General features: G+C 42.0%; 16 protein-coding genes, 6 long non-coding RNA genes, 1 other non-coding gene and 1 pseudogene across 37 annotated transcripts; 14 read left to right on the forward strand and 10 right to left on the reverse strand.

Moving 5' to 3' along the window:
• On the forward strand, positions 5905-49658 carry LOC102161554. The gene is made up of 3 exons (XR_002337284.1): positions 5905-6021; positions 25151-25259; positions 48765-49658. It is a non-coding gene; the product is annotated as an uncharacterized LOC102161554 (long non-coding RNA).
• Positions 53677-206727, forward strand: TAOK1 (TAO kinase 1). The gene is made up of 20 exons (XM_003483075.4): positions 53677-54344; positions 103019-103240; positions 138200-138271; positions 144748-144849; positions 146833-146878; positions 147392-147488; positions 149885-149998; positions 150768-150859; positions 159111-159204; positions 161452-161533; positions 164684-164851; positions 167262-167465; positions 169145-169279; positions 174658-174894; positions 176463-176591; positions 180663-180866; positions 184719-184958; positions 188101-188313; positions 190314-190496; positions 197421-206727. The coding sequence occupies exons 2-20, from the start codon at positions 103109-103111 to the stop codon at positions 197880-197882; spliced, it is 3006 nt and encodes a 1001-aa protein (XP_003483123.1). The 5' UTR covers positions 53677-54344; positions 103019-103108; the 3' UTR covers positions 197883-206727.
• ABHD15 (abhydrolase domain containing 15) lies at positions 209458-218460 on the reverse strand. Its single transcript, XM_013989996.2, is given in 3 exon segments — positions 209458-214927; positions 217496-218243; positions 218246-218460. Coding segments are annotated over 3 exon segments (1392 nt in total). The 5' UTR covers positions 218364-218460; the 3' UTR covers positions 209458-214401.
• TP53I13 (tumor protein p53 inducible protein 13) lies at positions 220290-224365 on the forward strand. The gene is given in 8 exon segments (XM_003131797.6): positions 220290-220485; positions 220674-220742; positions 220951-220992; positions 222817-222945; positions 223086-223286; positions 223399-223531; positions 223534-223941; positions 224024-224365. Coding segments are annotated over 8 exon segments (1167 nt in total). The 5' UTR covers positions 220290-220413; the 3' UTR covers positions 224137-224365.
• On the reverse strand, positions 224782-240262 carry GIT1 (GIT ArfGAP 1). Of its 2 annotated transcripts, XM_021067516.1 has the most exons (21): positions 240055-240227; positions 234253-234386; positions 233709-233821; positions 233483-233588; positions 232752-232969; positions 232573-232667; positions 232204-232246; positions 230245-230271; positions 230011-230059; positions 229492-229564; positions 228850-228947; positions 228301-228412; positions 228048-228181; positions 227748-227900; positions 227414-227644; positions 227274-227327; positions 227009-227095; positions 226811-226884; positions 226534-226716; positions 226339-226402; positions 224782-226181 (listed from the first exon to the last, which is right to left on the reverse strand). In XM_021067516.1, the coding sequence occupies exons 1-21, from the start codon at positions 240104-240106 to the stop codon at positions 225969-225971; spliced, it is 2313 nt and encodes a 770-aa protein (XP_020923175.1). In that variant the 5' UTR covers positions 240107-240227; the 3' UTR covers positions 224782-225968. The 2 variants fall into 2 exon arrangements, with proteins under 2 accessions (XP_020923175.1, XP_020923174.1); XM_021067515.1 differs by lacking the exon at positions 230245-230271 and having other exon boundaries at positions 240055-240262.
• ANKRD13B (ankyrin repeat domain 13B) lies at positions 244271-262613 on the forward strand. Of its 4 annotated transcripts, none has more exons than XM_021067511.1 (15): positions 244271-244535; positions 255477-255612; positions 255736-255860; positions 255947-255992; positions 256547-256690; positions 256780-256969; positions 257044-257110; positions 258472-258553; positions 259291-259355; positions 259589-259719; positions 259862-260019; positions 260151-260303; positions 260422-260585; positions 260664-260740; positions 261203-262613. In XM_021067511.1, exons 1-15 carry the CDS (start codon positions 244422-244424, stop codon positions 261477-261479), a joined length of 1929 nt encoding a protein of 642 aa, XP_020923170.1. In that variant the 5' UTR covers positions 244271-244421; the 3' UTR covers positions 261480-262613. The 4 variants fall into 4 exon arrangements, with proteins under 4 accessions (XP_020923170.1, XP_020923171.1, XP_020923172.1 ...); XM_021067512.1 differs by having other exon boundaries at positions 244273-244535; positions 261242-262613; XM_021067513.1 differs by having other exon boundaries at positions 244275-244535; positions 260422-260571; positions 261242-261359.
• On the reverse strand, positions 246399-261319 carry LOC106508485. Its single transcript, XR_002337287.1, has 3 exons — positions 261232-261319; positions 250157-250230; positions 246399-247656 (listed from the first exon to the last, which is right to left on the reverse strand). It is a non-coding gene; the product is annotated as an uncharacterized LOC106508485 (long non-coding RNA).
• CORO6 (coronin 6) lies at positions 262617-271204 on the reverse strand. The gene is given in 13 exon segments (XM_021067517.1): positions 262617-263719; positions 263806-263999; positions 264002-264035; positions 264134-264191; positions 264544-264689; positions 264788-264892; positions 265334-265453; positions 265837-265956; positions 266571-266752; positions 266849-266978; positions 267449-267571; positions 268999-269198; positions 270973-271204. Coding segments are annotated over 12 exon segments (1536 nt in total). The 5' UTR covers positions 269197-269198; positions 270973-271204; the 3' UTR covers positions 262617-263593.
• SSH2 (slingshot protein phosphatase 2) lies at positions 274713-542330 on the reverse strand. Its single transcript, XM_021067518.1, is given in 20 exon segments — positions 274713-280600; positions 280603-280791; positions 280794-281679; positions 284837-285671; positions 295414-295459; positions 295462-295613; positions 299730-299876; positions 304371-304389; positions 304392-304416; positions 313062-313190; positions 313330-313423; positions 317472-317666; positions 320909-320974; positions 321762-321830; positions 327418-327539; positions 337933-337997; positions 344499-344602; positions 437292-437335; positions 471768-471848; positions 542164-542330. Coding segments are annotated over 20 exon segments (4320 nt in total). The 5' UTR covers positions 542227-542330; the 3' UTR covers positions 274713-279611.
• On the forward strand, positions 541825-661416 carry EFCAB5 (EF-hand calcium binding domain 5). Its single transcript, XM_013981195.2, has 24 exons — positions 541825-542182; positions 555521-555606; positions 555969-556031; positions 557279-557363; positions 568742-569318; positions 584583-584739; positions 587783-587831; positions 592422-592492; positions 609497-609652; positions 612983-613082; positions 614204-615268; positions 618332-618409; positions 618506-618598; positions 622152-622366; positions 625159-625315; positions 633117-633406; positions 635807-635976; positions 637416-637644; positions 638944-639099; positions 645054-645157; positions 647764-648017; positions 649229-649515; positions 650178-650274; positions 660850-661416. The coding sequence occupies exons 2-24, from the start codon at positions 555565-555567 to the stop codon at positions 661041-661043; spliced, it is 4689 nt and encodes a 1562-aa protein (XP_013836649.2). The 5' UTR covers positions 541825-542182; positions 555521-555564; the 3' UTR covers positions 661044-661416.
• LOC100516935 lies at positions 550683-552420 on the forward strand (annotated as a pseudogene).
• On the forward strand, positions 667812-728119 carry NSRP1 (nuclear speckle splicing regulatory protein 1). 3 transcript variants are annotated; one of them, XM_021067519.1, is made up of 8 exons: positions 667869-667912; positions 669117-669210; positions 716911-716967; positions 720375-720503; positions 722097-722238; positions 722407-722614; positions 723858-723966; positions 726472-728119. In XM_021067519.1, exons 5-8 carry the CDS (start codon positions 722158-722160, stop codon positions 727517-727519), a joined length of 1446 nt encoding a protein of 481 aa, XP_020923178.1. In that variant the 5' UTR covers positions 667869-667912; positions 669117-669210; positions 716911-716967; positions 720375-720503; positions 722097-722157; the 3' UTR covers positions 727520-728119. The 3 variants fall into 3 exon arrangements, with proteins under 3 accessions (XP_003131832.1, XP_013836654.1, XP_020923178.1); XM_003131784.6 differs by lacking the exon at positions 722097-722238 and having other exon boundaries at positions 667812-667912; XM_013981200.2 differs by lacking the exons at positions 669117-669210; positions 722097-722238 and having other exon boundaries at positions 667859-667912.
• Positions 668135-668214, forward strand: MIR423 (microRNA 423). Its single transcript, NR_038530.1, has one exon. It is a non-coding gene; the product is annotated as a microRNA 423 (primary transcript).
• On the reverse strand, positions 742605-784987 carry SLC6A4 (solute carrier family 6 member 4). Of its 3 annotated transcripts, XM_021067522.1 has the most exons (15): positions 770769-771010; positions 770014-770129; positions 769276-769722; positions 766807-766941; positions 765818-766037; positions 764897-765035; positions 763742-763876; positions 763295-763398; positions 761251-761378; positions 759149-759261; positions 758370-758501; positions 757490-757589; positions 755455-755555; positions 749794-749961; positions 742605-744865 (listed from the first exon to the last, which is right to left on the reverse strand). In XM_021067522.1, exons 3-15 carry the CDS (start codon positions 769616-769618, stop codon positions 744791-744793), a joined length of 1893 nt encoding a protein of 630 aa, XP_020923181.1. In that variant the 5' UTR covers positions 769619-769722; positions 770014-770129; positions 770769-771010; the 3' UTR covers positions 742605-744790. The 3 variants fall into 3 exon arrangements, with proteins under 3 accessions (XP_020923181.1, XP_020923180.1, XP_020923179.1); XM_021067521.1 differs by lacking the exons at positions 770014-770129; positions 770769-771010 and adding an exon at positions 784315-784987; XM_021067520.1 differs by lacking the exon at positions 770014-770129 and having other exon boundaries at positions 770769-771007.
• Positions 742990-755556, forward strand: LOC106505485. Of its 2 annotated transcripts, none has more exons than XR_002337289.1 (5): positions 742990-743075; positions 746786-746885; positions 747247-747354; positions 750911-751134; positions 755424-755556. It is a non-coding gene; the product is annotated as an uncharacterized LOC106505485 (long non-coding RNA). The 2 variants fall into 2 exon arrangements; XR_001299951.2 differs by having other exon boundaries at positions 755398-755530.
• On the forward strand, positions 759235-765964 carry LOC106505484. Of its 4 annotated transcripts, none has more exons than XR_002337290.1 (6): positions 759235-759387; positions 759594-760108; positions 761296-761457; positions 763325-763414; positions 764925-765153; positions 765837-765964. It is a non-coding gene; the product is annotated as an uncharacterized LOC106505484 (long non-coding RNA). The 4 variants fall into 4 exon arrangements; XR_002337292.1 differs by having other exon boundaries at positions 759243-759387; positions 760027-760108; XR_001299950.2 differs by lacking the exon at positions 759594-760108 and having other exon boundaries at positions 759244-759387.
• On the reverse strand, positions 799112-850252 carry BLMH (bleomycin hydrolase). Its single transcript, XM_021067523.1, is given in 13 exon segments — positions 799112-800075; positions 816879-816948; positions 820528-820645; positions 822380-822447; positions 822567-822725; positions 823572-823687; positions 823690-823726; positions 841665-841757; positions 843360-843448; positions 844423-844564; positions 845374-845483; positions 849195-849392; positions 849718-850252. Coding segments are annotated over 13 exon segments (1365 nt in total). The 5' UTR covers positions 849731-850252; the 3' UTR covers positions 799112-799923.
• LOC106505486 lies at positions 850252-909322 on the forward strand. 2 transcript variants are annotated; one of them, XR_002337293.1, is made up of 3 exons: positions 850252-850754; positions 854348-854460; positions 907552-909322. It is a non-coding gene; the product is annotated as an uncharacterized LOC106505486 (long non-coding RNA). The 2 variants fall into 2 exon arrangements; XR_001299952.2 differs by lacking the exon at positions 907552-909322 and adding an exon at positions 867275-868013.
• TMIGD1 (transmembrane and immunoglobulin domain containing 1) lies at positions 868553-886606 on the reverse strand. The gene is made up of 7 exons (XM_021067525.1): positions 886540-886606; positions 883838-883941; positions 881700-881978; positions 877162-877440; positions 871128-871231; positions 869493-869533; positions 868553-868669 (listed from the first exon to the last, which is right to left on the reverse strand). Exons 2-7 carry the CDS (start codon positions 883917-883919, stop codon positions 868666-868668), a joined length of 789 nt encoding a protein of 262 aa, XP_020923184.1. The 5' UTR covers positions 883920-883941; positions 886540-886606; the 3' UTR covers positions 868553-868665.
• On the forward strand, positions 918813-989642 carry CPD (carboxypeptidase D). The gene is made up of 21 exons (XM_003131786.4): positions 918813-919650; positions 925847-926094; positions 949862-950004; positions 950682-950851; positions 951665-952014; positions 952447-952638; positions 954937-955104; positions 958152-958261; positions 966410-966512; positions 966988-967130; positions 969094-969263; positions 970923-971246; positions 973007-973202; positions 976368-976503; positions 977572-977703; positions 978514-978609; positions 978711-978775; positions 981970-982101; positions 982918-983103; positions 983517-983616; positions 985545-989642. Exons 1-21 carry the CDS (start codon positions 918917-918919, stop codon positions 985769-985771), a joined length of 4125 nt encoding a protein of 1374 aa, XP_003131834.2. The 5' UTR covers positions 918813-918916; the 3' UTR covers positions 985772-989642.
• GOSR1 (golgi SNAP receptor complex member 1) lies at positions 997734-1053685 on the forward strand. Of its 2 annotated transcripts, none has more exons than XM_003131787.5 (9): positions 997734-997890; positions 1000725-1000845; positions 1009890-1009977; positions 1010310-1010417; positions 1014374-1014465; positions 1017465-1017539; positions 1037281-1037310; positions 1045911-1045993; positions 1049614-1053685. In XM_003131787.5, exons 1-9 carry the CDS (start codon positions 997860-997862, stop codon positions 1049736-1049738), a joined length of 753 nt encoding a protein of 250 aa, XP_003131835.2. In that variant the 5' UTR covers positions 997734-997859; the 3' UTR covers positions 1049739-1053685. The 2 variants fall into 2 exon arrangements, with proteins under 2 accessions (XP_003131835.2, XP_005669162.1); XM_005669105.3 differs by having other exon boundaries at positions 1000725-1000839; positions 1049614-1051801.
• On the reverse strand, positions 1080322-1090725 carry TUSC5 (tumor suppressor candidate 5). Its single transcript, NM_001110058.1, is given in 3 exon segments — positions 1080322-1080356; positions 1081964-1082096; positions 1090261-1090725. Coding segments are annotated over 3 exon segments (534 nt in total). The 5' UTR covers positions 1090648-1090725; the 3' UTR covers positions 1080322-1080342.
• On the forward strand, positions 1082692-1088242 carry LOC110256068. Its single transcript, XR_002337294.1, has 2 exons — positions 1082692-1083158; positions 1087300-1088242. It is a non-coding gene; the product is annotated as an uncharacterized LOC110256068 (long non-coding RNA).
• On the reverse strand, positions 1097999-1100533 carry BHLHA9 (basic helix-loop-helix family member a9). The gene has a single exon (XM_013981203.2). It carries the CDS (start codon positions 1099827-1099829, stop codon positions 1099155-1099157), a length of 675 nt encoding a protein of 224 aa, XP_013836657.2. The 5' UTR covers positions 1099830-1100533; the 3' UTR covers positions 1097999-1099154.

Here is a 1153433-nt window from a genome sequence, read left to right on the forward strand (position 1 = left end):
AGCCAAAACCAACCAACCAACCAACCAAATACATGACTACCACCCAGTACTCAGAATTGATTCCATTTTCAGTAATTGTCCCAGTAATGTCCTTTGTAGGTATATGATTCAATCTCAGACCATATGTTGTTTAGTTGTGACCTTCAATCTGGAACAGTATTCCCCAGTCTTTACTTGACTTTCAGTACTTTACAGACCAATTACTTTGTAGAATATCCCTCTTTTTTATTTTTTATTTTTTGTCTTTATGTTTTTTCTATGGCCGCACCTGCAGCACATGGAGATTCCCAGGCTAGAGGTCCAATTGGAGCTGTAGCCGCTGGCCTACGCCAGAGCCACAGCAACGTGGGATCCGAACCCCGTCTGCGACCCACACCACAGCTCATGGCAATACCAGATCCTTAGCCCACTGAGCAAGGCTAGGGATCAAACCCGTAACTTCATGGTTCCTAGTCAGATTCGTTAACCACTGAGCCACGACAGGAACTCCGAATATCCCTCATTTTTTATTAGTCTCTCTCTCTCTTTTTTTTTTTTTTTTTTTTTTAAGCTTTTTAGGGCTGAATTTGCAGCATATGGAAATTCCCAGGCTAGGAGCTATAGCTGCCAGCCTATGCCACAGCCACAGCAATGCAGGATCCTTAATCCCCTGGGCGAGGCCAGGGATTGAACCTCGTCCTCATGGATACTAGTCTGATTTTAACCCGCTGAGCTACATCAGCAACTCCTTCATAATTTTTAAGTTAAAATAAATCACATCTCTTAAGCTAAAACTTTGATGTTCAAAGTGTGACTCACAGCCAGTCGCGTCAGCATCTTTTGGGATCCTATTAGAAATACAGAATCTCAATCCCCACCCTGTATGTACTGCACCCATCTACCCTAGAATCTACATTTCACAAGATCCTCTAGGTGATTCATTTGCACACTAAAGTTTAAAAAGCACTGAGTTTGAACATTCACCAGTTAATAGCAAAATCTAGTCTGGTCTCACCTACAAAATACAGGTAGTAAAGGTCCATCTTCACTAGCTCCAGAAGTTAAAGATAAAAGTAAATACTCCAGGAGTTCCCGCTGTGGCTCAATGGCATGGGCAGCGTCTCTGGAGCCCCAGGACGACACAGGTTTGATCCTGGGCCTGCACAGTGGCTTAAAGGATGCAGTGATGCCGTAAGCGGCAGCAGAGGTCTCAACTCATCCTGGATCTGATCCCTGGCCCAGGAATTCCATATGCCCTGGGGCAGCCAAAAAAAGAAAAAAAAAAAAAAAAAGTAAATACTCCATCTATCTCACTTCATATGCTACTATTTTTATTCCCTCATTTCCTTCTTCCCTTCCTACCTGCCTCCCTTCCCTTCTTCCTTCCTTCTTTTTTAATGTCTGGTTCCCTTAGAATAGAAACAATTTACCCCATAAGTTTACAGTTGAGTAGTCAAATGCCAAAAATTCTGGCTAGTGATTTACAAACTAACTTGTAAAGGAACTGTATTCAGAGGGTACAATGCAATAAAACCCAGTCACATTGCTCTGTTTTCAGAATTAGCTTCAAATCGGAGAACTAAATTATTTTTCCATTATTTTTCTTAGTACAAAATGTTAGCATTTCAATTCTTGAATCAGACAAACCTGGATCCAGATATCAGTGTGTGACTTGCTGGCTGTGTAGCTCGGGCAAGTCTCTTAAACTCTCTGAACTTTCATTTCTATTTTTAGGGTGCTTAAGCTCATGAGCTTTGGAATAAGAAAGCCTAACTTTGAATCTTGCTTCTTCCTCTTCTTTGATATGTAGACTTGGGCAAGCTATTAACCTTCTTTATCCTCAGTAAAATGGAGACCCATTTCAGAGGATTGTCATGGGAAAATGCATGTTAAGTTCTTAGCACAGTGCCTTGGCACATAGTAAGATGACCATTGAACGATGAAGAAATTAGGGGCACCGACACTTCACAGTGGAAAATTCATGGATAATTTATACTTGGTCCTCCCCATTTGCGGTTCTGTATCCGGGAATTCAATCAACCTCAAATTATATCATGTAGTGTTAGTAAATAGTATTTATTATTGAAAAAAAATCCACATCTAGGTAGACAGTTCAAATGTGTTGTTCAAGAGTCAAGTGTATGTGTTCAATAATTTCTAGATATATGTTCTTTTCTTAGTTTTGAAATAAGGATAATTAACTGCAACTAAGGTTGTAGTGAGAGCTTAGATAACACAGGGTCTGAAGAATCTCTGGGACAAAGCACTCAGTAAATATCAGCTATGATTGGCTCAGAGGGTTGTTGTGAGGATCCGGTGTGATAATCATTATTGTTCCTTCCCAATAAGGGTAATTCTGACCTTGGTTTTTAGGGAATGTTTACTATACTCTCTATGACCTGCAAGGTGTTGAGGGGTTTGGGTTGTTTTTGTTTTGTTATTTAAAAGCCATTCTACATCTTACTTAATCCCTTAAGTATCCCGTACTTATCACTTATGTATATGCTGGGATGCTACAGAAAGAAGCAGATGGGCATTTCTGCTTGGATCTGGCTTGGTCACACTTCTCTGATCCTGAGATCCTGCTCCTGAAATGGTCAGCACATCTGGTTCTTCCCAGGTGAGTGGCTGAATTGAGACTGCAAAAAAAGGGGAAAGGAAAAGCAGGTGGAAAGAAATGTTCCAAAATCTTCTTTAAGATAAATGGCAAGGAATACATCTGCTTAGGAAACAACTTCTTTAAAGGCCATGCAAAGGATAAAAGGAGGAACAGTGGAAAGAGCAGCATCCAATTGCTATGGCAACTGGAACTTTGCAAATAAATAACTTCAGCATAGTTTGTTTCTCAAACAAACTGACCTATTCTTTCCATTATTTGGTTCCCCTCTGGTTTCCTTATCCTCCCTTCCTTAGTGTCCGCTTACTCCGATCATACCTTGGAATGAAAATGAAAAATACTCTTTTCTGAGTCTTTTTACTCCCCCCCCACACACACTAAATAAAATCTGTTAACACGTCATTCATTCACTGAGATTGGAAGTGTTTTGTATTGTGTATCAGAAAAGTCTGTCCCTCCACGAGTGTCATCATGGAGACTGGTAGGTCAGGAACCTCCCCCAAACCCTGACAGTCAAAACAATAAAGGTCTACTAGTGACTTATGAGTCACCAGATTTCTCTAAGCGTCCCCTTTCCAGGGTGCATGGGAGAAATGCTGCTCTAAATTATAGGAAATGTGGGCAAGATTTGGGTCATGTGTATTCATATTCAACTGACCCAGTTTGGACCCAGTCTCTCTTTCCAGTCTTAGCTCTCACTGGTCTCCTGTGCTTTAGCCAAACACGTCTACTTGTTCCTGGCACACAGGCTTCTGTGCCTTGGCTCTTGCATTTCTCTGCCTGGAATGCCCTTGCCTCTTCATTTCCTCCTCCTATTTTATCAGACTTTCATCTTTTTTTATATGTCTCAAATCAGATAACACCTCTTCCACAAAGCCTTCTCTGATTTCCATAGCTAGTGCATTTCTTGCTTTTCTTATTTATGTTCTTTCCTGGTATTCACAGTTATTTGTGTGCATCTTTCATCCACCTCTCCTTTCCCCCAGAAGAGATTAAGCCCCTTGAGAGCAGAGAATATACATTCTCCTTGATTCCCTATAGCATCTTAAACTTTAAATGGCCTTTTTGCTTAACATGTATCCCTCTTCAACAAACCCTTGACTTATAAGCTCTTTAAGATGAAGGGCCATGTCTTATTCCCTTTTACATACCCAGTACATAGCTCATTGCTTGATATCTAGTTGGTGCCTCCAAAAAATAATGGTTCAAGAGTTCCCTGGTGGCCTAGTGATTAAGGATTCAGTGTTATCACTGCTGTGGCTCAGCTTTGATTCCTGGCCCAGGAACTTCCACATGCCTTGGGCACAGCCAAAAAAAAAGGTTGAAGGAATAGAAGTAGATGCTTTTTGGAAATGAATTAGATTAATTTGTCAAATAAAACTTGAGTTGGGGTGTTCCTTTGTGGTGCAGTGGGTTAAGGATCTAATGTTGTCACTGCAGCCACTTGGCTCTGCTATGGGGAGGGTTCAATCCCCAGCCCAGGAACTTCCAAATGGTGGGGTGCAGCAAAAACAACAATAACAACAAAACTTTAGTGAGGAAAATATATTGAGTAGTCACAGGTGCGTGAAATTCCTTCATTCAGACGGTTGGCAGTGATCAAGGCAAATGAGGATCTTGACTAGGCGCTTGTGTTTTAATGGTACGTGCAGAGAAGTAACAAACAAAAAAGATACATTCAGATTGTGATAAGTGCTGTGAAGGAAATAAACAGGACAACAAAATTGAGGTTTTTTTTTTTTTTTTTTTGGTCTCTTCTAGGGCCTCACCCATGGCATATGGAGCTTCCCAGGCTAGGGGTCCAATTGGAGGTGTAGCCTCCAGCCTATGCCACAGCCACAGCAACTCGAGATCCGAGCTATGTCTGCAACCTATACCACAGCTCACGGCAAAGCCAGATCCTTAACCCACTGAGCGAGGCCAGGGATTGAACCCTCAACCTCATGGTTCCTAGTTGGATTCGTTAACCACTGAGCCACAATGGGAACTCCAAAATTGAGTTATTTTAAATGGATGTTATTTAAAGTGTTATTTGTAAATTTTCTTAACCTCTGCACTATTGTCATTTTATAATGGATAATTCTTTCTTGCAGGGGGCTATCCAGTGCATACTAGGATGCTTAGTAATATGTCTGGCATCTATCCACTAGGTGCCAGTAACATACAACCCCTCTAGTTGTGACAATGAAAACTGTCTCTAAACATTGCCAAATCTCTGACAGTGGGGGAGCGGGTGCAAAATCACCCCCATTTGAGAACCATTGTGTAGAGTAATGCCTATGTAAGCTTGTGACATGAGCTGAAACCTGAAAGACAAAAATAAATAAATAAATAAAACTTCAAAACTAGTGTAGTGGGGAGCTCCTGATGTGGCTCAGGGGTAACAAACCCGACTAGTAACTTGGGTTCGATCCCTGGCCTTGCTCAGTGGGTTAAGGATCTGGCGTTGCAGTGAGCTGTGGTGTAGTTAATGGATGTGGCTCGGATACCAAGTTGCTGTGGCTGTGGTGTAGGCTGGCGGCTGTAGCTCTGACTTGACCCCTAGTCTGGGAACTTCTGTATGCCTCAGGTGCGGCCCTGAAAAAGACAAAAAAAAAAAAAAAAAAAAAAAAAAAAAAAAAAAACAGTAAAGTGTATTCTGATAGGAAAGTAGACCACAGTGCACACCTGCATACACACACACACACACACACACACACACACACACACACAGCAAGAGTGGTTGAACGTAATGAATGTGGAGTGACGTGTGATGTGATTGGAAGAAGGAAGCAAGGGCCCAGTCACAGTTGCTTTAAGTCATATAGGGAAGCTTAGATTTCATTTTAAAGCAATAGAAGCCATTAAGGATTTTAATCTCAGATGTAACATGATCTAATACACATTTCGAAAGCTCACACTGCCTGTAATGTGGCAAATGGATACAGCAAGAGTTGAAGCAAGGAGACCAATGAGCAGACTATTGGAACAATCCAGGTGAAAGATGATGGGGCTTTAGTCTAGGGTAATAGCAGTGGTCATGAAGGTACTGAACGGATTCATGATATCAAAGAAGTATATGGCAAATACTCTCACATAAAATTAAACTACCAGCTCAGATCAAGACAACCTCTGGAGTGGGAAACTAGGCTCCTTACTGCACCTCTCATTGGAGCTTGGTCTATTATCTCCCTTTTCTCTGCAGATGAGTTTCTGTGCATCTACCAAACTTTAGCCTACATGTGCTTTTGATTTAAGCACCCAGAACCTACTAATTAATTGTTTTGGTCTCTCAGCTTCTCAGTTCCAAATTCCTGGGAGAAGGCATCTCATTGGTCTAGTTTGCTCAGGCTGCCCTCTTTTCTAGGGGACATGAGAAGGACAGTTCTCTAAAAATGGGATCTGAGGGAGAAGACAACGATTGGCACACCTACTAAAGATAGCAGGTTTGTGTTTTTAACTCTGTGCTCATTTTTAAAAATACTTTCAAATACACATGACATAAAATTTGCCATTTGAACAATTTTAGATGTGAAATTCCGTGGACTTTAAGCACATTCACAGGGTTGTAGAACCATCACCAATATCCAGTTCCAGAATTTTTTCATCATCCCAAAATGAAACTCCATACCCCTTAAATAGTAATTCCTTTCTCCCCACCCCCCCCCCCACCTAGGACTCTCTGTTATACCTTCTGTCTCTATGAATTTGCCTACCCTAGGTACCTTATGTAAGTGGAATCATACAGTATTTGTCTTTTTTTTTTTTTTTTTTTGTCTTTTTAGGGCCACACCCTTGGCATAGGGAGGTTCCCAGGCTAGGGGTCTAATTGGAGCTGTTGCTACAAGCCTACACCACAGTCACAGCAACGCCGAATCCTTAACCCACTGAGTGAGGCCAGGGATCAAACCTGCAACCTCATGGTTCCTAGTTGGATTCGTTTCTGCTGTGCCATCATGGGAACTCCCTGTCTTTTGTCTTTTTAGGGCCACACATGAAGCATATGGAGGTTCCCAGTCTAGGGGTCAAATCGGAGCTATAGCTGCTGGCCTATGCCACAGCTCACAGCAACACCAGACCCTTAACCCACTGAGCAAGGACAAGGATTGAACCCGCATCCTCATGGATACCAGTTGGGTACGTTAATCACTGGGCCACGACGGGAACTCCAGTATTTGTCCTTTTGAAACTGACTTAATTTCATTCAGCATAGTATTTTCAAGTTTATCTATGTTGCAGCATGTACTAGAATTTCATTCTTTTTTAAGGTTGAACAATATTCCATTGTATGTATATACCACATTTTGTCTATCCATTCATCTGCTAATGGAAATTTGGGTGGTTTCTACTTTTTTTTGTTTGTTTGCTCCTTAGGGCTTCACCTGCAGCTTATGGAAGTTCCCAGGCTAGGCATCGAATCAGAGCTGCACCTGCTGGCCTAACCACAGGCACAGCAATGTGGGATTATTAACCCACCGAGCAAGGCCAGGGATTGAGCCTGCATCCTCATGGATTCTAGATGGATTCGTTTTTGCTGTGCCACAGTGGGAACTCCTGTTTCTTCTTTTTGGCTATTGTGAATAATGTTGCTATGAACATGGGTGTACAAATATCTGTTAGAGTGTTTTGCTTTCAGTACTTTAGGGTATATACCTAAAAGTGGAATTACTAGATCATATAATGATTAAGTTTAACTTTTTGAGGAACTGTCAAACTGTTTTCCACAATGGCTATCCATTTTAAATTCTCACCATCATTCAGCACCTCAAACCACCACAAATTCCAGGAGTCAACTCAGTCTATCAGGTCACCAATGCAACCACCAGATCACAGCTATTCATCTTCAAACTTCTGCCTCAGGACTATGTCCAAATCAGAGTTTCCAAAAAGGTGCAGTATTACAGGTGTTTACAGCCCCTTAAAAGTTAAAGCAGAAAGACAAGTATCCACCCGGAAGGCTGTCCTTGTTAACATGCAAGGTCATGATAGGCTAAATGTATCTGTGTTGGTATCAGTTACTATAAGATCTTGGTTGAAAAGCTGGCTCCTCTGGTTCAATCCATTCACCCAGTTCGGGCTAGAGGGATCACTGGCATACAATTGGAGATGGATGACAATAAAATTCTTTACATGTTCAAATATCCTGAGTCTCTCCATGCCAAGGCTAAAAAGTCATCCTTACTCTACAATCCAACAAGGCTCAAGATACTGTACTAATCTACTAACAGCACTCTCAGTATTCAATTTGTATAAGATGAAATCCTTGCTTGCGGAAATGGAGGTTCCAGACAATGAAAAACATAAATGGATAAAATGACAAGATTTTTTTTTTTTTTTTTTGCTTTTCTAGGGCTACACCCGCAGCAGATGGAGGTTCCCAGTCTATGGGTCCAATTGGAGCTGTAGCCGAGAGCCTACACCAGAGCCACGGCAACATGGGATCTGAGCTGCGTCTGCAACCTCCACCACAGCTCACGGCAATGCCAGAACCTTAACCCACTGAGCACAGCCAGGGATCAAACCTGCAACCTCATGGTTCCTAGTTGGATTTGTTAACCACTGAGCCACGTCAGGAACTCCAAAATGACTAGAATTTTAAGAGAAATAAATTTTTACTTTACCAAGAAATATCAAGACAATATTGATTGCCTTTTTTGTCCCATAATAAATTTCTCATAGCAAGCAAGCAGAGACTATCAAAATCAGTCTGATGACCTTCGAGCTGTTTCTAAAATTAGGAGCTTCACAAATATTGTGGTTGATGATTATGGCATTTCTCCTATGGAGAAAATAATGGCTGATACAATACTTCTCCCTTTCACTTTCTCTTTCCCTCTTCTCTGCATGTGTAACACTTGAATAACAACTAAAACCAGTTACCATACCTCTTATCGCTTTAACCAGCCAAATCTCCAGATTAATCCAGGAGTGGACATATGACCCAAGATAAGATATTCCAGAATAATAAGACTAAGTTTTAGGACCTTTGTTCCAGCTATCAGGGAATTTTTTTCTACTGCATGGAAGTGTATAACCCCAGGATCTGTGAGCAGCCACCTTGGCATCAAGAAAGGAGAGCCTGGAGTTCCCGTCGTGGCGCAGTGGTTAACGAATCCAACTAGGAACCATGAGGTTGCAGGTTCAGTCCCTGCCCTTGCTCAGTGGGTTAACGATCCGGCGTTGCCGTGAGCTGTGGTGTAGGTTGCAGACGAGGCTCGGATCCCAAGTTGCTGTGGCTCTGGTGTAGGCCGGTGGCTACAGCTCCGATTAGACCCCTAGCCTGGGAACCTCCATATGCCGCGGAAGCGGCCCAAAGAAATAGCAAAAAAGACAAAAACAAAAAAAAAAAACAAAAAACAAAAAGAAAGGAGAGCCTGCCTGAGAATGGAGTCATCACAAGGAAGTAGACATCGCTTGACTCCTGGATCAAGCTCCATCAGAAGCAAGAAAGTGAATGGTATGTGAGGCAATAAGCTTTTTTGCTTATTTTTTGTTTGGGTTGGATATTCTACCATTTGCAACATAAAATGTTCTATCTTATATAGATAAGTTCTAGCATACAAAATTACAATAAGCATGTTTCTTAATACCAAAACCTATATTGCATCTAGGTATAAAGAGATACAATTTTATTTTTATTTACTTATTTTTTGGCCACACCCATAGCATGTGGAAATTCCCAGGCCAGGGATTGAACCTGTGCCACAGCTGAAGTAACACTGAATCCTTAAACCACTGGGCCACATGGGAACTTCCTAGAAAGATACTTTTTTTTTTTTTTTTTTTTTTTTTTGCAACTTTTGTCTTTTTAGGGCCGCACCTGAGGCATATGAAGGTTCCCAGGCTAGGGGTCTAATCAGAGCTGTTGCTGCCGGCCTACTTGAGCCTACTCGAGCCACAGCAACGCCAGATCCAAGCCGCATCTAGGAACTACACCACAGCTCATGGCATCGCCGTATCCTTAAGTCGGTGAGCAAGGCGAGGGATCCAACCGGCAACCTCATGGTTCCTAGTCAGATTTGCTTCTGCTGAGCCATGACAGGAATTCCGATACAATTTTAAACTGTAACTCACAGAATGTTTGATAGTCTTTTGACATACCATCACTCCACCCTTTATTGGAAAGCCGTCAAAAGAGTTCCATGTCATAAATATATATTTTTAAAATATGATCAAAAATAATTTTTAAATTTATTTTTTATTTTTGGCCACACTCATGGCACATGGAAGTTCCTGGGCTAGGGGTTGAACCTGTGCCACAGCAGTGACCCAAACCACTGCAGTGACAACTCCAGATCCTTAATCCACTGCACCAAAAGAGAGCCCCCAAAATAATTTTTTGTCCCTTTTAGGGCCGCACCTGTGGCATATGGAAGTTCCTGGTCTAAGGGTCCAGTCAGAGCTTCAGCCGCTGACCTACACCACAGCCACAGCAACGCAGGCTCCAAGCCACTTTGCTAAAAAGCAAAAAATAAAATAAAATAAAATAAAAAAGTGAGATACAGATAAGGTTTTTTTAGGGCCACATCCACAGTATATGGATGTTCCCAGGCTAGGGGTCAAATCAGAGCTGCAGCTGCCGGCCTATGCACAACCACAGCAACACCAGATCCCTTACCCACTGAGTGAACCCGAGTCCTCCTGGACACTGCTAGTCGGGTTTGTTAACCGAAGAGCCACGACAGGAGCTCCCGAGATAGAGATAAGTTTTAACTAAGTATTGTTAAGCTGGGTAGTCTAACATAATGTGTCATCAAAGAGGTATATGCAAAGTGCTTTTGGAAGCACAGAGGATAGAGTAATGCTGGCAGAGCCAGAGAGGAAGTGACATTTGTGCTGTGTTAAAAGATGAAATGGAATGTGCCAGGCAGAGAAGTAAAAAACAGTTATACCATGCCGAGGTAAAGGCATGGCATTTTCAGAATCTGTTACATAAACTTTCCCCAGTAGGTCTTAGAAGCAGACAGCAGAAACATTACCTGTTATTATTCAAGTCCTGTGTTAGCTATGATGGTCATGTGGAAGATGGGTTGGATGAGGAAAATTCTTTTTGCTTTTTTAAAAATAGCTTTTATTTTCATTTATTTATTTTTGCTTTTTAGGGCTTACCCTGTGGCATATAGATGTTCCCAGGCTAGGGGGTAGAATCGGAGCTGCAGCTGTCAGCCTACACCACAGCTCAAGGCAACACTGGATCCTCAACCCACTGAGCAAGGCCAGGGATCACACCCACATCCTCATGGATACTGGTCGGATTCATTTCCCATGCGCCACAACTGGAACTCCAAGGGAGATTTTTAAATCCTTAGATCCACAATGATATTGTGGTTGTCTGGGCAAGAGGCACAAAAACACCTTTTGGGAAAGGGAAGAAAACAGAGAGCTATGGAAGAAGTTGCCTATTGGCTGCAGTAGTGAGAGATGGGAAGTACTTGAAGATAGCTTTCAAGTTTTTGGCTTCAGCAGCTGGATGGATTATACTGTCATTCTTCAAGCTAAAGAAAGTAAGAGAAGCAAGTCTGTGAACATGAAGAGAATGTACCCATCTATTTTATTTTTCTGTCTACATCTATGGAAAAGAGGATTTCCTACAAGATTTCCTGCAAGTAACACCAGTAGTTTAAAAAGCAAAAATTTTTGGCTGCGCTGGTGGCATTCAGAAGTTCCCAGGCTAGGGGAGTTCCCGTCATGGCTCAGTGGTTAACGAATCTGACTAGGAACCATGAGGTCGTGGGTTTGATCCTTGGCCTTGCTCAGTGGTTTAAGGATCCGGCATAGCCGTGAGCTGTGGTGTAGGTTGCAGATGTGGCTCGGATCCCTCGTTGCTGTGGCTCTGGTGAAGGCCAGCAGCTACAGCTCCGATTAGACCCCTAGCCTGGGAACCTCTGTATGCCCTGGAAGTGGCCCTAGAAAAGGCAAAAAGACAAAACAAAACAAAACAAAACAAAACAAAAAAACAGTAGTCCCCAGGCTAGGGACTGAATCTGCACCACAGCAGCAACCTGAGACACAGAAGTGACAACGCAGGATCCTTAACCCACTGATCCATCAGGTGACTCCCCCAAAAGCTGACTTTCATAGGTAAACAAGAAGACCTATAGCTCAGGGAACTATATTCTATATTTTGTAATAACCTATAACATATATATAAATAGATAGATAGATATACACACACATACATATATCTATCTGAATACATTGCTGTACACCTGAAACTAACATACACTGTAAATCAACTATAATTCAGTGTTTTAAAACGCTGACTTTGGGGAGTTCCCATTGTGGTGCAGTGGTGGTGCAGTGGAAACGAATCCAACTAGGAACCGTGAGATTGTGGGTTCAATCCCTGGCCTGACTCAGTGGGTTAGAGATCTGGCGTTGCCATGAGCTGTGGTGTAGGTCACAGACATGGCTCAGATTCATTGATGCTGTGGCTGTGGTGTAGGCCAGCAGCTGTGGCTCCGATTAGACCCCTAGCCTGGGAACCTCCATATGCCACTGGAGCAAAAAAAGAAAAAAAAGGGGGGGGAGTAAAAGGGAGGAAAAAAAAAAGGAAAAGAAAAAGGGAAGTCAGAAGGATGAACTTTTGCTTGGGACAGGCTTGGAGATGCTGGATGAACAGCCAGTGTTTCCAGTTTGCAACAGGTTAAGATCTCAGGAAAATCAAGACTTAAGACTAGAATTCAGGAGAGATAAATGAAATATAAAGATTTGGTGTCACCCACAGAGGGAAAGTTGAAGTGGCACAAAGAAGAGAATGTAGAGGGCAAGAAGAGAGGGTGAAGGAAAAGAAACAGAAAAGACACACACACCACAGAACACAGGAGGTTTGTTGCTAGATTGAGTTCAAATAATAGTTGCATAAATTAGCATCTTTTCCGAACATTAGTAGCTAAGAGTCTTCCGGGCAAATCACTTAATATTTTTGAACCTCAGTTCTTTCTTTAGTAAAATGGGTATAAATAATACCACTTACCTGGAGTGCTGTAAAAATAGAAGAAAATGTAGGAAATGTATTCTATTAATTATGTTTTGTTGTACAACAAATTATCCCTAAATCTAATGGTTGAAAACAACAATCTTTTTTTTTTTCTTTTTTCTTTTTAGGGCCACACCCGAGGCATATGGAGGTTCCCAGGCTAGGGGTCCAATTAGAGCTATAGCTGCCAGCCTGTGCCTCAGCCATAGCAACGCCAGATCTGAGCTACATCGGTGACCTACAGCACAACTCACAGCAACTCACGATCCTTAACCCACTGAGAGAGGCCAGGGATCGAACCGGCAACCTCATAGTTCCTAGTCGGATTTGTTTCTGCTGCGCCATGACAGAAACCCTAACAATCATTTCTTATTTCACAGTTTCTAAGGGTCAGGAATATAGAAGTGAGTTGTAGCTGGCTCAGGGTCTTTCATGAAGATAAAGCTATCAGTAAGGGCTGTAGTCCTCTGAAGGCTTGAGCATCTCCTTCCAAGAGACTCATTCACATGGCTGATAGCAGAGGGCCTCCGTTCCTAGACATGTGCACTTCTCCACAGGGCCGTTGTGAGTGTGTGCCACTTCACGACGTGGCAGCTGCTTCCTCCAGGGTGAGTGAAAGGAGAAAACTGTAATGTCTTGTATGACCTATCTCCGAAGTCTGACACCTCCACTTCTGCTATATGCTATTCATCAGAAATGAGTCACTATGAATCTAGCCTTCACTCAAGGGAATGGGATTCAACTCAACCTCTTGAAAAGGGGAGTATCAAAGATTTTTGTGGATATAGTTTAAAACCACAACATTAATAAAATAAGGGGAAAAAAGGTATTCTAACAAAAAAAACAAAAGCAAAAACGAAAAACCTCAACAAATGTCTAGCACATTGTCACTTCTTGAGATTTGATCTGGAACCTTTTTTCTTCTCTGTCAGTCTTCCATCCAAGCACTACCCAGGCTCGACCCTGCTTAGCTTTTGAGATCAGACGAGATTGGGCCTGTTCAGGGTGGTGTGGCTGTGGGCTCTCAGTCTTGATTTTCTTCCAAAACTGATCTTCCCTTAGATTTCCCCTTCCTCATAAATGACACTATCATTCACTCAGTTACGAAAAGTCATTCTTGATTCTTTTCTTTCTCTGATCTTCTATCTCCTAAGAAATTCATCAGCAAGTATTGTTGGTTCTACTTCTAAAATAATGAATATCTGAAATTTGGGAAAATCGAGGTGGTAGTAGGGATCTACTTGAGTGATGGGGAAGCAGAGGTTGGGGATGGTTCTCCTGCCTTCCTAAGCAGCCCTTTTTTTTTTTTTTTTTTTTGGCTTTTTTAGATGTAAACATGTAAATGAGATAATACAGTATTTGTCTTTCTCTGTCTGACTTATTTCACTTAGCCTAATGCCCTCAAGGTCTATCCTACACTATTGCCTATCTAACACCCTTGCTTAAAAATGTATTCTTGGAGGTCCCGTCGTGGCTCAGTGGTTAACAAATCTGACTAGGAACTGTGAGGTTGTGAGTTCGATCCCTGGCCTTGCTCAGTGGGTTAAGGATCGGGAGTTGCCGTGAGCTGTGGTGTAGGTCGAAGACGCGGTTCAGATCTGACGTCGCTATGGCTGTGGTGCAGGCCGGCAGCTGTAGCTCAGATTAGACACCTAGCCTGGGAACCTCCATATGCCGAGGGAGTGGCCCTAGAAAAGGCAAAAAGACCAAAAAAAAAAGTATTCTTATAGTTCCCTTGTGGTGCAGTGCGTTAAGGATCTAGCATTGTCACTGCAGCAGCTCAGGCATGGGTTTGATCCCTGGCCAGAGAACTTCTACATGCCACAGGTGTGGCCAAAAAAAGAAAGAAAGAAAGAAAAAAACCGTTGGTGTCTTCTGAGAGTAGAAAAAAAAGTCATTTAAAAAATGTATTTTTAAAAAAGAAAAACAAAAAAAATTATTTTACAGAACATTGTAAATCAACTATTATAAAAAATTTTTTAAACTTATTTTTAAAGTTCCCACTATGATGAAACAGGATCCACAGCATGTCTGCAGTGCCAGGACTTAGGTTTGATCTCCCGCCCAGCACAGCGGGTTTAGCGGATGAACCTATCTACAGAAAAGAAACAAAAAAGCATTCAGAGTTGCGATCTGAGCTATTTGCTATCTTTTCACATTGACTACTGTTTTTACTGGAAAGAATGACTAACAGATAAACTAAAATTTAGCTAAATTTTCTCAAAAATGAACAAAGTGAGCCTGCATTTTAAGGAAAATAATGGACAGAATTTCTTGCCATTGATAAAATTTGAGTTTTCAAACAAAAAGTAGGATTTGGGAAACTTGTTTTTAACATCATGAGCTTGACAGTTTCCCAATACTTAAAAGACTTTTTTTTTTTTTTTTTTGGTCTTTTTGCCAATTCTTGGTCCACTCCCATGGCATATGGAGGTTCCCAGGCTAGGGGTTGAATCGGAGCTGTAGCCACCGGCCTACGCCAGAGCCACAGCAACTCGGGATCCGAGCCACATCTGCAACCTACACCACAGCTCACAGCAATGCTGGATCATTAACCCACTGAGCAAGGCCAGGGATCGAACCCGCAACCTCATGGTTCCTAGTTGGATTCGTTAACCACTGCGCCACAACGGGAACTCCTTAAAAGACTTTTCTGATGATGATAAATCTGTGTTTTTTTAAACATTTTATAATTTGAGTTCCCGCTGTGGCGAAATGAGATCATCAGCCTCTTAGGAGCGCTAGGATGCAAGTTCAATACCCTGCTGGCATAGTGGGTTAAGGATTCAGCAATGCCACAACTGCCACTTAAATCTCAAGAAGGCTGGGATCTGATCCTTGGCCTAGGAACTCCATGTGCCGCACGACAGCCGAAAAAGAAAAAAAAAAAATATATATATATATATATATGTATATTGTATAATAACGTGTCAAAATTTGGAAGATCAGTGAACCAGTATTTTCAAATGACCAATGCATGTATGAATTAATAATCATGCATAGGTAAAAGATCCATTCAAAGAGCAAGAAAAATCAGTAGACTTTAATGAAACAGAGAACAAAAAGTTCATTGATGTGTTTTCAGATTCTGCACTGCAACTAACGTTTAAGAAATTACTACTTGTTGAGTTTCCATGTAGGTCAAAGAATAACCACAATTATCTGAAGAGGCTATTAAAGTACATCTCTGGAGTTCCTGTTGTGGCGCAGTGGTTAACGAATCCGACTAGGAACCATGAGGTTGCGGGTTCGGTCCCTGCCCTTGCTCAGTGGATTAACGATCTGGCGTTGCCATGAGCTGTGGTGTAGGTCGCAGACGCGGCTCGGATCCTGAGTTGCTGTGGCTCTGGTGTAGGCCGATGGCTACAGCTCCGATTCGACCCCTAGCCTGGGAACCTCCATATGCCACAGGAGTGGCCCAAGAAATAGCAAAAAGACAAATAAGAAAAAAAAAAGTACATCTCCTTTTTCCTGCTACATAGCTGTGTTAGGTCCAAGGTACTTCAACTAAAATAATATATTGTGTACATATATGGGACTCCAGCTAAAAAAAAATTAATGAAATTTGTAAAAATGTAAAACACTGACACTCTTCTTATTACATTTTTTTGAAAATATAGCTACTTGTCATAAAAATACATTATTTATGTTAAGATGTACTAATGAGTTCACTGCTATTTTATTTATTTATTTATTTATTTATTTTTATTTATTTATTTTTGTCTTTTTGCCATTTCTTGGGCCGCTCCTGCGGCATATGGAGGTTTCCAGGCTAGGGGTCTAATCGGAGCTGTAGCTGCTGGCCTACGCCAGAGCCACAGCAACGCAGGATCCGAGCCTCGTCTGCAACCTACACCACAGCTCACGGCAACGCCGGATCGTTAACCCACTGAGCAAGGGCAGGGACTGAACCTGCAACCTCATGGTTCCTAGTCAGATTCGTTAACCACTGCGCCACGACGGGAACTCCCACTGCTATTTTAAAATGATGTCATTTTCTTATTTTATTTTATTTTTATTATTTTTGCTTTTTTTAAGGCCATACTCCCAGCATATGGAGGTTCCCAGGCTGGAGATCCAATCTGGTCCAACACCAGATCCGAGCCACATCTGTGACTTATACCACAGCTCATGGCAACATCGGATTCTTAACTCACTGAGCGAGGCCAGGGATCGAACCCGCAACCTCATGGTTCCTAGTCTGATTCGTTTCCACTGCTCCACGACAGGAACTCCTATTTTAATTTCTAATACAATAATTACTTATAGATATAACCCACATAAAAACTCATTAATTTTTTTTGGCCGCATCCGTGGCATGTGGAGGTTCCTTGGCCAGGGACTGAACCAGCAATAGAGCAGTGACCCAAGCCACTGCAGTGACAACACTGGATCCTTAACCTGCTGCGCCACAGGGGAGTCCCAAAGCTCATTAATTTTTAAGACTTTTTGGTTTGAGAACTGCCGCTCTAGAACTTTCATTAACCTATAGAGAGATCCAAGACCTCAAAATGGTTAAAACCTCAGACTTTTAAAAAGAAATAGATGAACTGATTGCATATTCTCCACAAGGATTATTTTTCTCAGTTAAGCTTTTGAAAATAATGGCATGGCAGTGAGTTCTAGAATACATTTCTGATAAGAACTTGGATTACCACAGTTCTGAGTCACCAGTTATCTACTCAGCCTAACTATTAATGGGTTGAAAACGACTCTAGGAACCTCAAATCCAATTCCATTTCCTAATATGATATACAAAGCGCCTTTATGAACTGGGCTTTACAAGATTTAACCACTTTAATTCTTTTTTTTTTTTTTTTTTTTTGTCTTTTGTCTTTTTGCTGTTGTTGTTGTTGTTGCTATTTCTTGGGCCGCTTGCGTGGCATATGGAGGTTCCCAGGCTAGGGGTCGAATCGGAGCTGTAGCCACCGGCCTACGCCAGAGCCACAGCAATGCGGGATCTGAACCGCGTCTGCAACCTACACCACAGCTCACGGCAACGCCGGATCGTTAACCCACTGAGCAAGGGCAGGGACCGAACCCGCAACCTCATGGTTCCTAGTCGGATTTGCTAACCACTGTGCCACGATGGGAACTCCTTAACCACTTTAATTCTTGACAGCTCTGTTTAGTAGGTACTCTTATTATCTCTGATTTGTACATTTTGTTGAATGAGAGAAATAAATACAATTTAGTAAAGGGAAGGGTTCTCAGTATAGCACTACTCATCCAATTAGTGATCATTTCCTATCTTTCCCCCTCATTATTTGCCTGTCCGCTTTTTCCTTTTGTATTTTAATTTCCTCCTGTCTCTTTGTTTTATCTCCTCAAAAGCCGCACTGTTAATTCCTTTCCTTCTTGGGACTTGAGATCTCTTCCCTCTAAACCTCCTTGCATCTTTTGAAAAGAAATTCAAATAACCATGGTCTCTACCAACTAGTCCCACCTGACTTATTGCACCCTAGTGTTCGTGTTCCCTATATGGGCCATGTGTTCATCCTGTCAGGCTGATCTCCTCACCATTTCCTGATTGCACTAGTAATAACAAGAACTAACATTAACTGAGTAATTACTATGTGCTACGAGTTTTATTGGGTCTTCATTGGGCAGCTACAGAACTATTTTCATCATCTCTATTTTACAGAGGTTTGCAGAGCTAAAATAACTTGTCCAAGTCTCATAGCTAAATGAGACTTGGATTTGTTTTAGACCTGTGTCGTTTTTGCCCCACAGCTCTATTGAAGTATAATTTACATATTATAGAATTAACTTGTAAGTATGTAATTCAGTGATTCTTTAGTAAATTGCTTGAGTTGTACACCCATCCCCACAATCTAATTTTAGAATATTTCCCTCATTGTGGTCATTTGGAGTCAATTCCTGCTCTCACTCCTAGCTCCAGACAACTACTCATCAGCTTTCTGTCTCTATGGAGTTGCCTTTTATGGAACACATGTAAATGGAATCCTGCATTGCATAAATGGAATCTTATGTGTCTGGCCTTTTTCACTTAGCATGATGTTTGAAGTTCATCCGTGTCATATAGCATATTAGGAGTTCATTCCTTCTTATTGCTGGATAGTACCATGTTTTGTTTTGTACTTATCCACCAGCTGATGTACATTTAGATGATTTCTGCTTTGGGGCTGTTATGAATAATGCTGTTATGAACATTCATGTACCTAATCTCTGAGCAGACATATATATTGTCATTTCTTTTGGGTGGTTCTTTGGAGTGAAATTTCTGACTCATCCAGTAAGTTTATGTTCAATATTGTTTATTATAAAATTTTTATTTTTTCCATTATAGTTGATTTACAATGTTCTGTCCGTTCCTGCTGTACAGCAAAGTGACCCAGTCATACATATATTTATATCTTCTTTTTCCCACATTATCCTCCATCATGTTCCATCACAAGTGACTAGGTGTAGTTCCCCGTGCTATACAGCAGGATCTCATTGCTTTATCCACTCCAAATGCAACAGTTTGCATCTACTAACCCCAAACTCTCAGTCCATCCCACTCCCTCCCCCTCCCCCTTGGCAACCACAAGGCTGTTCTCCAAGTCATGAATTTGTTTCTTTTCTGTAGAGAGGTTCATTTGTGTATATATTAGATTCCACATATATGTGATATCATACGGTATTTGTCTCTTTCTGACTTAACTTCAGTTAGTATGAGAGCCTCTAATTCCATTCATGTTGCTGCAAATGGCATTATTTTGTTTTTTGTTTTTTGTTTTCTTTTGTCTTTTTTTTTGTCTTTTTTTTAGGGCTGCACCCATGGCATATGGAGGTTCCCAGGCTAGGGGTCCAATCTGGCCTACACCAGAGCCACAGCAATGCTGTATCCGAGCCGCATCTTCGACCCACACCACAGCTCATCGCAACGCCGGATCTTTAACCCCCTGAGTGAGGGCAGGGATCAAACCCACATCCACATGGATGTTAATCGGGTTCGCTCACTGCTGAGCCACGATGGAAACTTCTATTTTGTTCTTTTTTATGGCTGAGTAGTATTCCATTGTGTATATATACCACCTCTTCTTAATCTATTCATCTGTCAATGGACATTTAGGTTGTTTCCATGTCTTGGCTATTGTGAATAGCGCTGTGATGAACACAGAGGTGCATGCATATTTTTCAGTGAAAGTTTTGTCTAGATATATGCCCAAAAGTGGGATTGCTGGGTCATAGGGTAGTTCTGTATTTAGTTTTCTGAGGTACCTCCGTACTGTTTTCCATAGTGGTTGTATATGTTAAACATTTTAAGAAACTCTCGCATTATTTCTAAAGTGGCTGTATGATTTTATATTCCCACAAATGGTGTATGAATGTTCCAATTTTTCCACATCCTCCTCAACACTTGGCATTGTCCACCTTCTTGATTATAATCATCCTAGTGGGTACAAAGTGGTATCTCATTGTGGTTTTAATTGGCATATCCTTAATGACTAATAATGTTGAGTATCTTTTCTTGCACTCGTTAACCATTCATATATCTTTGGTGAGAATCCATGGCTACAAAGTTAATGTCTCCCAGATATGCCATGTTCATTCTTGTCTCTCTGCTTTAGGTAGTCTTCCTTTAACCTAAAATGCCCTGTTATTTTATAATCCCAAATTATAATTTTTAAAAATCTGGTTCCAGATTTGCATTCCCATAAGACTAATCCAGAGTTCCGGTTGTGGCACAGTAGAAACGAATCTGACTAGTAACCATGAGGTTTTGGGTTTGATCCCTGGCCTCGCTCAGTGGGTTAAGGATCCCATGTTGCCCTGAGCTGTGGTGGGTAGGTTGCAGACATGGCTCGGATCCCACATTGCTGTGGCTGTGGTGTGGGCCGGCAACTGCATCTCCGAGTCAACCCCTAACCTGGGAACGTCCATATGCCACGGGTTCGGGCCTAAAAAGCAAAAAAAAAAAAAAAGGCTAATCCTGGCCCAACTTTTTTTTTTTTTTTTTTTTTTGGCTTTTTGGCTTTTTGGCTTTTCTGGGGCCGCTCCTGTGGCATATGGAGGTTCCCAGGCCAGGGGTCTAATCGGAGCTGTAGCCACTGGCCTACGCCAGAGCCACAGCAACACGGGATCCGAGCCGCATCTGCAACCTACACCACAGCTCATGGCAACGCCGGATCCTTAACCCACTGAGCAAGGGCAGGGACCGAACCAGCAACCTCATGGTTCCTAGTCGGATTCGTTAACCACTGCACCACAACGGGAGCTCCAGGCCCAACTTTTTATACACTCTATTTCCCATCATATTTTGCATATAGCAAGAATTCAGTAAATGTTCATTAAATTTATGGATGGACTTTTTCCCAATTAAAACAATTCAATTTTTGAGTGGAATAAATCAACATATATTTCTTCTTCCTCCTCTTTTTTTGCCACTCTCACAGCATGTGGAAATACCCGGGCCAGGGATTGAATTTGAGCCACAATAGCAACCAGGGCTGCTACAGTCACAACACCAGATCCTTAATCTACTTGTGCCACCAGGGAACCTCCAGGCCAGGTTTTGTTTTGTTTTGTTTTTAATTTCTTGAAAATTGATGTTGTGAAAGATACCAAGATGACTAGAGCAAAATAAAATTTATCATCTAGTTAATCATCTAGCATGACGCACAGATAATAATGCAAATAGACCCAAATAATGCAAAAGTACATCTTCTGCAATTGTGTCATCACTTCAGGCTTAAATGAGACCCAAAGGCCTACTATCCAGTTATGCATCAATTTGTTTAACCGTTATTTACATAGCATCTCCAATGCCTCAGCTACTGTGTAATTGCTATTTTAGACAGATTAATAGAGATAAATAAGATATAATCCTTCTATTTGTTCATAGCAAGATGAAGGGAAGAGACAGGCAATCAAATAATTCTAATGCAATGATAAGAGCTACAATAATGGTAGATCCAATGTGGGACCACAGAGGAAAATATGATCATGATTTCACAAAAGTGATGATTTTGGTCCTTTAAGAAGGAATATTAGGAGTTCCTGTCGTGGCTCAGTGGTTAACGAATCCGACTAGGAACCATGAGGTTGCGGGTTCGGTCCCTGCCCTTGCTCAGTGGGTTAAGGATCTGGCATTGCTGTGGCTCTGGCGTAGGCCGGCGGCTACAGCTCCGATTCGACCCCTAGCCTGGGAACCTCCATATGCCGCGGGAGCGGCCCTAGGAAAGGCCAAAAAAAAAAAAAAAAAAAAAAAGGAATATTAGCCCAGTGAAATGTGGAGCTTCCTCATAGGAATCTGGCCCCTCTCTGGGTTTTTGTCTCATATCAAGGAAGTCAGACTGTCAAAAATCTGATCCTATTTTGGACTCAGTCGAATAAACAAGGCATAAAATTGTCCTGGACTGACCTGACCCCTGAGTGCCTAGGGATGTTGAGATAATGGCAACAGTCGCACTTCGCGCCACCTTTCCCCTCTGTGGAACCATTTCCAGGCAGTATCCATGGGGTTTTGAGGAAATGAACAGTTGGAGAAATCAGCAAGGTTAGAAGGGCATGAATACTAGATAAGAAATGAATCTCAAGGAAAAGGCCGTCTTTTCCAAACTGACCTCTTCAAGTCTTAAGCCTGGAGGACAGCCTAAAAGCTGGAGGCTTGGTATTGTAGATAAAGTGAATTGTTCCAAAGTGAAGCCATTAGGGTTTTAGGTCCAAAAATTCTGCTCACTCGTATTTGGTTCTAGACCGTACTGACTTTTATTTAAGCCTTTCTTGGAGGACTTCATCTGGAAAACAAAAGTGGATGACGGCCAAGGAAACAAAGTAAGCACCAACAGTAATATTAATGTTGGGAATTGTTATTCTGAGTGACTCTAAACAGGAAGCTGTTTCTCTTGCCCTTAACCTGGCGTGACAAAGGACAGAATTTCAGTCCCGACTCTGAAACCTTGGTCAAACCACTTAAATCTCCTACATCATAATCTCTTTATCAGAAAAATTATCCACCTTTAATTTTTTAATTGAAAGTTAAGGAAGTAAAGTAAGCAACAACCCCTGGTTATCTGTTTGGTGATGGTGATGATAAAGCTACCGCTGCTGCTGCTCCTGCTACCACTACGAGCTAACATTTATGGAGCATTTTCCATGTGCCCAGTGTTATGCCAAAGTGCTCTATATGATAATGATTATTGTTGAATCACTGCTCTGCATTACATCCATCTGAAAAACCAATGGATTGTCAATGTCTTAGCCTGCTTGGGCTGTTATAACAAAATACGGAGACTGGATGGCTTAAACAACAAACTTTGATTTCTCACAATTCTGGAGGTTGGGACATCTAAGATCAGGCTGTCAGCGTGGCTGGGTTCTTGGCAAGGGCTCTTTTCCTGGCTTATGGATGGCTGTCTTCCTACTGTATCCTTACATGGGGTTCAAGAGAAAACTCTGGTTTCTTCCTATTTTTTTTTTTTTAATTAAAAAAGATTTTTTGGAGTTCCCGTCATGGCACAGTGGTTAACGAATCCGACTAGGAACCATGAGGTTGTGGGTTCGATCCCTGCCCTTGCTCAGTGGGTTAATGATCTGGCGTTGCCATAAGCTGTGGTGTAGGTCGCAGACGCGGCTTGGATCCTGAGTTGCTGTGGCTCTGGTGTAGGCTGGCAGCTACAGCTCTGATTTGACCCCTAGCCTGGGAAACTCCACGTGCCATGGGAGCGGCCCAAGAAATGGCAAAAAGACAAAAAAAAAAAAAAAAAATTTTTTTTTTGGCGTTCCCATCATGGTGCAGTGGTTAGCGAACCCGACTAGGAACCGTGAGGTTTCAGGTTCGATCCCTGGCCTCGCTCAGTGGGTTAAGGAACCTGCATTGCTGTGAGCTGTGGTGTAGGTCACAGACTCAGCTTGGATTCAGAGTTGCTGTGGCTGGGGTGTAGGCCTGCAGCTACAGCTCCAATTAGACCCCTAGCCTGGGAACCTCCATATGCCGTGGGTGCAGCCCTAGGAAAAAAAAAAAATTTATGGCCATACCTGCAGTATATGGAGGTTCGGGGCCAGGGATCGAACCCGTGCCTCTGAAGCAGTCAGATTCTTTTTTTTTTTTTTTTTTTTTTTTTTGGTCTTTTTAGGGCTGCATCCACAGCATATGGAAGTTCCTAGCCTAGGGGTCGAATTGGAGCTGTAGCTGATGGCCTGTGCCACAGCTACGCAGGATCCAAGTCCTGTCTTTGACCTATATACCGAAGATCAGGGCAACACCAATTCCTTAACCCACTGAGCAAGACCGTGGATCAAACCTGCATTCTCATGGATACTAGTCAAGTTTGTTACTGATGAGCCAGAACAGAAACTCCCTGCAGTCAGATTCTTAACCCACTGCACCAGGACAGGAACTCCTCTTCCTCTTCTTATAAGGATACGAATCCCACCAATGGGGCTCCACCCTCATGACTTAACCTAAATTTAATTACCTCCCCAAAACCCCACTTCCAAATACCATCCTTTGGAGGTTAGAGCATATGAATTTTGAATTCACATATGAATTTTGAGAAGGACACCAACATTCAGACTATAACACCATTCTAGGAATTGGTTTTCCATCTTGGCTGCACATTGAATCATCGAGGGAGCCTGTTAAAATTATCAGTGTTTGGAGTTCCCATCGTGGCTCAGTGTTTAACAAATCTGACTAGGAACCATGAGGTTTCGGGTTCGATCCCTGGACTTGCTCAGTGGGTTCAGGATCCAGCGTTGCCGTGAGCTGTGGTGTAGGTCGAAGATGCAGCTCGGATCCTGTGTTGCTGTGGCTGTGGCGTAGGTCGGTGCTACAGCTCCGATTAGACCCCTGGCCTGGGAACCTCCATATGGCGCAGGTGCAGCCCTAGAAAAGATAAAAAGACAAAAAAAAAAAATTAATGTTCGAAGTTCCCTTGTGGCACAGTGGGTTAAGGATTTGCATTGCTGCAGCTGTGGCCCAGGTTGAAACCATGGTGCAGGTTCGATCCCTGGCCCAGGAACTTCCACATGCCATAGGCATGGCCAAAAAAGAAAAAAGAAAAAGAAAAAAAAATCAGGAGTTCCCGTCGTGGCGCAGTGGTTAACGAATCCGACTAGGAACCATGAGGTTGCGGGTTCGGTCCCTGCCCTTGCTCAGTGGGTTAATGATCCGGCGTTGCCGTGAGCTGTGGTGTAGGTTGCAGACGCGGCTCGGATCCCGCGTTGCTGTGCCTCTGGCGTAGGCCGGTGGCTACAGTTCCGATTCAACCCCTAGCCTGGGAACCTCCATATGCCTCGGGCGCGGCCCAAGAAATAGCAACAACAACAACAACGACAAAAGACAAAAAGACAAAGGCAAAAATAAATAAATAAATAAATAAATATTAAAAAAAAAAAAAAAAAAAAAAAAAAAAAAGAAAAAAAAATCAATGTATGTATCTATATGCTAGACCAATTAAATCAGAATATCTGGGGGTAGGCCCAGTTCTTCATTAGAGAGTAAAGGAGAGTTAGAAAGAAACAGCATTCACATTTTTCCTAAGGAATGAGTACCCAACTTCTTAAAGACCTAATGGCCAGCCCAAGCAGCCCTGATTTCACCCAACATTCACTTCATTCCTGAATTTCTTTGTTTTTCCATATAGGAAGAAAATCCAAAGAGAAACTTCTTTGAGGATTTCTGTGGCTTCTGAAGAAGAGATATATCTGAGCCATGGTTGACACAGCACTTGCCTTTTCTCAGAGTCCTATCAGGTATCTTACTACTAGTTTTTAGCACATGATTTGCATTTCTCTTAGAGGTGTTCTGCTCTGGATTTATTAATTTGATTATTATGTGTTGACTATATGCCAGGCATCAGAGCTGTGCTGGGTAGTAGAGATTTAAAGAAGGAAACAAATACTTAACCCCTAAAGAAATGACCCTCTAGGATAAGAGACCTACACAAATAACACAGATAAAAAAGTGGAACGTTTTTTATTTGGCCATGCCCATGGCATGTGAAAGTTCCCGGGTCAGAGAGCGAACCCACACCACAGCAGTGACCCAAGCCACTGCAGTGACAACACTGGATTCATAACCCAGTGAGCCACAAGAAAACTCAAAAAAAAGTGGAAACTTTTACATAAAATTATTGTGAATGGTTTTAAGAATGCTTATAAGGGAGCAGTTCATTATAGGTTATTAGGAAAAATTGGAGAGCGAACATTCCATCTGCACCAAGCTTTAAGAACAAGATGATAACAAGGGATGGGAGTGGGTAGAGAGGGTATTTCTGCAGAGAAAGAATGTGAACCATGGGCTGCAGTGTGATGGAACATTGAATGGTCTAGTGGCACTCGAATGTGAGGCATTTAAGGATGTTATGGAAAATGAGAATAGGATGATAATTTCTGGTCATATTTTTGAGTATATGGAGATTGGAAAACGTAGTTTTTTGGTTTTGTTTTTGTTTTTTTTTAATTTTTTTAATTTGCTTTATAGGGCCACACCCACAGCATATGGAGGTTCCCAGGCTAGGGGCTGAATCGGAGCTACACCTGCCGGCCTACACCACAGCCACAGCCACGCCAGATCCGAGCCATGTCTGCGATCTACACCACAGCTCACAGCAACACCGAATCCTTAACCCACTAAGCGAGGCCAGGGATGGAACCCGCAACCTCATGGTTCCTAGTTGGGTTCTTTAACCACTGAGCCATGAACTGAACAAAAACCTGTTTGTTTGTTTTTTAATTTATTTGGGGGGGGGGACACACACCTGTGGCATGTGGAAGTTCCCAGGCTAGGGAGTGAACCTGAGCCACAGCTGTAACTATAGCCATAGCAGTGACAATGCTGGATCCTTAACCTGCTCAGCCATAAGGGAACTCCTGGAAGATGTAGTTTTGAGAGAGTGGTAAACCTTTGCAACAGCCATTTTACAGAGTCAAAAAGGAAGTTCACTAGGAATAAAGACAGATGCTGCAGGAGTTCCCATTGTGGCTAGGTGGGTTAAGAACCAACTAGTATCCATGAGTATGCAGGTTCAATCCCTAGCCTTGCACAGTGGTTTAAGTATCCGACACTGCCATGAGTTAAGTGTAGGTTGCCGATACAGCTCCGATCCTGAGTTGTGTGGCTGTGGTGTAGGCTAGCAGCTGCAGCTCTGATTCAACCTCTAGCCTGGTAATTTCCATATGATGCTGCTGTGACCCTAAAAAAAAAAAAAAAAAAAAAAGACAGAAGCTACCATTTACAAGCACTTACTGTGTGCCAGGCAATGTGTTAAATGCAGGATATACATTGATGAACTGAGTGGACATGGTCCCTGCCCTCATGTAGCCTCCAATTTACTGGGGGAGGCAGACAACAAATAGGAATATTCTTAAAATATATAACATTGTTGAGATAAATGTTATGAAGGAACAAATGGTATCAACAAGGTATGGTTATGGATGATGGCCAGGTTGAAGAAAGGACATAACCTCAGACCAAGACTCAAAAGGATAAGAAATAGATCAAGACAAGAGCAGAGGGGAGTTCCCGCTGTGGTGCAGCAGTTAAGGACCCGGCATTTTCTCTGTGGCAGTGTGGCGATGGTGCAGGTTTGATCCCTGGCCCGGCACAGTGGGTTAAGGATCCAGTGTTGCCACAGCTGTGGTGTAGATTGCAGCTGTAGCTCAGATTTGGCCTGGGAACTTCCATATGCCATGGGTGTAGCCAAAAAAAAAAAAAAAAAAAAAAAAAAAAAAAAAAAAAAAAGCAGAGGGAAGAGAGCTTTCGCTAAAGCCTATGGCAAGAGAGAGTTTTGCATGTTCCAGAAATTGAAAGGAGCCCCTTGTGGCTGCAGCACAGCAGGAGAGAGTGGCATGAAGTGAGAGGAGATATGTAGGCAGAGGCCAGGGTGGTCAGGGTTTCTTCCAGGCCCCAGTAATGACTTTCAATTATATTCTTAGAGCACTGGGAATTCATAGACTAGTTTTAAGCAAGGGAATAACTTAACTGGACATGGACTAAACAGGGAATGGACTGTGTCAGAGCAATCAGGAGGCCTAGGGAAATTTTTAGAGGAATACTGCTTCTATCAAATGAAACACTGAAAGACATCAAGAGCACAGAGTGGTTTGGTGAAGAAGGTGATGATGTAGATGTAGGTTTTCTTGACCTTGGGGTGATATATATTCGTTATTTCTAGCACAGTTCTAAGTGGGACTGAGATAAGGAGATTTGTAGAATCAGTATAGAGATTTCCACAGACTGTGGACAGCTAACGCAAGGATAAGGCAGCTCTGAGAGGTGGTGCCAAGACTGGAGAGCAGAGAAACCAAGGCGTTTTCTTGCCCAGAGCTACTTTTACAGAGCTGTCAAAAATCTCAAGTAATCCTGTTGAAGATATTCCACAAACAACTGGGCTGGACCAGTGAGATCCAGGTTGCAGCACACAGCAGGAGTTAACGAATATTGGGAGTTTCCACTGTGGCTCAGCAGTAGCGAATGTGGCTGGTATCCATGAGGACATGAGTTTGATCCTTGGCCCCGCTCGGTGGGTTAAGAATCAGGTGTTGCCATGTAAGTCGCAGACGCAACTCACTCAGATCTGGTGTTTCTGTGGCTGTGATAGGCAGTAGTGTAGGCCAGCAGCCTATGGCTTAGGCTTCCATGCGCTGAGGGTGAGGCCCTAAAAAGACCAAAAAAAAAGTTAACAAATATTTATTGAATGAATAAGATTGATGTGGTAGTTCTCTAACTAGCAGGGGTAGTTGAAACTGTAGGAGTGAATGAAACCACTGGTGGAGAAAAGAAAGAGCAGAAAAGGGGAAGAGCCAAGAACAACTAGATTCTGACTGGAATTGATCTGATAGAAGCTGAATGGTGCGACCACAAGGGAAGTTTGGGTTAGACTCTGGAAAATCCTAAAACTTTTTTGTTTTGTTTTGTTTTTTGTCTTTTGTCTTTTTAGAGCCGTACCCGTGGCATATGGAGGTTCCCAGGTTAGGGGGCTCATCAGAGCTATTGCTGCCAGCCTACAATGGAGCTGCAGCAAAGCCAGATCCAAGCCAGGTCTGTGACCTACACCACAGCTCATGGCAACACCAGATCCTTAACCCACTGATCAAGGCCAGGGATCAAACCTGAAACCTCATGGTTCCTAGTCGGATTCGCTTCTGCCATGCCACGACGGGAACTTCAAAAACTGGTATTTTTAATAAGAATGGGAGACTATCTATTAAAGAAAGATATTTAAATTCTGTCTCTTACACCCAAAGAGACTTTTAAGACTAGACGGCCTACTAAATAAGCAGATCTCAAACATTTGGGAACATGATTTTAATTAGATTGGCATTTTTTATATAGGTCTCACCAGGACCAACTAGGAGTTTTGAAACAATAGGATATTGAATAAAATGGCGTTCAGTCATTGGGAAATTGTCTCGTACAAAATTGCTAAATAGGGTCTCTATAAAGAACTATAATTAAAGGGGAGTGAAAACAAATTCTTTGCTTACAGTTTCAGTGGGGTTTAATTAAAATGTATTTATATGGATGAGCCAGCCCATTCCACTTGGAATATGCATCTAATGTATCTGGATTTAGAGTTTTAGGAAACAAACTCAGAAACACTAGAAGAGATCAGTTGATCTTCCGCTTTCCTATAGGAGAGACAGTATAACCTAATTATTAAGATTGAGGGCATTAATATTAGACAGACCTGGTTTTGGTTCTTTCTCAGCCACTTCCTAGCCCTGTGACGTTATGCAAGTTACTCAACCTCTCTAGGCCTAGTTTTTTCATCAGCGCTACGTAGAAAATGAAAGAGCCTACTTCAAAGGATTATTGTGAAAATTAAATGAAAAAAATTGAAGCATTTAACTCAGTGCCTTAAAAGAAATCCCTGACACGGTCCATTGTTGAAAGACATAATGGGAATAGAATAATATCCAACACTTATTATATGCCAGCTACTGTGTGTAAGTGCTTTAAAGACCTTATCTCATTTAATCCTTTGAGGTAAGGTACTATTTCTTATCTGAATTTCATGTGTGAGGAAACTGAGGTTTAAGGAATTCCAGGACTCAGAGAGCTATACAAATACCTAGCTAGCTCAGTCACCCACTGGTGTGCACATGTAATTCGATGCAAACATATGCAAAGATATTTACATGCCCATTGTTGCCAGTTCTGCATTTCCTGGCATTTCTATCTGGAACTGGCGGTGCTGTTCTAGCACCGTGACATTAGTGGAAATGGGTGGAGGAGCACCTACTCAACCAGCATGAGTGCTCTAATGTAAAGGGTGAGGTGTTATTGCAAAGAGCACAACGCTGTCTCTAACTTGCCCTAGGACCCTGGATAAGTCATTGAACTGAGTCTTTGGGCCTCAATTTCCTCATCTGTAAAATGAGAGTGCTGGCTCAGTTCTAGAATCTTCTGAATCGAAGCAGCCCCCAAGCTGACTACCTTGTATAGCAGCTCTATACAAACACTCTTGCCCCCATGGCAACGGCCACTCAGCTCTCAGCAGCACTGGTATGCTGCTCCACTCTAGCCAGCAGTAGTATTTCCATCGAAAATTCCTGGGTGAATAGAGGGCTTGAACGGGGGAGGGTTCTGTCGGTCAGAAATCTTAAAGGCTCTGCTTTAAAAGAAATTCTGGAATACTTGTGGGTGCTCCATCAGAAAAACAGCACCAGTGTTTAGTTCACAAAATCACCCTTTTAGTAGGTAAAGGAGTGTCTTAGCTGAGATGAGATTTAAAAGGTCTCTTTGCCCTTAAGTGCTGAGTCAGTGATTGGAGGAGAGTGTGGCCCAAGTTCATTAGCATTGGCGAGAACGTCAAAGGAACATTGCCAGAGGATGTTGAATCAATCTGGATTTTTGAGAAGCGATTCCAGTATTTAATTCCAAGATCCATAGACTTGGATATGACTTTCATTAAGACAGACATTATCAGAACTCCATCTTAGAAGCACAGGGAACCTGGGGCAGAGGGACAAGAATTAAGTTTTGAGAGAAAGGTAACAACTCTTTTCAAGGAAAACAGGATATGTCTTTGAGGAGACTAGCCTATTTCTACTCTACTCTCTATTTTCGAGCCTTTGAAAAGTTGTTCTCCTGAGTCAGTTAACTGGTAATTGTGATGATGACAATGCTGAATTCACGGAGCGTTTTCCTCCTCCACATTGCTTCCTTTAATTTGAGTCCTAGAGTAGAAGGGGGCACTATCTCTTTACAACTCGGTTGTAAATGAAGCAGAAACTCAGTAAGATACCAAGTTTAAAGAATTGACTGCCCGAGAGGGAGTAGTTCCAGGAAAAATGCAATGCGCACTTCACTAGGTCTCCACCTGAGGGCAGCAGTGTTCGCTTTTGCTGCCTCCTTAGGGCTGCCTCCTTAGGGCTGCCTCCTGAGAGATCTGCCATTGCAAGGGCATTGAAGAGAGGAAGAGTGTGGAGGTGGGGGTGGGAGGTTGGAAACCAGGCTGGTGAGTGTGCTCAGCATAAGGCTTTCTATAATTTGAGCCAGAGCTGTGTCCATTGAGCCGGGGGAATCCTGGAATAAATGGATGGTCTCTGCTGAAAACTGTCTCAACAACAGGACAAGAGCGGTGACATCCCGGGCAAATCAAAGTAGGCTGCTCCTTGTAGCTGACGAGTTGGAACCTGCTATTTTTACTCTTGCCACTAGAGGGCAGAATATGAAAAGAAAATTTGAGCTTTATCACTCACTGGCTGTACAATCTGCAGGAACTGTAAATTTCAGAAAGGATAAATCTTGATCTTGCTAACATGCTTATCTGGTCAAGCCATTTCCCTGCTTACACATTTTCAATGGCTCCCTAAAGTCTCCAGAATAAAGTCTGAGCTGATGAGAATGGCATACAAAACCCTTTCTTAAATGTCTTTGGTCTTTCTTAACTGTTAGCCCCTTGCTCTGGACCTGAGCATGCACAACCTTAGGGGAAGTAGTGAAGTGGAAAGGTTGAGGGTGATAAAGCCACTACAAGACAATAGGTCATCCCAGACTTCCTCTTTTCCATCCCTCTCACATTCAATTCTACTACTTCTCTCTCTATTCTCTTAAACTTTGTGAGGGCAGGACCCCATCTACCTTGTTCATCTTTACATCCCTGGTGCCTGGTACTCTTAGTGGGAGCTTATTAAATGTGTATTGACCAGAGTAATAAAAGAATGGATACATTCTTTTCACCGTTACCACCTTGGTCCAGCTCTCTACCTCTCACTTGGTCTGCAATAGGAACCCAAAGGGCCTCCCTGCGTCCCCCTTTATTCCCTAGAATCTGTTCTATACTCTGCAACCAGAGTGATCTTTCTGAAGGACAAATTTGTTTAAAATCCTTCAAGGGTGGGAGTTCCCACTATGGCACCGCGGGTTAAGGATCTAGGGTTGTCTCCGGGAAGGTGTGGATTTGATCCTGTGGTGCAGATCACAGATGCAGCTCAGATTCAGTCCCTGGCCAAGGAACTTCCATATGCTGCAGGTGTGGCCAAAAAAGAAAAAAAATCCTTCAAGGGCTTCCTATTGCTTTTTGTTTTGTTTTTTTGCCTTTTTTTAAATTTATTACTCAGATGAATTTATCACATCTGTAGTTGTATAATGATCACAACAATCCAATTTCACAGGATTTCCATCCCACAACCCAAGCACATCCCCCCACCCCCAAAACTGTCTCCTCCAGAGACCATAAGTTTTTCAATGTCTGTGAGTCAGCATCTGTTCTACAAAGAAATTCAGTCTGTCCTTTTTTCAGATTCCACATGTCAGTGAAAGCATTAATGTTGGTGTCTCATTGTATGGCTGACTTCACTTAGCATGATAATTTCTAGGTCCATCCATGTTGCTAAAAATGCCAGTATTTCATTCCTTTTAATGGTTGATTAATATTCCATTGTGCATGTGTATTTTTTTTTTTTTTTTTTTTTTTTTGTCTTCTTGCCATTTCTTGGGCCGCTCCCATGGCATATGGAGGTTCCCAGGCTAGGGGTCGAATCGGAGCTGTAGCCACCCGCCTACACCGGAGCCACAGGAACGCGGGATCTGAACCGCGTCTGCAACCTACACCACAGCTCACGGCAATGCCGGATCGTTAACCCACTGAGCAAGGCCAGGGACCGAACCCGCAACCTCATGGTTCCTAGTCGGATTCGTTAACCACTGCACCACGACGGGAACTCCATATGTACTCTTTTTTGTTTTGTTTTGTTTTTTGTCTTTCTGTCTTTTGTAGGGCTGCATCCATGGCACATGAAGGTTCCCAGGCCAGGGGTCTAATCGGAGCTGTAGCCGCCAGCCTACGCCAGAGCCACAGCAACACCAGATCTGAGCCGTGTCTTCGACCTACACCACAGCTTACGGCAATGCTGAATCCTTAACCCACTGAGCAAGGCCAGGGATTGAACCTGCAACCTCATGGTTCCTAGTTGGATTCGTTAACCACTGAGCCATGACAGGAAGTCCTTCCTATTGCTCTTAAAATAAAAAATGGTAATCCTTAATACAGCCACAAAGTATAATTTAGCAGTCTGGGCAGTTGCTAGTTAAGTGATCATAAGAAAGTTACTAAATCTCACCAAGTCCTGGTTTCCTCCTCTAAAAAATGTAAACAATAATTATTCCTAATTATTCCTAATAATAATTCATAGGGTTGTTGGGAGGACTAAATAAGCCAATATGTAAATATTAAATGCCCAGCACAGTGTCAGTTCTGTGTTGATAAATGGTAAGTACAGTTATTAGGTCCTGAATAATGTAGTTGCTGCTTGTACCTTACTATCCCCTCTCATTTTCTGGCAGCCTCATTAAGCTGCTTTCAGATCCTAGAATGTGCTATGCTCTTTTTATTCCCCTTCCTCTATCTGGTCCCAATGTAGAGTTTACTTTCTCTAAGAAAGCTTTCTTTTCTTTTCTTCTCCTTTCTTTCTTTTTTGCTTTTTAGGGCCGCACCTGGGGTATATGGAAGTTCCCAGGCTAGGGGTTGAATCAGAGTTACAGCTGGTGGCCTACACCACAGCAATAGCAACTCAGGATCTGTGACTGCCAAATACATCACAGTCTGAGGCAGCGCTGGATCCCAGACCCACTGAGCGAGGCCAGGGATCGAACCTGCATCTTCATGGATACTAGCCGGATTCATTTCCTCTCCGCCACAATGGGAACTCCCTCTTTTCTTTTCTTCTTTTTTTCCTTTTTTGGCCATGCCCACCGCCTGTGGAAGTTCCTGGCCAGGGACTAACCCAAGCAACAGTACTGCAGTGATGACACTGGATCCTTAACCCACGGTGCCTCAAGATAACTCCTAAGAAGACTTTCTTGGCATCCCCCATCTGGTTCAGGTGACCCTGTAATGAGTTCCCATAGCACCTGGTATACCACTTATCATGGCATTTGTTATCCACTCCTGGCACAGTGACATTTAGCAATGCCTCAATAACTAAACGTGTTGAATCAGCTCTCGCCCCACTGCAATTTCTCTTTTCTATACTCTTTGTGTATGTCATTTCTCTTTTCTATTCTAAACAGAACGTCATGATGGCTACATCCATATTTCCTTTCCAAGGGAATCTTCCCCACCTTCAGCCTCTGTTGAAGAGGCAGCCCTAGGTGGCCATAGTTCGTGTACAGTTCATAGAGGTACTTTGGCCTTAACTGACTAGACCAGAATTGGCATCTGATCCAATAGTGGACAACAGAACCTGGCCAGCAACTTACCACTTACCTGGCACAAAAGAGGACTAGGTCAAGGAATTCCTGTTGTGGCTCAGTGGATTAAGAACCCAATGTAGTGTCCGTGAGGATGCAGGTTCGATCCCTAACCTCTCTCAGTGGATTAAGGATCCAATGTTGTCGCCAGCTGCAGCACAGGTTGCAGATGCAGCTCCGATCTAGTGTTGCTGTGGTTGTGGCATAGGCCTGCAGCTGCAGCTCTGATTTGACCGCTAGCCTGGAAACTTCCATATGCCACAGGTGTGGCCCTAAAAAGCAGAAAATAAAAATAAGTTCTGAAAAGGAGAGACTGTGGCTATTAATGACAGGAACAAGAGCAAAAATAATGTATGAAGAAAAGCCATGAGATAAACTCAGAGTTATGAAGGGCCAAGGCAAACTATAGCTATGACAATAGAGAAACTATGGGGTAGGAGTTTCCACTGTGGCACAATGGATTGGCAGTGTCTTGAAAGCGCTGGGACGCAGGTTTGATCCCTGGCTTGACACAGGTTAAGGATCTGGCATTGCCACAACTGCTGGGTAGGTCGCAACTGCAGCTCAGATCTGATCACTGGTGTGGGAATGTCATATACAGTGGGGCAGTGGACAAAAAAAAGAAAAAGATAGAAAGAAAGAAAAAAAGAAACTATAGGGTAGAGAACAGAAATACAAAGCAGAAGTTAAGGAACCATTTGGTAAAAACGGCCCTGCCGGAAGAACAGCTAAGTCATGTTAATGATTGAGCATCAGGATGAAAAAACCTAAAATGCTGTTTCTTGCCCTTCTGAGTTATTAGTTTTCCTGGGTTTCTTGTGACATATCTTTAAATAAAATAACATTTTTGAGCTAAAAGGAGTGAGTTATTCTTTGTAACCCAGAGTACCAGAGAAGCCATTTCCGTTTTAGGAAAACCCAGGCACCCTTCAAGCCTGAATTTCTGGCCCTTTTCTCTGTTCTCTCTCTCCATTTAGAGAAGTACTTGTTACATTATCTGTAATTATTGGTTTTTCTGTCTCTACTATGTGGATATCAGCCTTTGAATTCTTTGAAGACAGGGTACCTTGTCTGTGTTTCTCAGCACCATACTCTGTCCAGAGGCATACTTGATATATAAAACCAAATGCTGCAGTTCCGCTGTGGTGCAATGGGATCAGTGGTGTTTTGGGAGCGCTGGGATGCAGGTCCATCACCAGCCCTGCACAGTGGGTTAAGGATCTGGTGTTGCTGCAGCTGTGGCTTAGGTTGAAACTAGCTTGGATCTGATCCCTGGCCCAGGAACTCCACATGCCACAGGGCAGCCAAAAAAGGAAAAAAAAAAAAAAAGGAGTTCCTGTTGTGGTGCTGTGGAAACTAACTGACCAGTATCCATGAGGACGTGGGTTCTATCCCTGGCCTCGCTCAGTGGGTTAAGGATCTGGCATTGCTGTGAGCTGTAGTGTAGGTCACAGATGCTGCTCGGATCTGTCATTGCTGTGGCTGCGGTGTAGGCCGGCAGGTGTAGCTCTGATTTGACCCCTAGCCTGGGAACTTCCATATGCTGCACCTTCGGCTCTAAAAAAAAGCAAAAAGAAAAAAAAATCAATAAAATAAAACCAAATATTTATCAAAGTACTCTACATATTTTAATTTATTTAATCCTCATGAAAGTCCTCTGAAGGGAGTACTATTTTTCTCCATTTCTCAGATGGGGAAAGTGAAGGACAAAGAAAGCCTTGCCAGAAGTAAAGGGTAGAGAGGTAATTCAAAACAGGAAGTTTGGCACCAGAATCCTATGTAATATGGCCATAAACTAAAGAGGAATGTGGACAGGGAATAGTAATTAAAACGAATATTGGAACACTCTTCTTCAGGGTACAAAGCACTTTCACGTGTATTATACGAGCATATCAGGAGTCCCCTCGTCCTTTGTGGGAAACTAGCCAGTAGTTAGTTTTAGCGCTGAAATACCAGATACCCAGATTCTTCCTAAAGGCACAGAAAAATGAAGTGTAAATAAAGGGCAATAGAGATTTTTTTTCCCTTTTTTGGCTGTACCTGTGGATCAAACCCTCGATCCCGAGCCACAGCAGTGATAACTCAGGATCCTTAACCTGCTGAGCCACTAGGGAAGTCCCAGATGTATTTTTTAAACTCCATGAACCCTTAGAGATGTAAACACTTGGTAGGTTGGTCAGATTTTAGGCTAGTGTCTAAAGAAAGAATTGTTTTAGAATATAGAAACCATGGAGTTCCCGTCGTGGCGCAGTGGTTAATGAATCCGACTAGGAACCATGAGGTTGCGGGTTCGATCCCTGCCCTTGCTCACTGGGTTAATGATCCGACGTTGCCGTGAGCTGTGGTGTAGGTTGCAGACGAGGCTTGGATCCCGAGTTCCTGTGGCTCCGGTGTAGGCCGGTGGCTACAGCTCCGATTGGACCCCTAGCCTGGGAACCTCCATATGCCGTGAGTGCAGCCCTAAAAAGCAAAAAAAAAAAAAGCAAAAAAAAAAAAAATATATATATATACACACACACTAAAAAAAAAAAAAAAAAGTAATATAGAAACCTAGGAGTTCCTATTGTGGCACAGTTGAAATGAATCCAACTAGGAACCATGAGGTTGTGGGTTCGATCCCTGGCCTCGATCAGTGGGTTAAGGATCTGGCGTTGCCATGAGCTGTGGTGTAGGTCGCAGACATGGCTCAGATACCCAGTTGCTGTGGCTGTGATGTAGGCCAGCAGCTATAGCTCTGATTCGACCCCTAGCCTGGGAACCTCCATATGCCGTGAGTGCATCATCTGGGGCAAAACAGCCACTTTTTCAGCTATTGCTATTCTGAGAACTGAGTCTCCTGGGGCAAAACATCTGGGGCAAAACAGCCACTTTTTCAGCTATTGCTATTCTGAGAACTGAGTCTCCATAAAACCTACAATTGAGGATGTGTATTGTGGGGTGGGGAGGGTAGATAGAGTGGTGATTCCACATTATGCTATTGTTTTTAAAGGAGTCTGAGTATAGGGAGCTCTTGCAGATGCCTATATTGGCAGCTTCAACTGGTTCCTTTGCGTTACCATGACAACAGGAAGCCAAACTTCGGGGGCTATTTACTGGTGAGTGGTAAGGAGCCAATGGAAAGGAAAACTCTTTGAGGAAGTCTGTCGTTGTTTGGGGTGGTAGTGGAGCAGGATGTGTATGTACTGGTATAGGGTAAATCCAGATGCCTCCTGGCAAGATACGCAAGTAACTTCCTCCTAAATGCCTGTATCTCAGACATCTGAGTGAGTAACCAGGGGAGAGGTCTGACAGTAGCAACTATTCAGCATGAGAATGTTCTAAATTAATATTTAGTGCTGGTGCTGTCTAAGAACAGGGAGAGTCTTTGGGTTCCATCAGAAAGTGAGGGAACCGCAGGAGATGCCTATACCTGAGTAAAATTTACTCTGGAAGTGAGTACGATTTGCATTTGGGGTGAATTCCTGGTGACACAGCCATATGGCTTTTGCTGACTGCCATCCTCCAGACAGTATATTCCTTTGACAGAGCAGCTTAAATGTACAAAGGATTGTGCTTTCGTCACTGTCACCTTTAATCCCCCCCCCATATGTTACTCTTAAATGAAGGTGCTCCTACCTATCCTTCCAGACTGAACTTCTACCCAAAATGAAGGATCTGGACCCTTTCCCCAAACCGCTTTCCCACATCTCTGATTTTCTCCTGAGAGTAGGAGGCTCCAGGGGACCACAGCTGACTCTGCCAGGCACCGATGGTTGAGTCATCCTGCAGGCGTCAGAGCTGTTAGCAACAGCTCTGCTGATCTGTATGCAGCTCCAACTCCCTCTCCAGTTCAGAGTTTTGGAGCCGTCTTGTTCAAAAGTAAAGAACAGAACACAGATGGCTGGTAACAGGATCCCACAGGGGCCTCCTTTCCCACTGAGCCCATCCTGCTAATCCTTTTATAGGAAATAAATGGTGAATGAAACAAAAAAGGAATATCAGCTTTTGCTCTGTTCTTTGGATCTTGGTGGAAGGCCTCAGTTTTCTGCTACCCGTTATGTTTTCAGGCATTTTCCCTTCCTGGTCTTTCTTTCTTCTCATCCACTGCTTTTCCTTCCCTGTTCTCTATTCTCTCTAGCATCTTTGTTTTTTTGTTTTTGTTTTTGTTTGTTTTTTGATGTTGTCTTAGTCTCACAGTTCATTTTATTTTTTTATTTTTTAATTACTTAATGAATTTTATTACATTTATAGGTGTACAACAATCATCACAACCAAATTTTACAGCATTTCCATCCCAAACCCTCAGTGCCTCCCCCCACCCCCCAACCTGTCTCATTTGGAAACCATAAGTTTTCCGAAGTCTGTGAATCAGTATCTATTCTGCAAAGAAGTTCTTTGTGTCCTTTTTTTAGCTTCCACATGTAAGTGATAGCATTTGATGTTGGTGTCTCACTGTCTGACTGACTTCACTTAGCATGATAATTTCTAGGTCCATCCATGTTGCTAAAAATGCCAGTATTTCATTCCTTTTAATGGCTGAGTAATATTCCATACCACATCTTCTTGATCCACTCCTCTGTCGATGGACATTTAGGTTGTTTCCATGTTTTGGCTATTGTATATAGTACTGCAATGGACCTTGGAGTACATGTATCTTTTCTTTTTTTTTCTTTTTTGTCTTTTTAGGGCCATACCCGAGGCATATGGAAGTTCCCAGGCTAGGGGTCCAATCAGAGCTGTAGCTGCCAGCCTACACCACAGCCACAGCAATGCCAGATCTGAGCCATGTCTGCAACCTACACCACAGCTCATGGCAACGCCAGATCCTTAACCCACTGATCGAGGCCAGGGATCGAATCTGCAACCTCATGGTTCCTAGTCAGATTCATTCCCACTGCACCACTACGGGAACTCCCTGTTTGTAGACCTTTTGATGATGGCCATTCCAGCCGGCCTAGGGTGGTAACTCATAGTAGTTTTGATTTGCATTTCTCTAATAATTAGTAATGTTGAACATCTTTTCATGTGTTTTCTTTCCTTTTAATGGCTGAGTAATATTCCATTGTGTATATGTACCACATCTTCTGGATCCACTCCTCTGTCGATGGACATTTAAGTTGTTTCCATGTCTTGAAAATAGTGCTGCAATGAACATTGAAGTACATGTGTCTTTGTGAGTCTTGTTTTTCACTGGGTAGATGCCCAGGAGTGGGATTGCTGGGTCAAATGGTAGTTCTCTGTTTAGTTTTCTGAGGGATCTCTGTACTGGTTTCCACAGTGGTTGCACCAATTTACAATCCCACCAACAGTGTAATAGGGTTCCTTTTTCTCCACCCCCTCTCCAGCACTTATTGTTTGTAGACTTTTGGATGATGGCCATTCTGGCTGGTGTAAGGTGGTACCTCAGAGTGGTTTTGATTTGCATTTCTCTAATAATGAGTGATGTTGAACATCTTTTCATGTGTTTTTTGACCATCCATATGCCTTCTTTGGAGAACTGTCTGTTTAGATCTTCTGCCCATTTTTTGATGGGGTTGTTTGTTTTTTTGGTATTGAGCTGCAGAAAGTGTTTATAAATTTTGGAGATTAATCCCTTGCCCGTTGATTCATTTGCAAATATTTTCTCCCATTCTGTGGGTTGTCTTTCTCTAGCATCTTTGTATCTGATGGAGTATTTTGTTGAATGTCTTCTATTTAGCCAGAGAATTGTAATCGATACATGTATAAGAAAATTAAATGTGGATTTCCTGTCATAGCTCAGCAAAAACGAATCTGACTAGTATCCATGAGGATGCAGGTTCAATCCCTGGCCTCTCTCAGTAGGTTAAGGATCCTGTGTTGCTGTGAGCTGTGGTGTAGGTTGCAGACATGGCTTGGATTCCGAGTTGCTGTGGCTGTGGCGTAGGCTGGTAGCTACAATTCCTATTCAACCCCTAGCCTGGGAACCTACATATGCCTTGGTTGGGGCCCTAAAAAGACCAAAAAAAATTAAATTGAATACACTATAAGTGCATTTATCAGCTTTATCTCTTGGGTGTCCCTTTAATTTCTTCTCTTCTACTGGAGGAGCATAATGTATTACAATAAGCATAGACTTTGGAGCCAGAAAGAAGTGGGTTCTAAGCCCTGTCCTAGGAAATAAATAAACAAGTACATTTTAAAAATCTGCTCCTCCATTTACTAGCTGTGTCATCTTGAGCAATTTACCTAACCAGCCTGAGCTCCAGATATGGCATCTCAGGATGTGTATAACAGCATCTACTTTACCAGTTCATTTATAGGTTAGACAGAGGTAAAACATAGTATCTAGAACACAATAGGCATGCCCAGTAAATGTTAACTCACTTTCCTCCTATCTCCTGCTGCTATAAATATCAGGTCCCTGATTTTCAAGGATCTGAAAAAAAAAAAATTCCTATTGAGAAAGTTAGCATCCATGCTCAGGTGCTGCTGCTGCAACTGAAGAAAGAAAGGCAAGTGGGAAGTATATGTAAATGGTTTTTTTTTGGCTTTTTCTATTTCTTTGGGCCACTCCCGCGGCATATGGAGGTTCCCAGGCTAGGGGTCCAATCGGAGCTGGAGCCACCGGCCTACACCAGAGCCACAGCAATGCGGGATCTGAGCCGCGTCTGCAACCTACACCACAGCTCTCGGCAACACCAGATCGTTAACCCACTGAGCAAGGGCAGGGACCAAGCCCGCAACCTCATGGTTCCTAGTTGGATTCATTAACCACTGCGCCACGACAGGAACTCCACATGTAAGTGTTTCAGCAAGACTAGAGGACCAAGACTTTGTAGAAAGTACAAAGTCTTTGTAGAAAGTAGCATGTGAATATGCTAATATTGCTTTCCTCCAATGTAGAGATTCTTGCTGGAGGTTGCTGGTTTCCTCACGTTGCTGTTGCAGCAGGGTTGATAAACTGGGTTGCTAATAGGTAAGTTATTATCCCTCTCTGGGCTTCACCAGAACAAAGGATCACTGCTCCTCTTCACTTCAGAAAAGGAGGATTGGTTGAAGTTTGTGTAAATTCCAGGAGAAACCTTAAGTGAGGTTTGGTATTTTCCTTAGCACTGAGAATACCGGAAGTATTTGTACAATCAGGTCAAATGCCACTGTTCAATTTATGTGATTAGCAAAGACTCAGCTGACACAGGCCTGTGGTTTGACATGGCTCCTTTGTTCCAGATAATAAACATGTGTAATGTCAATTATACTAATGTGCTTTGCTCTGGTTGAAACAAGAAGGAGGCTGATGACGAGGCCAAGACACTGTACCTCATTCTTTCTGACCAAGGCGCTCTCTGACAACACGTTTTTCCTGTCTCTCTTTGCAACTGATAATTACGTACTCAGCTGAGCTGTCAGGAATCTTGACAGGTTTCACAGGCAGTCACCATCTAACAATTTACAACTGTGGGCTTTTCACAGCTGGCATGTTCCTGCCCCAGGAACCAAAGTTTCTCAATCCTAAGCTCCTCCTATCATTCAAAGGAGGAATGATGTGAGTGGAGGGCTAGCTTTCTCAGTGCATTATCCAATTCCAAAGCAGACTGTTGGGTCCAGTGGTGGTGATGGGGGAAACCTCTGTTTTCATGTATGTCCTCAGCAGTAAGGGTATGTGGTTGGGCAATACGGTAGGAGTTGTCAAAGCCGGGTTTGGGAGTTTGGGGACTTAACATAGCCTATTGAAAAGAGAGAAAAAAATAGTTAATAACGCCATTCTTAAAAAGCTCAACCTGGCCTCTGCAGTGACCCAAGCTGCTGCAGTCAGATTCTTAACCCACCATGCCACAGTGGGGACTCCGACCACAGTCCCCTTCAGATTAGGGAACCTGGTAGTTGATTAAAAGAAATCAGTTCTTCCCAGAACGTCCTCAGATGGACTCGCATTCTTACCTTGATCATAGCACTGGCCACATTGTACTCTCAAGCCTGTTGTGCCACTCATCTCTTGTTTTTTGCTGATTAGTCTCTATCCCCTCTCTTTCTGGTAGATGTTCTTGCTGGGAACAAGTCTGTTCTCTATTCAGATTCCATGGTTCTTGTGATGCTGACTCCACTCTGCATTGCGGAGATGGAGCACTTGTCTCAGGCCTAAGCCCTCAGTGTGTGCAATGCAAGGCATTCTCCAGGGGCTGGCTCAGGGATGGGCGCATAACCCAGTTAGAGCCAACGAGAGGCAATAAGACTTTCTTTGGCATCTTTGGGAAAGAAATTCTCTTATTTTTCTCTGAAACTTGATGACAATAATGGTAACAAGAATAATGAGATATTTAACATTTATTGAGTGCTTATTCTTCAACAAGGAGAGTCCTGAACACAATTTACTTTCTTTAGCCCTCACAATAACTATACTGGGTCAGTACAATTATTATTATTATTTTTTTTTTTTTTTTTAGGGCCCCACCCACGGCCAATGGAGGTTCCCAGGCTAGGGGTCTAATCGGACCTTTTGCTGCTGGCCTACACCACAGCTCACAGCAACGCAGAATCCTTAACCCACTGAGCAAGGCCAGGGATCGAACCCAAAACCTCATGGTTCCTAGTCGGATTTGTTTCCGCTGAGCCACGACGGGAACTCCCCCAGTACAATTATTATTCCCTTTTTACAATTGGTGGAACTGAGGCACAGAGCATTTGTTTCAGTTAATTTTTTTTTTTTTTTTTTTGTCATTTTGTCTTTTGTTGTTGTTGTTGCTATTTCTTGGGCCGCTCCTGCGGCATGTGGGGGTTCCCAGGCTAGGGGTCTAATCGGAGCTGTAGCCACCGGCCTACGCCAGAGCCACAGCAATGCGGGAATCCGAGCCGCGTCTGCAACCTACACCACAGTTCACGGCAACGCCAGATCGTTAACCCACTGAGCAAGGGCAGGGACTGAACCTGCAACCTCATGGTTCCTAGTCGGATTCGTTAACCACTGCACCACGACAGGAACTCCCTGTTTCAGTTAATTTGTTAAAGGTCTCATAGCCAGTACGTGGTGAGGCCAGGTGTCACACCAGCTTTCACTCTGAACCACTACACTCTGTTGCCTTGATATTGCTGATGCCTCTTGCTATGAATCCCCAGACCAAAGGCAACATGGTGGAAGTCCTAGAGATGAAACCAGAGCATTTACACCCTGAACTAACCTGCATGAAGCCAGCCGTAACTGTGGACTTTTTTAGCTTGGGTGAATCAAAACATCCCCCCCACCCTGTTTTTCTTAAACTACTTTGGGTCTGTTTCTCTGTCACTTACAGCCAAAGAATCCTAAGTGACTTAGGATTGTTTATTTTTTTTTTGGTCTTTCCATTGGGCTGTGATCTCAAGAATAGGAACTGTATCTTATTCATCTTTATATCCATAGAGTTTAGCATAATGTACATACCTGATATTCAGTCATGTTTGCTATCTTTCAATCTATTATTCAATAATTTTTTTTTTTTTTTTTGCTTTTTAGAGCCACACTTACAGCATATGGAAGTTTCCAGGCTAAGGGTCAAATGGGAGCTGCAGCTGCCAGTCACAGCCACAGCCACAGCCACAGCAATGCCAGATTCTTAATCCACTGAGAGAGAGGTCAGGGATCAAACCCACATCTTCATGGAGACTAGTCGGGTGTGTAACCTGCAGAGCCACAAGGGGAACTTCTCCATAAACATTTTGTGTAGGTTGTCTATATGTCAGAATTGGGTTGGTGTGGGAGATGAAGGTTGTTATTCTGGAAAATATAGAAGAATAGCAAGTACAAAGGTTAATATGATAGAGAACTCTAGGAAAAGATTTATACATATTCTAGAGTTCCCAGGAAGTTGAGCAGTCACCGTGGTACTATGTACCTGGATGATGGGCATTTTCTGGATGCCTACACAGGCCAGATATTTTCAGGATTGTCTAAGGTTTTAAGAATGTCTGGAAGGCACCTGCCTCCAAACTAATGTACATACCAGGTTTACACCTGGCCCTGTTATATGAACATGTGTTTCCAGCTGTGTTTCTCTGGGTTGCTAGATTCTCAAAAGTGCATTCTGTAAAATGACTATGCCATGCCCATTTCTCAGAGTTATAGAGGAGAGCAAAAGAGGTGATAGATATGAAAATTCTATTATATCAAGTGAGCGTTGTTTTCTTTTACCTGGACATGGCAAGTGATAATATATTGTACTCTAGCTAGCGTCCCCACAAAACTATATCATTTGGCCTCACCAGCAGTTCTGTTCTTCTTATAGTGAACATCTGTTGTTTTTGTCTGTCCAGAATTTCTCCCTCTTCTGGCAAAAAGTACCCCACATCCCTTTAAGGGATTTCTTTTCCACCATTCTATGCAGTTCTGTGGAGCTGTTCACGGAGCCTCTTGGCACAGCCTCTAGACACACAATCCCAGCTAGGGCAATCAAAATGTCTCACTGTCTGGGGAAGTGACTAGCCCACAGAAGGGCAAATGATACAGGGTCCAAACGGGGCCACTCAGAGATGTTCCTTTGGATTTTACATACTGTAAAGAGAGAGCATAAAGCTTTCCTTTACCTTTGAGGTTGCAAAACTGGGATACTGTAAATCTCTGGACTTCTGTGGCCATTCCTCACTGTGCTCTGCCCCCTGCCCCAGGCCAGCATTCCTTTGCTACGTGATTAAATGACTAAAATGGAAGTACATCTAATACGATCCATGGAAAACCTGTCTACACTTATCATGGAAACATTGTCTATGGTCCAAATGCCCCAAATTCTGATCTGGTCATCCTCACAAAGTCCCATGACTGTGATTTCTACATTTACAATATTGTAACAATTTTGCGTTTAGAATATTTATGAAGGGAAATAAAGGATGAGTTTCATGATAACCATTTATATGGCACCATTTGTTCACTAGATTAGACCTCCGTCCTCTGCTCAGGGGTTTTGGGCAACAGGTGAGAGAGAGCAGGTTATGCGGGAAAAGCCACATAGCAGGAAAGCTTAAGTGGTTGTATAAATTTTGGGACAGGGGCGCCTGTCTCTAATGATCATACTGTAATGTCATATCAGCAAAGGAAGCATCTGGTTAAAACCAGCGTTAGAAATCTCCTTGATTTCTTTTCGGTATATAGACTGTATTGATGGCAAAATTCAGTGTTTGGGGTATATTAAACTAGATGATAGCAGTGGGAAGCACTCCCCAGTTGTGCTCCCCCCAATGCAAACACAGACAACCTTATAACAAAATCCAACCTATAGAGAAAAACAGCCAAGGAATTAGGAGCTGGGTATGGTGTAAGGAGAGACAGAAAGGCAGAGACAAAAAAAGGCAAACACCTAACAAAATTCCTTTGATTCTTGAGGCACTGGGCTTTTCAGTTCCAGGGTCTAATGAATTTCCCATTTTTTCCCCTTAAGTTGATTTGAATTGTCACTTTCAACCAAAGACTACTTACTTGTATCGTGTTACTACCTAATGAATAGAAGGCTAAAGAGGCGGCCCAAAGACAATCCTAGGCCAATAAAATATCAAGATATTTTATGTGTTGATTGTCAGTTGTTTGTTTCATATCCTATGTTGGCACAACTCTAGTAGGAATTTGTGTTTTTTTATTTTTATGTATTTATTTATTTTCATTTCAAATATATGTTTGTTTTAATTTTTTACTTTTATTTTTTATTTTTTTAAATTTTTACTTATTTATTTTTTTTGCCTTTTTGCATTTTCTAGGACCACTCCTGTGGCATATGGAGGTTCCCAGGCTAGGGGTCTAATTTTTGTTTTTGCTGCTGGCCTACGCCACAGCCACGGCAATGCAGGATCTGAGCCACATCTGCAACCTACACCACAGCTCACGGCAACTCCGGATCCTTAACCTGCTGAGAAAGGCCAGGGATCAAACCCAAAACCTCATGGTTCCTAGTTGGATTCGTTAACCACTGTGCCACGATGGGAACTCCTCCTGTTTTTATTTTTAATCCTAAAATATGTCAGCCAAAGACAAGGGCATGACAGAATCACCAACTAATACAGAAGATACATTCCAAAAGCCTCTCAGTCCACAAACATGCTGCCCAACCCTTCCCACAGTCACAGATGTCCCAGACAATGGTGATGCACTGATCACGGGTGCTGGCCAGAGGGTAGTATCAGAGCAGTGTGATGAATTATTTACCTCCTGACACACATACAATAAGAACTAACTATTTATTTTAATTTTTATTTATTTATTTATTTTTAGGGCCGCACCCATGGCATATGGAAGTTGCCAGGCTAGGGGTCAAAATGGAGCTGTAGCCACCAGCCTACGCCACAGCCACAGCAATGCCAGATCCAAGCCATGTCTGTGACCTACACCACAGCTCACAGCAATGCCGGATCCTTTACCCACTGATCAAGGCCAGGAATTGAACCTGTGCCCTCATGGATACTAGTCAGGTTCACTTCTGCTGAGCCACAATGGAAACTCCAGAACTAACACTGTAAAATGTTTTCCAGAAGTTCCCATTGTGCCTCAGTTGTTAGGAAATCCAGCTAGGAACTATGAGGTTGTAGGTTCGCTCCTTGGCCTTGCTCAGTGGGCTAAGGATCAAGTGTTGCTGTGAGCTGTGGTCGTGAGCTGTGGTGTAGGTCTCAGATGTGGCTTGGATCCCGTGTTGCTGTGGCTCTGGCGTAGGCCGGTGGCTACAGCTCCGATTGGACCCCTGGCCTGGGAACCTCCATGTACTGTGGCTGGGGCCCTAGAAAAGACAAAAAGACTAAATGAATAAATAAATAATAAAACGTTTCCCAAGAGTTGAGCACTTTACCTGTTATTTAAATCCTAACACAGCCCTGTGAGGAGGGTATCGTTAACCCTATTTTACAGATAAGGAAAGGAACATCCAACCTGGTCATGAAACTGGCACAAAGTAACATATTTACTGACACACAGGAAGTGATGGAAGTGGGACTCCATAGTCAGTTTTTTTGTTTTTTGTTTTTTGTTTTTTTTTTTAATGGCCTCACCCATGTCATATTGAAGTTCCTGGGCCAGAATCTGAGCCACAGCTTGGACCTATGCTGCAGCCGTGGCAACTCCAGATCCTTCAACCCACTGCGCCAAGGTGGGGATCAAATCCATGCTTCCACAGTCACTGGAGCTGCTGCAGTTGGATTCTTAACCCACTGCACCACAGCAGGAACTCCTCACAGTCAATGTTTTTACTACCTTCACATCCACTGATATCTTCAGGGCTGGTTTTCTTTTAGAGTGGGATGCAGCTGCTTTAATTTATTCATGGCTTGCTGCAGGTGCTTATCTGATAGATACCTGAGATGGAAAAGTTTCTAGGGCAGAACTTTCTTGAATTAAATTGTATTCTACCATCCTTATGGGATTTTGGCCCAGTGTTTATCTATTTCTGTGAGTTAAAATGGAATAATCTGCTGCCTACACATGCAGGGCATTTAAAAAAGATTGGTATTTGTAAAAAGATGTTCACAAAATGAACCCGATTATATGGGGATGTAGAGGTCAAGAAACAACTCTGTATCTAATGATTGTTACTTTCTAGCCTGTGATACAACGCTCCTATCAGGCAGCAAACTTTCGTAGATACATTTGAGTGAGGTATGACAACCAGACTTCAACCTGTCTTAGCTGGTTGGTCCTAGGAACTTGAGACAAAACCTACAGATGCAGTGATCATTCAAGATGTACTGGCTGCGCTTCCAGTAAAGTATTTATTTACTTGATGATTATCAGTTCCATGGAGCGCCTTACTCCCGGCTTCTAAACTGGAAATTCTAAGACACATCCTTCTCACCAACTACCCTCTCACACACTCAGCTTTACTGGTTTTTGCCTTTGCCTTTGAGTAAATAAGGATTGCTACATGCAATCACAATGTCATTGCGATAAATTTATACACCAGGAGTTCCCTTCGTGGCTCAGTGGCTAACGAACCCAACTAGGATCCATGAGGACACGGATTTGATCCCTGGCCTCACTCAGTGGGTTAAGGAGCCGGCGTTGCTGCGGCTGGGGCGTAGGCCAGCAGCTGTAGCTCTGATTCGACCCTTAGCCCGGGAACTTTGTATATCCACACACACAAGTCAATGCTGAGTGGAGATGTGACCAATGAAGTTCCTTCAGATTTTAATAGGAGCCTGGTAGAATGCCCAAAGAAGAGTTTTTTCTCTCTTTCTAAATATGTCCTCTCTCCTATACACACACACACACACACACACACACACACTTTGGAATTCAAGTTATCTGAACATATTATTTGCATCATTCCTGTAATTATATATTTTTGAACTAAAAGGACTTTAGAGATCATTTTAGTCTACTGTAGTTAGATAGAAAACTGAGGCCCAGAAAAATTAAAATTAAGGTCTGGTTCAGTACATCATTTACTCATAGCTTGTTTTGGTTGTTATTTAAATGTTTTCTGCATGCAGATCTTATCTCTAGTAAGATTTAGAATTCCTAGCATGGGGAAGAGTTTGAGGTAGGAGACTGTGAGGCAGTGGGAAAAAAAGGCTCAAAAATTCAGGTTGAACCAGTACTCTTAATTTTAACTCCCCACTTACCAACTGAATAATGTTGCACAGAATCGCTTAACTTTTCTGAGCTTTCTTTCTCTCTACAGGGACTCATCATCATCATCATTATCATCTTTCAAGAGTGTTGGGAAGATCAAGGAAATAATGAATGTAAAGCACCTGTTTCATGCAGTTCTCAGCACAGAGTAGCTCTATAAGTGTTAGTTCCATTTGCCCCTTCTGTATTTTACTTAAGCCTGACTGTGAGTAGGAATTCAACAAGTATTTGTTAAATCGAGATGACCATGATTTGGTCTTATAATGAGTGAAAGTACTGAAAAGAGAGTTTCATTGAAATAGATACCATGTCTGTCAGTGCATCCACCCACACATTGACAAGCTATCTTTTCCCGTGCAAATTCACATGCAACAACAAATACACTGACATTGCACATGGTCAGGCATCTCTTACGCACTAGAAATAGGTACATGGCATTAAGCTGTCCTCAGTTGGTGGTGCCAGGAGTATGATATGGTGGAAAGAGACAGTGCTGGGATTCATTCACAACTGGGTTCAGATTCTAGCTCACCACTTACTAGTCATGCGATTTTGGGCGAGTGACATAGCTCTCCGAACCCTGGTTTCCTTACCTAAATGACAGTATATCACAAATTTGTTGTGGGGACTAAATAAGACAGTATATGGAAAGAGCTTATTCTTGGTTTTGTCACTGCTTAAGTAACTTTTCTATCAAGTTCAAATCGTGGTTGGTACCCATTTATCTCCCACAGCTTTCTGGCTCCAATTTATTGGCTCAAAAAAATAACTAGTTGAGATAAGAGAAAGCCTCCCAGGAGGTGACACTTGAGCAAAATCTTGAAGGGTATTAGCTAACTAGAAAAGGCATTTCAGGGATTCCTCTTGTGGCTCAGTGAGTTAAGAACTGGACCTTGTCTCTGTGAGGATATGGGTTCCATCCCTGGCCTGGCTCAGTGAGTTAAGGATCTGGTGTTGCTGTGGCTGTGGCATAGGCTGCAGCTGCAGCTCCAATTTGACCCCTGGCCTGGGAGTTTCCATATGCCACAGGTGCAGTGGTAAAAAGGAGAAAGAAAAAGAAAGAAAGAAAGAAAGGCATTTCAGGAAGAGGAATGCAGTGTTAAATCCTGAAGACAGCGTATTAGCAATCAGCAGAAGACTGAATAATAATAGTTAATGATGGTGGGAATATCCTAAATAGGGCTAGAGGGGTATGCAGGGGTTTTGTTTGGAAGGCTTTGTGGAGCCATGGAAGACCTTTAAGCAGAGAAATGATACATTCAGCTTTTAGAAATTGCATTTTAGGAAGAATAAAATCATTTGCCTCAGTAAGAGAATGGGGCATCCTTGAGGAGAGTGGCAAGGAGAGTAGTTGGAAGGCAATTACAGCACCTCAGGTGAGAAATGAACTACCACAGTAGAGGTAGTGGGGATGAAGAATGGGACAACTCCAAGAAGCGATCAGGAGTTTAATTCACAGAAAGCACACTGTACACAGCCATCCTAAGCACTGACTTATTATTTTCCTACCATCAATACGTGTAATTTTCTCTTAATTGGGATAAATTTTATAAATTAAATAACCAATATGTTTTGCAGTATCTGCTAACACTTTAGTGTTGAACAAATCTGACATTGGGATAAGCTCCTGTGTAGGTGTGTGTGCGTGTGTGTGTGAAGAATTAGAGGAAGGAGACCTTGTAGCACCAGATCACAGGCAGAGATCTGGAATAATAATCATAATAATAGTAGTAATAAATAATGAGACAGCCAGGGTCTTTTAAGATGGTCTATGTGCTAAAGAAACAGAGAGGGGGGGAAACTACAATTTGTGGTAGAGTTAGAGATAAGTATGAGGATGAGGTAGTGGCAGATACAAATATTATAAAAAACACCATATATACAACATCAAATCTTTGATTTAACTACCAGTTTAAAAGAAATATAGGAGTTCCCGTCGTGGCGTAGTGGTTAACGAATCCGACTAGGAACCATGAGGTTGCGGGTTCGGTCCCTGCCCTTGCTCAGTGGGTTAACGATCCGGCGTTGCCGTGAGCTGTGGTGTAGGTTGCAGACGCGGCTTGGATCCCGAGTTGCTGTGGCTCTGGCGTAGGCCGGTGGCTACAGCTCCGATTCAACCCCTAGCCTGGGAATCTCCATATGCCGCGGGAGCGGCCCAAGAAATAGCAACAACAACAACAACAACAACAACAAAAAGACAAAAGACAAAATAAATAAATAAATAAGTAAATAAAAGAAATATAGGCATTGAAGCAAATGTGAGATGACCCTGTGAGGATGAAAGTGGCCAAGTCTAGCATATGGAAAAGTCTTGGTTTATAAAACCTGATTTCTTCAACAAATCAAATGCATTCAAAAAAGAAAAAAAGAAGGAAAGAAGAAAAAACGCAAAGTGGAGAATTTGTTCAGATCCTGATTCAGATAAATGGGCTATGAAAAGATGTTTTGGAAACTGTTGGGAAAAACTGAACATGTGTTGGGTATTAAATGATATTAAGGAAGTATTATAAAGGTGTGAGAATGAAATCATGGTTATGTTACAACAAAAGTGTTAGAGATACATAGTCAAGTACATATTTATAGGTGAAACGTTATGATGGTTTATTAGATATTTACTTACATGGGGGGGTTAAAAGGTAGTGGGAGAATAGGTGAAACAAAACTGCAGAAGTGTGATAACAATTGAAGCTGGGTGGTGTATACATGAAGGTTTATTATTCTATCCAACTTTTTTTTTTTTTTTTTTTTAAGGGCCACAGGTGCGGCATATGAAAGTTCTCAGGCTAGGGGTGGAATCAGAGCTGCTGGCCGACACCACAGCCACAGCAATGCCAGATTGAGCCGCATCTGCAACCTACACCACAGCTCATGGCAATGTGGGATCCTTAACCCACTGAGCAAGGCCAGGGACCGAACCTGCAACCTCATGGTTCCTAGTGGATTCGTCAACCACTGAGCCACAACGGGAACTCTGCCCAAATCCTTTTTTGTATGTTTGAAATTTTCTATAAAATATTAATAACATTCACAACATTGTAAATCAACTACACTTTAATAAAACTCTGTAAAATTGAGAACAAAAACTATGGGGAGTTCCCATAGTGGCTCAGTGGAAACGAATCTGACTGGCATCCATGAGGACGCAGGTTTTTGTTTTTTTTTTTTTTTTTTTTTTTTTTTGTCTTTTTGCTATTTCTTGGGCCACTCCCTTGGCATATGGAGGTTCCCAGGCTAGGGGTCCAATTGGAGCTGTAGCCACCAGCCTACACCAGAGCCACAGCAACATGGGATCCGAGCCGCCGCGTCTGCAACCTACACCACAGCTCAAAGCAACGCCGGATTGTTAACCCACTGAGCAAGGGCAGGAACCTCATGGTTCCTAGTCGGATTCGTTAACCACTGCGCCATGTCGGGAACTCCAGGACGCAGGTTTGATCCCTGGCCTCACTCAGCGGGTTAAGGATTTGGTGTTGCCTTGAGTTGTGGTGTAGTTCACAGACACGGCTTGTATCTGACGTTGTCTGGTGTTGCCTTGGCTGTTGCATAGACAGCAGCTGCAGTTCTGATTCGACCCTTAGCCCAGGAACGTCCATGTGCTGCACCTGCTGTAAAAGAGGTGAAAAAAGGAGCAGGTGGAGGAAGAGGGGCTCCAGATGCAGGAAAGGAGAAATAACTGGTCTTGAGTGGTGCTGCGAAGAGGTACACACGTTTCAAGATGGAAGGAGTAACAACTATGTCAAATATTGTAGCTATCGAGAAGGAAGGCATTAAAATGACTCCATTAGACATAGCAACTAGGAGGTCACTCTTGACCTTGGCAAATCAAATTCTTAATTTTTGATAGAGGTGGGAAGATAGACAACTTTTTCAAGAACTTGTCTGTGGAGGAGAGGTGAAGATTGTAATCTTTCTTTTTCCCTCAAAGAAGGAGAAAGCAGGGCATTTTTTTATGCTCAGGAGAAGTCGCCATTTGAGAATTGTTGACAATGTAGGTGAAAAGAGGAATGACTGACAAAACAAGGACCCTTACTAGGAGAGGGAACATTTAAAACAAATTAAATATATATCCTACTGAAGCAGAGAGCTTGCTTTTTCTCACCACTGCCAGGGTACTTTCCTAGTTTACTGTAACTTTCAATAACTGTTCTGGAGTACATTTTCACTCATAAGCCCCACACGACATGTATTTATCTCAGTTGTTTTACTGATTGATGAACCAAATTTTTTTTTTTTTTATGACTGCTCCTTAGGTATTCCTTTTGGTTCCTGAATAAAATTGCTCTGTTTGCAATCCACTGAAGGGGTTTTCCCCTTAAAAAAAAAAAAAGTTTTTTACTACAAGAATGAGAAGCACTACCTCTTCCCTTAGGACTCTAGCTTGTTTACTGCTCTTGTCACTCAACCTACTCAAGCAATTCACAAAAACTTTTCAAGAATTTGTCCCTTTCCTACCATCCCTAACATATAGGATGGTTTACATCTGTATTTACAACTCTTATTACCATTCCAGAAATTATTATAAACTTATAGAATCTGAAATACTCAATTATATATTGATTACGCTGACCAGTCAACCCCTGAATTCCACAGAGGACAAGAACTAAGGTGTGTAAAAATGGGATATTCAACGTGTCAGGGCAAATTTCTCAAGCGCGGGGTTAGTGGGGAGGGCGGGGGGCGGGTATTTTGGAAGTGGGAAAAGCAAAGGAGGAGAGCAGATAAGCTCTTCTTTCTTAGATTTCAGGGTGAAATGAATACACCTGATGCCCGCGTGAGAGAAGAACTCTGCCAGCTGAGTGAAATTGGGCTGGACAGAGGCTGGAAGTCGGAGCTACTCGTGAGACTCCGCCCAGTGTAAGCACTCGCGCGCTCCCGTCTTGTCTCGCGCAGGGTCGGGTCTGTCAGGCGGGAAATCTCGCGAGATCGGAGACTGGGATGACTGTCGGGAGGAGGGGAGTGGTGTTGGGGAAGGGGGGAATCTGGGCAGCGGCCGGGCTCTGTGGCTTCAGGGCTCGGAGAGAGAGAGGGAGGGTGGCTAAGAGAGTGAGTCTGTGCTGCCAACCGCCTAAGAAGAGAGGAGGGGTCCCGCCTGCCTGCGCCCTTCGCGGGCCGAGAGCGCGAGGCACCCGCGAACCTTTGAGGCCTCAGGCCCCTGGGGACCCCGCCCCGCCGCCGGCCGGCCGGCCCGTGGCCTCTCTTCCCTTTGTGAGCGCCCCCTTCCCAGGGGTGGTGGTGGTAGTGGAGGGTTGTGCCTCGGCCCGCCCGCCGAGGGGCCGCGGCGGGGAACCGAGAGGGCCTCGGCTGTGTGAGGACAGGAGGCGGCCGAGGCCCGAGCCGGTTCCCCGGAGGCGGCGGCGGCGGCTCCCGGCACTTCCCCGCGCCATCTTAGCTGAGCCTAAGCGCTGAGGGCGCCTCCTCGACCCCGGTCGTCCCCTCGCCCCCCCCCCCCCGCCCCTCGTCGCAGAGCTAGGGCTGGGCGGCTTGCTGGGGCTCCGGGGGGGGGGGGGCGGCAGTCTGTCGCCTGGCCCCCTCCTCCTCCTCCTCACTCCTCGAGCTCCAGCGCAGCGGCTACCCAAGCGCTGCAGGGGGCTACGCCTGCCTACTCCGCCCCAGACCTGTCGGCTAAAGGGTAAGGGCACCTCTGCTCTGGGAAAGGGAGACATGGAGGGGGCGGGGAAATTCGGCCCACTCTGGCCGCGGCGCGGAAGAGGGGATGTGGGGGTGGGGTGGGGGAGGGAGACAAGGAGGGTCTGTGATTCTGTGGGTGGGGTGAAGAAGCTGGTGAGCTGGGCGCCCTCCCGTTTGGAGGGGCTAGAGCAATTACTTTCCTCTTTCCTGAGGGTCACCGGAAGGGGGTGGTGGAAGGAGCCGTCTCGAGGAAGGTGTGGCCCTCCTAGGGAGACTGGGTTGATGTGCACCCCGATTTAAAGGCGCGAGGTCCTTTTCCCTTCTGATCCCTCTGCTCCTCCCTCTCCTCCTTTGTAGTGTCTGTGTATTCCTGGGAAGGGAGACTGCTCAAGGTAGCCTACTGGGTGGATTCCCACACATCCACCCCCACAGGAAATCTGTACCCGTCTTCTGTAGGGGTGATGGAAGCATTTCTTTCCCTGTACCTTTCCCCATCCTTTAGTGTACTGCAATGCTGCAGAAGTCCAAGGCAGTTTCTTCATACACAGGCCCATGTATATACTGAAGGGAGAGGGAGCAGGAGAGGGAAGTAATGGCGCTTCCCTTGCAAAGGTTATCCCTCTTCCTTTGGTTTTAAATCCTTAATAGTACCGGTATAATTCTGAGATCTGTCCCTGGGAAATATATCTGTTACTGTTGGGGGATATGGCCTCTCAGAGAGGCGCTGCCGGTTTAGAGTTTTGATGTCTCTCTCGCTCTCTTTTTTAAACACTGTGTTGACTTTTTTGTGTGAGCATACCGAGTTTTTGTTAGGAGTCAAATAAAATAATTTTGTACTCTCTCATTTCCCTTTTTTTCTTCCTATGATTTTTGTAGTTCTTGAAAAATTATTAAAGATTATATATGGACAGGCCATCTGATAGACATTCCTTCTCCCTGAACTTTGAATTTTTAGGGTTAATACTATTTTGTATAACATTGAAATTGAAATTTTCTGAAAATGATTAAGTTACAAACCTTTCTGTAGCAACTGCTTTATTAATGTAATGAAAAAATAATAAACATTAGTTTGTCTAATTATGCTGCAGTGGGATCTATATTCTGTAGTCAGTAAGTTATTTTTCCACTTCTTTTGCTTCATATCATGTTTGTTTAAAACAAATCATCTTATCTGGTTTACAGTAATACTTGTTGGTTTTGTTTGGTAGAGTAGAAATAAATTAAAAAATATATCATTCTGGAAGTGTGTTACAAGTTCTTGTGACCAAAGAGTAGTCGAAGTCTACAGTCTTTAAGTGTTTAGATTTACTGATGAAGTGATTTCAAAATATTCTATATATGAATATTCATATAATTAACTCACAAAGTGATGAAGATGACTAAACTAAGTACAGAGATCATGTCTTGACATTTTACTAACAAGTTGTATTTGGTGTTTAAGCTGTACTTAGTGACTTATTTTTAAATACTTCCAAATGCCGTCTACATTTTACATTGTCCTTCAGAGCTTTTTTGGTGTATTTGTTGCATTTTGAAACCTGTTTTAAGACAGGAATTTAAAGATGTTAGTAGTGTTAAGCCTTAATTTAGTTTCTGTAATCTTATTTCATGATTTTGATATGGGGACACATTAACGATACATTAAGTCAATCTTTATTTTTCTTCAGCAAATGGAATTCTTGCTTTACTCTTTCTTTGACTTTATCTGAATTCATTTTAACTTAGTCTTGAGTGTTTATTTCGTGGCACAAAGCTGCATGTTGTGTGTAGTTTTCCCCATATGGCAAATTATGACATAGAGTCTAGTTCTGTATGTTATGGCTTGTTGTTGATTATTAGTTCATAATACCAGCACTGTTTTTGTCTTGGAGAGCTGCAAGCAGCAAGGATTTATCAATAAGGGCTATAAAACTTAAGGATGTACACAGGATATCAATAACTACTTGCTGTATTTCAGCATGCTAGGACTAAGAGGTACTCTTTAGAATAACTATACAGAAACCTTATTCAGTAGTTGGCTGGAATTCTGCTGAAAGTGGTAAAACTATGTTCATGATCAATTAGATAAATTTATTATTAAGGAAAAACTATCTGAGGGTTTTTTCAGACGACTTCTAATGCTACTGTGAGAAAGAATACTAAGAGCTGTTAGTCTGAGTTGGTTGGTTCCAGATTAGTATGGTACCTTTTTTGTTTCTAAATAGTTCATCTACAAAATGGCAGGGTACATCACTTCCTGTTCTTTCACAACTGACTCTTTCTCTGAATTCCCTTTTAATGACTTAATTTTTGGCATTCTGATATCGGATTTGTTAATTTGGTACTAATTCTCATGTTTTATAGATGGAAGAATTTCTGAGAATCAGTTGAGTTTAAAGGCTTTGTGTATATAGTCTAAGATTATCTTGACATTAAACTTCTTTGCAACTTTAAAGGATAGTTTCTCAAACGGATTTTAACTCAGAGAAGTTTCAAAGAAATACAGCAATGTACAGGACCAAAAGTATGAGTGAACTGAATAGAATGAACTGAATAGAAATAATTATTTTCTGTAATATAGATTATGGGGGAACTGTGAATATAACAATTAATTGTGTTAATATAAAACAAGCCTTCTTTATATGAAAGTATATACCTGATGTTTGGTTCCACATTATGATACCATTCCAGTAATAACAAAGAAATCGATTACCTACAGAATACCAGAAAGACTGAATACTCTTAACTAACCATAAAAAGCATATTTTAAGGATTTGCTAGTACTTAGTAGGTATAAATACTTAGTAAGTCCAGAAGTTATTTAGGGGCCAGTTGTTGGCATTGAAATTAGAATTGAGATTTACTCAAATTATCTGGATATCAATTCTTTTCATTTGAACCCTTTATGTATTAAAATCAGTTAATCTGTCTTGTGTATCTCTTTTTGGTTATCAGTAGTCAGAATAATTGCACTCATACTAAGTTAATCTTTTAGAAATTAGGAGCTTTTTTGGTATGTGTTCAGTTCAGGATCATATATGAATTAATTTCTTCTAAAAAGTGTCAATTCTGTAGTCAATTCTTACATAAAATTGAGATTGTCCCATTAAACAGTGCCAGTGTATGTTCAATGTATGCCTTTAGGTTTCTGTACTTATTCATGGCTGGATTAATTTTTTATACCCTTCAAGATTTTCAAATTCTAAAATTAAATGAAAAAAGAGGTCTGTTGTGGCTCAGCTGGTAAAGAACCCTACTGGTATCCATGAGGATGTAGGTTCTATCCCTGGCCTTGCTCAGCGGGTTAAGGATCTGGTGTTGCTGCAAGCTGTGGTGTAGGTTGCAGATGCTGCTTAAATCTGGTGTGGCTGTGTCTTAGATCAGCTCAGATTTGACCCCTAGCCTGGGAACTTCCATATGCGGGGTGAGGTGTGGGGGGTGCAGCCCTAAAAAGACCCCAAAAAAGTGAAGAAGATCCAAACCTCTGTTATTTCCTTCAATTACATTGGATTAAAATGGTTTAATTTTTAATGATAAAAATTGATATTTAATATCATTAAAGATGTCTCATGCCTTCTCCCTGCCCCTTTTTTGGCCATGCCTATGGCATGCACAAATTCCTGGTCCAGGGATTGAGCCTGTGCCACAGCAGCAGGAACTCGAGCTGCTGCAGTGACAATCCCAGATCCTTAACCCACTGTGCCACAAGGGAAGTCTGTCTCATACCTTCTTTAAAAAATCCACATGAATTTAAAAGTTGTATGGAGGACTAGAGACAGTTCTTTTCTTTTCTTTTGTCTTTTTGCCTTTTCTAGGGCCGCTCCTGTGGCATTTAGAGGTTCCCAGGCTAGGGGTTTAATCGGAGCCATAGCCACCGGCCTACGCCAGAGCCACAGCAACTTGGGATCCAGGCCACGTCTGCAGCCTACACCACAGCTCACGGCCATGTGGGATCCTTAACCCACTGAGCAAGGCCAGGGATTGAACCCGCAACCTCATGGTTCCTAAATTGGATTCGTTAACTACTGCGCCACGACGGGAACTCCTAGATACAATTATTTTCAATTGAGATCTATCTGTCAACATTTGGTAACAATTATTTCTATAACAGTCTCTTCTGTCTGTGCTAGAAGCAGACTTTTTGTTCTGAAATACAGTCTAAGACTACATCTTCTTAACTAGTGACAACATTAAGTAGCCCATAAAAGGTGGAAAGGTTTTTCACAATATAAAGTACCTGCCATATAAATTAAGCTAATGAAAGTATAGGTTACTAAGTACTAAGCATAATAAATATATAGCCTGTTAAAAATACTAATGGCAGTGACACTGTTATATAAACATAACTATATTTATTTGGCCTCTAACTTATCTTTAAAGCTGAGAAAGGGCTGATTTTTCTTTTTGATAAAATCACTCAATGTGATAGTATTGGTGCAGATTTAGAAGTCGATGAATTTCTTCATTTAGAAAGATATGCAAAGTTTAGTTTCTAAGAAAAGCATCAACAAATAATGGAATGGATGGAGTTCCCGTCCTGGTGCAGCGGAAACGAATCCGATCAGGAACCATGAGGTTGCGGGTTCGATCCCTGGTCTTGCTCAGTGGGTTAAGGATCTGGCATTGCGGTGAGCTGTGGTGTAGGTTGAAGACGCGGCTTGGATCTGGCATTGCTGTGGCATAAGCTGGCAGCTGTAGCTCCAATTAGACCCCTAGCCTAGCCTCGGGAACCTTCATATGCTGCAGGTGCGGCCCTAAAAAGACAAAAGACAAATAATGGAATGGAACAAAATATTCGGATCTGTAGCCACGGGTTTAAAAAAAAAAAAAAAAAAAAAAAGCAAAAAACTGGCACTTGATATATGCCCTTTTTTTTTTTTTTTGTCTTTTCTAGGGCCGCACCCTCGGCATATGCAGGTTCCCAGGCTAGGGATCTAATCAGAGCTGTAGCCGCCGGCCTACACCAGAGCCATAGCCATGCGGGATCCCAGACGTGTCTGCAACCTACACACCACAGCTCGAAGCAACACCAGATCCTTAACCCAATGAGCAAGGCCAGGGATCAAACCCAAAACCTCATGGTTCCTAGTCGGATTCCTTAACCACTGAGCCATGACAAGAACTTCAACACTTAATATATCTTAATTTCACCATTTATTAGTTGTATAACTTCTTTGTGTAACTTTTTTTTTTTTTTTTTTGTCTTTTTGCCATTTCTTGGGCCGCTCCCACGGCATATGGAGGTTCCCAGGCTAGGGGTTGAATCGGAGCTGTAGCTGCCAGCCTACGCCGGAGCCACAGCAACGCAGGATCCAAGCTGCGTCTGCAACCTACACCACAGCTCACAGCAACGCTGGATCGTTAACTCACTGACAAAGGGCAGGGATCGAACCTGCAACCTCATGGTTCCTAGTCAGATTCGTTAACTACTGCCCCACGACGGGAACTCCCTTTGTGTAACTTTTTAAGTCTCCCTTTCCTGGTCTCCAAAATGAAAATGCCTACTTTATAAATAGATTTTTAGGTTTAAATGGGATAACCCTTGTTAAGTGCTTAACATATTGCCTGATACATAGTAAGCACTGAATTAAGTTGTTGGGTATCTCAATTAGCTGCCTAACAAATATTTACAAGTGAGGTTAGGGAATCTAATATTTAAGAATTAATTACATAATTTTGATTTAAAGTTGGATTTATACATTTGGAGCTCAACATATATTTTTGAAAGAAATGGTTAGAGTAGCTTACAGACTTCATATACTTGTAATGGACTGCTTTGTAGTTTTGTAAGAGATTTTTCTTTTTCCTTTGCTGTATATAAAACCTGTCCTAAAGAACAGAATTTCTTTCCCCTTGGGTACTGCGTTTGTTTTTCAGTCTTTTCGGCATCACAGTTCCACCTTCTGGAGCTCTTTTCATCATCCCTGGCTTTGAGGGAGAATCCAAAGTACTCATACTCTCCTAAGCCTTTTTTTTTTTTTTTTTTTAAGGTGTACTTTGTAGGTATGTCGTCACCTTGAAAGTGCTTTATATTCCACAATATATTAATTCAGGAAATGTGATAATTTTGTGCCAGCCTTGGGGGAATTCTGTCTTCTCATTTTTTCCAACTCCTAAATAGTTTTCTCAAACTAGATACTCAGAGGAAAACAAGGACCTCCCTGTGGTTTTTAGTTCCTCTAAGCCAGTGCTTTTCAAACTTTAGGTTGTGACCCGTTAGTGGTTTGTGAATTCAGTTACGTGGGTCACAGCATCTTTTTTTTTTTTTTTTTTTTTTGGCCACACCCATGGCACATGAAAGATCCTGGACCAGGGATTGAACTTGCGCCACACCAGTGACCCAAGCAGCTGCAGTAGCAGTGCCGGATCCTTAACCTGCTGAACCACAAGGAAGTCCACAATAAATTAAAAATAATGGGAAATGTCAGAGTGTGTTGTGTAAGTAGCGTGAGCACTGTAATGGGAAACTTTTTTTTTAGAGTTTATTTTTATGTGTTTGAGGTACACAGTTAAATTCTTTTGAAATTTCTTTTTGAACTCGTCCTTTTTACTTCTAAATTCATGTCTCCTGAAGTATGAATGTGTTTGTTTTTAATTTTTCTTTCAACAACTCTTTCAGTTTCTCCTGATTTTGTCTCTAGTCTATTTGGTGGTTATGTTGCAACATCTCTCCTAGGTCTCAAAGCTTGTAGGGTACTGAGGACTCTGTCTAATAGATCTTGGGCAGGATACCATCAGTTTTGGGTATGATGATAATTTTTGGGTTTTTATATTGGGGAACATGTTATATATCTAATGTCACATCCTATGTGTGTGAGGGCAGTTTCTCATGAATTGCAGAATTTATTTAAAAAAGAGAAAACTTTGGAGCATAATAAGAAAATATCTTTTATTATTTGGGGCATATGTAGATTTAATTTTAAAGTACTAATTGCATTATGTATTTTAATAAGATGTGTTAGGTAGCTATTTAAACTATTAAATAAGTATATTAAGTATATTTAAAAATTTTCAGTGAGCTTCATTGTATTACATCTAATCTCCTTATGTTTTGTTTGATGTTTTTAGTTCACTCATGATATTTTTAGTTCACTCATGATAGTAGTTATGAGTCTCTAGTTTGTAATGTGGATTGATTTTTTTCAGTTTATTCCCTCTGAGGCTGAGAAAGTTTTTCAGAAAAAGTTGATGAACAGCATTATCGAACAAGGTCAAGGTTTTTCCTTTTTTAACACTTTGGAATTTAGTGTCACTCAGCATTGGAAAAGCTTTATCTCTTCCCCAAAAGCATCCATATCCTTGACTGTATAGACTAAAATTGCTTATTAACCTGTAATTGTGGGGAGTTCCCATTGTGGCGCAGCAGAAAAGAATCTGACTAGGAACTTTGAGGTTGTGGGTTCGATCCTTGGCCTCTTTCAGTGGGTTAAGGATCCATTGTTACCATGAGCTGTGGTGTAGGTCGAAGACACGGCTCAGATCCCGCATTGCTGTGGCTATGGCGTAGGCTGGCACCTGTAGCTCCAGTTTGACCCCTAGCCTGGAAACCTCCATATGCCTTGAGTGCGGTCCTAAAAAAAAAAAAGCAAAAAAACCCAAAAAACCCAGCAACCCTATAATTGTGCTTGCTAAGGAAACTTTATTCTTCATTGTTGCACAGAAACTCTGAATATGTTATGGTTTGGGTTTTTTTTTTTTTTTTTTTTTTTAGGGCTGCACCCACGGCATACAGAGGTTCCCAGGCTAGGGGTCCAATCAGAGCTATAGCTGCCAGCCTATGCCAGAGCCGCAGCAACACAGGATCCGAGCCGTGTCTTCGACTACATCACAGCTTACGGCAGATGCCAGATCCGTAACCCACAACCTCATGGTTCCTAGTCGGATTCGTTAACCACTGAGCCATGATGGGAACTCCCTATGTGTTATAGTTTTTAATAGAGAGCATGTTAAGTAATCTCATGCTATGTAAATGGTGGTAGATGACGATTGTGATGTTTTATAGGAACCATCACATTATAGGAGTACAGTATTTCATTTGGTTTTGTTTCTTAAAAGTTTAAGGGTTCTGAGACCTGGGGATGCAGCATAATGTGCTCACTTTTAAATTCTTTACCTCGAGGAGTCCCTTTCGTGGCTCAGTGGTTAACGAATCTGACTAGGAACCATGAGATTGCGGGTTCAACCCCTGGCCTTGCTCAGTGGGTTAAGGATCAGTTGTTGCTGTGAGATGTGGTGTAGGTTGCAGACGCGACTTGGATCCTGAGTTGCTGCGGCTCTCGCGTAGGCCGGTGGCTACCCCTAGCCTGGGAACCTCCATATGCTGCAGGAGCAGCCCAAGAAATGGCAAAAAGACAAAAAATAAATAAATAATTTACCTTCACATATATGCTTGTTAGTGATGGTAATTTTTCTGTAACCTCAAAAAGCACAAATAATTTGAAAATGGAGTAAAGAAATGATTCTTTTATCTTTAGTGTAGATACTGACAAAATATTTTTGTGTATTATGTATGAAAGTTAAATTCTATGAAATAATGCCTTAAAACTTAAATCAAGAGTAATAGATTTTAAGAGGGAAAAGCTGTGAAAAATTTCTGTTTAGGAAAGTAACATTCTATAGTAAAGAAACTTGGGAGTTCCCGTTGTGGCGTAGTGGTTAATGACTAGGTTCCGACTAGGAACCATGAGGTTGCTGGTTTGATCCTTGGCCTCGCTCAGTGGGTTAAGGGTCCGGCGTTGCCGTGAGCTGTGGTGTTGGTCGCAGACGTGGCTCAGATCTGGCATTGCTGTGGCTGTGGTGTAGGACAGTGGCTGCAGCTCCAACTAGACCCCTAGCCTGGGTACCTCCATATGCTGTGGGAGTGGCCCTAGAAAAGGCAAAAAGACAAAAAAAAAAAAGGAGAGAGAAACTTGAATGCTGGCAATAGAAAGTATAGAATTTGTTTGTATTTATTTATTTATTTATTTGGTCTTTTTATGGCCTTACCTGTGGCATATGGAAGTTCCTGGGCCGGCAGTTGAATCAGAGCTGCAGCTACCGGCCTACACCACAGCCACAGCAATGTCAGATCCAAGCCACAGTCTGCCACCTATGCTGTACCTTGTGGCAATGCAGGATCGTTAACCCAGGTTCTTATCCCTGGCCTCATTCAGTGGGTTAGGGATCTGGCATTGCCTCAAACTGTGACAAAGGTTGTGGATGGGGTTGGATCTCGTGTTGCTGTGGCTGTGGCTTAAGATCCAGCTGCAGCTCTGATTCGACCCCTAGCCCGGGGACTTCCATGTGCTGCAGATGTAGCCTTAACAAGAAAAAAAAGATAATAATGTGGTTTTAGAGAAAGATGAAAATATTGTTACATGAATTTTTTTTAATTTGTATTAGATACTTTCATAAGTTAGAAGAATAAATTTTACAAAGAGTTTATTCCTGTAGTGAAAGATGTACTAAATCCTAAATAACAGATTGTTGCCAAGTTATTTATTTTTTTGATTTCTTTGTCTTTTCTAAGGCTGCACCCGAGGCTAATGGCGGTTCCCAGGCTAGGGGTCTATTCGGAGCTATAGCTGCCGGCCTACGCCACAGCCACAGTAATGAGAGATCCGAGCCGCATCTGCAGCCTACACCACAGCTCATGGCAATGCCGGATTCTTAACCCAATGAGCAAAGCCAGGGATTGAACCTGCAACCTCATGGTTCCTATTTGTATTCGTTAAGCACTGAGCCACAACAGGAACTCCCAAATTTTTTTTCTCTAGTTGAATACACATGAAGTAGATTTTTTCCCCCTTTTCTTTTATGGCCCTGCCTGTGGTGCATGGAATTTCCTGGGCCAGGGATAGAATTGGAGCTGCAGCTGGGACCTGGGCCACGGCTATAGCAACACTGGATCCGAGCTCTGTTTGCTACCTTTACTGCAGCTTGCAACAATGCCAGATCCATAACCCTACTGAGCAAGGCCAGGGATCAAACCAGTGTCCTCATAGAGGCAGTGTGAGTCCTTAACCTACTGAGCTACAATGGGAACTCCTCTTTATTCTTTGATAAACAAATAAGGGTGGTAGGTTTTTTAAATTTCTTTTTTGTCTTGTTTTTGCATTTAGTAGTTTTGGTATCAGAAGTGAATTGAATTTTGAGCCATTAAGGGGGACCAAATGTGATTTCTTTGAAGTTTTTTTTCAGTCACTGAGAATGGATGGACCTATGTTAAAAGTTTGATGTTTTGAGAACTTTAAATAGGAATCAAATAAAGGATTTTTATTTGTCAGATTTGGAGTGTAGTGTTTTATTTCTTTTTTGGCCACCTTGCAGCATATGGAGTTCCAGACCAGGGATCAGATCCAAGCTGCAGTTGTGGCCTATGCGGTTAACCCACTGTTCTGGGCTGGGAATTGAACCTGCGTCCCAGCTTTCCAGAGATGCTGCCCGTCTCATTGTGCCACTAGATAGTTTTATTTATTTAGCTGCACCCATGACATGCGAAAGTTCCCTGGCCAGGGATTGAATCTTTGCCATAGCAGTGATGATGCTGGGTCCTTAACCTGCTGAGCCACCAGGGAACTCTGTAGATATTTTAATAATGTATCATTCTCTCAAAAATTTACCCTTTAAGCTGGAGAATTAGTCTCCTAATGCTTTATAATCTGTCTGCTCTAAACAGCTAAATTTAACAAGGCATCTGGTTAACTTAAGAGCCTTGTAAATACACATTTTCTTTCAACTGTCTAGGAGATGGCATGGAATATTATTAAGGGAGGAATGGTGAACTAAATACAGTAAATGTTTTATGGTTATTTTTGAGACGGTAAATCCAGTCATTAACAATAAAATGGTTCTATTGTTGAGATATGAAATGCTTATTAAATTGCATGAAAATTGTCTAATTGTTTTTGACAGTTAATATATTAAGATACACCACCATTCTTTTTTTTTTTAACATAAATTATATTGGATTAATTTACATGAAATAGTATTCCAAATTTTAGTGTCTGTTATTTTCCTTTATCTTATTCAGGTGGTATTGTGATAGGAGATTAAAACTTTTTTTGAAATAGTGTTCTTTTTTTAATCCTTTAGAAGCATAGTCATTAAGCTATTTGGTTTACACTTAATCTAGAAAACAATTTCAATTTAACACTTTTCGACATATATAAGTTATAATTTATCTTTTGGTATGTACTTTGAAAACACTAAATCAAAATAGTAGTTGATGAGAGTTCTCACTGTGGCTCAGTGGGTTAAGAACCCATCATAGTCTCTGTGAAGATGCATGTTCAGTCCGTGGCCTTGCTTAGTGGCTTAAGGATCTGGTGTTGTTGCAGGCTGCAGCTCAGATCTTGTGTTGCTATGACTGGCATAGGCCTGCAGCTGCAGCTCTGATTTGACCCCTAGTTTGGGAACTTCCATATGCTGCAGGTGTGGCCATTAAAAAAAAAAAAAAGTAATTGATGGATGTGATGACAGCAAACATTATACATTTTTGACTGCTATTTGCTAGGTATTGTGCTGGGATACAGAAATGAATAATATTTAATCCTTCCCACTTTTCACTTTAGCAGGGATACTCAAATATATGGTACAGTATGTAGTGTAGGGGTTTTCAGTCATGGCAGTATTGATATTTTAGGTAGGGTAGTTCATTGTTATGGGGATCTGTGCTGTGTACTATAGGATATTTTGCAGCATCCTTGGCCTTTACCTATTAGATGCCAAAAGCATTCCCTCTCCCCAGTTGTGACAATTGCCAGATGTCCCTTGGGGAATAAAATCATCTCCTATTGAGACTCACTGTTGTAATGAATGCTAAAGTACAAAGAGCTGTTACCATACAAGTGAAGTAAAGTTAAGGGATGTTTAGGTCGAATGACTCCTAAGGGAGTGAAATTTTATATGGATCTTGAAGAAAAGTAGAAGTGGAAAGGGTATTATGTATACCTGAGAGCATGAAGGACCAATATCTAAGAAGGTGATTACTAATGGTTTGTGGCTATAGGTTATTTAGGTGGTTTGGAAAAGACATTTTTATTTATTTTTTAAATTTTTTAACAATTTTTTTGTTTTTTTGCCATTTCTTGGGCTGCTCCCGCAGCATATGAGGGTTCCCAAGGCTAGGGGTTGAATGAATCGGAGCTGTAGCCACTGGCCTACGCCAGAGCCACAACAATGCAGGATCCGAGCCGAGTCTGTGACCTACACCACAGCTTACGGGGCAACGCCAGATCCTTAACCCAATAAGCAAGGCCAGGGATCGAACCTGCAATCTCATTGTTCCCAGTCGGATTCATTAACACCTGAGCCATGAGGGGAACTCCTAGACATTTTTAAATTGAAGCTGAAAAATTACTTTGGGACCATATCTTTTAATTGAAGCGTAATTAATGCAGCAAAGTGCATAAATATTAAGTGTATGCTTGTTCAGTTTTGGCGGATGTATATACTCACGTAACCACTATGTAGAATGACATATGGGACATTTCTAGCATCCTTTACAGTTATTAATATTTTTCTTTTTAAGGCTGTACCTGTGGCATATGGAAGTTCCCAGGGCTGTGGGTTGAGTCAGAGCTGCAGCCACAGCAGTGCTGGATTTGAGCCACATCTGTAACCTATGTTGCAGCTTGTGGCAATGCTGGATCCTTAACCCACTAAGTGAGACCAGCGATTGAACCTGCATCCTCTCGGACACTATGTCGGGTTCCTAACCCGCAGAGCCACAGTAGGAACTCCATCTTACAGCTGTTTTTCTTCCTTCCTTCCTTCCTTCCTTCCTTCCTTCCTTTCTTTCTTTCTTCACCTTTTTGTCTTTTTAGGGCCGCAACTGTGGCATATGGAGGTTCCCAGGCTGGGGGTTTAATCGGAGTTGTAGCTGCCAGCCTACCGCCACAGTAATGCCAGATCCAAGCCGGGTCTGCGACCTACAGCACAGCTCACAGCAATGCCGGATCCTTGACCCGATGAGTGAGGCCAAGGATCGAACCTGCAACCTCATGGTTCCTAGTCAGATTCATTTCCGCTGTGCCACTATGGGAACTCCTTACAGTTATTTCCTGAAGGGCCATTTTTGCTGTGCTCTTAATTGATGTGAAAATCGTGTAAAAGCAGGCATGTGGTATGATCAGATTTGTGTTTTAAAAAGACTACTCTGTTCCCGTCGTGGCGCAGTGGTTAACGAATCCGACTAGGAACCATGAGGTTGCGGGTTCGGTCCCTGCCCTTGCTCAGTGGGTTAACGATCCAGCGTTGCCGTGAGCTGTGGTGTAGGTTGCAGACGCGGCTCGGATCCCGCGTTGCTGTGGCTCTGGCGTAGGCCAGTGGCTACAGCTCCGATTCAACCCCTAGCCTGGGAACCTCCATATGCCGCGGGAGCGACCCAAGAAATAGCAACAACAACAACAAAAAAAGACAAAAGACAAAAAATAAATAAATAAATAAATAAAATAAAAAGACTACTCTGGAGTTATTGCAGAGAATAGGTGGGCAAAAATTATACTTCGATTGGGTAGGAGGTTACTACAGAAGTCTAAGGAGTAGAGCTAACAATGATGGATTTGAGAGAGATTAAGGCAGAAAAATTGATGTAATTGAGGGTTTACTAGATGTGGGGGACAGGATATATTGAGTATGACTATATTTTAAGAGAACAAGGAAAAGATAATGATTTTGGCTTTTGGTTGGTAACATACATTTCAAAAATTTCAGTGTCTTAACGGAACGAACATCTTTTGCTTGATAGATGTATGTGTGTAGTGTGGCTTACTGGGGGATTCTGTTTGTTCTCACTATGTAGAGTCTCTGATGGAGGCTCCATCAATGGTTCTGTCATCTTCATGGCAATGCTAAGGAGACCGTTGCTAGTAACTCACTGGTTCTTGGAGTTCTCGTTATGGCTCAGTGATTAACGAATCTGACTAGTATCCATGAGGATTTGGGTTCAAATTCAGCTCTGATTCAGCCCCTAACCTGGGTTCTTCCGTATACTGTGAGTGCAGCCCTAAGAAAAAAAAAAGACAAAAAAAAAAAAAAAAAGCTCATAGTAATTTAATGTGTACAAAAAAAATGTAAAAAATTTCTAAGAGTTGAGTCTGTGACCTACACCACAGCCACCGCAACGTGAGATCCCTGACCCACTGAGTGAGGCCAGGGATAGAACCCACATCCCTGTGGATACTACTTGGATTCGTTTCTGCTGCACCATAACAGGTACTCCCAGAACTCCCAGTTTTTTTAAAGTCAGCTTTTCAGGGTATGATTTTTTTTTTTTTTTTTAAGGAGTTGAATCAGAGCTGTAGCCGTCGGCCTATGCCAGAGCCACAGCAACGCCAGATCTGAGCTGCGTCTGCAACCTACACCACAGCTTACGGCAACGGCAATGCCAGATCCTTAACCCACTGAGCAAGGCCAGGGATCGAACCCGCAACCTCATAGTTCCTAGTCGGATTCGTTAAGCACTGAGCCACCATGGGAACTCCCAGGGTATGATTTACTTGCAATAAAATTCACACGTTTTTGGAGTTCCTGTTGTGGTGCAGTGGAAACGAATTCACCTAGTATCTGTGAAGATGTAGGCTCGATCTCTGGCCTTGCTCAGTGGATTGTGGATCCGGCATTGCCGTGCTGTGTTGTAGGTGGCAGATGTTGTTCGGATCTTGCGTTGCTGTGATATAGGCCAATTAGACCCCTAGCCTGGGAACCTCCATATGCCCAGATATGGCCCTAAAACAAACAAACAAACAAAAACCACGTTTTTTTTAATGTACAAATCAATGGCTGTATCCAACACTCTAGTGAAGATACAGAACATTTTTATTTCATCTGAAAATTCCCTAAGATACTCTTATCCCACTCTTACTCCTAGGCAGCTGCTGAAGTGATTTGTTACTATGCATTAGGTTTGTCTTTTCTAGAGTTTCATAGAAATGGTATCACACAGTGTGTTTTTGTGTTTGCTTCTTTCTCTGGGCATACTGTCTGTGATATTTATCTCTGTTGTCTCATGTATCAGCAGTTCACTTCTCGTATTCCTTAGTATATTTTAGGAGTAGAGGATGTAAGAGTGATTTTGCAAGTGGTGTCCATGCTGAGTGAGTTTTTAGTCAGGTAGGAATGATGACTGAAATTGGTGACTGGTTATGGTACTGACATTGAAGTTACAGGATGGGGAAAAGTGATGTTATTGCTGAATACACTCCATTCCTGTAAAACACCATTTTAGTCCCTGTTTTTGTCGATAGGTTGAGATTACCACTTTTAGTTTGTTTTGACTTTTATATATATTCATGGGTACGTATGTACTGTGAGTGTTGAAAGTTTATTTTCATAGATAATCTCATTGCTAATTGATCTAGATAGAGCCCATTATTACTTAATCTGGGCCTTGGCTTCATCATCTGTAAAGTGGGGATAATAATAATAATAATATAATAATAATAATAATACCTGTTACATAGCGTTGTTAAGATTAAATGCCTTATTATATGTGAAGCTCTTAGAACAGTACCTGGAATATTGTGTTCTGTAAGTGTTAGCTAGTATGGCTATCTTAAATCTAAATTACTTAAAAAAGCTATGTTTTCCTCTCCCATTTCAGTCCTCTTACATGTTACTGTAAGATTTATCTCCTAACATACTACTCTACTATTACCTGTTCAAACCCACAAAGCTACTGTATTATTTGGCAACTATTTGGTGTTTCCTTTTTTCAATTGTGTTAAGATAAACAAACAGTAAAGTACACAAATTTTACAAATGCATCTGAGCCTATTAAGACCAAGCTATAGAAGTTTCTAACATTCTAGAAGCTTCCCTCTTATCCCTTTCCCTTCAATAACCCCTCTCCCCACATCTGTTGGGACTTCTTTACCATAGAGTATTTTTACAAGTACATTTTTAAAAATTGAAATATAATCGACATACTTGTTTCAGGTGCACAACATGATTTGATAACTGTATTTTGTGAAATGATTATTGAAATAAGTCTAGTTAACATTTGTCACCATCCATAGTTACAGGTTGTTTTTCTTGTGATGTTAACTTTCAATTCTACTCAGCAACTTTCAGTTATGCAATACATTATTATTATTATTATATTATTATTATTTTTGTCTTTTTGCCTTTTCTAGGACCGCTTCCCACAGCATATGGAGGTTCCCAGGCTAGGGGTCGAATAGGAGCTGTAGTATCCAGCCTACACCAGAGCCACAGTAATGTGGGATCCGAGCCGCGTCTGCAACCTACACCACAGCTCATGGCAACGCCGGATCCTTAACCCGCTGAGCAAGGCCAGGGGTGGAACCTGCAACCTCATGGTTCCTAGTCGGATTCGTTAACCACTGCGCCACTACAGCCAGCCTGCTATACATCATGTCCCTGTGACAGTGATAACTGGAAGTTGTACCTTTTGACCCACTTCACTCATTTTGCCCATTTCCAACCCCTCCCTCTGGCAGCCACCGATCTGTTCTCTGTAGCTCAAGCTTTTTTTTTTTTTTTTTGTCTATTTTAGGGCAACACCCTTGGCACATGAAGGTTCCCAGGCTAGGGGTTGAATCAGAGCTATAGCTGCTGGCCTACTCCACAGTCAGAGCAACTCAGGATCCAAGCCTCATCTGGGACCTACACCACAGCTCATGGCAATGCTGGATCCTTAACCCACCAGAGCAAGGCCAGGGATGGAACATGTGTCCTCATAGATGCTAGTCAGATTTGTTTCCACTGAGCCACAACGGAAACTCCAAGCTTTTTTTTTTTGCTTTTTGTCTCCCCACCACCCCCAGTTCCACATATAGGGTAGATCACACAATATTTGTCTTTCTCTGTCTGACTCATTTCACTTAGGGTCCATCCTTGTTGTTGCAAATGACAGGATTTTCTTCTCTTTTTATGGCCAAATGATACGCTATTCTGTATATTTGTGTGTGTGTGTGTGTGTGTGTATTTATGTATATATCTCACATCTTCTTGATCCATCCATTCATTGATGGACACTTAGGTTGTTTTCATATCTTGGTTATTGTAAATAGTTGCAACGAACATGGGGATGCATGTATGTTAGTGTTTTCATTTTCTTCAGATGAATAACCAGAAGTGAAATTGCGTGATCATGTGGTAGTTCTATTTTTAATTTTTTGAGGAACCTCTGTACTGTTTTCCATAGTGGCTGCCTCAATTTACATTCTTTTTTTTTTTTTTTTTTTTTTTTGGTCTTTTGAGGGCCTCACCCCTGGCATGTAGAGGTTCCCAGGCTACGGGTCTAATCGGAGCTGTTGCTGCCAGCCTACACCACAGCCACAGCCATGCCAGATCCAAGCTGCATCTGCGACCTACACCACAGCTCATGGCAACGCTGGATCCTTAACGCACTGAGCAAGGCCAGGGATCGAACCTTCAGCCTCATAGTTCCTAGTCAGACTCGTTTCTGCTGTGCCACGATGGGAACTTCTCAATTTACATTCTTAATTTAACAGTGTACAAGGGTTCCCTTTTCTCTAGATCTTTGCTAAGACTTATTTCTTTTCTTTTTGATAATAGTCATCCTAACAAATGTGAGGTGTTATTGTGGTTTTGATTTACATTTCCCTGATACTGTTCAGTGATATTGAACAGCTTTTTATGTACCTGTTGGCCATCTGTATGTCTTCTTTGGAAAAATAGCTATTTATATTATATACGCTGCCCATTGTAAAATTGGATTGTATGGTTTTTTTTGCTCTTGAGTTATATGAGTTTTTAAAAGTATATCTTGGTTATTAACCCCTTAGCAGATATAAGATCTGCAAATATTTTTTCTTGTTCTGTAGTTGTCTTTTTATTTTGTCGTTGGTACAAATAATTATTTAATTTAAGTATTGTCTGTGATCTCTTTCTGTGCAGTTGTCCCCAGTTGTTCCAAATATACTGTCCTTGTTCTTCTTTACCATCTTTTTGGCTCATTATCAGTATCCTAGTTTAGTACTTAATGAGATACTTAGTGAAATATTTTCCCTTTTTTTGGCTGCACTTGGCGGCATGCAGAAGTTCCCAGGCCAGGGATTGAACCCACGCTACAGCAGTGACTTGTGCCATGCAGTGACAATGCCAGGTCCTTAACTGCTTAGCTGCCAGTGAACTGCTTTCCTTTTTTGTAATTACTTAATTGTCTTAACTTTAGTGAGTCTGTGGTTATTTTCTATTCCTCCCTTATGTTACCTAGCATAGGGTCTAATGTTGAATAGAATCTAATTGAATTTTTAAAGTTTAAGTTCTCTTCAGTGTTTGATAGCAACTAGCAGTCCTAGTAGAGTGCTTGACTGTGAACTCGGACAACTATTTATAAAACCACACAACATAAAAAGCACATCTTCATGAACCTGTATAGATCTTGAAGCTATTCCAGTGTATTAGACTGCAGTAGCATGTGAAATTTAGAATTTAAAGGATCATAGAGATAATCTAATTAGGTATCCTTACCCCCTGCTTAATGCTGAATCCTTGGGAATTGTTTGTGTGAGTTACAGTAGGTCTGTGAACTTCCTGAGATTGGATGTAATTTGCCATGTGTGTATGTGCACGTGTACATATATATTTTTTTTCCTGGGGTGATAATCTGTAGCTTAATTGGATTTTCAGAGGTACCTGTGGCTCCGAAACTGTTAAATATCCTGTGATCTAGCCAAAATATGACATTTCACAGATGAGACAATGATATTTAAGACATAAGAGGGGTGACCTACTCACACACTCCTTGTTATTTACAATGATGTTCCTGAGTCAATAGGAAAATATTTATGTTGTGTGCTTTTCTCTATAAAAAGGAAGACATGTACTTCTTTGAGTATCTGTTTTCAGTTCTCCTGAATATATACCCAGGAGTGAAATTGGTGGGTCATATGGTAATTCTGTGTTTAACTTTGAGGAACTGCCAACTATTTTCCATAGTGGCCGAATGCCAAGGTTCCAGTTTCTCCACATCCATTCCAATTTTTGTTATTTTCCATTAAAGAAATTTTTTTTTTTTTAATGATAAGTCATCCTTGTGGGTATGAAGTGATACCTCTTTTTTTTTTTTTTTTCTTTTTACAGCCGCACCTGCAACATAAGGATGCTCCTAGGCCAGGGGCCTAATTAGAGCTGTAGCCGCAGGCCTACATCAGAGCCACTCCAGATCCAAGCCACATCTGTGACCTATGCCACAGCTTGCAGCAATGCTGGATCCTTTAACCCACAGAACGAGGCCAGGGATTAAACTCCCATCCTCATGGGTAATAGTTGGGTTCTTAACCTACTGAGCCACAATGGGAACTCCCTCTTTTGGTTTTGATTTGCATTTCCCTGGTGACTAATGAAGTTGAACATCTTTTCATTTGCTTATTGGCCTTTTGCATATCTTCTTTAGACAAATGTAAAATAAACTTTGCAGAGTTCTCTGGTAGCCGAGGTTGAGTATCTGGCATTGTCACTGCTGTTGTCTGGGTCACTGCTGTGGTGTGGGTTCAGTCCCTAGCCAGGGAACTTCCATTTGCTGCAGGTGCGGCCAAATACGAAAGTAAAAACAAAACAAAACCATTTTGATTCTTAAAGAGGAATATTTCAGTTACCAGGAAAAATCTTTGAGGATGTAAAATATTTGGTGATATTATATAATTAAGTACCTATTTTGTACAAAGTACTCAAGGTAATTACGAGGAGATATGGTGAGACCAGTTTAAACTTCGAGAGTTAAATACCCCTTCTAACACTATGTACAATTATAAATTTTAATACAGGAGTTCCCGTCGTGGCGCTGTGGTTAACAAATCCGACTAGGAACCATGAGGTTGCGGGTTCGGTCCCTGCCCTTGCTCAGTGGGTTAATGATCTGGTGTTGCCGTGAGCTGTGGTGTAGGTTGCAGATGCGGCTCGGATCCCACATTGCTGTGGCTCTGGTGTAGGCCAGTGGCCACAGCTCTGATTCAACCCCTAGCCTGGGAACCTCCATATGCCGAGGGAGCGGCCCTAGAAAAAGCAAAAAAACAAAGAAAAAAATAAATAAAAAAATAAATTTTAATAAAAATGAAGTAACTTTTGAGGCTCTTCTCACTTCAGATATTTGAATATTATGTTGTCCTCTGACTTGGCATTGAAAAATGCCCACTTGATTTTTTTTTTTTTTTTTTTTTGCTGCATTCACAGCATGCAGAAGTTCCTGGGCCAGGGATCATAGCAGTGACAACACCGAATCTGTAACTGCTAGGCCTCCAGGAACTCTGATGCCTATTTGATTTCCTGCATTAAAAAAGTGCAAAATTTGAAGTTATACATATTAAATTACTTGATTTCAAGTGACTAACATAAAAGCATATAATACATTAAATGGACAAGAAATAAAAACATAAAAATAAAGGTAGGTTAATATTGACTGGTATAGTAAAATACTGTGAAACTATTCATGATATTCACTATTTTTAAAGCTTTATTGAGGTATAGTTGATATACAAATAATTGTTCACATTTTAGTGTATACATTTTGAGGAATTTGGACATAAGCATGCATCTGTGATATTACCATGGTCAAAGTTCTATCACCTCCAAAAATTTCCTTCTTTTGTGGTGTTTTTTGTTTGTTTTCTGATAGGACATTTCACATGAGAACTATCCCCCCCCCCCTTTTTTTTGTCTTTTGTCCTTTTAGGGCTGCATTCACAGCATATGGAGGTTCCCAGCCTAGGGGGTCTCATGGAAGATGTTGCTGCCAGCTTACGCCAGAGCACAGCAACGCCAGATCCGAGCCGTGTCTGTGACCTACACTACAGCTCATGGCAACGCCGGATCCCTAAGCCACTGAGCAAGGCCAGGGATCGAACCCACAACCTCATGGTTCCTAGTCAGATTCGTTTCTGCTGCACCACGATGGGAACTCCAAGAACTATCCTCTTAACATAAAGAAGTGGATTGAGACTTTGTTCTTTTTTTTTTTTTTTTTTTTTCCTTCAAAGTAAGGAAAGAGTCACATGTAAGATTCACAGCGCCCATTAGATCTAAGGGGAAAAAAGCCAGTCATTCTGTAAGAAGTCTTTGAGAAAATAATTAGATCATCAAAAAGGGGTGGTAATATATTAGAAATGATTATAATAAGTCATAGAACATAATGAGTAGCTTCTTCCATTAATGGAAGCTGAAGGTATATATTTGTCATCTTTTAGCCTCATGTGTTTTTATTTATTTATTTTTTTGTCTTTTTAGATCCACACCCATGGCACGTTGAGGTTCCCAGGCTAGGGGTCTAATTGGAGCTGTTGCTGCCAGCCTACATCACAGCCACAGCAACTCGGGATCTGAGCTGCGTCTGTGACCTACACCATAGCTCACGGCAATGCTGGATCCTTAACCCAACTGAGCGAGGCCAGGGATCGAACCTGTAACCTCATGGTTCCTAGTTGGATTCGTTAACCACTGAGCCACGACGGGAACTCCTTAGCCTCATTTAATTATTCATCTTCTGTTTGTAGATAAATACTGGTTAAATGAAATTTCAATTATTCCTGCATTTGTCTTCCCACTTAATCACTTATAGATCCCAGGCATCTAGGATGGTGCCTGGGACTTGGTAAAGGCCTAGTAAATATTGAATGAGTTATGCTTATTTTGGTTTACTGGTTGGTTTTGATATTGTCTGGTTATGTCAGATGAAAGCAAGTGGTTCAAGTTCAATAGAAATAAAAGTGCTCAATTTTTTTCGTAGTTCCTCTTGTCTCATGAGTTACTGTATATATTTGGCTATTGGATCATGGAGCATTATCTTACCTCTGTATTAAGTGTTTGCTGAGATAGTTCTGTCTTTTGATGTATGGTCAAAAATGATTATTTTTCCCCCTAAATTTTTACATACTTTCAAGGATATTTTATCCCACTCTTTTGGTAGTTGTCCTTTTACTTAACTGTCAACAATAATTGCTTAGATTAGAATACATCTCAACTTGCCAATATTCTGGCATACCATACAAAGTCATTAACTGTGAAGGAATAAGTATTGTGAAAATTTAATATTTCTTCTGTAGGGTTAATTATAGAAATCAGAGCAAATGCTGGAATGCCATTTTAATACATGGCTATCAAGGCTTATAAGTTTGGCAAATTCACTAAAGAGGAATTCTTTTTTGTATTTTTTCAGTTTTATTGAGATATAATTGATATGTATATTTTTTAATTTTGTAATAATTTTAGGCTTATAAGAAAGTTACCAAGCTAGTAGAGTGTGCGGGTATGCCCTTCCTCCAACTTCCCTTAATCTTACTTATATAACTATAAAATAATTACCAAGTCAAGGAAGTCAACATTGGTGTAATACCATGAACTTGCCCTCCTCCTTGATTTGAATTTTTCCTTTTTTTTCCAGTAATAACCCATTTCTTTCTTTCTTTTTTTTTTTTTTTTGGTCTTTTTTGCCTTTTCTAGTGCTGTTCCCACTAGACATGGAGGTTCCCAGGCTAGGGGTCAAATCAGAGCTGTAGCCGCCGGCCTATGCCAGAGCCACAGCAACGCCAGATCTGAGCCGCGTCTGCAACCTACACCACAGCTCACGGCAACGGCAACGCCGGATCCTTAACCCACTGAGCAAGGCCAGGGACTGAACCCACCTCATGGTTCCTAGTTGGATTGTTAACCACTGTGCAATGATGGGAACTCCTAATAACCCATTTCTGTTCTAGGTCTTCATACTACAGTTTGTTGTATGCCTTTGTACTCCTTCAGTCTGTGGTTGTACCTCAGTCTTTCCTTTTCATTCATGACCTTGACACTTTTTTTTAACCTTGACATGTTTAATGAGTACTGGTCGGTTATTTTCATTTTCATTTTTATATTTATTTATTTTTGCTTTTTAGGGCCTCATGTGTAGCATATGTAAGTTCCCAGGCTAGGGGTTGATTTGAACCTGCAGCTGCTGGCCTACATCACAGCCACAGCAACACAGGATTCAAGCCACTTTTGCAACCTAAACCACAGCTCATGGCAACACCAGATAATTAACCTACTCATCGGGGCCAGGGATCAAACCCATGTTCTCATGGGTACTAGTTCTCATGGGTACTATTTGTTACTGCTGAGCCACAGCAGGAACTCCTTTTTTTTTTTTTTTTTTTTTTTTAAATATTATTTTCCATCATGGTCTCTCCCTGGAGATTGGATATAGTTCCCTGTGGTATGCAGTAGGACCTTATTGTCTATCCATTCTTTTTTTTTTTTTTTTTTTTTTTTGTCTTTTGTTGTTGCTATTTCTTGGGCCGCTCCCGAGGCATATGGAGGTTCCCAGGCTAGGGGTTGAATCGGAGCTGTAGCCACCGGCCTACGCCAGAGCCACAGCAACGCAGGATCCGAGCCACGTCTGCAACCTACACCACAGCTCACGGCAATGCCAGATCGTTAACCCACTGAGCAAGGGCAGGGACCGAACCCGCAACCTCATGGTTCCTAGTCGGATTCGTCAACCACTGCGCCACGACGGGAACTCCTGTCTATCCATTCTAAATGTACTATTTTCCATCTATTAATCTCAGACTCCCAGTCCATCCCACTCCCTCCTTCCTCCTCCTCCCTGGCAACGACACTCTGTTCCCCATGTCTCACAGACTTTATTTAAATTTCCCCGGTATTATATTAATGTTCTCTTTCTGTCACAGTCTCCTCTGGAATATGCCAGTTTCTTAGTTCTTTATGCCCTTCTTGTTTTTCATGACCTTAATAGTATTGATTAGGTAGTCTGAATAATGTACCCCAACCTAGATTTGTCTGGTGTTTTTCTCATGATTAGCCTGAAATGATGGGTTTTGGGGAAGAATACCAAAGAGATATAGTGCCTGTCTTTTCATATCATGTGTCAGGAGGTACAAGATAGTCATCATTTGACGACATTGAGGATGTTAGCTTTCCTTGCTTGGTTGATGTAGTATTTCCCAGGTTTTAGCACTGTAAAGTTACTGTTTTCCCCTTTCCCTACTCTATCTTTTGGAAGTGAGTCACTAAGTCTAGCCCATACCCAAAATGGGGAGGAAATTCATGTGATTCTGTTGGCATTTCCTTGATTTTTTTTTTTTTTTTTTTGTCTTTTTAGGACTGTAGCCACAGCTTAAGGAGGTTCCCAGGCTAGGGGTTGAATTGGAGCTGTAGCTGCCAGCCTGTGCCACAGCCACAGTAACATGGGATCCGAGCCATGTCTGTGACCTACACCACAGCTCACAGCAGTGCCAGATCCTCAACCCACTAAGCAAGACCAGGGCTTGAACTTGGGTCCGCATGGATGCTAGTCATATTCGTTTCCACTGATCCATGACCGGAACTCCTCGATGTTTCTTCATGTGCATATTTGCCATCTATCGTCTTCTTTAGCTAAGTATTCAGATTATCTGCCCATCTTCTTCATTTTATTTTTTTAAATTTGTTTTTGTTTTTTGTTTTTTGTTTTTTTAGTTTTTTTTTGTTGTTGTTTTTGTCTTTTTGACTTTTTTAGGGCCGCACCTGTGGCATATAGAGGTTCCCAGCCTAGGGATTGACTCAGAGCTATAGCTTCCAGCTGCCAAACCTGAGTCAAGTTTGTGACCTACACCACAGCTCATGGCAGTGCTGGATCATTAACCCACTGAATGAGGCCAGAAATTGAACCCACAACCTCATGGTTCCTAGTTGGATTCATTTCTGCTGCGCCATGGCGGGAACTCCTATTTTTATTTTTTTAAATGATTTTTATTTTTTTCCATTATAGTTGGTTTACAATGTTCTATCAGTTTTCTCCTGTACAACAAAATGACCAAGTCATGCATATAAATACATTCTTTTTCTCACATTATCCTCCATCATGTTCCATCACAGTGCCTAGATACAGTTCCTTGTGCTGTACAGCAGAATCTCATTGCTTATCCACTCCAAATGCAATAGTTTGCATCTGTTAACCCTAAGTTCCCAGTCCATCTCAGTTCTTCCCCCTCAGCAACCACCAGTCTGTTCTCCAAGTCCATGAGTTTCTTTTCTGTGGAAAGGTTCATTTGTGCCATATGTTAAGTTTCCACATACAAGTGACATCATACGGTATTTGTCTTTCTCTTTGTGACTTCACTTAGAATGAGAGTCTCTAGTTCCATCCATGTTGTTGCAAATGGCATTTTGTTCTTTTTTATGGTTGAATAGTATTCCATAGTGTATATATACCACATCTTCTTAATCCATTCATCTGTTGATGGACATTTAAGTCGTTTCCATGTCTTGGCTATTGTGAATAGTGCTGCCATGAACATACAGGTGCATGTGTCTTTTTCAAGGAAAGTTTTGTCCAGATGTATGCCTAACAGTGGGGTTTCTGGGTCATGTGGTAGTTGTATATTTAATTTTCTGAAGTACCTACGTACTGTTTTCCATAGTTATACCAATTTACATTATACCCTCCTAACAGTGTAGGAGGGTACTCTTTTTCTCCACACCCTTTCCAGCATTTGTTATTTGTTGACTTGTTAATAATGGCCATTCTGACAGGTGTGACAGGTCTGACAGGTACCTTATAGTAGTTTTGATTTACCTTTCTCTAATGATTAGTGATGTTGAGCATTTTTTCATATGCCTGTTGGCCATCTGTATATCTTCTTTGGAGAAATGTCTATTCAGGTCTTTTGCCCATTTTTCAATTGGGACTTTTTTTTTTTGCTGTTGAGTTGTATAAGTTGTTTGTATATTTTAGAGATTAAGCCCTTGTTAGTTGCATCATTTGAAACTATTTTCTTCCATTCCGTAGGTTGTGTGTGTTTTTTGTTTGTTTGTTTGTTTTTTGTTTTTGTCTTTTTGCCTTTTCTTGGGCCGTTCCTGCGGCATATGGAGGTTCCCAGGCTAGGGGTCTAAGCAGAGCTGTAGCCACCGGCCTACACCAGAGCCACAGCAATGCGGGATCTGAGCCGAGTCTGCTACCCACACCACAGCTCAGGGCATGCCAGATCCTTAACCCACTGAGCAAGGCCAGGGATCAAACCCACAAACTCATGGTTCCTAGTCGGATTCATTGACCACTGAGCCACGACAGGAACTCCTATGGTTTCCTTTGCTGTGCGAAAGCTTGTCACTTTGGGTCCCATTGGTTTATTTTTGCTTTTATTTCTCTTGCCTTGGGAGACCGACCTAAGAAAACATTTCTAAGGTTGATGTCTGAGAATGTTTTGCCTGTGTTCTCTTCTAGGAGTTTGATGGTGTCTTGTCCTATGTTTAAGTCTTTAAGCCATTTTGAGTATTTTTGTGCATGATGTGAGGGTGTGTTCCAGTTTCATTGATTTAGATGTGGCTGTCCAGTTTTCCCAGCACCACTTGCTAAAAAGACTGTCTTTTTCCCATTTTATATTCTTGAGTCTTTTATCAAAGATTAATTAACTGTAGGTGTCTGAGTTCATTTCTGGGTTCTCTATTCTGTTTCATTGTTCTGTATGTCTGTTTTGGTACTAGTATCACAGTGGCTTTGATTACTGTAGCTTTGTAATATTGTCTGAAGTCTGGGAGAGTTATGCCACCTGCTTGGTTTTTGTTCCTCAGGATTGCTTTGGCAATTCTGTGTCTTTTATGGTTCCATATACATTTTTGGATTGATTGTTCAAGTTCTGTAGAAAATGCCAAGGGTAATTTGATAGGAATTGAATTGCATCTGTAGATTGCTTTGGGTAGTATGGCCATTTTTATGATATTAATTTTTTCAACCCAGGAGCATGGAGTTATCTTTCCATTTCTTTGAATCCTCTTTAATTTCCTTGATTAATGTTTTATAGTTGTCAGCATGTAAGTCTTTTCACCTCCTTGGTCAGGTTTATTCCTAGGTATGTAATTTTTTGGGTGCAGTTTTAAAAGTTTCCTCCATTTTATCTTACCTATTTTATTTTTTGGCTACACCCATGGCAAATGGAAGTTTCTGGGCCAGGGGTTGAAGAGCTGCAGCTGTGACCTTGCAGCAGTATTGGATCCTTCAACCCACTCTGCCAGGCCAGGGATCAAACCCATATCCTCACGGATACTGTGTTGGGTTTTTAACCTTTTGAGCCACAATGGGAACTCCAGTCACACTATCTTGACTAGTGATAGTTTTTTGTAAGTCTTTGGTTAGAATGAGATGTCCAACTTTATTTTATTGAAAATTGTTTTGGCTATCCTAGGTGTTCTGCTTTTTAACATAAGTTTTAGAATCAGTTTCTACAAGAAAGGCCTTTTGAAATTGTTTTGAATCTTTTTTTACTTGGAGCGTTGACATCTTAATAGTAATAAATCTCCCAGTCTACAAATAGGGTATATCTCTTCATTTATTTGGGTCAATTTTGATTTTTGTCAACATTTTGATACAAATCTTGCAAATATTTGTTAGATTTATCTCTAAGTATTTAATGATTTTTAAAAACGTTTTATTTTAGGGCCACATCCATGGCATGTGGAAGTGCCAGGGCAAGGGATTGAAACCCGGCCATAGCTTCTGACGTATGCCACAGCTGTGGCAAAGTGTATCCTTTTAACTCACTCTGCTGGCCAGGGATTGAAACCCACACCTCTGCAGCAACTGAACTGCTGCATTCGGATTCTTAACCCATTGAGCCACAATGGAAACCCCTTTAATGATTTTTTTATGTTACTGTAAATGTTACTTTTCCCCTCCAAATTTTAATTTCACTGCTAGTATGTAAAAACAATTGATTTTTGCGTATTGACTTTGTATTTTACAACTTTGGTAAATTCACTTATTTTAGAAGCTGTTTTGTAGATTATTTGAGATTTTTTCTGTGTAACAGTCATGTTTATGAATAAAGACAGTATTATTTCTTCTTTTCCAATCTTAATGCCTTTTATTTCTTTTCATTTTTTTGACCTTATTACAGTGTCTAGATCTTTCAATACAGTCTAGAATAGATCTGTTGAGAGTTGATATTCTTGCCCTTTTTTCTCCATCTTTTAGGAAGGTATTTAGTTTTTCATCATTATGTATTATTCTAATTGTAGGGTTTTTGCAGATACTCTATCAGGTGAAGGAAATTCCTTCTCTTTTCAGTTTACTGAAAGTTTTTGTCATGAATGTTGAACCTTGTCAAAATTTAAAAAAATTTGTTTTTTGCATACACTAAGATCATATGTTTATGCTTTTTTAGTCTAATATAGTGAATTACATTGATTTTCACTCTTGGGATGAACTCCACTTGGTCATGGTATATTATTTTCATAAACTGCAGTGTTCTATGTGCTTATTTTTTTTTCAGAATTTTTGCATTTATATCCATATGGGATATTGGTCTGTGGTTTTCTTGTTCCATTTCTGATTTTGGTATCATGGTATTATGGTATTGTTTGTTTCTTAAGCTGGAAAGTTTCTGTGTCCTTAAATGCTGGAAGAACTTAGGTAGAATGGTGTTATTTCCTGTATTTGGTAGAATTTGCCCATGAAACTGTCTGAGCCTGGAATGTTCTTTGTTGCAAAGCTTTTAACTGTAAGGTCAGTTTATTTAATAGGAACAGCTGTTGAGGTTATCTGTTTATTCTTGAGTTAACATTGATAGTTTGTGGTTTTTAAGCATTTTGCCTGTTTCATTTAAGTTATCAAATTAACCAGTAAAAATTATTTATAATATTCTCTTATTATTCTTTTAGTGTCTATAGGGTCTATAGTGATATCCTCCCTTTAAATAGTGGTGATTTGCATCATTTATCCCTTTTTCCTGGATCAGTCTGGCTAGAGATTTATTTCTCTGTTTTATCTTTTCAAAGAACTAGATGTTGGCGAAATTGATTTTTCTCTTTTGGTGTTTTTTTGTTTTTGTTTTTGTCTGCAACTGTGGCATGTGGAAGTCCCCAGCCAGAGACTGAACCTGTGCTGCAGTTGTGACCTGTGTCACAGCTGTTCCAATGCTGGATCCTTAACCTGCTGTACCACAAGGGAACCTCCTGGTGTCTTTTGTTTTTAATTTCATTGATTTTTACTCTTCCATTACTTTCCTTCTGCTTATATTGTGCTTAATGTGTTCTTGTTTGTTTCTTAAGCTGGAAGCTTTTGTTACTGATTTCAAATCTTCTAATAGAAGGATTTAATGTTATAAAATTTCCCTTTAAGAACTTCTTTAGCTGTGAACCAGAGTTTGAAGTATCATATTTTCACTTTTACTCAGTTCAGAATATTTTCTAATTCCCTTTGTGTCTTCTCCTTTGAACAACTATGTGTAATTCAGAAATGTGTTAATTTCCAAATACTTAGGAATGTTCCTAATTTAATTTTTTATTTAATTCTGTGAGATCAAAGAACACACTTTGTATGAATTTAATTCTTTTGTATTTGTTGAGACTTGTTTTATGGCCCAGTATATAATTTAGATTGGTTCATGTTTCATACAGCTTAAGAAGAATGAGTATTCTGTGTTCAGTGGAGTGCTTTTTTTTTTTTTTTTTTTTTTTTCTTTTCTTTTCTTTGGTCTTTCTGTCTTTTCTAGTGCTGCACCGTGGCATGTGGAGGTTCCCAGGCTAGGGGTCTAATCGGAGCTGTAGCCACTGGCCTATGCCACAGCCACAGCAACTCAGGATCTGAGCCACATCTGCGACCTACACCACAGCTCAAGGCAATGCCGGATCCTTAACCCACTGAGCGAGGCCAGGGATCGAACCTGCAACTTCATGGTTTCTAGTAGGATTCGTTAACCATTGACCCACAATGGGAATTCTTTGGTTGTTTGATAGTTTTTTATACTGTTTCTATTCTACTAATAGTTATCCATGGAGGGGGAGGGGAAGTCCTTTAGGTTAATAAGTTTCTTTTCACTATTCTCATTCTATTTTGTAGATTTACATGAAATGATCCATTAAAATGAGCATTAAATCTAGTATTTTAAAATATCTTGTATTTATGCTATTAATGTGAGGAAATAAAGTTACTTTAACTTGAGTTAATTCAGTACATTTTTTATTAGGTAATCTGATTTGTTATCTTAAAATTTAAAAATAGCTGAACAGTCATACCTCTCACCCCACCAAAAGAAAGCAAGCAAGCTCACAAGCATGATATATGAATAGCACACTTCTTACTCTTCGTATGGTAAGGATTTGAACTTTAGTTCAAAAAGTGATCATTTATCTCTTGGTATTTTTTTTTTTTTTTTTAATGGACTGCGCCCATGGCATATGGAGGTTCCCAGGCTAGGGTTTGAACTGGAGCTGCAGCCGCTGGCCTGTGCCACAGCAATGTCAGATCTGAGCCTTGTCTGCTACCTACACCACAGCTCATGGTAACCCCAGATCCTTAACCCACTGAGTGAGGCCAGGGACCGAACCTGCGTCATGGACACTAGTCAGATTCATTTCCGCTGAGCCATGACAGGAACTCCTCTTGGTGTTTTTCTTGTAATGAAGATAAACTGTTTCTAGTTTGCAGTGATTTTCTAGTCCATAGTCAAGTTGTATAAATGGTAAAATTCATTTTTTGTTATTTTTAATCTGCTCTTAAAACTCCTGTAGGATAGGTTTTTTTAATGCAAATATGGCATAAACACCAAAGTACAGTTTGGTATTTTGTATTAAATATTAGATGATGCTAACATTTCTGTATCTAATCTTAATTATATAGATTTTAAGTGCTTGTTACATATAAGATGTGAAAAGTACGCAAAAGTTTCACATGGTTAGTCTAATTGGAGCATAGTAACTAACAAGGTTGTATATAAAGCCTTTCTTGAAAACAACATTACCTATATCCCTTTAAAATTAAAAGAAAAATCACGCTTTTGGGGAACAAAAACTTGAAAGGCAGAAAGGATTCATGGGAAAAAATTCTTTTAACACTCTGTTTATCTGATGACTCCCTCCATAGATAACCTGTATGTGTGTGCGCGCGCGCGCGCGCGCGCGTGTGCGTGCATGTGTGTGTGTGTGTGTGTGTATATATATATTTTTTTGTCTTTTGTCTTTTGAAGGCTGCTTCCCTCAGCATATGGAGGTTCCCAGGTTAGGGGTCTAATCAGAGCTGTTGCCACCAGCTTATGCCACAGACACAGCAACGCCAGATTGGAGTCAAGTCTGCGACCTACACCATTGCTGGTGGCAACGCTGGATCCTTAACCCACTGAGCGAGGCTAGGGTTCGAACCTGCAACCTCCTGGTTCCTAGTCAGATTTGTTTCCACTCTGCCATGATGGGAACTCCTAGATATATTTTCTTATTTTTATATGAATGGTTATTTATTAATTGTACATCTGTATCTTATTTTATAAAAACACTGAATCTTCATATCTTTATCAGTGCCTAATATTGAACATTATTCATAAGACTTCCCTATTCATGCTTTCCTACCCAAGAATCCACTGACATCTTTAACAGTACTGTTTTTGTTTTTCATCTTTCTCCTTCATTTTAGTTTGAGGTACTAAACAGTGGTTCAGGGAGTTGGTTCTGTATTTCCCACTATTAATTGGCCATGTGATTTTGTTTGTTTGTTTGTTTGTTTGTTTTTGCCATTTCTTGGGCTGCTCCTGTGGCACATGGGAGGTTCCCAGGCTAGGGGTCGAATCGGAGCTGTAGCTGCCAGCCTATGTCAGAGCCACAGCAATGCGGGATCCGAGCCGTGTCTGCGACCTACACCACAGCTCATGGCAACGCTGGATCCTTAACCCACTGAGCAAGGGCAGGGACCAAACCCGCAACCTCATGGTTCCTAGTCGGATTTGTTTTTTTTTGTTTTTTTGGTTTTTTTTTGTCTCTTTGCGGCACATGGAGGTTCCCAGGCTAGGGGTTGAATCGGAGCTGTAGCCACCGGCCTACGCCAGAGCCACAGCAACTCGGGATCCAAGCCGTGTCTGCAACCTACACCACAGCTCATGGCAACGCCGGATCATTAATCCAGTGAGCAAGGGCAGGGCTGGAACCCGCAACCTCATGGTTCCTAGTCGGATTCGTTAACCACTGCGCCACGATGGGAACTCCCCCTAGTCGGATTTGTTAACCACTGCACCACGATGGGAACTCCCGGCCCTGTGATTTTTGAGAAAAGACATGTGACCTTTGAAACCAAATGTTAATTTCTTTCAACCCTAAAGCTTTTTAATTTTATATATTTATAAGTAGATGGAAGCACCAGGCATCAAATCAGTGCTGTGTAGATTACGCCTAATGAGAGTTCCTATGATGTCAAATTTATTTTACTGATGACATTTTCCTGTTGTATTTATCATTCTGATTATTAGTATAATGATGTGTGTGTGTGTGTGTGTGTGTGTGTGTGTGTGTGTGTCTGTTCAGGGTATAGAGTAGACACTATAATCTGTCTCTGCTGATTCTGTGTAAAGAGACAATCTTTCTTTCTCTAAAGCGATTGAATATTTGACTAAGTTGGCTGTTCTCTAAGCCTGAGCCCTCTGAGTAACAGATGTAGGGGAAAGGGAATTATAGTATTGAAGCAGTTGCTTAAGACCAACAATGTCCTTTTTGTGAAAATCTGAAGGTTCTTAAAAGATAGAATACCATGACATCATCACCATTCACCCAAGGAGCATTCCTCAAGTAATACTGAATATGCTGTAATTGTCAGTACCCTTCCCCCATCTTCTTTCTGTTGCTTGACTGATGTTATTGTCAATTATTTGACTTTGTTTTGCCGTGTAGAACAGTTACTTAATTCTGAAAATCCTATTTTGGTCTGAGATTTTTAAGTGTATGAGTTTTTAAATTCTATTTTCATCAGCTTTCTTAAGAGATCTATGTTTTAGGATTGAATAAAGTGGTATCACCCATAAAAATTGTGTATGTCTTTTACATTAAGCCCTCAATAGCTTAGTAAATAATAGGCTTCTCTTGTCTATTTTTGTGGAACCAAAACTCATTTGCTGTTCATAGGATTGTTAATGTCTTTTTTACTTTTTTCTTTTACTAGGAAGGATATGGTGAAATACAATAATAGATTAGATATCTTTAAAATGTGTCCTAATGCGGGGGTTCCCGTTGTGGCACAGCAGAAACTAATCCAACTACGAACCATGACGTTGCGGGTTCGATTCCTGGCCTCACTCAGTGGGTTAAGGATCCGGCGTTGGCTTGAGCTGTGGTGTAGGTCACAGACGAGGCCCGGATCTGGCGTTTTGCTGAGGCTGTGGTGTAGGCTGGCAGCTATAGTTCTGATTAGACCCCTCACCTGGGAATCTCCATGTAGCACGGGTGCAGCCCTAAAAAAAAAAAAAAAAAAAGTAACCTAGTGCCTTTTTTTCTTTTTTTTTCCCTTTTTAAAAGAAGATTGTATGTGCAGTCACAAAGTACCTTTAAAAAGTTTTTACAAATTTAAAGTATTTCCAGTCTGACTTGTAGTTTTATCAGGCTGTATTATTAGTCTGGTACTTTGGGTATTCATGTATCTAATATTCATGTTCAGCAGAAATTAGGGAGTTTACACTAGGGGTGCTGTGAAAGTTCTTCTGTGTTGTTTCTTTTCCTGTAATTTTCCTGACAGCTTTTAAAAATGAACAAGATTCAAATCAAGTGCCTTTGTCAGTTTTACATTGATGATTCTGTAGTAGCAATATCCTGAATGAATGCCGGGCAACCAGGATAATCCCAATTTTTATAATAAAGTACTTTACTTTGAGGAGCTTGAGGATGTATAGAAAAGAATCAGGAGTTTCTGTCGTGGCGCAGTGGTTAACAAATCCGACTAGGAACCATGAGGTTGCGGGTTCGGTCCCTGGCCTTGCTCAGTGGGTTAAGGATCTGGCGTTGTCGTGAGCTGTGGTGTAGGTCACAGACGCGGCTCGGATCCCGAGTTGCTGTGGCTCTGGCATAGGCTGGCGGCTACAGCTCTGATTAGATCCATAGCCTGGGAACCTCCACATGCCGCAGGAAGTGGCCCTAGAAAAAGACAAAAAAAAAAAAAAAAAAAAAAAAAAGAAAGAAAAGAATCAGTTATGGAGTTCCGCTGTGACACAGTGGGTTAAGAATCTGGCTGCAGCGGCTCGGCTGGGCTTACTGCAGAGGCACAGTTTGGATCCACAGCCTGAGAACTTCTATATATTGCAGGTGCAACAATAAAATTAAAAAAAAATAAAAAAAAAAAGGAAAAGAAGCAGTTATGCAATGGATGTTGTTAACTATAGCCTAACATTTTAATGGAGGTCTCATATTCTTATGCATTTTATTTTCGTCTTTTCTGTCTTCTAATGGTCCAAAGAATGTGCACAAATGTTGTATTTTTTTCCTTTATCTTTTTTCCTGGTGGTAGAAATTGAACATAATGATTATTATTGCATGTGGAACATATGCAAACTATAGACTTGTGAATGTTTTTCAAAGTAGCAGCCATAACTACCTAAAAATAATTTATATGACTTTGTTCTATTGCCCTCTTTGCACAAACTGCAGTTGAACCTCAGACAGGTGTGAACTACTTGGATCCACTTACATGCAGATTTTTTCCAGTTAATGGGTGTATATATTGTCAATGTATTTTCTCTCCCTTGTGATTTTCTTAATAACACTCCCTTTCCTCTAGCTTATTTTAAGAATACAGTATATAATATAACATACAGAATAGAATGCTAAGGCTTCTATTCAGAAGTAGGCTATTGGTAGCAAAGTTTTTTGGAAATTAAAACTCAGGAGTTCCTGTCGTGGCTCAGTGAAGACGAATCTGACTGTTATCCATGAGAACACAGGTTTGGTCCCTGGCCTCGCTCAGTAGATTAAGGATCCATGTAGCTGCAAGCTGTGGTGGTATAAGTTGCAGACGTGGCTTGGATCCAGCATTGCCAAGGCTGTGGCGTAGGCTGGCAGCTACAGCTCTGATTCGACCCCTAGCGTGGGAACCTCTATATGCTGTGGGTGTGGCCCTGAAAAGAGAAAAACAAACAAAAAGTCAAACAAACTCAAGTTTTTGAATATACTGGCACTGAAACCCTTAACCCCTGCTTTGTGCAAGGGTCGTATATAAACTATGTATTTTTTTGTTTTTATTATAAAATCAAACGCAGATACAGAAAATTCACTAAGCAAATTAATTTGTTTAGTGAATTTGCTTAATGAATTGTTATAAAATTCCCTGTAACCACTACACCTAAGGCAAGAAATAGAACTTAGCCAGCCATTCCAGAAGTTCCTCTGTATGTCTCATCCCAATCACAGCTCCTTTTCCCTGAAGTAACCATTATCCTGACATTTATAGTGACAGCATCTGGGAGTTAATAGTTTTATCATCCAGGTGTGCATCTTAGTACTCCATTATTGAGTTTGAGAGTTCTTTATGTATTTTATATGTTTTGAGATTGTTATTTGAAATGATTTTTCTGTCTTTGGTTTGACTTTATTTTTTTTGTCTTTTAAGGGCCCCACCTGCGGCATATGGAAGTTCCCAGGCTAGGGGTCCATTAGGAGCTGTAGCCACTGGCCTATGCCGCAGCTCATGGCAACACTGGATCCTCAACCCACTGAGTGAGGCCAGGGATCAAACCTGCAACCTCATGATTCCTAGTTGGATTTGTTTCCACTGCACCACAGCGGGAATTCCTGACTTTATTTTATTTTTTTTAAAGTGTCCTTTGCAAGCTTAAACATTTTTAATATTGATGAAATCCAAATGGTCAATTTTGCCTTTTATGGATTATGCATTTGGTGTTAAATCTAAGAACTCTGACTAACCTAAGGTTACAAAGATTTTCTCCTGTTTTCTTCTAAATAGTTTCGATTTAGCATTGAGATAAATGAATCATTTTTGGGGTTAATTTTTCTGTAAAGTGTGAAGTTTGAGTTGAAGTTCTTTTTTATGCATGTGGATGTCTGGTTGTTGTGGCACCATCTTTCAGAAAAGGTTATCTTTTTCTCTACCTTTGTCAAAAATTAATCATATTTGTATGGGTGTATTTCTCAACTTTTGTTTCATTGGATTGTGTATCTATCTTTTCATCATTACCACATCATCTTGATTATTGTAAGTTTATATTAAATCTTGAAATACAGTAGTGCGAGGTCCCCAACTTTACTCTGCTTTTTAAAAATTGTTTTGACTAGTTTGTATTCTTTGCCTTTTCATGTACATTTTAGAATCAGCTTATTGATACCTACCCCAAAAAATGTTGAATTTTGACTGAGATTGTGTTGAATCTGTGAATCATCATATTTTTGAATCAGTTTGGGGAGGATTGACGTCATAACAGTATTGAATCATTCTGTTCATGAACATGGTACATCTATTTAGTCAACTTTGGTTTCTTTGATCAGGATTTTATTGTTCTTACTATATAAATTCTTAAATATTTTCAACTTATATCTAAATAGTCCATTTGCAGAATTCCCTAGTGGCCTAGCAGTTAAGGATCCAGTGATATCACTGCTGTGGCTCAAGTCACTGCACAGGTTCCATCTGTGGCCTGGGAACTTCTGCATGCCATGGGCATGGCCAAAAAATATTCCATTTGCTTCCCTTGCTGTTTTATACATTCCTTGGTATTTTTTGTGTACACTATAATGTTAGCAACTAACATTATTTCTGTTTAATTTTTTTCTTTCTGTTGTATATTCCTTTTCTTTCTTTCATTATAAAATTTCTAGCATGGGAGTTCCTTTGTAAAATTTCTAATATGGGAGTTCCTGTACCGTAGTGGTAATGATCCCGACTAGTATCCATGAGGACACGGATTCAGTCCCTCATCTTGCTCAGTGGGTTAAAGATCTGGTGTTGCCATGAGCTGTTGTGTAGGTTGCAGACAAGGCTCGGATCTGGCCTTGCTTTGGCTTTGGTGTAGGCCGGCAGCTATAGCTCTGATTCAGCCCCTAGCCTGGAAACTTCATATGCCATGGGTGTGGCCCTTAAAAGACCAAAAAAAAATTTTTTTTTCTTGTATGACATTGAGTAGGAATGAGAGTGAATGTTCTTACCTTGCTTCTAGTCTTAAGAAGAAAGCTTTCAGTCTTTTTTTGGTCTTTTTGCGTTTTCTAGGGCTGCTCCCACGGCATGTGGAGGTTTCCAGGCGAGGAGTTGAATCAGAGCTGCAGCTGCCAGCCTACGCCAGGGCCACAGCAGCTTGGGATCCATCCGCATCTGTGACGTACACCACAGCTCACGGCAACGCCAGATCCTTAACCCACTGAGCAAGGCCAGGGATCGAACCTGCAACCTCATGGTTCCTAGTCGGATTCGTTAACCACTGTGCCATGATGGGAACTCCAGCTTTCAGTCTTTAATCATTAAGTATGATGTTAGTTGTAGGGCCTTGATACTCTCTAATATTCCTAGGTTTTGGGGAGTATTTATCCTAAATGGATGTTATGAGAAATCCTTTTTCTGTCTCTGTTGATATCCTGTGTGTTTTCTTCTTTAGTCTATTTCAAATGGAGAATTAATATTCGACTCTTGAATTAGCCTTGCATTTCTGGGATAAATCCTAATTGGTTGTGATGTAGTACCATTATTATATATTGCTGGATTAGATTGCTAATATTTTGTTGAGGATTTTTGCTGTAATGTTCATGAGGGATATTAGAAATTTTTTTTCCTTTTGCTTCTAATGTTCTTACCTAGTTTTGTTAGGATAATGACAACCTCATAAGATTAATTGGGAGGTTTTCTTTTATAAGTTTGAAGAGGTTGTGTAGAATTAATCTTATTCCTTTAATATTTGATAGAATTTAATAGTGAAACTGTCTGGTTTCACTGGACTGTAGTTTTCCATATGTAAATACTTTAAACTATGAATTTGGAGTTCCCGTTGTGGCGCAGTGGTTAACGAATCCGACTAGAAACCATGAGGTTGCGGGTTCGGTCCCTGCCCTTGCTCAGTGGGTTAACGATCCGGCGTTGCCGTGAGCTGTGGTGTAGGTTGCAGACGCTGCTCAGATCCCGAGTTGCTGTGGCTTTGGCGTAGGCCGGTGGCTACAGCTCCGATTCAATCCCTAGCCTGGGAACCTCCATATGCCACGGCAGCGGCTCAAGAAATAGCAAAAAAAAAAAAAACAAAAAAAAAACAAAAAAAAAACCAGCTATGAATTTAACTTCTTTAGTATACATATGACTATTCTGATTATCTGTTTCTTCTTGATTGAGTTTTGGTAGTTTATATCTGTCAAGTGATTTATTTCATCTTTATTATCACATTTATCAGCTTAGAGAATTATATTTTCTCATCTTTTTTTTTTTTTTTTTTTTTTTTCCCTTTTTAGGGCTACTCCTGTGGCCTATGGATGGAAGTTCCCAGGCTAGGGGTCTAATCAGAGCTGCAACTGCCGGCCTGTGCCACAGCCACGGCAATGCCACGTCTGGGTAGCATCTGCTATGTACACCATAGCTCATGGCAGTACCAGATCCTTAACCCTCCATGGGAGGCCAGGGATTTAACCTGCATCCTCATGTATGGATCCTAGTCATGTTCATTAATGGCTGAGCCACAAAGGGATCTCCTCTCATCCTTTTAATGTTTTGGGGTTTATAGTAATATCCCTTCTTTAATTTTTTCTTTAAAAAGTTTGTTTTATTAATTGTTTACAGTGTTCTGTCGATTTCTGCTGTACAGCAAAATGACCCAGTTTTCCATCCCGCTCCCTTCCCTCCCCCCGCAACCACAAGTCTGTTCTCCATGTCCCTGAATTTTGTTTCTTTTCTGTAGATAGGTTCATCTGTGCCGTATATTAGATTCCAGATAAAAGTGATATCATATGGTATTTGTCTTTCTCTTTCTTACTTCACTTAGTTCCATCCATGGTTCCATCCATGTTTCTGCAAATGGCATTATTTTGTTCTTTTTAATGGCTGAGTAGTAGTACCTCATCTTCTTAATCCATTCATCTGTTGATGGACATTTAGGTTGTTTCCATGTTTTGGCTATTATGAATATTGTTGCAGTGAACGTAGGGGTTCATGTATCTTTTTCAATGAAAGTTTTGTCTGGGTATATGCCCAGGAGTGGGATTGCTGGATCATAAGGTAGTAATCTATTTAGTTTTCTGAGGTACCCCTATGCAGTTTTCTTTAGTGACTGTACCAATTACCCCTCTTTAATTTGTGTGTGTGTGTGTGTGTGTGTGTGTCTTTTGTCTTTTTTTGTCTTTTTGTTGTTGTTGTTGTTGTTGCTATTTCTTGGGCCGCTCCCGCGGCATTTGGATGTTCCCAGGCTAGGGGTTGAATCGGAGCTGTAGCCGCCGGCCTACGCCAGAGCCACAGCAACGCGGGATCTGAGCCGCGTCTGCAACCTACACCACAGCTCACGGCAACGCCGGATCGTTAACCCACTGAGCAAGGGCAGGGACCGAACCCGCGACCTCATGGTTCCTAGTCAGATTCGTTAACCACTGCGCCACGACGGGAACTCCCCCTCTTTAATTTCTGTTAGGGATAATTTGCGTCTCTTCTTATTTTGCTTGGTTAGTTTTGCAGAGGTTTTTCAGTGTTTTGTGTATCCCTTCTTTTTGCCGAGGTTTTTCAGTGTTTTGTATATCGCCACTAGCTTTTGGTTTTAATGATTTTTTTCTATTAGTCTTTTGTTTCTTTGGTGTTTTTTTGGCTGCACCTGTGGCATGTCGAAGTTCCTGGGCCGGGGATCAAACCTGAGCCACAGTAGCAACCCAAGCTGCTATAGTGACACCGCTGGATCCTTAAACCACTGTGCCACAAGCAAATTCCATTATTTTCTAATTTTATTGATTTCTACTCATTTCTTTAGTATTTCTTTCCTTAGTTTATTTTTGGTTTTATTTTCTCTTAAGATCCTTTAAGGAAGCTTAGGTTATTGATTTGAAATTTTTCATCTTTTTCTAATACAGATTTAGTGTTTTAAACTTTTATGTAAGCACTGTATTAGCTGTATCCTAGAAATTTTATGTTGTATTTTTTATTTTCACTTACGTAATTTTATTTCTTCTGATTTTCCTGGAAATGTCTTTATTAACCAGTGGGTTTCTTGGAAATGTGTTGTTTAATTTCCTTTTTTTTTTTTTTGTCTTTTGTCTTTTTTGTTGTTGTTTTGTTGTTGTTGTTGTTGCTATTTCTTGGGCCGCTCCCGCAGCATATGGAGGTTCCCAGGCTAGGGGTTGAATCGGAGCTGTAGCCACTGGCCTACGCCACAGCCTCAGCAACGCGGGATCCGAGCCGTGTCTGCGACCTACACCACAGCTCACGGCAACGCCGGATCGTTAACCCACTGAGCAAGGGCAGGGATCGAACCCGCAACCTCATGGTTCCTAGTCGGATTCGTTAATCACTGCGCCACGACGGGAACTCCCTTTTTTTTTTTTTTAAGTTATCTTTCTGTTATTGATTTTAAGTTTAATTACGCTATTGTCAGATTTTTATATAAATTGAAGATTTTCGCACTTGTTAAGATTTGTTTTGTGGCTCAGAATTTGTCTGTCTTGGTGTGACTATGATAAATGCACCTTAAAAGAATGTATATTCTGTCACGTTGAGTACTCTGGAAATGCCATTAGGTCACGTTGGTTGATGGTGGTGTTTTATAGTGTTGTTCTGTGTATTTTTAGACTGCTTTTTCTTTGAATTTCTGAGAGGGGTATTGGGAGTCTCCCAGTATAATTATAGACTTGTCTTATTTCTCTTTTCAATTGTATCAATTTTTGCTTCATTTTATTTCAAGCTCTTTTGTCAGGTGAATACACATTTAGGATTTGATAATGGAATCATATCATTAGGTAATATCCCTCCTTATCCCTGATGATTTTCCTAGCTCTGAAGTCTATTTTGTCTGATATTAATATAGCCACTCCAGATTTCCTTTTTTCTTTTGTTTAATATTTTGCATTTCTTTTGGAGCAGATCAGCTGGGAACAGATTCTTTTATTTTTCCCTCATCTAAGAATCTCCCTCCCACCTCTTTTTCTTTGACTTTCATTCCTGAAGAAGATAGACAATAAAGGATTCTGTTCTAGGTTGGCAGGCTTTCCTTTTATCACTTTTAAAAGCTATTTCACTTTCTGTGGACTCCATTTTTTTAAATGAAAATCTGTGGTCATTCACATTTTTGTGTGTTTTTTTTTTAGCATTTTTTGTTTGATTTTTGGCCACACCTATGGCATGTGAAAATACGTGGACCAGCAATTGAACCCAAGCCCCATCAGTGACCTGGTCTGTTATAGTGACAACATCAGATCCTTAACCCACTGAACATACCATGAAACTCCTGTTTTTTAGCATTTTGTTAAAAATGTGTCTAGGCCTGATTTTCTTTGAATATTTTCTGTTTGGGCTTTACGGAGCTTCTTGAATCTCCAAGTTTATATTTTTTGTCAAATATGGGAAGTTTTCTGTCATTGCCAAAAATATTTTTTTCTTCATCCGTTTATTTTTCTTTTCCTTATACAAATGCCAGTTATGTGAAATTTAACACAATTTGATACTGTCTTGTGAGTCACTAAGCTCCATTTATTTCTTTCAATCATTTCTTCTCAATTCATTTTAGATAATTTCATTTGCCCTCTCTTCATGTTTACTAACTCTTTCCTCTGTCATCTCTCTTCTGTGGTTGAGCCCAATGAAATTTTTTTCAAATTTCTAATACTTTGTTATTCAGTTCTGAATTTCCCATGTGCTGGTTCTTCTTCTTCTTTTTTTTTTTTTTTTTTTTTTTAAGTTTCTCTCTGCTAAGAACTTGTCTTTTCAATTGTTTCAAGAGTGTTAACTATTACCTTATTTATTATGATTATAATAGCTGTTTTAAAATCTTTATGTGAAAATTCCAATGTGAGTCATCTGTTGGGTTGTCTTTTCCCCTGATAATTTGCCACATTTTCCGGCTGTGTGTGTGTGCATGTTTTATTTGTTTATTTGTTTTTGCATATAGAGTTAATTTTGGATTTTATCCTGGACATTTTGAATATTGTCATTTCTGATCCTGTTAATGTCCTCTGGAGAATGTTGATTTGTTTGTTTTAGCAGAATCCAACTAGTTTAGATGGCAAGTTCTGTCTCCCTTTGTGTATGTAGTTGGTGGTTCTAATATGAGGGTTTTCAAAACCTTTACTGCAGTCTTTGGATTTGCCTTGCACTATGCCTCTTCTCAGTGGTAGTCTGGGACTTAGACAGTGGTTTATATCATAGATTAGTTCTCTCTAGTATAGTCTTTGGGCACTTCTTTGGGTCTATTTTACAAAAACATAAGACATTGTTCATGTTGGTTTATACACAGAATTAGGAAATCTCTTTTCTAGCTCTCTGCTCTCCATGATTTTCCCCCTTACTCTTCAGTTTCTAGTGGTCTTATTTTTAGTTCCAGAAAGACAGGTTTCTCTCAGAGCTTTTAGACATATGCATTGTACAGTTCCCCATAATTGGGGTTGCCATTAAGTGAAGTGGGCAAAGAAGGGATAGGAGGAAAAAAAATAATGGGAATTCCCGTCATACTTTTTGGATGACAGAGACCTTGTTTTCCTAGTTTCTCTGGTCAGAGAGATTGGTTTTCTCATGGGGTTTTTCTGTTGCTGTGGCAGTGCAATTCTATGGCTGAGAAGAGAAAAAAGCAAAGACCAGAAAACGGCATTTCCCCCACCATCTTCAGATGACTCTTTTCCTGGTCCTTTGAACAAGGGGATAATTTCTTTTAAGGTTTTTCTTGTCAGCATCCTGAACACAGTTTTGTAACTCAGGACACACTCTTAGGTCAAAGCTGGAAGATAAAGGGGGAAAATTAAATCAGAAAACTTATGGCCATACTCATTATTCTTCAAGTTTTGACTTCAGTCCCCAATCACTTATATTACCTATTTATATTATAGAATGTTGATATTAATGTACATATCCTTTGGCCATTTACATTTCGGTGGATTAAGTATTCCTTACTGATTTTAAATACCTCTCTCTATAAGGAATAATAACCCTTAATTTTGTGTGCTTTGGATTTTTCAGTTTTTGTGTTCAAATTTTTTTTTTTTTTTGGTCTTTTCAGGGCTACACCCACAGCATATGGAGGTTCCCAGGCTAGGGGTCTAATTGGAGCTGTAGCTGCTGGCCTACACCACAGCCACAGCAACATCAGATTCAAGCCAAATCAGCGACCTACACCACTGCTCGTGGCAACGCCGGATCCTTAACCCACTGAGGGATTGAACCTGCAACCTCATGGTTCCTAGTTGGATTCGTTTCTGCTGCACTATGATGGGAACTCCTCTTGTTTTTAACTTTTTGACGCATTTTTTAAAATGTACTAGTCTTATAAGTTGAAGTAGTTGGAGAATGTATTCTTCTAGTCTAAAAAATATTTTTATTTTTCTCAAACTTAAAGTAAAATTTCTTGAAATTATAGAAGTTGTTGCTATAAAAATGCTAATATAGATGTTTAGGCAAACAAGTAATGCTCTTCATAGCGCTACTTTATCAGAGGAAATATTAACATTTAAATACATATCCTTCCATATCGTGTTCATAAATTTGCTATATGTTTATGTAGAGCTCTTAGATTTTAAGCATTTAAATATTTTTTTTTTTTTTGGTCTTTTTGCCATTTCTTGGGCCACTCCCATGGCATATGGAGGTTTCTGGGCTAGGGGTTGAATCGGAGCTGTAGCCGCCGGCCTATCCCAGAGCCACAGCAACGCGGGATCTGAGCTACGTCTGCGACCTTCACCACAGCTCACGGCAATGCCAGATCCTTAACCCACTGAGCAAGGCCAGGGATCGAACCTGCAACCTCTTGGTTCTCAGTCGGATTCGTTAACCACTGCGCCACGACGGGAACTCCTTAAGCATTTAATTTTTAAGAGTTGTTACTTTGAGATATAATAGACATACATTAAAATGTATCCATTTTAATATAATTGGAGCTTTGACAAGAGTAATTCACTACTGCAGTCAAGATGTAGAACATTCTATCCCCCCAGAAATTTCTTGTGAGTCCTTTTGTAGTCAATTCCCTTTTTTTTTCCCCAACTGGCCCCAATCAACCATGAATCTGTTACTGTTAACCAGTTTTGCCTATTAGAGAATTTATCAGGGAAATCGTACAGTATTTTTTGTTTTTTTTTCTAGCCTAAGCAATGATGCTTTAGATACTCTTATGGGTTGCTGCATGGATCTGTAGAAGATTCTTTTTCATTGATGTGAAAAGAATATCATTGTGTGGGAGTTCCCATCACGGCTCAGTGGTTAACGAATCCAACTGGAAACCATGAGGTTGAGGGTGTGATCCCTGGCCTTGCTCAGTGGGTTAAGGATCCGGCGTTGTTGTGAGCTGTGGTGTAGGTTGCAGACGGGGCTCGGATCCTGCGTTGGTGGCTCTGGCTTAGGCCAGCGGCTGCAGCTCTGATGGAACCCCTAGCCTGGGAACCTCCATATGCCTGTGGTGTGCGGCCCTAGCAAAAGACCAAAAAAAAAAAGTCTTTGTGTGAATATTTTATTATACATATTTTTGTTGATAGACATTTGTGCTATTTAGATTTTGGGGCTGGTATGAATAAAGCTACTGTGTACAAGTTTTTTGGTGTACCTATGTTTTCATTTCTTTTGAGTAAGTGATAATTTGTTAAGGAAATGCTTCTTCATATAGTAAATGGTTAACTTGATAAGCACCTGTTAACCAGTTTTCCAGAATGGGTGTACCATTTCACACTACCATCAACAGTGTTAATGAGTTCAAGTTCTTCACTTTGTGCTTTTATCATTTCTTATATTTTGTATAAGAATTTTTATATGGATTTATGTTGATTTTGCTAGATTTTTTTCCATAGGCATTGTACTGTTTTTGCATTACCACTGCTACTGTATGTGAGTGTATACTTCTCTTCTACCCTGTCATCAGCATATAGTGAAGTTTTGCCTTTCTGATAGGAACAAAATGAAATCTTAGGATAGTTTTAATTTGCATATCTTATCTCTGAGTGATGTTAAACATATTTTCATATGTTTAATGATTGTTTCTTTTTTTTTGTATTTCTTAGGGCCGCACTCATGGCATATGGAGATTCCCAGGCTAGGGGTCCAGTTGGAGCTGTAGCCACCGGCCTACACCACAGCAACTTGGGACCCGAGCCACATCTGTGACCTACACCACAACTCATGGCAATGCCGGATCCTTAACCCACTGAGCAAGGCCAGGGATCTAACCCTCAACCTCATGGTTCCTAGTCGGATTCACTAACCACTGAGCCATGACAGGAACTCCTAATGGTTGTTTCTTTCTTTCTTTTTTTCCTTCTTTGCCAGATTGTTGCGTGCTGGTATTTTTGTGTGTGTGTGCACACACCTGTTTTTGGAAACTGTAGATTAAGAATGTAGGAGTATTAGGTTATTGCCTTTTTTTTTATTCTTTACATATTAGGAATGCTAACGCTTTGTAAACATAAGTTTCAAACATCTTTTTTCAAGTTTATTATTTGTCCTTTTTGTTTGAAATGTCCTTTTCCATGGCCCTTTCTCCCAAGTTTTCTTTTTATATTGTTAAATATATCAGTCTTTTTCCTTATTGTTTTGGATTTAGATCATAGTTAGGAAGGTTTTTTCATTCTTTGATTTCAGAGGAACATGTATTTCCTACCAGTATTTGTATAATTTCATTTTTTTAATGTTGGCATTTTTGACCCATATGTATTTCTGATGTTTGGTTTGAGGAACAGGTGCTTTTTTTTTTTTTTTTTTCCAAATAGTTGTTGGAGTCTCCCAACACACTTATTTTTATCAAATGATTTTTTTCCTCATTGATTTGAGAGGCATGTTAAGCCGTTTATCAGTAATGTTTATGTAAGATATGCAATAGGTGGAGTTCCCGTGGTGGCGCAGCGGTTAACGAATCCGACTAGGAACCATGAGGTTGCGGGTTTGGTCCCTGCCCTTGCTCAGTGGGTTAAGGATCCGGCGTTGCCGTGAGCTGTGGTGTAGGTTGCAGACGCGGCTCGGATCCCGCGTTGCTGTGGCTCTGGCGTAGGCCAGTGGCTACAGCTCCGATTCAACCCCTAGCCTGGGAACCTCCATATGCCGTGGAAGCGGCCCAAGAGATAGCAACAACAACAACAGACAAAAGACAAAAAAAAAAAAAAAAAAAAGATATGCAATAGGTATATAATTTTCTAATTTTTGTGTTTTTTTCCCAAGTTCTCAGTTTTCTCAACAATTTATAAATGTTCCAATTACTTTATCTCTTATTTCTCAGATTTTCTGGAGGGTATTGTCCTTATGAATTTACTCTGTTTCTCTCCTATCAATTTTAATATTTTGCATATCATACTCATGTGCTATTCGATAAATATTTGTGAAGATGAAGTTGTTTTTAGGGGTGTTAGAGAAGAATTAAGTTTATTCTTTTAGTTCAACAAATATTTATGTAATATTAACATAGAGTGGGGTGTAGGATGTAGGCAGGTAGTATCAAGATTAATGAGACACATTGAGCATACCTGTCTAGGAGAAAGATAAATAATTGCCGTAAATGCTATAAAATGTTTTAGAGCATGAAGAGAGAGTGACCACCTCTTCCTAATTTAAAATTTTACAAACATTATTCCATTTAATCAAATCTTGAAAGATTTTGAGTGGAAATTTGTTAGATAAGATACAAATTTTGGAACTGGTTAGAAATTTTTAATGTAAAATCTTGTAATAAGGATATTATAATTTTGATCATTCAGAGTTCTTAAATAAGGTCTTAAGTAACACTGCAGGGTTTTGGTTTTTTTTTTTTTAAACAGATAGATTAATAATTTTTATGGAATTTAGTTTGATCACCTCATTTTAGGAATGATAAGTTAAATAACTTGCCCGTGGTTACATATTCTTAGAAGAACTATGTTTCCTTTTTTTTTTTTTTTTTTCCTGTAGCTTTTTTTTTTTTAAGGCCATACCCACGGTATATGGAAGTTACCAGGTCTGGGCTCTAATGGGAGCTACAGTTGCTGACCTACAACACAGCTACAGCAACATGGGATCTGAGCCACATCTGCAACCTACACCACAGCTCATGACAATGCTAAATACTTACTTAACCCACTGAGCAAGGTCAGGGATTGAACCTGCATCCCTGTGAATAATAATTGGGTTCCTTACTGCTGAGCCACAACAGGAACTCCTTATTCTCAGAAGAACTATAATTGAAGCACCTTGTAGGGAACTTGCTGAGCAGGAAAATTGGTAAAAATATATGGGACAACCTTGAAAGTATGTTAGAATACAAATTAACAATTTAAATGTATTTTGAGGGAGTTCCTTGGTGGCTCAGTGGGTTAAAGATCTGGCATTGCACTGCTGTGTTGCTGGTTTGATTCCTAGCTTGGGAACTTGTGCATGCTGTGGTTGTAGACAAAAAAAAAAAAAAAAAGTATTTTGCCGTGGACTGTAAATTTGAGGAGGTGCAAAAGACATGTAAATATGTTTTATGTAGTTTGAAAGAACTTTTCTAGCAAGAATTAAGATTGGTTCAGTGGACTTCACTAAAAATGCCATAAGTGGTTACCTGCTTAGAAGTTGTATGACGTGGAGGAGGATTGACTATAGAGTCTAGTAAAATCAATTAGGAGACAAATTTAAAAAAAAATCAATTTTGGAGGCTTTTTAATTGGTGAATTTAGGTTATAAATAGGTAACATTTAATGTAGTGCTCACTATGCCTGAATACTAATCTATGCTTATTTGTTACCTCATTTAACTTTCACAACCAATTATATGAGGTAGGACATTATTTTCATTTTACAGATTAGGAAAATAAGGGTATTCAAGTTCACAGCTTCTAAATAGTGTTGCCAGGTTTCATACCCATGTAGTTTCATTCCAGAACTGAGGTTCTGAAGCTTCTCAATTATGACAGAAATTTGTTTTTTTTTTAAACTGGGCAAGCTGATATAAAGGAACTGATAGTAAAACCACCAGGTAATTTATTGGTTATCTGTAATGTTTTATTTAATCAAGTAGATTTGATAAAGGCCATATTTTAACGTGAATCAGATTTACAGGGAAAGCTGTTGTCTGTGTTAAATTCATTACTTTATCCCATTGCATTTTTCTTTGGAATGTCTGTGTTAAGAGTTGTTTAAACACTGACATATGATATCTGAAAGGAAAAGGAAGGCGATTTACTGAGTTACATCCTTTGTGTATTTTCTTTTTTTTTTTTTTTTTTTTTTTTTTTTTTGCCATTTCTTGGGCCGCTCCTGTGGCATATGGAGGTTCCCAGGCTAGGGGTCGAATCGGAGCTGTAACCACCTGCCTACGCCAGAGCCACAGCAACAGCGGGATCCCAGATCCGAGCCGCGTCTGCAACCTACACCACAGCTCATGGCAACGCCGGATCGTTAACCCACTGAGCAAGGGCAGGGATCGAACCCACAACCTCATGGTTCCTAGTCAGATTTGTTAACCACTGCGCCACGACGGGAACTCCCTTTGTGTATTTTCTTATATTTGAATATCATTAATAGATGGGAATCTTCCTGTTGTTGGAAACCTGCTATAAGTACGTCTTAAGTTGTCATGCATGTTTTTAATAGTCTGTATGTTCTATTATCTCTTCTGCCAGTCACCTCACTATATCAGAGTTAGATAAGGACCAGATAACCTTTCAAGATAGATTTATTTAATTTGTATATGTATGGTAAGTATGTATATGCAAATCTTGTATTTTTAAAGCACTACAGGTGATTGTGATGATGAGCCAGATTTAGGAACTACTGCAGTAGTAGATCACAATTTTCCCTTTTCAGTGAAATTTTTAAGTCTGAGATAATTTTATATATGCTATCAGAAAATGATCTTATACTAATTATTCTTAGCAGTCTTTGCTTTTCCTGATTTTTTTTTCTTTTCTTATTTCTCTGCAATAGTTTATGCCAGCGTGGCTTCATTCATACAGATGAACCAAGGATTGGGATAGCAGTATAAAATTAGAGTCAGATAGCTGATTGCCCAGCAGGATGCCATCAACTAACCGTGCGGGCAGCCTGAAGGACCCTGAAATTGCAGAGCTCTTCTTCAAAGAAGATCCAGAGAAGCTCTTCACAGATCTCAGAGAAATTGGCCATGGAAGCTTTGGAGCAGTGTATTTTGTAAGTGCTAAGGGCTTAATGTCTTAATTGGCCAGCATTTACTTAAAATTTAGTCCTGGCAAAATTAAAAACAATAATATAAAGAGATATATGCCTTAGTCCCCTTTTATAGTCACTTGCATAAGTTGTGTGTATAATATCAAGATAGTTTTATTTATTGAATTTCTTGGATTATGGGAAAAGTGGGGAAGAATATTTTACTTTGACTTAATGTTAAGAATTTTTGGTACATTGTTTCTAGAAGTCATATGACTTACATTGCTATAGAATTAAGTTTTGCAGAACATTGTCTTTGTAAAGTTTCATACAGAGTGAATTTTAGTGTTGTGGAAATCTAGGATTATTATTATTTGGCTGAAAGATACGTATCAAAGTCTTTTTTTTCTTGTGTGTGTATATATTTTATTCTAAAAAAACCCATGAGATTTGCCATTTTAACCACCTTTAAGTGTATAATTTGTGGCACTAATTATACTCAACAATGTCGTACATTGTGACATTACCACTATCGATTTTCAGAACTTTTTTATCATCCCAAACTGGAAGAAACTCTGTGTCTCTTAGCAGTAACTTCTTCGTTTATCCCTCCACCCAGACCCTGGTAACCTCGAATCTGATTGTCTCTATGAATTAGCCTAGTCTAGCTATTTCATATAAGTGGAATCATTCAGTATTTGTATTTTCATATATAGCTTATTTCAATTAGCATACTGTATAGCATAATGACTTGGTGGGTCTTTCAAGTTGTAGCATGTATCTGTACTTCATTCCTTTTTATAGCTAAATAATATTCCATTGCTTGTATGTACCATGGTTTATTTATCCATTTATCTGTTGATAGACACTAGATTATGTCCACCTTTTGGCTGTTGAGAATAAATGCTATAGTGAATATTGGTGTACAAGTTTCTGTTTGAGTCCCTGTTTTCAAATTTGAGTATGTACCTAGAAGTGAAAATACTGGATCACACAGTAATTCTGTGTTTAACTTATCAAGGAACTGCCAAACTGTGCCATAGTAGATGCAACATTTCCGTTTCCATCAGCAGTGTACCATTGTTCAAATTACTCTTGTGTTCAACTGCCTCTTAGCCATCCTACAGGATCTGAAGTAATATCTTGTGGTTTTGATTTGCATTTCTCTGATGACTTACGTTGAACCGCTTTCATGTGCTTATTGGCCATTTGTGTATCTTATTTGGTGAAATGTATTCAAGTCCTTTGCCTTTTTTAATATTTGGGTTGTTTGTCTCTTTGAGTTATAATGGTTCTTTAAATATTCTGAATATTAAATTATTGTATACATGATTTGCACGTATTTCCTCCCATTCTGTGGGGTTAATCTTTTCACTTTCTTGATAATGTCATTTGATAAACAGAAGGATTAACTTTGAATGAAATCCAATTTATCTATATTTTTCTTCTGATACTCAAGCTTTTGGTGTGTTGTCTAAGAATTCATTAAAACCCAAAGATTTATCCCTATGTTTTCTTCTAAGAATTTCATGGTCTTAACTCTTCTGTTTAGATAATTGATCCATTTTGAGTTAATATGTTGTGTGGTAGAGGTCCAACTACATTCTCTTGCATATGGAAATCCAATTGTCTATCTGTTGAAGAGGCTCTTCTTTCTGCTTTGGTTTATCTTAATGTCCTTTTCAAATCATTTGGCTATACTGTATAAATTTATTTGTGAACTCTCAGTTCTATTCCATTTGTCTTTATGCTAGTACCACACTATTTTGATTATTATAGCTTTGTAGTGGGTTTTAGATCAGGAATAACTTTGTTACTCTTTTTAAGAACAGTTTTGGCTATTTGGGGCCCCTTGCAATTCCATATGAATTTAAAGACTAACTTCTATTTCTGTGAAAAAAAACCTGTCGGAATTTTGACAGGCGTTATTTAAATCTCTAGAATATGTGTGGTAGTATTGGTATCCTAACAAGTAGTCTTACCGTCCATGAACATGAGATGGCTTTCTAAACATTTATTTAGGTCTTTTAAAATTACATTCAGTAATGATTTATATTGTTCAATGTACAATGTTCTAATGAACCTACATTGACATATCCTACTCACCATAGTTTATATCAGGGTTTACTCTTGGTGTTGTACATTCTTTGGGTTTGGACAAATGTTATAATGACATTATGCTGTCATATGGAGTATTTTCACTGCCCTTAATAAAACTCTGTATACAGGTTTTTGTATGGATATGTTTTCACTCCTTTAAGCAAATAATATCAAGTGCTCTTGCTTAGTAAGTAAGAATATGGTAATTTTGTAGGAAGCTGCCAGACTATTTTGCCTCCCCTCCAGCAGTGAATGAGAGTTCCTATTGTTCCATATCCTCACTAGCCTTTGGTGCTATCAGTGTTCCAGATTTTGGCCATTCTAACTGATGTGTAGCATTATCTCATTGTTATTTTAGTTTCCATTTCCCTGATAATATATGATGTGGACCATCTTTACATATGCCTATTTGCTTATTTATCTTTTTTGGTAAGGTTTCTGTTAAGTTCTTTGGCCCATTTAAGAGCCCAGTGGATCTACAGTTTTTCTTTGTTGGGCAGTTTTTGATTATTCAGTCTCTTTGCTTGTTACAGTAAGTAATACTATTCTGTTTTTTATCTTCAAATGTTGGTAGGTTTTGGGGGTTTTGGCATTTGCCCATTTTGTCTAATTTGCTAGCATTCAGTTATTTATAGTCCTGTTTATTTCTGTAGAATCAGTAGTAGTATTGCCACTTTCATTTCAGTTTTAGTAGTTTGAGAGTCTTCTCTCTTTTTTTCTTAGTCCAAGTAGCTAAATTAATCCTTTTGAAGAACCAACTTTAGGTCTCATTGATTTTTCTGTTTTTCAGTTCTTTCGTTTATCTCTGCTCTAATCTTTATTTTCTCTCTTCTGCTAGAGAGTTTAGTTTGGGTTTAGTTTGTTTTTCTCGTTTCCTTCCTCCCTCCCTCCCTTCCTTCCTTCCTTCCTTTTTAGGGCCACACCTTGGCATATGGAAATTCCCAGGCCAGGGGTTGAATCAAATCAGAGTTACAGCTGCCAACCTACACCATAGCCCCAGCAACGTGGGATCCGAGCCATGTCTGCAACCTACACCACAGCTCACAGCAATGCCAGATCCTTAACCCACTGAGCGAGGCCAGGGATTTAACCTGAATCCTCATGAATACTAGTCAGGTTTGTTTCCACTGCACCACAACAGGAACTCCCTTTTCTGGTTTCTTAAGTTGTAAGGTTTGGGTTGTTAGAGAGCTCTCTTATTTTTTAATGTTTTTATAGCTATAAATTTCCTCCAGAGCAACCTCTTTCATTTGTTTCCTAAGTTTGGGCATGTCGTATTTTTTTTAGTGATTTTTATTTTTTCCATTACAATTGGTTTACCTTTGTTCTCTCAATTTCTACTATACAGCACAATGAGCCAGTCATACAACAAAGTGAGCCAGTTATTCTTTTTTTAAATTATCCTCCATCATGTTCCATCACAAGTGACTAGATATAGTTCCTTGTGCTATACAGCAGGAGTATTTTTGTTGTCTTTCAACTCTCAATATTTCTAATAGCCCTTGTGACTTCTTCAATACATTGTTTAAAGTGTGCTGTTTAATTTTTACAATTTTGTAAATTTTTGTTATTGATTTCTGACTTTATCCCATTGAAGTTAGAGAATATTCTTTGTATGATATCTATCTTCTTTAATCTATTGAGACTTGATTTTTGGCATAACATATGGTTTGTCCAGGAAAATGACCCATATGCACTTAAGAAGAATGTGTTCTACTATTGTGTATAGAATATGTATTCTATTAGATCTGGTTGGTTTATTGTGTTAAGTCCTCTATTTTCTTTTCTTTTTTTCTTTTTTTGCTTTTTAGGGCCACACCTGCGGCATACGTAAGTACCCAGGCTAGGGGTCGAATCAGAGTTATTATAGTTGTCGGCCACAGCCACAGCAACATGGAATCTGAGCTGTGCCTACAACCTATACCACAACTTATGGCAATGCTGGATCTTTAACCCACTGAACAAGGCCAGGGATTGAATTTGCATCTTGATGGATACTAGTTGGGTTCATAACCTGCTGAGCCACAATAGGAACCCCTAAGTTCTCTATTTTTTTTTACCTTCTGTCGAGTTATTCTCTCCATTATTATGAATGGGGTATTGACATTTCCAGCCGTTACTGTAGAACTGTCTATATTTAATGATCTGTCCATAGGTGGGTAATTTTTGTTGTTGTTTTGTTTTGTTTTTGGGGTTTTTGTTTTTGTCTTTTTTTTTTTTTGGAGTCAAACTGCCCTATGGAGGTTCCCAGGCTAGGGTCTAATCAGAGCCACAGCAATGCCAGATCTGAGCCACGTCTGTGACCACAGCTCATGGCCAGGGATCGAACCCGCAGCTTTATGGTTCCTAGTTGGATTCGATGGGAACTCCTGTAATGTTTATAATTGTTATATCTTCTTGCTGTGTTGAATCTTTATTAACCTTTTTTTTAATGACTTTTTTTTTATTTAAAATCTTTCGACTTACTATTCTTTTTGTGAACTCAGTTTTTAATTTCTTTTAAGTAAATACCTAAATGGAGTTGTTGGATCATAGGGGCAGGTGTATGCTTAGTTTTCTGGCCAGTTGCCAGACTTTTTCACTGAGAAGTAGAAATTTTACACTCCCATCTACAGTGTTTGAGAAATCTGTTTGTTCTGTATCTTTACCAGCAATAGGTATTGACAGTCATTTTAATTTGAGTTTCTTCTAATGGGTATGTAATGGTATTTCAGTTAAGTTTTAATACATTTCCCCAGTGATTGGTAATATTGAGTTCTTTTTCATAGATTTATTGGCCATTCACTTATCTTTGTTCAGATATTTTGCCCATTTTTTGAAAGTTGGGATTTCTTTTAGTGAGTTTGTAGGATTAATAGAATAACATTCTGTTGTTTGTGTGGACACACACCACATCTTCTTAATCTCTTCATCCTTTGATGGTCAGTTCAAGATTTGGTTGTTTCCATATCTTGACTATTGTGAATAATGCTATAATGCACATGGAGGTGCATATATCTCTTCCAGTTCCTGATTCTAGTTCTTTTGGGCATATATTCAGAAGTAGGACTGCTGGATCATATGGTAGTTCTATTTTTCATTTTTTGAGGAGCCTCCATGCTGTTTCCCATAGTGGCTGTACCAGTTTATATTCCCACCAACAGTGCACAGGGATTCTCTGCACACTCTTGCCAACACTTGTTACCACTTGTTTCTTCCTTCCTTCCTCCCTCCCTTCCTCTTTCTTGCTCTCTCCATCTCTTCCTCCTTCTTTCCCTTTTTCCCTCCTTTCCTCTTTCTTTTTTTTGCTGAACCCATGGCACATGGAAGTTCCCAGGCCAGAGATTGAATCTGAGCCACAGCTGTGACCTATGTGGCAATGCTGGATCCTTAACTCGCTGGACCAGGCGGGATATCAAGCCCATTCTGCTTCAGATCCTTACAAGGATTCTTAACACCACTACGCCACAGTGGGAACTCCCCACTTGTCTTTTTCATATTAGCCTATCTGACAGGTGTGAGGTAATACCTCATTGTGGTTTTGATTTGCATTTCCCTGATGATTAGTGATATATATGAAAGACCTTTTCACATGCCTGTTGACAGTTTGTATGTCTTCTTCTTTTTTTTTTTTTTTTTTTCTTTTTAGGGCCTCACCTGTGGCATATGGAGATTCCCAGGCTTGGGGTCTAATCAGAGCTGTAGCCGCCATCCTACACCACCGCCACAGCAACAACAGCAGCAATGCCAGATCCAAGCCATGTTTTCGACCTACCCCATAGCTCACGGCAACACTGGATCCTTAACCCACTGAGCAAGGCCAGGGATCGAACCTGTAACCTCATGGTTCGAGGTTTCTGTTGCACCATGAGGGGAACTCCTGTACTGTATGCCTTCTTTGAAAGAATGTCTGTTCAGGTCTTTGGCATATTTTTTTTTTAATTAAGTTTTTGTTTTATGAGTTCTTTATATATTTTGGATATTAACCTCTTATCAGACATATGATTTACAGATATTTTCTTCTGTTCCATAAATTGTCTTTTCATTTTGTTGATTGTTTCTTTTGCTGTGGAGAAGTTTTTTTAACATGCAGTTCCACTTATTTATTTTTGCTTTTGTTACTTGTGCTTTGAGTATCATATCCAGAAAATTGCTGCCAAGACCAGTGTCAAGGAGCTTTTCCTCTACCTCATCTTTGTTTTTTGGGGTTTTTTTTTTTTTTTTGTCTTTTTTGCCATTTCTTGCGCTACTCCTGTGGCATATGGAGATTCCCAGGCTAGGGGTCGAATTGGAGCTATAGCCGCCGGCCTACGCCAGAGCCACAGCAACGCGGGATCCGAGCTGTGTCTGAGACCTACACCACAGCTCACAGCAATGCCAGGTCCTTAACCACTGAGCAAGGGCAGGGATCGAACCCGCAACCTCATGGTTCCTAGTCGGATTCTTTAACCACTGAGCCACGACGGGACCTCCTCATCTTTGTTTTAAATGGAGTGTTTTGCCCATTTATATTTGATGCTATTACTAATATAGTTGGGCATAAGTCTGTTGTTTTCCTATTTGATTTCTATTTTATCCTCTATGTTCTTCCTTTAGTCCTTATTCTTGGAATCTTTTGAAATTAATCAAGTGTTTGTTGGTTTTTTTTTGTTTTGTGTTTCGGCTGCATCCATGGCATGCGGAAGTTCCCAGGCCAGGGATTGAACCTGAGCCACAATAGTGACAGTGCCAAATCCTGAACCACTAGACCACCAGGGAACTCTGGTTTTTTGTTTTAAAATAAGTTATAAGTCAGGTATGGAAAGGCCAACAGATCAGGTAATAGCTGCCATTGAAAAGATAGTTTATTATACTCACAAATCCCAGGAGAAGAGGGCATGCCATTCCTAAGTAGCCTGTTTGGGAGAGTATTGGTGTCAGTGAGGAAGCAAGAGAAAAAACATGGGTGAGAGCCTTATTATGGTTTCTGGGAAGAAACAAGTGAAACGGATAAGCAAGTTTAAGATGAACTACTTTAAATAATTTCAGCAGGCTCTGGGGGATAGGAGCTGTCCATAGCTGTTGGCTCTTGGCCCTGTGGTGATTAGAATTGAGTATAGGGGCCCAGAGTGTGAGGTCCTTGGATATATGTGCTCCTGATTGGTGGTTTATATATGAAAGACATGTTCGCTTTCTCTCAGAATTAACTAGCTCTGGGAGGACAGTCTTTTCCTGTTAGTGAGACCACAGATGTCAGAACATCAAATGACAACAAATAAAGTATGATTGATATATTTTTTTCCCATATTAACCTTTTGGTTATGCATTCTTTTATTATTATTTTAATCGTTACCCTAGAGATTATAGTACATATTCTTGACTTACTATAGTTAACTTAAATGAGCATTTTTACCACCTCTAAGTGTAAAAACCTTATAGCATTTAAACTTTATCATGTTTTTTTGTGACATTTTTCTCATACATTTTACTTTTTTTTTTTTTTTTTTTTTTTTTTTGTCTTTTTGCCATTTCTTGGGCCGCTCACACGGCATATGGGAGGTTCCCAGGCTAGGGGTCTAATAGGAGCTGTAGCCACCAGCCTACGGCAGAGCCACAGCAACAGGGGATCCGAGCCGCATCTGCGACCTACACCACAGCTCACGGCAATGCCGGATCACTAACCCACTGAGCAAGGTCAGGAACCAAACCGCAACCTCATGGTTCCAAGTCGGATTCGTTAACCACTGCGCCATGACAGGAACTCCCCATTTTACTTCTAAAATGTCCATTTGATTCCCCCTTTTTTCTTTTTTAAGACTGTTAGGTAACCCCAATACTTAAGTCCCATTGAGTCTATTTATTGTGCTGGTTTTTTTTTTTTTTTTTTTTTTCCCATGACTGTACCCAAAGCATCTGGAATTCCCAGGCTAGGGGTCAAATCAGAGCTGCAGTTACTGTGCTGCATTTTTGACCTCATCACAGCTTGTGGCAACATCAGATCCTTAACCCAGTGAGTGAGGCCAGGGATCCAACCTGCATCCTCATGGGTTGGGTTCTTAACCTACTGAGCCACAGTGGGAACTCCTGAGTCTGTTTATATTTACAGGGTTTTTTTTTTCTTTTTCAATATTTGGTTCATTTTTTAGCATGCCTTAAATTTTTGATTGGTTGCTCTTGATTATAGAAGAGGATTTGTAGATGTTTTGGATAGTATTATTTTTCTTCAAAGATAGTTGTGTTTTCTTTTGTCAAGCTGATAATATACTAGTGAGTCACCTTGAGCCTAAGGCTTTGTTAGAGGTAGTTGATGTTAGTTTTGTCCTTATTGCTAGGCCTTGGCTATTATTCTTAAACCATGGCTCTTCTAGAATCCCAACTGACTGTTTTGAATGTTTATCAAAGATCCAACATTTTGATTGGGTTTGAATTCCAACCTCCATCTCTCCAGCACTTTTTGTCTTCTGAAAGCTCTGCTTATCACTAGTCTTCTAACTGCCATTTTCTTTTGGGTTTCTGGGAGTCTTAGGCAGTACATACTTGTAGTTGACTCTTTTTTTTATTTGTTTGTTGTTGTTGTTGTTGTTGTTGCTATTTCTTGGGCCGCTCCCGCGGCATATGGAGGTTCCCAGGCTAGGGGTCGAATCGGAGCTGTGGCCACCAGCCTACGCCAGAGCCATAGCAACGTGGGATCTGAGCCGCGTCTGCAACCTGCACCACAGCTCACGGCAACGCCAGATCGTTAACCCACTGAGCAAGGGCAGGGATCGAACCCACAACCTCATGGTTCCTAGTCGGATTCGTTAACCACTGAGCCATGACGGGAACTCCTGTAGTTGACTCTTTACTTTGAGGAGAATTCACAGATTCTTGAGCCTCTTTTCAGCACCTTCTGTGATTGTGCCCTTTTTTTCCCCAATATAGTAACCTTTTAAAAATTGTGGTATAATTGATTTACAATATTGTTTTAGTTTCAGGTGTACAAGCAGAGTGATTCAATTATATATTTTCTCGGATCATTTTCCATGATGCACTATTATAAGATACTTGATATAGTTCCCTGTACTATGTAGTAAATTCTTATCTGTTTTATCTATAGTAGTTTATATGTGTTAATCCCATACTCCTAATTTATTCCTCCCTGCCTCCCTTTCGCCTTTGGTAACCATAAATTTGTTTTATATGTCCATGAATCTGTTTCTGTTTTGGATGTAGATTCGTCTGTATTATTTCTTAGATTCCACATTTAAGTGATATCATATAATATTTGTCTTTGTCTGACTCACTTCACCTAGTAGGATATCTAGGTCCATCCTTGTTGCTGCAAATGGCATTCTTTCATTTTTTATGGCTGAGTAATATTCCTGTGTGTGTGTGTGTACACACACCTGTGTACACACCACATCTTCTTAAGCCATGATTGTGCCTTTTAACTTCCAGACATCTTGGACACTCCTGTCTGTGTCTGTCTCCTCAGCCCATCTTCCTCCTTGGACTCTCTTTTCCTATATACCACAAGTTAAGGGATGAAGCTGGAGTAAATATACAGCTCCCTTTGGATAATGTTCTTCTCTTAAAGCTTCTAGTCTCTAAAGCCTTGCCTACATTTGTTGTTCTCAATAGTTTCATACAGTTGTTTTACTATATTGACTGCTTCGTTGTTTGGGCTTCTGGGATAGAAAATTAGTGATGAAATTTCCCTTGATTGAGGTTTGATATTATTTGTACTTACATTGACTTTTCATATATCCTTTTTTAAAGGTATGTGGTTTTGAAGCAGTTGGTCTTGCATTGTTTTTTGTTTTTTTTTTTTTTTTGTCTTTTTGCCATTTCTTGGGCTGCTCCCGCGGCATATGGAGTTTCCCAGGCTAGGGGTCTAATCGGAGCTGTAGCTGCCAGCCTATGCCAGAGCCACAGCAACGTGGGATCTGAGCCGCGTCTGCAACCTACACCACAGCTCACGGCAACGCCGGATCGTTAACCCACTGAGCAAGGGCAGGGACCAAACCCGCAACCTCATGGTTCCTAGTCGGATTCGTTAACCACTGCACACGATGGGAACTCCGGTCTTGCATTGTTGATATTGAAAAGCATGTTTCAGTAGAAAGTATGTTTTCTCTCTTCTTTAGACCTGTTCATTAGATCTATCCAGTGGAGAAAATATTATTGTCCTTTTCCTTTGATTAAATCGCAAAAAATTAGTCACATATTGGCAAAAATCAATGATATAAAAATTTTAAATAAAACTTATAAAATTGCATTATCAGAGTTCACATTGTGGCTCAGCAGTAACGAACCTGACTAGTATCCATGAGGACACAGGTTTGATCCCTGGCCTTACTCAGTGTGTTAAGGATCTGGTGTTACCGTGAGCTGCAGTGTAGGTCACAGATGCAGCTCAGATCCCTAGTTGCTGTGGCTGTGGTATAGGCTGGCAGCTGCCGATTCGACTCCTAGCCTGGGAACTCCCATGTGCTGCAGGTATGGCCCTAAAAAGACAATAAAATAAAGTAAAATAAAATAAAATAGCATTATCCAAAATCTAGAACTTGTTAGTTGTCTTTGTTGAAATGTGACTGAAGTAGGTATGTTTGAGTTAAGGTTGTAGTGAGAACTGAGGATGTGATCAGAGAAAGATAAAAAGAAAAGACAAGGAGTTCCTGTTGTGGCTCAGTGATAATGAACCTGACTAGTAACCATGAGGATGTGGGTTTGATCCTTGCCTCACTCTGTGGGTTAAGTATCTGGTGTTGCTCTGAGCAGCAGTATAGGTCACAGACGCGTCTTGGATCCAGTATTGATGTGGCTGTGGCATAGGCTGGCAGCTACAGCTCTGATTGGACCCCTTGCCTGGGAATCTCCATATGCTGTGGGTGCGGTGCTTAAAAAAAAAAGACAAAAAGATGGAGTTCCCGTCGTGGCGCAGTGATTAACGAATCCGACTAGGAACCATGAGGTTGCGGGTTTGGTCCCTGCCCTTGCTCAGTGGGTTAAGGATCCGGCGTTGCCGTGAGCTGTGGTGTAGGTCGCAGACGAGGCTCGGATCCTGCGTTGCTGTGGCTCTGGCGTAGGCCGGTGGCTATAGCTCCGATTCAACCCCTAGCCTGGGAACCTCCAGATGCCGCGGGAGCGGCCCAAGAAATAGCAAAAAACAACAACAACAACAAAAGATAAAAAGACAAAAAAAAAAAAAAAAAAAAAAGACAAAAAGAAAGGAAAGTTAAGTAAGGGCTCCTGAAGCCCTTGGAAAATACTGCGAAGTGTAAGCTCTAGTCTGAAGTCTTTAAGGAACCACTGAAGTGCAACAGAAAAATTATATTTCCATTTGTGATATGGAAAGTTTATTTTTGTAGCAGTAAGGAAGAAAGATTGGCATGTGCCAAAAAAATTTTAAAAAGGGTAATTATGAAGATTTTGTAATTGGAAATAAATGCTGAGAGCTCAGACTAGACTGTGGCAGTGAAGGTGGAAAGATTACTATGCATTTCAGATTTAAAGTTTAAATTGATAGAATCAGGAGTTCCCGTTGGCTCAGTGGTGAACGAATCCGACTAGGAACCATGAGGTTGCGGGTTCGATCCCTGCCCTTGCTCAGTGGGTTAACGATCCAGCGTTGCCGTGAGCTGTGGTGTAGGTTGCAGACACAACTCGGATCTGGCATTGCTCTGGCACTGGGTGTAGGCTGGCGGCTACAGCTCCAATTAGACCCCTAGCCTAGGAATCTCCATATGCCGTGGGTGTGGCCCTAGAAAAGACAAAAAGACCAAAAATAAATAAATAAATAAGTAAGTAAACAAATAAATTGATATAATCAAAAGAACTTTGTTTTCTGACAAGATAAGAGAATGGACATTGTGGTGCCTCACCTATGGAAGAAAATTATTGATTGGAAGTATGGGGTGGAAGCTGGGCAGGAAGTGATTCTCTAGTGCTTAGACCTCCTTGTGCACTATTTCTAGATTTGTCCTACCCAGGCTGGATTACTTCAGAGAGCTGTGGTTGGGAAAGAAACTCTAATAGTCCCAGAAGTAAGGGTCTGATAGAGGCAACAAAAGCTAGTTGGTCTAAACTAAATATCAGACCTGGCTTAGGAGAGATCTGGTGGTTAAACACAGTATGTGAAAGCTATAACGGAGGTTCACTGTGCTATACCAACTTAATTTTATGTTTGACAGATGTATATAATAAAATGAGAGAGTGAAACAGACAAACAAAAACCTTACAAAGTCATGACACTCAGGTTGAGGTTAGGACAACCCCAGTAACCATTGCATGAAAGCTTAGAGGGAGGAGTCAGGGGCAGCTGCTTAGAGCAGGTATTTTCTGTTTATTTTCTTGATGTCTAGGTAACATGTACCATGTGGATGAGCAAAGTTTGAATATAGCTCAAAATTGAATAATTTTGCTATAATTCCATTTCTAGGTTACTAACCTTCATATTTTGTATTAAGCGATAAAACCATGTGAGGGTGTGTGTGCATATATGTATTGCATATATGAGTTTGCATGCCTGAAAGTGTGCTTCTGTTTTTATATGTTCTCTCATTCCATCTATATGACAGGGTTAAGTGTACAGTGTCTTTTTTAGATAACTAAAAATAATTCTTAAAATTTATGTCTGAGTTTTCATTAATTCGCAGTAGGGATCATCTTAAATTTAAAAATACTTCAGCATTGCTGATTGTCTTCAGACAAGCTAATCAGGGACTGGTATCATAATAAGTATTTGAAACCAAACCAAAGAGTCAGATGTCCAAAAGGACTCCTATCTCTAGATTGCCAGAAGATAAGCCTTCTTTTAGTTTCCAATACCCTAAATAGAACCAACATGATGTCAGTAGATGGGCCAATGAACACTGGCTTTATAACCAAGCTTTCTAACAGTTTGACAGTTTTCTTCCTCATGCAAAAGCTTTTTAGTTTGACGTAGCCCCATTTGCTTATTTTTTTCTTTTGTTTCTCTTGCCCAAGGAGACATATTTGAAAAATTGCTAAGATTAGTATCAGAGTGTACTACCTATGTTTTCTTGTAGTAGTTTAAAGTTTCAGGTCTTACATATAAGTCTCTAATCCATTTTGAGTTTATTTTTGTATGTGGTGTAAGAAGGTAGTCCAACTTGATTCTTCTGTCTGTAGCTATCCAGTTTTCTCAATGTCATTAATTAAAGAGGCTGTCTTTTCCCCATTATATATTCTTGCTTCTTTTGTCATGGATTACTTAAGCAAATAAATGTCAGTTATTTCTGGGGTTTCTATTCTTTTCTCTTGATCTTTGTGGTATTTTGTGCCAGTATACTCTTTTCAGATTTCGAAATCAGGGAGTGTGATACCTTCAGCGTTGTTCTTCTTAATATTGTTTTGGCTATTTGAAGTCTTACGTGTCCTTACTAGTTTTAGAATAATTTGGTCTAGTTATGTGAAAAATGCTATAGGTATTTTGATAGGGATTGCATTGACTCTGTAGATTGCCATGAGTAGTATCGACATTTTAACAGTATTAATTCTTCTAGTCTATGAGTAAATACATCTTTTTGTTTACTTGTCTCATCTTCAGTTTCTTTTACCAATATCTTATAGTCTTCAGAGAACAGGTCTTTTATTTCCTTGGTTAGATTTATTCCTAGGTATTTTTTTTATGTAATTATAGATACAATTGTTTTTTTAATTTCTTTTTTTTTGATAGTTTATTGTTTATTTGTATAGAAACTCAAGTGACTCTACATTAATTATCCTATAACTTTACTGAATTCACTGATGAATTTCTAATAGTTTTTTTGGTGGCATCTTTGGGATTTCTTTATAGGTATAGTATCATGCCATCTGGAAACAGTGACAGTTTTGCTTCTTCCTTTCCACTTGAGATGCTTTTCATTTGTTTTTCTTGCCTAATTGCTCTGGCTAAGGACTTTTGGTACTGTGTTGAATAAAAGTGGCAAGAGTAAACATCCTTGTTTTGTTCCTGATCTTAGAAGGAGGGCTTTAAGATTTTCATCATTGTATATAATGTTGGCTGCAGGTTTTTTATATATACCTTTTAATGTGGTAAGGTGTGGACCCTCTGTACCCAGTTTGTTGAGAGTTTTATCATAAATGGAGGTTGCTTTTTGGCAAAAGCTTACTACTGGCTTTGAAGAATGAGTTTGGGAGCATTTCTTCCTTTCAACTTTTTGGAGTAGTTTGAGAAGGATAGGTGTTATTAACTCTTTAAAAATTTGGTAGCATTCTCCTATGAAGCTATCTGGTCACTGATTTTATTTCTTAGGACTTTTTTGATTACTAATTCAGTTCATTACCTGGTAATCAGTCTCTTCCTATTTTCCATTTCTCCTTGATTCAGTCTTAGGAGATTTTACATTTCTAGGAATCTATTTCTTCTAGATTGTCCATTTTATTGTAGTATAATTACCTTTGTATTTCTGCGATGTCATCTCTAACTTTGCTTCTTTCATTTCTGATCTTATTTATATGGGTCCTCTCTTAGTCTGGCTAAAGGTTTTTCAGTTTTGTTTATTTTTTTGAAGAACTACCTCTCATTTTCATTGATCTTTTATATTGTATTTTTAGTCTGTCTTTATTTTTTCCCTGATCTTTTATCTTTTTTTTTTTTTTTCATTTTACTGACTTTGGTTTTGTTTATTCTTCATTTTCTAGTTCCTTTAGATGTAAGGGTAGGTTGTTTATTTTAGATTTTTCTGGAGTTCCCATTGTGGCTCAGCGGAAACAAATCTGACTAGGATCCATGAGGATGCAGGTTTGATCCCTGGCCTTGCTCAGTGGGTTGGGGATCCAGTGTTGCCATGGGCTGTGGTGTAGGTCACAGACATGGCTCAGATCTCATGTTGTTGGGGCATAGTTCGGTGGCTTCAGCTCTGATATGGCTCCTAGCCTGAGAACCTCCATATGCCATGGGTGTGGCCCTAAAAACATTAAAAAAAAAAAAATACATATTTTTCCTGTTTCCTGTGGTGGGCTTTTATTGCTATAAATTTAGCTCTTATAAACTGCTTTTGTTCCATAAATTTCAGTTCATTTTATTTCTGGTGTCTCCAGGTATTTTTTTTCCTATTTCTTGAGTTATTCATTGATTGCTTAGTATTTATTTAGTATCATATTATTTAGCCCTCATGTGTTTGTGGTTTTTGTAATTTTTTTCTTGTAATTGGTTTCTAATCTCACACTGATGTGGTTGGAAAAGATGCTTGATATGATTTCAGTCTTATTAAATTTATTGAGATTTGTTTTGTGGCCTAACATGTGATGTATCTTGGAGAACATTCCATGTGCACTTGAAAAGAATATCTTCTACTTTTAGATGGATGTTCTTTGTATATCTATTAAGTTCATCTGATCTAATGTGTCATTTAAGGCCACCAGATTTTCTGTTTGATTGATCTGTGCATTGATGTTATTGTGTTACTGTCATTTCTTTGTTAATGTTTTATGTATTTACATGGACCTATGTTGGATGGGTGCATCTATGTCCTCTTGTCAGATTGATCTCTATATCATTATGTAAGGTCCTTTTTTGACTCTTTTTGTAGTCTTTATTTTTTAAAGTTATATATATATTAAAGAGTCTAGTTTTTTTTGGTTTTTTTTTTGGAGTTCCTGTCATGGCTCAGTGTTTAATGAATCCGACTAGGAACCATGAGGTTGAGGGTTTGATCCCTGGCCTTGCTCAGTGGGTTAAGGATCCAGCATTGCTGTGAGCTGTGGTGTAGGTCACAGACGTGGCTCGGATCCCACGTTGCTGTGGCTGTGGTTGTGGTGTAGGCCGGCGGCTGCAGCTCTGGTTGGACCCTTAGCCTGGTAACCTCCATATGCTGTGGGAGCAGCCCTAGAAAAGGCAAAAAGACAAAAAAAGAAAAAAAAGTCTAGTTTTTTTTGTTTTATATATGTAAGAGTTATTTTTTAAGTTTGTACACATATATACCATATTACACACAACATGACTGGTTACTTTGGAAAATCCCAATCTACAATTGGATTTCCAAAATCTGTAGGTGAGTTTAGCATGGTTGCAAGATTCATACCCAAAAATTAGTTACATTGCTTTTTGTCGACAATGAACATCTGGAATTTGTTCTATTCTAAAAGTTTTACTTGTTCTACCCCCAAAATGAATACTTGAGTATAAATCCAACAAAAAATGTGTAAGAACTGTATCCTGAAAACCCTAAAATATTGATGAAAAAAATTAAAGAAGATCTAAATAAGTGAAGATCTTGATGGATTGAAGACTGAATATTGTTATGCTGTCAGTTATGTCCAAATAGATACATAGATTCAGTGCAATCCCAATCAGAATCACAGTAATCTTTTTTGATTGACAAGCATGTTCTAAAATTTTTATGGAAAGGCAGGGAAACTAGAATAGCTAAAACAATTTTGAAAAATGATTAATTCACACCATCTGACTTCAAAAACTTACTATAAACTTGCAGTAATCAGGGTAGTATGATATTGTTAAAAGGATAAATACAGAAATCAAACAGAAGAGGATCCAGACATGGACGCACACGGATGTAATCAACTGCTTTTTTTTTGGTGGGGGTTGTCTTTTTAGGCCTGTACCCACGGCATATGGAGGTTCCCGGGCTAGGGGTTGAATCGGAGCTGCAACTGATGGCCTACACCACAACCACAGCAACGTCAGATCTGAGCCATGTCTGCGACCTACACCACAGCTTATGGCAACACCGGATCCTTAACCCACTGAGCAAGGCCAGGGATTGAACCTGCATTCTTATGCATCCTAATCAGATTCTTTTCTGCTGAGCCATGATGGGACCTCTGAGTCAACTGATTTTTGAGAAAGGTGCAAAGACCATTCAATGGAGAAAGGATAATCTTTTTAATAAGTGGTGCTGGAGCAACTGGATATCTGTGTACATAAAAAGAAACTTTGACTCACACCTTACAGAAAAATTTATGCAAGATGGATCATAGTGCTAAATGTAAAGCATAATGCTATAAAGCTTCTAGGATGAAAATATAGGAGAAAAGCTTTGTTTCCTTGAATTATGCAAAGATATTCAAAGATATAACAAAAAGCATTTTCCGTAAAAGACAAATTTTATAAATTTCACTTATTAAATTAAAAATTTTTGTTCTCTGAAAGATACTGTTAAGAGAACGAAAAGGAAAGCCACAGTCTTGCAGAAAATATTTGCAAGTCACATATCTGGCAGAATTTATATCTAGAACATATAAGAAATTCTCAAACAAGTAGAAACCAACAAAAATAAAAATTGAACATAATGTCTAAACAGACACCTCACCAGAAAATTACAGATGGTTGATGAGTTCCTATTGTGGCTCAGCAATAACGGACCCAACCAGTATCCATAAGGATGCCTGTTTGATCCCTGGCCATGCTCTGTGGGTTAAGGATCTGGTATTGCCGTGAGCTGTGGTGTAGGTCACAGACGTGGCTTGGGTCCCACATTGCTGTGACTGGTGTAGGCTGGCAGCTACAGCTCCAATTGAACCCCTAGCCTGGGAACTTCCATATGCCATGGGTATGGCCCTAAAAAGACCAAAAAAAAAAAAAAAAAAAATGTAGCTGGTCAGTTAAAATGTTCAACATCATTAGTCCTTAGGAAACCACAAATTAAGTTCACAATTTGTTCAACATCATTAGTCCTTAGGAAACCACAAATTAAGTTCACAATTTGATACCACTCGACAATTAGAATAGCTTAAAAATAAAGATTAGAAGAAATACAGTTAGCACCAAGTGATAGTGGGTATATGGTATATTTATTGCTGGTAGGAATGTAGGAATGGTCTTGCCAACATGGAAAACAGCTTGGAGTTTTTCAAAAGTTGAACATATAATTATATGACCCAGTATTCCCACTCCTAGATATTAATCCTAGAGAAATGAAAACTCAAGTTCACACAAAAATCTGTATATGAATATTTAAGGGTAGTTTTATTCATAATTGCCAAAAATTGTAATCTGTGTGTGCCACAGCAGGTGAATTTTGCTGAAGTTTGTTAAATATCATTTATCTTCATTTAAACAGAACAAAACAGTATGATATGAGGAAAACCCAAATGGATTAGAGACTTTAACAAATGAATCTAACTGTAGTATAAATGAATAGCATAAACACAGAAGAAAAGAACTTACCTTAAATTATTTTGGAAACAGTGTTTTGGCTGAATAAGGCTAAAGACAAAAAAAAAAAAAAAAAAAAAACTCTAGTTATTTACTTTGTTTCTCCAGGGCTATAGTTTGGCAATTCTGAAACTAATATATGTGTAGAGTAGGTTTGAATTAGTAAATGTACATAATGAGAAACATTTCTTTTTGGTAAACAATTAGTATTTTATTGAGTTATAGTTGATCTGAAGTGTTGTTAATTTCTGCTGTACAGCAAAGTGACTCAGTTTTTTATATATATATTCTTTTTCATATTCTTTTGCATTGTAGTTCATTATAAGATGTGAATATAGTTCCCTGTGATACACAGTAGGACCTTGTTGTTTATCTATTTTATATGTAGTAGTTGTATCTGCTAATCCTAGACGCCTGATTTACTCCTTCTTCACCCCTTCCCACTTTGGTTAACATAAGTTTGTTTCCTTTGTCTCTTTCTGTTGTGTAAATAAGTTCCTGTGTATTATATTTTGATTCCATGTATAAGTGATATCCTGATATTTGTCTTTTTCTGTCTGACTTATTTCACTTAGTATGATAATCTCTAAGTCCATCCAAGTTGCTGCAAATGGCATTATTTCATTCTTTTTAATATATCACATCTTTTTTATCCATTCATCTCATCTGGATCTGTTAATGGACATTCAGGTTGTTTCTATGTCTTGGCTATTGTAAATAATGCTGCTGTAAACATAGGGGTGCATATATCTTTTCGAATTATAGTTTTGTCTGGGTTTATGCCCTGGAGTGATTGCTGGATCATATGGCAACTCTGTTTTTGGTTTTGTTTTGTTTTGTTTTGTTTTTGCTATTTCTTGGGCCTCTCTCACGGCATATGGAGGTTCCCAGGCTAGGGGTCGAATCGGAGCTATAGCTGCCAGCCTACGCCAGAGCCACAGCAACGCAATATCCGAGCTGCGTCTGCGACCTACACCACAGCTCACGGCAACGCCAGATCCTTAACCCACTGAGCAAGGGCAGGGATTGAACCCGCAACCTCATGGTTCCTAGTCGGATTCGTTAACCACTGCGCCACGACGGGAACTCCTGTTTTTGGTTTTTTGAGGAACCTCTACATTGTTTTCCATAGTGACTGCACCAATTTACATTCCTTCCAACAGTGTTCCCTTTTCTCCACACCCCTTCCAGAATTTGTTATTTGTAGATTTTTAATAATGGCCATTTTGACCCATGTGAGGTGGTACCTAATTGTCATTTTGATTTGCATTTCTCTGAAAATTAGTGACAGTGAGCATCTTTTCATGTGCTCATTGGCCGTCTGTTTTCTTTGGAAAAATGTCTGTTTAGATTTTCTGCCTATTTTTCAATTGGGTTGTTCATTTATTTATTTATTTTGTTACTGAGTTGTTTGAGCTGTTTGTATATTTTGGAAATTAAGCCCTTGTTGGTTGTATCATGTACAAACATTTTCTCCCAGTCCACAGGTAGTCTTTTTTCATTTATGATTTCCTTTGCTGCGCAAAAGTGTCTAAGTTTGGTTAGGTTCCTTTGGTTTGTTTGTTTGTTTGTTTTTCTTTTCAGGGCTGTACCCATGGCATAGGAAGTTCCCAGGCTAGGGGTTAAATTGGAGCTGCTACTGCTGGCCTACACCACAGCCACAGCAACTCCAGATCAGAGCCTTGTCTACAACCTACACCTTAGCTCACGGCAACGCCAAATCTTTAACCCATTGAGCAGGGCCAAGGATCGAACCTATGTCCTCGTAGATACTAGTTGGGTTTATAACCACCAATCCACAACAAGAACTCCTCTGTTGGTTTATTTTTGCTTTTATTTCTGTTGCCTTGGGAGATGACCTTAAAAACATTGATAAAATTTATTTCAGAGAATGTTTTGCCTATGATCTTTTATGGGAGTTTTTTGGTATCATGTCTTATTTTTAAGTCTTTAACCCATTTTCAGTTTATTTTTGTGCATGTTGTGGGGAAGTGTTCTTACTTAATTGATTTACATGCAGCTGTCCTTTTTCCAACACAACTTATTGAAAGACTCTCTTCTCCATTGTATATTCTTGCCTCCTTTATTGAAGATTAATTGATTGTAGGTGTATAGGTTTATTTCTGGCCTCTCTATCCTGTTCTCTTGATTTATATGGCAGTTTTTTGCCAGTACCATGCTGTTTTGACTATTCTTAGTTTTGTAGTAATGCCTGAAGTCTGGGAGGTTATTCCTCCAAGCTTTGTTCTTTTTCCTCTAAATTGCTTTGGCAATGCTTGATCTTTTATGGTTCCATATACATTTTAATATTATTCTAGTTCTGTTAAAAGTATCATGGGTAATTTGATAGAGATCACATTAAATCTGTAGATTGCTTTGAGCAGTATGGCCATTTTTACAATATTATTTCTTCTAATTCAGGAGCATGGGATATCTTTTCATTTCTATAAATCATTTTTAGTTTCCTTTGTCATTATTTTTAGTTATCAGTGTATAAGTATTTTACTTCCTTGGCCAGGTTTATTCCTAAGTTTTTGTGGAGTTTTTGATGAGATTTTAAAAGAGATTAAAAAATAAAACTTTTCTGATATTTCATTGTTAGTGTAAAGAAATTCAACTGCTTTCTGTATATTAAACTTGCATTCTGTTCCCTTACTAAATTCATTTATCAATTCTAGTAGTTTTTGTGTGGAGTCTTTAGGGTTTTTTATATACATTATCGTGTCATCTGCAAATAATGACAATTTAACCTCTTCCCTTTCAGTTCGGATACATTTATTTCTTTTTCTTTCTTTCTTTTTTGCTTTTTATGGCTGCACCCACAGCATATGGAGGTTCCCAGGCTAGGGGTCCATTTGGAGCTATAGCTGCTGGCCTACACCACAGCCATGGTATCAGATCCGAGCCACATCTGCGACTTAAACCACAGCTCATGGCAAGGCCAGATCCTTAACCCACTGAGCAAGGCCAGGTATCGAACCCGCAACCTCATGGTTCCTACTCAGATTCATTTCCACAGCACCATGACCGGAACTCCTATTTCTTGTCTGATTGCTCTAGTTAGGAATTCCAATATTAACTGTTGAATAGAAGTGGTGAGGGGCATTCTTGTCTTGTTCCAGATTTTATTGGGAAGGGTTTCAGCTTTTCAACATTGAATATTTTGTTGACTGTGGATTTGTCATAAATAGCTTTTATTATGTTGAGATATGTTCCCTCTCTACCCATTTAAGTGAGAGTTTTTATCATGAATAAATGTTGAATTTCATCAGATGCTTTTTTTCCTGCATCTGTTAGCATGATCGTTTGGCTTTTGTCTCTGCTTTTGTTGATGTGGTGTATCACCTTGATTTGCATATGTTAAACCATCCTTGTGATCCTGGGATGAATCCAACATCATCATGGTGTATTACCTTTTTATGTGTTGTTGGATTCAGTTTGCTAATATTGTTTTAACACAATCCTATATCGTAGGCAATCTGTGATTACACCCTTTCACTCCAGTACCTTAAAATTACCACTAACATTACAACTCATGCAGAACACAGATAAATGTAAAAATGTCACAATTCTTCCAGATGGGGCTTTTAGTTCCACTAGATCACCACTTACTTTTTTATTTGTCTAATATTTCATTACAACCTTCCATAAGTTTTTCTTTCCATGCATTCACTATATTTATCATAAATCAGTTTTCATTTAAAGTACCTGACTAGAGATTGCTCCTGAAAGCTCAGATCATATGCTTCAGTGAACTTCTCCCACATTCTTAATGTGCATTAGTTATGATTTAAAAATTCTTTTTTGTTTTCTTAGGGCCACACCCATGGCAAATGGAAGTTCCTAGGCTTGGGGTCAAATTGGCTTGTGCCACAGCCAACCAACGCCAGATCTAATCAGCGTCTGCAACCTAATGTTTGTTTTTAAAAATCTTTTATAAAGGAGTTAATTTTACATTAAAATCTGTCATGAGACCAGTTTGCTAATATTTTGCTGAGAATTTTTGCTTCTATCTTCATCAAAGATACTGGCCTGTAATTTTCTTATTGGTAGTATCTTTGTCTTGTTTTGGTATTAAGGTGATGGTGTCTTCACACATTATCTTTGGAAGTGTTGCCTCTTCTTCAGTTTTTTGGAAGGGTTTGAGAAGGATTGGTATAGGTTCTTCTTTGTATGCTTGGGAATGTAAGAATTCCCCAGTGAAGCTCCCTCATCCCAGACTTTTATTTGCGGGGAATTTGTTATTATTATTATAAATTGTATTTCGCTTCTGGTGATCAGGCAGTTCAAATTATCTACTTCTTCTTGATTATTTCCTCTCTAGTCTTTATTATTTCCTTCCTTCTGCTGACTTTAAGTTTTGTTTGTTCTTCTTTTTCTAATTATTTTAGGTGGTAGTTTTGGTTATTTGAGATTTCTCTCTCTCTCTCTCTCTTTTTTTTTTTTTTTTTTTTTTTGTGGAAGGCCTGTATTGCTTTGAACTGCCCTCTTAGGACTGCATTTACTACATTCTGTAGATTGGTATGGTTGTGTTTTTACTGTCAGTTGTCACAAGGCTTTTTTTTTTTTGGTCTTTTTGCCTTTTCTAGGGCCACTCCTGCAGCATATGGAGGTTCCCAGGCTAGGGGTCAAATCGGAGCTGTAGCCACTGGCCTACACCATAGCCGCAGCAATCCCAGATCCGAGCTGCGTCTGCGACCTACACCACAGCTCACAGCAATGCTGGATCCTTAACCCACTGAGCAAGGCCAGAGATTGAACCCGAAACCTCATGGTTCCTAGTTGGATTCATTAACCACTGAGCCATGACGGGAACTCCACAAGGCATTTTTTAAATTTCCTCTTTGATTTTGTTGTTGACATTTATTTATTTATTTATTTATTTATTTATTTTTGGTAGCATGTTATTTAGTCTCCATGTAATCTTTTTTTTCTTGTTTGCTTTCCATGGTTGATTTCTCATTCCATGTTGTTGTGGGCAGGCAGAATTCTTGAAATAATTTCTATCTTCTTATGATTTCTTAAGACTTGTTTTATGTCCTAGTATGTGATCTGTCATAGAGCATGTTCCATGTGCATGAATGTGTATTCTGGGTTTTGCTGGATGTAATGTCCTAAAATATCTATTAAATATTAAATCTTACTATTCTGGAGTACCATTGTGGCTCATTTGGTTAAGAACCTGACATAGTGTCCATGAGGATGCAAGTTTGACCCCTGGCCTTGCTCAGCGGGTTAAGTTTCCATCATTGCCACAAGCTGTGGTATAGGTCACAGACGCAGCTTGAATCCAGTGTTGCTGTGGCTGTGGTGTACACCTGTAGCTGCATCTCTGATTTGACCCCTAGCCTGGAAATTTCCATGTGCTGAAGGTGTGACCCCCAAATAAATAAATAAATAAATCTGAATATTCTATTGTGTCATTTAGGATTTCTGTTGCCTTACTGATTTTCTCTCTGGAAGATGTGTCCACTGATGTCAGTGGGATGTTAAAAGTCTCCTGCTATTACTGTATGCCCATTGATTTCTCCTTTTATGTCTGTTAGTATTTGTTTTATGTATTTAAGTGCTGCTATATTGGGTGCATATCTTTTTTTTTTTTTTTTTTTTTTTTTTTTGTCTTTTGTCTTTTTGTCTTTTGTTGTTGTTGTTGTTGTTGTTGCTATTTCTTGGGCCGTTCCCACGGCATATGGAGGTTCCCAGGCTAGGGGTCGAATCGGAGCTGTAGCCACCGGCCTACGCCAGAGCCACAGCAACACGGGATCCGAGCCGCGTCTGCAACCTACACCACAGCTCACGGCAACGCCGGATCGTTAACCCACTGAGCAAGGGCAGGGACCGAACCCGCAACCTCATGGTTCCTAGTCGGACTCGTTAACCACTGCGCCACAACGGGAACTCCTGGGTGCATATCTTTTAATGAGTATAATATCCTCTTCTTGTATTGATTCTTTTATCATTGTATAGCATCCTTCTTTTATCTTTATGACCTTTGTTTTAAAGTCTCTTTCTTTGATATGAGCATTGCTACCCCTTCTTTCCTGTCACTTCCATTTGCATGAAATGTCCTTTTCCATCCCTTCACTTTCAGTAGGTACATACTTAGGCTATAAAGTAGGTCTCTTGTAGGCAGCATATTATAGGCTTTTTTAAAAATTATTATCCAATTTGCCACTCCATGTCTTTTGATTGTAGCATTGATATTTAAGGTAATTATTGGTAGAGATATATGTGTTTTTCTTTTTATGGCTGCATTTGTGGCATATGGAAGTTCCCAGGCTAAGGGTCGAATCAGAGCTGCAGGTGCAGGCCTCCACCACAGCTACAGCAACACCAGATCTGAGCTGCATCTGCCACCTACACCACAGCTTGCAGCAACACTGGAACCTTAACCCACTGAGTGAGACCAGAGATCAAAGCCACATCCTCACAGAGACAATGTCAAGTCCTTAACCTGCTGAGCCACAATGAGAACTCCTGGTCCTTTTCTATTCTGATAGCAAGTCCATTGTCATTGTTTTTCCTCAGTGTGTGCTTGATTTTGGGGCGTGATTGTATGGTGTGACCAGAGCCTGTACTGGATGTTGAGGTGGGGTCTTCTCTTTGCTCTGTGGTTATTACACAGCCCTACAGGGGACAGAGTATGGAACTCAGTTGTTGGAATAGAAACCACCAAATTCGTTTCTGAGCTGTGGTGTGAGGTTTGTGGGACTAGGGCACTTCTGCTGGAAGAAGAGCCGCTGAGGATTCCTCTTCAGGAGCCGTTATCTGGGGAGTGTGCTCGGTGGTGTTACCTGTCCTCTCTTGTGGGCATTCACAAAGTGCACTCTGATTGGCACTGCTGCTGGCCTCACTTGAGTTGTGAGAATGTAGGCAGTCAGCCCAGATGTCCCTCATTCGCTGTGTTTCCAAAGCCACCAGTGCAGATCTACCAAAGTCAGGCACCTGGGCCTGCCATGGAAGTTATAGAATCACCTCAGGCCCTGGCCCAACCACTGCATGTCTGCGCTGCCCCAAACCTGCAGACCCACCCCAGTCACAGGAGCACCAGTAATTTTCTGCAATGTCCTGTAGGCACTGAGCTTGCAAAGCACCCACAGCATCGTAAATCTGCTAGTTGCATAGCCCCTGGGGATAGGCTCAGATTTCAGCCCCACCTCCACGTGTGTGCTTCCAGAACTCATAGAGGTGGAGTCACATCTGCTCTATGTGGAGAATAAAGTTGTTATGATGAGCCGATCCTCTCCCTTCACAAGTATGTTAACAATGTGGCTTCTGTTGATACCTGGGGCTGTCTTGCTCACACCCCCATTTGCGGTCTGGACTACACTCCATTCTTTTGGGCTGTCTCTGCATAGCCAACCCTAGTCTTCTCTCCAGGTCTGACCATTGAAGTATAAGTTTCAGTTTTCAGACCCCACATGCACCAGGAGACACACATCTGGGGAATGGCTGGGGAATGCAGCCAGGTAGGTGGCAAGGACCATCTGTGCTGGTTTCTCTTTTCTGCCTCCCACAAGCTGGTTGCTATACTCTCTGAGCCTCTGGAGCTTACTATCTGTCCCAGCTGTTCTTAAGGCAAATGAAAGGGGTCCCTAGGCTGAAGGAACCTTTCTTCTTGTATAGTTTCTTCCCAGGTGTGCAGGTCCCATCACGCTTTCATCCAACCTGGTTATGTGGTGATTTTTCTTGTAGCTTTGGTTGTATGAGGTCTTCTGCCAGCTTTCAATAGATATTCTGTGAGAACTATTCTACATGTAGATGTATTTTTGATGTATTTGTGGGAGGAAGTGAGCTCCACCTCCTTCTATCCTGCCATCATGATCTTGAGAAGCAGATTTCTTAATGTTCAGGAAAGAAGTTAGTAAAGAAATGGGTTCGCCCAGTGGAGTTCCATCATGGCACGGTGGAAATGAATGCAACTAGGAACCATAAGGTTGCGGGTTCAATCCCTGACCTTGCTCATTGGTTAAGGATCCAGCGTTGCCTTGAGCTGTGGTGTAGGTTGCAGATGCGGCTCAGATCTGGTGTTGCTGTGGCGTAGGCTGGCAGCTGTAGCTCTGATTAGACCCCTGGCCTGGGAATCTCCATATGCCACGGATGCGGCCCTAAAAAGCAAAAAAATAAAATAAGAAAGAAATGGGGATGGCCAGAAATAACCCTTTTGTGCATTGGATTGGAATTGGGGGTATCTGTGGGAATTCCTTTGTCTCTTTCATGCACACACACAGATAAACACACATATACATAAAATAAAAATTCCTTTTATTAAGTGAAGAAGGACTAAGGGAAATAATTGTTGCAGTCAAGATCTAATAAATACTAAAATTGGTGGGTAAAAGTTTGAGAAGAAACAGGATTATATGCATAATCTCAGATACAGTCCCAAAGATATTCATTAATTAAAATGGAAAAATTAGTGTAGAAACCTGGCAGAAACTACCTTAACCAAGTGATCAAGGTTAATATCACTAAAAATATTGACATCATATACCCCATCTCTGATATGACAGTGAGACAGTCACATCATTTCATTGGCATTCTTATTTAAAAATGCATGAACTTAATTATGAAGAAATAGCATACAAACTAGGGAACTTTATACAAAATAATCTTTACTCTCCAGAGGTGTCAAGATTAAACAGAGATTTAGGAACTGTCACAGATTGGAGGAGGGAAAGGCAACGTGAGAATCAAATGCAGTGTAGGGTCCCGGAACAGAAAAGGGTTATTAGTATAAAAATTGGTGAAATTCAAATAAAGCCTATAGTTTAGTTTGTAGTTAATAATTTTACCATTGTTAATTTCTTATTTTTGATGATTTTATCATACAAGATGTTAACAATAGGTGAAGCTGGGCAAAGGGTATGCAGCAACTTTCTGTAATATTTTTGAAACATATCCGTAAGTCTAAAACTATTTCAAAGTAAGAGCAGATTGGGGGGGGGCACATCATGGCATACGGAAATTTCCAGGGCAGGGGCTGAATTTGAGCCACAGCTGTGACCTATAGCACATGTAGGACAACACTGGATCCAGAACCCACTGTCCTGGGCTGGAGATTGAATCCATGCTGCCAAAGATACAATGCCAGGGGTATAAATAAGTTTTTGTTGATTTTTTTTTTTCCTTCAGAAAAATAATGTAAGCTTTAGAAATAAAAATTTCCAGGAAATAAAATTAGCAGTTAAAGGAATGTGTTTTATTTTTAAGACTATAACTTTAAGTTGAGCCAGTGATGTACTATTCTAAAGCCTTAAAATGTCTTTAAGTAGTACTTTCTTAATTTGTAGGGAAAAACTCCACTCATTGATTTCTTCTTTGTATTAAAGTCCCCCCCCCCAAGCAACGAGTATTACACATGTGTTTAATATTTCAGCAGTATTATGAATTTAGTCTTGTTGTTATGGGCACCTTAGAATTGAAACTACAATTTAAAATATTATTTCCCGGAGTTCCCGTCGTGGCGCAGTGGTTAACGAATCCAACTAGGAACCACGAGGTTGCGGGTTCGGTCCCTGCCCTTGCTCAGTGGGTTAACGATCCGGCGTTGCCGTGAGCTGTGGTGTAGGTTGCAGACACGGCTCGGATCCCGCGTTGCTGTGGCTCTGGCGTAGGCCGGTGGCTACAGCTCCGATTGGACCCCTAGCCTGGGAAGCTCCATATGCTGCGGGAGCGGCCCAAGAAATAGCAACAACAACAACAAAGATAAAAAAAAAAAAAAGACAAAAAGACAAAAAAATATATATATATATTATTTCCCTGGAGAAGATGTTCAGATTCTTAACAATTTTAACTTTTGGTTTATAACCCCATTTATAGATTGGAGACAAAAAAAATAATTTAAAAAAATTAGCTAATTTCACTACTCAAAAATAACTACTGTTAACTCTTAGGTATCTAACTTACAGAATTTTCTTCTGTACACCTGCTGTATGTATGTTTCGTGTTACATTTAATTTCTGAACCAGACACAAAATACAGAAGAGGGGACGCAGAAAACATATTTCAAAAACAACCCTTTTTCTGTATTTCAGTTTTGTTTTGAGTTTATGCTTTTACCTTTCTTCTCCAAACACACTAATGTGGAGAAATAGAGACTAAAGAAAAAATATATGTGGAATCTTAGAAGTGAGCCCAGTAAAAGAACCCTATTGAGAAAAATCCTTGACAAATAGCCATTTAATATGTGCTGGTAGCATTTTTTTTAGTTTACTGATTTTATTTTGTTTTGTTTATATATTATAAATATACAGATACTAAATACATTGTTTGAGATTAGATTAATTATACCCTCATACAACCAACAGTTTAAGATATAGAATGGTGATAATTTTAGGAATGGAATGGAACAGCTAGAGATGGAATAACAGTTGCTGAGGTATACCTCTTTGAATAAGTGTTTTATGTATTTTAAAATTAAAACTAAATCATTATGTATGAGGGATTGTCACTGAAATGAAAGGTAGCAGGAACAGTGAACCCTACTATAGTTTAGACACAACCACATTGATGGGAAAATTAGAACTGATATGGGTAACTTTCATACACAGTATTTTAAGTGCATATCCTCCATCTGGTTGGGAGAAGGAAACTAGGCAAATCTTGAACTCTTCTTAATAGATTTATTTCATATTGGTATGGGTGTGTGACAGATCTGAAACTGTATGTTAAAGGATTGAGCAATGAGTAATGTTGATATTATTTGGAGTCAGGATCCTATCTATGAAAATATGGAAAGTTATGTAAGTGTGAAAGGTAAGAAAGAACCCTGTGTGGTCGGAAAGGAATTATTGATACTAATATGAAATAATTGTATGTTGTATATGTGTCCCCTAGCTCCATCTGCTACAGGTTTCTAATTGTAATGAAACACCAGTAGTAATGAGCACGATTTAGCACCCAGACCTTGAATTCCTCAATAAAAGGAATAAGAGGAGGAGTGTCTCATTCTGATGTGGGACAGGGAACATAAAAGATAAGCCTTAGAAGACCTCGTACTTTCTGGTACAAAAGTGCTTTCGAAAAAGAGAAAAATATGAGCCTTGTCAAAAGGACATTGGAGCAAGCTTGGAGAAGCTCTCACTGGCCAAATCTGAAAGAATTTATACATCAGTATAAAGGAAGTAGTGGATTATAATCCAATTAATAAAGTAGGAATTCATAATTTCCATAATAGATGAGGGATGGATGAAAAGGGAGAACTTTTCCTTACAATAGAATACCTGACCGATTAATGTGAAGGGAATGGTAGAGGTGGGGGAAAAAAATGAGCATTTTGTAATTGTCATAGTGAAGATTGTTTTGAGCTATTATCTTCAGTGTTTGCTAGATCTAAGGGAAAAATTTGGTGAGCAGGATGTTTACATGGTTTTAAAGTATCTCTCCACAGATTGCTTGTTAGATTCAAGGTAGGAAACAGTAACTGTAACTATGCATGTTGGGTGGGGGGGAGACAACACCATTTTGGGTGATGAGAATTGGTAACACCAGTGAGGAAAGGATACCTTGTGTATCTCCAGATATGATGGCCTGGGAAGGACACAATGTCATTCTTGTGGTATTCTGGCCACAGAATCTAATCTTGAAGAAATGACAGGCAAGCACAAATGCAGTTACATTCTCTAAAATACCACTGTATGTTCTTCAAAAATGCCAGTATCATGAAAGACAAGGGTTGTGGGATTGTTCTAGATTGGAGGAGACTAATAGGACATGATAAGTCAGCATGATATGTGATTCTGAAGGGAGGGGGAAAACGTGTTTGTGAACATTATCTGTTTTTATTTTTTGCTTTTTTAAGATATGAATAGGCAGAAGTCATATCTCATTTTAACTTTATCATTTAATTTTAATTTAATTGCCTTACTAATAAGGTTGGATTTTAATGGTCATTTTTAGTTAGACTTATTATTTTAAAATAATTTTAGATTTGCAGATAATTTCACAATTAGTATTTTCCCCTATAATCTTCACCCAGTTCCGTTAGTATGTTACATAATACATTATCAAAACTAAAAAAATCAGGATTTCCTGTCATGGCTCAGTGGTTAATGAATCCGACTAGGAGCCGTGAGGTTGCAGGTTTGATCCCTGGTCTCGCTCAGTGGGTTAAGGATCCAGTGTTGCCGTGAACTGTGGTGTTGTGGCTCTGGCGTAGGCCAGCGGCTGCAGCTCCAATTAGACCCCTAGCCTGGGAACCTCCATATGCCATGGATGTGGCCCTGGAAAAGACAAAAAAAAAAAAAAAAAAAAAGAAAAACAAACTAAGAAATCAACATTGATTCAATACTATTAACTAAACTATGTACTTTATTCAGATTTTCCCAGTTTTTCCAGTATATCTTCTCTATTCTGGACTCTAATCCAGGATACTGCACTGTATTTAGTATAGCCACTTTTATATTAAGCTTTATCTTGGGCTAATTAAAAGTGTAGCTGTTTGGGAGTTCCCGTCGGAGTTCAGCAGAAACGAACCCAGCTAGTATCCCTGAAGACGCAGCTTTGATCCCTGGCACTGCTCAGTGGGTTAAGGATCCAGCATTGCCATGGTATAGGTCACAGATATGGCTTGGATCTGCTGTGGCTGTGGCTTAGGCTGGAAGCTGTACCTCCTATTATACCCCTAGCTTGGGAACTTCATATGCTGTGGGTAAAAAGGAAAAAAAAAAAACCTTAAAAAATTGTAGCTATTTAGGGAGTTCCCGTCGTGGCGCAGTGGTTAACAAATCCGACTAGGAACCGTGAAGTTGCAGGTTCGATCCCTGCCCTTGCTCAGTGGGTTAAGGATCCGGCATTGCCATGAGCTGTGGTGTAGGTTGCAGACGCAGCTCGGGTCCCGCGTTGCTGTGGCTCTGGCGTAGGCCGGCAGCTATAGCTCCGATTTGACCCCTAGCCTGGGAACCTCCATATGCCGTGGGAGCAGCCCAAGAAATGGCAAAAAGACCAAAAAAAAAAAAAAAAAAAAAAATTGTAGCTATTTAATGTAAAACAATGAAATTGGGCCCTTAGAAAAATTAACTTAAAATGGGTCAAAGACCTAAATATCACAGTTTTAAAACTATAAAACTCTTAGAAGCAAAACATAGTAAATCTGCATGTCCTTAGTTTTATCAAAGGATTCTTAGATGTGACACCAAAAGCCTGAGCAACAAAAGAAATAAATTGTACTTCGTGAAAAATAAAACTTGTAGGAGGAATTCCTCTGTGGCTCAGTGAATTAAGGATCCAGTGTTGTCACTTCAGTGACTTAGGTTGCTGCTGTAGAACGGATATGATCCCTGGCCTGAGAACTGCCGCATGCCCTGGGTGTGGCCAAAAATAAATAAATAAAAATAAACTTTCATGCTTCAAAATAGTGAAAAGACAACCTACAGAATAGGAGAAAACTTTTTGTAAATCATATATCTGATAAGGGACTTGTGTCTAGAACATGTAAAGAACCCTTATAACTCAAAACTCAATTTAAAAATAGGCAAAGGGAGTTCCCGTCGTGGCGCAGTGGTTAACGAATCCGACTAGGAACCATGAGGTTGTGGGTTCGATCTCTGCCCTTGCTCAGTGGGTCAAGGTTTCGGCGTTGCCGTGAGCTGTGGTGTAGGTCGCAGATGCGGCTTAGACCCTGCGTTGCTGTGGCTCTGGCATAGGCTGGCAGCTACAGCTCCGATTCGACCCCTAGCCCGGGAACCTCCATGTGCCGCGAGAGCGGCCCAAGAAATGGCAAAAAGACAAAATAAATAAATAAATAAATAAAAAATAAAAATAGGCAAAGGAGTTCCCATCATGGTTCAGTGGTTAACAAACCGTCTAGCATCCATGAGGACTCGGGTTCGATCCCTGGCCTTGCTCAGTGGGTTAAGAATCCAGCATTGCTGTGAGCTGTGGTGTGGGTGGCAGATGTGGCTTGGATTCTGAGTTGCTGTGGCTGTGGTGTAGGCTGGCAGCTACACCTCCAATTCAACCCCTAGCTTGGGAAGCTTCATATGCCGCAGGTGCGGCCCTAAAAAGACAAAAGACAAAATAAATGCCTAAAAATAGGCAAAGGATCTGAAGTGACATTCTCCAGGAAAGATGTACAAATGGCTAAGAAGCTCTTGAAAAGATGCTCAATATCATTAGTCACGATGTTAGTCATGATATATGATATCATTACATATATGCTCAGTATCATTAGTCATGATATGTGCTATGTAACCACATGTTACATGGTTCTACTTACATATAATGTTTCTAGAGACTGGGCCAATCTCTAGAAACACAGAAAAGTGGATTAGTTGTTGCTTAGGGCTGAATGGTGGAGAAAGGGGATAAGAGGGTGATAACTTTAGGATATAAGGTTTCTTTAATTTTTAAGTTTTTTTTTTCTTTTTTTTTTTTAGGGCCACACCTGCCGTATATGGAGGTTCCCAGGTTACGGGTCGAATTGGAGCTGTAGCTGCTGGCCTTCGCCACAGCCACAACAATGCCAGATCCAATCCACTTCTGCGACTTAGACCTCAGCTCACAGTAACACTGGATCCGTAACCCACTGAGTGAGGCCAGGGATCAAACCTGCGTCCTCATGGATACTAGTCAGATTCGTTTCCTCTGAGCCACGATGGGAACTCTGGGGTTTCTTCTTTTTAATGGAGAAAAAATTTTATTGTGGTAAAATACACATGAAGTTTCCTACTTTAACCGTTTCTAAGTGAACAATTTGGAGTTTGTTTTTGAGGTGCAGAAAGTTCTGAATTTGACTCTAATGGTGGTTGCATATATCTGTGTTCTAAAATGTCACTGAATTATTATATACATTAAAATTGGTGAATTGTATGGCATGTAAATTTATCTTACTTTAAAAAGAAAGGAATATAGCTGGCTAGACATGTTGATTCAAATAAAAGGTCTCAAAGATAGACAAGCAGATAGCATTTGGTGAAAAACAAATTTATATTCACAAGCAGGACTTATGTGGATAGGTCCACTACACACGTTACAATAAGTGGTACAAGTTTCCTATCCAATCCATTGGTAATGGAAATTGGAATGTACTTAGTTATTCCCAGGACCCATTTCTTTTTTGTAAGCCACTCTATTGAGATGTAATTTACATGTGTGCTGTCTTTTTTAACAAGTTTTTTGAAGTACAAATTACCATAAGTTCAGTTTTAAGTCCACATTTCAATGATTTTCAGTAAATATGAGTTTTACAGCCATCAGCATAATCTCATTTGGAATATTTTATCTTTAGGAACTCATGAAAATCTGAATTGAAGATGAGTTCTTCCAACAGATGATTTGAGTTGGTTCTGATCCTTTTAGTGAACTCATTTTAGATATTTTGCGTCTTTTCTCATGTACTTTCTTGATGCATATACTATATGTTTGTTTTTTTGTGTGTGTTCTTGTTTTTTTGGTCTTTGTGCCTTTTCTAGGGCCGCTTTCGTGGCACATGGAGGTTCCCAGGCTAGGAGTCCAATCAGAGCTGTAGCCACCAGCCTACGCCAGAGCCACAGCAACGCGGGTCTGCAACCTACATCACAGCTCACGGCATTGCCGGATCGTCAAGGCCAGGGATCAAACCCTCGTCCTCACCACACCACACCACAAAAACTCCCAACTTTTTAAAAATTGGTAAATTATGAAATGTTTTTCTAGTATCAAAATCTTTTACATTTCTGTAACTATAGTATACTTTATCTAAGTGAAAGATTCTTTTAATGCCCTGTAATATTTTTAAATTTTCATTTAGAATTCTCTTGTCTGTATTTGCAAGTGAAAGTGTTACCTGACTTTCTATTTTGTGTTGTGAGGCTTTAGTTATCATGTTATACTGCCTTCGTAAAATCAGTAGGATAGCTTTACTTTTTTTCTTCCCTTATATCTGGAAAAGTTCATACCGTAAAACTATTTTCCACTCAAAAGTTTCTTGTATTGCAGTTCCCGTTGTGGCTCAGTGGTTAATGAATCCAACTAGGAACCATGAGGTTTTGGGTTCAATCCCTGGCCTTGCTCAGTGTGTTAAAGATCCGGTGTTGTTGTGAGGTGTGGCTGTGAGCTGTGGTGCAGGTCGCAGGTGTGGCTCAGATCCCACGTTGCTGTGGCTTTGGCGTAAGGTGGCCACAGCTCTGATTGGATCCTTAGCCTGGGAACCTCCATATGCTTTGGGTGCAGCCCTAGAAAAGACCAAAAAAAAAAAAAAAAAAGCATTTTGTTTTGTTCTTCAGTGTATGGAAGTTCCCAGGCTAAGGGTCAAATCCAAGCTGCATTTGTGACCTATGCCATACTTGTGGCAGTGCCACCAATTCCTTAACCCACTGAGTGAGGCCAGGAATCGAACCAGCATTCTCACAGATGCTCTGTTGGGTTTTTAGCGCACTGAACCACAATGGGAACTCTTCAAAAGTATTTTTAAATTATTCATTGGTATTCATTTTCTTCCATAGATCAATTTTAGTAATTTATTCCTTACTAGAAAATTGTCCATTTCATTGTAATTTCAGAAATGATTAGCATAGTTTGTACATACTAAGGCTCGTTTTTGTCTCTTTGCTATAGTGCTCTTCAAATTTGTTTTTTCCCTTTAACTAGATTCTCAAAGTAAACCTGCTTTGTATTTTTTTCCAAAGTAGCAGCTCCTGGATAACTTGATGAGTTTTACTATATGGTTATTGGGTTTTATTTTTGATTTTAAGTATTCTTTAAAGGCAGTTTCAATGTCCTTTTTTGACATAGTAGTCTATAAATGCTTTTATTCTCAGAGAAATTATTATATAGATTTAATCTGTTAATTTTTACAAAAGTCCTTTCTTTGTTTTTTCTAGGCACGAGATGTGCGCACCAATGAAGTGGTGGCTATCAAGAAAATGTCTTATAGTGGAAAGCAGTCCACTGAGGTAGGTGAAATACATACATTCTTATTGACAAGTTAGAAAAAGACATACTTTTTTTTTATTTTATTAAAGTATAGTTCATTTATAGTGTTGTCAGTTTCTGCTGTACTCAGAATGACCCAGTAATACATATGTGTGTAGGTACATATATGTCATACATATGTTATGATACACACGTCCTTTTTCTCATATTATCTTCCATCATGTTCTATCCCAAGAGATTGGATATAGTTCCCTGTACCATATAGTTGGAGACATACTATTTTTAATTGAGGATACCTGGGAATTTTTTCAAAAAAGTGTAATATACATAAAAGTTTACAAATATTGGAGTTCTCTTATGGTGCAGAAGGTTGGGGATCTGGCATTGTCATTGCAGCAGCTTCAGTTTTTACTGTGGCATTGGTTCAATCCCTGCTCCAGGAACTTCAGCATGCTTCAGGCACAGCCAAAAAAAAAAAAGAAGTACACAAATATGAAGTATGTATCTCAGTGTATTTTCTTTCACAAACCGAGTGTACCTTGTACCTGGAGTGTACCTTGTACCTGGAGCTATAAAGAGCACATTATTAGCATCCTAAATCCTCCCAACTTGTCTCCCCAGGCTTTGATTTTTTTACCTGGGATACATTTTTAAACTGATAGATATATTACTCTATCATAGAAGGATTTATCACTTTCTAAGAAAGTAAACTGGAATAAGATGGATTTAACATTAAAGTATATTGGATATAATTATTTTAATGATTTGGAAATTGTTTAAGAAATGTTTTAAATAATCAACAGACAATAGATACCTAGTCTGAAAAATCATAAAATTAATGGTACTACACTAGGTCTGCTTAGTTTGATGTCAGAGAATGTTTTGCCTATATTCTCTTCTAGGAGTTGTAAGGTGCCATCTCTTATGTTTGTTTTTAGCTATGTTGAGTTTATTTGCATGCATGCTATGAAGATGTGTTCTAGTTTCATTGATTTACTTGCAGCTTCCAGTTTCGCCAGCACCACTTACTGAAGAGACTATTTCCCATTTTATATTGTTGTCTCTTTTGTTGAAGATTAATTGACCATAGGTGTTTGGGATTATTTCTGGGCTCTCTGTTCTGTTCCATTGGTCCATATATTTGTTTTTGTACCAGAACCACACTGTCTTGGTTATTGTAGCTTTGTAGTATTATCTCAAGTCTGGGAGAGTTATACCTCCTGCTTTGTTTTGTTTTTTGTTTTCCTAAGGATTGCTTTGGCAATTCTGGGTCTTTGATGGTTACATATAAATTTTTGGATTATTTGTTTTAGTTCTGTGAAAAATGTTATGAGTGATTTGATAGGGATTGCATTAAATCTATTGATTGCTTTGGGTAGTATGGCCATTTTACAATATTAATTCTTCCAATCATGAGATATTTTTCCATTTCTTTTTTTTTAATTAATTAATTTTTTTCTAACTTTCCATTTCTTTGAATCCACTTTAATTTCCTTTATCAATGTTTTATAATTCTCAGCATATGAGTCTTTCACTTCTGTGGTCAGGTTTATTCCTAGGTATTTTATTTTGGGGGGTACGATTTTAAAAAGCATTGTTTTCTTATATTCCTTTTCTTTTTTTTTTTTGTCTTTTTGCTATTTCTTGGGCCGCTCCTGCGGCATATGGAGGTTCCCAGGCTAGGGGTCCAATCAGAGCTGTAGCCACTGGCCTACGCCAGAGCCACAGCAACGTGGGATCCGAGCCGCGTCTTCAACCTACACCACAGCTTGCGGCAATGCCGGATCGTTAACCCACTGAGAAAGGGCAGGGACCGAACCTGCAACCTCATGGTTCCTAGTCGGATTCGTTAACCACTGCGCCACGACGGGAACTCCATATTCCTTTTCTGATATTTCATGGCAAGTATATAGTAATGCCACTGATTTCTTGTATCCTGCGACTTTGCTGAATTCGTTCATCAGTTTGTGTAGTTTTTGTGTAGAGTCCTTATGGTTTTCTCTACATATATAGATAATATGTCATCTGAATATAACAACAGTTTTAACTCTTCCTTTCCAATTCAGATATTATTTATGTATTTATTTATTTAGTCTTTTTTTTTAGGGCTGCACCCGTGGCATATGGAGATTCCCAGGCTAGGGGTTAAATTGGAGCTGTAGCTGATGGTCTATGCCGTGTCCACAGCAATGCCAGATACAAGCTGCATTTGCAACCTATGCTACAGCTCATTTTAAAGCCAGATCCTTAACCCACTAGTCAGGTTCATTACTGCTGAGCCATAATGGGAACTCATGGATACCTTTTTTTTCTTTCTTCTCTCAGATTGCTGTGGACTGGACAGTATATTTTATTTAGTTGAATTAATTTATTTTATGAAACATAGTCTACTAGGTTTTTTTTTTCTTTTATGGCTGCATTTGCAGCATATGAAAGTTCCCAGGCCAGGGATAGAATTTAGTTTATGAAACATAGTCTACTAGGTTTTTTTTTCTTTTATGGCTGCATTTGCAGCATATGAAAGTTCCCAGGCCAAGGATAGAATCCCAGCTGCTGTTGTGACCTACGCCATAGCTGCAGCAATGCTGAATCCTTTAAACCACTGTGATAGGCCAGGGATCGAACCTGAGCTGCTGCAGTCAGATTCTTAACCTGCAGTGGCACAGCAAGGAACTCCTGGTATCTTTTTTTTTTTAGGGCCGCACCCCCAGCACATGGAGGTTTCCAGGTTAGGGAGCTTCCAGTCGATTTGGAGCTGCAGCTGCCAGCCTGCACCACAGCCATAGCAGCACGAGATCCTTAACCCTCTGAGCAAGGCCACATCCTCATGCATCCTAGTCAGGATCATTACCACTGAGCCACAATGGGAACTCGTCCTAGCCTACTTATTAAAACTAGTATTTGGAGTTCTCTGGTGGCTCAGTGGGTTAAGGATTCAGTGTTGTCACTGTTGTGGCTCAGGTTACGGCTGTGGTATGAGTTCAGTCCCTAGCCTGGCAACTTACTTATACCACAGGAATGGCCAATAAATAAATAAATAATAAATAAATAAGTAAAACTAGTATCTAGCCATCTTTTTTTTGGGGGGGGGTGCTATTTAGGGCTGTACATGCAGCATATGGAATTTCCCAGGCTAGGAGTTGAATCTTAGATACAGCTGCCAGCCTGTGCCACAGCCACGCTGGATCTGAGCCGAATCTGCGACCTACACCACAGCTCATGGCAATGCTGGACCCCCCGACCCACTGAGCAAAGCCAGAAATCAAACTTTCGTCTTTGTGGATACTGGTTGGATTTGTTTCCGCTGCACCGCAGTGGGAACGCCCATCTTTAATTTTTTAATGTAGTTATTTTTAATTGTGGTAAAATACACACATAACAAAATTTACACATAACATCTTAAGTATTTTTAATTCTACAGTTCATTGGAATTAAGAACATTCACATTGTTTTGCAACCATCACCATCATTCATCTCCAGAACTCTTCATCTTGAAAAACTGAAATTCTTTATCCATTACAATAACTCCCCATTCCCACTTCTCCTCAGCCCCTGGAAATCACGGTCGTGCTCTTTGTCTCTATAAATTTGACTACTTTCAGTATCTCATATAAGTGAAATTATGCAGTATTTGTCCTTTCATTACTGGTTTATTTCACCTAACATAATGTCTTCAGAGTTCACCCATGTTGCAGGATATGTCATAATTGTCATCATTTTTTAGGCTGAGTTTTGTGTGTGTGTGTGTGTGTGTGTGTAAATTACCACATTTTGTTCATCCATCCAGTGATCTGTCAGTGGATGTTTAGGTTTCTTCTGCCTCTTGGTTATTGTGAATTACGCTGCTATGAACAAGTGCTAAAAACTTTTTTGAGTCTCTAGTTTCAGTTCTTGAGGTATATATGCCCAGAGTTAGAATTGCTGGCTCAGTCTTAATTTTTAAAGATTTTGATTTTTTTTTTTCTTTTCTTTTTTTTTTTTTTTTTTTGTCTTTTCCAGGGCTGCACCCACGACATATGGAGGTTCCCAGGGTAGGGGTCTAGTCGGAGCTGTAGCCACCACCCTGCACCACAGCCACAGCAACGCCGGATCCAAGCTGTGTCTGCAACCTACACAGCTCACGGCAACACCGGATCCTTAACCCACTGATCGAGGCCAGGGATCGAACCTGCAACCTCTGGTTCCTGGTCAGATTTGTTAACCACTGAGCCACAACAGGAACTCCAATTTTTTCTTTTTTCTAGAACTTTTTATAAGGTAAATCTTGTTTTTGTGATGATGATACTATAGGTTAACACTATTATATTTATATCCCTCTTCCATTATTTTGTTATCTAAAAAACTCAGTTTCTTACAGGGATATTCTCATTTTATTTTCCTTCTAGAATGAGCTGTAGAACTGGCTTTCATACTTGTATTATGTTGGAGCCTAGAACAAAAAGTTTCATTTAGGGGATCGTCTCTTCACATCTAATATTAATGTCCTCAGTGAAAGTTTTTTACATTGAAAAATGTGGAATTTTAGTTTATTTTGAAAGTTTGCCTTCTATGTCATTGAAATCTGAAATTTTAACACAATGAAACATTTTCAGATTTTGGGATCTTATCTCTTACACATTTTATATAAAACATTGTGAATATATTTTGCTGTATTTTGTTGAGGGCTTGTGAAATAATGTAGGAGACATATCACTTGTATTCTAATACAAACCATTTTCTAAAACTTTTCTACTATGCTAGTTCCCTTGCTTTTAGAAATATAGCCTAAGGCAGTGGTAAAGCTTGAAATAACTAAAACAAGGACAAAAAAATAGATTCCTGGTTCCTATCCCATACATACTAGGCCTCCAGAATCTCTGGGTATGGATCCAAGGACCTGGGTCCTCTGGGTTCTTAAGAGAAGCTATTTTTGGGGGGGAGGGTTGTTGTGGCTCAGCAGGTTAAGGACCAGATGTTGTCTGTGTGAGAATTCAAGTTTGATCCCTGACTTTGCTCAGTGGTTTAAGGATCTAGCATTGCTGCAAGCTGTGGTGTAGGTCAGAGATGTGACTTGGATACAGTGTTGCTGTGGCTATGGCATAGACCCCAGCTGCAGCTCCAATTCAACCCTGGCCCAGGAACTTCCATGTGCTGCAGGTGCAGCTGTAAAAAGGAAAAAAGAAAGAGAGTAACTATGTTTAGGACATGACCTAAGTGTCTAAGGTTGTGTGGAGTAGCTTATGGCTGAAGGTTTATCTGTATTTCCTGAGGAAGGCAGTTAGTAAAATATTTTCATACTTTTATTTTTTGTGAACTTTCCCATGTGATAACTAATTACTTTCTAGCATTTTATTTTAGAAAGTGTGCTTTTATGGGTTTAGATCTTTGAGTTTAAAAAGCAAACAAAGGAGTTCCCATCGTGGCGCAGTGGTTAACGAATCCGACTAGGAACCATGAGGTTGCGGGTTCGGTCCCTGCCCTTGCTCAGTGGGTTAAGGACCCGGCGTTGCCGTGAGCTGTGGTGTAGGTTGCAGACACGGCTCGGATCCCGCGTTGCTGTGGCTCTGGTGTAGGCTGGCAGCTACAGCTCCAATTAGACCCCTAGCCTGGGAACCTCCATATGCCGCGGGAGCGGCCCAAAGAAATAGCAAAAAGACAAAAAAAAAAAAAAAAAAAAAAAAAAGCAAACAAAGCCTAAAATTCCTGCTGTGGTATAGTGGGTTAAGAATGTGACTGTAGCGGCTCAGATCTCTGTGGAGGTGGAGGTTCAATCCCAGGCTTGGTGCAGTGGGTTAAAGGATTTATGCAGTGTTGCTGTGAGCTGTGGTGTACGTAACAGACCCGGCTCGGATCTGGTGTTTCTGTGGCTGTGGCCTAGGCTGGCAGCTTGTGGGTTCGATTCAGTCCCTAGCCTGGGAACATCCATATGCCATGGGTGCAGCCCTAAAAAGCCAAAAAAAAAAAAAAAAAAAAGGATCTGGTGTCATGCAGCAGTGGTACAGGTCACAGGTATAGCTCAGATTCAGTCTCTGGCATGGGAAAAATGGATGTCGCCATTTTTTTTTTTTTTTTTTTTTTTTTAATGGCAAACAAAGCCTTAACATTTGGTCAAAAACATAAACCAAAGCACAGTAAATAGGTGGGCATGTAAATTATACATCAAAAAGCAGCAAATAAGAAAGGGAAGTTGCATGAGCTTCTGAAGAAAAATAACTAAATATGTTATATAGTTTTCATCAGCATGTTTGGTATGTGGTTGTAAAATTTAACAAGACTTATTGATAAGTTTTACTAAACTAAAATTTGTCCTACCTTGAATGAAAAATTTTATAACGTATGTATTGGAGTTATAAACTGTATGAACCTAATTTTTAAATGTATCATTTTGATACTTAAATATTATAAAGTTCTATGTTCTCAATAACCCTTCTTAATCTAGTACTTTTTTTCTTATATAATTTTCTAAGGGAAAGCAATTGTTCCTAATTTTTTCCTATATTTTTTCTTCTCCCCACAGAAATGGCAGGATATTATTAAGGAAGTCAAGTTTCTGCAAAGAATAAAACATCCCAACAGTATAGAATATAAAGGTTGCTATTTACGCGAGCACACAGCATGGGTAGGTACATGCTTTTCCCTTGCTGTAATTTTAGTTTTCATTTAGAATTAAAGATTTCAAGAATATCTCAATATGGTTGTGTAAGGGCATGCAAAAACACCTTGAAATGTTAATTCATACTGAGAGCAAGAGCAACTTTTAAAAAACTCCTCTGCAATAAGAGATAATAGGACTTTTGCAAGTTACTCTAGAGATTTAGCTGATCTTTATGTACATGGTACAGTGTTCTCTGACAGTTTTTGGCAGTATCATTCTTCAAATGATTTATCAAACATTGTGAAGGAGTTCCCTTGTGGCACAACAGGCTAAGGTTGTCAGTGCAGCAGCTTGTGTCACTGCTATGGTTTGAGTTTGATCCTTGTCCTGGGAACTTACACATGCTGTGTGCATGTCCCCCCCGCCCAAAACCCACAAGTGCAAATAACACACAAAACATGTGAAAACAGTATTACTTAGGGGTGAAACTTAGCATGTCTTTTTGACATAAATGTATTGTAATCTGTTTAACCAGGAAGATCTTGGTGAAGTCCTGATGAGTCCTGGTGAAATTTGAACTGGCTGTGATTCCTTGACTGAATAATACTAATGGTAGAGAATTGAGAAATGTTACTATTAGAAGTGGGGGTTAATTGGAGTTTCTTTTGTTGCTCTGCAGTAACAAACCCAGCTAGTATCCATGAGGATGTGGATTCAATCCCTGGCCCTGCTTAGTGGGTTAGGGACTCGACCTTGCCGTGAGCTGTGGTATAGGTTGCAGAAACGGCTCAGGTCTCATGTGGCTGTGGCTGTGGCTGTGGCACAGGTCAGCTGCTGCAGCTCCAGTTCAACCCCTGGCCTGAGAATTTCCATGTGCCATGGGTGTGACCCTAAAAAAAAAAAAAAAAAAAAAATGGGAATTAATTTTGTCCCATTGAGGTAACAATTTAGTAAACTCCTTGCAATAGGAGATAATACTTGCAATAAGATAATACTGTAGTGATGTGGGCTTAATATCTGTATCCTTTAGAGAAAGACTAAATTTTCTTTAAAGCAGAATGATCCCATAAGTAATTTAATAAATCACAGCTGATTTTCATTTTAGTATGCAGAACTTAGATTTAGATTTGTAATGTTTGGCGCATTTTTATCCAGTTTTATTTTGGTAGTGGCAGTGGTACTCCTAAATACAAGACTGTGGTTAAAGAAAACGCAGTAACATCCGGGAGATTACCTCTCTGTCTCCCAAGCATCTCCATTTGTAAAATAAGGATAATAGTAGGACCTACTTTATAAGTTAGTTGTGAGTATTAAATTAGTTAATGTGTAGAAAATACCTGGCACATAGCCGGTGCCCTTTGTTTGCTTTAACTGTAACCTGCAGATAGTTCCAGAAGACAGTTTTCTAATTCCTAGAAATTATCAGTATTGCTACTACAGACGAATAGTAACAGAATATGTATATTCCTGTGTAATTTTAGTAGTAGTTATATATGAAAAATATGTATCTTATACAAATGATTATATGTTGGTATTATAAAATTAATGTTATCATTTGGTTAACTTTATGTGTTTAAATTTCCAAATACATAAAAATTCATTTCTTAAGGTAAATGGTGACTGGGGTTTGTTTTACTTCAAACCATCTTTTTTTTTTTTTTTTTTTTTTCTTTGCTTTTTTTAGGGCTGCACCCACGGCATATGGAGGTTTCCAGGCTAGGGGTCCAATAGAGCTACAGCTGCTGGCCACAGCCACAGCCACATCAGATCCGAGCCATGTCTGCGACCTACACCACAGCTCACGGCAACACCGGATCCTCAACCCACTGAGCAAGGCTAGGGATCGAACCTGCAACCTCATGGTTCCTAGTCGAATTTGTCTCTGCTGTGCCACGACGGGAACTCTCCAAACCATCTTCGTAATCTCCTTGGTGAATTTATCCTATCTCAAATACAATCTTTTTAATAATGTATTTTAATGCTTTTATTATTTTTCTTCCCATGTAGCTTGTAATGGAATATTGTTTAGGATCAGCTTCAGATTTACTAGAAGGTAGGTTTCCTTTAATTATCAAGAGAAAAAGTATTATCAGAAAGGCTTCAGTAAGAGATTTCTTAATGTACAAATTTTCTAGAAAGACTAAAAACCTAAACTTGGCTATGTTCTTAGTGCAGTATGCTCTGGCTTCATTAAATATTATGTAATAACATTAAAAAGATGATTTTTTTTCTCATGACTTAAGCATTTTTCTTCATTCTTCAGCATTTAGTTTGAACTGTTCCTTCTCTTCAGGATGAGGAAAGGGAGAAGTTTTCTTTTATTACTTTTGTTTTTATAATCACCAAATAATTGTTTGATGTTAGCTTAGAGGAAAATTAGTTGTACACTATACTTTAACAGCTAGATACAACTGTCATCTAGTAAAATTCAATAATTTTATTATCTTGAGAAACAAATCTCTTCTTGCTAAATGTTTTTAAAAATTGCCCCACATATATGATAAGTATATTTATCTTTAAACAAAAATGTTCTATATAATGATTTCCAAATAACTTTTATTTCAAGTTCACAAAAAGCCATTACAAGAAGTGGAAATAGCAGCAATTACACATGGTGCTCTCCAGGGATTAGCCTACTTACATTCTCATACCATGATCCATAGGTAAGCACTGGAAAATTATTATATATTAATAAGCAAGTGACTTGTTGCATTTATCAACCGTGGAACTTATTAATCTTTACATTTTTGTTGGTTATAGCCAAATAAAAACATTTCAGAATCTTAACTCATATTTTTTAGATTGTCCATGTTAAAAAGAACATACTAGTACATTTGATCTCTTTGTTTAGGATAAATTTTATCTTTGTCTGCACATGCTGCTGGACTTTTCTGAAATATGGGCATACCTCATTTTGTTGTGCTCTGCTTTATTTTTATTGCACTTCACAGAGAACTTGTTTTTTACAAATTGAATGTTTGTGGCAGTACAGTGTCAGGCAAATCTCTTGGTGCCACTTTGTGTTTCACATTTTAGCAGTCTTGCAATATTTCAAATTTTTTCATCATTCTGTTTGTTATGGTGAGCTGCTGTCAGTGATCTTTGATGTTACCATTGTGATTGTTTTGACATTTTTAAGCAATAAAATATTTTAAAATTAAGGTATGTACATTGTTTTTTTAGAGTTAATGCTATTGGGCACTTAATAGCCTACAATATAGTGTAAACATAAGTTTTGTACTGAGAAACCAAAAAACTCTACTACTTGCTTTATTGCCGTATTCCCTTTATCGGGGGTGGAATCAAACCTATAATATTTCTAAGGTGTGCCTGTATGTTCACTTTATAGATTTGTGGTAGGGATTTAAGTGTAGAATCTTTTAATTTGGGGAATGGAAAGGACATTAGGGATTGTGTAGCCTTACTTTTTTCATTTTAGCAATGAAGAAGCTAATGCCCTAATTTGTGTGTCTAATGTCTCAAAGTTTACAAAGCAGCGTAAATTTAGACTAGAACTTAAACCTAAATCTTTTGTCTCCCTGATAACTGAGAATGTCAGATTTATTCCTTTGATTCCATGATGCAGATAAATAAGATACTCTTTATGCTTTTGAGTATTAATCCTTGATGATCCTTGACAGTGAATAATAACTTTAAAGTTAAGCCATTTTATAATGCATTCTTTTTTTTTTAGGGCCACACATGCAACATACGGAAATTCCCAGGCTAGGGGTCGAATCGGTATTGCAGCTGCTTGCCTACAAAAGCTCACAGCAATGCCAGATCCTTAATTCACTGAGCAAAGCCAGGGTTCGAACCCACATCCTTATAGTTGCTGATCAGATTTGTTACCTCTGAGCCACAACGGGAATGCCAGCATTTTTTGATTATACATATGTATCAGGCAATACATATTAAACTATATATAGTAGTCAATTTTGAGTTAAATGTTTTTGGGTTTTTTTTGATGATTGTAAGGTCCAAGAAAAATTCACATTCTAGTAAATAAGTGAATATAAGATTTGGAATTAGAACCTAAAATCTTCTGACTTTCGAAGTACCTCTTCATTTTTAAAAAGTAAATGCAGGAAAATAGATTAACTTATTGTTTTACCCATTATAATACTATAGTAAGAATTGATAAGTGCTTGGGAACGTAGTTTTTCTATTTTAGAAAAGCTAATTATATGTTATGGTGCCCAGTGGATATAAAATTCCATTATATAAATGGATAAAAAATATAAAAATTCCATTATATAAATGGATAAAAAAGTTCCATAATTTTGTGGGACCATTGATACTACATTATCCATATGTTTCAGTTTTCATTTCATTTTTAGTTAGGAAAATTATGCTAAGGTTTGCACATGATATGAATGATCCTTTTTAAAAATTGGAAGGCACGAAATTTTTTTCTCTTTTTTTTTACATTAAATAAGGTATTCAGAAATCTTAGAATTATGAAGTAGTCAGCTATTTAAATTTAATTTTTAAAGCCATTATTTATACCAATAAACAAGACCTCTGCTGTAGACTGTACACTCCAATCACCTGATTTTCTTTCTCTTCTTTTCTTTTACTTTTTTTTTTTTTTTCCGCTTTTTAGGGCCGTACCTGTGGCATATGGAGGCTCCCAGGCTAGGGGTCTAATCAGAGCTATAGCTGCCAGCCTACGCCACAGCAACAGCAATGCCAGATCTGAGCTGCGTCTGTGACCTACACCACAATTCACAGCAACACCGGATCCTTAACCCACTGAGGGAGGCCAGGGATTGAACCTGTGTCCTCATGGGTGCTAGTTAGATTCGTTTTCACTGAGCCACGATGGGAACTCCTATTTTGTCTTTTCTTTTACAAAATTGTTACTATATATGAATTCTTTATTTTTTGTTTTCTAATTTGGATCTTATTTCTCGTCCCAATTGAGAGATTACCCTAGGACTTAATTTTTTTTTTTAATTTTTTTCCCTGTTTTACAAATTTTTACTTGATTTTTATCATTTTTCTACACAATCAAATGAAGGAAAAAGAAATAATTTTCTGTGTTCCTTAAACCCAGAGATATCAAAGCAGGAAATATCCTTCTCACAGAGCCAGGCCAGGTGAAACTTGCTGACTTTGGATCTGCTTCCATGGCATCTCCTGCCAATTCTTTTGTGGGAACGCCATATTGGTAAGAACAATCTTGACTAGATTTTATTCTCATTATTGAAATAGGCACTGTGTGGTTGTGCATTTTTAAGATTTCTTATCCTTTGCCTGAAAATATAGTGTTTATTTTGTACACTAACTTTTAAGCATTATAGTTAAGTTCAAATAGGAGATTTGGAGTGCTCCCCTTATATCCCCCTTTATAAAAAATTTGTCCCCCCCCCCACATATTTTCTTTTGTTTTATTATCTGCATCATACATTGGGTGTGGGAGTGAAAAACATTCAATAAAAATTCGGGTGGGTAGAAGATAGAAATGCTAAATGGAAATTTGTGTATTTTCTTTAGATTTACGTTTACTATATATCATTTATCTTTAGACTAATAGTACCTGAAAACTGGTAGTGTTAGTGCCACTATGGGCATTCCAGATCTCCTGTGTGTGTGTGTGTGTGTGCATGTGTGTGTGTATAATTTTTTTTTGTTGTTTTAGGGCCGCAGGTGCAGCAGTATGGGAGTTCCCAGGCTAGGGGTTGTATAGGAGCTGCAGCTGCCGACCTTCACCTTAGCCACAGCAACACCAGATCCTTAAGCCAGGGATTAAGCCTCATGCTCATGGATACTAATTGGGTTCGTTACCACTGAGCCACGATGGGAACTCCTATAAAAATTCTTATGTCCAGATATATTGTCTAGGATTCACACAGATATTCTCCATGTAGATGGTCACTACATTTTTAAAAAATAGCATATTTTTTTAAACTTAATGTAAATGACACTTTATTTTTTAGGATGGCCCCAGAAGTAATTTTAGCCATGGATGAAGGACAGTACGATGGCAAAGTAGATGTATGGTCTCTTGGTATAACATGTATTGAACTAGGTAAGCATGTTCTTTATTAGAATATAGTTAAGTTTTGACCAATGTTTTACCTCAATTTCTATATCAAATTATAGCTTTTTATTTTTTATGTTGGTTACTAAGGGGAACAACATATCTAAGTTTTCGCTTTTGTTATCTGGTAATTTTATATGTGTATTAGATTAGGTATATTTGTTCTGCTAAATTAGGTCTAAAATAATTTTCCACTATAATATTAATTAAGTTTGAGGTATCTGTGTCTTAATGAGTATTTGTTAAACACTTGGAATGTGTGTTTAATTACTAGATTTACCATCTATAGAAGAGTCTTTGAAACATTCATGAATTACTAACCTTTACCTAGGATATTTACTGCTTTGAGTTAGATATGAGAATTAGATGTCAGGGTGCATATTTTTATTTTATGTACACATTTGATTTTGTTGCCTGTTAATGAAACCATGCCTAAGGCAGTGTACCATCACAACTTTACTAACATTCCCAGTGTAAATGAGCCAGGTGGGTAATTGTCACTGTACGTGGAGATGATGTCCATCTTCCTGCTCTTGGTTCCATTCCCCAAGCTTCCTCTCACCAGCTCCAATATACTTTACTTTTATCCTTCTTCTGAGAACATGCCATTAAACTTCATTTAAAAATAAGAATATTTAATTGAACCATTCTAGAAGTGACCAAGGAAAAGTAAAATCCATGTGTAATTTTTATGAATCATATTTATTTTAAAGTTTGATAGCAGCAGTAAACAGAGACTTGGAGATTACCGTATGTCATTCTTCTCTGATCTCTTGATCTCAGTTTGAAGTTTGCAAAATGTTTCTTCCATTTGAAAGTATCTTTGTCTTAAATTCTTTTCTTTTTCACTTGATACTTCTTCAAACCAATAGATCTTAATTAATTTCTTAAGAAACCTGAATATAAATATAAAAAAAAAAATGATCGATATATTCTGCCCATGGAGTATTTTTACATTTTTTTTTCCTTTGGGCCATGCACACGGCATGCATAAGTTTCTGGGCCAGGAATGGAACCTGTGCAACACAGCAACCCAAGCCGCAACAGTGACAACACTGGATCCTTAACCCACTATTCCACCAGGGAACTCCTATTTTTACATTCCTATGCTGGCTGATACATACATGTACCCTTTTATGAAAGCAAAATTGTGTTAATGGCCTTGTTAGATATTATTGATATATTTTAATAGTTACTTGATTAGAAAATATTCATTGGCTAATTATACTGCTCAGAAAGAAATCTATCTAAACCCTACAGTTCCTGTGAAATGGACTCTTATTTTTGCACTTTTCTAGCTTCTTTTTATTATAGTTCATAAGATAGAATTCCTTCACAGTGAGAGTTTTTATACTTATAATAAAAATCTTCAGAAGACGTGACTGCATTTGGACAATATCAAATGAGTGAGACATTTTAAAGAAATTCTTAGAGTTTCAGGCATACATTTGGTATCTCACAACTTTTGTATCTTTTTTTTGGCCACACCACGGCACGTGGAGTTCCCAGGCCAGGGATCAGATTTGAGATGCAGTTGCAGTGTTCGACACAGATGTGGCAACCCTGGATCCTTAACCCACTGTGCCCTGCTGGTGATTGAACTTGCGTCCCAGCACTCCAGAGATGCCCCAGATCCCTTGCACCACAGCAGGAACTCCAGCATCTTCCAAATTTTATTTTTATTATCTATTTATTTACTTATTTATTTTGTCTTTTCAGGGCCGCACCCATGGCATGTGGAGGTTCCCAGGCTAGGGGTTGAATTGGAGCCATAGCTGGTGGCCTACACCACAGCCATAGCAACACAGCATCTGAGCCGTGTCGGCGACCTACACCACAGCTCACGGCAATGTCAGATCCTTAACCCACTGAGCGAGGCCAGAGATCAAACCCACAACGTCATGGTTCCTAATTGGATTCATTTCCACTGCGCCACGACGAGAACTCCATCTTCCAACTTTTATAAGTAGTCTTTCATAATTACTTTTTCAAGTTTTACTTACAAATGTTTTAAATTATGAAGTTCTAAATTTAGGAACTGTATTTGTTTTATTTATTTGTTTGTTCATTGGCTGTGCCCTCAGCATGAGGATGTTCACAGGCCAAGGATCACCCTGGCGCCACAGCAGTGACAACCCTGGCTCCTTAGCCCACTGAGCCACAATGGAACTCACAGGAACTGTATTTTAAGCCTGCTTTGTATTGCAAGGGAAATTTCTGTAGGAGGACAGGCAAATTAAACTGTCTGCAGTGATAGAAGTGTTCCTTGTCTACATGCCTTTTCAACACTTAAAATGTGGCTAGTGCAACTGAGGAACTGAATTTAACATTTTATTTCATTTAAATGAGTTTATGTGTAAATAGTCATATGTGGCTAGTGGATACCCTGTTAGTACAGATCTAGAGTCATGATTTTCACTGCAAATTAGATTTGCAGTCTTGGGAAGTGAATCTGTTATATGCTTTTCTACTTTAAAATAGTTAAGGATAGGAGTTCCCCACTGGCCTAGTGGTTTACGATCTGGCATTGTCATTGCTGTGGCTTGAGTTCATTCCCTGGCCTGGGAATTTCCACATGCCATGGGCATGGGCAAATAAATAAATAAAATAGGTATTTTGAATTAAAGCAAACTATTTTCTCATAGCTTGGTTATATCCTATGACCAAGAAATTTTAAAATGCAAGATTTTTCATAGGGGAGCTTATGTGTTTGATTACAATTAATCTGATGAAAAAGATCTCTAATTTGTTGTTTTAAATAATGACTGTACAGTCATGTTTATAAAAATTAATTTACCACTTTTTTCTAGTTATAAAAGTATATACTGAGGGTATAAAATTTCAGAAGTTTAAAGGGAATAAAAATCAGAATAACTATAGTTACAGTAATGTAACGCAAGATAGATGTAAACTATGACATCAAAAACATAAAACGGGAGTTCCTCTCGTGGCACAGTGGAACCAAATCCAACTAGGAACTATGAGGTTGCGGGTTTGATCCCTGGCCTTGATCAGTGGATTAAGGATCCGCCATTGCCGTGAGCTGTGGTGTAGGTTGCAGACGCGGCTCGGATCCCGCGTTGCTGTGGCTCTGGCATAGGCCAGTGACTACAGTTCCGATTCGGCCCCTAGCCTGGGAACCTCCATATGCTGCAGGAGCGGCCCAAGAAATGGCAAAAAGACCAAAAAAAAAAAAAAGAATCCAGCTTCAGTGGCTCAGGTCACTGTGGAGGTGTGGGTTTGATCCCTGGCCCAGCACAGTGGGTTAGAAGGGTCTGGCATTGCTGTAGCTACAGTGTAGGTTGCAGCTTTGGCTGGGATTCAGTCCCTGGTCCTAGAACTTCCATATGCCATGGGTGCAGCCATTAAAAACATAAAAACATAGTCATCAAATCACAAAGGAATAGAGAAAGAGAAGAAGAAAGGAACAAAGGAATTATAGAACAGTCAGAAACCAATGTACAAAATGGCAATACGTATGTATACTTATCAATAATCCTAAGTAAACTAAGTTCTCCAATCAAGAAGGTTGAATGGATAAAGAAAACAAAACCCGAGAGTTTGTGCTGTGGTGCAGTGGGTTAAGGATCCAGCATCGCAGCAGCTGCATTGTAGGTCACAGGTGCAGCTTAGATTCATTCTCCGGCACTGGGAACTTCCATGTGCCCTGGGTGCGGCCATCAGGAGATGCCTACATGATGCCTACAGGGGATTCATTGTAAGCACACAAAGAGACTGAAAGAGAAGAATGGAAAAAATATTCTATGTAAATGGAAAGAAAGCTGGAGTAGCTATACTTTTATCAGACAAAATAGACTTTAAAACAAAGACTCCAAGAGACAGAATGGCATTGCATAATGATAAAAAAGTCAGTTCAGCGAGAGTCTAAGACATTTGTAAATATTTATGCACCCAACATAGGTAATCTAAATATATAAAACAATGTTAACAGACCCAAAGGGAGAAGTTTAAAGCAATACAATAATAATAGGGGACTTTGATACCCCATGTTTAGCAATGGGTAGAGCATCCAGAAAGAAGGTCAATATGCAAAACTGGCCTTAAATGGCACAGATAGACTTAACAGACACGCACAGAACTTTCCACCTCAAAGCAATGGAATACACATTTTTCTTAAGTACACACACAGCATCCTCCAGGATAGATCTTAGGTTAGGTGACAAAACAAGTCTTTGTAAATTTAGGAAGATTAAAACCATATCGAGCTTCTTTTCCAACCACAGTCATAAGAAATTTACAGTCAGTTATAGGATTGAGATCAGGAACAAGACGAAGATGCCCATTTTTACCATTTTTATTTAGCATAGTATCGGAAGTCCAGTTAGGCAAGAAAAATAAATAAAAGACATTCAAATCAGATAGGAAAAGTAAAAACTGTCACTATTTGCAGATGACATAGTATACAGATGACGTGACAGAAAACCCCGAAGATTCTACCAGCAAATGGTTAGAGCTAATAAGCAAGTTCAGTAAAGTTGCAGAATGCAAAATCAACGTACAGAAATTAGTTGTATTTCTGTACACTAGTTACAAACTGTAGGGAAGAAAAAATACAAGTTCCCATTGTGGCTCAGTGGAAATGAATCTGATTAGTATCCATGAGGATGCAGGTTTGATCCCTGCCCTTGCTCAGTGGGTTAAGGTTCTGGCATTGCTGAGAGCTGTAGTTTAGGTCGCAGACACGTCTCAGATCCGCGAGTTGCTCTTGCTAAAGGCCGGCAGCTGTAGCTCCTATTCAGTCCCTAGCCTGGGAACCTCTATTTGCAAGATCTGTACACTGAACTTTTAAGAAAGAAATTTAAAAAGGACACAAATGAAAAGACAGCTCATGCTCATATATTGGCAGAATGAATATTGTTTAAATGTTTATACTGCCAAAAGCACTCTAAAGATTCAGTGCCATCCCCATCAAAATTCCAGGGGCATTTTTCACAGAAATAGATGAACAATCCCAAAATTTGTATGGAACCACAAAAGACCCTGAATAGCAAATGCAATCTTGAGAAAAAATAATAAAGCTGAAGGCATCACTCTTCTATTCTCAAACTGTATTCGAAAACCGCAGTAATCAAAACAGTATTGTATTAACATAAAACAGATATAGATCAGTGGAACAGAATAGAGAGCCCAGAATTAACCATACATATATGGTTAATTAACTTACAACAAAGGGACCAAGAATATACTCTGGAAAATGGGTAGTCTCTTTAATGAATGGTGTTGGGGAAACTGAACAACCACATGCAAAAGAATGAAAACGGACCGGTATCTTACGTCATGCACAGAAATCAACTGGTTGCGAAGTTCCCGCTGTGGCACAATGGGTTAAGAATCCAACTGCAGTGCCTTGGGTCACCACAGAGGTGCAGGTTCGATCGCCAGCCCAGCACAGTGGTTTGAAGGATCCTGTATTGCCACAGCTGAGGCATAGGTCACAGCTGTGGCTCAGATTCAGTCCCTGGGCTGAGAACTTCCATATGCCATAGGTGGAGCCATCAAAAAAAAGCAGCTGTTGCATACAAGGGGAATTTATCAAATAAGAAAATACATTAATGATAATGAGAGTGAGGTTTTTCATTGTCAGAGAAGGGTGTCACAAATAATGGAAAGAAGATAAACTAGAATGAATACTATGGTATTGGATTGGATTTGTGATGTGATAGTGAACTCAGTTTTCAAAAACAAAATAATTGAAATAAATTGTTTCAATAAGCAAATATAGTTGAATGTGCATGTATGTATATAAATTTATTGTGTACCTGTTATGTGTTCCATAACTATACCCACCGAGAGTATTTAAAAATAGAACCTCAGAAGCCAAGAACACATCTTTTGCCATAGCTCCTTGGATTAAGGAAAGTGTAAGACAACCTAGAACATGTTGCTGTGTCAGAAAGCAAGGAAAGATAAAAAAAAATCCCTCTCATGCAGTCATGTCAAAAATGTAGAGCCATCAGAGTTTCTGCTTGGCACAGTGGATTAAGAACCTGACTGCAGCGGCTTAGGTCGCTGCAGAGGCACAGGTTTGATCTCTGTCCTAGGGCAGTGAGTTATAGGATCCAGCGTTGCTATAGCTAAGGCATAGGTCGCAGCTGTGGCTTGAATTCAGTACCTGGCCTGGGAACTTCCAAATGCTGTAGGTACAGCCATTAAAAAAAAAAAAAAAAAGTTCCTGTTGTGTCTCAGTGGTTAACGAATCTGATTAAGAACCATGAGGTTGCGGGTTCAATCCCTGGCCTTCCTCAGTGGGTTAAGGATCTGGCGTTGCTGTGAGCTGTGGTGTAGGTTGAAGATGCAGCTCGGATCCCGAGCTGCTGTGGCTCTGGCGTAGGCTGGAGGCTACAGCTCCGATTAGACCCCTAGCCTGGGAACCTCGACATGCTGCGAGTGCGGCCCTAGAAAATTCAAAAAGACACACACACACAAAAATAGTGCCATCATAAAAAGGTTCTTAATGCTCAAAACATGAGGCAGTTTGAACATCAGACTAAATGATAGTAATAGATTACAATCTATTAAATAAAACAAATCTATCTGCAAATGCATACAATAAATTAAAAAATGAAAGTTTTATGAAAACGCAATATTTATATAGACTTAAATCACCTTCTCACAAAATACTTATTAATTACAAAGGAAAAAAGAGAAACTACTGTCAAGAAGCCTGGCAAACTCTGCTTTAAGTGATCAAAGTGAACACATGAATAATGGAACACTTTGAAATCAAACATCGTCTCATAGAATAAACTAAAAGAATATAACGCTTATGTCTCTAATATTCCTGCCAAAATTGTATAACCCAAATTTAATCATTAGGATAAACCCAAATTAAGGGACATTCAAGAGTTTTGTATTCTTCAAAGTCATGACTTCAACTGTCACCTTAAGAGACTGGAAAAAGAAGAGGAAATTCAGAATTCCCATTGTGGCTCAGTGGGTTATGAATGCGACTGGTATCCATGGGAATGTGGGTTCCATCCCTGGCCTCACTCAGAGGTTAAGGATCCGGCATTGCCATGAGCTGTGGTGTAGGTCGCAGATGTGGCTCGAATCCCACATTGCTGTGGCTGTGGTGTAGCCCTGCAGCTGGAGCTCCAGTTCGACCCCTAGCCTAGGAACTTCTGTATGCCAAAGGAGGCAGTCCTTAAAAAAAAAAAAAAAAGAAAAGAAAAGAAATTCAACCCAAAATAAGCAGAAAAAAGTATGAAAATATCAAAGCTCAAATCATTTCAATACAGGAGTTCCCGTTGTGGCTCAGTGGTTAACGAATCCGACTAGGAACCATGGGGTTGCAGGGTCTATCCCTGGCCTTGCTCAGTGGGTTAAGGATCCTGTGTTGCTGTGGCTTTGGAGTAGGCCGGCGGGTACAGCTCCGATTAGACCCCAGCCTGGGAATCTCCATATGCCACAGGAGGGGCCCTAGAAAAGGCAAAAAGACCAACAACAACAACAACAAATAAGAGATCAGTTCAATAGAAAATAGAAGCAATAGAGAAAACCCATGAAACCAAAAACTAGTTCTTTGAGAAAATTAATAAAATTGATGAACATCTCTCCAAATTTGTTGCAAAAGAAAGGACACAAATCAACTTCAAGAATCAGAGGGAATGTCACTGTAGATTCTACAGTTTTTAGAAGGATTATAGGGGAGTTCCCTGGTGACTTAGTGGATTAAGGATCCAGCATTGCCCCTGCTATGGCTTTGGTTAAATTCCTGGCCCCAGAACTTCCACATGCTGTGGCCATGGCCAAAAAAAAGGTATTAAAGGGAAATATTATGAACAACTTTGTGTTAATAAATTTAGCAAGTTAGATAAAATGGACAATTTTCTTGAAGGATTCAAATGATGAAAGGACATTTTTGCTACAGAGGACATTGTTGGGAGATTTGATTGAAAGTTAAATGGGGTTTGAGGATTATATGATAGTGATGAATCAGTATTAGTGACTTAATTTAATGGATGTGTTTTGGTTCTTTAGCAAAATATGAAAATATGTCTTAGGAAATACACACTAAATTGTTTAGGAATGGTGGGGCATCAGGTCAGCAATTTGTTCCACATGGGTTCACTTGAAAAGGTTCTTTGAGCTCTACTTGGAGGGTTTTTTTGCTAAGTTTGAAATTATTTCAAAATAAAAAAAAAAAACTTTAGCAATACTGGTGTGTCCCTGTATAACACACCTGTATTTTAACAGGAGAGTTTTCTTTATTTTACAGCCGAAAGGAAGCCTCCCTTATTTAATATGAATGCAATGAGTGCCTTATATCATATAGCCCAAAATGAATCCCCTACACTACAGTCTAATGAATGGTGAGTATTGCTAAGAGAGATGTTATTTAACATTATATAAATTCTTTTTCATAATGGTGTAAAATGATTTTATTTCAATTACATAAAATATATCACCTGAAAACATATTAAAATGTTTTCATATTAAGGTAGGTTCTATCAGGTTTATCCTTTATTATGCCTGCTTCTTCTTGGTGTATCTATAACCTAAGTCAGAAATAAAGGATAGGTAATGCCACACAGAAGCAAAAAACTATTTGCTTTTTACAAAAAAATAGTATTTTTTGAACTTTATGTATACATATAACCCTGATTGTATGATAAAAAGCATGATTTAAACATAATATTTTATAACTAAAATATATATTGCCACAAGCAATATATATTGCCATTCAATTGTGGAATGGTTTATATTTTATATAGTACAAAACATAGATAAAATGGTTTGATTTATCAGAATTACCAGATAATTCACAACTTTGGAATCATTCTAATTATTATATATATTATTCAAAATGCTTAATATCTTTTCTTCTAGTGCTTCCTTGATGTAAAATTAAATTCATTCATGTAAAAAAGCTTATGAGAACAGATTGACAATTTTAGAAAACCAGGATTTTATCTATGATAGAAAATTTTAGTGGGAAATTAATTCCTCAGGTGTATCTATAATTTGAAAAATTCTAGGGGAATATCTAGCGTATTTAATAAATATTTAAAAATTCATAAGTATATACATATATTGGCAATACTTTACATGTAAATAATAAATATATTGAGCACACACTGTCGTTCCACTGTGTTTGACACTTTGGGGATTCAAAAAAGAATTCCTTTCTTGCATATAAGGAATTTAAAATATTTTTTGAATATTGAAGACATTGAGTAATTATTACTGTCTTACTGAATTTAATCAAAAAATATTGTATAATGATAAAGTGTTACAGATGTCCAGTGTTTCTTAAAAAATATCTTAATTGGTTTTCTCAGTTAATGGAAGTTTTAGCTGTTTGCTCAGGGACACCAAATACTTAGGTATACAAAATGCTCCCTCCAAAGCAAATGGAGTGATCTTCTGAATCATGCTATACAGAAGATAATCCAAGGGGCAAGGAAAAAAGAGAAGTGGCTTATATAGAAAAGGAAAAAAAAAAAAACTCGATAAGACATTTATCTTGGGAGTTCCTGTCGTGGCTCAGTGGTTAATGAATCCGACTAAGAACCATGAGGTTGTGGGTTCGATCCCTGACCTGTTCAGTGGGTTAAGGATCTGGCGTTGCCATGAGCTGTGGTGTAGGGTGCAGACGCGGCTCAGATCCCATGTTGTTGTGGCTGTGGTGTAGGCCGGCAGCTACAGCTCCGATCAGACCCCTAGCCCGGGAACCTTCATATGGTGCGGGAGCGGCCCTAGAAAAGGCAAAAAGATGAAAAAAAAAAAAAAAGGTTTATCTTAAATTTGAATGCATAAAAGAAAAGATCAGGTTCTCTAATTTTTACTTCAATATAGAATGAGTCGTGATAATTAAACATGTGGGGGAGCAGGGTTTTAAAAATAATCTGTCCAGGAGTTCCCGTCGTGGCGCAGTGGTTAACGAATCCGACTAGGAACCATGAGGTTGCGGGTTCGGTCCCTGCCCTTGCTCAGTGGGTTAACGATCCGGCGTTGCCGTGAGCTGTGGTGTAGGTTGCAGACGCGGCTCGGATCCCGCGTTGCTGTGACTCTGGCGTAGGCCGGTGGCTACAGCTCCGATTCAACCCCTAGCCTGGGAACCTCCATATGCTGCGGGAGTGGCCCAAGAAATAGCAACAACAACAAAAGACAAAAGACAAAAAAAATAAATAAATAAATAAAAATAAAAATAATCTGTCCAGGAGTTCCTGCTGTGGCATAGTGGGTTAAGGATCCGACTGCAGTGTCTTGGGGCTTTGCAGAGGTGTGGGTTTGATCTCCAGCCCAGAACAGTGGGTTAAGAATCTGTCATTGCCACAGCTGTGGCACAGGTTGCGGATATGGCTTGGATTCAGTCCTTGGCTTGGGGAATTCCATATGCCACAGTGTGCCCCCCCCCAAAAAAAATCTGTGCAAATTTTTCTTTGGAAAATGGTAAAGAAATAGTTGTGTTAGGTAAGTTTTCACAGATGTATATGAAATGTATGTATATCTTACCTGCTCTTTTAAAAGCTTCCTCTCTCCCACATGCCTTGTTTTGTGGATATGTTTTTAAAGGAAATAGCAATATGTTCACTTGATACTTTCCTTTACAATAGGTCTGATTATTTTCGCAACTTTGTAGATTCTTGCCTCCAGAAAATCCCTCAAGATCGCCCTACATCAGAGGAACTTTTAAAGGTCAGTTCAATTATACTTTGTTTTTCTTTTCTTTGTTTTTTTGCTTTTTAGGGCTGTATCAGCCCTAGGAGGTTCCCAGGCTAGGGGTCTCATCTGAGCTACAGCTGCTGGCCTACACCACAGTCACAGCAACGCCAGATCTGAGCCCCGTCTCTGACTTACATCACAGCCCATGGCAACGCCAGATCTTCAACCCACTGAGCAAGGCCAGGGATCAAACCTGCCGCCTCATGGTTCCTAGTTGATTCATTTCCACTTTGCCATGACGGGAACTCCATACTTTGTTTTTCTACCCTTGAGAAATGATTTTAAAGAACGTGTTTCATTCCTCTTTGATTCTGAATCAGTGTTAAGTATGCTGTACTGGTTTTTACTCAGATACTAATTTTGCATAGAAGTCTTGGAACTCTTCTTAGATTCTAAATTTTTTCATTTATGTTTTCAAAACTGACCAATTCCTTTACCGTGTCCGAATAGAATATATAGTTAAATATTCAAAATAGTACCAAATGGCTAAATATTTATAGGTGCAAGAATATATTCATGAGTTATAATTACAGATTTTAATTCATGTGGAACAGTATTATAAAGCTGATAAAACATAGTTTAAATTTGGGAGTTCCCGTCGTGGCACAGTGGTTAACGAATCCAACTAGGAACCCTGAGGTTGTGGGTTCGATCCCTGGCCTTGCTCAGTGGGTTAAGGATCCCGTGTTGCTGTGGCTCTGGTGTAGGCCAGTGGCTACAGCTCCAATTAGACCCTAGCCTGGGAATCTCCATATGCCACAGGAGGGGCCCTAGAAAAGACAAAAAGACAAAAAACAAACAAGCAAACAAAGACAGTTTAAATTTGAATCTAATTTTTATATCTACCATACTTTATGTGTTTCTATTCCGCATTAAAATAATAGAAAGAAATGACGTAATATGTTTACATAGGTATTGTGGAAAAAGGATTTTAAAGGAAACTGTTAAAATGGATGTCATTTTTGTTTCCTTTTTAGAAATACATTTTTCTAACATAATGAAAAATGTTTTTAAATCATGTAAATTCTATTCAGTTTTCACTAGGTTTGGTTGCCTAATTTAAGTGCATGACTAGTATATACTTCCTTTTCTCAAAGTTGTATTATTTCTTTGGCAGTTGACTATTTTATTAATTGTAGTTATAGTATTGCTGAACTTAATATAATTCTTAAAACATCTAGATGAAGCAGTAGTATGATTTGATTCTTTCTCTTTATGACCCTAGGAAATCTAATTGATTTTTCACCATAAAATTGAAGGAGAGTATTTTTACATGAATGTTTTAGAATTTCAAAGAGATTCACTTTTTCACCAACACACATCAGTTAAAGACACAGAAAAAGTGAAAGGTTCTTATGTATATTTGATAGTAGTATTTGCAGTTTCATTATGTACTATAGTTTCAGTAATGCTTTGAGAATTTTATTTTTCCATTTTTTTTTAACTTCTAAGATATATTATTTTGGGATAAGAAGATTGAATAATGTAAATAGTGGTACATACCAAGCTAAAGGCTCAAGAAAACGGAATAATGTGACTGGCTTCTTACACTTGCTTAATTAATGTAAGTGAAAGAAGCTCTTTTGGTATAACCCAACATACCATGCCCAGCTATTTGGTATTTGTGATTAGGTACCAAGTCTGTATATACTATTTGTTTATCTGGTCCATAGCATGTATTGGCACAGACTTATTGGAAATCATAAGAAATATCTATCAAGTGCTTCTTTGCCTTTGACCTAATGACATTTCTGTCACAGTCCATTGTAAGGAAAAATTAACAGAGAAAAAGATTTGTGGTTTGTTTGTTTTTTTAATATATAAAGCTATTTATCTCAATGTAAAAATTGGAAATAACTATCCAGAATTAGGGTGATGGTTAAATAATTTTGACATAAACATTTGTTGAAATATTCTGTAGGTATTTATGTTTATGAGTTTAAAATAATAATGCTTATGACAGTGAAAGTAAACTCAAATATCTTGTAATTGGAACTCTACATTCAAAATAAATAAATTCGGCTAACAAGGTAAAAGTATTAAAAAAAATTTCAAGGGCAGAAGGTATCTCTGTAATCTATACACTAACTGTATCTGCAAAACAAAAATAGACTTAAAATTTCTGAAAATATATCAAAATATAGCACTAATAGTCTAAAAGTAGAATTGTTTTTTCTGGCATTCCCATTGTGGTGCAGCAGAAACTAACCTGACTAGTATCCATGATGATGTGGGTTTGATCCCTGGCCTCCCTCAGTGGGTTAAGGATCTGGTTTTGCTGTGGCTGTGGTGTTGGCCGGCAGCTACAACTTCCATTTGACCCCTAACCTGGGAATGTCCATATGCTGCATGTGCAGTCCTAAGAAGCAACAAAAAAAGAATTGTTCTTTCTACTTTACTTGATAAGGTTAAGCTTTATTGAATGTTAGTGGTAAAAATGACTAATAATATAATGGCTTTTATCAACTGCTGGTATTTTATAAAGAGTATTATTTATACAACATATAAAGGAACTCATATTTTATAGGTTTATATTATATAATTTACCATCAGTAAATGCATTCCTGTTGAAACCTTATAAAACTCAGAACTGACATGCCTTTTCTATAAAATCGACAGTTCTAAGAATATGTAAACCTTTATTTAGCCTTTGTTTAGGGCCCTAAGTGGACTTAATTACTGGTATTTAATTAAACCATTTTATCATTTCACCTCTGCATTTTCAGTTGGCCAAAAGTGTATGCTGTCCACCGTTTTTATAAAATGAATGTATGGGGTACTTAGTAGGCACAGAATGAATTTATGTAAATGACAGTTTTGTACTAAGAAGAAGTCAGAGGTGTAGTAGAATTAGCAGCTGATTATATGCATTATCTGTCATGATTATTTAGGATAATAACTCTAGGGTCTGAGAAGCAGGGTATATTTGTACTAATATTCTCATGTGGCTCTATGGGTTAAGGATCCGGCATTGTCACTGCAGAGGCGTGTGTTGCTTCCCGGCTCAGGTTCAGTCACTGGCCTAGGAACCTCCACATGCTATGGATGCAGCCCAAAAAAAAAGAAAAGAAAGAAAGAAAAAATATATAGGTTTCAGCCTGACTTTGACTTTCTCTTGTCCAGCACATGTTTGTTCTTCGGGAGCGCCCTGAAACAGTGTTAATAGATCTTATTCAGAGGACAAAGGATGCAGTAAGAGAGCTGGACAATCTGCAGTATCGAAAGATGAAGAAACTCCTTTTCCAGGAGGCACATAATGGACCAGCAGTAGAAGCACAGGAAGAAGAAGAGGTAATAATTTAGAAACAACTCAAATATTTGAGCTCTTTTCATCAGCTTCTTTGTTTATGCAGCTCCTTTGCTTATGCAGCTCGTCTTTTACATCACAAATCTGTTAAGTCATTGCTTCCCAGGCTGTGTTTTCTTAGCAATGGTCCTGTAATATCCCAGGTAGAAAAAAAAGGTTTTAGATCCTTAAAACCCAATCCCTTCATAGTGCACATGGGCATATAAAAAGATCTACAAAGTCTTGTATTAAAGAAACCTGTTCAGGAGTTCCCGTCGTGGCGCAGTGGTTAACGAATCCGACTAGGAACCATGAGGTTGCGGGTTGGGTCCCTGCCCTTGCTCAGTGGGTTGACGATCCGGCGTTGCCGTGGGCTGTGGTGTAGGTTGCAGACGTGGCTCGGATCCCGCATTGCTGTGGCTCTGGCGTAGGCCGGTGGCTACAGCTCCGATTGGACCCTAGCCTGAGAACCTCCATATGCCGCGGGAGCGGCCCAAGAAATAGCAACAACAACAACAACAACAACAACAACAAAGATTAAAAAAAAAAAAAAAAGAAAGAAACCTGTTCAACTTTATTTAATCTAGTCCCTCTCAGATTTCCTGGCCACTGAACCCTTTTTTGGTATTTGTCTAATTCCATGGTACATGCCTTTGAAAGTGCCTGAAATGATAGATTCTGGAAGTTGACAGTACTCACTCCAAATCATTAGAAAGTTACCAAGCATGCTGTTCTGTCACCAGGGACACCTGATTCTTCACAGTTCTTTATAGTTCATTCTATCTACTCAGTTCTAAAACACTCAGTGGTTAACTCACTGTAGGTAGTGGCATTTGGGTTCAGATTTGAATATCTTTCACTCTCAAGGTCAAATTCTTTCCAAGGTCAAGTTGCCTTTTAGGGAAAATGGAAATACAAATTTACCATAGAAATGTTAAAGAAATTTATCACGTGGAAATAAGTATATAAAACTTCTTTTTTACTGTAAATATTTTCAGTTTTCTTCTTTGCTCCTGTCAGAATTCCAGAGCTTTGGGGTTTTATTTTTTTTTAATACTCTTTTACAGTAAGAGAAATCATTTTACATTCTAAAACTAAGAGCAGCAGTTACTAACTTTTCTTTTTAACAGCACTATATAATTAACAAACTATAAAATGCAAGATTTTCTTAATCTGTACTTTAGGGGTTTTTGTTTTGCTTTTTAGTTCTTATGGTAGTTATTTGAAAATTGTTTGGGGCTGTTTTAGATATAGGAAATAAAATTGTGAAATTAATAAAATTTTCATTTAGTTAAATCTGTAACATCTCTATTAGGCTAAGGATATAAGAAAAGTTCCTACAGGAGTTGCCGTTGTGGTTCAGCAATAACAAATCTTACTAGTATCCGTGAGGATGTGAGTTTGATCCCTGGCCTCGCTCAGTGGATTAAGGATCTGGCATTGCCAAGAGCTGTGGTGTACGTCGCAGACATGGCTCTGATCCTGTGTTGCTGTGGCTGTGATATAGGCCAGTAGCTATAGCTTCCATTCTGTTCCTAGCCTGGGAACTTCCATATGCAAGGGTGCGGCCCAAAGAAAGAAAGGAAGAAAGGAAAAGAAAGAAAAGTTCCTACACACTCACACACCCCATATGTCTGTATTTATTAAATTTTTCATATCTTACAGAATTTTGGTATGGTAAGACGACTATAATGTTGGTACCCAGGTACCATGGCTTGCCTGGTATTTTCAGAAAAACTTTTTGTGATTGAGATTAAATATATATGTAATATGTAATTTTTAATTTATAGAAAAATAGAAATTAGTATTACATTATTTGGTAGTAGAAAGATAGGCTAGAGAATCTATTTTAAGGAAGAAAGAAAAATACACTTACAAAAGGCTTCAAAAAATAACAACTAAAAGGAGCGTAATAAAAAAAATGATAGCTAAAGGAGTATTTTTTCTTAAGGTTGGGGCTTGTTTTAACCATGGAAATCATTGAGAAAGGAGCAGAATCTCTATAAAACCCCATGAGATGTATGGTAAAAATGGGTTTCAAAAAATGTCAAACAATTTAGAGAAAATGCTATACTTTGGAAATAACCCAAAATTGATGGACTGATGACTCACATGATTGCTTGGGGTTTTGATATTTACCTATTGGTCATTTTTATTTGTTTTTCTATTAACAGTTTGTTGACTTTCTGGTCTCAGCAAATAAGGAAATTTCTCATAATAGACCTCTAGCTTATTTTCTGAAAACTGCGCAAAGCAGTGTGCTTTGTGTTTATATTCTAGAAATCAAGGAGTTTTCTTGTAGCACCATGGGTTAAGGATCTGGTGTTGTCACTGCAGCGGCTTAGGTCATTGATTTGGTGTGGGTTCAATCCAAAAGAGACGTGGATGTTTGAATCTAATGTTCTTTCTCCTTAGGAACAAGATCATGGTGTTGGACGGACAGGAACAGTGAATAGTGTTGGAAGTAATCAATCTATTCCCAGTATGTCCATCAGTGCCAGTAGCCAAAGCAGTAGTGTTAACAGTCTTCCCGATGCCTCAGATGACAAGAGTGAGCTAGACATGATGGAGGGTGACCACACAGTGATGTCTAATAGTTCTGTCATCCATTTAAAACCTGTAAGTATTTGGGTTTCAGTGAAAAAAATTTCAACTTCAGGAGTTCCCGCCATGGCACAGCAGAAACAAATCCAACTGGAAACCATGATGTTGCGGATTCAATCCCTGGCCTCGCTCAGTGGGTTGAGGATCCGGTGTTGCCATGAGCTGTGGTATAGGTCACAGATGCAGCTTGGATCTGGCATTGTTATAGCTCTGGCGTAGGCCGACAGCAACAGCTCCAATTAAACCCCTAGCCTGGGAACCTCCACATACCATGGGTTTGATCCTCAAAAGACCCCCAAAAAAAATTTTTTTTTTGTATTAAAGAATGCTTCTTCTTTAATGTCACAGATTTCAGTATCACCTAAAAAGTTGTTAGGCACAATAGCTAAAATGTACAACAAACCAGGTGTTCTCAATAGATGAATGGATAAACAAACCCATGGTATATACATATAATGAATTTTATTCATCTATAAAAATGAAAGAATTTCTGGTACTGCTACAGCAACATGAGTGACCTTGAAAATATTATGCTAAGTGATATGTAAAAAGAAAATATTGTACAATTCCAGTGCATGAAGTGTCTAGAATAGGCATTCACAGAGACAGAAAATAGGTAAGAGGTTACCAGAGACCAAGTGGAGGATGAAAAAGGGAGTTTTTGCTAATGGGTGTAGAGTTTCCATTTGGGGTGATGGCAGAGTTTTGGAAATAGTAGTAATGGTTTCACAGCATTGAAAATATAATTAACACCACTGAATTGTGCATGTAAAAATGATTAAAATGGTAAATTTTATATTACAAATAATTTTAACACACACAAAGCTTTTAAGAATGACTTAGTTAAGTAGTTGTATTATTTAGGGGAAAATCCATGTTTAATTGTTACATTCTTAGGCAAGAGGATCAGCCATAAGAAAGTTTATTTCCACAATTAGTTGTTTGCTAATTGACTTCAGTTAATGAACTAAGGTATACATAAGGAAAAACAACAGTTCTTAAAATTTTTATAACTATTTTTTGTTTGCTTATCTTGGGCAAATGGCAAAAGTATTATAAAGATTTTTTAAGCTATATTACTACTTCTAAAACCCAAAAGGCAGGATTTCCCACTGTGGCTTAGGGGGTTGAGAATCTGACATAGTTCCATCCCTGGCCTCGCTTAGTGGGTTAAGGATCCTGTGCTGCTGCAGGCTGCCATGTAGGTGGCAGATGCAGCTCAGATCCAGTGTTGCTATGGCTGTGCATAGGCTGGCAGCAGCAGCTTGAGTTTGACCACTAGCCTGCTGATTTCCATATGCCGCAGGTGCGGCCCTAAAAAGAAAAAATGAAATAAAACCCAATAGGCCTAGAGTAATTAATTTTATTACTTCTATTTAAAATTTTGGCTGCATGTTTTATTATCTTTAAGTTATAGTAAAGCTTTTAAATTTTGCTTTTAATGAGTATATATAAATCTAGCCTTAAACGTTTCTTTATCCTGAATCTGTGTGCTGTTTCATACAGAGGAAATAATGTCTCCTGATTCAAATTATATTGAAAGTAAAATGTCAGCATCTGCAATTTTTGTTTTTGCTTTTTAAATTATGTCTTAAATTTATTGATCAAGTTGTCTTTAAACTTCAGTTTTCCTGAAAGTTCACATGAACTGTATTTGTTCACCTCAGACACTATTGTCTCTTTTCTTGGCTTAGGAGGAAGAAAATTACAGAGAAGAGGGAGATCCTAGAACAAGGGCATCAGATCCACAGTCTCCGCCCCAAGTATCTCGTCATAAATCACACTACCGTAATCGAGAACACTTTGCTACTATTCGGACAGCATCACTGGTATGTACTACCCTGAATTAGGAGTATATTTTTCATTTTGGGCTTTGGCATCTATGCTGTAGTATAATTGTATCTTCTTTTCTTTTTTTTTTTTTTTCCCCTGTATTTGGTTTATTTTGCAAGATATTTATTCAACATTTAACTACCTTTTATGAGAAAGATATTATACAAAGCACTCTGTGAGACATTAAGCCAATAATGTCTTCAAGAATTGTACACAGATGTATACACAGAAGAGTTCCTTGGTGGCCTCCTGGGGTGAGGATCTATGTTGTCACTGTTGTGGCTAAGGTGGCTTGGGTCATTGCTGTGACATGGGTTCATTCCCTAGCCCAGGAATTTTTGTATGCTGTGGGTGCTGCCAAAAAAAAAAAAAAAAAAAGAGGTTGTACACACAGATAACTAATATATTAGAATATATTAAATGCTTAAGAGGGCTGCACGGTACTAAATAGGAATTCATATAACCTTTGATTCGGGGCATAAAGGAAGTATTTATAAAACAAATCATTTGAGCTTTTAATAATGACTAGTTTTAGGCACAGGAGAGAGGAAAAATGTTATTTCCACCTAGGATTAGACAGGCTAACCAAAATGAGGGAGGGTGTTTAGGAAATACCTAGTAATCCAATTTGATAAACTCAAAATGTTGTTCTTCTGATTTCCCAAGTAATAAAAGTGGATTATTTATCCATTATAAGGATGTTGTTATACTGGGGTATTTTTAACCCCGATCACTCAGGTATATAGGATGAAAACATAACAAAGAATAGGAGGGTTAGAAAGAAATTACATTGAGATATCAAAGGAAAAATAGGTTATTAGAAAATATGACAAAGAAAAAAAATCTATGGGAGTTATCTGAGTTATCAACTAGCAGATTTTATGAATCCTTTGTTGTGACCCATGAATCTGAATGACATTTGGGGTCAAGAACACCATCTTCGGAGTTCCCCTTGTGGCACAGTGGTTAATGAATCTGACTAGGAACCATGAGGTTGCGGGTTCGATCCCTGGCCTTGCTCAGTGGGTTAAGGATCCGGTGTTGCCGTGAGCTGTGGTGTAAGTCACAGGCGCGGCTCAGATCCGAGTTGCTGTGGCTCTGGTGTAGGCCAGCGGCTACAGCTCCGATTCGACCCCTAGCCTGGGAACCTCCATATGCTGCAGGAGCGGCCCTAGAAAAGGCAAAAAGACAAAAAAAAAGAACACCATCTTCCACCAAAAGTCAAGTCATTCCACTATTCTATAACATGTAAATAACTCTTTGAAGATAGCAAGTAGCAAAGATTGCCTAATTTTTTCATGACTTTTAAAATAAATACCTGGATAGGGGCCCAGCTCCTGGGAAGACGTATTACTTGGCATATATTAAATGTTTCCCAAGCAAGTCTTCTATCTCAAATTTTAGCTCTCAGAATAATTAAAGGTACTCTTATGTTATAGATTTAGAAGACTTTAAGATCCATATCCTTAAGTCTAATAATTCCATTTATTTCAAATAAAACATTAAGAGAATAGGTAGATTTGTGTACAAAGATAAACATAGCTGTATTATTCAGTATTATTACCATATCTCAGTGTAATTTCTTCTGCCTTGAATTTTTTTCATACAGTAAAATGCATAGATCTTTGGTATTCAATTTGAAGTTTTTAGTGGTACATACTATGTTAACCATCAATTTAAAAAAAAAAAAGATTTGGAGTTCCCATTATGGCTCAGTGAATTAAGGACCTGATGCTCTCTCTGTGAGTATGCAGTTTCAATCCCTGGCCTTGCTCAGTGAGTTAAGGATCCAGCGTTGCCACAAGCTCTGGCATAGGTTGCAGATGCTGCTCAGATCTGGTGTTGCCAGGCTGTGGTGTACATAGACCTCAGCTGCAACTCCAATTAGACCCCTAGCCTGAGAACTTCCATATGCCTCAGGTGCGGCCATAAAAAGAAAAGGGAAAAAAAAAAGATTAAAATTTCTTGTTATCCCAGAAAGTTCCCTCATACTGTCCTCTAGTCAGTTCTCTACTCTCATGACCACCATTTTCTGTCTCTTCACTACTATTAGTTTTAACTATTTTTGGATTTCATATAAATGCAATCACACAGAATGTGCCTTTTTTTTTTTTTTATAGTATGGAAATTCCTGGGCCAGGAATTGAACCCTTGCCACAGCAGCAACCCAAGCCACTACAGTGATAAAGCCAGATGCTTAACCTTTTATGCCACAAAAGAACCCCACAAAGAATATACTCAGTGTTTTTGAAATCCATCTATATTATGTTCGTCAAAGTTCATTCTTTTTTATTACTGTAAATAGTTTTCCATTGTGTGTCTATACCCAAATTTTAAAATCCATTCTTCTGTTGATAAACACTTGGCTTGATTCTCATTTGGGGCTTTGCATATAGGTTGCTGTAAACATTCTTATACAAATCTTTGAGTAGAATTGCTGGAGTTCCCAAGTGACACAACTGGATCTCAGAGGCGTCTCTGGAGCTCTGGGGCACAGGTTCAGATCTCTAGCCTAGCCCAGTGGGCTGGGCATCCTGTGTTGCCACAGCTGCTGTGTAGGTCTGGATCTGATCCCTGTCCTGGGTACTCCATATGCCGCAGGACAGCCAAAAAAGGGGGGATAAAAAAGAGTAGAATTGGAGTTCCCATCATGGCACAGCGGAAACAAATCCCACTAGGAACCATGAGGTTGTGGATTCAATCCCTGGCCTTACTTAGTGGGTTCAGGTTCTGGTGTTGCCGTGAGCTATGGTATAGGTCACAGATGAGGCTCGGATCTGGCGTTGCTGTGGCTCTGGTGTAGGCTGGTGGCTGTAGCTCTGATTAGACCCCAACCTGGGAACCTCCATATGCTGTGGGTGTGACTCTAAAAGACCAAAAAAAGGAAAGAAAAAAGTAGAATTGCTGGGCCATGGGTGTGTGTGTGTGTTTAACTTTCTAAGAAACTGTCAAGCAGTTTTCCAGAATGGGTATACCATTTCATGTGCCCATCAGCAGTGTATAAGAGTTCCAACTGTTCCATATCCTCTCCAGTATTTGGTGTTGTCAGTCTTTTTTATTTTAGCCATTATAGTGGGTGTGAAATGGAATCCCATAGTGGGTTTTTGGGGTATTTTTGCATTTCCCTATGATTAAAGATGTCATAATAAGCACCTTTTCATGTGCTTATTGTCTGTTCATATATCTTCTTTAATAGAGTATCTCTTCAGGTCTTTTGCCTGGTTTCTTATTTAGATGTTCATATTTTTAATATTGATTTGTAGGAGTTCTTTTTGTTTTGTTTTGTTTTGTTTCAGTCATGCCCATGGCATGCAGAAGTTCCTGGGCCGGGAATTGAATCCAGGCCTATAGCAGAGACAACACTAGATCATTTAACTCTTAGGCCACTGGGAAACTCCTCGGAGTTCTTTATATAGAGAAACAAGTATTATATCTCATATATCTTGCAATTATTTTTTCTTCATCTGTGATTTACCTAGTCTTTTTCTTATCTTGATAAGAGGTTACAATTTTTTAGTTTTAAATTCCAATTTAAACAACCCAATTAAAATATAGGTAAAAGGAAGTTCCTGTTGTGGCTCAGTGGTAACGAACCCAGATAGTATCCATGAGGATGTGGGTTTGGCCCTGGCTTCACTTGGTGCATTAAAGGATCCATTGTTGCCGTGAGCTGTGGTGTAGGTCACAGATGAGGCTCAGATCCTGCATTGCTATGGTTATGGTGTAGGCTGGTGGCTGCAGCTCCAATTTGACCCCTAGCCTGAAAACTTCCCCAGCTTGGCACAGGGGGTAAAAGATCCAGCAGCTGCAGCTTTGATTTAATCCCTGGCCTGGGAACTTCCGTATGCCACGGGTGCAGCCATAAAATTTTAAAAAAAGAAAGAAAACAAAGAACAGGTACTCAAATAAGTATAAGTTCACAGCAGCACTGTTCACAATGCCAAAAAGGTGGAAGTAGCATGGATGTTTACCAGTGGATGAATGGATAAATTATGGTGCACACAAATAATAGATATCATTTAGCTATAAAAAGAATTGAAGTACTGATACATGCCATACAACAATGGATGAATCTTGAAAACATGCTAAATGAAAGAAGCCAGACACAAAAGGTCATGTATTACATGACTCTATTTATATGAACTATCCAGAAAAGATAAATCCATAAAGATAGAAAATAGATTGGTGGTTACCAGAAAGGGAAAAGGAAGAGCAGCTGCATTAACAGGTGCAAGGTTTTCTTCTGAGGTGATAAAAGTGTTTCACAACTAGATAGAGGTTGTGGTTGCCTGACATTGTGAATGTACTAAATGCTACTGAGTTGTTCATATAGTTTTAAATTAGTTTTGGAGTTCCCATCATGGCTGAGCAGAAACGAATCTGACTAGTATCCGTGAGGACGCAGGTTCAACCCCTGGCCTCGCTCAGTGGGTTAAGGATCTGATGTTGCCATGAGCTGTGGTGTAGGCCAGTGGCTACAGCTCTGATTCAGCCCCTAGCCTGGAACCTCTATATGCCACGGATGTGGCCCTAAAAGGACAAAAAAAATTTTTAAATAAATACATGAATTTGGCCTCAAAAAATCCAACTTGTACCTTTTTTCTTTTTATTCTCCTTTTTTTTTCTTTTTTCCATTTTTCTTCTTTATTGTCAGTGCTTTTTGTGTCCAGCCCAAGAAATACTTGCCTACCCTGGGGTCATGAAGATGTTTTCTTCTGTTTTATGACTCTGGGTTTTGTGTTTATGTCAAATGATTCTTTTCAAAGTAATTTTTGTATATAGAGTGATATAGGAGTCAAGATTTTTGTTTTTATATACAGAGAACCAGTTGTTTAAAGAGAATTTGATGATAATACATTATTTCCTCTTTGAATTAACTTGACTTTTTGTTGGAAAATCAATTGACTAAATATGTGCTGGTCTACTTCCATCTTTTATTCTGTTGCTTTGATCTATGCAACCTATCCTTTCACCAGTAGCACACTGATTACTGAAATGTGTATCTTCCAACTGTTTTTCCCCTCAAGATTGACCATTTTAGGTCCTTTACGTTCTCATAAAAATTTTAGAACCAGCCTATTTCTTTAAAAGACCTGTTGGAGGGAGTTCCTGTTGTGGCTCAGTAGATACCAAAATGACTAGTATCCAGGTTCAATGCAATTCGACCCCTAGCCTGGGAACCTCCATGTGCCACAGGTGCAGCCCGAAAAAGAAAAAAAAAAAATAACTTGCTGGAAATTTAATTGGAAACTGCTTGCTGGAATCTCTTACAGTAATTGCCTACGTAATTAATAGTAGAGTGGTCTAAAATGCTTCTAAAAGAAAAATGTTTTGCTGTATTTTATTCTTTTCTCTCCACTGTTTTTGTGCCTAGGTTACAAGGCAAATGCAAGAACATGAGCAGGACTCTGAACTTAGAGAACAGATGTCTGGCTATAAGAGAATGAGGCGACAACATCAAAAGCAGCTAATGACTCTGGAAAATAAGCTAAAGGCTGAGATGGATGAACATCGCCTTAGATTAGACAAAGATCTTGAAACACAGCGTAATAATTTTGCTGCAGAAATGGAGAAACTTATCAAGAAACATCAGGCTGCTATGGAAAAAGAGGTGGCTGATTCAGTATTAATAATTTATTTATTCTACCTCGTTAACTATCTCAGAATTAACCAAGATGGCATTTTGGTGGTAGGATATCTTTTCTCCAAAACCAAGCACATCAGTTGGGGACAAGAAGAAAAATTTATGTATGACATGTATAATATCAAGTACTGAGTCTGGGAACTAACAGATGTGAGATTATTTCCTGAGAGTGATACTTTTGTAGTATCACTGTGGGTAAGTCATGCAACCATTCTAGGCCCTCGGTACCCTGAGTATCTGAGGAGTTTGTTAATCATCTATCAGCAGGTGATATGGGTCTCAAAAAATCATTCATGATTTTCTTCTCTGCTTGTTTTTTTAAATTTATAGCAGCATTTTAATATGAAACCTTCTAATGTTTTTGATATCCCATCAGTTAAATTTTACTTTGATAGTCAATCTGTCAAGTAAAATGTAAGCTTCTCAGTAAATTCACACAATAACTAGAAATACATCTGAGGCATTATTTATCATGGTTACCCTGTTCATCAATGCCCCAAAAAAGAACTGCTCTTTCATAATAGTACAGAATTTGACAGAATAATTTATGGAGTAAATAAATATTTGACTTTGAAGTACTTTGGTAAAAGAGTGTATAGATATTTAGAGTTCTATTGGGCATTGGATAGTATTTATAATAACTTGGGAAGGGTCAGCTATTAATATATTTAGAAAAACAATTCATGAAATAGGATGTACAATATGATTGCACATATTTATTTAAAATGTAGGTATGTGGGAGTTCCCGACGTGGCTCATTGCTAACAAACCTGACTAGTATCCAAGAGGAGGATGCAGGTTCGATCCCTGGCCTTGCTCACTGGGTTGAGGATCCCAAGTTGCTGTGGCTGTGGTGTAAGCCGGCAGCTGCAGCTCTGATTTGACCCCCAGCCTGGGAACTTCCATATGCCTCAGGCGCAGCCCTAAAAAGCAAAGAAATAAAAAGAGAAAAAATTAGGAAGGGTGTGCACCAATGTATTTATGTTGGTTGTCTCTTGTTGCTAAAATCCTGTAAGTTTTTTCCCTTGGTGTTTTTCTATATTTCTTAAATGATCTACAATAAATATACCTTACATATATAATCAGAAATAAAACAGTATGATACATATATCTAACATTGTCATATAGTTTAATATATAAAAGGTCAGAGTTTAAGTTGAAGATGAATGTATTATATTACTTAATATATAAGTCAATCCAGATGAAAAATCATGATCTAATATATTTGTGAATAAATATGTATTTTTCTTACTGAGGAAGGGCTATTCTTGTTAAATGTTTTTAGAAAGGTGAGAACATTTTGATTCTGTAAAAGATCACCATTTTAAAGATGAATTCCATTTTATTGGTTCTCTGAAATTCAAATGATAAGGATGCTGAATAATACTTAATAATTTGGATATTCTTATTTTAGTAGTGCTTATACTGATTTTATGTTTTTAGGGGGAAAAAATATCCTTAGTGGTATGTATTAAACTGCTGCTTTGAATCAGTCTATTTATTTAATTTGATCCATTTGTTTAAATTTTGTATAGGCTAAAGTGATGGCCAATGAAGAGAAAAAATTTCAGCAACATATTCAGGCCCAACAGAAGAAAGAATTGAACAGCTTTTTGGAGTCCCAGAAAAGAGAATATAAACTTCGAAAAGAACAGCTTAAAGAGGTACTTTTTTTTTTTTTAAACAAGTTCCTGAGCTAGGGGTCAAGCCACAGCCACTGTAGAAGCAATGCTGAGTAGTTACATTGTGAGCCACATGGGAAGTCCATGAGGTACTTACAAAAATTTTCAAGCCAGTTATCTCTTTACCGATTTTATCTAGTGATAGTGATCAACTCATAGAATCATTAGGCTAAATCAAATATGTATTTATGTTTATCAATTCAGAGAACTATTAGGATAAATTTTTCTTTTGTTGCTTGTGATGTATACCAATTTGAATGAAGGCATTGATTGTTATCAGTTACTCTTCAATAGACTGCAATCCTCAGTTGAGTAGGATCTAAAAAGTATCACTCCTAAAAATTATATTTTATTTATAATAACTTTCCTATGTACTTACTAAATAACTGACTCAAAAGAAATAAAATACTTGAGCTGTGAGAAGCCACACATTCCCTTTTTTAAAAGTAGACTCAGAAGATAACTATAATTTGTTCTTATTCCAGTTTTAACATAGAGTAATGATAAGAGGCATATTTGCTCATTGCATTTCCTTAAATAGCAAAACACAGTGATACTTCTTTCATAACACCATGATTTCATATTTATTTGCCCTCTGTGTGCTGCATTTTTTAACTTTTTTCTTTTTTCGTTTTAGAGCCGAACCTGTGGCATATGTAAGTTCACAGGCTAGGGGTCAAATAGGAGCTGTAGCCAGTGGCCCACACCACAGCCACAGCAACACCAGATCTGAGCCTTGTCTATGACCTACACCACAGTTCATGGCCCCACTGGATCCTTAACCCACTGAGTGAGGCCAGGGATCGAACCTTCATCCTCATGGATGGTAGTCAGATTTGTTTCCGCTGAGCAACAACAGGAACTCCTGAACTTCTTTTAAAAGCAGATGTAATCTGGAATTCCTGTCGTGGCGCAGTGGAAACGAATCTGACTAGGAACCGTGAGGTTGTGGGTTCAATCCCTGGCCTCGCTCAGTGGGTTAAGGATCCAGCATTGCCATGAACCTGTGGTGTAGGTCCTAGATGCAGCTTGGATCTAGAGTGGGCTGGCAGCAACAGCTCCCATTAGACCCCTAGTGTGGGAACCTCCATATGCTGCAGGTGCGTCCCTAAAAAGACAAAAAAAAAAAAAGCAGATGTAATCTTAACTTTGAAGAAAGGCTTGATTGTTCCAAGCAGTTTCTTAAAGGGGTTATTTATTTTAGATAGTAGTTAGGACAGAAAAATGATATGTCTCAATTTAGACCCCCTTTTACAGCCAAATTGAAATTTTTAGTCCTTGTAACTAATTATTAGGGTACTGATAAATTGATCTTGATAAAATAATAGGAATCTCTTTGCTAGCAATGCTTTTGTGTAGGAATTTGGTTTATAATCAGATATGTATATGTCTTTTTACAGACATGTTGGTTCTAAAATTGCTGCCAACTGAGCTTCACTGAAAAGATTTTTTTAACTCTAAAAGGTGTAACCTGCAGTACGCTTCCATGACTATAATAAAAAAGATGTGAAATCTATACTAGCAAATTGGGTTTGAAAATATTGTAAATAGGATTGCCAGTTGTAAGTAAATATTCAACAAAATGCAGTTTTACAGATCCATTTCCCAGTGAAATGAAATTTTAGTTTTATGGTTGCATTGCTTTAGATAATCCTTTAAGCATATAACATGTAGCCCAACTAATTCTTTTTCTTTTAGAAGCTACATTTCATTTAAAATAATGATTTTTAGCGTAGAGGAATGTACATAGTAGAATCTTTGTGGGTAAGTTCCCTAGCAAAAGATTTTGAAAAAGATACTCAGGTGATTCTTCATGTATGTGCCTTGTCTCTTCCCATGTACACATATGCCCTTAAGTTGAGAACTGCTAATTTCTGTGATTTTTAAAAATGTGTTTGAAGGAGTTCCCATTGTGGTGCAGCAGAAGTGAACCCAGCTGGTAACCACGAGGTTGCAGGGTTCGATCCCTGGCCTCACTCAGTGGGTTAAGAATCCAGCATTGCCATGAGCTATGTTCGGATCCTGAATTGTTGCAGCTGCGGCTTAGGCCGGCAGCTGTCACTCTGATTCGACCCCCTAGCTGGGAACCTCCATATGCTGTGGGTGTGGCCCTAAAAAGCAAAAAAGAAAAGGTGTTTGAATATCTGATGAACTAAAGTTATAAAGAATGGATCTCACATAGACCAGCGGCTGAAGCTCCAATTCAACCCCTAGCCAGGGGATTTACATATGCTGCAGATGCAGCCCTGAAAAAAAAATAATTGATCTCTTTCTTAAAAAACAGGGAAAGGACCATAAAGTTAATAGTCTCTGAAAAATTATCTTATACTTAGGAAAGATGGCTCACTTATGTCATTTGCAATATTGATGCTTTTTTTTTTTTTGTCTTTTTTGTGTTTTTGTTGTTGTTATTGTTGTTGCTATTTCTTGGGCCGCTCCTGCGGCATATGGAGGTTCCCAGGCTAGGGGTCGAATCGGAGCTGTAGCCACCGGCCTAAGCCAGAGCCACAGCAACACGGGATCTGAGCCGCGTCTGCAACCTACACCACAGCTCACGGCAACGCCGGATCGTTAACCCACTGAGCAAGGGCAGGGGCCGAACCCGCAACCTCATGGTTCCTAGTCGGATTCGTTAACCACTGCGCCATCACGGGAACTCCCATATTGATGCTTTTTAGGTTGAAAATATATTAGTATTATCTTTCTAGAATTTGCTTCATTTAGTGCATTGCCAGTGTTCTCATCTTGCCTAATATAAATACGTTTTCATTTAGGTTGTTTGTAAGATAATGTTTTATTTACTTATTTAGTCTTTTTAGGGCTGAACCCATGGCGTATGGACGTTTCTAGGCTACACGTTGAATCAGAGCTATGGCTGCTGGCCTACACCACAGCCACAGCAACTCCAGACCTGCAGCCTACACCACAGCTCATGGCAATACCAGATCTTTAACCTACTGAGTGAGACCACGATTGAACCCACATCCTTGTGGTTACTAGTGGCATTCACTACCATTGAGCCACAATGGGAACTCCAAATAATATTTTAAATGCTATACAAAAGCACTGGTTTTGATTTATTTAGTGGTTATTAATGCCTGGTATTAAATACCTTTCACAAAGATCTCTGTTTTCCCATGTTTTTGTTGATTTTCCATTTAATTCTTAATTCTTTTATATTGAGTCCATCCATAATATTGCCAAAAGCTTAATATTTAGAATGTCAGAAACCAAGAAGTGACACATAGTTGTATTTTAGCCCTAATTTTAATTCATAGAAGTCTTTTTTATCTGAAAGCCTTTTGTCTCTTCTTGGGAAGGATTTAAAGAAAAATATGTTTTATTTCGTTTACCAATATTGTACGCTTTTAAAGCTAGGAACAATTTGGAGTTCCTGTGTAGCTCTGCGGGTTAAGTATCCATCGTCACTACAGTGGGTTGGGTTGCTGCTGTGGTACAGGTTTGATCCCTGGCCCAGGAACTTCCACATGCTCTGAGTGTGGCCAAAACAAAACTAGGAACCATCATAGGTGTGGCTGTGTAAAACTGAAAGATATGCATGTGTTCTAGTATACATTTCTGTTTTTCTGTCCTACTTCATGCGTAACTCAAGAATAGGAAAATACTAGCCACCTCCTTAAGGTCATTGTCCTGCCTTGAGCATTAGAAAGGACACAATTGGAGTTCCCATCGTGGCGCAGTGGTTAACGAATCCGACTAGGAACCATGAGGTTGCGGGTTCGGTCTCTGCCCTTGCTCAGTGGGTTAATGATCTGGCGTTGCCGTGAGCTGTGGTGTAAGTCGCAGATGTGGCTCGGATCCTGCGTTGCTGTGGCTCTGGCTTAGGCCGGCGGCTACAGCTCCGATTCGACCCCTAGCCTGGGAACCTCCATATGCCGCAGGAGCGGCCCAAGAAATAGCAAAAAGACAAAAAAAAAAAAGAAAGAAAGAAAGGACGCAAGTACTTTTATTTAAATGTATCAGATATCAAATGGTATATTCACGTAGTTAATTTTTGTACATTTTGAGCTGAGTTGTCTTTTGTGTTGCCAGGAGCTGAATGAAAATCAGAGCACCCCCAAAAAAGAAAAACAGGAGTGGCTTTCAAAGCAGAAGGAAAACATACAACATTTCCAAGCAGAAGAAGAGGCTAATCTTCTACGGCGTCAGAGACAATACCTAGAGCTGGAATGCCGTCGCTTCAAGAGAAGAATGTTGCTTGGGCGACATAACTTAGAGCAGGACCTTGTCAGGGAGGTAAGTTTGAAACCAGAATCTCTCCTGAAAGTACGTCACTCACTTCCCAGCCTCAGAGTCTTTGCACTTGTACTTCCCTTAGCCTGAATTATTCTTCCCTGGGTTATCTTCCTCCCTTCGGGTATCTTAGATATCACCTCCTCAGAAATGCCTTCCCTGATCACCAGTCCTCCTCTTCCTTTTTTGAATGTTCTTTGTACTTCTCTCTCTTGCACGCATATGCTTTTTTTAGGAGGGAAGACTCTCTTCATGCCTAGAATAGAAGTTTTATGAAATTACTGGTTTTGTTTAGGTCTTTATATCCCTAGTATTTGTCCCATAGTGGTATTCGATATGGATTTATTAAATAAATATTAAGTCTGTGGATGAGGGAAGTATTCATTTTTAAATATGTTAAAATTAACTGGATAATTTATGCCTTTTGATTTGCAATGAGTGCCATGAAATATGTGTTACCACTTAGCATATTTTTATAATCACATAATTTTTTTTGTTTTATTGGAGTTAATTTACAAGGTTATGATAATTTCTGCTGTACAACAAAGTGACCCAGTCATACATATATACATATCCATTGTCTCTGAGATTCTTTTCCCATATAGATTATCACACAATACTGAGTAGAGTTCTAAGTCCGTGAGTCTGTTTCTATTTTGCAAATGAGTTCAATTGTGTCCTTATTTTTAGATTCCACATATAGGTGACATCATATGATGTTTTTCTTCCACTATCTAACTTCACTTAGTATGATAGTCTCTAGGTCCATCCATGTTTCTGCAGATAGCATTGTTTCATTCTTTTTTAATGGCTGAGTAATATTCCATAGTGTATATGTACCACATCTTCTTTCCATTCTTCTGTTGATAGACATTTAGATTGCTTCCATGTCTTGGCTCTTGTAAGTACTGCAGTGAACATTGGGGTGCATGTATCTTTTCGAATTATAGTTTTCTCTGGATAGATGCTCAGGAGTGGGATTGCTGGATCATTTGGTAGTTCTGTTTTTAATTTTTTGAGGAACCGCCATATTGTTTTCCATACTGGTTGCATGAGTATACATTCCCACCAACAGTGTAAGAGGGTCCCCTTCTCTCCACACCCTCTCCAGAATTTTTTATTTGTAGACTTTTTGGTGATGGCCATTCTGGTTGGTGGTAATCATAGTAGTTTTGACTTGCATTTCTCTAATAATTAGTGACATAGAACATCTTTTCATATTTTTTTGGCCATCTCTATGTCATCATTGGAGAAATGTCTATTTTAGATCTTCTGCCCATTTTTTGATTGGATTCTTTGGGGGTTTTTTTGATATTGAGCAGAGGAGATGTTTGTATATTTTAGAGATTGATCTCGTCAGTTCCTTCATTTGCAAATATTTTCTCCCATTTGTGGATTGTCTTTTTGTTTTGTTTATAGTTTCCTTCGCTGTGAAAAACCTTTTAAGTTTAATTAGGTCCCATTTGTTTATTTTAGTTTTTATTGTCATTAGGAGGTGAATCTGAGAAGATACTGCTATAGTTTATGTCAGGGTATTCTGCCTGTGTTTTCCTCTGAGAGTTTTACAGTATCCGGTCTTACATTTAAGTCTTTAATCCATTTTGAGTTTATTTTTGTATATGGTGTTAGAGAACATTCTATTTTCATTCTTTTGCATGTAGCTGTCCAGTTTTCCCAACACTCCTTATTGAAGAGACTTTTTTCCATTCTATATTCTTGACTCCTTTGTCATAGATTATTGGCCATAGGTGCTTGGGTTTACTTTGTAATTGCATAATTTTTTTTCTTTTTATCTTTTTATGGCCACACCCACAGCATATGGAGAGCCACAGGCTAGGGAGTTGAATCGGAGATGTAGGCGCTGGCCTGCACCCCAGCCACAGCAACGCCAGATCTGAGCCACATCTGTGACCTACACCATAGCTCATAGCAACATGGGATCCTTAACCCACTGAGCGAGGCCAGGGGTCGAACCTGTGTCCTCATGGATGCCAGTCAGACTTGTTTCTGCTGAGCCATGACGGAAACTCCTATAATCATGTAATTATTAATTGGGCAAGTGTAGAAACTCTTGTGCCAGTGAAAACAAATATTCTCATTATCAGGAATACCTGTGAGTACAAATAAATTTATTTCTGATAGTGATTTAAAATAAGCTTCAAGGAGTTCCCGTCATGGTGCAATGGAAACAAATCCGACTAAGAACCATGAGATTGCGTGTTCAATCCCTGGCTTTGCTCAGTGGATTAAGGATCTAGCATTTCCATGAGCTGTGGTGTAGGTTGCAGACATGGCTTGGATCTGATGTTGCTGTGGCTATGGTGTAGGCCAGCAGCTATAGCTCCGATTGGACCCCCTAGCCTGGGAATTTCCATATGCTGCTGATGCGGCCCTAAAAAGCAAAAAAATAATAATAATAAGCTTCAAATATAGCATAATTGTTCAAATTCACTAATAATTCCAGATAATTCAGGAAATTCAGATTAAAACAGTTGCAGCAATTAAATAAGAACAGTTTAGGAGTTCCCATTGTAACTCAGCAGAAATGAGTCTGACTAACATCCATGAGAATGCAGGTTCGATCCCTGGCCTCACTCAGTGGGTTAAGGATCCAGTGTTGCCATGAGCTGTGGTGTAGGTTATAGACACAGCTCAAATCTGGCATTGCTGTGGCTGTGGTGTAGGCCAGCGGCTACAACTCTGATTCAACCCCTAGCCTGGAAATTTCCATATGCGATGAGTGCAGCCCTAAAAAGACAAAAAAAGAGAGAGAACAGTTTAAAAGACTGGCAACACTGAGTCCTAGTCCATTATATTGTTAGGTGAAGAAAGCACATTACATCCCTAAAATGTATATTGTTACTCAGTTTTAAAACTACATGTTTTTGTATAATAGATGTTTCATGATAAGCATGGGGAAGTTTGGGGAGCATTTGCTCCACATGTTGGCTTCTGGAGAGAGGGTTTGCAGAGGCAGAGGGGGCAGGTTTGACTTCTACGTTGTTTGAGTGTTGTGCACTTGTTCTTTTTCATCTGAAAAAAAGAAATAGAACATTTATTGAGCATCATGTTCTAGGTATTGTACTGAGAACTTTCCATTTATGAGCTCAGTTCATCCTCGCATTAAATCTGTGAAATAACAAAATATTTTTATCTCCATTTGAAAAGTGGTGAAACTGAACCACAGATAGTTTAAATAACTAAGGCAAGGACGTAGTGCTTGTAAGTATTAGAGCCAGGATTTAGAACACAGGCAGTCTCGCTCCAGAATCCTTGTTCTTATCCACTACACTGTCCTGGGTATTGTATGTAATAGAATTGAATAGGATACTCTGAAGAAATTCAAAGGGAGTTTCTGCTGTGTTGCAGTGGGTGAATGGTCTGGCTTGTCTCTGTGGAGGCACCGGTTCGATCCCCAGCGTGGCCCAGTGTTGCTGTAGCAATAGTGTAGGTGCTGCTTTAGCTCAAATTCAGTCTCTGGCCCAGGACCTTCCATGTGCGGCTGAAAAAGTAAAAAAAGAAATTCAAAGTTCTCTTCAAATGTAAAATCAGAAGACAGATAAAGAAGGAAAGGAAGAAGGAAGGGCATTAAGCCTTTTCAAACATATTTGATATGTCTTACATTTATTGTATAAAATAGTATTAATGGACTAGTAAATGAAAATAATTAGATTAGCGCTGCTAATTGCCCATTTACTACACTAAAGATCATAAAATCTAATATTTACTAGGCAGTCATTATTGAATCTGAGGATTGCGTCTATTTCCTGGTTAGTCTGTTTCTTGGGATTTTTTTTTTTTTTCGGGCATTGCACAGCAATGAATTATACCTTTGTCTTTTGTGTTACGGATTAGGAGTTAAATAAAAGGCAGACTCAAAAGGACTTAGAGCATGCCATGCTGCTGCGACAGCATGAATCTATGCAAGAACTGGAGTTCCGCCACCTCAACACAATTCAGAAGATGCGCTGTGAGTTGATCAGATTGCAGCATCAAACTGAGCTCACTAACCAGCTGGAATATAATAAGCGAAGAGAACGAGAACTGAGGCGAAAGCATGTCATGGAGGTTCGACAACAGCCTAAGAGTCTGAAGGTACTTTTAGCCTAAGCTTCTTGACAGAGGGAAAAGAGATAAAAGGTATCCATATAAGCAGTAAAAGTCTAAGATAAAATTGAATAAACTTTTTTCTTTTCATTTTAAGCATGTTTAGTTAGTTTTAATATGGATGTCTGTAGCTACCAACTTTTGCACGTGTATTTCTCAGTAGAGTACAAAAAATTTTAACTATGGGAAATGCCATAACTAAGAACCAAAATTCTTATTTTAACGTACCCACATGTCCAGTGCTGATATTATAGTCTACTTGTTAACATACCAACATATTGGCTTCTTTTTTGTTCTAAGAAATCCAGTTTTGGAATCTTACTCGCTCTGAATGTAATTTGTATCCCCCTCACGAAAGAGTAAATTTCTAATCAGTACAGTACAGCAGCTAGTGAATGAAAAATGCCTTTTTACCTCCTCTCCTTTCATTGTCTGTACTCATCTTAAGAGGACTAGTGGAGTTATCACAGTATTACTCTAATTCTGCTTAATTTTTTTTTATGTACATGAATAGTTGGATTATGTATATTTTTTAATTAGCACATCAGAATGGAGCTAGTTGGTATATGCCCTCCCCCAAACAAATAAGGAAAGACAAGCATTAGTGATATATAATACCAAAGGACTTTAAATTTTGTATTTGCTTTGTATAGAGGAATTCATTCACATGGTATGAAATTCAAAAGACACCAAAGTATATTATAAAGGTAAAGGTTTCCGTCTTTTTCCTTGTCCCTCTAGCCACCTCATACAGTCCCCACCACCAAATTTAACCAGCGTTAACAATTCCAATAAATTTTCCAAGTTTATGATTTGTGATATATATTTAAAAGAGCATATTCACATGAATCATAATAAACAAAACTCATCACTCTGTGTAGGCTCACCTCCATAGCAGCATGTCAGTTAATATGCACATGTCTACATAGTTTAAACTTACTTAAATCCAGGAAGCCCAGGTCCCACAGTATTTACTTTTACACCTACCCCCTTTTTAAAACTAATTGAACTCTAAAAATGGTTCTTGATCTTACTTGAATTACTGTCCTGGAGTAAAATGAAATTCATTCACAGGAGTAATCTGTGTCAAAATCTAGAAGCTACACCACACCCAATGGTACCTCTGATTCCCACTCAACTTCACTCAAATAAGCTGTCCTAAACAAAGTATAGAAGCAAAGTTAAGATGTTTTTACCTTTTCCTTACAAACCTGAGTAAAATTTCACTTTGCTGTGTTTTCAGAAGACCTAATTAACATCATTTCGCAGTAGTTTATGTTGACTACTCACATAACTTTCTTTAGTCATTGCTTTAGAAAACCAGATTGATAACAATTTTTCAAATTTATTTTGTCTTTGTAATGGAGGGGTATATTCTCTTGGCTACAGAACAGACAATTTCCCACCAAAATATTATTTAAATAACATATCTCTATTATTAATTAATTATAGTATTAAAGTCAGCAGCACCCAGCAGTAAACCAAACCAAAAGCTTGTTAGTTTTTTGTAGTCATACCATAAAGCTGATATAACCATTTCTGTAGGACTTAGCATAGAGTTGTTTGGTGTCTAACCATTCCTTTCTGTTTCTTCTTATTACCTTTTCAGTTTGAAAGCTTGTCAACTTAGTGTTATCTTCACAGATACTATACAAAAAGTGAGGAGAAAAATGTTTTACAATCACAGTCAGACATTGAATAAATGCCTCCTTCTGATGACAAATGACCTCAAGATTTTCCATTAAGGAGAATGTTCTGTTACTTTAGTAGGGAAGAAAATCACCATGTTCATTTTAGTTATGTATTTCTATCTGCTTACTCAATTTGAGCAAAAGACTTGATTTTAATACCAGGTTATCCCATTTTTATTTACCTAATTAATAGGTGTCTGTTCCAACTTTCTTCAGGACTTTAAAGGAGGGTAGGGGGACTTCAGTTTGGGCACTTATGTAAGTTGATAGGATTTGGGGGGTTGGGGTACCATGTCTAGGGAATGGATTGGATACATACCTATTGCCTACCCTGTTGTTTCTTTATCTACTGTCTCTTAACTCAAATTGTTTTATCTCGGAAATATTTATGTAGTTCATGTCTGTTATCATTACCCCAAGAAGGGTTGTCGTCCCCCCCCTTGCCCTATAACTTTTATTTGACCTTTGAAAGATTGGTTAGCTTGACTGATTTTTAGGCTTTTGCTTGTGGTTTCAAAGAATAAGCCTTTACTAAGTATGTCTTCACATAGTTTGTCCCCTTAAGGAAAAGACAGTTATAATAGCAGTATTAGTCAGTTACTAATACCTTACTTATTTGGGATCTGTCATAGACTATTGTAGTTGGAGTTGAGATTGTCATTAAAAGAAATCGGAGGAGCTCCTGCTGTGTGGCTCATGGGGGGTCGGCAATGTCTTGGGAGTGCTGGGACATAGGTTTGATCCCTGGCCCAGCACAGTAGATTAAGGATCTGGCTGCTTAGTTCACTGCTGCAGCTTGGATGTTATCCCTGGCCCAGGAGCTCCATGTACTGCAGGGCGGTCAAAAAAAAAAAAGGAAAGAAATTGGAGCAAGATGTCTCAGATAAGGAACAGCAAATATGCTTATTTTCTGCTTCAGAGATCTGATAAAGTTTTGCCTGGCCAATAAACTACTTTTACATCTACTGTACTTTAATGCATGAGAATACATTTTAATTTTCTATAATCAATATATACAGTAATCAAAGTTAATTTTAATATTTACCTATAACTGAATTTACTAGCATAATAGTATTACTTGAAATCTTATGAAAAATGAAGTTCTTGGAATTCTTGTGGTGCAGAGGATTTAGGATCTGGCATTGTAACTGCAGTGGCGTGGGTTCGCTCCCTGGCCCAGAAACTTCCATATGCTGCAGGTACAACCAAAAAATAAGAATGAGGTTCTTAATATTCTAATGTTTAAATTAGAGTTTTTGTTATAAAAATGCATAGAATCTAATGGTCTGGCCTAATAGCAAAGTGGAAAAGTACTGTACCTGAAACCTTATGATTTGACCTTTTGTCTTCCTCTCTCTTTCTCCTAGTAGCTTTATTTTTATATCAGCCATGTGCCGTATATTAAAGATTATATACATCTTTTTTTTTTTCCTTCCCAGTCTAAAGAACTCCAAATAAAAAAGCAGTTTCAGGACACCTGCAAAATACAAACCAGACAGTACAAAGCATTAAGAAATCACCTACTGGAAACTACACCAAAGAGTGAGCACAAAGCTGTTCTGAAACGGCTCAAGGAAGAGCAAACCCGGAAGTTAGCCATCTTGGCTGAACAGTATGACCATAGCATTAATGAAATGCTCTCCACACAAGCTGTGAGTTTGCTTTTATTAGACAAGATGAATATAGTGCCCCTTTCTTTGCACCACTCGAATGAAATCCTAGCAATTAAAGTACTAGTTAGAGATGATAGCTCTCCTGCAGCCTGGAAAATAGTGGCACTGGTCTGTATTTTCTTGTTTTCAGTATTGCTTAGAAGTAAGCATGGTTTATATAGAATTCTCATTGATACATTTAGATGTAAGGTTCTGAATAGACTGACTCTGTCAGTGCCTCTCAGGTGTTTAGCACACATCACAATGGTATAGCAAGATTAGAGCAGCAGCTTTGATAAGCAGTGGGCAGGAGTAATACTACATTGGGAATCTAAATGGTCACATTTTAGTGTATGCAAATACAAATATTTTCTATGTAAGTTTTACAAACTTTTTCTTTCTTTTTTTTTTTTTTTTTTGCTATTTCTTTGGGCCGCTCCCACAGCATATGGAGGTTCCCAGGTTAGGGGTCATATCGGAGCTGTAGCCACCAGCCTATGCCAGAGACACAGCAACGCCGGATCGTTAACCCACTGAGCAAGGCAGGGACTGAACCTGCAACCTCATGATTCCTAGTCGGATTCATTAACCATTGCGCCACGACGGGAACTCCACAAACTTTTTCTTAAGAGACCAGATGGTAAATACTTTAAGTTTTGTGGGCCAGGATATAAAATTGAGTATATTACATGGGTACTTATAGAGCCATTTAAAATATAGGAGTTCCAGGGAGTTCCTATCATGGCTCAGTATAACGAACCCTAGTAGTTTCCCTGAGGATGTGGATTCAATCCCTGGCCTTGCTCAGTGGGTTAAGGATCCAGTGTCGCCGTGAGCTCTGGTGTAGGTCACAGATACAGCTTGGATCCCAAGTTGCTGTGGCTATGGCATAGCCCAGCAGCTGCAGCTCCGATTTGACCCCTAGCCTGGGAACTTCCATATGCTGCATGTATGGCCCTAAAAAGACAAAACAGTATACACACCTTAGACAGGAGTTCTGGAGTGCCTGTTGTGGCTCAGCATTAATGAACCCTACTAGTATGTATGAGGATTCAGGTTCAATACCTGGCCCCACTCAGTGGCTTAAGGATCCGACATTGCCATGAACTGTAGTGTTGGTTACAGTTGTGGCTGGGATCTGGCATTGCTATGGCTGTGGCATAGGCCAGCAACTGCAGCTCTGATTCGACCCCTAGCCTAGGAAGTTCCATATGCTTCAAGTGCAGCCCTAAATTATACATATATTTATGAGTTCTCACATGGCTCAGCAGGTTAAGGATCCAGCATTGTCAATACAGTGGCTCAGGTTGCTGCTGTGGTATGGGTTCGATCCCTGGCCTGTGAACTTCTGCATGCCATAGGCATGGCCAAAAAGAATAAATAAAATGTAAAAGCCATTCCTGGAGTTCCTGTTGTGGCACAGCAGAAACAAATCCAACTAGGAACCATGAGGTTGCGGGTTCGATCCCTGGCCTCACTCAGTGGGTTAAGGGTCTGGCATTGCCGTGCGCCATGGTATAGGCCAGCAGCTGTAACTTCAATTCAGCCCCTAGCCTGGGAACCTCCATATGCCACGGGTGTAGCCCTAAAAAAGCAATAAAATAAAGTAAAATAAAATGAAAATCAAAGCCATTCTTAACTAGTGGATTATAAAATTAATTAACTAAACAGGCAACTGCCCTGATTTGGTCTGGAGGCTGTAGTTCTATAGTTATTTCTATTGCAGAGATTCACTCTTATAACACCTTATCAGATTGTAGATTTTTCTTAAGGAAAATATGGTTATTCAGGCATCCTCCAAATAGCTTATGATAGCTTTTATCTTCATAATATTATCAGTGGTTACTGTGCCTTCCTTTTTTCAGAGATGTTCACCCCAAGATACGAGAGAACAATTGTGTTTTCTACAAAATAGTAATATCTTTTCTCACACTTCCTTTCCATAGGTCATGAATAGATATCTCACAGTAGGATATGTCTTTTTCTTTCCTCTCTTTCAGCTACGTTTGGATGAAGCACAGGAAGCAGAGTGCCAGGTTTTGAAGATGCAGCTGCAGCAGGAACTGGAGCTGTTAAATGCATATCAGAGCAAAATCAAGATGCAAGCTGAGGCACAACATGATCGAGAGCTTCGGGAACTTGAACAGAGGGTCTCTCTCCGCAGGGCACTCTTAGAACAAAAGGTATAAGTTATAGAAGGAATTTGATTGTGCTACTATTTGCTTTCATCAGAAACAGTTTATATATACATTTTCATATTGACGGAGGTAGCTTTAAATTATTCTCACAATACCATATTTTCTTAATTCTAATTTTGGTAATGTTTTTCTTTAAAGTTAGTGATTCAGTAATGAACCTTATAATTAATAAATTCTAAACATCAGGGGAATATAGTTAAGTAGTAATTGCTAGAGGAAAGATGTAGGGTTATGTGAAGATGGTAGACTTGTGAGAGAGTAGCTCTAGTTCCATGTTCCTCACTCCTCACCCCCCTTTTTTTTGTGGCTGCTTCATGGGCCAAATCCTGATTCCTGGACCAGCAATCACATCCAAGCCACAGCTGTGGCAATACTGGATCCTTTAAACCACTGTGCCAAGCCAGTGGTCGAACCTCATCCTGCTGCTGTGGGGAAACGCTGATCTTGTTGCACCATAACAGGAACTCCTTTCTTCACTTCTTTTGTGCATCTACCTCTACCTAAAGAGGATGGAGAAAAACTTGGATAGAGAACGAAGAGAATTAGTGATTGTCTAAGAGAGGCAAAAGATCTGGAATATGTACTTTACTCTTGTATCCCCATCCTGGAACTGTACAGATTGGTGGAATAGTAGGGGACAGAAGATAAAAGCAGTTCCACACAAGTGAAGTCCGGCTGAAAATGTTAATTCTAGACGTAAGGTTTTATTGGTTTTTATTTATTTTTTATTTTACTTTTTTTTCTCAGATACATTAGAGAATATAACTAGAATCCCTGAATTTAATTCCACTCATTAAGATAGCTCTGTGTGTGTGTGTGTGTGTATGTGTGTTGGGGGAAAGCTGATGGGAAAAGATTTTTAGATTTTGAGAGAAAGAGAGGAAGGGCATTTATGATGACGAGTAGAAATCAGTTGTATCCAGAATTCAGAGCTATGTTCCAGAATTCCTGAGCCATTTACTTCCCAAGAGCTGATAGTCTTAGGTCCATTGGTCCTTTGTAAGTTAGCACTTGCCTAAGTTATTAAAAGCTGTCATGGTTTCTGGGCTATAAGTTTTCCTCTGTTTTCTACAGTTCTTGTGATAAAAACAGAATGCCTTATTAAATTTAAAAAGTAGATTTTTAAAAAACCAACCTAGGGAGTTCCCGTCGTGGCTCAGTGGTTAACGAATCCAACTAGGAACCATGAGATTGCGGGTTCGATCCCTGACCTTGCTCAGTGGGTTAAGGATCCAGCATTGCTGCTGTTGTGAAGCAGGTTTGATCCCTGGCCTGGGGAAGTAACTTCCACATGCTGTGGGTGTTGCCAAAAGAAAAAAAAAAAAAAAAAACCACCTAAATAAAATGTTACTCTTTTTCTGACACTCTCTTTACAGGCTTCTTTGAGAAGTACTTGCTTCTAAAAATTATCTCACTTGTGTTTCTCATTCAAGATGGGTAAACACATGTAAATGTTGAGAAAAATGTAGTTTGTACCATGTATAGATTTAATAAATCTGTATCTAAAGTTCTGTCTCTTATGCTTCAAAAAATTACCTGAAATGAAAACTTCCTGAAATATTTCAGGAATAGTGTTAGGAGAGAAATATTGGTACTATTACAGTCAGCCCCATAACTGTGGGTTCTGCATCCCCAGATTCAACTAGCCTGACTGAAAATATTTAGGGGGAAAAAATTCCAGAAAGTTCCAAAAAGCAAAACATGCAATTTGCTGCATGCCTCGGCAACTATTTGCATAGCATTTACATTGTATAGGGTATTATAAGTAATCTAGAGATGACTTAAAGTATGGTGGTATGTGTGTAGCTTACATGCACATACTATACTATTTTATATTAGGGACTTAAGCATCCTCTGATTTTGGTATCTGAGGGAGGGTTCTGGGACTGTTCCACTAAGGATACTAGGGTGGGACTGTGTGTTTGTATTTTTAGCTCCACCTAGTGGTTACTAATTAATATCTTAGATACAATCTTACTTCAATATATGAACCAAAACCTACATCTTCTACAAAGCCTAGTAAAATGTGGGTGTAAAACTGATACACAATGATGAAGATGCAGCAGCACTCTCATATATTGATAATGCGTTTTGGAAAGCAATTTGGAAGTATATGTAGAGCTTTGGAAATGTTAAATATTTAAGATTTTGAGAGTTTATTCTAAGGAAATCTAAATATAGGAAGAACAAAATATTTAAATATGGTAATTATAGCATGTTCTATAATGGTTTAAAATACACAACCAGGAGTTCTCTTGTGGCTCAGTGGGTTAAAGATCTGTCATTGTCACTGCAGTGTCACAGGTTTGATCCCTGACCTGGGAACTTCCATTTGCTGCAGGTGTGGCCAAAAAAAAAAAAGAAAGAAAGAAAGAAAAAAAACTATCTAAAATAGGAGTTCCCGTTGTGTCTCAATGGTTAACGAAGCCGACTAGGAACCATTAGGTAGTGGGTTCGATCCCTGGCCTCGCTCAGTGGGTTAAGGATACAGCATTGCTGTAAGCTTTGGTGTAGGTCGCAGACTCAGCTCGGATCCTGCGTTGCTGTGGCTCTGGAGAAGGCTGGCAGCTACAGCTCCAATTAGACCCCTAGCCTGGGAACCTCCATATGCCGCAGGTGCGGCCCTAGAAAATACAAAAAAAAACCAAAAAACTATCTAAAATAGAGATATAAATGAGTAATTATGGCCAAGTTCACTTAAAAAATTTTATTCAACCATTTAAATGATGACTACAAAGACAGTATTTATGTGAGAAAATGCTTATGATATGTTTAATAAAATTAAAAAGACAAATCACATTTAAAGTGAATTGAAGTAATGCTAGTAGTAGCTCTATTAATATATTAGAATGGTTTATTTTTCTGTTTTACTTTTTATTTTGTTTTTTTAAAAACACCTTTATTGTTTATTTTTTTAATTTTTTAATTTATTTTTTTGGTCTTTTTGTCTTTTTAGGGCATCTGCAGTATATGGAGGTTCCCAGGCTAGGGGTCTAATCAGAGCTACAGCTGCTGGCCTACACCACAGCCACAGCAACGCAGGGTCCAAGCCATGTCTGCAGCCTGCACCCACAGCTCATGGCAATGCCAAATCCTTAACCCACTGAGCAAGGCCAGGGATCGAACCCGCAATTTCATGGTTCCTAGTCAGATTCGTTTCCACTGTGCCATGACAGGAACTCCCGTTTTACGTTTTTACTGTGATTTATATTACGTTGATGGGGAAGATGCATGAGATTGTTTAGTATTATATGTAATAAAGGAACAGTAGGGTGATAAATCTATAGTGCTTTGAATTGCTACATGATTTTTAGGGCTGACATTCACATTTCAAGTGGAGGTGCATAACTGTAAAGCAGTTTGGAGTCAGTTGGCAGCTACCAAGCCTATGTACCCTCTCTACAGAAATATTGAAAATCATAATAGCTGTGTTTTCTGCACTTTGTGCTTAGTGGTTGTACAGATAAGAAACAGTCATCTGAAAAGAAATAGAGATGGAACCAGAGTGAATATTAGTTGTTTCAAGATGGATAATAATTCTTTTTGAAAATTGCTTTAATCTCCGCATGAACTAGAATTGTTCCTTGAGGTTGAGGCCCCAACAAAGTAAAAGCGCTCACTTGAACTCACATGAGATCTTTTTATGACTTTTTCATAATTCATTTACATTAAAATTTCATCAGTATGACAACATAACTATAAATTAAATTCTCTGAAATTTATACATGCATGAAAAGTTACAGCATTTCTAAAATTTGTATGTTTCTGTATTTTAGTTTTGTCTTCTCTCAATTTTTCACTTAGTATCATCAAAATTGTTGGTAGTTTTATCATGTCCAACATTACAATTGAAATGTCTTACAGGATCTTTCTTTGTGGGTTTTTTGTTTGTTTTTTTCCTGTCTGTGGTGGAAATTCCTGGGCCAGGGATTGAACTGATGCCACAGCAGTGACCCAGTCCATAGCAGTGACAACACCAGATCCTTAACCCACTGTGCTGCAGGAGAACTCTCACATCTGGCAAATATAGAGAAACATAAATAAAAATTAAAATGTCCTTAATCCTTCTCAGAAATCACCACAGTTCAAAATTTGATGTCTTTCTCTCACAAGAATCATTCATGTTTAATCTAAATAATTTTCAAACTCTTCTTACTAGGGTCCATCTGGCATATTTGTAATTCTTCAAACACTTACTGTTTTCCCATGTCTTTGCATATGTTCTGTCTACTGAAAGTATTCTCCCTTCTTCTTGCCTTCCTGGTAAACTTTTATTCTTCCTTCAGAATCCATTCTGCCCCCTCCTCTAAAAAGACTTCTTTACCCTACTCTCCTTCCCCTGTGGAATGAATCACTCTGTCCTTTAATATTTCTGATATACTTCATAAACCTATTATTATAATCTTATCACATTCTGTATAAAATTTTATTTGCATGTGTTGCCCATACTAAACTGTGGGGTTTTTTTAAGGGTACTTTAAAAAATTGATAAATAGAAAGTAAACATCTATTGAGCTAAATGACCGTTGGCTTAAGTCTTCAAATATTTTGAAACCTGATTATTTAATGCTCCTTTACAAATTCTCTATTTCTTATCTTTTTAAAACGTTTTTTTTCATGGAAATTTTCAAACATACACAAAAGTAGGAAGAATTAGTGCAATGAAATTTCAAGTACTTATCACATAGCTTCAATAATTGTCAATATTATGCTGATTTTTTCTTACCTGTTCTACTACACACACATACAGCTTTTTGGGAGGCAGAAGGATTAGGGGGGAAATGGGGTACTTCAAAGCAAATTCTAGGATAGCGTTATTTCACTCCTAAATATAGATAAGGATTTCTTTACTATAACCATATTTCCATCATGACTTTTAACCAAATGAATACAATTTAAGTATTACCTAATACTCAGTCCATGCCTAAATTTCCCCATTTTATCTCAGAAATGTCTTATTTAAGTTGGCTTATTTGAATTGGAACCTAAACAAGGTCCAGACTTTGCTAGGATTAATTGTCTTTTAAGTCAATTTGTCTAGAATAGGCCCCTCTCTCCCCACTTTTTTTCTTTTTTCCATTGTGGATTGGATCATTTGCTCTGTAGGAAATCTCACCTTCTGGATTTGGCTGACTGCGTCCTCATGGTGTCATTTAATGTATATGCTTTCTCTTTTATTTCATATTTCTTGTAAACTGGTAATTAGACCCAGAGGCGTGACTATGTTTAGATTCAATTTTCTTCTCTTTTTTTCTTTTTAGGACTGCACCTGAGGCATGTGGAAATTCCCAGGCTAAGGGTCAAATTGGAGCTGCAGCTATGGGCCTACACCACAACCACAGCAACGCAGGATCCAAGCCGTGTCTCTGACCTACACCACAGCTTAGAGCAACGCTAGATCCTTAACCCACTGAGCAAGGCCAGGGATCAAACCTGCATCCTCATGGATACTAGTTAGGTTCGTTACCACTGAGCCATGACAGGAACTCCTCAATTTTCTTTTGAAAATAAAAAAAGCATTGCCATCATGGCTCAGCAGAAACCAATCTCACTAGTATCCATGAGGATGCAGGTTCAATCCCTGGCCTTGCTCAGTGGGTTAAGAATCTGGCCTTGCCATGAGCTGTGGTGGTTGCAGACGTGATTTGGATCTGGCATTGCTGTGGCATAGGCCAGTGGCTACAACTCCGATTTGACCCCTAGCCTGGAAACCCCCATATGCCGTGGATGCAGCCCTAAAAAGACCAAAAAAATATATTTTTTTTGGAAGGAATTTTTATGAAGGTTACTGTATACTTCCATTTGCATCACATCAAAATATATATATTGTCTACCTGTTCCCCTTTTAAGTGGTACTAATATTGATCAGTATTTAGGCAATTATCAGTTTGATCATTCATAAAAGTTCTTTCATCAGCCTTTTTTCATTATCTCTTATTTATTACGAATTTATATTTTTAAATTTATGTGCAGTCAACTACACTTAATTGTACTACCTTCCAGTTTTCCGTAACGGATTAGGATGGCTACCCAACCACTAATTTGTAGGTATATAGATCCATCTACCTTTTTTTTTTTTTTTTTTTTTTTGCTTTTCAAGGCCGCACCTGAAACATGTGGTTCCCAGACTAGGGGTTGAATCAGACCTGCAGCTGCTGGCCTCTGCCACAGCCACAGCAACACAGGATCCAAGCTCATGGCAACGACAGATCCTCAACCCACTGAGCAAGGCCAGGGATTGAACCTGCGCCTTCATGGATACTAGTCGAATTTGTTACCACTGAGCCACAATGGGAACTAACTTTTTAATGAAATCTTTATTAGTTTTTGTTTGCTTGCTTTTCACCTAAAGCTTTGCTCTGTCTTAACCGGAATGTGGTATAAGATGGGGTTCCATTTTTATTTCATTCCAAATGATTGGCCAGTTGTGCCGGTGTTACCTGTTTAAAATTCATTTTTTTTCCCATTGAATTAATTAATGCTTTGTTCTGCTTGTATAACCTACAAACAGAAGCTTCATGCTGTTGCACACCAATTACCGTATTTATTGTATTAGAGTGACATTTCAGTACGTCTGATAAGGCTAGTTTTCCCTTATCCATTTTATTTTTTATTCACTGTTTTACCTAATGGATTTAGTAGCCATTGATAATAACTGCCTTGATTTATTAATTCATTAGCGGTTACTGCCTTTGCTTTTAAGAACTTGATTTTACATATTTTGGAAATATAAATTATGTACGACTTCTACAGTATATCTCTTTGATTTTTAAATGTACTTCCATAAAATAGCCAGAGTGAACTTCTTTATGATTCCCTTCAAAGCTGAGTAATTATCACTCCCTTAGTTTATAGATTGTAAAAAACAAATCAGCTTTCTTTTTCTTCTCTTCCCCTAACCCCCAACAGATTGAAGAAGAAATGTTGGCTTTGCAGAATGAACGCACAGAACGAATACGAAGCCTGCTAGAACGTCAAGCCAGAGAAATTGAAGCTTTTGACTCTGAAAGCATGAGACTAGGTTTTAGTAACATGGTCCTTTCTAATCTCTCCCCTGAGGCATTCAGCCACAGCTACCCGGGAGCTTCTGGTTGGTCTCACAATCCTACTGGGGGTCCAGGACCTCACTGGGGTCATCCCATGGGTGGCCCACCGCAGGCTTGGGGCCATCCAATGCAAGGTGGACCCCAGCCATGGGGTCACCCCTCAGGGCCAATGCAAGGGGTACCTCGAGGTAGCAGTATGGGAGTCCGCAATAGCCCTCAGGCTCTAAGGCGGACAGCTTCTGGGGGACGGACGGAACAGGGCATGAGCAGAAGCACGAGTGTCACTTCACAAATATCCAATGGGTCACATATGTCTTATACATAACTTAATAATCGAGAGTGGCAATTCCGCTGGAGCTGTCTGCCAAAAGAAACTGCCTACAGACATCGTCATAGCAGCCTCCTCACTTGGGTACTACAGTGTGGAAGCTGAGTGCATATGGTATATTTTATTCATTTTTGTAAAGCATTCTGTTTTGTGTTTACTAATTGGGGTGTCATAGTATCTGGCTGCCGGGTTTTGTTGTTGTGTGTTTTGTTTTTTTAAACTTTTGGAGAAATTTTGAAAAGGAGAATTAATATGTACGTGTGTATACACACATACACACATATATATTATGCATGTGGTTACAAGAAATTGGCTAGATAAGGGGGTATTTTCTGAACACTGCAAAAATGGAATGCAGTAATGTGGCTTGAGTCATCACTTTTGGGCAATTATATCCTAAGAAGTTTGTGAAAACATCTAAAACTTTTCTCCATACCCCAAATGCTTATAAGCCACTCACAGCAGGCAGCATATGCTGAAACAAGTTATTATGGAAACATATCTGTATCCCCTCACCAATGTATTTTCTTTATTAAATTGGTCTGACTTCTCAGCCTCATTTGGAGTAAAAAAGAATTCAGAAATCCATGAACACTAAAGGGTTGCATTGACTTTTTCAGAGAGTAGAAAACAACTTAGTTCTTTTTCCAAATGCTGCCTAAAAGTTTTTGTCAGTGATTTTTTTTTTTTTTTTTTTTTTGGTCCATTCAATTGTGCCTTCTTTGTGGCATGGTGAGATGGAGGTGCTTAAGGAGATCACAAGTTGTATGGGAATTGCTTCAACGAACCTATGAGCCTTTAAAGGGGAAGACCAGAAGGGTGAGAGAGATCCCTGAAAGTTCATATGGTGGGTAGGTTCAGCAGCAGAATGAGGAGATGAAGCCTATATATCCTGACATTTTGTTGCTCATACTGTGATAGCTCATCCTAGCTAAGCTCTGTAACTCCCAAGACCCCAAACAGTACTTTTACTTTGTTTGTGCAAAAACAAAGACGTATAGCCAATACAAATCAAATGCCAGAGGTATTTGAATGATGCCATATTTGCAAACTGCCATCTCTTGGAATTCTCACCACACTACATAGACATAATTTGATTACCCCTTTTTGGCTTATGGGATTTCCTGTTTACAAGTAGAATAGCCAATTATTTAAATATTTAGTTGCCATAGTGAACCAGGAGTCACTGAGCCAATGACTTTACCAGCTGCTGACTAATCCTCATCACCACTGTAGATTTTGCTGCATGTGCAGGTCCTCTTTTTTTTTTTTTTTTTTTTTTTTTAATTGCTGTTTTTGTTGCTGCAATACTTTACAAACTTCTAGTTCCTTGAGACTTAGTGACCATTTGGCATCGTATTAACATCATACAGTAAGAAACACCACTTGCAGAAGTCTCTAGCCTCCGTGCTAAAGTACTACTGAAAAGGAACTAGCAAGTTTGGCAAATATAAAAAGAAAAAAAATAAGTGAGTTATAGTGGTCAGGGAATCTCTTGACAAAAGCTAACTTTTTTTTTTCCCACAGAGGAATGTTATGTTTTGTTTTGTAATGAAGGATCGACCCAATGCTGAAAGTTAGGTGTTACTTGGTATTCCACCACTCGTGTGGAAATTGAGTTGAAGGTGGGTAGGAAGCTGTGAGTATGACCTGAAGGAAAAAAATGTTATTTTCAGTGATAGATCAGAGTTTCTTACAAGTTATCGTCTTGCCCCCTCCCTTGTCTTCAAGAACCCTTGCTGCTAACTCTGATCCTGCTTTTCATATAGTCAGAGGACTCCAAGGTACAATTCTCTAAGTCCTTCTCAGTGATACTGTTCACATAGACCAGACTAATGACCAAACAGTAATCTATAACTGTTGAAATCTTGGTTTTCAAAATCAAATTTAAGTCTTCCCCCAGGTACATCACTCTAATCTCCATGAATCCTCCCTCCACCTTAGGAGTTTCTGGCATTCACATAAAGGTAACTGGAAGAAAAATTGATATTTTAATGTAATTTTTTAAAAACCAAGATTACGGTAAGAATTCATACACACTTTTAGGCAGTATTTCAGGTAACGCTCTGGTATATTGTCTCTTGGCCACGCTTGAGACAGCAGTTTTTAGGTGAACATGTCATGTACTTACTTGTCAGTCTAATGAATGGGGCATTTAATTTTCTCAGTATCTTTTTTGCATTCACCTATTCAAGCAAATTGAGTTATCTACCTATTTGGATAAAAATGATAGGAGAGAGCTTTAGAATTAATTTAAAAATATAATGAATTTGATGCCTTTAAAAAAATTCTTATTAGATCTGGCCCCTCTATACTACTGGAGGGGTGGAATAAGGGTGCAGATCAGTTTTACATACAAAACCTTAAAAATACTACCAGTGATACATGTTAAAGTCCAGTCCACTTGTGGACTTCATGTAGTCAAAGTGAGTTACTGAGTTCATGCAGATCATATGTACTTGTAAAATTGTGATTGAATACTGGCTCCAAATGTCTATACAATAGGTCTCTGTATCTGATTTAATTGTGGGCAACCAGTTTTGCATGAGGGTCATGACTATACCTGGATTATTCCATTAAGTTAATTTTAATTAAAATATATATATAGTTTGCAAAAAATGGTTCAGATTAATTGATTTGTGTGTGTTTGCAAGATCTGACCTCTGAGGAATCTCACACATGGTAGGAGTCATCAAAGAGTAAAGCTTGTGGCAGGAAAATTTGAAAGGTTTTGAGAGATCCTAAAGAAAGAAGTAGGCACTTTCTGAATCAGACGTCAACATTTGATCAGATTACTACTACCTCCTCCCCAGTGTTGGTGTTCACTTGGTATATATGTGTTTAAGAAAATAAAAAGTATGGGAAATTTGTCCTTCATATCAGAAAGTTGTAAATGCTATCTATGTCTGGTATCCAGAGCTTGGCAGTAAAAAGTTTTTTGTGTTCGCTGTATCTCCCTTTTTTAAGTTAGTATTTAAAAAATGCAAAACCTCATACTTTGAAATATATTGTTCCATTGTTCCTAATTGGGTTCCCTTCCTTTTGCCCATATTTTTTCCCCTTATTAAAGTCAGCTCTAACCCCAAATTAAAGTATCTGAAAGTATTTTCATTATATAGGTAATGTTAGCTGGAAAATGTGTTTATATTATTTTTATTCAGAACTGCCATTCTTTTTTAGTCGTTTCTGTGCCTAGAGATGAATAGTCCTGCCTTTGAAGCCACAACCACAGACCCACAGATATAGTATGCTTGGTACTCTAGGCCCAGGATTTATTGGTAAGTTGAAGTTTTTTAGCATAGTTATGATTTTCAGCTGCCCAGACATCAGGTAAATACCATTCATTACACTAAAGAAACTGTCCTTGACTCTCTCCCCACTCCCACCTATTTTTCTCACCCCCTTTTCCAAAATTGAAAACTCTATGAGTGTCTTTTTCAGACCATAAGGCAGACTTTAGTAACTTTCTACTTCTTTAAGTACTAAATGTCTGGCATTTTAACTTTTATAGAATACATTGTGTTGGACACTGGAATAATACTGTTTATTTTCACCTGTGAAAAATGACTATTGTACTTGAAACACCTCCTTTGCATTTCTCTATTTGTGCCATTCACTAGTGGAAATAAATTGTATTATACCATAATCTACTGGCTTTTTAAAACTGTGTTAAATATGCACATTTTGGTATAGTTATTATCATTTGTATGTATATATTGTATATACATATGAGTGTCTATATGTGTGTATAGATAGATGGTTATAACTCATACTGTACATTTCCATCAGGGCACTTAAGGTTCTGTTACTTTGTTTTGTCATTTCAGTCCTCAGTTAAGGCAGGAATGCATGTGTTTCTTAAGAATGAGTACTCTGGGTTGATATTTATGAGAAGGTGGTCCTGAGATGCAGTCTTTTCTTTTTTAATCCCCTCCTAGCACTTCTGTGGGTGGAAAGAAAGTAAAGTAAAATGTGGAATCATAAGTTGCAACGCAGTAAAATAGTGCTGGGGAAGGAGCCAGTTAGTGTTTCTGTGAGTTCGTGTTGTAGATACAATGAAAGATAAGTAATGCAGAGAGAAATGAACCATGGAAATTAAAAACACTGGTGGTGATTCCTCTGCGAAGATAAAGAGAGCCAATAAATCACATAATCTTGTGCACTCCGTACATATTTCTTAGTAGCAGTGCCATCAATCCTCTTACTCTTTTTACTCCATCAGTACTAATGATTGTAAATTTTGCTAAGGACCAAAACAGCCAAGGGAGGAATTACTGCTAAAGCACCTAAGGTTCTCCTAAACTATAAAATCAGTAGGAAATGGCCACTGGGAGAGAAGGATTTGGTATTAGCATAGGGCTTTCTCCCTTTTGCTGCCTCTTCTTGCTTTCTAATAGTAAGTTATTCATGCACCTTCCACTCTTTCAGAGGCACTACTATTCAAGCATAGATTTGGCCCAACACAGCAACCCTTTCCTAGGAAGTTTATATGGTCCTGCGTTTTGTCCATGCTCACAATGTGAAGTGTCTATCATGTATTCAAATCAGAAAATAATATATTTAAGTTATGTAAGTGTGAATCTCCCATAATTTTGGAAGCAGAGGCTCTTGTTCCTTAGAAAACTGCCTTTTCTGAGGAACAGATCCAAAACTTGGGCTGTCATCTTGGAGCTGCTTACTAAACACAGATCATTAATTATTAAAGAGAAAAAATTCTGTTTTCCCTCAACTAACATGATAGTGCCCCTAACCAGGTTATAGCATTGCCTTTGAAAAGGCACTTCCTCACTTTTAGTTAAGAACTGGAAATTTTCCATCCTCAGATTCCTTAAAGGATGAAGAGTGTGCTGTACACTTAGCAGACTTGCCTGTTGTATGAAAGGACTACTGATTGAAGTCTATTTTGCTGTGTGTCTGGTTATGTTGTCTGCACTTTTATGAAATCACTATAAGTCTACATTGGAAATGACTATTAATTTGTAAAGTTTTATTACACACTGTCTAGAAAAAGTAAAGTCGAGAACTCTTCCTTTATTGTGCGTTTATATTTTCTACTGAATTCTGGTAGCCCCCTTTAAAGTCACATATAAAATCACATTTATATTCAGAATTCCAAAATTTCACTTGTGCAAGGGAAGAGCATCCATTTGGCCTACTGGGAGTCTTCATTTAGATCATAAGAAATATGAAAATTAGTATGCACCTTATCTGCTTGTTATGGGTTTCTTAAATTTGCACTTCCCTCTTTAAATAAAGGCAGAGAATTAAATCTGGGGAGCCATTTGCTGTGTCACCATCACTGTTAACCATTACCCAGCAATCATAACTTTTTGAAGTTTCAGAGGTTGTGTGTGTGTGTCTGTTGTGTTGGGTTTGTTTTGTTTTTCAGTACACGAGATTCTTCTTTAAATAGGTTAATCCTCCCTGAAACAGGATGCTCACTGGATATACTAATCTGGATATCTGTAGGTAGTTTGCCACGAAAAAATGTAGAGAAGTTGAGACTTGTGAATGAATGAAAAGGGTATCTCAATACCCAAGAATCCCCCCCAAAGTACGGGTAATTCAACCTGCACAGTTTCCTTTTCACTCATAGTTTTTAGCAATTGTGAGTGAAGAAATCATGTAATTATCTGTAAATATGTAGCTAACAAATTGACCTAGTTTCTGTATTTTTTTGTTTGTTTTTGTACTAAAGTTTCTAAGTCTGTGCCAGCTAGAGAGGAGTTGCTGTCATTGCCAGTTGTGGTCCTAGCATCTAACCCTGAAACCATCCTAGGTGACATTTTTAGAATTAAGGCTTAAATGTTGTTAAACAGGGGGAAATTAAGCTTAATCATTGGTCAGTTTAAAATCTTTTTTGAGCAAAGTCATTTTATTTAATATACTGATTACACATTCTCAATCATAAATGAGGTAGGGAGCCTCCCTCCCCCAGTGGCCATGTTTACAGAAGTGTGTTTTGTCTATAAAGTACAAGAGTTTTAATGTTTATGTAAATTATGCAGGTGATAACCTATGGCTTGGAACTGTTTATCGGGCTTTCTAGCTGAATTTTCAAATGAAATGAACTATGCTTATTGCTGGCACATTGATCCTATTTTCTGGAGCATTTTTCCTGTTTCTAGAATTACATATGTTCCTTTGTCATTATCCCTTGATATGCCTTGTAACCTAAGGTATTAAAAGCTGGTTAACATAGATGAGGGAAATGCGTTTTTTTAAATCCATGAACCTTCATTGTATGCTTTCATTATTCATGTTATATGTTTCTACGGCAACTCTGAGGTCAGTGAAGTTTAGAAATAAGATACCAATGTTAATGAAAAGTGTGTACTCCTCTTGCTTTTGCACGGCTTGGCTTAGCATCAGAGGTATATTAGGGCCACTTGAAAGCATGAAGACAAGTTGTATGGGAACAGGTTTCTCTCAGTAGCACATTTGCTTTTTCTGAGCCCTCAAATACATTGCTTCAGCATGAACATTATTGTTTATAAACTGCACATGGTCATGGAATGAATTACGTGATTTAAAAGGATGTAACTGCTTAATGTTCACAGATTCTAGCTGGCCATGTGACTATTTGGCACATATCAAACCTGGCAGGAAATATTGGAACCCTTCTAACCCCTTTTTTATCATGGACAAGTATATTTAGTTTATTAAGTTGTTGGCTGCCCCTAGCATGTTGCCAGAATGCTCTTTTTTGGTGCCCATTCCAAGTGTGCATTCTTGCATTTCATAATTTCAAAGAAACCACCACTCCTTCTCCCCAATAGCATTTTATGTGTCATACCTTTTATTCCACATTAAATGGGAATTGTGCCTACTTAGAGTGCCCCTCCAATTAATCATATACACACGTCCTAAAATAATCCAAGCCAGAGACACAGGTGGGAAAATTTTTTTTAAAAAGTCCACGAGGCCAGTAACTTATCTGACAAGGTATTTTATCACATTATCTTGACACTTGGTATGTGAGCCTATTACAAGTTGCAGGGGGGTTCATAGGGCAAAATCCAAGTGGAGAGGGATATGTGGGGTTTCTAGTAAGAGATATTTTGTTGTTGTTTTACCTTTCCTTTTATGATCCTTCTCTGCTGGGTTAGAATGGGTTAATTCTTCAAATTTATTTTGTTTTTTATCTTTTAGGGAAATTTTTACAAAAGCAAAGGTGTGATGTAAATAACATTTTGAAAGTATAGTGCACATAACTTCCCCAGACTCTTCCAACTTGATAATTTGTAAATGCTTTAGACTTTTTTTAATTAACACTTGTGTTGCTAAATCCTATTTATGTTTATGTAAGTCTGTTAAATTTTTTAACCCATTTAAAACTTAAACATTTAAATAATGGATGGGTTATTCTGAGCAATTGAGCTTTCAGAACCCCCTTGTTTTAGTATATGGAAAAGATAGCCTAATGCGAATTAATGAGGTTGGAGAGACTATGAGAAATATGTATAGTGTATATTTTAAAACAGCTTTGCTTGTATTGTGAAGATTTAAAAACAAACTTGAGATTTTTAACATAACATAACTATTAACACAGTTTTAACATAAGTTATCCCACTGGGTTTAAGAGCATCTTGAATGTATAATCCTTTTTGTAACCCAGGTTGCTTTCTGCTTTTACCAGTCATCCAAACGTATTATTTATGATTTTAGTTTTATATACTCATTTACTTTTATTTTCCTCAACCAGCATGATTTTTTTGCACATGTATTGTAGAAATTTTTAAAAAGAAAAAGTAATACATCATTTTCTCTGGATTTTCTTTACTTCTCTCTTCCTTTCTACTAACCCCTTACCTTAAAGGCCATATCGCTCCATTTGCATCATTTGTGCAAATGCCAGGGTTGGTTTTTATTTTTATTTTTGCTATTTACCTAAAAGAAGAAAAATGCTTCAGTCAGTTGCTTTTTTATTTAAAAAAAGAAAAAAGAAAAGAAAAAAAGCTGTAACCTTATCATTTCTGAGTAGACCATTGAGAGATGAATGCACACCTGTAATAGCCTAGGACCAGTTTTGGTGGCTAAAGGGAATATTTTAACTAAGCAAGAAGTTCTGTTCTAAAAGTAGTATATATTGTTCGCAGTTTTTCAGTTATTCCCACAAGTCAGGGGTCCAGATAAAATGAGGGTTATCAGCTAATTGCTATGTTATCATTGAGGTTCATCAATGAATTTGTACATTTCTAGTTCCCTTTGGTGAAGGGAAAAAGTGATGATTTTGCAAGACCTAGATTTTTGGCTTGGTTTCTTGCCTCCTTTTTGGCAGCCTTCATCTCATCTCCAAAGCCCTTGAGCCTGTAGGGTTTTCGTGGTGGACGAAGGACCTGTGGTCTTTTAAAACTAGGACTGATTTTTTTTTTTTTTTTTGCAAGAGATTATCATGTTCAAAGTGATATTCTGCCACTTTACTGAAGACTAATTTTAAATTTAGACAGTCCTCTCAATTTTCGGACCAAACAGATACCCACAGTGGAGGCTTATCAAGGGTTGCAATGGGGAAGAAGCCTCTCTCCCTCACTGTCAGTACCAGCTGGTAAAGGTGACTGTACAGATGTGCATTTTCCTTTTGGTAGAAGTGGTCCGCAGCACTAACTGGTAAGGCTTATTGTACAGTATATTGTCAGTATTCTTCTGGTTCAACATACCTTATAGTTCATATATAACCTGTATTAATTGTATAGATTGTGCATTTAAAGCTGTTACCAAGTTGTCAGAACATAAGAGCGAAAACAAGGTCATATGTAATATTTTGTTTGTAAGTATCCTTTGTATCATAGCAAAGGAAATGTTTAAAAAATCAACTGTAATAAAGTAATTTTAGTACACAGAGTGTCTGCTCAGTTTTTTTTTAAAGTAACTGTATTCCCATAAAGATAAAGTATATTTCAGTCCATTGACTATCCTTTGGATCATTACTGAACCTCGGGCCCTATGCTGGATGTTGGGGTTACAACAGTGAGTAAGATCCAGGTAAGAATGGGCTCCCTGATATAGGCTAAAACCTAGTCTAATCGCCTCAAATTCTGTTTGCCCAGACAGTGAAGTGGTCTATTTTGTTGTGGTTGTGTAATGATTCTATGTTAGGTTCTAACAGTTGGATGCAGGTTCTTAAGTTTTATATAATATGTTGTGGTTTGTATAACTACAACTCCTCCCATAGCCGTGGACACACAGATGAATGCAGTTCTTGGACCTTGTACAAAGCTTCAGAGAGTAGTTTCATCTGAGTTTATCTTCTCAGATTTGAAAATCATCTCTTTTTAGGCCTATAGGGTAGAATGTCTAAACCAATCTTGTTTAAAACGCTATTAAAATGACTTTTTTTCTTTTTTCTTTTTTTTGTCAGAAGGCTTATTTGGAAGGAGGAGAGTCTCATGGGCTGGAGCTTACATGTTTTTAAATTAGAAAATAGTTTTAGGTGTTATTTTAAAAAGTTTAATTGAGATTATCTACTTTATTGAATAGAAGACTATCAGGAAAATGGCACTTTTAACTTTTTAACATAGCTCTTAAACTCCTAGAATGTTAAACTGTTTTGAGATTAATTAACATTTACATGGTGTTTAATTTGCCTAGGTCAAATAACCACGTGGCCGAGCCAGGATTAGATTACAAGTGTTCTGTCTCCAGCAATTTCAGTATTCCACCTTGAATTTGGAGGAAATAAAAAATTTAAAAAACAAGATTTCTTGGCGTTCCTGTCGTGGTGCAGCAGAAATGAATCCGACTAGGAACCATGAGGTTGCTCGTTCAGTCCCTGGCCTCGCCCAATGGGTTAACGATCTGGTGTTGCCCCGAGCTGTGGTGTAGGTCGCAGATTCGGCTCGGATCTGGCATGGCTGTGGCGTAGGCCAGCAGCTACACCTCTGATTAGACCCCTAGCCTGGGAATCTCCATATGTCGTGGAAGCAGCCCTAAAAAAAAAAAACAAAAACAAGATTTCTGCTTTATCTCCACAATTTGGGCTGTTCAAATTACAGTGGAAGGAGAGTGTTGTAACACTTGCTTCTAGCCATGTCAGCAACCCAAAACAAATGTCATTGACTAAACATATCTGAGATGCTGAGTTATGCTGACTATAAGGGAAATTTGAACGTATATTAAAAAAATCATCACAGTGATCAGCTAGCTCCACGTGTAAGCTAGTGTCAGGGTATCTACATCTCAGTGATGCCACCTGCAGAAGCAGCGTTTTCCTATGCATGTCCTAGGCAGTTAATCACTTAAAAAAAATTTTTTTTTAATCTTTTGCTTTTTATGGCTGCACCCATGATACTTGAAAGTTCCCAGGCCAGGGGTCATATCAGAGCCACAGCTGCCAGCCTACGCCAGAGCCACAGCAACGCAGGATCCTAGCCACATCTGTGACCTACACCACAGCTCACAGCAACGCTGGATCCTTAACCCACGGAGCGAGGTCAGGGATGGAATCCACATCCTCATGGATCCCCGTCGGGTTCATTACTCCTGAGCCACGACAGGAACTCAGTCATTTTTTAGTTGCCTATTTTTTCAGATACTCATTATTATGGTAAGGGAGACAAGGCTACTGAGGATGTTAAGGGTATATAGGCTGTGCAAAACAACTTGAGAGTGCCATTTATAGATTAATGTTGGCTCCTCCATGGAGTTGTGCAGACAAAGTCATTCTCCTCTTGTTAACGCCCTTTACATTATGGAGTCTAAAATGAACATTATTTACTGTCATCCCAGCCAGTGATTGACTAGGAAAAGGCAGAGTGTGGTATAAAGAGCAGGGGTTTGAGTTCTGGTCTTTAGCCCCATCTCTACTAACTGTGAGATCTTTTAAAAGTCACATCACTTTTAAGAAAAAGGAAACCAGTTGGTTTTTGACTGCAACAAATGAACCGGTATATAACCTATTAGCCATTAGCATGGTTATCAGAGAGAGAAAAGGTGCTGCTCTTTCAAGCCCTTCCCAACTTTGCAGTGGAATTAGAACTTCTTGGCCTTAGAAGAATTAGGAACATAGATGCTGATCTGAAAGCAGATGTGCTACCTCATAGAGTTCTTTGAGCTCTAGTTGAGGAATTAAATGGATGTGAAGAAAGGAATCCATCTGCTTTTTATTACTTCATTATAGCCTAATAGACCTAAATTAAGGGCTATTCATAGTGTCTTTTCACACAGAATGACTTGTAACTTTCCCAAAATCATACGAGTCACAGATGAAATAGAAACTGGAACCTGCATTTCCAAACTTCCTCAGTACTCTCCAACACACAAATTACTAATTGCCCACTGGAAAACTTGTCTGTGTAGGTACCACTGATGATCAAGTAATGTTGATCCTGCTGGAAAATTATTAGCCCAGAGCAGGAGGACTGGTTGTTGATTAAACAGAACTGCTACTGGTTAGTGTTAGGGGACACAAGCCTAGATCTATAGAACTGAAGCAACAACCAGCAAATAGAAAATGTGCAGTGGACCTCTGTTAACTCCATAGGTAGGTAAGCATGACTCAGTACACAGAGGACCTCAGAAGACAAACAGCACATTTGTTTCTGGAGATTTGAAAAATAATGACATTCCATTGTTGCAGGGAGACTGCAATTTATTATTCAGAGGCAAACAAGTCAAAGAGAAATTTATGTTCAATCACAAATCTAGCAGACACTAAAACAAGGTATTACCTTCTTACACAGGCTGGAGGAGCTAGAGACATTTGTTTTTGATATGTTTTGATATGTTTTTGATTGTGTTTAACAAAATGCCTCTTTTCCTTCAAACTTTCAGCTCTTCCTGGATACATTAGAGCATAGTTATTGGATGTCTTAAAACATCCTCTGGTCACTCTGGCAAGGCTGTTTTTTTTTGGGGGGGGGGGTTGTTTTTTGTTTTGCTTTTTAGGGCCGCACTCTCAGCATGTGGAGGTTCCCAGCTAAGGGTTGAATCAGCTTCAGCTGCTGGCTTATACCACAGCCACAGCAATTCAGGATCTGAGGCACATCTGCAAGCTAAACCACAGCTCATTGGCAACGCTGGCTTCTTAAGCCACTGAGGAAGCCCAGGGATAGAACCTGCATCTTCATGGATACTAGTCAGATTCATTTCCACTGAGCCATGACGGGAACTCCTGGCAAGGCTATTTTTATTAAAATATTTATGTCATCTCCCAACTCCCAGAATTTGGATCAGGTCCGATATCTGATCCTCAAGCCCATAAACTAACCAGAAGTCTTTATAACCCACTGAGCTCATTTGCATTATTTCAACTCACAACCGACCCTCAGAAGAAAAAGAACCTTATATCTAATATAGACCACCCTTATTTCTCAGCACCTGCCTCCTCCATGATGTGTGTGCCATGTGGCAGTCTAGCTTGCATATCCTACCAGTCATTGGGACTTCCTGCTTCCTGAGGCATTCCTTCCATCTCTGGGCACTTGGATACTCCTAGGTATAACTTCTCAGTCTTAACTCTGTAAAATGAAACTAGTGAAAACAGTTTTTGATGCCATCCTTTTGGCTTGGCTTGTAGAATCAAATATTTCTTGGTATCATCGGCAAGTTCTGCCAAAGTGGCCACGTATATCTGCTTGCTTAAGCAGGGAAGGAAATTTATACTAAAGTTCATTTCTAAGGGAAGAAACCTTGGCATTAGTAAGGGTGACTGACAAAGGATCTTGAGGTCTGGGTGGAAGAGGAGTACAGAGGGCCTTCTGACTCTGGGGTGGTTTTGAGGTTATATACAAAGCCAAGATAACACTTCCCGTGTCAAGACCTCTTTTCTAACAGTATTCAAGTCTTAGAAGGGATATCTTCACTCAGAACAGAGATGATGTCTTATCAAAACGAGGATTTGGTGCTACGTTTTTTCATAGTGTCGTCTCTGGCCAAGCCACATTGGAAACCTGTATATACATATAAAAAATACTAAATCCTTAAGAGAATTAAGTTATAGCTTAACCTAATCTTTGGTATCAGAGGTCAAAACTTAGTAGCACTCAAAGAAACCTTGAGAAGCAGTTGTCTGCTTCCTGCATTCAGATCCAGTGGGTGGAGACAGACAACTCAGTTTCTACTTCTGAGATAATTAATGTCTTCTATATTGTCACTGGGTTATGTTTTCTTTCCTCCTTTACCATTTGAAGGTGTTTTTATAAATAATGAAGAGAACAAAATGGAAGCCAGCAAGTGAACGAGACCTGAGAGGATTGCTAAAGTCTTGCTACCTGGAATACGCCCAACTCAGTGGTATTTCTGTGGCTTTTGTTTTGTTGTTTGTTTCTTGCTTCCCCAAACTCATAACAAGTCAGTTTGTGCAAGAGCTATTCATTCTCTCAGAATATGTGCCTGGCTTTTAACCAGAGCAAAGCCAATTTGGGTGATTCCTTCATCATTAGACTGAAGGACAGGGTCACCCAAACCTGCTTGAATAGCAACTATACTTTCTTGGCCAGAAAGTGAGCTAAAAAGTAGTGATGTCATCAAATGGTGGTGAGAAGATGAGAGAGAAATAGCTTCCTCAGATCATGAGTACATCTGGCACCAAGGGCATACAGGAAAAATTACTTTAGGATTTAGGTCACTAGGGCTGTGGATCCAAGGGCATCAGTGGAGCCTGGACTAGGGCTGTTCTGATGTTCTGAGAGCTTTAAGAGTATAACTGGGAATATATATATATATAAAACTATATATATCCTTCCTCACCCACCCCCACAAGCATGCCTCCCTGTAAAAAAGGAACCATCATTTCCCCAAAAGCTATTATCTTAAAAGAACCAAAGTCCTGAGGTATTTGACCTAGAGAAACAATCCAGAATTTAGCCCTTAGGGGTCCTTCAATCCCCGCGAGTAGAGGGTGGTTAAAAAACACTGGACTGCTTCCCATTTTGCAATGAGTTCTGAATGATCGCAGGATCCAGCCTATGGGACTGCAGGACCCTACGATGCTGAAATCAATTAACTGAGGCTGTTAACTGAAATCCTCACTGAATCAGATGCTGGGGGTGGGGGGCAGTCAGATGTCAGAAATTCTTCGCCAAGCTTTACACCAAGGCGGTTAACTAGAAATAGGATGTCTTCTTTAGGGTACACTTCCTTATATTTTCTCCTGCTCAGACAGACATGGTGAAAGAATGTTAGGTGAAGAATGTGCAGGAGGAGGAACCAGAAGTGAGGAAGGACGGAGGTCATTTTTTCATGATGGGATAATATGCCTTAGGTCAGTGTTGTCTGCATTTCAGTTTAGAATCTTGGATAGTTCAGAGTTTCTTTTCTTCTTTTTTTTTTTTTTTTGTCTTTCTGTCTTTAGGGCCACCCCTGCGGCATATGGAGGTTCCCAGGCTAGGAGTCCAGTCGGAGCTGTAGCCACCGGCCTACACCACAGCCACAGCAACATGGGATCTGAGCCACGTCTGCAACCTACACCACAGCTCTCGGCAATGCTGGGTCCTTAACCCATTGAGGGAGGCCAGAGATTGAACCTGCGTCCTCATGGATGCCAGTCAGGTTCATTAACTGCTGAGCCACAATGGGAACTCCCAGAGTTTCTTTTAAATTTTTAAGTTTTTTATCCTTTTGGCTATGCCTGAGGCATGCAGAAATTCCCAGGCCAGGGATTGAACCCGTGCCACAGCATCAACCAGAGCCACAGCAGTGACAAAACTGGATCCTTAACCTGCTGTGCCACAAGGGAATTCTCAGAGCTTCTTCTTATTTGATCTAGAAGAACAAGGATAGGCCAAGGTTATCCAAACCTAAAATCATGGCCCCAGGAATTCCTCAAGCCTTAGGCCATAGCTTTTGGTAAACATCTCTCCTTAAAATTGCTTTGCCGTTTGTGAGGCCAGGATGGAGCTTCCTGTCAAAACAAGAAAACAGGTAGCCTCTTTCTTGATGACAGATTAAAACTTCAGGGCAAAGTGTTTTGTTTTGTTTGGCGGGGAGGGCAGGAATTGGATGCCCTATTGTATTGTTTAATGGCTTAATCCAAACCAAGTTGTGTGGATCAAGCTGTACAGAGCCTATTTTACTCCAATCTTTAGCACTGGTCTTCGTAAAACCAAAGAGCTAATCAGTCACTGAGTGGCCAGATGCAGAAGAAAGCTTTTTCCGCATCTATGTGGATGGTAATAATTGAGCAAAAAGAGGTGTATATATATATATATATATATAATGATAATGCGAAATATTCATAAATCACTGAGTCAGCTCTAGTCCATCTCTTAGAAATTTTGTTTGTTTTCTCTGGTCCCAGATGTCTCTCCAGGCTCCCCAGAGGAAGAGGCTACTTAGTAGTATCAGAAAAGAGGGCAACTAACCAAAAATACACACCTAAGATAGGAAGTTTATACTTTTTTTTTTTTTTTTTTTTTTTTTTTGCTTTTTTAGGGCCACACTCATGGCATATGGAGGTTCCCAGGCTACGGCTAGAATCGGAGCTACAGCTGCCAGTCTACACCACAGCTCCCAGCAACGCCTGATCCTTAACCCACTGAGCGAGGCCAGGGATCGAACCTGCAGTCTCATGTTTCCTAGTCGGATTCGTTTCCACTGCACCACGATGGGAACTCCAAGGTTTATGCTTTTTATATATATATATACTTTTACCACATCCCAGGAGAAAAACAGCTCTTGCTAGAACTCCCTGGAGTAATCAAAATAGTACTGGAAGGAGCAGCTGGTGTGCCTGAGAGTCTGGCTCTTTAAGTCATGGGCAAGCAGACCCTGCGTGCAGGGACTTCCTGCTACTAAAGTCATCCTTGCGATCTCTCCAGTGAGTCTTGGGGTCCCAGGCTGAAGCCCCAGATTAGCTGCATTCCCAGGCAGAACTTGACACACTCGTGTGAAAGACTGGACTTTAGTGTTCCAGACACAGGCACTCACACTCTGTACCTTGTCGCCCTCCCCGCCCAGTCTCAGAATGGCACTTACTGCCTTTGTGCCTTTCTCACATTCACGCCTGACAGATGCAGCCACACAGCTCTGTAAGCCACTTCCACAGCTGCCCCGCCTGAAATAAGCTGAGGGCCACAACCGCAGAAAAAAAACGAGAGAAGTGGGACCAAGACACAAACATCCCGTCCTCACCACATCAAGTGGCTCCAGCTTAAAAAGCGGGGGTCACAGAGCTGATTACTTAGGTGGGACAGACCTGCCCGATGGCTCACAAAAACTCATCATCTCTGCATCATTGCTAGAGCGTGAGCATTTTCTCTTGAGTCCAGGAACTTAAGCGGTGCTCTTCTTTGGCTTATGAAGTTGATGACAGGGGACAGTGACAGGAACGCCCAGCGGCTGAAGCAGGATGAGCTGGAATGTGTAGAGCAGGGCCTGGGCAGGCGTTCCGCTCAGGGGAAAGTGAATGCCAGCTTGCTGGAAGTTCCGTCTCTTTCTACAGACCAGTGTAGGAGGGAAGGGACTGTGTGGGGGCAAAGAGCTGGAACTGCCTGCCCCATTCAGTCCTTTGCACCTTTTCAGGACTCGATCATGCCCAGCTCTGTTCTTCCCTGCAGGGCTGGGGGGCTCTCAGGTCTCACCTTGTATATGATCTCTTCCAGCTAAAGATCTCCTCCAGATTGGAAGAGGGAGAGACCTCCCGCTTCGGCAGGGTTCCCCAGCGACGCCGGCCCACGAGGAATGAAGCTCGGTGCCTACTCAGCCCTTTCATCCTCTCTTCCGTTCGGAAGAACTCAGTCAAGGCCCGGAAATACTCCAAGATGACCTCGTGGCTCCAGGCTGGCAAGGGCTCCTGGCGCAGGAAGCCACAGTGGCCTCCGTGGCGGCTGAGCAGGAGGAAGAAGTAGGGGTTGCTGTGAAAAAGTTCAGTTGGCAGAAAGCGGTTTGGGGGCCCACACACAGGGTCATCAGCGCTACAGATGCACAGTACAGGTACAGCCGCCTCGTCCACATCCCGGAGTGGGTCGTTGTGTTCCCAGTAGGTGTCCCAGCTGATGGGGAAACTCTTGGTGTGGCAGAAGAGGGTCTCCTCAAACTCTCGCAGGGAGCGGCTCCTGAACAGTTTTCCGGTGTCCACTATTTCCTCCAGGGCCGTGGCATACCTGGCAACAAGAAGTGGAATGGGGAAGGTAGGAAAGAGAGGAAAGAATTAGGAAACACATTGGCAGCAGAAGGTACACAGTGGCAGCCCACAGGCCAGATTCTGACCACAGAGGCTTTCTTTGGCCCTTGGTATATTTTAAAACTTCCATTTCATTGCCATCATTTAAATCAGGATGCTTCACATAGGAGCTCCTGCCGTGGTGCAGCGGAAACAATCCAACTAGAAGCCATGAGGTTGCAGGTTCGATCCCTGGCCTCGCTCAGTGGGTTAAGTAAGGATCCCACGTTGCTCTGAGCTGTGGTGTAGATCGAAGTCGAGGCTTGGATCTGGCGTTGCTGTGGCTGGAAAACCCAATTAGACCCCCTAGCCTGGGAAACTCCACATGCCACTAGTGCAGCCCTAAAAAGCAAAAAAGATAAAAAACAAATAAAATCACGAGATTTTGCATAAAATGCAACGATCTGGCTTCTTGAGGGAAATGAGGAGATCTGGCAACACAGGGTAGTGTGGCAATTAGCAGGGTATTTCCTCTCTCCCTCCTGTGCTACAGTTTCTATCAGGACGGTCACTCATGGCATTACCTGCCCACTCCTAGGACAGCATTTGACTTGATAACCGCTAAGTTACAATGACAGCTCTCCTCTTGACCTCAACTTCTGACCCTCTGTAGGGAACTTGCTATGAATTGTCACTGCCTGAACCCCTGTTAGAAGAACTCACTGGCTCAGACTATCCAAACCAGCAAATGACGCCCCCCATCATTAACATTTTACTTTTTTTTTTTTTTTTTTGTCTTTTTGCCTTTTCTGGGGCCACTCCTGTGCATATGGATGTTCCCAGGCTAGGGGTCGAATCAGAGCTGTACTGCCAACCTACACCACAGCCACAGCAACATGGGATCCGAGCCACATCTGCAACCTATACCTTAGCTCACGGCAACGACGGATCCTTAACCCATTGAGCAAGGCCAGGGATCAAACCCGCAACCTCATAGTTCCTAGTCGGATTCATTAACCACTGAGCCACGATGGGAACTCCAACATTTTACTTTAAACTCTGTTAGTTTGCTTGTATTTTAAAAAGTAATATGCTATCCAAATGATAACAAATGTTTATGACCTTGATCAGTGGGGGAGGTATTCCTAGAGAGGGCTGAGTGGCAGAGGAAGTGATTGGGCATGGAATTAATTTGCAGGGTGAGTTCCCAAATGGGAACCTGAGAGCAACTGCTCTGGGGAAGAGGTACATCTTTGCTGTTTTCATGGCCCTGGAAAGGACCTGGCACCCTAACAGGGAGGCCAGGATGGGCAGCTCAGTCCTTTGTTTAGATTAATCCAGCCTAGCCAGCTGAATTTGGATAGGTGCCTTCTGCAGTCATTCAAAGGGGGCCTCAAGTTAGCAATCCCAAACTTCTATGGGTGGGACAGTTCCTGAAGGCCCAGGTTTCCTCTCCACTTCCTTCCCCTTGTCCTGCTGCTGGTACCGAGGGTCACCACTGATGGTGGTCATTTGTGGATAGAAACTGGCAATTAAGCCATGTGAGAGCACAGTGTCCCTGGACTGTTCTGGCAGGTCTGGGTTGCCATGGTAGCCCTTGGGCTGTTGTTGAACTCAGGGATGACCTTTGACTCAGAAGAGGAGTCAAAACCGGACAAGGAAAGAAAGAAATCACAATTTCCCCCATGTTCTGGGGCCTCTTACTTTCGCTATCTTATTTCATGATTATAACCACCTTAGGAGGTGGTTATTATTAACTGCATTTTAACTGAAGAGGGAAGCCAGGCTAACGGGGTCAGCTAACTTGCTGGAAATTCAGGATTTGAACCCCAGTGGGTTCGACTCCACATCCCAGGTCTTTATGCCATACCATACAGCCGTCATCATGTCTTTGACCTCATTCTGCCATCTCCTAGGAAAGCAACAGTGTGAGCTCAAGCCTGGCTATTTGCTGTGGGAAGGCTGCTCAGGCATTCTCGGTGGAAAAGTCTCCCTTGTCACCCTAGCGGGAAATTATTCTCTGTTTGGAGTTCTTTTTTTTTTAATTTAAATGTTCTTAATTTTTTTTGCATTAAATATTGAGTACATACCTAGAAATATGCAAAACATTAGTCAGATTTAAAGAATTTTAATAAATCAAATACCACCATATTTCTGATTCCTGTCACCTCTAGGTTCGGAGATTATAAGGAGACATCCTGGACAAATTATCAGTTACAGCTGCTTCCAGGGCCCTCTTTGCTGATTTGACAAGCTATGGACTAAGCGATGTACAGGTCAGGTGCTGCCTCTGCAGAAGTAGCGCAGGTGCTTGGGTTGCTAGGACACGATGGGGCTGTGGTGAGGCCAGAGGGCCCCGGGGCAGCAGTTCCTGCTCTAGCTAATGATGCTCACTGAGTCCGTTTGTTTGTGGCTTTTAAACCTGCTTCCTCTGGGCGCTTCAGAAAGTGTGAGGAGACCTTTGCCCAACTTGCTCTAAATCTACTTGTTCAGTACCAGGCAGGGCTGTTTCTCCGTCAGCCCCAAACTCTCTTCCCCCTACTGCCCGTCTACAGCCTCCATTACCCACCTGCTGAGGGCAATCTTCTGGTGAAGCAGAAAGCCCCGCTCGTAGGGCCAGGGCAGGCCGGCCTCAAACCACTCGCGGCAGCGAAGCACCGGCGAGATACAGGCAGCGCCAGTCACGTAGCTGGAGGAGCCACACTCGCCCAGGTAGGACAGCAGCAGCGCCGAGCCTGAGCCCTCGCTCACTGCGAACAGCGGGGCTGCGGGGTGGCGGAAGCGGATGTAAGTGATGGCCTCTTTGAGGTCGGACGGGTCCCCGAAAGGTTGCAGTCGGGGGCTGACCAGCGGGCAGCCGTGGTGGCCGCGACGGTGGAAGATGACCGGGTAGTAGCCGCGCTCCAGGGCCAGCAGGCAGAGGCCAAGCACGTTGCGGGTGAGGCGCCCCCAGGCATTGGGGATCACCAGGAGCACCGCCGGGAGGCCCCCGGCGTTGGTTACCCGGCGGCCCCGGGGGCAAGGTCCCACCACCCAGTCCAGGGCTACCAGCCCGTCGTCCGCCAGCTGCAGGTACTCCCGGGCCAGCTCAGGCCCCGGCCCCACCGGCAGCACGAAGTGGCAGAGGGTCTGCAGGTGGGGCCCGGAGAGCCACGAGCGCGGACCCAGCTCCAGCGCTGCAGAGCGTCGCAAGGCACGCAGCAGGCACTGGGCCAGCGCCGACGGCTTACAGATGAGCCTGCACCCGCCTGGGAGCGGCTCACGCCCGTCGCTGAACTGGTCCACTGGGCCTCCGCGGTCCACCTCCTCCTTGTGGCCCTGGCCCCGGTCCCTGGCAGGGTCCTCACTCCGACGGCGCGCTGCAGCCGAGGGGCCAGCAGGCCAAGCAGGGCGAGCGCGGCCAGGAGCAGGGCGAGGGCGGCGCTCCACGGCGGCATGGCGAGGTAGGAGAGCCCCCGGCCGGCGGCAAGCAAGCGGCGAGGAGGTCCCCTCGGCGAGCTCCCCGCTCAGCCCGCGGCTCCGCCCGGCCTCCGGGCTGCCCAGGGCCCTCCCGTGGGGGTGGGGGCGCGCTCTGGATTGGCCGCGGCCCCGCAGAGGCAGCCAGTTCGGGCCCGGCTCCCCTCACCCGCCCCCCACGCCCGCCTCGGGCCTTTGTACAGCAATTGCGACAAGCAGAAGCAAAAGGTGAAAGGAGCCGGGGCTACAGAGGGAGAGTTAGGATGAGCCGGAAGGGAGTCGGGTGGGGGCGGCAGAGAAGTGGGGAGACTCAGAGACCGAGGCTTGGGGGACCGGGATGAGGCTCAGAGTTCTCTGTCCCCGCCCCTCCGCCCCACGTTGTGTGCAGCTGCCGAGGAGACCCTGGTCGCTGCGCCCTCAAGGGCCACTGTTCAGAAGTAGCAGAAGGGAGAAGTGAACAAACCGCAGGTCCAGGCGCAGGCTCCGCGGGGCGGCTGCAGCTGCACCCGGAGCCACCAACCGCACCTCTGTGCCCAGGCTCCAGGCTCGGCAGTGCTCTCTGACCTCTGTGTTTGTCTCAGCCTAGTGGGAGCCCGCCACTGCGCAATAACTCGGCTGGGCAGGGGTCCAGCTCAGGGTCAGTGAGGGCCAGGGCAGGCATGTGCCCCGACAGCAGGTTTGCAGCGGGAGGCTAGAGCTCCAGGGAATTCTGGTTCCCTTGCTTACACCAGTGCCCTGTGCCAATCCCCCAGCCTCCCTCCATCTCGGGAGCGTGGGGCTTCTGTGGAACCTGCTTTCAGGTAGAGGAAATCCTCAGCATCGCTCCCCAGGATCTCCACAAAAGAAATAGCCCCAAAACTCTGAGAATAAACTGGAAGAAGAGACGCACTTAGGTGGCCTTCGAGGGGGTTGCCTGTTACCTGCGACCGGCCGTGGGAAGGGATAGATTATCCCCTTAGCAACCCAGTAACTGGCAATTACTGGGGAGCTGGGGAAGGGTAAGAAATCCCATGTAAGTCACAGATATGTGGGAGATGTTCCTGCTCTTTTTCAAAGTTTTGGGCTAGGCATTTCAGCCCACACCCTCCACCCACTTTCCTGTCTTTCCTCGAAATCATGAGTCGGGCCAAGGAGAAGGGCACAGGGGAGTGGACACCCAGGGGCGCACCGGGGCGTCTGGCCAGAGCTCCTTGCTGGGGGCGAGGCCGGTGACTCCTCCGCCTCACGCTGACCGAAGTCTCCCTGGGCACCCGCTGGCCACCGCTGAGATAATCATGAAAGCGGAGGCGGACATGGGGCACAAAGAAGCCCCCAGCCTGGCTCCAGCTTCCACCCGCTTCTGTGCCTGGGGAACGTGCAGGCCTGAGACCCCCCCCCACCCCCATCCCGAGGCTCCTCTGGATTCGGGCGCTATTTACAGGCGCGGGATGAGCTCAATGTGTAGCTCTAGGGCAGGGACCCTCTTCCTTCTGCAGCTCGGGCTTCGTGACTCTGGCCCTTTTCTAGATGCACGTCACACTGATGAGGCTGAAGCGTGTTTGCTGAAAGGGAGCGGACCCATTTCCCCTCCTGCTACCCAGTTTACAGGGATCCCATTTCCTGCTCTTAAACCCGCTCCACGATCCCACCCAGGCACTGCAGCTGAGCCCTACATGCCACGGAGACCCGCTGAGACGGATGCCCGGGCGAGGTAGGTGGTTCCGTCTGCCTCGCAGCTCGGCTGGGCGCGCAGTAGACCGGCTTCCACCCAACTTTTCCGGCTTGAGGTGGAGAACGCGTGCGCGCACGGTCCGGGCTGTGGGCGGGCACTGGGGCGGGGCGGGCACCCGGCGAGAGCGGCGGGAGCTGTGGGGGCGGGGCGAGGCGAGGGGCGCGCGAGCCCCGGGGAGTCGGGGCGCGCGGTCTGGGGTCGGGGCGGGACGGCGCGCGCGAGCCCGGGGTCTACGTGGGCACGCGGGCGGCGCGGGGGCAGGGCCAGGCTGCGCGCGCTCTCTCCCTTGCTGGGCGACTGGCCGGCTGGGGCGGGTCGGGATGGCGCCTCCTCCGCCTCCGCCCCAGCTGCTGCTCCTGGCAGTGCTGGTGGGGCTCCTGTGTCCCAGTGAGGTAAGGCGACCGGCTCCGGAGAAGCGTTTGGCTCGGGATCTCAAAGCACTTTGCCGAAAGTTCGTCCTGGAAGGAGTGGCGCGTGGAGTGGACTAGCAGTTCTCCCCTGGCCGGCTGGGCCTGGGAGGGAGAGGGCAGGGCCCTTACAAGGCCAAATGCCCCAGCTCTTATGCTCATTGAACCCGCAGGTGGTGGCTGAGCTGGCAGAGGAGGCGGGAGCCCGTTGTCCCGAGGGCCTGTGGCCTCTGCCCCCACAGGTGGGAGCCTGGAGGGCGGTGGGAGAGAGGAGTGTGAAGGGGTAGCCCATTCCCACCCTGGCCTCGCGGGCACCCTCCATAGCCACCCCTCTTAGCACCTCTGCGGGTTCCTCCAGCCCAGCGTGCAGGCATGGGTCTGCCGTCCCCGCCTCACCACCCACGCAGAGTCCCCTAGGGACTCTAAGCTTTCATCTCTCCCCCTGTATAGGTGTCCCCAAGAGTGACCTACACACGGATGAGTCCACAGCAGGTAAGTACAAGCAGGAGGCATCCTTGGTGTCTGCCCTGGAAACGGCGAGCTCCTTGCGGGCTTTCTCCACTTTTTCTGCTCACCAGCTTCTTTCTTTCTCTTTCTTTCTCTCTTTAAAATTTTTTCTTCTCTTTCTTTTTTGGCCCTGGAGCATGTGGAAGGAAGGTCTCCAGACAGGGATGGACCTCTGTGCCACAGCTGAGGCAACGCTGGGTCCTGATTCTGCGTTAGGAACTTCCACCAGCTCTGTTCTTTACCACTTCCCCCAGTAAGAGGCAGTGTTCCTAGTCCCGGGACAGTAAGCCACAGGCCTCTGTTCTCTGCTGTGCTGTGTCAGGAATGCTGTTGAGTACCTGGCTGTGTGGGCAGGAGACGGCAGTGGGAGCGCTGAGAGTAGTAGAAAAAAAAAACAGGTTATCCTCCAGCTCTGCTGTGTGGCTCTGGGAGTCTCCTGACTTCTCTGGGCACCAGTTTTCTCTAAGATAGGTTATTAGTAATGTCCCTCTCCTTGAGGAGTAAACAAATAGCCTAGGACAGCACTTTAGAAAATAGGAAGTTGTAAGGAGTTTACACACCTCAGGTCACCAACCCAGCTGTGGGTGCAGCCAGGCCTGTCTTTTTTCATTGCCGGTGGTTGGGTAGCTTCTCTGTCCCTGTGGTTTTCCTTTTGAAATATCTTTTTTTTTTTTTAATCCCTGTAATAGCTCCAGGCTCATGCCACCTCCCTTATTTTTTTCCCCAAACAGCCCTTTCATTCCACTGTTCAGAGACCAGTGGCTCCTTATTTCCCGCGTTATCACTCCCCTGTGTGGTTTTTCAGGGTCTGCCTAGTTCAGGAAATCTCCTCCAACCTCTGCACACCTTCGGTTCCTCTCTAGTCCTGTTGGTCTGCTCCCCACACATGTGAGTGCTGGCCTTATTCCCATTGCTGTACCTTTGCCCCTGCTTATCCCCCTCCACATCGGGCCTAGCCTAACTTGAAGGAGGCAGCACCTTATCCTCCTGCCATCTGTCTCCAGCCATCTTCCAAGCCCAGCACAGGAGTCAGCTCTCCCTTGAGACCTTGCCTGATCGCATTAGCCCTTATTCATCACCTTCTCCAAATTCATGTAATGCTTATAATCTGTCTCTCATAATTTAACAACCAATCACTCTGAGTTTTATTAGTTTGCTCTTTCATTGGGGTAGTTCTGTTTCCCTGGGTTTCCTTTACATTCCCTGAAAGCAGAGAAGTCCAGGAGTTCTCTTTTGGCCTCTCCTACAGCATCTGGCACAAGTGCTGAGCATCAGGTCAGCTCAATCAAAGAATAATTCATAATTGATAAAGTGTTTCCATCCTTGGATTGTGCACCTGCTGCCTGTGTGCCCTGTATTTGCATTCTTTGGGGAGACTGAACATATAGATAAGGTCAATACATGGAAGACCTGGTCTCTATTTGAGGGTGCTTACGGTCTCAACTGGGGACCCATAGAGCCATGGTGGCAGGTCCAGAGGAACATGGCTAAAGAGTAGTCTGAAACTGGCAGGGTTAACTATGCGTGCTGTCGTGGAAGTTGTGGGCTTTAAGAGGTAGCTCTACATGGAGAGGAGAGCTGAAAAGGAATGCTCCAAGGCAAGATGGAATGCATGCCAGTATCCTGGGCCCTTTGTCCTTTCCTGAGCCCTGACGGTGGAAGGGTCATCTGGCCATCCTGGGAGTCCTTTTAAGTTGGCTCTGCAGGATGGGAGAACTTGGGATTCTCGGGAGGGACCAGGGCCTGGCTTGATATGCCTTTCTTCCAGGCCAAGGATGTCAGCCTGGCTTGATATTGCCTTTCTTCCAGGCCAAGGATGTCAGCTTCCTCTACCACCCCTGTGCCCACCCTTGGCTGAAGCTCCAGCTTGCCCTCCTGGCCCACATTTGTGTGGCCCAGCCCTCACTGGCGCCTGACCCCAGCCTCACTCAGGATCGGGTAAGTGGTTAGTAGTAAGTGGTAGCTGGTTGGCAGTGGCAGAGGCTGCAGCCCCACATGCAGGGCAAGGGAGATTCTGGGACTTTCTCTTGCTTGCTCCTGACCTTCATCTTGGCTCTAACAGTTACCTCCTTTCATAGCCCCTGGTGCTGGCAGCATGGGGGGTGGTGCTGGAGATGGCATGGGTCGAGCCAGCCTGGGCTGCCCGTTGGCTGAAGAGAAGGAGGCGGCGGAAGCAGAGGAAGGAGAAGGCATGGTTGTGTTCTGACAGCTTTTCTGGGTCCTCTCCCTTGGTGCCAGTGCCCAGCAGAGGGAGGCTGTGCAGGAGAGGGTGTGTGCAGGTGAGGGTTGCTGGCCCATGCTTGGTGGTCATTGGGTTTGTGGCCCAGGATGATGGGGTCATTCGGTTCTCTGAGCAAAGAAAGGGTGACTTGCTGTCTCTTCTCCTCTTAGGCCCTGGCTTTGGCCTTTACTCTGAGGAGCTGGCGGCCCCCAGGTGTAGTGGCAGCATCCAGAGTGCCTAGGCAGCTCTCCCCTGGTGGAGCCAAGAGACGTGGGCTGCGGGCTGCCTTTGGTCTCCAGCCACCCCCTCCTCCCTCTCTGTTTCCCCACTGAGCTTAGAGGCCAAGCAGCCCATGTTGGGACCCCGGCGTGAAGATAATGCTCTACCTGTGCCCACTGGCACCCTCCTGCCTGGGGGGCCTGGAGGCAGTATTAGCTCCAGGCCGGAGGCTCAGATGCCCAAAGGGCAGAGCAGCCCAGGGGGCTGTGCCTGTCCCGGTCTGGCTTCTCCGGCCCCTCGGGCAGCAGCGCCTCCTCGGGCAGCCCGGGGCCCCACGCCGCGCACGGAGGAGGCCGCCTGGGCTGCCATGGCCCTGACCTTCCTGTTGGTGCTGCTCACCCTGGCCACGCTCTGCACTCGGCTGCACCGGAACTTCAGGCGAGGGGAGAGCATCTACTGGGAACCCACAGTGGACAGCCGGGACACAGTGGCTGGTGAGCAAGTCCCCTCCTCACCCACCCAATCCCGTCCCCCCACGGCTTCCCTGCCCTTGACGTCTCCCCACCCTGCCCATAGCTGTGCTGAAGCGGAGGCTGCTGATGCCCCCTCGTCGGGTCAAGCGCTCCCGCCGGAGACCCCTCCTCCCACCCACGCCGGACAGCGGCCCAGATGGGGACAGCTCCGAGTGACCTGCCCCACCCCTGCCACTGTGGCAGGTCTGGCTCCTCCCGCTGGGAGGCACTGCGCACAAGGTCGCCCCCTGGTGGCCCGATGGAGCAGTCCTGCCTAAGCCCGCGAGGGGGCTGGTCCGGTGTGTGGTTTGCTGGGAGGGGGTGGGGGCGGGGGCGTTGGAATGCGAAGGAGCCTTTTCAGTCTCCGTTGTGAAAACTCTGTTTTCCTTATTAAATTATTTTAATAGAGCCTGGCGTTGAGCTTGTGCATCTGCCACGCAGACTCGCTCCCATCCAGGACACTCCTAGGCCATTTAGGTCGTGTTTGAGGTAGAGGTTTTATGATACCAAAGTGGGCACCTGCCGGCCTGCCTCCTCTTGCCAACCTGGCCTCAGACCTGGACACTTGCTAGAACCCCTCCCACCACCACGGGTGAGCAGGTGGCGGGGAGTCGGTGGTGGTAGTTACTGAAACATTGTTATTTCCAGGATGACTCTAAGAGACAGCAAACTCTGGGGCTTCCCTCCTCTCAAGCGCAGGGCCTGGAGCAGTGCTGGTCTTCAGTGGCTTCATACTGTTGCCAGGTTGGTCTTTCTCCATTTCAGGTCTGCCCCCTCCCCTCCCCTTCCCCTCCCACCATTCCCTAAGCATCAGAAACAGCACATGGTCACTTATTTATTTTTGATACAAATGTACATGACACACATCTTGACAGTCAGCCCACCCACCACCACACAGGTAGAGCCTGGCCCCTGGCACAGAGGTGGGATGGGGAGAGGAGCTGGTGGGCACTGCCATCTGCCTCTCAGCCTTCCCAGGCTGCAGGGACCCACACACTGCAGGTGCTGGCCTCTCAGAGGTTACAGGGAGGGGGCTCTCAGCTGAGTCGGGGACCCCGGGGAGCCAGCCCCAGGCTCAGGTGCTCAGTTCTCTGCCCCAGCCAGCACATTCCCCCTCCACAAGGGGAGGGGAAGAGAGATGGAGAGAAGTGGTTTTCATTTTAAGTTCATAGAGAAAGGGTATGAGTGGGGGAGCAAGGAGGAGAGGCAGAGGGCAACACCCCAGCTGGTTACCCCGGCAGTCCCTGGCCCCAGGGTGGGGGCGGGGGGCAACCCCCAACACCGGTCCTTCCTTCTGCTCTGGGCCCCTCACCCCTCACACAACTCCAGACGAGCCAGGCCTCCGGAACGGCACTGCCGCCCCGCACACTCACACACAGGCACGCAGGGACACTCAGTTACCACGACGTTAAAATTAAGGGGTGGAAGAGAGGAAAGAAAAAAAAAAAAAAGATTTTTCCAGTGTTTTGCTGCTGGGGACCCCGGGATCACAGGTTTGGGGCCTGTGCCCTAGGCTGGGGCCGTTTGGCATTAGAGGAGAGCAGCAGGGGGCTGGTGGCTACAGGATGGGGACATCCACAGGTATTATGTACAAGGGGGATGCCCCCACTCAGCCCCCAATAGGGCTGGACTGGCTCATGGGGGTGGGGTGCATGTAGGGGAACCGCCCCACTTGGAGTGTCCCCACCCAACCCTTTGCTGAGGGTGCCCCAGGGGGCAAGGGGCTGGGAGTGACGCCTTGTAGACCCCTGCACACTAGAGGGGAGGGGATGCTATGTACAGGGAGAGGTGCATGGAATGTGGGGGACAGAAGCTTCTGCCACCTCACCCCCCCATTCTTGGGGGCTCGAGGGGGATGGGCACCAGGGCACCTGGCTGCCAGGGGAGAGTGGCAGCACTAAGGGCACTTGTGCCAGCGGCTCTGTTAGGGTGGGGATTAGTGTCTGGAGTGGCCCAGCTCCCATGGCCAGTGAGGTCCCGGGGTGCGGGTGAGGGTGCAGGGAGAGTGGTCACTGCTTCTTCTCTCGGGTGGTGATGGTGACCAGCTGCTTGGCAGCCTTGGCGATGTCATAGGCGCACTGGATCACCTGCTGAGTCAGCAGCTGGAAGTCCACAGGGGCGCCAGGCTCCGGGGGCACAGTCTTCCGGCACTCGCTCTGCAGCCGGTAGGCGCTGGCGTTGAGCAGCCGCAGCGAGCTGCGCACTGGCTCCAGGGCTGGCCTCTGGAGGGAGGGCAGAGGGAGCGAGGCCTCGGACTCCCACCCACAAGCCAGCGCTACTGGCAGTGTGGCCACGTCTCCACCCAGGTAGCAGTCAGCTTCTCCACCCCCGCCCCACCCAGAGGTGCCCCCCAGTCCTGCTCCCCTCTGGCCCCTGTACCTTTGGGAAGAGAGAAGCCATCTCCGTCACAGCCAGATGGATCTTTTCTGAGCAGGGCACAAAGCTGTGGGGGGCAGACGGTAAATCAGGGAGGCGGGCTCTCGAGAAGGGGTCCAGGGAGAGCGGAGCTCTGGTCCCTCTCAGGCCCTCGGCAACACCCCAGAAGCCCGCACGAGCCTCCGCCCACCTCCGTACCTGTCGTGCTTGAATTCCTGGGCAGCCCGCAGTAACTCCTGAATGTTCTTGGTAACCTGCTCCGTCTTCAGGATGACGTCCTCTGTGCTGGGAAGGCCAGGGTCCAGGTCTCCATCCAGGCTTTCCAGCTCGGGGTGGAAGTCCTCCTCCTTGCCCAGCTCTAGAAACCTCTTCCCTTCCAGGCTGGGGTGAGACAGGCAGCCCGGCCGTGAGGTCGCTTGCCTTCGCCCTCGCAGACACCGGGGGGCCACTCAACCCCCGCCCCCGGGTGCCTCACCCCAGCAGCGGGTCCCCACTCTGTGTGTTCTCATAGTCACTGTCGGCGCCGCTGCCATGGCGAGAAAGCTTGCTCTGGAGGGGACAGGGAAGGGGCGGCAGGTGGGGTGCATGTTCGCAGGTCCCCACAGGCTGCCCGTTGCCTCCCCAGCACACCTCTCAGCCAGCCCAGCCCTCGGGCCCTGGGGATGAGCGTTACCGTGTGGCGGCTTCCTTCCTGGGAGCATGACAGCAGTGGGGAGGAGGGAGTGAAGGGCACAGCTGAGGCCGACACCCCCTTCCGGATCTGAAACCCAGGTAGGGCTGGAGTCAGTCTCCTCCCACCACCCACCTTCCCTGCAGTGAGGCTGGGACCACGTGTGTCTAGTCAGCCCTGTGCCCGGCATCCAGTGCAGAGCCTGGCACCTGCTGGGGCTCAAGACCTGTTTGTGGGAACCGAGCCACCTTCCCCAGGCCCTGCTTACCCGGTAAAGGCCAGCAGGGACATGCACCGAATAGATGGCGTCATCCTCCAGCTCCTGGGGGTAGCAAGTGGGTGTCATGGAGGGCCCTGTGATGGTCCCAACCCTGCCTGCCCACCACCCAAGACCTGTGGGCTGCTCACGGTGCTGTGAAAAGGCTGGAGCCGAGTGGTGAGCTCATCCCCCGGGGGGCCCCCAAAGGGCTTCAGGGCAGAGCCTGGTTCATACATGGAGAAGGCCTGGCGGTCCCTGCGGTGGGAGCTCCCGCCAGGCCCCATGGGCGCATGCTCTGCTCGTTCGCTGGGGAGTGGGGGTGTGGGCACTGGTCCCGGGGGCTGCCGGATCTGCAAGTTCTCGGCCTGCAGCTTGTGGATCTGAGAGGCAGCGTTTGTCAGAAACGGTGGAGGGTCCAGGCAGCACCCCCCTCCCCCCGGCCGCCCTGGGAGGCCCCCCTCCCCTCCAGGCTGCAGCCCTCACCTCCCTCTGCAGCCTCCGGAGCTCATCACTCAAGCTGCTGTTGACCTTCATGAGCTGCTGCACCTTTGCCTCGGAGGTAGCCAGGGCCTTCTTCAGCTCCAGGTACTCCTGCAGCGTCACGGCCCCGTCGGACAGGTCTGAGGAGTCCATGCTCTGCAGAGGGAGATAAGCCGCTCAGCCCTCAGGGGCCACGGAGGCAAGGCCTCCCAGGACACCCCTTGTCCCTGGGGCCCCAGGCTGAGGACAGGGCAGGGCCTTGACAGAGGCCTGGGGAGGGGCAGCGAGGGGCAGCGCTCAGACCCGCGCACGGTTGTTCCGAGTGGCACCGGCGCTGCGCAGGGGCTCCTGGTCTGTGTCCTCGTCTGAGGCCACGCTGTCGTAGTCGTGCTGGTCATCCAGGTCACTCTGGCTCCGCGCAGACAGCTCGAGGTTGTCTGAGGGCACAGGCCTGTCACTCAGGGCTCAGTCACACAGCCCGTCTATCATGCCACCCCCGGAAGGGAGCCGTGAAAGAATATCCTGGGACGGTGCCCGCCACCCGAGCCCTTCCCACCTGTGGGGCTGCTCAGGCTCTTGCCCTGCTGTCTCCGCTTGGCCTCACTGAGAATGTCGATGATCAAGGTGGCAAACTCCCGGGCATTAAAGCGGGCCAACTTCTGTCGCCCCTGGAGGCAAAATGGGCCAGGCCCAAAAAGGGTGTGAGGGGGCCCTTCTGGCTGACACACAGGGGCGGGGACAAAGCAGTGAGGCTGCCCCCTGATAGCTGACTTAACCACAGCTAAAATACCCCAGCCCATCGCACGGGGCCAGGGCAGGGGGTGGGGGATGACAGTTTGGGGGAGCCTCGGGGAGCTCTCCCGAAGAGGCCAGAACACCCCCGGGGGCTGCTCACCAAGTGCTGAAAAGAACAGCCTCTTCCCTGTTCCCATATCCCAGAGCCAGCGGGGCAGGGAGAGGCCTCGGCCAGGAATGGAGAAGAGCCGGCCAGGCCCAGACAATAGCCTGCGAGGAAGGGCAGGGCCCGCCGCCAATGGGGGAGCTGGTGACCCCAGGAGGGGAGGAGATGGCCCCAGGCCCCCCTCCCACCATCCAGCCTGCTCACCTGATTCCGTGTGGCTGAGTACTCAGGGTTAACAGGCAGGAAGGGCACAGCGCTGCGCTCCGTCACCAGGGTGCTGTGGTTTTGGGTCGCCAGCCACACTGGAGGAGGGGCAGGAGCAGGTCATCCACGGTGGCCAGGCCCACGGGGCGGGGGCAGGAAAGCCCAGAGCACAGGCTCCCCAGCTCCTCCCTGCACCCACCCGAGTGCTGGCTGTTCAAGACAGGGGTGGCCTTCAAATGCAGGCCCGTGAGGCTGGATCAGGGCAAGGCTGGGCAAGGCTGGCTGGGGACTGACAAAACAGAAAAAGGCGACTCCCTCCTGCCCGGCCGCGACCCAGTGTTTGGGCTGGAATCTGGCTGTGGCCAGGAAGGAGGGATGCAGGGGGTGGAGCCCGACTGGGGACAGAGCCAGCGTGGGAGGCGGGCAGAGGAGGTCTAGTCCGGGGGCTGGGAGAGGAGCAGCCTGGCCGCCTCCAGCTCAGCACACGTTGCTGCCCGGCTGGCCTCACGGCTGGCAGGGGCTTAGTACAGGCCTGCCCAGGAGTCTAACCCAGGCACCTCTTCAGAGCCCAGCTCTAGAAGCCACACCAGGTCCCAGCCCCTCCCTAGCAGGCTTCCCTGCCCCGCCCCCACCCCCGCTCACCAGCGTCATTTTCTCTTCGATCCACCTCGTCATACACATCCATGGCAAGTTCCTCAAAAAGCCGGTTGCTGAGCTGGAGGCAGAAAGGGGGACCCAGGCTTTCTCAGCTGAGCAGGCCCCCAGGGCTGACCAGGCCAGCGCAGCACATCTCCAAAGGTGTGGGAAAGGACTTGTGCGTCCCTTCGTGCCACCCAGCCCTCCCTCCAGTCTCAGAACTGGAAACTGGGGTGGGGTATGTCTGCCAAGCTCCAAGGTGGGAGGGGACGGAGGAGACCCGACCAGATGGGTGAGTGCCCTCGTAGGGTTAGGGCCCTCGCAGGGAAAGTTGGAGCAAGTGCCCTGGAGCCTTAGGAGGGCAGAGCCAGGGTCAAAGCCAAAGGGTAGGGAGATGGAGGAGAGGTAACTGGGGAGACTAGAACGGGGGGCAGGTCAAAGACTTGGAAAAGGGCCCTAGGTCAGAGGAAGGGGGGCAGAGAAGCGGAGCAGCTCCAGGCATCAGGGGCCTGTCTGAGCACTCACCGCTTGTAACTTCTTCTTGGCAGCTTTGGCCAACTCGGACAGGTCCAGGCTGTGGGTGAAGGGGGGTGATGGGGTTGGGGAGGAGGGGGGAGGCCAGACATGAGAGGTGGCCAGGCCCTGCCAGCGACCTCCCAAACATGCAGGGAACCCGGGGAGATGACGCCCAGATGCTGCACACCAAGTGCCCCCGCCCCACCCAACCTCCAGAGCCTGCTCCGTGCAGGCACGATATACCTCTGAGACATGCACTTTTGCCGAGATCTAAGTCCAGAGGAAGGCAGCACAAGGAAGAACAGGACAGAGGCAGCAATTACCCAGGAGTAAGCAGCACACGCCTTCCCATATCAAGCTCAGGCCCATCTCCGTGCACACACCAGACCCAGGGTGTGCAAAACTGAACTTGTCCCCCAAACCGCTCCTCAGCCGGCTGGCTCCTCTCGGTGACTGACTCACCCCGCACCAGCGTCAGCTCTTGGGAGCCACCTGCTACCTCTTTCACCCTTGAGCCCTAGCCAAGCTCTCCCCAGGTTCTGTCATCTCACCCTCCTGCCTGTGCTTTTGCAACATTTCTGCATCCATCTCCCTGCTCCCAGTCTTGCCCCCGTACTCCTTTTTACACCCAGAAGCCAGGGTGGGTTTTGTTTGCTTTTTTGGCCATGCCCTTGACCTGTGGAAGTTCCCCAGCTGTGACCTGTGCCAGAGCTGTGGCAACACCAGATCCTTAACCACTGTGCCACAGCGGGAACCCCAAAAGCTCACTGAAAATACTCTAAGTGCTTTACGTACACTAAACTTATTCAATCCTCTGCACAGCCCAGAGACAGGTACAGTTACCCTATCTCCGGGAGAGGTTACTAAGGCTCAGAGAGGTTAAGAAGCCTGCCTGAAGCCACTCAGCCATTAATTAAGTGGCAGAGCTGACTCCACACATCCATGTTGGAACCTCTCTGCTCTCAGAATGGTCACAGGTCTTGTTGGGGCTCAGGAGTAGCCACTCACTTGCCCTGTCTCTTTTCTAGTCTTGTTCCTGGGATCCCCTGCCTTGTACGTGCTCCAGCCACACGGCTTGCCTGCAGTTCCTGGCACGGCACTTCCGACGGCTGTGCCTCTGCCCCTCTTGCTGCGCTTCCGCCTGACTGCGCTCCCAACGACCAGGGAGCCTCCCCCTCTGACTGTGACCTCCCTGAGGGCAGGAACACGCCCGAGTTGCCTCTGTGTTCAGTGCCAAGAACACCTGGCACTAGAAAGGTGCTCAGTTAACATTTCATTGAGAACATGCCCGTATGTGTTTACAATGCACACACACACGCATACACACCAGGCAGAATCGGGCCAGAGCAGGGGGAGCCTTAAGGTCTGAGAATAGAGAAGATCTGGGGGTTCAGGGATCTGAGGTTCCCAGGCCTGACCATCCCCATCTGCTCACACTGGCCTCTGGAGACAGGGCAACAGAGTGCCCTCGTAGGGAGAGATGGAGCACGTGCCCTGGAGCCTTAGGAAGGCAGAGCCAGGGTCAAAGACAAAGGATGGGGAAATGGAAGAGAGGTGACTGGGGAAACTAGAGCGAGAGGGAGGTCAAAGACTTCAGATCCAGGCCGGCGGGCACAGCCTGACCATCACAGGCAGCCAGCAGGTGGCGCGAGCGCCCATCTTGTGAGCTGGGTGAGCATCCCCCACAGCCTGGGTTCCCCAGGGCCTCTCAGATATGAGGCCGAAACACCACCACTGCAGCCATGCTCAGCCCCTAGCCCCTGCTCAGTCGCCGAGCACACCACAGAGGCCGGGCCAGAATCCCAAAGTCAGTCAAACTCCTGAGTCCCACCATCTTTTCACCGAAGAGCAAGGGTTTAGCAAAAGATTTGACAGCGGGGTCAGTGCTACTGGAAACAGAACCCAGGGATCCACTGCTCCCAGGGGGTTGTTTCCTGATACTCAGACGTCTGTGCTCGACAGCCATGGAGGTGAGAATGTGCTGGCCGTGTGCTGAGTCGACATTTCTTCCCCGCACTGGGGCCCAGCATTAGGAAATGAGGATCGGACTGTGATATGCTTGGGCCTCCAGCCCCTGAAGGGGGGTGGGAGTAGGGGTCCCAGGCCCCTAAAGCCCGGAGAGTTAGGGGTGGGAGCTCTGGGGGCCAGGCCCGTTCATGGCCCCCAGCAGCCTATGGGAAGGGGCATCAGGTGGGCACTCACCTGTCAGCCATCTGGGGGATGATGTAATGCCCATTCTTGTGATCTGAACAAAAATAAAAATGCCAAGTCACTGGTGCTCGGTGGCCTTAGCAGCTGGGAGCCCACCTCCCTGCCCTGAGCAGGGCTTGGCACCCAGAAGTGTCAGGGGAAAGGAAGGAGGGCAAGCCACCCCAAGAGCCCTAGAAAGCTATGCCCACCCCCACTCCCTACCCCAATGTGCTGCAGCCCAGAGCCTGCAGCAATTTCACAGGAGCCAGTTGCCTAGCAACACTGTTCCCCAGCCGGCTTTGTCACCATGGCACCTGCTGCTGGGGTGTGTCTGGGTCCCACCTGCCTGCCCCAGCCAGCCCCTCCCCACACTCTGCTCACCCGGCTTTCGTCCACAGAGATAGAAGGCCAACCGGTCAGTGAGCTCATACTGGCACTCGACTAGCCTTTCTGCCAGCTCATGGTGCCCCGCCTGCCTGTGGGGAGGGGACACGGCTCAGCCCTGTAGCCGCAGCCCACCCCCCACACCCACCCAGGCCTCACCTTAGGCTGACCCTCACCTGGCATAGTCAATGGGTGTGCGGCCGTTGACGTCGGGGGAGCCAGGGTCCGCACCGTACACTACAAGAAGCTCGGCCTGCAGCGTCTGCCCCGCCTTGGCAGCCACGTGCAGAGGTGTGGTGCCCTTCTCTGGGTGGAAGAAGTTGGCCTGGGCACCCAGGGACAGCAGGCGCAGACACGTCTCCAGGTTGCCTGTCCGAACGCTTGAGTGCAGTTGCTGCGGGGAGCAGAGTGTGCAACAAACGCGTGTGCATGGGGTGCCGCCTCTCTCCAGCCCCCACCACCAGCTCCCAGGGGCCCGGCTGAAGTTAGGCTGCCAGGGAGGCCAGAGGGCTTCCCACTAGCAGCTCACGTCAGTTACTTCTGGCTGCAGCCAGCCACCACCCACCACGAGGAGTGTGCTGTTAGAACAGACATTATCTATGAGGTATATGTGGCTCTTTATTTCCCATTTTACAGATGCGGAAACTGAGGCTCCGAGAGGCTCAGAAACTGCCCAGAGCTTCCCGGCTTTTGGGTGGCAGCCGGAGGATTTTAGTTTTGTATGTCCTCCTGGGAGCTGGGGGATCGGTCTTGATCACAGGCGGTGTGACCACGCCATCTCGTCCCTCCACTGGGCCCTCTGCTCTTGCCTGACAAGGCTGCCTGGTGGGCCCTGGGCCCAGGGGCGATGCCATTGTGCGGAGGAGAAGAGGAGAGGCCCAGCCCTCCACCGTGGGGCCCCACGAACCTTGCTGAGGTCTTTGGCGGTAACTCCGTCGTCATCCCTGCAGGGCAGCTTGTGGACGAAAGCCAGCATCTGGTACTTGGCCCTGATGAACTCTGACTTGATGGGGCTGCGTGGAGGGCACAGGAGGAAATGGGGAGAAGAGCGGGAGAGGCCAATCACCCGGCCACCTCCTGGGCCTACGTCCCCAGCCGCGCAGCCCAGCCACCACCCCTCAACCCCGACTCACTGGACTTTGTCTTGGGGGTTGGCTTTGCGCCGGCCGCTCTGCACCTGCGCGGGGTCCAGCAGGGAGTGCTCCCAGATGGAGTTGGCTCCGTTGCTGGCGAGTGTGTGCACCATCTGTGGGGAAGAGGTGCCAAGTGAGAATGCCCACTGCGTGCTGGGGGATGCTGAGCACTGGGCTGTACACGGTACCAATGGGCCTACTGTGTGCCTGGCACCCCTGCACTGTCACCCAAGGATGTGGGTCCTGCTGAGAAGCTCCGGTGAGCACCAAGGCTGAGAGGTTAGGTGCAACACCGCATGGTCAAGCTAGTAGGTGGCAGAGCTGGGATGACAGCCCAGGTGGGTGTGACTCCGCCCTGGAAGCCGCCTCTCTGGGTGAGGGCCGCGCGCACAGGGGGGAAGGGTCAGAGTTAGGCTCTGCCCCAGGTAGGTGCTGCCCCCTGGAAGCTGCAGCATCCCGACAGTCGTGGATGTGGGTGCGGGGGAGATGTGCCCATGCTCAGCACACTCTGCGGGGAAGGACGAACCGCCCAGCGCAGCCGTACCTGCAGCAGTGTGGGGGGCCAGGCGCTGTGGCGAAGGTGCTTGACGATGGAGATGTGGCGTCCCAGGCTCCGGTGCACGCTGCAGCACTCGTCACACACCAGCACACCCCTGCTGATGGAGGCCCAGCCAGGGTCTGCGGGGCGGGGGCGAGGGTCAGCCACAGCCAGACGCTGCTGAGCCCGCCTGCATGCCTGCGGTGGGTCCGTGCTCCGCTTAGGGCTTGGTGCATATTCGCTCACTCAGTCCCCTAAGGCCCTGGTGGCCGGGGCCTTGATGAGGAAGCTGAGCTCGGGCGGTGGGAGGGACTCCCCAGGGGCTGGCAGCCAGCGCCACTGATAGAGCCAAGCCCTTTCCTATCCGTCTCTGCCCCTCTGGGGAAGTGTGGTCCCCAGGGCCTATTCAGTGGGCACAGCTTCCTGTCCTGCAGCCACTGCTACCAGTCCCACAGCCCTTCCCCAGGGAGCCAGGCATTCCCTGGGGTTGCGTCCCCCATGCTACATGCCACACTGCCCCCGGCAGTGCCACATCTCTCCTGCACCCGGGCCTCTTTTGGAAGCACTGGCCCACCTGCCTGACCCATCACACCCCTCCTGGGGCTCCTACCTCTGCCCTCATCCTGGCAGGCAAGAGGCCTTTTCACAACCCAGCCTCCTGCCACTACCACTGATGGGGTGAGCTGGAGCCCCTCTTAAGGGGGACGGAGACAGCAAAGGAGCACCCAGTGTGTACAAGCTGGGTGCCCTAACTATGGTGCCTGTGACAATTGTCAGGCAAGGTGGGAAATGCTACCCCTGCTTTACCAGTGAGGAAACTGTCCCAGAGAGGTTGGGGTGCTTATTCGAGGTCATACAGCTACTGAGCGGGATTGTCCAGGCATTTAGAGGCTGGAGACCCTGCCACATCCACACCAGTTGCCGTTGCAGCCCCGAAGGGGGGCAGCCCCAAGGGGTCGAGGGCCCGGGAGCCACTCTCCACCCCCTGGGGAGAAGGGGGCCACAGTGGGGTGGGAGCTCCTGAGCTGCTTCTCAAGGGTAAGGGAGATGCCACCCATCCAGGGCCCCTTGGGAGAGGGGAGGAGACAGCTACATGCAGCTCAGGCTGCGGAAAGGTCACGGGGGAGAAAGCAGCCATTGTGCGCGCTGGAGTGGGGGCAGGGAGCCTCTCTCCCAGGACACTGCTCTGCCCAGGCCCCCGCCCAGCTCAGGGAGCCCTGTCCTGGGGGTGGGGGTGGGGGGAGCTGGCTCTGAGCCTTGCCCCTACTGCTCATGTTGTCCAGAGGGGCCCCCCAGGGGAGGGCATAGGCTTGGGGTAACGAGAGCCTCTCCAACCAGAAGGCAATGCTCAGTCCCCTTCCAAAAGGATTTACATGAAAGCTCCCCAAAGAACTGTGAGGAAACTGAGTCAGGACACTGCCATGGCGAGTGTCCCCTCCATGGAATGGAAACAGGAAGTGAAAGAGGGGCTCAGCTCTTGGGTCTGGGCTTCTGTGGGGAACCCTCCAAAACAGGGCAGAGCAATGTAGGAGGTGACCCCAAACACCTTCCTCAGGGGCTGATTCTAGGGGCCCCAGGGGAAGGGTCCCATCATCTCTGCCAAGAGGGGGCGCCCTAGAGCAAACTTTAGTGTTGGCTTTACCCAAACTGGGAGGCACCCCCAGGCATGGAAAGCTCCTTCCCCCACTCCCAAACACCACTGGGCCGGGGTCTGCCTGCCAGCCATCTCCGGTGGCAGCGGCCCAGGCAGGAAGCTGGAAATGACGCAGCCTGAATTCCTCTTGTTGAAATGGTGGGGTTTCCTGTCAGTAGGGAGCCGCCCAGGCCAGGATCATAAATGGGCCGCCCTAAGGCCTCCATCCCAGACCTATGGCCTGCTCGGAGAGGCTAGGCCCGGAAAGGCTGGCCAGATATCCGGGGCCAGACCAGACAAGGTAAGTCCCTGAATGTGACAGTGACCCAGAAACCAGGATCTGGGGAGAGTGGTCTAAGGCTCTGCTTGGCACTCTCCCAGCCTGGGGGAGAGGTCCTGTCTTCCACCGAGACCTGAAATAGGACGGATGGGCAGGGGACACTCACCCGGTCTGGGGCACACGGATGCCAGCTCAGTTCTGGATGACACAGATGGGAATCCCACCCTAACTCCCTACCTACTCCCTGTGCCCGAGGGGCCTGGGCCTACCCAGGCCGGAGCCCAAAGCCCCACCTAGGCCAGTTTCTAAGCCGAAGGGCTATGAAGGGTTTCTGAAAGTCAAATGGCGATTGTGGTTTAAGGTTAAGGGACTCTTGCCCCAAACTCGGGGCAGGAGGAGCAGGGGATGTTAAGGGTTAGGGGAGCTGGTCACCTCCTCAGTGTCCTGCCAACCTTCCCCCTGGGCTTCTGCCTCAGGGTGGGAGTCTGGTATGTGTGGGCACGTGGCAGGAGGCATCCTGGGATCATGTTAACCAGCGCTAAACCCATGGAGGCCTCTGCTAAGGTGAAGTCACGTCCCCACCCAAAGTCTTTAGCGGCTCTAGGGCCAGCAGCCAGCCTCTCCTGATCTAGGGACCAGATCCTCACCAGAGAAGAGGGAGAACCTGCCATCTTGAAAACAGGCAAGAGTAATCCATTGGGATAAAGGTCAGAATGGTGGTTGCCTTTGGAGGGCGCTGACTGGGAGAAAACACAATAAACTGTAAAGTGATGGAAACTCTCTCAATCAGAGTCGTGGTTACACAGGTATATCCACAGGTAAAAACTCATCAGGCTAAACAGCAAGAGACAGGCACTTTGATGTACTTCAGTAATACTTCAATCAAAGAAGAAAGCCCACCTGTCAGCCCACCCACCATCTATATCATGAAGAGAGAAATGAGCCTGCTGGTTCCCAAATGCTTCTAGCTAGTGACCAGCCTTGCTCACTCAAGCTGCTTGTAGGGTGGGTATCTTGGGGTCTTCACAGCCTGTGCCTGAGGCTACCAAAGTGGGAAGCCTGGATGGAGGCCCATGGCAGACACGAGGAGCAGGCCCTTGAGAGCTGAGCCAGGACTGTGTGGCAGGGGGAGGGGAGGGGCAGGAAGGGAGAACACACATTCTCCAGGGTTCCCTGACCCCTGTCCCTCTCCTGGATTCCCAAGGTAGGAAGGGACACAGATGGTGCCTGACGAGGTGGCACCAGCTGCCAGACCAGCCATGCCATGCCCAGCTGCCTCACAGCTGTTCCCTGTGTGTCCAGGCCTGGGAGGAGAGAAAGGACAGAGCCCTTTGGGGTCAGGCTGCACCTTACTTTTCAGCTCCATGACCCTGCAAATTAACCAACCACAAAAGGGCCACAACCCCACTCCTAGGGCAGATTGCAGGGCTCCTATTACAGTGAGAAGCTTATGACTTTGGGTAGGAAGCATATTCCAAGGAGGTGGCTCTGGGCCTGGGCTCCAGACTGTTGGTTTCCCTCAAGCCTCTTACCTAAGCTGCTATAGGTCCCAGACTGAGAATGCCACCCCATGCATCATAGGGTGCAGGTGCCCCTAAAAAGTCAGCTGAGGTCCTGAGAAGCATCCAGACCCTTAGGGAATGCCTACCAGACAGCATGCTAGGTGCAGGGGTTGGGTGATGAAGAAGACTTTGATGGCACCCTGCCCACCATACCACCTGCCTCTTCCTGACCTGTATTCTGGATCAGGGGAAAAGGTAGTACCAGGAGCACAAAAGGTCTCTGTGGGATGAGGACTTGGGGTACGAGCTGGGTTGGGCACCCCAACACACCAGATACATACCACTCCTCCCTATGCCCGCTGAGCATCTAGAGACTTCAGCCAAATGGTCAAAAGCAATGGAGAAAGGACAACTGCCTTGATAATGCTGCCTGTGTCCCCCAGGTCCAGAATCAGGACCACAGACTTTGGAGATAGGATAGTTTTTTTTTTTTTTGGTCTTTTTCTAGGGCCTCACCCACAGCATATGGAGGTTCCAAGGCTAGGGGTCTAATCGGAACTGTAGCCACCAGCCTACGCCAGAGCCATAGCAACGCCAGATCTGAGCGGCTGGATCCTTAACCCACTTGGCGAGGGCAGGGATTGAACCCGCAACCTTGTGATTCCTAGTCGGATCTGTTAACCACTGAGCCATAGCAGGAACTTCTGGATAGATCTTAAAAACCATTTCTATTCCAACTTCTTTACCTCAGAGTTGAGGAACCTGAGACCCTGAGGGGGAAAAGTCTTGCCATGAGTCAGAGTAAGCTGGAAACAAAGGCAACACCAAAATCCAGGCTCCCCTGATAAGATATCTACTAAGCACCCCCTCCCACTCTTACTTGCCCTTCCCACCCCCACTGTGACGTGTGTCCAGCAGAGATGCAAAAGGGCGGCCTGGGACAGGCACTGAGAAAACAAGTTCTCCTCTTAGCCCTTCCATCCCCAGACCTGCCTGCATTTGGGGGAAGGAGATAGTAGTTTCTAACTCATCAGGGGTAAGGTCGGATGACCCACCTCCTCCCCCATAGCTTCTTGGGGGCACTCTGGACCCTAACATGCCCTGAGAGGAGGCCTCAGGGTCATGACTACCCAGACTACCATGCCTCTGCCAGGCACCCACAGTTCCCAAACACTCTAGCTTGGAGACATCAGAACCACCAGAGCGTCTGTTGCTCTCAACCTGTTGGGGGTCCTGGACCTCTCCAAAGGGTGGCTGGAAGTTATGGGCACACAAAACAACACCCCACACTCATGCTTAATTGCGCCCATAGTCCCCCCTCCCTGAGTCCACCCGGTCTCCCAGCAAGATAGCTCCTTTTATAAAAAGAGAGGCCGGTCAAGGGCCAGGGCTTCCTTCCCCGGGCCAGATGCTGAGCCCCATCACCGGCAGCGTCCTCCCACATCAGAAGGAAGCATCCTCTCCAGGTCACTGCTTCTCACTCCCTCAGCAGGTCAAGGGGTTTCACCTGGACCTGACTCTGCTGGGAATAAGAGAAAAACCACGGCGACTACAGCCAGAAGGCAGGCCAGGAAGCCAGGTGAATCTCAGGAATCTAGGCACCCCTTGGCACTGCTCCCCACCCATTTCTGACCAGACTGGCCTAGGAGATGGCAAGGGGTCTGTGCTCAGGTTGGGGCAATGCCAAGCCCACCTTCCAAGCAGGCCTTACTGGAGCACAGGGGAAGCTGAATCTCGTTTCCAGTCATCAGGCCTGGGGACGCCTCAGGGGAAGATGCCCAGGCTCAAGTGGCCCTGAACACCAGGCCCTGCAAAGGGCCCCAGCCTTGGGAGCCAGGGGCAAGGAGTCCTAGGAGTAGCCACCCCGTCAAATGCTCCAGAGGAAACAGTATCCAGACCCCCCCTAGCCCATCTGCCCAGCTCTCTGCCCCTTGCCCTCCGCCACCCCAGCGGGCGTGCAGACCATGCGAGCAGCAGGTGCAAGACGCGGGGGTGGCACTGAGATGACACAAAACCTCACTCGCCCCCACCTCCTAAACCCCGACCGGCCTCGCCACAGCCCTCCTGCCACCCCAGGCTGGCGCTTCCGTTTGGATATGAGATGGAAGCGGGGGGTGCAGCCAGCTGCCCGCCTCCCTCTGACTGAGGGGTGGGAGGCGGCGCCGGGAATGTCCTTTCTCGCTTGTCCACGGACACGAGGAAACTGGGGCCCCCAGGACGGCCCTCCCGCCAAGGACGAGGCTCGGCAGCGGCCGGGGCGGGGGCCGAGGCCGGAGGCCGCAGCCCCCAGCCCCGCCCCGCCCTCCGGCCCCGCACGGCGCTCCCGCCAGGCCCCGGCGCCCGCCCGGCGGCGCCTCGGTGCGCGGTCCCGCCCCCGGCCCGGCCCCGCTTACCCGGGGCGCTGCAGTCCGCACACACCTCCGCTCGCGGCCCCTTCCGGGACATCCTCAGCGGCGACGCGGCCGCAGCCCTCTGGGCCAGCGTGGGGGGCGCGGGCGGCGGGCCCGGGCGGCGGCGGCCCCTGCTGCCCGGCCCGGCTCCGGCAAGGCCCCGGCTAGGCTCCGCGCGCCCGGCCAACCGTCCGCCCCCGGGGCTGGCCCGGAACCCGCCGTGCCCGCCCGCCCGCTCGCCCTCGGGCGCCCTCCGCCCCGCGCCGCCCCGCGCCGCCCCGCCGCCGCTCGCCGCTCGCTCTCTCCGCCCCCTGCGCGGCTCTCGGCCGCTCCTGCAGGAAGCGGCGCAGGCCCGGCCCACCGGGGGAGGGGCAGCCTGCACACCCGCCCCACCGCCGGGCCCTGCCGGCCGCGCCTCCCGGAGAAAGGAAGCCGGGAGCGCGGGCGGGAGGGGGTGGGGGCGTTTAAAGGGGCCGCGGCCGCCGCCGCCGCCGCCGGGCCCGCGCTGCAGCGTCGCCTGCGCCCTGCACTGGGCTCCGGCGCGCCCCTGTCCCTGAGGCTGTGCGAGCTAGCCCCACAGCCCCATCCCCTTCACTGAGACGGAAGCTGGCCCGGGGAGCTTGAGCCCAGGGACAGTGACCCCTGGGGATCAAAGAAGAGAGTAAGGAGCTGAAGGCCCAGGCCCCCCTCCTCATCCAGAGGCTGTGGTTCGGGGTAACGTTCCTGTCTCTGTTTGGGGTGAGTTGTGCGTCCTGGTCCGCTGTGTGTTCACATCTGTGTGTCCAGGTGTTTGTGTGGTCACACTCTTGTTGACTACGCACACCGCCAACAATATGGACGCCCAAGTGCCAGAGGTCATGCAGTGTATACCCCTGCCTCCGAGCTGAATAAACATCTATCCCTCCTCCCGGCTTCCATCCAGAAATGAAAGAGTGTGGACTGTTTTTGAAGACCTCCTGAGCAGTGACCACTGTGCCTGTGTACAGTAATACCCACTTGGCATCGGTCTTGCATACATCATTGGTGTTTCTGAGCCACGGGAAGTCTGCGTGTCCAGGGCACAAGCATATAACATACAGGGGCCTTTTTTGCGGTGGTTTTTCCTCCTGGACTTCACACAGAGACTCGTTGGAGGATGGGGGACAGGGAGAGGAGGCAGCAGGCCACACGTGGGTGCACCCCAGCACTGAGCATGCTCCCCCATACACGTGTGCCCCACGTGCACCCAACCCCCATCTTGCAGCAAGAAAGGCTAAAGCGCTGGGTTTGTGGAGAGAGGGCAGGGGTGCTAAGGCCCAGGCCCAATGGGTCCTGATGAAGTGGTGACACGATTAAAGGAGGGTTCCCCAGTGGCAGGCGGGGAGTCCTGCTTAGTAACAAGGGGTGGGGGTAGGAGGCGAGTCCTTGGGCAGGGGTGCAGGAGTTGGTTGATTTTAAACCAGCGGTGCCAGAGCAGCAGTGACTTGTGGGTGGGCAGGCTGCTTCCCTGGGGGAGACAAGTAATGCTCATGAGTCACACCACCCGAAATACATGCAAAGCTGCCTCCATCGCCTTTCTCTGCAGCCCAGATTGACAAGTTTGTTTGAAATCGCGATCCACGGGGTATATTTATAATCGCACCTTAAAAAAATCTCCTTGCAGTCTTCCCCTCCCCCCCCGTAGCCAGCCGTTCAGCTTGCAGGGCTTCTGGGAGCAAAGATACCTCGCGGTGGGGGGGGGGGGGCACCACCTGCCGCCCGGTGCTGCACCCCCCACCCTCAGGAGTCCGTCCGCCGAGTTGGTGGTCCCACCCCTGGCGATGGGAGGAACGGCCAGGAGGCACGCGCGCGCGTATACACACACACACACACACACACACACACACACACCGCACAGCCCTTGAGCGGTGGCCGCCCGTTCACCCCCGATCGACCCCCAGCTATGGAATTTCATTTATTAAATGTCGAGGCGGCTGCTGGCAGCCCCATAGCTCGACTGTCTTTGTTTCTCTGCTGTGTGGGCGCGTCTCGAGCACGTGGCAGCTAGAGAGCGCGCAGGCGAGGAAAAGCGACCTGGGTTTAGAGTCCAGGGCTGCGGGACCAAAAAGAGAAACTGGCTGCCGGGAGGATAGGGCCCCCAGTCCAGGCTGAGGTCCCTTCCTCCTAGAGCTCCAAGCCTTTCCAGGGGAAGAGGCATGAGTCACCCTGTTCCTTCAACCCCACTAGCCCCATCTCCTGGTTGGCCCTGGGACTACCTGGGAGTGGCCCAAGCACGGATCCACTCTCCAAACTTTGTTCCTGAAGCCCCCAGCCTCGCTACAGCCGAGCTTCTAGGCCTGGGGCTAGGGGTAAAAGGATTTCAGCAGGATCTCCCTTTGGCGACGTCGCCTCTTCAGGAAACAAGGCAGTTAAAAGAGAAATCACAAGGTTCTAAAAACAATTTAACGGGGAAAAAGTACAGGCATTCTCCGGGCCACTCCTAGTCGTCCCTTCCCAGCTCCAGCCTCCTCCCCAACTCAGGCTGCAGCCACGACACTCTGCTGACCCCTCGTGGTGGAGCTGGGCAGCGGTCCCCGGCTGCTGGAGATGGCAACTGGCTCCTCCCGGGCTGAAGAAAGGGGCGAGGCAGTCCACTCCTCCCTCATCCTTTCCCGCCCAGGGCTGGCACTGCAGGGTGTGGAGTAGGAAGGAGAGAAGACCACACAAAGAAACCTGACAGAGGCTTTGAGAGTTTGCAAGCTTTTGCTAGCGCCTCCCACACAAACGCTTCTTGGATTGTTCTATGTAGGGCTGGTATGGAATCCCTTATGCCTGTCTTGTTCTAAGGTGGGCTCAGGAAGGCACTGCGCCTGGTCCTGCCACCTGTCCTAGTCGGCCTGGTTGGGGAAGGGATGTGCCAATATCAGGGGCAGTCACTATCCTTAGCTCACTCCAGGAGGTAGTATTTAGAGTCATATTTTAGAGGTGAGCAGTATGAGAAACCAGAAAATTTAAGCAATTTGCTTAAGGTCAGGCGTTTGGTAGGGAGGATTTCAAACTCAGGTTCTCTCAGACTCCCAGTCCCTCCTCCCTCCAGGAACTGGGCCAAGCTACTAGGTCCTTCCAGTTCTTGCAATAGGCAGTCCCAGAGGGCCATTTCACTTTTACCATAGCCTCTGCAGGCACCTTTCTGGAAAGACTTCTCTGCCCTGAGGTTATCCAGGAAGAAGACAAGCTCTGGAGTCAGTCACTTTCTCTCCTGAGGGGACATGGGAGGAGGTGGGAACTGCCACCTGCTGCTGTCTATGCCCAGCCCCACTCGGGTCCTTGCAGAGAACAGTATGGGGGAAGAAGAGTCTGTCCTCCTGGCTTTAACGGACATCCTCTTTCTAATGTCAAATGTGGTAGATGGAGTTTAATTTCAAAAGGCAGGAAATATAAAAAAATATATATATATATAATAAAAGGCAAGGAAGACTCCTATGTAGTATTTTAGGTGCCAGATTCCTGATTGGTGCAATGACCCATGGCACTAACACCCCGCACCCTTCTCGGGAGTCCTGTCAATCACTCTTTTCTTGGAATGTGGATCCCTGCTCACGTTCCATCGGGACCCAAACTCAATACCGAAGGCCACACCTTTCCACACTCCCTAATGCTTGAGCAAGGCCTGTAACCCCCTCCTCCTTCCCCAGCAAAAGGCAAAAATGCCAGCGGATGGGGGTTGCGCCCCCATCCATCTGGCGTCAGGGCACTGTCTCCGCTCCGGCCAGGCCTGAATGCCTCACCATCCTCTCAGCAGATCAAAGGAGCGTCAGTGCGGAACCCTCTTCCGCCACTCGCCACCCTGGTTCCACGCGGCGGACTACAAGCCCCATGATGCTGCGGGGCCAAGTTATAACCAGCTCGCCCGGAGCACCCGCGTCCCCCTCCTGTCTCCCCCGCATCCCCGCATCCCTCGCCGGCCGCTCGGGCAGAGGGCCGGGCTATGCAGCTGCGGGGCGCCGGGGGCCGCGGGCGCGCGTCCCTGCGGCGACGGCGTCTCTGGGGCCCGCGCCCCGTGCGCCCCCGCTGCGGGCGCCTGTTCCCTCCACCGAGCGGCGTCTTTGTGTGCGGGGGTGTGGGAGGCGAGGCGCGAGTCCGCGCCGCGCCGCCGAGTGCCCGCGCCCTCCCCGGGCGGGTGGGGGCCTCTCCGCGCCACCCGCCGCCGCCTCGCGAGGACGCCCGCGGCCCGCGCCGCCCGCACCGCGCCGGGCGCGCCACCCCCGCCCGCCGGCGCCGCTCGCACATGCCCGAGCCGCAGCCCTGCGAGCAGGCAGCGCCGGCCCCCCGCCCCGCGGCCCCGGGCCCCGGCTCTGGCGCCGTCCCTCCTCCCGGGCCGGGCGCCGCGGCCCCGGCATGAGGAGCGGGCGATGATCCCCGCCAACGCCTCCGCCAGGAAAGGGCCCGAGGGCAAGTACCCGCTGCACTACCTCGTGTGGCACAACCGCCACCGCGAGCTGGAGAAAGAGGTCCGCGCCGGCCAGGTAAGAGCGCCGTCGGGGACCCCACGGCCCGGCACGCCCGCCGGGCGTGGGGAGGGGGCGCGGCGCGGGCTGTCCCGCCCCCCTGGCGAGTTTGCAGCGCTTCTTTGTTCGCAGCCGCCGCTTTTGTGCTGTTGACCCAGAGAGGGTGATGGGAGAGGCCCCCGCCCGCTCCCCTCCGGCCGGGACGGGCGGCCCACACGTGCTCCGGACCCTCCCAGATTGGGGTAGGGTACGCCGTGCACCTCCTACGCCGGGGCAGAGAGGGCTGCGGGGAGGGGCTGCCAGCTCCATCTGTGTTCCACGCGGTGGGAGAGTCCGCCCCACTCAGCCCAGCAGCGACACCTCCCGCGTGAGTGTGCGGAGCTGGGCAAGGCCTGCGTAGGGAAGGGGGGGGTCACAGGTCAAGGATCAGAGAATAGGCTGTGACACTCGCAAACATTCCAGCCCCACCCAGTGCCCTCTACCCTAACAGCTGTTTGCTCGCACTGGGCAGAGCCTCTGATCTCTTAGCCCCCAGCACTGGCTCAGGAATGAGTGCTGAGAGAGACCCTCCAGGGTGAAGCCCTGAAGGGCCTTGTCCAGGTGCTGAAAGGCGCTCTCCTGCCCTCTGGTGCTGGGGCCTGGCTTCTAGTGCTGAGGCAACTAGGGGCACGCTGGCCTCTGGCAGGATTTGAGGTTTGCACACAGAGTGGGTTCCCTGGTTCCTTTGGTCAGTGAGAATGGGTAGGTCAGCCAGCTTTGGCTGGGCAGTGGCCTCCAAGAATATAAGGTAAGAGATGGGGTCTCCTGGCTAGTCTTCAGGACCAAGGCAGGCAGGCACAGGTCACAAGTAGTTCCCAGCTCTGCCCTTGGGCCCCAGGTCACAGGAAGGCACTTGTGGCATGGAGGACTCACCCTCCTGGGTGGGAAAGCAGGAGCCGAGCTGGGCCTAGCCTGCCCTTGTTTGCCTCCAGTTGAGGCCTGTAGACTTGGCTTGGATCTCTTATCCTAAGGCCATAGGCTGGGAGTGGCTAGTTCAGGAGTTGCCCCCTTTGGGAATATGCCTTTTGAAGGCCACTTCCTGAGTCATAGGAAGTTCAGTTTGTGGAGCTATCTGCTTCCCTAGGGAAGAGTGAGGTGGAGAGCAGGATACTGCCAGATGGCGAGCGAGGTGAGGGCCAGAGTGTGCCTCTGAGGTCCACCACTGAGCTCTCAGAGCAGCACAGCATCCAGCAGCCCTAGGAACTGGGATGACCTGAGCCTCCAGGCCTCCAGGCTGGTCAGGGTGTCCACTTCCATTCTACCTCTGCTTCCACAAGGATGCTCCAGGTTGCTCCTCAGACCATGTCTCTGTTTATCCACCAGACAGGAAGTGGTATCAGAGTGGTAGGTCCTGGAGGGCAAAGATGAACATGGAGACCCCACTCTGGTGATGCAACTGTGAACAGGGAAGTGTCCTGTGATGTGGAGGTCCAGCCTCTCCTGGCTCTTCTCTGCTTTCCTCCCCTGAGGGCAAAAGAAGACAAGCGTCTCAATGGTTACAGCTGGAGGGATTTATGATCTGAGAGGAACTTCCTGATGGGATGGTTGCTGGTTGGTCGAAGAACTGTTAGGCAGAGGACAAGTGGCTGAATAGGCAGAACACTTCAGTCGCACCCCCCCTGCCCAAGCGCTGGGTGGGCCTTTTCTTGCAGAGGTGGGAGAGAGGCAGAATGCCCTAAAAGAAAAGGCCCTTTTACCCAGGTCAGGAGTCGTCTTGCTGGGGTAAGGCCAGAGTGGGGAGACTGGAGCCCGTTGTAGGTAGAGGCAGTTGGGACCACTGAGTGTGTTCCCTTCCTCTGCCCTCAGGCTGCCACAGAAACTAGGTACGAGGTTCACCCCACCCCCACCCACTCATCCTCCCACCTTGGTGAGTTTGTGTCTTCTTGAGATAGATACTGCCTGCCCTGATCCAAGCCAGGAGGAATATAGGTCACTTATTGAGATTAAACCCTTCTTCAACCATAAAGGAGTCAGGCTGGTCCTCTCCTTTGCTCCCGGGGTGCCAAGAAGGGGAATGCCAGTCAGTCTGGGTGGGAGGACCCCCGGCTCTTCCAACTCCAGGACCAACCCAGAGTGATGCTTGCATCCGCATGTGCATTGCTCAGTCCTCAGGGCCTAAGACTCCCCGGGAGAGCTGAGGGTGCCCAACTCAGCCATTTCTTGCAGGTGATGGGTCTGGGAGCCATTGCCTAACATCATAATGAAACCTGTAGACCCCTGGCATCTCCTCTGGGGGCACTTGATCTCTTGTGTTCCTGGCACCCACTGTCACAGAAGACAGCCAGGCTTTCCTCAAACACACAGCAGTTGGGTTTCCCTGGCCTTCACTTGGCATAGCTGCCTCTTCTTCCCTCCAAGAAAGCCCTGCAGAGCCGCCCCCCTCACCGTGGGCAGGCTTGGCAATGCTGGCTAAGGGGGGAGGGAGATGGCAAGGCAGGCTTCTGAGAAGGTTCATTGGGGGCTGGAAGCAGGGCGTGGCGGGGAGATGGGAGGTGCTCAGTGGGTGCTTTTTGGTGAAGGGAGGGGTCCATGATCACCCCTAGCTGATACCCAGCAATACAGTGGCTGCTGGTCTCTTGCTTCCTGCCACACCGCTGCTCTGCCAGGTTGGGAGAGGGCAGGGGGTTGTCAGGCAGTGGATGTGCAGTCCTCCCTTGGCTGGCAGGAGGCCCTGAAGTCCAGGCAGCTAGGCATGGCCTTGGTTCTGGAGTCACGAGTCCCTGGTGTTCTCTGGGGTGGGAGGTGGAGGACAGACAGAACAGTTCCCTGGGGGAGGGCTGAGGAGAGCAGGGTTCTTCCCTGGCAACAGGCACTCCGGAGGGGGCTGGACTGGGTCCCAGGGAAACATTTTCTTTTTTAAGGGGGCTGCCTCCACCATGATCCTTCCCCCCTGCTTTCCCCAGCTCATCCTTCTGACCTAGAGGCAAGTGAGATGGGACTGTGGGGCCCCTGGATGCTCAGTCAGAGGCTGCCCCACCCAAGGTACCTGCTGTGTCCAGGAGCCACCTGTGATCTCCTCTCCTCGCAAAGCAGGCAGTCCTGGGTATGGGCCATCACCACAGCTGTGAGTTGGGAAGCTCAGGAGAGGGAGCCACAAACCCTAGAAACCAAAAATCAATGTGTCTGGGATGAGGGGGAGGGGCTGCATGGGGCAGGATCACGGGAGTGGGTGGAGGGAGAGCTGCCACCCCCATTGGCCCAATGCCACTTAAGGAGGCACCCTGCCTCCCTGCCCCTTGAGGCCTGCCTGGTGGGAGAGCAGAGAAGCAGTGGACCTACCAGACGCTGGCTGCCCTCCCTGGGGCTGAGGGATGGAGTGAGGCAGGCAAAGGAGGTGAAAGCTGAGCAGGCAAAGCCCCAGGCTCTGGGCCTCTCATCTTACCTCTCCAGCCCCTGCGTTTCGCTTCTCCCTTTGGTGTGTTCTTGTAAGAGTTCACCTACCAACAGGGCTCTGCTCAGGCTAAACGACTTTCACAAATACCCAGCTAGTGCATGTGGGTTCAAGGGGTGTGCGTGTACGGATGTGCTGTAACCACGGGTTACACGAATAGAGGCTTGAAGGGCCAGAGGGTGGCTGGGCACACATGTGCTTGTACATTTAGGTGTGCACAGGTGTGCACAGGTACTGTGAGTGTAGAAACAAGAGTAGGAGTGTGTACCCTTACAGGTGTGTGTTTATGTGTGCGTGCATGCATGTGTGTGTGTGTGTGAGCAGGCGGGTACCTGAGTGGAAGCAGGAAGGCTCTCTGCTCAGGAAGCCCCAGCTCCTAAAGTCAAAAGACCCCGCCATTCTTGACTCCAGCTGAGGCTGGCTGGGGCGCGGAGTTTCCATCCTCTTGGTGGGGAGGGCTGGGTGTTGGGTTTCATGGAAAACCTTTTCATTCCAGCAATTAAATAGCTGCAGGCCTTTGCTGAGGAAATGAATGAATTCCCCCACCTGGGCCTCGGGCAAAGTGCCGCTTCCACTGCAGGCCCCGCTTTGGACGGGTGAGGGGGAACTTCTTGGAGGTTTGGCTGACAGTATGCAGGGCTCATGTTGGCCCTGGAAAACAGTGGTGCCTTGGGGACCCTGGAGAGGGCTGTCAGGAGAGCTCCTGAGGAGGTGGAGGGGGGCACCCCTGCCTGGCAGGCAGTGCCAGCCTCTGTGGAGCCCAGAACTGAGGCACCTGAGGGGGAGGGTGGCGGCATTTGGAGCCCTGGGACCAGGTAGGTGCCCTGCTGGCTCCCTGGGGCCTTGTTAGCAGCAGCAGCAGCAGCATCTGGGGCAGGGCCGGTGGGAGGCACAGTTGGCTCAGCTGCAGCCCCCTGGGAAGGCCACCTCCTGACACCCCCACCTCCCTACTCCTACCCCTGCCCCAACGCAGCCAGCTCAGGGTCTGTGGATCCTATCGCTCCTGCCCCTGGACTCAGGACTCCACCCAGGTCGATCCCAAGGGGCTCAGCTCAACCCACAAGAGGCAGGGAATCAGCAGTGCCCCCTTCTCTGTGGGGAGCTGGGGTAGAGGAGCAGCAACGGGCCACTCACAGCTCCTGGCTACAGCTCAGAGGGCCACAGGGGGTCAGGTACAGTGTTTCATTTGGTTTGGGTTTTTTTTTTTTTTAGGCTCCTAATATATTTAAAAACGAAAAAATGCCAACAGAGGAGTATAAAATTATATAAATAATTTAAATTGTCTTATTTTTGACAAAGGGGTTCCTACTCATGTTTAAAATATGTAACGGTTGCTAGAAGGCAGCGGCCCTCCCCGCCTCTCCATCTCAGCCCCCAGAGGGAGCCACTCGGAACTGTTTAGGCTCTTCCATTATTTGCCTCCATGATTATAAACAATATATGTCTGCAACTATTTACTGGCTAATCAATTTTGCATGTTATTGCCTTGCATTCCTTCCCCATGTCCCTTCAAAATAGTCATCTATGCATCTGTTTAGTAAGTATTCCTTAAGCACCAGTTATGTGCCAGACACTGTCCAGGGACTGGGAATATAGCACCAAACAAAACAGACAGCCCGCCCCTTTGTGGGGTCTACAGTCTGAGAGAGGGAGACGAGGAAAAATAAGCAAGTTAATGCCTAAAGAAAACTCGAGCAGGATAAGGGACAACAGATAGATAAATAGCAACTGTCATTTGAGATGGGTCGTCAGGGCTGGCCTTTCTAAGGAGGTGACATTTGAGCTGTGGCCTCAGTGAAGTGAGGGAGGAAGCTTTGTGGCTATCCGGGGGAAGATGGTTTGGGGGAGGCCTCCGTGCAGGAGTGGGGCTTGGAGGAGAGCATATGAGTTCAAAGAGATGTCCAGGATTCTAGTCTAAACTGGGGGCGGGGGGGGGGCATGGAGAGGCTGAGCTCAAGGGCGGCAAGACGTGAGGAGCACGTCACAGGATGACAGTGCTTGCGATGGGCCCTGTGGAACCGAGAGGGTGGCAGGAATAAAGTGAGAGATGCGGTGGCTGCGACCAGGAGGGTAGCCTGAAGGTGGTGAGAACTGTGACGACTCTGGGTCTGTTTTGAAGGTAGAGCCTATAAAGTCAGGGTTTAATGATGGAATAGACATAGAAGGTGAGAGAAAAGGAAGATAGAGAAACAATCCCACAGTTTCTTACCTGGAATGGGAGTGAACTGAAGTGCTGTTTACCATGATGGGAGAACTGGGGCAGGTGAAGCTGTCCAGGAACAGCTGGAGTGAAGAAAGAAAGGGAAAGAGGTCATGGGAGGTCAGAATGTCTCATTTGGTTTCATGAATTCGATTCCTTTTTTTTTTTTTTTTTTTTTTTTTTGTCCTTTTAGGGCAGCACCCCAGACACCTGGAGGTTCCCTGGCTAGGGGTTTAATCGGAGCTGTAGCCGCTGGCCTACACCACAGCCATAGCAACACGGGATTCGAGCCTCGTCTGCGACCTATACCACAGCTCACGGCAACGCCAGATCCTTAACTCACTGAGCAAGGCCAGGGCTCGAACTTGAAACCTCATGGTTCCTGGTCAAATTCGTTTCCGCTGCGCCACAACAGGAACTCCCAATTTCTTTTTTGTATTTTTGAGGGTGTAAATTATTGCCCCCCAAAAAAGTTTTCATTCATTGACAGCTGTGGGTTTTTAGCATCTATTTGTATGTATCTGTTTGTATGTATCTATTTGTATTTATATGTCTCTTTCATATTGGCAGCTTTCCTTAAGTGTCCAGTCACCCGTGGCTGTTGGGGTAGATTAAGGATGGGGGTGTGGAGCTTATTAATGCATGGGTGCTGCTATAAAATGATTGGGCTGACTATTGTAAGATCCTCAAATGTCTTACCCAGAGGTCTTTGGTGCTTTTAGTTTCTACAAGGAAGAATTCTCCAGTCTCCTGCTAGGGGTAGGGTGGAGCAATGCCGTGTGCTGTCTGGCTTCCAGCAGTTCAGGACCTGAGGCAGGGAAGGGGTTGGGCTTTCACTGTTCAGCAATTTTGAGTCCCATGACCTCATCCTCAGACCAGTGTCCCTGAGTCCAGTGCATCTCAGGTTCAATTTCTATAAAGAATAAACCCCTGGCATTCTGTGGAGTGGGGGGGGGGGGGAGAGCATCTCCCACCTTCATGAGATTGGGGAGGGGGCCAGGGGTTCTGAGTTTTAACTAGGCCCCTCTCTCCATATTCAGTTCTGAGTCTTATTCTCTCCTCTGCTGTTCCCACTGCCTGCATGGCCTACACTTTTCAAGGATGCTAAGAGAGCATTTGGCTTGCTAATCACTGGGGTGCTCCTCTGGGATGTTCCGTGAAGCTCCAGCCACTTTCTTGTGGGTTTTAACTATTTTATTGGCATTCTTATAAACATTTATTTTTTGAGGAAATCTTCATTCTTTTGTATAAATCTAAGCTTCCATCTGGGATCATTTTCCTTCCACTTGAATAACTTAACATTTCTTGCATGTCTTCTGGTAACATTCTTTTAGCTTCTGGTTGTCCACAAAAGTCTTTCTTTGCTCTTTTTTTGCATTTGTTTTTTTCTTTTCATGATCGCACCTGAGGCACATGGAAGTTCCCAGGCCAGCGGTTGAATCACAGCCACAGCTGTGGCCTACATGACAGCCACAGCAACACTGGATCCAACCCATATCTGTGACATGTGCCACACCTTATAGCAATGCCCAATTGCCAACCCACTGAGCCAGGCCAGGGATCGAACCCACATCCCCACAGAGACAATGTCAGGTCTCTAATAACCTGCTGAGACACAATGGGAACGCCCCTCTTTTTATTTTTGAGGTATACGTTTCACAACATATAGAATTCTAGGGTGGCAACTTTCCCCCCAGCACTTTAAAGATTTCATTCTTTGTCTTCTAACTTGTGTGGTTTTTAACGATAAGTACGTAGTATTTCCTATATGTGTCATTCCACACACAGTATGTCTGATTTCTCAAAATGCTTTTAAGACTCCCTTTTATCACTAGTTTTCGGTATTTGATTATAATGAGGCTTGATATAGGTTTTTTGGTGTTTGTCTTCCTTGGAATTCATTGAGTTTCCTGGTTCTGTAGATTTGTCACTGTATTAGTTTCTACAACAAATTACCACAGGCTGGGTGGGTTAAAACAACAAAAATTTATTCTCTCATCATTTTGGAGGTTGGAAGTCCAAAGGCTCTAGGGGACAATCCCTCTTCCAGCTTCTGGTGGCTCCAAGTATTCCTTGGTTTGTGGCTGCATAACTTCAGTCTTTGCCTCCAGCTTCACATGGAAACTCTCTGTGTATCTCTCCTCTGTGAGTCTTATAAACACACATAATTGGATTTAGGGCCTACCTGGATAATCCAGGCTGATCTCATTTTGAGAACCTTAATTTGATTATATCTGCAAATACCCTTTTTCCAAATCTGGCCACATTCATAGGTTCTAGCAGTTAGGATATAGACACATATTTTGTGGGGGCACCACCATTCAACTCACTATAGTAGTTTCTTTTTTCATCAGATTTGTAAAAGTTTTGGCTACTTCTTTAAATTTGTCTTATTCTTCCACTTCCTTATCCTTATCCTTCCCACAGGATACTATGGGACTCCAAGTACACATATGTTAGAATACCTTTAGTGTATTATTGCTGGGGCTGTTTTAATGTTTTTCAGTACTTTTTCCCCCCTCTGCTTCAGTTTATCTAGTTCTATTGCTGTATCTTCAGACTCACTGATTTTTTTTTTTTTCCCCTTTTTTTGGGGGGGGGCTGTACCCAAGGCATATGGAAGTTCCCAGGCTAGGGGTCCAATCAGAGCTGTACCCCCTGACCTACACCACAGCTCACAGCAAGCCTGGATCCTTAACCCACATCCTCATGGATACTAGTTGGGGTTGTAACCTGCTGAGCCACACACAGTGGGAACTCCCCATCCATCTTTATTATTTCTGTATGTTTCTATTAAATGATTTTTCTCCTGATTATGGATTATATTTTCCCACTTTTATGCATGCCTAGTAATTTTTCACATGATGTTGGACACTGTAAACATTATGATATTGAGCATCAGGATTTTGCTGTCTTCCTTTAAAGAGTGTTAGTTAGGAGTTCCCGTCATGGCGCAGTGGTTAACGAATCCGACCAGGAACCATGAGGTTGTGGGTTCGATCCCTGGCCTTACTCAGTGGGTTAAGGATCCCAAGTTGCTGTGGCTGTGATGTAAGCTGGCGGCTACAGCTCTGATTGGACCCCTAGTCTGGGAACCTCCATATGCCACGAGAGTGGCTCCAGAAAAGACTAAATAAATAAATAAATAAATAAAGAGTATTAGTTAGGCTTTATTCTGGCAGACTAAGTACTTGCAACTCAGTTTGATTTTTTTTTTTAGCTTATTTTTAATCTTTATTAATGTCTGGTTGAGCCTTTTCTCTAGGGATGAGTTAGCCCTACTCCTTAAGCATACATAACCCTTCTCGGGTCTCTATTGAATACCCTGGGTAGTCAACGAGTCTCTCTACTCCAGTAGGTTGGAGCTTGACTGTCTCCCTGCCATGGGCGAGCTCTGAGAATTTACCAGCCTTTTGCTCCTTTTTATGCCTGGCTGTGTTGAGTTTCACTCTACACACATGAAGTGTTCAGCAAAGACTCAAAGGGACCACATGCAGATTTGGAGCTCTTTTTTGCACAGACCACGTCTTGGAACTATGTCCCTGCAACTTCTCGCTACCTCAGCCTCCTTGAAGTCCTGTCTCTGTGTCCTTAACTCCTCAGCAAGACTACCATGCTCTGCAGGGGACTCCCCTCTCTGACTATTCTTCCAGGTAGAAATATAGGAAATCATGGGGCCCAACTTGTTTGTCTCCTTACTTTGGGAATCACAGTCGTGGACTGACAGTTGCCTAAAAGTCTGAAAACAATTATTTTATGTATTTCCCATCTAAAAGTCTGAAAACAATTATTTTATATATTCCCCCCTTTAAAAAATTTTTCTTTTTCGGCTGCACCTGTGGCATGTGGAAGTTCCTGGGCCGGGTACTGAATCTGAGCCGGAGCTGTGATCTACGCTACAGCTGCAGCCAATGCCAGATCCTTAACCCACTGCACTGGGCCAGGGGTTGAACCAGTGCCTCCACAGAGACAAGCCAGATCATTAACCCACAGTGCCACAGCAGGAAGTCCATATTTCATTTTTTTTTTTTTTGGTCTTTTTTTGTCTTTATAGGGCCGCATCTGCAGCATATGGAGGTTCCCAGGCTAGGGGTCGAATCGGAGCTGTAGCCACCGGCCTACGCCAGAGCCACAGCAATGCAGGATCCGAGCAGCGTCTGCGACCTACATCACAGCTCACGGCAATGCTGGATCCTTAACCCACTGAGCGAGGCCAGGGATTGAACCTGCAACCTCATGGTTCCTAGTCAGATTCATTTCTGCTGTGCCACGACAGGAACGCCAATATTTCATATATTTTGAAGCAATAGTTTTCTCTGTTCATGATGGGAGGGTAATTTCAGTTATCTCATCATGTTGGCGAAGAAGCCTTTTACTGGCATTTTAATCAAGTCTTGAGGAAGAGAAGAGGAGTTACATGCATGTGGTCACTGAATTTTTTTTTTTTTAATTTTATGGCCACACCCATGGCACATGGAAGCTCCAACGCCAGGGATTGAATCTAAGCCACAGCCCCCAACCCATGCTGCAGCACTGGCAACACCAGATCCTTTAACTCTCTGTGCTGGGCTGGGGAACAAACCCACATCTCTGCAACTTGAGCCACTGCAGACTCCCAACCCACTGTGCCACAGCAGGAACTCATGGTCACTGAATTTAACTAGAAGTCCTAGCTTCCTGAAATATATCCAAATATTTATCTTTAATAATCATATGCTTTGGCTGATAAGAGCATATCACCCAACAGAATCTCATATGCAATATAATCATGCTATTCACAAAACAATAAGGTTTATAAAAGAAATGTTAATACATAGTGTCCCACAGGCAGGAGACACGGCTTTGAAGTTGTACCATGAACACATTCTTTCATTCCTATGAATGTATTATTGCAACTGTTTGCTAAACCTCCCTCACTTAGAAATATTATCACGTAATATCATGATCTAAGTTGGTAGCTCTCCCTGGACCCCCAGGATAGGTCCTGTCTGATATGCACTCCCCGACCTCAGGTGGCACATGTCAGACCACCTATCAGCTCCATGCTTGCCCTTCACGGGTAGCCCACGGGTCTTAAGAGAGTGAATCCAGTCAGGGCGCCTACGTGGACAGGACAGGAGGCAGTCCCGACCTTTTTCAGAGTTACTTCCTGCCCTGTCTTGCAAGCCCTTTTCTGTTCACCTGACCCCAGCTCACTATGTCTTTCTTTTCCATTGTCTTATAAGATGGGCAAGGCAGGACAGCCAGGTGGTTGCTACCCGCCTAGAGGCTGTTGGGCTTAGATGGGCTGCCTCAGAAGTGACCAGGGCAACCTCTTTACCTCCTCTAGGTGGACATTGAACAGCTGGATCCCCGTGGGCGGACGCCCCTGCACCTGGCCACCACCCTGGGGCACCTCGAGTGTGCCCGTGTGCTGCTGGCACACGGTGCAGATGTGGGCAGGGAGAACCGCAGCGGCTGGACAGGTGGGCACCCCTGCCCACCCCACCCCACAGCTTGGGTCTCCCCAGCATCGCATCCTCACCTCTGGCTGGCTGAGGGACCCTAGGCTGGGTCATGTCCTGTGATATTGCCTTCCCCTCCCCCAGTGCTCCAAGAAGCTGTGAGCACCCGGGACCTCGAGCTGGTGCAGCTGGTGCTGCGGTACCGGGACTACCAGCGTGTGGTGAAGCGGCTGGCGGGCATCCCTGTGCTCCTGGAGAAGCTGCGCAAGGTGAGGGCTTGCCCTCAGCCTCCCCATCAGAGCCCTCGAACCCTCGCTCTAGCGCAGATTCAGCCACTCTCCTTTTCATCCTCCAGGCCCAGGACTTCTACGTGGAGATGAAATGGGAGTTCACTAGCTGGGGTAAGAGGGCCGACAAGGGCCTCTCTGGGCCCTCCCCCACTTCAGGCTTCTCCGCTTGCTGTTGCCCTGCCTGGAGTGCTTGACCCATGACTCCTTCTCACCTTTCAGTTCTCAGCCCACTTTCAGAGGCCTTTCCACACTGCCTCGATCCCATTGTTTCCTTCACTTTATAATGATTGGCTCATTTGTTTGTTGTTACCTGTGACCCCTTGCCAGAAGGTAAGCTCCAAGAGGGCAGGGGTCCTGTTTTGTTCAGTGTTGTATCCCCAGTGGCTGGCACATAGTAGGAGTTTAATAAATATTTGTGGGAAGACTGGATGAAAGATTGAGTGGATGAATTAAATGCTGATTCTAGGGACTTGGTGGTGGCTGAGTCATACTTGTCCCCAACCTCAGGTGGCACGAGTCTGAGTGGCTGTAGTCTACATTTGTGGGGGGGTGGGGGGGTGCTTTTCTCCCACCAGTTCCCTTACCCTTTCCCAGCCATTCCCCTGACCCACATGCCCTGAGGTGGCCCAGGCACATTGAAGCCACCTCTGACCTCCTCCACCTAGTGCCCTTGGTGTCCAAGATCTGCCCCAGTGACACATACAAAGTATGGAAGAGTGGGCAGAACCTTCGGGTAGACACCACGCTCCTGGGCTTTGACCACATGACATGGCAGCGAGGGAACCGCAGCTTTGTCTTCAGGGGCCAAGGTCAGGCAGGTAGAAGGTTGGGTAGGGTGAGGAGGCTGGGGACGGCCCCACATGACCCCTGACCCCCTGTGCTATTCTGTGGCTGGCAGACACAAGTGCTGTGGTCATGGAGATTGACCACGACCGCCGGGTAGTGTACACGGAGACCCTGGCACTAACTGGGCAGGATCGGGAGCTGCTGCTGGCTGCCGCCCAGCCCACCGAGGAGCAGGTGCTAAGCCGGCTCACCGCACCCGTTGTCACCACACAGCTGGACACCAAGAATATCTCTTTTGAGAGGTAAGTGGGCATGGCCTGGGAGCCTGAAACCAGCCTGGTGGTGCCCCCTCACCTGGACCCCTCTGCTTCTCCAGGAACAAGACTGGCATCCTGGGCTGGCGCAGCGAGAAGACCGAGATGGTGAATGGGTATGAAGCCAAGGTGAGGTCATAGCGCCTGGGTGCTAGATCCTGCTACACTCTTGCCTACAGCAAGCCAGGCAGGGGTTTCCTGACCACACTTTCTCAGCCTTGGAGGTACAGAAGCAATGCCACGTAGGGGAGAGGGCACCAGACTAAGAGGCAACTGATGAGAATGATGGGAGTTTACTGAACACCCAATACATTCAAGCTAATGCACTGTTCTGACATTTTACTTTTTTTTTTTTTTTTTTTTTTTTGGTCTTTTTGCCATTTCTTGGGCCGCTCCTGCGGCATATGGAGGTTCCCAGGCTAGGGGTCAAATCGGAGCTGTAGCCGCCGGCCTACGCCACAGCCACAGCAATGTGGGATCTGAGCCACATCTGCAACCACACCACAGCTCACGGCAACGCCAGATCCTTAACCCACTGAGCAACCTCATGGTTCCTAGTTGGATTCGTTAACCACTGAGCCATGATGGGAACTCCTGTGCTGGCATTTTAAATGTGTATATATGTTATGTGTGTCTATACACACGTGCATACCCAACTATGTATATATGTGTGTCTATCTCTCTCACACACACACACACCACACACACACCACACACTCATTTAATGCTCACAACAACCCTTTCAGGTAAGTGCTATTATTATTCCCATTTAACAGATGTTTATCGAGCCCTTTCCACGGTTTTCCATTTATACTTCGTAGCAGCTCTAGGGAGTAGGGTATGGGCCCATTTTATGATGAGAAAGAGGAGGCCTGGCGTGGCTAAGTGAACTAAGGTTCAGACCTGGCTGCCTGACTCCAAAGCTTGGTCTTTACCCCTTAGAAGACTGTTGTTGGGGACCCTTAACAGTCACTCTAGGATCCTCATATCACCCATGTAGGACCACATGGTGCTGCAGAGTGAAGGTGCTCACCAATGCTGCAAAGTTCTGTGTTGTAGTTTCCTTCTGGAAGCCTTCCCTGGTTTGTAGCCTGGTTATGACCTCTGCTTTTTGTTCCCACAGTCCTGTGCTCCCCTCCCCAGTAGAGCATGTGTCACGCCGTGTTATTACTGTCCATCTTTTTCCTGTCTCTTCAACTAGATTGTGAACCTCAAGAGGGCAGGGATCATGTCTGGCTGTGTTTGTTCACCACTGTATCCCTGACGCCTGCCTCAGTGCCTGGCACATAAGGTCTCCCCACACAATGTTTGTTGAATGAGTAAGAGAATGAACCAGTGACTTCAGATATTTACTTGCTCACAGGCCTGGAGTTTGGAACAAACAGCACCCTCCCCCCGACTCTTCCTTGCAGGAAGTGTTCATAATGCCCTTGGGGGCAGGGATAGGGGTACCAAAGCTGTCTGTGAGTCCTTTCCTCATCTGTCCCCAGGTATATGGGGCATCCAACGTGGAGCTCATCACTCGGACGCGGACAGAGCATCTTTCAGAACAGCACAAGGGCAAGGTCAAAGGTAATGAGTCAGAGGTGGATGGAGGTGTGAGGAACCGGCTCCCACTTGAGGGTCTCCATCAGTATTTCCTCTGATATCCTAGCAAGAGCCAGGATAGTTTATTCAAGCAAATAGGTTTCAATTCAAATGCCAAATCCTAATGATTGGTAGCGGTTGCCTAGAGTGTTGCTAAGAAGATTCTAAGGCAACGTCTGGGCTCAATGGGAAGGAATGCTACAGCTGATTACTATCATCTGCAGCGGACGTGGGGGCAGGTGGGGAATGTCATGCATGATGTTTATTGGCTATTCTAGTCTAGGGAGACATACTGTGAGCAGAACCAGGAGTCCTGCCACTGATTCTCTCTCTGCCCACTGGTACTATCCCTGACTCTCTGGGCACCAGTTAGTCTGTCTAAATTGGAAAGATGTAACCCTCACCTCCCAAGAGAGCAAAATGAAGTTAATATGGAAGTGCCTGAAGGAAAACACACACATACACAAGCATACCCCCAAACTGCTCACCAAAGGCAGGTGAGCAGATTTTGTCCAGTGTCACCAACCTGAAGATCCACACTTTTGAAAGTTGCTCCTGAGCCCCTGCCCCTTGGGAGTCCCCAGTCACTTTCAGGTGAAGGTGCCTGGGTGTGTGGTGTGGGTGAGCAATCCTCCCTGCCTCCAGGGACCAGCCTCCTCCCTGGCTCTTGGGTACCACTTCTGAGGGCTACAGTGTTCTCTGAGATGCCGTGTTTCTTGTAGGCTGTAAGACACCTCTGCAGTCCTTCCTGGGAATTGCTGAGCAGCATGGGGGCCCCCAAAATGGGGTGAGTGTGTGCCAGGGATACCCCTGTGTGGAAGGTGTGGATGGGGACCAGAGGGAGGTCTGGGAGGCATCCTGCTCAGCATGGCCTGTGTGGACCTCCTTTCTTTCTACAATGCCCAAAGCTTGTCAGCTCTACAGTGGCAGGGGGCACAGCTCTGGGGCCTGTAATGTCAAGTGGCTGGCCTGGCATCAGGGACTGAGACAAGCTCATGGGCTCCCCTCTGTGTGGTACAGACCTTGATCACTCAGACTCTGAGCCAAGCCAACCCCACTGCCATCACTGCAGAAGAGTACTTCAACCCCAACTTTGAGCTTGGCAACCGTGACATGGGCCGTCCCATGGAACTGACCACCAAGACACAGAAGTGAGGCCCTCTGCTGGTGCTGGGGAGGCAGGGCTGGGCAGGGCTGGGGGCGGTGGGCAGGGCTGGGAGGGCAGGGCCTCCATAATGTGCTGGGAGGCCATGGCTTCTACAATGTCCCTCACTCCTTGGGATCTGGGGGCAGGTTCAAGGCCAAGCTGTGGCTGTGTGAGGAGCATCCCCTGTCCCTGTGTGAGCAGGTGGCCCCCATCATTGACCTCATGGCCGTCAGCAATGCACTTTTTGCCAAGCTCCGGGATTTCATTACCCTCCGCCTGCCTCCAGGCTTCCCTGTCAAGATCGGTGAGACCCCCCCACTCCCATTTCCCCTGAGCGGCTACTGGGGGGGGGGCGGTGTAAGCTTACAGGAGCCATAGAGGGGGTACCTAAAGTGTAAGGGAGTGGGTGGTGGTGACTGGTTTCCTTATCCTCAGAAATCCCGATCTTCCACATCCTCAACGCCCGCATCACCTTCGGGAACCTCAATGGCTGTGACGAGCCGGTGCCCTTGGTGCGAGGCAGCCCCAGCAGCGAGACCCCTTCCCCAGGCAGCGACTCCTCCAGTGTCAGCAGCTCCAGTTCCACAAGTGAGGCCCTGCCCCTGCCCTGAACTTGCCCTCACTTCCCCTTCCTGTGAAGAGCTTCCCCGGGAGTGGGGAGGAGGCGGGATCCGGTCCACTCTGACCCCCAGCCCGGTGCCCTCAGCCTCGTGCCGCGGCTGTGAGATCTCCCCTACGTTGTTCGAGGCCCCACGTGGCTACAGCGTGCTGGGCGGCCAGCGAGAGGCGGCCACCCGCGACGATGATGACGACCTGCTGCAGTTCGCCATCCAGCAGAGCCTGCTTGAGGCGGGCAGTGAGTATGATCAGGTGCGTCCGCGAGGCCGCGCTGGGCCACTGGACTGCAGCGCCACCACATCTAACTGGCCTATATTCCCTCCCCCCCAGGTCACCATCTGGGAGGCGCTAACCAACAGCAAGCCGGGTACTCACCCTATGTCCTATGAAAGTCGCCGACAGGACAGGTCAGTGCCTGCCCATCCTGAGAGTGTTTAGAGACGCCTATTACCACCCCATCCGCGCCAGGCCCCATACACATGCACAGAGAACACCAGGGCACTGCTCAATGAAAGGCCCTCTTGGCCCAGAGAAATTTCTTGGTCCCTGGTACTTTCACCAGGGACCCTACTGGTACCAAGACGGCGTCTATCATCACCACCCTTTCCTCGGGGAGCGGGGAGCAGTACGCCCAACGCGGCTAGGGAGCAGGGGCCAGGCCTCAGCCTTCAGACCCTCACCAGCCAGGATGTTGGGGCTGGGAGTTCCAGAAGGCTGGTAGGAAGGGTTTGGTAGGGGCTGGAATCCGCCCTAACCTAGTGGGAGGGAGCCAGGGAGGTGACGAGGGACTCATAACCTCCACTGGCGAGGCGCGAGGCCTGCGCTTGTTCTGGGGCCTCCACGCTGTCTCCCGCCCCGCTTATGGGCAGGTACGCCCGGAGCCCTCGACGTATCTTACCTGCCCCCAGGAGCGCTCCTCCTACGCCGCAGCGCCAGTCCGCGCCTTCCGCCGCCCTGGCGTCGGTCCCCAGCCCTCGGCCCAGCCCGCGCCCAGGACCAGGCGGCCACGTGTTCCGGAGCTACGACGAGCAGCTGCGGCTGGCCATGGAGCTGTCCGCGCAGGAGCAGGAGGAGCGGCGGCGGCGCGCGCGCCAGGAGGAGGAGGAGCTAGAGCGCATCCTGCGGCTCTCTCTGACCGAGCAGTAGCGCCCACTGCCCCGCCCCTCGGCCACGCCCCGCGGTACCCGCCCCGCAGCGAGGGTCTTTCGGCCCGCGCGCTCCGGGAGCTGCGTCTGGAGCCGTCGCCTCGCGGGCGCAGCCGCGCACCCGGCACCAGACAGGGAGGGGTTCGGCCCGGCCGCGGGGTACCTTTCCGGGCCAGGGCCCTGGAGGCAGCTGGCACGGCCCGGTCTCCCTGCTTTGCTGTATCCTGACCCCCTACCCCTCTCCTCTGGGCTCGGACCGGTCCAAGGGCGGAGCCAGGAGGTCCTGAGGGGGAAACGGTTCTCGGAGGAGCATTGTCCCCATCCCTTGCTCCTTCTGGCCGGTCCTCCTTTCTGCTCACTGACCCCACTCCAGGACACTGCCCGTGAAGCCTTTGCATCTCCGCTCTTCATCCCTGGGGGGCAGCTGAGCTCCCCACGTGCTGTGTTGCTGCTTTGTCCCAGACACAAACCAGCACGTCAAGGGCCCAGCCCCTCCCCCACCCCGGCATTTCAGCGTCAAGTGCACTTAGCGGGGTGCCCGGCTCCCCCAGGCCCCACACCCCTCCCGGGTCTCAGGGTGGTCCCAGCTTCTCCTTGGGCGGCCAGAGGTTGGAGTTGCCATCCCCAAGGCACGTGTCTGTGATCAGGGAGGGTGTCCAAGGTGGCCCCCGGTCTGGGCAAGGCCTGGCTCCCTTATGATGTCTTGGCGAATGGAGAGGGGGGGGCGTAGTGGGCATGGGGCAAACACTAGACTGGACACAGAGGGATGGTCCAGGGCCCTGACACTACCACCTACCCCTTCCCACCAGCTGCTGCTAGCCCTCTGTGGTTGTGCGTCCCACTTTCCCCCACCCAGGGGCTGACTCTAAAACCCTTCATCCAATGGTGCTAACCCCCGGCTCTCCCCTGCCCCACTCCACCCACCCAGAGAAGCACAGACCCCGCCAGAGGCAGGGCCCACCGCACACCCTTGTCCGGGCTCTCAGACTGGCCTTCCTGGCTCAGCCAGTGACAGAAGGGACACAAAAGGGATGGAAGAAAAGAACAAAGAGAAGCTGTTCCTCTCACCCCCTTCCCTGATGCCAGGGGCACCAGACTGATTCTGAGGCACAAATAAAAGAGGCTTCAAACCTGAGGCTTTTCCTACCTGCCTTTACTGGGGAAGAACACCCAACTGAGGGTTTCGGGTTCCTTCTGAACCTTACTGTGGGAGGGCCCTGAGGTAAGTGGGTGTCTGGTGGGTCCTGAGCCGAGGGTTGCATTTGTCAGGATCTCCAGGAGTCTGGAGTGGCATTTACAGAGACTGGGGGACTGGAGGCAGGAGGCACAAACTGAGCACTTGGTAAAATGTTTCATTCAGTACTTTTTGTTTTCCTCCTGAAGTCAAGGCCACAACAGAGGGCTGGGGGCAGTGTGTGTGCGTGCGTGCATGTGTGTGTGTGTGTGTGTGTGTGTGTGTGTAGGAGGTGTGAACCTGCTTCCTCACGCCAGTTTTCTGGTTGGTTCTCCTGTGGGAGTGCCTCGAGGAAGCCGCCCTCTCCCCTGTAGGTGGAAAGAAGGAAGAGAGTCCTTTGTCATAGACTGCTGGATGTAGCCCATGGGTCCTGCTCTACAGCCAGCATTTGCGTATGTCCATAGAACTGGGGCAACGCCCGTTGGATTTACCACTCAGGGTGGTGGAGTCAAGTGAGCTGATTAGAGGGAGAAGCGTTGTAATTTTCCCCAGCTGTCTGGAGAGACGCATCAAATTGCTACCCCTTTGAGGTCAAGCCCAAGTTCCCCAACATCCCCAAGCATTTCGCTAATACTAAGCACTTCCCCTGCCCTGGGTGAGGAACAAAGGGGACACTGCCAGCGGTGCAGCACCAATGCCGAGGCCCCCGTCACCCTGGGCCTTCTGAGGCCAGTTCCTGCTGAGTGCTGCTGAGTTCCCTGCAAGGCACTCAGCCCAGCGGGCGCCAGAGTCTCTGAAACGCTTCATTTGTCCAGGACTCACGCGAGGTGTGGCGTTCCCTTCCCAGTCCCGGCCCGGCCTGGGCCCAGAGAGGCGGGGTCCGGAGTTCCGGACCAAAAGCCACTTTGCCTTCTGGGCTCGGAGCTTCCCCAAGCGCTGCATTAGTCCGTGCCATCCACCAGCTCGCACAGCATGTTCTCCAAAGCGGTGATGCGCCGCTCCTGGGCCTGCACCTGCTCGCGCAGGGCCTTTATCTCCTCCAGCAGTGTCTCCAGGGTGTGCTGCTGCTGGGCGCAGAGGACAGAAGAGGAGGTGTTGGACGGAGGGTGGTAGGGGGGATGTGTAGATTGGGTGGAGCTGGGCGAGACTTTACCGACAAGGGAGTGTCGCTGGCCGACTGGCTGCGGCGGGGGCCAGGGGGTGGGCGCACGTCCAGGATGTTGCGCTTGGTGACTCGGAGCTCGCGGTGCTTGGGCGGCACGTAACCATCCCTCAACGAGATGAGCACGGGTTCTGCGTCCTGACCAGATAGCCATTCATCCGCTTCTAGGGCCGGCTCCGGGCCGGTGTATCTGGGTAAAGGTCGTCCTGGAACAGGTCTGACTGCGGGGGTAGGGGGACAGGAGAACGAGCAGGGTGCCAGGCCAGCTCTGCTCCCTTCTGCCCTGGAGCCCTGCCCAACCCCTCTCCCGGCCACTCACCTTGCGGGGCACAGTCATAATGATGGGTTCACACTTTCTTTCATGCAACTTGTAGAACCTATAAGGGAGTGAGGTTCAGTAGCTGTGCAGGCTCCCACCCCCTTAACTTTTGTAGGGACCAAGGGATTAGAGGCCAACACCTGCTGAGTGCCTACCATGTCTTGCATTCTAAACACATCCAGCTGATAAAACACCTCTGATGGGGTGGTTATCATTAACAGAGGAAGAAAATTAAGTTTAGAGAATGTCAAGCTTGTTAGCGCTGGGATTGGCACTGGAAACAAGCCCATGTGACACTACCACCAAACCCTCTCTTTTTCAAAGATTACACTGCTGGGGGAAGCCCCTGCATCTTCCCCGATGGGACATGGGAACAGAGGCAGGTGATTGAGAAGGGCAAGTCTGCTGACCTTGCAATCTCGCACTTGCTGACATCCAGTCCCCGCTTGGGCATGAAGCCCATGCCCCTCTGTGGCTCCTTGCTGCTGAATGTGTTCAGGTAATGCACGAAAGGTGGTTCCTCTGTAATCTCAAAGTACCGAATGCTGCTGTCACCCTGCAAAACCCGTAGGTTCAGAGATGCAGGCGGGGTGGGGTCGGGTGGGGGGCACATCACCATCTAGCCCCCTGTTCTTCCCTCCGGGCCGCGAGTACCTTGCCACACAGGTAGACGATGCTGGAGTCTGGATCGTAGAAGGGTAGTAGGACCCCGTTGCTTGTGTCCATCTCCTGCAGTGCCACTGGCTCCTCGAAGTTGTTCTGCCCGAGCACAGGAGGCGTGACCAGCCCTATCCCACCCTCTGGGCCACTTTTGGATCCCCTGAAGTTCCTTCACGCTTCCTGCCCACCCCAAAGCCCATGCGTTCCTGAGACCGCCTTGGTGAACGGAGTTGGAGACCCCTTCCCTGGACACCAGTCCAGGTCTCCCCCACCGATAACCCCTGCGCCGCCGCCGCATGCAGTCACCGCAAACCACCCCCAGGGACTCGGCATCACCAGGTGGGGGCGCCAGCGTGGGCTCCTTCAAGCGACGCAGCAAAACTGAGCAGAGGGGTGGGTGTGGGGATGGCAGGTGCTGCAAAGGGGGCAGCAGCCTCCAGCCCTGTCCAGGTGGGCATGCCCTGCGGGTGGGGGGCGCCTGGCCCCTCTCCCGTGATGCCAGTCCCCGGGGCACACACCCCAAGCGTCCAGCTGCGTTACCGGGTCCCACAGGCCCAGCTCTCGCTGGCTCATGCGGGTGAAGCCCGTAGTGAAGATTTGACCCTGGCGCGTGAAGACGGCCCGCATGGGCCTCATTCCCTCGTGGGCCGCAAACCTCTCCTGGGGGGAGGGGAAGACAGGGAGAGGCGTCACCCAGCTGCATGCCCTGGGGAGCCTGCAGGGCCAAGCAACCAACTTGCTGACTTGGGTGTGAGGGTGGGCGGGGGTGGAGACAAAATGGGTCCTAAATACTCCGTTTCCTGGGGGCCCCTGGCTGGCTCCAGGCCTGGAGAGCGCGCTTATCTCTCAGCAGATCCCGAGCCCTTAGGCGCCCTCAGAGCAGGGGATGTCTGCGGGCTTCCTGGGGGCCGCAGCGAGGCTCTTGCCAGACGGGAGCTCCCTGCTCCGCTTCAGCTCTCTTGGGCGCGGCCACTGCTCGGGAGGGCGCTCCCGGCTGACCCAGCGAAGGAGCGAGCGCGTGCTCCCGGCGCGGCCTGGCCTACCGGGTCCCAGAGCGCGAGTTGCCGCTCACTCATCCTGCTGAAGCCGGTGCTCAGTAGCTTCCCGTCTGTAGTGAAGACGGCCCGCAGCGGGCGGGCGCCCTCGTGAGGCCGGGCTCGCTCCTGCTCGCGGGGTTAGTGGGTTAGAGCGCCCGCCGCCCCGCCCCGCCCCGGCCGCGCTGGACGCGCGCACTGCGCGCACACGTGCACGTGCCCTGCGCATCCCGCCCCCTGCGTTAGGTTGAGGCTGGTGAGATAGGCGCTGCCACCCTCCCAGGGAACCCAGCTGGGACAAATAACGCCCGAGAGCTGCTCCCAATCCCCCGCCCGGCGGGTCAGCTAGGTTGAAAAGAGGCCTGCCCGCGAGCCGGTGTCAGGCTCAGACCCCGGAAAGGGTGCTGGGTGCCGGTAGGGAGGAGAGGGGTCCAGGAGGTCAGGTTCATGCAGGTCTGTTGGGAGTGTAGCGTTTGCACATTCTCCCCTCCTCAGTCACAAGTGGAGCAGCCCTCTTCGATTCAGGAGAGGGGAGGGAACAGGAGCCGGGCAGAGAATTGTGGGCTGGGGGCTTACTTAGGGCAGAGGGCTGTGGTTGCAGGCACTGCAGGGGATGACTAGTGTCTGGGGTTGAGGTGGAGGAGATGAGAACTAGAACCAGGGATTCAGGGGGTTTCGGGTACAGAGTCCTGCCAGCTGTCCCCTGGGGTAGGGTTTGGGGAGGGGCCAGGCTAGGCACTCACCGCCACCACCTGGCCCTTGCGGGGGTCGATGATACGCAGGGTCTTGTCCTTGCAGGTGGTGGCCAGCAGGCTACCATTGCTGTTCCAGCACACACTGTGGATGACGTCTGGGTGTATGTCGTCTAGACTCAGGAGCACCTCTCCAGTGCCCACATTCCAGATGATGATCACATTGTCACCACCTGCCCAAAATGGCCAGGCACTGTCACCTGGGCCCTGCCTTTTGCCACTCCCTCTGCCCCCCATCTGTGGCAGAGACCCCTCTCTAGCCCCCAGACCTGCACTGAGCAGAACGTTCCGGGCTGTGGGGTGCCAGGAGAGGATGCCCACACGTTTGGAGTGGCCCTCAAGTGTGATGATGGGCTCCGTAATGTTGCGCATAGGGGTATAGTCTGGAATCTGCCACACCTAGGTAGACGGAAAGGCGTAGAATGGGTGGGATGAGGAACCTACTGTGTCCCTCTGTTCCTCCTCTACGTACCCCACCCCTTTCCCCTCCAACCCTACCCCCTACTGGCTCTCTTGAGTGGTAAGGGTCAAATGCAGGACGAGATGAGATGGTGCCTGCCTGGGGCAGAAGAAGAATGGAGCCAGAAGGGGGCACTGCCAGCTCTCCAGAGACCTCCCTACTCATCCAAACAGGGAGACTTCAGAGCACCACCCCCCTGCTCTTCAGGCCGCAAGGTGGCCATGGCTATAATTAGTCCTAGGCAGTGCATCCTGGGAAGGGATAGGCATGTAGCTAAAAATAGCCTGGGAACTGGGCAGGGCAGGGCCCTGGGACTCAGCACCTTCCTTAGCACCTTCCTCAGCACAGGTGAGGCAGCTCTCCCTGCTTCCTCCGCCCAACAGCCCAGCAGCATCCCCCTGGCTCCTACCATGATGGTGGTGTCATCTGAGGCACTGGCGATGACGTTGTCATTGTGTGGGCACCAGTCAATGTCCAGCACAGGGGCAGTGTGCCCAGTGACCAGTGGGTAGTTCTTATCCACTCGCCCTGTCTGCAGGGGTCAGAAAGGGAAATTTGGAGCCAGGCTCCTGTGTCTTCTGCAGGTGGGGAGTGGACCTATTTACATCTCAATTCTCTATTCTCTGTTTTCTCTTTGCACACACCCACACCTGCTCCTCCAACCCCATCCAGCTTACTTCCTCTACTTCACTGAAGGTAAGTTGAAGTCATTTAATATGAAGGAATCAGACACAGAGAGGTAAGATAAATTAACCAAGGACACACAGCAAGTAGAGCCAAGACTTGACCTCTCAGTCTAACGCTCTTCCCAAAACACCTACTTGGAGGAGGCTCTTCTTTAGGCCTGTTCCCCCAGCCGAAATGTCTATGGGATGCTCCTAGTGGAATAGATCAAGCTGAGGTAATATGCAGTGTGGTGCTTGACAGCCCTTTCTTAGCCACACTTGGCAGATCTCCCCCTTGTCACTGGCTTCACCTTGGAATCACAAGCAGCAGGCATTCCTGGTGCTTGCTATCTCCCAACCTGAGCTGAGGCCCATCTATTTTTAATATTTATGGTATGTTTGTGGGGGCTCTGAGGCCTTTGCAGGGCTGGCACTGACCCAGACCAGGCAGTAGGGGAGAGGGGTGGCCGTGTGGCGTTGGAATGACAGTTGTACTGGGGGAGGAGGTGGCTCTAGCTGAAATTCGAGCCCTGGGGATGGTGTCCTTGGATGGTGTCTGCATTGTCCTGGAGTGAGTCACTGGCTATTGTCAGGCCACATCCTGACCTTGCCACCTGTGGGGGCCTCCCCTAACAAGGTGTAGGGGACAGAATCTAAGTCAAGGTCATGCTTTGGAGTAGCTATCCTGTGGGTAGAGATGGCTGAGGGGCTTGAGGCTGTTCCACAAAGGTGGTGGCCATTGTCTGGCCCCTATCCCTGGGGTAGTGAGGGCTCTGGCCTTATATGTTATGTCTCCCTTCCCTTTGCTCTCATTCTACCTGCATTGGGAGAACCGGAATGGGGAGGTGGGCAGGGACTCTTTGGATAGCGCATGACCCTGACCTCAGTGTGCTGCGCTGGGTGTGATTAATGAAGTGGTCACACTGGGCTGTGTACAAAGATCCTGACACCAAAAACATGAAGGGGTGTGGCATTAGGAGAGAAAAGAACAGAATCTGGCCAGGATGCCAACTGCTTCCCGACGATCTCCATCACCCTCCTCTGGTCTCTGCTGGGAATTGGCTGCTGTATGGAGAAGGGATGGGCTGCGAGAGGGTGCGGGCCACTGTGATGCTGCCGCTCTGAGAGGGATAAGGGAGATTCCCAATTGGTCCCTAGCAACTGGGGAACAGGGAGCAGTCAATCCACATGCCCTCCTGACTAAGGAATGGAACTAGGTGAGAACATGGGCTGCTGTCAGGAGTCCCCAGGAGCCACAGCTAGTGTCCTCAACTTCCTTCCCCTCATCTCTCACCTTGGCCAGAGGCAGGACGATGAAGGCACCTCCACCCCCAGCCTCCACAATAATGGCCAGGAATTTGGGGTTGACGGCACAGAATGAGCTGTCCCATGTGACCTTGGACACACGGATGTCCTCGTAGGCCTGGTCAGCCTTTGCTGCCTGTCCAAACACATGGCGGAACTTGCTCTGCCGAACCACGCGCCGGCTCATAGCTGGGGGCAGAGATGGAGGATCTCAGTGCCCAGAAATGCCTTTGGTCCTTAGTCCTGTGAGCTGTGGGAGGAGGGAGAGGTGGGGGAGTGGCAAGTGAGAAGGGTTATCTGGCCAAGAGTCAGGCATAACTTAATATAGACTGGTCCTAGAAGCAGGGAGCTTTTTCTTTTTTGGCTTTTTGGCTTTTCTAGGGCTGCTCCCACAGCATATGGAGGTTCCCAGGCCAGGGGTCCAATTGGAGCTGCAGCCACTGGCCTACGCCAGAGCCACAGCAATGCAGGATCCGAGCCACGTCTGCAACCTACACCACAGCTCACAGCAATGCCGGATCTTTAACCCACTGAGCAAGGCTAGGGATCGAACCCGCAACCTCATGGTTCCTAGTCGGATTTGTTAACCACTGAGCCATGACGGGAACTCCAGGGAGCTTTTTCTTTTCTTTTCTTTTTTGTTGTTTGTCTTTTTAGAGCCGCACATGTGGCAAATGAAGCTTCCCAGGCTACGCCACAGCCACAGCAATGCCAGATCCGAGCCAAGTCTGCAACCTACACCACAGCTCACAGCAACGCCAGATCCTTAACCCACGGATCCTTAATCGAGGCCAGGGATCAAACCTGCATCCTCATGGATACTATCTGGTTCATTAACCACTGAGCCATGACAGGAACTCCAGGGAGCTTCTTCAAGGTAATTAAAGTTGAAGAAAGTTTAAGGGAAAAGTTCTTAGCCATCTCTAAAGTGCTGCTTCATTCGAGGAGCTAGGATTTGGGGTCTGACATCTTAGAGAACCAGGCCAGGGAGATGGTGGAGCCTGACCCAGCCTGAAAGCTTTCTGGAAATTAAAGTGATTTGGGGAGGAGCCTCAATTCCAGGCTGCCTTCCCACTGCCAGCCCTGGATGAGCATCACTTCACGGAAGTGGTTTATTTCCCAGAGGCACCTTGTCCAGAATCAGAGGCTTTGGCTTAAGGCCATCTGTTGGGCTAGGACTGCAGCCCCACCCCACCATCCCCCACTCCGGCCCCTGCCCCATCCTAAACAGCATCTCTGGCACAGGCGGATGGGGTTTTGCCTTTTTCTAAAAATTTGCTAAGGAGATGTTCCTCCTGTCAGCTAGCCTGAGTCCTTCCTGCTACTGTTTTCAAGAGTTTCCTCCCATGCTGTTGTGGGGACACAGGTAAGGGTGGCTCTCTTCTCCACTCCTCTCTGCACTGCCTTGTCTAAGAGGCCCTAACCATGATGTTCTGGCTTCTGCCTACCCTTCTTCATTTCCAGTTCTCCTTTGGGTCCTCTCTCCAACCAAACTCTCCCGGGGTGGGGTCCTTCACCTCCACCCCCACCAGGCCAGAATCAGATTTTCAGGAGTGGAGTAAGGAAGGCAGGTTGCCTTTTCTCCCGCTAGGGGCTCAAGCTAAGCTCTTCCTCAGGGGGCACATCGGGCTTTTCCAATGCCCCAGCCGCAGACTCCTGCCCCTCCCAGCCCCGGGCATCCCTGTGCCCTTCAAGCCGCTTCTGTGGCCCCCGGCCTTTAGGCCGGGCCTCCCCGCACCCTCCTCCTGCCTCCTGCCCCAGCTCTACGTTCTTGTGAGACGAGGTGTCTGTGCCCTGGGGGTGCGCAGGCCGCTGTCCGGCCAAATATAGACAAGAAGTCCGCCCCGCCCGGGACCGAATTTGGCGGCGGGAGTGTGGGGGGAGGGAGCGCAGACCTCTGTCCCTTCCAGACACCCCGCCCGCTCCGCTGGCTGCGGTGGCGGCGGTGGCAGGGGGGAGGTACCTGGTCCCGAGCCGGCCGAGGGGCGCTCACGCTGCGACTTCTCTGCGGAGGGGATTGGGGGTGCGCTGTGGACCGAGGGAGGCGTCAGGGCGCCGGAACTGCCTCTCCGGGTGTCCGCGGCGTCTGGGGCCCGGACGTTAGGCTGCGCACTCCGGCCGCTGCCTGCGACTCTCGGGGCCGGGCGCCGCTGCAGTCCCAGCTGCCGCTGCCATCAACCTGCGGAGGCGGGGCCTAGGGCAGGGGCGGGGTCGGAATGGCCCCGCCCCCCTCAGCGGCGGGAAAGTCGAGCGCCTCAGACTCCGCGCGGCCAGTCCGCTGGAGTCGGAGAAGCGTCAAAAGTAATTTTGTGTGTGCGCGCTCCTTCCCCTCGCTCCGCGCCTGCAGGGTGAGCTGGGGAGGCCCAGGATCCCAGTCCCAGACCTGGGCGCTGAGGGGGCGCGTTCCCCTTAGAGCCGGCAGCTAGGCAAGATAAGGTGCATTCGAGCTGCATTCTTGCTGCAGTCGCACTCCCAATTTAACGTGTACAAGCGGGCCAAGACTGTGGGACTACACGTCCAGACAGCCCTGAGGAGAGGTCCCTGAACATGCTCTGGGGGCCCTTGGATGAGGGTCTCAGCTGGCCCAGGGCAGCTGAGAGGGTACCCGACAGGGGGCTGTGAATGTTAACTGTTATCCTTGTTATTAGTGATAGTGACCTCTTGAGAACCTAAAACGCTGTCACTGTACTAGGCATTTCACCCTGTTGGAGAGGATTCCATGGAAGAGGGCAGAAAGCAGCCTAGAGACAGGGGGGTGGGGGTGGGGAAGAAAAAGACCAGCATTTGGGGTTAAAAGGAGGGATGGTGGTGGGAACCTCGAAGGCCCTCACAAGGCTCTTTTGTTTCTCTGGAGGAGGCCAAGCATTCAGTGGCTTGTGGGGGACAGAATCAGAAACTGTTACAGGTGCTCCAGAAATAATTAAAGCATTGTGGGGGCATAAGGGTAGATGAGGAATCTCCCTTTTATCTAAAAATTCCAGGCACATGATTAGGACGAAAAGACCTGAGTGACACAGTTGCTCCTTAATAACAATAGCTTACACTTACTGTGTGTTGATACTGTATTAAGGGCTTTACGCATTTAATTTTTTATTTTTATTTTTGGTCTTTTTGCCATTTCTTGGGCCATTCCCGCAGCATATGGAGGTTTCCAGGCTAGGGGGCGAATCGGAGTTGCAGCCACAGGCCTGCACCAGAGCCACAGCAACGTGGGATCTGAGCAGCGTCTTCGACCTACACCACAGCTCATGGCAACGCCGGATCGTTAACCCACTGAGCAAGGCCAGGGATTGAACCCGCAACCTAATGGTTCCCAGTTGGATTCGTTAACCACTGAGCCATGACAGGAACTCCGAGGGCTTTACACATTTTAATTCCATTCTGATAACAGCCTTCTGAGATGGGTATTATTATTACCTCTATTTTACAGATGAGGAAACTGAGGTTCAAAGAGGTTAAATAGTTAATGCATCACTCAACTCCGTAGGTAGTAGAGCTGAGATTCTTACCCAAGTGGTCTGGTGTCTGGGTCAAGCTTTCAGCACCATGCATTTCTGCCTCTCTTTGAAGGACAGTGCTGCTTTATCTCAGTGCTGATACTGGGAGTTATGCTTTGTAGCACAGAGGAGAGGATGCCTGGACTAATTGCAAAACTGGAGTTCCAGCCATTGCTCAATCACCCTATTCTTGCAGCTCTCTGGGCTGTAAAATGAAGAGGGCTGGGTTAGGTTCTTTCCAACACTGCACCACTTGTTGGCAGAGAGTGAATTTGACATGCTGTCTCCTACCCTGAAATGGCTTTTTTTCCTTCTCCCCTGTCCTTTTCTTCTCTTTAAAGAGAGCCTAGCACTCCATTCTAGAGGGAAGGGTCTAAGACTAGGAAGCAGGAATCCTTCAATGCCTTCAGTTCCATCACCTGGGAAGGAAGGGAGTTGCTCTCCAGGTACAGCAGCAGGAATTGTTTAGGGTTGCATGGCTCAGCCCTGCCCTTTAGCCATCTTCTGCTGCCAAGGCCTGGCAGAGCTGTGGGCGGGTGGAGCCTCGGCACAAAGAACCAGTCAATGCAAAGAACCAATCAATGGAAGAAGCTACTGGGTGCTTTTCCTTGCTGTTTTCTTCTTCTTCTTCTTTTTTTTGGGGGGGCACACCTGCACCATATGGAAGTTCCTGGGCTAGGGGTTGAATTGGAGCTGCAGCTGCCGGCCATAGCCACAACAATGCGGGATCTGAGCCGTATCTTAGACCTACACCACAGCTCACAGTGATGCTGGATACTTTAACCCACTGATCCAGGCCAGGGATCGAACCTGCACCCCCATGGATACTAGTCCAGTTCTTAACCCCTGAGCCACAATGGGAACTCCTTCTTTGCTGTTTTCCATCAGAGCTGCAATCCATAGAAGATAGGCATAGACTTCATCTTTCATAAAGCCACCTTCTGGCTTTATCTGGCTTGTGGCCTGGCAATTTAGACACGGTTTGGTCATTTGTTTTGACTGGAAGCTCCTAGAATATTTTGTGAAATGACCTTGCTTTGCGTTCACCATTGTGCCCTCTGGCACTCCAGCCAGAGACCAGTGGTGTGCTGTCTCACTTGATATGGATGATTCTTTTTCTATCTTTTTAGGGCCGCCCATGGCACATGGAGGTTCCCAGGCTAGGGGTCTAATCGGAGCTGTTGCCACCAGCCTACACCACAGCTCACGGCAACGCCAGATCCCTAACCACTGAGCGAGGCCAGGGATCGAACCCGCACCCTCATGGTTCCTAGTCGGATTGTTTCCGCTGTGCCATGGCAAGAACTCCGATATGGACGATTCAGAATGAAGCAGGCTGATTTTAGTTCAAGGCAGTGTTTTCTCTGCAGACTTAGTGATTTAGAAACTGAGTTTTCCCTACATAGTAGCCTATGTGATGAATGGCACCACTAAATATCTCAGGATGGGACTGTGGAGGGGTGGAAATGGAGACACCTCCCCCCAGCCTGTTTTGGGGAACTGCACTTTGGCTCTCTCCTTCTATCATTGACATCAAATGCTTCTCTTCTTTTTCTTTTTTGGCTGTACCCGCAGTTCCTGGGCCAGGGACTGAATCTGAGCCGCAGCTGTGGCAATGCCAGCTCTTTAACCCACTGTGCCAGAGCAGGAACTCCTAAATGCTTCTCTCCTAATGGTGGGGAGGGTGAAAGCTTTTCTGTGGAAAATCATGCCCCATTTCTAGAAACCTTTCACTCAGCTGAAGTGTCTTGTACCAAAAGCTTGTGAACTCCACCTCACTCATGTTCAGAGAGGCCGCCCACCCAAGAAATCTAGTCTCTCCTGGGGCAGGTCATGGTAGCCGTTCCCGAGCTGTCACTTTGGAGTCTCCTCCAAAATGGTCGAGGAATTTTGGTCCCTTTGCTTATTCATTCTCCTAACATTCAGATGGTGGCTTTGGCAAGAGCCTCTTTGACCACGCAAGTTCCCAGCATGGTCACTTGATTGGAGGCACACTGTCTGAAATAATCTTTAGTGATACCGTTTCCCGCCCAGTCTTTGTTTTGTGAGAGGTAGAAAGTTATATTTTTTTGCCCAGAGCTCAGCTATCTGATACGGGAGGGAGATCAATCAATGAGAACTGCTTCGTGTTTACCATCAGTGTTCTCTTCCAGTCCCTCCACCTTCTCAGCACCCCCCTCTTTTGTTGCACTTGATCAAGTACACGTTTCATCTTCAAAATAAAAATTTATTCAATCTGTAACAAGAACATTGAATCTGCACATTTGCGCACAAGTTCACATTTAAAAACAGCGGAGCACATCAGTAATAAAAAAATCTATGATACAAGTGGAACATCCCAACCACCAGGAAGATTAAGGAAGGAGATGAGACCACTCTTTATATTCTGCTTCAAATGCCTCAAAAAGGTCCCAGAGATTCCAGGGAGCACCTGCTTTATTTAATAAAATGTGAGCATAAAAGTCTAGGGTGGCCTGGGGCAAAGGTAACAGTCAGTGGGAGAGTCCTTTGGACTTGTTTTCTACATTTAGAACAAGTCCTACAAAATAAAGTAGAAAGAAAAAAAAGGCACCTTAAGCTATGCCAAGCAAACCAAATTCCAATAAAACACAAAAACCAAACAATTCCCTGTGGACTTGATTGGGAAACATTTCGGGGTCAGTTACCCAGCCTTCGGACTGGGTCATCAGCTGGAGTTAGGCCCTGGGAATTAGCTCTCCGTGTGCAGACAGGATGCTGCCACCAGTGTTGCAGTGAAGACACAGATGGCAGCACTAGCCACATACCCCTTGGGGCATCTTCAAGCTGATGAGGGATGATTCCAGTTTAGAAATCCTGTCCCAGATCTCTGGGGCACTGAGAAAATGAGGCTGGTTCTCTTTTCATAGCAGGAGCCAGGCCCAGTCACCCTCCACTTCCAGGCTGGAAAAGTACAGCAGCACCTTGCAATAGCTTTCCCTGGCATCAAGGGACCCCATACCCTGGAGAAGGGATAGGAGTGTGCAGCTTCCTGCTTTGGTGGCAGGCAGGCTTTTTCCTAACATGGGCATGGGATGAGTTGAGGCAGCACATACATTTATGCCTAATACATGCCTTGATCTTTTAGTCTGGAGGGGAAAACAAAGCCCAAGATGCTTTTAAGTTGGATTGATGCTGAAAGAGCTAAAATTTCATCTCATCTGCCATCAAAAAGCAAAACGAAATGAACAAAAATGACACTAGCCATTCACCATTACAACCATCACTGTAAGACACACCATCACTGAGGAAATGACAACTATTTCCACACAGGGTGTTGGATGGGAGTGCAGGACACAGATGGAAGTCAGCTCCAGGTTTTCCACATTTACCCGTGAGGGCTGACCATAACAGCCTTGCTCTGTGTGAGGACTCAAAGGACAGCCAGGGTCGAGTGCCTGGAGGAGGAGGAGCCTGAGCGGTCATCAAGATGATGCCCGCTTTAATACTCACAATGTAAACAAAGTATCCACAAACAGTTGTTCAAAAACGCCAAAGAATGGCTTTATTTAAAAAATTTAAAATGCCCTTGAAAGTTACCCTTTTTGCATAATGCTTTCTTAAAAAAAAAAAAAAAGAGAGAGAGAGAGAACTCCCACAAAAATATCTTTATCAAACATGGCTAGATCACTTCAGAACTGAAATCCTCAAATGGAACGAGAGAAGATTTCTGTGAGCTGCTATGTCTCAGAAGCTTCAGGTCTATCCAACAACGTTGTCTGTCTGAGGCCCTGCAGCAGCAGAGGACCTCAGAGTGGACTGACATCCTCAGGCTGTCCTTGGGGCCGTTGGTAGTTCCAAAAGCAAGAAAGAGGAAATACCAGTTGGGATAAAGGTACAGAACCAGGAAAATGCTAGATAAAGAGCCTGAAGAGGCTGAGATGTTAGGAATGACCCCAAACATTCAGGATCTGAAAGGCAACCAAAATGAGGAGAGATGAGTATTACTACACTAGAGTACTGCAGGTCTACTACAGTACATGCTACTCCTAAGTGTTTCTAAAATCAAAAAAGGGCTTTCTCTCCTTCCTACTGACCAGGTAACCATCCAGATTATAGCTCAAAATCTGTCTGCTCCTGGGGCTTTTAACCCATGCACCACAAAGTTACTCTACACACACACACACACACACACCCCCTTCCAGAGTAATTTTGAGTCAGACTATGGTGGTTTTCAGAAGAAAGAGAGGCACTGAGCAAGAGGTCAAAAATTTCCTACTCATCTCAGTCAATCTACCAGGCCTGTTGTTTTGGGCCTGGGCATTCCATGAACAGAAGAGGAAACAGGCCACCCAAGATTATCACAAAGTTTGGAAAGAATGAAGTTTGGAAAGTTCTTGATAGCCCATCATGCACTTCCCTTGGACAGAGCTTGGCTATGTAAACAACACAAGAACACTTAGCAGTGGGAGTTTGAGAGCTGGCAAAATCCCATGGCATGATTGAATTACAGACCTTGTGGAGAGGATGTTTGTTTAGGCAGGTAAATTAAATGATAAAAAAATATAGTTCTAAAAAAAAGGCAGAGCAAGACCATTTCCTCTACTCTTTAAAGAAAAGTTTTTTTCTTCACAGCATTAGAGGGTTCCCCCCATCTTTGTTGTAATTTGATACAGTGGGAGTGAGCATTAAACTGGTGGGGAGAAAAGGGAGCAGTACTGTCAACTCCACATGTACTTCTTAATATGAGGGATGAAATGGTGATCTCCAGGGATGAGCAAGAGTCCCACCACTCTCTCAACCTCCATGCAAATCTTCCTCTTCCCTCCCCCACCACAGTCTCCTGTCCGTTCCCCAACTTACTGGTGATGGAACTGCCTCAACAAGACAGGGCAGTTTGGATGCATGAACCCTGGAAATTTGTAACTCAGTCTTGCAAGCTTCCTCACACTGGAACATGCCACCTAGCAAAACACTTTACAACACATTAAGTATCCAGGAGTCACAAAGCTGGGTGGATGATACATCCGAACATTTAAGGAAATCACTGAGGGGCAGCACAGGTACATATAATGACTACACCATAAAGACACTTAGAGCAGAAGGTTTCTGTCCAATCTGCCTTCTGGCAGTAATGTCCCACCCAACCACTGTCTCCACCCGGCAACAGGCTCCACAGCTCCTCTCAAGCACCTACGAGTGGCCTCGGTCCACCTTTTCTCTCTCCTTTGGGTCATGTCCTCTGACATCACCTTGACAGTCTGTGCATCTGTCTTTCTCTCTAAGTGCTGTGATGAACCTAAAACCTAAATCTCAGGACTGTGCTTGGTCAATCTCTCAGCAGCACGGACATCAAACAAAGCCATCAGGAAGCAAATCTGCAAACCTCTTCAGTTTTGATGAGCTGCAGAGAGTGTCCCATTCCAGGCTAAAGAGGTTTTCTGTAAGAAGCTGAAATAGGCTTGTTTATGGCAGGTGCTCCTCTGCTAAGGACCTCTACAATAGCAGCAAAGCAACAGCGTCCTAAATGGAGTCATTAAGGCACCCGCCCATGGCCAAGGCCTCCCTGCAGCCTTTCAGCCTAATCCATTAGCAGCTTCCGCCCTGGGCAGCTGTAATGCTCACATATACCCCCTGGCTCTGGTTGAGCTACTGGCAGACAAACATTCTGGAATTTCAGTCTCAAAGAGAAATCAGCCTTCAATCAAACTGAGATCTAATGGGAGACTTTAGGGGTTTCTCTGAGGAGGAAGTTACTAATGCATAATTTGGCAGGAGCTAGTGATTAGAAGTCTCCATTTAAACAATTGAAACCACTGTCAATATACTTTACAGATTCCTAACAACACCCTTCAGTTTTATTTCTGTGGTGTGTGTGTTTTCCAGTTGCAGCTTTACCCCTTATTAAAAATGGATAAATCAAAAAGATCCTACAACATTTAAAACAAAACAATGTAAGAAAGTGACAACATTATATACATAAATACTGTGTATAAACTAGAGAAATGACAAATCTTCCAGGAAAAGAAGAAAACTTATGTCAAGTGTTAACAGTGATAATATTGAAAACTTTGCATTCAATGGAGGTTATACATATGTAACAATTCAAATATATATGATATTAAAAAAAATAGGCAGCACTGGGGGAAACAGCATGAGGGAGGAAAATAAATTGGAAAAAAAACATGGCCATTAAACTCAGAAGGCCCACAGAATTATTCAAGTAATGAAAGGGTAAAACCCTACATATGTATTCATTTTATAAGAACACACTGACTTTCAATTGCTGTTTTTCAAACTTGTCCCTATTGTGTTTTATTTGGGAGGATGCTGCAGAGCACATGTGACAACCCCTGCAGAGCCCAGCCACCCAGAAAATACTGGGCAGTGGCAGCCTTTCCACACCCCCATTTCACTTCTTCCCCTTAGGCTTTTCCCTACAGAGGACCTCTCAGACTTGCAGTCATTTTCGATTTGATGAAAATTTTTTCTTGGGGTTAAAAAAAAGTATTTGCTTGGTAAGTTCATAAAGTGAGTCATTATCATGCCTTTCTGTAAGGATACCCTCTGGAGACCAGAAGAAAGGAATTCTGGAAGACCCTCTTCGACAGCAAAGCAGAACTGCCCGCTTCGGGAACTACAACGGGTTGGGGCTGGGGCCCAAGGCTGAGAGCACGCGGAGGTGAGGCTGGCCCCTTCAGCAAATCCAATGCATCAGGTCTGGAGATCAAACCCTCATCACACAGGCCGGGGGCAGCATTTCCAATTTCCAGCTTCAACCCCACCCTCCCCATCTGCCTCCTTCCTCTAGCAAGCATGCCTTTTCTCAGAGGGCAAAATGAGGAGCAGGTGGCAGCTGACTGAAAAACAGCAATTTACCTTTGATAAAGGTGTTCTTTGAAAATGAGTATTTTCTGAGGTTTGAATTTTTCCAAAAATAAAAAAATGATAAAATGATCTTGCCATCCAAATCAAACTCTCTCTCTCTCTCACACACACAGAGGAAAAAAAAACCAAACCCTGCATGCGCCAGGAACAGTAAAATGACCAAAATATTATAAAAATTAACCAATAAAGTGCATGTTCCTTACGTATTACACCTGCCCCTTTTACAAACTTTTAGAAAGTCACGTGTGTAGGCTCAGAATCACATGGTGTTATAGAAGGGGTTGGTTGTCCGTTTTTTATCATTTGCCCTTTTCAGTCTCCTAAGGGGGTGAGTTCGGCCGTGCTGCTGACGGGGCGCCACGGCCAGCCCTGGAGCTGGGCCTGCACACGGCAGTCCCTGGGTCTGTACCAAAGGAAGGCCTCCTTCAGAACTAGTCAATTCGGGCCCTGCTCTGGGGAGCAAACACTGCTGACTGGAACCAAATTCTTTGGCATACTGCACAAGGGGCCTCTCCACTGGCTTGCTCTGCACGATACACTCTGTTGTTCTCAGTTGCTCTACAAAATACTTGGTGGGCTCTTGGTTCTGGGGGGTATCTGGGTTTTCTGGGGGCTCCTGGGCCTCCATGCCCGAGTCGGTTCTGATGAAGGGCTGAAGCAGTTTGAGATGAGGGGACTCAGAGCAGACGGGCTCCCTCTCTGGTAAACAGTCTTTACAGAGGTCCAAGTTACCTAACTTGGCGAGGGAAGCTGAACGCCTCATCTGAGAAGGTTTGGTGAGCCCTACCTGGGAAATGGCTCGGGACTCGATTTCTTTAGCACGCTCCTTCACCACACTGGGGCTGTGACTGAGACCCTTCATGCTGCTGCTACTAGAGCTGTGCGGGAGTTGACAGGCTACGGGGGATGGGGCCAGTTTTTCTTGTTGCTCCCCAATATTGTCACCAAGTTTGCTAATTAAATGCAGGTCTTCGATACTTAACTGGGGGCCTTTATATGGCACTTCACTGCGCCTGGGGGCAGGCCCCTCCTGGCTTTCTTCCCAGCTGCCTTGCTCTGCGGAGGGCTCATCTGTGGTGCTGCTTTGCTCTGTGAAGCCTTCCAGGTGAACCACGGTCTGGGGAGGCAGGCAATCCAGGCTGGCAGACAGTATGTGGGTTGTATGACTGACAAAAGGCGCTGCTGTTTCCAGGGCAGCTGCCGGGCTGCTGGCCCAGTCTTCAGGGCTGCTCAGGGTGGAGGTGGGTCAGCAGGCCTGCCGTACTCCGGGGAGGAAGAACGAGGCAGAGGTAGCACTTTGCAGTGCAGGGGAGCCTGGTCGGGGCTCAGTGTCCTGTTCAGATTTTCGTCCAGGGCACACAAGATGGTGATGGACTTCTCCGTGTGCACTTCCCGCAGTTCCTGCTCCCCACTCTTTGCACTGGTGGCTGTTTCCCCGCTGGCCCAGGGCATGTGGCGGTGTGGGTATACTCGATGATTTCCATCTTCTTGGGGAGGGGAAGAGGGACTGCTGGCATCTCGGGTCTCTGGCATGAGACCACTGTGCTCTGCTCCTTCAGGACTCCCCCCGCTTGCTGTGCTCTGGGACTTGACCCTGGGCCCTGCTGAGGAGCTAGCCAAGTGTGAGATTCCGGCAGCTCAGGTGCTGGGACAAGGGCATGTTGCTCAGGCTGGTGCAGGGAGCCAGCCTCAGACCCACCGCATTTCCCTTTGTTCTTGCTCATCTCTGGTTCCTTGGGGACAACCGAATGTTCCAGGGTGGCTTCATCACTCTTCCCTTTTGGTGCTAGGTCTGCCACAGAAGAATCGTTTTTGGAATTCTTACGAGTGGACAAGGTACCTGCAGGGGTAGCCCCATGGTACTCCTGCTCCTGCCGCAAGCGCTCCTCAAACTCCAAGGTGGCTCGCCTCACGGACCCAGGATACCACTTGGCACCAGGGGGCATCCCTGGGCCCCAGAGCTCTTGTTCCCCCTCGGCTGGTTCCTCTCCTTCCAGCTCTGTGGTGGATGCGTGTGCCGCTGGGCACCCTTCTGGGTCCCACTTCCCTGAGTCTTTGGCTAGTTCAGGCTGGGCTGCACAGGAACCCTCATTCTGCTCCAGATCTCCAGGTTTGTTCTCCAAGATGTGGGCCCTCTCAAGGGCCAGCTCGTGCGCGATGTGCTTCTTTGGTGTATGGCATGGGTTGGACAGGATGTCTCCCTTCACTTGAATCTGTCCAATTCCTTGACTAATGGATTCAATCTCAGTGATGATTTCTTTGACTGAAATTGCATTTTCTGAGTGAGACTGCATGAAGATGTCTGGGCTGACCAGTTCTGAGATTGCCTAAGAGAAAATAGTGAGATAGTTATGGCAAATTAATTTAATTGAAAATGCCAGAATTTTTGCTTATACTAATCCTCTGATCCAGGAGAACCTTCTGGTTACGAGGACACAAATTATGGAGTGCCTGGGATTGTACTCTGTTTTGCTGTATAAGAAAAAACTGGATTTATCAAAGGTGGGGATACAGAATCAGTCACAGATTGTGTTACTGCCCACTAAATTTACATTTATTCAAACAGGATTCTAATCCAATGTCCTGTACCATCCTGAGGAAATAGTAAGATGCTCTGGAGGCTCCTATAACCCCTATCTTCTAGGACCATGAGCCCTCAGGATTTAGGCCATTCTGGGATAAATGAAACCTTTCCTCTCTAGCCTATCAACGTCCAGTTTGATCCTGACCTGGTTCAAGGGGAAGAGCTCCACTGAGGGGCTCAGTGGCCAACCTTTTTTTTTTTTTTCTTTTTAGGGCCCTACCTGTGGCATATGGACATTCCCAGGCCAGAGGTTGATTCAGAGCTGTAGCTGCCGGCCTATGCCACTGTCCAGCAACATCCAAGCCATGTCTGCAACCTACATCACAGCTCATGGCAATGCTGGATCCTTAACCCACTGAACAAGGCCAGGGATCAAACCCGCATCCTCATGGATACTAGTTGGGTTTGTTACCCCTGAGCCACCAAGGGAACTCCCTCAGTGGCCATCTTAAATACGCCCAGTGTTAGATGTCTGATTTGGAGACTCACTGCTGTCTTCTGCCCTGTCTGTCCACCTTTCATCCACGTCCTCCTGCTGCTTCTCGCAGCAGCAGCATCCTAGGTCATGAGGGCACCCTGCATCTGACCGTGCAATCCCTAAGTTTCATATGGTTCCTTCCTTGGCTTATGCAGCCACTTGCCTGGGCAATCTTAGAAAGTGTGACTCTATTTTATTGTTCCACCAGTTTTCTCAGATTGATTTAGAACAAGGCCAAAGAAAACTGGCCAATGTAAAATCAAGTCCTACTGTAAAAAAATAAGAATCTTGGAGTTCCCATCGTGGCTCAGCAGTTAATGAATCTGAAGCATCCATGAGGATGCGGGTTTGATCCCTGGCCTCGCTCAGTGGGTCAAGTTTCCAGTGTTGCTGTGAGCTGTGGTGCAGGCCAGCAGCTACAGCTTCGATTCAACTCCTAGCCTGGGAACCTCCATATACCATGGGTGCGGCCCTAAAAAGCCAAAAGACAAAACAAAAAACCCCCCAAAACTCAAAATCTGGAAATGGCCTTTGGATCTCTCACTCACTCTCTCTTTTTGTCTTTTGAGGGCTGCACCCATGGCATATGGAAGTTCCGAGGCTAGGGGTTGAATCGGAGCTGTAGCTGCTGGCCTGCACCACAGCTCACAGCAACAGCAAGGCCAGATCTGAGCTGCATCTGTGACCTTCACCATAGCTCACAGCAATGCTGGACCCTTAACCCACTGAGTGAGGCCAGGGATTGAACCTGCAACCTCATGGAGACTAGTCAGGTTCATTACCGCAGTGAGCCACAACAGGAACTCCTTTTTTTCTGGACATCTCTTAAAGCAACATCATTATGATCATCAATCTATTTTGTTAACTTTCTTTTTCTTTTCTTTCTTTCTTTTTTTTTTTTTTTTGCTATTTTAGGGCTGCACCTGCAGCGTTATGGAAGTTCCCAGGCTAGGGGTCCAAATGGAGCTACAGCTGCTGGCCTATACCACAGCCACGGTAACACCAGATTGAGCCACATCTGCGACCTACACCAGAGGTCATGACCCACATCAGATCATTAACCCACTAAATAAAACCAGGGATTGAACCTGCATCCTCATGGATCCTATTTGGATCTGTTAACTGCTGAGCCATGAAGGGAATTCCTGTTAACATTTTAAAAACTTTCTAAGTACAATATTTCCCTAGGAATTGTCCTGTCCTTTTTCTTTCAAGAGTCAGAGCTAGTACAAACTAACAAGGTCAGTTAAGCCTTTGGGAGAAATCTTCTGGGACATCTGGCAGAAGCAAACTTGCCAAGACTTAGGAGAGAAGCCACAGTGGCCCTGGTGTGTGTGTGCATAGGCTGTGGAGAAGGTGCTCATTTGACCAGGAACTTTGCAGAAAAGCTATTTCTGTCAGAGCCATTACAGTCCAAAGGAGTGCTCAAGCATCCTGATTTCCCAGTAGAAAGGAAACAGAGCCATAGCTTTGGGGGAGAGGAGAAGACAGAAGCAGAGGCAACAACTGCTCTGGGGTAGTTAGGAAGAGACAGAAAGATGAATGGTAGACAAGGTGGCAAACAAAAGCAGACAGACATCAGGAGACTGTCAAGAATCTCGTCAGCTCCATGGAAATCACTGAATGACTTCATTTACGTTAGAGTAAATCTGTCATCATTTACTTCCCAATTACCATACTGACTTAAGATACCATGGTTTTTAAGATGCATCCCAGTTTTTTAGAAGACAAAGTGAGAATAAGAATGAATCTCAGAATTGATGATAGAAAGTTCATTTTCTCCTGGTTTAAGATGGCCCATAGGAAATCATATGCCACAGAGAAGAATTCTGGGATTCTGTCTGCTCTCAAGTCACTTCCCCAAACCATCCCTCAATTCTTGATTACCACGGGATCTGAAATGAGGAATAAATCAGAGACATTTTAATAGCCAAGAACTCAGCATGAGAGTCAGCTGCTACTCCAACAACTATGAACACATGCCTAGTCTTTGAATTTTCTGAGGCAGAAAGAATTTCCCAAACAAATCCATCTTCTCAGAGACACAAGTCTCACTCGGGCGGCATATAGAGTCCCTGGCACTTCACCACCGGTGAGATCTGATCTTAACTGTGAAGGTCCAGAGAGGACCTCTCCTGGTTTAGGCAGGACATTTGTTTTGGCTAATCCCGTCCTCCCCGCCCCATCTCACAGGTGTTTCTGATGACACTGGAAGCCTGGAAAGATAAATTCCTCGAAAGGCAACTCATTAAAAAAAATTTAAACCCTAAGTTTTCAAGGAAAGTCTCAGCCAGGCAGTCTCTCTCATGATGCCTTCCTAAACCTTTAGCACATCAAAAATGAAGTGAATATAGCAGAGTCCCAAATATTTTGTTTTCAAATAGAGCTTAATTAGGTATATAACTATAAAGACAGTTTTTACCTTTGACTGTTCCTCATCTATTGAGGACTCTTCAGAGGCGTGGGGAGTGTTACTCAAAGAGCTGCTTCTCTGGTCGTCAGCTGTCATTTCAGAAGGGGTCATTTCCACTGCTGACAGTCGGCAGCTCTCACTTCTTCCTCCACCCAGGTCCTCCATCTTCGAGTGAGAAAAAGATCGGGAACGGGTTTCTTGGGAAAGCTCTACAAACTTCTCTAGGGCACTAAGAAAGTTAATGCGATCTGTACTAAAATCTGAGACTTCGGCCTGGCAAATGGGCTGGGGGCTTGGTGACTCTGGATCAGGGGACATGGGGAGATCTTTCAGGCGGGATGTTAATTCCTCCAAAGGCAGTAAGTGGACATTCACGTCTGCTTTCAGCGCGTCTGTCTCCAAATCTTCCACTGTTAAGTCTGGGAACTTGTTGGCCATTTCTGGGTCCTGTCCGGGTTGGATTAAGGCTTTGGATGCATGGCAGTTGTCAAGAGGGAATTTTGATTCATTGAGACAACACCCTGATGAGCATCCATTGATGTCATTGAGGTTTAATTCATCTTCAATCTGTCCGGCATGAAATTCCCTAGACGTAAACTCCAAGCAGATCATTCTCTCTTTGGTACACAGGCCTTTCTGATTTTCATCTTGTGGGACAACATGCTCCACGAAGACAGGAGGTATGGGTGGGTGACCCTCCAGGGCCTTCACCTCAGCAATCTGGTCTGCTGAGGTAGTGATCTCCTTCTTGTTGAGTTCCAGCCCTGGTGTGCAGATGGGTTCGTGGTGGTCTGAGAGGTCACTATCTGAGTGAGATCGCCAGAGCTTGTTATGCCGCTGTTTGCTGCGGAGGACACACACAGGAAACGCCTCATTTGGTTTGTGAAACAATCAATACCCTTCCAGGAAACCACTCCCAGATAAATTTAAATCTTAACCTGCAAAATGCTTTGTCACTGGCCCAGTGGAGGGAGGCAATAAACAGTTAAAATGATGCTCAGTTTCACTAACAGCAAACAACAAAAACCAAAACGACAACAAAGACAAATGGAGATCTGATTTTTTACCAATCAGACTTACAAGAGCTGAAATGGTTATGAACAGCTACTGCTGATGAAGATTTGGCCAAACATAATGAAATAGGAGTGTGGACTGCAGAATTTTAAAGAGTGACATCTGGCAACAGCTCTCAAAATTTAACTCTAACCAGCAACTCTCCTTTTAAAAATTTTACTTGGAGAAATACTACTACATAGGTACACAAAACTATATATATATACACGCATATACATGTATGTGTATATATATGTATATATATGTATGTGTATATATATATATGGAAGTTACAGTAACAACTACAGAACTAAAAAATTAAAAAATCAGACACTAAAAAGAAATTTATTTAAATTACAGGCTATATGCTTATATGATATGAGGCTATTAAAAACAGGAATTCCCTGGTGGCCTAGCCCTGGTGGTGTCGTCACTGCTGTGGCTCCAGTTTGATCCTCGGTTCAGGAACTTCTCTGCATATTGCAAGTGTGGTCAAACAATGCCCACTCCCCACCAAAACACACACACACACAACCAGTCAGGTGTTTTAGTGGAATGATGTCCAAGGTATATTATTTGGTGAAATGCATGCTGAATACACTTGTAATAGTCAGTTTCCATGTTAGAATAAGTATAGGAAAATTATCTGGAAGAAAATCACTAAACTGGTGACTGTGTTTCTTTCAGGGAAGGAGGGCTTTTACTTCTGGCAGGGGGAGGAGGGCTTTACTTTCTACACTTTGCAGTATTTCTGTAGTTTTGAATTAAAAAAGTGAACATGTTTAAGAACTGAGGGGGGGGACTAAAACAAAACAACCCCCAAGTTATACAAAGAGAAATACTCTGCTGGAGCCCATTATAAGTCCTCACAATTGGGGTAAAGAGCTGATACAGGGTTAATCACTGATATGGAAGTGTGAGGGGGGTAGTAATCCTACTTGAATTAGAAAGCAAAGTTGAGGCTAGTAAATTGGGAGAAGCAAGTGGGTAACAGGAACTCCTGCTGTGACACAGCAGAACGATCCAACTAGTATCCATGAGCTCTCTGGTCTCGCTTAGTTGGGCTAAGGATCTGGCATTGCTGTGAGCTGTGGTGTAGGTTGCAGACATGGTATGGATCCTGCGTTGCTGCAGCTGTGGTGTAGGCTGGCAGTTGCAGTTCAGTTCCAATTCGACCCCTAGCCTGGAAACTTCTATATGCCACATGTGCAGCCCTAAAAAGCAAAAAAAAAAAAAAAAAAAAGTTGGTAACAGAATGGAAGAGGATAAGCATAAAGTATAGGCCCCTTTCATAAAGATCTCTGGATAAAAACCATTAAGCTCTGGTGACACCTGGAAAGACTCCACACATATATGGACAGAAGGTCTGATGGGATCTCATTTCAAACCACATTAACAAGGAAGCACGGTTCCCAAAGTTCTAATCAAGCAGAAAAATGTGGCCCTATGGTTGGGCAGGATCACCTGCCTAGGTAACAGGTCACTGAATGTGGCATTTGGGGGTGCAGTGTCCCTGACTTACATGCTGATGAAGAATTACCTCACCGCAGGGTGGAATGGGAAAGAGCCCAAAACAACTTACCCCAGGCTCAGGGCCACACCTGCCTCGGCTGCCTGTGAATCTCAGCCGAGTCATGCGCCTGCACTAATGTGAACTCCTGTTTGTTCTCAACTCTGCACCTGCTCTCCCTCCCCCTGCCTGACTGCTGCTAGGGTGGGGCGCTCTCTGACTCAGGCCTGCCCAGCATAAGGGTGCTTTTCCGGGTAGGAAGCAGGTCAATCTGTTGACGAAGACAAGCTATAATCAATTAGCTGGGTGTGAGGTGGGGTTTTCACCTTTTCCAAGCTGCACAAACACCAGCCACCCCTAGGAGGAGACAACATATCACATATCCCAAAGTGTGAGTGGCTGTGGGAGGAAGGCTGTCTGGCTGGAGAGGTGGGGCCTCAGCTGTACTTGGTGACCAACGGATCCCAATGTGCTTCCCTTTAAAGTTTCTTCTTTCATGTCTAGACACCCTGTTTTCTGAGCTAAATATGACTGTGTTCTCCAGTTTCCAGCCCTCACCTGTCAGGAGAATGTCCACACCTGTACCAAGGCCCCCAGCCACCATGGCAGGACAATTCCATGATGCAGATGGCTAGGGAGTGACCTCCAGAGTAGCTGTTTTCACCCTTCTAATAATATAAGAACAGCTTAGCTCATCAGTCGACATGCAAATGGGATATTTTCATGATCCCAAGAACCCTCCACATGTTTTTAAAAAACTGCCTGTGAATCGCTAATCAACCAAGAGGGAACGACAGAGTGATATTATGCTAATAGGCACAAACAGTGCAGGTTTCAGAGGAAGTGGCTGACGTCACAACAGCTTTACCCAACAGGGATTTCCTTCTCTTCCTGGGAAGATATTCATCAGAAAACACTGGGTCAGGGCTCTGGAGTTAAACTGACACCTACTTGTAAAGGAGAGAGAAAAATCCCAATCCAAAAATAAGTCTGACTCTGCTGCCTTTTTCACTTTTGCAGTAGGACCTGTAGGGAGAGTGGGCAGCTCTCTGACCAGGTCAAGATACTCCTTACCATGGCTCGGAAGCACTGCTGTTCCAGGGGCCCCTTCCTGAGCCCCCCCACCTCCTCCTCCCAGCTCAGGGGTCAGTAACCTCCACCCTGAGTTTTGTGCTTATCATTCTTCCCTTTTTCCTCATAGTGCCATCACATGTTTTGTTCTAACAATATAAAGCTTAGTTTGCATGTTTTGAATTTTACATACATGAAATCATGCTGTATGTATTCTCCTACAACTTTTTTTGACTAGCATGTTTTTAAGATTCATCAATGTGTGTAGCTGTAACTGCATACATAGTGTGGTGAGTATGCCACAAGGTATTCATCCACCCTGTTGATGAACAGCTTTGGCTATTACAAGCACCACCACCACAGGCATTCTTGTGCCTTGTGCACACTGCGGTTTCTCAAAGGTGTCACACGTAGGAATGGAAAAGGTGTGCATCACAGTTTCACTCAGCAACACCAAACTGTCTCCCATTGAAGCTTTTCCCAAGCCAGTTTATTCTAATGCTTCATCCCTGCTAGGGACAGATGTAAGGCATTAGGTCATATTTGTTATTTTAAACTGTCATATTCAGCTGACTCCCCCCACCTATTCCAGGTAGGCAACAAGGGAATAAGTTGCCAAAAAGAATTTCAGAGTTGGGTTGTGGCCTGGATGATGCAACCAAGTCTCAGGTTCTTTTCCTGAATGGCCTCCGACCTGAATTTGGATTTACATAAACACACTGACACACATGAGATGACTGGGCCATTCTGGGTAAGAACCTGGTCTTTTACTTAGTAATGACCGAGAATGAAATCTAACTCCCATCCTTTTGCCTCTGCTTTCTTTCTTGTTATATGCTTGGTGGAGCACCAACTCTGAGACAATGAAAGAGAGGAAAATACTGCTAAAGATGGAATATCAGTTATAGTGAAATCAGACTGTTTATGGTTGCTTCTTAAGGCATCAGGGAGCCTGTAGAGAGGAGAAGGAAGAGAAAAAACATCAATTGAGCATTTTCTGTGCTGTGCATGGTCCTAAATGCTCTAAGATTATTTTGCTGAAAAGCTATTAAGAAAATCCTTTAAACTTTAATTGCGATTGGCTGTCATCTGACCAGAATCCATCTCCTCTCATTCTTGGGTTCCCTCCTGCTGGCTGACCACTGTGCACCAGCTAAGCCAGGGTAAAAGACAACTTTGTCTCCTTTGGCCCTGGTGACAGGGGTGTTCAAAGAATCAAAACTAACATCTGTGAGGACATGTGTCACAAACTCTCCCTTGGCCACCACCCAGTTTTTCTTTCTTGTCCCTTATACACTGGAACATAATATCTCAGACACATGGTCCAGCTTGCGAATGCTTGAAATCTGAACCTGTCTAATGGAACATAAATCTGCCAAATACCTAAATGATCAGAGTTCAGGATAACAAACAGGGCTGCTGGTAATTTAATGGAGGGTTTCGACACACACACGCACTTCTCCTTCTCCTGCCTCACTTCCATCCCCTATTTATAAAAACAGAAAAAATAAAATTAGATGTGGACAGAATCAGTGCCTTTACTGTACTCTCACTTTTAGGTCTGAAGGAGAATATTAAATATTAGCCTTTCCCAGGCTGTTTATTAAAGACATACTAAAAGATGCAAAAAGTTCCTTGTATTTCAGAGAGGGTGTCATTGCTTGGTCTATACCTTTATGTTCTGATTAAACTGTAACCAACTCATAAATCCCTATAAGGGCCTGGTGTCATTTTGGTAAACTTCTCTTACACCAAGAGGTTACCAAGTACCAAGCTAATACCCTCAAATGGAGGGCTGCCACCTCAAGTTAAGCACCCAGTGCTACTCTGGACAACCATCGGGCTTGACAATCTATCTATATCTTTGGGAAAATCACCACGCATTGTCTTTGCAAAGAATCTGGGACTTCCCTTCTGCCTCTTGTAAGCAGAGAGACCTCATAGCAGTGCTCTAGGGCCAGGCAAGAATCCGCTAGGCTCAATTCATTTGGCAGGTACCCTGTAGGGCCATTTCTTGACAACACATCATAGACTGCAGACCTTGATGGTTGCATAACCAGGAGGCACTCTCACTCTTTTTCCTTAGACTTGATTTGGTTTGTGTTGGTTTTTCCTCTTTCTTTCTTTTTTTTGCAGCACTTGGGCCAAATAGAAGTTCCTGGGCCAGGAATTGAATCTGAGCTGCATCTGCAACCTAGGCCACAACTGTGACAATGCCAGATCCTTAACCCTCTGCGCCTGGCCAGGGATCGAACCTGGGCCACCACAGAGACAATGCTGGATCCTTCACCTGCTGTGCCAAAGCAGGGACTCCATTCGAGTGTTGGTTTGAGTATTCACTGCCCATAGGTTTAGGGAATGTGATACCTCCTTAGCACTAGAGGGTGAATATGAATTTGTTTTAGCTGGTCCAGGAAATTCTGTTTTCCTAGCTAGTGATTACTTTTAGGAATACGACTCAGTCCTGGTCAATGGTCCTGCAGGGGTGGGAGTGGGGAGGGATGAGCAGTCTATCTTGGAGCTTTTGGAAAAGGTCTTTCCCTCTAATTGAAATGACCATTCATTTAGCCAGAGGCTGAGGAATTCAATGTAGATGCCTAGAAATGTGGAAGACATTTGGCAATCATGGGGCAATTCAAGGACAAAGCCACTAACGAAGGAAGGTGGAGCAGGAAGATGAGAGCACCCAAGTCCCTGATTACATCATAAGCCATTACAGAGTCAACTTCTGTGCTTGTTACAAGAGATGTTAAATGATCCAACTTTTTAAACTGCCTTTAGTTGGGTGTTGGGTCTTGTGTCTGCTCCTGGAGACCCACTCTTCAGCCTTTCTACCCTGCTCTGTGTCTGGAGTCCCACCTATGAACCACATCAACCGGCCCCCTGTCCCCTCCTTCTACAGGGCATGGGTAATGGGGAGCCCTAGCAGAAGACTAGAGGGAGGAGAGTGAAGGCAGGCCATTATTCCTGTAGCTCCTTCCCCGAAGAGTCACTCTGGCTGGCTGTGTCCCTTGACTGAAGGCTCTTGGCAACTCTTCTGAAGGTGCCTTTTCTCTCGGAGTCTTCTTCCAGTAACTGCTCCCTCTCTCTTTGCCCAGAAGCTATTACCAAAAGGCTCTACTGATACAAGTCCCTTGATCCCACTACAATTCCACACCTTTGTAAATACTCCCTTTATAAAACCCAAGTCCTCATATGATCCTAATCTGAGTATGCTGCTTCTTGTTGAGATCCCAACTGATGAAGATATTCTATTACTTGCAGCTAAAAGCTGCCAAGTGATAATAACCCTCAGCACTAGGTTTTAGTTTTTAAAATCCAAGACTCATCACAATACAGAAAATTCCAGGACACCTCTGTTCTAATGGAGTTAGCGTGTCTGTGGGTGGCAGGTGGCAGTGTCTGGAGGAAGGAGGAGGAAATAGATGGCACATGCACATGTGTTTCCTGGTAGCCTTGCAGGAAGGGGTAAGAATCACATCTGAATAACCCTTAACAGTCTATAATGTAGCTTATACACACTTTTATTTACAATAACCCTGTGAGGTAGGTCTCGTGATTTTAATTTTACAAATGGGGTCAGGTGAGGATCAGAACTGTGATTAATTTTTCAAAGTTGTAGCAAGGGGTGAACCAGGAACGGAAACCAGATCTACTGACTCAAATTCTGTGGTTTTTCTCTCTTCCCAGGGCTTGCCCTCCCTCCATGAATCAAGCCCAGGAAGGCAGGACAGAACCAAAAGGGAAAGGGAAGAGGCTGGGTGACATGTGGGTTTATGCTGTCCTTCTATTCCTCATCTAAGATTTTTCTGAAATTCCTTTAACATCTAAGAAAAACCACATACGCTAAAAAAAACCTCCCAATCCAACAGCTTGCAGTAGCCTCGGATTCCAGAATAAATACTGAAATTGGCAGGACACCTAGTATCCTTCCTCTCAACGGGTCACGTGAGGACACTGCCCAAAATCCGTCATGTGTGTGTCTGGGTATGTACAACATTTATGTCTCATCCTACCCTCAGATGGCTCTTTCTTGTGCCAAAAAGAACTGCTCTGTCCTACCTTCTGATCTAATCTAAAAATGTCATCAAAATCTGGCCCCAAAAACCTAAAAATTCTTTTTAAGTGGAGGAGACTTCAGTATCCTCCCAGCCTCCTAAGAGAATGGCTCAGATGAAACCATGCCAAGTACTGAGTAAATGGGAGGGGTTTTTAGTGGAAACCATAACGCTATGCTGTGGCCACGTTTTCACAATACTTCAGGGGTGGGAGGGTGGTCCCTCTGCCTGGAGAGACTGGGAGGCTATTTAACATTTCGTTCAGGGGAAACATAGCCCAGATCCAAGAGTCAAGACCAAGTCATGAGACTCACTGGAGTCAAACTCTGGCATCAGCCCCGAGTGCTTGTAGGCAGCTGTGCCTTCACCCTAACAAAACCATCTAGAACACGCCTACATGGAAGAAACAAAATACAAAATTCTGGCATGTGGCTTCTCAGGAAACTGATCCTTAAATTCAGTTTACTATCTGAATTTTTTCCCTGAGATCAGCTGAAGGTGGCTTTCACCACCAAAGGGGTAAAACATAATGTAGTGAAAATAAGCACTTATTTTATAACCAATTACCAAACTGTTGTTGAAACAGCCAGTTCTTATTGATACAGGAAGATGTTCAAGAACTAGCACTGGGTAGACAGAGAAAGACGAATACTCTGTAGTATCACTTATACACAGAATCTAAAAAAGCCAAACTCAGAGAAACAGAGAGTGGAGTAGTGGTTACCAAGGGTGGGGTGTGTTAGGGAAATGAGAGATGTTGGTCAAAGGGTACAGACGTCTAGTTGCGAGATTATCAAGTCCTAGGGATCCCTGAGGTACAGCATGGTGATTATAGCTAATAATACGTGAATTTTTTTTTTTTTTCCATTTTTGGCTGCCCTGAAGCATATGAAATTCCCAGGCCAGGGATCAGATCCGAGCTGCAGCAATGCTGGATCCTTAACCCATTGTGCTAGGCCAGGGAGCCAACCCACATCCCAGCATTCCCAAGACGCTGCTGATACTGCTGTACCACAGCGGGAACTCCACATGCATGAATGTTGCTGAGAGAAATCTTAGTCTCACTACAAAAAAGAAAAGGTAATTATGTGAGGGGACAGATGTGTTAGCTAATGCTATGGTGTTAATCAGTCTGCAATATATAAGTGTATGAAATCAATACACTGGACACGTTACACTTATGTAATAATTGTGTTATCAATTATATCTCAATGAAGCTGGGGGGTGGTAAGCAACAGTGGTGAGTAAATGCGCAATTAAAAAAAAAAAGACTGGAGTTCCCGTCGTGGCGCAGTGGTTAACGAATCTAACTAGCAACCATGAGGTTGCGGGTTCGGTCCCTGCCCTTGCTCAGTGGGTTAACGATCCGGCGTTGCCGTGAGCTGTGGTGTAGGTTGCAGACGCGGCTCGGGATCCTGCGTTGCTGTGGCTCTGGCGTAGGCCAGTGGCTATAGCTCCGATTGGACCCCTAGCCTTGGAACCTCCATATGCCTCAGGTGCGGCCCTAAAAAAAGACCTTAAAATAGAAACAAGAGAGTTCTTTCTGGGAGGCACCTTCATACTTCAAATGGGTTATATATCCCAATTCTGATTCGTTACATGACCAAAATTACTGGAGAAGACTCAGTGAAACCAAGCCCTGAAAAAAAAAAAAAAAGCCCAAAGCAGCAGGGGGTACTTTTTTTTTTTTAAAGAGTGGGCCAAAAAAAAAATTTTTTTTTGTCTTTTTGCCATTTTCTTGGGCCGCTCCTGCGGCATATGGAGGTTCCCAGGCTAGGGGTCCAATTGGAGCTGTAGCCGCTGGCCTATGCCAGAGCCACAGCAATGTGGGATCTGAGCCGCGACTTCGACCTACACCACAGCTCACGGCAACGCCAGGTCCTTAACCCACTGAGCAAGGCCAGGGATCGAAACCGCAACCTCATGGTTCCCAGTCGGATTCATTAACCACTGAACCACAACAGGAACTCTAAGGGCCAAAAAAAAAAAAAAAATTTTTTTTGTCTTTTTTTTTTGCTATTTCTTTGGGCCGCTCCTGTGGCATATGGAGGTTCCCAGGCTAGGGGTCCAATCGGAGCTGTAGCTGCCGGACTACGCCAGAGCCACAGCAACGCGGGATCCACGTCTGCAACCTACACCACAGCTCACGGCAACGCCGGATCGTTAACCCACTGAGCAAGGGCAGGACCGAACCCGCAACCTCATGGTTCCCAGTCGGATTCGTTTAACCACTGTGCCACAACGGGAACTCCAAGGGCCAAAAATTTTTTAAGAATTTCAGCTATGCCTAGCATTTCCTTGGGAGCAATTAGTATTCATTCTGATAGGGTAGCTGCATCTGGCCTAAGAAGATGCCGAAAAGTGTTTATTAAAATTTGCACATAATTGAGAACTGAAATAAGGGAACATTATTTTCATCCTTTAGTTTAAATGTCTTTATATTAAATGCCAAATTTTTCTTGCTAATCTTTTTTTTCCTTTTAGGGCCGCATCTGAGGCATATGGAGGTTCCCAGACTAGGGGTCCAATTGGAGCTGTAGCTGCTGGCCTACACCACAGCCGCTGCAATGTGGGATCTGAGTCATGCCTTCGACCTACACCATAGCTCATGGCAACGCCAGATCCTTAACTGACTAAACGAGGCCAGGGATTGAACCTACTTCCTCAGGGATGCTAGTCAGATTTGTTTCTGCTGAGATATGACAGGAACTCCTTTCTTGCTAATCTTAAATGCTGGTACTTATTTTTTAAATGTCAGACTGATGGAGATTTCAATATTCAAAATGTATCACACATTCAAATTAGGCTGGGAACTAGCTGCAGAGAAGGTCACTTCACTGTGCCCTGGGGAGCATAAAGAAGAGAGAATCTGAGAAAGTCAATTAAGGGCTTACCTTGCTAGCAGGATCCCCTGGTACTCTTCCAGCTGTCTCATGAACTGGGGTTAGGCTTGGTCACGGTTCGTCTTTCCTTCACGTAGTCATAGGCTCGGTCCAGGTTCCAGCCGTACTCCTTCATTGCGTAGGCAATCACAGTGGAGGCTGAGCGACTCACCCCCATCTTGCAGTGCACAAGGCATTTAGATCCATGTTTCCTAGTTTGGGGGATTGGGGTCAGGAGAAAAAGACAATAGCGAGTACACTTTAAAAGCGAGGTTCTAAACACGTCTCCTGTCCTGCCTTTCCACCTTCTTGCTATGCAATCTGTCCCGCCTTAGTGCACCTCTGAGCAAAAATGTGGGGAGGGTAGGTCATTCGGGTGCACTCAAATGATATTCAGTGTTAACATCAAGGCTCTTTAATCCATTCAGCAAACATTCACCAGGCATTTACCATGTGTAAGACAAGGCGTAAGGTCTGAGATGCAAAGGTAAGTACAAGTTTTCCTCTAAAGGGTAGGATTCATTGGGAAAAGTGGGAGTAACTGCAATGACAGTTGGTCACAGAGAACAGAAGGAGAATTTTCAATTTAGAGACTGGACCCCATTTTGTGTGTGGTTGGAGGCCAGCCTGCTCAGCCCCAGGGGCATGTTTCATGACTGGCATGCTATTGAGTTACAGGTGTGGCAGTGATTCATCTAATTTATCCAAATGTTCTGAGTTGCTTCCAGTTCAAGTTCCAGTAAGAGTTCTGTCCCTGGAGAAAAGCACAAACCAAATGAAACTAACCCTTCTCTTTACTCAGATGTTGCCCTGGATATTACTTTTCACAACACCACCACCCGCGTTCTATCTAGGGACTGGCTATATAATATAACCCGTGGAGTTGGATGGGACCATGTGAGGCACCACATGGCTTTCTCAGGGAGGAGGCTGGAATGACTGACTAGCTGTTTTTTGTTGTTGTTATCTTTAATGGGGGAGAAGAAAGAGAAAACAAAGTTTCCATAAAGTGACACTAACAAACAAAACCCCTGAGTCTTAATATGCCTTATTACCTTGGATATGAATATTACTGAACATTACTCAGTTATGCTAATTCTGCTAATAACACAGTGTCCGTTCGGAGTAAGGCCTTCAAATATTTGCTAAATGTATGAACAAACTTATGGATCTGCTGGTTGGATCTGTCAACTGTAAGTAGGAGCAACATTTAATTAATTAATTTTTGGCTGCACCTGTGGCATGTGGACATTCTTAGGCTAGGGAATCCAAGCCACAGCAGTGACAACGCTGGGTCCTAGACCTGCTAGGCCACCAGGGAACTCCAGGAACATTTTCAAATCTGGAAAATATAACCGTTACTCTTATCACTAGTGTACATGGGCTGGAATCTTTTCCAAGTGGCTATTCTAATAAATTTAAAAATGCACATGACAGCCTAACAGGGGAAACTTATTCATTCCCTCACTCACTGTATTACAGTAGACAAGCTTCCTTTCAGAAGCTTATAATCCTGCTGGAGACAGAGACACATAAAGAGTTAAATACCAATCCAAGGAAGAATGAGGTTAAGTGCCAAAATGAGTGGGCCAGATAAACTACAGGAATGCAGAGAATGGTCTGGAATAATTGAAACGGTCTCAAAAGAAAGGTAACATTTTAGTGTCCTATGGTTGTTGCAGGTGTGTGTGTCTGTGTGCTTAAACTATCCCAAATGGCAAGGAATATTTGTTTTGCTTATGGCACCACAGAGTTTTCATTTAGTCTATAGTTGGGAAGCCAAAGCACAGTGACTCAGGTTTAAGTTCAGACATGTGCTCTATATTTTCCCATCATGCTCTGACAACTTTAATACATCAAATTTCAGGTCTATGCCTGTAGGCATGGAACAAACTTGGACATCCTAAGAAAAATACAATTATGAAATTCACTCCTATGAAAGCATTTCTTCTTTTTATTGTATTTCCTTTTTTTTTTTCTTTTTCTTTTCTTTTCTAGGGCCACACCCATGGCATATGGAGGTTCCCAGGCTAGGGGTCTAATCGGAGCTGTAGCCGCTGGCCTACACCAGAGCCACGGCAACATGGGATCTGTGACCTACACCACAACTCCCGGAAATGCCAGATCCTTAACCCACTGAGCGAGGCCAGGGATCAAACCAGCAACCTCGTGGTTCCTAGTTGGATTTGTTAACTACTGAGCCACAATGGGAACTCCGCATTTCTTCATTTTAAAATGGGCATTTTCAGTGGATGGCTTTTAACTCAAGTAATGAAATTTGGAGTTAGTTCTCACCTTAACCCATTTCACCTTTTGGGTCCAGTGTCCACCTCCACACCCTCATGTCAAGTGCCAGACTATTCAGATTAAGCCCAGCATTACATTAGGAAGCCTCAACTCAGCCACATGTAGAAAGAGCCTGGAATTCAGGGCTCTGATTAGGGTGAAACACTGGAGATGCCCAGGGTACGGGCCAAGAAGGTACTCGCTCTCAGATGCTGACCTGTAGCTGCAGAGGACGTACCTCCCTCTCATCCCAGCCCTGCTGAAATCAATCAGCCTTTCTCTCCAGTGGGACTGGGGCCTCACCTTGATCTCTAGCCTCCTTGGCTATGACCCTGACAACCTGCCTTGTCTTTTCCAGTCCCCTTTTATTAAGGAACTAGACTATCCCTAGATACTTGATGAAGTAAGACATGATCTTAGGTTCAAGTCGTGTCTCCACCACTTGTTCCTTAATCCCTTTGAACCTCATCTCTGCAGTCTGTCCTCCCATGAAGCGAAGGATTACAGTATATACCTTTCTGGGTTTTGGAAAACCCGAAAGGAAATGTGTATAGTACGTGGCAGGTAGGAAGCATGTCATGAGTGGTATTATTATTATCTGGAATAGTTTAATAAGAAGCTTCAACTATATAAGTCTTTTAGGAACTGGCTAGGGACTGAGAGAATGGGCTCAAAGCTGCAGTGTGGGGATTCAGGGTAACTAAGAGGAAGTACTTCCTGACCATGAAGGTCCTTGCGTGAGGTATGGTATCATTGTTTCTTTCTTTTTTTCCCCGCTGCGCTCGTGACATATGGAAGTTTCCAGGCCAGGGGTCAAATCTGAGCTGCAGCTGCACCTTACACTTAACCCCCTGCACCACAGTGGGAACTCTCTGGTATCACTGTTTTTGGCTGTGCCTGCAGCATGTGGAAATTCCTGGGTCAGAGACTGAACTCACATCACAGCAGTGACCTGAGCCACAGCACTGACAATGCCAGATCCTTAACTACTAGGCCACCAGGGAACTCCAAAAGAGAACTTTAAAAACAGAAGTGCTTCTCATCTGCCAGGGAGGATCTGGGCATGGTTCCACCTGCAGAGGTGGTATGGCCAACATGTTCACTGATGGCTTCTTCCGTTAAAGGAATAAAAAGGATTGGCAAGAAAATCCCCAGCGACTTGAAAAAAAAAATTGGTGTTCACATATTAATACTAATTGATACCAAACACTAAATTAAATACCATTGAATTGTTTTGCTAAAAGGACTAATTAACTTGAGGAAGACAACAACAGAGGGCCAGAGGAAAATTTCACTATTTAGAGTATTATAAATATAAAGTAAAAGAACAGGAAAAGACTTCCAAAGCTATGTTTCTCTCCTTGTCTTCAGAAAGGAGGATCCAATGTTCCACCTGTCTGGAATAATTTCTATTATATAACTTCTAAATGTCGCCAGTGGTAACTTAATTCTTCCCTGTCTCATTCAGAATTTCTTTTTTTTTTTTCTTGTCTTTTTGCTATTTCTTTGGGCCGCTCCCGCGGCATATGGAGGTTCCCAGGCTAGGGGTTGAATAGGAGCCGTAGCCACCAGTCTACGCCAGAGCCACAGCAACCGGATCCAGCCGCATCTGCAACCTACACCACAGCTCATGGCAACGCCGGACCGTTAACCCACTGAGCAAGGGCAGGGACCGAACCCGCAACCTCATGGTTCCAGTCGGATTCGTTAACCACTGCGCCACAACGGGAACTCCCAGAATTTCTTTCTTCTCTTATTTCTATTTCTTCTGCTCCAGCTTGAGTTTAATTTCTCTAATCATGTGCTCAATGGAAAGAGCCAACATGAGATCATCTTCCTCCAGGGGCTTCATCTACTCAAAGGAAAAGAATTAAGTCTCTAGTCCTCTTTTCTCCAGGATTAAGAAATCTCTGTCTTCTTTTTTTCTTTCCTTCCTTTCCCCTGAGTACCATTATTAAGTTCTCTACCGTTTTCAGGCCCCTACATGTGTGGTGCACAAGGAACGGGGGTCAGAATGTGTGTGCAGGACCATCGCTACTCACTTTGCTTTAGAGATGAATTTGTAAGTGTCATTCCAGTAAGCCAGGAGATCCGTTGCCTCTTCATCATACACTCGGATGTTATGATACTCAAAGACTCCTGGGAAGAAATTATCTATCTCTCGAGTGACATTCAAGATATACCGCACTCTGCGAGGAAACCAAGGGAGAATATGAGCTCTACTACTCAGGTGAAATCCAATTCCCAGCACTGTTTTTCTTACTTAAAACTTGTTTACTCCCGAGGTTGAAGTTAAATACTAAAATACTGAAGAAAACCAAAACCCACCACCACCACCACCACCCACTGTCCAAGAGGCTATACTGATTTAGTACAGAAACTATGTAACAGGGTCCAGGGCATACCTGGGCATCAGGGAGTTACTGAGAAAAAGCTGTCTACCAAATTCATCATCTAAATTCCATTTCCAATTTGTGTATGGTTATACAATCTCATCTTTGAGATCTTCTGAAAATATGCCTTGCATTTTACTCCAGACCTGAGGCCCATGACCTGACAATTTCTCTAGTCACTAAAGTTACCAGCCATGTAAGTTATTCTTCGGAAGTCACCTGTATTAAATCAGACTATCAACAGGTACCTTAAGAAAAAATTGCAAAGAAACATTTCCTGCTGTCTTTCTAAATGCTGGATTGCCAGCTTTTGCTCTATTACTCTCTTTAAACCACATGAAAGGCAAATGAGGTCAGGCTGGGAGGGTCAGAGCAAAGTTGGACTTGAGACTCTTAACTTCTCTGGGCTGCATTCCTGGCTGCTATGGCAGCAGATGTGTCTGAAGTTCTCTGAGGCTTGCAGAAAATGATTCCTTTTTTTTTTTTTTTTTGTCTTTTCTAGGGCCCCACCCACGGCATATGGAGGTTCCCAGGCTAGGGATCTAATTGGAGCTGTAGCCGCCAGCCTACATCACAGGCACAGCAACTCAGGATATGAGCCTCGTCTGTGACCTACACCATGGCTCATGCAACGCCAGATCCTTAACCCACTGAGTGAGGTCAGGGATCGAACCCACAATCTCATGGTTCCTAGTTGGATTTGCTAACCACTGCGCCATGACGGGAACTCCAGAAAATGATTCTGTATCAAAATTTTTTCTGCTCTCTTTCTCACTGTGCAATCGCAATAAATTCTTGGGTTAAATTTGCCAAAGGATTATCTTTTCTCAATGCTGTGTGGACTTAGACATCAGTGGAGTTTACTCCATCAACACATACTTCTCCACAGAACCACACGTGGGGGTTCTACAAACCCAATCTCTGAAGTCAGAGAAATGACTACAAAAAGGGAGAGCCACAGCTAACCAAGCCTGTGGTTAAGGTCAAGTGACCAGAATTTTTCTGGGACATGATTTGAATCTGTTTTAACATAGCATCAAAGTTCATTTCTAGGATTTTTTCCTTTTTAATTTAAAAAGCAAACACCATGCAACTGTACTCCAGCAGTTCCCCAAAAGGTTACCATATGACCCAGTGATTCCTCTCCTAAGTTAAACTCAAGAAAAATGAAAACATATGTCTACCCAAAGATTGTACAAATGGTCATAACTGTATTCCTAATAGCCAAGAAGTGGAAACAACTCATGTGTCCATCAACTGATAAACGGATAAATAAATGTAGTATCTGTATACCCCCCCATATAATGGAATATTATTTGGCAATAAAAAGGAATGAAGTACTAATACATGCTAAAACACTGATGAACCTTGAAAATACAATGTTAAGTGAAACAAACTATTCTTAAAAGGTCACATATTGTGTAATTCCATGTAAATGAAATGTCCAGAATAGGTACATCTATAAAGACAAAAAGTAGATTAGTAGTTTCTAAGAGCTGGAAGGAGGAAGGAAAATGGGGGTGACTGTTAAAGGGTACAGGCTTTCTTTCTGGGTTGAAAGATGTGAATTTAGGAAAGACCACTTAAGTATACATTTCAAAAGGGTGAACTGTATAGTATGTGAATTGTATCTCAAAACTGTCAGGAAAAAAAGGGCAAGAATACTTCCTCTTTTTAAATTTAAAATAAAAACGAACAACCTTCTCATCCCCAATCCCATCCCCAAACCCATTATAGCAGGAGAGAGTTTCCCAATCTTTTTTAATTACAGAATTCTAGGTAGCCTCTTCCAATTGGAAATGGTACCTCTGCCAATTGGAAATGGTACCCCTTGAAACTTCGTTGCCATCTTTATAAGGACTAGCACTTAGTTTTAAAGTTAGTGGATTAGGAAAATGTGACCTTACTGTCAAAATTACACTTGAAAATCCCTTAATTCATCCACAGAGGGCAATGCAAATGTTTTGTGTACAGATCCTTGAACTATATTCAGGGATTATAGTTTAAGTGCCAGTGAATTTAAGAAACAAGATCCAAATGGAAATCTGAGCATCTAACCATACTCGTCTTTTAAAGATAAATAAATTTATCTGTTTTATAATTTAGCCTTATAAGCAGTAAATGAGATGAACAGGTCTTATCTCCAGCTAGAGATACAAGTCAAAAGTTAAAAAGTATGCGTGTACGATTCTAAATGCAGTGATTCTAATGCATTCAGCAGGTACTGCTCTATCACATTCAGATTTTTATATTAACACTGTATCAGGTGCTAGTTTCTTATAGGTTAGAGTCTGTCAATTGCTATATCATTCCTTCACATTTACTGAGCACCTTTTGGTATAAAGCTCTGAGCTAGGTATGTTTCATACAAACTAAGATACAGCCTCTGCTTTTAAGAACTCTTCGATTCAATCCTTAGCAACTTAAAATTTCCAAATTCTATTTACTTTCATATTTTAAAATTAAATAACTAGATTTCCACCCCCACCCCCCAGAACTTTTTGTATAATCATTTGGCTTTCTTTCTTCTGAGGGAGAAGTAGGAAGTACGCATCTAATCATGTTAAAGATAACCAGAAGGCTGACTTGTAGCTGTGAAAACAGGCAGCCAGCAAACAGCCAGGGAGTCGTCACTATCTGTGAGTCTCCGTAGGTCTTATCTCTGTCCAAAATGAAGAGTTAACATGGTCAATTTCCAGGCATGGCTTTCTTTTATTAGGATGATCTGACCTCCTAAGGCCAAGTTCAGCGAAAGAGTTAGGCATTAGCTAATAGCCGAAAAGAAGTGAAAAGGGAAGAATGAATGGCTGCTTTTTGCCTGCTGAATGTTCACTGTGGTCTCAACTGCTACAATCAAAGTCATAATCTTGCTGCTTAGGAATATTTATTTATTTATTTATTTATGTATGTTTTTAAGGGCTATACCTGTGGCAAAGGAACATATTTTTAATACAAAGCAGGTCTTGTTCAATTTTACACTGTCCATTTTACATTTATAACCTACTTAGTCTTTAAGCACCTTTCTATAAAAGAATAGGGACTAAGGCTTATTTTTCATTGGCTCTCTAGCATCTAGTACTGTTTTTGGCCCACAGAAGTTGCTCAATAAATGTTGAATGAAGAGCTGTGAACCCAACATATGCAGTTCTGTGTACTCTTACATAAAAATAGGAACCACAGATTACAGAAACAATAAAAAAGTTCAGTGGTTGCTAGGGGACGGGGGTGGGGATCAAATGGACAGAGCAAGGAGGATTTTCAGGGCAGTGAAAACATTCTGTATGATGCCATAATGATGGATACTGGGTCATTATACCTTCGTCCAAAGCCACAGAACATATAACACTAAGAGTGAACTTTAACATAAACTATGAACTTTAGGTGGTTATGATGTGTTAATGTAGGTTCATCATTTGTAACAAATGCATCATGCTGGTGGGGATGTTGATAGTGGGTGAGGCTATGAATGTGTGGGGGTTGAGGGTACGGGATATTTCTACCTTCCCCTCAATTTTGCTGCGAACCTTAGACTGCTCTTAAAAAATACCCCAAAGTTAACTTTTTTTTTTTTCCCCCTTTTCAGGGCTGCTCCTGCAGCATATGGAGGTTCCTAGCTAGGGGTCAAATCAGAGCTGTAGCTGCTGGCCTACACCATAGCCATAGCAACTCAGGATCCGAGCTGTGTCGGGGACCTATACCACAGCCTGCGGCAATGCGAGATCCTTAACCCACTGAGCAAGGCCAGGGATCAAACCTGTGTCCTCATGCATACCAGTTGGGCTTATTAACCGCTGAGCCACAATGGGAACTCCATGAAGTTAATTTTTAAAAAAGGAAATCAATAACTGGATTTGGTTTTAAACAGTACGAAAGGCTTGCATATTTGTTTATGAAAGCCTTTCCACTGAAATTGCCCAAGAAATCTTTCTTGGGAAGCAGGGGGATGAAAGAATGGAAGAGAAGCTGTTTTAATTTTTAGATTACACCCAATAAGAATCTGACTGCAGCGGCTCAGTTGCTGCAGAGGCATGGGTTCAACACCTGGCCTAGTGCAGTGGGTTAAAGGATTCAGTGTTGCTGTAGCTATGGCTTGGGTTCAATCCCTGGCCCACAAACTTCCATATTCTTCAGGAGTGCAAAAAACAAACAAAAAACCCCCCAAAAACCCAGCTAGAAGCAACTCGCAACACTTAAGCTTAAGGTTACCGACACTTCTTTGACTGGAAAATGTAAAGATAAAACAGTGATTTCTGACACATGGAGGTGTCGGCAATTGCTCTGTGTGCTTACCCTCGGTTCTGTAAATCTCTAAGTTAGAGGCATTCCATTCCGAGCCCTGTGGATTAAAAAAGACAAGGTTAGGGAGTATTAGCAATGAACCAAATATGATATCTGAAAAGGAGTCCTGCGAGGGAAGCAGCAGTGTTTCTAAAAAGAAGGTCAATAACATTTACAAGTTTCCTCTCTATGTGCTTTATGCTACCATATTCAGTTTCCACAAATGATAAAGTAAAAAGTTATCCTCATGTTTTACAGATACAAAAACCAACCCTCATAGAATTCAAATAATTTTTGCTCAAGATCACTCTGCTGGAAAGGTGTCTTTGACAATTGTCCAATCTAAGTAAAATGTCATTCGTTATTCTTATTTATAGTACTCTGATTACTTCAATAAAATGTATCACTATTTTTACTTGTATATTTATTGATGTGCTTGTCTACTGCCTTTCTCCTCCACTATAATGTAAGCTTCTTGAGGGCAGCAACCAGGTCTCTTGTTCTCTATGGAAACTCCTGCACAGTGTCTGGCACTCGGCAGCTATTGAATAAACATCCGTTGAATGAACAAAGTGGTATTATGAACTAAACTGGAATTCATTCTAAAATTCACACTCTTTCTAGTGCATTATGTTGCATCTAAGAAGATGGAAGTGGTAGGGTGTGTGTGTGTGCGCATGCACGCACACGCAGGGGGAGAGAGTGAAATGGTCAAACGAGTGAGACATGATTCAAAATTTAAAGGAGGTTTCTATAGATTATCTGGAAGTAAACTTATCAACTGTAAATATTTTGCGATATTTTGCTTTCTCTCTCCTCCTTTCCCTTTCTTTCGTTATATATCATATTTAAAAATTTGTATATATTTATTTATTTTTGGCCACACCTGGGGCATGTGGAAGTTCCTGGGTCAGGGATCAAACCCACGCCACAGCAATGGCCCAAGCCCATGCCAGATCCTTAACCCACTGTGCCAGGCCAGGGATTGAACCCACGCTGTCACAGAGGCAACACCAGATCATTAACACGCTGCACCACGGTGGGAACTCCCACCATGTCTTTATCTTTAATCTAGAATAGTTCATCCTGCATTTATTTTGTCTTTCATGATATTGACATTTTTGCAGAATACAAGTATGTAATCTTGGAGAGCTTCCCACAACCTGGATTTGTCTGACTGTTTCCTGATGATTAGATTCAGGTCAAACATTTTTTGCAAGAATGTCACAAGGGAGATGTTGTATACTTCCTACTGCATCAAATGACGAGGCATATAATGTCAGTATGCCCCATTATTTGTCATGCTGAGACCGAATTCTTTGAAGACACCTTTGTGTCTGCCAAAGGTAAAGGTTCCTTTGAAATTAATTACTAATTCAGAGTAATCTTCGATGCATGTGGAAGCCAAGGTAAAACAATCTTTTTACACTATGATTTCAGCATCAATTGCTGATCTTGTACAAATTAGTTATTTTACTGGGGGTTACAAAATGGTGATTTTCTAATTCCATGATTCCTTCTACATGGCCACTGACATTCTGTAAAAGTCTTACCTAATCAATCACCCCACCCTTTATCTGAACATCACTATGGACTCAAATTCTTTTTGTATTTAGGATTCTTTTTTTTTTTTTTTTTTTTTGCTTTTTAGGTCCGCACCCATGGCACATGGAAATTACTAGGTTAGGGGTCGAATCGGAGCTACAGCTGCTGGTCTACACCACAGCCACAGCAATGCAGGATCCGAGCCAAGTTTTCGACCTACACCACAGTTTGCAGCAACGCTGGATCCTTAATCTACTGATCAAGGCCACATCCTATGGATACTAGTCAGATTTGTTTCTGCTGCACCACAGCAGGAACTCCGTATTTAGAACACTATAATCCATTACCATCTTTTTTTTTTTTTTTTTTTTTTTTTAGGACATGAAAATTGCCTGGAATTCAGTCAGTGGGAATCCTTTCAGACAGGCTCCTTTTGATATGACTCTGTTAGTCTTTAAGCATTTCTGTGTTTTGTGGTACAAAAAACTATTGTACATTCACTTTTTGAGTACAATCAGCCATTTCCCCAAGAAGCTCTGGTTTCTTTTAGTGCAGAAAAATCTATCAAAATCCCAATCTGGGCATTAATTAAGTATGCTCCTAAGTACTGGGTATCATTGTTCCTAAACCTTGTCAGCAATCACACCTATCAGGAAATATTTTTAAGTACTGAGCTTACACTGGCCCTTCCAATCCTCACTTCTCCACTAGCATTTTTATCTCCCTACTCCACAGTGAGGACTTTGGTTCCCAACAACTTACAACAAACCTATTAAGTTCAATTTTTCTCCGCATTTCTTTTCTTCCCTTATTATAGCCCACTAAGATGTACAGTCAGAGTATTATGCTTCAGTTATTTGAATTACTTACTTTCTGTGAGGTTTATCGATTTGATATATATTTGGGTTCATTTGCTCCTGTTTATATTCAATTTTAGGGTGTGCTTTTTCCATGCTTTCCATTTTTTTTGAATATACAAAAATCTTATGTGGCTGAAAGTTAAAAGTTTATTAAAGAGTAAACCTGAAGTCTCGCTACCATTCCCATCTTTTCAATCCCCATGTGGGTAACCATTTTTTAAATTAGTCTCTGGCGTACTCTATCTGTGTTCTATTTCAAAAAAAATATAAGCAAACATATACTTACTACCACTTCTGACTTACACAAAGTACTATACTACTATACTTTTGTTGCTTTCTTCATTTTACAGTATATCCTCAAACCCACTCTGCCCTTTCCCCATAGCCTTGCCAACAAAACGTGTGATGAAGCTTTTGACGCTTTTCCAAACGGATCAGTGTATCTCAGTGTAATATTAATTTGCATTTCTCTTAAAAGTGAGCAACTTTTCAATGTTCCAGGTCCATTTTTTATCTTTGAACTATCTGTTCATGTCTCTTGAAAAGGCAAATATTTACAAATAAAAACTGGTTTCAGAATTATGCATTAAATGGAATTTAGCATTAGAAGACTCAGGTTCAAGTGCACCCTGCTGCTGTGGGGCACTGGGCAAACTGCTTAACCTCTTTGTTTTCACTTTCCTTATCTGTAAAAGAAACACTCCTCCTATCCTAGTCCTATGTATCTAATAGGCACCTTCTCCTCAAACTACAAATATAAATTTTCTCCCCATTCTTTTTGCCAGTGAAGTATACAAAAGAGAAGACTGTGACCTGGAAGGGGGCCTCACCCAACCACGCAGGCACCCCGATCTCAGTGTTCCAGCCTCCAGAACTGTTTTTTACTGTTTACGAATCAACCTGCCCTCCTCCCAGTTTCCCTCATATTAAAATGGAAACCCCCACTTCCCATCCTAAATCGTCCTCTAGACACTGTCCTCTTCACTTTCCTTTCATGGCCAAGATTCACAGAAATACATCTAATACTCACTTTCTATGATTCCTTATTTCCCATGAATATCAACCCAGCACCATGGCTTCTGCCTTCATCACTCCCACTAATGTTACTAATGACTTCTTCTAGCTGTCGAATCTAGGGGTCACCTTTGTATCCTTACTCCATTGGCCTTCTATGAGTATCTGATATGGTCACCGCTCCTATCTTATGGAATTAGATCAGACTGCACAAATATCTAGCCTCATGCCTGGCACAATAAAGAGGATCAACAATTGCTTACTGAATAAATGGTCAAGTGAGATAAGTAAATGAAGCACTATGAAAACTGCCAAGTGTTATGCAAGCACTATCTTCGTACTACAAAGTGAACTGTAATTTGGCCAATGAACAAGGAGATCTCAAGGATGCTGCACTGAAGTTCCAAAGGTCTGTAAGTAAGTGATGGACAACTGACCTTCTCTATAGATCAGGGCTCACCTGACTTGCTTTAAAATAATAGAGGAGGTTCTGACGGCTCTGTGTTCAGGCTTAGAAAACTGGCTTCCACACCAAAGAAAGGCAAGAACTATTAAAAAAAAAAAAAAAAAAAAAAAAGGAGGACTTTCAAGGAGACAGAAGCCAAGCAATAAGGGTTGAGTGGCTAAATTGCAGCCAGGGAAATGTGACCACCTCACTTCTTAATTTAGAAATCTAAATCCTCTGCAGAATTCTGTCTAGCTAGACGGAAATAACCCTGACGTGATGGGAAAAGTCTATGAATTTCATCTACCTGTCCAGAGAAACTTCAATCTGACAATCTGAAATGACACAAATACAGAAACAAAATAAATTAAAAGCATCAGGTAGTGACTCCATGAAGGCCATACAAAGGAACTTGGGCTGTGCTTAGAGCTGCTTCAGGTCCAACCTGAAAGAACTGGAATCAACAGGGTGTAATTACTTTTCTGTCCTCAATGAAAATGTCATGCATATTAGCCCCCTGGGGTCCTCCATGGACTCAGTATTTTTTCTCCTATGCTTTTCAGGCTCACAATAACAAAATTCCATGGGGGTTTTCACTAGGTTCTGTGTAATTATGGGAAGCATATTTTAATTGTATGATAAAATATAAAATGAATTCTTCAAACTATAATACATTTTTAAATAAGTTCACTTCCATCTTTCACTCCAATTCACCCACCCTGTACTCTGGCCCAAAGACTCAAGTAAATGATTTCTTTTCAAACGTTATCCTCAGGAAATTGCCTTTCTGGGGTCTGAATGTTCCAAGGAAAATAGGAGAGCACATTTATGGTAAAGGAGGAGGACTGTACTCTGGGTTCTGCTAAGAACAATACAACTTGACATCATCTTCAAGGTTTGGTATTCCTGCCAAACCTTCATCACACCATAACTACAGCTTCAATGCTGTGAGTCACTTTACTGTGGCAACCAGGCACAAGATCTATTCACTTTTTCTTCGAAGTTTATGCTATACATCTCCAGCTGAGGAGCAAAAATCATGAATATGAGAATTGTTCTTTGAAAAGAAAACTGTATTTCAAAAGGATTTGTAATGTCAAACTTTGAAGAAGATAACAATCAGCATTAAAAGAATGACTATTTAAAGAAAAGTTTTTTAATTTAAAAAATTTATTAATTTTTTTGGCCACACCAGTTTTTGGGCCAGGGATCAAACCTGAGCCATAGCAGTGACAATGCTGCTTGCTTAACCTGATGAATCACCAGGGAACTCCCTGACTCCTTTTTTTTTTTTTTTTTTCTTGTCTTTTTTAGGACTGCACTGGAGGCATATGGAGGTTCCTAGGCTAGGGGTCAATTCTGAGCTATAGCTGCCAGCCTACGCCAGAGCCACAGCAATGCAGGATCTGAGCCACATCTGCAACCTATACCTTAGCTCACGGCAATGCTGGATCCTCAACCCACTGAGTGAGGTCAGGGATTGAACCTGCAACCTCATGGTTCCTAGTCGGGTTCATTAACCACTGAGCAACGACGGGAGCATCCCCTGACTACTTTAAATGACTGGTTGTCCATCCAATATTCCTGTTTTCCCCTTGTCTAGCTAAGAAAGCTGCTTGCTGTTCTGCAAAGGATCTCTGTTCATATCTAGCATTTTCTCAGCCAAATCGGACAGCCTCCAGGAGAGATGCTGATACTGAGATTTGGTTGGGCAAAGGCTTCCAGCTCGGAGAAGTAAAACACTCTGAAGGGTGTAGAAGAACTTCTTTTTCTGGAAATACCCTGGCTCCCAACTAGTCAATCCTGTCCTCTCACTGCAGATTTTCTTTAAACTATGCTCTATACTTTTCTTCTCCATATCAGCTGGATACCTTTCCAAATAAACATCTCTGTGCAGTGCACTACAGGGCCAAGCATTCTTCCAAAGGGAGGGAAGAAATCCTGCTGCCTCCTTTCACACAATCTGCTTGCACTCCAGGCACGGCAGCTATGCACAAGATGAAATGACTTTGCAGAAAATTAACACCACCACTTGCAGCTTGGATAAGACCTCTTTTTCCGTGTCAACTGCTGGGAAACCCAGCAAGGCACTAGAGAAAAGATAGGGATTTGGACACAGGATATGGTGGTACAAACAAAGGGAGGAAGCCATCAAGGAAGAAGTACAGTAAGATGTTTAGATGACCTGTTTGTGCACTTATTTTGCTAGATAAGGGTTAAATTTCAGGATTCTCCAGTTTGGAAGTTTTTTTTCCCCAAATAAGAAAAATGTCTTCAATGCAAAGAACATGTCTAGTCTCAAGAAAACAGAATTACATTTGAAGCTGAATACATTTTCCTTTTTTTTTTAAAAATGTACATAGATAAATATAAAAAAGTAAAAAAGACTGGAAGGCAATATTACATAATGAAAGATAACTGTGCTCATCTCTCTTGGTGTTGATTAAATTTCACTTGCTGTCTTCTAAAGTGGTCTAAATTTTCTACAATGAATATGAACTATTTTTGTAATAAGAGAAAAACCCAAGACAGAAGACTATGCCAATAATGATGAAATAACAGGATGAATCTATTGGTACAAATACTCACATAAATGCATTTGTAGCTGATGAGGGACTAATTTGGAGGAGAATCAGATTGTTCTTTCTGCTTAGAATATTATTAAATTTTGTTTACATGTCCTAAAACAGCACCATTTGAGGAAGGGGTATGGAAAAGGTAGTTATTGAGGGGGTGGCACCAGAGACACAGGGAAATATGTTTGAAATTAAACAGATGCTGACTGAATTTGATATTCAATATATTTATGTGCGACTGGGTCACTTTGCTGTACAGTAGAAAACTGACAAAACACTGTAAGCCAAATATAACAGAAAAAAAAATCATTAAAAAAAAGAATTTGGTATTCATCATATCTACATCCTTTTAGGTATTAAGATCCAAGCTCAATGTGAAAGCAACTTCCAAGTTTACAGCTTTGGTCACTTTCTAATGAGTTATTTTTGGCCACAGGCACTTGCCCTTCATAAAAATCAGTCATGTTACATGGAGACAGTTGGGGGCAGGGTCCATTTGAATGAGTGACTCATAAGTTTTCTATGGACAACACCAAAATTCTTCCAAGGATACAAGGCAGGGAATACTTGAGCCCTCACAGAACTGTACACAAAAGACAACAAAACCAGGTGCTATGCAAATGGAAAGGTCAACGACAGTTTTGCCGTATGATCTACATCCAGAAATGGCAACACACACTCGTCAAGTTAAAGTAATGGAAAAGAAGCTCCCCTCCCAGCTCACAGCTTTTCATGAGTAATTTCATAGCTACACACCACCATGAATCACTGGACAAGAACACATACTCCAAAGTGTCAACAAGTTAATTCAGGGCACAAGCCTTCCGTGGCATGAAGTCTGACCACTTGGTGAAATAAACTCATATTCAGGATGAGATGATCCAGTTTAGTCAGTTCCTGTGCATTTATTCCTCTTCTCTCCTGTTTCCCAGCTTCTAATCATTTCACAGTTCACAAAATGTCCTTACCAGAGAAAAGAAGTGAAATTCAAGCCAATCAATTTAATTCCTTGTTAGCATTTTTGGTCAAAGCATGTGGGAACTGGAAGCAAAAATAAAGTTTTGGTGTTCCCACTGATTTTAATTATTCTTATTGTCCTTGTTCCCACTACCACCATGTACAGATGAAAACTGGAAGTCCTTAACATTTGCGAGGTAACTAAGTCTGAGAATTTTAGAGGCTTTCCTAATCCATCTGGGAGAGGTCTCCTTGGGCTAATTACAAGTCACTGAATATTCAGGCACCATGAAGAACAGTTTTAAGTCACTAAAGATTTGGTAATGAAAAAGTAATTGAGGGAGTTCTCTGATGGACTAGCAGGTTGAGGTGCTTGTGGTCTCACCATTGTGGCTCTGATTGCTGATGTGTGGCGTAGGTTCAATCCCTGGCCCAGGAACTTCCATGTACTGTGTGGCACAAAAAAAAAAAAAAAAAAAAAGCCACAAAAAACCCCACCCCAAAACCAAGAATCTGAAATAAATATTGAAACTCTCATTTAAAAAAAAAAAAAGGTAACTGAGGGACTCAAAATGTAGATACAAGGTTCCAAATGTTTTAAAAGTCCAGTAGTCTCTGTTCCAAGTACTTCTACTCTGCTCTGCTCAGACACATCCAATCTTAGACACATTTGGCAGATTTGAAAGCACGACCTCAAAGGATCATTCTATTGGGATACACTGCATAAAACTACTGGAGACTGGTCTGTTTTGTGCCTTTGACTATTATCAAGATCAGATGATCTGTTGCGGCGGGGGGGGGGGGGGGGGGGGGGGGGCAGGAAGCCTTGATCTGTCTGTAACATTCTCCAATTTCTTTGGTGTGAATTTTCCCACTATGGTCACCTGATATCACTGAGGAATTGGGAAAGATGAGTAGAAGTACACTATTATACAACATCTCCACCATACAACAGATGTAAATAACCTTAAGAGTGCAAGTAATAATAAAATATAGTAAAATAATTAGGATGCGATGAAGTTTTGAGTATTACTTTTGTTTCTAATGAAAATTACACTTTATTTAAATATAATAAAACCTGACAATTGCCCCCCATGAGTTTTACGAACTAGCTTCAGCACACCCCTTTAAAGTAGTCCTAGGAGGAGTTCTCTTGTGGTGCAGGGGGCTAAGGATCCAGTGTTGTCTCTGCAGTGGCCTGGGTAGCTGCTGTGGCAAAGGTTTAATCCCTGGCCCAGGAATTTACACATGCTGCAGGCGTGGCCAAATAAATTTTAAAAAATAAATAAAGTGGCCCTAGACTTACCAAGAACACGTGCTCAAATATCTGTGTAGGGCTATCCATCTGACCAAGGATCACTATCATCTCATTATCAATAAATTCCTTGAATTCTCGCAAGTTGCACACCATCTGCATTTCCAACTCAGTTCGTATCTGAAACAAAGATGACATACTGTACTAGTCTCTGCAAAGTCCCTCTGTACTTTCAATTGCTCACCATTTCTAGATCCACACATTGTTATTCTATTTCTAGCTTTGAGTCTATTCTATTTCTAGACTCAAGGTCACTTACCTCTTTGGATGTGATGTTCTCCAAATCCTTCTGCATCATAATCTCCCTTAATTTGGTTTTAATTAGCCTTTCTGTTCGCTCACGTTCAGTTGGTCTGGTAAGAGAGAAATGATGATTTTTCTTAGGCAGGAATTCGACCAAGTTAATGAATATACATTTGAATATGTTTCCAAATTGGCAGGCCTTCCCTTTGTTACCCTCAAATTTATATTTTGGAGGCATGGAAAAAAGAATACTATATTTAAAAAAGTTCCTTTGCAGAATATATAGAATGTAAACATGTAGAAATTATTAAAGAAATTGTACATGTTTAAAAGCCTGTAAATATATTCACGTATATAGATCCAAGGAGTAAAGACGAATAGGCCATACAGAGAGTAATGTTTTAATGGAGGACCATTTCTCATCAAGCACCCCTAGTGCTACTTGCTGAGCAAGAACACCAAGCTGGGGAGACCAGGGGTGTGACCTACTATTGAACTGGGTCTTCTGTAGCTTAAAAATACTACCCTGTGCTGGCCATTTGTTATTGCAGTTCTAGAAAATGAGAGAGAGGGAAGAGTGATTTCTGCCTTCCTCAATGAAGCAAATTCTCTTCCAAAATGGGTTCCAAGGATTAACTACCCAGAGTACTCTATCCAAAATGTTTTCTTTTTCACTAAAGATCTCACAACATCTCTGAAATTATTATCTTCAATTTACAGATAAAGGAAATAAACAGCTGAAAGGTTAAATGTCAGGCCAACCATCACGAACACTGGCAAGAAAACCAGAACTCTCGGCTCAGCCTAACAGTCTACCTGCTTGATTATGTTGCTTCCCTAAGTCTTCTGACTCTCTTAAAAATAAAAATTACTCCTGGAACTTTATTATGAAGTCAAACTAGGAAGATTATTCCCCAATTACTAGAAAGGTACCAGTTCAACATAACTAGATGCTTCTCTCTAAAAGCATTATTTCATATTACACAGAACATGAGTGAGGCTAACAGAGAGCACTTTCTGTCTCATCTTTCCCTCCTACCTACTGAGGAAAGGTATCTGCTCTGTACTTCCTTATTTGGAGATGGAAATGGACTAAGCCTTCAGGCATCCTGCCTGCCCTTGCTGCCTAAAGCCTTATCACTGGCTGCAAAAATAGCTTCAGTGTAATCTCCAAAGAAGGATGCTCTGACCCCACAACCTTGGCGCTCCGCACCACTTGGGCGAAGTTTCTAATGAACCCTGCAGAGCATTGCGAACACCTGTGCCATTTCCCTGTCAATCAGCCAAGGTATCCCTGCCTTGACTGGGATTATAATTCTTAACCACGCTCCCCACCATTTTTCCAAGACATAGCTATGGTAGAAAATTATACATTTCAATCTACTATTAAAAATAAATATTAGCTAAGAACAAATTTTTAAATTTTTTTTAATTTAAATTTTTTTATTTTTATTTTTTGTCTTTTTGCTATTTCTTGGGCCGCTCCCGAGGCATATGGAGGTTCCCAGGCTAGGGGTCGAATAGGAGCTGTAGCCGCCGGCCTACGCCAGAGCCACAGCAACGCGGGATCCGAGCCGTGTCCGCAACCTACACCACAGCTCACGGCAACGCCGGATCGTTAACCCACTGAGCAAGGGCAGTGACTGAACCCGCAACCTCATGGTTCCTAGTCGGATTCGTTAACCACTGCGCCACGACGGGAACTCCCTTTTTATTTTATTTTTATTTATTTATTTATTTAAAAAAATTTTATTATTTATTTTTATTTTTTTTAGAACAAATTTTAGCACCTGTATGTATGGGTTCGATTCCCTAGTTCAGCAGTCTTTCTCCCAATCCTTCACGGTTGTTGGGACAGGGTGGTTTGAGAGCAGGCACACCTTGGTTTTAAGCCCAGCTGTGCTACCTACTAGTGGCAAATGACTGTAAACAAATTCCTTCTCTTCTCTGAGCCTGTTTCCTTCTCTATAAAATGAGAACAATAATACTATCTGCCTCATGAGGTTTTTATGAGAATTAAGTGAGACACCATCTATGAACTGCCTGGCACAACGTCTGACACACATTGGAGGCAACATACACCTATGTTCCTGTCTCTATCTTTTTCGTATTTCAAAATATAAACTATTCACAGGAGAGCATGTACCTCCGTTTTGGCATACATTGTCCCTATATCCTCAGCATTCTTTTTCTGGCTTTTCTAGTCAACTTAGGGAAGAAGAGGGAGTGGAAAAGGCATTACAACACAAACATACTTTCTACCTCAGTTTCACTAGAGAGAAAAATCTGGAAAATACATAAATACACAGAGAAAATAAAAATTAATGAAAATCCTTCTATCATTACTAATATTCTGACCTACAGCCTTTAGTCTTTTTCTATAAACGACATACATTTGTTTATTATACATTATCTTAAAATTGTGGTTATATTGTACACACTAAGAATTAATATTTTATGAGCCTTTACCATGTGCCAGGGCCTACCTTTTATATTACCATTATTATTATTTGCTCAGGGATAGAGGGAGATTATGGGCAATTTCATTTTCTTTCTTCTTTGTGCTGTAATTTCCAAATTCTCTCTAATGAGGAAAAATGAAAAGAAGTATTTTCTCTCTTCTATAAGTCTGACTCAGAATGTCTGTTTTGGGGAGTTCCCATCATGGCGCAGCAGAAATGAATCTGACTAGGAACCATGAGGTTTCGGGTTTGATCCCTGGCCTTGCTCAGGGGTTAATGATCTAGCGTTCCCATGAGCTGTGGTGTAGGTTGCAGACGAGGCTTGGATCTGGTGTGGCTGTGGCGTAGGCCAGCAGCTGTATCTCTGATTAGATCCCTAGCCTGGGAACCTCCATATGCTACAGGGGGAGCTCTAAAAAAAAAAAAAAAAAAAAAAAAAAAAAAAAAAAAAAGAGAGAGAGAGAGAGACAGAATATACATTTTTGAACCAAGTGAAACACCCATTCCTCTGATACCCATCAGCCAGACAAAAAGTATGAAGTCAGTGAAGTCAATAATATTGTCCAAGATTCTGAAATACTAATCCGTATTTTTTCAGTTACTGTGGAATCTTGAAAGGACTAGAGCTACCAGTACTAACTGGTTCTAGTATCAATAATACCTTATTGAAAAGAGCTTCTACTGTTTCTTTGTTCCACTCAGGCAAGTCTTGGAAACTTCACCTTTTCTAATAAAAAGCATTTATTATCTAAATTAAGCCTTTTTAAAAATCATCAACTGTTTGGTATCACTTTAGGAATCTAAAGGTGAAGGTTTGTAACATCATTTAGTAAGTAGCTACTCTGTACCTTGTTTTTTTTTTTTTTTTTTTTTTTTTTGAGGGCCACACCTGCGGCATATGGGGGTTCCCAGGCTAGGGGTCGAATGGGAGCTGTAGCCACCAGCCTACACCACAGACACAGCAACGCAGGATCCGACCTACGTCTGCAACCTACACCACAGCTCACAGCAATGCCGGATCGTTAACTCACTGAGAGAGGCCAGGGATGGAACCTGCAACCTCATGATTCCTAGTCAGATTCATTTCTGCTACACCACAAAAGGAACTCCTCAACCTAGGCATTCTTTTAAAATGACTGGAAACATCTTGTTTTCTTAAGTATTAGAAACATCCCTCTAAAAGCTCTATGTCTTCAAATGAGTGGAATCTGGATTTCCTGTCGTGACTCAGTGGAAACGAATCTCATTAGCATCCATGAGGACGCAGGTTCTATCCCTGGCCTTGCTCATTGGGTTAATGATCTAGCATTGCTGTGAGCTGTGGTGTAGGTCGCAGACACAGCTTGGAGCTGGCATTGCTGTGGCTGTGGGGCAGGCTGGCGGCTACAGCTCCGATTCGACCCCTAGCCTGGGAACCTCCATATGCTGCGGGTGAGGCCCTTTAAAAAAAAAAAAAAAGACAAATGAGTGGAATCTGCATTACTGGGATTCTATGGTATTGCTGTTCTTAACTATGGAGATGCCACTGTGCCCAGGAGTGAAACTCTTCAGGCTTCTGCACACAACATAAAGAACAGGGTTTTTTGTATGGCAGATGTAGTGCAGACAATGACTAATAGATTAGAAAGGAACATGAGGCTTGCTACCCTGAGAACACAACAGAGAGGGCTTCCGTGATCCTCAGTAAGTGACTTACATGTCTGTGAAGAGAGCTGGAGAGTCAGGCCGGTGGGACTGCACATCCTGCATAGCATTCCATTCGTTGACTGAGGACTGATCTGAGTTGATATGGCTCTCGTAATAACTCACCCAGGTGAGAAACAGGCTGCCAGGGTAGTAGTTATGCATTCTGGCCACTTCACAAGCCTTGTGTAAACTCTGTAGTGCAGACCTGAAAGATATACTGGGAAATGAGCACTGCAGAAATGTGGTGATATATCAAAAGGCCAATCCATGTGTACCCCAAACTCCTGCAATTTTTAAATTCTATTGAATTTGGAGAATCTGCTCCTTGGAATTCAAGAGTCTCTGATTATATTATCTATTCATTGTAATCAAATGGACACTTCTTGCTGAAAGATATGATGCATTATTAAGATGGGGGGTAGAGGGGAGCAGGAGAACTGATGGCCTACCAGTGAAAAACAGGTCTGGGAACCTATGGAGCTGACAGTCCTACAGTTGGAAGCGCGCTGTGGCTAGCATTACTAGAGAACTAAAGATCTACTTTGTTTACTACATAAAGATTTGTTTCTCTTGGCACAGAATCACATTAGCACATATGTTCCCTATGATTCTTAGAGGTTCCACAAAGATCATGAAGATAGATCACTGAAGTCTTGAAGACAAGTCCTTTAATGTCCAAGATGTACTGCTCTAATGATGTCTGTCCTTCTTGCTGCTTAGTCTCCCAGTTTCTTTACACCATTTATTCATACACTTGAGCTACTATCTAAGAGCTCTGGTTATATCCAGACTAATTAAATCTCTGACTCTGAACTCAGGAACTTGAGAAGGGTAAACAAAACTGAAAAGTACCTTTTTGGTTATACATTTGGGAAAAGCTAAAGCCAGAAATGCTAGGAAGTTAGTTACACAAGAGCAGGCATCTTTCTATGTTTCTGTTTACAGATATATCTCAAGTGCCTAAAAGAATGCCTTCTAGTTCAAAACTGGAGCACAGTTAAAATTTGTTGAATGAGATGTCCTATTAGCTATAAACTAATGTCTCTCTCCTAAGGGAAAAGGACTGTATGAGAGGATTCTGTGGTCAATCTATTTACATCTTCTTCTTAAAAATGACTTTTTGTTTTTTTCTTTGAGTGAGTGATCATGCTCATTTCAGAAAATTTAGGGACCTTATGTAAAAGGCAGAAACATCCTGTAATCCAATCACCCAGAAATAACCACTATTAAGGTTTTAGTATAGGTCCTTCCAGTCTGCTTGTTTATGCACAGATCTAAGATAAAGACATGACCATATTCTGTCTACCATTTAACTTGTTCTTTTGCTTTACACCTTGTCATCCACATCTTTCCATGTCAATAAATATTGAATGAGGTAATTTTTAATGGTTGCATAATATTAAGAAACATGGATATACTGTAATTTCACTGTACAGACATTTAAATTACTTTTTATTTTTTGCTATTATTAGAATACTGACATACATTCTTATAGTTAAAGATTTGCATATACCCTTGATTATTACCTTGGGACAAATTCTTAGAGAATTACTAGGTCAAAGGGCATACAAATGATAAGCCATATTGGCAAATCATTCTCCAGAAAGGTTGTTCCAGTTTATTTTCCTACCAATAAATATATGACAATGCTGTTCTGTGAGTCCTTGTCAACCCCATATAATGTAAATTTAAAAATAAATTCGCTACCAATTCGATGAGAAAAACATGCCAGTCCATTTTTATTAGGGGAACAGATTTTCCCTTTACAAAGTTGCAGAATCTTTTAAAATGCTTCTTTTTACTCAAAGTAAGGCAATTTCTTAGAGAATTCTTGGTGAATTTAAGTTTGGTTATGCAGATTCAAAGGTAAGGGCCAGCTTATGCAATGTGTAGGATATTCAATGCATGTTTTTCTTCATCCAGGAATCACATGCTTCAAAAGCATATGCCACAAGTGTCTGGTGCAAGTGCCCTAAAACACACTCAATGCAAAGCCACGTCGTACTTCAGCTTCATACAGGAAAGGGAGCCTGCAGTAAGTGGCTTCCTGTGAAGGAAACACCTGGTCTAAATGCCGCTTCGATCCATACATCACCATCTTTTTTTCCCCTGTGACTTTCAGTTCACTACTCCCCATGTGGCACACCAAAAAAAAAAAAAAAAAAAAAAAAAAAAAGAAAGAAAAAAAAAAGAAAATCAAAGCTTGAATCACTTAAATCCTCGCTATCTTAAGAATTGACAATTTTGTATTCCTCTCCAAAATATAACTGAGAACACTGCATTTATAGGACTTAAGCTGTGGTTTTACTTGGTTTGTTTTTAAACTGAACATCAGTTAAAAGGGGTCATAAATTTTCTAGGAGAAATACATCTGTGAAATATGCCCTAAATCTAAAAATCTGGTTTAAACACATGAGCTGAAACTGTGTCCTACCTCAATCACTGTATGAAGTGGTAAGACTGTTAACTGTTCAGTCGACTCTGTTTTAGGTCCCCCACACACTGGAAGCCTATCAATCCTGTTACTCAGGGGCAAATATCTCCCTAGAGTATTTTTCAAGCTCCTTCATTGCTTGTTTGGTTTGCCTTCTGCCCATTCTGCTGCTTATGGGGACTTCCACTACAGAAGAGGCAACTGAATGAGGAACTGAAATTCAAATCCCTGACTGGGGGAATGCCTCCGAATCTAGAGTCACAGACAGCATTCCTGCTTATACTGGATTATTTTTCTAGATAATCTAGAACAAGAGAATAAGAGTCTTTTCTGTCTAAGCATAAGAGCTACTCTCAGGCTGTTATGTAACCTCTCCAAAACTTCAGTTTTCTCATCCTTAATAGGACCCTAATAATACTATTTTGGGGAGCTGGTGTGATGATTAGATGTAATCCATGTAAAGCACCAGGCTCAGTTTCTGACACATATAGTAACACCAATGTGTCAGTGCACCAGCTGATGGTTATTAACAACTACAGTGTTTTTTCTAGGCTTGATTTGCATTACATAAATAGTCTTGCAAACAGTTGCCAGCAATTTAAATGGAAACTTACAGATACATAAAGCAACTCCATCAACGCTATTCCTGATTACCTGAAGAAATTGAAAGCTAACACATAGTCTTGTGATGTTTCAGACTTGGCTCTAGACTGCTACTAACTAACTCAATCAGTGTGTCCCTATAACGCTCAGTTCCAACTGGCTATCTGATCCATTAAATATCTTTCGGAGTCTAAGAACACCTCTGAATTTCACTTGTTCACCAATGCCCAAGGCCTTCCACTGTGAAAATCTGCAAACTGAATTTCTAGGTTGTCTTTAACTATGGCCACACAAACAGATCATATAGAATTTTCATAAAGAATTATTCCATTTCAAATACTACTTCTCACAAAATATTATTCCAGTACCATGTTAAAAAAGTTTCATAGAGATAGTAAAAGTCCTCTTACCACATTGCCTGCACAGATACTGGTTTGAATATATGAACTCTGTTATCTGTTGATACGCTGAACCCACTAAGGAAAAGAGAATGAGACAAACATCCAGATATAAGAGTAGGTTATTTCAGTTGTTGAGCTTTCAACATTGTTTCCCAGGCTAGCAACTGCTGGCTCAGTAGAAGGTACCATCAGGCACTCTGTGTAGGAGTTAACCAGAGCACAGGACCTGATTGAAAAGCTTCAACAAAATGTCTGACTTTTATCTACCAAGCGCAATGAATGGACTCCCACACTGGAGTCAGGGAATCACACACAGTTTCCCAATTGTAGCTATGGACAAAATGTTCTGCTGTATATTTCTACTTGGAAGTCTTGTGGGTTCTTAGCAAAACTGACTCTGGTTTTACAAACTAGAGCAAATATCTTGGTCTCTTGGGGACACATTCTAGAAACACCAGGAGGTGGGGGTGGAGGGTCACTGGGAAGGAACTGGCACAGGAATGGGTTTATACTGTAGGCTGACAGCTGGCAGAGGCAGCAAGAGGTTATTTGAAACAGAACATATCATCCTCTGGGAGAGCGTTGCAACAGTCTCACATGCTCAGATGAAAGAGTGAGCCAATGAACTAGTTCTTCTCTGGATTCTTACCACAGTTGGCCTAGAAGGACAGAAGTGAGAGGCTCTGGCAAGTTATCCTTTTACTCTACTTTACAAAACAGGAGTTTAAAAGGACTCAGTGAGCTGCTGACATGACAGTTCAGTTGGGTACAATGGGCCTCCCATTCAGCTGAATGAATGGGCACTAAGATGGAACCCCACCCCTTGGCTTTCTGTAGAAGAATAAAAAGGGAAAGCTCTTACCCATCACCGTCCAAGTGAATTAGGGTGTCACTCCAGAGAGGCAGGACTAAGCCCATGGTACAAGTGCTACTGCAAGATAAGAAGTAGTCCATAAGTTACTTTCTGTTATTCTAGGAGCAGTTCTTTGTTTATTAACTCTTTCACCACAAAATATAAGTCCCTAAGCTCTGAATTCTGGCATAAGTGTTAGAGTGGAGAAACTGTTATCATATTACTATTTATCCAACATATGTGCCCAGGAGCTGTTTAAACAGGTGTTAGTTAGGTCCGTATATAGTTAATAAAGAAAACTTGTTGACTGAGCTTCCTGAATTACGATAGTGGAAATGGCCACTGTCTTAAAAAAAAAAAAAAAAAAAGACAAAAAACCCAGGTAATTGCTGATTTGCAATTGGCAGGTCTCAGCCCAAGGCCACAGCACCCACTTCAATTCCAAGAATCATTTCTAATGCCAAGAACTATTGCTGGTTACTGAAGACCTCTGAATATGTGATTTGCTTGATTCTAATTCTGAGGTTTACATAGATTTCTTGAATACCAGAACACACTCAATAGTCTAAAAGGGAAAAGTAATTGTTAATGGTTTGTAAACAAGTTGAGAGAGACAAAACAGACATATTACAGCTTAAATAAATAAAAAAGTGCTTGATGACTTTGCATTGAAACAACACTGCTGAAATGCAGCGTGAACAGGAATGTCAACAACCAACAAACGGGTAGCTCTATGGTATGTTTAACTACTATTTAAATCATACTCTAGCCCAGGGAGGAAAATAGCTTTAAGTTAATGAAACAGGTTGGGATAGGAAGCCATGGTCCCTGAAATGTGTTATCACACCACTTCTCTGGACAACTGTACTCTACCTTAGACCTCTGCCACTTTCTCTACTTAAGGCTGCCGTAAAGCATTTTCCCCCTCCATCCCGTCTCCTGAAGGTTCCTATACCCTCTCTCTGCCAATATATCTAGAAAATCAGCGTGGTATAGTAGAAAGAACCCTGGATGTGGGAGGTGGGACAGCGAAGGATGGTTAAGAGCTCAGGCTCTGGAGTCAGATGGGCTCTGGAAGCTGGACTCTGGCATAAACTGTTTAATTTTAGGCAGAATATTTAATTGCTTTGTGCTCCAGTTTCCTCATCTGTAAAACTGGGATAAAAACACCCTTTTTATTGGATTGTTCTAAAGATTAAATTAGATAACACACCAAAAAAAGGTGTACAACAATGCCTAAGATAGAATAATAATTACCATTTACTGAGGTCAAAGACCTAGATTTGTTCTCTTTCAATATTTCAATTTTTTTTTTTTTTTTGGCTGCACTCCCAGAATATGGAAGATCCCAGGCTGAGCTGCAGCTTACACCCCAGCTGCAGCAACACTGGATCTTTATTTTTTTGATTTTTATTTATTTTTTGTCTTTTTGCCGTTTCTTGGGCCGCTCCTGCGGCATATGGGGGTTCCTAGGCTAGGGGTCGAATCGGAGCTGTAGCCACCAGCCTACGCCAGAGCCACAGCAACGAGGGATCCGAGCCGCGTCTGCGACCCACACCACAGCTCATGGCAACGCCGGATCGTTAACCCACTGAGCAAGGGCAGGGACCAAACCCGCAACCCCATGGTTCCTAGTCGGATTCGTTAACCACTGCGCCACGACGGGAACCCCCAACGCTGGATCTTTAACCCACTGCACAGGGCCCGGGATCCAACCCGTGCCTCAGCAATGACCAGAGCTACTGCAGAGACAACGATGGATCCTGAACCCCTGCACCACAGTGGGAACTCCAATTATTTCAACTCTTTTTGACAGGTTATTTAACCTCTCTTAACCTTAATTTCTTCATCTTAAAATTCAGATAAAAAAACCTAACCCTCATAGGGTTATCATAAGAATTTTTTTTTTTTTTTTGTCTTTTTGCCTTTTCTAGGGCCACTCCCCTCGGCATATGGAGGTTCCCAGGCTAGGGGTCTAACCGGAGCTATAGCCACTGGGCTGGCTACACCACATCCACAGCAACTCAGGATCTGAGCTGCATCTGTGACCTACACCACAGCTCATGGCAACACCGGATCCTTAACCCACTGAGCAAGGGCAGGGATTGAACCGGCAACCTCATGGTTCCTAGTCGGATTCGTTAACCACTGCACAATGGGAACTCCAAGAATTTAAAATATTTAAAGTGAAATAATACATATGAATGTACTGTAAAGCAAATGTTGACTATGAATCTGTGATGGGTACTCAATACAATGGAAAGTGCTTTTGGCAGGGTAGTGGGGACATTATGTAAAAGCATTACTATCAACAAGGGGAATATCAAGCTCCCTCTCCTGGGGCCACTGCAGGGCTAACAATGAAGGCCATTCCTAGGTGGGCTGTGTTTAATGCTTTGCACTGTACTTGCCAGCTTGTGTTAACTCACCACTCCACTAGTGTTTCCAGAGCTCAGAAGACTCAAACCAAGATTGGAACAGCTTATACACACTGTAACCTTGGGCCTGAACTCCTAAAAAGTTATCATGCCAGGCCTAGGAGGGAGGAAGAAAGCCCCACCACTGTTTTTGTTGAATAAATGAGGTGAGTGCAAGGAAAACCTGTTTTGAAAATAAATGGCTTCCCAAGGTGGAGTGAATTATTTTTAGAGTAGTAATAGTTGTTGTTGTTGTTAGCGAGTGCTTTGCCAGGTCCTAGCAACAAGTATAATTTGCGTATAAACATGAAGGGTTGATAGCTTAGTGACAAATTAAAAATTAAGTAACCACAGAAGATACAAAAGGCCCAAAACAGTGTGATCTACGAGCCTGTGACCAGATGTGAGTTAAACTTTAGACAAGTGACAATGATATGCAGGAAAACATCACATTTTCAGTTTATATTCTGGTCGGAAGCTTTTTTTTTTTTGCTAAGAAGCTTTTTCACACAGCAGGAAGGAGAGGCCTGAATTAGGCACACCTAGAATTTTTATATAGTTTACCTTGAGTCTCAAGAGACCTTCTCCACTGAAGTATAGTTATTTATTCTAACAGATATTCAGACATTAAAAAAAATATTTATCAAGTGCCTCTATGTACCAGACATTTTGAAGTGTTGGGGGTACAAAGAAAAACTATAAAACAACACCATAAAGCTCTACGACTTTATAACTTGAAATATGTATCCAATGCAATTTGGAAACCAAAGTTATATTGTATATTAAAAATTTTATTGCTTAAAAATAACAATGTGAACTGTAAATAGGCTAAATAAACTGGCTGTAAAATGTCCTGAGAATTACTTGGGAAGAGTATATCATAAACAATTTAGATTCTACTTTGGTTTAATATTGTTTTGAAACATTATATGATACATATTCCTTCACACAGCAATTGAGATCGAGATGATACTAGATGACCTGAGTCTTCTGAGGTGGGCAGCGTTTCTCTTACTGTCCAAGCTTATTCCAACAGAGGGTGTAGGGGAATTTATTATCAAACAAGATGAAAACTAGTTTCTATACCTTTTCTTATCACATTTTGTCTTCCATAAATGAAAATTTTCTTCCGTTCATTAGATATGATTAGGCAGGACTATTACTAAAGATGGATGCAGTTTACTGAGGATAAATTACTGGGCACTGACATTAAGATTTATGATTTTTGGGAACGTTTAAGGACAAAGTCAAAGAGAGACAAGATTAGACATCTGATTCTCACTCTGGGTCAGGAGAAGCTGAAGTTGTTGCCTTCTCTCTCTAGGGCAAGGCTCAAGTGAAGCTTCCATGCAGCTCCAGTTCCTGTTCTATGGGATGTTCACAGGAGAAGTCAGGGAGAACAACACAAAGGAAATAAAATGGACAGCAGTAATGTCTACTTGAACCTTCTGCAGTGATGGAAATGTTCTATAAACGTACTGTCCAAAAGGGAAACCACAAGCCCACACACAGCTAGAGTAAGTGAAGTGTGGCTAGTTGTGCCTAAGGAACTGAAATTTTAATTTGAATTAATTTTAACTTATTTAAGTAGTTATAATGTGATTAGTGGCTATTGTATAGGACAGTACCTATCTAGAGAAGAAAAACTCAAATCAGGAGGAGGACGAGGTAGCACAGAGTCCTGCCCAGACCCAAAGGTGGTGACTTCTCAGGGTGACCATGGGGAGGAATTAAAAAACAAAACAAAACAAAAACAAACCCAAATCAGACATCTTAAAATATTAGTAAATGTAGGCAAGGTAGGTGCTCTTACAGAATAAGTGCTTACTGCAAGATGTGTTGCTCAGTCAACACCAGAGGTTAAAACCACGCAGGAGAAAAAGCTTCCTAAATGTGGTTTACAAACCTATGTAATCTCAGAGCATACAATTAAAGGCTGCGAGTGGTATACACGGTAACAACACTTGGTCTTGTGATCTCCATGAACCACAAATCATTTTCAGGTTGACTGCTATGTACAAGCAAGCTAAGGTAAACACTAGTTTGGGAATCTTTCTAGTGACAACGCGGTTTTATTTTTTTTTCCCCTTCCAACATTAAGACAATGAGAATCATTCCCAGTCTCTTCTCTTTGTGCCTAAATTCTCCCAGGGCTGGGTCACACCCTGAGCTACTCCACAATTACTCTCTAGTCCTCAACCAGGAAGTCAATGCTTTGAGACATCTGGCAGGATTTCCTGAGGCTTATTATCTACAGTGCAAAGATCTGCTTAGCAGCCACATTCCACAGTCTTCCCAGGGTTTCTTCAGAAAAAGTGGGAAAATAAAAGGGAAAGCAACAAGCCTTAGGGGCACAAAAAAGGCAGGTTCTGTGTGATGAGTGACACCTTTAATCTTAGGATGCAAAGTGCTGCTAAAGCCAAAGGTAAATGATTATAAAAGGTTCTGTTTTGAGTTTGAAAAACCATTTCCCCCTCTTTTTAACTCAGAAGAAAAAATGAAGTGTAACATTTGACAGAAGCAAGGTGTAAGGCCATGGATAAATATGAGACTGGAATTATAGTGGGCTCTTGGAGTTCCTGTTGTGGCTCAATGGAAATGAATCTGACTATATCCCTGAGGATGTAGGTTCAATCCCCGGCCTCACTCAGTGGGTTAAGGATCCAGCATTGCCATGAGCTGTGTTGTAGGTAAAAGATCTGGCTCAGATTTGGCGTTGCTGTGGTTGTAGTGTAGGCCAGAGGCTACAGCTCTGATTCGACCCCCACCCAGTTTGGGAACCTTCATATGCTTGGGTATGGCCCTAAAAAGACAAAATAAATAACTAAATAAATAAAGTGTCCTTTCTTTGAACCCTGGACCCACTGGAACACCACCACCAAGGGTTTGTAACCCAGAATGATCAAAGTGAATCATTACTGCTTAAAATAAAGTGGACTACAAAGAAAAGCCAGCTTCCCCACCCCCTCACCCCCAGAGATATAAGTTTAAAGCATTTGCTTTATATTATTACTACCTAAAGGTAAGAAGAAGGAATAGTAGTAAATTAGGAATACACACCAAAGGCATCCACTAAACATTTTTGTCTCTCAAGACTGTATGGCTAAGATACTTTTGATGTTCTCCAGTTTTATGCACCGAACTTTTAGAACAGAACTGCATAAGATGTTTTTGTGATAACTCAAAAGGCAACCGGAATATGTTACTTAAAAAGAGATTTTCTCATTCTCCCTTTTGTGGTACCATACCTGTCATTAGAGGAGAAATCCATTCCTAGGACGATGCTTTCTTCGGTGTCTTGTCTACCATTAGTTGAAACCACTACCATATAGCGTGTTCGATTCTGGTAGGTGCTTTCTAGTCTTACAGCCTAGAGATTAACAGACAGTAAGAAATTTAGATCGGTTTAGATCATTCAACCCTTTTTATGTTAGCATCTTAAAGCATACTCAAGGAGACAGAAGAGCCAGTAGTTAGGAGACCTAAATTCAAATCCCAGCTCATGTATTAACTATGAAACCTTCAATAAGTTACTTACTTAATATCTGTTCTGTTGGGCTGTAAAAACTATATGAAATTGAGCAGGTAAATACAATGCTTGGCATATACTAATGCTCAATGCTTGCTATTAGCATAATTAATAATAATAATAATTACCAGGGCATATTCTGAAGTGGAACGTAACATATATGAATTTAAGCATCTGACTCACAGAACCAAGTTCCACCAACAATTATAATAAAATGCAAAGTTTAATATCTAAGAGGAATATACTCTATTGAATTCTTACAGATTATACACTATAGGATTTTCTTCTTTGGTTTCAAATACCAGAAGTTTATATGATTTTTGTCAAAAACTTTACTTATTGCTTATTTATATTTTATTTTTTTCATGGTAAAGATTGTTTATGGTGGCAGTTAGTACAAGTCAACAGATACTGATCTCCAAAGGAGAACTCAGTTATTTATCAGATCACTGGTCCACAGAGAGCTGAATGGAATAGAACCAACTGACCCTGGGGAGGATAAACTGAAGTCAAACCTGCTTCCTGGGAAATGAAGCCACAGCCAGCTGATATAGACGGCAACCAACTCTAAGAATCATGGTGGCACTATACAGGAGGGCACCTGCTACTCCACCCTTTAGATGCAGTGGAATTCTATTAGACTCTAGAAATAGCTTTTGTTTCTATGGAACTTTATTTTCAAACTGGCTGTGTGAAGGAGGACTTACTGTCTTCTGGGCAATCTGACACAGAACCAGCAGGGTCCGCAGTAACTTGGCTCAGTTATGGCCCACCGACCACAATCTATCTTATTATTATTATTTTTTTTGGCCATGCCTGCGGCATAAAGAAGTTCCCAGACCAAGGATCAAACCCATGTCATAGTAGTAATCCAAGCCACAGCAGTGACACCACTGAGTCTTAACCTAGGCTACCAGGAAACTCATATCTATTGCTTATTTATGATATTTTAACAGGTCCTTTAGAAAAATCTCATGCACATAGTCTTAGGTGATATTAAGGATTTACTGTTAGTGCGAAAATGGCACTACGGTCATGCTTTTTCTTTTTCTTTTTTTGGGGGTGGGGGCTTTTGTCTTTTAGGGCATACCTGCGGCAGGCATATGGAGGTTCCCAGGCTAGGGCTAGAGGTTGAATCAGAGCTACAGCTGCCGGCCTATGCCAGGGCCACAGCGATGTGGGATCTGAGCCTTGTCTGCGACCTACACCACAGCTCATGGCAATGCCGGATCCTTAACCCATTGAGTGAGGCTAGGGATGGATACTAGTTGGGTTATTTAACCACTGAGCCATGACAGGAACTCCATGCTTTTTTCTCAAGTATCTGGAGTAAGATGACATGGTGTCCCAGTTTTACTTTAAAATATTCCAACAATGGGAACCAACCAAGATGCTCTCTGTAGGTGAAAGGATGAACTGCGGTATATCCAGTTATTGGAATATTATTCAGTGCTAAAAAGAAATGAGCTATCAAGCCATGAAGAGACATGAAGGAATCTTTTTTTTTTTGTCTTTTTAGGGCTGTACCCAAGGCATATGGAAGTTCTCAGGCTAGGGGTCGAATCGGAGCTGTAGCCACTGGCCTACACTACAGCAACCTCAATGCCAGGTCTAAGACGTGTCTGCGACCAAAGCCTCAGTTCACAGCAATGCTGGATCCTTAACCCACTGAGCAAGGCCAGGGACCCAATCTGTGTCCTCATGGATACCAGCTGGGTTTGTTATCACTGAGCCACAACAGGAACTCTGACATGAATTAAACTTAAATGCATATTACCAAGTGGAAGAAACCAATGGCAAAAGATAGATACGGTATGATTCCAACTCTATGACATTCTGAAAAAGGCAAAACTATGGAGTCAGGAAAAAGATCAGTAGCTGCCAGTGGTTAGGGGAGCACCAAGGATTTTTAGGGCAGTGAAATAACCCTGTATGATACTAAAGTGTAGATACATGTCATTACATTATTTGTCAAAACCCAGAAAATGTACAACACCCAAGAATGAACCCTGATGTAAACTATGGACTATGAATAATAATGATGTGCCAGTGTAGGTCCATCAGTTATAACAAATGTTCAACGCTTGTGGGGGAGGCTGTGCATTAGTGGAATAGAGGGTATATGGGAAATCTCTGTACCTTCTGCTCAATATTACTGTGAACATAAAACTGCTCTAAAAAATAAACTCTATTAAAAAATGTGCTAAGAAGGTAGATTTTCTGTTAAGTGTCAGCAGCAGCAGCAGGAGGGGCAAGGAGGAGGGTTGCAGGAAACTTTCACAGGTAATGAATATGTTTATGGTACAGGTGGTGGTGGTGGTTTCATGGGTACATACTTTATCTACAAACTCAGTAAGTTGTGTATATTAAGTAGCACAACTTTTTCTATGTCAATCATACCTCAACAGAGTGGTTTTAGAAAGTTCCAACAAGAATAAAAGGGGGATAGAGTAAAGGAACATGGAAAAATGCTGATAGTTATTAAAGATGGGTAATGGGTTTATGTGGATATGTTTTCTACTTTACATGTTCAGGAATTTTCTTAATAAGAAAGCTCAAAAAGCTACTTTACAAATCTTAAAAATAAAGTAAAATAGCTTATGGTCAATATTCATTCATATATTTACTGCATGTCTACAGTGTATATGTTTGGAGCAGCTATGAGGATTCAAATGATGGATGAGAGAGAGATGATTCTCATCCTCAAGACTACTCCTTTTTTTAAATCTATTAATAAAAACCCAGGTAAATGTGCACTGGAGGCAATTTCCTCTGTATAAAATACTCCCCCACCCCTATTCCTTATCTCAGAAGAGAAACCGTTCCAATCCCTTCAACTGGCTCAAGACACTTGTCACAATTCTGATGGAATTTCTATTTGGAATTCTTTCAGTGCTGCTCTTGGAGTCTCCTTCTCCTTAACTCTATCACTATTCCCAAAGTGGCCAGGCAAAGAGAAGAAGAGACATTGTTACATAGGTCAAAAGACCCATTCAGCAAGGTGGAGGTGAGACTCTCCTGGCTATTTTTGCCTCTATTCTGATACTCCTAGGAAAAGCTACTTCTAACGTGAATAGCAGAAGTGGCTACATCAAAGGCTGTTTCTAATAAAAGCTGATTCATCAAGAATGTAATGCCCCCTATTCTGACTCCAAGCACATAAGAGAGCTGTTCCGCTGACTTTTATGTTCCATGAAGTAATAATAGAGCATTTCAAAACAAATTCACTTGCGAGAAGCTAAGAGGATCTAATGTTTAAACACATGAAGGTCTAGCCCTGGTGGGCTGGGACCAAGTGAGCATTATGCACACAGAACTATGGACAGTAGTAAATGCAATGAGGAAGACTGGGAGACTCTCTGATTCTAGAAAGACTCCACAAAATAATAAACTAAATAGAAATCTGGTGCAGGTAAATGAGAATTTCTTAAAAACAAGATCTCCGGTACTAGTGCACATCTACACTTGGGCTTGCTTTGGCAAGGTCTGAACTAACTGTTTAGTTTCCTGAATCCCTATGGTAGAGGTCTTTTATCCTGTCAAAGCTCTGAGAATTTCTGGCACAGCTCATGTACAGATGGCATGGGAACAACTGAATTGTGCTCCTGATTATTTATCTACAACTTCTACACCAACTAGGGGTGATGATCAGCTATGCTGAAGCTGATAAAAGAAAAACTAAATAAATAAACCTCCATAAATATTATACAAATTATGCAAGTTATCAGGCCAAGTTAGCACATGGGCAGCAAGTTTCTTTGTCATATTCAGATAAAACATTAGTTGTCTTTTTAGGGCCGTACCCGAGGCACATGGAGGTTCCCAGGCTAGGGGTCAAATCGGAGCTGTAGCTGCTGGCCTATACCACAGCCACAACAACGTGGAATCCGAGCTGAGTCTGCGACCTACACCACAGCTCACAGCAATGCTGGATCCTTAACCCACTGAGCGAGGCCAGGAATTGAACCTGCATCCTCATGGATGCTATTCAGATTTGTTTCCGCTGAGCCACAAAAGAACTCCTAAATTTCTTTACCTATATAACAGGCATTAATAAACGAGGCCATGTCTGTGACCTACACCACAGCTTACTCCAACACGGGATCTTTAACCCACTGAGTGAGGCCAGGGATCGAACCTGCATCCTCGTGGATACTAGTCTGATTCGCTTCTGCTGATCCATTATGGGAACTCTATTAGTTGCCTTTTTAAAAGTGAGGTATGCCTTTGTTTATTTAAGTATTTATTTATTTAAAATATTGAGCATTTCAAATGGTTGGCCCTCCCTTCCTAATCTAGTAACAGAAGATCCCAAAGCTAATGTGAAAGGCCTCAGTCTTCTCACCCTGATTTAGGCTTGAGTAATGGACACATCACAGATTCACATAATTTTAGGCTTCTTAGATAAAGAATAGTACTTAGAGGTGTTGGTATTTGATCATGGGCCTCTAGACAGTACCTATAGTTATTAAATTTTTACTAAAGGGAAGTGGGGCTTTAACCAGGAGGTCAGAAGCCATGACATTAATTTAATACCTACGTCCTAATTAGAAAGACAAGATTAGTTCCTCCCTCTCCCCTTTTCACGGCTGAACATATGGTATATGGAAGTTCCCAGGGCTAGGGGTCAAAATGGAGCTGTAGCTGCAGGCCCACGCCACGCTGCAGCAGTGCCAGACCTGAGCCACCTCTACAACCTACATTGCAGCTTGCAATGGATCACATTACAATGGATTACATTGGATCCTTAACCCACTGAGCCAGGAATGGAACCTACATCCTCAAGGACATTATGTCAGGCTCTCTCTCTTTTTTGGTCTTTTGTCTTTTTAGGGCTGCACCTGCGGCACATGGAAGTTCGCAGGCTAGGGGCCGAATCAGAGCTACAGCTGCCAGCCTACGCCAGAGCCACAGCAATGCCAGATCCAAGCCAAGTCTGCAATGTACACCACAGCTCCTGGCAACGCCTGATTCTGAACCCACTGAGGCCAGGGATCGAACCTGCGACCTCATGGTTCCTAGCTGGATTCGTTTCCACTGTGCTATGACAGGAACTCCTCCCCCTATGTTGGATTCTTAACCCACTGAGCCATGGGGAACTCCAAGATTAGTTTTTTTAATGGAAAAATTTTTTTGTAACACCAGGGGATGTACCCAAAGCTTCAAAATTCCGTTTAAGGAGTTCCAGTTGTGGCGGAGCAGTAAAGAATCCACTAGTTGGAGTTCCCGTCGTGGCGCAGTGGTTAACGAATCCGACTAGGAACCATGAGGTTGCGGGTTTGATCCCTGCCCTTGCTCAGTGGGTTAACGATCTGGCGTTGCCGTGAGCTGTGGGGTAGGTTGCAGACGCGGCTCGGATCCGTGTTGCATGGCGTGCGTAGTGGCCAGCTCCGATTCGACCCCTAGCCTGGAACCTCCATATGCCGCGGGAGTGGCCCAACAAATGGCAAAAGACAAAAAAAAAAAAAAAAAAAAAAAAGAAAAAAAAGAATCCGACTAGTATTCATGAGGATATGGGTTCAATCCCTGGCTTTGCTCAGTGGGTTAAGGATCCTGCACTGGCGTGAGCTGTGGTGTAGGTTGCAGACAAGGCTTGGATCTGCTGTAGCTGTGGCTATGGCCTAGGGTGGCAGGTGCAGCTCCATTGTGACCCCTAGTCCAGGAACTTCCATATGCTGCAGGTGTGGCCCTGAAAATTAAAAAAAATTTTTCTTTTAAAAATTAAGAAAATGGTAGTTTGCATATAATACCCAAATATCAGAACACGTAGCAATTTCAATGTTTCTTCAGTTTCCAGAACTTACACGGAACAGATGACTGGAATAAGACAGTGATTCAGATGCATGTGATTAACCGAAGTTCTCACTGAAAAGGATACTACTAAAGTTTATTCTAATTGCTCAGCTAAAACAATATATTTTGGATTTTAAAACATGGCAGCAATAGCAAGTGAGAAAATTATTCCAGGAAAGTTCATTTATTGCTAATTTGGAATCCTACTACAAGTTTCAGGAGAACTGGATTCAGCAGTCCTAGATCTGAGAAGTCATCTGCCTCTGCTTTACTTTTGAGAGAAAAGAAACCAACCTGTTTTCAAGGCTTATCTACCAAAGAATGATGTTAAAACTCCTCTGGTTTAATGCTTAATCTGATTACAAGCAGCTCACAAACTCCATTTGATACACTAACTTCTCTCCTCTCCTCATCCAACATCAGGAAACATTCCTCTTTAAGTTTACATTGCACCTTTGTCTTTAATTTCTTTCTGCCCAGAGTCTTACATCATGCCCCTGCATGCAACGTTTATCCTCAGGGAAGCCACATTATAAAGTCCCAATGTCTAGACAGGCAGCTTACCCAATCCATCAGAAAGAAAGGTTTCAAAACTATGTAAATATTAAATTCTAGCCAAAAGAACAAAGCAAAGCCGATATTTTTATTTCTCTCTTTATTTTTTTGGTCTTTTTGCCTTTTCTAGGGCCGCTACCACGGCATATGGAGGTTCCCAGGCTAGGGGTCCAATCAGGGCTGTAGCCGCCGGCCTACACCACAGCTCACAGCAATGCTGGATCCTTAACACACTGTGTGAGGCCAGGGATCAAACCTGCAACCTCATGGTTCTTAGTCGGATTCGTTAACCACTGAGCCACGACGGGAACTCCAAAGCCAATATTTTTAAATTAAAATAGACTTCAGATGTGACACTAATAAACTAAAGAACCACTGTCTTCAAAAGAAATAGAGCTTGAGGGAGTCTATGGATTTTATTGTTTTTTAAAAATCTCTATGAAATACTTAAAAAAACTCTTATGACATATCTTTGTAGCCATTAATAGCAGATTTATTTACTGACATGGAAAGATACCCACAATAAAGTATGATGAAAGCAGGTAATAAAACAATGTTTAGGAAGTTCCGTGTGGCACAGCAGGTTAACGATCAGGTGCTGTCAAAGCAGCAGCTCTGGTTGCTGCTGTGGCATAGGTTCCATCCCTGGCCTGGGATCTTTCACATGCAGCTGGCGCAGCCAAAAATGTGTATCAAGGTACTCTAACAAAAAATTCGTTTTCTCAAACTCTCCTGCAGATTACTCAAAAACATCTCCTAGTACCTTCTTAGCACCTCAGCCCTAGTTAAGAACATTAAAGTGACTTTAAATGTTAAGAAAGTTTTTAATTTCCCAGCCTATATTTTTATTAAACGGGTCTTTGATAATGTGCAAGAGTACTGTACAAGTACTGTCTTTATTTTATCAGCTCCTAAGTACTAAAGTCACTGCTTCAGACTGTATTTACAATGCAGAGCTTCCCTGGAGGAAAAATTAGTTTAGTCCTATTTTCAATGCTAAAGCAAAATGTGAGATTTAGTGCCTCTAATTATTGTTGGGTTATTTAAAAAAAGAATAAAGGCAAGACTTTCAGTTGACTATCAAACTTTTAACCTTATGCACAATACCCAAAATGAGAGTTTCAGCATTTCAAATTTAACTCAAAACAAAAGGCTTTGCTTTGAGTCTATAAATGCTCCTTTCAGTTAGAAAAGTGCTAATTTGTCCAAAGTCACACAATGTATTCACTCATTTTCTTGGAGATGACTCACTCAATAATCTGAAACATAATGACTATGTGTTTGTAACAATTCAAAACAACTGTAAAATGGCTTGTCACTTGAACTCTGAATTAATTCAGAGGCGTGAGTTACATTTTTTAAATTTATATTTCATAAATGTAAAGCAGGAAGGAAAAAAATAGCAGGAAAGAAAAAATTTGATATTTTAGCAGGAAAGGAAAAATTTAGTTTCCAATTCTACCTTCCTAACTGCTCCCTTATGCTTTCCCATGTCTCTTGTGGTTAAAATTACTTTGACATTCAGAGGTGCAATCCAAACCCTGGAAGTTCATCAGTGAGAAAGAGATGAAGTGAGTGACAGACCTCAGCTTTAGTGCTACCAAACCACACAATTTTTGTAACTATCCACAAATTTCTATTGGACATGTAATATATGCAAGCGACTGTTATTATGGGGTTTAGAGGAGCTATTCCCAAAGTGTGACTCCTGGACAAGCAGAATCAGTATCACTTGAGAACTTGTTAAAAATGTTAATTATCATTGCTCCCCTCTCCCCAAAGCAAACTCTTTAGGTGGAGTCCAGCAAATGGCAGTTTAACAAAGCTCTGCAGGTGATTCTGATGTACCCTCAAGTTTGAGCATCACTGCTTTAGAATACTCATGCTGTAAGAATTGCAGCTGATTTTTTTCAGTTACCAATAAGTGTTTAAGATAGAAGTATATCAAAAAATATAGACAAGTTTTATGTAAGTATAATGCTACATTAGGATTAGGATATAATAATTAATTATGGAAGATCTCACTTTAATTCCTTTAAATTTCAAAGTGAGTTTCTCAACAGCAATTAGTGGCCATGTCAAGAAGGCTACAGAGTCAGCATTCAAGAGAAAAAAATGACAGAATTTAAACACAGACTGATTAATGTAATCACTACACAGTTCAGAAAGCTGATCATCAACCTTCCAGTCATTCTTGTATTCTGCTCATTATCTCTTTTCCTGGACAGAAAGCAGAGATCAATTATTTGGATTTCCACTGATATATTAAGTTCAACTTCCAAGTTATCACCTTAGTCCAGAAGGGCCCATTACCGCACACCTGCATTACTGCAATAACTACCCAGCAGGCTTCCTCTATTCTGTATTAGCTCCAGAGCAATCTTTCTAAAATACTGTAGGGGTCCCATGTAATTTCTTGGTTCAAAAACATGTACTGGTTCACTACTACTTACTGAAGAGGGAGAGGTACTAATGGCACTAAATATTCAAGGATCAGATAGGGAATGTAAATGAGTGAAGCAGGCCATGTGAATATTAAGTGGGCAGAAATATTTTCATTTCCCATAAAGAATCATACTTATCCCATTTTTGTTTTCATATTTTTATTAACATTCTACTATAATAAAACAGTGAAGAAACGGTGATACTTGGCTTTAGTGTGCAGGGGACAAGTGGATATACAGGGATTACAGTAAATTAAAAACCCAGGCCACACCAATGCCCTCCACCCATCATGTCTAGCCAAGTTTTGCCATGTGAGAATAACATCTCAGTGGTGCCAGATTTTCAGATTTCTGAGGAAAAGCCCCAAGTTTGGATTTTTATGTGAAAGCACCCAACTTTAAAATTCTGGCTCAGATTTAGAACAACAACAAATCACTGTGTGGTCCAAACAACGCATATCTCTGTCCTCTTGTGGGCTGCCAGTTTGAGACCTACAGTTCAGAGCATTAGGTACGTCCCTGTCTGCCTTATCTACTGTTATCTTAACTTCCCTGTAGTAATGATAATCCCCATTATTTAGGCAGCATTTTACATTTTTCAGTATGCCTTAGCAGCCATTTGGTTCTCTCAACTGTGAAAGGTAGAAAAGAGATAAGCAAGCAGGCATAGTCAGGCAAGTCAACTTGTCCATCATCACGTGACTGTCTCTAAGCGCAGATCTCCTGACTCCAAGACCAGCACACATCCTAGGCTATTCCCCCCCCCCCTTTTTCTTTCTTTCTTTTCTTTTTTTTTTTTAGGGCCCTACCCATGGCATATGGAGATTCCCAGGCCAGGGGATGAATTGGAGCTGTAGCCACTGTCTACACCACAGTGAGATCCAAGCTGTCTGCTACCTACACGGCAGCTCATGGCAATGCCGGATCCTTAACCCACTGAGCAAGGCTGGGATCAAACCTGCATCCTCATGGACACTAGTCAGGTTCGTTTCCACTAAGCCACAATGGGAATTCCTTCCTCTTCTCTCCTTGTTCCTCTTAGATGTGCTTTTGCTTCAGTCAGGCCTTCATCTAGAATGGCTGTCTTCTTTCTTTCTGCCAATCTCATCATTTTTAAAGACTCAGATTAAGTGTTACTGACTATATAAAACCTTCCTCACCTAGGTCAAGTCCCCAAGTTTTCTTTTTTTCTGAATTTCAAGGGGTGTTATGGTCAATAACTTACCAACTGGCACTCACCAAGTCTTGAACCATCAAATTATTTCACAGCACCTCAGATTAGCTCATATCCCCAATTACATTCTAAGTTATTAAATGATGAGGACATGTCTTTTTTCATTTCTATTTCACATAGTTCCCAGCACTGTGTTGGGACATAAAAATGACTAATGTTCACTATCTGAGACAGTTTTTTGAGTTAGAAAGTTATACCATTAACTTACCAGCCTGATGTTGTCTTCTGGGCGGAGTAATATGAACATTGCTTGGAGATGCTGTTGAAGATCACCTGGTGAAATTACAAAACAGAGAATAATTATTCTTCATTGTAATGTCAACAGAGAAGATTCCTTCTACTCTAATAATGTGTGTAAAAGAAAGTTCTGGTTCACCGAAGGACTCTAGTTAGACACAGAAATTAAGTAAGTGTCTTAATATGAACAGTGCACTGCCTCTCTATGTATTCACTTTTAAGTCTATATTACATTAAAATTTGCTTGGTGTTTGTCCTATGGAAGGTGCATTTGAAATCAGTTTTATATTATGACTGATGCCGATGAGAGTGATGGTGAGATCTGTTGGGCAAAGCAGTACTGGCTGTGCTTTTAAGGCCCCCTGAAGGTAGCATTGAGGGAATCCTGAAAATGGGGTGTATGGCATATAATGTTAGAATTACCCCTAACTTTAAAAAGCTAACCATTTTGCCATTCCTATTTCTTTTTTTTTTTTTAATTTTTTTGTCTTTTTGCCTTTTCTAGGGCCGCTCTCGCGTGGCATATGGAGCTTCCCAGGCTAGGGGTCTAATCAGAGCTGTTGCTGTCGGCCTACACCAGAGCCACAGCAACGCCAGATCTGAGCCTCATCTGTCACCCACACCACAGCTCATGGCAACGGCAGATCCTTAATACACTGAGCGAGGCCAGGGATCGAACCTGCAACTTCATGGTTCCTATGAGACTCGTTTCCGCTGTGCCACGACGGGAACTCCTGCCATTCCTATTTCTGTGATTGTAATATAAAGTTGTACTTAATCTAAGATTTTTAGATTCCCCTCTACAATAACGTCAATAGTTAAAAATGATTTCCACATTAGTAGCTGATATTAAAAAGACAGTACTTATTAAATACAGTAGATGCCAAGATATATATTCTAGTAAACATATTCGCTGCTTTAAAATGGCCAATCATTATTTCAATCCTCACTTACTTTTATACATTCTATAAAACTAAGTTGAAATTCCTTTGTATCAAACTATTAAAGTTTCCTCAGAATTCCCTATACTGTACTATGAAATCTGAAACTTGGGCTAGTAGGAGACAATTAGATCATATGCTGCATAAATGATGACAATCAGAGTACAAGAAAACTTCATTCCTGCCATTCCGGGACCAAACTTTCTTTTAAGAGTCTGAAGTGAATAACACAGCTGCATAATCATGGATGCCAATGTAATGTTCTCACACTGGTCTTGGAATCTACATACATAGTTCTCCTCCAGGTAAGTTCATAGGTAGTAATTATGAGATGAATACTGATATGCATGAGAAATGGAGAGAGACAGGAAGAAAGAAAAGTAGGTTGGCAAGGAAGTGTGTTTATAAAGTCAGCAAGTCTGAAAGCCTTTCTTTTTTCCCCTTTTCCTCCTCGTAAAAAATAGTTTTCTTGCTTTTTCTCCCATTTTACTGCTGGCTTCACACCAACTCCATTACTGCAGAATCTTTTAACTTTCAAAATTAAAAAGAAGAGTCATTATGTTTGGTCAGGTCCATTCATTTTACTACACTTCAAACCCACAGACACAATCTAAGCCTAATATGTGCAAGAACCAATGTGGGTTTATAGGTACAAACCTAAGAGAAATGAAAACATATGTCCACACAAAAACTTGTACATAAATGTTCCTAGCTCCCAAATGAAAAAAACCTCAAATGTCTATCAACTGATGGATAAATAAAATGTAGTTATAGACATATAATGGAATATTATTCATGAAATGGAATAAAGTACTGCTACATACTATAAGACAGATGAGCCCTGAAAGAGGCCATGTCTCAAGGGAAAGGTGTCTGTCTCAAAAGATCATTTATATGGTTCCACTTACATGGAACACCCAGAACAGGCAAATCTATAGAGACCAAAGGTAGATTAGTGATTACTTAGGGCTGAGAGGGAGTGTAGGGGATACAGGGAGTAACTGCTAACAGGTACTGGGTTTCTTTTTGGGGTGATAAAAATGTTCCAAAATTAGATAACAGTGATGGTTGCACAACTCTGTGAATATACTAAAAAAATCACTGAATGTACACTTTTAATGGTAAAGCAGATGAATAACACGGTGTTTGAATTGTATCTCAATAAAGCTGTTTTTAAAAAGGCACCAGTAGAGTTCCCATCGTGGCGAAGTGGTTAACGAATCTGACTAGTAACCATGAGGTTGCGGGTTCGATCCCTGGCCTTGCTCAGTGGGTTAACGATCTGGCGTTGCCGTGAGCTGTGGTGTAGGTGCAGATGTGGCTTGGATCTGGCGTTGCTGTGGCTCTGGCGTAGGCCGGTGGCTACAGTTCCGATTCGACCCCTACCCTGGGAACCTCCACATGCCTTGGGTGCAGCCCTAGAAAAGGCAAAACGACCAAAAAAAAAAAAAAAAAGGCACCAGTGTAGGGCGACAGTGTTAGGTATAAACAATGAAGAGTGACTAGACTTACTAGTTACAATTGAGGTAAGCAGCTTAGCCTTTTAAAAAATTAAGTTTCCTTTTGTTCTATCAGGACAGATAACTTGAGGAAAGAATTTTCAGGATGGAGGCCTTCTAGAGGGGAAGTGGGTAATTCGTAGCCCTAAGTCCCCACTCCAAGTACTACTGGCCCAAAGATCCAGGAGCTTCTCAGAAAGTCCAACAAGTCTGGGAGCCCTTACCCCTATAGTAAGGCTCCTTATGCAAGATGGGTATGTGGGAGTGCAGGTTTGCTAGTGGCGAAAGGTACTGCCATGAGCAAACAGGGTGTTTCCTACTGGGAACTGCCCTTCAAAGAGACTAAGAGAGGCAATATACACATACCACTAAGATCCTTCCCCTACATTTTTTTTTTTTTTTTTTTTTTTTTGCTATTTCTTTGGGCCGCTTCTGCGGCATATGGAGGTTCCCAGGCTAGGGGTCGAATCGGAGCTATAGCCACCAGCCTACACCAGAGCCACAGCCAACGCTGGATCCGAGCCACGTCTGCGACCTACACCACAGCTCATGGCAACGCCGGATCGTTAACCCACTGAGCAAGGGCAGGGACAGAACCCGCAACCTCATGGTTCCTAGTCGGATTCGTTAACCACTGTGCCACAACAGGAACTCCCCATTTTGTTTTTATATACTTCACCACTAATAGCCATTTTAGATTTCAGCTTGATTTTAAAGACTTTGTTGTTTCCCTTTAAAATGTTAGCAGAGAGTGGGTTAAGGATCTGGCATTGTCATTGCAGTAGCTTGGGTCGATGCTATGGTGTGGGTTGGATCCCTGGCCTGGGAACTTTCACATGCCATAGGCACTACAGAAATTCACTCATAATAATAGTTTTTGATTACAAAAAAATGGACTTGGATATTTTTAATGAAGCCCAGATAAAACTCTAACTAGTTCAAGAAACATGCCCAGATAAAACTCTAACTAGTTCAAGAAACATGCCCAGATAAAACTCTAACTAGTTCAAGAAACATGCCTAAGAAGTTAGAGTAAGTTTTGATCTGCTCTCAATTCTGCCATCATCTTTCAGTTACTGCGAGCTCAGCCAACGGAGACCCAGCTTATGTGAAGGTCTAGCTTTGTGAGCTGCATTTATACTCACACTGCCTCATCTGTTCTGTTCTGGATCACAAATCAGGCCCATTCCAGTTTGTGTTAAATATGCTTTTCTTTTCAGTATGGAGACAGCTACGTGAACAAGGTCAAGTAAAAACTTGGGCGGCAGCTGAGTGTGGAAGTTTGACCAAAGAAAAAAGACCAACCAGGGCCGGGAGCTTTAAAAGCCACTGACCCTACTCACTGTTACATGCCCCAGGGCAATGTGCCTAACAGCTTAGTCAGACAAGCTGGATTCAAACCAATATTTTGTTTTCTTTTTACTGTAAGTGATAAGTATCCACCTCAAACAGAAACACAAAACTCAGCTGGGTCTACTTCCTCTATAGATTCAAGTTTTTTTGGGGAAGGGTCCCCCTTGACTCTGGTGACAGGCACTGAAGAGGCAGGTCCTTTAGAAAATGTAATCCAAACCTGATTTTCTGAAAAGTTTTTTTCGCCTCTGTTAAAAATTTTCCACGCCTGGAGAATTTTGGCAGGAGGAATATATTGCCCAGTGAGATGAATTATAATTCTGAGCTGCTACATTTGCCACTAGATAAAGGCCCAAACAAGAAGTAGGGCAGCCACTAAAACAGCTGATATTATTTGGACTGGAGCTAAACTCAACTACTGGCTCAGTGGGATCCAGTATTTCTGGCTTTCACATCTGATACTCAAGGAGTTTGTTCTCTTCCTAGTAATTCCAATTTCTTCCACTCCTGGAGGTAACACATCATCAAAATGGCACATGCTGGACAACAAGCAAACACTCTTTGTAGGGCACTGATCAGGATTTCTCTAATTATTGTCCTCAGGTTGACTTTTATTTTTTCCCCCAAATGACACAAATTAGGCTTACTATTAGAAGAGAGACATAAGGCTGATTAACTTTTTAAACTGTGGATATCCTATACCTGGAGATCTCTTTCCCTACACACACTTTCTCTGATTCTTTCTTAACCTCATCACCACAGATGCAACTGACTTTAAAGAAATCCAACATATAGAAATATAAATGCATATACTACTGTTAGTGGATGTAATATTGATTTATAATAAATATAAATTTGGTCTTCATCCAGTTCCTGGCACAGAGCTCCTAAAGTCACTAGAACCTCTTTTTTTGTCCTTTTTTTTTAGGGCTGTACCCATGGCATATGGAGGTTCCCAGGCCAGGGGTCCAGTCGGAGCTACAGCTGCTGGCCTGCGCCACAGCCACAGCAACACGGGATCCAAGCCGCATCTGCGACCTACACCACAGCTCATGGCAATGCTGGATCCTTAACCCACTGAGCAAGGGCAGGGACTGAACCCACAACTTCATGGTTTCTAGTCAGATTTATTTCCAATTCACCACGAGAAGAACTCCCTGGAACTTATTATTATTGTTTTTTTGATTATTTTTAAATTTATTTTTTCTTTTTTAGGGCCACAGATGTGGCATATGGAAGTTACTTCCCAGGCTAGGGGTCGAATCTGAGCTGCAGCTGCCATACTAGGCCACAGCCACAGAAATGTGGAGATCCAAGCTACATGTGCAACCCATGCCACAGCAGGTGGCAACGCTGAATCCTTGACCCACTGAGCAAGGCCAGGGATCATACCCACGTCCTCATGGATACTAGTCAGGTTCTTAACCTGCTGAGCCACAATGGGAACTTCCCCATTAGAATTTCTTAAGTGATGGGAACAGTGAAGGTGTCTTTTGCGATATTAATGATTTGACTCTAGGAAAGCACCTAAGGCTGGAGGGCTGGTTGGTTGCCAGAGCAATCAACCATGTCACTAGAGAAATATCTGTGGAGAGGAGAGGGTTGGAGGTTACACGGATTGCCAATTATTTAATTAATCATGCCAATGTAACAAAGCCTCCATTAAACCCCAAAAAAGACAGGGTTCAGAGTGCTTCCAGATTTGTAAACACATGGAGATTTGGGGAGAGGTACACTCAGAGAGGGCACAGAAGCTCCATGTCCCTTCCCACATACCTTGCGCTAGGCATCTCTTCCATCTGGCTGTTACTGAGTTATATTCTTTCATTATAAGCCAGTAATCCAGTGAGTAAATGTTTTTCTGAGTTCTGTGGGCTGCCCTAGCCAATTAAACAAACCCAAGGAAGGGGTTATTGGAACCTCCTATCTATAGACAATGTGGACTTTGTGACTGGCATTTAAAGTGGGGAGTGCCAGGCAGTCCTAGAAACAGCCCTTAACCTGTGGAATCTAATACTACCAGACAGTGTCAGAATTGAGTTGAATTGTAGGATACCCTTCTGGGGATGAGAACTGCTTGGATGTATGGGGGAAAAGCCTTACACTGGTACTGGGTGCAGAAAATTAGCAGGTTATTTCAAAATCAGAGTATTACACTCATCCCTAAGTGAACACTTTTTTGATGATTCCTCGTTTCTATACACATCCTCTGAGTTAAATTTCCAGTCTTTTTAGTGTGAACACAATCAAGAAGCAGACTGGTATTTAAGGACTAGTATTTCATATATGTAACACAGTAACTCTTGTTATCACAATAGTGAGAGTGAATTTATATTAGTACTACACCATAGCATTCCCTCATAACATCACCAGAGAGCAGAGAGAAAAGATGTCATTGTCGGTTAGTTCATGCTGCACAGCATCTGAAGAAACCTCTGAACATCTCTTAGCTGACTATCAAAACCTTAATCGAAAAGTCACATGAAGACTTTAGCATATTTGTGTACTTTATTATTTTTTTTTTCCAACAAAAATTTGCTGAACATCTACTCTATGTATAAGGTATTCTGCTAAGTGCCATAAAAATGGTCTATGAAAGAGAAAGAAAAGTGACTATAGCACAGCGCAATACTTTCTTTCACTATTACAGAACTGTTGGAGAAATGGGGATGAGGTAGTCAGCCTTTTAGAACAAAACAAAAGGCAAAGAAACCAAGAAAGGAATGGCATATGCGGAACTTTACCTGCATGCTTATTGCGTCTGTGGCTGATTCTTGGTGTGGATGAGCCATTTCCCCGTGGTAGAAAAAGGGCAGCACCTTTGACAGTTAGAAAACTCTCACTGATGCTATAAAGAAAAAGTACAAATAAATTAGTTAAAATAAAAGAGGAAGATGGAGATCCCTTCGGGATTATTTTCTCTTCCCTCTTCTTAAGTTCCAACCTCATGGGATGACATAAAGATTAAATCAAAAGATATTCTGATAAACAACAAGGTCCTACTTAATACCATTGGAAACAATATTCAATATCCTGTAATAAACCATAATAAAAAAGAATATGAAAAGGAATATGTATATATATGTACACCTGGATCACTTTGTTGTACACCAGAAACTAATACAACATTGTAAATCAACTATATTTCAATTAAAAAAAAAGAGACTCTGGTTACTCACACAGTTTGGTCTATTTTAGATAATTTTTCTGAAACAAAACTTATAACCTTCTATGTACATTACAAGGCAGCAGTTAAGAGTGAAGGCTCTGGAACCACACTGCCTGGGTTTGAATCCTGGCTCTGCCATTTCCTACCTGAGTAAATTTTCAGGGGCCTAAATTTCTTTTCTTTTCTTTTGTTGTTGTTGTTGTCTTTTTAGGGTCGCACCCACAGCATATGGAAGTTCCCAGGCTAGGGGTTGAATCGGAGCTGTAGCCAAAGCCGGCCTACACCACAGCCACAGCAACACCAGATCCAAGCTGAGTCTGTGACCTACACCACAGCTCATGGCAATGCTGGATCCTTAACCCACTGAGCGAGGCCAGGGATCGAACCTGCATCCTCATGGATGCTACTCAGGTTTGTTTCCGCTGAGCCAGGAAAGGAACTCCTAAATTTCTTTATCTATATAACAGGGATTAGTAAATGAGGTTGTTGTGAGGAGTCAATATGAATAAGAAGCTTTTTAGAGTAGTTCTCTTAATAAATATTAGTTTAACAACTAACAGATCTATGGTTATCAATAACTAATAGACCTATGCTAATCAATAATGTTTTAATCAGATGTGAAATATTACAACACTTAGCTAACAGATACGAAGTTTGCAAAACAGGTTTATATTTAAAACACACACACATCACACTGAAATATTACTCAGAATTTTACTTTCACAAACTTGCATTTCCATATGCACTGAAAAGGAGCAGAATGCAGGAAGTGTGTTTCACCCAAGAGTGTGCCCTCCACGTGGAGATACTTCCCTGGTTTTATACCCCCTCCTTTTGTTTCCTATGACCTGGTTTCCTCTACATTTCAGGCCCCTTCTCAGGGCCTCTGTGCTCTTTGTTTTCTACCTGGGACACTTCTCTCTGGCCTGTCGATATTTAAGTCACAGCTCCAGTGCCGACACCTTTCCCTCCATCCTAGTCATACTCCATCCTGTTGTTCTGTTTTGTTTCCTTCAGGATATTTATCATAAACTAAAGTTATGCTTATCCACCTGTATACTTGATTGTGGTCATCTCTCTGTAACAGGATATAAGCTCCATGAAGAGCAAGACTTTACTTTGCTCAGTACTGTATCTTCAACATTGGAAATAGTGCCAAGCATATATTAGGCTCTGGATAGATAGTTGATGGATAAATGAATTCATCCCAGGGTTCTCCACACACTATTTTATGTGACCCATCACTGAAACAGGAATTGTCATTTAGGAGAAGAAAATAGAATTTCTTTAATCTCACAGGTAAAAAATAATTATTACAGAACTCAATATATGTGGTAGATTACTGGACTAAAAATATAAATGTTTGACAATAAATTGGCAAACGAAATTAAATCATCTCTAGTATGTTCTTAGTCTTTGACCCAATTCTTTAATCACATGGCATAAAGCTGATAAACTTTGGAGGTAACTTGCCAAAGAGACCATAAGACACCACAGAGGCCATCTAAAAATTTGCATGCTGGCCGGGAGGGACTGCCTTGTTTTGTTTTGGTCTTTAAATAAAGCACTGTGCCCTTGTGGTCTGTTGCACAAGTCCTGTCTCTTGTTACGTTCAGTTCATGGTATGCACATGTCACCCTGCTGTGGGACACTCTGTTTCACCCACATTACGGGAAAAACCTAAAACAAAATGTCTGAGTGACAGGATGAGTGGGGTACACCACAGACAGGAAATGAAATTCACACTTCTGCCAACACAGCAACTGTCTGCTCTACTAAACGAAAATATTTTCAAAATAAAGGCTAGTCCACCTATCAGCAGGCAAGTTATAGCTGTGGGCATTTTAGTTTCCAGTAAACAGAGTAGTCGACGTCTACTAAAGTCTATTTGTTGAGAGCTTACTTCAGTCATTCCTTTTGTGAGACAAAGGTAGTTGCTCTTTGGCAAACACATGAACTTCCTGGTTTTGAGAGTTCTATAATATTGTTCTTAGATACACTTGCTGCTTATGCTTTACAGCATTATCTAACTGTGTTCTTTAAAATGTATGTAAGTGCTTTCACAAGGGGAGGGTCGAGGTGGAGGGCAAGGGTCCTTGGTTAACTCAGAGGTACCTAGAAAATTCCCAATTATAAAAAGACAGACTAGGAGTCAAAGTCACATATGGTATAGGGGAAAAGAAGTCATTCTATTTGAATCATTTATACAAATATCCATAAATTTTGTGACAGAACAAAATGCACAGTGGAACCAGCTAGGCCAGGAGACTGCCTGACAAGGTTCAGTCTAGGCCCCCCGAGAGCCATGGCAGACACACTCTGGATGGTACGATCAATCCTCTTTATTCTGTGGCCCCAGATTATGACTCCTCTATCATCACATAAGTGGCATAAACTGCTGGTCACAAGGGGACCAGGGATGAAAGTGCAGCTAATTACAAAAATCCCTTTTTATCATTGAAAAAAAGTCAAAACTCTATAAATCCTATCAAAGATGGGATGGCAGCACAGTGGTGTGGAAGTGAAAAAATAAAATTTGCCACCACTAGAGTTTAGGCAGATGAAGTTCAACTTGAAAATTAAATATGGAAAAAAAAATTAAATGTGGGAATTCCTTGGTGGTAAAGCAGATCAAGAATCCTGCTTTGTCACTGCTCTGGCGTGGGTTAGATCCCTGGCCCAGGACCATCCACATGCTATGGGTGTGGCCAAAAAGGGTAAAAAAAAGAAAATTTTATGTAAATTTAATCATCTGTACTTCAGTGTATGGTAAAGGCTTAGTATATCTTGCCAGAATGGCAAGAGATTCATTTACGTAAATATCAAGTCTTTCTGAAGCAGCTGCCTAGAGAGTCAAGCATCACAGAGTTGGCTTCTAATTTAAAACCTAGAGGTAGGTGAAAACTTTTACAAGTTTTCTGAACTGACCAGTTCTCTAGAGTCTAGCCCAGGAAGAGGTCTGTTCCAGTAAATTTTATGGAGACATCTATATTTGATTACAGATGCCAAGTTAAACACCAACACAAACCCCAAAAGAATTAAGAACTCCTATATTAAGTAAAACACAAGATAAAGAACACTTTCTGAATCTAAAAATGGAGATTAATTAGTTGCTTGATAAGAAAGTGACACAGGGAGTTCCTGTTGTGGCTCAGAGGGTTAAGAACTCAGCAATGTGTCCATGAGGATGCAGGTTTGATCCCTGGCCTTGTTCAGTTGGTTAAGGATCTGGCGTTGCCACAAGCTGACGTTGTAGGCCGCAGGTGCAGCTCTGATGCAGTTCCTAGCCCAGAAACTTCCATATGCCTCAAGTGTAGCCGTAAAAAGAAAAAAAAAGTGACACAGGATCATCTTTCTAACACAGTGACAGTGAAGTTCTCCAGTTTTTATCAGAATACAACTGAGGAATATCTACTCTCCTCTTGCCAGAAAATCATTTGTTCAACAAACAGAAAGTCATCCCTAGTTTGTTGTCTGAAATGAGCTAATAGTAGTTAACTTAAGTAGATGCCCAGCTGCCAGCAAGGCACTGAGCTAAGCACTTTACATTATTCCATTTAACCTTACAACAATCCTACAGAGTAGGTACTATTTTTTACCCCCAATTTACATGGAAGAGACTGAGGGGCTCAGAGATGGTAAATTATCAGCCTGAGATCATACAGTTAGCTAGCAATCTTAGGAGCAAGGATTCAAACAGGTCTGACTTGAAAGTTCCTGCTCTGAACCCTCTATTATGCTGTTCTAGTTCTATGATATAGTTTATGCAAGATGAAATGCAGTGTCTTCTCTATAGAACATAATTTAAAAGTAGATACAGGAATAGAAACATTAAAAAAGAGTTCTCTTGTGGCACAGTGGGTTAAGGATCTGGTGTTGTCACTGCACAGCTTGGGTCACTGCTGAGGTGCAGGTTTGATTTCTGGCCCTAGAACTTTTGTATGCTGTGAGTGCAGCTGAAAAACAAAAGTAGATACGAGAATGAAAGAAAACGACAGAAATCCATTCAGATCTCAACTTTTTTCATTCCTTTTGTTCCTCCTCATTAAGGCCATGAACAGGCTTTACTGAGGAGAATGAAGAACATCTGGCTGAGAGATGAATCCAGATGGGCTGGACGGTAGAGAAAAGAAACTGGGAATGATGGTAATATTGTAGTCTCAAAAACAGAGGAAAGAGGACTCTGCTTTAAGTAATTTGGGGAAGCACTCTGGCCAATCCTTCCTAATCAAAAGCATTTTCCAAAGTATGAAATTTGTTAACTGGCAGTTTCTTCTCAGGCAAAGTATAGAGGAAAAGGTCAACAAAGGGAAGAAAATACTTAACTATTCTGAGGTTAGCATAATTATGAGGAATGTGGCTAGGGTGATCATCCATGACCAACTGCTGGCCAAGGAGTCAAAACAAAGGAACAACACACCTGGCCAAACGGCTACATGTTAGTTTGAGAGGCATTCTTCATTTTACACAAAGCACACAAGAAGAAACCAATCATTTACTATGGCAAATCAAGTTTCAGAAAGTGGGTATAATACTTTTACTTCAAGATTAAAATGAAGAAAGCAGATTTTTATGTTTATAATGTTTGTCATGCCAAACTCTTGAGTGTGCCACTTCTGCTTGAAGCCAAAATTCACAGGTAAATTATTGTGTAATATTGACCGCACAAATTATAATTGTACAAAGTGAGCTAGCTGGCATTTATGTAAAATTCATATGCACATAATCTGAACTGTTATATTTTTATCTTGAAGAATATTCATCTTTGGAAAACTTTCAAATACATTCCACCCTCCTAACAACACTCCCCTTTCCTGATAAGTTTTTTCTGCTTAGTTGTTTAATTTTAGATTCAAGATACTAAGGCAGCCCTCTGTCAATCCCACTAGTTAGAATGGAATTCATGTCCCCACTGAGTGTGACCACATCACACAGAAAGGTAATTTCATAATAAAAAGCTTCAAATATCAGGCCAGTGGCCAAAGGACCACAGAGCTATCAATACTGGTGCCTACTGAAAAAGTATGGCTAAATAAAAAAACAAAACAAAATATAATGGGAAAAAACAAACAAACAGACAAACAGGAAGGACAAAGTTGCTGTGCCCTGATGGATGAAACATGGCTACAAAAGTCAAAAGCACACTTTCAGGTAGTGAGAAAAGTTTGATTCTGTAATCCTAAAGGAATTTAGATTACAATGGGAAAAAAATCCAAACCTAAACATTCCATATACTATTCTCTGTAATTAAACATTCTCCAACCCTATCCTCTGCACACATGGCCATATGTTCAAGTGACTATGTTAGAATGGAAATGAATACCCGGAACCCTCTTCCCCAGGGCATAAACTCCCAGACATGTGCCTATGAAAAGAGGCAGCTGGATTATTTCTTTTTCTTTTTTCTTGGCTGCACCTGTCGCATGCAGAAGTTCCTGGGCTAGGAACTGAACCTGAGCCAGAGCACTGATTCAAACCACAGCAGTGAAAATGCTGGATCCTTTAACAGCTAGGCCATGAGGGAACTCCCTAAAGAGAGGATTATTTCTCTCTTTATCAGCAGACAAGCAGAGGCTGGGGTTTATTAGTAAACCAATTATTGGCAAAGTGGAGAAGAACCTAAGGCTCCAGTTCTTACTCATTAACTACAACCATCACACCATCTTAGTTCCAGCTGATCTTCCACTTCAATCTCTGCTGCACAATGCCCAGCACAACCACCTTCAGGTGCATCGACTTCCCCCGCCTTTCCTACTTTCCTACAATCTAAGAACTAAAAAAAAAGGTCTGTTTGTTCAAGGCTGAGGGACAAATTCCATTAGGACTAATCTGGTCCTTTCCCTATAGACTATAAACTGGAGGGCAAAGATCCCCAGAATATTACTTTTGTTTTGTTCATTGTGAATATTCATCTACTGAGAAGATCTTCTAACTGTTCTTTTTCTGACTCAAACATGTGCATCTTAGCAATGTTCACATAGGGAGTTCCTGTTGTGCTTAGAGGTAACAAACCGACCATTATCCAAGAGGATTTGGGTTTATCCCTGGCCTTGCTCAGTGGGTTAAGGATCTGGCGTGGCTGTGGCCTGGGCCGGCAGCTGCAGCTCCAATTCAACCCCTAGCCCGGGAACCTCCATAGGTCACAGGTGAGACGATGAAAAGCAAAAATCAGACAAAAACACAATCTAGCATCAATGATTTTACCAATGACCATACAATTCAACCTTCCAATTTGTACAGATTGGGGCATATCTGGGTTCATAGCTGTGGTTTCTGGCTGTCTAGCAGTAGAGCTCTCCTTCCTAAATTCCCCTAGTCTCCTTTTAGGGAATCCTAGTGTGCCTGGTCAGGGGGGCCCTCCAACTGTGGAACTGCAAAGGGCCTTGCGGAAGCTGGCATACGGTTTAGCCCAGGCAAGCTGGAATACTTCCCTGAATCTCAGGCAAGTGACCCAAGGGAGGAGGGATCGTGGGGTGATGGTCATACTTACTATGGGGAGAGTGGCAAGGTACAGACCAGTCTGCTCCTGCTCCCAGGCTTTTCTTGAATACCCTTGGTTCCTGCCTGTTCTCTAAGTTTGGTCTTCTACCCTCTCATCTATTAGGTAAGCTCTGACATCCTTCTAACAAATATTTTGCTTAAGACAGAATTCATTTCTGAGCTTGCAACAGTGAATCTGATACATCAATAGAAGTTCAGAGAATAAAATGACTTGCCCAGTCACAGAGCAGGGCAGTAGTGGAGCACTGACTAAAGCCCATGTCATCTGAAACCCAGGGTGGCACTTTAACCCTTTATCCTAATTTGGAGGTTACCACAACAGGACATATTTGCTTTATTTTTCAGGTATCCGAAAGACAAAGTTCAGGTCTGAGAAGAGAAAGATTCAGACATACTTCCATGAGGCACATACTTTCATGATATTTCTTACAGTTGCTTCTTTGTTCTTTTTCCTTTAGTATGCTTGCTGGATATTAAACATTGCTTTAAAGAAATATCAAAAACTGGGTGCCAGAAACAAGAAGGAAGTCCGTGAGGCCTAGGCAGGAGGGCAAGAGAGCCTACCTGGGAAAAGAAGTGGATGACTGCCTAGCCCTTGGCTCCTCTGAAATCTTTTCTCAGACCTATGGTATTTTTTTCTAGATAGTGTCTGTGCACATACCCACTTGACTTTCTTTCAGGGATCTAAAGTGTTTAGCTTTTTGTTTGGGTTTTAAAAGTACTACCAATAGTGACAGGTCAGAGATAGAGAGCCCTCAGCGAGAGTCTGGGTCATGGCTCCAACTGGTAGTAAGAGGGCCTGATGCAGCACATTTTGTGAGAGCAGCACAGATGTTAAATCATTCTAATTTTGAATACCCTTGAGAAAAGTACCCACATGCCCAGTTCCTCCAAGTAGCCACCACTGCCGGACTTACACTGAGCAGTCTAGCCCTCAAAGACTTCTGAGTCTGAACTGAGATTCAGAGACCAAACCTCCTCATGACACCACTGTAGCGTTCTAATTGCTGTTCCTTTGCAACCCTAGCAAATCCCAGCCTCCAGCAGCCATTTCCCAATATTCCACCACCCCACCCAGAACAAAACAAAACTAGGTGCCTATGAAAGGATTTGGTTTCAGGTACTTCCCCACACACCTGCCCCTAGCCCTCCTGATGACTGACAGGGCCTGGGAGTCGTGTTTTTAAGAAGGTACTCCTCCAAGAAGGGGAGAAACCACCTCACCTCAGAGGAGCCACTTCCTTTACAGGCTGAATTCAAAGAGCCTCTCAGTCCTGTGGCCCCAAACTCTGGACTTAAATGCTTTTCTTTCAAAGAGGTAAAACTTAAAAGCTGTCTGGGGCAAAAACTAAATGACCCAAACTGTTCTTTCTCAGTATTTAAAATGCTGAATGTACTGATCACCAAGAGACATGACCAACATTACTTAAATAGTTGGTAGGAATAAACAAAACAAAAGGAGATTAACCCAGAAAGACTGTTCAGCATCTGAAATATCATTTCATTTGCATGATTCAACAAATGCCTTTCCAGGTATTTAAAATACACCTGCAGAAGGAATGAAAATTGGGTTTTTAAGGTGGCCAAAATGTGAACCTGTGCTTCCACACCATTTCTTTCTCACCTTTATGCAGAGCCCCTTCTGAGGCTCAGGGCATCTTCTATTCTTTGTTGCTGTCACCTTCTGACATCCCTGTCACTATCTTTAATTTACTCTTTATCTTACTCCCAGTCTTCTCTTCACCCTAATTCCTACTAAATCTTAAAAGAGATTCCACTGTCCATACAGATGAACACCCAACAGCTTTGTCCCCAAATTTCTCTTCTTCTTTTTTTTTTTTTTGGTCTTTTGAGGGCCGCACATACAGCATATGGAAGTTCCCAGGCTAAGGGTCTAATCGGAGCTGTAGCTGCCGGCCTACAGCCAGAGCAACAGCAATGCCAGATCTGAGCCATGTCTGTGACCTACACCACAGCTCATGGCAACGCCAGATCCCCAACCTGCTGAGCGAACCCAGGGATCGAACCCGAAACCTCATGGTTCCTAATCAGATTCGTTCCCGCTGTACCACGATGGGAACTCCCAAATTTCTCTTCCTCTTGATCTTCAAGGACCTTCACCTGAACTCCATTTAGAATTCCAATTCCTAGAGTCCTTTTGGAAGGCATCAGATTTTGATGGACTTGATTTTAGACACCAAGACTCCCACTTTCTGATTACAATCCCTTCTCTTGTGACCCTCACGTGTTCACTCTCTCTTCAACCTGTTGGAAACTCTAATCCCTTGATTTCCTCAATTTTTTCCCCAAACCATCAAGCTTTTTTGGTTTTTCTTCCTTCCCTAATCAACCTAGTCCCATGTCCTATCTCTTAACTGGTTTCCCTATAATCTGTTGTCTTCGTTCCTGAGTTCCCTACATAATACTTACTACAGCTTAAAATTATAGTGTTAGTTGATGACTTACTATTATCTGTACGAGCAGCAAGATCCTTGAGCAGGAACCACTGCCTCGTTTAATGTTCTCTCTAGTGTCTAGCACAGTATTTGACACTAAGTGGACGTGCAATAAATATACATTGAATAAATGAAAAGAAAGGCAGCCCAATGCTTAAGGAGATTATAAAATCATGCCTCTGGATGCAGGTGCACATTCATGGTCTCAGTGATAGAGATGTCAGGGATGACAGCAACAACACTGAGTTAACTCAGAGGAGAAGTTAACACCTCCAGACAGCCCCCACCCCATTCCCCTCCCTGCCTATTCCAAACCCTCCCCGCCCTCCTCAAATCCCATCACCAACTCCTGCCTCCTTTAACTCTCCACAGTTAACCTGGTTTTCTACCATATCAAGAAAATGGGGGCTAGCTGGTGGGATTTCTCCCAATTGCTCTTCCTCACCTGCAAACTTACCGCCTTTCTCCAGTCTGAGATAACAATGTATACAGCTGTCAAAAGTCAACCCTTTCACCTGTGTCCTTGACCCCATTCCCTTGTTTCCCAGTTTTGATTAGTCACGTCTCTCTCTAGTGACTTGCTTCTCCTCAGCCCAGAAACATGCTCAAGTCTGTTCTTTCACATCCTTAAAATAAAACCCTTACTTGATCTTGTGTTCCCTTCTAAGTTCTCTTTATTACTGAAATTCTCTAAAAGGGAGTCTCTACTTGCTGTCTCCATTTTCTTCCCTCGCCAGTCATTTTTTCGACCCACTGCCATCTTTCTGCCCCACCTCTGCAACTCCTCCTTCTCCTAAGTTTGCCAGTGATTTCCCAAGTGACAGATCTAAAGGACAAAGATCCTTCAATCTTAGCTTAACACCATTTTCTGCTCTTCCTTTAGCAGCTGGAGCTTTGATATGCACGGCAAATCAATTTCTCCTTTTTAAGACTCGCCATTCTCAGCTTCTAAGACAATGAATCAAACTGGTACTTCTCTAAGCACCCAAGTTTGAGATCCTGTGCCAGATGTCCTACCATACCCTCCTCACTGCTCTTACACCAGACAGACTGACCGTTATAGTGCCTTGAAACTCATTTATAACTAACTGTACTGCAAATCAGAATTTCCAGCTTCTCTTGTAAGATTAGAAAATCTGAACACATATGTCCACATTCACACCTAGCAACCACTGCCAGACCTGAGCAGTGGCTGCCCCTTTGCCAAGCTCTCAAACATGCTGTCGCCTAGCATTTCCTTGTCATCCCTCTTCTTGCTCAGTATAAACTCTTCTGGATACCTTCATCCACTCGCATGGCCACCCTCTCCTCTAAGGGATGACTACTGACAAATAACAGATTACCCTAAAACTTAGAAGCCTAAAAAACAAACAAAAAACAAAACAAAAAAACCCCACATTTATTATCTCATACAGTTTCTTTGGGTTAGGAATCTAGAAACAGCCTTGCTGGGAGGTTCTGGTTCAGGGTCTCTTATGAGAATGCAGTCATCTGAAGCCCAGACTCAGGCTGGAGATCTGCTTCCAAAACTGCTCCCTTACATGGCTATTAATAGGAGGCCTTAGTTCTTTACCATGCAAATTTCTCTAATGGTCTATTTGAGTGACCTTATGACATGGCAGCTGTCTTTCTCCTGAGTAAGTGATCCCAGAGAGAGCAAGGGAGAAGTGCAGTGTTTCATGACTTAACCTTGAAGTCACATACCATAATTTCTGCAATATCTTATTAGTTACACAGGTCAGGCCTTTTTTTTTTTTTTTGGTCTTTTTAGGGCTGCACCCGAGGCATATGGAGGCTCCCGGGCGAGGGGTAGAATCAGGGCTGTAGCTGCCAGCCACAGCCATGCCAGATCCAAGCCGCATCTGCAACCTACACCAAAGCTCACAGCAATGCCAGATCCTTAACCCACTGATTGAGGCCAGGGTCTGAACTGGGTCCTCATGGATTAGTCAGATTTGTTTCCATTGCGCCATGATAGGAACTCCGGTTAGCTCTATTCAATGTAGGATAAAACTACACAGGGATGTATATACTAGGAGGCAAGAATCACTGGATAAGGGTACTGTTATGGAGGACTGGCTGCCTCAACTCCCAAACTGGTTCTCTAGCTCAGATTTATTACCAGAGCCCCAGACCCATTCAATCAGCTGTCTACTGAATAGCTATTGTTTGTTGATGATGGCAACAACTTAATCATTATTTCACAATCTTTTGTCTTTGAATAACCTGGAATCTGATACAACGGCATGTCCATCAAAATTTTTTGGGGGGAGTTGTGTGATGGTGGTGGAAGTAGTTAAGTGCCTGCTCTGAACACTACAAAGTAAAATTAAAGATGCTGTAATTATCATTTACCAAATAGCCACCCAGTGCCTGGCACGGTGCCTAGTGCTTTACAATCACAATCTTGCAATAACTCCCTGAACAGAAGTTATTCTTCCCATTTCACAGATGAGGAAACAAAGGTTTTGAGGGTAACTTGCCTAAGCTTACCAATTACACAATCAGCATGACAAAGCAGCAATCAAATTTTGGCCTATTTCCAAGTTGTATTTCTTGTTTTTTGTTTTGAAATTCCACTCCATGTTTCCCCCGCCCCCCAGCAGTCTGAGTTCTTTGCCTGTTTTGCATAATGCAGTCCCACTGCCTAAATAACCACCAGGGTACTGACAGGGTTCTAAGAAAGAATTCTCAAGTATCAGAAATCCAAGGTTTTATGTCATATTTTTTGTTTTAAATTGAGTTAGTTCAGTGCTACTTTATTGCAACCTTACAAGTAAATCTCAAAATTCACCGGCCACAAAATTTAAGCAGTCTATAAAACTTTCGTTTATCAATTTTCCTTATCTAACCAGTTCTTCGACAGTTGTTCTCTACCTTACTGAGAAAATGAAATAATTTGCTAACGGACTCTCTTCACAGTCCCTCAAAGACACTATTTCTTAAACTACCAAACCAAGAGGAATAGAGAAAGGCACATTCCCTGGCTTTTTTTTACTATCACTGAGCTATTTTTTTTTTTTTTTTTGGTCTTTTGTCCTTTTAGGGCCGCACCCGTGGCATATGGAGGTTCCCAGGCTAGGGGGTCTAATCAGAGCTACAGCTGCTGGCCTTCGCCAGAGCCACAGCAACGCCGGATCCTCAACCTGCTGAGCAAGGCCAGCGATCGAAACTGCAACCTCATGGTACCCAGTTGGATTCGTTTCCGCTGTGCCACAACAGGAACTCCAGATTTTTTTTTGTTTTTTTTTGTCTTTTTGCTATTTCTTGGGCCGCTCCCGCGGCATATGGAGGTTCCCAGGCTAGGGGTCTAATCGGAGGTGTAGCCACCGGCCTATGCCAGAGGTACAGCAACGCGGGATCCGTGCCACATCTGCAACCTACACCACAGCTCACGGCAACGCCAGATCATTAACCCACTGAGCTAGGGCAGGGATCAAACCCGCAACCTCATGGTTCCTAGTCGGATTCGTTAACCACTGTGCCACAATGGGAACTCCCAGATTTTTTTTTTTTAAGTCCTTGGGCAAATCTTTATTTTTGTAACTTTTTTTTTTTTTTTTTTTTTTTTTTGTCTTTTTGCCTTTTCTAGGGCCACTCCCACAGCTATGGAGGTTCCCAGGGTAGGGGTCTAATCAGAGCTGCAGCTGCTGGCCTACACCACAGCCACAGCAACTCGGGATCTGAACCACATCTGCGACCTACGCCACAACTCATGGCAATGCCAGATCCTTAACCCACTGAGCAAGGCCAGGTATCGAACCTGCAACCTCATGGTTCCTAGTTGGATTAGTCAACCACTGAGCCACAATGGGAACTCCTGTAACTGTTTTAATGCACATTACAGAGCCTCCTTACTAATGCACAATGAAATCCAGGAGGAATACTGTTGCCAGTGCTTAGGCTCTAACACTTAGAAAAGCAGTTGACTTTTGTAAAATAGTAAAGGATGATGATGGAGCAGGAAGAGGAGGATGAGAAAGCAAAAGACAAAATTCAAAGGACAATTTAAGAAAGAGAAAAAAAATAAATAGCAGGTATGGTTAATCAACTCATGGTTTCTAACTGACTCAATGTACCTTGTTTCCTACTGTTTTCCCCCTTACTGAATTGCATCACCAATACAGACAAAAAATTTATTCCATGGTTCCTTGCATGTTTAATTTATTGACCCTTCCTTCCTTCTTTCCTTTCTCCCTCCCTCCCTTTCTTTCTTTCACTGCACCTGCAGCATATGGAAGTTCCCAGGCTGAGGGCTGAATCCTAGCTGCAGCCACCAGCCTACACCAAAGCCACAGCGACACTAGATCCTAGCCGCATCTACAACCTACACCAATGCTGGATCCTTAACCCACTAAGTGAGGCCAGGATGGAACCCACATCCTCATGGATTCTTAATTGTCAGGTTCTTAATTGGCTGATCCACAACAGCAACTCCCTACTGAGCTTTCTTAATGCCTGATTTAACGTTTAATAATTTATCAAATTCACTAAATTTAGACATGAAGAATCAATAACCCACAGCACCTTCTTCCCTATTTTCCAGATAGTACGCATAAGAAATCAGAGGGCTAAGGACAAAGAGATCACACAGCAGTATTTTGCAATACTCTAGTGTCCAAAGTGAAGCAATGAGAATTCCAAACATTTTAGTTAGGATTTGGAAAAAGAGAAATATAGTCAAATCAGAATGATCCAAGAGTAGATTTAAATTTTATATGTGTTTAAACATGTTGAAGGGAAAACCACTAAATCATCACATATTTGCTCCAGTGTAGGCACAGACACTGGAGTACAATCCCACACCTGCTACTTAGTTAGGTACTGGTTGAGCTAGGTCCTAAAACTACTCCAGTGGCAACTCGGGACACAAGAAAACATGAGGAACCAAAAAAAAGAAAAAAAAAAAGACTTTAACTGTCAAAGGCAAATATCTTGCATACTGATTGGAAGGAAAGCTGCAATCCTGAGGACAGCTTTTATTTTCTCGCATGGCAAGAGATAGCTAGTGAGGCAGTAGGTAAGTCTTGCACACTTCCTTAGTCATCATGGGACCCTACACATAAGAGAGGTCTTACCTTTTATATAGCTAAGCACAGGGAACTACAGTTTCTAAATGGAAGGTGGCTGAAGGCATTCTTTTATTTTTTTTTGGGGGGGGGTGGTCCATGTCTATGGCATTTGGAAGTTCCTGGGCCAGGGACTGAACCTGAGCCACAACACTGACCTGAGCCACAACAATGACAATGTCGGTTCTTTAACCTGCTGCACCTACCAGGGAACTCCCTGAAGGTATTCTTAAAAATTGTAGTTTCTTTCTTTTTGGTGGGGCTATACAATTGATTAGCTTATTTGTATTTACAATAAATACTGAAACATGGACAAATTTGTGTTTTCTGTTTGCTCTTACTTGTATATTTCCTTTCCCCTCATCTACCAGGGTAAAGTACATATATTCTATTTCTATTCTTACATGCTTATCTTAACATTGTAGTAAGCATATTTAATGCAGCAAATCAGTATTTCTACTCTGTAAATGGTTTTTTTAAATGAGGCTCCCCTGAGGTGGGCACAGGAATGTGCCTTGAAAGCTAATATAACTTAAAACACCAAGTTTTTGTTTTTGTGGCTGCACCTGCAGCAGTGGCAATGCCAGGTCATTTAACCCACTGTGCTGGGCCGGGGATAGAACCCACGGTTCCACAGAGAGCTGAGCAGCTGCAGTTGGGTACTTAACCCACATGCCATAGTGGGAACTCTGTTTTTGTTCTGGCTGCACTAGGGGCATGCGGAAGTTTCCGGGCCAGGGAATGAACCCATGCTGCAGTTGTGACCTGGGCAACAGCCTGGCAACATTGAATCCTTAACCCACTGTGCCACAGGGAAACACTTCCTAAACACCAGTTTTGAAACATTAATAAATTTAAAAATCCTGCACATAAATATGTCTTATTTTAAAAATACGGGTTTAATCTCAGCCATACTCTAAAAACTAGAATACCTGGATCTATGAAAGGAAAACAACAGAATGAGGACTCACGACAAAATGCTGATACACTGCAATGTCCTTTTGGCAACTTAAGACCAAAAACCAAGAGATAATGTCGGGAGTTCCCACTGTGGCTCAGTGGTGATGAACCCAACTAGTATCCATGAGGACGTGGGTTCAATCCCTGGTCTTGCTCAGTTGATTAAGGATCTGGAGTTGCCGTGAGCTGTGGTGTAGATGAGAGATGTGGCTCCGATCTCATGTTGCTGTAGTGTAAGTCCGTCAGCTGCAGCTCTGATTTGACCCCTAGCCTGGGAACTTCCATATGCTGTGGGTACGGCCCTAAAAAAACCCAAAAACGGAGTTCCCGTGGTGGCTCAATGGTTAATGAATCTGATTGGGAACCATGAGGTTGCGGGTTCGATCCCTGGCCTTGTTCAGTGGGTTAAGGATCCGGCGTTGCTGTGAGCTGGTGTAGGTTGCAGACGCAGCTTGGATCCCGCACTTCTGTGGCTCTGGTATAGGCCAGCAGCTACAGCTCCGATTTGACCCCTAGCCTGGGAACCTCCATATGCCGTGGGTGCGGCCCTAGAAAAGGCAAAAAGACAAAAAACAAAAAAACCCAACAACAACAACAACAAACCCAAAAAAGAACAAAAAAAGAGATGTCAGAATCAGGAAAAACAAACAAACAAACAAAAAAAACAAACCAGGGAAGCAGCTGAATGACAAAGTATCTGAACTTCAGCTTAAGAAAAACGACGTAAGTAACCAGACAACAAGCTCTGCAAGTAAAGAATGGGAAGGTAATACGACAGTAGAAGAAATGGCTATTAGGAAGGATGTTGGCATTGTGGGTGATTTTTTTTTTCTCTTTTTGCAAACTTATTTTTAATGCCTGTTATACTGTGTTTGCAATTTTTAAAAAGGAGCTGGTGGTGGTGCTGGGGGGGGGGTAGTACAGGAAAACACACCGTGGGAACACAGTCAGGCACACAGATGTTTTGCGTAAGCTGCATTTTCGGAGACATCTGCCTCTGTACATGACTTGAAAAAGTAAAGCTGTCGTCAACAAGTTCTCTGAAGTGATGGGTGGGGCCTGAGAGAAAGTGAGCTGTGAAGAAACCAACAATTAGAACCCTTAGGGCTGAGAAACACAAAGTTTCTTAGATTAAGTTCCTCATTTATGATCCACCTCTCTGCCCAAAATGCTTTGCCACCAGCCATGCCTGCTACTTAAACAAGGAGGACTCAAGCTGCCCGTGTGTGTCTACTCTAGTGGCTGAGGCTCTTTGTCAGCAGCACCACTCGGCTCTTTGCAGAGAGAGCCTAGCTATTTCTGTGGTAGAAGAGATAGGGCACAACCTAACATATAAAAATCTGAGTGGGAAGCAAGCTGCCTTACTCCTCCCTTCTTGCTCCAATTCCAAATAAAAACGCTTATCATGAACAGAAAAATTCATGTAAAAGCAAAGATATTTGTTCTACAGCCTTGCTTTGGCATATGTTAAACTTTATTTCTGTTTAATGAGATGAATATTCCTAGGTCTACATTTTTTGCTTTTTTGGTGCAAGGCAGTGAAGGGAGAGTAGGTTCACACTGCTTTTTATAGTGCTCAGTCTAACACCATGTACAGAGTATTTAATAAATGTGATCTGAAAATGACTATAGAAATGATGCTGTAGACTCAAGAACACTTAAGAGGATAATAAACTACAGAAGTCATTCACTGGAAAACTTCTCTGGAGTTTGTGTGTACATAGGGCGTGTGAACCCCTATGTCTGCAATATACACCAGGGAGAGGCTGCCTTGTTCTTTTTGTAGCCTTCAATCATGCCTGACGCCCAGTGGGGAACTTCTACGTGCAGAAGCACTTTTAATTTACTAGAAAGTTCTTACAAAGTTCTATCTGGTGTTCGGTCTTGAACTTCTCTTTTCTGAGAAGTTGGGCGTGTCGTATGGGTTACTGTCCTACATCTGCCTTCTGGGTGAGCTGGCTACAAAAGATTTTAGAAACTTCTTGCTCAGGCATAGTAGCCTCTTCTAGGTCCTACGTAAGTTCCCTTTAATGTTAAATGACAACAGAGCTGATAATCTGTAGGTTTACATACATTTGTTTGGATAAAACTACCCAAACTGCTAATGTAATCTTAGGATATGGTAAAAGAGTAAGAGGGAGGGTTGCAGTAAATATGGGGAGAGGATAAGACGGAATCAAACCTTTCTACAACTTTTTCTTAGGTTTTATTTTGTTAACCCTCAGAGATTTGGAGATCAAATTTGCCTTAACCTATCTGCCAGCTGACAGCCAATCATCCTGCCTAAGCCAGGGAACCGTACAGGCAATTCTTCCTCCCGTCACTTTGTTATCACACATGTCTATATCACTTCCTGCCAGGCACCAAGCTTCCAGAATAAAGGAAGAACAGCTGAGGAGAATGCTTTTACACAAAGGACTTCCCTCCTTCCTAATCCCCTACTCAACGGATATGACAGTACATGATGATATAGTCAGGGCTCAAGAAAGACAGTGCAGCTAAGTCCTGAAACTACCATTTTTAAAGCAGTCATAAAGAAAGCAAGGTTAGTTGTCAGAATATGACAACAATTAAAGAGAAAAAAAAAATGAATGACACACCTGAAGCCAACATCAATCAAAAGAAGGAAAGTAAATTTTACAAATTACAATTTTAGAATAGGACATCTGTGAAGAACTGCTGAGTTGGTAATGCTAAATCTCCTTGGCGCTCAGTTAAATTATAAAGACTATCTATGAGAAGACAGTTCTTGAAAATCAGTAGTTGTATAAAACACTGCTGCTGGAGAACTTAAACAGAATTTATATTAAAGATGAACCACAGGCTATTCAGAGTTAAAGACTGGAGATAAATCTGGGGAATATACCTAAGTCGTAGTAAAGCTGCCATGTTATTAATAAGCAACTAACTTTGCTTATTTCTCTTCTATAAGTGTGATCATAACATTACACGAGATGCTAGAGTGGAATAATACGATCAAAGGTTATGATGAGGTGGCTGTATCAAACCTTTCTACAGACTTCGGTTCTCAGATTAGGTCAATTTTCACTGATTTGGGGGAGGCAGCAGGTGCACACCTGGCTAGGATTCAACCGATCAGGGTTTTCTAATCCCACTTTACCTGTGGCTGGGTTGGGTGCCTTTGAGTCAGTTTTAGCACTTTAGGCAGATTCTCTATTTACAAAAGAGGAGGTTAGTATCTCACCTGCTGCAGCGAAACCTGTAAAAGGTAGAGAGGAAAAGCATAGAACTGACAGGTGACCTAAAGCTCCTGCTCTGTCACCAATGAATTACATAATATGGCAGGAGACAATCCGATCTCAATTTCCTCATACGACATTATAAACTCTTGTGTTTTTTTGGTTGTTGTTTGTTTTGTTTTTCTTTTTAGGGCCACACCTGTGGCATATGGAAGTTCCTGGGCTAGCGGTTCAATCAGAGCTGCAGCTGCCAGCCTATACCACAGCCATAGCAATGCCAGATCCAAGCCGCATCTTTGACCTACACTGCAGCTTGTGGCAACGCCAGATCCTTAACATACTGAGCGAGGCCAAGGATTGAACCTGCATCCTCACAGATACTAGGTCAGGTTCTTAACCTACTGAGCCACAGCAGGAACTCACTATAAACTCTTAAAACTTGTGATTTTAGTTAGATTACCACTTAGAACCTTAAAAGCATTCCATTAGTCCAAGATGAGATTACCAAAGATAGCAACTACATTTTTCACAGCAGAATAGATAATGCTCAAAGAATGCCCTGAAAAGTTGTATCACAATAGGCTGGATGCCTCTGCAAATGTGATATTAAATCCTATAGGTTTCCATCAGTAACTAAATGGTTCATTTGTTCACTGGATTCCTGCTTCCACCGGAAAAATTTTCTGCAAATGGAAATCCCACCCCAGAGTTGATCAATTAGAAAAGAAAGGGAAGTTTCCACTGTGGTGTAGTGGGTTAAGAATCCAACTGCAGTGGCAAGGGTTGCTGCTGAGGCACAGGTTTGTTAAGGATCTGATGTTGCTGTAGCTGTGGTGTAGGTCACAGCTGTGACTCGGCTTCAATCCTTGGCCCAGGAACTTCCATATGACGTGTGTGGCCATTAAAGAAAAGAAAAAAAAAGAAGAAGAAAAGGATGGAAAGGCTGCTTGGATGGTTTTACACTCATTAAAAGAGGGTAAAAGCTGGTTGCCTAAGCTAAAGGGTGGTGTACTGGAATCACCTGTACTGGCCGTGTTACTGGCTCATGTAGCCCTCTAGGAAGTCACTTTACTTCTACCTGAGTTTCTCCATCTGTAAAACAGGATTAGATATATCTGCCCAGGCTCACATGGTTAGGGACAAAATATCCTTTCTTTTTAGTTGGCAAAGTTTGTCCAAGTTTTCTAAAAAGCAGCAAATACCAGCGTTACATAGATACAAGTTATTATTCTAAAGTACATGAAGCTTAAGTTTTATCTTTTAAATTTTGAATAAATGTTAACTTTTGGTCAATGAAACAGAAAAAGACCCCCCCCTCAACCTGCCCAGTGCAGCTGAAACCCAAACCACTGCAGAGACAATGATGGATCCTTAACCCACTGTGCCACAGCAGGAACTCCTCCTTGCCTCTTTCCAAGTGATTCACCTTAGCTTTTATTTTTTATTTATTTATTTTTAGGGCCACGCCCATGGCATATGGAAATTCTCAGGCTAGGGGTTGAATCAGAGCTGCAGCTGCCAGCCTATACCATAGCCACAGCCTATCCCACAGCAATGTGGGATCCAAGCTGCGTCTGTGACCTATACTACAGGGTTAAGAAATGCCGGATCCTTAACCCACCTAGCGGGGCCAAGGATCAAAACTGCATCCTCATGGATACTAGTAGGGTTCATTATCACTGAGCCACAAAGGGAACTCCCACCTTGGCTTTTAAAACAATGTTTTGGTTTAGTGCACAAAACTTTTTACCTAAGGAAGCTGAGCAGCTGGAAAAAGCATCTCTACCTATACACAGAACTAGAATAGTGTCCCTATTTCTTTAAATGTAATTGTAACACTAGTAACAAAGACCAGCTAAGGTCATTCTACTGTCTCTTTCCATATTAGCCAAGTCCACACCTCGCTATATTTAGACAAGGCATGCATACCCAACTAAAGATAGAAGACTCAGTCCTAGGCTTAGGATCACAGCAGTGGGGTATTACCTCAGCTGAGGGGGAAAGACACTAACAACTGTATTGAAGTATCCCCTGGCAACCAATAAAACCAATACTCAATTTCATTTCACTCTGAACAGATGTATAATCTCTAGTATGCATAGAACAATCTCTACCACACTGCAGCACATTTATGACTAAAGCAAAGTAGTGAATAAATTTTTTTTTTTTTTTTTGGTCTTCTTCTAGGGCCACTCTCACAGCATATGGAGGTTCTCAGGCTAGGGGTCCAATTGGAGCTGTAGCCACTGGCCTACGCCAGAGCCACAGCAACACAGGATCCGAGCCGTCTCTGAGACCCATGCCAGAGCTCACGGAAATGCCAGATCCTCAACCCACTGAGCAAGGCCAGGGATTGAACCCGAAACCTCATGGTTCCCAGTCAGATTTGTTAACCACTGAGCCACGATGGGAACTCCAAGTGAATAAATTTTAAGTGACTCACTTGCCAGGTTTATCTGCCACGCCTTAGCCAGAGACAACGAGCTGCCTAGGTCAATAGGGTAAAATGCTCATTGGTTTGGTGTCTTGGGAACTGGAAGAAATAGGTTTTCAACTCGGGAACCATTAGTATAACAAAAATACCAGGGTCTGACTGATACAGTCCTCCGACAATGTCTGACAGCCTCCTGGACGCATCATCTAGCAAAGGAAGAACCAAATGAGGACAAAACTGACTTATGTATTATTATTTTTTTGGTCACACTGGTGGCATGTAGAAGTTCCCAGGCCAGGGATCGAACCAGTGCACAGAAGCAACCTGAACTGCTGCAGTGACAATGTGGGAACCTTAACCCACTGAGCTACATGGGAAACTCCTTGACTTAAATATTTTTTAAAAAACCTTATGGAACATGGATTTTATAATAAAGATTATAAACTGAGTCAGGGACATGGTAATGCAGTTAATGGAGGAACCTGCTTGGTGGACATATTTCCTAATGGGCCCCTACATCTGGAATCAAAAGAAAGAGTCTGAGGAAAATACCTTAAAGAAAAAGACAACTGGCCTCAACAGAAAGATAAGAGAATTCCAGTAACAATCAGATGTTTTAAGTACCTCCCAACTATAACAGAAAAAATTTTAAATACATTTAAATAATTCAGTAAACATACTTCTGAAACATATGTATAACAAGTAGAAATCTTTTTATCTTCATTCAAAGGAAATTGCACATTGCAATTACGAACATTTCCACTCCAAGAAAGATAAGCAGATGTTGGATGTTTTCCCAAAGTTTTTTAAGTGTCAGCAAAGAGGCTTATATTTTTTCAGATTAATGGTTAATGCTAAAAAGGTGCCTTTTTTTTTTTTTTCTTCTGTTTAGGGTCGAATCTGCGGCATATGGAAGTTCCTAGGCTGGGGTCAAATCGGAGCTGCATCTGCCAGCCACAGCCACAGCAACGCGGGATCCTAGCCGCATGTGCAACCTACACCACAGCTCATGGCAACGCCGGATCGTTAACCCACTGAGCAAGGGCAGGGACCGAACCCGCAACCTCATGGTTCCTAGTCGGATTCGTTAACCACTGCGCCACAACGGGAACTCCAGATAAATATTTTAAATAAGATGAACTATGAAAAACTCCATTCTCTGTTTCCGCTTCATTAAAACCCTCCTTAATGAAAAATAACTACATGTAAATACTCTCAACTGACACTGAAAAACTGAAATAATCCTCCTGGAGGAAAAAATTCTAAAATTTAAATAAATAGGTTTTTTTCTTTTGTACAGGGTGTTTAATTTCTAAGAGAGATAAACTGGTCTTAGTTTTCTCATGACTTTATATGCAAAACCCAGATTCTTTTGCAGGAGCAAAGATGCACTGGATTAAAGCCTAAAAAATAAATCATGTAAGATTGCAAGAAAGCAAAAATGGCACATAAAATTTGATTGCACACACTTCTAAAAATGCATAACTATACACTGTAGGCTGTAGAAATTGTTCTAGAGAAGAGTGAGTTGGAGAATTCTTGACCCTTAGTGCACAACCCAGTTCAAGAGCACACTCATTCCATTAAATAGCTACGCCCAAGGCAGTGGTCTCCAAACCTCTCAAGAAAGCTCTTTACAATTAATTTAATAAGCAACCAGATTAAATTGTATTTAGAAATTCTCCTGATTCTTCTCATAACTTTTACTTAAAACTTTAAGTCATTTTTGCCTTCCTGGATATAGTTCAAAGCACCAGAAATACTTTACCCCAATATTGCTTCTCTTTTCACTCACTCCATAGGTTCTGACTATTTGCTGAGAAGCCCAAACATTCAGGCTTTACACTAATATTCCAAGATTACCTTAAGCAAATTCCATCCTTGGAATATCTACTCCAAGATTATGAGAGAGAGCTGAAAAGGCTGCATAGTCCTTCTTAATAGAAATGGTAACTCAACGGAGTTCCCGTCGTGGCGCAGTGGTTAATGAATCTGACTAGGAACCATGAGGTCTCGGGTTCGGTCCCTGGCCTTGCTCAGTGGGTTAACGATCCGGCGTTGCTATGAGCTGTGGTGTAGGTTGCAGACGCTGCTCGGATCCCGCATTGCTGTGGCTCTGGCGTAGGCCGGTGGCTACAGCTCCGATTCGACCCCTAGCCTGGGAACCTCCATATGCTGTGGGAGCAGCCCTAGAAATAGCAAAAAGACAAAAAAAAAAAAAAAAAAAGAAAAAAGAAGTGGTAACTCTAAATCTTTTACTGTGGGGAAATCACAAATGATTGTTTAGAAATGGATAAATGGGGAGTTCCTGTCACGGTGTAGCAGAAACGAATCTGACTAGGAACCATAAGGTTTGATCCCCGGCCTCACTCAGTGGGTTAAGGATCTGGTGTTGCCATGAGCTGTGGTGCAGGCTGGCAGCTGCAGCTCCAATTCAACCCCTAGCCTGGGAACCTCCATATGCTGTGGGTGTGGCCCTAAAAAGCAAAAAACAAAACAAAACAAAAAACAACAACACAACAACCCGATAAACGGATCTCAATGGTAAGATCAAACAGCTTGAAAAGATCTTAATTTCTAGGTTAAAATACCTAGTCTATTCCAGGTTCTTAATTTGGGGTTAAGGGAAGGTCATTACATTGAGAATTTGATGAAAATGACTGCTTTTTCCTGCAGAAAAATAAATGTACCAATCATATACAGACCTACCTTTCATATGCTTTCACTGTATTAATGATCTTAGCCTAAAACTCTGGATTAAAAGATCCTTGTAGCTGCCCTAAAAAGACTATGGGCAACTGGGAATTAATAGCCTCCCCCCCTTCCCCACCCCCTACTACCTATTCACCTTGTAAGATAACAACTCAGCTTTAACAAGAGGCAAACACTGAATGACTGATTGATGCTTGGATTTAATTTTGAAACAAGAGGAAACCCACATGAATAGATAAGGCTTGGGACTTTCTAAGGGTCTTCTATTAATATTTTGGATTCTTGCCAGTCTAAAGCACAAAAAGACAGACTGTCTTATCCACCCCATGATGCTGCCTCCTTCCCTCCTCATTTCTGGAATTCCCTCTACAATAAACATGTTTATATTACAAAGATTCCCAAGCATTTGGTGAAAGTTTACTCACTGAAGCCCTGCAGTACCAGATATAACGGAATTTAGGTAAAACAAAGGATTTTGGACAAGATATTGGAATTCATTGAAGTCATATCTGACCAGCAAATTACATTTCACATTTCCTAAACTGTCAGATACTCTAGGAATTTTTTTTTTTTTTTTTTTTTGGTCTTTTTGACTTTTCTAGGGCTGCTCCCGCGGCATATGGAGGTTCACAGGCTAGGGGTTGAATCGGAGCTATAGCCACTGGCTTACGCCACAGCCACAGCAACGCGGGATCTGAGCCGCATCTTCGACCTACGCCACAGCTCACGGCAACGCCGGATCGTTAACCCACCGAGCAAGGGCAGGGACCGAACCCGCAACCTCATGGTTCCTAGTCAGATTCATTAACCACTGCGCCACGACGGGACTCCTCTCTAGGAATTTTTAATGGCTACCCAGCGCATGCCATTTTGTGTACTGTGCCATTACAGTAATCATTTTCCAACAGTGTGAGAAATCCAAGACCACCAACCAATACATTAAACATTGCTTTATGTGGTGATTCAGAATGAAGGAAATGACAGATTTAGAACTTTCTTGAACTTATGATTTTTTTTTTTTTGTCTTTTTTTTTGCCATTTCTTGGGCCGCTCCCGCGGCATATGGAGGTTCCCAGGCTAGGGGTCGAATCGGAGCTGTAGCCACCGGCCTACGCCAGAGCCACAGCAATGCAGGATCCGAGCAGCGTCTGCGACCTACACCACAGCTCATGGCAACGCCGGATCGTTAACTCACTGAGCAAGGCCAGGGACTGAACCCGCAACCTCATGGTTCCTAGTCGGATTTGTTAACCACCGAGCCACGAAGGGAACTCCTAGATTAATCTTGAAGCAAGTTATTCTGTCACCTAATCCTTGGTCTTACACAACTGTAGAGACAGAATGAGGTAGCGAGAAAGCACAGGATCATAAGTGATGACTTGAACTTCACTCACCAGCTGGCTGACCTTGAGAAAAATCTGAACCTCTTTGAGCTTACTTTTCTTACCTACAGAATGAGGGGGTGGAGGAAGTCCCGTTATGGCTCAGCAGGTTAAGAACCTTTCTTGTCTCTGTTAGGATGCCAGTTCAGTGGCATCGGTTACAGATGCAGCTTGGATCCAGTGTTGCCATGGCTGTGCCGTAGGGCTCAGCTGCAGCTCCGATTCAAACCCTAGCCCAGGAACTTCCACATGCCACAGGTGCAGTTGTAAAAAGAAAAAATGAGAAGGCGAAATGTTATCTCAAAAATATAATTGTTTGGAGAGTACCCTTGTGGTGAAGTAGGTTAAGGACCCAGGATTGTTACTGAAGCGGCCTGGGTTCAATCCCTGACCCAGGAACTTCCACATGCTGCAGGTACAGCCAAAAGGAAAAGTAACTGTTTGAATCAAATGTTATGTTCATTGTGAAAGCACTCTTTAAATGTTAACACAGAATATGTAGTTTTAGTTAAATCAATTACCTTTTCTTAAAGAAAATCTTAATCTTGTTTGTTCCACCAGCCAAACAGAAGGAAATACTACTCCAGAATGTGCTTACATTGACTACAGTCAGAAGTATACATGCTCCTGATTCTTGCTGAAATTTCTCCAACTTTGGTGAAAGGATGGAACAGAACAGGAAAAAAAAAAGGAAGATATAGAATGGAAAGAGAAAACAGAGGTTCAGCAGACACGTGAATAAACAGTGAAGTTCTGATCAACTTCAAGTCTATTTAATTTGATATCCCACGGTCAGGACCCATTTCACAAACGCATGATCTGTTCAGCCATACAGCCACTTGAAAGGGCCTTGCACTTGATTCACACTCTGATGTTGCTGTCTTAAAAGTTCTTTATGCGTTTTGAACAAAAAGCCCCACATTTTCATTATGCACTGGGCTCTGCGAATTATGTAGCCAGTCCTGCTTGCAATCCTTCCACTAGAGGACAAGGAAAATAGCTTATAGTCTCCCTGCATTTCTCACTGCTAAGTTAAAGGACAATCACTAACAAGAAGACTTTTAATCAGAATGGTAATCACATATTTGCAGTACCTGAATTCTAAAGTTAGCAAAATACTTCGTAAAAGTCATTTAAATTAAAAAGCAGCAGCCCAAATTAGAAATGCAAATATTATTTGCCTTTCCTATTTTTGTGCTCCATCACATTCTAGTAAAAGGCCAAAAGATGATGTTAACAAATGAAATACCTGAATTTAATCTAACTAACATTTCATTCTGATACTCAACAAAAGATTCAAGTGATTTAGTTTTTTGTTATCTCCTATCTCACAGTACACAGAGCACAGTGATAGTGCCACAGAAATAATCTCTGGAGCGAAATCCCTAACATGATCCAGCTCAATTAAATCACACCCTTTAAATAAGGTTTTCTTTTTTCTTGCTCCTGAGGACTGAGAGACAGCTGGTGGCTTTTCTTTGATTGAAGCTGCAAGGCAGAAGCCAATGAACTGAACACTGCCCAGGCAGCAATTCAGTTTTTGATGACTGCAGGCCGAAAAGATACCTTCTCCCCTTAAAGCCAGACTGACCCCACATTGGTCCATTTTGACTTTTGGACTCCTTATCAGCCACCTTCAGTCTCTGACAGCAGTTGGACTGGCCAGCCCACAGAGGCCCACTCTCCAGTGAACAAAGGCTTGCTATGTAAAACAGATAAGCTGTGAGCAGAGATACCATCTGAAGAGAAGGTGCTGAACTCATCCTCTGTGTTCCAGCAGCATGTCCAGGGCTGCTGCCACTACAAAAAAGTGAAACTTCACCTGAAAACACTTTCTCTGCCTCTGATTTAAACACACACCCCCTTTACTAGGGAAGCTCGGTTTCAGATAGAGGTAGGCAACCAAGACTACTGAACCCAGTGTGCAACCCTAAGCCTAACGTGGCTTGCACTCTCAACACTCCTTTCTCCTTCCTGTCTCTTTTAAGTGTGCCAGAAGCTCCTCTGGGTATTGTTTAGATCTGCCAGTGATGTAAAAAATAAGATTCCTTAAGAACTTTAAGAAGGAGTTCCTGTCATGGTGCAGTGGAAAAGAATCTGACTAGGAACCAGGAGACTGCAGGTTTGATCCCTGGCCTCGCTCAGTGAGTTAAGAATCTGGGTTGCCATGAGCTGTGGTGTAGGTCACAGATGCAGCTTGGATCCTGCGTTGCTGTGGCTGTGGTGTAGGCTGGCAGCTGTAGCTCCGATGGGACCCCTAGCTTGGGAACCTCCATATGCCATGGGTGTAACCCTAAAAAGCAAAAAAAAAAAAAAAAAAAAAAGAAAAAAAAGAAAAGAGCTTTGAGAAATACACACACCCTTCTCCTTTTGCATGTATATATATCAAATAACCTTAAAGATGAAAACTTTCGTTTTAAGAAATTTTTTTTTTGGCCATGCCCTCAGCACGTGGAAATTCCTGGGTCAGGGATCAAACTCACGCCACAACTGTAACCAAGCCACAGCAGTGACAACACCAGATCCTTAACCTGCTGAACAACCAGGGAACTCGTGTTGCAAGATTTTAAATGGCTTGTTTCTGGGGGTTCCTGTCATGGCACAGTGGAAACAAATCCGACTAGTATCCATGAGGATGCAGGTTTGATCCCTGGCCTCACTTAGTGGGTCAGGGATCCAATGTTGCCGTGAGCTATGGTATAGGTTACAGACTCTGCTCAGATCCCATGTTGCTGTGGCTGTGGCATAGGGCTGCAGCTGTAGCTCCGATTCAACCCCTAGCCTGGGAAATTCCATATGCCGAGAGTGTGGCCCTAAAAAGCAAAATAAATAAAATGGCTTGTTTCTTAAAACTCTTCATGGAGTTCCTGTCATGGCGCAGTGGTTAATGAATCTGACTAGGAACCATGAGGTTATAGGTTCGATCCCAGGCCTCGCTCAGTGGGTTAAGGATCCGGCGTTGCTGTGAGCTGTGATGTAGGTCACAAATGCAGCTAAGATCCCATGTTATGTGGCTGCAGTGTAGGCTGGCAGCTACAGCTCCAATTAGACCCCTAGCCTGGGAACCTCCATCTGCCGTGGGTGCAGCCCTAGAAAAGACAAAAAAAAAAAAGGTTTATCTCCAACTTTGATAAATATACCCAATGCTTTCTATAACAAAATGAGGAAATTCTAACTTCATAAGTATAGTTATAAGCATTAACACACTTGTGATGCTATGTGATGATCTTTTAAATTTTCAGAATCCTTAGTAAGATAGTACTTTGGGAAATCTCAATGATGCTTAACACTTCCTAAACAGAGAACAGTGAAATGTTGTTCCAAGGTGAACTGCTGCAGGACCCTAGGTGAGTCTACTATCTTTTGGATCTAAAATTCTCTAAGTCAAAATGGTGATGGTTTTAGAGTAAAATAAAAACATAGGGAGCAGACCTAAATTCATAAACACAACATATATATTCAACATCATCTCAGGATAACTAGTTTCTTCATCTTATCATCTTTCTGTAAGTTCTACTCATACAGCTTAAAAATTAAAACATTTTCCAACTCTGCTTGGGTATGAAAGTGATTCTTGACAGGAATGACAAAAGACAACTGACTTTTCTGGGTCTCCAACTGGTTCAGATGAATCCAAGGATAACACTGTATCTACCTTGATTTTACTTTTTATTTTAGGAGCACTATGAAAATGAATACCTAAAATTGCTGATGGAAGTATGGACTGCTACAACATTTCTGGTGAAACAAACTGTCAATCTGTATCAAAAACTCTAGAAATTTGTATACCCTTTGGTCTAGCAATCCCAGAATTGAGCTTAAGGATATTTCCTTTAGGGGCTATGCGCAAAAATTTAGACACAAGGATATACATTCAGTGAGGCTTTGTTTATAACTGCAAAAAATTGAACACAATCAAAATGTGCAACAATAGGGCAGAATTCAGTTCTATGGAAAACAAATAACTCAGAAAGGATATGAAAGGAACAGCATTTGAGGACAATGGCAGGATGTTCCCAATATGCTAAGTGGAAAAAAAAAAGGTTACAAAGCAAAAGATTAGAGGACAATCCCATTTTTAGAAGTATATATATACATAGAAAAAGCCTAGATGGTAATAACAGTAAATATCTTTGGCAGATAAGAATAAGGGTAATGCTTTCTGGGGAGAGGAGGAATGTCTAAATGTTTTCTGGTTTTTCCATAATAAACATGCAATATCTGCAATACTAAAAAATAACCAATGCTTTTTGCTTTGTTGATTTTAAGTGCCAGTAATACCAGTTCCATTAGAAGGAAAAAACAAAAACAAAAACAAACACTCACCTAGGACAAGTTCACTTAAGCTGAGTGGGTGGTAAAGAATGAGTTATTATCAACTTTACTGTGTTATAACGGTAGAAAAGTTTTTAAAGCAAAAGCAAGTCTCCATTTGGAAATTTCCCTCAAACTGATTTGTTAAGACTGCCATAAAGAGCACTGATATTTAGTACTTATTTGTTGACTTTTATTTTATTTGAGGAAGAGACTAGACGTTATCATTTTTTTAAAAGCATAATAAAACATTTTTATAACACTTTTATTTTTTGATAAACAGGGCATATGGCTTTGCTGAGAATTTCTCCAAGTGTCTCAATAAAGCATAGTGCACTACCATGATAACTGAGACTAACTACAGAAGAGTCAAAAAGTGACCAGGCCCCAACTCATCAACAGCCAGGACTAACGTAGGGTCTTAACAGGTGTAATTTCAAGTAGGTAAATAACAAAGTATAATTAAAACAACTGCTTTCAAGCTTTAAGTTAGAGAGATGGATGATAACTAGTCAGTCTATAGTCTTCAGTTTTTCTTTAACTCTGAAAAGATTATACTGGGTTTAAATTCACTTAGTGGGAACCACATTAAGTGGAAAAAAAATAGTTTCAGTTTGCCATTTCTCTCAGTGCAGGAGAACATAATAAGGCACAATCTGTTAAATTTAGTAGTTGCAGTAACTTCTTTGAATCAATACTTGTGAGCTATCATTTGGCTTGGTGTAACATGGCATTTATATAGTCCTCGGTCTTTAGTAATTGATGTATAATTATAGGCTTACTTATATATGTGTAAAAGATTCCTCTGTTCACTAGGATGGTTTCCACATGTATTTAAACTAAGGAGCCGTATGGACATCACTTATAGAACGCTAAATAAGATGAGCAGTATACTGACAACCAGGACATTAACCTGGTAACCAAGTCATTAAGAACAAGAAAAAATAGCAATCAGCACACCTTGCCTCTTAGCACTCACTCCATTGAAAATATTGAAAGTCCTCTGCGCCGTGGGAACCACACTGCCTACCACCTGGTGCTGATGTAATAATATCTAGAGCAAAGCACCTGGAGGAAGCACCAAATACAGTTTTGCTTTGGATTACTTGAATGTGTTTTCTTTCCTCTCTCCTTCCTTCTTTCCATACTTCCTTTCTTTTAACAACAAAGCTACTAGCAGATAGTTTAATGATTTCTGTTCTTATGCTGGGGATTTCACATTGCTTTCCCAGTCACTGGCACTGATTCAATAACAGCCTTGTGGAATTGGCAGCCTTCCTAAATAAGCTATGTAAAGTCTGCAAATGCTGGTTATTGTGCTGTGTAGTCAGTGGGTACTCGGAAAAAACTCAACTAAAATTCTACCCTCATGATATATCCAAAATATGCTCATAGCTATTCTCTAAAGAACATCATCAGTCTATTTAAAAGTCTCTCTGGATTCTCTTTCTTACCCAAATGATTAATAGCAGTCATTCACTGAACACTAACCATTAGTAACAGGCCATGACATGTGCCATACTAGCCTTCCTTTTCTCTCACCACTCAAGTACCCTTTACCTCTGCTTATACAGATGAAGACATTTAAGAGGGCCAGAAATAAATGTCAGAGTTTCAGCTCAAATCCTACTATAAAGTCTTTACTAACTGGCTCATTTATAATAACTTTTTGTTCTCTGGATATACCTAAAGCACAAACTATACCATTCATCTGGCAATCAGTATGTGCTAAAGTGTGTTCTTATTTGTCCTTTTATCTTACAACGGACTGAGCATCCTAACTTCAGGAACCATTTCTTATATCTCCCACCCTTTGCCCAGAATATGACAACTAGGCAAATGATGGAATTTTTACAATCAGGCCAGCATACCACTTTAATTCTAACTCTCCTATACTTCCCCTCCCCCTCTTTAGGGCCGCACTTGTGGCACATGGAAACTCCCAGGCTAGGGGTCAATCAGAGCTTCAGCTGCCAGCCTACACCAGAGCTGCAGCAACACCAGATCTGAGCCACATCTGTGAACTACGCTGCAGCTTGTGGCAATGTCAGATCCTTAACCTACTGAGCAAGGTCAGGGATCGAACCTGTATCCTCATAGACACTACATGGGGTTCTTAAATCGATGAGCCACAAGAGGAATTCCCACTTTCTCCTATACTTTGGCATATGCCAAAAGAGCAAAAATATTAGCTACCACTTACTGAATGCTTACTATTAGCAGTACTTTATAAATTATTATATTTAATTAAATTAATTACATTTAATTAGTATTAACAGAAACTATAGGCTCTATTTTACTGATAAGGAAACCAAGGCACATGGTGGTTATATGTAATTATGTTCAAGATCACACAGCTTATGTGGTGAAACACTGACTGGAACTCAGGTCTGTTTCATTCCAAACAGATTATTACTCTCAGGCATAAGAACAAGTGACAAGTAAAACAATGAATATGTAACCCAAGGGATCTTTCAAGAATTTTTACATAGAATACTTAAGGAATGGTATGCGTTAAGAATTGAGTGTGTGAGTCTACTGGGGAGGGATGAGCATCACAGGGGTGGGGTTGATAGAATGATCTATACCAAAACTGGCCAAAGGGATGTCCAAAAAGTTCAGTTTCACACACTGTCTGAATGTATTTCACTCACCTCCTAGGGAGAAAAATTTACATTGAGAATTCCCATAGATGTCCCAACTTCTCAAACTAAATTTCCCCACAAAAATAAAGATGATACAATAATACGAATTACATTTTTTTGGTATTCATGAGAATTGAGTTTCTCTTTAGGAGAAACACAGTAATTTAAAGGTATCTCGGACAGAGAAGAGTCTCAAAGAAATGACTTCTCTTTTGAAAGCTCTCTGTTATAAGTGATAATTAAAATCAGTGAAGAAAAATAAGAAACACTCTCAATTTATCCCTCATGAAGATCAACTGGCTTTTATTACACAAAATTCAGACAGCAGAGATGAGACACACAGATAAGATGCTAAGCTTATAAACCTGTGGGCCTTTTTTTGTTGAGGTATTGAGGGTTCTTGCTTGTAAACAGGCCTGTCTGGGCATTAATTTTAAGGATACAGACACCAGAGTTCCCGTCGTGGTTCAGCAGTTAACAAATCTGACTAGCATCCATGAGTATGCAGGTTGGATCCCCGGCCTCACTCGGTGGGTTAAGGATCCAGCGTTGCCGGGAGCTGTGGTATAAGTTGAAGATGAAGCTCAGATCCTGCATTGCTGTGGCTATGATATAGGCCGGCAGCTACGGCTCTGATTAGACCCCTAGCCTGGGAACCTCCATATGCCTCAGGTGCATATGCCTAAAAAGAAAAAAAAGAAAAAAAGAGAGATCTTGATGAAATAAAAATTCACATTAAAAAATATATATAGACACCACAGAAGAAAAGCAATATGACGTCCATAATTAAAATTCTCAAGGCTTGAAAAATCCTGTTATGGATCATGATTATTCACATGAATCTGTCAATAAACATTAATACATAGTTAAAAAAGTAACAATAACAAGTTTTTATTGTTCTTTCTTACTATCTCATTTGATATATAGTTACCTGAAGTGAGGCAGATATTACGCTCCCCAAAGACATAGCAACAATTTTAACCATTTAGCTCATCATCAAAAAGATAATAATTCTGCATCTTCTATATCTGGAAAACTGAATATACATTAAAAAAAAAAAAAAAAACCACTCTAGTACAGGCTAACACTGAGATACCTCTTTATTTGAGAATAAGCCAAGCCTCTGGATTCCGTTGCTTTAACAGACAAAACTAAAGCCAAATCCCTCAGGTTACTGAAAGAAGGGTCACACCCCTCTAAGAGACTAATGCAAAAAACAAAAGTTACTCAAAAATTTGCGCAACTTATAAAAAGGAAGTGGGCCCAAATTTGCCTTTTGGTATGCAGTACTAGCAATCTATTTATAAATCATTTGCTACATCCTTTTCAAATCACAGGAACACCTAAAAAGATCTTGATGTTTTTAGCACATTTCTTCAAGTTAAACCTAATTAAGTTTGTGGCAGCAACATCCTGTATCATTCTAACAATGCAAAGCTAACTCTAACTGAAAGTAGTCAGTATACCAATCTTTTTGCTTTCACCTTAGAAATTCAGAAACTTTACGTGATAGCATCTATACCACTGTTCTTTAGCCCCAAGGCAATATTGCATACGGTAATTAAGAAGCCTCACATTTACTGGAGAAAACCTGGAAGAGATATGAGCAAGATGACTGTAGTTCAGCCCCTCTTATTACTCTAAGGTCCAACAGCTCTTGGAGCCAGAGAATGATAACATCCTTCATTGTCTGGCTTTGGGCAGTAGTTTCTCAGTCTCAGTCTAAAGAAATTGCCCAATTTCAGGAGTGATTACAACTGAGCACACAATCCAAAGAATAGTAATTTAGAAAAAAGAATTTACTCAGATTTATCAAAGAAATCTTGACTTGCGTGCATCACAACCTCACTATTCCTGTTCATCTTCATCGTGCAGAGTTACTCTTCAGTTAACTTATTTTGGTCTTATTTCCAACAAGGCCAAAGCTAAAAGATTCCCCCCCCACCCCAAGGCAATTACTGCTCTACTAATTTCAAAGCAGCACAAGTGTGGATAAAGCCACACAAAGTCATCACTGCTAATGAAAACACAAATGCACCTTTGACAGTAGAGAATTAACTTCTTCATATTCAAAGATCACAACATCTAGAAGATTGAGTTACACAATGTCAACTTATTTAATCACCCTTTAAAAAATATTCTACCCTTTAAGACTATTATCTGTCATGGTGCAGTGGAAACGAAATCCAACTAGTATCTGTGAGGATGCAAGTTTGATCCCTGGCCTTGCTCAGTGGGTCAGCAATCTGGTGTTGCTATGAGCTGTGGTGTAGGTTGAAGACACGACTTGGATCCCCTGTTGCTGTGGCTGTGGTGTAGGCTGGCAGGTGTAGCTCCTATTTGGCCCCTAGCCTGGGAACTTCCATGTGCCTCAGGTGTGGCCCTAAAAAGCAAGAGGAAAAAAAAAAAAAGACTGTATTGCTTATTCAAGGATCAGAAATAACCACAAAAACAGCAGTGATTTAAAATCAAAGAGATATCTTATGGCTTAAAAATCTTATTATTAGTATCTTTACCCACCAAGGAGAGAAAAAAGCCCTTAAATCATAAATGAATGCTTGGCTTCAATTACTGAATTATCAATTATTATAATTATGTTTTGCCCATTTCTGCAGAGGAAAAAATCTAGATTTAAAAAGTATTATGGATAGTAAATGCACTTATTCAATGAGGACAAGGAAATTCAAAAAATTGACAGGCAAAACAATTCATAAAATTATAACATTTGGGAGTTCCTGTCGTGGCGCAGTGGTTAACGAATCCGACTAGGAACCATGAGGTTGCGGGTTCAATTCCTAGCCTTGCTCAGTGGGTTAACGATCCGACGTTGCCATGAGCTGTAGGTCGCAGACGCGGCTCGGATCCCCCGTTGCTGTGGCTCTGGTGTAAGCCAGTGGCTACAGCTCTGATTCAACCCCTAGCCTGGGAACCTCCATATGCCACGGGAGCGGCTCAAAGAAATAGCAAAAAGACAAAAAAAAAAAAAAAAAAAAAAAAAAAAAAAAAAAAAAAAAACATTTGGAGTAGGACTTCTTGGTTCCAGGCTTTTTTTTTTTTCTTTTTATGGCCACACCTGTAGCATATGGAAGGTCCCAGGCCAGGGACTGAATCCGTGCTGCAGCTGCAACACGCCAGAGCCTCCCACTCGACCTGAATTGCTGCAGTCAGATTCTCAACCCCTGCAACAGAGCCATTACTCGCAGTACCAGGCTTTTTTGTTTGTTTTTTTGTTTTTTGTCTTTTTAGAGCCGCACCCACAGCATATGGGATTCCCAGGCTAGGGGTCCAATCAGAGCCGCGACCACCAGCCTACACCACAGCCATAGCAACGCAGGATCCCAGCGACCCACTGGGCAAGGCCAGGGATGGAACCTGTGTCTCCATGGATGCTAGCCAGGTTCGTTAACCGCTGAGCCATGATGGTAACTCCTCCAGGGTTTTATTTTTATTTATTTTTATTTTTATTTTTTTTGTCTTTTTGCTATTTCTTGGGCCGCTCCCGTGGCATATGGAGGTTCCCAGGCTAGGGGTCGAATCAGAGCTGTAGCCACTGGCCTACGCCAGAGCCACAGCAATGCGGGATCCGAGCCGCGTCTGCAGCCTACACCACAGCTCACGGCAACGCCGGATCCTTAACCCACTGAGCAAGGGCAGGGACCGAACCCGCAACCTCATGGTTCCTAGTTGGATACGTTAACCACTGCGCCACGACGGGAACTCCCCTCCAGGGTTTTAAAGTAGAGAATTTTTGGAGTTCCTGCTGTAGCAAGTAGGTTAACTATCTAACTCTAGCAGCTTAAGAAGGTTGCAGAGGCGTGAGTTGCATCCCTTGCCAGCCGCTGTGGGTTAAAGGACCTGGTGTTGCAGCAGCTGTGGAATAGGTGGCAGCTGTGGCTCAGATTCAACCCCTTGCCCAGGAGCTTCCATATGCTGTGCGTGCAGCCATTAAAAAAAAAGTGTACAGGAATTCCCATTGTGGTGCAGCGGAAACTAATCCGACTAGGAACCATGAGGTTGCGGGTTTGATCCCTGGCCTCGCTCAGTGGGTTAAGGATCCGGTGTTGCCATGAGCTGTGGTGTACATCACAGACAAGGCTCGGATCCTGTGTAGCTGTGGCTGTGGTGTAGGTTGGCAGCTGTAGCTTTGATTTGACCCCTAGCCTGGGAACCTCCATATGCCTTGGGTGCAGCCCTAAAAAAAAAAAAAAAAGTTTCTGCTTTTTAGATTTTCTGCTAAAGAACTGTTTTAGAGCTAGAAAAAGATGAAAGTCCACACCTAAATCATTCAACAAAACAGACATAGGCTGGACAAAGCACCAAAGATTCAGCAAATAACTGAATGAGAAAATCTTAAAGTATTAGTAAACCAATTCCAACAATATGTTTACAAATAATGCAACAGTGTAAAAGGACAATTCACCTTTTGCAACTCCAATATGTCACTTCATTACCAGACCGGGAGGAAACAGTTTCAGTTCAACAGACATCCAAAGAGCATTCAATAAAATTCCAATAACTATATCTAATTTTAAAACATCTGCAAGTTAGGAATAGTAGAAAATGCCTTCAACTTGATAAATGATCTATGCTAGAACCTACAGCACACAATACATGTATTTAGAAAATGCAAGAAGCATTCCTTTCACAATGGAAAATACGGTAAGGCCACTACTAGCATTGCTACTCTTTAACATTACACTAAAGCCCTAGCCAAAACAACAGAAAGTTACACTGAGAAAACTCATTTATAGATGATATAATCACCACCCAGAAAAGTCAAGAAAATCAACTAAAATATCTGTTAGATATTAGGACCAAGAGTTCAGCAAGGTGGCCTGATACTATAAACAGCAGTTTTACTACACACCCACAGTAACTAGAAAACATCATGGGGAAGGAAGAGCTCATTCACAAGGGCAACAAAAATTTTATAAAACACCCATTAATATACCTAATAAGAAATGTGTAATTACTATATAAGGAAAAGTGTAAAATTTAAATGAAGGACATTTTAAAAACAGTGAATAAATACATACACATACCACATTCCTCACTGGAAAGGCTCATTTTGTAAAGCTGTTAATTCTCTCCAAAACTAGTTCAACACAATTTCAAACAAAATCTTAAGAGGATTTTTAAAAGTAGAAATTGACAAGCTGTTTCTAAGATTTAAAATATAATAGGTAAGAGTAGCTAAGATATTAAAAAAACAAACACTGAAGTAAGCTTTGTGATCCAAGACATCAAAACGTCTACTAAATCTATATTAAGTAAAACACTGTGGTATTGGTGTATGAAAAAAAAAAAAATGTCAGCAGGACTTAAAATACATATAGCATTTCAAATAAGTAAACTGTTGGAATAAATGACCATCCATTTGAAAAAAAAGATAAAATTTGAGCTCTACTTCACAGAAAAAATACAGGCATACCTCATTTGACTGGGCTTCAATCAACTGCACTTTGCAGATACTGCATTTTTTTTAAACCAATTTAAAGTCTGTGGCAACCATGAAGTTAACAAGTCTGCTGGTCGCATTTTTTCAACATTTGCTCACTTTGCGTCCCTGTGTCATATTTTGGTAATTCTTGAAATATTTCAAACCTTCCACCACCAAAAAGATCAAGACTTGCTGACGGCTCAGATGATGGTTAGCATTTTTTAGCAATAAAGAATTATTTTTGGCCATGCCCAGAACACATGGAAGTTCTCAGGCCAGGGAATGAACCTGAGCCACAGCAGCAACCAGAGTTGCTGCACTGACAATGCCGGATCCTCAACCTGCTGTACCACAAGGGAACATTTTTTTTTAAAGACATAATGCTACTGTACACTTGATAGACTATAGTGTAAATATAACTTTTCTAGGCACTGGGAAACCAAAAAATTCCTGTGACTTACTTTATTGTTATATTCACTTTATCATAGTAATCTGGAACTGAATCCACATTATCTCCAAGGTATATTTGTATGATAAATTCCAGTTTTAAAGAGTGAAATGTTTTTAAAGTGTAAACACATTAGAAAAAAATACAAAAGAGTACTTTTATAATCCTGGGAGTGGATGGGAAGGGTTTTTAAAAGCCAGATCCAAGGCTGAAATCCTAAGAGAAAATACAGATTTTACTACATAAAAATTAAAAACTTTTATACAAGATGCAAAGTTAAAAGACAAGCAATAGGCTTGGAGGAAATATTTTTTGCACATATTCAGAATATACAGAGTACTACATCTGCAAGAAAAAAAATACCAGTAGGAAAATGGTCAAAGTACAAACATGAAAATTACAGAAGAAAAATGAACAAGAACAATAAAAATACAAAATGATGCTAAGTCTCTACAATAATAAGGGAACTGCAAACAGAGAAGTGTTTAAAAGTAGGGGCCCTGGAGTCAGATTGTCTGTGTTTGTATCTTGGCTGTAAAATCTTGCTAAGTTACTTAACATCTCTGTGCCTCTCATTTGTAATTGAGGATAAGACCTAAGAACACAGGATGAGATAATATGCAGTGTTCAAAACAATGCCTGGCACACAGTAAGAGCTCAGTAAAAAATTAACTGCTTATCTAATATTAATATTACAAGGGTTGGTGAAGATACCAATATAAGCATATAAGCAAGATATACTCATAGCTGGTAAGAGCAAACTGGCAAAGCAAAATACAAAGCAGTTTGGCAGCATGCATCGAAATTTTAACATATAAATATCACCAAACCCAGAAATTCCACTGCTAGAATTTTATCTAAAGAAATGTTCCCACATATATACAAAGGTATATGTAACAGGACTTTGAATGCAGTATTGTTAAGAGTTCTAGATTTGGAGACAGGAAGTGCTGGTTCTAGTTTCAGTTCTACCAATAACAAATCATATAAATCACTTCACCATTTTGATTTTTTAGTTTACTACTCTACAAAATGTGGATAATAACTTGTCTAATCTGCCTCAGAGGAATACCTTAAGGTGGTGGTTCCCAAAGTGTGGTCCCTGGACCAGCATCATTAGCATCCTCTAGGAACTTGTTAGAAATTCAGATTCTCTAGTCCCATCCCAGACCTACAAAATCAGAAACTCTGGGAGTGTGGGCAGCGGTCTGTGTTTTAATAAGCTATCTAGCTTTCTGATGAAAGTTCAGAAATGAGCACATATGAAATCACTTGCACTACTACAGAGCAGAACTAAAAGCATTAATGCTATCACTAATAAACACACAAAAAGAAACCATTTCCACCTTTCGATTTCATGAAAAGGTACACTTTGGATAATCATCTCATATGCTTCTCTGCTGCTGAGCTTGAGCTTCAGAAAGCACTGATGTGAAGCTAAGAAGTCAAACTTGTATATGGTACCAAGTTAATAAATATAAGAATTTTAGGTCAAGGATAAAAAGCAAGGTAACCTCATTAACAAATCAAGCGACATCTCAAGCATCTAAATTCCAAGACTTGTGATCAGCAGTTTTCATAATGGGAACACTTTTGGTGATAGCCTTTGCCAGCATTTTATCTACTAATTCTTGATTCTTCCCTGAACTTTTCAGGACACACAAATAGTCACCTATTTCTTGATAAGCTATTTGTTTGGCATATAACAATAATACTAGAAAAGCCTTGGCCCCTTGCTTAGCAAACTTCACTTCTCAGTGATTGAATGTTGGCTTGTTAAAAATAACATAGGCTCCTACATTTTTCAGAAGTTCAGATTTTTGTTTTATTGAAAAGCTTGTGTAGACCCTTAGAGGGTATGGAACTTTTCGTGATTATTTGAGCAGTGTGATCCAAGACTCTTGAAGTTTGATCAGATGATGCTCTGGGTTGCTCACCTATCTTTTTCTGGTAGGATTAACACTTATAACAGTAACTTTGTTTCTGGAGTAAATCCAATCACTTCCTAATTTCTTCACTGAATATGTAAAAAACAACACTATATTTTGTGAGTTTTATATGATGGTAAGGGGAGACCCTAATCTAATAATGATGATATAATTCTCAATAAAATATAGTAATACCCAGGCTATTTTCTAATTTCTAACACACACACACACACACTCACACACACACACCTCACAGTTAAAAGTCAAACAATTAGAGCCTGTGAAATCACAAAAATAGGTATCCATAGGGCCTAGTCTAAAAGTCATTAACTTTTTCCAAAGGATAGCCCCTAGGATCTCACAGGATTTATTATATGGTACTTGGTTTCTAAACCCAGAGCAAATACGAGGCAGCAAGTGAGAAAAGGTTAAAAAAGCTCTTAGGAGTGGGTCCTCAGCAAAGATAAGAGAACCACGGGGCTAAGAGTAGTCAGGTGTCAATGTATCCTCCTCTCCCAAACAAATACTAAAATTCAGTCTTCACTTAAGGACCTTAAATCTTAATATATTAGTTGCTCCCATTCATCACTGCTATTTACACACCTGGCACCACAGGGAAATGCTCACACCAGTTACATTTTTACAGCATCAGACCTTAGAAAACAATACTTCCTTTAAGAAGCAGATTCTTAACCTTTTATGAGATCACATTACTCTCAGAATCTAATTTTTAAAAATATACTTACCGAACCAACATTTTCATAGGATCTCATGGAGTTCACTGGCCTTCTGAGGCCAATCCATGGCTTCAGTAACCATGGACTTCAAATCAAGATTTCTGCATTAGGCGTCAAAAATGCGTGTATTCAGTTAAAATTTAGGGTTTTATTCAGAATGATCCTTAAAGATTTTTAAATGAGGGAGTTCCCGTCGTGGCGCAGTGGTTAACGAATCCGACTAGGAACCATGAGGTCGCGGTCCCTGCCCTTGCTCAGTGGGTTAACGATCCGGCGTTGCCGTGAGCTGTGGTGTAGGTTGCAGACGCGGCTCGGATCCCGCGTTGCTGTGGCTCTGGCGTAGGCCGGTGGCTACGGCTCCGATTAGACCCCTAGCCTGGGAACCTCCATATGCCGCGGGAGCGGCCCAAGAAATAGCAACAATAACAACAACAACAAAAAGACAAAAAGACAAAAAAAAAAAAAAAAAAAAAAAAAAAGATTTTTAAATGAGGATCAACTGGGCAATACTATAAATGCTAAATAAGCATGATAGCTAAAGCAATACTAATAAATACACTTTAGAAGAAGTGAATATTAGCAAGAGTCTCTTAAGAAAAAAAAAAAAACTGGCAAAAGAGAAACAAAAATGAAAGAGAAATATACTCCGCAAATTTTTTAAGAAACTGTCTACCTTAGCAAAACTCTTAGTATAGCAAATATTTTTTCACTAAGTTGAAGATGTCATCAGTTAAAGATAATTCTTAAGACTCCAAGTCTCAAAAATGACCTTGCAACTATCAAGACAGAATATCATCCTCATAGTAGTTAAAAGTACTGGCCTAGGAAACAGTTCTGGATTCTAAGGACAGTTTTATCATTTACTAGCTATGTGGTCTTGAGTGATTACTTGACTTCGCTAAGTCTCAGCTTCATTATGTGTCAATAGAAGAAATTAGTTCATTTCATACTGTTGCTGTGACAGTTAAATGAGATAATAATACACATTAAACTCTTAGCACAGTGACAAACGGTCAATAAATGGCAGCTATTAGTTATTGCTTAATTTCAAATACTCACGTTTCTGTGCAGAAATTTATAGTTTGTAAATTACCACATACATAATCTCTTACGATCTTCTGGGGTCAGTATACGGTTTAAGAAACTGAAGTCAAATGACTTACCCAAAGATGTTAATTAGTGGGAAAAGAAATTCTGTACTTGCTTGACTACACAAGGAAGAAGAATTCAAAACTCCTTTCCCCCCATAAAGCCTAGAAGCTCTGCCTTTTAAATTTTGTTTAATCTTTTATTTAAACTGTAGTTAAATATATAAAAGTTGCTATCTTAGCCATTTTAAGTGTACAGTTCAGTGCCATTAAACACATCCACACCATGCTGTGCAACCATCACGACCACCCATCCCTATAACTTTTTCTTCTTCCTCAAATGAAACTCTGCACCCATTAAACACAATCTTCCTAGTCCCCTCTTCCAACTCCTGGCAACCAGACTACTGTAGTTCCCCCGCATAAGTGGAATCATACAATATTTGTACCATCACTGGCTTTTTTTTCACTTAGAAGCATGTCTACAAAGTTTATCTGTATTATGGCAAATGTCAGGATTCCCCCCCCCTTTTTTTTGTTTTTGTGGTTTTTTTTTTGCTTTTTAGGTCCACAGATGCAGCATATGGAACTTCCCAGGTTAGGGGCCAAAACAGAGTTACAGCTGCTGGCCTATACCACAGCCACAGCAACACAGGATCTGAGCAGTGTCTGCAACCTACATTGCAGCTCAGGGCAACACCCGATCTTTAACCTAAGGAGCGAAGCCAGAGATTGAACCCACATACTCATGGATACTAGTTGGATTCTTTTCTGCTGGGCCACAACGGGAACTCCAGATTGCTTTCCTTTTTAAGGCTGAATAATATTCAGTTGTATTATATACCACATTCTGTTTATCCATGTATCCACTAATAGACATGTGGGTTGCTTCCAGTACTTTATTTTTTAAAGCATTGTTAACACTTATTTAGACACTGGTTATCCATTTTCAGTATTTTTTTTTTTTTAGGTGCACCACCATAAATCAACACAAAGGAAAAAAGCTGAAATGCAAATGAATCTGATTTGGTAAGAGAACAAACCATTAATTAAAATAATAAATTTGATTTAACATTATCTATAAATAACTTTACACATTACTCTGAGGACATTTAATAAGAGAGGATGGAAAGTTTCTATTGGACATTAAACTAAAAAGTACATCAGGCTTGCCCTGGGAGGAAGAGAGAAGTTGCTTAAGGGCCAGGAGTCTGGGAAAACCTCAGAAGGTGACTCTCCTTGAAGCTACTCAGAGTGTGAGTGGTAATACAATTCAAAGACCAAACTGCTGGTTATCTAAAAGTAACCCTAAACTATTCAACTAGTTTAAGGATGCAACTTGAATAGATGGGAGTACCTCCACTTCGCCCTTTATAACTGCGATTTGAGATTAACCACAAGCTTCAGCACACGGTTCTCAGAAAAATAGCTAAACCACAATAGCAAGGAAGAACACCTCTAGAAACTTTGAAAACAGTGATTAAAGATACAACTGAATCTTGCACTTTAGCGATTGAAGGCTTGGGTTGTGAGCACGCACTACTACAGACGAAGACTGAAAAAGAACCAAACTATTAACATCCAGGTTTCTGAAATAATTCCAGGCTACAACCAGGGGGTGTCAAGAATGGACTGCCTTTCTTTGTATGCACGGTTTACAACCGAAGCCTATGGTCACAGGCAATCTTATTTGAAACAAAAAACTAAAATGACAAACACGGGAGCCTGAGCACCAGCAGGACCCGCAAGGGAGTCCCATGGTTTCCGGCCGGCGGTTCTGAGGCTACTGACCGCCCTTCAGCCCGAGTGCCCCGAAAGGCATACTGCTGTCACTCGGTCATCACCGACAACTTCCTTGGGGCGACCTCACTTTTCAGTCTCTCAAAGTTTACCACAAGTTCTCGCAAAGGATTCTTCTGTCCATCTTCACCCTCGGACTACACCTCCACCCCACTGTGCCCCCGGATGCCCCGAGACCTGCAAGCACGCAGGGTAAGACTTCGCCCTCGCTTGCTTGCTCCCAGCCGCTGGGGAAAGCGGCTGCTGAAAAGCAAACTTCCCGAGTTGCGGAAGGCAGGAGGGCGCGCGGCGCACTCACAGCTGGTTGATGGCGTTCTGCGAGATGACCGCGTTGGCGGAGAAGTAGGGGATCATGTCCGGGCCACCGAGGCTGCAGGTGCAGGCGGGGGGCGCCTTCCTCTTGCGGACCAACGTGCTCAGGGTCATGGAGCTGGCTCACGGCGCACAGCTCCGCATCCTGGCCCCCCGCCCGGCTCGGGCACAAGGCGCTCGCGTTGAACTCGGCGGGACTGGAGGCGCGGACAACGCGGGATCCCGGCGGCGGAACTGAGTCCGCCGGGTGGCGCGGAGGCAGCCGCCGCAGCCCTGGGGCTCGGCTCCGGAGTCCCGGCGGCTGGGCGCTACCAGAAGCCCGCCCCTACTCACGTCCGGGGCGGGGTGGGGCGGGTCCTACGAGGCTGGAGGGTCGGCCCTGCCGGCGCCCCGCCCCGGAGCTCCTAGCACCCACCAGATCCCGCTACCGCGTGCGGGCCTGGGGAGCATGGGTGGGCCGCAAGCCGCGCCTGGAGTAACGCGAGCCGGGGGTCGGGGGAAAGGCTCACATTTCTTTAGAACGTTTGAACAGAAAGGTCCTGCCTCTTAGTTGGCTTTGTTTGAACCTCAAACAAACGTTATTTTTTCAAATGATCTTAAAACTTTAAAAGGCTGTACACCCACAAAATGCATGGCTTCCTATGTGCCATGGGCTAGGAGAATGCAGAAATTAACCGGATTTTTTGTTGTTGTTTAAAGCAAAAGAGTTGAGGTTATGATGGGGAAAAAAAAAATCTATCTACACTGTTGATAACATCTGCTATCCTTGTAAGTAAATTCACGAGGGCTTTCCTAACCAAGGATTCACAGCCTTAACCACACATACGAGTCACCTGTAGAGATGTAAAGACTCCCAATGCCCATCTGCACCCTGGACTAACCAATCAAGTCGGAATTTCTTAAAGCTGAGATCTAGAAAGCAGTTTTTTTCAAAGCTCCACAGTGATTCCAGTGTGCAGCAATGGTCGAGATCACCGTGCCAAATGATCTAGAGAGAGACAGGATGGAGAGACTATATCCTCACTGTACAGATGTGGAAACATTTAGAGTAATGAATGTTGATGAACTCACTTGTAAGTGATGTCACTTAGATAGGACTCCTGCTGTATGTAGGGCTTTCCCCACCAAACCCTATTCCCTGGTGCTTTCATGAGTTTAAGCCTTAATGATTTTCGCAACAACTCAATGAGAAGAGCCTTCCACTTGACCTGGGACCAGCTCTCGGTAAAATGAGAATCTCATTTCTCTCTCTCCTACAAACTATGCAGTGGCTTACAAAAGGAACTGCTTCCCCCGCCCCAGGCACCCCCCCACAGGCACTCAGTAAAGGTTAGCTCCCTTATCTTTTGTCCTTCCTGTCTCATCAGAATAAATATTTTCAGGCATCAGTATTTTTAGCTTTTGTGAATACTTCACTAAAACATTAATATAAAGTTGCTTTAGGTATTCTAGAGCCAAAATTAGTAATTTAAAAAAGCAACTTCAGGAATTCCCTTTGTGGCTCAGCTGTTAAGGAACCTGACTAGGATCCATGAGGATTGGGGTTCGATCCCTGGTGTCCCTCATTGGGTTAAGGATCCGGTGTTGCTGTGAGCTGTGGTGTAGGTCGCATAGGCAGCTGAATCCCCCATTGCTGTGGTGTAGGCCAGCAGCTACAGCTCTGATTCGACCCCTAGCCTGGGAACCTCCATATGCTGCAGGTGCAGCCATAAAAGAGCATTAAAAAAAAAAAAAAAAAAAAAAAAAAGCAACTTCACTATTATAAGATATCATGAGAAAAGATTAGAAGAGAACTATAAGAGAAAAGAGGCAAAAATGAGGAAGAATTCACTTTACTTACTCCTCACCACAGGCTAGAATCAAGAAGAAATAAATCTTTGTTTTATATAAATTTTCAGATCTCTGTTCCTATTGAGTTTGGCAATTTTCAAACTACTAGTAATGAAATAATCTAAACTATAAATTCTGTCTAAACCCAGAATCACTTTTTGTTAGTTGATCCTTCCAGAAAACTTAAAGTTGTTGCCAAGGCAATGAGGGGCTTGAAATATTGCAAACTCACGCTGAAAACAGATATCTAAATTTGCTATATCTGGTAATAGGAAGGAATTAGTTGGTCAGTAAAGAGTTAATGAAAGGTCTGGACTTTGGAGTCCAGTGCATCATCTTCATCCATCTCTAGAAAGGAAAAATTTTGAAAGATTTATTCAGGCTGTGTCAGCAAGCACCCAAATGGCAGTATAAGAAAAAAATCTGCTGATACACCCCAAAATAAATTGCTTTAAATATCTGGCAAACTTGCCAGTTTGAAACTTCTTCCAGGCTATAATTTATTACAGCCTCCTGCAGTGATTTAAAAAAAATAAAAGCAGCAGGCTGTTTAGAACAGCACTGCAAAGGTGAGTCCAGTTCTTTCATGACACAGCACAGATAGGATTTTATTGAAGTCAACACTAGATGATGCCATTTAGGAAGATAATGGCATGGTAATCGTCTGTATTTGTCGGAAAAAGAAGTCAGCAGGAAATGTATTTTACTTAGTTCAACACTTAATGTCTCTGGCATTTAAAAACTCTAGAGATAAAGATTTTATAAATATGTATACTCGTCTTTTATAAATATGTTCCTATAGTGACACCTCATAAGTGCGCAGTCCTTTGTTTTCCCTCAAAGACCTCTGTCAGTGCCTGTTCAATAAATGAAGATGATTTTAACACTGCCATCCAGTCCTTTTCAAAAGCTTTTCTAAGTTAAATTCTCATTTTGAATGGTAATATAGAAAACTGGGAAAGCACTAGAACATGCCTCTTTGCAGACTGAGGTATCTTTAAGGAAACAGTTTTTTCCTACTACTGTTTTAAAAAGTTGAACAAATTCCCCTTCTTTTCACAATCTGCAGAGTGTCAAAATGTCAATCGATTTAGTTTCAGTTCAGTTTAATCCTTTACTCTCCACTGTCAGAAAACAAGGCTTGAGGGAGTGAGCTCTCTGTACCCAAGCATCTAGGAATTCAAAAATGATTCCAAATTAAATTGAGCAGCATGAAATAAACTAAGCTAGTTTTCTACTCCACATGAAGTCAGAAGGGGCTTTCTCTAAAAAATTGAACAAAACCCCTGAAGAAAAATTGCTGTATTTATGATTTTGCTTGAGTTTAACAGATTTGGAAATGAAATTTTTAATATCATTTGCTGACCATTCCAAGAGTCAGAAATATGAATACTCTAAAATGTTAGCATTAGCTATGCCCAAATTAAATTTTTTTGTAGATTCATTTATTGATAGCATTATTTTTTTTTAAAGTAATAAATGCCTCTTGTATCCATAAGATACTTCCATTACTGGGAGTTCCCATCAGCAGTAACAAATCCAACAAATATCCATGAGGATGTGGGTTCGATCCCTGGCCTTGCTCAATGGGTTAAGAATCCAGTGTTGCTGTGAGCTGTGGTGTATGTCACAGATGTGGCCCAGATCCTGCACTGCTGTGGCTGTGGTGAAGGCTGGCAGCTACAGCTCCATTTTGACCCCTGGCCTGGGAACTTCCATATGCCATGGGTGTGGCCATGAAAAAAAGAAAAAAACCAAAAAACCCTCCAAAAAACAAAAAAAACCCCAAGATACTTCCATTACTATGTCTCCATGTGCTCCTCCATAAGGTATAAATAGTATAAAACTGTGTAAAACCAGAGACCCGCATACTGACCTAACTCCACTCCTTAACAGACCCAAAGGTATACTGAAATGTGAAGGATGTGAACATGCTTTTGTTGCTGTAACAAAATTTCAACATAGGTGGATCATGTGAATTGACAATAGCGAGTGTGCTAAAGGGTGACTGTGTTAATTTATAGTACCAAAGCTGTAGGCTAGAGGAGTTTGCATCATGGCCCAGCGGAAATTAGTCCGACTAGGAATCATGAGGTTGTGGGTTCGATCCCTGGGCTTGCTCAGTGGGTTAAGGATGCGGCGTTGCCGTGAGCTGTGGTATAGGTCACAGACACGGCTTGTATCCTGCGTTGCTGTGGCTGTGGTGTAAGCCAGCAGCTGTAGCTCCGATTTGACCCCTGGCTTGGGAACCTCTATATGCAGGTGTGGCCCTAAAAAGCAAAAAAAAAAAAAAAAAAAAAAAAAAAAAGCTGTGGGCTAGAACCCAGAGAATCCAAATTCTAGTTCTAACAATCTAAGATTCTGGCCAAGTTATTTAACTTCATCTATAAAATGGAATAATAAAACTCCAAGGAAATGTCCCAAGATCTATTTTTGGGAGAGTCAGGGAACCTTAGGAAAGGATTTTCATCCAATCTGTAGACCTTGAGAAATGCATTTAATCCACTTAACATAGATAGTCATTTGGTTCAAATCACTATAGCCCATCAGTTAAAAACTCTGGCTTTGGAATTAATAGACTAATTTAGAATCCTAGTGCCACCATTAGCTATGAACTTTAAATAGCTACTTAATCTGTGGCTCAGTATTAGTATCTAATTTATGAAGTTATTGCGAGGATTAATTAAATTGATACATATACAGCACTGAAAAAAGTGCCTGGCACAAACATCTACTTTTTGGCTTTAATGGCTCTGCAAGCTTAAGAAGGCTGAGAGAAACGTTGAGGAGACTGTGCTTCAGGATTAAAATAAAAATCAGAAAATTGGAGTCTCCAATGAAGAATCTTAGATCAGAGGGCATGATTATAATACAATTCTACATTTTTATTAATTTTTTTTTTTGCTTTTATAACTCTTCCATGTATTTTATCTTTTGGATGTTCCTCAGAGATAAAACCTTTTAACAGGGAGAAGTCCAACATGCTTTTCTTTAGGTCACTAAGAAGGCTGTGTAGGGGGGATGTGGGGGAAAGCAAGGGACCTCTGAAGTCAGTCTGACAACCTTTCACAAAGTCCAATGTGCATTTTAGCTTATTCACTGAGAAAATAAAAATGCTGGACTAAAGATAATCCTTTACGTTCTTTCCAATCTGAAAAACAGCTAAAGCAGGCAACACAAAAACGGAAATGAATTGGGTATCAAAAGTTCTAGATTCTAGCTACTTTGTCCATGGGCAAAACTTAAGTCTGTCACAGCCTTAGTTTCTATCTAATCTTAAAGTGGGGATGGTAATGCTTACTTCACAGGCTTATTAAGACACACAGACACAGTACTTTGTGAATAGGACAGCACCAAATTTTTGTTATTATTACCATCCATAGACTGGCCAATCAGCTTCCAATAACAGAAAGCTTAGTTGTGTTTGTTTGTATTTGGGATGAGAAGTTGATTAATGAATGAAAATTAAAATGCAAATAAACTTCCTTTATATACCACCATTTCATTCAGGAAGTCTTTACCATTTTTGTTAGCCAGGCAGTTAATAACATTAACTCAATATTGCCATCTTGTGAGAAGTGAGATTTGCAAGGCTTACTAGGATACTTTTTTTTTTTAAAGCTTTGAAATAACAGTATTAATTTATATAACTTTATTTTTAAAATATCTAGTCATAAGAGAAAATGATTTTACTAATTAGAAGATCTATCTGTATTTTTATGTATTCTCTAAGGGCTTGATCTAGAGAAATAAACAGTAAATTAATCTCTTGAGTGTTAAAAGGGAGAAAACCAACACTTTAAAGAGCTGCAAAACAAAAAGCCTGTTACCTAGAGTAGCACAACATTCTGTCTCCTGTTTACACAAATCTGTAAAATGCTAAGATAAAACTCTAAAGGCAATACTCCTGATTTTCAAACTTGTTTCCCAGACAGCACCTTTCCCAGACAGCACTAAGAGGCATCTTGGCTATTGACTAAGAGTGCTCAGGCAAAGACACTCTTCATACAATACAATAAACCAAACTTTGTAACAAAGGCTCTTAAGAGCAATCATGTTTTGCAATCACCATGTGGCTAATAGCTTTATTTAAAAGAATACCTGACAATAGTTTTAAACACTGAATCACACAATGTCACTGAGCCCTTCCAAACCCTTCTATGGAACGTTCCACCCTAAGAGCAATGGGGAATACTGAAAAGTATCAACTCCATGAGAGGCAGATCTGAGGCATTCATATCCCATGGTCTTAACCACCATATGCTCTAGTAGGAAGAGATGCTGAAATGCTGCTTTCTTCAAGTTACAAAAGCCCCACACTCTATTGTTCAGTAAAAATAATAGGTATTTATAGATCACTTTTCACTCCAACACATCTTACAAAACATTTAACCATTTAATCCCATTCTTTTTTTTTTTTTTTTTTTTTTAAGGGCTGCATCTGTGGCATATGCAGTTCCCAGGCTAGGGGTCACAATGGAGCTGCAGCTGCCAGCCTATTCCACAGCCATAGCAATGCAGAATCTAAGCTGCATCTATGACCTACACCACAGTTCATGATCACTAAACAAGGCCAGGGATTGAACTGGCAACCTCACAGATACTAGTCGGGTTTGCTACTACTGAGCCACAACGGGAACTCCAAAAATTTTTTTAATTTAAATTTGAATTTTTTTTATGGCCACACCCACAGCATACAGAATTTCCTGCGCCACGAACTGAATCTGAACCATAGCTGCAACTTTTGCTGCAGCTGTGGCAATGCCAAATACTTTAACCTACTGTGCTGGGCTAGAAGTCAAACCTGTACCTCCAGAACAAACCCAAGCCTCTGCAGTTGGATTCTTAACCCGCTATGCCACAGTGGGGACTCCCTAAAAAAATTTTTTTTAATATATGCTTAAAGACGACATTTTTTTTTTCAGTACTCAGAAAGGTAAAATAAAAGCCACTCTTCTCATTCCCATCATCCTACTCCCAAGGATGGCTGTTCATATTTCCAGAAAATTTCCTTGCCTAAACAAACATTAATGTATTATAGCTGATCTTTAAGAAACACTCATGCATAATTATATTATACATATTATTCTGCTTTGTGCTCCCTCCCTTACACTATATCTTGGACAATCTTCCATGTTTATGAAGATTTACTTCATTCTTTTAAAGGAGTGCAGAGTACCCTATTTTACAATTACAAATAATTTATTTAAGTAGTCCTCTACCGATGGACATTTGTTTCCTGTCTTTACCATTACACACCCTATCACTATGAACATGCTTTCACACAATCTTTGGGCATACATGTGAATATATTTGTTGGATGGATACCTACAGGTAGAAGTGGTAGTTGGTTAAAATATTTTAAACATCCTAGGAATTGGCAGACATTATCAAATTGCCCTCCTAAAAAGGGTTTAGATTTTTACTTTCCCATGGAATCTTTGACTCTCTTCTAACACTGTGATCTATTAAATTAGCTCAGGGCCCAAGATTCCATTCTACATATATTTTACATACTACATTAAAAACTATATATATATACACACACACACTATATATATATATATATATATATATATATATATATGAGAAAATTACATTAAAACCTATATACACATATATATGTGTGTGTGTATGAGGAAAGTAAAACATGCTTAAGGAAACTAGGAAAATACACTAAATTATAAAAAAAAATTATGAAGAACTGTATTATAGATAATTGATTCCAAAGAATTAGACTATAGAAATATATACAGTACTTAAACTATTTTGAAGATAATATTTTTTTTAAAATCTTTTTAGGGCTGCACCCACAGCATATGGAGGTTCCCAGGCTAGGGGTCCAGTTGGAGCTTTAGCTCCCAGCCTATGCCAAAGCCTCAGCAACACGGGATCTGAGCTGCATCTGCAACCCGCACCACAGCTCATGGCAATGCCAGATCCTTAACCCACTGAGCAAGGCCAAGGATTGAACCTGTGTCCTCATGGATGCTAGCTGGGTTTGTTAACCACTAAGTCATGATAGGAACTCTGAATACAATGTAATTTTTAATTCAGAAGGTATTTTAAGATCTTGTTAGATGCTAATGCTGCAGAAGAAATTATAGGTGAATGAGCCAAATGTGGCCTAATACCATCAATGTTCTGGAATGAAGTGAGACAGAGATAGAAAAATGGGAAATAAATTTGGAAATAACAAAAAAATGGAATTTAGAGGAGCAGAGAAGTTCTTGAAAACAAAACTAATAACTGATATTTATTGCACTAACATTCACTGATCCTCTATTAAGAGTTTACACGTAGTATCTCAATTCCCACAAATAACACTATGATTCTATTATTATCTTTATGAGGCTCAGAGAGGTTTAATGATTTGTCTAATATAATTCAGCAGTATTTCAAACTCAGCCAGTTATTCTGGCTCCAGAACCTGTTTTGTTAATCAGTATCCTACACTGTCTGAATGATGAGGTGGGTTCACAACAGAACAGGTTAAGTCAGAAAAGGTCTATTGCCAACAGGAAGTACTCCTGGGGACCTTAAATATCTACTTTCTTGCACCTGGTGTTTTCTCCTCTACCTGATCCTAGCTATAGCTGGCAAGTCCTGACAATAATAGGGACCTAACTCAGTACTAAATATAGCAGTAAGATGATCTTTTGGCTGTTGTTTACCATCCTCTTGCTACCAGATCCCTTAGAACTCCGTACTTCAAAACTAATAGTCATCACAAGACATTTTCAAAAGCACTTATATCTATATATATTTTTTTGGTTCCCAAGTTTTGTTTTTTTTTAAATTTTACACAGCTCTTACATGAAGGAGGTATTTAATGTATTTGCGGATAATGACGGGATCCTCATCTCATTTGATTTTAATTTTTAAAATTAAAAAAAAATTTTAGGGCCATGCCCATGGCACATGGAGGTTCCTAGGGTAGGGGTTGAATCAGAGCTGCAGGTGCCAGCCTACACCAGTCACAGCAAAGCAGGATCCAAACCACATCTGCGACCTACACCACAGCTCACAGTAATGCCGGATCCCCGACCCACTGAAGGAGGCCAGGGATCAAACCCACAGCCTCATGGTTCCTAGTCAGATTTGCTTCCAGTGCACCATGATGGGGACGCCTCATATGATGTTTTAAATAAACATACTGGCTGGGCAGGGATTATTATTCTTTGCTACATTTAAAGAATAAGATGATCCAGTCTAATATCTGGGTGATAAGCTGAGAGTCTAGGCTGAGATGTGCCCAACTCATCCTGTCTCAGATCTACTCATCTAAGCTAATATGTGCCCAATTCAGTCTGTCAACATACTATTGACAGATTAACTATACTCAACTGGACTAATCCTGAACACCCATGGGCCAGGGACTTTGTTAGATACTGATTATCAAAACGAATAAGAGTTAAATACTTTATAATAATTCCCTACTTAAAACCCCCAAATAGTTCCTTACTCCCTTTCAGATCAAGTCCAATCTCTTCCTTATAGCCTTCATATCCTCCATAATTAAATCTAACTGTAACCCAGTCATTATTGTGTATTACCCTCAACTCCATCCCTTCTCCAATACAATCAGTGTAATTATTTTTTACCCATTCTCCCCAAACAAATCCTTGCTATAATTAGGTAGTTTCTGTGCTGTTCTCCTATATCCAAGTCTCACTCTCCTGTCTCTGTCCAAATTATTTCCACTCTGAGACCATCTTTATCCAAGCTTTCAGGTTATCCATGTAAAACATACTTTCAAGGCCTAGTTCAATTCTCAGCTCTTTCATTAATTAAAAGTTTCACAGTGTTAGTGTTTTCATATTCATCCTCATTTGATTCTCACTGCAATCCTGTGTATAGGTAAATAGAGCTAGTAGCTGGGATTATCCACTTCATTTTATTGATGAGGAAACTGAGGTTCAAAAATTAAGGGACGTGCTCAAGTTTACAGTGTTTACAGTGTTAGAATTTGAACTGAGGCCTTCCGATAGAGTCCAATGATCAATTCCTGGCTGATGGTATGCTGACACCTTTCTAACTCCTTTAGAATTTATAATCTGTATTTTTATTCAAGGTCTTATTCTCTATTTTATGCCACATAATTTATCTCTTTGCTAAAGCAAGTCATATAGTAACTCTCTTTTGTGGACTTTATAGAGTCTAGCACAGTGCTAGGCAAGTCGGCATCAAACATAGTCTGGTGGTTGATCCTTTTCCTGCACCCCACAATATTCTTCTAAGGGCTCTAGACAAGAATTTCCTGAAGGAACTAATATGTTAATGACAAAAGTTCTCTCTCCCTGGAAGCTCACTCCCTCACACTTGATAGGGGAAGAAATCCCGAAGATTCCTTTTCACTGCCTCATCTTTCTGCTGCCTCTTACCTCTTTGGGTAGATGTCTCCTTTATACAGAGAACACAGTAGTGGGCCTGGAATACAATCCAGTAAATAAGGTTTCATTTTTATTTTCCAGCCTGCCCTAGACTTTCAGGAGCCAAAAGTTCAAATCGCAGCAGATTGATTCAACCCTTTCACAAGCAATTTGCTACTACGCAGTTTGTTTAGACTGATCAAGTTTCCAGGCCCTGGCTGAGCAGCATTATTGTCTCTCCAAGATTTCATGTATCAGCCTCCTTGGCCGCATTTCACTTTCTGTGTCTTTCTTCTCTGAAATCAGGTGAACATGCAAAATCACACAGTTACACACACTTAAGCACTTTTCAACAACCATTTCAAATATCTTCAAGGAATTTAAATATAACACAGGAAGTTTGCTCTCTCTTTCTCTCTAGGTTACACAAAATCAAGAAGGATGCAGAAGTTATACTCCTCAGTTCTTAGTAGTAAGGGGGTACTTGGTATCATTCTTCAGCAAGTACATCAACTAACTAAGAAAAGATAGGTACTGGCAGATTCCATTCAACCCACATCAGCTGGAAGGCCAACTGGACAATGGATCTTAAGTGAAAAATACTTTGCTAAGGGAAAAAAAGACAAGGTAGCAACTCGTTCTTTTAACTGTGAAATATTTCAAACATAGAGCAAAGAGAGAATAATAAACAGCCAGATATTCAGTAGACAGTATGAAAACTTTTTAACATTTTACTCTTTGCATTTTTTTTTGTCTTTTTTTGCTATTTCTAGGGCTGCTCCTGCGGCATATGGAGGTTCCCAGGCTAGGGGTTGAATCGGAGCTGGAGCCACCGGCCTATGCCAGAGCCACAGCAACGCGGGATCCGAGCCGCGTCTGCAACCTACACCACAGCTCATGGCAACGCCGGATCGTTAACCCACTGAGCAAGGGCAGGGACCAAACCTGCAACCTCATGGTTCCTAGTCGGATTCGTTAACCACTGAGCCACGACAGGAACTCCTACTCTTCACATTTTTAGAAATAAAACATTACAGCTGAAGCCCCCATGAACTTCTCCATGAACCCTTTCCCCTCTCTCTGTACATGTAACTACTCTCCTGAATTTGGTCTTTACATTCATGTGTTTATCCTCTGCATATGGCATATTTTTCTCTAATATAAAACTCGTTCAGAAAGTTATAGCTTGTAAAGCACTGAATTTAAATATTTTTCCTTAAGGTTACTATATAAAATACAAGTAAGAGAGCAAACAGGGAGTTCCCACCGTGGCGCAGTGGAAAGAATCTGACTAGGAACCATGAGGTTGTGGGTTCAATCCCTGGCCTTGCTCAGTGGGTTAAAGATCTGGCATTGTCGTGAGCTGTGGCATCGAACCAGACATGGTTCAGATCCTGCGTTGCTGTGGTTGTGGTGTAGACCAGTGGCTATAGCTCCAATTCAACCCCTAGCCTGGGAACCTCCACATGCAGTGGGTGCGGCCCTAAAAAGACAAAAAAAAAAAAAAAAAAAAAGTAAATGAAAACTTTTTCCTGCTTAAAATCTTCTAATCCAGGGATGGAGAGATAGCTGTATGATAAAGCCAATGTAGCTAAATGTTAATTGTGAATCCTGGTGGGATGGGTATTTGGGCATTTATTGTATATTCCTTTCAACTTGCCTGCATGTTTAGATTTTTTTTAAATAAAATGTTAGAACACCTCAAAACCTCTAGTTCATATTTTGTCTAAAAACCTCAATGAAGAAGGACATCACTGGTTTCAGATACTTAAGGACCCAGTATACTTACAGAAAACAAGAATTAGGCTTGATAGTCTAATTATTGTTTAAACTCTTACTTTATGGTATGTTAACAAATAAAAAGAGAAAATACCAGTTCCCCTAAGATTTATCGTCACATAGCCACATCATGTAAAGCAGTAATTTCAGCTGTGACCTTTCTATCCTTTTCGGGAGAGTTCAGAAAACGATTTGTTTATAATCCCTTTCTCACCATGATGTAAACCCCCAAATGGAAAGCTATTTATAGTTGATAAGCACCCCTAATAAAATGAGTGTATTTAAAAATTAGAAAGAAATACTTCTAAATGTTTTAAAAAGATTTTTATAGTCTTCCTCACAAACCTAAATTCTTTTATCTGAGGAAAATGCTCTTCTAGAAGTTGATCTTAAGAAGAACTAGTACAGAGGACATTCACTATTGATAAAATGTCACTATGATACAGTATTTCACAATAGGCATATTAAATTTTTTTTAAGGAAGAGGAAACTGGGACTCAAAGCAGGAATATACTTGTCTAAAATCATTCAATTAATACATAGCTTTCTTAATTCTAATACCAGTGCTCTTTCCATAGAACTGAGAAGAATGGACGAAAAATCTTTTTGTTTTAGTGGCATTTAAAAGTGACTGCATTAACCACCTCACACCAGTCAGAATGGCCATCATTAATAAGTCCACAAATAACAAGTGCTGGAGGGGGTGTGGAGAAAAGGGAACCCTCCTGCACTGTTGGTGGGAATGTAAGCTGGTACAACCACTATGGAAAGTAGTGTGGAGGTACCTTAGGAAACTATACATAGAACTACCATATGACCCAGCAATCCCACTCTTGGGCATATTTCCGGACAAAACTTTCCTTGAAAAAGACACATGCACCTGCATATTCATTGCTGTACTATTCACAATAGCCAAGACAGAGAAACAACCTAAATGTCCATTGACAGATGATGGGCTTAAGAAGATATGGTATATATACACAATGGAATACTACTCAGCCATAAAAAAGAACAAAATAATGTCATTTGCAGCAACATGGATGGAAATAGAGACTCTCACACTGAGTGAAGTAAGTCAGAAAGAGAAAGACAAATACCATATGATATCACTTATATCTGGAATCTAATATATGTCACAAATGAACCTATTCACAGAAAAGAAAATCATGGCCATGGAGAATAGACTTGTGATTGCCAAGGGGGAGTGGGATGTACTGGGAATTTGGGGTTAATAGATGCAGACTATTGCCTTTGGAATGGATTAGCAATGAGATCCTGCTGTGTAGCACTGGGAACTCTGTATAGTAGCTTTTGATGGAGCATGATAATGTGAGAAAAAAGAATGTGTACATGTATGTGTGACTGGGTCACCTTGCTGTGCAGTAGGAAATTGACAGAACACTGTAAACCAGCTATAATGGAAAAAAATAAAAATCATTATATATAAAACAAAATAAAAATGACTGCATTAAAGAGTTCCCATTGTGGCTCAGTGGTTAACAAACCTGACTAGTATCCATGAGGACGCAGGTTTGATCCCTGGCCTTGCTCAGTGGGTTAGGGACCTGGTGTTGTGGTGAGCTGTGGTGTAGGTCACAGATACAGCTGGGATCCCGCATTGCTGTGGCTGTCGTGTAGGCATCCCCAGCCTGGGAAAGTCCATATGCCAAGGGTATGACCCTAAAAAGACAAAAAAAAAAAAAGATTACACTAGGATGGCACAATATTGTAAAGCAACAACTCTTTAATTAACAAAATAAATTCAAATTTAAAAAAATGACTGCATTACCAGAAATTACATTATTTATTATTTGTTTGTAAAGTACTTTACCTTAAGTGGTCTAATTAATTTATTCCTTAGAGTGGATAGTTTCATAATTTTATATGTAAGGTAACATTCAGAGAAAACTAAACTTTAATACAGACTGTTTCAACTACAGCATACCTCTTTAAGAAAGGTCCTTCAAGGAAAAGGATTGCATTGGGTTAAAAAAAAAGCAATCCCAGAGTTCCCTTTGTGGCTCAGTGGTTAATGAACCGACTAGCATCCATGAGGATGAGGGTTCAATCCCTGGCCTCACTCAGTGGGTTAAGGATCCTGTGTTGCTGTAACTGTGGTGCAGGCTGGTGGCTACAGCTCTGATTTGACCCCTAGCCTGGGAACTGGGAACCTCCATATGCCCTAAAAAGACAAAAAAAAAAAATAAATAAATAAAAAAAAAAAATAAAAAAAAATACAGCAATTCCATGAGAAATATTGCATCAGTACAATTCTTAACACAAAAAATTTTAAAGAAAGATTGTTTACTTATTAAAATTATATTTAAATTGGTTTAAATTAACAATTTGTATTAAAATTTAAAATTAGTACAAGCTTTTAAAAATTGAGCAAACAACAATATATAATAAACGACCATCAAAAATAAAGTCCTCGCTGGTTGCTGAAAACCACTTATAATTATAGTTCTTTCTGTATCATAGAAAATAAATTTTGGGCTTTTGAGTGTGAGCCTGATAACAGATTTAGCCAACAGTGAATGAGTTACAACTAAAGTTATTTTCTTATAATATTACCATGAGTAATTTATTCTAGATATTACTGGAACAGATGTGGATGATTAAATATTCAACTAAACTAGAACAAAACCATAGCTCCCCCACCCTCCAGTCTGAAACTCTTTACAGCTGAATGTAATCCAAAGTGGTACCTAAACACACATTTATTTATTTATTTATTTTTTATTTTTTTGTCTTTTTGCTATTTCTTTGGGCCGCTCCCGCAGCATATGGAGGTTCCCAGGCTAGGGGTCTAATCGGAGCTATAGCCACCGGCCTACGCCAGAGCCACAGCAACACGGGATCCGAGCCGCGTCTGCGACCTGCACCACAGCTCACGACAACGCCAGATCCTTAACCCACTGAGCAAGGGCAGGGACCGAACCCACAACCTCATGGTTCCTAGTCGAATTCGTTAACCACTGCGCCACGACGGGAACTCCTAAACACACATTTAAAAGTTAATTCTTTTAGGAAGAAATCCTATCACAAATACCTGCCTTTGTAGGATATAAGTCTTCTTTATAAAGATGCGACCTCTGTTTAAAGGAATCTTAATTCTCTACGGCCACCCCATCTCCAAAGGGCTATACTAATATTGGATTATATACAGTGATGCTGCTTGAGTGATGGATGTGTTTCATCAAACATTAAGTTCACATCTCTGAAGCGAGTTCATATTTTGCCCTGCATCAAAAAACCCCATAAAGGGGACTTCATGCTATGGCACAGTGGGTTAAGAATCTGACTGCAGTGGCTCAGGTCACTGTGGAGATGTGGGTTTGATCCTCAGCCTGGTGCAGTGGGTTAAAGAGTCCAGCTGCAGCGTAGCATAGGTCTGGCCTGGGAACTTTCATATGCTGCAGGTGCAGCTGTGAAAAACAAACAAACAAACAAGCAAAAACCCCAAAAAGGGTAACCATGTTCTTCCTCAAGAACACTGTTGTGTTTCTTTTGTTTTTAATCTCAGAAGAAAGAGAGCTTTACTCAAACTAAAGCATTAATTACAAAAGAATTTCTGCTTACACTTTTATATGGGCATAATAAGTACTGGAATAATAAGTACTAAGAATCTAGAGAAAAATCCTATATAAAAAAAGTAACACTCAGCCATAAAAAAGAACAAAATAATGACACTTGGAGCAACATGGATGGAACTAAAGACTCTCATACTAAGAAAAGTAAGTCAGAAAGAGAAAGACAAATACTGTAATGATATCACTTCTATCTGGAATCTAATATATGGCACAAATGAACCTATCTACAGAAAAGAAACAACTCATGGACTTGGAGAACAGACCTGTGGTGCCAAGGGGGAATGGGGAGGACTGGGAGTTTGGGATTAGTAGATAAAAACTATTGCATTTGGAGTGGATAAGCAATGAGATCCTGCTGTATAGTACAGGGAACTGTATCTAGTCACTTGTGATGGAATGTGATGGATAGTGTGAGAAAAAGAATATATATATATGTGTGTGTATGTGTGTGTATACAAATACATACATATATACATATATATATGACTGGATCACTTTGCCGTACGGCAGAAATTAACAGAACATTGTAAATCAACTATAATAGAATAAAAGATCTTCGATAAAAAAAGGAGAAAAAAAGGAAAGCTAGGAAACTATTAAATTTCTCATATCAAATCTTCAAAACAGGGCTTTTAAAGTCTTAAATGTTAATTTATGATTTGGACATAAACTGTACTTATTACCCATAATTTACATATGGGTAAATAAACAGAGGCATACCAAAAGAGTGAATGCTGACTTTGCCAGGCACCATGTGAGTGCCATGTATTCAAAGAAGTACGAGAATATACAATTATATACTAAACAGCTCCCTGTAAAGCAGGTGAGACAAGTGAGATACATGAAAAAGAAAAAAAAACGGGAGTTTCCCTTGTGGCGCAGTGGTTAACGAATCTGACTAGGAACCATGAGGTTGCAGGTTCGGTCCCTGCCCTTACTCAGTGGGTTAAGGATCTGGCGTTGCCGTGAGCTGTGGTGTAGGTCGCAGACGTGGCTCGGATCCCGTGTTGCTGTGGCTCTGGCGTAGGCCGGTGGCTACAGCTCGGATTGGACCCCTAGCCTGGGAACCTCCATATGCCGAAGGATCGGCCCAAGAAATGGCAAAAAGACAAAAACAACAACAACAAAAAAAAAAACAAAACGGCCTCAGTCCACCAAACCACCCAACGTTCTTTCTAAAATGGCATGATTTTTATGGGTTTGCATTTGCAGATGTTGTTCATCAAAACTTGAAAAGCCTATTCCTCCCCTCCTCTCATCACCACCCAAAGCTTCTGGGTAATGCTTTATTCAAGACTCCTTCAATAAAGGTTATAATTTATAAATGTTCTTTTTTTTTTGTCTTTTTGCTATTTCTTTGGGCCACTCCCGCGGCATATGGAGGTTCCCAGGCTAGGGGTCCAATCACAGCTGTAGCCACTGGCCTACGCCAGAGCCACAGCAACGCGGGATCCGAGCCACGTCTGCAACCTACACCACAGCTCACGGCAACGCCGGATCCTTAACCCACTGAGCAAGCGCAGGGACCGAACCCGCGACCTCATGGTTCCTAGTCGGATTCATTAACCACTGCGCCACGATGGGAACTTCCTATAAATGTTCTTAGTAATAGTAAATAAATTTATTGAGCATTTACTATGTGCTAAGCATTATACCAAACTACATAAATGAATTATATCACATTTCATCCTCATGACAATTTTGTGAAAACTGCTAAACTGATTACACTTTTAAAGGATTTGCTAGATTTACTGACAGTCTCCATTCTTTCTGTAAAGCATTCTGCCAGAGTAGCAGACATGCTCCTGCTTGACAGGTTACTTCTCTCTAGTATGCCTGCTCACTTCTATTTCTGTCAGTTAAATTATATGCTTATCAAAAATATTTGTATTTGTTTTACAAACTGTTAGTTTCCCACAAAACAGAAACAGATTTACACACAGAGAGAACAGACTTGTGGTTTCCAAGGGGGAGGGAGGAAGGAGTGGGATGGACTGGGAGTTTGAGGTTAGTAGATGCAAACTACTATATTTAGAATGGAAAAGCAATGAAGTTCTATTGTACAGCACAGGGACCCATATCCAATCGCCTGGGATAGAACATGATGGAAGATAATATGAGAAAAATAATGTATATTTATATGACTGGGTCACTTTGCTGTACAGCAGAAATTGGCACAACATTGTAAATCAACTATACTTTTAAAAAAACTGTTGGTTCCCACTGCAATCACAGTTGTGTAATTTAATTAAATATTATGTAAACCAATTATTACATGTTAATACGAAAACAAAAAGTTATTGGAGTTCTCATTGTGGCTTGGTGGAAACAAGCCTGACTGGTATCCATCCATGAGGATGTGGGTTTGATCCCTGGCCCTACTCAGTGGATTAAGGATCTGGTGTTCCTGTGAGCCGTGGCTTGGGCTGCAGATGGCGTTTGGATCTGACATTGCTGTGGCTGTGGAGTAAGCTGGCAGCTGAAGTTCCAATTCACCCCTGGCTTGGGAACTTCCATATGCTGCACCTGTGGCCCTTAAAAAAAAAAAAAAAAAAAAAAAAAAGTTGTTTCTTAAAAATAAAGAAGGATGCTTTGAAAAAAACATAAAAATAGGATAGTTATTTCAAAAATTGCTGTTGAAGTAGGTATGGCTAAGAGGACTGAAAAAGACTGAAAGAAAGTTCTAAAAATCTTAGAAGAATTCTGTACTCAAGTCTCTACACAAATGTCTATAAGTTATCAATCTAAAGAAATCAAAAGAGGAAATTAAAGATAATGCATGCATGATGGGTATGACTTCTACAAAAACCCCATAGAAATCAGAGGATCAGCCAACTAGGACAATCCCAAGTATTATCTAATTCTAAAATCCAGGTTCTCAACCAATACTCAAAAAAGTGCTCAATAAAAGTTTACAGGCCAAGTGAATGAAAAAAAGAAAACTCTCCATGGCAGGTGATATGAAATAGGCTTTAAAGGATGAATAGAATGTTACCAGACAGAAAAGGGATGGGAAAAGGCATTCCAGAAGAGAGTAGGAAAGACCTTAGAATCAAGAGTATACCAGTTAGAATTTGAGTTCTGTGGTGTATGATTTGGGCAAGACTCTAATCTCTATGTCTCAGCTTCCTCACCTGTAAAGTGGGCAATAATAATAATTTCCTGGGACTGCCATGAGGATTAAATGAGACAATGAATATAAAGAATTAATTGGTGCTTGCAGGCATATGTAAGTTAGTTTTGAGCAGATAAAAGGCATGTTTAGGGAAGAGTAGATAGTTTGTTAAGGCCTGAATAAAGGATATGAGTGGCAGGGGTAAGGCTGAAAAATTGGACTGAGGTCAGTTTTTAAAGTTTTTGGAATGTCATACCAAATTCTAGAACATACTCTATTGGCAATAGAGAATAACAGGAGACTTTACATTGAAAAGTGACATGAATAAATCTGAGTCATCTCTGAGAGTAGGTGGAGAACATACTGGCATAAGGATCAGTGAGGCAAGAGGCAGAGAGATCATGTTAACAGGCAATAATCCAAGCAAGAAGAGGGCCTAGATCAAGGCTCAAGCAGGAGTCATGAAAAGAAAGGGAAAAGTTTGAAATAAAAACACACAATTATACTTTATGTAACCCCTTCTTCCCTTAGCGATTCTATAAATACAGAATTAAAGTTCTTTATAAAGTTATTAACATAAATTCTAGGAGTTTCCATCGTGGTTCAGCGGTAATGAACCTGACTAGTATCCATGATTCTAGTTCGATTGTTGGCCCCACTCAGTGGGTAAAGGATCTAGTGTTGCCACGAGCTGTGGTGTAGGTTGTAGATGCAGCTCAGATCCCGCCTTGTTGTGGCTATGTGGTAGGCTGGCAGCTATAGCTCCAATTCAACCCCTAGCCTGGGAACTTCCACATGCTGCAGGAACAGACCTAAAAAGACAAAAAACAAAAACAAAGACTACCCAGATGACAAAGCCTACAGTATCACCACAGAATAAAAGGATAAGCATCCAAATCCTCTTAAACCTGATGTTTACTATTGTCACCTGGATGTTTATTCAAGAAGTTTTTTTCATTAACTCAAAATTATTTTGTCTGAAGTGACTCCTTGCTTGAGTCTGTAACTTTTTTCTTATTTGTTCTTTCATCAGTAAGAGGTTTAGGAGGCTTAGCGATTGAATACAGGGAGAAGAGTCAAGGATGAATATTAAGTTCTAGCTTAAACTGCTAAGTGGATGGTAGATTCATTAATAAGAAGAGGAAGAATCTTTGGATGAGAAATAAATTTAATAAATACAATGAATACACTTGTAGGACATACAAGAAACTGGAGGCAGTTAGAAATAAGGGTTTAAAGCTCAAAAAGGGGAGTTCCCATCGTGGCGCAGTGGTTAATGAATCCAACTAGGAACCATGAGGCTGCAGGTTCGATCCCTGGCCTTGCTCAGTGGGTTAACGATCCAGCGTTGCCATGAGCTGTGGTGTAGGTCGCAGATGTGGCTCAGATCCAGCATTGCTGTGGTTCTGGCGTAGGCTGGCAGCAACAGCTCCGATTCGACCCCTAGCCTGGGAACCTCCATATGCCGTGGGCGTGGCCCTAGAAAAAGGCAAAAAGACAAAAAAGAAAAAAAAGCTCAAAAAGATATCTGAGGTAGATACATAGAAGTGAAAGTTCTGGGCACACCAGCCCTAAGAATAGGGTGGACAAGGTGACCATGGGACAATATGTGGAGTCAAGACTGGGAAGCCACAAGCATCCCTGAAATCATATGCAAAATTAAGCAGTGTGCACACATTTTTCTAACTAAAAGTTCTAGCATTTTAGTCAGGTCTTCAAATGACTCCATGCTTCTCAAAAGGTTGAAAATTTCTATACAGTAAAACAAAAGAGGGGCAAGGATAATTTCCTGAAAAAAATTAACTTTTAAGAGATGAACAGGGTAAGAATTACTGGTGAAAACAACTGGGATACTATAGGCAGAAGGTATAAGGAAAACTAGCAGAGAATGATTAAGAAAGACAAAGGTGGTGAGAACTGTAGAGAAGAACGGTGAATAGTGTCACTTAAGATGGGATCAAAAATTATTCACTGGCAATCTTAACAAGAACAGTAATTTGGCAGAGGGGCAAAAGTCAGATTCATGGGTTGAACAGTAAATGGGAGTTGACAAAGGAGGCACAAACACAAAACCGTCCTTTCAAATCAAACAAACAAACAAACAAACAAAAAAAACACACCTCAAAGTAGTTTGAAGTAAAAACGAGTTATGGAAAGGTATTTTTACATTATATTTTAATTTCTTTTAGTCTAATAAAGATCTGACCATGTTTATAAGATGAGGGAAACAAGCCAATATTTACCCTGTGTGTGTAAATATATATATATTTAATGCTATGACAAAACATTGTCACAGCAGAAATTGACACATTGTAAATTAACCATACTTTAATAAAAAAAAAAAAAAATTAAGAAAAAAATCCCCAAAACAAAAATGTTGGTATGTTGGAGGAAATGCGACAGGACTTGGTGCAACGTGTTGGAGAAACATAACATAGAAAAGGACATTTCAGCCCATACTAAGAAGGAGTCTGACAAGAAATAAACCTCACCTGGCCCTGCATCACAGGGAAGAACTTTGGTAGTTAGGCGACACATAAAAATGAACACTTCAGGAGTTCCCGTCGTGGCACAGTGGTTAACGAATCCAACTAGGAACCATGAGGTTGCGGGTTCGGTCCCTGCCCTTGCTCAGTGGGTTAACAATCCGGTGTTGCCGTGAGCTGTGGTGTAGGTTGCAGACCCGGCTCGGATCCTGCGTTGCTGTGGCTCTGGCATAGGCCGGTGGCTACAGCTCCGATTTGACCCCTAGCTTGGGAACCTCCATATGCCGCAGGAGCAGCCCAAGAAATAGCTAAAAAAAAAAAAAAAAAAAAAAAACCACTTCATCTACTTCTTTGAGCCAAGAGACTATTCTTCTGTTCAAATCTGTTACAAGAATGGACTGTCCCACACACCCAGTGATCCATCCAAACACAAGGACTACAGCTAAAATTCCCAGCACCAGAGGCCGAAATCTTCAGCCTTGCCAAAGGGTACATCTTGATCTTTGACTCCCCATTGTATTGTTTTATAGAGAATACAGGGTATTCTCTGTATTACTTTGTTGTGGCAACAAAACAATTAGCAAACGGCTTAAAAAATTGATTGCAATTATTATTATTATTGTCGCAATAATTGATCTTGATCTGCAAGCATTAACTTAAAGGATACAATCAAAGACTAAACTCCAAGAAACAGGAATATTTGAAGCAAAGGTATAGATGCCAATAAGACCATTACAATGCTTTGCAGATTGCTTCCAAAATGTGTTCATACACTTAGACCTAAAAGATCTTAACAAGTTGGCTCAGAAGTCACTTTCCAGAAATTTCTAGACTGACAGATAAATGTAATTGTGTATGTTAATTATAATTTAATTTCTCATTCTTTTTAAAAAAGAAAAAATTAATTTTTAATTGTTTGGCCATGCCCATGGCATGTGGAAGTTCTCAGGCCAAGGATCAAAACTGCTCCACAGCAGTGACCTGAGCCACTGCAGTGACTACGCTGGATGCTTAACTAGCTGTGCCACCAAAAACTCCTAATTTCTGTTTTTTTTTTTTTTTTTTTTGCTTTTTAGGGCGGCACCCCCGGCATGTGGAGGTTCCCAGGCTAGGGGTCTAATCAGAGCTGTAGCTGCCAGCCTACACCACAGCTCAAGGCAATGCCAGATCCTTAACCTACTAAGCAAGGCCAGGAATTGAACCCGCAACCTCATGGTAACTAGTCAGATTCACTTCTGCTGTGCCACAACAGGAACGCCCTAATTTCTCATTCTTGACATATGTTTGACATCTAAAGAGATCTGTATAGGCTCATTTGCTGCTACATGGCATTGAGAGTTTACTATACCTCCAAACAAACTACAGTATGTAAAAAAAACAAAGATACAAAAACCTGGGCTTGGGAGGCGGGAGAGTTTAGGAGATAATCCAGTTCATGAGCTTCACATGGTGGAATTCGGTACTATAAAAACTGAGCTCTGCATAGTTACCTTATCATATACATACATTTAAAGGAATTTGGAATTTCATATGTAATTTCTGGCCAACAGGTTATTTTTCTTTTTAGGGCTGCACCTGCAGCATATGAAAATTCCAGGCTAGGGGTTGAATCCGAGCTGCAACTGCTGGCCTACACTGTAGCCACATCTGCGACCTACACTGCAGCTTGCAGCAACGCTGGATCCTTAACCCACTGAGCCAGGGATCGAAACAATATTTGATACTAGTCAGGTTCTTATTCTGCTAAGACACAATGGGAACTCTCAACAGCTTTTTTTTTTTTAAAAACAAAATAAAACAAAAAACAAGAGCCATTTCCTCTTTTCAATCACAGATAAAATCTCCAACTTAATATAGTAACACAATGAACTTCCTATTGGCATCATATTTTATATGTACTTTATTTGTAATCTTTCCAAATATGACTTTCCTATCTTCTACATGGCCAGTATCTTACTGTTCCAGAGGGTATCGATTATAAATATTTTATCTGGCTAAAGATGTGGCAGCAACATATGTGTCAGAGAGTGTGCGTGTGTAATGTATTTATGTCATAGATCATGCTTTTAATAGAATGCTTGGAGTTTGGTCTTCTTAAAATAATGTCATTTGGTATTCTGTAGAATTGACATACCAACCTAAGACAATTATTTAACTCAGTTGAATAATGAAAGTGATCACCGTGAGCTGTGGTGTAGGTCGCAGATGCGGATTGGGTCTGGCATTGCTGTGGATGTGGTGCAGGCTGGCAGCTGTAGCTCTGATTAGACCCTTAGCCTGGGAACCTCCATATGTCGCAGGTGCTGCCCTAAAAAGCCAAAAAATAAAATAAAAACAAACTTATTTGAAAAGGGCTTTAATATACAAACTTTTTTTGGGGGGAGGGAATGAAGAACTAGGCTGAAGTGATTTTGAAGGTTTCTGAAATACTGTGAAGATTTATTATGGTAAAATTATGATCCTAGTTTTAGAAGAGCTCCATTTATAATGAGAAGAAATAGTAGCAAAAATAATAATAGTTACTACTTGTTGAGCGCCTACTTTTGTGAAAGGTACTTAACCTTTATATCTTAAATCCTTATGAAAAACTGTAAAATAGTCTTTCTTGTCTCTATTACAGAGTTGAGGAAATGTGCTCAAAGAGGCTAAATATCTTTTCCCAAAAGCTGAAAATGGGTGGGAAGTATGGTTCTTTTTTTCATTCCTTCCACAGAAAATTAGTGCAGTCCATCTAAGTGCGAGAATTGAAGGATACAATCATAAAGTAAATAGAGATTGTCTCTGTCCTCATTCAGTTGTAAGTGGCAAGAACAGACAGCCAAAAATGTGTAACAACAGTGTCGGAAGTGCTCTGAAAGGGAAGCAGAGATTTTCTGTTAGACATGAGGTGAGAATTTTTCCACTCAAGTGTAAGGGCTATTACAAGCAAAGGTGGCTTGTGACCAATTAGGTATTTTAAATAGTTTCTACATTTCCTGATCTTTGGTTTGGTATTTCAGCAGAATAAGCTGTTTTAGGGCTGGGATAGGTAATCAATAACAAGTCTTTTCTTCCCTCTCCAAACGATCCCTTGGCTTGAGGAAATTCCCAGTGAATAATTAATACCAGAATAGTCAGCCAGTTATGTTTATTAATATAATCTTTTTGCCTGAGGATGGTGGAACAGCAGTGAGTCACAGAAGCAAGTAGATGTCTGTGTTCATTGATTTAAGCACGAGGATCACTACCTTTAAACAGTGTTTTACAAATAGTATCCAATGGCTGTGACTTTAGGTAATCATAAGGTTGAGTCAGATTTGACCTGACTCAGAGATGGGAAGCTCCTGTTGCTAGTTCAATACTAGAGTTGCACTAAATAAGAACTTTATTGGTGGCAACTAATCTACACCAAAGAGGCAAGAATATATGGTGGAGAAAGACTCTCTTTGATAAGTGGTGCTGGGAAAACTGGACAGTTACATGCTAAAGAATGACATCAGAACACTCTCTAAGACCATACACAACAACAAACCCAATATGGATTAAAGAACTAAATATAAGACCAGACACTATGAAACTTTTAGAGGAAAACATAAGCAGAACACTCTCTGACATAAATTGCAGCAATATCTTTTCAGATCCACCTCCTAGGATAATGAAAATAAAACCAAAAATAAATGGTACCTAATTAAACCTAAAAGTTTTTGCACAGGAAACCATAAACAAAATGAAAAGACAACCCACAGAATGGGAGAAAATATTTGTAAATGAAGTGACTGACAAGGGATTAATTTCCAAAATATACAAACAATTCATATGGCTCAGTATCAAAAAAACCCGAACACCCTAATCAAAAAATGGGCAGAAGATCTAGACATTTCTCCAGAGAAGATATACAGATGGTGAAAAAACACATGAAAAGATGCTTGACATTGCTAATCATTACAGAAATGCAAATCAAAACCACTCTGAGGTTCTACATTACACCAGCCAGAATGACCATCATCAAAAAGTCTGCAAATAATCAATGCTGGAGATGGTGTAGAGAAAAGGGAGACCTTCTACACTGTTGGTGGGGATGAAAATTGGTACAACCACTACGAAAAACAGTATGGAGGTTCCTTAGAAAACTAAAAATAGAACTACCATATGATCCAGCAATTCTACTCCTGGGCATCTAACCAGAGAAAACTATAATTCGAAAAGATACATGCACCCCAATGTTCACTGCAGCACCATTTACGACAGCCAAGACATGGATCTAGATGTCCATAGATAAAAGAATGGATAAAGAAGATGTGGTACATATACACAATGGGATATTAACAATAAAAAGAGAATGAAAAAAATGCCATTTGCAGCAACATGGATGGACTTAGAGATTGTCATCCAGTGAAAGGCAAACATCATATGGTATCTCTTATACGGGGATCCCGAAGAAAAAGATACAAATTAACTTATTTCCAGAACAGAAAGCACAACTCACAGACTTTGAAAACAACTTATGGGAGTTCCCGTCGTGGCTCAGTGGTTAATGAATCCGACTAGGAACCATGAGGTTGTAGGTTCAATCCCTGGCCTCGATCAGTGGGTTAAGGATCTGGTGTTGCTGTGAGCTGTGGTGTAGGTTGTAGATGTGGCTTGGATCCCGAGTTGCTGTGGCTCTGGTGTAGGGCAGCAGCTGCAGCTCCAATTAGACTCCTAGCTTGGGAACCTCCATATGCCACGGGTGCAGCCCTAGAAAAGGCAAAAAAAAAAAGAAGAAGAAGAAGAAGAAGAAGAAAACAGCTTATGGATACCAAAAGGGACAGGTGGGGAGGAAGGGATGGACTGTGGGTTTGGGACACTGCAGTATATGCACACTGTGGTACATGGAATGACAGGCTAATGGGGACCTGTTGTATAGCACAGGGAACTCTATGCAATATTCTGTGATAATAGTCTATATGAGGAAAGAATCTGAAAAAGAATGGATGTGCTTATCTGTATAAATGAACCACTTTGTTGTATAGCAGAAATTATCACAACATTGTAAATCAACTATACTTCAATAACACTTCTAAAACAATGAAAAAAAGAACTGCATTGGTAATATAAAGTCTGGAAATTTCTCTCCCTATTTTTCCTCGGTAAATGATCTTAATACTAACTATATGATATAAAGAGTGTTAGTCATAGCATAGAGTTAGAGAAATTAGGCTGTGAGTTTGTGAAATTAAAATGGAAAAGAATTTAGAAAATACTAGTGAAAGTACCATCGCTTTATACCTTGCCTTAATATTTGGTGCTTAATACTTAAGTTTTTCTATAAATTAATTTGCATTTTCAATAATCCTATGGGATACAAGAGCAGATTGTATCCTCATTTTACAGATAGAAAGAAAGGCTCAAACAGAACTGATCTTTCTTTTTTTTTTTTTCCTTTTTAGGGCCACATCTGTGGTATATGGAAGTTCCCAGCCTAGGAGTTGAATCAGAGCTGCAGCTGCTGGCCTCTATCACAGCTAGAACCTACATCCTCATGGATACTAGTCAGGTTCATAACCTGCCGAGCCACAACAGGAACTTGCTAGAACTGAATTTTTATCCATAAAAATATTAATACAATGAAGACAGAAAAAAACAATAATGTAGTCCAATTCTCTGTCATTATTCAGGTATGATAAAAATATTTGTATGCTTGTAATTTATATACATTTATATACATTTCCTATTAAATTACAGTTTGAAAAATAGATGCTTTTCTGGAATGTTTTCACTTTTACCTGGGAAATCTTTTGTTTTTCAGAAATCTTGTTCTCTAAGTACCTGATGAAAATATGGCAAGCATTATTATTATTTTTTTCCTTTTTTTTTAGGGCTACACCCATGGTACATGGAAGTTCCCAGCTTAGGGGTTGAACTAGAGCTGTAGCTGCGACCTATACGACAGCTCACTGGCAACTCCGGATCCTTAACCCACTGAGTGAAGCCAGGGACTGAACTCACATCCTCATGGATACTCGATGGGTTCATAACTCGCTAAGGCACAACTGGAACTCCCTGGTAAGCATTTCGAACTATTTTTTCTAAACACTAATATTCAACACATTAGTTCTAGCAAATGCTTTTTAATTTTACTTTGTAAAAACTCTCCTTCAGATGGTTTACACATCATCTTCCTAGATAATTAAAAATGAACATGGAAGCGATATGGAATTTGATCATGATGGCAATTTGAGAGTTCATTTTGGTCATAATAGGAAATCTTTTTGTACTATTTCCTTTAAAATATGTTTATAACACACACAGGTGATACATAAATACATGGATATAAATGTAATTTTTCTTACCCTGAAATATGCACTTGTGTATGTGTATACCTTGTGTGTGTATACACACACATATGTTTATGTATACATGTTTCAGGGTAAGAAAAATTATGTGTATCAGGAGTTTCTACAGTTTATACTGTTTAAATCCATAAGCACAAGAACATCAGGAGAAAAAAAAAAACTCGACCTTATACTGAACTCTGCAGTTCTGAATTAAGTGTTCAGAATAAACATTTCCTAATAGGCTCTTATCCTTTCATCCAAATCCAATAATTTGCAGTGAACAAGAAGGAAAATATATTAATTTTACTTTATTAATTTTTAAAGTTCCCAGAAAACTTTCTGGAGGAAGGTGAGATTCTAATTTTGTGGACTGGTGTGGGAGTGGTGGGAAGTAGGAAAACAAATGGGCAAATCTTTGATTCTTACTTGTAGACTGCTTTTTAAAAAATGAAGTTAATTACACCTTTTTATTCATTTGGGAAAATCATTTTGGGGAAACGTAATAGCACTATAAAAAGTTAATCATCCAGTCATGAACTACTTTTAAAGCAGCAAGATGCATGTTTTTATACAAGCTTCCCTAATTTTAACTCATATATTTACAATACCTCTACTCAGTAATCTAACAACTAGGTAATCATGCTTACTAGTTTGCCAGGGTTTGGCCTGGATTTTTGAGAATGTAAAAACAAGGAATGCATGGGAGCCAATGGCATACGGGGGAGATAAGCAAGAGAGGGAAAAATAATGAAGTCCTTCCTTAGAGAGATATGTGAATTACTCTGAACTTTTCATTGCTAATTTTGTTCACCGAGTTAATATACAACAGACTTGCAAAATTCAACACAGTTTTAAAGTAGGATTAACAGAAATTCATGAAAACTTTTTCATGAGTGAGTGAAACTATTCTCTGAGTGTTATATCTTTTTTTGGATATATACTTTTCATCTATTGTACATTCCGATTTTTCTGTTGTTGTTGATGAAAAGAAATAGAAGTCCTTAATACAATAGATCTCCTTGCCTGGATGTATGCATTCAAGTTCATTCCCTGGGTTTCCTGTGCTGTTTTTTCTGTAGGTTGGGCTTTATCCGGAGACAATACCATTGATGGCCTTGCTAAATTAGTAATACCAATGCCAAAACAAGTCATCAAAACTTTATCTCTGCCCTTGAATTCTTAACAAAATGCTTTGTTTTAATTTAAACATACTGGAAAAAAACTCCTCCAATGCCTCAACCACTCAGAGGGGAAGAGAGCAGGCCTAACGGGACTTTGGATTATGAGCAGCTTCTAGGATCAGGCTCTAGTTAGTAAAATCTATGGACTGCTTCCAGGAGCAGCTTGGTACGTTTTCTGCCAAGATCCACTGGAGCACTGCTGCCCCTGGCCCTGAGGGCTGAAGGCTAGTTCAGCACACAGGAAGGTTCTTTTGGTGGCCTTGGCAAAAAACAAGAGCCCAAGCCCAGAGACTTTCCAAGTTGGTCCCCTTCACATGGCTGCACGAATTAAGAAATTACTGAAGGTTCTCCTTTACCTTCATCTATGGAGTACACCATTCCTCCAGTACTTTTTGTTTATCTACGAGGTCTCAAGACTTTCTTGTAAGACAGGAGAAAAATACTTTGCCACCTTTAGTAGGTACTCCCATTTTACACTTTTCACAGTCTTTAGCTCAAAGGATTCACCATTAATCTCAAACTATTTCAAAAAAGGGCTGTGGTCATAAAGAGCCGAGATTTGGAGGTAACAACCAGTGCTTGTTGGACATTCACTAAAGGCCTTGTTGATTTAAAGAAAAGGGGGGGCACACTAATTTGGTTTATTTCCATTGTGAACCAGTAACTGTTTTGCCCATAAGTGTTATGACATTGGCTTCAAAATCTCTGAGACCTGGATTGTGGTCTTTGGCCTGGTTATTTTGGACCTTGAGGGGATGGACAGATTGATCCAAGAAACTGCAGCTCACACAGCTGAAGAAGTACATCTGGATTGTCATGTGGGTGCCATGGAGCTATTATACACACAGAGAGAGCATTGGAGATGATGGTAGTCTTGATTTTAGCTCTCTCTTATAGCTCCTGGACAATGCCATTTTAAAAGGATAAACTTAAAAAAGAATATTTGTATAGCACTTTGCAATTACTGAAAGTAGACTTTTGTTTTAATTCAAAAAGGTACAGAAATCTCATATTGGATTGTGGTTAAATTATACATTTTTTGCTATTATCAGTTATTTAATCATTAGATCTTATAACTTAGTGTACTATCTAGTTCTTAAGGGGAGATGTCCCCTTGGTTTTAATAGTGAATACATGAATACTTGTTAATTATTGAGAACTTTTTATTTTGCTAGAGGCATAATTACAAATTTTTAACCACCAGACCTTCCTGTTTAAAGACTCAAGTTTTACTTATAAAATGTTCTTGAATATTTGTTAATTATTCCTTAATAAAGTTTTTTTTAAGTACTACTCAAGGACAACCTAGTAAGACAATGTGTATTATACTGGAGTACCAAAAAAGCATGATTCCCCAGCACCCACATTTATAAAGGATAACAATGGAAAGAAAATCTTCCAAGTATCAACTCTTGCCTTCAGAAAATGTGAATAATACGAAGAGTTCTTTGTATTACTAGCTACTAACTGATCTGGAGGGTCTCTATGCCAGAAGCCACTGTTGCCACCCATCCCCATACGGATGTCTTTCATCTGGTAAAACTAAAACTCTGTACTCTTAAAGGATAACTCTCCATTTCCTCTCTCACCATTCCCTGGCAATTACCATTCTACTTTCTCTCTTTATGATTCTGACTATTCTACATACCTCATTTAAGTGGAATCATACTATACTTGCCTTTTTGTGACTGGCTTACTTCACTTAGTATAGTATCTTCAAGATTCATCTGTGTTGTAGCACATCGCAGAACTTCCTTCCTGTTTTAAGGTTGAATAATATTCCTTTGTACTTATAAACACCATTTTGCTCATCCATTTAACTGCTGATGGACACTGGGTTGCTTCTACACTTTAGCTATTGTGAATAATGCTGCTAAAAATATGAGTGTAGAAATAACTCAAGACCATTCTTCCAATTCTTTTAATACCCTGAAGTAATGTTACTAGATCATATGATACTTCTATTTTTAATTTTTGAGGATCTGCCTTACTGTTTTCCACGGCGGCTGTACCATTTTATATTCCAATTAACTGTGCACAAAGGTTCCAATTTCTCCATATCCTCACCAACACTTGTTGTTTTATGGTCTTTTTGGTTCTTTTTTTTTTTTTAAATGGCCACACTTGTGGCGTATGGAAGTTCCCAGGCCAGGGACCGAATCTGAACCACAGCTGTGACCCTCACCATTGCTGTTGTAACACCAGACCCTTTAACCCACTGCACGGGCCAGGGATCAAACCTATACCTCCACAGTGACTCAAGGATTCTTAATCCACTGTGCCATAGCAGGAACTCCTATGTTTGTTTTTATTTTTTATAGTAGCCATCCTAAGAGTTGTGATGTGGTATCTTACCATAATTTTGATTTGCATTCCCCTACTGACTAGTGACACTGAGCATATTTTCATGTGCTTTACTGGACATTCATTTATCATATTTGGAAAAATATCTGTTCAAGTTCCTTGCCCAGTTTGGAATCAGGCTGCTTGGGTTTTTTTTGGTTGTTGTTGTTGTTGAATTTTAGGAGTTCTTTATATAGTCTAGATATTAATCCCTTATCAGATATATGATTTGCAAATATGGTTTGGCTTTTTACTCTGTTGATTGTTTCTTTATGCACAATTTTGTTCATGAAGTTCATTTTGTGCAATTTTTCTTTTGTTACCTGTGCCTTTGGTGTCAGAGCCACTAAATCATCACCAAATCCAATGTAGTAAAGCTTTGGGCTTAAGAATTTTACTGTTTTAGGTCTTATATTTAGGTCCTTGATACATTTTGAATTAATTTTTGTATATGGTGTTAGGTAAACATTCAGCTTCACTCTTTTGAATGTGTACATCCAATTTTCCTAAAACCATTTGTTAAAAAAACCTGTCCTTTCCAATTGAATAAGCTAAGGCACCCTAACTATCAAAAATCATTTGATCATATATGTAAGAGTTATTTCTGGGCTCTCTATACTATCCCTTGGTCAATATACCTGTCCTTATACCACACTGTTTTGTTGATGTTTGTTAAATGCTTTTTCTTCATCAACTGAGATGATCATGTATTTTCACCTTTCAGTCTGTTGGTATGGCATATAACACTGGTTGATTTTTTATGTGGACAATCCATGCATTCCAGGATTAAGTCATACTTGGTCAAAGTGCATAATCCTTTTAATATGCTACAGAATTCTGTTTGCTAGTATTTTGTTGAGGATTTCTATATCAATGTTCCTAAGAGATATTAGTCTAAAGTATTCTTGGAGTCCCCTGGTGGCCTAGCAGTTAAGGATCCAGTGTTGTCACTGCTGTGGCGCAGATTCAATCCCTGGTCTGGGAACTTCTTCATGCCATGCGCATGGCCAAAAGAAAAAGTATTCTTTTCTTGTCAGTACAAGTCTTTGGCTTTGATATCAGGGTAATGTTGGCCACACAGAATGAGTTAGGAAATATCCTGATCTCTTCAAAATTTTATTTTAAAGTCTGAATAGGATTAATATTAGTTCTTCTTTAAATGCTTGGTAGCATTCATTAGTGATGCTATTGGGTCCAGAGCTTTTCTTTGTTGGGAGATTTCTGATCCCTGATTCAATCTTCTTACTCTCTCTCTCTCTCTTTTTTTTTTTTTTTTTTTGGTTACATCCATGGCATGTGTAAGTTCCTGGGCCAAGGATCAAAGCTGTGCCACAGCAGTGATCTGAGTCACTGCAGTAACAATGCCAGACACTTAACCTGCTGGGCCACATGGGAGCTCCTTTTTTTACTAGTTATAGGTCTATTCAGATTTTCTATTTCTTTGTGATTTGGTATTGGCAGATTTTGTCTTTCTAGGAATTTGTCCATTTCATCTAGGTTATCCAATTTGTTTATGTACAACTGTTCATAGTACACTCTTATAATCCTTTTTATTTCTGTAGAATCAGTAGTGATGTTCTCACTTTTTTTGTGTGTGTGTCTTTCTGTCTTTTCTGGGGTGGCACCCATGGCATATGGAAGTTCCCAGGCTAGGGGTCTAATTGGAACTGTAGCCGCTGGCCTACATCACAGCCACAGCAATGCCAGATCCGAGCAGAGTCTGTGACCAACACCACAGCTCATGGCAACGCCGGATCCTTAACCCACTGAGCAAGGCCAGAGATCGAACCTGCAACCTCACGGTTCCTAGGTGGATTCGATAACCACTGAGCCACGATGGGAACTCCATGTTCTCACTTTTATTTATTTTTTATATTTTTGATTTTAGTCTTCTCTCGTTTTTCCTTAGTCCACCTGGCTCAAAAATTTGTCAATTTTATTGATCTTCTGAAGAACCAACCTTCTCCTTCATTGATTATTTCTATTGATTTTCTATTCTTTATTTCATATATCTCTGCTCCAATCTTTACTATTTCCTCTCTTCTGTTTGGGTTCTAAAGCTTTGGGTTTAGTTTGTTCCTCTTTTTCTAGCTCCTTAGGGAGTAAGGTTGATCTGTTGATTTGAGATCTTTCTATTTTTCAATATAAGCATTTATAGATATCAATTTCCCCATTAGCAAGCCTTTTGCTAAACCATGTAAATGTTGGTATGCTGTGTTTTTTATTCAACTTTAAGTATTTTCTAATTTCCGTTGTAATTTCTTCTTTGATGTGTTGTTTCAAAGTGTTTTATTTAATTTCCATAATTTTGTGAGCTTTCCAATTTTCCTTTTGTTATTGATTTCTAACTTTATTCTGTAATGGTCTTTTCAGAAGACACTTTGTATGAGATCAGTTTTTAAACACTATTGAGATTTAATTTGTGGTCTAACACACAGTCTATCTTGGAAAATGTCCCATGTGCACTTAAAAAGAATGTGTATTCTATTGTTAAGCCCTGTTCTATATATGTCTGTCAGACCATTGGTTTGTGTTAAGTTTTCTATTTCCTTACTTATCTTTTATCTGATTGTTTCATCCATTATTTCAAGCATGGTAATGAACTCTCCAACTATTATTACAGAACTGTCTATTTCTCCCTTCAATTCTATTTTTGCTTCACACAGTTTTTTCTTCTTTTTTCAGCCATGCCTGAGGCATGCAGAAGTTCCAGGGTCAGGGACTGAACTCATGCCACAGCAATGACCTAAAGTGATGCACTGACAATGCTGAATTCTTAACCCACTGTGCCACAAGTAACTCTTTTCCCTCACCTCTGCTATCCCTCAGCTTTTTTTTTTATCTGGAATATCCTAATTTTTCTCTCACTTTTGAAGGGCAGTTTTGCCAGATACAGGATTCTTGGGTTTTTCTTTTAGCACTTTGAATATACTGGCCCATTCATTGTCTTCTGGCCTCCAAAGTTCCTGATGAGAAATCTGCTAGTAATCTTCTTGGGGACACCTTGTATGTGATGGTGTACTTCTTGATGCTTTCGAGATTCTTTGTCTTTGGAAGTTTTGACATTATAATGTGTCTCAGAGTGGGTCTTTGAGTTCATCTTACTTGAAGTTTGTTGAGCTTCTTGGTTATTTATGTCTTACATCAAAATTGGGAAGTTTTTAGCCATTATTTCTTTAAATATTCTCTCTGTCTCTCTCTCATCCTTCCGGGACTCCCATGATGCATATGTTGACACTTTTGATGATGTTCCATAAGTCCTTATTTTTTTCCTTCAGTTTTTTTTTTTCTTTCTGTCTCTCAGACTTGACATCTTCTACTGTCGTATCTTCAAATCTGATGATCCTCTCTCTTGCCTGCTCAAATCTGCCTTTAAATCCACCTAGCAAATTTTTCACTTTAGTTACTGTACTTTTTTGTATAGAAGGTTTTTTTTTTTTTAAGATTTTCTCTTTGTTGATATTTCTATTTTTCTCACACATTGCTTTAACTTCTTCCACATTTTTCTTCAGTTATTTGAACATCTTTAAGATAGTTGTTTTAAAGTCTTTGTAAAGTATATCTGCCATTAGGTCTTCTTCAGGGATGGTTCCTGGTTTTTGTTTTTGGAATGGGTCATATTACTGTTTCTGTGTATGCTTTGTGATTTTTTGTTGTTGTTGAGCATAAGACATTTGAATCTAATAATGGGGTAACTTTGGAAATCAGATTCCTCACTTTCCCCAGGGATTGTTTTGCTGTTGCTGTTACTGTAATTATTTTTATTTTTAATTTTATTATTATTTTATCATTATTTTTATGAATGTATGTATGTATGTATTTATTGTCTTTTTAGGTCTGCACCCATGGCATATGGAGGTTCCCAGGCTAGGGGTCACATTGGAGCTGTAGCCACTGGCCTATACCATAGCCACAACAAGGCCAGATCCAAGCCATGTCTGCAACCTACACCACAGCTCTTGGTAACGCCAGATCCTTAACCCATTAATCGAGCCCAGGGATCAAACCTACATCCCCATGGATACTAGGCAGATTCATTTCTGCTGAGCCATGGCGGGAACTCCTATTTTTATTATTATTATTATTTTTTTGATTGCTGAAAGCCATCTCTGTGCCAAGGATCAGTCTGAGATGTAAACTTAATGTCTTCTCAGTTTTTTTCTGATCCATTCCCTAGGCATGTGTGGACACATTCTAATTTTTCCCTTAAATGAGCTATTTTTGAAATCCTTGTCTTTAATGTCTGACTCCCAAAAGGTGGAGAGGCAAAAAGTGGAGGGGGAGGAAAAAAGACATCCTTTTAAATCCATGAAAGTCACCTCACCATGAGGGAGAGGGGCTTGCAACAAATGGGGGGAGGTGCAGCAACACTGGCTGTCTGTTTCTTTGCACCTGTGTGATCAGAAGCAGCACTCAGCTATCGGATCACAGATCCCCAATATCTGGAGGATAGGGTCCTTTTTGCCTACCGCATCTTCTATGAGCTGGGTGCAAGCTGCACCAGGAACATGTGCAATGTGCACAGCTGCCTGCCATGAGGCCGAGGGTGAGGGAGGAATAACTGCTAAGAGCTAAGAACTAAAATTGACCACAACTTACCCTCTAAATCCTCTCCTGGAAGTTGTAAGCCTTCAACAAATTCCAGAGTTCAGAAACAGTTACATCAGACAGATTCTGCCAGAGAAATTGTTGTCTAGGTGGAGAGAGAGATTTTTGGTGCTTCCTACTCCACTCTCTCTCCAGAATCCTTTCCCAGCAGTGGTAGGTATTTGGTACTTTATTAGGTCTCTGAATTTTTATAATATAAGAAAGCAACTTTTTAAAAACTTAGTTTGGCAAAGTCAAGAATTGAGGGGAAATTACTTTTGGTTTTTGTTGTTTGTTTATTTTATACCAAGAAGAATAAAATCTGGGAAAAATTATTTACTTAGCTTTAAAAGATATACTTAATTTCATTATGGCTGCAATAATTAGTTTGCTTTTCAAATCATATTTAAGAGGAATGCCTGTTATTGCTACCAGAAGCAGAACATGTCAGATAAACATAAAATACAAAGTAAAGAGTCTGTGAGCATGTTATTCAGAAACACATTCTTCATTCTTCAGTGAAATGAAAATTCTTACTCCCATGGAGTGGCTAAGAAAAGAGCTTTTCAAAGTGTGCACTTACCAATTTAAAGGGGCTACTCCATACAGTGGCAGAACTCTAGAGGACAAGAGGATAGCTTACAACATCCCCTGGTGGCCACATCAAAATGTTTATAAACAGCTTCGGATCAGAAGAGTAAAGAGTAACTCATACAGTGGCAGGTGGCGATTCAAACTTCAGAAGAGCTAATAGCAAAAGATGTAGAGCTTCACTGTCATCTGACAGAGCCAGTTTTTAATAAAGCGCTACTTTTGTAAATCAATCAATCTCCTCCACATATATTCTAAGTTCAATAAAAGGCTTCTCTATGAAATAGTAATACCATCGTTCTATTTCTTAAAACAGACAAATGAGGTGATAGGGTGTCTTACTGATAAATGGCTCAGGAAAAAAAAAGTTCTTAACCCACTGAGCCACATGGGAACTCCTTTAGGTTAACAAATTCTTTTAAGTAGAGCATATACTCAAGTAAAAGTACGTCTCTTCTCTTTTCACAGCCAACAGATGGGCAATGTAGTATTTATTGGCATTATCATATTTAAATCCATACAAAAATTATTTCACCAAATAGGCTGAAATTAAATGAAGTCATATCTCAAAAGTAAAAAATAAACAGAGCAGGAGTTCCTGTTGTGGCATCTCAAAAGTAAAAAATAAACAGAGCAGGAGTTCCTGTTGTGGCTGAGTAGTAAAGAACCTGACTAGTATCCATGAGGATGTGGGTTTGATCCCTGGCCTCACTCAGTGGGTTAAGGATCTGGCATTGCCATGAGCTGTGGTGTAGGTTGCAGACGCAGCTCAGATCCTGTGTTGCTGTGGCTGTGACACAGGCTAGCAGCTGCAGCTGTCATTTAACCCCTAGCCTGGGAACTTCCACATGCTGCACTTGTGGCCTGAAAATAAAAATAAAATAAAACAAAACAAAACAAAATAAAATAAAATAGGGAGTTCCCAATGTGGCTCAGCAGTTAGCAAATCCAACTAGCATCCATGAGGATACAGGTTCGATCCCTCGCCTCGCTCAGTGAGTTAAGGATCTCGCTCAGTGGTGTAGGTCGCAGATGTGGCTTGGATCCTGACTTGCTGTGGCTGTGGTGTAGGCTGGCAGCTACAGCTCCAATGTGACCCCTATTCTGGGAACCTCCATATGCCATGGGTGCAGCCCTAAAAAGACAAAAAGATTAAAATGAAATGAAACAAAATAAAATAAAACAAACAGAGCAAATACAAGAGAAAGAAAACTTGATGAGGCTACCAGAGGCTGGGGAAGGAGGGATGGAGGGTTATTGTTTAATAGGTAGAGTTTTTTGTCTTTTTAGAGCTGCACTTATGGCCTATGGAAGATTTCAGGCTAAGGGTTGAATTGGAGCTATAGTCACCAGAGACAGAGATCTGGAAGAATGATTTAGCCACAAAACGAATACATTAGAAACACAGTTCCACTGTGAAATTCTATCTTACCCAAAGACATGCCCTTATTCTATGTTTTCTTTCAACTATCTTCAAGTTGTTTCCACTTGACCACTGACCTGTTGTTTCACATGTTCAAAGGTGAACTCGTCATATGTCCTCACACAAGTTTTCTTTTTCAACATTTCTAGTAAAGATTATCAACCATGCTTCTATTCTCATTCATTCATTCAACAAGCATTTACTGAGTGCCAACTACTGGCTAGTTGCTGTAGATACGAGATAAGAGTCACACAGTCCCTGTCTTCATGCTGCTGTCAGATGGGGAGGTGACTGCTCACCTCTGGTCATTTGCCTGCAATAGCTTCCTGGGTCATTTCTCTGCCTTCCTCTCATATTGTATAACATTGCCAGACTCTTTTCTGGCAGTCATGTCATTATTCTAGGCAAAGATCTATCAAGTCAAAACTCCTCTGCCCTTAAGATATAGACAATTATCTTCTCATTGTCCCTGGGACACATAAGTACCTACCTCCCGACTTTTGGGCCCACTCTCCCCATCCTCCTTTATTTGGAATGCTCTTCTTCTGTTCTCCTATTTAAATCCCACTCATTCAAGTCCCAGCTCTTCTAGGGTGTTTTCTGATACTCCTCTGGCCCACACTGCTCTCCCTCTCACCTGCTACAAACTTTCAGTGCTAGGTCTGAAGTACTTTGGAGAAAATAACATGTTTTCAAAGGTGAAGAATTTTTTCAGTAGATGGTGAGTAATTCTTTATGTCTATGAAAAACTCAAGAGGAAGAAATTAGGCTTGAAAACAGGAGAGGTTTTAGGCCAAACATGAAAACTTCATGTTTGCAGTAATTAAAAATGGCAAAAGGAGTTCCTGCTGTGGCTCAGTGGTAATGAACCCGACTAGTATCCATGAGGATGCGGATTTAATACCTATCCTGGCTCAGTGGGTTAAGTATCTGGCATTGCCATGAGCTGTGCTATAAGTCACAGATGCAGCTCGGATCCCGTGTTGCTGTGGCTGCGGTGTAGGCCGGCAGCAGCAGCTCCAACTTGACCCCTAGCCTGGGAACTTGCATATGCCACAAGTGAGGTCCTAAAAAGCAAAGCAAAAGAAAAAAAAAAAAAAAAGATGCCTTGGGATTTCGAATATTTATTTCAGTGGTGTCTTTCTTTTGTTCATTTATATTTATTATTTCACAAGCTTATTAGGTTGACCCATACTAGATAGCCCATACCAGATATAAGTCAAAATGGTTATATGGCTCCATTTTATAGTTACCTTCCTGGCTATTCCCTAGTCAGCAAAGAGGATCATGACACAAGAAGACGAAAGCTATGAGTTTATAAATATGCAAAAGAAAAGCCTGGAATGGAATTTCATCCATATATATTTTTACCAAAATGGTAGTGACACACAACTTGATTTTTAGTTCTACAATTATGTTATCTTTTCATGCCTATCTTCTGGGAAAGACAAAGTATCACTAGAATTAAATGCTATAAAAAGGAGCTAGTATGGCAGGACTACATAGTATTTTTTATTTTATTTTATTATTTTATTTTATTTTATTTTATTTTATTTTATTTTATTTTATTTTACTTTACTTTATTTTATTTTATTTTATTTTATTTTATTTTATTTATCTTTTTGTCTTTTTAGGGCCACACCCTCGGCATATAGAGGTTCCCAGGCTAGGGGTCGAATCAGAGCTGAAGCTACCAGACTACACCATAGCTACAGCAACAGGTGAACCGAGCCACGTCTGTGACCTACACCACAGCTCAAAGCAATACCAGATCCTTAACCCACTGAGCAGGGCCAGGGATGGAACCCGCATCATCATGGATACTAGTCAAGTTCGTTAACCACTGAGCCACGACCAGGTTTTTATTTTAATTAATTAATTTTTTGTCTTTTTAGGGCCATGCTTGTGGCCTATGGAAGATCCTAGGCTAAGGGTGGAATTGGAGCTGCAGTCACCAGCCTACACCACAGCCACAGCAATACCAGATCTGAGTTGCATCTGCACCTACACTGCAGCTCACGGCAATGCCAAATCTTTAACCCAGTGAGCGAGGCCAGGGATCAAACCCAAATCCTCATGGATACTAGTCGGGTTCATAATCCACTGAGCCACAATGGGAACTCCTAGTTTGTTTTTTAATTGTAGTAAAATAAATATAACATAAAATTTGTCCTCTTAACTATTTTTAAGTGTGCATTAAGTAATTCACACTATGGTGCAACTATCACTACCATCCATCTCTAGAAATTTTTTCTCTTCCAAAAATGAAACTCTGTACCTATTAAACAGTAACCCTTCATCCCTCCTTCCCCAGCCTCTGGTAACCAACATTCTACTTTCCATTTCTGAAAATCTGACTCCTGTAGGTATCTCATATAAGTGGGATCATACAATATGTGTCCTTTTGTGACTGGCTTATTTCAGTTATAATGTCCCCAGGGTTCATCCATATTATAGCATATTGCCTAATTTCCTTCCTTTTTAAGGCTAAATCATATTCCACTGTATGTATATACTACATTTGATTTATCTATTTATCTGTCTATAGATACTTGAGTTGCTTCCACCTTTGACTATTGTGAATAATGGTGCTATGAAAATGGGTGTACAAATTTCTCAAGACAGTGCTTTGAGTTATTCTGGGTATTAACTCATAAATGAAATTGGTGGATGATATACAGTAATTTCTAATTTTTTGAGGGCCATCACATTGTTCCATTTTACATTATTATTATTATTATTTTTTGTCTTTTCTAGGGCCACACCCATGGCACATGAGGTTCCCAGGCAAGGGGTCAAATCGGAGTTGTAGCCACTGGCCTACGCCACAGCAGCAGCAACGCCATATCCGAGCCACGTCTTCAACCTACACCACAGCTCACAGCAATGCCGGATCCTCAACCCACTGAGCAAGGCCAGTGATCGAACCCGCAACCTTGTGGTTCCTCATAGTCAGATTCATTAACCACTGAGCCATGACAGGAACTCCCATTTTACATTCTTGACAGTGCACAAAAGTTCTAATTTCGTCATATCCTTACCAACACGTTATTTTTCTGGTTTTTGAATAGAGCCATCCTACTGAGTGTGAGGTTGTATTTCATTGTGGTTTTGATTTGCATTTCCTTAATGATTAGTGAGTTGAACATCTTTTCATGTGTTTTTATCAGCCACTGTATATCTACTTTGGAGAAATGTGTACATTTTTTTAATCAAGCTGTATAATGGTTAATTTTATGTGCCAACTTGACTGGGCCACAGGGTGCCCAGATACTAGATTAAACATAATTCTTGGTGTGTCTGAGGGTTTCTGGATGAGATTAATATTTGAATTAGTAGACTGAGAAAGTAGATTCCTCTCCCCAAGATGGGAGGGCTTTATTATTCCATTTAAGACCTAAATAGAACAAAAGGCTGAGAAGGAAAGAATTCACACTCTCTGCCTGTCTTTGAGCTATGACATCAGTTGGTGGTCTTCTCCCGAGTTCAGACTCAGACTTGGACTAGAAGTTATGTCATCAACTCTACTGGGTCTCTAACTTGCAGATCTTTGGACTTCTCAGCTTCCATAACTGTGTGAGCCAATTCCTTATAGTAAACGTATCTCTATATTTTCTGCTTCTCCAGAAAACACTGACTAATATAGATTTTGGTACTGAGAAGTGGGATGCTGCTATAATGAATACCTAAAAATGTGGAGCAGCTTTGGAACTAGGTAATGGCTAGAGGCTGGAAGAGTTTTGAGGTGCATGTTACAAAAAGCTGAGATTGCCATGAAGGGAGTGTTAAAAGCAGATCTGGTGAGAGCTCAGAAAGAAAAGAGGAGAACTGGAAGAAAGCCCTACATCTTAAATAATACAAAATAGTCATGAACAGAATGTTGCTTGAAATATGGATGGTAAAAGCCATTCTGAAGAGGTCTCAGATGGAAATGAGGAATGTTACTGGAAAATGGAGAAAAGGCAACCCTTCTTTTAAAGTAGCAAAGAACTTGACTAAATTGTGTTCATGTCCTAATGTCTGGTGGAAAATAGAACTTGTGAGCAATGAAACTGGATATTTAGCTCAGGAGATTGCTAAGCACAGTGTTGAAGGAGCAGCCTAGTTCTTCCTGATAGCTTATAGTAAAGTACAAGAAGAGAGAAATGAATTGAAGAAGGAACCGTTAAGCAAAAAAGAAACAGAACTGAAAGATTTGAAAATTCTCAGCCTGTCCATATCACAAAAAAAAAAAAGAGAAAATATGTTCAGAAGAGAACACAAAGGGTATAGTGATCATTTAGTAAGGAGATCAATGTGAGTGTGAACCACAGACCTTCTCAACAGAAGCCAGAAATAGAGGTGGGATAATACCTGCAGAAATACTGCCAGCTGGGCCTATAGGAAGCAAAAAAAGAGAGAGAGAGAGAGAGACAGAATGAAGGGAGGTTGCGAACATGCATTATCCTTCAAGAAAACAGAAGCAGGCCCCCAAAAGATTCAGAAATCATGAAGGCTGCTACTCCTACCACATGCCTACAGTGCAAGGGCTAACAGGTAAGGCTGTCTCCACCCTGGTTCCAAATGGAGGGACCACCACCCAGCAAAGTGCAAAGTGAGCCCTTTTAGAATGCTGCACAGGTGGGATTCCACAGGATAGAAAGGTGAAGGGCTGTTCAGCTGAGCCCTGGGGATGACACCACCACTCCAGTGGGTCCTGAAGGGAGGACCACTGCCCCACTGGGTTCAGAAGGCATAGTATTGAAACAAAGAGGATTATTCTTGAAGTTTCAGATCTACTGGGATTTGAATAACTAAGTTTTGTATTTACTTGGGGCCTGTCATCTTTTCTTTCCTTCCCATTTTGCCTTTTTGGAATGGGAACGTCTAGCCTATGTCTGTCCTACCATTGTATTTTAGTTTGGTTTTTGCTTGGTTTGTTTTCTATTTTGTTTTTACTAGCATTGTATCTTATCTTTTTTTTTTTTTCCTTTCTTTCTTTTTAGGGCCGCAGCCACAGCATATGGAAGTTCCTAAGCTAGGGGTCAAATCGGAGCTGTAGTTGATGGCCTACACCACAGCCAGTGCAACATGGGACTTGAGCCGCATCTGCAACCTACATCACAACTCACGGCAATGCCAGATCCTTAACCCATTGAGCAAGGCCAGGGATTGATCCTGTGTCCTCATAGATATTAGTCAGGTTCATTTCTGCTGAGCCACAACGGGAACTCCTACCATTTTAAAATGCATAATTTATCTGACTCCACAGTTTTTAGCTGGAGAGAATTTTGCCTCAAGTCTCACCCTTATCTTATTTAGATGATATTTAGACTTTAGAGTTGATGCTAGAATAAGCTAAGGCTTTTGGGGCTTGAATATACGGAATGAATATATTTTTTATGTAGGAAGGACATGGATCTGGGAGCATGGGTGGAGTGCTATGGACTGAGTGTTTACATGCTCCCTAAGTCTCTATATTGAAGCCCTAACTTCCAGTGTGATGGTATTTGGAGATGGGAGTCTCTGGGAGGTAATTAGGGTTAGATGATATCACAAGGGTAAGGGCAATTGGACAGGATTAGTGTACATACAAGAAGAGGAAGAAAGTAGCACCTCTTCTCTTTTCCAGTGTGAGGACACAGTAGGAAGGCAGCTGTCTACAAGCCAGGAAGAGGGTTCTCATCAGGACCAAATCTGCCACTGATTGTGGACTCCCAGCCTCCAGAACTGTGAGAAATAAATGTCTGAAATTTAAGCCACTCAATCTATAGAGCATTTTGTTATAGGAGCCCAAGCAGACTAAGACATGTTGTTTTCTTGCTGAGTTGTAAGGGTTCTTTATACATTCTAGATATTAACCCCTTATTAGCTATATGATTTGCATATATCTTTGTCCAGTCTGTGGGATGCCTTTTGACTGTGTTGTGTCATTTGATGCACAGAAGCTTTAAATATTAATGTAATCTAGTTTATCTATTTTTTGTTGTTGCCTATTTGCATTGGTTGTTAAAGCCATCATAGTTTGGGCTAATTATCCTAAAAGATTGCTTTTAACTTGTGACTTTCAATAAATGATATTTGGTTAAAATAAGAGATTAATGCAACATCTTTTTTATTACTTGGAACTGGTATTAGTTTCATTTTTTTTTTGTCTTTTTAGGGCCATGCCCATGGCATATGGAGGTTCCCAGGCTAGGAGTCAAATTGGAGCTACAGCTTCTGTTCATCCTACACCACAGCCATAGCAACAGCAGATCCTTAACCCACTGAGTGAGGCCAGGGATCGAACCCACAACCTCACGGTTCCTAGTCAGATTTGTTTCTTCTGCACCATGACGGGAACTCTGGAACTGGTATTAGTTTCAATGATATGCTGATTAATATTCAATTTCCACAAACCACAATTGAACCCACAATTGACAAGAGGATTCAGGCACAGCCAGTGAAAAGATGCTAACTCAATGTTGGGTTTTTTTACCCCCTTGGCTGTGCTCACTGCCTGTGGAAGTTCCCAGGCCAGGGACTGAACCTGTGCCACAGCAGTGACAATGCCAGATGCTTAACCTGCTGAACCACAAGGGAGCGCCTCAGTGTTGGTTTATTCTACAGTGAGTGATGGAGAATGCCAGAACCACCTGTAGCAGCCAAACACATAAAGATCAATCTCTTGGGAGTTCCCATTGTGGTGCAGCGGAAATGAATCCAACTAGTAACTATAAGGTTTCAGGTTTGACCCCTGGCCTCACTCAGTGGGCTAAGGATCTGGTGTTGCTGTGAGCTATGGTATAGGTCACAGATGAGGCTCAGTTCCTGCATTGCTGTGGCTGTGGCATAAGTCAGCAGCTGTAGCTCTGATTATACCCCTAGCCTAGGAACATCCATGTGCTGCAGGTGTGGCCCTAAAAAAGAAAAAAAAAAAAGATCAGCCTCTTGGCAATATAAGGGGAATTCAACTGGCACTTAAGAGAAGTTTCTTTGTTCTAAGTCAGACTAGAGCAATTAGATTTAGAAAAGGCCTGGAAAACACACTGAATGTAAGAAATTACAACACACTAGCAAATTTTGATTTTTTTTTTTTTTCTTTTTGGCTGTACCTGGGGCATATGGAAGTTCCCTAGCTAGGGATAGAATCTAAGCCACAGCTGTGACCTTTACACCACAGCTGCAGCAATATTGATCCTGCCAGAGACAACACCAGATCTTAACTTGCTGCGGTGCCACAGCAGGAACTCCAAATTTTGATTTTTAAAAAATGGATGCTTCATTTCTTATTTATATAAATGATAATTTTCTTGTGAAGGAGAAGAAGCCCACAAAAATCCTCCACTAGCCATAGTAATGATTTATTGCCAACAACTTTAAAAACAGGGATTGGGAGTTCCCGTCGTGGCGCAGTGGTTAACGAATCCGACTAAGAACCATGAGGTTGCGGGTTCGGTCCCTGCCCTTGCTCAGTGGGTTAACGATCCGGCGTTGCCGTGAGCTGTGGTGTAGGTTGCAGACGCGGCTCGGATCCCACGTTGCTGTGGCTCTGGCGTAGGCCGGTGGCTACAGCTCCGATTCAGCCCCTAGCCTGGGAACCTCCATATGCCGCAGGAGCGGCCCAAGAAATAGCAACAACAACAACAACAAAAAAAAGACAAAAAGACCAAAAAAAAAAAATATATAGAAAAAACAGGGATTGTTATGGTTTTTAGTGGCTTGACAATTCAGTCCTGTGAATAAGAGAATTGCCTCATCATTGTGCAATTTTTTGGGACAACAATTACCCCAGTAGGTGCCAAGTCAGTACATAAAGAGATTAACCCAGAGATCTTTAAATCTGACCTATTAGAAAATTTATGAATCAGATGGAATCCTTTTTTTCACTCTAATGAGAATAAGTTTATGACGTCTCTGGTAAACATTCAGCTAAAATGTCTTCTAGATTTCTGTCTCTTAGCCCTAAGCAAAAGAGTAACACTTCACTGTCAGCAATTCCCCAAGAGACAGTGAGAAATTAAGATTTAACCCTAAATTTCAATGATAAGACATGAAAAATATTGCCAATAACCTCAGTTACTGATGAAAAGGAATGATTTTTATATTAAGTTATAGTTTAGAAGAGTAAATTATACATCAACAAAAACATGATAATTTATCACTGAGGAAGCATATCCTTTAGCCTGCTTCTCTACAATGAGCATGTTTATTGTATCCTTTCTCTGCATCATCTAGAATAGCTCTCATGATTGAGTTCAGAAAACACAAGTTTGATAACATCTAAATGACCATTACCAGAACTATTTCTTGTGGGAGGGAGTTGATTTAAAAAACTTTTTTTTGTGTGTGTGATAGTATCTTAAGGCTTTATTTCTATGTCAGTTTTTTTTCATTTATAATGATTTTTATTTTTTCCATTATAGCTAGTTTACAGTGTTCTGTCAATTTCCTACTGCACAGCAAGGTGACCCAGTCACACATACATGTACACATTCTTTTTTCTCACATTATCATGCTCCATCATAAGTGACTAGACAGAGTTCCCATGGCTATAGAGCGGGATCTCATTGTTTATCCATTCCAAAGGCAGTAGTTTGCATCTATTAACCCTCAATTCCCAGTACATCCCACTCCCTCCCTCTTCCCCTTGGCAACCACAAGTCTCTTCTCCATGGCCATGATTTTCTTTTCTGTGAATAGGTTCATTTGTGCTGTATATTAGATTCCAGATGTAAGTGATATCATATGGTATTTGTCTCTCTTTCTGACTTACTTCACTCAGTGTGAGAGTCTCTAGTTCTATCCATGTTGCTGCAAATGACATTATTTTGTTCTTTTTTATGGCTGAGTAGTATTCATTGTGTATATACACCATATCTTCTTAAGCCAATCATCTGCCAATGGACATTTAAGTTGTTTCCCTGTCTTGGCTATTGTGAATAGTGCAGCAATGAACATGCAGGTGCATGTGTCTTTTTCAAGGAAAGTTTTGTCCGGAAATATGCCCAAGAGTGGGATTGCTGGGTCATATGGTAGTTCTATGTATAGTTTTCTAAGGTACCTCCATACTGTTCTGCATAGTGGTTGTACCAGCTTACATTCCCACCAACAGTGCAGGAGGGTTCCCTTTTCTCCACACCCCCTCCAGCACTTGTTATTTGTGGACTTATTAATGATGGCCATTCTGACTGTTGTGAGGTGATATCTTATGGTAATTTTTGATTTGCATTTATCTAATAATCAGTGATATTGAGCATTTTTCATGTGCTTGTTGGCTGTCTATCTTCTTTGGAGAAATGTCTATTCGGGTCTTTTGCCTTCACCATCACCCTAATACCAAAACCAGATAAAGATACCACCAAAAAAGAAAACTATAGGCCAATATCTTTGATGAATATAGACACAAAAATTCTCAAAAAAATTTTAGCCATCTGAATTCAACAACATATTAAAAAAGATCATACACCACGACCAAGTGGGATTCATCCCAAGTTCACAAGGATGGTTCAACATACGCAAATCAATCAACATCATACGCCACATCAACAAAAGAAAAGTCAAAAGCCACATGATCATCTCAACAGATCCAGAAAAAGCATCTGACCAAGTCCAACATCCACTCGTGATAAAAACTTACCAAAGTGGGTATTGAGGGAACATACCTTAACATAATAAAAGCCATTTATGACAAACCCACAGCAAATATAAAAAACCATTTTAAAGAAGAGAGCAGAAATGTTATTATGTACTTCCAGATATACATACTCTCTCACACACACACTTTTTTTTTTTTTTTTAGGGCCACACCACCTGTGGCATATGGAAGTTCCCAGGCTAGGGGTTGAATCAGAGCTACAGCTGCCAGCCTACACCACAGCCACAGCAATGCCAGATCTGAGCTGGGTCTGTGACCTACACCACAGCTCATGGCAATGCCGGATCCTTAACCCACTGAGCAAGGTCAGGGATCAAACCCACATCCTCATGGATACTAGTCAGGTTCTTAACACGCTGAGCTATGACAGGAACTCCTATTTTTTTTCTTTTACTGGCAGCAGGTATTGGTATCCTTATAACATGGTCACTATTCCATGAGAGGAAGAAAAAACCATTTCATTGGATTTTAGAAGACTGGTAAATTACTTAGTATATCCCTACTATTTAGGAAGTTAAATATTAACCGATCTGTGAAAACTGCCAAAACTTATCATAATGAATGACAGATGTAAGTACAAAACTGAAGACTGAAAAGATCTTTAGTTGACATTTTCCTAAAAGGCAGGAAAATTCACTTTATTATTACCCAAGATAGTTCTAAAGATGTGGGTCAAAGCTGGGCCAATAATGGCCTTCCTGCATTAAAAAAAAAAAAAAAAAAAAAAAAAAAAAAAAAGGAGTTCCCGTCGTGGCGCAGTGGTTAACGAATCCAACTAGGAACCATGAGGTTGCGGGTTCAATTCCTAGCCTTGCTCAGTGGGTTAACGATCCGGCGTTGCGGTGAGCTGTGGTGTAGGTCGCAGACTCGGCTTGGATCCTGTGTTGCTGTGGCTGTGGTGTAGGCCAGTGGCTACACCTCCGATTAGACCCCTAGCCTGGGAACCTCCATATGCCGTGGGAGTGGCCCAAGAAATGGCAAAAAGACAAAACAACAACAACAAAGCAAAAAAACAAAACCCTAGCATTTAATTGAATTAATTAGTTAAATTTACTTATTAAGATATAACTGACATACAACATTTTATCAGTTTTAGGTGTAAAACATAATTCAATCTACCATTTAAAATCTTTCTGAATCAGTAACTGGATTCTTTTTTCTTTTTTTTTAGAAAATACAGAGTCTAACAATAATAAGTGGCTACCTTCTAGAATAGCTGCTATGTATCGGGCACTTTACAGAGATCATTTTGTATAATCTTCACAACACCTTTGGTGGATAAGTATCATTGTTAAGAGCCATGTAGCTAGTAGAAGAGTCAGGATTTGACTTTTTTTTTTGCTATTTCTTTGGGCCGCTCCTGTGGCATATGGAGGTTCCCAGGCTAGGGGTCCAATCAGAGTGGTAGCCACCGGTCTACGCCACAGCCACAGCAATGCAGGATCCGAGCCGCATCTACAACCTACACCACAGCTCACGGCAACGCCGGATCGTTAACCCACTGAGCAAGGGCAGGGACTGAACCCGCAACCTCATGGTTCCCAGTCGGATTCGTTAACCACTGCGCCACGACGGGAAGTCCAGTAACTGGATTCTTAAAGCAGTCCCATTTTGACAGACCAATTAAGTATCTTGGAAAACCAGGATAAACTAATCTGATAAGACTGAAAGAGAATGAGAAAAACTCTAAGTATAGAAATAATGTAAGATGTAATGAACCAACATACCTCCTGGGCTGTGATCGGCATTCCTCCTCCCCACTGTCTGCCTCCTGTATAGACAAGAAAAAAAGAGAAAATAATTTAAACCCTTAAGTCTCAATACCAACAATACAATTTTACTAAGCTTTACATGTAGGAATATCTCATTGATGATGTGGACCTGAACTAAATTCTCTCCATAAAAAGTTATTCCAGTCAACCCAGGGGGTTAACATATATCAACATAATTTATTCCTGGAGGAAACTTTAACAACAGTCTACAAATGATTTTTTTTGGCCATACCCAGGGCATATGGAAGTTCCTGTGGGCTATGCCACAGCTGTGGCAATTCTGGATCTCTAACCACTATGCCACAGAGGGAATTTCCAAACAAAATTTTTTGATAACCAAGTGCTCATGATGAAAAAAATTTCCTCTGAAAACCACTGAAGATGGTATATTAACATATTGCTGTGTTACTCTAAATTAAAATGAATGGGCATTCTGACTTCTACCAATAAATCTCATCAAGGTGATCTACTAATGATTCTGATCCCCAAAGAACAACCTAAACAATGAATACCATTTCACAAAGTACTCATGCTCAAATCACCATCACCATCACCTTAAAGGTCACTACTTATTATTTATAACATGCCAAGTGCCTTGCTCAACACTTTAAGTACACTGTCCAACTTAATCCTTATAAACACAGAAGGCTGATGGTACCATAGCCTTCACTGATTCTGACACACACACACACACACACCCACCCCTTAGAACGCATCTACAATCAATGTGTTTGAAAAGCATTGAATCGTGGTTTAATTGTAATATATATATATATATATATATAGTCTTTTTAGGGCCACACCTGAGGCACATGGAGGTTCCCAGGCTAGAGGCTGAATCAGAGCTGTAACTGCTGGCCAACACCACAGCCACAGCAAAGCAGAATCTGAGCCACATCTGCAAACTACACCACAGCTCACGGCAACGCTGGATCCTTAACCCACTGAGCAAGGCCAGGGAATGAAACTGCGTTCTCATGAATGCCAGTCAGATTTGTTTCTGATAAGCCAGGACAGGAACTCCAATATTTTTTCCTAATATTTAGTGGTATATAAAATAATTGAGGGTGTTATACTTATGACAATTTAGGCTCAATATACAAATTGAAATTCACAAAAAGGAAAGAAGTTAGGTGTTCAAGGAAACTCATGGAGAAGACAGAATTAAAATTGATAAAATACTGCCTCCCAATACATTGAAAAAGCATGTAATTTACCCCTCTCTGGCCTAAATTAGGAATTATTATATGTTAAAATACTATACAGACCTTCATGGGCCCAGGGATGAAGAAGAAGAGCAACATGAAGATAAAGTGAGAAAAGATGAGAGAATTAATGACACTGAGGTGCTAACTTTTTCTTTAAATTTGTTTGCTGACATTTTCTATTTTGCCCTATTTGGCAAACACAAAAATAGGAGGAGAAAAATAATCTCAAACCACAGGTGTACTGTCTGCCAATAACTCACCTCCATTTTCAAGTTTATGGAACCACCCCCACTCACGTCTACAACATTCTGCCTCCATTCCAGGGCAGCCATGGCCAGCTCATGACTTTTATTTCCATTTTATTTTCATTATTGATTTCAGGCATGCCCATTACTTTGCACAAAGGGAAGAAGACAGCAAAGATTCAACCCTCAGAGGGAGGGAAAGTGTCATGGTATTTTACACTCTATCTGTAGAAGACGTTTTAGGTTCAGAAGTATGCCCTTTAGGGACTGAAAAGAAAAGTGTTAAAAGGAAAAGAAATGATGTCCTTTTTTTCCCTTTTCCTTTTGCTTTTAGGGCTGCACCCATGGCATATGGAGGATCCTAGGCTAGGGGTCAAATAGGAGCTGTAGCTGCCAGCCTATGCCACAGCCACAGCAACGCCAGATCTGAGCCACATCAGTGACCTACACCATAGCTCATGGCAACGCCAGATCCTTAACCCACTGAGTGAAGCCAGGGATCAAACCTGCGTCCTCATGGATACTAGTCAGATTTGTTTCCACAGTGCCACGACAGAACTCTGATTCTTCTTTTTCAAGATGGCTTTATCTTCAAGTAAGACATGTCTTGAAATCTACTTCATCTGATATTAACATAACTATTCCAGACTTATGCTCACTGTTTGAAGGTATGTGTATATGTATGTGTGTGTGTGTGTATGTGTGTGTGTGTGTGTGTGTATATATATATATATATTTTTTTTTTTTTTGGTCTTTTTGCCATTTCTTGGGCTGCTCCTGTGGCATATGGAGATTCCCAGGCTAGGGGTCCAATCGGAGCTGTAGCCACCGGTCTACACCAGAGCCACAGCAACGTGGGATCCGAGCCATGTCTGCAACCTACACCACAGCTCACAGCAATGCCGGATCCTTAACCCACTGAGCAAGGCCAGGGATCGAACCTGCAACCTCATGGTTCCTAGTTGGATTCATTAACCAATGAGCCACAATGGGAACTCCATCATATGAATATATTAAAGTTTACCCATTCCATTTAAATAGATTGGATTGTTCCAATTTTTGGTGACATCAACCATACTGCTATAACATTCTTGTACATGGCTTTTGATGTACATACACAAGAATATCAACAAGCTACATGTATACTTAGGACTAAAATTGCAAGGTCATAGAGTAAATAAAGATTCAAATTTACCAGGCAGTGCTAAAGTGGTTGTGCTGATTTATATTCTCATCAGGAAAGAGTGAGAGTTTCAGTTGTTCGAAATCCTAGCCAACAGATGGAATCATCAGATGCTTTCTTCCTTCCTTCCTACCTTCCTTCCTTTGTCCTTCCTTCTTTCCTTCCTTCCTTCTTGCCAATCTAGTGTTCTATCTCATTATGGTCCTGATTTGCTGTGCCTTCACTACTACTACAGTTGAGTACCCTTTTATATATGTATGGGTTATTACAAGCTTAATATCCTTCCCCTCATACTAAAACAAGCAGACCAAAGAAGGATAATACAAATTGTTTTCATCTCTTTGGTAGATTATTCTACCTGTGAAAACTGTAATGAGAAATAAAAATACCCTTGATGCTTTCTTAGAGAGTACAAATAGCGTCCAAACCAGTTACATTGGGTGAGCTATCATTTTTTTTTAAACCACCATTATGGGCCAGATACTTTATATATATTGTGTTATTTTATTCTCTTTATTTTTTGCATTTCAGGGCTGCACCTGAGGCATATAGAAATTTCCAGCTTAGGGGTCGAAATGGAGCTGCAGCTGTCAATCTACACCACAGTCACAGCAACATGGGATCTAAGCAGAATCTGTGACTCACCCCACAGCTCACAGCAATTCCGGATCCTTAACCTACTGGTTGAATCCGCATCCTCATGGTTACTAGTCTAGTTCGTTACCACTAAGCCACAAAGGGAACTCCCAATATGCTATTTTATTTAATGTGCACTGAAACCCCGTGGGAGTTACTAAAGGTCACAAAGCCAATAAATGCTGGAGTGAGGATTTGAACTCAGGTCTGTATTTCTGCTATAAGCTGCTATCTCTAAACTAAGAATCTGCCTTTGGTATCTATATCCCAGGATGGGGGTGGGCAGGGAGGGAACTGCAGAAGAAGGCCTATCTTTTCTCATAGCTTATAATAAAGTAATATCCTGTGTCATCTTTTTTGTGTGTGTGTGTGATTTCTACCCCCTTAAATTAGTGACAGGGAGTTCCCATCATGGCTAACAGTAATGAACCTGACTAGTATCCATGAGGACTCGGGTTTTATCCCTTGCCTTGCTCAGTGGGTTAAGGATCTCGTGTTGCCATGAGCTGTGGTATATAGGTCATAAACATGGCTCAGATCTGGTATTGCTGTGGCTGTGGGGAGGCTGGCAACTGCAGCTCTGATTCGACTCCTAGTTCAGAAACTTCCATATGTCTCAGGTGAAAGCCTTAAAAAAAGAAAAAAAAAAAAGAAAAAAAAATGTGTGCCAAAGGAGTGGAAAATTCCTCTGGCACACAAGAAAAACCAAGTCAGAGAATTGTTTCTAACACAAGATCCCCCAAACACTTTTTTCTTTCATCCTTAGATTAATATTACAATGATTAGGCCAATGAATGATCTGCTTCCCTTTCTTTCTTTTCATTTTACTTAAACAGACTTTTATATATTTTTTAATTTTTATTTTATTTTTTGCTTTTTAGGGCCACACCTGCTGCATACGGAGGTTCAGGCTAGGGGTCAAACTGGAGCTGTAGCTGCCGGCCTATACACCACAGCCACAGCAAAGCCAGATCCGAGCCATGTCTGTGACCTACACCACAGCTCACAGCAATGCTAAGTCCTTAACCCACTGAGCAAGGCCAGGGATTGAACCTGCGTCCTCACAGATGCTAGTCAGATTCGTTTCCAGTGAGCCACGACAGGTACTCCTCAACAAAGAGACTTTTAAAAGAGACTCTGTATGGGGAGTTGGCTGGTAGTCTAGTGACCAGGACTTGGTGCTTTCACTACTGCAGCCTGAGTTCAGTTCCTAGTCTGGGAACTGAGATGCCACATCGAGCCACTGCACTCTGTGGCACACCCCCCCCCCCCGCCAAGCTCCCCCAAAACCCAAACCAAAAAAACCCTCCCAAAAATCATATGTCAAGGCATTTTAGGCCTAAGGTAAAAGTGACTTTTTTAAGGGAAGAAAATGTTCAATTATGATTATTTCAATGGTATTCACTGCCAAAATTTCAAGATACACATTGCTTATTCAGCAACGGTAATGAAAGGGTAATACAGTTATCCTGAATAGTGGCATCTAATGGTAGTTAAAGGTAGAATGCTTACTATTCTACTGTAACAAGGGCATACACCAGACTGGATATAACCACCCCTCATCAAGTAACTTCACACATTGTTAGTTCAAAAACAAATAAACAAACAAACAAACAAGGCAAACAGTCAACTTGCTCAGAACATTGGAAATTACCAAGAGATGAGTCCCTATCGTAGCTCAGTGGAAACAAATCTGGCGAGCATCCATCAGGATGAAGGTTTGATCCCTGGCCTCACTCAGTGGTTTAAGGATCCAGTGTTGCCATAAGCTGTGGTGTAGGTCATAGATGTGGCTGGGATTCTTCATTGCTGTGCCTGTGGTGTAGGCAGCAATTACAGCTCCAGTTGGACCCCTAGCCCAGGAACCACCATATGCTGTGGGTGCAGCCTTAAAAAGACCAAAAATAAATAAAATAAATAAATAAATAAAATTTAAATATAAGTAAAATAATATTTTAATAATAAATAAAAATAAAATTTTAAATATAAAATTAAAAATTCTTTAAGAAAACAGAGGCTAAAATTTGCAAAGCCAATCAAGAAAAATTAGGTATTTTTCCTAAAGCCCAAAGACCCTGTGGTTAATTTAACCACATCTCCACTAGAGGGCAGACAAATCAAGGTTTAACATTGTGGTTGAACTGGAGATGCTGCTTCCACAGAAAATACTAGGAGTAAACATTATATGTTGTTGCTTAAAGACCATTTTCAGTGTCTTCAACCTTGGAAAGTGACTTTATCTAGCAGATAAATCTTTCACAGAATAGATTTATGTAGTATAAAAAGTGTCTTAATTGCAAAACAGACCAGCGGTAAAGTTATACTTTGGGAATCTGGCCTAGTTGATAGGCACATGTGCTTATTATACATACATGATAAGCATACCTGGAATGCCAACAATAGCACTCATCATTGGCTAATTTACCTCCATCTTCCCCACCCATCACAAGCACATCCTAACCGCCAGTCAAGTCATTGCCTAACAATGTGCATACTATCTGGACAATGAATTCAATCCAGGTTCTCAACTAGGGAGGTGCCTGGTCCTAAGGATTCATATCCCTTTAAAGTCAGAGTAAGGAGAAGCCACCAGACAGAGGTTCCCACATGTGGATTTGTCTCAGCAGGCTGAGGAGGTGTCATTCGGGGGTGTTGGTTGGAATCTCAAGTCTCACTAACTAGGACACAACATCAATATTAACATCTAGGGGAGTTCCCATTGTGGTGCAGCAGTAACGAATCTGACTAGGAACCATGAAGTTGTAGGTTCAATCCCTGGCCTTGTTCAGTGGGTTAAGGATCCAGTATTGCCATGAGCTGTGTGTAGGTCACAGATGTGGATAGGATCTGGTGTTGCTGTGGCTGTGGCCTAGGCTGGCAGCTATAGCTCCAACTGGACCCCTAGCCTGGGAACCTCCATATGTCGTGGGTGCGGCCCTAAAGAGGCAAAAGACAAAAAAAAAATAATAATAACACCTAAATAAAAGAGTTGAGAATTCCATTCCATCACAGTTTTAGATGCTATGATAGATCTGCAGAGTACCATAAACACTTTTTCTGTTGTGCTCTCTTACAAAAGGTTTGTCATTAAAGGTGCAAGGGCCAATTCCATTTAGTAGGTTGACTTTCTGCCATTAGCTAACAGTAGTTTTCTCCCACTCCTGATCAATGCTTGCATCACAAGCATTTTCTTTCCCCTTTGAAAGTGACAACATTTAGTTTCAAATATTAGGTATTTCAACTGCAGGTGAGTTTTGCTATACTAAAATTCTTACGGTATTTCCAACAAGCCACGCCATCTTAGGCTTTGCTATACTCACCCCTCTGTCTGAAATATACTTCATTCCCCTCTTTGCTTGCCTACTTCTACTCATCCTTCGGATTGTAGCTTAGGTGACCCCTTCTCCAGAGGCCTTCCTTGATGTCTTTAGACCTCGGCATATTGTCAGAGCATCAACTGTACTTGAAGTGAAGTAATATTTTTATAGTAACAGATACAGATATATAAACATGTGCATGAAATTCAAAGTAAGTCATAAGAATTCAAATATATTTCAGCCTTGTAATAAGCTCCTTTAAACCTTATATACCCAGACTGTCAAGGGTTCCCTATTCACACTGATGTTAAGAGATACTTCTGGTGGAAAGATTCGAGGAGCACTGCTATATGTGACTTCAAAGTTAAGCCTGTGCCCAATACTGAAAAATTAATTTAGCAATTAAATTTGGGGGGGGGGAGGTGGTAGGTTAATAAATATGAAGAGGAATACTCTGATGGCTGATTAGGTTAGGGATCCAGCATTGTCAGTGCTATGGCTTCGGTCACTGCTGAGGCACAGGTTAAATCCATGGACCAAGAAATTCTGCACGCTGTGGGTGCAGCCAAAATAAATACAAAGAGAAGATCATATGACTTATGACTCCTGGGTCTAATCTTTAATCTATCTCTAAGACTACAGGTGTGTCACTTAAATTTACTTAGCTTTTATAAACAAAACACTGAAAAACAAAGGTCAGAAAAAGTGGATTCAGCCCTTGAACAAACAAACCCAAGGCCTCCAACCTTGCTTGAAGCGAAACATAGGTGCTGAAATGAAGGAAAATACAAAGTTATAAATCAGAGTGTGACCTAATTCCTAATATAAGTTAGGCCTAGCTAGTGATCCTTGCTAACATACTGAACATCATAAAGAAACCAATTATGAATGGTCTTTCACAGTTAAAACCCCTTGCTTTAGTTTATTAATGGAAATAAACGACAGAGGAAAAAAATTGGCAACTTAAGGCAGGAAGATTTTAATTACACTCATGGTCCCCATTAACCTTGGCAACCCACCAACTCTAATATATAACAAGACAGCAATCCCCCACTAATATAAGTTTAACTAAAACTGCATGAATACCAAATACCGTTTAAGAGAAAAGTAAAAGCTTATGAGAGAAACACACTCAATGATTTGAATTTCCCTCCAATTTGGTGAAAATTCAGCATCATATACTATCAATTTACAGACGATCTCACCCCCCTCAGAAGTTTCTCAGCTGCTCCCTCATTTAAATTTCTATTAATTTTTATTAACTATGACCACATGTCTCCTCATTTTCTCTTCTAGCCTCACTTTTATTTCCCTAAGCCTCCTCCCTATGTATCTATGTATCATTCTTTTCCATTTTACATAAACTTCAAGAAGTTCTCTTATTAGTCTTCTTTGACTTTTATATCTTGAGATAACTTTAAGAAATACTTATGCTCTAAACTTTAGGAAAATATTGATGCATTTCTCCCTAAAATCCCCTAACCGATTAACAATTTAAGACAGAAGAAACAGTTATAACCATCTTTTCAATGCAGTCCTTTCCTTGAGTTGCTGTCATGGCTCAGCAGAAATGAATCTAACTAGCATCCATGAGGATGCAGGTTCAATCCCTGGCCTTGCTCAATGGGTTAAGGATCCAGCTTTGCCATGAGCTCTGGTGTAGGCCAGCAGCTGCAGCTCTGCTTCGACCTTTAGCCTGGGAACCTCCATATGTCGTGGGTGCGGCCCTAAAAAAAAAAAAGACTTAAAAAAAAAAAAAAACCCACAAAAAACCACATCAATGCAATCCTTACAATCCTTTTCTTCTGCCATCCTCAGGGAGTTCAGAATACATCTCATCGGTGATGCTTAAGGTCATTAAATCTGACAATCAAGATGAATAACTACAGGAAGGCTATAATGATGGATTATTTTGCTAATTACCCTATGTTAGCTATTAGTAATGCAGTCTTTGATCTAGATTCCCCCCAAAAAAACTGAATGGGGAAGAGAAACTGAAACTAGGGAAGAAAAGGGAGGAAAAAAAATGGTAAACAATAAAAGGTAAGATAAGTATGCAATACCTGATAGGAAGCCCCTTCCACTATCTACAGATTCTAACATAACTAAACTTAACTTTGAAAACATCTATTCTCATTTTCATTAAATATTTCTTCTTGAAAAAACTAGTACAGTCCCAATAGGGAGTTAGCTGTATATGTAAATTCAAAGAACCAATAAATTGTACCAGCTATTCCACAAAAACGCAATTACTAGAAGCAAAGGTAGATATAAAAAGGCATTCCTCAGACAAAATCCTGGTCAGCAAACATCTCTGAGCAACTACAGGAAATATTTATTACTTGCCTAACTTCCTAAAACCAAAACTTTCCTGATAAACAATGCCTTGAACACCACATGAAAAGAATAACCATGGCTACTAAGTGTTGGTAAAACGAAACATTACACATTGTTATTTCATATAACAGAGTCAACTGGAACTATGGAATAAAATAGCAGTTATAAAGTGTGTTGTAGATTAAAAAAAAAACCCTCTTAACCTATCAAAGTGATTTCAGATGGCACACAAAATGCTTTCATGCTATGTTTTCTAGAAGAGCTAAGAGATCAACAGTGAGAAAAGCTAGACTTCTAAGAAAAAAAATAGCAACTTATGTTTATGTGTATGATATGAATACATGTGCATAGACCTTTAAGGAGTCAAAGAATTGAATATTCAGTATGCACAACCCCACGGGAAGTAAGCAACCATTAATAGATAGTTACCTGGGACAGTAATATATTCAGATCTGATCCTCTGCCTTTAGAGTAACTGTGTTGCACAGGTAACTTAATAGTTAATTAATGCCAGGTTCATAAACACTTTTTTTTTGGTCAGTGTAAGTCAGGAGTTTAAAACAGTTTCACCTAAGTAAAATATAAGAAATACTAAAAAATTCTCTAGTGAAGTAAAACAAATCCACTTTTAAAAACCACTCTACTTTACATGAACATGAATTAGTTCTGTGACATTTTCATTCCACAGGGTTTGGGCAAACTAATCAAAAAGACATAGTTTTTGCCCTCACATTAATTAAAGATGAATGACAATAAAAGTTTTTTGTGAGTAAAGAGGCAAAATAAATACAAACTAAAGGGTATACAACAGGTTGCAAATACTCAACTTCTCCATACTTCAAAAAGCTTGTGAGACTCAGTGAAAGACAAACATCATATGATATCACTTATTGTGGAATCTAAAAAAGGACACAAATGAACTTATTTGCAGAACAAAAGCAGACTCACAGACTTTGAAAACAAACTTATGGTTACCAAAGGGGACAAGGTGAAGTAGGGGAGGGATGGACTGGAGGTCTGGTATATGCACACTGTGGTATACGGAATAACTGACCAAGGGGGACTTGCTGTACAGCACAGACAACTACACCCAATATTCTGTGATAATCTATGTGGGAAAAAAAATCTGAAAAGGGGAGTTCCTGTGGTGGCTCAGTGGAAATGAATCTGACTAGGATCCATGAAGATGCGGGTTTGATCCCTGGCCAAGCTCAGTGGGTTAAGGATCTGGCTGTGCCGTGAGCTGTGGAGTAGGTCTCACGTGCAGCTCAGATCCCGTGTGGCTGTGGGTGTGGTGTAGGCCAGCGGCTACAGATCTGATTTGACCCTTAGGCCTGGGAACCTACATATATTTTTTTAGGGCCGTGGGTGTGGCCCTAAAAAAAAAAAAAGACAAAAATAAAAATCTGAGAAGGCATAGATGTGTGTACATATATAACTAAATCACTTTGCTTACAGCAGAAATTATCACAATATTGTAAATCAACTATACTTCAATAAAACTTCAAAAAATGAAAAAAAACCCATTTGTGTGAGAAAAGCAAAATCTGTCTTTATATGACTCTTAACACTCTTCAAAATGAATCCACTACCAAAAGACAAGATACGATCCTTCAAACCTTCACTGCCATTTTTTTTGAGAAATATCACTTATATCCCTCCAGTCTCCAGGCACTATGCTTGGTGTCCAGGATAAAAGAGATCCAGTCCCTGCTTCAGTCTGATAAAGGGAGCAATCAAAGGATCACAGTAGCAAAAATAAAACTGCAACTACCATAGATGGGAGATAAAACAGTACCACTAGTCTTTACTACACATACACACTGATAGCATGCCCCAGATCCCAGCAATTACGCTGTCTGCAATAAAAATCCTAACTCCCTTTCTCAAGTTATTTCTCAAGCCTTCCTTTCACTCTTCATCACTGGTTTACTGAGTAAAACAAAATTTTTAAATGATTTTTATTTTTAATTTTTTTATCATAGCTGGTTTACAGTGTTCTGTCAATTCTCTACTGTACAGCAAGGTGACCCAGTCACACATACATATATACACTCTTTTTTCTCACATTATCACGTTCCATCATAAGTGACTAGATATAATTCCCAGGACTTTACAGCAGGATCTCATTGTTTATCCATTTCAAAGGCAATAGTAAAACAAATTTAAATGAAACAATTCCAGGGAGTTCCTGTCATGCATGGCTCAGTGGTTAACAAACCCGACTAGTATCCATGAGGACGAAGGTTCAATTCCTGGCCTTGGTCAGTGGGTTAAGGGGTCTGGTGTTGCTGCGAGTTGTGGTGTAGGTTGCAGATGCGGTTCAGATCTGGTGTTGCTGTGGCTGTGGTGCAGGCCGCTGATTACATGTCTGATTCGACCACTAGCCTGGGAACCTCCATGTGCAGCGGATGCAGTCCTTAAAAGACCAAAAAAAAAAAAAAAAAAAAAAAAAATTCCATTGAATTTCTGCTATAAGACTGCCCTGGAGACTACCTCAGTGAGAAGCCATTAAGGTAGACCTTAGATTTAAAATTATAAAAAAGCCTATTGGAAAACTAGTAAGAAAAATTTAAAAAGATTCCAATTCTTATGAAATTCAGATTACATTAAACTCAGCCCCTTGTCACCTCTCTCTTCCCAGGGGTCCTCAGATTATGTGCCAATTTTTGTCTTTGCTACTTTAAGGAAACCATCAACCATGAGACCTCCAGACACTTCATTTTTCTCTTCTCCTATAGCATCTACAAGCATCTGAAAGAGTCCATTCAGAATTCCAAACAATTTCAAATTATTCTTAGCACCATACTCCAGGGAAATGCTTCAGTCAAAAATATACTTTGCTTTGACCCTCTTTACTCAAGAACTTGGTTCCTGCTTCCTAGGAGGAAAAATCAGGCAAAATCCTAATGTCTCTGATTTGCTTTAACTGGGTATGAGCTTTCTTTTCCATAAAATCCTATTCTTTCTTCTAGTGTTTATCTTCTTCCTTGAATTATAATTATATGTAATCACATCTTATCCTGATTTATTAAGAATAAAGCACCTAATAGATACTCTATAAGTATTTATTGAATGAGAGAGTCATTGGAGCAAATAAATTAGAAAAAAAAATGCTTCTAGGTAAGGGAAGGAAAAATGAGTAAACTGGACTTCAAAATAATGAAAAACCGGAGTTCCCATCACGGCTCAGTGGAAACGAATCTGATGAGTAACCATGAGGACACATGTTCGATCCCTGGACTCACTCAATGGGTTTAAAGATCTTCATTTCCATAAGTCATGGTTTAGGTCACAGACATAGCTCAGATCTTGTGTTGCTGTGGCTGTGGTGTAGGCCAGTGGCTACAACTCTGATAAAACCCTTAGCCTGGAACCTCCACATGCCTCAGGTGTGGCCCTAAAAAGACAAAATAATAATAATAATAATAATAATAATACTGAAAAACCAGAAGGGAAAAATCGTGATCTACAATATAGAAAAAAAAAAAGACTTAACCCCAAACGAACCAGTCAATCAAGCCAATAATAACCAAAAGAATGTCTACATGTGTTAACACCTTCTAAACCTTGGAGTTCATGGTGATAAGAGAATGGAAATAAGAGCTAAAAATATGGGGTCAAATTTGTAGCTAAGTAAGGGCAAAATCCACATTAATATAATCACAGAATCAGAATTACCGAAGCCCTCTTATTCAATGTATCTTTTCTCTAACTTCAAAAATGCTGCTACCTCCTTGTACACTAGCCTGCCTCTTCAGCATCTCCAGTGATACGCGACCTATAGGCTCAGTTACCTGGCAATTAGTTAACAGTGTTGCACTTCCTCAATCTCATTAAATGAAGCAAATTTTAAGTGGTATACATTTCTATATATGAAAACTTTTTGTTAAAATGATGTCATATAATCATTGAAGAAGTGAGCCAGGTACTCTTTTACTTTTATCTCTTTTGATCCTGGTTTCTTCCAATCTTCATTTCCATAAAAGCACATTTAATGTACAATATACAGCTCTTGGCTTTGGGAAAATCAACCTGGCTCCAATTCTACCTCTAGATAACAGGAGAACCTAGGTTGGGCATACTTACACTAATAAAATGATCTTGACTACCTAATCACATTTGTAAGGTGACTGCAACAACACTGTGCTGTTGTGCTGGTATTAATGGTGAGCTGAAATTTCTGCTTACATAATCAAGGAGTTTGGGACATCAGTGAGCCTGATCATCTTCCCTCAAAGGACAATTTCTACCAGGTTTCCCTGAAGCTTTAAAAAAGTGCCATAGTATCATTGTGAAAAAGTTGAATACTTTAGTTAATTCTACTGAAAACTAAAATGAAAAATATTTTCTATAGAGATTAAATGCAAATTTATAATCAATAAAATGTCCACATTATAGAAAGGTGACTTTGCTTTATCAGAGAGACATGTCTTCAAGAAATTTCATGTGCTATATGAAAATAAACATTAGTTTCTTATTTTAAAAAGGGGAATTAGGAATGTTAAGTTTGTGACATTTTCCTAAAAAAAAATGAAATAGAGGTGGATGATTACAAAATCACAGTGTTTCCAGAACAATCCAAGCAGGTAACTTCCTCACCCGACTCAGAATCTGACACCTTGCACTGCGCCAGCGTCTCTCTGTATTGCCTTCTTCACATTTCTCAGCCTCTACCACCATCCATACACGGCCGCCTTTTGGTTCTTGCTTTCCAGTGACTACCCACTTACCACAGAGGCTCAAACTACCAGTTTCAGGGCACCTGCCTCCTGTTGATGTCTCCTTTCCTGGCTTGGGCTCCAGATCCCACCCGCAGTGGGCTTCAGTGCCCATCTGAAGATACCTACCATGCTTGCCCTATCCAATGGCTTTTGTATTGAATTGTCAGAGAAAGAGAAGAAGAGTATTTTTATCTTTCAGTGATTTGATTATAAATATAGACACCCATACTTATCTAGTAAATATTTGTTCAACTATGTACAAAGCACTACACTCGATCTAGTGATACTCTGCAGCCCTCCAAAAGCTTCTTTTCTGTCCAAGGAACTCATAATTTCTGTCCTTACTACTCAAGATGTTTTTCAGTCTCAAGTTAAAAAAAAAAAATCAAAAAATAGCTTAAACAATAAGGAAAAGTTATCCTCTTGGTTATTTTCCTCATCTTTCTGCTCTGCATTCATGACATTGTCATCATTGCTCTTAGGCTAATGATGGTCCCTAAGATTACTGCCACATTCAAGGTCCACTGTATATATATCCAAAAGTCAGCTGAAAAAAATAGCTCTTCCTTTGTGTCTCTCAAGTACAAGGAAAATTGTCCCTGTAGCCTCCTCTCCAACCCCCATCCCCCCTACCTCCTCTCTCATCTGAACTGGACACATGCTTATTCTTTAGCCAGCCGATGGCAGGGAGATGGCATGCTCTGACTGGCTATTACATGAAGCAACAAATAGTCTTTATTTTCAACAACAAATAACCTTTATTTTTCTATTACTCTCAACCAAGAATTCTGACAAATATATTATGAACCACATTTTCCCATGTGCATATCAAGGAGAGATAAGAGAATAAAAAAAAATTTTTTAATGGCCAAACCCACAGCATAGAGAAGTTCCTGGGCCAGGGACTGAGTCCAAGCTGCAACTGTGACCTCTGCCACAGCTGCAGCAATGACAGATCCTTTAATACACTTGCTGGTTGGGATCAAACCCGCACCTCTGCAGAGACCTGAGCCACTGCAACTGGATTCATTGCACCACAGTGGGAACTCGGTAAATTTTTTAATTTGGGTTTTACAGGTAGAAAAATTAAAGTACCTAAGGTTAAAATGATACATCACTATTGTGCTCTGCCTGTAAGAATATGTTGTTCCTCACACAACACAGGTATCGAAGATTATAATAATTTATACACATACATACATATATATGTTTGTTGTTTTCCTTTTTAGGACCCCACTATCAGGATATGGAAGTTCCAAGCTAGGGGTTGAATTGGAGCTACAGCTGCCAGCCTTTGCCACAGCCACAGCCACCCCAGATCCGACTCGCATCTGTGACCTATGCTACAGCTTTCCACAAAGTCAGATACTTAACCCACTGAGCGAGGCTGGAGATTGAACCCACATCCTCACGAAGACTATGTTGGGTTCTTAACCCATTGAGCCACAACAGGAACTCCCACATGTGTATGTTTTTAAAGCAAAATGTTTCTTAAAATTTCAGTGAAAAAAAATTTAAATACCTGTCTTTGAAGTCTAAGACTGAGGGATGGGAGGGAGGAGAAGAAGTTATATTTTATGCGGCACAAACAAATGGAATTGCTTTGAAGAGATATGGTTAGAAGAGAAGGTTCACATTCACAGAGCTCACTGCTGCCTATATCATATACTTACTTCGCAGACTGCAGGCACCTTCCTTGACCATTATCGACCAAAGGCTCTATTAATTTCAAGGCTTCCATGCTGATATTACATGGCAAATCATGTTCAATCTGTCCCAAGCCATTTCTTCCTACCTGCCTGGTTTTTCTATTTTCAAATAACAATGCCTGGTTATAGAGATACCATCCCTGTCCTGGCCACATAAAGAGAAATTGCCATGGGTAAGGCTGGAGTGTTCACATAGTGTCTGACTTTTAAACACCTGTCATTATAGACTTTGTCCTGCCACATAATATGAAATAAGGCAACTATAATTTGGTCAGAGGTCACAGCCCTAAAAGCAGTTTAGTTCCTGTATAGTAAACCAAGAAATACTGTTTACTTTCAGCATTGCAGCTAAATACTTAACTATAATAACTATGTATACCAGAATAATCTTATTCTATGGACACTGATGGTTTTTTTGTTGTTGTTAGCTTTTTTTTAGAGCTGAACCTGCGGCATATGGAAGTTCCCAGGTTAGGGGTTGAATCAGAGCTCTAGCTGCTGGCCTACACCACAGCCAAAGCAACGCCAGATGCAAGCCACATATGCAACCTACACCACAGCTCATGGCAATGCCCAATCCTTAACCCACTGAGCAAGGCCAGGGATCAAACCCACGTCCTCATGGACACTGGTTGGATTTGTTACTACTGAGCCACAATGGGAACTTCCTGGACACTGCTGTTTTTAGATGGCATACTAAAAGATTTTTTTCACCTGAATTATTTAGAAAATTTTAATACAGAAAAATGTATTTCAAACAAGTATCAGTCAAATGGGCTGCATTAACAGACAACTCAAAACTTTGTGGCTTAAGATAATAAGTCTCTCATTTATGCTACACATCCACCTTGGGTTGGTGGAGATTCTGTTCCACGTTACTGTCTTTCATCTGGGATGTGACTAGTCACTAGGTCAGGGAGGACTGAATATGAGTCAGGCATCAGCTTCTTTTTTTTTTTTTTTGCTTTTTAGGGCAGGCATCAGCTCTTACGACTCAAAGTCTTCAATCTAGAAGAGATAAAAGTCACATATTCATTTGCTAGGGCAGTCACATGACCATGCCCAACTCCCAAGGAAGTATATCCTACCATTATCTGGAATAAGGAGAACCAGAAATATTGGCAAACACAAATGACTACCACAATAATAGATAAGGTTATATACCATATGAGATGCTTTCAGTTACAATCAATGTGATTTAAGAAAAACAAAAAAGGAGGTGGTTCATATAACTGGCAAATCCAAGGGGGATTAAAAAATGCAATGGTGTTATTAGGTCTCTACTCTCTCCTTCTCTTTGAATCCCACTTATTTCTTATTGTTAAGGCAGATTAATCTCTATGTGGTGATAGAATGACCCCCAACCCCAGCAAACATATATTATCCTCTCAATCACAGAATCCAGAAAAAAAAAAAAAAAAAAAAACTGCAACTTTTTTATTCCCAGCGTCCATATATCTCTCAATATGACTCTGATTGGCCCTGCTTGGGTCATGTGCCACCCTGGACCAATCATGGTATCCAGGAAAAAGGGTTACTTTGATCAACCTGACACAGGTTTATGGGCATATGATCATTCCAGTAGTAGAAAAGCAGGGCTAAGTTATTGTCAGCCCCGTCAGAATCATCTGGAATAAGGCATATAAGCTCCCAAAGGAAAGCAGACCATACCAAAAAAAGTATCAGCTGCCTACCCAGAGAACTGTTACTTCATCTCCTCCATTGTTCCCTTCAACGCTGATGACATGTATGAGATTAAACTTTATATTCATAAACTCAGGGTCTCAACCCGCAATATTACAAATTGTTGCTGATGTTAAGTCAGATCAGTTGTTAAAAACAAAACAAAACACACACACAAAAAAAACACACTAGGAAACATGTAGGTAAATCCTGGGACAAAATTGAAGTTATTTTGCATAAAGCTCCAGTGAGTACAAACCCAAGCAACTGACAAAGAATTTAACAGAACCAATGCAAGGGATAATTTCTGAGATACTCAAATGAATGTACATTACATGTCAGTACATAACAACACGATTACCAGGCTTACAAGTAAGAAGGTCAAAGAGTAACTTCCCAAGGTCAGAGCCAACATGTAGTCATGCGAGACTTGAACCTAGCACTTCCATTGGCAGAGGCAGAAGATGAAAAGGTAGTAAACGTCCAACTGTAAGCTTTACAGGGCAGTGCTTCTTGGTTTTGTTCACAAGTGTATCTTAAGTAACCAAAATAGTATATGGCACATACTAGGTGGTTGATGAAGAGAAGCAAGGATTAAGTTCTTTTTCCTACTTTATTTTATTTTCCCACTGTACAGCAAGGGGATCAAGTTATCCTTACATGTATACATTACAATTACATTTTTTCCCCCACCCTTTGTTCTGTTGCAACATGAGTATCTAGACAAAGTTCTCAATGCTACTCAGCAGGATCTCCTTGTAAATCTATTCTAAGTTGTGTCTGATAAGCCCAAGCTCCCGATCCCTCTCACTCCCTCCCTCTCCTCTTTTTTCTATTTTAAATAATAGTCAACATATAAAATAAACTTGGTTGTCCCACATTGTTATGCTTCTAAAATTTTGGTAAACGAATTTCTATAGGAATAAAGTGTTCAATTCCCAGGAGTTTCAGGTAACACACTGTGACTTGGTACATTCCTCAATATTGCTTCTTGAAGCTGGGCAGGAAAACACAAAACAATGAAAGAAAAACAGAATGAATGAGGACATTTAAAAAACAGCATAGGAGTTCCCACTGTGGCTCAGTGGATTAAGGACCCTATATTGTCTCCATGAGGATGCAGGTTCAATCCCTGGCTTCACTCAGTGGGTTAAGGATCTAGTCAGTGTTGCTGCAAAATACCGCCTAGGTGACAGATGTAGCTCAGATCTGGTGTTGCTGTGGCTATGGCATAGGCCTGCAGCAGCAGCTCTGATTGACCCCTACCTAGCCCAGGAACAGCTGTAAAAAGAAAAAAACAAACAACAAAAAACCACACAAAACAAAACCAACATAGCTACAGCATCTATATGTGAACATTTTTTTAGATAAACATAAGCCCACACTCTTTAGGTTTTAGTAGTAATGCTACATAACACATTACTTAATCATTTTAAAGAAGGTAGTTACATATGGTAGAACCTCTGTTTATATTTCTGCAACAGCTGGGGAAAGCCCTACTTTTGGCCAAGTCCTTCCTCACCCAACACCCTCTCTGCTGCCAGAACAATTTAGCTGATGCTTTTGGGTTGTCCCTTAGAGCAAAGACTGACAGAAAAGGCAGCTATGCAGGTGGAAGCATCATGTTAGAGGAGAGAAAAAAACAAGACACAAAGCTCACTTTTATTTTAAAAATGGAATTATCTACCATCTGTGAACCATCTCACTACAGGAAATCTCTGACAAGTTCAGTAAGTAAATTTCAGGGAACTCTCATTGACTACATAAGAAACTTTATAAATTTTTCCCTTTGTAGCACTTGGCAGCAAAACTCCCTTTAAAATCCTGCCCTCTTATACTCTCAAGATAGAAGACAAATTTAAACACAGAAGACTTTCCAGGGAGTCTGAATCTACTGCAAACTTTCAGAATAGATTCCCACCTACCCAAGCTCCCCAGGACTCTCACATAAAAATGGGATGCTTTAGCCCCTCTCTCCAGTTCCACAAAATACATCAAAGGCAGAAATGTATAATTTCAGAGAACAGCCTAAAGATAACGAAAGTCATACAGTGAGAATTTCTATAAGCAAGTGATGCGGCAAATTATAAAGTAGAAAAGAAAATGCATTTTCTGTGTACTAATTTCTTAGAAAATATTAAACTGAAGATCCCAGTTTCTAGGCCTAGAATTATATCTCACTGAATGAAGAAATCAGTGGCATTTAAATAAACCTTTTGTGAAGTTGGAACAACCTATTTTGGAAAAGCAGTTTTAGGGGAGACATTATTAACATTTCAAATACTGTCAACAATTAACCTTGATCAACCTGAAGCTTTGCTCTGAAGTATAATTACACACATTAGTTACCTAGTATTGTGGGAAACAAAGAGATACAGCTGTTTCCAAGCAACAAACTATATTCTGTTGAAGTTTCCTGACATTATTGGAACCTTTTCAAAAGCTAGCTTTAAAGCAAAACCATAGCTAGGTTTAAAGCAAGTTACCATTCCTCAGCTTTCATTTCCATCTCCAAATGACATTCATGAAATTAAACCATATGCATGATGTTTCTCTACCAGTTGACTAGGCTAGATTTCTACAGTCCAGTAGTAGTGGTTAGACAAGTCCACATGTGACCTCTGGATGGAAAGCTACTCCATGGATCACCAAGAATGGGCAGTTCTCAGAAAAGCAGCTGAATCTTTCATGAGATCATAAGACTAATTGTGGCTAACATTTATTATAAACTTTACAGTGTGCCAGGCCTTAAACTAAGTGTTTTGCAAATATTATCTCAATCTTCATAATAACCCCATGAGGCAGATATACTATCTAGCATCTCCATTCTTTGGATGAATAAATTGAGACTTAGAGAAGGAAAGTAAATTATCCAGGGACACACTTCACCACCACACCACACTGGCTTTCCCATCAACTTCCCTCTTATTATGACCTCCACCTCCCAACCAATGAGTAAACCAAATTGAATCACAAAAAAAGCTGCTCAAAGAGTTCCTGCTGTGGTGCAGTGGTTAAAGAATCCGACTAGGAACCATGAGGTTGTGGGTTCGGTCCCTGCCCTTGCTCAGTGGGTTAAGAATCCAGCGTTGCCGTGAGCTGTGGTGTGGGTTGCAGATGCGGCTCGGATCCCACGTTGCTGTGGCTCTGGTGTAGGTCAGTGGCTACAGCTCTGATTCAACCCCTAGCCTGGGAACCTCCATATGCCGTGGGAGCAGTCCAAGAAAAGGCAAAAAAGGCAAAAAAGCCAAAAAAAAAGAGAAAAAGATGCTCCAACTGTCTATGGCTAAAATAAATAAATATATAAACCAAAAGTCCACTCCTTATTGTAAAGCCAGGTAGCTCTTTTAAAAATGTGAACCTATTCAAGCCCCAGCTGAAAACCCTTCAATGGCTTTTTATTGTCTAAGGACTAAAGACTAAGATCCTCAATTTAGTTTATAAGACTCTGCACCAGCTGTCCTGTGTTGACCTCACCAGCATCATCTTGTGTTATTTCCTCCCTATTTTCTACGTTCCAATCTCACTGACAATTTTTTGGCTCCTTGAATATGCCATAAGTTTCCTGACCTCTAAGTATTTTCTTCCCACTCTCTCCACCCAAGTTTGCATTTGTTGACTCTTGACTCATCTTTCAGAGTACAACTCAAAACACCATATCTCCGAGGAAGCCCTCCCTTGACCACTAACTATAAGCAGGTCAGGTCCCAGCCTGCCGTATTCTCATACTACAGTGTGCTTTCCTCTTTTCAGAATCTATCATAATCATAATTCCATTTTTTTTTTGGTCTTTTGTCTTTTTTTTTTTTTTTTTTTTTTTGGCTTTTTGCTATTTCTTGGGCCACTCCCGCGGCATATGGAGGTTCCCAGGCTAGGGGTCGAATCAGAGCTGTAACCACCGGCCTACACCAGAGCCACAGCAACGCGGGATCCGAGCCGCATCTGCAACCTACACCACAGCTCACGGCAACGCCGGATCGTTAACCCACTGAGCAAGGGTAGGGATCTAACCCACAACCTCATGGTTCCTAGTCGGATTCATTAACCACTGCGCCACGACGGGAACTCTGGTCTTTTGTCTTTATAGGGCCACACCTGCGGCATATGGAGGTTCCCAGGCCAGGGGTCCAATTGGAGCTCTTGCTGCCAGCCTACGCCAGAGCCACAGCAATGCCAGATCCAAGCCGCATCTGTGACCTACATCACAGCTCACAGCAATGCTGGATCCTTAAGCCACTGAGCAAGGCCAGGGATCGAACACACAACCTCATGGTTCCTAGTCAGATTCGTTTCCACTGTGACACAACGGGAACTCCCATAATCACAATTTTAAAACTCACTGAGTAATTAGCTGTTTAATGCCTCCCTTCTCTGCAGAATGTAAGTTTCCAAGGGAGGAATCATGTTTGTTGTATGTACCACTATATCCTCAACAACCAGCACAGTGTCTAGCACATACTCTGTACTTATTTGCTTCTTTGAAAGAATTACTAAGTAAAAGGTAACCATATACACAAGATATGAAAACTAACGTCATGTCCTTAAGCATAAGGGTCACTATAGCCAGTGAAGCAAATACCAAGGCCAGTTCTGTTCCACTTTTGGTAGTTTAAATAGTTCAAGATAGTGCTAAATAGTTCAAGACAGAGGCATAGAGCCAGGTAAGTGCAAATCAAGAATGGGAAAGAAAATGAAGCTGTAGTGCTTTAAAGTACGACTTAATGAGAGATGGAGCTGATCATAAGACCTGGGCCTAACTCTGGATGGTAGAATTTAAATTATTAGGACATAGCGACATCATACTGATTAATGTTCCAGTAAATTTTAATTAGTATTTACTTGTTATATATAGTTCATAACAGGAAGGGCCATAAATTCTGATGGTAGCATTGCTTAATATAGTCCTGGCTGCTCTGTAGCTCACCTTCAAGACCCCTAAAAATGGCCCCAGTGAGGGTCTGCCAGGTTACAGAAGCCCTTGAGAAGGAAAAAAATCAGTTAAATAACAAAAATTTAGAATTTTTGTTGACACACACAACCTTCCCCCCCCTCCAAATCATTGAATACTTCTACTGATATGACTTATTCACTAATCAGTTCTAAGGTTCTTCATAGCAGCCTGGAGAGATTCAGGCTTAGACAGATTTCCTTATTCCCCCATCTTTAAGACAGCAAATAAAGAGACTCTAATCTAGAACTAAGACTCTGCAGAATCCTGGATTATTTTTTAAAATCTAAAATGAATTTTTTAAAAACTTGATTCTAAAATATAAATAAGGGGAGTTCCCGTCGTGGCACAGTGGTTAATGAATCCGACTAGGAACCATGAGGTTGCGGGTTCGATCCCTGCCCTTGCTCAGTGGGTTAACGATCCGGCGTTGCCGTGAGCTGTGGTGTAGGTTGCAGACTTGGCTCGCATCTCGGATCCCGCGTTGCTGTGGCTCTGGCGTAGGCCGGCGGCAACAGCTCTGATTAGACCCCTAGCCTGAACCTCCATATGCCGCAGGAGCGGCCCAAGAAATAGCTAAAAAGACCAAAAAAATAAATAAATAAAATAAAATATAAATAAGGAGTTCCCATCGTGGCTCAGCAGAAATGAATATGACTAGCACCCATGAGGACTCAGGTTCAATCCCTGGCCTTACTCAGTGGGTTAAGGATCCGGCGTTGCTGTGAGCTTTGGTGTAGGTTGCAGACACAGCTTGGATCTCACGTTGCTGTGGCTGTGGTGTAGGCTGGAAGCTGTAGCTCCGATTGAGTCCTAGACTGGGAACCTCCATATGTGGTGGGAGTGGCCCTCAAAAGTAAAAAAAAAAAAAAAAAAAAAAATACACACACACACACACACACACGACAACTTTGGAGTTCCCTGGTAGCTTAGCAATTAAGGACTCAACAATGTTGTCACTGCTGTGGCTCAGGTTCAATCCCTGTCCTGGGAATTTCTGACTTTATGTATTTGATTTTATCAATGTTTTCTTTTTATTATTTCTGGGGTTTGTGTAATATTTTTAAAATGTCTTTCCTGATCCAAGATTATAACAAGTTTCTCCTAAATGTTCTTTCTGGTAGTAACAATTTTTTTTACATTTAATTCTCTGATCCATCTGTAACTTATTTTATCATAAGAGTGAGACATAGATGCAACATAATTTTTCCATTTACTTTTTTACTTAACATTTCACATATAATTTCTCATAGAACTACACAGTTTTCATGTTTTTTATTTTAATGGCTTCATTGAGTTAATATTACCATAGATATTACCATAGTTTACTTAACCATTCCCTCTCTCCTATTACTAAACGTATTAATATTTTAGTATGTATACTTTTTAAATAACTTCTTTAGAGGACATTTTCAAGAATTAGATTTCTAAGGTAAAAAGTTTGAACAGGAGTTCCCGTCGTGGCGCAGTGGTTAACGAATCCGACTAGGAACCATGAGGTTGCGGGTTCGATCCCTGCCCTTGCTCAGTGGGTCAAGGTTCCGGCGTTGCCGTGAGCTGTGGTGTAGGTCACAGACGCGGCTCGGATCCTGCGTTGCTGTGGCTCTGGCGTAGGCTGGCAGCTACAGCTCCGATTCGACCCCTAGCCTGGGAACCTCCATATGCCGCAGGAGCGGCCCAAGAAATGGCAAAAAGACAAAAAAAAAAAGTTTGAACAATATCACAACTTTTGACTAAAATGTCAGATTTCAAGGATCTAATCAATTTATAATCGTCACCAATACAATCATCAAGTAATAAGACATATACATGACTATCATGCACAAATCTTTTCCAAACAAATTTACACTAGACACTATTTACATCTAAGCAGTTAGGTTCATAATTCAGAGTTTAAAAACATACATCACAGTTCTACAGAATCTGACCAGCCTAAGAACTGTTATTTCCTGGGAGGAAAAAGAGTAAACGGACAAATTCTCCTAGAGCAAAGGGCAATGCAGAGGCCTCCGTTGGAAAATCCTAAGTCAGTAACTTGGCAAATAAAGCACTGCAGTAGAGTCAGAAGATGACTGAACATTAAAATTCAAGGCTGTATTTCACTGTTCCCCTCTGTCCCTTCCCTTCCCAAGAGCAGTTTCCCTTCCCCTCACATTCTTTCCAAGCACCTTGAGGTTCCAGCCACTATCTAAAAACTTCTTAGTGTATTCCACGAGCAGTCTTCTGTTTGGCTCCTAGATTAGGCCCTTCAAAGTTCTTTAAGCTCAAGTAAGACCAGGAAATGAGATGTTGGTCTAAAGTGGATAATCTAACATCCAGTTGCAGCCCATGCATGCCAAGTGGGCACTTCCTCGTGCAAACATACCTAATGAGATTACAGCACAGATTTTCAGCTTCTTTGAAGCTATGTCTATCATTTGCTGGAAATTCATCTACCTCTCACAATACTTTTTGACCCCCCTTATCTTTGCTGCCTCCTAGGGCTCTTTTTAAGGGAACATTTTAGGAGGCAGGTTTCTTTTGAAAGAATTATCTTATTGCCGTAATTTCTTTTTTTTTTTTTTTTTTTTTTTTTTTTTGCTATTTCTTGGGCCGCTCCCGTTTTTGTTTTTGTTTTTTTTTTCATTTGTTTGTTTTGTTTTGTTTTTGTCTTTATGCTATTTCTTGGGCCACTCCCGCGGCATATGGAGGTTCCCAGGCTAGGGGTCCAATCGGAGCTGTAGCCACCTGCCTACACCAGAGCCACAGCAACGCAGGATCCGAGCCGCGTCTGCAACCTACACCACAGCTCATGGCAACGCCGGATCGTTAACCCACTGAGCAAGGGCAGGGATCGAACCCGCAACCTCATGGTTCCTAGTTGGATTCATTAACCACTGCGCCACGACGGGAACTCCCGTAACTTCTTACTTATAAATTTTATGATCCTCCTTCTGGAAACTGAGTATGGTGTCATGGCATAAATTCTGGTCAGAGCACAGGGGAAAGTCACAAACCTGGGGTAGATGTCTGACACAGGTAGCATGCATGGTGAGTGGAGCTTAGGAATCAGACTTGAATTTCACCACTTACTAGATGTTTGACACTAAATGAATCCCTTAATTATTTTGAACTAAAATATCATCATGTTAGAGAGGTGCTTCTTGATCATACTTTATCTAAATGGCTATTCTGCCTTGTTATTATTACTTCCCCATTTGTGTTCTTCACAGCACTATCACATTTTGTAACTGAACTCTTCTTTTTTTGGGGGGGAGGGGTGTCTTTTTAGGGCCACTCCTGCAGCATATAGAAGTTCCCAGGCTGGGAGTCGAATGGGAGCTATAGCTGCCTGCCACAGCCACATCAGATCCAAGCTGTGTCTGTGACCCACACCACAGCTCTTGGCAATGCGGATCCACAGTCCACCAAGCAAGGCCAGGGATAGAACCCATGTCTTCATGGATACTAGTTGGGTTCATTACTGCTGAGCCGCCATGGGAATTCTTATTTGTTTTTTTACTATGTGTCTTCTGTAATGGACTTTTTTTTTTTTTTTAACCTTTTATTATTATTTTTTATACTGTACAGCATGGTGACCCAGTTACACATATATGTATACATTCTTTTTTCACATTACATGTTATATCATAAGTGACTAGACAGAGTTCCCAGTGCTACACAGCAGGATACCATTGCTAATCCATCCCGAAGGCAGCAATGGACTTTTAAGTTCCATAGGGTAGGGTATGATTTGCTAATCACTGGATACTCACTTCCTAGCATGGGTGACTACCACAAGTAGGCTCAAATAACTGTAGACTAAATGAGCTTGCTTTTCTTATCTCTAAAACAGGGATTAATAACACCACTCACATCAGAGATGTTGTATAATACATGTAAATACAGTGCTCAACAAATGTTAACCATTATTTCAGTTACAGTTCTCAGAAAGTCATGGCCTTTATAAATTCAACTTTCCTAATTAAAAAGTCAAAGGAAGAATTATTACTTTGTGAGATTACAAAAACATAAAAGGCATTAGAAGGAACTCAGAAGACAGGATCCATTGAGATTAAGAAGTTTACAACTCTCCTGTGACATCTGTCTTTATCAGGGCCATCCACTGCTCTCTCCAAGGTTGGTGGTTCTTGTCTAATACCTCTGAAATCACAACTTCACCAGACTCCACCCCAAGCACTGAGAAAACAGATATCTGGGAGTACAAACTAGGGTTGAGAAAGACTGCTTGAACACAATATTGGCAGCACTCTAGAAATGCACAGAAAGAATGGAGAATTAATCTGGCTACAAAATACCACAGTGATACATCCAATTTCCAGTGAAAAATACTATCTTACCCCCAAAACATGAAATTTGATTGTTATTAAACTACCTCCCCTTCTCTACACATCTAACAACAATGTGTCTTTACAACATTCCAAATTCAATCTTCAAATGCCCCCCAACCTGTAATCTTGTAATTCCTGCCTAGGGAATTTCTAGACTACTATTCTTAATTTTGGCTGCATGAAGAACCACCTATGGACTTTTGTTAAAAAATAAAGATGCTGAGCCTCATCCAAGACCCACTGAACCGGAAACTTGCTAAGGTGAAATTTCAATGTCTGTATTTTTAAAAAGCTTCCCAGATTATTCTGCTGCAAAACCAGAGTTGAGAACCACTATTCCATTCACTCTGGACATCCTAGCATGAGAATAACAATATTCTACTCAAGGGTAAAGGCAATCCAGCATAAGGTTAACAGCTCAGGCAGGAGTGTCAGGTAGGCTTGGCTATCAATACCGGCATGGTCACATACCTTAGGCAAGTCTCTGTTTCCTTAACTATAAATGCAAAATACTAAAAGTACTTAACCTCAAAGACTTAGATTTAAGACCAAATTGTATAAAAATCACTTAGCACATCTGGCAAATAGTAGGTGCTTAATAAATTGTCTTGCTAATTTTCCAAAGGGTATATTATTTCCAAGCTATAATCTAAAAAAAGTGCACAATTTTATTAATGAAAAACCTGCAAGTTCTGCCATCTCTTGTTTTCTTTGTTCTCCTAAACCAAAATAAGACAAAAGTACACCTGAGCAAGACTGGCCTTAGTTTAGGGAAGTAGGCTAACTTGGCTGGTTGGGGCTTTCATCAGGTTAATTTTGTAAATTAGGCAAAGTTCTTAGTTCCTGCCTGCAATTGTTTAACTGCTACATTCTGTATACTCTTGTGCCAGATGCCTCAAAAATTTGTCTCTGGTCAAAAGAAGGACCAGAAATCTGACCAATACAAATCTAGCACAGGAAAGCAAAACGTGCTGGAAGCATTGTTTTCAGATTCCTTTATCCAAGGCATGAAACTACATGCAACTTGCAAATCACTACGGCTAGGCAAAGTGGCAAATACAAAGACATAAAAGAGACAGTCTCTGGCCTTTTAGTAGTCATTTTATGAATTTAAATAATGTCTTTTTGAAGTTGCCTTGAGTTAGTTATGCCACAGGCCAAATCAAGGATGGTAAAGAAAAGGAAGGATGGTCAGGATGCCCACTTTTTCCTCTTCTTCCCTCCAGAGCTGGACTATGAACTTAATTGTGCTCGCAGACAAGAGTGGCATTGTTCTGACTCTGCTGAAGAGATGATGACATAAGGGAATCCTACATCTGCCTCTGCTCTCAGCACAGATAATGTGCCAGAGCCATAAATTATCTCATTTAATTCTAACAACTCTGAAACAGGTACTAATGTTATTCCCGTATTACAGATGGGGAAGTGAGGCTTAGAGAAGTAGAGTCACACAGTCAGTAAGTGTGACTAATATGAGCTGGGGCTCAGACCCAGGCTGTTAGAATCTTGAGCTGAGCTCCTTAAATAGTATATGATGCTGACCTCTGATTTTGGAGGTCAGAGAGGTCATCTAAAGAGCACAGCTTGATGCCCATATCAAAATCACATGGTCCAAAAGTCAGGCTAGTGGTTATCTTGGGGGGATGGGGGTGTGATGGCTGGGAGGGTGAGCAGTGTTTGGAAGGAAAGGAGAAGTGGTGGAAGGGAGCAGTAATATTCCATTTCTTGATCTAGGTCCTGGTTACACAATTTCTTTCCTTCCTTCCTTTCTTTTCTCTCTCTCTCTCTCTCTCTTTTTTTTTTTTTTTTTTTTTTTGGCCATGCTCATGGCATGTAGAAGTTCCCAGGCCAGGAATCAAACCTGAGCCACAGGAGTGACCCAAGCCACTATAGTGACAACACTGGATCCTTAACTTGCTTCGCCACAAAGGAACTCTGGTTACATAATTTCTTGATGTGTTTCTGAAAACTTCAATTTGTGAAAATTCAAGACATATATAAAAGTCAAAAATAAGGAGTTCTCCTGTGGTACAGCCAGTTAAGGATCTGGTGTTGTCACTGCAGCTGCTTAAGTCACTGCTATGGCTCGGGTTTGATCCCAGGCCTGGGAACTTCTGCATGCTGTGGGTGTGGCCAAAAAAGAAAATAACTGAAAAATAAGTGCACTTTTCTATATGCATATTATATTCTGTTGAAATATAATATGCAAAGTATAAAAGTGTTCTTTAAGTCCTCTTTTCAATGCCAGCCCCAGCAATGTTGACACAGGAAGTCTTAATAACCTCAATGAAAACTTCACCCTTTACTGGCACAAATCTACTGATGAGTTGATTCTCCTAATTTCAGTTGCTTGCTCTTCTTTTAACAGAAGCCTAGTCAAGAAATTTCACTGAACAGAATTTAACTTCATTGTACCTAAGATATCAAATGCATACAGCAGCTCTTATGATTCTAGTCGATCTCAATTTTATTCTCAAGTAAACAGATGTTGCAAATGTTGCAGATTGGCGCTCTGATTTGGAGGTGCAAAAATTAGCATAGCTAGGGAGTAAAAACAGTGGTTCTAAATCCTTGATTAACATTAGACTAATCCTGGGAGTATTTAAAAAATACCAGTACCTGGGTCCCACTCACAGAGATACTGATTTATCTGGACTGAGGTGAGACCCTGTTATTAAATTATTTTAAAAGGTCACCAGATGATTCTAATGTGCGGCCATGATGAGAACCACTGAGCTAAATTATAAGGATAATTTTTTAAACAGCCTTTGTAGCCAAGACTACTACATTTTTCATTTCTCTTCAAATAAATCACTTAAGAGGGTAAGTCTTTACAAAAGAAAAGTTGAAAATCATTTCTCATTTGTTATTCTAGGAAAAAATAGTCAAGCTATGCTTTATTCTGGAACAAAGAAAAAAATAATTTTAACATTGCAGGAGGTTTTCTATCCATGTAATCATCTGGATCAGAACTCCCTGCAAAGGAGTTACCGTCATGGCTCAGCTAAGGTTAACGAACCTGACTGGCATCCATGAGGATGCAGGTTCGATCCCCGGCCCCACTCAGTGGGTTAAGGATTTGGTGTTGCTGTGAGCTGTGGTGTAGGCTAGCGACTACAGCTCCAACTGGACCCCTAGCCTGGAACCCTCCATATGCCTCTGGTGTGTCTCTAAAAAGACAGAAGACCAAAAAAAAAAAAACAAACAAAAAAAAACTCTTGCAAAGGAAAAACAGGAATACTATTCATGGTGAAACTATGTTTCTGTCACTAGCAACACTTATAACCTGTTTTCTGACGGGTGCTCTAATCAGCAATCTCTTTACTATATAGCAGAGGTGAGGCAGAAACAATTCAAATGATCCTTAACTCTGGGGGACAGCTATTTGCTATTGCCTAACTAGCCATTTGAAACTCTTAATAAAACCCACATCTCCTTAGCAACACAATTTCCTTTTAAAATTCTTTTTACATTTCTGTGTTGGCTAGTGAAATAGTGTCTCTGCAAATGAGTCTGAAAAAAGAAATAAAAAACACACACAGTACAGAGAGCTGAAAGGAAGAGGGTAAATACAAATCATCAGAGATGACCAGAAGCACATGCTGTTGGCCAGTCACCACCTTCCAGCCAACCAGTTTGTTATCGCTGTATCTGCAGGTTTATGCACAGGCATCTTATTTGTGCTCACAATCTCTAGAGATTTACAAAAGTAGATTTCATGACAGCAGCAGTTGTCCCCTTCTAAGTGTAGTTTCACTTTCTAAGCCAACAGCTCTTTCATTGTTTTGATCATCCCATACACCATATTCTAAGACTTAAAATGTAAGAATCCTCAAGATTAAAGCCTCTTCTATTGTCAATCCATAGGTTGGCTACTCAGATGAGCTAGGGCTTTTCTTCTTCTTGATCTTTTTTTGGCTGCATCATGGCATAGAGAAGTTGCCCAGCCAGAGATGGAATCTGAGCCTCATCTGTGACCTTTGCCACAGCTGCAGCAATGCCAGATCCTTAACCCACTGCAGCAAGCATTGAACTGGCAATGCCACAGGAATAAGCTGGATTATTAACCCACTTCGCCAAAGTGGGAACTCCTGAACTAGGGCTTATCTTAATGTTAATAACTTTTTAGAATTCTTAAATCCTTCATCTTGAACTTAGTATTAGCCAGGTTAAATATTCTCTCTCCTCCAAAGCAATTCTGCTACCCCCACAAAATTACTACATGTGAAACATCCATAGAAGTTGTCACCTAAAAAGATACTTTATATTCGAGACACCTGTCCTACCCTGGAAGAGAGTGAAAAACTATAGTTTAAAAAATGTAAAGTATTCTATACCACATTTTTACATTTTAGATTTTCCTTTCTTTTTATCTGTTTTCTCCACATTCAGTTCAACAGGTAGCTTTTTCTTTTCTTTTTTTCTTTCTTAATATCAAAAGGCTAATGTCTCTCCCTTTCACTGGTCTATTCAAACATAAAATCTGTTTTGATTGCACAGAGGGAAAATGCATTCTCTACAAGGATATAACATCCAAGCAAAGGTTGAAGGAGACCATAAATATCGTGTGACCCCCTATATCCATCCCTGTTCCTGTTTGGTAGGGTAAAGGTAGGATAAGAAGAGCAAAGAAAAGAGAGAAAGAAATAAGCTGCATTCTTAAGAGATAATCTAATACAACAAGCATCTTTCTGACATACAGGCTAGAGAAGAAATAAGCCGACAGTGGTAATGAATTCAGCTGTTTCTAGCTGAACCTCTACAATCACCATAATTGGAATCCCAGCTCAGGCAAAGCTCATTCTCCTTTAGGGTGGGACAGCAGTAGGTATGGGAATGGGAAATGGAGAGAACCCTCAGGAGTTTCAGTGGCTGCTGCAGCCACCAGTACCCCAACCTGCTCTAGTCACTGCCTACATTCTTCCTTACCTGGAACCACAGCAAAAATCCTGCTGCTAGGGCTAGCGTCTTCTTTCTCGGTGACCTCTTCCAGTCACATGGTCACTCTGCTCTAGGGCAGGCAGTCCCTCTTCCCACTATGGAGGCCTCCAGCAACCCTGTGCATAGCAGAGGGAGCAAATAGCTGCTTCTGGATCTACCCTTTATCTGGTTCCCTGGAGGCTGAGTGGGACTAGAGAAGGGGCAGAGGTCTCTCTACATTCCTTCCTTCTCTTCCGGGAAAGCCCCAGGAGATGTAAGGCAGCCAGTCCTCTTCCAGAGTCGCCCCTTCTTTGCCTCCAACCAAATTTCCTTTCACTCAACCACAGACTTTGCATTTATTGCATATGAATGATTTTCTCCTCTCCTTAGCTTTCTGTGCATCTTCATAAAGCTAATTTGTAGAAGAGATTATACATCTTCTTAGAGGAAATTTTTTTTAATTTCATCTTTATTGGGCTATAATTGACAACACTAAGATATTTAAAGTGTATATCATGGGGATTTGATATATGAATACACTGTGAAATGATTCCATCTGGTTAATTAATACATCCGTCATCTCACAACTTATCTCTTCTTTTTGGTGAGAATATATAAGTTCTGCTCTTTTAGCAATTTCAGTTATACAATACAATGTTAACTATAGTCACCATGTTTTACATTAGATCCTCAGACCTATTTACCTTATGGCTGGACGTTTGCTCCTAGGGTAGATTTGATATTTTATGCCTACCCCCTAAAGCCTTGGCCCAGTAATTTGTATATGAGAGTCAATCAATGCTTGGTGAATGAGTGAATGCATAAATGAAAGAATGAATACAACTAGCCAAAGTACACATTTCCATTATCCCAGGAGTGACTGAAATTCTTCTACTCTTCATTACCACAGTTAACTTCTATTTCAAATAGCTATCAAGATCCTATGACACATGTTTTGAAGAAAATTCAAAGTGGGAATTTCAGCTTGCTCTCCAAATAATTCTGTTTTCAAGGTTAATCATTCAAACTGGGAAAGAGCTTTTCTTTTTTCTTTTTCTTCTTTTTTTTTTTTTTTTTTTTCTTTTTAGGGCCGCACCTGTGGCATACGGAGGTTCCTAGGCTATGGGTCCAATCAGAGCTGTAGCCGCCAGCCTATACCACAGCCACAGAAATGCAGGATCAAGCTGAGTCTACAGCCTAAACTACAACTCACGGCAATGCCAGATCCTTAACCCACTGAGCAAGGCCAGGGATCGAACTTGCGACCTCATGGTTCCTAGTCGGATTCATTTCTTCTGCGCCATGATGGGAACTCCAGGAAAGAGCTTTTCTTTCTTTTTTTTTTTTTGTATTTTCTTGGGCCACACCCGCTGCATATGGAGGTTCCCAGGCTAGGGGTCTAATTGGAGCTCTAGCCACTGACCTACGCCACAGCCCCAGCAACACAGGATCCAAGCCACGTCTGCGAACACACCACAGCTCACTGCAACACCGGATCCTTAACCCACTGAGTGAGGCCAGGGATCAAACCCACAACCTCATAGTTCTTAGATTCGTTAACCACTGAGCCACAATGGGAACTCCGGAAAGAGCTTTTCAATCCCCTTTCATGTGAGGGCAGGAATGAGAAGTTGAGAAAAGGAAAAAAAAGTGTGGGAAATATTCCTCAAGCAAACAAAACAGGAAGAGTATCCAGTACCTTTAAAGGTAAAGCCAGCCAAGTCACGTAACCACTTTTGCCTCTTGAAGAAGACAACAAACCTGTCTTAAATGAAAGTTCTGGCAATAAAATCAAGCAATCCAGAGTAATCTGCAAATATATATACCTAACTAATTTTTCTTAGGAAAGTATTAAAACTAGAATCATCTTTCCCCCCCATGTATCCAGCTTCATAAAAATATTCTTTATGTGGACTGCTATGTACTGGTCTCTTTTAAGACAAAATCAGCCAAAACAATAAGTCAGTCCAAGTCCAGGGGACTCCACTGCACAATGAACAGAATAAATCTTGGAGGATACTATGTATAAGGAGACTGGAATCCACTCCATCTCTGGTGATGCTGCCTCCGATAATGGGCTCAGGTGATGGCTGTCAGCTGAGATCTGATATCAGTGCCGCCCTTGTTTATCACACAATATTGGGAAAAGAATATAACCTTTCCACCCTCTGTCTGTCATCTGCAAAATGTTGATAATAAGTGAGTGTTTATGTGAATTCATCAGTTAATGTTTTCGAGTATAGGGAAGTGAGCTATTAGTGAGTCACAGTAACTTCATGCTATTTTAGACTCTTCATCGATGCTGAATGAAGTGCAACCAGATAAATTAATGGCTGAATGAGTTCCTAAAACAGTAGTCACCTTCACTGTGTCATGAAGGTGAAGTATAGTCAGTTTAAAAGCAGGCAGTGCTATGGGGATATACTTGAGAGGCAGTTTCATTTGAGAGAGTTTCTATTGATGAAACTTTAACAATAGTTATAGAATATCTACTATGTACAATAAGCTCCAGAAATAGACATAACGCAGATTTTATCATCAAGGTTTGTAGAACTAGTTTTAGCCATGGCTAGAAAAGGCAGTTACTTTACTGGGTGAAATATGAAAAGTCAATTTAAGTCATTCTCTTAACTTCTGCTAGATTCTGTGGGTAATTTGCAATAATTAATCAACTATCCTGGGGGTCAGATGAGATCAATAAAATGTATAACAGCTCTTGAAGTGTAGTTAGATGGTTCTATCTGACTGACTCTCTAGATTTATTAATACCACTCTGGCTTAACATTATCAACAACCAAGATATGTTTGGTCTTTGTAGGTGGGGAATAAAGGTCCAGTGGCAGCACCAATACCAAGCAGCTATAATGGAGAAAAGACCATAAAATGTGGAAAATCCATAAAAATAATCATATTTTTTAGTGAAGGAGACTCACTCAAGGCTTCAGGGTGCAACAATTATCTACTTTGAGAGATATGCTCTGAGTGGAGATTATTATGTGTACAAATATACCATACTATTTATATATATATTCATTCCAAGTCATTTATTTGCCTTCCCAGGCTACTTGATTGAGTGAGGCCAAATAGATAAAATAATAGGCACTATCTCAGCTGCATTTAACAGCCAAATTTACCCAAAAAGCTTGCACACGAATCACCAAAGGCTGTATAAAGACAAATAGCTACGTACATTGGAATCACTAAAGATTTCTGATTCTTCACATTCACAGCAAAGTAACGCTGCGGATTCACTGTCTTCCAAATGAGAGCTCTGTAATACAAACAAGATCATTTCAGAGGTCCAGATAATGGGCCATAAGCATGAGGGAAAAGGCCAGCAGAAATCACTGTGTTAATGTTAGCTCATAATTAAGAAGCTGCAATTCTGATTAGTAATGGCTGTTTTGGAGAGAATGAAGCCAACAAGGTGATTGGTTAGGAAGATTGGGGAATGTCTGATTAGCTGAAGCACTTTCTGTGATTTCCAATTGGGACAATGGTATGTCCTATTTCTATAAAGATGGTGCTACTAAAGCTTCATGGTATGTACTCTGGACTTTTCCCAGAATGGTGTAGGTTTGTGGTCACTTATCTTCATATTTAAAGGTATATATTCGATACTATTTAGACAAAACTTTCAGAATATAACACAGCACATGACTGGGAGATCTAACCACTAGCCTGGCCTCGTTAGCCCTCTGCTAAACAGGTGTTTTTAAGAGCCAAAAACCATGCCTTACCCAAGTCCTCCTAACAGATGCCAGAAAACAATTTAAAACCTTTCTTCTACTCTCCAATCTCTTTTTCAAAATCTGTCTAGATAAGGAAAATGAGACAAAGGAGTGAAACAATTAGCTGGTAACACAAGAGTATTTTTCCCTTATGACTAACAGCAATACAAAAAAGAGAAGAGATAAAGCTCCAACTCTGACCCATTAAGTTCCTTCAAATATTTGCTGTTTGAGTAACAGCTGCTAGAAAACTGAGTTATCCTTACCTAGAGATATATACACTTATGTCATTGAAAATTCATACTACCATATGATCCACCAATCCCACGTTTGGGTATAATCCAAAAGAGTTGAAATTGGGATCTCAAAGAGGTATCTGCACTCCCATGTTCACTGCAGCATTATTCACAATAACCAAGCTATGGAAACAACCCTAATGTCTATTGAAAAAATGGATAAAGAAAATGTGGTATATACACACAATGGAACATTATACATCCTTAAAAGAGAAGGAAATCTTACTGTATGTGACAATATGGATGAGCATGAAGGACGTTATGCTAAGTGAAGTAAGCCAGTCACAGAAGGACAAATACTGCATGATTCCCCTCAGGTGAGGAATCCAAAATAATCCAACTCGAAATAGCAGAGATTGGAATGGTGGTTGCCAGGAGCTAAAAGGTGGAGGGAGAAATGAGGAGTTGTTTAAAGGGTACATAGAGTTTTAGTTATGCAAATGATTAAGTTCTAGATTATGCTGTGCAACATGTTTTTTACTGTTAACAATATTGTGCATTAAAAATTTTTAAGAGGGTAGATCGCATGTTAAATGTTGTTACCACAAAACAAACAAGTAACAACAAAACCCCTAAAGAGCAAAAGGAAACTTTTGGAGATAATATGTTTATTATCTTGATTACAATGATGGTTTCCCGGGTGTATGCATATGTCAAATTTATCAAACTGTACACATTAACTATGTGGAGCTTTTTATCAGTTATATCTCAATAAAGCTATTAAACAAAAAACTCACTACCAATGGCTGAAGCTTTATCATATACAACTCTATCATGGCTATCACGTTAACTTATTTTCAATTTTCAAAGCTAAGGCTGTGTTTCAACTTGCAGAATACCTGCAGAGATGGAGTTTTAGAGTACAAATAAACAAAGGAAGTTTAGAGTTCTTCCTTGTGGTAACTGCCTTCTCGTGTTTATATCCTGATTTTTCCCTACTCTGATCCTTTGCTTAATTTTTGGCTTTTCTCCTTACAACCAAGTCTCATTTTCCATTTCCCCTCCCTACTCTTTCAGAAACTAAAGAGAAAAACTAAATATTTAAAATCATTTTTAAGTCCTATAAATGCAAAGCCTTTATTCTTTATTCCTTTGCATTTTGGAGGAGAAAAAAAAATTTACTCTTTGTCTTTTTTTGGTTTTTTTACGGCTGTACCCGAGGCATATGGAGGTTCCCAGGCTAGGGGTCTAATTGGAGCTACAGCTGCCGGCCTACGCCACAGCCACAGCAACACCAGATCCGAGCCGCATCTGCGACCTATACCACAGCTCATGGCAATGCTGGATCCTTAACCTGCTGAGCAAGGCCAGGGATGGAACCCAAAACCTCATGGTTCCTAGTCAGATTTGTTTCTGCTGTGCCACAATGGAAACTCCCCTCCTTTGTCCTTAAAAAAAAATCAGTCTGCAAAATACATGAAGACTTCTAAAAGTCATATTAGAAAAGCTAAAGCCTTAATAAATAACAAATAAAATAACTGAAGGTACCTGAAGGAGTAAGGTAAAGATTAAAGCTATTTTCAATTTCCCCAAATCATCACTTCACAAAAGATGATAGCATAGATAATACTAAGCATATCAAAAGGCTTGTCATACAAAGGTGTACACAAAATGAAAAAAGTACACATTAATTAACCCAAATTACACGAGTTAAAATTTTAAATTTTTCATTCGTGTAAATATTTCAGCATGTTTACATGAGCTCCTTCAAAATGACCTTCAAGGTCTTGAAGTTCCTGTTGTGGCTCAGCGGAAACAAATCTGACTAGCATCCATGAAGATGTGTGTTCGATCTCTGGCCTTGTTCAGTGGGTTAAGGATCCGGCATTGCCATGAGCTGTAGTGTAGGTTGCAAAAGCAGCTTGGATCTGGTGTTGCTGTGGCTGAGGCAGAGGCCAGCAGCTACAGCTCCGATTTGACCCCTAGCCTGGGAACCTCCATATGCCATGGGTGCGGCCTTCTAAAAAGACAAAAAAAGTCCTTATACATAAAATGAAGTATTACTTAGCCATAAAAAAGGAATGAAATTCTGCCATTTGGAAAAACATGGATAGAAATGAGTATATTATGCTTAGTGAAATAAGTCAGACAGATAAAGATAAACACTGTATGTTATCACTTATATGTTGTGGCCTCTAGAAAATAAAACAAACAACTGTATACAGCAAAACAGAAACAGGCTCACAGATTAGAAAACAAACTAGTGGATATCAGTGGGGAGAGGGAAGGGGGATAGGTATGACAGGGGTATGGAATTAAAGAGATACAAACTACTATGTACAAAGTAAATAAGCAACAAGGATATATTGTACAACAAATATGAGAAACAGAGCTATTATTTTGTAATAACTTTAAAGGGAGTATAATCTATAAAATACTGAATCACTACACTGTACATTTGAAACTAATATTGTAAATCAACTGTATTGCAATAGAAAAAAAGGGTTCCTATAATGACATCTGCATTCCAAAAGATATTTTAAGACATTACTGCATACTTATTAATTGAAACTCAATTCATTAAGATAGAAGGTACCAACTTAAGTATGCTGGTAGCATTAAAAAATAATTGGTTCATGGAATAAGCATTCACTTGCAACCAACATACTTAGTTGTAAATTAAATCCTAAGAATCCTAAAGTAAGATCAAGAACATTTCAGGTTCTTTCCTGTGCCTTCTGAGCTACTTAGTAATTCCAATTTCTGAGGTGTTTCTGGGTTCTGCAGATTGAACTGTCTTGCTTACTACAAATGATGGAAGACACTTCCACATATTGAAGTATGGGGAAGTTATTAAGGGGAAGTCATTCTAGCTTTTACATGATTTAACCTGAATTTTATGCTAATTAAAACAGGCTGTTTGTGGCTTATCAAACATACATTGCACATCTGCTTTAATTATTAAATACTATTAGAGCTCATCAATGAATTTGGTAAAGTTGCAGGATACAAAATTAATACACAAAAATCTGTTGTATTTCTACATACTAACAATGAAAGATCAGAAAGAGAAATTAGGCAAAAAATCCCATTTACCATCACACCAAAAAGAATAAAATACTTAGGAATAAACCTATCTAGAGAGACAAAGGACCTGTACTCTCTAAGACCCTGATGAAAGAAATCAAAGATGACATAAAAAGATGGGAAGATATACCATGCTCTTGGAGTGGAAGAATGAGTATTGTCAAAATGACTATACTACCCAAGGCAATCTACAGATTCAATGCATTCCCTATCAAATTACCAATGGCATTTTTCATAGAATAAGAACAAAAATTTTTAACTGCATATGGAAACACTAAAGACCTCAAATAGGAGTTCCCATCATGGCTCAGTGGTTAACGAATCTGACTAGGAACCATGAGGTTCCGGGTTCAATCCCTGGCCTCAATCAGTGGCTTAAGGATCCGGTGTTGTGGTGAACTATGGTTAGCTCACAGACAAGGCTCGGATCCCGTGTTGCTGTGGCTTGGGCATAGGCCAGTGGCTACAGCTCTGATTAGACTCCTAGCCTGGGAACCTCCATATGCCACAGGTGCGGCCCTGGAAAAGAAAGAGAGACAAAAAAACAAAACAAACAAACAAATAAACAAAACCCCCAAATAGCCAAAGCAATCCTGAAAAAGAAAAATGGAGTTGGAGGAATCAGGCTCCCTGACTTCAGACTATACTACAAAGCTACCATCACCAAAACAGTATGGTACTGACACAAAAACACAAATACAGATCAATGGAACAGAACAGAATGCCCAGAAATAAACCCACGCATCTATGGTCAATTAATCTACAAAAAAGGAGGCACGAATACACAATGGAGATGAGACCATCTCTTCAATAAGTGGTGGTGGGAAAACCAGACAGCTACATGCCAAAGAATGAAATTAGAATATTCTCAAACACCATACACAAAAATAAACTCCAAATGGATTAAAGACCTAAATATAAGACCAGATACTTAAAACTCTTAGAGGAAAACATAAGCAGAACACTCTCTGACATAAACTGCAGCAATAACTTCTCAGATCCACCTTCTAGAGTAATGAAAATAAAAACAAAAATAAACAAATGGTACCTAACTAAACCTAAAACTTTTTGCACAGCAAAGGAAACCATAAATAAAATGAAAAGACAACCCATAGAATTGGAGAAAATATTTGCAAATGAAGTGATTGACAAGGGATTAATCTCCAAAAGAGATAAACAACTCCTGCAGCTCAATATCAAAAACAAACAAACAAACAAACAACCCAATCAAAAAATGGGCAGAAGATCTAAACAGGCATTTCTCCAAAGAAGACATAAGAAGGCCAAAAAACACATGAAAAGATGTTCAACATCACTAATTATTAGAGAATTGCAAATCAAAACCACTATGAGGTACCACCTTACACCAGCCAGAATGGCCATCATCAAAAAGTCTACAGATAAGAAATGCTAGAGAGGGTACAGAGAAAAAGGAACCATCTTGCACTAACACTGCTGGTGGGAATGTAAATTGGTGCAACCACTGTGGAAATCCGTGAGGAGGTTCATGGAAAGACTATAGCAGAACTACCATATGATCCAACAATCCCACTCCTGGGCAACTATCCAGAGAAAGCCATAATTTGAAAAGATACATGCACCCCAATGTTCACTGTAGCACTATTTACAATAGCCAAGACATGGAAGCAACCTAAGTGTCCATCAATATAGGAACGAATAAAGAAGATGTGATACACATACACACATACACAAACACAGAGGAATATTCCTTTACTCAGCCATATAAAAGAATGAAGTAATGACATTTTGTAGCAACATGAATGGACCTAGAAATTATCATGCTAAGTGAAGTCTGTCAGACAGTGAAAGAAAAACATCATATGGTATCACTTATATGTGGAATCTGAAAAAAAGGATACAAATGAACCTATTTGGAGAACACAGAGAGAGACTCACAGACTTAAAAAACTTATGGTTACCAAAGGGGACAGGTGGGGGGGTGGACTGGAGGTTTGGAATTGGCATATGCATATTGAGGTATATGGAATGATGGCCAACGGGGACCTGCTGTATAACACAGAGAACTCTACCCAATATTCTGTGAAAGTCTATGTGCAAAGAATCTGAAAGAGAATAGACTTGTGTACATGTATAAATGAATCACTGTTGTTTAGCAGAAATTATCACATTGTAAATCAACTATACTTTAATAAAATTTAAAAAAAATTTTTAAAAAGAGTGCACTGATCAGAAGTAAAGTTGGATTTCCCAGAGTGGCGCAGCAGAAACGAATCTAAGAACCATGAGGTTGCTGGTTCAATCCCTGGCCTCGCTCAGTAGGTTAAGGATCCGGCATTGTCATGAGCTGTGGTGTAGGTCACAGATTTGGCTCGGATCAGGCGTTGCTGTGGCTGTGGTGTAGGCTGGCAGCTACAGCTCCGATTCAACCCCTAGACTGGGAACCTCCATATGCTGCGGGAGCAGCCCTAGATAAGGCAAAAAGACACACACACACACACACAAAAATAAATAAATAAAATAAAATAACATAAAAATAAAAATGCCTCTCTTTCTGGTACGCCAATGCTGGTACTCCTCTGATGACAAGACTTCCTTCCCAGGCACCAAGACCATTTTGATTTGCTATTATGTGCTAATCTGTTTGTGTTTTTTTTCCTTTGTTGTTGTTTTTTTTTTTTTTTTTTTTTTAATCTTGAAGGAATATATCTCTGACTTGCCTGATAGTCTTTCTTCTGACAAGATATAAAACTGTGCTGAAAACCACCTTCCTCTGGAGCAGTTCCTGAGTTACCTGAGAGACTGTCTCCTGGGCGATAGTCCTCAGTTTAGTTCAAATAAAACTCTTTTCTATCTCTATTATAGACTGTTTATTGATTATTTCTATTGACATTATAAAGGACTTACTCCAAGAATGAATGCCTAGGAACTCTATTAATTTAATTTATCATGCAATTAAGTCAAAAGAAAAAAATATGTAAGATTATCTCAATGGATAGTAAAAGGTATTTGATAAAATTAACAGTCACTTTTGGTTTCAAACATTTTTAGTAAGCTAGGAACAAAAGATGATTTCTTAAACTCACCCCCGAGGTGGGCTTCTATCTATAGTACTTTGCAGGTGGGTGGGTCCTTACCTCAATCTGGTCTTGCCAAAATTTCAGGTTGCAGAAAGTCATCCAGTGTTTCTTCTAACATGAGGACAATGATCGTGTCTAGTTTGTAGTGCAGATATCAATTCTCCTTGCCTTTTCTCTTCCTTCCTCCCTTCTTTTTTAAATGTCCCTTTGGCCACTTCAGTGAATTTTGAAGATGATAAAGTCAAACACATATTCTTGCACTGGAAGTACCAAGCCCTTATCTTAACTGAGTTCACATCCTGTTTCTGCCACGTACTAGCCATGTGATATTGAGGACATTATTAATCTCTCTGAGCTCAATTTCCTCATCCATAAAAATGGGCACAATAATAACATCTATCTAACAGAGTCATTGGAAAAATTCTATGAGAGATAATAGAAGAAAAGCACTTAGCATAATTTAGTCATTCATGTTAGTAATACTACTGCTGCCAATAACAACAATAATAATAAATATTACTACAGTAATAATGTGTAAAAAAGGCTTACACATTTGGGCTAAATTCTCTTCCAAAGAAAGTTTTATCACCTAGGGAAATTTTGCTTCTATAAAATTATAAGCGTTTCACTTCTAAATCGAGACAAACTTGTATTCCCTCCATAACCCTAAAGTATTGAGCTCACAACAAGTCATTCATTACCACTTATTGTACCCCCATTACATACTAGACACTTTTACTTGGTGCTGGATTAGCTATAGTAAAACTCCAAACAAAGAGGGAAAGATAACAGGTTCCAAAAATAGTTTTTAGTTTTTGTTTTTTATGGAGATGCAAAAACCACAAAGATAAGGATATGGCTCTGTGGAAATATGCCCTTTTGGCCAAGCGTCATTTGGAGACAAACAGGGGGCTAAGATGGTTGGTAAGAAATCATCCACATATAACAAGAAGTTTCAATCCAGAGCAGCTTCTAAACAACAATTATAGTAATAAAATGTTGTAGTCTTTATATGGAATGTATGATGCAAAGTCTCATGTACTAAGGAGGATGTTTTGAACAGCGTTAAAATCTAATTTGTGAAGTTACTTAACAATCCAAAAGTCTTAAGAAATAATCCCATAAGAGACAAAACCTGTTGCTACTGTTCTCTTTTATTCTATTTTTGTTACAAGTTACGTGATTTTAAGAAAGAGAAAACATTAACTATTATTACACTCTATTTTTCCTTTTTCCCTTCATCTTTTCTCCCTCCAACTTTTTTAGGGGTTCTAATTAAGCAAATAGCATCACAGTTATTCTTAAAAACTAGAGACTTTGAAAATGTACTATTAGATATCAAACAATAAAATACATGTGTACCCTAAAGCCTTATGTCCTCTTTGAGACTACAAGCTTTTAATATTTAAAGGTCAAAACATGAAGTAGGTCTTATTTACCCTAACACTTAAGTGTAACTGGACTGAACAAAGCAATTTCATAGCCTAAAGATGACCCAACTGAAAAAAATGCTCTCTGCAGCCCCTAACCTCAAGTTATACATTTAAAAATAATTCTTTATTTTTTCTTCTTTCGAGGGGGGGGTGGGTAAATATACTATTTTATTTTATTATAGTTGACTTACAATGTTGTTTTAGTTTCAGGTGTACAGCAAAGTGAATCAGTTATACATATATCCATTATTTTTTCCCATATGGGTTATTGCGGACTATTGAGTAGGTCTTTGTTAATTATCTATTTTATATTCAGTAGTGTGTATATGTTATTCCCATCCTCCTAATCTACCCCCCTTCCCACTGTTTCTTCTTTTTAAAAAAATTACATCCTCATAACATTTATTTATTTATTTATTTATTTTTTGTCTTTTGCTATTTCTTGGGCCGCTCCTGCGGCATATGGAGGTTCCCAGGCTAGGGGTCCAATCGGAGCTGTAGCCACCTGCCTACGCCAGGGCCACAGCAACGCGGGATCCGAGCCGCGTCTGCAACCTACACCACAGCTCACGGCAACGCCGGATCGTTAACCCACTGAGCAAGGGCAGGGACCGAACCCGCAACCTCATGGTTCCTAATCGGATTCGTTAACCACTGCGCCACGACGGGAACTCCATAACATTTATTTTATAACTAGAAGTTTGTATCTTTTGACTCCCTTCACTCATTCTGCCCACTTACTGCCTCTGGCAATTACCAATTTGTTCTCCGTATCTATGAGCTTGGTGAAAAACATTATTTCAATATGTAATACAGGGACTGACAAACAAGATTCAGAAGGTGTCAGACAGTGTTTAAGTTTTCCTACAATCACTGTCCCCCACATCTCCTAGTCCTCTACAACCCATTCCCAGAATTAATCACTATTCTAGTTTCTTGGGTATCTTTCCAGAGATACACTGTATACATACAAGCATTACGAGTAAATATTCTTTCTCTACAATATACAGTGGAAGCACACTGCACCTATTTTTCTGTTGTTGTCTCTTAAACTTATCTTTAATATTTTTTAATTGTGGTAAAATAACATAAAATTTACCATATCTTCACAATTTTCAAGTGTAAAGTTCATTAGTGTTAAGTACATTCACATTATTGTTCAACCAATCTCCATAACTTTTTCATCTTATGAAACTGGAACTCTCTCTCTATATATATACCCATTTAAAAATTCCTCACTTCCCCCTCCCACAATCCCTGGCAACCATTATACTACTTTCTGTTTCTATGAGTTTCATTACTCTAGATATATATAAGTAGAATCACAGAATATTTGGTTTTTTTGGTGGCTGGCTTATTTTACCCAGCAAAGTCTTCAAAGTTCATCCATGTTGTAACACATGTCAGAATTTCCTTCCCTTTTAAAGCTGAATAATATCCCATTGTGTGTAGATACTACATTTTTAATCCATTTATCCATCAATGAACATTTATTGCAAATTTTTTTTATCTGCATAATATTCCATTGTATATTGTAATATTACTCCCCACAATTCAGTTCACGAGTCTTCTATTATTAGATTCAGGTTATTGGTAATAGTATTTGTTCTTTCTTTTTTTTCCCCACTTTTTAGGGCCACACCTATGGCATATGGAAATTCCCAGGCTAGGAGTTGAATCGGAGCTATAGCTGGCTGGTCTACACCACAGCCCCAAGCAACATGGAATCCAAGCCACGTCTGCAACCTACACCACAGCTCACAGCAATGCAGGATCCTTAACTCACTGAGCAAGGCCAGGGACAGAACCCACATCTTCATGGATACTAGTCGGGATCGTACTGCTGAGCCACAACAGAAACTCCGTATTCGTTTTTTCATTTCCTATATCAAATTACCACAAAATCGATGGCTTAAACAACACAAATTATCTTACAGTTCTAGAAATTAGGACTCCTAAAATCAAAGGGGTGGCAGACCCACATCCCTTCTGAAGGCTCAAGGGGAATGTTACGGGCTGAACTGTGACCCCTCTCCCAAATTCATTTTATTTTTTTTGTCTTTTGTCTTTTTAAGGCCACACCTGCAGCATATGGAGGTTCCCAGGCTAAAGGCTGAATCGGAGCTGTAGCTGCCGGCCTGCACCACAGCCATATAGCAACACAGGATCTGAGCGGCATCTACGACCTACACCACAGATCATAGCAAGGCTGGATCTTTAACCCACTGAGCGAGACCAGGGATGGAACCCGCATACTCTTGGGTACTAGTTGGGTTCGTTAACCACTGAGTCATGATGGGAACTCCTTCTCCACCAAATTTATATGTTGAAGATCTAATTCCTAGTACTTAATAAAGTAACTATAGCTGGAGATGAGATAATTAAAAAGGTTATTGGGATGGGCCCTTACCCAATATGACTGCTATCCTTATAAGGGAAGATCAGGAAAGACCATGTGAAGACAGTGGGAGAAGAGAGACATCTACAAGCCAAGGAGAGAGGCCTCAGAAAAAATTCAACACTGCCAACATTTTGATCTCTGACTTAGAGCCTCCAGAACTATGAGAAAATAAATTTCTGTTAACTACCAGTCTGTGGTATTTGCTATGGCAACCCCAGCAAACTAATACAGGGAGAATCTGTTTCCTTGCCTCTTCCAACATCTAAAGGCCCCCTGCATTTCTTCGCTTGGGGCCCCCTTCTTCCATCTTTAAAGTCTTTCTTTAAAAGGTTGGTTGAATCTTTCTCATAACATGTAAGTCCAACCTCTTCTCTGTCTCCCTCATCTATTTTTAAAGACTTCTATGATAACACTGTATCCTACTCTTTTTCTGTCTTTTTAGGGCCACACCCACTGCATATGGAGGTTCCCAGGCTAGGGGTCGAATCAGAGCTGTAGCCGCTGGCCTACACCACAGCCACAGCAACATGGGATCCAAGCCTTGTCTGTGACCTACACCACAGCTCACAGCAATGCCGGATCTTAACCCACTGAACAAGGCCAGGGATTGAACCCACAACCTCATGGTTCCTAGTCAGATTTGTTAACCACTGAACCACGATGGGAACTCCCCCCTACTCTAATAATCCAGAATAATCTGCCTATTTTAAAGTCATCTGATTAACAAGATGAATTCCATCCAACTTTAATCTCCCCCCTTTACCATGTAACTTAATATATTCATAGGTTCATGTGGGATTAAGATGAGGACTTTTTGGGGGGCCATTATTCTTCTACCTACCACAGAATCTCCTTTACTGCAAGTTTTATCAGGGAAAACAATTGTGTTTTAGACCCAATATTCACACCAATATAGTGGCAAGCACAAAATTAAGTGACCAAGCAACATTAGAGCTATATGTTTTGCACATAAAGAGGATCCTAAAAACTTAGTAGAGCAGAATGTTTGAAACTGCTTTTTCTGGATGATGAACTGGATTTGATCCAACCACAGTATTTCACACAGACCTCTTTGTAATCAATGGTTCAAATATGCAGGATAATTTGCTAGTATTAAGGATATAATCTATGGTCACTGAGGGGCAGTAATAATTAGACTGAATCAACATGAATGTTAAATTAGAACAAATTGGTTTCTTCTTCTAAGCATCCCTAGTTCCCTGCACATATATTTTCTAACCCTTATATCACTTTGCCCTAATTATTTCTGTATATATTGTTTCTCTCTCTCTAGACTGTGAGCTTCTCAAGTTGTATCTCCAGGGCCTGGCACATAGTAAGCATTCAATAAGTGTTCAATGAACAAGTAAGTGAATTACTATTAGTTGTTACAATTCTTCCTTGTTGCCAATAACAATAACACAAATTACGTTATAATCTTTGTGTATAGTTTTGGTTAAAAGACCAATAGTCTTCACCACCCTAAACACGTGATATTTGTTCTTTAGTCATAGCAGCAACAGCTCCTACTGAAGAGCCAAATGTTATATGAGACACTGCCTCCCCTGGGCTCCAGGGTCAACAAAGAGACTTTAAGCCAAAAGGGCATCTTCATTTCTCAGTCTGTCAGTGGCTGAGGCTGTCCAGATATTCATGCCATAGGACTTCTTAACTCTGGCTTGCAGTTAGCCCATTTCACCTGCAAAAGTACTGTTGCTGGAGTTCCCGTCGTGGCGCAGTGGTTAATGAATCCGACTAGGAACCATGAGGTTGCAGGTTGATCCCTGGTCTCGCTCAGTGAGTTAAGGATCCAGCGTTGCCGTGAGCTGTGGTGTAGATCGCAGACACGGCTCACATCCCACGCTGCTGTGGCTCTGGTGTAGGCCAGTGGCAACAGCTCCGATTAGACCCCTAGCCTGGGAACCTCCATATGCTACAGGAAGCAGCCCTAGAAAAAAGGCAAAAAGACCAAAAAGAAAAAAAAAAGTACTGTTGCTCTCTACACTCTTTGTATGTAATTCACAACTCTCTTATGCTAAGTGTCACAGGCTTATTTCTCTACTCCTTTCAGAAGGAATATGATCTCTCAATGTAAATATTAGCCATCCCTGGCCAAAAAGCACATGAAAAATGCCCAACGTCACTGATTATTAGAGAAATGCAAATCAAAACTACCATGAGGTATCACCTCACAACAGTCAGAATGGCCATCATTAATAAGTCCACAAATAGCAAATGCTGGAAAGGGTGTGGAGAAAGGGGAACCTTCCTGCACTGTGGGAACGTCAGCTGGTACAACCACTATGCAGAACAGTATGGAGGTACCTTAGAAAACTATACATAGAACTACCATATGACCCAGCAATCCCACTCTTGGGCATATTTCCGGACAAAACTTTCCTTGAAAAAGACACATGCACATACACGTTCATTGCAGCACTATTCACAATAGCCAAGACATGGAAACAACCTAAATGTCCATCAACAGATGATTGGATTAGGAAGATATGGTGTATATATACACAATGGAATACTACCCAGCCATAAAAAAGAACAAAATGATGCCGTTTGCAGCAACATGGGTGGAACTAGAGACTCTCATACTGAGTGAAGTCAGTCAGAAAGAGAAAGACAAATACCATATAACTTATACCTGAAATCTAATATATGTCACAAATGAACCTTTCCACAGAAAAGAAAATCATGGACTTGGACATGCTTATGTATACCATGTAATGTGACCACTGCATGCTTCTGTAGAGTGTGCAAAAATATAGACTTGCAGTTGCCAAGGGGGAGGGGGAGGGAGCAGGGTGGATTGGGAGCTTGGGGTTAATAGATGCAAACTATTGCCTTTGGAATGGATTAGCAATGAGATCCTGCTGCGTAGCACTGGGAAGTATGTCTAGTCACTTATGGCGGAGCATAATAATGTGAGAAAATGGAATGTGTACATGTATTAGACGTCTAACTGGATCACTATGCTGTACAGTAGGAAAAAAATTGTACTGGGGAAATAACAATTAAAAAAATAAATAAATATCAGCCATCCTTCAAAGCACCACACAAATCCCAGAATTTCAGGAAGCTTCAAAATGATGACTTCAGCCTCACTGATCTCCCCCTCCCCTGAGCCTTCATGGCCTTGGCAGGGGTTAGCAAACTACTGCCTGGTTTTTATATGACCAGCAAGCTAAGAGTGGTTTTCACATTTGTAAAGGGTTGTTTTGTTTTTAAAGAAAAGGCAAAGAAGAATATACAACACAAACCATTTATGGCTAGCAAAGCCTAAAATATTTACTGTCAGGCTTTTTAACAGAAAAAGTCTATGGACCCCTGGCCTAGAACACACAATTCAGTCTAATGATAAACTGCCTAGAACTGTCTTTAATCTTTGTATGGACCCATGGTTTTATCTCTCTGCAGTTTTATTGAGCTATAGTATTGTATTAGTTCAAGGTATATAACATAATGATTTGACACATATATATTTTGCAGATTTAGAGTTTTACTTTTAATTCTTTCAATATTTACTTATGATAGTATCTCAGATCCTATACAAATGTTAATTACTTGTACCAGCAAATTCATATAATCACAGAGAGATAATCTGAATATAGAGTTTGAAAAATCCACCAAACCTTGTCATCTCCCTGATTTTTGTTTTGTTTTGCTTTTCTCTTTTTCTGATATGACCATATGTCCTACAAGGGCATGTTTCTTAAATATGAGAAAAATCCCTAAGTAGTGATTTTGCAAAGTGTGGTCTCCAGACCACCAGGAGCAGCCTCAATTGTCAACCGGTTAGAAATACAAATTCTTAAGCTCCATTCTAGACCTACCAAATTAGAAAATCTGGGGGTAGGGCCCTGAAATGTTTTTAACAAGCCCTCCAAGTGATTCTGATATACATTAAAGTTTAAGAGCCACCCAGTCTAAAGTATTTGCATCTATAGATAGCACTTAAATCACTACTTTAGAACCAGAATGATGGAATCCTATCACTGGGAAACTAACTCTTAATAACAAAACCAACACAAGTAAAGTGGTAAGGAAAGTGGCCAGTGAGATATAAAAGCAGTCATTCATATGCATAGGTTATTCAATTTACATAAAGGAGCACTACCTGTATTTAATGAATGCCTATATAAAGTAACTAAGCTAGGTACCATGGTGGATTCTGAAAAGTAATCATTCACAGAAGGACAAATTAATAAACAAGTAATAAACATGTTCATAAACAGAGAAAAGCAAAGAAACTGGTAGTAGATGCTCAACCTTTGCTGAAAGCCCACAAAAAGAATAAGAGTAAAATAACAGCTGCAACTCAGAACTTTAAGATCTAGAATCTCAAGATACAAAAAACTTTTAGATTTATGTTTCTAGTTGCTAATTAAGTGGCTCAAAATTGATATGTAATCTACCCGGAGACTGGTTTGCCTCAATTCAGGCAAACCAAATATTGCATTATTTTCCTTTTTTGGTTAAGCTCATGCTATTAACAAGTTAGCTGCTTACTTTCCTCCTGTTCTGTGTAGGAGTTTAAAAAAAAACCCAAACAGTTCTGTCAACTTCGTGAGCTGACAGCAGACTAGCAAAAACAAGGAGGTACAGAAAGCTTAACTCCACATGTGCTGAAAGCATACAATTTTTGTTGACCCCATTTATTTGTTAATCATCCCACGTATTATCTTAAGATCTTTAAAACCTTTAGAATTCTAGTTCTTTACATCCCTTTTCAGACCATGTAAGAACTTCTGTGATTTAAACACAATCATTAATCACCTGCAAGATCCCACCCACCTATCACAAACACCCCTAAAAATTTTTGGTGGAGCTTAATCTGGAACCTGGGCTATGAAAGAGAACTGGGTTTTAGAGATGCTTATGTATACCATGTAATATGACCACTGCAAGCTTCTGCAGAGCGTGCAAAGAGGTGAGGCTCTTTATTCCTTTGTGGAATGTGGATTTGAAGAACAAAGAGAAGGCTATTTTAGAGAAAGGGGATTCAGGAAATCAGAGGAATTTGAAGACAAGACGACACTGAGTAAGAGAGAAAAGCCTCCCTTGGACAATTGTCTGCGGATGTGTGCCAGGAAAGAAAGACTGCTGTTACTGAGATAGAATCCCGAGACATTACCAAGTCAGGTTTCAGATGATTGTGAAAAGAACAGTTTTTACTTAGAATCGAGGATCAGGCATATTTCCCAGTAAGTAAAGACCTTGATTCCTTCTGCAATAAATGAGAGAACTGAACGCTTTAGCTCTAGTCCTGGAGGAGGAATCTAGGTTGATCAGCAAGGAAGGCTAGAGATACCTAAAATTAAGGACTAAGAAGCTGAAGTGGGAGTAAAGTGAGTGATGATTTTGTATTTTTAATTAATCTTCTACATAGCATTCTTTACACTCAGAAAGGTCATTTTTGCATTCTAATTAACTGGACTGTGATGAAAGAAGCTGCCCAGAAGGAGCTGAAAGACTGTAAACCTCAGGTAGAATTTCGCAAAGCAATTCTCCTGAAAAAATAGTTACACCAACAGTTCAAACTATCCAAGGGGAACATCACCTGAACACCTTTCCAGTGCTGTTCACTGGACATCGTAGTGAGACTGCCAAGCTCCTTGGGAGAAATTCTCATGCAGGTAGGAGGAAAAAGTGATCATATAAAATTCAGTTTCCACCAGAGAATTCTATCAAATATCGGTATGGGCCTGTGGAGTCCTCCCTGCTACCATCAGTGAGAAAGACAGACTTTTCAGCCCCTCTATAACAGCATCATAAAAAATAACCTGGAAAAGTGGGACTTTGTGGAGAGCTAACAGCAGGCCAGAGCTGACTACAAGTTTAGCAATGGAAGGAAATGAGCAAAGAAACGAGAGTGGAAGTGTCTCAAAAGATTCCAGACATAAAAGAGCCCCAGAGTCAGAAGAGCAAGAGAACCCATCAAAGGAGGAGGGCATTTCTCATAGTTTCCATTTTAGGAAAAGGATTTTGGAGATGAATTCAGAAATTGTTTCAAGGGCCTGAGATTCCAGGGTGATGGTGAATACCAAGCAGTCTTATCTCCTAAACCATTACTGGAAGACATCATAAGACACTGTGAGAAACTCCCAAAAGCTAAAGTGGTCTAGGAGTTCCAGCAACAAAAGAGTGCCTCCAACTAAGAATGTTAGTTGTAGGAGTTCCCGTTGTGGCGCAGCGGAAACGAATCCGACTAGGAACCATGAAGTTGTGGATTCGATCCCTAGCCTCGCTCAGTGAGTTAAGGATCTGGCGTTGCCATGAGCTGTGGTGTAGGTCGCAGATGTGGCTCGGATCTGGCATTGCTATGGCTCCGGCGTAGGCCCAGCAGCTATAGCTCCAATTAGACTCCTAGCCTGGGAATCTCCATATGCCGTGGGTGTGGCCCTAAAAAGAGAAAAAGAAAAAAAAAGAATGTTAGTTGCCCCAAAACCTGACTTGATAATGTCTCAGCAATTGCCTTCAAGAGGAGATTGCTGGTAAGTCAATGCTCAAATTTGAGGTAGGGCTCCAGCACGAGCCTGGGCTGTCCCTGATAGGGCTCCTTGACTCAGTTGAGTTGGACCATTGTCCCACCTCCAGAGTGCTCCCTCTGTGGCCATGGCAGCTTTCCAGGTGCTGGGTGTTCTTATGGAGATCAAAGGCAAACTTCTGGATCCCTAAGCTTCAGGCCAAAGGGAAGAGCCAGGACAAGGATTTAGGCCCAACCGACAGAAGCAAGGATACTAGAGACTCAAATAAGGAAAATATCAAGGATCAACGCAGGATTAGGAAACTCACAAGTGAAGATCACCCTGCCTAGGCCAGGGAGTTAGAGACCCACGTGAACAAGACCCTTTGATTACTGCCACAGAAAGAAGTTCCTCTGAAAAGAAACTTGTGGAAAAGGATGAGTTGCCTTTTTTTTTTTTTTTTTTTTTTTTGCTTTTAATGGCCACACTTATGGCACGTGGAAGTTCCCAGGCTAAGGGTCAAATTGGAGTGGCAGCTGCTGGCCTACACCACAGCCACAGCAACTCTGGATCTGAGCCACATCTGCAGCCTACACCACAGCTCACTGAAATGCCAGATCCTTAACCTACTGAGCAAGGCCAGGGATTGAACCCGCATCCTCATGGATGTTAATTGGGTTTGTAACTCGCTAAACCACAATGGGAACTCCAGGATGAGTTGTTTTTGACAATGGCTTTTTTCTCAAGAACAGACACAAAGTACAGGAATGTCCCCTGTATAAATCAAAATCCATGTTAGCCACTGCACAGAGCCCAGGCCTAGTTGAAAGTAGAGCTCTTTACATGAGATACTAAATAGGGATAGATACTAAAGCACAGGAATTTATAATAGCCAGTATCCTGACCCTGGAGAAAAACCTGGAGCTTACACATGGACTTCTTGCATGGGACATCAGTCAGCAGAAGGAAGAACTCCGGCTCATGGAGGGCCCCTGAACAAAGCAAAGTGACAAGTGCCATGTCTTACAGACATCAGTCAGGTTTTTTGTTTTTTTCTTTTCTTTTCTTTCCTTTCTTTTTTTTTTTTTTTTTTTTTTGCTTTTTAGGGCTGCGCCTTTGGCATATGAAGTTCCCAGGCTAGGGGTCTAATTGGAATTGCAGCTGCTGACCTACACCATAGTCACAGCAACACAGTCACATTCGAGCTGTGTCTTTGACCTATACCACAGCAATGCTGGATCCTTAACCCACTGAATGAAGCCAGTGACTGAACCCCCATCCTTATGGATACTAGTCAGGTTCATAACCTGCTGAGCCAAAATGGGAACTCCCTCAGTCAGGTTCTGATAGCCAGAGCTGTCTGAGCCTAGTCAAAATTGCTAGAAAAAGGGATATTTCAGCAGAAAATCTCCTCCCAGGAGAATAATTTCTCTGAAAGAAAATGTTCATTCCACGTGGAGAAAGATCTTAGTTCTTACATAAACATATCCTCTGTAGACGATGCTCTCTGTTTCTCATAACCAAGGAAATTCTTTACAAATACACTGCTTTCTTCTAAATGGAAAAACAAACAAAAACCTGAGAGGCCTTTGACTTGAGAGCTGCCCTAATTCCATTTTGTTATTCTCACTATTCCCGTTGTTAAGATGGAGAACAGGAGTTCCTGTCGTGGCTCAGTGGTTAGTGAACCCAACTAGCATACATGAGGATGTGGGTTTGATCCCTGGCCTTGCACAGTGGGTAAAGGATCGGCGTTGCCATGAGCCGTGGAGTAGGTTGCACACATGGCTCGGATCCTGTGTTGCCATGGCTGTAGCGTAGGCTGGTGGTTACAGCTCCAACTGGACCCCTAGCCTGGGCACCTCCATATGCTGCAGGAGAGAGACAGAGGAGAAAGAAAGAAGAAAAAAAAGAAAGCCCCCCCAAAAAACATAGTAATCAACTAGCTTCTACACATTTTTTAAAATGCAGGCTGAGAGACCATGAACAGCTTATCAAATCAATTGAGTGCTTTGTAACAACATAGCTTTCTAAAAAAGTTGAATAGAAAATATCAGAGTGCACTGCCTGAAGGAAGAGGAAGAACTGTTTCATGAAACTTCTGTTTTAGATATGTGTGTGCAAGAGCACTTACACAAGCATACCAGGCCATATTGTAAAATTTATCTATCTTTTTATGCCTGCACCTGAGGCATACGGAAGTTCCTAGGCCAGGGGTAAAATCAGAACTGCAGCCGGGCCCTACGCCACAGCCACAGTAACAACAGATCCAAGCCGCATCTGTGACCTATGCTTCAGCTTGCAGCAATGCTGGATCCTTAACCCACTGAGCAAGGCCAGGGATTGAAGCTGCATCCTCACAGAGACAATGTTAGGTCCTTAACTCACTGAGCCACAACAGGAACTCCTAAAATGTATTTCTTACTGTGTATCCCAGTCATAAGAATTTGAAACTCCTCCAAAAAAGTTTCATGAGGAAAAAGGTCAAATGTACCCATCCCTCATTCCGCATATCCAGCAACTACACACAATGCCTGGCATTTATAATAAGCATTCAATAAATATTTGTTAGCTGACTATTCAATATGCATTCTTAGATTATTAATACCATGGTCCATAAATCAAAATTTGGAATGACTCCAAGTAATTAGAAAATATGCTTATGAGACACTAAAAAAAATAACATTTGATTAGTACATTTAACAATTCCCCCCTTGCTTGCTTGCCCTTTGATTGATGTGCTAAACAAATGGTAGATCCTAGCAGGAAATGAGAGAAGGCAAGGTCTTGACAACTGACAAACTAAATGATTACCCGTAGAATATATTAGACCAACAAGGTCATATGATCTTATGATGTACATATTCTGACATAATATGCACAGACTTGTACAGTGGGAAAAGCATGGAATTTAGAATCAGAAGACATAATGACAACTAATGACTAAATGACCTTGGGCAAATTGTTTTAACTTCTCTGAGCCTAATTTTCTCAACTGGGAAAACAAGTGTGACAACTATAAATAGTTACCAAAATATAGGTGTAACTTCTAGAAGAATATATAGGAGAAAATTTTTGCAGCATTAGATTAGGCAAAGATTTGTTAATGATACAAAAAGTACAAAGTATAAAAAAATCAATAAAAGATTTCAACCAAAGTAAAAACTTACTCTTTGAAAGACGGACTTAAAACAAAAGTATCTACAGACTAGACGAAATATTTGTGAAATATGTGTCACAAAGTGCTTATAAACAGAATATATGAAGACAAACATCTTAATTAAAAAATACAGGCAAAATATTTAAACAGACTCTACACCAAGAAAGGATACAGAAAACAGATAAGCACATGAAAAGATGCCGTACCATTTACTGATGGGAAAAGGAAGGAAGGAAGGAAGGAAGGAAGAAAGAAAGAACGAACAAACAGATCATAATATAAAACATTAAAGAAAACAAAGAATGAAAAGAATCCTTTCTGAATTTTTGCCCATATTATAAAGTACTAAAATAGTCAACTCCTTGAGGGCAAGGACAATGTCTTTATAGACTAGGGACTCAATAAATGTTTATACCTAGTGTGTAATGTGAAAGAGTTTAAAATCATGATGCTATTTAAAATGCTAATCATTAACTTTTTTTTATTACAGAGCAGGATTTAAGGATGACAGCAAGTTGAATAAATGAACTTCCTCAGAATATATAACTGCTTTGAACTACCTGTGGCAATAAGGAAATAAGGAAATAAAGTGCTGAATTAGTTATTGGCCATGACTGAAAAATAATCATTACTGAAAGCTATCATTAAGCATTTTCTTTGCCATTTTTACTTATATAAAAATATTTTAAAGACATCTCATTTAGTGACACAGATCAGACTCTCTGGTCAGCCAACTATGACCTCTTATTTCTTTCCAGGTTTGCTTTTTAAGGTTGAACCCTTGGGTCACATCCTAGCTTTAGAGCTATTAAAAATAAAACTATACCTTACCGTTGTCCAGCAATTCTATTTCTGGAAATTTATTGTAATCATGTGAAATGGCATTTTTCTAATGCTATTTATTGCAGTATTTATTATGATAACAAAAGCCTGGAGACTGGAAATTAAAGGTACATCTATGCTATGGAATACTACCTAAGGATAATAAAAACAAGGGAGCTTTTTAGGTACTAATATGGAATATTTCTAAGCTAGGCTAAATGAGAAAAAGCAAGGCACAGAATACTGTATATATATAGTATGGCATCATCAGTATAAAAGAGGGGAAAGGTGTGCACATGCACATACACACTTGCTTATCTATGCATAGAGTACTTCTAGAGACATAGAAAATTTAATAACATATTAGTTGTTTGTGTAGAAGAGGAATAAATGGCTGAGAGACAAAAGTAGGAAGACTTTTCATTATATATCCTTTCATAACTTCATGAATTTTGAGTCTTATGACTGTACTATCGAGTTTAAAAATTAAATTAAAAAATAAACTTAAAAGCCAAATAATAACAATGAAAGAATTTACTTAGTCTTTCAGCAGTAAGCAAGACCCAGAATAAAACCAGATTTGATTCAACTCTGACATGTGAATAAGGATTTTGACAAGTGTCACAGAGGCAACCATCTGGGCCTGTGTAGGCCCCTTTGAAGACCTGAAATACTGGTATCATGAACCCCAAACCTGTATGTGGCATCATGCAGACACTGATTCAGCAAATTCCTACTGGAATTACCATTCCTTCATTGTCCATTTGATAAACAAAAATAATAGTTTTAAAGTTTCTTTTCATCACCTGTAATCTGTTTTTGTTTTTTAGGGCTGCATCTGAGGCATATGGAGGTTCCCAGGCTAGGGGTCAAATCAGAGCTGCTGCTGGCCTATACCACAGCCACAGCAACACCAGATCCTAACTGTGTCTGCGACCCACACCACAGCTCATGGCAATGCCAGATCCTTAACCCACTGAGCGAAGCCAGGGATTGAACCCATGTCCTCATGGATACTGTCAGATTCACTTCCACTGAGCCACGACAAGAACTCCTCATCACCTGTAATCTTTACAGTACAAAATGATGAAGCAGTCTTTCTTATGGAAGATATAGTCCATCTTTGGATGGATGAAGTCCATTTGTGACCTATCCTCAAAGGCCAAAATACAATCTTTCATGAGTGAACTCTAATTGTACACAGAGTCTTCTAAATATGACAACACAGGCTGGCAACTAAAGCAATATCAAAATTTTCTGAAGTTGTGATATTCCCTTAAGCATTTCTAAAACTTCTCACATGAAAAGGAGAGGAAGAAATATACGGAATTTTAGGAATGAAACTCTGGCTGACAGGGTTATGGGGCATCTGAGAAGTCACGGGATAGGTCTGACTTTCTCAGAGGGGAGGCCACTTTTTTTTATTTCCAACATCTGCTATTAAAATTAGTTCTGCACAAATGTTTGCAGATGCAGAGCAGCTGGCAGTCTTGCCTGCATTTTGCCCACTGGTAGATCATAAGCAAGTCAATAAAGAAGGGCTGTTGAATTTTCCATTTGTATTCCAGTGTTTTCAGAGAACTGGCAAATTTATGTTGTGGGACACTAGATTTAGAACGTTAATATCCTCCCGAACACTGGGCTAGAGCTTGAGATACTGGTGAAATTGAAAGTTTACAACTAGTCTCTGAAGATAATAAAATTTGATAATATACACTTTTGCAGATATTTTTAAGCAAATCCTTTTCATACCCATGTGGAAAAAAGGTATATTTATTCTATCTTCATAAGTGCTTTCTGACTCATTTGATTTTTTTAAGAAATAAGAAAATAAACATTCTTACCTTATTAATCAAAAATGCAAAATAAAACAAGATACAATTTTCATCCCTCAGACTGGCAAAAGTAAGAGACTATAAATGTTTCCAAAGATATTAAGGGAGGAGTTCCCATCGTGGCGCAGTGGTTAACGAATCCGACTAGGAACCATGAGGTTGCAGGTTCGGTCCCTGCCCTTGCTCAGTGGGTTAATGGTCCGGCGTTGTCGTGAGCTGTGGTGTAGGTTGCAGATGCAGCTCGGATCCTGCATTGCTGTGGCTCTGGCGTAGGCCGGTGGCTACAGCTCCGATTCGACCCCTAAGCCTGGGAACCTCCATATGCCGCAGGAGCGGCCCAAGAAATGGCAAAAAAAAAAAAAAAAAAAAAAAAAAAAAAAGATATTAAGGGAAAGAGAAAGAGGATCTCTCACATACCAATGGCTGGAAGTGTAAAATGGTAAAATTTTTCTGAAAAGTAATATATTGTATCAAAACCCTGAAGATGTTCAATATCTTGAACTAAGTAAATTTTAGGATTTATTTTAAAGAAATAATCATATATACACACACAAAATATTCCCTACAGAATTATATACATTGCAACTCAAATATTCAACAACAGGTAAACAGTTAAATTATAGCACACCGAAGTTAACATTTTAGTAAAACATAGGGAGACTCCTACTTCATCCAAATCTTTTAATAAGCCTGATTCATTTTTTTAAAAACAGAAAAACAGTGATAAAAAACAGCTGTGTGTTAGACATGTTTTCTGGTTTTCAACTTGATGGAAGGATAAAATGATTGATTGATTGATTGGTTTTGCTTTTTAGGGCCACACTTGCAGCATATGGAAGTTCCCAGACTAGCAGTCCAATCAGAGCTACAGGTGCTGGTCTACACCATAGCCACAGTAACATGGGATCCTTAACCCACTGAGTGAGGCCAGGGATTGAACCCACATCCTCATGGATCCTAGTTGGGTTCATTAACTGCTGAGCCACAAAATGAACTTCTAAAATGACTTATTTTGAATTATGTATATGTTGGTTTTAGATTAATTCCAGCTCTGATTCTAGAAAACTTAGAGTTTACAGCTTTAAGTTTGTTTTAGCATCTCACAATGGGGATTGTTGACTATTAATACCCACTGGACATAAATGCATAGTACAAAATTAACATGAAGACTTGGCTCCCATCCAAGAAACAATACAATAGCAACAATAAAAATCAGTGTGTATTTCTATGCCTAGAGCCTGCATTAAACAAGAAAGGCCAAAGCTCTCTTCTCCAGCAAAAAAACTTTAATAATATTTACATAAGGTTAGGTGGATACCAGAACAACTAGAGATAGCGCTCTCTTAATACAGTGATATGAAGCACAGAAGGAGGCTTATAGTGGCAGGTGAAAATTCTTAGTAGCCTAAAAGGTATTTTTTGGCACAGTAAAGTATGAATAATAAGACTTGAAATGCTTCACGTTTGAAAGAAGAATTTTAAAAAACAATTCCGGTGAGTTTCAGAACTTCCTTGGTAATGGAACAGCAAGCAAAACAAACTATCCATACTTAATAATGAGTTACCTAAAAAAACCAAGAGAAATGGAATTGGGTAGGATGGCTTTTAACACAATGTTTAAATAAAGAGGTTTCAAAATTTACAACTGGCTCAAAAACCTCCCCAGAAACCTATGGAACAATACATAGATATAAGAATACAGGAGTTCCCGTCGTGGTGCAGTGGTTAACGAATCCGACTAGGAACCATGAGGTTGCGGGTTCGGTCCCTGCCCTTGCTCAGTGGGTTAAAGATCCAGCGTTGCCGTGAGCTGTGGTGTAGGTTGCAGACGCGGCTCGGATCCCGCATTGCTGTGGCTCTGGCGTAGGCCAGCGGCTACAGCTCCGATTCGACCCCTAGCCTGGGAACCTCCATATGCCTCGGGAGCGGCCCAAGAAATAGCAAAAAAAAAAGAATACACACACACACACACACACACACACACACAAACATCCAGAAGAATAGCTGATCTTTGGCCTTGCTCATAGCACGTGGAAGATCCTAAGCCAGGGATCGAACCTGAGCCACAGCAGCAACCCAAGCCACTGCAGTGACCATGCTGGATCCTTAATCTACCTGCTGCGTTACAATAGAACTCCCCCAAAAGTTGATCTTTATCGTCATTATCTACCAAGACAAACATCAATCAACATTTACTATTAGTATAGAGCATGTGATCTGAACAGAGCAAATTTAAAATAACTGGAAACTCCAATCCAATGGAAGATCCCCCTTTCCCCACCTTAATATTGTTTTTAGAAGAGGTTATTGACAAAAACGTAAATTGACCGATCTATAAAGAAGCTTCTAGGAAAAGTTCTTCAGATATTTGATATTTGGCCCAGTTTCTTCTACTCCCTATATCTATACTCTCTTTAAAAAGAAGTGTTCAAAATGCCAGATGATTTCCAGAGAAACTGATAAATATACTAAGAAAGATTATTAAAAGGGGTTTTCAGATTAATAATTTTAACTAAAAAAATTCATTGTTGTGTTTGTTTTCTTTATTACCTTTGTGAGTTGTGACAAGAGAACAGAGATGCAGAATTCTCTGTGATTGATAACACCCAATTGGGTCAGAAAATTAAGTTAGTTAAAGTGCTGTAGAATCTCAAAAGATAAAGGACTTGGTCTTGAGCCCTTTTTTCTCTCTAACTCCTCCCCCCAAGTGATCTCATTAGCCATAGGACTTTAAATATCATCTGTTCACTGATGATTCCCAAATGCATATCCTAGACTCATACATTCAACTATGTGTTATTTCCACTGGCAGTCTCATGGTCATTGGTAAACTCCCCATTCCAATCTCCACTCCCTCCCCAAAACCTGCCCTGGCCTAGCATTCCTAATCTCAGTGGTGCAAACATTCACCTCAGCTGCTCTAACCAGAAAACCGGGGTGGTCTTAGACTTATTTCTTTGCCTCAACCCTCTATCCAACTTATCAGTAACCTCTGCAGGTTCTATCTCAAATCTATCCAATTCTTGTCTGACCTGAGATAGCTCCTCTACTGGCCTGCCTACTTCTGCCCTTATCTCCTATAATCTGTTCTCTACACAGCTGCCAAAACCATCTTTTTAAAAGCAGAAATATGGGGGAGTTCCCATAGTGGCTCAGTGGAAATGAATCCGACTAGGAACCATGAGGTCACGGGTTCGATCTCTGGCCTCACTCAGTGGGTTAAGGATCTGGCGTTGCTGTGAGCTGTGGTGCAGGTCGCAAATGTGGCTGGGATCTGGCATTGCTGTGGCTCTGGTATAGGCTGGCAGCAACAGCTCTGATTAGACCCCTAGCCTGGGAACCTCCATATGCCGTGGGAGCAGCCCAAGAAATAGCAAAAAGACAAAAAAAAAAAAAAAAAAAGAATTTTCACTGTGGAATTTTAAAACTATATATTCCTGGACACATTTTTAAAAATAAGATGTATAAACGTGAGATTCACAGGAAATTCATGTAGTCTAGTCACTCACTAATTTGTAATTGTGAAAAATAAGAATACCAAATGCTGTTTTTAAAGATTTTCTATGATTAACATCAGAAAATCAACCAATCTTAAACCAGACTTTTTTTAGTTTTTCACTTACTGCATTGAGCTTATTTTTTTCTGTCCATAGTTTATGTAGTTTAGATAATTAATAATTTGAGATCATGAGTATCATATTGCACCATTAAAGTTTACTAATTACAATCATAGTGTAATATATTTAGTAGAATATGGCTAGTTTTTTGTTTTTTGTCTTTTTGTCCTTTAGGGCTGCACCCGTGGCATATGGAGGTTCCCAGGCTAGGGGTTGAATCGGAACTACAGCAGCCGGCCTATGCCACAGCCACAGCAACACAGGATCTGAGCCACATCTGAGACCTACAGCTCACGGCAATGCCGGATCCTTAACCCATTGAGCGAGGCCAGGGATCAAACCCTCATCCTCATGGATGCTAGTCGGGTTATTAACTGCTGGGCCACAACAGGAACTCCAGGATGTGGCTAGATTTTACCTTATATTCTTTTCCATGTGCTTTCACTGATACTTAAGACTAATAATAACTCATTATTTAATATAGAATATCTACTGTAGTAGAAATCTGGAAAAAAATCTGAATGCTGAGTAAGGTAGTATGATAGTATTTGCAGCCCAGATTCTCTTGATCTTCTTGTTTCCATATATTTCGGAGCTGTAGCCACGGGCCTACGCCAGAGCCACAGCAACGTGGGATCCGAGCCGCGTCTGCAACCTACACCACAGCTCACGGCAACGCCGGACCGTTAACCCACTGAGCAAGGGCAGGGACCGAACCCGCAACCTCATGGTTCCTAGTTGGATTCGTTAACCACTGCGCCAGGGCGGGAACGCCCCCACAGTGAAAATTCTAAAACATGATAACCATATTTTCAAAAAAAAACAAACCAGAATATATGTTGACTTTTTTTTTTTTTTTTTTTTTTTTTTTTTGTCTTTTTGCTGTTTCTTGGGCCGCTGCCGCGGCATATGGAGGTTCCCAGGCTAGGGGTCCAATCGGAGCTGTAGCCACCGGCCTACGCCAGAGTCACAGCAATGACTGTGGATGTAGGTTGCAGACGCGGCATCCGCGTCTGCAACCTACACCACAGCTCATGGCAACGCCGGATCGTTAACCCACTGAGCAAGGGCAGGGACCCAACCCGCAACCACATGGTTCCTAGTTGGATTCGTTAACCACTGTGCCACGATGGGAACTCCTATGTTGACATATTTTAAACTAAGAGTACTGAAAATCTTAAGTGTCATTATTTCTGCATTACAGATAAGAATACAGGGACTCAGTTGAGTAACTTATCCAAGATGAGTATAACAGGTAGAATCAGTATTCAAACTAGGTTTTTCTTACTCAGAGGCTCATGCTGCTTCCTCTTTGCTACAGTGCTTTCTGCTGTTTTTTCATGCACTCTAGTATTAACTGAGTAATCTACTAGGTGCTATTGCGATTAAATGTATATTAGAAAAGAAATCATAACTTGTCCTTAAAGCTCATAATTACATCCAGAGACAAAATAAATGAGAGAGAGAGAGAATAAGAAGAGAGGGAGGGAGGGAAAAAAGGAAAAAAAAGGAAAGAGGGAGTGAGGGAGGAAGGGAGGGAGGCTACTTGAAACAAAGAGAATCAACTGTCTTTTTCTTTGTTAGATCTGCTCAAACAGCATGTGACATCCATTTGAGGCCTCTGGCCCATTAGAAAGTCATCAAAACAAAATGCATTGTTTCCAAGTCCCAGCTAAGGCTCATGAAAATTAAGCTGGTAAAAGCAATGCCATAAATACAACATTGGACAGTCTAAATTCTGACACCTAAAGATGTAAAAGAAGAGAATGTTAGAGAGATGAAGGCTGTTTTAAAAATCTTAATGCTACAAAAATAATTTATTCTTAAGAATCAAATTTTTAAAAATAAAATGTAAACAAGTACAAGGCCACACTTAATACAGCTATACACATATTGCCAGAATAAAAAACCTTCTCATCATTCATTCATTTATTCATTTATCTATCCATTATCCATCTCACCAGCTGGCCATCAAATATCATTGAATGCCTATGGCATACGACACTCTGCTGAATGGTATATAAGGATGAATCAAATGCCGATAGCACTCTTAAGTAGTCCTCAGTTTGGTACTGGAAGGAAAAAATAATTATAAGGTAGAAAGGAGAGGTTACTTTCTGCTCAAGGATTAGGGAGGGCTTTATGGGGGAGGGGTGTTTAAACTGGACCTTGACACACAGAGAAGATGTAAACATATGGAAATGTGAGGAGAGGGCACTTGTGTATTCTGTCTGGGTGGAGGCAGCAGGTTGAATACCACAAAGAGGCTAAATGGAATCCAGGCTTCACTCTGGAGTCCATGATTTTGCTATTAACTCATTCCACTTAACTAATAAATGTTGAGATACTTCCTACTTCTAAACTATAAAATGGAGCTAATATTACCCTCTGCCTTGCCTGGGATTCTCTGAGGAATAATTAATACTTACAAAGGAGTAATATTCTCATAGGAAGTTTCTTTTCCTGAATTTTAAAAGAAAATCATTTTACATATTACATTTTCTTTTCTAGTTTCTCCTTAGTAAGTCTTACATCAGCCATAGTTACTTTCTCCAGCCAATCTAATGAATAAAACTAAGACAATTCCTCAAAGTATCACAGAATTCTTTGGTCTCCTCGGATCTGCATCTTAACCCTTATTAAGCTAACAAGGGAGGTAAAACAGCAAACTGCCTGGGAGGCAAAACAGTGAGATAGAAAATCCACTCAGGTAAATTAGTTTGCTGCCATCAGAATATAAGCTCTTTTTTTTTTTTTTTTTTTTTTTTTTTTTTTGTCTTTTTGCCATTTCTTGGACCGCTCCTGGCATATAGAGGCTATATGCCACAAATCTTACCCAGGCTAGGGGCTGAATCGAAGCTGTAGCCGCCAGCCTACACCAGAGCCACAGCAACTTGGGATCTGAGCCGAGTCTGCGACCTACACCACAGCTCACGGCAACGCCAGATCCTTAACCCACTGAGCAAGGGCAGGGACCGAACCCACAACCTCACGGTTCCTAGTCGGATTCGTTAACCGCTGAGCGACAATGGGAACTCCAGAATATAAGCTTTTTAAGATAAAAGAAAGTCATTCTCAGAAACTGGAAGGGTGTTAGGATGGATTTAGCTCACCTTACACAGAGAGGGAACTAAGGCTCAGAGATCTCTAAGATCTGCTGAAGATTCTCCAGCTAGTTAATAGCAGACCTAGGACTTCCGCTTCTGGTCCAACACTCTTTCCTTTAAATCAGAGGTCAAAAACCAGGATTCTCCTACAGAATTGTTCAGTCTAACCCCTACAGTATTTTTTTTTAATCTGAATGTTTAAAGCAAGAGATGCACAGGGATTTGTCACAGACTCCATCTATTCCCGAAGTCTCATATAGTCCCAATTCACATATTCATTCGTGCTACCTGCCTGGCTCTGGTAGAATGAGTTCTGACCATTTTTATCTATGCCACCTTCTCTAATAGAATATGCCGAATTTAATCAAGGAAGTTATTTCCCTACCATCCCAAATCTCAAATGCCAAGGTTTTTTTTTCTTTTCCCTAATAATATTACCGCATATTTGAGTAATACTTTCATATAAATTATATTCTTTGTGTAAGACATTATGAAAACACAGATAAGTGATATGCTCAAGGTTACAAAGCTAGTTAGGATCCCTGGCTCAGTTCAAAGATCGTTCGTTTTTCTTCCAGTTTTACTGAGATATACTTACAGTACTGTGTAAGTTTAAGGTGCATGGTGTAATAATTTTGACATACATCATGAAACAATTACCACAATAAGTTTAGTGAGTATCTGTTATCTCAGAAAGACACAAAACTAAAAAAATAGAAAAAAATTTTGAGTGTGATGAGAACTCCTAGGATTTACTCTCAACACATTTCATATATAACATACAGCAGGGTTAATTATACTTATTACGTTGTACATTCGATCTCTGGCACTTATCTATCTTATAACTGGAAGATTCTGGTTATAATCTTTTGGTTTTGGTTATAATCTTTTGACTGCTTTCATCTAATTCCCCTTTTCCCCAACTCCCCGCCTCTGGTAACCACAAATCTTACCTCTTACTTTTTTTGAGGTATACTGTGTTAGTTTCTGTTACACAACAATAACTTTTTTCTCTATGTTTCAAAATGATTATCGTGTTAAGCCTACTTATGATATATCACCACACAAAGATATTAGTTATTGACTATATTCCCCATGCTGTAATTTCATAGCCGTGACTAATTTATTTTCCAACTGGAATTTTGAACCTTTTAATCTCCCTCACCTATTTCTTTCCTCTCCTGACCCTGCTCTCTCTGGTAACCACCTACCTGTTCTCTGTATCTATAACTATTCCTGTTTTGCTGTTTATTCGTTTTCTAGATTCCACATATACGTGAAATCACATAGAATTTGTCTCTGACTTATTTCACTTAGCATAAAACTCTCTAGGTCCACCCATGTTTCAGCATTATCCATTCATCTACTGATGGCCACCTGGGTTGCTTCCACATCTTAGCTACTGTAAATAGTGCTACAATGAACATAAGGGTGCTTAAATCTTTTTGAATAATTAGTGCTTTCATTTTTTTTTTCAGATAAATACTCAGGAGTGGCACTGCTGGATCATATGGTAGTTCTATTTTTAATTTTTTAATTTTTTCAGGAGTTGTCATACTATTTCTATGGAAAGTAGGATGCACCAATTTACATTCCCACCGACAGTGCATATAGGTTCCTTTTCTCTACATCCTCACCAACACTTCTTATATATTGTCTTTTTGATAACAGACATTCTGATAGGTGTGAGGTGATACCTCATTGTGTTTTTTATTTGCATTTCCCTGATGATTAATGACACTGAGCATCTTTTCATGTGCCTGTTAGCTATCTGCATTTCTTCTTTGGAAAAATGTCTATTCGGACCATTGTCCATTTTTTTAACTGGGTTTTTTTTTGACACTGAGTTGTATGAATTCTTGTATATTTTGGATATTAACCCCTTATCAGATATATCATTTGCAAATATCTTCTTCCATTCAGTAGATGACCTTTTGGTTTTGTTAATAGTTTCTTTCACTGTGCAAAGGCTTTTTAGTTTGATGTGGTCGCATTTGTTTATTTTTGCTTTGTTTCCCCTTGCCTGGAAGATACATCCAAAAAAAAATATTACTAATGCCAGTGTCAAAGAGATGACTATGTCTTCATCTAGAAATTTTATGGTTTCAGGTCTTATATTTAAACATTTAATCAATTTTTTATTTATTTTCGTGTATGGTATGAGAAAGTAGTCCAGTTTGATTCTTTTGCATGTAGCTGTCAGTTTTTCCAACATCATTTATTGAAAAGGTTGCCTTTTCCCCATTGTATATTCCTGCCTCCTTTAGTTGTAGATTAATTACTCATGTAAGTGTGGGTTCTATTTCTGTTCCATTGATCTATGTGTCTGTTTTTGTGCTAGTTCCATACTGTTTTATTTACCAAAGTTTTGTAGAATACTTTGTTTTATTTATTTTATGTTTCTTTTTAAGACCATACCAGCAGCATACATAAATTCCCAGGCAGAGGTCAAATGGGAGCCACAGTCACCAGCCTACACCGCAGCCATGGCAATGCCAGATCCGAGCCACATCTGTGACTTACACCACAGCTCACAGCAATGGCCAGATCCTTAACCCATTGAGTGAGGCCAGGGATCGAACCCACATTGTCATGGATACTAATTGGGTTCTTAACCTGCTGAGCCACAATGGGAACTCCTGTAGTATAGTTTGAAATTGGGAAGCATGTTCTTTCTCAAGATTGTTTTGGCTATTCCAGATCCATGTTTCCATACAAATTTTGAAATTGTTTGTTCTAGTTCTATGAAAAATGCCATTGGTACTTTGATGGGGATTGCACTGAACCTGTAGATTGCCTGGGGTATTATGCCTGGGATAGAATTAAACAATATTAATTCTTCCAATCCATAAACACAGGGTATCTTATTACCATTCTATCCAAGGCAATCTACAGGTCGAATGCAATGCTTATCAAGGTACCAATGGCATTTTTCACGGAACTAGAACAAATAATTTCAAAATTTGTATAGAAGCAAGAGGGTCTTTTTGTTAAGCCTTGAGACCAGAGGGCCAAAGAGCATATCCTACAACAATTCATCTACAGTTCAATTCCTTCTTTCCAAAAAACATTTATATCAAACTAAAAGTGAAAATATTACATGCAAGAATATACTTCAGTAGGCATAGGGAGTTTAAAAGATAGAATAATATCTATGTGACCATTATATATTCCAGGTTGTGATTAATGTCTTCAAATACAAATATTTAGCCAATGATCACAAATGAAATGTAAGATGAACAAAATGTTAAATGGCTAGATATTTTTTTTAAAAAACCAAAGACTAGAAAATAGATTTAATAGTACCATGCCAACATCTACACATATGTGAAGTACTGAAGACATCCCACACCTTAGTTATAATAGCTACAAAATAAATTTATTGTCAATTGGCCACCAAAGAATATAAGGATGGTTTTTAAATTAAAAAGAGAAATAAAATTCTTATATTAAATGGAATTAGGGAACTGTAAGCCATGTGTAGCATCCATTCTCCCATTATTTTTTTGTTAGCAACAAAATAATTTTGAAAAGTACACCTAAGAGATGAAATTGAAACCTGAAAATTCCCTAAAAACTATAAAATAAACTCAAACTTTTAAAGGTTTCAAGAAAAAAAACAAAACAAAACATTAACTATCTCAGTGAGAAAGAGACTGCATAATTGGCTTAGGAAGTATAGGAAGTAGTTTGTTTATAGAATTCAATGGCTAGAGGATTCTGGGACATGTACCGCTTGGTGCTCAGCATCACCTTTGCCTGTCATCTGCATAGCTATACAATGATAATTTTATTAACTTTTCCTGGAGTTCCCCTTGTGGCTCAGCAGTAACAAACCTGACTAGTATCCATGAAGATACAGGTTTGATCCCTGGCCTTGCTCATGGATACTAGTCGGGTTTGTTTCCTCTGCACCACAATGGGAACTGCCAAGAATATAATTTTTAATACCTGAAAAATGATGATTGGGGCATACTCAGTGCCATTATGGAGGAAGTGTAAACTAATACACTTTTCTGGACAGCAGTTTGGCACAACTTATCAAAATTTTTTTAAAAGTCCTTTCTTTGCCTTTTTTTTTTAGTAAATCTACCTTGACATGCCATGTTTATCTCTCCTATTATTATCACCATCAAATGAATACAACAAACTTGAAATCATTAAGGATTTATAACTGGCCTTAAGATGGTAAAGACTGAACAAGCTTGAAATTTTTCCCCCTCATTATATACTCAATGTAGCATTCTATTTTCACATAGAACTTTATAATACATGTTTTTTAATAAACATGCAAGCTGGAAGTCTCCCAAGTCATCAAGGACAATTTTTTTTTTCTTAATGGCCAAATTAAATTCTTATGCCTAGTGACAAGAAGATTTTTTGTATAACAAAAGGCACCTGTTAGGAGTTCCCATTGTGGAGACAAGCTCAACTGGTATCCATGAGGATGTGGGTTCAATTACTGGCCCCACTCAGTGGGTTAAGGATCCAGCATTGCCATGAGCTGTGCTATTAAGTCACAGACACAGCTTGGATCTGGCGTTGCTGCAGCTGTGGTGTAGGCCAGCAGCTACAGCTCTGATTCAACCCCTAGTCTGGGAACTTCCAAATGTCACAGGTGCGGCAGTAAAATGGAAAAAAAAAAAAGTCACCTATTAAAAGCTGAGTTTGGTATTAAATTTTAGAGTAAGTTCAAAGAATGTAAACTTGAGTAATGAGTATCTTTTATATTGTAGACTCTATGTTTGTAATTTAAACATTCTCCAAATCCTACATGAGTTGCCATTTTTTTGGGTGTCCAATATCTGTGAACTGTAAAAAGAATATAAAAAAGAAATGGAACACATGTTTTTGTACCATGTTTCAGAAAGGTTTTTGCTAATATGTACAGAAGTTAAGGCAACAGATTAATATTAACCTAATTATACATGACATTATATTCATTATATTATCTTCATTATATATATTATAATTATATGACATTATATTATCTAAATATTGGATACTTCAAGGAATTCTTATCTATGTACAGACAGATTGATAAAACGACACACTGGATATATATTTTTTAAATTCTACTAGGAGTAAAAGAATGAGAATGTGGAGTTCCCGTCGTGGCGCAGTGGTTAACGAATCCAACTAGGAACCATGAGGTTGAGGGTTCGGTCCCTGCCCTTGCTCAGTGGGTTAACGATCCGGCATTGCCATGAGCTGTGGTGTAGGTTGCAGACGCGGCTCGGATCCCGCGTTGCTGTGGCTCTGGCGTAGGCTGGTGGCTGCAGCTCCAATTCGACCCCTAGCCTGGGAACCTCCATATGCCTTGAGAGTGGCCCAAAGAAATAGCAAAAAGACAAAAAAAAAAAAAGAATGAGAATGTCATCCTGTATAGTAAGATTCAACTATAAGAGGAAATAAGATATTTAAATCACAGAGGATGCGGGAGCTCTTTTCCTGTTCCGTACTAACTTCTTATTCAGTGTTCTGGACTCCCCTCCTCTGGGACCTAGATATCATCAATTATCCTCTCCCTCCCTCACTTTTATCTTCTATATGGTTCCCCACTCCCATCCTTTTAGCTCATTTCCCTCAGCATATAAACATTTTCAGAAAGACCAAGCCTTGATTAGAAGCTTGGAATTTCAGCCCTACTCCTCAACCACTAGGAAGAGGAGAGGGATTGCAGATGGGGTTCATCACCAATCACCAATGATTTAAGCAATCACCCTAGGTAAGAAATCTCCATAAAAGCCCCTAAATGAGAAGGTTTAGAGAGCTTCTGGGTTGGTGAACACACCAAGGTGCTGGGAGAGTGAAACATTTGGAGAGGTCATGGAAGCTCCAGGCCCCTCCCCCAAGTAGCTTGCCCTGTGTGTCTTTTCCTTTAGCCTATTCCTGAGTTGTATCTTTTATAATAAACCAGTAACAGCAAGTAAAGTGCTTTTCTGATTTCTATGTACCATTCTAGCAAATTACTGACAGGGGTTGTGGGAACCCCTGACTTTGCAGCCAAATTGGACAGAAGTGTGGGTAACCTGGGGACCCACTACTTGAGAATGGTGTCTGAAGTTTGCAGTCCTGTGGGATTGAGCCCTTAAACCTGTGAGGTCTATGCTAACTCTGGGTAGTGTCAGAAGTGAAGTGAATTATGGGATGCCTGGCTGGTGTCCTCAGAGAATCAGAGTTGGTTAGTATTAAGAGGAAAAAACACCTCTCACTTGCCTTTAGAAGCATGTGCATTCTCTGAAGGAGAATAAACTTATAATTAAGAAAATCGGTATTATTATCATTCTCCATCTTTAGGAATCTACTGTAAAAATCAAAGGCATTTCACACTCTAATACAACCATAAACAATGAAGGAAGACTCTCTGGGAATTTCCATTGACCACATTTTCAAAAACAATCCATAAAGTACCCCATTTGACCTGTTAAAACTGCTGATAGGAAACTAGAATTCATTAAGAGGAAACATAACAATGCCTTTCATAGTACTGAAGTGAATTAAATCTAATTCTACAGCTTCCTGAAGGAGAAAGCCCATGTCCATATAAGGGTTACCACCACTTCCAAACTTAAACTTACATCAGCAAATCTTAGGCTTGATTAACAGTAATGTTCATGAAAACTTGAAGTGACTTTATAAAAGATATTTAAACATTTATCAGAAGACCTCTTCGTTTTCCCTTCAGAAAACTTGTTATAAAAATGTTTTTAACTGTGAAAGAAAAACATTAAAAATAGAAAAACATAAAGAGACATCGGGTGTTAAAAACTACTCATAGTCTACCATCCAGAGAGAGTCACTGTTTTTATGTGTTACCTTCTAGATATATACATACAAAAGTGTTTTGTTAAGTAAGAATGATTTCATACTGTAAAGTGTTTTAAAACATGCTTTTTTAAATCAAAATTTACTATAACCATAATTTTTAAAATTTAGTTTATCTTATTTTTAAATTTCTCTAATTACTAATAAAGTTGAAGATTCCTTCTTTCTTTTTTTCTTTGGCTTTTTAGGGCCGCACTTGCGGCATGTGGAGGTTCCCTGGCCAGGGGTTGAATCCAAGCTGCAGCGTCTGGCCTACGCCACAGCCACAACCACACTGGGTCCAAGCCATATCTGAGACCTACACCACAGTTCATGGCAACGCTGGAATTTTAACCCACTGAGTTAGGCCAAGGATCGAACCCACATTCTCACGGTTACTAGTTGGGTTCATTATCACTGAGCCACAGCAGGAACTCCCTGAACATATTTTCTTATGGGTCATTTTTTATTTTTATTTTGTTTCTTTAGGGCCCCACCTGTGGCACATGGAGGTTCCCAGGCTAGGGGTTTAATCGGAGCTGTTGCTGCTGGCCTACACCAGAGCCATAGTAACGTCAGATCCAAGCCGCATCTGCGGCCTACACCACAGCTCATGGCAACGCCGGATCCTTAACCCACTGAGTGAGGCCAGGGAAAGAACCCACAACTTCATGGTTCCTAGTCAGATTGGCTTCTGCTGCACCACGATGGGAACTCCCTTATGGGTTATTTTTAATCTCACTTCTATGAATGTGTTTATTTTTCCTATTAGATATATTTTTTATTATTTGTAAGAGTTCTTTAAGTAACAGGAGTACAAAGCATTTGCTATATAAATTGCATATATTTCTCAATTATTGCTTGTTTTCTAATGTAATTATGTGTCTCATTAAAATTAATATTTTGATATAGTAAAATACATTAATTTTTTAGTCCTTTTGTGTTTTGCCACCTACTTAAGAAGATGTTTCCTTTCTCAAGGAAACAAACATACTTTCCTATATGTTTCCTCCAATAACTTTATATATCTTAAAATGTTTAGACCTATAATTCATCTGGGATTTATTTTTAAGTTTGATCTAATGCGGGGCTCTAACTTTACTTTTTTCCCATGTGGAAAGCTAATTACCAGTTCCAGTTGTAATTCTTCCTATCATCTCTGATTTGAAATATTTATATCATATAGTAAATCCCTACATATATACACAGATCTATATCTGCTCCATAAACTTATACTGCTTCAATATTGGTTTATAATACATTCTGATACCTGCTAGGGCACATCTTCTGTCACTCTCTCATTTAAAAGTATCTTGTTATTCTTGAGCATTTTCTCTTCCATCTGATTTTTAAAGGAGTTTATCAAGTTCCAAGAGAAAGCCTGTTGGGATTCTGCCTGGAATTGTACTGAAGCTATGAATTAATTGGGGTAGAAGTGGCATCTCTGTAAAATTAAATCTTCTCTTTAAAGAACATGCATAGATCTCCATTTACTTAGGTTTTCTTTTAAATTCTTCAATAGGTTTCATACAGGTCATACAGATTTCTCGTCAAAGTGCTGCCAGGCACAGCAGGCACTCTATAAGTGGTAGCTACTATTATTATGAATGGTTTATTGGTTACAGTATACTAAAAATAAAAAAGGAAGCATATTCTAGAAACCACTGTCAAGTTTCCCAGGACGAAACTAAATCTGGATCCTAATTATCCATCGACCCTCATCTCCCTTTCTACTCTTACCTCTGTACCAAAAGGTCCACTTTTAAGAATTACTTTAAAAACAAATTTTTTAAAAAATCTAATTTTGGCCAGTAACATATTAACTCATTAGAGAATATATTTGAGCCTTGAACAGTCTATGAGCAGATCCTTAATAAAACACTAAGAGCATCTAAAAATATATTTCCAAGACATAGCATGTAAATCACATTTCCTGTGCAGGAGGTTTCTACTCCATGGATCCAGAGGTCAGTAAACAGAATTATATCTCAGCCTGTTCTGCATGCCTGCCAACAATTACCATAAATGCAAGGAACAAAACCCAATTCTAGTACTCATTAAAATTACATTCCTTGGTTCCAAAGATGCTTTACCAAGAGTGTATGGTTATCTCTGAAAACTAAAACTGACAGGACCATAGAGATTCAACTCTTATTTCTCAGATGAGAAAACTAGGGCCAGATACATGAAAAGACTGGCTAGGGTCACAGAGTTAAACGGTAGCAAGCCAGATGAATGTTACTTCTTTTATATCATGCAGCTTATATTACTCTGCGGCCACCTGTTTTACTTAGTAATATCCCCATGGAGGATATTTTGATAACAATATAATACTTATGATCAGTAATTAATTGTTATAAACGTAAGCTGTTACCATAGAATACATTTAATAGCATAAAAGATGTCTTGGAGCATGCACGAAGATTTTTGTACATTTGTGCTCTTACCATCTGGAATTGTTTAATGAAGATCAATGGAGGATAAGATTGAGTTTTAGTAGAGAAACAAACAAACAAACAAAAAAACAGGGCACTTCAGGTATATTTTCCTAGAGTTTAAGACAGGAAGGATAGGGAGTTCCCACCATGGTGCAGCAGAAACGAATCTGACTAGGAACGATGAGGTTGTGGGTTCAATCCCTGGCCTCGATCAGTGGGTTAAGGATCCGGCGTTGCTGTGGCTATGGCGCAGGCTGGCAGCTGTAGCTCCAATTAGACCCCTAGTCTGGGAACCTCCATATGCCGCAGGTGCAGCCCTAAAAGGTCAAAAGACAAAAAAAAAAAAAATTAAGACAGGAAGGACAAAGCGGGCCAATCTTTGGCATGAGCTATTAAAACAATGGATTCTAATTCTGTTTGATCCCTTATGTTTCCCTCTTCTGTAAAATGGAGATGATAATAGCAACCTTCTATCCTCAGAAGGCTGTTGGGAGGACTGAATCAGATCATACCGACAAAGAGTTCAAAATAGTGCCTGGCAGAGAGTAAGTGCTCAGGAAATGTGGTTACTCTTATTTTTGCCTCCTTGGAGAGAAGAAATTTCTTTCTGGTCATTAGAGAATAGACCTATTTTTAAATGGTCTTACACTCTGGAGGTTAGGAGATGCTATTACTAAATATTAATCTTAGAAAAGGAAAAAGTATTTTCAGCTTTGTAATTTAATTTGAAGAAAAACATTTCCTTCTTCATCTTTTGTAAAAAGCAGGATAATCTTACCAAATGCAGAAAAGTTTTTAACAGGCTGGTATATGAGAAGATAATGAAAGAAACTGCTTAGACAGAGATTCACAGACCTCATGACAGAAACTGAGAGATACCAGCAAGAAAAATCCTAAATCCAAGCTTAAGACTAGGGAATCTTCATGGTCCCATGGAATGGTTAGAAAGGACTTTGAAGAAAATCAAACATTAAGTGTATTCCTTTCCCACCAAAACTTATGAAAGCAGAGGTTGGAGCTTTATGCATGATACTTATTTTCACAGCAGAGATAATGTAAAAATTGAGCAACCCTCTGGGAGAGGATCCATATCAATGCAAAGTAAAAAACTTAGTAATTTTCGCAAATCAAATATTTTGATGGTTTATATTTCTATAGTTTTAACAGTAACCTTAATCACATAAACAGTAGAAAGTCACTATAAAGAAATAAAACTGAAATAACTCATGTATTTTCCTAGGTAACTTACCATTCTTCTAATCTAAAATAATGAAAGGCATTTTATATAAAAATTGAGTCTAGTTTTTTTAAAAAAAAAAAAAACAAATGGTATTGAAACAACTGGACAGCCACTTGAAAACAAATTAAGATGGACCCTTATCCCACACCATATATAAAAATTAACTATAAAATTCTTAGAAGAAAACATAGGGTAAATCTTCATGACCTAGGGTTTGGCAAAGAATTCTTACATATGACACAAAAAGCATAATCCACAAAAGAAAAAATAGATACAATGGATGTCATCAAAATTAAAAATTTCTGTGTTTTGGCATTTCTGCTGTGGTACAAGGGGATGGGCGGCAACTCTGCAGGGCCAGGGCACAGGTTCAATCCCTAGCACAACAGAGTGGGTTAAAAGGATCCAGAGTTGCCATAGCTGCAGCATAGGTCACAACTGCAGCTCAGATTTGATCCCTGGCCCAGAACTCCACATACTGTGGGGTAGCCAAAAAAGAAAAAAAAAAAAAAAAAAATCATGTGTTTCAAAGGACACCCTAAAGGAAGTACAAAGACAACCCACAGAATGGGAAAAAAATATCTGTAAATCAAATATCTGATCATAGACTTGTATCTGGAACATATAAAGACCTCTTATACCTCTAATAAAAAGACAACCAAATTTTAAAATGGACAAAGTATCTGAATAGATATTTCCCCAAAGAAGAAATACAAATGGGGAGTTCCCGTCGTGGCGCAGTGGTTAACGAATCCAACTAGGAACCATGAGGTTGTGGGTTCGGTCCCTGCCCTTGCTCAGTGGGTTAACGATCCGGCGTTGCCGTGAGCTGTGGTGTAGGTTGCAGATGCGGCTCGGATCCTGCGTTGCTGTGGCTCTGGCGTAGGCTGGCAGCTACAGCTCCGATTGGACCCCTAGCCTGGGAACCTCCATATGCCGCGGGAGCGGCCCAAGAAATAGCAACAACAACAACAACAACAACAACAACAACAACAAAAAAGACAAAAAAGAAAAAAAAAAAAGAAATACAAATGGCTAAGAAGCACATGAAAAGATGTTCAACATCATTAGTCATAAGGGAAACGCAAATCAAACCTACAATGAGGCAAAACTTCATACTCATAAAGATGGTAGAATCAAAAAGTCAGATAGTAAGTCTAACACAGACATGGAGTAAGTGGAAGTGTCATACACTTAAGCTCCTTTACAGGGAATGTAAAATGGTACAGCTGCTTTGGAAAACTATCTGGGAAGTAACACAAATGATTAAAAAGAGTTACCATATGACAAAGCAATTCCACCCCTTAGATATATATAACCAAGAGAAATAAATATAGATGTCCATACAGAAACTTGCACATGAATGTTTACAGCAGCATCATGCATAATAGCCAACAGATGAAAAAAATCTAAATGTCCATCAGTGAATGAAAGGATAAACAAGATGTGATATATCCATATAATGGAATATTATCCTGCTATAAAAAGGAGTGAAGTACTGATACATGCCACAATATAGATGAACTTTTAAATTATTATGCCAAGAGAAAGAAGCCAGTCACAAAAGACAGCATACTATATGATTCTGTACATATAAAAGTCCAGAATAGGGAAATGTATAGACAAAGTTGATTACTGACTGTTTAGGGCTTGGGGCGGGGGGAGAGGATAGTGATAACTAAAGGGTAAGAGGAGTCTTTCTAAGGTGATAAAAATGTTTTAAAAAAATGACTATGGTGATAGGTACACATTTCAGTGACTATATAAAAAACCACCGAACACTTCAGATGTGTTAACTGTATAGTATGAATTATATTTCAATAAAGCTGTTAAAAATAATAAGTCTGAAAAATATTTTAAAAGATCATCCCATGAAAAGCATCTAGACGTACTCATGTGATTTAGGTTCTAACCATGGACACTTCTGCCAACACTCAATGGAAGAATCATGCTGCATCAGACTTAATCACAGGCTGGATTCCCCGTACCAATAGTTTTCATACATTTAGTGCCTAACCAGAATCACCCAAGAGCATGCTAATAATGCACAGTCCCAAACTCCATCAAGAGAGATTTGGAGGGACAGATATGAAACTAATAAGTCTACTTCCTAAGTTCTCACATACGTCCAGTGCAGATGGTTAGCAAACACCATTTGATACAAATACTTCCCTGCACTATACTATCTGGATGACACCCATCAGCTCACTAACATACTATCTGGATGACACCTATCAGCTCTAATCTATTTTTCTAAATAAATTATAAAATGTTGTTCAATAAATTCTACGACTTCTGAAGAGTAGTCCAAGAAGAATTTCCAGACTTATCATTTGAACAAAGGGCTATCTAGATAAAGAACCATAAATAGCCATAAAAGCACAGAGCAGGATTATGTCCTTATACAGTGTCCTTAAATCAAAAGCCCTCAGTATAGACCACACCACAAATACCTAGTACTACTAAATGGAGAATATTTACTCTTGAACATTTTAATGGTTATAACTCAGAACCTTATGTCCTGTCCATCCCATTACTTTCCTAGATTCTAGTTTAAAAACCATCTTTAAACTAAAGAGATTCTGTATGAACAATGTATTGCTTTTTAAAATGAGGTAAATGTCAGAAGATCTAAACAGACATTTCTCCAAAGAAAACAGACAGATGAAAAAAAAGAAGAAAAGAAAAAAGAAAACAGACAGATGGCTAAAAAGCATAGGAAAAGATGCTCAACATCACTAATTACTAGAGAAATGCAAATCAAAAGTACAATGAAGCATCACCTCATACTAGTCAGAACGGCCATCATTGGGAGTTCTCATCATGGCTCAGCAGGTTAAAGACCCAACACTGTCTCTGTGAAGATGCAGGTTCAATCCCTGGCCTCACTCATTGGGTTAAGGTCAGATGTGGCTTGGATCCAGTGTTGCCATGGCTGCTGCTAGGGCCTCAGCTACAGCTCAGATTCAACCCCCAGCCTGGGAACTTTCATATGTTTCAGGTGTGGCCGCAAAAAAAAAAAAAAAAAAAAAAAAAAAAAAAAAAAAAAGGCCATCATCAAAAGGTTTATAAACAATAAATGCTGGAGATAGTGTGGAAAAAACGGAACCCTCCTACATGTTGTTGGGAATGTAGGCTGGTGCAACCACTCTGGAGAACAGTATGGAGGTTCCCTCAAAAACTAAAAATAGAACTACCATATGATTCAACAATCCCACTCCTGGGCATCTAACCAGAGAAAACCATAATTCAAAAAGATACATGCACCCCAATGTTCACTGCAGTACTATTCAAAATGGCCAAGACATGGAATCAACTTAAACGTCCATCAACCGAGGAATGAATAAAGATGTGGTACATCTAACTACAATGGAATATTACTTTACCTAGCCACAAAAAAAGAATGAAATAATGCTATTTGCAGCAACATAGATGGACCTAAAAATTAATCAGACTAAGTGAAGTACGTCAGAGAAAGCAAATATTATATGAGATCACTAATATATGGAATCTAACAAAAACGAAACAAAAGAACTCACAAATAGAAAAAGACTCAAAGACTTTGTTTTGAAACAGACTCAAAGATTTTGAAAGCAAATTCATGGTTACCAAAGGAGATATGTGAGGCAGGATGGATAAGTTAGGGGACTGGGATTGACATATACACACCATTATATATAAAATAGATAGGTAACAAGGACCTACTGTATAGCACAGGGTAATTTACTCAATACTATATAATAACCCTATATGGGAAAAGAATCTGAAAAGGAACAAATAAATGTATATGTACAACTGATTTACTTTGCTGTACACCTGAAACTAATACAACTCTGTGAGTCAATTATACTCCAAAAATTTATTTTAAAATAAATGGCATTCTGAATTTAAAAAAAGTAGAGAAATAAAGTATTAGTAGACATTTTCTTTTTGTTTTTTGTTTTTCTTTGTCTTTTTAGGGCTACACCCATAGCATATGGCAGTTCCCAGGCTAGGGGCTAAAATTGGAGCCGAAGCCACTAGCCTATGTCAAGCCACAGCAACACCAGATCCGAGCAGCGTTTTCAACCTACTCACGGCAATGCCAGATCCTTAACCCACTGAGCTAGGCCAGGGATGGAATCTGCGTCCTCATGGATACTAGTCAGATTCGTTTCCGCTGCACCACAATGGGAACTCTGACATTTTTCAATAGTAAATATATATAAATTAAAAACTTGCAGGGAGTTCCCGTTGTGGCGCAGAAGAAATGAATCCCACTAGTAACCATGAGGTTGAGTGTTTGACCCCTGGCCTTGCTCAGTGGGTTAAGGATCTGCCATTGCCATGAACTCTGGTGTAGGTTGCAGATGTGGCTTGGATCTGCTGTTGCTGTGGCTGTGACATAGGCCTGTGGCTTCAGCTCCAATTTGACCCCTAGCCTGGGAACCTCCATATGCCGTGGGTGCAACCCTAAAAAAGCAAAACAAAAACAAAAACAAAAAAACTTGTAGAAGTTCCTTGTCTGGTATTTCATTTGGAAAAGGTAGAAACCCCAAAGCAATTCCCTTTTACCACTTTATCTAAAAAAGGGGGCAGGGTTTCTAAGTATGAAAAGACATGTGCCAGAGTTTATGAACTCCATCCCTTAGGGGTACAGAGGAGGCAGTTTATTTACTCTTACTTCCTATTCAACTCTTAACAGCTTGGTTTCCTGGTTTTCTAGTTAGAAGCAGATATGAAGCAGCAAATTAAAGAGCTACTAGAAGATACCATGACAGTAGAAAGTGACAGCCAGGAAGTAAGGAAGAAGATTCAGTAGGCTATAAAAAGTGGACCAGAAAGTACAATCCTAGTTGGAAAAGAAGCTCCTGAGAGCCTTACTGGATTAGAGCTCAGTGTAGAACCTCCCACCCCTCCAAAGTTAAGCTCTCCATCTATCCTCTGGAAACTTCTCCTCCTATTTCCTCCAGAATCTTGCTCTATGACTCATTTTCTCTTCCTTACCATATATTGACTCTTCTCTTGCCTAAGGACTCCCTCCCCTTTTAAGAAAAATATTCTCAACCCTCTCCCAAATAACACAAAAGAGCCTTTCTTTCACCCATACTCTCTTCTAGGTACTTTCTTCTTTCCTTCACAGACAAGGTTTTGAAAAAAACAGTCTACTTGCTACCTCCTCTTCCTCACCATTCATTTACCTTCTAACCTCCTGCAACACAACGGTCTTCTGACTTTCTATTTCACCCACCTAATGTAGCTGCTCTCACACAGGTCATTGGTGCCCTCCTAATAGCCAAAGGCACGTCTCTGTTGAGCTCTCTGAGGCATGTGATCCAAGAGTGACCAGTTCCTCCCTAAAACATACTTAGAGTATGTGATGCTACACTCACATTTACTACAAGATTTACTATAAGGTTTATTTACTACACGATTTCTCATATTTACCAGTATTTTTCACATCAATACTAATGTGCATTATGACTCTTGGAGTTCCTATTGTGGCTCAGCAGTAGCCCAACTAGCATCCTGAGGATGTGGGTTCAATCCCTGGCTCCACTCAGTGGGTTAAGGATCCAGTACTGCTGTAAGCCGCAGTGTAGGTCACAGACACAGCTTGGATCTGGTGTTGCGGTGCATGTGGTCTAGGCTGGCAACTACAGCTCCAATTCAACCCCTAGCCTGGGAACTTCCATATGCTGCAGGTGTGGCCCTAAGAAGAAGAAGAAAAAAAAAAAAAAGCCACCCCCCAAAAAAAAACTGATGTGCCATAATTATGACTCTACAAAATGGAGGTCAATAAGGTCCAAACTTACTTTACTCTAGAAACCCTCCCTCTCTTTTAAAGAACTATTTCATATAACAAATTGAGGAATGTGTTTTGGGTAATATTGTTTACAATGTTCTTTTTCAGCCAATCTTCAGGATCTTCTTCTTCCACCAGCCTTTCAAATATCCAAGTTCCTCAAAAGTTCACTTTTGGTACTTCACTAATCTCACACCTTAGTCACCCCTTAGTCCCCTCACTTGTCTCACCTTATACATTCACCATAAGTGATCTCATTAATATCCTCATGGTTTCTTTTCCTTTCTTTTTTTTTTTTTGGCCACACACATGGGATCAAACCTTCACCACAGCTACAGCAACACCAGATCCTTAACCCGCTGTGCCACAAAGGAACTTCCACATCCTCATGGCTTCATCCCATTGCTAAAGTCAACAAGTGACCCTGCCACTAACTAACTAATGTAACCTTGCATCTTGGTTTCATAATCTATAAAATGGGAATAACGATAACTAATTCATAAAGATTAAATGACATGACATATATGAAGTATTTACCACAGTATATTCACGGTTTTAATCAAAAGCTCGGTAAATGGTCACAGTCATCTTCTCTGCCTTCAGCCTAGATCTCCTTGCTGGGCAGCAGATGGTTCTACAAGCTTGGGACTTTGCCTTAGTTGTTTCATGTATACCTTAAACTCACTATACTCCCCTCCCACCTTACTATCTAAACTGACGCCTGTACACTTCCCTCAGTGAACAGCACTACTCTCCACTCAGCTGCCCAAACCTGAAACACTGAAGCCATACTCTAGACTCTTTTCAGTTACTATCCTTTCCCCTGCCCACCAATTTTAGCAACGAGGTAGAGTTGGCTTCCCTCCAATATATTTTCTGATTGGCTGTATTTCTAAAGTGCAAATTCTGATCCCATCACTCCACCTCTTAAAATTCTCAAATATTTATTCATGGTTTTCAGGATAAAATTCAACCTCCTAATGTACTACAAAGGGCTCCTCATGATCTGGCCTCTTAAATTTCATCTCTCTCCATGCCCCATCCTGGCATATACTCCCTATTCCAGTCAAATCAAATCATGTGTTATTTCTACAAATGACCATACTGTCATGTCTTCGCACACTGTATCTTCTGTCCATAAAGTCCATTCAAAGCCACGCTTACCCACTTTATTGATAGTTAATTCCAAAGGGTCTTTTTCATGAGTTTATATTTGTTTCCTCATTCCTACCTTTTACATTTTCTCTGTAACAAATTTAAAACATAGCCTATAAATTCAAATATTCATTCTCAACCTATTTAATACTGTGAAATATAAACAATTCATCTAATATACTGAAGTAAAATTATCAGCCCCAGAGTTGTCTTATTTTAGCAAGGAGGAATTGTATAATTAAATGAGATTAACATTCCTTCACTGACATATTTATCACATATATTTAAATGTTGACCATCTTTTTAAAATTATAGTTGATTTAAAAGTTGTGTCAATTTCTGCCACACAGCAAAGTGACCCATTCACATACATACATATATATATACTGAATATAGTTCTCTGTGCTATACAGTAAGACTTCACTGCTTATCCATTCTAAATGTAATAGTTCACATCTACTAACTTCAAACTCCCAGTCTATACCGCTCCCTCCCCAACCCCGCCTTGGCAACCACAAGTCTGTTCCCTATATTACATATTTATTATATTCCAGACTGACCTCAGTCTAATGTGGAGGTAGACCCTTAAACAAATAAAACCAATATAATGCTATAAACATATGTAGATGTATAAAATTTCTATGAGAAAACAAAGGAAGAGATAATTTAAGTGAAGCATTTCAAAAGAATATTAATGGCAACAAATTCCAAAAAAAATATTTTCCCCATAACTCAATAATTAGCAAGATAAATTCCAGTTCTATCAAAGGGTGGCCATACATTCCAGTTTGTACATCCTAGTTAAACATCTGTTGTACAGTGGAATGATGACTAGCACCCCGTTCCTTCTCATTATTATCCTAGTTTGGAATAAATTATAAGGTCACCTTACTTATCATCTACTTCCTATTCCCCTAAAAACAATCTCAGTAATGTGTTCTTTTTTGCTCTATAGATTGCTTCTATCATTTAACATCATTTTAACTACTCTGTCTCTGAGATGGAGCACCTAAAAATATTCTTCAGTTTTACTACCTCTTTCTTCCTCTCTCCCCCTTGTATTTGCTGTGAAAGGAGATTGTCTTCTTTAGGCTTAGGAGGGGGAAAAAAGTAGAGGCATCTAGGAGAGGTAGGAAACAAAGGACAGACTCCATATTAAATTTACATGTTGAGAATTTACTTCCTGAGAATATCTCTCAAGATAAAAACAGAGAATTCAATTTAAGCTGCCAAAATAATAAACTAATGAAAAATTTTTCAAACAACAAAACAGAATGTGTACTTTTATATGAATGTTTTTCTTTTTCCAAATGGTTATCTTGAGAGGTTCTACAATATCCCACTACTTGAACCATTTTTGGAATATCTGCTTGGAAACTGTGTTTAAAGTCAATGCATGATTCACAAAAATTCATCTTACTAACTTATAGACAGGTCTATTTTAATTTCCTTTCTTTCTTTTACTAAAATTATTAATTTTGTGAATAGGTCTCCATGGCTTAGAGTCCTCTTCTCTGGTCTGCAGTTCTCTGTCAAATCATTTAGATGGTCTTTTGATGTTCTATCTGCCCCAGGGTTATGCACTAACTCTTGTCCCACAGCTTTGAAGGCAGGGACAGATTATTTTAAACATTCTTATACCCTTAGGGCCTGAAATATAAAAGACACTCAATTAAGATTGGTTAATATTCATCAGATATGGATACAAGTTATTTTGGGCCATTTCCAAAATCAAATTCACCTTCAAAGGAAGACTTGTTACCTTTGGAGATATTTTTAAAAACTGAAGGCAATGCCAAAAAAGGAGCTCCAAAGATGCTAAGCAAATGTTTCATCATTTGTACAATACACTGTAAACTTTCCTTAGAGGCTAGACAACAATCTTTTGAATGTATAAATAAGCTCTATGTTTTTTAAAAGAATTAATCTTATTACCCCAATCTTGGAACTCCTTAACTAACTGAAATCTTCTAAATAAAATTTTAAAAACCTAAGGTGCAGAGTCAAATTGGCTACTTTTCATCAACATCTGCCTGAAATGTTTTCTTGCTTTTAAAAATACTCTAATTCTCTCCAAGGTAAGACTGCCAAACAGAGTCAAAGTGTATCATCCCTGCCAAACTAAAACCTTAATCACGTTTCAATCCTTTCCCTAAGTTTTTCATTACGAGTTTCTGCAAACCTCTCTCAGCTTTAGAAGATTTATTATTAAGAACTTTACTCTTACTTACTGTAAAAATAACTTGAGCTTAAGTTTCAATACAACTTCTCTTAGAGGAAATTATAAAAATCTCTAAATCTCTGTAAGTAGGAAAATAAGTGCCTAAGTATCTTTCCAGTTATCCATACTTGTTCCCCATTTACTAGCAAACAGTATTTCCCAGTATCATGGCAATATCTGCACAGCTATATAGATAAGTTTCCATTAGACCTAGTTCCATAAACACAGAAAGATTTGATTTAAAAAAACACCATAAGACTCAGTACCTGAATTTAATTAACTCTAAATGGAGAAATCATCCAATTACAGATGAATAGGTCTGAAAGGACATTAGGAGAAAAATAATCACAGATAAGAGAGACTGCTAGATATTTTAAAGTCTTAAAAGTATAAGCTAATTTTGGAGTTCCCGTCCTGGCGCAGTGGTTAATGAATCTGACTAGGAACCATGAGGTTGCGAGTTCGATCCCTGGCCTTGCTCAGTGGGTTAAGGATACGGCATTGCCGTGACCTGTGGTGTAGGTTGCAGATGCGGCTCAGATCCAGCATTGCTGTGGCTCTGGCGTAGGCCGGTGGCTACAGCTCCAATTGGACCCCTAGCCTGGGAACCTCCATATGCCGCAGGAGCAGCCCTAGAAAAGACCAAAAAAAGAAAAGACAAAAAAAAGTATAAGCTAATTTTAACTCATATATTCAAATGCCACACAAATTCCCATGGTCATACAGCAGTGATATTTAACCATTCTTACTATTAACTTTCTGGAACCAGGTATCTACCTTTATACACAGATTCCTAAAAACTCCCAATATGAGTTAAATTACATGGGAAAATTGCCAGTACCTGTTATTACCAGCGCTCTTATTGAGCAAAGAAACACCACCCTGTTACTAACAAACTACATCACTACATGAGTCACCTTAAAACAAGATTTTCCTCCTTTGTTTAAAAACAAGACAACTCTACACCAAGCAACAAGCGATAAGATACAAGTTTAAACAACTTTACTTTTAGTAGAAAACACCTGACAGCACTTGAACAAAAGCATATTATTGTTCTTGGAGTTTTGTTATCTATCACTGTTATTCTTACTTTTAAATTTTGGATTCTCAAGGGAAATGTTCAGAGGTTATACCTTGCCCATAGTAACCTGCAAAAGAAGTACTTCTTCTATGAAAAGGGGGTGCTATTTGTCTTTCTCATGGCAATTTCTTAAGTTACATTTATGCCTTACTCTATATATGATTAATTATATTTGAGCTCCACAATCTGACCTAAGCAACTGAAATACCAAAGTATTTTAAGCAACAACCCACATATTATTCAGAGAGTAAGGGTACAAAGATTATCACATCATATTCATATATATATATATATATATATATATATATATACTTTTGTCAGTGGTATAAGATCTTGTTAGACATACGTGAAATGCTGTAAAATAGATCACCTATAACTGTCTATGGTTTGGTGTCGCTTTAGCTGAAAATGGTTAATATCCTTGATGAATGACTCCCTGATGAATTTTATCATTAGGGCTTCCTGACATCTTGCATTCCACTTAATATAACTTTGTCCTTTGAAAACCTTTACATCATAAATTTTAAAGGAAGCAAAAAATTTTTGCATTAAAAAATTGAAACATTCTTATGTCTAAATGACATACTTCACAATTTTAACAAAAAAGAAAAGAAAATTAGAATAGCATTTTGGGGGCTAATGTTAATTTTGGCCTATAAAATTTGGAGGCAGTTATGTTAGAATTTTCCCTTGAAAAAGAATTCATTAACTCTCATCCTAAAAGTAAGTGACATTATTCCCTTAGCCATACTCATCTGTTATAAATTTGGGCTTGTGTGGGGGAAAAAAAACATCCTCACTGGTCCAAGTTGTATATCAGGAGTCAAGCTGAGCCCTGGACAACCTCTGTTCTTCATCCTCAAACATCACATGCTGTACCTATGGTAACAGTAACAGCTACCATTTACTGAAGGCTTTAAAGGGGGCAGGTTCTACACTAAGAATCACACAAATCATACCCCTGGAGTTGCGTCAAATATGCATTTAATTTATACTAATTTGATTCTAACTGCTTGGAAGAGAATAAATAAATCTGAATGAAAATATGTCATGTTATAGTGCACATGATTTTACCCATCATTACTTTCAACAAATACACACAACAAAATGAGCATGAGATGGAAGAAACCGCTTCCCCTCAGACAAGTTTCAATTACACAGTTGCATGCCCAACACCACATATACTGTTCTTTACGGGTAATTTAAGAGACTTTTTCTTCAAGGATAAGTTTGACTATAATTTGATTTTTTTCCTATATGCTAACTGTAGAACCCTGCTAAGATGGGACTTCACTGTATCTCATTTGGTCCTCATAAAGACGATGAAGTAGGTACAACTATTAACCCCATTTAACAGAAGAATTAACACGCCAAGAGATTGTACAACTTCTTGGCAGAGATCGGATCCAACTTAGGTCTTTCTGATTCCAAAGCCTCTGCACTTAACCACTATGCTATACTGCAATATTATACACACATTTTCTGGATGAAGAATGAGAAGTACAGAAAGAGGAAGCAAACTTGTCCAATATTAACATAACTATCAAGTCCTTAAACCAGGATTTAAATGTGAGTTTTCTAATTTCAACATTTATATTCTGCATTGTAAAAAGATATCTCTTTTCCACTAGGTTACCCTGGAAACCTAATAGAATAACTGAAAGAACCCAGAATGAGTAGTAGAGTACTAACATGGGGGGAAAGTACCGTGATAAAGTATCCACAAACTAGTGACCCATAAGATGAACCTAGGCCACAGATGTGTTCTATCCAGCCCTCAAGATATGTTTTTTGAAATTTCATTAGTTGTTATGATAGACAAAGTTTGACAATAGCCATTGCAAACATCCTTCTTCCTTGATGTCACTCAATGATTAAGATGAAAAATCATATTATACTTGCATTCCCAGTCTCTCTTGCAGCTAGAAATAATCATGTAGCCTAAGTTCTGGCCAGAGAGTTAAAAGAAGTCAGCTAGGAATGGAGGGTTTCTTTCCAGGAGAATTTTTGCTTTCCTAATCAAAAGTAAAGCTAACTGCTGGCACTGTATCTTTTACCCCTTCTTAAATCAAACATGGATGTACTACTTGGAACTACAATAAGACATCTTTTAGGTGAAGAAAAGCATAAAAATGGGAATCTAACATACTATTAATGACAGAACAGAAAGATATGAAGAACCTGGTCCTTATGGCATTAAGTTGCTGAGTGAGTTGGTACTAAACTACATCTCTTCGGATTTCCTACTAGACAAGCCAAAAATATTCTTGTGACTTAAATTTGGTATTTCATTACCTATAGCCAAAATCATTTCCAGACAATTCAGTCGCCAACAGTTAAAAATCAAGAGATTTCACCAGTGTTTCTTAAAATAGAAGATTTCCCCCACAACACTGGGTCTAATACCCTCACCTAGTCATAACTGACAGCGCCTGACAATAGAGCTTATAGTCTCTGATTTACAACAAGCCCCATTTGGCTAGATTCATTAATTTTGGTGATCTGCCTAACCTCAATGCCACATTTAAATGGACCTTCTGTATTATACCTCTCAGAATGTCTAGCCTAGAACCCAGGTTACCACCTGAAAGCCTAGCATCTCAGAAAACCTCCAATCCATTCCTAATAAAGATGTAGTACAACGTTTTTACTATAGCAAAAACTCTCCTGAAACTGCCCAAGAGATAAGTTATTCTGAACTTTACCCCTAGAACCAAACTCTGGAAACTATTTAATAGGAAAATGAGGAGTTAATTTTCTGTGAAACCCTAATAAGCAATATTTGTGAATAAACCCCAAGATTTCAATAGTAATCATAGGTCCAAGAAAACTCCTATGTTTATTACATAAAAGTAGCAAGGAACTATAAAAATCACTGCAAAAATCCCAAATCCCTCAAATAAGACACTGGATTGTGATTCAGTAATCTTAACAGCAAGGTGAGCTTGCACCACCACTGCACAATCCTGGTAAAAGGCTTAGGGTTCTGATATCCAAAGCTATTAAGCCAGAATTTTACAAAAACCTCAGATGGCACAAGTGCTGGATGATGTTGTGGGACATTTCAAAAAGGCCATCTTTTAGGATAGCTAAATAATATAGACTTTCTGTAGAAGCAGTTTGGAGAAGTGACGCACATCTCAACTGCCAAAAGACTATTTCTTGTCAATTCTTTAGACAAATAATATAAATGAAGTGATGAATTATTTTAAACATCACTCATGTGTGCTTACTGAGTATTAAATTTTGGATTCATATGCCTAGTGCAAAAGTTCACTGCATCTTTAACTGAAAAAAATTTTAATAGCTTTTAGGGTAGCTATAGATAACCACAAACTATAGTTTTCACTATCTTCAAATGCACTTTATTACATATTACTTCATTACCATTACAAAGATGGTTGTGCTAATTTCAATCGAGTGTATACATCTCATAAAGTGACACATCTTAAAATAATACTTATTTGACACAATTCAGTAAAGACCCAAATATATCACCTATAATAAACTTACTTTGGAAGCCAAGCTATCATAATCTAAAAGTAAACACTGTTATGTAATAACTGTACAAGAAGTAAAGAATTAAATTTACTTAACATTAGAAATCACTAACAGTTACTGAGCACTTACTATGCTATAGTCCTAGATACTGTGCTAAGCATTCACTTATTTCATGAAAGCCAACAATAATCCTGTAAAGAAACTGATGCTTAGAAAGTTGTTTTTCCCAAAGTTTATACCTAGTAAGTGGGAGAGCTAGGATTTTAACTCCAGAATCTGGCTCTAGAACCAAAGTCAATTTAACTACTAAACTATAATACAGTCTACTTCCTTAAGAACAAGTGGGAGTTCCCATCATGGCTCAGCGGTTAACGAATCCGACTAGGAACCATGAGGTTGCGGGTTCGATCCCTGGCCTTGCTCAGTGGGTCAAGGATCTGGTGTTGCTGTGAGCTGTGGTATAGGTCGCAGATGTGGCTGGGATCCTGTGTTGTCGTGACTGTGGCGTAGGCTGACGGCTATAGCTCCAATTAGACCCCTAGCCTGGGAACCTCCATATGTCTCGGGTAAGGCCCTAGAAAAGACAAAAAAGAAAAAAAAGAACAAGAAGTTAAGACATAAAAGTCATTATTAAATTAGAGAAGTGGAGTTCCTGTTGGGGCTCAGCAGGTAACCCAACTAGTATCCATGAGGATGCAGGTTCAAACCCTACGCTTGCTCACTGGGTTAAGAATCTGGCGAGCTCCAGTGTAGGTTGCAGACTCGGCTTGGATCTGGTATTGCTGTGGCTGTGGTGTAGGGTGGCCGCTGCAGCTCTGATTCAGTCACTAGCCCAGGAACTTCCATAGGCCACAGGTGCAGCCATAAAGAAAAAAAAAAAAAAAAAAAAAATTAGCCAGAAAGGGAAACTGTCCTTTTGGATCTGGATTTGGCAGGGAAGAAAAGAATGCTGAGGGCCAGTGTACAAAATCCTTTTTCTTCAGAGGAATATAAATGAGAAAAGTTTAGCAGCATTGAAAAATTCATTATTTCAATATCGCTGTCACACAGGCTATTGATCTTAAAGTCTGCTCTCAACTTCCAAAGTGATATTTCAGAAAATCAGTAATAAACCAAGGGAAACAGGCAAAAAGCAAAATGAGAAAAGAGAACTTTCTAATTTTAGGGACAGGTCAAGAGATAACTATAAGCCATTTTCTCAACTGCTGACCCATACATTTTCAAGTAACACTTATGTATATTCAAATATTTTCCAAAGGCAACTGACCATTTCAATAATTTCTTTCCTTTGTCTTTGAATGTAGGACCACATAGGATCCAATTCTATAAGGTTTAACTTTGGAGTCCACACACCATTGCAAAAAAGTTATTTCTAATTAGAGAATCAATATTATGGTTATTTCGGAAATGTGAGCCACAAATAGAATACAAAAATTTTCAAGTACAAAATCAAATGGGAGATTTCAGTATATCAGACCAATGAAAAAAGAATAAAACACAGAACCTTAATCATCCACTTTTCTAGATCACATGTTCAAGATAAGGCAATTTGTAGTACACTGTACCAGAGGCTTGAACGATATAATAAAGTCTTATGCACAGTAGAGACTTAATAAATGTTTATAATGAATGCAATTCAATAACCTATGGAAAAAGAAAAAGCATAAGCCTGAGACCTGTTAAGATAGTCTTCCTCTAAGTGCCTTGAATCACCTGAAAAGACAACTAAAAAACAAACCAAAGCCTAATTTCTCTCTTTCTTTGTTTGTTTGTTTTTGCTGCACCTGCCCAGGCCGGGGATTGAACCTGAGCCACAGCAGATTCTTCCCTAAATAGGCCACCAGGGAACTCCTCTATTTCTAACTTTCCGCAGACTGGCAAGCTCATGAAACACAGGTTCAAGTGTGAGACTTTAAAATTTTTTCATTTTATACCACAACTATAGTCTTCTATAAGACAATTTCAAGAACACAATTAAGACTTTTCATGGTTATAATAAAATTTTCTCATTTTTAAAATCTTTATAGATTATAATTCTACAAAAATGGTGCATAAATGGAAATCTAAGAATATTTTCTTTCTCTTAAGAGCTCCAGATTTAATTTTCAAGATTCTATATCCTGCAAAAATGTTTTGTAGGCAAGAGGAGGAATTCCTGGATTTTTCAGCCACACCTTGCCTAAGGAGGCTTTCTTTTTTTTTTTTTGTCTTTTTGCTATTTCTTTGGGCCACTTCCGCGGCATATGGAGGTTCCCAGGCTAGGGGTCTAATCGGAGCTGTAGCCGCCGGCCTACACCAGAGCCACAGCAACGCAGGATCCGAGCCACGTCTGCAACGTACACCACAGCTCACGGCAACATCGTTAACCCACTGAGCAAGGGCAGGGACCGAACCCGCAACCTCATGGTTCCTAGTCGGATTCGTTAACCACTGCGCCACGATGGGAACTCCTAACGAGGCTTTCTTTACAGCCAGTATAGTTTCCTTTGAAGCTTAATTGGAAACCAAAGAATCAGCATAAAAATGCTCAGAGTTGAGAAAGCTGCAGCTTGTACAAGGACAGATCAAATAGACAAATCAAAAAAATACGGTGCTCATAGAAATCTTAATGCAATTTTTTTCAGTACTCTCTCTAGGAAGAAACAGGTTGTCCCTATTTTCTGACAGAGCTCAATAATAAAAATTGTAATAAAAATGCAACTCAAGTCTGAACCAAAGCTCTCTCATTATATCATATGCGAGTTCATCCAACTGCTTCGGAAATGCATTTTCAAAAAGCTGCATTCAACTTCTACTGTTTGGTATAGCTGGATTAGATCATTCTTCTCACCTATTATTTCCCTGTACAAGGATATATTTAAACCCATGAATACATTCAGTGTATTTAAATATTTTTAAAAATCTGTCAATTTCTGCTCTATTTTGCCACATGACTCAATCTCCATCAATAGAAACACAAATACATTCAGTCTACTATTTGACTACACAAATTAAGGTGATCAGATGTGTGCTACCATACAGCAAAACATCTCCAATAGATTAATATGCTGCTAATCATGGCCTAGAAAATTTGATAAGCTCTCAAGGGAAAAAAGATTTTTAAAGATTATGGTTACAGTAATAATTCTGTATGGTGCTCCCGGGTTATTACAAAATCATACACCACATACTTCGCCATGGAGATTGGTAACTAGAGCTGAGATTCTCCAATTTTAAAGATGTAGCTATTATTGAATTAAAAAAGAAATAAGGAGTTCCCACTGTGGTGCAACGGGATCAAACGAGACTTGGGAGCACTGGGTCACAGGTTCAATCCCTGGCCAGGCACAGTGGGTTAAGGATCTGGCATTGCCACGGCTGTGGCTGAGGTCGAAACCATGGTTTGGATCTGATCCCTGGCCCAGGAACTCCACTGTGGGATGGCCAAAATGAAAAAATAAAAGAAAAGAAGAAATTAAAAAAAAAAAAAAAAATCTCTTGAAATAGGCTATTCATTTGAGTTATATTGTCATAAAACAAGTATCTTCCCCACCAAATTTTTGTTTTAATGAAAAATTGCTTAATAACCAAATAGCAATCCTAAATCACTGTCACTATAAAAATGAATAACACTTCACAACTGCATGCTTATTTGGTGCCAGGCAGGAATCTAAGACATCCTCTCACTTAATGCTTAATTCTGTGGAAGAAGTACTATTGTTACCCTTATTTTACTATTATTACCCTTATTTTACAGATGGGCAAACTGAAGCATAGACAGTTGAGTGACTTGTACAAGTCTAGGAAACTGTAAAGGGAGGGTTTTCAAACTCAGGCAGATTGTTTTCAGACCTTACACTCTTAACTGCTATGCTAAGACTGCTTCATGTTGCATTTCTGAAGGCCGTAGAAGAGAGAAATGAAAATATTTTAGGGCTTCCCCACTCTCATGTGATCTATATTAGAATATCTGGCAGATACTATTTTTATTCTAAACCACAATCACTTTCTTAAACCCAAAGAATCAATGAGCTTCCCTAACAGATTAAGATAATGGGGCATGAGGTGCTAACTTGTGGTTTAATTCTTACCTGAGACATGCTAAGTATCATAAGTGTGAAAAAGGGCTTTCCTAAATTGTTACTCTTTCTATAAAAGTATCTCTGGAGTTCCCATCGTGGCACAGTGGTTAACGAATCTGACTAGGAACCATGAGGTTGCGGGTTCAATCCCTGGCCTTGCTCAGTGGGTTAAGGATCTAGCGTTGCCGTGAGCTGTGGTGTAGGTCACAGACGCGGCTTGGATGTGGCTTGGATCCCACATTGCTGTGGCTCTAGTGTAGGCTGGCATCTACAGCTCTGACTGGACCCCTAGCCTGGGAATCTCCATATGCCACAGGAGCGGCTCTAGAAAAGGCAAAAAGACCCAAAAAAAAATTTTTTTTAATTAAAAAAAAAAATGTATCTGAAGCAACAAGTGAAGAATCACTGCTCTAATGAGATTAGCTCGCGCAGAAATATCTTTCCTAAAACTTCAATAAATGTAATTTCACATATTCATCTATAAGAATGCAGCAAAAAAAAAAAAAAAAAAAAAGGTGGTGGTGGTTGTTTTTCTTTAATGGGAGAAGATAGAAAGGTGGGAGAGGACAAACAGCAAGGGACAAGGTAATACCTACATACACTTTGCAAAGACAGAAGCTTCAGTATCTGGCCTCCATGCCTTAGACAACAATATCTTACAATTTCAACGATCACCCTGTAGAAAAAACTGGCCTCTAACTGTGAAAGAGATGACTATGTAGAAGGAATTAACATATCTTTAATTTTCTTGGCTGAAAAAAATCTTTCACTCCTCCATCTTTTCCAATTAGTCTGTTACACGTTCCCTGTCCAAAACCCCCTACAAAAGTGATATCCTCTTCCCATGTTCACACCTGGTTTGTGCCTCTCCTATTACATTCACTATACTAGGGTTTTTGTTTTTTATTATGCATGCTTAGCTTACAGCTGCCTTCCTCTTTTTTTTTTTTTTTTTTTTTTTTTTTTTGCCTTTTTTGTCCTTTGCTGTTGTTGTTGTTGTTGTTGCTATTTCTTGGGCCGCTCCCGCGGCATATGGAGGTTCCCAGGCTAGGGGTCGAGTCGGAGCTGTAGCCACCAAGCCTACGCCAGAGCCACAGCAACACGGGATCCGAGCCGCGTCTGCAACCTACACCACAGGTCACGGCAACGCCGGATCGTTAACCCACTGAGCAAGGGCAGGGACCGAACCCGCAACCTCATGGTTCCTAGTCGGATTCGTTAACCACTGCGCCACGACGGGAACTCCTGCCTTCCTCTTAAACCTGCTAAGGCAAAGATAATGCTTTATATCATCCATTAGGGCTTGAGAAGCTTCTTAACAAACTTCTGCTGAACTGAGTTTATCAAGTACCAAGGCACACACAGCGAAATGATTCATGTTGCAGTGATTTAAACTACAGCAGGGCAAACATGAAGGAAAATGGTTTAGAAAAAAAGGGAAGAAATCAAACAGCACCTAGACACCAAGACTAACTCTAACACCCAGAAGGTAATTTAGTCTAGAGTTGGTCTCTGAGTGTGAAGTTTAAATCCCATCTCTGCCACTCCTCGCTGGAGGAGTCTAAACCCTCTCTGAAAAAATCAGTTTCTTCATCTGTAAAATGGGAACAATGATAGTACTTCTTCAAATCGTTCTTGTGATTCCTGTTAGTGCTGAATGTAGTGTCTGAAGCACAGAAAACACTAGAAACTTGAAGCTATACAGTTATACTTTAAGGTTTCTTGACCATATCACAAATCTCAACAAATTCACTTTAAAGGAAAGCCAAGAGATTACATACATAGTAAAAAGGCACATGTGCTACAATTCAAAAGAAACTATCTTTGCTTCTCCAGCCCCACCTTCTGCACTTCATTCAGCACCAATACTGTACTGCTTATAATTTCCAGCACATATGTGCCATGTCTAGCCCTGCGCCTTAAGTTCATACTTAGAAATGCCTGCCTCCCTCCTGTTACTCACTCTTAACACACTGATTGTTGGCCAACTCCACTTACTCTTTAAGGTTGAACTCAAAAGTCCTGGCTAGCCTTTCTCTTCCTCAAGGCTAATATATCAATTGTGATTACCACACTGCACTATAATTACTTATTTAATATCAATCTTTCCACAATACTCTAAGCTTCCTGATGCCAGGGACTGCTGAATCCCCAATCCTGACATGAATACAGATACCTTCAGAATCAAGTACAGCACAGGATACAAAAAGGTACTAAATTACCTTTAAAAAAAAAAAATCACTTCAAACAGTTCCATAAAATCTAGGCTATAACACAGTACATTACTTCTGCCCATTTGTTTCTAAGCGTATCCTCTCCCACTAAGTAAGTGAAATATTTCACTTTCAGGAAATCTATGGGAACTTTCATTACATTTCAGAGCCAAGATTACCTCACCTGACTTTCTCTTGACAAACAGGAAAACGAGGGGCACTGTGATCAGTAGCTGTACCGCTCAGCTGGGCAAGAAAATGCAGGGCAGTTTGTAAACACATCTGAAAAGGATTCACTGCTGTGAACCAGAGAAAAAGAATGGATGGCATTACCTGCACAAAATAGCACTTATTACGTATCTGCTGATTAATAAGATTCCTTCCATGTACACCTGACCTCTGGCATACTTCAAATTGGGTAAAGAGTCTTACCAATAATCATATTGGGCACTTTTTGCAAAAAAAAATAGTTTCCCTACTACAGCTAGGTTTCTTAAATAAATGAAAAACATGGACATGCAAATGTCTACTACAGGCTAAGCACTGGGAAGCCAATTGGAAAAAACAGCAAAGTTCTAAGCCACTGGAACCAGGAACAATATGTAATGTGTGGAAGACAGTGTGGGCTCCGCGTGGTTCCTTTTTCAGCCTGGGCTTAATCTACAATCTCCTCCCTCTCATATGAAGCCAGAAAGAAAGGACAAGAGACTTGAAGACAGCTTTTGAGTACCAAAGGTTGTTTTTCCTCTGGACTTCCTAGACAGCAGTCAATTTTTAAAATATAAGCTAGTTTATTTTCTGACCACGCAATTTAATAAATACTAAGTAATATGTGCTAAACCAAACTCCTGTGGGACAGGCAACAGAACTTCACTGGAACACATTCTAGCTTATATCCTAATGCAGTATTTCCCAAGGATGGAACTAGAAAAAAGAAGTGATTGTTTCATAAAACGAACTGGGACAAGTTAACTATTTGGAACACAATTAATTAAATATTTACCTCACACCATTCAGTAAAATTAATTTCAGATAATTAAAGTATAAAAATAGGAGTTCCCGTTGTGGCGCAGTGGTTAACGAAATCCGACTAGGAACCATGAGGTTGCAGGTTCGGTCCCTGCCCTTGCTAAGTGGGTTAAGGATCCGGCGTTGCCGAGAGCTGTGGTGTACGTTGCAGACGCGGCTCGGATCCCTCGTTGCTGTGGCTCTGGCATAGGCCGGTGGCTGCAGCTCCGATTAGACCCCTAGCCTGGGAACCTCCATATGCCGCGGGAGTGGCCCAAAGAAACAGCAAAAAGCCAAAAAAAAAAAAAAAAAAAAAAGTATAAAAATAAACTATAAAACCATGTAAGAAAATATTAGTGAATATTTATTTCTCTATTCTCTTGAAGGAAAATTGAAGTAAGAAAACAAAGGAAACACACACACAAAGACTCTGGATTGATAGCATTAAAATTTTTAAGTGTCGGAGTTCCCGTCATGGCGCAGTGGTTAATGAATCTGACTAGGAATGATGAGGTTGCGGGTTCGATCCCTGCCCTTGCTCAGTGGGTTAATGATCTGACGTTGCCGTGAGCTATGGTGTAGGTCGCAGATGCGGCTCGGATCCTGCGTTGCTGTGGCTCTGGCGTAGGCTGGCAGCTATAGCTCCAATTCGACCCCTAGCCTGGGAACCTCCATATGCCGCGAAAGCGGCCCACAAAATAGCAAAAAGACCAAAAAAAAAAAAAAAATTTTTTTTTAAATGTCTGTACATCAAATGAATTAAAAACAAACAAAATGGCAAATGAAAACAGGCAAAATGTGCAATATAGCAGAAAAGGTTAATATCTAAGTATATAAAGAATATTTACAAATCAATATGGTAAAAATAACCATTCATGGAGAAGGCTGGGGTAATCATGTGAATGACTTAAAAAACAAGGACTATAAAATAAATAACAGTAAATATTTGAAAAATGTTTAACCTCTGGAGTTCCCGTCATGGCGCGGTGGTTAACGAATCCGACTAGGAACCATGAGGTTGTGCGGTGGATCCCTGGCATTGCTCAGAGGGTTAAGGATCCGGCATTGCCATGAGCTGTGGTGTAGGTCGCAGATGTGGTTCGGGTCTGGTGTTGCTGTGGCTGTGGCGTAGGCCGGTAGCTACAGCTCCCATTAGACCCCTAGCCTGGGAACCTCCATGTGCTGCGGGTGTGGCACTAAAAAGACAACCCTCCCAAAAAAGAAGTTTAACCTCTGATAAAAAAATTAATTAAAACAACAATAAAATACTAGTGCTTAACAGAAAGGATTCTTATAATCTTGGGCAATTCATTTTACTTCCTTAACGTTCAATTTTCTTTGTAAATTATAGATAATAATAATATCTATACCAGAGGAGTGATGCAAAAATTAAACAATATAATGCATGTGAGGTACTTAGCACAGTGTTTGGCACACACTAAATGTTCAATAAAGAGGAGCTCTTATTATGATAAAGAAAATGAATGATGACAATACTTAGGGCTGATGAGGGTACAGTGAGGCAGATGTTTTTACACACAGCATGTCAACAAAATTTGATTTAACCTTTATTGAGGACAATTTATCAATATGTATCAAAAGTCTCAAGGGTGGTCATACTCTTTGGGCTTCTGGAAAAGAACAATGCTTAAAAACAACAGAAGAACTCAAAATGGAAAAAAAAAAACCCTGCTAAATATAAATATTATTCATCAATCCATTCATTGATCCATAGTGCAATATTTTTGAGCCTGGTGATACAAAAATATGCCAATAGACCCAGTCCCTGGCTTAAAGGTTGGAGAAATAAGCAGTCAAACAGCCAAGTACAATAAAGAGATAAGAGCCACCACAGGTAAGTATAGGGTGCTATGGTGCACAGAGAAGGAGCACCTACCATAGTCTGGGAGTGGAGTCAGGGAAGCTTCCCAGAAGAAGTGACATTTAAGCTGAGACCTGAAGGATGAGTAGGAATTAGTCAGGGAAAGAGATGAAGGAAAGGTGTTCCGGGTAAAGGAAAGGGCATGTGCAAAAGCCTAGAGATCAAAGGGAGCATGGCATGTCAGCTTGACTGAGCAGTGTGCAAGGCAGGGACTTGGGAAGAGTCAAGGCTGAAGAGGTAAGCAAGGTTGGTTCACTAGAAGTCTTGCTAGCAAAACTATGGAGTGTAGACTTTACTGTAAGGGCAACACAAGCATTTAAAAAGCAAATAGTTTTCATACATATAATGGATTAATATTCATGATGTATTAAGAGGATGCACAGATTGAAAAGAATGAACAAAGAGCTCATAAAATAGTAATACAGGATTACAGTGAAGGTTGCACAACTTTGCAAGTTCACTAAAAATCACTGAATTATACACTTATTAAAACAGGTTTATTTTAGGGCTTGTAGACTACACTTCAATAAAGCTGTCTTTTTAAAAAAGTTAACACAGATGCTCAATAAACATTTGAAAAATACTCAACTTGCCTAACAATAAAATACATATCAAGTCAACTAAGTACTATAACAATAAAATACGTATCAAGTCACAATTACCAATGATTAACAACAAAATGAGAATAACCAATGTTAGTAAGGCTGGGAGAAATGGGCATTCTTATATTATGTGGTTGGAATAAGTGTTAATAGGAAACAACTTTCCTAAAAAGTATAAATGTGTAATGGGAATCTTAAAATTATTTATATTCAGTGACCCAGTAATTGTATTTCTTAAAACTTTAACAGATGTTCCAAAATGCAGTCAAATATTTATGCACAGTAATGGTCACTGCAACTTAATTTATAATAGAAAAAAAATTAGAAAAAAAACTAGATATTCACCAGTAATGGAATGGTTAGAATAACTACTCAATGCAGTCATTTAATGTGACAATACTTCTATGATATATGTCAAACTTTTTAAAAAAGCATACAAAATTATAGATACAGCAGCATTTCAGCTACCTAAAACACACTCAGCTGTGTGGCACATATCTTTTATTCTCTTTTCTGTGTTTTTCCGTATTTTCCAAATTTCCTACAATTGGCATATATTTCTTTTTTTCTTTCTTTTTTTTTTTTTTTTTTTTTTTTTTTTGTCTTTTTGCTATTTCTTAGGCCGCTCCCGCGGCATATGGAGGTTCCCAGGCTAGGGGTCGAATTGGAGCTGTAGTCTCCGGCCTACGCCAGAGCCACAGCAACGCGGGATCCGAGCCGCGTCTGCAACCTACACCACAGCTCACGGCAATGCCGGATCGTTAACCCGCTGAGCAAGGGCAGGGACCGAACCCGCAACCTCATGGTTCCTGGTCGGATTCGTCAACCACTGCGCCACGACGGGAACTCCCTGTGGTGCAGGTTTTAGACATGGCTTGCATCTGCTGTTGCTGTGGCTGTAGTGCAGGCCAGCAACTGCAGCTCGGATTCTAGCCCTAGCCTGGGAACTCCCATATGCCACTGGTGCGGACCTAAAAAGAGAAAAATTTTTTCTAAAAACATAACTTTTTTTTTTTTTTTTGCTATTTCTTGGGCCACACCCGCGGCATATGGAGGTTCCCAGGCTAGGGGTCTAATCCGAGCTGTAGCCGCCAGCCTACGCCAGAGCCACAGCAACGCGGGATATGAGCCGCGTCTGCAACCTACACCACAGCTCACGGCAACACCTGATCATTAACCCACTGAGCAAGGGCAGGGGCCGAACCCGCAATCTCATGGTTCCTAGTTGGATTCGTTAACCACTGCGCCACGACGGGAACTCCTAAAAACATAACTTTTAAGAGTACACTTTATATAAATCAATTTTGTATCTGCTATGTCTTTATTTTCTCTGCCTAAGGAGAGAGGTGTGGTCATATTTGAATATATATAATATGACAGTATCTATTTCACATCACCAGGAAATATACATATATATGAATTTTCCTATTAATTAAAATATGCATCTTAAACATCAAGTCCGTGGTGAAATTTGGAAGGATCTCAATCAAGAAATACATTTTGGGAGTTCCTGTCGTGGCTCAGTGGTTAATGAATCCGACTAGGAACCATGAGGTTGCGGTTCGATCGCCGATCCCCGACCTTGCTCAGGGGGTTAAGGATCCCGCGTTGCCGTAAACTGTGGTGTAGGTCACAGACTCGGTTCAGATCCCTCGGTGCTGCGGCCCTGGCGTAGGCCGGCAGCTACAGCTCCAATTAGACCCCTGGCCTGGGAACCTCCATATGCCGTAGGAGCGGCCGCAGAAAAAGGCAAAATAAATAAAAAATAAAAAATAAAAAATAAATACATTTCACTCAACCCTGACTGCTTAAATAAAGACAAAATAAGATTAAGCATTCTTAACATGACCCAGGGTCATCATTATAACTATGTAATAGTTGCTCTGAAGGAGTACTGGCTCTCAGAGGCTCTTAGACTTACATTAAGTCTCTAACTGTTAAATTTTTTTCCTTAGGCCAATTACTTATAGGTTTTCTTCCTCCTCCCTTACTGTATATCAGCTATCATCTCCCAGAACTATAAGGAGCTTGCCTTTAGCAGCACCTGGCCCTTTCCAATCCTATTTTGCTGCCAGTAATCTTCTAAGAGTACAGAAACTAAATATTCAAGTTTAGAAGATTTATGTGTAAACTAAGAGATAATAGGCTTCAAATAAGGGTATCACATATGAATGATTTGTACAGACTAGGATGATTCTGTTCTAGACAGTTATACAGTCAAAGCAGACAATATATAAAGGAATTCAAAAGACAGTGAGTTCTTGATTGCATCTCAAGTCTTGGTTTCTTTACTATACTGGCAGTGAACCAAGAGCCAGGGAACTTAGTGGTTTTTTTGTCTTGTTTTATTTTTTGGGTTTTTTTAGGGCTGCAGGTGCAGCACATGGAAGTTCCCAGGCTAGGGGTTGAATTGGCGTTATAGCTGCCAGCCTGCACCACAGCCACAGCAATGCCAGATCCAAGCCACTTCTGTGACCTACATGGAAGCTTGCGGCAACGCCAGATCCTTAACCCACTGAGCAAGGCCAAGGATCAAGCCCACACCCTCATGGATACTAGTCAGGTTCATTTCTGCTGAGCCACAACAGGAACTCCCGGAACTTAGTTCTAATGCAGGATCTTATACCAACAGTTCTGTAACCTTTGGCAAGCCTTTTAACCTTGATATCTGTCCTGTATAACTTATGAGGCTATACTAGAATTAAATTAGACCATGAACACAAAACCTCTGAAAAGTATAAAGCACTATATAGGAGTTCCTTAGTGGCCTAGTGGGTTAAGGATCCAAGGTTTTCAATGCAGTGGCTTGGGTTCAATCCCTGGCCTGGGAACTTCCACATGCCATGGGCATGGCCAAAAAAAAAAGAGCACTATACAAAATTTTTTAAAAAAGCATTTTATGGTATTTCACTGTGTTTATATGACCCTGGATCAATACAGATATCCATTCAGAAAATACACACAAGAAAGACAGAAGGTAAGAGATAATTCTTAAATTGCCCCAAATGAATTAGGAAACATCTATCATCTAGGAAAAACAATGTAGTCTAAGAGTTGGCATTTCTGACTCCTCCTCCCCTATAGCCAATCAGTCCTAGGTCCCTTTTTATCTTCTCCACAATCCCTTACATCTATCCTTTTCTTTCCTTTCTTTCACATTTCCAGTTCAGGCCTTTATTATCTCACACCTGGCCTACTCTAACAGCCTCTAATTGGCTCAACTCATGCCTTCTCTCCTTCTCTCAACTCCCTCTGGCCCACAGCTGGTAGATCAATTTTCTTAAAACACCACTGTGATCACATCTGCTCAAAAACCTCCTCGGACCCTCCATTATCTTCTCTGTCAAGTTCAAATTCCTAAGATCAGCCAGCAGTCCCTTTGCAGCCCTAGCTGCCTCCTCACCTTTATCTATTTCTACTCTTCCAAACAAATCCTTCCTCAAACTGGTCTATTTAAGTCCTTCAGATATGCCTTGTATGTTTCTGCCTCTAAGTCTAGGTGTACACAGCTTTCACTCCACTTGGAGTACCTCTCTGCTTTCCAGGTTATAGCTTGGCCTATAAAAATTCAATTTAGCTTTCAAGGCCTAGTTCAAAAGCCACCTAACTATGTATACTTCTCTTTGATTACCACAGGAAGGAAAAAGATGGAAGATTCTAAAGTTAGACACATCTGAGTGTCACTGGGTACATTCCTTAATAGCTCTTTACCTCAGTTTCATCCATAAGATGGGGATAATAGCAATTTCCCTCGGGCATATTGTGAGGAGTAAATAAATTACTCCAGTAAAGCACTTAGCATGATGCCTAGTATAGAGAAAGACTCAAGCAGTGTAGGTATCGTTATTATTCCTATTGCCACTAGTGAATTTATCTTAATTTGAATTCAGACAAACTTATAGCCATTACAAACTGGCTGCTCATGAATATAGAGTACTATTCCCCTCACTCCCTTTTTCTACTATTACCTCATGTCTGTTCCTCCTCCCGTCCCTGTCCCACCCCTCCAGCCCCCCATTCTTCCCAAGATTACATGACCCTGACAGATAGGGTCAAAATCTTATACATCTTAGCACTATAGTAGTCATTCACACCCAGTAGATGATCAATAGATTTGTATAATCCCTAATAAAAGAATATTGAAAAGCTGATAGTATTATCTTACCTCCTGCACTGAAAAAGCATACTAGAATAGTTAAAATGATTTATTAAAAAATCTAAATTTCCAGCCTCACAAAACTAAACCTCTCCTTTCATGGTTCTATAGATTCTTTATGATCTCTTTTAAAACAAACAACTCAACCTATTCATGCACCGAGAGATGCAACAGCAAATATATGCAGGTCAGACAGCAGCCAAATATTAGAACACAAGGGCCATGAGACAATGAAATGAAATAAGACAATTTAAAGGTAAAGGTAAACAGGCTCACAGTCAGGCTAAAAATGCTGATTGTTTCCCTTTCTCTCTCTCACACACACACACCCACACCAGTCCCAGGACTCCTTTACTTCCAGGGCCACACACAAACTGAAATAACCAGGCTACTATACCAAGTAGATGTAGAAATATGTCATTCAGTTCAACAACTGAGCCTACCACATGATCAATTTAATTACCTGTGTCAAAAAGTATCTATTAACATACCTCTAAAATAACCAAGTTTTGACTAATTAAGTCTTATTAAGTAGATACGGTATTACTATACACTAAACATTCACTTCCAGAAAATTAGTATGATAACATGAAATACATATATAATTATTATAGTATAAACTATTTTCAACAATGCCCAGGGAAAATTATGTCACTATAATACTGGTTCCTGGCTTACCTGCACAACTCAACTAAACTTCAGTTGCTTTCTCAGCCAAAATCAGGCCCAAACCCAAAAGGTAGAGCGAATTAAGATGGTCTGATGGTATTTTAATGACTTTCTAAAAACTAGCATATAAGAATAAAGTATATTGAATTTACATCCCTGATACTTGTCTTCAGAGGACCCTTAAATATTTCACTAGCTTTCACGTGCAGTTATTCTCAAATCACATAATCCTAAAAGTTGCAAAGAGCCTTAGAAGGCCCCCCCACCGCAGGAATTCTTTTTACCAACTCCTAGGCAAAAGGTCCTCCAGCCTTTGCTTTCAGCAATGGGCACTATTTTGCAAGACAGTCCACTCCACTGTTTGAAAATTCCTCCTTACAATGACTGGAAATCTGCCTCCTTGAACTTCTCTATCCAAGGATCTTAGCTAGTTCTGCTTTCTGGAAACAATACAAGGTAAGGTAATCTATGAAGTATAATCACCTATAGAATTAGGATACAGCTGCCAATTTGGCCACACAAAGTGCAAAAACTAGCACAAGAGAAAAAGAAACCAGCACCATACACAATAAAAATTTGAAATTCAGGAAACTATGTTGAAATTACAAACCAGGTTATTTTCAAGATATCAAAGTTCACACCTCACTTAAAATATAAATATTTAGATTAAGCAGAATTTTTACAGTGGAAGGTGGTACAGTGTTTACTGAATGCCTTTTTGCAAGTTGAAACCACTAAATCCACCAACACAGCTTTAAAAATTACAGTTCTGTAGGAAATTCAAAATGGTTTTTCCAATTGTTCATACATTCATTCGATCTTTTCCTTCTAAAACATCTGGATTTTTTTTTTTTTTTAAGATCCTATTTCGCCCCACTGGTGCAATATTTTATTTGAAAAACTAAACATTTGGGGGGGGGAGCCTAAAAGAATGGAGTGTATAGGAGTGGGGGTGGGGCGAGGAACCAAGGCTTAGAAGGGCCCAGCAGGAAAAGGCTGGTTACTGGGTATTTTCCTTCTGGAAGCACGCTTCACTGGCATAGGCATGTGAAGTAACGAGCCGTACACACGACCCAAGAACAAGAACGATCATGAGCAGCTGAGTGTAAGGCATAAATGTCTGTAAGATGTAAATGAATTGGCACTGGTCATCAAGCAGCGCCAGATGCTTTGGGACCTTGTAGGGGAAAGGTAAGAGATCCAAGGAGCAGAGACCGCGGCCACCCTTTGGAGGAGGCGAAGAAGGGAAGAAACCGAGGAGTAACTACCGTTCAGCAGTCCAATGAAGCCCGAACGGACAGAGCACAAGAAGGACAGCAAGGGACCAGGGGGAAAGCAGACACCCGGAGAGCCCGGAGAAGGGCGTGCAATGTGCGAATATTGAACGGGTCCACGAATTGGGTGTGGGTAAGGGGATGTGGGTGTGTGTTAGGGGCAACGATGGAGTCCCAGGGTCCTCTCCCTGCAGCGGAGCAACGGAGGGTGAAGGAAGGGGGAGGGCGAAAAGCAAGAATGACTCATTCCCGAAAGGAAGTGCTCAAGCCAGAGGAAGGCATGCCACAGGGGGGTTCGGGGCGAGGACTGTGAGGCGCCAGGTGCCCGGAGTGATGGGGGCACAAATCAACGTCCTGTAGTTCCCGCAGCTCGTCTTTAAGATGGGGGTGTGGGGGGGTTCGCGGCAGCCGAGTGCCAAGGCCTGGGAAGCGGCGCGGCGCGTGCGCAGTGGCGCTCGGCGGGACCCGCTGAGGCAAAGCGGAGCCGCAGTGACAGAAGCGAGCGGAGCGGCCGCCGGGAGGGACTCACCGAGGCGCAGGGGCTGGAGGTAGTGCTGGGGGTAGGCGACCGCTGGACCGTGACCAAAGCCATCTAGGCGCTGCTGGGCTGTTCCGGGCAGGGCATTCTTGTCCTGAGTGTGGGGGGCGGGAGGGTGACGGAGCCGGGATGGGGCAAGGGGTGTGGGGAAGGGGTGAGGGGAACGGGGAGGAGGACGAGGCCGCGGGAACGGCCGCAGGCTCCGCACCCACCACCGGACTCTCAAGACTGACGCGCCGAACGGGCAGCTGGCGGGCGGGCGGGCGGGCGGTTCGGCAGCTGCGGGGCACAATGAGCGCTCCCAGTGCGCAGGCGCCACCTGTCAGCAACCGCCTCTCCCCTCGGCGCGCGCCGCCGCCTCGCCGTAACCCTTGAGTTGCCGGAAGCCGGCCGGGTGTGTGCGCCTCGGGCCGCCGCCCCCTCCCGGGTTTCCTCCTGGGCTCTGGAATCGTGCAGTTTGGCCGTGCTGGGGGCTGGGGCTTGCGATGGGAGGCGGGGCGTAGGGGCTTGGGGCGTCTCTCGGGTCCCCACGCCTGAGGGATAACCGTTTTCTGAGGTGGGGCGCAGAGCCTAACCCACCTTAGTGAAAAGAAACTGAGGTGAAAAGCCTGAGGCAAACAAGTTTCCTGGTGGGAAAGGGCGCCGCGGGGTTTGAAACGCTTTCCCCGTGCGTGGGTGGGACTTACTGGGCTAGAGACTTTCCCTTTGACCCCGGCTCTCGGGGGATTTTTCTGAGCTTTTCCACCCTTCCGTCTCCGAGTCTGTGTTTTATGATGAGACTTTTTGAAAGGAAGATTTTAAAATTTAATACCTCGGGAGTCTTCCTCTATTTCCTTGGCCCGTGTCTAAGGACTCCTTCATTATTCTCGAGATGCAGAGAGGCTGAGCGAACCCGGGAGGCCGAGAAAGCTGGGCTCACAGACTTGTAAGGGTCCAACCGGCTATTTACCTCCCACTTGCTTTTTGCTGGAAGAAATTCTCTTAACTAGGATTTGCTCGTTGAGGTTTCCTCTCCTTCGTCTCTGGATGCCATTATTTCATAGACGTATGTGAAATGCCGAGATTAAGTATTTTAAAGAAATAGTTTTCTAAACGATAAATCATCAGTTGAACATAAGCCAACAATGTAATGAAAAATCGACATTAAAGGGGGGGTGGAAATGGCACTATGCAAATACTACTGATTGATTTCACAGAGAAAGAGAGTTGACAAAGCTATTTCTCAATTTGAGTGGATGTGCTGGTACATACTACCATATATATTAAAGCTGTAAAAACACATTCAGGAACTTGCAGTTATTAACCTACCACCTCCTGTTTGTCACTCAAACTCTCTTGGATCTTACTGCTTCTTGTAAACTGACAGAGCTGTCAGGAGCTCTTTCTGGCCACTGTATGGTTAAGTGCCACTAGAGCCCTCTGTGCTGAGCCTTTGTTCTCTCTCTGGGGCCCTGTGGTTGAAATAATTAGCAGGGAGGTTCCATCAAGAATCAGACACTGAGGGTCCCTGTACTGTACAGTCTTCCGTGGAATGTACTGCAGAGAAGCCAGCTGGTAGGCTTTTGCCCCCTGGTGGTGGTCAAGAGAGCCTGAGAGACAAAATTAAACAAAGCTGTATGGTTCACAATTAAACAATCTTGTGTTTTTCTCAGAGCTACTTAGTAAACAGGAAAAGAGAAGACAAAGTTCAGAATGAGAACTTTGAACCAAAGCTTTGGAAATCAAACAGGAAGCTATATTGCATAGGCAAAAAATATACATAGCTGAAAGCTGAATGAATTCAAATAAATGAAGTGTGGTTTATAAACCAAAGCATTATTCTAGATTATTCAAATCAATAGGTCTTAGTAATGTACTTATATGTTAGTTTTCTTACTGACTCAGGGACAGAAACACTGATTATATCTACTTTTGTGTAGCAACATAATCATAAATTCTTTTGGAAGATGAGAGACTTAATTCTATTAATCTTACAGTGGGAAAGAGCATTGCCCTAGGAATCAGAGACTTGGCTTCTAGTTCCAGCTCTGTAAAACCTCGAGCAAATGGTTTAAACTTTTTGAGCTTTAGCTTCTTCATTTCTGCAATGGAGCTCTAAGTCACAGTATCCTTGTGCTCAAATGAGATAATGTATGTAGTAAAGTGCAGTGTAAACCATAAAGCCCTGCATGTAACTAAGATAACTTTATTATTCTCTGAAGTTTGTCCCAAGTTCAGTCAGATTTTGCTAGTGTACCCTATGTGTAGAAAATAGCATCAAGCAAAAATGGGATAAAAATAATTTAAAAGACATGATTCCATGCCTTAACAGTAGATTAGTGGTCAAGACATGCCTTATCTGTAGGTGGGTATAGAACATCTTTATTCGTTATACTTGAGGTGATAAAAATCATAGCCAAAACTGGGATTACAAGGTACCCAAATTCACAAAACGTTTGTAACAGAAAGTTAACTTGGGGGGGGCGGGGGGCTGCACCAGTGGCATCCAGAAGTTCCCAGGCCAGGGATCAAACCATACCATAGCAGCAACCTGAGCCACAGCAGTGACAACACCAGATGCTTAACCACTGTGCCACCAGGGAATTCCAAAAGTTAATTTGCAGAGGGAATAGCCCTTCCTGTTATATGACCTTTAAAGGAAACTAAGATTTGGAAACTGTTGGTGCAGGTTCATTAATTTAGTCACCTCTAATTGAGAAAATACTAAGCGTGTATTATATATTAGTCACTATTTTAAAAACAAAAATATACTTCTCATGGGCTCTTAGCCTGTTAGCAGGGAAAAGCTTATCAAGTAATTAATTACGTTGGGTTTACTGGCACTGTTTCTTCAGTCACCTCTGCTAGGCCGCAAGGGAAATAGCATATTTAGGAAAAGTCTAGGTATGTTCAAAGTGCTTTAGAAACAAGGAGAAGGTCTAGGCTAATGTATTCTCTATGGTATTGCCTGCAGATCTCAATATGGCCACATTGTGAACTGATCTGGATCACTGGGGAACATTTGAAATTTGTGCTCTCTGCGCCATTTATATTTGTTCTTTCGTGGGCTCCACCTGGTTCCATAATGGTCCTCTGATGATATGAAAGAAGAGGTGTCCACTTCCAGTGAAGGGAAGATCCTAGAGTCCTCATAATATGCTAGTTGAACTAGAGAAGGGGGAGGCCAAGAGCAGGATTCCCAAAAGAGGAAGCCAAAGAGATAAGTTCTAGTTATTTATACCACCTTTATTCTTCCCACCTGTGATAATGGAGGCCTAGTTGTGCCATTGGAGCACATTTAAGCCTTAACTTGTATTATCACTTCTTAAGGGATGAAATTATAAGGGAACTTTTGAAATTTCTGAGATCAGTTTGTTCTTAAGCATTGAGTACTTAATGAAAACTATTAACCATCTCGCCAGAAAGGTACACTTACATATTTCACACACATGCTGAAATCTGTTAATGGGCCTCAGGTCAAGAATCCTGATCTAACAGTTAAAACAGTGCTTCTCAACCTTTCTTCATATCATGACATCCATAAAAATGATGTTTGTTTCAGCACACTGGGATAAATTAAAAGGGATTTGGGGTTTGGTGAAAAAAGTTATTTACTTTATATAATTGTAATGATTAAAAATAACAAATATACTAAGAATATGAAATATTGAATGTATGTATTTCCAAATAAAGTCTCTCAAAAATATAATGAAAAACCTGAGATTGCTTCTATAAATATAACATTTTCTCTTTAGGGTTTTATAATTGAAATGACTGAATATAATTCCTGAACAAAACAGTCTGACAGTGATCACTTAGTTGTCATTATCAGTGAGCACTTAGTTTGTACAAGTAGGTGATAAACAATCTTCACAACAATTCAATATTTACAAGTTATATTTGACTCTAGTACCTCTTTTTTCCCCACTGGAAAATGTAACATGACTAGATTTAGAATCCACTCAGACTTTTTCATATTAGGTATATTTTACAAAATAATCACGAAGCTCCAATTTGCAGAGTATGACTATGTTATGAGAGCAGTAATTCTGCAGCTAACTTGGATGTAACTAAAAGGGCACATCAGCTGTAAGCAAAGGGAAAGAATTCAATATATATGAAGGGAGAGCTTGGGAGCTGAGTCCATGAGGAGTATCTGACAGGCCTCCATGCCTTTCCTGGCCACACCTTAGGCTCTGAGTCCTGCTTCTTGGGAGTCTGGAACGTACACTCCTCCAATATCTCCAAAGCTCAGTGTTTATGATGAGCAGCAATACACACTGCAGCTGGCCTCTGAAAGTGATGCCCCAGTGGTAGATTGTTGCTTGGCTTTACTCCTTTATTAAAGGATATTTGATAAAGCAAGTCCTCCATTGTGCTTGCCTCCTGTGGGACCATGAGCACACTAGGGCAGATCATCAGACTCTTTAAGTCTTTGGACTACTCTGAAAATCCTTAGGTCAAACTGCCTCTGACCAGGGGTGATTTCTGTAGATACTCCACTACCCTAGGCCCTTCAGGCCACTCCTAAGGCTAAATAGATAACTATCTTGCAGTATATCTACAACTCATTTATCACACATCAAATGAAGTATGACACTTAAAAGACTATAGTTTATATAGCTAAGCTTGTTAAAATTTGGGGAGGAAAAAAGAAATCATGTTTTCTGTCCTGAATAACCCAACCTTTACATTTAAAATGACTAGTTACAAAGTAATAAAACAAGCATAAATACATACAGATGGAATATATAACAGCTACGAGTGAGTAGGGTATGATTGAATCATATATTGCCTATACCTGATTGTAACTTTTTCTTTCTTTCTTTTTAGGGCCAAGGGTGCAGCATATGGAAATTATCAGGCTAGGAGTTGAATCAGAGCTGCAGCTGCCGGCCTACACGACAGCCATAGCAACACCAGATCTGAGCCATGTCTTCGAACTACACCACAGCTCAAGGCCACCCTGGATCCTTAACCCACTGAGCAAGGCTAGGAATCAAACCCACATCCTCATGGGTACTAGTTGGGTTTGTTTCCCCCGAGCCACAGTTGGCACTCCCCTTTCATTTTAAAAAGTTTTATTGAGGAGTTCCCGTCGTGGCGAAGTGGTTAACGAATCTGCCTAGGAACCATGAGGTTGCAGGTTCGATCCCTGGCCTTCCTCAGTGGGTTAAGGATCCGGCGTTGTCGTGAGCTGTGGTGTAGGTTGCAGATGCGGCTCGGATCCTGCGTTGCTGTGGCTCTGGTGTAGGCCGGCAGCTACAGCTCCGATTTGACCCCTAGCCTGGGAACCTCCATGTGCCGCGGGAAGAGGCCCAAGAAATGGCAAAAAGACAAAAAAAAAGTTTTATTGAAGTGTAGTTGATTTACAACGTGGTGATAACTTCTGCTGTACAATGAAGTGATTCAGTTATATATATGCACACTCCCATTCTTTTTCAGATTCTTTCCCATGTAGATATCATCAAATATTTGGTAGAGAATTTTTCTGAAATTTTAATAATCCTATACTAACTTGATTTAACAGTCAGTGTCCAGATAGGATATAGAAAACACACCAGTTATTTGAACAAACAATTTAACAAGAATTGTTTACTAGATATGAAGTTAAGTGGGTATTGAAAAACTGAAAAGAGAAATTTAAAGTGTGACAGAGGTAGCAACTGTTATTACTTTTAGGCTAAGGAGAAAAAAAAAAACAACTAAACAAAGAAAGCAAAGGAAAAAACTTACAAACTTGGGAGGAGTGACCCCACAGAGCTGAAACTCACATCTCTGAGAAGCCATCACCCAGTTGGTGTTGGTGTCTCAGCTAAGAGAAGGTGCCCCATGGGACCCCAGACCAGTTCAGCAGGGACAACAGCTGGCTGCTGTCAACAAAAACTACAAAACTGTAGAAAAACTGCAAACTGGATTCAGCTGTTGTTGCAGAAATGACCTGCTGCTACCAGAATAAAGAAGCATTGCTGGAGTGAAGCACACTGGAATCAAAATGCTACAAGAAGCAGTCAGGAGGTAGTTTGAAGGAACAAGTCTCTTATCCTTCCTCAGCCATGGGGTCTCCCTCTGATGCCCCAATTAGCAGAGCTCAACAGAGCCAGCTGGCAAGGCAAAGAAATGGGGTTTTCAAGTCCAGCTCTTCTATAAAAGAAAAGTACAAAGGGGTGAGTTTGGAGCTGAGAAAGTAATTTAATAACTGGCACTTAGCTGATGCGGAAATTAATACCAGAAAAAGAATTTATCTTCCATCCTCCAGTTTTGTATACATTTCATGAAGACAACTAAAGACTTTGCTCCTTTTGCTCCCCCATCCAGTCGACATAATGCCATTAATGTACTGGACCAACTTAATGCTAATTGGAATGTCAGAATGCTCAATATCTCTGTGGACTATCTTATGTCAGAGAGCAGGAAAACTGATGTAGCCCTGAGGCAAGACTGTAAAGTTCTACTGTTGGCCCTGCCAAGTAAAAGCAGATTGCTTCTGCTGTTTCTTACCAATTTGTATGGAGAAGTAAGCATTTGCTGGGGCACTGTTTATCAGTGACAGGGGCTGTGTTGATTTGCTGCAGTAAAGTTACTACATATGGAAGAGCAACTTCAATTGAAGGCATCACCTGATTAAATTTATAATCATCCACAATCATTCTGCAAGATCCATCTGCCTTCTTCACAGGCCAAACAGGTAAGTTAAATTGGCATGAGGTAGATCTCATTACCCTCGCTTCTTTTAAATCTTTATTAGTGTTGCTAATCTCTGTAATCCCCCATTCTGCCATCCCAAGAAAGAAATGATTTTTTTGTTTGCTCTTCTGATGTGTGTTAAGTGGGGAAGGGGGACTCCCAAGGGCTTCAATTTGGCCCTTCATATAGTAATGGTCCTTATTCTAGGATCAAAGAGCCAATATGGAAATTCTGCCATTACCAGTTTTCTCTTCTAATTATACATCCAGGAGCTGATGAAATCACCACAGAATGGTTTTATGGACCCACTCAGCCCCGCAGAATTCAAACTTGAGTTAAGATTCCATCTCTCACCTGCCCAATACAAACCCCACTTAAACCGGTAGAATGCATTTGGAGCCCCCAAAATTAACAGTAGTGCCACTGGTTATAAATCCCTGAATAATGATTTTTCCCCATTACACCGTCATTTTAGGAAATAGTCACAGGCCCTTATGGAGAAGACTTGGAGGAAAATTGTTGTTGTTTTGTCTTTTTGTTTGGGTTTTTTGTTTGTTTGTTTTGTTTTTTTTTAGGGCCGCACCTGTGGCATATGGATATTTCCAGGCTAGGGGTCGAATCAGAGCTGCAGCTGCTAGCTACCCCAACCACAGCAACGCAGGATCTGAGCTGTGTCTGCGACCTACACCACAGCTCATGGCAATGCTGGATCCCCAACCCACTAAGCAAGGCCAGGGATCAAACCCACATCCTCAGGGACCACTAGTCGGGTTCATTACCACTGAGCCACAATGGGAACTCCTGGAGGAAGATTTTAGTATATGCTAATGGCAGTGCTGCAGAATCCTTCCTAAAGGGGATCAGACCTCCCCTCTCAATAAAGGGGCTCAGGTCTGGGAGCTGGGTAAGAGAAGTCAGAACTCTCCACTGTGGTGACTAAAGTCATATTTTTGGTCACCAGATATAGATTTTTAAATATTATGAGTAGATGATCAATACTTTATTAGGATGGCTATCTGTTTTAATCCCAGAACCACTGTAATCATTTAGTCAAGCGTCAAAATATCTGATTACCACTGTATCTCTATTTCTTTTTATGGTAAATGTACCCATTTTGTCTTCGGTGGATAAACACTGACATAAGCCTCTATTACTCTGAAACAGGTCATCTCATCATGCCTATCCTATAGAAGAAAGCCAGCATAAAGCTTCAGATAGAAGTACTCTCACTCACTAATGTATTTTTCAATGCTTTAGTAAAAGGGGCATCCCTTAAGTCCTCTCGGTGGATGTACCTGGGGGAAGTAGATATGCAGGTCAATATGTGATTCATCTCCTCCAACATTCCCATCTCCCTAAACCTTTGGATTCCTCATACATTATCCAGGGAAGTTCCATTATCTCAACTTAATTAAACATAGGTCACTGTGGAGTCCAATTTTCAGAGAGTTTACCAAGTAAATAGTGTAGGTGCTAATACACTAAATCCTTATCTCTGGTAAATGTATCCATATCAATAAGTTGAAACCAACCCAGTATTATGTTTTGTGCTCCTTCCTTTAACTCTCTTATACTCTTTACACATATTCCCTGGGTTTCTGTCACTAAACTAGAAAATATTAAAAATATTTTGCCTTGGAGTTCCCATCATGGCGAGCGGTTAACGAATCCGACTAGGAACCATGAGGTTGCGGGTTCGGTCCCTGCCCTTGCTCAGTGGGTTAACGATCCGGCGTTGCCGTGAGCTGTGGTGTAGGTTGCAGACGCGGCTCGGATTCTGCATTGCTGTGGCTCTGGCGTAGGCCGGTGGCCATGGCTCCGATTCGACCCCTAGCCTGGGAATCTCCATATGCCGCGGGAGTGGCCTAAGAAATAGCAAAAAGACCAAAAAAAATTTTTCCTCCTGGTCAGACTTTGTATTTGCCTTGACAGGGCATTTTAAAATCTGATCTTTAGCTTTTATTTTTTTCACAATGGGTTTGCCACCAGGACAAAGGTATCATGAAAACCACTGCTAAATCTAAGCTACAATGAGAAAGGAGAAGACTCACATCAATGTTGTTGTCACTGGACACGTAGATTTAGGCAAGTCAACCACTACTGGCCATCCCATCTGCAAATGTGGTGGGATCAATGAAAGAACCATGGGAAGGTTTGAGAAGGAGGCTGCTGAGGTGGGAAAGGGCTCCTCTGAGTATGCCTGAATCTCAAATAAACCGAAAACTAAACGTGAGTGTGGGATCACCATTAATGTCTTCCTCTGGAAATTCCAGACCACCAAGTACTATGTGGCCATCAGTGATGCCCCAGGATCCAGAGATTTTACCAAAAACATGACTATATGCATATCCCAGGCTGATTGTTGCTGCTGGTGCTGGTGAATTTGAAGCTGGTATCTCCAAGAATGGGCAGACCCTTGAGTATGCCCTTATGGCTTACACTCTGGGTGTAAAACAACTAATTGTTGGTGTTAACAAAATGGACAACACTGAGCCACCCTACAGCCAGAAGAGATACAAAGGGATCATTAAGGAAGTCAGCACCCACATTAAGAAAATTGGCTACAACTGCAACACAGTAGCATTTGTGCCTATTTCTGGCTGAAATGGTGACAACATGCTGGAGCTAAGTGCTAACATTCCTTGGTTCACAGGATGGAAAGTCACCCATAAAGATGGCAATGTCCATGGAACCATGCTGCTTGAAGCTCTGGATTGCATCCTGCCACCTACTTGGCCAACTGACAGGCCCTTGCATCTGCCCCTCAGGATGTCTACAAAATTGGTGGTTTTGGTAATGTCTCTTTGGATTGAGTGGAGATTGGCTGGTTCTCAAACCTGGTTTGATGGTTACCTTTGTTCCAGTTGATGTTACAACTGAGGTAAAATCTGCTGAAATGCATCACAAAGCTTTGGATGAAGACTTTCCTGGGGAGAATGTGGGCTTTAATGTAAAAAACATGTCTGTCAAAGATGTTCATTGTGGCATTGTTCTGGTGACAGCAAAAATGACCCATCAGTGGAAGCAGCTGGCTTCATAGCTCAGATGATTATCTTGAACCATCCACACTAAATCCGTGCTGGATATGGTGGATCTTCACACAACTAACATTACTCCAAGTGTTCTGAGCTGAAGGAGAAGATGGATCATCATTCTGGGAAAAAGCTGGAAAATGCCCTCAAATTCTTGAAATTTGATTCTGCTGCCATTGTTGACATGGTTCCTGGTAAGCCCACGTGTGCTGAGAGCTTCTCTTTCTATCCTCTTCTGGGTCATTTTGATGTTCATGACATGAGACAGATGATTATTATGGGTGTCATAAGAGTAGTGGACAAGAAGGCAGCTGGAGCTGGCAAGGTCACTAACTCTGCCTAGAAAACTCAGAAGGCTAAATGAATATTATTCCCATTACCTGCCACTCCAGTCTTAATGAGCGGCGGAAGAATGGGCTCAGAACTGCTTGTCTCGGTTAAGCTTAATAATAAAAGACTGGGAGTTCCCGTGATGGCTCAGCAGTTAATGAACCTGACTAGCATCCATGAGGACAAGGGTTCGATCCCTGGTCTTGCTCAGTGCCATGAGCTGTGGTGTAGGCGGCTTGGATCCCTTGTTGCTGTGGCTCTGGTGTAGGCTGGTGGCTACAGTTCCAATTGCACCCCTAGCCTGGGAACCTCCATGTGCCACAGGTGCGGCCCTAAAAGACAAAATAAATAAATAAATGAAAGACTGGTTAATGATGACAATGCATTGTAAAACCTTCAGAAGAGAAGAAGGATATCTTGTGGATCATTTTGTTTTGTGTGTGGCAGTTTTAAGTTGTTAGTTTTTAAAATCAGTGTTCTTTAATGGAAACAACCTGTTCAAGAGTCTGAAACAGAATTTTGAAATCCATTAAAACAAAGTTTAATGAGAAAAAAAATCTGATTTTAGTTATGAATCTACTAGAAGCAAGAGGTGGTTGTGGTGAGTCTTGAAGACAGTGAATATCCCCTTGCAAGGAAGTTGCCCCAGATGAGATTATTACAAAACTTTCAATTAAGAGAAGACCAGTCTTCACAAATACAGGAGGACAAACTGCTTTCATTGGCAAGGTTATCAGTCTCCTAGTCCAGCTAAACGTCCCCATTCCAATTTTCAGGGTACTCCTTCCCAGACAATGTCCCAATTTTCACATGGATAATTTGGCTAGGATGTGAATTCAATTAATATTATAATTCTGCAACCTATAATTGTTTATTAATTGACTGCTATATCATTATATAATGAATTTTTCTCTTATTAATGTTTTTGACTTGGGGTCTGTGTTATCTGATAAAGTATAGCTGTCTCTGCTCTCTTTTGGTTTTCACTTGCATAAAATATCTTTTTCCATCCCTTTGCTTTGAGCCTATGAGTATCCTTAAAGATGATGTCTCTTGTGGCAGCATGTAGTTAGGTCTTTTTTTAATCACCCAGCTACTCTATGCATTTTGTTGGAGAATTTAATCCATTTACATTTAGAGTAACTATTCATAGGTGAAGACTTGTTAATGTCACCTTATTAATTGTTTCTGGCTGTTTTTTTTTTGTTTGTTTTTTGTTTTTTGTCTTTCTTTTGTTGTTGTTGCTATTTCTTGGGCCGCTCCCGCGGCATATGGAGATTCCCAGGCTAGGGGTTGAATCGGAGCTGTAGCCACCAGCCTACGCCAGAGCCACAGCAACGCGGGATCCGAGCCGCGTCTGCAACCTACACCACAGCTCACGGCAACGCCGGACCGTTAACCCACTGAGCAAGGGCAGGGACCGAACCCGCAACCTCATGGTTCCTAGTCGGATTGTTAACCACTGCGCCACGACGGGAACTCCTCTGGCTGTTTTATAGTTCCTTTGTTTCTTTCTTCCTTACACACGAAAAAAATCTTATTAGTAGCTTAAAATCCAGCTTGGAAATCTGTTTTTCTGTGAAAACTTCCCTGACCACCCTGAGAAAATTTAATGCCATTCCTCTGTGTTCTTTAACATTTTAGAAGATATTCTACTTATCACTTACTCTATTTATAAGTACCCCTACTTTTACATTTGCACATGGAATTGCATCTGTTTATCACTTTTTCCCTCACTAAACTAGAAACTTCAAAAGCAGGGCTTATCCATCTTTGTAACTCCAATGTCTGCCTGCATGAAGAAAGCACCCAGTAGAGGTTTATTGAGTGGAATTTATCTGGTGGCATCCAAACAAACAAAATTTTTTTTTTTTTTGCTTTTTTTTTTAGGGCCACACCTACCTCATATGGAAGTTCCCAGGCTATGGGTTGAATCAGAACTACAACTGCCGGCCTACGCTGCAGCCACAGCAATACCAGATCTGAGCCATGTCTGCAACCTACACTGCAGCTCATGGCAATGCTGGATCCTTAACACACTGAGCGAGGCCAGGGATCAACCCACATCCTTATGGATTCTAGTCAGGCTTGTTACCGCTGAGCCACAACAGGAACTTCCAAAACATATTTTAGAAGAATTGGGGAGTTCACGTCATGGCTCAGTGGTTAACGAGTCTGACTGGGAACATGGGGTTTCTGGTTTGATCCCTGGCCTCACTCAGTGGGTTAGGGATCCAGCATTGCCATGGGCTGTGGTGTGGGTCCCAGGCAAGGCTGGAGTCCTGTGTTGCTGTGGTTCTGGCGTAGGCTGGTGGCTACAGCTCTGATTGGACCCCTAGCCTGGGAACATCCATATGCCACGAGCGCGGCCCTAGAAAAGGCAAAAAGACCGAAAAAAAAAAAGAAGAAGAAGAAGAAGAAGAAAGAATTGGGAGGAAGCTTTTTAGCAATTTCAGGAGATGGACGCCATCAGCAAAGAAAGCAGTTTGTGAGAATATACAGTTGGGACCTATCAAAGAAATGTATTTTCTAATATTTATTATTTATCGACTGCTTTAAAAACGTTTTAAGGCAGCTATTTTTAAGTGTTGGAACCTGTTGTCTCCAAAGGCAGTACATTTTGTTTATTCAACTAGAACATATGTTGATAAAAAGAAAAGTGAATACTCTAGCACATTATAAATAATACCATTTCAAATTAAAGGATCCTTAGATTATAACCACCTTAGAGGCAGAAGCCATGTAAATAAAATTTACCTTTTACATAGCACCTTGCCTAATATGCACAAATGCTTAAATCATTTTTGACATAGAGGTGATTTTGATAATCTGTTACTGAATCTTTAGTCATTTACAATTAAGTAGGTGATGTGGTAATTATCCATTTTTCCTTTTTATTAGTAAATAAATCAGATAAATCTCATTCCTCTCAGAACTTCCCCCTCCAAAAATATTTTTAGCAAGATTATTAGTCTGATGTCTTTGTCACATGAATGAGGTGGCTGTCAAAGTTTTACTTCTCACTTTGTAATTTCAAAAATTAATGAGGACTATAATAATGTTTTTAAAAATTCAATTGCATTACTTTTGCTGGATTTTTTTGTTAATTGTGAGTTTTCTTGTCTGAACACTAGCCTAGCACTAAGCTTTGGTCAGTATCAACAGAAATAACAGTAGTACAGTTTGAAAAGTTTAGCAGTTGAGAACTTTTTAGCATTCAGTAGAATGGTGGGATGAGGTGGGGGTGGAGGAGCAAATTTTGATCGTCCAGAGTATTTTTTGTTGTTTATTAATATTTACTTTTTCTCTTTTGTTATTAGTACTAGCCTGTCAATAGTTTCCCCTACCTTTTGGTTATATCCAGATGAATGAGTCAGCATCTCAAGAGGAACCCAAACCAACAGAGGTACCTGGTCTACATAGTTTTCTAATCATTTAACCATGAGTGGAAATTGAGATGCAATATGATATTCTATCATTGAATTATTTCTTTTTAGTTGAAGTATTCTGCATCAAGTTTTGACAAAGATGGGGTCAACTGACAGTTGAGTCACAGTAATCTGCTTCTAGTTGCTTGGCATTCTTTATGTATAACAAGTCTGTTGCTATTTGCATTTGTTACTACAGCTACTTAATGTGGTTTTTATTTGATGTGATGTTTATTCATTGTGTGCATTTTTTACATAAAAAACTTGCTATACTAGAGTATAAATATTTTATTTCTAGCTCCTTTTGGATACCATTTACTAACACTATTTCCAATTTCAGGAAAATGGGAAGGAAGACAAAGAAAGAAAACAGGAAGAAACTGAAACGAAAGACCCTATTAAGGTAGAGTTTTCACAAATGATAAGATATTAATGCTGCAGAGCATACTGGACATATTAATTTTCTTATGAAAAAAGGAAAAGATGCAGGTATCCAAAAAGATAAACGAAACAGCAAATGCGAAAGGGCAAACTCACATTGATTGTTAAGCAGACTCATTTGAGTTGGTAGCAGGAAATTCCAAAGACAGGAAAGTTATTTGTGAGGAGTTGTTATGAATTATAAGTAAATAAAGGCTGCTTTCTAAAATCAGACTGTTACCTTAAGTATAATAACCATCAGTTTTTAGGGGAATGTCACTATTATTCTGAACATGTAATTTCTATGTTAATCATTTAAGTAACTTTGTGTTTAAATAATTACAAGACTTCAATGAGGAAAAACATTTTTATAGAAAAGGGAAGGCAATTGAAAATAGTTATATGGATTCACTATTAAGTTGACTAATGTGAGTATTAAAGCATTCTATTATCATTATTTTAAAAGTACATTAGCATGAGTACAAAAAAGCTATTTTGCCACCATTTATTCATAAAAATAACTTTTACTTTGCTTAATTAAGGTGAATATGTTTTTCTTTCTATCACAAACATGGAAGGTGATTCTAATAGTAAAAGAAAACAGCAGCATTTTCAAAGGTCTGATTTCACTCTTTTGTGGTCCCAAATTATATTTCTAGAAAGTATTGTCTAATTCAAGGATTAATATACATCTAGAATAATATTCTTAGCATATTACTTTATTAGCAATAGGAAGATGTGGTGGAGTTCCCGTCGTGGCGCAGTGGTTAACGAACCCGACTAGGAACCATGAGGTTGCGGTTCGATCCCTGCCCTTGCTCAGTGGGTTAACGATCCGGCGTTGCCGTGAGCTGTGGTGTAGGTTGAGACACAGCTCAGATCCTGCGTGGCTGTGGCTCTGGCGTAGGCCGGTGGCTACAGCTCCGATTCAACCCCTAGCCTGGGAACCTCCATATGCCACGAGAGCGGCCCAAGAAAATGGCAAAAAGACAAAAAAAAAAAAAAAAAGATGTGGTAACATGTTGAGCCGAAGCACTTTATCTTGTAAATGCAGTAAATAGACTGTGATTACTGCTTTGCTTCTTATATACAGCATTAAATCTTAGCAAAATTCAGGAGATTTTGGTAACTTTTATAAGAGATTTCTCTGTATTCTTTAATTAGGAGAATTGATGCAACTTTGATGAAAAGCAACTCATTTTTAATTGGAGTTTCTTTTTCCCCTTTTAGAGTTCAAAGAGTACACTAGACATTTCAGCATCAGGCACCTGCAGCAATGTGGCTGAAGCAGCAGCAAATAAAACCAAATCCCAAGGTAGAGAATGAACCTTTCTCCTAAACTATTATTAAGTTTTCAATGGGGATCGACTCCTCAAGATTTTGCCTTTTAAAAATATAATCAGGGGTATTTTAAATGCAGTTTGGGAAATACTTTAAAATGTATTCTTGGCACAACGGGATCCGAGGCATCTCTGGAGAACTGGGATGCAGGTTTGATCCCCAGCCTGGCACCATGGGTTAAGGATCCAGCATTGCTGCAGCTGCAGCATAGGTTACAACTGCAGCTCAGATCTGATCTCTGGCCCAGAAACTCCTTATGCGCAGGGACCGCCAAAGAAAAAGAATTGCGTTCTCATCACTTTCTATTATACTTTTGAGGCAACTTATGACTATTCATCTTGTACTTAAAGAGAAAATTTAGCTAAGAGAGCACCTAGCAGACAGCCCATTAATACAAAAGTAAAACTAGTGATTCAACCTGCCTGAGTTTTCCTGTTTCTTCTTTTTATCTCTGTACTTGACTACACATTTATTCTATTTAACTTCCAGACCAATCCTTAACCCAAATCCCATGTAATTATGCAGATGGAAAATTTATATGATCAAAACACACCAAATAAGTAGGCAGGACATACATCCCTTTCACTACAGTTCTTCTAACTTTAATTAGTAAAATCCTGAATGACAAAATTTTCGCAATATTTAACATATCACTCAGAAAATTAGAAGCAATAGCAAAAATACTTCTCCAGCTTCCAATACCCTATCTGTTAAACTCTCTGCTTCTGTACCCATATACTCTACTTTCTCTCCTATTACAACACATGTTCTTAATCTTTTTTGTATGTGCTGTGAGAACTCTCAATAGTCTGGTGAAGCCTATGGACCCTGTTCAGAATAATGTTCTTTAAGGCATACACTAAAATGTCTAGAAATAAAAAAAAGTATTAAAATTCAACTATTAAAATGTTTAAAAAATTAAAAATCAAAAAAATTTAACAATTTTATATTATAGTTAAATGAAATTCTTTTCAATTTTGTTTATAACTATTGAGTGTTTAGTATGTGCTAGGCTGTGCTAGGCTGAACTATAAAAATAATAAAGCATTTTCTAAACTATAAATTGCTATACTGATGCTAGTTCCAACTTATAGATGCTCACTTTTCTCCAAAGTGTTTTTCTGTCTTTTAAACAAATTAAAAGAATTATTTACTATTTCTTCTTATTAATACGTATTATAATATACACATATTAAGAACCAAACTTTCTAGAACTTATTTTACCTTTATTATAAATCTAGTACTGGAGTTGCCGTCGTGGCGCAGTGGTTAACGAATCTGACTAGGAACCATGAGGTTGCGGGTTCGGTCCCTGCCCTTGCTCAGTGGGTTAACGATCCGGCATTGCCGTGAGCTGTGGTGTAGGTTGCAGATGCGGCTCGGATCCTGCGTTGCTGTGGCTCTGGCGTAGGCTGGCAGCTACAGCTCCGATTCGACCCCTAGCCTGGGAACCTCCATATGCCGCGAGAGCCGCCCAAGAAATAGCAAAAAAAAGACAAAAAAACAAAACAAAAAACTTAGTACTATCTTCAGCTTCACTAATTTCTAAAAAGTTTCCTGGCACTCCCCTCCCTACCTGCTCCCCACCACAGATTTCTTGATTTTACTTCCTCCTCACTCCCACCCTCAACCACCATTAACGCTGCATGTAAACTTTGCCTTTACCTTAATCACTTGAGCCAGTTTATAAATGAACAGTTTCATTTTATTTATTTTATTTATTCATTTATTTATTTTTCCTTTTTATGGCCGGACCTGCGGCATATGGAAGTTCCCAGGCTAGGGGTCAAATCGGAGCTGCAGCTGCTGGCCCACACCACAGCCACAGCAATCCTTAACCCACTGAGCAAGGCCAGGGATTGAACCCACATCCTCATGGATACTAGTTGGGTTTGTTACCGCTGACCCACAACGGGAACTCCTTGAACTCTTTCATTTTAAACATACCAAACAGAATTGTGATCTAGGTGATTTGCTATAGTTTTAATTAGGTGTTCACTTTAATCAGTTTATGGCCAAATTTGCACATACAAATCTTCACACATGTATTCCATCATGTAATTTATTCTCTCTAGAAAACAGATCAATCAAGAGTTTATGGTCTTAAAAAACAAAAAAAATTAAAAAAAAAAAGAGTTCCTTTCGTGGCTCAGCAGTTAATGAACCCAACTAGTATCCACAAGAACACAGGTTCAATCCCTGGCCTTGCTCAGTGGGTTAAGGATCCAGCATTGCTGTGGCTGTGGTGTAGGCCATTGGCTACAGCTCTGATTCAACCCCTAGCCTGGGAACCTTCATATGCTGTGGGTGGGGCCCTAAAAAAAAAAAAAAAAAAAAGAGTTTGTGGCCTTTTCTGTTGTACTTTCAATTTGTTATTGCTTTCCAATGTATGGTAGAAGGAAGTATGTTTTGTTTGTTTAAGTCTATCCATCCCAGTATATGATGTATAATGAAATCATTGTAGTTGCTTGTTGCAATATCAAATGCAATGCAATGCACTACTTATTCAGTGATCAGTCACTATTAAACCTAATAAACTGAATCTCCCTTTGTAAATGTGTGTGTGTGTATAAGAAGTGGGAAGAGGAATTATTCTTCCAATTTCAATATGTCGAAAGGAGTGTCTTTATCTTTTTTATATACTTGTCAAAATTAAAATGATGTTTTCTTGCCAGGCAGCTTCCAGAATATACTCAAATACATATCTTTGTATAGAAAATATTGTGGTTAGGGAGTTCTCGTTGTGGTGCAGTGGTTAACGAATCCGACTAGGAACCATGAGGTTGCGGGTTCGGTCCCTGCCCTTGCTCAGTGGGTTAACGATCCGGCATTGCCGTGAGCTGTGGTGTAGGTTGCAGACATGGCTCGGATCCGTGTTGCTGTGGTTCTGGCATAGGCCGGTGGCTATAGCTCTGATTCGACCCCTAGCCTGGGAACCTCCATATGCCGTGGGAGTGGCCCAAAGAAATAGCAAAAAGACAAAAAAAAAAAAGAAAGAAAATATTGTGGTTAAATGTACCATGTGACGTCCTCATTTCTTTCCCTGGTTGTTATATTTTTCAGGTTATGAGCTTAACTTGGATTTTGAAAAAAACTTTTTTTATACTATTAGTTTGCTTAGCTTTATTTTTACTACACAGCTCTAAATTAACAGAGTTTGGGAGTTCCCACCATGACATAGCAAAAACAAATCCGACTAGGAACCATAAGGTTGCAGGTTCAATCCCTGGCCTTGCCCAGTGGGTTAAGGATCTGGCGTTGCCATGAGTTGTGGTGTAGGTCACAGACATGGCTTAGATCCTGCATTGCTGTGGCTGTGGCTGTGGTTGTGGCTGTGGCTGGCAACTGTAGGTCCAATTTGACCCCTAGCTGGGAACCTCCATATGTTGTGGGTGGGGCCCTAAAAAGCAAAAAAATTAATTAATTAATTAACAGAGTTTGAGGGAGTTTGCATTGTGGCTCAGTGGGTTGAGAACCAGATTAGTATTCGTGAGGATGCAGGTTTAATGCCTGGCCTTTCTTAGGGGGTTAAGGATCCAGCGTTGCTGCAAGTTTGGTGGAGGTTGCAGATGCGGCTCAGATCTGGCCTTGCTGTGTCTGTGGTGTAGGCCAGCAGCTGCAGCTCTGATTTGACCCCTAGCCTGGGAACTTCCAGGCTAGCCAGGTGCAGCCCTATAAGGAAAATAAATTTTTTTAAAAAAATTTTTGTATGAAAATGCCTTTTCCTATAGCTACTGAATTTTAATTTCAATCGTGTTTAATAGTGCTTCTTTTCATCCTTCTTTCACAGTGGTGATTCTACATTACATAAAAATGTTAAGAAATCCTAATAAGAACAAGCCTGCTGAGTTTCAGACAGGACCTGTGTTTAAAGAAAACATTACACATTTAGTTGAGTAGTCCTGCTGGGTCAATTTTCACCAGTTTAATCAGCAGCCAGTCCTTCTAATGTTATGTGCCTTCTTGTGAAGAGTCTGCTAAAGCTTGTTATGAGTTGGATTATAATTCATTCCTATTTATGTCTTTAAATAGGTTGTACTGAGGCCATGCCCAGTAGTAGGTCATGCACTAAGTGCAGGAAATGATAAAAGTAACTTATAAGGTTGGCACTTTCAAAATATGAATAAGGAAATTCTTTTGTGTCCCTGCTTATTTAGTTAAAGGCATTTATGCCCATTGTGCCTGAATAGGACTCTATGTTAGAAGGTGGATTAATACAAGGGTGAAGGTGTGTGTGTTGGAAGAGAATTTGAAAGGCTCTTAATTCCATAAAGAGTTTAGGAAGATAATCCTGAAAAAGAATTCTAGTGATTCATGAAAAGATGCTTGGCATCCCTAATTATAAGAGAAATGCAAATCGAAACTACAATTAGGTACCACCTCACACCTGTCAGATTGCCTATCATTAAAAAGTCTACAAATAACAAATGCTGGAAAGGGTGTGAAGAAAAGGGAACCCTTCTACACTGTCGGTGGGAATGTAAATTGGTGCACCCACTATGGAAAGCAGTGTGGAGTTTCCTCATAAAACTAAAAATAGCTTTACCATATGATCTAACAATCCCACTCCTGGGCGTATACCAGACAAAACAATGATTCAAACAAATATAGGAGTTCCCGTTGTGGCTCAGTGTTAACAAATCTAACCTGGAACCATGAGGTTGCAGGTTTGATCCCTAGCCTTGCTCAGTGGGTGAAGATCTAGCATTGCTGTGAGCTGTGGTGTAGGTCGCAGACTCAGCTTGAATCTAGCATTGCTGTGGCTGTGGTGTAGGCCGGCAGCTACAGCACCGATAGGACCCCTAGCCTGGGAACTGCCATATGCTGCGGGTGCAGCCCTAGAAAAGACAGATAAAAAAAAAAAAAAAAAAGAATACATGTACCCCAGTGTTCATAGCAGCACTATTTACAATAGCCAAGACTTGGAAATGCCCTAAATTTCCACTGACAGATGAATGGATTAAGAAGGTGTGGTACAAGTATACAATGGAATACTATAGCCACAAAAAAGAACAAAATAATGCCATTTGCAGCAACATGGATGCAACTAGAGATACTCATACCAAGTGAAGAGGGTTAGAAAGAGAAAGACAAATACCACCATGATATCACTTACTTGTGGAATCTAAAATATGTCACCGGAGGAGTTCCTGTCATGGCTCAGCAGTAACGAACATGACTAGGATCCATGAGGATGCAGGTTCAATCCCTGGCCTCACTCAGTGCGTTAAGGATCGGGCATTGCCCTGAGCTGCAGTGTGGGTCACAGATGTGGCTCAGATCCCACATCACTTTGGCTGTGGCGTAGGCCAGCAGCTGTAACTCCAATTCAAGCCCCAGCCTGGGAATTTCCATATGCCACAGGTGTGGCCATAAAAAGAACAATAAAAAAATAAAAAATAAAAAAAATAAAATATGGCACAAATGAATCTATTTAAAAAACAGAAACAGACTCACAGACATAGAGAACAGACTCGTGGTTGCCAAGGAAGCAGGGGAGAGGGAGAGAGATGGACTGGGAGTTTTCGGGTATGGTAGATGAACTATCACATTTAAATTGATCGGGAGTTCCCGTTGTGCTTAGTGGTAAAGAACCTGACTAGTATCCATGAGGATGCAGTTTCCATCCCTGGCCTCGCTCAGTGTGGGTTAAAGATCCAGTGTTGCCATGAACTGTGGTGTAGGTTGCAGACATGGCTTGGATTTGGCATTGCTATGACTATGGCATAGGCTGGCAGCTGCAGCTCCAATTTGACCCCTAGCCTGGGAACTTCCACATGCCTTGGGTGTGGCCCTAAAAAAGCAAATAGAAAAATAAATAAATAAAATGGATAGACAACAAGGTACTGCAGTATAGCACAGGGAACTATATTCAATCTCCCGGCATAAACCATAATGGAAAGGAATATTTTTAAAAAGAATGTTAAGAAACAGCAACAAAAAGAATTCTAGTGCCTAGCTTTGATGGCATTGTGACATCAATAATTATTTATTAAGTACGTAAATAAATCAATTTGTCTGTAAAAGGTTTAAGAGTGTCCAAGCACAGACCTGCTTAAAAAACAACAACAACCCAGTACCTGTTTGAAACTATATTCAATTGAACCTCTGAATTAATTTTCCATTGGGGAAGTGCTGTAATTTATGAATTCAGAAGTCACTCAATCAAGAGAAAGCTACCGCGAGGCTTGTTCAGAATCCTGATTTATTGACCCTGCCATTGCTGTGCCTCCTTTTCTTTTCTTGGTTTTATGGCTGTAAGAGAGAAGTGTTTGACTAGAGTTGTAACCAAACACACATCTACTTCTATTCTGCACGTCAGTGGGAACAATACAAGCACTAGGATTATTGCTTAGCAACCTATAATAGCCAGGAACACTAGAGGAGCACTAGCAGGCTGCAGCAAAGATAGCAGAATGTCCCAGTTCATGTGCAAGTTTACTAATGAACCATGCAGATGGGTAGATATTAAATTGCAATACCTGTGGCACTACCCTTAAAGCAGGAGGAGGAGTATCTGCCTTGGGTTATGCTGGAGAGATTAAAAGCAAAGAGAGTACATTAGAACCTGTAGACTTAAAATAATTATTCTCTTTCACACTTATTTAAAATAGAAACAGGAGTTCCCGTCGTGGCACAGTGGAAACAAATCTGACTAGCATCTGTGAGAACTTAGGTTCAATCCCTGGCATTGCTCAGTGGGTTAAGGATCTGGCATTGCCGTGAGCTGTGGTGTTTGCCAGCAGTTACAGCTCCTATTCAACCCCTAGCCAGAGAATCTCCATATACCATGGGTGTGACCCTAAAAAGACAATAAATAAATAAATAATAAAAAAGTATTATATATTAATGAGAATTATGACAAAACAAAATGGACCCCCCCAAAAAAGTGTTCATTTATAAATCCAACTCCAACTGAGAGGTAAAGGAGAGCATTTACTACCCTCCTTGCTTCTCTGTATTGCAATATGAGAATAAGCCAAGGAGGAAATCAAAACTTAGAACTTAGGAGGGAGGTTCATAAATACTGGACTTAAGATATTCTTTCGATGAAATATTGCCTTTTTAAGGTTTTTTTTTTTTTTTTAAAGACTACTTGTTTTTTTTCCTTGGCATAAAAAGGGGTACTCTCTAGGCAAGATTTTATTTTATTTATTTATTTATTTATTTATTTATTTTTTTGGTCTTTTTGTTGTGTTGTTGTTGCTATTTCTTGGGCCGCTCCCGCGGCATGTGGAGGTTCCCAGGCTAGGGGTCGAATCAGAGCTGTATCCACCGGCCTACGCCAGAGCCACAGCAACGCGGGATCCGAGCCGCGTCTGCAACCTACACCACAGCTCACGGCAACGCCGGATCGTTAACCCACTGAGCAAGGGCAGGGACTGAACCCGCAACCTCATGGTTCCTAGTCGGATTCGTTAACCACTGCGCCACGACGGGAACTCCTCTAGGCAAGATTTTAAAGTGTTCCTCAGAGTATTCTCAATAAAGCTGGGGAAATTTTTAAATCGATAAAAATAATTTTAAAATGTTTAAAATATTTGGATAGCCTCCCCTAAAATGAAAATGAATAAATACTTTGCTCTTAAATGCCTCCAAAAGATTGAGAGGAGGGAATACTCCTAAACTGATTCTATGAAGTCACCGTCACCTTGATACCAAAACCATACAAAGACACTACCAAAAAAGGAAATTACAGGCAGGAATTCCCACTGTGGCTCAGCAGTTAACAAACCCAACTAGGATCCATGAGGATGCAGGTTCGATCCCTGGCCTCGATCAGTGGGTCAACGATCCGTCCTTGCTGTGAGCTGTGGTGTAGGTGACAGATGAGGCTTGGGTCTGGTGTTGCTGTGGCTTCGGTGTGGGCCAGCAGCTGTAGCTCCCATTGGAGCTCTAGCCTGGGAACTTCCATATGCTATAGGTGTGGCCCTAAAAAGCATAAAAAAAGAAAGAAAATTACAGGCCAGTATCTTTAATGAATATAAATGCAAAAATCCTCAAGAAGATATTAGCTGAGTCCAACAACACATAAAAAGGATCATACACCATGATCAAGTTGGATACATCCCAGGGTCACAAGGATGATTCAACATAAGCAAATAAATTAATGTGATACATGCATCAACAAAAGGAAAGACAAAAAGCACATGACCATCTCAATACACTCAGAAAAAGCATATAATAAAACTCAGCATTTATTCATGATTAAAAAACTCTCATCAAAGTGGGTATAAAGGGAATATATTTCGGCATAATAAAAGCTATTAGCGAAAAACCCACAAGAATTCTTTCTGACTGTTTAGATTTTTGTGTTCAAAGCATTTGTTCATTTAGCCTAGGTTATCTTTTTTTTTTTTAATCTGTGAGATTGATGGTTATGTCCCCACTTTCATTTCTTATATTATTTGTGTCTTCCCTCTTTTTCTCTTTGCCAATCTGGCTAACTTGTTAATTATGTTGATCTTTTCAAAGAACCAACATTTGGTTTCATTGATTTTCTCCTCCGCAGAGGAGATTTTTCTACTTTTTCCTTTTTATTTATTTACTCAAGAATTTACATTGCTCTAGACTTATAGATACTTATTTTATATGGGTTATAATCCAATACTACTAATTTATTTCATTGTTTATTCAGATTGTTCCATCTTTGGCCATTGAGAGCTCTTTCAGTTGGCTGCTGTGTCCCTTTAATATGTCCCAATCAGTGTAGAGGGTTTTTTGTTGTTGTCGTTGTTGTCATTGTTTTGGGTTTTGTCTCTCTCTCTCTTTTTTTTTTTCTGTCTTTGTAGGGCTGCACCCACAGCATATGGAAGTTCCCAGGCTAGGGGTCGAATCAGAGCTGCAGCTGCCAGCCTACACCACAGCCACAGCAATGCAAGATCTGAGTCATGTCTTCGACCTACACCACAGCTCACAGTAATGGCAGATCCCCAACCCACTGAGTGAGGCCAGGGATTGATTGAATCAGCATTCTCATGGATCCTAGTTGGGTTCTTTATTGCTGAGCCACGATGGGAACTCCAATGTAGAGGGTTTTTTGAGCACTCTTTTGCTTTCTGACACTAAAAGATGAACAGGCTCATCTTGACTATTACCTGCCCCAGTTCTAGAATCAGCCATTTTTCCAATGAATCCTGATTTTTTAAAGTTGGAGAATGATGGAGTTCCTGTCATGGCTCAAAGGTTAATGAACCAGACTGGCATCCATGAGGATGCAAGTTCGATCCCTGGCCTCACTCAGTGGGTTAAGGATCCAGTGTTGCCACGAGCTGTGGTGTAGATCAAAGACGTGGCTTGGATCCTGCGTTCCTATGGCTGCGGCGTAGGCCAGAGACTACAGCTCCGATTAGACCCCTAGCCTGGGAACCTCCATATACCGAGGGTGCAGCCCTAAAAAGACAAAAATAAATAAATAAATAAATAAAATAAAATTGGAGAATGATATTAAAAATTGACATCTGAATACTAGGTGTCCAAGTTCTCTTAATTTTAAAAAATAATATAACTTTTTATTTCCTCTGATTTCTCTGCCCTGAGGATAGTAATTACACTTCTTTTAGAACTTCTTACATTTGTTCTGTTAATGATGTTTCCTTGGATAGTATTAATCATTGCATTTGTTGAGCTTAGTCACAGAGATAGTTTTCTTTAAATATTTATTGATACTTATGTGTGTGCTTATATTTGGATTTGGGAATCCATATTTGCTTATCTGTGGATGGAATTCCTGTTTTCTATAACCAGCTGCCAATGATTGTGGAGAAGGGGTAAGATATGCAGGCAGTTACGTCTGTCAGCAATTCATTTTCTGCGTGTGTGGAGGCATTATCCTGCCTCTCTAGCTCAAACTCTCCTGTCCTAGTTCAAGGGTGAACTTCTGTGGTGCCTGGTGATTAGCTCAGATGGGAATAAAGATATACCGAAAGGTCCATCATCCCCCTGCAACACATGTCTACATCTTTTAAACTTAGGATGCCTCAAAACTGCTCCCACATTTCACAGTGCTGTTTTCTTTCAGTCCTATAGTTTCTTCAATCAAACCCCACCTACTTTACATTTTTCAGAGACCCTTAAAATTTCTGACTATTGAAGGCCTTCATGACTGTTAGCATTCTTTTTTTTTTTTTTTTTTTCTGCCTTTTGTCTTTTGTGAGGCATATGGAGGTTCCCAGCCTACAGATCAAATCAGAGCTACAGCTGCCAACCTATGCCACAGCCACAGCAATGCCAGAACCAAGCCTCCCCTGCAACCTACACCACAGCTAACGGCAACACCAGATCCTTAACCCCCTGAGGGAGGCCAGGGATTGAACCCACATCCTCATGGTTGCTAGTCGGGTTTGTTAACCACTGAGCCACGACAGGAACTCCTGTTAGCATTCTTATATTCATATTAAAGCACTCTCTCTCTGTCTTCTGTCATTTCTAAAGATTTTGGTAGGTAGGGGATGTAGGTGCCTGTTCTCACCTTGGTCTAATCTTGGTCTAATATCTTCACAAAAAAGAAGTTAGAAATATGAGAATGGGAAGAAATATTTACATGTATATGTGTGGTAGATGCTCTTCACTACCTACTCACCAGACCTTTTCTCACCTTTTTGTCTGCCAATTGAACCTCCATTTTGTAGCAGACAGAAACCACTTAATATCAGAGAATTTGGTCTAAACTTTAGCACAAAGGAATAAATTATGATTGATCAAAACTACTCTTACTAGCCCCTTTTTCCTTTACCAGCTATTAGCCTAGGATGGGCATGTAACCAACCAAATTAGGGCCAATGAATTGTAAAGGAAAGTCTTGGAATGAGGAGTCTGGAATTTTCTTTTCTCGAATAATAAAACAGAACCTCAAGAGGAGAAAGCCCCTTTCTTCTCATATTTTTCTCCTTGTAAAGAAGTTATGCTTGGAACTACAGTAGCTATCTTGTGATCCTGAGGTACAAACACAAAAAGTGAATAAAAAACAATAGAAACAGGCTACATACTTAATGGAAACACCGAGCTGTTGATGACTTATAATTAAGAAAACAATAAATGGGAGCTCCCACTGTGGTGCAATGGGATTGGCAGTGTCTTGGGAGGGCTAGGATGCAGTCTCCATCTCCGCCCCGCAGAGTGGGTTAAGGATCCCACGTTGCTGCAGCTGTGGCTTAGTTCACAGCTGCAGCTCAGATCTGATCACCGGCCCTGGGAGCTCCATATGCTGTTGTTTGATTTTCTGTTACTTTTGGCTGTGTTTGAATACGTCATGTAAAGTGTGTAAAATTTTTTTTCTAATAGTATTCTAAAGTAAACATAGATTAAAATCTACTTCTAATATTTCTTAGATTTCACTTTTTGTTCCCTTAGAATTAAACCTGGAGGGGCAGCCAAAAATGTCAACTCGTTCAATAAAAGACTCTAAGCCTGGAGTCTCAAAGAATACTGTGTTTAGAAAGCCTGCAAAAGTGATTTTCAATTTAGATCAAACTACACAAGATTCAAAGCTAGAACAACCATGGAAAAAAAATCTTTTCGAAAGAGTGCAGGCAAGAGCCCAGGCAATGCAGCAGAAAATCATAGATAAGGAAAATCTGAAGAAGGAACTAGAAAAAAAGACTGAAGAAAAACTCCCCAAGGATAATTTGGCCAAAGAGTGGTTTAATACTGAAACCATGACACTGAACACTCGTGCATACTTGCTCGATAAACTTCTACCCACCTTAGTTCCTGGAATGGAAAAAATGTTAATGCAAGTGGAAAAGAAAAAGCTTTTGACAGAAGCTGATATTCCAACCAAGTTTGATCCAATTAACCATTTGGGGGAATACTTAATGAGAAACAATCCTAATTATATCAAAGATGTAGAAATCTCTGGTTACCAGAGAGTGATGAGAGATGTCACAGAAGACCTGAAGATGTATGTTCCAAATACTATCTACAACAGGTACAATTTATTGCATTTTCAGTTAATGATCTGGCTCCTTACATTGAAAAGCAAGTACAACAATAATGTAACCATACAAATAGGACAAGTAATTTTATAGTTCTTCAGAAAGTATTTATTGAGCTAATTCTATGTGCTTCATTATTTATAAGGCACTATGAAGACTGACAAGATGTATTAAGTTCCTTGTATTCATGAATTTAGTTATCTCACTAGGATCCCAAATATATGTTTATTTATCATCTGTCTCCTTGCACTGGAAAGTAAGCTGTATGAGAGCAGAGACTTAAAAGTGTAACTTTTCAGACAGGTAATATGTTTCATCTGGTTCAAAAGCCAAAATTTATAAAGAGTTACACAGAGAAAACTTTCCCATTCTTATCCTCCATCCACCCAGTGCTCCACCGCTGCTATAAATAACTAAATTTGTCTTAGTTTTCAACAGATCCTTCCAGAGTTATACAGGGAGATAACTGCATTCATAAGCAAATGTAAATATAGATCTTAATTTTCTTCCTTTTATACAAAAGCATGTGAATGAGTTCAAGTATTTTTCTCTGTCTTTCACCTGCCATTTATCTTATGTAGAGGATTTTTTATTTCTATGTGGTCAAATTTATTTACCTTTATTTTATGTCTTCTGAACTTTGAGTCATTAACATTTCATTTCAAGATGTTAAAAGAATTGTCCCAGAGTTCCCGTTGTGGCTCAGCAGCTTAAAAACCCAACTAATATCCATGCAGATGTGGGTTTGATCCTTGGCCTTGCTCAGTGGGTTAAGGATCTGGTGTTGTCACCAAGCTGTGGCATAGGTCACAGATGCGGCCCAGATGTAGCCTTGCTGTGGCTGTGGTATAGGCCGATAGCTGCAGCTCCCCAGTTTAACCCCTAGCCTGGGAACTTCCATATGCTGCACAGGTGTGGCCCTAAAAAGAAAAAGAGAGAGAGAGAAAAAAAGAATTATCCCATGTTATCTTCTGGAATTATTACTCTTTTAATTTTCATTTATATATTGATCCATTGAGAATTTATCCTAGTGTAAGATGTAAGATATGTATCCACCCTTTTCCTTTCCCAAATAGCTATGTTGTAGGCCCAATAACAATTATTGAATAGTCTGGATTTGCCCCACTGTTTTGAGATAAGCCTTTAATGCACATACATTTTGAGTGTATTTCTGGATTTATCTATCTTATATTGGTCTATCACCTTATTCATGCACCACCATCACACTACTTTAATCCTTGAGACTTTTAAATATATTTCAATAAATTTGACTGTCCTCTTCCCATTATTTGTTCTTCTTTTCTAATCACTACTTTCTATTCTTGTGTGTTTCCTTTTTAATATGAACTTTAGGATTGATTCATCTAAAATAGGGGGGCGAGAGACAACACCAAAACAAATATTTTTAGGAGTTTTTTTTATTTTTCTGAACTCAGATTAAGTTTATTCATTAATTAAGGGGAAATCGACATCTTTTATAATCACAAGTGTTTCTGTTTAATAATGGGTATATTTCCATTTGCTCTTCTTATTTTGTATCAATCAGTATTGTCTTAAAGTTTTTTCATCTATGTTTGCATTGCTTGTTACATTTATTCTTAGTTATTTTATCATTTTTTGTTGCCATCGTGAGACTTACTTTTTTATTACATTTTCTAGCTGCAGTTTTAATATATGAAAGTTATTAATTTATGTATACTTTGTACTTTGCTACCTTACTGAGTTCTCTTACTGCTTATAGTAAAATTTTAGTTGATTTCTTGGGTTTCCTAGAGAGACAACCGTATTGTCTGCAAATAACAGAAATTTGTCATCTTCCTTTTCAATTTTTAGACTTCTAATATCTTTCTAACCCAACTACACTGGCCATTACCTCCAATATAGTGTTAAATAATAGTGGTGATATGGGCATCCTTGTCTCGTTTGTGACTTTAGTAGAGATTATTCTTATATTAGTACTTCACTATGAACAGTTTCTAAAAAGTACAAAAAATAGTACCATAACTATTCCTTTTGAATCTAAAAAGATGTATTTTATCACATTAGGAAAAATACACCTAAATTCTATGTTTTAGAGTTACTTTTAAAAATCAAGAATGAGTGTTGATTGTGTCAAATGTATTTACAACGCCTAAGAAGATAATAATTTAGTTTTCATCCGAGATCCATTAATGATGAATTTTATTAATAGACTTCCTAATTTTGAGCTGTTTTAGAATGCCTGAAATAAATCCCACTGTGTTGCTATGTATGTAATTACAGTGAAATATGCTTCTGACTAATAGGATGGAATAAATGTTTAACACTTTCTTTTTAATTATAGATTTTCAGAATATTTTTAATGTTTTTTTTTTTGCCTTTTTTTTTTTTTTTTTTTTTTGTCTTTTTGCTATTTCTTGGGCCACTCCCGAGGCATATGGAGGTTCCCAGGCTAGGGGTCCAATCGGAGCTGTAGCCACCGGCCTACGCCAGAGCCACAGCAACGCGGGATCCGAGCCGCGTCTGCAACCTACACCACAGTTCACGGCAACGCCGGATCCTTAACCCACTGAGCAAGGGCAGGGACTGAACCCGCAACCTCATGGTTCCTAGTCGGATTCGTTAACCACTGCGCCACGACGGGAACTCCCTTTTTAATGTTTTTAATTTATTTTTGGCCATGCCCATCGCATGCAGAAGTTCCCAGGCTAGAGACTGAGCCCAAGCCTCAGCAGTGACAACACCAAGTTCTTAACCACTAGGCCACCAGGGAACTCATTTTTTTAAATTTATTTTTTCAAAATATTATATGTATCATATCTCTTCCTATCTATCTCGATAGTCACTTTTTGACTATGGCAACAAGTGCAAGATTTTTTTCCCTTTTGGGAAGAGTTCTTGTTTGAGTAACCTTATGGACACAAGGATTTTAATATATAGTCCATGTATTTTAATCCATTATAGTCATTTTTATTTTGTGATGCTCAGTTTGACCCAACTTTGGCTCCTGCGTTTTTCTGACATTACTCTTGTAGTCTTTGAAAGCTTCATGCAATTTTGGAAGGATTCTTAGTTCCTTTTAATGGAGATCACTCTTCTGGGATGCTGGGAGCTAGGAATGTTCATCAGTATTGTCATTCCTTCTAGGCTCTTTCAAGACTAACAAATATAATTTTTAAAATAAAAATAATGAGTTTATATTGATAATTTCATGTCAAATATTTTAGGATTTTTACCTAATTCCTTGATTTTTTTGTATTTGTGTCTCTTTATTTTACACTGAAAATCTTGGCAGAATTACTTTATCTTATAATTCGTATAAAATAGCTTCAAAATAATATTAGCAGTACGCCTACAAATAGGAAAACTACTAAATGAGGTTTTAGATTTATTTGCAGTTTTTTTATCCTTAGAATATATCCTGCTAAGTGTGTATAAGTAAAAAAAAAAAATGTGTATAAGTAAAAGATACAAAAACCAGAAACCAGGTGTTAAGTTCCTTTATAAGCAGAGAAAAGTTTTTTTAACCATGACACAAAATTATGAAAATATCGATGAATTTGATTACATAAAAATTAAAATTTTTTGCTTGGAGAATTGGGTCACAACAACTTGTTTCTGTTGTTGTATACAAAAGTAATCATATACAACATGTAAATGAATAAGCATGACTGTGTTCCAATAAAATTTTATTTATGGGTACTAAAATTAGAATTATAGAAGTCCTAAATACCACAAAATATTATTATTATTTTGGTTCTTAAAAACTACTTCAAAATATAACAACAACTTTAGATTTTTGAGTTGTATAAAACCAGGTAGCAGTCCAAATTTGACCCCAGAGCTATAGTTTGCAGACCCATGGTCTAGATGATATCTGTTAGATTTCTTCCAGATCTAAAAAACAAATAGGACACTTCGAATCTCTAATTCTCTTCCTGAAAATCTGTATTTTCCTTTTAATGTCCTTTAACATGGAAACTTATACTAAAATATAGAAAGGGAAGTTCCCGTCATGTCTCAGTGGTTAGCGAATCTGACTAGGAACCATGAGACTGCAGATTCCATCCCTGGCCTCGATCAGTGGGTTAAGGATCCGGTACTGCCACAAGCTGTGGTGCAGGTCACAGACGCAGCTAAAATCTGACGTTGCAGTGACTGTGGTTGTGGCATAGGCCTGCAGCTGCAGCTCTGATTTGACCCCGAGCCAAGGAACTTCCACATGCTGCTGGTGCAGCCATAAAAATAAATATATTTTTTAAAAACCCAAATCAAAACAAAACAAAAAAAGTGTTTTTATTTTCAGTTGAAACTGTCTTTCTCAGACTATTGTTGCCTACCAATGACATCAGAATTAACTTGAGTGCTTGGTTTAAGTACAGAGTCCTAGCTTCTTCCTCAGATCTTCTGAATCAGAATTTATAGGAAATGAATTTTTTTTTTTTAGGGCCGCACCCACAGCATATGGAAGTTCCCAGGCTTCCACCACAGCCATAGCATCATGGGATCTTGCGCAGCTCATGGCCTATACTGCAGCTCACTGTGATGCTGGATTCTTAACCCACTGAGTGGGGCCAGAGATCGAACCCATATCCTCATGGATACTAGTCAGGTTCGTTACCACTGAGCTACAAGGGGAACTCCTAGGAATGCATTTAAAACAGTTTCCACATGAGACTGTTATGCCCACTAAGGTTTCAAGACCAATCATTTAGAAAAACCAAATTAAGGGAGTTTTAGTATAGTGAAAATTCCAACAGCAGCAGGGAGCAGTATCATTAAATTTAATAAATAGCTTAAAGAATATTTCCATTCACCATCTGTTACTGTAGAGCAAGAAATTAGATTTGCATTTAGATTTATTTACATAAAAACATTTAAAATTTGGGAACTGATATTAAAAATATAAATCAATATAGTGACAGATACTTCCTCCTGTTGGGGGTTTATAAATCTTAATCAGTACATAAGGCATTTATCATTATCTATAATAAAAAAATAATGGGTACACAAGGACTCTGGTCTTGTTTCAATTGCTATCCAATGACGCAACACAAGGGGATTTATTTCTTTCACTGGGAGTGAACTAGGGATTTCTTGAACTGGGATTTTAAATATTTAGGGTCATTTGAAGCTTAAAGAGAATCCTAGTTTCTATTGGAGCAATACTTTTGTCAAAAATATCATGAAAGAGTTAAAGTAGTCAAAGGTGTTTTCTTTGTCTAGATTGTCAGAATTAGGGTTTCATCTTCCTCTGTCAAAAATCCAAGATCTCAGAGTTCCCATTGTGGCTCAGTGGGTTGAGAACCTGATTAGTATCTATGAGGATGCGGGTTCAGTCCTTGGCCTCACACAGTGGATTAAGGATCTGTCATTGCCACAAGGTGCGGCATAAATCCCAGATGTGGCTTGGATCCTATGTTGCTGTGGGGACCTAAGCTTTTAAATTCTCTGAACTTGGAGTTCCCGTTGTGGTGCAGTGAAAATGAATCTGACTAGGAACCATGAGGTTGTGGGTTCTATCCCTAGCCTCGCTCAGTGGGTTAAGGATCTGGCGTTGCCATGGGCTGTGGTATAGGCCGGCACCAACATCTCCGATTAGACCCCTAGCCTGGGAACCTCCATATGCTGCAGGTGCGGCCTTAAAAAAGACAAAAGACAAAAGGAAAAAAAAAAAAAAGAAAGAAAAAGAGTAACTTAAAATAAATAAATTCTCTGAACCTTATCATTGTGTGGTTCTCAATCCATTAGAGAGATTTGGAAAAGTCTATTCATTTTAGAAATGAGAGCTTTCCTTATTTACGTTCAGGGAAAAGGGAAAAATAATATTTGTTTGGTTTGTCAAGACTTTATCTTCTGGTGATAATTTTAAAGCATTGATTTGACTCAACCCGATCTGAACATTTTTCATCTGCCTATTTCTCTGTACAAAAAGAGATTAATCTTTTTTGGTATCTAAGTACAATAGATAAAGAAGGCACTTCTTACTGATTCTGAACGGTTTTTACAGTGGTAGCCATCATCTGAAGAATAAAATATCACTGTTATTTGTAAGCTTTACGTATGCAATATACTTTTATTGCTTTTCCTCAGGGCTTCTGAAAGACAGATATGAACTGAAGTGGACTATACTTCTGATGTGTAAATTTGCAAAGCTGATAAGGAAGTTGGGTTTGTGTCATTTTGCTTTTCTTCATATTTTCTTTTCTTTTGACGTCTTTATTTTAGCATCTTTTCCCTCTGTTTCTTGATCCATCCAGTTCCTAGGAATTCATGTTCTATGTCACTATTGCCTTATTATGAATATTGTGAAAAATATTTTCTCTTAAAATAAGACTACAAACTTTCAATAGCCTGATTATGGTGATGTTACACATATTTATATGTGATGAAATTTCTACAACTATGCATCAAACAGGTTAATTTTACTATATGATATTTTGAAAAATAAAAAGTTAAAGTTTGGAAAAAGGATTACAGCAAAAGATGATTAATGTTAGAATTTTATGCTATTGCAGAGAAGCAGGGCCTATTATACTATAAATTTCCCCACTTTTCTCCCAGTCCTGAATCCACTGTCCTGATCCTACAATGAGAGTTCAAATGAATCAAGAAGTAGATCTAAGAGACCCAAAAAACTCGGGCAGCATAGTGATGCATACCCAATTCTGGCATGGTCATAATCTCTGATATCTGCATCTGTTGTTCATTTCATAATCACTGTGGTGGTGGTGAGCTCTGTGCTGCGTCTTGAGGTATCTTTTCAGCATTTTTCCTATGGCTCATCTTTATTAGCCTTAAGGACTAATAATAATGAAACACTTAATCTGGGAAGAGAAAGAATCGCAAAGAAATATTCCATAAAACTACATTCTCTACCACAGCTGCATAAATGAGAAAAATAAGTCTATATAAATGCTAAAACATTGAGGATACTCAAACCAAAGAAAAACTAAAAGGGAAAGAGACACAAACCTTTGTTTTACTTATAATAATTCCTTGAAAATTAACTTAAGTTCCATGTTCAAGGAACTTAGGCAGACTCTGTGACAAAAATTCATCGTGTATATTTCTGTTGGAATATGGTGTCTGCAAAGGGTTTGAAGATTCACTTCAGGAGTTCCCGTCGTGGCACAGTGGTTAACGAATCCAACTAGGAACCATGAGGTTGCGGGTTCGGTCCCTGCCCTTGCTCAGTGGGTTAACGATCCGGCGTTGCCGTGAGCTGTGGTGTAGGTTGCAGACACGGCTCGGATCCCGCGTTGCTGTGGCTCTGGCGTAGGCCGGTGGCCAAAGCTCCGATTCGACCCCTAGTCTAGGAACCTCCATATGCCGCGGGAGCGGCCCAAGAAATGGCAAAAAGACCAAAAAAAAAAAAAAAAAAAAAAAAGATTCACTTCAAGGTATTTACTTTCAGTATTTAAAAAAAAAAAACCCTCAAAATGTTTAACTCATCCTTACAAGATGCCAGCACTAAAACTTGGCAAGACAGAGGGAATGTTTCATCCTTTATATGGGTCTTCCTCAGTTGCCAGGAGACAGTGACTTCCTAGACAGATGTCTGTCTGTTCATACTTCACACCAGCTGCCACCCCTTTACTTAGCCAAACCCTTGTGATTACATGATGCTAGGAAATCCCATAGGTGCTTCTCCCACAGATGATATTCTTAATACTAATCATATTGTCCTTCTCTATTGAATATAATATTTTATTAATCCAGTAAAACAGATCATGCCAAAATTGAGTAGATAGATAAGGGAACTTTTTTTAGTAATATTTGAATGACTATTATGCCCAATGATATGTAGTATGGTAGAGACTTTTTCTAAGCAAGTTGTACTTTTATTCAACCTTCGTAGTAATAATGCATGTACAATGACTACTTTCATATCCATCTCTAAACCACACTCTGTTGTATATGTATTTATATTATTATGTACTTATAAATTCTCTCTTACAGAGAGAGAAATCATGGTCTCACTGGATGCTGTCTTAATGTCACACACCCCCCACACACACTCCCTCCCCACACACACTGCAGTAGGTCTCTGGTCCTGCTTCAGTGGCATGGAACATTCCTCATGTTAAAAAAGCCAGAGGTAGAGGAGGTCCTGTTGTGGCTCACTGGGTTAAGAACCCAACTAGTATCCATGAGGCTGCAGGTTCGATCCTGGCCTTGCTCAGGGGTTAAGGATCCAGCACTGCTGCAAGCTGTGGCGTAGGTCACAGACACAGCTAAGATCTGGCATTGCTGTGGCTATGGCATAGGCTGGCAGCTGCAGTTCTGATTTGACCCCTAGCCCGGGAACTTCCATATGCTGCAGGTGTGGCCTTTAAAAAAATACAGAGACAGAGGTAGAGTTCCTAAGTCAAGTTCATCCCACCTAGGTGTGGACGTTTGGCTATAATGTCCGACAAGATGTGGTGGTTGTGGAATATTAACAACTAAGACTATCCAAGATGTCTAGAAATTTCTAGGATTTTCCAGATAATTCTATTGATTCGTTTTAAACTATCCAGTAACTGATACCCTCAGAAGAAGATAGGAATTTTTCAGTTTATAGAAGAGAACAGATTGAAGGCCTTATGTTCAAGGCTTCTTCTGCCTTGGTTTATATATCCTCTGTCCTATCTCAGTTCTACGCCATCAAAAAAGATGCTTCCCAGGCCTCCAGTGGCTTCTGCCTTGCTCTTACTCCTCCAGGAAGGTGGCTCAACTGGAACTCACTCACAGCCTCATTTGGAAATAGGTAATCTTCACCATCAAATCCAGCCTCAAAGGTTGGAGGCACTAGATCTGAGGTACCAGTGACAATGAATTCAGACCACCAAGCCCTAACTTAGTCCACCTAGGCCAGATAGGCTGCATGTTTATGCACCTCAATTTTTATTATCTTCTAATAAAACTAGACACTAGCTAGATGTCCTCTCCTCTAATCCAGAGTGCCAGCTTTCTCTATCTCCATTCCTTTCTCTGGCTGCCTAATTTCTTCTTGTCCTTCAAGAAGCAGCCCAAGTATCACTTCTGGGATCCCTTCTGTCACATCTGATCTGAATTAGGTACTGTTTCTTTTTTTTAATTATATATAGAGGCTAGAGGTCTAGTTGGAGCCACAGCTGCTGGCCTACACCACAGCCATAGCAACGCCAGATCCGAGCCACGTTGACCTACACCACAGCTCACGACAACGCCAGATCCTTAACCCACTGAGCGAGGCCAGGGATCGAACCTGCAACCTCATGGTTCCTAGTCGGATTCGTTTCCACTGAGCCATGGTGGGAACTCCAAGGTACTGTTTCTTTATACTCCTGAAGTACCCATAGGCTATTGTCAGCCCTTAGCACAGTATAATATAATTCTTTATTTACCTCCCCATAATCTCTTCAAAGACAGGGATGATTTTCTATCTTATCTGTATTTCCAACACTGAGCAAGGTGTTTGGCATGAGTTGGGACTCAGTAAATATTTGTTAGATGTATGAATTAATAACTTAAATTTATTGAGGCATCTTCACAATCAGTATTTATCACATAATTACTCAGTGCTCAATGTTGAGCCAAAACTTATAGGAAAAAAAATATAAAATTTGGTTCTTGTCATGAGGAGCTTATATATTCTAGTTGGAGAAATACAATTAAAACGTATGTAAATTTATCAAAACAGTTGTCCATATACACTCCCTACTTCCTGAACTTTTATCAACTTGTTCTATCTGGCCTTTGTTCTACACTCTTCTCAATAATTATCACTTACCAATATCACAACCTTCTCTCTGCTTCTAGGCCTGGTGCAAAGTTTGAAATCTTCATTTTACTTGTCCTCTTAGCAGTGTTTAATAATATTGGCCACTTTCTCCTTGAAATACTGTTTCCCTTCCTTGTATGATATCATTCTTTGCTAGTTTTCCCGCTATTAGTCTAATCCTTCTTGGTGTCTTTTGCTGGTTCATTCTTTGCTACCTGATCTTCAAATATTAAGATTCCTTAAGGCATGGTTCTCCTATCACTACATAATCCATCCCTGAGTGCCCTCATTCCAACACTTCATGTCTCTTAGATTTGTATCTCTAGCCCAAACACCCTTTTGTGCTCCAAACCAGTATATTTAACTATCTGTTCAATATCTGCACTTAGATGTCTCTAAGCACCTCAGTTTCAACAAGTCTTTACTTGGTTATCCATCTAGATTCTTAAATCAAAACCGGAGGGATCAACCTTAACACCTCCTACATCCTCACTGCTCACTTCCAGTCAATCATTAAGCCTTGCTGAATTTACCTCCTTCTTTCAAATCTGTTTTTTTCTGACCCTCTCTACTGTTGCCACCCTAGTCTAAGCTACATCATTTGTCACCTGCACTATTGCAACAGTCTCCTAATTCGTATATTTATATCCATCCTTGCCCTCTTCCAGTCTAGTCTTTACCTGTAACTGAAGTGATCTTTAAAAAATTTTTATGGCCACATTCATGGCATGTGGAAGTCCCTGGGCCAGGGATTGAATCTAAGCCACAACTGTAACTTATTATACCATAGCCATAGCAATACTGGATCCTTTAACTTACTGCACCACAGCTGGAACTCTTGAAGTTTTTTAAAGGTTAATTTTATCACATTTTCCCCCACTGTGAAACATTCAATGATATGCCTTTACTTTTAGGATAAAGACCAAAATCCTTATGTAGGCCTATAAAAACTTCCTTGTATGACCTGGTCTCTGACTTCTAGCCCTGGCTCCTGCCTCTCTCATTCTCACACTTGATACTCCAGGCACATAGAATTTCAAAAAAAAAACTTCAGTTCTTCAAATATACATGCTTCTTTCCACCTCAGGGTCTTTTCATGTGTCATTACTTCTTCTCCTTCCTCTTTATCTTATCCTACCAGTCCTTCAGAATTCAGCTCCAATACCCCTTCATCATGAATTTGGGTCAAAAACTTCCTTTATATATTTCCTCATCCTATCCTGTGTTTCTCCTTCGTTTTACTTTACAATTATAATGGGTTGTTTCTTCTGCTGTAATGTGAGCACAAACTATGTCTATCACATTCACCGTTGAATCCTCAGCATCACATCCCCAACTGTGTTGTGTGAGTAATTCTCAATAAATATTTGTTAAATGAATTATCTAGCGTATTCCAGTCAGGCTTTTGTTCTCAGGATGAAAGTTTTCTTGTGTGTGTTTTTTTTTAGATACAAAAGATTATTATGAGATATGTCTTAATTTGGAGCAATTGAGTGTTTAACTTTGAAATCTCTAGAATTAAACATCAGTACTTAAGGGAGAGGCTATGATAAATGTGAGTCATTTTATAAAATTCCCTAGGGCTAATTATTTAGCTGTTCAAATATCATTGGTTAACCAGTAACTAAGATTTTTCTTAAGTCATTACACCTTATGTCAGGAACCTCGTTCATAATAAGGTATATGTTGAATAAACAGAAGAAAATAAGAATTAAGTATAATAATTAAGTAGGCATATATCATGTATGTATTTTTATAGGACTACTCATTACAGGAATGATAGGGACATGCTCCAGGAATGGCAAGAAGTCCAATTTAGCTTTGTGAGATGAAGACCATTCGAGCTTAAAAACTAACAAATGAAAACTGAATTTATTAACTTGCCAGCAAAGGAGTATACACCAATGAAGAAGTCACTGTCTAGTTTGCAGAGGGGAAAAATTCAAGAGTTTTTAACCATTAGGAAGGGAGATTTATAGTGGTTATACTTACTACGACTGAAGATGATCACACCATACAGAGACAGAATGTGTCCATAGGTTTATACATGATTGATTAAAACAAATCCTAGGAGTTCCCGTCGTGGCTCAGCAGAAACAAATCCATGAGGACACAGGTTCAATCCCTGGCATTGCTCAGTGGGTTAAGGATCCGGTGTGGCTGTGAGCTGTGGTGTAGGTTGCAGATGCGGCTTGGATCCTGAGTTGCTGTGGCTGTGGTGTAAGGCCAGCGGGTACAGCTCCGATTCTACCCCCTAGCCTGGGAACTTCCATATGCTGTGGGTGCGGCCATAAAAAGACCGGAAAAAAAAACAAATCCTATTGTTCAGCAGTCAAGAAAGAGTCTTCAGTTATGTTAGGAATGGTCTGGTGTACTGGGGTCACTCAGAGTTCATGGTCATTATCCACTTAAGCTGGTTAGAACCAGTTTTTATGAAACACAACATTCAGTTCTGATATAATCTAGGCAAATGCTCTAAGGGGGTAGATTTTCCTAACATGGCGTGAATGGATGGATAAAATTTGGATTGTCACAACTAGGGTAGGGAAGCATTTTGACTTCTATTCTTTAATTGGTTAGTTTATACTGTATTTCTCTCTCTGTCTTTTTTTTGGGGGGGCGCACCTGCAACATATGGAAATTCCCAGGCTAGGGGTCAAATCGGAGCTACAACTGCCAGCCTTCACCACAGCCACAGCAACGCAGGATCCTAGCCACATCTGTGACCTACACCACAGCTCACGGCAACACTGGATCCTTAACCCACTGAGCGAGGCCAGGGATGGAACCCACATCCTCATGGATACTAGCCACGTTCGTTATCCTGAGCCACAACAGGAACTCCTACTGTTTGTTTCTTTAAAAGATCTCAAAACGCTTGTTAAAATGGGGAAACTGATTTTATTAGTTAGCTCTTGCTACATAACAACATACCTCAAAATTTAGTGGCATCAACAAACATTTGTTCCCTCATGATTTAGTGGGTTGGTGACTTTGGACTGGGCTCATGGCTTATCTCTCCTCCACATAATATCAGTTGCACTCATACTTTGCAACAAAATGGCAATTGACAGCCGTAGTCATTTTTCTGTTAGTTGACTGACTGTTGGTGGTAAAAGCAATGGGGGTAACTGGATCATCATCCAGCCGGCTAGCCTAGGCTCATTTCCAAGGTGGTGGTGGAAGAGCTCTTAAGTCCAGCAAAAGAGGGCAAGCCCCAATATTTAAGCCTTTTTCCTTTCTTTTTTTTCCAGTTCTATTGTGATTTAATTTATAGCACTCTTCAACTTTATACTTTAATCATATTTGCTAATGGCCTATCGGCCAAAGCAAGTCACATGACCACAGCCAGCCACAAGGGGTACAGAAATAGGGAGCCGCAAAGTTACGTTGCATAACAAACAGACATGCATACAGGAATGGGAAGAATTTGTGATCATCTTTGCCTTTTACTTCCTTTCCAGTCTCCTCCTGTGAATTTATACTTGGAATCTGCTTGCAGGTTATATCTACCCTATACTACCCAAAGTTAAGAGTTTTGGGTGTTATACAATTCTGTTGATTAATTTAGATATCCTCATGCTTTAGATAAAGCAGATCACAAAAGAGAAATTTTATTCAGTCCCTGAATGAGTTACATAGTCAGTTAAAATCCATCTGGATCATATTTGGGAGTCTCATGTGCAGCGGCCCTGAAGCACAAAACTAAGTTTTATTTCCAAATGTGGGCATTAGTAAGAGGGAGGAAATGATGTCTGAGCTGAGACCTAAAGGATGTGGGGGATCTAGCCAAACAAAGAGAGGGAGGAAGCCTTTTCAGGCAGACAGAAACGTGACAGAAATCCAATTTTGTTAATCCACCTTGATTAATAAACATGAGAATCTGGAGACACCCAATACTTCTTACACAATATCATTTACTTATCTGTTCTGCATTGGACCCTAAGCTTTATAATGGCAGAATCCATAGTGGGTGCTCAATAAATGTTTGCGTAATGAGTGAATGAGTAACTGACTTCGTGAGTTCGAATGAGTGGATAATGAATAAAAGCTAAAAGACATAGACACAAAATAGGAGAGGGAGAGAGGGGAAACAGGAGAGGAGAGAAAGTGGAGGAAAAACAGAAAGAAAGCCAGCTGAGGAAGGGACTGGGGGTTCTGAGCTAAGTGGTGGAGGTTTGGCTGCTTCGTAGTTCCATCAGAGGAACTTCGCACTTCCTTTGAAACGCTAGCTAGTCTTCCGGCACTTCAGAAGTAAGCCCTTCTGCACTGTTAAACAACTTGCCCGTTTTTATTTCCAAACTTCAAAGTTTATTTTTGAAAGCTTATTTTCTTAGAGAATTGTGAAGGCCTTATATGGCCATTAAGTAAAGACTTAGATTTTAGTTGTTTCTTTTGCATTATTAGAGATATCCAATTTACCAGTTCTTACTGAGAATTCTTTTGCATTTCAAAATCTGTCAGATTGCCTTAGTCTTTCTTCTTTGAAAGATGAAGACCTGCCTCAAACATTATTTTGAAAAATTTTATTTGAAGCCAGCCACTATTTTCATTATTCTGGGCCATTTTGGTGTTTCGATCAAAACCAGTTCTAGGGTTTTGAAGTCCTAATAGGAATGTTAAACATAGGAACAATAAAATCACATTTCTTCCCCCATTTTCAACCTGGATGATGCAACTCTGTCTGAGTATATAATAGGTAACTATTATGCTCAGAAGCTGTCAAAAGTACTTGACTCTGGCTGGGCGAAGGAAATTGGCAGTAAATATTCCTAGACAGAAACCACAAGTTGGGTCCAAGGCAATAGAATTACCTGAGATGCTTACTATAAATGCAATTTCCAGGCTTCCACCCTAGACTTGGAATCAGAGTCCTTCCAAGATGATTTCTGTATCCAGGGGAAAAGAGGCCTACCACCTTAAGGCCTTAGTGTGCTTAACTTTGTTTTTAGGGTATATGTGGCATCTTACAGGGCTCTTCTTAGTACTTCATAAGTATAGTATTTAGTTGGGTAAAAAAAAAAAAAAAAAGCCTACCTCTATAAAAAGCCAAATAATAGGCAGCTTATGAGTAATGCCATATTCAGTATATGCTGGGGAAAGAAGGATCACTGCAGGCTTTCATCAAGGCAGAGGTCATGAGAGAAGACAGGTACAAAGTTTAAAAGAGTCTGAACTCTTGTACTCTGCCATTTGAGCAATCTGCATCAAATCCAATGGTCTTAATTCAACATGTCTTCCATTTCTTTTTCTTTTTTTTTTTTTTGTCTTTTTAGGGCTGCACCTGCGGCATATGGAGATTCCCAGGCTAGGGGTCAGATCGGAGCTGCAGCTACTGGCCTACGCCACAGCCACAGCAATGCAGGATCTGAGCCATGTCTGTGACCTACACCTCATGGGAACACTGGATCCTCAACCCACTGAACAAGGCCAGGGATCGAACCCACGTCCCCAGGGATGCCAGTGAGGTTTGCTAACCACTGAGCCACAACAGGAACTCCAACATGTCTTCTATTTCTACATTCTTCAGAGTATCCAAGATGAAGGAGAATATTAAACAGAAACGAGAACAAAGAGAATCCATAAATGAAGTCAAAGTCAAGGTGGCCAACACACGGAAACATGCTCTGCTGGAGCAGTTCAATGAATGGATTCTAGACCCCAAAGGAATGATTCCTATGATAGTGGTAAGAAAGACGGTAACTGTGAAGGGTACGTGGAGTGGGTGACAAAAGGGTGATTGCAGAGCACTAGAGCCTTCCCTCTAAATTTTCAGTCCTGGAGTTCCTGGTGTGGCACAGTGGAAACAAATCCAACTAGTATCCATGAGGATGCGTGTTTGATCCCTGGCCTCACTCAGTGGGTTGGGGATCCAGTGTTGCCATGAGCTGTGGTGTAAGTCACAGATGTGGCTTGGATCCTGTGTTGCTGTGGCTATGGTGTAGGCCAGCAGCTGTAGCTCCACTTCTGCCCCTAGCTTGGGAACTCCATATGCCACGGGTGCGGCCCTAAAAAGCAAAAATAAATAAATTTTCAGTCTTGCTGAGGTTAAGTCGATTCTTGACCTGTTTGGCTCATGAAAATTGATTTCTCCAGCTTTCTCTTGAACATTAAAAAGAAAATTCTAGGAGATCCTGTTGTGGCTCAGTGGGCTAAGGACCCAATGTTCCCTCTGTGAGGATGCAGGTTTGATTCCTGGCCTTGCTCAGTGGGTTAAGGATCTAGCATTGTTACAAGCTGCAGCATAGTTTGCAGATGAGGTTTGGATTTGGAGTTACTGTGACTATGGTATAGGCCTCAGCTGCAGCTCCAATTCTCTAATCTGGGAACTTCCACATGCCGCAGGTGTGGTCCTAAACAGAAAGAAAGAAAGGGAGGGAGGGAGGAAAAGAAAAAAAGAAAATGCTAGATATATTTCCAAAATATTGACTCTGGCTAAATTTCACAAACTCTTCATTGCAGACAGGCATAGCTTTCATTTGTTTTTTGTATGTTTGTGACTAATTACTTCTGTGAGCTAAGAGACCATGTCTCTTAGCTGCAGAAAACAACTGTACTCTAAGAGTTAAATATGGTTTCTTTCTTTCTTTCTTTCTTTCTTTTTTTTTTTTTGTCGTTTTGCCATTTCTTGGGCCGCTCTCGCGGCATATGGAGATTCCTAGGCGAGGGGTCGAATCGGAACTGTAGCCACCAGCCTACGCCAGAGCCACAGCAACGCGGGATGAGACCCGCATCTGCGACCTACACCACAGCTCACAGCAATGCCAGATCACCAACCCACTGAGCAAGGCCAGGGATTGAACCTGCAACCTCATGGTTCCCAGTCAGATTCGTTAACCACTGCGCCACGACAGGAACTCCTGGTTTCTTAAATGTACATAAATGTGAGAATAATTATTGGTTAAATATAATGCCAAGCATATTTTCAGTTCAAAGCGAATTGCTAAAAATGGACCAACGAAGACAAGCCATAGACTGGGAGAAAATATTGGCAAAAGATATATCTGATAAAGAAAAATTTTCCAAAATATACAAAGAACTCATAAAATCAACAATAGGGAAACAAATAACATATTTTAAAATGGGCAAAAGACCTGAACAGATACATCACCAAATATATACAGATGGCAAATAAGCATATGAAAAGATGTTCAACATATGTCATCAAGGAAATGCAAATTATAACAGCAGTAAGATACCACTACGTACCTATCAGAATGTCAAAATCCAGAATATTGACAACACCAAATCCTAGCAAAGCTGTGCAACAACAGAAATTCTCATTCATTGTTGGTAGAAATACAAAATGGTGTGGCCACTTTGGAAGACAGTTTGTCCGTCTCTTTAAACATACTCTTATCTTACGACATAGCTATCGTAGTCCTTGGTATTTACTCAAAGGAGTTGGAAATTTATGTCCACACAAAAGCCTACACTCAGTTGTTTATACAGCTGTATTCATAATTAATAAAACTTGAAAGCAACCAAGATATACTTCAGTGGGTAAATGAATAAATGAATGTGGTATATCCAGACAATGTAATATTATTCAGTGCTAAAAAGAAATGAGCTATCAAGCTATGAAAAGACATGGAAGAATCTTTTTTTTTTTTTTTGTCTTTTTGCCATTTCTTTGGCCGCTCCTGTGGCATATGGAGGTTCCCAGGCTAGGGGTCGAATTGGAGCTGCAGCCACCAGCCTATGCCAGAGCCACAGCAAGGCGGGATCCAAGCCGCGTCTGCAACCTACACCACGGCTCATGGCAACACCGGATCCTTAACCCACTGAGCAAGGGCAGGGACCGAACCCGCAACCTCATGGTTCCTAATCGGATTTGTTAACCACTGAGGCGCGACGGGAACTCCGACATGGAAGAATCTTAAATGCATATTACTAAGTGAAAGGGGCTAATCTGAAAAGGTTATATACTGAATTATTCTAACTCTGTAACAGTCCAGAAAAGGTAAAACTCTGGAGACAGTGAAAACATCAGTGGTTTCCAGGACTGAGGGGTAGGAGTTGGACAGAAACAGGGATGAATAGGCAGAGCACAGAGGAGTTTTAAGGTGGTAAAACAATTCTGTATGATATCATAATTATGGAAACGTCATCGTATAATTTTCAAAACCAATAGAATATATAACGCTAATGTAAACTATGGACTTCAGGTTATGATGTTTCAGTGTAAGTTCATTGATTGTAACAAAGGTACCACTGTGCTGGGGGATATTGATAGTAGGGATATTGAAAGCTGTGTATTTGGGGGGACAGAGAGTATATGGACTCTGTACTTTCTGTTCAGTTTTGCTGTGAACCTAAAACTGCTCTGAAAAAAAGTCTAGTTTTTAAATGGACCAAGAAGAGCTCTGAAATTTTGGATTTTAGTAATTGAAGAACAAGGAATTATAGAGGCTTCTTTGGATTGTCACACTGGTTGCCAAAAGTGCCTTAGCTCCATTATGCCCAGTGTCTGAGGGGGCAAAATGGGATCCTCTCAGTATCCTAGATTTCACAGAAAAGGTTTGAAGCCAGTGAGGAAATATATGCAAAAGCATTTTATGTATTTTGAAGTATACTATACATTAGATGTTAATTATTACTATTTCTGTCCTTGGGTTGGAAGAATTACCCAGGATTTAAATTGAAAGACTATGAATGGCTTTTAGTCTAAAATACTACATATATGGTAATTGAAAAGTTAATGTATGATCTCTTTTCTTTGATTTGAAGATTCAGAATGCTCTTCATGAATTTTTCCAAAATCCAGACTTCCAGCTTGGTAAGCCTGCCTCTTACTTCAGTGCTTATATTTTTCTCCTTTTTTTTCTTTTTGAGAAAGGGGATTCTAAATCAAGAAGAAGAGTCAAGGAGTTCCCACTGTGGCACAATGGATTAAGAATCCAACTGCAGCGGTTTGGGTCGCTGCAGAGGTACAGGTTTGATTCCAGGCAGTGGATCAAAGTTGCCACAGCTGCAGTGTAGGACATAGCTGTGGCTCGGATTCAATCCCTGGCCCAAGAAATTCCGTATGCCATGGGTGTGGCAATAAAAAAAAAAAAAAAAAAAAAAAAAAGGTGAAGAGTCAATATTGAGACAGATGTTATTCAAAGCTCTTACAGATAGGCTCAAGCTCTTTCGCTCTTTCCAGATGGAGAATGTAGAAAAGCAGAGACACAATCAGTGATCTTTTAATTCCTTCAGTTGAGTGCTTCATTTTATTACAAATATTTTGTAATAATCCTTTATTATCCTATCAAATTCCTAGACAATGTTATTTACATACACAGAATTTTAAAAGAATGATATAATGTCCAAACAGTGATATAAAGAATAAATACAAAGAAAGACATAAGAAAATTATTACTGTATTTCAATATATAAATGCTTAGTTACAACTTTGCTAAAATACATATGGAATATTTAGACATTTGTTCCTATTTATAATGAACGTTTAGATATAAGAGAAGTCAAATTATATCCAATCAACCATTTTCCTTGTATTTGACATTTTGAGATAAAGGCAAAATGAACAAATAGTCATATATATGTAGAATCCCCATGAACAGGAAAACCTGCAAATGCAGACTAACACAAGTGTGTTATAATGGAGTTCTGATGCAATTTAGGATATCACCTTCAATGATATGATTTTATAAAATGGGGAACAACTCCTGGCAAAGTTCCAAAATGAAGCAAAGTACAATTCTCTTTCAAATTTTCATAGTAGTTACATTCTTGGGAAATTCAACAGAAAAATTATACTCCGTGTTTATATGTAAAATAGAGTTAGATTCTAGACTCAGAATTATTCCAAGCAACTTTTTCATTTACTGAAATGTCTGACAGGTGAGAGAAAATCTTTGTTGTGCAGAAATTGCAGGAGTTCTACTCCTGCCTCTACTCCCCATCACTGTAGCAACAAAAACTCACCTAGAAATTTCCACCATGTTCACTGAGAGGAAAGGGAGACAGTACCATACCTATGAAGAACCACAGGTTTTGATGATACTGTTTTCAGGAAAGTTTCTTCATAGGAGATTAAGCAAAAGTTTTAACTTGTTGAATAAAGAACTAGAGTTTGGGCTCCAACATTTGCATAATTCATATTCAATTGTTTTTTTGTTTGTTTGTTTTTTGTTTTTCGTCTTTTTGCCATTTCTTGGGCCGCTCCCGCCGCATATGGAGGTTCCCAGGCTAGGGGTCGTATCGGAGCTGTAGCCACCAGCCTACGCCAGAGCCACAGCAACACAGGATCCGAGCCGCATCTGCGACCTACACCACATCTCACGGCAACGGCAACTCCGGCCGGATCGTTAACCCACTGAGCAAGGGCAGGGACCGAACCTGCAACCTCATGGTTCCTAGTCGGATTCGTTAACCACTGCACCAGGACGGGAACTCCTCAATTGTTTTTTGTTTTTTGGACCACTTTATTACAGTAATAACAACAGATTGTCTGAAATCTGTTACCACTTTTTAAAATAAAATATGCTTCCCATCTTCCCAATCACTGGTCCCCAAACATGCTTTGGGCCTGACAGGTAATGTTTTCTCCCTCCTTCTACCTGTTCCCAGCCTATCTAAAAACTATAATTCTTCACAGTCAGCACAACTACAATTCCTCTTTCAAAAAGTCTTTGAAATAACTTCTTTTATTCGTTCAGTTTTTGACATGGGTACAGAAGGAATGTATTAAGAGAGCTCTATTTGAGATTGTGATAAAATTAGAGAAATTCCAGATCATTCTGGATTGACAGCGATTGTTTCTCCTCTCACCTCCTATACTATGTAGTATTTATTTTATGTGCCATTCATTCATTCATTATTTATTGAGCCCTCAGTTAGTTCTAGATACTGTGATGGAGTAGAGGATGCAAAGCAGATTAAGACATGTTTCCTGTCCTTAAGTTGCTCTAAGTCCAGCTAAGGGGCAGACACATACACTTAATAACAACTGTTACTGATAAGAAAACAGTTGGGCTTGCATAATCTTACAGAGCTTGAAAGGGAAAGTCTGGAATTGGGATAAGAGCATCAAATGTGTAAATGTACACTAAAGTTTATACAGTCCTCTTACAATAATAACTGATATCTTACAATAAATCATTAACAAAAATCAAGAGTGACTAAAGAAGCTTTTTATGTGCCAGCCCATATTAGATAGGAAGAGTTTCCTTTTTTTTTTTTAGGGCGGAACCTGTGGCATATGGAAGTTCCCAGGCTAAGGGTCAAATTGGAGCCAGCCTATGCCGCAGCCACGGCAACACCAGATCCAAGCCGTGTCTGTGACCTACACACAGCTGACCACAATGCCGGATTCTTAACCTACTGAGCAAGGCCAGGGATCGAACCCAGGTCCTCATGGATACTAGTCGCGTTCATTACCACTGAGCTGCAATGGGAACTCCAGGAAGAGTTACTCTTAGAAGTAGGAGAGGAAACCAGTGTATTAACTCTTTTCATTATTATTATTATTAAAGTATAGTTGACTTATGATGTTGTGCCAAATTATTTCATCAGGAGCTTTCATACAATTTATGTGTTTGCTTCTTGGTAAGGCCAGTAAGGATCATATAATTGTCATAACAAGTGGAGGTTTAAAAAAAAAAAATCTTTATTTGACCTAATTGCTATATTCACCATTATTGATCACTCTGTAACCCATGAAACTCTTTTTTCTTGGCTTTTGTGATATTATTATCTCTTGATTTTTCTTCCTTCCTTTTTTTTTTTTTCTTTTTTCTTTTTAGGGCCGAACCCACGGCATATGGAAGTTCCCAGACTAGGGGTCAAATCAGAGCTACAGCTGCCAGTCTACGCCAGAGCCACAGCAACTCCGGATCCAAACTGCATCTGTGACCTACACCACAGCTCACAGCAATGCTGGATCCTTAACCCACTAAGCAAGGCCAGAGCTCGAACCCTCATCCTCATGGATTCTAGTCAGATTTGTTTCCACTGTGCCATGAAGGGAATTCCGGTTTTTCTTTTGTTTTTATTTTTTATTATTTATTTATGGAAGTTTTCAGGCTAGGGGTCAAACAGAGCCCCAGCCACCAGCCTATACCACAGCCACAGCAAAGCTGGATCCAAGCCACATCTGTGACCTATGCCACAGACTGTGGCAATTCTGGATCCTTAACCCACTAAGCAAGGCCAGGGATCGAACCTGCATCTTCGTAGATACTAGTTGGTTTCTTAACCTGGTGAGCCACAAGGGAAACTCCAATATTTCTTTTATTTTTGATCACTTCTTAACATTTTTATTTCTTGGTTCTTCTTTTATTTGCACCCTAATATTGTTTTCAAGTGTTTTCTTTTTGGCTCTATTACTTTACACAGTATACACATTTAAACCCATGACTTCGGCTGACCCTCCTTCCTATTTCCATCCCAAACCTGCCCTCTGAGCTCCAGATCCTATTTGAAAAGTTCTATAAGATGATTGGTTAAGCGAAAAAAGCAAGTTGCAGATCAGTATGATAATATTTATGTGTAGAAAACAAAAGATATATATGTATATGAATGCGTAGAAAGGTTGTGGAAGGGTGACAATAAACCATGGACAGTGGTTACTTCAGGGGTAAAGGGGAGTGAGAGTGCTGGTAGGGGGTAAGGGAAAAGGTACATTTTCAAGTTTTTTGTTTTTTGTTTGTCTTTTTGTATTTTCTAAGGCAACTTCCTGATGCATATGGAGGTTCTAGGTTAGGGGTCCAATCACAGCTGTAGCCACTGGCCTACACCACAGCCATAGTGATGCAGGATCCGAGCCACGTCTGCGACCTACACCACAGCTCACGGCAACGCCAGATCCCTAACCCACTGAGCAAGGCCAGGGATCGAACCTGCAACCTCATGGTTCCTAGTTGGATTCGTTAACCACTGAGCCACGACGGAAACTCCCCATTTTCAAGTTTTGATGCTTTTGTTTTCTACTATTTGAATCTTTTACCAAAAGAACATATTCATATATTATCTATTTAAAGACAAAATAAAGTATTTTAAAAGAAAGTTTGTGGAAGTGTTGTGTTTTAGGATGTGTTGGTGTAAGTGCTTGCATAAACCAACACAAATCCTTTTGTAGTCTCTTATGCTATTGACGTGCCTATTTGCGTCTGCTTTATCTTGATGTGATCATTAAAAATGTAGGCATGTTCTTTTTAATGAGTTCTGTGGCTAAACAGAAGCCAGGAAAAAATAATAATTTTCTAAGAATTAGAATGTTACCCAACTCTATATCATTTACTCTATTATAAATATTAATGGACATTAGGAATTTTATGTTCTTTTGGAGTACTTTAATATGAATATAAAATATGAATATATTACAACCAAACTAACTCTCAAATAACCTTTATTCCATAATTAGAAACATGCTGCCAACAATTGGATATTGCTAACTCAATGGAACCAAGATTGAACAAAATGGAATTTATAGAGGTAAGTTACAGTATTCATTATTTGAATCAAATTATTTTGCCAGTTTCAATTGTCTTTTGGTGGCTATCATACATACATTAACTTAGAGTTAAATTAAATTAAGTTATAATAACTTACTTTACTGATTCTAAGGTAGGCAATTTAAAGTTAGGTTACATTTTATAATCAAAGGCAACTTTGAATCAGCGGTACTCATTATGTATGTGAAAAACTTCTATTGACACCTTTGGGTAAGATAAAGAAACACTAGCTTCTTACATTCAGTGAAATCTGGTTATACAAATAATAATGAAGTCTCAAACTTACAAAGCATTTTCTATGGGCCAGACACTGTCCAAAGCTATCCACGTATTTTTTTAAATTAAAGTATAGCTAATTTACAATGTTGTGCCAATTTCTGTAAAGCAAAGTGACCCAGTCATACATATATATTTACATTCTCTTTTTTATATTCTCTTCCGTCATGGTCTATCCCAAGAGACTGGATATAGTTCCCTGTGCTATACGGTAGGACCTCATTGCTTATCCATTCTAAATAGAATAGTTTGCATCTACTAACCCAAACTCCCAGTCCATCCTACTCCCTTCCACTTCCCCCTTGGCAACCACAAGTCTGTTCCCTATGCCTGCGAGTCTGTTTCTGTTTTGTAGATAGGTTCATTTGTGCCCTATTTCAGACTCCAGAACGCTATCCACATATTATTAACTCAGGTAATCCCAGCAAATCTTATCTTACCCTTATCGAAGAAGACCTTGAGGTATGGGAAGGTTAAGTAACTTCTGCAACGTCTCACAGTCAGTGGAGTTGGGGAAATTTGTATTCAGGCAGTTTGTCTTCAAAATCTACTGAGAAAGTACAATTCTGTTGTAATGGAATAAGCGAAACAAGCAATTTAGAAGTTTGGGATTAACATATATACACCACTATATATAAAATAGGTAACCAACAAGGACGTGCCGGGTAGCACAGGGAACTAAATATTTCGGAATAACCTATAAGGGAAGAGAATCTGAAAAAGAATAAATATATATAACTGAATCACTTTGCTGCATACCAACATTGTAAATCAACTATATTTCAACTAAAAATAAAAATTAATTTAAAAAGAAGCAGTTAGGCGTTGCCATTGTGGCTCAGTGGAAACGAATCCGACTAGGAACTATGAGGTTGCAGGTTCGATCCCTGGCCTCACTCAGTGGGTGGGTTAAAGATCCGGCATTGCCATGAGCTGTGGTGTAGGTTGCAGATTCAGCTCAGATCTGATGTGGCTGTGGCCTAGGTCAGTGGCTATAGCTCAGATTGGACCCCTAGCCTGGGAAACTCCATATGCTGTGGGTGCAACCCTAAAAAAAGGCAGCTTAATGGTACCCCGGGTCCTAAGTCTTACATAGCCTGCTTTTATATTTTTTCATGTTCTTCCTCTAATTCCTCTTGTTTTTCTCTGAGTCTAGATCAAGATAGCTTTCTCCTCTCCTAAAACCCTGCTCCATTGAAGGTGATGACTATTTACAATTTCAAAGTTCTATATGAAGGATTTCTGGAATCCTTCTTGAAATGGTTACCATATGGATAAGAATCTGGCAATCCTGTCTCAACTATGTTCTGTTTTTTTAGTATTCTCTGTTGGTCTTTTTGGCATCTATTAGTCACAGGGCCAAACTAATTGCCAAAGTTGCTTATATCTCCTCTGTGATCCAAAGCACATACTCTGAACCATGTCCTTATTTAAATCTCACTCACCGAGTGAATATTTCCCCTGCCCTAAATCAACCCAGGGCCAGATACAGATAGCTAGGGACTGCCCCTATGCCCCAGAGCCTGCTGGGATTATTCAAACTGCCAATCCTAAACTGTTTACCTTTCCAATAAAGGCTCTGGCTTTCCACTTTCTCTTGCTTCTGCCTCCTGGTGCTCTGTCTGTCACTTTGCATGGCACGGCATGCTCCCCTCTCTTGGAACTGTAATAGAAAATCTTTCAATGGCATTAGCTTTCCCATGCCAACACTCAGTCATCTCTATAAATTAAAATCTTGTGAGAAAAGTTACTCAAAGGAAAATATGCAGAAGAATAAACCAGAGTATTAAAATGGTTCAATAGTTCCCATTGTGGATCAGTGGATTAAGAACCTGACAGGCATCCACAGGATGCGGGATCGATCCCTGGCCTCGCTCAGTGGGTTAAGGATCCGGCGTTGCCGTGAGCTGTGGTATAGGTTGCATATGAGGCTTGGATCTGGCGTTGCTGTGGCTCTGGTGTAGGCCAGTAGCTACAGCTCCTATTAGACCCCTAGCCTGGGAACCTCCCTATGCCACGGGAGCAGCCCTAGAAAAGGCAAAAAGACAAAAAGAAAAAAAAAAAAAGTAATATAGATTCATTTTAGAAAACTAGAAATAGTTTTCTAAAATAGAAAAGTGTATTTTTTTTCTTTTTAGGGCTGCACCTCCGGCATATGGAAGTTTCCAATCTAGGAGTTAAATCTGAGCTGCAGCTGCCAGCCTATGCCACAGCCACGGAAACACAGGATCTGAGTTGCATCTGTGACCTACGATTATGGCAATGCCAGATCCTTAACCCACTGAGCAAGGCCAGAGATCAAACCTGCATCCTCATGGACACTAGTTGAGTTCTTAACCTGCTAAGCCACAATGAAAACTCTCTCATGCTCTCTCTCTCTATATATATACATTCTTTTTCATATTCTTTTTCCATATGTTATTACAGATTATTGAGTAGAGTTCCCTGTGCTATACAGTGGATCGTTATTAGTCATCTATTTTATATATATAGTAGTGTGTATAGGTTAATCCCAAACTCCTAACTTCTCTTCCCCCCACGTTTCCCCTTTGGTAACCATACATAGAGAGTCTCATACTAAATGAAGTCAGAGAAAGACAAATATCATAGATCACTTATATGTGGAATCTAATAAAAAGGATACAAATGAACTTATTTACAAAACAGAAACAGATTCACAGATCTTTGACTTCATTTTTACATATGGCGTGAAGTAACGAAACATTTTTTTAAGTATTTGATAAGTCAAAAAGGCAAAAAATAAATGAGGATATAGGAATTCCCGTTGTGGCTCAACGGAAATGAATCCGACTAGCATCTGTGAGGACGCAGGTTCAGTCTCCATACTCGCTCTGTGGGTTAAGGATCTGGTGTTGCCGTGAGCTGTGGTATAGGTCGCAAATGTGGCTTGGATCCTGTGTTGCTGTGGCCGTGACGTAGGCCAGCAGCTACAGCTCTGATTTGACCCCTAGCCTGGGGATCTCCATGTGCCATGGGAGCAGCCATAAAAAGACAAAAATAAATAAATAAATAAATAAATAAGGATAAAAAGAACCTATTATACTGCCAGTAAGACATTATATTAGTATGTATAGAACTTCAGTCACCCTATGGTGACCCTCGTCCACTTTTCATGGAATATTTATCAAAATTTACCATAAATAGGCCACCAAGAAAACTTTGTAAGTTTCAAAAATCAGAAATATGACATGTTATATTTTCTGATCATTATGTAATAAAACTGGAAAATAACAGATTCTAACATTACATAAGCCTAGTCATTTGGAAATTTTTTGTATCCTTTTTTTTCTTTTGTTTTCTTTTTTTTTTAGGACTGTACCCACGGCATATATGGAGGTTCCCAGGTTAGGGGCCCAGTTGGAGCTGTAGCCGCCAGCCTATGGCAGAGCCAAGCAACTCGGGATCAGAGCTTCATCCAAGGCCTACAACACAGTTCACAGCAACGCCAGATCCTTAACCAACTGAGTGAGGCCAGGGATCAAACCTGTGTCTTCATGGATGCTAGTCAGGTTCGTTAACTGCTGAGCCACGATGGGAACGCCTGGAAATTTTTTAAAATTCTATTTAGTAATTCTTGGGTCAAAATCTTACATCTAATTTTATGGAATGCTACTAAATGTCTACTCAGATGAGAAGTTATAGTCTTAAATTTTTGAAGAATGCAGTGGGGTGAAGAATTTTTAAAACAAAGATACAAAAGATACTTTTATTCTAAAAGTAGAATAACAATGTGTGTATTTCCATAACCTAGAATTAATTCTTATTAACACCATGGAATATTTTTCTAAGAAAAAATCATTTGGTTTTGTAAAAATTATCATGTCCAAAAAATGAATTCAAATAACTCATAAAAGGGCAAAGATGGGGATTTTTAAATTATCATAAATCTTTTACCCAGAAATAACCACTATTACTTTTAGATGAACATCATTTAAAACAGCTTTATATGTCATGCCTCAGTAGATAGATGGGTATAAAGCAATGTAGATGATTGTAAATTCTGTTATAAAATTGTAATTACTTTAAATTAAAAAACATTTAATTGTACTTGATTTCAACAGCAATCAGAGTAAAAATAAGGGAATTATTGGAATTGAACATATATTCACAAAAGGAATTTTAAAATCATTCTAAGAAAAGAAAATATGGGAGTTCCCATTGTGGCTCACAACAACGAACCCGACTGTCATCCGTGAGGATACACGTTTGATCCCTGGCTCTGCTCAGTGGGTTAAGGGCCCTGCGTTGCTATGGCTATGGCGTAGGCCAGCAACTGCAACTCCAATTCGACCCCTAGCCTGGAAACTTCCATATGCCGCAGGTGCAGCCCTGAAAAGAAAAAAAAAGAAGAAAAGAAAAGAAAAAGCAGGAGTTCCTGTCATGGTGCAGTGGAAATGAATCCGACAAGGAACCATGAGGACTCAGGTTCGATCCCTGGCCTCGCTCAGTGGGTTAAGGATCCACTGAGCTGTGGTGTAGGTCGCAGATCCGACTTGGATCCCACATTGCTGTGGCTGTGGTGTAGGTTGGCAGCTGTAGCTCTGCTTAGACACCTAGCCTGGGAACCTCCATATGCAGCAGATGCAGCCCTAAAAAAAAAAAAAAAGAAAAAACAATATGATAAAGATTAGAAAAGGTTGCAGTCACTATTTTCTTAAATCACATATTTCAATTCTAACAGTTGACACCCTACTGTAAAAGATGAAGGTGTTTACTATTTCCTTCTGTGTTCCTATCTTTGTTTCTTGTTGTGTTTCCAAATTTTAATTGGTTATTTTATCATTTTTATTTCATGCAGATTTATACCATTTGCTCTCCTTTCTGTAATTACATTTTCCAGAGTTGATTCGTCTTAGTTTAATTAATATTTAAGTGGCTTTGAGATTCACTTCCTATACTTTTACAAAGGCTTTGCTATTCCTGAGTTGTTTTTTTCTTTTTCTTTTTTAGGGCCACTCCCATAACATATGGAAGTTCCCAGGCTAGGGGTGACATTGGAACTACAGCTGCTGGCCTACACCACAACCAAGCAGCACGAGATCTGAGCCACATTTGTAACCTACACCACAGCTCACTGGCAATGCTGGATCCTTAACCTACTGAACAGGGCCAGGGATTGAACCCTATCCTCATGGATGTAAGTGGAGTTCATAGCCGACGAACCACAATGGGAACTCCCTGAGTTATTAATTTTGGATAATCTCTTAATTGGCTAAATTTATTATTTATGTGACCATGAAGGTCACAAGGGTGCTATATTTCTGACTTCTTTAATGTTGAAAATGCCTGTGTATTGCCTCTAAAAGTGCCTTGGATGGGTGTATTGGAATTGAGCCACATTTTCTTTTCACCTCAAAACAATATAGACATTGCTTAGTTTTTTTTCTTGTATTGAATATTACAAAGTCCGAAGTTTTACTTTTCTCCCCTCATTTTAATTAATTCAACAAATGTATACATATGCATATACATAATATATACACACACGTATTATATATATGCGTGTGTATATACACACATCATATGTGGATACATACATGTATGTATCTATGATACATGTATGTATCTATCTATATATGATACATATATGTTTTACATATGTATGTACATACGTGCGTAAATCCATGTAATTAATGAAGAAAATGGGTAAGGGTAATATATACTTGATACAAACTCAGTAGCATTCTACATAATACCTTTGTAGATGTGTGTGTGTGTATGTGTATATAAGTAAATTTCCGTTTTAATGGGTGGTTTGAGCTATTGGTAGTAGTTTTTCTGACACTTCCCAACTTCTCTTCCTGAAGTGCAAACAGCACATCTTCAGGTACTTTCATTAGGTTGAAGAGATGTTATATCAACAGAAACCAATAATATATTAGTTGTATAGAAATACTTATGGAAAGTATTTAATTATCTGATCCATAAATCTTCGAGAACTGACATCTGACATTGAAGTAGTGCTTAGAACACTAGCACTTTTTAAATTTATTTTTTATCGCGGTGACAATGGTGTATAAGTTTTATGTGTACAACATGAATGGAATACTTGCTTTTAAAAAAAATGTGCTATGGAGTTCCCGTCGTGGCGCAGTGGTTAACGAATCTGACTAGGAACCATGAGGTTGTGGGTTCGGTCCCTGCCCTTGCTCAGTGGGTTGACGATCCGGCGTTGCCGTGAGCTGTGGTGTAGGTCGCAGACGCGGCTCAGATCCCGCATTGCTGTGGCTCTGGCGTAGGCCCGTGGCTACAGCTCCAATTCGACCCCTAGCCTGGGAATCTCCATGTGCCGCGGGAGCGGCTCAAGAAATAGCAAAAAGACAAAAAAAAAAATTAAAAAAATGTGCTTTAAGGCTATTTTGTCAGCACTCAACGAACTGGAAGAAACTGAAATTGTAAATGTCGAGTTTAAAGTCAAGCAATTACACAGAAGTGCCACCCAGCGGAGATATTATGCCATCCAATTGCCCCTCTGATGGTTTGTAATCAACAGTGTAATTAGCATCTGGGATGGGGCATGTCTGGAGAAAATGGAGTCACTGAGTAATAATATAGAGAAAAAGAAAAGTGGAGAGAATGAATGGTTACAGATTCTTCCACATGCCACATGCTTTTTCTGGCATATCTGTTTTCCAGTGGATAAATGAACAGATGATCTTTTTGCTATCACCTCTCTTACTTTTCATCTATCTTATTCTAGTAAATAAAGACAGAAAGTAACAATTTTATAATTATTACTTCTAGTCTTTTAGTTATTAAGTATATACTATTTACTCTTTGTTCTAGGAAAGATGTCAAAATTAGAGCTGTATTCTTTCCTTGAGGGCCAAATAATGCACTGTGGTATGGGAGTGTGCCTGTGGGTATATGAAGGCATTTATGTTCGTGCGTGTGTGTGCATGTGCACACATGTGCATGTGTGTGTGCACATGTGTGCATGCATACATACATGGATGAAACCAGAATAGGATACAGGGAATGGTAGGATCAAAATATAAGTAGATGAAGGACACATGCCAAATCAATGAACAGTTGCAAAACATTATGAATTATTATATTATTATTGTACTGCTGAGGGATGCATAGTAAAAGGAAAATGAGACTTCAGTGGGCCAAGTTTCAAGTAGGAAACTCATCTGGTGTTCATGAGTTTTACACATTCTTTTTTAATATTCTTTTCCATCATGGTCTATCTCAGGAGACTGGATATAGTTCCCTGGGTTATACAGTAGGACCTCATTTATCATCCATTCTAAAAGTAATTGTTTGCATCTACTAACCCCAAACTCCCATTCATCCCATTTCCTCCCCCTCCCCCTTGGCAACCACAAGCTTGTTCTCTAGATCTGTGAATCTGTTTCTGTTTCGTAGTTAGGTTCATTTGTGCCATATTTTAGATCCCAAATATAAGTGATATTATATGATATTTGTCTTTCTCTTTCTGACTTACTTCATTTAGTATGAAAATCTCTAGCTGCGTCCATGTTGCTGCAAATGGCATTATTTTTTCTTTTTTATGGCCAAGTAGTATTCCATTATGTATATGTACATCTTCTTAATCCATTCATCTGTCGATAGTCATTTAAGTTGTTTCCATGTCTTGGCTATTGTGAACAGTGCTGCTATGAACATAGGGGTGCACATATCTTTTTGAATGAAAGTTTTGTCCAGATAAATGCCCAGGAGTGGGATTGCTGGATCACATGGTGGTTCTATATTTAGTTTTCTGAGGAGCATCCATATCATTATCCATAGTGGTTTTACCAATTTACATTCCCACCAACAATGTAGGAGAGGTCTCTTTTCTCCATATCCTCTCCAGCATTTGTTATTTGTACTTATTAACGATGGCCATTCTGACTGGTGTGTGTTCATGAGTTTTAAATTTCTTCCTCTTGTCATGTATCTCCACCTGTGTCTCCTTACTTTAAAAAGAACCTTAAAAATAATTCTTTAAACATTTATATATTTACAGAAACAATTTTAAACATAAAATGTGCTGGTTTATTTGAGATTGTTTTGGTTATAAGTTGAATATTTAGACGTATAAGAAATATGTTTTGGGATATTTAGAGATATGAGAAATATGTTTTGGGAGAAGTGTCAAGCTTATTTTAAAATCTTTTAATACTCTGGTTCCCAAAGGCTAACTCCTTCTAGAAAACAATACTTATCATTTGTATCATTTTAACATGGAGGCTAAATTGTTCAAGCAGCTTTGCATTTATACAAATTTGAAAAGGAACAGAAGTCTTCATCCTTAGATTTTGGTGGGCTCCCTTTAGCAAAACTAATTGCACTGTTTTGTGTTCAGGCTGGGAGTAAGTAGACGCTGATAGGTGGCTCCCTCCTGAAATTCCCAGATTTCAACCTTACGGAGAATCTACCCTTTCATTCACTGATTGGTTGATCTGTTTATCAACAGAAGAAAACCATTTCAAGTATATTTGTTTTATTTAAACATCACTAATGTGTTTATAGAAATTGTAGTTAACTTTTTAGGTAGGAGGGTTCTTCTTAATTTTCTGGACTTTTATTTTTTTATTTTTTTTGGCAGTGCCCAGGGCATGTGGAAGTTCCCGGGCCAGGGATCAAACCAGCACCACAGCAGTGATCTGAGCCACATCAGTGACAAGGCTGGATCCTTAACCTCTAGGCCACCTGGGAACTTTAATTTCCTGGACTTTTTGTACTCCACAAATTCTTTGTTTTGGTAAAGAATTTACTAATAATCTATTTCAAGAGAAGTCTGAAAGATGAGCATGTCTAAATTTTTCCTGGTACGTTTTAAGGCAAAAGTTAGCTTGAGCTGTCAAAAAAGTGCCCATAATTATTTTTCTGGCCATACCCACAACAAGCAGAAGTTCCTGGGCCAGGAATCAAAACCATGACACAGCAGCGGCAACACTGGATCCTTAACCAGCTAAGTAACCAGTAAACTCCAAAAAGTGTCCATAATTTTTTAATGATAGTCCCACAAATGGCTGTATGTCCCTCTCCAAAAAAAAGTTTCTATAAGTTGAATGGTTGTTTGGAACTTGGAACCCATTTTCCAAATGCAAGAGATATTTTATTTTATTTTTATTTATTTATTTATTTACTTAATTTTTTCTTTTTAGAGCTGTACCCGCGGCATACGGAGATTCCCAGGCTAGGGTCTAATTGGAGGTACAGCTGCCAGCCCACACCATAGCTACAGCCACATGGGATCCGAGCCAAATCTGCGACCTACACCACAGCTCACGGCAATGCCAGATCCTTAACCACTGAGGCCAGGGATCAAACCCACGTCATCATGGATGCCGGTCGGGTTCGTTAACTGCTGATTCATGATGAGAACTCCGTATTTTTTGTTTTCTTTTTCTTTCTTTCTTTTTTTTTTCAAATACAAACTATATTTTATAAAGTGGCTGGGGTCCTTGGTTTCAAAATTCCTAAGATGGAATTCTTTTTTTTTTTTTTTTTTTTTTTGTCTTTTTGTTGTTGTTGTTGTTGCTATTTCTTGAGCCGCTCCTGCGGCATATGGAGGTTCCCAGGCTAGGGGTTGAATCGGAGCTGTAGCCACCGGCCTACGCCAGAGCCACAGCAATGCGGGATCCGAGCCGAGTCTGCAACCTACACCACAGCTCACGGCAACGCCGGATCTTTAACCCACTGAGCAAGAGCAGGGAGCGAACCTGCAACCTCATGGTTCCTAGTCGGATTCGTTAACCACTGCGCCACGACGGGAACTCCTAAGATGGAATTCTTAATAATTACTGGGTAATTATTTCAGGGGGGGTGAGGGAAATTATACCTGAAAAAGAGGGTGTCACCATGCACAAGGACCTTTCTTATTGCTAACCCATTGGTGATGACTATATATAAGCCCTTTAATGGAACAGAAGGGTAAGGGTAGCCTCAGGTAGAGGAGAGCCCCCAGAGACCCCACAGTGAGGAGCTGAAGGAGGCTGACCTCTTACAATGCAGATCACCCTTCTCCACCTTTGGGAGCTCCAGAGATTGACACACTTATATTTCTACTGATACTATTGGCTCTGGACTGATGGTCTTTCCCTATGCTGTTTCACAGTTAGTCCCCTAAACTCTTGCCTCCAAAGTAATACAAAGTATAACTTTCTCAGATAAGAGTGAATCCTTTTATTTTTTAATTTTTAAAAAAAATTTTTGGAGTTCCCGTCGTGGCGCAGTGGTTAACGAATCCGACTAGGAACCATGAGGTTGCGGGTTCGGTCCCTGCCCTTGCTCAGTGGGTTAACGATCCGGCGTTGCTGTGAGCCGTGGTGTAGGTTGCAGACGTGGCTCGGATCCTGCGTTGCTGTGGCTCTGGCGTAGGCCGGTGGCTACAGCTCCGATTCAACCCCTAGCCTGGGAACCTCCATATGCCGCGGGAGCGGCCCAAGAAATAGCAACAACAACAACAACAAAAAAAAAAAGACCAAAAAAAAAATTTTTTTTTAATTGTTTTAATTTTTTGTCTTTTCTGGTCACTTGGTCATGAGGTTCCTCTTTCTCTTATTCTTTAGAGGACATATCATGCTTGTGCAAAGGGCGTGCCAATGTGCACAGGTCCGGTGCACCTAGACCATTGTATTATGTCCTCATTCAGCTGACCCCGCAAATAACCCATGCCCTTAGGTCTTTGTTCTTAAAGCTTAAGTCATTTACCATCACCGTGACTGTTTCTCAAGCAGGAAGACGGGACAAAGTAAGGAAGGATGAGATGGAGTTTTCAGCAAAGAGGCTAAGAAAATATTATAAAAACATGTCTCGCAACATTAGACCATTGGCATGAATCAAAGTAGAGGGTTTTAAATCATCCTAGTTTGCCTGAAACTGAAGGGTTTTCGGTACATGGGACTTTTCAGTGCTAACCCAGGAAAGTCCTAGGCAAAGTAAGGCAGCTGGTCACCCTAACTGAAGAGTTTACTTTGCTTTTCTTTGACCTCATCTCCCACTTGATCATCGAGAAAACCATGGCCATGCATTTTCCTGCTCACCAAGGACAAGTGAAAACAACCCAGCCAATTAAGTTGAGGGTCAGTTTCCCAGCAGCATCTTTCAATAGGCACAGGCCTCAGGCAATCTGAGGTCTACACCTGAATTATATAATGGACTTAAGGACAATTATATAAAAAACTGCAAATACTATACAGTGAGATTTGTATGTTAACTTTTGATTCTGCCACACTGAGGACCTGGTGTGTCCTTAGGCTATGTATAAATAAGGGCCGGGTCTCTGCCTAGATTCTCTTCTTTGGGATTCATTCTGTTCTTGCCCCAAAGTGGTCTGCTTTGAGATGGTCACTTTTTTATGCACAGTTGTTTTATATAAGTCAGGCAATCTGAGATCTTCAAACCAACACAGCTCAAAGATTAAATAGAGAGGCTTCATCAACTGTACCCAAAGATTGTGTCTTTCCTTTAACATATTCTGCTAAGTCCAGGCTGTGCATTTCCCCTGAAATGGTATGTATCTTAGTGGCTTTCTGTTCTGTCTCTAGCTCAGCTGCATTTTGTAATTTTTTTTAGTGGTCACACCCCACATATGGAAGTTCCCCGAGCCAGGGATTAAATCTGAGCTGCTGCAGGTGCAACCTATGCCACAGCTGCAGCAATGTCAGATCCTTTTAACCCACTGATCAAACCTGTGCCTCTACAGCAAGCTGAGCCACTGCAGTAGGATTCTTAATCCACTGCATCACAGTAGGGACTCCTATTTTGTAATTTTTATGTGTTTTGTTTTGATCACTTTGTTTTTCACATGTGAAAGAATAATGGCTGTTGGGAGGTAGGGGCAGCAATATGTTGTGCAACAACCTGAGAAAACCTTTGGAAGAAATGAGGAAATTTTAAGCCAGGAAAATGGAAGGGTCTGTGGTAAACTATCTTCCAAATTGGCATGTGTCTTCCTGGTGGCCTTCAACTGTAAGAAACACACAAATCAAAGAACTGTCTAATCAGCTTTCCTTACTGTTTGTATTAGTTTGCTAGGGCTGCTGTAATCAAGTACAGTGGACTGGGTGACTTAAACATCAGAAATTTAATTTCTCAGTTCTAGAAGCTAGAAATCCAAGACAAGGTGTTGATGGCGTTGGTTTGTTCTTGAGGGTCTCTCTTCTTGGCCTATCGATGGCCATCTTCTCTCTGTACCTTTGCATGGTCTTTTCTCTGTACATGTCTGTGTTCAAATTTCCTTTTATTTAAAGATGCTAGTCAGATTAGGGCCCACACTAGTTAGTGTGTTTTAATTTAAATACCTCTTTAAAGACTGAATCTCAAAATGTCACATTCTGAGAAACTAGGGCTTATGCCTTCAACGTATTAGTTTTGATTGGACATAACTTAACCTATGACATTGCCTAAACTGCCTTTCACCAGTAGGGGTTAGACTGTGTGTTTCAGTCTATCACTTTTATTATTATTGGATAGTAAATGAGGCCTTTGTTCAATTCATTTATTAGGCGATTAAAAAAAATCAGAAGATTTTTCTGCAGTTCCTGCTGTGGCACAGCGGAAACGAATCTGACTAGGAGTCACAAGGTTGCAGGTTCAATCCCTGGCCTCACTCCCGTGGGTTAAGGATCCGGCATTGCCACGAACTGTGGTGTAGGTCGAAGACACAGCTTGGATCCCATGTTGCTATGGCTGTGGTTGTGGCCGGCAGCTGTGGTTCCGATTAGACCCCCTAGCCTGGGAACCTCCATATGCCTCAGGTGTGGCCACAAAAACTGGAGGCGGGGGGAGAGTTCCCTGTCTGAGACTAGAAAGCTAATTTGCCCAAATGCTATATGAACACACCACTTCTTCAATGATAGATAGCAATTATTATCTGTGTATTTCAATATTCTATAGTTCTTGTTTGCAGAAATTTCTGAAAACATGATATACTACCAAAGCTTACAAATAAGTCTGGAAGTAAGTTAATACCCAACATAAATAGTTTCCAAACATAGTTTTCTTCCTATTGCTCTTATGTCACCCAGTTTATTAACTCTCCAGTATGTCTGTATTTCAATAAGTGTGAATCTCAAGGCTATAGAATCTAAGAGTAGCTACCAACCTGTTAAATGTGACATTTACCACATTCTCAACATTTTGGTTTTCCTGCCAGAAAGGAAAAGCCTAGAATTTATTACATTGGGACCCAGCACATAGAAACAAATTGATTAAGTACAATTCATATGTTTAACAGCTCACAAAGTGATTAAACTTAAGGATAATAGTAACTAATTATATTCTTAAATTAATTTAAGCAATCATTTCAGGATTTATGGATATTAATTGATTCATTCCTTGGGAGGCTATGAAAACACAAAGGCTACCATATGTTTTCACTTTTTCTGTTTTTACAAGAGACACAGGCAAACTGCTATAATTGTTCTATTTTGAATTTGATTGGCATCCGGTAGTCCTTTATGTCATTAGCTCACAGTTACAGAACATGCTCACTCAGAAAACCCATAGGCTATAAATCCAGAATGTTAAAATATTTCTTTGAGAAAGTTAAGCTAATTATTAATTTAATAGCCTTCCCATAGCTAGAAAACTTGTATGGTTTTGAGGTCAATTCCCAAAAGCTTAATTTAAAACAGGATGAATCTTTTCACAAATCAGTAATTTTTATTTCAGCATTAGGGGATGGAGCCACAGTATTGCCAGGAAATGTCAATTATTCGATAATTCTACCTTATCAGTAATTTGGAAAAGTACCTCCTACTCCATCAAAACATCATAAAGGATTGAACAATAGGATCTCAGAATACTAGAATAATTAGGACTAGCTGCACCAGATCATCTAGCTCAAACCTCAGTGAGTCTGAGCCTAAGAATCGCCCAGAAGGTTTTTAAAAACATAGATTCTTAGAGTTCTCTTGTGTCTCAGCAGGTTAGGGTCCAGCATTTTCAGTGCTACAGCTGTGTGGCTCTGTGTTCCATCCCTGACCCATGAACTTCTGCATGCCATGGGTGCAGCCAAAAAGGAAAAAAAAAAAAAAAAACAACAGCATCAATTCTGGGTCTCACCTTAGATTTTCTGATTCAGCAGGTTTGGAGTAGGGCCTGCAATTTGCATTCCTAACAAGCTCTCAAGGGACTACATTTTGAGAACAATGATCTCATTGAGTTTTTCCTTCTAAATATGGATGTCAGCTGAGAGGACTTTTGTTCTATAAATAAAACTTTCTTGGTCAGTGTCTTATCTAGCTCAAAAGGAGAGAAGAGCAATGGCTACAGAGAACATATTAAATGAAATGCCTGTGCTCTGTATATATGTATATAGGATCCTCTCCATGACCCGGTGAGATAGCTACTCTGGTAGCTATTAAGGAAAAAATGAAGGAACTGGGAAGTCCAGGGACTCCTCCAGGCTTACCCAGCCAGTAAATATGGGAACTGGGATTTGAACCCAGACAAAATGTGAGTTCCTAACCAGTGTAGTAGTCTGCTTCCCAGTGTAACAGAGAACTGAACTGTGTTCATTGCTCCATTAAGAATATGACAATTAGATGGTTTAGGCAGCTAAGGAAATGAAATATTTAGAAAAGCTCCTTTGCTCTGCTTTAAATTTTACTCTTTTGATCTGTAAGCCAGTTGAATAATGGTTTAAAATTCATTGGCATGGATTCAAGCCTAATGTATTTCCTACATAATACATCCTAAACTTGCCTAGATGATAATTAATAGGGAAGTGAAATATATACTATAACCTTCATTTCAAAGATATGTCAATGAAATATGCTCACAAAATGTTGCATTTTCAACAAACTGTGTTAGTTGTTATCCTTTCATTGCAAGAAACAGAAACCAACTTGAGCTAATGAAGGTGAAAATGCAATGTGCAGAAACCAAGGACAGGAATACTGTCTGGCTTCAGGAAGAGACTAAAACAGGGAGTTGGAAAACATCAAGACTCTTCTCTCTGCTTTCTTTTTCATCTTTCTCTATGTACAGACTTTTTCTGCATCCCTATTCACATAGAGGAACCTAGCCACCGAACAAATCTTTTTACATTCACAGCTCCAGCCCCTCTTAGAGACCAATTGGCCATTCCTCAGTCCTAATTCCCAATTCCTAGTGTAGATAATCTGAACTATCTAAACAGGTTAAGTATCTTCCCCAATCATTTCTTTCTTTTTCTTTCTTTCTTTTTTTTTTTTTTTTTTTTTTTTTTTGTCTTATTGCCTTTTCTAGGGCTGCTCCCGCAGCATATGGAGGTTCCCAGGCTAGGGGTCTATAGGAGCTATGCCGATCATTTCTAGCTATGCAAGCACAGTCATCTAGTACAAATTTGGCTGTCACCAAAGAAATCACTGACTTAGGAGGTGGGTTAACACTTAAAGAGGAGTCCATTCAGAAACGCTTCCAGTGCTTGATCTATTATTCTATCACAAGATACTTATAGTCAGGTGTAGATCAAGATTGTAATGTTCCTGACCTATCAGATTAGCAGAAATGTGGAAAGCAATACATGCTGATGATGAAGCTGAGGAAAAACAGCCACTAATGTTGTGGGAGTGCCAAAGGGTACAAGCCTGATGTCAAAACCTACCAAAAATACAAATGCATTTACCTTCTAAGCAAGCAACCCCTCTTCTGGGCATCATTCAATACGGCCCAAGAAAAATAGCCCAAGAACATACATGTTTTCTGAGTCTACACTTTCAAAAGAAGAAACAAATCATAGACAAAGAATACCTTATTGTTTGTTTCTTTGTTTTGTCTTTTTAGGTCTGTACCCATAGCATATGGAAGTTCCCAGGCTTGGGGTCGAATCAGAGCCACAGCCACAGCATCATGGAATCCGAGCTGCGTCTGTGACCTACACCACAGCTCATGGCAATGCCAGATCTTTAACCCTCTGAGTGAGGCCAGGGATCAAACCTGAGTCCTCATGGGTAGTTCAGGTTCATTACTACTGAGCCACAAGTGGAACTCCAGGATACCTTATTGTAATATCAGAAGACAAATAACAACAACAACAAAACCCACTTACCCGGTCCCTTACACTCCAATAATTAAATGTAGCCAGTCTTGGAAAACACATGGTCTTATATCCCATACATCAAAAGAAAAACTATATTGAATTTTTAGAACTACTAATTTACAGACAACTTTCTATGACTGCTGCTGTGTCATACCGTGAGGTTAAAAACTGCTCCATATAATGCTGATATGATCTAGAGGGAAATTGTTCCAAAAATATCTCATGCCACGGCTGTGGTGCTAGGGACCATATTGATTACCTCTGTGCAGCATAGCCTGTAAATAGAATAACATGAAAATGCTTTATCTAAATGACAAGCAAATGATATGGAAAAAATTGCAGCCGATATTTTTATGTGCATTGACTGAACCCTTGGGGAAAATGCAAATAAAGAGCATGATTTAGGAGTTCCCATTGTGGTGCAGTGGAAACAAATCTGACTAGTATCCATGAAGATGTGAGTTCGATCCCTGACCTCACTCAGTGGGTTGGGGATCTGGCGTGGCCATGAGCTGTGGTGTAGGTCTCAGACACGGCTCGGATCTGGCGTTGCTATGCCTGTGGTGGAGGCCGGCAGCTGTAGCTCTGATTCAGTCCCTAGCCTGGGAACTTCTATATGCCATGGGTGAGGCCCTAAAAAGCAGAAGGAAAAAAAAAAGAAGGTGGTTTAAAATAAATCATTTATCCTCTTTTTATCCACAGCTCATCTCTTCATACATTACAGACTTTAAAAGTGAAATGTTTGAGGGACTCCTTAAGCACCTTTGCCACTGCGCGGATGAATTCAGGGCTGTCATAAAAGCTGACATGCGGAGGCAGATGTTTGCTGAACTCTTCCTGTATTGTGACCATGGAAAGGTAGGGTAAGACCCTTAAAGCAGTGCTTCTCAAACTATTTGTTGTGAAGGACCAGTTTTTAGGTTGTTGTTTTTAATGGTGATGTTTTTAATATCCAATCTTTTGTGGACTGTTAAGAAAAATGGCTTACTAGGAAGGAGAAAAGGACATACAAAATACAATCCACATTCTGTCGTTTTTAATTCAAATCTTATTTATTATTAGTTACTTTTTCAAGTTGCTGTAACATTTTCAAGATACTGTTCTCAATGTCTGTACCTTTCTCACCACACACTGGTACCAGCCTACAGACTACAACTTGAGTGGCACTGCATTTCACGATTTAGATCTCTAAGTTTCTTTCCCATTCTTAAGAATGGGTTGCTTAGGATTGTTTTTGCTTACTGTCTTTGCTGGTGGCTACGTATAGAAAAGAGATGCTGGGAATAGAAAGCCTACCATATTTTATTCTGCTTTTTAAAAACAAGAAAACTTTATATCAAAAAGTATTTCTAAGAATGGAATTTGGGAAGACACTAGTGTGCCAGGATACCAAAAGGATTTGCAAAAAAAGATACAAATTTTACTGGAATATATTTATTTACGAACTTTATATTTATTTGTTTGTATCCCATGTTTCTGAAAAGATTTAAGAAAGCTTATAAGAATAGATAAAATGCCACAAAGGAACATAGATTAAAAGTAGGATGGGAGTTCCTCTTGTGGCTCAGCAGTAATGAACCTGACTAGTATCTATGAAGACGTGGGTTCAATCCTGGCCTCACTCAGTGGGTTAAGGACCTGGGGTTGCCGTGTGCTGTGGTATAGGTTGCAGATGCAGCTTGGATCTGGCATTGCTGTGGCTGTGGTGTAGGCTGGCAACTAAGCTCTGATTTGTCCCCTGGCCTGGGAACTTCCACATGCCATGGGTGTAGCCCTAAAAAGCAAAAAAAAAAAAAGTAGGCTAAAAGAAAAAAAATGAGACAGGATACTAAATGAAGCTGGGAACAAACCCCAAAATGCATAGCATAAATATTTGCTCTGGGTTGTCTACAAGTCTGATTCTAAGCTTCCTAGTAGTAAATGTGAAAAGGCAAACATGATGAAACACCCTACTGACAATGTTTTTAAGATAAATATAAACTGGTATTAAGAGGAAGTATAGGAATTTGGGATAAAATATACTCAGGAGTTTCTTCTGGAAGTTCCCATTAAAGGGGTCCTATGTGATGAAGTGAACATCCTTTATGTTGGACTTATAATAAATTTAAAAATGACTTTCTTAGAGCAGTTTCTTTTCTGGCCACACCCATGGCATGCTGTTCCCAGGCTAGGGATGAAACCCACACCACAACAGTGACCCAAGCCACAACAGTGACAACTCTCACCAGGGAACTCCATAGAGCAGTTTTTTTTTGTTTTTTGTTTTTGTCTTTTTTCTATTTCTTTGGGCCACTCCCTCGGCATATGGAGGTTCCCAGGCTAGGGGTCGAATCGGAGCTGTAGTCACTGGCCTACGCCAGAGCCACAGCAACGCAGGATCCGAGCCGCGTCTACAACCTACACCACAGCTCACGGCAACGCCAGATCATTAACCCATTGAGCAAGGGCAGGGACCAAACCCGCAACCTCATGGTTCCCAGTCGGATTCGTTAACCACTGCGCCACGACGGGAACTCCTTTTTTTTTTTTTTTTTCTTTTTTTTTCTTTTTTTAGAGCAGTTTTTTATAACCATCTTAAGCGTAGACAAATATACCATACCTGACTGCAATTCAGAAAAAGCAATTTTTAAAGTAGCCTCTATGGAGTTTCCTTTGTGGCTCAGTGGGTTAAGAACCAGCTAGTATCCATGAGGATGTGGGTTTGATCCCTGCCCTCACTCATGGGTTAAGGATTCAGCAGAATGATTCAGTGGAATGAACTCCATATGGTCAGAGTTAACAAGTATTATGGCTGGCACTGAATGAATTGCCCCTTTCTCTGATGGTAGGACACTCTATAAGCCCCCAAAGAAAACTGGACAAAGGATTTGAACATTCAATTTTGTGGAATCACTACTTACTTGACAGATAAATAGAAACATTTTAAAATGATAACACCTATTGCTGGTAAGGATAGAAGAAAAGTATTTTCTCAACCATTCATGGTGCAAGTTTAATAATCTGGATATACCTATTTAAGTTAAAAATACACACACCCTTCAACCAAGTGACCCCATTTCTGAAATTTTTAGCAAAAGAAATAAATAAAAGCACGAGTCAATAGAAAATACATGTACAAGAATGATTCTGTGGCATTGTTTATACATGGAGATGGGGGGAATGTTTTTTAAATGATGGTACATCTGCATCTTGGAATATCATGCAGCCTTTATACAAAATGAATAGATCTATACCAACTAACTTAGAGGAACTTTTAAAGATTATTAATGAGCACAAAAAGTAAGAGATGGAGAAATGTATATATTAAAATCCCATTTTTTAAAGCAAACAATGATATAAACCATATAGGTATATATGGATAGGTACACATGTTTGTATATCTGTAGCTACATGAGCTTAGAGAGTGAGGCTCAGAATCCACCATTTGGAAGGGCCCTTAAATACTTCTGAAGGCAGAAAATCTTCTCTGAAAAATGTATTCAGTTGAAGTTTTCAGAATTAGCTATATGGCATGAAAGAACAATGGTAATTCTTAGAGGATTCTATTAAAAATATATCGGGAACCATGCTTTGTTGAGTAAGGAGCAGTGATCTTCCAAGTGTTAATCACTGAATCCACAGTGCCATTCACCAGGTTCATGTTTCAATCAACCATGTTCCATATTGAACTTCTAGAGATAAAAAAAAAAAATACAATTAAAACTTCACTACGTGATGTTAGCATCAGATAAGACACTGAACAATAAAATATTAGTAAACATGAAGACATAGCAAAAGAAACTATCCAAACTGAAGCAGAGAAGGGGGAGGGATGTAAAATATATAAGTTATTATAAGACTTTTCTCTTCCTTTAAAAATTTTATTTAGAAATTCTCTCGTGGCCCAGTGGGTTAAGGATCCAGTATTTTCACGGCAGTCTCTGCTGTGGCACAGGTTCAATCTCTGGCCCGGGAACTTCCATGGCTTATGAAAGTTTCCAGGCCAGGGATCAAACTCATGTCACTGGAGCACCCCAAGCCACAGAAGTGACAATGCCAGATCCTTTAACTGCTAGGCTACTAGGGAATTCCTCTGAAGCTTTTATTTACATCATGATGCTGCTGGTGGCGTTGTTAAGAACTTCAATATTCCATCTACATAAAAATTTCAGATCTCTTGTAACAACTAATTGCAAACTTTCTGCTTAGGTAGGGTTTTTGGATCGGCAGAGGACATTGGCCTTGCTGGAAACATTCTATGACCAAAGTTCAAAAGTGCTCAGAGGTGTACTCCGAAACCCAAGACAATGTAAGTGCCACCCAGAGGGAGTATGCTTAAACTGAAGTGATGTGGTACACTGATGTGATAATACGAGATCATTCTATCCCCATGGAATCCCCTCATATAATACTTCCCTTAGATCATGATAGCTATATCTAGTTGTTCTTTCCACACAAAATTCACTCTTCATCACAACTAGATGTATTTTTCAGGATTGTGCAATGCTAAAGTTTGTTAAGTGAGAACTCAGCTTGAACTCAATTTTAAATTTGTTCAAGGAGTTCCCGTCGTGGTCCAGTGGTTAAGGAATCTGACTAGGAGCCATGAGGTTGCGGGTTCAATCCCTGACCTTGCTCAGTGGGTTAAGGATCTGGCGTTGCCGTCAGCTGAGTAGGTTGCAGACGTGGTTCGGGTCTGGCGTTGGTGGCTCTGGTGTAGGCTGGCATCTATAGCTCCGATTGGACCCCTAGCCTAGGAACCTCCATGTGCCACAGGAGCGGCCCTAGAAAAGGCAAAAAGACAAAGAAAAAAAAAAAAAACCTGCACCACAGCCGTAACAATGCTTGATCCTTAACCTTCTGAGTCACGAGGGAACACCTCTCTTTTTTTCTTGATGAGTCTAGCTAAAAGTTTATCAAATTTTAAAAATATTTTCAAAGAACCAGCTTTTAGTTTCATTAGTTTCATGGATCTTTTCTATTATGTTTAAATCTCTATATCATTTCTTTCCTTTCTTTTCTTTTCTTTTTAGGACCACACCCCCAGCATATGGCAGTTTCCAGGCTAGGTGTCGAATCAGAGCTACAGCTGCCAGCCACAACCATAGCCACAGGAATGTGGGATCGGAGCCATGTCTGTGACCTATAGCATAGTTCACAGTAATGCGAGATCTTTAACCCACTTAGTGAGGCCAGGGATTGAGCCCACAACCTCATGGATCCTAGTCAGATTGGTTTCCCCTGTGCCATGACGTGAACTCCACCTTTTTATTTTTTATTGGGTTGCTGGGAAAGATAACTGATATTAATTTAAAGCAATAGGCCTATATTAAAATCACTCTGCTCATTGCTTTTTTGCATTAATTTACTAGCTCTGATTCTGAACTATGAGATCAATTGTTGAGGTAAATATTTTCTTTTCTGCATTAGGGCCATTTGTTGAATTTGGAGAGCAAGACTTGCCTGAGTTCTGGGGAGATATGGATAATCAGAAACACATTTATGAAGACTTCGACAAAGTGCTCTTAAAGATGAATACATTACTTTCTGAAAAGCAAGGTAGCAAAACCAAAAGCAAATTATTAGCAAATCCAGAAGATCAATATAAACATGATGAACATAGAAAATCAACACGACCACAAAGCCCACCAGAACAGCAGAGAGGGACAACTGAAGAACAAGAACCAAACAGAATTTCAACCAAAGAACTAGAACAAGACAGAGAGTCAACTGGAGAACAAGAACTGTATGAAGAATCAGTAGCAGAACGAGGAGGCTACACAGGGCCAACTACAGAACAAGGATCAAGTAGAGAGTTAATAATAGAACAAAGACCATATAGTGAGCCAATAACAAATCAAGGAGTACCGCAGGGAATCCACACTGAATCAACTGCAGAACAGGCACTTTACAGAGAATCAATAATAGCACAAGGAGAACATGAAGAGTCAACAACAGGACAAGGATCATACAGAGGTTCACCCAAGAAACAAGGACCACACAGACAGTCATCTGCAGAACAGGGACCACACAGACAGTCATCTGCAGAACAGGGACCACACAGAGGGTCAACTGCAGAAGAAGGATCACACGGAGAGTCGGTATTAGAACCACGCAGGGGCTCAGTTCTGGAAGAGGGAGCACGCAGAGAGTCAGTAGTGGAACAAGGACCACGCAGAGGGTCAATTCTGGAAGAGGCACCACGCAGAGAGTCAGTAGTGGAACAAGGACCACATGGAGGGTCAACTGCAGAACAACCACCACCTACAGAGACAATTCCAGAAAAACAACAGGACGAAGACTTAACTTCACAATCAAGAAAAGGTAGTATCTTAAGAGAAAGTAAAAAATCTAGGGAGGTTATTTCTTCTGAGTACAGTGAAATCCCTCCACAGGAAGAAAGGACTCTAGAGGAAATATATGAAGAGCAGCTATTCATAAGTTCTGAGCTGCAAGAGAAGATTTCAGCATCACACAGAAAAAGTCATCTTTCAGGTAATAATATAGTTCTCCTGCATCTCCTTATTTTGTAAAGTGTTTTTAAAAAGTCCTTTCAGAAAACATTCATTTCAGTTAGCGTCTTTTCCTGACGTATAATGTCATATAACCTTCAGATATATTTTGCTACTTATCGTGAGTCTAAACCTTGAGCAATTATTTACATGCAAACCAGAAAGTCTCTTTTGTCAATTTACCTAGAATTCCTTTTACACTAGAAGCCCATTTGTAAGGAAGAAATCTAGTAATACTATATGTAAACAATTTCACTGGACAGGCAGTGGCAGCCCTTTTGTTTTAAATGTGGTGTGTGATATTAGAAACTGCTTTTTTTTTTTTTTTTAACTTTTTTTAGGGCCACATCTGCTGCATCCCAGGCTAGAGGTTGAATTAGAGCTGCAGCCACTGGCCACAGCGACAGCAACGCTGGACCCAGGCCATGTCTGCAACCTGCACCACAGTTTGTGGCAACACTAGATCTTTCACCACTGAGTGAGGCTAGGGATTGAACCCGAGAACTCATGGATATAGTAGGGTTTGTTACTGCTGAACCACAATGGGAACTCTCAGAAACCATTTTTATTTATTTATTTATTTATTTTTGTCTTTTTGCCATTTTCTTGGGCCACTCTCGTGGCATATGGAGGTTCCCAGGCTAGGGGTTGAATCGGAGCTGTAGCCGCCGGCCTACACCAGAGCCACAGCAACGCGAGATCTGAGCCACGTCTGTAACCTACACCACAGCTCACAGCAACGCTGGATCCTTAACCCACTGAGCAAGGCCAGGGATCTAACTGGCAACCTCATGGTTCCTAGGCGGATTCGTTAACCACTGAGCCACAACGGGAACTCCTCAGAAACCATTTTTTAAAATATATTTTATTTCAGGAGTTCCTGTCGTGGCTCAGTGGTTAATGAATCTGCCTAGGAACCATGAGGTTGCGGGTTCAATCCCTGGCCTCACTCAGTGGGTTAAGGATCCGGCACTGCCGTGAGCTGTGGTGTAGGTGGCAGACTCGGCTCAGATCGTGTTGCTGTGGCTGTGGTGTAGGCTGGCAGCAACAGCTCCGATTGGATCCCTAGCCTGGGAACCTCCATATGCAGCAGGTGCAGCCCTGAAAAGACAAAAAAAAAAAAAAAATTATTTTATTTCAAATTTTAAAAGTATCTCACTTTTTTTCAGTTGTATATAAAATGTTCTAGACAAGTTTCTGAAAGTCATATTTAAGACAGAAAGCACCCTGCATTTTAAATATTTATTCTGAAAAAGACTTTTCCTTTAAATTGCCTATGCCAATTTATGCCCTTTTTGTTAAAGAATTCTAATCTTTTAGAGAGCCAAACTCAATGCCACTTAAGACCTCAGTTAGACTTTTTTTTTTTTTTTTTTTTTTTGTCTTTTTGCTATTTCTTGGGCCGCTCCCGCGGCATATGGAGGTTCCCAGGCTAGGGGTCTAATCCGAGCTGTAGCCACCGGCCTACGCCAGAGCCACAGCAACGTGGGATCCGAGCCACGTTAGCAACCTACACCACAGCTCATGGCAACGCCAGATCGTTAACCCACTGAGCAAGGGCAGGGACCGAACCCACAACCTCATGGTTCCTAGTCGGATTCGTTAACCACTGTACCACGACGGGAACTCCTAGACATATTTTTTTTTAGTTCTGCCCTTTCATTCCAAAGTTCCACAGTCCCCCCCAAAATTCTTATTTAAAAACTTCTAAGAGATGGGCAATCTGTGTTATAGATTCTACACTATCATTAACTACTTTAAAATCTCTCATTTTTCCAGCATTATATATATGTTTCTCCACAAAACAGGGCTAGTAATTTCTGGCTCTCTTTATATAGTAGGGATACAGCTAAAAAAAATCAGTGAAGTTACTATTCAATCAGAAATTATGGAGTTCCCGTCGTGGCGCAGTGGTTAACGAATCCGACTAGGAACCATGAGGTTGCAGGTTCGGGCCCTGCCCTTGCTCAGTGGGTTAACGATCCGGCGTTGCCGTGAGCTGTGGTGTAGGTTGCAGACGTGGCTCGGATCCCGCGTTGCTGTGGCTCTGGCGTAGGCCGGTGGCTACAGCTCCGATTCAACCCCTAGCCTGGGAACCTCCATATACCGCGGGAGCGGCCCAAGAAATAGCAACAACAACAAAAGACAAAAGACAAAAAAAAAAAAAAAAAAAAAAAAAGAAATTATATTAGTGAGGACTTAATTTTGGCTTTGTACAACAGGGATCCAAAATAACAGTGTCTGAAAAAACAAACAGAAGCAAAACAGAATAACAATGTCTAAACAAAAGAGAAGTTTCTGGAGTTGCTGTTGTAGCTCAGCAGAAATGAATCTGACTAGCCTCCATGAGGACACAGGTTTGATCCCTGGGCCTTGCTCAGTGGGTTAAGGATCCGGCGTTGCTGTGAGCTGTGGTGTAGGTCACAGATGAGGCTTGAATCCTGAGTCGCTGTGGTTGTGGTGCAGGCCAGCGGCTATAGCTCCAATTTGACCAGAGCCTTGGAACCTCCATATGCCGTGGGTGCACCCCTAAAAAAGACAAAAAGAAAAAAAGAGAAGTTTTTTTCTCATATAAAAGTCAAAACTTATGTGACATCTCAGCCCGATGAAATCAACACTGGCTCAAGCTCCTTTTGTCTCCTATCTCTTCCAACCACACAGTCCAAGATAGTTTGCCACCATGTCCACAATCTGACAAGCAGGTGAGAACAAGGAGAAAGGATAGTCATGACATCATTTCCCTTCACAGCCCATTGGTCAGAATTTCGGCATATAGTGAAAATTAGCTGACAAGGAGGCTAGGATAAATAGCCTTCACTTTGCCTAGCCAAATCTGGGTACAACAAGTAGCTTTTGTCACAGAGCTATTCGCAACAACTAAAGTGATACCATTGTGATTGATTATGACACAACATACTTAGGAAAGGACCTGAAAGAAAGTTTTTGTGTTCCATATGCAAGGCATTTCTCTCATTTATTAACTTTAGAATATATAGTAAAATATATAATGTCCAATTCATAGGACATATTCTTTTGTACCTTTTAGAAACTGCAAAAAAGGAAGTTCAGAAAGACAAATCCTGTGAACGCAAGTCCCAAAAAATAGAAGGAAAGTCATGGTCAGGTAACTCATTGAATCCTCCTTTCGTTCATTCTTTAGAGCAAAAACAGTGTGAAAGAGAAGTTAAATTGACTATATTATGGAAGATGTATTTTATAGGTGAACTTTTGACTTGTAACTGGAACACAAAGTATGCCAGATGTGAAGATGAGGAACAGGCAAACTCAATCTATGGTAACTCCAGGTTCACAGGTACGTGTTAACAACAAAACTGGGAAGAAGATATGGCACTCTAATTGATGAGATTAATTTACTGTGGGACCCAGAGATAAAGTCTGAACTTTGGAGTCCCCATCATGGCTCAGCAGTAACGAACCCAACTAGTATCCATGAGGATGAAGGTTCGATCCCTGGCCTCACTCAGTGGGTTAAGGACCCAGCGTTGCCATGAGCTGCAGTGTAGCTCGGATCTGGCATTGCTGTGGCTGTGGCTGTTGTGTAGGCCAGCAGCTGTAGCTCTGACTCGACCCCTAGCCTGGGAACTTCCATATGCTGTGGGTGCGGTCCTAAAAAGACAGAAATAAAAGAATAAAAAAGACTGAACTTAGCGAAGACACAGCAGAGTGATACTTAAATTATTTTGTCCCTGAGCTGATGGATCTAGCCATGTTCGAGATGACTGTTTGGGAGGTAGTGTATATGAAGTGGTATTGATTAATGCTCGAAAACAAATGCATTAGTACCGTTTTCTCTTAGTATCTGTAGGGGATCGGTTTCACAGATGCCACCCCTTAAGCTTGAATACCAACATTCAAGGATCCTCAAGTCCCTTATATAAAATGGCCTAGTGTTTACACATAACTGATACATATCCTCCCACATACTTTAAATCATCTCTAGATTATTTGTAATACCTAATACAGAGGAAGTGCTATTTAAATAGTTGTAAATACAATGTAAATGCTATGTAAATAGTTGCCAGAGTGTGGCAAATTCCATTTCTGCTTTTTGGACCTTTCTGGAAATTTTTTTCCTAATATTTTCAATCCACAATTGGTTGAGTCCTCAGATGCAGAACTTTCAGATACAGAGGGCCAAATATTACACTTTTTTTTACTGTGACATGGCCCTGAAACCACTTTGAGGCTATGATCCAGATATACAAAGGGAATAAGATATTAGAGATTTGAACAATAGAAATCATTCCAGATATTCCTCTCCTTGGTAGTTCCACATCCAAACATGTAGGCAGGTGAGGATCTATATTGGGTTTTTTTGGGGGTTTTTTGGGGGGTTTTTTTGTTTTGTTCTTTTTGTCTTTTGTCTTTTTAGGGCTGCACCTGCAGCATATGGAGGTTACCAGGCTAAGGTCTAATCAGACTTGTAGTCACCGGCCTACTTCATAGCCACAGCAATGTGGGATCCAAGCCTTGTCTGCGACCTACACCACAGCTCACGCCAACATCTGATCCTTAACCCTCTGAGCAAGGCCAGGGATCGAACCCACAACCTCATGGTTCCTAGTCAGATTCGTTAACCACTGAGCCACAATGGGAACTCCAATATTGTTTTTGAAGACTTAGAAAGAAAGACCTACTCAAAAGAGAGAGCAAAGGGTAACTTTTAGCTCTCAGTAAACCTTTTGTTGCTGTTGTTGTTGTTGTTTTTCTTCTTTTTAGGGCCACACCTGCAGCATAAGGAAGTTCCCAGGATAGGGGTCCAATTGGAGCTGCAGCTGTTGACCGACACCACAGCCACAGCAACGCCAGATCCGAGTTGCATTTGTGACCTACACCACAGCTTACAGCAACGTCAGATCCTTAACCCACTGAGGGACACTATGGATCGAATCTGAGTCCTCATGGATCCTAGTTGGGTTCTTAACCTGCTGAGCCATGATGAAAACTCCAGTAAACCATGTTTTTAACAACAGTTTTTCTAACAAGTACTCATATTTTATTGCAATGCTGTTGTATCACTTTACCTTTCATCAACAAGTAGTGAAACTTATAGAGATTATTCTCTTCCTATCTGCAATTTTTTCTCATTTAAGCATGGATCAAATGACAAACTTTCTATCCTCCATGTATTTGGTAAAATTGCATGGCATTGGTTAAGCTCTTGTGGCCTGATAATTCATTCCTCTTCTCCTGGTCTTCGTCTTCTTTTTTTTTTTTTTTTTTTTTTTTAGCTTTTTGCTATTTCTTTGGGCTGCTCCTGCGGCATATGGAGGTTCCCAGGCTAGGGGTCGAATCCGAGCTGTAGCCGCCAGCCTACGCCAGAGCCACAGCAACGCGGGATCCGAGCTGCGTCTGCAACCTACACCACAGCTCACGGCAACGCCGGATCCTTAACCCACTGAGTAAGGCCAGGGATCGAACCCGCAACCTCATGGTTCCTAGTCGGATTCGTTAACCACTGCGCCACGACGGGAACTCCCCCCTCCTGGTCTTCTTTATTTCCGTTTTGCTTTACCGTTTTGACAAATGAATAGGTGATCCTTTTTAAGTCACATCAGTGACTCATATGGAAGGCATAAGGGCATGAATGATTGGATTAGTTAATAAATCAAACAAAAATCACTGAGTTCTTTTATGAAATATGCTTCATATTATAACTTGGAGCTTCAAGATAAGGCTCTCTGGAGGAGAGATTGTAGTGGTGGTGTTTACAGACAGAGCCAGGCTGCAGCTGGCTTCCAGCACAACTGAATCCAAGGGCTCAATAATATCTCCAGGACACTGTCTCTTTGCCTCTCAGCCCCAGTCTTCTCTGTGCAACTTTCAGTTTTAGGTAGTTTTCTCTGCATTGTGGCAAAAATGTCCATGAAAGTTTCTCTAAGCCTACATCCTACTAGTTCAGGAATCAGAGCACAAGAAGAATGATTCTTCCCCAGTGGTTTCCTCAGTAGTTCTGGGGCTAATTCTTGTTGGCCTATAGTGAATTAATTGCTTTCATATGTGAATCATTGGGCAGACCTACATCACGTGGCTATCCAAGAGGCAGGGGAGGCTCGGTACTACCTGATACATCTAAACTGATGATGTATCTGATAAATTTTCCCAAATTAGAAAAGGAGGGTGCTGGGGAGTTCCCGTCATGGCTCAGTGGTTAACGAATCCGACTAGGAACCATGAGGTTGCGGGTTCGATCCCTGCCCTTGCTCAGTGGGTTAAGGATCCGGCGTTGCTCTGAGCTGTGGTGTAGGTTGCAGACGCAGCTCGGATCCCACGTTGCTGTGGCTCTGGTGTAGGCCGGTAGCTGCGGCTCCGATTGGACCCCTAGCCTGGGAACCTCCACATGCCGCAGGAAGCAGCCCTAGAAAAGGCAAAAAAAAAAGACAAAAAAAAAAAAAAAAAAAAATAGACTTTTGGAGTTCCCGTCGTGGCGCAGTGGTTAGCGAATCCAACTAGGAACCGTGAGGTTGGGGGTTCAGTCCCTGCCCTTGCTCAGTGGGTTGACGATCCGGCGTTGCCGTGAGCTGTGGTGTAGGTTGCAGACACGGCTCGGATCCCTCGTTGCTGTGGCTCTGGTGTAGGCCGGAGGCTACGGCTCCGATTCGACCCCTAGCCTGGGAGCCTCCATGTGCCGAGGGAGCGGCCCTAGGAATGGCAAAAAGACAAAAAAAAAAAAAAAAAAAAAAAAAAAAAAAAGAAAAGGAGGGTGCTGTCCTCATGAAGGGAGCATGGATTCCTGACAGGAAAAAAAGTAGTATATATACATTATAGTAAGTACTGATATGTTTTTCCTGACCTTTGATAAAATCGTTCACTTCATTGTTTGATGTCTGTTTCCTGCTTGATAGACCTACACTCAATTATCAGAAATATTCAGTCTTACACAGAATTAAAAGGTAGGAGTGCCTTCAATGGAGTTTCCTTCAATCTGCTCCAGTTTGTGCAACTCCTGGAGACATTTGTTGGTGAAGACTCCCCCTTGAGTGTCAGCGAGGCCCTTACCTCTTTTTTTAAGAGGAGCTTTGTTGAAACAAAAGAAGAGAAAATGAGTAGCTTAGAAGAGGTAAGTAATATTACTTATCAATAAAACAACTGAGGTCACTATTATAAATAAATCTATCAATCTCAGTTATTCCTAGTGTATCTCTTCTTATATAATTTACAACCAAACCTATCACTTTACTTCATTGAGCATGGCAATTAAATACTTCATTTTATTGTCAAATGTTCTAAGATCACACTCCAGGGAACTGATTCCCCTAATAATAACATGATTTCTGATGGCAGGAGATGGTTTATTGTATAGCTTTGTTTTTGCTCTTCTGAAGTTTGAAGAACAGATTCCAAGGAACAGATATGTGTGTGTGAAAAGATGTCTGGGTATGTGTGTGCGCCGTCTGCTGTGTGAGCATATCTACAAATGCACACACATAGGGGCACAATAGTGGCTTGAATATATATTTTTATTCATGTGCATCAAGGCAGAAAATATTTCCTAAGAACTTGCTACTTACTTGGATGAAAAGTGCAAACACATTAGCTGATATAAACAATTTATGTGCTTTTATAGGTCCACCAGGCATATTCAGTAACCTCCTCAGTCATACAAGTCTTCTCAACCTAATCTAGAGTTGATATCTCTTGTGCATCCCCAGTTACAGTCCTCCCCCCATTTGACCAAATGGTATATTTCACTTTTTTTTTTTTTTGTCTTTTTAGGGCTGCACTTGCAGCATATGCAGGTTCCCAGGAAATCAGAGCTGTAGCTGCTGGCCTACGCCATAGCAATGTGGGATCCAAGCCACATCTGTGACCAACATCACAGCTCACAGCAATGCTGGATCCTTAACCCATTGAGCGAGGCCAGGGATCGAACCTGCAACCTCATGGATGCTAGCCAGATTTGTTTCCACTGAGCCACGATGGGAACTCCATCTTTTAGCAATGAAACCCACCTAAAATAAATAAATTACTGTCAAAATGACATGATCTAGTAAAACAAAAATATAAATGGGAGTTCCCATTATCATTCTAGTCCACTTACCATGCTAGTCATGATAATGAACCTGACTGTTATCCATGAGGACATGGGTTTGATCACTGGCCTTGCTCATTGGGTTGAGGATCCAGCATTGCTGTGAGCTTTGGTGTAGGCTGGCAGCAGCAGCTCTGATTTGACCCCTAACCTGGGAACTTCCATATGCCATAAGTGCAGCCCTAAAAAGACAAAAAAAACTAAATGGTAAATAAAACTAATATCAAGTTAGGTCAGTGTCATTTTTTTTTTTAGTTTTAATTTTTTATTATAGTTGATTTTTCAATGTTTTGTCAATTTCAGCTATACAGCAAAGTAACCTGGTTATACATAAACATATGTATACACACACACACACACACACACACACACATCCTTTTTCTCATATTATCTTCCATCATGTTCCATCACAAGTGATTTGATACAGTTCCCTATGCTATACAGTAGGACCTCATTGCTTATACACTCCAAATGCAATAGTTTGCATCTACTAACCTCAAACTCCCAGTCCATCCTGCTCCCTCCTCCTTGGCAACCACAAGTCTGTTCTCCAAGTCCATGAGTTTGTTTCTTTTCTGTAGATAGCTTCATTTGTGCCATATATTATATTCCACACATAAGTGATATATGGTATTTGTCTTTCTCTTTCTTACTTCACTTAGTATGAGAATCTCTAGTTGCATCCATGTTGCTGCAAATGGCATTATTTTGTTCTTTTTTATGGCTAAGTAGTATTCCATTGTGTATATATGTACCACATCTTCTTAATCCATTCGTCTGTCAATGGACATTTAGGTTGTTTCCATGTCTTGGCTATTGTGAATAGTGCTACAGTGAACATAGGGGTACATGTACCAAAAAAACCCTTAAAGGACAAGCTACAGAATGGGAGAAAATAGTTGTAAACAATGCAACTGAGAATAATTTAATCTCCAAAATATACAAGTAACTCATACAACTCAATAGCAAAAAAAAAAACAAACAAACAAACAAAAAAAAACAAAAACCCAATTGAAAAATGGGCAGAAGACCTAAATAGAGATTTCTCCAAAGAAAATACATCGATGGCCAAGAGGCACATGAAAAAATGCTCAGCATCACTAATTACTAGAGAAATGCAAGTCAAAACTACAATGAGGTACCACCTCACACGGGTCAGAATGGCCATCATTAACAAGTCAACAAATAGCAAATGCTGGAAAGGACGTGGAGAAAAGGGAACCCTCCTACTCTGTTGGTGGGAATGTGAATTGGTACAATCACTGTGGAGAACAGTATGGAGCTACCTCAGAAAACTAAACATAGAACTAACTTATGATCCAGCAATCCCACTCCTGGGTGTATATCCAGACAAAACTTTCATTCAAAAATGTCAGTGTTAAATATAAAAAAAGAATTTTTGAACATTTTTCAAAATCCATTGTTTGAACACTGCTGTCCATTCCCCTACAAGACATATTCCGTCAAGAAGCCAGGCAGGGCACCCCATTTGTTTATCACATTCTTGAACAGCCAACAACGGAGTGGAAAGGAATGAGTTAAAGATTCTCAAGGAGTGCAGTCCTTTTCCTAAATTAGTGTGTTTTAATTCAATGCAGAGAATGTCTGCTTTTGGGGGGGTTTAGAGGTGAGACAAAGAAATGATATTTAAAGGATTAAAATTAAATGCTTCATTTCCCCCTTAATACCATGCTTAGTCCCAAAGCAAAGCTGTTTCTACAAAAAGTTTATCTGCACTTTGGGGGGAAATAAGCATAGGATGCCAGCTAGCACAATGAACAGTATATCTTCTGTGTTTTGTCATCCTGTTTGTATCCTAGGCTAAACAAAATGCGTCCCAAGTCCGACGGAGACTTCTCCTAAAAGCCCTCTTTCAGAAGTGGGACAGTGATGGCTCAGGGTTCCTGGATCTGAAGGAAATTGATGAACTTTTGTACACATACAAGGAGGGAATGGAAAAAGAATCCATGAAGAAAGGTAAAAACAGGAATTTTCTTAAGTTGTGATAACACCTTGGCTTCAAATTTCCCTGTATTTTGATAATATACAATTAAAAGACTAGCTGTTCTAAAACTATGAGATACTACTTCACTCCTACTAGAGTGGCTATAATTTTTTCAGCTTTATTGAGGTATAATTGACATGTAACATTGCATAAGTTTAGGATGCACTGATTTGATACACATACTGTGAAATGATTACCGCGGTAGCTTAGTTAATACCTCCATCACCTCACATAGTTACCATTTCTTTTCTGTGGTGAGAACATTTAAGATCTACTGGGGAGTTCCCGTCGTGGAGCAGTGGTTAATGAATCCCGATCCGGCGTTGCCGTAAGCTGTGGTGTAGGTCACAGACGCGGCTTGGATCCTGTGTTGCTGTGGCTCTGGCATAGGCTGGCAGCTACAGCTCCAGTTAGACCCCTAGCCTGAGAACCTCCATGTGCTGTGGGAGCAGCCCAAGAAATGGCAAAAAGACAAAAAAAAAAAAAAAAAAAAAAAAAAAAGATCTACTTTCTCTTTGATGTGATAGCTCATTGTGGTTTTGATTTGCATTCCCCTGGTAATTAATAATGTTGAGCATCTTTTTTGCACCTTTGGTTATTCTTCATGTATTCTTTGGAAAAACGTCTATTCAGTTCCTCTGGCCATTTTTCAATCTTGCTATTGAGTGCTTGCTATTGAGTTGTATGAGTTCCTTATATACTTTGGATATTAACCCCTTATCAGATAAACGATTTGCATATCTTTTCTTCCACTCTGTATGTTGCTTTTTCGTTCTGTTGTTTCTTTTGCTGTGCAGAAGCTTTTTAGTTTGATGTAGCCCCAGTCATTTATTTTTGCTTTTGTTACTTATCTAGTATGGCTATAATTTAAACATGGAAAATAACAGTGTTGGCAAGAGTGTGGAGAAATTGGAACCCTTGTACATTGTTGGTGGGAATGTTGAAAATGTCAGAGCAATCAGGAGTGGAATATGCTATAGAGCGCTTTGTCCAAGACCCTAACTCTACATAGATTCCTTCTGTGTACCTGGCTACCCACACCCTTGGGGTTAAAAGAATTCCAGAGTTCCCTGGTTGGCAAAGGATCCAGCATTGTCACTGCTGTGGTGTGGGTTCTATCCCTGGCCTGGGAATTTTTGCATGCTGCAGGCACAGCCAAAAAGAAAAGAAAAGAAAAGAAAAGAATCCAAACTTCTCCACAGTTCTGATTATTTTCCCTTCTTGTTTTATCTTTCTGCCTCTACAAGGTCTGATTCACCTCTCAAGTCTAGATGACTTGCAAGTTTCCCTTGAATTTACTTAACTTCTTTTTTTTTCTTTAACAGCCCTGCCTGTGGCATATGGAAGTTCCCAGGCTAGGGACTGAATCCAAGCCACAGCCATGATCTATATCGCAGCTATGACCTGTGCTGTAGCAGTAGCAATGCCAGATCCTTTTACCCACTACACTGGGCCAGGTATTGAACCTGTGCTTCCACTGCAACTTGAGCCACTGCAGCACAGCAGAACTTTTCCTTAACTACTTATTGTCCTTAAAGACTTTTCTTCCCCTGTATTATATTTTTCTCCCCTGATCAATACTTCCCAATCAAAAGCTACTAAAATTCTTATTCCAATATAGTAAGTTCCCTCCTCGATTTGATTAGATCTCAGTACAAATGGTTTTGCTCTTTATTGGGTTTAGGATTTACTTGGTGACTTTGGCGTAACAGATTTCAAATTTTTAAGGCATATAGTGTTTGAGGGAAAGAATGGTCATGGTTAGTTAAGTCATCAGCCATTCAAAAATCATTGTATTGGAGTTCCCGTCGTGGCGCAGTGGTTAACAAATCCGACTAGGAACCATGAGGTTGCGGGTTCGGTCCCTGCCCTTGCTCAGTGGGTTAACGATCCGGCGTTGCCGTGAGCTGTGGTGTAGGTTGCAGAGGCGGCTCGGATCCTGCGTTGCTGTGGCTCTGGTGTAGGCCGGTGGCTACAGCTCCGATTCAACCCCTAGCCTGGGAACCTCCATATGCCTCGGGAGCGGCCCAAGAAATAGCAACAACAACAACAACAACAACAAAGACCAAAAAGACCAAAAAAAAAAAAAAATCATTGTATTGGTTGCTCTTGAAAACCTGTTCATCAACTGTCATTTGTCATTAACTGTGTCCTCTGCAAACCATATATTACACTACACTACTTGTCTTAAACTGCACCCAAAGACAGTTTACTTAATGAAGCTTCTAAAAGCATAATGAGGTGGTTTCCACTTACAAGATGAGAAAACTTCATAACACAGAACTATGATCCACAGAGGAAAAGATGCTACGAAATGGTCAGGAGAGCTGGGTCCCAATACTGGACCTGTCACTAAATGGTCACGTGACCATGAGCAAGTCTCTGAACCTCTGTAGAGCCAGGTGTCTTCATGGATAAAACGAAGAAGTTGGACGTGAGGGATCTAGAATTTCAGGGACCTAAGGATGAAGTTATAAGAAATTTCCAATACCTCTGATTAAAGTATAGCAATAAGGATAGGTAGATAGCATGAAATATAATGGTTTAAGTGCAGAAAATGAGAATGAGGAAAGTAATGAGGCAGAATCTGCTGTCAGAAGAAGATGCCTGCAAGCAAGAAGAACAAATTATTCCCTCCACAGGCAGGCTTATACTGCGTGACTCTCTTTGAACACGTAGTTGTAGCCACCTGGCCTGAGGAGATGATGGCTGATGGAAGAAGAAAGGAAGATTTATATTCTTCAAAAAATGGAAGAGGAGTTCCTGTTGTGGCTCAGTGGTAACGAACCCGACTGATATCCATGAGGACATGGGTTTGATCCCTGGCCTCGCTCAGGAGGTTAAGGATCTGACATTGCTGTGGCTGTGGCTGTGGCTGGCAGCTATAGCTCCAATTCAGCCCCTAGTCTTAGAACTTCTATATGCTGTGGGCGCAGTCCTAAAAAGACAAAAAAAAAAAAAAAAATTCTAAATTTAAACTTCAGGTAATAACTCATTGGTAAATCTTTAAATGGCTTTCTGTTTTTGTTTTGTTCTAACCTTCTTATCTACTTTTTTTTTTTTTTGATCTTTTTTTGTCTTTTTCCAGGGCTGCGCCCACTGCATATGAAGGTTCCCAGGCTAGGGGTCTAATCAGAGCTGTAGCCGCCAGCCTACACCACAGCCACAGCAATGCGGGATCCGAGCCATGTCTGCGACCTACACCATGGCTCATGGCAATGCCAGATCCTTAACCCACTGAGCAAGGACCCGCAACCTCATGGTTCCTAGTTGGATTCGTTTCCACTGAGCCATGACGGGAACTCCCTTCTTATCAACTTCTGTGTCAAAGAGTAAAAATTGGGATTTAAATGCAGTTAAGTCACAGAATTAGAAATTTCTAGAAATGTTTCTTCGGTGGTCTTTAAAATGGAAGTTTTCTATATGAAAGGGGCAACTTAAAACTTTTAGCCTGTAATTTTCTGTTTTTCTTACTGTCTAATACAGCCTAATCTTTTGAATAGAAATATCACATTTAAAAAGCTATGGAGGGCGTTCCCTCTGCAGTGCAATGGGATCAGCAGTGGGGCCAGAACACAGTTTTTATCCTGACCCAGCACAGTCGGTTAAAGGATCTGGTGCTGCCGCAGCTGCAGCATAGGTTGCAACTGTGGCTCAAATCTGATCCCTGGCTTGGGAACTCCATATGCCACTGGCAGCCAGAAAAGAAAAAAAAAGAAAAGAAAAAGAAAGAGCTGTAGAACATGTGACTTGTCTGCCTTGTAGAATTAATGGAATAAATCACTCTTCCCCTGTTACTTCCCATGGAATAGCTATTAACATTTGTTGGATATGCCCTTTAATTTTCTATTAAATAATAAGATTTGCTATAAGATATTCTATTTAAATAGAACATTTACGTCTCTTAAAATTACAACATTTTGGGAGTTTCTGTTGTGGTGCAGCGGAAACGAATCTGACTAGGAACTATGAGGTTGCAGTGTTCGATCCCTGGCCTCATTCAGTGGGTTAAGGATCCGGTGTTGCTTTGGTGTAGGCTGGCAGCAACAGCTGTGATTGGACCCCTAGCTTGGGAACCTCCATATGCTGCAGATGCAGCCCTAAAAAAGCCCTTCCCCCAAATAAAAATAAATAAGATAAAATTACAGCATTTTGGTGATGTAGTCTGTCACCAAATTCGAGAAATCTGGAACATTAAAAACATCTAAAATCTCATTGAAAAACTCAACAACATGTCTTTTAAAGACACTGAAAATTGGACAAGTAGTAAGTGTAAAACTGCTGCTGTTTCTTCACTCTGGAACAAGGACTCTCTGAGAAATGCCTCAGTCTTTCCTGGATTTCCCTTACTTTGACCTTATTTGATGATCACAGGCCAGTTATTTGTAGTGTGCCCTTCTTTTAAGTTTGTCTAATGTTTCCTCATATTTAAATTCAGGTTCTTCATTTTCGACAGGATTGTCATAAGTGATGCTATATTCTTCTCACTGAATCCTATCAGAAGTCCCATGAAATAAAACAATATCTGTCAGGTCCCTCAACTTTAAAGTTACTCTTTTTCTCTTTCTAATCAGTAAGTATTTTGTGAGTGTACTTTGAAACCATGTAAACATCACCTTTCTTGTCAAACTTTTCATGAATCCACTTATAATTGTTTGTATTTATGGTTTCCTATTTTATTCAATGGGCTATAATCCCTTATTATTTTTTTTTGATGCTCATATTGTCCCAGATTGATTTGCAAGAGTTCTTTTGATCTGGCTCCTGTGCCTTACCCTCCCCTCCAATTTTATTATGAAAAATTTCAAACATATAGCAAAATGGAGAAGGGGATTTAGAACCTAGGATCTGAGTTCTACGTGTGCTCCTTGCTCCCAGATCCCTGCTCCCAACTTCTCATAGAGAATATGTACATGTGTGTATGTACACAAGTATTTATATCTGTGCACATCTCTGTTAATATTAAAAACCATAAGTCCATAGCTCCACATCCAATCCCACAGAGTTCATTCTAGTTTTCTCCCTTTTTCGTAGCTGCCTTCTCTCTTGTTCATATTATCACAAATGTATTTATTTGATCAGTCCCCCTGTATGGAGTTAATCTCCAGCACACTGTCTTCTTCCCTATAGCAATATCCTTTCTATGCTTAAGTTCCAACACCTTGTATTAATCTGCCTCTCCCACAGTTTCCCTCCTCACTCTGCTCAGGCTCTGACATCCCACACCGGATCACCCCTGCAGGTGGTGCACATTCACACATTCCTTAGGCTCTGTCATTTGATGAAAAGACACCTTTTTAAAACATAGATGCCCTCCTCAGTCTACTCAGACTTCTGACTCATCATACTGAGCAGTCCCCTTCCTGGAAGTTCTTCTAATTTTGCTTGGGCCCTGATTCCCCATGCTGGCTACCCCTCCACACAGACACCCTATTTAGGTTCTGACTTCTCCGGCCAGGCTGTCCCTTCATTTGGATGTCCTTCTCCCCCTGCTCAGACTTAACTATCCCATGTGGGGCATACCCTCTTCATCCTGTGGGTTCTGGAACCCCAAGTTAGACCACCTTTCTCCAGAGCTGCCGTCTTCATTCACATAGGCTGAAGATTGCCCTTGCACCTGGGTAACTTCCTCGCCCTACTAAGGCTCTGACAATCCATGCCAAGGCACTTCCTGCATGTATGCCCTCCTTATCCCACTTAGATTTTGATACCCGGTTTGGGGACACTAAGGCTTCCCTTCAACAGGAGCAGATAGATGCTTAGCTTGCTCTGTCCCACCTAATGGCTTTGGGACCAAATTGTTCAAGAAGAGAAGGGAAAAGAGAAGAAGAAGGGGAGGGGGAGGAAGGGGAGAGGAAGAAGAGTCCAAGTCATAGAAAAACTAGCCTAAAGTGGTTAAGCAAAAAAGGACTATATTGGTTCATGTGCTGGGAAAGTTCATGGCTAGTTGAGGATACAAGAAAATTTGGTAGTTCAAATAGTGAAGAGCAGGTATCTGCTTCTTTCTCTTTCATTGGCTCTGCTCTCTTCTGTTTTGACTCCATTTTCATACAGCCTCTCCCTTTGTGGTGACCAGATGCAGTCTTACATCCTCAGAGGTTTATTCAGGTCCAGTGGGAATAAGAAGGAACATAGCCACTTCCCAATCATTCAAACAGAATCTGGCATTAGTATGAGATAAACCAACCACTCTGGGTAGGAGACTAGAATGTCCTAACTGGCTTAGGCCTGGGATGCATGCTCCACCTCCAGAACAGTGAATGGAACTCCACTCAAACACATGAACTGCAGTGGGAGTGGAGTGGTTTCCCCAAAGCAAATTTTGGGACACAAGTACCAGAAGAAGGATGAGTGGTACTAAAGAACAAACATCAACAAAAATCCCAATTACAGAAATGAGAACCTTTCATGTAATAAGATGATTAAAAGTACCAGGCAGTATTTGTTAATTGTCAAATAAATGATATAGAATGGATCCTATTGTCTTACAGGAGAAGGAGAGAAGTCATGATAGAAACCTTCTTGAGGAAGGAGGGATTTTGAAGTTTAAAGGGGAAGAGCCCATACCTTCGGACCTATTAATTTACAGTAAATATATTAAAAAAAAAAGTTTGTGCATGTATACCAGGAAAGCTGTACAAAAATGCTCATATGGAGTTCCCGTCGTGGCGCAGTGGTTAACGAATCCGACTAGGAACCATGAGGTTGCGGGTTCGGTCCCTGCCCTTGCTCAGTGGGTTAACGATCCAGCGTTGCCGTGAGCTGTGGTGTAGGTTGCAGACATGGCTCGGATCCCGCGTTGCTGTGGCTCTGGCGTAGGCCGGTGGCTACAGCTCCGATTCGACCCCTAGCCTGGGAACCTCCATATGCCGCGGCAGCGGCCCAAGAAATGGCAAAAAGACAAAAAAAAAAAAAAAAAAATGCTCATAGCATTGTTCATAAGAGCAAAATACTGGAGACAACCTACACACTCACTGACAGGAGAATAAATCAACCAACAGTGGTATCCTCACAGAATGGTGGGGAATATAGTGGTGAAAATGAATGAGTCACAGCTACAGGAAAAGCATGGGTGGATATGGTAGCATAATGTTGAATTTTAGAAAAGCAAACTATGTTGGAGTTCCCGTAATGGCACAGTGGAAACGAATCTGACTGGTAACTATGAGGTTGTGGGTTCGATCCCTGGCCTCACTCAGTGGGTTAAGGATCTGGTGTTTACCATGAGCTGTGGTGTAAGTTGCAGATGCAGCTTGGATCCTGCGTTGCTGTGGCTGTGCTGTAGGCCAGCAGCTGTACCTCTGACTCAACTCCTAGCCTGGGAACCTCCATATACTGCAGATGTAGTCCTGAAAAGCAAAAAAAAAAAAAAAAAAAAAAAAAAAAGCAAACTATATTGTATATATTGTATCTTTTGTGGCCATAAAATCCGTTGCCAAAGACCAACAGCATAGGATTGTGTGGTCCACTGGATATGGACGGTAAAAGGCAGAAAGTAGTCAAAGTTGACCCTGGGGTTTCACTTGGCTGAGTGGTAGAATTTTAAAAAACAAAACAACACAAACACAGAGGACATGGGTATCTTCTTGAGTTCAGCATAGGAAGTCACTATAAGATATTCTGTTGGGCTTAGAGGTGACTTTGATATACCTGGTTTTCTATGAGAAGCAGTTGTCAGGAACTTCGATTTACTGGAAGAGAGGAGGATGAAAATTCCCCCCACAGATGAATGAACTTTAGATTAGTTCTTGGTTTTGTGTTTATGTCTTTTAGCTAAACTACACATCCAATTTCCAAAGCCACACCCTGATCATGAAGTGAGGCTGTCTTCAAAACAGTTTCAGAAATACATAGAATTGGTTGTATCTGAACTCAGGGGCAATGAAGATCACATTCTGGAAAACGTTGTGGAGTTTCTGATGAGTGCTTTAGAAAGGAGCCATGTGGAGAGTTTGAGGAATTGTGCCAGACAGAAATGGCTACACCAAATCCAACGAGCTGCAGAGACAAGTGGAGTATCCTTGGATCCAGTGTATACTGAGACCTTTAAGGCCCTCACCCAGGTGAGTTTTCTAAAATGACATATAAAAGAAAAAATTTCCTGGAGTTTCCTTTGTGGCTCAGCTGTTAAGGAAGCCAACTAGGATTCATGAGGATTCGGGTTTGATCCCTGGCCTCGCTCAGTGGGCTAAGGATCCAGTGTTGCTGTGAGCTGTGGTGTAGGTCGAAGATGCGCCTCCGATCCTGCATTGCTGTGGCTGTAGTGTAGGCCGGCAGCTTCAGCTCCGATTTGACCCCTAGCCTGGGAAGCTCCATATGCGGTGGGTGCGGCCCTAAAAAGCAAAAAAAAAAAAAAAGAAATAAAAGGAAAAAAAATTTCCTTACAGTAGGTGATGTTCAATGGTCTTAAAGGAGGAACACATTAAATTCTCTTGCGACATCACTGGGTACTTCTATAGATGTTTTATTCATTCGATGCATTACAGTGACCCAAAGCCTAGGAAAGATGTAGCTGGAATGATTGCAGGTTGGCAAGATAGAAGCAGAGAGGAAAGGTATAAGAAACAGAATTATGTCTTGGGATTTCTAATTTCATTTGTACCAAGAGTCAAATGAGCTTAGAAGAGACAACAAAGTTACGTTAAAAATATTACCATTAAGGAGATATACAAGCAATTCAAGCTACATTTCCCCTGCATGTTTTGGGAGCCAGGTTTAAAAGGAATTATTTAAATCATAAAGTCATTATAAAGTAGAATCCAACATGACACAATATTTCATGGTGCTGCCTAAAAATAAGCTAAGACTATTACAGAATCCTGTCATGCACACTACTGTATATAAAATAAATAACTACCAAGGACCTACTGTATAGCACAGGGAGGCCTACTTGATGTTGTGTAATAACCTATGGAGGAAAAAAGGCTAGATATATGTACATGTATAACTGATTCACTTTGCTGTAAACCTGAAGCTAATACATCATTGTAAATCAACTATACCCTAATAAAATTTTAAAAGAGAGAATCCTGTCACTTAAAACACATGACCTGGGAGTTCCCTGGTGGCCTAACAGTTAAGGACTCAGCATTGTCACTATTGTGGCTCAGGTTACTGCTGTGGCTTGGGTTCGATCCCTGGCCGGGGGAACTTCCACATGCCGGAGGCACAGCCAAAATCAAAACAAAACAAAACACATGACCTGGAATGGGCCACTGTCCACAGCTCTGCTGTCTCCTCAGACACGTCCACCTTGCTACTCCTCCCAGGTAGAAACAGCATGGGACTCTTCTACATATATCACAGCTTCCATTGGTTTGGGGGAACTACGTCACTCATCTCAGCTAAATAGCAACATTTGATTGTGGATTCATCTGAATGGCTGCCTTTTCCAATGCAGAAGGAAATGATATGGCCAGGAACAGGAGACCAATCAAGAAGAGAAAATATTGTTCCAACTTGCTTCAGAGATCTGCAGTACCCTAAGAAGCATCTTACTGCATTTTTGTTAGTCTATTAATCAGAAGAAGTGAAGGCAGAAGGGAAAAGAAAAGCACAAAAAGCATCTCCTCACTCTGGGGGCTTATTTAATGTCATTGATAATATTTTAGGTATAGAGAATTTTCAGTTATTTTAATTAGACATTTTAGTTGCATAAAGTCTGCAACCTGGAGCCCAAAGTAATCCTTCCCTGAAATGATATAAATCAAATGTCATAGCCAAACTATGTTAAGAATTTCTTGAGAGTGTTTTCCCCCATATTCGCATCATAGTAGATGATCAAGAAATATGAGTGAAATGAAATCATCTTCTTGCCCCAGCTCTCTAAAATAAGTACCTTCAACTGAAGCCCATAGACATGACAATGGTTCAAAGCAATCTCAGTTTTAAACCTCTAAATTTAAGTAGACTTGAGAGAGTTTTTTGTTGTTGTTTGTGTGTTTGTTTACTAAACCAGTCTGGTTGGCATAGAGAAAATCTATTCCACTCACTAAAACTCAGGTTTCAGGAATAGCTGTGGGGTCAGCCTTTCTCCCAGTGCCCATGAATTGTAATATCTGCATTGTTTATTCAAGAAAATGAAATTATTGGGGTTAGATGCACCAGTTGGCTAATGAAGGGAGACATATTAAGAGAATAGCTTTTACAGAGTTCCCATTGTGGCTCGGTGGTTAGCGAATCCGACCAGGAACCATAAGGTTGCAGGTTTGATCCCTGGCCTTGCTCAGTGTGTTAGGGATCTGGCATTGCCGTGAGCTGTGATGTAGGTTGTGAATGTGGCTTAGATCTGGCATTGCTGTGGCTGTGGCGTAGGCCAGTGGCTACAGCTCTGACTGGACCCCTAGCCTGGGAACCTCCATATGCCGTGGGTGCAGCATAAGACAAAAAAAAAAAAAAAAAAAAAAAAAGAGAATAGCTCTTTGGCTGTTTGCAAATAAATGATCAGAAACATTTTGCCATAGGATTCTAAAGCCCATGGAAACAAGAAGATCAGTGCTCACATTTCCCTCTTAGAAGAAAACCTACTACTGCCTGATAGAGGGAATGTTCTATTGAGGAATGTAGCTTGTACTTTAGACGATGCTCCATTTGTACTGAACAGAGTGCTTTATAGAGACATGAAGGGGATCAGGTAAGAGTTTCTTCAAGAGGTTGCTTTAACCTTTCAAAAAAAAAAAATTCCTTTCCTAAAGAAAACTAGCCTTGAAATCCTAGTTAGCTGCCCAAGAGGGTAATGCCTCAAGTCACCAAAGTTTCCAGAGCAACAGGTGATGGGTTCCAGTCTTGGATGATTTCACCTGATTGTATCTAGAGCTAACGCTTAGGCATGAGTTTTCCATGGAAGGACTCTGCTTCCCAGTATCAGTTCAATTATTTCTGCCTGCTCTATAAGTTATGTCTCCTGTATCCTGTTCATATATGTTTTCTCCATTACAATCTAAGCTTATTTTTATTTTTTTATTTTTTAATAATGATTTTTTTTCTTCATTATAGCTGTTTTACAGTGTTCTGTCAATTTTCTGCTGTATAGCATGGTGACCCAGTTATACATACATGTATAGATTCTTTTTTCTCACATTATCATGCTCCATCATAAGTGACTAGATATAGTTCCCAGTGCTACACAGCAGGATCTCATTGCTTATCCATTACAAAGGCAATAGTCTGCAGCTATTAACCCCAAGCTCCCAATCCATCCTTCTCCCTCCCCCTCCCACTTGACAACCACGAGTCTATTCTCTAAGTCCATGATTTTCTTTTCAGTGGAAAGGTTCATTTGTGCCATATATTAGATTCTAGATAGAAGTGATATCATATGGTGTTTGTTTTTCTCTTTCTGACTTATTTCACTCAGTATGAGAGTCTCTAGTTCCAGCCATGTTGCTGCAGATGGCATATTTTGTTCTTTTTTATGGCTGAGTAGTATTCCATTGTGTATATATACCACATCTTCCTAATCCAGTCATCTGTTAATGGACATTTAGGTTGTTTCCACGTCTTGGCTATTGTGAATAGTGCTGCAATGAACATGCATGTGCATGTATCTTTCTCAAGGAAAGTTTTGTCTGGATATATGCCCAAGAGTGGGATTGCTGGATCATATGGTAGTTCTATGTATAGTTTTCTAAAGTACCTCCATACTGTTTTCCATAGTAAGCTTATTTTTAAATTTTCCTCTCTAAACTGGGTCTACTCTCTGACATATAATCTTAATGATTATGAATGGATTTTTTTTTTTTGCTTTTCAGGACTGTACTTGCAGCATATGGAAGTTCTCAGGCTAGGGGTCAAATCAGAGCTACAGCTGCTGGCCACAGCCACAGCCACAGCAACATAGGATCCAAGCCATGTCTTCGATCTATACCAGAGCTCACGGCAACACCAGATCCCTGTCGCACTGAGCAAGGCCAGGGATTGAACCCATGTCCTCATGGATACTAGTCAGATTCGTTTCCTCTATGCCACAACAGGAACTCCCTGATTATGAGTGGATTGATCTAGTTTCTTTCATGGTTTAATCTAAAGCCCCGTCCTGTGCCTTTCTCCCATTCTCATGTTCCTATGCCTCAGCTTTACAGTAGTGGATGAAGGGAAGCCAATACACGTCCCCCAGGTTCAACACCATGGGAACATCTACTTCTGGAACTATTCCCGCAAGAAGAATGACCAAAATGGGTCATTCCTGGCTCTGCCTCTTCAGGATGCATCTATGAGGATCTTTGGGGTCTTGGCTGTTGACACCTTACGAGATCCCCAGAAAATAAACATCTTCTTACCCCATGAGATAAGATTCTATCAGGTAAGGCATAGAAAAATTCTTCAGGGTCAATAGTAGGGTGGCCTCTCCTATACTTCTTAAAAAATTAAACCTGAGAGTTCCCACTGTGGTGCAAGGGGTTAAGAATCCAACTGCAGTGCCTACTGTCACTGTGGAGGTACAGGTTCAATCCTCAGCCCAACGCAGTGGATAAAAGAATCCAGTGTTGCTGCAATTGCAATGTAGTTTGCAGCTGCACCTCGGATTCAGTCCCTGGCATGGGAACTACCATGGGCCATGGGTGCAGCCGTTAAAAAAAAAAAAAATTAAACCTGAAACCAGATGAGAGTAAATCTATGTATATAGATAGTGTCATCATACATGTATCAGTCTTTGGAGAAATTCCCCATCAGGTGTGGAAGGACTTGGTCTCAGTTGTACATCTATGCCTCAGCCTGTCTGGAAAGATTGTGTCCCATTGTATTGATCATAGGAATAGCATTTTCTGCTATACAACATGCTATTAGACTATTAGACTACTAACTAAAGCCTAAAAAGTAGGAATGAACTTTTAGAAGGGACCTATGTTTTATTAATAATCGTACCTAGAAATCCTTTGCTCTTTCCACAGATGGTGCTAAACATGATATGGATCCCCATAGTTTTTGATTTAAGTGTTATAATTGTTGAGGATGAAGAAAGAAGGAAAAGCCTAAATGTTTCTCAAGTATCCATGTTCAAATTAGATCTCAAAAAAAGAGAGGTGTGCAGTTCCCTGGTGGCTTAGCAGATTAAGGCTCTGGCATTGTCACTGCTATGACATGGGTTCGATCCCTGGCCCAAGAGCTTCTGCATGCCACGGGTGCAGCCAAAAAACAAAAAAAAAGAAAACACTGGAACACTGCCTTTTGAGAAGTGATGAATGATTTGTAGGAAATAAATTATCATTAATTAAAAAAATAATTCAATTGATGCATAACTAACTGTTTTACTGTTTTAAAAAGAAAAGGCAATTTATGGGGTTCCCAAATTGGCTCAGTGGTTAACGAATCCGACTAGGAACCATGAGGTTGCAGGTTCCATCCCTGGCCTTGCTCAGTGGGTGAAGGATCTGGCATTGCCATGAGCTATGGCGTTGCCATGAGCTGTGGTGTAGGTTGCAGACACGGCTTGGATCCTGAGTTGCTATGGCTCTGGCATAGGCCGGCAGCTACAGCTCCGATTAGACCCCTAGCCTGGGAACCTCCATATGCCGCAGGAGCGGCCCTAGAAAAGGCAAAAAGACAAAAAAAGAAAAAAGAAAAGAAAAGAAAAGGCAATTTAAAATTTCTGTCTCTGCAGGGTGTTGCCAATGTCTTTAGTGCTGCCTATCACTACGTCCGCAGCCGGGAGCACATCCTCCATATTGTAATCACCGGCATCGGCTGGCTCTACAACATCATCACATCCAGCATCACTGCCATCACTACATATTTCATTGAGCCTGGCCTAGAGCAGGTAGGCAGGGCTGGGCAGTGTTAGATCTCCCCTGGGTAACAGAATGTCTAGATGCTATTGTCTTGCTAGTATTTTAAAAGCATGGTTTTGTTTGTTTGTTGTTTAGGGCTGTGCCTACCGAATACAGAAGTTCCCAGGCTGGGAGTTGAATTGGAGCTGCGGCTGCCGGCTTATGCCACAGCCACGGCAGCTCTGTATCCTTAACCCACTGAACAAGACCAGGGATGGAACCAGCATCCTCATGGATACTAGTTGGGTTCTTAACCCACTGAGGCACAATAGGAAATCCTTAAAACTATATATGGTTATTAGGCTATGATCCATCCCAAGATCGTCCTCTGTTCCAGTTGTGGCGAAGAGGAAATGAATCCAACTAGTATCCACGAGGATGCCAGTTCCACCCCTGGCTCAGTGGGTCAGGAATCTGGCATTGCCATGAATTGTGGTTTAGGTCACAGATGTGGCTCGGATCCCGCCTTGCTGTGGCTGCAGCTCTGATTCCACCCCTAGCCTGGGGACTTCCATATGCTGCAGGTGTGCCCCCCCACCCTGAAAGAAAGAAAGAAAGGAAGGAAGAAAGATGGCTTCAGGGGTCTGTAGTTTTAGAAATGTGATGCTGTGGATGCGACCACAAGGGTCACTGTCCTTCTGGAGATGAAGACCATCTCCCGAGGAGGAAAGGAGCACCACTCGGCAGCCAGGTCTGGGTGGGGTCGCAGTGAGGTAGAGACCAGGACAGCCTGTCTAAACCTGTAGCCAGGGTTTTGTCCTAGGTGGAAGACACTAGGTGAGGTCTCGATGTTAAAAGGGGATGAGGATGCTGTAGAGATACCGTTTTTAAGCATTCAACTATGGTAACTTCCTAAGCCTCCTCTTTACTTTTTGCAGTCCCTCTAGATCTACTCTCTCCTCCTTTCTCCTGTGTATTCTGTGTCTCAAAAAGTAGACTGAAACAATGGATTCCTTGGCCCTTTAGCCTCTGCCTGGGTTTGCCCAACGAGAGCCACCAAAAGGAGTTTGGTAGGCAGGAGAGTGAGGCTGGGGTATCTCCCTTATGGCTCTCCCTCTGCCAGGTTGCTCTGGGTTAGCTGTGTTGCTTGACTGAAGGCCCCACACCTTTGGTCAGATGGCTGTCTTCACACAGCTGTCCTTTCCAGGTTCTGATCATTGCTTCCTCCCCTCACCTCTGCAGGCTGAGTGGTAGCAGCTGCCATTGTTATTGGGCCTGAGATTCTAAAAACTGCCCATGCCTTCGCAAATAGTCCCTTTGTAAACTCTCTTCAACTTACCCAGTACTGGTGTGTCTGTCATCTGTTTCCTCCTAACACCCTGACTGATACGAATCGTAAAATAGATTCTGAGACACCCCACCTCACCTCATGCCCACGTTCCTGTAAGGTAATGAGTCATGGAGGAAAAGGAATTCTTTTTTTTTTTTTTTTTTTTTTTTTTTTTTTTTTTTTTTTTTTTTTTGTCTTTTTGCCATTTCTTGGGCCGCTCCTGCGGCATATGGAGGTTCCCGGGCTAGAGGTCGAATCGGAGCTGTAGCTGCCAGCCTACGCCAGAGCCACAGCAACGCAGGATCCGAGCCGCGTCTGTGACCTACACCACAGCTCACGGCAACGCCGTTGCTCACGGCAACGCCGGAACCTTGACCCACTGAGCAAGGGCAGGGATCGAACCCGCAGCCTCATGGTTCCTAGTCGGATTCGTTAACCACTGCGCCACGACGGGAACTCCGGAAAAGGAATTCTTACTCTGTGGATAGTAACTACAAATGAGAGAACATAGGAGTTTCAGATTCTCTTAGGTATGAAACTCAAGCTATATCTTTTTTTGGGGGGGGGTCTTTTCAGGGTCACACCCACAGCATATGGAGGTTCCCAGGCTAGGGATCTAATCAGAGCTGTAGCTGCTGGCCTACACCACAGCCAAGCCGCATCTGTGACCTACACTACAGCTCATGGCATCACCGGATTTTTAACCCACTGAGCGAGGTCAGGGATCAAACCCTCATCCTCATCAATACTAGTCAAGTTTTTTAACCACTGAGCCACGACGGGAACTTCTCAAGCTATCTCTTTTATTGTGAACAATAATAAAATAAATACTATTATTTTTAGTTAATTCATCACCCCAAAGCATCCATGTCTAACTATTTCTTTGGAGCACCACATTTGTTAAATAGGTCATTGTGGTAAGCAGAAAAATGTTTTCCTCCCACCAAGATCTCCATATCCTAATTCCTGGAACCTGTGAATATGTTACCTTAATGGCAAAAGGCATTTTGCAGATGTGATTAATATTAAGGACCTTGAGATAAGGTATGTGTCCTGAATTAGCCAGGTGGGCCTTATCTAATCATATGCGTTCTTAAAAGCGGGTAACCTTTCCTGGCTGTGGCCCTTGAAAGGTGAAAGTCTGGAGATGGCAATATGAGAAAGAGTTGAAACCCCATTGCTGGTTCTGAAGGCGTACAAAGAGCTTACCTAGGAGCTAAGGTCAGCTCCCAGCTGACAGCAGCAAGGAAACTAAGGCCTCAGACTCTCATTTCCTTGAGGCCTTGAGAGGAACAAACAGCAAATGAGTGGGCAGTGTACTACCTTAAGTCATATCAAATAGGCTTTTGAAAAAAAAAAAGAAAAAAAACCCAGAGATTAGCCAGTGATTTTTGCTTTCCATCTCATCACATTTCTTTTCCTAAGCAGTACAGACTTGCTGCTCGAGTGGTGAGAAGAGTGGTGTATAATACCACAATTAATGTTTCATTTTACATGATAGAAAGCATTTTTCTACCTAAGGGACTTCAAAAATGCTGTTACGCTCCCTGGAACATTCTCCCCACCTCACCTCATCTCATCACCCTTACGTCCTACCTGAAGCAAATGATAAACTTTACCAAGGGACAGAAATTTTTTTCACAAAGTAAAAAGTCATATCATGATTATTTTCACAAGAACCCCCCCACCATTTTTCTTAGGTCCACACATGCAGCACATGGACGTTCCCAGACTAGGGGTCGAACCGGAACTACAGCTGCTGGCCTATACCACAGCCACAGCCACACGGGATCCAAACCACGTCTGTGACCTACACCATAGCTCATGGCAATGTTGGATCCTTAACCCACTGAACGAGGCCAGGGATCGAACCCACATCCTCATGTATACTAGTCTGGTTTGTTCCTATTGAGCCACAATGGGGACTCCAGAAGACCACTTTTAAAAAATATAATTTCTTTCCAACATTATTTTTAATTTTAACAAGAGTCCAAGAAAATTTCCAATATAATTTTTTCCATTGGCCATATGATTTTAATCTTTATCTGAAAGAAGAATAAATGCATGAGAGTAGCTAAGACAAGGAAGGATGAGAGGGAATTTACAACCACAGTCTGGGGAAGGGTGGCTGATTCTATTCCAGAGGTTGAAGTGATTAAAGTGAGGTTACACTGATAGCATAAAAATGTAAAACTTTCTTGCACTAAAGTTATAAATACAATTAATTGCTTGTGACAGACTTTGCTTGTGAAAGCAAATTGCCACATAGCTAAAGGGTTAACACTTTTATATAAAAATAAATGAGATTTTTAAAATACAGAAGAAAAATAAGCAAAGGATAATTTTATTAAAAACAAAAAAACAACAGAGTTCCCTTTGTGGCACAGTGGAAATGAATCCAACTAGAATCCATGAGGATGTGGGATTTGATAAATGAGTCAGGGATCCAGTGTTGCTGTGAGCTGTGGTGTAGGTAGCAGATGCGGCTCAGATCCTGCGTTGCTGTGGCTGTGGTGTAGGCTGGCAGCTGTAGCTCCAATTTGACCCCCTAGCCTGGGAACTTCCTTATGCTGTGGGGGCAGCCCTAAAAAGCAAAACAAAAACAAAAACAAACAAACAAAATGAAACAAATAAACCAACCCAGAGTTTCTGTTGTGGCTCAGCTGGTTGAGAACCCAACATAATGTCCGTGAGGATGTGGGTTCAACCACTGGCCTTGATCAGTGGGTTAAGGATCCCACATTGCCACCAGCTGCAGCATAGGTTGTAAATGCGGCTCAGATCCGGTGTTGCTGTGACTGCTGCATAGGCTTCAGCTGCGGCTCCAATTTGACCCCCAGCCCTGAAATGTCCTTATGTTGCAGGGGAGCCATAAAAAGAAAAAGAAAAAGCAAACAAAAAACCCAAAAACAACCCAAACCTCAGAATTCCGTTGTGGCTCAGTGGGTTAAAAATCCAGCCTTGTCACTGCTGTGGCATGGGTTCAATCCCTGACCCTGGAACTTCATGCCATGGGCACAGCCAAAACCAAGTAAACAAAAACCCATATGCAAATGGTTAATAAACATGGGGAGAAATGTTCAATTGTTCTCATAATGAAATAAATACAAAGTTAAGTAAAAGATAATTTCTTACCTACTAAATTAAAGAAGATTGAGAAAAGGGAACCCTCCTGCACTGTTGGTGGGAATGTAAGCTGGTACAACCACTACAGAAAACAGTATGGAGATACCTTAGAAACCTATACATAGAACTACCATATGACCCAGCAATCCCACTCTTGGGCATATATCTGGACAAAACTTTCCTTAAAAAAGACACATGCACCCGCATGTTCATTGCAGCACTATTCACAATAGCCAAGACATGGAAACAACCTAAATGTCCATCAACAGATGATTGGATTAGGAAGATGTGGTATATATACACAATGGAATACTACTCAGCCATAAAAAAGAACGTCATAATGCCATTTGTAGCAACATGGCTGGAACTAGAGACTCTCATGCTGAGTGAAATAAGTCAGAAAGAGAAAGACAAATACCATATATCACTTATAACTGGAATCTAATATACAGCACAAATGAACTTTTCCACAGAAAAGAAACTCATGGACTTGGAGAATAGACTTGTGGCTGCCCGGGAGGAGAGGGAGGGAGCAGGAGGAATTGGGAGCTTGGGGTTAATAGCTGCAGACTATTGCCTTTGTAATGGATAAGCAAGTGAGATCCTGCTGTGCAGCATTGAGAACTATGTCTAGATACTTACATCGAAACAGAACAATGGGAGGAAAAAGAATGTATACATGTATGTGTAACTTGGTCTCCATGCTGTATAGCAGGAAAAAAATAAAAAATAATTAAAATAAAAATAATTAATTAATTAAAAATTGTTTTTAAACTATAATTTGAAATGTTTATTAAACATCTAAGTGGAGATATTGAATAGGCAGTTGGATATATGAGCTTAAGAGAAATCCAGGCTGGTAAATACATTATATTTCAAACCATTTGACTGGTTATACAACACTGTGAATATATATATATATATATATATATATATATATGTTTGTTTGTTTTTTTTGTCTTTTCTATGGCCACACTCACAGCATATGGAAGTTCCCTGGCTAGGGGTCCAATCGGAGCTATAGCCACAAGCCTACACCAGAGCCACAGCAATGTGGGATCCGAGCCGCGTCTGCAGCTTACACCACAGATTCATGGCAACGCCAGATCCTTAACCCACTGAGCAAGGCCAGGGATCGAACCTGCAACCTCATGGTTCCTAGTCAGATTCTTTAACCACTGTGCTGCGACAGGAACTCCACTGTGAATGTGTTTAATGCTACTGAATTGCATACTTATGAATGGTTAAAATTACAATAGTTTGCTGTGTATGTTTTACCAAAACAACCAAAAACAAAACAAAAACCATGAGTCTGGACGGGATGACCAATGGAAAGAGAAAGGACAGAAAAAAAAATTCTGAGATCCATGCCCTGAGGCCCTCCAAGTGTTTGGGATCATTGTAGCTCAAAATTATATTGACCTTGACCTATAGTCTGAAAACATAACATCAAAGTTTTTCTAATTTTTTTCTACTTATTTGTCCACAAAAACTTGGATGAGATTTGCTAATCACTCCTCTCTGAAATAAAATCTTCCTCTTTTTAAGGATTCAGACTATGTTTTACGCAATATGATGGTCACAGGGCACCTGGGTCTAACAGAAATCCACAAAAATCCCCCTACCATCTTTCGGAAGACGTGCATCTTCAGGTATGAGACTTTGTTTTGTTTGATTTCCAGCTTCTGACTCTTATTAGTACACACTGTCTCTCATTCTGATCAGGTTTTAAAAAAAAATTACTATAGACCTTTGTCTGCCTGGGTCCTTTCCTCCTAAAGTCCTTTTAAAAAATAGATTTCAATTTAGTATTTTATTTTCTATAATTTTCTTGTAAACATGGAATTAACAGAAACCCACCATGATTATGAAAGATACACCCCCATCACTTATCAGAGCTCAACATCTTAATGTTAGCTAGCCTAGAGACATGTGTTTTTTTATTTAAAGAAAGCAGACTGGGATAAAGATGGGGAGGAGGCAGAGAAAGCTGCCTTTTAAAAGTACCCAGTTCTGGGAGTTCCCGTCGTGGTGCGGTGGTTAACGAATCCGACTAGGAACCATGAGGTTGCGGGTTCGATCCCTGGCCTTGCTCAGTGGGTTAAGGATCTGGCGTTGCCATGAGCTGAGATTAGGTTGCAGACGCGGCTTGGATCCTGCATTGCTGTGGCTCTGGCGTAGACTGGCAGCTACAGCTCTGATTCGACCCCTAGCCTGGAAACCTCCACATGCCGCGGGAGTGGCCCAAGAAATGGCAAAAAAAAAAAAAAAAGTACCCAGTTCTAGATTACCTTGAATGCATCTCACCTGTGGAATGCAAAGAACACTATTCAACTGTGGGCAGATGCAAAACAGATCCTAACGGAGAATACACCTATTACAAAAAGGACCGCTGCTTCTTAGAGAGTCAGTGTAGGCAGTATCCTATCTCAGATTAGTAGGCTGATTTGACATTTAAGTACTTATGTTCATTCGATTTTAGTTTGGCCTCATACCAGAATATTCATTAAGTTCTAAGCTCTTTTCCATATAGTTGTTTCTTGTGCTGGTCAAGGAGTCCTTGTAACACCCAGACTTATAAGCTAGGATTCCCATGTGTAACCTAGGGCAGATGCCTTTTATGGAACTTGTTGACTGAGAAAGCTTAATATGATGCAGTCTTTGCTATGGTTATCATACAGTCACAAAGTGATGGCTCAGCTGCAGCAAGGGCAGGAGCAGCAAAAGGACATAATCTTTATCATTGTAGGGTTGATGTCATGAAATACCCATGTCCTTTTTGAGGCTATGCAAAGCACCAACATTTTTACACATACCTCAAAGGAATGACATTTCAGTATCAATGCAGATAGGGAAAGGGGGAAAGAGAGAGAGAGATGTGTTTATGCTTCACTAGAGAAAGGAGATACTACATTTCCATGAAACCTCAGGTACCTCCCTGAAGCAGATGCTGTCGATGCCCCACCCAGACCCCGTGTAATTTCCGCCAGGGCCTGCAGGTCGTGCTGCTGATGACTCACACTGAAACTGTCTGCGGAAAAGCGCCCTGGAGCGTGGGAGCCTCTCAGAAGGAAGTGCCTAAGAGTTGTGTAAACACCTTCCCCCCACACACCCAGAGCAGCTGAGGGCTCTAATGACTGACAAAAGACCTCTCCCCTGCCCCAAGATGGGGCAGATTCTGGGCACAATTTGCCTTCCAGGGCTCCCCTTGGGATCCGGCTGAGGCTCAACTTCACCTGAAATCACTTCTTACCTAGCTTTCCCCCTACCCTATCCTGCTTTCCTCAGACCCGTAGAGGTTTCTCCTAAGAGCAAGCGCATTCCCTCGTTTGCACAGAGCATCCCTCTCTCAGGCTCTGCTTCTAGGGAACCTGACCTAACACACTCATTGTTCCTTCAGGTATTCAGTCAATACAAGACAATTTATAAATAAAAACAAAGGCCCTCAGATGAGTATAATTATGGTAAAGACAGTAAGGCAGAGTGTTAGTATGGAGCAGGACTCAGGTTTAGCTTCTTCATTTATTTGTCTTTTCAGGGCTGCACCTGTAGCATATGGAGGTTCCCAGGGTAGGGGTCAAATCAGAGCTACAGCTGTTGTTTCCAGGCTACACCACAGCCACAGATCCATCCGAGCCACATCTGCGACCTACATCACAGCTCAACGCAATGCCAGATCCTTAACTCACTGAGCAAGGCCAGGGATGGAACCTGTGTCCTCATGGATACTAGTCAGATTCATTTCCACTGAGCCACGATGGGAACTCCTAAAGTGCCTTTTTTTTTTTTTTTTTAAGGGCGCACAACCAGCATATGGAGCTTCCCAGACTAGGGATGGAATTGGAGCTGTAGCTGATAGCCTGTGCCACAGCCACAGTGATGTAGGATCCAAGCCGTGTCTGTGACCTACACCACAGCTCACGGCAATGGCAGATCCTTAACCCAGAGTGGGGAGAGGGATCAAATCCATGTACTCATGGATACTAGTTGGTTTCACCACTGCTGAGCCACAATGGGAACTCCAGGTGTGGCTTCTTCAGATTGCAGGGTCAGGGAGGGCTTCTCCGGGAGGAGCTGAGGGAGAGAGCCCCCTGAACTCGAGGGCGGGAGCGATCCAGGCAGGTGAAACAGCAACAAGGACGGGCCGGAGTGGTTGGGGTGTAGTAGACTCGATCGAAGGTGTTTCGGTATGTTTGGGTGGAATGTTGTGATCAGGCTGTTGTTTTATTTCCTTATGTTTATTTGGTTTTGGTTTCAGAGATTTCCTCTATAAGTGTACCGACAGTTCAGAGGTTGTTTTGGCCTCTGTCTGTGGAGAAAACCACATAGCAGTTCCACTTCGTGAGAGGACAGGAGAAGCTTTGGGAGTTCTCGATGTCAACATTGGCAGGAGTAAGATGTTGTTTTATCGAGAATTTAAAGATCTGCAGAAAATGATAAAGGTGATCCAAGTTGCCTGCAATGAAATACTGGGCGAATTATCTGGAGAAATAAAGAAAAACTACATCTTAGGTATTGTGAACACAGTGCCTGTCTGAATTAATAGATTTAATAAGTTTGGGGGAAATCACAGACAATGCAATGAAGGGTGCATTTTCTAAAATGAGTTGTTGCACCATATAGAGCTTTCCATGTGGAAGAATTTCCTTCGTGCCATCCTGGGCTGCTGGGTGTGGTCTATAAATTAGAGCAAAGGGTAAGGCACCACATTTTCTTGGGTGGCTAGAACCGGAAGGACTCATAAAGGCAGTGGAGAAGTAGCGTTTATTAGACCCCACATCATGTATCTAGCACTTTGAATATGTTCTTTCAGTTAGTCCTTACTGTAACTCTGTGAAGTGAATGGTGATAGCTCATTTTACAGGTGAAGAAAGTAAAGTTCAGAGAAAAGAACAACTTTCACCAAATCACACAGTTAACACGTGGTGAAGGCTAGATTTGCACCCCAGTTTGGGTGTTCTTTCTCCTGCAACATACAGCATGAACTCATGGAGGAACATCTCATTTTACAGATAAAGAAGCAAAGGGCCCTCAAAAGGCCCAAGAGCAAGCTACCTCTGAGCCAAGAACAGGCCCTGGTCCTTGTGATTCCACAGCCACTAGGTTACCCTTAGCACAAAACCCGTTTACACAGAAGGGAGGGAAGAAGGAAACACAGAAACCGTCAGCTACCTAGGATGGAATAAATGGAATTAGTAGAGTAGCATTCAGTGTGACAACACTTAAAGGTTTCCCTATTACCCAGGGTGGGAAAAGAGGAAAAAAGAAAATTCATGTTTTTTTGAGCATATTCCATGGGTGGGACCTGGGACTGTGAATTTTTACATATAGTATCTCCTGTAATTCTCACCAGGGAAGTAAGGATCGGCTCTATTCTCACAGAAACTGGAAAAGAGGCTCAGAGAGACAACAGAACTAATAAGGGGACGGGAGATATTCAAACCAAGGTCTAACTCCAAAACCGGAGTTCTCACCTTTCCTCAAAGCCTCTTCCTGTGATCTTCATCAGGTGTAATTCCATTTTTGCCTTTGATTTCATGACTAGAGAAACTAAGATTTAAACTAAGATGGTTTAAAACCATAGGATATGGTCTTCATTTTCCAGGAAAAAAACAAAAAACAAAACAAACAAAAAAAAACGTTTACTATCTTATGCTCTGAATCCTATGAAAAAGTAATGTGTGTACTGAACAACAACCTGAGATGTCATTCTCTGATTCCAGAGATTGAAAATGTGGGAGAGGTTCAGCGGGCAGGCATTCTCTTCTTCCGGGTCATGCTGCAAGAGCTACAGGGGTGCCTCCGACTGCTTACCTCCGTGGACTTTGTGTCGCTGCTGCTCTATGATTATAATCCTCTGGCAGAGCCAAAATCTCCACCAGACAGCAAGTCCCAGGAGTTGGAAGCCAACATAAAACTAGTACAAGACATCCTGAAAGCGATTATCTTGTTCTTCCATCCAGAGTTGGAATTATCAAGTGACTTAAGAAATTGGGATAAATGTAAACTGGTAAGTTTTTTTTTTTCTTTTTTCTTTTTCTTTTAAAAATGTGTGTGTGTGTGTCTTTTTGCCTTTTCTAGGGCTGTACCTGCAGCAGATGGAGGTTCCCAGGCTAGAGGTCTAATCGGAACTGTAGCCGCCAGTTTACGCCAGAACCATAGCTACGTGGGATCCCCGAGCCGCATCTGCAACCTACACCACAGCTCACAGCAACGCCAGATCCTTAACCCACTTAGCGAGGCCAGGGATCGAACCTGCAACCTCATGGTTCCTTGTCGGATTCATTAACCATGGAGCCACAACGGGAACTCCAGTAAGGTTTTTTTTTTTAAGTACTCTATTGAAGACGAAGCCATACAAGTTTAGACATACAAATCATAACTGCACAAATCCTAAGTATACAAAGGCAAGAATTTTTATGCAATGGATATTTGTAATAGGCACCTAGATCAAGAAGCAGAACATTAGTGCCATCCCAAACCCCTCTTTTGTGCTCTCTCCATCACCTGCCTCACACACATGGCTTACCCCAAGGGTGACCAAAATCCTGACTTCTAACACCCCAGATTGTTTTTGCCTGTTTTAAAGTATATATAAATGGAATTTTGTAAACTGGTGAATTGGGCACTCTGCTTGCTGATGATGCCATAATATTTATTCTTTGTTCACAGTACATTAACAGATACCTCGTTGAGAATATTTGTGACTTTGATCCAACTGCTAGGAATCTGAAAGTTAATTTAAAGCTCATTGATGACTATATCGGAGGTAAGTTTCCACTTAATTAGTGTCTAAATCTCTACACAGTTGCCATCTAGAGACTTTTATTGGAGTAAAGCATGTGGCTCATAAATTCAATTTTTAGGGGGAAAATAGTTCTGATTATAGTCTTCTGAAAGGGACATTGTCTGTGACTCCCAAAGTGACTGATTATGCCACACATATGAGAATTCAAAAGCATCTCTTATCTCCCATTTGTTGACTACGTGTTCATTATATGTTGAAAAAACAAAAGTGAATGGTTGCAGAATGTTGCCTTCGGGATGGATTAGCAATGGGATCTTGCTGGTAGCACTGGGAACGCTGTCTAGTCACCTATGATGGAACATGTAATGTGAGAAAAAAGAATGTATACGTGTAAATGTAACTGGGTCACCATGCTGTACAGTAGGTAAAAAATATAAATAAATGATAAAAAATAAATAAAACTTTATGATAGTGGGGAAAAAAAGTGAGTAGGGACTATAATGAGGCTAGGGGACTAGTACATTAAGCAAAAAGGCAGCTACTATCTTTAGTTCCCATGAAGAACAGAAGAAAATAATAGATTATGAGTCTCTTTAGTAATGTAGACTCTTTGGAGGAGGCGCATCAGCAGGAATCAAGAGCATTGAGGCTCCCAGGTTGGAGAAAGTGATGAGCTCTTGGGCCACAGAGAACTGGTCACATATAAGAGTAAATGTACATATACAAGCACACGTTCCTCCATGTGTGTATGTTACTCCACCCGAGACCCCAGGCCATTCACGTGAATGGAACAGTAAAGAATGAACTTAAAGGATTTCTCATTGTGGCTCAGTGGTTAACAAACCAACTAGTATCCATGAAGATGCGGGTTCGATCCCTGGCCTTGCTCAGTGGGTTACCAATCCTGCATTGCCGTGAGCTGTTGGTATAGGTCGCAAGTGCAGCTCGGATCTGACATTGCTGTGGCTGTAGTGTAGGCTGGCAGCTACAGCTCTGATTCGACCCCTAGCCTGGGAACCTCCACATGCCACAGGTGTGGCCCTAAAATGGCAAAAGACAAAAAAAAAAAAAAAAAAAAAAAAAAAGAATGAACTTAGAGTCATTTTTTTTTTTTAACTTATTAAAAAACCTAGGAGTTCCTGTCGTGGCACAGTGGTTAACGAATCTGACTAGGAACCATGAGGTTGTGGGTTCGACCCCTGGCTTTGCTCAATGGGTTAAGGATCTGGTGTTGCCATGAGCTGTGGTGTAGGTCGCAGACGCCACTCGGATCCCACGTTGCTGTGGCTCTGGCGTAGGCTGGCAGCTACAGCTCCGATTGGACCCCTAGCCTGGGAACCTCCATATGCTGCAGGAAGCAGCCCTAGAAAAGACAAATAAATAAATAATCTCATCATTAGTTGGGAAAATGGCTCTGTAGAAATCCCTCACTAAGCCCTCCCTCTCTCCCCTCCCAGCCCCCTCCTCTCTTTGGAGACCCTGGACCAAGTCAGAAGGTTTTCTGGGTTTCTGTGACACATATATTAGGCAGAGAGGCTCAGCACCAGATTCTTAGGACAAGAGGAAGGAAAAGGAAACCCAGAGGAAAACAGCTCCACTCCTCAGGGTGTTTGGGGCATCAGAAACACGAAGCAGTGAGCCAGGGCGGACGGATGAGAGAGAGAGGTTCTCTGGCTTAGGAAGGAGAGATAATCCCAGAAGTTTGGGAGTACTAGATACAAGATTCACATACAAGTCAATACGAGTTAATCTGGAACGAGAGTGATGTAAGCAAAGCTTAGACTTTCTATTGTAACGGCTTCTATGTAGCCTCAGAGCTGCGGGCTGATTCACAGGAGTCTCTGGAATTCATTGCTGGTAGAGTTATCACTTCCTCTGAGGTGCTATTTAAGGAAAACAGTAAGAGCAGCAACAATAAAAACGAATACTTGTTCACTGTATACTGTATACACTGCTTGGTCTACACTTGTTCATTGTTCACTGAGGACCTAAAAATCCAAAAGAAATGTTTTCTATGTCAGTGCCTGGTTGCTGCTCTTCCCTTTGGAGTAGATTTAGGCCATGTCATGGGCACAGCACTACCCCATGTGTGACAGGTTTGTCTGATTGACATTCTTCCTAAGCCCCCACTCATCACTTTGGTCCCCATCCAGCCTGCCAGCCTCTTGGCCTAGAGCCAGAGCCTGCTGCCAGGGTCACTTGTGTCCCTTCAGACTGACACTCCCCTTCTTGAGCAAGGACTGAGGCATAGCTGCTAGGGTCCAATCCAGTCCCTCTGTCAGGATGAGGGTGAGGAGCAGACCCCTCCCCTCTCCACCTTGAAGGTGCGTTCAGGCTCTCAGCCCTTAATAAGGCCCTTCCCTGTCAAAGGCCTCTGCCATGGCATTATATCCATGCTTCAAGGGAATCTTTTCAGGCTCCACCTCTGATTTGCCTATCAGAACTACCTCCTGTTCTCATGTATGTCTCCTTTGTTTCAGGAAAATATGCAAATTTCTGTTTCCTCTGTTTGGCCCCACTTTGCTGCCTAGCTGATTCCTGAGCAGCCTTGATCCCCAATGCTCCCCACCACTTTCTTTTCCAACAGTGTCCTCAGGTGGCAGGAATTTCAATTGCAGTTAACAGAGCTGAATTGAGCCAGAAGATACTAGGCCCTAGGCTCCCCTACCACCACCAGGCCTTGAGCAGCATCACAGTCTCGGCAACAATCAAGAATGTTCACAGACCGCGCAGATGCCATCCCCTTTCTCCTTCAGATGCAGTCGAATCAGGAAATTCTAAGTTCCGCATTTGGGGATAAGAAGGGGGACTCTGTGGGGCACCCTTCTGTCTGTCTCAGAAAAAGAGGACTCTTCGAAGAGCAATCTGTTGCTCAAGTTTATGGGAGCCTTCTAGCTGCAGCTAAGGCCCCCATTCAGTGACTCCACCCAGCATGAAAGGCCACCAGCAATATCTGTTGGTTCTGCCCAGGATGAGGGGGACTGTTGGCATAGCTCCTAATTCACCAAGCCTGTGAGAAGATAGAGTACAGGCTGGTGATGGCCCACCCTTTCGTAGGGCCTCTGCTTCCAACTCTCACCCTACCTCATCCTAGTTCTAGAAAGCTTTTCTTAATGTTTAGAAAAGGCATACTTTCATTTTCCCCCCAGTTTTTTTGAGATAATAACATATAACATTGTATTAGCTTAAGGTGTACAACATAATGATTTGATGTATGCATATACTGTGAAATGATCACCACAATAGGTTTAGTGAACATCTGTCATCTTACATAGTTAACAAATTTTTTTCTTAAGGTGACAATTTTTTTTTTTTTTTTTTTTTTTTTTGTCTTTTTGCCATTTCTTGGGCCGCTCCCACGGCATATGGATGTTCCCAGGCTAGGGGTTGAATCGGAGCTGCAGCTGCCAGCCTACGCCAGAGCCACAACAACACGGGATCCGAGCCGCATCTACGACCTATACCACAGCTCACAGCAACGCCGGATCCTTAACCCACTGAGCAAGGGCAGGGATCGAACCCGCAACCTCATGGTTCCTAGTTGGATTCGTTAACCACTGCGCCACGACGGGAGCTCCCCTAAATTTATTTCTTTATTGAGATAACATTATGGGGTTTTTGGTTTGTTTGTTTGCTTTTTAGGGCTGCAGCCACAGCATATAGAAGTTCCCAGGCTAGGGGTCGAATTGGAGCTATAGCTGTTGGCCTACACCACAGCCACGGCAACATGGGATTCGAGCCACATCTGTGACCTACATCACAGCTCATGGCAACGCCTGATCCTTAACCCACTGAGCAAGGCCAGGGATTGAACCCACATCCTCGTGGATACTAGTCAGATTCATTTCCACTGAGCCATGATGGGAACTCCCAACATCATGTTTCACCTGTAAAACATTATAGTTCCACTTTTGTATATACTACCGCACATTCAAAACTACTGAAATTTTAGTTTCATTTGTCACCATCCATTAGTACCTTTTCCCATTTTCCCCTCCTCCTGCCCTTCCCATCTGGAAACCACTCTTAGCAGCTTTCAAATATACAACACAGTATTTTTAACTATAATCACAAGCCTAAAAATTACAGCCCTCGCCTCGGGAAACCACCAATCTTTTTTCTGTTTCTCTGAGTTCTGTTTTTGTTTGTTTGTTTGTATGTTTTTTAGTTTTCATGTATAAGTGAGGTCACAGTATTTGGCTTTCTCTGTCTGATTCATTTCACTTAGCCTAATGCCCTCAAGCTTCATCCATGTTGTTACAAATGGCAGGATTTCTTTATTTTTATGACTAAATAATATTCCACTATGTATATAATATTTTCTTTATTCATTCATCTGTCAGTGAACACCTAGATTGTTCCCATGTCTTGGTCATTGAAAGTAATGATGCAGTGAACATGGGGGTGCAATATCTCTTCAAGATATATATCCCAAAGTATATATTATATGATAGTTCTATTTGTGATGTTTTGAGCGGCCTCCATACTGTTTTCCATCATGGCTGCACCAAATTATATTCCCAACAACCATGCATGAGGGTTCTTTTTTCTCCACATTATGGCTAACACTTGTTATTTCTTTCTCTCTCTCTCTCTCTTTTTTTTTTGTAATAGTCATTCTAACAGGTGTGTTGTGATAGCTCACTACAGTTTTAACTTACTTTTCTAGAAAGGGTTATTTTATATTCAGGTGGAATTCCAGGCAGCTGTGTTCCAACTTTATATTGAGGCAGTCATATTTGAAGGAGCATTGGGCAGCTTTGTTCAGCATGCTTGGCTACCCAGGACTATGCCATTGCATGCAACTGTTGCTGACATCCTTGCTTGTGGGTGACCCATTGACTCCAGTGACCACTCCCAGACAGCTGTGCATAGCACATCAATAGCTCGCTACTCTCTGTTACTCTGCCTAAAGTGCTCCCAGAACCTGGTGTTTTCTCCCTAAAGACCCATGACTGGACCACCTTGTAAAGGATCTGTTCTTTCACTCCACTTTGGACCTCTGCTGCCAGCCTCACCTGGTTTTTCTGAAGGATGCCCCATACCTGTCCTATGGTCCCCTCCCAGTGGGTTTGGACAGATGGTGTCTACCAGGAAATGTTCTCAGACCTGGAGGGCAGAAGAGCTACCTCCTATTGCAAGTATGACCAGAATCACCTTGCTATCTAGAACCTGTACCTTCTGCAAGTAGCCATACTTTCTCCCCACACCTAAATCCAAGCGTCTACGTGTTCACAGACGCACTCAGCAGGAGGTCCCCAGGCCCTCCACTTTTCCTACAAGAGCCCCAGGGTTCCTCTTCCAAAGCAGCAGAGCCTCTGTGCTCCCACCATCTGTAAAGAAACTCAGGGGACTTCCTGTCGTGGCTCAGTGGTTAACGAATCTGACTGGGAACCATAAGGTTGCAGGTTCGATCCTGGCCTTGCTCAGTGGGTTAAGGATCCAGCGTTGCCGTGAGCTGTGGCGTAGGTCGCAGACGCAGCTGGGATCAGGCGTTGCTGCAGCTCTGATTAGACCCCTAGCCTGAGAACCTCCATATGCCGCAGGAGCGGCCCTAGGGAAAAAAAAAGGCAAAAAGCTAAAAAAAAAAAAAAAGAAAGAAACTCACCAGCTTCCTCAGTAAAACACCACCCTAACCCTCCAAGAATGTCAGTGAAGGGAGATGCCCCACCATCGGGGAAGGACTGCTGGACTTGTAGCCCTGAGTAACGTTTGCCCTCAAGATTCACCTTCCCCAGGAGATCTTTCCCTAATTGCTACCGACTCCACCATGGTGGCTCTGGTGAGTGCTGCTTGCCATCCTTCTTCATTCCAAACATGAGCCAAACTCCTTCCTTCACCTCCCACTGCACAGCTAAAGGTCAGATGGGATTCTACCAACCGTCCAGAAGTAAAAAATATGAATACAACACTGAACTGAATCTGCAAGTGTGAGGATGTGCCCAGTTCTTCTAAATGAGTCAGAATGAAATGAACAAGATACCAAGAACATTGCTTTGTGCTGTTAATTCGGCTTGGAATTGCTTACAATTGGAATAAAACTAATATATTTGTAAGAACTCAGTGTTTGGCCTGGCACAAACTTCAAATCAAGGTTTGATAACACAGAAAAAATGTATTTTTACTTCCTCATTTAACATGGATTCTTTCCTGACAAACTGAAAGCAGCCCCCTGCAGTGCTTTCAGGGCCATAGTAAATTAATGACATATTAAGTGACTGACTGCTATGGCAAATGTGAGTTCTCCTGCCTAAGTAAAAACTGATTGAGGAGTTCCCATCGTGGCTCAGCCATAATAAACCTGACTAGTATCCATGAGGATGAGGGTTCAAACCTGGCCTCATTCAGTGGGTTAAGGATCTGGCGTTGCCATGAACTCTGGTGTAGGAGGTGGCAGATGTGGCTCAGATCTGGTGTTGCTGTGGCTGTGGCTGGCAGCTGCAGCTCTGATTCAACCCTAGGCAGGGAACTTCCATATGTTGCAAGTCCGGCCCTAAAAAAGACAAAAAGAGGAAGAAGAAGGAGAAGGAGAAAATTCTAAATTTAAATTTTAGCTAATAAGTAATTAGTAAATCTTCATATGGTTTTCTATTTGTGTTTTGTTTTGATCTAAACTTATCTAATTCTGTGTCAAAGATTAAAAATTGGGGTTTAAATAAATTAAAAAAAAATGGAGTTCCCATCGTGGCGCAGCTGAAATGAATCTGACTAGGAACCATGAGGTTGCAGGTTCGCTACCTGGCCTCGCTCAGTGGGTTAAGGATCTGGCGTTGCAGTGAGCTGTGATGTAGGTCGCAGATGCGGCTCGGATCTGGAGTTGTTGTGGCTGTGGTGTAGGCTGGCGGCTGCAGCTCCGATTAGACCCCCAGCCTGGGAACCTCCATATGCCACAGTGCGGCCCTAAAAAGACAAAATGACTAAATAAATAAATGGGGTTTAAATAGGATTAAGTCACAGAATCAGAAATTTCTAGAAATGTTTCTTTTGCGGTCCTCAGAATGTAAGTTCTCTGTATGGGTCTACAACTCTGATTTGACCCCTAGCCTGGAAATTTCTGTATGCCTGTGGGTGCAACCCTAAACCAACCAACCAACAAACAAAAACTGACTGAAACTGGCACACACATACCCTTTAAGTATATAATATCTCATAGACCTTTAGCTCATCCCATGTAGCAGTAATGTTAAGGGGTGCCACACAGGATATGTGAAACAAGAGAAATAGAAGAACTAAAACTAAGAGAACTAATAATAAAGAAAGGAGCATTGAAGAAGTATTGCTTGCTGATCCTGGGTTAGTTGTTAGTTGAAAGGAGCAGTTACGCTTTAACTTTTGGACTTGAAGCTTAAGAACTCCATTCTTTTTTGCTTCACACATCTTTAATTGGCCATCATTCCCAAGGATTTAACTTAATCCAGTGATAAAGCAGAGATCTATAAATAGAATTTTAATTAGAAATATCCTATAATACTCCAGTGTTTTCAGCACGGTGAATTCCCCATGTAACTGAAAGTTTGATTAAGCTAGAACCTACAGAAATATCAAAATGTTTCTGAATTAATAGATTCATTAACAGATTCAAAGGTTGACCCAGCAAATGTTTAACTCATATGGCTTCAAATGATTTGTTATAACCTTTACGAAGGAAAAGTAAAAAAAAAGATAATTTCTTATGGTTAGAAAAGTATTTCGCTTGATGCAAACCGGCACTGCCATCTGCTGCACTGCGAAGATCTGGCATCTATCCACCACAAGAGGGCAGTAGCACTCAACTATTGTTAAGGGGAACCAAGCAGAGCATGGAGGCTTCTTCAGAGGAATCTTGACAGCCAGTTGTTAAGGCATCAATCTCTCTTTGGAACAGGGCAGGGAAACAGGAACCTCCCCGCCAGACAGGTTCAGAGCTTCTGTCCCCGGTAACAATAAGGCAGGAAATAAGCAACAGGAGCTTGTGAAAGGGAGCGACCTTGCTCTCCATCTTCACGTCCTTGAATCACCATGGAGATGGCTGACTAGCTTAATAATGGCTGCAGATAGGGGTCTGTTCATTTGGATGTCAGATAAGAACACTGGCCACAGAGCTCTTAATGGGGATTTGGGAAGGGCAGAATAAAGGCTATGGGGAGCGGCACAGCTATTATATCTTAGAAAATTGGTTAGGCCTGGTTTTAGCAGTGTTATTAGGGTAAAGTTTAATTTAGTCATAACATTGGAACATTATGATAAAGCAACCTTTGCAGCCTATAGCATTACCTTTTAAAGCTTCCTGGAAGCTAATTAATACAAAAAGGGGTCAATTATAACAAATGCATCTCAATATTTTAAATATGTGTGTTAATTGGCCTAGTATTACCCATGATATGAGATGAATCAGGTATTTTTAATGTGTTCTCATGACCTGCATCTGTTTTTATTTTTATTCATAATTGTCACTAATGTGATAACTATAATTGGAAAAGACTTTTAGTATTTGAAAAAACCTAACTTAATTATTCCACAATTTAATACTGTTTCAATCAACATTTATTTAACACCTACAATTGAGAGAAAAGACAGTGCCTGTGTGTGTGTTAAAAGAGAATTTTAGAAAATTGTACCCACATGTTTTAAAGTCAGCTTCAAATAAAAATTGAGACTTGAGTATGTTTTCCATATTTTATGTGCCTTTCCTATCCCTCATTTTACCTTTTTCAGTAGTGATACCTTCAAAACCATAGAAAGTTGAAAGCTAATTCAGGGAACCTTGTTCCTTCATGTTGATAGAAGATAGAAAAAAACGTATGCTCTGTTTGTCATTCTTATAGATACCCACAAGTGACAAAATTGTCATTATTGTTAATGAGTTATTGGATAGAAGACAATATTTAAAACCTCTTATTCAATTACAAGTATCACTTAATGGTTGATTCAATTCAAATCAAACATTTTTTGGCTTAGGAACTGTGTTAGATGCTAGAAGTGACAAAAATGAGTAAAACATAGACCTGAGGGTAGGAGCACCTGAAAGAAGGAAGGTAATTAATATTTTTTGAGCAACTACTCTGTGGTAGATTTTTGCATATCTTTTCTCAATCCTCATAACAATTCTGAGGTATTATCTCTGTCTTCTGGAAGCAGAAACAGGCTCAGAGCAATTTAGTGCCATTCTCAAAGTCACAAAAATAGTGGGCCTAGAGCCAAAATTAGAACCCAGATCTGTTCAACTTGAAAGTATATTCTCTTTCCATTGGACCATTCTACCTGAATGTTAGTCATTGACTGATTCTCAGAAAAAGTAATTTTTCTGGCCATGCCCATGGCATGTGGAGATTCCTGGGCTAGGGAATGAACACGTGCCATAGCAATGACCCAACCCACAGCAGTGACAACTCTGGATCTCTAAACTGCTGAGCCACCAGGGAACTCTGAAAAGTAATTTTTATGACTAGCAGTTTAACAGTTTATAATTTAACAAATGCAACATTTTGTGCTGTGATTGTGTTTGATAGTAATTTTTTTTTTTTTTTTTTTGTCTTTTTGCCATTTCTTGGGCCGCTCCCACGGCATATGGAGGTTCCCAGGCTAGGGGTCGAATCGGAGCTGTGGCCACCGGCCTACGCCAGAGCCACAGCAACACGGGATCCAAGCCGTGTCTGTGACCCACACCACAGCTCACGGCAACGCCAGATCCTTTAACCCACTGAGCAAGGCCAGGGACGGAACCCGAAACCTTATGGTTCCTAGTCAGATTCATTAACCAATGCGATACCACGGGAACTCCTGAAAATAATTTTTAATTAGGCAATATTTCAAACATAGAAGTTAGAGACTAACACCTGTGTAGTCATTAAAGAGCTATATTCTGTATCCAACCTTAACATTATGCATGTTTGAGTCAGACTTTTTTAAAGAAAGAAAACATTTTAAGAACAGTTGAGACTTTCTATACCCCTCCCTAATCCCATTTTTATTTCCTCCCTAAAGCTAATACTGTTATGAATTTGTTGTTTATCAGTTCCATGCATGATTTCTTACTTTTACTACTTAACTCCGAATCCATAAACATATTATATTATTTTGCAGGTTTTAAAATTTTTTTAACTGTATCCAAAAGAACCTGTTATTCTACAGCTTATTACTTTGTTCTCAACAATACATTTTTGCAATTTATCCACAATGATATATGTAGCTTCAGGTCTTTGGTAAATGCTGTGTAGTAGAGTTCCTGTAGTGGCTTAGTGGAAACGAATCTGATTAGCATCCATGAGGACGCAGGTTTGATCCCTGGCCTTGTTCAGTGGATTGAGGATCCGGCATTGCTGTGGCTGTGGTGTAGGCCAGCAGCTACAGCTCTTATTCAGCCCTAGCCTGGGAACCTCCATATGCCGTGGGTGTGGCCTTAAGAAAACAAAAAAATAAAAAAATAAATGCTGTGTAGTATTCCATTATATAAGCATACCAAAATTTATCCATTTTCCTGGACTTATATATTTAAACAATATTCTGCTATGGTTCTGACTCAAAATATGTGTAATGAACTTTTGTCATATTGGAATTATATTTTGGTAATAAAAGTACAAAGCTATTCACACTAACTTTTTTTTTTTCTTTGTGCAGGTCATTCTCGAACTGAAGTGTGGGAATTTGGTAATATTGCCATTGAATACTTATACCACTGGGCATACATCTGTTTAGCTCTCATGAAGCTAAACAAAAAAATAAATAGTGCTATTTCACCCCCATTGCCATCTAAGACCGACTCCTATATGTATGCAAAAATGCCAGGGGAAAGCTTGCTAGGGAAATGCTAATGGAATTGCTACTGCACTTATGGTATTTTTGTCATGTTCAGTTTTGTTAATCATAAAATAAAATATCTTCCATGGAAAGGGAGTGCCATTCTGCTCCTAGACATTTACCTCAGCACTTTCTAAAACCAAAAGTGCTACCTAAGGAGAAATCTGATCAAAAAATATTTAGTTAAGGTAGCCATGACCAAATGTATGTTGTAGAATATATTTTATAAAGTTTCCTTTTGGTTTCAGCTTTGTATCTACCATGGAATCATTAGGGTTACTCGGGTAGAATTATTCTTTAAGGAGTGAAGAAAAGACTGAGGATTTAGAAAAAAATGGCAGTTTTTACATCAAAAGAGCACTAAGTAATAAAGATTTTAAGAAATGGACTGGGAATGGTTTTTCTAATTTTTCAAAGACTTGTAGAAACTCTTCTGGGAAAATATACATCCATGACTCATGGAAAAAAAAGAAAACTACTTTTTTAAAAATAAAATCCTCTCAAGTTCAAGAACTGCAAAAAAGAATTTGTACTTATTTAAAGCTTGTTATTACAGTAAACTGCTGCTCTTGTTGTGAGATTTCATCTTGGCAATAAGATATCTGATGACAGTGTCCATTTTTAATAAAATTTTGGGAAATTAAACTTCATTTTCTTTATTTGGTTGGCAAAATGTGATGTGTTCCAAACATCTTATAATTTGAGATTGGAGGCCCTTTTTAACCTTTTCTGATAAGATGGCAGTGTTATTGCCAGTCCTCCTCTCTCGGATGATCAAGTGCCCAGTTTTAACCTGTAAGCCTGTTTCATATTTGGAAGTGGGCTTTTCAGGGCATTTGCAGCAACATTTCTAGGAACAATGTTCTTGAAGATATTAAACTGATAGCTACATACCCTGATGGCTTCAGAACAAGCATATAGAGTCCACTGTGAATACAAATGGCATTTTAGGCAGTAAGCAGGGTAAATTTTCACAAAATGCTAACTTTTTAACCATTATCCTGGGAATTAAATTAGCTAAATTGCATTTACCTTAATGATAACAAACATCCTATCTTTGCATGGCATTTTAACTTGTTTGAGGTATTTTCACATAGTAGCTCATTTGATCCTTCCCATAACATCTAAGGTGGGTGGTCTCGATATTATTTATCCCCATTTTATAAGTGAGGAAATAGACTCAAAGAATGAGTTATCTAGGTCACAACAGCTAGACAGAGGAATCCACATATCTCAATTTCTGTTTTATTGCTCGTACCAGCACTCCAGACATCTCACCAACACTTTCCAGACTTTGCTAGGCTAATAACCATGCTATCAGTCTTTTGGAAACTACTTTAAAATTAAGCAATCAACTGCCAAGAGAGGGGTTTAGGGGAGGAAAGAATTTGGAGTATGGGATTAGCAGATGCAAGCTAGTATATATAGGATGGATAAACAACTAGGTCCTACTATATAGCACAGGGAACCATATTCAATATCCTGTGATAAACCATAATGGAAAAGAATAAATGTATAACTGAATAACCTTGCTGTACAGCAGAAATTAACCCAATGTTGTAAGTTAGCTATAATTCGATAAAATTTTTTTAAAAATTAAGCAGCCAACAAGGCTGATTGGTTGAATTACTTTATCATTCAAGTAAAATTCTATTCCTTAACACCAGAGCTTATTATTATTTTTGTTTTGTTTTGTCTTTTTGCCTTTTCTAGGGCCGCTCCTGCAGCATATGGAGGTTCTCAGGCTAGGGGTCGAATCGGAGCTGTAGCCAACGGCCCATACCACAGCCACAGCAATGTGGGATCTGAGCCGCGTCTGCGACCTACACCACAGCTCACAACAACGCCAGATCCCTAACCCACTGAGCAAGGCCAGGGACCGAACCCACAACCTCATAGTTCCTAGTCGAATTCGTTAACCACTGTGCCACAACAGGTACTCCCACAGAGCTTATTATTAATTTTTTTGGTCATGCCTGTGGCATGCAGAAATATCTGGGCCAGAGATACAACCTGAGCCACAATAGTGACTCGAGTCACAGCAGTGACAACACTGGATCCTTAACTTGCTGAGCCACATAGGAATTCCCTGCAATTCACATACTTAATGTGTACAATTAAGTGGTTTTTAGTATTTTCACAGAATTATGTCACCATTATAACAATCAATCTCAAAACATTTTTGTCACCCCCATAAGAAACTCCATACCTGTTAGCAGACACTCTCCACTTCCCCCACCCCAGCCCCAGGCAACTACTAATCTTGCTTTCTCTATGCATTTTCCTGTTGTGGACATTCTACATAGGAGGAATCATACAACAGGAGGCCCGTCTCTTGTGACTGACTTCGCATTCCCTCCCAATCTAAATGTGACCAAGCAACCAGCTGCCCTTAACTTCCACAGACATCCCCAATCTACTGACTCACAAGACCCTTTGCAGGTAAATTAGGGAATTTTCATTCCTCTTCTGTAAGGGTTTTTTTTTTGTTTGTTTGTCTTTTTGCCATTTCTAGGGCCACTCCCTTGGCATGTGGAGGTTTCCAGGCTAGGGGTCTAATTGGAGCCTACGCCAGAGCCACAGCAACATAGGATCCAAGCCACGTCTGCAACCTACACCACAGCTCATGGCAACGCCGGGTCCTTAACCCACTGAGCAAGGCCAGGGATCAAACGCGCAACCTCATGGTTCCTAGTCGGATTCGTTAACCACTGCGCCACAATGGGAACTACCTTCCGTAAGGTTTTATGCAATGCCACTCCACCCAACCCCACCAGACATCAACTCAGTGTTCTTACTCTCCTCTACTCGATCTTACTATAAAGGTCTCTCAGGAGACAAGGTCATGTTCATGCAAACACTGAATACCTATGTATTCTCATCTAAATTATAGTGTCATTATATTGGGAAGAATGAAGGAATGGGAAGCGTGTTATGTGTTTGTGTGTGGATGCACATGCTGAGGAAGGAGCTACACCTTTGTTTTGCATAATGGGAGGTTAGTTAATGCTGCTTAATTCAGAAAAAAAAAAAAAAAAAAAAGCCATACAACATGTTGTTGTTTTGCAACATGTCAAAACTATAGCCAAAATAGATGTTGGCAAACTTTTTATGCAAAGGGTCAGATAGTAAATATTTAGGCTTTGTGGGTCATAGGTCTCTGTGGCAGCTACTCAGCTCTGCCCCGTAGTATGAAAACAGTCATAGACAACATGGGCATGGCCTTTCCAATAAAACCTTGTTGTAATGGGCAACTGGCCAGATTTACCTTGTGGGCTGTTTATTAACTCTTGAACTGAAATTGAGAGTAATTGACTCAGAAGCAAAGAAAAATAGGGGTGATGTGGAGCTGGGAAATGCTCTGGTCTTAGACCTCATATGTCAGGATGACTTTAAACTATGAGCATGTGTTACTTTGCTTAAAATAAAAATAATAATGGGGGAGTTCCCGTCGTGGCGCAGTGGTTAACGAATCCGCCTAGGAACCATGAGGTTGCGGGTTCAGTCCCTGGCCTTGCTCAGTGGGTTAGGGATCTGGCGTTGTTGTGAGCTGTGGTGTAGGTTGCAGATGCGGCTTGGATCCCGCGTTGCTGTGGCTCTGGCGTAGGCCGGTGGCTACAGCTCCGATTTGACCCCTAGCCTGGGAACCTCCATATGCCGCGGGAGCGGCCCAAAGAAATGGCAAAAAGACACACACACACAAAAAGGGGGTGTGTGTGAAAATAAAGCCTCCAGCCTGGGCCATCTCTTGCTTACAGAGACTGGGTGGGGAGTTCCTGCTGTGGCGCAGTGGGTTAATGATCTGACTTGCTTTTGTGTCGAAAGATGAGTATTCAGTGTTTGCATTAACGTGATTATGTATGCTGTTTAGGGCTTAACCATGTAGTAGATTACAAGTATTTTCCCTTTCTGAATATCTTTTGCTTTTCCTGGAGTTAATGTCAAAAGAAAACTCCTAGAGTGGATGGAGTGACCAAGAATATCAGACGAAGTAGATTTCAGAGCAAAGAATATTACTCTGATAAAGGAGGTCATTTCATAATGGAAAAAAGGTCAATTAATTAAGACATAAAAATCTTGGCGTTCCAGTCGTGGCTCAGCAGTTAGCAAACCCAACTAGCATCCATGAGGCTGTGGGTTCAATCCCTGGCCTCGCTCAGTGGGTCAAGGATCTGGCGTTGCTGTGAGCTGTGGTGTAGGTCGCAGATGTGGTTCAGATCTGGTGTTGCTGTGGCCCTGGTGTAGGGAGGCAACTGCAGCTCTGATTGGACTCCTAGCCTGGGAACTTCCATATGCTGTGGGTGCAGCCCCAAAAGACTAAAAGACCAAAAAAAAAAAACCCCCCAAAAAACCCCAAAACAAACAAAAGACATAAAAATCTTAAATACTTATACATCTAATAATGGAGTTTCAAAATACTTACAACTTCAAAAGCTGATATGACTGCAAGTCTACAGAGAGCAAAAGTAGATTCCTGGTTGCCTAGGGTTGGGGAGTTTGGGGAAAAACGGGAGTAACTAATGGGTACATGGTTTCTTCTTTGGGTATTGAAGGTATTCTAAAACTGATTATGGTAATGGCAGCATAACTCTCTGAATGTACTAAAAACCATTCAATTATATACACTTTAAGCAGGTGAATTGCATGCTATGTGAATTACATCACAATAAAGTGGTTTAAAAAAGATGGTTACATGAAATAGAAATCTGGTTCTACACAAAGCAATGGAGATGCTGGAAGTGGTAAATATGTGGGTAAACATGCTTTTTACATTGACCTATTTATTATATAATAAGGAATATGATAAAACATACATATAAACAACTAGAGATACACAGGTGGCGTCAGGAATGGCACTTCTGTCCTCAGGAAGTTGGGGTGCACCACTCTCCCCGCATGTGGATGAGTTCACCAACCTGGAAGCCCTCAGAATTCCATGCTTTGGGGTTTTTTTATGTAGGCATGATCAATCCTTAATTTGGTTTAAAACCTCTCTCTCCTTCCCTGAAGATGGGGGTTGGGTAGAAAGTTCCAAACTCCTAATCATGGCATGGTCTCTCTGGTGATGAGCCCCCACCCTGAGACTATCCAGAAGACCACCCAGAGTTACCTCATTGGAACAAAATACATCAGGAACCAGGGTGGAAGATCAAATATCAGAACAAAAATTTTTCTCAGTGCTCTTGTAACTCACAATGGTTTTAGCAGCTCTGCCCAAGGAACCAGGGGCAGAAACCAATATATATGTATATATATGTATTTCACTGTTCCCTAAGCAGATTTCATATTTGGCTTGTATCTGGTCCTGCCCTAATCACTTTGGGGAGAAAATATCCAGCACATTCCTATATGCAAAACTATGTAATACATCCCAGCATTAATTCATTCAGAAGAGTGGATCTTAAAATGTGTAGGTCCTTTAAACCCTTTTGGGATTTTCCAGGTCAAAACTATCTTTCTAACAATACTAGGACATTATTTGCTTTTTTCACTCTTATCCTCACACCAGAGTACAATAAAGCTTTTCAGAGGCTTCATGATGTGTGATGATGTCATCACTCTGACAGCTAACTGAATGTGTGCTTATGGATTCTTTTTAATTTGATCTTTTTTTCTTTCAGTTTTATTGAGACATAATTAACATACGGTGCTGTATAAGTTTATGGTGTAGAGCATAATAAATTGACATATATATCATGAAATTATTACAATAAATTTAGTGAACATCCATTATTTCATATAGATACAAAAGAAAAAAAATTTTCCTCACGATGAGAATTTAGGATTTATCTCTTAACTTTCATTGCATTGTAGCAGCTGCAGCTCGGATTCAATCCCTGGCCAGGCAAACTTACATATGCATGGATGCAGCCATAAAATTAAAAAAAATAAAAAAGGATAGGAAAAGATATACTATGCTAACAATCAGTGGTTATATTAATATCAGGTAAGATAAATAAAAATAAAAGAATAAAGAGAATCATTTTTTAATAGTATGGGGTCAATATAAGAGGATATAACAAGCCTAAATATTTATACATCTAATAACAGAACTTCAAAATACACGAAACAAGACCTGACAGAAGTAAAAGGAGAAACAGACAAATCCACAATTATAGTTGGAGATTTTAACATCTTCTGTCAGGTAATTCCTGTTGGTAATTCAAGAGATCTTTTTCACTTGCTGTATGACTAGTTTGGAATGGGCCAAAAGTGAGTAGGTGCACAGGTGAAACGCGTGCCTAGAATTTTTTTAAAAGTATCATAGAAGACTTTAATCCTATACCCACCCAGTAGTACCATGGTATTGTTATTAATCATTTCTGTCCGAATATGAGATACTTAGCATAAGGATTTTGATCTTCTGCAAATTATCCTGAGCCAGATATACGCAAACGGAATATCTCAGGGGAAAAAAAAAATCCATAGCCTAGGGCAGTGGTTTTCAAACCAGAGTGTCAGAATTAGCTCGAGGGCTCCTTAAAATTCAGATTGCTGGGCCCCATCCCAGAGTTTCTGATTTGGTAGGTGTGAAATAGGGTGGGAAATTTTGCATTTCTAACAAATTCCTGGATGGTGCCAATGCTGCTGGCCCCAGGACCACACTCTGGGAATCACTGGCCTAGAATTTTGTCATTCCTTTCTTCCCACCGGTGTGGAGGCAGTCCCTCGGTTTTCAAACAATGCCGAAAGCCAAGCCCGAACAACCTGGCACCCAGCTGCACCAAGCAATTGAAAATACGAACCCAGCGGGTAGGCGGGTTCCAGGCCGCCTAAGGCCGCGCGAGAGTTCACGTAACGACGCTCTTACCTGCGTCAGCGTCACGTCGGCGTCGGCCACGTTCAGCGGAGACGGGAGCAAGATGGCGATTCCGGGCAGGCAGTGAGTGATCCGGGAGTTAGGGTTAGGCTGGGAAGTGAGACACCACGGCGACTGTGACTTTGGCCGAGGAGTAAAAATGCGCTGGAAGTGAAGGGGCTGTGTCGTCAGGGATAGAGACGGGGAAAAGCGAGAAATTCTGAGGAACATATATTCCCATCCCCCCCCACATTTTCCAGGATGGAAGCCCGAAGTTTGAGGGAGAAACTTGTGAGGAAATAAAGAAAGTTAGGCTGAGGGGCAGAGAGCGAGACTTTTCTATTTTCCAAAAGCTCGGTCTGAGGCCCCTCAGTCTTGCTTCCTACCCCGCGCTTGAGTTTCTCCCCGGTTGGATGCTTTCAGGGGTAATGAGAAGAGACAATTCCTGGCTTTCTTATAGGGCCTTGTTCTCCTTGGCAACTCAAGTTCTGATTCCCGCCCTCCCTTCTCGGTTTAGGAATGTTGTGCTGAGAAGCCACAGAAAAGGGTAGGCATATAGGAAATTGGGGCATATATTGCCGCAAAAGAGAAATGTTATATCTTCTTGCAAGTTTTACTTTTGATGTACAATCCTCAATTTGGATACGGCTTCCCGTGGTTTCTGTATCTTAAAGGCCAACGTGAGAAACTAAATGAGTTGTATCTGATGGGATGGTACTTTCAGGTGCTCCAAGACAAAGCAAGTGGGCTTAATAAAGGGTAATGGGAATTTGCCCATGGCTGTTTGGGTTTCTCAGTTAATGTAACCTTCAAAAGTTTTTCCATGGGTGACATTAACCTTTATCCAATAACTTCTTTAAAATTGTGTGAGCACTCAGTAGGGGAGAAAATAATTTTTTTTCTTTACTCTTGTTAGACCACGAGGATACTTTAGAGTGTTTTTCTTTGTAGTGGACATCAGCTGAGCTTTCCACTAACATGTTCTTTTTAAAATCTTACTATCATTTCACCATATAAAACATTTCTGAACTCTTCATTCACTTCTTTGGTTAAAATGGTATTTTGATTTTGGCCGGTGACCACAAGTAATCATTTAGAGTAATAATTATAAAATCTTAGCGCATATTAGAACTCTGAGATGGTTGAAAATGAGAACCAGTGTTATATGTTCCTAGACTATATAACATGTTTTGACTTGGTAGTTACATCTGAAAGAGATAGTGGATGTATTATTTTTTAAAGTTTAAACATAATGGTGTAATTTCTATTTTAAAAAAAATATATGCAGGTATGGGCTTATTTTGCCAAAGAAAGCACAGCAGTTGCACCCTGTTTTGCAAAAACCTTCAGTGTTTGGGAATGATTCTGATGATGATGATGAGGTAAGGGAACCTATGTTTTTCTACCGCATTGTTGGAAATATATATTTTTTTAAAAAATTGAACTTGTGAATTTGATGTCTTTGCTTGCTTTAGTTGTCAATACAGTATATCTAGAATATTATTTACACAATTATCAAAAATAATATTTAAAGAAGAAAGCACTGTTTTTTTTGATACATGAATAATTAAGAGATTTTCTTTTCTGAAGCTAAGAATTTATTTATAAGCAGTTATACAAAGTACTTTCAGATAACTAATGTTGATATAACAAAATTGTTGGTGTAAAGATCCCTGGAAATGAGCTATTAAGATGTTGCCAATTTCCTAGAATTTTTATTAGCAGAGAGGTTTCTTTTGAGACTACTTTTGTGGTTATGCAGTGTCTACTAAATGTAATTCCTCAGTTGGAATTATGATAGTTTATGAAGTTAGCATGGCTAGCACTATAAGAACAGCTAATAATGAACATTTTATTTTTCAGTAGCCAAAACAGTGTTTTCCTATGAAGCCCACAATTAAGCAATTTATAAAGCCCCCAAATGTGTGCTTTTTTAATACTTTAGTCATTTTCTGTATTTCTGAAAGAGCTTTCTATCAATTAATATGGTACTTCCTTTGCTCTGACAAAAAATAGGTTCTCTTCCAGTTTTTACTAATTATATAATACCATAGTTTGGTAATTGAACATCTTTGATCCTTTGCTTTTTTCATTCTGACGAAGAAATAGACTCCAGATGGCTTACCTTCGTAAAAGTTGAGGTATAATTTATGTATAATGAAACCATGGATTTTAAGTGTAGTTTGATGACTGGAGAAATATATATGTCCCAGTCAAGATGTAGAACATTTCCCACTCCCTTGACAGTTCTTACGCACCCCCTTGCAAATAGTTTACATTCTGCCCAAGACAACTTTCTCATTGTGGTTTTGATTTGCAGTGATGGCCAGTGATGCATCATCTTTAGAGAAATGTCTCTTCATATCATTTACCTATTTTTTTGTGTTTGTCATTTGTTATAAGATTTCTTTATATATTCTAGATACAAGTCGCTTATTATAATTTTCAAATATATTTCTCCTATAGTTTGCCTTTTCATTTTCTTGGTATGTCCTTTGAAGCACAAAAGTTCAGTTTTGAGGAAGTCCAGTTTTTTTTTTTCCCTTAAATTGCATTGTATAATCCAAAGTCATGAAGATTTATATATATATGTTTTCTTTTAAGAATTTTGTAGTTATGGAGTTCCCGTCGTGGCACAATGGTTAACAAATCCGACTAGGAACCATGAGGTTGCGGGTTCGGTCCCTGCCCTTGCTCAGTGGGTTAATGATCTGGCGTTGCTGTGAGCTGTGGTGTAGGTTGCAGACGTGGCTCGGATCCAGCGTTGCTGTGGCTCTGGTGTAGGCCGGTGGCTACAGCTCCGATTGGACCCCTAGCCTGGGAACCTCCATATGCCACGGGAGTGGCCCAAGAAATAGCAAAAAAAAAAAAAAAAAGAAAAAAGAATTTTTGTAGTTTTAGTTCTTAAAATTAGTTCTGATCCATTTTTAGTTAATTTTTGTATATGATATGAGACAGAGGTTCAGTTTCATTCTTTGCATGTGGATGGATTTGCATGTTGTCCCAGCACCATTTGTTGAATGCTCTTTCCCACTTAATTGACAGCACCCTTGTGTTTGTTTTAATATACAAATAGTTTTTAAATTCACTCGTTATGGACACAACAGAAAAATATGACATTCTTAGCTTTTTTTCTTTGTCTTTTGTCTTTTTAGGGCTACATCCAAGGTATGTGGAAGTTCCCAGGCTAGGGGTCTAATTGCAGCTGTTGTTGCCGTCCTACACCAGAGCCACGGCAACACTGGATCAGAGCCGAGTCTGCAACCTACATCACAGCTCACGGCAAAGTCGGATCCTTAACCTACTCAGTGAGGCCAGGGATCAAACCTGCAGCCTCATGGTTTCTAGTTGGATTCGTTTCCGCTGTGCCACGATGGGAACTGCTGGCATTCTTATCTTGTAGTTTCACGTAAATCATCCTGGCAAACCATGTAATACAAAGCAGTACATACCCCAATCTGAGAAGGCTGGATTTATACAAGTGATCTAACAAGTTTACTCATGTGATTGCTTTCTTTTCCATTGTGAAATGAGGCTAGTGTTAGCTGGACAGTGGGTACACAAGAAAAGAAAGGCCTAGGGCCATTTTGTTCTCACTCCCACCCTCCCTCCTTTTATATAGAGGGGCTTTAATGCAGAGAGTTTGTTACATGTGTGGTCAGAGACTTGAGAAGCCACAAGAGGGTGGTGAAGCAACCCCGAGATTAGCAGGTAAAAAGCAAGAAGTGATAAATGGAGGGATACAGGTAGGGGTTGGGTCTTGGAGGCCAGGGGCTAGAGTTACCTGGTAGGAATTGGACTTTTCCAAAAGGAATTGAGCTACTGGGGAGATTCATCCTTAGGTAGGAAAAAGGCAGGGAGAAATACCTTGTCTTTTCCCTTTCTCTTACCCAATATACTATCTTTGTCTACTGTTGGTAGAATCCAGCCAGAAGCCAGCTGACAAGGGAGCTGCAGCTTAGTTCTTAATAAGTAGGGAATATAAAACTACTTTAGCATAATTTCCTTAGCTATAAAAAAAATCAGTCTTGTGAATTCCAGCTTATCCTTGTATATTATTTAAATGTTAGGTTTAAATATTAAACTTTTCTTTAAAAATTAATCAGTTTGCAGGTGTTCTCTTGTGGCACAGCAGGTTAGGAATATGGCGTTGTCACTGAAGTGGCTTGGGTCACTACTGTGGCTTGGGTTTGATCCCTGGCCTGGAAACTTTGATGTGTGGTAGGTGCAGCCAAAAAAAAAAAAAAAAAGAAATCCGTTTAAGCAACAATAAAATTATTATTGTTTTGGAAATTTTTTTGGAAGATAGTTTATGGTTCTTTTCCTGAGGAGGGCATTTGATATACCTAGAGAAGGGCTTCTATGAAGCAAATCCATTTATTCTTATTTTCAGCAGTTCAGCAGAAGCAATTAAGAGCCCAGATTCAAGATCAGACTTTGCTTCCAGTGGTCCAGCAGAGGGGGCCCTAGCAAATGAATTCTGTTTTAATACGTGCTTGTATCCAGTTAGTTAAAAAATGGGAGAAAGTGACGGTCCAGCACTTTCAATTATTTAAATAGTTCTTTTTGAAATTATCAGAAATAAATAGAAATAATTATCATTTTGTTTAAAAGTAGAGAAGATGAACAGTTTTACTCCATATAAGTAAGAGTTTATGTTATACCCAAATGCTATTGTCTGATCATAAGCATTTGAGTGGTTTTGCTATAATGGTAATGTTTATTTCATTTTTTTTCTCAAGTCTTTCCTCTCTTTTCCTGTTGCCACTAACCCATCGCTTCTCTCTTGGATTTTAATAGCTCTGTAACTAGTTTCCTCATCACCTCTTTCTCCTCAAATGTATTTCAAGTACTCTTGATAGATTGATCTTCCTAAAGCACAGTTCTAATCACTGTTATTTCCTTGCTCTTGAACCTAATTGTATTTAAAATCTAAACTGCTAATCTTGACATTTTCAAAGCCTTCCCTGTGCTTTGGCTTCAAAATACTTATTAGCATTTTTTCTTAAACTGTACGTCTATGCAAAGTACACTGTCAAGTTTGTATTTTCATAACTCTATTTTTTCTTTTTTAGGGACTGCACCCGCGGCACATGGAGGTTCCTAGGCTAGGGGTCGAATTGGAGCTATAGCTGCCGGCCTACACCGCAGCCATGACAGATCTGAGCCGTGTCTGTGACCTGTACCATAGCCCTCAGCAACACTGGATCCTTAACGCACTGAGTGAGGCCAGGGATCGAACCCGCAACCTTCTGGTTCCTAGTCAGATTCATTTCCACTGAGCCACAACAGGAACTCCTCATAGCTCTACTTTTCTTCACACTGAAAGTCTCTCCATTCTGTACGTCTACATTACAGACGTCCTTCAAAACTCAGTGCAAAAGCTGCTGCTTTCACAGTTTCCCCCACTGGAAACAATCTTTTTTTTCTCACTCTCATTAACATCTCTTAGAACACTTAGCTTTCTACACCTTGTATTATAGGTTATTTGCATACAAGTCTTTTACTGTGCTAGAGTTTGAGTTCCATGAGTTAGAACCTAAGTGACCGTGCTGTCTTCTAAGAATGAGTAAAATTATTTACTTAGATGTTCTAGCTGTCTGTATTGTAAATAGCCAGATAGTAAATACTTTAGACTTTGCAAGCTGAGTACTCAGCTTTGCTCTCATAGTGTGAAAGCAGCCATTAAATAAAATGTAAATGAATGTGTTTGACTAGTATGTTCTAGTAAAACTTCCTTTTAGATAATTTCTCTGGAGTTCTCATTGTGGCACAGTGGTTAATAATCTGACTAGAAACCATGAGGTTGCAGGTTTGATCCCTGGCCTTGCTCAGTGGGTTAAAGATCTGGCGTTGCTGTGAGCTATGGTGTAGGTCACAGATGTGGCTTGGATCCTGCATTGCTGTGGCTCTGGCTTAGGCCAGCGGCTGCAGCTCCAATTAGACCTGTAGCCTGGGAACCTCCACATGTTGCGGGTGCAGCCCTGAAAAGCAAAAAAAAAAAAAAAAAAAAAAAAACCCGAAACAAAAAACTTCTAGGTCTCTCTTTTTTTGGCTGTTCCTGTGGCATGTGTAAGTTCCTGGGCCAGGAATCAAACCCATGCCACAGAAGTTGCCTGAGCCACAGCAGTGATAACACTGGTCCTTAACCCATTGAGCCACCAGGGAACTCCCTTAGTCTCTCTTTAAGAGAGAGTATTATGTTAAAATAGGTAAAATTTATTAATTTAGGAGTTTCCATTGTGGCTCAGCGAATTAAGAACCTGACATTGTAGTCACTTATGATGGAGCATGATAACGTGAGAAAAAAGAATGTAAATATGTGAGTTCCCGTCATGGCTCAGTGGTTAACGAATCTGACTAGGAACCATGAGATTGCGGGTTCTATCCCTGGCCTTGCTCGGTGGGTTAAGAATCCCGAGTTGCTGTGGCTCTGGCATAGGCCGGCGGCTACAGCTCCAATTAGACCCCTAGCCTGGGAACCTCCTTATGCCATGGGAGTGGCCCAAGAAATGGCAAAATACAAAAAAAAAAAATGTAAATATGTATGTGTGACTGGGTCACCTTGCTTTACAGTAGAAAATTGACAGAACACTGTAAACCAGCTGTAATGGAAAAAAATAAAAATCATTAAAATAATAATAAAAAAAATAAAGTACCTGACATTGTCTCCTTGAGAATGCAGGTTCAATCCCTGACCTCGCTCAGTGGGTTAAGGATCTAACTTTGCTGCAAGCTGCAGTGTAGGTCACAGATGCGACTTGGATCTATGCAGCTGTTGCATAGGCCTCAACTGCAGCTCCGTTTCAGCCCGTAGCTTGGGAACTTCCATATGCTGTAGGTGGCGGCAGTGAAAAGAAAATTTTTGTTAATTTAGTTTTTTTATACATATATATCAAATATGTCAGATAAATGGTAGATGGTAACAGTTATTGCACTTTGAGACTCAAAAGCCATGGTATAGCCTTTTTATTGATTAAGCTTTCATTTTCATAAGACATAAACATGTATAAAGACACCACTGAAAATGATATTCATGAATATAATGTATTATTAACAGAAAAAAAATAAAAACTATAAGGAAAACATTGAAACCTCAGTAGAAACCTGAGGAAAACACAGTTATAGAAGGAATAGAAATATCTCATAAACATTTAAAATAAAATCTTGGAGTTCCCGTCGTGGCGCAGTGGTTAACGAATCCGACTAGGAACCATGAGGTTGCGGGTTCAGTCCCTGCCCTTGCTCAGTGGGTTAACGATCCGGCGTTGCTATGAGCTGTGGTGTAGGTTGCAGACGCGGCTCGGATCCTGCGTTGCTGTGGCTCTGGCGTAGGCTGGCGGCCACAGCTCCGATTAGACCCCTAGCCTGGGAACCTCCATATGCCGCAGGAGCGGCCCAAGAAATAGCAAAAAGACCAAAATAAATAAATAAAATCTTACTGTATCTAAAATATAAATTAGAACAAAAGTAAGTTGCCCTTTTTTTATTTTTACTGTCAGAAAATAGTTTTAAAAGTGATAATGGCAACAGTTCCCATTGTGGCACAGCAGAAACGAATCCCATAGTATCCATCCCTGCACCCTCTTCTATCAGATTATGTTCTATCTAGATTATCTTCTGTCGGGTTCTGTTGCAAGTGATTGGGTATAGTTCCTTGTGCTGCACAGCAGGTCCTCATTGCTTATCCATTCTAAATGTAATAGTTTGTATCTACTAACCCCAAACTCCTAGTCCATCCCACTCCCTCCCTCTTCCGCTTGGCAACCACAGGTCTGTTCTCCATGTCCGTGAGTCTGTTTCTGTTTTATAGATAGGTTCATCTGTGCCATATTTTAGATTCCACATGTAAGTGATATTGTATGGCATTTGTCTTTCTCTTTCTGACTTCACTTAGTATGAGTATCTCTAGTTGCATCCATGTTGCTGCAAGAGGCATTATTCATTTTTATGAAACAGAACTGAGTAGTATAGCTGAGTAGTATTCCATTGTGTATACGTACCACCTTTTCTTAATCCATACATCTGTTGATGGACATTTAGGTTGTTTCCATGTCTTGGCTGTCATGAATAATAGTGCTGCAGTGAACATAGAAGTGGGTTTATCTTTTTGAATTATTGTTTTGTCTGGATATATGCCCAGGATTGAGGTTGCTGGATCATAAATTTGTTGTATATTTAGTTTTCTGAGGAACCTCCATACTGTTTTCCATAGTAGCTATACTATTTTGCTTTTTATATTTTTCTGTATTTTCTAAATTTTCCACAATAGTTTTATAATTGAAAAATATTTTTTAGGCAAAACTTACGGCAGACTTTGAAGATTTCCTATAAAATGCTTAGCTTCCAAATCATAGTAAAATATAGAAGGAAATAATAGGTAGTTCCTATCATGACTCAGTGGTTAATGAACCTGCCTTATATCCATGATGATGCGGGTTCCTCCCCTGGCCGCGCTCAGTGGGTTAAAGGTCTGGTGTTGCCGTTAGCTATGGTGTAGATTGCATCCGCAGCTTGATCCGTGTGGCTGTGGCTGTGGTGTAGGCCGGCAGCTACAACTCTCACTTGATCTCTAGCCTGGGAACTTCCATATGCTGAGAGTGCAGCACTTAAGAAAAAGAAGACAAAAGGAAGAAACACGTTTCATCTGATAGAAGACATAGGAAGAAACAGTATTAGGACTATTTAAAAGCATGAAGTAAGATGAAATAAGCAGAATACATAATGGAACGTTATGTATGGGTGTATAAAACTATATGCATATATAATTAGAAAATGAAAATTGGTTTGTATTTTTTTTTGGTGACAGTATGCACTTTTTTCTTTTTCTCAAAATCAGTCTCTTTTTTTTTCTTTCCAGGCCCGCACTAATGACACATGGAGGTTCTCAGGCTAGGGGTCGAATCGGAGCTATAGCTGCCAGCCTATACCACGCCACAGCAACTCGGGATGTAAGCCATATCTGTGACCTACACCACAGCTCACAGCAGCGCCAGATCCTTAACCCACTGAGCAAGGCCAGGGATTGAACCTGCGTCCTTATGGATACTAGTCAGATTTGTTTCCGCTGATCCACAACAGGAACTCCTTAAAATTGTATTATTTCATTGTTATAATTTTGAAGAACAGAAGGAAATTAGTGCTTTAAAACATACGTGACTGTAATTGTATATTCCCAAAGTTAGAAACACTGGCAAATTATCACATTACATGATGTGCTTTTACTACTTTCTCTATTTCTTAATCTTTCGCTACTTTAATTCCAACCTTTTAAAAACACTTGAAGTTCCTTTTGTGGCTCATCAGGTTAAGAACCAGATATAGTATCTATGAAGATTCGGTTTTGATCCCTGCCTTACTCAGTGGGTTAAGGATCCAGTGTTGCCACAAGCGTGGATCACAGATGCAACTTGGATCTGGCATTGCTGTGGCTGTGGGGTAGACCTGCAACTGCAGCTCCGATTCGACCTGTAGCCAGGATCTTCCATATGCCACAGATGCAGCTGTAAAAAGAAAAAAAAAAAAAAAAAAAAACACTTTCTTGAATAAATATAGTAGTCTTCATATCCATTTTTTCCTAATCAAAAGCGAATCTTTCTTTAGTTAGATACCTGTTTTTCCCGTCGTGGCTCAGTGGTTAACGAATTTGACTAGGAACCATGAGGTTGCGGGTTCGGTCCCTGCCCTTGCTCAGTGGGCTAAGGATCTGGCGTTGCCGTGAGCTGTGGTGTAGGTTGCAGACAAGGCTTGGATCCCGAGTTGCTGTGGCTCTGGCATAGGCCGGTGGCTACAGCTCCGATTGGACCCCTAGCCCGGGAACCTCCATATGCCGAGGGAGCGGCCCAAGAAATGGCAAAAAGAGGAGTTCCCGTCGTGGCGCAGTGGTTAACGAATCCGACTAGGAACCATGAGGTAGCGGGTTTGGTCCCTGCCCTTACTCAGTGGGTTAACGATCTGGCGTTGCTGTGAGCTGTGGTGTAGGTTGCAGATGCGGCTTGGATCCCGCGTTGCTGTGGCTCTGGCGTAGGCTAGTGGCTACAGCTCCGATTAGACCCCTAGCCTGGGAACCTCCATGTGCCGCGGGAGCAGCCCAAAGAAACAGCAAAAAGACAAAAAAAAAAACAAAAAAAACAAACTTCTTTTAAAAAAAAAGAAAGAAATGGCAAAAAGACAAAAAAAAAAAAAAAGAAACCTGTTTGGCTTGCTATTGATAAGAAAAAGTTAATAATTTTAATCTCTCTGAACATTAGAGTACATTTGTTCAATAAAGTGTTTTTAGTTATGGTTTTTCAGCAGTTATTTTGTAATTTCCTATTTTTTTGGATATAATCTAGTATGGTTCGAATAAATGACAGTTTTATATAGCCATTACAGTGTATTAAATGTGCAAATGGCAGGAAATTTGGGTTAGTCTAATGATGGCTAAGAATATTTTACACTTCTCATATGCTACTAGACTGAATTCCTAGAAATTTATGATACTGAATATACCTAGTAACAGTATAAGCAGTGAAAGATTTTAAGTAATGGTGTGGTTTTGCTAAAAATTTATCCTGTAACCTGCTATCCATGAGTGAAATAGAAATGTAAGAAAATGGAAGAAAAGAGCGAAGGACACTAAATGATAGAATTTTGTCAGGAATAGGAGCAATGGCAAGATAATTCTGTTCTCCCATTAGGGTAAGAATGTTACAGAATGGCTGAGATAATCCAGATTATGAAGATGAGATGAAGTAGGAATTTTTGTACTGGGAAAGAAATGGTGATTATTAATCATGAGTCCTCATAGATGTAAAGTTGCTTTGTGACTCTCTGGTTAAATCTGTGCGATTTTAGCCAGTTATTTATGTTGACACATGGATGGATTAGTTTTTAAAAGTCTTTTTTTGGTCTGAAATATAATGCACAAGCATTGTTCTGTTTTCCCACCCATAGGTTTCTTTTTTTTGAGTGGTTTTTTTTGTTTGTTTGTTTGTTTTTTAAGTAATTTCTTTTCATTGGTATTCTTTATTTGGTGAGACATTATTTTCATGCTTTAGTTTTTTTAAACATGGTTTACTTTAGTTCTTTGAACACATTTATCCTGTGTGTGGATCATGCTTTCTTGTTTTCTTGTATGTTTCATAATTTTGAGTTGAAAACTAAACATTCAGAGTAGTAGAGGAGTTGCCATTGTGGCTCAGCAGATTATAAACCCAGTATTATCTCTGTGAGAATGCCAGTTCAAACCCTGGCCTTGCTTGGTGGGTTAAGATTTGGCTTTGCCACAAGCTATGGTGTAGGTCACAGATGCAGCTTGGATATCTGGTGTTGCTGTGGCTGTGATGTAGGTTGCAGCTCCATCTCCAGTGTGACCTCTGGCCCATGAACTTCTATATGCTGCACATGTGACCATAAAAATAAAATAAAGGGAGTTCCTGTTGTGACCCAGCAGAAATGAATCTGGCTAGTATCCATGAGGATGTGGGTTCGATCCCTGGCCTCACTCCGTGGGTTTTGTATCCAGCAGTGCCCTGAGCCGTGGTGTACGTTGCAGATGCAGCTCAGAACCTGAGTTGCTGTGGCATAGGCTAGCAGCTGTAGCTCCAATTTGACCCCTAGCCTGGGAACTTCCATATGCTGCGGGTGCTGCTCTAAAAAGAAAAAGAAAAAAAAATACAGTAATAGAAAGTGGTGGAGTTCCTACTGTGGTGCAAGGGGTTAAGGACCTGGCATTGTCTCTGCAGTGGTTTGGGTTGCTGCTGAGGCTCAGATTCAGTCCCTGGCCTGGGAACTTCCATAAGCTGTGGTCCAGCGAGAAAAAAAGAAAATGGCAACTCTGGAAAACAGAACTTCTTCCTCTTCCCAAGATTTGCTTTTACCATTTTTCTATTTTTTTTTTTTTGTTTAGTGATTTCAGTGAACTAATCTTTTAATTTATATTTTATAATTTTATTGGAATATAGTTGACTTAAAAAGTTGTGTTAACTTCAGGCATACAGCAAGGTAAATCAGTTATACACGTATCCATTACTTTTCAGATTCTTTTTCTATCTAGGTTATTATACAGTATTGAGTAAATTTCCCTGTGCTATACAGTAAGTCTTTGTTTATATATGTTATATATAGTAATATATGTATATATCTCAGTCCCAGCACCCTATTTGTTTCTTCCCATGTTGATGTTTTGGTGAACATAAAGTTTGGTGTTGAAATCTTTGGGTTTGCTTTTTTATGGTTGAGTAATATTCCACTATGCACTTTTGGTGGACATTTAGGTTGCTTCCATGTCTTGAGTGTTGTAAATAGTGCTGCGTTGAACACTTGGGTGCATGTGTCTCTTTAAATTGTGGTTGTGTCTGGATAAATGCCCAGGAGTGGGATTACTGGAACATATGGTAGTTCTATTTTTAGTTTTTTGAGGAACCTCCATACTGTTCTCCAAAGTGGTTGCACCAGCTTACATTCCTACCGACATTACAAAGGATTCCCTTTCTCTAAACATTCTTCAGCATTTATTATTTCTACATTTTTTGATGATGGCCATTCTGGCTGATATGAGGTGATATCTCAGTAGTTTTGATTTACACTGAGCATCTTTTCATGTGCCTATTGCCTGCCTGTTTTTTTGTTGTTGTTCTTTTGGGGTTTTTTTTGTCTTTTTACGGCCACACCCAAGGCACTTAGGGGTTCCTGGGCTGGGGGTCCAATCGGAGCTTGAGCTGCCAGCCTGCGCCACAGCCACAGCAATGTCAGATCTGAACCATGTCTGTGACCTACACCACGGCAGTACCAAATCCTTACCCCACTGAGTGAGGCCAGGGATCGAACCTGCATCCTCATGGATCCTAGTTGGATTTGTTACCGCTGAGCCACAATGGGAACTCCCTTGGCCACCTGTCTTTTGGAGAAATGTCTGTTTAGATCTTATGACCATTTTTTATTTGGTTGTTTTTTGATATAAAGCTATATGAGATACTTGTATGTTTTGGATATTGTTGGTTGTGTTGTTTGCAGAGATTTTTTTCCCATTCTGTGGGTTGTCTTTTTGTTTGTTAATGGTTTCTTTTCCTGTACAAAAGCTTTTACATTTAATTAGGTCTATTTGTTTATTTTTGTTTTTTATTTTAATTAACTCTAGGAGATGTGCTAAAAAATGAACTAGTTTTTTTTTTTTTTTTTTTGCCATTTCTTGGGCTGCTCCTGCGGCATATGGAGGGTCCCAGGCTAGGGGTCCAATCAGAGCTATAACCACGGCCTACTCCACAGCCACAGCAGCTCGGGGATCCGAGCCGAGTCTGCGACCTACACCACAGCTCACGGCAACGCTGGATCCCTACCCACTGAGCAAGGCCAGGGATTGAACCTGCCAGATCCCTAACCCACTGAGCAAGGCCAGGGATCAAACCTGCAGCCTCATGGTTCCTAGTCGGATTCGTTAACCACTGAGCCATGACGGGAACTCCAAAAATAAACTAGTTCTTAAAGTTTGTATTTGTTGTTGTGTGTGGCTACTGAAGTCTGCTTGGTTAGCTCAGTAGTCACCTAATGACTTGACAGAGACTTCCTTAAACACTTGTAAGTAATAATTCTCTGGTCTGTCAAGGGTCTGTGTCTGCATGTTTGGGTGAGCCTTTAATACATAGCCAGGCAGTTTACAACCTTTCCTTAGCCTTCACTTCTTTTTTGTGCAGAGCCTCATGTCAGTCCTCAGGATCAGTCTTGTGAATTTAGGCCTATCACGTGCAAAAGTCTGTATATGCTTGAGGTCTCCATGAATCCCCAGGAATATGTTGGAGATTTCAAAGCCCTCTAAGGACATTGTATTCTTTTGCTTTTCTTTTTTTTAAGTTAAAGCTTTTTGGTTAACTTACCGTTTTCCTCTGCTGTTGCAACTGTTACCCACTGCCTTGGGCCACCCTGAGGTTCAACAGTTGTCTTTGTTTTTGACAGATACCCCCAGGGGGAAATGCTATTTTATATCAACAACTCTGTCAAGTCAAATAAAAGAGCCTTATGGGTGGTGTCTTCCAGGGAACCACCAGACGGATCCAGTAATTCTCTGGCATAGGGGTCTTGAAGGAACCTCATCTGCCCTCTGCAGTGGCTGCCAGATTGCTGCTTTTTCTACTATGATTGTGATCTCTTGTTTTTAGACTGCCATGGCCCTAGGGAGGGCATAATGGAAATAGGGCAAGTTAAAACACCGCAGGAAGTTCCTGTGAGGTGGAGTGGGTTAAGGATCTGGCGTTGCCAAAGCTGTGGCACAGGCCACAGGTGTGGCACTGATTCAGTCCGTGGCCTGGGAACTTCTACATACCATGGGTGTGGGCAATTAAAAAACAAAAAACAAAACACCACAAAGTTCTTACCAAGATTAAGCTGTTTATCCTTGAATAAGTGCTCCCTAGACTACTGTAGACCTTTAGTTTCCAGAGTTCTGGAAAAGCCGATTCTAACATTTTTGCCAGTGTTTTCATGCTATTTTGGAGAAGATAATTTTTCTTAGGTCCATACTTTGCCGTCTCCAGTGGCTTCCCAGGTTGTCTTTTAATCCTCTCCAACACATTTTTGCACACTGTATACAAACTCATCTTACTGGTTTTAAAATCACCGTTGATGTCCCATTGCTCTTAGATGAAGAGCAAAATCTTTATTTTTGACCTACAGCATCATATATTGTCTGCTATTCTCTTCAGCCTGTTCTCCACCATAGTATCCTATCTTATTTTCAAAAATTGCCTTGGGAGTTCCTGTCGTGGTGCAGTGGTTAACGAATCCGACTAGGAACCATGAGGTTGCAGGTTCGGTCCCTGCCCTTGCTCAATGGGTTAACGATCCGGCATTGCCATGAGCTGTGGTGTAGGTTGCAGACGCGGCTTGGATCCCGCGTTGCTGTGGCTCTGGCGTAGGCCGGTGGCTACAGCTCTGATTGGACCCCTAGCCTGGGAATCTCCATATGCCGCAAGAGCAGCCCAAGAAATGGCAAAAAGACAAAAAAAAAAAATTGCCTTAGGTCATGTAAATGAATTTTATTGTTACCGTCAGTTTCATAATGAAAAAGCTATAGGGATTTTGATTAGAATTGCATTGAGTTTATAGATTAGAAGAGTATTGATATTTTAATATTTTACTCATTTTATAAAGATGGCATGTTTCTTTATTCAGGTTTTTTTTTAATATCAGTACGGTTTTACCATTTCATCCGTAAAAATCATGCCCATTTTTTGTTAGATTTATTCCGAGGTATCTTACTGTCCTTGTTGCTGTTGTAAAGGGAATTTTTTCCTAAATTATTATTACTAGTATGTATAAAAGCTTCTGTTTTTGTTATTACTGATTTAATTCTAGCACCTGTGTAGTTCTAATAGTATACTTGATGATCCATTTGGATTTCCTTTGTAGACAATCATATTGTCTATAAATAAGGGTAATTTTATCTTTGCAGTTCTTTTACCTCACATTTATTTCTTTGTATGATTATGAGTGTGTCTTATTATATTGCTTAGAAACTACAATGTAGAGATAAGTAGAAGCAATGATAGTAACAAACTTTTATGTAGCTGACTTTAATGAAAAATGCTTCTAAAATTTCTAAATTAAATATGTTTAAGTTTTAGCTACTATTTCTAGATTACTAGGAATTTTTATCATAAATGAGTATTAAATTTTAATTATTTTAGCATCAGTGTGAACTTAAATTTTTTGAGTGAAAAAACATTTTTGTATTCTGTGTTTTGTGTTCCTTGGTTTTTTACTTAATTTGTTTCAGTGCACACTACTAGTCCTTTTACCAGTCAGTGCTTTCCATTTCTGAGGTCTTCAGCTTAATTTCATTGTTGAGTAGTTTTTCAACATGTGGTCATAGGAGTATTATTTCCTAAATTCTTAACTGTTAAGGAATGATTGATTGTCTGTTCTTTTGTCACCCAAGAAATGGCAAAAAGACAAAAAAAAAAAATTGCCTTAGGTCATGTAAATGAATGGATACAGTAGTTCTGCAATAACAATTTATTTCAAAACCACGTAGACATTAGTCATTTTCCCTGGACTGAATGTTATAATAAGGAAATACAATACTATAGTTATTTTATCCCAACTTTCAATGACTGACTTTTTTTATTGGCTTGGACAGATGATGAGTATTTTCTTTCTTTCTTTCTTTTTGGTTTTTATTGCCATACCCACGGCATATGGAGGTCGAATTCCCAGGCTAGAGGTCGAATTGGAGCTACAGTTGCCGGCCTCTGCCACAGCCACAGCAACACGGGATCCCAGCTGCATCTGCCACCTACATCACAGCTCACAGCAGTGCCAGATCCTTAACCCTCTGGATGGGGTCAGGGATCGAACCCACATCCTCATGGGTCCTAGTTGGGTTCGTTACCACTGAGCCACGATGGGAACTCTGAGTATTTTCCTTATATCGTTTAAGTTCAGTGTGTTTTGGTGCAATTTTATTTATTTATTTATTTATTTTGCTGCACCTGCGACAAATGGAAGTTCCAAGGCCAGGGATTGAACCTGCATCACAGCAGTGACTTGAGCCATAGTAGTGACAATGCTGGATCCTTAATCCACTGAGCCACCAGGGACCTCCTGGTGCAAATCATTTTGAGTTTTTTTTTTTCCCCCCGGGAATACATTATTGCTTTTTCCCTAAATATATAACTATTCTTTCATTTCATAGAAATTTACTGTCATCATATCAATACTTTTTCTGATCCATTTGTTTTTTACCTTTTATCTTTTTGGAGAATCACCTTCGTCTTCCATATCGTCGTGCATTCATTAGTTCATTCAACAAATATTTAGTGATTCCCTGCTCAGCAAGTGAAATAAAACAAAGCTATTGCCCTTCTGGAGCTTACATTGTAGCAGGAGGAAAAAGGTGATAAATAGTTTACCTAACAGATTGTATATTACAGGTTAATTTAGAAGATAACAAGGATCAAGAAAATGTAGAGTCTGGTAAAATGAAAGCATTAGATATTTGAGAGAATTACTCTGTCTTTTTTTTTCTGTATCAATCATGATTATTTTAAATGTCTTTTTTGCTTCTTGCTATTTCTAGGTAATTATTAGCTCTACTGGTGTTGTTAATGATGTCTTGTTTGTTTGTTTAATGTCTGCACCCACACATATGGAAGCCAGGGAGTGAATCCCATCCACATCTGTGACCTGCACCACAGCTGCAGTAACGCAGTGCCGGAGCTTTTAACCCACTGCTGCAGTCACATTCTTAACTCACTGTGCCACAGCAGGAACTCCTATATTTACTCTTATATGTGACCAGTTCCTGCGACCAAAAAGCTCGTCATTTTCTCAAACCTGGGAGCCTCAGTGCTCTTGATTCCTGCCCATGCAGATTTTTAATTCACTGCCCCACAACAGGAACTCCATTAATGGTATTTTCATCCTCAGTATATTTTCTTAGTTCTGCAGGCTTCTTTTCCATTCCTTTTATTGTTCTATTATATGATCATTAACTCCTTTGATTTAATTCATGATCTTAGTTCAAAGAGTTTGACAAGGAAGAGAAAGGAGGAGATGGAGATGATAGAAGGAATAATGTTGAGAGTTGGTGGAAATTTCCTTTTTGATGTTTTTTTTCCTGGGATGGAGATGATTTGTGCATGTTTAAAAGGGAAGAAGACAAAGGAAAAGGAGAGATTTTATGCCAAGGAATCTAAGCTGTCAAGAAGTAAATTGACCTATGTCACACACAGAGTACTAGGTAAATAGAGGAAGAATTTGAACCCAGAAGATCTGTCTGATCCATAGTCTAGCTTTTAAACATTATAATGTACTCCCTCTGAAAGGCAGTTTGTTTGTAATGGTGTTTTGTTTTTATTTTTTATTTATTGCTTTTTAGGGCCACACCTGTGGCATATGGAAGTTCCCAGGCTAGGGGTCTTATTAGAGCTACAGCTGCCAGCCTGTGCCACAGCCACAGCAATGCAGGATTCAAGCTACATATACAACCTACACTGCAGCTTGCAGTGATGCCAGATCCTTAACCCACTGAGCAAGGCCAGGGATTGAACCCATATCCTCACAGAGACAATGTTGGATCCTTAACCTGCTGAGCCACAATAGGAATTCCTAGTTTGGGGTTTGTTGTTTTTTTGATTTTTTTTTTTTTTGAATAGTTTTATTCCACAGTTTTCATTGCTTTAAGAGGGGAATTGAGAAAATTATGGAGTGGCTTTTACTTAGCAGTTATTGAAAGAGAGTATTACTGACACCAGTTTTTGATGTGGGCCAGATATTGTAGATACTCTGTTGTATCTCATGATCCCCATCCATATGGCTAAAATCTCTCTAAACTTGTATATAGATAAAAAGCTATAATTCTGAGTTTTGGGCCTAAGTTCTTTTTTATAGATAAACACAGTTTTGCATATTCTGTTTCTATTAAGTGGAAGGGGTTTTTTTGGTTGTGTTGTGTTTTATTTTGTTTGTCTTTTTGCCTTTTCTAGGGCTGCACCCGCAGCATATGGAGGTTCCCAGGCTAGGGGTCTAATCCGAGCTGTAGCCACCAGCCTACTCCAGAGCCACAGCAATGTGGGATCCGAGCCTCGTTTGCAACCTACGCCACAGCTCACAGCAACGCCGGATCCCTAACCCACTGAGCAAGGCCAAGGATCAAACCCGCAACCCCGTGGTTACTAGTCGGATTCGTCAACCACTGTGCCACGATGAAAACTCCCTGTTTTTTGTTTTTTTGTATTTTAGGACTGCATGCATGGCATATGGAGGTTCCCAGGCTAGGGGTTGAATCAGAGCTGCAGCTGCTGGCCTACACCACAGCCACAGCAACACCAGATCTGAGCCGCATTTGCACCCTATATCACAGCCCACGACAACACTGGATCCTTACCCACTGAGCAAGGCCAGGGATCGAACCTGTGTCCTCATGGATATTAGATTTGTTTCTGCTGAGCCATGAAATGAAAGTATTTTTTATAAAATAAAGTATTATGAAAGTATAAATGAAAGTATTTTTTATAAAATAAAATTTTAATAAAATTGTTTTTCTGTGGTGAAAAATAGACTAAATTTTCCCCTATTTTTGACCATCTTATAGATTGAAGATTGTATCCTATTCTAGTTAGAACTCTACCAAGACTTTACCATTTTAAAAAAATCAGGTCACTGTTGCCACTGTCACTTGTAGTATATAAGTCACCAGTTCTATGGTCAGCATTTGAATCCATAGCATTAATGGTGGTGACAGTGATTCTAACTGTGGGAACATTGGACAGTTTACTGTCTGTGTGTCCAAAACTGGGTTGGAAAGAAGAAGTGTATATGTGTATGTGTAAACTCTAAAAATTGTGTGTTGAAGTTTTATCTATTCATTTTCTTTCATTATAGATAATGGGCATTTACAAGTAATTCCTGTAAAAGAAGGGTATTTATTATTATGACAGGATGAGAACTACTATTCCTTGCCGTCCCTCCTGATATGAATTGACTCATTTTTATATAAAATCAAGAAAGCATCAATTTCAGAGCATCTTTCATTTGATAAAATACAGTAATATTTAGTGTTATTGTGATGATTACATGAGCTAATTCATATAAGACTCTTAGAGCAATACTTAACATACAGTAATTTCTCAAATATTAGTTTTCTTATTTCTGTCCTATTACATTTATCAAGACATTACAGTGCTAGAGCAGTGAAATAAAATGGCTTTGGAGGAGTTCCCGTTGTGGCGCAGTGGAAACAAATCTGACTAGGAATCATGAGGTTGCAAGTTCAATCCCTGGCCTCGCTCAGTGGGTTGGGGATCCGGCATTGCTGTGAGCTGTGGGGTAGGTCGCAGCATGGCTCAGATCTGGCTTTGCTGTGGCTCTGGCGTAGGCCAGCAGCTGTGACTCCAATTAGACCCCTAACCTGGTACAGCCCTAAAAAGACAAAAGACCAAAAAAAAAAAACCACCTTGGAGCAAGATTGGAAAAAAAAAATCAATGGACCAGAATAAAATAGTCCAAAGAAACAGACCCACATGTTTTTGCTATTAAGTCACACTGACCTTTGGTTTTCTTGTTCTTTATCTGTTGTTGGCTTAGCATTCTGTCTTTTTTTCTAGAACAGTGGCTCTCCAGTTGTAATATGGATAACTCTAGTATCCTTAAGATCCTTTCATTAGGGCTGCAAAGTCAAAACTGTTTTCATAATGATACTAAGACATTATGCTTTTTTTAAACTCGTTTTCTAATGCATGTATGGTAGAGTTTCCTAGATACTGCATTACATGTGAATTGCAACAAATTGAACACAGAACAGTTTGATAGACTCCAGCAATCTGTGGTTAAATAGATTTGCAATAATATAAAACACTGACACTGTTCTTACTAAAGTAAGTGCAATAAAAAGTATAGTTTTGTGTAGCTATTTGTTATAAGACATTATTGATATGAAATGGCTATATTGCTGCTTTTCAACAAATGGATAAATATTTAAAATTTAAAATTTCTGTTTTGGAGTTCCCACTATGGCAAAACAGGATCAGCAGTGTCTTGGGAGTGCTGGGGATAAAGGTTGATCCCTGGACCAGCACAGTTAAGGATCTGGCGTTTCTTGGATTTGATGCCTGGCAGGGGAACTGCATATGGCCGTGGGGTGGCCAAAAAAGAAAAAAGGAAAAAATTTTTTTTGCTTTCTAATATAGTAAATATTGATGGGTGTAATTCAGATGAACAAAAGCTCTTTGGGTCCGCAGTAATTTTGAATGTAAAAGTGTCCAGAGGCCAAAACATCTTAGAGCCTCTGCTGTAGAACAGTTAAGATATGTTTTTAAATGTTTTAAGTATTTTAAAATGCACAGTGATCTTTTGCATTTGTTTCTTGACTGTTTCAGATTTTTCCTTTTTGAAAAATGTTTTATGATTTCTACTTTTTCAGCTAATTTTGGTTATTTGTGTTTTCCTAAGTGATCATTCATTTCTCTAGGGATTTGAATTATATTTGTAGAGAATTTTAATAATAGCTAAAATGCTTTCTAAAAATCTCTTCTAAATGTAATTATGTCTCCTTTTTTTCCTGATGTTGTTTGTTATTTCTCTACCTTTTTCTTTTTTCTTTTTTTGGTCCTTATCTTTATAGGGCCACACCCGCGGCATATGGAGGTTCCCAGGCTAGGGGTCTCATCGGAGCTGTTGCTGCCGGCCTGTGCCACAGCCATGCCAGATCCTTAACCCACTGATCGAGGCCAGGGATGGAACCCACAACCTCATGGTTCCTAGTCAGATTTGTTTCCTCTGCGCCACGACGGGCACTCCCTCTTTACCTTTTTCTTGATCAGACCTGGCAAAAATTTGCCTGTTATGTTACCTTTTCAAAGGATTCGCTTTTTGATTATTGGTCATTCACTATCTTTTAGTTTTCTATTACATTGTTCTCTGTTATTTCCATATAATCTTTCTTTGTGCTTTGTTTATTCTCTTACACTCTTCAGTTGAACATCTTTTTCTTTCCTAAGAAATTTATTAATGGCTATAAATTTTTCTACAGTCCTGCTTTGTATGCCGTAGGCTTTGTTATTGCTAACCTCATTTTATATTTTTAAAGAAGTAGTTCATAACTTTTGTGTTGATTCTCTTTTTTTTAATGCAAGAATCATTTAGAATTGTATTTTTAACTTCTAGAGATGCAGCCATTTCCTTCCAGTTTGCTGTTTTTAATCCTAATGCATTTTGCCTGGAACATGGTCCATGTAACTTTTGCTTTTTGTAATTTCTTGACATTTTCTTAGAGGCTCAATGCAGATTTTGTGACTGATCCATGAATATTTGAAATGAAAATTTTTTCTGTTTTCTTTTAATGAAGTGCTACAATACTTGTACTATAATAAACATTTGTATACATATTTATGAATATATATTCATATTTCTATGTATATTCATGCATTTACTTAATGGACACAAGCAAGTTGGCTGTCTGTTGTGATAGTCTTTAAAATTTTTTTAAATATGACTCTCCTTAGGTGGGGCTTATGCTCTTTGGTTAGCTATGGTTTCTGCCAGTCCCTCTTGGTTACTATAGGCTGTATCTCTCCGACTTCAAAATGAGTTTATATTCCCTATCCAGACTTAAGTGTATTGTTCAAGTCTACACCCTTTCTCACTTGTTATTTATCTATTTGATTTTATTCTGAGTATGGTATAGTAGTTTTCCACTATGATTACTGTTTGTTGATTTCTTTCTTTTTAAATGTTTTATTTTTATATATTTTGAACTGTGTTAATTACATGAAGATTCATTTAATGTATCTGTGGTTGTTCCTTTTTTTGCCTTGACTTCAGTTTGTTTATTTTCAGCTTTTCTGAATTTTTGTTCATTCATTTGTTACTTTTTTGTGTGTCTCTTGGATGTAGTGATGTTTTGTTCTTCTAAATAGTTGATTATGATGTTTGGACTTACTCCTGTCATTTTATGTTTCCTGTTTCTTTTTTTTTGTCTTTTTAGGTCCACACACACAGCACATGAGGGTTCCCAGGCTAGGGCTCTAATCGGAGCTGTAGCTGCAGGCCTATGCCACAGCCATAGTAACGTGGGATCTGAACCACATCTGCAACCTACACCACAGCTCATGGCAATGCTGGATCCTTAACCCACTGAGCGAGGCCAGGGATCGAACCCACAACCTCATGGTTCCTCGTCAGATTTGTTTCCACTGTGCCACGACAGGAACTCCTATACTTTCTTATTAATCTTATTTATTTCTTGTTTTCTCTTTTCTTCTGTTTGTTGGATTAAGTTTTTGTTGCTGTGATGATGGTGGTTGTTTCACTTTACTTTCTCTGGACTTTTACGTTCTATTAATGTTTACACTTAAAATTTTAGCACAATAATTAAATTATTCTAATGATGTGTAGAATAGTCATATCCTTAGACAAGTCAAGAACCTTAGTGAGTTTTTTTGTTTTGTTTGGTTTTTGGCCATATCCATGGTATGCAGAAGTTCCCAAGCCAGGGATTGAGCCTGTGCCACATCAGTGATTTAAGCCACTGCAGTGACAAAGGTGGATCCTTAACCCGCTGAGTCACATGGGAACTCTGAACCTTGGCAGTTTTTGTTTCCCTTTTCTCTTTTTTCCTCTTTCTCTAACTTTATTTTTTGCATTTGAGATTTTAGTTGTTTGTATTTTTTTTTAAGAGTATATGCATTGTTGGTTTCTGCATCCTACTTCTTTGTACTTTCATTAGGATCTTCTCAATTCTTTTTTTTTTAATTTTTATTTTTTAATTTTTTTTTCCCACTGTACAGCATGGGGACCAAGTTACACATACATGTATACATTCTTTTTTCTCACATTGTTCTGTTGCGATGTAAGTCTCTAGACATAGTTCTCAAAACTACACAGCAGGATCTCATTGTAAATCCATTCCAAGAGCAATAGTTTTCATTCAATAATCCCAAGCTCCTGATCCCTCCCACTTCCTCCCCCCCCTCCCCGGGCAGCCGCAAGTCTATTCTCCAAGTCCATGAGTTTCTTTTCTGTGGAAATGTTCATTTGTGCTGTATATTAGATTCCAGTTACAAGTGATATGGTATTTGTCTTTCTGACTTATTTCACTCAGTATGAGAGTCTCTAGTTCCATCCATGTTGCTGCAAATGGCGTTATGTTGTTCTTTTTTATGGCTGAGTAGTATTCCCGTGTGTGTGTGTGTGTGTGTGTGTGTGTGTGTGTGTGTGTACACACACCACATCTTCCTAATCCAATCATCTGTTGATGGACATTTAGGTTGTTTCCATGTCTTGGCTATTGTGAATAGTGCTGCAATGAACATGCGGGTGCAAGTGTCTTTTTTAAGGAAAGTTTTGTCCAGATATATGCTCAAGAGTGGGATTGCTGGGTCATATGGTAGTTCTATGTATAGGTTTCTAAGGTATCTCCATACTGTTCTCCATAGTGGTTGTACTAGCGTACATTCCCACCAACAGTGCAGGAGGGTTCCCTTTTCTCCACACCCCCTCCAGCACTTGTTATTTGTGGACTTATTTTTTTTGTCTTTCTGTCTTTTTGCCTTTTTCCTAGGGCTGCTCCTATGGCATATGGAGGTTCCCAGGCTAGGGGTCTAATAGAAGCTATAGCCACCGGCTGCACCAGAGCCACAGCAACAGGGGATCTGAGCCGAGCCACGTCTGCTGCCTACACCACAGCTCACGGCAATGCCGGATCCTCAACCCACTGAGCAAGGCCAGGGATCGAACCTGCAACCTCATGGTTCCTAGTTGGATTTGTTAACCACTGAGCCACGACGGGAACTCCTATTTGTGGACTTATTAATGATGGCGATTATGACTGGTGTGAGGTGGTATCTCATGGTAGTTTTGATTTGCATTTCTCTTATTCAGTTAATTCTTTTAGAGAGTATTGGTGGGTGATAATTTTTGAATCCTTGCAGATCTACATGTGTCTTTATTTTGCCTTCACTCTTGGAAATATAAGCTCCCTACAGAATTGCAAGTCAAAATTATTTTCCTTCAGAACTTGAATACTTTGTTTTCCTTTTACAGTCACTATTTACAAATACAGGTTCCTGATATTAGCCTGATTCTTTGTAAGTAATCTTCACTCAGCTTGCTTCCCAGGTGATGCTGGGATTTTTTTCTTTATCCTTGGTATTCTAAAATTTCATCAGGCTGACTCAAGCTCCTGTGTTCACTATTCTCAAGGGCCGAAATGAAATCTTTGTGTTTACCTTTTCCAAAAATAGCACCATGTAAGGATCACCCATGTTGTTGCTTCTAATGCAAAAACCCCAGTTAATTTATCTTTGTCTTCTCCTGCTCTTTGTATCCCCTACCTTTGGGCCATTCCCATCTTTTCTAGCATTCCACCTGTGGGCAGTTTCTTTCTTTCAGACTTGTTTCTGGGCTTCTTATCTTGCTCAAGTCTCCAGTCCATTGAAAGTACCCCTTCTTGTTTTCTAGCATAATTATGGATTTCTTTTCCGTCACTCTAAGGGTTTGAAAGAGGAGTTGGCTGCAGCCTGTTTTAATTTGCCACCTTAAACCAGAAGCTTTGTATTGCTTTCCTAGCTCTGAGATCTTAAGCAAATTGTTTAATCTCTTAGTTTTAGTTCCACATTTAAAAAAAAAAATCTCTTTAATATCTAGACATTTATTTTAAGGATTAGAGGTACTTTAAGTGTCTAGTGTAGTACATAGCACAGGGTAGGAGTATAATAAATGGTAGCTTTATTGCTACAATAAAAATAATATCTTTGTGTGCAATAACTGTCTTCATTAATCATTAGTCATCTGAAAGTTTCTTGTGCTGTCTCCATTCCACTTTGTGTTAGACTGTCATGTGTGATAGCCTGGCTTTTTTGTGACTTTTTTTTTTTGTCTTTTTGTCTTTTGAGGGCTGAACTTGCAGCATATGGAGGTTCTCAGGCTAGGGGTCTAACTAGAGATATAGCTGCCAGCCACAGCCACAGCAATGCCAGATCCGAACCACATCTGTGACCTATACCACAGCTCATGGTTACACCATATCCTTAACCCGCTGAATGAGGCCAAGGTTCGAACCTGCAACCTCATGGTTCCTAGTTGGATTCGTTTCTGCTGCGCCATGACAGGAAATCCTTTTGTGACTTTTTAATAAAATCTTGATCTCCATTTTGGGTTGTGGCCATTAGCTAAGAACCATTATATTAGAGTAAATTTCTATAAAGAAGGCAGTAATAACCATAATTATGTTTTTGTGTTATTATTTTATTTGATTTCTATACAATTTCGTTGTACACTTTTTAATTAACATTTTTAACTGACGGTTTCTAATTAGAAGATGGTAAAAACTTCTAAATTTGCTGTTAAATAACAAAATTAGCTTTCTATTTTTCTAAAACCATGGGCTTGTCCTTCATATACCGACAGCTTTGATATTGCCTATTCTGTTTTCACCAACACTTAAAAGAAAGTTTTCCTTTATTTTCATGTTGTGTTTCAGTGTATGTAGTCAGACAAAAAGCAATAATCCCCCATCTCATTCTTGGATTTATCAAAAGCTGAAAATAAAATAGATCAGATCACTTTCTGAAACAAAATTACTTTATTAGTTTAGTAATAATTTGAGGTTACTTGAAAGATAAGAAGCAGCATTTGGGAGGAGATTCATTTCCTGTCTTGGGGCTTTATCTGCAAGAACTACATCTTCAGTGTCAAGAGATGGTGTATTTATAACTGAACTCTAATAAAGTCTGTACTGGGGATGCTGCACACCTGACTTGGTCATTGTGATTATATATTAGGTGCCAAACTGTTGCTTGTCTTTGAAAAAAATACATTACCAAGTATATTTCATTAAAATTTGGCCTGTGTGGGGAGAATTAGAAGACCTTCAACTATTCATTATAAGTGCGCTGGATATTACCAACATGGTTAATGATATTCTTGGGAAGATAAGTGGAATAAAATTGTAGTTTTCCTTTTATTGCTGAATTAAGAAATGATTGGAAGAGGTGTTAATTATGATAAATGTTTTTACTAAATCTTGTAAAATATTTTCCTACCACACTTTTTGACAGATGCAACATAGAATATTGAGAACCATGTTCTGAGTTTTGTTCCTCTAATCTGTATCTTACACTATATGTGAATGTTAAAGGACTGTATTTTCCGCTTGAGCAGTTCAGAAATTACACTTGCTTTATACTTCTCCCCCCTTTTTTTTTTTTGTCTTTTTTTGCTATTTCTTGGGCCGCTCCCGTGGCATATGGAGGTTCCCAGGCTAGGGGTCTAATCGGAGCTATAGCTGCCAGCCTACGCCAGAGCCACAGCAACACCAAATCTGAGTCGCGTCTGCGACCTACACCACAGCTCACAGCAACGCCGGATCGTTAACCCACTGAGCAAGGGCAGGGATCGAACCCACAACCTCATGGTTCCTAGTCGGATTCGTTAACCACTGCGCCACGACGGGAACTCCTTCTCCCACTTTTTGCTGTGTCTTTTCATCACAGAGAAATTGTCACTTGAAACAGATAAGATTGTTATTTCAGGACTGCATCCTTCATGACGTTTTCATCTTTATCTCTGTGCTTCTGCACGTGTGTGTTGTCTTTCTGGAACTGTGACATTTCTAACATGCAGTAGGCTTTTTTGAAACATATAGAGAATTGTTAGTCATAGTTCTCATTCCAAGGCACCTTTGTTACCAGCCTGCAGAAGGCTCTTGTTTTATTTAATAGTTTATCTCATCATCCCCTCTCCCATTCCCTTTTAAACACTGATATGTGTGATATATATGCTTAAATATGTATCCTGTTGTATTTTGTTGTGTTGAGTGTGTATATTTTATATATAAAATATCATTGTATTATAGATTTCATTTTTTCAGTCAGTACTATATTGTATACATCTAGTTGATTTTACCTGCAGAATATTACATTTTATTTTATCTCATTCCCTCAGAGATAAACATTTAAGTTATCTTCAGTTCCCTGCTATCTATCACAACAACACTAAAAACATTCTTATACATGTTCCAGTAAAAAACAAGTAGAAACCAAAGGATTTCTTTGGATTTTTGGATCAGGGAGTATATAGGTACATGATTTCACTAAATACTGACAAATTGCTTTCTTGAATGAGTTTGCATTATTCATTGGTGGTCGTGGTTTCTTCATCTTGTTAAATAAAACTTAGTAATTTTCCCCATTCTTAGTTGTTCTACTTTGCATTTCATTGATTATTAATTATAAGGCATTTCTTTTATGTAAGTTTCTCATTCATATCCACTGCCCTTTCTATTGTATTTCCTGTCTTTTTTATGATTTATAAGTCCTTAATATATTTTGGATAGTAATCTGTTGTTATTTTTGGCATTGAAGATCTCTCAGTCTGTTTTTTTGTGGACCCTGTAGTAAAGATTGCTAATAATTCACATAAATCGGTTTTCTCCTTTTGAAGTGACAGAATTTAAGCTGGCACATAGATCTCAGTTGTATTTTCTACTTTATCATTAGCTAATTGAGTCCATGACAAATTTTGCTAATCATATATTGGCAAAAGTATTATGTGCACTCCTAGCCCAATGTGGACTTCTTTTTTACCTTATTGTAAGTTGGAATATGGGTGTTTATTATTTTGGGCCATGACCCAAGTTTCTCTATACCCTTGTGACAGCTGGAAAGAGCCTGGGTTTCTGAGTGACCATGTGGAATTGAGAGCTGTCTTGCCAGACTGGACTGTCCCTTTGGAACAATAATCTGAAAGAGAAACAAACTTAAGTGCCATATTTGAGAGCTAATTTGTTTGTTATTGTAGCTTAAATTGACTGTAATGTCATGGCCTTTATAAAAAGTAAATTCTCTTTGATGTGGTCAAATCGGTTATCAGTTCCCTATATGGTTTGTGCTTAGGTCTTATTTAAGAAGCTTTTTGGGAGTTCCCTTGCATTTCAGTGGAAATGAATCTGGCTAGTACCCATGAGGATGCAGGTTCAATCCCTGCCCTCACTCAGTGGGTTAAAGATCTGGTGTTGCCATGAACTGTGGTGTAGGTCACAGATGCAGCTTGGATCTGGCATTGCTCTGGCTGTGGTGTAGGCCAGCAGCTTCAGTTCCAGACCCGTAGCTTGGAAACCTCCATATGCTGCGGGTATGGCCCTAAAAGACCAAAAAAAAAAAAAAAGGCTTTTTAGCATTCTGAGGCTTTCCCTTTATTAGATTTATAATACTTTTTACATATAAGTCTTTAGTCCATATTAAGTTCAATTTTTATATATGTTGCGAGGTAGGTAATCCAAGATTATTTTTCTTAGAATAGACCAGTTTTCCCAGTACCATCTATAGACAGCATGCTTTACATACTGATTTGTGGGTCATTTTTATCTTGTCAGGTTCCTATATATTTATGAATATGCTGCTAAACCAGCTCTTGTTTAATTACAGGTTTTATTATTATGGCTTAGTAGTAAAAACTTATGTAATAGGTGAGTCCCTTATTTTACGCTTCTCTTACAAACTTGTTTAAACTGTTTATAGATGTTTATTCTTACACACATCCTTTAGAATTGTGTTTGTAAAATTCCTTAAAAGTTGAAACTCTTCATTTGTTTTGGAATTGCTTTCGATTTAGAGATTTTTCAAGGAACCACCAGTAAACGTGGTATTTAATTCTCCATTTAGCCTTTTTTTTTTTTTTTCCTCTTTTAAGGCCGTCGCATATGGATGTTCCCAGGGTAGGGGTCGAATTGAAGCTGCAGCTGCCGATTTAGGCCATAGCCACAGCATCCTGGGATCAAGCTGCGTCTGTGACCTACACCACAGCTCACTGCAGTGCCAGATTCCTAACTCACTGAGTGAGGCCAGGGATCAAACCCGTGTCCTCATGTATACTAGTTGGGTTCGTTAATTGCTGAGCCAAGAAGGGAACTCCCATTGAGACTTTTTTATGAGGTCATTTTTTACCTCATTAATGTTCTGTGCCTTATCTTTAGGTTAATTCCTAAATACTTTGTAATTTTTATAGCTATTGCAATGACACCTTATTTTTCAAGTGTATGTTCCATTTTGTATAAACTGTGTATTTTGGAAACTAAACCCTTTTCAGTCACATCATTTGCAAATATTTTCTCCCAGTCTGTAGATTGTCTTTTCATTTTATTTGTGGTTTCCTTTGCTCCGCAGCAGCTTCTAAGATAATTAGGTCCCATTTGCTTATTTTTGCATTTCTTTCTTTTGCCTTGGGCGACTGATCTAAGAAAATACTGGTACCATTTATGTCGGAGAATGTTTTGGGTATCTTCTCTTCTGGTGTTTTATGGTGTCCTGTCTTTAAGTCTTTAAGCCATTTTGAGTTTATTTTTGTATATGGCGTGAGAGTGTCACCTAATAACTTCATTGATTTGCATTTGCTGTCCAGCTTTCCCAGCACCATTTATTGAAGAGACTTTTTTTCTGTTGTATAATATTGCCTCTTTTGTCAAAGATTAATTGACCTGCAATGTGTGGGTTTATTTCCTGGCTCTCTATTCTGATCCATATGTTTGGTTTTGTGCCAGTACCATGCTGTTTTGATTATTGTAGTATTGTCTGAAGTTTGGGAGGGTTATACTTCCAGCTTTGTTCTTTTTCCTCAGGATTGCTTTGGCAATTCTGGGTCTTTTAGGTTTCCATATAAATTTTAGGGTTGTTTGTTCTAGTTCTGTGAAAAATGTTGTGGGTAATTTGATAGGGGTTGCATTGAATCTGTAGGTTGCCTCGGGTAGTATGGCTTTATTTAACTTGTGTTTATATTTAATGTTTAATTACACTTGGAATGTATTTTGGTGTTTATTATAAAGAATGAGGTATGAGGTAAGATAACAGTTTTAATTTTTTTTTCTGAAGTCTGGACAGTCGTCCCCACACCATTTAGGAAATAGTCTATCATTTTCCCACTAATTTGAATTTTCCTTTCCTAAGATATTGTTTCAAATGAATACATTTTTTCATTTAGATATTAGAGGAAAATGTAGAAGAAATCAGAAAATTCTCCATTTAGGATGCAATAAGGCATTTTAAGGAGGTAAAATTATGAGGATCATGTCTTATATGAGATTTAGTTGAGTTGTCAGTGGAAGAACTATTGTAATAAGACTTCAGAAATGCAGTTCATATCTTTTGGATAGGGAGTATAATTTTTGTTTAATTTATAACCATTCCAGAAACAGGATGATATAAGCTTTCTATAACATATGTCATTCCACCTCTCATGCCCATTTCTGTAGTCCTCTAGCTTAGAAGCTTTAATACCATGTTTGATTCTGTTGTCTACACTCTTTCTATCCATCTCTTCCAGCGCTGTTTATTTTAGAATATTGCCTAGATTTACCCTTTCTATTCCCATCTGCTGTAGTTTTGTAAACCCTATGCCCCAGTCTCCTGTTATCCATATTGCATTGATTACAAGGCCATTTTTCTAAATTACTTTTTCATTAGGTTAAAAAATCTCTAATAATTCTTTTTATCTTTGTATCACTTCCAGAGTTCACCTTTTTTATAACATGATCTGATCCAACTTTAGTTCTTGGCACCTAAACAGAAGTCATTTTCCATGATTATATTGACTTCTGCATTCTTTATTGCCATGTTTATGTCATTGTATTTCCTTTTGGGGTTTCCTCTATACAACATAATCTTTTTTCACTGTTAGCCATTTTTCTAAATTTGGCTTAGTTCTTCCTTCTTCATAAGTGATTCTTTGATTCTCTCAGACCATGATTTTCCTTCTCTGAATTCTAATACCTATAGTAAGTTTCTCTTCTCACTATTCTATTCTTGCCTTCTTCCTGGGACACATCTATTACGTTTTTGCCTATTCTCTATGCCTAAAAAGCTCTTCTCCAGATCTCACGGTGACTTGTTTTCTCACCTTATACAGGTCTTGGTTCAGCTACTGTGTTCTCATTGAGACCTTCCTTAAGAAACCTGTTTCAAATTCAGTCCACTCAGTACCTGTACCTTTCTTAGATATATTTTTCTGTATAGAATGCAACATGTTTGACATGTTTTATTTGTAATAAACATTATAAAACCTTCATACTTAAAACATTTATATTTATGTTTTATTCTGTTTATTGTCTGTTCCCTTATACGGTCATTGAGGGCAGGATTTCTTGTTGATTGTTTTTTCTACAGCACTTTGAATAGTGCCTTGCACATGGCACACACTCAATAAGTGCTTGAATGAATAAGAGCCATTAGGTTGGTGTTAATTGCATAAAAGTATTAGTTGCTTGTTTCCTTAGCTAGATGTAAGTTTTTGAAAGGATGAGTATATTCCCAACTCTCTTGGTTATTGGACATAGAGTGACCTAACAGACAATTACAACTGGCTGAAGGTGTGGAATTAGAAACTTTGACCACACAAAGGCAATGGCACTTCCTGTTCAGTAGCTGGTCAAGATACTGAGAATAGTTAACTTTCAGTTCTGAGTAGGAACTTAAAGTTGCTTTTATTAATTAATAGATTAAATAACTTGTTTAATAAATCAGAATAATGAATGCATATTCATTATAGGCCATCTAGAAAATATGGAATGTATGAATGAAAAATTAAAATTACTGTTAATCCCACCACCCAGACTAACCACTATACACACTTAGACAGCAGCTTCATAATATTCTGTATTGTATTGGACCATAATTTATCCAGCCGTTTTCTTATTAATGGACATTTCAATTTTTTTTAAATACTCTGTGCTTTTATTTCTATGATGTATTTCCATATTCTTCTGAGTCGAAGAATATGTATGTTCAAAATATTAAATAGATGTACATTATCATTTTAGATGTCATATCACATTTCATTATATGAATAAACCATAATTTTGCTATTCTGTTGCTGAATCTTAGAATAGTTAACCACTATTTGATTTTAGAAATTGCATTATCCTGCAAGCCATTTTGGATCTAAATATTTGTACACATTTGAGATTATTTCCTGAGAATGAATTCTTCACATGGAAGTGCTGGATCAAAGGCTGAGCAAAGTTTTAAATCTCATCACAGAGAATGTAATGGGGTGGAAAATAGAACCATAGCTATGAGCACTTATTTATTTAACAAATATTTATCTGCTGGACATGTTGCCAGTTTGTGAAGCTACAGAAGTGTTAAGGATGGACAATGTTCATTGAGGGAGATGCAGCTGAGTAAAATGACAACATCAATGTGGAATGATTAGTAAAATGAGAAAATACAGATAGGAGGGTACACATATCTAACACAACCTTGGAGTCAGGAAAGATTTCCTGAAGGAGGCCAAGACTAGAAGGATAAGTCAGAGTTATACAAGCAGAGGGAATTAGATATACAAGGTACTGAACTGAAGGAGGACATTGTGTGTTTAAGAAAATGAGAGTGGCTAATTAAGAACAGATCAAAACGCAGTAATGTACACAGAAGTTGAAATAGAATGTTGTATTTATATATACAATACATGAATAATGTTATAAACCAATGTTAGGTCAATTTAAAAATAAAGAGGAGTTCCCGTCATGGCTTATGGTAACAAACCCAACCAGTAACCATGAGGGTTTGATCCCTGGCCTTGCTCAGTGGGTTAAGAATCTGGTGTTGCCATGAGCTTTGGTGTAGGTCACAGGCACAGGCCTGGATACCGCATTGCTATACTGTGATGTAGGCCAGCAGCAACAGCTCTGATTCGATCCCTAGCCTGGGAACTTTTTATATATGGCACAGATGTGGCCCTAAAAAGCAAAAAAAAAAAAAAAAAAAAAGGAATGGAACATAAAGAGTGAGGAACTAATAAGAGAGTTTAAAGCAAGGCCAGAATCAACTATATCAGATATTTGAGAGGTCAGATAAAATAAGTTTAACAACAAGGGCTTTAGAACAATTTCGTGAAGTGGTAGGGAGAAAGGCCAGGTTCCACTGCGGTTGAGGAATGAATATGGATAGAGGCAACGAGGTTAGAACACTGGTTCTTATGGGATGCCAGGACTTAAGGTAGCTTTAGGGAGAGCAGGAGTTAGGGGGAGAGGAGCTCTTTATTTCCAACAGGAGAGATGTGAGCATGGGTCCTGATGCGCTTAAGGTTTTTAGATTTTGTGAGAGGGAGGTTATAGGGAGTTCCTATTTGATGTTTCTCTTCAAAGATGCCAATATCATAGGTATCACTTAAAAAGGGAGAAGACAAGTCGGGGGGGGAAAGATATTTGTAGCCATAAAAACAAGAAAAGATTGTTGTCCAAATTATCTGAAGAACTTCAACAAGTCATTAAGGAAAAACAAAACCCAAGTAGAAAAATGTACAAAAGACGTAAATAGATTTTTCACAGAGAAGCAAACATAGTCGGCTAGTAAATATATGAAAGAAGGTTTGACCTCATTAATAATAAAGGAGATGCAAGATAAAATCATTTATGCTCATAAAATTGCCTAAAGAATAAGATGTTTCACAATATAAATAGTAGGAATTTATATACTGTAGATGGGATCATGAATTGGTTAGACTACTTTGGAGAATAATTTGTCAATATTTAGTGAAGTTGAAGATATATGTCCTACTACATAGCAGTTTTTGCTCCTAAATGGTTATACGCATGTATGAGGACACATGTACAACAATGGTAACAACTTCTTTACCAAAAAAAAAAGAAAAAAAAAAAAAACTGGAGTTCCCATTGTGGCTCAGCGGTAAATGAACCCAGCTAGTATCCATGAGGACATGGGTTCAATTCCTAGCCCCGCTCACTGGGTTGGGAATCTGGCATTGCTATGAGCTGTGGTGTAGGTTGCAGCCACGGCTGGGATCCCACGTTGCTGCGACTGTGGTGTAGGCCAGATCTGTAGCTCCAGTTCGACCCCTAGCCTGGGAACTCCCATATGCCACAAGTGTGGTCCTAAAAAGCAAAACAAAAAATCGAAAACAAAACCCCACAAAGGAAACCTAAGTAAATGTCAATCAGCAGAGGAATGTATACAAGTTCAGATCCTATATAGAGCTCCATAGTTTAGTGGTTATCACTTTTGCCTCACACGAGTTCAGATCCTACAAAGTCTAACTACATCATTTAGAGAAATATACTGTAAAGGAGGTAAAATATTCCTCACCCTACTAGAGACTTTAGCTAGGATTGACAGAAGACAGATTAGCAGGAGAAAAGCATACGAAGTTCTTTTACACATACATGGGAGCCCTCACAAGAAAAGATGAAAACCCAGAAAAGTGAATGGGTCTAGTAGATTAACCAAGAGTAGCCATTGTGGAGAAGTAAAATTTGGGGGAGACTAAAGGAAGATAGTTATTCTAACAAGGTCTGTTTGTATAGATTTTTCCTGGCCTTGACTCTTCATCTCTGGTGGTAAGAATGTTTCTAATTCCTAATACAGGGAAGGTACCTTTCACATGTGAATTTTATCTCCTGCTTTAGAAGATAAAAGGAAGGTCAGAGTGTCCTTGCATCTGCTGTTTTTCAAGTGTCTTTAAATCAAAATAATCATATGCCAAAGCAGCGTATTTTGGGTAGCATGTCCTGAACTCCTTCAGTATCTATATGGCAAAACCAGCAAAAAGCAAGGGACTATAAAACAAAATCCAGGGTAGAAGGGTAAGAGATGAGATTAAGGAAGAATACATAGGGATTCAGGTATACTGATAATGTTCTCTTTTTTAGTCTGGATAATGAATCATAGGTGTTATTCTTTGTACTTTTTTTGTATGTAATTTTTCATAATAGTTTTGAAAGATGGCAGTAATGTTAGTTAATGTGTGTATAGGGAGTGGAGAAGGACTCAGAGGTTTAAAAAGAGATGGGGCCTGGGTATAATTGGTAGAAAAAGAAGATGGACTTGAGGAGTTCCCGTTGTGGCACAATGGTTAACGAATCCGACTAGGAACCATGAGGTTGCGGGTTCGATCCCTGGCCTTGCTCAGTGGGTTAAGGATCCGGCGTTGCCATGATCTGTGGTGTAGGTTGCAGACACGCTTGGATCCCGCATTGCTGTGGCTGTGGCGTAGGCTGGTGGCTACAGCTCCGATTAGACCCCTGGCCTGGGAACCTCCATGTGCCGGGGAGCATCCCTAGAAAAGGTAAAAAGACAAAAAAAAAAAAAAAAAAAAAAAAAAGATGGACTTGACCGATGAAAAAGGAGAATTAGTAGGTATCATTAGGGCCAGTTAGAAACTAAAAAATTATGTTTTCCAGGAGTGCTTGGCAGGCCTAATATAGACAACATATGCTTAAATTGATTTAGGGCTTGTGTTTGTCAAATGAGTGCAAGAGATGGACGATATAACAAAGGAGTTAAAATGATTGGCAAGAGTAGTTGAAGATTTACTACCTTAAAGATGCTAATAGAAAATAGAAGAATCAGAGTTCCCATCATGGCGCAGCAGAAACAAATCTGACTAGGAACCATGTGGTTGCCGGTTCAATCCCTGGCCTCACTCAGTGGGTTAAGGATCTGGTATTGCTGTGAGCTGTGGTGTAGGTCACAGACTTAGCTTGGATCCTGCGTTGGTATGGCTATGGCATAGGCCGGTGGCAGCTAGAACGCCTATCAGACCCCTAGCCTGGGAACTTCATATGCCTCGGTTGCAGCCCTAAAAAAAAAAAAAAAAAAAAGAAAATAGAAGAATCAAGGGATCAGGGGGTGGCCATAAGATCAAAGAAGATATTGTGGAAGTAAATGACCTAGAGAGCTACTGTGTTTCATTGACTCTTAAACACTGTGGTTGCACTGTTATTTTATGTACCATTAAGAAAAAAAAGAGCACTGTCAATTAAACTATGACAGTCTTTCTTGTCACTTAGAATTAGTACACAATACAATACTGAAAAAGTTCTTTTTCTCTTAATTAGGTATACCCTGTAACCTAAATAGGTTACTCATTTACATACATCAAAAGCAAAATGTAAGTGAAATTAATTGGTTAAGGAGTTCCTAAAACTTTTTCAAATCTGTCATCTTTTTTGGACTCTTTTTTCACTCAGATTGTGTTTCTGCACTACATCATTCTCTCTGACATTAAACCTGACAGTTATTAGGAGGGTGTAGTGAAGTAAGCATGTTAAGTAATAATCCCAGTGGGAGTCAAAAGTAAATTATCTCTACAAAATTGCATAATTTTAAGAAATGCCACATCAGTATTCACTGACATTCATTCTATAAGCTTTGATGCCGACTCTTTTAATATTTATACATGCAGGTGATAGTATCAACTTAATATTAAGAATACCTCTGGTTCAACAGCTATTATTAGATAGTGCCACTGATTGTAAATGTATCCTGATTTCAGCGATGTTAAAATGTGAAATAATGCACATCTTATGTTCACTGAAATTTGGTATATGTAGACAATCAGGTGGGTTGGCCAAGTTTATAGTTTCAGAGCTGGGGCAGTTTCAGATAATGACAAGAGTGACCATGAAAGAGTGTAGCTGGGAGTTCCTGTCGTGGCGCAGTGGTTAACGAATCCGACTAGGAACCATGAGGTTGTGGGTTCGGTCCCTGCCCTTGCTCAGTGGGTTAAGGATCCGGCGTTGCCGTGAGCTGTGGTGTAGGTTGCAGACACGGCTCGGATCCTGCGTTGCTGTGGCTCTGGCGTAGGCCGGTGGCTACAGCTCGGATTGGACCCCTAGCCTGGGAATCTCCACATGCCGCAGGAGCGGCCCAAGAAATAGCAAAAAAAAAAAAAAAAAAAAAAGACAAAAAAAAATAATAAATAAATAAAATAGAGTGTAGCTGAAGTAGAGAGGAAGTAGTCATTACATTGTAGGCAGACAGAGTTCCCAACATGGCTTAGTGGTTAACAAATCTGACTAAGAACCAGAGGTTTTGGGTTTGACCCCTGGCCTTGCTTAGTGGGTTAAGGATCCTGTGTTGCTGTGGCTCTGGCGTAGGCCGGCAGCTACAGCTCCAATCATACCCCTAGCCTGGGAACCTCCATATGCCAAGGGTGCAGCCCTAGAAAAGACAACAAAATAAATAAATAAAATTTTAAAATTGCTGACATAAGATATGACTAAAAGACTTTTAAAAACCTTTGAAACAGGAGTTCCCATCGTGGCACAGTGGTTAACAAATCCAACTAGGAACCATGAGGTTGCGGGTTCTATCCCTGGCCTTGCTCAGTGGGTTAAGATCTGGCGTTGCCGTGAGTATGGTGTAGGTCACAGACACGGCTCAGATCTGATGTTGCTGTGGCATAGGCCAGCGGCTATACCTCCGATTCAGCCCCTGGCCTGGGAACCTCGTATGCCATGGGAGCAGCCCTGGAAAAGGCAAAAAGACAAAACAAAACCAAAAAAACCTTTAAAACATAACCAGAGATCAGGAAAACAAGGTCACATTAATATGTTGTATGGGTTATCTGTGATGATGATGGCTTGCTGGGGTGATGCCCTCGTGTAAAGAGGAAGGCTGAGATCAAGATGTCAGAGATAGTAGAAGAAAGGGTAATATAGTTATATAGCATGAGCTTCAAAGGAACGGAGTTTTTTTACCTAGAATGTATGAAACTAGAATCAGGAGAAGAAGACAGATTATATGACCCATGAGCAGCCTCAAAAGAAGGACGTCTTTAGTGAAAAGCCAGTTTTCAGGCCAGGAAGTAAAAGAACGACACATCAGAGGGCATGAGGATAGGGGGATTCTAGAGGACTCAGTGAGAAGGTTTGAGTCAAGGTAAAAGACACAAGAAGCATTGTGGCCATAATAAGAGAGAAGATGATTATCAAGTGGCTTCTTGAATAATGGACAAAGGCTAACATGGGTATAGCCTCAAAGCTTCTCCATACCATAAAATGTTGAAAACATATTTAGTTGGCTGCAAAACTTTCTTTTGGAAAGTATACAGTTATTTTTAACCAGTCCTTTTTTTTCCCCCTCACTACATGCGGAAGTTCCTGGGCCAGGGGTCAAACCCATACCACAGCAGTAATAATGCCAGGTTCTTAACCCATTGAGCCACCAGGGAACTCCTAACCCGTCCTTTTTTGTTGAAAGTTTTTCTCTAATGTGGCTAGATATCTCATTATATAACAATATCATAGTACCTACATCTTTCTGTGCATCTTTTTTTATATCCTTAGAATAAACTGAAAATGGAATTACTAGATCAAAAGAAATGGGTATTTTTCAGGCTCTCTTAATACTTTTTGCCAAATTGGAAATGCTTCATGTTTTCACATTGTAGCAGTATATCCCTGTTTGTTACCTTGCCAGTATTGGATGATAAAATTTTTAAAATATTTATTTACTGATTTCCCTGCTATATAGCGCTGGGAACTATGGTCACTTATGATAGAGCATCATAACGTGAGAAAAAAGAATGTATACATGTATGTGTAACTGGTTCACCATGCTGTACAGTGGAAAATTGATAGAACACTGTAAACCAGCTATAATGGAAAAAAATAAAAATCATTGTATATTTTAAAAAATTGACCAATTTGATGGATGATAAAAGTATTTTCATTTAATCCTTTTTTTTTTTTTTTTCTTTTTTTTGGCCATGCCCACAGCATGGGTAAATTCTTGGGCTAGGGATCAAACCCAAGCCATAGTGGTGACAATTGCTGGGCCTTAACCACTAGGCCACCAGGGAACTCCTCATTTAATCTTTTTAGTTATTGGTAAGATTGAACATTTTATCATATAGTTAATGGTCATTTATATTTTCTCTTCTAAATTTTCTGTTTAGAACCCAGATCTTTTTCTGTCTGACTGAACCATGACAGGAACTCCATTTTCCACCACTCTTAAACAGGCTTTGTACTTACAAGAGTCAAGGGAATATATACCAATAGAGCCCATAATATAGATTGCTGAGTTGTAGGACCTTTAATAAATGATTTGTTTAAAAGGAGGGGGGTCTGTTGCTAAGTTAGAAACAGAAAGTTTTCATTTCTAAGTTTTCAGAGCACAGCAAGATTGTAGCCATATGCCATTTAAAGAGGGATTGAGGGGTTCCCATCATGGCTCAGTGGTTAATGAATCTGACTAGGAACCATGAGGTTGCAGGTTTGATCCCCATCCTTAAGGATCCGGAGTTGCTTGAGCTGTGGTTAGGTCACAGATACGGCTTGGATCCCGAGTTGCTGTGACTCTGGCATAGGCTGGCGGCTACAGCTCTGACGATTCGACCCCTGCCTAGCCTGGGACCTTCCATATGCCGATGGAGCAGCCCTAGAAAAGGCAAAAAGACCAAAAAAAAGAAAAAAAAAAAAAAGGATTGATTCTTGAACTGTTTTAACTGAGATCTACTTTGGATAAGTGTATAGGTAAACCTCTATTTTAGAAAGAACCCATATGTGACTTTTTTCCCCTTTGTGATTTATTTATAACAGATTAATTTCTATTCAAGAAAACTTCAGGCCCTTTTTCTGAATTCTTATTTTAATTAAAAAAATTTTATTACTTGAAGAAAGGCAATTTAGGGAGTTCCTGTCATGGCTCAACAGAAACAAATCTGACTAGGAACCATGATGTTTCAGGTTCAATCCCTGGCCTCACTCAGTGGGTTAAGGAACCGGCATTTCTGTGAGCTGTGGTATGTGGTTCGTAGACATGGCTCGAATCTGGCGTGGCTGTGGCTGTGGCTTAGGCCAGCACTGCAGCTCTGATTGGATCCCTAGTCTGGGAACCTTCATAAGCTGCGGGTGCAGAACTAAAAAGCAAAAAAAAAAAGGCAATTTAATAATATAAATAATGGTCCAGTATCTGTAATTTTTTCACCAGCGTCATTAAATTAAATTTTGTGTATTGATGAAGGAGTTCCGGTAATACATTCAGAACCATTTCTCTTCTGGTCATTATCATAGCCCAGGAGGCAGTCCAGTAGTGATGTAAGAAAGATATATGATCATGTGCTTTCTCTTCCATTTATCTGAGCTAATTGCAAAGGTTTTAAAACAGTTCCCCTTAGAGTTCTGGCTGTGGCGCAGCAGATTAAGGATCCAGCATTGTCTCTATGGCAGTCCAGGTTTGATCCTGGCCCCAGGCAGTGGGTTAAGAATCTGGTGTTGCTGCAGCTATGCTGTAGGTCACAACTGCGGCTTGGATTCAGTCTCTGGCCTGGGAACTTACATATGCCATGGGTGCAGTGAAAAAATTAAAAAAGTAAAATAGTCTCCCTTTAGACATATCTGTCTGATTGCAATTTAAAGAAACAAACATTAAATTGATTAAGTAATTTTTATTCTCACTGAACAGTGGCAGTGATAAAGACAAGGAAAATCCATTGGTGGTGTTTTTCCTAATTCTCCCGTTTATGGTGCCTTCACTTGATGATCACATCTTTATTCTTCATAATTTTGTGTGTGTAGAAAGAGACCGAGAATTGTATATATAAAATGGACCAGGTTTTATATTCTTCTTCTTCGTCTTCATTTCTTTTTTTTTTTTCTTTTCTTTTTTTGTCTTTTTGCTATTTCTTTGGGCTGTTCCTGTGGCACATGGAGGTTCCCAGACTAGGGGTCCAATCGGAGCTGTAGTCACCGGCCTACGCCAGAGCCACAGCAACGCGGGATCCGAGCCGAGTCTGCAACCTACATCACAGCTTACAGCAACGCCGGATCTTAACCCACTGAGCAAGGGCAGGGACCGAACCTGCAACCTCATGGTTCCTAGTCGGATTCGTTAACCACTGCGCCACGATGGGAACTCCTTCATGTTCATTTCTTACTTGAATTAAACTAAAAGGGGAGTTCCTGTTGTGGCTCAGCAGATTAAGATTCCCGACATAGTGCCTGTGAAGAAGCAGGTTCGATCCCTGGCCTTGTTCAGTGGGTTAAGAATCCGGTGTTGCCGCCTGCTGTGGCAAGGGTTGCATTTGCGGCTCAGATCCTATGTGGCTGTGACAGCGGTCTACAACAGCAGCTCAGATTCCACCCCCTAGCCCAAGAACATCATATTCCGTAGGTTCTTCTGTAAAAAGAAGAAAGAAAAGCTAATAGTAATGTACCAACACTTAGATTAAACATAAAAAACTAAGATGTTGATCAAATGTGGCTCCTCTTCCACTTTTAGCAACACATAATAGATTGTCAGAACACATTTGTTTAATTAAGTTCGAACATTTGCTAGGGACTACTACAGATTTTTTAAAAGGTATTTGGCTGAGATTTTTGGTAGAGAACCTATTTTGAAAGACGAGTGTGGAACAGTAGTTTTTGCACTTTTAAGACAGTCAAAATATTTGCATTTGACTTGATGCTATACATGTCATAAAATAGCATGGCAGTATATACGTGCAGAAATAGTGCCTGTATTATTGGTGAAATCCAGTTAAGATTTGTGGGGGGTTTTCCTCAATGAATTTATTACATTTATAGTTGTACGATGATCATCACAATCCAATTTTATAGGATTTCCATCCCACACCCCCAGTGCACACCCACACCCCCCAAACTGTCTCCTTTGGAAATAGTAAGTTTTTCAAAGTCTATGAGTCAGTATCTGTTCTGCAAAGAAGTTCATTGTGTCCTTTTTTTCAGATTGCACATGTACAGTGATAGCATTTGATGTTGGTGTCTCGTTGTCTGACTGACTTCACTTAGCATGATAATTTCTGGGTCCATCCATGTTACTAAAAATGCCAGTATTTCGTTCCTTTTAATGGCTGAGTAATATTCCATTGTGTATATGTACACATCATCTTGATCCACTCCTCTGTCAATGGACATTTAGGTTGTTTTCATGTCTTGGCTATTGAAAATAGTGCTGCAGTGAACATTGGAGTACATGTGTCTTTTCGAGTCATGGTTTTCTCTGGATAGATGCCCAGGGGTGGGATTGCTGGATCAAATGGTAGTTCTATGTTTAGTTTTCTGAGGAATCTCCATACTGCTTTCCACAGTGGTTGCACCAATTTACAATCCCACCAACAGTGTACTAGTGTTCCTTTTTCTCCACCCCCTCTCCAGCACTTATTGTTTGTAGACTTTTGGATGATGGCCATTCTGGCTGGTGTAAGGTGGTGCCTCATCGTGGTTTTGATTTGCATCTCTCTAATAATGAATGATGTTGAACATCTTTTCATGTGTTTTTTGGCCATCCACATGTCTTCTTTGGAGAATTGTCTGTTTAGTTCTTCCGCCCATTTTTTGATGGAGTTGTTTGTTTTTTTGGTATGGAACAGTAGGGAGGTGTTTAAAAATTTTGGAGATTAATCCTTTTTCAGTTGATTCATTTGCAAAGATTTTCTCCCATTCTGTGGGTTGTCTTTTCATTTTGTTTAGGGTTTCCTTTGCTATGCAGAAACTTTTAAGTTTCATTAAGTCCCATTTGTTTATTTTTGTTTTACTGTCATTACTCTAAGAGGTGGATCTGAGAAGATGTTGCTGTTTTTTATGTTGGAGAGTGTTTGGCCTAGGTTTTCCTCTAAGAGTTTTATAGTGGTCTGGTGTTATATCTAGATCGTTAATCCATTTGGAGTTTATTTTTGTGTATGGTGTTAGGAGTGTTCTAATTTCATTCTTTTACATGTGGCTGTCCAGTTTTCCCAGCACCACTTATTGAACAAGCTGTCTTTTCTCTGTTGTATATTCTTGCTTCCTTTGTCATAGATGAGTTGGCTGTAGGTGCGTGGGTTTAATTCTGGGCTTTCTGTCCTGTTCCACTGATGTATATTTCTATCTTTGTGCAAGTACCATATGGTTTTGGTGACTATTGCTTTGTAGTATAGTCTGAAGTCAGGGAGCCTGATTCCTCCAGCTCCATTTTTCTTTTTTCTTTTTTTTTTTTTTTTTTTTTTTTTGTCTTTTGTTGTTGTTGCTATTTCTTGGGCCGCTCCTGCGGCATATGGAGGTTCCCAGGCTAGGGGTCGAATCGGAGCTGTAGCCACCGGCCTACGCCAGAGCCACAGCAACGCGGGATCCGAGCCGAGTCTGCAACCTACACCACAGCTCACAGCACGCCGGATCGTTAACCCACTGAGCAAGGGCAGGGACCGAACCTGCAACCTCATGGTTCCTAGTCGGATTCGTTAACCACTGCGCCACGACGGGAACTCCAAAATTTAAATTTTTTTTTTTTTTTTTGCTATTTCTTGGGCCGCTCCGGCGGCATATGGAGATTCCCAGGCTAGGGGTCCAATCGGAGCCATAGCCACTGGCCTACGCCACAGCCACAGCAACACGGGATCTGAGCCGCGTCTGCAACCTACACCACAGCTCACAGCCACGCCGGATTGTTAACCCACTGAGCAAGGGCAGGGACCAAACCCGCAACCTCATGGTTCCTAGTCGGATTCGTTAACCACTGAGCCACGACAGGAACTCCAAGCTCCATTTTTCTTTTTAGGATGTGTTTGGCTATTCTGGGTCTTTTGTGCTTCCAAATAAGATTTGTGGTTTATACCAAGGTTATTTCTTGATGTTCTTATTATACTCCAGTTATGCAAGATTTTAACATTGGGAGAGGCTGGATAAGGGACCTCCCCATACATTTCTTTGCACCCTCCAGTGAATTTATAATTATTTCAAAATAAAGTTTAAAAAATACACTTCTTTAACAAGAACTACCCCCAAACCAGGGCAGTTATTAAAGGAAGAGGTCTTCCCTTGTTATCTATCAAGTCCCACCATCCAGTGATCAGTAGAGCAGCACAGCAGAGGACTCCCTCAAAAAGAAGAGTTCTTTCTAATATGCTCATGCTTCAGGACAATGAATTTTCATTTATAAGCAGTTGCTAGTAAAGCTACTATGAGTTCTAGAAAACCTGTTTATAGCATTACCGTAACTCCCATGTCTAGTAAAGGATTCAGAGGTATGTGTCCTCTATTTTCCTTTGTTTTGGTGTACTGAATGTGAAACCTTAAGAAACATTAACACACAAAAGAATACATGTACAGCCTATTAAATAGTCAGCAGAATATGCTTTTCTATTTCAGTAGATGCAAATTGAATCATACTTTACAACTTCAAGTAAATGCCAGTCTGATTTGACTAAGCACACTGATAAATATACTGTAAAGTAAAACATAGTATCTGCTTTCTGGTGAACACTTTGGTTTAACTGTAATACTCCAAGGGAAAAAATATAGCTGCTATTTTCCCATGACTTAATTCGTTTAAATATAAGTATTTCTTTAGCCCAGTGTTCTAAAATGTAAACATAATAATAATGGTAGTAATGGTAGCTAATAACCCTTATTGAGCATTTCTTTGAGCCAGATACTCACCAAGTACTTTTTACATATTTTCTCATTTAATCCTCAAAACAACCTTGTGAGATAGGTACTGTTTATAGATGAGTAAAATACCTGGAATAACACAGTAGTAAGAGAAAGCAGTTTGAAAATCAGATCCCTGAGCCTACACTTACGACCATTATTCAGTACTTCCTCCTTATGCCATACAGTATAGGTACTCCACAGTTGGAGGCTGATATGTTGGCAGTTATTACAAATTCTAGTTTTGTTTTATTCACAGGGCACAAGTGAAATGTATTTCTTCTCTTGCTGAGTTCCGTAAGATGAAACCTTACCTGACTTATGCAAGAGAACGTGCTTTTTTCATTTTTATCTTCTCTTAGATAGTCTTTTTCTTAGAAACTAGACTAAATAAAAGTTGAGTCTTTTTTATTTTTTTTATGGCCTTACCCACGACGTATGGAAGTTCCTGGGCCAGAGATGGACTCCATGCTTAAGCTGTGCACTACACTGCAGCTGTGGCAGTGCCAGATCCTTTAACCCACTGCACCACCAGGGGAACTCCTAAAAGTTGAGTCTTGACATTTGTAGTGATTTTGTTGGTTTTGGTTTTTGTTTTTTTTAGGCTGTACCCATGGTATATGGAAGTTCCCAAGCTCGGGATCGAACCTATGTCACAGAAGCGACCCAAGCTGCTGCAGTAACACTACCAGATCCTTCATCTGCTGAGCCACAAGAGAACTCCCATGTAGTGATATTTTAATTTAAGGATAGCTCTAAAAATTTAGAGACTTGACCTTTAAAATATAAAATCTTAAATGATCCTGGTTTTAATTTTATTAGCTATTTTATCTCCAGTATGAATCTAGAGTTTCTTGTGTTTGTTATGTAGATTTTAAAATGTCATCTAATAACTTTCTAGTTTTTTTTTTTTTTTTTCCTTTGATTTTTAGGGCTACACCTGTGGCATAAGGAAGTTCCCAGGCTGGGGGTCGAATCAGAGCTGAAGCTACTGGCCTATGCCACAGCCACAGCAATGCTAGATCCAAGCTGTGTCTGTGACCTGTACCACAGCTCACAGCAATGCCGGATCCTTAGCCCACTGAGCAGGGCCAGGGATCGAACTCACATTCTCATGGGTACTATCAGGTTTATAACCTGTTGAGCCACAATGGGAACTCCATGTTATTGATTTTTATATTAGATCACTATTATTGAAACAACTAAAAGTTTTACTGCTACTGTTTTCATTTTTAGCTTTTTGTGTGTATATGTTTAAGCAGTCTTTGGCATTTTAGCCATCACCATTAATAGTCAGAGTTCCTTTAGCTAGAAAACTGAGAATCAAATGTACTTCGAAGGAGATAGTCCTCCCTGAGTTTTTCGGCTTAGGTTCTGAGTTATCTCTTTATCCACTGATGCTCTTAGAATTCTAGGGGTGTAAGTTGGTGAATAGGATATGTAAAATTACGTTCTCCATATGTTATCACCCTGTAAGTAATATCTGATTTTTTTCCAAAGGTTAGACTTCATCCTTCTAAACAGCTGTAAACATGAAAACAAAGTCTCTTGAGACGTCTTAAAGTGTATATACTTTACATTAAAGAGGCCCTTCCCATCTGCTTATTCTACATTAAATAAAAGTCTAGGAGTTCCCATTGTGGCACAGTGGTTAACGAATCCGACTAGGAACCATGAGGTTGCGGGTTCGGTCCCTGCCCTTGCTCAGTGGGTTAACGATCCGTCGTTGCCTTGAGCTGTGGTGTAGGTCGCAGACGAGGCTCAGATCCGCGTTGCTGTGGCTCTGGCATAGGCTGGTGGCTACAGCTCCGATTCGACCCCTAGCCTGGAAACCTCCATATGCTGCAGGAGCGGCCCAAGAAATGGCAAAAAGACAAAAAAGAAAAAAGTCTAAAAAGTAATAGCCTTGTATTTTGCTTTTCCAAGTTCAGTAGTTTAGGTCGAAGCATCCAGTTTGAAAGTAAGAGCAGGTGAACTATAAGTGACTGAAGGAGAAATAGGAAAATAATAAAAACAAAAAGTCTAGCATTTGGAGATTTACTCTTCTAGTCAATCCTGAAGGGCGTTACTGACTAATGATCAAGAAATATATATTTAATATACACTAATTAGAAAGACTGAGACATAAAAATGCATTGCAAAGAAATTCATGAGATATGCTTGGAATATTTAATATTTTCATATTTAAAATTTATATTCTAATGAGTGCAATTGTGTTACACCAAGTAACAGGCACATTTGAATTAAGTGAATAATACATGTAATACACAAGTAATACACCTAGCATAATAGCACCTGGCTCTATAGATGTTAGCTACTATTACTATTTTTATTAATAATATTGACTATAGTTGGAGTCATTTACTGGTCACCTGAAAGGAACTTAGTCTCTGTCTGTACACTTCTTTTAATTTACTAAGTGAGTGTCCTATTATTATCGTCTGCCTTTTGTGTATTAACTTTATTCATCTGCATGGTCATAGAGAACCGGAAATCGATTTGGTTATTTTGTTTGTTGCCATGGGAAACAAAGGAAGTACCAGTTGATTTTAAACAGCTGAAAACAGCAAATGTCAATAGGCTAGAGAACTATAGTCCTAGGTCTGAGGATTATGTTTTTAATTAAAAATAAATTCATCAATAGCCTTTTTTTTAAAAAAGATATAATTCACAACCATGAAATGCTTTTACATACTTTTAAAAACGTACTTTAAAAGTGTACATTTCAGTGTTAGCTGCAAGTCTTTACTTTTGCCCATTTGGTTATTACTTTATATATTCCTCTTGTCTTCTCTTAAATTCTTTTCTTTCTTTCTTTTTTATAGTCACACCTGCCGCATGTGGAAGTTCCCAGGCTAGGGATCAAATAGGAGCTGCAGCTGCAGGCCTACGCCACAGTCACAGCAATACTGGATCTGGAATTCTTGTTGTGGTTAACGAACCTGACAAGTATCCATGAGGATGCGGGTTCGATCTCTGGCTCTGCTCAGTGGGTTAAGGATCTGGTGTTGCCGTGAGCTGTGGTGTAGGTCACAGATGTGTCTTGCACCCACGTTGCTGTGGTATAGGCCGGCAGCTACAGCTCCCATTCAACCCCTAGCTAAGACAAAAGATAAAAAAAACAATACTGGATCTGAGCTGCATCTGCGACCCATGCCACAGCCTGTGGCAGTGCAGGATCCTTAACCCACTGAGCAAGGCCAGGGGTCAAACCCACATCCTTGTGGATGCTATGTTGGGTTCTTAACCTGCTGAGTCACAGTGGGAACTCCTAAAATTTTTTTTTTTTTTTTTTTTTTTGGGTCTTTTTCCCTTTTCTAGGGCCGCTCGAGTGGCATATGGAGATTCCCAGGCTAGGGGTCCAATTGGAGCTGTAGCTGCCGGCCTATGCCAGAGCCACAGCAACACTGGGATCTGAGCTGCATCTGCGACCTACACCACAGCTCATGACAACGCCAGATCCTCAATCCACTGAGTAAAGCCAAGGATCGAACCTGAAACCTCATGGTTCCTAGTCGGATTCGTTAACCACTGCTCCACGACGGGAGCTCCCTTAAATCCTTTTGATTCAGGTCTAATGTCATATCTCTTTGGGGAAGGCTTTCTTGCTTAATTCCTCATACATTTAGTTTCCTTCTACTCTGCTCTCACAGCTCTTTTTTATCCCTTTATTATAATATCACATTAATATTGTGATTATCTCTGTAGTTAATTTCTCTCCTTTCAGACCATTTATCTCTCAAGGACAGACGACTTGTTTTTATGCTATCTTCAAGAATTAGAACAGTGCCTTTTATGGTAGGCTTTTCAGTACGTATTTATTCAGTGATTATAACCACAGATAGTTCTGGCTGTCCCTAGTCTTCAACATGTACTCAAAGTTTGATACAGTATATTCAGTGGTGAGTATTAAAATAATGCGCTTTTTGTTGCTGAGAATCAAACTGTTTTAGTATTGGAAGGGACAAATCCTCCCCCACTCAAGACACACACATTCACATATGTACACAAAGTGAAATGAAGGAGTTCCCGTTGTGGCTCAGCAGAATCAAATTTGACTAGCATCCATGAGGATGCAGGTTTGATCCCTGGCCTTGCTCAGTGGGTTAAGGATATGATGTTGCTCTGAACTGTGTCATAGGTCGCAGCCGCAGCTTGGATCTGGTGTGGCTGTGGCTGTGGTGTAGGCTGGTGGCTACAACTGCAATTGGACCCCTAGCCTGGGAACCTCCATATGCTATGGGTACGGCCCTGAAAAGAAAAAAAAGCAAAATGAAATCCATAGAGGTTGAATGACTTAGTGAAGTTGGAACAAAAAAAGCCATGTTACCTCATCATAACATTATCTTTCTGTTTTTAACCATAAGTAAGGAATCAGTTGCCAACCAGAATTCTGGAAAAGAACTTTAAATTGCTTAAACAGTGACAGCATTTTCCTGTTTTATAGACCTCCGTGAGTGAAAGCCTTCAGAGGGAAGCTGCTAAGAAGCAAGCAATGAAACAGGTAAGGTGGTAAGTAAGTTAAATGCATTTGGTGAAGTATTTCAGCTCACTTTTTTTTGGCCATACCTGCAGCATATGGAAGTTCCCAGGCCAGGGATGAAACCTGTGCCACTGTAACAACCCAAGCCACTGCAGTGATAATGCCAGATCCTTAACCTGCTGCATAACAAGAGAACTCCTCAGCTTACATTTAGAAGTTATCAGTTTTGCCATCTAGGTAACTGAGACCAACAGAGTAGGTATGTATAGAGATTTTTTTTTTTTTTTTTCCCCATTTTAAGGCAGCGCCCGCGGCATATGAAAGTCCCCAGGCTAGGGCTCAAGTCAGAACTACAGCTGCCAGCCTACTCCATGGCCACAGCAGCAACACGGGATCTGAGCTGAGTCTGTGGTCTATACCACGCTCATGGCAACGCCAGATTCTTAGCATACTGAGCAGGGCCAGGGATTGAACCCTCGTCCTCATGGATGCTAGTTGGGTTCATTTCCGCTGGGCCATGACAAGACTCCCTAAAGATATAAGTTTATCTTGACCCTTGCTTTCTGAAAATGTGTGAAATATTTCTTGATCTACATAGATTTCAGGTTTTTTGTATAAATTTTAAAGGAGAAAAACAGAATTAGCTAATTAGCTCTTGGAGTTCCCTTATGGCTCAGCAGTTAAGGATCCAGTGTTGTCCTGCAGTGGCTCAGGTTGGTGCTGGTTTGATCCCTAGCCTGGGAACTTCCACATGCCTTGGGTGTGGCCAAAAACAAAATTTTAAAAAATTAAAAACAAAGAATTAACTTTTTATTGCTGTGTTGTAGATTAAACCTATTTCTCCTTCCTCATAACTTAGTCTTACAATATAAGCAAAATGATTTTTCCATTTTTTAAATTATTTTAAACTCCTCTACCAAGGAAGGAGAATGTAAGGTAATTTTCGCTAGACTTGCCAGCACCTTATATTTATGTACACTCTGTGGTATTTTCAGATACTTTTTTTATGAGCTTAGTTATTTATTTTTAGCTTCTATATATGAGAGAGATCATACTGTATTTGTTTTTCCCTGACTTACTTCATTTGGCATCTCCATGCTTTTTTATACATACATTAGCTTTTTTTTTTTGTCCTTTTGCCATTGCTTGGGCTGCTCCTGCGGCATATGGAGGTTCCCAGGCTAGGGGTCGAATCAGAGCAGCTGCTGGCCTTCGCCACAGTTATGCAGGATCCAAGCCGCATCTGCGGCCTACACCACAGTTCACAGCAATGCTGGATTCCTAACCCACCAAGCAATGCCAGGGATCAAACCCACATCCTCATGGATACTGGTTGGGTTTGTAACCTGCTGAGCCACAATGGGAACTCCCAAGAAGACAATCTTATTTACAGTTTCATAGAAAAGAAAGAAACACCAAGGAATAAATTTACCAAGGATGTGAAAGATCTGTACACTGCAAACCATAAAACATTGGTGAAAGGAATGGAAGAGGACACAGATAAATGGAAAGTTACTCCCTGCTCTTGATTTGGATGAATTAACATTGTTTAAATGTCCATGTTACCCAAAGCAATGTACAGTGCATTCACTAACAAAATTCCAGTGGCATTTTTCACAGAAATGTAACATCCATCCTAAAGTTTTTATGGAACCAATAAAGATCTCAACTAGCCAGTTTTGAGAAAGAACAAGGGTTACCACATTCCCTGATTTCAAACTATATTGAAAGCTCTAGTAATCAAAACAGTATGGTGGTGCATTAAAACAGAAACATAGATCATGAGACAGAAAAGAGAGCCCAGAAACAAACCCATGTATATCTGGTCAGTCAGAGGGAGGCAAGAATATGCAATGGGGAAAAGACAGTCTCCTCAGTAAATGATGTTGGGAACACTGGACAGCCACCTGTAAAGGTATGATACTGGACCACTATCTTATACCATACACAAGAATTAACTCAAAATGGTTTAAAGATTTGAATGTAAGACCTGAAACCATAAAACTTCCAAAAGAAAACATAGGTGATAAATTTCTTGACATCATCTTGGCATTGTCTTTCTGATCTGACTGCCCCCAATGGCAGGGCCAACAAAAGCACAAATAAACAAATGGGACTATATTAAGCTAAAAAGCTCTGGACAGGAGTTCCCGTCATGGCGCAGTGGTTAACGAATCCGACTAGGAACCATGAGGTTGTGGGTTCGGTCCCTGGCCTTGCTCAGTGGGTTAACGATCCGGCGTTGTCGTGAGCTGTGGTATAGGTCGCAGACGCGGCTCGGATCTCGCGTTGCTGTGGCTCTGGCGTAGCCGGTGGCTACAGCTCCGATTCGACCCCTAGCCTGGGAACCTCCATATGCCGCGGGAGCGGCCCAAGAAATAGCAAAAAGACAAAAAAAAATAAAAAGCTCTGGACAGTGAAGGAAACTGTCAGCAAAATAAAAAGGCATACTGCTGAATGTGAGAAGATACTTGCAAATCATATCTGATAAGGGTTTGATATCTAAAATATGTGAAGAGCTCATATAGCTCAAAGAAAAAAATCCAATTAAAAATGGGCAAAACACCGGAGTTCCCTTTGTGGCGCAGTGGTTAACGAATCCGACTAGTAACCATGAGGTTTCAGGTTCGATCCCTGGCCTTGCTCAGTGGGTTAGGGATTTGGCGTTGCCGTGAGCTGTGGTGTAGGTGCAGACACGGCTTGGATCCCATGTTGCTGTGGCCCTGGCATAGGCCGGTGGCTACGGCTCTGATAAGACCCCTAGCCTGGGAATCTCCATGTGCCATGGGAGCGGCCCTAGAAAAGGCAAAAAGACCAAAAGCGGAGGGGGGGGGGGCAATACACGAAAGTAGACATTTTTCCAAAGAAGACATACATGGATGCTAGTCAGATTAGTTTGCACTGAGCCACAATGGGAACTCCCCAAAGAAGACATACAGATGGCCAACAATCACATGAAAAGATGCTCAACAGCATTAATCATAAGGGAAATACTAGTCAAAACCCCAGTGATAACATCACTTCGCCCCTGTTAGAGTGACTCGTAAGTCAGTTATACTTCAGTGAAAATAAATAAGTAAAAAGTGCTTCCTACCATTTGAATCCTGAACATTTTATTTGGTAATTCAACTAAAAATTATATGAAAATTTAATATATATATAGGCATCTGAAAATCAAGGTTAGATGTTTTTTAAGTCATACAGTGGTCTTTCTGACCTTTTGATGTAGATAATTCTATTTATGTACAAGTGAATAGTAATAGTAAATGTTTATTGGACACTGTCAAGTTCTATACTAAGTGTTTTAAGTTTAAAATATGATTGATGCAATATTTATGATATATTTCTGATTTATCCTGTAGACTTTTTATGGTACTTATTATATTAGTTGGCTTCTATTTTTGAAACATATTTAATTTTTTTTTAAGACCAAACTGGAAATCCAGAAGGCTCTTGCAGAAGATTCTACTGTATATGAATATGACAGTATTTATGATGAAATGCAGAAAAAAAAGGAAGAAAGTAATCCCAGATTGCTTTTAGGAAAAGACCGAAAGGTTTGTAACTGAAAATACGCAACTTTCTTTGACTTGTACCTGCATTTTGTGTCTTAATCTTATTTCACCATGAGGATCAGTAATCTTAGGAAAACCTTTTAGGTATTTGAATTGTGAAGAGAGCTCCCAGTTTTAGATAGTACAGATTTGATTTAGAACCCAAGAAGCTCCATATTTAGTATCCTAACACAAGCAAGAGAATTACCTAACATTGGAGTTCCCGTCATGGCTCAGTGGTTAACGAATCCGACTAGGAACCATGAGGTTGCAGGTTCCATCCCTGGCCTTGCTCAGTGGGTTAAGGATCCGACGTTGCCATGTGCAGCGGTGTAGGTCGCAGACTCGGCTCGGATCCCGTGTTGCTGCTAGGCCGGCAGCTATAGCTCCGATTAGACCCCTAGCCTGGGAACCTCCATATGCCACAGGAGCGGCCCAAGAAATGGCAAAAAAAAAAAAAGAACTAACAATTTTATAAATTTTGGTTTTTGCTTTAAATTTTTTGCATGCTATTTTTTGAAAAATTTTCCTAAGAATGTCTTTGTAGTGCTTCTTCTGTTTATGTTTGTCTTTTATATTTTTATTCATAGATGGAAACTGAATTCTCTGTGGATATCATGATCATATTTTTAATTTGAAAAAAATTTAAAGGTGTGCTGATTGAATGAAAAAAGTTCATGTTTTTCTTTTTTTTTTTTTTTGTCTTTTTGCCTTTTCTAGAGCTGCTCACGTGGCACATGGAGGTTCCCAGGCTAGGGATCAATGGAGCTGTAGCACCGGCCTATCCAGGCCACAGCAACATGGATCCAAGCCGTTCTGCACTTACACCACAGCTCACGGCAACGCCAGATCCCTAACCCACTAAGCAAGGCCAGAGATCGAACCTGCCACCTCGTGGTTCCTAGTCGGATTCGTTAACCACTGAGCCATGATGGGAACTCCGAAAATTCATGTTTTTTTATCATTCTTATTCTTCCACAGAGGACAGACTGGTTTTTAAGGATCTTTGTATCTTACAGAATCTTTACAAATAAAGTGGTGATATGCAGTTATATTAAAGCTACTATTGGAGTTCCCGTCGTGACTCAGTGATTAACAAATCCGACTAGGAACCATGAGGTTGTGGGTTCTGATCCTTGGCCTTGTTCAGTGGGTTAAGGATCCAGCGTTGCTGTGAGCTGTGGTGTAGGCCGGCGGCCATAGCTCCGATTAGATCCCTAGCCTGGGAACCTCCATATGACATGGGTGCAGCCCTAGAAAAACAAACAAACAAAAAAAGCTGCTATCTTAAATAACTGTGTTTCAACTGATGTGTAAAATTAGTAGGAAGATTTCCTATTCACATATCTGTTGAAGAAGTAAGACAATACCAGTAAAAAGGGGGAGAAAACCAGTGGGGAAATTACTTATTTGAATTAAAAAAAAAATCAAATATCATTTTGAATAATTTGTCTTTACACTTAAATTTCTATTGAGAAGAATTTTATTTTCAATCTTGTTAGTAAATTTATATTGAATTTTGAGAAGTTAACAATCCTATTTATTTGGATTTCTGTCTTGATGAATTTCTTCTTTTTTTTTTTTTTTTCTTTTCAGCATATGAAAATTCCCAGGCCAGGGGTCAAATTGGAGCTGCAGCTGAGGCCTTCCCATCGCCATGGCAACGCCAGATCAGAGCCATATCTGCGACCTATGCTGCAGCTTGCAGCAGTGCCAGATCCTTAACCCACTGAGCAAGGTCAGGAATTGAACCCACGTCCTCATGGACACTGTCTGATTCTTAACCCACTGAGCCACAACAGGAGCTTCCTAATGAATTTTGTATTAATGAATTCATGATAAAAGTAGAATATAAATAATTACTATAATTGACTCTTTCCTAAATAATTTTATTTTTTCCCCTTAGCCCAAGTATATTCACAACTTACTAAAAGCAGTTGAGATCAGAAAAAAGGAACAGGAAAAAAGAATGGAAAAGAAAATACAGAGAGAACGAGAAATGGAAAAGGGAGAATTTGATGATAAAGAGGCATTTGTAACATCTGCTTATAAGAAAAAACTGCAAGAGAGAGCTGAAGAGGAGGAAAGAGAAAGGAGGGCTGCTGCACTCGAAGGTGAAATGGAAGAGGGGGAAGAGTGGAAGGAAACACACACAGGAGAGTTCTGCCCTGTCGTTAGCCATTTGCCCTGTCACTGAACTTTTAGATTATAATGTCATAATTTTTGTATACAACTGCAGGGTATGATATGCTATTGTGTAGTTATTACAAAACAGAAGATTTGAACTGAAAACACAGTTGCAGTCTTAGAAACTGTTGCTTCTACTGGACTTTTCACTTCGTCTCATTTTGTTGCTTAAAACTGGGTATACACAAGTCATTGCTTTAGAAAATTATTTCAAATGTTGGAGTTCCTGTCGTGGCTTAGCATTTAGTGAACATGACTAGCATCCATGAGGATGCAGGTTCAGTTCCTGGCCTCGCTCAGTGGGTTAAGGATCTGGCATTTCCATGAGCTGTGGGTGATGTAGGTCGCACACGCAGCTCAGATCCTGCATTGCTGTGGCTGTGGTGTAGGCCAGCAGTTACAGCTCTGATTCGACTCTAGCCTGGGAACCTCCATAAGCCACAGGTGCGGCCCTAAAGAGACAAAAAAAAATTATTTCAAATGTAAAAGCATCGATTACAAGCCATAACATCACAATATTTGTCAAAATATAAGCTGAGATTTAAATCCTAGTTATATTTCCTGGAACGAGAAAATGAGAGTAACATCACCCAAAGAGCATTAACTGGGCATTTACATTAATTACATTAATGTTATTAAAAGAATAACATTAATTCAAGAAAGAATAAAGATGTGCAGAGGCCAAAGAATATCTTAGTACTTGACTTTGGTGCTTTCTACTCATAATCATTTCTCAAGATCTAAGTAAAATATGTACTTATTTTATAAATAGCTTAATTGGCAAGTGCTATCAGCTTAGTAGAAGAAAGCCAAATGTATAAGACCTGATCTAAGCATTTACTGTTTGTTCTTCTGCAGCATTAGTTAGGACCAGATAGTAAATAGTTTAGGCTTTATGTACTATATGTCTCTTGTTGCAGCTATTCAACTCTGCCTTTGTAATGCAAAAGCAGCCTTAGGTATATGTAAACAAATGAACAGGGTCATAATCCAGTAAAAATTTATTTATAAAGACAAGCAGCAGGCCAGGTTTGGCCTGCAGGTTGTATAGTTTACCAGCTCCTGATCTAGAGATCAGTTTATAAACTGTGTTATATACTCTGTGCCTGTGAAACGGAACTGTATTTTACCTTGTTGAGTATATTCTCACTTTTGCTTTCCTTCTGTTAGCCCGTTTGGATGTAACAAAGCAGAGAGATCTCAGTGGATTTTATAGGCACTTATTAAATCAAGCAGTTGGTGAAGAGGAAGTACCTACATGCAGCTTTCGTGAAGCCAGGTGAGATATGACACATGAACTATTTAGAAGAAAGATACTGTTCATGATTTGTGGTTGTGGGGTCATTTTAACTCTCTGGAAGACTGTATTGTTGCATATTATGTTGTTAGCCAAGCCTGACCTAATTGAATGACTGGAGGTTGACAGTTTCTTAATTTAAAAACCTTTAGTTCAAGTGGGTTTTTTTTGTTGTTTTTTTTTTTGTTTTTTGTCTTTTGTCTTTTTAAGGCCACATCCACGGCTTATGGAAGTTCCCAGGCTAGGGGTCAAATCGGAGTTGTAGCTGCCAGCCATAGCCATAGCAATGCAGGATCTGAGCCACATCTGAGACCTACACCATGCAATGCCAGATCCTTAACCCACTGATTGAGGCCAGGGATCGAACCTACAACCTCATGGTTACTAGTCGGGTTCGTTAACCACTGAGCCATGACGGGAACTCCAAGTTTATTCTTATTTTACAGCAATTCAACATGCATGTTTAGATAATACATACAAAGAGAAGTGGGTTTTTTTTTTCCCATAAATAGGACCTAGCCTCCATGAAACATAAGATTCATATGATCAAGGACCAAAAATGCACTATCCTTTATGAAGCCACTAGTTAACACATGGCTGTTTAAATTGAAATTATATTAGATCTGGAATTACCACTTTGATGCAGTGGGATCTGGTGCAGCAGGATTGGCCTGCATCTCTGCAGTGCTAGGACATGGGTTCAGTCCCCAGCCTGGTATGGTGAGTTAAATGATCCCATGTTGCTGCAGTTCGCAGCTGCAGCTTGAATCTGATACCTGGCCCAGGAACTCCATCTGCTGCAGGCGGCCAAAAAGAAAAAAGAAATTATGTTAAATCTAAATTTTTAGTTACAACAATCTTTTTTTTTTTTGGCCACACCTGTAGCCTGCGGAAGTTCCCAGCAGTGGCAACACTGAGTCCTTAACCACTAGGCCACCAGGGAACTCCTTCAGTCACATTTCAGGTACTCCATTGCCTCATTTGGCTAGTGGCTACCATATTAGACAGCACAGATGTGGACATTACCATTCCTATAGACATTCCTTTTAGAACTGGTCTAGAAGGTAAGAATTGGAGGATTATTAATTTTTTTGTCTTTTTTAGGGCCACACCTGCAGCATATGGAAGTTCTCAGGCTAGGGATCGAAGTGGAGCTGTAGCCACTGACCTACACCACAGCCACAGTCTTGTGGGATCTGAGCTGAGCCGTGTCGTAGCTCATGGCAACACCAGGTCCTTAACCCACTGAGCGATGCCATGGATCGAACCTGTGTCCTCACAGATGCTAGTTGGGTTCATTAGTGCTGAAGCATGACGGGAACTCCAGATTGGAGGATTTTTGAGTAAAACTATAATATAAAGGAATGGTGAAATGATTGTGCCATAAGTTTAATCATATACTTAAGGTATAAGTTCTAAACTTGTATCACTAGAAACCATTTTTTGGAATAGACATTAGCAGATAAGAGGATCTGAGTCTGTGCTGTTAGGGAAAGAGGAGAGGCAAGAGAATGGAATTAAGGATGAAGAGAAGGGATTATGCCCCAGCTGCTGGGTTTTGTTGTAAAATTGATGAGAATTATGAATCTAAGAAAGTTATTTGAAGACTCAGATTTTTTGAATGAAAAACTAGAGTTTCGTCTTGAATAAATGAAGCCAGTTCTGAAACTCCATAGTATCATTTAGTAGTTGCATTTCCCAGAATCTAGTAATAAATTCCTATTAGTGGTCCTTTAGCCAAGATACTTTTGCCAGCAATGCCTAAAGAACCGTCATTATTGCTTTGTTTCTGTGGTAAATAGGTGATTAGTAGGAGTTCATGTGTAATATATATAGATTAACCATGCTTATCAGCTGGGAAAATGTAGGTGGTGTAGGTAGTGTTTATGTAACTGATCGTAGTATCTGGATGGATTCACATATTTCCATTTTGTTATAATAGACACTGAAGGGTATAACAGGATGCTGGTGCCTTTTTAATCATGAGAAGAATTATTTAGTGAGACTTAGATTTTGCCACCTTTTGCTGTGAAAAAACTTATCTTCATCTTTTTCCAGGACTATTTTTAAAAATTAAAAAAAATATATATATATAAATCCAACAAAGAACCATGACTTGAACTTTATATGTTATGCACTAATACTTAGATCCAGAATATATCTTTTCCCAATTATTCTGTCTTGTGCTTGGCAAAATGAAGACCTTGCACAGACCGCTGCCTGAAGGTTCTAGTGGTCCATGGAGAAGGGCTGATTTTTTTTTTTCCATTTTTATCAATATTGAAAACACTCTAAATGGTTAAAAAGTACTAGTTGGTAGATATTGACAAGATAAATAGACAACAGCACCTTTTCAAGTTTGGACAGTTAGAAGGTGTATATAACTGTAGTTGTATTAACTTAAATACTGATAAAAATTATGTGAACATTTCATTTGTTTACTATAACTGATAATGTGGCATTTTGTGTTACATTATCTTCCTTAAGGTCTGGGATAAAAGAAGAGAAATCAAAGGGATATCCTGATGAAGTAAGTTCAGAGAACAGAATACCTCATGAGAAATGCAGTCTCCAAACTGTTGTGAAAGTTGAGGAAAACCCTGATGCAGACAGTGACTTGGATGCTAAGAGCAGTGAGGATGATGCAGTGGAAGAAAATAAAGGGAACTGCAGAAGGGAAAAGGGCACAGAGACCTTAAAAAATAATTCCAAGCATCACAGGAATCATACCCACTCACGATCATCTAGTGAAGAAAGAGAGCATGGTACCAAACACTACGCAAAAAGTACCAAGTCAAGAGGACATGAGAAAAGGGAAGATCCGCACCAAGAGAGACAGTCCAGGGAGCAGGACAGTTATTTCACTGACCGTGATCACCGAAAAGAAAAGAAGGACTCCCACAGGCACAGAGAGGCCAGTTACAGAGATTCCCACTGGAAGAGGCCTGAACAAGAAGATAGACTGAGGGGAAGAGACCAGAGAGAAAGAAATGACAGGGAGTGGAAAAGGGAGAAAGACAAGGAGAAATACCCCTCCAGAGAACAAGAAAGAGAAAGACAACGAAACAGTTATGACCGACACGGGGAGAAAGGAGAGGAAAAGGAAGAGAAGAGCAAAGAAAGGGAGGCGAGGAAAGAAAGATACGAAAACAGTGATAAATCCAGAGATAGAGAAAAACGAGAAGTAAGCTTTCAATCTTCAGAAAGAAATCGAGACAGAAAGGAAAACAGCCCAGATTCTAGGGCAAAGGATAGGTTTAACCAGGAAAGAGCCAATAGAATGAGAAACTTGGAAAAGGACAAAGAAAGAAACCCAGAAAAACCTTCTAGTTCTGAAACATCACTGGGGGCAAAACACAGAATCCCAGAGGAGTGTCAAGAGACGGACAAAGAACAAGAGAGGCCACATGAGGCAGTGAGCAAGTTTGCAAAGCGGAGCAATGAAGAAACTGTAATGTCAGCAAGAGACAGATACTTAGCCCGGCAGATGGCACGGGTTAATGCAAAGACATATATTGAGAAAGAAGATGATTAATGACTGCCCCAATAGAAAGACCTATGGAACCACAGAACTCCTGGAACGTGCTGTGTGAATACATGAAGGAGTGTGTTAACAGTGATTGTGAGGGTATTTTAAGATATTTTTGAAATTCATTTTAGGTTAAGTCAGAAGTGAATCCTTTTATCTTGAATGTTTGACTAAGTTGATATATAATATTTACCTATAAGTACAACATTTTGGGTTTTATTCAAGCAGCCTAAAGAGTGCTTAATCTCCATGGGTACTTAACAAGGAAAATTGGCTCCACTACAACCATTTAAAAATAATTTAAACAACTCTCCTTATGGTGGTATTGTTACAGGAATTGTTTTTATAAATATTGTGTCTCAGATAAAAATACGTGGATTTGAACAGAGAACTATTGTTATAGTTTATGTTCTAAAATTTGTATTAAAAGCATAAAATATAGATCACACATCTTGTCTGAATAAGCTTTTTTAGTTCATACTAGGCTTAAATGAAAATAAAAAGTGATACTTTTGTACATTTAATTGATGCTTATGTTTTATCTTAAAAGTAATATTACTCGTCATGATTCCTTTTTTTAAATTAAAAATCACTTTAATTCTGAAACCCTAGCAAATTTGTTATGTGCATAAATCAGTTTTAGCTAAGGCTGAAAAGATGGAGATATTCAGCCTAAATGAAATTAGCTAAAGATCTAAGTTGCTTATTTATGATCATATTTTGTTAAATACACTCTAAAGAATATAGTACAACTTACTAGAGATTCCATTTATATATCAAAATAAAATTTCTGTACTAAATCTTGGAAACTTACCATTCAAAGTTAGGGGGAGAGGATGAATGACATGGAGAAAATAGAAAAATGGAAAACAGGTCTTTCCATTAAAAGCTATTTATATTTCATACTTCATCATGAGTTATCACATTGTCTTATTTTGGAAGGATAAATATAGTAAGAATATTGACTTTTAGAAAAATATATAAAGATCAAATTTAGCATTCATAAATCATGTTATTAGACTTTTTAATCCAGAAAGGAAAAGTATCAAGAAAGCTAATGCCTGTATTTCTTGACTAACACATTATCACTTATATCCTAACTTTAAAACACATCAATGACAGTGACAAACACTTCAAAAGCACTGACTTTGTGTACACAGAGAGGTGTGTATAATTTAATGTGGAAAAAATTAGGATCAGATCATGGAAGATCAGTAGCGACAGGCTAAAAATCCACTTCAGTAAAGAATTTGATTCCTTTGTTAGGGTTTCATAACTATAGCCATATATTGGGAAGATTAATTTGACCATAGTGTGCAAGATAAAGCCTAAGAGAAATCGATCTGATAAGAAAATGTCAATTTCCGGGAGTTCCCTATTGTAGCGAAGCAGAAACGAATCTAACTAGTATCCATGAGGATGTGGGTTCAATCCCTGGCCTCGCTCTGTGGCTTAGTAGCTCCAATTCGACGCCTACCCTGGGAACTTCCATATGCCACAAGTGCAGCCCTAAAACAACAGAAAAAGAAAATGTTAATTTCCCTCTCCTAGTAGTTCAGACACTGTGTGTGTGTGTGTTTGTGTCTTTTTTCTTTTTAGGGTCACACCCAGGGCATATGGAGGTTCCCGGGCTAGGGGTCTCATCGGAGCTGTTGTTGCCAACTTACGCCACAGCTCACAGAAACGTCGGATCCTTAACCCACTGAGCAAGGCCAGGGATCAAACCCACAACCTCATGGTTCCTGGTCAGATTCGTTTCCGCTGCGCCACAATGGGAACTCCGTAGTTCAGAGACTTAAAGCAACTCAGATGGTTTTTATAGGAAAAACCGTGTGTTTGTGTGTGTGTGTGTGTGCACGCGCGCGCTCGCGTGTGTGTTATTTTTTTTTAATTATCTGGGAGTTCCTGCCATGGCTCAGCGGTAATGAACCCTGTTGGTATCCACTGGGTTGCAGGTTTGATCCCTGGCCTTGCTTAGTGGGTTAAGGATCTGGCATTGCCCTGAGCTGCAACTTAGGTCACAGACGTGGCTTGGATCCCTTGCGGCTGTAGCTGTGGCACAGGCCAGCAGCTGCAGCTCCAGTTTGACCCCCTAGTCTGGAAATTTCATATGCCACAGGTGTGGCCCTAAAGAGACAAAAAAAAAAAAATAAATATATATATATATATATATATATTTAAGTATAGTTGATTTGTATGTTGTGTTTGAGGTATACAACATAGTGATTCAGTAATTTTTTTAAATTATATTCTATTATATATAGGGTACTAGAGATATTGAGTGTAATTCCCTGTGCTGTATAGTAACATGTTGCTTATCTATTTTATGTATAGTGGTTTTTACCTATTAATCTCACACTCCTAATTTGTTCCTCTCATCCTCTCTCTTTTGGTATAACCATGAGCTTGTTTTTAAGTCTGTGAGTCTGTTTCTGTTTTGTGTATAGATTAATTTGTATTATTTTTTAGGTTCCACATATAAGTGATACCAAAGTTACTTGTCTTTCTCTGACTTCACTAAGCATAATATTGTCTTGGTCCATCCATGTTGCTCCAAATGTAATCTCTCATTCTTTTTTATAGCTGAATACTATTCCATTGTGCACATATACCAAATCTCAAACCAGTCTGTTGATGGGCATTTGGGTTGTTTGTATTTTGTTTCTGGCTATGGTAAATACTGTTGCTGTGAACATTGAGGTGCATGTATATTTTTTCCAATTAGAATCTTTGTTTTTTCCAAATACATACCCAGGAATGGAATTGCTGGATGATATGATAGCTCTGTTATATATTTTATTAACCAAGTTTGACATAACTCAAACTTCAAATTAAGGGTTTCTTTTATCTCCTTCCCCAGATATACAGATTTTTTTTTTTTTTTTTTTTTTTTTTTTGCCTCTTTGGCAATCAGTCCCCCTTTTCTGGGAACACCGATTTTCCCTTGGGAAAGTATACCTTCACTACTTTTAGTTCAGTTCAAATAGGGCTGAATAGGCTGGGTATATATCTGTTTTGATCAGGTAATTCCTAATAATGGATTCACCGATCAATATGGTGTGTGTGCAGCAGTGTCAATCAGTTTTCCAAAATAAACTCCATCAGTGTATGAGAACTCCAGTTGCTTCACATTCTTGCTTACACTTTTAATTCCTTATCTTTTGTCACTTCGTCTGTCTTTTAATTGGGAGTCATTCTGGTGGGTATGATGGTATCTCGTGGTTTTATTTTGGGGTTTCCCAAGAGCTATCATGTATTTATTAGCCTTTGGATTATGTCTTTCCCCCCCACACACTCACTTCATGTTCAAGTTCCAGGGTCAAGGATCAAACCTCCACGACAGCAACGATCAAGCCGCTATAGTGACAATGCTGGATCCTTAATCCTCTGTGCCACAAGAGAATTCCTGGATATCTCCTTTTTGAAGAATTTTTTTTCTTTTTTTCTTTTTTTTTTTTTTTGAGGTGAGTGTGTAGGACTCTGCCTTTTTTTTCCACAACCTATACTTGTTCTTTGTATATTCTTCATAGGAGCTGTCTTTGCAAGTAACTTCTCCCCACTATGGCTTGCGTTTTCACCTTCCTAATTGTATTTCTTTTTTTTTTCTTTCTTTCTTTTTTTTTTTTTTTTTTTACTTTTTAGGGCCTCACTTTTCGGCAGCATATGGAAGTTTCCAGAATAGTAGGAGTTGAATAAGCTATAGCTGCCGGCCTACACTTCAGCAACACCAACACTGGATCTGAACCACATCTGTAACCTATGCCACATCTTCGATGTACACCACAGCTCACAGCAACACCAGATCCTTAACCCACTGAGCAAGGCTAGGGATTGACCCTTCGTCCTCATGGACACTAGTCAGGTTCGTTACTGCTGAGCCATGGATACTAGTCGGGTTTGTTAACTGCTGAGCCATCACAGGAACTCAGTTTTTATTTTTTGGTCTCTTGTCTTTTTAGGGCCACACTCGTGGCATATAAGATTTCCCAGGCTAGGGGTTGAATCGGAGCTACAGCTGCTGGCCTAAACCACAGCCATAACAACGCTCGGAGCCATGTCCTCAACCTACACCACAGGTCACAGCAATGCTTAACCCACTGAGTGAGGCCAGGGATCAAACCCACATCCTCCTGGATGCTGGTCGGATGATTCTTGAACCACTGAGCACCACGACCACAATTCCACAACTCATTGTTAAAACTGAAGTATCATTGCCTCCAGAAAGTCTCTTTAAGTACCTTTCTTTGTTTCAGCCACACCTCTGTGTTCCCTTTGAATTCTGTGCTTAATCCTATCATAGCATTATCATATAATTGTGTTGTTTGAGGGCAACATCTAAACTCACTTGTATGCTTGGTACTTACTATAATGCTGGCATGAGTGAAAGTTTAGAAGAGTTTTTACTTAATTGTTTTAACTTCATTTATCTTATCTGTTAATTAAGCCTTTTTTTCTTTCTTTTTTTTTTTTTTGTCTTTTTAGGGCTGTGCCTGCAGCATGTGGAAGTTCCCAGGCTAGGGGTCCAATCGGAGCTGTAGCCGACGGCCTACCCCACAGCCACAGCAACGTAGGTTTGGAGCCTCATGTGTGACCTACACCACAGCTCATGGTAATGCCAGATCCTCAACCCACTGAGCAAGGTCAGGGATTGAACCCACAACCTCATGGTTCCTAGTCGGATTCGTTTCCGCTGTGCCATGACAGGAACTCCACTGTTAAGTATTTCTTAAAATTAGAATTTTAAAACTAGAGTGAACTTGGAAATCATCTAAGAGTTCCTGCTGTGGCACAATGGGATTGGAGCTATCTCTGGAGTGCTAGGACACAGGTTCAATCCCCAGCCCTGCACAGTGGGTTAAGAATCTGGTGTTGCCACAGCTGCAGCCTAGGTTGCAACTGTGGCTTGGATCTGATCCCTGCTCCAGGAACTCCATATTCCATGGATCGGCCAAAAAAAGAAAAAAAAAATTTTTTTTTAAATCATCTAACATAACCCCACAATTTAAAATGCTTAAGTTCTCCGAGCTTTATTTTTTCCTTATTTGCAAAATGGGGACAATAAAAGGGTCTCTGATAAAATTGATGTGTGAATTGCTTGAAACAATGCATGTAATGCTGTGGCTGATATTGGCACACAGTAAATACTAGTGTATGTGTGTAAATGTGTGTGTGTGTGTATAAAATTGTTTTATTCATGAGGGGATGGAGCCAGTAGGGCTGAATGACTTATTTAAGGTTACTTACCTTGGTGGTGAATGAGAAAGGACTTAATCCTATTTGGTTGCTCTTTCCACAGGTGCGAAAAAAGGCTTTTTTTTGCTTTTTAGGGTTGCACCTGCGGCATATGGAGGTTCCCAGGCTTGGGGTCAAATCGGAGCTGCAGCTGCCAGCCTGCACCACAGCCACAGCAATGGCAGATCCAAGCCACAGATTGCAGCTGTGCCTGATCCTTTCATTGAGCAAGGCCTGGGATCGAACCGTCGTCCTCATGGTTACTCGTCTGATTCTTAACCTGCTGAGCCACAATGGGAACTCCTCAGAGAAGGCTTTTTTTTTTGGTTTTGGTAAAATGTATGTATGACATGAGCCATACCTCTAATGGAGGGAAACTATGCCAGGCAAGTGACATGAGATATCCGTCATTTTCATGTATTCAGCAAATTGGGGGTTATGTACCAGATGTGGTAGATTCTTGTGAAAGGTTGCAGGTTTTAGAAAGAATTTAGAAATATTCTTTAATACTGAAGTTTCTGTCTTAGAAGATGCTTTGTCCAAGCTCTGTGCATCCCACTATGCTGTTAATCCCCTCCCTCACCCTGCCCCTTAAGAAAATATAATGGCTTTCTTGGGCTATAATTACAATAATGAGTGTAAACTGGTCCTCTTCCAAAAGCCATTAAAGGGTCTGAGCAAAGTAAAGCTATCATGGCCCAAAGCTGGGTGTCATTAAAACATAGTGAAGAGCATTGTATAGGAAGGGCCCAAATGAATGTGAGGGGTAATCCATGCAGAGAGGAGGCCCATGCAGGATATCTGAATCCAAGTGGTGGAGGGATGGTATCTGTGCAGTGGGTGGCGATGGCGACTGCTCAGCAAGGGATGTGAGCCTGAGCAGGGTAAGAAGGGCATTTGTACAGGAAACAGTCCCAGGATGAGGTGTCAGAACCTGGATGGGGTGAAAAGGGCTGTGTAGAGGGGAGTGGCAGCAGCAATGGAATATTGCTTACATTCAGCGATATTGATCAAAAGTAAATACATTTGGGGTTCCCCCTGTGGCACAGTGGGTTAAGGATCTGACATCGCCACAGCATAGGACATAGCTGCGGCAGGGATTCAGTCCTTGGCCTGGGAACTTCCATATGCTGTGGGTGCAGCCATTTAAAAAAAAAAAAAAAAAAAGTGAATTTATTTGGGATAATGGGAGCCAGGTTTCTCACGGTCCTACAAAAGGTTATAAACATGGAGAAAACTAGAATGAATTTTGCAGTGTTGGGTTGGAACTGGAGTTACTGGTATGGACTCATAGTTTTTAAGATAGAGAAATAATAATAATAGATGAAAATATGTGTGTGTGCACATACATACTTTAGTCCAAGGAGAAGACTTGGCATCAGTGACTGCAATAGTAACATGCATACCTGGCACCTAGATCCTGGTTTCTAAATACATTCTTCACTTTTAAGTTCTTCAAGGAACTAGGACTTTTTGGAGAAATGGCTGTGGCAGAGAAAAGTACAAGATAATACTGTAACATCTTACTCCAGAAGGTAAGAAATTGGTCCAAGAATGATGGGAACAGGTCAAAGGACACAGGAGTCAGCTTGAAAGAATTCTCGCTAGCTAAATATGGGACTATTCGAGCATCGGAATGAATAATAATGATAAGTTACAATCGAATAAAATAGGAATCTAAAAAATGTATTGGAAGACGAGGATAGGGGTATCGCATGGTCTCAGTAAACTCCCTACAAAATACTGATTAATTACAAAAAGAAAAACCTGTAATGGAAAGTCTGGCAGATACCACCTTGATCAAGGAATTTTACATCACCAGTATGGGGACAAATAAAATCATGCTCCACCTGATAGGATGCAGTGAGAACAACACAGCCTCAGTCCCATGATATTTCTGCCAAAAATATGTATTAGCCTGAATCTAATCATGAAGAGTCAATTATCAAACAAAGTTGAGATACATTCTACAAAATAACTGGCCTGTAATCTTCAAAAATGTCAAGTTCATGAAACTCAAGGGAAATCTGGAAAACTTCCAGACTGAAGGAGACAAAAGAGACATGAACCTAAATGAAAACCGTCATTTTTGGAGTTCTGTTGTGGCTCAGTGGAAATCTGACTACAATCCATGAGGACACAGGTTCGATCCCTGGCCTCAGTCAATGGGTTAAGGATCTGGCATGAGCTGTGGTGTAAGTCACAGACATGGCTCGGATCCTACATTGCTGTGGCTGTGGTGTAGGCTCCAATTCAACCCCTAGCCTGGGAACCTCCATATGCTGCGATACGGCCCTAAAAAGACAAAAAGAAAAAAGAAAACTATGATTTTAATTTACTTACTCATTTTTACTTTTTGCTTTTTAGGACAGCGCCCACAGCATATGGAGGTTCCTAGGCTAGGGCTGGCCTACGCCACAGCCACAGCAACATGGGATCTGAGCCACGTCTGCAACCTAAACCTCAGCTCACAGCAACGCCAGATCCTTAACCCACTGAGCAAGGCCAGGGATCAAACCCGCATCCTCATGGATACTAGTTGGATTCATTTCCACTGCACCACAATGGGAACTCCATAGACTGGATAATTTTGGTAAAAGAACATCATTGATTAGATGGCAGTATGTATCAACATTACTTTCCTGGTTTTAATAGTTGTATTGTGGTTGCGTAGAAGAATGTCCTGTTTATTGGAAACAATCCCTTCATGGTTTTCATTTTTGAATTTAGGATCTGTGTATTTAGGCTTCTGTGGATGATGATTTTAAAGATAGGCATCCAAATAATCTTTGTCCTACAATCAGAAAACATAGCCATAAGATTTGTTCTGGGAAGTTCCCATCGCGGCTCAGATCTGAGGTTGCTGTGGCTTTGGTGTAGGCTGGAGGCTACTGTTCTGATTTGACCCCTAGCTTGGGAACCTCCATATGCCACAGGTGCAGCCCTAAAAAGACCAAAAAAAAAAAAAAATGTGTTCTGGAAATTTCTAGCTGTGAACCTAGGCAAGTCAGTTAACCTCTCTGAGCCTTAGACTCCTTAGCTGCAAAACGGGAAGTAACATCTGTTACTCAGAGTTCTAATGATCAAATCATATAATATATATAAAAACACATTATAAAATGAAGCTTTGCACAAATTACAAAAATTATAAGAATTTATTTAACTTTATTGAAATTTAATATCTAATTCTAGGTACTTTTGATGCTAAGTATTTGTGAATCACATGCAGTGATGTTTTAGGGGACATATAAATGTTTTAAGAATTTACAGTTAAAATTAAGATCTTTCTTTTAATCTTAAGAGTTTGGACGTTTTTGTTTTTATTTTTTTAATGAGACAAAATTCATCTATTCATGATGTTAAGAGTTCTTACAGTGATAGTTCACAACAAAAGTCATTTACTGATATCTTACAATATAATTTGGATATTTATGACTAAACTGCTGCATAAGTGAATAAAGGGGCATTTTATGCATCTTAAAGAGGGGATTTTTTATTTTGTATAATTAAAACGTAGGTTTAGAGTTCCCATTGTGGCGCAGTGGAAATGAACCTGTCTAGGAACCATGAGGTTGTTCGATCCCTGGCCTTGCTCAGTGGGTTAAGGATCTGGCGTTGCCGTGAACTGTGGTGTAGGTGGCAGACATGGCTTAGATCTGGCGTTGCTGCGGTGTAGGCCCCCAGCTGTAGCTCCAATCAACCCCTAGCCTGGGAACCTCCATATGCACAGGTGGGTCCCTAAAAAGCAAAAAAAAAGAAAAATGTAGATTTAATTCTGTCACTAAAGTTTAAAAATAAACATATTTCATGTAAAAAAATAACACCAGAAAATTTCATATTATCACTGTTGACAGAGGTGAATAGTGGAAGAAATTACTTATTTTTAGCTCTAAATAATGTAGAAGAAAGTAAAGATGACAAAAAATAAATAAATAAGGAGTTCCTGCCTTGGCACAGCGGAAACGAATCTGACTAGGAACCATGAGGTTGCTGGTTTGATCCCTGGCCTTGTTCAGTGGGTTAAGGATCTGGCGTTGCCATGAGCTGTGATGTAGTTGTGACAAAAAATAATTAAATAAATAAAAGTAAAGATGCCAAAAAAGAAGTCCCATTTACATAATTCATTTAACTATATATAATCCAGAATTTGAAGCACCTTATTGCTATTTTCAATACAAAGAGTATTTTGAATTTTTTTTTTTTTTTGCAAATCAAATCATATTTTAAATGCTGCTGGAGAAATACTTGCAAATTCTTATGTAAAAGCCCTAATTTTATTCTTCAAATTTTGCATTTTTCATATATCAAATTTTCTTAAGATACACTTATCTAATATTAGAGTTTGAATAAGAAATAAATAGCTTTTTTAAAAAATTAGCAATCGTTCTTATTTGTTTACGGACATTTAGGTATTTTAGCATAGAGATAGGATAGCTCCTCCTCCCTAAATATCTGTTGTCTGGACTGTCAGTGTCTAGTGTTAGATATAAAGTATCTACTATAATTGGAGTCTTCAACTGTAGAATCGAAAGGCTGAAATAATTTATATTCTCTCCAAATGCTAAAGTTCTTAATTCAGCAGACATAAAACTTTTTTCTGATTACGTGCTCCACCAGTTGTTACACAGGTTCCAGATTGGATTTGGCCAGTGAAGAAAATCTATTTCGATAGCTTAAAAAAATAAACACTTGCACTGGTGGTAGAGAAATTTGCTATGGATTTGATGATGTATTGGTAAGAGGAATACCACCTGAAATTCCAACTGAGATATTGTGTGAATCATTTCCCAAAAAAAAGACTTCTTGAAAAGATGAGTTGTTTTGAAATGCCTCATGTAGAAACAGTACTGAATAGATTCCAACCATATGAAACAAAAAGATAGACATTTAAGATTCTCCCCTACAATGTTTATCTTTTCCATTGTTGTAAATGCCTACTAAACCAATTGAGAAAGGTATTATTTCATTCCAGTAGAGGAAATAAAACTTAAGCTCACCTTCCTTTAGAAATTTCCAGAACCTAAGAAGAGTAGAGAAAATAGCTAGGTTTATTTCTGCCTCTAATGTAGTTATCTGAACTTGACTCTTCTATCACTGAAATTCAGAGATACTTAAGCAATGAGGGGCAAAGGTAATACTACAAAAAGTTAGAAAAAAGATTTACACGTCTTAAAATAATCCTTCTATGGAACTAAACATAAATTTTACTAAATACTGACTTGTTTCTGATATTGAAGAAAAAATTCAGAATGTGTCAAGTGGACCAGAAAAGCTTTCCACAGTGTAGTGATAGCCCCTGCTTTAACGTTTCTTTTTCTGCATTTGTATTTATAAATTTCGGTCTCTTACATACTTCTCAAGCAAGCATTTTCTAAGCTCTCCTTCCTAATTTAGAGCCTTCTGTATAATTGTCTTTGCGTTTTTAAAGAATGTGTGAGCTCCATGACGACTTTAAAATGTGCAACTTCTTCCCGCTTAGTGTAGGACAATTTTGCTTTTATCACATTGTTTATGAGGATGACAGGTTGTAGTATCGTCACTCTGAGGAAACTTCTGCTACCCTTTCCCACCCTTCTTTGACAAAAAAAGAAAAAAGGGTAGAAAATGCTTTTGAACGCTGCCTTGTATAATGATAGTTTAAGCACCGGGTGTTAATTTATGAGTAAAGAGACAAGCTACAAAAGGAGCCAGGCATGGATAGTACCATCGAGTAGCTAAGCGTTGTCTAAGACACTTAAGAACAGCATAGTTAAGCCACTGCTTTCCATAGTTTTCAGCTTTGCTTTGACAGTGACGTCCAAATCAATTATACAACACATAGAACAAAGCAGGTCAGTCTTTCCTACTTACCAAAAAGAATAGGATTCTAATTCCAGAATAACCTCCCTTTTAAGGAGTCAGGATGCGGTGGGTGAGTTAAACGGAAATTCATACTTAACGCTTAAATTTTGAGATTGGCAGCATCAAATGAATAAGATGTGTAAAAAGAGGATGGTGAGAGAGTGACTCATCTCAATAACTTTTCACCTTGTTTTGAGATTATTTGATATGAAAGTCATTATTTGATTCTGGAGCTAATACATTGGATTTGTTGGGGTGCTTGCCTCCATCTCCACGTGGGGCAGCCAGGGCAATGAATTTAGGTTACAAGTCATGTGCATTCCATGTAACAAATGGAATAAGTTTTAAATGGGTTGTAAGTTTTTTTGGAAGGGAGATGAAGTATTTGGACTCCATTACATATCAACATGTAGGAACAGGAGTTTGATGATCACTCAGCCAGTTAAAGATCTATCATTGCCACATATAGATCCCTGGCCTGGAAATCTCCATGTGCCGTGGGTATGGCAAAAAAAGAAAAACAAAACAAAACATACAGGAACAATCTCAATCAAGTGAATTGCCTCCACACCTTTGGCTTGTGTCTTACCTATTTCTTTTTTAAAAAAAATGATTTTTATTTTATTTATTTATTTATTTGTCTTTTTGCCTTTTCTAGGGCCGCTCCCTCGGCAGATGGAGGTTCCCAGGCCAGGGGTCTAATCGGAGCTGTAGCCGCTGGCCTACGCCAGAGCCACAGCAATGCCAGATCCGAGCCACGTCTGCAACCTACACCACAGCTCACGGCAATGCCAGATTCTTAACCCACTGAGTGAGGCCAGGGACCGAACCCGAAACCTCATGGTTCCTAGTCAGATTCGTTAACCACTGCACCACGACAGGAACTCCAATTTTTTCCCCCCATTACAGTTGGTTTAGAGTGTTCTGTCAATTTCTACTGTACAGCAAGGTGACGCAGTCACATATACATGTATACATTCTTTTTTCTCATGTTTTCATGCTCCATCATAAGTAACTAGATATAGTTTCCAGCGCTGTACAGCAGAATCTCATTGCTTATCCATTCCAAAGGCAATAGTTTACATCCCACTCCCTCCCCCTCCTTCTTGGCAACCACAAGTATGTTCTCCATGTCCATAATTTTCTTTTCTGTGGAAAGGTTCATTTGTGCCAAATATTAGATGCCAGTGGTATCATATGGTATTTGTTTTCTCTTTCTGACTTAAACTTCACTTAGTATGAGAGTCTTTAGTTCTATCCATGTTGCTCCAAATGGCATTATTTTGTTCTTTTTTATGGCCAAGTAGTATTCCATTGCGTATATATACCAGATCTTCTTAATTCATTCATCTGTTGATGGACATTTAGATTGTTTCCACATCTTGACTATTGTGAATAGTGCTGCAGTGAACACATGGGTGCACGTACCTTTTTCAAGCAAAGTTTTGTGTGGAAAACTTTGCCCAAGAGTGGGATTGCCAGTGATATGGTAGTTCTATATTTAGTTTTCTGAGGTATCTCCATACTGTTTCCATAGTGGTTTTACCAATTTACATTCCTTCCAACAGTGTAAGAGCATTCCTTTTTCCCCACACCTTGTCCAGCATTTGTTATTTGTGGACTTGTTAATGATGGCCATTCTGAGTGGTGTAAGGTGGTACCTCATTGTAGTTTTGATTTGCATTTCTCAAATTACTAGGGATATTGAGCATTTTTTCACATGCTTGTTGACCATCTATATATCCTCTTTGGAGAAATGTCTATTCAGATTTTTTGCCCATTTTTCAATTGGGTTGTTGGTTTTTTTTGTTGTTGTTTTTTTTGTTTTTTGCAGTGGAGTTTTATAAGTTGTTTGTATATTTTAGAGATTAAGCCCTTGTCAGTAGCATCATTTGAAACTATTTTCTCCCATTCCGTAGGTTGTCTTTTTTTTTTTAATGGTTTCCTTTGCTGCACAAAAGATTATTGGTTCCATTAGGTCCCATTGTTTTATTTTTGCCTTTATTTCTGTTGCCTTGGGAGTCTGACCTAAGGAAACGTTTGTACTGTTGATGTCAGAGAATGTTTTGCCTATGTTCTCTCTAGGAGTTTGATGGTGTCTTATCTTATGTTTAAATCTATAAGCCATTTTGAGTTTATTTTTGTGCATGGTGTGAGGGTGTGTTCCAGTTTCATTGATTTACATGTGGCTGTCCAGTTTTCCTAGCACCAATTGCTGAAAAGACTTGTCTTTTTCCCATTTTATATTCTTGCATCCTTTATCAAAGATTGACTGTCAGTGTCTGGGTTTATTTCTGGGTTCTCTGTTTTGTTCCATTGGTCTTTATGTCTGTTTTGGTACCAATACCACACTGTCTTGATCACTGCGGCTTGTAATATTCCCTGAATTCTGGGAGAATTGTGTCTCCTGCTTGGTTCTTGTTCCTAGGGATTGCTTTGGCAATTCTGGGTCTTTTATGGTTCCATGTTAATTTTTGGATTGTTTGATTTAGCTCTGTGAAAAATGTCATGGGTAATTTGAGAGGGATTGCATTGAATCTGTAGATTTCTTTGGGTAGGATGGCCATTTTTATGATATTAATTCTTCCAACCCAGGAGCATGGAATTTCTTTCCATTTCTTTGAATCCCCTTTAATTTCCTTGATTAATGGTATTTAGTTCTCAGCATGTAAGTGTTTCACCTCCTTGGTCAGGTTTATTCCTAGGTATTTAATTTTGGGGGGTACAATTTTAAAAGGAATTGTATTCTTGTATTCCTAATATTTCATTGTTATTGTACAGAAATGCAACCAATTTCTGAATGTTAATCTTGTATCCTGGGACTTTGCTGAATTCATTGATCAGTTGGAGTAGTTTTGGTGTGGAGTCCTTAGGACTTTCTGTATACAGTATCATATCATCTGCATACAGTGACAATGTTAACTCATCTCTTCCAGTTTGGATACCTTTTATTTCTTTTGTTTATCCAATTGCTGTGGCTAGGACTTCCAAAACTACATTGAATAACAGTGGTGAGAGTGGGCATCCTTGTTCCAGATTTTAGTGGGAAAGCCTTCAGCTTTTTCTCCATTGAATATTATATTTGCTGTGGGTTTGTCATAAATGGCTTTTATTATGTTAAGGTATGTTCCCTCTATACCCACTTTGGTAAAAGTTTTGATCATGAATGGATGTTGGCCTTTGTGAAAGGCTTTTTCTGCATCTATGGAGATGATCATGTAGTTTTTGACTTTTCTTTGGTGATTGTGGTGTAAGACATTGATTTGTGTATGTTGAACCATCCTTGTGAACTAAGGTTGAATCCCACTTGGTCGTGGTGTGTGATATTTTTTATATGTTGTTGGATTCAGTTGGCTAAAATTTTGTTGGGAAGATATTGGCCTATAATTTTCTTTTTTTGGTAGTATCTTTGCTTTTGATATTAGGGTGATGGTTTCATAGAATGTTTTTGGGAGTGTTCCTTCTTCAACCTTTTGGAAAAGTTTAAGGAGGAGGGGTGTAAGTTCTTCTTCTGGTAAAATTCGCCTGTGAAGCCATCCGGTCCTGGACTTTTGTTCTAGGGAGTATTTTTATTACATATTCAGTTTCACTTCTAGTGATCAGTCTATTCAGTTGATCTGTTGCTTCTTTTTTTTTTTTTTTTTTTTTTTTTGTCTTTTTGCTATTTCTTGGGCCGCTCCCGCGGCATATGGAGGTTCCCAGGCTAGGGATTGAATCGGAGCTGTAGCCACCAGCCTACGCCAGAGCCACAGCAACGCGGGATCCGAGCCGCATCTGCGACCTACACACAGCTCACGGCAACGCCAGATCGTTAACCCACTGAGCAAGGGCAGGGACCGAACCCGCAACCTCATGGTTCCTAGTCGGATTCGTTAACCACTGCGCCACGACGGGAAATCCTGATCTGTTGCTTCTTGATTCAGTTTTGGCGGGCAGTGAATCTCTAGGAAGTTGTCTTCTCCTATTTCTTGAGTATTCCTTACTAATAAAATCACAGGAAAAAGGGAACTTCACTAAATAACTTTACAATTCATTTTTATTTTTTACTTTTATGTAAATGCTACATTAGATGTAAAAGGTCTTTAAAAGATTAAAGTCCATCTACCAACTATTAAGCTTCCCTTAAAAAAAAAACCAAGAATCCATAGTAGTATTGCTAAATAGGGGAGTCAAGTTTGCAGAATAGAGATTTCGGATTTTTTTTAAAGTCTAGTGACATTTGAAAACTTTTTGCAACACCTATATAACACCTGGCTTGGCAAAACTAATTGTTTGAAAAAGTGCCTTTTAAAAAATGACATCTTTGGAAAAATGCATAAGTGTGTGGGATGGGGAGAATCCGTATCTGATTATCTTTATAAAGCAAGTTCTTAAAATGTGCAAAGCTCTTTACTACCAAATATGTTGCCTCTCTCCTTTCGGCAGATTAGCAAGCAAAGAGAATGGACATAAGGTGGCAAGAAGGAATGAAAGAGTGACAACAATGAAGGTAGGTCAGGAAGAGTCATTTTTAAATCTCCCTCTTCTTTTCCTCTAATATTTTGGGAAACTTCTCAGCAGCTAACATCTAAAAGGAAAATAGCCTGCTGGGAAAAGCAAAGAGTCAGAAATAGGATACCGGGGGACTACAGGAAGATGACTGGGGAATATTGTTGGGGAAAGGAAGCCAAGGGAGGAAGATTATACCTGGATAAAGCTAGTCCTCTGCTATAGAGATCTCCTTTCTATAAGGCTGTTAGGATTAAATTAGGTTTATATAGAGGACTGATGTGATACAGGGCTAGATGACTGAGTCCTTTTCTCATCGAGTAGGCTTTATTCCATTTACGATTTTGGTAAGGAAACCTCACACTACAAGGTAAAATGTGCTTCTCCACCTATGCATCTGAGACCGCCACGCCTCTCAAGATCAAATGTATTTGATCTGTATTAAGGGCTTTATGTAGTATAAAAGGTCATTCACTTAACTGCCCCTTTTCCATTCGGTCTTATTTAGACTCCATCTTGAAAACTGGAGGGCTCACAAGTGAGCCTGGTAGCCAACAAGGAAGGCTCAAGGGATTGGGAGAAGTCCAGTCAAGCTAACTCAGACTCTCCAATTACTTGATGACTTTGGTTTCAGTCAGGGCACCAGATCCACAAACCCTGTGAAAACTGGATTTATCTTTTCTTCACAAAGCAAAGTAACCTTAATGGTCAGTCCTTTGCCACAGACAGAGCTTAACCCGGATAACCAGCTGAACACTGACGATGCACCTGTCAATCTTCATCTCCAAAGCCCTTCACAGCCAAGCCACAGTGACTAATGAAATAGGCCAGATTTGCCTGTGGAACGTTGTCCTGAATGTTTGGCCGAGAGAAACAGGAAGAGGGCAGTGGAGTGCACTGATGAAAGGCTGGCCCATAAAGGAAGGTGTGTGGGCTCAAGTAGAGTCACTGGAAAAGGAGGGGGAGACAGAGCACGATGCAGTAAACACACCCTTCAAATAACAGCATACATACAAATTTCCGTAGGTGGAATGTGTTAATGTAAGAAAACCTGGAGGAAATTCATATCGTTTGTAATGAGCCCAACGCATTAGAATAGAGATAAGGGGACACTGGAACAACAGTACACACAGACACGCATGCTCACATAGACACGTTATTGTTCAGCTTAGCTTCTTACAGCTTCCTCGCCTGACTCCACAGTGGCACACGGGTTACGGGGTTCTAGTAGATTTCAGCTATAGAATTCTATGCTACTCAGAAAATATATGGCTAGCATCCCTGTTTTCTCCCGCATGGTTTATGCATTCATGAACAGTGAAACCTTTAGCAAACAGATGGCAGACACCAATGTTCATAGTAAGAAATGATACAAGAGAGACGGGTCACAGACTTGACCCTAAACCTAATCCTAACTGATGATATGGTGGGTTTCATCGCCGCCATACACCCACCCTCGCGCATCCCAAAGAGGCCACTTCCTCTGTGCCAGAGTCTAACACGGGAACGGGCCCGGGAGACTTCACAGAAAGAAATGGCTGGAGGCCGTAAGCGTCTGGGCACCATAGTCTTTGGGGGACGGTGTCTCTGGGAAGAAGGCCCTTCCATCAGTAGGCTTAGCCAGACATGCGTTCACTTGGAGGGAGAAGGCGACGTGTGACTTGTCAGAATTGGAGCGAGAGGGTGTTAGGAAGCCACTTTTCTCTCCGTCATGTTTTACACAGCATTCAAGCGGATGTCCCCACAGGGAATTTCCGTCGGTGTTTCTGGAGTGATTCCTTTAACGATACGCTGTTAGGAAGAACATAGGCTGTGATAGGTATTATCATAATTGAACAGTGTTGAAAAAAGGGGTCACCATTAATAAAACAAATGCTAAACCGTATTTTAATGGCATTTAATAGTAAATTGGATTCATCTTACTGAGATTCCGTTAAGAAAGGAATTCCCAATTTATTTGTTCTCAAATGTGGGTTAAAATAGCATATTCAGGAACAATGTAATATATGTAAACTAATTAAGAAAATCATTACAACATTAAGAGGTGAAAATGATAGCCCTTCAACAGACCCTCTGCTGGTCTATAACATGCCTTTGATGGCCTGGCGAAGGGCAATCTTTTCTCTGGACAGAGGAGGTTTCATGTGGCCACACAGGGCAATGGGGAGCAGAGTGAGCGCTGGGTTCTGGCTCCCCCACCTCAGCGAGGCTCCCTGTGCCCTGCAGACACGTGACAGGCAGAGTGCCCAGGGCCCTCAGCCATTCTAACAGCCAGGAGGTTACCAGTTGAAAGAATCCACCTATAAAGGAGCACTGGTTAGATCATATAAGGATGCAACTTATTACATGATTAAATTTTAAAAGATGTGGCCACGTCAATCATAATTCCTAAAGCAATTCATGTTGACATAGTACTCATTACAGGAAAAGAGAGGAGGATTTTTATTTTAGAAACAGCCGAGGTACATAGAAGCTTTGGGACAGATCTGAAATATGCCTGGGCTTGAGTATGAAATATACAGCCTGCCTTGTAAAACTCAGCATCAGAGTGACATGAAGCAGCTCAGGGATGCAGAGAGCACTGCAGAGGCTTAGAAAGAAATCTTTATTAAGTTGCTTAGTAAAATCTTTGGTGGTCAAATTCTCTATGTATGGTGAGAAAGGCAAAACAGGATCTGAAAGCATAGTTTGATTTATTGACTTTAGGTAAAGCTCTGCTACTTGTCCTTTTTATTTTGGATTGAAAAGTATGCGGTCCCCTTCAATCTTTATTTTCTGGTTCTGGGAGTCTGTTCCTTCTTTAAGGAGTAGGGTCTTCAGAATTCAGAGTTCCCATTCTCATAGTTAATGAAATTCATAAAATTATACTTGTGTTCCTAGTGACCTTAATAGTCAAGTACTAAAATCTCACACGAGAAACCCATTTTCAAAATGAGCTGCTGGAGTTCCCGTTGAGGCTCAGTAGAAATGAATCTGGCTAGTATCCGTAAGGACACAGGTTTGATCCCCAGCCTTGCTCAGTGGGTTAAGGATCCAGCATTGCTGTGAGCTGTGGTGTAGGTTGCAGACAAGGCTCAGATCTGGCATGGCTGTGGCTGTGGTTGTGGTCAGCAGCTGTAGTTCTGATTCGACCCCTAGCCTGTGAACCTCCATATGTTGCAGGTGCAGCCCTAAAAAGACAAAAAAAAAAAAAAAAGAAGAAGAAGAGGAGAGGGGAGCTGCTGCAGCTCCCACTGTGGCAAAACTGGACTGGTGGTGGTGGCATCTTGGGAGCCACTGGGATGAGGATTCAATCCCTGGCCTGGCACAGTGGGTTAGGGATCCAGCATTGACACAGCTACAACTTAGGTCATGACTGTGGCTCTGATCCCTGGCTCAGGAGCTCCATGTGCCACAGGGCAGCCAAAAATGACCAAAAGGAAAAAAAAAAAGAAAAAGAAAAAGGAGCTGCTGCAGTGCTTATCAGCCACCAGGACATGTCAAGTCACAGAAAGCAAAATTTCACAAACCACCCTTCCCCTATGGCAAAGATAAATCTGTTCCCCATAACTGATTAAAGAGTATCAGGTCCTGTTAACTGGGAACTGACGAGTCTTCAGCACAGCTATGCTGGGCAGAGAGAAGAGCATTCGGATCTAGGGTGGAGGCAAGACTCACAGCGAACAACGCCGGGAAGTAGAATGTCTTACTTTGCCCAGATTTTGTGTGCAGGTGACTAGGAGCTTCTGTGACAATGACGTAATAACCCAGTTGATGACTCCAGTCTCGAGACTTCAGGTTGCAGATGCATGTGACAGCCTCCAAATTACAGGTGAGCGAGTGGAGGCTCACGCCACAAACTCCAATGTTATATATGGCTTGGGCTCAGAAGAGTTAAATTTACTTTTCTCTTAGTTTTTTTCTTTTTTTAAAAAACAATCCAGGATTCCATATGCATTTTCCCTCTTTCACAGATAAAATGTTACAGACCATCGAGTCTGGTATTCACAAAAAATCACAGTTCCTTGGGGTGCTTGGCAAAAACAAGGCATGCTTTATTCCTCTCAGAAATTAAGCATGCACAGGGGCATATTAAGGCTTTTGAGAAGTCCTGTAGTGAAGAGACCTATACAACATGCCTTAATCCAACATTCTCCAAAATTATGTGACTACATAACCTCTTCCCTCAACAGTAAGACCTGACAGCCCGTGGAACTACTGCTCCTTACAACGCACTTTGGAAGTGTTAGTCCAGTTCAATGAGCACACTTCAAAAATGAAGACAGTAAGGCCCAGAGAAGGTAAGTGACTTGCTTGCTTAGCTGACTAGGTCTCTTCTCTCCCAGGCCCCCTTGAAGGCTGTATCTTGATGCTTCCTGTTATCCCCCAGTTTTCCGTCTGGTGGCCTATGGCAAAGACGGCTCTGCAAACAGCCTCACCTCTACTACTGATGGATCTGAACTCTATTAATTACACACTTTTGAGTGGCATTTCCTGGTGGCCAGCATGGGGCATTTGCAAGAAAGATGACCAGGATTTGAGATCTAGTCTGGGAGTTCCTGTCATGGCACCATGGAAACTCAGTGCCATGGCCTCACTCAGTGGGTTAAGGATCTGGCATTGCTGTGAGTTGTGGTGTAGGTTGCAGATGCAGCTCGGATATGGCGTTGCTGTGGCTCTGGCGTAGGCCAGCAACTACAGCTCTGATTCGACCCCTAGCCTGGGAATCTCCATATGCTGTGGGTGCAGCCCTAAAAAGCAAAAAAAAAAAAAAAAAAAAAAAAAAGAAAGAAAGAAAAGTAACCATGAGATATGGTCTGTGTCTGAAGAAGACTGAAATTCATTAACGTAACTGGTGTTCCCACTCCCGACCTTGGCCTCTGGGTTTGAGTCAATGGGGCCAGTAGAGCATCATAAATGCCATGAAGGGCAACCTGAAGGAGTAAACACAGTGCCACTGGTCTGAGCTTGTTTTCCAGTCAACACCAGAGCCCAGGGCCCTTTGGGAGGAATGAAGTTGTGATAGGACTATGTGGGGTGTAGGAAATTAGCAAGTCCTTCAGAGTTCTGTTTACCTAGAATTCAGTTTTTCTGTTTTCAGTTCTCAGAAAAGAGATGATGTTTAATTGCCTCATGTTCTCTTGCTTCATATTTCTTGTGAAATAATTTAGGATGGTGAGTATGATGATATATTTGATATACATTTGTGTTTTGCTTCTAAGACCCCACAGACCAGCCCCCTCTGCTCTCAGGCCATTGTAGAGCACGGCCCCTTCTAGCTTTCTCCACATGGCTCTCTGCACCTTTGAGCTTGTCTCCCATGAAAGCACCCACAGACTCCTAAGGGGCCACTTCTTCAGGCTCTGCTGCCACAGTAAGCTTCTTCCTATGGCAGGTAACACAACCAAACAAGTGACAGCCCAAGCATTTTCAGTCCTGGTAATGTGAGGTCTAACTGCTGGGACCCTGGTGGCCTGAACTACTAACTCTGGCAGCTCAGGATAAAAAGCAGCAACTCATTTCTCCCTAACCTCTAGTGCCAATTTCCACACTAGCAAGTTATTAATACCCTGAGGACATAAAAGAGAAACTGCCCCTAAAAGTGAGAGGAGTTCCCGTTGTGCCTCAGCAGTAATGAACCCAACTAGTATCCATGAGGATGTGAGTTCAACCCCTGGCCTCGCTGGGTTAAGGATCCAGCATTGCCACGAGCTGTGGTGTAGGTCACAGATGCGGCTTGGATCTGGTGTTGCTGTGACTGTGGTGTAGGCCAGCAGCTGCAGCTCTGATTCTTCCCCTAGCCTGAGAACTTCCATATGCCACGAGTGCAGCCCTAAAAAGGCAAAAAAAAAAAAAAAAAAAAAAAGAGAGAGAGAGAGCATTGGACCAAAAACCAGAAGACCTGGCTTCTGAGCCTCCTTCTACTGTGTGTCCATGGCCAAGGCACTGAAATAAGGAGATGGTGTGAGCACAGTCATTCCCAGACTCAGAATCTTTGTCTGCTAATGACACCTGCCCATCCTTCTCACAAAGTATTAAAAACAAAATTAGATAATCTACATGAAGATGCTTTAAAATGTATACAATCTCATATAAAATTTAAGGTCCTACAATTGAAATTTTTATGGCACATTATTCATTTACTGAAATGTACCTTGCTTATCATGGCAACTTTTTTTTTTTTTTTACTCTAGTGACTTGGGCTAAACCTATGATATTGCTGCAACCTCCTTATTTAGTGATGGTTTTCAAAGAAGCCCTTGTCACACTGCTGTTAGGAAAATGACCACAGACATTTTCCCCCATAATCTCCACTTAAATCAAGTGGATTTACCTTAAATCCACTGAAATCAAATTTGCGTTACTGCTCCACTGATTTGATGTTCATGGCCGATGGCAAGCAGGACACAACGTGGTTATCCGCTATGTTTAGAATGCTGTGCACACGCCACGCTGTGCTGTGGGTGACGCAAACCGCCACCTCGCTCTTTTGACTTGTCCTTGAGGCATATGAGGGAGGCCTTAAGATGACACTGGCAGCTATTAGAGGCTACACAATGGTATAGGTACATAATTGTAGAAGGCTGAGAGCCCCCTGGTGACTTCTGGCAGTAGACTTACCTACTTTGAATAGAACTTAAGAAGAGAACCCTTTTCCCCAAAAACAATTAGCAATCGGAATGATCACACATGCACGCGTGCGCGCGCGCGCACACACACACACACGAACTAGCACATACCTCCTTAAGTGTCCCCGGAGTGATGATCAGCCGGTAAGTTATGTACGTGGGGATGCAAATGAAAGATGAGGTTCCTATGCAGTAGCCCAGGATGATACTCCACTGAGGATAATTATATTGGAAAAGCCATAGCTGTGGCGGACTCATCAAAAAACTGCAGATGATGAACTAAAACAGAAATGCCAAGAAACATTTAAAAAAAAATCATGACCTCCACACAGATAGAGACAGTCCTAAGATCACAAACACTGAATGCTAAAGCTAAGATACTTGCAGGAAACTGCTAAACTGTGATATATCCTAGATTGAACACTCACAGGAAGAAGCCATTCATTTCTGTGCCTCAACTGCAAACAATGAAACACCCAGGGGCTCATCTTGAATTTCCTCCCCACCCCTCGCCTCGGCCCCTGGGGTGGGGATGCCAAGGCCTCAGAAGGTTATGCAGGGGCGTCACAGCACCGCGTCGCGGCAGAGAAGAGACTGGCGTGCATCAGGAGTGGGTCAGGCCCTGACCTGTCGGACGGCAGGAGAATAAGCTGGGCCACCTCTCCAAGGCCCAGCCACTCCCAGAGCTTGCTGTTTCTCTCCTGCATTTCCCTGCTGTGATTATTTTGGGAAGACCCAAGGCTCCTCGGTCCAGGAGACGTTATCAGGTTCTCAGGACCTGGAGCGCTTGCAGGCTCCTGGGTGCGCCTTCCTGGTCTTTCCTTTCCTGGCTTTGACCCCAGGCTCAGAACTGGGGTTTCAGCAAGGATGGCTCTGCCACAAGGCATCTCGGCAATGGATGACCTGCCTGTCCCGGGCCCTCATAATGAAGGGAATAATGAAAGGAAAAAGCAGCTTCATACCCTTTATCCTTGAAAATTCAGTGAAGATTTCGACCAAGAAAAATTCCATGGTGTGCTCCCAACACTAGGTTTATGGGTTTTCTTATTTCAGTTTGGTTTCCAGAGAGAGCGTAAATAGCAGTTTTTGCCTAGTAACCGCTGTGCCGAAATCGTTATTGCTCTTGATTTGATTTTATTTTATTATTTCATAGTCATAAAGAAGACAGTAATGTAAATTATTTGCGTGGTTAAACATCTATTTATATCTTTTTTTTCTTTGTCTTCAGGTAATAAAATGGGCAACTGTTAAACATACATTCATCTTCTGAACAGTGTTACCCTGAGTCCAGGAGGAAGCTTTCAAAACAGAAGCCCAGCATCACAAACCTTTCTCAGGACAGACTCTCTCTTCAGCCCCAGACTGGCTACTAAGGAAAATGACTTTGGAACAAGGAAAGGTGGGGGCTGGTAGGAGCCATCTCAGTCCTCTCTCATCTCATCTTAATGTCAGGTGTGTGAAACCCACTGGGGTTCAGGGAGGCCTTGAGCTCTCACTGTGGCCGCTAAGTACTGCCCCAGACACCCCCTTGCACACCCCTGCCTCTTCTTGCTCACAGATGATATTTTCTTTTTTGTGTTTTTTGTTTTTCTTTTTCTTTTTAGGGCCACGCCTGCGGCATATGGAGGTTCCCAGGCTAGGGGTCCAATCGGAGCTGTAGCCGCCGGCCTACACCAGAGCCACAGCAACGCAGGATCTGAGCCACATCTGTGACCTACACCACAGCTCACGGCAACGCCGGATCCTTAACCCACTGAGCGAGGCCAGGGATTGAACCCACAACCTCATGATTCTTAGTCGGATTTGTTTCTGCTGCGCCACTACAGGAACTCTGATATTTTCTTTTTTTGTAACATGGCTTTAGTGAAAAATAATTAAAAAAAAAATTTTTATGGCTACACGCAAGGCATATGGAGGTTCCTGAGCCAGGGATTAAATCTAAGCCTCAGCTGTGACCTACGGCAATGCCAGATCCCTTACACCACCATGATGGGCTGGGCCAGGGATCAAACCTGAACCTCCACAGCACCCCAAGCTGCTGCAGTTGGATTCCTAACCCACTGTACCACAGCAGGAACTCTGAAAAAGAATGTATTTTGTAAGCTTCTCTTTGTTCACCTAAAGCAGCCTTTAAAAGCCCAGAGCAAGCGATCTGTTAAGTAAACCCAGACGTGGAAGACAGATTCGCCTCCTCCTAATCGGGCCCTAGAGCACTTGCCTTTAGAGGAAGTGACTGTGGTGAACGCCGAGGAACCATGAGTCATGTGCCTGAACCCGGATCTGTACCTGGGTGTCGCAGGGCACAGAAACTCACTGACTGTACACCAAGAGTTCCCTCAGTTTTCCAGACAACCAGATATTCGCAGAAATGAAAAGACCAAACAAGCCTGGGGCCAGGACTCGAGTAAGGCACATGAGGCACTCGCCTCGGGTGGGACATTTAAGAGCGCCCCAAAATTCCAGCAGTCAAGAGAGAATACTTGAGGCAGGTCGCACTGAGGCTCAGTGGTAACAAACCCGACCAGCATCCATGAGGATGAGGGTTCAATCCCTGGCTTCACTTCACTAGGGATCCAGCATTGCCTTGAGCTGTGGTGTAGGTCACAGACATGGCTCAGATCCAGCGCTGCTGTGGCTGTGGTGTAGGTGGGCAGCTGCAGCTCCGATTCAACCCCTAGCCTGGGAACCTCCATATGCTGAGGGCGAGGCCCTAAAAGGCAAATTATGGTAATACTATTTTAGTGCAATACTTTAAAAAGACAAGCTCTGATGGGACCAGACTAGGGTAAGGTGAATGAGGCAAGATATGTAAGTTATTTGCTCTGATCCTGTTGTTGTTTTTATTTAAAATGTTCATCAGGGATTATATACATATTGCTTTTTAGGGCCTCACCCTGGCATATAGAAGTTCCCAGGCTAGGGGTCGAATTGAAGATGCAGCTGCCACATACACGACAGCAACACCAGATCTCAGCCGGGTCTGTGACCTACACCACAGCGGCAATGCCAGATCCTTAACCCACTGACCAAGGCCAGAGAGCCAACCTGGATCTTCATGGATACTAGTTGGGTTCGTTTCTGCTGAGCCACAATGGGAACTCCCAGGGATTTTTTTTTTTTTTTGCATCAGTTTTGATTTTTTTAAAATATTGCATTAAAAAAATATATATAGTGCATTAAAGGAATATTTAGTTTGACTGCTGAGTTTTTTGGCAGGCCTGGAAATTTTATGTCCAGGGTGAATGCCTCACTTGCCTGAGTCTCAGTCCTAACGTCATTCCTGCACTACGTGAGCAAGATTTAAGTAAACAAATATGGCTTCTTCCCTCAGGGAAAGAATCCAATGTCTCTCCTTCCTTTGAAAAACAAATGAAAGGATTTAAGTAGATTATTGAGAAGCACTGGTAACAATATAAATTAATAACCCATTTATGTCAAGACTTCTGCTTCTAGTAATGGCAGACTTGGGATCCAGTCCAACCCTCTCACTGAAAAGCAACTAAAATTTCTGAGTTTAGGGAGTTCCCTTGTGACACAGCAGGTTAAGGATCTGATGTTGTCACTGCAGCAGCTTGGGTCACTGCTGTGGCACGGGGTTCGATTCTTGGCCTGGAACTTCCGAATGTTTTGGGTGCAGCCAAAAAAAAAATTTTTTTTTCTGGATTTAAAAATACTGTATTTTTTTGTTTTGTTTTTCTGTTTGTTTTTGTTTGTTTGTTTGTTTTTTAGGGCCACACCTGCTTGCATGTGGAAGTTCCCAGGCTAGGGGTCAAATCAGAGCTACAGCTGGGGGCCAGATCCTTAACCCACTGAGCGAGGCCAGGGATTGAACCTGCATCTTCATGGTTACTAGTCAGATTCTTTTCCACTGCATTACAATGGCAACTCCTACTGTGTGTGTGTGTGTGTGTGTGTGTATACTTTTTTTTTGTCTTTTTAGGGCTGCACCCACAGCATATGGAGGTTCCCAGGCTAGGCGTCGAATCAGAGCTACAGCTGCCAGCCTATGCCAGTGCCACAGTAAAGCCAGATCCGAGCCGCGTCCACGACCTACACCACAGCTCACAGCAACGCCAGATCCCGAACTCAGTGAGGGAGGCCAGGGATCAAACCCGCAACCTCATGGTTCCTAGCCGGATTTGTTTCCGCTGTGCCATGATGGGAACTCCTACAGTATGTTTTTAATTTACATAAAAGCAACAGTGAGCTGACAAGGTAATAAGAAACTACCAGGCCAGATCTAGAGGAACATTGGAGTCCGCAGCACACACCAGGCCCTGAGAGCATCTACTGCCTGGGGTGAAGCTTGGCTTCGTGTTTGGAAACATTGGGGTCCCGGGAAATGGAAGTCGAGGAAGGATTCTGGGTAGAGAGAGACACTTGCAGCATGACAGAGGCAAGAATGAACACACTGTCCATCTTACAGGTTAACAGGGAAATGTGCAAGTACAAAAATCACAGAAAATACAGGGCTGCCCGAGAAAGTCAAAACAGAACACAGAAAGGGCCGTTTTCAAAGAGAGGGAAGGCACAGCTGCACATATGTCCTAAGGCGAAATGGATGGCCCAGATATTCAAAAAGCTGGAGCTGGATTGAAGGCACAGTCTCTGCCTCAAAAGGATCAAAAAGCACTCCCCGCACCTCCCCCTGCAAGTCAGTTACAGAGAAATGAAAGAACTGAGCGTAATCCCTGCAGAGGTGCATGGAGTCACTTTACCCCGGGCTACCTCGGAGCACACTCAGGATGTTAGCGGGGCTCTCATCCGTCTTTGGGCAAACATCTCCTTCGAGCGAGTACCAGGAGGGAAGCCGGGGCCCATGCAGCAAGGATGGAGTCAGCACTAAACTTTCTCATTCATCTGACAGTGAATGGATTCTACTTTCGACCCCCGTCTACACTGGAGAACAGGGTGGGGTGGAGGGGTGCTTTGGTCTTCGAGAAGATGTACACAAAATTATCAGGATCCAGGAATTCCCCAGTGGCCTAGCAGGTTAAGGTTCTGGCACTGTCACCCCTGTGGTTCAGGTGACTGCTGTGGCTTGGGTTTGACCCCTGGCCCAGGGAACTTTTGCATGCTGTGGTCGTGGCAAAAAAAAAAAAAAAATTAGGGCTCCAGTCCAGTCTTTCATAAGCAGCATAGTAAATCCTTCTCAGGCCTTCAACAGTTCTTGTCATGTGACTTGGACCCTAAGCCTCAGTTTTACCAGCTCTGAAATGGGGAACTACAGTTCTAACTACTTCATAGAATTGTTTTGAGAGTTCAAATTTCAACAGATATTAGTTCAGCATAAAGTCTGGCCTGGCAGTTGCTGCTCAGTGCATGTCAGGTATCATCATCACGGAGCAGAACAAGGATGAAATAATGTGACGGAAGCCCAAACCACGCTGTGTGTTAGAAGCCAGAAGAAAGGTTAACTCTGGGGGCACAGTGACTGGCAGGGGACACGAGAAGGACTCCGGAGATGCTGGTCTTGTCTTTATTTATTGGTATGGTTTTGGCTACAAAAGCGTGCTCAATTTATAGAATTTCATAGATGTGTTCTGCACACTTTTCTGTATATGTGTTACACTTCAATGAAAGAAAAATGTGCCCCCACCCAGGGCATGGAGAAGTTCCCGGGCCAGGGATCAAACCTGTGCCACAGCTGTGACAACACCAGGTCCCTAACCCACTAGGGCACCAGGGAACTCCCCCAATTTTTTTTTTCCCTAGGTGTTTGAAGGTGATTCTTTCTCCAGGGACAGATGAAGAAGGGAAATAAAAACTCACCACGAGAAACAGAGGGCTGATAGCTACCCAGCAGATCCTCCAAAACCATCCAGGGCTGAAGCCAAGCATTTCCTTCACATCACTGCAGAACTGAGTGATGCCTAAAATCATCAGAAAGAGAACACGATTGACTGAGAGAAGAAAAAGACTATCCTCCTATCCCTTGACTCTCAGAGAACTCAGCAGCTCTGGAATTTCTCCAAAGGAGGCGCTCAGGGACACCAATCTGTCTGAAAGTAAGACCGGCGGCGGGGGGGGGGGGGGGAAGGGTGTGGGGGGGTGCGGGGGACGCGGATCCCGTGGTAGCACAGCAGAAATGAATTCAACTAGGAACCATGAGGTTGCAGGTTCGATCCCTGGCCTCACTCTGTGGGTTAAGGATCCGGTGTTGCTATGAGCTGTGGTGTACGTCGCAGACGCGGCTCGGTTCTGGCGTTGCTGTGGCTGTGGCGTAGGCCGGCAGCTACAGCTCTGATTCGACCTCAAGCCTGGAAACTTCCATGTGCTGCGGGTGCGGCCCTAAAAAGACAAAAAAAATGACCAAAAAAAAAAAAAAAAAAGAGACAGGGAACTTGTCACAAAAATGCATGTCATAGCAAGCAGACTCTTTCTACATAGAGTAGGAGGATTGTGACACTTAGGGAGGGACCTAAAGCCCCTGCTTGCTGTCCACACTGCCTTTCTAGGATTTCAGCATGTATCTGATTTTATGGTTACTATAGAAAAGGAAGTTGAACTCTGTGTAAAAATGATGAGTCCACTGACTGACCATATGCTGGAAGCTTTCAAGAGAAAACCTTCACCATAGTATTGCTCATTCATAGGTCAGATCAAGATCAAGGTTCTCTACAAAGTAACTGGCATGGAAGTGAGCAGTGAGGGCTCTGGGGAGGAAGTGAGACAGGGGAGAGAAGACGCTCTGCGGGTGCTTCCCTCGAAGTGCCCGGCAATACCTGGCAGGGCTGCAGCATCACACACTTTGAACTTGGTGCTCTCAGTGCTGAGGAGGCAGAGAGAACTTCTTTCCAAAAAAAACCCCCAAAACTGGTCTCACATGTAACTCAAAATGTAGGGCCTTCCTTCTTCACATGATGGGTGATGACACGCTATTGGTTTTTTGTTGTTGTTTGTTTTTGTGTTTCTTAGGGCCGCACCTAAGGTATATGGAGGTTCCCAGGCTAGGGGCTGAACTGGAGCTGCAGCTGCCAGCCTACACCAAGCCACAGCAACGCCGGATCCCCGACCCCCTGAGCGATGCTAAGGATTGAACCCGCATCCTCATGGATATTAGTCGGACTCATTTCCACTGTGCCACAGTGGGAACTTCGACACACTATTCTACTCTCACAGAAACTAGGAAAAGAAATACATTTTCAGAATGAAATAAGCCCATCTTGATTTGAACGATGAAGAGCGGCCTCTTGGAACCTGGTTTTCTTATTTCCATTTCCTGCGCTCTCCTCATCCTTGCCCAGCAGCTCCTGGGATCCCTGCCCGGGGACCTGTGCCAGCTCACTCCTTGTGGTGGTGGTTTCGCCCTTATCAGCCTCCACCCGGCGATCAGAGGGGCTTTTACCGAGGCAGATGATCCAAACGGGAACATGCCTGTCTCCTCCCTGGAGGAGGAGCTCCTCCACCCCGTCTCGGGGCGCTGGAGGGAGCGCTCGCTTGTGAAAGTGAAATTGGGGGCCTCTCTGTGTAACAGCAGAAAACGGTACACTCTGCAAATGCATTCACTGTTCGTTGCTGTCTATCCAAGTCCCAGGGCCAGTCGGGATCTTAAGCCACCAGGGCGGATGCGCTCTATGGAGCCACTTCAGCCTGTCTGCCCGGGGTAAACATTTACACTCAGAAGCAGAAAACGTCCTCCGGGAGCGCAAGCAATCTGGTGCCCTGAGTGTGGAGCAAACGATGACCTGTTTCCGAAGAAGGCACGCAGGAGGTGACGTCTTTGACACTGGCCTGCCTTTCTCTGACGAAATCAGCCCTTCTGTATTCTGGTGGCTACGTGGGCTGGTGGAAGGAAGCCTCTTACCGTAGAACCAAAACACAGCAACTGCCTCTATCAGGGCAACGGTGAGCACTGCAGGTCCCGTGGCAAACTCCTCCAGCAGCTTCACCACATAGGCCCCTCCCTGGAAATAAGACCACAAACCTGGTTAAGGGCCCTCTGAGGCATGGCCTCTTCTTTATGACAGAGCAAAAAGAACTTAATTTAGGGTAATTCCGGAAAATCCTCACCCTGGATCTAATACAATATCTCAGAGCCTGCTTCTTGGACTGGCCTCAGCAGCAAGATTTCATCCCATTAGATGCCTTTTCCTGCCACAGGACCATTCTCTTCTCGTGCCCTCTCCCCAGTAAGCTTTTTTTGGTTTTGTTTTGGTTTTGGTTTTTTGTCTTTTCTAGGGCCACACCAGGGGCATATGGAGGTTCCCAGGCTAGGGGTCGAATCGGAGCTGTAGCCACCGGCCTACACCATAGCCACAGCAACACGGGATCCGAGCCACGTCTGCGACCTACATCACAGCTCACGGCAACTCCCGATCCCTAGCCCACTGAGCAAGGCCAGGCATCGAACCCACAACCTCATGGTTCCTAGTCGGATTCATTAACCACTGAGCCACGACGGGAGTTCCCTTTTTTTTAATTTTAATTTTTTCTTTTTTTGGTCTTTTTTAGGACTGCACCTGCAGCATACGGAAGTTCCCAGGCTAGGAGGTGAATGGGAGCTACAGCTGCCAGCCTACACCACAGCCACGCCAGGTCTGAGCCTTGTCTGTAACCTACACCACAGCCACAGCCACAGCCACGCCAGATCCAAGGCGCATCTAGTCGGATTCGTTGCCACTGAGCTGCGACAGGAACTCCTCTTAGAGCACCCTGTTGCCCTGGTGGAGGGTCGTGGTACTCACGAAAGTCAGGGTGATCAGAGATCCCAAGAAGCAGGTGATGACCACGCCGAGCGCAAGCCACTCCCGGCGCTTGGACCAGAAGTGTGGAAACTCATCCAGCACAGCGGTGATCACCCCCTCCAAGCCTGCGAACTGAGAGGGGCACACAGAGACGTCACTGTGGACTTTGGAACAAATCTGCTACCTCTAGGACAGTGAACAGAGGGAGGGGTTAAAATTGCCAGGTGACCTGTCAAGCTAATCACGACCCAGCCCTCACTGGAAGTAAATTTCCACGTGACCCCATCATTTAGAACTCACCCCTAAGGACATCAAGGGAAGAAAGCATAGCATGTGGACAGGACTTCTTTACACGAGGTCTCTCGGGGAGACTTTGGTTGTGCCAGAAATGCCAACTCAAAGCTGGAACTCTTTCCACACTAATGAGGTGAAGGCTGGGCAGCAGGGCACTAAGACACAAGCGTGACCTTGCCCTGGCCTTTGGGTGGTGCCAATCTGGTCAGGGGACAGTGCACACTAACAGCGGATGGCCTGTGCTGAGCTCTTGGCCTGGGCCAGGCGCTTTGCCCCCATTGTCTCATTCAGGACCCGCTATTTGTCCTAGAGAACAGTAAGCGCCCAAAGGCACAGGGGCTGGGGCAGCTCGGGGAGGGAGCAGCCATCACCACCTGCGGGGCCAGGATGGAAGGGACCGGCTGCAGCCTCCTCTTCCTCTCCCTCCATTTCCCACCCCTCCTCCTCCCCCTCCTGCTCGGAGCTCTCCCTCCGCCGTCACTTACTGTGCTGTCTAAGCCCAGGGTGATCAACATCAGGAAGAAGATGATGGCAAAGAAGGTGGACGCGGGCATGTTGGCGATGGCCTCTGCGTAGGTGATGAAGAGGAGGCTGGGGCCTGAGACAGAGAGGGGAGGACGTGGTGGCAGAGACCTGCCCTGCAAGGCAGTCTCGGGGGACACGCGGCCACCGCAACAATGACAATTCCTGTCGCAAGAGCTTCCTGTGACGCCGGCCTGGACAGGTACCAAGTGCTTCCTCACACCCTACAGCACCCTACCTGGCCATCCTGACATCCTGGGACGAGGAAGGGAGGGAACAGTCAAGTGTGTCCCCTCCACCAACGTGGAGAAAGGGAACAAACCTGAGACCCCAAGATGAGCAAAGCTGAGCACCCAAATAGGGGTTGCCACTATCTAATAATGCGGTGCTTTTTTTTTTTTTTTTCAGGGCCAGGGTTGCTCTGTTTCTGAAGTCTTGTAGTATTTAGCTCTTTCTTTAGCTCCAGAATAGTTGGAAATGTTAAACGGGTTTTAGAAGAATCATAAAGGCCTTGGAATAAAGACTTCCAGCTATTTTGATGTCCCTTTTTAAAAAAATTACAGCTGATTTACAACATTGTACCTATTTTGAAGTCCTTTGTGATAGTACAAGGGACAGACATGTCCTCAACCTCTCATAGACTAGATAGGGCGCCTTAGTTAGGGGTTGGAGTTGATCGGAGCACTGCAGCAGGCCAAGGACAGATGCACGTTGGCAAGAAAGCCCTGGGATTCCATCCACAAGATCCCGTCACCCCTTTTCAACATGAGTCACTCTTATTTCCATGAAAACTCACAGTATGGTAAAGTGACCATGTCATCTACTTCTAATTTCTCTGCAGGGAGTTCCCGTTGTGTCGTGGCAGAAACAAATCCAACTAGCATCCATGAGGATGGGGGTCAATCCCTGGCCTCGCTCAGTGGGTGAGCATCATCCAGCGTTGCCTTGCGCTGTGGTGTAGGTCACAGATGTAGCTTGGATCCCGCATTGCTGTGGCTGTGGTATATATAGGCCAGCAGCTGTAGCTCCGATTCAATCCTTAGCCTGGGAACCTCCATATGCCATGGGTGCGGCCCTGAAAAAAGAAAAAAAAAGAAAAAGAAAAAAAAAAAACCTCTGCAAAAAAAAATTCTAAGCGTTAGTAACCATTTGCTTACTAGACCTGGACCCATCATAGGACCCAAACCCACTGATTTTACTTTTACTTTTAAAAAATTTTTATTAGAGTTGATTTATAATGTTCTGTCAATTTCTGCTGTACAGCAAAGTGACCCAGTCATACATGTATATACATTCTGTTTCTCATACTATCTTCTATCAGGTGATTGGATACAGTTCCCTGTGCTGTACAGCGGGACCTCATTGCTTATCCATTCTAAATGTAATAGTTTGCACCTACCAACCCCAAACTCCTAGTCCATCCCACTCCTTCTCCCTCCATCTTGACAAACACAAGTCTGCTATCCATGTCTCAGTCTGTGCCATGCTTTAGATTCCACATATAAGCAAACCCACTGATTTTATTTTTATTTTTGTCTTTTTGCCTTTTCTAGGGCCGCTCGCACAGCATATGGAGGTTCCCAGGCCAGGGGTCTAATCGGACCTGTAGCTGCCGGCCTACACCAGAGCCACAGCAACGTGGGATCTGAGCTACACCTGTGACCTACACCACAGCTCATGGCAACGCCGGATCCTTAACCCACTGAGCGAGGCCAGGGATCGAACCCACAATCTCATGGTTCCTAGTCGGATTTGTTAACCACTGAGCCATGACAGGAACTCCAAAACCCACTGATTTTAAAAGCCATCCTCCAAGTCACTTTCTAAAGCCCACAGTGAACTCAAGGCCCCAGTAGTGGGTGCCAAGGGAGCTGCCCCTTTTCCACCATGGTCTGGACACAGGGGAAGGGTTGAGATCCCCAAGGCAATACATTTCTCTAAAACCTTTGAAAATTTTAAGAAAACATTTAGAAATAACATAAAAGTTAGATATTTATAAAGATCCAAAGAGCAGCAAAGCAAATCTGTTGGGAGCAAGGGACCTAAACAGAACCCAAGGTCCTACCTGCATCTTTGGCCACCTCAGACACATCTTCGTTCCTCATCTCAGCCATATACCCGAGCACGGTGAAGATGACAAATCCTGAAACGAAGCTCGTCATGCAGTTCACCACACTGGTCACCAAGGCGTCTCTGGAGCAGAAAACCCAAGGGGACTGAGACATTTCCAAGCTGGGAGTCTAGGGAGCATCTGTCTGCAGCCATGTCAAGGGTGAGTGAGCTCACAGGGACTTTGAGCCTGGCTGGGCATCTCCTCCCTTCCTCCCAAGGCCCAGCCTCTCAGATGGGTTGCATCAGCCTTGAAGCACCAGCTGCTGTTACGGCCATGCACAGCATGGGGCGAAAAGCAGATCAGGAGTGGTTTTAAGAGATGATCCTGCTGTAAACCTGCACAGTGTATACTCTCAATTTCAAACAAGCTTGCTCTGAAGCGGGCTTGGGTTGCAGAGGGGGCCCAGGGCGGGCTTGGCCTCACATTTGTGAAGATATCAGATTTAGATTTAGACTTTTTTTTTTTTATGGCCGCACCCATGGCATATAGAAGTTCCTGGGCCAAGGACTGAATCCAGCTTTAGCTGCTGACCTGTGCCACACCTGCTCAGGCCGCTAGATGCTTTAACCTGGCGGCCGAGCCAGGGATTGAACCCATGCTTCTGCAGTGACCCAAGCTGCTGCAGTTGGATTCTTAACCCACCGCACCACAATAGGAACTCCCAGACTTTTTTGACATTATGTGTAAACGAGGTTATGAGAGTGCCACAAAGATATTCGGACACTTTCAAAAGAAGACCTCATACAACTTCAGGCTGATGTCCCAGTGCAAGGCCACACTGCTTAGTGTGCATATGAATTCCTTTAAAAATTAACTCTAGGAGTTCCCGTCATGGCACAGTGGTTAATGAATCTGACTAGGAACCATGAGGTTGCAGGTTTGATCCCTGGCCTCGCTCAGTGGGTTAAGGATCCGGCGTTGCCGTGAGCTGTGGCGTAGGTCGCAGACGTGGCTCGGATCCTGCATTGCTGTGGCTGTGGTGCAGGCCAGCAGCTACAGCTTCCATTAGACGCCCTAGCCTGGGAACCTCTACATCCACCAGTGCGGCCCTAGAAAAGATGAAAAGACCAAAAAAAAAAAATTAATTCTGTAATTATCTTATAAATAGCACAATCAGATTGCTGGACATTGCCATCTGTGACAGACCATTTAGACGAAGTTAGCTCTGCAGATTGCCAAGTGATATTTAAATCCTAATTGGTTCTGGTTCCATCAAATTTCTGAAGTGAGATTTTGACATAAAAATTATGGCATTCTGTGTTGGTCAAAATAGTTCAATCGTTATTCTTTTTGTGTATATGTACATACACAAATTATCACATTATGATTTTTGTTGTTTAAATACATCAACAGGTCAAATTGAAATATTTAATGTATGTGGCAATTTTTGTAAACCTGGTTTGGAATTTCTTTTTTTTTTTTTTTTTTTTTTTTGATATATAGAAAAGCTCACAAAACAGGAGTTCCCATTGTGGCTCAGCAGGTTAGGAACCTGAGTAGTATCCATGAGGATGCGGATTTGATCCCTGGCCTCACTCAGTGGGTTAAGAATCTGACATTACTGCAAGCTGCGGAACAGGTCGCAGATGGGGCTCGGATCTGGTGTTGCTGTGGCTGTGGTGTAGGTTGGCAGCTGCAGCTCTGATTAGACCCCTAGCCAGGGAACTTCTATATGCCATGGGTGCGGCCCTAGAAAGAAAGAAAGAAAGAAAGAAAGAGAAGAGGGGAGGGAGGGAGAAAGGGAGGGAGGGAGGAAGGAAGGAAGGAAGAAAAAAAGAAAAGAAAAGAAAAAGAACAGACGTGTCCTGGGGCCTCTCTCAACCCAAGTGGCCTTGAATGAGGCTGTGGTCTGGGTGGGTGCTCTGGCCATGGGTGAACTGGTGAGGCACCCTGAGGGTCAGAGTGTCAACATGGCTTGAGTCCAACCAGGTCTGAGGTCATCAGTTCAGTTGCTCCCTCCACATTCAAGCTTTGCTTGGCGGGCCCCGATACTCACTGGTAACAGTTGTTGTTGAATTTGTTGTAGCTAGCAAAAGCCAGCAGGACTCCAAAGCCAGGCCCAAGAGAGAAGAAGATCTGAGCAGCCGCATCCACCCACACCTGCAGCAGAGCAGAGGTAAGGGTCACGGCCAAGCCCCAGACAGACACTGGGTACCAACAGGCCCAGCGCCCCTGCGGCCTCCACGTGGCTATGTGCGGAGGCAAAAAGCAGGCTCTTCAAGGGCTCCGTCCAGGGATGGCCACATATCATGTGCAAACAAATGTGATTTCTCTTACTTAGCATTTTGGCATAAACCAATCCAGTGGCCTCAACTATTTCAGGCTTGTATTTTTGGTTTAAAGCATCACTGCAGACTTGCCACTGAACCCAAATTTCAGTTGTTCCTACTGTCCTATTGGGAAAAAGACAGACAGGTACACGCTACTTTCCTCATTTTCTTACCCCTGTCTCCAGGAGTTTCTGCCAGTTGGGTTTCAAGTAGAAGAGAACTCCCCTCCAGGCCCCGGGGAGCGTGGCCCCCCTTACCAGCAGAATCGAAAGGATGATGTAGGGGAAAGTGGCTGTCACCCAAACCACCTGTAAAGAAGGAAACACAGGTTATCACTGCATGAATGCTGGTGCCTTTTACTCTTGAAAACCTCCAAGAAAGGAGAGCTACTTTAAAAAATACATATATAATTTTAGGAGGCAAGGTGGTGTGGCAGAAAGACCCGATTCCCTGCTTGCCATACTGCCTCCCTCTAAACCCACTCCCCATCTGCAAAATGGGAAAACACTTAGCAGGAAAACAATGAAGTAGCCACTGTATACAAAGCACTGAACATGGTCTATGATGGGTTTTCTGTTTTCCTTTTTTTTTTTTGGTCTTTTTAGGGCTGCACCCGTGGCATATGGAAGTTCTCAGCCTAGGGGTCGAATCGGAGCTACAGCTGCCAGCCTACACCATAGCCACAGCAACACCAGATCCGAGCCACATCTGTGACCTACACCACAGCTCATGGCAACGCTGGATCCTTAACCCACTGAGCAAGGCCAGGGATCAAACCTGCGTTCTCGTGGATACTAGTCAGATTCATTTCCGCTGAGGCACGACTCAAGCCACATCAAGGAACTCCCGTGATGGATTTTCAATAAATTATTGTCACTGTCATTAGTTATCACACTACCAGGGGTTAAAGGAATTTTTAAAAATCACATAATGGTGGAGTTCCCGCTGTGGTGCCACAGGATCTGTGTGCCTTGGGAGTGCTGGGACGCAGGTTTGATCCCCGGCCCGGCACAGTGGGTTAAAGATCCGGTGTTGGGGCAGCTATGGCTTGGGTGGCAACTGCAGCTGGGATCTGATCCCTGGCCTGGGAATTCCATATACGGAGGGGCAGGCAAAAAAGAAAAAATAATAATAATGGTTCATAGGATTGGGTGATTTCTAGAATTGTCTAACAGATTTGGTAAAGAGAGACTGAGAAGCATGGAATGCGCGTGTTGTAGAGGAAGCCAGGTCCCCCTGTCTGTGACTGTCTAGGCTACTGAGTTCTGACTTTGAGATCCTCTGGGGCCCCTCGGCAGGCCTGGGTCAGCAGCCAGGGTCCTCCTCACCTTGCCAGATGTTTTGACACCTTTCCAGATGCTAAAGTAGATAATGGTGAAGATCAGCATGATGCAGAGGGCAAGCTGCCAGCTGATGCCCCCCAGGTCCTGGAGTCCCTTAGACCGGTGGATCTGCAGGACGTGGCGTCTGAGTGAATGAGAAAGAAAGGCCCATGACCTGGTCTGAACGGTCCCCTGCACATGACGGTGCGACACCTCTGAGAGGACACCAAGAAGAAAAACGGTCATCACACTGCAAGGACCAGGTGGTCACCAAGCCTCGGGAAGAGCTGGGAGGGGCTCTGCACGCTCTGAAGCAGAGAACAAGCACTCCAGCCAGCGGACCCTGGGAAGAGTGCTCGGCCCCAAGGCCGACCCAGCCAACCCAGAAACATGGCTGGCTTTTGGGTTCATGAGGATTTGTATGTGTGGGCAGTGGGCCCCTTCTCCATCCCCAAGCCGCTCTCTTCGGGCTGCCGTTGCCTGAAATTCCACCATTCAAGAGAACTACCTACCCTGGGCGTCTTCTTTCACAGGATAGAGCTCACGTGTGAAGTGAAAACATGAAACCAGAAACTTTTTGAGTCATTTCAAACTATTGAAGTAGAGAGAGGCTCTGCTCCCATGACAACTGGCTGAGAGGAGGGCCCAGGAGGAAGGGTGCTTCCAAAGCAGGGGGGTACCTTTGGAATGTGAAGGCAGGGACTGGCCTGGGCGCATCAGAAAAGAAGGGGACGGCACAGAGCCCCAGACTGCGGACCCTCACGGTAGAGTCTCCCAACTCCCTCCCTCACATTCACCCCCCTCCCCACAGCAAAACCCATCAGCCAAGAGCTAAGAGCCCCGGGCCCCCGCCTCCCTCCTAAGAAGCCAAACCCCAGGGGTGTGGTCTGCCCCTAACAGGCCACCCCCTCACTTACATGCACTTACGTGTAAAATTCTTCTGCAGGGGACGTTGAGTGGAGCATCCAGGTGACGTTGTCCTCGGAGAAGTAGTTGGTGCAGTTGCCGGTGTTCCAGGAGTTCTTGCAGCTGGTCCAGGGCAGCTGGTCCGTGAAAGAGGAGATGAGGTAGTAGAGGGCCCAGGCCATGATGGTGTTGTAGTAGGAGGCGATGTAGAAGGCGATGACGCAGATGGCGAAGCCGATCCCTGGGCGAGAGGGGGCAGGGGGCCGGGTTAAGGGCAGCCTGACAGGGAAACAGGGCATCGGAGGCAGTGCAGCCCGGGTGAGGGGGAAGAGGGGGGCTCCCATTCACCCTGTCCCCCAAAGACGCCAGGAACGGTGGGAAAGTGCCAACAAGGTAAACGCCTTATTTGTATTTGCAAGGTTACATGTTTTAGAAAATGTGGCGTCTAAAATAGGGCACAGATGAACCTAGCTACAAAACAGAAACAGACTCAGAATGGAGAACAGACTTGTGGTTGCCAAGGGGAGGAGGGGAGTTCGGGGTTGGGAGATGCAAACTCTTCCATTTAGAATGCATAAGCAGTGAGGTCCTGCTGGACAGCTCAGGAAACTGTGTCCAGTCTCTTGGGATAGACCATGCTGGGAGATAACGTAAGAAAGGGAATGAATGGATACGTATGGCTGGGTCACTTTGCTGTACAGAGGACTTCGGCACAACACTGTAAATCAACTATACTCTAATAAAAAATTAATTAAAAATCGGGAAAAATGTGTGTGCATGCTAGTAATGCTTTACATTTTTTCGATTTTGTTTACTTTCAATTGCCATTTATTCTTTTGTGCTTTAACAACCTCACACCATTGAAACAGCCAAAATCTTAATTACTCCAGCTATTTCCTGGGGATACCTAAGGCCTGACTGATTCCAGGAGGTCCCTAGCTCCCCGCAACACTGATGGAAATCACCACTTTCTTGGAAGACCCCTCCATCCACCCGAGCCTTTGTGTTACCTTTGAAAATTGGGCAGATTTTCCTCCATATCGAAATGCATCCATTTCGGTGGTACTGGCCCAGCGCGAGCTCCATGTAGAAGAGTGGGATCCCCCCGAAAATGGCCATGATTGTGTAGGGGAGAAGGAATGCCCCTGAGACAGATGAAAGACAATTTCACTTCCTGCTCACATCGGTCCCAGGACAGCCCAACTGAAAAGGACACACAGACCCATCTCACGGTGCCCCCTGGTCTTAGCGCTTTGCCAGAAGTAGTAGTAGACAGAGCTCCACGGTGAAGGCAGGTTTGGGAGGAGGCAGGGAGTAACGGGAAAGGAAGCGCGTCTGGGAGTCAAGAGAACCGGCCACGGGGCCAGATCTACTCCTAACTGCCTGGAAGATCCTTCTTTCTGGGCCTCTTTTCTCCACTAGAAAGTGACAGGGCAGAGGGGAACTGAGGCTCCTAAACCCATCCATCATCATCACTGGTAAGCTTAAAAACACCCACCCACCCAGACCTCCTGAAGCAGAAGCTTCAGGTATGGGTATAACACAGCTTTTGTAAGCTCCTCAGTGATTCTGGTGCAACCAGTACAGGGACCAGCGTCTGGGACCCTTGGAACAGATCTTCTGGGACAACCTATACAACAGCTGCAATGATCTACAAGTCACTCAGTTGGCATCATTGTTTATCTGTATCCCCGGCTCCAGACACTTGATTATTGATTTGTGGTTATAGGTCTCTAATTCCACAGAGCTAGAATGTTCCCTCCTGAGCCCAAATTGCAGGTGTGCCTGAAATCTGCAGGTAGTTTACTACAGAATGAGAAAGTGCAGAACTGCTGCATCACTGGAGATGCTGGTGTCTCCTAGCTCTCGAGGGTGAGGCAGAATTTGGAAATGCCATGCTGGGCATTGCTCACTTACAGCCTGAGTTTCAGCCCAAAAAAAGTGGGCTGGCTATGATTGTCCCTGATAATTTTCCCTCCCATAAAATGCTTTAAACCTAGAAACCTGAAGTCAATGCAACTCAGAAAGGTCTCACCTAACTTTGTCATATTGGGTAAACCTGGCTTGAGAATAAGAACCATGCTGTGTTCTCATGGTGGCATTTATCCAAAAGCTTTGCTTGCCTGGCTTTACAGTAGGGAATGCACGTAGGGGAAACATCACCAGTGACCCAGCCCCTTATATAATGCTCAGGCTAGAGGTGAGTCCCCCCCCCATCCCGAGCTGGAGATTCCAACTCTGCTCCTCCAGGCCAGAAGCACTGGGCTTCCCGGGCCCCCCGGGACAGCCTTTGCAGCTGCTTGGACCCAGGTCCTTAAAAGATGCAGCAAATCCAGGCAACTCTGTGTCAGGTCATTGAGAACGTGAGGGAGACACAAATGAATTATCCCTCAAACCCTCATTTTAGCTGCTCTCTTAAATCTGTTCACAAAGCTCTTTGATTTGACTCCCATTACTGGTCCTTATCTTTTTTTTTTTTTTTTCCTCTTTTTCTTTTCATAGCCGCACCTGTGGCATATGGAGGTTCCTGGGCTAGGAGTTAAATCAGAGCTGCAGCTTCAGCTACAGGCCTATGCCACAGCTACGGCCGTGCGGGATCCTTAACCCACGGAGTGAGGCCAGGGACCAAATCTGCATCCTCACAGAAACAATGTTGGGTCCTTAACCCAATAAGCCACAACAGGAACTCCTAGTCCTTTTCTAATCTGATAGCAAGTCCACGGTCAAAATTGAGGCCTCAAACCTCCTCACTCCTCTCTCCTGCTCTGCTCGCTGGGGCTCCCATACCCATGCCTACAATAAGCTACTATTCTTGATCATCTACAAATAAACTGCTCTAGAGGCATTAGGGAGAGAAGGAGGAACAGGAAATAGTACCTGGCCTCAAAAAGCTTATACTCTTGTAAAAGATACAAGGCATATCCATATATGGTTTGGGGTTGGCATTAATGTAGCTGGTTCAGCAATGGGTCATACCCCAGACTATCACTTAAGACTCTGGACCTGAGCTGACACCCTCTCTGACCTTACATGAGTCCAAAAGCCCGGAAGGTTGGGGACCCTGGAGCCACCTCCTGATTTTTCCTAAGATCTAACTGCTCTGGACTCTCCTGAGCAGAGCCTGCCAGCAGGAGTGCAGGATCTCAACACAGTACCTTCCTCCGTGGGGGAGAGCAGGGCTCGCATAATGCAGGGAGGGGAAGGGGGCTCTTCCACAGACTGAGCACCCGCGGTGCTCAAGGTCTGGTGAGGTCAGGCTCGGGCGGGCTGTCCTTCAACTTCATGACCCAGAGAGCCTCAGCCATGCTGACCTAAGGTTTGCACTTCTTGGAGCTTTGTCTTTTGGGCTGGCTTGAACGTCTAGGCAATCCTGTTCCCAGCCTCCACATCACTTACATGCAACAGAAAGGACATGACTGATCCTCTGGCTTCCTAAGAGAATCCACAAACCACCCCTGGCCACGGCCCACAATACTGACCCCCTCCGTTCTGGTAACAGATGTAGGGAAAGCGCCAGACGTTGCCCAGGTCCACAGCGTAGCCGATGACCGAGAGAAGGAAATCCACCTTCTTGCCCCAGGTCTCCCGTTCCCCCGGATGAACCTCAGCCACTAGGGCGGTGGTGGCAGCCGGGATGGAGTTCTGAGTGTCGTCCCCTGCGCCCGGGCTCGGAACTGCTGAGTACCCATTGGAGATGTGGCTGGACTCGGCCTTGTCCCCAGGAGCAGGGAGGCCCTTCCGCAGAACACCATTTTCTTGACAGTCGTCTCCATCCTTATAAGCTGACAGCTCCCTCTGGGAATTTAAGGGCGTGGTCTCCATTCTGCCGAATGGACGCTGACACACATGTGCCGTGGACTGACCCGAATTCTGAAGCTCGGTTCTGTGCCTGTCCTTAGCGCTTTTTATCAGTGGGGTGGCGAGCTCTGTTGAAAGGCCCAGGAGAAAGGAGAACAGAATTAGGCATTTCACTGATCTTTGGAAGCTCATCATCCATCTTCGACTACATCCGTTAATGAGATTACAAAGGCATCTGTTCAACGTGACCCATCCTTTGTGTTCTAGGAGCGTCGATAAAACCAACCCCATGTTTCAACCTTTACAAGGTGTCAAATCACAACCAAGTAATTTGAAAAGGAAAAGACAAAATAACAAGGCAAAACCAGACGCAAATAATGGAGGTTTTGCACAGGCTCTATCAAGAACAAAGCACTGACCTCACTTTGAGGGACTGGAATCCCACCCTGCCGTTTACCAGAGCCTCAGAAGAGCACGAGAAGAGGCCTCACCACAACAAAGCTTCTCAGAGCACTCACTTGTCCTGGATGCCATGCTGGGAAGAGAGTAACAGAGAAGCAGTTTCTGGCTGCAGATACATAAGGACGGTCCTTTCAAACATTTAAGCTGAACGCTCGAAGCTTGTGTGTGTGTGTGTGTGTGTGTGTGTGTGTGTGTGTGTGTGTGTGTGTGTCTTTTTGCCTTTTCTAGGGCTGCTCCCTCGGCATATGGAGGTTCCCAGGCTAGGGGTCGAATCAGAACTGTAGCCGGCCGCTGGCCTGCACCACAGCCACAGCAATGCAGGATCCGAGCCTCGTCTGCAACCTACACCACAGCTCAAGGCAACGCCAGATCCTTAACCCACTGAGCAAGGCCAGGGATCGAACCTGCAACCTCATGGTTCCTAGTTGGATGCCTTAACCACTGAGCCACAACGTGAACTCTCTCAAAACTTATTTTATATAAACCATAGGTGTGACTTTAAAAGGCAAAGAGCATAGGAGAGAAGTGAAAAGGCCACCCTCTGTGAGGCACCCTTAGCTCCTTTGCTGCAGACTTTTTCACTCTTCCAGGAGCCCAGCTCTTAGCAACCTAGCTGTTCCCAGCTGTGTCCAGGCCACCTGTGCCTCAACTTTCTGGGTTCCCACCGTGCCTCTGCGAGTCTGGCTGAGCCTTAAATGGCACTGCTGCTCACCATTCATTCTTCTTGCCTCTCCCCAGCAACTCCTGAGGCTAATCCACCTGCTCTTCTGCACCAGTGGGCAGGCGGGGTCACCTCTTCTTCACGCGGGAAGAGCCAGAGAGGTCACACAGGCTGGGCTGGAGGGAGTCTCTGTCCCTACGTGCCTCAGGGCTGCCGTGCCTTCATGTCGGTGCCATGGGCCAGGGCGCAAGAAAGTCAGTTCAGCTCTCCGGATCAGATCGAGGTCTGAGACGTCAATCATGGGGTAGAAATCTGAGCCCTTTTGGACTTTAAACCTCTGGCCTATTATAAAGCAGTATGGAGCCAGGACCTTCCAGCTAACTTCATTTCTTCTGGGCTTGAATTTTTCAAAACTTTTTTTTTTCATTTTTTTAAATTACTGAAATGAATTTATCACATCTGTAGTTGTATAATGATCATAACAATCTGATTTCACAGGATTTCCATCCCACAGCCCAAGCACATCCCCTCACCCCCCTCAAAACTCTTGAAACATGTTTCTGCTTAGCTCAGATGAGATCGGGCGTGTTCAGGGTGGTATGGCCCTAGACTGTTTCTGCTCAGCTCAAATCGCACTCCACCTTTCTAGGAAAAGATGTCCAGGGATGACTGCGACCACGATTCATAACAACAAAGATCTGACCGTAATCCTCCAAACCCAACAGGCAGAGGTTGGCTAGGAATTGGTGGCTAATGAAAATGGTATGTCTCCTACCCATGTGGCGCTTTTGGTGACTTAACTACCCACATGTGGAAATAGGAAGATACAAATGTAGTGAATAAAAAACTGGAACACAAAGTAATAGGATTCACACTGGAGATTATGCACATCAACACTGGCGAGGATTAGAAATGAACACCAGGGGAGTTCCCGTCGTGGCGCAGCGGCTGGCTCCCGACTAGTAACCATGAGGTTGAGGGTTTGATCCCTGGCCTCGCTCAGTGGGTTAAGTATCCAGCGTTCCTCTGAACTGCGGTGTGGGTTGCAGACACAGCTCAGATCCCGCGTTGCTGTGGCTGTGGTGTAGGCCAGCGGCTACAGCTCCAATTCGACCCCTAGCCTGGGAACCTCCATATGCCACAGGTGCAGCCCTCAAAAGCAAAAAAAAAAAAAGACCACCAGGGGATGCAAGTAATTAGAGTTGTGTGTTTACTGGGTTCTTTCTGTAAAGTAAAAAAATAAGAAGTTTAAAAGGATTGATTGAGGCCAAAAATATTACAGCAGCAAGAAAGAAACCAGGTCCATGTAGCAAGGATGTGTGTGTGTGTGTAAGGGGGTGGGGGAGGTGTCATGGGTTCTACCCCATTTGACCCCCACCCCTGACCCTCCAAAGTTCAAGGAGGCAAACATGACCCAGAGAAGGATAAGAATTTCTGACAAATTTTTATCTAGAGTGATCTAGATAAAAACCCACTCTGCTTGTCTTTATGCTTCTGTCCAGCCTTCCCTGCTCCCTGTTTCCCTGGGACCTCAACTAGACTTGATAGACCTTTTTTTTTTTTTTTTCTTTTTCTTTTGCCACCCATGGCATATGGAGTTCCTAGGTCAGGGATCAGATCCAAGCTGCAGCAACACTGGCTCCTTAACCCACTGTGCCGGGTCAAGCCTCCACTGAACCTGCGTCCCGGCACTGCAGAGACGCTGCTGATCTCGTTGCGCCACAGCAGGAACTCTATGGACCTTTCCCCCCGCCTTTTTGGCCCCCCTGTGGCATATGGAAGTTTCTGAGGCAGAGATCAGCTGGACTGGTGACCAACGCCACAACTGTAGCAACACTGGATTCTTAAACCCACTGCACTGGGCCGGGGACCAAACTGCTGCCTCCACAGAAATAAACCAGATCATTGACCCACAGTGTGCCACAGTGGGAACTCCTAGACTTGACAGACTTTTTAAATAACCACACATCCATAAGTGACCATTTACCAGGCTAAGGGATTTTTCAGGTGTCTTTTTTTTTTGGAGAGAGATGATGTGATGTCTATATACAAATACTCAGCTAAATTAAACCTGAACTTGGCAGCCTCTTGCTGTATTATTTGAAGAAGGCCTCTGCACTTCCCTCCGGCCTTTATTAGTGGCATGTTTTCCACTTTAAACACTAACGAACTTGAAGACCAGATGGCAGATAAAGGGCTTTACCACGTGTGGTCCGGCAGACAGCACCCAACGGCCAGATCCCACCTGAGACTGAAGTCTTTCCTTTTCCCCCTTCAAAATTTTACCCCAGATTTTCTACAGGAACCTCTTCCTATCTTTAATACTGCAACTGCCCTCTCATTTCTTTCTTTTTCTTTTTTTTTTTTTTAGGGCCGCACCCAAGGCATATGGAGATTCATCAGATCTGTAGTCACCGGCCTACACCACAGCCACAGCCACTTGGGATCCCACATCTGCGACTAACACCACAGTTCACGGCAACGCCAGATCCTTAACCCATTGAGTGAGGCCAGGGATCCAAACTGCATCCTCGTGGATGCTAGTCAGACTCGCTTCTGCTGAGCCATGACGGGAAATCTTTTTCTTTTCTTTTCTTTTTCTTTTTAGGGCTGCACCTGCAGCATATGGAAGTTCCCAGGCAAGGGACGGAATGCGAGCTACAGCTGCCGGCCTACGCCGCAGCCACAGCCACGCCAAATCTGAGCCTCGTCTGCAACCTACACCACAGCTCACGGCAACGTCAGATCCTCAACCCAATGAGCAAGGCCAGGGATCAAACCTGTGTCCTCAGGGATAGTAGTCATGTTTGTTACCACTGAGCCATGATGGGAACTCCTCCCTCTCATTTAAACTGAAGCTCAAAGAGCAAAAGCATCGCCCTACCTTTCTCAGGCATGTCCACCCTGGTCTCTAGAGGGAAACGCCATCCAGCTCTAAAGAATACACTGGTGGGGGAATAAACGTTTAGGCCCAGAGTGGCTCCATCCCACTCCTGGTACAGGAGTCCTGTGATTTGTCCTAGGTCCCATTCACTTCCTCACTTGGGGGCACTCTGCAGGGAAGTTCGTGTGGGTTGGTGAACTGCGGCGGGGGACCAGGGTATGTTCTTCAGAGTCCTCAGGGGTTCAGCTCCCAAGGCATCTGATTCTGATTTCTTGGCAACTGTAATGAGCAACTCCTCAAAGAATGCACCAGTCTCTATTTTTGCTGAGCATGACAAAGATCTTGTTTCCTAAAATATCCCCCAGCATTTAAAAAAGTTCCACTGAAGGCTGAAATGGCCCAAATCATAAAAAAAACCTTGGTCAGAGGGTCCCTCAACCCAATCATGACTTCAGGCCACCTCTCCCTAGAGGCTGGGCTCTCTCCGCCCAGCTCTGCTTTCTGAGGTTCTCTTCTTGGGGTCCCACCCCAATCACACAGCCTGGGGTACAAACGGGTAAGTTAGGGCCACATGAAACCACCCCGCAGGCAGGAGGTGCACATCTCCTTTTCTTCCCTCTACTCCTGTGCCTTCTAGAAGAACACTCCTCCCGGGGACCAATCTGTCAGCCAGCAGACAGCTGGACCTGGGCCCCCATCTGCCTGCAGGACGCTGCCTGTGGATCCGGACTCCTTTCCCGCTTTCCCAATCCAGCAGAGCACTGGCCGGCTTTTCCCACGGGGGCCAGCAGACAGCGAGAGCTGAGAGCAAGCCGGCCCAGGACTATAGGAGTAAAAGACGTTAAGAAGCTTGGTTTCTAAGAATGCCCTTTTGAAAGCTTTCCTTTTTTAAAAGGTATTTTTATCCTGCTGGGTAGAGAGATGGCAGCCGAGGTTAGTATTATAGCTGTGACCGCCTCCAGGCTGACCTGAGTTTTCCTGGGGCCAGAAACAGCATCAGAAACCCTCCTTTGGAGTTCCCGTCGTGGCGCAGTGGTTAACGAATCTGACTGGGAACCATGAGGTTGCAGGTTCGATCCCTGCCCTTGCTCATTGGGTTAAGGATCTGGCGTTGCCTTGAGCTGTTGTGTAGGTCGCAGACGCGGCTCGGATCCCGCGTTGCTGTGGCTCTGGCGTAGGCCAGCGGCTATAGCTGCAATTCGACCCCTAGCCTGGGAACCTCCATATGCCGCGAGAGCGGCCCAAGAAATAGCAAAAAGACAAAAAAAAAAAAAAAAAAAAAAAGAAAGAAAGAAAGAAACCCTCCTTTGCACCTTGAATGTGTGCCATTATCCCAGGCGGAGCAGGTAAGAGGCTGTGGGTAGGGCCATGCATGGAACCCAGCTCTGGTGACATGCCAGAGCCTTGTCCCCCCACCCCCGTGGCGCTGGACATGAGGGGACGCATGGTGGTGCAGCTGACAGAGTGACAGCCTACTTTCTGCTCGTGTTTCTGCTTCCTCTCCATCCAGAGAGTGGGCTCATTCACTCCACCTCCCCTCTGGTAAAAAAGATTGTTTCTATTTAAACTCCTCATCAAATCTCCAGTCCTTTTCCACAAACTTGGTCTCTGTAGCCAGGTATCTGAACAAGCACATGATTACAGCGATTAGTCATGAAACCACCCAGCCCTCTGCAAATGCCTGTGACCCTGCTTGTCTGATTGATGCCCTCCACACACTCTAAGCAGAAACACGGTAGAAGTCGTGTACTTTGACTTCACGTGTCCACATCAGAGTGAGTTCGTTTCTCGGGCACTCAACTTTCCTTTTCAAACACACACATAAAACCTCCCATCAACAAAGCCCAGAGTGAAGTACGCACGCGCGCGCGTTTGCCACTGAGATAAGATTAATGATAGGTTATAGAGCCAAGTGGCAATTTGCTTTCTCTATTCAGAGGGAGTCTAAAGTCCCCAAGACATGGAGCAAGGATGACAGGAGCCATGGAGCCCCGGGGTCCAGAAGGCAGTAAACACGGAAACTGGCTCCCTGTCCCGGACTGGTACTGATTCTGTAGACACATACGCTAAACCACCTACTATGTGCTGGGCCCTTGCAGACAAGGCAGGCCCCACCTGCCTTCATGGAGTTCATGGTACAAGGCCAAAATCTCAATGGTAGGGAAACACCAGCAAGCTGGACAGGGAGGGGCTGGTGCTGCCTCCAGGCTTCTAAGCGATTCATTGTGACTGATCCTTCTGCTGACTTGATGCAGCTTGTTCAGGACACCTCACACCCTGAGCTCCAGAGCTGCCCTGGGGCCTTTTTTTTTTTTTTTTTTTGTCTTTTTAGGGCCTCACCCATATCCTTGGCATATGGCAGTTCCTGGGCTAGGGGTCAAACTGGAGCTGCAGCTGGAGCCTGTGCCCACAATAACAATGGATCCAAGCCGTGTCTGCAACCTACACGAAGCTCATGGCAACGGCGGATCCTTAACCCACTGAGTGAGGCCAGGGATTGAACCTGCGTCCTCATGGATACCAGTCGGGTTCTTAACCCGATGAGCTACAATGGGAACTCCCTGCCCTCAGGCTTTAAAAGTCTTCCTGTTGTTGCTCTTGCACAGCCTCTGTCAAAGGAGCCTGTATTTTAGCCACTTCAAGGTCTCCACAGTTCAAGGTAGTGGTTCGTGTCTTTATGTGTTGAAGGGACCGTGTTCTGAGGGGTGTCTTAGGTCATAAGCCACGGGGCCTCCTCTCGCCTTTCAAACAACTAAAGAGACTTCATGATCTGAATGGAGGGAGGAGAGAAAATCTGCTTTTTTGGACATGAGGGGTAGAAACGAACTCTGCTATCAGAGCCTGCTCCTTATCCAGAGAATGCCTGGATGAGACAGTGTAAGTTTTTGGAGAGGAGTTGGGAAGGGTAAGCTCCTCAGGGCCATTTGGGCTGGTTATCATGAGAAAGGAAAAGGGTCTCCTTCGAGAACCTTCTCTGGAGGAGGATAACTTGGAGCATCTCTCCACACAGACTGGAGGATTAATTTAGAGGATCTGCCATCTGTGGTGAGGTCACTCCAGAGGCTGGGCAAAAGTACAATGGATTAGTTACTTTGACTTTAATAAGAAGAAATGGGTCTGACAGGGATAGACATAAATAGCCCTCCTGCAGTGAATATGAACAGCAGAGCCTAGACTAACCACCTTCCCGTGGCATCATTTAACAGTCCCTGTGTGTCCACAAACCCATGGTTCTCCTGTCACACAGTTCTGCACGGGAATCCCAGACCCATCACTTACTGGCTGTGTGACTTTGGGCAGGTTGCTTAACCTCTCTGAGCTTCTCTTTCCTAGTGTGTAAAAAGTAGACCCTTAAAATTCCTGCTTCCTGGAGTTCCCGTCATGGCTCAGTGGTTAACAAATCCAACTAGGAACCACGAGGATGAGGGTTCAATCCCTGACCTTGCTCAGTGGGTTAAGGATTCGGCGTTGCCATGAGCTGTGGTGTAGGTTGCAGATGTGGCTCAGATCCTGAGTTGCTGTGGCTCTGGCGTAGGCCGGTGGCTACAGCTCCTATTCGACCCCTAACCTGGGAACCTCCATATGCCACGGGAGTGGCCCTAGAAAAGGCAAAAAGACAAAAAAAAAAAAAAAAAATCCTGCTTCCTTTCCAATAAAATTTATTTTTTTAAATTCCTGCTTCCTAAAGACTGTTGTAGGAATTGAAGAAAATATGACAAACGCTTACCAGCATCTGGAAAGTAGCAACATCACACTCATGTAACCCACTGTGCTTTTCTTCTTTTCACTCCAGTCATGGAAACCAGGGCCCACGAGGCTAAGAGATTGACAGCCCACAGTACAAGTGGGTGGCTTGAGCCAGAAGCTAGGGCCTCCATCCCGTTCCACAGGCCTTCACTGGTTCGAGCTTATTCCTGTCAATCAGTGGCACAGGGAAACTTGTAAACAGCAGGTTCCCAGGCTGCTCACTCAGAGATTCTAAATAAAGAGATCCACGTGGGTGCTGCACTGTTAAGAAGTTTGCCAGGTTATTAGGGGCAGGTGGGCCACTGAGCATGCCCAGTGCATCCCCACCCCGCCCCTTGCTCCTAATCTTCCTGAATCCTCAGAGGCCAGGCTGAAGTTTCTACCCACCTCCTCCATGGATTCTCACCACCCCGGCCCAGGGCTCTCCCTCCACTCACTGTCATCCTCAATGGTTATCGAGAATCATCAGCTATTCTTTTATGTCTAGTTGCTCTGCATGTCCCTGGAAGCAGGGGCCATGGCTTAGACATTCTGTCCTCAAATCCTCACTGTCTGGTATGTGCACTGCACGGCTCCCGACTCAGTCTATTCCGGTTTCCTGGGCGCTCGGAGCCTGGGAACCACAGCCACCTGAGGGCAGGTGAGCTGCAGGTGAGGCTCTACTCTTCCCTGGCCCATTTCTCAGGAGGCCTGCCCCTCCTCGCTCCGCACCCATCAGGAAAATCTGCTGTGCATCCCAGGGGCAGAGGGAGGGCTGTCACAACAGCAATTTCAATGAACTCTGGACTGGAAATGACTGACATGCCTAGGATTAAAGAGTAGCCCAGGCTGTGCTTTTAGACTTTGAGACAAGTACCAGCAGGCATGCCAGTCAAAGGACCGTGTGCCCAACAGTCATCAGTGAGTTGCTTGTTTGGAACTTGCCATCTATTTTCTACCTACAGAAAGAAATGTTGTAAAGGGTGGTGAACCTCCTAAGCTAGTTTTCAAAGTCCTAGTTTAACCATAAAATACTAAAACATCTAAAATGCAAAGCTGTAGGAATTCCCTTCGTGGATCAGTGGTTAACGAACCCGACTAGGATCCATGAGGACGAAGGTTCCACCCCTGGCCTCGATCAGTGGGTTAAGGATCCGGCGTTGCCGTGAGCTGTGGTGTAGGTCGAAGATGCGGCTCGGATCTGGTGTGGCTGTGGCTGTGGTGTAGGCTGACAGCTGTAGCTGCGACTGGACCCCTAGCCTGGGAACCTCCATATGCCGCGGGTGTAGCCATAAAAAGACCAAAAAAAAAAAAAGGGCAAGCGGTAGAACATGGTGTTGTTAAGTACTACAAGAGTGGGTGGGAGGTGGCAGTAGTTAAACTGCTTCCAAGTTATTTTAACTTTCTTTCTGGTTCCTGAGGAACACATTTAAGGAGAGAAGGATAAGGAGGTAGAAAGGCTCCTGCACAGATTCTGCGGCGGTGCCTTTGGGGGGTACTGATTCCTTATTAGATTTACCTCCCCAACTTACAACATTTTACAGAAAACAAAACTGCTTTCATGCTACGGCTGCATCTGTCTCCACATGGACAGGGCTGGGAAAGGGACTTGGGAAACTCAAATAGGTGATATGTTTGATGAGGCAGAATGAAGAGTGTCACTTACACCTTCCAAATATCCTTTTCTTGTGAGTTATCATGCAGTATATGCACAATAAGTAGACATCAAGATTAAAAAAAATAGTAGGCACTTTTCCAAACACAGACTTTCTTTCCCTTAACCCAGGTACATCACTAAGAGGACTTTTGTGTGATGCAGACACAATGAGACCCACCCAGGACGCCAGGAGAGGGAGAGAAAGGAGAGAAAACCAGCCCCAGGGAAAGGATGTTGGCAAATGAGAGCGGATTTACCTGTGGCAGCTGGTGGGAGAGAGAAAGGGAGGAGAAAGGATTTGAAGTGGAATTAAATACAACGTGAGTGAAGGCGAGAGGAAGCAGGAACAGGCCCTTTACCCTCGGTGGGGCAGGGAGCTAAGTGAGGGGACAGAGGGGGTACGGCAGCAGAATGGAGGGGGCATGGAGGCCACCTCTTCAGCCACAGGATGTTTGTGATTTGGGTAAGATTGTTCGAAGGTACCTCCACTCTTAGATCAAGTTCGGAAATGTGTGGAGGTTTTTTTGTTTTTAGGGTTTTTTGTTTTTTGTTTTTTGTTTTTTGTTTTTGTCTTTTTGCCTTTTCTTGAACCGCTCTCTCGGCATATGGAGGTTCCCAGGCTAGGGGTCCAATCAGAGCTGTAGCCACCAGCCTACACCAGAGCCACAGCAACGTGGGATCCGAGCTGCGTCTGCGACCCACACCACAGCTCACGGCAACGCCGGATCCTTAACCCACTGAGCAAAGCCAGGCATCGAACCCGCAACCTCATGGTGCCTAGTCGGATTTGTTAACCACCGAGCCACGACGGGAACTCCTGAAATGTGCTTTTACAGTGAGTCACACACACGGTTAGGGAACATTCACGAAAAATCAGGTCATCATCACACAGAACGGATCTAGTTCTCAGATGCACTGAGATGAGGGCAAGGGGTTGTTTCCCGTCCGTAGGAGCTGAGGGTCTCCAAAAGTAACCCCCTCTGAGCGAAAACGGGCATCACTGAGACAGTGAGGGAAATGTGAATACACGCTGTATATCTGATAGACGTGTTTTTATCAACGTGCGGTTTCCCAAGTGCGATACTAACGGGGCTCTGGTTACTGAGGAGGATGTCCTTTTCTTAGGAAACACGAGCTCAGAGTATTCAGGAGTGAAGTCTTTGGATGCCTGCAAATGCTCACAGGTTCAACAACAAAATATATCTATGTGTGTGTGCGGTATAATTATTACATCATTATATCATCTCATACATAATATATCAAATTATATGTGTGTCACATATGTAAAAGTTAGTATGCATCTCATTAGAAAACGCAGACACAGATGTGGCAAAATGTTAACAACTGGTGAATCTGGGCGAAGCCTCACCGGGCCATTTCTTCAACTTTTCAGTTGAAATTTTTCAAAATAAGAAACTGCGGGGAGAAAAATAATTCTAGCCCTCGGACGAGCTGGGAAACCTTGAATCAGTCAAACCTCCCTGCTGCCTGAATACATATCTGCTCCCTCCCAGGCTCTTCCCTCCCCTTTCCTTCCTGCCCCAGCTGAGACACGGAAGAGAGCCAGCTAACTTGATTAGTGTTTAAAACAACACGCCCATCGGAGAGAAAAAACAGACCTGGGAGACTCAAGTTCGAGGCCTGGCTGGGCCCTCAGCGCCTTGGGTGAGCTTGGACGAGCCTCGGAAGGCTTGGAGCAGACCCCCCACAAGGCCCTTCCAGCCGCCCTCCCCCGACCCCTTAGCTTAGGGAATCCCTTAGTTAGAGGAAAAAAAAAAAAATCAGCCAAGGAAATACCGTGTTCTTTCTCCTTGAATATGCCCGGAAAGACCCCAGAGAAACATGAGAAGGCAAAGGCCCCCTGCCTGGCCCCCTGCCCCCAAGCCCACCTGCCCCAGAGAAACATGAGAAGGCAAAGGCCCCCTGCCTGGCCCCCTGCCCCCAAGCCCACCTGCCCGCCTCCAGGCCTGCTCCTCCCAGAGCACACAGCCGGCCCTCCCAGACCTGCACTCGCCTTTACCTCTTCCCTTCCCACCTCAAATGAGGACATGAAGACCTAGACCTTGGGAGCCCAGGAGACCTCCCCTGCGTCACCTGCCACTTGTCAGTACCTGGGGACCCTGGGTATTGAACTGGCCCTGGGGCTCATCTCTCAGGCTGCAGCCTAAGGCTTTCTGGGGTTAAGAGAGGGCTACCCCATCCTGTCCTGGCGTTTTAAAAACCTATGGCTAAAACATCCACTGTCAAGTGCCCTTGGTCCAGAGCTGGGGGGACATCGAGGGAGCTGCTACCAGGTTCCAGAGGAGCCAAAGGAAAGAAGAAAATAAGGCAGCCGGACTGCCTCACACAGGCCTTATCTCCTTTAAGATTGTCACTCCATTAGACACAGGGCTGGGAAAACACTTACTTGGTTTAAAAACATGTTGCTGATGTGCAGTAAATGAGCCTTCATCTTCCCAGGCACTGACAGCTCACCAAGGTCAGGTTAGAGGGCCCACCCCAGTGCAGAGGCAGAGACGTTCCTCAGGATCACTTCTGCCTAGAAATGGGGGTGCTGTGCCGGCTGGTGGCAGGTCTCTTGCCCACCCTAGAAAAGCAGGTCACACTTTGCCCAGGGAAAGTCATTTTAAAAAGGTTTTTTTTTGTTTGTTTTTTGCTTTTTACAGCCGCACTCAGGGCATATGGAGGTTCCCAGGCCAGGGGTCCAATAGGAGCTACAGCTGCTGGCCTACGACACAGCTGCAGCAACACAAGATCCTTAACCCACTGAGCGAGGCCGGGGATGGAACCTGCAACCTCATGGTTACTAGTCAGATTCGTTTCCGTTGCACCACAACAGGAACTCCCCAGGAAAAGTCATTTATGCAGGGTTCTTTAAAATGCTATTTCCATCTCTTTTCCACCCGGGTCCCTTCTAGAAAGATGACAGTTTTCTTTCCTCAGGGTTCTCTTTGGCCCCGTTAAACCCAGAAATGGGATTCCCCGCAAGAGCTGGCGAGTTGGCCTCACTTGCCCGAGGAAGAGAAATGAGAGCTTTTTCAGACCTTTGACTCCATACCCACACCTGTTCCTTGGTGTTCCAAGGATTGCGACCCACTGGCAACAGCTTAGTGACTGGAAAGAAACCAGCCCAGCCCAAATCTGTAGGGCCTGGGGGCCGTTTCTCCTGCTCCACGCCCTGGGCAGGTTGCAAAGGCAATTTGGGGAGACAGGAAACTTGAGCCCCCATGGGATGGACATGGTTGAGGTGCAGGACTTAACTTGTGCATGTCACAGTGTGCAAAGCCTCTGCCATGGAGTGAAAGCGGGGGTCCTTGGAGGACCCTAATCTGACAGAAACATCTGGGTGAAGAGTCTTGGCCCTCAAGCATTTTGCACCATCATTTCAACTCGTGTTTGCTTGAAGCGGAAAGGCTAGGGTCAAAGTCACAGAATGGGCTGGAGAGAACTGGCGGGGATGCTGAGCCGACATTGTATTTTGCAGGCCCCCCCCCGCCCCTCGCTAAGAGCTGAGGGCTTCAAGACCCAGAGGAGCTCATCTGTGACTGGGATTAAGATCTGAGGTACTTTCTTAGACGGACAGAAACATGACTGCATAATTTTCCCTTTGGCCATCCAGGCATCTGTATTTAAAAAGTCAAGTCATGACCATATCCTGTTGATTCATTAAGCCAAATTAAAATTAAACTTCTTCAGGCAGCCCCGCCTTTGTTCTCCCAAATTATACCATTCGAGGAGTATGAAGGAGAAGGAACTGTGTTTACTGGCTTCATTTCTGGAACTGTCTGTCTTTCTCTTTGGAAGCAGACACCCAGGATGTTTTTGCAAGCCCCCTGTAAGACACAACACTCTCCAGCCAAGCACCCCCATTCCATGATCAAGTCCCCACTCTGTGAAACTCATTGACATGCCTCTCCGAGTTTCATCAAAATGCTCAAACAACTCTAAAAAAATCCCCAAAAAGGAATTTCTGAGCTTTTGCCAGTTCCATTAAAACTTGAACGTTATTCCATCCCCACTTCCCGCCCCTACCATAAATATTTTTAAGCAAGGAGACTGAAAGAAATGGGTTTAAATATCTGTGCTGGCGTCACATCTCTGAAATGTCCTAGGTGGATCACCTGTGTGTTGAGGGGACGTTTGATTAATTGTGAAGCAGTTTCAATCTGCTGTTATTCAGGTTCAGTCACAAAAAGGAAAACCCATGCCCCAAACAGCTTGCACAAACCCCATAAGAATCCCCCTCTCATCATCCATGCTGGAAGCAGCCGCCCCAACCTGAGTCTGTGGTAGGAAAACTTGAACTTTGAGCACCAGTGGCTTCACACAAAAGCAGATTATAGACCTAGAGTCGAAGCTTTCCCTCCACTCCCCAAATCCAAAACCCCAAGAGCCCATGGTGCCCCTCCGTTTCACTAAACACAGGTCCCAAAGTTGCTTTCCTAGACATTTTTCCTATGCAACTGAAGGCAAAACACATTAAATATTTGATCCCGTCTTACTATGATGAGAGCTAGCAGGCTCATAAATAATCCATTGACCTGGTTCATTTTTCTGGACAAAATTGATCATAAAAATACATACACTCAAACCTTTGTAATGTCTGACTCTGAAATTCCACCCCTCTGAAATTCTTAAGAGCCCCAAACCCCAACTGAAATAGAAATTCATTATGCAGAAGACCCAGGGCGAATAGAAATGTGCTTCTTAGTGCTCTGTAGCTCCAGACAGCCCTTTCAAAAGCCAATATGAATGTACACATTTTTCAAACAACTGATGGTCTCACGCTTCAACCATGTAAAACAGCTCGCTGGAGTTTGAGTTTCACATAAATTGTGAATGGCCTGTAGGATGACCGACTGAGCGTGCATCGGTTCTACCAGTGAAAACCACCCAAGCGCACGGAGACTCGTCCCACTTAAGTGTCATCCCGAGATTTCTCTAGGCATTTGGGCTTCTCGTCGGCCAAGACGCTCCCCGCAGGGACGCCTGCACAGAGTCCCCGGCACGCGATGGCGGTCAGAAAAGAGCAAACAAAAGCTACGGCTTGAAAGTAAAGCAACTTTCCCCCCAGCGCAGGACGGCACTTCGCCCGAGACCGTCTTGAAGGGCTTTCCCGGGCTGGACCCCCCGAAGGCCGGCCGCCGGGGCCGAGGGAGCCCTCGGAGCCGCCCGCCAGCCCGCGGTCCCCGCTGCCGACTCCCTGCGCGCCCGCCCTGCCAGAGCACGGCGCCCACCGCCCAGGTCCCCCCGCCAGTGCCCGGAGGGCCGCGCGGGAAGAAGTTCTGGAGAGAAGAAGGCATTAGAAGCCAGAAGGAAGGCGGACCCACCTGCCGGGAGTCCGCGAGGCTGGTTCCGGGCTTCCGACGCGGGCGACCCTCGCGCCCTCGAGGCACCGGGCGCCGCTGCCTGTGCCGGCGCCGGCGCCCGCGCGGCCGTATTTGTACTCTCGGCCCCTCACATGGTCTGATCTCTAGATATCCGCCGCCAAAGAGCTCTTGAAGAATTTTTGCGTCACTTTGAGCCACAGAAACTTTACGTTTCTCCGCAGGCGGCCGCTGCTCGGCGTTCCTCCTGGGGAGGGGGTGGGCGCGCTCAGCCGAGGTGGGAGGGGGGGCCCGGGGAGGTGATGGACACCCCCCTCCACACACACACACACACACACACACACACACACACACGCACGCACGCACGCGCGCCCTCGCTCCCCGGGAGGGACAGCGCTGAGAGAGCGAGCGAGCCGGGGGCGGTGAGGGGCGGCGAGGGGCGGGCAGCCGGCCGAGCGCCGCGGAGAATCCTAACCTCCGCGCTCGTTAACCTCGCGGGGGAGGGGCTGCTCCACCACCCACAGGTGTAGTTTCTCCCCAGCAGTGGCTCCCCAGATTTTACTTAGGTTTATAAGCGACTCAGTATCGCTTTCTCAGAGTGATCTCCCTTGGCCACTGACACCTCCCATCACCCGCATCCCGAATCCTGCCCTATTTTTCTTGCTAGGACTTAGCCCCTGGCTTTCGTCCGGCTCTACCGCTGGGACGTAAGCTCAGCCAGAAGGAATCTTCTCTAATGCCTCACCATCCCAGCTGCCTCCAATAGCGCCCAACCTAGAGGCTCACAGTCCATACTTGCAGAGAGAATGAATGAATGAAGAATTCTTTTCCATTTTGTGAATCAGACACAAGTTCTAACCGGTATCAGAACAGAGGGTACGGGGGGGGGGGGGAAGGTGGTGGAGGGTGATTTGGAAAACTACGTCCCCGGGGCGTCCGGCTGGTGGATGAAGTTCTTCGAGTATCTTCATTATCTGAAGAGGTTCAACAGGAGTCTATTGTGTTGGACCAGATGAAGATACTGCTTTGATAATTAAAAAAAAAAAAAAAAAACACATGTTTAAAGATGAACTTCATATTATCATATTTTCAGTAAAATTATTTTTTACACTTGAAAAGAACAGATGCAGTACGTGCTCTGGGATGTCCCTGAGGCTGAGCCGAGCGCGCTGACACACCCACTTCTCCCCGGAGAAGGCCGGAGTCTCAGCCACGCAGGAGGCAGAAGGGAAACAGGGACAAGTTTGAAGCGCCCGCCCGCGTAACTTGGATTGAATGTAACCCAGAAATCTGAGCTGGTACCCAGCTGAGTGAAGCCGGCGGTGTCCAGAGGGACTGAGTTGGAACAACTCTGTCCACCCCGCCGCCCCACTCCCCTCTGGCGTGGGCGGCGCCCCAACTCGGGAGTAATCAGAGTGAGGTTTAGGTGCCACCTAGACGCCAGGGTGGGCATTGCAAGGAACGCGGGGAGGGCTTCAGAGAGGGCTCTGGTGAGCTGGCTGGTGATTCCTGGGCAAACTTGGGAATTTCATCCTGTGGCCAGATCCCGGGGTGGCGGGGCCCACACTGGGCAGCGCCTCCCTTCAGATGAACCCAATGTGCAAGCGCTGTGTGAACAAGGGGCACTTAAGGTGAGGTTCTGAGGAGGCGGCGGGAGGCAGCAGGCAGCGCGTGACTCCAGCCCTTGGCTAAGGCTCTTGTCTCCACTCAGTCCGCCCTGCACGTTGGCTCACCACGACTTTTTAACACCACAGTCTCACTAACCGTTCACCCCTCCTGGCCTTCTTTCTAGATCCTACTACCCATTCCTGCCCAGCCACTCGGCCCCTCTCAGGACTGCTTTCTTTGGTGCTGTGCTGCCCTAGCAAGTAAGCCTCCCAGGGACCTCTGGCTCCCTTCACAGGGATCATAATAATGGTGGGCACTGCCCAGCTGTGGGGAGAGAAGGAGCTGATGTGTCCAGGAGCATCGGTGCCCTCTCCTCCCCAGGGAGACTTCTCACCCACCCTCTCTCTCCCACCTTGAACCACCCCAGGCCAGTCTTCTCCTCTCTTGCTTGCTGGCTGAGGGGTGCAATCAGAAAAGAACACTGCAATTACACAGGCTGGACTTCTCCCTCCTTCCTCACTGCCTCCCTGACACAACCCGTGCAAAGCTGTTGCAGACAGTTCATCTCTCTACACACGTGCTTTCTCTTCTTTTTGTCCCTGTGGGTGTCATCCTAGAGACCACTTGGCCTCAGCTGCCCCACCTTCACCTCAACAAATCCAGCCTCTTTTCTCCCTAAAGCGAACCCTTCCCTGCCTTGTTCCCCACGCTCATGCCACAAGTGCCCTCCCTCCAGCATCATCCCGACTCCCTCCCTTCCAGAGTTCTAGCACCCTCTCCCCACTGCCTGTGGGGCTCCACTTGACTGCCCCTTCTCACCTCCTGACCAGGGTGAGTGGAGAGATGTCACCCAGTGCCCAAGAAAAGGGAGCCCAGCACCCTTCCCAGCTGCCCGCCTCCATCATCGCCCCTTCATGACCTGAGCACCTGCTTCCTGCCAGGCCCTGCGGAAGACACAACTTCTGCCCTTGGGGGTCAGGGAGAGGGGCTGGAGGGCAGTCAGGAGCCTTGAGTGGGAGAGGCGTGGGGAAGGCAGTGTTTCAGGCGAGGGTCAACATGGGCTAGAGTCACAGTGGGGGAGGGGGTGGCAGGACGCCCACAGGCTCCTTAGACAGTGAGTGCAGGTGTGAGGTGGGTGTGACTACAGGTGTGACTACAGGTGTGAGGTAGGTGTGAGGCAGGCACCAGGGCACCCAGGGGAGAGAAGGGAGCTGGAAACCGGAAGGAGAACCTGTGGGGCTCCTGGCTGGCTGGTGTCCGGGGAAAGTGGGTGCATTTGTCAAAAATACTGTGAACCTGGGTGACTGTACCAAGAGACATGGCAGGGATCATGGGTCAACAGGAATTTCTTTGTTCCACTGGCTCTGGCTCAGAAGTAGCAGGGCCTCTGGCCTGCTATGAGGCTGCAGAATAAACACAGTCTCACTTTGAGACATAAAGAGCACATTTAAATAGGACCACCTCCTCCCCAACCCTCCCCCCTCATCGCACACAGACCCTGCCACCAAGACGCACTTCCCAGGGCCTCTCAAGGCCCAGCAATGGTTCCCCTGCAGAGCCAGGCCAGGACACACCGTGTCAGTCACAATAATGGAAGACAGCGCTGCCTTGCTTGTGGGCTCTTCCTCCGTATTCCAGTGCCAGAGTGTCTCCCGGCACCTCCCCACCTTTTTCCCGGGACATGGCATAGTTTGGGGGACTGGCTCCATGGCCAGCCATGTGCAGAGTACGGCACCTCCAGGGCAGGATTTGCTACCTCTGTGAACCCTGGGCTCGTCCCCACAGAGGCCTATCCTAGGGGAGGCTGTCTCTTATCCAGGATGAAGCCAGGCCAAAGCAAGGGGATGCACGGGCCCTCAGGAGCTCCAGGAGCGTGACTGTGCAGGGGCTGTGGAGAGGACTGCTCTGAGGAAAGCAGAAAATATTTGGAAGTAGATGACTCTGTCTTTGGTAACCTTTTCCTGGCCCCTTCTCTCTCATTCCTTATGAGCCTGTTGCCTTTGCTAAATAAGCCCTGTTCCCTCAGATTTTACAGATATTGTGACGACCCCCTGCTCCATCTGTGGTATTTTTGGACCAAGGTTTGTTGTTGTTGTTGTTGTTTTAGGGCCACACCCACGGCATATGGAGATTGCCCAGCTAGGGGTGGAATCGGAGCTGTAGCTGCGGGCCACAGCCACAGCCACAGCAACTCGGGATCTGAGCTGAGTCTGCGACTTACACCACAGCTCAAGGCAACACTGGATCCTTAACCCACTAAGCAAGGCCAGGGATCGAACCTGCATTCTCATGGGTCCTAGTCAGATGCATTTCTGTTGAGCCACGACAGGAACTCCTGTTTTTGTCGTTATTGTTTTCTTTTTAGGGCTGCGCCCGTGGCATATGGAAGTTTCAGGCTAGGGGTCATATCAGAGTTGCACCTCTGGCTGCCTACACCACAGCTCATAGCAACGCCACTGAGTGAGGCCAGGGATCGAACCCACATCCTCAGGGACACAATGTCTGGTTCTTAACCCATGGAGCCACAACGGAAAGCCCTCAACCAAGGTTTTTGGTTTTACTTCCGTCCTACAAAATTCTGTCCCCTGACTGTGAACACCTCAGCTGGTTCTGGAGGGCAGCTGGTTTCACCTTCCACTTTGACGGAGAGGTGGAAGCCGGGAGAAGCACCAAGTTCCAGGGCGGGCCTCCCCGTTACAGCCCTTGGATTGCTCCTCAACGCCCACTTCCTCCCCACGGCTCTGCGTTCCCAAGGGAAGGGGCTCTGTCTCTCTCCACACCTCGCCACCCAGCACACTGCAGGCCTTGTGAACGCGGATGGGCAGTGAATGGCTAGGGCAATGCCTTTTACTCTTAAAGTGCCCTTGGGACTGGTGAGTAACCTGTGGCATAGGCTACAACAGAGAACCACCCAGTGGTGAAAGGAGTGAAGTGGTGTTTCTCTGTGCATTGAAATCGCTCTAAGTTCGGAGAAGAAACTGGGAATCCGAAGTGTCTCGGAGAGAAAGGACATTAAGGGTAGAAGGGAACCCTGCTTTGCACTGTAATCCCTTCTGTACTCCTTAAATATTTGCTGTGTGTAGGTAGTACTTTTATAAAACTTGTTCAGAAAAGCAGTATTTCTAAAAATTTAGAAAATTAAAAAGAAAGGAAGAACGAAAGGAAAAAAGAGACGGGAAAGAAAGAACACAGGAGAACATTCTAGGGGCCCTAAGCTTATGGCAACATGGGGGAGAAGCCCAGAGGATTGGCCTGCAGCTCCACTTCATGGAGTGTAGACAAGTTTACTTCCTACCCGGGGCCAAATTACTTGGCACCACTGTAATTTTTTTTGTTCCCTTAGGAAGAAGGCAAATATTTTTTCTAATTTACTAACAAGGATGCTGTGAGCCAAGAGGTGACGTCTAGTGCTTTGCTCAGGCTCAGGAGGGATAGAATTCTTTTTAGAACAAAGTCCTTGGCTTCACCCCTGAAGTCACTCCTCTCTCCTCTGTCCCACTCCCAAGCTTCCTTCGTCTGCTCAAGATTACAAAACACTCACCCTCTCTTTGGCTCTTCTTCCCCTCCAGGAACTTCAAGATAACCCAGGCCTCTGCATAGAGAGACGTTTTCCCTTAGTCTCTTCTTGGAAAACTGATCACCCTCATCCTTGATGTCTGTGGTCACTGCGGTTAGAAGTTAGTTTAAAACCAGTCAGCTTTTCTTTTCCTTCTCCAGCTTCAAGTCTTTTCATAACCATTATGATAGTGGCTAGAAAACGTCACTCATGCAAAGTCATCTGCTTTCTGCAACTGGCTCATGTATACACATCTTATTTTCCCAACTAAATGATACACTTCTGGAGAGCATGGAATTGCCTTAACCCCCAGAGGGCCTCGCACAACGATGGGCACATTGGAGAAGCTCTGTGAGCCTGCTTCTGACCCAAAGCTCCCATTTATTGATTTATTTATTATTTTTTTAAAATATTTTTTATTTGGAGTTCCTGTTGTGGCGCAGTGGTTAACGAATCTGACTAGGAACCATGAGGTTGCGGGTTTGATCCCTGCCCTTGCTCAGTGGGTTAAGGATCCGGCGTTGCTGTGAGCTGTGGTGTAGGTTGCAGACGCGGCTCAGATCCCGCGTTGCTGTGGCTCTGGTGTAGGCTGGAGGCTATAGCTCCAATTCGACCCCTAGCCTGGGAACCTCCATATGCCGCGGGAGCGGCCCAAGAAATGGCAAAAAGACAAAAAAAAAAATATGCATTAGAGAGTTTTTTTTTTTTTTTAATATGCATTAGAGAGTTTATTGTGGTGCTGCTTAAGAGGGGAAACTTGGAGGCAATTTTTTTTTTTTTTTTTTTTTTTTTTTTTGTCTTTCTTTTGTTGTTGTTGCTATTTCTTGGGCCGCTCCCGCGGCATATGGAGGTTCCCAGGCTAGGGGTTGAATCGGAGCTGTAGCCACCGGCCTACGCCAGAGCCACAGCAACGCGGGAACCGAGCCGCGTCTGCAACCTACACCACAGCTCATGGCGACGCTGGATCGTTAACCCACTGAGCAAGGGCAGGGACCGAACCCGCAACCTCATGGTTCCTAGTCAGATTCGTTAACCACTGCGCCACCACGGGAAATCCAGGAGGCAATTTAAATGTTCATCAGCTGAGTCTAGTTTAATGTAATTACTGTGAATCTTTACAATGAAATGCTATACTAAGGACAATAAAAGCATTATATATCTATACATGTTAATAAAATTCTTAATACTTATTTCATTTAAACATGTTAATCCCATTTTGATAAAAGAAGATTTACATGCCTATTAAAGAATGAGAACATGTATTAAGATGTTGATAGTGACAATGGCAGATCTTTAACCACTAGGCCACCAGGGAACTCCAAACTCCCATTTATTGAGCATCTATCTACTAGGCACATTATCTGCATCATCTTTTGTTTTCTTCCTACCACATGGTTAATATGTAATCTTTTCAACCTTTGGCGTTTTGGTTGGTTTGTTTTTGGCTTTTTAGGGCTGCAATCATGGCATATGAAGGTTCCCAAGCTAGGGGTCTAATTGGAGCTGTAGTTGCTGGCCTACGCCAGATCCACGCCGTGTCTTCGACCTACACCTCAGCTCATGGCAATGCCAGATCCTTAACCCACTGAGCAAGGCCAGGGATCTGACCTGCAACCTCATGGTTCCTAGTTGGATTCGTTTCTGCTGCACCATGATGAGAACTCCTTGGCTTTTTTTTTTTTTTTTTGGGGGGGGGGCGGGGCTTTTTAGGACCATACTCACAGCAGATGGAGGTTCCCAGACTAGCGGTCCAGTTGGAGCTACAGCTGCCAGCCTACACCACAGCTACAGCAACGTGAGATCCGAGAAGTGTCTGCAACCTACACCACAGTTCACGGCAATGCCAGATCCTTAACCCACTGAGCAAGGCCAGGGATCGAACCTGCAACCTCATGGTTCCTAGTCAGATTTGTTTCCATTGCACCATGACAGGAACTCCCTTTGGCTGTATTTTGCTGTAGGTGTTATTAAAAATCAATTCGTTTTTCTCCTTCAAGCTGTGACTTTTCATATTTAATACATTGCAAAATGATTTTTGGAGTTCCCATAGTGACTCAGCGGTAACAAACCCTACTAGTATCCATGAGAACATGGGTTTGACCCCTTGCCTTGCTCAGTGGATTAAGGATCTGGCATTGACTGGAGCTGTAGTGTAGGTAGCAGACGCAGCTCAGATCCCAAGGCTGTGGCCGGCAGCTGTAGCTCTGATTTGACCCCTAGCCTGGGAACCTCCATATGCCACGGGTGCCGCCCTAAAAAGGCAAAAAAAAAAAAAAAAAAAAAAAAAAAAAGATTTTCAATAAAGATGATAAGGAGACTGAGGCTCAGAGAGGTTCAGTAACTTGTCTCTGCTCACACAGCTCCTAGTGGCACAGCCAATCTGTCTGAGTCCAGGGCGCTTTGGTTGTTAAGCTGCTGGGCTGATTTGAAGCGAAAAGCCTGCAAGCAGTGAAGAGTAAACCTCTGAGGGTTCCCCCTCCCTCTTTACTCTCCTTATGCCCGTCACCATGAAATCCTGACCTTTCCGTTACCCACTGAGATATGAAATCCATGGGGGCTTTGTTCTCATTCTACTTGTCCCTATTGAGCAAGTTATAGGAAAGCCCACTTTGGATCTATATATAAACTTTTAATTGAGTATCGCTGTCAGAATATAGGGTGTTTTCAATCAGTCAGTCGACCACACTTCCCACGAGCCAGGCTTGTGAATACAGGGTGACAAGACAAAGCCCCTGCCCTTGGGGAGCTGACAGGGAGTATTGACTTTGGGGAAAACTGACATAAGCATAGAAATAAGTGGAATTTTAGAAAGGGATAGAAGTGAAGGAAATAGACTCCAGTCGCAGGAGAGAGAGTGACAGGTGACAGAAGCAGTGGGGAGGGGGCAGCTGTCTACTTAGATAAGGTGACCAGGAAGCCTCGACATTCAAACCATGACCTGAATCATAAGAAACCAGCCTCTAGGCTGAGGGAGGAGCTTTAGGAAGAGAGACTGGCAAGGTGGCAGGAATGAGCTCAGTGTATTTGAGGGACAAAGTGGGAGGAGGGCCGTTGGCTGGAGCAGAGGGAACAAGAAGGGACATGAGGAAACTGAGTCTGCAGAAGTGGGCAGGGGCCACGAGGGAGGAGACTGTCCCTGGACATGTCCAAGTAGAATGGGTCCAACCAAAAGGACCCCTTAACCATCTTGGAGACATTTGGACAAGATGACCTATTAAGGGCCCTCCCGGTGAGATGCAGGGAGGCCACAATTTAAGTCAAGCATATTCTGGTACTTTCCACCCTGTCCCCACCCTACCTCAGTGGCTCGATTCTTCTGCAAAGCAGGTCATTTAAAACAGAACGCTGTCATAGGATAGCCTGAGCGAGGGTTCCAGAGCCCACTCCATCCACCTCAAAAGGAGCTACCAGTTTTTCTAGAGGAGTAAGCCAGAGAGACAGAAAAGGTGTATTCAAACTGTACTGACAGAGGAGTGCAGAAATCCCACCTTCACACAATGCTGTTCCCAAGGAACTGCAACTGCTCTGCACTGGACACCCGCCCCCTCCGCCCCCCCGTTTCCCTTTGTGGTACTGTGGATTTTGACAAGCAAAACAAAACAACACAACTCTAGCCGAGTTATATCTCGTTTTCCATTAAATTGTGTCGCAGACCCCAAGGAGGAAGAGTCATCTTCACGAGGCAACACTGGTTCTGAACAAGTCGTCCTAATTATAACAATGCTCATCTAGGAGTTCTTGTTGTGGCTAAGTGGTTAACGAATCCGACTAGGAACCATGAGGTTGTGGGTTCGATCCCTGGCCTTGCTCAGTGGGTTGGGGATCCGGTGTTGCCGTGAGCTGTGGTATAGGTTGCAGACACAGCTCGGGTTTGGCTGGTGTTGCTATGGCTGTGGTGTAGGCCGGCGGCTATAGCTCCGATTAGACCCCTAGCCTGGGAACCTCCATATGCTGCAGGAGCGGCCCCAGAAAAGGCAAAAAAAAAAAAGAAAAAAAAGAATGCTCATCTGTTATTACTTAAAAGAAAAAATTCCAACTTACGGCCAGTGACTATGGTCATAGCCAGCAAGGATGCTCACCCCCGCCACATGGTAAGAATGCTCATCTGTTATTACTTAAAAGAAAAAATTCCAACTTACGGCCAGTGACTATGATCATAGCCAGCAAGGATGCTCACCCCCGCCACATGGCCAGAGAAGTGGGAATTAAAAGGCAGGTGCCTGTGTGCTGCCAGCAGCAAATGAGAATTCATCTCCTCTCTATGAACAAGCCAGAGCATGTAGACGGATCCACAACCACATCCTAGAGGAATGGCTATCAGGTCCCGGCTTCTTGGATGTGTAGGGTCAGCATGACTCCACGTGTCTCAAGAGGAATCCCGGGGCTGGCGAGGAACTTCCGGAGGTGAGCGTATCATTCAGAGAGTTACAGGGAAAGACAGCTCCCATCTTCTCACTTCTGAGCTTACCAGCGCCCAAATGTTAGCAAGTTCTTCCAGTTCAGAAGTCTGCCTTAAACGTTGGCCCATGTACTCTCATCTTCAGCAGAGAAGACCTTCCCGCCATTCTTTCTCTCCACAGGACCCCGGTTTTATTTGGAAAATAGCTTTTATTAAATATTGGAATACGAACATTATCTCTTTTATATATTGTTGGATCTGGTTTGTGATAGTTAGGAATTTTCTATCTGTTTATGGGGGAGATTTGCATGTATTTTTTTCTTTGTCACGGTTATGTCGGCCTCATAAAAGAGTAAAGTTATTTCCTTAAAGAATTATTTCCTCTTGGAGTTCCCATCGTGGCACAGCGAAAACGAACCCGACTAGGAACCATGAGGTTGCAGGTTTGATCCCTGGCCTCCTTCAGTGGGTTAAGGATCTGTTGCCATGAGCTGTGGTGTAGGTCGCAGACATGGCTTGGATCCTACGTTGCTGTGGCTGTGGTATAGGCCAGCAACAACAGCCTTGATTAGACCCCTGGCCTGGGAACCTCAATATGCCTTGAATGGGGCCCTAAAATGACAAAAGACAAACAACAAAAAAATTTATTTCCTCTTAAGCTAATCAGGCTCCCCAGAGAACACTTCCAATCTCCTGTGCACTAGGGCCCTAGGAGCCCAGTATGCCCAAGAACATTCAAGATGCAAATGCTCACATAGCTCCTTTAAGGCATTTTCACCTTCAGCTCAGTTTCTGACCTTCAGGCCATTAAACTATTTTCCTCTCGAGAGAATAAATCTTGAATTGGCTGCTGTTGAGAGGAGGAGAGGCAGTCACCCAGCTACCCAAAGCAGGGAGGGAATTTAACAGATATTCAACCTTTCAGTAAGGCTCTTTTTACTCCCAATCCCCAGAGTAAGGCTCTCTGGTGCTCCAGCATCTGACCCTTTTGGGGGTTATGCCATGAAAAATTGGTTTGCTTATCATCGGCTGTTTCCACTGCTGGCTTAGGATTCAATTTTTTTTCAGTTCTGCTAAATTTTTCAATGCCTCCATCTGCTTTCCAGTTTGTTTCTTCTTTCCCTTCCTCCTGGGGCTTGGGGATCTATGTCTTCCAAACAAACTCCTTTACTGTCACTTTTGATAAATTTACTGGTATCTTGTGTTTCTCAACTTCAGTGTAATAATACCCTCCTTTCAATTTCTTTTGCCTGTGGGTATATACTTTCTTGGGGACCAGCCTTGTCAAATATCTGTTAATTTGCTGCTGCTTTTTTTTTTTTTTTTTTTTTTTTGAAGAACCACTTTTGAAGAATCCCCTGCTCCTGTGTTTAATTTCTGCACTCATCTTTCCTATATCCTTCTACTTTCTCCAGGTTTATTTGGTACTTATTTCTTGAAATAGATGCTAAGCTCAATTTTTAGCCTTTCCTACATTCTAATAAAATTTTAATGCTATAAAATCTAGGTAGTACTATTTTAGCTGTATCTAATTTTTTTTCTTCACCACCCCTGTGGCATATGAAAATTCCCAGACCAGGGATCTAATCCAAGCTGAGCTGTGACCTACACCACAGCTTCGGCAATGCCAGATTCTTAACCCACAGCGCCACTGAGTGGAAACTCCTGTATCTGATTTTGATATGTACTTTTATTATTGTTCAGGTTAAATTTCCTTTTATTTAGTTATTAGTTATTTATTTTTTTCTTTTTAGGGCTGAACCTGCAGCATATGGAAGTTCCCAGACCAGGGGGTGGAATAGGAGCTATAGCTGCTGGCCTATGCCATGGCCACAGCAACACTGCATCTGAGCTGCATCTGTGACCACCATCACAGCTCACGGCAATGCTGGATCCCCAACCTATTGAGCAAGGCCAGGGACTGAACCCAAATCCTCATGGATACTAGTCATTCATTTCTGCTGCGCCACAATGGGAACTCCCATTAGTTATCATCTTTATTAGTTTTTATAGCTTTATTAGTTACCTTTTAATTTTTGGTTCCTAACTTCATTGCATTGTGGCTTGAGTGTGGTCTGCATGGTAGCCATCCATTTAAATTTGTTGAGACTGACTCTACTGCTCAGCATGTGGTTCATTTTTGAACAAGTTCCATGTGTGCTCAAAAAAGAATGAGCGGTTGTTAGATGTAGTAGGACACTAGGTGGTTACTAGATGTCCATTATATCAAACATATTAAATGGTTAAATCTTTTATATACTCCCCTGATTTTTTGGTTGATTGATCAGTAACTGAGAAGTGTGAAAATCTTCCATTAATGATATTCCATTAATGACTTATTTTTTCCCACATAGTCATCATTTTTTAAGGCTGTTATTAGGTACACATTAATTTAGAATCTTTATAACTTTATGAATTTTTCTATATTTGTGTTTCTATCTCTAGTAACGCTTTTTGTTCCAAAGCCAATTTCTAGGGCTACTGTACTGTATCATTCCAGGATAGTTGTGAAAACCTTATCCTAAAATTAGTCTGCATGGCCAGGTTGGCTGGTTATTAAGACAGTTACATCAGACTTATTTTGGTTAGCATCTGCCTGATATAGCTGTTCTATCCTTTAGCCTAGGTTACTGATATCTCTCCTAATCAACTTAGAGCTGAACTTCTTTCCAAAATCCCATTTGACAATTTGTTTTTCTGAAACATTTAACCACTTACAGACACTGTAATTATTGAATCGTTAGATTTATTTCTGTCTTATTTTGGACAATGTATTTGTCCTGTGTTTCCTCTCTCATATCTTTATTTTTGATATATTTATTATATTCTTGATTGGAAACTACATCCTGTTTTATTTTAGTAGTTAATCTAGAAATTTCTAGCACATACAATTAACATATTAAAGCCTGAAGTTAATCAATATACTCATCTTCTTCCTGAATAACATAAGGACTTTATTTTATATTTAAAAAAAATTTTAGGAGTTCCCGTCGTGGCGCAGTGGTTAACGAATCCGACTAGGAACCATGAGGTTGCGGGTTCGGTCCCTGCCCTTGCTCAGTGGGTTAACGATCCGGTGTTGCCGTGAGCTGTGGTGTAGGTTGCAGACGCCGCTCGGATCCCTCGTTGCTGTGGCTCTGGCGTAGGCCGGTGACTACAGCTCCGATTCGACCCCTAGCCCGGGAACCTCCATATGCCGCGGGAGCGGCCCAAAGAAATAGCAAAAAAGACCAAAAAAAAAAAAAATTTTAAATATGGAGTTCCTGTCATGGCTCAGTGGTTAACCAATCTGACTAGGAACGATGAGGTTGCGGGTTTGATCCCTAGCCTCACTCACTGGGTTAAGGATCCAGCGTTGTCGTGAGCTGTGGTGTAGGTCGCAGACACGGCTCGGATCCTGCATTGCTGTGGCTCTGGTGTAGGCCGGCGGCTACAGCTCCGATTGGACCCCTAGCCTGGGAATCTCCATATGCCGCGGGAATGGCCCTAGAAAAGACAAAAAGACCAAAATAAATAAATAAATAAATAATTTACTTTTGGCATGCAAAAGTTCCTGGCACAGGGATCGAACCTGTACCACTGCAGCAACCTAAGCCATAGCAGTGAATGCCAGATCCTTAATCTCCTGAGCCACCAGGTAACTCCCAACATAAGAACTTTAGAATATGTTTATCTCACTCATCTTCCCAATGACCTATTTTCATGTATTTTGATTTTATCTTTTTTTTTGAATCCTATAAGACTACCACTTCCTACTTAGATGGTACATAGATTTATCACTTTCTGTTTTTTCTTTTTTGGCTGTGCCCGAAGCATATGGAAGTTCCCAGGCCAGAGACTGAATCCAAGCTACAGCTGCGACCTACACTAGAGCTGTGACATCAGAATCCACTGTGTCACAGCAGCAGTTCTTTTATCACTTTCTTTTATTTTCTTGTCTTTCTGTTTTTCTAGGGCTGTACCTGCGGCATATGGAGGTTCCCAGGCTAGGGGTCCAATTGGAGCTGCAGCCGCCGGCCTACACCAGAGCCACAGCAACATGGGATCCAAGCCACGTCTGCAACCTACACCACAGCTCATGGCAATGCCGGATCCTTAACCCACTGAGCGAGGCCAGGGATCCCACATTCTCATGGATGTTAGCTGGGTTCGCTAACTGCTAAGTCATGACGGGAACTCCTTTCTTTCTTCTCTTTTTTAATGGTTGAACCCATGGCACATAGAAGTTTCTGGGCTAGGGACTGAATCTGAGCCATAGCTGTGACCTACACCACAGCTGTGGCAGGGCTGGATATTTTAACCCACTGAACCTGGCAGGAGACTGAACCTGTGCCTCCAGAGTGACCAAGCTGCTCTAGTCAGGTTCTTAACCCACTATGCCACCTCAGGAACTCCCTTCATCACTTTCTTTGACCTGACATTCTTTGTTGAATTTCAGATCTTCTGTTAGATCACTATTGCTCTGGTTGGGCAACAGTTTTTGACTGAAAATGTCTTTTATTTCACCCTTCTTCTTAAAAAAGTTTCACTCAGTAAGGAACTCTAGGTTCACCGTTAATTTCTAATTGTACTTTGAAGATATACTTCACAGTCTTCTGGCATATATAGTTGCTGATGAGAAGTCAGCTGTCAATCTAGTATTTCTTTCCTGGATGCTTTTAAGCTTTTAAGATCTGTTCTGGGGTTTGTTTCACCATGATGTGTCTAGAAATGGATTTCTCCTGCTTGGAACAGGATTACTAGAATATTGTAAACACTGATTAATCCTGGATAGTGCTGTGACAAACAATATTCCATGCTAGGACTGAGAAGATTCGTGGACAGCCTGAAAGGTAGGGAACTCAGGCCTTGATGGAAACGTTGATTAGGGTGCTGTGCTGATTTGCTTTCAGTGAAAGGGAGACCCAGTCTTAGTAAAATACTCTTCAGCCCATTCTAGGGCTGGACCCAGCAGAGCCTTACTTCCCACCCTCGCGGTGACCCTGGATCTTGGTGAAAGAATGGTTAAATGGAAGGAGCACAAGCCCTCCTAAAGTCGGTGCCTGGAAGCCCTGTGCAGAAGCCAGTGAGGATCAGCACAGGCTGGGAAGCATCATATATCCCACGGAGAAGCCAAAGCAGGGAGGCCCTTACTCATTTTGCTGGTGGTTTCACTTTTAAGAACACAAGCCATGTGGTTGTTTTCCTTCGCAGCTAAATAAACACACACTTCTTGGATCAAATAAGCCAACTTACTCTCATTTAGCAAAGTGTTTTATTCAAAAGCTTCTCAGCACCATCTAGTTGTCAGAAAGAACGGATATCTCCTTTTCATGCCCACCCAACTCCCAATTCCAGAGGGAGAAGTTAAACTGTTTGGTGAGAGCTCCCCCTAATGATTATGATGCAGATCATGATAAGGTTTTGGTTGTTCTCTCACCCACTTTCTCTAAGCCTCTCCCTAACCCTGCATCGAGTAAAGCTGTGTTCCCCACAGTTCAGAACAACAGGAAGGAATCATGTCAGTTTCGATCAACCTCCCACTCCTGGGCTATCAAGAGGCGCAAAAAATTACCTTGAAAACACTGACCTCAGAGACTGCCATCTAGGAGGGACAGTGGTACTGTCAGGCAGCATGCAGTTTCGAGAGCTCAAGATTAGGGCACCCTCCCCCTATTCTACTCTAGGAACAAGGAACACTAGGTCCACTTTCTCTCCACACACCTCAATTGCTCATCCTCTCCCGCCTTATGAAAACAGACACTGAACCAAACCTTTCGGACAGAGTTAAGACAAACAATGCCATCTGATTGAAACGCTAAGAGATCCTGAGCTGTTGGAGATGAGGAGAGTAGACGGTATGACCTGATCTTTCCCTTTTTTTCTTAAAGAGTATTTTGTTTCCGCATAAAGCACACTTCCCCAAAGAGGTTCCTGGAGGAGAAATCCAAGAGTCTGACTGTGTCCTGTGGGAACACACAGTCACCTGTGTAACTTTGGCTTCAGTCCCTGGATCTGTCCTTTGTAGCTACTTCAGGTCCCATGGGAGGCGGAAAAGCTGGAGGCAATATCACTCGGCCAAAGCGCCCATGGGGTCCCAGGCTGGCAGGACAATGGGTTCCTGCTCTAGTACAGCTAGCACCTCTTCGGGGACATGCTTCTTGTCCACCACCACTTCGTAGACATATTCAGAGAACCACTCATCTGTCATGCACAGGTAACCTGGAGAAAAGAATAGAAGCCTCATGAGTCCAGAGGGCAAAGGGCAAAGAGCAGAAACCCTACTGGCACTGTTCAAAAAGCTTTTCACAAAACTAACATTTGTACCTGCTCTTCAGCTTTCCCATCTATGATCTCATTTAGTCTAGCAAAGTCTTCAATCCTGGGATGCAGACAGGGCAGCATGACCGTATTTTTAGCAATTAGAAAACTGGGGCAGAGTAACTAAGTGATGTGCCCAGGTCACATGGAAAGGTCAGAGCTGGGCCTTGGCCCTAAGGCTGCTACCAGATCCTGTGCTACTGCACTGCCAGGTGCCTCACTGAAGGTGGGTCGATGACCCTAGAAGGCAGGTGGAAATGTCTGCTGTTCACACAGCCATACCTAGGGGATTAACCTCCAGGGTCAGAAGGGCAAGCATACCAGTTTGATTCTTACTCTACCCACCTTTCTCGGCATCACTGGCTGTTTTCCTTTCTTCCTCTCTATCGTAAATTCCTACAGTAACCAGCTAAGCCACTAGGCAGGTGCTGATGGGGCCAGCGCATCATTCCCAGGTAGTCATTGATTTGCAGATGATACTGTGAGTCCTTGTTTTCTCAGGAGGAAATCTGTAGTGAGGACCAGGCAGAACCGAAGATGAGACACCTGCTCGGCCTGTATTCCTCACTAAGGAGGCCCTGGGACTTACGGATCTCTCCAGTGGTGGGACTGCAGAGGGGCAGAGCTGAACTAACACTCTCGATTGAGAGCTTAGCTGAGACAAGTGTGGTGTTATCAGGCATTTATCCTAGAAACCTGCCTCTTCCCATCAGGGAGACTGCATCTCAGGCTCCACTAGGAAAACACAAATTCCTCTTTAAGAACATAACTCCAACTAACTTTAACAGGGGGAAAAATGCTTCACCTGAGCTGCTGCTAAGTAAGAGCAAAATTAAAGCAAGGGATGAAAGCATGTGTGTTTAAAACAAGAATGGACCTGGGAGGGAACAGAGGACAAACATGGATACCTGCACGCGGGGAATGTGTGCACCCAGACACCCGAGGATTCCCAGGAACCAGCAACCTTCATCTCCATCATCATCTTCTACCTAGTGCCGTCCCTATACTAGACACGAGCTGTTTTTACCTCAAAGTGTTGACGCAGTTCTAGGTCTGTGTCATGTCATTTCCCACCACACGAGACCAAGGAAAAGGGAGGCGATACAGCTATTTCTCTTAAGGTGGTCCTCTAGAACCCTGGTTCTCAAACTTCTTAACCCCAGGATCAAAGACTTTACACTTGAGGAGTTCCCTGGTGGTGCAGCGTGTTAAAGATCTGGCGTTGTCACTGCTGTGGTTTGGGTGGCTGTTGTGGTGTGGGTTCCATCCCTGGCCCTGGAACTTCTGTATGCCACGGGTGTGGCCAAAACAACCAAAAAACCAACAAACAACAACAAAAACCCTGTACACTTAAAACTATTGAAGACGCTCCCAAAAGTTGTTTATGTAGGTTATTTACTGTATTTACCATATTAGAAATTAAAACAGAAAGTTAAAAATACTGATTCATTCACAAAGAAGAATTAGAAACCATGAATATACATATTTTTAGGAAAAAATAATGACAGACTCCAAAACAAAGTAAACTGGTTGGGAAAGTGGCATTATGTTACAATTGAGAAGACAGCTGAGTGTGCCTGTATCTGCTTTTGTGTTCAATCTGTTGTTCTGGATGAAGCAGATGATGCACATCTGGCCTCACACAGATACGTTGTTGGAGCAGGAAGACCTTGCAGATGCTCAAAAAGGGTCCCAGGGCTTGGCAGGGGTCCTCAGACCGTTCTCTGAGAACTGCTCTCAAAAAGCAAGACTGATTTAAATAATTAAAAGGCAACATGATAGTAAGTCTATTTTTATAAGCTAAATGGTGTGACAGAAGACATGACTTAACCTGAAAAGAACTGCGTGGGGGAGCTCAGCTCTGCCTGATTCTGCTCGTCCCACTGACAGCAGAGACGGCTCGCACTGACCTGGCACCGCACATCCACCCTCGCCAGAAACCCACGGGGAAAGCGCACAAGTCAGACCCTGATGAAGCTCTCATGATGGCAGCCTCCTGATCCGCTGCTCCTTTCTCAACAGCAGATACAGGGAAGAAGAACACAGACAACGCTGCAGCCTGCGCTCTTCCAAAGCCCCTGGTCCCTACCGTCACCTACTGCCACTAAAGTCCCGGCAGCCAAAGCTTGGTCCACTGAAGGGCCGACCAGTACCACTTCTGGCTGCATCCTGAGTGAGTGCTTCCTGAGAGGGCCAGCATCTGCTTTGCTGAAGAGGAGCTTTCGGTGGGCAGGAGACCAGGCTTTGAAATACTACAGCACTTGAGACACTAGGCATCCTTGCCCTCAGCCTAATGCCCGCTGAACAAATCCTTAGAGTAGCTCGGGGCAGTGAGGCAGGTGAAAGACAGAGGCAGATACCATGTAATAAAGTTCTGTGTCCTTATGACAATACTATCATCACACAATCAAATGAGTCTTCAAAGACTGCCCAGAGAAAATGGACAATAAGTACATCTACCCTATCTTGTTCCAAAAGCAGGCGATCAGATCAAGTCCTCACAAATTAAAACTCCTATCAGTTGTAATCCACCCTTTCAGTGTCCCTGCCAAGAGGACCTGCCTTGATTAGTCTCTCTCTTCAGGATATGAGTTCTTTGGGGGCCCACAAAAACCTCACAGTCTTTGTGGCTGCCAAATAATTGCACCCTGAGTAGATAATGAAGTTGCGGCTGCTTTAACTGTTGTTACTGCCTGTCCTGGAGTTTGACTGAGAAGATTAGGATCAGTATGTCTGAAGCCCAAGTGAGGGCTGTGAAGAGGAACAGCGAAGCAGCCGCTCCGGCAGGATGAAAGTGGCCATTCTGATCTAAAGAAAGCTGCAGCTTTGAGCCCTTATGTGCTCTGGCCACTAGAAACGAGCACTCCCCAAGAAAAAAGAAAAGAAAACAGAAATCTGCTCCAAAGATCCCAAGGCTGCATTTAGGGAAATAAACAGACAGATGGATAAAGAAAGTCAGCTTTAGGAACTAAGGTGAAATTAAATTTTGTTTAAACTTTAATGTCTTGTTTACATGCAATGAGGAAGAAATAAAATAAGTGAACAGTCCCTCAAAGACACTGGCCATGTTTCTGTATTTCAGAGAAAGGGCAGTATTGGTCTATCAAGGGAAAACCAGTGTCTGTGGATACAGCTCTGGACAGGTTAAGTCAAAACTCTTCACCCAGAAACAGAAGAGTTTTGAATGGATCTGTTAAAAAAAAGAACTTTAAATTCAAGAAGAACCTAAGAAAAAAGTTTGCTGAAATCCTACCAAAGATCTAAGTTTTAAGCCTCTCAGACTTAAGTCTTTCAAATTAGGGTGATAAGTGTATTATCACTTATGAACTGGATATCTTTTTTGCTTTGTTCCATGCATTATTTCACCTCCCTAAAAAACTATTTGTAGTTAAAAAAAATTTTTTCCCCCTATTTAAAAAAAAAGTATGACAAAATCAAACTATCTGTTCTGCTATGATGGATCTGTCTGGCAGCACAGACCTGTGGAAGCTGGACAACTGAGGCCTCTTTAAGTCACTGTCCATCTTTCACCTGATGCTTGGTAACTCAAGGCTGAAGAAAAGCTCCCGGAAAGGAAAGCAAAAACCTCACTGGCACTTGTCTGATATTTCAAATTTCCTAATAAATTGTGAGAAACCACTTCACAGAACATTAATTAGTAGGTAATTAAGTAGGTAATTAAGTAGTAACAATCTGTCAACCACTTCTGTTGGTTACCCACTGTTTAAAGTAAAAGAAAGTTGCAGGAGTTGTGGAGGTCCTAAACAGCAAAAAACAAAACAAAAAACCTCTCAAAACTGGGCATATATAATTACACCTTTCTTTTGGGTCCAATTTGAACTCTTCTCTGTTTGTCTGCTTATTTATAGTTTTCTTTTGTAAAAAGTCTGTTTAGGACCTCTGCCTAATTTTAACTGGTGTGTTTGCCATTTTCACAGTGATCAGTAATAGCGCTCTCTATATTAATGTATTATAATAATCGCAAATATTTTTTCCTATTATGTAATTTGTCTTCTAATTTAGTTGATGAAATGTTTTTCTAGTCTACTAAAATTTTTTATTTTTATGAAGTCAAATTTATCAATCTTTTCCTTTATGGCTTCTAATTTTTTCATTAGGCTTATAAGCATTTTTCTGCTACTACATTTAAAAAAAGAAAGAAACAGGGTAAGTGGTAAGAAAATATAAGAAACACAATATCAATGAAAACCCCCCCACTCACTAAGGCCTTGGCACAGTCTAGTGCCCAGCTAAGAAAACACACAATTTCAACAGGTAATTAAGTAGTAACAATCTGTCAACCACTTCTGTTGGTTACCCACTGTTTAAAGCAAGCTCTAACACCTTACATTTGTAGAAGAGTATGCTGCAATTGTACAAAATGACACAATTCCTACGGAATGGAATTTAGCAATCTAGAAAAAATTCACATGCATTTACCCTCTTCACTAAGCAATGCCATTTCTGGGACTTCATCCTACAGACACACAGTACTCACATGCACACTGTATTTATTTATGCACAGTAACAGCTAATACTTATTCAGCTCTTACTACGTGTCAGGCAATGTTCTAAGCATTGCACAAGATTAATTCACTGCAATATCGTTTGTCATAACCAAAGCCTGGAAAGAACCCAAGTTCCACTAGTAAGGGAACTGGTTGGTTAAACTGGTACATCCAGGCAATGGAAGATAATGAAGCTGTACTGCTGTGAAAATGCATTGCTGGGGCTCCAAAACACGCTATTAAGTGAAGGGAGAGCGAGAGTCAGAGCAGGGGATCACTAAAGCCACCTTTGGGGCCCTAATGCAGAAATGAATAGAAACAGTAACCTGGGGAGTTCCCGTTGTGGCGCAGGGGTTAACGAATCTGACTAGGAACCATGTGGTTGCAGGTTCGATCCCTGGCCTTGCTCAGTGGGTTGAGGATCTGGCATTGCCGTTAAGCTGTGCTGTAGGTCACAGACACGGCTTGGATCCCGCGTTGCTGTGGCTCTGGCGTAGGCCGGTGGCTACAGCTCCAATTAGACCCCTAGCCTGGGAACCTCCATATGCTACTGGAGCAGCCCTAGAAAAAGACAAAAAAAAAAAAAAAAAAAAAAGGGAGTTCCCGTCGTGGTGCAATGGTTAACGAATCCGACTAGGAACCATGAGGTTGCGGGTTCGGTCCCTGCCCTTGCTCAGTGGGTTAACAATCCGGCGTTGCCGTGAGCTGTGGTGTAGGTTGCAGACGTGGCTCGGATCCAGCGTTGCTGTGGCTCTGGCGTAGGCCGGTGGCTACAGCTCCAATTCAACCCCTAGCCTGGGAACCTCCATATGCCGCAGGAGCAGCCCAAGAAATAGCAACAACAACAAAAGACAAAAAAAAAGAAAAGAAAAAGAAAGAAAGAAATAGCAACCTGGAAAAAGGGGAGGAGAAAGCAGTAGAAAAGGTGACAGCCAGGGAGAAGATTGCTCTTTATATACTTTTTTTTGGAACAATGTAATTTTATTTATTTAATTTTTAATTTTTTTTCTTTTTAGGGCTGATCCTGTGGCACATGAGAGTTCTGGGCTAGGGGTCGAATTGGAGCTGTAGCTGAGGCCTAACACAGCCACAGCCAGAGCCACATCAGATCTGAGCTGCAGCTGGGGCCTATGCCACAGCTTGCAGCAATGCCGGATCCCTAACCCAATGAGTGAGGCCCGCATCTGCATGGACACTGTGTTGAGTTCTTAATCCACTGAGCCACAATAGGAACTCCAAATTTTATCATTTATTAAAAGAATTGCACCTTAGAAAGCAAAATAAAACAAACATACACACAAACATCTGTAGGGAGCATAGCCTTCAAAATACAATTTTATATCAACTATGCCAGTTATTTGGTTTGTTTTTTTCTTTCTAGGGCCACACCTACTGCATATGAAAGTTAGGGGTCAAATTGGAGCTGCAACTGCCAGCCTACACCACAGTCACAGCAATGTAGGATCTGAGCCTTGTCTCTGACCTACACCACTGCTCACTGCAACGCCAGATCCTTAACCCACTGAGCGAGGCCAGGGATTGAACCTGCATCCTTATGGATACTAGTCAGATTCGTAATCCACTGAGCCACAACAGGAACTCTGACCTATCTTTGTTTTGATTCTAACCCTCACATCAACACTATGAGGCAGGCAGGGCTGGGATGAGTTTTTTAAAGTCACAAAGCCAGGAAGTAAAGCCTATACTCAAATCTAGGTCTTAACTCCAAATTCAGTCTTTTCCATGGGGCTTAGTGTCCTTCAAAAGAGTATACAGTGGCAAGAGAGTGGCAGGTAGTCAGTTACAGCTTTGGCAACAGATAACTGTGTAATCCAGCTCAGGCACCTCTCTGGAACCAATTCTATCTGCTCACACGTCCCATGCCCATAGCCAGGGGTCCAATTTTTGAGGGGTCCATTTATGAAGTATTTATTTTCTTTAAATCAAAGAGATGTCATGTGGTCTAAGAGAATTTATGTAGAAGGACAGAGAACAGGATGGGCTGGATGTTTAAAAAAAAAAAAGAAAACACCATTTAGGAGACAGACATCTGTACAGCGATCTGAGGAGAGGCTTCCTTTCCTACAGAGTAAACACAGCAGTCTGGCTCTGTGGTGAGGACATATTCAGCTTCCTCTGTGTAAGAGAAGGGAAACTGTCAGAGCTGGATATTACCTGTGGCCTCTTTCAAAAACAAGGGCCGGAGAAGATTCCGTTTCCTTGGCAAGAAGGCAGAGTGGAAAATGTGGTTGGGAAAGAGAGTTGTTTTGGTTTGTGGGTTTTATTTTTTTCAATCATTAAAGCACAACAAAGTTCAGCCAGCAGTAGCGCATACTTCCTGAGGAAGCGCCTCTGCCAGAGTCCAGAAGACGCCTGTCCACCTCTGGGCTAAGGAGAGAAGGCAACACACCAACCAGTCAGACTTGCTGTTTCCCTGGACCATGAGCACCATCCAACAAGTCTGCGATCATACAAAATTCTGCCAAGTTCTCTGATGTGGGACAGGAGGAGAAAACACAAACTTGGGTGTCATTCAGGGGTGTGTTTTCTCACCAAAACTCAATGACTTTTCTCTAACCCCAAACATCACTACTCCTATTTGTTTCAGGCAAAGCCTGCTTTGTGATCATTCCTCAAAAGCTCCATGGACGGGAGTTCCCATAGTGGCACAGCTGGAAAGAATCTGACTAGGAACCATGAGGTTGCAGGTTTGATCCCTGGCCTCGCTCAGTGGGTTAAGAATCCGGCGTTGCCGTGAGCTGTGGTGTGGGTCGCAGACATGGCTCGGATCTGTGCTGCTGTGGCTGTGGCGCGTAGGCCGGCAGCTAAAGCTCCGATTTGACCTCTAGCCTGGAGACTTCCATACGCTGCAAATGTGGTCTTAAAAAAAAAAAAAAAAAAAAAAAAAAAGGCTCCATGAACGGAGGCCATATTATTTCCTAGGGCCACGCCTTAGGCCTGCCTGAAGCACGAGGTCAAGAGCTTCCCTTCCCTTGGCTGGCCTCCCACTTCTTCCTTTCCCCAAAAGCCACAACCCTAACATCTTTCCTAAAACTCTACTCACTCCTGGAAGAATCCTGAAGGAGCCTCACCAGTTGCAATCACTCACATCACTCTTGTAGCTTATCCCCTTTTGCATTTACTCTCATGTTTGTGTCCTATGTATTTGTTCTCATAATCAATAAAACAACACCAAACAGAGACAGATTTACAGCCTCCATTGTCCCAGGTCAACTCCCCTCCTCCCCGCCCCCAACTACAAGCATCTGAAGGAATCAAGTACAAAATGTCTTCTGTGGCCTTAACAGCACAGTTGGGCTTCTACCCTCACCGCTTCTCAAGTTTCCAAAGACCTGCCTTTTTTTTGCTTTTTCTTGGGCCGCTCCCACTGCATATGGAGCTGTAGCCACTGGCCTAATATCGGAGCAGTAGCCACCGGCCTACGCCAGAGCCACAGCAACGCAGGATCCGAGCCGTGTCTGCAACCTACACCGCAGCTCACGGCAGCGCCGGATCGTTAACCCACTGAGCAAGGGTAGGGACCGAACCCGCAACCTCATGGTTCCTAGTCGGATTCGTTAACCACTGCGCCACAACGGGAACTCCAAAAACCTGCCTTTTAAAAGCCCAACCCCAAAGCCTCTCCCTTGACTCATTTTCTGGCTGCCTGCTGCAGCACTATTCACCACCATGTTCTGCCTGCCCTCACCCAGTCCCATGACTTCTGGCCCCTCAGCTTCAATGTCTTTCTACTGTCTCTCCACTAAGGGGCTCTCCCTGGCTCTTTTGCTGTCATCTGCCTGTTTGGAAAAATTGTCCCTTCTCTTGCTTTGCTCAGTCTACTTATCCCATATCTTACAGTCTGAGGAGCACACCATGAATGCCACTTCTGTCACATCTCAGCCTTCTTCAAATCTCCTTCTTGTGTCGCAGGTGAGTAAGTATAAACTCCTCTGAGGGTCAGAGACGTTCATTCCACCACAGCCTGTGCACAGTTCCCTGCATCCTGTCAACAGACGTGAGGTGATGCTATTGCTAATGGGTTTTCCTCAGCACCAGGTTTATGCACCACCACTGCTTTCTCTCCTGAAACTAAACCCACATGACAAGTTATCCATGCAGCAAACTGGCCATGTGGCCCAACAGTCACACCAGGGTCCTACATTCTTAGAGACCCCATGCTAGAACTGCGGGCAAGGTAGACAGCCCTCTTCCAGAGGGAAGGATTAAGGCGCCTTTTGCTCTTGTTCTCCTGCCCTCATCCATCTGCAGAAAACATTCACAACGAGAGCTGAGATCGTCGTGCTCTTCTTATACGCCCGGCATGGTGCTCACGACATCCCTGCGAGGGAGGTGCAGTTATTGTCCTCGTTTTACAAATGAGAAAACCAAGGCTTAGAAAGGTTTAAAACCGTGACCAAGGCTACACAGCCAATAGGTGGGACTGCCAGGATGTGTCCCCAGGCATCTGGCTCCAGGTTTTGTGCTTAACCTCTATCCTTCTCAAAGCAACACAAACACAGTCTGGTGAGAAGGACAGATCCTCTCTACAGGAGAAAGCAAACACACACACACACACACACACACACACACACACAAATCTATGCTAAATGTGAAGGGACTGCTCCCTGAAACCGAGGCCTGCTTGCAGGTTGGGGGAGCCTCTGTTCCATAGCTTGTCCCCCTCTCACAAACGGCAGCCCTCTCCTGGGCACACACATCAATCTGAGAGCAAGGACTGCCTCTGCTCCACTCACGCGCACTATCTTTCAGCTCGAGTCGTGCAGGGTCGTTGGTTAATGAAGACGGAAGATGAGGCGTCCCTCTGAAAGAACTCAGACACCTGAATTCGAAGGTAGCAGCCCCTTTCCCAAGCCTGGAGAGACACGAAAATCCTGAGGTCTTGCTCCTTTACAGGAAACCAGGAGCCTCTGCTTTTAGCCCATATAATGTTCTCTTATTTTAGCAAGTTCAGTTCAATGCTATCTGAAATTTACATTTTTTGTGTGTGCTAGGAATCCAAAGTAAATCTCACACTAATCTGCAAATAATTGTCTATTTTTTACAGGTAATATATATTCTTAGGGAAGTTGCCCATGTCAAATTAAGAAATCTGAATCCCAATTCTATCTCTGACATTGGGCAACCTAAGTCAAACCTCTCAGTATGTTGTAGTTTTTTCACACAGAACATGGTTATACTCCTGCTCTCCAGTTACTCTACCTGACTCAATGAGGGAAAAAAAAACCATAAATACATCAGCAAACTGAATTCTTAACGAAGCAAGATGCTATGAATTATATGTCCTGAGTACCAGTACAGATTTATGGTCTATTTATTAAACCCTTTAGAGATACATAACAGTCTGAAAACACTTTCATGTATCATTTCATTTGATGACTATATATAAACTATAGGACCTCATAAGGCAACACTAATTATCCATGTTACTGATAGAGAAATGTGCTATCAACTATCTCCCTTGGTTCCATCCCCTAACATTACATGAAGGATATAATGAATCTGTGTGTAGCTTTGGACATACTGTTCCCAAAATCACATGGTGAGGCAGTTAAAGGCCATGCTTTTGGTTTATAGGAAGCGGCACAAGCCCAGATGTAACATGAATCAGCCACATAAATTCCTTTCCAGATTAATCGCTAACATGCCAAAGCCTCTTTAACTGAAATCATCAAGAGACTCCCTTTTAGGAGGAAGTCTGGAAATTTTACTAAAATGAAATCAGGAACCTAAAGGCTTATTTGTAAGGAAAGATGAAGAATGTGGGTAAAGAACAGCTTTAAAGTTGAAGTTGAAAGGCACAAAAGCAATTTGAAAAATGAAAAACTAATCTTGGTACAACATGAAAACGTAAAAAAAATTTTTTTTTTTTTTGGTGTTTTTACAGCTGCACCCGTGGCATATGGAGGTTCCCAGGCTAGGGGTCTTATCGGAGCTGCAGCTGCCGGCCTACACCATGGCCACAGTAACACCAGATCTGAGCCAAGTCTGTGACCTACACCACAGCTCATGGCAAGGCCAGTTCCCTGACCCACTGAGTGAAGCCAGGGATCGAACCCACATCCTCATGGATGCTAGTCAGGTTTGTCACCGCTGAGCCACAACAGGAACTCCTTAAACAAAATTTCTAAAAGATAAGATTTTCTTTTCATGATCACTGCAAAGTTAGAAAATAGTATTCCCCCAACCTCACTAAAAAGGTGTGATATTTAACATATCAGGAAACTAGGCTAAACAAGCATTAAAAACTGTACTGTTCTTTAGAGCTCTGATGTATTAGCCTTTAGAACTGGGATACCATCTCATGACTAAGTGAATCAATCATAGAAGTTCTATAATAAGACTGGTTCATTAAGGAGAACCATCCAAAATTTAATTTACTGATGATAAACACTTTATTATATGCAGTAAAATATTGATAACTACTGATGCTGGGTGATGGGCACGTGGGAGATTCCTTAATAGTATTCTGGTTACATATACCTGAAACAGTCCATGCTAAAAAAGTTAAGAACCCCCCCCCCAAAAAAAACATGTTATAAAACAGCATGAACAAAATAACTCTTGGGAAATGCTCGGTAGCTACATCCAGTTTTTTATTTGCCCAATTCACAGTGTGCTAACTCTGGATACAAACCATTCATAAAATGTTCCATCCCTTCCTCCTTATTCAGATCCCCAGACATAAACGGTGCTCTAAAAGCCCTTTTTTTCTGTGAGTTCTCGTCGTGGCACAGTGGTTAACGAATCCGACTAGGAACCATGAGGTTACGGGTTCAGTCCCTGGCCTTGCTCAGTGGGTTAAGGACCCAGTGTTCCCGTGAGCTGTGGTGTAGATCACAGATGAGGCTCCGATCCCGCATTGCTGTGGCTCTGGCATAGGCCGGCGGCTACAGCTCTGATTAGACCCCTAGCCTGGGAACCTCCATATGCCGTGGGAAGCGGCCCACAAAAAGCAAAAAGACAAAAAAAAAAAAAAAAATAATAATAATAATAAATACATAAATAAATAAAAGCCCTTTTTTATGATATCAGACATTTTCTCATCTCCAGATACTTTATACAAGTTATATGCCCCCTTAGTCACTAGTTGCTGGTTTCCAAGATCATGCATCAGTCTGTCATTTCCATGAGTCAATCAGATGCTCCTAGAAAAGAGAAGCTCAGAGGAAGCCCAGTTCACTGGTTAAGAAAACAGGCTCTAATGTCAGACTGCCTGAATTATAATTCTGGCTCTACCACTTATTAGCTAGCAGACCTGTCAGTAGATTTGGTTTAAAGATTATTCTCTTCTCAGATAAATTTCTGACTAAGAGTGAGAAGCACTGTAGGTTATTTCGCTTATTTAAAATTCTTGAGCATTTTACAATTAGACTTCGACAAGACTATCAACTTTTCAAAATGAAAGAGAATGCAGTAAGTCTCAAAGTCTATTCCCTCATTCAACTATGAAATTCATTTCTAACATGATCCATAAACAAGGTACAAAATGCAGTCAAATATTTCAAGAAGCAAGGCAGTAAAGAAAGCCATGTTGGCTGCACCCCATCTTAGATATGCATCTAATTTTCAGTCCAGCCCACCAGAATACTAGCTCTCAGCAATATGAAGTAACCCAATGAGCTCAATAAGACAAAATATGTCTCTTGCAGTCAGAGCTAGTATTTGTCCACGTTGGGAAACAGATCATTTGATTTAGTTAGTAGTCTCTGGGCCATGAATGTGCCCAATGGAGAAGACCAAAGCCAGAAATGGGCAGAGGGAAAAGGCCACCTGCCCAGGTATCTCTGCTCTGTTTACCTCCAGCCTGTATTCTTAACATGGCTTTTTTGAAAAACCATCAATCTTAACAAAAGAAATCCCAAAGAGAATGGTAACAACCCATCAACAACGTTATCTACAGAGGAGTTCCCAATGTGGCTCAGCGGTAATGAACCTGACTGGTATTCACGAGGATATGCGTTCGATCCCTGGCCTCGCTCAGTGTGTTAAGGATCCAGGGTTGCCATGAGCTGTGGCACAGGCCAGCAGCTACAGCTCTGATTCAATCCCTAGCCTAGGAGCTTCCATGTGCTATGGGTGTGGCCCTAAAAAAGACAAAAAAAAGAAAAAACAAAACAAAACAATGCTATCCACAGAAACAAAATCCCAGCAATGCTGTTTAAGGCTGTCATGTCTCCGGAGAGAGCACAAAAGAAGCTCTCTCTTAGGCATGGCAGATGGGAGGGTCCTGCTGGGGTAAACACATGTCGCCAGCATAATAACATGCTATGCACTCCCTTAAGGTCAGGCCAAGTGTGCCAATTAAATTAGATCATGTTTTCTTTCCTTCCTTCCTGTTAAGTAGGAAAGAACATTACCAAGAAACACATGAGAGTAATTTATTTTGGCATTGAATGAACTATTCCCTACTCCCACTTAGTTCAATTTCTTATCTTTTGGCTCTACTGTAATGCTTTGCTCTGTAAAATCTCGGGCGTTTCAGTTATTCCAGAACAACAAAAAAGTTTAATTTTAATTAGCCACCTGCAGGTTTCACTAGGCAGGCTTATAGGCAGACCATAGCCATTAAGACCCCAGCCCTCTCAACATAATAATGGAGTATGTCAGTACAAACAAAACTTTTACTGAGTTAGGAGTAAAGAGGTACAGTTGAATGGGGAAAAAAAAAATTAGCAAAGTGGCCTAGAATCCTCTTTAAGAGAAGGTATTTAGGGTCAAAGTAATAAAGATAATAACTCAGACTACACAAAACATAGAACATTTGCCTGACTTTACAAGTGTTTATCCTCTCTTAAATGGCTATCACTATAATCTACAAACTCAAGTGACTGTTACAGATAGAAAAGTATCTCAGGAGTTCCCCTGTCGTGGCGCAGTGGTTAACGAATCTGACTAGGAACCATGAGGTTGCAGGTTTGGTCCCTGCCCTTGCTCAGTGGGTTGGGGATCTGGTGTTGCTGTGAGCTGTGGTATAGGTTGCAGACGCGGCTCGGATCCTGCATTGCTGTGGCTCTGGTGTAGGCTGGCAGCTATAGCCACCTGCTATAGCTGGTGGCTCTGGTGTAGGCCAGTGGCTTCAGCTCCGATTGGACCCCTAGCCTGGGAACCTCCATGTGCTGTGGGAGCGGCCCAAAGAAATAGAAAAAAAAAGAGCGGCCCAAAGAAATAGAAAAAAAAAAAAAAAAAAAAAAAGTATCTCAGAAACAAGCCAACGGGTCAAGGCTAGTCTAAATAAATCATAACTTTAGTCCCTTTCTTGGACACTAATCTTTATAGCCAACGGGTCAAGGCTAGTCTAAATAAATCATAACTTTAGTCCCTTTCTTGGACACTAATCTTTATAACAAACCCATTTGCAGGGACCAAAAATGAAACAGAAGCTACAGAAATTCATCTGAAGCAATATCTTTTTTTTTTCTGGCCATATCTGTGGCATGCGGAAATTCTCAGGCTGAGGATCAAATCCAAGTCACAGTAGTGACAACACCTGATCCTTAACCGGCTGTGCCACCAGGGAACTCCTTGAAGCAGTATCTTGTTTTAAAACGTTACAAATACCCAATCTTTCCAATTCAAGACATGCTTTCCCCTTGCATTCGTTTCTTAGCTATCATCAATCTACATATATAACGGAATTCTAAGGTGCTTTTTTTTTTTTTTTTTTTTTTTTGGTCTTTTTGGCATTTCTTGGGCCGCTCCCGCGGCATATGGAAGTTTCCAGGCTAGGGGTCCAATCGGAGCTGAAGCCACTGGCCTACACCAGGGCCACAGCAACGCTGGATCCGAGCCACGTCTGCAACCTATACCACAGCTCACGGCAACGCCGGATCCTTAACCCACTGAGCAAGGGCAGGGATCAAACCCGCAACCTCATGGTTCCTAGTCGGATTCGTTAACCACTGCGCCACGACGGGAACTCCCTAAGGTGCTTATTTTTAATCTTTCCACTAGCTTTGTTAAGGTGTATGTATACCCATCTCTACCCGATCCCAATGTTTTTGTGTCTTAAAATGAATCCATCTTTTTTTTTTAATGTCTTTTTGCCATTTCTTGGGCCACTCTCGGGGCATATGGAGGTTCCCAGGCTAGGGGTCTAATCAGAGCTGTAGTCGCCGGCCTACGCCAGAGCCACAGCAATGTGGGATCCAAGCCGCATCTGTGACCTACACCACAGCTCATGGCAACACCGGGTCCTTAATCCACTGAGCAAGGCCAGGGATCGAACCCGCAACCTCATGGTTCCTAGTCGGATTTGTTAACCACTGAGCCACAACAGGAACTCCAAAATGAACCCATCTTATAAGAAACCACCAATTAAAAAATTTGTTGCACTTTAATTCATAATAGGTAATTTAGCAAGTACCCATAATTGGAGAACAATAACAAGTCACAGAAGGGGGACATGTATCATCTCTGATGATGAACAGAGATGCACTAACCGTGCTGATATCTGTTTACATATAAACAACGAGTGCTGAGTTTCAAGCAGATCCCTGGAAGAGGTAGCCAAAATCCACCAGGGATCATTTCATGGAGAGATGAAAAGACTTGGAAGAATAGATTAAATGGCCTTCGGGTGCTGGCCATCACATACAGGCCTGTGCCACTCAATCGCAGCATTCTCCACTCTCCTCAAGGCTCTTCTAAGACAGCAGTTTTCAAATATAAACTCCTGAAGCCCCATTTGCTCATTTCCAAGCCTCCACACCCCTCCTGCCTCCACCTTTTACACTTAGAAATCCTTGCACTCGAAAGAACTTAGTTGGAATGGTTCTCACTTAGAGAGAAACAACAGGCAAAGAGTTGCTGAGATCTCTATTTTTTCTTTCATTTTGTTGTTTTAAATTTTTATTTGTTTTTTTTTTTCCTTTTTTATGGCCATACCTGCAGCATATAGAAATTCTGGGGCCAGTGGTCAAAACTGGAGCTGCCTACGCCACAGCCACAGCCACACCACATCCAAGCTGCATCTGCGACCTGTGCCAGAGCTTGCGACAATGCCAGGTCAACCAGGATTGAACCCACATCCTCACAGACACTATGGTCAATTCTTAGTCTGCTGAACCACAAGGGGAACTCCGCTGTGGTTTTTTTTTTTTGTTTTTTTTAAGAAAATTTATGGCTGATTCCTCTTGAGTGAGATATATGCTGAAGTTTGATTGCAAGTGTCTGGGTATCTCACTGGATTCCCTACTACCTACTTCCTCCCAGTCTTCTAACTAATCCAGTAAGCTGTGGTTAATGTGTCCTTCCTAGCCAGAATCTACCGGCTAAAGGTAAGGACTCTGGGAAACAGCTGCTACAAGACGTCACCAACACACAGCACACATGCAAATACATGATGTGATGACATGCATAGTATTCGACAGTAGTTGCCACTTTTTGGTTTGAAACCCTAAAAATTAAAGCACAATAGCACCTTAAAATGCTTTTTTATATACTATATGTATCAAGAAAAACAGTCTTAAAAAATATGATCTCAGGATTTGCAAGAATATACCCTAAATGGTTAATCAATGGTGATCTCTGGGTAGCAGGATTATTAAATATTTTTATTTTCCTTTTGGCTATAGATTTTATTTTTCTACAACTCATATATTACTTGCATTTTTTAAAAAGCCTAATTACTATAATTTACTTAAGACTTCTGCCTGGGTTTTGATTTGTCAGAAAAAGTGTTTTAAATGACAACCAAAGCATTCTTTTTATCTTTAGACTTCACAACTTCTAAAGAGTCTTCAATAAATGTCTAAAGTTTCTTGCCAACCCCATTCTCCCATCAGAAGGCCTCTGACTTTCTATAGAGAGTTAGTACAGCAAATGAAAATGTACCAAACGCTGTATATTAAGTGTCTCAGCAAAGGGAACTTCTTACTGGCCGCCTGGTTCTGGTAGAAAGTGGTCTGGTGGGATAAGTGTGGTTTGGAATGAGTGCCAGCACATACTGGTCCCAGAGCCAACTAGGGAGTTCAGGCACACCATGCTGGCCATAGGGGTCCTGGAGGCAAACTAGAGCCTCAGATTTTTTTCCAAAATAGTCTAGTTAATGGAACTAATTGTAGAAAAATAAAAATGTTCCACTGTAGCACATGCTTCTTCCCTTACCTCTTGGGAGGCAGAGAGGAGAGCAGACCTCAGTCACCTTGAGTTAGTATTACCAGGTTAGGCTTACCTTTGTGGCCATGGTCTTCACCCCACGAATTTTCCACTCTCCACTTCGTGAAAGCACCTTCCTGATCATCCTGCAAAAGAGTGGATAACAGGGTATTGTGTGAAACCAGATCCCTCCTGATGAGGTGTCATGTAATTTTAGCTCTCATTCAGCCACTCAGAAGAAACAGCCTTCTCTATACAGCAATGATATACATAATTAGGGCTGTATATCTTCCAATACAACTAAAGTGGAGTTTGAATCTCTTGGGGTGAAAATGCAATAAACCTAACAAAGCAATAAATATTATTTTCTCCTTTACATTCTATTCTGTACAGAACATAAGCATATTGAAATACCCGTGGGCTAAGAAAAATAAACTATTAAAGTACCAAAAGCAGTGAAAACCATCTGAAGCCAAGGGCTCTCACTTTTAATTACTGAGCATTCTCTGCAAAGGCATGCCCTGTATTTATTTTAGAAACGATTCTAAGATGTAGTCAAGAGTTTAAAAAAGAAAACAAACTCATTCTCATCATTATACTGCCTACTTTTCTACTTAGGGGAACCAAGGAATGATACTCTCCAAATGTGTTCTTTCGCTGATTCGGTTACACAGATATTGAATTTAATACAAGAGAGATTGAATGGCAAGGCAAAAGAAAGACAATTCTCATAAAACGAAACCCAGGCAGTTCTGCTCTTCTGCCGTCATTAATAAGCTCCATTTTCATCTTCTTAAAGGGACAACGGGACTCATCATGATAACCTTCATTTATCATCTGTATTACGGGACACAGAGACGGAGGAGAAGAAGGCTCCATTTGGGAAAAGACTTTTTCATATTTACCCAGGGCATTTGGTGACATCAAAACAAATCTTTGTAGCATGAGAAGCGAGCTGGCTCCTGAATTATCTAATGATTTCATCTGTCAACTCACACTTGCATAAAACTGTATGAGTCTCATCTACATGGGATTTGATTTTACTCTTAACGGTTTTCTTGAATCTCAGTAATTTTTAGTCTCAGAATGAATGATCAAACATACAAGTTACAAAACACCCTATCTGTACTACCCCTTAATCTTAGTCTCAGGTACCTTCAAAACCACATCAATAAACTATACATTCCGGAGCTAGCTTATTAAATGTTTTCGTTTTCTACTCCCTGCACTGTGGTCCATCATTACTTTCTTTTTAAATATCACTGTCAGAATCTATATTACCCAAAGTCATCATAAGTCTGAAAATGTTTCTTCTTCCTTTCTTTGCCAATGAATTCCTGCATGACCTAGATTGAGCTGCATGGTCTACAAATATAGAATAACACCTGGACCTCCCTCATAAGAATTCCAAGAAATCAGCAACAAGAAAGAATACCCCAGAAGACATGATTAGCTTTTATCTCTCATTATCATTCAAATGTAGTGCAAACTAGTTTTACAGTCATCAAAAACTCAAAGTGGAAGGAAGATAAAAATCTCAATAAAAATTCCAGCTTAATTATATATAATCTTAATTACACACCACAGCCACAGCAACGCTGGATCCTTAACCCACTTAGCGAGGCCAGGGATCGAACCCGCAACCTCATGGTTCCTGGTTGGATTCGTTAACCATTGAGCCACGATGGGAACTCCTAGCTGAATAACATTAATTCTGCTTTATAACATTAACAGGTAATACAGCTCCATTTCCCAGAGGAAAAAACAGCATATTAATAAACCATGCCAATTAAAGAATGGAAGTTCCAGAGAAAACGACATGAAGTGTCAGATCTTTATTTCTGAAGAATATGAACACTCTATATAAGAGATGGAAAACGATAAAAAGCCAAAACTCTCTAGGAAATTGCAAGGTTTTTAATTAGTTTTTGTTTTTTTTTTTAATGGCCACACCCACAGCATATGGAAGTTCCCAAGCTAGGGCTGAGTCTGAGCTGTAGCTGCCAAACTACACTATAGCCACAGCAAGGCAGGATCCGAGCCATGTCTGCACAGCTGGATACAACCAGCCAGATCCTTTATCCACTGGGTAAGGCCAGGGGTCAAACCCGAGTCCTCATGGGTTCGTTACTGCTGAGCCACGATGGGAACTCCTGCTTTCCTTTTTTTTTTTTTTTTTTTTTTGTCTTTTTGCTATTTCTTGGGCTGCTCCCGCGGTATATGGAGGTTCCCAGGCTAGGGGTTGAATTGGAGCTGTAGCCACTGGCCTACACCAGAGCCACAGCAACGTGGGATCCGAGCCGCGTCTGCAACCTACACCGCAGCTCACGGCAACGCCGGATCCTTAACCCACTGAGCAAGGGCAGGGACCGAACCCGAAACCTCATGGTTCCTAGTCGGGTTTGTTAACCACTGCGCCACGACAGGAACTCCTGTTTTCCTTTTTTTTTGGCTGCACCTCCAGCATGCGGAAGTTCTCGGGCCAAGGATTGAACCTGTACACCAGCAATGACAATGCTGGATCCTTACTCGCTGTGCCACCACTGAACTCCTGTTTTCCCTTTTAATAATCCTCTAAATAGTTTAAAAGTTTAAGGAGCTTTAGTTATAAATTCAGTGAACTTTACAATACAGCAGTTCCAAACATAAACATGAAAAGACTTAGCATTTTATTCTAAGTATTTTATTTTTAGGGCTGCAGGTGTGGCATAAAGAAGTTCACAGGCTAGGGGTCGAATTGGAGCTGCTGCTGCTGGCCTACGCCACAGCCACAGAAATGTGGATCCTTAACCCACTGAGTGAGGCCAGGGATCGAACCTGCATTCTCATGGATACCAGTCAGGTTTGTAATCTGCTGAGCTACAAAACAGGACTCCCATATTTTAAGTATTTTAGTAGTATTGTATTGTTTTATTTACTATGGTATTTTATTTCATTATTTACAGCATTTTATGAAAAGCTTCTTCTACTATTTAGCTTCTAATGTCAAGGTAGTTATTCTGTGACCTTTTTTCCAATAATTAGACTAGGGAAAGAACATTTTTGCTTGTGATGTAAAGAATTAAAACAGTTTGCAGTCTTCTGTTGCCCATGATCCCTGAGCACAGGAGTAAATGTCTATTCTACAGCCTTGACATGGGGAGGCTTATTTGTGAAAGATAAAACTGTAGTTTCTATTTCCAACACTGTGTCCTAGAAATAGTGATATTACTAGTCAGAGTATTTCATAGGAAATTCAAAATACTTTACATCTAATTTCTTGAAGCTCTGCACAAATCCAGTAATGGACATGAAGTCCACAAATTACTGCTATTGGCATTTTACAGCACAAGAATCTGAATGACAAATGAATGAAAGGAAGGTGAGTCTGAACTGAACATAAGCCATCAAGATAATGAACACTTTCAGGGCACATTTTAATTCCTTATTAAACTGAAGTTATCTTCTCCCCAGCTCCTTTGCTGACCTCTTTTCACACCAAGAATTTCCAGAGGTTACAGAAAAGCAGTTACTTCCTTACTCCCTGCTGACCCAAATTCTGCTCCTCAGGGAAAGTTCCTATTTTTACTGCTTCTAAGCATGCAGCCAAACCCCAAGTGAGGTGGGTCCAATGTCTTGCTTGGAAGCTAACTTTTAACAGAAATCATGTCCACTCTGAAGGAGCTCTGCAGGACAATGTGGAGCCATCTGTGCAAACACTGGAGTAGGCACGCTGAGGGTCATACCTTCTCTGAGACGGCAGTGAAGGCCATGGCGTGAGTCATAAGAGATTCGCCAAAAGTCAACCTCTCGGCTTTATTCATGTTCTTCATGGAGACACCAAACACTAACTCATGGTCATAGCTGTAAAAAAGAATAGCACTGAATGTAGGGAGTACAATCACAGGGGATAAAAACTGGCTTCTGGTTGTAAAAGGAACACAGAAGAAACCGAAGGGGCTCAATAGCTCCAAAAAAAAGTCTGGGCTGTAGCTCTTCAGAGAATATGGTACATGCAGAATTTAGTCTCTCAGGGGGATTCCATTCCCTATGTGTCACGAGAGTACTTGGAAAAATATGAGGTGATCAAACATAACCCAAACCAAAAAGATGACAAGATGAGTTTGCACTGTCATTCTGGCAAGAAAATTAAAAAAAAAAAAAAAAAAAAGCTTTTGAAATAACTTCTTTCAAAAATGGTTTCAGAGTTCCCGCTGTGGTGCAACGAGATTGGTGGCATCTCTGCAGCACTAGGACGCACTTTCGATCCCCAGCCCAGCACAGTGGAATCAGGCCACGACTACGGCTCGAACCTGATCTTGGGAACTCCATACGCTGTGGAGTGGCCAAAAACAAAAACGGTCTCTTTTGGGCCGGTAGAAACACTCAGTTTCTGAAATGACTTAGACCATTGCTAACCGTGAAATTTAAATAAGTAATATCAAAATATTGGAGAATATTTTCAAAGTTAAAAACTTATGAATTCTCTCTTTTGGCAGATTTCCCTTCTACTGTTGTTAACTGTCAAGACATTTACTCAATTTCCCACAAGTAACAATTATTATATAATTTTTTTTTTTTTTTTTTTTTTTTTTTTTTTTTTTTTTTTTTATTAACATGTAATCAGTTACCCCCCCCCCCCCCCCCCCCCCCCCCCCCCCCCCCCCACACAGCAACCCCACCATTCTATCAGTAACACTAAAGTGATAGATTTAAAAGTTGAGGAATTTGTATGATTCAGTTTGCAAATGAACTTCACTGTCATAAACAACCAGGAGGGATGCTTCAACCATGTATGGCCAATGAGCCCTGGCTGTCATAAAGGCAGATACATAAGGCCTGCAAGTAACAGAAGTAGTTAAGAAGGATCAAATGCAAACAAGAGATCTGGAAAACCCTTCGCTACATCCCCAAACGCACCAAGCAGATTTACACGGTAATCGATTATTATTTTTTTAAAATGTCTTTCTCCAAATGTCATGACATCATGTGTATGTGGAATGTTAACAAATGATACAAAAGAACTTATTTACAAAACAGAAACAGACTCACAGACTTCAAAAACAAACCTATGGTTACCAAAGAGGACAGGTGGGGGACGGATGGATTGGGGGTTTGGGGCTGGCATATGCACACTTCTGTATATGGAATAGATGGTCAGTTGAGACCTGCTGTATAAAATACCTAAAATTCTATAATAACCTATACGGGAAAAGAATCTGAAAAAAAAAATCGCTATGTGTATATGCATAACTGAATCACTTTGTTGTACAGACTAAATTATCACAACATTGTAAATCAACTATAATTCAATAAAACTTAAAAAGTGTCTTTCTCACATAGGATGACTTTTTAGGAGCACCCAACAATTTCAATTCAGATATGACGTATAATCCTGACTTCCCAGATTAGAGCATATAAACATATGTGGAGTTTTTGCTATGAATCCTCAAACTCTACAAGATGGAAAGAAAGAGACCCACCCCCAGGCCAACCTTTATCTTTGAGTGAACCTCAGCCGAGTCACTTCACACCAAGCGTGCACTCCAATGGCCACAACCCACCAATGACTTTCTATTTTAAATTTCTTACACTCACACGTTCATGTCACTGAGGCCCAGCTTGCCATTGAAGTGTTTTCCAACATCACAGCCAAACCATACCGCCTAGAAATCGAGGAAAGAGGAAGAAAGAACATAAACACAAATCCTATCTTCCTATCACACCAAAGAAGTGGAAAAAGAGGTTTTCACCCCAATGCAGAAGACACAGAAACAATACCAACCTCGCCATCTTTGATGGAGGCAGCAACCATCTTTTTCAAGAAGTCGATGGGCTGGTTGTTATAGAGAGTTTTTCTCCCTCCAACCATATTGCTTAAGTAGTCCACTGTGTAAAGTCTGTTGAACTTGTGCTGGGGACGGGGGTCATTCACAATACAAATCTATTGAGAAGAAGACCATGATTAGAATATAAAAACAGGAACGTCAGGAAAGATACACAACTCTCCTCTAAGTTCATATATTTTTATCAAGCTTATCACCTCTGTCTACAAGAATAAGCATTACAAACACACTGCTGAATAACTAAGAAACAAAAGGTGGCAAGGTCACTTGAGAGATGCATCAACCTCTTTTTCCTACTGGCAAGAATTACCCCAAAAGTAATTCTGAAGGACTGTACATACTGAGTAAGGCAAGACAGAGATTCAGGAGCCCATCACTACAAGACCTCTGCTTTCAAGTTACAAGATGGGCTCAACATCCGGAGGCACCACAACTGAGGTGGGACAACACCAGTTATAAAGCAAAGCCACCTGCTTTTAAGAGGGTCAAGATGCCACTAAGAAGAGGCTCTGGACATCTTGCTAGGCAGGCGGAGAAGACCTAAAGTGAGCAGGAAAAACTAGGATGGAAGACGGCTCCCTTCTATGAGAGAGTCCCCAGAGAGGCCCACAGTACAATGGTGCTCTGACCCCATGATAACAAACACCCAGTAACACTTTTTTTTGTCTTTGCAGCTGAGAATGACTCAGGGCCCAAATCAGGGGAGTATGTGGGAATTAAACTAACTGCTGACCCATAGTTAGAAAACTCTCTGAAGAGGAGCACTGAGGATCCTGATATGACCAACTTAATAGGGATATAAAATACCTCAGGGGAAGGAGGAGAATTCTGTTTCGTGTCTAGTTTGAGGACATGCATGTTAACCCAGGAAGCGTATACTCCTCCCCTTAGTCATCAGGCATTTGAGAGTAAACAGCCAGTGGCTGCCAGGGCCAGTTTCCAACCTTATCTTCCATGTTGAAGAGTGGCTTGACATGATCCCTGTAAAACTTCAAGGGTGTTATGGGGCCAATCTTCTGATAGTTTTTGTCTTTGTCTCGATATTCCCAGGTGAATGTCTCGGTGGATTACCCAGACAGATGCACACCACTCTGAATATCTGGAAAAAAGGAGGACCGATGAGTATAGCTAGGGAGAAGAAGTATTTTTTATTTCTTTATTATTTTCTTCAAGCTTGGGAAACATAAGAAACCAGTGGCTAAATTCAAGCCAGAAATTTCATCGGAAATCTAGTATTACTCTAAAAATTAGAAGGTTGATGTCCAGGATTTGATATCAGCCAACTTCTGAGTTCTTAAATAAACACTACACACACCACAATTCTGAAATGTTAATATCTAGGGGTTAGTGTTTTCCCTGCAAGTTAAACTTCCCTAGCCAAGAAATCACTCACCACTGATAAGCAACAAAACCTGGGTTGCTGCTTTGCTGATTATAGTTCAGGTGACAAATAATTACATACATTTTATAAATGGATTTCTTTCCTTTATGCTTCTAGATTTTGCTTTGATTTTTTTTTACTTGAACTCCTTTTTTATTTTTTAATTTTTTCATTTTACTTTATAATGATTTTTATTTTTTTCATTATAGCTGGTTTACAGTGTTCTGCTAATTTTCTACTGTTCAGCAAGGTGACCCAGTTACACATACATGTATACATTCTTTTTCCTCACATTATTATGCTCTATCAGAGGTGACTACATATAGTTCCCAGTCCTATACAGCAGGATCTCATTGCTTATCCGTTCCAAAGGCAATACTTTGCATCTGTTAACCCCAAATTCCCAAACCACCTCACTCCCTCCCCGTCCCCCTTGGCAACCACAAGTCTGTTCTCCATGTCCATAATTTTCTTAGATTTTGCTTTGATTTTGATAGGGGTCTCTACTCACAGTCATTAACTTTTTGCTGGAGCTTAGATGACAATGTCTATTAAAGGACAAGAATAACTTTTAGTAGTAAGGTATCATTTTGGGGGTTGTGAGACTGTAACATACTTTCTTTCTTTCTTTTTTTTTTTTTTTGTCTTTTTGCTATTTCTTGGGCCGCTCCCGCAGCATATGGAGGTTCCCAGGCTAGGGGTCCAATCGGAGCTGTAGCCACCGGCCTACACCAGAGCCACAGCAACGCAGGATCCGAGCCGCATCTGCAACCTACACCACAGCTCACAGCAACGCCGGATCGTTAACCCACCGAGCAAGGGCAGGCACCGAACCCTCAACCTCATGGTTCCTAGTCGGATTTGTTAACCACTGCGCCACGACGGGAACTCCTATAACATACTTTCTAATGATGTCATAAAACTTTTAAGTTAGGAGTTCCCCTCGTGCTCATTGGTTAACAAATCTAACTAGGAACCATGAGGTTGTGGGTTTAATCCCTGGCCTCGCTCAGTGGGTTAAGGATCCGGCGTTGCCGTGAGCTGTGGCACAGGTTGCAGACAAGGCTTGGATCTGGCATTGCTGTGACTCTAGTGTAGGCTGGCAGCTGTAGCTCTGATTCGACCCCTAGCCTGGGAACCTCCATATGCTGAGGGTGCGGCCCTAGAAAAAGACAACAAATAGGTAAACACATAAAATAAAACTTTCAAGTTAGCATCATTACAATCGAAGGATAATACATTATTTTCACCTTACAGAAAAACAAAAACAGAACCACAGAGACATACCCTATATAAGTTCAGATTATAGAAAGTACTTCTTCTTCTATATCAAATTTGCTGTATCTTTAAAAAATATACACATTACAATCTGCCTCTTTATTCTCCACCCTAGTCACCACTCTGATCCAATTTCATCACTTATTACCTGCATTATTTGCTCCATACATCTGTATACTCCATTATAGTCAAAAGAAATGGATACTGTATTTATTAAGAAGGACTGTTTTGTGCTAGATACTATATATATCTGCTAGGTTAACTTAATTCTCATAAACTCCCTCAAGGTATAATTTCCCCTCCCACCCCCAAAGAGATTGAGGCTCAAAGAAATTAAGTAACCTACTTAAGATCACACAGCCAGTAAATAGCAGGACCATGATCTGAACTGAGGTCACACACTGTCCAAAACAAAACAATTGTGCCACTGATACAGGGTTTTTTTTTGGGGGGGGTTGTCTTTTTTTTTTTTTTTTTTTGTCTTTTTAGGACCACACCCGTGGCATATGGAGGTTCCCAAGCTAGGGGTCTAATTGGAACTGTAGACACCAGCCTACACCACAGCCACAGCAACGGAGAATCTGAGCTGCATCTGCGACCTACACCACAGCTCATGGCAACACTGGATACTTAACCCACTGAGCGAGGCCAGGGATTGAACCTGAAACCTCATGGTTCCTAGTTGGGATTCGTTAACCACTGAGCCACGACAGGAACTCCCAGGTTTTTTTTTTTTTTTTTTAAAGGGAACATCTACTGATCTTCTACTGTGCTACACTATAATCTCTGAATACTGTATCTTTTAATCCTCACAACAAAAACGGTAAATATTATCCATATTTTACAGATAAGGAAACCAAGGCTCAGGGAAACATTGAGCTTGACTGAAGTCCTAAAGTCAATAAATGACAAAATTAGGATTTGAAACCAGGTCTGGAGTTCCCATCGTGGCTCAGTGGTTACCGAATCCGACTAAGAACGATGAGGCTGCAGGTTCAATCCCTGGCCTTGCTCAGTGGGTTAAGGATCCAGTGTTGCCATGAGCTGTGGTGTAGGTCGCAGATGCGGCTCGGATCCCACGTTGCCGTGGCTGTGGCATAGGCTGGCAGCTACAGCTCCCATTCAACCCCTAGCCTGGGAACCTCCATATGCTGTGGGAGCGGCCCAAGAAATGGCAAAAAGACAAAAAAAAAAAAAAAAGAAACCAGGTCTGACTTCAGCACTATTACAACACAACAAATTAATAAGCATTTATCATTTACTGTAACTTTCTGGGTTTTGTATAACTTGTTTCTTCCAGAAGATCATACATTTCTTGAGGATAAGGCCTAGGTCATGGGTATTTTGTATCTCCTGTAACACCCAGCACTGTATCTGACCCAGACATAACAACTGGTGTGAACACTTCCATTCTCCACATCACTGCAGGATGAGTAATTTCAGAAGCCCTATATTTTCTTCAAGTCACTTCCCTGTTGAAGATTCATTAATGCTTTTGTATTATATCCCCCAACAAGTCTAAATTCTACGACCTGATTTATTTTTCCTATTTTTGTACTTAAGCACAACATACACTCAGTAGGTATGAGAAGTGCCCTCATTTCACATGTACAGCTTGGTTCAAATTTTTACATATGCATACAACCATGCGGCCACCATTCAGATCAATATACAGAATGTTTTCAGGGCTCCAGAGGTTCCCTGCCCCCTTGTAATCAGTAACTTACGCCTCTCCTATAAGCACTGATTGACTTTGTCTACTCCTTAATTGCATATAAACGGAATCAGACAATATATTCTCTGTTGAGTCTGGCAACCTTTGTTGACAAGATGCCTGTGAGATTTACTGAAGGTGCTTCAGCTATGACTAATTTACCTCTGCTGCTGTGTAAATATATTATAATTTATTTACTCTTGTGTTGATAGGTAAGAGATGTTTTCAGTTTGGGGTTATTACGAATAAAGCAGCTAAGAACATTTTTATCCAAACAGTTTACAAGGGGGTTGAAAGAATTTACATACTCCCCAGCAAAGGAAGAGAGTTCCAGCTGTTCTACATTCTTGTTGAAACCTGGCACTGTATTTTTAATTTGAGCCATTTTGGTGGGTAAGTAATGTATCTCAGTGTGGAGTTTTGGGGGTTTTTTTTTTTTTTTTTGCCTCTTCTAGGGGCGCACTCGCAGCACATGGAGGTTCCCAAGCTAGGGGTCTAATCACAGCTGTAGCCACCGGCCTACGCCAGAGCACAGCAATGCGGGATCCGAGCCGCGTCTTCAACCTACACCACTGCTCATGGCAACGCCGGATCCTTAACCCACTTAGAGAGGCCAGGGATCGAACCCACAACCTCATGGTTCCTAGTTGGATTCGTTAACCTCTGAGCCATGACAGGAACTCCCTCAGTGTGGTTTTAATTTGCATTTCCCATTTGGATTTTAAAAGCTCCCTGTAACTTCACCCAACCTTATTTCCCATCACAGAGCCTGCACTCCAGTCAGGCCTGTCTAGGTCTCTCCTTACTGTCCACTCAATGCACTGAGCTCAATGTCACCTTCATAAGTTTACTGTCTCTTCTGTTCTGCAGACCCCAATGACCCCAATCCTATTCCCATGCTTTAAAGCTCAGTGGAGGATAACCCTCCTCCAAAAAGTTTCCACTAGTTAAATTTCATGGCAGAAGTGTTCAGAGAAGGGAGCAGTTAGTGGGAGCTAGAAAAATTAACATTTGGTTCCAGAGTACCATTTGTGTTTCTCTACTGTCTCCCCTGCTAGACTTAATCTATCAGGGACAGAAACTAGATCTTGGACATGTCCCAACGAATGCTAGAAGAACCACATTAAAAACTGTTTTCTTACAAGTTTTTCTCCAGTGATTGGTATAAAATTTAAATTCAGGAGCTGAAACTGGGCAGATCCTAAAAGCAGGCAAAAGGGAAGGCTTACAGAGTGAAACAAAGCTAGCGCCTGTAAGAAACACACCTCTCCTTCTTCTCTCCCTGGAGAACTCTGCTGTCCTTAACCTGAAAGAACCCACCTTCTTCCCCCACCTTACCTTCCTCTCCCTTGAGAAATGTCTGCTCCACCTCCACTCTAGAATCACCAAATGATCTATGCCTGTCTGATTTCTTATTACTCCTACCTCCCACCACTCTGGCCCTGAAAGACCACTTAAGGATTTAGTTTCTGGCATGCCTTAGCTGTACCTTAATAGTTGTTTTGAGCAGCCAGGGCTTCTCCAGAATGCTTCAGGGAAATTCATTAGAATTTCTCATCTGGCTTTCTTATCCATCAGAGAACACAAGTTCAAGATCCCCCAGTCCTCAGTTGACAAGTATGCATATGTCATCATCAATTACTGAAACTGTAGTCAATTGAAGAAATTATTTATTTCTTCATCATCTCCACTGTATTCCAGGCCTCAAAAAGCCTCGGGACAGATTGGAACCTAATTATCAAGGTTCAAAATAATCCTTTGAACTGAAGCTAGAAAACTAGAAATAGGCCTATGACATTAGGCCTATAATTAAGGATAAAAAGACTCTTATTTCATGCGTTATTGTGGAAGACAGAGCCTGCTTCTACCATCTTATTAGAAGCAGATTAACCTACAGAAGGATTTCATTTCATGTTTTGTTTTCAAAGAAAGAAGCTTGCTTTACCAGGATTTACTTTGTGTTTTACAGGACTGAACATCTGGTACCATTTCAACCCCGTGTCATTCTCAGTTTGGTTTCCAGTACAGAGAAAAAGAGGCAGGGCACCACCTCAGCAATGGTAATTGGGTTCATCTAGCCATGGATTACTGAGCTATGTTTGGGATTCATAAAGGCCAGAGAGTCACCGTGTATTTGCTCAGCACCAAGGCCACAGCAACTTGGATGTCACGTGAGGACATTACCACTGATAACTGCAGTCAAGACAAGGACAATGAAAGTATAAACTGAGAACATGCTTAGATAAGGAAAGTTTTATAGATTTAAATGATGTATATTTTCAACTAGTAATCACTGTCACATGTGTATGAACACTTTATATGGAATCATTTTGATTAATTCTCAGTCATCCAAGGGTGGTTTATCCAGTTCAGCCAGGCCCTGCCCCCAAAAAGGGGGAGGCTAGGGCTAGACCTAATGAAGATTAAGAAAATGAAGTGAATTTCTGTTTACTTTTAAACAAATTCTAAATAGAAATGAGTGTTTTACCCTCTAATTTACATAGTACCTTACTGTGTATTTGACTCCTTATCTAAAATAAAAGTGTTAAATCATTCCTTCCTTCTCTCCAAAAATGCATTAAAGGAAATCTGCATTTTAGCTATCTAAATGAATTCTCTGGTGAATCGTTTTATTTTGTTTTATTTTATTTATTTTTATGGCTGCATGCACAGCATTCGGAAGTTCCCAGGCAGGGGACTGAGTCCTCTGAGCCGCAGCCGCAACCTACGCCAGAGCTGTGGCAATGCCGGATCCTTAACCCACTGTTGGGGGCCAGGGATCGAATCTTTGCCTCTGCAGCAACCAGAACTGCTGCAGTAAGATCCTTAACTGACTGTACCACAAGCAGGAACTCCTATGGTGAATATTTTTAGAAGAAAAATACTTAGGCCCTACTGCATATGTTTTATAAATCTGCATTTTTATCAAAGATACATAAAAGGAATGAATGAGAATAAGAGTGACATCTCTTGCTCTTGGATTTTAGTAAAACTGTAATTAGAGACATGTTTTATATTATGTTTACCATAACTATAAATTATGCAAAACCATTTACATTCAAGTAAGTTTATAATACTTTGGAAAGAATATTTGACTCCAAGCCAACCCAAATAGTTAAATATGCTCTAATTTAAAAAATTCTCCAAAGTATAATCTCCAAGGTCCTTGATAACCATATTTCTTGCTAAGACACTCTGCTGTTCTGAAACAATATTCCCTGCCTCTCGAAAGTACAAAACTGCCAGTGAGCTTTGGATATTTGAGTCTTGTTCTCTGGTGGGCAACTTGGGGTGTCACCTGCTTTTCACAAGATGCTTTTGGCATTTAGGACAAAAGAAAGGATCCTGGACACTGAGCTCAAGTCATTATGCAGAACTGAACATTGGTGAATAAAAGAACAAGTAAGGGACTAGAAAAAAGGACATAGAAAGTATGAAACATGGGACACGGGGAAAGAATATGTGGACCCGTAGTAGTAGTCAATGCTAACAACCAAGCTAGTTGTAATGGAGCAAAACTGGTAAAGATTTCAGTGGCAGGAACCACTGCAGAAGTGACAGAATCTTAGAATCTTCATTTGTATTTACAATACTGGATTGTCCAGCAAAGTCTAGAGCGTTGTAGAAATATTACTTCTCTTGTTATAAAAACGCAAAGCTACAGTCCCATTAAGAAGTCATCTACTCCTACTTTTTAATTTTACTAATGGAGAAATTAGATTCAAAGGTAAAATGACCTATTGATCATAGAGTAGAATGACCACAAGGATACAAAAGTGGTCACAGAAAATAAATAAACTTTGAAGAAAGTTCAGAGTTGAGAGTAAGTAAACCAGTTACAAGAGGGAAGGGGTAGTAGAGTTCCACTGTGGCTTATTGGGTAAAGGACCCGACACTGTCTCTGTGAAGATGAGGATTCGATCCCAGGCCTACCTCAGTGAGTTAAGGATCTGGAGTTGCCCCCAGCTGTGGTATAGGTTGCAGATGTGGCTTGGATCTGGTGTTGCTGTGGCTGTGGAGCAGGCCTCAGCTGCAGCTCCGATTCAGCCCCTAGCCTGGGAACTTCCCTATGCTGCAACTGCGGCCATAACAAGAGGGAAGGAAGAAAAAAAAAGAGTTCCTATAGTGATGCAGTGGAAACAAATCTGATTAGCATCCCTGAGGATGTGGGTTCGATACCTTGCCTTATTCAGTGGGTCTGGGATCCAGCGTTGCTGTGAGCTGTGGTGTAGGGTCATAGACACAGCTTGGATTTTGCTTTGCTGTGGCCGTGGTGTAGGCCAGCAACTGTAGCTCTGATTCAACCTCTAGCCTGGAAACTCCATATGCCATGGGTGTGGCCCTAAAAAGCAAAAAAAAAAAAAAAAGTGGGGAGAAGGGGTAGAGACCTTAGCGACTGCTGATAATGTAGAGAAAGGAGCGAAGACAGCTCTCTACTGCCTTCTGGTGGGGAATGAGAAGCAAGGATCTATTCAGGCAGGGAAAGACATGAGGTACACTTAAAAGGTATGTGCTCTTCTGTGATATCAAAGGAAATGAGCTCATACAGATGATAACTGACAGTCAAATGACCATCTTGAAACTACTTCTAAAGTGGTATCTGAATCAAGGAAACACAAATTCAGACTCTCCAGCTCCACCCAGATTTACTGAATCAATCTGCACTTTTGAAAAGATCTCCAGGGGATTTGAATGCACATGAAGGTTTGAGAGCACGACTTTAGAGCACACCTCTTCTCCTACCCTCTTCTAAAACCCAGCTTCTTCAGTTATTACTGCTCTTATTTGTATTTGCTATCCCTTACCACACACAGGTTCCCTCATGACTGCCAAAAAGCCACCTTTCCTATCTGCAAGCCCCCACTTCAGATACATCACCCCGATTCTTCCCTCTTCCTTATCCTCCACACAAGAAAGTCCTGACAGCTTCTCTTCCAAGATACACCCCCAAATGTATTCATTTCTCTTCATTCACTCTCTCCAACCTGGCTGGAACCAATACAATCTCTCACTCACACAACCACAAGAGCCTCCAAACTAGTCTCCTCACTTCCTCTCTTACTGTTTTACCATTTATCCTCAAAACAGCCAGAGTGAGATATTCTTAAAACAAAAATTAAATCACATCACTCCTCAGCTTAAACTCCCTGGTGGCTACCACACTTAGAATAAAATGCAACCTCCTTACCATGGCTCCCAGGCTCAACATAAGCCAGTTCTCATTTCCTCTGTGAAATCTATTCCAGCCACTCCCACTCTTTTTCCAAGCTCAAGCCCACACTGCCTTCTTTCTGTTCCTCAAAAACACCAAGCTCGGAGTTCCTGTCGTGGCGCAGTGGTTAATGAATCCGACTGGGAACCATGAGGTTGGGGGTTCGATCCCTGGCCTCGTTCAGTGGGTTAAGGATCCGGTGTTGCCGTGAGCTGTGGTGTAGGTCGCAGACGCGGCTCAGATCCCGCATTGCTGTGGCTCTGGCGTAGGCTGGCAGCTGCAGCTCCGATTGGACCCCTAGCCTGGGAACCTTCATATGCCGCGGGAGCAGCCCAAGAAATGGCAAAAAGACAAAACAAAACAAAACACCAAGCTCTCTCCTGCCTTAGGGCTTCTGCACCTACTATCCCTTCAGCCTGCTGTGCTCTGTGTCCAGATCTTTGCATGGCTGGATTCTTCCTGCTATTCATGTTTCAGTTCAGATTTGACCTCAGGAAACTTTCTTTTGCAGCACCTGTGACATTTGGAAGTTCCCAGGCCAGGGATCAAACCTGTGCCACAGCGGTAACCAGTCACAGCAGTGACTCTTAACCACCCTATCAATCACTGTTTTTTATGTTCTTCAGAGGGCGTATCACTTCAGATTCTTTGTTTATTTACTGTGTCCTGTCTGTCTCCCTCCGCCAGAAGCAAAGTCCAAAGAGCAGAGACCATGTGTATTTTGGTCATCACTGTACCCGCAGGGCTTAGAATATGCTTAATATTTAGCAGGTACTCAATAAATATTTATGGAATAAATGAGTAACAACTTCACTCCTCTGCCCTGCCAAGCTTCTTGAAACTGCTTGCCTCTCCCTGCCACAGTCTGACCCCTCTCTGCCTAGCGCCTTCCTTTCTCCATTCTATCACACCCGTACTGAGGAAAGCCTTTTCTCAGCCCTCCTAGTCTCTAACCTGTCTGTAGCACCTGACACGGATAACCAGCAGCTAATCACATAGTTCTGACACTCGCTTTTACAGACAGAGATGTTTTATGGAAACATATTTTTCCAGAACTCTTTACTCAGACCTATCCCATCCTCCCATTCTCCCTCAGGAATTTTAATAATTTGCAAGGCTTCAGCCACCTATACCATCATCACTATCACTTTTCTAGATTATTCTCTTTGCTGAACTCTGGAATTTCCATATGCTTGAAACCCATTTGCGACTGGCCAGTGCCCTGGGACGAGGCACTCTGAAGCCAATGTTCCTCCTCTTCACCTCTGCCTCTGAAAAGAGCAGCATTTTCCCAGTTACCAGGCTTAAAACCTTAAAGTTATTTTTAATGATGAATCCTTGGCAGATAAGTTGCCAGGTCCTACAAATTTGTCCTCTAAGACCTCTCTCACATTTCTCTCTTCTTTGCAGTTCTTTCTTTTTTTTAGGGCCACAGGCGTGGCACATGGAGGTTCCTGGGCTTGGGGGGCGAGTTGGAGCTGCAGCTGCTGGCCTAGGCCACAGTCCCGGCAACTGGGGATCTGAGCTGCGCCTGCGACCTACGCCACAGCCCATGGCTATGCCAGAACCCAGACCCACTGAGCTTGGCCAGGGATCGAATCTGCATCCTCATGGATACAGTTGGATTCGTTTCCACTGAGCCACAACAGGAACTCCCTCTCCTTCCCATTTCTGTCACTATCCTCCTTCAGGCCAAATCAGTACCACCTGAACTGCTTCAGCTTCTAACAGGTCTTCTTACTCTCTTCCCTCCAACTTCACCTATTTAACTAATTTAATCTCCTAAAGCACAGCTTTATTTCAAAAAGGAAACTCAATATGTGAATATAATCTATTTCCTTTAAGAATCTCAAAGGAAAGTTAGTCCCTTACTTGAGTCAGAATGTCTTCTATGACTATCAAAAGAGTAACTCCTTTCTTCTTCCAGAATCCAAAAGAGAAGACCAATTAGAAAATGTTATTTCTTAGCAGGAGTGGATTTTTTTTTTGGTCTTTTGTACTTTTAGGGCTGCTCCTGTGGCACACAGAGGTTCCCAGGCTAGGGGTTGAATCAGAGCTGTAGCCACTGGCCTATGCCAGAGCCACAGCAACATGGGATCCGAGTTGTGTCTGCGACCTACACTACAGCGCGAGGTAACGCTGGATCCTTAACCCACTGAGCGAGGCCAGGGATCGAACCCGCAACCTCATGGTTCCTAGTCAGATTCGTTAACCACTATGCCACAATGGGAACTCCTGGATTTTTTTATTTTTGCTTTTTAGGGCCTTACCTGAAGCATATGGAGGTTCCCAGGCTAGGGGTCCAATCGGAGCTACAGCTGCTGGCCTACGCCACAGTCACAGCAACGCAGGATCTGAGCTGCGTCTGCAACCTAAACCTCAGCTTACAGCAATGCCAGATCCTTGACCCACTGCGAGAGAGGTCAGGGGTGGAACCTGCAACCTCATCGTTCCTAGTCGGATTCCTTTCCACTGTGCCAGGATGGGAACTCCACAGCAGTGGATCTTAAATCAGAATCAATGGAGAAACTCTTGACTCTACAAATGCCACTAGATAAAGGTCAAAACAAAATGAGCCAGGAAAACAGAACAGTGAAATAGGACTAACTTTACAAACACTAAAACACTATAAATAACTTCAGTCACTAAAATGCAGTTATTGGCAGATGAATAAACCAAAAAAACAGAACTGAATATGTGGAGACTTTGCAAATGATAAAGATGTTATCTCAAATCAAGGGGTAGGGAGAGGACAGGCTGTTTGAAAAGATATGGATCAGGAGGGTAGCCTCTTGCAGAAAAAAGATCCGTATCTCATATCCTATGCCAGGATAAATTCTAAATGGGTAGATATTTAAATATAAAAATCAAAATCCAGGAGTTCCTGCTATGGCACAGTGGGTTAAGAACATGATTGCAGCAGCTTGGGTTGCTGTGGAGGAGCAGGTTTCATCTCAGGCAGTGAGTTAAAGGATCTGAATTTGCTGCAGCTGCAGTGTAGGTCATAGCTGTGGCTCAGATTCAGTCCCGGGCCTGGGAACTTTCATATGCCATGGGTTCGGCCATTAAAAAAAAAAAAAAAAAATTAAACTCCTATAAGTATTAGCAGAAAAAAAGGAAGAATTCTTTTATAATTCAAGTCAGAAGAGATTTTCTAGTTAAAAACCATAAAAACCTTCAAATTTGACTATATATATAAGTAAAAAACTCTGCATGGCAAAAAATAAAAAGGCATATCATAGATAAACAACAAACTAGGGAAAAAACTTTGCAACTGATATCACAATGGGCTAATTTCTGTAATATTTTAGAAGTACCTAGAAATTGATAAAAGACTAAGAAGAAAAACAAGTAAAGGATAATAACAGACAGTTCACATAAAAGATGCTTAGCCCCATTCAAAATAAGAAAATAAAAATTTAAACTACAATGAGATAGTTTATCTATCAGATGGTTTTACCTGTCAACTGTTTACCTTACCAGATTGGTAAGGATCCCATTGTTTGATAAATGCACTACCTTGGTAAAACTAAAGGGAAACAGGTTTTATCGATATTGCTGGCGAGAGCATAAAATGATATAATTCCCAAAGAGAATAATTTGGCATTATATATCAAAATTACAAATGTATATTCTGACTCAAAAATTCCACTTCTAGGAATGTAACCTACATGTAGACATGCACATAGGGAAAAGGATGTGTGTATGAGAGCATTTGATATAGTATTTTTATTTTATTTTATTTTTGTCTTTTTTTGCTATTTCTTGGGCCGCTCCTGCGGCATATGGAGGTTCCCAGGCTAGGGGTTGAATCGGAACTGTAGCCACCGGCCTACGCCAGAGCCACAGCAACGCTGGATCCGAGCCGCATCTGCAACTTACACCACAGCTCACGGCAATGCCGGATCGTTAACCCACTGAGCAAGGGCAGGGACTGAACCCGCAACCTTATGGTTCCTAGTTGGATTCGTTAACCACTGTGCCACGACAGGAACTCCCTACAGTATTTTTAAATAGAAGTTTGAAAACAACCAGAATGTCCATTAATAGCGATCAGATAGAATTTCCTGCCATTTCCAGTGGGTTAAGAATCTAACTGCAGGTCTGATCCCTGGCTTGGTGCAGTGGGTTAAAGGATCTGGTGTTGCCACAGCTGGGGTGTAGGTCACAGCTGTGGCTTGGATTCAGTCCCTGGCCTGGGAACTTCCATATGCCATGGGTGTGGCCACAAAATATAAAATAATAAAGGGGGGATCAGATAAATTAATTATGGTACATCTAAACAATGGAATACTATGCAAATATTTTTTTTAAATGCAGAAACTCTTTAAGTAACAATGTGGAAAGAATTTACAGGACATTGATAAATAAAAAATGTGCAGACAATATGAATAATATATTAACATCTATGCAGAAAGGGAGGGGAAAATATGTATTAAAAAGTTTTAAAAAAAAATCTCTGGAGGATAACTAACAACTACAGTTAATATTTATAACAAAAACTGGAGTTCCCGTCGTGGCTCAGTGGTTAACGAATCCGACTAGGACTATGAGGTTGCGGGTTCAATTCCTGGCCTTGCTCAGTGGGTTAAGGATCCGGCGTTGCCGTGAGCTGTGGTGTAGGTTGCAGACACGGCTCGGATCTGGCATTGCGGTGGCCCTGGTGTAGGCCGACGGCTACAGCTCTGATTAGGCCCCTAGCCTGGGAACCTCCATATGCTGCGGAAGCGGCCCGAGAAATGGTAAAAAGACTAAAAAACAAAACAAAACAAAAACAAAACCCAAAAAACTAATAAAACTAATTTGGGGTTGCATGGGAACTGGAAGAATGGGGAACAGAGCGAGAAGATTTTTCCTTGTATATCTTTTTATATTTTTGATGTTTATGCTTAGTGAAATAAGTCAAAGAAAGATGAATACCATATAATGGCACTTACACATGGAATCCAAAAAACACAACAAACTAGTGATTCTAACAAAAAAGAAACAGACTCACAGATATAGAGAACAAACTAGTGGTTACGAGGCGGGGGCGGGGGGAGTGGGAGATTACAAACTGTTGGGTATAAGATAGGCTCAAGGATATACTGCACAACATGGGGATACCAATGTTTTGTAATACCTAAATAGAAAGTAACCTTTCTCTTTTTTTTTTTGTCTTTTTGCCATTTTGGGGGCCGCTCCTGCAGCATATGGAGGTTCCCAGGCTAGGGGTAGAATCGCAGCTATAGCCACCAGCCTACACCAGAGCCACAGCAACACAGGATCTGAGCCGCGTCTGCAACCTACACCACAGCTCTTGGCAACGCCGGATCCCTAACCCACTGAGCGAGGCCAGGGATTGAACCCGCAACCTCATAGTTCCTAGTCGGATTTGTTAACCACTGAGCCACGATGGGAACTCCAATAGAACGTAACCTTTAAAAATCGTATAAAAATGAAAAAAAAAATTATAACTTATGGTCACTAGAGAAAATGAAAAGAGCAAATTATAAAATAGTGTATAGGATTCCTTTTAAATTTATTTTTGTTTTTATTTCTTTTTCAGCCACACCTGTGGCATGTGGAAGTTCCCTGACCAGGGATCAATTCTGAGCCATAGGTGTAACCTACACCATAGCTGAAGTAACACTGGATCCTTAAATCACTGTGCTGGGCCAGGGATCCAATCAGCGTCTCCACAGAGACAAGTCTAATCATTAAACCACTGCACCATAGTGGGAACTCTAGATCCTTTTTTTAAACTAAATTTTGTATGATCTTAAATGAAAAAAATGTGGAAGAAAAAGCATCAGAGTTAGTAGTGAGAACCTTTGGATCACAAAGATTTTCCATGTCATCCCGCCCTGTACTAGTTCGTATGTAATTTCTAATATTTAGAAAGTTTAAAAACACAAACATTATTTATGCTCCTGGCACAACATTCAAAAGCCTCTAATGTGCAACAGGGTAGAATGATTAACAAATGTAATTTAAATATGCTGTATGTTTAAAATAGAGAAGTTAATTGCTCAGTGAAAAATAAATGAGAGCGTTCACGCCATGGCTCAGCAGAAACAAACCTGACTAGCATCCATGAGGACGCTGGATCGATCCCTGGCCTCGCTCAGTGGGTTTAGGATCCAGCGTTGCCATGAGCTGTGGTGTAGGTCCAAAGGTGGCTCGGATCTGGCACTGCTGTGGCTGTGGTGCAGGCCAGCAGCTACAGCTAGGTAGGATTTGGCCCCTAGCCTGGGAACCTCCATATGCCGCAGGAGCATCCCTAAAAAGACAAATATATATATACATAATATACACACACACACATGTATACATACATGTTGTTTCTGGTCTTTATGTTTTGTCTTTAGCAGACAGTTTTGGTAGAGAATACATTTAATAATCCTAAGGGAATCTGGATGCTGAAGGAGAGCAGACACACTGCGAAAACACTGCAATAGAAGTGACTTCAAAATAGATTTCCAAAATAGATCTGCCTTGTCTGTCGTCACAACAAACAACCTGCGCTTCCCCTCTCTTAGAAAGAATGCCTTTAGCATAAATACATTTCATTCAAAGCTAGCTGAGCTTCACGCTATTGATTTAAGTCATCATTTTGATGTGCCTACAAGGCTAGGCAAATCTTAGGTACCAATCTGTGGCTTTAAAACCACAGTGAGACTCTTCATTACCAAAGAATAAAAAGGAGTCACTTGGGGGATTGTAAAAATCTAAAGACCTACCACACAGGAATTCTCAGCATGGCTCAGCAGAAACGAATCTGACTAGCATCCATGAGAACGCAGGTTCGATCCCTGGCCTTGCTCAGTGGGTTAAGAATCCAACGTCACCATGAGCTATGGTATAGGACGCGGCTTGGATCTGATGCTGCTATGGCTGTGGTGTAGGCCGGCAGCTGTAGCTCCAATTCGACCCCTAGCCTGGGAATTTCCATATGCTGTGGGTGCCGCCCTAAAAAGACCAAAAAGGACCCACCACAGAGAATTCTGTGGTCAACAGTTTCCGAGGAATCATTAAGTGAACAATCCTATAAAACATTCATACTCAGGACTTGGCAGGGTGATGCTTTACTATTTTTCCAAGGTTAGGAACAGGGGAGAAAAGATATGTAAAATATTATCTGCCATAATTCTTAGCAGCTAATCCCAGGGTCAGGACATGGATTTTAGATACATCATTTAAAAGATCATTAAAGCAAGCATCTTAAGCCAACAGAATGCTTATGATCTGCAAGAAGTATTATCTGAGCCCCTTTCCATAACTCTTTGCAGAACCTTTACCCTTACTACTATTTTACTATAATGATAAATAAGGGCAAATTATGCAGGAGACGTGGTTTCAACAAGAGATCATTTCAAGCAGGAAGGGAAGAAAACTAACATTTATTGGACACCTGCTATATGCCAGGCACTATGCCTCATATTCTTATATTTAATTCCTTATTTCATCCCCACAAAGATCCAGTGAGGATTATATTTTAAATCCCAGACTGAATCTCAGACAGGTTAAGTATTTTATTCAAGATCACAGAGTGGTTACACAATAAAGCCAGAACTGAAACCCATGTCCTGCTACAAAGTCTATCTTTTTCTACTACAATCAGATACCTCTCTTAAAAAGGAAGACCTGAGTTCTTTCTTTTTTTTTGTCTTTTTGCCATTTCTTGGGCCCCTCCCGCAGCATATGGAGGTTCCCAGGCTAGGTAGGGAATGAATCGAAGCTGTAACCGCCAGCCTACGCCAGAGTCACAGCAACTCGGGATCCGAGCTGCGTCTGCAACCTACACCTCAGCTCATGACAACGCCGGATCCTTAACCCACTAAGCGAGGCCAGGGATCGAACCCGCAACCTCATGGTTCCTAGTCGAATTCGTTAACCACTGAGCCACGATGGAAACTCCCGACCTGAGTTCTTTTTGAGATAAATGAGATAACAAGTGTATTTGGCAAAATGAAACCTCTGCCTTCACCCACCGAACAAATATTTAAGAACCTAATGTCGTATCAAGCTAGACATGTTACACTTGAACAAACTGCGACTTGAGACTTAAGGAACCTGTCCCACATCCCATGGCTGTTAAGTAATGAGAAGATCAGAAGTCTGGTTCCATCCAGAGACCATGCTCTCAACTATACTAAGCTGCCTCTCTGAAATTCAAAGGAAAACACAAGTGAAGGATTAATGTTGTCCACTGCAGTGAAAAAAATTAGGCCATTTTAACTTCACAGTCTCAAAAGGACTGTTAGTTGAGTGATTCCTAGAAATGGATGAAAAAGGGAAATGTTTCTACTTTTCTCAAAGCAACTTCACAGTTTTATTCCACATACTCATCTGGATTATGGATAGTATTAAATAATAAAGACTCCTAACTGCCTTGATAATAAATATTACCGCCTTATATTTGTTTAGCGCTGTTTAAGTTTTTCAAAATGTTTTCACATACATAATTTTAACTGCTATAACCATCAGTAGCTTCCATTTTTATTCCTACAGAAGAAAGCCAAAAGACCTGGCATCTACCTATGATCGCTCACAGCTCTGCCTTTTAGCTTAGTTTGCTACCAAACACATTCACAAAGTGTTATGTTTCAACTACTCAGCTACCCCGTTCACTCAGGAGTCTACCTTTGTTCATGCCACTGTACATGCAATTGCTACTGTCTATGACGGTCTTCCCACTTATCCATATGGTCAATTCCTACTGTTCTTTTTTTAATTAAAAAAATTTTTTAATTTTTTGCTTTTTAGGGCCATATCTGTGGCATATGAAAGTTCCCAGGCTAGGGGCGGAATTGGAGCTACAGCCACCGGCCTACACCACAGCCTCAGCAACTCGGGGGATCTGAGCCGTGTCTGCGACCTACACCACAGCTCAGAGCAATGCCAGATCCCTGACCCACTAAACAAGGCCAGGGATCAAACCCACATCCTTATGGATAGTAGTCGGATTCGTTTCCGCTGAGCCAGAACAGGAATTCCCTCTACTGTTCTTTCAAAAGGTGGTTCAGGCATCTTCCCCATGAAACTTTGAGCTTACTGAATCAGTTCCTCCCTCCTCTAGGAGCACCAAATCCTTTGTTACACATCTCTAGCACAGGATTTATTATCATTATTTATGTGTTTCTTTTACCAAGAGATTGACCTCCTTGAGAATACAGACTATGTCTTTCTCATCTTTGTATCCCCAGTGCCAAACTCCTAGCAGGTATTTAAAACTTTTGAAATGAATAAAAGAATGAATTACATAGAATACTAAATTGGGAATTAGAAGATACACATACAAGTTCCATAGTCAACGGCAAAGTTTATACCTCAGCTATTTCAGATGTGATAAGTAATTTAATACACGTCAACATTTACTACAATGGCCATATTTCCTCATCAGTTTAACAGACAGGAATATTCTGCGACTTCTTTGGAAGGGTCAAAAGAATCCAAATAATTGTTCTTACCTCCTCCATCATGATGTCCTGTGTGGCTGAGATTTCGACTTTGGTTGCACCACTGTGTACCAGGTTCCGCAGTCGTATACAGAATTCTCTCATCTATGACAGAAACTTACTCAGTACTTCAATAGTTACCCAAACTCAACTGCAAATGAGCTTAATAAGCCAATGCTAGCTCTATTTTGAAGTATAATTCAGCCAAGACCCAGGGCAAAGTTCATAAAAGCAAATGTACTTCTCCCCAACCAGTCCACTTAAACAGAGTGAAAAACACTTTCTATAAGGAGAAAAGACATGAACTATTCCCAAAGATGATGATGGAACTGCTCCTGCTCTGCAACTGACAGTACCCTCCATGAGAGTATGTGCCCGGGGACAGGGAAGATGTGACTCCAAAATGCCTACTGCCCTCAGAAAAAGCAGGAGACAAGATGATCATGCCACTAAGTCACTCTAATAGATTTTTAACTTAGAATTTACTGGCTGTCAATTTCTTCTCGGTAAAATCGTTATGATCATGGCTATGCCAACCCCCAATACAGTTTTCTTTTTTGTTGTTTTCTATTTTGAGAGACGCCTAAAATAAGGGTGAGTCATAAACCCAACCACAGTGCTAAAGAGGATCTCGCTCCCACCTGAAATGGAATCCGATGCTATACTATTAATGATCCTTTAGCCTGTGGATAATATTCCCTAGAGTTTCCTGGGTGGAAAATAACCTACTTCTAATATTGGGAAAAATGCATTTATAGTTTATTTTAAAATGCAGTCTTTCTCCCAGGGATAACAAATCCAATTTTAGCTCATAGATCAAGACAGCGGATTCCGGCAACTCTCTGTTCTCAAAAAAGACGTCTGGCTGGCGGAGCAGCTCCCCTGTAGGATTTACAATCCTCCTTGGGAAAATGGGTTATGTAGAGAAGAGAGAATGATTCATTAACATAACTGAGGCAACAGAAGGCAGTTCAGTGACTACATCAATGTTTAGAGAGTGGATAAACTACAATGATGTAGTTTGGGGAAGCCTCAGAACTGTGTACTCTTTAAGGAGGTCTCCTAAAGAGTTCTTTTTGGTTTTACAAGAACATGAAGCTGTCCCAGTCCACCTCCACTAGAACCAAGTGAGAGGCACAGCACCCAGTGTACTTGCGGTCCACTCTGAGAATGGGACTTCTCGTCCTTAGTATTCACAAGAAAATGTTAAAATCAACTTTAATAAAGATTTTCAAAGAAAAAAAAAATCCTAATCTCAATTATTTAAAAAGTTAATATGCAGCTATATCGCCTTGGATAGGCTCTGAGTAAGCTAACTTGGGCACAAATTATCTACAGGGAAATGCCTGGGAATTACCCTGGAAAATTAGTTAAATTTTTTTTTTTTTTTTTTTTTTTGTCTTTTGTCCTTTTAGAGCTGCATCTGTGGCATATGGAGGTTCCCAGGCTAGGGGTCAATCAGAGCTGTTGCTGCCAGCCTACACCAGAGCCACAGCAATGCCAGATCTGAGTCGCATCTGCGACCTACAGCACAGCTCACAGCAACACTGGATCCTTAACCCACTGAGCAAGGCCAGGGATCGAATCCGCAACCTCATGGTTCCTGGTTGGATTTGTTTCTGCTACGCCATGACAGGAACTCCAGTTAAAAGTTTTAAGGTAAGTAAGTACACTACATGCAATCCCACCCTGCTCCGTATGTTGTACCTTGTGATTCAGAATATCATTCATTCTTCTGGTTGCCTCTGTCGTATGAGATTCAGGGAAGCACTTCTTAGGGACGACACCATATTTTTCTAAAGAAAACAAATTTCAGTGTTCAATAAAGTAAACATTCTCCAGTGTAAAAAATGCTGACAAAAATAGCTCTTACTTTTTAAAATAGGCTGTATTTTGCTAGTTTAATCCATAAAACTTAACTTACGATATTATTAAACAGGTCATTTAATCTGCACATTTACCCATCTATCTTAGAATTAATTTTATTCTTTTTTTTTGGTCTTTTTTCTAGGGCTGCATCCACGACATATGGAGGTTCCCAGGCTAAGGGTAATCAGAGTTGTAGCTGCTGGCCTGCACCCCAGCTCACAGCAATGCCAGATCTTTAACCCACTGAGGCAGGCCAGGTACTGAACCTGTGTCCTCATGGATGCTAGTCAGATTCTTTTCCACTGAGCCACAACAGGAGCTCCCAATGTGTTTCTTGATTACATCAATGGACAAGAGATAAACTTTTTCACGGCAAGTTAGCTCTGGAGTTCTCATTGTGGTTCAGTGGTGATAAATCCAACTAGTAAACAGAGGAAGTGGGTTCAATCCCTGACCTTGCTCAGTGGGTTAAGGATCTGGCATTGCCATGAGCTGTGGTGTAGGTCGCAGATGTGGCTCAGATCTGGTGTTGCTGTGGCTATGGCATAGGCCAGGAGCTGCAGCTGATTCAAGCCCTAGCCTGGGAACTTCCACATGCTGTGGGTTCGACCCTAAAAAGACCAAAAAAAAAGGGAGAAAAAGAAAAAAGAAAGTTAGTTCTACTTAATAGACCTTTTCTTCTCTAACCCAACCTTCAGAGTACCTGTCTCCTGATCTCTAATTTATGAAATTACTTAAATATCTTAGATCCTTCATAGGTAAGAATGTGAGATAAAGGTTCTTAGAGCTAACTGTATACCTTTTCTGGGGACTAGTTCTACTCTGTACTTAAGCACCAAAGAAATGGCCTATGCCTAACTACAGACCTTGGCTTTCAGTTCCATTAGAGAAAGACTCTTACCAACAATATTGACAAGCATATCCCATTGTCCACCATCATTTGCAGGATTCATAAGCAGAAACTGCACCAGCCTACCATCCTCAGGCTCCTTTTTCTGGGCTGTATCCACAAAAGCATTTAAGAAGAAATAACAGCGTTCAACCTAGAGTAAGAAAAGTTAAATAAAACTAAAGGAAAAAAGAACTAGTATATTTATTGGAATTATCAACAGAAGTCCTAGAACTACTGTAACTCAAACTAAAGTTGGTAATTAAATATCTGTATCTGGTTTCACAAGAATATCTGTAGTGTTTTCTTTATCTGTGTATATACATTGTAATAGCTTACCCAAAACATGGCACTACTTTATTTTGAAACAAAAATCTATTATTCAGAGCCTTCTATCAATAAAGATCTAGTGGACACATATAATACACTTTATTTGCCCTGCACTCTCTGCATGTGGAGGCTCCCTGGGGCCAGGGATCTAACCCATACCATAGCAGTGACCAAAGCCACTGCAATGACAACACCAGATCCTTAACCCACTGTGCCACAAGAGATCTCCATAATATACACTTTAAAGATAAAAAATGGAATTAAATTATTTACTGTTTTCCAGATAAGTACTACTCAGAGAAGGGGAATTAGGCCTAGAAAGATAAATACCCTTAAATGAAAGTGCTAAAAGGGGAAATTATTGAAGACAAAATAAAAATTTTAAAATAAATACGGTAAAATAGTACAGTGAATCATCAGACTTATTATTTCACTGCAAAAAGTAACCACCTACCAACCAAAAGCAGTTCTGCTTTTGAAAACAATCAACTTTTGATACCTTGGAAATCAGGTTAAGTAGTGTCCCATTTATAATGGAAGGCAGACTACAAATGGAAAAGCAAGAAATGAAGAGACAGTCCCTACCAAGGCTGATATTGAAACAAAAGGAATCTTGCAAGATCAGTTCCATACCTTGTCCCAGAAAAAGAGGTAAGACTGACTAAACTCAAATTCTTCAATATTTAATTTTCTCATGAATGGAAGTCTCATAACATTCAGACAGGAGAAGATCCAGCATCGTCCTGAAAGAGAAAAGCAAACCAAGAAATTATGATGAGTGTTCACACAGATTACATTGTTTCAACTATATTTCTCAACACTGAATCCATGATAGGATCTTGGACAATTCAAGACTAAATAGGAAGCAGAAAGATTAAAAAACAGGAAGAGGGAGTTCCTGTTGGGACACAGTAGAAACGAATCCAACTAATATCCATGAGGATGGGGGTTTAATCCCTGGCCTTGTTCAGTGGGTTGGGGATCCGGTGTTGCCATGAGCGGTGGTGTAGGTTTCAGACATGGCTTGATGCTGAGTTGCTGTAGCTATGGCATAGTATGGCAGCTGCAGCTCTGATTCGATACCTAGCTTGGGAACTTCCATATGCCACACCTGTGGCCCTAAAAAGCAAAAGAAAAACAGAAACAAAACCAACAAAGATAGTAACTACTATTTGCAATATATATGCAAAGATTTATATCCTTAACATATAAAAAAAAAAAAACTCTGTATATATCACATAAAGAATCCACAACAAATCACCAAAGAAAGTTATATTAGAAAAAGAAACACTGCTAGAGAAACATGAGCAGAGACCATGAACAGCTAAATTTTTTTTTTTTTTTTTTTGTCTTTTTGTCTTTTTCCAGGGCCGCACCCACGGCATATGGAGGTTCCCAGGATAGGGGTCTAATTAGAGCTGCAGCCGTCGGCCTACTCCAGAGCCACAGCAACACAGGATCTGAGCCGCGTCTGAAATCTACACCACAGCTCACGGCAACACCAGATCCTTAACCCACTGAGCGAGGCCAGGGATCGAACCTGCAACCTTATGGTTCCTAGTCAGATTCCTTAACTTCTGTGCCATGATGGGAATTCCAGGAACAGCCAATTTAATAGCCAAAAAAGATACAAACTGTCAAGAAACATTTTTCTAAAGTTCATCATGAAATACCTGTTAGGTGGGGGAAAATATATTTTAATTAATAATGCCCAGGAGTTCCCGTCATGGCTCAGTGGTTAATGAATCTGACTAGAAACCATGAGGTTGAGAGTTCGATCCCTGGCCTCGCTCAGCAGGTTAAGGATTCAGCGTTGCCATGAGCTGTGGTGTAGGTCACAGACGTGGCTCGGCTCCCTCGATGCTGCGGCTGTGGCGTAGGCCGGCGGCTACAGCTCTCATTCGACTCCTAGCCTGGGAACCTCCATATGCCGCGGGAGCAGCCCTAGAAAAGGCAAAAAGACAAAATAAATAAATAAATAAATAACAATAATGCCCAGTATTGGCAAGGACTTGAGGCAATAGTATGATTATACATTCTGGATAGGAATCTAAGCAAGTTAAAAAAAAAAAAAAATCTGAGGGCAATGCGGTAATTTATGGCAAAGATTTTTAAAAGTCCCTACCCTTTAATCTGGAACATACAGTATATTGTCCAATATAAAGTGACGCTAACATAAGTCAATCCTAATTCTCCCAATGAGAATTTTTTTTAAAGTTGTTTAGTTAATTGGATTGTATAAATATTAGATGAAATAATAACTGTCTATCTATGATATTTAATTTAGTAGCTTAAATATAGATATTTAAAATGATGTTAATACAATAAATTGACATATAAGCATTTTTTTTCCACTTTCACATGTCATTTTCACACTGATCTATACTTTTCACATGTCTTGGCATCAGTGCCTTTGCCATTATTAGATCCACTCTTTCCATCAGAAGGTAACATCTTTATTCCACTGTTGTGTCTGAGTCACAGCAATATTTTGAATCCATGCATGATCCTGTCCCTGAAGATGTTATGCCACAGCTATTCAATCATTCTTCATTTGTCCTGTAAGTAGATAATGTCACCATCTCCTATACTGACTTAAGTGATCTTTAGAAGGCCCACTTACAATGCTATCCAACATTTTCAGGTAAAGTCATGTCCTAGAAACATACTGTGATCAAATTTTTTGCTGTTTTAAAAACCTCATTCAATCAAATGATCTCTATAAGCATCCAAAACCAGCACAGACTGAGGTCATTTCAGAGTAATTAATGTCTTTGTCAAATTATTCTTTACTTCAAGTTAAATTAACTGAGAATGCTCAGTATCAAACAGAAACTGTCTCTTTTCTGAAGGAAGATTCAGAGGATAAAAACTTAAGACTTTTATTTGGGCATAACTTTTCTATTGATATGAAAGTATGTTCACAATATATTGGTGAGAAAGGTAAATAGATTACCTAACAATATGTAAAGTATCCACTCATATTAAAGACACAAAGAATAAAGACCTGAGAGAAAAATATTTACTTCTTGGTATTTTGCACACATTCTACACTGAACAACAGTAATCTTATAACAAGAAAAAATAATTAAAAATAAGAACTACAAACAGTGTTTTTCAAAAGTCACTAACGACTTAGTATAGCTCCTCTTTACCTCAAGTTTATCTGTATACCTCTCCCCACACACAGTGTTATTTCCCGGTGAGGAAATCTGGATAAACTGTTAATGCAAAAACTGCCTGAAAATAAACACAGCTCATGTGCTATCTGTATCTTCTGTAAATAAAGCGACACTTCAGATTATGTAAGACCTGATCTGTTCCAGATGAACATTTCTTGGCCTCTCGCTAAGAGGCCACTGCAGTCTAAATCATGTAGGACCACCATGACACTGTAACTTAATAACCTGGATCATGTGTAGCCTGATGGTCCACACACCCCAAGCACTTTCTACTATGGCAAAACATTAATTATTGCAAGGTCATAAATTCTTTCTTAAAATTTAAAAATGTACTTTACTAAGGTATAATTTACATACAATAAAATATATCCATGTTATAAATGTACACTTTGAGTTCTGACTGGCTTCAAGCAAGCACTGATCGGCTTTCTGTCAAAATTAATAGACTGGGAGTAGTTTCAAGACTTCAGGAGTTCTCTGGTGGCTCAGCAGATTGAGGACCCGGCACTGTCACTGCCACGGTGCGGGTTCAATCCCTGGCCCCAGAACTTCCACATGCTGCAGGTATGGCCAAAAACTACTTAACTAAATCAATAAAATGGACAGACTTTAAAAACTCCTTTTAGTACAATTCTGTTGTGAGAATGTTCTCCTTATTCCTGGATAACCCATCTTTCACTATAGCTGTTCTTCTGTTTTCTAGTGGTACTAGAGAGCAAAACAAGGGCCTGTGACCACAAGGCATGAGAAATGAATATTCTTCTGTATTACAAACCCGTCTGTTGGTGGGAAGTGAGCCCATTAGCACACAGGCATATTTAAACATAACATCTGATGACATATTGATGCTATTTCTTGGTGTCTTTTCCATCCCATACATTTGCCCATGACTTTCAGGGCAACATGGGGGAGTCCACTAGGGTATGAATATTTCTGTATGGTTTGTTCTGTACCAAGAACATGTATCACAAAGACATGGGGCTGCAATCACACAACTTCAAAAAGAACATACTGCATTGCATTCAGTCAAATGACCGTGGACTAGTCAGTCACTCTAGTGCTCAAATTACACTAAGAAGCACGGAGCACCAAAACAAGTCACAAGGTAATGTTCTTGATCCTGCCTGTACCTGTGGCTGCTCTCTAAGAACTTACCACAGGTTCTTTCAATCCAAAACTCTGCTTCCCCTAAGGCCATTCTTAACTAAGACACCACAAAGGGAGGCTGTCAAGAAAGTCAAGGCAAGTGTGCAAGAAGTCTGAAGCTCTCACCTGAGCTCTTCTGGTTGGTGACTGGCTTGCCCTCCTGATGCACCGTGTGCTGGAACACATGCTGAGTACCCTGGACCGTGGCCCTCTTCAGACAGATGTCCAGCAGATCGTGGGTGGTGCCGACATTCTGGGCCAGTACGAACTGGGGGTCGGAATTCAGTTTCTGAAGCAGAGCAGCTACCTTCTCCGAATTCAGTCCTGCTCGGAAGACCCAAAGGGATTATAACATCAAAAAGAGGCTGAGGAGACTGTGCGGGACTCCCACACTCCGGCTCTAACTTGGTAAGAGCATCCTGAGGTGACCACAGCAAGAGAGAAGCCCTTCACCGGGGTCCTAGCCCAAGATGCTGCCTTCCTCCGGGCCGCTCCAGCCCGCCCAGAAAGCTCCATCCCCGCCATCGCCCCCGGCCCCAGCCCCGGCCCTTCCCCGCCGCCGGGCCTATGGGGCGCAGCTGAGCCCCCAGAGGGCAGCCGGCAGAGCCTCGGCGTGGAAGAGCCTCGGCGTGGAAGAGCGGCGCCTCACCTGCTTCGTTCATGGCGCCCACGCTGCCTGGCCGGGGAACGGTAGTTTCGGGGTCCTCAGACAAGAGCCGGACAGCAGAGCGACTCGCTAACCCAAGCGGCTGGACCAGCCTCTCGCACCCGGGGCGCCGGAAAGAGGAAACCGGCTCGGTGGCGGCGGAGGGCTGAGGGCGAGGGAAACGGGGTCCGCGGAGGGACAAAACTCCCCCCACGCGTTGCTGAGTCAGCGCCGTCGGGGCTGGCCCCGCCCGGGGGAGGGCCGAGGGGGCGGGCCCGCCGAGGCGCCCGGGGCCGCCTGCGCCCCCCTCACCCCGCCCGGAGCGGCTTCCCTCCTGGCTCCCGCCCACGCCGCTGCCGCCTTCCTCAGCTCCCCGCTGCAGCGCCTCCGTCCGCGTGGCGCGGGCGTCCTCCGCAAGCCGTGATGACGCTCCCAGGCCACCGGGGCGCCCTCCGGGGACCAAGCGGGAACCCGAAGGCGTCCTGTGCTGGGCCCCGAGGCTGAATACGCTAGTCTGTGGACTTGACCCTGTAAAGCCTTTTCAGAAGCCATGAGGGGGCTCCAGGCCGTACAGCGGCGTGAAAGGCCGCAAAATTAAGCCCCTGACTTAGGATAGGTTGACTGGTCACAAAAAGATGAACCCAAGGGCTCTTCTGATACGCGTCCTGTGCCTACCAGTCACTGCACTTTTTTTTTTTTTTCATTTCTTAAAATTGTATTCACCTATAGTTGATTCACAAGGTTGTGCTATTTTCTGCTGTACAGCAAAGTATTTTTTTTTCATTTTTTTAAAGTTTTATTGAAGTATAGTTGATTTAAGATGTCAGTCACTGCACTTTCAATGGCCACTTGTTGCTAGAATTCTAGACATCGCTCACTTTCAGTGGCAACTTGTTGGGATTCTAGTCAGAACCAAGTTTTTGTGTTTGGAGGCGATTGGGAATCAAGCTTGTTCTTACCCACTCAGAAGCTACCACGGTTCTACAAATATGCAATTACCCATTTCAAGGAAGTTAGCCATCCTGGGCTTTATGAAGTAGGTGAGTGTTTCTTACCTAGACCGGGGTTTAACTAAGGGAAATGACAGAAGTCAGTCTTGTACACCCAGACTGTTTTGCTCATGCCTCTGCAAAACCTGCAAATGAGAGGCATCCCCCTTCTCAGGCTTTCAGGATAACTCAGACATTTAGTCAGGTTTTGAGATAGTGAAGCCTTTTTATATTGTTTTTCACGCTCTGAAATCTCAAACCTTACAGGGATATTGGGGTGGGACCCACAGGTGATAACTGCCTACTGCTGAAAAGTCTGATTCTGCTACTTGGAACAGTGAGAGTCTTCTGTGGAACCTATAATCTAGGTCCTAGATTGAAAATAATCTCTGGTTCTAAAGACTCTAGTATCTGGAAAAATCCATACTCAGACACCAGTTAGTCTTTTTAGAAATCACAGTTACTTTGTCCCTATAGAGAAACCTAACTGAAGTTTGGGGATATGTCATAGAAACTTTCTCCAGCAGGGCCCATCAGTTGTCCCATTCTGAGATTTTTCTTATGTCTGAAGAAAAGGAACAGGCTAAAAGTTATGCTGAAAGAAATCCTTGGTCCTTTCATAAAATAATGTTCAAGCATCTGCCCAATTCAACTCATGAAATTTTATTCAGTGTCTACCATGTAAGGGCACTGGACAAGCTGCTGATGATCCGGAGACCAGCAAGCTTAAATTTGCCCTTAAGAAACAGACAGTGTAGTGGGAAAAATGGGATACAGCTTTTAGACTATACTAACATACCAACAGAGCTGTAAAAGCAGTGAGGAAGGGGTGATTAATCAGGACTAGAGGCACCTGAATAAAGAGGTCACAGCATAGGCTTTAAGAGTGGCTGATGTGATTTTACAAGGCAAAAACCAGAGGGAGGGTGTGCAAGGCACCAGCAAAGGCACTGAGGCGTTAAAGCACGTGGCAAAATCATGTTCAAGAAACCACAGTCTGATGTGGTTAAGAACAGGGAAGTTGTTGAGATCAGAGGGAAGGTATAGGACTGGAAAGGTAGGCTTTGGCCAAGATATGAAGGATTTTACATGCCGTGCCTAGAGCATCTAGATTTTATCCTATGGTTAATTAGAAGCCCAAATAGCTTTTTTGAGCAAGGGAGCAGTGTGCTCATTTCCATGTAAAAAAAAGAAACAGAACAGCAGTGGGGAGAGATAGAACTAGAAGGCTAATCCTATAGTGCACTTGAGAGGTGACAAAAGCTTTAAACTGGAAGAAGAGGCACAGATAATTTGGAAGTTTTTCCTGGAATGAGTGGGTGGATAGTGGTATTATTAACCAAGAGAAGGAACACAGAAAAATAGACATATCTGGGAATGTGCAGGTGAACAGATAATGAATTTAGTTTGGGCCTTGGTAAGTTTGGGGTACCCGCAGGACACCCAGAAAGAGAAGTTCAGGAGGCAGATGAAAAGATGTCTAGAACTGTTTAAGACATGTAGGTCTTAAAACCTTGAAAGTCAACAAGGTTGTAGAGGGAAAGAGAAAAACGCAAAAGAGATAAGGACCAAGAATTGTTCTCTGGGCAGCAGCATGCAGCTGTACAGTGTGTTTATGGCACAGAGGTACCAGGCTGAGTGGGGTGAATGGGCCCTGATGTCCATTCTAAGCTTTGCTTGCCAAGCCATGCACCCTGGCCCAGGGCTGAACCCAGCCAGTATGGTGTGCATTTTACTTCTTGTTACAAGGATGCCATACGGGGATACTATTAACTCTGTCATTAAAGAATGGCTAAAGACAGAGAAGCCAGAAGAAAGAGCAGTTCAGAGAGGTAGGAAAAGACCTGGAGAGTTTAATGTCCTAGAACCTGAGGAAGGCAAGGAGAAGATGGGTAACAGGACTGAAAGCTTCAGAAAAGTTTGGCACCTGGGTCAGAGGTGATCTTAGAGAAAACAGCTTCAGTGAAGTGTCAGTGAATGGTCAGGTAGGCAGAAGCCACCGAATGACAGTAAGTTGAGAGGGAAGGAAGTATTAGAGGAGATCTTTGGAAATCTAAACTAGTGTCTACCTAGAGGATGAAAGGCAGGATCCAGTACAGACGAGAAACTAAATATATGCCAGAGAGGGTACAATTGCTGGAGTAAAAGCCCTGGGAAGAGGGGAGGGGCGGGATCTCTGGGGAAGGTGGAGGGGCCAGTTTTTCAGCTCTTGACAACCCTTTTCATGCCAATGACTTCACTTCCCCACCCTCAGCCCAGAGATCCTATCATCATCGCTTTGCCAAGTCTCCTGCTCTGCCCTCCTTGCCAGGGTGTCACCCTTACTATCAGCTTTCCACCAAGCAACTCACACCCAGCCCCTGTGTGGGCACAGAGAAGTGCAGAGGAAAACTGGTTTCCCACTGGGTCTGTCCTAAGTGACCCAGCCAGGAGGAGGCTTCCTTAAGAATAGGATTCCTAGGACCTGCCGCTCTAACTCCATCCAGAAGAGATGTTGTTGAGCCCTGTGACACCTCGTGGAACAAAGACACCAGAAGTAGAACTTGTGTATGAAATCCATAATTTTGGAAAAGAAAATGTTTATGAATCCTGTGAAATGGCATCATCTGCCATTGCAGACATGCCTTCTGCCTTCGGCTTCCTTGAAGTTCCCCTCGGTTAAAGCAAGCAGATCCTGTCTCAAGGCAAATTCTCCATCCTGTGACCCTTCGTTTGCTGTCTGTCCATCAGTCTTTGACATGTGTTGGCCAACTGCTTCTACTTGATGGAAAAGACCAGATTTGTATGTTGGATGAAAGTCTGGACTAGAATTTAACACAGATACTCTTGCAAGTCTGTGTAGTTGCAAACTGTTGCCAGAGTTACTCTGAGATTTGCTTTGCTCAGAAAGCCTCCTGTTAATTCACCAGACTGAAAGGTTAACTTCAGAGGTCACACATTTGGTGTCCTGCTGGGTCAGATTCAGCTCCTAGATGTACTGTTTGGCCTGCATGGTGTGTTTACAAATTTTGAGCCTGTATTTAGAATTGGAAAATTTTGTGTACAAGTCTGAATTGCTGGCTTCTCTTGGAAATATTGTTATTTCCCCATGATAGTCATTTCTCTATCAAAAGTTAAAAAAAAAATAAGTCAAGGGCGCCCACATAATTTTCCTTACATCTAGCTTTTTCCACTCATTTACATTTATTGCCTGTGAATGTTTGAGTTTTTCAACCCTTAATTTAGGGTCACTTAGTTGGAGTTTGGGAGACTACCTCTCTCTTTCCATCCTCATCCCTACCCTTGGAATGAGCAAAGCCAGCAGAAGCTGACTCTGCTGCTAAGGTTTCCAATCCTGGATCCTGGGACTTGGGGGCTCCAGAGGTGCCCATGTCACTCCCTACAGTTTTCCCAGATGTACCCATATGAGTACAGGTGATGGGCAGCTTTAAGACTCTGACCTTCTCTAAACTCCGTGCAGGCTTAATCTAACCCTTGTCTCCCTCCTTCAGGTTCGGATTTTAAGTATTTTTGATACTTTCTACATACATTATAAATTATGTCTTTTACAAAAACATGTTCAGTATCTGGAATGGTATTGTTTTATCAGTAATATTATTGCTGCCTCCGGATATGACATTTCTGCCACTCATTTACTCTTTTAGGTGCTAACAAGTCACAGAACATTCCAGGCAGAGGAAACAGTGTATGTATCGGCAAAGAGGCTGAATGGACCTGAGTATGATTCCACAACAATTGGAAAGTCTGGTCAAGTTGTGTGAGTATTTGATTTATGAAAATTTGAAGTAGTTATAAACAAATAATAGCACCTTCCTGTATGCACAGAATTTGAAGCAATGAGAGGGAAGCCTTTACAATGTTTAAGGTTTGTCAGAAATTGCCTACTTTCAAAGTGGCTCAGTGAAATTAGGAACTGTGTATGCTGTGGCCACATGGCGGAGCCATTTTAGCTGGTAAAATTTTACTTTCCCTTCAATAAATGTACACTTATGATTAAATAGTCTTGCTAAATACTGTTGATAAATAGCCTTAAATTATGGACATTTTTAGTTTTTGTGAGGTTTTAGGAATGTATGCTTTGCATAAAAATCCAGCTGTGCTAGGATTTGGTATGGAGAGTAAATAAAATGGTAGGGAGAAAAAGACATACAGGAGGTGAAAAATGAGGTTGAAGAGATTGTTTAGTTAGATTGTAAAGTACTTTGAAAGGCGTGCATCCTTTATTCCTGGAGATATTACTATAACCACAAAAATCCCCCCATGGGCAGTGAGAGCAGGAGAAAATCATTATAGTGTTTGACACTATATTTCTCCCAAATATTTCATATTTTTTTCTCTTTTTATCCCTCTCTCTCTCATTTACTTATTCAGTAGCTAATTGAATACTTGCTATTTGGCAGCAGCTGTACTGGGCACTTGAAATACAAAAATGAGTAAGACATTGATATCTGACCACAGGGAGCTTCAATCTAGTGGGGAAAATTAAAAAAAATTAATCATTATTTTTTGATTAATGCAAAGAGTATTTAGTGAGCACTTACTATGTGTCAGGCACTATATCAAATATAGAAATACCCAGGAAAGGCAGATAGAACAGATTCCTGCTCTCCTAGTGCTTACATTCTGGTGGGGGAGGCTGATAACAAATAAGTGCAGATAATTTCAGTAGTAGAGAAAATAAAATGGCATGATGTGATAGTGACTGGCCAGGCATAGAGGTGGCATAAAACGCCCCTCTGAGGAGCTGGCCATTTTGGGCAGAGACTGAATGGCAATAAAAATCCAGCCATGTGAGGATCTGTGGCAGCATGTTGCAAAAAGAGCTGAAAGCAAGTGGCAAGAGCCTCAGGCTAGGAACAAGCAGGGCACAGCAAGGTCGTAAAGAACCCAGCTTCTCTCTGGCCCTGGGATCTGCCACCCATGGTGTGAGCACCATCCTTGGGCTTGTTCCCCTCATGCTTCATCCTTCAAGTTCAGTAGCTGTTTCTCACTCCCTTCTAGGGGTCAAGACTGTCTTTCCCGGGAGCTTTCAGCAAACGTCTCCCTGAATGTTATTGTCCAAATGAGGTCATGTACCTTTCCCTGAAGCAACCTTAGCTAGGAGAATGCGGTTACTTTTCCATCAGTCAGGCCTATCCCTAGTGCAGTAGTCCATTTCCCAAATGCATTCCTTGTCTTAAGTGTGGGAGGGGTTGGGTGGATGTTGGGGAGGCAACCATGGTGTTCACTACTTTGTAATCAGTAATTTAGATTTTATTCTAAGGGCAATAGGAAACCATTGTAGAGTTTTAAGGAGTGACAGGACGTGATCTGATATATGTTTGTAAGGACACACGGAAGATATTTGCAACACACTTAATTAGAAAAAATAATATTAAAAATGTGTAGAGAACTCCTAATTATCAACAGGAAAAAGAGGAATGGAAAGAAGAAGAATGGAAAAAAGATTTGAACAAGAATATCTTAGGAGTTCCTGTTGTGGCGCAGTGGTTAACGAATCCGACTAGGAACCATGAGGTTGTGGGTTCGATCCCTGGCCTCACTCAGTGGGTTGAGGATCCGGCGTTGCCGTGAACTGTGGTGTAGGTCGGCAAGACTTGGTTCAGAACCCGCATTGCTGTGGCTGTGGCGTAGGCCGGCAGTTACAGCTCTGATTCGACCCCTAGCCTGGGAACCTCCATATGCTGTGGATGGGGTCCTAGAAAAGACAAAAAAAAAAAAAAAAAAAGAATATCTCAAAATAGGAAGAATGAATGGCAATGGCAAATAAACAGTAATGATGGAAATGCACAACAAAATTATTACAAGATACAACTACTTCAGATAGGCAAAAATTTTAAAGGAACTTCAAAAGGTACTGGTGGCAATTCTTACTGCTTGTGGGAGTATAAATCAGTCTTACCATTTAGAAAACACTTGTCAATATCTATAGGATGGAAGATGCACATGCTCTCTGTCCCCACTAGCCACTTTATCCCCACTTTAATTAGCCATTTAATTGTGCCTAATTAAGTGTATTAATTAAAATTAAAGTTAACAATTTACTTTCTCAATACTAGTAGTCACATCCCAAGTGCTCAGTAACAACATGTGGCTACCGTATTGGAGAGCGCAGGTGTAGAACTCTTTCACCAACACAGTAAATTCCACTGGACAGCCCTGCCCTAGAGAAGTTCTTGCATACGTGCACTAGGAGGCATAGTCACGACTGTTTATGTGAGCATTGACGGCGATTGCATAGAACCTGGAAAAAACCCAGTAGTTCATCAACAGGAGCTTGTGGGAATTGTGACATATTCATACAATGGAATACTACAGAGAAGATGAAAATCAGCACGGGTGAATTTCAGAAACGTCATATTGCGTGCAAAAAGCCAGTTACAGAGCAAATGGCACACGAGCGCTTTTTAAAAGTTCACCATCAAGCAAAATTAAATAATGTATTGTTTAGAGATACAGACATACATGGTAAAAGAATTTATTTTTTTAATTTTTTAAAATTTTATAATGATTTTTATTTTTTCCATTATAGCTGGTTTACAGTGTTCTGTCAATTTTCTACTATACAGCAAGGTGACCCAGTCACACCTACATGTATACATTCTTTTTTCTCACATTATCATGCTCCATCATAAGTGACTAGACATAGTTCCCAGTGCTATACAGCAGGATCTCATTGCTTATCCATTCCAAAGGCAATAGTTTGCATCTATTAACCCCAAATTCCCAGTGCATCCCACTCTCTCCCCCTCCCCCTTGGCAACCACAAGACCATTCTCTATGTCCATGATTTTCTTTCTGTGGATAGGTTCATTTGTGCCGTATATTAGATTCCAGATATAAGTGATATCATGTGGCATTTGTCTTTCTCCTTCTGACTTCACTCAGTATGAGTCTCTAGTTCCATCCATGTTGCTGCAAATGGCATTATTTTGTTCTTTTTTATGGCTGAATAGTATTCCAGGAATTTATTTTTAAAACAACAGAATAATAATAAACACCAAATTCAAGGTAGCATTCACCTTTGGGAAAGAGACACAGCCAGCTTCAAAGGTATTGGCAATGTTATATTTCCTAAACTGGTGGTAAGTACATGGGTTTTCATCTCATTTGTTATACCTAATTTTTTAAAAAAATTATTATAGTTGATTTACAATGCTCTGTCAATCTCTGCTGTACAGCAGAGTAATATATATATATATATATATATATACACACACACTCTTTCTTTCACATTATCCTCCATGATTTTTTAAAAATTTTTTTATGGCTGCACCTGTGGCATATGGAAGTTCCCGAGTTAGGGATCGAATTGGAGCTGCAGCTGCTGGCCTACACCAGAGCCACAGCCATGCTGGATCTGAGCTGCATCTGCAGCCTACATTGCAGCTTGTGGCAACACTGGATCCTTAACGCCGTCTTAAAAAGATCACTCTAGCTGCATGTAAATGATGGACTGAAGGGAGATGGGAATGTAAGCAAGAGGCCTCTTAGGAGGCTCTAATTTGTCTAGGCAAAAGGTGAAAGTTGACCTGGATCAAGAGGGCAGCCGTGGAGATGGAAAAAAAATGGATGAACATAGGATATATTTTGGAGGTGAATCACTCTAATCCTAATCCTAACTCTTACCATTAGGCTCTGGTAGAGGTTTGCATGGTGTAAGGAACGGGATGGAAGAGGAATAAGTTAGGTCAGACTGGGAGCTTTATGGAGAGCTCCTTGGATGAGAAGACAGATCATCCAAATTTGGGACAGTTAGGAGTTTGTTAAATAATAATGACTGGAGTTCCCGTTGTGGCGCAGTGGTTAGTGAATCTGACCACGAACCATAAGGTTGCAGGTTCGATCCCTGGCCTTGCTCAGTGGGTTAAGGATCCGGCATTGCCGTGAGCTGTGGTGTAGGCCGCAGACGTGGCTCAGATCCTGAGTTGCTGTGGCTCTGGCGTAGGCCGGCGGCTGCAGCTCCAATTAGACCCCAAGCCTGGGAACCTCCATATGCCGAGGGAGCGGCCCTAGAAAATGAAAAAAATAAATAAACAAATAATAATAATAATAATGACTGAGGAAAGGCATTCAACTTGGAGGTAATGGCTCACATGAAGAATTTAAGGCAGCAAGTCTCTGTGTGGGAGCTGAAGAAAATGAGCATGACCAGAACGAAAGAGCATGAAGGCAGGAGCCAAACATGGAGGGCCAGCTCTGCTCGCAGAGGGGTTGAGACCTTATTCTGGAACATGCAGGGAAACTGCCCCCATGTTTCTTTCCTTTTGCCAGATCCTTGTGAACAGCCACAAAATAAGGCACTGATATAATGCTGTGATGTAGCCACAAGGAGGCCCTAGCCCGGCTATTTTGAAAATGCTTCTCTCTGGTTTATCTTGTTTTTGCTTTTTAGGGCACATCCACGGCATATGGAGGGAGGTTCTCAGGCTAGGGGTCGAATCGGAGCTACAGCTGCCGGCCTACACCACAGCTGCAGCAACTCGGGATCCGAGTCGCATCTGCAACCTACACCACTGCGCATGGCAACACCAGATCCTTAACCCACTGAGTGAGGCCAGGGATTGAACCTGCAACCTCATGGTTCCTAGTCAGATTCATTCACCACTGAGCCACGATGGGAATTCCTGAAAATGCTTCTCTTTGCACTAATCATTTTTATAAAATGATCACCTGTTGATCACCCAAACTGAAATTGTGGGATTACAGAAAGATTGAGGTGACTATTGAAAGGAAAAGAAAGGAAGAGAAAATGATAGAAATGTAAAAGAAGAAATTAGACCTGAGAGAAAATAAACACTATTCGAGGCTACAGATCCTGGTTTCCTTTTAGGAATGCTGTTAGACTGGTTTTCCTTAATGCTGCAATGGATGAAACCAGAGCTTTCTTTAATTCTTTCGTTCATGAACTACATTCTTTACTAACTTTAGCAAATATTTAAGTGTAATAATTATGGTATTCTTGTACTCTTTTTAGAGGTGTTTCCTTTTTAATAAAATAAATTTCATTGGAATATAGTTGACCTAGAAAGTTGTGTTCGTTTCAGGTATACAGCAAAGTAAATTAGCTGTAACTGCATATATATCCATTCCTTTTCAGATTCTTTTCCCATATAGGTCCTTATACAGTATTGAGTAGATGACCCTGTGCTGTACAGTAGGTCCGTGTTACCTATCTATTTTATATGTAGTAGTATGTATATGTCAATCCCAACCCCCTAATTTATCCCTCTTTCCACATTTCCCCTGTGGTAACCACGAATTTGGTTTCAAAATCTGAGTGTTTCTGTTTTGTAAGTTCTTTTGTATCATTTTTTGTTAGATTACACATATTAGTGATTTCATATGATAGTTGTCTTTCTCTGTCTGATTTGCTTCACTTCGTATGATAATTTCTAAGTCCCTCCATGTTGCTACAAATTGCATCATTTCATTCAGAGGTGTTTCTCGAGACCAAGCATAAAAACCTCAGAGATAAAGTTAACATGCAGGAGCTGGTGACTCAAATCCACCTTTTCTAAATGTATATCTTTTATGATATTTTCTCATCAGATTTCCACTTGTGCATCTTTTTCATTTTATCTTTCATTTAATTTTCTTTCTTCCTTGTTCCAAGAAGACTAATTTCATCAGATAAAAGCAAAACTGAATACATTCACAGGGCAAATAAAAAAACTAAAAGAAGATAATATGCATCTCAGCCTGAAATTAGATGAAAAAATTGTTCTCTCTTTTTAGAACTAAATAAAGAAAAGAACATGTTCCTAAAAAGCCCTCTGTTAGAAAACCTGGTTTCCTATGTTAAATAAGAAAAGCAGCATAGAGTTAGGAAAGGAGGCCATGATTTGAAGTCCATGAGACCTGGTTTTTAAATCCCAACTCCTATTTATAGGTGTAAACAATATTTTAATCTGAGGCTCAGTTTCGTCTTCTGAATGGTGGGATAGTAGCCATAATAGCTAAAATGTAATGAGTGCTTACTCTGTCACGGATCTTACAATGTACATGTCTTAGTTCATTTAATCCTCAGAGCAACCATACATCAGGAGGTCAGTCTATTACTATCCCTATCTTTTAAATGAAGAAGAGTGGGAACAGAGACGTTAGGTAACTTGTCCATCATCACACAGCTAGTAAAGTGGTAGAGTTAGGATCTATACTCAGGTAGTCTATTTCCAGAGACTAATAATTCAGGCTTTGTAAGCTTAAGAATCAAAAGCTATAACAGAAGTGAAACTATTTTGAAACTCAAGTACTTAAGACATCAGTTTAAATAATAAACCTGAAGATTTATAAATTGCTGAGTGTTATTGTATGTCATTTTTCATTTTGCAGCAAAGTAACTGCTGTGGATATTCCATTTGTGAATGGTTTGGTTTTATGGGTACTTTTACTCTAGGCTTTGACAAATAGAATATACTTAGGAAATTTTTCTTAGGCCCGTAGGTATGCAGATGTTAAGTTTTCACATTGGCACATTTATATTTGTAGGTAGAAAATGATGACCACTCAACATGGTAAATAAGGATCCATGATAAAAGCCTTAATTAAATGACTAATAGCATTGTGAAATCATAAAACCTTATTCCTGTATTTGGAGTGATTGAACAAGATTGTGCAGAAATCTTTTCAGAATGAAATTGTTAATAAATCGTTAAATATTTCCTTAAAGACAAATGTGATACACTTGTCAGATGGGGGCAAAGTCCTTTAGCCTGGTGTTTTCCAAGTTTGTTATTAAAGGCTTTTATGAGTACCATAACTATAAAATTCAGGAATTCAAGGCTATAATTCTTTAGCGGCAGCAAAGTTTATATCCTCTTAGGCGGAATATTTTAAATAACGCCTTGCACTGCCTATAAAACCTACAGAATGACAGCTGGAATGAAAAATGACCTATTTTGGGATGAGAATCTGTTGCAAAAGGAACAAATAGTTTGCAAAATGACACACAAAGGAGTTCCCGTCGTGGCGCAGTGCTTAACGAATCCGACTAGGAACCATGAGGTTGTGGGTTCGGACCCTGCCCTTGCTCAGTGGGTTAACGATCCACCGTTGCCTTGAGCTGTGGTGTAGGTTGCAGACACGGCTCGGATCCCGCGTTGCTGTGGCTCTGGCGTAGGCCAGTGGCTACAGCTCCGATTCGACTCCTAGCCTGGGAACCTCCATATGCTGCGGGAGCGGCCCAAAGAAATAGCAAAAAGACAAAAAAAAAAAAAAAAAAATGACACACAAGGAGGTAGTAAGGCTTCCTAAGGTTCGTTACTATTAGATTTTTTTTTTTTTTAAGTGTCAGTCATGTAATACAAGGGCTCACAGGATCTTAGAGATTATCTTTTGGTCTAGTCCCTTAGTGTGGAATTTCTGAATGATCATGTGACATTCTTGAGCTGAGCAGCTCACTAATGGCTGAGCGAGGAGGAGAGGGCTGTTTTTTGAAGCAATTGTTTGTACATCTGGTAACTTCATGTATATCTGAGAGCTGAAACTTTTCCATGAGCAACGTTGAACATACACAGCAGAGTTGTGTTGCAATCTGCAGGAATCCAGCTACTCCTTTTGGCCCTGGTCATGTTCAATGATACAAGTGGATTGCGGCTTACTCAGGGTTTAAGTTCCAAAGTCAGGAAAAAATTGATTACAGTTAGAACTATCCTTGGAAGTTCCTTGGGAAAACATCACTTCACAGAGATCCAAACACCTCCTTTTAATAAGCACAGCAGAACAAGTTTTTATTCCAGTGTGGGAAGAGATTGTGCTTCTTTGATCAATGAAATAGTTGGCAAATCCATGAACACTAGATTCACCCTCAGCACACAAGATGCTCACACTTTGAGAGCCACAAGGGAACTTGGACTGGCAAGGGGACTCGATTTCCTCCTCATCTCATTGTCACATCAGGGCACGTGTTCTTTGAGTTGAATGGCAGGCCTCCTTTCAGCCACTTTTAAGTTGTTCTTCTTGTCTGTCTGTCTCTCCCTCCTTTTAAAAATTTTCTTTTAATTTTTGTCTTTTTTTTTTTTTAATAGGTCTGCACCTGCAGCGTATGGAGGTTCCCAGGCTAAGGGTCGAATCGGAGCTACAGCTTTTGGCCTACACTACAGCCACAGCAATGCCAGATCTTTAACCCACTGAGTGAGGCCAGGGATCAAACCTGCGTCCTCATGAATACTAGTCAGATTCATTTCCGCTGAGCCATGACAGGAACTCCTCTCCCTCTTTTTTGAACCCATCCTCTTTTTCTTCTCTATCTCTCTGTATCTAATTTCTATTTGAATTAAAACGTTGTATGTGTCACTAATAGGGATTAAATGAGTTTATATGTGTTTGTTCCTGCCATATAGGAAGTAGTATGCAAGTTAGTTCTTAATCTAAGAGGCAATTTTACTTAATGGTTAAGGACCCAGGAACCATTTGGTCTAAATTTATCCACATTGGTCTGAATTCTGATTTAGCCACTAACAAGCTGTGTGACCCAGGACATATGACTTAAATTTCTGTGCCTCAGTTTCCCTCCCTTATAAAATGAGTGTGATAAAAATAGGACCCTTGTTATTTGATTGTTATAAAGATTGAGTTATACGTAAGGTATTTAGGGTAGTACAGAGTAAGTACTTATGTAATTATTGTATGATGTCACTATACTTTAGGTAACTCAGAGAACTCAGTTTTGAAAAGTCTGAAAATTGTATGTGATAGTTGAATTTCTCATCTTCTATCTCCATTCTTACTGGCATACAGCAATTACCCACAAAGCTGAATGATTGTCCTGTACAAAAGAGAGCAATTGTCATACTTATGTGGATCCAAAAGTTGGGGTAATGGGAGGAGTGACTCCTTCATACAAGCTGTGTAACCTTGGATCCATCACTTAACCGTTCTGAACTTTAGCATCTTCGGTTGCACGTCATAAATAATGACATCCCTATCTGTCTCACAGAGGGCTTGTGCGAATCAAACAAGATATGTGTAAAATGTTTATAAGCTATAAGGTAACTTGAAAATGTAAGAGATTGCCATTAATACCTATAATTTCTTTTTTTTTTTTTTTTTTTTGTCTTTTTGCTATTTCTTTGGGCCGCTCCTGTGGCATATGGAGGTTCCCAGGCTAGGGGTCGAATTGGAGCTGTAGCCACTGGCCTACGCCAGAGCCACAGCAACGCGGGATCCGAGCCACGTCTGCAACCTACACCACAGCTCACGGCAACGCTGGATCGTTAACCCACTGAGCAAGGGCAGGGACCGAACCCACAACCTCATGGTTCCTAGTCGGATTCGTTAACCACTGCGCCACGCCGGGAACTCCGATACCTATAATTTAAACAGAGGCTGGTACTGTTGTTACTACCAAGATTGTCTGAAGAAATAAAGACAAATAATCCATGCGTTTCCACAGCAACACTTTAATATAAGAATCTGTTGGCAGATACACCAGATCTCCATTATTATTATTTTTTTTTTAGGGCCACCCCGGCAGCATGTGGAAGTTCCCAGGCTAGGGGTCAAATCAGAGCTGTAGGTAGCTTCCAGCCTATACCACAGCTCTTGGCAATGCCAGATCCTTATCCCACTGAGCAAGGCCAGTGATCAAACCCTTGTCCTTATGGATACTAGTTGGGTTTGTTAATGCTGCGCCACCATGGGAACTCCCAATTTTTTCTTAATGTGTACACAGTTCTCTGAGAACTCAGGTTTTTGGGAATTCACAGTAGTGTCCTTCGTGTTTTCTAGTGTTACATAAGCGAAAACTACCCATGATCTAAGTTGTTAGGCGTATAACAAAGCTTGACACAGAGACAGGCTCTTGAAAAAAGATTACCTGAATGTTAAGGAATTTGTTATTGACTTAATTATAGATTTTTGTTTTCTATAGTCACTGGCATGAGATTGAGTATAATTTATCTTCTTTAATAAAATGAAACAAATTAATTATTTTTTCTGGCTTGCACTACTGCTGCCTAATTTCCTTAAAGATGTGTTGTCAAAAGATGTAAGACTATTCAAAGGGAAAAATATGATTTTATCACAGGTTATTTAGTATTTTATATAATTCAGGGTCCCTGGTGGGAGGAGCAGGGTTTATTATGAACTTGCTTGAAATTAAACCTTGTCTCATTAAATTAGATTAAACTTTCTCCTGAATTCTTATTAGAATGAAAATTTTATGAGTTTTGAATTATGCCAATGAATATACCTGTCTTAGTCAGAATAGCCTAAGTTATGCTGCAGTAACAAATGAACCCTGAAGTCTAGGATTTTAACGCAAGGGTCCTTTTCTCACTTACATGTGAGCAAGTAGCTCTGTTCCACCGTGTTATTCTGAATTCCATGCTGACAGATGCATTAACATTTAGCCACAGTTGACATGTCAGAGGAAGAAAGAAATTAAGGAGCATGCACCCATTCTGCTCTGCTTGGTCCAGAAGTGACACCATTAATTCTATCGATGGCCCCTTGACTAGAACTAGTCCAATGGGCTAGCAAACGGCAAGAGTACAGGGAAATGTGAAGAGCACAAGGATATTGAATGGGAGTTCCCGTAGTGGCGCAGTGGTTAACGAATCCGACTAGGAACCATGAGGCTGCAGGTTTGATCCCTGGCCTTGCTCAGTGGGTTAACGATCCGGCGTTGCCGTGAGCTGTGGTGTAGGTCGCAGACGCGGCTCGGATCCTGCGTTGCTGTGGCTCTGGCGTAGGCCAATGGCTACAGCTCCGATTCGACCCCTAGCCTGGGAACCTCCATATGCCGCGGGAGCGGCCCAAAGAAATAGCAAAAAGACAAAAACAAAACAAAACAAAACAAAAAAACAAGGATATTGAATGAATGATGAATATCTCTGCTACAAGCCCCAACCCAAACTCCTAAAGAAGTAGGATGTTCTCAGTCACATTCCAGTTCTTTATCCTTATGCTTTGGCTCTAAGACAGTTCAGTGTAGAGGAAGGACCATGAACTCTGGGGTCAGGGTCAGACTACTTTGGGTTTGAATCCCAACTACACTTCCTGCTAGTTGTATGAGTTTGAACACGTTATTTTCTTTCTCTAATCAATCCTCAATTTCCTCATCTATAAAATTGGATTTCTGATACCTTCCTGTTAGGGTTGTTGCAACCACAGGATATTATCTATGCAGACCCTTTGGCAAAAAGTAATACTTGGTGATTATGATCATCAGAAGGACAAGCAAATATTTAGGGCAGCAATTCTTAGCTCCAATTCTGCAGTACTATAGGATATCTGAAATTATCTCAAGGAGTGTTGTGACATTTTCTTTCTTTCTTTTTTTTTTTTTTTTTTTGTCTTTTTGCCATTTCTTGGGCCGCTCCCGCGGCATATGGAGGTTCCCAGGCTAGGGGTCGAATCAGAGCTGTAGCCACCTGCCTATGCCAGAGCCACAGCAACGCGGGATCCGAGCCGCGTCTGCAACCTACACCACAGCTCACGGCAACGCCGGATCGCCGGATCGTTAACCCACTGAGCAAGGGCAGGGACTGAACCCGCAACCTCGGATTCGTTAACCACTGCGCCACAATGGGAACTCCATGTTGTGACATTTTCAAAAGGCCTTCCAACTAAGATTGTTTTAAGTTCCCTTTACTCAGCAAAATAAATTCTCCGTATGTCGTCAGAAGTGGAGTGATACTGACCTCATTCCTGAACCTCTGATTTCAAATAACAGACATAGTTTTTAATATAGACTGTTTGTTTTTTTCAAAACAGTAAGGCAAAATGAAAGGCAAAGATCATTTGGAATGTTGCTGTACTCTGTTAAAACTAGTTAAGTTTCCTGTCTGTGCTAATGTACAAGGTCACTGCATTTTATAAGGGTGAAGAAACTCTTTCTTGACGACTTGTAATTCTCATGATTATTATATGTCCTAGTACAAAGCTGATTCATAATTCTACTAGGTGGGGCAAAGGTGTTACATATTCAGTCTTTCTTGCCAACTCCTTCCAGCATTTAACTGAACTATATGGGAATCTTTTGAGAATCATAGAATTTTCAAGCTAAGATGAAATTTATCCCTAATCCTACCTCCTCATTTTCCAAAGACCCAAGAGAGGGAAAAAGACTTGCCCAAGGTAACACAGCCAAGACTGGAACTCAGGTCTCCTGACTTGATTCCAAGTCCAGTTAGATATGTAAATTCTTCTGTTTCCTCTTTGATTTTAAACTATCCCAACTCACCATTGCCTGAGCTCTATTTCTTCCTCATAGTCCTTAGGCTTCTACTTCATTATCTTTATTTATTTATTTGTTTATTTATTTGTCTTTTGTCTTTTTTAGGGCCGCACCCGCAGCATACGGAAGTTTCCAGACTAGGGGTTGAATCAGAGCTGTAGCTGCCAGCCTTCACCGCAGCCACAGCAATGCCGGATCTGAGCTGCTTCTGTGACCTACACCACAGCTCATGGCAACACCAGATTCCCAGCCCACTGAGTGAGGCCAGGGATCGAGCCCTTCATGGATCCTGGTCAGGTTCATTAACCACTGAGCCACAACAGGAAGTCCTTAACTTCATTGATCTAACCTTTCCTATTTTCACAATCCTCCTATCTTATCCTTACAGCATTTTTATAGGGCTTCCAAATTCCAGTCTGAGAAGTCCCGAATGAGGTACGAGATCTGAAGTCTTCCCCGCAAACCCTGCTGGGGCCTTCAAGAAGACAGAGAAATCTGTAAACCAGTCTTCAGTGGTCTCCTTTCTCTCCATTTCATGCTGATATTTCCAAGGAAGCAAAGAGGACTCTAGCAGGAGGATGTGTCTGTTCTTCTTAGCAACCAGATCGTTAAGATTTCATACATTCTGCTCATTTCTTCTCTTTTCTTCTAAGGCAACAAGGGGCTTTTTACCACCTGTCTGGCAGAAGATTCTCTCTCTCCTTCTCTCTCTCTCTCCCCCTCCCTCCCTCCCTCTCCCTTTCTCCTTCTCTATGTTGCGCACGTGTGCTGTGGCACATTTAGCTCTTGCAAGATTAGACGAAAAAAAAATTTTTTTTCTAAGATGGAATGAGAGCACAGCAGAGACATCAGAGATGCTTCTGTCCAGGGCTGCCTCTCCCATAACCCACCCCAGTTGTGTGGGAAAGTGAAGCAGAGGCTCTTATGGGAAAAGAAGAAGAAGAAAGAACGAAAATGGGGAAAGTCAGTGATAAGTTATAAAGGAGGTGCAATTTTAAATTTAGGTATATGAGAAGAGTATAGGCTGATTCATAATATATCTGGATCTATGCAAATGGCTATGCCAAAAGGGCAAAGGACACTTGGAAACAAACATTCTGGCCAGCCCCCATCCCCTGCTGTTTTCATTTTCATCACCACATAAAGCTCATGAAGTTTGTGACTGTCAACCATGATGAGATGAGAAAAATAAGGACATATGTTGAGGGTTTTTTTTTATAATACTGATTTTTTTTCCATTTAAAAGAGTATCTTAGATATTCTGAGATTATAGCCTTCCTTTTTTAGTCCTGAAACATTTCTTTTATGAAATGACAGTGAAGGTAGATATAATTGATATTACTTATGTGCTTCCTTGGCAACTTCAGAAATTGATCACTCTATGTTGCCTCCCAACTCCCCCCCTTTTTTTCCGATAGTGCATTGATTTGTGAAACCCAAATGTCTGTTAATCTCCTACCTAGAAAAATATACACCCTAAATATAAATGGTTACCAACATTTTTGGAAGAAATTTCAATTCATTAACATATCCTTCAAGGAGAAGACTTAACAAAATCTTACTTTTCATTCTTAACAGCTTTCTTCCTGAAAGTGTTCTGCAAGTATATCAAATTAGTCATAGCAACTACTGCTAAGTGCATAATGAACTGCTTCTTCATAACCTCTGACAGTTTGACAGGAATGAATTTAATAATAGCAATAAATACAGATGGGACTTCATAAATCAGGGAGGTCCTGATGTAAAATTCCTGCCGTATTAGATGGCATCTGAGCTTTCTCATCTGAAATGAATGGAGAAATTAATTATACTGATCATCATGACACCAAGGAGAAAAGTTCAAAACAAAATCATGCTCTTCGAAAGAATGTCTCTGTTCTTTTTACCCACTGCCCACTTCATGTAAGCTGGAGCCAACAGACTAAAAGAATCTCCAAAGAGTTCCTTTCGTGGCTCAGTGGTTAATGAATCTGACTAGGAACCATGAGGTTGCGGGTTCCATCCATGGCCTTGCTCAGTGGGTTAAGGATCCGGCGTTGCCGTGAGCTGAGGTGTAGGTTGCAGACGTGGCTCGGATTCTGCGTTGCTGTGGCTCTGGCATAGGCCAGCCGCTGTAGCTCCTATTGGACCCTTAGCCTGGGAACCTCCATATGCTGCAGGAGCTCTAGAAAAAAGTCAAAAAGACAAAAAAAAAAAAAAAAAAAAAAAAGGAATCTCCAAAGAGAAGGCAGTATTTAGGATGAGGAATGTGGCTTCTGACCTGGTTGTGAAGGAGCATACAGGGTGGCTTCCCTCAGGGCAAGCCCTTTCAGACATTTATGCATTTATGTTGCGTGGCAATAAAAGGCAGTTGCACAAGCATTGCCTCAAAATTGCTTAAAGAGAGAGTAGGCTTAAGACCAAAGGTATTCTCAGTTCTAAGCAGCCTTTCAACCCAGCCTTACCTGTCTGTCTCTGACTTCTTCACCCTCCATTCTTCTCTGAACCACTTCACCTTCTAGCACCTCCCATCTCAGGAGGAGTTTGCCTGGGGTGGGCTTTGTGATGCATACCACTGCTACCCATCTGCTTATGGAAACTCATGGGCCCCAGTGCAGAGTACTTACAGAGCTGTTCCGTTTTGAGGAGCTTTATCCTTTATGCACAGCTAAAAACAAACACAAGGGCAGTGAGTTTGCCTGTTTTGTTAAGGCTCATGGATTTTGAAGGCATCAGGGTGGCTCAAGGGACAAGAAACTCAAATATCTGTTAATTGTCTACCTAAAAAAATATACACCACTGGGTCTAGGTCTTATTTCTTTGACCACATTAATCATTTTTATTTTCCCGAGAGAAGATGTAGTTCTTTTTTTATTATTATTATTTTTTTATTTTTTTCCTGCTATACAGCATGGGGATCAAGTTATCCTAACATGTATACGTTTTTCCCCCACCCTTTGTTCTGTTGCAATATGAGTATCTAGACATAGTTCTCAATGCTACTCAGCAGGATCTCCTTGTAAATCTATTCTAAGTTGTATCTGATAACCCCAAGCTCCCAATCCCTCCCACTTCCTCCCTCTCCTGAGAAGATGTAATTCCTAAATCAAAATGCTTCTAGGATTCTTAGATAGTTGAATATTTATTTTTTTGCAGGAGAAAAGTTGCTTTGGATTGGAATGGGGGGGTGAATTTCTTCTTGGGAGACATTGTTGACCTGAATAATATCCAGTTACCATATGTTTCAAAGATGAATGCCTCTAGCTGGTCCAAGAACTCAGCCTAGGCCACCCTGGCCTTTTCATAGAGGCTTTCTGCCGTATTTGCTGCCCTTTGGCAGTAGATTAGCTGGTGGAGTCGGATACATAGCATTAACCCGTGCATGCAGATACTCTGCACCATGCTAATAACCAACAAGGTTAACCATTCAACAGTTCAAACTCCAGCCTGCCGCCACCAGGGCCTATGGCTGTACTCAAGAGGTGAGCAGCAAGAGCCATCTTTTTCCTGCATGTCTCTGAATCCAGAGCAGATGTGCCTCTCTATATTTATTTATTGTACCAAAGGCACCATAGCAACAATAAAGAGAAATTTAAATGGGAGAAAAATCAGCCCCTATTTCTAACTCCACAGTTATTTTCATTCAGGTCTTGTCCATATTTTTCACTTCTCTTCTTTGTAAAGCTGTACTCATGATAATGCAGTTTTTATTCCCTCGAGCAACTTCCATTTCAGATCTCTTGGAAGACAGACTAGATTGTAGTTCCTAACTCTATAGTCATTTATACAGCCAGTTCTCTGCCTTTATTTAGATGACTTTTTTATTGTGGTGGTGGTGTGCAGTGGCTTAATGTGGGATCTCAGTTCCCAGGCCAAGGATTGAATCCAGGCTGCAGTGGTGAAAATGCCACGTCTTAACCACTAGACCATCAGGAACTTCTTCTTTCTTTCTTCATTTACTTTGTCTTTTTGACTTTTCTAGGGCCGCTCCCTCGGCATATGGAGGTTCCCAGGCCAGGCAGGGGTCTAATGGAGCTGTAGCTGCCGGCCTACACCACAGCCACAGCAATGTGTGATCCGAGCCGCATCTGCAGCCTACACCACAGCTCACAGCAACGCCAGATCCTTAACCCACTGAGCAAGGCCAGGGATGGAACCTGCAACCTCATGGTTCCTAGTAGGATTCGTTAACCACTGAGCCATGACGGGAACTCCAGGAATTTCTTATTTAGATGACCTTTTAGGTTAGAATACTTAGATACCTTCATTATTCTTTTTCTTCGAGCAAGTAGTCCAAAGCACAATGTCAGAAAGACCACAATACATGCAGCAACAATGGGTTCTATTGGTATAGTCACAGCTTTATCTATTGGAAATACAAACACAAGAAATGAGAAACTAACATTTATATGCTTCTAATTTACGTACTTCTATGTCTCAGCCATGGTGCCTTGTGCTTACCATTTTTCATCCTCTTAATTAAATTCTCTAAACCAAAAAAAATAAAAAATATTATCATCCTCACTTTACAGGTGAGAGCCAGGGGCTTTGAGAAATTAGTTTACTTGTTCAAAATTACAGAACTAGTTAATAGCAGAGACAGGTTTTGAATCCATTCCTCTATAGGAGGAAAATTTTTTTTTTTTTTTACATTTTCTCCCCCACCCTTTCTTCTGTTGCAACATGAGTATCTAGACAAAGTTCTCAATGCTATTCAGCAGGATCTCCTTGTAAATCTATTCTAAGTTGTGTCTGATAAGCCCAAGCTCCCGATCCCTCCCACTCCCTCCCCCTCCCATCAGGCAGCCACAAGTCTCTTTTCCAAGTCCGTGATTTTCTTTTCTGAGGAGATGTTCATTTGTGCTGGATATTAGATTCCAGTTATAAGTGATATCATATGGTATTTGTCTTTGTCTTTCTGGCTCATTTCACTCAGTATGAGATTCTGTAGGAGGAAAATTTGTTGTAATATGAATAACTGCCCCAAAGCAGGTAGTCAGAGCATTTTGTGCTTTCTTCATCTGTAATTTTTGCTGTGCAGAATGGAGAAGTAGGCTGAAATCAATGGTTTTTCCTGCCTTTTGAAAAGCCCAAAAGATATTGGGAGGAATCCCTGAGTGAGAAAGAGAGGGAGGAAGGTTTTGAGAGCAAGAAGAGAAAAGGTGAGGAAACTGCTAGACTAAGGAGAGAGAGGTCTGTGGGTCTCAGGAGCAGAGGAACTCTTTTTGCTTTGCTGTGGTAGTGCCCCAAGCAGGTGACAAGATGTAACCCAGGGTGGCTGCAGAGTGTCCTTAGGGAAGTAGAACTCTAAGCATCAGTCTTCCCAACCTTGGTAAATATTTTCATCTCTGTCTAAATGATACGGAAGAACAGAAGGTCTGCTTCTAACTTGGGCTAGGAAGACAGCAGCAGCAACCATGACAACCTAGAAATGAAAGCCCATTCCCTTGTTTTCTGAACACCAGGTAAGCGCAGAGCTATTTTATACTACAGGTATAATGCCTGTGCTTGTCAGCTTTCCAAGAGCCTATGAAAATATTTGAGACCTGAAAAAAGTATCGGCTCCAAAATAAAAAGTGGCAAAATTAATCAAAATTGATGTGTTTAAGTGGTTATGTCAACTATAACCCAGCGGTTAAATGATAACGATAGTAATGTTTATAACGTATTAACCAAATTAATAACTTATTTATAATAAAATTCAAAATGTATCCAAGTTATAGATATTCTTTAAAAAATTTGACAGCAAAAAAGTATACTTAACGTGCTTTATTTTATCTTTTTCTTTTTAAGGGCTGCACCCGCGGCATATGGAGGTTCCCAGGCTAGGGGTCTCATCAGAGCTGTAGCTGCCAGCCTACGCCAGAGCCACAGCAATGCGGGATCCGAGCGGTGTCTGCAACCTACACCACAGCTCACGGCAACGCCGGGTCCCCAACCCACTGAGCAAGGCCAGGGATCAAACCTGCAACTTCATGGTTCCTAGTCGGATTTGTTTCCTCTGCACCACAACAGGAACTCCAGTGTGCTTCATTTTAATATGTTTGATATGGTGTGGGATGAAACTTTAAAAAGTAAGAGTGCTTAAGGTCATCAAAAGTATTTAAATGACTCTAGGAGTTCCCTGGCTCAGCGGAAATGAATCTGACTAGCATCCATGAGGACTCAGGTTCATTCCCTGGCTTGGCTCAGTGGGTTAAGGATCCGGCATTACAGTGAGCTGCAGTGTAGGTCACAGATGCGGTTCAGGTCCCGCATTGCTGTGGCTGTGGTGTAGGCCGGTGACTACAGCTACAATTCGACCCCTAGGCTGGGAACCTCCATATGCCTTGGGTGCGGCCATAAAAAGGTAAATAAATAAATACATAAGTAAATAAATAAATAGACTCTAAGCCCCTGGATTCTAATGCCACTGCAGGAGGCAAAGGGTCTCTAATCATGGATATGATAAATTTTTTGGAATTTATAGGGTTTTTGTACAATTGAGTTTGTGGACTGAGTGCAATCAACAAATTTTTGCTAAATGACTACTGTGTGTTAGGTGCTGTTCTCAGGCATGGAAGCTTCTGATTCTGGAGAGCTTATAGTCTAGTGAGAGAGACAGACATTAAAACAACAGAGAAACTACAGATCGAGATAGTGTTATAACGGCCAAAGAGTCATGAGATGGTCTCTGAGGGATGAAAGGAAAGGAGAAGCGGAAGAGAAAACTTTTAATTTCAAAGCCCAAATGCTATATGCCCCAAGATTAGGAAATAGGATTTATCTCCCTATAATTCTTTGACACCCTAACCACTTACCTTTTAATTGTTTTTCTTTTTTTTTTTTCTCCATTATGTCTCTAGTTCCTGCTTAGAATAATTTTAGGAAGTAAGTAGATTAACATCTTTTACTCTTGCTGTCTTTTGGGTGTTGCTACAAATTATTCTTATCAGGGTATGGGGTGCATCAACCCTCTGGAAAAACTCTGCTCTGTGGGACTTCTTGTAAGCCCTGACTGTGATAGTCAGCACCAAAGGGCCTCTTACTGGGGACCCCCTCTACTTGCAATGCCAAGGGAAGATGTCAAAATGAAGAGGAGGCGAAAGTGGCATAATTAGGGGAAAAATCAGAATTCAGTCACATATCAGAATATTTTTACCAAGCTGAATAATGAAGCCACCTGTGACAGCTTTCACTCCATAAACAAACTGAAATAAACTGCCCCACCCACTGACTCACTTTGGGTTCCAAGTTACTCATGAGAGTGAGTTTGGCAAGTGTAACTGCATCTTTCTCCTTTACTCTCTTATTTATTTATTTATTTATTATTCTGCCCTGATAAGCCATAGCTGTGGCAACTCCAGATCCTTAACCCACTGTACCAGCTGAGGATTGAACTGACTACGCCAATACCCGTGTCCCCAGTGAGAGCTCCTTTACTCTCTTATTTATAACTAGACCTGGTGTTTCCCCTCCCTCCATATTCATTCTGGTAAAATAATCCCAATATGTAGCTAAAATCTTGTCCTCAAGAAAAGATCCATGCTTCTCTGCAGTGCCAAGACGTAGGTTTGATCCCTGGCCTGGCATAGCGAGTTAAAGGATCTGGCATTGCTGCAACTGTGGTATAGCTTGCCACTGAGGCTGGGATCTGATCCCTGGCCTGGAACTCCATATGCTGCAGGGCGGCTAAAAAAGAAAAAGAAAAAAAAAAGTTCCATGATGTCACTTCCTGTTTTGCATGGCCTCATTTAGAAACTATCCCACTGAGCTAGGAAGCTGGGAGAGCTCAAGGCAAACCTGGCATTTAGCCTGAGCCCAGCAGCAGAGCGCTTGTGCTCCTAAGGCGGCCAATAGCCAGGGAAGTAATAAAGCAGAAGAAATCAGAAAAAGCTGTTGGTTTGGAAGAGCTCCACCCCAAACAGGATTCTGCCCACCTGAAAGCTAATGTGCCAGGTTGGCGTCCTGCTTGCCACACAAGCTGTGACAGAGCAATTATGATTTCTTCCTAGCCAAGAGTTTGTGGGTTTGATTTTTAAAGCAAGTAGCCCCTGAGCGTACAGTCATTGCTCTGCAGGACAAATTGCTGAACACGCCAGTAGTCACCATGATGGGCATTCAACTGGCAGCAGCTCTTCCTCCCCACCAGCCACTCTCTTGGTACCGCAATAAGGAGCCCTGTCCAACAATTCTGGCATGGATTCAATTGGCTTCCTGAGGATTGGCAAGAAAGGCAATGAGTGGGCACAGGGAGGCAAATGACAAAGTGAATGGTATTCTGACAAGATATAGGGGCCTTAGCTTGTTTGGCAGCTTCTAGCATCCTGGCTGCAGACCAGAAAATGTATGCATGAGCATTTTCTGCATCTGTCACACCAGGTATCTTGCCTTTCTGTTTCTGTGTGAATGAGAAATATGAGGGAAAGACAAATGGAGCTTCATTTATTCTTACGATTGCAGAGGTCATAAACCTGAGTGGAGGAAACATGAAGCCAAGAAAAAGAAAACTTTCCTCCCATTTTCCCCCATGCTATCTTCTGATTAGCCTATAGTTTACAATTTCAGAGTTAGGAGTGATTTTAAAGATCCATTTTTTTATCTAGTCAGTATCTTTTTTCTCCATGTGTTTATGACTTCTCTTCTGTTCGTCATTAGGCTGTTGACTCAAAAGTCCAGTTCCTACAAACTTTGTTGCCTAGGAGAATTCATAGAAATACTCCTCCCAAAAGCCACCTAGAACTGTTTTCTACTCCTTGATTCTAGAAAAGGACCTTTGCTCAAAAAGCAGTATCCTATATAGAGTGGGAGTAATTCCCCCAAAATAAAGGACTAGAATTCCTCGGATGGAGATAATTCTTCTAAAAAAATACTAGCTACTAATTATAACTATCATCATCATTTATTGTCACAAAAAATGCTTACTGAGCATCTGTCTGAATTTTGCACAGTGCTAGATATCACTTAAAAAGAGTTACCTTTGTGAATGGTGAGTGGACCTAGAGAGAATTAAGCTCTCTGTCCATTTGATAGAGAAAGACAAATACTGTATGTTTTTACTTATATGTGGAATAAAAAGGTATAAATGAGGAGTGATGCAGTGGATCAGTAGTGTTTTTGCAGTGTCAGGACGCGGGTTGGATCCCCTGTCTGGCATAGTGGTTAAAGGATTCGATATTGGAGTTCCTGTCTTGGCGCAGTGGTTAACGAATCTGACTAGGAACCATGAGGTTGCGGGTTTGATCCCTGGCCTTGCTCGATGGGTTAAGGATCCGGCGTTGCCGAGAGCTGTGGTGTAGGTCACAGACGCAGTTCAGATCCTGCGTTGCTGTGGCTCTGGTATAGGCCAGCGGCTATAGCTCCTATTCGACCCCTAGCCTGGGAACCTCCATATGCCGGTAGTGGCCCTAGAAACGGCAAAAAGACAAAAAAAAAAAAAAAAAGATGCGATATTGCCACAGCTGTGGTGTTGGTCACAAAGGTGGCTCAGATCCGATCCTTGGCTCAGGAACTCCATATGCCATAGGGTGGCCAAAAAATTAAAAAATAAATGAGTGCATGTAATAAGACAGAAACAGATAAACTAGTGGAGTAGCTCTTGTCGTGGCACAGCAGAAACAAATCTGACTAGGAACCATGAGGTTGCAGGTCTGATCCCTGGCCTTGCTCAGTGGGTTAAGGATCTGGCATTGCTGTGAGCAATGGTGTAGGTCGCAGATATGGCTCAGATCCTGCGTTGCTGTGGCTGTGGTGTAGGCCGGTGGCTGCAGCTCCAATTCGACCCCTAGCCTGGGAACCTCCATATGCCATGGGTGCGGCCCTGAAAAGACAAAAAAACAAAAACAAAAAACTAGTGGATACCAGTGAGGAGAGGGAATGAGGGATGGGCAAGATATGGGTATAGGATTATGAGATACAAACTACTATGTATAAAATAGATAAGCAACAGGGTATATTATACAATGCAGGGAAACATAGCCATTATTTTGTAATAACTTTTTTTGGGCCATGTCTGTGGCCTGTGGGATTTCCCAGACTAGGGATCAAACGCATGCCACAGCAGTGACCTGGGCTGCTACAGTGACAATGCCAGATCCTTAACCCACTGCACCACAAGGGAACTCCTGTAATAATCTAGTGTTACAGTTCTTTTAGAATTTGTCTTCCCAGTCCACACCAGAACACCCATCTCCAAAAAAGGGGGGGGGGGAGTATAATCTATAGAAATATTAAATTGCTATGCTCTACACCTGAAAATAATACAATATTGTAAATCAGCTATATTTCAATAAATAATGAAATGAGCAAGAGAGGTACCTTTGACAATGAGGTGAAAGTCCTTGGTCTTCCTTTCTGTAAATGTAATTGCAGTACAGCTGTAGGTTCCATTGTCAGATTTCTTGACTTTAGTGATCGACAATTGGAGATATTCACTTGTCTGTTGGATCTGGTGATGGTCTTTCTCTAAATTCAAGATGCTCCCGTCTTTGTACCACGTCATTTGAGCCTGGGGGTTGGATTTCACATTGCAGACCAACTTCACATCATTGCCTTCCTCAGCTGTTTGGAGGTCGTTTCCACTTAGGAGCGGGGGAACTGCAGGACTCAAGCATTTAGGTTTAATTAGCAAATAAGCAGCAGTTAATTGTCAGTGTTCAAGATCTTCCTTCCATCTATCTCAAGTAGCCGTTCATTCATTTGACAAAAATTTATGGAGTACCTACTATAGGCCAAGCACTTGACTAGGAACCAGGGATACAATGGTCAATAGCATATATCCATTTTCAAACTTAATGGAAAACTTTTAATGTGGTAGGGAAGACAAACCGTGAAACAAATGTATATAATGATGAATCTGTATCAAGTGGATAATTTTGTAACACACCCAAGAATATAAACCTTGAGTCTTTGCTTCTTAGAGCTAATATAATAAACTAATCTGTGCTGGTGCTGGATGAAATAGTATAATATTAAGAAAGCAGGCATTACAATGTGCCCTAATTTCATCTCCACCTCTTGCTGTGACCTTGAGCAAGTTACTTAACTGCTGAGTAACTGCTCAGTTTCCTCATCCAAAAAGTGGGATAACACCTACCTCAGGAGTTGCTGTGAGGATTAATTGACATAATGACTGTAAAGAATTTAGCGCAATACTAGTTACCATTATAACTAGTCGTGGTGTTTGAGAGTGTCTCATACCCTCTGCTTTTGCATTTTATGTAACCGCACTTGCTCTGACCACGTATTTACCAATGCATATTTGCATTTCCTCAGTGATCCTCTAGAAATAATGTCCTTCTCATAGAAGGCGCTCTAATCTTGGCAACTCTGGCATCTATAAGAGATGAGCATGACCTTGAGTCCCTCTCATCCCCTTTTGTGAGCCACTCCTTAGTTTCTCCATGTAAGGACATCCGTAGACCCACAGATTGTCTAACACATTTATCTTCAGCATATAATTTCAACCCTTACTCCTCCCTGGGCTTTCCATCATCTAGGGAAAGAAAAGGTTGAGCTGACTCTCTTCTTCTTCTCCATGCCCCTTGCTTTCTTTTTTTTGGTCAAGGTACAGAAGAGCAATAAAATGCATGAAAAGAGGGTAGTAGGAAAGAGAGGCATAGAAGGAGGAAAAAAGGAGCTTGTAAAATCTGCACACTGAATAATTAGACCCTGAGTAGGCCGTGCTATTAATAACTCTCTTAGAAGAATGACATTTTGTTGCTCTTTGGAATGTGCTTGAATTCTGTATCCATATCCCAAAAGGACAGTATGTGATATTCAGATATGTAGGAAACTATGAGAATAGAGAACGTAATATACCAATTTCACTTATGGGCCGGCCCTGTTAGTTGTTCCTTTTAACTTAACTATTTAAAATTAATTTTTAAGCATACATGAGTATGCTATACATGAGTATTCCCTTTTCAAAATATTAGTACATTTTAGATAAAGCTAAAGGTCCTCCTTGACTCCATCCTGGTCGTTTCCTGACTCCCCCAGAGATACTAAGTGCTATGAGTTTGATGTAAATCCTTATTGATCTTCTTTTTTTCAAATTGTTTTTTAAAATACATATGATGTACCCATAGGAAATGTATTGTATTGTTTTAGGAAGATGAGAAGGATTTACCTAAAAGGACTTCTTTCTCTCAATAACTTGCATGCTTTGGAGATATATTCACATTGAACCAGAGATATGGCTCATTGCTTTTAGAATGCTATAGTGTAACATCTGACTCTTTAATCATTCTGTTCTGATGGGCATCAGGTTATTATTATTATTTTTTTTTTTTTGTCTTTTTGCCTTTTCTTGGAGGTTCCCAGGCTAGGGGTCCAATTGGAGCTGCAGCTGCTGGCCTACACCACAGCCACAGCAATGCCAGATCCAAGCCGCGTCTGCGGCCTACACCACAGCTCATGGCAATCCGGATCCTTAACCCACTGAGCAAGGCCAGGGATGGAACCTGCAACCTCATGGTTCTTAGTTGGATTCATTAACCACTGAGCCACGGCGGGAACTCCAGGTTATTTTCGTTTTTGAAATGCTAAACAATGCTACAGTAAATATCCCCGAACAGGTCTCTTTATGCATATGTGCATGTATTCCTTCAAGCTTCACATCCCCAAAGTAGAAATATTGGGTCATAGGGTAGGTGCACTTTAAATTTTGATAGATACTGTAAAAGAGGTGGTCTCAGGTTATACTTTCAGCAACAGTGTATGTAAGAAATGCCTTTATGTCTTCCTCCAAATAGTGTATCAAGCTTCCATTTAGTTCTCATTCTTCCATTTATAACAGAAATACATAATACTTCCTCAGTTTTGTACATGATATTCTTGTCATTTTATGGCCTCATTTTGCTTCGTTGATTGATGAGTTTGTGTCAGCTACTGTCATTATGAATCACTGACCAGTTGCTTTTTTAATATACATTCAACAACAATATTTAGGAGGTTGTTATAAAGATAGTTTTAAAGGAGGATTCAGACTGGAAAGCTGAAAATTATTTCTTTGAGCCACTGAATCCTATTATTGACATTTCTACCGTGTATCTCTTAAGAGGGTACAATGGGAAGAGCACTAGATTAGGAGCCTGGGGATTTGTGTTCTGTTCTCAGCTCCAGATGTGATCATTAGGGCCTCATTCTGATCCTCAGTTTCCTCATCATTTTATAAGGATCGTAAAACCTCCAAGGTCCCCTGACAGTAGGCTGGATGCTATCAAAGTAGCCAAGAGGTAGCTTGTTAAAAAACCACATTTTATCAATTCATAGAAAATAAAAAACAAAGCTTCTTTGCCCAGGAACATGTAAATGATTCACTCTGGAAACTCAGGCTGAAGATGCCAGCAGATTCCAGAGCTGGATTACTTGGCATTTTCTCCACCCTTTTAGCTCGGGAGCAATGGCATCGGTTTTTCACAGAAAAGTTTGCTGAGCTTGCAGGGTCAAATGGCTTGACTTTTTATTACTAGGTTCCAAGTCCAGAGCTCTTTCTACCATCCCACACACCATATTATCACTTTATCACCCCTTGCCACACCATCCACACCTCCCTCATGTAGCACCAGCTTTCCACCCAAACCACCTACATGATTACTTCCGTAGAATTATACAATCAAAATCATTAAAAAATAAAAATCATTAATAAAAAAGAAAGAAAAATAAGGAATTATTCAAAGGACCACTAACTCCATAGTTCCCCAGATAGTCCCTGAAACCCAGCTATCAAAGAGCTTCATCTTTGAGGGTTTTAAAGTGATGTTAAAAGATTCTAAGTTGGAGTTCCCTTCATAGCTCAGCAGTTAACAAACCTGACTAGGATCCAAGAGGATGCAGGTTCAGTCCCTGACCTCGCTCAGTGGATTAAGGATCTGATGTTACTGTGAGCTATAGTTCGCAGGTGCAGCTAGGATCCTGCATTGCTGTGGCTGTGGCGCAGGTTGGCAGCTGTAGCTCCATTTCGACCTCTAGCCTGGGAACTTCCATATGCCGTGGGTGTGGCCCTAAAGAGAAAAAAAAAAAAAAAGATTCTAAGTAGAACACTAGAGTTAGAAACCATGAAAGAAAAGGTTCGTAATTTAAAATACATAAATATTTAAAATTTTGGTATGGCAAAAAAGAAATATTTTAAAATGTCAAAAATAAATAGAAGGAATACTTATAATTCAAAATGCCAAAAGGCTTATTTCCTTAATATACAAAGTTCTTATACAAATCAATAAGAAAAAGGCAAATAACCCAATAGAAAATGGGTAAATGACGTGGACAGGCATTTCACAGAAGACATAGAGGGCTAATGCATTTATGAAAAGGTGAACACCCTCATTCTTAATTTAGCAAATGAAAATAAAATTTCAAACCAGGCTGGAAGATTCTAAGTTTGAGGCTATTTAGGCTCATGAGGGTGTGGAGAAATAGGCACCCTCGTGCATTGTCGTGGGGTCATAAATAGGGCAATTTGCAATATCAAGCAAATTTTAAAATGCACATACTTTTTTTTTTTTTTTTTGGTCTTTTTGCCATTTCTTGGGCCACTCCTGAAGCATATGGAGGTTCCCAGGCTAGGGGTCCAATCGGAGCTGTAGCTGCTGGCCTACACCAGAGCCACAGCAACTCAGGATCTGAGCTGCATCTGCAGCCTATACCACAGCTCACAGCAACACCAGATCCTTAACCCACTGAGTGAGGCCAGGGATCGAACCGGCAACCACATGGTTCCTAGTCGGAGTTGTTAACCACTGAGCCACGACAAGAACTCCAAAATGGACATATTCTTTAGACCCAGATTTCATCTCCCACTTAATGTAGCACACACAACCCAGGCTGCCTAGCAGTTTCTTTCCCCGACTCACAGGTGACATTCAGCACCACTGAGATGGACACCGACTGATTCTTCTGCAGCTTGCAGGTAAAGGTGATGCCATTGTCATTTTCACTGATGGAGGTGACACAGACAGAGCTGGAATTGATTTTGTTTCCTGATTTCAGATCCACTCTCCCCTCTCCTCGGTACCAAAGAAGTTCTTCCTCTCTGGTGTGGTTTTGAACAGCACATTTCAGAGACTCTTCAAAGCCAAGCTCAGTGTCCAGGATATAGTTTTCAGTTTTCCCATTCACAGTTAAAACAGAACCTGGGAGTGCAGGAAGAAACTATTAAGATAGAGTGAGCAATCTAAATGGCCATAATTAGGGAAGTGGTTAATAAATTATGTATAATGAAATACTCTGCAACAATTAAAGATGGTCATGTTGAGGAGTTCTCATCGTGGTTCAGGGGAAAAGGATCTGACTAGTGTCCATGAGGACGCAGTTTCAATACCTGGGCTTGCTCAGTGGGTTAGGGATCAGGCGTTCCTGTGAGCTGTGGTGTAGGTGACAGAGGCGACTCAGGTCTGATGTTGCTGTGGCTGTGGTGTAGGCCGGCAGCTACAGCTCCGATTTGACCCCTAGCCTGGGAACTTCCGTATGCCTCGGGTGTGGCCATAAAAAAAAGAAAAAAAAAGTCATATTATCCTATATGATTTTATAAAGAAAAAGATGTGTAATGAATTATTTTAAGAAGGAAAAGGTTCAAATGATAGTTACCAAATTTTGCTGCACATTGAAATCACCTGGGGATCTCCCAAAAGGTACTGATGCCTGGCCCCCATCCCCAGACGTAATTATTATCAGTGTAACCTGGCCATTGGGGTTGTAAAAAGCCTCCAGGTGATCCTAATGTGCAGTGAAGTTTGAGAACCACTGGGTTAGAAAACAAAATGTACAGAATTATCCCATGCACACACACACACACACACACACACACACACACACACACACACACAGAAAAGTCTGAAAAAAATCCTATGTATTGAGTATGATTGATAAAAATAGGGGAAACAGTGGAGAAATAGTTACCAGACCTAAATTGTTTACTTCAAGGGGTTAGAAATGGCACAGTAAGGGGGCGGGAGTGGGGATTTACAAAGGAGAAAGAAAGGACCAGAGCAAAGTGGAAAAATACTCAAGACGTAATATCAGGTGAAGGGGCAGAATGTGAAGTACGTCTCCAGCGGTTGCCAGAAGTGTATCACAGTTGAATATGCACATGGGCTGATCTGAAAGCATTTCTGATTATTAGATAAGATTATGGACAGATTTGGTCTTACGTTTCTGATGCTTAAATATTGTACTGGCAGATTAGTAGAATTAGAAGATGTTTAAACATCTGTGGTTCGTATGGTAGACAAATTGTGGGTGGATGATCAGGATTATAGTAGTTGATCTTTACCTCTGATTTTTAGAAATCCTTTCATCGTACTGTAAATTTCAGTTTTTACTTTCCTCCTTCAGAAGCTAGTAACTAAAGCTAAAAAATGACTTGAGCTGCCACAAGCTTGCCCCCTATAGAACATTTTTTAATGTATTCTGTAAACACATTAACTTTTCCTTTGAGAAAAGCATGAACTGCTGGTGAAAATACCGATTGCTGCCTAGGATTTTTTAAAAACCTAGAAGAATAGACATCAAAATGTTGAGTAAACTCTTGATGGGAATTGGAGGGATTTTTTTACTTCTATTTATTCTTGCATATATTTCCTAATTTATATTACAGTGACTGTGCATTGCTTTTTAAATCAGGAAGGAAAAAGCTATTTCCAGGCTGGGGAGAGGGCAAATACAGAAAAGATTGTCGTGTGAGTGGTATGTTCAAATAAACAGCAGAGGTTTATTTTAGATATGATTATGTATTGAAATACATTAAAATGTTGGGAAATTCTGGCTGTGGCTCTATAGAGAACAAAATACTTCACCCTGTCCTATAATATTAGAACCATAAAAACATTTTTCCATTTAATTTTTGACTGCATCAGTACAGACTTCTGTACCCTAGCCATACCAACTCTGTAGTCATTCCAGTTTGGATTTTGGATTTTCCCAATGCCCCCAGTCATTTCTTCATCTGAAATATTCTCTATCTAAAAAGAGGCCAAAAAGAATAATAACTTACTTGTCATCTCGTGTGGCAGAAATAAAATCACTAAGAGAAGAAATCTGCACATCTGCATTAGGCCGCTGGTCTTCCAAGCCATCTTTAATGAATTTAAGTCTGATCTGCCAGGGGAAAAGAGTGTAGTTGGTTCTGTACTTTGATCTACACCGAGTTTATGAACCTTCCTCTTGTCTATTATATATTTAAAATAAAGTCCCAGATGAGTCATCCCAGTTATAACGGTACTGTTTCTAGTTTTTAATTAAACAATTCTGTTCTGACTTTGAAGTTCAAAGTACTTCTAGTATTAAGGATTTTTTTTTTTTAATTAAGACAGCAAAAAAGGAAACCACAAGGAAATAGAGAGGGGCAGCTAGAGGGCAGCCCTAGAGAAGGTGAAACCAGTCTTCCCTAGAGATGTTGATAGAATGTCATTTAAACAGAAAGAGAAGTGAAACTTGCTTTCTTCTCAGACTACTACTGAACAATTCTTGTCTTTTTTTTCTTTTTTTAAATCTGTTCAGGGCCACACCCAAGGCTTATGGAAGTTCCCAGGCTAGGGGTCGAATCGGAGCCTCAGCTGCCGGTCTACACCACAGCTCACAGCAACACCAGATCGTTAACCCACTGAGTGAGGCCAGGGATCAGACCTGTGTCCTTAAGGATCCTCGTTGGGTTTGTTACTGCTGAGCCTCCATGGGAACTCCTGAACAATTCTCTTCTTGAAAGCCTCTCTTGGGTCATTTTTGTAAAGTTGTTCTCTGCTAATAGAGAGTTTTTGAGACTGTTCCAAATCCCATAGATTCAAATGGCTCGTACTTTAGTTTTTTGCTTTTTGTTTTTGTCTTTTTGGGGCCCCAGCCTAGCCTGTGGAAGTTCCCAGGCTAGGGGTCTAGTCAGAGTTGCAGCCGCCCATGTATATCACAGTCACAGCAACGCCAGATCCGAGCCTTGTCTGTGACCTGCACCACAGCTCACAGCAACACCAGATCCTTTAACCCACTGAGCAAGGCCAGGGATCAAACCCACATCCTCATGGATACCAGTCGGGTTTTTTGCGGTGAGCCACAACTGGAACTCCCGGTTTGTACTGTAGAAGAGGCTCAATTACACCACAGCCCTCTTAAGCCACGTTAATCTCTGCTTTTCTCTTTCCTTTCACTCCTCTTCCCTTCACAATGCTCCTTCCCCTTAACCCAAAAGGAACTAAAATAATAAATAGCAAAGGCCTCTTTTCTCCCTTCTGTGCTTTTGCTGCTGCCATCCTTCTCCTAAAGAGATTTCCTACTTCCATCTGGGAAGAACATGTATTTATTACTTCCTTTCAAGAGTATACTCGATATGCAGTGGAAACACCTGTGGAGTGTTGTCTAACAGTAGGCACTGTGCCGAGCACCTTACGTACGTGATTGCCATCTCAGTTAAGCCCCTAATAACCTTCTTGAGGTCATTGCTAAAGGTTTGGTCAGATTATATACTCTGTAAATGTCAAGGTCAGGATTCAAACCCAGGGCTCCTAAGGCAATGTTCTTACCCACCTTGCTGCCTAGGTGAATATTATCTTCCTTTAAGAAACTGCTGTTAAGGAGTTCCTGTTGTGGTGCAGCAGAAACCAACCTGACTAGTATCTATGAGGACTCGGGTTTGATCCCTGGCCTCACTCAATGGGTTAAGGATCGGGTGTTGCTGTGAGCGGTGGTGTAGGTTGCAGACATGGCTCAGATCCCTCATTGCTGTGCATGGTGTAGGCTGGCAGCTGAACAGCTGTAGCTCCGATTTGACCCCTAGCCTGAGAATATCCGTGTGACACAGGTGCAGCCCTAAAAAGAAAAAGAAAGAAAGAAAAGAAAGAGGAGTTCCCGTCGTGGCTCAGTGGTTAATGAATCCGACTAGGAACGATAAGGTTGCGGTTTGATCCCTGGCCTCTCTCAACGGGTTAAGGATCCAGCGTTGCCATGAGCTGTGGTATAGGTCACAGACACAGCTTGGATCTGGCGTTGCTGTGGCTGGGGCATAGGCTGGCAGCTATAGCTCCGATTGGACCCCTAGCCTGGGAACCTCCATGTGCCGCGGGTGCAGCCCTGAAAAGACAAAAAGACAAAAACAACAACAACAACAAAAGAAAGTAAGAAATTAGGAAAGCAAGAAGGACGGAACTGCTGTTAATCCCTTCCCATCCCTGGCCAGCCATAGACCTTAGCAAATTAGAGGTTTGTCCCTTTAACATGAATGTTAACCTTCAAGAGCTGGAAAATACCTATGACTTTGGGGGGCTGGCTCTGCTCCCCCACATCCCAAGCCTGCCCTGACAGGAGCAAGTTTTACTCCTGCCAGACTCACCTTTTCTGGCCGGCCAGCCTGCGGAGCATCAATCTTTCAATAAGGTGCTGTTGGTATTAGTACTAATATTGATTCTTTTGCCATTTAAAATTTTTGCCAGTAAGATTTCTATCACAGCATTGTTAACAGTGATGATTTCAGAATTTGCTCATTAATAGAGTCTTCTCAAGTACTATCCACTCTGTGTAGGTGCTTAATAAAAACGGAGCGTGGGCTTCTTGGCCGACCTCCCCTACCCTATTAAGGAGGAAGATTGCCGTCTCCCTTTCCCTTCCACCCCATTAAGACAGCAACTTTTCAAAATGAATTTCTCTCACTTGACTTGTTTTAAATTTTCATGGCTCTCTACTTTCCATACAAGACAAAGTCTAACTCCTTACCTGCTGAGCTCTGAAAAGCTGACTTCCTTCGCCAGTCGTTTCTCCTTCTGGGAACTGACTCCTTTCCCTGTAACCATCATTATAATACTTGAATTTGAACACTTTATGACAGTAGAGTCAAGTAAATAAAATACATTGGGTTCAAAGTCTGTTTCTGTTTGTGGATTCTTAGAGAAGACAGTAATTGGGAAAGGCATCTTCAGAAGGTCGAAGTTTTTGTGTGTATTTAAGTTACTAGCTGGGGTCAGATCCTGCTAACAGGGTTGTAATTGTCCCAAGAAAGCCTGACCTTGTGCAAAAATTTGTAGCACATCTCACTGAACATTGTCATGTTCCAGCTAGACGGCTGTACATGATAACCTGACAGCCTGGGAATCGTGATGGGGCAAATCTAAGGAGAGGTTCGATTTTTTTCACAGCAGCCCAAACATGGTAAGATTCCACACAACTTAAATAATGCTGGAAAAATACTACTTACCGTTGGCAACCCAAGCCTAGTGTATTAAACTGTAGCAAGCCAGGCATAGCAGGGGAAAGCTTTATCCTTTTGAAGCTCTAACTTGACTGGAAATCCTTGCTTTACACTTTTAAGAATTAGCAATTTAAAGATAACATTTTTTAATTGGTTAAAAATGCATATGTTTATGGTGTTGCAACATGAGTTTTATCTGGCAAGTACTATTGTTCCCATTCATACAAGAATAGAATAAAAGAATATTACCTGTACATTTTTTGTTGTTTTTTTTTTGTTTGTTTTTTTGTTTTTGTTTGTTTGTCTGTTTGTTTAGGGCTGCACCTGCAGCATATGGAGGTTCCCAGGCTAGGAGTCCAATTGGACATGCAGCTGCCAGCCTATGCCACAGCCACAGCAACACCAGATCAGAGCTATGTCTGCGACTTACACCACAGCTCACGGCAGCACTGGGTCCTTAACCTGCTGAGCGAGGCCAGGGATTGAACCCACAACCTCATGGTTCCTAGTCGGATTTGTTTCTGCTGCGCTACGACAGGAATTCCTTATCTGGACATTTTAACATGTTGGTTTAGCACACAAGAGACTTGCTGCTTTGTGACTTCATAGTTATTTTACTTCTGTAGGCCTCAGGTTCTTCATCAATATAATGGGAATAATAATAGTGCCCTCCCTACAAGGTCACTGTGAAGATTAAATGAAATAAAGCATGTGAAGCAGGCACACAGTAAGCTCTTTAATAAAGTGAAGCAGTAGCTATTATTATTGCTCATATAGAGTGGGCAGGGCATAATAAATAAGCACAGCCTCCTTCTAGCATTGTTCCAGTAAGAATCATAACTAAGAGCATTTCCTTTTGGCTGGGTTGCAAGCGCCATTTTAAGCCAATTTTGGGTTTGCTTCCGTGTGGGTCTAAGGGCACTGTTTTATTATTATTTTAACATGAACTTAGCAGAAGAGTGATGTCTTGGTTGTGGGTGCCTCCAAAGCAGCCCCAAAGACAAAACTTTGCATGCAAGTAAGTTTATTTAAAGATAATCTCAGGAAGCATGGTAAGGAAGTGAGACATGGAAGGGAAACTAAGAAAGGATTTGTTAATGAAGAGGTTAACCGTGGGCAGCTGTCGCTGTGGACCCTTTGACAAGCTCTGTGGAACATACCTCAGAATCAGCTCATGCAGGGGAGGGAAGCTTGAGTCTCTGTCCACCAGCTCTCTCCATCACTGGTTAAGGAGCACTTTTGGGGTGTTGACTCCCCTGCACTTCCAGCCTGCCTGTGAAAGCAGAGTGCACCCTATTGGTCTGGCTGCGAATGTCCAAGCAGATACTCAGGAAGTCCCTGACTATGTGGGAACTGTTTGTAGGTGACCTCTAGGCAGGCCAGGGAAGTATGGGCAGGGCACCAACATGAAACTTCTACAGCTGGTTATTAGATGCCATTAGGAAATAAGGGTTAATTATTCTTAGGTGTGATAAAGTTATTATGGTTATATAGAAGAATGTCCTCGTTCTTAAGAGATGCCTGCTGAAATATTTATGGGTTAAGTGTCATGACAATCACAAATAACTTTCAAATGATTCATCAAAAAAACACATACACACAAGGCAAATACAGCAAAATGTTATCATTTCCTGAGTCTAGACTCTCAATAGATATTCACTGTACTATTCTTTCAATTATTCTGTATGTTTGACATTTTCATAACTAAATTTTTGAGGGAAAGTATTTTTTAAAATTTTATAATGACTTATTTTTCCATTATAGCTGGTTTACAGTGTTCTGCCAATTTTCTACTGTACAACAAAGTGACCCAGTTACACATACATGTATACATTCTTTTTTCTCACATTATCATGCTCCATCATAAGTGACTAGACATACTTCCCAGTGCTATACAGCAGGATCTCATGGCTTATCCATTCCAAAGGCAATAGTTTGCATCTATTAACTGAGGGAAAGTATTTATCAGGTGTTTATCAAGTGTCTCCTATGTGCTGAGTACTCTAAGCCTTGGGGATGCCAGACCCACCCCAACCAATATGGTATCTTTGTCATGAATTAGTAAGACTTGGCTTCTGAAGTCACACTACTGCCATCTGCGGAGAACTATTTTAATAACTCTGCAGATCCATGATTATAAAATGAATGGTGCTCCCTTAACTCCACAACATTAAGTGGGTACCCTGGGAGATACAAAGATGGGTTCCTGGTCTTTAGGGGTCTTACATTCTAGCAGAAAAAGTTGAGGATGGTCATGAGCCAGGTAGAGTGCATTTTCATTAAAAAATGGTATCGTGGCACCCCTTCTGGAAGTCTACGAAGAGATGTGACTTGTCCAAGACCATATGAGTCATTCCTGGAACATTCCTCTTTCCTAGGATGGACAGGGGGAGGAAACTGTTTTGCCATAAGTAGTTAAGCTGAGTAGTTAACCATTGAGCTGAAGTAGTTTGGCTGGTTGGAGTATTAACAGAGTTCAATACTCCACATCTTACACAAGTAGCTCAGGCCCAGGGGGAGAGAAGGCAGGCAGCCTCCAGTCTGGAAACTCCTGGGAGTAGAAACGGTCTGCTCCATACCAGGCCCCGCACTTCCGGACGGAGAAGAAAGGGGAGGGGCCAAGAACTGGCGACCAGGGCCTTCCGACTCAGGTGAGCACAAGAAGCACCTGGGGCGTCTCCCAGTACCTTTCCTTAATCAGGAATCTCATCTTTTTTTTTTTTTTTTTTTTTTTTTTTTGTCTTTTTGCCTTTTCTAGGGCTGTACCTGCAGCACATGGAGGCTCCCAGGCTAGGGGTCGAATCAGAGCTGTAGCCACCAGCCTACACCAGAGCCGCAGCAGCGGCAGATCCGAGCCGCGTCTGTGACCTGCACCACAGCTCACGGCAACGCCAGATCCTTAACCCACTGAGCAAGGCCAGGGATCGAACCCGCAACGTTATGGTTCCTAGTCGGATTCGTTCACCACTGAGCCACAACGGGAACTCCAGGAATCTTATCTTTAACAAGCTCCCAGGGGTCTAGGGATCTCATTTTGAGAACCATGGACTATGGTATAAAGATAGAAGCTTCGTCAGGTAAGGGTAAGTACTTAGCACAGTGCCTAGTGCATGGTGAGTACTCAAGAAACCGTCATGAAAGGAAGGCAGGAAAGAAGGGAAGGATGGAAGGGGGTAAAGACAGGGAGAATGCCCACTGGGAGATAAATTAGAGGTGCCAGTGTGTGCTCTGCCCTGGAAGAGAATGTGAACACCAAGCTACCTGTGGGAAGCTGACTCTGCGGGTGCAGAGACCTCACAGCACTCCCTGCTGAATGAGAGTGAAGAACAGGGAGGGAAACAGACAAGCAGGAGGAAGGACCGGAGGGGTGGCACAGCTGACTGCTGACCACTGTCACCCCAGGGCCGTCAAGCTGCAGCCTGAGCATCTACTGTCACCAGGCTCGATGTGACAGAGGTGGCAACTCAGCAAATGGCTGGAGGGTCACAGGCCAGCAGGGTCATCTGGCCAGGTTACTGGGAATACCACTGAGGCGTTTTTGTTGTTGTTGTTGTTTGTCTTTTTTTTTGTCTAGGGCTGCACCTGTGACATATGGAGGTTCCCAGGTTAGGGGTCTAATCAGAGCTACAGCTTCCGGTCTAAGCCACAGCTACAGCAATGCCAGATCCGAGCCGCATCTGTGACCTACACCTCAGCTCACAGCAACGCCAGATCCTTAACCCCCTGAGCAAGGAAAGGGATTGAACCCACAAGCTCATGGTTCCTAGTCAGGTTCATTTCAGCTGCACCACGACGGGAATTCCAGACACTCATTAAATTTGAATTCCAGATAAGTAGTGAATAATTTTTTAGTATAAGTATCCATGCAACTACTATCTGTAAATTTATGCCAGAACCAATATATATATATATATATATATATATATATATATATATATATTTTGTCTTTTTGCCATTTCTTGGGCCGCTCCCGCGGCATATGGAGGTTTCCAGGCTAGGGGTCAATCGGAGCCATAGCCGCTGGCCTACGCCAGAGCCACAGAAACGTGGGATCCGAGCCGCGTCTGCAATCTACACCACAGCTCACAGCAACGCCGGATCCTTAACCCACTGAGCAGGGCCAGGGATTGGACCCCCAACCTCATGGTTCCTAGTTGGATTCGTTAACCACTGAGCCATGACGGGAACTCCCAGAACCAATATTTGAGATATACTTAATACTGAAAATCTTCGTTGAGTTCCTCTGTGGCTCAGCAGGTTAAGGATCTAGTGTTGTCACTGCTGAGGCTTGGGTCACTGCTGTGGCATGGGTTTGATTCCTGGCCCAGGAATTCTCACACGCTGTGGGCACCGCCAAAATAATAATAATAATAATAATAAAACCTTCGTTCATCTGAAATTCAGGTTTAACTAGGTGTTCTGTCTTTTATCTGGCAACCTTATTCTGTTTAATAGGCGAGGAAAGGAAGTTCAGAGGGTTAAAGAGACTTGTCCAAAGTGACCCTAGGGTTAGAATCCATCAAGGGTTCCTTGCTGCTACACTGTATCCTTTTTCCAAATGGTCTTATTTCAGAGTTTCTTAACTTGGCTTCTTGAACCACCGTGGGTGGGTTCTAGAGTGTCAGTAAAGTCCCTGAATTCTAGGCAAAAATGAATGTGTATGTGCATGTGTGTGTGCAGCTGCTCATGGGTGTTTTTCTGGGGGAGATACAATTTGACGTTTCAACTAGCTTCCCCAAAGAGTCATGATTTTAATAAGATATTAAAATGTACTCTTTCATAGTATTATGTTCTGCTTTCAGAATACAGAACATCTATTATTTGGGGCTGACATCACTTTTTTGCTTCCCCAACATCCCTTCACTCCCTGGCACAGCCCTGGTCCAGTCATGCTAGGAGATGGGTAGGTTTTGTAAGCAAGTATACAGAAAATTATCCATAACTACATCTTCTGAGTGCCACGCAGAGGAAGCCATCCTACCCTCCACAACCTACCTATATCAAAATGCAAGATGCAAACTATTGCCTTTGGAATGGATAAGCAATGAGATCCTGCTGCACAGCCCTGGGAACTATATCGGGTCATTTGTGATGGAGCATGATAAAGTGAGAAAAAAGAATGTATACATGTATGTGTGACCAGGTCACCTTTCCGTACAGTAGAAAATTGACAGAACACTGTAAACCAGCTATGATGGAAAAAATAAAAATCATTATAAAAAAGGAAAAAAATGCAAAATTCCTCTTATCTAGCCTATATTTTCCTTCCTCCATCTCTTAGATTGACAACTCAGAGTGGACAGGTCAGAACATCTTGCAGAGAATAGGTACAAGGTAGCCGTGACGTGACCCTTGAGATTGACCACTAGAGGTCCCTTCTCATCCACAGTGATTCTGGACTGCTAGGGGTTAGAGATGTTTCCTTGGACCAGTGGGGCAGATCTCTGCCTGTTACAGACAGAACTGGCATATTCTGTACCAAACAGTGGGAAGTAGCCATGTGGTACAGCAGGAGTGATGCAGAATAATGTGGCTTCCTCAGAAGCTGGATAAAATCTTCCAGTATCAGGCTCTAAGGCAGAGTTTTAAGCAGAAGCAGGGGTCTAGAGCTTCCTCCTCAATGAAAAGGAAAAACAAACAAACGAACAAACCCCAGGACATTCTACCACTCACCATCACCAGACAAACATCCAGTTTCCTTCTAAATATAGGCTGGATCCAGTGGTGTATTTACTGGGAGATAATGAAACTTCTGATGGAGACCTCATTTGCACAGGCTTATTCTTAAAGGCCCTGACCTTAGTAGCTTTATATTTGTAATTTTATGTTTGTTTTTGTTCTTTCCTTAAAGAAGATCTTCCAACTATATAAACATCAGGACCCACAGGGCTTGGATCTAGCCCTTTATGGGCTCCAGGACACAGGATTTCAGAGAGGAAAGAGGTGGGGGTGAGTTTCAAAGGACAGCCTCTGTAGACACTAGCAAAAGAGTTTCCTGGGGAAGGAAAAAAAGATTCACACACGTTCCAAAGAACCAAGCAGCCACCAAATTCCCAGTGAGTTGTGACCATGGGGGCACCAGAAGTGAGGGAGCCCTCTCTTGCCTGCTCAGAGCGTTCTGTGGCCAGCAGAAGTTTGCCAAATCTTTACGTGTACTGACGGGTCTGTAATATCCTGTTGGCTGCTTTCTGAATAAACAAATGGTCTTGCCAACCATTGTGTAGATTTTGGAGGAAAAAAAGCAAACAACTCCAGTTTCAGAATTCCTATGCGTTATGATAAGCCATGAACTTTACCAAGGAGTAAATAATCAACCAGGGTTGAATGAACAGTTCTGTTGGGGATGTATGGATTGGATTCTGGAATAAAAGCTAAGACAGTATCCACAACTTTAGAAGCGATGAGTGTAAGGAAGTTTTTTTTGGGTTTTTGATTTTTCTGTTTTTTGAAAGAGGATGGTGCTGGAAACCTGCAGCTGCCAATGTGCTGGAACTGCTTGTACCAGCTAACAAGGGCTGACTCTGCGCTTTTCGTCTCCAGTCTGCATTCGGTGACTTCAACTCCGTCGCTTGAAATTGGCCTCCTTGGGAGCATTTACACCAATGAAATTGGCAGCCGTTACAAACCAGGGCTCTCCTCTCCAGGCCTGGTTGTTAGACCTCTACCAGCACATTGCTGCCCTGCTCCCCCTCCCCCCAACACTGACACATCACAGAACCTGCAAGCACATCCCCCTGGGTGTTTGTGTGTGTGTAAACACACAGAGGATCTGTCATGCCGACGTCATCAGTGTTTTTCTACCCATTACATCCTAATCCCAGACAGTGACTGCTCTCTCACTCGCTTGCTCTCTTGCTCTCTTGAATTCACAGCTGTTCTCTCCCTTACATCTTGAGGCCCTTAGTGCCTCGGGGAGTAAGTAGCCAATTATGAGGCAACAGTTCAATCAGAACAGCACATTTACCTTAGCTGTCCATAAGTGAGCAGTAAAGATGACATCAATAACTGTGTTGTCCAAATGGAAACTATGTTAAGGTTTAGTCAGTGTTCTTTCCAGATGCTCAGTTTTTACCGACATACCTCCCCTTCTTATAGCACCTGGAGAAATTTGAGATGAGCAGCTTTGTGTCAGGTGGACAGAAGCAAGCAGAGAAAAGTCATGTGACTTGCTCAGCCAGACCCAAGAATGGATGTCACTTCTTCTAAGCCTGAAAACCTTGAAGTGCAAAATATTATATGTGAGACATGGGGGGGAGGGGACCGACATTTTTGTGCCTACTTTATGCCAGGTATTCCTGTAATAAATAGTCTTATTATTCCCAAATTTCAGATGGAAGAACAGAGGCCTGGGAGAATTAATCTATCAAGGATATATAGCTAGTAGGTAGTAGAATATTTTGTTAATAATTTAAATTTTTTGATCTAAGTATATATGCAGATATACTTATTCTAACTCCACTCCCCAAAGCAACTCTTTCCAGACTTTTTTTTTCCAGGCAAGAATTAAACCAGCAACACAGCGGCAACCTGAGCCACTGCAGTGCCAGTGCTGGATCCTTAACCCGCTGAGCCACACAGGAACTCCATTTCAGACTTTTTACTGTTTCTTCTGGTGGTCTTCTGAATGTCTCTGTCCTTTTTTTTTTATTACTTAATGAATGTATTACATTTATAGTTGTACAATGATCATCACAATCCAATTTTATAGGATTTCCATCCCACAACCCCAGCGCATCCCCCTACCCCCCAAACTTTCTCCTTTGGAGACCATAAGTTTTTCAAACTATGTGAGTCAGTATCTGTTTTGCAAAGAAGTTCATTCTGTCCTTTTTTCAGATTCCACATGTCAGTGAAAGCATTTGATGTTGGTGTCTCGTTGTCTGACTGACTTCACTTAGCATGATAGTTTCTAGGTCCATCCATGTTGCTAAAAATGCCAGTATTTCATTCCTTTTAATGGCTGAGTAATATTCCATTGTGTATATGTACCACATCTTGATCCACTCCTCTGTCGATGGACATTTAGGTTGTTTCCATGTCTTGGTGAATGTCTCTGTCTTTAACCAGTAGGATTATTAATAAAAGAATGAGTGCAGTGCTTTTTTTTTTTTTTTTTTAGTGTTTTATGGCCTTGCTACCTAAGACAGTGCTTGGCACATCATAAACATGTGTCGAAAAAATACGGCATTTCTTCATTTATCAGTTGACCTCCTGCTGAGAGAGAAGGATCTAGTTAGTGCACAAACGGCATTTCCCTTTCATCTCCTCGAGTGCTTCTCACCAAGGTTTTGTCAATTTTTGTCAACGTTCTCCTCAGCTGGTCACCTTTGTAACTCTGTGTAAGGCGTGTTCTCTTTCGTTTCTTGTTCCCCAACTACAGATAGAATCTTTGGACTCCAGTGCGAGAGTCTTGATCTCAGGACGGGTAGGTCCGACTTGAAGACCCACACCCTTTGCGTTCCACACTGGGTCTCCCACACTCACCCCTTCTGGATCAATGAAGGTCCCTCTGCCTGATTTGAGGAAATACATTTGAAATAACTGGCAGCGGGGATGGATTTTGAATTAGAGGCATTCTTGGGCCAGTGTATACCAAGATCGTCTGAAGATGTTGGAGTAAGTTTATCAAACCAAAGTTTAGTTCAGAAACATTCCCCAAAATGGCAATAGCCCAGAATTTTGATGGCAGGTTATAAACTTGCTGAAACTCTCCCATTCCTTAAGGTGAAGTCCTGCCCTTTCTACGAGGCAGGACCTACATTCTTCAATAGGGATACTTTGAGCCTGAGAAACTAGTGAATACCCTGGATTTTCCACTGCTACCGTCGGCACAAAATGTCCCAGAAATGCCCCCTATGTGTGCCTTGAGGCAAGTTATTTCTTGGTAGGCCATGAAAAGGTGAGTGGGAGCTGAGCATAGCCCTGGCATGAGAACTGGGTGTGGGTTTCACTAGAGAAGGTCATTGATACCGTGGAGCAGAGGCCGTGAAAGGAAGACAGATGTAGCCTTTGTTTTCCTGAGGCCTCTGGCTGACATTACACCCACAACGCAAACACTGTCCACGTTGGTGCTTGTTACGGGCTTTTTGTTTGTGTCTGTTCCCTGCCTACATTCAGAAGACAGCTTTACTTGTCCTTTGTCTGTACTTTCTTGTCCCTGGCAACTCCCAACCCTTGTTCTTAAAGGTACTTGCTGGCTCTGCATATCTGAGTTAGACAGGGACTTGACCTATAGATCTTAAACCTGTCAGGCCTTTGGACTTGGGCAGCACAGCCTCCTGCTAGTCCTGCCATCTGAGGAGAATCCCAAGGACCGGTCCCTGCCCTGACTTAGCCTCACCCCTGCAGTTCAACACGTGCATCCATCTCTGCAGACTGCCCCATACTCTGGACACAGCCAGTCGGCCCATCCTAGGTCCTCACCCATTACCAGTGGGAACGTGGCAATGTTTGCTATGGCTCTTTGCCTTGTACTTAGAGATAATAATACCTGCCCACTCGATGAGCCCTGTAGGAAGTAGTGGGGCAGCTCAGGTCATAGCAGGACTAGATTTGAAAGCATACGTTGAGGATCTGGACTTGAACAAAGCCACATACTTAGGATTAGATTCAGTTAGGAATATCAGAAAAATCTAGAAATGACTCAAACAAAAATACACATTTATTTTTCTTTCATATGTAAGTCCAAAGATAGGCGTCTCCGGATTGACGTGGCATATCCTTCTTTCCTGTTGTTTCATCTTACCTGGCTTCTACTCCCAAGGTTACCTCACCGTTCAGTATGGGTGCTAGTCCGGTCATTACACACATATTCTAGCCAACACAGAGGAACAAGAGTAAAGCAGGGCATACTGCTTTCCTGTAAGGCTACTTCCTCAAAACTGCGCATACCCTGGAGTTAATAGATGCAAACTATTGCCTTTGGAATGGAAAAGCAATGAGATCCTGATGTATGGCACAGGGAACCATGTCTAGTCACTTATGATGGCGCATGATGGAGGGTAATTGAGAAAAAGAATGTATATACGTATGTGTGACTGGGTCACTTTGCTTATATAGTAGAAAATTGACAGAACATTGTAAACCAGCTATAATGGAAAAAATAAAAATCGTTAAAAAAAAAAGTGATTCCCCCCAAAATTGCCCGTACCAGCTACTTACATTGCTTACATCAACGACTGCTTCTATTTCCTTGGCCAGAACGCAGTCACATGGCCACGTCTAACTGCAAGAAAACAGATCATTGTCCTTATTCCAGGCAGCCATGTGCCCAGCTACTCACTGAGGATTTTGTTACTGAGGACAAAGAGGAAAACGGAGATCAGAGGACAACCCACGGTGTATAATCCCTGGTAGAGCAGATCAACAAAGACTCACTGCCCTAATTTGAGCCACTCTTATTTGGGTTGACTGGCCTAAACAGCGCCTAAAGTTTGAAAGCCAATTCCCAATCTGTAACGATGGAGAATCCCCCTGAGGTCAGACCCACTCCATTGCTGTTTCAGGTCAGGTCAAATCAGCTCCATCTGGGAAACTGGGAGGAACCCATTGCTCGGTGTATCCCAGCTAAACGGGCATGCTCACTGAAGACAACCTTTATCCCTCCCATGGGAAGGAAAACACTAGGCTTAGACCTATCCCACCAAATAGCCGTGCCAGCTGAAGGGGGCAGGGGGAGTACGCACCAGCTCTCTAACAGACGTGTATCCAAGGGCGATGGACTTCTAAATGAGGATTTGACTTAGACCTTATGTCCATCTTCAGCAGCTAACGTGGCTGGTCAAGTTCTGCCTCCTGGATCAGAGAACACTGAAAATTCAGGCCATGCCAGGTGGAGGAGTAGAGAGCTTCACCGACCAGGACCTGGGGAATTGTGTGAGCCCCTAGTCGGAGTAAAACCACACCCGTGAAGTGTACGGAGCCGGGGGCGGCAGCCTCTGAGAGGACCCCAGTGATCCCTACCTCCTGGTGTTCATACCTGTGTGTGATCTCCTCACCCTGTGTGGGCAGGACCTACCGACACTTTTCAACCAAACAGAGTAGGGCAGGAGAGATGGGATGTCACTTCTTTATTATTATTATTAAAGTATACCTGATACTAACCCACTCCATTGCTGTTTCAGGTCAGATCAAATCAACCAATCAAATGTATCAACACTGTTATAAATTTACAGTGTTCTGTCAATTTCTGCTGTACAGCAAAGTGACCCAGTCATATTATCTTTTTTTTTTTTCCCCCTCAGGCCCAAGCCCACAGCATATGGAAGTTCCCAGGCTAGGGGTTGAATTACAGCTGCAGCTGCTGGCCTACACCAATGCCACAGCAACACTGGATCCGAGCTGCGACTATGACCTATAGCAAAGCTCATGGCACCGCCAGATCCTTAACCCACTGAGCGGGGGCAGGGATCGTACTGCAACCTCATGAATACTTGTTGGTTCATTACCGCTGAGCCATGATGGGAACTCCCCATCTTTTTTTCATGTTATCTTCTATCACAAGTGATTGGATATAGTTCCCTGTGCTGTACAGCACGACCTTGTTGCCTATCCATTCTAAATGTAATAGTTTGCACCTACTCACCCCATACTCCCAGTCCATCCCATCCCTTCCTCTTCCCCCGTGGGGAATGACACTTCTGAAATGAGGTTACAAAAAGATTGTGCCTTCCATCTTGCTGGCCTTCTCTCCCTCTCTTCCTGACTTTGAGAGACACCAGCTGCCATGCCCTGAGATGTCCTTGGGGAAGCCCACATGGCAGTGAAAGAACTGCCATCTCCAGCCAACAGCCCAAAATGATTGAGTCCTGCCAACAGCCTTCTCCAGTGAACTTGGAAATGGACCCTTCTCCAGTGAAGCCTTGAGATGACTGCAGCCCCAGGGGACAGTTTGACTACTATCTCCTGAGGAATCCTGAGCCAGAGCCGCCCAGCGAACCCGCACCCAGATGCTTGCCCCATGGAAACTGTGAGGTCATAAATGCTGGTTGTTTTCAACTGCTGAGTTTGGGTATAATTTGTTATGTAGCAATAAATAATTAATACAGGTTGTTTATACCTTCTTAAGAAATTCTGCCGGTTTAGGGAGTTCCTGTCGTGGCGCAGCGGAAACTAATCCAACTGGGAACCATGAGGTTGTGGCTTTGATCCCTGGCCTTGCTCAGTGGGTTAAGGATCCAGTGTTGCCATGAGCTGTGGTGTAGGTCGCAGACGAGGCTCAGATTTGGTGTGGCTGTGGCTGTGGCGTAGGCTGGCAGACGTAGCTCTGATTCAGCCCTTAGTCTGGGAACCTCCATATGCCAATGGTGCAGCCCTAAAAAGACAAAAGACAAAAAAAAAAAAAAAAAAAAAATCTGCAGGTTTATTCTTGTTCTTAACTCTTAAAACTTGTTGTTATGTCTGCCTTGAAGTGACAGACCCAGGCTGTGTGCAAGAATGTGAGCTGAGATAGTCCTCTTAAAAATAGAGCAATATCTCTGCAGGCCTTATGAGTATCATGAAGTAATACTATAAATCTCTTCCTTTACTTAAAAAAAAAAGCGTGGGAGTGCCTCTCTTCAACAGACGTCGTGCCTTCGCATAGAAAAGCAGAAACTTGTTTCTTCTCAGTAAAAAGACATTTACTCAGTGGTGGTGACCTGATCATATTTGCCATCTTCTCTCCTTCCTTCATCCTTGATTCAAGGTCAGGGTGCACCTTATCTGCCGATTGTTCTCCGTGAGTGAGGGGAAGGTTGGCATCCAAGTATAACCTTCTATTCTGATAGGCACACTTTTCTTTGCTAAACATATGGCCGTCAGTTTCCTTCAGTACTGACTCCAACATATATTTTCTCACAAAATAATGATTCTAGATGAAATATTTCTTCTTCCATAGTATGAATCTGTAGTGATACATAGAATTAAATGTCACGGAGCGTTTTCCCCTCACGTATGTAGCACGCATATGTCAAGGGCCGATTTGTACACAACGCATCAGTGGTTTCCTTCCTATGTGATGGGAAATAGCTTCCAAGATGCACACACATGGTAGTAATTGCTCTTTCACATTGCGTGCTGTTGAATTTTTGCAACAGCCTAGACTTTCACCAGATAAAGGACTTTTGTTTAACTTCTCTTCAAGCAGAAAATGTGTCATTAGCTCAATAATTGGATTTGACAACAGAGTGATTTATAGCTTTGTTTTGCAGAAGAAAGGTAGATTTCAATAAGGTTGCTATGGTTTTGATAGTTTCTGTTTGTCCTTAGAAACAAAATGCATCACTTTGGAAAGTATTCCTTTTTCCTTATTCTTGAAAAAAATTTTATTTCTTTATTGGCGAGGTCACTGTTTGGTTGGAAAAAGACAGTAAAAAATCGTGGGTGGCTTTATGCTTATTGCGAACATATTCATAATAAACAGCACACTGAGGAGTAGAGGTGAATAAGCTGCTGGCCCAGGAATATCCAATTTTCAGGTACTTATCACCACCTTTACTCCTTGCACTGTTGTTTTTTGCCTACTTGTGCCACATAATCATATTTTCAAACGCTTATCCTGTAACATACAGTCGCCCACTATGCATTCACGAAAGTCCTGTTCCCAGTTTGCCTTTATAATGCTATCCTGATTTGTCATATTCACTTACGACGTTCATGATTTTAAAAAACCTTTAACACGTTTATTGAGATGTGATTCGTATGAAGGTTGCAATTATTCAACGTATTTGTCATTGTCTTTTCTATTTTAGCTATCTTAGGAGGTATAAGGTGGATCTTATTGTGGGTTTGGGGTGATAGCTTTATTGAGATATAATTCACCTGCATACAGTTCACCTACTTAAAGTGTACAATTCGGTGGGTTTTAGTACATTCACTGTTGTGCAACCATCACCACAGTCTGTTTTGGAACATTTTCATCATCCCCCTTTTAGCAACCTCATTGTGGTTTTAATTTGCAATTCCCTAATGAGTAATAGTGATGAACTTATTTCATGCTCTTTTTGGCCATTTGTCTATCTTCTTTGGAAAAATATTCAAATCTTTTGCCCATTTCTCACTGAGTTATTTTTCCTTTTATTGCCGAGTTGTAAGATTCTTTAATATCCTAAATACAAAGCCCTTATCAGATATATGGCTTGCAAATACTTTGTGGATTGTGTTTTCACGTATTTATTTTTATTCACTTCTTTATATTTTTTTCTGTTTCTTTTTTGCTTATGTTCTGGTGCTTGAGGGTAGAACTGGCAGACGGGAAACCAGTGGTAGCTAAGACATGATTTAAGGGGGGCCACAGCCCTCTCCCTCTACTTCTGTACATTATAGGGACCAGGACCACAAGCCCTATCCCCACCAATAAATGAACGGTGCCTTTTCACTTTCTTGACAGTGTCCTTTGAAGCACAAAACTTTTTTTTTTTTTTGTCTTTTTGCCTTTCCTAGGGCTGCTTCCACAGCATATGGAGGTTCCCAGGCTAGGGGTCTAATCGGAGCTGTAGCCACCAGCCTACACCAGAGCCACAGCAATGCTGGATCCGAGCTGTATCTGCAACCTACACCACAGCTCACAGCAACGCCAGATCCGAAGCACAAAACTTTTAAATATTGAGTAAGTCTAATTTATCTATTTTTTTCTTGGTTCACTTGTGCTTATGGTGTCATATCTAAGACAACATTGCCTAATCCAAGGTCACAAAGATTTATTCCTATGTTTTCTTCTAACAGTTTTACAGTTTTATCTCTTATGTTTAGGTCTATTTCCATTTTTAATTAACTTTTTGCATATGATGTGAGGTCAGGGTCCAGATTCATTTGTTTATACATGGATATCCAGCTGTCTGAGGGTCATTTGTTGAAAAGACTTTTTTTTCCCTACTGAGTAGTCTTGGCACCCTTGCTGAAAATCAGTAACTAAAAATGAGGTTTATTTCTGGACCCTCAATTCTATTCCATTGATAAATATGTCTATCCTGATGCTATTACCACACAGGTTTTTGATTTTGTTTTTTGTTTTGTGGGGTTTTGTTTTGTTTTGTTTTGTCTTTTTATGGCCACACCCTCTGCATATGTAAGTTCCCAGGCTAGGGGTCAAATCAGAGCTGCAGCTGCCAGCCTATGCCACAGCCACAGCAGCTTGGGATCCAAGTCACGTCTGCGACCTACACCACAGCTCACGACAATGCTGGATCCTTAACCCACTGAGTGAGGACAGGAGTCGAACCTGAGTCCTCATGGATACCAGTCAGATTCATTTCCTCTGAGCCATGACGGGAACTCCTTCTAATCCTTTTTAAAATAAATTTTGGAAATATAGTGCGCTGTGATAGAAACAATGAAAATACAAATTTAATCATTCTTCAGTCAGTATTCTTAGTTGCAAGCAACAGAAACTAACTGTAGGGGATTTAAGCACAGAAAAAAATTGGTTAAGAGCTTTTGCTGGAAATAATGGAGAAACACGCTCTGAAAATGGTCAGAACAAGAAGGTGGGGGCAGCGGTCAGTAGCAGTGAGGACCACAGCCTGAATATTTTCATAAATCATTCCCGGGAGATTCTGTAACCACCGCTGCTGAAACATTGAATACCACAGGTTGGACTGTGGCCCCCAAAGGCACTGGACATTGCCCCACGGTTGAAATTGTAGCTCCTGCAAATGGATGTTCTGCCACCACTACTACCCAGAGTACCATAGCCAGTTCCTGATTCTCTGTGTCACTTGCTCTCAATTGGAAGTTGACAGGAAGAGCATGCAAGTGCATTCTTACTCTTGTTCTGTCAATGCTTCCCAATGGTGAGGAGGTATAGAGTTCCCTTGTTTTTTGTTGTTGTTTTTGTTTTTCTTTTTAGGGCTGCACTTGCAGCTTATGGAGGCTCCCAGGCTAGGGGTTAAATCGGAGCTACCAGAGCCACAGCAACGTGGGATCTGAGCTGTGTCTGCAACCTACACTACAGCTCACGGCATCCCTGGATCCTTTAACCCACTGAGTGAGGCCAAGGACCAAACCCACAACCTCAAAGTTCCTAGTTGGATTCATTTCTGCTGCACCACGACGGAACTCCAGAGCTCCCTTGTTAAGAGCCCACCTTTGGAATAAGATTTAAGGGAACATGAGGTAGCTTAAGGATCTAGCAATCTGGATGGAAGGAGATCTTGTGTTGAAATTGCATTCACAGAGTTAACACATTGCTTATCTTTAGATTGTATATTTATGTAGGGGGGACTTTGGACAAACTAGTGGAGATTATGGAGAGACTGGTGATGTAGCATCCATTCACACCAAATCATCCCTTAATATACGTAATTCAGGCATTTCTAGGTTCAAATCCTGGCTGAGCAACTTGATTTAGCTACAGAGCTCAGGGAAATGACAATTTTTCTGAGCATCAGTTTCCTCCTCTCTTTTCTTTTCTATTCTTTCTTTCTTTCTTTCTTTCTTTCTTTCTTTCTTTCTTTCTTTCTTTCTTTCTTTCTTTTTCTTTCTTTCTCTTTCCTTCCTTCCTTCTTCTTTTTTTTCTTTTTAGGGCCACACTCATAGCACTTGAAGCTTCCCAGACGAGGGGTGGAATCAGAGCTGCAGCCACTGGCCTTCACCGCAGCCACTGGCCTTCACCACAGCCACAGCAACACAGGATCCGAGCTGTATCTGTGACCTATACCACAGCTCACAGGCAACACCAGATCCTTAACCCACTGAGTGAAACCAGGGATTGAACCTGCATCCTCATGGATCCTAGTTGGATTCGTTAAGTGCTGAGCCACAAAGGGAACTCCCTGAGTGTCAGTTTCTTTGTCTAGAAAATGAAGGCATAATAGTATCTTCTTTACAGGGTCATTGTAAGAGTTAAAGTGACAATGAACATAAGGGGAATAAGGCAGGGGGACATAATAAGCATTAATAACTGGTAGTTACTGTTCATGTTCCTGTCACCTTATTTCTTGGCTACCAAGTCCTTTTCCTTGGAATCAGCCAGTCTCTATTTTTCACTCAGCTTCTGAACCATCTTTGGCTCCCAGTCTTCTTTCATGTTTCAGTTCTCAACCAGTGCCAGTGTTTTTGAACTTGAGGATCTGATCCACTCAGAAGCAGCACTGCCTTATATTGAACTTGAGATTGGCCATGTCATTGGCCAAAAGCTGTCTGGCTTGGCAGTGCCTCTCCACCTCTGTTAGAATTAGCCATGGCAAGTTGGCATGAAACAGGGAAGAATAATGAAGTGCTACAAGCAAAGGCTCCGGAGTTAGGCTGCCTAGACGCCAACTCACCTACCTCTACCATTTATTAGTCAGGCCCTTTGGGGAAGTCCATGTCTCAGTTTCATCTTCTTTAAAATGAGGATAATAACTTTATTTCATAGAGTTATAAGGATTAAATAAATATCTGTAAAGCAGTCAGAACCATGCTAGGCAGGGAGTAAGCTCTGTAGTATTTGCCGTTATTGTTGTTCTCATTTATTTGAAGTCTGGGACTCAAACCCAAGCATTGACGAATGAGGATACAAGGCAGGGAAACCGTAACTGGCAACTAAGTTGGTACAGTCAGACTGTGTCCAGTAGAAAGACTGGCTCAGGCCAAACAGTGACTGTCTGATTTTGGCCTCCTGGCAGGAGAGCGACAGGATCAGACTTTCAGTTTTACTATAGTGGTCTCCAGAGGCGATATGTGTGCTCCTTCCTGGGAGTGCATTAGATGGCTGCCTTAGGGTACAGAAGAAATATTACAATTTCTATTTCTTCTAAAAAATTATGCTTTACTAATCTAATCTGTGGATTGATGCTGGTAGCCAGATGCTCGTACACAGATGTCTGTACATGAGTTATGTCCTAATGATAAGAGAAATCTCCCGAGAGGAATTTGTGTGCTCTAGGTTATCATTGTTTAGACCATTTTCATTTAAAAAAACACAACAAAAACTTTTTGGCCACACCCCGACATACAGAAGTTCCATGGCCAGGGATCAGACTTGAGCCACAGCAATAACCCAAGTCACAGCAGTGACAATGCTGGATCCTTAACCTATGGAGACACCAGGGAACTCCCCCCAAAGCAAAATTTTTAAGTAGTAGAATCTTTATGATACTGTGTAATGAGATGGGGAGTGGTGGTAAAAATTGTATCAACCAGGTTCATGGGTCACTTGAGAGCAAAGGAGTCAAAAGAATTGTCATTTTAAAGATGAATTACACACTTCTCGGAGTTCCCATCATGGCACAGTGGAAACAAATCCAACTAGGAACTGTGAGGTTGCAGGTTTGATCCCTGACCGCCATTAGTGGGGTTAAGGATCCGGCGTTGCCGTGAGCTGTGGTGTAGGTGGCAGAGGTGTTTCGGATCTGGTGTTGCTGTGGCTGTGGCGTAGGCCAGCAGCTGTAGGTAGCTCTGATTCAGCCCCTAGCCTGGGAACCTACATATGCCATGAGTGCGGCCCTAAAAAGCAAAAAAAAAAAAAAAAATAATAGTAAGATGAATTACATACTTCTCTTACGGAAAGTCCAGTGTTCCAGAATTTCTGACCTTTCTATTATGCCAAGTGACTTTCAATATTATGCTATCTAGCAGATATTAAAATAATAAATACATTTATGAAAACAGCACCTTTATTGGTTTCATAAATGTATTTATTTTTCGTGTGAATGAAAAAGTAACTTGTAGTTCCTTTTGTGCCTCAGTGGGTTAAGAACCTGAATAGCATCCATGAGGATGTGGGTTCTATCCCTGGCCTCTCTCAGTGGGTTCAGGATCTGGCCTTGCTGCAAGGTGCAGTGTAGGTTGTAGACATGGCTCGGATCTGGTGTTGCTGTGGCTGTGGCGTAGGCTGGCAACTGCATCTCTGATTCACCTAGCCTGGGAACCTCCATATGTCGCAGGTATGGCCATTAAAAAAAAAAAAAAAAAAAAAAAGACAAAAAAGAACAAGTAATGGCTTTTGCAAAGAAACTTTTTTGGTTTTTTGGCCACACTCCGGACATATGGAAGTTCTGGGCCAGGGATCGAATCCAAGCCACAGCTATGACCAATGCTACAAGCTGAAGCAACACTGGATCCTTAACCCACTGTGCTACAGTGGGAACTCCTGCAAAGAAACTCTTTTCATTGAGAGAGTATTTTCTTTGAGATGCCTGGAAAATTTTCCATTATTATTTCACTCCTGAAATTAATACAACTGTATCATTGTCTATGAAAAATTTATATCTGCATTCTTAAAAAAATTTAGCAAAAGAATCTTCTAACCTATTAATATTCTAGACACAGATTGCAATAGCTTTCAGTTATCTGGCAAGAATAGCTCTTGGACATCAGTAAATTTATTGGCTGAATTTCAATAAGAATTTGCATAATTGGTAGATGGAATTGAATATTAAGATTCAATCAGCCATACTTCAATAAAACATCTTTTAAAAATAAAAAAGATTCAGTAATACACCTTTGGTGCATTTAATACTATGTAACTTTGTGAATATCTTTTTCAGCTATGATAATTAAAACCTATTTTCAAAATAGACTGAAGTTAGAAATGTACCTGTGAATCTCTGAATCACAAATCATTAAAACAATATTTTGAACAACAGTGAGGGAGTTCCTGTTTTGGCACAGCGGAAATGAATCTGCCTGGGAACCATGGGGTTGCGGGTTTGGTCCCTGGCCTCTCTCAGTGGGTTGAAGATCCAGGCGTTGCTGTGGCTGTGGTGTAGGCCGGCAGCTGGAGCTCCGGTTGGACCCCTGGCCTGGGAACCCCCATGTGCCACGGGTGCAGCCCTAGAAAGACAAAAAGACAAAAAAAAATTTTTTTTAAATAAATAAAAAACAGTGACATTTATTCAATGGTAGGGAGAGCAAAAATGTTTTTGTACCTTTGAGAAATCAAATAAAAATTTTAAGTATTCATTTTCTCTCTATTTAATTTCTACTTTTGTGTACATTTTGCAATGTACAAGTATGTTTAGTCCTATGTGTACATTATTTAGAAATAAATAAGTATAGGAGGGATTCATGCTAAGCATTTTTATGGATAGACTGCGCTTCCAAAAGGGTTTGAAGACCACTGCTTAGAAAGACAGGTCTGAACCTGTGGATGAGAGAGGGCGGAAGGCCCGCAGGACAAGAGTGTGGTCAAGCATTTCCACAATGCAACATTCCAGGTGGGCAGTAATAGCGGCGGAATTAGCGGAGTACATTGTGAATGGAGAAGAAAGAGAGTGAGGGGATGAGAAGACAGAAGCACTAAGTTTTGCTGACTAATGGTGGGTAGAAAGCAAAGGAGAGGGAGGTGTCTGTGACTCAACTGGGAGAAAAGAAAGCGTTGTTGGGGGTAAAACAATGATTTCACTTTAAATACATTGAACTTGAGTGCCTTTTGGAACATTAATTGAAAGAATCTAAGGAGCAGTTAAAGAAAGACTGGGTGACAGTGACTAAAAATAACTTTTTAGAGTTTTCCATATGTTTTTCAATTTTAGCATATATTGCTGAAGAGATAATATGCATTCATGGCAACCAACAGATTTGACTTCTTAAAATATGAATACCGTTTGGAGGCACACACATCTCTTTTTTTCCTTCAGGACTTCCTACTATAGCAGAACACGGGAAAGAGAGAGGATTCATGTGGAGACGATGCTTTGGGAAACTCTTGGTTTCAAACCCACCCTGCCATTTAATAGTGAGGCAACTCTGGAGATTTATTTAACTCTTCTAAGGCTTAGTCCCCACTTTTTTGAATAATGATCTAATAATATTTATTTTCTATAGTTATTGTGAGAATCGAATGAGCTAATATGTATACAGTGCTTATGTCCTGGCCTTGTCCAGTTTCTAAACATTATTTAAGATTAAATAAAAATTATTTCTCTTTGTTGTTTGGTCCCTGCAGTTCTTGGAAAACAAACTGATGACTGTGTTATCTTTTATCTCAACCTACTACATCATTATTACACATTCACATGCTTGTAAAACCTGGACCTGTAGTAGATCTGTTTATATCTGTTTCTAAATAAGTGTTGTTTTCTCCCCTTCAGTGTTGCTGTAAACAGTGGCAAACATGTAGCATATGTTTGATTTTTTTTTTTTTACTGTTTCATAAGAGAAGTCCATACTCGCATGTTCAAACATATACACACACACTCAGACACACACTGAATGTCTTTCACAAACGTTTTGGTATCCGAGATCTGAACTGAGAACATTAAAATTCCCATTTTTGGACCATACTTATAGTAATAATTTTGATCCTTACATTATGGACTAAATGTTTATGTCCTGCCAAATTCATATGTTGACATCCTACCCCCAATATGATGGTGTTAGGGGTGGGGGCTTTGGTAGGTGATTATGTCACGAGCATGGAGCCCTCACGCATGGGATTAGTGCCCATATAAAAGCAGCCCCAGGGATTTCTCTGGCCCTCTTGAGAAAAAGCCATCTGTGAACAAAGAAGTAGACCCTCATGAAATACTAAATCTGCTGGTGGCTTGATCTTGGACTTCCTAGCTTCCAGAACTGTGAGAAACAAATTTCTGTTGCTTATGAGCTACCCAGACTATGATATTTTTGTTATGGAAGGCTGAACTGACTAAGATGCTTTGCAGCTATATAGAATTTTGCAGTTGTAAAAATGATATAAATTGAGAAAAGACACGAAAAATCATATATATGTACATATATCTATAAATATTTGTTATCTATATCTGTCTGTCTATTTATCTATCTGTCTATCTATTTAGTGCCCCTGATGTAGAGAGCACAGCAAGTGGAGAATAAAGTATTCAAAGAGAAAAAGTATAGTTTCCTGAGATGAACAGAATCTACAAATTTAAAGGATACACCGTGTTGTAGGAAAAAATTAACACAGAAGCATAGAAGCATGAAATGACTCAACTCATGACTTCAGTGAATAAGCCTGTGTATATATCTAGGCAAAAAACCCACAAGTCACTTCTAATAGGAACAGGTAAATATGAGTTCAAGCTTCTTCATAGTCCGGTCTATGCCAGAAGTTGATAGAGCAATGTTTACAAAGCTCTAAGGAGAAATGAAGGTGACCCAAGAATTTTATACCCAGCCAGATTTCTGTGTATGAAGGCAACCCACAAATAGTCTCAAATATGCCAAGGCTTGGCTCAGGTAAGGCACGTACACTTATTGAAAAATCTACCCGATGGTGACATCCAGCCAGTGACGAGATTTCTGAATGACAAACTAAGGAATAGAGAAAATAGGATGTATCAGGATTTCTCATGTTGTCGAATCTGTATCAATCTAGAAAAAGGCAGGCAATACAGATATTGCAAAACAGGACTTACATGTTGGAACAAGGAAGAAAAGCTGGCAGGCGGAGTGAGGAGGACACATGCAGAAGTGTGGCCCTGCGTGTGCTGTCAGAGCCTGAGAGAAGCGGGGAGAGCATCCACTCAGGGGAGCAGCCCAGCACAGGGTGGGTGTCCGAATCTGAGCAGGTGCCTGTGTCAGAGGGCTGCCTGTGTGCAAGGAGCTGGAGCTCCTGCGAGGTGAGAAGGGTGTCCACGTGGTGTGGCGGAGGGGCTCAGTGCAGGGTTTAGAGTCTGAGCCAGATGAGGAAAATGCCCATGCATGGGGGGGGGGCTGGTGAAGGTGTCAGAGCCCTAGTGAGGTGGAGGAGACCTAAGGGTTCACAGACTGACATAGGGTATGAAACCTGGAGCAGGGTGAAGACAGAACTCCCAGTGGAGGGACATAAAAGGTTTTTGTTCTTATGATTTTTCTGAAAGTATATCATTATTTTTTTTAATGTGCCTTAATACATCAGATTTTTTTCCGAGGTTGCAGCTACTTACCTGGGAGGAAACAACATAGAAAATAGATTTTAAGTCTTATTTGATGGACTGTATGTCTATAAATGCTGGGATTATCATATTAAATCACATGACACTGATTGCTTTCACCTGTCTTGCTTAATAATACATAAGCAGTTTGGGGATGTGTCATTCAGGAATTTTGTTATACTAATTTAGTAAAATATTTTAATGCTACTTAAATGTGAAGTCAGTTGACTGTGCATAGACCCTGAAAATTCCCGGACCACCTCACTTTGCAATGCCTGTTCACCTCTTTCCTAAACAGTCACATGGAGCTTGGTCAGTGTTGCGGCTCCCAGAATTTTCTGGGATGTCACTCCCTGCAAAGGTTGAGTCTTAGAACCAACTATGAATTTCCTTGTGGTTTCACACTTACTGCATTTCTTTCTCACTTTGCCACTACCCACGTAGAGGTGGCCTCCTTGGCTGTATCAACTTCGGGTTGCTTCACTTCCTGGCTTCGGGGAAGCCACAGCTGCAAGAGCTTTTGCTGGCTAAGCAAGCACCCCACTTAAGACACACGAATGAGAACGGAGGTGCAGGAGAGCCACGAGTGCGCTATGTGATGGTGTCAGGGTGAGAGGAACAGTGTTCCCCCAGCTCTCATCCATCATCCCCTGGTGAAGAGGCCTCTCGGACCTGCAAGCTTGCAGATTAGATCTGGCCATAGGACCTACGCTGAGTCAAGTTCTGTTGGGTGAATTATAAATGAATGGAAGACCTACAGAGTAGAATGAAGTGCTGGAGAGGATCAAAGATGGGAGTGGGGGGAAAGGTGGCATGGGAAGCAGCTTTGGAGAACCTGATGGGAACATCTGCTCCGGTGCCCCTAGAGAGCTGCTAATTTCCATCTGTCCTGTCTTGTCCTTGGTTGCTTCAGTTCAGCCTGATTTATCTGGCTTCACTATCTCTTCTTGGGTGCTACGGAAAGTGTTTCCCTTCTCTGGTGAGCATATGAGCTAGTAATTGCTTGTGACGAGGGTCATTTTGCAAACCCACTGCTTCATTCTATGTCCCTGGCACTCAGGGTCTCCTAGGACGCCTGGGCTTTTGTGTGGGCTTGCAGCCTTTCGGGAGCTGCTTTCTCCTTGTAAGTGCTATCTTTCCCTTGCACCACTTTCACTCAGACCTACAACAGACAGATGACTGCAGATGTCCCCATAAATAGTATCAGTCCCTTCACCTTCTGGAACCTCATCTTGTACTCTTGAGACAGAGTCCAGCTGGCTGGGTGTGAATGTGCTTTGTTTGTGCCAATTCAGTCTCGGCAAGTATTTTCATCAAAATTAGAGGCTGAAATTGCTCACTGCCAGAGCATCCCTGGTAACTGAGTGTTTTTCTGGTTAGGAGGTGTGAGCTGTGCTCTGGGGTCTTTATGCCAGTGTGGCCAGTCCCAACTGATTGCTGTTTTTATTGGAGGATGTCTTTGGATCTGGGCATACCTGACTACATCTGGGCAAGAGAGCCCTTGGTCCCGTTTGAATTTCTTGCTAGAATCTAGGGCCAGCCTCAGGCAGACTTAGAAAATAGGTAGAAGGTATAACCCAAGTAAAACTAAGCTATGCTCAGCCCTGTCTCAGTACTGAGTCACAGCCAAAAGAAATCCAAATCCACCTCCCACAGAAGCCCTGAAAAAGTAAAGTGTGGTAAGTCTTCGCTGAGGGTATCTTGAAGGTGTTTCTCTCCTAAATTCTCACACTTCTCAACAGCTTTCTCCAATCTTCTTTTTCTCTCTGAAACTCCTCCACCCTCAGGCATGCTCCTTATTACCCTCTCCCCTCTCAAGGAAAATAAGGCACTAGGTTTGTTTGTTTGAATTGAGTTAAAACTCACATAACATAAAATTAGTCCTTTTAAGGTGTTCACTTCAATGGCATTGAGTATATTTGCAATATTGCGCAACCATCGGCTTTATCTAGTTCCACAGTATTTTCATCATCAACGCAAAAGGAAATTCTGTACCCATTAAGCAGCCATTCCCATTCCCCCCTGCACTTGTATTTTCAAAAAGCTCCCTAGGTGATTCTAAAGGGGAAGCAGAGTTGAAAACCATCAGGATGAAGCAATCGAGTCTCCCCTGAGGCTTTGCCTACTGACATCTCCACCTTTCACCCCCAGTGAGCTAAACAGTCAAAGCAAAAATCCTCCTCAGAAACATGGGGTAAGTTCTGCTTTTTGTCCTAATCACGTGGCAACCCTAGTCCTCCTCTTTTAGTGTTTTTCTCCCTCTCCTGTCCTCCCCACCTGTATCCCATTCTCATGGGACCTTACTCTCAAGCAACCGTTAAACAAGTCCATCCTCATGTCAGCTGACAAGATCTCAAGATCCGTGGAGTGTGTGCATTTTAACTGAGGGAAAAGCCTTTCCGACTCAGAGGAACCCTTTTCTAGTGGTACCCTTTCACCACTAGACAGATGGGGAGAGACAGGGACAGTCTGGGGAATGAGAGAGTCTTTCTCAGTTTCTCCACGAGGCATGTACAGAGATCAGTATGGGGCTTGAAGTTAGCATGAAGATAGCATGATCCTAGGCACAAGTTACTTAGTCTCTTGGAGCCTATATGCTCACTTGAAAAATGAGGATGATAATACTAACCTCTAAGGGCTATATTTCAAGAAACAGCCTCAGAAATTGATTCTGATTGAAAATAGGTTTATTGAAAGGATATTGGTTGGCTTGCCAAATTGCTCGAAGGGTTAGGAAACCAGAGGTTGTACCCAGCTGGGAACAATGCCCCAAAGCGAGCGTCAGAACCTGGGAATCTGCTGCTACTGTCACCAATACCAGCTGCTGCAGCTTGTCCTGCCACCACTGCTGGCACTGGGAGCTGGATGTTCTGTTTCCCCTGTCACCCCAGGAATTGTAATGCTGCCACCCTCACCCACAACAGCCAAAAAAAATTATCCACAGTCTCTGCTTCTTTGCGTCACTGGCTCCCCATTCAAAGTCTGTCACAGGTTCATCTGCTTGGCTATGTGCCCATGTTCCAGGAGGCATTTTCAGTCTCAGCAATGGGAGAAGGACCTGCTTTCTCCTGAGATCCTGAAGGTAGAGGGTTCCCCAAATGAGGGAAAGGAGTTCAGAGGCTGGATAGCCAAAAACAAGGATAAATATTTCTTTTCAAATTATGAGGAGTAGTGAGACAAACTGCATATTGTAAACTCTAAAGCCCCAAGCAGGGATTGGTTACCAGCATTTTGTCCATACTCTGACTTCACGGTGTTAAACAGCACTTCCTCTCTCTCTCTCCCTCTCTTTTCCTTCATGTGCTCCTCACCCCCATCCCAGGACAGGGCACACAGATATGCCTCATAAATGCTGCTGCTTTCACTTGGTGACGCAGGTTGGTATTGACTGGTTGACTTCCCACCTTCCATTCCCCCCTTTGGAATGGAATCCATTCCATTTGGGGATCCTAGTAATTCTTGGGAATCAGATTCCATCCCTGGCTCCAGCCATGGAGTTCATAGCCTAAGCTAAGCCAGGCAGCACGCTCCATCTCCCCGGCCATGGTGATTGGTTCAGGGGTAGGCGTGTGACCTAAGCTGATCCAATAGATGTGTAACTCAGCAAAATTGGTAGGACAAGGGCGTCTTCTGCTTTTTGCTGTAAGAATAAGAAAGCATGTGGCCCTGGAAGTTTCTAGCAGACCTCTTGGGACCTGGATCCAGGATAAAGCTATGCCTGGATCCAGAATTCTCCTTTGGACTTCTCAGTTGTATGAGCCAACACATTCCATTTATTATTCAAGCTAGAATGAGTCTGATGTTCTGATGTGTACAACGGAAAGCAATTAACACCTGCTTCTCTCCCTCTTTGCTGCATAAGAATAGAACTGCAGGAAAAAATAAAAATCATTAAAAAAAAAAAGAATAGAACTGCTGTCCATTTGGTGCTGACAAAAAGTGAGTCTTTTTGGAAATACAGATCAAAATCACTGTCATGGCCTCATGTTTGGGCAGCAGCCTATCTCTGCCTTAGAATCAGGCCAGATTAAAATTAAAATAGAATAGGCCTCCCTAAGCAAGGGTGAATTTTGACAGAGATTTCAATAAACATCTTTCATTTCTCTTTGGCCTAGAAAGATAAGGACTCCAAGGAAGAGCAAACTCTCTAAAAACAAAAACAAACCCTTCTGTTCCATGTCCCATAACCAGGTCTAGATGACATGGTAAAAACTGCTGGTCCCTAAACTACAATTCAGAAAGTACATGCACCCATATGTTCGTAGCAGCACTACTCACAGTAGCTAAGACATAGAAACCACCTAAATGTCCATCGACAGATGAATATATTAAGAAGATGTGGTACATATACACGATGGAATACTACTCAGCCATAAAAAAGAAAAATAATGCCATGGATGCAACTAGAGATTCTCATACTAAGTGAAGTAAGTCAGAAAAACAAATGCCATATGGTAACACTTATATGTGGAGTCTAAAATATGGCACAAATGAGCCTATCTATGAAACAAACAGATTCACAGACATGGAGAACAGACTTGTGGTTGCCAAGGGGGAGGTGGGAGGGAGTGACATGGATGGGAATTTGGGTTTAGTAGATGCAAACTATTACATTTAGAATGGATAAGCAATGAGGTCCTACTGTACAGGGTCCGATCTCTTGGGATAGTATGAGATAGTATAAGAAAAAGAATGTATATATGTATAATTGTGTCACTCTGCTGTATAGCAGAAATTGACACAACACTGTAAATCAACTACACTTTCATTTAAAAAATGGTCCCTGTTAAGCGTCAATGGCTGAAACTATTACTGTCCATTTCTCTCACTCTTTGAGATGATTATTTTACATGTTTCTTTCCATAAACCTCCAACACCTACCACAGCATTCTTATGCTCAACTGATGGCTTTACTTCCCATTGCATTGAGAAAATAAAAGCAATCAGCAGAGAACATCCACCAGCTGCCACATATCAAATACCCACCTATGCCCATACATTCTGCCTTTCCATTTGTGACTACAGGTGAGGTGTCTATGCGCCTACCAAAGCCCAGTCCTCCACAGGTGTATTGGCTCCTGTGCCTTCTCAACTACTCATACTCAGCAATTCTGAGAGGCTTGGCTCCAGCAATTCCCCCTCCCCCTCCCGTTGCCTCGCCCATGCAGCGTCAAGATTTCCCTCTTTACTAGATCATTCCCGTCAGTATATAACCAACCTGTGATTTCTCCCATCCAATAAAACCTCAAAGTCCCCCAAAGTCTCTTGGCCTTCCATTCCCATTCCGTCTTGCTCCATTTTTTACTCCCCGTTATAGACTCCTCAAAAAAATCATCTCACCGCATCTACTCCATCATCTCATCTCTCTCTTTTTTTTCTGGCCACATGCATGTGGAAGTTCCCAGGCCAGGGATCCAACCCACCCCACAGCAGTGACCCAAGCCACAGCAGCAGCAACACTGGAGCCTTAACTCCTCAAGTATTACATTAAATATTACACATGATCATCTCATTTAATTGTCAGAAAAATGTAGTAACTTCTCCAAGTTAAAACAGCGAAAACATGGTTGATCTAGGATTTGAACTTAGGTCTGATGCCAAAGCTCGTGATCTAAGAGTATTTATGAAGTTTTCTCTGACTCTCCATCACAAGTAGTTGCTTTTTCCTCTGTGTTCCAAGAGCTCGGTTTTTTTGGTTTTGTTTCATTTTGTTGCATGTTATTATTATTATTATTATTATTATTATTATTTGGTCTTTTTGCTATTTCTTGGGCGCTCTCGTGGCATATGGAGGTTCCCAGGCTAGGGATCCAATCAGGGCAGCAGCCACTGGCCTATGCCAGAGCCACAGCAACGCAGTATCTGAGCCGCGGATGCAACCTACACCACAGCTCACGGGCAATGCTGGATCGTTAACCCACTGAGCAAGGGCGGGGACCGAACCCGCAACCTCATGGTTCCTAGTCGGATTCGTTAACCACTGTGCCACAACGGGAACTCCTGCTGCATATTCTTTTGTTTTGGTTCACTACCTAGAAGCAGCTTTATTATAAGCACAGATTCTGAAACCAGACTGCCTGGGTTTGAGTCCTGGATCTGTGTCTTGCCAGCTGTGAGATCTTGTGCTTCAGTATATTTGTCTTTGAAATGGAAAAGATAACAGTACCTGCCTCAGGATTGTCTCGAGGATTAAATGCATCAACCAATGTAAAGGGTTTAGCACAGTGCCTGTTACTTAGCACTACCCCTGAGGACACATCCTGTCCTGTCTGTGTTCTGTCTCCCTCACTAGACTCTGGCCTCCTAGGAGAGGGCAGTCTTCATTCATCTTCCAATTCCCCTGCACCCAGCACACAGACTTCACTAGATGGGTGCTCCATCAACATTTGTCAAATTGCGTGTGTAAGTCTGTGGGTGTTTCTGCTAGACAGTGTGACACTTACAAGCTCATGATCTATGTTGTGCTTCAACTACCTGTGAGTATTTTAGAAAAAGTGGTTACTGAAGTCAGGCAGTCCATCCAACAGTTCTGTCCTGTTTTTAAAAATCCAGGTCATTACCACTCTGCTTCTGTGAACGGGCAGCCTTTTCCTAAATTCCCTCCTTTGTGAAGCCAAGACCTCCCTTGTGGGAAGGAGAAAAGGGACACCTGTCACAAGGTTCAAGATGTCTCAGGGGCAGCTGGAGTTAATTCGTTGGAGGTTTCCCCTCCAGTGAGCAGTGACTGGGTCGGGAGCTTTGGGTTTCACTTCTAACCACCAGCACAGGGTTACCTGCTTAGGTGGGAGGCTCCAGACATGAAAGAGGTTGTAGTCTCAAGGCAGGAGGACTGAGGATTCATGGGAGGGCGCTGGCTCGAGTTACAGCATATTATTTCACTGCCCTCATACTTGTTTATTTACTGCCTCTCTAGGTGAGGCTGTAGGAGTGAGTTGGCAGGAAGAGGTTTCAAAGGAGAGTGAAAATGGTAGAAAAGGAAATGTTTGATTAGAGTTTAACACGTCCCCTGGGGCTTCTTTGATTTGGATTATTGTAAAAATGCGCAGGGTAATGATTAAGCACTCCCCCGGGGGTGGGGGGGGGAAGTGGTCTCTGTGCAGAGTTGGGGCTTTGTTTCTGATGAGTTGCAGCTGCTGTGCAACAGCGCATTGAACCAAACAGGCACAGAGGAGAAGAGGCGCTCACAGGGACCACAGTAACTGTGCTGAAGTCATCATCTTCACCTAAGCTGAACTTCCTCCTGTCCTATACCTCAGTGAACACCCGCAAGTTGCTTTTGCTGTAACTTGAAGTCAGCCGACAATCCTCTGTCACCAGATCCTGTCCACTTTCTCTCCTAAAGGTCTTTCAAATCCAGTTCCCTCTTTCCATCTCCACTGGCACTGCCCTCAAGGGTTCAGAGGCTCATCGTGTTTTCTTGGATTATATCTTCATTACAAGTTCTTGGTCTCAAGATTTAGGCAATCCACTCCATTCTCCATGTTACTGTTAGAAGGATTTTTCCAAACTAGCTTAAAATCCACCAGGGACTTAGGGAGCAAATGCTCCCCAGAGCCTGGCTTGCAAGGCTGTTCGGGTTCTGGTCCTGCTTCTCTAGCTTGTGTCCTTCACATCTGTGAGCTCCTTTACAATCCTGATCCACATGCAGCCCCCAGAATGTGCAGTTTTATTCGTTCTCAAGCCTTGCAGCCTTCAGTGCTTGCTCCTCCTTCTGCCCAGAATTCTTCCCTTTTTCTCCCAGTTTCTCACCTTCTCTCTTACTCCTTCTTGGGTTGAATGAGGTTTCCCTCACCTGGGCCCCCATATCCCTGTTGTACCACTGATCACAAACTGTATCCAATCTCTAACTGAGCAGAAGGAATTGCTTATTGGTATTTACCTCTGGCACACAGCAGTTGCTCAATAAATATTTGATAAATGAATGAATGAACTCTTTACTGTTTATATTAGGGTTCAATCATAGTTCAAGGAAGAACATTTGAAACACTTGGCTCAGAAATAAGAAACTACAACAGTTATTGCAATTATGTTCTTTGATGGGTAGAATTCACACTTGATAAAAAGGGTTGTGAGGTTTCATGTTTCTTCAAGCTTAAGTGACTAAAGCCTACTTTAAAGACCAGTTTAAAGGGCTCTTCTCTAAGATGATAAACCACTGTATTTGCCAGCTTTGAGGTGTTTAGGAATTATACTCACCAAGCAAGTGTTTCCAGAAATGTTATACCTGCTGCTTTTAAAATGTCATTCTAAGGGCACAGTTCAAGTAACTCACCCAGGAGAGGTGTGAGAGGTGGGTAAGTGAACCATGAAATGAAAACTGCCTACAGGGCTTTTGAGACCAGCACACACAGGAACCAGTGGCAGTGAAATAACCTGGGTAACACCAACGAAGTACATCCATTAACACAAAGGGACCCTACGACATAGCAGATTTCCACTAAACATAAAGGAAACACCTTCTTTTAACAAAGAATCTAAACACTGGAATGAGATTGTGAGCCCTGTGCCACTCCAAGTGTCCTAGTCTCTTCAATTGCTGGCGGGGCGCTGGCTCTAGCCGAGGCAGGACAACTCCGGTAGAAAGGGCTGAGGCGTCCTCTGGCTCTTCTAGGGTAGATTCTTTCGAACCTTTTGATTTTGTGTGTGTGTGTGTGTGTGTGTCCTTTGATTCTTTCGAACCTTCTGATTCTTTCGATTCTCTGTTCTAAGCGTTAAAGCGCAGCTGGGAAAAGCTGCAACAAAGATGGGAAGGAGGCTAGGAAGAGTACTCCGAGAAAAGGGGGTGAGAATTTAAGGGGTAAGCCAAAAAGAAGAGACTGAGCGAGTAGAGGAAAAACGGAGCAAACGCAGAAGAGGAAACGGGGAGGAGAGAATAAGAGCGACAGGAACCTTGACGACGGAAAAGAGTGACCGAACTCTTCCCGGACAGAAGGAAGGCACACCCAGAGGGAATCGGCTGCTTTAAGGACAGCCCCGCCCCCCGGCGTGACGCCGCAGCAGACCGGTTGGCGATTGGCTGCGGCTGGAGGGCGGGATGGGGTTGCTAGGAGCGGAGGGGATCCGGCGGGCCTCCGCCGCCCGGAGCGCCGAGTTGCGGGAACGGAGCCGGGGTTAGCGGCGCTGCTGGAAGATGGCGAGCGGCTGGGACGCGCGGCCACCCTGGCGGCGGGGGCGCCTCCCGCTGCTTATGTGCCTGCTGCTGCTGCTGCGGAGCCCGGTCCAGGCAGCACACATCAAGAAGGCGGAGGCCACGACGACAACGACAAGCGCGGGCGCCGAGGCGGACGAGGGCCAGTTCGACCGCTACTACCACGAAGAGGAGCTGGGCTCCGTGCTGAGGGAGGCGGCGGCTGCCGGGCCCCCGGGCCTGGCTCGCCTCTTCAGCATCGGCAGCTCGGTGGAGGGTCGGCCGCTCTGGGTGCTGCGCCTCACGGCCGGCCTGGGGCCGCCGCCTCCTGACGGCGACACGGGGCTCGACGCGGCGGGGCCGCTCCTGCCCGGCCGGCCTCAGGTGAAGCTAGTGGGCAATATGCACGGCGACGAGACCGTGTCCCGCCAGGTGCTCATCTACCTGGCCCGCGAGCTGGCGGCTGGCTACCGCCGTGGGGACCCGCGCCTGGTCCGCCTGCTCAACACCACCGATGTGTATGTGCTGCCCAGCCTCAACCCCGACGGCTTCGAGCGCGCCCGCGAGGGTGACTGCGGTCTCAGCGACAGCGGCCCTCCCGGGGCCAGCGGCCGTGACAATAGCCGCGGCCGCGACCTCAACCGCAGCTTCCCGGACCAGTTCAGCACGGGCGAACCCCCGTCCCTGGACGACGTGCCTGAGGTGCGCGCCCTGATCGAGTGGATCCGCAGGAACAAGTGAGTGTTGTCCTCTCTCCACCGCCCTCCTTGTCGCCACCCACCCTCCACGTGAGCCTCCTCCACCGGCGGAGTCTGGATTTGGGACTCAGTAGGCGCTCAAACAGAGCCTGCAGGCCTAAGGAACTGGGGTAGTGAGGGCAGCGGGCGACACTCCATAACGGGGAAAGGGCCCAGGCCGCTTAGCCTCCTGTCCCGCTAATTGTCCGAGAAGCGCTGCCTCGAGGCTGTCATTTGTTCAAAGAATGCAGAGAGCGCTGTTTGCCTGGAGAGGAGACACCTTGGCATTCTGGTCCCTAGTCCCACAGGACCGTAGAATATGAGGTAGACCTTAAGGATGACCTAGGTCAGCTCACTTATTTTGTAGATTAGTCGACAATATTGCAATTATTTTATGACCAAGGCAGTTTGCTAAGCCCGTTTCATGGACTGCATGAGCTCAGCTTATGTTGGCCACAACCTGATGGGGTAGACGGTATTAACATCATTATTTTGCATATGGGGAAGTCGAGAGTCAGATTGTAAGTATTTTACAGAGTTAAGGAGTGTAGCTGAGACTTAGCCTCCAACCTTCTGCTTCTTAGTACTCTTAGCAGCAGTGGAGGGAGACTGTACCCTGAAAGTGACAGATGATGGTTTCTGGGGTCTTCCTCTTGGTTATTTGACAGATACTGATGCTCTTCCCGTCTTTACCTCTGACATAGCTATGCAGCATGTGGATATGGCTGGCAAACTTGTTCAGATCTGGTATTTTCATCTGTAAGTGGCTTCATTTTAGGCTGTGAAGGGTTTCTGATGCCATTTGAGCACTTTTTTTTTTTTTTTTAAGTGGGTCAGGGCTGAATGGTTAATTGTCACACTTAAGACATACCTTAAGTATTATTCAGCTATGTGGGATTTAAAAATTAAAAGGAGTGTCTGTCGTGGCTGCGGAAACGGATCTAACTAGCATCCATGAGGACACAGATTCCATCCCTGGCCTCACTCAGTGGGTTAAGGATCCAGTGTTGCCTTAGCTGTGGTGTAGGTCGCAGTCGCAGCTCAGATCTGATGTTGCTGTGGCTGTGGAGTAGGCCAGTGGGTGCAGCTCCGATTCAACCCCTAGCCTGGGAACCAGCATATGCTGCAAGTGTGGCCCTAAAAAGGTAAATAAATAAATAAATAAAATAAAGATTGAAGGGAGCATAAGACCCTCGAAATTGCTGTATAACAAAATATTTTAAATATATACAAGATGTGTTTATGTATCCAGTTAGACTTTACATGAATCGTTCCTACTGGCAAAATCTGTGTGAGCTGCAATAATATGGGTCATCTCTGTGGCAGAGGTAGAACTTGAAATGAGTCTTGAGAGATGGGTTGGATTTTCAGCAAAAAAGAGGAGGCGAGGAATAAAAGAAGAGGGAGCTTTCTTCAGATGGAAAAAAGTCTGAAGTGAGCCTACACTTCTTTCCGTTTTCAAGCATCAGCCTTACCAGCATATCCCCATTTTTGTATCTTAATAAGGCTTGTGAAGCAATTCATCTTTCCACCCTGATTTGAGGATTTCTGAGTGACAGATAAGATAAAAGCAATAACAGGTAAAGAAGTTTCCCTGTAGGATTTGCAATCATCTTTTTTTTTTTTTTTTTTTTTTTACAAGGTTTCAGTGTATATAGCAGACCTTGAAAAATTCATGGGCATTATGACAATTCTAGATTCTTTTATCTCCCACCTTTCATTTTACTCCTCCTTCTGAGATCCCTTGTAGATATTAATTTCACATACACTTTCTGGGAAGATTTTTCTTTGAAAGATAATGGTGTCAGGACCTCTGAACATTTACATAAGAAGTGTGATTTTAACACACAGCTTATGTTAGAAGCTGTGATGGCCAGGACATTTCTGAGATGATATATCAAATGCACTGTTTGCATTGCTTAAATGATACGTTTAAAATGCTCCATCACGACCCCTGCAGAGATGTAAATTCTGTGAATAGATTTTAATCTTTAGTATTAGCTCTGCTGTGACCAAAAATAAAAATGAGCATTGTCTTGGTGCAAGTCACCTTGAGACTATATTGAGAGCTTTAAACTTTGTATCTAGAACCAAAGATTTGCTCTCTGGGTACCTCTTTCCTATCATCAGTATTTAATGATTATAAGTTATAGTCTAGGCTGGTTAGTTCCATGATAGGAGCTTGTGAAAATTTAAAAAACTCATCTGTGTCATTTTGTACACAGAAAGTCATTCTGTTTTGTGATGGATGACTACTCTAATCATATCCTCTGTCTTCCAAATGTAACTCTAATCAGAAGGGAAAGTAGGTGAGTATATAGGGTGAAAGGTACATCTTATTCATCCTCTATCTTTTAAAAAAACTCAAGATACATATTATTTAATGATTCATCAATAACAAAGGACACTGATATGTGAATAAGGTGAAAAACAAGCATACACACAATTTGAGATTGATTCCTAAATATAAAGTCAGCTTTATTAATAGGAAATTTTATTTTATTTTTATAATGATTTTTATTTTTTCCATTATAGCTGGTTTACAGTGTTCTGTCAATTTTCTACTGTACCGCAAGTTGGCCCAGTTACACATACATGTATACATTCCTTTTTTCTCACATTATTATGCTCCATCATAAGTGACTAGATATAGTTCCCAGTTCTATACAGCAGGATCTCATTGCTTATCCATTCCAAAAGCAATACTTTGCGTCTGTATTAATAGGAAATTTTAAATCCACAAACATCAGTCTGTATAGGGAAATTGCCTTTTGCAGTGTATTTTGTGAAATAAGTCATCTGAAAATGTCTTGATATCCTATTCACCCAGCTACATTAGAAACAGACTTTTCTTATTGTTTTGGATATGTAAGATTTTAAGACTTATTTCCTCCTTCTTAGGAAAGTGAAGTTTATTTTCTTTGTTACACTTAATACTCCATCTAATTGATGATTTTGTACTATTGATAACCGATAAATGCTTAGGAAAATATAGAAGATTTTAACTCCATTATTAAATTATTTTATAATTTATACTTAACCCTCATTTTGGGGGCACACTGCTTTAATTAAATATTCCTGCTTAGACTTTAATAGGAGATTAGCATATAAATGATTTTTGGGATATGTTTGTGAAAAGCATTATAAAGTTGGGGTAGGTATAAATCCACAATGTACTGAAACCTTTAGAATTTAGCTTATCAGACATCAAGCTTTTCCTAATTTCAAAAAGTCATTTATAGGGTTATCAGGGGAGCATATAGAGTTACCTTAGAGATTGACTTTAATATCTAGAGACTCTTATTTATAATTTTTATATTTAGCAGCCACTTTAAATCTTATGCAATGAATGAGATATATATTAAAGTCAAATGTGAGAAAACACTTAAGAGAATTGATTTAGATGGAAGCCATAAAATATTGTCCAAATAAAATTGGACTGATATGCAAAGTTGGTTTGACAAAGACGAAAAGCAGTAATCTTATAGCCACTGTAGTAGTTATCACTTTCTCTTGAGCTCATCCTTACCAGAGTGGCACTGGTACTTTGAGGCTGTATGAGTAAAGAAAACCTAATAATTTTGTCACTCGAGTAGATTGCAAATATTTCATTGGTCTAAAAGTCTTTGGTTAAGCCATTTTAATAGTATTTCTGAGACGTCTTAGAAGAAATGTTGAAGGAAGTGGAATACAGCCTTCAGTAGAGACTCTTGGAATTTAAAGTTTTAATTGAAAATATGTAGTTAAAAAGTTCCATCGCGGTGCAGCGTTAAGGATCCAGCACTGTCACTCAAATGGCTTGGGTTGCTGCTGTGACTTGGGTTTGACCCCTGGCCAGAGAACTTCCACATGCTGAGGGTGTGGCGGAAAGAAAGAAAGAAAATATATAAATAGCATGCTTCACTTATTTAGAATGTTCAGTTATCCATTTTTTTTTCCCACTAGAATATGAATGCCATGAGGGCATTTTTGTATTTGTTTCTTCACTGATGTATTCCTTAGTGACTACAACATTTGGCTTACAGTTGACCCTCAAGAAAATTTGTTGTGGAATGTATTTTCTGAACTGGGCTGGCCTTCTTGTAACTTTCCCAAAGTGTGTGTGTGTGTGTGCGTGTCTGTCTGTCTGTCTTGGTGGTGGTGGGGAGTACTTAAATTATTTTAGAAACCAAGAAGTATATTGTTAATACCTTGCCTATGGTGGAGAGATGAGTAAGGTGGAGTTAGAATATCAGAATATATACCTAGTTTTAGTTTCTGTAGCATTCTTTCTGGCAGTGGAAGTGGGGAGTAGATTGTCTATAAGGCAGTAATTCCCTAAGCAGGATGTTAGGTATGGCCAAAGGAATGAACATTTGTTGAGCAGGTGCTATAAAGCAGTCATTGTGCTAGAAGATGTTGTATTATCTTATTTAATTCTCATAACAACCCTGGGAAGCAAGTAGCATTAATCCCCATTTTACAGATGAGAGAGAAATTGGGGTTCAGTTAATTAACAGGCAGCAACTTCTGGTCATGTTCCTGGTGAATGACATGTCTGAGAAACCAAATGTTCTAACACATATTTGCCTGCTTTCAAAGCCTGTGCTATTGCCACCACATCAAATGGCATTCTCCTCTGGTGTCTGGAACTATGCTAATTATAATTATTTAGTTTTAAACTAGTCTTTTTTCACAGTCTAATCTAGTATTTAAGCACTGTCTTTATCAGCTAAGTTCTGTTTTCTGATGAACAGATTTTGTGTTACAAGTAATTTTCATTGTTTGACCTCCTCTGGGAGGTACTGATCATATGTAACCTTTCAAATTAAACATATCATAGACTTAATATTCTTTCAAGCGTATGGGAAGAAATGTTATATAGCAACCCCCTTTAGAATTTCTGTGGTCAGTTTAATTTCAGCCACAAAAAGGTAGAAGCAAAAAATCCAGTTTTGAGGGCAGAGAGACAAGTGTTTAATCTTCACTGGTAGCAAAGGTTTGAACTGTTGCATGAGTAAAAAATGTGTAAATAGGATTAAAGCATGTTTTTGCCTTTGGCTTTTACCATAAAAGGTGTTCTTCAGTATTTCTATATCTATAAATTTGACCAAATTGTAAATAGGTTCACTTAAAAGTAAAAACATTAAAAAATTAAAATATCTCTTTTATAAAAGCAGCCTTGTCTCCATGTCAGTTTATTTTTCAATGGCCCAACCAGGAACGTTGAGCCTGGAAAGAGTAGCTGCTTTTACAGTGATGCAATAGTCTTTTATGTGCTGTATTGTTTTTCTCTGAAAGCAGCTCACTGTGTCAGGTCTTTTCTCCCTCCTGAATCTTCTCAACTATAGCTTCTCTCTTGAAAATGTGAGTTTAGTGTATTGTGAAACTGGAATGAGCCAGAACACATCCTGTTTTAAATTAGACTTCCTATCTTAAAAATTCTCTCTGGACAGTAGTATACAAAGCATGAAACTCATTAACCTAACTTATGTATTCAACAAATATTTACTTATGTAAGCCACACTTTCTATGAAATAAACGCATTATAAGATGCAGGTATTAGATGGAACTCTAAGAAATTGTCAATATGTAGATCAAAACATGGCTGCATATTGGCAAATTCATATTATTCAACCTATTACATGAATTTAGAGTTCCCCAAATAAGATGTCTCCTGAAACATTAATTTATACTTTGTTGTTCAGCTATCTTTTCAATGATGGGAACATTCTTTAAAGTTATTTGAAGTTAACTTGAATTGTAAAAACTGAAATTTGTTGAATTGATAATGCTGTCTTTCCATTTTCTTTTTTATTGTTGTTTATCTGTTACAACAGCTGAGGAGTTCCTGCTGTGATGCAGTGGGTTAAGAATCCAACTGCAGTGGTTCTGGTTGCTGTGGAGGCATGGGTTTGATACCCCACCCGGCACAGTGGGTTAAAAGGCACAGCATAGGTCACAGCTACAGCTTGGATTCAGTCCCTGGCCCAGGAACTCCATATGCCATGCATGTGGCCATAAAAAAAAAAAAAGAAAAGAAAAAAAAATTAAAAACAAACAACAACAACAAAAAACAAGAAAAACAACAGCTGAGAGAGTTGTCTTCTAGGTGTCTAGAGGAATATCTAAGTTTATTTATGGAACATGTAGGATTTAAAAATACATTTTCTGTGCCCTTTAAAATGTAATATGTGACTTGGCTGTGTTTTTGAAGGTTTGTGCTTTCTGGAAATCTACATGGTGGCTCAGTGGTAGCAAGCTATCCTTTTGATGATTCTCCAGAACATAAGGCTACTGGAATCTATAGCAAAACCTCAGATGATGAAGTATTTAAATACTTGGCAAAAGCCTATGCTTCAAACCACCCCATCATGAAAACGGGTGCACCCCATTGCCCCGGAGATGAAGACGAGACTTTCAAAGATGGGATCACGAATGGCGCTCATTGGTACGATGTGGAAGGTAAGTAAAGCCCTGGACTTGTTACACTTTCCCCCGTGTTCATTTAGCCTTCCTTAGCGTGTTCTGGGTGGAAAAGAACACTTCAAGGAATTCTGGCTTTTTAATCTTTAAAAACATTTGTTTCAAACCCCCAGTAAAATGGAAAGAAAACCGCATGAACACATACATATCCTTCATTTAACGGCTCCAGTTGTTATCTTACCCCAAAGGTTCCTTCTCCCTCCCTCTCTCTGTCTCTGTTTCTCTCACACACACACATTCTCTTTTGCCAAATGATCCAAAAGTAGGTTACACATTTCATGACACACCACCTGTAAATACCTCCCAAGTATATACTTCCCAAGTACAGGGGCATTCTCTTATATAACCCATGTACTATTACTGTAACTGAGGAATCAGCGGTAATTCAGTGCTGTCATCCTACATGCTGTCTATGACTCAAATTTCCTGTTATCCCCAAAATATCTGTTAGAGCTCCTTTTCTTCCAGATCAGATCCAGCCAAGGTTCCAGCATTGCATTTGGCTCTTGTGTTTTTTAAGTTTCCCCAATCTAAAAGAGTCTTATCAATAGTCTTCTTTCTTTTCTTTTCTTCTTTCCTTCCTTTTTGCTTTTAGGGCCACACCTGCAGCATATGGAGGTTCCCAGGCTAGGGAATTGAATTGGAGCTGCAGCTGCCAGACTACACCACAGCTGTGTCTCAGCTCACAGCAATACCAGATCCTTCACCCAGTGATCAAGGCCAGGGATCAAACCCACATCCTCATGGATACTAGTCGGGTTCGTAACCAGCTGAGCTACAGTGGAAACTCCATCTTTTTCTTAATGGTGGTGAATCCTTTGAAGAATCCAGACCAGTTATCCTATAATATTCTAGATTTTTCACTTTCTTCATGTTAAGGCCAAATTTTCCAGCAAGACCATTATATTGATCACAGCAGGAGCACATAAAATCAGGCTGCAAGTGGCCACGTTGGACAGCTTGGTTAATGTGATGACCACCACTTGTCTCCATTTTACGTAAAGGCACATTTTCCCTTTGTATTTCAATCTGTGGGGTGAATGCTATTTTTACAAAATTACCGTTGAACAAATGTGTATGCATTCTAACCATCTTTAAATGTAAAATGAAGTATTAATTACATTCACGATGTTGTACATCTGTATCACCACTGTCTATTTACAAAACTCTTTAAATACCAAACAGAAACTCCTTAACCATTAAGCAGCAACTCCCCATTGTCCCCTGCACTACCACCTCCCTAGCCACTGGTAACTTCTAATCTCCTTTTTACCTCTGTGACGTTGCCTGTTGTAGATATTTCATACAACTGGAGTCATTTCACTTGGCATCATGTTTTCAGGGTTCATCCATTTTTGTAGCATGTATCAGTACTTTGTTTTTATGGCTGAGAAATATTCCATTGTAGGTATATACTGCATTTCATTTATTCAGTCATCTGTTGCTGCTACCTTTTGGCTACTACGAATCATGCTGCTATGAGTATTGGTGTCTAAGTATATATTTGAAGCCTTGTTTTCAGATCTTTTGGTTATAAATATATTTAGCTTTTGAGGAACCACCAAACTGTTTACACAGTGGCTGTACCACCTTACCACCAGCAGTTCCTTATGGAATGCTATATTTGTATCAAAGTAAGCTTGAATTGTTTCTCTTTTCTTTTAAATGTTATAAAAGCAGCTATTCTTTTAAAACTTGAGGTATCTTTTGAATAATAACGTTGTTTTTAAGCACACACTTAGAAAAGTTAAAAGTAGAAGAGGCAAGTCAGTCTATGGAAATGTCATCGGTATAAACTTTTTCTCTTGGAATCTGTCCATGGTGGATACCTTAAGTCTTCTTTGCCTTGTTATTGGCAGTCACATTATAAAGTATCTTATGACATTTCTCTTAATATGTCTTCATTTAAATATTTGAATTACTTTTTGACTTTTTATGTCAAGCCAGGTGTGCCCAAATTGGGTGCTAAGTTTGAGGACTTGGTACTTTTCAAGAGTTTTCTGATTCCCCTCTAGTTTTTATTGGTGCTTCTTATATATAACAAGTGATTTGAAATATTTAGAAAGGGGTTTGAAATATGTAGAAGCCAGACTTTCTGCCCAAAGCAATTAGAGGTGATTTGAAAAACCATTAATTTTTTTTTATAAACAAAGGATGTACTTTAATGCCTAATCTGATTTCAGTCTTTAGCAAATATGTTTAATAAAACCCCATTTCATGAACTAGTAGTTTTGTGATGTAGTTAAGTTGCTTCATTATTTGAGATATTATTTAAAATAATGGATTGAAAATAATTTATTTTTCCTTTTTGGAGAAAGTTGCAAAACATTAGGAAGTGATCTCTAATTGACAATTGATTAAGGAAAGTAAACATATTTTATATTATTTGAAAAATAAGCATGCTTCCTCCACAGTAAGTAAGGTTATTTGGTTAAGCCAGGCAACAGGTTTTGCTGAGTCTTCAGTCATTTAAAAAGACCTAAATTTTGCTGCTGCCATTATTTTTGTTTTATGGGCATCAATTTCTCTCCTGTTTCAGCTGGATGGTCAGACATATTTTGCATCATTTCTACAGTAGTTACAGTAGTTTGTATATCTTGCTGCCTCAGCAATATCAATATCAAGGAGTTTCAGTAGTTTCACCAGTTTCAACAGAGCAAATTCATTACTTATCTTATACTGAACTGCAGTGAGTAAGATATTGTGAAGCCTTGTGACTAGGTGTATATCAGACCCGGATGTCCTAGAGTAACTTCGTAAACACTTTATGTAATGTATTTAGAAATTCTAACTCAAAGAAGTATAGACTTTTTTTTTTTTTTTTGTCTTTTGTCTTTTTAGGGCTGCACCTGCGGCATATGGAGATTCCAGGCTAGGGGTCTAGTCGGAGCTACAACTGCCAGCCTATGCCATCCCCACAGCAATGCAGGATCCGAGCCGTGTCTGCGACCTACACCACAGCTCAAGGCAACGCTGGATCGTTAACCCACTGAGCAAGGCCAGGGATTGAACCTGCAACCTCATGGTTCCTAGTTGGATTCGTTTCTGCTGCGCCATGACGGGAACTCTTTCCAGTATAGACTTTCAGAGCTAAAAATGAATATATTGATCTAGTGCAGTTCTTTTGCTTAAGGAAATCCAGGCCTTAGAGAAGAAATAACTTGTGCGAAATCCTTTAGCAAATATTTACGGAGTACCTGCCACATCCTATACACTGTAGTAAGTGATGAGGATATAGTGTGAGCAAAACAGAAACAACTGGTCTCAAGGCTCAGACAATGTATTAACATCGGGGGATGTGAGGTGTTCTGACCCCCCCACTTTTGCCTGTCCTGCCAGGGTTGATTCAGCATATCTAGCTGTCGACGTGGGTGGCCTTGCTTCTCTCAACACGTCTCTCAAACCTCATCTAGGGAGTGAGTATCCTAATAAAGCCTGTGACTAGCCTTGCTGTCTGCTGAAGCCTGTTATTGTGGAAGCCTAAGCTGAGTTTATTCATGGAGCAGACCTCCTTTTATTTTTTTTAAACCACATGTGCTAATTTTTATCTTTGTTTACCGTTCTTTATTATTTTCTTTATTTACTGTTTTGAAGACACTATAAAAATCATCTGATGGTTTAGAATGTTTATTCCAAAGCAGACTTAATGAAATGAAATTAGTTTTGGTCGACTTTTACCATTGTCTTCTTTCAACTTATAGAAATTTTTAAAAGAGCAAGTAACTCCAGACCACCTATAATTGAAGTTGTATGATCAAAGGTCACAGCTTTGTGAAACTTTTAGAGTTTTCTTGGGCATGCCATTGTTTTACTTTATTTTCCTGCAAATAGATGGACTCTGCAGTGTAGTGTAATGATGGCTAAGGGCGGAGCTTTGGAATCCTGCTGCCTTGGGTTTGAACCCCAGTTCTGCCATTAAGTAGCTGTATGTGTGTGAGAGAGAAAGAGAGGGACGGAGAGAGATCTTGGACAAGTTAAGTTCTCTAAGCTTCAGTTTCCACGTTTAAACAATGAAGATAAATACTGTCAACCTCATTGAATTATGTAAAGCACTCAGCCTAGCTCCTGGCACCATGGCTACTTATCTCTGATAGAACTTAAACTTCACGAGGGCAAGGACTTCGTTTTATTCAGTTTTCTATTCCCAACACACAGAACCATGCCTGGAATATAGAAGATAAACAGTAAGTCTTTTTTGAATTTTTGAATAATTGAATTCTAAGCATTTGAGAAATGAGTACATAGTTATTTAAAATCTTAGTACATAGTTATTTAGAATTTTAGATGACCTTTAGATAATCTTATAAAAACTTATAAAAACATTCTTTCTAATTTTGCTCCTACTCTGAGAAAATTTATAAGCTTGTCTTACTAGTAGATCCTAGATCAGTATTTTTCAAACTTTTTCCCCCCACGTTCGCAGCATGTGGAAATTCTCGAGGAGGGATCCAATCCGAGCCACAGCTGCAACCTATGCCACAGCTGCAGCGATACCAGGTCTTTAACCCATTGTGTAGGCCAGGGATTGAATCCATGCCATTGCAGAGATGATGCTATGTCCTTAGCCTGCTGCACCATAGCAGGAACTCCAAACTTTCGTTTTATTGAGACCTATAATATAAAATACCTTTTGGTCATTTATGTACATTTCGTATATGTGTAAACATAAAACTGCAAAAATTTCATGTGGCAATACTTACCTTTGTAATATATTCTGTTGTTGTTGTTGTCTCTACTATTTCTTTAAATAAAAAAAGCTTGTCTGAACTCACTAATATATCTCACAACCTACTAATGGGCCATAACCTATAGTTTAAAAAAAATACTTTTGGTTACTCTGTGGTAGTAAAATTGACTTATTTTCAAATTTTAAGTAGGAACAAAACATCTTGAAAGTTGTTTATGATAACTTACTATTTAGGCTTTTTATTTTATCCTGTCTTATTTACATATCAGTCATTTTCAGTGAGGACTGAGCTACAAATATTTATCTCAGATGACCTAACCTTAGGTTGCCTTCCTTATCGTATGAATGGGTATTGAGATAGGAGATGGTCAGAAATATAGTCAGGCCTACATGTTGCCTGTGAGCCTATGCATTCTATGATCACTTAAAGATTGTTGCCATAACGCCTTGTACTGTCTTTTTAAACCACTGCTACCTTGGGGCTGAATCTTTTCAAACTAGTAATAACATTTTTTAAAAATTTATTCCACTGCTACCTTGGGGCTGAATCTTTTCAAACTAGTAATAACAAATTTTTTAAAAATTTATTCTAGAAGAAGAAAATGTTCTGTAGGTTTATCAAACTTTATTCTCTCTCTCTCTCCCTTTTTTTTGTCTCTTCATCTTTTCATCTTTTTAGGGCCGCACCTGCGGCATATGGAGGTTCCCAGGCTAGGGGTCCAGTCGGAGCTGTAGCCACCAGCCTATACCACAGCCAAAGCAACACAGCAACATCAGATCCGAGCCACGTCTGCGACCTACACCACAGCTCACAGCAATGCCAGATCCTTAACCCACTGAGCAAGGCCAGGGATCGAACCCGCAACCTCATGGTTCCTAGTCAGATTCATTTCCACTCTGTGCCACGACAGGAACTCCTGTTCTCTCTCTTTATTATGCTATGGGAAGAGAGCTATGAAAAGTGACCATATAGCATATCTGTAAGTATTTCAGGTGTTCTTTTTGTTTGTTGTGGATTTAAACTTCTTTGATCATGTGGAGACCAGACTGAGCAGCACTAATGTGCTCTAAATATTGAGGTATATTTGGCTTAAAGTAGATTGTTGACAGAAGGGAAAGAACATGGGGAAGATAATTACCAAACTGTTTTGGACAGCAGAGAAGGTTAGATTTGGTCCAAAAATGGACCAAAAAGCTTATTCTTCAGTAGCATTTTCTGTGTCATTAAACAGGGCATTATGTCATAATCCTTATGACATCAGAAAATTGGAATCTACATAAAATAAAAAAGAATCAAATGGATAGTATAGGACTGAAAAAATCTAATATCTGATATTAAGAAACAGACAAATCTATAAATATAGTAGGAAATTTTAAACATGCCTTTCTCAGTAGTTGTTAGATCACGAAGACAAAAATATCGGTAAGGATGGAGAGGATTTAAATAACATAAACCAATCTGACCTAATGACCATGTGCAAAATACTGTCCCCGTATCTAATTTTCCTGCAGAGTCTGGTTACTTATCTGAAGTGTGTGTGATAAGTGATTTACTACTGGTCGCACTTAAGGAAGATGGGTCTAGTTCTATTAGTTCTTGTGTTACTTTGTTTTGGAAATTATCTATTAAGAACAAAGTCGCAAACATACTAAAACTTCAAGCATTCTTCTGCCTTTGCTTGCTTCACATTTCAATAGGATCAAGTTGAAACATCTTAGTATGGCACCAAAGATCCCACAGTCTGACTCAAGCCTACATTTCTAGGCTTGTCCTTCCTGCAAAACATGAACTTCACATATTGGGCTGTTCTCTGTCCCGAATGCTTTTCTCAAGTTCAGCTGTAACCTACTCTGATACCTCCCCTGTATTACCTCACTCTCCTGCCTTCCTGGAATTCTTTGTTTAACATCAGTGTAATGCTTATCTATTTACACTGTTAGTTTTTTCTGTCTCCTGCCAGAGTGCGCATTCTTTGATAATAAGGTCAGTGTGGTGCTACTCATTTTGGAGTTGTCATTATACAAAATGTATTGGCAGAAAAAGTGTCCTAGAGGAAGTGAGACTAGGGCAGTTTTTACAGTCACTTGGAATGTGGTCTGTTTAGAGAAAAGGGCTTTATCTAGAGGGATGCTGTGCAAAAGGGAGTATGAGCTATGTAAGAAATTATGTAAGAATTGCAGAACTGACCATCAGTTAGATAGCAGAACAGTGTGTCAAGGCAAAGAAAGACCTAAAGATATAACTTTGAGGTGTCGAGCCTGGATAAATAAGAATGGTTATGGAAAAGGGAAGGAACTAATAGAGAAGTGTGCTCTGTGTGTGTGTGTTTTCTCTTCAGATGGGAAAGGATTGAAAATTGGAGTTGATACTGGATGTACTAATTATAAGTACCCAATGTACAGTTGGGTGATAGCTCTGGAGCTTGGGAAAGAGGTCCAAGATGATGAAGAGATTCAGGAGTTATGAGACTTGTGGAAAGCATATGGCAGTGTACATGATTTTGAAAATTGAATTGATACTGTTAATTGCTTGGAGGCAGAAATTCAACTAGAAAAAAAATATATATATAAATGAACAGATGGATGCTTTTTCATTTCCAAAGTGAATGTACTTATGGCCTTCTGTACTGGGATGTTTTCTTTAAGGAATGCCAAACAGATTACATATTCTTAGCCTGTTCATATTTTAAGAATACTATTGATAATCAAATATTCATTAGTCAAGGGCTTTTGATCTTAGCTGATCTTATACATTAAGGAACTAGTTGATCTTTTTTTCTTCCTTTTGCTCTCTCTCTCTCTTAATCTGAGTGCCATCTAATTTAAAAGGAAAGCAAAAAGGTAAAATGGTACTCAAACAGAATATTTGCTTCTACTCGAGTCATGAGTTTGCTTTAGTAAACTGAAATATAGCCTCATAAAAACCTGACCTTTAGGAGTAGTGTGGTTGTATATTCTATAATGTAATTGTAGGCTTTCATGCAGGTTGAGAAAGAACCAAACACTAAACACTACTTTAGGATTTGGCCAGTGTCTAAACATTAGGCTGTGTGTGTGTGTGTTTAACACAGGTGGTAGAGAATGGGAAAGTATTTTTAAAAAATTGCTATTCAAAGAGCTGTGTGAGAGATAGGGTTGACCAAGTTAGACAAAACAGAAAACAGATGCAAGACTGTGTAATGTAGTTTAACTTTGTAGAATCATATCATTAGCAAATATATATTCAGTGGGAGTGGTGAAGGAAGTAGATTTTCGTAAGGTAAGTTGTTCAGATTACGAAGACCAAGTTCAGCTAAGATTTGGTCAAAGTGAACTTGAATTTAAAGACCAGGAATATGGGGAAAATTTTTTTTCAAGGACAACTTCCGTTGTTTCTATTCATATGATCCAGATGTTCCACTTAAAATTTTTTATGACCATCATGCTCATTAGCTCTTAAAAATACCTCAATGAGTACAAAATATCACTTAATAATTCACTTATTATATATAAATAAATTGTTTACAAAAGTCTAATCTATGAGAACTTCTGTGTTTTGAAGTAGTTTTATTAAATAATAACAGCAAGCTCAAATGTAAATATAGAATGGAAATTACCTACCTATATTTCAATATTCTAAAATGCTTTTCCTGATGAAAATAATGTTCTTGTGAAATATTTATGGTTTTTCTGGTTGGTGGTGGTGGTGGTTTTTTGGGGGGCCGTACCTGTGTCATGTGGAAGTTTCCAGGTCAGGGGTCAAACTCAAGCCACAGCAGCAACAACACCAATCCTTAACCACCAGGCCACTCCTTTTGGGGTTCTTATATAATGCATTTTGATATTTTATAGTTGGCCTACTGAGACAAGTTTTAAAAAACTTGTTATGTTTGAGTCTTAACATTATAACATTGGTTATTTTTTCCCAATGGCTTTTTTGCATGAAACATAGAAATGAATCATTAGTGCCCCATCTTTAGATAAATGATTGAATTTGTTTAAGTACTCTTCACCTCCTTAAAACTAGATCTCTCTAGTGAAAACAATAATAGGGATTGGTTCCAGATCAAAATGAATTGAATCTCTTAAAGCATATGAAGATTAGGTGTAAGACACATTGAAGGAGTTGAGTGGAAATGAGTAGATTCTTTGATTGGAAGATCTAGCCACCCATAACTGTTATATTGATCTCAATTTATTGTAGTGCTGGAAAAATTCCTCATGGCTACACTTTTAGTCTTATTCTTTTTTTTTTTTTTTTTTTTTTGTTTTTTGCCTTTTCTAGGGCCGCTCCTGCAGCATATGGAAGTTCCCAGGCTAGGGGTCGAATTGGAGCTATAGCCACCGGCCTATGCCAGAGCCACAGCAATGAGGGATCCGAGCTGCGTCTGCAACCTACACCACAGCTCATGACAACGCCGGATCCTTAACCCACTGAGCAAGGCCAGGGATCAAACCCTCAACCTCGTGCTTCCTAGTCGGATTCGTTAACCACTGTGCCACAACAGGAACTCCAGTCTTATTCTTAAATATTGGTAAAGAAGGAAAGCATCACAAAGTTTCACAATACATTGCATCCAATTTATTCTTAGCTCAGAAGACCCATATTGGTAGAGAGGCTAAAAAGCTAAATGTATACCTTTTGTCTTTCTTTGCCAGTTTCTCTGGGGAGTAGAAGGAAATAGTCTACCTCAGTGGCTTTCAAACTGGGTATGTGTGGGGAGGAGGAGGAGACCATTTAGTTTGAGTCACTTTAAGGAAATAAATTTCCAGATCTTCCATACCTACTCTTTTCTAATACTGCTCTGCCTGAGAAAGATGCTACCTGCAGAAGTTGAAACTCATAGCCTATTCTCCCTCTTGACTGAAGATAGGCATGCCTTTCTACCCATCTGAATCACACTATAGTATGTTGACTTAGCATTTTCCAAACTTACAGTGCACCAAAAACAAAAAGGACAATTTGGTGGTTATTTTAATGGTATCATAAAAGCATCACTCAGACTTCTAATTTAAAGCTCTATTTTCAGTAATTATTATCTGTCAGGTTTATTGTGATCAAAATCTATGTAAAACTATGCTTTTATTGATAAATACCAGTCGTTATTGTAATACTTCACTTTAAAAGATGAAAATTTAATAGGGCATTAAGATCACTGGAAATTAAGAGAACTTTAAATACGCATACATACGTATCATTTTAGATTGAAGTATTATAGGATGATCGTTGAAAGACTTTCAAGCATAAAAGTTAATCCCATTCAAATAACAATCTGTGGGACAAGTGGAATGGAAATAAAAGTACAAAGAGAAAAAGAGAAGATGTGAAATTCCTCCTGCTGGAGTTCTTGCCATGGCGCAGTGGGTTAGGAATCTGACTTCAGTGGCTGGGTTGCTGCAGAGGTGCGGGTTCGATCCCTGGCCTGCACAGTGGGTTAAATGGTCCAGTGTTGTTGCATCTGTGGCACAGGGTGCAGCTGTGGCTCAGATTCAGTCCCTGGGCTGGGAACTTCCATATGCCACAGGTGCCATAAAGTCAAAAAATAAAATAAAAATAAAATTCCTCATGTTGAAGAGTATATTCATGCAGGTTTTAAATAGATGATTCTCAAAATCAAATCAAAGTATTTTTATTTATTTGAATCTACCTAAAATAATAATATAAAATTTTTATTTAAAGATATAGAAATTTACATTTGCAAAAGATTACATTTTTTGCAATTATTTAAATTTAAAATGAAAACTTTCTGATACCAACTTTAAAATGCGTGAAATGTTACATACTTTTTCAAAACTATTTTACTATGAATAAAAAAGTTCGAAGGTCATTTGTTTGGATAGACCCTGAGAGTCTAATAGCTGTTCCTGGCTTGCTTATTTATGATTGTTAATAAATAGGTTAAATAGCAGATCCTTTATGTACTATTAGTAAAGCGCTTTGTTGCTTTGAGGTATGCCTGTGGGAAATGTTTCACTCCCAAAATTAAAATTTTCTTTGACTGGATAAAGGTAATATTCTGAAATCAGACATTTTTTCCTTTAGTCTCTGTTGAGCCACATAACATGTCAGCTTTAAAAAATAAACAAATGTAGGAATTCCCGTCATGGCTCAGCAGTTAGCAAATCCAGCTAGCATCCATGAGGATATGGGTTCGATCCCTGGCCTCAGTCAGTGGGTTAAGGATTTGCATTGCCCTGAGCTATGGTGCAGGTCGCAGACTGGCTCAGATCCTGTGTTGTTGCAGATTTGGTATAGGCTGGCAGCTACAGTTCTGATTTGACTGCTGGTGTGGTTCTAAAAAGACAAAAAAAAAAAAAATATTAACTGAATCTGGCATTAGCTGTAGCTGTCAGGAATGTCAGGCCTAACTGCAGATCATTGTTCTCTGTCAGTGAACACCAGCTTTGTATAAGTAGGTTTTCTGCTAAGGGAAAAAAAAAAATCAAGACAATGAACCTGAACCAGCTACTTAGCTAAGATTACTTATTATACAGTCTTTGACATTTAGAATTGGAAAAATAATATGAAGTTTAACACAGATGGCAAATAATACCTATTTGTGGAATATCACAAAAAATTCTCTAATTATTCATAACTCAGTTAATACCCCCATTTGCATTCCAGGTTTTTTTAGATGATTTTTAAAGTAATTTTTAAACTAAAACTTGAAGTTGGTGAATAAAGACTTTTTGATATTCTTTTTTTCCCCTGTTTTATTTTTTATTTTTTTTGACCCAATATGCAAGTATGTGTATTTTTTTTCTACTGTACAGCATGGTGACTCAGTTACACTTACATGTATACATTCTTTTTTTTCATATTACATGTTCCATTTGATATTCTTTTTTTTTTTTTTTTCCCTGTCTTTTCTATAGCAGCACTCGTGGCATATGGAGGTTCCCAAGCTAGGGGTCTAATCAGAGCTATAGACGCCGGCCAATGCCAGAGCCACAGCAACGCGGGATCCGAGCTGTGTCTGCGACCTACACCACAGCTCACGGCAACGCCGGATCCTTAACCCACTGAGCAAGGTCAGGGACTGAACCCGCAACCTCATGGTTCCTAGTCACATTCGTTAACCACTGCGCCATGACAGGAACTCCTCCATTTGATATCCTAAGGTTAGGATAGCTTTATCATTTTTGTCTGGCAGCTAAAAGTTACTTTCTGTTCTTCTGCCATTGATTGACTCTTAGGAGTTTTGAAAGAGAGAGGTAAAGGTGTATAGCATGGATCACTATTTGCCTCCTGGGAATGGCTCATTATTATAGACTCAGAGGAAATGTGCTTTATTTTTGTGAGATTTCACTGAGAGAAGGATATTTTGTAGATAGCTTTCTGTTATTGATTTCTATATAATTCTGTCATGTCAAAGAACATACTCTATATAATTTCATTTCTTTTAAATTTGCTGTTTGTTTTATGACTCAGGATATGGTCTGTCTTGGTGAATATTCCACACATACTTCAGAAGAATATGTATTCTACCCTTTGGGGGTAGGATCTACTATAAATGTCATTTAGCTCTAGTTGCGTGATGCTGTTTTTCAATTCTTGTCTATCCTTTGCTGATTTTCTGTTTACTTGTTCTGTTGGTTACTGAAAGAGGAATAGTGACGTCTGCAACTATGACTGTGGATTCGTCCATCTCTTCTGTTGGTACTGTCAGTTTTTGTCTCATGTTTTGAAGTTCTGTTGTTAGTTGCCATATTTAGGATTGGTATATTCTCTTGGTGAATTGACTCTTTTGTCATTATGTGCTACCCATCCCTCTTTATACTTGGTATTTTACCTTGCTCTAAAATTTACTTTATTTGATATTAATATAGTCAATCCATCTTTCATCTGATTTGTGTTTACATGGTATATTTTTCCCATTCTTTTAATTTACCTTACAATTTATATTTAAAGTGAGGATACACTTGGGACTTGTTTTTTAATTCAGTTTGACCATTTCTTTTAGTTGGTGCATTTGTACCATTTACATTGAATGTAGTTGTGGATGTATTTGGATTAAGGTCTGCCTTTTTATTACTTTTCTCTTTGTCCCTCTGTTTTTTATCCATTGCTTCCACTTTTCTATTTCCTTTGTATTGTTTGGATGTTTATTATGTTATTTTAACTGTATTTTTTTATTGGTTTTTTTTTTTTTTTTTTTTTTTTTTTTTTTTTTTTTTTTTGCCTATTTAGAGCCACACCCACGGCATATGTAGGTTCTCAGGCTAGGGGTCTAATCAGAGCTGTAGCTGCCGGCCTACACCACAGCTCACGGCAATCCAGATACTTAACCTGCTGAGCGAGGCCAGGGATCAAACCCAAAACCTCATGGTTCCTAGTTGGATTCGTTAACCACTGAGCCACGACAGGAACTCCCTTAACTGTATTTTTTTACTGTATCTCTTTGTAAAGTTTTGTTTTGGAAGTTGCTCTGGGAATCACAATTTACAACTTACATACTTAACTTTTCACAGTTCTACCTAGAGGTAATATTTCACCACTTCCAGAGGAACATACAAGTCTTAGCACCACACCCTTTACCCTACCCTTTAGGTTGCAGTTGCATTATATGTATTTTATGTATATTTATATGTAATATACATACATTAAACCCCACATTATATCTACACACATCAATGTGTGTATATACACACATTAAACTCCACAATACACACATTATAACCCACCAGTGTTACAATTTTTGCTTTCAATTTATATACGTACTTTTGAAAACTTAAGAGGAAGAAAACAATTTATTATATTTACCCAGATGTTTACCATTTCTGTTTTTTTCATTCTTAAAATTTTTCTTGGTATCATTACTCTTCTACTTGAAGAATTTCCTTAAGCATTTCTTTTAAAGCTAGTCTGCTTGTGGTAGATTCTTTTAGCTTTCTTTCACTGAGAATATCTATTTTTGCCTTCATTCCTGAAGGGTATTTCCCTGGATATAAAACTCTAAATTTTTGGAGTCCCTTTGTGGTGCAGCAGAAACAAACCCAGCCAGTATCCATAAGGATGTGGGTTTGATCCCTGGCCCCGCTTAGTGGGTCAGGATACAGCGTTGCCATGAGCTGTGGTGTAGTCACAAGCTGGGCTCGATTCTGGTGTTGCTGTGGCTGTGGCGTAAGCCGGCAGCTGCAACTTCCATTCGACCCCTAGCCTGGGAACTTCCATGTGCCGTGGGTGTGGCCCTAAAAGCAAAACAAAAAACAAAAAAAGAAAAACCCCAAAAACCAACAACCCAAAAAACATCAAAGCAAAACTCTGGGTTTTTAAACTTTTTACTTATTTATTTATTTATTTTTAAATGTTTTGTGCCATTGCCTTCTGTCCCCTTCATGGCTTCTGATGAAAAATTCACAGTCATTTGATTTGTTTCCCTATATAAATGTATCCTTTTTCTCTGACCACTTTCAAGATTTTTTCCTTTATCTCTGTATTTCACTAGTTTGATTATGAAATATCTAGGCATGAATTTCTTTGAGTTTATCCTGTTTGAGAATTGCTGAGCTTCTTTAAATACAAGTTGTATGTCTTTCACCAAATTTGGAAAGTTTTCAGCCATTATTTCTTCAACATTTTTTTTTTCAGCATGGCATTCTTTTTCTTCTCCTTTTGGCAAAAATGTTAGACATTTTGGTACTATCCGTAAAACTCTGTTCTTTTATTTTTTTCTGTGTTGTTCAGATTAGATAATTTCTGCTTATCAGCCTTCAAATTAACTCTCCTCTTTGTCATTTCCATTCTTCTGTTGAACTCATCCAAGAAATTTTAAAATTTTGGTTATTATATTTTTTTTACTCTTGAAATTTCTGTTTTGTTCTTTTTAAAATCTTCTGTTTGTTTCTTTTGTTTCAGTTCAAGAATGTTTAATCTTGGAGTTCCTGTCGTGGCTTAGTGGTAACAAACCCAACTAGTAACCATGAGGACGCAGGTTCGATCCCTGGCCTCACTCAGTGGGTTAAGGATCCAGCCTTGCTATGAGCTGTGGTATAGGTTGCAGACGCAGCTCAGATCCAGCGTTGCTGTGGCTGTGGTGTAGGCCAGTGGCTACAACTCCAATTCGACCCCTAGCCTGGGAACTTCCACATGCCGCAGGTGCAGCCCTAAAAGCAAAAAAAAAAAAAAAAAAAAATGTTTAATCTTCCTTAAAGCATGGCTATAATAATTGCTTTAAGGTTAGTTTGATAATTCCGACATCTAGGTCACCTTTGGGTTGGTGTGTATTGATTATTTTTTCCTTATAAGTTCTTGACATTTTCCTAGTTCTTTGAATGTCAAATAATTTTTGGATTATCTTTTCAACATTTTGAGTTTTATGAGATCTGAATCTTACTTAAATTCTATAAGAAATGGTAATTTTTTGGGTTTTGTTCTGGCAGTGAATGACCCAGTTACATTCAGCTGCAAGTTGTGACTTGCCTCCTGTGTGTTGTGATTCCAATGCGGGTGCAGTTTTCAAAGCCTTTGCACTACCTGTTCAGATCTGTCTTATGCGAGTACCACCCAAGGATCCATCTGAGGTCTGGGCTATGGGCTATTCTGTAGATCAGTTCTTAATGCTTTTGGTATGCTATTCAGGGTCAGGTCCTGACAAGTGGAATTTAGGGTTGAGCCCAGCAGTTCATAGAAAACTTTATATGATCCCTATCTTTTTTTTTTTTTTTTTTTTTTTTTTTTTTGTTGTTGCTATTTTGGCTGCTCCAATGGATCCAGCTATGATCACTGTAGCCCCTACCAGCCACCGTGATCGACCGTCTGCCTACACCACTCCCCCTATCCTATCTGAACTCTCTCCTATCTGTAGTCTCATAATCTCTGGCCTCCAAGGCTTCCCAAAATAGATTGTGAATAAAGACATCAAAGGATGTGCCATATCATTAGTTGCCAGGGAAGTACAAGGTGAAACCACCAGGAGATAACACTGCACACCCCCAGGATACTTAAAATTAAAAAGGCTGATCTGTTGTTTGAGCAACTTGTTAGCTAAGGATGCTGAGCAGTTAGAACATTCATACCTTGATGGGGGAATGTAATATGGTACAGCCACTTTGGAAAACAGTTTGACACTTTCTTATGAAGTTAAATTTACTTACCTCATGATCCAGCCATTCCTCTCCTAGATACTGGCTCCAATGACATGAAAAAAGTATGTCCACAGTAAGACTTAGACACAGCTTTATTCATAATTGCCAAAAACTGAAACCAAGTCAAATACCCACCACATAGTGAATGGAATATGTAGCTTTAAAAAAGAAAAAGAGGAGAATTTGTATATATAATATGAATGAATTTCAAAAACATTAAGTGAAAGAAGCCTAATACAAAAGACTGTACATTGTATGACCTCATTTATATGACATTCTGGAGAAGGCAAAAATAGAGGGAAAGAAATTAGATTAGTGGTTGCCCAGGGCCTGGAGCCGAGGGGAGGGAACTCTTTGGGGGTGATGCAAATGTTCTGTGTCTTGATTGTGTGGTGGTTATATGACTGTGCACATTGTGCAGTCATATTAAAAGGGATTACAGGGTGTACATTGTACCACACTAAACCTGACTTAAAAAAAATCCATAAAGCAGCATGCTAATTAGAGAGATTATCAAAATTGTTTTGGATCAGTTACCTCATACTTGGGTAAAGGGAAATTGGGAAAATCTGTAGGCTTCAGAGAAGAATAAAATTTAAAGTATCCTGAAAAAGGTGTATTTTGTGTATGCTTTTTTATAACCTTTTTTATTATTACATGGTAAATATCACAACTGTAATATGTGTCTGCATATTTTAAATGGTTGCAGAGTAGCCCGTTTTATATCATAGTTTACCGATCCATCGTTTTTGGACATTCCCGTTGTTCCCAGTTTTATTCCCCCTTTAAGTTAAACACTAAAATCCTTGTCATTGTAGCTATCATCTTAGAATAAATTCTAGAAAAGGAATTTCTGTGTTAAGGTCATGCCTATTTTAGAGATTTTTTTTTTTATACATGTTGCTAAATTGTTACCCAGCGGAGTTCCCATCCTGTCACAGCAGAAATGAATCTGACTGGGAACCATGAGGTTGCGCGTTCGATCCCTGGCCTCACTCAGTGGGCTAAGGATCCGGCATTGCAGTAAGCTGTGGTGTAGGTCGAGGACGCAGCTCACATCTGGCTTTACTGTGGCACTGGCGTAGGCTGGCAGCTGTAGCTCCGATTTGACCCATAGCCTGGGAACCTCCATATGCTGCAGGTGCAGCCCAAAAAGACAAAAGACAAAAAAAAAAAAATTGTTACCCAGCAATTTTTTATATGCCTTTATTTTTATTTATTTATTTATTTTTGGTTTTTTAAAAACTTTTTTAAAAGCAGTTTTTTGATCAACAGATGTTTTACAGTTTTTTGGCAGTTAAGTCTATCATTCTTTCCCTTTTATGGTTTCGTACTACTCTGCTGTCGTACTTAGAAAGGCTTTCCTTATCCTGAGAGTATGAAAATACTAGTTGACTTCTGGTTTTGTTTATAGCTTCATTTTTACATCAAATTCCATGTGGACTTGAGACTTTATTTGGTATGAGATGAGGTAAATCTCACCTATATTTTTGCCACATAGTTAACCAGTTATCCATGTAACAGCTACTAATTCTTTCCCCATTAGTTTTAAATGTGTCTTTAATTATACCCCAAATGCTTTTGTTTCTGTTACTGTGCTTTCTGTTTTGTTCTGCTGGCCTATTTATTTTGACGTCTTAATTGCACTGCTTTAGTTAAATATGGTTTTATAATACACTGTAATATCTGGCAATGCAAGTCTCTATTATCATTTTAATTTTTTATGGTTTTCTTGTATATTCTCACCCATTTATTTTTCCAAATTCTAGATCATTTTGTCTAGTTCCAATAAAAATCTGTTTTTTCAGGGACATCTGATATCTTTATATCCTCCTTTCTAGAAGCATGAAATTTACATCCCTCAGTACAATTTTATAATATTGATTTATAGTATGCATTTTATTACATCTAATCCCATACATGTTGTAGGTTTTGTTGCTAGGATCTTTTTTCTGTTACATTTTCTTTTTTTTTTTAGGGCCATACCCGCAACATACACAAGTTCCCAGGTTAGGGGTTGAATCAAAGCTATGGCTGCTGGCCTGTGCCACAGCCATAGCAACGTGGGATCCAAGCTGTGTCTGTGACCTACACCACAGCTCACAGCAATGCCAGATCTTTAACCCACTGAGCAAGGCCAGGATCAAACCTGCCTCCCTATGGATACTAGTCAGGTTCGTTACCACTGAGCCATGACAGGAACTGAACATTTTCTGATTATTGCTGAAATATAGGAAAGGCATTGATTTTTGTATTGTTTTTATGTAGTCATCCTTTTATTTCCAATATCATTTTCCATGACTTTCTGTTGAATAGTGTCTTATCAAAGAAAAATTGGAGGACTGTATGCCAAGATTTAATTACTATTCAGATCCCACACTGTGAAGTTACTATTAAATCTATAAAGATGTGTTTTAGTTAGTTATACTATTCATTGTACTATTTCCTCAAATCTATAGGACCTATAGAAAGACGTTTGTTGCCATGAATCAGTCCTTTAATTTTAGATTGTTTGGGGAGTTACATGCTAAAAAAATCACTCATTGGAGTTCCCGTCGTGGCTCAGTGGCTAATGAATCCGATAGGAACCATGAGATTGTGGGTTTGATCCCTGGCCTTACTCAGTGGATTAAGGCTTCAGCGTTGCCGTGAGCTGTGGTGTAGGTTGCACATGTGGCTTGGATCCCGCGTTGCTGTGGCTCTGGCATAGGCTGGTGGCTATAGCTCCGATTTAACCCCTAGCCTGGAAACCTGCATATGCCTTGGAAGCAGCCCAAGAAATGTCAAAAAGACAAAAAAAAAAAAAATCACTCATTGTATAGAGTATGATCTGTAGGACCAGAGACCACTGAATGTAGTTTATTCTCTGGGAATTAAGTCTAATTTTTAAAAGACTTCTGTCCTTCCCCCCCACCCCATACCCTAGGCATATGTTTGTATGTGTTATTGATTGGAGCTGGTTAGTTACAGTCCTCTTAAAGTTAATGTCTAAAAAGCTGGTTAGGTAACATTCTAAATATGTCTGTGAACTTTGTCTTCTTGTTGCTCTTAGCTAATTATTCTTAAATTGCTGCTGATATAAGATAATTAAGAGGTAGACAAAAGAATGCTAGGACTCAAGCCTGGTGATTATAGTATTATAAGTCGTCTATTTCACTGCCTTCTGGCATAATTAAAGTGTGAGTTGACTGTGTTTGCAACTTAATACAACTATTAAGGTTTTTTTTCCTTAGATTGGATGATTTTTTTTCCTATTGTTTGACAAATGCAAAAAATTGGATTAGTTCACACTTGCATTGCTCTGAAATTGGTATTTTTACGTGATCCGTGTGTTCCTTTCCCTCACTGAAACTCTAAACTCTGAATGGAAATATGTCTCTTATTTATAAATCCCTATACTCTTCGTATGCCTTATACACAATGGCCATTGTTCTAGACTAGTATAGTAGTAAGAATTGGAGGTTAATAAATATGATATATGGTGAATAGCATAGGTATGTCCCTGTGTGTACATCAAGCAAGAGCTATCAAAGGTGATCAGAGGTCAACCATGACTGAAGGTGACTAATGTACTTAATGACTAAACATGACTTGTAGGATGTGAAAATCAGCATCTTAACCATTTTTCTGTTAAACCAGAGCGAGTGCCAAAGTGCTGAGGGAAAAAACAAAAAGATGGATAGCTTGCCTTCTAAGAAAAAGGATTCAGACAAAGTTAGGAGGCTTGTAGTAGTTATCAACCTGCATGTATATCCTGGGACAAGGTCTGTTTGACATCTCCACATGGATGGTCAATGGGAATCTCAAATTTACTGCATTCAAGATAGAAATCTTAATTCCTGCTGCTACAACCTACTTACTTTCATTCCTCCAACAACTGTTTATTGGAGGACTATCACATGTCTGGTCTTGTTCTAGTGCTTGAAATATCCAGCAATGGGCCTAACAAATATCTCTACTCTTGTGATGCCTATAATCTAGCAGGGAGGCGGGGAAGGCAGTATATAATAAGATAGTGGATAAATTGCTAAGTGCTGTAGAAAAGGATGAGACAAATTGTGAGTGCTGGTGAGTTGGGCTTTGGGGATAGTGGTAGGGAGAAGTAAGTAGCAATTTTAAATGAAGAGATCAGAGTAAGCCTCAAGTTGAAATTGGATCAAAGAGCTGGAGGTGAGGGAATCAGTCAAGTAGCGATATCAGGGGAAGAGTATACCAGGCAAAGGAAAGAGCTAGAGTAAAGCCCCCAAATCAGGAGATAGCTGGTGTACCCTGGGAATAACAGGGAGGCCAGGGTGGCTGGTGCAAAGCCAGTGATGGGGAGAGTGTCAAAGGAGGTTAGAGAAGAAAAGGGGGTGTTGGTAGATAAATCATGCAGGGCCTTAGGCTTTATGGGAGAATAACATCTGACTAAGACTTTAGTAGAGTTACTCTGGCATCTCTGTTGAGAAAAGAACAGAGAAGGGCCAGGGCAGGAACAGGGAGAACTGTTGATTGTGAAATCCAGGTGCAGAAAGGATCATGGCTCACACCAGGGAAGCCGCAGTAAAGATGAGGCAAAGTCTTTGGCTTCGGACTAGACTTTGAAGTTAGAACTAGCATGATTCCCTGATGCTGTGTGGCTGCCACATCTACAGGCTTTTGGCCTGAGCAGCTAGAAGGATGGAAGTACCGTTAACCATGATGGGAGAGACGGCGGGTGGAGCTGGTGTAGGGAAGATGAGGATATAGACATTTCTTCAAAAAACGTATAAATGACCAATACACATATGAAAGATGCTCAATATCACTAATTATCAGGGAAAAGAAAATCAAAATACTTATAACTATTAGGATGACTGCTATAAAAAAACAAAATAGCAAGTGTTGATGAAGATGAGGAGAATTTGGATCCTATTCCAAAAAGTTGAATAAAAGAATCACTCCCAAATTTGCTTGTGTATTTAAGTTCTCCTATATTAGACATATAAAGACTTACAAGTGTTACATGCTCTTGTGGATTGATCCCTTTATTATTATGACACAGCCTTCTTTGTCTCTTGCTACATTCTTTGTTGTAAAGTCTATCTTGTCAGATATAAGCATTCCTACCTCATCTTTCTTTTCATTTCCATTTGTGTGGAATATCTTCTTCCATCCCTTTACTTTCAGTCTGTGTATGTCTTTAGATCTGAAGTGAGTCTCTTATATGAGTCTTACTTTTTTATCCCTTCACCCATCCTATATTTTTTTATTGGAACATTTAGTCCAGCTAATATTTAAAATAATTATTGATATACATATATATATATATATATTTTTGCCATTTTGTTAATTTTTTGTTGTTTTTTTTAGTTCTTTTCTGTTCCTTCTTTTTTTGTTCTCTTGTGATTTGATGAATATTTTTAGTGTTAAGTTTGGATTATTTTCTCTTTATTTTTTCTGTATCTTTTATCAGTTTTTGGTTTGTGCTTACCATGAAGTTCATATATAATGACCTTTGTTATAGATTTCTATTTTAAGATGATCTCTTAAGTTCAAAGGCATTCTAAAAGCCCTACACTTTTACTCTCTCCCACCACCACGTTTTATGTAGGGTTTTTTTTTTTTCTTTCTTTCTTTTTTTTTGGCCACACCTGTGGCATATGGAAGTTCCTGGGCTCCAGGGATCAAGTCCAAGCTAGAGCTGCAACCTGTGTCACAGTTGCAGCAATGCCAGATCCTTAACGCACTGAGCCAGGCCAGGGATCAAACCAGCACCTCCACAGAGATCATTAACTTATTGTGCCTAGTGGGCACTCCATGTTTTATGTTTTGATGCACATTTTACATATTTTTATTTTGTGAATCTCTTAACTATATCTCTTATAGATATAGATGAATTCACAACTTTTGTCCTTTAAACTTTCTTCTAGCTGCTTTTAAGATTCTCTTTATCTTTAATTTTTGACACTTTAAATATAATGTCTTGCTGTGCACCTCTTTGAGTTCATGTTGTTCGGGACTCTCTGTGCTTCCTGGCCCTGGATGTCTCTTTCTCTCCACAGTTGGGAAGTTTTTAGCTACTATTTTTTAAAATAAGTTCTCTACTCTTTTTTTTTTTTTTTTTTTTTTATCTTTCTTCTCTTCTGGGACCCTATAATGCAGATGTTAAGTATGCTTGATGTTTTCCTGCAGGACACCTAAACTATCCTTATTATTATTATTTTTTTCTTCTTAAATGTTTTGTCCTGTTCAGTTTGGGTGATTTTCACTACTCTGTCTTCCAGATCACTGATCCATTATTCTTTATCATCTAATCTATTGTTGATTCCCTCTAGTGTATTTTTCATTTTAGTTATTTTATTCTTCAGCTCTAATGGTCCTTTTTTATTTTTCCTTTGTTGAAATTCTCACTGTGTTCATCCATTTTTCTCCTATGTTCAGTAATCATCTTTGTGATCATTAACTCTATCAGGTAGATTGTTTATCTCCATTTCATTTAGTTCTTTTTCTTTCTTTCATTTGCAACACATTACTTTGTCTTCTCATTTTGCCTAATTTTTTTGTGTTCTTTTCTTTGTGTTAGGTAGGTTTGTACATCTCCTGTTCTTATTTTGGAGATGTCCATGGGGCTCAGCAGCATGCTCCCCTCTGGTCACACAAGCCAAGTGCTTCAGGAGTGTTCCCTATGTGGTGGGCTGCTTTGCCTTTCTGTTTGGCAGAGCCAACAACTGGGCAAACTTGTGGGTGGGGCAGTACCTGGCATGGCTGGCTGTGATGCTTAGTGTTTCTTGACCACTGTGGGCATGCTGGTGAGTGAATCAGGCTCCCAGCTCTAATAGATTAGAGGAGGATTCCAAAATGTTGCCTGTTAGTTCTGGTGTCTGCATGGTAGAATGAGATCGCAAAAATGGCTGCTGCCAGCATCTCAGTCCTTGGGCAGGGTGGGGTGGGAGGTCCCAGCTGCCTCTTACCTCCCCAGGAGGCTCTCTAAGATTGGCATGTGTGTCTGGTCTAGGCTACTTTCAAATGCTGCCTCTGTGTTGGAACTCGGAGAGGTACTTTTGTCTGCGCCCTTATGAATAGGGTCTTGGTTTCCTACACCCTCTAGTTCTCCTGAACATAAGCCCCATTGGTTTTCAAAGCCAGGCCTTTTGAAGGTTTCTCTTCCTAATACAGGACCCCAGGCAAGGACCCCAGTGTTGGTCTTGGACTTCCTGCTCTGCAGGGGTGACTTCACAGTTGGGATATTCCTCCTGCCTTTGAGTCATTGCACCAGGGGTATGGGTCCTGACTGGACTACCTTTCTGCTTCTCCTACCTATTTTGTTGTGGCTCTTCTTTATATTTTTGAGTTGTGGAATATATTTTCTGCTATTCCTCAGGTTATCCTCAGAGAAAGTTGCTCTGTAAATGGTTGTAATTCTGTTGTGCCCATGGGAGGAGGTGAGCTCAGGAGCTTCCTACTCTACCATCTTCAACTCTTTGTGTCACCTTTGTGATACAGGGGAGTACAGTTAGAATAATAGGCCTTTAATGATGCTTTGGCATGAATATCCTTCACACCCTTAAGAGCATGTGTATCCTTCATGTTCATGCTATTGAAAATCTGAATCTCTTTTTGCCCTACTTCTCACATTTGTAAAATGGGTGAAATAGCAATACCTACCTCATACCGTTGTTGTAAAGATTAAATGTTAATACACATAAAGCTTGTAGAATAGATCTGCCACGTAGTAAACACTCACATGTAGAGCCATTATCATTATTGCTATTGTTATAAATTGTCATATTCATATTCTTTATAACTGTTTATCCTATCAATCAAATATATTTCCTTTACGTATCTTCCTTTTCAATGTGTATTTCTTTCACCTTCCTTGTTAGTTTCTTCTATACTTCAAGAGCTTTGTCCAGTTTCAAATGATTTAATGAAAAGAGAATTTATATGTGCTGAGATGGCTGATTTAATTTCTTTGATCTTTTGGGGAGTAAAATTCTGAGAATAAACTTATTTTTTCCCTTCATGTTTCAGGTGGTATGCAAGATTACAATTATGTATGGGCCAACTGTTTTGAGATCACGTTAGAACTGTCTTGTTGCAAGTACCCACCTGCCTCGCAGCTTAAACAAGAATGGGAGAATAATCGTGAGTCTTTGATCACATTGATTGAAAAGGTAAAAGTAGCTGAATGGAAGGTTTGGGTCTGGAAATAATTGACTAAATAAGGGGTAAATTTGTGTATATGAATAACAATCTACGCTAGAAACCCTTTATTTATCTGTTTTTATTACTGAAATTGTAGATTAGGAAATGTTACATTAGAATCTATTAGAACATATTGTAGCTGTGCCTCTGTTACCCTTACCCTCCCCCCAGCTCTTTTCCTCTGAGGGTTTCTTTGACTGTCTTACAATACTTACAACCTGAAATAACTAGCAAAATTTGTACTATCAGATTCTTATAATGCCATGTGATATTTGCTGGAGGTCTTTTACCACAAAATGAACCATGGACATAAGTTTAATTTTAACATCAGCAGGCTAAATATACTATTTGATATACCAGAAATTATTACTTATGTCTTGTTGAGAAACATAGAAGTCCGGCTTTGAGGAGAGGGAATTTCGACAGCATTTTTTACCAGTTCAGGTTTCAGGTGACTTAAGTTTAAGGACTTAATTTTTTTTGGTCTATAATTTATTTTAACTTGGAGAGATTGAAAAAATGTTTCAGGGAGCTAGAGGAATAACATTATTTTTTAGAAATTCTACCATCAGTGCAGAGAGGTTATTCTCTCTTGCCTTCCAAATTGATTGTCTCTGAGCATTCTACTTTGATCCTGTTTTTTTAGGTCCACATTGGAGTTAAAGGATTTGTTAAAGATTCAGTAACAGGGGCCGGCTTAGAGAATGCAACCATCTCAGTGGCTGGTATCAGTCATAATATCACAACAGGAAGATTTGGTGACTTCCACAGATTACTTGTTCCTGGAACTTATAACATTACAGTGGTTTCAACTGGGTAAGAATTTAGACTCTTAAAGTGTCAAGCTTTTGTTTATGTCTAAGACAGAAATATAGTCTAGGAAATGTTATTTACCGTATCTGGCTTTTCTTTTTCCTTCTTTTCTGATTTTTTTCCCCTTTTATAATAAGGAAATACTATTATGGAGTCTTTTGTTGCATTAATAGTACAACTGGATAGGAAGCATAGTTGTAAAATTGGGAGGAAGGACAGTTTTAAAACGTTGATGGCCAACTGTGTAAAGCATTGCCTCAAGGTTAATTGAAGGGTAGAAGAAACTCAGACATTTTGAAGAGCTGTCTTATCATCAAGCTTTTTAATACATGAAATGAGTGTTTTCCAACCTCCCCTGAAACCCTTCTGGAAGGTCATTTTGCTAAGGATTTACCTTTAACGAATAATTTACCTTCAATTTTGAACTTTCCTATTTGATCAAGCAGTTGGAATGTCAGTTTGGTAAGGCACTGAAAAGGATTGAATAATTTGCCTCTACTTTGAGTATTGTAGCGGTGATTACAATGGATTAATGACCTCCATTTTTCATCATATTCTCTCCTTGGAATATAATTTTTTGTAAACATTCTAACATGTGGAACCTGAAAGGATTAAGAGAACAGTTCTTTAAAGAGTTGATCCAGGATTCTTTGTGAGATAACATCCTGAAAGTCTTGACTTTACGCATTTATTTGATTTGGGTGTTGATACCGTACTCTGTGTAAGAGTACAAAAAGGCTATTGTACTTTTATCAGGTTAAAACAGTGTGTGTTTCAATTCAACTCTAATCTACTTTTTCAAATTTTTCTTTTCAGGTATATGCCACTGACTATTAATAATATAATTGTGAAAGAAGGACCAGCTGCAATCGTGAATTTTTCCCTTCGGCCAACTGTGGCTTCATTAATCCCTGCCGCAACTGAGGTTGTAGTAACCGCTAGCACAGTTGCTATTCTTAATAGTGCTCTTGGAACACAGTCCTCCCACCAGCCAGTCCAGCCACAGGACTTTCACCACCACCATTTCCCTGATATGGAAATCTTTTTGAGAAGGTTTGCCAATGAATATCCTAACATCACCCGGCTTTATTCATTAGGGAAATCAGTAGAGTCAAGAGAACTTTATGTAATGGAGATATCTGATAATCCAGGTGTCCATGAACCAGGTAATTGGTGTAGTTTTACATTTAATTTCAGTGTTGCTTCTCAGAGCTATGTGCTATGTTTGCTTTGTTTCATCTAGAAAGATCACCTATAGTATTACTGGATCAAAGAAAATGTAACCAATCTTTTGCTAGAAAAGAAGAAAATCTATTTGAAAATCCATATTATGCCCAGTATTTAATATACTGCATAGATTGGATTCTTTCTGCTAATAGTATTTTTATTTTCATATTATATGACATATGGCTTAGACATATATATGAATGAGGATATTACAGCATATTATAAGATGCTTTTTCCTATTTCTTTTGCCAAAATATATCCTTTCTTAAATTTTTAGTTCAGGGTCTTTGTATGTATTGGGGGAAAAAGTAAAGAGAGTCTAGGATAAATGAAGAGGAAAAAAATCTTCCATGTAATCATTTTGTTTTCAGGTGAACCAGAATTTAAGTACATTGGGAATATGCATGGAAATGAAGTGGTCGGAAGAGAACTGCTGTTGAACCTCATCGAATACCTTTGTAAGAACTTTGGAACCGATCCCGAAGTAACAGATTTGGTTCTTAACACTAGGATTCACCTTATGCCATCCATGAATCCTGATGGGTATGAAAAAGCCCAGGAAGGTAAAGAGTTAAGCTGTCTATTAATGCCTACTCTTTTTGTTTGTTTGTTTGTTTGTTTTGTCATTTCTTGGGCCGCTCCCTCGGCAGATGGAGGTTCCCAGGCTAGGGGTCCAATTGGAGCTGTAGCCACCGGCCTACACCAGAGCCACAGCAACTCGGGATCTAAGCTGCGTCTGCAACCTACACCACAGCTTACAGCAACGCTGGATCCTCAACCCACTGAGCAAGGCTAGGGACTGAACCTGCACCCTCATGGTTCCTAGTCGGATTCATTAACCACTGAGCCGCAAAGGGAACTCCAATGCCTACTCTTTTTGATCATTCTATGACATGATTATTTGGGGGTAGAAAAGAGTTTGAACTGGTGGTTTCCCTGGAATTTCTTCCTATTTTATTCTTAAAACTTATTGCTTCTAGCTTTTGTATTCTTGTTAGACTAGTTCGTGCAACAATTGTCATCAAGGTTACATTTAATGGAGTTCTCCACTTTAGTAATGGCTCTTATTTACTAAAATAAGATTTTTACAAATCATTCCATTTTAACAGTAATTTTGGTTAAATTCCTGTGTTGGGAACATATCTCATAAGTGAAAGCTCGACTCGATTTTTTTTTAAGCCAGTGACCCTGTTTTGACTCCCAGTTCTACTTCCCAAGTATATGTATTCTAAACTTGCTGAGTTATTGACCTCCCATTCCTCTGCCTCCTCTGGGCTAGCCGGTCTCTTCCCAGGGCATTCTCTTAAGGGCAGTGAGAGCAACTGCAGGGCATTAGAAGAGTGAAATCCATCTTTTCCTAACCAGTGATTCCTTCCATGCAATGCTACCACTGAAGAGAATAGATACCACAATGCAGCTATGCAGCCACATGCATATTACTGTCCCAGACTATACACTGAAAATATCAACTAATGAAGGACCAGGGTAATCCTTATATTATGTATATTCCTTCCCTAAGGACCTGATTTTTTTTGTCAGCCTCACAAATCCCTTCTGCATTCCTCCCTTGAGTCCTTCCTGAAAGATGGAACTACTTACTTCTAGTGAGCTCTCCAGTAGGTTTTCTTCATTCACATGCAGTTCTTTTTTTTTTGTTTTTTGTTTGTTTGTTTGTTTGTTTTGGTAATGAAAATAATAAGGCTCTCATCCCTTAGTAAAATGAAATAAGCTTAAGCTGAGCTCTTTCTCCTCTATCACATTAAACTTCCAATTGTATTCTTGACTAATTTTACCTTTTTGTGATCACTTTAATGTAAGCATGCTGCACCTTTTTTTCTTTTCATTTATTTGTGTTCTGTTTATTTATGGTGTTTTAGTGACCTGTAAACCCATACCGTAGAGTCCACCTCTCAGCAGTGTGATCACGTCCTTGTATGCGGTTTGTTGGCAACTGAGCAATATTTTAATATAATTGATCTGATGGGATTTTTTTCCCTCCATGTATGACCAGAGGCAGAAGTAATAAGATAACGAGTTTATCTCTCGCTTCAAAAGGTTTGGAAGAGACACATTTTTAAAATGAACTGTGTAAAAATGACATGTGTTTTAATCACATGACCTAATCAAACTTGGGACCTCTCACCTGTTGCATAGCAAAGCCAATTTACTGACACCAGGTTGGGGTAAAGGAAAGTACAGTATTTATTTGTAGGCACCAAACAGGACAAATGGGTGGCTCATACTCAAAAGATCCAAACGCCCCAGTGGCTTTAAGGGAAGGATTTTTAAAGACAACATTTGGGGTGAGGACTACACGGTGCATGACTTTGTCTGATTGGTTGGTGGTGAAGTAAAAGGGTAAGTTTCAGGAATCTTCATCACCAACTTTCTGGTTATAACCAATCTGGGTTGCGCATGCTTGTGCTCAGCTTTTAGTCACCTTCCTCTACTGGGTGGGAATCTTTGTCCTGCAGAACATCTCAAAGATACGTGTCAGATTGTTATATATACCCCTGGAGGAAGAACTAGGACTCTGCTATCCTCAACTCTTTTCATTACTTCTCTTGCTTAACTGCTTTTCCTTTGTTTCTACATTTCCTCATTTCCCTAATTAGTAACTGCTAGTGCTTGCTCTTTGGAACTCAGGGAGGGCCTCGGAGACTAAAGCCTTTTTTCTACAAATAAGAAACAGGGGAGACAGGGGACTCCACGGGTCCTGCTCAGTTTCAGTCATGGTGTGTTTGGTCATAGTGAAGCCTGGTGTGTTTGTGTTAACCTTTGAGTTAAGATAGCTGAAGTTGTATGTGTTGACTTAAAATGTAAGTGAACCTTGGCTTGAATTGGAATCCTTTATCACACAGGAGATTCGATAAGTGTGATTGGCAGAAACAACAGCAACAACTTTGACCTGAACCGAAATTTCCCAGACCAGTTCATTCAGATCACAGATCCTACCCAACCAGAAACAATTGCTGTAATGAGCTGGATGAAGTCCTATCCATTTGTACTATCAGCAAACCTGCATGGAGGTAACAACCTGATATTCCACTAATTCATTCTTGTTGAGAGTATTTGACTATCCTGGTGAAATTTTATCTGCTTGTGGTCTCAGGCTGTCTTAAAGCAGGTATCCTGTTATTGCTTTTATGATAGGCGACAATAAAGATGTTTCCTCATTACTTTTTTTTTTTTTTTTTTTTTTTGTCTTTTTGCCTTTTCTTGAGCCGCTCCCACAGCACATGGAGGTTCTCAGACTAGGGGTCCAATCGGAGCTGCAGCCACCAGCCTACGCCAGAGCCATAGCAACACGGGATCCAAGCCGCGTCTGCGACCTACACCACAGCTCACGGCAACGCCGGATCTTTAACCCACTGAGCAAGGGCAGGGATCGAACCCGAAACCTCAAGGTTCCTAGTTGGATTCGTTAACCACTGCGCCACGACAGGAATTCCTCCTCATTACTCTTTAAGCCAGTTTCCTGGCTCTTTCCCCATTTCTCTCTCACCCCTCCCCTCTGCCCACACTTCTCCATTTTCCCTCCTTCCCTCTACCCAGCCCCCGTGTCTCTCTCTCTGTCTCTCACTCTCCACCTCTCTTTCCCTTTTCCTCCATCTCCCTCCATTTCTCTGTCACTTAGTTCTTCAAGTGTTTTGTATTTATCCCTCCCAAATGTTTTATATCTATCCCTGTCACTGGGAATTCGGTAACATTGTCATTCATAAAAATTAAATACTAACAGATCCAAATGTTTAGTCCTATTTCTCCCTGAAATTTAATAAGCCCTTTTATGTGGGTTTGGATTTTGACATTCTCTTATCTTTTCTCTGCTATGTATTTAACTGCAGCACAGTGACCTCATTCTTATGCAGTATCTGAGCTTATACAGCTTCATATAATTCAGCAGGAATTTATCAGTTGAATAGGATGAGAGGTCAAGATTAAAAATCATCCCAGTTTCCACCTAGGGTTGTGTGAATAAGTGTCAGTACCCAAGAGAACTGCAAATATATGTCTACAAGTAATCTTGTACCTGGATGTTCACAGTAGCATTATTCATAATAACCCAGAAGTGTAAATAAGCCAAGTGGCCACTGACTGATGACTGGGTAAATAAAATGTGAGACACAATTGCATATTATTCGACTATGAAAAGGTAATACTGATGCATCCTACAATGTAAATGAGTCTTGAAAACATGCTAAGTGATAAGAAGCCAGTCATAAAAAACATATGTGATTAACTTTCTTAATAATGTCTTTTGATGTGCAAAAGTTTTAATTTTGGGGTTTTTTGTTTGTTTTCTTTTTTTTAATAACGATTTTCATTTTTTCTATTATAACTGGTTTACAGTGTTCTGTCAGTTTTCTACGGCACAGCATGGTGACCCAGTTACGCATACATGTATATGTTCTTTTTTCTCACATTATCATGCTCCATCATAAGTGACTAACAGAGTTCCCACGGCTATACAGCAGGGTCTCACTGCCTATCTATTCCAAAGGCAATAGTTTGCATCTATTAACCCTGAATTCCTTATCCATCCCACTCTCTCCCTCTTCCCCTTGGCAACCACAAGTCTGTTTTCTTTTTTTAGCCACATCTGCAGCACATGGAAGTTCCCAAGCTAGGGGTCTAGTCGGAGCTGCAACTGCCAGCCTACACCACAGCCACAGCAATACCAGATCCAAGCCGCATCCATGATCTACACTGCAGCTTGCAGCAATGCCAGATCCTTAACCCACTGAGTGAGGCCAGGGATCGAACCTGCATCCTCAGGGATACTATGTTGGATTCTTAGCCTGCTGAGCCACAACAGGAACTCCATAAGTTTTTAATTTTGATGAAGTAAAATTTATCTTTTTTTATGGCTCATGCTTTTTGTGCTGATAGTAATTTAAACTATTATAAACTATTGTCTTTTATGACCTTAGAAAAAATTTTTTGGCCTTAGAAAATTAGCCATTTGAAAGACAGTATTAAGTAGAAGTTGACTTTTTTCTGTTGTAATTTTAAAATATGGGTTATAGATCCAGGGTGAAATTGAAATTTTTTTGAGTGTTAAATACAGTTATTCTTATTAGAACTGTTTTGGGAATAGGATGACCATAGTTCTTTATATTTGCTTCTTAAAGAAAAAAAATTTTAATATGTGAATGTTTGCTGGTATGTGTTATCACAAGATTACTTTATCTGTATTAAGGCTGAATATGTTCCTTCACTTCCATGCCCAGGAAGTGGCATTGACAAAAAAGGCAAAGTTGAATGTCCTAACAGAGGCAGAATAAATGGACAGATGGACAAATGGAAATGGTGTGCCTAATAGGAAAATAAAAGAATCGATTCTGTGAGGGGGAGTGGGCTCAGGGCTGTTGCCTACGAAGAACCCTAACTGCATTATGCCTTATGGGGAGCACAAAGGAAGTTGATTTCTTTTATATATGTTTTAATGCATCCTTCTCTGCACTTGAGATCGTGAAAAATCATGTGATATAACTCCAGTTGACTAATTTATGATATGAGCATAAGAGAAACTTTTAGCATTTTTTCCTGAATGAAGGTCTGGGCTGGCTCTATTATCCATACATTAGTTATTTAGCCTCTTCATTTTAGATGTCATGTCTGCAAAATGAAGAGAGTGGCTTAATTGAACTTCAAGGGTTCTTTCTTATTTTAAAATTCCTTGAGCTTATAATGTCTGAATTTTACTGAAAAAGTATCAAATTTTGCTTAATTTTTCTGATCCAAAGTATTGTAAAAGCAAAATTGTTTAAATTAAGCCTGTATATTCCCAATTTCAGTTCTAATGTGTAAATTATGCCCATAAGTTCAGGTGAATTCCCAAGGCTTTTCCAGTGAAGGCAACATTTAAGTGTCATGCATAGCTATTTAATATTTCACTTATCCACTTAGATTTTCTATTGAGGAAATTAGCAAGTTTTTCATTTCTCTTGAGAAAAGCAGCCTTGGAAAATTGTATTGGTTTCCTACTGCCGACAGTACTGTGAAAAGATTACTTTATGTTGATGCTCCATCTTGAAAGAAATAACACAATACCTTTTCCTCGTTTCTCTGGTAGGTTCTTTGGTGGTTAACTACCCTTTTGATGATGATGAGCAAGGGCTTGCCACATACAGTAAATCACCAGATGATGCTGTGTTTCAACAAATAGCACTTTCTTATTCCAAGGTAGGCTTGTGCTTAAACTTATAATGCTATAAAAATTATTTTTTAATTAAAATGCCTTAAAACAAACTCCTGCAAGACTCAGGTCAAGTTTTTTCTTCTCTTTTAAGCCTTCCATGATTCCTTTTGAACAGCCTTACCTCTTTTCTCCCATTTCTCACCTCACTTTTTTTTTTTTTTTTTTTTTTTTTTTTTAATTTTTAGGGCCACAGGTGCAGCATATGGAAGGTCCCAGGCTAGGGGTTGAATTGGAGCTACAGCTGCTGGCCTACACCATAGCCACAGCAACACCAGATCTGAGCCACATCTGTGACCTACACCATAGCTCATAGCAACACCAGATCCTTAACCCACTGAGTGAGGCCAGGGATTGAACCCTCATCCTCATAGATACTAGTCAGGTTCATTACCACTGAGCCACAAAGGGAACTCCTCTTGCCTCACTTTAATGCACAATATGTGTTTCTACATTAGCCTTTAAGCTCAGGTAATGTATTCTCATCTACAGTTTCCAGACGTAGTACCTGGAACATAATAAACTAAACAAACAGAAGCTAGCATGCTAGTTTATTCCATTTGGCAAGCACTTAAATATAACCTGGTAAAGTAGTCTAAGGTGGGGTTGACAAATTATAGCTCTGGCACCAAACTTAGCCTACCACCTGTTCTTGTAAATAGAGTTTTATTGACGTACAGCCATATCCAGTCTTTTACATATTGTTTGTGGCTGCTTTCTCTTTCAACATTAGAAAATAAGTTGGCATAATTCACCATATTAACAGACTAAAAAGAAAAAAACTGTTATCATCTCAGTGGATACAGAGTTGAGTGGTTGCAACAGATGCTTTCAAGCCTGTAAAGCCTTAAATTTTTACTATTTGGCCCTTTACAGAGAAAAAAAAAAAAAAAAAAGGGCAGCCTGTGGCCTAAGGTATTTAAGAGCCTCTTAGTAACATATTGCAAGGGAGCAGGTAGAAATTTCTGTATTTTCTAAACTTCCTATAATGAGCACACGTTTTTACTTTTACAGTCAGAAATGTTGTATTTGTGTGTATGAGAATTTAAAAAATTGTTCTTAGAAAACAACTGTTAAAAGTTGAGGCTTGGGAACTAAGCTTGTTAGTTTGAATTTTTGGTCTTGCTACTGACTCAGTCTGTGACTTTATTGGTTATAAATAAATGAAGATTATTACTTCAGCTCTATGTTCTCTAATCACAGCTTTTCCCACTCCCTCATTCTCCACAAGTGGATCTTGTGAGATTGTGCAGTTTCTAGCAGGGGAGTTCATCAGTTATTTCACTTTAAAGTATAATCATCTTCCATTTGAGCATGCCGTTGTTAGAGGGAAGTACATGAAGTAATAAAAGTGATACCCTTCAAATCATCAAAATAAAAACTAAGTGAGCAGATCGTACACATATCTCTAGCATATTCTGCCCATTCTTATAGTTCCACTTTTCACCCTCTTTGTGACATCTCATTCCTTAGCCTCTTTCTATTTTCTTTGACCTTTAACCCTTTTGATTTGATTTCCTTTCTATTCAGATGAGACCCATGGACATACCCTTCAATGATGCTCTCACTTACACCTTAGGATCTTTTATACCCTTTTGACATATCTGCCCTGACCGTGTCCACTCCTTGGTAGTTATAACCATCTCTCTTCTACATCCCAGAAAGATCGCACAGTCATGGCAATTGACTATGTTACATATATGTAGTTATCTTTAACCTCAGCTAAGCCCTCCCTTCTACCTGGCAATATTTCATGTTTGGTACTTGACTCCCTGGCTCATTTCCCACTGTGGTGATTTTAAGCCTTTTTCCTCTACCTGAGCCTTTTAATGCCAGCTTTGTTCATCTTGTTCTCAGTAGATCACTTTGCCTTGGACTAAAGTAGACCTGTGAGTAATCTGATGTGTGTTCATTCTGATCCTGTCTTCCCAATTATTATTATTTTTTTTACCCCATCTTCATTTCTTTTTTCCCTTCTTCTATGTTTTTCTCTTTTTATGGCTACACCTGCGGCATATGGAAGTTCCCAGGCTAGGGGTTGAATCAGAGCTGTAGCTGCGGTGTATGCCACAGCCACAGCAACACCAGATTCCAAGATACATCTGTAACCTCTGCCTCAGCTCGAAACATCATCAGATCCTCAACCCATTGAGCAAGGCCAGGGATCATACCCCCATCCTCATGGATGCTAGTCAGGTTTGTTAATGCTGAGCCACAACAGGAACTCCTCCTCCTAATTTTTTATTGAAGTGTAGTTGATGTATAATATTATATAAGTTACCAATGTATGGCAATATAGTGATTCACTGTTTTTAAGGGTTATACTCCCTTTATAGTCATTATAAAATACTAGCAAAGTTCCCGTTGTGGCTCAGCGTGTTTCAGACCTGGCTAGTATACATGAGCATGCAGGTTTGATCCCTGGCCTCACTCAGTGGGTTAAGAATCCAGTGTTGCTGTGAGCTGTGATGTAGGTCAGAAACACTGCTCGGATCCCACATTGCTGTGGCTATGACATAAGGTGGCAGCTGCATCTCTAATTTGACCCCTAGCCTGGGAAGTTCTATATGCTGTCAGTGTGGCCCTAAAAAGCAATATATATGTGTATGCATATATATAATATATGATAAAATATAATATATATTGATTTTATATATTATATAACACATAATATATATTAAAATATGTAATAATTATTATATAAAATAATTATATTTATAAATATATATAAAGCAATATATATAGCAATATATATACTATATAAGCTAATATATAATAATATATATATAATATATAATATACATATAAGTGGTATAATACAGTATTTGTCTTTCTCTCTCTGACTTACTTCACTTTAGCATAGTACCATCCAAGTCCATCCATGTTGTCGCAAATGGCAAACTTTAATTCTTTTTTATGGCTGAGTAGTATTCCATTGTGTGTATGGTGTGTGTGTGTGTGTGTACACACCACAGCTTCTTTACCCATTCATTTGTTGATGGAAATTTAGGTTGTTATCATATCTTGGCAATTGTAAATAATGCTGCTGTAAACATTGGGTGCATGGCATCTTTTCAAATTAGTGTTTTGGGGTGGGTTTTTTTTTTTTTTGGATGTGTATATTACACACACACACCACACACACACACACACACACACCCAGGAGTGGAATTGCTGGGTATATGGCACCGCTATTTTCTATTTTCAGTTTTTCGAGAAACCTCCTTACTGTTTTCCACAGTGGCTGTATCAATTTGCATTCCCACCAACAGTGTATGAGGGCTCCCTTTTCTCCACATTCTTGCCGACATTTGTTATCTGTGTTCTTTTTGACGATAGCCGTTCTGACAGGTGTGAGGTGATACCTCATTGTGGCTTTGATTTGCTTCCCCTGCTTCTTAGTGATGTTGAGCATCTTTTCATGCACCTATTGGCCATCTATATGTCCTCTTTGGAAAAATGTCTATTCAGGTCTTCTGCCATTTTTAATTGGATTGCTTGTTTTTTTGATGTGGAGTTGTATGAACTGTTTATAAATTTTGGATATAACTCCTTATTGGTCATCTAATTTGCAAATATTTTCTCTTATTCAGCAGGTTTTCTTTTTGTTTTGTTGATGGTCTCCTTTGCTGTGCAAAAAGCTTTTAAGTTCAGTTAGAGCGCCTTTATTTCTTTTTGCTTTTAATTCCTCTGTATTAGGAGAGAGAGCCAAAAACAATATTGCTACAGTATATGTCAAAGAGCATTCTCTATGTTTTTCTCTAGGCGTTTTATGGTCTCCAGTCTTATATTTAGGTCTTTAATCCATTTTTTATGATTTTTATTTTTTCCGTTATGGTTGATTTACAATGTTCTCTCAGTTTCTACTGTACAGCAAAGTGACCCAGTCATAAATGTATATATTCTTTTTCTCACATTATCCTCCATCATAATCCATTTTGAGTTTATTTTTGTGTATGGTGTTAGAGAATGTTCTAATTTCATTCTTTTACATGTAGCTGTTTGATTTTCCCAGCACCACTCATTGACTGGACTATCTTTTCTCCATTGTATATTCTTGGCTCCTTTGTCATAGTTTAATTGGCCGTAACTATGTGGCTTTATTTCTGGACTCTCTAACATGTTCCATTGAACTGTGTCTGTTTTTGTGCCAGTACTATACTGCTTTTTGTTGTTGTTGTTGTCTTTTTAGGGCCGCACCTGGGGCATATAGAGGTTCCCAGGGTAGGGGTCAAATCGGAGCTGTTGCTGCCAGCCTACACCAAAGCCACAGCAATGTTGATCTGAGCCGCAAAACTGACCTACACCATAGCTCATGACACTGCTGGATTCTCAACCCACTGAGTAAGGCCAGGGATCGAACCTGTGACTTCATGGTTCCTAGTCAGATTTGTTTCCACTGCACCACAACAGAAACTCCAGTATTATACTGTTTTGATTACTGTAGCTTTGTAATATATAGTGTGAAATCAGGAAGCATGATTCCTCCAGCTCTGTTCTTTCTCATGATTGTTTGGCTATTTGAGGTCTTTTGTGTTTCCATATAAATGTTAAAAATCTTTGTTCTAGACCATTGGTTATTTGATAGGAATTGCATTGAATTTGTAGATTGCTTGGGTAGTATAGTCATTTTAACAATATTAATTCTTCCACTCCAAGAAAATAGTATATCTTTCCATCTGTTTGTGTCGTTTATAGTTTCTTTCATCATCGTTTTGTAGTTTTCTGAGTTCAGGTATTTTTGCATCCTTAGGTAGATTTATTCCTAGTGTTTTATTCTTTGTGATGCAATGATAAGTGAGAGTGTTTCCTTGATTTTTTTTTTTTGTCTTTTGTCTTTTTAGGGCTACACTCATGTCATATGGAGGTTCCCAGGCTAGGGGTCTAATCAGAGCTACAGCTGCCGGCCTATACCACAGCCACAGCAACCCCAGATCTGAGCCGCATCTGTGACCTATACCACAGCTCATAGCAACGCTGGATGCTTAACTCACTGAGCAAGGCCAGGGATTGAACCTGCAACCTCATGGTTCCTAGTCGGATTCCTTTCCACTGTACCATGACAGGAACTCCAATTTCTTTTTCTGATAGTTCATTGTTAGTGTGTGGAAATGCAAAAGATGTTCTGTATATTAATTTTGTATCCTGCAACTTTACTGAATTCATTAATGAGCTCTAGTAATTTTTTCTGGTACCATCTCTAGGACTTTCTATATAAGGTATCATGTCATCTGCAGTGACAGCTCTACCTCTTCCTTTCTATTTTGGATTCCTTTTATTTCTTTTTCTTAACTGATTGCTGTGGCCAGGACTTCCAATACTATGTTGAATAAAAGTGGCAATAGTGGGTATTTTTAGCTTGTTCCTTATGTTAGAGGAAATACTTTCAGCTTTTCACCGCTAGCTGTGGGTTTGCAATATATGGCATTTATTATGTTGCAGTATGTTCCCTCTGTGCCCACTTTCTGGAGAGTTTTTATAAATGGATGTTGAATTTTGTCCAAAGCTTTTTCTGCATCTATTGAGATGATCATATAGTTTTTATTCTTCAGTTTGTTAATGTTTTGTATCACATTTTTTTCTTCTCTCCCTCTCTGTTTTCTCTCTCTCTCTCTCTTTCCTTTTCTTTTTTTTGTTTTTGCCACCCCTGTGGTATGTGGAAGTTCCCAGGCTGTGAATCAAACCCTCACCACAGTAGTGACCAGAGCTCTGCAGTGACAATGCCAGATCTTTAACCACTGTGCCACAAGAGAACTCCTGTGTTGTATCACATTGATTGATTTGCCAATACTGAAAAATTCTTGCATCCCTAGGATAAATCCTAATTGATTATGGTGTATTATCCTTTTAAAGTATTGTTGGATTAAGTTTGCTAATATTTTGTTGAGGATTTTTGTACCTATGTTCATCAGTGATAATGGCCTGTGATTTTGTTTTTTGTGATGTCTTTGCCCAGTTCTAGTATCAGGGTGGTGCTGTCCTTATTGAATAAGTTTGGAAGTATTACTTCCTCTGCAGTTTTTTGAAACAGTTTGAGAAGGATAGATATTAACTCTTGTAAATGTTTGTTAGAATTCACCTACATCCTCACCCCCAGTCATCTTTAAGTTGTCAAACTGTTTGCGTTAAAAATTTTGATTAGGTTTTTTGGAGTTCCCGTTGTGGCTCAGTGGTTAACGAATCCGACTAGGAACCATGAGGTTGCGGGTTCAATCCCTGGCCTTGTTCAGTGGGTTAAGGGTCCGGCATTGCTGTAAACTGAGGTGTGGGTCGCAGATGCAGCTCAGATCCCACATTGCTGTGGCTCTGGCGTAGGCTGACGGCTACAGCTCCGATTCGACCTCTAGCCTGGGAACCTCCATATGCCATGGGAGTGGCCCAAGAAAATGGCAAAAAAAAAAAAAAAAGACAAAAATTTTAATTAGGTTTTTAAAAAGTTATCAAAGTGGATAGTGAGAATTAAAGGAGAAAGTAAAATACACATGGTAAAATAAAACTGTCACAACCTTTCATGTGCTTGTTATCTCTCACTTGGATTATTTCAGTAGTACTCTGATAGGTCTCCCTGGCATTGATCCATTTTTCACATTGTTATCAGAATAATCTTCCTAGAGCCATGAATATATCATATATTACCTTTCCATCAGAAATCTTCATTGGTTCCTTAGTACTCTGAGAAGAAAGTCAAAATGTTAACAGTGATTGCCTAGAGCTTTGGTGTCTAGAATGAGATTTATACTAGATGATCCATTAAGATGTAGGAAGAATATATTAGAAATGCTATTTATGTTTTTTAATTTACCCTTTAAATGTTTCATATTTGATGTAGACTTGTAATATACATACTGTATTAGTACAGTAGTACATCTATATAACTTATAATTGACTGGATAGATACCAATGGAGATGGAGACATAGAAGTCTTTAGTGGGAAAGCCAGAGAGCAAAAGAGCACATACACAAATATTCCACAACCTAAAATAATAACCTTCATTTGATAACAGGGTGATGGGATCATAAGCCCGTCACTGTTATGTTAAGTTTATGAAAGAGGGTTGTTTATATTTTTTAAAGTTAAATAATTCTCAGTGATAGAAAAATGAGAAATTATTTTTCTCTTTACACCTTTTCATACTTTTTTTTTCTATTTACAAAAGAGAGAAATGAAGTTTTGACCATCTTTCAAAGCTTAGCTTCCTCAGGAAAATTCCCCCGCCACCCTCGTTAGAAATAATCTTTCTCTCCTCTAGCATCCAATAGTGGGTTTCTTGGTTGTTTTTGTTTTGTTTTGTTTTGTTTGTGTGTGTGTGCCTCTATGGCAGTTTTTCTTACTCTCTACTGAGCAAGCAGTTGTACATGTGCCGTGCTAGACATTGCTAGATACCAAGGACAGAGAGACACAAACCATTTTAAGGAGTAGTGCATTGTCTTTAGGGAAGAAAAAGGTGCAGCCAGTTGTAACAGGATGAAATAGTTGTACAGTGCAGTCCAAACACAGAGGGGTTCTCTTAGTCCCCAGAAAGTCAGAGAAAGATGCTTACTCCCAGAGTTCCTGTCGTGGCTCAGTGGTAATGAACTCGACTAGTATCCATGAGGATGCAGGTTTGATCCCTGGCCTCCCTCAGTGGGCTAAGCATCTGGCATTGCCATGAGCTGTGATGTAGGTCACAGACATGGGTCGGTTCCCACATTGCTGTGGCTGTGGCATAGGCTGGCAGCTGCAGCTCCGATTCAACCCCTAGCCTGGGGAACTTCCATATGCCACAGGTGTGGCCCTAAAAAGAAAAAAAAAAAAAAAGATGCTTACTCCCCACTGTATGTGAATTACCTTTTCTGGACCTGAAGCTTCTTGAGAACATGAAATGAAAGTATGAATATGAACTGTTTTGTTTTTGAGAGGAATTGGGTTGGTTGGATTTTTATATGACTTGTAATTACAAGTAATAAATGAAGCCTTCAACATTTTTATAAGGCATAAAAAGCTATACATTGAAAAGTCTCTCTCCTTCCCATCATCACGCCATTTACCCCCATATATACCCAGCTGGCGATCACTCTTCCTGTCTTTCCTTCCCTTTTTTTTTGACACAGATACAAACAAATACAAGTAAAGATTCCTTTTTTTTTTTTTTCAGGAAAATTCCCAGATGTTTCAAGGTAGACCTTGCAAAAATATGTACCCTAATGAATATTTTCCTCATGGAATAACAAATGGAGCTAGTTGGTACAATGTCCCAGGTAAAACATTCTTTTATATCAAGGCTATATAACTTGATGGATTTTCTGTCCCCCTGAATGGTATGTTTGTTACTGATTTTCTAATTTTGAAAAAGAATTATTTTAAAAATATTATATAAATAGTTTAAACCATCTAAATTACCTTTTCAACTATTTTTATATTTGGTGCACTTTGAGTAAAAATAATGTTCTAAAACTTGACGAAAGTATTATATTTTACCTCTTGGTATTGCAGATAACCTTAGATATGCTAATAAGAGGAGTTTGAGCTACACTTGAATTCTTGAATGTGGAAGTACAGATGTTTTATCTATACCATAGACATCAAAGAGCTTTTAAGTGAATGCATTATCAGTTTTTAACTGTGCTGATAAAAGATGATTTTGGCTTTTTATTAGGAATGTTGCTTACCATTTGAGATCTGAGCTAGTTAGAACTTCTTTAGAGTAACTGGTATAAAATTTTTATCTTCCAGGTGGTATGCAGGACTGGAACTATTTACAAACAAATTGTTTTGAAGTGACTATTGAACTAGGTTGCATAAAATACCCATTTGAGAAAGATCTGCCAAAATTTTGGGAACAGAATAGAAGATCTCTAATCCAGTTTATGAAACAGGTGAGACTGTTCAGGAGCACTGTTGAAATTTCTCCCAAGAGCAAGAAGACTTTTTTGTTGTATGTGTGGTTTTCATGCATTGGTTTTAGAATACATCCCATGTGAGTTCCATTTTGACCAATTCAGGTTTTAGTCTACTTACCTAGAAAATTCATGTACATAAATGAGTTTATTTCTGTGCCTGGGTAAGAGTTGAAAGTGATGATTTTTTTGCTCTTAATGATTGGTAGCCACTTTTTACCCTTTATAAAAGGTTACTATAAATTGGATACATACCTACAGATTTGTCAAGTGATAGAAAGATGGGCTAAGGGTACATGTCATTCTTTTTCTTTTGCCATTGATTTACTATGAAATGATTAATTTCCTTTTGTTTGGATATGCATGATGGCCTATAAGTAAAGTCTATAAGAAATATGCTAATAGTGGTTAAAATGATTAGGATAATCTAATACTTTGTGCCAGTATTTTTCTGCTTAATTTCTTCTGAGTCAAGTGGCATAAAGACTGTGAGTTTATATATTAATTTTTTAAGACATTTTATTCTGAAAAATTTTAAACATCAAGAAAAATTATGACTAACATAATAAACACTACTATTCATCTAGATTTGATAATTTTTATATCTTGCTGCATTTTATATATATATTTATAACATACGTATATATACACACACATGTATACATACATTTTTGCTGAACTGTTTGAGTGTAAATTGCAGGTGTTATGATATTTTATCCCTAAATATTTCAAAATACATCTTTTTTTTTTGTCTTTTTGCCTTTTCTAGGGCCGCTCCCTCGGCAGATTGAGGTTCCCAGGCTAGGGGTCTAATTGGAGCTGTAGCCGCCAGCCTACGCCAGAGCCACAGCAACGCGGGATCTGACCCGAGTCTGCAACCTACACCACGGCTCACAGCAACGCCGCATCCTTAACCCACTGAGCAAGGCCAGGGATCGAACCTACAACCTCATGGTTCCTAGTCGGATTCATTAACCACTGAGCCACAATGGGAATTCTTAAAATACATCTTTTAAAAAATAGTTATTCTCCTATATGCCATCTCCAATTATATCACCTAAGAAAATTAATAGAAATTCCAAAAATTTCCCTAATACCTATTCCATATTCAAATTTCCTCCTCTTGTCCCCATGTTTCTCTTGCTATATTTATTTATTTATTATTATTATTAGTAAAGTATAATTGACTTACAATGTTTTGTCAGATTCTTTTGTACAACAAAGTGACCCAGTCTCACACATTTCCCTGTGCTGTACAGTAGGATCCCATTGCCAAAAAAACCCCAAAATGCCCAACTATCCCACTCCCTCCCTGTTCCCCCTTGGAAACCCCAAGTCTGCTCTTCTTGGCCATAATCTGTTTCTGGTTTTTTTTTTTTTTTTTTTTTTTAGGTAGGATCATCTGTTCCATATTTTAGATTCCACAAATAAGTGATATCATATAATATTTGTTTGTTTCTTTCTGGCTTCACTTAGTATGAGAGTCTCTAGATCCATCCACGTTGCTGCAACCTCTAGCTATATTTTAGAACCAGAATCTAGTCAGAGTTCATGCATTGCATTTGATTATTATATATCTTTACTCTCTTTGATTTAGAATAGTCCTTCTATTTTTTTGAAATTACATTTCCTTTTTAAAGCATCCAGGCCAGATTTCTGGTAAAATGTCCTGTGTTCTGAAATTGGTGCTAAGGTTTAAACAGTTATTTATATTCCTCATGATAAAGACAGACCTAACTTATGAAAAATTAGTGTTTCAGAAGCTCCAGTATTTTGTTTAATGGGCAGTTACATTTAGCGTTACTCTGAGTTCCTAAACTCCTCTTTTTTCCATGTGTTTACATTAGTTAACAATCTGTTATTTTGGATGTGAACTCTCCAAATAATTAGATGATGATCTTTACCAATAAAATCTGATAAAGTGTCCTTTTACCTGATCCAGGTTCATCAGGGTGTCAAAGGATTCGTCCTAGATGCCACCGATGGCAGAGGTATATTAAATGCCACCATTAGTGTTGCTGAAATTAATCACCCAGTAACTACTTACAAAACTGGTGATTACTGGCGTCTCCTGGTTCCAGGAACTTATAAAATCACAGCATCTGCTCGAGGGTGAGTTACTGACTGCTTTGAAATTGAGTGCTGAGAGATGAAACATAGTTCCTTTCTGGAAGATGATTGCCAGAAAGCCCTGTAGAGGCCAACCAACCTTGGGTTTAATGCCAAGACGTTTATAGTTGGTTACACATTTAACTCTCCTCTAGTGGCAGAGTGAGTACGTGAACTATCAGATGTAAGAACTCTGTGAAATCATTCACTTTGAACAGTAGCTTCTTTTACCTTCATGCTCTCAGATCACCTGCCCCCTGCCCAGATGTACAGTCATAGTGATTTCCTTCATTGTGGGTAACTGTTCTGGGAACTGCTTATTAGCTGGGAAAAAAAGACTTCTGTTCTGCATACTTCTTGTCATGTTATCCAAAAAATACCACCACTTTATATTTGTCCCTTTTAAAACTCTTTCATAGACACTTATTTTTTTTATTATTATTGTATCTTTGCCTTCTTGCATCGGTAAGATGTTCTTACTTATTGCTGATTCTCTAAGAAATGTCATTTTCATCTTTTTTTACAGTTTTTCCTACCACAAAGATATGTTTACTTAAAAAAAGAAAATTTCCACTGAGGGCTGCACAGGTGCCAACCTGTCTGTGGTTTGGGGTTGCTATCTGCCTCATAAATCAGAGTTGTCTTCTCCTCTGAAAAAGCCTCTTACATAGTTGGCTTTGGCATCTTCTAGGAATAGGAAGGCAGGGATTGGGACCTCATCACTCTGGTTTTTAGTTATGGTAGAGGAAGAAGACAGTGGTTATAACCAGAAAGTCCAGAGTGGGGTATTGCTACTGTTAACTCAATCTGAGCTTTGACGGAAGTGGATTCCTTAATAAAATAATACAATTTCAAAAAAAAAGAGCAAAAATTAACTTATGACTTAATTTCCCTTGTTTTCCCTCCTTTAGAACTGGAACCACCTGACTCTTTAGTCTGAAACTTATTATTTTTACCCTCTTGTAGTTTTCTTTTTTATGTTTTGATACAGGTGGGTGTTTCCCACAGAGTACTTACTTGCCCCCCCCCGCCCCGCCCCAGCTATCTTATTTCTGAAGAGTTGGTTTGAACATTCATTGAAGTAAGGGCAAATACATGGAAACATTTGTAGTTATTGATACCTTTTAAAAAAAAAAGGCTTACAAACATCAGGTGATCTGTAAACTAATGGGTTAGAACTTTAATGAGCAAAGAGGTCTTTTCTGTTTTTTTGTTTTGTTTTTTGTTTTTATTCGGTTTTGGCATAGTATGGGAAAAACCAAAGCACTAAGGTCCTACCTGAAAAATGGGGCAAGAATGATGCATTTGGTAGAGAATGTCGTAGGTTAGCACTTCTCAGACTTTTTCAGCCATGCCTTGATGGCAGACAAGTGAATTCTGATTCTAGGAAATATGGGAATATCCATGGCAAGCACAAGCTTTCTTTTGAAGTCATATATTTAATCTTAAAAGCTCATTTATATTTTACAGTCTATTCTTATCTTGTCTTTGTTAATGTTTAAAACACATCTGAAGTTCTCACAAAGTTAAAAATTCGACCCTTTAGGGAGATGCACCACATTTATCTCAAGGATTCACATAGCTTCTGCATACCTCTGTTTTCCCAGAGCTTAGGTGCTCCAGCTGAAGAAACGTGGCTCTGACCTGTCTCCTCTATTACAGGTATAATCCCGTTACCAAGAATGTGACCGTAAAGAGTGAAGGTGCTGTTCAGGTCAACTTCACACTTGTTCGATCTTCAACAGATTCAAACAATGAATCAAAGAAAGGCAAGGGGGACAGCACCAACGCTGATGATGCCAGCGACCCAACCACTAAAGAGTTTGAAACTTTAATTAAAGACCTGTCAGCTGAGAATGGTTTGGAAGGCTTCATATTACGCACCTCCTCAAATCTGGCTCTTTATCGATACCATTCGTACAAGGACTTATCAGAGTTTCTGAGAGGACTTGTGATGAACTATCCACATATTACAAATCTTACCAAGTAAGTGTCACCTTCTTACTGCCTGTTTTCCCCTCTCTCCCTCCTTCCTTCTTTCTTTCTTATTGGTTACATTCAGCATAAGCCACATTAAATGATGCTTATAGTTTATTTAGAAATATTTGGGAGCTGAATGTGTAAAGAGTTGGAGTTTACTTATCTTGAAACATATTTGCTTGGAGATCTTTCTAACAATGAACCTTGGAAACTTTTATGAGAAGCACTGGGGCAGAATTCCTCATTAGATTATCAGTGTGTGGCCTGTGCCTCCAGAAAATGTAAAATCATTCTTTCTAATGATTACTTTGACTGATTTTAAAACCCTTTCCACTTCTCAGCTGCAGATTCATGTTCTTTCTCAATATTATTTAGTTTCTTTTATTTTGCTGAGGGCAAGGGATCCAGATTTGGAACTATGAGCTCACTTATCAGGGATCATGTTTAACCTTTTCTTCAAATTAGAAAATGAAGCCTGGTTGGCTGTCATTTTCTTTCCTTTAGTCTCTACTCAGTCAGTGTTCCCTGAAGCTTTAGGGACATATGTGAATGAAGGTTCTGGAAAAACATGTAGTATTAGCTTATGCAAAACCGATGACTAAGGCATCCTTTAGCTTCACTTCCTGGGGCTTCTCTGCCTTGACTTTCACTGTTTCAAAATTATTTCTTTGATTTGTTGATTCCTGTTATTTGCCTATTGCAGAGCCTTTACTTTACATTCTGTCCTGAGCTTATAATTCTCTACTATAAGTCTAAAGAACATTATCTGGCCTTTTCTTTTTTCACTTTTTTGCCTTCATTGGTCCCTTTAATCTTACCAGTAAATTTAGCTTCCCAAATACGGGTTTATAATGCCTATAGTCGCAAAGAATGACATTTACTTTCACAGTACCAATTACCTCTCTTCCTCTACTGATTCTTGAACCTTTCTGCACAGGTCAGGTTTTAATATTGTTCATCTTAGTGACATCTTATAGAGGTTACAAACTTTTCTTATTTTAAAACATACAAAAAAATTGGACATGATTTTTGCTATCCATTTATTTGGTTCATTTAAGGTTTTTTTAACCTTTCAATTCAAGATTCACTTTTTAGTTAAATATTTCCCCCCAACATAGGCAACACCTGCCAGTGGTGGGACACAAGACAGTTTTAGATGGTCCTCCAAAGGTTGCTAGGTGACATTAAATAGCATCATGATAGTACTTTGTCTAGTCTACTAATCCTTCTCAGTTTAATGCCAATGTATTTTTTTCTATCTCTTGTAACTCTCGCTTTATATCAGAAAAAAGCAGAACTTTTAAATTAATTTTGACTGTGATTCTGGCATTGCATTTAAAGTATAAAATGTCTTATTGACATAAGTGAATTTAGTTTTTAAAAGTAAGGTTCTCCACATTTGTGTATATTTAAATTTTTCCATAATAAAAATTTAAGTGAGTTCATTTAAAAGACATATAGTAACTAAAGAGTAGTGTAGATTACAGAAGATTAGGTAAGTGTTGCAAAAATGAGATGAGAATGACTGAACTTGGAGAAAGCTGAACAAATCATAATCTTTCCTAAGTCTGCTAGTATCTCACATCTGCAACTTTCTTTGATCTCGGGAACCTGATTTTCTTAAAGTATTCCGACACAAAGGTTTACTCTTTAAAAACTTTTGAAGATTTTTCATATTTTGTTTTCATTTCTGCTTTTAAAGTCTATAAGGTGGCATTAACATAATGCTTGATTATTGCTGATTTTCTGTTTGTGGTTTTTGAAAGTTTGGGACAGAGTGCTGAATACCGTCACATTTGGTCCCTTGAAATCTCCAATAAGCCCAATGTATCTGAGCCTGAAGAACCAAAGATTCGTTTTGTTGCTGGTATCCATGGAAATGCTCCAGTTGGAACTGAACTGCTTTTGGCTCTGGCAGAATTTCTCTGCCTAAACTACAAAAAGAACCCAGCTGTTACCCAAGTAAGAGAATAGCCCGTTTTGACATGCTTTAAAAGGAAAAAGCTCAGTGATGCACTGATATCAACTCATCATTTAAAAATAAAATTAAGAGTTCTCGTCGTGACTCAGTGGTTAATGAATCCGACTAGGAACCATGAGGTTTTGGGTTCGATCCCTGGCCTTGCTCAGTGGGTTAAGGATCTGGCATTGCCATGAGCTGTGGTGTAGGTCACAGACGCAGCTCAGATCTGTTGTTGCTGTGGCTCTGGCACAGGCCAGCAGCTACAGCTCCAATTGGAGCTATAGCCTGGGAACCTCCATATGCCGCAGGTGCGGCTCTGGAAAAGACAAAAAAGACAAAAAAAAATTGTATTTCCTGTTAGATTTTATACTTCTAGGGCATTAAAAACTTTACTCTTTAAAAATGGGCTTTGAGGAGTTTCCATCATGGCGCAGTGGTTAATGAATCTGACTAGGAACCATGAGGTTACAGGTTCGATCCCTGGCCTTGCTCATTGGGTTAAGGATCCGGCGTTGCTATGAGCTGTGGTGTAGGTTACAGACGCAGCTCAGATCCCGCCTTGCTGTGGCTCTGGTGTAGGCCGGTGGCTACAGCTCCAATTAGACCCCTAGCCTGGGAACCTCCATCTGCTGACGGAGTGGCCCTAAAAAAAGGCAAAAAGACAAAAAAAAAAAAAAAAAAAAAAAGGACTTTGGTATATATAGTCATTGTTAATAGTGTTTTTCTAATATATTTCTTTGTATATATTAAGAGGCATAGTGGAAAAAGTAATAAAGATTGCAATACTAGAAAAATGAGACGAAAGAGAAATAATTTTTCTTTTCATGTAATAAAGATGAAATTGGAGTTCCCTGGTGGCTCAGTGAGATAAGGATCCGGTGTTGTCACTTCTGTGGCTCAGGCCAATGCTATAGGACAGGTTCAATCCCTGGCCCCAGAACTTCCACAGTGTAGCCAAAAATGAAAAATAAAACAAAAACGTCTTTAGAAAGGAAAGAAAGAAAGAAAGACAACATGACAACATTATTGGGACATTTTGTATGCTAAGCGATATTAGAAAAAGCAGTATAGGAGTGCCTACTTTAGTCATCTGTTGACTACAGCAAAGAACTTTGATCCTGAAGCCAATCATTTATGATTAAGCAATCTAGTTTTTGTGCTGTCTTAGAGAAAGGAAGGAAAAAGTATATCCATCTAGAACACTCATTAACTGGCACTGTCTCTACAGAACTTAGGAAAGGGGAAAAAAAATGAATATTTGTTTAATAACTACTATGTGCTAGGTATTATACTGAGTACTTTACATGCATCATAATTTAATCCTCAGCTCTACAGTTGTGTTATCTCTATTTTATAGATGTGTAAACTGAGACAGAGCTGTTTGATAACTTAGAGGAAGTCACACAGCTACTCAGTGGTAAAGCCGGGATTTAAACCCAAGCATGTCTCACTTTAAAGCCTATGCTGGAGTTCCCTTGTGGTGCAGTGGGTTAATTATCCAGCATTGTCATTGCCACAGCTCGGGTCAGGTTGCTGCTGTGGTGTGGGTTCAGTCCCTAGCCCGGGAACTACTACTTCTGTTCTACTATTCTGCCTCCCCTGAAAGAATTTTGGAAAGAATTGATGTCCTGATTAGGGATTAGGTGAGATGAACTTAAATCAGACTTAACCAAAAATAATTTTCCCATCTTCAACAAAACAGATATCATTGACTTTTTCATCTGAGTTGCAGTATTATTTCAAAGGATTTTTTGTTCTTTTTTAAAATGGGAGAGTAGCTAGTACAGTGGTTCTCAACCTTGGCTATACATTAGAAACTTCTGGCAAGTTAAAAAAAAATACCAATGCCTGGGTCCCATTCAGAAGCATCAGTATTCCTTTAAAAGCTCTGTGGTTTGTTCTAATATGTGGCAAGATTGGCTACTTACTGATGTTATAGTCGTGATAGGCTATATATCCCAAGTAAAACATCTACCTGGAATTTTAAAACTCCTAGTTTATGAGAATTTGCCTTACTCATCTAATGAGGTTTAGATCACTTTATATTGCCATTTGTTTTGAGCCCAGTGCCAGAGGTCAAGAAAATATACGCATACCCAGAGAACTGTGGTAAGGCCCAAGCGTATATTTACTTTAGGAAAAGAATCTCCCTCGGGGGAAAGATTCAAGAATAAATGGATCAAAGGATCTCAAATATATTTTCAAGCTACTGACTACTTTACCAGAATAAATAAACCAAGGGTTACTTATTCTGATTTACTATTAGAACTACATAGGATGAATTATTTCAGAAGTTCATGCCCCATATGACAGTATTAACATCTATAGATATGAATCTTCTGAGGCAGAAATTATGGGTAAGACAAATATCCTACTTTACTTTTTTTTAATATTCTCTCTCATTGTTTCCAGATGTAAATTGATATTTGTCAAATTATTTGTTCCAGTTTTTAATCTGGAAATACAATATTACCATTATTGTTATTGAACTAAGCCAGTGGTAGCAAACTTTTTCTATAAAGGGCTATACAAATGTATTTTAGGCTCTGTAGGACAGATGTTCTGTGTTGCAACTATTCAACTCTGCAGTTGCAGAACAAAAACAGCCATAGGAATGGGCAGGGCTGTGTGCCAATAAAACTTATTTACAGTAGCAAGCAGCAGGCTGGATTTAGCCTACAGGCAGTGGTTTCTGACCCTTGTTTTAAGTTTTATTGGGAGATCTCTGGGAGCATTAGTTGTGCAGTTTTTTGGGGGTTTTGTGGGGGTTTTTTTTTGTTTTGTTTTGTCTTTTTAGGGCCACACCCGGCATATGGAGGTTCCCAGGCTAGGGGTTGAATCAGAGCTACAGATGCTGGCCTACACCACGTCTGCGACCTATACCACAGCTCATGGCAACACTGGATTCTTAACCCGCTGAGCAAGGCCAGGGATCGAACTTGCGTCCTCATGTATGCTAGTCAAATTTGTTTCCGATGAGCCATGATGGGAACTCCTTTTTCTTTTTTAATTTATTTGGAACAAGAGAGAATTTTATTTATTTAGCTTTGTCTTTTAAATCTGTGTTTAACACAAACACTAAAGACTTGTGTTTGAGGCATGGGCACATAGCTTTTGATTCCCCGTAAAGCTAATAAACTCACTGATTTCTGTTTCTGTTTTAGTTGGTTGACAGGACTAGAATTGTGATTGTCCCTTCTCTAAATCCAGATGGGCGAGAGAGAGCTCAGGAGAAAGACTGTACTTCAAAGATAGGACAGACAAATGCTCGTGGAAAAGACCTGGATACAGACTTCACAAGTAAGATTAACTTTTAGGCCATTGAAGTACTTTGCAGATAGTATTATTTCTCTTTGCTAGAAGATTGGTTGATCCTATTTCATAGATGAGTAATGGGGTGCTTTCCTGTCTAGGATGGGCAGTATAAATGAATAGAGACATCTAGAAAGCTTTTCAAATTTTTATTCTTTTTCATTTGCAACAGTAGTTCAAGTTTTCTCTTAGAAATCCAATCAAGAATATTGGGGGCGGGGCCCATCACTAGCCATACAGAGATGTATATTCTCTCTTTCTACCCTCATATATGTACACGCACATGCAATGGATACGTATGTTGATATGAAGGGGCCTGATTTACTTAAATAGGATAATCAGCTATACACATTGTTCTGCAACTTTTTTCACTGGAATACGTCATCAACATCTATCCATTTCGGTATTTATAGATCTCTAATATTCTTATGAATGGCATTTTAGTATGCTATTAATGTATTGTAATACTCTAATTTATTCAACAGTTTACCTACAAATGAACATTTAGTTTCTAATTTTTTACTCTTGCAAACAGTGTTGCAAAAAACACCCTGATTTCTGAAAATCTTATTTTCTTTCAAGGACAAGTTATTATTTCTTAGAGGAGAATATGTCCATCCCTTTTGGTTTCCAGTAAGAATTTTCTTAAATTTGCTTAGAGTTGGGAGTTCCCTGGCGGTCTAATGGTTAGGAATCAGTGCTTTCACTACTGAAGCCTGGGTTCAGTCCCTGTTCTAGGAACTGAGATCCCACATCAAGCCATTGCATGCACAGCCAAAAAAACAAAAAAGACATTCACATGACAATTTCTATAAATTTTTTTTTTTGGCTTTGAGTCATTAACCTTTACACATTATCCTAAAGTATATAAAACTCAAAATAACCTACTTCCTAGAATGTACTTTCTTACTTGAGAAGGTATGGAGTAATAAGATATTTCTCTACAGATTTTATAAGTTAGCCTTTTGACTGTGTTCAAGTCAGGAGTATTTTCTTATCTACTCATACTAAAATTTTGAAACTTGATATTTTATATTTGACTTTTCTATTTTTCAGATAATGCCTCCCAGCCTGAGACTAAAGCCATCATTGAAAATTTGATTCAGAAACAGGACTTTAGTCTTTCTGTTGCTTTAGATGGTGGTTCAGTGCTGGTCACATACCCATATGACAAGCCAGTTCAAACAGGTATGTAGAATGTCACTTTCCATATATGCTATTTTTAAGCTTAAATAGGACATTTCAATTAGATAATGTCCCCTCTAAAATCTTCTTAAACGGTGATCATTTGAGCACAACGCATGAACAAATAACCCACCTAAGACGGTTGGTTACTGTTGACGTAGCTCAACATTTCAAACAGTTACTTGGAGGAGGAAGGTCACATCTAATGATGGCCCAGATAATTCCGTGTAGCCGTCTTGTCACATCTGTTCAATTTACTCCCTAAGCACTTATACAGTAATTATGATGTCTCTACACATTAGCAATTCAAAAGTGAATAAGATACAGTACTTGCCCCAAGAAATTCATATTGTGTGACCCAATATTAATGCAGAATTGCCCTCTCCTGCTTTGAACTTTGACTAATTAGACCATATTGTGAGCTGAACCGTTTCTGTTGAATCTCTGTGAGGCCATTGTTTATGGAAATAATTTGTATTGTTTGCAGGGCAGTTTACAAAGTATATCGTAATTAGGACGTGGTTGCCCCAAAATGTGGTAAAACATACCAAAAACAGGTTTGTATTTTAGTGTGGTAGCTTGTTGCTGAACTCACCATTAGTGTCTTTTAGTGTAAGGAAGATGCTTGTCTTCTTGGTCAGGTTATCCTGGGTTGAACCGAACCATGTGCTTAATTATATAATAACCATTCAAACTTCAGTGAGGTGCAAGATTTACTAGAGGGAAAGGAAATGACTTTTGTGTCCACGAAATTGAACTTGGAGAAAAGTCTTTTAGATTTCTCCACTAACGTCTAAATTTTTCTCTTTCTAGTGGAAAACAAAGAGACTCTGAAGCATTTGGCATCTCTTTATGCAAATAATCATCCATCGATGCATATGGGTCAGCCAAGTTGCCCAAATAAATCAGGTAAGTATTTTCCCTACACTTGGTTATTGTTGCTGTTTTGGGAGAAGAGAAAGATTTTGGTGATGGTCTTGTTGATCCTACATCTCTCAATGGTTTTATAGATGAGAATATTCCAGGAGGAGTAATGCGTGGAGCAGAATGGCACAGTCACCTGGGCAGCATGAAGGTATGCTTTATAGAATACCGTGAGACTGGAATTATAAATCCATACTGGACATTGAGTGAACGAATAGGTGACTTTTCTGATAGAGCAAAATTTTTGCTTTGTGGCTTTCTTGACATGATGGCCCTTAAATTAACTAACTTCCGACAGCACTTTTTTTTTTTGCCATTTTAAACATTTTAAGTTATAAATTCAGTGATATTAACTATATTAGCATGTTGTACAACTATCAACATATGTATTTCCAAAACTTTTTCATCACCCCAAACAGAAACTCCGTGCCCCAAAGCAATAACTCCCCCTTCATCTCTTCTCCCAGCCCTAGTAACTTCTGCTTTCTATCTGTATGTATCTGACTATTCGGAGTATTTCATGTAATTGGAATTGTACAATATTTTTTCTTTTTGTCTGCCTTTTTTTTCCATTTAGCATAATGTTTTCAGGGTTCTATTCTTTTTGAAGCATATGTCACTATTCCATTTCTTTTTATGGCTAAATAATATTCTATTGTATGTCTAGATCACATTTTGTTTATCAGTTCATATATTGGTGGACAGATATTTCCACCGTTTGTCTATTGCAGATAATGCTGCAGTGAACATTTGTGTGCAAGTATCTGAGCAGCTGTTTTCAGTTCTTTTGAGTATATGCCTAGAAGTGAACTTGCTGGTCATATTATAATTATCTGTTTAGCTTTGAGGAACTGCCAGACTTCCACAGCAGCTGAACTATTGTACCTTCCCACCACCACCCTGTACCCAGGGTTACATTTTCTCCATATTCTTGCCAACACTTGTTATTTTACATTTTTTAAAATTACAACCATCATTGTAGCTGTGAAGTGGTATCTCTAGTTTTTTTATTTGTGTTTTCATGACAGCTAATGATGTTGAGCATCTTTTCATTTGCTATTGACCATTTGTATGTCTTTTTGGAGGGGAAATGTCTATTCCAATCCATTGCTCACTTTAAAATGGGGCTTTTGTCTTTTTATTGAGTTAAAAGAATTCTCTATATATTTTGAATGGTAAACCCTTATCAGATACTTAATTCGTCAATAGTTTCTCCCATTCTGTGGGTTGCCTTTTCATTTTCTTGATGATGTCCTTTGATGCACGAAAGTTTTTAATTTTGATGAAGTCAATTTTATTTATTTCTTTGTTGTTGTTCATGCTTTTTGTTGTCATAGCTAAGAATTCATTGCCAAATGCAAGATCATGAAGACTTACCCCTATGTTTTCTTCTAAGAATTTGAAGAAATTAGGTCATGTATCAGTCACCTAACTCTCATATTTACGTCATTGATACATCTGGAGTTGATTTTTGTATATGACATGAAGTAGGAGTTCAACTTCATTTGTTTGCATGTGGAAGTCAGTTGTCCCAGCACCATTTGTTAAAAAGACTGTTCTTTCCTCTATTGGGTAGTCTTGGCATCCTTGTCAAAAATCAATTGACCTTAGATTTTTGGGTTTCTTTCTGGACTGTATTCTATTGGTCTGTGTGTCATTTCCTATGGTAGGACCACTGTTCTGATTACTGTAGCCTTGTACTAAGTTTTGAATTGGGGACTGTGAGCCCTCCAACTTGGTTATTTTCCAAGATTGTTTTGGCTATTCAGGGATCTGCCTAGTTGCATTTGAATTTGAGTGGTGGCTTCTCTCTTTCTGCAAAAAAGGCTGTTGGAATTTTGTTAGGGATTGTGCTGAATCTGTAGATCACCTTGGGTTCTTTTGATATCTCGACAGTATTGTCTTTCTGTCCATGAACACATGTCTTTCCATTTAATGTCTTTAATTTCTTTCTGAGAGCATTTTAATTTGTTGTCCATCCCCTTCAAATTAGCCAGGAGTTGTTACCAAATGGGTGTGGTTCGCTCATCATTCCATTCATATGTGCAACCAGAAAACTGATTGTACATATGAATGGAATTCACTCCATTCTCTGCCTGCCTTCCCTCCTCTATTTACTAAGAACTTCCTGCATGTGAGGCACTTTGCTGTATGATTGATAAAGCATTTGCGGCCCATTCGGCAAATAACTATGTTACAGAATTAATTGCTTTCATCCAGAAGAGAGCACCTCTCAATGTGCCAGGAGAAATTAAAGACAAAAAGTTACTCCTAGTCAGAGATGCAACCTTATTTTCCTAGAGGAGATGGCATTAGGGATGCGGAGGTGGTGAACCAAGACATCCAGAAAGAGGAAGCAGTAGGGGCAGAGGTCAGTAAGCAGCCTAGCAGTTAGAATATGGGATATAATGGAGAGCAGCAGCAGACCAGAATGGAAAGAGAGTTTGAGGCTTTGAACACTTCGTTTTCGTAAGTGATGGGATGCCATTGAAGGTTTTGAGCAGGGATATGATAACATGATCTAAGCTGTACTCTGGAAAAATTAATCTTTTAACAGATTAATGTATATTGGAGGAAGGAGAGACTGTGGTGACAGGTTTAGAAGAGCCTAGACAAGAACTAATGAGGACCTAGATTAGAGTAGTGGCCATGGCAGTGAAATCAAGGGATGACGCTTCAGAGATACTATGGAGGGTAGAATTCACAGGATTCTGCAGATTCTGGATGACACTAAGAAACTGAAGTCAAAGGCAAGAGATTTCATATCTGTGTGCGAAAACAAGTTACTGTTATTAACTGATCTAGGAAGAAGAACAGGTTTGGGGACAAGGGTGTTAAGTTAGGTTTGGGAACCTGTCTACATAAGTAGTTCTTGCCTAAATATTGCTATATTTCTATATGGTAGGCTTGAGCCTGCAGGTTGAGGGTATCAGAGGGCAAGGGCTTGTGCCTCTACCTCTAAGAACCCCAAAAACAGCAGTAACAGCAATGAAGTTCCAGGATTTAGAGGGAGGATGGCCCTCTGCCTGTACTTACTCGTTTATTCAGCAAACCCTAGTAACAACCCCTCTGGCTGCCAGTGCCCTGTGGGAAGCCCTAGAGATATAAAAATGGATTAGACGTAATCCCTGGTCTTAAGAACTTCCTTAGGAGCGGCCACGTTTATGACTGATTATAATAGCAAGCGGTTTATTTATATTTGCCATAAAATGCTTTACAGATACTTTGTTTGCATCACCCAGGTTTTCTTTTTATTCCATCCATACCCTTTGTTGCATTACAAAACCTTATTCTTACTTTTACTTATTAATTTTCCTACTTGTGTTTTTGAATTTTATATTCCAGGATTATAGCGTTACCTATGGCCACTGTCCGGAAATTACAGTATACACAAGCTGCTGCTACTTTCCTAGCGCAGCCCAGCTCCCTTCGTTGTGGGCAGAGAATAAAAAATCTCTTCTTAGCATGTTGGTAGAGGTGAGTCTCTTTTCACTAGAAGCAAACTCCCAGGAATATGTTCAATGAAACCTTTATCAAAACATTTTCTTGGAGTTCCCGTCGTGGTGCAGTGGTTAACGAATCCGACTAGGAACCATGAGGTTGCGGGTTCGGTCCTGCCTTGCTCAGTGGGTTAACAATCCGGCGTTGCCGTGAGCTGTGGTGTAGGTTGCAGACGCGGCTCGGATACCGCGTTGCTGTGGCTCTGGCGCAGGCCGGTGGCTACAGCTCCGATTCAACCCTAGCTGGAATCTCCATATGCCGGGAGCGGCCAAGAAATAGCAACAACAACAGCAAAAGACAAAAAAAAAAAAACCACAAAACCATTTTCTTAATCTTTTAACAAAATTTTATATTATTTATTTTAAATGTATGTAGAAAGAGTTTTTGTTCATTTTAGTATTACCTACACAGGTGCCATGAGTTCGCATATCTGCTGTCTGTTGAAGTAATTTAACCTTGTGAGATGTTGCAGGTGCTTCCATTTGCATATCACATGGAGTTACTCAAGAGAGTGTCCTGTGATGGGAAGTAAATCATTCAAGGTGTCAGAAGATCCGGGGTCTAACATTTTAGGCCTTGACTATATGAGAGTCCTCTTTCCCCTTATTTCCATCTTTGTGCTTCTGAGGCAGTGACTGAGTAGAAGACAAGGTCAGAGTGAGGAGGGAGGAATAAGCCAGTCTTATGGGGGGTTTTATTATTTTGTTTTTGTCATGCCTCGAGCTATGGCCTCTGGCATATCTGTCATTATAAAAACATAAATTTATATTTTAAACTTTTTTTTTTTTTCAGGTTCACAAGGGAGTTCATGGATTTGTTAAAGATAAGACCGGAAAACCAATCTCGAAAGCAGTCATCGTGCTCAATGAAGGCATAAAGGTGCACACAAAAGAGGGAGGTTATTTCCATGTCCTGTTAGCTCCAGGTGTCCATAACATCAATGCCATCGCCGATGGGTATCAGCAACAACATTCACAGGTAATGGTATCACGTAAATTCTTCATGGCTTTTTTTTTGGCCACACCCAGGCCAGGGATCAGACCCGAAGCACAGCAGGGACCTAAGCCATGACCCTGGCAAAGCCTGATCCTTAATCCACTGCACCACAAGAGAACTCCAAAAATTCTTGTTTTTAATAGAACTTCTATTTAAGTTGAAACTGCTTGTTAGAAAGCTTGTGGGGAATAAAGAAAAATATATGGCCACCTGTTGATTATGATATCTTTTCATCTTTCAATCCTTTAGCAACGAGGGAAGTTTTTATAGCATTTTGTGTACTTTAGATGAAAATCATCTCCTTAGTTTGCTATAAAGGCCCTAGGAAGATAGCAGGGATACAGTATACCTTAGTAAATAAACTTTTTCCTAATTCTTATACTTTCTCCTTCTAGGTCTTTGTGCATCACGATGCAGCTAGTTCTGTGGTGATAGTCTTTGACACAGATAACCGGATATTTGGTTTGCCAAGGGAGCTTGTGGTAACTGTATCAGGTAAAAAAAAAAAATTAAATTTTTAGTGGTTGAATCCTGGCATGTCAATCTTTTATAATCACTTTTCTTCTACTGTCTTTATCTAAACATGTTTTTCCTGGAACACTGTTCTCTCCTTTGTTCACATGTTCAGGTCTGTACTCAAATGTCACCTCCACCAAGAGGCCTTCCCTGATTACCCCAGCTAAAAGGGTACTCCTGTCACTCTCTCCGCTCCACTTGTTTCTGTTAAAGCACTTATCACTGCCTACCATTATGTTATACAGTTAGTTATTTATTTGTCTATATTTGATCTCTCCCACTAAAACATAATCTCGGAGGGAGCAGGGATTTTTATCTGCCTCCCCAGTGCCTAGAACCATGGTTGGCTTGTTGAGGGTCTTAATGTTCTCAATGAAGAGTTGTTGACTGAATGAATGATGTGCTTTATACCAAGATCATAAGTCCCTTGGACTTTGACTTATATTAGTCCTGTTTTTTCCAGGATCCTGGAAGGAGGAAATACTTGTTTTCTCTAAGATTAATATGTGCTTTTGCTTGAAAGTTTTACTGAAAGTTTATAAAGAAAAAAAGTCATAAAATAATAAATACTCTGCTGCATTGTATCTTTTGACACAGAGAACCTTGGTTCACTTCTAAGTATAACTTGGACCTGATACAAAATAACCAAGTTTTATTACAGAATGTGTTGGAGAGAGATCCTTAGTTGAGAGACTACTATAGTGGAAACAGGGTCAGATCATAGATCTGGTTGTGGAGGTTTAAGGTAGAGTTCTTAACTTGAACTGGATAAATTATGAATCTCTAAGTGGTTAGAAACATAGGAGATGGGATTCAACTATGGTAAATCTGGCTCTTCCACCCATTTGCTGTTGTGAAGTTAATTTTTATTATATTTTATTGTTACTATTTTTTTTTTTTGTCTTTTTGTCTTTTGTGGGCTATACCCATGGCATATGGAGATTCCCAGGCTAGGGGGTCTAATTGGAGCTGTAGCCACTGGCCTACACCACAGCAACGCCAGATCCGAGCTGCATCTGCGACCTATACCACAGCTCACGGCAATGCCAGATCCTTAACCCACTGAGTAAGGCCAGGGATCAAACCCGCAACCTCATGGTTCCTAGTTGGATTTGTTTCTGCTGAGCCATGACAGGAACTCCTATTGTTACGTTTTTTTGTTACTTAGACTCTTACCCTTATAATTTATATACAGATATTTTAAATACATGAGGGATTTGGGATGAGATGAAAATTTACTGGAAAAGTAGAAGTCCTTGATTGATTTAAAAAGTAGGTTGTACTATAGTAGACACAGTTTGATTTCATTGTGGTAAAAGAAAAATGTATATATACATACACACATAAAGAAAAATCTGGAAAACTAGGCATTGGGGTTGTTTAAAATGATCTCAGGGTAATAGAAATGTGAAGAAGTGGCATTTGGGTTTTTAGTATTTTATTTACCTGTATTTTTAAAATTTTGTACAGGATACATGTACTACTTCTGTAATAGTAAAGGTTTGGGGTTTTTTTGGTTTTTGTTTTTTGTTGTTTTCATCTTATTTTTAGGGCCACACCCACAGCATATGGAAGTTCCCAGGCTACGGGTCAATTGGGGCTGCATCTACCGACCTACACCACAGCTACAGCAATGCAGGATCCAGGCCATGTCTGCAACCTACACCACAGCTCATGGCAACAGCAAATCCTTAACCCACTGAGCAAGGCCAGATCAAATCTACATCCTCATGGATACTAATCGGGTTTGTTACCACTGAGCCATGACTGAAACTTCATTAAGGGTTGTTTTTAAGTGCATGAAATTTAAAAAATGAAAGGCATATTATAAAAAGTGCCATTGTAAGCAGCTGCTTATTTATGCCCTTCAAGTCGAACACCATTCACGTGGTGGTTTTGTTTGGCAGGTGCCACCATGTCGGCATTGATCCTAACAGCTTGTATTATCTGGTGCATCTGCTCTATCAAGTCTAACAGACACAAGGACGGCTTTCATCGGCTTAGGCAGCATCATGATGAGTATGAAGATGAAATCCGCATGATGTCAACTGGCTCCAAGAAGTCTCTCTTAAGTCATGAGTTCCAGGATGAAACGGACACCGAAGAGGAAACATTATATTCTAGCAAACATTGAAACACGCACTTTGCATCTCTCCCAGCATAAGTACAAGCAAAGTCACAGTTCTTTTGGGAGACACTGCATTAAGAAGAAAGACTACCTTGCTTCTTCAAGAACTTTGGGAAGTTAACTTGCTAAATTTGTATTCTCTGTGAATTTGACTGGCAACTTTGAACTTCCCCTCCTTAAAGTACTCTTACTTAAAAAAAAAAAAAATCTGCTTTCTATTTATGCAGCAGAGATGGGACAGCCACTTTGTTTTTCTTTTTAATTTAAGATGAGCTGTTTGGAGCTTCTGTTATAACTGCACACAGCCAACTAGTGGATGTTTTATTTGGCACATCAGGTGTTTACTAGTGGCTTAAGCTTTTTCTCTTTATTTTAAATGGCCAAAAGCATCCAGAAACATTAAGGCAGGGACAGCAGTCAGAATCTGACATAGAGCTTTAAAAACTCGAGGTTTTCTCAACCTATTGAGGAGTATTATTCTCTAGTTATTAAATAGCTGGAGTTTCTCTTTTTATTCAGGTGTAATGGAGGCTGAGTTGATTTTGAAACTTATGTAACATTAGGAGATGAATAAATGGGCTTCCGTATTTGGCTTTCTACCTATTCCAAGGCTAGATCAGAACTGGTGGGCTGTGCTCTAAGCAGGATTTCACTACCTCTCTTGTAAGGTTTAGCAAAGTTCTAAATATCCCCATTTTAAGGGAGAAGTTGTTGACTTTGTTATAAAAGATCTAAATGTCCATTTGAGTGGAACTGAGAGGGAGATCCAGCAAAAGCTAAAACTCCTATTGCCTATCTTTCAACTTGGTAAAAACCCACAGGTGCTGCTGATGCTGCTCTTATCTGTGAAGCACTACTTTATTCTAGGAATGCCTAAATCTTTAATATTTACTAAATTTGAACCTTTTCTATGTTGTACACTTATGGTTTTCAGATGACCTGGCAATCTGCAAGATCTGAATTCTACTGAAAATATCTGGAAGTGTAGAAGAGACCTACTTGTACGTTCTTAACTTACATTTGAACACAAAATATCTACACTCATGTCCAGCCCAAGCTTTCTCCCTATGATAGCATCCTGTTATTGAAATAGCTTGGCCTGTCTTATTCATAAGGACCTCTGCAAGTGATTGGGTTCTTTGTCCTAATGTTTCATTTGCCAGTTTCTTCTTTGTCAACCAATTTTGTTAAAAGTTCAGTTGAAAGCATTTAAATATGGCTCCTCCATTAAAAATAATAATAACAACACTGTGGTGAGAAAGTACCATCTTCAGTGCCAATCAGGTTATTGCAAAGGCCTAAAAGATTTGCATTTTATTGTCTATCATATTATGTTATTCAGTGGGAATGATGCTTTTTATAAGTATGAGTCTTACCAATAATCTAAGGGTTTAACACCTTTGAGTATTTTAATGGCCAAGTTGCTGCTGAACTTGTAACAAATCAGGGGGTCAAAAAACTTGCTCTCATCTTTTCAAATTGTCTTCTGTATCTGTTAATGTACCAGTCATCCCAAAGCGTTCATCTGGAGTGGTTTACCATCCACCTAGGTTATTCAGCCAACTTTTGCTAGAAATGTGCCCAAAGTGGCTTTATAGAAAGAGATTTGGTTTAGCAGGAATAATGAGGTCATGGCATTTATCCATGAGTATCTGTGACCTAATTTGGGTGGTTCAGGGTTAAGCCATTCTAGTACTAGTCCTGTTTACCTACTCTAAATTTTGAGCCCTTGCCACCACACATGCACAGAGCAGTTTGTGGAGTGATAATGCTTAATGAAATAATCATGATTTTAATTTCTACTAATACTACTTTACATTTTCCATAAGGGGATGATGTGGGGGGTATTGCTCTTTCAAGCTTTATTTTTAAGAATGCAAAGTCAGAAAGGCAACAAAGGGCCTGTGAGTGGCTGGCTCGGCTTGAGATATTGCAGGTAGAATTGAAATGAAGTTGATGTGACAGCTTTTATTCGTACTGGTCTTCACTAAAGGATGCCTTTTCAATTCATTTCTCTCTTGAATTAAATGTCTTTCACTGTACATCACAGTAGCTGGAGTCCATGCCTTTTAAGCATGCGTAAAGAGTTCTTTCAGTAATGTTTCATGAAAGGCAAACCAAATTCTGCTATAATCTCTAACGAATTTCTGAATAATGCATTGCTCTGGAAAACAAGGCCTTTTTCGCTTGTGTTGTCTGTTAACATGAATGTACAGGATCATGACTACTAAGACTGTGTTCTCTGCCTTGCTTTGTCTTTTATTTGTGGATCTAATCTAGTATTAGGCCACATTAACTGCTTAAGGCATCAAAGCCATATGGCATGGGGAATGCATTTCTTCAGTGTTTCTTCTAGAGACTTTCCATTTCCTTGGAGTCATGGAGGCAAGTAAGTATCACAGTATTAAGAAATTCACCCAAACCTGAGTTGTGCCTTCCTTTACTCACAAGGCATGTGGTTTTTGTTTTATTTTGTTTTGTTTTGGGGGGAGGGGTGGGGGTTTGTCCTGGTGATCGATTTGTAAGCCTTCTTCCCTCTGGCTCCTAAATAAAAGCAAAGTGATTGAGTAGGTAATGTTCAAAGTGTCTGCCTGTGTAAATGTACTTGTACTGATCATGCAGTTCAATAAGTTGAATTCAAGTTAATTTCAAGGAGGAAAAATCCTTTGGTTTGGATGTATTTCGCTGAACATTTGAGTAGTGACGGGGATCCCATCCAGTTGAGGAATACTTGCAATTCTCATTGGAGGGAATGTGCTTTGGGGCTTTGGTCATCCTCCAGAAAGGAACAACATGTGTATTTGGCCCAGTGTGATTGATTGGTTAATCTTTGGTAACTTTCACCTGATAGGATTTGCTGAATTAATGAATACTGAACTTTAGTTATGAGTTGGCAAAAAATAAAAGGTAGTGCTTATGCCTGTTTCTAAGCTAATACCAGGTTACTCAGTAACCAAGACCTGTTCTTCTATTTCCATTTCTTCTCAATAGCAACTAAATCAGTTTATTTTCTTGTGGCCAGAAATGCACTTATACCAAGTTTTGTCCCTGCTGTATTAAAAGGTTCTTGGCTACGAATGCTGTAATAGTGCCCTATGTTATGGTTCTCTGGTGGAACTTTTTTTAGCAACTTACTACCAAAAAATTCTGCTGTGGTTGATGTTCAGTGATTCTTTATTTAGCAACTTTTTGATAAGTATTTGGGTTTCTGATTATTTTAATTAAAGTAGTTTTTTTTTGGGGGGGAGGTGATGAGGGCCCTTGATTACTGTCAAGTGAACTTGGATTTCCAGTTCATAAAGAAATATTTCCCAACCCCCAATTCTCCTGTTTTTAGCAATAACTCATTAACATGCCATTTGACTTTCAGAACATTACTCAGTTGATTTTGACTTGGCAGACTCTTTGGTGAAATTTGAAAATAGGCTTATTTGAAATAAGGCACTTAGATATAAATTATATAAATGTATGACTTTTATAAATGACATAACATGAGTGTTCTCGCTACGTTCTGTGCTGGCCATGCTGCAGATTTTCTGGAGGTATGACATGATGGTATTTTTCTTTTAATACTCAGATTAAAAATCAACTTTTCACCTCTCCCTTTTTTCAGAGTGACATTCCCCAGCTCCAGAACAATCTATAGCTATTTATATGAGGTGCCCAAGACTCATTCATCAAAAGTGCTTCAGTCTTTGGTTTATTTCATGCGCTGTGCCTTCAAAATGAAGTTTTTAAAAGGGACTTTAAACAAAGTTGAATAGTAGTTTTAAAAAGTCAATCTGTGTAATTTATGTGAAATCTAACTGTAATGAGGTCCTTTCTGTTTTTTATATGTAAACAGATCTACTAATCCTGTATAAAAGTTATTTTATGATGTTTGTCTTCCTTTGTGTTTTGTCTCATAATCTTTTCTCTAAAGCAATAGACCAGAAAAAGTTACTGTTCCAATTTGAAAGTTATGGATTTAGTTTTCTACCTATAGGAGGGGGAACATAGTACCAGGCAAGGAATACAGGTTGTTACCTGCAGAACGTTTCTTCTTCATGAATTGACTCAAAATAAAACTGTGTTTCTGGAATAATTACATAGTAGCCGCAGCTCAGCTAGATTGCTATATGCCCAATCACTCCACAGTGAATATAACAAAAGTGGCCATTGAAAGGTTTATGTGCTCGTTCCAAACTTTGGTTCTTTTTACAGATGAGCCAAGTTATGTGTCCTGACACTTGAGGGCATAGTGGTAATCAATTCAGTATCCCCTTTTCATTTAGCAATAATTTGTTGATGCTGCTGCCCTAATAGGAATTGGGCCAGTGTCTTGGGAGTGCTGGGACGCAGGTTCAATCCCCAGCCTGGCACAGTAGGTTACGGACCTGCAGCATAGGTTGCTCTGATCCCGGGTCCAGGAATTCCATATGCCATGGAGTGGCAAAAAAAGAAAAGAGAGAGAGAAGGTCTGCTATAGAGGAAGTATAGCCTGGAGATTTGAGTATGGACTTTGGAGTGGAACCAATCCATGACTGACCCTTGATTCTATCACTTGCTTCTTATGTGACTTTGTTTTGTACACATTTCTTAACATTCTCTGGGTCTCAGTTTCTCTACTGGTTAAGGAATAATACCTGATAGGATTGCAGTGGGAATTAAGTGAAATAATGTTAGCAATAGGCCCAACACGGTGTTTGACTCGGAACTGGATGGCCGTGGTGACTGGAAATGGGAGTGTATTGGAATGACTGTGGTAATTGGAAATGGGAGTATATTGAAATGGATGCCTCAAATTCAGCTAAAGACAATTTATCGATTCAGTTAGAAGCAATATGAAGAGGTTGTGATATAGTCAAAGATGTAGGTGAAAAACAAGTAGAAAGAGGAGATATTTAAGATGAACATGGAGAAAGAGATTATGGATTAAATAGAAATTGTTTTAACATGAATTATATTCTGTGATTGTCAAACAAGTTGAACCAAGGTGAAGGGGCCACAGGGAAGGTCTAGATTGCTAGGTCTGAACCACCACTAATTTTGAGTATTTGGAGTTACTGCAATACTGTAAGTATTATCATTCATTATTGTATGATTCCTTATTAGAGTTTTTCAAGATAAAATAGGTTTCTGATTTGGTGTTTGAAAGATGTCAGGGGCCCAGAGGAATTGATCCTAAAGATAGTTAGGGGATGGGATAGATGGGGAGTGGGTATATGACAGTAATAGCTGATTGGATGACTGCTAGATTAAAATAATTTTGGAATATTTGTATTTACAGAAAAGTGAATACAGAATTAGCTGCTGGACTCTTATTTGGAGGATGTGGGTACTGGGAAGGGAAAAGAGGATTATGCAATTTGCTACTCAGCAGGACTTGAATGGAATCCATTTGAAAAGTAGTGGGCATTGGAGGAAACATGAACCTAGCCAGGTATGCATAGCCTGGGTGGTGAGGTATCAAGCCACATGGCACTGCTTCTAGGTGACTGGGTTAAACTCAGATCTTCTCCAGTGGAAGGTATCTCTATCCTAGATTTGGAGATCTCACTATTTTTCAAGGGCAATGACCAACATAGACATATAACCAAGCATGAAGAGAAAGAAAGACACTACCAGTAATAAAGCAGAAAAAGTTCACTAGCTTCAGATGATGACATTATCAAACACTGCAAAAACCAACAAAAAACTTACTGTTTTCAAAGCAATCAAAGATAAACCTGAGACTATCATGGGAAACCATAAAATAATAGAATTTCTAGAAATGAGAGTACAGAAACTATAATTCAATGGATAGTTGCAATGGCAGCTTGGACACAGAGAAGCAGAAACCAGAAGGTAAATCCATAGAGATTCTGTTTGGCAGCACAAAGACAAAACAGTAGAAAATAGGAAGAAGAGGGTAAAAACGACAAAGGCATGTTTGATAATCAGTTCTAGAGGGAAAGGGGAGAAAGAATGAAGCATAGGAAACTTAAAATTCTCAAGGGGGAATGTTCCAAAATTGATAAATGGTATCTATAGATTAAAGAAACCCCATCCAAGCCAGAAAAAGTAAACATCCACACCTAGACACATCAGTGAGATGCTGGCACCAAAGACAAGGAGAAAAAAATGTAAAACAGAGAGAAAAGAAATTAATTTCAAAGGCTTTATAATTTACCAGTACGGTATAAATATACTTTGAAAGTGCCAGGGAGAACATTAACTTCCAACAGCGAATTCTATATTGAACCTATCTTTCAAGAATGAGGGTGAAGGTCCAGGTAACTGAAAACATGGGTGGCAACCTATGCTACCTCCTGTCTCCCAGTATTTCACTGCTGAAAAAAAAGAAAAGGTAAAGGTTTTCTATACAGAAACCTCAGTGTAACTTGAGGCTGGAGAAGTTTGAAACGTCAAACTAACACTAAAATGAGAAAAAAAATCACCAAATCTCAGTATATACTCTCATATGCCTGCCTCAGCCTCACCCCAGTGCAAGGCTTTGTGGAGAGAAGGGAGAGGGAGATGAACGGCAAGGAAGACAGACGAGGAAGACAGTAAGTGCACCTAAAGTTAGTGTAAAACTGCTGAATGGTCTGGAAAAAAACGTGTCAAGCCATCGGAGCGCAAACTGTAGAGAAGGGGTTTCAAAATGAGTTCAATTTAAAGGGGCTGGTGTAATTGAAGGGAGCAATTTCTGATACACGTAGCTTTTGGGGAAGGAAAAAAGGAGAAACACCCTTTGACAAATTAGGTGATGGGAGCCAAAAAGAGGACTATTTAAAGTTCTGCAAGGTAAAGGAAAACTACAAAATCGGAATGTTAACCATCTCTCCCTATCACCAAAAGCAACCAACAAAAACCCTGCTGAAGCACCTGAATTTTGTTATATTGACAGAAGAGACCTCAGCCATGAGGCATGGAAATATAAATAACTGAAACAAATATTGATAAGGAACAAATTGGTCATTATTTGTAGATAGGATTGTGCATGTGAAAATGCAAAACAATCTACAAGTAAGTTAGAAAACAATAAGATGACAGCTCTATGTCAGCTATGGGTGGATTGGTTTAAAACAGAAAAGACTTTCCCATTGAGAATAATTAGAAAAGCTTGGATTAAAACAACAACCAGAAAAGCTGTTGAAGGATTGGGGACTACTAAAATAACAAGGACTGAGGGGGTCAAGATCCTAGCAAGGGGAGTTCAGGGGCGGGAGGATAATGAAATATTCACCTTGATGCATTTTTTTTTTGTTTTTTGTTTTTTGTTTTTAATTAAGTGCCTGAACCCGGTCTTTATTTTTTTTTTTTAATAATTTAAAGTTTTGAGGAGTTCCCGTCGTGGCTCAGTGGTTAACAAATCCGACTAGGAACCATGAGGTTGCGGGTTCAATCCCTGGCTTCACTCAGTGGGTTGAGGATCCAGCATTGCTGTGGCTGTGGAGTAGGCTGGCGGCTACAGCTCCAATTGGATCCCTAGCCTGGGAACCTCTGTATGCTGCAGGTGCAGCCCTAGAAAAAACAAAATGACAAAGTTTTATTGAATTATACTTTACAATGTTGTAATAATTTCTGCTGCTGCAAGAAGCAGCAGTAAACTGTCTGGAGAAGGGTAACTTTGCGAGCCTCAAGTGATTACTACAAATTCTAATCTATAACATACTGCATCCAGTTAAAATTACTTTTATTATTATATGTCAAACGGTGAAAGATCAAGAAAAATATAGAAACAGTCCCATGGGAGTTACAGGTTTTTCAGTTATCAGAAACTTTAAAATAATGGCAAGGAATAAATTCAAGAAAGTAAAAGACAAGATGAAGAATTTTAGCAGATACTTAAAATCTATTCAAGGGAGGCTTTCACTTGTGGACAAAATGGTGTAGATGTATTTCTCTTCTATTCCTCCCACTGAGCCCAGCAGAAACAAACAAACAAAACCCCCAAACCCTCATGCATTATATATGAAACAAATAAGACTCAGGTGCAGAGAAAAAGGCAGGCACCTCCAAGGACCTCGAGCATCCAAAGAACGACACAGTGGTGAGTTCCCTGGGTTTTCTTTTTGCTTCATATAATACCCCATAATAATTGTTGTCTCATATATCCTATAGTGGGTGCTGAAGATGCTGGCAACACTGGAATACCAAAGGATGCAGACAAAAGAAAAAAAAAAAAAAAGCCCAAAGAAAGGGACCAAGAAAGGAGCCAACTACCAGGACAGAATAGTTTTAGATAATAATTGTATCACTCCAGTCAACTGCTACAGAAAAAAATTGAGGCCTTTATCTACCCTATGCTAGCAAAGGCTGAATAGGGAGCCTAGACTCCACCTTCACCTGACTGTAATAAAGCCCTCTTCCCCACTGCTGGGTTGTATCAAAGAAGGCCACGGGGGCAGCTAAGACTCTGACTACCACACAGTGGTAATGAGGCCCTCTGCCTTGGTGTCAGTGAGGAGCAGTAACAAGTCACCCTCCCCACCTGGGGTATCAACAAAGGCCAAGGGAGAGCCTGAACTTTCACTCCCACCTGGTAGTAACAGGCAGTTCTCCAACTTTCCCCCCAGCATAGTGTCAGAGGAGTTCTGCTTAAATGGAGGTTGAAAATAAGATCCAGAGTCTTATCATACCTAAAATATCCAGGGTACACATTTATTTATTTTTTATTATTTTATTTTATTTTGTCTTTTTAGGCCTGCATCCATGGCATACGGAAGTTCCCAGGCTAGGGGTTGAATTGGAGCTGGAGCTGCCAGCCTACACCACAGCCACAGCAACACCAGATCCCAGCTGCATCTTCAGCCTACACCTTAGCTCACAGCAACACGGGATTCTTTTTTTTTTTTTTTTTTTTTTTCTTTTTTGCCATTTCTTGGGTCACACCTGTGGCATATGGAGGTTCCCAGGCTAGGGGTCTAATCAGAGCTGTAGCTGCCAGCCTACACCAGAGCCACAGCAACGCTGGATCCGAGCTGCATCTGCAACCTACACCACAGCTCACAGCAACGCGGATCATTAATCCACTGAGCAAGGCCAGGGATCGAACCCGCAACCTCATGGTTCCTAGTCGGATTCGTTAACCACTGCGCCACGACGGGAACTCCAACACTGGATTCTTAACCCACTGAGCAGAGTCAGGGATCAAACCCACATCCTCATGGATGCCAGTTTGCCGAGAGCAGCTCAGAAGGTGAGGGCTAAAGAACGGTTGCTGTGAAACTTAAGAAAAGGTTAACATAAAACAAGACACAGAGACATTTATTTTAATCAAAGGTGGGAACTGGGGTACTCAAGGTCTCAGGGACCAAGAGCACCACCTCAAGAAACTATATTGCTTTTATTGTGTTTTTTAGGATTACGTCAAATGAGTAGAGGACTGTGCAGGATATAGTTTTTTTTTAATTTTTTTAAAAGTCATGTAGTTGGTAGCTGGTTAAGCTTTTACTCTGACCTTTAGGCATTTTGAGGAAGCTATCTATGCATAGCATCTAGAGAATCACCACTGTGCTTCTACAGATGGCCTGTGACAACCAACAACCCGTTGTGCCCAGGTTTGCACCTTGTTCTCCTTGCTGATGCATATCCCATTAACGACCCTTCATAAATGCCCTGGGGCCATGAGGCTCCTCTTCCTCTTATTTTAACAGGACATATGCTGTACAAACGGCATGCCTATTTGCACAGGTCCAGCATGCCCGGACCAAAGCATTATGTCCTCATTCAGCTGACCACATGAATAACTCAATGCCTTTTGGTCTTTGTTCTTAAGCTTAAGTTATTTACCAGCACTGTGACTGTTTTTCAAGCAGCAATACAGGGTAAAGGTAAAGCAGGACAAGATGGAGTTTTCAGCATGGAAAATAGAAACAGGGAGACTAAGAAAAGATTGTAGAAACATGTCTCCCAACACTAGTTGGGTTCGTTACCACTGAGCCACAAAGGGGACTTCCAGGGTACAAATTTAAAACCACTCATTATACCAAGAACCCAGAGATTTTCAGCTTGAACAAAAAGAAACAACAAACACCAACATCAAAATGAAACACCCATTGGAATTGTCTGACAAGGATATAATAAAAACATTTCAATGAGCAATTACAAAAAAATCTTAGAACAAATGATAAAAAGAGTCTTGGGAAAGAAATGCAAAGTCTCAGCAAATAAATAGAAGAGATAATGAGGGAGTTCCCGTCGTGGCGCAGTGGTTGACGAATCCGACTAGGAACCATAAGGTTGCGGGTTGATCCCTGCCCTTGCTCAGTGGGTTAATGATCCGGCGTTGCTGTGAGCTGTGGTGTAGGTTGCAGACACGGCTCGGATCCGCGTTACTGTAGCTCTGGCGTAGGCCAGTGGCTACAGCTCCGATTCAACCCCTAGCCTGGGAACCTCCATATGCCGCGAGAGCAGCCCAAGAAATAGCAACAACAACAACAACGATAACAACAACAACAACAAAAGACAAAAAAATAAAATAAAAAAAAGAAGAGATAATGAGGAACCAAATGGATATTTTTAATCTGAAAAATACAATAATTAAAAACTCAGTGAATGGGCTTGACAGCAGAATGGAGGGGACAGAGGAAAGACACGCCTATCAATGAACTTGAAGACAGAACAGTAGAAATTACCAATCTAAAGAATAGAAAATAGACTGAACAAATTAGTAGTGCCTTAGGGATATGTAGGACTATAACAAAAAGATTTAACATTCACATCATCGGAGTCCCAAGAGAAGAATAACAGGATAGAGGCAGAAAAAGTATTAGAAGAAGTAATCTCTGAAAATCTTTCCCAAATGTGTCAAAAGACATAAACCTAAGATTCAAGAAGCTGAGAAAATCCCAAACAGTATAAAACCAAAGAAATCTATGCTAAAACACACCATAATCAACTTTCTGAAAACTAAAAAAAAAAAAAAAAAAAAAGTTTTTAAAGCAGAGAGAACGATCTCTTAGCTATAATGGAAAAACAATTCAATTTCTCATTAGAACTTGTAGAAGCAGGAAGGAATTAGCCCACTTTTCAAGTGCTGAAAAAAAGAAACTGTCAACCCCAGATTCTATATCCGGCAATAATATTTTTCAGGAAGGAAAGGGAAATCAAGACATCTCAGATGAAGAAAAAATAATAGAATTTGTCTCCAGCTGATCTACTCTTTTAACAAATGGCTAAAGGAAGTTCTTGAAACAGAAAGAAAATGATAAAAAAGGAATCTTGGAACATCAGGGAGGAAGAAAGAAAAATTGGAAGAGTAAAAAAAAATGTATCAGTAACACAAAATATGGCTTTCCTTCTTTTAAAATCTATGTTTGACAGTCAAAGCAAAGATTATAATATTATATGATGTGGTTCTCAGGGAACATAGGGGAAATATTAAAGACAACTATAAATGGTAGTGAATAAAGGCGCAGGTGTGATTTTAAAAACTTTGCAGGAGGAAAGGGTTCTACACTTCACCAGAACTAGCGAAAAATGGACACAAGTAGGTTGGGATAATTTATCTGTCTATAAAGGGTGGCTCTGGACAGCTGATTTTAGCAGGTTGAGGGGTCAAGATGAGGAACGTTGAAGCAGTTAGAATATGCTTCATATATTTGTTGGCTAGAAAGGAAAGAGGGCTGGGACTCCTAGACAGAGGAAAAGGCGGCCAGTGGAGAAGAGGGCATAAGTTAGAAACGCGGGATAGCGGAGCACAGGGGGAGGTAGGATGAAGAGGTTGGTCGTGGGAAGAAAAGAGCCTTTGGCCCCGAAAAAAAGAGGCTGGCTGAAGGTACACATTTGAGAGAAGGTGAACAAAACAGGTAGTTGCGTCTAAGGATAACGTTCTTCTCAGCCTAGAAGGTACCTGCTAAAGAGAGAATTAGTCCAGCTGAGGGTGAGTATGCCAGTTTCGGGCGCGGAGAGCGGATGTGAACACCAGAAAGATGTCAGGGAGCGTCAAATTCTAAACATGGGTTTTCAGAAAGGTGTAAAATAATGAATTGACCGCCAGGTGGCGGTGTCTCTGGAGGCTCACGTATCCCATCGGCCCTGGCGCCAGGCGGAAGAAGGCGTGGAGGTGACTCTCTGGCTCGCATCGCCTCCGCTCTCCTATCCCGCCTGACGTTGGACAACAAAGATGGCGGCAGGAACCAGCAATTACTGGGAAGGTGAGTGGAGACCTCGGTTAGTCTCGCTGAGACGCAGAGGGACTGAGTGAAGACAGGTCTTGAGGGACGCTGCAGAGAGAAGAGCCTGGCTTCTGGAGCGCCCGAGCTGAGGGGTGGGGCTGGTCTAGTGGGTACCCCTGGGCCTGGGGGCTCTAGAGACCGTATGGTCTGGGGAGGGGGCTGCCCTGAGCGGCAGCCGGACCTGGAGCAGTGGTTGGGCGGAGAGAGCTGAGCCGGGACCGAGAGGAAGAAGGCCTGAGTCGCCGGAGGAAAGCTGGGTTGAGGGGGTAGCAGAACTCGAACGAGGGATTTGGAGTATGAACTCTGGGAGGAAACGAGGGTTGAGCGAGAATATCCCGAGCCCAGGAGGCTGGAGGAGTCAGCGCCTTAGAGTCACTGTTGGATAATTGAGTAGGAAAAGAGAAAGGAGGAACTTGTCAGGCCGGTCCATCGAAGGAAGCTGTGTGAGCGGAATGTCTTCCTCCTTGGCAGCTTCAGGCTGGGACTTCGAGGACTGGGTGTCGAGTCGCATTGGAAGGCAGAGGAAATAACCACCCTCCGTTCTGGAGATCGGTTTTGTTAAAAAGAGAAAGTTGAGAGAACCAGTGTGACTTGTAATTATTGCATTTAATTATAATTATTGCACTATTGCTGTATCTCTTCTATCAAAAAGCATCGCGTGATTTGACCAGTACGTTTATTTAATTCCTGAAATTACGGTTCGATAAAGTAAGTTCATGTAAAACTCGTTCCTGGACCATGATGATGAACAAAGATCAGAAAAGGCGCACCTTTTTCTTTCAGTTGTCTCTGCTTTACTGCAAAATAGAACTCTTTTGAATCCTTTTCCATTTTAACCAGTTTCCTCTTGCTACCCACTGAAACCTCTGGAAACCACCACAAATGGCAGTATTGTCACTGTCGGCCACTTAATCTAAAATAGTTAATTCTGAGTTCATCCATACCTGCTCGTCATACTTTGAGAATGCTTTTACTTGACGTTTTCTGCTAGAGAAGACAGTTCCTGATTACAGAGAAGCATGCTTATAGTTTAAAACGTATTAAAAGGCTTATTTGAAATGTGTATGTGCTAGCTAGAAAATACTTTAAAATTATGTAGAAGTGTCTGTTGGTTAGCTTTAGTATAAGTCGTTGGGCTGACTTTTTGGAAGTGTCATGCTAAAGGAATTATAGCAGCTTATTGACAGTCTACTCTGTGCCAGGTGCTTTAAGCACATGATTACTAACGCATAGGAAAACCCTGAAGGTAGGGGTTTGAAAAGCAAAAAGCAGAGATTCATAGGTTAAGTAGATTGTGAATAAATCTCAGAGCCAGTTCTTAGAACCTCAGAACTTCAGGCTGAGCTGAGATTCTGAGGTTTGATCTCTTGGAGAATGTGCTCCACTGTATTTCCTGCGCGCTGCTTCGTGCTTCTTGTTGCTGATGATATTATTGGAATAGTGTTTAATATTCCTTATCCCTGAAAGGTGAGATCTTTATGCTATGCCTTCAGTATTTCAGCCCTTTTATTTTGACTTCTGCTTCACCGTGAATGAGAGTACACACATCTAGATATGTGTTAACAGACTGGCTTCACTCAGCCACCTAGATGCCAAACTATTATTACACCAGTTCCTCTGCATGCTTGTTTGCTTCTCTTCTTTTAAAACTTAGGTTCTTATTTCTGTCATATTTGACTTTGTTGGAGTACATTGTTTACTGTTAAATTTAGCCTCTCCAAATATCTTTCAGCAAGCTTTTTCTTTTCTTTTTCTTTTTTTTTTTTTTTTGGCCACCTTAACAGCGTATGGAAGTTCCCGGGCCAGGGGTCGAATCTGAGCCACAGCTATGACCTGTACCACAGCTGTGGCAGTACCAGATCCCACCATGCCAGGACGGGTTTCAAACCCATGCTGCCACAGAGACAATGCCAGATCCCTCACCTGCTGCACCACAGCAGGAACTCCTTAGCAAGCTTATTGAAAAACAATTTTTAAAATCTTTGTCAATGATTATTTTTCTTTACACTCACTTACTCACTCTACTATTAACAATTTCATGGAGTTCCCGTCGTGGCGCAGTGACTAACGAATCCGACTAGGAACCATGAGGTTGCGGTTCGATCCCTGGCCTTGCTCAGTGGGTTAAGGATCCAGCATTGCCGTGAGCTGTGGTGTAGGTTGCAGATGTGGCTCGGATCCTGTGTTGTTGTGGCTCTAGCATAGGCCGGCAGCTATAGCTCTGATTAGACCCCTAGCCCGGGAACCTCCCTATGCTGAGGGTGCAGCCCTGAAAAGACAAAAGACCAAAAAAAAAAAAAAAAGAAAGAAAGAAAGAAAAAGAATTTCATAAGGTTTATAAAGCTTTGGAACATAAAGAGATAGGAAAGTCCCTGTCAAAAACAGTGATGTTTCTTTTTTATGAAGTTAGCTGGTAAATTGATATGATGCTGGTCATAAACCCTATTCAGTTCCTTAGTGATTTGTAGTCTCTTCTGTTTCCCCCTGAATTACAAAGTTTTAGTTATTGCTATAGAATAATTTCAGGGATATTAGAACAACATTGGTTGTCTAGCTATCTTTTGGGTAAAGCTGAAATTATGCATTTCCCACTGTTTCACCCTTTTTTGCCCCACCTGGAGTTTAAGTAAGTGACAGTTTTCTTTCCCAGGTAGGTATATGGTTTTCTTCTTTTAACATTTTTCTATAAGAGAGAATCGAGATATATGATAATTTTCATAGTTTGTTTTCTTAGGAAAAGTTTTGTGATTTTTTTTTATATCTACTGATGGACTTTTTATGTCTGATTATTTGCTTTTACAATTTTATTAAAGATCTCAGGAAACAGGCTCGGCAGCTGGAAAATGAACTTGACCTGAAACTAGTTTCCTTCAGTAAACTCTGTACAAGTTACAGTCACAGCAGTGCCCGAGATGGAAGACGCGACAGGTATAGGTACTACCAGATTCTCTCTCTTATGCCTAAAATTATATAGTGTTTTTAAAGCATTGAAAAATAAAATAAAATATATAACTCTGCAAATTAAATTTTGGGTATTATTAAAAATTACTTATAAAAATTCTTAATTCTTGAGACTAACATTTATTTGGGATCCTTAGGCAAAGATTGTGTTCATGTCAGGAGGAAAACACTAAGGCTTAAGAATGAGTTCACATCAGAAATAAGTTTCTTTTTCAGCCAAGATAAGGAAATGTGGTTGCTCTGCCCCCGTTGTATTTCTTATATTTTCTCATTGCTAAATGAATCTGAGGAACTGCTCAAAAGTGAAGTATACCTACTGTTATTCTAGGATGAATCTAGTGTAGTATATATCTTCACTCTTAATGACCCAAGCTATTTTAAATTTTAGTTCTTTTTTGAGAAAGTGGTATACTGCTATTTTAAATATGTGAAAATCTGTTCTTATCTTTGAACTTCGCTTTAGACCAGCTACTTGTTTCAAAAAATATTAGGAAGTTGCACTGGGAACTATATCTAGTCACTTATGATGGAGCAAGATGGAGGATAATGTGAGGAGAAGCATATATACATGTATGTGTGCCTGGGTCACTTTGCTGTACAGTAGAAAATTGACAGAACACTGTAAATGGAAAAAATAAAAATAATTTAAGAAATAAAAATAAATAAATAAAAATAAAGTTAAAAAGAAATAAATAAATTTGGAAAAAAATATTAGGACATTATATCTGGCATTTAATAGACCGCCCAAATAAACCTTTCCACAGAAAAGAAACTCATGGGCTTGGAGAACAGACTTGTGGTTGCCAAGGGGAAGAGGGAGGGAGTGAGATGGACTGGGAGTTTGGGGTTAATAGATGCAAACTATTGCATTTGGAGTGGATAAGCAATGAAATCCCACTGTATAGCCCAGGGAACTATATCAGTCACTTGTGAAGCAGCATGATGGAGGATAATGCGAGAAAAAGAAAAATATATACGTATATAAGTATGACTGGGTCACTTTGCTGTACAGTAGAAATTGACAGAACACTGTACATCAACTATAATGGAAAAAATAAAAATCATTAAAAAATAAAATAAATAAAATCAGATTATAACTAGGAAAAAATATTAGGAAGTATTTAAGACACTTAGAAAGATATAAAGAGTATTGTAATGTCTTCCCATGTGCCTGTCTCTTGCTTTAAGAAATAGTCATTACCAATTCAATTTGAAGCCCCTAATGGCACCCTATTTTCTCTCTCCTCATAGTGTCCTTATATTTTTACTATGTATGTTTGTGTTCCTACACTGTTCATAGTGTCCCACCATAGTTATTTTGCAACTTGCTTTTTTGTTTAACATTGTTTTTGAGATTAGGCTATGGATACATTTAAGTGGAGTATATTCATTTGTTGTGTATAATATCACAGTTTATTTTGTAGATGGACATTGTTTCTAATTTTTGCTAATTAATAATAATTTTGATAGCTGACGCAAGAGTGTTCATCATGCCAACCCTGTGTTGAGGAAGTTTTAAGACCTTTATATACAGGCTGTGGGAACATTTTTATGTATCTGGCAGTGGAATTGCTGGTCGCAGTTATTGGTATCCTCTATTTTACATACCTTCCTGAGGATTGGTGGCGGGTGGGATATTTTTCACCTAGGAATAATAAAAAGAGTTTTGATTTGAACCCAGAACTTTCTATATTCAGAGCCCATGTACATTCCAACAAAAGACTCATTCAGTGCTATAGCCAGTGTTGCTACTTTTTATAAGGGCATACTATTAAAGAAGTATAGGTAGCAGAGTTAAAACATTATTGACTCTAAGAGCTAAAAGCTCTCAGCATGTCATATAGCTTCGATTGCAGTGCATTGCTTTGCTCTCGCCATGTAGAGAATGAGGAATGTGCTTTTCTATGAGTAAACTTATTTTATCACTAGAAAGCATTTTTCCTGAATGTAAGTCTCCCATTTGACTGCCAGAATGTGTGTGTGTGCAATTTTAAAACTCCAAAGTGTTGAGAGATGCAGTTACATGATGCCTTTTCTATATTCTCTGTGTATCATGATCATAGTTCAGGCCTACCCTGTTTTATTGCACTTTGCTTTGTTATACTTCACACATACTGCATTTTTCACAAATTTAAGGTATGTGGCAACCCTGTGTTGAACAAGTCTATTTGTGCCATTTTTCCAACAGTGTTTGCTCATGTTTTGGTAATTCTCACATTTCAAACTTTTTCATTATTAGTATATATTTGCTATGGTGAGCTGTGATCAGTGATTCTTTGATGTTACTGTTTTAATTGTTCTGGGGCACCACAAACTGCACCCGTCTAAGATGGTGAACTTAATTGATAAACGACCTTCCACGAGCAGGTCGTTCGCCTATCTCTTTCCCTCTCCTCAGGCCTCCCTATTCCCTGAGACCCAACAGTATTAAAATTAGACCAATTAATAACCATACAGTGACCTCTAAGTGTTCAAGTAGAGTCACATTTCTCTTACTTTAAATCAAAAGTTGGAAATGATTAAGCTTGGTGGGGAAGGCGTATTGAAAGTCCATATACAGAACACTGTAAAACAGCTGTAATGGGAAAAATAAAAATCATTTAAAAATAAATTAAAAAAAAGAAAGTCGATATAGGCTGAAAGCTAGGCCTGTCGTGGTAAACAGTTGAGTTCTGAATGCATAGGAAAAGTTTCTCCCAAGGAAATTGAAAAGTGCTGCTCCAGTGAACACTTGAATGATAAGAGAACAAAAGGCCTTATTGCTGATATGGAGAAAGTTTTAGTGGTCTGAATAGAAGATCAAACCAACCACAACATTTGCTTAAGCTAAAGCCTAACACAGAGCCAGGCCCTAACTCTTTTTGGTTCTGTGAAGGCTGAGAGAGGCAAGGAAGTTACAGAAGAAATGTTTGAAGGTAGCTAAGGTTCAAGGAAAGAAGCCATCTTCATAACATAAAAGTAGAAGGTAAGGAATTTCCTGTCGTGGCGCAGTGGGAACGAATCTGACTAGGAACCATGAGGTTGCGGGTTCAATCCCTGGCCCCCTCACTCAGTGGGTTAAGGATCTGCATTGCTGTGAGCTGTGGTGTAGGTTGCAGACGCAGCTTGGATCCCGCGTTGCTGTGGCTCTGGCGTAGGCCGGCAGCTACAGCTCTGATTCGACCCCTAGCCTGGGAACCTCCATACGCCGCAGGTGCAGCCTTAAAAAGCAAAATGCAAAAAAAAAAAAAAAAAAGTGCAAGGTGAAGTGGCAGGTGCTGCTATAGGAGCTATAGCAAGTTATCTAAGAGATCTAGCTAAGGTAATTAATGAATGTGGCTACACTAAACAGCAGATTTTCAGTGTAGACAAAACAGCCTTCTACTGGAAGCAGATGCCATTTCGGACTTTGACAGTTAAAGAGAAGCTGATGCCTCAAAGGTCAGGCTGACTCTCTTGTTAGGGGCCAAAGCAGCTGGTGACTTTAAGTTGAAGCCAGTGCCCATTTACCATTCCAAAAATCCTAGGCCCTTCAGCCCAATTGAAAAAATGGACAAAAGACCTAAACAGACATTTCTCCAAAGATACACAGCCATTAGGCATGTGAAAAGATGCTCAACATCCCTAATTATTAGAGAAATGCAAATCAAAACTACAATGAGGTACTACCTCATACCGGTTATATTTGCTGTCATTTAAAGGTCTGCAAATAACAATAACATTTAAAAGTCCCAACAATGTTGGAAGGTGTGGAGAAAAGGGAAGACTTATACACTCTTGGTGGGAATGTAAGTTTATGCAGCCACCGTGAAGGTTCCTCAGAAAACCAGAAATAGAATTACAGTATGATCAAGCGATCCTACTCCTGGGAACATACCTAGACCAAACAATGACTCAAAGGGTTATATGCCCCCCTGTGTTCATAGCAGCACTATTCACAGTAGCCAAGACTTGGGAAGAACCTAAATGTCCATCAGCAAATGAATGGATTAAGAAGATGTACACATGTACAGTGGAATGCTACTCAGCCATAAAAAAAGAACAAAATAGGAGTTCCTGTTATGGCTCGACAGGTTAAGAATCCAACTAGTATCCGTGAGGATGCACGTTTGATCCCTGGCCTTGCTCATTGGGTTAAGGATCTGGTGTTGCTGTAAGCTGTGGTGTAGATCGCAGAATCGGCTTGGATCCCATGTGGCTGTTGCTGTGGCATAGGCCAGCAGCCGCAGCTCCAATTTGACCCCCTAGCCTGGGAACTTCCATATGCTGCAAGTGCAACCCTAATAAGAAAAAATAATAATAATGCCATTTGCAGCAGCATGGACGTAACTAGTGATAATTATACTAAATGAAAAAAGTTAGAAAGAAAGAGAAAGACAAATACCATATGATATCATTTATATGTAGAATCTAAAATTGGCACAAAGGACCCTATCCACAAAACAGAAATAGACTCACAGACTTAGAGAACAGACTTGGAGAAGAGTGGAGAGGAATGGACTGGGAGTTTGGGGTTAGTAGTCACAAACTATTGCATTTAGAGTGGGTAGATTATGAGGTCGTACTGTATAGCACAGGGAACTGTATCCAGTCTCCTGGGATAAACCATAATGGAAAGGAATGTATATTTCCTTCTTTTTATAGCCGAGTAGTATTCCATTTTATATATGTATCACATCTTTATCCATTCCTCTGTTGATGGACATTTAGGTTTCTTACATGGCTTGGCTATTGTAACTAGTGCTGAGCTGAAGAGCGGGGTGCATGTATCTTTTTGAATTATGGTTTTTTTCTAGAGAGATGCCCAGTAGTGGGCTTGCTGGATCATATGGTAGTTCTATATTTAGTTTTTTAAGGACCCTCGATATTGTTCTACATAGTGGTTGTACCAGCTTGCATTCCCACCAACAGTGTAGGAGGGTTCCCTTTTTCTACATCCTCTCCAGCATTTATTGTTTGTAGGTTTTTGATGATGGCCACTCTGACTTGTATGAATGGACCTGGAGATTATCATACTAAGTGAAGTTACTCAGACACTGAAAGATAAACATCATGTGCTGTCACTTATATGTAGAATCTTAAAATAGGATACAAACAAATTTATTTGCAGAACAGAAAAGACTCACAGACTTTGAAAACAAACTTATGGTTACCAAAGGGGACAGTTGAGGAGAGGGTGGACTGGGGTTTTGGGATTGGCATATGCACTCTGAGGTATATGAAATGATTGGCTAACCGGGACCTACTCTAGCACAGAGAACTCTACCCGATATTCTGTGATAATCTGTTGTGGGAAAAGAATCTGAAAGAGAATGTATGTGTGCACATGTGTAACTGAATCGCTTTGTTGTATAGCAGAAATTATCCCAACATTGTAAATTGATTACACTTCAATAAAACTTTAAAAAATGGAAAAAAAAAAAAAAAAGGAGTTCCCGTCGTGGTGCAGTGGTTAATGAATCTGACTATGAACCATGAGGTTTCAGGTCCGGTCCCTGGCCTTGCTCAGTGGGTCAAGGATCCAGCGTTGCAGTGAGCTGTGGTGTAGGTTGCAGATGCGGCTTGGATCCCACGTTGCTATAGCTCTGGCGTAGGCTGCTGGCTACAGCTGTGATTCGACCCCTAGCATGGGAACCTCCATATGCTGTGGGAGCGGCCCTAGTAAAGGCAAAAAAAAAAAAGAAAAGAAAAAAAGAGGAATGTATACATATGTATAACCAAGTCACTTTGCTGTGCAACAGAGATGAGCACAACACTGTAAATCAACTATACTTTATTTGGGGAAAAAAAAAAAAATCCTAGGGCCCCTAAGAATTGTACTAAATCCACTCTGCCTGTGCTCCATAAATGAAACAACAAAGCCTGGATGGCAACACATCTGTTTACAACATGGTTTACTGACTATTTGAAGCCCACTGATGAGACCTACTCTCAGAAAAGAAGATTCCTTTCAAAATCTGACTGCTCATTAATAATGCACCCGGTTGCCCCAGGCCTCCGATGGAGATGTAGATTGAAATTAATGTTTTCATGTCTGCTAAAACAGCGTCCATTCTGTAGCCCATAGATCAAGGAGTGGTTTCAGCTTTCAACTCTTATTATTTAAGTACATTTCTGTGGCTTCCGTAGATAGTGATTCCTCTGATGGATCTGGGTAAAGTCAAAATTGAAAACTTTCTGGAAAGATTCACCATTCTAGAGACCATTAAGAATGTTCATGATTGGAGTTCCCGTTGTGGCGCAGTGGTTCACGATCTGACTAGGAACCGTGAGGTTGCAGGTTCGATCCGTAGCTTTGCTTAGTGTATTGGGGATCTGGCGTTGCCGTGAGCTGTGGTGTAGGTTACAGATGCGGCTTGGATCCCGTGCTGCTGTGGCTCTGGCGTAGGCTAGCAGCTGCAGCTCCGATTTGACCCCTAGCCTGGGAACCTCCATGTCTGCGGGAATGGCTCAAGAAAAGGCAAAGAGAAAAAAAAAAAAGAATGTTCATGATTCATGGGAAGAGGTCAAAATATCAACATCAGCAGGAATTTGGAAGAACTTGATTCCAACACTCATGTATGACTTTGAAGGATTCAAGACTTCAGTGGACAAAGTAACTGCAGATGTGACAGAAACAGCAAGAAAACTACCTTAGAAGCTGCTGCAATCTCATGATCAAACTTTCACGGATAAGGAGTTGTTTCTTATAGACATATATATGAATATGTATTTATATGTAATATATGTGATTTTTAATGTACTTATTTTATATATGCACATATATCTTTCTTTCTTTCTTTTTTTTTTTTTTGGCTGCACCTATGGCATATGGAGGTCCCCAAGGTAGAGATTGAATCAGGCCACAGCTGTGACCTATGCCAGATCCTTAACCCACAGTGCCAGGGATCAAACTTATGCCACCACAGAAACGATGTCAGGTCCTTAACCCACTGCATCACAATGGGAACTGCTGATGAGTGGTTTCTTGAGATGGAATCTACTCCTGGTGAAGATTGTTCAAATGACAAAAAAAGATTTAGAATATTTCTTAAACTCAGTTGATAAAGCAGCAGCAGAGTTTGAGAAGATTGATTCCAATTTTGAAGTAAGTTCTTACTGTCAGACAGCATTGCACACTGCAGAGAAATCATTCATGAAGGGAAGAGCCAGCCAATTCAGCAACTTCAGTGTTGTCTTACTTTTTAAAATTTCTGTAGTCACAGCCTTTAGCAACCACCATCCTAATCAGTCAGCAGCCATCAATACTGGAGCAAGACCCTCCACCAGAAAAAAATTACATGCAAGTCACTGAAGGCTCAGATGATGGTTAGTGTTTTTTAGCCATAAAGTATTTTTATTTTTTAAATTAAAAAAATTTTTTGTTTCCTCATTCATTTAGCAGGTGTTTAATGAGCATCTGCTGTGTGCCAGGCACTATTCTAGGTGCTAGAATAGTAAATTAGACATAGGCAGTTTTCCTCCTCGCGGAGTTTACATCATTGGCCTGTTGTTCTTTTGCAGGTATCTGGGAGGGGAGGATCTGTATTAGTAGTATATACAGCGTTTTGCCTGGGCACGTTTTAAATGATAACCACAGAACCTTGCATTGGCTCTGACACATGTTAAAGAATGAGATAGATTCTCAATTGATCTATTTTAAGACCAGTAAATTAAAATTTTTAAAGAAATAAAAATTTGGACCTAGTTAAACCTAAATCCTCCTTATTAGCTACTTTTTGGCTATGTTACTGCTTGTTACTATTGCTTGTAGATGTGTAGATGGGGAAGGGAAATTTTTGCTATTAAACTGATGATTTAATCTATTTTCATTTACCACACCCAAGCACTGTCACAGGGCAAGATAAAGTCTTGAGTAAGATTGGAAAGCATAGTTACTGTCAGGGCAGTGATCCGTGTTCAGTATAGCTAAGATCAGTATTGAGCTGCAGCTGCCCATATGATAATATGTACCACTTGGGGACCTAATGAAGATTAGTGGGGGGTTTTTTCAGAAAAAAACAGAAGAATCCTTCAAGACATATGGTTTTAGAATTTGAATCTGTCAAGCATGTGTAACTTGTAAAATGTTAGGACTGACTATTCAGATTTTAAAAGACAGTTCACCATATTTTTGCAAAGCAAAATGGAAACAGTTGTGTGATGTGCGTGGAAATGTTAAAGGTTGGTACCGAAACTTCCCTGTTTGACGTGACTGTCCATGTTAGACTTAAAGCCGGTTCCTGATGATTTAATAGCTAGTTACCTAATCTGTGGATCATTTAAATCCCAATTTTATTTCTTCTTGGAAAGAGTCAGGGAAGAAAGAGAGAATTTAAGGTCTAAGGAACCATATTTGAAGTAAAAATTCTAAAGGTTATTCCTCACAGATCTAACATAATCCACAGTACATTTTATTGCCCCTGTTGCATGCTGTGCCGCATAGTTCTATAGTTTTAGTTCACATAGTTTGTTTCTTCAGTTTCAGCATTTTATTGGGCACTGCCGTAGCTTATGTTACTTTCATTTGTGAAACAGTCAACAGGCATTTAGAATTTCTTTGCATTATTAAGGTTGGATATATTAAAGCTTGGGGCAGTCTTATGTTCAGTTATATTTTATACTGCATTTAATATTTAGAACAGGTGATCTTTATTTTAAAACGTCTATAAAAATTATACCTTCTTAAGAAACAGAATGTCTCAGGGGTTCCACTTGACCTGTTTAAGAATAACTACCTTGGAGTTCCCGTCGTGGCTCAGTGGCTAACGAACCCGGCTAGTATCCATGAGGATGAGGGTTCAATCCCTGGCCTCCCTCAGTGGGTTAAGGATCTGGCGTTGCTGTGGCTGTGGTGTAGGCTGGCGGCTACAGCTTCAATTGGACCTCTAGCCTGGGAACCTCCATATGCTGTCGGTGTGCCCTAAAAAGACAAAAGACAAAAAAAATAATAATTACCTTATTTTAAGTATATTTTAAAGGATTAAGTATGTTTATGATATTAAATATATTTTAAAGTATACTTATAATGGATTCTCTTTACTTGAACTTCTCTTTAGCTCTGACACAACACCCCTTTTAAATGGATCAAGCCAAGATAGAATGTTTGAAACTATGGCAATTGAGATTGAACAGCTTTTGGCCAGGGTAAGTTCCTTCTGTTAAATGGCTGTTTTGCTAATAACTGTGTACTTGTTAAATATAGTACTAGATTATATTAATGCAGACATTGTCAGTGAAATCACCCTTTCATTCCAGATGTGTGCCTCCCAGGCCATATAAATTTTAATGACAGCCATTCCCAGGTTCTGTGCATGTTAATTTAGCTTTTATGGATTATTTTGGGGAAATACTGAATCCTTGTCTGTTATCTTCTTGTTTTTGTTTTTTCTGTTAGCCAGAAGGACATACAGATATATAATTTATCTCTCTATAGTACTTTCTAAAATATTTTTATTGGTTTTTTTTTTCTGTTTTAGCTTACAGGAGTAAATGATAAAATGGCAGAATATACTAACAGTGCAGGTGTCCCGTCCTTGAATGCAGCACTGATGCATACATTACAGCGACATAGAGACATATTGCAGGTAATATATTTGGCTTGAGATTTTTATGTTTTTATAGGAGGTTTTTTTTTTTTTTTTAAACCCATGAATAGAAAGTGTGTTCCTATATTTAGGAGAACAAAGAGGAGAATATTCTAAGAGGATAAATGCCACGCTATAGAAATTTGTCTTGTTTTACTTTTTTTTCCCCTTGGTATTATAAAATTCTGAAAATGTGTAATAGCTCCTGCTTTTGCCTGGTAAAATTGAATAATATTCGTGAGTAGGTAAGTGTACTTCTGCTGTGGGAAACCTTGCTAGCTAGCTGAGACAGTGAAATAGCCAGGGTCATGCATAAGCAATAGTATGGTTGTTTAGAGTGTGCTTTCATCAGGCTTTGAAGAGAACATGGAAGAGAAGTAATTTGCTATATTTACTATGTTTGAAGAAATATTAAAACTATACCAATAAAATGAATAAACTCTTAAAAAATTACATGGGCGTAGTAAAAATATAGTAGTAACAATAGGAAGGCAAGTATTTTTAATATTGAAAAAATTCAATCATTTCTAATTTTTAAAACTCTTATTAAAATAGGAATAGAAGGATAGTTTATTTACCTAATGCAAAAATGTGTGTATCAGATTAAAAGCTATCATCACACTTAAAAATAAAGCACTAAAATCTTTTCTCTTGAAGGAAAAAAAAAAGACAAGGATATCCACAATTCCCACAGATGTTTAACAGTGTCTTGTAAGTTCTTGGTTGTTCACTTACACAGTAAGAAAAAACAAAATATTGAAAAGGAAGAGACAAAATCTGTATTATGTAGCAGTGATAAGATTATACACCTAATACAACCAAGGAAACTAACTTAAAAAAATTAGAGACAAACTCAGTAAATTGATGACCTACAAATTTAATATGTGAAAGCAAGTAGTTTTCCTACGCATGAACATAATCTGTTAGAAAATACAATGGAAGAAACTATAAAATTTTTAATGTAAAATTTAGTAAGAACATACAGGACTTATATGTATAAAACTCTACTGAGGAACATAAGATTTCCTCTGCTTTCGGATGGGGAGGTTTCTCTCTAGATCAGCCTATGCATTGAATGCTATTTCGATGAAAATGACAGTGTTTTTTGTTGTTTACTTCATTTTTTTAAATGGCAAAATGAACCCAAAGTTTATTTAGAATTATAGACATGCAAGAATAACCAAGAAAAAAATATGTGAAAATGTAGATAAGTAGTAAAGGATGCCTAGTTCTACCACATGTTAAAGTCTGTTAGGAAGCTAGAATAATTAAGACAGTTTGATTCTGGAGAAAAAGTAGACCAATAGAGCAGAATAGAGTTCATATCATATGTAGACCCATATATGCATGAAAATTCAGTTTCTGATAAAAGTGCTATTTTAAATCAGTAGGAAGCAGTGTCAAGTAGTTATGCTGTGAGTCACACGGGAAGTCCATAAAATCAACGGGGAAAAGAGGAATTACGAAATAAACAGAGCTATAACCATTGGCCAGTAGGGGGAGGGACCCTCTATTTCTGTTTCTATTTCATTCCTTCCATCTGGAGTAAATTCCAAATGAATCAAAGTTTTACACATAGAAAAAGAAACTAGGAGTTCCCACTGTGGCACAGAGGATTAAGGATATGGCATTGTCTCTGCAATGGCACAGGTTCCATCCCCGGCCCAGCAGCATAGTGGGTCAAGGATCCAGTGTTGTCACAGCTGTGGCGTAGATCTCAGCTGCGGCTCAGACTCAGTCCCTGGCCCAGGAACTTCCATTTGCCACAGGTGGGGCTGAAAAAGGAAAAAAGAAAAGAAAAAGAAACTATAAAAGTTTAGAATAAAGTATGGGTGAATTATACATTTTAGGATAATAAAGGACTTTCCTAAGCCAGACCTAATACTAGAAACTGTAACAAATGACTCATTTGCTTACTATACAAAGATAATAGAAATAAGAAAAAGACAATCTAATAGAAAAATGGGCAAAGGATATAAAAATGTTTGCAGAAAATGAGTGACTGGAACCATAAAGTTAGATGGGTCAGCCACATTCCCAAAAGAAAATATATAAATCAAAATGAGATATGATTTTTTACCTGTCAGATAGCAAATAGTGAAGCATTTGTAACCCATTATTGACAAGAGTGTAGAGTTCTCCATATGCTGAGAATGTAAGTTGATGTAAGTCTTTCTAGAGGGCAGTTCAGCACTATCAGAATTTTCATGTAAGATACTTTGACCTAGTCTGCTAGGCATTTACCCTTAAATATAGAGAGTTTAATAAAATACATATGCACGAATGTTTATTGAAGCATTTATTTGACAGCCAAAAAAAATTTTTTTAATCAGTAGGAAATTTATTAAATTCAATAGTCATAATTTTAAATATTAAAAAGAATGTAAGAGTTGCAGTTGTGGCTCAGTGGTTATCGAAGCTGACTAGTATCCATAAGGACATGGGTTAGATCCATGGCCTTGCTCAGTGGGTTAAGGATCCGGCGTTGCCATGAGCTGTGGTGTAGGTCGCAGACGCAGCTCAGATCCCGCATCTCTGTGGCTGTGGTGTAGGCTGGCAGCTGCAGTCCTGATTTGACCCCTAGCCTGGGAACCTCCATATGCTGCAGGTCCGGCCCTAAAAAAACAAAAGACAATAAATAAATAAACAATAAAAAAATAAAAAGAATGTAGATTTCTATTTGGTAATATGGAAAGACTCGATATTTTACGAACTATAAAAAACAAAATTGCAGGCGTTCCCGTCATAGCTCAGTGGTTAACAGATCCCACTAGGAACCATGAGGTTGCAGGTTTGACCCTTGGCCTCGCTCAGCGGGTTAAGGATCCGGCGTTGCCTTGAGCTGTGGTGTAGGTCACAGACATGGCTCGGATTCCTCGTTGCTGTGGCTCTGGCGTAGGCCGGCAGCTACAGCTCCGATTAGACCCATAGCCTGAGAACTCTATATGCTGCAGGAGCAGCCCTAGAAAAGACAAAAAAAAAAAAAAAAAAATTGCAGCAGAATATAATGTGATTTCTTTAGCATAAATGAAAAAAATAATAGATAAACTTGTAAATGCAAAAACGTATTTCCTGAAAGAAAATGAAAGAAAGTAATGATAATATTAAGGACCGTGAAGCAGGATGGTTTTTACATTTTATTCCTTTGGCGTTCTTTTAGTTCATGGTGCCCCATGTTCATGTACTATTTTTGTTTTTTAAGGGTCAGTAGAGGCTCTCTGGAAGATGGGATTATGTTTTTTATCTTCTTAACATAAATTTTTAAAAGTAATGTATATTCCTTAATATCTTAACAATATAGTAGAAAAGTAAAGGAAAATATTTAATTTACAATTAACTCTTTCACTTGGTTCTGATCTTCCTTTGATTGGTTTAGGAATTAAGTTTCTGCAGGAATTCCAGTAAGATGAAATTTGAAAAAAATAAACCCTATCGGGTGTACTGACAAGTAGAAAGAGTCTCTGAAGTTTTATCTTAGGCTATTTGAAGTCATTTTTATCTGAGAATTATTTTTTCATTACAATTCTGCCCTGTAAGACAAGGTACTAGCAGATACTAGGATAGTGATTTAGTAACACTATTACCCTAGCTTTTTTCATTCGAAAGAAGTTGGTCACTCCTCAGGAAAGTGATTATAATGTTATTTTTACCTCTTGGCAATTTGATTTTTCTTTCTTTCTTTCTTTCTTCCTTTCTTTTTTCTTTTTTTCTTTTTTTTCTTCTCGGCCACAGCATGCAGCAGCTTGATGTGGGTTCTCAGTTCCCAGACCAGGGATCGAACCTGCGCTGCAGTGGTCAAAGTGCCAAGACCTATACACTAGACCACCATCGAATCCCTTGATTTCTTAAATAGTTTTTTTCTTGACAGAAATTTATAATATAACAATATTTAATGGTTCAATAAGATGAAAATTTATAATTAGCTTATGTTGAGACTGGGTATTGATTTATTGCAGGATTATACACATGAATTCCATAAAACCAAAGCAAACTTTGTGGCAATACGGGAAAGGGAGAATCTCATGGGATCAGTACGAAAGGACATTGAGTAAGTTGCCTTTTATATTATTTTGTGGGATGTTTACTCAGAATTAGAGTGTATCCATGATTAACAGCAGATTGAGTAGTAGAACCATGATTTAGGTTTCAAGGTTTCTAATTCCCATTTCCCTATTCTCTAAACATTGCTCCTCCAATATGGTCCTAACCTACTTTGCTGGTCTTAACTCTAGCTTTCTGTAGTTTTATCATTGGTTCCTGCCAGCCTTGACTTTCCTGTCTTAATTCAAAGTCCAGTTTAGATGATGTCTTCATGAGTGTTTCTCTTCTCTCTTACCCCCCACCCTAAGAATTATATAATGTCACCCATAGCTGAAGTGTCTCCGTTTCCCTTCCTGATTACTGTCCAGCCCCCTCCTTTGTCCCTTGCCCCAACAAGTACATTCTTAGGTAGCTATCAAAGTAGTCTTTACTTCCCTGCAGTCTGAAATCAGTTTTTTCCAGATTTATACAGACTCATAGCCTTAGGTCCAATTATTTGAGGCCTCCCAACATTTGTTCACTGCTCTCAATCTATAATTTTTAAAATTTATTCTTTTCTTCCATCCCTTTATCTCACCTTTAATAATATATTCTAGAATTTTATACACATTTTTGAGATTTTTTTTTTCCCCTTAACTATACATGACTGACAAGGTTAAATTCATTGGGCCTCTAATTAAAGCTGCAGACTTTCCCCTTTTGGATCATCTATTGATGCCTATCATTGTCTAACTTCTGATAAGCTTATGGTAGGTTTCATAAGTATGATACTTGTGTTTCATAAACTGAAATATGTATGTATACTGTGATAAACATCTTCTTAGAGAACCTTTATTTTGTTGTAACAGTAAGACAGTTTTGCAGCAGAAATCGTTTAATATTCATGCTATTCAAAATAGAATAGAATTCAACCCAGGATTATCCAGTCATCAGTTATGTTTCTACCTCCAGAAATTATCTTGGAAAATGAATTTTTATTGTCTCTGTTTTATCTGTGTGTCTTATATTTAGTCATATGTATTTTGTGTAATGTATAGGAATGAAAAAAATGAAACATTTTGCTATATTAATAATTTTGAAATCGTATTGGTTCTCGGGAACATGTAGGTCTTGGGTTTAATTTCTTTATAGCCTATTTACATATATATTTTAAGGACTACATTGAGAACCACTGTAGTGGACAGCCTTTAATGTATAGGCTTTTAACTGACTTACAAGTTGTGGGAATCACTAGACTACATTCTAGTGTAATAACTTGCTTTCTGAAAGATGACTATAAAAGAAACATGTTCATTCATCTACTAAACTATTTCCTGACTATCAACAGCGAGTAAGACAATATGTCAGTCACAGTAGAAGGTACAAATGAAGAGATCAACTTGGTTGGCCCTCTAGGATTTTATAATCCAGATGCTAGAGGGGAGTCAGACACATACTCAATATAATATGTGGCAGAATATGGTTAATGAAATGAGATATAGTAGTAATAACTGACATTTAAGGGTTTTTTTTTTTGTAATTACACACTGCTTTTTCATATGTTATCCCTCTTTTGCTTCATAATAATCTTTTGGTATAGACAGAAATTATTAGTACCATTTTATAAAACTAGATATTAAGAGGCTCGTCTAAGGTTAATTGGCTTATAAAGATGGTCTGTAGATTTAAGTCCAAATCATCCGCCTTCAAGCCCAGTGTGTTCTTGGTTACATCATGCTACTTTCCCTGGTGTTTTCTTTCTTGCTGTGCTGCACACATTAGCCCTTCCTCTCAGCCAGTGGTTCAGTTTTAGCAGCATGATCCTTGTGTACTACTGCTTTATGTGTGCTGTTCCTTATGTTCTTTGTTTTGTTTTTGATACTTTATTGTAAGTAAAGAACTGAAACATGAAAGTGTTGATAGTAATGACACAAAGCATTTCTTGTAAATGGTAATGAACTTAAGACCAGGGTAGAAACCCTGAAGTATGCCCAAGTTGGCAGAGCCCTAGCTTCATTTTAGTGCTCCTTAGGCTTGAATCGATGAACTGCCTGTGCTGTTGCGAAGGAAGACGTTCCATTTTGATAGTTTCCCTATCCCGTGTGCTGTGTAGTAATCAGTCCAAAGTTTTACTCCCACTTGGAGAAAATAAAGATAGAGGCAATAGTAGACAAAGGAAATTAATGGCTTTAAAGGCTTCTGCTTTCCTGATTTTTTACAGTATTCTCCCAAAACTCACTCTTTCAGATGGACAGTGCAGAGCTTTCTAAAGACACTCTCTTCTTCCACACCCCGTGACGCTGCACACGCTCTCCTCCTTCCCGGAATGATCTTCTACTTATTAGAAATAGAAATTATCACTCGTCCTGTAGGGTACCCTTTAAGGATTTTCTCTTTTAAGAATGTTTTTAATATTTTCTCACAGTCTCTCTGTCTAACCTCCTGCCCGATAGGTATGACTACTCTCTTTCGTACATCACGATTGTAATAATAGCTCCTGTTACACTGAATTATAGTTGCAGAATTTATATACCTCTCTGAACTGTACAACTTGTAGTATGGTAGCATGTTTTACTGTTGTAATGTCTGGTACCTAACAAATGTTGAGTAAATATTTTCTGAGTTAATGAACAAACAAATGAATGTATACTCTCTTTTCATGTACTTTAGTGAGTTGGAATTTTGGCAACTGATATAAAATACACACTTTTTAGGAGAGTTATTAATAAATCAAATCATTTAAAATCAAAAAAAAGGAAAAATAGTATTCTTTTTTAAGAATGTTGTTTTGGTGAAAAATAATAAACTTGTAGGCCTGAAATAGAGAGCCATTCATATTTATCTGTTTTTAATAGATGTCATTTTTAGACGGAGATGAAAAGGATTATACATTTTAATTGTTTTTCAAAACTATGGAGAGGCTCAATTTGTCTACCTTGGATATTACTGAGTCAGTTGATTTTTTTTTTTTTAAGTATCTGTCAAAAATATTCTTGGTTTTTTTGTTTGTTTTTTACTTTGTTCTAGGTCATATAAAAGTGGTTCTGGAGTAAACAACAGAAGAACTGAACTATTTTTGAAAGAACATGACCACCTTCGAAAGTAGGTGTTTTTGAATATATGCATACTATGTAGTGCTTATTAATACTTATTCATTCATTTACTTCTATAGCAAACATACTTATTCATTCATTTACTTCTATAGCAAACATATTATGGTGTTTAGTATAGTGACTGTCTTATCAGTGCTAATTAATTTAATTCTTCTAATGATCTTATTTAATAGAAATAAGATTGCAACTCTTGTGACCATGATTAGGAAAAATATGATGCTGTCAGTATACAAAATGTGCATTCACATTACTTGTTTTCTGTACTATGTCTTTTATTGCCTTAATGTTTGTTTTCTTTAGCAAGTCTGTTGCTCTAAGACTTTTGTCCACTGCTGTATATTACCAGTAATAATAATAATAATACTGGTACTGATCTGTGTTTGAATGGCCTGATACCACTCATATGTATCAATAAGCTTTATAAAGGATAATTGGTCATACATCAGATTCAAAGGAAAGATCTTATTTTCTAAGAACTCAGAAGAAAATACCTAAAAACTTCGATTGCAATTAAAGATTATCATACTAAATGAAGTAGGTCAGAAAGACAAATATCATATAATATCACTTATATGTGGAATCTAAAATATGGCAAAAACGATCCTACCTGCAAAACAGAAATAGACTCATGGATATAGAGAATATACTTTCAGTTGCCAAGGGGAGGGGCAGGGAGAGGAACTGACTGAGAGTTTGGGGGTAGTAGGTGCAAACTATTACATTTAGAAAGGATAAGCAACAAAGTCTTACTGTATGGCACAACTATATCCAATCTCTTGGGATAGAACATGGTGGAAGAAAATACGAGAAAGAACGTATGTATGTGTATGACTGGGTCACTTTGTTGTACAGCAGAAATGGCACAACATTGTAAATCAGTTATACTTTAATTTTAAAAATTAATTTAAAAATAAAAATAAGTGGAGTTCCCATCGTGGCACAGTGGAAACAAATCCGACTAGGAACCATGAGGTTGCAGGTTTGATCCCTGGCCTTGCTCAGTGGGTTAAGGATCCACCCTTGACGTGAGCTTGGTGTAGGTCTCAGACGTGGCTCTAATCCTGGGTTGTTGTGGCTGTGGTGTAGGCTGGCAGCTGTAGCTCCGATTAGACTCCTAGCCTGGGAACCTCCACATGCCACAGGAGGAGCCCTAAAAAGCAAAAAAAAAAAAAAAAAAAAGTTAAAACTTGTATGAACTATATATTATATACATGTATGTGTGTGTATTTATATGTATTTATATTTATGTTTATATTTATATTTATATATAGACAGGCTGCCGTACTTTATCCCTGCTTTATTTTTCCTCTGAAATATACTAGATTCTTTAATTATTTTCTTTGTATCTTGTAGAATTTAAGGATCAAAAAATTACTTATTGGGAGTTCCCGTTGTGGCTCAATGGGTTAAGAACCCAATATAGTGTCCATGAGTATGTGGGTTCGACCCCTGGCCTCACTCAGTGGGTTAGAGATCTAGCATTGCCCAAGCTGCAGAGTAGGTCACAGATGCAGCTTGGATCTGGCATTGCTGTGGCTATGCTGTAGGCTGGCAGCTGCAGCTCCGATTTGACCCCTAGCCTGGGAACTTCCACATGCCCACAGGTAGCAGCCTTAAAAAAAAAAAAAAAATTTACTTATCTCTCTGATCTCAGCCTCTAAGCACTTGAGCAGCTAATATCCATGATGGTTAAATGATATGAATTATGTTGGTGTAAGCTGCTGAATGTCATAAATTAGTCATATCCATATGAGCTTAATGTACTGTTCAGTTTATTTTTCTTTAAAGATCACCATTTTGAATATAAGCTGTTGAAGTCAGAACACACAAAGATCAAAATCTTTTTTAGAAGTATGGGTGCTTCTAGTGTGAGAAAGGTTTTTAGTGTTTTCTTCATATGTTAAATATTACCAATTGGCACAAGGGGGCAGTCTTTCCTAGAGTGTATGTAGTTTATAGTTATTTACAGCTTTGGTAGTTCTTTTTGTATTTTGTAGAGACCATCGTAAGAAGAATTTTGCATTACATCCAAAACTATATTAATATATTCCTGGGTTCAGAGTAATTTAAGAGATAAGATATTCAAGTAGCACGAAAATAAAGATTTTATTGCATTAATATTTTTATGTTTATTGACCCCAAAAGAAGTTAAACAGATATGCAATAGTTTAATTACTTTAAGAATATTTTGATGTTGAAAAGAGTATACCAGGGTTGTCATATAAATTTATATATACTCATATTAATATTTCAGAACACATTATTGTAAACTTTATACTTTGCATTTATTTTAGTAATTCAAACAAAACCCTTCAGGAATTTTATATGGTCTGTTTCACAGGGAAAAAATGCAGCAGTTCAGGGGCACACAGCTTAAATAATTTGTTTAGGGTTTTAAAATGACAAGATTGAGAATCAAAAACTATTTTCCATTTTTTGTTTCTCAAGTGATTTTATATATGATATACTTTTTATATAGTCCCTTCAGCATTCTTGTGAAAAAGTTTGTGCTCGTTCCAAAAGTTTGAAACTGAGGCAGGATGAAGTTGAATGTAACATGAGTTGATGAATGAGGGGAATTGTTGAGACTAGGGCTTAGTACCAACAACAAGAACTTAGTCATTGCTCTCAGGATAAGAACACAGGGCTTCCAAATATGTTTTAGAAAAATCAGTATTTTATTAAGTTGCAAATACATAAAATTTGCACTAACATCTATACCAAGTAATCATAATACGAAAGGCTTTCTCTTTTTTCAGTGTTGTCTGTGCATTTGCTAAGTGCTTTGAGGAAGAATTTTTTTAGAATAACTTTCATTTTAGAAGGTATGAATAATTCAACACAAAGAAGACAAGTTAAATCATTTGTTAGTACAGCTGCTATGTTTTTTTTTTTTTTTTTTCTTGTCTTTTTTGGGGCCTGGGCATATGGAAGTTCCCAGGCTAGAGATTGAATCAGAACTGCAGCTGCCGGCCTCTGCCACAGCCACAGCAACACCAAATCCGACCTGCGGCTCGCAGCAACACCCTATCCTTAACCCACTGAGTAAGGCCAGGGATTGAACCTGTGTCCTCATGACTACCAGTCAGGTTCATTATTGCTGAGCCACAACAGGAACTACACATTCACCTTGTTTTAAATTCATCAGTTCCACCCTCATCTGAGTATCCAGCATTGCCCAGTGCCTTTTGCTTGCTTGACCAACTTTAGTTCTCTCTTGCATTCTCTTCAAAACCTCTACCAAAACGTCTCATTCCCCTTCTTGACTCTCTGGTCTCTCCACCTAAGAGAGTTCCTTACCTCCTACTTCATTGAAATTTTAAACTTCTTGCTCTTTAATACAAATTACCTAGAGGAATACCCCCCTTTACCTCTTTCCTGTAGTTTTTAGAGGTTGAGCTGTTTTGCTAGAAAGGCCAGTCCATCCATCTGGCTTTTATCTCTGATCTTATCTGCTACCTCAGATATTTCACTCTTCAGTCAACCTCTGCACTGGCTCTGTCTCTCTAATTTATAAATATACTTGCTCTCTCAGTGTCAGTACTTATCTCCTTAGCCTATTGGCTTCTTCCCTCAGTGCCTACTGAACTTATCACTGGGGACACCAGTGAGCTCCTGAATGCCAGATCTGATAAACATCATTCACTCTTCCTGTTGTTGACTGTTCAGCTGCACTTGATACTGTTCATCTCCTCCCTCCTTGGAAACCTAGGCCTCTGTAAACACTGAAATTTACTAGTTCTTACTACTCTTGTTTCCTCCCTGAGAACCTTCTGATGTAGCCTCAGAATCCTTCAGGGAGTGTGCTCCAGGCAGAAGTTAGGGTAGAGCTGGTCCACCAGGTGAGACTTACTGTCATCTGCCCTCTCATGTTAGCTCAGTTCTTTGCCCTTGACACACATCATAACAACAATTCTTCTTCCCCAGAGAAGGCAGCTCTAAAGAAGACCTAGCAAAGAAAAATTGATATTTTCATTCCCAGATATATAAGAAAAGCAACTAGTGAGATTTTTGTTTTGCCAAGAATAATAAAATTAATGAGAAAGTTGAAGAAAAAGAAACAAATTCTGAAATTATATATCACCAGCTAAGAAGTTAAGCTGAGAAATTTCATCCATACTTGGAAGCTGTGTTTATTTTCATGGAAGTACTCTGAATTTTGCAAATGTCATGATTACAACTAGAACTACAAATTGGAATATTAAGGACATTAGCTTAAAATTTCTTGACATTTTAAAAAGAACTTTGGTAGTGTTTCAAAGTAATCAAGATATTTAAAATATTACATAATTTGTTCGTAATAAATAATTTCATTTAATTGGATCATATCATAAGAATAAGTAAGTAGACATTTTAGTTTTTCCTCTTATTAATTTGCAACTTTTGTCTTGACTAAGATACCTGAATAGATTTATTCCTTAAATTGGTATAGTGGGTAGGGAATGGGCTTTGAAGCCAAACAGACCCGAGTTTAAATCCTGATGTAGAGTATATTTAGGGGCAAGGGCCCTGATTCTGTCCTATCTTTTAAATGGGGAAAATTTAATTCTTTGCAAAGTGTTAAAATAAAGATGATGTGTAAAGTTTTTACCTAGTACAGTGTCTGACGTGCAGAAGACCAGTTCTCAATCTTATCTCTGATTACATGGAGTCAGTCTTGCCTCTAATGGCATTAGAACAGAAAAGTAAACTAGTAACTAGAATTTTGTACCTACAGCTGGGTGACACAGGCAGGCTCCAGCCCTCTGGTATGTAGGAATAGATGACTAAGCCAAAACGGTATGTAGGAATAGATGACTATCAGCTAACCATGATTATCGATTAAAGCTCAGAGTGTGTTTTCAAATCATTATCTTCATTTATGACTCATTAGATTTTCATTAGTGTAATGAACAGTTTATTTATTTGTAAGCTTCATTTTCAGATGGGAGTTTTCAAATTCCAGTTGGATTCCATCTGTTTCTTTGCATTTATCTGAATGCATATATAATTTTTTGTATCAGTTTTTGTTGTTATTTATGGAGGTTAACATTAGTTGATAACATTTCGTAAGTATCATGTGCACAGCATTATATTTCTGCCTCTGTATATGCTACAGCTTTCTTACCACAAAAATTTAGTTTCCATTTGTTACCATATAGTTGATCCCTTTTATTCATCTCACTCTGCCCTTCCTTTCCCTTCTGGCAAACTCCTCTCTCTTTGCAGTATCTGTATGTTTGTCTTTGGCTTGTCCATTTATTTTGGCTTTATTTGTTTGGTTTTTTGTATTCCACATGAGTGAAATCCTGGTATTTGTCTTTCTCCATCTGAATTATTTCATTTAACATAATACCCTCAAGGTCTATCCATGTTGTCACAAAAAAGCTTTCATCTTTTTTATGGCTGAGTAGTATTCCTTTGTATACATAGACCGCCTTCTTTATCCAGTGAGATATCACATCATGCCTGTTAGAATGGCTTTTATCAGAAAAGCAAATAAGGGTGTAGGGAAGAGGGAGCCCTCATACACTATTGGTGGAAATATAAATGGTATAGCTGCTGTGGAAAAAGGAGATTCCTCAAAAAACTAAGACTAAAACTACCATTTAATCCTGCTATTCCACTTCTAAGTATTTATCCAAATAATATGAAAACACTAATTCAAAAGAATAGATGCACCTCCGTGTTCATCACAGCATTACCTACAGTAGCCAAGATACAGAAACAACCTTAAAGCCTACCAACAGAATGGTTAAAGAAGATGTTTTTTTTATATGTGTGTGTGTGTGTGTGTGTGTGTGTGTATATATATATATATATATATATTCAGTTTTTGTTGTTTTTTAATCAGGCCTTTGTTGAGCATATATGATGTGGAAAGCATTGTGCTAAGTTCGTGATAGAGAAGAAATAAAGCCTAGTTCTGCCCTGTTTTCAGTGAGCACCACGAGGATGAGAGTGGGGTGCAGAACAGAAATGTTAGCAGGTAATTACAGTGCAAAGCAGTAAAGCTCTAGTATTTGGAGAGGTTGTGCATTAAAGGATCACATTAAAGGAGGCGATTACCCCCTCTCTCAAGCTTCTGAAAGGGCTTTATAGAAATAAGATGTTTGAGTCTTGAAGGATGAGTATGTATTCACTAAGTAGACGTAAAAAAAGGTGTTGGGAAAAGGTGAAACGAACCTAACGGCCACATCTTTTTTTCTTAGTCTGTATCATTCCTGATAAGTTATCAATATGGATATATTCAAAATATCATCCATTTATTGCCTGTCTGCAAACCCTCTCCCAGATTACAAACCTTATTCATGGCCCTGAAAGGGCAGCCTCATTTAAAGCAAGAGAAAACAGTGGAAGAATGAACTGAGAGGTCATGTGGAGTCAGTCTGAGACTATCATTTTTTTTCATAAGTCAGATATACAAGATATAATTTACTTATAATAAAAATGTATGCAGTTAGGTTTCCAGTTAAGTAAGTTTGAGCAAATGTATATACTCTTTTTTTTCTTTTTTAGGGTCATACCCGCAGCATATGGAAATTCCCAGGCTAGGGGTCGAATCAGAGCTGCAGCTGCCGGCCTGCACCACAGCCACAGCAACGCCAGATCTGAACTGTGTCTGTGACCTACAGCACAGCTCATGGCAATGCTGGATCCTTTAACCCACTGAGCATGGCCAGGGATCAAACCCACATCCAACCCAACATAGATACTAGTTGGGTGTGTTACCACTGAGCCTCAGTGGGAACTCCTACCCACAATGGGAACTGCCCACCACAGTCAAGCTATAGAACATTTCTATCACCCCCAAAATGTTCCTTATGCCCCTCTGTAGTCAGTCCCTGCTTCCCGGTCCCAGACAGCTGCTCACCTTCTTTCAGTCACTGTGGAGTAGTTTTACCTTTTCCAAATTTCATATAAACGAATTTATATAATATACACTTCTTTCTCTTAGCACTGTGTTCATCTGTTTGTTTTTTATATCCTCTCTATAACTGAGTCCATTTTATGATTGTATATTACAATTTGTTTATCTCTTCGCTCACTGATAGGTATTTGGGTTGTTTTCAGTTTGGGCCTATTGTAAATAATGCTGCTATGAACATTCATAGCAAAGTTCATAGATTTTGTGTGGTCATATATCTTCATTTCTCTTAAGTAAATACCTACTGATTGTGCTTTTGGGTTGTATGGCAAGTGTAAGTGTATGAATCACTATATAGGAAACTATATTTTCTTTAGGGAAATGTCTGTTCAGATCTTTTGCTCATTTTTTAATTGGGCTGTTTGTCTTCCCACTATTGAGCTGGATGAGTTCTTTTTCTGAATACAAGCCCCTTATTAGATAGAGGTTTTGCAAATATTTTCGTTGAGCCTGTGACCTGCCTTTTCATTTTCATAATGGTGACTTTTAAAAGAGCAAAGGTTTTTATTTGATGCAGTCTAATCTATCAGTTTTTTCTTTTATGGTTCATTTATTTTAAGCCTAAGAAATCTTCACCTGTCCTTAGGTTGCAAATATTTTGTCCTTTATTTTCTTCTAGTTTTATATTTTTATAGTTTTAAAACTAGTTTTTATAGTTTTAGCTTCTGTATTTAGGTTTGTGATCCATTTTGACTTCGTTTTGTGTCTAGTGTGAGTGAAGGGTCAGAGTTATATGTTCACCTCATGGCTATTCTGTTGTTGCAGCACCGTTTGTTGGAAAGGCTCTCCTTTCCCCCACCTTTTTTTGAGAATTTTTTGCCAGTATGTTAGTTGGTTTATTTCTAATCCTTTTCAGTTTCATTGACCTGTATAGGTCCATCTTATGCCAGTAGCTTACTGTTTTGATTACTTTAGCTTTACAGCAAATCTTGAAATGAGATAGTGCAAGTCCGCTAACTTTATGTTTTGAGAATTTTTTGGCTCTTCCAGGTCCTTTTTATTTCCATATAAATTTTACAATCAGATTATTAAAAAGTATGCTGGGATTTTAAGTAAGATTACACTGAATCTCTAGAACAATTTGGGGAGAATTGCCTTCTTAACAATAGCAAATCTTCCAATCCAGGAACATGGTATGATTTCCACTTATTTAGGTCTCTTCTATGGCTTTCAGCAAACAGGACTTGCACAAATTATATTCCGTTTACTTTAAAATATTTCCTATTTGGGGATGTGATTGTAAATAGAATTAAAAATTTTTAATTTTCTAATTGTTTTTGCTAGTATAGAAATAGAATTTATTATTATATTTAACTTTTCATCTTGTGACCTTGCTAAATTTACTTACTAATTTAATAGCATCTAGGTAAATCCTTCAGGGTTTTCTATTTATGCAGTCTTATTATCTGACAAATAATTTTTTCTCCCTTTCCAATCTGTATTCCTTTTACCCCCTCCCTCCCTTCCTGCACTGGTTACAACCTCCAACACGACACTGTAGGATGTGGTTAATGTGAACATTCTTGCCTGGTTTTATATTAGAGAGAAAGCATTCATCCTGAAGTTTGATAAGAACAGTTTTTGTGCATGCCCTTAATCGGGTTGAGGAAGCACCCTTTTCCTGGGTTGCTCAGAATTTCTTTTGTTGGTTTTTTTAACCTTTTAGTTTTAAATTTAGACTCAGAGAAAAATTGCAAAAAATAGTACAGAGCGTTCTTGTATACCCTTCACTCAACTTTCCTAATGTTAATGTCTTACATAACCGTCCTACAATGATCAAGATCAACAAATTTAGGAGTTCCCGTCGTGGCGCAGTGGTTAACGAATCTGATTAGGAACCATGAGGTTGCGGGTTCGGTCCCTGCCCTTGCTCAGTGGGTTAACAATCCGGTGTTGCCGTGAACTGTGGTGTAGGTTGCAGACGCGGCTCGGATCCTGCGTTGCTGTGGCTCTGGCGTAGGCCAGTGGCTACAGCTCCGATTCAACCCCTAGCCTGGGAACCTCCATATGCCACGGGAGCGGCCCAAGAAATAGCAACAACAACAACAACAACAGACAAAAAGACGAAAGACAAAAAAAAAAAAAAAAAAAAAAAAGATCAACAAATTTAACATTAATACAGTAATATTAACTAAACTGCAGACTTTATTCATCAGTTTTCTACTGATGTCCCTTTTTACGATCCAGTTCAGGATCCTGCATTGCATTTAGTTGTCATGTCTCCTTAGGTCTCCTCTTGTCTATGACAAAATAGCCTAACCTTAACTTGTGAGAAACATCAGACAAACTCAAGTTGAGGGATAGTCTGTAAAAACAACTGACTAGAATTCTAAAGTGTTATGGTCATGACCTTATGCAGTTTTGACAAGAATACTATACAGTGATGTCAAGCCCTTGAAGGGTCATCTCAAGGTGTTTGTCATGTCAGTATGTCTTATTGTTGATACTGTTAATCTAGATTGCTTAGTTAAGATGGTGTCTGCCAGCTTTCTCCACTGCAAAACTGTCGTATTTCCCATTGCAGTTAATTAGAGGAAGATGCTTTGAGAGTATGCAAATACCCTGTTTCTCCTCAAACTTTTCCTACCAATTTTAGCATCCCTTTAGTGAATCTTGCTTTCCCAATTATTACTGTGGTATTTACCTACTGATTTTCTCTCTCTCAGTCTTGTACATTTATTAATTGGAATTCTATAAGAAAGAGTTTTACCTTCTTTATCATTTATTGCCAGTATAGACTTATAGATATTTATTTTATACTATGATTATAATCCAGCACTATCATTATTTTGTTGTTCAAACTGCTTCACCTTTGGTCACTGGGAGCCCCTTCAGGTTAGCTTCTGTCGTTTAACATGCCCCATTCTTTTTTGAGTATTTCTTTACTATGTGTTACCACAACATTTGTAGCTCATCTTGTATTTTCCCAACCTTGGCTGTAAAACCAGCCTCTTCTCCAGTCAGCCCTGGTTCCTTTTATTGGAGAGCGCGGTTCAGGAACTAAGATCTGGGTGCTAAATGTGCTTATTGCAATTAAAGTGTTATTCCTTGCTAAGAGTTTTCATGAATGTGGTAAATTTTTTCATATCTTTCGATCTGTTGAGCTGATCGATTTTTTTCCTTTTTTGCAGTAGTACTGATTACATTGATTATTTTCAAACATGAAACCAATCTTGATTCCTAGACATACCCCCTGTATTGTACTATAGTTACCCCTTTTATACATTGCTGGATTATTTTGTTAAGGATCTTTACATTATACTTATGAAGACTGTCTTTTCTTCTCTTGAGATACTTTTGTCTGGTTTCAGTATAAGGATAAGATTGCCCCCAAAGTTTTTGACATACATAATTGTATGTTTATTATTTAATAATGTAGTAGACTCTTGGCATTCAAGATTGACATTTGTTTTCTCAACTATTTTTGAACCCTAAAGTTGATGGTGTATAATTTTGTAGAAATACAAACTTGAATGTTACGGAGCGGGTGTTGAGGAAGTCATTTAATGAGCACATCTCAGCCTTTCTGAGCAATAGCATTTACACTTCAGCCTGTCTTCTAACGTCGTGTTTGCTTATTATTATTTACTTGGTAACTACCATGAAATGACTTATATACACACATATACTTTGTTTCCTTGTGAATCATTATTCCAAGGAGAAAACATACTTAGAAGATAACGATAAAGTGACCTTATGCTCTTACATAAGTTTCTGGAAACCATAAACTTGGGAATCTGCAAAGATCTTGAGATATATCCCTTACTTATATCAAGGGTCATTTGTGTAATGGAGAGTTGAATTTTTAGCCTGTGAGAACCAGTAGCATTTATTTCACTATATACATGCGGGGTAATTTACAATTATATATCAAAGCTCCATTGTCTCAAGTGGTACAGTTGTCTGCCAAATTGAAGTAGATGACAAAACAAATTAATATTACCCTGAGCAATACTTGATTTTTATATTCATGTGATAATGTCTAGTGTTACAAAGCAGAACGTTAGGAGCTTATACATAGAGCGCTTTTTTTTTTTCACTTGGAGCTATAGTGAAATCAAATCCATCTTCAGCTGGCACGTGGCTTTGTTAAACAGTAAAACTTGAGTTGGAGGTGCTCTGCAGTAGTGAGGAATTTTTCTCTCTCCAGATGTATTTGTATAATAAAACAGGTATATCCTCCTCATCCTCTGTGGAAATTTATAGGGATTATTGCAATGTTAACTCTGATATTTTATTGATCCAACAAGTGTCTCATTTACTCATTTATTCATTCATTTATCAAGCATTTAATGAGTGTCTCTTGTGTACTAGTCTCTAGGGAATCTAAGATGAATTGAACTTCATCTCTAGCCTATGGGAACTCATTCTGGTTAAAGAAATAATCAACACATAATTATGATAATATCTTCTGAAATACTATATTTTAAAGTATTAAGTGAGATCACATATGTGAAAAAACTGTAAGCTTTACAAATATAAGATATTTTTCCTCCAGTGCATTGTATTATATCTGATATATCTTAAATGCATGTTAAATTCTTTTTTTGTTTGTTTTGTTTTTTGTCTTTTTGCCTTTTCTAGGGCCGCTTCCCACGGCATATGGAGGTTCCCAGGCTAGGGGTCTAATAGGAGCTGTAGACGCCGGCCTATGCCAGAGCCACAGCTAAGCGGGATCTGAGCTGCATCTGCAGCCTTACACCACAGCTCATGACAACGCCAGATCCTTAACCCACTGAGCAAGGCCAGGGATCGAACCCTCAACCTCATGGTTCCTAGTCGGATTTGTTTCCACTGTGCCATGACAGGAACTCCCATGTTAAATTCTTGAATGAACTGATGAAAAGCAAAGAGCTATGAAAACATAACACTATAGGATAAAGAAGAATTAGTTCTGCCCAATGTATAGCTAGAATGGGGAAGACTTCCCAATAGAGGTGACTTTTGAGCTGGACTTTGATGTTGAGAATCAGGAAGGGGGATGCATAACAAGAGGGAGACTATGAGGCATGAAATTACCTTGATCTACATCAACCATGTATCTGTAGGCTTATATAGTTTATAAGACACCTTTGTTTATATTATCTCTTTTGATCCTTCTGATGACTCCATCAGGTGAGTTCAGACAGTCAGGTGCTTGAACCTTGACTAAAACTCAGGTTCTAGAGTGTAGGAGAAAGCAGTTAGCCATTTTATTCTTTATAGTTTCTTGAATGTCATGATTACTAATTTTATTGAATTTCTGTTTTGTATTTATGAAAGAATTTTGAGTTTTAAATATGTGAGAGAAAAACATACACATTATGAAAAGTACAATTCCATTTTTATTTATGTAAGTAGATTAGTTATATTAATATAAAAGTTATTTTTTAGACGTTTCAGAAACGAATTAGAAAATACCGCCTTAATATTTCATAGGTTCTTTATGATTCAGGTAGCTTTTTTAGGATTTCAGTCCTTTTATACCATTTATCTAAAGAACAAGTGGAAACTGATTCCCCACATTTTTCTTTTCTTTTTTTTTGCCTTTATTTCTAGGGCCGCACTCGTGGCATATGGAGGTTCTTAGGCTAGGGGTCTAATTGGAGCTGTAGCCACTGGCCTACACCACAGCCACAGCAACACCAGATCCGAGCCGCGTCTGCAACCTACACCACAGCTCACAGCAATGCCGGATCCTTAACCCACTGAGCAAGGCCAGGGATCAAACCCGCTGCCTCATGGTTCCTGGTCAGATTTCGTTAATCACTGAGACACAACAGGAATTCCACATTTTTTCTTAAGCTTTCTGTTTCCGCTATAGTCGAACAAGTTTGTTGACCTTTAAAGTTTTTCAATAACAAACCAAAATGTTTGTTAAAATACTTTGAGGAATTCCCATCATGGCTCAGTTGTTAACAAATCTGACTAAGAACCATGAGGTTGCAGGTTCGATCCCTGGCCTTGCTTAGTGGGTTAAGGATCTGGTGTTGCCGTGAGCTGTGGTGTAGGTTGCAGACGTGGCTTGGATCCCACATTGCTGTGGCTGTGGCGTGGGCTGGCAGCTACAGCTCTGATTACACCCCTAGCCTGGGAATCTCCATATGCCGCAGGTGTAGTCATAGAAAAGACAAAAAGACAAAAAATACTTTGAGGGGAAAAAATAAAACTAAAACTGTTGCCCCATTTAAACTTGACTTCCTATTGTATATTGTTTGTGATCAAGATGGTGAAAGAATAGATTGATCAGTGGAACAGAATAGAGAACCCGTGCAGAAAAGGTAGTCTTTGGAACAAATGGTGCTAGGACAACTGGACATCCACATGCAAAAAAAAAAAAAAAAAAAAAAAGATTGGCACTGACCTTACACTTTTCCCAAAAATAACTCAAGGACGATCATAGACCTAAACTTATAGAAGTTTTATAACATAGGAAAAAATCTAGGTAATGTTGAGTTTGGCAATGAGTTTTTAGATACAAAGCAAAAAACACTATGCAAGATAAAGTTAATAAGTTATCATTGTAACTCAGTGGTTTAAGGACCTGACATGGTATCTGTGAGGATATGGGTTCGATCCCTAGCCTCACTCAGTGGGTCAATGATCTGGCATTGCTGCAAGCTGTGGCATAGATCATAGATGCAGCTCCAATTTGATCCCTAGCCCAGGAACTTCCATATGGCGCAGGTACAGCCCTAAAAAGGAAAAAAGAAAATGTAAGCTTTAAAGAAAGAAAAAGTTGATAAAATTGACTTCATTAAAATATAAAACCTCTGCTCTTCCAAAGACACTGTCAAGAGAATGAAAAGACAAGCTACAGACTGGAAGAGAATGTTTGCAAAACACATGTCTAGTATCTAAAATATACAAAGAACTCTTAAAACTGAACAGAGCAAAGGATCTGAATAGACACCTCATCTGAAAAGATATGCAGCTGGCAAAGAAGCATATGAAAATGCTCAAGGAGTTCCCACCGTGGCTCAGCAATAACAAGCCCATGTAGTATCCATGAGGATGCGGGTTTGATCCCTGGCCTTACTCAGCAGGTTACGGATCCTTCATCACCGAGAGCTGTGGTATAGGTCGAAGATGCAGCTCAGATCCCACGTTGCTGTGGCTATGGCATAGGCCGGCACCTGCAGCTCCGATTCAACCCCTAGCCTGGGAACTTCCATATGCTGCAAGTGCGGCCCCCCAAAAAAAGCAAAAAAAAAAAAAAAAAAGATACCCATATTGAAACAAACAAGACACAGTTCTCTCTGGTTAGCGAAAGGCTGCATTTCCACAGTGCTTCATATAAATGATCTGATTAGTTGGTGACAACCTCATCAAATTTTTTGCAGTTTACAAAGAGATCAGTTTTTAAATTGTATTTAACATGCACTTTCTTGTTTTCTTATCTACTAGCTTATTTATTATTTACTTATTTACCTACTCTTATAAAAGAAGATTCTAATCAGTTATCGAAGTGATTTTGCCAAGTTCATACATGATGTTGGTTTAAACTGCTTTAAAATATGTGCTTGAAATCTGTGTCATTTGCGGTATGTGTATTGGGAGAAATGAATTATTTAAAAAAAAAAGAATTATCTAAGTGTGGCATTAGTAATTCCTTGGTACCATAATTGGTGACGAAATTTGGCTCATTGTTTTTTAGTTAGTTTAAATTGGTCTTGCAAAAAACAGAAACTTGTTGCTTAATTATAGACTCTAAATGACTTTTTGGAATGCCTCTGGGCTGTTATCAAGTACTTGTCTAAGAGGGACAATTCCATTTGTTTATATATGTCCCAAAGGAGAGTAAATTTAAATTCAATTTTTACTACATTATACTATCTTTATGGAGCCACTTTGTTGCTGAATTGTATCCACACTATCCAGGATGCTTTTAATGGATGGAGTTTATTCAGTGGAGTTCTTAGTCAAATAAGTAAGGACTTGGAGACTGTGGGCAATCTGAGAAGAAATTTAATTTGATTTATGTAAATAGAATGGTCTTATTACATTTAAAATATAGTTTAAATTGGCCAAAATATCTTTTTCAAAAAGCATACCTTTTAAGGAAAGTACTTGTTACATAAAGCACAAGTTCCATCTGTGTGCCGCAAACAACTTTAAAAAATTTTCTAAGTAACACAGAAAGTTGTTCTTTTTGTGGCCATTTCAACTCCACTTCTTCAGGAACGTTGTCTTTGAATACAAAGTACAATGAGTTTATTTTCTAACTAAAGTCTAGTAGTTAGGATAGTTTACCAGCTAGTTAATGAACGTTAGCTCTGACATCTATGATTGAGAAGAGAAACAAAAGAAATGCTTTTTCAGAAATACAGAAAGCAGATGACGTTCATAACGAAGTGTATCTAGCTGACTTTCTAATGATTTGTGTGAATTAGCTTTGTACTTTTAAATTTCTTTCTAGGCAGATTTATTAAGTTAGGCAGAAATGTATTTTCCACACAATATTTTCTCTTTTTTAAAAATAGTGCTTCACAGTTGTGCACTGCTTAGGGTATATACCTTTATATTCAGTCTAATTGGGAACTGGATTTTCGTTGTTGTTTGGTAACATTAGTTTGGTTTTTAAATTTTTAACTTTTTATTTTGTAGATTCACATACATTTTCCTCAGTGGTAACATGCAGTTATAATGCAGTATCACAGCCAAGCTATTGATGTTGAAATACTTGTCAGAGCTTAGCCATCACCACAAGGATTCCTCATGTTTTCCCCTTTATAGCTGCCTCTCACCTTCCACCTCCCTCATTAATCCCTGGCGACCACTAATCTGCTCTTCATTTCTATAATTTTGTCGTTTCATAAGGGTTTTATATATGGAATCCCACAGTATGTTACCTTTTAAGATTGACTCTTTTTTTATTTTTTATTTTTATTTTTATTTTTTGCTTTTTAGGGCCGAGCAGTGGCATATGGAAGTTCCCAGGCAAAGGGTCAAATCAGAGCTACAGCTGCCAGCCTACACCACAGCCTCAGCAACATGGGATCTGAGCCATGTCTGCCACCTACACCATAGCCCATGGCAATGCCAGATCCCCGACCCACTGAGGAAGACCGGGGATCAGTCCCACATCCTCATAGATCCTAGTCAGATTCATTTCCGCCGCACCACAATGGGAACTCCCAAGATCGACTCTTTTTAACTCAGCATAATGCTCTGAAGAGTCATCCAGATTGTTGGACATATCAGTAGCTTGTTCCTTTTTATTACTAGGTTGTATTCCATGGTATGAATATACCACGATTTATTTAATTGCTTACCATTGGAGGACATCTGGGTTGCTTCCACCTTTTGGCTGTTACACATAAAATTGCTATAAACATTCACATACATGTTTTTATGTGAACATAAGGTTTTATTTCTTTGGGATAAATGCCCAGGAGAACAATTGCTGGGACCATGTTTAGTTTTCAGCTAGTCTTAAAACTGTTTTCTAGAGGGGTTTTACAGTTTTACATTCCCACTAGTAATATATGAATGATCAAGTTTCTTCATATCACCAACATTTAATGATATTATTTTTTATTTTAGCCATTCTGAAAGTGGTGTAGAAATATCTCATTATGATTTTAATTTGCATCTCTAATGGCTAATGATGTTGAACATCTTTTTATGTGCATGTTTGTTATCTGTGTATCTTCGTCAGTGAGATGCTCTTTGTGTCCTTTGCCTCCTTTCTATTGCGTTTTTTTTAACTGTAGAGTTTTGAGAATTCTTCATATATTCTCCTTACTGATGCTTTGACAAATAAGTGATTTGCAAATATTTTTTCTCTAATAGTTTGTCTTTTCATGATCTTATCAGGGTCTTTTCACAGAGCCAAAGTTTGAAATTTTGATGAAATCCAAGTTATCAATTTTTCCTTTTCTAGACCTTGCATTTGGTGTCAAATTAAGACCTCTGTGTCTCATTCTGGATCGTAAAGCCTTCCTTTTTTCCTAAAAGTTTTGTAACTTTGTATTTTACATTTAAATCCATGATCCATTTTGAGTTAATTTTTGTATTAAAGATGAGACTTAGGTCAGGGTTCATTTTTTGCCTGTGAATATCCAGTTGCTCCAGCACCATTTGTTGAAAAGGATGTCTGTCTTACATTGAATTCCTTTTGCATATTTGTAAAAAAAATGACTGAGGAGTTTCCACTATGGTGCAGTAGGTTAAGAATCAAACTGCTCGGGTTGCTGTGGAGGCTAGGGTTGCTGTGGAGGCTCGGGTTTGACCCCTGGACTGCCGCAGTGGGTTAAAGGATCCATTGTTGTGCAGTCTTGGCTCAGATTCAATCCCTGACCCAGAACTTCCGTATGCCATGGGTGAGGCCATTAAAAGAAAAAAAAATTTTCACTTGGAAATGAATGTGGAGAAAGTGAGGGGGAAAGAGCTACATTGACGATGGTAAGAGCCAAATCTGAGGTCATACTGCTTGAGTTCAAATCCTAGCTGAGCAGATAACTGTGTTGCCCATGTGCAGGTTACTTCCCCAGGCCTCAGTGTCTTTATCTGTAAATGACTGAAATGGTGGAGTCAATCTCACAGCATCGCAAGGATGAAGTTAAAACAAGGAAGGCATTTAGAACAGTACATGGTTCCCCAAAAGCTCTCCTTAAGTGTTAGGCATCATAGTTTTTAACAAAGTTAGCAAATGAATAGATTGTCTTATTCTTTTGCACTTAATTTAGTAGTTTAATTGATTTTATCTTCATTAAAGCTGTTGACACAAAACTGGTCTGTTGAACTTGGCAATAGAATTGTTTTTATGTTTTACCACTTGAATTTTTCCATATCTTATTTTTATGTCCTTTGATATACTGAGAGGCCCTAATGAGGAAAGTCAGCCAAACCATTGTTTTGAACAAGGCGGTATTAACCAAAGTCTAATTAACCACTCCATCTTTTGTGATCTCATGACCACTTTAACAAGATACCTTTTTGTACATGTGTTGTCTGTCTCCATTGTAAGATCTATGGAGGTTCATGCTTTATTTTTGTAGCCCCTTTCTGACCCTGTATCCTCCAGAGGCACTTCTATACACATTTATGAGCAAAACAAATGCAGACTTTATAATCATTAGATTTCACCAGAACACTGGGTTTATCTGGAAATTTATATAAAGTTTATGCCTAGATTTAGGATTAGCCTGTAGCTATTCAGAAACTATGGAAATAAGAGCAAAAAGTACTTAGTGCTTACTGTGTACCAGGTACTGTTCTAATTACTATAAATATAAATTTTTTAAATCCTCTTAACAAGTAGGTCTCGGAGTTCCCGTCATGGCGCAGTGGTTAACGAATCCGACTAGGAACCATGAGGTTGCGGGTTCGGTCCCTGTGTCTTGCTCAGTGGGTTAACGATCTGGCGTTGCCGTGAGCTGTGGTGTAGGTTGCAGACTCGGCTTGGATCCTGTGTTGCTGTGGCTCTGGCGTAGGCCGGTGGCTACAGCTCCGATTCGACCCCTAGCCTGGGAACCTCCATATGCCGCGGGAGCGGCCCAAAGAAATAGCAAAAAGACAAAAAAAAAAAAAAAAAAACAAGTAGGTCTTAATATCATGGCCATTTTACACATGAGGAAACTGAGACACAGAGTAACTTGCCTGATATCAGATAGCTAATAAGTGTTACAGCCAGCATTCAGAAAGCCATAGAGTCTGGCTGTTAATTCCTCCATCATCTTTGTAATTTTTGAAATTAATTCCTAATCATAGGATTTATATAAGTTATTTATGACTTTTAAAGTTCATCTCTGGAGTCCCATCATGGCGCAACAGAAATGAATCCAACTGGGGACCATGAGGTTGTGGGTTCGATCCCTAGCCTTGCTCAGTGGGTTAGGGATCTGGCATTGCTTTGAGCTGTGGTGTAGGTTGTAGACGTGGCTCGGATCCTATGTTGCTATAGCTGTGGTGTAGGCTGGCAGCTGTTGCTCCCATTCAACCCCTAGCCTGGGAACCTCCATATGCCACAGGTGTGGCCCTAAAAAGCAAAAAAGTAAAATTAAAAAGTTGATCTTTATTCCCTAATTCATGCAGTAACTTAGATTTCCTTGCTCCACTACTTTATAATAAAACCTCAGCTTACTAATTTATAGAATGAACTTAGAAATTCTTCTGGAAAGAAGTAGTTGGAAAAAATATGCAAGCATTAGAGTGTCTGTTGTGTACCATGCACTGTGCCAGATGGAGACAGATGTCTGGGAGTTTGTTTTCCTACTTTCTGCTATAAAGCTGGACCTTTACCTACTTGTAAATAGGTAAATTCTTCCCTAAAATGGACCTTTGTGGGGTTTTTTTTTTCCTTTCCAGTGTGTGGAAAGGCAAATGTTTTACAAATCAGAGGTGCATTGGTGTCTTCATTCAGATTCTTGAATTGTAAAGTGTGGCAAGCTGAGATTTGGTTTTCTTTCTCAAAAAAGGAAGGAACTTTAAGATATAATAACTACTACTTATAAGCATTAGAACTATATTTGCCTATCCTGTCTCAACAGGCTGGTTGTAATTCTTAAATTTTGAATAGACTGTGGTGACAACTTGAAACTGTCCAAACTAAAGAAGTTTTAAAATTTGTGCTGTCGTTAAAAGTGTTCTGAATTTAATCATCATTTATCTGTAGAAGAAATAGATGTAAGCCAGAAAGTAAAAGTAAGATGAAAATTATGTATGTGGATTAATTATTAATTCAGAGTCCAAAATTTTCTTCAGATGCTTTCAAAAGTCTGGGTATTCTTTTTATATAAATGGCTGAAAAAGTAATCTATCTATAAAATGGAAAAAATAAGTACAAGTTTTAAATGTACTTTTAATAATTCCAGAATTTGAATTTTCTTTTTATTTGCAGCTCAGATCGTCTAATAGAAGAGACAATAAGGTAGGGGAAAAGTTTTTATTTGTTTTGTTTGTTTGCACATAAAAGATCAGGTTAATCCTATAACTAAAGTCAGTTCATCCTCCTTTAAGATGAGAAGTTCATTGTATGATCATGTATTCTTACTGTGATTTTCCCTTATAAGCTACATTGAAACCTAAAACATTTGTTTCCAGAATTACTAGAATTAGGCGGTACCTAGGTTAATTTTTCTGATTCATGCATACTCACTATTTTCAACCTTGGAGTTCCCTGATAGCCAGGCACTTAAGGACTTGGTGTTGTCACTGCTGTGGCTCAGGTTACTGCTGTGGCTTGGGCTCAGTACCTGGCCCAAGAACTTCCACATACTTAAGGCATGGCCAGAAGGAAAAAAAAAATTTTTCAACCTCAGTCTTTTTAGTCTCACTTTTTAATGGAAAACCATCTTAAACAGGTGGTTGTAAATTTCTTATGCATAGTGTTTATGTAGACCTGGTTTCTGTTACAGCAACTGTAGGAAATCTGCATAATTAGTATTATCTGTAATAACATTAGTTTCTTGCTTAAGGTAAGGGGAACTTCTTTGTTGGTTTAAACTGCTTAATTACCTAGGTTTGATGCATTTTTAAATACCTATTTTACGACAGTAAAAAAATAAGTTAACTAGGAATGGTCTCAGTTAATAGAATTCAGCAGTGTCTAAAGCACTGTTTTTTTCAGGAAAGGTGGAATGAAGTACATAGAACCACAACAGACGTTTGTATTCTTAACCATAGACTTTGGTATTGTGTTCAAGTGTTTCACATGTTATATGTTATTTAATCTCCCCAATAACTCATGAGATAGGTACTGATCATTAGATTCTATCTCCAGAACAAAGAAGAAATTAAGTATTTGTCCATGATCACATGACTGATAAATAGTATTGACTCCAGTGCTTAGATCCGAGTCTCTGTATTCTAGAACAAGAGCTCTGTCTAAACCAGTACTGTATGTACTACCTTATACAAGCTTTGGAGTGTGATGGTTTGCAACTTGGCTATGCTATTTAATTAGATCTCTGTTCTTCAATAAGTTACTTGGAATCATTTTCTTATGTGTTTAAAAACATGGGATTGTTAATACCTGCCCCAAAAGATTGTTCTGAAGATGAAAGATAATATGAGTAAAACACCTAATGCAGTGCCTGGCTTATACTAAGTAATCTGAAGATGGCATCTCTATTATTAATAGCTTTTTATTTTGATATTTCACATTTCCCCCAAATTCTAATAGTACAGAGAATTTCAATATACCCTTTACCTAGATTTATTTTGCCATGCCTGCTTTTTCATAAGTTTTTTCTGTACTACTTTTTTACCTCTAAATATTTCAGTGTTCATATCCTAAATGTTTATGTTGAAATGAACTCATAGATTCTTAATTATTCAATGGATCATATGTTCCTATCATTTAATAATCCTTATAGATTACAGTTTTTTAAAATAGTGTACATTTATCATATCTTGGAATTTTGTTGGAATTGTATGCTCTGGGTCTCCCATCTGACCAGTTTTCCCAGAATCATCAAGTGAAAATATCTCCCTTGTGACTCCTTCCCTTCATGAGCAAATAAAGTCAGGTCTCATATTGCCAGGGATTCTTAAAGTTTCCCTGTACTCCTTTTCCTTTTTTCCCTTCCTTTTATTTCTTCCTTTATTCCTCATCTTCTGGGGCCAGGCTGCCTTGAGCCTTTCAGTTCAAAGCTGACCTATTTAAGGGCTGGTAATACGAGTACAAGAATTTGGAGTACCTCATAGGATAGAAATATTTGAGAACCATCCAATCACTGATACTATTATTTTGCTAGTTAAAAAGCAAGAAGAGTTCCATCGAGGCTCAGCAGTAATGGACCTGACTAGCGTCCATGAGGATCTAGTGGGTTAAGGATCCGGCATTGCTGTGAGTTAAGGATCAGTGGGTTAAGGATTCGGCATTGCCGTGAGCTGTGGTGTAGGTTGCAGACACAGCTCGAATCTGGCGTTGCTGTGGCTGTGGGATAGGCCAGCAGCTACAGCTCCAATTCAACCCCTAGCCTGGGACCCTCCATATGCCATGCATGGGTATGGTCCTAAAAAGATGAAAAAAAAAAAGTGTAATTAGAAGGTCTTTTATTTCACCATTTCCCTTTACTTCAAAATCTGATGGGTATCACAAATTAAATTTTATTGAATATAAAGCCTAGTTATAATTACTTATGGATAATATAAAATTTGTGTCGAATATTCTTATATGTTCTATATGTAAAATTGTACCTTCTCCTGTTGGAGCTTTAATTTTAAAGTATATACATAACTTAATATAAACTGGCATCAATTTAATTGAGAGGAATTAATATTTATAAATGTATTCTTAAGCTTTAAATGTCTAACTAACATTGTCTGTTGTTGAAAACATGTCTGAGGTTAGCTCACAGAACAGGTAGGAAAGTTGAAGTTCCAGTAAGCACACATGAATGATTTATTATTTTAAAAGCATTATGTATTATTTGGAGCTTATGTTTCACCTCTCATATTTGACCCTTGAAATAACAACAGCCTAGATTTCACTCAGCCTAACTCCAAATGATGGAATGAGATGGGAAAGTATATCTAGATATACTTTGTGTGGTACTGGAAATCATGCATATTCAACAAGATAATAACATAATGTATGATGACAATATCTATTCTCCAAGGACTGCAAAGTGCTTTGCGGAAATTATTTTTTAATTCTCTATCTACTTCTAAGTCAAAGTGCATAGGAAATGATGATGGTCCCAGTTTAAAAAAAAATAGAGGCATATATGATTCAAAGATTGGCCTCAGATTGCTCAGCTCAGCTTGAATTGTTACTTTAAACAAGGCCATAATACCTATTTTAAAATATCTTGTAAATTAAATTCATTATAAAACAACCTCATTTTAATGTAGCATATTCTATCATAGACATAACTTAATCTGAAAAATTATGGTTAAGAACTAATGATGCAAAGGATATTTGTTAGCTTTGACTCTCCTTGAGATCGTTTTTATTTTTTGAATCTAAAATTCACTGTGTTGTGAAGTTGACATTGCCCGCCTCCTTCCGCTCTCACCTTGACGTGTTGTGCTCTAGACCTGGTGCGTTCACTGTCCTGGTCCTGGGATGTCCTTTCACCATTTTCCTAAAATGACCTCCTTTGTTAGAACACCTGTTTTTTTGGATTTAGTGTCTTCCGCTTAGTTTATTCCCTCCTTAGGTTGGACTGTGTTGTTTAGTAGCATCCTCAGAAAGAACAGGAGGTAAATTTTTTGGACTTTCTACATTAAAAAAAAAGTCTTTATTCTATCCATATTCTTGATTCATTGTTTAGCTAATAAGGTAGGAACCTCTAAGTTGAAAGTAATTTTGAAATTTTTGAAGGCATTGTTTCCAGTACTACTTTTTAAGTCCAGTGCCAGTTAAAATTTCTAGTCTTTTGTATATGGTAAACATTTTTCCTTTGGAATCTTAGAGGACCATCCCTTTCCCCTTAGGTTTTTGTTTGTTTTTAGTCTCACCATGATGAGCTTGACATGCACCTTTTTTAGTCCATGGAAATAGGCATTTGGTAAGCTCTCACAGTTGGGAAACTTCAGATCTGAGAGATTTTCTAACATTTATCATTTTCTTCCCTCTTTTTTCTTGATCCTTTTTAAAATATATATGTATATATATGCAATTCGTACTTGTCAAATACACCTAAATAAACAGAGAAAAAAAGAATTCACCCAAAGTGCAACACTATATTGGTTAATAATTCAGTATGTATTCTTCCATATTTTTCTCTATGTATCTCTTCGTATCTGTGTAAAAATAGTTTTTAACAATGAACATGTAACTATAGGCAGACATATATGTAGTTGTACATTTAGAAAAAGTGAAATATTAATCATAGCAGTTTAGTATGCCATCACCTCACCTGTTCATGACATAAATCAGTACGTTGTGGGAGGGTCATGTGGGGAGGGTCTACCCCTGAGAGGGAGGTGGGGTTGCTTGTAGAGCACTGGTCATGGACACTGGAGGTGTAGGCTCCTATTCCCGGTGAAGGACAGCCTTGGGCTGCGGAAATCCATGATGTTCTAGGGTGCTGCCCTCTTGAAGCCAACTCCTGAATGGTGGAACCACAACAGACGTTTTTCCTGGTTCCTTTTTTTTTTTAACCTATCTTTTTTTTTTTTTTTTTTTTGTCTTTTTGCTATTTCTTGGGTCGCTCCCGCAGCATATGGAGGTTCCTAGGCTAGGGGTCGATTCGGAGCTGTAGCCACTGGCCTACGCCAGAGCCACAGCAACGCGGGATCCGAGCCGTGTCTGCAACCTACACCACACACAGCTCACAGCAACGCCGAATCGTTAACCCACTGAGCAAGGGCAAGGACCGAACCCGCAACCTCATGGTTCCTAATTGGATTCCTTTCCACTGCACCACGATGGGAATTCCCCTGTCATTTTTTTTTTTTTTTATTGAAGTATAGTTGCTGTGCAATATTGTATAAGTTACGGGTGTACAGTGTAGTGATTCACAGTTTTTAAAGATTATACTCCATTTATAGTTATAAAATGTTGGCTGTATTCCCCATGTTGTACAGGATATCCTTGTAGCTTATTTTATACCTAATAGTTTGTACCTCTTACTTCCCTACCCTTTCTTCATCCTTTCTTACCTGTTCTCCATCTTCCATTTATTTCCACTCTCCTTTGTGTAATTTACCCAAGCTCTCAAAAGGGGTAGATACACACACACACACACACACACACACACATTCATATGTTTCATGGATGTGATATTTTATCTCTTGGAGGACATTAAATATATAATTTGATGTCAGAGTTTCATAAGAGTCCATTATTGCCTCTGTTTGCCCCAACTCACTTTTCTGTTTGCTGGCTCGTTCGTTTGGATTTCTTCCCTTTATGTGACAGGCTCTCCTCGAATGTTTGGTGAGCCTTGGATAAGGCTATAAATCTAGTGACTGGAAGCTCATTCTTTGTGTATGGGTGGTAGGACTTGGTGAGTAATAGGCTTCACCATGGATGATCAGGTAGGGACCTGGCTGTTTCCTCGGGAGACTTCAAAATGTCAGCGTCTGTAAGTGTTTTCTAGGTTAGGGCAGTCACTTGCCTGCATGGTTTGGAGAGAATAATTTGGTGTCTGACAACTCCTTATACAAATTTCCACTCTGTCTTCAGATATCCCTGATCCCTTTGTTTCTTTAGATTTTCTGGGATCTAGGAAAAACCTTTATAAACCGTTGCTTGACTCATAATGGTACTGAGGTGAATTAACAGTAGATTTGATGCTGGTAACGTTATTAACATTTCTTAATCACTCAGGTCGAATTCCTCTACTTTTCTTTTCAAGTTTCTTTATTAGATATTTATATATTAAAGTGCAATGTTCCTAGCTCGCGTTGTGGCTCAGTGGTTAACGAATCTGACTAGGAACCATGAGGTTGCCAGTTTGATCCCTGGCCTTGCTCAGTGGGTTAACGATTCGGCGTTGCCATGAGCTGTGGTGTAGGTTGCAGATGCAGCTCAGATCCCGAGTTGCTGTGGCTCTGGCGTAGGCTGGTGGCTATAGCTCCGATTGGACCCCTAGCCTGGGAACCTCCATATGCCGCGGGAGCGGCCCAAGAAATGGCAAAAAGACAAAAAATAACAATGATAATAATAATAATAAAGTACAATGTTCTTATTATAGCAATTTAAATAATTCTAAAATGTATAAAGAAAAAGTTTATTTCCTGTTGGTGCTCTCCATTCCTACCTGCTGAAGTAACTTGGATTAACTGACAGTTGTACATCTTTCTAATACTTTTCTCATTGTCACACAGACATATACAAAGATGTTTTGATTGTTTTTTAAAATCAAAAAGGACTCATACTCTAACTCTGTATAATCAATCTATAGTTGATTGTAAATCAACTATATTTCAATAAAATTTTTAAAAAAGACTCATGCTCTATACATACTGTGGATTGCTTTAATCATTCAGTATGTCATAAACATCCCTCCAGGTTAGTAGAAATAAAACTGACTCTTTTAATAACCAAACATTATTTCATAGTATGATTATATCACAATCTTCTAAACCATTCCAGTGTTGTTGCCAGGGGTTTTTTTTTTTTTTTTTGGTGGGAGGGTGTTTGTCTTTTACTATTCCAAACAATTCGTATCTTTTTATATTCTTCCTACACACTTTTGTTTCTTCTCTGCCTTCTCAGATCTTGAAATTTCAGTTTTGATTCATCTATCATTTGCTCAAAATAACCCATAGCCTTTTCCTCCAATAGCGTCCCTGGTCTTGCCTGTCAGAGAATGTGGTCAGTTAGCTCTCCGATAGGTCAGGCTATTAGAGACGCTAAAGCAGTGACATTCCAACCATAGTAGACGGCCCAGCAGTTTTCCCTCCTACGAGCCGGTTGTCACACCAGCTCAGGTGTCAGCTGTCTGCTTCTAGGTCTCTCTGGCTGTGTGTGGCAGGCCTTTCGCACTTGTCAGGACTGGGAGCAGTTCACTTCATCACTGCAGCCCCTGTACGAGCAGGTCTCTATCATCTGCTGTCTGGGCTCCTCAGGGTGCAGTGCGACCTAGGTCTTGGCCTCAAGCTTGAAGAGTGTGGTCTTCCCTGCCACGGTCCCTTGGCTCTTCCCCTGCCCGAGAGAGTGTAGCCCTCCCGATGTTCTTCTCTAGAGATCTGAGAGAACTCGGAACCTCCGACGGGCCTTCCCTGGCCTGTCTACCTGTTCTTCTTTTCTTCCATGGAGGAAACTGGGCTAGAGGCAAGGTCAGGAATTTGTGCTCTGACCACCATCTTACCAGAATCTCCTTATTTCTGTTGTTTTGTTTTGTTTTGTTTGCTTTTTTAGGGCTGCACCTGTGGCATGTGGAAGTTCCTAGGCTAGGAGTCAAATAGGAGCTGCAACCACTGGCCTATGCCACAGGCACAGCAATGCCAGCTCCTTTAACCCACTGAGTGAGGCCAGGGAGCGAACCTGCATCCTCATGGATACTAGTTGGATTCTTAACCTGCTGAGCCACAACAGGAACTCCTGTTTTTTGGTTTTGTTTTGTTTTGTTTTTTTAATGTTTCACCTATTTTCAGAATTACTCAAACACTTTCTCTTTCCTATTACCTTTTATAATGTCACTATCTAAAAACACTCCCCCGTGTGTTGCATATCAAAATGGGTACTGACCCTGCCCTCTAGGATACTGATGTCCAAAAAGATAAAACTATAGAAAGTTTAAAAAATGAAAAAAATAAAAAGTTCCTGTGTGAAGGATCCAGGTTAAGGATCCAGTGTTGTCATTGCAGTGGCTCTGGTAGCTGGTGTGGCGCAGGGTTTTTTGTTTTGTTTTGTCTTGCTTTGTTTTTTAGTGCCACACCTGTGGCATATGGAAGTTCCCAGGCTAGGGAAAGAATCAGAGCTACAGCTGCCAGCCTGTTCCACAGCAACAGCCAGAGCATCTCAGGATCCCAGCTGCATCTGCGACCTACACCGCATCTCACAGCAATGCCACATCCCCGACCCACTGAGCAAGGCCAGGGATCAAACCCACATCTTCATGGATACTAGTCAGATTTGTTTCCACTGCACCAGTGGAGCAGGTTTGATCCCTGGCCCAGGAACTTTTGTATGCCTTGGGTATGGCGAAAAAAAAAACCACATCAGAGTAGTCATATGGAAGAAATTGTACAAAGAATAAAAAATCACTTCCTTTCTCTCTCAGTTATTTAATGAATCTGTGACCTGTGTCACTTGGCTTGGAAGCCAGTGTAATGTTGCATGTGTGTCCTAAAATCTACTTGGTTGGTTTTCAAATAGAATTATGGAACATAATCTTTTCATAAATTAAGGGTTGGTTGTGTGTAAATATTTTGTGATGTGTTATACCTTTGGTTCTATTTTTATGATTTCACTTCCCTACTTCTCTCAAGACATTTTCCTGATTTAGGATGTTTTAGTAACTGGCCCCGTTTTAAACCATTTTAAGAAGCTCTTGTAATGTGTGATTTGTCAGTTGTCATGTTTCATTTTTTACTTTGAAAAAAAAAAATAGGAATTTCCATTGTGGTTCAGCGGTAATGAAACTTACTAGTATCCATGAGGAAATGGGTTCAACCTCTGGTCCTGCTCAGTGGGTTAAGGATCCAGCATTGCTGTGAGCTGCAGTGTAGGTCGAAGAGGCGGCTCGGCTCTGGCATTGCTGTAGCTGTGGTATAGACCAACAGCTACAGCTCTGATTCAACCTCTAGCCTGGGAACTTCTATATGCTGTGGGTGTGGCCATTAAAAAATAGACCAAAAAAAAAAAAAAAAAAACCCGTAGGAAACATCTCATTCCCTTGTCCAGAAAGATATCAGAGAATAGCATTGAGGATGGAGTGGTCATTCAGAAAAAGGACAATGGAAAGATGACTTGGGAAGTGGTTTTGCCCCCCATGTTTCTGCCCAGTGCTTTTCAAAGGTGCTGTTGCTCACCTTAGTTTTTTGTTCACTTTTAAGGATATGATGGATCCAGGCAGGATAATCTTAAATGTCAGTTTAATGAGCTTCTCTTTTTCTCCTTTGCAGCATTGCTATGGCAACAAAAGAAAATATGACTTCACAGAGAGGAATGTTGAAGTCAATTCAAAGCAAAATGAACACTTTGGCCAGTATCCTTTTTGAAAGTTTGAAACCTGTGATCTTTTTTTAGGGAAAAAAGTCTCCGTGTGTGTTTCACCACACTTCCCTCCCCTGGACAGGTTACCACCATCAGGAATTATGTGTTAGGAATACACCTTGCACTCTTACTTTTTGAAAGTTCATACTGTTTAGTGCCATGTCTAAAAGACTGCACTCCAGAAGTAACACTAGTAGATTTAGAAAAAAATTATAAATGTGAATTTTCAAATTATTCTCAAATTATTTTACAGGCTCTTAAAGACATGTTAGAACCCGCACAGTATACATTACACCATTTTTACCTAAACATCGTAAATTATGTGCATTTTCTTCTTCCTTTTTTTGGTTTGGCGAATATGTCAATAGCAGATGCTTAGGAGGGGAGGGGATAGACAGCCACATTCGCAGAAGAGTGGTCACTGCTGATGGTATATTTTCATTGGGACTCGCTTTGCACAAGCTGGACTCTAGAATAGATTTGCTGCCTGTTTGTTGTGACCTCTTAATTTTTCAGTTTCGTAATTTAAATTAGTATTACTAATGCTTCTGAGAAACCCATCAGCGAAACAGATAAGCCTACTAAGCTAAAACATTTTGTTTACTCTGAGAAGTCCAGCCTTTTAAGGAAAAAAGTTTACTTCCCCAATTACTAATGGGGTAAGGACCTATAATTTTCAAAAGTTGAATATCTGTTTTCTGGTCCCATGTAATTTAAGGTCACTTGTAATTTGGTACCTTATTTGCCTAAGGAAAAGAATATCCTGAAGTGTGTTGGTATTTTCCAGGTTTTTTCTTCCTTTTTTTTTTTTTCCGATTTTTAGGGCCGAATCGTGGCATATGGAAGTTCCCAGGCTGGGGGTCAAATTGGAGCAGCAGCTGCCAGCCTACACCAGAGCTGCAGCCACGCCAGATCTGAGCCGTGTCTGTGGCCTACACCACAGCTCACGGCAATGCTGGATCCTTGACCCACCAAGCAAGGCCAGGGATCAAACCAGCATCCTCACCGATACTAGTCGGGTTCATTAACCGCTGAGCCATGACAGGAACTCCTATTTTCCAGTTTTTTGTGAATTTTGTTCTTGCTTTGTCACCCTAAGTGTAAAACCGCACATCCAAAATCACTTATTTTTTTTTTATATAAGGCTCTACAGTTAATGGCATACTGTTATACACGTGATCTCACTTTATCATCACCACAAATTATTATCATTCCCAAAAATATGTTTTAAAAATCACATAAAATGGGTGTGAATTCGGACTCCATAGAGAGATAATAATAGAAACCTAAATCATACTGACATAAGGAGTTAAAGGAAGGAATTAATTTGTTTATATAAGTGTAGAATTCAGGGGTAGAATTTGGCTTGAGGCATGGCTGGATATAGGGGCTCAGACTTTATTATCAGAACCTGCCTTTCCTCTCTGTTCCCCTCCTCCATCTCTTACTTCTGTTTTCTGGTGTGTTGGCCCCATTCTCGGGCAGATTTCCTCCTTGTACTGGTAGAGGTGGCTACAAGAGGCACTTCCTCGCAGTTCAGAAATTCTCATGGACAATGGGTATCTTTTCTAACAGCTGTAGCACACGTCCCCAGAGGACTGTGGTTGCCCTACCCTAGCTCGAGTCACTGCCTATTCCTAACCTGGTCACTAGCCAAGAGTTCCGAATATTCTCTGAGGCCAGTCCAAGTGTGTGTGCACCTGATGGCAGAGGACAAGGTTAGCCGCACCCTGTCCACGGACTGAACTAGATTGTTACAGAAGGAGGGGAGAGGTCCCCATAAAGGATAGAAACGTGTCCACCTTAGACAGGGCTTTCTAATGTCAAAAGCTTTCTTGCTTTCTCAAAGGGGATTGTCGACCCTCCTTTTACCAAACAAGAGAAGATGAAGCATTTGCTTTATGTGAGGTGTGTACCTTCCATGGTATAATTTTTTGCCCATTACTTCACGCTTCCTGTTCTCTGACGTTATAAAAATTGTTTCTTGAAATTGTTATTTTTTTTCATTAATTAATTCAAAAAACACACTAATGCCTACAGTGTCTAAAGCTCTAGTCAGTAAGCGCTGGAGTTCCTGTTGTGGTGCAGTGGTTAACGAGTCTCACTAGGAACCAGGAGGTTTCGGGTTTGATCCCTGGCCTTGCTCAGTGGGTTAAGGATCCAGCGTTGCCATAAGCTGTAGTGTAGGTCGCAGGCGCAGCTCAGATCCCGCGTTGCTGTGGCTCTGACGTAGGCTGGTGGCTACAGCTCCGATTCAACCTCTAGCCTGGGAACCTCCATATGCCGAGGGAGCGGCCCTAGAAAAGGCAAAAAGACAAAAAAAAGGAAAATTAAAGATTAGACGAAAACGTGGCCTATGCATACAATATGTAGAAAATATAAATACACAATACAGTCCCTGCTGAGAGTCATTTTATTTAAAATGCAGTGAGAAAAAAACATTTGTTTAATTAAAAAAATGCGGTGAGGATTCAACTGGAGTAGGGATTATTCCAGCTCTCTAGTATCCTAGGTGATTTCGTTGTTGCTTTTCCTGACCTCGATATAATACCTCTATTTACAGAGGATATGTATATATATATATATATATATATATAGTCAGAAACCAGCGCAAGAAATGTAAAACAATATAAGATGCACAGGCATGCGCTTTGATGACAACATGCTAACAAGATAGGAAGGTATTTTGCAGTAGTAAGTAAAATACAGTTGTGGTGCTTTTATAAAGCCCCTAAAATTGAAAATTCTAATCTTCCTTTTTTATGTTCCCTAAATAGGATAGCTAGGGCAGTTGAACCCACTTTCTTTTTTACTTTTTATCTTATTTTTTGGCCACACTGCAGCAAGCAGGAGTTCCTGGGCCAGAGATAGAGCCCACACCACAGCAGTGACAGTGCCAGATCCTTAACCCACTGAGCCACCATGGAACTCCTCACCCACTTTCTTGCCATAGTCTGCCTACTGCTGCAAAGTAAATTTTAAATTTTAGGGAGTTTCCTAGTGGGCTAGTGGTTAAGGATCTGGTATTGTCACTGTTGTGGCCTGGGATGATCCCTGACCCAGGAACTTCCACATGCCATGGGCACAGCAAAAATAATAAATAGTTAACCAGTGCTTGATTATACAGGCACTCAGAGTTTATTCCCATCAGTTGCCTGAATGCAGGGAGGCTTATCACCCTGTGGGGAGAAAATCAGCTATTCCTCCAAACCCCTCTGGCAGAACTACCTAGTCTCCTGAGAAAAGAGGTTAGAGAGAGAGAGAGAGAAGGGGGAAAAGGAAAGGCATCCTCTGTTCTGATCACACGGACTCCCACCCTGACAGTGATCCCTCGGCAGGTATGGTTATTCCCCACCCCCGCCCCCCTGCTGATTCTTTTTCTTTTCATTCTTCTCACTTGTGTACTGCACTGTGCAGGGAGACTTTGTTTGGGACTTTGAGCAGTAGAATGTCTGTGTTTGCCACAAGCTTCCTCAGTGTGATTTTCTTCCCCTCAATTTCTTCTCATCACTTATCGTTTCTGGACTCCACTGCTCTCTGTTTTTGAAATTCCTGTGAGTTTTCACTAAAGAGACTTCTTCTAAATATGACCTTAATAAAGATTTCCCAAAGATCGTTTTCCTGCTGTGAACAGCCTGATCCAGCGGATCAACCTTAGGAAGCGGCGAGACTCCCTCATCCTGGGGGGTGTTGTTGGCATCTGTACCATCCTATTGCTGCTCTATGCTTTCCATTGATGGGACATCTCCGGGGACTCTTGACAGCCACCACTTTCTCGCCCTGATCTGGAATAAGGAAAAGTAGCAAGGAGAAGTTGACTGACCTGACAATGAGCCTGACCAGCAGGATTCATTCAAGACAGATAGTGATGGACTCCGTGACATTGTCAGGTTGAGCTGAAGCCACAGGTTTTCTGTGCTGTCTTTTCTAACACACATTTCTCTCTGTTTTTAGTTTAAAAAAAAATTTTTTTTTCAGTTGCTTTTGTCTCCCCAAGAGGTAAGTAAACTCATCAGAACCAGAGTGTCTGTGCTTCAGTGATAGTGCTGGAGGCTGCTGACCAGCCAGTTCACAGCCAGAGTCTTCAGAAAACCAGGCTTCTCTATATCCAAAGACTGCTTTCCTTTCAGCCACCAGATGGGGTTGTGAATAAAAATAGTTTTTGTCCTTTTATTTTACACTCATGGTGAGAAATCACAAGTTATTTCTTGATGATCTGTGCTCTAAATTTCTACTCTATGTCCCCAGCTCTTTTGGTATTCAAGAAAAATTACATTTTTCACAGAATCTTTGAGACGCTCCCAGGCCAACTTCAACACAGTTGAGGTTGTCTGAAACAGAAAACAAGCACTGCAAAAATTTTTTCTTGATCTTTTTTTAATTTTAATTGTGCACCCACTGGGGTTAATTAACTGTATTGCTGGGAAAACATCAAGAAGGACACGCGCTTTTTGTCAGCTTTTTCCACTGGGTTACCATTTGCTACTACAAGAAAATGAAATCCTAACTCTACCATGACAGGAAGTCAGTGTCTGTCGGTGCCCCCAGCTCGTCCTCATCACGTCGGAATTAACACTGGCCACTGAGGCAGGGTGTTAATCCATTTTCAGTGAGATGTCTTTAACAAGCCACGTGTCAAAAGACAGTGAGGGGTCACCATCCAGATAATTCCATTTGTAAATGTCCCACAATTTATGAGCAAAAGTTTAAGAACCATTGTCTCATGTACCAGGAATTCTGTGTTCTGTGAAAACATACTCATTCCAAACCTGTTAAGTTTTTCCAAACATCCAGAGAATGGCTTTGCTGTTGGAGGTGCTTATGATGGCGTCTGTCTCTCTGCCTCTGTCTTCTCTCACCACCCTGGACAGTGACACAATTTTAAACCACCCACCAGAATTTTTTTCAAGTTTAACCATTTTACGATTTCTCGGTTTTTGTGAATTTATTACTTCTCTTACTGAACTGCTGCAAATAGGTTGAAGACTTCTAACATCGGCCCTCCTCTCCCAGAACGAAGGCTGCACTTCGCCTTGGGAATTTACCATGATATTTGTAGTATTGGCTTGAGACCGTGCCACAGCAACTCAGAGGGTTAGCGTGCAAGTCTTAACCACATCACAGTGTGTCGCTGGTGACGTTCAGATGGACTTGATTACAGGCTGATGGGTAGACTCACCTCTGGTCTGGTACAGAAACGGAGAGGGTTTTCCTTCGGTGTCCATGTTTTGTTGTGTTCTGGGTGTGAAGAGAATTTGATATATTTTTTTTAACTATGGGGTTTATTTTTCTAAATATGGGTTAGTTGATCAGTGAATTGATTGGGGATGCCCTTAAAAGAAAATTGAAGTTTTCCCAGTGTGAACCTTAAAATATCAGAGAAGGCTGTTCGCTTATTCAATTCTCTGTTGGGAGAACAAAACTTCTCTCCAGTGACACTTTATTATCTTTGATTTTTCAAAGGGTCTTGATCAGTGGTTGTGCCTCAGCTAGACTTTATGGGACTTTGGTTGCTATGTAGTAGGCATTTATAAAGTCTGAAGTATCATAAATAAATAAAAAATAAAGTTATTTATTTAATTATATTACCAGTCTTTCTCACTGGTCTGATTGTTTGGTGCATTCTTTAAAGCTGATGGGGTGAGAGTGAACCGAGGACCCAAGCTAATCTAGCTTTTGCTGCAGCTGAGCAAACGCTTTTGATGGCTGATGAGCCTGTCCCTTAGGGTTATGCTTAAATGAAGTAATAGAGTTATGTTGGTTATTTTCTTTGTAAAAATAAAGAAACCTGTTCTTCCAAGGAAGTTGAAAAACCGTGGTGTGATGTTGGTGTCAGATGGGTCTGACTGTCCTTCCAGTGCTAGAGCCCATAGTGAGGTGACCCAGGCCAAATGTGGACAGCTAGGGTGTGTTCGGCTCTCCTTTACGACTCCTTCTTTTGCAGAAGGAAGCCCTGGAACAAGAAAAGAGAAGTGTGCTGTTTGCAAGTAGAGGCTCAGTTTGGATCCCATGATAGCTGATTTGAACTTCCAGTTTCATATCAGTTAATTTTTTTTTTTTTTTTTTTTTTTTTTTTTTTTTATCAGCAGGGTTTTCTTAACTCTTTTGCTGTCTTTACAAACCAGTTACTCGGCTCAGGGGCCAACAGTAAGTTGCTTATTAGAGCCAGTCAGAGCCTGGTCCAAGGATTTTTCTATTCCTGGTCCCGAATGTTGCCTCTCAGAGGAGATTATCCTCTCTCAGCTGTTGTCTTATATAATGGATCTTTCCTTTGGGGATATTTTTAATAGCCACTCAAAACTTTGCATTTCACTTAAAACTATGAAAAATCATGGCAACAGAAAGGGCAGAAAATTCCAAAAGGTATATACTTCTGAGAGTTTGTTTTAATGTATGCTGATAATTTTAGTCTAAAATGTTTAATATAAAGCCGTCACTGAAGTTCCACCCCAGGTATTCCGGGGCTTCCGTTGACCTGTCCTGGCTGTTTCTATCGTCTTCTTAGTGTTATTATTAATGATGCTTAAGGAGTTCCTAGAACCTGCTTCCAGACCCACTGTTTTCTAATGTTAGGAAAGGGCTTTTCCTCTCCACTGTTCTTTTCTCCTTTGTACTAAAAATCACTTTTATAGAGAACGCCTTTCCCCGTAATACTACCCAGTGCTCAGATCAGTCACGGGAGTACGGTCCTGAGAATGGAGGTGGGTGATGAGAGAGAGTCCTCGTGAGGGCACTTTGTGTACCTGGAACCAAATCATACTGACTCTGCTTCTCTCCTGTGGGTGCTGCATACATCTGAGTGGAAAGATGTCCTTGTTGAGCCTTTCGATGCAGTGACTTTGGGCCTCTGTGGAATGTGGGGCACCTTGGACTTGCATTCCCACCATTAATTTTCTGTGTCATTGTCAATAATCTCAACCTGATGAAAAGGACTTTAAAGAGCTGGACTAACCTTTTTGGTTTTCTAAACCTCATTTTTGATCGCTAGCCAGATATGATTTCTTGGAAATTGGCTGAGTTTTCTAACTTGCAACATTAAGCGGTTAAGGATAAATGGCCATGTCTAGTGTTACACTGAACTTTGTGGCAAATGTAACTAAAGAGCAGATGGATTCTACCGGGAATTAAAATGACCGCGTTCCATTCTCCTTTTGGACTAGGGGGTGTTTAGCCTGGTCTCCAAAAAGACAGAGGTTTTCATCATGATCTTTATAAACTATTCTTGTTGCCGTTCCTTTATAAACCTGCATCCCCTTCAGTTTTATAAGGGAAAGAAAATGAGGACCAAGTGACTCTTGCAAATGTTTATTGGATAAGAAGCTGAGACAAAGCCGAGCCATGTCCTGAGGGATCGTTCTCATTTTCTTTGTGCCTAGTACAAAGTCTCAGAAGTCTCACTTTAGTGTCGAGTATTTGCATCTACTCCCATCCTGTTTGCTCTTAGGGAAGAAAATCAATTCTAATCACACTTTACCATGATGGAAGATGTTTCCTCATGAAAAATGCCAATACAGATTTTTTAAAAATCTATTCCAAATGCACTTTCTAATTTTTTGCTTTTGAAATAGCTTCTTGGAACCAGGTTTATTGTATTTGTACTTAATTTTTGTTCTCATCTAAATGTGCGTTTTCTGACAGTATAGAAGCTTTGTTATGTAATTTAATAATAAATTAGAAATCCAAATGGTGTGTCTGTGGTTATTTGTATTGAAACGGCACCATCGAGGCAGTTTGGAGTGATGATTATGAGGTCTTCGGTATTGATAAGTATTGCTCACAGTGTCCTAAAACCCAAGGGAAAACAATACAGTTCCTGAAAAACCATCACTGGCATTCAAAAACATCATAGGAGTATTCCACTAGTAATTCCACCCAAGAAGTGAAGGAGAATCTCTCATCAAAACTAAACTTCAGGGAGTTCCCATTATGGCTCAGTAGTTAACGAATCCAACTAGGAACCATGAGGTTGCAGGTTCGATCCCTGGCCCTCACTCAGTGGGTTACAGATCCAGCATTGCCGTGAGTCGTGTAGGTCGCAGACACGGCTCTGATCCTGAGCTGCTGTGGCTGTGGTGTAGGCCAGCAGCTACAGCTCCGATTCGACCCCTAGCCTGGGAACCTCCATATGCCACAGGAGCAGCCCTAGAAACGACAAAAAAAACCTCAGGATGTATGGTTGAATGTAAAATTGTAGAATTTAGGAAGAAAGACAGCTTCTCGCCCTCTCTAAGTGATGACATTTTATCCTATAGATCAGGACTCGATTTTCTACCCACCTATCCAGCCCCAAAGAATTTAAAAATCCCTCATTCCCCATTACCTCTCCGAAGGTTCTCGTTCATGTGTTCCGCATCCCAGCAGTACAATTGAGATGTAATTCATACATCACAAAATTCACCCTTTCAAAGGTTACTGATGGGTTTTAGTACTTTTGTTGTGCAACCAGCAGCACTTTCTAACTTGTGAACATTTTCGTCGCCCCAAAAAGAAACCTTATCCCCACAGGCCGAGACTCCCCACCCCCGCTTCATCTTTTTTGTCTGACCACGAAGTTCTTCCTTACGGGCCACCCCGGCGTTTCCCTCCCATCCACCCACATGGCCTTGGAAGCCACCTCTGCCTTGAAATGTTAACCTTGTTTTTGGCTTCCTAATGTGTGTCTAGCCCTGTGCATGGTCACCCCACATAGACACATAAAATCTAATGCTGCTTAGGGAAGGCGCCCTTTACAAACAGAGGACTAACTTACTCAACAGGATTTGAATCTTAAGGGCTTTTTGATGCTAAACCTTATCCTAGTTGTGCAAAATGTATTTTAACTCATGCTGTATGATTAGGAGAGCAGCTGTAGAAGAACCACCAATTTTGCCAATTTTTTTTTTTTTTTTTTGGCTGTGCCAGAGTGTATGAAAATTCCAGGCCAGGGCTCAAACCTGTGCCACAGCAGCAACCCGAGCCACTACAGGGACAACAACAGATCCTTGTTGCGCCACAAAGGAACTCCAGTTTTGCCTGATTTTAAAGGTGATACATTTAGAGGAGTTCCTGCTGTGGTGCAACGGGAGTGCTGGGACACAGGTTCAATCCCCAGCCCAGCACAGTGGGTTAAGGATCCTGCGTTGCTGCAGCCCAAGAATTCCATGTACTCGGGGTGGCCAAAAAGAAAAATAATAAAGGTGATACATTTAGAATATTTAAAGCCCTGTGGCTTGACTGTTTTCAAGGAATGCTAATAACCACTAGCCAAGTGCTTACTAAAGGGACCCTCACTGTAAATATATATATATATATATATATATTTTTTTTTTTTTTTCTTTTTTACAAGAACTAATGCATTGAAGTTGTAGGAAAGGTGGCTTTCATTTGGACCAAAATTCCTGTCCACCTCCTCGTACCTTCTAAGCTGAGAGCCTCAGAGGCCTTCCTGGAGATGCCCGAGGCTGAGCCTGGCAAAGCTCCTCAGCACAGATCCTCAGTGCCACCCAGACTGCATCGCGGTGCCTGTCCTTTCAGGTGGAATGGCTTTGACAGGCTGCCAGCTCCTACTTAACCTGGCCTTTGCTTAGGATCTGAGGCTCTGCCACAACGTGTCTTGTCTGCTATCAGAGACGCTTGGATTTAAAAAAAACAAAAAATCGTGGCTGGGGAATCTCAGGGAAGAGGTTTGCCGTCAAGGCATTTTCTCTAAGCAAAAGCTGTGAGAAACACAAGTGGGTTCCTTCTTCGGAAGATAGAGGTTTGCTGGCTGAGTTGGAACAGAGAGAACACCCTTGAGCCTGATGCCTTCCATCCCTCCCAGCTACCATTTCCCACCTCGGCAGAGCTGTCCAGCTCGCAAAGCTCTATCGCTCCCTCTGAAGACACACGCCCGTAAGATTGGGTGCTCACAGTCTGTTTTAACTTTCTGCCTGGAGGAATCCCGGAGACCATCGACGACGCTCACCCTTGTAAAATTGCCTTCTAATTTGTTATCTTCATCTGTATTATTTATTTTCCCTCTTTTGAGATATAAAGCTCTTAGGAAACTGAACTTTCTCTTAATGAGTATGTTTCTTTTAGATGTTTGCAAACATTCAATTAGTCTTTTACTGATAAAATGCTTACAGCTTGAAGGAGAACAGGCAGATAGGGTTGGTCGCTACTTTTAACTCGAGGCCCAAAAAGTATGGTTTAAACATAATTATTTCTCCCAAAGTGACAAGCAATCTCTGAATGTGGCACACGGAGTTCCACTGTGGCTCGGCGTGTTACAAACCGAACTAGGATCCATGAAGGATGCATGTTCCATCCCTGGCCCCACCCAGTGAATTAAGGATTGGGTGTTGCAGTGACTCGCGGCGTAGGTCACGGATGCGGCTCAGATCTGGCTATGCTGTGGCTGTGGTGTAGGCCAGCAGCTGTAGCTCTGATTCGACCTCTGGCCTGGGACCCTCCATACGCTGCAGGTACAGCCCTAAGAGACAAAAAAAACAAAAACAAAAACCCTGATACTGAACCCAAGCTCGCTATGCTCACGACACGACAGGCCAGTAAATTCAGCGGTGAGCTGTTGGGGCAAGGAATAGCGACTTTGACCTCTAGCTTGGGAATTTCCTTATGCTGCAGATGTGGCCCTAACAATAAATAAATAAATGAATGAATAAATGGGGCACTTTTTTCCAGTTCTCCCTCTCATTAAGGAGACTGTGCAGAGAATATGGCATTTTGTGTTTTCGCCCTGGACCCGGGTCTCAATCCTCTCCACTGCCCTCTCTGTCCGCTGTCGCGGGTCCCACCAGCTGGGGGCCTGTAGTTTCTCACTGCGCACAGCAGCTGGCCTCTGAGCCGGGCGTCCCGCCTCCCATCTAACCCCTCTCCACCCACTCCACACATAGCTGCCTGGTTTATCTTCCTGGACAGCTTCCAGCCTCTCTCATCGCTCTGTCCAGGAATATCCACAGCTTCTTTTCACCTGTGCCTGCGTGTTATAGCGGGGTAACACGTGGAATGCACACCCAGCACTTGGCTTCCTACAGACATACATGCACACACATATATGCGTGCATCATGCGTACAAAATCCTGTTCACTCAGTGAGGCGGTATTCTCCTCTTACAGGTAAGGAAGCAAGCCCAAGAGGTCAGAGTCCTGATAGCCATCAGCTGCCCTTTGCCTATCCCTTTCCTCATCCCTCGTGAATCAGCAGAGCTTCCTGGGGTGGTGGAAAGATCCTGTTTTCTGGCACCAGATCTGATCCTTGTAGGCCAAGGGCAAGTTGCTAAACCACTCTAAGTTCAGTGTTCTTATCTGCAAAATGGACTCTAGCAACTTTATGTGCAGTTATAGAGATTATCTCTGAGATAACAGTGGTATAAAATTCCCCAGAATGTTTTCAAGAAATAATAGGAGGGTGATGATTGCTGTACACCTATAAATGTAATAAAGTTCATTAAGTAATTTTTAAAAAAAGAAAGAAAGAATACGAGGGCCCGGGGAGTTTTCCATGAGTCTACAAGTCCCTGGAGAGCCAGGGCAATGTTCTGTTTATCTTTATATCATGTTTATGAATCTCATGCAGAATCTGTCGCGTAAGTGTTCTAAGTTCAATTAAATATGACTCAGAGCCCCCATCCTACTGGGCTTAGCAAAAAAAAAAAAAAAAAATTAATCTTGCTCATAATTGAATCTCAAGTTCCCTTTGCCTCCTGGGTTGTGCAGAGCTCCCAAGAGTTGTCCACAGTCCAGAACATTTGGGGCAAACACTCTAATCCACGCAGGACCCCGCTGATGAGCTCACTGCCTGAGCCCACGCAGTCCTCCTTGAATCCGCCAGCTGCTCGGCTTGCAGGTCACCCTCAGGAAGAAGGGTCTTTGCCAAGAAGCTCCCAGGCCTGGGATTCAGCCTTCCTGGCACCTAGTGGGCATTAAGTAGTTGTTGAATAAACAGAGGAAGGAATGAAAAAATGCCACAACGTTCTGAGAGGCGGGCCTGTCCTGTGCTGTGTCATCGCCACACAGCAGGGACCACTGCTTGTCCACTCTTGCACGTGGGGGCATGGGGTCAGTGTCCTTCCCATGGTCTCAGCCGAGGGAGATATTCCCCCTCCCCTAGGAGACATTTGGCGAAGTTGGAGACACCTTTGGGTGTCATAACTGGACTGTGGTGGAGTAGGGTGGAGGCCAGAGATGCTTCTCAAAAAAATTTACAGGGCACACGACAGCCCCCCACAGCAAAGCATTGCCAGGCCCCCACATGTCCATGGTTCCAAGGTTGAGAAACCCTGACTCAAACTGAATTCATATTAAAGTTGACAGAACTTCATCCGCCGGGAGTGAGGAGTGCTCAGATGGGCCCCGAGACCACTCTTCCTCCTTCCTGCCCTTGACTAACCCGAGCTGCTTACAGGACGAAGCTGCGCCTTCGCTCCCCACCCCCATGCGCCCCTCCTGCCTCTCCTGCTGCCTCCTCCCCTCACTCCTGCAGCCCCACCACACACACATTTGCACCATCCCAAGTGACTGGATGTCCCAAGGCCTTTGGAAAATTCCTCCTTTGGAACAGCCTCCTTCCCAAGCTTGCCTGTGAAATGCTTCCTCCTTGTTTTTAAACTCTCCTTTCGAGGAATAACTGCTTCCTGGGTTTGGTGTTTCCTTTGGGGATGACCAGATGCTTGGGAACTGCATCAAGGTGGTAGTTGCACAGTGATGGGCATGTACTAAACGCCACTGAACCAGACACCTTCAAAGGATTGATTTTTTTTTTTTTTTTTTTTTTTTTTTTGGAGTTCCCGTCACGGCTCAGCAGAAACAAATCTGATAGGAACCATGAGGTTTCGGGTTCAATCCCTGGCCCCCACTCAGTGGGTTAAGGATCCAGCGTTGCCATGAGCTGTGGTGTAGGTTGAAGATGAAGCTCGGATCCCGCGTTGCTGTGGCTGTGGTATCAGCCGGCGGCTACAGCTCCGATTCGACCCCTAGCCTGGGAACCTCCATATGCCGCAGGTGTGGCCCTGAAAAGCAAAATAATAAAGTAAAAATAAAATGATTGATTTTTTTCTCTTTTTTTCTTCCCAATAATTTGAGAAGAGGAGAGATCAATGAAAGGATCTGGTTGGCCTGCATTAAAGCGCAGTGGCTGCAGTGCTGGAAATGAGTGTCCTCAGATGCCACCTGCTGCTTCACTGCTTTACAGCAGCCCAGCCTTCAGGCTCCTTTTCCTGGGTTCAATCTGGTAAGTTAGGCAGGACCTGATTTCCCTAAAATGTTCCAACACAATCCTATCGCCAAAGAAAGGCTGGAGCTGAGGAGGGATTGCAAACCAGGACGGCACTTGCAGCGCATAGGAGCGTAATCGCCCAGGCAATCCCCCTTCATGGATCTCAGACCGCTGCGGGGCAGTGTCTTTCATCTGTCTGAGGACCATCCCTCCCATTTCAGAGCAGGCACGACTCCCGAGCCAGCAAGAGAAATGGGGCCATGTCATACTATCTCTCAAAATCGTAAATGCAGTCCACGTCTAAGAATTTATCCTACAGGTGCAAAAAAAAAAAAAAAAAAAAAAAAGTATATGTAAAGATGTTCATAGCAGCACTGACTTTGAAAGATGGTTAGTAACCTAAATGTCCATCAGGGGGATGGTTAAATAGACTGTGTAAGTCTATCCATGGAATACTATTCAGCTGTGAAAAAGATAACTTGCTCTGTACGGATGTGGAATGACCTCCAGGATATGTTAAGTGGGGAAATGATACGCGTGTGTCACACACACATACATAGGGGTTTTTTTAAACAGCGTTAATGGGTATAATTAGCAGATAATAAACTCCGTATATTTAAAGGGAACAATGTGGTCACCCTAATCAAGACGGTAAACACACCCAACACCCCCACAAGTTTCCGTGTGCCCTTTTGGAAGTCCCTCCCTCCGGCTGCATCCCACCCACCCCCTCGTCCCCAAGCAAGCACTGCTCCGCTTTCTCTCATTATCAGTTGGTTTGCATTTTCTGAAGTTTTCTGTAAGGGGCATCGTACAGTGCGTACTCTTTTGGAATGGGTCTGGCTTCTTTGACGTAGCAGAATTATTCTGAGATTTAATCCGTGACAGTGTGTGTACCAAGAGACCATTCTTTTTAAGAAATTGTCAAACCGTTTTCCAAAGTGTGCCGTGTCACACTTGAGTCTGAGAGTTCCAGTTCATCCGCATCCTCACCCACATGGGCCACAAGTCCTGTTCAGTTTGAGCCATTCTCACAGGTGGGTCGTGACGGTGCCTTGTGGTTTTATTTTGCATTTCCCTAATAACTAATGATGTTGATTGAGCAGGTTACAGGTGCTTATACTAAACACCTGTATCTTTTTTGGTGAAAGGTCTGTTCAAGTCTTTCGCCTGTTTTTATGGTTCTTTGATGTATAGAATTTGGGGAAAGATACTCAAGAGTATGGTATGATGGTGTTCCCTGGTGGCGCCGTGGGTTAAGGATCTGGCATTGTCACTACAGCAGCTTTGGTTGCTGCTGTGGCGCGGGTTCCCTGGCCCCAGAATTTCTGTATGCCATAGCTGGTTGGCAAAAAAAATGGTCTGAGCATTTGGCTTCCAGAAACAGAATGAGCAGAGGTCATAGATAAGAAAGACTCAATTTCTTACCCTCCGTATACTCCATGTTTTAAAATTATATTTAAAAAAAGAAAAAGAATAATAGGCTGCTTTGAAGATGGTTCGTATTGAAAGCATTTTTTTAATGGATGGTAGAGACGGTCCCGTTTAGCCAAGAGCGCTTCGGAGCCCCACACGGCAGGAATGTGGACTTCGGAACCATTCATGGGCCATCAGGCACTTGACGTTGCATCATATTTAACCATTTGCAGTGGTGACGTCTCGGCCTTGGCTCCTCTAAGACCCTCTCCAGCTGGCTTGGTATTTATATGTAAGTGAACACGTCCAGCTCTTTAATTCCCTCCCTCTTCCCTGCAGAAGGTGACCTGTGGAAATAAGAGAAGCCAAGAGCGGCTTTCGCTGCCTGTCCGTGGTAAACGATTTGGTAAATTTCCCTTCCTCACAGTCAGCTCTCTGCTTCCAGCCCTGCTTCCACCTGGGACGAGACTTAGGCTCGTAGGTGTCGTGTGTCAGATCCTGAGAAGGGAAGCGCCTCATCTAAGTGCTTGTCCTTTTAAGAAAGTGATAGTGAATGAATAAGAAATAGCTTCGTCTTCCAAGCCTCTTTGTGACTCTGTGCTGGCCCTGCTCTTTGATGCAACTCACTAACTAGTTGAAAAAAATTTCACATAAACTAAAATCCATCTCTTAGGCCAGGCTGGGTTCTATCAGGTTAACATTTAAGTCCAAGGAAATGTGGACATTTGCCTTAAAGAAGTTCTTTCTTCCAGGGAAGGATCTATCTTGTTATCATTGTTTGAATGTTTGAGTTTGCTGTGAAACTTTTTTTTTGCTTTTTTTTTTGGGGGGGGCGCACCCACAGCATATGGAGGTTCCCAGGCTAGGGGTTGAATCAGAGCTACAGCTGCCGGCCTACACCACAGCCACAGCAGTGTCAGATCCGAGCCGTGTCTGTGACCTACACCACAGCTTACAGCAATGCCGGATCCTTAACCCACTGAGCAAGGCCAGGGATTGAACCGGCATCCTCGTGGATGCCATTCAGATTTATTTCCGCTAAGCCACGACAGGAACTCCTCTTTTTCAAAATCTTAAAAGCAGGATACATTCTGCCAACTCCCACACTGCTGTTATGTTTGCAGCCTTATGGTTTCTTTCTGGGAGTGTGTGTGTATTGTTTGCTTTTTTTTTTTTTTTTTTTTTTAATTGGACCCAGTGAGCTCTCCAGTTTTCGTGACAAAGGGCCAGGCTGTATGTTGTGGATTTTAGGAGAAGGGACCCCAAGGAGGATAGCACCACGGTGGAGATGCCACTTAGAGTGGGTCAGGGATGTTTTTTATGGAAGCAGGGCTTGGGGAAGCAACTAAATGACCTCAACTGAAAGTTTCTCTTTAACCTGATACCAGGGGTTCCTGTTTTGATTCAGCGAGTTACGAACCCTGCTAATGATCATGACGATGTAGGTCTGACCCCGGCCTCGCTCAGTGGGTTAAGGATCCGGCGTTGCCGAGAGCTGCAGTGTGGGTCACAGACGCGGCTCGGATCTGGTGTTGCTGTGGCCGTGCTGTAGGCCGGCAGCTGTAGCTCTGATTCCACCCCTAGCCTGGGAACTTCTATGTGCTGCAGGTTCGACCCTAAAGAGCAAAAAGGAAAAAAAACAAAAACAAGAAAAAAACTGATACGGAAGCCAAGTTTGCTCTGCTCACACCACCGACAGGCCAACAAATGCAGCAACAGGTTGCTGAGGCAAAGAATAGTGACTTGAATCAGAAAGCTCGCAGACCAAGAAGTCGGCAGACTAGTGTCTCAAAAAACTGTTTTGCCTGAGTCCACATCGAGGCTTCTTTTATACTGAGGAGGGGGAAAGGCCAGTGGTCACTCACTGTCCCTTGCTTGGGGGCAGGGCCCACTGCGATGTTGACCAGTGGCTGAGCAGGACCACTGGAAGTCGCTCACTAGCGGTTCTTGCTTACAAAACCTTGCCTCGTGGTCGGCAGTGCCATCTGTCCTTTAGAAGATTCCACCTCCTATTCGTTGATGCATGACTATGGTCATTCTCAATCCTTGTTGCGAAGTAGAATCACCAGGGAGAGAGAAGTTTAAACATATACATAAGGATTCCGGTTCCACCCCCAAGAAGTTTCAATCCAAGTGCACTGGGGCGAAATCCAAACATCGAAATTTTTTAAAGCTCTCTAGGTGATTCGACTTGCAGCCAGGGCTGAGAACCTCTGATGTATGGCTTTATCCTCCAGCAGGGCTTGAATCACTGGCCTTGGTGCTGATTCTGTTCAGGTCACAGGCTGCTCTCAGGGAGTCCCCACTTCCCACTGGGCTCTGCTAAAGTCGTAAGCAGCTGTTCCCAGCATGCTGATGCGTGGAGGAAACGGTGTCCAGCTCCCTCTGAGTGGTTAGACTGAAAGATCAGCATTTCTTTGCAGCTGCATCCACCTCCCCTGACAGCCAATTAGCCACAGAGTCAGTAGATACCGCGTAAAGCAGCCCTTTCAGGGCTGAGCTTTTAATGCCCAGAAGCACATTATGCTACTAAACAGTGCTGTATTTACCTCAGGCCAAAGCATCTTGCTTTGGGTTGCAATATTTGTTTCCTGGAGAAAGGAAGGTTTCGCCTTGGACCTGGAATTTGGTGTTACCAGGATAGATAAAGAAGAGGGAGGAGCATGCCAGGAATTCTGGGGACACAGCCAGCTATGGAGGAAGAAGAATTAAACTCAGAGTCAGAAGATGTGGTGTGAATCTCATCTCTACCTTGCCTAGCAGCATGGCATGGCAGTTCATCCTAATGATAAACTCCTCTCTCTCTCTCTTTTTTTTTTTTTTTTTTGTCTCTTTAGGGCTGCACCCGCCACAATGGGAGTCCTTTATCCCCATTTTATTTATTTTTTTGTCCTTTTTTTTAGGGCCATACCCGCAGCATATGGAGGTTCCCAGGCTGGGGGTCAAATCAGAGCTGTAGCCACTGGCCAAAGCAATACCAGATCTGAGCCACATCTGCGACCTACACCACAGCTCCCAGCAAGGCCGGACCCTTAACCCCCTGAGCGAGGCCACGGATCAAACCTGCAACCTCATGGTTCCCAGTCGGATTTGTTTCCGCTGCGCCACAGTAGGAACTCCATATCCCCATTTAAAAAGATGGTGTTAGGAGTTCTGAGGATGCAGGTTCGATCCCTGGCCTCGCTCAGTGGGTTAAGGGTCTGGCGTTGCCATGACCTGTGGTCGCAGACACGACTTGGATCTGGCATTGCTGTGGCTGTGGCGTAGGCCGGTAGCTATAGCTCCAATTCAATCCCCAGCCTGGGAACTTTCGTATGCCACAGGTGCAGCACTAAAAAGCAAAAACTAAAAAATAAAATGGGGGCATTCCCATCGTGGCTCAGCGGTAAATGAATCTGACTAGCTTCCATGAGGACGTAGGTTCGATCCCTGGCCTCACTCAGGGGGTTAAGGATCCGGCATTGCCGTGAGCTGTGGTGTAGATCGCAGACGCAGCTCAGATCTGGCATTGCTGTGGCTCTGGCATAGGCCGGTAGCCACAGCTCTGATTCGACCCCTAGCCTGGAACCTCCATATGCCTGCGACCCTAAAAAGCAAAAATAAAATGGAGATGAAGATGGCTGCCATAATTATGTCATAATTATCCTCCGATGGTGTGCGTGTGTCAGTGCTCATAAATGTATCAACCCCGTCAAGGGTGTGGAGCGGACCTGACAGAAGAGAGGCTTTTGTGTTTGCACCACTGGTCTGAAACAGGCCTCTTATGCCTCCTTCATCCCTTCTGTTGCTGATGCCAGGAAGGAGAGAACGTTCAGGGGGGCTGGCAGCCATCCTCAACTACAAGGACAACTAAGGGGAAGAAACGTGAGCTGTATTCGGGGTGGTGCCAGGGGACCGGCAGGTGGAGCCCAGCAACCAGTAGCCGAACACGCCCTCCAGGTGATCCTGCTGCACATGCGCATCTGAGCACCACTGCTTCAGACGGGCCCATCGGGTGAATATCTGCATTCCATGTAGCGCTTCTGTCATCGGTGGATCATGCGCAGAATCACAAATTGTGCTGCTCTGAACATTCGTTTCATTGTTTTGTTTCATATTTTGTTTGCTTTTTTTTTTTTTTTTTTTTTTTTTAGGGCCTCGTTCACAGGTTGAGGTTCCCAGGCTAGGGGTCCAGTCGGAGCTGTAGCTGCTGGCTTATGCCACTGCCACAGCCACAGCATCGTGGGCTCCCAGCCACATCCTCGACCTACACCACAGCGCACGGCAATGCTGGCTCCTTAACCCACTGAGCGAGGCCACGGATCAAACCTTCATCCTCATGGAGACTAGTCAGATTCCTCTCTGCTGAGCCACGACGGGGGCTCCTGAAGATTCTTGAACATGGGCTTGGGGAGACATATGCACACTTTGCTATTACTTCTGTATCCCTAGGAGTAGGATGGAGGGATTCTAGGCTGTGCCTGTTTTCAGTTTTCAGATATACTGTCCAACAGTTTTCCAAGGTGGTTGTGAAATTTCCATTCCCACCAGCAACACGTGACTGTTCCATCTCCTCCGCATCCTCACTGCCCCTTGGTGTCGCCAGTCGGAATCGGCCTTCCCTGCTGCCCGATGAGGCTGAGCATGTCTATACACCCTCTCGCTGTGCAGGTAGACTTTTTACAGTGTCCCTCAGGTTTTTGCACATGTACTAACCGAGTTATCTTTTTCCAGTTAAACTGGCCATTATTGACTAAATATATTACAAAATGTACGCTCCCATTCTGTGGCTTGTCTTTCACTTTCTTAATCATGGTTTTGATGAACAGAAGTCCTAATTTGAATATAACTCCGCTTCTTTTCTTTTCTTTTTTTTTTTTTTTTTTCATTTATGGCTGGTGTTTTTTCTATCCTGTTCAGACATCTTTACCTACCTCCCAAGGCCAGGAATGTGTTTCCAGTATTTTCTTCTTAAAGCGCATCATTTTGCTTTTCATTTTTAATACCATAATTGTCCTGCAGTTGATTTCTATATGATAGGATGTAGAGGTTGAGATTCATTTTTCCAGACAGACAGGCAGTTCCTCCAGCCCCATTCGTTGGAAAGGCCATCCTTTCCTCGCTGCACTGGTGTGTCAACTTTATCATAAATCAAGTAACTGTGTATCTGTGGGTCCTTCATTCTTTTCCAGTGGCCTATTTTTCCATCCTGAGTCAATACCAATCACGCAATTTAATATCTGATAGTGAAAGTCCTGCAGATTTGTTCTTTTCTTCAAGACCGTCTTGGCTCTTCCTGGTCCTTTGCATTTTATATAAATTTCAGAATTACTTTGTCAGTTTCCACAAAATGCCTGCTGGACTTGAGATTACACTGAATATATAGATCAATTGCAAGAGAACAAACGTCCTGCAATGTTGATGCTTCCAATCTAAATGAGTGGTATTTCCCTCCATTTATTTAGATCTTGTTAATATTTCAGTGCCTTTTACTGGCAGATCCTGATGTTTGTCCAATCACTGTCCCTATGAACCTGTTTCATTTTACAGCCTCCTCGTTATTGGGAACAATGAGCAGCATATAAAACTGTGGGCTGGCCCCTCACACCCATGCGGATGGTTACTACAAAAAAAAAAAAAAAAAAGGAAAAGAGAAAGACAAGTGTTGGTGAAGAAGTGGAAAAGTTGGATTCCCTGTGCACTGTTTGTAGGAATGTAAAACAGTGCTGCTACCCTGGAAAAGAGTGTGAGTTCCTCAAAAATTAAAAATAGAATTACCATATGATCCAGCAACTCCATTTCTGGGTATATACCCAAAAGAATTGAAATCCGAGTCTCTAAGATAGATCTGTACACCCATCTATGGAGCAGCATCATTCACGGTAGCCCAGTGGTGGAAGCAACCCAAGCATCTGTTAATGAATAAGTGGATCAACAGTGTGTAGTGCGTGTACACCATGGCACGTGATTCAGCCCTAAAAAGCAAGGAAATCCTGACACAGGCTGCGTGGGCGAACTCTGAGGACCTTAGGCTAAGTGAAAGAAGCCAGTCACAAAAAGACAAATACTACATGACTCCACTTACATGGAATACCTAGAGCAGTCAGATTTTCAGAGACAGAAAGGAGGGTGGTGCTTGCCAGGGACATGGGGAGGAAGAAATAGCAAGTTAGGCTCTAACGAGTCTGGAGTTTCAGTTCTGCAACATGAAAAGAGTTCTGGAGATGGATGGTGGTGACGGTTGCAGGTTAGAACGCCTTGTTTTTAATTAGCAGTTCCATTGATGTATTTCACCTGAAGTGTGAATACATGGGATGTTGTTGAACTATCACCGTCTCCGGCCTTAACCACAAATTTTCCAGCAATTATTTAAATAGGTTACAGGAGTTCCCATCGTGGCTTGGGGTAATGAACGCAACTAGTATCCACGAGGATGTGGGTTTGATCCCTGCCCTCGCTCAGTGGGTTAAGGATCTGGCATTGCCGTGAGCTGCGGTGTAGGTCGAAGAAGCAGTTCGGATCTGGCATTGCTGTGGCTGTGGTGTAGGCCGGCGGCTACACCTCTGATTAGACCCCTAGCCTGGGAACCTCCATATGCCTCAGGTGCAGCCCTTAAAAAAAAAAAAATGTTTTTACAAACAGAAAGCTTTATATTTCAAATGAATAAAGGCAAACTCATACATTCAACCAGTTAGCACGAAATCTTTATCTTCCTACATCGAACGAGACCGGGGTCGCCCAATTTAAATTCCTGTGAGAACCTTGCCTCGGTTAATTAATCAGCGACCAAACCTCTTTGTTGAATTCAATCTTATGAAACACATTTTCATAGCAGAGACTAAGGCTTTTGACAAAACAGTGTCCGATGAAAAAGGACATCTGGCTCACGGAGATGTGCTTCAGAGCTCCTTTTTAATTAAAAGCCTTTTTAATATGTAACCTGTATTTCTGATTTGATATGTTTTTTCTAAAAGTGAAGCTTTTGTTATTATATCTGCAATTCTAAGTCAGAATCACCGAGGCCTTGAGCAAATTCAGTGAAGCTTTCAGATTTCTGAACAAACAACCCCAAAGCATTGTGAGATGTAGTCCCCCGAATGGGCCAGATGTGGAACTCTGATGTCAGCATCCTTAGGCCACCTTCTGTGTGCCTCTCTGCTTCTTCCCTTGCCTAGGCCTGGGCCCAGAGCTACCCCCATGCCACCCTGACTGGCACAAAGAAGAGATCAGTGTAGAAAACAGCATGAACCAGGTAACCAGGTCATCGCAGCTGAGTGAAAACAAACACATTGCTCTGGATCAATCCCTTCATCCGTCGTTTGCAGTAAAGTTCCTACTATGTGCCCAGCCCTTTGCTGGACCCTGGGAATTAATTGTATACAAGGCAGGCCTGAGGCACTTTCCTGGGCTTCTGTACAACTCAGCTGTATACACTGTGTACAAACAACCAACCAACCAAAAACCCAACAGAAAACACGAAAAAAAAAAAAATTAAGATTGTGATGAGAGGAATATTCCCTGGTGACTCCGCAGGTTAAGGATCCTTCGTTGTCACTGCTGTGGCGCAGGTTCAGTCCCTGCCCCGGGAAGTTTTTCATGCCACAGGTGTGACCCAAAAAAAAAAAAAAAAAAAAAAAAATTTAATTTTTAAAAGATCGTGGTGGGAGAGAAACAGCAAAGAAGCAAACAAAGAAATCAGCAAGTCAGAGGGTGATGAGTGCGATTCCCCCAAATTAGGAGGCTGCTTAATGTGAAAGAGAGCAGCTGGAGAATTGGGGGACATTTTTGTTTTGTTTGTTGCACTTTTTGCATTTTCCAGGTTTGCCAGAATGAAGTTGTATTAATTTTGTGATCAGAACAAAATTAAGGGAGAAGAACCCACTCTGCGCTCCAGGGGACAGGAGACTAGAGCCGACAGCGGACGTGTGGGGGCGGGAGAGGCCGGCGAGAGTTTCCCTCTCTTTCCCCCACTTTCTAGCCTGTCGCCACTGCGAAGCGTTTTTAATGCAACCCGCTGCACAGGGAGCAGGAATCAGTCCCCTGGGTGCCTGTTTACCTCCTGCCTGTTGGACCAACGCAAGAGCAGCTCCCACGGGCCGTGATCAAAACATGAGCTCATGCGCTCGCTTCCCCCGGCGGGCAGCCCGCCCTGCCTGGAACTGCGCGTCCCCCTCTCTGGGGAGTATCCGCTCCCAGCCAACCAGCCAGAGGACGCCTGGCCCAGGACTCCCTCCGCTTCCACCCGTCGGATGCCTGTGAGGTGTGGCATGAGGCGTAAAAGGGAAGACTCTCCAGGGCCCGTTCTTATATCCGGGTTTGGTCCCATTGCAGTGGGCTTCCCAGCGTCCAAGCTGTCCCTTGAATGGACAGTGGGCTACAGCCACAGGCTCTCAGAAAGGTTAGCCAATCGCAGGGCGCTCTGACTTCAGTAGGGGAAGGGGCGGGTACCCGGGACATCGGCCTCCAACTGGGGCGATGGGAGGGCAGCACGGAGGGGCCGGGCTGAGAGGAGGGTCCAGACAAGAGTCAGACAGAAGCATCCGTTACTAGGACGAAGGCCAGGAGCAAGCCCTGGCTCCAAAGCAGAGGTCAGACGTGAACCCTGGGGAGCTCCTGGAGGCCATGCGGATGGATGATGGAGGGAGCCTCTGTGGGCTTCCAGCCCCTCTGACGGCATCCACGCCATCCCATCCAGGTGGCGCCGGCCTTGCGATGAGACAGCGCATGTGTGAGGCAGGCTTCAGGGAACAGAGGGGGCCTGTTACTTAAAAGCACTGCCGAGTCCAGCTACAACGCAAAGAGCACTTCAGTGAGCCCTTTTATTATAAAGCAACTTGCTGTATATTAAAAACAAATTCCTTTTTCAAAGCCTGGAAGAAATACTCTCTGATACTCATATTGATTGCTTCAGCTAATGGATTATGCGGAAGATTTTTCCTCCCTCACACATTCCTACTTTTTAAAATTAAATTATAAATCGTCCAGTACAGATGTAAATGCCTGCTGTAAGATTCCAAGGATATGAGGTCTATGGCGGAAAAAAACGAAGGCTGCCTTAATCACCTCCCCTCTGCCTCTCCTCCACCCCATGGGTGACTGCTGTTAACTGTGTCCTGCCTATAACTTGTATAGTTTTTCTTTTCTTTTTTGGCCACGCCTGAGGCATGTGGAAATTCCCCAACCAGGGATTGAAACTGTGCCACAATAGAGACCCAAGCCACTGCAGTGACAATACCAGATCCTTAACCCACTGCGCCACAAGAGAACTCCTTATAACTTGTATAGTTTGTATGGTTTAAAAAAAGTTTAGGATGGAGTTCCTGTCGTAGCTTAGCAGTAAAAACGAATCCAACTAGTATCTATGAGGACTCGGGTTCTATCCCTGGCCTCAATCAGTGGGTTGGGGATCCAGTGTTGCCATGAGCTGTGGTGGAGTTTGCAGACATGGCTCAGATCCTAGATTGCTGAGGCTGTGGTGTAGGCTGGCAGCTACAGCTCCAATTTAACCCCTAGCCCAGCAACTTCCATATGCCATAGGTGCAGCCCTAAGAAGCCCAAAAAAAAAAAAAAAAAAAAAAAAAAGTATAGGCGTTCTCTCGTGGCTAAGCCCGTTAAGGATCCAGCAAAATCCCTGCAGCGGCTTGGGTCAATGATGTACGTGGGTTCAGTCCCTGGCCCAGGTATTTTCATATGCCACTGGCACAACCAAAAGAACCCCCCAAAAATTTAAAGAATGATTATTTCACCGGCCAGGGAGCAAGCACAACGAGTTCTTGTGAAGGGTTGTTTACTGCATCTCGGGGCCTGTCTGGGAAATGGCAAGCGTTGCACCAGCAGAGCCTCTGGGACACTATGCATGCACCACAGCCCTCCTGCCCGCCTGCCCACCACATTCCTGGGAGCCCCAAGGAGACCCAGTCTCCTCTCACCCAGAAACCTCTTCCCCTGACAGGCAACTGTGCACAAGGGGATCCTTATTAAAACTTCCTGGAGGGTCGCAGAATTGAAACTAGATGAAGAAATGTGTGGAAGAGAATTATGCATCCAATGAGAAGGCAGGAATGTGGGCTAATCTACACCCAGCCACTCACTCTCCCAGCTTCTGACCTCTGCCTCCCACTTTGCCCCAGCTGGCAAATTCGTGTCGAGAAGGCAGCTTCTGGCTGGTAGCCTGGTGCTGCCAGGAGCCATGAAGAAAATACAAAGTTCAGAGGCCCAACCAACATTCCCAGGGCAGGGGAATGGGGTCCCAGCAGCAGGTCCGGTCAGCCCCCAGGGCTCCAGGATCCCTGCCACCAGACCCTAGGGACTTCCCTGTGTAATTACACCTGCCCTCATCTTCCCTCTTCCCGACTCTGTGGTTGCCATGGTGACCAGTTAGCCCCGGCAGGACTCTTCTCCCTGATTCCTGAGAGCGGCGGAACCCAATGAGGCCCAAGAGTTACCCCCGAGCACCTTCAGAATATGCTCCCCTAGTACTTAAATTATAGGCAAAAAATGGAGAGAGAAAAACTGGATACCTAAATGCCCAGCAGTGGGAGAGAAGATGAATACGTCAGAGATGGTTTATGCCTATTATCCAGCCACTGAAGAAGATGTTTACAGAATCTTTTTGATAACAGGAAAATCCTTGGCTCAGCAAATCTAAAGTAAGTTTGCAAGAAAATGCACTTCAAAGAAAGGGCTTGACGATGCATTAAATTTAGAAATACCGTGTCCGTACCCTCTCCTGCAGGTTCATGTTGCCCATCAGTGTGTGAAGGCTCCGGGGCTTCTGGTCAAGCGACTGTATTTAGCTTTCTTTAAGTCAGTGTTTTCCTGGTCCATTCGACGACAGAGCCTTTTCAGTGGCGACCCCTTTCCCGACCACAGGGCTGAGGCCTGTCACCCTCGGCTTCCTGGTCTCCCTTTGGGTGGCCACTGTGCCTCTAGCATCTGGCTTGCTACCCACACCTCCCTGGAGGTCCCCAGAACCCTTTGGCATGGGGGCTGCGTTTCTGCCTCCTCTCCCCGCCCCTGATTCCCGCCCCCTGGCCTGGCACCTGGGCAGTTTGCAGTAAGAGCAAACTGAATCCCATCCATGTTTGTTTCCAGTGTAGGTACCAATGACCGGACTTTTCCTTCCCTCTTCTTTAAACGGTGTTGATCATAGGAAATGAGAATCAGTCAACCCCAGTGCTGTCACTCACCTCCTCCAATAAGGGATCAATCGCTGATGGGCCAGGAGCCAGGCGCCCTACTGGCCTCCCTGATACGGCTGTGCGATGAGCCCTGCACTTGCCACCTGGACTTTGGCCCATGCCAGCCGCTGGCCTGGCTCTGCCTCTACACATTCACCCCTTCCACACCGGGGCAGCTCCTCCCCGCCTCCGTGTAAACATCGTTTCCTCAGGGAGGGCTTCCCTGACTCCATTATCTGTGTTGGCTTCCTCCATCTCGAACCTTCATAGACACGTCTTAGGGCCTATCCCCGACTGTGACTATGAATCATTTATTTAATCTCTCTAGAGCCAATTCCCATCCACCCTGTGGGGTTTTTTTTGTTGTTGTTGTTTTGCTTTGTCTTGTTTTCTTTTTTTGGCTGCACCTACAGCATGCAGAAGTTCCTGGGCCAGGGATCAAACCTGTGCCTTAGTAGCAACCCAAGCTCCTGCAGTGACCACCGCGGATCCTTAACCTTCTGGGCCACCGGAGAACTCCCCCATGTTTTTGTAGATAAAGTTTTCTTGGAACACAGCCATACACCTTTGTGTACTGTCCCTCTCCTTTGTGCTACAATGGCAGAGTTAAATAGTTGCAACAGAGACCGCAAGGGCTGCCAAGAGCTAAGATGACCTAGGGGGAAAGCAGCACAATTATTAATCATTCTTATTATTTGCAGTTGCTTCAGTAGCGATTGCTCAAGAGGACAAAGTTGCTTGTTTCTTGCTTTGAAAGAAAAGTATTTGGAACTGCTGTTAGACTTGACACTTTTCCTTATGGCCCAAGGTGGAGAAATTCTAAATAAAACATTTGGAAAATTCTCTACATGAGAGTTTGGCAAACTTTTCCTATAGCAAAGGAAACTTTTCCAGATAGTAAAGCCTCTCAGCTCACGGACGGTCGAGAATGGCTGTGTTCCAAGAATGCTTTATTTACAGCTTCCTGAGACTGAGCCTGCCCTGCACATTGCCCCAAGTAAAAAGGTGGTAAACGGAACCTTGGAACAGAACTTGTCGCAAGAGCCCCAGCCTTGGGGGACTGGTGCTCCCAACGCCCGCCGTCCTACTGTCTCTCCCTGGCGGCTTTGAAGCTCCCCCGAGACAGTGGTTTGCAAAAGTTCAGTCAGAGAAGGAAAATGCCTGGAGAGATGCTGAGTGATTGTTTCGAGGTCTGCCCGCTCCCCCCACCAGCTCCTGCCCCACACCACCAGCCCCGCATCCAGAAGGCCCCACGCCCCTGTGGCTCGGACTACATCCCGCCCGCCCCGCGCAGCTCATCCCGCATCAGGGATCACCTCCTGCCGGGCTGGGACCCCTCGGCCTTTCATCAGACCTGGTGAGAGGATCCACCACTTATGGCAAGTGGCATCAACAGCAATAACGACGCATGTTTATGAAGTAGCTGCTGCGGATCAGGGTGGTGGTAGGCCTCCTCGCATGGGACACAGCCCCCTAATCAAAGGGCTTAAAGGGCTCAGGCCGTGTGGCTTCCAGGTCCCAGGTGACCAGGTGGCAGGGATGGGTGCTCTGCTCCTGGGGCTGTGGGCTGCTCTGTCCCCATTAAGCTGGCTTGGTGGCAACCCCACACCTGTGAGGCCTTTCTAAGCCTGCCCTGCATGAGCAGGGCCTCCCTGGAAGCCCATTAAGCAAAGCCAAGTAAACCCTGAGCTCAGGATGGGGAGAAGTCTGGATGCCTCAGGTTTGCGAACCTCGGCTTCCTCCCCTAATGAATTATTCATACCCAGGGCCAGGCAGCAGATCAATAATGCAGGAGGCAGAAACCCAGGCGGGGCCTAGCTTCTAGCTGACTGGCTCTGCCCCATCGCTTCTCTGGCTCCAGGGAGGGACACTCAGCAACCTGACCACCATGGAGCAGTGTAGGTAGGCCACCAACAGGGCAGGCTGCGCAGCTGTGCCCCAGCCTCCGGGCTGGGTGTGGGCTGCAAAGGTAGCCAGGAAGGGGAGCCCGTTCCCCATGTCTCTGCCTCCTCTGCCTGCAGTGGGCCATCAGTGCAAAGGAACCGTATGTACCTGGGCCAACCCAGGGAATAGGATTTCCTGCCACAGGACAGGGGTGCAAGAGGCATCACAGCTTCTCAAGGCCCCTCTCTCGCTCATCTTCCAAGGCTGGGCGTCCAGGGGTGGAGACTCAGGAGAACCAGGGTGTTCATTTTGGTCGTGAGTAGAAGTTTCCATCCAAGCAGCTTTAAGACACCTGTTTGCCTCCTGCAGCCCCTCGAAGGTTCCAGTTCGTGCATGGGGTGGGGGTGGGGTGGCCAGATTGGGGAGGGGAGAAGGTCAGGGCTTCCTAGAGAATTGTGTTTTGAGGGCACACTTGCCATGCACACACACACACACACACACACACCACCTTCTTCTCCTCCATGGCTGAGGCCTCAGCCTCACGGGCAAAGGTAACTGAGCAAGGGCTCCTGTGCCCAAGATGCACGTATTTGCAACAAAGTGAGGGTTTATTGCAGAGGGTCCAGCAGGGGAAAAGGAGACAAGCCTCGATCCACTCCAACAACCTGGCCTCTGAGTTAAGGGGTTTATTTTATTTTATTTTTTTATTTTTTTTTTTTGTATTTTAAGGGCTGCACCGGCGGCATATGAAGGTTCCCAGGAGAGAGGTCGAATAGGCTCTGTAGCTGCCGGCCTATGCCTACAGCTCACGACAACCCACTGAGTAAGGCCAGGGATCAAACCCGTGTCTTCATGGATGCTAGTCAGGTTCATTAAGCACTGAGCCACGACAGGAACTCCCGAGTTAGGGGCTTTTTAAAGGGAAAAACAAAGAGGCTGGGATTCATCATCATCTTGTGACGTTTCTTAACCTTAATTTGTAGGACTCAGGGTGTCTCTGGTTTTCGATTATCTGGCCAGGTGGTCTGTGGATCAGGGGTCCATTAGCTCCCTTGGCTCTTGGAGAAACAACCTGAGTGTGCAGGTTAATGATGAATCCGTAACAGCAACTTTAGTTCATCAGTGATCTTATCCACAGCAGCAGTCAGAGTTGCCTGACTCTGGTTGATTGATGCTCCTTTAGCTCAGGATTGCGGTCAGCGGGGACAAGAAAGGGAATATAGTTTGGAGAGAGAATCATAACTCGGGGAGGGAACTCGGTTGCAGCGGGACTCAGTTTTAGAAACACTCTGGGAAGTGGAGGGCAGAACTTTTCAGCGGTGAGACTCCCCACACTTATCCAGGGTTGCTCTGTTCTCCTGGCTTCTAAGTATTGCCAGATTTTCTCCATTTATTTCAAGTGACCCTTGTAAGAAAGAAAGGAAAAGAATTGTCATTTTTCTTTTTTTAACTCAGTGAATTTTATTCTATTTATGGTGGTACAACCATCATCACAACCCAGTTTTACAACTTTTCTATCCCAAACCTCCAGCCCATCCCTCCAACAATTGCTAGTTTTAAGGGGAGATAAAAGACCCCCCTCTGCAGCAGGTAGGGCCTAAGGAGAGACTGCCTCGGCTTCAGGCAAACAGCCAGGGGCATCCTTAACGTCAGGGCTCATCTGAAACCCCAAGGATCTCTGAAAGGGCAGATATTCTGGGCCAGTGTGGGGCCTCAGCTCCTGCATTCCTGATAGTTCCTGGGGGTCAGGAACTAACACTGAGGAATAAGGCTTTAGAATCTAGCCCACTGGCTCCCAACCTCGAATGACCATTGGGATCACCTGGAAAGCTTTTAAAAAACAATCCAGAAACTCAGGCCACACCTGAGACCACTTAAATCAAATTTTCTAGAAGCGGCCAGGCGCCAGCATGCCCCAAGCTCCCAGGTGTTTCTCATGTGCTGCCAGGATGGAGAAGCCTGCTGGAGACGAGCCCAGCTCATGCCTTTACCTGCAGACTGAGGCCTGGAAAGAAGCTTGGCGCTGCTCAAGGTTTGAGGCCTGGGGCAGAGCACTCCCCTGGGCACACGGGGTGGCCTCCTGCTATGGGTCAGGGAGGAGCTGGGAATGGAGGGGAACAGAGGGTCAGCCTGAGATGCCCACACCTCCCAGAGCCAGGGCGCCCCCGTGTCCCCACACGGTTATCCAGCCCTCGACAGCCTTGTGGGCGCACCGAGCAGAACACAACCCCGTTCGCAGGTGGAGCCCACGTTCAGAAAGGCCAGGCCTCTTGTCCCAGGGCACCACCGTGTGTGATTTGAGACCGTCTGCCTTGGTGAAGCTGCAGGGTTTCCTTTGCTGAATCGGACACAGGTCTCTTTAACCCCCGTTTTCAAGTTTCTATAATCGGGTTGTGGAGTTCCCGTCATGGCGCAGCGGAAACGAATCCGACTAGGAACCATGAGGTTGAGGGTTCGATCCCTGGCCTCGCTCAGTGGGTTAAAGGTCCAGCGTTGCCAGGAGCTGTGGTGTAGGTTGAAGATGCGGCTCGGATCTGGCGTGGCTGTGGCTCTGCCTGATTGTTATCAGCAGCGCTCATGTGTGGAAGGTGTCATTCGCCTGAGTGTTATGAAATCCATAGCGTTGCTTCACTGGTTGCATTTCATCTAATCTGGACCCCCGGGTGGTGCTTAAAATGCCTTTTTGAAAAGACCTCATGCAGCACTGATACAAAAAGCTGCAGATAAATGTGACCGTCCAGGGCGGGGCAGGGCAGGTAAAGGACGTCACTGGAACAGTGCACAGACTCTTTAAGGTGGGGGAGGAGGCTCCTGTCACCGAAGCTTCCAGAAGGACTGTCCTGACTGTATGGCTTGGGCAAGTCGCTGGGCCTCTCTCAGTTTGGTTGTCTTCTTAGGAAAATGGGACAGCACACCTCACCGGGGGATTAAATGAGATAATTTGTGGAGTTCCCACTGTGGCACAACAGGATCCGTGGCATCCTGGGAGCACTGGGACCCAGGTTCGATCCTTGACCCCGCACCGTGGGGTGAGGATCTGGTGTTGCTGCTGCTAATGCTTAAGCTGCAGCTGTGGCTCAGATCTGATCCCTGGCCCAGGAACTCCATATGCTGCAGGGTGGCGAAAACAAATTAAAAAACAATTTGCATAAAATGTGGAGCCCAGCACCTGGGGTGTGAGAAGCACTCCTCTGGCCACTAGTCTGGCTGGAAGGATTTTCCCCAAGGAGATGCCGAGGACAAGTGGCCAGGCAGGGGGCCCCAGCTCTCCACCCTGAGCTGCTCTGCGGGGCTGCCTCTTGAATCCCGAGCCTCTCCCCACCCCCCCACCCCCCCACCCCCCGTCTGGCCCCTCCCCAGCCCTCTGCCCTTCCCTCCTCCTTCGCCAGATTCTTGCCCTCGGTCAAGGCCTCAGGGCAATTCTCTCCCTTCCTGCTGGCTGTGCAGCCAGGTGGCTCTGCCCATGCCCTCCTTCCCCCTCCTAAAGTCCTTGCCACTTTTCACAGTCAAGCAGGAAAGCCACCCCTGCCGGCTTCATCCTACAGCCTTGGAGATGCTCTCCCACCCACCCACCCCCAACACAACGAACTCTCACCTTCCTGCCATAGGCCTTTGCTCTTCCTGGTGGCAGGAAGCCAACTTTGGGTCAGACCGAGGGGTACGGTCATTCTGCAGCATTTTTTCAGTACCTTCTGCGTGCCAGGCATGGTATGGCCTGGGCCTAGTGTCTAAACCTCTCTGAGCCTCAGTTTATCAATCTGAACCCCAGAAAAACACTAGGGACCCCCTTGGATGGCCATGTGGATTGACCAAAGCGTGTAAGATGTCCAGTGTAGCCTCCTGCCTCATCTCCCACACCCAAGGTCTGGGATCATGGGCAGAGGGAACAATCGAGAGAAGAGGGACCAGCGACATTCGCTGGAGAACCAGAGGCGGGATGAGGACCAGTGACTTGCCCAGGGGAATGCTTTGTGGTGGCCAAGGAGCCCCTGGATGGCCAGGCTCCCCAGTGCCCCCCGAGTCATTTGGAGCCCCTCAAACCCGAACACACAGACGCACAGACCCTCGATGAGCATGGATGGGCAGCTTTATTTCATTCCGTGCTGAGAAATACAGAGGAGAGAACTGTAAATTGGGGTCGGCCGTTGTGATCAGGGGGTGGCGCTTGCTTTATGGAACCAGGGGAGGGGCTGGGTCAGCGCCCCGAGCCAGGGGACTGCTGTGTTGTGCCGCCAGCACTGGACCCATGATGGAGCTGGGACGGCAGGGCCCTTGTCCTTTGATCTTCAGCGAGGCCTGAGTGTGTCAGGTGGCCTGTGAGTGGGGGCAGCGGGGACCCTCCCTCCCAATCTTCGTTCTGAAGTGTTGGCCACCCTGGGGCCCTGGGCTCCTCTCTGCCAGAAGGGCCCTTCTCTTGGAGCCGCTGTCCCTCTGCACAGCTTGGAGGCCTCTGAGCTCTCAAGTCGTTCTTGCCTGAATGGAAGGCTGTCCTTCTGTGTCTGGTCCTGCTGCTGGCAGCTTCTCCACGCTCCTGGGTTTCCAGGATGATCTGTGTGTGTGTGTGTGGAGAGACTGCATGGCGGGGCTACTTTTGTGGGTGTGACTGTGGACAGTGGGGTGGGTCTGGGTGTGTGTGACAGTCCCAGGGGACACAGAGGCCACAGTCCCACCTCTGTCACCGCTTTCCCATGAGACTGTGCCTAAGCCGACTGGTTCACTGCGCTCATCTGCCTGGGGAGCTGAAGCTGGGGACCCTGGGACCCGCCCAGAGACAGCTGCCTCACAACCCCTCCTTCCAGAGCTGGGGCCTGTGAACGTGGCAGTCAGAGACCTCGTGACTCCCCTGGCCTGACGTGCTTTGAAAGAGCCACAGATAACTCTGGGCTCATCCCCTTCATCCCCAGACAAACAAGGGCACCTCTCTTTTGGCCTCAAAGGTCTCACAAAGCAGATGCAGCTGGCCGCTCCTGTGGGATCTGTAGAGGTGGGCGCTTGCTCCCAGCTGGGGGACTGATGCAGGAACGCCAGCCCCAGAGGGATCTGCTCAGTGCCCCTGGGCCCGGAACCCTCCCCTCAGTCACACAGGCCCTCCTAGAAGGTTCGGTGCTGGACGCAGAGCCCCTCCCAGCAGACAGAGCCTCTGGGCTGACAGGCCCCCCCTGGGAGCCTCTGAGGAGGGCGGGGGAGAGGAGCCTCTGAAAGGAGGCGGCGGGAGGGTCCTGCATGTGCAGAGGAAACGCTCTCGGCAGCTTGGGGCCAGTCTGAGACCCTGCCCTCCCAAGACCCCTGGAACCCGGCTGCAGGTGGGGCCTCGCAGGGTGGGGAAGCCTGGCACAACCCTCTCCGGGACTTGGAGGCTGAAGCCAGCAGGGGAAACAGGAGCAGGCAAGACCAGCGAGGAGGCTCAAGGGTCCTGCTTCATTTCTTCAAGGGGTCCCAGTTAGGTCAAGCCCCCTGATTCTGGACATGTGAGTGCCAAACCCAGAGATAGGACCTTCAGCCAAGCTCTTCCCCCTGCCTTGGAACTCTCTAGACCCAATAAACAGAAAACCCGTCGTAAAAATTCTTCAACCCACACCCGTGCAGGAGGCAGCAATACCCCTCATGGCCTGGGAGCCCATGGGAATGCCCTCCAGGGGTGGCCCCGGGGCAAGCCTTGGCTGTTGGTGGCTGGCCTGAGGTGCAGGCTGGGGTCCAGAGCATCCTATGCAGCTGGGTGGGGAGTGGGCTGGAAGCTGGGAGCCCACTCCCCACCTGAGCCACTCTGCCCGGGGACCCTGAACTCCTTTGCATGAACCACCGAGTCTGTGCCCCAGACAGCCTGAGAGGCCACGGCAGGAAGAGAGCTCAGGCCTGGGTTCCTCTTCACCAGCTGACCTGGAGGTGGGTCAGGTCCATGAGTTCTTGGTTGGTGGCCCCAGGAGGGACCACGAGGCATCTTGGCAGAGAGGCTCCTGAGGCTGAACTGAGGTCTATGGGTCGTGCTGTCCCTAGTCCTGGCTCCACCAACATAGCTCCCGGGGCCCCCACCCTGTGCCGGGTGGAGGATTTCAGTGTGGCCACCGCTTCTTCCCAGGGCAGCTGCCCGTCCTGTGGGTCCAAGGGGTTTCAGGGCACGTGCTGAGCAGCCGCTGGGCCTCTGAGCTTGGGGTGTTGGCTGGGATTGCAGCAGGCATGTAGCACAAGGCATGCAAACAGTCTTTTTTTTTTCAATCCCACGTGAAGAAAAATACAAAAGATAAAGTCCCACGTCTTTGCTGCTGGTCGTCAGACACGTGGGGGCTGTGCTACCGCTCTCCCCACCACAGTCGTGTTCGTGGGGCTGGTTTCTTCTCACTCTGGCAGTATATGCTGCTTGGTAGATCCCAGGAAATTTGGGGGCTGAGAAACCAGCCAGAACCCTGGGGTTAGAATACCAGGCCATGTCCATGAGATTAAACCACGGTATTGGTTAGTTTCACAGTCAATTTCACTTCCTCTCTTCCTTTCTTTCTCTCCTTTCTCCTGTTTGGTGCAGGCTGGCAATAGGGTGACTTGGGGGTTTCCCTCCAAGTTAGTGCTTTTGGAGCAGGAGGGGCAGGTGGGCAGGTGGCAGTCACCGTCCTGTCCTCCGTGGTACGTGGGGCGTGTGGGTGGGGCGTTCTCGCTCGGGCCGGGGCCTGCCTCTGCTAGCAGCTCCCTCTAGTTTTTATTTCTTCTGAACTGTAAAGAAAAGAACAGTTATGGCAGAACATAGATCAGAACTTGGGATCTCAGAGTCCTTGTTTTGAGGATTGGGGGTTGTTTCCTAGTGGGACATGGTGACAGAGGTGATTTGCTTTGGGGCTCGCGGTGGAAGTGAATGCCTGCGGAGCCAAGGACTGGGGCCTGGGTGATTGGGCTGCCTGTGACCCCTGAAGACAGAACCATCACTGCTTGAGTGTCTTCATGAAAGCTAAATTTTCGGGTTTGAGTTCAGGGGTTGTCACCTGCCATTGAAAGAGTCATGGCTAAGGTGACAAGCAGCCGCAGGACCAAGAGACCAAGGTAATATTGAGACTTATGCCCTGGGCAGGTGGGATCCTGGCTCGCAGGCACCTGCAGGTCTGTCAGACTCTGAGCGGTGATGGAACGTGCTTCCATTCAGACAGTTCAAGTGGAGGAGCTGCATTCTGAAGCCAGGCAGGCTGATTACAAACCGGAACTCTTCCTGCTCCTGAGAGGCCAAGGTTGCCCGTGACCCCGCGGTCAAATCCCAGACCATCTGCCCCAAGTTGAACACTCTATCGTCTAGACCAGTGCTGGGAATCTTATTAAAATGCAAATTCTGATTAAGTGGGTCTGGAGTGGGATCTGAGACTCTGCATTTCTGACCCGTTCTTAGTGCGAGTAGCCACAGCCGGTCCGGGGAGGACATGCAGAAGGGCAACAGTTTTTAAGGATCACCAAGGGGACAGAGATGCTTGGAGGCCCCCGTGCAAGTGGGTGATGGGAAGGAAGTGAGTACCCCTGACCCGCACAGCCCAGCAATTCTCAAAGCTGCCTGGGTTTTGTGAGCAGCTGGGTGGAAATGGTCCCCACCACCTTTGGGCCTCACAATACTGTTACTTGCTTGGGCGTTCCCGTCACGGCTCAGTGGCAGTGAACCCAACTAGTATCCATGAGGACACGGGTTCAATCCCTGGCCTCGCTCAGTGGGTTAGGGATCCGGCATTGCTGTGAGCTGTGGTGTAGGTCACAGACGCGGCTCAGATCCCATGTGGCTGTGGCATAGGTTGTCAGCTGCAGCTCCAATTCAACCCCTATCCTGGGAACTTCCTTGTGCCGCAGGTATGGCCCTAAAAAGCCGAAACAAAACAAAACTGAATCCAGAAAACAGTGTTACTTCCTGACTTCTAGCACAAGCCTGGTTTATTTCTGGTACACCGGGGCGGTCTCAGCAGAGACACTGTGTGGCACGCCCCCAATTTGCAAATCGAAGTCACATCTGTAATCTCAGATGGTGCTCACAAAAGCCTCTGTGCTGGAGGCTTCTTCCTACTGTTTTGACATGAAAACCCGGAGGTTCCATCAGGCAGACACTGGTGCAGGATCTGGGGCTCTCAGAGCTGAGAGCTCACGGCCTCTGCCTCCTGGGTGGGCGCTCTGCCCACGTCCTTTCCTAGGGATCAGCTCTCCCGGCATAAGACCGTCAGAAAGCCCACCCCACCCAGCCCGGCCCTGCAGAGAGGACTGGGTTGCTTTCCCGGAGTGAGAGGAAAAGTCTGTGGCCCCACACGCTCTTACCCTTCTCCCCCGCCGCCACCCCTGCCCCGGGGACTGGGCCTCACCTGCAAAGTTGACAGTCACGGCCACCAGGATAATGACGATTCCCATGACGATGAAGGTGATGCTGAGCATCCGGGCCAGGCGGCCCAGCCTCCGGGCCCCGTCCAGGTCCCCCTGCTGCACGCTACTTCGAGACTGCAGAGAGAGGGTGGCAGAGACCTCGGGAAGTCTGTCCTGGGCAGCCCCGCAGGGGGGCCCGTTGCCTGAGCCTCTGCAACACACCCGGTCCCCATGGTGGCCCACACGCCAGCAGCACCCCTAGGGGAGACGTGGGGGCTCCTCCTCGAGAAGCGACTTGGACTCAAATGGCCAGACCCCTTGCAAGGATGCCTAACCAAGCCTGCCCCCCATGGGCTGGGGACAGCTGGCAGCATCACCAGGCAATGCAGGGCATTATCTCAGGACAGTGATGGGCGTGGTGGTTCAGTGGAGACGGAAGGCCTGGGAGGGCCGGGTCCAGGCCACGCTGAGCTGACAGGAGGAATAAACCAGGCCTCTGCAGACCCCACCCCAAAGCTCACTGCTGCTGCTGCGCTAAGACGGCTTCTGGGGCTTTTTCTGGTTTTTTTGCTTTTTAGGGCCACATCTATAGCATATGGATATTCCCAGGCGAGGGTTGACTCAGAGCTGCAGCTTCCAGCCTATGCCCAGCCACAGCAACACAGGAGCCGAGCGACATCTGCGACCTCCACTAACAGTTTGCAGCAACGCCAGATCCTTAACCCACTAAATGAGACCAGGGATCGAACCCGCATCCTCATGGCTCCCAGTCGGGTTCATAACCCACTGAGCCACAACGGGACCTCCCTTCTTTGGTTATCCTGTGTTCTGATTATTAGAGGCTCCTGAGTTCAGCACGGACCCATCAAGTCCTTTGATAATGATAGCAACAATGACAACAAAGACTTATCGAGGCCTTGTTTTGTGCCGGGCAGTTTGCTAACCACCCTGCCTGGTCATTATCTCATTTAGCCGCAGAATCATCTTATGAGGCGACAGCGTTGCCCACTTTTAAAGGAGCTGAAGTTCGTGGAAGCAACCCTGCCCCCACCTGTTCTCTTCCATGGGACCCCCTCACCCTCTGGCTCCTCTCTTCAACGCTCAGACTCCTAAACAGACCCCCACCCCCCGACCCCTAAAAGGGGAGAGTCAGGAAACACTTCCTGGAGGGAAGACATTTGGATTGAGTTCTGAGAGGTGAGTAAGAATTAAATAGATTTTTTTTCCGGCAGTGCCCATCATGGCTCAGTGGTTAACAAATCTGACTAGGAACATGAGGTTGCAGGTTCGATCCCTGACCTCGCTCGTGGGTTAAGGATCTGGCATTGTCGTGAGCTGTGGTGTAGGTCACAGAGGTGGCTTGGATCCCGCGTTGCTGTGGTTGTAGCGAAGGCCAGTGGCTGCAGCTCTGATTAGACTCTTAGCCTGGGAACCTCCCTATGCCGCAGTTGCGGCCCTAGAAAAAACAAAAGACAAAAAAAAAAAAAAAAAAAAAAAGATTTTTTTTCCAAAGGAAAGCAAAGTATTCCAAGTAGAGAGAACAGCATGTGCAAAGACCCTGAGGGAGGCCCTACATGCAAATATGTAGATGTTCAATAAATGGTTATTGGAAGGAAGCAGGAAGGATCAGACCAAGACCAGCATGGCTGGAGCTGAGACAGTGAGGAAGCGGAGGCTGTAGAGGTGGGCAGGGCCAGGCCAGGTAGGGCTCTGCCCATACAGGAAGGAGGTTGGTCCCAGAACAGTGAGAGCTGCTGGAGATGGAAGGCTGGGGGCAGGAGGATGGTGTGATTCAGTGTAGGTTTCCCAAAAATCCCTCTGGCTGTAGTGTGGGATCAGAGGAAAGTCAGGAGCTAGTGCAAAAACTCCATGAAATGATGGTAGCTAAGCCAATCATTCTTGTTAAGCATCTTCCATGGCCCCTCACTGTCTGCCGATAAAGTCCAAACTCAGGTTAGCTTTGCGTGTCCTGGTTTTACCCTCTACCATTCTCTTCCACGACCTCTAGGTCCAGCTGATCTGAGCTGCTCTGGGTTTGAGCCCTGATTCCACTTTCCTTTTCTCATGCTATTTCTCCTGCCCACATTCCTGCCTCCCTACAAAAACCACATGGCCAAATCCTCTCATCTTTCAAGGGCTGGCTCCACTGCCACCTCCTCTGTGATGCCCACCAAAATTCCTCCACCTCCACCGGAATGGTCAGAGTCCCTAACAATATTTGAACTTTTATCTTGTGCCAGGAACTGTGCAAGCTCAGGTCCAGACTTCAGCATCTCTCTATTGCCCTGGGATGTGGGGACCCCAATCACTCCTTGGTCTTTTCACCCTCTCCCTCTTTTTCTCTCTATTTGTCTCAGTTGTAGGCTCCCCTGCCAAGCTCTCTGCATGGCCAGCCCAAGTCATCGAACTCAGGTGATCAGCACTAAGGCACCATTGGGAGGAAGAGGGGGCAACGTTCAGAAAGGCTTCCAGAATTTCCAGGAGGTTCGGCTTCAGAAACTCTGAGGCTACCTTGAATCAGTATTGAAGGACTCACTCTCAGCTGTATGCATGGCATAGAGGGAGGGGCACAGGGTGTGAGAGGGGTCCTGTCCCCTACTTTCCAGAAAAATAGCTGTCTGTGCTGAAATGATTCAGGACCATGGAGAGAGGCACACATGTGGTTTCTTGGGTGCCAGAGATGGAAGAGGAAAGGCAAGAGGGTGAGATAATTGTTTTCAGTTATGCTGAGCCCACTGCTCTTCTTTATCCACAGAGCCATCAGTCTCTGCATGTCCCTCCAAGCCTGAGGGACATCGTTGAAGCAGACACCCTGGGAATGGCCAGATGGAACAGGGCAAATCTGATTGTAGCTGCTTTGTTGAATGGGACACTTTTTTTTTTTTTCTTTTTACCTTTTTTAGGGCCATTTCCGTGGCATATGGAGCTTCCCAGGCTAGGGGTCTAATCAGAGCTGTAGCCACCGGCCTACACCAGAGCCACAGCAACGCGGGATCCGAGCCGTGTCTGCAACCTACACCACAGCTCACAGCAACGCCAGATCCTTAACCCACTGAGCAAGGCCAGGGATCGAACCCACAGCCTCATGGTTCCTAGTCAGATTCGTTAACCACTGGGCCACGACGGGAACTCCCAAGTGGGACACTTTAAACACACCATCCAAGGTAAATCTCCCAACCGTTCTGTAAGTCTTAGTTTTCTGATCTGTAAAATGGAGGGAAAAGCTGCCTCTAAGAATAGAGCCCTACAGTGGTTAACAAAGCTGACTGGTATCCATGAGGATGCAGGATCGATCCCTGGCCTTGCTCAGTGGGTTAATGATCCAGCATTGCTGTGAGCTGTGGTGTAGGTCTCAGTCGGTGGCTCTAATCCTGGGATGTTGTGGCTGTGGCATAGGCCAGCAGCTACAGCTCCGATTAGACCCCTAGCCTGGGAAATCCCACATGCTGCAGGTGCGGCCCTAAAAAGAAAAAAAAATCCCTGTTTTTATTTATTTTGGCCATGCTCAAGGCATGTGAAATTTCCAGGGCCAGGGATCCAACCTGCACCACAGCTGTGACCTGAGCCACAGTAGTGACAATGCTGGATTCTTAACCTGGTCACACCACCAGGAAGCTCTCTAGAGCCCTATTTTTATTTTATTGTCTTTTGAGGGCCACACCTGTGGCATATGGAGGTTTCCAGGCTAGTGATCAAATCGGAGTTGTAGCTGCTGGCCCATGCCACAGCCACAGCCACAGCAACGCAGGATCCGAGCCACATCTGCGACCTACACCACAGCTCATGGCAACACCGGATCCTTAACCCACTGAGCAAGGCCAGGGATCAAACCTTCGTCCTCATGGATACTAGTCAGATTCCTTTCCACTGCACCATGATGGGAACTCCCTAGAGCCGTATTTTTAGAAGAGCGATTCTCCACCGGTAAAGGGAGCCCACTTTTGAAGTTCCCCTCCCCATTAGTTACCAAATGAAAGGTCCGTCCCTTGATTCCAGGGATGGAAGAAAACCCTTCATTTCTTTTTATGAGTAAATTACCAGCTGCTCTCCATCCCCACTTAGCGGCATCGTCTTCCCCGTACATAGAATGGCTCAAGTTGAAGGCACAACAATAATTGCAGTAATAGTTGTAACGACTGAATTAATAGATCATTTGTGATTGCAGTGCTGTGGGAATGCTGAGTGAGAAAAATGAATTCGGGTTAATAGATCAGTGCAGAAAGATGCTGAAAAAAGTTGTAGTGTGGGAAAAGGACAGGGCGGGGTAGGATGGGGTGAGAAGGATGCTGAGGAGAGCTGCCTGAGGCTGGAATCGGCCAGAGGAGCATGTCGAGAGAACTTGTCAGGAGAGAGCTTCTGCCACCCAGGAGACTCAGGCCAAGGCTCAGCTGATCTCAGGAGAACGGACAAGGTGTGCCCCTCTGCAGAGCTCAAGCATCTCCTAGCAGGTCAAAGCTAAAGGATGTGCTTCTCCCTGCCCCCTTCACGCCATTCTCTCTGCACAGATGCACCTGCTTCTGAAATGCCCTGACTACAGGTTAGCCCCTCTGTTGCTGGAGAGTGGGGCAGGATGGTGGTGGTGGCGGGCTCCCAGGGAAGGAGTCAGAGCAGCTGTAGTGCTGGTTGGGAGGCACTGGGATGGCTTAGGGATTTGAGGCAGAAGCTATTTCCCAACTGATTGAGAAGTATGTCAATATCGTCAGCCATATGCCTGCAAGCCAGCCGACTGTCAGCCCTGGTCGGGGCTTAGCACTCTCATTGAATGAGTGGATAATTGCATAAATGAATGAAAATGAGCCTGAAATACATCAGTTAAATAATTTAGTTGTCAAAAATGCCTAAGTAGGAAAGCGTTTCGGAAGCCACTCTGGATCTTGGCAAAACTCCCACATGCTGTAGGAAAATCCTACAGAGAAGGGGCTGCTCAGAGGCTGCAACCAAAACCACAGACAGAGCTGCCCACCTCCCGCAGGGGTTTAACGAGGGGGGAGACTCCATTATATCCAAATTGCTAAAAGCCAAACTTCTATCCCTGGAGCAATTTGCCTTTTCCTCTGATACTGCTGTTTCATTTAGTATTAATCATTCCAGCAACCACTTCCATTTATTAAGCATTTACTATAGGCCAGGCTCCGGCACACACACATTAGTTCATTTAATCCTCCCAACAGCTCTATGATGTAAGTGGTCTTATCACACATATTTAATAGATGAGGAAACTGGAGCTAAGGGAGGAGATGGAATGATTGGGACGTGGTCATGTGACTTCAAAGGGATTAGGATGGGATACACACCCAAGTCTATCTCATGCTTCTTTTATCATTCTTGTTGACCAAAGGCCTGCTGCTGGGGTCCAGCTCCCTCATTGACAGAAGACCCTGCTGGCCTCAGAGAGCCCGGCCATCTTCTCAGCCTGACCCAGAAGGAAGATGGATGGAACCAGCCTTGCACCGGCCACCCCAGGAGGCTGCAGTGCTGAGCAGGGCTGGGTCTGGACACCTGTGGTCACAGCCCCAAGGTAGAGGCCCTGGTCCCAGCAAGCTCCCCCACACACCCACAATGGGAAGGATGCTGCTAGTCCATTAGTCTTCCACTGATGGAGTCAGCAGGTGGCAGGGAGGAGGCCACTGGGAAGAGGGGGAGAAGAGACGGAAGGAAGTGGGCTTATTCCCTCCCTGCGCAGATGCCCAAAAGGCCTTCCTGAGAGGGACCCAGCATCCTTGTCCCACACGTAGAGGCAGGGTGGGCCACGAAGAGAACACTGGATCCAATATCCAGCTGCTATACCACTTGCCAGCTGAGTGACCACTGGCAAGGCATGGTTCTGTGAGCCTCAGTTGCCTCATCTGTTAAATGGGAACAACTAGCCAGACTGTCACGCTCGCATTAGGACCTGCATTGCAGACAGGGAGCTCTAGCCAGGCTGTCAAGGCTCTGGGTCCCTTTCTACCTTGAGGTCAAGGGCCTGACTCTTCACTTGGTAACGAGAGGGGGCACTTCAGATGAGGAGCTCTGAGCTCTGTCACCAGGACCTAGAGACACCAGCATGGAGACTTCATTCTCTTTCCACAGTCTCTGCCTCTCCTTCTCCCCTGCTGCTGCTTGAGCCCTAAGTAAATGACTGACTCCTTCCCTCCTCGGGGCTGGGGAGTGTCCTATGAACCAGTACAGTGACTATCACAACTAAGCGGGTCCCATGAATATTTTGGTTTCCTAGGGCCTGTGAAAGTTATGTTTGCACCTTACTCTAGTCTCTTAAGTGTGCAATAGCATTCTGGGGGAAAAAAAAATTTCAGAAATAATTTATTGCTAAAAAATGCTAGCCATCATTGCTCAGCGCGTTGTGATCTTTTTGCAATAGTAACATTAAAGATCCCTGGTGACAGGTCCTGTGACAGATAGAATAGTACTGAAAAAGCTGGAAATATTTTGAGAGTTAACACAACATGACACAGAGACAGGAAGTGAGCAAAGGCTGTTGGGAAAAATGGCGGCAGAACCTGAGAAGGACCTCGAAACACAGGGGGTTGGGGGTCGGGTGGCGATTCAGTGGTTGGGAGTGGGGTTGGGGGTTCGGTGGTTGGAGGTGGGGTGGGGATTCAGTGGTTGGGAGTGGGGTTGGGGGTTCAGTGGTTGGGGGTGGGGTGGGGGTTCAGTGGTTGGGAGTGGGGTTGGGGGTTCAGTGGTTGGAGGTGGGGTGGGGGTTCAGTGGTTGGGGTGGGGTGGGGTTAGTGGTTGGGGGTGGGGTGGGGGTTCAGTGGTTGGGGGGGTGGGGTTAGTGGTTGGGTGGGGTGGGGTTCAGTGGTTGGGGGGGTGGGGTTAGTGGTTGGGTGGGGTGGGGGTTCAGTGGTTGGGGGGGTGGGGTTAGTGGTTGGGGTGGGGTGGGGGTTCAGTGGTTGGGGGGGTGGGGTTAGTGGTTGGGGGGGGTGGGGGTTCAGTGGTTGGGGGGGTGGGGTTAGTGGTTGGTGGGGGGTCCGTGGCTGCACAGACTTGGGCTCCGGGTTTCCTTTGACAAAGGCAGCTCCGGCCCAGCTCTGGCCCAGCCAGACCCAGTGGGAGATGGATTCTAGCAACTGGTGTCTCCAGGGCTCTTGTGTGCCTTCCCTCCCCAAAGCCTGTCTCCCCTCTTGGGGTTTCTGCCTGTAACCAAGAGGCTGGCCCTGCCCAGCCCCAGCTCTTCTGCCCACACCAACTCCCTTGGTCTGGGGAACTCTGCCAGTGTCCCCTAGAGCCCTCGTGGGTGGTGCTGGATTTGGAGGGGCGGGGAGACTGAGCTTCGGGGAAGTGAGGGTTTTCTCAGGGGACAGCAGGGCCGCAGGAACGACCCCAGCTCCCGGGGGCTCGGTGATGGATGACTCAGCGGTGACGTCACTCCCGAGTGAAGTGACAGTGTCTCCCGGCTCAGTGAACTGTCCCCTGCTCCTGACCTCATTCCCTGCCAGCTCCCTCCCTCAGGGTCCTGGATCTCAGGAGTCACTTTGCAACATCTACCAACATTCTCTGTGGCTCCTCCGTAGGCAGTTTTATCCAGATGACTCGGGTTGGGGGTGATCAAAGGCAATTTACTCAAAAGCCAACCCCCCGGGTGTGTGAGAAGCAAAGCCCCTCCCCGGCCAGGCCCGCCAGGCCCTCTGACACACACACCTTTCCACCCTTGGCCCAGACCTCCCCTACCCTGAAGACAGAGGCTGAAATCAGTGCAAAGGCGAGGCCCGGGGGGCCTGGGAAGCAGTTCCCTCCAGAGGAACAGCCTTGGGGGAGCCAGGCCTGGGCCCCCCGTGCATGGCGGGAAGCCGCGGCTGGCTCTTGGAAACCAGAGCTGCGAAGCTGTTAGAACATCCAGGTGGCCCCAGGGGAGAGCCTGGCTCCCCCCCACTGAGAACACGGGGCCCTGGGATCCCCTGCCAGCTGCAACCGCTGCTGATTCACAGCCCCCTGGGACAAGTCCCCGGCAGCCCCACAAAGGCAAGACCCCCAGCTTGGCTGCCTTCCTGCAGAGTCTAGCTCCGGGCGGCTGTCTGGGGTTCCCTCCCCAGCAGGGACGTGTGCCAAGTCAAGCTGGGATGTGCAGGAGCAGCGATGAAGGGGGACCGTAAGCAGAAGCTCTCTTGGCCCCAGTGGTCTCCAGGGGGCGTGAAAGGCCCCCTGAGAAGGGGCGTCTTCCCCGACCCCCACCCCCATCCTGGGGACACCCCGCTCTTTCCTCTACACCCCGGGCAGGGTGACCGGTGCCTGCCAGGGGAGCCTGTCTGCCAAGCCCAGGCCCAGCCCCTGCCCTGCCACAAAGAGCCACACTTACCATGATGGAAAAGATGAGGGGGATGAGGTTGAGAGGCCAGACGGGGCAGAAGCAGGAGGCGATGGCGAGGACGAGGTAATCTTTGGGGACGTCTCTGTCCTGGGCATAGGAGGTGGTGGCGATGGAGGACGCCCGCCTCGAGCTGGCCCGGGAGGACGACCGCGGGAGCGAGGCCTCCCGGGGCCCCTCGGACATCACCTTGAAGGGCAGGCCGTGGCCGTTGTGCTCCAGGTCCAGAGCCCCCGAGAGGGACTTGGCCGCCTTCAGGGGCACGTCATCCTGGTCCCCCACCTTGGCGAGGAGCGTCTGCATCTCTGGCAGGTCTGGGGGAGAGGCGGTGCCTGGCTCCTGTGCCGGGCAAAGCGGAGGCTGCCCGGGGTTGGCCATGCTGGCCTGGGCCTTGGGCTGCTCCAGCTCCAGGCCGGGAAGAGGGGCTCCAGCGGGAGCTCAGCGCACCATTCCTCAGCCCAGTCTGGGGGCCTACAGGTCAGGGGCAGAGGCGTCACCCAGGAGAGCGAGGGCCAGCGGGGGAATGGGAGGCTCGGCTTCTCCAGGCCAGCCGAGTTCAGAGGAAGCCGGAGCCTTCAGGTCCCTTCAAGTTTGAGGCCAACTTTGCTGGTGCTGCTGACAGCACAGATGGGCGGGGAAGCAAGAGAGCAGCTCCAAGGGCAGAGAGAAGACTGCTCCTCTCCTGAGCGAGGCTTAGGCTAAGTCAGGAAGGCTGTGTGTGTGTGTGTGTGTGTGTGTGTGTGCGCGCGCACACCACCCAGCCTCCCGCCTTCCCTGCCCTCCTTAGAGATGCTTTTCAATTCCCTTCTCCCCAGAGAACCGCCCAGCAGCACTCTGCCTCTGCCCCAGCCCAGCCCTGCCCAGCCCTGCCCAGCCCTGCCCAGAGGGACTTGGGCTGGCCTCTGGCTTCCATTGCGGACCCAGGACCTGCTCCTCTGGACTGGGGGCATCCCACCTTGACCTTGACCTCCACCCCCCAGAGGCCTCTAGGCCAGAGCCTGGCTCCTCCCTCCAGGAGCGGGGGGCTAGAGTGAGTACCGGGGTCCCTCCTGGAGGATTCTGCCTGGACCCTCTGACTGGGTGTCTGAGCAGCTGAGCAGGGGGTGGGGCAGAGGAGGTGTTGGGGACGAGCGTTGGCCCATCTCATGGCCACTGGAGCGTCTCTGAGGTGCCTCTGAAGAGCCAGCAAGGATCTTTCTGTTCAGGCGCTCCTCGGGGCAGATGCCAGCCCTGGAGGGCCTCGGTTCTGGCTGCCTGTCCTCTGATTCTTGCTGTGTCTCTTTGTTCTCTGTTCTGTCCCTTCCCTCTGTTTCTGCCACCTTCTCTATTCCCTGCATCTCTCTCTCTCTGTCCCTAAGCTCCTGCCTTACGTTGTTTTATAAGGTGACCGAGAGCCACCAGGGTGTGTGCGTGTGTTTTGGAGGAGGGTGCTGGCATGCGGGATGGTGGTGGGGAGTTAAAGGTGAGAAGGGGTCTCAGAGGTTGTGGGGTTCTTTTGATATCACAGGTTAGAAAACTCAGGCCCACAAGTAGAGAGACACTCATCTCAAACCTTATCTCCGTCAGACACCAATCCCTGGTCCAAGTTCAGGGGCTGGCTTGGGGCAAGATGAGTCATTTTAGTCAAAAGAAATAGCTTTAGGTTGTGTATCAAGCTGGCTTCAGAAATACTGTTTCCAGGAGTTCCCGTCGTGGTGCTGTGGAAATGAATCCGACTAGGAACCATGAGGTTGCATGTTCGATCCCTGGCCTCGCTCAGTGGGTTAAGGATCAGGCATTGCCATGAGCCGTGGTGTAGGTCGAAGACGCAGCTCGGATCTGGCGTTGGTGTGGCTGTGGCTCTGGTGTAGGCTGGCAGTGGCAGCGGTGATTCAACACCTAGCCTGGGAACCTCCATATGCTGCACGTGCGGTCCTAAAAAGTGGGGAAAAAAAAAAAAAAAAAAAGACTGTTACTGTTTCCAGCAGAGGCCATGACAAGGTGGAGGAGGGGGTGTGACAGACAGAGAGTGAAGCGCTGGTGACAGAGGGCCCAAGGGGAGCCCAGGGAGCTGAAAAGACACTTGGAGGCAAAAAGGTTTCTACAATAGTGTGTGGCTTTGGGGCAAATTTTCAAGTTCAATAAATCTGACTATATTAAATTTTGTTCCATAAAGGAAACCCATTGTTATTGGCAAAATGGAGGCCCCCAGGGCAGTGAGATTACAGCTCCCTGCCCCATCTCGGTCCCCTCTTACTTACCCAGGCCAGGGATGGGGCAGGGGGAGTTGGCTGGCTCTTCTGCCCAGGAACTTCCAGAAACGTGCTAATGCCTTTTGAAATGTGAGACATCCTGCAGAGGGAGGAAAGTTGGGTGCCTAAGACTCCTAGACTCTAAGTCAGTGTCCAGCCTGGACAGAATCCCATGTTACAACCTGGGAGCTGACCCTTGTTGGGGGGACTCAGGCTCAGTCCCATTCCATCACCTCCAGCCAAATGTGGCTATTGAACCCCTGATTTGTGGCTAGTCCACACTGAGATGTGTCATAAGTGCAAAACACACACTGGATTTCAAACAGTACAAAAAGAAAAAAAAGAAAGGAAAACAGCTCATGAATTCAGTATATATTGATTACATATTGAAGTGATACTATTGTGGATATATTGGGCTGCATAAAACATTAAAATTAGTGTCACTGTCTCTTTTTAATATTTAATTTAAATTTACTACTAGAAAATTTTCTAGTATAGTCTTTTCTTTTTTAATATTTAATTTAATTTAATACTAGAAAATTTTAAATATGGCTTGCATTTTATTTCATTTATTTTTTATTTTTTTCTGTCTTTTTAGGGCTGCATCCCTGGCATATGGAAGTTCCCAGGCTAGGGATCAAATCAGAGCTGCCTAAGCCACAGCCACAGCAATGTGGGATCCGAGCCGCGTCTGCAACCTACACCACAGCTCATGGCAACGCCGGATCCTTAACCCACTGAGCCAGGCCAGGGATGAAACCCACTTCCTCATGGATACTAGTCGGGTTTATTACTGCTGAGCCACAGTGGGAACTCCTTGCACTTTATTTCTATTGGGCAGCACTGGCCTGGAGGAGAGAAGGAACCTGAATTACACGTGTTTTGTTGTTGTTGTTGTTTTTCAACTCGATTAAAAACTCAAAAAGAAAAAGCTAAGAAGACCTGGAGTGGCCCATAGCAGTGAGGTTACCAGGCCGGCTGGTTTCTGGGACTTGGGCCCCAGGTTTGCTCTGCCACTGTGAGAAGCTGGGCTCTGGTGCCATCTAGTGGCCTGATGGTCAGGAGGGGAAAGACCAGAGCGGGGAGTAGGGACTAGGGGGAGGGGGAGAGGCGAGGAGGAGGAGCACCTACCTGCTTTGGGCTCCAGGGCTGGTGAGCCCCACCCAGCCAGCTGCTCCGGCTCCAGCCCAGTCCCGTCCCAGCCTGCAGGTGCCGCCTCCCCACCCCCACCCCAACTGAGGTCTCCAGGGGAGGCCAATGGGCCACAGTCAGCATGCCCAGTGGCCTTGGCCTGTACAGTGTTGGTTGAACGCGTTTTTTAAAAATCGATTTCATGTAAAAATGAGGGTTTGCAGATCTTAGAAGCCTGAGCCATTTTCTGCAAAACAGGGAGCAGCTGGGCCCACGGCAGCCTTAAGAAGGGAGGGCGCCAAGCGCCGCCTCCAGCCCCACCTTCACCTTCGGGCCTCGGGTGAGGGTCTGCGCTGTGAGCCCCTTCCGCTGCACTGGTGGGCCTTTCTGCTCCGCTGCGGGCTGGCCTTGCTGCTCTCAGTGTAGAGGCAGGTAACCAGGAAAGTCCTTCCCCTCCCTGTCCTCCACCCCGGGTCCCTGCTGGAGGGGGGCAGCGGTGCCCCAAGCGCCCTCCACCGAGGCCTGGCCCGCTGGCTGGGATGAACCAGAGGAAGACCAAAGCGCCAACCAAGTGCCCAGGGTGTGTCCACACCGACAGGAAGTCCACCTCTGCCTGCCCCCCCGCCCCCCTTGGCACGCCCTGAACACAAAGGATGCTGGTAGGTAAACACTGCAGGGGGAAGCGGACCTGCATACTGGGGGTGGGGGCACCTCTGTGGAATGGGGTGGGCAGAGAAGCAAACCTCAGAAGAGGAGGTAAATGTGAGCCTAATCCAAGGAGAAGAGATTAAAAAGTCCCCCGCTATCTGGGCCCACAGCTCTTTTTATCCTCGAGGTTGCACTGGGTGTCAGGAACCCAGGGTGGGGTTGACCTGGGAGGAGCAATTAAGCAAATTCCACCTCTCACTGAGGCCTGCCTGGGCTCAGCTCACTCTGCCCCAGGCAGCCTTCCGGTATCTCCGTCCCCCCGCCAACACACACACACACATTACACGTGCAAAATGTGAGCAAAACTTGATGTATCACAACCCAGTCAGCGAATATCCCAGTTTCACATCTAATGACGTGGGGTCCCTGCGTAGGAAACCTTGCTCTCCTCCTCTTTGGAAGGGGCCCTCTGGGGCCCTTTTAAAAACAAACTAGGGAAAACCTCATGGGTGTTGATCCTATCTGCGTGCCCTCACATCTTCTCCGCTCTGTTCCTGCACCTACGGTTTAGCCCGGTAGTCAGCGGGCACAGACCGGTTTGCGATCCACTGTCCCAACTCACCGTTTGTGACAACGCCGGGGTTTGCTTTGCCAGAGCCTCTGAGGATGGGGATGTGGTGTTGCACATCTTTCACTGTTAGATACAGCGCCGCTGGGACCACCTTTTTGCAAATGTGTCTTGCCTTTTGGATTACGCCTGCTTTTATTGTGATTTATTTATTTATTTATTTTTTTTTTTTTGCCAAATTATTCTCTACCCCGAGAAGAACAGAGTACAACTAGAAATCTGTAAATGTGCCCTTTTCTCCACATCCCTAACAGCATTGGGTCTTCCAGCTGTTCGTTGCTTTTGCTGGCATGTCTGAGTCGGTGTGCTGTAAAGCTGCTGAAAGTGCTCTAAGTGTCAATATTCGTTGCCCTTGGAAAGTTAACCCTGGAGTTCCCGACGCGGCTCAGCAGTAAGGAACCCAACAAGTATCCATGAGGACATGGGTTCCATCTCCGGCCTCGTTCAGTGGGTTAAGGATCCGGTGTTGCTGTGAGCCGTGGTGTCAGCTGCAGATGGGGCTCAGGTCTGGTGTTGCCATGGCTGTGGTGTAGGCCGGCCGCTGCAGCTCTGATTCCACCCCTAGTCTCGGAACATCGGTATGCCACAGGTGTGGCCCTAAAAAGACAAAAAAAAATTTTTTTTTTTTGTCTTTGCCATTTCTTGGGCCACTCCTGCGGCATATGGGAGGTTCCCAGGCTAGGGATCTAATCGGAGCTGTAGCTGCCAGCCTACATCAGAGCCACAGCAACGCGGGATCCGAGCCGCGTCTGCAACCTACACCACAGCTCACGGCAACGCCGGATCGTTAACCCACTGAACAAGGGCAGGGACTGAACCCGCAACCTCATGGTTCCTAGTCAGATTCGTTAACCACTGCGCCACCACGGGAACTCCCCAAAATTTTTTTAATTAAAAAAATTAAAATGCCTTAAAAAAGTTAACCCTGTCTCTCCTTTGCAGGCTATTTATTTGCAAGAACTGTTGGGATTAGCCATATAGATAGACCATTTCTTTAGGTATATCAGTCGTTCTTAGCTTTTGGCCATGACTTTTAGCAGCTCAGTTCTTATATGTGTGTTTTCTCTTTGAAGTACTTTCCTTTCCATATTCCTGTAACACTTATCCTTGTACTATTTTTCTCTCTATTTGGATAAATTTATGTGGTCTTGGTCAATAACTTTTTTCTTTTTACAGCCACACCTGTGCCATATGGAAGTTCCCGAGCTAGGGCTCTAATCAGAACTGTAGCTGCAGGCCCAGGCCACAGACACAGCAACACCACATCTGAGCTGCATCTGTGACTTATGCTGCAGCTTGCAGCCATGCCAGGTCCTTAACCCACTGAGCAAGGCCAGGGATAGAACCTGCATCCTCACAGACACTAGGTTGGGAGTTCTTAACCCATTGAGCCATAACGGGAACTCCAGTATCTTTCATTTCTTTAATAATCACAGCTGTATCTTCTCTTCACAGCAAATCAGTTACCTTGGAGAACAGTCTTAGGAAGTAGATTAAAAAAAAAAAAACTCCAGCAAGTGTTTGAGAAAACATGGAAGGCGCATGATTAAAGGTATTCTGGCCTAACATCAGATAAAGAATCAAGGAGAGGGGAGTTACCTGTTAGGTCAGTACATACACACTCACACAAACATTCCTATCTTTACACATCTCTGTGAGCATACACATAATGCGTGCATGTCAAAAAAAAAAAACCTCAGAATGCCAGGCAAATACATACCATCTTGTAAATATGCAGAAATGTGCACTCAAACACATAGCCCTGATAAAAACAAGGTTAATAATTAATGTGTTGTGGGCTCTGGTTTATAAAACACCTTCCCCTACCTTCTCTCATTAAAACAACCCTGTGGATGGAATATGTCTTAATAGCTTCCACTCAGTGAGTGTTTGCGTGGGCCAGGCACTGTGCTAAGTGCCTTAAATGCTTCTCTCATTTCATCTGGGCAACAGCCTATGATGTAAGTATTATTTTAGCCCATTATGCAGATGGAAGCACCAAGGCTCAAAGCCCTTAGGTGATTTCTCAAGGTCACGCAGCTGGTAAGTGAGGAGAGGTACTTTCACATCCTCCAGCAGACCTCACTGTCTGCGGGACATTCCCTCTCCTACCTGCAGGGGGCGACCTCGCCCTTCCAGGGCTGAGAATGTAACCACAGGAGAAGAACCCTCAATTCTTTCCATCCTGTAACTTCAGAAAGCAGGACTTAATGGTCATTTTATGGTGTTTCCAGAGAGTAAAAACCTGAGGCTGGGAGTTCCCGTTGTGGCTCAGCGGAAACAAATCCAGCCAGTACCCATGATGATGCAGGTTTGATCCCTGGCCTCCCTCAGTGGGTGGGGTTCTGGTGTTGGTGCTGAGCTGTGGTGTAGGTCGAAGACGCAGCTTGGATCCCACATTGCTGTGGCTGTGCTGTGGGCCGGCAGCTCCGACCCTTAGCCTGGGAACTTCCATATGCCCCAGGTGCGGCCTTAAAAAGGAAAAAAACAAAAAACAAAAACAACCTGAGGCTGAAGAAAATTGAAGGTGTCCAGGCTGATTTGTCATAAAATTTTAACATTATGCAAACAGTAGCAAATTATGGAATACGTTCTCATTGCCAGAAACTAATTTAGGAAGCTGACAGCCACCCTTGGGTGGAATTATCTGTGTCAGAGATGAGGCCTAGAGGCCTGAGTGGTCCCCCATGTAGTAAGTAGCAGAGCAGAGATGGGATCCCAGGCAGGTCAGATTCTTTTCTCCTGCTGTCAGACCTCCCTGACAAGGGATGCTGAGCGGGCAGGCCTGAGGCCAGAGTCCCACATTTTGCTCCTGGCTGGCCCCCATGACCCTCTGCTCTATGGTCTGTGACACAGCTACCTGCCCTGTGAAATTTGGAGCCCTGTGGACTGGGGACCAGGTGCAAAGTGTGCCGGCCAGCATCTCACTTGCAGAAAGCAAAGACACCTGTAATTAGGATGGTGAGCCTCATCTCGAAGGTTCTGGGGATACCCCCCCCACTCCTCCCTGGGTATCTATGGGCATCTCTCCAGCTTTTGTGGGGTCCCTCATTCTGAGCTGTGTAACTCTTCCCCCCTCCCCCTCCAGCTGGCCAGAGCCCAGCTCTCCAAGGAGACCAGAAAGCCCTCAGACCTCCTCCAGCACATCCGTGTCCTCACCTCGGCAAGCAGTCCGTGCAACGTCAGCCAGGTCAGCCTGAGTGAGGCCTGACACGGACTCGGGAGCACTCGTCTTAGACACAGCAGCTCTCCAGACTTCTCTGAGGAGCCGGCCATCCCGCACATTTTCTCAGCAGCCTTGGCCCGAGGCCCCACTTTCCTGGATTCCAAGTCTGCCCCTCTGCACTGGCCCCACTCGTCCCTGGGAGCTCCAGCCACCCACTGCTTGGGGTACAGACAGAACTTACTGACCCCCCAATCCTTGGCCCTGCCTTCAGCTTCCTTCCCTGAGACTGGCCTAGACTCTGCTCATTGCCACCCTCCCGGGGCTAAGCGCAGACTGCAGCTCTGCAGGGGGGCCAGAGAGGAACTTCCCAGTCCGGCTCTCCCTCCAAATAATGTCCTTTCCCATGGTGCCCCTCCCAGGGCTCAGCACACCTGGGTGTTCCCATGAACTTGGTACAGTGTCTCCAAGTACCTACCTGTGGGCTTCCGGCTGTGGCCAAACATTCCAGGGTGAGCCTCCAGGCCTCAAGCCCCTCAGGCCTTCCTGCTACCCTGGGCTCCTGGGCCTAATGGAGTCCTGGGAGCAAACGGGGATGACAGCTTCTTTTTATTTGGCTGCTTCTGATTGCCTCTCCCAGATCAGACTTGGGGCATCTGCACAGGCAGGGGGAGGGGACCCCACACTGTGCTATCAGACCACACCAGGTGCCACCCACACCCCCATGCACAACCCCTCTGTCCAGAGCCCCATTCTCCTAAAAAGCAGCAAGACAATAGGACCCCAAGGCCCACAATGCAAACAAAGGTCACTTTCCAAAAGGAGTTCAAGTCCAAAGGTAAGAGCCCAGCAGGATCCTGCTCCTTTCAGAGGAGGCTGGGGTTGTGGGGATCTGGGGGGGGTGGGTGCAGCCCCAGGCTCCAGAGTTCCTTCTCACTGGCAAAGGGCCTCCTTTCCCCCTCAGGCCTCAGCCCATTCAGTTTTGCTCCGGATGGTTTTATAATCTCCCCTCCTGGAGTCATCCTGCCATTGGCTCCTCCCAGGCCGGTCTCCATCCAGGCCCGCGAGGGCCCTCGGTGCCCGGTCAGGAGTGCTGGTAGCCCATCCCGGGACCCGCTCGCAGGTGGCCTCGCGGCCAGGCAGAAGGAGCCCCTGGACATCGACGCCAGCTTCCTGCGGAGGTCTGGGCGGCACCCTGTGCCTCGGCCACCGCCGTGGGCCGTCCCAGGGGCGCGTGCGGGAAGCACGAGGCACAGCGCGGCGCGAAGGGCCCGGCGGGCAGCGGCGCAGGCTGCGGCGGACGGCAGCCGGGGTCCCCCGCGTCCCCGGCGCGCGCGGCCTGGCCGTGACACTCCAGGTGGCCGCAGGGCCAGCGCGGCGTGGGGCTGGCGCGCAGCACGAGGGAGAGCGCCGTGATGCGGTGGATGGCCCGGCGCAGCGTGGCGATCTTGGAGAGCCGCTTGCCGCCCAGGTCGTGGCGCAGCGCGCGGCGCAGCGCGTTGAAGGCCTCGTTGTAGTCCAGGATGCGCTTGCGCTCGCGCACGTTGGCCGCCATGCGCCGCGCCTTGGAGCGCACGGGCCGGCTGCGCCTTCGGCCGCCCGCCGTCTCCTCTGCCTCGCCCAGGCCGCAGGGCTGGCCGTTCTCCCTCAGCACCCCAAACTCCCTCCTAGCCCCCAGGCAAGCGTTCCCCAAGTCCTCGGCAGAGTCCTCGGCCCCCTTCAGGCCCCCGAGGCCTGGTCCTGGCGCACCTCGGTGCATGGCCTCCTCCCGGGCCTTGCGGCTCCGGCTCCGGCTCCGACTCTCACAAGGCTGACAGTCCACCTTCTGAGCGCGCTGGCTCCTGCAGTCTGGACACTCCCGCGACAGGCCCTCTCCAGCTGGGCTTTATGGCACCACGTGGCTCTCCGCCCTCCCCATCCATCCATCTCCCTCCGCCTGCTTTATTACCTGCCTCCAGGTAGGTTGGTGAGGGAGGAAGGAAGGGAGGAAGCTTGCAGATTCTTGTAGGAGTGGACCTGCCGGGCACCCTGGCCACGCCCAGGGCAGTGCTCAGCCGCTGGAGAGAGCTTGCCCTGCTTCACGCCGGGGCCTCTCTGGGGTGGCTGCGTTCTCCATTCTTCCTCGTGACCCCAAATAGCGTGCCAGCTTGGCCTTCAAGCAGGAGAGCTGATAGTGCACAGAAGGGCCCCAGTGGCTGCTGCGTGTGTTAACGAACCTTGAAAGTTTGTGTCAAGTCCGGTGGGCCACCACAGGGCTGTCACAGAGGAAAGCATGACTGTTCCAGCGGGACCAGTAAGGGAGGGGCCGTTCAGACAGGGCGGGGGCAGATCGGGGACCTGCAGCATCTGGCCCCTCAGCTACCCGAGTGAGGCTGACTGGGATTCTGGGTTTGGGTTTTGATTTGGCCTTACTCACCTTCTGCCTCCCTTCAGCTCCCCCTTCCACAGGCAGAGATGGACCAAATTGGCAGCAGAGGGTTTTGGAAAGTTGTCCCTCTGGCTTCCCTTGCGGTACCCATCAGGGGCATCTTTTAGAGTCCTGGGTCCTTGAGTAGCCTTGTCTCATGACAGCACTGCCATGCGATGAAGTCAGTGGACCCACTCCCCATCCCCTACCCCAAGGATTTTAATTTTACGTATAGACTTAGAAAAAGAATAATGCTTAGTCCTAGAGAAGGACCCCAGTGGAATTTCAGGCATCCGCAAGTGAGTTATTTGGAGCACCAAGGTCAGTCTCATTCCCAGCCACAAGCCAGATGCCTCCAAAATGCCAAGGCTCTGTTATCAGCTGGGATGAGTGTGGAGTTCACATCCCTCTCGCCAAAGAACCAATTAATAAGCCCATCGTTTCAAATTATAAATTGTTCCGTGAAGAACAAGAACAGGGCTGGGGGGCTTTTGTTTTCTTGTCTGTCTTGCCTACTAGACAGTAAGCACCCTCAGGGCATTGCATTTTGGGGCTCTCTTCCCCAAATCCACAAGGTCTGTGAAATTTAAAAGTGATTGAAAGTAGCTACAACTGGATGTTTTCTGCTCTCAGTCTGTTTCCCACTGTCCCAGAACACACACACGCAATCACAGAACTGCAGGCCTCAAGCAGGATTCTACCTAAGGGGTGGCCCATAGATGTCTGAGCACCCATGGGGTGCATGGGCCATAGATATTTGAGCACCCATGGGTGCATCCAGAATGACAGTCTCACTGGGTCTCAGAGTGGGAAGCAGGGAAGCAGGCCAAAGCCCAGACGTTAAGGTTCCTGAGCATCACATTCCACTCAGCCCCAACCCCATCCCATGTCCCTCAAGGCCACTATGGAGAGAGTTGAATCACATTCCTCAACATCGGCCTTTCCCAGCCCCAAAAAGCCCGGCCCCAGGGCTTAAAGGCAGGCAGATCATGAGGCAATAGCTGGACCTTTCAGTCCCAGAAGAGCCTGGTGGGAGAGCTGGTTAGGCAGGTGGGAGCCCTCCCTGTCCCCAACCACCTCCAGCCAAAAGCCCCTTCCAGAACCTCCCCCATCAAGGGCACAGTTGGACATAGGGGTGCTTCCAGAGAATTCCACTGGACAGGGGTCAGGAGACCTGGCACTAGTTCTACCACCAACTCGCTATGTGGCCCTGTGCCAGGCATGTCCCCCTCTCGGCACCCCAGTTTTCTTTCCTTTGCAAGGAAGACATCCCCTCTACAAAAGAGGTTCACCAGGACCAGCTACATAATTGCAGAGCCCAAATGGAAATGGGGGCCCTTTGCTCAAAATTATTAAGCATTTGAAGATGGTGACAGCAGAACATAGGGCCTTGTAAAACTTGGGGCCTGTGCCACTGTTCAGCTCCCATGCCCATGAGGCCGGCCCTGGGTGTAGGATAAAGTATTATAGTGGTGATGAGCTCAAGCTCTGGGTCTAAACATCTGTTACTTGCCACTTTCACAAAGACCTTGGGAAAAACTCTGAACCTCAGCTCTCTACCTGCAAAATAGGAGTGATGCCAGCCTCAGAAAGGAACCTGGTAAAGATTGGGCCTCAAGAAATACTGGATCTGGGGAGTTCCCGTCGTGGATCACTGGTTAATGAATCTAAGAACCATGAGGTTTCGGGTTTGATCCCTGGCCTTGCTCAGTGGGTTGAGGATCTGGCATTGCCATGATCTGTGGTGTAGGTTGCAGACTCGGCTCGGATCCCGCGTTGCTGTGGCTCTGGCTTCTGGTGTAGGCTTAGCAGCTACAGCTCCTATTAGACCCCTGGCCTGGGAACTTCCATATGCTGCGGGAGCGGCCCTAGAAAAGGCAAAAAGACAAAATAAAAAGAAAAAGAAAAAAAGAAAAATACTGGATCTGGGAATTCCCATGTAGCTCAGCAGGTTAAGAACACAACATAGTGTCCAGGAAGATGCAGGTTCAATCCCTGGCCTCACTCAATGGGTTAAGGATCCGGTGTTGCTGCAAGCCGTGGTGTAGCTTGTTGGCTGTGGCTGTGGCATAGGTTGTTTTAGATTTGACCCCTAGCCCGGGGACCTTCCATATGCTGCAGGTGCAGCCCTAGAAAGAAAAGAAGGAAGGAAGGAAGGAAATACTGGACCTGTTTATCTCAAGGATAATCTCTACCTGAGTGTGACTGCTCACAGGCTTCCCCTCCCCTGTGGCGTTCCTGGGAGCCCATGACCCATGGTCAGGAGGAAAGAGATGGGCAAGCCCAGAGCACCTCCCCTTCTGTGGAGGGATGGAGGTGACCTATCCAAGGACACCTTCCCTTCCCGCTGATCCCCAGGGCAGCCTCACAGAGGGGAGAATCTACCTGGGGCAGTGCAGGAGCCCAGAGGAGGGTGTCCGCTGGGTGACAGACAAGTTTAAACTGCTTCCCGGCCTTTCCTTCCTCCACTGAGAACTCACAGTCCACCACGGGCAGGACACTGCTTCTTGAGAATTAGTAATAATAAGAGTTCCCATCTTGGCTCAGCAGAAATGAATCAGACGAGCATCCATGAGGATGCAGGTTCGATGCCTGGCCTTGCTCAGTGGTTTAAGGATCCAGCGTTGCCATGAGCTGTGGTGTAGGTTGCAGATGTAGCTCGGATCCTGTGTTGCTGTGGCTCTGACGTAGGCGGGCAGCTACAGCTCTGATTCGACCCCTAGCCTGGGGTGCGGCCCTCAAAAGACCACACGCTGCAGGTGCAGCCCTAAAGGACCAAAAAAAAAAAAAAAGAATAATAATAATAATAGTCATCTTCACATTGGTACTGACTCCTACTGAGTGTGTATTACAGATGGAGACGTGGTCCTAAGCGCTTTTGATCGTACATTATCTTAGCCTCACAGCAATCCTGTATGGAACGCCCTCTTATCATAACACTCATTTTACAGACTGGAAACTCAGACTCCGAGAGAGTTAAGTCATCCGGCCCCAGTCAGAGGGCTGAGCTGTTGCTGAGCCAGGATTTCAGGTCAGGCGGTATGGCTCCTACTTGAAGACCTGGCCCTTCACCCCTCTGGGCTGCGCCTGTGTACTGGGCTCAGTGAGCACTTCCTCACCCTCCACACCAGCACCCCCACTGACCACCTGTAGGTCATAGAGGCCTTGCACCTGCCCTTTGAAACAACAGTCATTGAGCTATTCAAATAGTTGCAAACAAGTGTGAAAATTTTTAAAAAGCTTGGCTGATAGAGAACACCAGGTCCTCCACATAAAGACAAAGAAACAGGAAAAAAAAAAAAAGAGAGAGAGAGAGAGAGAGACTCTGGGCTGGAAGCTAGGAGCAGTCCAGAGCAGCCCTGCCTCCTGGGACAGAGATTTGCTGCCTGGGTGTCCTTGGCTAATTCTAACTCTGTCCCCAGCTGAACGGATGCCTGCTGGACCCAGGGGGAGCACCAGAGAGCAGAAGTGACAGGCCAGGGCCCACCTGCCAACAGGATCCCACTGCAGGTAAGCCAGGACCCCTTGAGCCAGGAGTAGCCTGAAGGAATCAGCCTGTAACCCCCTGCATACACGTGTTGGAAAGGCCTCAGCCAGAATCCTGCCCTGAGGTCCGGGGCCTGCTAACCTTTCTTCCTCTATGAAGCCAGCTCTGAGGCCTCCCCTTCTATGCTTCACCCCGTCATAGAATTTAGCAGATCATATTGTTCTTTTATGTTCATGCTGGAGGCACACCTAGGTTGCTTCTACAGTTCCCCGTTTCTAGCACAGTGCCTGGTACATAGTAAGGACAAGGAAATATTTGCTGAATATTGAACAAATGGTGCCATCCTGGATACTAACGTATTCCCAGAACTCTGGAAATTCCACACTGGTCTGATCAAACAAGCTCTTCACTCAAATCCGGTGAACATACACTGCATATATATACTAAATACCATGCGCGGTGCTTTGGGCCGTCACCTGTATTATCCGTCCCAAACATGTGTGTTAAGTATATAGAAGTCTCCGTGTTAAAATAGAAGTAAACCTCACAGCCAAAAAGAAAGGGCTTGGACTTTTCCCCACCCACCCCAGCCCCCCAGGGGGAATTTGAACGTTGTCAAAGCTGCATTCTCAAATATGGTTGGAGTGGCAACAACAGCGCGTTATAACTTCGCATCTATTGAATTCAAAATTGTCTTAACAGCAAAGTGGTTCAAATGCTCAGAAATATACGTATTTGTTCTACCAGAATCTAGCTCAGTGGTGATTAAATTGTACCTTGCTTCTGAATGACTTTTCAGGGTTATATACGTAATGCCTCATTTAAGGATGTTGTAAGTCTTATTCTAAGGTAATTTTGAGGAGTTCCCTGGTGGCTCAGTGGGTTGATGATCTGGAGCGGAGCCAGCGCTCCCGTCCCTCCCCTAAAACAGTTCTGGCTTTTCCTCCCTGCCTTTCCTACTCTTCCAGGCCACCTTCTCTGCCTTTCCCCGCACATGTCAGCAACAAATGACCCTCGGCTCCAAATTAATAATTCTGAGGCCACGCTTTCTTGACAAATAGTCTGGGGCTCCCCGAGAGATGCGCCCCCACCCCACTCGGTCCCCTTCCCACGAATCCCAGGCATCCGAGGGGGCGATCCCCGGCGCGTGCAGCCCGCGGGGGCCTGGGGCGCGGGGTGGGGAGGCGGGCCGACTTCAAAGGCCGGCGGCGGGGTAGGCATTTCCGCGGCACCTGCAGAGGCGGCGGGTCCCTCCCGCGGCGCGGCTGGAATCCGCCGCCGGCCGCGAGCATCGCTTCTCCCGGCCTGGCCGCGAGGAGGCGGGCGCAGGGAGGAGGGGCCGCGGCCGTGATTTAGGGCCGGGCGGTTCCGCTGGCGGCTGCCAAGGTGCCTATTACCGCTTGGCGGGGCCTGGATTTCAGAAATTCCTCCTCTTCCCCTGGAAGTTCCGGCGTCGCTCCCCGGAGGGAAGACAGAACTCCCACCTTGGAGAGAAAGCAAGCTGGGATCGAGGGACGGGCTTTCCGGAGAAACTGAGCCCAGGGGGTCCTGAGAACCGGTCCGTCTGTGGAGAGCCCCCCTCTCCTCCCAGGTCGGGACCCTCAGCATTTCAGTTTAGAGATAAGCTTGGCCTGGGGGAAATTTGGCAACTGGCAGGTTTGGGCCCAGTTACAGGCTCTGCCTCCTGTTCTAGTTATTGGTGCAGAGTAGTGAATAAAACAGACAAAAAGCTGTCCTCATGGAAGTCACATTCTAGCACAGAGGGCAAATAATAAGTAAATGATTTATATAATAAGTACTAGAGGAGTTCCCGTCGTGGCGCAGTGGTTAACGAATCCGACTAGGAACCGGGAGGTTGCGGGTTTGATCCCTGGCCTTGCTCAGTGGGTTGAAGATCTGGCCTTGCGGTGAGCTGTGGTGTGGGTTGCAGACATGGCTCAGATCCCACGTTGCTGTGGCTGTGGCGTAGGCTGGTGGCTACAGCTCCGATTTGACCCCTAGCCTGGGAACCTCCATATGCTGCGGGTGTGGCCCTAGAAAAGACAAAAAGACAAAATAAATAAATAAATAAATAAATTCTAGAAGTATATTAGAAAGTGATAAGGAGATCTCTGGTGGCCTAGAGGCTGGAGACTTGGCATTGTCGATGCTGTGGTTCAGCTGGATCCCTGGCAGGGGAACTTCCCCATGCCACTGGTGTGCCTCCCCCCAAAAAAAAAGAAAAAAGGAAGGGATAAATGCTGCTGAACTATAACATTAGAAAAGATAGACAGTAGAGAATGGAGGGAGTGTCAAGGCCAACTTCAGAAGGTGACATCTGAGTAAGGATTGAATGAGGCAAGGCATTGTGACTTTCTTGAGGAAGACCTTCTAGGCAGCAGGAACAGCATGTGCAAAGGCCCTGAGGCAGGAGAGTATCTACCAGTTCAAAGGGCAGCTGGTTCTGGGGGAGAATAAGAGGAGCTCCAGCTGGTGATATGGTTGCCTAGTGTATTGCAATATCTTGCACTTTTATTGGCAAGAGATGGGAAGCCATTAAATATGTATTCCTTTCCCTCACTTCATGGACCTTAAATACCAAAGAAAAACCATTAGCTTTCTCTTTCTCTGACTGCTAGATGAGGGCTCCCTCCATCCTGCCCCCTCCAGGCTGCACCCACCTTTTTGTCTTAGGGTCCTCCCGCCCCCCCCCATGTCCCTACAGTGTCCCTGCAGTGCTCTGGGGTGTGTCCTCTCTCCTTTCCTGCCTCCACGCCATTTCTTCTGGGGCCCTTGTCTCATCTCTGGGTTTTACAGCTTTCCCTGTCTACTGGCTTCTGTCTTGGAAATTCAGATGTGCTGAGCCTGCTTTCTCTGAGTTAGTCTTCCCCTAAATCCTGGAATGAAAATCTTCTCTCATTCCTTTCATCCCCCTGCCTCAGTTCTCAGCCCTCATAAACCAAGTCTGGCTCTTTGCCCCCCCAAAACCTCTGATCTGCTGAAACCGGCTTCTCTTTCCTTCATCCCCCAGGATCTCAGCAAGCCTTTTCTGACCAATTAAGTTAATTTATTGAGGCCACTGTTGACCAGGTCTTGGCTTAGGGACTGAAAATACAATGGTGCACAAAACAGATATGGCTCCTGCTCCCATGGAGCTTGCTGTCTTGTCCTGAATACCATCCCATAAACAACTTAACTTCAGTAGCATGAAACAAAAGAACGCGCAAGGTTTGGAAGTGGTGCAGAGGGCGGACGCCTTCTCTGAGGGGTGAGGAAAGGTTTTGCTGGGGAGATGATGCCCGAACTGGATTTCGGAGGATGAACAGGAGTTTGCCAAGCAAGGCAGGAAGGGATGGAAGGGCGGTGAAGATTGAGGGAGCAGCATGTGCCAAGTCCCGGAAGGATAAGCCCTCAGAGTATGATGAGAGAAATAACAGTAAACTGGCCAAACCATGATACAAAAGTCCAGGGGGTGATGGGAGAAGAAGCTGGAGGTCACTAGGCATCAGGCCAAAAAGCTTTGAATTTCACCTGTAGGTAACCGGGTACCGCAAAAGGATATGAAGTTGAGGGACCAGGCAGTCACATTTGGATGCTAATAGAGCTCTTTTGAACTCTTAGGAGGGATCTAAGGCAGACTCCGGTTAAGAGGCTACTGTAAGGATCCAGGTGAAAGAGGATCCAGGTGAAAGAGCTATGTAGGCAGTTTTAAGAGAGGTGGGCTGGAGTCCACACCCGTCTGGAAAGTAGTATTGGCACATGGGGGTGGCCAACCGGGTGAAAAGGAAAGTGCTCGCTTTTCTATATCCTCTTTCAAGAACCAAAGGCCTGGGATTTCGGGCAGCCCCTATTGATGGGTTCTCTGTAGTGTAGGGTCCAACTCTGGCCATAGGAGGAGGCTCAGGAAGGACGGAGAGCTGATGGCATTCTGGCCACCTCTTTCTACGAGACTGGGACACCCGGGACATTCAGGGCACATGGTGAATGTTTTTTTGTTGTCATTGTTGTTTGCTCTGCGACATCTGTCCGGGGGAGGAGTGCCACCATGATGAGGCCTGACAGCTAGAACAGACGGGAGTCTGGGTACCTGACCCCTGGACTTGAACGTGCAGCAGGTGTCACGGGCTACTGGGAAGAAATTGCTCCGCCTGGACCAGGGCCAGTGGCCTCCCAGTGTCCTGTGAGGGCGTCCATAGGAGGTTAGTGGCTAAGCTGTGGATCCGACCACCCAGTTTCCTATAATTCCTATGAGTTTCCCAGACTTAATCCCATTAGACTTTCCATGGCTCCTGGGAACTATCTCAGAGCTGCCCAGTAACTTCCTCTTCTGCTGAAGTGAGCCCAGTTGGGTTTTGCTGTTTACAGCCCAAATCCTGACAACCTAGAGCAGAAGCTACAGAAGCACCCTGTGGCCTCTCTTCCTTCCAAATCCATCCCTGAACCTGCCAGTTACCAGCTTTGAGACCTGGGGCAGGTAACTTAACCTCTCTGACTTCAGCAGCCTCTGCTATGAAGTGGTTTGGTGACTGCCTCATCACTGGAAGGCCCTTGGTGCAACGCCTGCCGTGTAGTTGGCACTTCATAGTATTTAGTTTTTATTATTATGATCTTCTTTCTGGAAGACGTACTTGGCACCCCAAAGGTACTTTCTTCCACGTTTATGCAGGGATATGGCCCTCTCCCCTCCCCGGCTCCCAGACCACACAGTAACATCCCTCTGTCACTCCTGGAACTTGTTTCTTCTTGATTTAAAGCTAGACTACTTCTTTGCCCTTCACCTGTATCCACCTCTGCTGTGCCCGTAACACGTGGACAGCAGAGTGGACGTTTGGGCCCTGGAGTAAGACCATTATTTATTAACCGTATAGCCTCGGGCAAGATGCTTAATTAACCTCTCTGAGCCTCAGTTTCCGTATCTGTAAAATGGGGCTATGCAGTAATACAGCTTTGTCAGATTTGTTGTGAGGATTCGATAAAACAGAGCATGTTCTGCTCTCGCAACAGGTCCTGGCTCTTCTAAGGTGCTCTGTGAATATTCACTTTCTCCCCTCCGATCGCTCTGCTCCCTTCACCAGGCAGCCTGGTGCTGCAGCTGTAAATCATCCAGAAACCAGGAGCATCCTCCTCCCTCCCACCCCAGCACCAAACTCCTCATCACCTCCAGCCACTAATGACCTGGTGATTGGCTTCTCATTAAAGCGATGACAAAGAGGCCTCTGTGCTTTTAGCTGGGGTCTAATCAGCCCTACATCTGCCCCAGGGTCAGTCGGGGGTAAACTAGGAATTCTGAGTCCTGGGGCCGCTTGGTGTAAATAGAGGCCTCTGTCTCCCTGGCTCCCAGGAGAGGCAGCCACTACCCTAGCCTGGAATTCTTGGGACAGGGCCCTGCTATTGTGGGGAGGGGAAACAGGGCTCCTACCCAGTGCCCAGGAGGCTGAGAGCTGTGGGTGGTCTGCCTTCCTGAGATTCCATCCTAATCTCTCAAGTGGGAAGGAGAAACCCCACCTGGTATCATTGGTATAAAGATAGAAAGAAATCGAATGTAATTTTCTTTTTTTTTTTGTCTTTTTAGGGTCACACCTGTGGCATATAGAGGTTTCCAGGCTAGGGGCTGAATCAGAGTTGTAGCCGCTGACCTATGTCACAGCCACAGCAATGCCGGATCCTTAACCCACTGAGTGAGGCCAGGGATGGAACCTGTGTCCTCATGGGTCCTAGTCAGATTTGTTTCCATTGAGCCACAACAGGACCTCTGAATGTAAATTTCTAAAGCTTTGTAGGTGTCTCATGGTAGCCATTATTATTGTGGTCGTGATTGCCTTCATTATTACTGGGTTTTTATTTTTATTGGAATCCAAGTGCTAGTTTTTCCAGCTCCATTTAGTGAATAGTTTATTCCATCTCCAATGATTTGTAATGCCACATCTCTATACTGCCACCTCCAGCCATCTCTGTTTAATACCTGTCTGATGTGGCAATCCCTCGGCCTCACTGTTCCTTTTCCAGAATTGTCTTGAGTGTTTCTTGGCTCATGGGAATTTTAGAATCCTTTTATTTAACTTAATCATCCATATGATTATTCTTCTGTGATTCTTTCATATTTGTTCTATGTATATTTCTTTCTCAAAGTGGCTTCCCTCATGGTGGCAAAATAGCTGCAGGAGTTCTAAGAATCACATACATACTACATCATGCACAAAAGGGGAAGAGACCCACCCAGGTGGGCCACGCCTCAAATCCTGACCCATAGGAACTGTGAAATAATAAATGTTCATGGTTGTTTTAAGCCAGTTAGTTTTGAAGCAGTTTATTATATAGCAAGAGATAATGCAGTTACATCCTTTCCCAGCCTTTCCTGCAGTTGGCCAAGCTCTCCTGTTAATATGAGCAGAAGTGAGTGTCGGAGTTCCCGTCGTGGCACAGTGGTTAACGAATCCGACTAGGAACCATGAGGTTGCAGGTTTGGTCCCTGCCGTTGCTCAGAGGGTTAACGATCCAGCGTTGCCGTGAGCTGTGGTGTAGGTTACAGACACGGCTCGGATCCCGCGTTGCTGTGGCTCTGGCCTTAGGCCAGTGACTACAGCTCCGATTTGACCCCTAGCCTGGGAACCTCCATATGCCGCGGGAGCGGCCCAAAGAAATAGCAAAAAGACCAAAAAAAAAAAAAAGAAGTGAGTGTCACTTCCAGGACTGTCCACACTCCTTCCCCTTCCTCCTGGCTCAATGACCTAGGGTAGCCATGAGAGCCAGAAGTTAAAGATGGCAGAGCCAAAAGGGAGAAGCAGCCTGGGCCCTTCATCTTGCCTGGAGTTGAACTGTCCAGAAAAATGTCTGACCAAGAATACCCACACTGAATGATTACACAAGCAAGAAATAAGATGTAATGCCTAAGCCTTTGAGATTTGGGGATTTATCTCTTATAGCATCTAATATTACCTCAACTAATAGACTTTTCATATAGCATTTTACTGATCTTTTTTACAAATGCAATCACTGTTCTTTTATTTATGTATTATTTTTACTTTTTGCTTTTTAGGGCCACACCCTCGACATATGGAGGTTCCTAGGCTAGGGGTCAAATCGGAGCTACAGCAACGTCGGATCCTTAACCCACTAAGTGAGGCCAGGGATCGAACCGCAACCTCGTGGTTCCTAGTCAGATTCGTTTCCGCTGCACCACGACAGGAACTCCTCGCTATTCTTTTAAATGTGCTTATATATTTATGAATTTCTTTGCTCTTCATTACCTCCCATATGGAATTTCCCCCCCCCTTTTTTTTCTGCCTGAATTACATACTTTAGAATTTCTTCCAATGAGAGCCAACTGATGATGACTCTCTTGCTTTCCTTAATCCCATGCAAGTTTTATTGTTGGTTATGTTTGTTAAAAATCGCTTAGAAGGAGTTACCCCTGTGGCCCAGTGGGTTAAGAACCTGACAGTGTCCATGAGGATGTGGGTTTGATCCCTGGCCTCGCTCAGTGGGTTAAGGATCTGGCATTGCCTCAAATTGTGGCATAGGTCACAGATGCAGCTCTGTCCAGTGTTGCCATAGCTGTGGGGTAGGCCTGCAGCTGCAGCTCCTATTCAACCCCTAACCTAGGGAACTTCCATATGTCACAGGTGCAGCTCTAAAAAAGATAAAAAAAAAATCATTTTGAAAATATGATGTTGTCTTCTTACTTTCTTTGCTATAGATGAGGTGTCAGCTTGCTTCTTTGAAGGTAACTGTTTTTCCAAATTGATTTTGAAACCTGTTTCTTGTTTTTGGTTTCTGATACTTCAGTACGATGCAGTTAAGTGTATGGGTTTAAAAAATGTATACCTTCTGGGATTTGTCGGGCTTCTTGAATTTGTGTTTTGGTACCTCTCCTTAGATTGGTACCTTTCCTCACCTTTGTCTTTTCAAATTAAGTTTCTGTTGCACCTTCATTTTTCTGTTCTGTGGGTTTTGTTTTGTTTTTTTTTTTTGTCTTTTGTCTTTTTGTCTTGTTGTTGTTGCTATTTCTTGGGCCGCTCCCGAGGCATATGGAGGTTCCCAGGCTAGGGGTTGAATCGGAGCTGTAGCCACCGGCCTACGCCAGAGCCACAGCAACTCGGGATCCGAGCCGCGTCTGCAACCTACACCACAGCTCACGGCAACGCCGGATCGTTAACCCACTGAGCAAGGGCAGGGACCGAACTCGCAACCTCATGGTTCCTAGTCGGATTCGTTAACCACTGTGCCACGACGGGAACTCCTGTTCTGTGGTTCTTGAGTCACACATAGGATAGACGTTCTCACCATCTCCTTCACATTGCTTCTGGTCACTTTCCATTATTCTACCAATTATTTTTAAAAGCCTTTCCGTGGGTGGGGGGATGCGCTGGGGTCGTGGGATGGAAATCCTATAAAATTGGATTGTGATGACCACTGCGCATCTACAAATGTAATAAATTCACTGAGTAATTAAAAAAATAAAAATAATTTTAAAAAAGCCTTTTTCCATAAGCTTCGGTTTAATTTGATCCCCCAAACTCCTAGTGATGGAGAGAGAGCAGAGTGCCTCTTTTGCCAGTAAGAACTCTTTTGGCATCAAGGCAAAGGCATTTGTCCAAGGTCACACAGCTGGTGGTGGGGCAGGAAGACAGTGAGGCAAGTGGCAGCAAAGAGGCAGGATAATCTAGTCAAAAAATGTTTAAGCTCTGGGGACAGATAGCCAGCGGTATGAGTCCTGGACCCACTAATCCCTAGCCTAGAGACCTGGGATAGGTCACTTGATCACTTCTTGCTTGGATTTTTCCATCTGCATGATGACTAACTGGCAGGGCTGTTTGGGGAAATCCATTAGATAATATATGCAAGATTCCTGGCACCAAACAGGCACTCAATAAATATTTGATGCATGAATTAATAAAGCGTTTACACGCCTGACGGGCAATCTCTCAATGCTAGCCATTGCTATTATGTTTATATTTTATTTATATGTAAATGTACTAGTTCATTACTATCAAGATTGTCATTTCAGGAGTTCCCCGTTGTGGCTCAGCAGAAACGAATTTGACTAGTATCCATGAGGACGCAGGTTCCATCCCTGGCCTCGCTCAGTGGGTTAAAGATCCAACCTTGCTGTGAGCTGTGGTGTAGGTCGCGGAAGCTGCTCAGGTCTCTGCGGATGCGGCCCTAAAAAGACCAAAAACGAAAAAGATTTGTCATTTCAACAAAATTCCCCTCAGAATTTGGGATCCTCTCAGGTCTCTGGTCCTCCCACCCCCGCTCTTTCAGCTTCCCCTAGGCTTGCCCAGCCCAGCCTCAGCCGCAGGACGCAGCGCGCCTGCCCAGCCATAAATCAGGTCCTGGAGACCCCGGGTCTATAATTAACAAGCCGAAGTGGGCGGATCTGGGGTGGCCCCGCCTCCCCCGTCCCAGGAGCTTCCTGCGCCCCCGCCCTCTCCAGAAGGAGGAGGGAAGGCGCAGGGAAAGAGGGGCTCTCCCACCTCCCCCCACCCCTGATTTATCGCCTTCTGTGTGAAGGAGATTTATGAGCAAAGACGGGGAGCCGGGGGTGGGGAGGCGCAGGGCCCAGGGGCGAGGCAAGGAGGTGGTGGTCACCTGCGTCAGTCTCGTGTGGGGTGGCCATGCCTCCTGCTACAATTCCTGCTGGCGGACCCAGCTCCTGGTACCTTCTTCACCCAGTCTCCCAGGGCCAGCCTCTGAGCTGGGGGTTACACAGGCGGAAACAGAATCTCAGAGACTTAGTTTGCCTTGACTCCGAAGCTTCAATTCTGTCCATTGTTCCATCTGCAATAATTTCCTGTGAGTCTCTATACAGATTCCACCCTTCCACCCCCACCCCATTTGGCTGTGTCGGTACCCGGTACCAGTAAGGGAAAGAGCCACCTGCTTGGAGTAGGTCCGGGGAGGAGGAGGGGAGGAGGGGACATTGTCCAGGCACTGCAGAGGCTTAGCTTCAGGACAGCCCCTTGCTAGGGCTATTTTATTTTATTTTATTTTATTTTAGTCTTGTCTTTTTAGGGCTGCACCCATGGCATATGGAGTTTCCAAGTCTAGGGGTCAGATGGGACCCAGATCTGAGCCGTGTCTGCTACCTACACCACAGCTCACGGCAATGCCAGGTCCTTAACCCACTGAGCAAGGCCAGGGATCAAATGCACATCCTCATGGATACTAGTTTGGTTTGTTATCGCTGAAGTTCCCAAGGGGAACTTCTACTGGGGCTATTTTTATGCCCAGTTCATAGCTGGGGGAACAGAGCCTCCCAGGGGTTTAGCAGCTCATGGGAGGTCAGCTACCTGGGCTCTTTGTGGCACCCTGGGAGGGCAGATGGGGGTCACAGCTGAGTTCACCATCTTCATGGGGATTTATGGGGGCTTCAGTGAGGAAGGAGACTTTGGCTCCAGAGGGCCGGTCAGCAGATGAAGAGACCACCTAGGCAGGTGCAAGGAGGCCCCCCTCTTGGGAATAGTCCTGATGTACCAGCCACCCCTCTGGTTGGATGTGAGGCCTGCCCCCCAGCCCCACCCTTCCTGCTGTGATGTGCGGCGGCTCCTGAGAGGGGCTGGGGCTCCCCTCAGTACTTATGCTGGAAGGAATAAATGTAACCCCTGCCTCGGGGTCATCAGGACACAGATGAAAGAGCTCTTAATGGATTTTGAGCTGGACAGACTCAGACTCAGGCTCAAATCCTGGTTCTGACTGTGACCAGCTGGGTAACCACAGGTGAGTTATTCAACCTCTCTGAGGCTCAGTTTCCTCATTTTAAAAAATGAGGTCATGGGAGTTCCCGTTGTGGCTCAGTGGTTAACGAGTCCGAATAGGAACCATGAGGTTGTGGGTTTGATCCCTGGCCTTGCTCATTGGGTTAAGGGTCCAGTGTTGCCATGAGCTGTAGTGTAGGTCACAGACGAGGCTCCGATCCCACATTGCTGTGGCTGTGGTGTAGGCCGGTGGCTGCACCTCTGATTCAACCCCTAGACTGGGAACCTTCGTATGCCTTGGGTGCAGCCCTAAAAAGAAAAAAAAAAGACGTCATAAAATCCTCCTCATTGAGTAGTGTGAAGGTTAAATAAGATAAAATATGGAATGCATTTATAACAACTTCGGGCCTCCTACCACAAAGAAGCTGTCTAGCAAATACTTTCTTCTAGGGTACAGGGCTGAATTCTGTTTGTTTTTGTTAGAGTGAGCTACCTAGTCTAAGTCAGAAGGACTCAGGGTAGAATTTGATAGAGTCCAAGAATCCTGAGACAGAGATTGTCTTATTCCAGGATTCTGAACCTTGGCTAACTTCAGGAGTGTGTGTGTGTGTGTGTGTGTGTGTGTGTGTGTGTGTGTGTGTGTGTGTGTGTTGAGGGGGAAGTGTCTGGATTCTCCCAAATCCTTCATCAGTATTTCTGGAACATCTCCTCTACTGTATGACAGGTACTGTTCTAGTCTATATGGCTGTAAACAAAACAGACAATAAACCCTGTCCTCCTGGAGTTTACATTCCAGTGGGTAGTGACAGACAAATATGTGCTGTGTATCTAAATGGGACATCTGGGAATTCCCGTTGCGGCACAGTGGAAACGAATCTGACTAGTATCCGTGAGGATGCAGGTTTGATCCCTGGTCTCGCTCAGTGGGTCAGAGATCTGGCATTGCCATGAGCTTCGGTGTAGATCGCAGATGAGGCTCAGATCCTGTGTTACCGTGGCTGTGGCTTCGGCCAGCAGCTGTGGCTCCAATTGTACCCCTAGCCTAGGAACTTCCATATGCTGCAGGGATGGCCCTAAAAAGCAAAAAAATAAAAAATAAAAATAAAAATGTGACATCTGTAGGCTTTTGTCAGATTATCAGGGGAATCTGACCTAAAAAAGGTTGAGAATCAGTAATCTAATCCAATCTTCCAAAAGGGAAACCTAAAGTCATAGGACCAGCTAGGACTTGAATCAGAATTTCCTACTGCCCAGTGTCCCTTTGTCCACTCGGTCATTTACCCCAGAGAGCAGCTGAGCTGAGACGAGACATTCTGTGTGTCCTGTGGGTTCATGTTTGTGTAGGTGGGTTTTGTCACGGAGCCCACCCTCTAGGGCTCACCAGTACCCCCCGACGCTTCGCTCTTAGCAACGCCCTCCCCTCTCTGTCCACAGAGAAAGCAGAAAGCACTTGGTGGGAGCAGAGATATCCCCAGCTTCAGTCCCCCTTCCCACCTCATGACATGCCTGTGGCCACACTCTGCTTTGCTTTCGTGTCAGAGGAAGAGGCAGCTCTCCCTGTGCCCGGGCCAGGCCTCAGCCTCTTGGACAAATTCACTCCCTCCGTTATTCTTTCTCTGTCGCGAATCAGCATCTGTCCTCTGGCTCCTTCCACGCAGCCCATAAACATGGTGTTAGTTGTGTTGTCTGTTGCCACTTGACAGCCATCCCTGAAAACACCCGTTTTTTATTTTCATGATTCTGTGGATGGATTCAGCAGTTCTGCTGCCTCCTGTGATGTCTGCTCAGGTCCCTAATGTGACTTCATTCCTTTGGGAGCTTCTCCAAAGCTGGGTTGCCCAAGGAGGCCTCCTTCGCCTTCTCCAGGGCCGCTTTACCCGGGCCATCTCTCCAGCAGGACAGCTTGGACTTCCTTACTGCACGGCTGCTGGATTCCAAAGGAAGAAAAGGGAAACTGCCAGTTCTCTTAAGGACTGAGCTGGGAAGACCCAGAGCATCACTTCTGCCAAGTCTCTTGGCCAAAGCACATCTCAGGACCAGCTCAGATTCAGAGGGAGAGAAGAGAGACTTCTTCACCTCTTGATAGATGAAGCAACAGGTGTGTCCATGGCATAGAGGAATTGTTTGCAGCAATATTTGGAGACTGTCTCCTAGAAGTTCTCAGGTGTTCCATCCTAAATATAATCCACCTCTCCCTTGATCCTGCTGTGCCCTAGAAGTCCCTTCACCACCTTACTCCCCCCATCATTCAGTCTTCTCATCATCGTCTAGATGAGCCTCTCCACTCTGCTGAACCTCTCAACTGGCTAATGTAATGCCCAACTTCAGTTGCTCTGCCCGTGACCGCTGAAGCAGCTGACCGCTCCTCCTTCTGGAAACTGTGCTTCCTGCTCCCTGGGATTCATCTCTCTTTGGGGTCTCTTCCCACTCCTTTTCCATCTCTTTTGTTAGCTCCTCTTCTTCCACCAGCCCCATAAATGTCAGATCTCTATTTCCAGCTGCCAGCCCTCACCTAAGTTGTCACCCCATGTTCCTAACTTCTGAAGGACTGTTCTGAAGACACCTCAACCCAAATTCAAAACTCTTCTCTTTGGTTCCCCATCTTGGTGAGTAAACAAGCCCATCATTTACCTCGTTGCTCCAGCCAAGACCCCTGGAACTGTCCTACATGTCTCCCCACCTCATTGTCCACCATGCTCCCACATACACACAATCCGAAGGTCCACCAAGCTTGCCACCTTCCCATCCTGGTGTGCTCTCTGGTCTGCCCCCTTGCTTCCCCTTTGGCCATTGCCCTGTCCAGCCTCAGGGTAGGAGAGTCCCTGAACTGCTCTTACTGGTCTTCTTAGCTCAGTCTTCCCGCTTTTCATCTCTCCCTCCTCCATTCCAGTACCCTCTCTACTACCTAAGGTACCATTTCCAAACAAGTTTGGCCACTCGCCTCCCGGCCACAATGGCAGTGCCGACCCAAGCGTTTCACAAAGTTCGTTCTCTGGGTGTTACTGATGTTAACAAAAACAATAACAACAACAAAATCAATTTTCTCTGGACAAATAAATTTGGAAAATGATGAGTTTGAACAAAACCAGGCAGATTTCTTAACTACTGGACTCCTGGGATTCGCCTAGGATTCTAATAGTTTGGCAGCTTTGCCAAGTTTATTGATACAGGAGCCTTTTCTCACAGAGCACCTCCCAGGGTAAGCCCTCCAGCACACACATGCGCTGATAATTGTTAATTGGTTGATTGTTAATTGAAACCAAATAGGAATATGGCTTAGCCCAATAGAAAGGAAGTCTCGGGTAACCTCCTTAACTTATCTTAGACTCCCATTTATTCATCCGTATAACAGGGCGATGATAATCACGACATCGGAGGTAGTTTGTGAGAAGTAAACGAGACAGCACTTGGAACATCACCCTACACACAGTAGGTCCTCGGTAATGGCAGCCTTGTACTCTGCCAGCGCTTCCTTGAGGGAGGAGGCGAGTGAAAGAAAGCAGCTCTCAGACATAGAGCCTAATTCTTTTTGAGGTCTTCAAAGGTGCAACTTGGGCTATTTCAAGGAGTTTCTCGTCCTGCAAATATGACTGACTCAAAAAGAATGTTTTACTCTTGGAATCAAAGGAACTTTGGAAAGAAAATTGGGAGCGCTAGGACACGGGTGTGGAAAAGCGAGAGTTGGGTGATATTTTGGCGCCCTCTGCTGGTCAAAAAGTGGAACTCCAAGGAGATGATCAAGCTAGGTCACTTGGCCTGCGCGCCCATGCTCTGCCCTTGGGGGGGTGCCCGCTACACAAAGAGCAATTCGCTGTTTTCTGCCCCTGGTCAGTTTCTCTTGCACTCTTCACTGGCTCTTCACAGATTCGCCACTTGCAACCCACAGTTTTTCCATGGGCCCTCTCTCAGCGGATAGCCCACCGTCACCTCCTGCGTCACGGAGGGAAAATTGAGGCCATCAGTTGTGAACCCTCAACTTCCTGCCCTGGCTCACAAAGATATGTCTACACCACCTGTGCCTCCTTTCCTCTGACGATAAGCCTCCCTACCTCCCACTGGGCTGGGGGGCAGACTCTTCCATCCCATCACTTAACAAAACCTAGACTTTATCTCTCTGTAGTAGTTAGTTATTTATTTTATTTACTTTTTTCCTAGGGCTGCACCTGCAGCATATGAAGGTTCCCAGGCTAGGGGTGGAATCGGAGCTACAGCTGCCGGCCTACACTACAGCCACAGCAGGTCATAGCCACATCTTCGACCTACACCAGAGCTCACAGCAATGCCGGATCCTTAACCCACTGAGCGAGGCCAGGGATTGAACCTGAAATCTCATGGTTTTGGGGTTTTTTTAAGAGCGACAGGTGTGGCATATGGAAGTTCCCAGGCTCGGGGTTGTATAGGAGCTGCAGCTGCCGACTTACACCACAACCATAGCAACTTAGGATCCTAGTGGGGTCTCGTGACCACAGCTCATGGCAACGGATATTTAACCCACTGAGCGAGGCCAGGGATCGAACCCGCGTCGTCATCATTACTAGCCGGATTCATTAACCATTGAGCCACAATGGGAACTCCTCTTTAATTTTTTAAACAGACTATCTTTTAAAAAATGATTTTAGATTTACAGAGAAATTGAGGATAATACAGAGTTCCCATATACTTTGCACTCAGTTTTCTTTATTGTTAACCTCTTACATGGTACATTTGTTACAATTAATGAACCAATATTAATACGTTATTGTTAACTAAAGTCCATAGGTTTTGGTTTTTTGTTTTTGTTTTTTGTCTTTTTGGGGCGGTGGGTGCACTTGCGGCATATGGAGGTTTCTCAGGCTGGGGTTGAATCAGAGCTACAGCCTGGCCTACACCACAGCCACAGCAACGCCAAATCTGAGTCTCATCTGTGACCTACACCACAGCTCATGGCAATACCCGATCCTTAACCCACTGAGTGAGCCCAGGGATCGAACCCAAAACCTCATGGTTCCTAGTCGGATTCGTTTCTGCTCTGCCAGGACAGGAACTCCTAAAGTCCATAGTTTATTTGGATTTTCTTAATTTTTTGCCTGATGTCCTTTTTTTTTTTTTTTTTTTTTTTTTTTTTGTTCCAGGATCCTGTCCTGGATACCACATCACATTTGTTTGGAATTTCAAGTTATTTGGGGTCTTTCTGCCCTGGAGAGTCGTCTCTGCTCCCCATTCATTCATTCATTTCATTGTGGACTCAGGGACATCTATCTAAAATTTTTTTGTGGGTTTTTAAAATTAAAGTATATTCGATTTACAATGTTGTGCCAATTTCTGTTGTACAGCAGAGTGACCCAGTCATACATGCGTATATTTTCATTCCCTTTCTTATATTCTCTTCCATCATGGTCTGTCCCAAGAGACTGGATATAGTTCCCTGAGCTGCACAGCAGGACCTCATTGCTTATCCATTCTAAATAGAATAGTTTGCATCTACTAACCCAAAACTCCCCGTCCATCCCACTCCCTCCCACCTCCACCTTGGCAACCACAAGTCTGTTCTCCACGTCTGTGAATCTGTTTCTGTTTTGCAAGTAGGTTTGTTTGTGCCATATATTAAATTCCATATATGAGTGATATCATATGGTAATATTTATCTAAAATAAGTTTCATACAACTGGCTTATAATTCAATACTACCTTATTTATTTGATTGCTGAAATTGTTCTCTCTCCAATATATGTTTTGTCTACAGGAAACTCGTTCTGTTTATTTTCTCTTACCTTTATTATTTATTTATTTATTTTGTCTTTTTAGGGCCGCCCCCATGGCATATGAAAGTTCTCAGGCTAGGGATCAAATTGGAGCTACAGCTGCCGGCCTACACCACAGCCACAGCAACGCCAGATCCAAGCTGTGTCTTCGACCTACACCACAGTTCATGGCAATGCTGGATCCTTAACACACTGAGCAAGGCTAGGGATTGAACCTGCGTCCTAATGGATCCTAGTTGGGTTTGTTACTGCTTAGCCACAATGGGAACTCCCTGTTTTATTTTTTTACTGAAGTATGGTTGATTTACAGTGTTGTGCTAGTTTCAGGTGCGCAACAAAGTGATTCAGTTATACATCTATCCGTTCTTTTTCAGATTCTTTTCCTATATTGGCTATTAAAGAATGTTGATGGGGCAGTTCCCGTTGCGGCGCAGCGGAAATGAATCCGACTCGTATCCATGAGGATGGGGGTTTGATCCCTGCTCTCTCTCAGTGGGTCGGGGCTCCATCGTTGCCGTGAGCTTCAGTGTAGGTCACAGACACAGCTCAGATCCCGCGTTGCTGTGGCTGTGGCTGTGGCCAGCAGCTGTAGTTCTGATTGGACCCCTAGCCTGGGAACTTACATATGACACAGGTGCAGCCCTAAAAAAAACAGCAAAAAAAAAAAAGGCAATATTGAGTAGGGTTCCCAGTGTTTCTCTCTAGTACTTTTAACTTCTTCCTTCTTTGATGTCAGACCCGTAGTGATATTATCAAGATTTGCTCCATGATATTTATGGCAGCACTCTTTCAAATAGCAAATATCGGAAATAACCTAAATGTCCGCCTGTTGGGGAGTGATTACAAATTCGTTTTGGTGTAACCATTGTATGGACTGTTATGTAGCTTCCCCCCCACCCTCTGTTGGTTTCTTTTCAATGAAATAGAGCTTTGTATACTTGAATGGAAAAATGTGATGATTAAGGCTGCAGGCTCTGGAGACCAGCTGAGTTCAAATTTGGGCATTATGGCTGTGGGCGAGTTACTTAAGCTCTCTGAACCTCGGTTGTTTTAACTCATCACATGGTGATTACAAGAGAACCTATGAAATGGGGATGTTGGGAGAATTAAATAATACAGGAAAAATGCCCAGAACGATGCCTGACGCATGGTAAGCATCAATCAGTGTTAATTATTAGTAGTATTATTATGGAAGGATTTCCAAGATGTTGTGTTGAATGAAAGGGGAAAGTGAAAGAAAAATACATAAAGCGTATTACCATATGCATTACGTAATATATACTAATAGATAACACCATATATATACAAAATATGAAACAAGATCAAGTCTATTTCGTATGAGGGGGAAAAATCTCCCCCCGGCCTCTGTCTCTTGCTGCGTTTGCGCCTAGAAAGAATGGTTTCTATTTATAGCTCTTTATCCCAGGAACTATGAGCATGGTAGGACAGTGATATTCATAAAAATAGCTAACACAGGAGTTTCCGCTGTGGCGAAGTGGGTTAAGAATCTGACTACAGTGGCTCAGGTTGAGGCAGAGGTGTGGGTTCAATTCCTGGCCGGTACGATGGGTTTAAAAATCCCTTGTTGCCGTAGTTCTGGCGTAGGAACTTCCTTATGCCACAGGCATAGCCATTAAAAAAAAAAAAAAAAAAAGTGCTAGGGAGTTCCTGTTGCGGGGCAGTGGAAATGAATCTGACTAGTATCCATGAGGATACAGGTTCGATTCCTGGCCTCACTCAGTGGGTCAGGGATCCAGCGTTGCTGATTCCACCCCTAGCCTGGGAACTTCTACACACCATGAGTGCAGCCCTAAAAAGAAAACAAAAAAAGTTAACATTTATTGCTCTCGCCTCTTGCCATGAGCCAAACCTTGTGCTAAGCTCACTTTATGGAGTCTTTCATTCACAGGAGGTGCTACTATTATATCTATTCTACAGATGGAGAAGGTAAGGCTTACAGGGGTTCAGTTTAGAGCCAGCTAGCAAGCACTGGAGCCAGGATTCACATCTAGGCAGTTAGACCTCGGTTTTCCAATTTTGAGCATTTTGTCCCATTTGTGTTCTTATTCATCTGCTCTTTATAAATGTGTATATTTATTTTTTTCCTCCTGAACAATTTGAAAGTTATAGACATCTCGCTTCTTTTAACCCTAAAGACTTCTGTGTGTATTTCCAATGAACAAAGACATTTTCTTACATAACCTGAGTACAGTTGTCAAAATAATCCACGCTATAATCCACAATCCAAATTCAGATGTATCAGTTGCCTTGTTAATGCCTTTTTTTTTTTTGGCCACCCCATGGCCTATGGAGTTTCCAGGTCAGGGATCAAATCTGAGCTGCAGTTGTGATCTACACTGCAGCTGAGGCAACACTGGATCCTTTAACCCACTGTACTGGGCTGGGGATTGAACCTGCGTCTTGGCGCTACAGAGACATGGCCGATCCCATTGCACCACAATGGGAACTCCTTGTTAATGTCCTTTAGAGCTGTATATTTTTTCCACCTGTCCAGTCTAGGCTCATGCTCTACATTGGTTGTCATGTCTCTTTAGCCTCCTTTAACTGGGGGCAGCCATTGCTTGTCAGAGGCCTCACTCTCAATCCCCAAGTCACAGTGGTGAAGCTTAGCAGAGGAATAGCCCCCCCTTTATTTATTTATTTATTTATTTTTGCTTTTTAGGGCTGCACCCACAGCATATGGAGGCTCCCAGGCTGGGGGTCAAATCAGAGCTGTAGCGCTGGCCTACACCACAGCCACAGCAACATGGGATCCGAACCTCATCTGTGACCTACACCCCAGCTCACCGCAACACCAAATCCTTAACCCACTGAGTGAAGCCAGGGATCAAACCTGTGTCCTCATGGATGCTAGTCAGGTTCGTTTCTGCTGAGCCATGATGGGAACTCTGGAATGGCCCCTTCGTTTATTCAGGAAGTACTACAGAAACTTTCAAAGCAACGACTCTCCACTCACACAAATGAGTCCAGCTTCTACAAGAATCTGACTGATGAGCCTTTTCCTAAAAACAGAAAAATTCCCCAAGTGCATGAAGTTGAGGCAAGTGGATGTGATCAAAAGTTTGTATGCAAACTGCCTCAGAATTGGAGTCCGGTGGTTGAGGGAGAGGCAAGACGTCTTGACTGGCTGTGAAACCTGGCAGGTGCCAGGGGGCACCCGTGAGAGGTGGGGAGTCAAGCCATTCCTCGTCCTCTCCAGGGCTCCGTGGTCTCTGGCTCTCTTGCCTGAAGCTGTTCCAAAGTGAGAGAGAGAGGGAGAGAGAGAGGGGGACAGGGAGACAGGGAGACAGGGAGAGGGAGAGGCAGGGAGGGGAGAGAGAGAGAGGGAGGGAGGGGAGGGACGGGGAGAAGGACAGGGAGACGTGAGCGAGCGGCATTCAGAAAGGAAGGGCTGCCTCAAACCTCCACCTCCACCCACAGAGGAGCTGGCTGGGGAGGCTTAGATTTGCAGGAGTTTTCCTGGTGTCCATTCCCTCTCCTTCCATCAACATCATGTTGCTTTTCTGTTGGAGATTCATGGCTCCTTCATTCTCAGCACGTTGGGTGGGATCCCTGCAGCCTGGAACGTGGGCCCCATGGAAAGCTACTTGGTAATGATTCACCTGCCTGGTAGTTCTCAAGCCATTTGTATTGGAAAGCCTCTGAGCAATTTACAAAACTACCATCACTTACTGGGCTTAATACCCAGAAAAAACCAGTGTGGTTGGAAAAGTCGTGGGCCAGCCCACGGGGGATAGAGAATTGAATCAGAGACGAGCCCTGCATCTGAGGATCTGAACAGAGGGTGACAGATTCAAAAATAGATTATTTAGATATGATGTTTTTCGTTCCGTTATGGGTTGCATTCTGTCCCCTCAAGAGATATGTTGAAGTCCTCACCCTGGCACCTCAGAAAGTGACCTTCTTTGGAAATAGGATCTTGACGAGGTCATCAATGACAATGAAGCCATTAGGGTGAGCCCTCGTCCAGTATGACTGATGTCCTCATTAAAAGGCTACATTTGGGAGCAGGCAGTCACATACTAAGGGAAGACAATGTGAAGACACAGGAGGAAGAGGGCCATGTGACTGGAGGGGTGTTTCTACAAGCTGAGGAATGCAAGGATTGCTGCAAACACCACAATCTAAGAGAGACAAGGGAGGACTCTCCCCTAGACTTGTCAGAGAGACCGTAACCCTGCGACACCTTGACTTTGGACTTCCAGCCGCCAGAACTGTGATACAAAGTTCTGTTGTTTTAAGCCACCCCGTATTTGGTACTTGGTGACAGTAGCCTCAAGAAATCTGCTCGGTCATTCAACAAACATTCAGAGATGACTGTGTATCAAACACAGGGCAAAAGGTGCTGAACGAGACAGTCTCTGTCTCCAAGGAGCTAATATGTTCTTGGGAAAAAGCAACACAGATGTGGGATGAGTGGTACACAGAAGGGCAGGTGTGCCAACTGCCTCATTACTGCTCTTTAGAGCTGGGTATTTTTCCACCCGGTCCAGTCTAGGCTCATGACCCCATTCAATAGAAAGGGCTTACCCAGCCTGGAATACCAAAGATGGCTTCCTTGCAGAAGTGGCTTTTCAGTGGAGACCTGATGGATGGAGAGGTGGGGAAAAGTATTCCTGCCAAAGAGAAGGGCATGTGCAAACCGTTGTGGAAGGGGTTACACAAAACACAGAATGGAGCTCAAGGAGGACTTTGTATGGAAGTGACACCTAAGGCGAGTCTTTAAGGATGGACAGAGGTAAGCCAGATGGAGAAGGACGAAGAGGGCGTGTTAGACAGAGAGTGTAGCATGCACATGGCATGGAGTTGTGGAGTAGTGTGCTGTGCAGAGTGAAAAACGCATGGGTCAGTGTCCTGAAGTGGAAAGTTCAAGGTTGGAAGTAGCAGGAGATGAGGCGGCAGATCTCATATTTTAGGACACGTTTACCTTTATCCCAAAGGATGGTGGTGGGGACCACTGGAGACTTAAGCAGGGGCGTATGATGACCAGATTTGTATTTTAGAAATCTCACTCTGAAAACTGCGTTGAGTTTGGTCTCTGTTGGGCATGGAAGGGCCTGGGTCAGGCTGACCAGAGACAAAGGGACCGGCAAAGAGACTACTGCACCAGTCCGGGCAGAAGAGAATGGAGAATGGAGGCCTGAATGAGAGGTGGGGTGATAATGTGGACGGAGAAGAGGGAGCGGATATTTAAAGAGCCAAGTCTTGATGCTTGACTGGATGTATGGCGTGAAAAAAAGGGAACGTCTAGATGGACTCCCAAGGTTTCTGGCTCGAGGCAGTAAGGAAATTGCCAGAAACAGGCAACTCTGGAGGAGAAGCAAGTCTTGAAAATGAGGAGCTCGATTTCGGAAAAGATGACTTGGGGTGATTGTGGGACATCCAAGTGGAGCTATTTACAACAGGCAGAGAGTCTCAGAGGCACAGAGGCTGAGGGCGAGGTGAGCGTGGAGGTACAGGCTGGAGAGTCTGCGGCCGGGGCTGGGGGCTCTTCAGGCCGGGTGAGTGGATGAAATTTCCCAGGAGAACGTGTGGCGTGAGAAGAGCGGCGGGTCACTAAGAAACGAGGAAGTGGGGGGTGCTCAAGCCGAGCCCTCGAAGGAAGCTGAAGACGGAGATCAGAGCGTTGGGTGGGGATGGACCTTTGGGGACTGGCTGGATGATGAGCTTGTTTCAAGATACAGGGAAGGGGCTTCCTCCGGTACCTGAGGATGGTGGTTCTCCAACCTGAGTCTGCATCAGGGCTTGTTTGGAACATGGTCCTGGGACTGGCTTCCAGCATTTCTGATGCAGTGGGGCCCAGGCAGGGCCTGAAAATGTGCATTTCTACTGCATTCCTGGGTGGGGCTGAGGCCGCTCTCCCGGGGCTGTCCTGTGGGACCACCACCTTCGGCGTCACAGCCCTCAAGGAAGTGAGGTGGCTGGAGCACCTTCCTGGTGGCCACACAGTGACTCAGGGACACAGGGAAAAAGAGAACACCGGCTCCTCGGAATTCCAATCCTGGAGGAAGTTCTGGGAGAAGCAGCAGTGCCACAGAAGGTTAGGAAGACAGGACCCTCCCCTTCTCCCCCAAAGAGTGGTGCCACCTTCCCTCCCAGCAGCCATACGTGAGGGCATCACTCATGAAGAGCCCTTGGCCACAGCTATCGATAGTTGAGAGTCCCCCTGTGGCTCATCGGGTTAAGAACCCCACTCGTATCCATGAAGATGTGGGTTCAATCCCTGGCCTCACTCAGTGCGCTAGGGATCCAGTGTCGCCATGGCTTGTAGGTTGCAGATGTGGCTTAGATCTGGCGTTGCTGGGGCCGTGGTATAGGCCAGCAGCTGTAGCTCCAATTCAACCCCTAGCCTGGGAACCTCCATGTGCCGTGGGTGCGGCCTTAAAAAGACAAAAAGAAAGATAACACTTTGGATTTGGCAATGTGGTGAAGGGGGATTGGCGACGTCTCTGGAGCTCTGGGACGCAGGTTTCATCCGTGGCCCGCACAGTGGGCTGAGGATCCGGATCCAGTGTTGCCCCAACTGCAGCTCAGATCAGCTCTCTGCCTGGGAACCCCATATGCTTTGGGGCAGCCAAAAAAGAAAAATAAATAAATAATTTTTTAAAATAGTGATCATATATTCCCTTTGACCCAGAAATCCTACTTTTGTGTATTACTTGCATGCATATGTATATATGTGCATGTTTGTGTTTGCATGAAGAAATTCTTGAAGGATAAATGAGAAATTAATAATAGTGTTTCAGAAACAGGAGTGGAGTAGGGCTGGAAGGACAGAGAACAGAGGTGGGAGATAAACATCTTGCTGAATATTGTTTATGCTTTTAGAAAACATTTGGACCATGTGATTCGATTATCTCTTTTGAATAGACTTTTACTTTTAGAGTCACAGCAGCATTGAGCAGAAGGTACAGAGGCTTCCCACACACCCCCCGCCCTACTCACGCACAGCCTCCCCGTTATCCACATCCCCCGACACAGTGATGTATTTGTGACAGTCAGCAAACCGACACAGACACATCATCCCCCCCCAAGTCCACAGTTTACATTAGGGTTGGTCCTTGGCATTACATGTGCTGTGGGTTTGCACAAATGTATACTGACACGTGTTCACAAGTATAGTATCCTACAGAGTAGCGTCGCTGCCCTAAAATCCTCCGTGTTCCGCCTGTTCATCCCTTCCTCCCCTACCCCCGACTCCTGGCAACCATCTGTTTATCTTACTTTTAATTTTTAAATTATAGTTGATTTACAGTGTTCTGTCAGCAAAGTGACCCAGTCATACGTATGTGTATGTTCTTTTTCTCGTATTATCTTTCATCTTATTCTATCACAAGTGATTGCATATTGTCCCCTGTGTGTTAAATTTTTAATTTTTTTTTTGTCTTTTGTCTTTTTGTTGTTGTTGTTGTTGCTATTTCTTGGGCCGCTTCCGTGGCATATGGAGGTTCCCAGGCTAGGGGTCGAATCAGAGCTGTAGCCACCGGCCTACACCAGAGCCACAGCAACTCGGGATCCGAGCCGCGTCTGCAACCTACACCACAGCTCACGGCAACGCCGGATCGTGGCCACTGAGCCACGACGGGAACTCCAGCCTCGTGTTTTTAACAAGAGATTGGACAGAGTCTATATTTTTAAATGATAAAAAATGGAGTTCCCATCGTGGCGCAGTGGTTAACGAATCCGACTGGGAACCATGAGGTTGCGGGTTCGGTCCCTGCCCTTGCTCAGTGGGTTAATGAGTCCCCACAGGCCCCCAGAACTATTTGACTTGTGCAGTAGAGTTGGTTAGGAAAGGAAAATAATCCAGGAAGACCGTGGAATAAAATGAGGGAACAAGGGATCAAAAAATATCTATTATTATTGGTTTAAGGTTGTTGTGAGGATTGATGGCATCAATCCACATATGGTATCTAGCAAAGTGCTGGGCGCATTGTAAGCACTCAGTGCATGGTAGCACCGAGGAGGATGGTGACAGTGACCGTGTGGTGACAGTGACCGTGTGATGGTAGCACTGAGGAGGATGGTGACAGTGACGTGTGGTGGTAGCACTGAGGAGGATGGTGACAGTGACCGTGTGTGGAGCACTGAGGATGGTGACAGTGACCGTGTGGTGGTAGCACTGAGGAGGATGGTGACAGTGACCGTGTGGTGGTAGCACTGAGGAGGATGGTGACAGTGACCGTGTGGTGGTAGCACTGAGGAGGATGGTGACAGTGACCGTGTGGTGGTAGCACTGAGGAGGATGGTGACAGTGACCGTGTGGTGGCAGACTGAGGAGGATGGTGACAGTGACCGTGTGGTGGCAGCACTGAGGAGGATGGTGACAGTGACCGTGTGGTGGTAGCACTGAGGAGGATGGTGACAGTGACCGTGTGGTGGTAGCACTGAGGAGGATGGTGACAGTGACCGTGTGGTGGTAGCACTGAGGAGGATGGTGACAGTGACCGTGTGGTGGTAGCACTGAGGAGGATGGTGACAGTGACCGTGTGGTGGAGCACTGAGGAGGATGGTGACAGTGAGGTGGGAGACTGGGGGATGGTGCAGTGACGTGTGGTGGAGCACTGAGGAGGATGGTGACAGTGACCGTGTGGTGGTAGCACTGAGGAGGATGGTGACAGTGACCGTGTGGTGGCAGCACTGAGGAGGATGGTGACAGTGACCGTGTGGTGGCAGCACTGAGGAGGATGGTGACAGTGACCGTGTGGTGGTAGCACTGAGGAGGATGGTGACAGTGACCGTGTGATGGCAGCACTGAGGAGGATGGTGACAGTGACCGTGTGGTGGTAGCACTGAGGAGGATGGTGACAGTGACCGTGTGATGGCAGCACTGAGGAGGATGGTGACAGTGACCGTGGTGGTAGACTGAGGAGGATGGTGACAGTGACTGTGTGGTGGTAGCACTGAGGAGGATGGTGACAGTGGGGATGTGATGGTTGTGACTGTTACCAGGTCTATTTGAGGCTGAAGAACAGGTACAGGTAGGATGCTGGGGAGAGGGAGTTAAAGGACAGGGACCGTGCTCAAGAGAGGGGCCATTAGGGTTTACAGTTTCAGGGCAGAAGCAGTTCCTGGGGATGGAACAGCCCATGCTGAGGTCCTGGAGGTGGGAGTGTGACATGCCTATACCTGCCTGCCCCCTCCTCCCGGCACCTACAAGCAGAGTGTCCAAGCTCTGTATTCTCCTGGGGTCTCACCCAGTGCCCACTCCTCCTGCCTCGGTTCCATGGGGAGTCTCCTGCCACTCCCTGAGGCCTTCTCAGAGGTACCCAATTCTCTCCTCTCCCAGGGCTCCAGGAAGGGGCCAGGGTTTGAGGTCCCCCTGCCCCAGAGAATGAGCGCTCCTGCGGAACAGTCAGGTGGCACACACTGGCGAGTGGTGTGAGCTTGGGCTGCGGGGGAGGTTCCAGAACATAAGGCTATTTTTAGCCTGGCACAGATGCCCAACTCCCCGCCAAGGCAGGGGGCGTGGTAGGTGGGAAGCAATCATTGTTATTATTTTATTAACCATTTAGGATGCCGCGGGCAGTGAGCCTCACCTGGTTTCATCACTAGTTTTCCTGATCACGATTCCTTCCTGCTTGTTACTTCAGGAACAGCATTCTTCCCAAGGGGCCAAAGAAGGGCCAGGGAGAAAATGAAATTGACCAAGTGACAATGAATGAGGGCAAAGAAGGGATACATATTCATCCTGCTCCATCAGCAGTGGGAGTGGGTCCAAAAAAACACTTAGCCTCACAAATTGCTCACTTATCCTCCCCATAGTGAGTTTGCTCCAAATGGTTTGGAAAACTATTGCTGCTCATCAAAGGCGGCAGGCCCGCTGCTGGAAGGGGGCCAGCGGGGGCCCGGCAGGAGTCTGAAATGCGCCTGGATTCATTATCTTTATCTAGTCCAATGTTTTAGTGGTAGGTTTTTGTTTGATTTCAAAGTGAGATGGTTAGGTCATTATGTGTTAAATTATAGCTTTTAATTAGCGAATCTATTGAAATGAAAAGCCTAAGAGAGGCTCACATGCCTCTTAAGTTTTTGTTTGGAATTTATAATTGTCGCTGTTTGGAAATGATTAGTTAGGGGCGTTAAAGTCTTTTTTTTTTTTTTTTAAAGAAAAGCCTCAAATTATATGTTGTTGGGGGAGGGGATAATGGGGGTGCCAGTAAGATAGATACACAAACCTTACAAGCGATGCTATTTGTATTATTACCCACACCCAGTGTCCTTGTATTTGCAGAAAAAGAGGGGGGATGGCTGTTTTCTGATCATTCATGTATGCTTCCCCAAGTTGAGCCGGCGTTGGGAATTGAGGCATCAATGGGTAGTGAGTTGGCCAGAAAAGTGGTTACACCTGATTACAGGTGGAGTTTTGTTTACCATTTACCCATTTTCGATATCCCCCAGAAGGTAGGGGAAATGGGGGGGCCCTGCCTCAACCTTGGTAGATTTTCCCCTTTGATCATCTGGTTTTTGCATTTGGGAGGAATAAGGAAGTTTCCTTGTTCTGACTTTGCGTCTGAGCCTTTCTCCCACCTGGCTTAGCGTGTGCTCGGTTAGTTGCAGAACAATCTTGGATCCAGCAGGGGGCGCGCCACTGCCTTTTTTTTTAGAGCTCCAGCTTCCATCTCTAGCGAAACCACACCCCCACCATCTGCGCCAATGGTGTGATTTTCTCCCGTGTCTGCGTTGGTTCTCCTCTGGTAACAGCAAGGATGTAGATTACAATCTCTGTGCCTTGGGCTTCTGGCTGGGAGCGGTGGTTAAGACGAGTACCCTGGTTTTCTTCATCTTCTCACACCCCAGAAGAGCATGACTGCCCCCTGCACAGGGGGCCGAGGCAGCGAGAGCCCCGAGGAGTTTGAGCCACTTCCCCCCATTCCTTTGCTCTGTGTTCTGCAGGTGCCACGACAGCGGGTGGGAAGCCTCTCTAGGGTGTGGGGTGGACACACATCCACCGTCCCTCTTCCGATCTCCTGTGGTGCTTGGACATCTTGTACCTTGAGCAGCAAATCCATTAGAATGGAGACCAGGGTTGTCCTCTGATCTATTCCTGAGACTCAGCACAGGGCTAATACGGGATACATGATACATAATGCATGAATGAATTCGTGTAAACTGTTGTTTTAATTATTTCATTCTTTCTGTACTGAGCATGTACTTCGTGCCAGGCACTGAGGAACTAGGGATTAAAATATAATCCCTGTCCTCTAGGAGGCTACAATCTGGAGACAAAGACATGACTCTGGGCAACTAGAATTTCTAGCTTCCCCTAGTTAGTGGCCAACTAACTTCATTTAGCCAGCAGGATCCATACCCGTCACAGAGCAGGGGTACATATTGGCTGGACAGACAATATCCTTCTGAAATTAAACCATTTCTTGGAGTTCCCATCGTGGCTCAGTGGTTAATGAACCTGACTAGTATCCATGAGGAGGTGGGTTCAATCTCTGGCCTCGCTCAGGGGGTTAAGGATCCGGCTTTGCCGTGAGCTGTGGTGTGTGTAGGCTGCCAGCTACAGCTCTGATTTGTCCCCTAGCCTGGGAACCTCTATATGCCACGGGTGTGGCCCTAAAAACACAAAAAGCAAACAAAAACAAAAAACAACCCCACTTAGCAGTGAACTTGACTCCCACCTTTTTTCCCAAGGGTGTGAGGGCAGGGCAGGGTTCTAATTCAGATGCCTCAGTCTCCGATGACTTTGAAGCTCCCAAGGACACTCCACATCCCATACTTGCCAGGAAAGCAGGTCACTTCGCAAAGGTCCCTTTGGACCCACAGCCCTTTGGCTGTGCATCAGCGTCTCTGGGAGTGATTTTTCCCTCAGAAGGAGAGATGAGAAAATAGCCCACTAATAAATAGCACTTTGTCCTAGAGGACTTTGGCTGTAATTGAGGTTTTGTTTGTTTTGATTTTGTTTTAGGCGGTAGATTTGATGTGTGGCCACCCCACCTTGCTTTCATCTTTATTCTTAATGATCACACTTAACTCCACTTACAGGAGTAATCAAAGAGGTGAAACCCTCTCCCTGCAGGGAGAATAGCACAGTTAAGAAGCCTGGAAAAAGGAATTGTTTTCTGATGAGCAAATGTCAAATTTTATAGGAGATTAGCTTTGGGTATTAACGAGAAGGTTGTCATTATGGCCTGAAGCAACTATTCGCATCTCTAGAGCTCTGATGGCCAAGAAAGCAGAATAACTGTTTGAGAAGTGCTTTAATGTACATATTTTCGTCCCTGAAAAAGGCTAGAGCATAAAACAAGTAAACAGAAAGACGCTAAATCTTTTTGACTCTTGCAGCAATAAAACCCCAAAACTTAGTTTTTATAATTTCATGGTATTGAAGATTTTACTAGAATTGACATTTTGTAAATCACACAATGGCTCCGGCTCCAGCTGTGTGCACTGGTTTTAATCAAATACTGTCTGTCACTTAGATTACATTTCTCCCTCCATAGCCCCCCAGCTATGGGTCCCAATGACTGCAATTAAAACCACTTCACTACATGGTTTTACAGGGGAATTCTACCAAACCTTTAAAGAGAAAATAATCTCAGCGCTGTTTAAACTGTTACATGCTATAGAAAGAGAAGGAAAATATTCAAAATCTTTTAGAAATAAGAGCATAAGACTGATATCAATCCCATGAAGACTTCACTAAATATATATAGGTGTAGTTCATTAATTAATATTAATGCAAAATGTTCCAATGCAATATGAATAGAATATAGTATATTAAAATTAATATATCCTGATGACATGGAGTTTATTCCAGGAATTCAAGGATGGTTCAACATCTGGACCTCTGCTACCAAAACTTAGAACTTCCTCTCCTGGTGACTAGATAATTTATAACAATCCTTTCCACAAAGAAAAAATTTTCAAGTTAGACAAAGTTTAACAAAAATATTTTTTAAGGCATCAAAGAATTAATAAGAGATCAATTACTCAGTGAAATCTGGGAGAGGTTGGGAATGTAGATTGCTGAGCAAAAAACACTTGGGATCACTTTTTCTTTTTCTTTTTTTTTTTTTTTTGGCTTTTACGGCCTCACCCGTGGCATATGGAAGTTCCCAGGCTAGGGGTCCAATCAGAGCTACAGCTGCCAGGATCCAAGCTGTGTCTCTGACCTGCACTACAGTGCCGGATCCCCAACCCACTGAGCGAGGCCAGGGATCAAACCCAAAGCCTCATGCATACTAGTCGCGTTGGTTTCTGCTGCACCACAATGGGACCCAGGGGTCACTTTTTCCAGAAATATTTGCTGACAGTCTAAGATGTACTTTGGGCAGTCCCACAGGGATGGGGGACAAAAAATGGAATTCACCAAGGGTAGGGACTTTGGTAAACCACTCCGACTGTGTTTAATTCAGATAGAATCTAGAAGCAGTGGGAGAATAGGTTGATTGATCAGTATGTAGTGTTGGAACAACTGGGTAGCCACTGGACAAACAAAATTGGATTCAGACTTCATACTACATAGGAAGATAAATTCCAATTGAATCAAAGTTTGGAATGGAAAAAAATGAAATTACAAAAGTAATAGAAGAAAAATATGACCAGATTCTTTGATAATTCCAGAGTGAGTAAGGCCTTTCTCGCTATATCACAAAATCCAAAAGCTACTAAAAAGAAATGGATAAATTTGGAGTTCTGTGGAGGCCTAGGGGATTAAGGATTAATAGTTGTCGCTGCTGTGGCTCAGGTCACTGCCATGGCATGGGTTCAGTCCCTGGCCTGGGAACTTCTGCAAGCTGCAGATGCTGCCAAAAAGAAAAGAAAGAAGGAAGGGAGATGGGAAGGAAGAAAGAAAGGAAGGGAAAAGACAGGAAAGAAAGGAAGAGATAAATTTGACTACCTAAAAAAAATTGCAAGGGAAATAATATAAACAAAGTCAAAAGACAAACCACAAACATGGAAAAATATGTTCAACTCAAATCACAGGCAAAGGGTTAATTCCCATAACGTTTAAAGAGAAAAAGATAACTAGCCCAAGAGAAAAATGGGCAAAAGATATAAACAGATGGTCCACAAAAAAAGAAAAGAGAAATGGATCTTATAAAAAGATGCTCAACCCTAGTCATATGGTAAATGCAAATTAAAATCACATTGAGCTACCATTTTTCACCCATTGTTGTACTGGTAAAAATCCAAAAGTTTGATATCACGCTGCATGGACCAGAAAACAAGCATTCTCACACATTGCCAGCAGGAAGGTAAATTGACACCCCCCATCAAGGGCAGTTTGTCAGTATTTATCAAAATTACAAATGTTTATACCCTCTGATTTTATAATCCCACTCCCATAATTTTTTCTTATGCATCTATACACATGTGCAAAGTGATATTCATACAGGTTCTCCGTGATAATTACATAATGGCAAAAGGATGGAAACAGCTAAATGTTCAACAGTAAAGGATTGGTTAAATAAATGATTCCTCCATCACTTGGAATATTGTACAGGTGAAAAGAGAGAAGGAGGCCCCTTATGTATTTTATGGAAAGTTCAGCAGGATACATTCTAACCAAAATTTACAACAGTGTGCTATTGGAGTTCTCGTTGTAGCTCAGCAGTAAGGAACCCTAATAGTATCCATGAGGATGCGGGTTTGATCCCTGGCCTTGCGCAGTGGGTGAAGGGTCTGGTGTTGCTGTGAGCTGTGGTGTAGGCCACAGATGTGGCTCAGACCTGGCATTGCTGTAACAGTGGCAGAGGCTGGCAGCTGCAGCTCTGATTCTATCTTTAACCTTGGAACTTCCATATGTCGTGGGTGTGGCCCTAAAAAGACAAAAAAAAAAAAAAAAAGAACAGTGTGCTAACATTTGGGTTTTTAAAAAAGAGAGGGAGAGAGAGGGTAAAAAAGTATACCCAACAGTAGCTTACATACATGTAAACATTTTCTAGAAGGATAAAGACGAAACTAAAATCTAGAGTCCCCTGTTGAAGGACGTGAGCATTGAGTGGATGGGAAAGGGGTGGGAGGGAGACTTTTTACCGCCTGTGTTTTGTTTTATTTGATGTTTGAACAATGTGGATGCCTTATTTATTTACTCCTCTGAAAAAGTGTCCCGGCCAACCTCCTAACCCACTATTAAAGCAGCACATGGACTCTATCTCCCAGCAACCAGAAGAGATTGCCCTGAGACGAACTCTCCTCTGGCCAAAGGCACCGATTTCTGGACACCAGCTGGGCTTGGGATGGGGCCGATGTGGTTTGTAAGACAAAATAGAGCTACCAGACCCCTACTTAGATTTTACCCCTCATTTTGACTTAAGAAACAATTTTTAAAATTTTATTGAAGTATAGTTGATTTACAGTGTTGTGTTAACTGCTTCCATACAGCAAAGTTTTGGTTTTATCCATACGTATTCTTTTTTTTTTTCCTGGGAAAATTTATTTATTTGTTTGTTTATTTATTTATTTTTAATAATTTTTAAAAAATTTCTCACTGTACAGCAAGGGAGTCAGGTTATCCTTACATGTATACATTACAATTACATTTTTTCCCCCACCCTTTCTTCTGTTGCAACATGAGTATCTAGACAAAGTTCTCAATGCTATTCAGCAGGATCTCCTTGTAAATCTATTCTAAGTTGTGTCTGAGAAGCCCAAGCTCCCGATCCCTCCCACTCCCTCCCCCTCCCATCAGGCAGCCACAAGTCTCTTCTCCAAGTCCATGATTTTCTTTTCTGAGGAGGTGTTCATTTGTGCTGGATATTAGATTCCAGTTATAAGTGATATCATATGGTATTTGTCTTTGTCTTTCTGGCTCATTTCACTCAGGATGAGATTCTCTAGTTCCATCCATGTTGCTGCAAATGGCATTATGTCATTCTTTTTTATGGCTGAGTAGTATTCCATTGTGTATATATACTACACCTTCTGAATCCAATCATCTGTCGATGGACATTTGGGTTGTTTCCATGTCCTGGCTATTGTGAATAGTGCTGCAATGAACATGCAGGTGCATGTGTCTCTTTTAAGTAGAGTTTTGTCCGGATAGATGCCCAAGAGTGGGATTGCGGGGTCATATGGAAGTTCTATGTATAGATTTCTAAGGTATCTCCAAACTGTTCTCCATAGTGGCTGTACCAGTTTACATTCCCACCAGCAGTGCAGGAGGGTTCCCTTTTCTCCACAGCCCCTCCAGCACTTGTTATTTGTGGATTTATTAATGATGGCCATTCTGACTGGTGTGAGGTGATATCTCATGGTAGTTTTGATTCGCATTTCTCTTATAATCAGCGATGTTGAGCATTTTTTCATGTGTTTGTTGGCCATCTGTATATCTTCTTTGGAGAAATGTCTATTCAGGTCTTTTGCCCATTTTTCCATTGATTGATTGGTTTTTTTGCTGTTGGGTTGTATAAGTTGTTTATATATTCTAGAGATTAAGCCCTTGTCAGTTGCGTCATTTGAAACTGTTTTCTCCCATTCTGTAAGTTGTCTTTTTGTTTTCTTTTTGGTTTCCTTTGCTGTGCAAAAGCTTTTCAGTTTGATGAGGTCCCATGGGTTTATTTTTGTTCTAATTTCTATTGCTTTGGGAGACTGACCTGAGAAAATATTCATGATGTTGATGTCAGAGAGTGTTTTGCCTATGTTTTTTTTTTTTGTTTGTTTGTTTGTTTGTTTGTTTGTTTTTGTCTTTTTGCTATTTCTTTGGGCCGCTCCCGCAGCATATGGAGGTTCCCAGGCTAGGGGTCGAATTGGAGCTGTAGTCCCCGGCCTACACCAGAGCCACAGCAACGCAGGATCCGAGCCGCGTCTGCAACCTACACCACAGCTCACGGCAACGCCGGATCGTTAACCCACTGAGCAAGGGCAGGGACTGAACCCGCAACCTCATGGTTCCTAGTCGGATTCGTTAACCACTGCGCCACGACAGGAACTCCTGCCTATGTTTTCTTCTAGGAGTTTGTTGGTGTCCTGTCTTATATTTAAGTCTTTCAGCCATTTTGAGTTTATTTTTGTGCATGGTGTGAGGGTGTGTTCTAGTTTCATTGCTTTGCATGCAGCTGTCCAGGTTTCCCAGCAATGCTTGCTGAATAGACTTTCTTTTTCCCATTTGATGTTCTTGCCTCCCTTGTCAAAGATTAATTGACCATAGGTGTCAGGGTTTATTTCTGGATTCTCTATTCTGTTCCATTGGTCTGTCTGTCTGTTTTGATACCAGTACCACACTGTTTTAATGACTGTGGCTTTGTAGTATTTCTTGAAGTCTGGGAGAGTTATGCCTCCTGCTTGGTTTTTGTTTCTCAGGATTGCTTTGGTGATTCTGGGTCTTTTGTGGTTCCATATAAATGTTTGGATTGTTTGTTCTAGTTCTGTGAAAAATGTCATGGGTAATTTGATAGGGATTGCATTGAATCTGTAGATTGCTTTGGGTAGTATGGCCATTTTTACAATACTGATTTTCCCAATCCAGGAACATGGAATATCTTTCCATTTCTTTACATCTTCTTTGATTTCTTTGATTAAAGTTTTATAGTTCTTGGCATATAGGTCCTTTACCTCTTTGGTCAGGTGTATTCCGAGGTATTTGATTTTGTGAGGTGCAATTTTAAAAGGTATCGTATTTTTGTATTCCTTTTCTAATATTTCATTGCTGGTATACAGAAATGCAACTGACTTCTGAATGTTAATCTTATATCCTGCTACTTTGCTGAATTTATGAATCAGTTCAAATAGTTTTGGGGTTGAGTCCTTAGGGTTTTCTATGTATAGTATCATGTCATCTGCATACAGTGACAGTTTTATCTCTTCTCTTCCTATATGGATGCCTTTTATTTCTTTTGTTTGTCTAATTGCTGTGGCTAGGACTTCCAAAACTATGTTGAAGAGCAGTGGTGAGAGTGGGCATCCCTGTCTTGTTCCAAATTTGAGTGAGAAGGCTTTCAGTTTTTCCCCATTGAGTATTATATTTGCTGTGGGTTTATCATAAATGGCTTTGATTATATTCAGGAATGTTCCCTCTGTACCCACTTTGGCGAGGGTCTTGATCATGAATGGATGTTGGACTTTGTCAAATGCTTTTTCTGTGTCTATTGAGATGATCATATGATTTTTGACTTTTTTTTTGTTAATGTGGTGTATGATGCTGATTGATTTGCGTCCATACGTATTCTTATTCATATTCATTTCCATTATGGATTGCCACAGGATATTGAATATAGTTCCCTGTGTTATACAGTAAGACCTTGTTGTTATCCATCCTATATATAATAGTTGCTGCTGCTAATCCCAAATTACCAATCCTTCCCTCCTATCCGCCCCCACCTTGGAAACCACAGGTCTATTCTCTAGGTCTGTAGTTGGGTTTTGTTTCATAGATATATTGATGTTTATCATATTTTAGATTCCACGTCTAAGTGATATCATATGCTATTTGTCTTCGACTTACTTTACTTAGTATAATAACCTCTAGATTCATCCATGTTGCTGCAGACGGCATTATTTCATTCTTTTTTATGGCTGAGTAATATTCCATTGTGTCTGTCTATCTATCTGTCTGTCTATTTATACCACATCTTCTTTATCCATTCATCTGTCAATGGACATTTAAATTTACATGTCTTGGGTGTTTTAAATAGTGGTGCTATGAACATACAGATGCATAGATACATTTTTAATTACAGTTTTATCTGGGTATATGCCCAGGAGTGGAATTGCTGAATCATATGGCAACTCTTTTTTTAGTTTTTTGTTTTGCTGTTTAGGGCTGCACTCGTGGCATATGGAAGTTCCGTTCCCAGGCTAGGGGTCGAATTGAATCTGAGCTATAGCTGCTGGCCTACACCACAGCCACAACAATGCGGAATCCGAGCTGTGTCTATGACCTACACCACATCTTGTGGCAATGCCAGATCCCTGACCCACTGTGCAAGACCAGGTATTGAACCTGCATTCTCATGGATACTAATCAGATTCATTTCTGCTGCTCTGCAACAGAAACTCCTTTTTTTTTTTTTTTTTTTTTTTTTTTTTGTCTTTTTGTCTTTTTGCCATTTCTTGGGCGCTCCCTCAGCATATGGAGGTTCCTAGGCTAGGGGTCAAATGGAGCTGCAGCTGCCAGCCACAGCCACAGCTACTCGGGGATCTGAGCCGCATCTGCAACCCACACCACAGCTCACGGCCACGCCGGATCCCTAACCCACTGAGCAAGGCCAGGGATCGAACCCGCAACCTCATGGTTCCTAGTCTGATTCATTAACCACTGAGCCACGACAAGAACTCTGGAACTTCCATTTTTAAAGAACCACCGTACTGTTTTCCATAGTGGTTGTACCAATTAACATTTCCACCTACAGTGTAAGAGTGTTCCCTAAGAAACAATTTTTTTCATCATCATAAAATATATATAACATAAAATTTACCATTTTAACCTTTTTTTTTTTTTTTGTCTTTTTAGGGCCACACCTGTGGCATATGGAAGTTCCCAGGCTAGGGGTCAAATTGGAGCTGCAGCTGCAGGCCTATGCCATAGCCACAGCAACACCAGATCCAAGCCATGTCTACAACCTACACCACAGCTCATGGCAACACTGGATCCTTAACCCACTGATCGAGGCCAGGGATCGAACCGGAGTCCTCATGGATACTAGTCGGATTCATTACCGCTGAGCCATTTTAACCATTTTTTAAGTGTGCGATTCAGTGTCATGAAATACATTCACAGTGTCATGCAGCCATCTCCACCATCCATCTCCGGAAATTTATCATCATCCCAAACAGAAATCCTATACTCGTTAAACAATACTTCCCCAGCCCTCCATCTCCCCAGCCCCTGGAAACTGCTGTTCTACTTTCTATGAATTTGCCTATTCTGAATATTGTACAGTGGAATCATACAATATTTGTCCTTCTGTGTCTGGCTTATTTCATTTGGCACCATATTTTGAAGTCTCATCCATGTTGTAGCATGCACCAGGATTTCATTCTTTTTTATGACCAAATAATATTCTGTCATACAGGCATATTGCATTTTAGCGCTTATTGATCATTTGATGGATATTTGGGTTGTTTCCACTTTGGGGAACGTCATGAATAATGCTGCTATGAACTTGGTATCCAAGCATCTGTTTGAGCCCCTGCTTTCAATTCTTTGGGGAACATAATCCTGGGGTGAAATTGGCCTATTCTGGCTTTTAACCAACTGAGCTAACCAGAGCAACACTCATCAAAGATTGAGGGCTGGAATGTGAAGACCCTTGACGACAAGGAAGATCAGGAAGAAAGTTAAAGTACAAACAATTAAATAATGTAAGACAGCCAAGCACTGTCCACACATAAACGCATTACAAGCAAAACGAACATGAGACCAGTAAATGCCACGGGCTTTGGTGTCTCGCCTTTTGTTTTTCTACAAAGGATCCCCAGTTGTGATTGTATCTCAGGTCAGTCTTCATCCCAGGGGGGGAAGGATTTCAAAGGATTCCTGGCACCCCTCCCTCACCTCCCCTCATAGGCAGCACAGATGGATCTGCAGCTTCTACCTGCTTGCAGGTAAAATGGAACCTGAGCTGTGCCTCTTAATATCACAGGGCAGGGTGGGGGTTGGCACTCGGCGAAGATGGCTTGTGGTGACACTGATGTATCACTTGCTGATGAGAAGTCTGAAAAAGGCTGGCAAGCTGGGTAATTTGCTGATTGCATTCTGACCTTCTGGCTTCTGGGTAGGGGTATCCTAAATAGCTCTAAATCTGAGCCAAGGCATCAAGGAATTTGTGAAATAAATGCTACGCCCTGCTCGCTTCTCTGGCATCAGTTTTTAACTCATCCTGGACAGTGGGTGAGTGGCTGTTTTCAAGGTGTCTTCCTCTGCTTAAAACATCTAAAAGCCCTCCTACATCAGGTCACTTGAGAAGTCACTTGGCCACCAAGAAGCGCCCATTAGGAACCCAGCCGCCCCTCATTCACCCTGGGTGCAGTTTGCACCGTGGCTTGTTGCCAGGCAGATGGCAGATGAGGATCACCCTTGTTTCCGAGGAGATAAGGGAGGGGTCGAGTATGCAAAAGCAACTTCCTCTGCCTTGAGGAGGAGAAAGAATGAAACTGAACTCTTGGAAATGGGCGAGCTCTTTGAAGACCCTTAGCTCAACCCAGAACAGACATTTTTCTTTGCCAACTCCTCTTCTCCTGTCAACACCACCCTAATTTCTCCTAGGGGAATTAACCCTTCCCTGGTTCTCAGCCCTGTGGTTTTGATCCAGTTAACCCCCCCCCCCCAGTACCAGGGATGGAGCCCGATCAGCTACAGTGATTAGATTAAAATGGATAAGAAAAAAGGAAACGTTTGCTGGAGCTTCTGGGAAGGAAAAGCCCCCTTATTTGAGGGAAGTATGCAAATAAGGAAGGATGTGGCCGCAGGAGTGCCTGGCAGCCATTTTGCCACCATCAGGGAGAGCATGCCTGAGATTAAAATACATGCTGAGGATGCTGAGAAACCAGCAGAGAGAAGTTGAGTCCTGGGCTCGTTGTTTGAGCCTCAGTTAAGCCTTAAGTCAGCCCCATCTCTGAACTGTATTTACCTTTATTTTTTAAAGCCAATTCAGGTTGGATTTTATGTTACTTGCAACATAAAGTTGTCCAGCTAACCCAGGCTTCCATAGTCAACGCTACAGGAAATATCAGTCTTCCAGTGAGAGTAAGTTGTTATAGCTGTTTCTGTGATGTGTTACTGGATGTTTCGCAGAGGGTAAGGGCAGGAGGATGGAAAGCATGCGAAGAGGGAGGTTGGTGTCTGTCCTGAGGGAGTGAGAGTCCTTCCTGAAGGCTCCGTATTCAGGAGGGGAGTTGCTATGCCCCAGGTAATGGCATTAGGGCGATCCGTGTATAAACTGGAGAAAGAGGAAAAGTTTGTCTCAATCTGACCTCCCCCTATTAGTCTCATTTCCTCTATGAAATGAGGATGTTGGATTTGGTGAGCCTCCAGCATTCTACATATCTTTGTTTCTGTAGAAGGAGCATAGACCTCAGAAGCTCACATGGCTGAGATCCGATCCTGCTAACATCAGCCCAGCAATGTCAAGTTACTTAACCTCTCTGAGCTTCGGTTTCCTCAGCTATAAAATAGGAATATTGACTGTACCTTCCACACAGTGATTTTTGTAAGGATCCAATGAAATACTATGCATGAAGATACTAGCACAGTGCATCTTCATACATGGTATGTGGTAAATACACTGCAAATATCAGCTCTCCCTACTCCATCCCACTGCCCTTCCCTGTAAGTACAGAACAAAGGGTGGCAACCTCTGGCCATCAGGCCAAATCTGGCTCCTGCTTTTGTAAATAAAGCTTTATTGGAACACACCTGTGCTCATCCATTTACACATTATCTATGGCTGCTTTCTAGCTCTAAGCAGATGCTTAAGTAGCCAGGACAGAGACTGTATGGCCCACAACACCTAAAATATTCACTGCCTGGCTCTTTACAGAATAAACTTCCTGATGTAGACAGAACATAAAGCCTGATCTAGCTTAAGGAACCTCAGTCACTATGTCGGCAGGGCGGGAAAATATTGGAAGATGTAATGTCTTAATGCTCCTTGAGTCTTTCATGCTGACTCTGGGGGCTGTGGGGGTCTCAAAGGAGAATAACCCATGGCAGGAAAAAAAAAAAAAATCCCAGGGAAATAGTCAAACATGGTCCAGGATTCAGCAGTTGGGAAGAGGGCTGAAAGGAAGTTGTCTCTCTAGATATCACACACCACACACACACACCACCTGCTACAAGGAAGTGACCAGAGATTTTTTTTTTTTTTTTTAAGTTAGAAAAAAAAGGTAAATGTTGCAATAGTTCTCTGGGTTCTGCTGACAAGAAACTTCCTTTGGGGCGGTATTTTTCAGTGGGTGTGGCATCTGGAAGGGCTCATGGGCATTGGTTGATCACGGGATTCTTGGGCGGCCCCACCATGACCGTTTGGAATTGAACTTAAGGCCCCAAGCAGGTAACCTGACCCACCGACCTGGGCGATTTAGGGTTTTCTCCGCACCTGTAACTGTCTCAGGAAGCGGCACACCCCACCCGGCTATCCGTTGCTCTTCTAAGTGGCACCCCCCACAGTCACTCACTGTGACTGTCCCTGCAGATTAAGTGCAGTTTGCACCCCCCGAGCTGCCTGGCCGTCTCCACAGAAGACACCATCGTTGGTAACTCTGCTGCTGCCCCAATAGAGGGACACCTGCTGCTGAACGATGTGTCATTTTTCCTGCCCCCTTTTCACCTGGCATCTAGTGGACACACAATATTACGTTCGTTTCAGGTGGTGGTGTTTTCTTAGCAAGACATACCTTGTTGAGTGAGTCCAGGGCCCTGTCTGGGTAACAAAAGACCTCAAGGCACTTTGTTTGTTTGTTTGGGGTGCTGTTTTTAAGCCTTTGCTCTGTGAGAGAAGCTCACGTCTGTGTACCCCCGGGTTCTCGGGCTGGAGATCGCTCCCCCCCTCCCCCGCAACCCCATCACCCCTCCCCCCAGACGTTGCGTTAATTGACTTGCTCTTTCTCCTTCACTCTTTTCCCTTCTTCCTCTCACTCTTAGAAACACCGAAACTGTGTGCTTCCCTGAAGGCGGGTGACGATCACACCGCCTGCCCTGCCCTCAGCTCCTCCAGGGTCTAGACGGGCTGCTTTACCTCTCGGGCTGCCCTCCAGGGCTTCCTGTGCTTAGGAGCTGGTGAGCGGCTCAGGTGTTCCCCCTCTTGTGACCCCAGAGAGAGGCCTGCTGGGGCGGATTAGAACTCAGATGGGAGTGCGTGGATGGCTCCAGGAGCGGGTTCTCGCTTCTAAACCAGGAACTGTCAGGGCATGGAGGTGGAAGGGGTTCCAAAACCTTGCCTTCAACCCTGGAAGGGATTTCTACTCGTTTTAGGCTGGGGAGACCGAGGGCTGGAGGGCAGCGTGGTTCCCCAGCTGGCTCCCAGTAGCATCAAGCGCTAGGTCCTCTTTTCCACATCAAGTGGTAGAGCACGCATTACTAGGATGCGGCTGCCTCCAGCACGAGTGAGGGCGGGCATTTGGTCTGGCTTTTCTCGGAATATGGTCTTTCTCATGAAAGATACATGCGCGTGGGGCCGTGACCGACATCTCTCGTTCCGTTTCCATCACAGGATGCCAGAGCCAGTGGGGCAGTGATTCCCAGAACCCGCCACAGGTGGGTGGTCCGTGACATGACTTCAGGTGGTACCCACTTTTTTTTTTTTTTTTTTTTTTGTCTTTTAGGGATACACCGGCGGCATATGGAGGTTCCCAGGCTAGGGTCGAAACGGAGCTATAGCCGCCGGCTACGCTAGAGCCACACAACGCGGGATCCGAGCCATGTCTGCGACATACACCACAGCTCATGGCAGCGCCGGATCCTTAACCCAGTGAGCGAGGCCAGGAATCGAACCTGTGTCCTCATGGTTGCTAGTCGGGTTTCTTAACCACTGAGCCACGACAGGAACTCCCCACTTCTTAACGCATGTATGTCAGTATTCACTGGGGAATTATATACGTAGACACCAAATCTGTTCATGTTTATCTTGCTTGTATATGACTACCTAAGAGGGGGCTTGGTAACCAAAATATATTCAATTAAAAAATAGTGTGGTGGTTTGTTAATTGGGGAAAAAAAAATACTAAGCAGATGGCTGAAGTTCAGGAGAATACCAACAATTTAGGGGAAGAAACTTAAACCAGGGACTTGCCGGTGTTGGAAAAATACACCCCTCAGCTTCCTTAATCACCAAAGAAATGCAGAATAAAACTAGAATGAGAAACCGTTTTTTCACCTTTCAGTTTGGTAAAGATTGTAAAGTTTGTTCTCACTTTGGCAGCATATGATACTAAATTTAGAACGATATGGAGAAGATTGGCATGGTCCCTGGGCACAGATGGCATACAAATTAACGACCAATCCCGGAAGGCTGTTGGAAGAGTAATCAAATTAGTATTATTGGGAACAGGGGCTCTTTTTTGAGGAGGAAAAAAGAGATCTTTGAGAGTAAAATTCTGTCATCCTGAACATTAATTGGAAAACTAAGTATAAATTTATGACATAGTTTAAATATATATATATATATATTTCCTACCTTCCCCCTGAAAAGATCCATAAATAATGACCAGCCCAATAGCGATAAACACCTCGAATACCTTGACTGAGGCCTCCAAATGCCTCTGCCCACTGAAAAGAACCAGAGCTCTTTGGAGAAATAGTTAATTTTATGTCTGGGATGGGAAATGATGAGATAAGCCTGAAATATCTTAGCAAACAAGAAGGCAACAGAACTACCTGCTAGAGTGATGTCAGAAGCCCTCCGAAGTCAATTTGAAGAAGCTCCCCCTGACCAAAGATGGGACGATTTGAACCTCCAGAAGGATAGTAACTACAGTGAACAAAATGCATAAATACGCTTAAATCCCTATATTTATTATTATACTAAAAACAAAACAAAAGAAAAACCTCCTTGGTTACCTTTCAAGGACACTAGTGGAACCAACTCATTCTTTTTAAAAATTGGAAATAATGGCAAAGAATCAAGCATTCATCATGGGTGTCCTACATGAACTGTACTTCTGGGTAAACCAATAGGTGGTGAGGGGAACTTTCTCTTTACAGACACTTTCCAGCTAAATGGAGAAGGAATGACAGCGTAACACCATTCACAGTCTTCATGAATGGTTGCCAGCATCACAGGAAGATGCAGTGACATGATTGCCATCTGAGAGAAGACCACAGCTCCACCTACACGGCAGTCTCCCCCTCTCCCCACTGCAATCTGACCAAGATTCTAGATCCAACCATCAGTTCACAGGAGGGATCTGTGAGAGGACAGCACAAGGTTCCCATCAGCAAAATACAGATTGCAGGAAACACTACAGGACAAACTATCTCTATTGCTTTAATCACAGGGATGTACAAAGGCGGGGGTTCCAGGGACACGGAAGGAGAATCTACAAATTCGAAAGAGATTTATAGGAGTTCCCATCATGGCTCAGTGGTAACGAACCCGAGTAGTATTCATGAGGACCTGGTTTTGATCCCTGGCCTCGCTCAGTGGGTTAAGGATCTGGCATTGCTGTGAGCTGTGGTGAAGGTAGCAGACAAGACACGGATCCCGGATTGCTGTGGCTGTGGCGTAGGCTGGCAGCTGCAGCTCTGATTCAGCCCCTGGCCTGGGAACGTCCATATGCTGCAGTGCAGTGTGGCCCTAAAAAGCAAAAAAACAAAACATTGAAAGAGAGAGAGATTTATAGACTGTAACCTATGGAATGTCTTGAATCCTGATATAAACGAACTATCAATAAAATTATGAGACAATAGGAATTTGAAGACAGTTTTTTTATTAAAGTACAATTGATTTACAATGTGCCAATTTCTGCTGTACAGCAAAGTGACCCAGTTATATTTATATGTGTGTGTGTGTACATGTATATATATATATATATTCCCTTTCTCATATTCTCTTCCATCAAGTCTGTCCCAAGAGACTGGATTAATTCCCTGTACTGTACAGCGGGACCTCATTGTTTATCCATTCTAAATGTAATGGTTTGCATCTACTAACCCCAACCTCCCCGTCCATCCCATTCCCTCCCCCTCCCCCTTGGCAAACACAAGTCTGTTGCCTATGTTTGTGAGTCTATTTCTGTTTTGTAGATAGGTTCATTTGTGCCATATTTTAGATTCCACATAGAAGTAATATTATATGGTATTTGTCTTTCTCTTTCTGACTTATATGAGAGTCTCTAGTTGCATCCATATTGTTGCAAATGGCATTATTTCATTTCTTTTTTATGGCTGAGTAGGATTCCATTATATATATATATATATATACACCATGTCTTCTTAATCCCTTCTTCTGTCAATGGATATTTAGGTTGTTTCCATGGCTTGGCTATTGTGAATGGTGCTGCTATGATCATACAGGTGCATGTACCTTTTTGAATTATAGTTTTGTCCAGATATATGCCCAGGAGTGGAGTTGGTGGATCATATGGTAGTTCTATATTCAATTTTCTAAGGAACCTCCAAACTGTTCTCCATAGTGTTTGTAGCAATTTACATTCCCACCAACAGTGTAGGAGGGTTCCCTTTTCTCCACCTCCTCTCCAGCATTTGCTGTTTGTTGACTTGTTAATGATAGCCATTCTGACAGGTGGGAGTGGTGAAGACTGATATTTGATGATATTAAGGCACTAGTGTTATTTGTTTGAGTTGTGACAGGGAGTCATAGTTATGATTTTTTTTAAATTCCTACATTCGAAATACATACTGAATTAATTACAGATGAAATGTTTGATGTCTGGGATTTCCATCAAAATATTCTAGTGGGGGTGGGGAAGAGGAGTTCATCTATGGCTTGAACTCTTATGGCCACGAGTTCAAGCTGGGTGATGGGCATATGGGAAGTCCTTATAATCTTCCTCTTTCTTTTGTACATGAAATTTTCCACAACAAAAAAATTTTAAAGTTGAAACAGGAGTTCCGGTTGTGGGGCAGTAGAAACGAATCCGACCAGTAACCATGAGGTCGTGGGTTTGATCCTTGGCCTTGCTCAGTGGGTTAAGGATCTGGTGTCGCTGTGGCTGTGGTGTCATAGGCTGGCAGCTGTACCTCCGATGTGACCCCTAGCCTTGGAACCTCCATATGCCATGGGTGCAGCCCTAAAAGGCAAAAAAAAAAAAAAAAAAAAAAAAAAAGTCTGGAGAAACGGTCTCTTTCATACACTATTGATGTGCGTACCTAATCCCATTAGGATTCTTAAGGGCAACTGAGCAGTATCTATACAGAGGTCAAGGGTACATACACTTTGACTCATGAATTCCACTTTCAGGAATGTAACCTAGAGACTTAACAAGGACGTGTCCTACAGCATTGCTAGTGATTGCAAGAACTACAGCCTCTGTCAATGGTGGGTATTTAAATGAACCACTGTTAGCAATAGCAGGGTAGGCAAACACCTGCAGCGTCTCTCAATAGCAGATGTTTAAATAAATTATGATAATGGACTGCAATGAAACGTTAAAAATAAGGAGGAAGACCACACCCGTTTAACATAAAAGATAAACATTTAGGAATTGTCCCTAATTCCTGGCTCAGAGCTCCTAAAACCCTTGGAATTTACTGTCTAATGAGATGATTCCTGGTAGCGGGCTAGATACCTTCAGGATGGGGGCCAGTGGCCAGACAAACCCCCCAAAGATTAGAGGGTTAGAACTTTCAACTTTTCCCCTGTCCTCTAGGGAGGACACAGGGCCTGGAGGTTGAGTTCAATCACCAATGGCCAGTGATTCAAACGATCATGCCTACATAGTGAAACTTCCATTAAAAACTCCTAAAAAGGGAGTTCCCATTGTGGAGCAGCGGAAACGAATCCAACTAGTATCCATAAGGATGAGGGTTTGATCCCTGGCCTCACTCAGTGGGTCAACTCACTCTGGTTTGCTGTGGGTTGTGGCAGAGGTTGCAGATGCAGCTCAGATCTGTGTTGCGTGGCTGTGCTGTAGGCCAGCAGCTGCAGCTCTGATTCAACCCCTAGCCTGGGAACTTCCATATGCTGTGGGTGCGACCCTAAAAAAAAAGAAAGAAAACCCTAAAAAGCACAATTCAGAGAGCTTCTTGGTGGTGAACATATCCATATCCCAGGAGGGTGGTGCCCAACCCCATGGAGACGGAGGCTGGTACACTCAGGACCTTCCAGACCTCTTCCCATGTACCTCTCCATCTAGCTTTCATTTGTGTCCCTTCTACTAAATTAGAGTAGGATGTATAATGTTTTCGTGAGTTCAGTGGATCATTCTAGCAAATTATCAAACCTGGAGAGGGGGCATGGGAATCCTCCATTTGTAGCTGGCTGGTAGAAATGTGAGCATCCCATTTGTGGCTGGCATCTGAAGTAGGGACAGTTTTGTGGGACTGAGCCCATAACTCTGGGGTCTGAGATGACTTTAGGAAGTTGGTCTCAGAAATGAATTAAATTGTTTGTGTCTGGAAGCTCTCTTGCAGCACAATGGGTTAAGGATCCAGCACTGTCGTGTTGTCTTGTCAATACGGTGGCTTTGGTCGCTGCTGTGGTGTGGGTTTGATCCCTGGCCCAGTAACTTCCGCGTGAAGTGGATATGATTAAAAAAAATTTTTTTTAATTAAAAAAAATTGTTAGTATCTGGGAATTGTAGCATGGGTTGATGTCAGAAAAAAAAGTCACAGAGCCTACCCGTCGTAGATCTCTAAGACCTATTTGAGATTTTTTAATAGCAATTTCTAGTTCATTGGGCAGAGTGCAGATTCTCTTATTGTAAAACAAAGCAAAAACTAGTCGTCTTCATTCATTTTTCTCATCTGAGTATTTATTTTACACTTAGTGTGTGCCTAATGCTATGTTTGACATATGTATAAGTGAAAATACATTTTAAAAGCTCCAAAAAATACTGACTCACTATGCTGTACATCTAAAACTAATGTAATACTGTAAATCAACTGTACTTCAATTTTTTTAAAGGCTCTGGATGGAAACCACCAAATAGACATAGTTACCTCCAGGCAGAGATACAAGACTGGGGAAGAATGTTCACTTTTATTTTATATAGTTCTGGATTCTCCCAATTTCCTCTAACAAGTATTATTTAAGAAGTATTGCTTTTGTAACTCAAAAAATGTAAAAAAGGAGTTCCCGTCGTGGCACAGTGGAAAGAAATCTGACTAGGAACCATGAGGTTGTGGGTTCACTCCCTGGCCTTGCTTAGTGGGTTAAGGATCTAGTGTTGTCGTGAGCTGTGGTGCAGGTTGCAGACTTGGCTCTGATCCCGAGTTGCTGTGACTGTGGTGTAGGCCAGCAGCTGCAGTTCTGATTCAACCCCTAGCCTGGGAACCTCCATATACCTCTGGTACGACCCTAAAAACAGCACAAAAAAAAAAAAAGATGCCTATGAGACTTTTACTGGTGATTGGTCCTAGAAAGACAAGCATGAAAGCTGCAGAGCCCTGGCAGCATGAGAAAGAAGCTGGTACCATTCTGCAAAGATATGGGGAACCCAGATCCTACAGGCACCCATCCTGAGGGAGGGCCTGATCCCCTGGGAGCTCTGTTTTTTTTTTTTTTTTCCTCTTTAGAGCCATACCTCCGGCATATGGAGGTTCCCAGGCTAGGGGTTGAATCAGAACTGCAGCTGCTGGCCTACACCACAGTCATAGCAACGTGGGATCTGAGCCACATCTGTGACCTACAGCACAGCTCATGCATGGCAACACTGGATCTTTAACCCACTGAGAGGGGCCAGGGATTGAACCTGCGTCCTCATGGATAACTAGTCAGATTCGTTTCCACTGAGCCACAATGAGAACTTCCCTGGGGAGCTCTGTTTGTCCTCAAGGCCTGTACCTTTGTGGCTTCTTCTAGTTCACATCATCTGACATGTAGGAGAGATCTCAGGCCCTGAAACCACTCTCCGGGCCATACTCTTTGTCCCCAGTGCAGAAGAAGGGAAGGATGAAATGTCATCCTAGCCTCATCCAGAGGCGGTCGGAAGAAAAAGAGCTTCGGGGGCACAGTTCCTGTCCTCCTGTCGGGGATCCTTCCAGGGTTAGACCAGTCTCTCTGGAATCAGCCCCTTCCTCCTGGCCTCTCTGAACCCCTGCTGGTCAAATAAAGGAGTTAGAAGGTTTGAAGAATTAGTAACAAGGGCAAAGGTCATCTAGTTCATTGAGCATTTGGGTCATGGAGCTTACTAAGATGCCTAAGGAAGCCCATGAGGTGCCCAGATAAATACCAGAATATTAGGGAAATGGGCAAATCTGATGATTATTTATTTAAAAAAGTGGAAGTAATGAGAGGAGCAGTTTTAAGGATAAAGTTCATAACATATGGATAGCTTCAGAAGGGTCCATTTATAGCCCTGATGTTGTTTGAAAAATTTTATGTGTTTCGTGTGCATGATATTTTACTTGGCAGCTCTTCTAAAAAAAAATCAGATTATCAGATGATGATTTGGAAGATGATAAAAGAGAAATTTGCTTTACTTAAAAATAGGCCCTTTCAACTAAAACAAACAATCCAAAAACTTATATGGAACCACAAAAGACCCAGAATTGCCAAAACAATCCTGAGGAGCAAAAGCCAAGCTGGAGGCATAACTCTCCCAGACTTCAGGCAATATTACAGAGCCACAGTCATCAAGACAGTGTGGTACTGGTACTAAAACAGACATACAGACCAATGGAACAGAATAGAGAACTCAGAAATAAACCCAAACTATGGTCAATTAATCTTCGACAAAGGAGGCAAGAATATAAAATGGAAAAAGACAGTCTTTTCAGCAAGCAGTACTGGGAAGACTGGACAGCTGCATGTAAATCAATGAAACTGGAACACGCCCTCACACCACGCACAAAAATAAACTCAAAATGGCTTAAAGACTTAAACGTAAGACAAGATACCATCAAACTCCCAGAAGAGAACATAGGCAAAACATTCTCTGCCATCAACCTTACAAATGTTTTCTCAGGTCAGTCTACCAAGGAAACAGAAATAAAAGCAAAAATAAACCAATGGGACCTAATCAAACTGACAAGCTTTTGTACAGCAAAGGAAACCATAAAAAAAAAAAAAAGACAACTTATAGAATGGAAGAAAATAGTTTCAAACGACAAGGGCTTAATCTCTAAAATATACAAACAACTTACACAACTCAACAGCAAAAAAGCCAACAACCCAATTGAAAAATGGGCAAAAGACCTGAATAGACATTTTTCCAAAGAAGATATACAGAAGTGCCAACAAGCACATGAAAAAATGCTCAACATCACTGATTATTGGGAAATGCAAATCAAAACTACTATGAGGTACCACCTCACACCAGTCAGAATGGCTGTCATTAATAAGTCCACAAATAACAAATGCTGGACAGGGTGTAGAGAAAAGGAAACCCTCCTGCACTGTTGGTGGGAATGTAAATTGGTACAACCACTATGGAAAGCAGTGTGGAGGTACCTTAGGAAACTAAGAACTACCATATGACCCAGCAATCCCACTTTGGGCATATATCTAGACAAAACTTTCCTTGAAAAAGACACATGCACTCGTATGTTCATTGCAGCACTATTCACAATAGCCAAGACATGGAAACAACCCAAATGTCCATTGACAGATGATTGAATTAAGAAGATATGGTGTATATATATATATATATACACAATGGAATACTACTCAGCCATAAAAAAGAACAAAATAATGCCATTTGCAACAACATGGATGGAACTAGAGACTCTCATACTAAGTGAAGTCAGTCAGAAAGAGAAGACAAATACCATATGATATCACTTACATCAGGAATCTAATATATGGCACAAATGAATCTTTCCACAGAAAAGAAAATCATGACATGGAGAACAGACTTGTGGTTGCCAAGGGGGAGGGAGTGGGATGAACTGGGAATAGTAGATACAAACGATTGCTTTGGAATGGATAAGCAATGAGATCCTGCTGTGTAGCACTGGGAACTATATCTAGTCACTTATGATGGAGCATGATAATGCGAGAAAAAAGGAATGTTTATGAGTATGTGTGACTGGGTCACCTTGCTGTACAGTAGAAAATTGACAGAACACTGTAAACCAGCTATAATGGAAAAAAATAAAAACCATTAAATTAAAAAAAAAATAGGCCCTTTCAGGAGTTCCTTGTGGTGCAGTGGCCTGGTGGCTTCTGTGGCGCAGGTTGTATCCCTGGCCAGGGAACTTCCACATGCTGAGGGTGCAGCCAAAAAAAAAAAGGACTTTTTTTTTTTTTTAACTTTCATTGGCCAAATTTGAGATTAAAAAAAAACTCAATGTAATAACTGATTCCAACAAGAACCATTAACAGAGGCCATTGAATGAAAGTTGTCAGAGAATGTAGAACATACATGAACTCAAAATGCACCCTGCAGGGATCCTTTGTAGGTGACTGCTGTGGCTCAGGTTGACTCCCTGTCCTGGGAACCTCCATAATGCTGAGGGTACAGCCCTAAAAAGCAAAATGCAATAAAATACAATTAAACAAAGTATTTATGAGTAAAGTTAA

Source organism: Sus scrofa, chromosome 12, assembly GCF_000003025.6.
Source record: "Sus scrofa isolate TJ Tabasco breed Duroc chromosome 12, Sscrofa11.1, whole genome shotgun sequence".
Lineage (NCBI taxonomy): Eukaryota > Metazoa > Chordata > Mammalia > Artiodactyla > Suidae > Sus > Sus scrofa.

Coding starts and splice junctions, on each gene's coding strand:
- TMIGD1 (XM_021067525.1), bottom strand. CDS start 883,919: ATGGCTTGGAAGACCAGCGGCCTAATGCAGATGTGCAGATTTCTTCTC. Junction 871,232..877,161: donor CTTTCACCTCATTGTCAAAG/GTACCTCTCTTG, acceptor TATTTCCAATAG/ATAAAGCTGTGACTATACCA. Junction 869,534..871,127: donor GAAGAAAAAGAATAATGAAG/GTATCTAAGTAT, acceptor GTTTGTTTTTAG/CTGTGCATAAAGGATAAAGC.
- BHLHA9 (XM_013981203.2), bottom strand. CDS start 1,099,829: ATGCACCGAGGTGCGCCAGGACCAGGCCTCGGGGGCCTGAAGGGGGCC.
- GOSR1 (XM_003131787.5), top strand. CDS start 997,860: ATGGCGGCAGGAACCAGCAATTACTGGGAAG. Junction 997,891..1,000,724: donor AACCAGCAATTACTGGGAAG/GTGAGTGGAGAC, acceptor ATTTTATTAAAG/ATCTCAGGAAACAGGCTCGG. Junction 1,014,466..1,017,464: donor TCAGTACGAAAGGACATTGA/GTAAGTTGCCTT, acceptor ACTTTGTTCTAG/GTCATATAAAAGTGGTTCTG.
- TAOK1 (XM_003483075.4), top strand. CDS start 103,109: ATGCCATCAACTAACCGTGCGGGCAGCCTGAAGGACCCTGAAATTGCA. Junction 149,999..150,767: donor TTTGTGGGAACGCCATATTG/GTAAGAACAATC, acceptor TTTATTTTTTAG/GATGGCCCCAGAAGTAATTT. Junction 161,534..164,683: donor CATCAGAGGAACTTTTAAAG/GTCAGTTCAATT, acceptor TCTCTTGTCCAG/CACATGTTTGTTCTTCGGGA.
- EFCAB5 (XM_013981195.2), top strand. CDS start 555,565: ATGAATGAGTCAGCATCTCAAGAGGAACCCAAACCAACAGAG. Junction 587,832..592,421: donor AAATCCAGACTTCCAGCTTG/GTAAGCCTGCCT, acceptor TTCCATAATTAG/AAACATGCTGCCAACAATTG. Junction 618,599..622,151: donor TGGTAACTCCAGGTTCACAG/GTACGTGTTAAC, acceptor CCTGCTTGATAG/ACCTACACTCAATTATCAGA.
- NSRP1 (XM_003131784.6), top strand. CDS start 667,893: ATGGCGATTCCGGGCAGGCA. Junction 669,211..716,910: donor ATTCTGATGATGATGATGAG/GTAAGGGAACCT, acceptor CCTGTTTTATAG/ACCTCCGTGAGTGAAAGCCT. Junction 720,504..722,406: donor TTTTAGGAAAAGACCGAAAG/GTTTGTAACTGA, acceptor TTTTCCCCTTAG/CCCAAGTATATTCACAACTT.
- GIT1 (XM_021067516.1), bottom strand. CDS start 240,106: ATGTCCCGGAAGGGGCCGCGAGCGGAGGTGTGTGCGGACTGCAGCGCC. Junction 228,182..228,300: donor GAGCCTGAGCAGCCCCACAG/GTGGGAAGGGCT, acceptor CTGTGCCCTCAG/ACAACCTCGAGCTGTCTGCG. Junction 226,182..226,338: donor TGGCTTCTCTCTTCCCAAAG/GTACAGGGGCCA, acceptor CCCTCCCTCCAG/AGGCCAGCCCTGGAGCCAGT.
- SLC6A4 (XM_021067520.1), bottom strand. Junction 763,399..763,741: donor AGAAACTCCTGGAGACAGGG/GTAAGAAAATGA, acceptor GCTCTGCTGCAG/GTGTGGGTGGATGCGGCTGC. Junction 744,866..749,793: donor CTCCGGGGACACTTAAGGAG/GTATGTGCTAGT, acceptor TCTTCCTAACAG/CGTATCGTTAAAGGAATCAC.
- ANKRD13B (XM_021067511.1), top strand. CDS start 244,422: ATGATCCCCGCCAACGCCTCCGCCAGGAAAGGGCCCGAGGGCAAGTAC. Junction 259,720..259,861: donor CTGACCACCAAGACACAGAA/GTGAGGCCCTCT, acceptor ATCTGGGGGCAG/GTTCAAGGCCAAGCTGTGGC. Junction 260,020..260,150: donor AGGCTTCCCTGTCAAGATCG/GTGAGACCCCCC, acceptor CCTTATCCTCAG/AAATCCCGATCTTCCACATC.
- CPD (XM_003131786.4), top strand. CDS start 918,917: ATGGCGAGCGGCTGGGACGCGCGGCCACCCTGGCGGCGGGGGCGCCTC. Junction 926,095..949,861: donor TCATTGGTACGATGTGGAAG/GTAAGTAAAGCC, acceptor TTCATGTTTCAG/GTGGTATGCAAGATTACAAT. Junction 976,504..977,571: donor CCTGGATACAGACTTCACAA/GTAAGATTAACT, acceptor TCTATTTTTCAG/ATAATGCCTCCCAGCCTGAG.